The sequence below is a fragment of the Fimicolochytrium jonesii genome (genome assembly GCF_025526975.1).
Source record: "Fimicolochytrium jonesii strain JEL569 chromosome Unknown EV422scaffold_6, whole genome shotgun sequence".
Taxonomy (NCBI): Eukaryota; Fungi; Chytridiomycota; class Chytridiomycetes; order Spizellomycetales; family Powellomycetaceae; genus Fimicolochytrium; species Fimicolochytrium jonesii.
Genome location: NW_026515673.1, coordinates 1 through 1,000,379, shown reverse-complemented (window position 1 = coordinate 1,000,379; position 1,000,379 = coordinate 1). Strand labels below are relative to the sequence as shown.

The window sequence follows — 1,000,379 nt, the reverse complement described above, 5'->3', positions numbered from 1 at the left end:
CGCCAAGCCTGCCATCAATCGACAATGAGTCTACTCGTGCGCTGTGAAACTCGGACCCTGCGACGCCAACAGCATGAAACCAACCCGAGATATTAGCATATGGCAATGGCTTGACACCTGGGGAGGCTCTCCGCTTCTTATTGCGACAAGCTGTCAAACACGGCAGTCGATTCGGGGCAAATCAGCGCAATTTGATTGATGATAAGTTGGGGAGTCCGCAACCAATGGGAGAGCGAGTGGCGTTTCACCAATGGCGATTTTCTTCTCCCACTGCGCCACCCGCAAAAATCCCTCGCCTATAAAAGCGGTGAGGTACCCTCGAAATCCCCCGCCCCCACTGGTCAGCAAAATCCCGCAAAACACGCTTTTGTTTCTAACAGCGCGCAACCGGCTCTTTATCCGCCAATCGATCGTCCTCCAACCTGTCAAGTTCCCCCGTCACTGACCACCATGGGATTCCTTTCCACCACCGTCCGCAACAACCCACAACGCGTGGTCCTGTTTGCGGCACTCGGCCTATCAATTCTATCGATCCTCGCCGTCGCTCTACTCACTCAACTACAAGATTATACCTGCTGGTCCGAAACCTGCGCCGAGCGCGGTACTTACGCTTACCAGAACCTCGTCACGATATGGACGTTCTACGCATGGCTCGTCGTTACCGCGGTCGCTGTCTACTTTGCTCAGCAACGCAATTGGGGTGCCGAGATCGTTTTCCGTCTGCCTTTCACAAGTTACCAAGTTACAAGGATGAGGTTGATGGTCTTCACCGCGGTGTTTACCTTACAAGCCGGAATCTTCGCCTATTGGTGGCGTGCCGCCGATCAAGCCAGGCTTGTGGCGGCGATTGCTGCCCTAGCTAATCCTGAAACTGCTGCAAGCGCTCACCACCATCGTCGTCATGAGCATGATGAGCCTGCTGCCGCAGGTACGACTGGTGCGAACATCGTGATTCCGTTTACTTTTGACATCTTCTGCGGCAATATGTTCAGGTTTGTACTGCCGTGGGAATCATAGCTCTTGCATTAGCCACAGCGTACTCACTCTCCGTCCGCCTTCCACATTACAGAGCCTCAGCGCATCCCGTCGCCATCCAACTGGCCCTCGCCCTCATGCCCGTCTCCCGTCGCGGCATCCTCTCCTCCCTCCTCAAGATCGACTACGATACCTCCCTCGAACTCCACCGCTGGTCGGGTGTCTTCACCATCATCTTCGCTTTCGGGCACAGCATGGGCCACGAGCTCCCCAACTACATCAAGCGCGGGCTCGTCGGACAGCTCAAGAACCGCTTCAAGCCAGCCGCTGACTACAGGGGCGCCGTGACCCTCACGGGCTACGTCGCGGCCTTCACCTTCCTCTGGGTTGGCATCAACTCCATCCCCAAGATCCGTCGAGCCAACTACTCTTGGTTCTGGATCAACCACACCCTCGCATGGGGGGCCATCGCAATGGCGTTCATCCACGCCTCGCCGATGCTTCACCTCGCGATGCCCGCCGTCTTGTTCTACATGGTCGACGCGGCCGTGCGCGTGTACAATCGCACCACCCCCGCCCACATCACCTCCGTCACCCTCGAAGAATGCGGATACATCCGCGTAGACATCGCGGGATGGGACGTCCCCTACGCCCCCGGCCAATGGGTCTCGCTCAAGATCCCCGCCCTTTCCCGCGTCATGTGGCACCCATTCACCATCGCCTCCAGCTACGGCTCGCCCTCTAACGCCAGCACACCGTCAGTCCACTACATCCACGACGAGTACAACACAACCCCCAACACGCCTACCTCCCCCGGTGGCGTAGTCGAAAAGTCCAGCTTCATGAAATCCCGCGAGATCCTCGTCGCCCGGGACACCATCACCCTGATCATCAAACCCACCGACCGCAAGAACCGCTGGACATCCTCCCTGCTCGCTCTATGGGAGTCCCGCCGCGACGACGAGGGCCACGCGCCCATCGAAGTCTTCATCGATGGGCCGCACGGTAAATTACCCCCGCGGTTCCTCTCCTCGCAACATATCGTTACCATCGCGGGCGGTTCCGGGATTCCCGGCGCGCTGTCCATCGCCAACCACGTGCTGGAACAGAACTCGGTGCAGTCAATTGATGTCGTGTGGACAGCTCGCGAGGCTGGCGCGTCCAGGCTTTCTTCGTACCTTGAGCTGCAGAGGCATAAGGTGTTGCAGCAGGCTGGAAGGCATAGCTGTAGCTTGAATGTGAGTTCGCGGGACGGACGGCTGGATATGCTGGCGAATGTCAGGGATACGATTGCGAAGTTTGCGGACGAGGACAGTGTGGGCATATATGTGTGTGGACCTGGGGAGATGGTTGATGCGGTTGTTGATGCTGCGAATGAGTGCAGGAAGCGGCGGGGTGGGAGAATAGTCGTGCATACCGAGGGATATGAGCGATAAACGGGTCGCTTTGCGGATTTCGTTGACAGTGCTTTCTGGTTTGCCTTTTCGCCAGATTTTCAGTGCTACGTAGTTTCGTTTTGTTTCTGCCATGTATACTGAATACCCATGAAATACGTTTGACATCTTGGACTTTACGCTCTACCTTTCGGGGCAAACCTTGTTCAGTTGACTGCATCCACCTTTGCACATCAAATCATATGTTACTTGGTGGTCGTGGCTAGGGGTCGCTCAAGGGCACCACCCTGGGCAACTCGACAAGATAGCTTGATGCACCCTGATAGCCGGCACATCCATTCGGACCCGATGGAACAACCGAACTAGCCGATCTCCCCTTTCCGCATGGCCCCAGGTGTGGAACGCGACGTTCGACACGCATGAAGCTGTCCAAGTGCAGGACCTCCGACCACCCTTGAAAGGAGCTTTGAGCGCTCCGACTTGACCCCGATGCCTGCCCCGGGTTGTTCGTCCTTGGTCCTCACATTCCATACCCTGTCATGGAGCGAGACGAGAGCTGCCCAAAGTTGCCCAACGCGTGAAGTCACGTGCCCGCCGATCCGCCGATCCCCCCCCTTTTCCGAGTTGTTTTCTTCGGACACTCGGGAATTTACCTCCCTCGCTTGCTCCTGCATTCCACAACCACTCCAGATCTGACGTCCACCTCGTCCTTCTCCTCAACGCAACATAACAAACATGTTCGCCCGCAGCCTCCTCACCCTCCGTGCCCCGCTCACCCGCACCACCACTCTCGCATCCCCCACCGCCCTCTTCGTCCGTAACTTCGGCACCAAGCGGATCTTCGTCGGAAACCTCCCCTGGGCCGCCAACACTGAGGACCTCAGCGTTCTGTTTGGCAGGTATGGCGAGGTCAAGGACGCTAAGATCATGATCGACCGCAACACCGGACGGTCCCGTGGATTCGGTTTCATCGAGATGGAGGAGAACGGTGCTGAGAAGGCTATCGAGGCTCTTAACGGACGCGACTACAAGGGACGGGACCTGAGGGTGAGTTTATCATGAGCGGGAAACACATCTTCTCGTAAAAATATCCCACTTATGCGGTCTTGCTACGGAATTCTCAGATCAACGAGGCTACCCCTATGGGCCAGGGACGCTCCGACCGTAACTTTGGTGGAAACCGTGGTGGAGACTTTGGCGGAAACCGTGGTGGAGACAGGTGGTGAACACCCATCAACAAAACTTAGCGATTAGGGGAAGGGAGGGCCGGCGGGTGGTGGACCCAAGTGTTGGTCTAGGGCGTGGATGTGAGGGGTCGGGCTTCGACATCAAGACGAAGCGTAGGCTCGCAACTACGATTTATTCCCTACCTCGTTCCTGCTCAAGCTTCGGACCCCATTCAGGACTCGAAAGTGAAATTGCTGTCGCAACGCTATTTATTCAAGGAGGGATTCCGTCGATATGCCGCCAGTTTTCCTCGTTAGGTAGCAGGACCCTCGCCTCGTACCCCGGTTCCCTCTCCTGACGCCCGCATTTTGGCGGCGTAATCCCCCAAACTTGATCCCCTATCCCCCGTCGGAGAATATCTTGTACATATTACAGTTGTGAATGTCATATGCCTGATCGTTGACGAGAACCTGCTTGTGCCGGAGGGAGAAGGGCTCTTGGGATAGTCGCATATGTTCCCGTCACCTTCGCCGCTGATGGGATTTCACTACATCTCTCCATTTAGCTTCCCATCGAGAACGAAATCCGGTTCTCCCCCAACGCCCAGTCCTCTCTGACGCCCAGTTCCCTCCCCACTCTCACGATGCCTTTCGTTTGATTCGTACATTTTGAAGCCGGGCGCCGACCCTGTATAAAGGCAATCCGGATATCTTACAACTGGACGAGGCGCTCTCGCTGCCACGATACTTAGCTCGCTTCCAGACGAATGTGAGACATCATCCCGGCTCGCCAGCGCCGGATCGGCCGGCATCCCGAAATGTTATGGACTCCATTCTCCTTGGACATGTACTGTACATATTTGTACACAAAATGTACAGTAACTTTTCTTACCACTACGCAGTCAATTTGGGAATTCGCTGAAGGGGGGATTTGCTGGAGTGGAGAAGTAGGTGACCAAAAAAGTGCTCCGTTGGCGTGGAGGGGTGGCAAGCATCCGGCGTGAGGGGTTCTAGGATGGAATGGAAAAGACATACGGCAGGAGTTCTACTGTCCACTTACGCATCCCACGAACCCTCGCCGTTCAGATTCTTATCCATTCCTCGAAAGCGCACTCCAAGTTCAAGGTCCCACATCATTGAACATAGATTGTAGAAACCCGGCTGGTGGAACTATGTTCAGCATCGTTACGTACGTAGAATGATGAGCGGGAACGCCGAGAGGTACAGTACCTTCGTTGAAGAGAGCGTACACCCAAGTTCGTGTTACGCGATGAACGTCGCCGTCCAAGTGCAGACCTGCTAACTGCGAACACCGTGGTCAGGAAGAAGTTCCAAGACTCAAACTGGGTTGACTGACCGTATACCTCGAAAGGGTCGACAGTTGGACGTGAAGACTCATGCCGTAGCACACCACCGAACAATTCATTTTCAATGAAGTTGCCCGCTTCCGGAAAATCGATTGTTCGGTGGTGTGCTCCGGCTTTCGCCACCACGAGATGGCCGCGTTCATGCATGATTGTCACAAATACGAGAACTTGAGTTCGGAGGATGTATGGCTCGTCCTGCCCAGCCAGGCGCACGTACTGAAGTTATGAAGAGGTAGACATGGAAGTTAGAGAGAGAATGCTGCTCGTTTCACAGCCGAACAAGAAATCAAAACCGTACTTCAGCATTGACAGTGAGCGTGCTGGTTCCACGCTCATGCCAGCCAGCCGAAAATTAGCTCCTCACCTTCCTTCAACATTCCTACACCCATGTCTTGCTCCGGCAAGGTAGCTGGTTACGCGAGACCAACCGCTGACGGTGATCTTGGTTTCGGTCATTGTGTCGGACGAAAAGAAGGAATCAATCGTTCAACTCGGGGACCCCTGTCGCTACAAGGACTATAGAATATGTCGAATACTTTGCAATGTGGATCCGAATCTGGAGAAGGCCTCTGGAGGAAGGACTGTGGATTAAATCGGTGAAGGACTCAATAGGAGGAGGAAAGGAAATCTGGAGGCCACTTTGTACATAGTTGTTTCTTTTGTTTTGAATGCGCTCAAGGTGTTTTTAGTCCGTGATGTAGCACGTTTCGAAACCTCGCACGTTTTTCGGTGCGTTTAGGGTTAGGCAAAGAAACGTCTCTGGCCAACTGAAATCCTGTCTCGATTTGCAGCGACACACAGCAATGATGAGTCTCCCAACCCGATCGCTAGCAGCGGCGCTGCGGCCACTACGCCCAAAGACCGCCTCGATAACAGCATTTTACCTTCCGACATTATCTGCGAAACGACGACATGTAGCAACAGCAGCATCACCAGCAGCCGAGCCGACTCCTACGGTGGTGCCTTCGGCGTTCCGGCGGAAGACGATGCATGCCCCATTGGAGAACTGGAAACTGGCGGAAGAGTACGTGGCGTTGGCGGGGAATAAGAAGGCGTCGTTTGTTCCGGAGACGAGAGGTGCGTTTTGGATCTTTTGTCATGCGTGGGAATATGATCACCTGCGCCTTCACGAGCGCGAAGAAGCCGACGACCCTTCGACGTCTGAACTCTGGCCCTATCCTTCAGGTTCCATCACAGATCCGAAATCGTTCCTGACGGCCATCGGCCGCGGTTTGGACACGTATGCAGACAAGTTCAAGGACTGGGGCCATCTCTTCACGGCTACGGCGGATCAGATGGAGAACGAGTTGGGCATCAAGTGCGGACAGCGCAAATATTTGCAGGGGTGGAGGGAGTGGTACAAGTGAGTTTTCAGTGCCTGGCATATCTGATTTCGGAGAAAGCATAAAGGCAGACGTCAAAGGAGAGCAGGCATGGCGAACATGCCCCGCAGATGTCTGATTTTTCAATGTCACTGAGGAGAATCGAAACGCTGATTCCTGGCGATTCTCTATCGCCATCGTTACCTAACAGGCGCGGAATAGAACCATACGAAGTAGGCATCCCGAAGCGGCAAAAGAAGTACCTAAAGGAGCGGGAGAAGGTCAAGCTGGCCAGGCTGAAGAGGCAGGGGCTTGCGTGAGTTGCTCAGCGCCGGGATATAGGATGTTGGAAATCTCTAGATACGTGTAGAGCCCATATGGGAATCAGCGAACGAATGGCAACGGCACATCGCCGTCGGTATGAAGGGAATCGTGCCTCCTCAGACCGACCGAACGATCCTTCTATACGTCCCGGATGATGACCTTCAGGGTCTCCACGTGTAACATACAGTTATAGAATCATTATTTCCGAGTATGTCGGAAATGCCCAAGTTTCACAGTAGACAAGCAGGGGTGTATTGTATAAGTAGGAAAGGAACATCACAACTACAAAACAAGCGTTGAGGGGAGGAAGGATACTCCGGAATGCAAGGATTTCCAAGCACGGTGGGACGGAAAGTAGGTGTGACAGCCGAAAGACGGCTCTTTACAAGATTATTGTGTAGGCCAAGATGCAACGGGGAGCTCTCAATCACGGCTTGCGCGAGATAGAGTTTTCGTTGGACCCCGACACCGTGGACAGTGATGCCGAGGCGAGGGCTTGAAAACCCCTCGTATCAGTATTGCGGAATCGATGGCTTGATGCGTATTTACTTGGACATCTGGCAAGCGCAGAACCGGTCAAAATCAGCTCTCTGAGCGTCGGCGGTAGAAAACATCCAAAATGTCATACCATCATCTTGACGAATTCCTCGTAGTTGATTTGACCGTCACCGTCAACATCTGCTTCCCGGATCATCTCGTCGACCTCCTCGTCGGTCAACTTCTCTCCAAGATTGGTCATGACGTGGCGAAGCTCGGCAGCAGAGATGAAACCGTTACCGTCCTTGTCGAAGACCTTAAAGGCCTCCTTGATCTCTTCCTCGGAGTCGGTGTCCTTCATCTTGCGAGCCATCATGGTGAGGAATTCGGGAAAGTCGATGGTTCCGTTGCCGTCAGCGTCGACCTCGTTGATCATGTCCTGCAGTTCGGCCTCGGTAGGGTTCTGTCCAAGAGACCTCATGACGGTGCCGAGTTCCTTGGTGGTAATGGTGCCATCGCCATCTTTGTCGAACAAGGAGAATGCCTCCTTGAACTCGGCAATTTGCTCTTCTGTCAGTTGATCAGCCTGACGTGGGGGTGAGGAGAACGAAAGTCAGATAGCTATTCCTCTCGAAGAAATGTCATTCTGAAGTCGTGTCCTTCCGAGGCCTGATTGGGGTGATCCGGACACACTCCATCGCTCTAAGCCATGAAGAAGTTGTACCGCCCAGTAAGTTGACCCTCTGGCCCTCCCCAGCACTTCCACCCTTCTACTTCAGCATCCCGGTCCAAATCCGCGAGACAATGAAGTCTTGGCATTACAAGACACTGCTAACATGACAAGGTTCCTGCAGCGAAATTTCCCAAGGAATTCCACCGCAGGATTGAGTTCCAGCTGCCGTCAACCGTGACAGCAGTAGCCTACCCGCTTGTTTGCTGGACAGATCAACCTTCACCCTTCATCTCAAGCACCGCTTCCTAATCCGTGCACACACTCGGAAACATACAACCGCCGGGTAGATAGCTACACAAGGCGAAGGATACGTACCATTGTGCTACTTGTGAGAAACGATGTTGAGAGGCGGGTTTGTAGATTCCGAGGCGGGTGAAGCGGCCGAAGGGGGCTTTTTGTGGTTTTCTTTCGGTTGTCTTTTGGATGTGGCAAGCCTCCTAATCTGCGATGGATGTGTGATAGCCGCGATTAGCCGGATCCATCATAATGCAACGCGTGAAACAGCAGACCTAAAAGGACGCCAAACAGGGCATGGCCTCACGTGACCTTTTCCAAATTGAATCCCGCGAATTGCGGTAGCCAATCAGAAGCGCTCTGTGTTTTCCTGTGAAAATGTCATCTTCGCCTCTGCAGATCTGAGCGTTTCTGCAAAAGAAAACCTGCTGAATTCGGCCGACGACGAACAAGGAAGGCGACGAGCTTCTCTCATTTTTAAAAACAGGGTTGTAGCACGGGCTTGCTTTGGGAAGGCCATTTCGTGACGGCGTAGCCACTTGCACAACGGCGCACAACAGGAGTCTACCGAATTGGCTGTAAATTAGACCAAGTTTCCAAATTTCGCATTCAGGCGAAAGCCGTTCGAGAAATTAGCAAACAAAAGGAGGAAGAAATAAGGATATATCGCCAGCATGCAGTGCGACGAAGTCATTTGGAAGACGATAGCGCATAACTTTTGCTCGTACAAAGTCAAGTACGTCAAGGACCCTGGAGTTGAAGAACTTTCATGTTGCTAATCCCTACTTCACTGGATAGGACGACAACACAGAACTTCTGCAGGAATGAATATAATGTAACGGGTCTCTGCAACCGGCAGTCCTGCCCATTGGCCAACTCGCGATATGCCACAGTCAGGGAACATGAAGGGAAACTATACCTGTACATGAAAACGGTAGAGCGTGCACATACCCCGGCCAAGATGTGGGAGAGAATCCGTTTGTCGAAAAACTATGCCCAGGCTCTAGAACAGGTGGGTACATGTACCCTTCCGTCAACAGCTCGCGCTGAGTCTGTCAGCAGCGAGAGCACTCTGGGGTTTGCGTTCGTAGGAACCTTCACCGGACAACTGTACTAAAACCTACCCTGTTTACAGATCGACAAAGAACTGATATATTGGCCACAGTTCCAAATTCACAAATGTAAACAACGTGCCACCAAAATGACACAGTACCTAATCCGCATGCGGAAGCTCCAACTCAAGCCCCGCCCACAACTCATCGGTGTGAAGAAGAAGGTTGAGCGTCGTGAAGCGCGACGGGAAGCCAAAGCCGAAGCAGCGGCACGATTGGACCAAAACATCGAAAAGGAGCTGCTCGACAGGTTGAAGAAGGGGGTGTATGGGACGGATGCCATTGTGAACGACAAGCAGTCCGCATTCGTCGGTGCTTTGGATAAGCTGGCCGATGAGGGAGAAGTCGAGCTGGATGAGGAGGACTGGGAGGAAGATGAGGAGGAGTTGGAGGGCGAGATGGAACGGGAGGACGAAGACGATCTTGAGCGGGAATTCGTGTCAGATGTCAGTGACGAGGAGGAGGATCTCGAAGACGGATTTGGAACCATGGAGTTCGTGAGCGATGAGGATGAGGAGGACGACAGTGGGGATGATGCGGACCAGCTGAGTGGTAGTGACGATGGAACTGATGCGGCATCGACAACCTCCTCGCAACCACCAAAAGCGAAGCGGTCTAAACCTGCCACGGCGAAGGGAAGGAAAGACCAAAAACGTGAGTTGGCCTCCTTCTGTAAAGGTCTGAACCCGGTGCTCTCCTGGCCGCAAACTCATATGAGGTTTTCATCACCAACACAGGTGCTCGCATCGAGGTCGAATACGAAACCGAGCAACCTATTCGGGACGCTCAAGCACAATGGTGATAGAAGAGGGCATCAGCACACATGTCAGCCGTCAGCACTACCAAACCACCTTCTCGCACACCACCCTCTCATCATCAGCGCTATCGCATCGTCGCAAACAATGTCACCACCACCTTACAATTCAACCGCACTGTACTTATCATCGCACGGAACGCCTTACACACCTTATTCTTATGCCACACTATCTTTATCGCAATTGTGCTTACCATCTCCCATGTCTGTACTGCCTGTCGCGCGGTACATCTAGACCTTTCACTATGGGGCATCACTGTATACTTAAAACATGCCGTTTTTTCTCCCATCGCACATGTGCGACGTGGACTCTTGTGCATAACTTCGCAAAGGTACATCATTGTCGAAAGGATCTTCCTCTATCCTGCGTTTGAAAACTGGGTTTCTATTCAAATTGATGACAATGGGCATTGCCTACGCACTTCATAGTACAAACATTGGTACAATTATGAAGCTCGGACACTATTTCTCTCGATTCCGCATACGCCCTGATAGAATGTAGATGTGTGCCTCTATCCGAAAACGCCGTAAACTTCCCTCCACTTTCCAACTTCCCAACTTTCTTTTCCAATCTCGAGCCGATGAAGATATCAAATCGCCCCGAGTTCCAAATCCGATTTCCCCGTACAAGTAGCGCAACGTTTGATCAGATGACGAACGAATGCCGAGGACTTTCAGGGCACCATCGCCACCGCATCATCCCCCGCTCCCCCATCGGCCAGCACGGCCGGCCTCGGCGCCGACTCGATCTCTCCACGACGCAACCACGACGACCCTTGAAACAACAGCGAATTGCCACACGATGCCTCATTCCCACTGTGATGACATCTCCTCATAACCTCCGTCCGAGCGTTGCCGCGCACATGCTCAGGGATCATCACCGTGGTCAGCTTCGGGCAAGCGTGCAAGATGGCGTGCATGGCGGCGCGGGTGAATGATGAGCCGAGATTGGTTAGGTTAAGGGCTCGCAGGGTAGGGTACTGCTGCATGGTGAACTGCGTGCCGGCGGGGGATTCCCAGGAGTTGAAGTGCGACGCTGGGTGAGCGATTTCCAATGAAGACGAGCAAGGAGTGCGGGTGAGGGGAAGAGATTGCTCCGGAATTCCCTGGAGGAAGGATAAGAGCCCGGGGGCCGTTACATCACGACATCCGCCGAGATCCAGCACTTCGAGGCGGCGAATGAAGCGGCCGAATATTTGCAGCGCATAATCATATACATGGGTGTTATTGCGAAGCACGAGTCGGGTGAGAGTTCTTGCGTGGTGCGATTTTGCGAGTTTTTGGAGACTGTAATCGGTAACGCTGCCGTTGCAGTTGGCGACAGACAGTGCTGTGAACGACCCGCCATACGCGGCGATTAGATCGATGGCGCGGCTGGTAAGGGTATTGCAGCCGTCGACGATGAGAGTGTTTATTCGGCTACAGGAGGAAAGCACAAGCTCCAACTGATCGTCGTCGAAAATCGTGCCGCTCACATCCAGAGCCTCGAGACGCGGAAGGCAAGATACGGCCTTGACAAGCACTTTGTCCATACGGCCGGCAGCAAGGCTCAGCGATCGTATTTCCGTGCACGCTGCCAGGGCCCGGGCAAATCGCTCCATGCGGCGGCAAAGCGAAAGTGTCCCAGCCAGATTTAAATGTATCATCCGTGCTTTCGCGGAATCCAAGAGCCCCGGCAAGCAGTCCGCTCCGACACTGCTTTGAAGAACGTCCAGATGCGTCAGCTCCTCGCATTTGCGCCCAAGAAAAAACAAGCAGCCAGCCGGTAGCGTCGAACACACCAACTCGAAACCAACCAGACGCGGGAGGAGGCAAAGGACACGGCACAGAGTGGTCATGACGAAATCTCTATCCGGTTCATCCGGTTGAAAGTATGCAAGGGTGAGCCGTTTTACTGGGGCGGAGCGCCGCCGTTGAGCCTTTGTTGCTGCGACGAGGCTCAAGTGCTTGTCAAAGTCGGCACCATTCGCTTCTTTCTCCAACGAGCCTTCTCTAGTAACCAAAGAAGTATAGAACTGGAAAAGGCGGAGTGCTGATTTGCGACCTGACCACAGAAAACGAGGATGCCTCCACAGCATCCTATTCGCCGTACTGCTCCAGTTGCGGTTAACGAGCGCCATCGAGGCTAAGGTTTGTTGATCAACATTGGCGCAGATTATAGTCAGTAACTCGTCGCGTAGAGTTGCCGCTTCGGGTGGCTCTTTGTTTACTATAACTAACTCGGCACGATAGTCGTGTCGGAATCTGTCGAATGGCAGGTATTCGAGGACTGTATTGGCGGTATCGATGGCCTGCATGATAGAACATGTGCATACGCACCAGTCAAGTTGCAGCGTTGCTTTCCCACATACGTCAACAGAGCAAGTGGTGATAGTCTTTGTGGTGGGCACATCAAGAAGCTACATACCACCAAGACACCTTCTCTCTCCTCTCCCAAGTCCTTCCCTGTTACGCTACGCAGGGCTTCCCAACACAAAGTAAGTGCGTATCCCAAAACCTCAGGGCTGACAGCGCCGCACTGGGCGTTGGTGTTATCCATTCGGGGGGTATCCCCCTCCATTGTTGAAAAACGTTACCGTGGTGGAAGACAGGCTATGTGACGCTGCTTGCGTATGAAAGCTTTCTAGGGTTTATGGAAGTATCTTCGGAAAGTGGTTTCTGCTGGGCAGCGAAAGAGGTCCACGGGCTGTCGAACCGCTCCTCTCCACTTCCGTTGTCGGGGACCGATAATCCCGTGACTCATCGTCGACGAAGCGCGCTGTCGATTTTTGCAAACGGTGTCTCCGAACGAAATACTCCCAATCCCTCGCACGACGTCGGGGATCTAGATCCCGGCACCGATTGCCCATAGTGAATGTGCGGACACATCAACTCACATACCTCCGGCCCGCACCAGGCGGCAACTGCGGTGTCAGAGTGTCGACGGCGACATCCACTAGGGAACCGATCGGGAGATATCGTTGTATAGCAGGAAAATCGTGCAAAACGACTTGCATCATATCGGGGTTCCTTTGATATGCCACAATGCCTCAGAATCGGCAGCCATGCAGCATCTCCTGATATCTCTAAGGCTGTGGGGCTGACCGTCGAAGGGTATCGTAACTCCGAAACAGCATGCTCGCTCACTTCGAAGTGACTCAAATAGCCGCTTCCACATGCACGTCCCTCGAATTTCACAACGCTCTTCGTCAATGTGAAGGAGAAGTTACCACCCCTCCTCATGTTGACTGTACCGCCCGTCCGTCTTGGGGATTCAGGCGGGGCAATGCCAATGTCCCGGCCAAATCCCATCCTGCGCTAGGGTGACAAACGAATCCCATCGTTGTCTGAAATCTAACCCATCCAGTACCCCCTCAAATTGAATAGATCTGTGGATCTATATGAATTTCAGGTTGCCGGACTTGGCGCAGCCAGCTCGCCACAGCGGAGCGGTTGATGTATATCCAGGATGCGTATGAGCGCACATAAACTATCGCTTTCCCGAATGCAATTGCACAATATACGGGTAACACCGCACGCCCGCAAAAAAGCCCGATATGATGTTTGTGTTCCTTTGCTTCCAATGAAGCATCACCGAAGCACCGTCTGTTACCAAAAGTGTACGACGGCGACCGTCCGAGCAAATGGTGGATGTGCTTCTCGAAGCGAAAGTTTATGGGGCTGCCCAACATCGGTACGTTGGCATAGAGTGGCAGATACACGTTGATGGAGGAGGTAGGAGGGGCAGCAGAGCATTGTGAGCCCCCTTCGTTCAGTGCTGTGGCATTTTTCGGTTTTGTTGGACCTTGATCTTGGCTTATGACAAATACAAACTCAATATGGCGTTATTCACATCAATCCGGGTACAAATTTGAGCTGGGTGGCATCACGACGAGCGTCGAGGTTGCTCTCTCTCCGTAACAAGACAAGGCACTCAGCGAACGACTGGGATCGAGGCCTCCTCTGGCTCTCGCATACCATGAATGGTGCGGGCTTTTTCATGAACGGATGCATACCTGTCCTTTTGTATGTGTGTTCTGCGTCTCGTAGGACCTACTTCAAACCAGCGCGACGCATTATCATATTCTCATTTCATGTCTCATTCCCTATGCGTCTTTGCATATAGCATACATATCTGCAATAGCCATCAATGACGTGCACGGGGTTCATCTGTTTTCTGACCCAACATCTATCCCCAAGAAAATGCAATCTAAATCTGACCCTTAGCCAGCTATTTATAATCGCGATCCCATATGTGTAGGTCGTACGCCTGCTGCTGCTACGAAAAAGGATTTCAAAAATAAAAGAACGGACGGGTATGGAACAAAATGGTGTGATTCATCCTAGGTCCACGATGCAAAGTACTTGCGCATCAGCGATACCGTCACTATGAGGAGGTAAAATAAAGAACAAACGGTTCAGCGGTCGGTCCATAGGGTTCGTTTATCGGCGGGGTCTTTCAGTCTGCTTCACACTCCACCCACGCCCTAACCCGAACCCCACAAAACTCCCCTAAACCAAAACTCACCATACCGCCCGGCCATCTTCGCCAACATCGGCACCAAAATTGGCACAAGCATGACAATCGCCTGCGTGGAATCGAAATCGAAATCGAACGGACTACCCAGGCTGTCGTCGGAGTAGTAACCGTCTTCTGTGTCTTCGTCTGAATAGTCTGAGGAGGTTGGGGAGGATTCGCTTTCTGCGGGGCGTTGATGGGGTGGTGGTGGGGCGCGATTGTGTTCGAGATGGGAGGAGGAGAGGGAGGACAGGTGCAGGCGGGAGGAGAGGGAGTCGGCGGGATGGTGGGGGGTGGCGGCGGGGGTGGACATTGTGTAGGTTCCGGGTATTGTATGATTTGGGCTGCTTGGATTGTGAGAGAGCAACGCCGGAAGGTTTGGCGTCTCCTTCAGAACTCAACTTTCCAACGCATTTCTCACCGTGTTTCTCTGACATCACCACCCATCAACGGCGTACCTCCTCATCCCCCTACACATTCCACCCGCCTGCAATAATGTCCTCAGAGACCCCTCGCGAACTCTACAGCTACAAGACGTCATGGCCGGTCTACGGGCTCAACTGGTCGCAGCGGCCGGGCACGTTCAGGATGGGGTTGGGGAGCTTTGTGCCCGATCGGTCGAATAAGGTTGGTTTGGGGATAAGGGGTTTGAAGAGAGAGGGGTGAGGTGCTGGCAGGGTGGAAGAGTTGGGACGAAGTAGGGTGGAGGTGGACGTAGTTGGGCGATGGGCGGATGGGGAGGGGATGGTGATGGGCGGGACGGAGGTGGCTGGGTACAGGGATGGGGTTGAGGACGGATGGCGGGCATGCAGTTTCTGGCGCGTCAGCGACCTCTCAGCACGAATGGGAGTGGGGGAACCGGCCGCCCCTTCTCGCTGAGAGCGTTTCCAACCGGACTATGGTGCATCATGAGCTGGTGAGACCCTGTTGCAACACTCACTGACTCCCTTTCCACTGCTAGATCATGGTAATCGAACTAGAAGACCGCGACGGCGACTTCGTCCGCGTCGACGAGATAGAGCAGCAGTACCCGTGCACAAAACTGATGTGGAGTCCTGACAAAGTGCGTATATAGGTGAGGCGGGGTACGTTTCTCCTCTTTCCCCTTTATACGTTCGGGATATTATACCATGCGTTTCGCGCGACAGAAGATCAAACGGGCTAACATCCCGTGTTTCTATCAGTCATCAACATCCCCAGACCTCTTCGCAACAACCGGCGACTTCCTCCGCATCTGGCAAATGACCTCCTCATCCGATCCCGACCACGAGTCGCAGCGGCGGCGACGACCGCCTGGTGGACAGGTCATTGCGCCTGTTGCTGTGTTGAAGAATCAACGGAGGACTGATTCGGTAGGTGATGAGAGATTGGGAATGGGGTATGCGAAGGGGTTGTATTGGTTGACGTTGACCGGTGTATAGAGCGGACGAGAATTCCACGCCCCGATAACGTCCATGGACTGGAATGAGACGGATCCGAGTATGGTTATCACGAGCAGTATTGATACCACGTGTACTATTTGGGACATCTCGGTAACGTTCCGTGTTCCGCGTTCAACAGTGGGTTTGATTTCCGCTTGCTGACGACTATGCAACGAGTAGACACAACAAGCGAAAACGCAGCTGATCGCGCACGATAGGGAGGTGTACGATGTGGCGTTTTCGCGCGGGAGCGATGTGTTTGCGAGTGTTGGGGCGGATGGGTCGTTGAGGATGTTCGATTTACGGTATGTACAAGCGGGAGATAAGAGGTGCCCAGCCGCTGCATCTCATACACGAACCCATCACACAGAAATCTCGAACATTCCACAATCCTCTATGAAGCTGGCCCCGTTCCCTCCGAATGCCGGATCCCCATCTCTCCTCCGTCTTCCTCAAATTCCAACACAACAGAAATCCTCCCCCTCCTCCGCCTCGCCTGGAACAAACAAGACCCGAGCTACATCGCGACCTTCCAAACCGACTCCTCCGCGATACTGGTGATGGATATCCGCGTCCCGGCGATACCCGTTGCGGAACTGAGGGGCCATGCAAGCCTGGTGACGGCGGTGGGGTGGGCGCCGCATTCGGGGGGGCATTTGTGTAGTACTGGTATGTGGCGTTTTGAGATGTGCGATTGTTCAAATATGGTTTTCCTGATATATCGATTTCCATACAACAAGGTGACGACAAACAAGCTCTGATATGGGACATCTCCGCCCCAACCCCCACCTCATCGAAACTCGCGTCCTCTCCAACAACCACCCCGTCAACGTCCGGCAACAACAAACACATCATAACAGACCCGATCCTTGCCTACTCTGCCGACGAACCGATCAGCCAAATGAGCTGGTCCGCAGCGGCGCCGGATTGGGTGGCAGTATCCGCGGGCTGTGGTATTCAAGCACTGAGGGTTTGAGCCGTGGGGATGAGAGGATTGGAGGGAGATATGTAAAGGAACGGGCGAACTGGAGCTGTGAACTTATTTGGGCGATGTTGCCCATGGATATTAGCCCATGAAGGAAAAGGTGTACATCCGGGAGGGCAAAAGGATGTGGGAAATAACGAACTGGTGGGGCCAAGCCGTCGCGTAAATGAGAAGTATACCCTTTGTTGTGCAATCTGTGTACATAGTGCTTTGTTTCTATTGGTCCATCAAAACTTCGACGTCTGTCACCCAATGATGTTTCCAGTCCCCACATTAATCACGTTCGCAGGAAGAAGCGATAAAGGCGTGGTTCCCTTACTCTCACCGGGGTTGGCAGAAATTGTTGCACAGAGAAAAGGAGCCCATGAACATACAGTAGCTCAACGAAATGACATCGTTTACACCTAGTCCGTTGGCAGTCGCTAACGTTGAGAGGTGGAGAAGCCGTCGTCGGGACTGCAAGTGAAGGAATTTGACAGCGCCTGTCAAGTCGGAGTCAGTGACCTGAAGGATATTTGTCGGACACCTCGACATACAATATTATGTCAAGGCCATATATCGCAACACTCCGGAAAAGCTTCTGTTCGCCAGCCCCACAGCCATCGACGAAGGTGACAAACAGAAGGAAGAGCCACCACTGTTTGGTGATGCGGGGTGTTGAATTCCATCAGATGATCCACAGACCGTAAGGAATCCGTTGATTAGACAACGTAATACAGATAACTGCTTTAGGAAGCCGTCGCCATCCAATCAAGAGCAGGTGTCACTAGGGGCATTTCATAGATGTATGTCCTGCAGAGTATAATGGCTCCCTTCCTACGGAGTCATGTGCATCCCGCAAACAGCCAGATGGAGCTTCCCATTCGCAAATCAAAAGATTAGCTACCCATGCTACCCGAGGACATTGACGGCGAAGATTAAGTTCACATCGTTCTGAACGTCTGGTTATTATACCTTGCATTAGCGCTTTGTGCTGCTCTCATGCCGTGCCTTGCCTTTTGAGGAAAGCCTCTGGCACTGTTCTGACATCCAATCTCTGCGACTCGACGTATGTACTGTAGGTCTCTCAGGGGAATAAGCATTTTCATAGTGCACTCAGAGGCGCCTGCGCGTCTTTCCCTTTCCTGATGATGTGCTTTCGGTGTGCGAGAACAACAAACCTTCACAACGTTGGACACCAAACACAAGGCTGCGGCACTAGCGACACTCCGTAACCAGCAGCAAAGGGTCCGCATTGCCGCCCTACAGCTACGCTCTGTAGCAGTCCAGGGGACCCCGCTGTACTTCCACACCCAGTCAACACCCTCCCAGAACCATAATGTCCTTACGACGTGGGGAAAACACCCCGCTGAGCCCATTACCAAACCCTTCCCAACTCCCAGCCCAACCCGTCTCCTCCTCCGACCCCTACCTTGTCCTTCCCGCCCCGCCCGTCGTCGCACCCCGCCCATACCCGCCCGTTCGCAGAGACTCCATAACCGAGGTTCCCAAGCCTGTGGTGGACTACTCCGCCGTCATGTTGCAGAAATTGAAGCTGGAGGAGGGACTGAAGGGGAAAGCGCGGGAAGTACGTGCGGGCGGGGTGGGCGGGCTTGCGGTCGGCGGCGGTGGGGGTGGAAACGACATTCGACCTCTAGCACTTCGCGAGAATGGAGTGCCGGACTCTGCGGGCAGGGTCCATTTCACCTCAGCAGCAGCAGGAGGCAAGCAAAATGGCGTAGACCCCACAAGCAACGTATCACGGCTTCCGGCTGGTTCCCCGTTCACAGGCCCACCATCGATCCTCAAAACAGGGTATCAGACCCCCAATGTGGACTTGAAAGCGGCGTCCGCAGCAGGGTATATCAGCGACAGCGGAAGCGAGGGTATGTCGGATTATGACGACGAGTCGGAAAGCGGGTCTCCGACTGAAGATGATAGCGATGGGTCCTCGTCGGCGGAATCTTCGTCTGGGACAGAGTCGGAGGAAGATGATGACGACCATGCTGCGGAACGAGCGCCAAATCGAGAACTGGACAGAAAATTGAGCGTCAAACAGCAGAAGAGGCTATATTTGTGCGGGTTGACGACTGAGGAGGAAGAGGCTGATATGAGTTTCGGATTGGGGAGTGAAGAGGGCGTTACTAGCGGTCCCGTTGAAACGCAAGAGGATTATGACCCGCAGCCAGGGCTGGAGAATGCGACGATTGCGGATTATCAGGAGGAGGATATCGACGGGTTGCTGGTCACATTGGATAAATACATCACCAAGACTCGGAACTCTCGACATCCGAAGCCGGCTGTTCCAGCATCACCGAATCCTGCAGATCCGCTGGTTGGATTGAGGAATATCCAGACAAAGGCGCCCCCCTCTTGGGCGATCGAAGCTAGCACAGCCGCTTTATCGCCTCCTCCAGCGGCCGCGGTTCCTCAGGTGATAGGCAAAGGCACTGAGAGCACGTCCACATCGTCAAGTAACCCCTTTAGCAACATGATTCGCAAGATCATTGACAAAGCCGACATGAAGGATACTCCCATTCTGAATCCATCCGATATTGGCACAGACACAGCACGACCGGCAGACGCAGCAACGACAACTACGAGCGCAGAAGACAAAACCCGCCTCGCCCTCGCCAAACTCAGCGAAGCCAACGTCATGAAAATCACCACCCGCATCTACATCGAAGACGCACGCACATTCAAAACCCTCCTCCTCACCTCCCTCATGTCCGCCCAACAAGTCATTGACGAAGTTGTCTCCCGCTTCCACCAGGACGCGTCACCGGACTGGACGATCTTTGAGCTGTGCAATGATTCTGGGATAGAGCGGCCCTTGAGGGAGTGGGAAATCGTCACGGATGTAATCTCCGCGTGGGATAATACCAGCGGAAAGGGCGCGGGTAACGCGATCGTGATGAAGAAATACGGGTTCAAGAACACCGTCTCGGCGAAATCGATTGCGGGCAAGTATCCCCGCGTGCAGGGGTGGATGCACATGGAGAGTAAACCCGGCAAATGGCAAAAACGGTTCTTCGCCCTGCGCGAAGCCAACCTGTACTACTACAAGGACGCGGACCAGTCCTCGGCGTCCGAGACCCTGTTCTGCGGCCTCAGCAACTACGACGTGTACACTTTGTCTTCAACAAAGGCGCGGAAGAAGAAACCGACCCGGTTCTGTTTCGCGCTCCGGTCGACGGACTCGATCTCGCTTTTTGAGAATAAGCAGGACTATGCACGGTTTTTGTGTGTGGATAAGGAGGAACGGTTCTATGATTGGGTGCTTGCGATTAGGTTGGCGAAGAGTGAGAAGACGTTCGCGGATTTTCCGGAGCTGTTTGTGGATTTGGAGGGGGTTTCGGAGAAGGCGAGGAAGCGGAGGGAGAAGGGTGGGGTGACTGCCACGACGGCGGCGGCGGGATTGAAGACGAGTGGAGGCGTGTTGGTCGAATTGGATCAAAACGAAGGGCATAAACCGGACTCGACGCTAACCTCCACAACCCAACCCCTCATTCGCAAAAAAACCCTCATCCACCCCCCACAATCCCCATCAACAACCCTCCTAAACATCGACACCACCAAACCCCCCAAACCCGCCTCCTCAGCGCTCTACCGGCACCCCTCCGCCCGGGTCCCCCACCCCCGCCCGCGCCTCCTGCGCACCCAGACCGACCCGACCCACTCGGCCTCCGTCAGTGAATCAGAGCATGAGACGCATCACCGGCTGTATAGGACGGAGAACGAGTATGAGCGAGACGAGGAGGATGATGACGAGGAGCCGTTGCTTGTGCGGCAGATGCGGCACACTGGTAGGGCCGGGGTCGGGGTCAGTACGACAATTGGGAGTACGAGGAGTACGGCGAGGAGGGCGCATACAACGGATGGGAGGAGGAGACGCGGGGAGGAGGAGGGGACGTCGCAGTCGGAACGGGAGGGTGGTGGGAGTGCGAGACGACGTGGGGGAAGGGATGAGAATTCGGATAGGGATTCGGAGCCGTTGGGGAAGTTGTTCGAAGGGACTTCTAGAGGAGTGCGTAGGGATGGAGAAAGTGCGAGTACGGGTGAGCACCCGAGAGTACGCAGATCGGAACGCCCCGCAGCTGGGGAGGTATCCGAACGCGAACACAGAGACAGAGACAGAGATGTGGATGCGGATAGGGAAGAACGACGGCGGCGGGAACGTGAACGTGAACGTGAACGCGAACGTGAACATCGGTCCCACCACCAGACATCCCACCACACGCACCCCCCCGCCACCCATCCGGACCCACCATCCGACCGCCATCGCCGCCGCGACCGCCACACCTCCGCCGACCACCCCACCCCAACCTCCACCCGCCGCACCAAACAGCGCGACCCCACCCGCGCCGACTCCCTCCTGTCCCCGTCCTCGGATCACAGACCAACCCTCCTCGACCGGATCCCTAACGATACAACTACACCGTCATCGTCGGCTGGGTTACGGAGATCGAGGACGATAAATAAAGGAGGGGGAGGGGAAGCGGGCCCATTGATTGATGTGAGTGACGTAAATAATTGTCGGACGTGTGGGTGTAGTGAGTATAGAAGGGGGAAAGGGCGGGATGGGGGGGTTTGTTATCATTGGTAAGTCTCTTCTGGATTTGGGGACCGTGTTTTGTGGGTTTTACTAATACTGGGGGTTTTTTTCTGCAGTCATCATGTGCATAAGGACAACAATTGAAGGAGCGGAGGACATCAGCGCTTTCGGGATAGCACACCCTTTGCAACATGGGTGATTGATGATAGGCGTAGGTTACTGTCCGTAGGGCTCTTTGAAGCGGCGTATTGGGGATGTGTAGATAGATGGATGTTTTTCTGGTCTCGTTTTGACCGCTAATAGATGACGAATAGTGAGCAGACTGGTTTTTGGGCTTGCTACCGGGGTTTTTTGGGTTGAGTAGGTTAGGTGTTTAAACGAGTCCTTGCGTGTTTGGCGTGAGGACAGCGTGTCTGCCCAGTCGGACTCTGAAAACTTTCTGCACCACGTCGGCCCACTATCACCGGGCTCACTATAACGGGATACACCAAGGCTATGTCCCAGGAGGAGGAACCCGCCATCCTGGAGAACAAGAATATGCCCTTCGTCAGTCTACTAAAACGTCCGTAAAAGCAGGCAGTCCTCGACATTGAGGTGCAAGCCTCATGAACCACCTCTGAACTCCGGTTAATTTCGAAACCCCAATTCCCAACACATTGCAAAGCAACAATGTCAATCACACGCCCCCTGCCACCCCACTCTCCTGGCAGCATGCGTTCTCCATCCCCACCAGCCCAACCTTTCATGATATTCAAGATCATACAAACCCCGACGGACGCCGGATGTGCGTTCTTGGTCGGGACGTTGGCGTTGTGTTCCGAGCCGAAAGCCAGCATAGCTAGCAGCGGAGAGGGATACGGGGATGGAGAGGGAGGGCAGGGAGATGTGATGAGTGTGTTTAGGAGGGTTGTTTGTGGGGTTTTTCGGGCGGAATGGGCGAGGTTTGTCTTTTGCCCTGTTTTCATGCTTGAACTGATGTATGTGACATATGGAGGTTTCTAATACTTTTTTTGATAGGGTGAACGGCACCACAGCACCGACGCCAAAGATAACATTCCGCGACATGACAAAGACTCCGGCCCCCGAAGCGCAGTTTGGCGGGCTGCGGTGTACCGTCGATATTGATTTCAATATCCCGACGACGACCGTAGATGCTGGGGTGGAGGATGTGGTCTATGATTGGGAATGGGGCCAACATGCATTGGGGCGGTTGGGCGGGATGAGCGAGGCTGCGGGTGGATTGGAGATCCGGGAGGGGATAGGGGTGGGGAGTGGGGGGGGATATGCTCCACAGAGACGACGACACCTCCCAAACGGTACTCACGGCACACCAGCACCACTCCCGAAACGCACGCTGTCACGACACTCGGACGAGGAATGGAGCGAGTCGGTCGCGTCTACTTCTTCGAAACAGCGCGGCGGTGGGAGTCGTACGGCTTCACCTGTTGCTAGGAAATTGCTTGGGGTTGGGAAACCCGCTTCTGTGGGGAAGAAAGCGGAGTTATCGTCTACAACGGACTCGGAGAGGACACCGGCGAAACGGCGCACGGTCTCGCCTGCAGCCCGCAACCTGAAGGCGAGACTCATTTCCGCGCCGCAAGACATGACGGATGAAGAATGGACGATAGCAGAACGTCGCAGGATGTTGCAGGCTGCTGGGAAGTTGACAGTGCTGGGAAAAGCTACGAGCGGATTGGAGATACCGGCACCGGGGTCGACGGAGGAATCGACAACGTCACCCGCGAAGCGACGCACGGTCTCTCCTGCAGCTGGGAAACTGACAAGCTCCGCGCCGAAGAAATCGACAAGTTCACCGGCCGAACGGAGGAAAATGGGGCATGGGCCTTTGGAGGGCGCGGAAACGGACACGTCGTCGCGACAGAGTTCGCCCGCTACTTTCGTTACCGCGAATACGGATACCACGTTAATGCAGGGAGGAGATTTGCCGAGAGAGAGTCCAGCGGCCATACGACGAAACCGTCTGGCAGCGTTGATAGCGAGACGCGGGTCATCGGAAAGTCAGCTCGCTGGATCGGGCCCCGATTCGACGGACTTGTCGTTGTCGTCCCTGGAGTGTACGTCTGCACCCGCGTATTCGTTGCTCCCGTGGCGGAGACGAGCCAATAAGGGGGTTTGGATCCCGACTTCGGCGGAGGTCTTGGCGAAGGAGCGGAGTACCGCTGTCGACGCTGGAAGCGAGGCGACACCGCCGCCGATGAATAGCATGCCGGTCAAACCAAAAACACCCTCGAAACCCTCCACTCCGCGCGCTCGCCGCAAACCGCCATCCGCACCCACCACCCATACAATCACACTCACCCGCCCCCCAGATACCTACACCCTCTTCCTCGAAGACAACCTCCACTGGACCTGGCTCCTCTTCACAGACTCCCAAAACGAACACCTACTCTACCGCCTACACACCGACGCGATGGGGAGGGTATCCGGACTCACTCTTGTGGAGTTCACGGTCGAGGTTGATACCGATGGCACGTGGGGCTGGCGGCCGAGGGTCGGCGTGGAAGACGGCGGTGAAGAATTCACTGAACAGCTGCTTAACTATCATGATACCCAAGCCTACCGTGACGCGTCGGATAGCGATACCACCGACACCGAATACGCGATATACCCACCCGCACCGATAGCCCCTGAGACCACATACACACCCCTGCTGAAGAAAACCGGCCTCCCGCCATACCTCTGCACGACGATCAGCGCGCGATTACAGGCGCTTGCGGAGGAGGTTGTGGATTCGGTCGAGGGGATAGTGCCGACAGTGGCGGAGGAGGCTGGGCTGGAGGCGTATGGGGCTGTTTATTATGTGGTATGTTATTTGCAATTCTTCGAATTTGTGGGCATTTGGTTCTGATATTGGACTTCTTTGGGGGGATAGAATCAAACCTCAGCCAACAGCAGTCGACACCCGCACGGAACGGATCTGATGCGGTGGTTGGAGCGGTATAAGAGGAGAGTTGGGGCTGTGGAAGGGGATGGGAGTATCGGTGTTGAGGCTGCACAGAGTGAGGTTGAGGCGGTTGTGGAAGATCAGGGGGAGGCTGGTGATGAAATGGATGTTGGTGACGTCGGCGTGGTTGATGAGGTGGAGGGTGAGACACTGGCTACGGATCATGTCCAAGACAGCGCTGAGATGGAGGACGTCGAGACGCAACCGGATTCCGAGCCGCATGATGATGCCGTACCAGTGCCTTCACAAGATCACCCCGCAGATGCACACGTAGACGCGGCCGACGATATACCCGAGACGAACGACACGGTGCGCGAAAAAGTGATGCGAACTCCATCAAGGGCGAAAATGAAACCCGTGCGCGACGTAACGGAAGATGAAGTGGAAGAGGATGCGGTTACCCATGGTGAAGCGAATGTGCATGATGGTACGACGGGCGGAGAAGCTACATATATCTCAGCCGAATCACATATACCCAAACCGGGCAACATGACACCCGCGACGAAACGCAAACGTAAACCGCAAACCGCGTCCGAATCAATCGAGGACGCTGTCGGGGAAACCGTATTAGCACACGCGACCCCCTCAACGAAACGCAAACGCAAATCCCACCCCACATTCGCCGCAGATGAGGAGGCTGGCCAGGACGCTTTCGTGGCCGATGCGACGTCCGTGATGACCAGATCGAAAACGGGCTTCCTCATCTCGCCGAAACGCGACCAGGTGCCTGTGGTTGTGATCGAGACGACGCCAAGGTCTCGAAAGCGACCAGAAAAACATGTCGCAGTGTCCCCAGAGGCGGATGAAGCGGAAACCTCTGGGTTGCACAACGGAAGCCTATCAGAACCTGCCACGACCGATGAGAATCCGAAGCGGAAACGGGGAAATCGGACGTGTCGGGAATGTGGGAGTGGAACCTGCTGGGGCCATTGGCCGCGCGCCTCGTGCGAGATGAGAGACGTGGCCGCATCGCCAGAGGCGGGTGAAGCAGGGACCTCGGCCTTGCACGACCAAAGCCCCTCACAACCCGGTACGGTCGGTGCGAAGCCTAAGCGGAAACCAAGGACTTGTGTTGAATGTGGGAGTGCAACTTGCAGGGGTCGTTGGCAGGACAACGTATGTGAAGCATTACAAGTCTTATCACCAGAGGTAGAGATGTCTGTGCCCAGTATCAAGAAATCAGCAAGGCGACGTTTGGCGGGTATCTCCCCTGCGGCGCTTGACGACGCGGAGATCTCTGGCTTGCAAGATCAAAGCCCATCAGAGCTCGATACGACCGATGACAAGCCAAAGCGGAAACCAAGGACCTGTGCTATCTGTGGGAGTAATACTTGCAAAGGCCGTATGATACGCGCCTTGTGTACAGAATGGTGCGGAAAGCGGATGGCCGCGCTCCGAATGGTGAAGAAAGGAAAAACTTGCGATGTCTGTGGGAGTGGAACCTGCAAAGGCCGTGTGAAGCGCACGTTGTGTGAAGAACTACAAGATGGCAAGCTGACGGTTCCTGCGACGCGCAGGGTGAAAAAGAAGGGCGCGGGGGAGGGCGTGGGAGAGGTGGAGACGTCTCCATCCCCGATCAGGAAGTCCCCGAGGCGACGGTCGGAGGGCATCCCCTCTGCGACCGTCACTGCAGAGGGGAGGGGTGAAGCGAAGGCTGTTGCTGAGGTGGAAACGTCTCCATCCAAGAACAAGAAATCATTGAGGCGCCAATCGGATGCCATCTCCTCTGCGAAGTCTGATGCGGAGAAGAAGGGCGGTCCGGGGCTTGTGGTTGAGATTCCAGCAACACCGAAGAGGCGGTTGATGCGGGACGGGAAAGTTGGGCGGGCATCCAACGGATCAGTCGATGTGCAGCCACACAGACGAGCTCCTCGGCACCCCACAACCCCGACGCCAACAAACCTTCCCTGCCGCGCTACCCCACGTTCCAGTACGGCCAGCCCGTCCCCTCGCCGCTCCTCAACGGGCAATTGCATAACTTTCACCCCCACCTCTTCCGACTTCACCACTCACCTCCAAACAATCGCCACAACCGTCTGGTCCTCCCGCAACCTGCTCATCGGCATCGGGGCGGGCGTCTCGACCGCCGCCGGCATCTCCGATTTCCGATCATCCGAAGGGTACTACCACACTGCGACGGGCAAGGAAGTCAAGAAGGGTCTAGATGCGAATGGGTTCTTTGACCATCCGGAGGAGGCAGCCAGGGCGATCTATAAAGTTGGGGGGATGCATGCGAAGGCGGTTGGAGGCGAGAAAAGCACGACGGCGTTTCATGAGATGGTTAGGTATTTGGAGGGGGAGGGGCACTTGTTGAGGCTTTATTCGCAGAATATCGGTAGGTTGATTTGGGGCGGTTTGAGTGGATGTGTGTGCCGTGGAGCAAAGGAGTGTGTACTGAGATGTGCGCCTTTCGCAGACAATCTCGATCAACTCCTTGGACTGGGGGACAGGCTGGTGAAGATGCATGGCGATCTATGTACGTTTCTCGGTGTCGATATGTTCCTCTTGTCAGCAGGGTCAAGTTTTTTTCCTAACATTTCACATATGTTTTCCTCCTTCTCTGCTCCAGACCACCTCCGCTGCCCCAAATGCTCGCTCGAAACACCCCTCCCCTGTGCTTACGAAAAGTTCTGGGCGCAAGATTTCGACAAAGGCCCGCTACCCTTCTGCACGAGCTGTGCGAAGTTCGAGGAGGCACGGACGGAGGCGGGCAAGAGGAGCTGTGGACGTGTGCCGGTGCTGTTGCCGGCGATTGTGAGATATGGGGAGGAGCATTGGAATGGTATGTTTCGGTGAACAAGGGATCGTCGCAGGGGAGCACGGGTGTGGTTTGTTTTGTTTTACGTGGATCTCGCAAGTTTATTTGGCCGCCATTTCCCATTCATTATCTGGTCCTTACACAGGCGAAGAACTCTCATCCAAGATCGATGCCGACATAGGAAAAGTAGACATGTTGATGGTCGCAGGCACGAGTCTTCGCATTCCCGGGTTCAAAGCATTCGTCAAAACCGCCTCTGACGCCGTTCGGGGCCAGGGTCGTCGCGGGAGTAACGGCCATTCAAAAACAGCTACCATCTCCCAAACGGCTGTAGCAGATTCTCCAACAACAGGGCATACATCCGCAACAACAAATGTGGAGGCCGAAACAGAAACAACAACAAATAACACCACCGCCACACCATCCCTGACTATCTTCATCAACAATGAACCCACCCCAGAAGTCTCCAAACTCTTCGACTATCACTTCCTCGGCCCCACGGACGTCTTCGCGCGCGCTCTCTCGCAGAAATTGCGAGAAATGAGCCGCCGGTCGTGGATCCAGGCCCTGCAGACGCATGGCTTCGACGTCAATGATGAGCACGAGAAGGTGATGCATGGCAGTGTCATGGGGCAGAGGGAGGAGGAGTGGGGATGGGATTGGCTATATGTGGAGGAGAGCGAGGGGGAGGAGGGCAGGTGGTGTAAATGGTGGTATAGGAAGGAGGCGGAATGAGGGCGGTATTGGGAAAAAGGAAGAGGCATGGGAATGCCGACCTCGGCGTGGCGGTTGGCCTGTAGTGGAAAGGCATCCATTTGTACAGGTTCAGGATGGCGGTTCTCATTTTTTGGAAGGCGTAGTTTGCGCCGTTTTTTACAGTGTACAATTCATACGAGGCATTTTGTGGGAGATACATTTCTGACTCAGCATCAAGCATACATACTATGCGGGGTCTGACCCACTCGATCGCTTCATTCCAGTTTGGTCGCTCTCTTGAAATGCCCGCAGATGTGCGTCGTCAGTTCGGTTGCGTCACCGAGTGGTCGGGTTTTCCTGCGATCGTATGACCGACACCCCGCCCGCGCTTGCCGGTTCAGAAAAACCTGTCCCGCATTCACAAAGGCATCGAGGCCTGCAAGAAACAGAACCTCAGAGGCCGAGTAGTTCCCCACCCGCTTCCGAATAGTCTGTTACGGCCCCAGTTTTTGGAAGAGTTGTCGTGGTGTCCAAGGCTGTCCGCCAGAATGATACTCGGCGACGAGGTCATACTTTATGCAGACTTGTCCAGTATTACCCGAGCCGCAGCTCTCCTTCGTGTATCGCAATACACAGAACTTCCACCCGACGAAAAGCGCATGTCTCTTTCTAGTCCTTCTGGTCGTTCGGCACGTTCCATGTCTGGTACCGCTTGCAAATCGAGTGGTCCAAAAGACATATCGCCGACGTGTATGGCGCCCGCCAGTCTCCGCACCACCAGAACTACAGTCTTGTCCTGATATATGGGAGAGATCCCACTCCAGACATATACCTTTCGCCGCCTCGTCTTGACCTGAATTTCACCCACAACGTCGGTAACCGCAACCAACACCGACGAGGAGAAGCATCTCTCAGGGCTGGTAAAATCCTAAGTTCTGAGAGTCCCCTAGTAGTGCTTGTCGGGACTCCGTCGTTGAGCGTGCCGAGATGCTCACGACAGTCTATCACCGGAAATTGTGCGTCGGAGTTGACTCGGTCCACACATCGCCGGGGCTTGCGCGTCCAGTAACTCCCGTTGCGCTTCATGGGACGATTGGGCACCCGAGACTTGCTTCCCTCCGGCCATTCTTTCGACATCAACTGCCCACAGTCATCACCTACCACGACAATGGCCTCCCAGCGGATAAGCAGAGCTTTCAGCGCCGTGTTCAGACACTCGTGGCGCGTCAAACCGCCGGCGTCCCGATGCTCTGCGTGTGGTGATCGCATTTATGGCAAGCTCACCGCTCACCAACTAGCAGCCAATGCGAACACTTTCTCAACGACACCAATACGCCATAAAGCACCCTTTCCCCCAACCAATCAAATCGATGATACGTATGTATGCTTCCGGTTTTCATGGTACTCGTGGTCAAATGGAGACCTACTTCTCTGACGCTGGCAGGTTGTCCTCCACTTCTAAGACATCCGCTCACAGATCGCGAATACCACACGCTAGCTGACGGCGTCATGGAATATCTGGAGCACACGTTAGAGGAGATAGGGGAGGAAGCCAACATCAATGGGTTTGATGTTGTGGTAGCGGTAAGATGCTTGGTTGAGGAAGCATACCCTACTCAGAGGCAAGCACTCAATCCTTGTGCTTTTCCCCCCCAGGCTGGGGTTCTGAATCTGTCCCTGGGCGACATGGGGACATATGTTATTAACAAGCAACCACCAAATAAACAGATATGGCTTTCTTCGCCAATAAGGTACGTTCTCTCAAATGTTCTGATAATGCGTATCTTTATACCTTAACGGTTGGGATTCTTTCTGTACATGTAGTGGCCCGAAGCGGTTTGACTATGTCCCAGGAACGAAACATTGGACGTACTTACGGACGGGGGAACGACTTGCTGACTTACTATCAGCAGAGCTGTCCGCGCATCTCAAACAGGAGATTAGGCTATCGGAGGACATATAGAGCGTAGTATAATATGTAGGGTTGCAGCTAGTGTATGGAGGGCAGGGGGCGGGATCACGAGCGCTTCGGCAAATCGCTCGGGTAAGAGATATAATGCACAAGAAAGGGAGGTCTCCACCCATTGGCAGACTAATACTAGCGCTATAGCCGTTAGCTCCCTAGAGGGATAGCGGATTTAACGTGCATTCCCGACGTGACCAAATGTTTTCCCTTCTGATTGCGAGTTCCCAGAACAATTGGAAAGCCAAAATCGGGCGTGACGCCCACCCACCAAATCAGTTGAAGAAGCTGGTCAGAGGGACGCAGCCGGTTGATCCTGTAGACATCAATCAGCCCAGCCATTTGACCACGGTACCGTCTTCGTCTCGATCTTTGGTTACCACGGCCAAGGGCACCGAAGTCGCGTACGGCAGATCCATGAAGACCGCCTCGGGAAGCGGAGCGCGACGGCCAGCTTGACGTTCTCTGGTCATATCTTCTTGTATAGGTTCCCTGCGGAATCTTGCCAACGGGTGGTTCGAGTGAATGTCGTGCGACTCGCGTTTGCCTTGGTATTGGATCGGAAATCCGGCTTGAATGCCGCGGGCTAACTGGTCGATCTTGGGTTGGTTGGGAAAGTCCAGCGTTAAGGGACGTAGTGCGGTGACGGTGATAGTCAACGGAATACGGTAAACGTTGGCGATCAGGAGTTTGTCAGCCACCTCGAGTTCCGCGACGGTCATCGTGGGCTCGGGGAGTGGATTCAGTGGAAGCTTGTACAAGATCATGTCACGGGTGGGCGTCAAGGGAATCACGGCAAAGTTTCAGGCGCAATTCAGAAGGCTGGATCGCGACCCCTTGACGGGCGTTGTAATCTTGCACCGCTGCATAAACCACGTCGCCCGGGCGGTCCTCCCTGAAGTGGGGTAAGTCTTTATTCTTGAGTGCGACCGCCGCGACGGGGAAGCGTCTCGCTCCTTGTGGTCGGCGGTAGCCCGAGCCCTGCGGGCGCCTCTCGGGGTGGGCGTTGTAGCACGCGTGGTCCCGAGGTGTGGATTCGAGATCATTGCGACAAGTTCATACAAACGCCGGTTGAGTGTCCACGATGGTGCAGGAAACCACCTTCGAGCTCGAATGCGTTCTGAGCGGATATTCTTTCCCCATTGGCCCTTATCTTCCAAAACGTTCGGCGGCATAACAAGATGGCGAACCGAAAAGCAATGGAGCTAGCGATGGCGGCGGCACTTATATGACCAGTGTTGCTGCGACCCGCCTGAAGCTAGCAGGAAAGATAATCGGAACATCCGATATTTTTCAGGTTCTTCCACCATTGGAAGGAGAAGACGAACCCGGATGAAACTAGGGCTTCCGTTGTCCTGATATAATCGCATGGCATTCCATTTTGATTCCCTCTGCGCGCTTTCACTTGAGTCCCCAAAACCGCACAACACCCTGACGACCTTTTCCCAATCGCCCCAGCGACGGTCAACTTGAGGTCCAAGTCATTCATCCGCTGGCAGTTGGCAAGTACGGGGCCGATCCGTCGTTTCCTTTGACAGGTACTGAACGAGGCCCGCAGCTCGATGTATCGGATCCAGCGCACGGCCCCCAGATACGACGTCGCCAGTGTTTGAAATGAATGTACTCCGTCCAACAGTCCATCTGCAAAAGAAGCGTCCCATTCTTGCAAACTAGCATACCATCGTGGGGCACTTGCGTGTCGAAACCGGGATTCGGCCAGGTTGGTTGTGGGCCATCAACTTTGCACATACCGATGTTCGTTTGGGCATTGCGCTTGCCGCAGATTTGTGGAGAAGAACGAAAAGAGGAGGGGCAGGCGAACTCCACATAACGAGCCAGGTGACACGCCTGGTCGCACGGAACCCGATTCGCAGCCATGCCAAAGCATGCTTCGACGATGTGGTATGTCTCAGGAATCCAGCATACCACATCGTCGAACCACCCTTGACAATCATTCCGTTAATCATTTCAGATGGTCGTTTGAACCCCGTCCAATTTGAGTCGAGAATGCCGGGGGCTATGAAGGTCATTTCAAGATCGCCGTGATTTCAATCTATCCACCACTCGTCGCCATCTCAATCAGAAGACCACAGGGCTCGAGCTGGGACTGCGGGGGCGGTGCTGGCTGCTGATGATTGTTTCGGGGGTCGCGGAACGCCTACAGAAACGAGTTTCTCGTCCTCGGTCGATTATTCCCATTCTTCCTCCATCTACAATGGTCGTCATCGAAAGCGTTGCGGTCTGATCCGCATTCCACATCTTGGGACTCGCACGATTCAAAATGGAATGTTTTCGATTCAGTAATGAACACAAACTCATGGAAGGACAAATGTATGTCTCAGACGGTCGTCGTCCGGGTGGATCCGCGAATACAGGTCGAACCCGCTGCCGACGTGGGAAACATACGCCGAAACGACTTTCGCACGACCTGGGTCCGCGCTCCGGCGATATTCTCTCTCCTTCCGAAGGTGATAGCCGAAAGGCCCGCGGAATATCAAGAGATCTGAGGGGCTTCGCATCCACAACACACCATGCAACAAGAATCGTAGACAGTCTACCAGGTAGACTACGATACGAAGCCATGGAAGGATGCGCCCGCTGATTTCGACATCCACTTCCGCATATCTATTATGCTTCCAGCAGACTTATTCCCAATACAACTCGCTCGTGCGGAGTTGAATGACAAAGGTCTAGCCGTCCGTATGGGCACCCACGTGATGGTAGTCGATAATTATGATTTGCCAACAAACCGACACATACCGAGCGCTTCCAGGAGGAACTTCAAGGGCTTCAACTCAATGACACCGGCGGTCGAGGAGGTGTGAGGTTGCCATTCTTCACAATAAGGTCATTTTCGTGTACAGATGCCTTCCCGTGACAGTTAGAAACCGCGCCGTGTATTCCGTCCCTGCCGCCGGACTCGTGACATGTTGAAAGTCGCACTGGCCTCACGGCAGCGCACGGCATACCTTCCCAAATGCTGGATGGCGCAAACGCACACGTCAAGGGACATCCATCCCCGCATGTCGGCAATGTCTCGAGGTACAGCGAGGAGTCCTGACTTCATGGAATCCACTTTTGCAACCACCGAAAGCCGGCGTTCCAAAGACGCCCTTCGAATCCAAACGTATTCTTTCATAGTTCTCTCCGTCGGATATATCGGCGAAATATCGGCGAAATTCACTGTCTTCCGGATAAACTCATTGCTAGCTCAACTGGGGTAGGTTGGCGTCCACAGAATAAAAACCTTCGGAGCCAAAAGCTGTAACCTTCAGGCGATGCATCTGACGCCGCTTGGAGCAGTGCTTGCGACTCCCATTCTGGTCTATAATCAGGGATACGCCGGCCCAGTGGAGTAACGTATATGCCCACTACTTGAGGCCTTGCATAAGGTCATTGGAGATTTTTGCGGTTGTGAGTTGGAAGCGCTCGATCACGGCACCGTATCGCCAAAGTCGGCCGAGGTATGTGCGTGATGTTGGCAGGACTTGTGATATCCACGCCAGGTTACCGACGAGCTTCTTGTAATCCTTCGCAGGGCAGACGGGTTTATCGGCGATCGCGGCGAGTAGTTCAAGAATTTGTTGTTTCTTGTCCGCTGGGACCGAGATGGTTAACGACCGCAGATCAACGGGACGCTGTTGATCGATCGCATGCATTTCCATACGCCGCCGTCCTCCCTGCCTGCGAACATCCATCTATCCCAAGTCTCTGGTTTGCTGCTCAAAACCACGTTTGAGAGGTATTCGGCGGAACAGACACACCCTGTGACCGATAAGAAGTACGATCCGTCCCGTCGGCTTCCCGCCCGGACAGTGCCCACCTCATATCCTTTCCCAGCACGTTGCGTTCCGGACTATGTTGACAAGGGTTGACAGCTTGTCCGCACGCGTTTGACATGAGGAACTGACCGAAATAGCGTATGCAGTCGGGCAGCGATTTAGGTGTCGTTGGTCCACGTAAGCGGTAGCGCAAGTCGTTCCGATGAGGGTGGGAGGGGTCGGTCTTTGGTGTTGTGTTATCGCTGAAATCTGGTTGCGATGGAGCCCGAAAAATACGAGCTGGGCGCTTGAGAAGTGCGGGCAGTGTGAGGCGGTGAAAAGAAGAACTTACATTTAATCGCCCACGTGACTTTCCTCCCTTTAAAATGCGCTCGCCGATTACGTTCTTCAAAACGCGAAATACACACGTCGCATTGTACAGTATTCTGAATTATTGAGGCAAACGATGATGTTCCTCAAATACATACAATAGACAAAAAAATGCAAGACGCTTTCGCTGCTATGCAGGTTTTGTTGCCGCACTTGCCAATAAGCACAGGGCGCCCTCTCCAGACCTTCTCAACAACATGATACAAACGGCATTGTGCTGTAGCAAGCAAGCCATCATCTATCCGCCCAACGTATCCCCTCCCCATCACATCTCCTCCCCCTCCTCATCAATATTGCTCTCCCGCATGCTAATTGATTTGCCTACAATAAACTGCTGCGGTCTTGCCTCCTGGAACCAAGAATCAGATATGGGCCAAAAAAAAGGCACCCGAAACAACAACCCCCCGCAAACTAACCCGTCCCCTTGCATGCCGCATCACAATCGGCTGCGCGTACACATGTCCCCGCAACCGTTGCCCGCCCTGCTGCCCGCCGTACTGCCGCGGCTGGAAACTGATGTTGAGCCCGCGGGCTCGGACGTATCTACGAAGCGTAAGCGAGTCAGTATATCCATCCACCATTATTCTCATTTGTACGTCGTGTTGCGTGTGTGCATGTCTGAAAAACTCTACCTCGACGGCTGGAACAGCGTCCGCGAGCTGGACCCGCCCGCGCGCCCGGGTCGGAGGTCGAGGGGTAAGGGCAGGTTTTGGAGGTTGAACTGCGGGGCCCAAAAAACAAAAAAATCGATCAGCGGTCGTTATCAGATGGGAGATATCACATCCTCTGTTTTTTTTTGTACTCACATCATGCATATCGTGCTGCCGCCCCCACCCACCGCGCTGGGCCAGTTTTGAGCGTGTCATGCGGCCGAAGGTTGACCTGGAAGTTGTTCAAAGCGTCAGAGATGGACATGGGGCAGCGGGAGTGTTGTTGTGACGGAGATTGGAAATGGGTGCAGGGGAGATCTTACATATCATTAAACCGGATGCCAGACTGGCCAACAGTCCGATGCGCGATCATCGGCTGGAAAAAGGAAGATATGAGATTCCTGCGTACTGCAAACGCCACCCTCATCTGCGGGGTCCAAGCACGCACCCGATTATCCCTCGTCTCATCCGCCGTCGTGAAATTCGGATACCCCGCGTCCGGGCTAAGATCCAGCACGAGGTCACGCAGAAAGATCGGTTTGAGGTCCCTGTTCGCCTGGAAATCTAATCGAAAACGCAAGGGGGATCAGTTTCCCGTCATGTGAGAACCCCCCCCCCCCCGCCACACTGTCCAAAAACCACAAAAAAACCTCTCAAAAGCTTCATCTGCTCGCTCGGAATAAAATGCAACACCTTCCCCCTCGGCATCGCCCCCGCGGCCCCCATGCGTGCCGCCCGCATCTCCTCCTCGAGCAGATACGCCTCCTCGTCCTCGTCGTACTCGTTCTCGTACCGCATCCCGTCGGAGTAGATGTCGCGCGCGGGGCCGAGGTACGACGGCATGTTCTGGCCCGGGCGCGCGTAGCCGTGGCGCGGGTCGCTCGGTGGGTCTGGTTTCAGAGAGAGCCCGCCGGTTAGCATAATGTGCGGTGGGGGGCGAAGATAGGGAAGAGATGGAGATGGGGGGATACGTACACGCCCCCCTCCTCCTCGGCCTGAAATCCCTCAAGTTCAAATAAACACCCCCGTCCTCTGCCCCTCCCGTCCCGGCCCCGAGCCCCCTCCCACCACCACCCCCAAGCCCGCCCCTCGCCGTCAACGTCTTCTGATCCAGCTTCTTGAACCCCATCCCCGCCAACGCCTCATCGATCGGCTTCCCCTGCCGGATCATGTCGAATAGTGCGTCGGCGTGGGTGCTGGCGAGGGCGGTGAAGATGTCGCGCGGGTGGTAGGGGGTGCGGAGGAGGAGGCGGAGGAGGGTTTGCGGGGGGATTTCTTTCTATGAGGGCGTTGAAAGAAAAAGAGGGAGTGCGAGTGGGATGGGATAGAAGACGGGTAAGGGATTGGAGGTAGGAGGGGCAGAGGAATGGGGATATGGATGTGATCTACGCACCCGCTTCATATTACTTTCCAGCACAGCCGGATCAACGCTCGGGAACTGCTCCACGAGCGTCTTCAAGAAACTCGGCGCCACAAGTCCATGCTTGATCAACGAATGCAGTTCCGCTATCGTGACCCCTATCAACACCCCAAAAAAAGTTCAGCCATCCCTTAATCCACCGCATCCCCCCCGCACCTGTAAACTCACGCGTGGTCTCCACCCCCTCCTTCATCTCCTCCACAAGCCCCTCAACCAACTCCGCATCCTCCGCAGACATCACCCGCCCTTCAACCCCCGGTGGTTGCCCTTGAGCAGCGTGACCCTCAGCCCGCGCGCTCCGGATCGCCGCCCGCGTCTCGTCGTCAAGCGATTCTTCAATCAGGCGTTCCATCGACCGGCGTTGCCTGCGTGAGAGATGCGGGTATGAGTTTGCCGAGCCATGTTAACAAGCACACCTCCTCGCTTCCACCACGTTGGAAGTGAGGTGCTATGCAGAACAAACCCGTACCAATAATCAGGTAGATCCTCATCCTTCGCATTCGTTTTGATATCAAAGAACTAAGAAAAAAAAACAACCCGTTGAATCATCTCCCATCCCATCCCCGTCGGGGTAACAACAACCACGATGACCCTCCTCCACTTACCAGAACCCGATTCTGACACACACAACACATGTCCCCGCCCTCGCCCACGTGGATCGCCGTCACGGGTGCGGGCACGTTGATCTGGAACAGGAGGTCGCCGCGGCGGGTGGACCAGAGGCGGCAGGTTGCGTCTGTGCTGCCTGTGATCAACATGCTAGTGGGAAGGGGGGTTAGTGTGGTGGAGTGGTGGGGGTGGGGGGAAGGGGAGAGGTTACCTGGAAGTGTTGTTGAAGCATACGGAGAGGACTGGCCCGTCGTGGCGGTAGGTGAAGAGGAGGTCGCCGTGGTATCCGAGGGTGATGGGTGCCTGCGTCCAAGAAAAATCGGGCACAGGCAGGATCAACACACCGCTCTTGCCTCCGTCTTTAACCCCGCCGAAAGAGAATCTCCCCTCCCCTTCCCCCCCCTCCCCCCCCCCCCCCCGGAAGAGTCGGAAAAACATACATCACCGATCTTGTACCCGTGCATATCACCCGCGAGCATCTGCGCCTGGAACATCGGGTCGTCCTCATCAAGCCTGATCATGTCATCCATCTTCTGTTCTTGCTTCCTGCCTTCCTATCCACCCCCAAATCCCAATCGAAAGGCTGTAGTGTTGGTGAGGGGCCCCACATCGGGGAAGGGACGAGCATGTAACATCCAGCCCTCTTGTCTCGATGTAACCCACCTCGATCTCCGCACACACGCCCTCCCAGTCCCTGCCCCAGCTCGTCACATTCCACACCTTCGCCGTCCAATCCCCACTGCCCGTCGCCAACAACCTTCCATTCGCGCTCGCCTTGACCGCCAGGATCGCGCCCGTATGTCGCGCACGTTCATCGATGTCCTCCGGGGTGCGTGTCTCCTTCTCCGGCCAGTGGGGTTCCGGGGCGATGCTGTCGATGAGGACCTCGTGGGTGGTGTCCCAGGCGGAGGCGTGCCCGTCGGCGCGGCCGGTGATGAGGCGCGCGGGGGTGAGGTCCAGGCAGCGGATAGAGGTGGGGTGGCGGATGAAGGTGTGGACGAGGGTACCTGTTGCGGAGATAAGGGGGGTGTGTGTGTGTCAGTGGCCAGGTTGCGATTGGAAAATTGTGTTGATGAAAACCCATGTCCGCGGCACACACACTTACCCGTGCGCCAGTTCCACACCTGCACCCGTCCATCGTCCCCGCAGGAGTATACCAGTTTGCTGTCCTCGGAGAAGCGGACTTGGTAGATGATGCCCTTATGTGCTTCAATCACCCTGGAATCAACATGCAATCATTAAGGCTTTGAATATCCATATCACAGATGTGTGATATTCAAATCCATACTTTTCAGCCTTGCTGGTCTTGACGTTCCAGATGACGACGCGCATGTCGTCGGCGCCGGTTACGAGGAGGGCGCCTTTGGGGTCGAAGCGACAGTCGCGGATGTTTTCTGTTGGTTTGGGGTGGGTGGTCAGTACCAGTGTAGAGGCCAAAAACGGAGATTGTGAGGAGGAACTGTACCTCGGTGGACACTGCCTGTGTTTCTCCCGAACTTGATGCGGTAGGGGTGTGTGCGAATGAGACTGTGAGTGCGAGCGTGTCCCCATCCTCCACCAACGCTCATCTCTCACCCCCCTCCCGTCATACCTTCTGCTGAATAGTCAACGTATCAAGTCTCCAAATATACACAATCTTGCCGACACACGTCGCCAACAAATTCGCCGGCAAGCAGACATCAAACCCCGCAATGAGCGCATCCACCGCCAGCGCTCTCTGCAGCGTGGTAGTCACAATAATCCGGTTCGCGATGCGCACGTTGAGGCCGCCGAGGGATGCGTCCACCGCTAAGGCACGCGAGGAGATGATTTGATCATCAGTCAATAACCCTCAGACTTCAATGATGATAAGGAATGGTAACCGCACCTCTGATTCCAGCAGTTTTGGGGACATCGGTTGAAACCAATGAGTGAGGTGTAGCAGCAGTAGCAGTAGTAGCCTGACGAGATCCCGGATAGGAGAGTCCGCCTCGTGCAGAAGCTGGCGGGGGTTGGGGAGTGAAACCGGCGGGACGGGAGGATGTGGAGGGACCTGCTGATATTCTGCGGCGGGAGGGGCCTGCGGCGGCGAAGGAAGTGGGTCTTCGTTCTGCGTACATAGCTTGGATATATATGGTATGTCTGTGGGAGGAGGAGGGGGGGGGAGGAGGTAGCCTAGGGCAATGGGATGATACGCAGGCTCTTCTGAGGAATGACACTGAGCAATGTCCGATTCCAACAGCGCGTCGTTCCTTGGGCCTTGTCATAGTCTGACTCGCTCGCGGCCGCAACCCCCTCCCTCCCTCCCTCCCATCCACACAAGCAACAACACAAACAACACAACAACAACCCCAACATGGTCGTACGTACAGTACTATGAGGCTTCTATGCCTTCCTTTCGTATATTCTATGACACCTCGCTCACACTCCTCCCCTTCCCAGGACTTTGACTGGTACATCAGTCCAGCAGAACGGTATGTACACACTCCCTCCCTCCCCTGAACTCTTCAAAAGAGCAACCGCAACGTCGATATACTCATCCACTCCTTCTTCGTCCGATGTCCTTTCAGCTTCTCTGCAGGTGCGAATTTAGGAGGGCGGAAGTCTGGGTTCGGAGCCCTGGGATGGAGAATGGCTGACCGTCTGAATTGGGAAAATAGAGACGCAGTTTGCGAAATATAGCCAGGATGAGGATGAGGTTGCTTGTACGTATCCGCGGGGGATTAGCGGCTGTTTGGAGGGAGGGCTTGCGCTGGGCAGGCTGTGGGACTTCAGCGAATTCAAAAAGAGCTGCGGCTTCGTCGAAAAACACATAGTCGAAATACATATCAAACGCCTAACCGCCTACCTCTCCACCCCATGCACCGCAGTATCCCAGCTCGGCCCGCTCTTCCAACTCTGTGAAAGTTGTTTTTTCTTTTTCTGCCTGCGAACGCCGGCGCCGTGCGCGTGCTCCCAACCAGGTTTAGCCGATAGAGGATGGACGTATGTAGCCTGCCGTGTGAGTCCCCTTTTTTTCGTTCTGTTGTCATCTATTCAATACACCTTGCTGCACACATCTTTGGATCGCCTGCCTGCCCTTTGGCATCCACCGCCTGCCCACATGCGGATGGACGACATGTCCGGTCTCGCCCTGCCCGCCGCGACCGAGCATGTCTCGAGTTCGCTTTGCCTGCCTGCCTGCCATGCCCGTCTGCCCGCTTGCCCGCTGCCTGCCTGCCTGCTACCGCCATCGCCGCACCTCCGCACCTCGCATCGCCTGCCTGCCGCCACGCCGCCCGCTAGCCCGTCGCCGCCCCACGGCTGACACTCATTGACGACGTGCGCCGGGGATGGTGGTTCGCCCCACGACGCCAATGAGAATTATTTGACCACCACTCTCGTGCGACGAAACGGCGGCGGAGTCCCTTGTCAAGACTCTTATGGTCCCGTACGCGCGGGTTGCGGAAAGGAGAAGTATATAAAACCACGTGATCTCATGTGAAAGTCGAAATCCGTCTCAACTGGACTGCAACGTTTCCTCCGCAGGCTTCCGCCCCCACCGAGTGGCGACTATAAACCAAAAGCCTTGCGAAGCACAAATCCAGCATGCCCCGAAGAACTGTAGAAGTTGGAAACATATACTACTTCCCACCAGCAACACTTGCTCCTCGTTCGCAGCCCTCCCTATACAGCTTCTCCACGGCAGGCGGGGCGGACAGTAGTGACTGGCGGTCACGAGACAATAGCACGACTACCGCGTCAGACATGGACCCATTGGCAGCTCACATTGCCGAAGTTGAAGGACACGCAGTCCTGGTGGTCCGGTCGGAACCAAGACATAGAGAAGCCCAAGTGTGCGTCATAACGTCCGGTATCCCCAGCAAATATCCAGTAGGCGACACCTTGCGCGAAGAGTTTTTTCCGCTGGGGAACACCCCTTCCCTCGACGATAGGGCCAGCCTGTTGACCAATTATGATCACTTGTTCAGCAATGATACCTACGTCCGAGTATGCCATCCCTTCCCGGTTGATAAAGATTTGCTGCAGGCTTGGAAGAACCATGAGGATGTGCACATTTACGACTCTTCTTGGAGACAGTTCGTGGCGCGTTATGAGTCCATGAACAAAAGCAAACCTCGACTTACGAAACCCGATCCGACGGTCTCCGTTGACGACAATATTCCGCCCGCTTCGCATCCGCCTTCGGATTTGGGATCTTCCGAAGGCAGCAGTGTGTACAGTATGTGAACATAAACTTAGATACACGAGTGATTGAGTCAATGTCCGTGCGCGACTGCGGCGGCTGGGGCAGGGGGCCGGCCCACTCGGACGCGTGTATCCAGCTTTATGTTCACATACTGTACGTTCCGCCCGCGAAGAGAGAACGTGATGCTACAAATTCGCTGGAGCGCAGGTCGCTTTCCTGCCAGTTCGGCAAGGCGACAACAGGACGAGAATGAACACGCACCTGAGGACGTTGAGAGCCTACAGTAGGCTGCCAGATATCAGGTTACGACGGGTTGTTGAGCCTCCCTGTGCAACCCCAGAAGTCACCGGCCAGCTGTCAGTCCTGCCCTGGGCTAGCGGTCGTGCTGAAAGGGTTTGCATGGGGGTCGGCAACTTGAGCCGGTGGCTATGCTCGGAATGATGTGTCCTTGGGGCGTCGTAACCTGATATCTGGCAGCCTACTGTATGACCCATGCATCGACGGGGTTTTCTGGGCGACCTCACGTCAGTACAGAAACGCGGTACGGTGGAATCAGGAGAGGACGGAGGCAATCAGATCCTGGACCATGAGTGTTGCTCCGAGCGAGGTTGCTTACTGTATGCAGGCAACATTACCGTGGATATCAGGACGTCCGCAGTCAGTGGCCGATGACGCCCGCTTCTCTATTCAACAAGCGACCAAGCGATTAGACAGGCTAAATAATCAACGCTGGCATTTTTTTCGAAAGCTTCTGAATCAATACGACTTCAAGTCTCGGCGGCTAGCAGTGAACCGCGCTTTCTACAAGCTCTGGGAGCTGCTAGCTTCATTCCGTCGGCAACTATGTAGACCCGAGTGTGTCACTTTGCATATTGCAGAGGCACCAGGGTCCTTCGTGCAGGTCATCAAGACGATAAACCCAGTAGGCTTTGCTGTAGCGGTCTCCAAACCGCCATGCACTTACGCCGAGGTGGTACGGAAAGGCAGAGCTATCCCGATGTTCAGCCCACTCGTTACCACATTGTCAGGGACAAGTTTTCATTACCTTGACCTGGCAACTTCCTCCGCTATCTGTACCCTGAAGGAGATGGTCTCATCTATCGCACCACAGGGATTCGATTTGGTAACGCGGACGGCGGTTTCGACGAGGAGGAAAAGTATAATGAGAAGGAGGTGCTTCATTACAAGCTCATACTTGGTGAAGTCCTTTGTATCCTGCAAACACAGAGGATCGGTGGAACAAGCGTCCTCAAGGTGTTGATACGTTCACAGTGACGACGCTCAGTATTCTGTATCTTCTATGTCAACATTACGAGAGTTATGAGATAATGAAGCCTAGCACAAGCCGCCCCACGAACTCCGAGCGCTATGTGGTTTGCCATGGATTTAGAGGTCATGCGCTGTCTCCTCGCTGCTTTGAGAATCTCATGGATACCGACATTCAGGATGGAATGATGTTGAACACCAGCATTCCAGATGCGTTTCGAACCTACGTCGTGAACATGGCTACCCGATTAGCGTCAGAACAGGTGACCGCCATTGAAGATGTGCTTCTATTCATGCGAGAGAACGAGAACAGCGCGTTTATCGATAAACGTGTCTTCACCGAGGGAAAACGACGAAAATTCTCGGTATGGAAAGAGAGGTTTGGTTACGAATATGGATGAATCAGATAGCGAAGCAGCATTGGCCTGCAACGGTGTGTGTACATATATGAAGTGTAACGAACCTCCAGCAGTTAAGGTCAGGGAGTCTGTGATGGCAGCAGTTAGATCTAGAGAGGGGGCCAACCGCGCGCGGGGACCACCTCTCGCTTCGTGTTCCCAACCTGCGTTTTCAAACTCAGCTGTTCGCACATACACACAGTGTCTCGCTCGCTCGCTGGGGGTATTCCTACACAGACTCCCTCCCTCTTGGCTTGGCCCCCTCTCTCTCTATCGCCAGCCATCGTACACACGCTTTTAGGGGGGATGGTCAGCGCCACCCCCACAAACTGGAAATATGAACTCCTCGCAAAATACGCACGCAGTGGCTCCACACAGGGCTCCACACCTCCCCAACCACAGCTCAACGCCCCCACAGCGGCGGCTCCAACGCCACCGCAAGGCATTCCCCGCTTCTTCAGAAAAGTAAGGCCCAAAAGATGAGCACGGCCCTCGTCTTATCTCAAGAACAGTCAAAACACCAACACCCCAACCAATCCCCCCCTAGAGAAAAAAGCACACCTCGGCATTAGCGAAAGATTTGGCAAGAGCGGCATACTTGCGGTTTATTGAGAGGCAGCGGGAGAGACTACCGACGAATGAGGAGATTGATGAGTTGTGGGATAGGCTGGTGGAGAGGGCTGATGGGAAGGGAGATGACAATGAGGACGTTGGGGATTTTGAGAAGGTAACCGAGCTTGAGCGAGCGACGACCGAAGCGAGCGGTGGTGGTTGTCTGTGACGGGAGAAGAGAGTCCGGACGCTAGTGGAGCGAGCGAGAGTGGTGTCTGCGGCGGGCGAAGGGAGTTCGGACGCGAGCGATAGCGAGCGATGGTGGTTGTCTGCAACGAGCAAAGGACGAAAGGCTCCCCTCACTCATGTGTTTGTTGAAGAGTGGCTGGATGGTTGACGTTCAGTGGTTGATGCTTGATGGGTTGATGGGGTTTGATTCGTTAATGACTTGACTGGCTTACGGAACAAAATCTTTCGAACAGCGCATAAGTTACCGGGGCTTCGTCGCACTCAAGCAAGTCATGCCCGTCACTCTCCATCCGTATTTCCAACCCTCGATCTTCCTGGCATTGCTGCAAGGAGTCGGCGATGACACGATCGCGATCGTGCAGTTCTTCAATCTCGTCGTTCGCCAAGGTACCGTAGAGCTGTCCCATCAAAGACCACAGCATCCCTCACTGCATCACATCTAACCCGCACACTCCCCAGTCTCCCTCCTGCAAGCCCGCACAGATCTCTCAGTCTACGACACGGACCACGACGGCTACCTCACGGAACCGGACATCCAGGGCTACATCGCGGACCTGATGCCCTCGCTGCATCTCGACATCCCGCCCACTTTCTTCAAGATGTACTGCGTCACGGCGAGCAGGAAGTTCATGTTCTTTTTGGATCCGAAGCGGAGGGGTAAAACAATCACCGCCACGTCGTTCATGGAACGAAATGGAGCCATTGATGAAGTTATGTTTTGTAGGAAAAGTAAAAATCCAAACCCTCCTCCTCTCCCCAATCCTCACCGAACTCTTCGAGCTCCGCGACCCGGAACTCTCCGAGGAGTTCAAGCGCACCAACTGGTTCTCAGGTTTATCCGCTTTACGTGTCTACGGTGCGTTTTCAATCTCCCCTTCCCACTCTACATCACCCATTCATCCCCACTCAGCGGGTCCTCATATATGATGTCCAGGCCAATTCCTGAACCTCAACCCAACAAACGACCCCACCCGCCCCGAATTCAAGGATAAAGGACTGGATAGGGTGCAGATGAGCAAATACAAGGGCGGGAGTCTGACGCCGGTTTTCTTGGATCGGGTGTTTCAAGGTCCGTTTGTGGGTATCAACCACGACTCCATACATTTCGCTAAATCACCCACTCGTCCCACTATGTCTCTTGCAGAGACGCCATTATTGAAAGGACGCATGGTACAGCCACCCTCACTCGCCGTACCTCCAAATCAGCCCCTATTAACGCCCTCCCCTACGTTCACCCCTCACAGACATACCCCCACTTCCTCGACTTTGCCCTAGCCACCGAGAACGCGCACACCCCCGAAAGTATCGCGTACTGTTTCAAGTTCCTGGATCTGCGGGGCGAGGGGTGGATCGACGGGCCGGCGGTCATGTATTTCTTCAACGCGGTCGTGGAGCGGATGATGGCGGGCGGCCACGACCCGATCGGGATTCGGGATGTCAAGGTATGCGTGTCCGTGTATCTTGTCTTGCAGGAAAAAACGAACAGGGGATTGATGGGTGGGTGATTTGTCAGAACGAGATCTTTGATATGGTCAACCCATCTGACCCGAGGCGGATTACACTCGATGGTATGTATGCGCCAACATGAGATCACATCATATCGCTGCGGCGGACGGATCTCATCATCCCTCCCCGCTCAGATCTACTGGCGTGCGGCGTCGGCGGGACCGTCGTCAAGATGCTCAGGTGGGTGCTTCTCATATGTCACGTTTCTGGATGCCCGACTGACACACCAACCGGTTTTGGAAACAGTGATATCGAGGGATTCTTGGCATACGAGACGCGGGAGAACGTGGATCCGGGGATGCTTGCGCCCGCTTTGTGATGGGGTTACCATGCATGGACATTTGGGAGACTTCCGCGAGAGGTTGATATTAAGAGACCGGGCTGTTTTTTTGGAGTACGCGATTTTGGATGGGTTCGTGGGAAGAGGCGAGAGGGGGAAGGAAAGGGGGGGCGGGGGTTATCAGATCTCACACTGCAACGGACAACTTTTTTTTGTCATAATTTTTTTGGGGTTATTTCTGCAGCGAGACGTTTGACATCATACACCGACACTTTTACACACGCATTGTGTTTTTTGGATATCGGATTATGGATTATAATACGATTCTCAGAAGTGTATACAAAAGCCTTCCAAAAAAGACGTCTCTTCACCCTCCCTTTCCCAAAAAAAAAATAAAAATCAATCTTGCCGCTATTGCGCACCTCCCTTCCCGCCCTCCGCCGGCGGCAACCCGACCGCGCTCATGGTCGGCGCAGCGGCCTCCCGATGTCCGAAATGCTGCGAATCCCTAAACTCCCGATACAGCTCAAACAACACATGCAGCGCCTCCACATGCGCCCTCTTCCCCTTCCCTCGCATCTTCCCGGTCTCGCCCGCACCCCCCAGATACACCGGCACATCGACCAGCCCGCACACCAACCTCGCATACATCCTTACGTCCATCTCGACCGCGGGATCCGGCACCCCTTCCGCAGCCGCAAACGCGCCCTCCATCTCCGCCGGCCACGCCTGCATCAACGCGTCCAGATCCGGCTGCGGGTGCGTGTACGCCACGCTGACGGGTGGCGTGTGTGCATGCAGGGTGGTGATTGCGCCGATCCACTGGTTCAGCTGTTTCGTTGCCTGGGGTGCGTCCGAGGGGGAGACGGCGATGGCGCGGATCTTGGTCGGGGTGAGGGGCGTGGATGTGTTGGGGAGGAGGGATTTGTGGTGCGCGCGGAGATGCAGGTCGAGGACGGCGGGGTCGGATTGGTCGGGCGTCGGTTCGTCGAGGGTCGTGATGCCGAGGGAGGGGGGCTGGAATGTCGAGGGAGGGGGGTCCACCTTTTTGTGGATCATCAGCGTTAGCATGCGTGTAGTATATACGTGGGGCGGAGAGGACGCGATGTGTGTATGCGTGTGTGTGTACGACGCACCTTGATCATCGGATCGATATCGCCAATACACGGGACATACTCCGGCATGAAGCATTTGAGTTCCTGCACAATGTCGACGTCCTGGGGCTGGTATGCGTCGATGTAGGTGAACAACTCTTGCAACTCCGCGTCCAGTGTCGTCGACTCGCGGGTTTTGGCCGCGGGGAGCCGTTTGGGTGGTGAGGTGCTTTCGGTGAACATGAGGCGGCTAGAGATGGCGTGGCGTGAGAATCTGGGTCGCGAGGGGCTGGGCGTGGATAGGGGGGAGCTCTCACCTTCCATCACGCTCATCATCATCCTCATCGCCATCATCATCACGCCCCAACCCCTGCGACCCATCCAGCAGACTATCGAACCGCGGCGGCATGGCCGGGTGATCCGGTCTCTCTGCATAATCACCCCGGTCGTTGATCGCAAGTGCCGAGAAGGTGGCGGAGGGATCCGAGGGGATGGTTTGGCCAATGTAGTTGTCGAGATTGTCTTCGTCGTCGCTTTCGGAGTGTAATAACTGCCCCCGTTGAGAAAAAATCACAAGTTTTTATAGACTTTTCAAATGTGGGTGGGGGAGATGTGAGGGTAAAGCACACACCTTCTGATGCCTCGGCACCCCCCTCCGCGCACTCTCCGGTCGTGCACTCCGATGTCGTGGTACAGCCGCCGGCGGTTGCGCGGGAGCAGGATCAACACCCGACCCCTGTTCCTGCTCCGACCCCTTCTCCGACGTCGCGTCGCTTTCGCTGGCCGTCGTGTCCCATTTGGGTGTTGGGAACTCTAGGCGGTCTGGTTGAGGTGGGGTCGATGTGTAATTTGGTTGAGGGATATCTGCGCGTTGGGAAGTGTTTGGCTGTGAGGAGTTGGTGGTGGCTGGTGGGTGGGGATGGGATGCGTCGTCGTCGTCATGGTGATCATCGTCGGCGTTTAGGGACTCGTCGGAGGCGAGGTTGGTGGATTGGTTGGCGGAGATAGCCAGCGATCCTCTTAGCGCCGACGCCCGTCGCCCTGCCTACCCATCAAAGTCAAATCAGTATCCGGGGCTCCCACAGTTTTTGCACCGCAGCAACGGTCCCTCACCAGCGGCTTTGCCTCGCCCTCATTCAAATTATGCAGCCCACCACTCCTGCTAATCGACTCGCGCATCGGTGCATCTGTCGACGCCAAGGGTGATCCGATACCGGCATCGTCGATGGGGTCTGTGAAGCCGACTTTGTTGAGATGGGAGTCTGAACGGGAGTTTTGTTGGGACGGTCCGCCGCCGCCGGGGCGCCCGCTGAAGGGCCGGAGTTGCGGTTCGATGCCGCGGGCTAGGTCTTCTTGGATTCTTCATTGCATAGAATGAGGGTGACGGTTATTGGATGATAAAGAAACCGCGAGTCGAGGCGATGGAGGGTTGGACGATAGCCCGCCCTCTTCGATCGCGTGAGGCTCGCGGGCGCTCGCTAAGAACCGCGATAACGGGGATCTGAATATATCTAGCGCCTTTGGCGCAATGGGAACTCCCTCCGCTCGCTCGCTTCGCTCGCGTGAGAAACATCCCAACCGCCCATCCGACCTCAAACCACACGCCTCCTCCCACCCCCGACCCACCACAACTCACTTCCTAGCAATCTTCTCATCCTCCTCAATCGCAATAATCCTAGCCAACAACTCGTCATCCGACGTCTGCTCAAACCGGGCAAGCAGCTGGGCGGTGCTCACTCTCCCCTCCGCGTTGGTGGGTGTGGGGCCTTGTTGAGCGGCTGCTGCTCTGGCGCGACCGGTGCTTGATGCGGGGCGCGCTTTGGCGATGCGTTGGAAGACGGTGCTGTCGGCGGGGCGGGTGTTGAGTGCGCGGTCGCTCATTGTGGGGGGGATGGCTGTAGGAGTGGGGGGGGTTTGGAAGGCGAAATGGGTATCGGTGGGGGCGAAGTGCTCAATGTGATGGACTTCTCATCTACGTCGCCTGCTTCGTCTGAGGGGTTCTCAACAGAGGATTTACAAGTTCTGAGACCTGTGGCAGTCGGAGTAAGACGTCCTTCCTGTTGGCGGTTGTGGGCAGGCCGACGACCCTTGCATATATAGTACTGTATGTCCCACCGCCGCCGAAAGCCCACAGAACACTACTCAGTATTGTAAGGCGACACTCCGACGCGTTTCTCACGGACTCCCCTCGCCTGCTTCCCTGCTTCCCCAACGAGAAAGAACCCCCCCCCAAATCGCACCCAGGACGCACACTCGGCACGGGCAGCAGCACAGCACCCACCCACCCTCGTCCGTCTTCCTACCTACCGCCGTCACTCCTAGCTCTCGCAAAAGATGTCCCTTCTCTTCCCGAACCCGAAAACAAAACGCCGCCAAGCGCGTCCAGAACTCACCGAGGAGCAGAAACTGGAGATCAAAGAGGCATTCGAGCTCTTCGACACCGATAAAGACAACGCCCTGGACTACCATGAACTCAAGGTGTGTCTCCGAAAAAGACACTATCGTAATGAAAAAAGTCTTTCCATTATCGGTGTGGAGGTGTTCGGAATCACGATTGACCCCGCCGCGTTTCTGCACGATTGTTTTCGGACAGGTGGCGATGAGGGCGCTCGGCTTCGAAGTCAAGAAACCAGAAGTGCTCAAGATCCTGCGCGAGTACGAAAAGAACGGGCAAACAGGGTTGATCGATTTCGACGATTTCAACAAAGTCAGTAAGTACACCTCCCCATCTCCCAAGCCCACGTCCCGCACCATCACGCGTTTAACCCACCCCTCTCCCCTTCGTATTTCTTTTTTAGTGACAGAAAAGATCCTATCCCGAGACCCAATCGAAGAGATCCGCAAAGCGTTCCAGCTGTTCGACGACGACGGCACGGGCCGGATTACATTGAGGAACCTGCGGCGCGTCGCGAAGGAGATTGGCGAGAATCTGGATGACGATGAGTTGCAGGCGATGATTGATGAGTTTGATTTGGATCAGGATGGGGAGAGTACGTGGTTTTTTTTTGCCAGGAGTGCTTGCGAGGAGTGGCGAGAGGTTGAGTGGGTTGCTGGAGATTTTTTTTTTTTGCTTATTCGTCCGTTTTTCTCGATGTTAGTTAATGAACAGGAGTTTCTCGCGATTATGACGGATAACAACGACTGAACGAAGCGTCTGCTGATGGGGACAGGTTGAAAACGACATAGACAATGGGCCGACCGGCGGGACGAGACGGGATTGGACGGGCGTTGCACCTCATCAACGCTGAGCGCACAGTAACCATCTCCCACCCATCACTGGTCGATGTGCCCCAGGAATCTGGAAGCGAGGGGGGCATGTGAGATAAATCACAATCAATACAAAATGGTTCCCGTTCGTAGAAAAACCGGCTATGTTTAGCACCTACGGACTACGTTCTCATTATTGAAGACCCCTTACTAAAATACGATAGAAAACATTCAGGGCCCGTGGGGATGGAAGGGGGAAAATGTGAAGGAACACAAAAGAACCAGAAACAGAAACAACGAAAAAAAATCGCGGATTGAATCAAAAAGAGAGAGAGAGAGTTCAGCCACCATCGCAGGGATCGGAAGATAGGGTTTTGCTCTATCGGGACCCTGAAGTGGCATGTTTGATCAACCAATTCATCGTTATGTCGATGTTTGTCGAGTTTTTGGCCGAGATGCTGTAGCAGGCTACTTCGCGGTTGGTTATTGATCGGAGGTCCCTACAAACAAGAAAGCCAGCGTCAGTCATCATCCCCCTCACTACTCCTGTCTCCTGTGACTCGGAACACCTACAGCTTTTCAATAACCTCATCCACCCCCAACGCATTCGGCAGATCGTTCTTGTTCCCGAGCACCAACACCGGGATATCGGCCAGCAACGGTTTCTCGAGCAGTTGGTGCAGCTCGGCTTTTGCGGCGGGGATCTTGTCGTGGTCTGCTGCGTCCATCACGAATCTGACATGAATCCCAGAGGAATCAAATCAGCATTCCTCATATGCAAGAAAATCAATGGGAAAGGGGCGAACATACACAATAGCGTTAACACCCCGACAATACCGCTCCCACATACTCCGAAACCGCGCCTGCCCGCCCAGATCCCATAGCTTCATCACGACGGCGCCTTTCGTCACTTTGCGCATGTTGAACCCGACCGTGGGGATCATGTCTTCTGTGCATTGCCCGTTCTGTTTGTGGAGTCATCACATTGTGAGTTGGAGTGGGGCATTGTGGAGGGATGAAGAGGGTGACTTACCGCAAGAACGTTGACTAGCGTCGACTTCCCCGAGTTTTGTAGGCCGACGAGCGTCAGTTCCATTTCTGTCAAACCGCAACGTGTTAAACCAGACCCCCATCCCGACAAGTTGACGCACAGACCGAACCCGTCCATGCCCCACCAGGTCTTCCCGTTGAAAGCCCCTTCTCACCTTGCTTCCAGAACAGACTCCGCAGCCAGTTCAGCAGGCCGTTTATGAGGAATGCCATGGCGGGTGGAGCGTATATGCGGATTTCGCTAGTGGATTCAAGTTGTGTGGGTGGTGGGTTCTGGGGCTACTTCTGCCGCTCTATGTGGTTTGTGGACCTTGGAAGCTGAGCCGGAGCGGGACGAGGAGTTGAGCGGGTGGCTGACTGGCGGAGGCTATATGGACGGCTGCCGTAGGGGGGTCTGGATAGCGAGAGCGGGTGACGGCTGGGTGTGGGTGGGTGCTGGGGATTGCGGGTGCTGCGGGAAGGTTGAACTGGCTGTGGGGGTTTCCCTGGGGGTTTCCGTCCCTCACGCGAAGCTTGGTCAGGCGCATAAACAACCACCCCAACCAGCAGTTACCCCACAACCAGAACGGAAATATACGTATATACAGAGTGCAACGGAAATATACGTATATACAGAGTGCAACACCTTAGACAACGTCGACCATAACAGGCCTCTAGTAACCCTCTCTCGCAGCGAAGAAAAAAGGAGGCGAATAACAGGACCAGCTGCGCCGTCGACACCATGAGCGGGCGATCACCTCCAACGAAGCAAGGTAATGGACGGACGGCGGACGGAGGGTATGGTTGGGAGGCATGGGGGCTGTTCGGATAGCGCTTTGAGGACATAGAGGGACGGTGCAAAGACGATGGAGATGGAGCTGGGGTCGAATTGTTCAACATCTGCGGAGTCCACAGATTGCCGAAATTAACGTCAAAAGTGATACGACTAGGTTCAACCGACCACCAACACCTCGTCAACCTAATAACCAACCTCAAAACCCTCCCCGTCCAAAAAATCCCCACCACAAACGCCCGCACCTCCCCTCGCCGCGCCGCCGTGGCCATCATCATCCGCGTCCGCCCCAACAGCGTCGTCGGCCCACAACACCACAAGAATCCCACGCGAGACCCATTAGCCTTCCTCAACCTCGAATGGGTGCAAAACGGCGAGCCGGAGATCCTGTTTGTGCGCCGCGCGGTCAATCAGAGGGATCGGTGGAGCGGGCATATGGCGTTCCCTGGTGGAAAGGCGGACCCGGATGAGACGGAGCAGGAGGCCGCGGAGAGGGAGACGGTGGAGGAGATTGGACTGGATATTAGCACCGACGAGTTTTTGTGTCTGGGCGCGTTGGATGATCGGGATGTGAAGCCGGCTGCGAGCGCGAAGGCTGTGCTGCTGCTGTCGCCTTTCGGTAAGCACAACCCTCGTTATTTTTTGCAATGTCTGGCACAAAGTTGGACTGATTTCGTCCCCTGCGAATATCTAGTATACCTCCAACTATCACCCTCAACACCTCCACTCGTCCTCCTCCCCGAAGAAATCGCTTCGATCCACTGGATCCCCCTCTCCTTCTTCCTCGCCGCCGCCCGCGACCCCCGCCGATGGCGCGCAATCACCTTCCCCATGGCGCGAAACCTCCTCCCGGCACGCTGGTTCGCCGCCCTCACCTCCCACCACACCCAGCCATTGCCCCCATCAACACTTCCCGGGCCCGTCGGGACATCACAATCCGGCCCGCTGGTCCCAACCACACCCGCACAAACGCCAACCTGGCGCCGCACCCTAAACCTCGGCCTCGAAAAATCCCTCACGCTCCTCCTCGGCACGTACTCCTGGTCCGGCATCCTCCTCCCGACCCGCGTCGGCGAGATCGTCACCCCGCTCGCAACACCCCTCACACCCGCCTTCCCCACATCACGCCCCTCCTTCTCCCACACCGCCCCCGGGATCGAACATTCTGCTTCGTACGGCTACCACCCAACCCCACCTCACCCCGAACCCCACCGCCCCCCCCTCCCCGGCCAATCCACCCCGACCCGCCTCCTCCTGTGGGGCCTAACCCTCTGGATGACCAGTGACTTGGTCGACATGTGTCATCAGCCGGATGACGTGCCGGAAGTGGCGTTGGTGGAGATGGGGGCGCCGAGGTATAGTCTGTGGGATGTGGATTGGGTGTTTGGGGTGTTGGCGAGGGAGGGTGGTGGGGGGTTGGGTGCGGGCCGGGTGGTGGGTGGTGCGGGGAGGAAGGGGAGACGGCCGAGGAGGAAGCCGGCGGTTGCTGTCACTGTGCGGTGAGTACCCTACGACTTTGGGGCGTTTGGGGTACAAGGTTGGGTGAGCGCAAGCTGATGATTGAGGTGTGGTTTATGCTTGTTTTTGTAGCACGAAATTGGAATATTACCACGCAATCCGCATCTCCGCCGCGGCCGCGTTCGGGATCCGCGCGTTCGTCTGCTGGGTGGCTGTTGCCAACACGCGCCGGCTCGTGCGCTGGGTCAAGGCTAACCTGTGAGAAACCAATAACCCGGCGCGCGGGGGCTATCTTTACGGTTGCCGCGCATAGATGACTTTTTGCATGATGCCCCTGTTTGTGCCCATCAGAAATAGATACCGATACCCCCCGGTGTAAATGTTGTCAGTGGAGCCAATGCTCAGTTTTCGCAATCGGGATGCAACTCTATCATTTGCGGGAGCCCCCCCAACGAAAACCCGAGTCTGACTACGTACACCAATGAGGAAGCCCCTCGCGCGCGGTATCTTATTCTATCCCCACGACAACCGGGGTTTGGGGACTGCTCTAATGCGGGATCTATCGCTGGTATGCTCGCGGGGCCAGGTGAGGGAAGGGATGGTTCCCGCGGGGCCAGGGCCAGCCGGCGACGACCACTCCCACTCCACCAGGGCTAGGAGTCTAGCCGGCTATGACCGCGTGTCCCCAGGGCGGCACCTCTGATGTGCTCAGGGGGCGGGTATCCGCGTCTGCCGGCGAATCTCTACGGTTTCAAGGCCGCGGTATCCAAACCCCCATCCTCCTCCATCTCCATGATCTGGTCGACCTCACTCCGCACCTCACTCCTCATGACTCTGGACTTTCTCGGTTCCGAGTACTCCGCCTGCGTCCCATACTGCACCGGCTCACCGTCCCCTAACGCCCTGATCCTCGCCATGTCCGTGATCAACAGGTACGGTTTGAACACACTCAATCCCAGACTCATATCCCACTTGAAGAACGAGCGCATGGAGGTGTAATCCGCGACGATGTCCTCGGCGATCAGGAACGAGTATTCGCAGGTGAGGAAGAGGAGGATGCGGCAGATGGTCGAGATGGTGTAGATGTGGTGCATGCGCAGCAACGGTTTCTTCCCGTCGCTGGTCGTCGTCGCGGTGGTGACGCCCGACGCGTTGGCGACCATCATGCGGACGATGTATGTGCCGATGGCGATGTCGACCGCGGAGGAGTACAGCCAGGCGACGTAGCGGAGGGGTTGTCCGTACTGGAAGGCGGAGTCTGATTTGGTGACGATGAAGTAGACGACGACTTCGCCGGCGTTGATGAGGGTCAGCGGGGTGATCGCGAAGACGAAGATGAGGGAGATGCGGCGGACCCAGGGGGCGTGCAGGCGCTCGAGGGTGTCGGCGATGCGGAGGTAGTTGAGGTAGGTGACGGATTGTTGGAAGGTGGTCCAGGTGAGGGCGCGGCCGATGTAGTAGAGGGCGGTCCCTTCGAATGTCCAAAACCACAACACCTGATACCCAACCACCGTCCAAATCGCATATGCGATGTTCGACACCACCGACACGTAAAAGAAGATCTGGGTTTGCCTGTTCTTCAGCATCCAGAAGCGGTCTAACAGCAGCGCCAGGGCAAAGACGTGCAGGAAGGGGATAAACGCGTGAAACGCCGAGTATTGATTATCGCTGGACGCCGACTCGTCTGCGAGGTGCGCGGTCGCGATCGCTTCTGCTAGCGATTCGGGGGTGCAGGTGAAGTTCCCGGAGTCGTCGGTGGAAATGTCGTCAGCCATCTTTGCTGGGTTTCCGGCGGCGTGGTGGCGATCGGCCTCGCGCTGTTCTTACTGTCCTATCGACGCTACCGACGATATTTTATCCCAGAGAGGGAGAAGAAACGACGCACACGTACATACATACATACGTCGGATGAGGTGGGACGGAGTCCAAAGGAATGTTCCATCGTATAAGCCACGTTACAGGGGGACCGAGACAACAGCAGCATATCAAAGCGTCCGAAAGAGAAGTATGCGGGTGGGGTTGTCTTTGAAGTCCTTTGGAGCGTTGTGATAGTAGCTGGAGCTTCCGCCGCGTGTATTGTGTCGGCCATAGGCAATGAATAGCCCGAAATAGCGTGTCTACAGGAGAACACGCGCAAGCCCCACTTTGCCCCCCGCCCCCGAAAAGCGTGTTCCTCAGTGCATTCTCTCTCCCCTTTCGGTTGTCGGTCGCCCTTCCCCCGCTGCAATAGCCTCAGCAGACTGCCCTCTCAAAACCCCCCATACGGCCGGCCATACCTACTAGCCGAGCTTTGGTCGTCTTCGCCATATACATACAACATATACTGTACCTTGCCGCTTCTCGCCCTGCCCATTGCCACTGTGCGTACAGTATTTAGAAGGGGCAGCAGCTGATCGGCCTGTTTCTTGTGAGCATTGACAGCGCTTTTTCGGACGCTCGCCCTTTTCTGCGCGCTTCCCTCCCTCCCGGCCTCCGCTCGTGGCTCCAAGATGACAACTCAGAACGGTAACTTACGGCGTTTCCTCACCCGGCCTGCTTGCATCTTCCTTTTCCGCACTTTCCCACGTCGCCCCCAACACCCTTTCTAACTTCGCAAACAAACTCCCTGCAGACCTGCTCACCGAGCTGCGCAGCTACTGGGAATTTGCCTCCGTTTGTCAATTCCTGCACCTATTCAGTAAAGGCCTCCGGGTGGAGGGCTTCGAGACCGAGGTGGGAACGATTGCTCTTCGCCCAACAAAACTCGCTGGTCTTCCCCGCTAACGTTGTAGGGTGCAGGATCTGGAGAACCAGCTAATTAGCGACACCTTGACCCACAACCTCGCCGTCTTGCACATCAGCTTGCTGAAAGCCCTTTTTGGTCCCCCGAACTCAAGACTCATCACGTAAGGCAACATATAGCTATGCTTTGCGGTGTCTGCCCTCTGTATTCGAGCTCCTAAACCAGTCCGATTCCCACGCGATACAGATACGAGAGCTGGCAGCAATACCTTGTACGAGAATACACGAAACGGGAGCTTGAGTGCGAGCTCAGTGGTCCGGACGCAGAGTACGGTAACCTGCCTCTTCGCGAAAGGGTATGGAGATTATCGTTGGTTCCCGGTGGAAACTCTGCAGAGACTGACGAGTTCTCACTTTTGCAGGTCCTCATACTCTATCACCTCTGCGAATGGCAGTTGGATAACACGGATAGATTTCGCGCCGCCGTTGGGGATGAGGATGAAGGGGAATGGGTATGATGTCCGTTTCGTAAACCGTCGGATCTCCCTGGCTGTTATCTCACAATATATCTCGACGGCGTAGAGAGTAGAGCCTGTCGGGACAGATACGAAAGGGAATACATACTGGCTCTTTGACGGTGCGGCATCAAGTTTGCTTTCGCTCGATGGAGTAAGATCGTTTTGCTAACGTTGTTACAATAGACAATCGGCTTTATCGCGAAAGCCCAGCAGCGGCACCAGCCAAAGGAGGGAACAAGAAGAAAGGGCGGAGGCAATCCGGCAAACAGGAATCCGGTTGGGTTCTGGTGAGTTTGATCTAAACGATGTTGATGTCTGGTCTGACTGCAAGGCCTCTAAGACGCCCACCTAGGAATGTGCCACGATCGAAGATTGGGAAGCTTTCCCCGACAGATTCGCTAGATCTAGGAGCCTGCTGGAAAAGGATTTCTGCCAATTCCTGAGGGACGAGATCATTCCGAAAGTGATACCAGACCTGCAAGCAAAAGAGAAAGTTAAAAAAGTGGAAGAAGCAATGTCCAACCGTAAACGGTCGTCGCGGCTGCAAATGCGGGAGCTGGAGCAGGAGGAGCAGAAGCGGCAGCAGCAGCTGGCACAAGAGAGGAGGGAGCTTCAACGACAAGAGAGGGCGGAAGCGGATAAGCGGACGAAGGAGGAAATGGTGCGTTTTTGAACATTCACTCGAAGCGCAATCGCGCACTGTCCCCTCTTACATTGGTGGCCATTGCAGGAACGAATAAGGCGAATCGAAGCCCGCGAGCAACGGATAGCGGAAAGAGAATCACGGCTGCGCAAGATACCCAGAGTCTCCGATGGCCCCATGCCGACGCTGGATGAGGTTGCGGCCGCACAGTCTGCGGAGCTGAAATCGAGAGCCTCGTCGCGACAGAAGCGGAGGAAGAAGGAGGAGGAGGAGGAAGATGAAGATCGATGGTACTTCGATTGTATATGTGGGGTTCATGGGGAGAATCTTGACGGTAAGCCAACTCTCGATATGAGAACTATAACTCACAATCATGCTCATTGAATCATAACTTCTCAGATGGCGCACCAATGATCGCCTGCGGCAGATGCAACGTCTGGCAACACATCGCCTGCCTAGCCCGCGCCAACGGCGACACGGGCAACGTCGACATCAAGAAATGGGAAGAGCTCGATTTCGTCTGCAAGAACTGCGAGGAGCGCAAGGCATCCCTGAGCAACAGCAGCAGCGACGAAAGCACGCCGGTGACGGAAGATGTCATGACCACGACGTCTCATTTGTCGGCATTGGGTACACCGAACGGTTTTGCAGACCTCTTACCGCAAACCGCGTCACATTTACCGCAGTTCAACGGCACACCCATAACCCATCAACAACCCCACGCCGCTGGCCCCCACAGCCAAAATGGCACCTCAACACCCCAATCCTACATACCCCCCACCCATGTCGTGCCCCTCAACCACTCAACAGCAACGACCCTTCCCCTCATCCCCGACACAGCCTTTCACCCCGTATCCATAACCGCCGGCCTACCAGCAATAACGCAACAAGGCGCAGCCCTAGGTCTCCCTCACCCGGCTGCACCGGCGTATTATCAGAGTTATGCGGCGGGCGGGGTGTTGGGGATGAATGGAGGCGGGATAAGCCAGCCGTTGGATGAGAGGGGGCAGAAGGAGGTTGAGAGGATGGGGGAGAGGAAGGGGGTGGTGGGTGGAGGAATAGGACTTGGGGATGTGGGGGCGCTGGGGAGTCCGCCGAATCCGGCTGGTCCGCCCGGGATTGGGGCTCGCCCGCCTGCTTCCGTCGTGCCTGCGGCTCAGCCCGCACAGCAACAGCAGACGGTGGAGTCTCTCCAACCGACACCGAGGCAACCGATCCAATCGGCTCAACCTGGACCATCCGTACCCACCCAACCGCAACAACACCAACAGCAGCAAACCGAAATTCCACCCCCACCCAATCTAACAACGACATTCACGCCACCACAATGGTCAGGTATACCCCCGCCCGTCTCACAGCCTATTTCTGTCTTGCCTGGAGGTGGACCCGCACCTGTGTCACAACTCAAAGAACAGGCGCCGCAGATGTTTTCCGTTTTGCCTGGAGGTGTAGCGGCGGCGCACGAAGTGGTTGTGGGGAGTGCCGGTGCGCATCTGGTGCAGGCTGGTGAAGGGGCGGGTGTCGAGGGCAACTGAAGTTGGGACAGGGGCGTGTAATGGAAAGGGTTTATGGGTTGGGTAACAAGGAGTGTTGGGGGGGGGGGGGGTGGGGGGGTTCCTAAGAAAGTGGGAGGGAATGGGGGAGGCAAGAACAAACAATAGCCCGCCCCTTACTCTTAACGAACAGGCGCAACCCTCCTCGGTGAATAGTAACTTAGCTCTTTACTTTTGTTTATGTTATTATGTTATTTGGAGGGACTTGTATTTTGTGGTTTTTCTATGTATCTTTTGTTGTTTTGAGTGTGTAGGTGGTATGATGTGGGTTTGGTGCAAGGATGAGGACTCGAGACCCAGTATGCTACTACATGACGGATCTGGGTAAAAGACCCCCATGATTTGTATCTCGCCGCGGCCAAAAAAAAAAAAAGAAGGTATATCCGCACGTTTCCAAAAACTTTTCCCTCTGGCTCCCCGGCTGCGTACGCAACCCTAGAGAAGTGTCAGCCTCTACGGGGGCCTATCCTACAGACTCCCCATCTATCCTTTCAATCTATCTATATGATCTGTACAGCAGGCCGTCACCCCGTGATCTTCGGTCATGATCCCACGCGCGCGACTCCGAGACCGCCCTCGGTGGGGTCTAAGGCCCGAAATCGGCTGCAAAGGCGTTTGATATCGCGGCTGGTGATGGTGTCGGTTCTGCTTGTGGTGGTGATGCGCCGTCGGATTCGAGGGTGGGGTCGTCGCGCATCCCCTCGTCGGGTGAGCCCACCTCTCCATCGTCCACCTCTGCGTCTCCAGTTCGCTTTGCGTCGACTCCATCGGGATGTATGACGACGGTGTTGCTCTTCCTACACGGCAACACAGTCACACCCTCCGGCGGCCCCAACCAAACAACAAACGTCGGAAACTCCACAACCCTCTCACCCCACAAAACATCCCGCACCGTCTCCCCGTGCCCAACCTCCCTATAAACCCTCTCGTTCGCCGGCCTGCCCTCCACCTTCAGATACACGAATAACTGATCCGCCTGTTTCGCCGTGTACGGTGCGAGTTGGTGGAGGAGGAGTGCGTTACCCTCGTGTGGGGATAGGACGGTGGTGAGGAGGGTTTTCACGGGTGTCGTGTCTTTCACGCGGTGTTCCAATACCGCCACGGGTTTATCCCGATTTGAGTCCGGGATGGTTAGGGCGTCAGGGAAGATGATCTCGACGGTCCAAGAGAGGAATTTATGTTTTGTGATGTAGACGCTCTGGTTGATGTCGTGCCTGTGCATCCCGGGGGGCATGAATGTGAGTTGGGTGGAGGTGGCCCGGCAGGCGCGGAGGAGGTGTTGGTGGCGGATTGAATGCGGACGATGGGAGGTTGTGAGACGGGTGTTTTCGCGGGAGGCGTTGTCCGCCGTGCGGTGGATGTCTTCTAGGAAGACGTAGTCTGGGTGAGAGGTTTTGATGTGAGTTTGGGGAAGGGAAGAAAAAGAGTGCGCACCCGGGACGGGGTTATATTGGGCACTTTACCACTGGACATGTCGTTAGGCGTGTACTCCTTCAGCTTGATGTAGTGGGTTTTGCTGCGTTGGCCGGTGCAGCCGGACGAGGCTTTGTGGGCCTTGGAGCATTCTAGGGAGCAGGTTCGGCGAGCACAGCCGGGGCACTTGTACTGGGAAAAAGGGGAATTTTAGGGGGTGATTTCGTTGGGGGCTGGAGGCGAGGGAGCAGTTCCGGTGGATATATACCTTCCATGCTTTTGCCTTGCAGACGTCGCAGGAGGAGGAGGAGCTCATTGTCGCTTGTATTGGGTGCTGTGTGTGTTTTGGGAGTGTTGGGAAAAGCCCAGTGCTGGAACATGGAGTCGAGACGCGAGGGCCATAACGACGCCCTCGAAAAACAAACGAGGCCCCTCTCACGACTCGCACCGCCCAACTCAACCCAGCGGGCATTGGCCCTCCGCACTCAGCACAAGGCGCAGCCTCTTCCAACCAACAGCCACAGCAGCAGCCACCACAGCTTCGCTTCGTCGCCCTCTCGGACTGTGCATAGCCTACCCTCAGTACAGGCCGGCTGCTAGATTTTACCGTGGGGCGACCGTCTGTCAATTCCTTCTTCTAGCCGACGATTTCACTTCCAACCATGTCGTTTCTTGCCCGTACCCTTGGGCTGAACTCTTCGGCCGCCAGCACCGCTCGTTTGGCAGCAGGAGCATCAGGAGGAGGAGCTGGGATCATTTCGGCACCCCGCCTCTTCACAACGTCTGCTGCCAGCCGCTACCCAAGGCGACCACCGTCCAAGCTCACACCGCGACCACCAACCGATGCCCAACTCTCTGCCCCTCCGCCAACCTCGACTGCCACCCCTAGATCCTCCACTACCCACCCGCAGCCGCAACGGTACACCCCCGCCACCCCAATCCACATCCGCAAACAGCTCGGCACCCCCCGCCCCCAACGCCATCTCACCGACACCGAAACCGCCATCCCACTCCCCACCACCTTCCCCGCCGGCATCACCTCCGCCGCACAGCTCGCCCGACCCCGTATCGCTCCCACCACCATCCCAGAGTCGGAGCGCACGCCCGCCCACCCGTACCCGTACCGCTACTACGAGATCACGTTGCGTCGGGGACTCAATGGGTTGAGCAAGCATACGAAGAAACATGCGCAGGCGGTGGGGTTGTTGAGGAGGCATCAGGTTGTGTGGAGGGCGGTGGGACCGAGGGCGGCTGGACATGTGTTGAGGTTGAGGGAATTGGTGGATGTAAAGCTGGTTAACGAGATTCCGGAGAAGGTGCCGGGTGTTAAGGGGTTCGTCAAGGTTGGGAGTGCATTGCCGTCTGCGGCTACCTTGTAGGTGGATCTTTGAGACTGACGGAGGGTAGCTCACTTTGAGTTGGGTTGTTGCTAGCAGCACGATATAGAGAGAGGATCAAGCAGAAACCGGTTGGGGGGCCCCTTTCCCATTGTAGAATACATCAAATGGGAGAAGAATATATATACACATGGCACATATGCAAACGGCTCACTCCCACCATCGCGCACAAAGAGGGAACGGTCGTTCTGGCGTACATCAACGATGTTCGCCCGATATAGACCGTTACTCTTGAACACATTTTCTCTCTCTCGCTCGATTTGTGGGACATCAACTCCAGATCTGGCAGGATTCGCTTGCGTGGACTCTGTGGAAGGGTAGTGCTCCCTATTTTCGTCGACTTCGATCGTACTCAGATGGGAAGAACAGAAACGTGGGAGTTGGGAGTAGGGAACGGATGTCCGCAACCGAGCGTCACTCGCTAACCCTAACTAAACCCCCCTGCAAACTGGGCGCTTCCAGTTTGAGGCTTCTACAACGCTCTCAACGTGGTCTTCTTGGCCTGTACGGCTTGTCACAGCGCACTCATCTCGTGGAAACTTGACGAGCCGCATAAAACATCCTTCCCAAGTCGGTCTTTTTCGACCCCGCAGGGTGAAGAACTGAAACAGAACTCGGAAGCATTCGCGAAACCAAGTGTGCAATCCTGCAGGGATAGCAAGTGATCTTGACTGAACGGGCGGGGACGACGAAGAGAGACCATACCTGTTCTGTCAGCACCACAGCTCCCAACAATATGTCGAACGGCGGCCCTCCTCCTCCATCAACCGCCCTCGGTGACCTCCGTCTCCTCGACCCAACCCAACTCCTCTCCTTCCTCTCAACCTCCGTCGCGTCACCCCAATGCTCATTCCATCACTTCTTCAAGATCAACCCCGACTCCCGCACCGTCCTCCTCGCCGACCCCACCCAAGAAGAACTCAGCCGCTGGTTCGTTTGCAAAGACTGCTTCACTCACCTCGACATCCTCCCCTCTCCCGTTGCTTCCGACCCCGACGGGAAATGCATCATCCACGGCGCGCCGTTCCACCACTACCATGTCGTGAAAGTCACCCGGCGAGGCGGTGGCGGGATAAACGACACCACAACGACGTCCGAGGCGGAGTACACAGCGGAATGCTGTCAGTGTCATCGACCGATTGAATTCACCATCCGGCCGCCGGTGATACCCGTCGCGACGCTGCGGTACTATGCTACGAGGGAGACGCAGATGCAGCGGAATGCATTGAGGATGTGGTCGCGGTATTTGAGGGATATGGTTGTGAGTGGGACGCAGAGGAGGCCGGTGAATGCGCAGAATAAGAATTTTGCGGCGTGGATTGGGGTTGATGAGCATAGGTGAGCGGGAAAGAGGTCGAGATTTGGGGGACATCAGCGATGGGGATCTGAACTTTCATGCTTCTGTAGTCGAAGCGTGTTTGGACAAATGGGATACGCTTACGATAGGGAAGAGGGTCAGTTCATTCCTGTGAACGCTGCAGACAGGACGAAAACGCTCTTAGCATTACAAGAGATCCAATTCCAGCGATGGAAAAAGGAAGGAAACCCAGGCTTAGACGACGACTGGCCACAATATTTCAGCGCGGTGCCCTTGATCACAAAGTACCTCGGCGCAAAAGTCCAAGGCGAGATGGGCTCCGATATGGTCGCCTACCTCAAAAGCCTCTCCGCAGACGACCTCGCACAACACTACAACGTCCTCGGCACCACCCGTGACGCCACCGACAGCAACATCCGCTGGCTCTACGACCTCCTCACCGCGCACGATCCTTCGCGAATGACGATTTATCTCGACGCGGTCGCACAGCTCGCACAGGCGCGGAACAGCAACGACCTACAGGAACTGGTCGCCATCGAGCGATCCAAAGGCGCGCCACTACTCGGAGAAGTCGAAGCAGCCTACGCGACCATCGGGATGGGCGTATCCCCCGAAACGACCGACGATATGCTCATCAGCGCATTCGCTACCGCCATCAGCGACCGCCCCGACCGCGAGATCGAGTACAGGGAGGCGCTCCGGACCATCGCGTTTATACGTGACAGCGGCGTCCTGCAGCATTTCCTGGAAACGGGCGAGGTGTATGAGTCGATGGACGGCGTGACCCGCGCCGAGGAGGCGTTGCTGCCGGATGTGAAGGATACGACTAAACCCGCCGGGTTGGAAAATATTGGGAATACGTGTTACTTGAACTCCCTGCTGCAGCTGCTGTTCACGGTTCGCGAGCTGAGGGATGCGATATTCACTGTGGAGCCGCCGGTGCCCATGGAAATTGATTCCCCGCTACCTGCGGACGGAACGAACCTGGAGGCGTCGGTGAGCTCGCTGTCGTCGGATCCGGAGACGCGGAAGGAGGAGCATGGGAAGAAAGCGCGGGAATGTGAGCGGGCGGGTCACAATATCCTCACATGAAACGAGGCATATGTACTCAAACGTCTACCCCAGTTCTTAGACTTTTACAAAACCTGTTCAGTTCACTGATATGGAGCGACCGGCTGAGCATTGCGCCACCGAGGGAGTTGGCGCGGATTGCGCTGAATAGCCAGAATTTGGCGGGGGGGCAGCAGGATATCAGTGGTATGTGCGGCGTATTTAAGCATGGCTTTGGGTGCGCGAGGCTGATTTGAAGAGTTTAGAGTCGATGGACAACATCATGGGCTTGCTGGAGACGGTTTTGCTGGAAAATGATAAGGAGAATTGTATCAAGAGGTTAGCTATCTCACTTTCTGCTTCATTCATGTGGGGCCTAGACACTAACCGGACACCATATGTAGCCTCCTATTCGGCAAAACCCTCCAAACCCTCTCCTACAAGGACAAAGACGGCAAACCCTGCACAAGCAACAAGAACGAAGAATTCAGCCACCTGATCATCGAGGTGGCGGATAACCTCTACACGTCGCTCGATTCCTATTTCGACGTTGCTAAAGTGGATATCGAAAACACTGAAGCGGAGCGCGAGCTCTCGATTACGGACGCACCTCCCATCCTCATGTTTCAAATACGGGTACGAAAAACTCCCTTTTTTTTATCCGTCCCGTTTGGTTTCGACCCCCCGTAGCGCACCCCACACCCCTTAATGACTCAACACAGCCCATCCCCATAGCGCGCGAAATTCGACCGCGAAAAGAAGACGGCGTATAAACTGAACGACTACATGCGATATGATTCGACGATCTTTTTGGATGCGTATATGACTGCCAATGTCGAGAGTAGTCGGGAACGGAGGAGGAAGTTGGGGGAGGTTAGGGCGGCGTTGGGGAAGCTGGTGGAGCAGGTGGGTTGTGTGATGGGGTGTGGGAGGGAGGGAGGGGCACACGGATGGAGGATTGATGGACTTTTTTGTTGGTAGAGGAATGCGGCGACGGAACCGCAGAGCCTGTATCCATTGTCGGAACAGGCTTCTGAGACTGGTAAGAGTGGCCCGGCTGTTGCGTTGCTCTGTAACCCTGAAGTCCACAAGGATGTTTACGTTTCGTTCTTCAGAGCTCGTGCAAGAACTATCTCTCCTCGAAGCCGGCGCCGAGAGCAAGCAATTGGGGTATACGCTCCACGCCGTCTTTGTGCATCTGGGTACGTATCTTCCCCTGAACTGATGTACGCCCCCCCGCGATCCGCTGTACTGACCTGCTTTCGCAACAGGCGAAGCATCATACGGACACTACTACATCTACCTCCGCGACGAGCCGCAAAATCGATGGTTGAAATTCAACGACGCGGATGTGACGGAAGTCCCGGAGTCGCAGGTGTTTTCGGATACGACCGGATCGACGGCGAATGCGTATGCGTTGATTTACATTCGGGCGAAAGGTATGCCCGCGGACTAATATTGGTGTCGCATCGCGTTTTTCTGAAGATAGTTTTTTACACCACTAGACGCATCAAACCTCGTCAACACATACACCCGCACCCCTGCCATCCGCGAATACTACATGGAGCATTTCACCGCGCTGAGCTATGCTGCTCTTGAGCGCGAGAAGGAGAAGGATGATGCGTATGAAAGGCTGAAGGCGGGGAGGGAGGAGGCTGCGCGGGTTAAGGCGGAAGGCGCGGCGGTGATGGGGGAGGCGGGGTCGCCTGCGCGGAATAACCCTTGAGGTGAGATCACGCGGCTGATGCATGGACGCTGGGGATTCGGGAGTATGGACCGTCTTTGTAGTTTTATTCAATGGGAAGTGCACATATTCCTCTCTGTAACTCTGTAACAAAATTTCACACACACGAAGGTGTCTACCCCTTTGCACCAAGCCCGCAGGAGGGGATGTGAACCGATAGATAAAATGGTTTATTCTGCGTTCCTGCTCTGGGGAAGTGCACGGAGGAAAATACACTTGTACGGTCGCTCATTATTCTTGTCTACGCTGCCGGCAAGGGAACGCTTGGATGCACCACACCAAAGTATCACCCCGCGCTATCCCACAGACAAGCGCCCTCACTCAACCCCCGGCCCCCGCTCCGCAAACCCCGACATCCCGCCCACCCCCGGCCCCGCCCCCGGCGAAATATTGTTCCGCATCAACCCCCCACCACCCACCCCAAACCCCGCCTGGATCTTCGGGAACGAGATACTCTGTGGCGGCACCTTCTTCTTGTTTGTGTTCACGGGCGGTAAACCTCCGCCTCCCATGCCGCCCCCACCGGTATTCGGTCCCCCTCCCGGGGTGGTTGGGCCGTACCCGCTGGGATTTTGGATGGAGCCGTCGCCGCCGCGGGAGAGGATGTCGCGGTGGGCGGGTGGCCCGCTGATGGTGGAGGTGGTGGTAGGGGTTGGGGTGGCGGTTGTGTAGTAAGATTGTTTTGTGTAGGATTGAGCGCCGTGGATGGGGGGGATGCTATATTGTCTGGGTGATGAGAGGATTGATCGGATTGTTAGATATGGCATTCGTGTCTCGATGCGATGTTCCGGCATCCCTTCTTGATCGTCGAGTTGACTGCATTGCATCCGGCCCACTTTCGCAAATGGAGCGATGAAATGCAGCATCCGCTCTTACCTATCGTCCTCTCCCGCATGCCGCTTATTGCTTTCCAGGTCCTCCAGCGGCTGCCTCGCTTCTTTCCTACTTGCCACATTTCGCCCGTCCAGATGCGCCTGCTAAATTTTCGTGTTAAGACAGCTTAGTTGGCGTCCGTATCGAATCTCCGGGCTTGGCAGGCGCCCGCATCGCCGGAACCCCTCATTCCATGCTATATGTGCTTCTGCAAACGCACCTTCTTCGGTTTTCTCCTCCTCCCACGGTCGTTCTGCTCCCTCTCCTTATCCATTTCAATCAACTGCCGCAGCTCCATCTCGAACTCGTCCGCGAAACCGTCGGACCGGAAGTATGGGTGCGACATGAGTTGGCGGGTGGTTGCGCGTTGGTCTTGGTCGTAGACGAGGCATTGCTGAGGTCGGGAATAAGAAGGAGAATGGTGAGATGGGGAACAAGAATTGTAGACTCATCCGATGCTTCGGAGATCCAGCATATTGCAGAAGCCTTTGTCTTACCCGCAGCCATGACATGGCATCTTGCGCGACGTTGGGGAGCTTTGATTCGATCGGGGTGGTTTTGCTGACTTCCGGGATCCGCACCCCAACGAACAGTGGGTTCTTGAGGAAAACCTCCATGTGTCGTTTCGTTAGAGGTCCTGCAATCCGATAAATGATCACACGATCAGCAAGCGCTCAACTGCCGTGTGGAATACATGCCGCCAGGCGTACCCAAAATCTTCATTATCCTGTACAACTGATCGATATCTGTGTCCCCCGGAAACAGCGGTTGTCCCGTCAAGATTTCTGCGAAGATGCAGCCCGTCGCCCATACATCCACCGCCTTTCCGTATTCTGTATCCCCGACGAGGAGTTCTGGGGCGCGGTACCATCGGGTTGCGACGTAGTCGGTGTATTTGGCGCCTGGGCCGGCCAGTGTTCGTGCGAACCCGAAATCGCAAAGTTTCACGACGCCGTTGACTGATACCAGGATGTTCTGCGGTACGAGAAATCGGGGAAGTGTGAGTGAATATGGACGGGCGGAAGGATTCCTCCTCCTGGATTCTCCCTCTCCTGCGGAGGCATTGATGCAAAAGTCTGATCGGCATACCTCCGGTTTGATATCCCTGTGAATCACATTATGTGAATGCAGGTAGTCCATAGCTTTCAACAGCTGCCACATGCACTTTCGCACGGTGCCGTTTGACCGGTCGTCAGATAACCCATGCGGCCGCTTATCGAGATCTTCCAGTATCGTGTGGTCCAAATGTTCAAATACAAGGTAGAGTTTCCCTTTTCGTCGGAAAACTTCGAGGAGATTCACTATGTTGTCGTGTTTGAGTTGCTGTCGGAGAGAACGGAGTTAGAACAGACAGAGCGAAGCGTTTGAGAGGTGGAAGGCGTCTATCCTCGGATGATACCTTGAGCATCCGAACCTCCCTCAGCGCCGTCTTCCGTATTTGTAAATCGTCTTCGCTCTCCTTAAATTTCTTAATGGCCACCGTTTGGCCGGTCTCTTTGTGTCGGCATTTCATCACCACCCCGTATGTGCCTTCCCCAATTGGGCTCACTTTCTCGTAGTACTCCATCTTTGGGGCTTTGAGCTTTACAACACGTGTCGAAAGATGATATTCGTGGCGATGTTGAAGCAGTCTGCGCCCGTTCAAATGCCCAGCTCCAAATGCGATGTTGACGCTTGGTGGTTGTCTGTCAACTCTCCCCCAAAATCGGCGACCGACAAAGCAACGGTGAATTTGAAGGTTGTGATGAATCGCTTATGGTTCTCGGTGGTGGAAAGCGATGCGTCCACAGCTATGGATGAATGTTTGATATTCGCTCTTGGTGTAGATTGGGAATCGATATTGCAACAAAGGAACTGGGACAGGTTGCTCGTGTCCAATTCTAAGCACAGTCAGAAGAATCAGCATCGCAACTTTCCGAACCCGACCGAATGATGCATTGATTCTACCTTCGTCCCCAGCGTCAAACGAGAAATTTCCAAAACTATCAACAGTGGCCGATCGCCAACTACAGCCAATGGTAGAGCCCTAAAAGGCTGGTCAACAGAAAAAAATGTGCGCGAGCAGTAGCGCTCTGCAAAAAGTATGAATGTGCAGGATGCGCCTTGCTTTTTCGCCGCGTTGCGCCGTCGTATGCGTCCAGCGAACTGACGTGAGCTTAATTCTTCGCAATTGATAGAGAGCAGCCGACAAAAGAAACCGGAATAGGTGGATTCAAGGATGTGCAGAATGCGGCTTCAGTCCCTGCAGTCCCGGTGACAAAACATCCTAATTCCGGCATGTCCGCCTTCTTGGTGCCGCCATTTAAAGTTTGTTCTGTTCAAGGAGAATCATTCGCTGAGTGAACCCCGAAAAGAACGGTTTTAAGCTTATTGGCGATAAGAGGTGGGGGTGCTCCGACGATTCGAGGACGTCCGTCCGTGGCGCCTTTTCCAGAGTTCGGACACGGTTTTGGAGGAGACAATGCGATGGCTTTCGGGTACGTTCATGATATGATGAAGCTCTTTACCAATTCAGCGGAAGGCAGAGGAATGTGATCGTATGTATTCCCTCCTCAACAGAACAAAACCTCTCAATTCTGTTTTTTCGGAGGCCCCGTCAGATGCAGTTCATTGTGCTTATGTAATCAGACCTTCGCGGTGTCGATATTCTTTCCCTCGTCGGGCATCTCGAAACGCATCAGTGTCATCATGGAAAAACCAACTTTCCGGCAGACTGTATATATATTGACAGTAGAAAATCCCAAGCAAGCCTTGCAGCCCGCTGGTTCATTGGAGTTACTGTGAGTAAACAATGCATACACTCATATGTTTTCAATGTGACGGACAAGCCCTAACTTCAACCCGCAGATCGATTCACAATGACAGCAGTCTCTCAGACGGCGTATCTCCCTCAAATAGGCGGACGGCATTTGGACGCTGCAAACAAGACCCAGAATGAGAACCCAAGGGATATAGATCAAAATGCCTACCGATTACCTCTAGGCGTCACCGCCCAGAAGTCCGGGGAAACCCCTTTGGCGGCATTTAGCCCGACTCGCGATGCCCCCGCCAATGGGTACGGGGCGACGAGAGTTCCCGGAATGTTGGGCGAATTGCCCGGACGCATGCGGAGGAGCCGGCCGGGGTCGATATACAAAATGCAATTAGGCAGTCAGGATGTACAAACACTGGTCCAACGACTTATCGCAAGTGGGACCTCCACGAATCTAGGGAAACGGGACCTAGAGGCGTTGATTGCGCCTGCGGCGTTGGGGATATCGCAACATCAGCGATCGGCAAATGAGGAAGATGCGCAGCCGAGCGAGAGCATATGGAGCGACGATGCAAATGGCGCAAAGACGATTCCGTACCCACCACCGCCAGAGACGGGGGGGCCGTATAGGATGCCAACGATCTCGACCCCGATTTTGCAGCAGAACGTGAGACTGGACGCGATTATCGGGTTGCTGAACAAGGCTATGGGGCCGGAAGGTCGGGGATATGGAGGGAATGGACGCGGGAACCTCCGGGCACATGATAGAGCGTTGTATAGTTTCGATACTGATGATAGACATGGAGGGTTCGAGAGGAACCTGCTGGATATTCAGAAGCTTTTTGGTGAGTTATAAAACTCAGGCTTTGCGTTTTCCAGGACCGGGAACTCAGAAACGTTCATTATGAATGCATAGAGCGAGCAAAGAACTTCGACGACCGAACACAGAGCACCACCTCCCTTTTAGCCGGGGATCTGGACAAAGGCGGAAAGCGCCGCAAGGCCGAAAAATCGCCCACCACCGCCACCCATCACCAATCGCCCATGTTTGACATGCAGCTCGAGAACAAGACGCTGGCGGGCAGGAAGCCGATACGGGTGATAGCAGCGGAACTGGAGAAGCGGATAGAGACGCTGAAGACGAATCAGTCTGAGTGGGATTTGTTCCAGAATCGGATATGTGAGTTGAGGATTGCGGGCTTGTTCGACGAGGCCGTTATGATGACTAAAGAGGCAACTTTTGTTTTGATACAGCGGATTACCGAGCGATGGACTTGAATCGTGCGCGAACGGCTCCAGCGGATATGGTGCGAGCCAACAAGCTAACAGTGCAAGAGCAACTGCCTCAAGTTCGGCGGCAAAGGCTGGCAAGCGCTGTAAGTCAGCAACGCATTGGAATCCGCCCGCTGGCAAGTTCGTGACTGATTATGCACTCTCTTCCCAGAGAGAGCAAAGAAGTCACCACATGCAAGAGATCCGATCCCGGAAGCGAGCACAGGACCTGGAAAAATGGCGAGAGAAGATGGCAGCTCTGGCCAAAAAAGAGACGGCCGTAGTGAGTAGCAACTCTGCATAAACTGATTGAACAGCATTCTGACCGGTCCATGGTACACATCGACAATCGCAGGAAGCGTTACGTCTAAAAGAAAAAGAGCAACTAGGCCGAGGCGAAGCCATGCAAAAGAAGTGGTTCATGCTCACCGCCGTCGCTAGCCGGATGACGATGATTCAGATCGTTCTCGAGGTTCGTTTACCCATGTCCGGCGGTCACCATACGCAAGCTTACTCATTCTCGGCGGTGGTTTATAGACCGAACGCCAACGCCGCGCAATCAACTACCTCCATGGCCACTTGGCACGTCTCATCCAGCGGACGTGGCGGAGATACATCCGGAAGAAGCAGGAGGCGGATAAGATTACTGCGTTGGCGAAGATCGCCGTGTACGTCCGGGGGGATTTGGTGCTCATGTCATCGCATACCAGACATCTCACAACTTCCATTCGACAGTGTCTTCCGGAAATACGTCGCCCGCCGCCGCGAGCTCCAGCGGCACCTAGCCGCCGACACGATCCGCCAATTCCTGCGCGACGTCTACGACGTGTCCCGTCTCATGAAGGTCGTCAAGAAGTATCGATTCTCTGGTACGTACACCCCTTTCCCCCTCCCACACCACGATCCAAACCCGCAACATCTCATCGTCTCTGACACTCCTCACAGTCGTAAAAGCCCAAAACATCGTCCTAGCCTGGCACGCAATCCGCAACGCGCAAGTGGACGTCGTGTGCAAATACTGGGACAAGCTCGAACCCGCGTGGTGGAACCAACGGAAGGGCGCCGATGCGGATGATAAGAAGGATAAGGGGAAGAGCAAGAAGTCAGTAAGATGGAGATTCTTGGTTGGAAGCGTGCGTTTGTTGATGGGTTGTGGTGTGAACGCATAGGTCGAGGGGGAAGTCGAGGAAGGATGATCATGGGGATAAGATTCCGTTGAATGTTACGGGGTGAGTCCGTCGAGTTCGAAAGACCCTCATATGAGCCGAGGCACTGATATAACGTTTATGCGTGTTATCCAGCGACATCAAGCGCAACGTAGTCCTAACAGACCTGATTCAACGGCGGAAAGTGCATCGGGTGGCCCTCGCCAAGTGGGAGCAGGATCTGGGGACATACTCTGCCAGCCACAAGGTACCGTTCAAGCTCCGGCATTCTCGTCAACGCAAAAATGTTCACAAGTCGCTAAGCACTCATAACATCCTTTCTTTCAGAATGGGAAAATAGACCCAGGGGCGCCTAAACGTCCGGTCTTCAAGGTAAGCAGATCTGGCGAAGAGCACTCTTTTTGTGTCACCAGGCATCCAACATAAAGGTTCTCCTACGCAGCTCCTACCGCATCAGGCAGATATGCTCCAGCTCATCGAGAAAGGATTCCTTGAGGCTGCGTCTTCTAATTGGAAGTAATCGCATGGAAGCGCGTTACCCGGTTTGTACATATACAGTATATTAATCCAACGTCATGAAGCGGAGTGGATATCATTGAGGCTCAGAAATGGCCCTACGACTGTCCTATCGATCTGGAAGAAGGCAAGCAGCCACCTTTCGGCCCGATCTACAACCTCAGCGAACCAGAAATGAAAGCACTCTGCGAATACCTCGAAGAAAACCTTGCCAAAGGATTCATCAAACCCTCAAAGTCCCCTGTCGGTGCGCCAGTCTTATTCGTGAAGAAAAAGGACGGTTCTCTCCGCTGAATTGTTCTCGTCGGGGGTCTGGAGAGGCAGCAGAGATATTTGCGAAATTATATATATACAAAGACTTCTGGATGGCCGACGGCAACGACCAGGCTTTTATGGAAGTTATAGAGCAGCGGAGATTTGGGGCGGACTGCAGTACATGAAATGCAGATATGACCACGCTAGTCTATGCATGAATCCCGTCACCCCCTCCTCGGCCCAGGCATCCCCAACTTCGGCAACCTCCTAATCCGCTCCACATCCAACACTTTACTCAGCTGCTCACGTTGCACCGAGCGCAATCTTTGCACCGATGCGTTTGTACCCGCTGCCTCCTTCCCCAATTTTTCCGATTGCGCACCGCTACCGCCAGCCCCAGCGAGCCCATACCGCTTCATATACTCCATACTCGCAAGGGAGAGCTGGTCGGCGAAGGTTGTGCTGTCCATATTGGTCAGATTTATGGCGGACGGTGGGGCCGTGTACGAGTCGTAGTCCTCCTCGTCACTGCTGAGGGAGGTTGGGCGGTGGATTTCGTGAGGCGGGAACTGCCCGGCTGGTCCCGCTGACCGCTGCCCAACATGGTTTTGGTGTAACACTTGCTTTGAATGTTGATACAAGGACGGTTGCCGCCGGCCGGCCGCAGTGATAGCCGCGTATTTCGCCAAGATGGGGGCAAGTTCATGCTACAAACATCATAAAGAAAACCATCAGTTCCCCGCCCGAACCCCAAGTTCAAGACCCAACTCTTCTGATTTGCAACAATACCTCAGCAACACTATCCTCCCCCCCATTGCTCACAAACGACTCATACTCGATCCGCGGCACCCATATAGACGGATCCACGGGCCTTTCCCTCACTGTTCCTCTCACAGGTGGCGGCGGGGCACCAGCTAACCCTCCCACAACCGGTCTACCCCCCACATCCCGCCTCGTACCACCCAACTCACGCAGCGCATTCCATTCCCCGTACCGCGTGGGCTGTCTCGACCTAACCGTTGTTTTGGCATGCACGGCGGCCGCAACGTCCGACATGGCCATCGTGCCGTCCGCGAGGGAGAAGTCGATGTTGGTTTGGCCGGGGAGGGGGTCTGAGTGGGGGAAGTCGTCTTGTTGTTCATCTCCTTGGTCGTTATCCCGACGGGCGGAGTGGTCTCGATGGCCAGATACATCCAGGGCAATCGGCTGTTGATTCGACCTCCTTTGCGCAACTGCACCCTCTCGCATACCCACGATAGTAACTCCCTCACCCCCCTGCAAAATCTCGTGCACCTTCTGCAACAAACTCGTTTCCGGATCCACCACCACCTCTTCATCCGCACTCTCCTGGTCCTCGAGCATCAACACCTCCTGGACACGCATCATCAGCGAATCATACACCGAGTTCGATTCACAGGTGACTGTTCTATCCCCGTCATGATCCCTCCTCGACGAATCGCTCCGGGCAGCCCGCTCACTGGGTGTCGAGCCCAATGTGCTGTTGAAGCCTTCCCACGGTGTCGATTCCTCCCGGCGATGGTCACTTCCTGATGGTGAAGGTATCCCACTTTTACCAGCGGACGACCTCGCAGTCCTAAAACTCTGTTCACTTTTCTCCGGCGTGAACAGCGGGGTGTAAGCTCCCTCTGGCGGAGCGTTGGCGCCGCCGAGGAGGAGGAGGTCGTTGGGGAGGATGGTGGACGGCACGGACATGTCGGAGGGGTGCCAGACCAGCGAAGGGTCGATTTGGAGTGAGAGCAATGGGTGGGAGTTTGATAGAGAGTAGGATGCGCCGTGTGGGGTCTGTGACGCTGGGGTGATTGCAGAGACGGAGGGGTCGGGGAAGGGGTGTCGGCTTGTTCGGCCGTGGGCTCGGTCGGAGGAGCACGTTGCGAGATCTACCGGCAATTCTGACGGCGCTCGGGCAGTTCGTTGCCTTTCATCATCGCGCCGAACCCACATCTGGAACTCATACCCATACCCGTTTTCCGCACGAATCCCGTCCGGGTACTCTTGCCCCACCACATTCGCAAACTCTCTCCCACTCGCCAATCTAAACAGATCGCTAGGAATCTCCGGGAAGAACGCGTCGCATTCAATCGGGTTGGGTGGGTCGACGGCTGTCAGCAGGATCCGCTCGCATTGGTGATGGGTTATGCAGTTCGCGTAGAGTTGGGCTCCGCCGATGATGAAGATGGCGCTATGGGGTATGGATTGCAGGTAGGCGAGGGCGGATTCGAGGGTAGGGAAGCTGTACGCGGGGCTGTCGTGGATGCTGGAACTGCGGGGCGAGACTGGTGGGTTACATTAAGGTCGTGTCCAGGAAGAACGTCGTGTACCGCAGAGGCTCAGACCTATGTCTTCCTTCGAAATTTACCTCCGGATAGCATCCCTCAGCCGAGACTGTCTCGACAACACAATATTCAGTCTCCCCTTCAAAGGCCTGAACCGCGCCGGTATCGAGTCCCACGTCTTGCGTCCCATAATAACCACATTGAGAGGAGACGTCGCATCGCCATGTTCTGTGTTGTGTGTGAAAGGCTGCGACGAGCCCCGTCCTAGCCAGGTTGTGACTTTCTGGAAGAAGGTCATGTCGCCAGGAATTCGCCACGGCAGGCAGTTGTTGACGCCGATGCCGCCGCCGTTGCGTAGGGCGGCGGCGACTAGAGTGAAGCGGGTGGTGCTGTTTGACATGTGGGAGGGTCAGGGCGGCGAGTGAAGGAGTTGGCCTGCTTGCTTGCCGAAAGAAACAGGCGTCCGTTTCTGAAAAAGAACACCTCGGGAAAGAGGGCAAAAGGGGACGCCCACAGAAGTGTCCGACAGGCTGGACACGCCGATCTCGCACACGTCACCTCCATTCCTGCACGAGTTCTAGAAAGTCCGCTCGCAGCGTCTTTCTTTCCGTCTTTCTTTCTTTCACGCCAGTTACTTAGCCCTTGGTAAAAGACGACCGCTCTCTCTCCCAAGTCTTGTTGCATATCACAAAAACTCACGAACTTTTTCCCAGCATGCCCCCCCGCCTCCCCATCCAGCCCCTCAAGCGCCTCCCATCCCGCATTTCCACCCACAAACCCCACCCAATGAACCCCTCCCTCCCACCCAAACCAACCTTCCCGCCACCCGGTCAATCCTTCATAGACCTCCACACCCTCATCCTGCGCGACGAACGCTTCCCCGTCGTCGAAGAGAAAGAGGCGTATAGACGGTACCTGTCCGTGTGGAATAGGAAGGTGCGGTATCCTGATGGGCGGGTTATTGACTGGTAAGGTGTGCGGGGATGGGGGCTGTTGGGGTGGGGGAGGGAGGCGGGGAGGGGGTGTTGACGCGATTCTTTTTGTAGGGATGTAGTTGGACATGATACGCCCAACCCGGCCTTTTCGGTCGTCTTCCCGTTCGATACCCAATCAGTAAGTCCCCACCATTCCTCTCCCGTTTCCACCCCTGATACTGAGACCACCGATTTTGCAGAAAACAACGTGTCTGATAATCGAATACGCACAAGGCACCAACGACCTCAAATACACGTTTGCGGCGGGAGGTTTTGATCAAAAGAAACATCAGACGTGAGTCTTTCACACCCGCCATACAGCAGATGGGTTTGAAATATATGTGTCACTGATGTTCATTGGTGTAGGATTCTGGATACGTCAAAACAAGAACTCTCAGAAGAAATGCGATTAACAGGCGGAGAATGGATCTCCCTCTTACCACAGGATCATGACGGGATTGGCGAGGTTGGTGCATCCGCTTCCCCTTTCAGTATCGCTCTTCGCGGTCCGGCAAGGGTGTAGAACTGACAGCTATGGGGTACGACTAGGTGAAATGGTCACGAAACCGGTTTATTCCGTTTTTGGTGCTTGACCCGGTGTATGATGAACATCCGCGGGCGAGGGATGCTGAAGGTAACCCGTAGTCACATTCCATTCCAACATCACCCCGAGAGATTTCTCACTTAACGCGATATTTTATGTAGAACTCATCGAAATCCGGCGCAACGTCGACATCCGGGATTTGAAAGATATCATATTACGCGGGGAGATGATGCTGCCGAGTGTGCAGACGGCATGGATGGGCTTGGATTACTTGGAGAAGGGGGGGTTTTTGTAGGGGAATTTGGATGGTGACGATAGATGAAGGTTTGCATCGAACGAGGTGGTGGTTCCTGGACGAACGGAGAGGCATTTGGGTACGGGACTCAAGTAGGTAGCTGGGACAGTATTCTTCGTGTAAATTTTTGATTCGAACCATGATAAGGCAGCTATACTGATACATAAGCACAAAGAAACGTGAATACAACAGCAAAGAGATCGGGGAAACGGACAGTGCAGGGAAAGGAGAGGGATCGGGGTTGGGGTATCAAGCAGGGTTCCAAGAGTTCTACTTCTTCAGTGTGCCAATGATTGTCTCAGGCGCATACTTGGCAACGACCTCGGGCTAGGGGGGGAACCGTGTTAGTACTGGATTTAAGAGAGTGGAAGGAAGAAACCTGGAAGCATATTCACAAACCTTGTGCAACATGTTAAACTCCTCAGTTGCATCACGACCAGCGTAAAGCATGATCGCCTTCTTGCCTCCCGGGTGGTCAGGCAAAAAGTTGGTCGCATCCAGCACCTGGCCGTTAACAACAACCCAGCAGTCCTTTTCCGTGTTATGCTTCGCAACCTCCTCGAGCGTGTACTCCTTGCTCGCAGCTGGCTTGCCCTTGGGTTCTGGTCCAGTGTTGGCCTCAGTGGGGCGGGGCTCGGTTTGCGATGCGGCGCCCTCGTCGGTAGAGGCGGATGAGGAAGAGGAACCGTCGTCGGCGGCGAGGGTGATCTTGAGGCCGTTGACGGAGATGGAGACCGGGGAAGAGGCAAGGTGGCCAGCGATCCCACCGACACGACGAGCAGCGGTGTTGTTCTTGGACAGCTCTTCGAGGATGTAAGTGGCGGCGGTGGCACCAGCGACACGGCCGTAGACGACACATCCGAGGAGGGAGGATCCACCGAGACGGTTGGCGCCGTGCACACCGCCGGCGACCTCACCGCAGGCGAAGAGACCGTCAACGGGCTTGTTGTCGCCGTGACCCAGCACGCGGGATTGGTCGTCGATCTGAATTCCGCCCATGGTGAAGTGGAGGACGGGGGTGACGATGGCGACCCAAAACTCGTCGTCGGGGACGAAGGGGACGTTGTGGAAGAATTTCTTGCCGAAGGGGTCCTTCTTCGTGCGGGCGATCTCGTTGTATTTTGTGTAGGTCTCTTCCAGAACCTTCACGTTGATGCCCATCTCCTTGGCGAGGGCGTCGGCTCCCTTGAAGTGCTTCATGAGACCACGGCCCATGTAGTGCTTGCAATGCCATTCGATCTCCTTTCCTCCCTTGCCGTTCAGGATTAACCGGAAGGGACCCTTGTTCTCCCACATCTACATTGGGATCAAGAAATTAGTTCCAAATGTTCAGCCGTCAACTCCAGCATCCCCAATTTTGGCCGTTCTCACCTTGCCAGTCACGTAATCACGGTGTCCAAGCTCATCACAGAAACGGTGACCGTTGGCGTCGAGGAGAAGACCTCCGACACCACGAAGAGCTTCAGCGGCAAGGAACTTGACCTTGGCGTCGGGCTCCTTGAGGTCAACAAGACCAGTTGGGTGAACTTGTACCTTTTCCATGTGCAACGTGTTTCCACCGATGGCCTCAGTGAGCTTGATACCGTCACCAGTGCAATGGTCTCCGTTGGTAGTAGGCAAATCGAGCAGCTCAGGGCGGTACTTCTTAAGGAGAGAGGTAGCGGAAAAATCGGCAGCGTAACCACCAGTGGCGACAATCACCGGCCCAGATTCCTTGTACGTCTTGCCATCCCTCTCATACTCCACACCAACAACCTTTCCATTCTCCTTCACGATTTTGTTCACGTTGGCCTTCTTGATGACCTTGGCGCGGGTAGGGGTGTCGTTTGCGATATCTTCCAGACGTTCCATCAACGCGTAGGTGATTGTCATACCAGGGAACATTTCCTTTCCACGGTGCGTACGGGGTTGGGAGTGACCACCGAGACGCGACACCAGCGAAAGGTCGACCTTGAAGTTGTCCTGGATCCATTCGACGGCGGCGCCAGATTGGTACGTCAGGACCTTGGTGAGTGGGGGCACGATCAGATCACGGGCAGATTTCGCGGAATCCTCGTAGAAGATCTCGGAGGTGTCTGGAATCTTCAGCTTGCGCTGCGTAGCGGTGTTGGCTCCGTTGATACCAGACGTCGCTTTGGTAGAGTTTCCTCCCAGGAAACCGTTCTTGTCGAGAAGGATCACGTTCCCGCCGCGCTCCAAGATGGTGTGAGCAGCGGACAAACCGGCTAGACCACCGCCGACAACGATAATGTGAGGAGAAGCCATGGTTTTGGAATTAGGCGTTTGTTGAGTGTGTCGGCTGTGCGTAGTATGCTCGAGTGGATGGGATATTGGACGATGAGCTTAGAGATCGGCCGTTATGGGTTGTGGGGAAAAGGGCCGGTTGAGAGAGGAGGTGACTGTGCTGTGGAAAGGAGGTTTTATGCGGAGCAGCAACTTTTAATAATAGAACTCGCAATAGAACTCGCAACATCATGGGTTATAATAGCCCGCCGCCCCTGTTCAACATCCTTCCCCCCCCCCCCCCCCCCACCCATCGCCAAATTGGTTCCGTGGGAAAACGAGAGGTTGCTGTGCCCGCCCCAGCACATCTTGGGCATAATCATCATCGACCCTCTCCCACATGACCATGGCTTGTGCCCCCGGGGATCCTCATCTTGCATGTGCTTGCTGTGCACACATGTCCAACATTTGCATCGTCAAATCCTGGGACTCTCCTCGGAGCCCCCTGCCCCTGCCCCCAAGAGCTTCTCCCAAATTAATATGTATTAGAAGGCAGTCCCACATGCATTGTGGTCGACGCGTCTCAAAGCGAAGCATGACTTGCACAGAGGTTTGTCACCGGCGAGTGGGAGTAACACAGAGCGTGACCCTCCATTTAATTGAAAGCAATCACTACGCCACACTAAGCCGCATTTCGCCAGCGTGTTCTTCAGTTAGCAGCGTCCTCCTCCCAAAACGCGTCAGTTTCCCGTCTTCTCCCAAATCCCCCTTCGTCAAGATCTCCCAGAAACCGCAGGACATTCCGGCACACGGACACGGTTACAAGGTCTTCGAAAGGGGACAACTGCAGAGCTGTTACGACACGTAGAACCGTTTGAGTACTTAACTTCAGTGGCTGGGACACATTCAACAAGGAAAGACTGGACAGCCAGAGCATCTCAGGCGATGGTTACCAGACTACTACTGCAAGGAGGAGCAAAAGCACTCAACACCGCCAATGGAGCCGCGCAAGTTTCGATACTGTTGCTTATGGGTCATGTCCACGCACCCCCTTGGCGAGCCGAAGGCACTTCCTAGTGTTGAAGAAGGGAATCGGGTGAAACCTTAGGACGCACCCGTGGTCAAGTTTGAGCGAGCGTCCGAAACGGCTTCGCGACCCGAAAATGGTCTCTTGTCGCAGTGATATCCGACGGGACATGGATCTCCTCGGCTGGATATTTGGTTAAAGACCAGAAACAGGCAACCAGTTCCGTCGCAAAATGGAAATACAGCGCCCATGCATGGGGCTGTGTGAAGCTAAGTCATGGGCGAGTGAGACTTGCCTGAAGGAAACCTTTATCCTGAAGTCCCCACGAGCGCTATAAGAGATTGACGCGAGAGGCTGATTGCAGTGCATACAGGACTGCTCTCCTACAAAGGGAGCGAATGACCGCAGTTCACTGTGGGCTTTGGCCTTCCTCCCGATGTATCGCTGGTGGATATATATCGTAGCTTACGGCATGTCGGAGACGTTCAGACAATTAAGGTGAGAGGGGGCGTAGCAAAAGGAATCTGAACATTGGTCGATCCCTGTGGACATCCGCTGCATCCTCGCTCTGCGGGTTAGAGACGCGAAGGTTGTAGCAGTTGTGGGGCAGACAGAGCGCGGAAGCGCCGGGGCGAAGAGAATTGTACTTACGTCCACCAGCGACACCCAAAGGCGAGCCAATCGTGGACATCCATCCACTCCACAAAGTGACTCGGCTTACGGCCGCACTCTCAACTCACTCGGGGGCCCCTCGTCAACCGAAGAAAAGGCGTGACTCTCGACACGAAGTTGAGTTCATGGTGCGATATTTCGTTGTTGGACTTGCTGTCTCCGACTCGGACCTCCTGGTGTCGCCCGATGGCGATATCTTGGTTTCGGATGGCTCGAGACAGAGCGTCATGGCGGGATGGACGGAATAAGACTTTTCTTGCATCCGGCGGTGTGCGAAATTTGCAAAGGAGTTCGCAGAACGAGCAGAACGAGCGTGGGTCCGTCCTGCATCCATTGACAAGGATGCGTCTCGCGAGAACTCCTGTGCCGTGACGCACTCCGTCTGTTATCATTCATGGCCGAAATGGACGAAGCCACCACTCTCTTTACAGTGCATTGTTCCTTGATCGTCGCCTATGGAGATAACGTCGGAGGAGCTGCTTCGTCCTCAATAGCTCAGCGAGAGCTTGTTTTTGGACACGTATGAGAACTTGAGAATTAACGCCGGGCTTCTGGTATCCCTCTCTCATCACGCGTAATGCCCGGAAAGACGTTCGGGCCGGCTTACGGGTTTCATACGCAAAGAGCCGAGAACGGTTCGTGGGACCTGATGTTCACCAAGCGGCACCTTTGTTCGCATGGAAAGCCTCAATTCCGGTTAAGCTGTCGCATCGGCTCGCCGCAACCAGAGTCCTTCGAATTTTGAATTGGATGAGGTTGATACGACAGCAAACGCCAAAGCCACACGCTCTTCCCGCAATCGAGCACGCCGACAACGACAGGTTGGAGCGACAGCGCACTTATGACTAATATACATGGCATCGACGACCAATCATTTAGCGCGAATAGCGGTTGTACACTGAACAGTTTTTTAGCAGAGGGGCATGCTACACTTGGAAGTTGGAAACAGATGTCGACATAGAGAGCTGCCAGCACCCGGGCGCCGCGACTGGGAAAAATCTCCTTTCGAAAGTCGGGGCCCCGCAATGGAACGCGTTTGCGACGCGTTTTGCTGACATGAACACAATCACGCGTCGGGGGCCAATGTGCATAGGTCGGAGACGTACCCCAAAAACCAGCACCAGTCCTGAGCGGATTCGAATTTTATACTTGGACATCATCAATTGCCCTGCGAAGCTACTTTGCGCTGGCCCGCAACACTTCTCCGATCGCTGCTTGTCAATTAACGGTCGAGTGGGTGAATCCGTCGACACCCGAGGATGGGTGTTCGCATCATCGTGCCTGATGATTGAGCCGGATACTTGTTTTACCCACGCCTGCGCCGTGTCGGCGAAACAGAGCCATTTGAAAGCGAAACGCCGACGCTCCAGGTTTCTTTGCCCCATTGAAGAACGTAGCGTACGCAAAAAAATGACCAATACCATACATTGCTGCCACTCACACAGGCGCAAGCAAATGGGCGGCGCTACATGCCGATCTATATCGCTACCCTCACCCATGCGTCGGAGGAAGCTTTGCCTTTCACCGTGCCTTTCATACCACCTTGCCTTTCAAAGCTACCGCCGTTGGAAAGATTAGAAGATATGAGATCCGTCGTTTCCGTACGAAGCGCGAGGCACACCGAACCCCCATAAAATAGGATCTAGTCAAGCGAATCCTGCGTCTTCCGAGCAAGCAGTGGTGCGGTACTGGTTGAACCAGGTGATGCAAAGGATGCCGCCACTGCCGTCGCGCAGGCAGAGGAGACGAACTATGTTGATAAACAAATGTCAGCAGTTCTTTTGCAAGAGCTGCAAGCCGCGAGCAAATAATCCCGATCGATTGCTACCAATAGTGGGACCCGCACTAACCAATCAGTTCGCACGACATGAAGCACTTGTCCGCGCAGAGGTCGGATCTCGAAAATTCGTAACTTTCGGATTGGAATCGAGGGCAAACAAGGATTCCCAGGGGAAAGAAGTTCTTAAGGGAGGAAGACGTCGTGGGCTTGTCGCCGCGGCCGTGCACAACCGTCTGCGAGGAGCGATCCTCGCAATGCGGAAAATCACATCACATTCGCGACTTGCTCCTCTTTGCAATCACACTCTCCGAGCGCTATGAGGCCCATGAGGACATCGCACATGGTGCGTACATTCCAGGGTTCATTCTCCTATCCATTGTGTCCTCTGTGCAGAGGTCTCAACTTCGACCATCATTTCAAAGTCTTTGCATGAAGGAGCACATCGCGATGGCCTGCCTCTGGACAAATTCCACACCTGTGTGGCGGTGGGGTTATGCGTGAGTTGTGGGACATGAGTTCGGGCTACTTCGTCGATGTGCGGTCAGTTTCATGAGGAGCAAGGATATTCCTGAGGGGAGCCCATTGATGCTTAGGGTCAATCTACCCGTGAAATCCGGCCGTGGGCGTCAGTCCGCGCGACTGGCCCGCGACAGCAACACTCTTGCCTCCGGCCGATTTGAGATGCGATCATGGCGTCCGGCGCTGAGGGGGATGGCGCTTTTTGCAGGCGCTGAGGAGATGGAGATACATTCGGGATCCGGGTTAGACGAGTAGTAAGGGTTCGGTGTCGCTGGCAACGTAGGAGCCGCCCGCGGGCGGGCGACGAAAATGATTCACGACAGAGATGGGTTAATTACCCTATTTGCTTGTCCAGAATCCCAGTGCGCATCGCTGTTACTTAATATCTCATTATCAGTCTGGGTCTTGGGTCAGTTGTGTTAGATGGACCGGCAGCATTCCCTTACAGACGAAATCGATACTTCCCTCTCCGGTCTGAGGTAGATCTATAGACTAAAAGCCGGAGCTTCAAATGCGCTGGTGCTCCCCGGTTTTGCATAAAGCATAAATGGACAAACGGGCGAAATGTGCATGCATTTGAGAACATTCGTGGTTTGTAGTAAAAGAAATTAAATAGACATGCAAAGACGTTGGAAGCGGGTCGTTCGGATAAGCCGTTGGGTTCCAAGACGCTTTGCCGACGCTTATACAAGCATGTCACCATAAGGTTAAGAGAGGTTTACAAAAAGGGGCGGAACGAATGACGTAGGAAACGGCCTTCTGTTCCGCAAACAAGAAGGAGTCGCTGCCGCCGCTATAGTTCGAGACTACGTATGGATTCGAAATGATGCAAGGGCTTATTCTTCCGAAGGTTGTCGGTCGAAAAGGACACGTGTAGATGCAGAGAGAATCTACACCACCGCCGCCGGCGGATCCGTCGCATGTTCCGGTATTCTCCCCGCATCCCCCGCAGCTATTGTCGTCGCCGTCACATCCTCCATCTTATCCGCAGCATTACGCGGCGGAACCAGCCCAGCATCCGCGCCATCCTTCCTCCTTCCGGGCCCGTTGTCGGTGAAGAGCCCCGCGGCGGCCTCGGCTTCCTTTTGGGTGAAGGGGGCTTCTTTGAGCACCTTCATGCGGCGTTTGTGCAGTTTGGTGTTGTAGTGGTCTTGCAGAGAGGCGGATGTGGTGAAGTGGCGGGCGCACTGGGACGGTGAGGGAGAGATGGTGAGCGTGATTGCGTGGGGTAACAGGCACTCCGGGAGCCCACTCTCAAATATCCGTGTTGTGCGTCATGGCATTTCATGATGATCCAACCATCGGCCTCGCTCTCCCATCCCTGTTTCGTTCTCCTCGATCGTCAATCATGAAACCAAGATCCTTCTCGTTGGCGCTAATGAACAAAGTTCCCGCGCGCAAACAAAGGCTCACTTCTCTGGTCCCACTGAAAATCCTATCTCATCCGTAGTCCACACATTGATAGTTCCCACCACCCACAATCCACAAACATACACACCTGTATGCAATAGTTCTGTCCCATTCCCGGCAGATCAGCATCCTGTTCGGCGTTATTGTATTGTTCAGGATTGGCCAAGTCCTCGTGTATCTGGTCCAAATCCTTCACACGAGCACGGGTGCGCTTTGCTCGCTTTACGTCGCGAATTCTAAGTGGGACGAAGGTTTGGAAAGTACATGTGAGTTTCCAAGCTGATTATTGGTAAGAGAGCTGTCCACGAAGCTCCCCAAGTCGTCATCCATGCCCCTTCCCGTGAGCACGCATTTTCCCGCCACTTGAATAACAAATGCTCCACTGACGCCCGGTCGCTGTGTTGAACAACGTTTGACAGCCAAAGCCTCACGCTCCCCGTCTTTCCGCCTGCGAGACCACCGAGTACTCACCCCCTGTGTGTTTTTGTCCTCCTGTATCTAGTCATTGCGTGCGACTAATATATATATGTCTTGTTGAACGGCCCAAAATGTCACTTCCACTTGTCAACTTTCAACTGAGCACTGGGCAAAGCAAAAGCGAAACATGGCAGAAAGCAGAGAGCGAGAGAAACGCGGTGACTGCTCTTGTGCGACGCCGTGTCACCCCTCGCGCTCCACCGAACTCCGGGAGCTCGGCACTCGAGGAATTCAAACGTCAAGTTCAGGCTCCTTGCACATCCCGTTTCCATTTTTTCTGAACTTCCCACTGCGTCGACATTGGACCGGAACTTGTATAAGAGGTCGTCGAGCCAGCGCTCATATAGACTACTTTTGCCCTGTCGTAACGGCCCTCAAAAAGGTTCTGATTATTGAGCGACAACAGGAAAGAACAGCGTCATGCCCGAAGCGGTGCATAAGAAGGTGAAGAGGGGCAAGCGAGGTGGAAAGAAAGTCAAAGATCGAGAGGCAGGAGCTCCCGTAGAAGACATGAATCAGGAGGCTTCTGTCGTAACATCGCAACCCGATATCGACGCTCCATCAGTCACAGCTACGTATGAGCCTGCATTGCATTCCGACCGTGCGCCACCGGGCGCAACTTCCACTGGAGAACCACAAAAGAAGAAAACCAGGCGTGGAGGACAGAGAGGAAAAGCAAAAGCGGAGGTCGCGGAAGGAGCTACTGGAGTGAATGCGGTAGCCGTTGGTTCAGGCCGCACGGCAGCCGAAGAGGCAGCGTGGGAAACCTGGGACCATGATCGGTCGAAAGACGTCGAGTACACCAACCGCCCACCACAGCCCTTCTTCGGCGTGATGGCACCGGACGACCATCAGTATTTCCTCAGCATGGAAAAGGAGCTTGACACCAAAGAGTTCGAGTCGGAGGAGGAGAAAGCTCTGTTTATCGGCGCCATGTTCAGGGCCATGGACGGAAAAGAGTGTATTGTCGCAGCCGATCCCGATTGCTCGAGGGTCGTGGAGAAGATGTTGCGGTCGGCGGACGATTTCCGAGTACGGGTGTTCACGGACCGTTTGAATGGACAGTTCATCGAGCTGTTCAAGCACCAGTTCGCATCGCATGTATGTCAAACACTCATATACGCAGCTGCTGATGTTGTGGACCGCGAGATCAAGGGAACATTCGTCGTCGAGGCGCCTGAAGGCGACGAAGCTGCATTGGAAACTCTACCGACGATGACCACGCTCGTCGAACAGCTCTGCGAGCAAATGAAAGGAGAATGGAAGGACCTCATGATGGACGCGTACGCCTCCCACTTGGTCCGGGCCGTACTCTGCCTGTTGTCCGGCGATCCGCTAGCACAAGGCGAAGCCGAACGCAGAAGTAAGAAATCGAAAAAATACAACTCCGAGCACAACAATACTTGGAAACCCAATCCCGCCAACGCGCCGAAAACGGGTCGCGCCGGCGTGTCCGTCAAACGCACAGTGCCTCCGCAATTCAAAGAGGCCTTGAAGGAGATCACGCGTGAGGTCGCCGAACAGATGGAGATCATGGGCCTGCGGACCTACGCCACACATATTGTAGCCAACCCCGTGCTCCAGCTCCTCATCTCCCTCTCCGACACATCCGAATCCCTTATCAGCACCCTCCTCGCGGTCGAGGATTCTGCAACCTGCCAACTGAGCACGCAGACAGACGAGGAGCGGCAATTCATGGTTGATCTTATCCGTCACCCGGTCGGGTCTCACCTCGTAGAGAAGCTCCTCGCCGCCGCGAGCGCACACCTGTTCCACCAGCTTTACGTCACCTACTTCCGCGGACAGCTTGAAGAACTCTGCTTGCACCCCGTCGCCAACTTTGTCGTGCAACAGCTGATCTGCCATACGCGCAACGGCACCCAATTGGAGGTCTTGCTCGACGAGCTCATCCCGTTCTTCCCAACGCTGTTCACACATAGGCGACCTGGTGTCGTCGTCAAGGTGGCAGAAGCGTGCGTCAAGCACCAGACTGGGAAATGTCAGAAAGAAGTCGTGAAGGCTGTCGCTAACGCTTTGAAGGCTACTGCTCCGGAACAGAGGAAGCAGTTGGTGAACTTGATTCTGTGCTTGAAGCCGTATGGCGCGTTGGGTGAAGCTGCGAAAGCGGATACGAACGGATCGTTGATTCTGCAGAATCTTCTCCTGTTTGACGAGGATGCGAACAAGATGGTTATTGACAGGTAAATTTCGTTTGGTGCCCATATATGCGATTTATGGAATGTATTCACGGATCATTTTCCATTTCAACCACAGCTTTATGTCCCTCACACCCGAAGAAAGCCGCAACTGGGCTTTCTCCCCGACCTCATCCCGGGTCCTCGAACAATTCCTCCTCTCCTCCACCATCAACCTTAAAGCCAAACGCAAACTCATTCGCTCCTGGCTCGGCAAATTCGCCACCCTCGCCGCCGACAAATTTGGCTCGCACACCGTCGACAAGGCCTGGGCAGTTGCGGATATCGGTCTGAAGGAGAAGATTGCCGAGGATCTGTATAACCATACCAAGACTTTGCAGAACAGCCATTTTGGGAAGTTTGTCCTGAGGAATTGTAAGATTGAGACGTATGGGAAGCGGAGGGAGGAATGGGTGGAGAGGCAGATGGGGCATGAGCGGAAACGGGATATGTTTAAGGAGTTTTTGGATGATGATGATGCGGGGAAGCGGGCTGCGAGCAATGACGAAAGTGGGAAGAAAGCGAAGAAGGCAAAAGAGCAAGCTGACCCCTTATGGACGACGCACCAATTCGACGCGGGGATGGCAGCCCTTGGATTCACTGGTGGGCGTGTGGGTGACGCGGGCGTCGTGCTGCCCGGGAAGAAGGAGAAGATCGTCAAGGGGGATAAGAAGGATAAGAAGAGCAAGAAGAGTAAAGCGACGGGCGCTGCTAAGGAGTATGAGGAGATCGAAAAGGTAACCTCAACTACTTTTAGCATTCCTCCGTTGCCATATCATACTTACATCCCGCCTCCTGCATCCACAGCTCGCCCTCTCAGACAACGAAGACGCCCCAACATCCACCGACCCCACCGCCGATGCTGTCATAACCAGCGCAATAACCAAAGAATCCAAAGACGAGATCGAAAACCTGTTCCAAAAGAGCAAGAAACGCAAACGCGCCGACGGGCATCACACGTTCAACTCTGACGCTGAAGAAGAATCAAATGACGACAGCGATGGTGATGACGCCACCCTTGCTGCTGTTGATGTTGTGGCGACACCGCAGTCGAAGAAGCTGAAGAAGGATAGGGATATCGTATCGGTTTTGGAGGCGATTTCCGCGACGAAGAAGAGGAAGAAGGGGAAGAGTGGGGAGAAGGAGGAGAAGAAGGAGAAGAAGGAAAAGGAGGGGAGGAAGAGGAAGTTTGAGGGGTAAGGTGTGGGAGAAGGACGGAGGTTGTAGTTAGGTTAGGTAAATTATTGCATAGCGTACGTATCTTTTTCATAGTGCATGAATCCATAAATGTGAGACATCCGGTTGCGTGATTTGGGAGCCACATCACATCTTGAAAACAAACGATGGATGATACGTCAACGAGCTCATGGACGGTCAATTTGGCCAACCGAACTCCTCCGGGATTTGCGAAGAAGGGAAATGCATCTCGCTGCCTCACGAGTCTCAACTTCAAATCCACACTCAAACAACAAAACCAACGCACGCAAACTACACAAAAAGTAGAAATTTCAACGCCCGGTAAAACCGATGCTGCAAGCAACTGCCAAGATCGTTCGAACAAAGGGTATAGTTCATAGGGAATGCCCTGAATGATACCATGACACAACAAGTTACAGAAAATACAACAAAAATTGGGAACCACCCAAAGAGTCGAGATCGAGTGAGAAAAAAAACGGCGTCGACAAAAGGGGACATATCCTACGGTCATAGATACCCTCTGCGTGGGATGTTCTCGCCCACATCACCCCGCTTCCGGGCTCATCTCCGCCCTTCCCCCAGCTCCATCTCCCGTCTTTTTCTCACGTCGCCGTCCAAAACTTCGCTAATCACATCTCGGTTTGTGTGTCTCACACCACCGCGAAGTCTTTTTTTGTAGCAAATACAGATACTTGATGCCTACGCCGTTCCCAATGCCAATACAGCTCTCCAATAATTCGCTCATACGCTTTGCTATGCCAATAGACACGCCTCCATACACAATGAGTTGGGTTAACTTTGAAAGCTACGTAGGGTTGGGTTCATCCCCCCCGCCCCCCGTCCGTGCTCTCTTCCAATATCGACTTGATGCAAGAAAGTAAATCCATGTCAGGCGCACCGCAGGTTGCCTTCAACCAATCAGAAAAGTGCCGCTGCTGAATCGACATGAGGAGTCCAGCATTGGTCTCTAGGGCCTCGAAAAGCTCGGGAAGGACGTGCTTGACATACTCGGCAACGTAAGCCGGATGGGTTGCGCACAAGAAAAGATTCTGCCCGGCAGCCGGAACATTGGTACCAGCAATATGCTGTCCGATGAACACACCAGGCAAGGCAATCAGAATAACAGGGCCGCCGGAGAAGCCAGGCAGTGTTGTACAATCGTGTGTCGCGATTCGCAAGCCCTGTTGAACGACCGCTCCTGGAGAAACATTCAATACATCTTCACGAAACAAACGGCTCAGCTTGGTAACCATGCCCATGACGGCCTTGATATACTGATCGACATCTTGGCAGCGTAATTCGCCTACAATATCTGTGGCGGCCGCCACTGCGTCCTCTTCTTTTGGAGCGCCAGGAAATCCAGCAGTGACCACGTATGCATCGGCCAGCATGCTGGGACCAAAACTTGGCCAACCGTTCGGTTACTCTTTAAAAATGTAAAGTCGTTCTGATACTTTAACCCGGAGCTATCCACTGGATCCTTGTCTTCTACACCTTCGGCTTGAGGGAGCATGTGATGAAGATGAGGTGGCAAATCAACCAAGTCGTCCGCTGGGCGAATAGGAGTAGCCTTGAAGCCTGCCGAGATCGAATTGCTGTCCGACGTGTTATGGGTCGTGCGGAATTGCAGGCGAGCGGCCGTACATTCTCCATGGGCTGTATATTGTGTCTGGCGGTCTGCAACATGGTGGGTGCAACATAAAACGCCGTTCCATGGAAGGTTGGGGGGTTGGTGGTCCCATCGTCGGTGGGTCCCAATACGCGAAGCATGACTGTCGTCGCTTGGAGCTGTGGACCGAGATCCTTAGGGCCCCTGATCATCAAGGTGACGTACGGATTATCATAGTCGTTCAGTTCTGTCGCGGCATGGTGCCATTTCTTCAGGTGATTCTCGTTGTAGGTGATTTTTTTCTTCTCCGGGTTATACTGGTAGGCAAATTTCCAGTCCAAAGGAAGGGTACTTTCCGAGCCCTGGAAGCGCAAGGCTGTTTCATGTTCCCAAAATTGGGCCAGATGAAAACCTTCCCCTTCACGGTCGGGAGGAATGAGAATCGATGGGCGCTGTCTGGGCTCCGACATTGCTTTTTTCAAGGTCGATTGCAGTAAAGGTGAAGTTTCCGAGTAGATTTCTAGTCTGCGGCCTTAGACGACTTGGGCCATCGCGTCTTGCGCAAAACGACACTTTTTATACTGTAGGCTCGCCAAACGCTCCAGCCGAGGTTTCGGACATTTCGCGCCCTTCCATTTCGGACACACGTTTCGGACACGATCTCTTTCTCTTGGCTTGAACGCTTGTTTCCGTCAAGTCTCCATTCGGCTTGCGCACAGACGGACTTCAGCTCTTCAATCGCCTTCTCGTTCACCCGTCAAGTGGAGCCTCGTTGGAAGCCACTCGTTGTCGTATTGGCCACCTCAAATAAGCCTTCAGTACCCTCAATTCCCGACCCTCGCATCATGGCAGCAGCATTCGGTTGGGATGCCGGACGAGTGTTCAACACCCAAGTGTACCCCAACTCCTCAGGCGACGACTCCCGTGCCGCCATCGAGAAGAAGTTTGTGGAGTTCCTGAGGACGTTTTGTATCGATAATGTGTATATCTACAGGTTCGTGGCATTCGTACGCATACGATTCTTTCGAGAACCTTACTCATATTGCGTGAACGCCGATAGAGACCAGCTGCGCCAAAACTTGATTATCAAGCAGTACTTCCTGGAAGTCGATATGGCGCATCTGATGAGCTATGACGAGGATCTGACGAATCAGTTGAAGGAGAAGCCGGCTGAGTATCTCGCGTTGGTATGTTTAGCATTGAAGATGGCTGAGCTTCGGGTTGATTTGGCGTGTTTCTGACGAATTGACTTCTGGGTTTCAGTTTGAAGATGCCGTGAAGACTGTAGCGAAGCAGAACAATTATGCCACGGAGGCTGGAGAGTTCCCGGATTGTCAAGTCATGTTGCTCTCCAATGCCAACCCTCTGCCAATCCGATCGTTGGACGTAAGTGGGCTGGGGGACCACGAACGATGTGGCATCGTGTTCGCAAGCTGACTCCCACTCGTCATTCACACAGGCGCTCTCCATTTCTAAAGTCGTCCGCCTTTCTGGAATCATCATCTCAGCATCCACACTCGCCGCCAAGGCAACGTATGTCCACATCATGTGCCGGTCCTGCCGTCACAACAAGGTGTTGCCCGTGAATGGAGGATTCGCCGGTGTCCAGCTGCCGAGGAAATGCGATAGGTGAGGCTTCAAGGGGGGGCACATGCAGACGGGTCTCAGTTCACGGGCTGACCACTTTTGGTGAATTGCAGCGAGGGAGACGGGAATTCCAGTAACCAGTGTCCACTGGACCCGTACATTATCGTGCACGACAAGAGTAAATTCGTGGACCAGCAGACGTTGAAATTGCAGGAGACGCCTGGAATGGTGCCTGTTGGAGAGCTTCCACGGCATTTGCTTCTCAGCGCAGATCGGTGAGGGGGCTCGCCGTCGACTTAGCCTATGGTTTCCTATAGAGTGTCTGCTCACCATACGCTTTGCACAGACATCTGACAAATAAGGTTGTTCCTGGGACACGCGTTACCGTCACTGGGATATTCTCGATCTTCAATCAGAATCGCAATAACGTATGACCCGCCCATCGTATATAACCAAACGTCAGTCTCCGGATTATAGCTCACATTTGTCTTGTGAGTAGAAAAACACCGGAGCGGTAGCCGTCCGATCCCCATACCTCCGCGTAGTAGGCATGCAAGTCGACATGGACGGAAACGGCCGCGGAGTGCGCACCTTCACGGAAGAAGAGGAAGAGGAGTTCCTGCAAATGTCGCGCAAGGAGGGCTTGTATCAGGAGTTCTCTTCAAGCATTGCGCCATCGATTTACGGACATGCTGGTATGTACGCGGCAATAGGGTGATCTTGAGAGGCATTCAAGCTGACGAGCTTCGCGTGTAGATATCAAAAAGGCGATTACATGCCTCTTGTTCGGCGGGTCGAAGAAGGTGCTTCCCGACGGAATGAGGTTAAGAGGAGACATCAATGTGCTGTTGTTGGGAGACCCGGGAACTGCAAAATCGCAGTTGCTGAAGTTTGTGGAGAAGGTGAGAGCTGAGAATGGATGTAAGGTAGCTTTTTAAGACTGGGATGGCTGACGAGCTTGGAAAGGTCTCTCCTATTGGAGTGTACACATCTGGAAAAGGAAGCAGTGCTGCGGGTCTCACGGCCTCCGTTATCCGTGATCCGGGAAGCGTAAGTCATACGGAGTATGAGGATGTCAATGTACGGGCAGAAAACCAACTCAACTCCCAAATAGAGAGAATTTTACCTGGAGGGCGGCGCCATGGTCCTCGCAGACGGCGGTGTAGTCTGCATCGACGAGTTCGACAAGATGCGTGAAGAAGACCGTGTGGCCATTCACGAAGCCATGGAACAGCAAACCATCTCCATTGCTAAAGCCGGCATTACGACGATCCTCAACTCGCGGACCTCGGTGCTGGCAGCCGCCAACCCAGTGTTTGGGCGATACGATGATATGAAGAGTGCTGGAGAGAACATCGACTTCCAGTCGACTATCTTGTCGCGTTTTGATTTGATTTTCATTGTCAAGGATGAGCATAATGAGTCGAGGGATAGGGTGAGTTCATGTCGTTAAGGATGCGATTGTTTTCGGACGCAGGGCTAACAGTATTCTTGCGCAGACAATTGCGAGGCATGTTTTGCAAGTGCACATGAACACGCACGTGAAGGAGCGTGAGGCTGCTGGTGACATCAACATCCAGAAGATGAGGAGTTACATCAGCTATTGCAAAACGTAGGAGACGGGGTCGCGTGGACGCGGAATCAACATTGAGCCCGGGACTAATCTCTCCGACACCACAGAAAATGCGCCCCTCGCCTGACTGAGGAAGCCGCCAAAAAGCTCAGCTCCCACTTTGTCGAAATGCGTAGCAAAGCACGGTCAGTAGCGTCCGACAACGGCCCAGCCGCCAAGTCCGCTGTCCCGATCACAGTCCGTCAGCTCGAAGCCATCATCCGCATTTCCGAGTCCCTCGCCAAACTCACGCTCTCAACCGTAGCCACCGAGCAACACGTCGACGAAGCCATGCGATTGTTTAACCACTCTACGATGGACGCTGTGCAAAGCGGGCTCGTGGAGGGCTTTGACTCGCGCTCTAAGTTCTCGGAGGAGGTGATGAGGATTGAAGAGCAGATTAGGCGACGATTAATGCCGGGGAGCAAAGTCAGTCTGAGGGTCGTGAAGGATGAGTTCTTGGCTCAGGAGTTTAGCCCCGTTGCTGTGGATCGGGCGATTGATATCTTGGTGAGGAGGGATGTGTTGCAGTATGTGGACAGGAGGATGAAGCTGTTGAGGACTATGCGGTGAACGAGACGTCGGACGTTTGAGGTGTGGGATAACTATGGGAGGGAGAGAAAGGCGAGGGATTGCGGCGTTGGGCTTTTGCCCCTGGCGATGTCGGCGTACGGCACTGTGTATATAGGACGAGAGGTTGAAACCGTTCCATCGGATGACTGTGCACAGCTTTATTATTCGATTTTTGAGCGAACTGCTCCCCTCCGTGCTGTGACCGCTCTGGAAAGAGAAATGTTTGATGTGCTCTTACTCGCCCTGATGCTTCGTGAATCTGAGTCTCGGAAGATTGTCCAGGCCACCGGACAGACGCGGAATGTGACGCGTTTCCTTTTGAATTCTGTCTGGATCTGGAGTTCGAACCAGGGCAAGCGCCGGGAATACGCAGAAATTGTCTCAAGACTAGGCCCATCAGAGGCTAATTCGGAAAGTGAAAGGCGATATTGGTGTGCGTTATTCTAGGCCCTCCAAGCGTTACGGAGAAGCTGGTGAGACGGAAAAGGACGGGGGTTCGACAAGGGAAGACAAAATCGCCCTGGAACAGCGTCTTCTCAGGGCCGCTAATGGCACGGGGAACTTTGGCTTGCAGCAACACCTAGGATGTCGCAGGACTCTGCCTTTCAGTCCTTCGGGTCGCCCTCCTCCCGCGACCGGCCCATTCCGAACGTTGTCTTCGTGATAGATACCGGTTCTTCTACTCTCACCACATCGGAGGCCGGTGGCACAGCACAGTCCCCTCCCGACTTCGAGACTTTCATTCGCATAACAGTTTTACGGATACTGCTATACTTTCATATCCATGTGGATCCCCGCTTTCGATGGAGCTACCAGCTGTTCGACCTTGGCTCAGTTTCCACGTTCCATAAAGCCGTCACGAAGCACGCGCGAGAGTTCATTCCTGTGACGTTGGCAGAGTTTGCGGCGGATTTGAACGGGCAGCTCGAAAATCAGAGTGGTATCGAGAAGGAGGATGGGGAGGAGCGGTCGCCCTGGGAGTCATCACCGTCGTTTGTTGAGAAGGTTTCCACCACACTCCGGAAGACGTTGACGGATTTTCGGTGGGACTGGGGAGGGTCAGGCTCGTCGATGGTTCTACCATCTCCCGTGAGACCGAGGAAGCAGATGACGGATGGCGCGGCTCCTGTGAGGCTTCGGAACTATATGTACTTCATCTCGGCGTTACCGAGCACAGTTGCGGACTTGCGGACGTATGTCGGACTTGGCGGTGCAGAATGCGGAGTATCGCGGTGCTTGGAGGTGATGCAGCAGCATCTGCTTGGTGGGGGGCTGTGGAGCGCTTTCCTGGAGAAACGGGCTGCTTTATCATGGATCACCACTCCGAGCCTCCCGAGTGTGCAAATAGAGGACAACAAGGTATGTTCCCGCTACAAACACATCCCACCGAGAAAACCTTCTGAACGACCAAGTTGTAGAACTTTGAGATTCAATCCACTCTCTCGTGTGTTCTTGCAGCCCTGGGTGGCGTCCTAGCGCCCGGAGCTCTGATGACAGATGCCATCTACGGCGTTCCTTTACCGACGCTGATGAAGGTGCTCCGGCAGAAGGCATTGTACCCTGCATATGGAAAGGAGCTCGTGATGGGTAAACCCGCAGGGACGACTCGGCGATGTTTACCTCTCTCGCAAAAGAAGTCGGCCTTCAAGACACAGTGGGAGGGAATGCTCATCGATGGATATGCAGGTATTGTGGGAAGGTGCTGAAGCTACAATCTACGTACCACATTGTGCTAACATTCACACCCTGGTAGAAACTGAGCAACCTCATGTACCTATAGTCATCACACATGTTGCCGGGTATGTTAACATGTACACCGCCCTTGTTCCCGTTCACTCGTGCTCTTCTCACACGAATTTTATAGCGGCGACGAACCGTCTACAGGAGAACGCAAATTGCTCGGGAGAGGACCATCGCTCAGCTTGCCCAGCACTGCGAATATCAAAGCTCTACCGTTCGCCGGGGCCAAGATGGAAATAGTGCATCGATTTCATGCCCAGTTGCTCGACGCGGAATGGATGGAGAAGGAAACATACCAATGCGTCTCGCCGCTGCTGGACACCGCTGGGACTATCTCATTTTGGGACGTACAGTACACAAAAAAGGAAGTGTTGATGGTGCAGGTACATCTTGAACCCAACAGTATGGAAGACACCTCCGCTGCAGAATCGAAAGGGATGGCTTTGAATGACCGCACAACGCCAAGTTCTTCGCCATCCGAAAAAGTGGACCTGGAACCGATAGAGCGCTGTGCGGTTATCATCCCCATCATGCCGGGCTTCGCCGTCCTGCGATTGATCAAACCAGATTCGGAAGACGATTGTATCGGCCAATGCGACCTTCCAGAGGACTGTCTCAGCTATGGTAGGAGAGCGTGTGCATTCCGCAAGAAAGCGTCGTCAGCCATTGATTTCCCCCAATTCTCGAATCACACAGGCGCAACCGTGGATGATACTTTGCTCTCCCAGTGGTACAGCAATGAACTCGATCAACAAATCCACAGTATGATTTTCAATGGGGAATCAGCTCGGGACTCAGTTAAGCAACTCTGCACCGCTACATTTGACATCTGGTATCCCGAAATGGAGGACGAAAGACTGCGCACGCGCTTGGAGCTGGATGCACGGTATGGCCCGTTCCAACAATCGGATGATAACTGCGTTCGTCATTCTGATGCTCACACGCTTCTACCCAAAAGGCCTCCCCCAATACCACCTCCATCACCGAAATTCTCGTCGCCGTTACCAGCCCCCCGCTCGTGCCGCAAGTCCAAAACTGCCGGAAGGCCTTTGGGTGACTGTGTCTCGGTGGATGATATCGTTCTTGCACTGAAGAAAGGGTACATGGACGTGCTACTGGGACATAACTCCCTAGCACAATTCATGGACACGTCATTGTCCAACGTTCACGAGGCGATAGCGTCCATCGTTTTCACAACGGTCGGGCCGGCATCGCCAAGCCGTTCGAAATACAATAGGGCCAACCGCGCAGCGATGAATACATTTTTGGAATTTGTGTCGAGGTCCACGATTCGCGGCGTTACGGCTCTAGAGCAACGATTTCGATCCATATCCGAACTATTGTCACGAACAGCAAACGAAGCATCGGAGCCTGACGATCCAGCTCGTGTACAAATCCCGCACGTGGACCCCGATGAGGCCAGAATGCTCACCAAGTGGTGGGCAGGCGTATCCAACACGGCGTCGCTAGACCCAACGGTTGACCTGGCTAGGCTTTTGAGACGCAAACTTACCCTGATGAAGACAGAAGAGTATGGACCGCTTTGAGAAATTGGCTTATAATCCAGCATGCGACTCACAATTTCTGTCGCTTAGAGCAAAGCTGCAGCTCGTTCTCCTGTTCGACATGCTCCGCATTCACGTTCAAGACAAGGTCGAACTCCCCGACATTTCGCACTGGTTTGCATCTCCACAACCCCCACCCGCGGAACCTTCAACAACGACCGATCCATCACTTTCAAAACGCAAGCGCAAATCGATGACAAGCGCCTTAGACAGCTATATAGTCAGACTTCCTAAACGCCGGAAAAGCGATATGCCGAAACAGCGACCAACGGCTGTGCCAGAAGCAGAGTCCGAGACTGCTGACAATCACCCCAAGGAGAACGATAGCCCCGAGGAGACGAAAGCTGTGGAGGCAACGCCTATCGTGGACCGCAAAGCAATGTTTGTCAAGGCGATCGAAGAGCTGATGGATCGGATATGTATATGGAACGCGGTAACCAGTTTCGATTCTGGACCCGACGAGTCGACCCTGTTGAAGACATTTGTGGAGCCCGTGCTTATTAAATAGTAAGTGGTGCAGGTATCCTGTTCTATTAGGAATCTAAGCGTCTTACAATTCGGATCTTGTTTTCATAACAGCTACAATTCATTCTTCCCGGACATTGTTAAGTCACTCTTCATCAAAGCCGGTGGGGACCCCTCGACTCAGAATCCGGTCCCCCCGTCCCCTTTCTTCAAGAAGAAGCGCAAGGGCAGCAGTCGAATCGAGACGAAAGTTGGAAGCGGAATGAGTGGCGTCAAGCGAAGTGGCAATCGAAGTAGCAAAGCTAACGAGCGCCGACGAGGGGTGCTAGTCAGCAATGATGCGAACGCGAAACCCTCTACCACCAGCCGGGCGGCAGCAATGCCCGCTTTTCTGAGAGGGTTGGGAAAACGGCAGATTTCCCTTGCGGGCATGCCGAAATCGAATTCCAATGGCAGCAGTAGAGATGCGGGTAAAAAGGAGTCGGCAACGTTGGCGCAGGGCCAGTCGGCTTTCATGAAAGAGTTGAGACGGTCCTCAACGGCGTCCTCTACGGCGTCAAACTCGGGACCCACTGGCAGTTCGCAGCCTCTTGGCCGACGGAGCACGACTTACTCGCTGACGACGAAGAATGCCACAAATCCCGGCTTGTCTCGCACTGCCACCTCTATCTGCGCGGGGCCCATCAGCAAGTCCGGAAGAAGCGGTAAAGGCAGTGGCATGGACCCTCTGGGCCAGGCTCAACGCACGAAGTCGATGCCCGCTTTTAGTGAACATGCCGATAATCCTTTTTGGGACGCGCCGTCATCGCCAACATCGTCGATAGCTTCTGTGAAAATCGGTACAGGGAAGACGCGGGGATCAGTTCCTTCAGCGACATTCACGCAGCCACCTCGCAGGTCGTCTTCCGCGTGGTCTTCCGTGTCGTCAGGGAGCATGGAAGCACTGGGGAGCAAGACGGATGTGAACCCCGCAGCGGGCAGGACAGGCTCGCTTCCGCGGCCTTTTGCCGAATTCGCGAAACCGAAACTGAACAAGGCATTCAACGCCGCGCAAGAACCTGACGAGGAAGTGTTCGGCCGTAAAGCAAAGGAGAACACTCATATTGAGAATCCTTTCAATACCAGCATTGGCAGCCCGTCGCGAGCAAAGGCCACCGCTATTCCACATTCGCCACAGGGACCTTTCCGCTCACCTCTGGCAAAACGCTTATCGTCGTTTGCCACCTTGAAACGCGATTCATTCGGCAGCACGCAATACACGGCTTCACCGGCCGCTATAGATGCGGAGCTGAATCCGTTCCTCGTCGCAGGCAATGACAATGTCGGACCCAGACCCAAGCGCTCGCTGGGCGCTGCGTCTGGATCGCCCACACCACGAAAACGAACCGCGCCGCTTTCGGGAGGCAATGTAACGCCTGAACCTAAAAAGTCCGCAAGGAGGATGAGCCGTCTGCACGGTGAGCTGCCTCCGCGGCCGCCGGTGTTCAGCACTCCTACTGGTAGCAGAAAGAGGCCTGTGGATGCAGGTGATGGCGTGTTGCCTCCGCGACCGCCGGTGTTTGGTACACCGGCTGGGACGAAAAAGAGGTCTTTGGATGGAGATGACTTGTCGCCATCGGTTCCTACCACAGGGTTATTCAAAGATGCGCAGGGACGTCCTGCGTACCAGACCGTTACTCCAACCAAGGCGCGCTCGGGTTCGAGATTGACTGTAAGCCAGATGAAGTTGAGAAGAGAGTACCAGGCCGGCACACCCCCACCGAGACGGGCCAGCGGCGGAGGCACCAAGTCAGCCTGTACGCCGAATGCGCCGTCCGACCCGACAACGCCGACTGCGAAGCGTACTAGCGATGTCCATCGGTCGCCCAGCGTCAAGCGCGGATCGCAGGGGAATGCAGGATCGTTACACGTTCCCAGCACGACTCCTCAAGCCCACGCGATGCAACGTTCACCTAGCCGCTTGCACCCGTCGGTCACGCCCAGTACCATCCGTAATCACAACAATGCCATTCGAAACACGCCGCTGGCTACACCGGGATCGTGCCAGCGACTTCAGAGCATGTTGATGGAGTTTGCGGATGATGATGAGGACGGGTTTGGGTGGGATTGAACGTATGGGGATTTCAGGTCGAGGATCATTTATGTGATGAGGGTTAGAAGAAGGCATTGACGGGATTTCTGTGCCTGCGCACGATTTTGGAAAGGAGGAATTGCTTGGGAAGTGGGATGTAAGGGGCAGGAAGCAGAGAAACGACCACAATATGTACAGTCACGGCGTCTCGGTTCATACCCACATCGATGCATAATAAGAATGAAATATCACAATCCGTGAGAAACCAATCGGTTTGGGAAAATTCGCAGACAAAATGTAAGCCCCGTATCTGTACGCAGCGCCAAGTCCCTTGAATCATCGTGCGGTCATTTGAGGGCTATATCCAATATCATTCTGCCGGCTGTGCGCGGGCCACCTGGGTGCGGACGAAAACCCAGATGGTTCCCATGTCGTTACCATCCCGCGTCGCGGAGTTCGAGCTGTGGCGGTTTTGAGGCACCTCAGCGACTGCACACGAAGCGGGAACTGACGAGGGGAGTGGCATGCTACAGCCGGCTTCACATCGACACAGAGGGGTCCAGGCTGTGGGAAGAACATCTCAAGTCAGCTTTCTTTCTGCCTTTTTCTGATTGAGCGCCGACCAGAGCGCTGACGCTCCGGCTTCGTTCGATAGAGCGAGCTGCTTCAAGCTGCTCTGACGACTCAGGCGTCTTGGAAACAACCTTTGGGTTGCCTGACACTGCCTTGCCGAGTCCCCGATCGCTACGTATTGAGACGTGGCCGCCCTTGCGTCCGGGAAAGAGCCTAAACCGAATCGTAAAAATGTTACGGGCGCTGAGCAAAATAATCTAGCCTTGTGGTCACGTGCAACGTAAGGCATGTCCTGCTTCTCTGAGGTTTTTCTTTGACATATTCATCATTTTTGCAAACACTTGCACTGCGTTTGGCAAAGGGCAACTGTATTGGCAACCGATATCTGGAGTACAGTACACTGGACTCAGCGCACAGCGTGGCTTCTTTCCGTCGACAGGAGCACAATGAAACGAGAACTAGACGAGGACGCGACAGAGGTCGAGGCTGAGCCAGGTGCTGAGCCAACGCTCACCGAAGGAGTCCTTGCTCCCGACAACAAGAAGGTCAAAATCGAGGATGTAGCCGAAAGCGCTCCCGCATCCGTGCCAGAAAGCACCCCCGTGGAAGCTCCTGCTGTCGCACTCACCGACTCGAACGCAACGACGCGCTTCCGTTTGCGCGTGGACAACCTTCCTAAGTATGCCGACCGCAAGGCCGTTGAGAAAATCTGTAGAGCAAACGGAGTGGAGGGTTTGGATCAGTGCAAGAAGGCACCAACATGGAACTACTGCTTTCTGGCTTTCGAGACGGAGGAGGCGCGGAAGGATGCGATGGAGAAGCTGCAGGGGAAGCCTATGAAGGACAAGGAGTTGGAGGTGTCCTTTGTGAACCTCCAGGAGCGCGAAGGCATGCGAGACATGAAGGGAAAATCGCAACGTGATGTTGCAGCAGGCAGGGAGGATGCCAATGACACACGCACACCCGAGGAGCGAATCGCAGATCAAGTCAGTCCGCTATGGCGGCAATCTTACACCGAACAAGTAGAAAGCAAGCGCAAAATGATGCACAAGGCACTCAAAAAGTTCGGACAGGATATGGAACGTTACTTTCCACGAGATTACTTCAGGAACAGGCAGGAACCGCCTGAAGATCTTACCATAATGTCTGACATGACGTCGGAGGAGAAAGCTATTCGACAGCTGGCTTGGTTGAAACCTGCACAGAAGAAGAATGGCGGCGTCCCGTGCGAGTTGCTGGAGCCCGTGCATTCCCCGCAATTGGAAGGGTACAGGAACAAATGTGAATTCACATTTGGATGGAACTCGGAAGGAAAGAAGGTCGCAGGGTTTCTGTTGGGACTATTCAAAGACGGCCTCGTCACGGTCATCGAACCCACAACAACAAAGATAGTGTCCCCCGCAGCTGCTAATATCGCGGAACTGTTGTCTTCATTTGTGCAATCCTCCGACCTGGATCTTTACGACCGCATCAACAAGGTCGGCTTCTGGCGACTCGCGCTTGTCCGCACCTTCCGAACAGGCGAGAACATGGTTGTGGTGCAGTACAACCCAACGGGGGTCGACGAAGCGACGGTGCTTGCCGCCCAGAGCGCCCTCAAAGCCCACCTCGAACCGACAAAGGATACTCCGACTGGTGTTACGACTCTCCTCATCCAAGAGCACGATGGCACCTTCAACGGTTTCATAGACGGCGCCCCTCTGAAGGTGCTTTATGGGTCGGGCAGTGTTCACGAGACGCTACTAGGGTTGAGGTTTCGGGTCTCCCCAACAGCGTTCTTCCAGGTCAACACGGAAGGGACGGAGCTGCTATACTCGAAAGTCCGGGAATGGTGTGCGCTGCAGGAGGTGGAAGCCGAAAGGGTGGGCAGAGGGCTCGTTACCGCTGGGGAAGTGAAAGCGGCCCTACCTCCACCTATGGAGACACCTGATTCAAACCAGAGTACCGTTACCGCCAGCCCGCCCACAGAGGCGACTGCGTCAGAAACCAATAACGGGGCAGCATTATCTGCTTTCCCACCCCGCGCGAAAGATCTGTCACCACCAGGCACTATCCTTCTGGATCTTTGTTGCGGAACAGGCACCATCGGTCTGACCATGGCATCTCACGTGAAAAAGGTCATCGGCGTTGATATCATCGCATCCGCCATCGCCGACGCCGAGCATAATGCCCAACTGAATGGTGTCTCCACCACAGCGACCACCACCGTCGACGAGGCTAAAGTCGTCTACTTCGCCGATCAGGTTGAAAAGGTCATCAACCAGGTGATACATGAGTATGTGGGGAAATACGACGACGTAGTTGCAGTGCTGGATCCACCGAGAAGCGGAGTGCATGTAGATGTGATCAGGACGGTTCGGGCATGTGAGGGAATCAAGAGGGTGATATATGTCAGCTGCGACGCAGGACAAGCGTCTGGCAACTTTGTTGAGTGAGTACCTTTGTCTGCGTTCTCCGGGCGGAAATGTTCTGTGGTTACATCATGTATTCGCGTGCTTTGTGAAATAGGGGGGCAATCGCTCACGCTGCCTCTCCACTCCAGTTTATGCAGACCGACCTCCAACAAGTTCAAGGGAACACCATTCAAGCCTATCCGAGCCCAGCCCGTGGATCTGTTCCCGCACACCAAGCACTGTGAGCTTATAATTGAGTTCAGGAGATAGACAGTCTGTTCCGTAGACGAGAGGGGCATGATCGCATGGGTAAACTCCGGTAGTATGTAGCTGAGCACGGTGCAAAGCATAAAACTGTGGTTTTACGAAGCGCCTTGGGAACAATTTCAACACGACGAACTGAAATTCCCTCTCCTGACTTCGCCACTCATCACCTTTCCAGGACGTTGCAGAACCCAGGAATTAGAGAGGTTGTGCTATCGGTTTGTACGGATTCAGGCGACGGATTGGGTGTGGCTTTATGAAAACGTTTTCGTCGCTTCCAGCCGGCTGCTTGCTGTTGTGCTATTCGTTGACCTTCTTACATACCACCATCTCGAAGGGGATCACCCTCGCCATCTCCAGGTCATTTCACCGTCGCCATGGCCACACCTGCCCACGCCATGGAGGCCACTTCTGCACCTCCCGCTCCACCTGCTGACCCCACACCGCCTCCAAAGAGAAGGAAAGGACCTCACCTGCGTCCAGCCCACGACGTTGCCCTTTTGAAGGAGGTTGTTGCCCACCTCCCCGAGAGCAAGCCTCGCAATCAGAAAACACAGACATGGGAACTGATTGCGGCAAACACCAACAGCTGCTTTTCTGGCCCCGCCGTGTTTGACTTCCGACGAGCGAGGGACCGAACAAACATATTGCTAGAGAAGTTCAGAAATGATGATATGGACTCGCTGCGAGCCTCGGGGACCGATGAGGAGTATGATGAGCGCACACAACTGCTGCAGGAGCTGACAGATCTGAACGCAAACGCTTCGATGTTGAAAGAGGCGGACAAGGAAAAGAAGGACACCGACGAGAGGCGGGGGCGTCTTTTGCAGGAGGCGTCGCTTGAGTCTATGGGGGAGTGGGATGATGGCAGCTCCGTGAGCAGCTCGAGAGCTTCGTCAGTTGGAAGAAAGCGGCGTAGGTCATCATCAGCTCAAGAAGGGGAGGATGCCCTCATCCGTCATCTGCTTGAGGAACGTGCTGTAGCCGGGGCGTTAGCTCAAAAGCAGCTGGATCTTGAACAGCGACGTGTCAATCTGCTGGAGGCTGAAATGGCAGATCGCAGGGCGGAAATGGCAGACCGGAGGGCGGAACATGCTGCTATGATGCGGCTCATGATGACTTTAGCAGATTAATTCAAGTAGACTGTAAATACATTTGTACGGTTGGGGGCTCTACGTTAAAGGTAGAGGTGGTAACGCTCCCATGTATACATGTATGAATATTTGTAAACAAAGTGGCAAGAAGATAGAATCGTCCCACTGGCTGGAGCCAGATCTTCTGGTTTTTTGCAACGAAGGCCCACAGTTGAATGATTTTTCCGAATCCCCACTCCACACATGTTCGGACAGCACTCATCCGCGTGTTGAATTCCTGCTGTCGTGGAGTTAATTGGGCCCCTTTGAAACCCACTTGTAGCCAGGGCCTCAACGGATACGCAGGATCACCGTAGATAACAAACTGACGGCCGTTAAATTGTGCTGATTCCTCCATGATGTCCCCAATCCTGCTCTCAACAAGGATCCGAGCGTCGTGGCGGGGGCCTGGGAATGGACCGGCAAGATGGATAATGATCCCGTCTGGAGAAATCACCGACTGGAATTTTATGGCATGCTTGCGTTTGTGCCCATTAAAGGCTTGTCGCTGGTGATGACTGGGTCTGGCAATGCCCCGCACCGTCCCGTCGATAAATCCAATGCAGTCTTTCAGGACAAGCGTTCTGTTGTACACTGAGCTTGCAAAAGTTGAGAGGCGTTCTTTGTTCAAGCGCTCCGCATCCCACACAAACAGATGCTTATGTTTTTCGTAAATCAGCGAAGTGGTAACGTTGATGATAGCGGAAAGCTGATAAACAGATCGGTGAAAGATTTCCACCAGGTCTGCCAAGCGGCATGGGTATGCAAACCGACGGAAGACAATTGCGAGGGCTTCTTCGGAAGTGCAGGAGTAGCGTTGCGGGGTTATGATGACATCTGGCAAGCGTAGGTGTTGCAGCACATGCTGAAATTCTTCGTAGGTATGGAAACGAAACTCGGACTTGAAGTGTGCATCCGTCAAAGCCCTGAGGTTGATGCGAAGCTCAGGTTGTAAAGGCTGGCGACGGAGACGGAGATCCCGGTGACGAGCATGCTGCGCCCGTCGTCTCCGCAGCAAAAGGAGAAGCAGGAGGTTGTTGTCACCGTCAGGGAGGTCGTCCAGTGCTGCCCGCATGTCTGCAAAGCGAAAAAGCTGGCGCAATGCTTTTCAAGATGCTGGCGGGGAATCCGTTTTGAAAGCTACGGATTGGAGAGCCCCTCTTCGTTCCCAACGGACCGCTCGCAACGTATTCATGGCAATACCCCTCTCCGGGGACAGGTTACCGCCTTTCCGGACAGAATTCGTCGCGGGAATCTGTTCTGAACGGATAGCACAACCTCTCTATTTACTCATCACCCGTTCAGGATGTTTTGTGCAGAACCCAGGAATTTTTACTCATCACCCTTCCAGGACGTTTAGTGCAGAACCCAGGAATTTGGATGACGTCCAGATTAGATCAGAGACCGGCATTTGATGGACGCAAGCTACCTGGATGCAATTTTTCGATTAGAGACCCTCATGCTCCCTTCGGTTTTCATTCATGTGCACACTCTCGATCGGTTCTGCCCTGAATGTCCTGGAATTCGTGATGAGTAAATTCCTGGGTTCTGCACTGAACATCCTGAAAGGGTGATGAGTAACATTTCCTGTTATTCAACATGTGTCACCGTCGCGATCGGGACTTGCTGTCGGACAATGTTATTGTGGTAAACACGTTCAGGGGTCCTTGCAAAGGCCTGGAGCAGAGGCGCAGAACCCAGGAATTTACTCATCACCCTTTCACGACATTCAGTGCAGAGAGAGTGTGCACATGAATGAACACCGAAGGGAGCATGAGGGTTTTCTGGAAGGATTTCGGCAGATCGGACAATGTCATTGTGGAAAACGCATTCAGGGGTCTTTGCAAAAGGCCTAGTGCAAAGAGGGGCGCGAAACTTTAACCGACATTACCACTTTTGACAGCGCGGTCGACACCAAGTCCGATCGCGACGGTGACACATGTTGAATAACAGGAAATGTTTACCTTCTCCAGAGATATGCGCCCTCTATAAAAGAGAGGTCTCGCCCACTCCCCCCGGATATATGTTCTTGTGTGTTACTGTAGTCTTACCATCTTTACTATAGCCACCTTCATCTGTCACTTAAACGACCATCAGCGGTAAAGAGCCGAAGTGAGAATGGCGGACGTCGAGCAGAACGTTAGGTTAGATCGGCGCAATTGCTCGACGTTCTGCTCGACCCAATGAGCTAACCATTTCAAAGCGACCTGGCCAAAGAGTCGAAGCAAAAAGATGCCAAGAGCCTTCTTCCCCCCATCCCTCTGATTATTCTCGCGCCCGTCCTGGTTCTCGTGGCTCTCATTGCCGTGGCCGTTCCGGTAAGTCTCTGACGGTCTGGATGCAGTATTGCAGAGGGACTCAGGGAGGCTGCTCGGAGCACTGCCAAGGCCACTTACTTACATAGCTGTTGGCTCCTTTGTTTCGTACAGAGCTCCGTCGTCCTGAACAAAGCCAGTGAAGACACTACTGACCTTTTGGCTGGAGAGTATTTAAGGGCGCTGTTAGCCAATGTGAGGCGCGGCTGAATTCGAAACCGACGTCGGAAACATTACCTGAACCGATTTTCCCGCATACAGGTTAAAGTACAGGCGGAGGCGCCCGCCAGAAACCTAGTGCCCCTCGTCAACAGCCTGTTGAAGAATCCCGCCACGTCCGAAACATTCAATAGTAAGTGAAGGCTTGCCCGGCGCCGCAATATCCGATTGTACTAAAGCAACTTGCCTGTGTGCTCTGGTGGATCTAGGTAATTTCACGGCCAAGTCCTTAACCACTGGGTCGATCATCCCCACCATTCTCTCCTTGGGGGAGACATACGAGATGTCTACCCTCACCTGCTATTCGGCCCATTGGAAGTCCGGATATGAGTGAGTAATTCCTTGACTGCGCTATGGTCTTTGATATGATGGAGTTCACTTTTGATCTCTTCCCATTGTATCAGTGCAAATACCCCCCTCGTCAACGACTGCTATGACTGGATGTCCATGGTGGACTACGGTGTGGTAAGTAAACGTCCTCATGCTGTGCTGAGTGTGCGGACCCTCTGGTGCTGAAAGTAGGCGTTAATTGGGCTCGTAATAGCTGCAATACACCATCTACACCGGGATATCGTTCCTAGGTGTGACCGAGCCAGGAAAAGCCGAGGGAACGCGCCCAGCCTATCCGGGGTGCGCCGCAGGAACGTACATGAATCAGACCGGATACTTTTACTTGAACTCCAGTGAGTGTTCCAATTCCGTTTGAGTTGTGTATTATCTGCTTTGAATGTTTGACTTACTGACCCTCTTCAAAGCCTCTGGATATCCCTCGGCGCTACAGTACAAACCGCTTATCGGTGTTCCGAAAGCCGATCCCTTCACCTACAACATCGAGCCAAAGATGTTGTCAGATTGTATGATGATTTTGGGGAAGGAGCCTCCAACGCCTGCGATCCCCGAATTCTCCAGTGAGTGTTTCCTCTGACTGACGCGGGGTACATAACATTACAACCATAAGACTCAAATCACTTTCTTGTTTCTTCTTACCAGTTGCTCGGCTGCAAAACGGCTGGAAGCTTGGTGTTGTGGGCTCAAGGCACTACGCCGCTGGCGCGACTAGACCCGACTACTCATGTGTCGCGGGTTTCCGCATTGACGATGTGTGGAACGATTTACTTCGCGCATTGAAACCCCCTGTAGCCAACAGCGGTAGGAACTCGTTCTTGATGCTTTTGAGTGTGAGGCGATGCGTTTTCTACTCGGTGCTGATGGCTCGCACTGTTCGATTCCTCTAGTGGTGGCCTTGTTCTTCCAGGACGCCAACTTCACCATCGCAGCCAGCAGTAACATGATCGTTGATGAGTCGCAAATAGGCGGCGTCATCCTTTTTGCCGAGGCGAAACCCGACGCCTTCACGATTTCCATTCAGGGTTCGTTGAAAAGTCGATACGGTGACGGGGCGGCCGCTCTGGCCGCAATCGGAGATGGGACGTCGTACAATACCAAAATCGATGGCACAGAATGGGTGGGTATACGTCTTCGAAAGTACGTGGAGCCATGCTCAATCACCGACGCTGATGTGGGGCACTTTCACCGCTTAGATCATCAACACGGCTGTAGTTGAGATGAGCACGAGAGACCAAGATCGATTCTTGGTCGTCGCCGCTGTTCCTCACAGTGAGGTAAGTGAAGCAAATCCAAACGTCGCCAATGCCCCAGCTGAATCGGCCATGTTTCCTCTTCATTTCCAACGTCCAGATTTACGGAGTCATTGACAGCGCCCGCAAGCGCAGTTTGGGAATGAGCATTGGAATCGGTGTGGGCGTGGCGGCGCTCATTGCTACTGTTTTCGTCTTCGTCACGTTGCCTTTGTCGCGCCTAGCAGCTCAGATGGCGCAGCTCACCAAATTGGACTTTGGCACACTCGAGTCATCGGGCGCTCTGGAACGGAGGAGCATCATTTGGGAGGTATGAGAAAATGATCGTCTAGCGCTTGATTCTCATTGCTGTTTTCGTCTAGCGTCAGTGTTAATCCATCATCTACTACCACAGCTTCGCAAGGTTCAGACGACCTTCGCCACCATGGTCCGCGCGTTTGCGGGGGCCATCAAGAAGAACAAACAAATGGCTGGCGGAGGAGCCTTCAGCGGCACAACTTCGGTCACTCCCAAAACAAATACCAGCAGCAAGCTAGGATCTAGCAGTTTGGCCCTGGGACGGAAGTAGTTTGAGAATCTACAGCGAAGGGAGGCAGACGTATCATGATTTTCTTGAAGTGGTCCAACGCTAGCCATATCAACTCTGTGCAAAAGTTGCAAACATCATTGCCGTTTTCTGTGAATAGTGTGATGTATTCCAAGACGCCAATCGGCCGGAGGATGAGGCAAAGAACGGTTAACCCACTTTCAACTACTTGACCCGATGGTGAGGTCTCCTTTCCTAGGCTTCAACAGGCGAATTCGACAGCGTTGACGGGTGGCACCCTATGGAGTCGGTACCGTCACCTGATGGGAGACGGGTGTCTTTTCCGATCGGAGACAGGTGTCTTCTCCGACGACCGGCGGTTTTGGGTCGATTCCCAATTCCATAGCCCGGCCATTTCCGGCCACCCGTGGGAAATAGGGAGCCGTCTTATACTTGTGTCCTTTTCTGCTTGCGTGGGACGGCTTCTGTAGCGAAAAATTGCTCATCAGGAGGAGGCTTCGTAAGTTCATCAAACGCGTAACTGAAGTTACAGAACCTATGATTTTCGGCCGCTTTCGAGTCGTCATGGCCTTTTCACAGCGGTTCGCATTTGAAGCTGCGCAGGCAGCAAAGTTTTCCGTACACCTGGCTTTGACTACCAGTGCGACCCACACCACTAGTCCGCCGAGCGCCATGTTCGGAATCCTATAAAAGCAACGGGGATGTGCGCGCCCCCCTGTGTTCAGTACCACCTCGTACTATCCCAAGTTCTCAAGCGCACGAGACGACACTTGCCAACATGCTCGGCCTCAGGAACATCGCCGTCTTCGTGCTCGCCGCGGTCTCCGCCGTGTCGGCTGCCCCGGTCGCCACGCGCGAAAACACTGTGGAGGTTGAACTCGAAAAGAGGTTGTCTCTTCCCATCTTCCCTTGGGAGATCCCCGGCGCTCAGGCCGTTGGTGTGAAGAAGATGATTGTGTTTGGAGACTCCTTGTCTGGTACGTGTTTCCTGCCGTCTCTTCGTCGAATAAGAGAATGCTACGAGCTCCCCGCTGACCTTCTGTCATTCTCTCAATTCTATAGACAACGGAAACACCGCCAAGTTTATGGACGCGAATGGCGCAAACCCTCCCTTCCCGCGCGATGTCTACCCCGAAGGACGCTACACGAACGGTCTCGTCTGGTCCGATTACATTTCCCAGACACTCAAAGCGTCCGTTGACAACTACGCGTACGGGGGTTCCACCACGTCGGCCGCCAACGAGCCTGGTGCCGACACGAACGGTTATATTGACTACCGCCTCCCGGGCCTCATCGAGCAGGTCAACCAGTTCGCATCGGCCGGCCAGCCCTTCGACGCCTCCACGACTTTGTTCAGCGTTTGGTCCGGTGCCAACGACTACTGGAGCAAGAATGCCAACGTCTCCCTCTTCACCCCGAAGGTGGTGGTCGGCAACATTGTGGCCTCCGTCAACACCCTCATCAAATCCGGGGCGAAAAACATTGTGGTGTTCAACCTGCCCCCAGGCCAGAGTCAGATCCCATGGGTCCAGCACAACCTTATCCTCGCCGGCGAGCTGATCAAGCTCGCGGTTCTGAACCCCTCTGTCAAGCTCGTGGCCATTTCTATGGAGATCGAGTTCGCATACATCGTGCTCAACCGCAAAAAGTGGGGCTTCAAAATGCCTATCGGCGACGTGCTCAAGACATGTGTCTCGCGGGTGAACCCTACCGCTCCCCGCGTTGCTTGCCCCAACCCCGCGGATTTCCTCCTGTACGACTCCCACCCTACGACAAAGACGCACCAAGTCATTGCTGACCGTGTGCTCAAGCAGCTGGTCAACCATAACATTGTCCCCGCTGCCAACTAGAAAATTTACATAGAATCGTCATAGGGCCGGTCCCTGACTGAATCTTCCTACGATAGATGGAGACTCTGGCCACGAGTGCGAAGTAGACTCTCTCTAGATAGAGTGTTACCGAAGAGTCAATATACCTTTATCACTGCAATAGATGCTGCATAATCAGCCGTCGTTATGATCAGTAAAGCAGATTTTCGCTGACGGGCGTGACTAGGGTAACTCGTGCTAAATGTGGGTAGCTCACTTCAAGAATAAGACTTTTTTACAGCCAAATTGCACCATCTGATTAACAAACCTAAGAACCCCTTTGCCTTCGGTGAGTCGGCCTTACCTCCTACAATCAGGGTCTACCACGCTCCGCTCGGCAACTGTCTAACTAGTAGTCTGACCCTAACCCGAGTTGCTCACATTTAGCACGAGTTACCCGCTTCTAGCCATTCACTTCGCTGACCCCGTCATTACATAAGCGTCGGGTGCTGTCAATTCTGTCAGCCGCTTTTCCCTGTCAAACTTTGCTGATTTCTCGCATTTCAGGTAACGACGTTACTCTCTTCGTCGTCTTACCAGGAGTCAGATGCAATATTGCGCCTCCTTGCTAAACAAAGGGAGCGTAAGCAATGCCCAGCAGACAGGAAATCCTCCGAATTAAGCTAAATGCAATATGAAGTGTGGCTGAAAAGTAAATCGAGGATGGCGAGGAAACGGAGAACAGGGGGCGTGAGAGCTAGAGGAATGACGTGGGGATAGCGGGTAAGGAAGCCCCGTCAAAACCCGACATACGATTAAAAGAAGAGCGGTTCGCATACAGTTTGCACGAATAAACAGAAATCACTCTGCCTCCCACATCTCAACAGAATGTCCGCCCAAACCCCACCCCCGCCCGCCCCCGTCACCTCGGCACCACCACTCCTCCCCCCGGAACTGCTCATCAAAATTTTCGCCCACCTCCCCGGCGAGACGCTCTGCCTGCTCTGCGGGGTGTCTCGCTCATGGCGCAAATGCGCCGAGGAGCCCGCATTGTGGAGACGGCTTTGTGCGCTGGCGGAGATTCATCAGGATTCTTATGTTGTTGCTCATGTTGGGGAGGGGGATGGGGAGGTTTTTGGGATGGATGGGGTTGAGGAGAATGGGTAGGTGTGCTCTTTACTTGTTGGTTTTAGATGTTGAGGTGTGCATTTGAGCAGAATATCTGACCGCCCATCACCACACGCAGCCCCTCAATAACAATAAACTGGAAAGCCACCGTAACAACACACCTCTCGCACCTCCGCTCCCGCTCCAAACGGTTCTGGGCCACCTACCACGACTGCCACGCCCTGCAATCCCTCTTCCCGCCTCACTCGCGGTTCAACGCCGACGGGAGCGAAGACGGGGATGATGTTCTGGCGACGCGGTCGATATATGATGGGTTGCGGCCGGCGAGGAGGGCAGTGGTTGTGGGAGCCAGGGAGGTGGTGGTGTGTGAGCAGTGTGAGAAGGAGAGGGGGTGGATGGGGGGTGTGGGGTTTTGGGGTAGGTTTTGATTGAGGCCGGTGGTTGAAATGTCCTTTGTGTCGGCCGCATATTGGGCTGTTTCTTCAGAAAACTTCAATAGACTGATATCATCTTGGACGTCGTAGGAATGGATAACGGGATAGTAGCCACAGCCATGTCGCCCACATTTTCCGGTAAGATTGTAATACCACCCAGCAGCATAACATCGCTCATTAAGCATCCCATCTCTTCCCCGCACAGCGCTGTCAACATCCCAACCCCCCCAAACCCACACCCACCTCCCACCCCTCCTCCCCCACTCCCCCATCCTCCGCTCCCACACCCTGGGTACCTCATCCCCACCCTCCTTCTCCCCACCCCACTACGCGAACCCCCACCATCACACCCACAACCACCCCACAACGAGCCCCCCGCGCCGCCCCAGCACCCACCACCTGACAACCTCCCTCACCCGCGCCTCCATGATCCTCCATACTTTGACAGCGGGATGTGATCTGGCGGCAGGGATGGTGGATGTCCTTGCGCCGAGTCCGTTGAGCGCGAGCGGGTCTATGGCTTCGTTGAGTGCTTCGAATCCCATGTCCTCTTTCTTGGGGATGGGCGTCTCGTCGATGTCGGTTTTGATGGGCTCACCCGTGGGGTCGTTTGGTGGGGGGTCGATTAGGGAGGGGTACGCGGGTGTTGTTGAGGTTAGGGAGCACGATGGCGGGGATGGTGGGAGGGAAGCGGGTGGACGAAGACGGTCGATTGAGAGGGATGCGGCGGCGGCGGGAGTTGGCATACCTGTGGGGGATTTGACGAGGTCGTTTGGACGGCTTAGGATGTTTGATGGGGTTTATTTTGTGTGATCTTGGAGGGGGCGAGGGACAGAGGGACTCTGTGGATGAGTGCTGACGCCGTCGTTCGTCGGCTAGTTCCGGACGGTTCAGTAATGGTCGTAATGGCTTCTCTGCAACAATCTAGCAACTCGTTACCTATAGAACGATATACATATACAGTTACTTCATACTTAGAGGACTACGCTACACTGAATCATCAAATCACAGGGCAAGAGCAAAACAAGAACTAACAAAAATCGAATACGATAAACGACAAGGACACCGAAGCAAAAAGGGTAGGGACTATTGAATAAGGGATGTGCTACGGTGCGATGGAAGGGAAAAACTAGTAGCTAAACAACAGGGCGCAAAATACAAAAACCGAGGTCGGTGAAACGGGGATTTTATCAATTAGGGAAGGTACACTGGGGGGTTAGGCGGCTGGATAGCGCACCGGAAATCGTGTCGTCGTCGCAAGGGGGGATGAGTTGCGAGGGGTGCCAAGGGAAGTTGGATTGCAATCTTGCATTGTGAACGATCGCGGCACATTCCGGGCGTGGAAAGCTAGGAGGAGATCGATCGCGAGAGCCTACGGGGATCGATGTAGCGGAAGGCCTCGGAGGAGCTCTGGATTTAACATCCGCAGACTCCTTGTTGTTCTTCTTCCTCGCCGTGCAGCTGAACAGCTCCTGGGCGGGGACCTTGTTGCTTCTGCCACAATGCTGGCGTTTCCGCGATCTGTCACAAGAATGCCGAAGACAATATCGTCAGTATACCAATCGCCATGCGGCAACTCGACCAGACGTTGATTCTTCGGTCGACGACGAGACACCCACCTTACGAACGACCTCAACAAACGCATCCTTCACACCCGTCTTCGTCTTTGCGCTAGTTTCGATGAACAGCGTCCCCATCCTCCTCGCGAAAGCTTCTCCGTCCTTCCGAGACACTTCCCGCACGCCAGGCGTATCCTTGTCGCATTTGTTTCCCACGATAATCTTTATCACGTCCCGGCTGGACGAGTAGGTATCCAGCTCGTTGAACCACAGTTGGAGATGTTCGAATGTTTGACGGTTGGATACGTCGTATACTGGGTGAATGGAGTAGTGTGAGTGCTATGTTCGTGCATGCTTTTGTGACCATTTGAGGAGGGACAACGCCGGCTCACCTAGAATCACTCCCTGAGCTCCACGGTAATAGCTGGAAGTCAGTGTTCGGAATCGCTCTTGACCAGCGGTGTCCTTTGAATGTCAAAAGAGAAATTAGGTTCGCTGAAATACAAGAAACACCGACTGCGTTGACATGCACAAGACGGCTAACAGTCGCCAGCTTACCCATATTGTCAGCTTGTACCGCTTATTTTCAACATCCACTATCTTCACTTTGAAGTCAACACCTGGACAAATGGAAGACAGTGTGAGACGCTTTGTTCTCGTGTGTGCACGGCCTTGACACGGCACCGTCGTCACCGCCAACTCCCAGTCGCCCAAAGGACGCAAGTGGTCCCTAAAACACCCACCAATAGTTGCTGAGACTTCATCTGGCTGCAGCCACGTATCATCCGTAAAGCGCAGAAGTAGGGACGATTTCCCAGTTCCGGAATCACCAATTAGCAATAGCTTGAATGTTGCTGCTATGTCCACGTCGCCATTCGGAGGTGGGGTCGGCATGGTGTTTGGAAGCTTATGTTACTAGGAGTGGCTTCTCTGCCGACTGGGTTGTTCCAGACTTGCTAGGTCGATCTCAGTGGACCTTGCGTTTAGCGGGTCGGCTTCCGTTCCTTGGCGGAGCAGAAACAATACGGTGCTGCTGCAATCGGGACAGCGGAGTAACCTTGGCAGGCTTTACTATGGGTGTCTACTGATATAAGCGACTAGATAGTACGTCGGGTATATCTGTAATATGGGGCCAAGGGGGGTCTTCCGTTGGAAGTCTTGAGACGACGACGTTGAGCTGGAGTTGGAGTGGGAGTTTTCTCGCAGGCCAGCGTCATCATGTGCGCGGGTGACGTGTGGACTTCCCTTTTGCGGAGTATGGCCTTCCTGTCGGTGCTCATCCTGTACATACATTATATGGCCATCAGTCTTCGTACAGGCATCGTCTCTGACACCCTGCTTGTCCAAAGGCGAAACATTGATGAATCTTGACCATCCAAATCACACTTGGCGAACACAAACCTCGATCCCAACCCAGTATCGAGGTCTATGTTCACCGAGTCCCCGGCTATGATCTAGGCGTGAAAGTCCTGTAGTGCGCTCCCTCGCCCCGCTTTGTCAGATTTTTGCCGTGCGTTCAGCACATGTTGAGCGCTCCGACTGTCTTCGAGGCACTTGATCCAGCCTCATCAGATTGGAATAGTACCGTCTACTAATTCCTCCGTTTGAACTGGTCGAGAGGGGCTCGCACTCGACGTCGCACTCTTGTACTTGGGGTGGTTCAACCCGCCGCATGGCTCCAGACTGGAACCTTTTTCACTGCGGTGCGTCTCGACAACTTTAAACATCATCCGCCGCTCATTGTGGAGCTGGATCTTGTCAGCTTCATACGACTCTGCGTCTCACCTGTGGCATGTTTAGTAGCATCCCAATGCCTCCTCTCGATGGTGAGTGCCATCTAGCCTGGTCGAGTTGTAGAACTGTCGCGGGAGATGGCGGACGTACTTGATAGATCTGCAAAGAAATGCTCGCGAACAGATCCTTGCACCAAAGCGTTCAAATTGCGGGCGACAAATCGAAGCCACCGCCTCGGAAAACATTCTCGGAAAGCCCTTCCGTTGTCAAAGAGAGAGTATTTTTGGCCTTCCTTCCAGCAACTTCAGAGTGAGCTGCAGAGTGTGTATCGCCGCTCTTGTCGCGTATTCCCACAGCCCCGATTGATGACGCCTACTTCAGAGTGCTTCAGAGCCTCACAGTCTTGGCAGCGCACATTCGGCAGCCTTGGAGAGAAACTCATATATGTATAGGACGTTCCTTGAAAGCAACTTCCGACGGCGACGACGGTATTGACACAAGATAGCATCGGCAGTTCCTTTCGTCCAGCCTAACTATCCAGTCCACGCACGCGCTGTCCTCCCCCTTAGTCTCGCCCTCATGTCCAACTCCGCTTCCTCGCTCCATCCTTTTCCTCACGCCATCACTCCACCGCCAGACGAACACACCACAGGCAGCAGCAGCCCAAAAGCAAGCGTAAGCGATATTATCAACATGCTCGGCGGTACCTCCCTATCTTCCATATCTTCCACCGCAACACCCCGAAACCAATCTCCCTTACCTCCGAGTTCACCACTTCTTGGCCCAAGGGGTAGTACTAGTTCTGGTGGTGGAAACTCGATTTTTGCCCTTGTCAGGAAGTTTACGGAGGCTGATGACTTATTGGATATACTGGAGGCTTTTGAGGTGGGTTTCGTGAGAGTTGCGAGTTAGAGCGACGAGCGGGGCGAGGGGTTGGATGCGACAGCGAGAGAGCAGAGCGGGTACGGCCCTGAAGGCGCAACACACTCGCGAGCGAAGGCGGGCCGGAGCCGGTCGTCCTTTTGTATGAGCTGAAGAGCACCCTTGTCGCGAGCGGAGCGGGCATGATGTCGGTTTGAAATATCGTCATCCAACCCACAACCTAAGTGCTTGTTCCCCCCTGTAGGCATGGAAGCTGGCGTGTATAGATCGTGAAGGTGGCTCCGCGCCAACGACCCCGTACGAAACATACACATTACTTCACAAGCATTCAGCGACTGCGACACACCATCTGGGCGATTTCTGGAAATGCATGGAAGCGCGGTTCAGCGATCCACATTACGTTTCGCAGACTTCATCATCAACAAACTTATCGAATGCGGCGGGCAGGAGAGCACTGATTGTGGGCGCGGGGCCGGCAGGACTTCGGGCTGCTGTGGAGATGTGTTTGTTGAGATGTGACAAGATTGTCGTGCTTGAGAAGCGAAGTACGTATTATTCAGTTCTCCTCCACTGGCACGAAACATTTTCTCACGCTCATTCTTCCCTTCAGACACATTCAACAGGGTGAATGTGATGAGGATACACACAAAGGACATGGACGAGCTTGTGCATCAGCTGGGGGCGAGAGACTTTTACCGCAAGATTTGCGTTCAGGACCGAGATGTCGTCGCCATCAGACGCATGCAGATTGTTTTTATGAAGATGGCTTTGTGTTTAGGCGCTGAGAGTAAGCTCACTTCGAGGGCGCGGTCTAATGAATGGACCCGTACTCACTCTACACAACAAACTCGTTGCTCCCACAGTCATCCCCCAAGCCGAGCTAGCAGGCATCGAACCCGACAAAGACACCCCCTACTGGACAGCCCGCACTACCACCTCAACACCACACGACCTAAAATGCAACACCCTCGTCCTAGCCGGCGGCGAAAAATCCAAACTCTCCTCCGACTTCGGCTTCTCCCGTACCTCCTTCCGCGCCGGCGTCGCCACAGGTATCACCTGCAACTTCGTCCCCTCCCACTCGCCCGCCGCCGCCGACGCCATGCAGGGCGGAGTCGTCTCATATCTCTCCGCGCCTTTCTTCAACTCGCTGAAAGAGAAAGGACTGGATCTTGAGAACCTTGCCTCGTATATTACTGAGGAATCGCATTACCTCGTCATGACGCCCAAACGCAGCACCCTGCTCAACAAGGGAATTGTCAAGGAAGACCGCGCGGATCCCGTGGAGTTGGTGCAACGTGATAACGTCGACCGCGACAACTTACTCAAATTTGCAAGAGAAGTCGCAACAATGGCAGGTGTGCCACCGGACAGCGAATTCCTCCAAACCACGTCAAGTAAAGGCGGCCCGCCCCGCCCGGACGTCGCCATCTTCGACTTCACCGGCAAAACTTGCGCTACCGAACCCAGTAAAGCAATTACCTCCACCTTCACGCCCCCCGGGAGCAACACAAGACACCCAAAAACCCTCCTAGTAGCCCTCGTCGGCGACGCCCTCGTGGAACCCTTCTGGCCAATGGGCACCGGGTGGGCGCGCGCCGTGGGCAGTTGTAAAGCGCTAGGAGACTGTCTGAGGGAACTTGGTCCGGATCCGCTGAAATGGGGTGAGCGTGTGGAGGCGGTGTTGAAGGCGCATGCGGAGCAGTATATTGTGTTGAAGAGTGAGAGTTATGCGCCGATGACGAATGTTATGGGGTCCAGTTGAGAGATGGACGTCTTCGCCGTACGTGTTTTTTGATGTACCACTCCATCTATGCTTTGTGTTTTTTTCATACCTTACATAGTCGGATTACCCGCTGCATAGCCGCTGAAATTTTGTATGTACTGTATATAGACGCTTAGCTCATTGTTCTTTTTCTTTTCCTTTTCGCGTTGTGCGTTGGACCCTTTAAACATTTCGTTTTGATGTCGTGTATCTGTGTACAATGAACCCTAACAGTATGAGAAAAGAATAGTACCACCATCTATTATAGTAGTTCCGATGGCTCCTGGAGGTTCGTCCCTGCTGGCAAAGAGGGTTCATTTATCTTGACGTCCTGAAGACGGACGATACGGCAGATGCGAGAGCAATATTTGGGCCGTGCACGTATGCATCTTCGTTTCGCTGTCACCCGCCGCGAGACATTGTGAGTTCCATTTGTCCTGTGCAGGAGGATTTCTATCCTACCTATCTTTCCGACATATACAAGATGTGATGTGCATCTACGCTACTTGCACGCGGCGGTGAATGAAAAAGCGATAGCTATCGACGGACAATATCTCCTGAAGATGTTCACCGGTGCCGGCTATCAAGTGTTCGCTGTTGAGCTGCCGATCGGAGGCTACATATAGGCCCAAAGCTTGATACTTTTTCTATTTCACCCAGGGCGTATGCTCTTGATATACACGATCCTGCCCGCGTGTTTTTCGCGGATGCATATCAGTCGCTGGGCAGGCTAATATATATTCAGGGGACTACATCCGGCTTTTCATCGAAGCAGTGCAGCATGTGCCAGTAGTACCTTACCTCGCAGACTCCAGTGCAAGGAGTTTGCGAGCAGAATATACGGAGGGCAAGGAGAATACTGGGAGCAAGGACAGGGGATACCGATTTTGACGGGTGCATTGTTCATTGAATGCCGCCGCGGGCAGTCGCGGGTGCTGCGTTCTGCACATGCCAAAAGGAGTCACGCGAAGCGTTGCTGACTAATCATCCAACCCGTTGGGATTTCGCACGATTCCGCCCCTGGCGAAACTACAAATACGGCGACACTCTCATCATCATCTCCTCGAAAATTGCAACTTTCCCACGGCTGCAACACCTATCACAATGGCGTCCAAACACCTTGCAAAGAACGTCTACATCGGTAAGTCGCCTCGACACCATTCCGCCCATCTATGTTTCAGGAGTCTGTTCTCATCGTCTTCGCATCTCCCTTTGTTATCTGCGCACCACAGTCGCAGCCAAGCGCACGGTATGTCCAGCATCCTTTCTTTCGGCGGGAGGCAGGAGTCCCATTTCAGGAGGTTAACTCATTGTTGCTTTCTTCCCTTGCATAGCCCTTCGGTGCCTTTGGCGGAAAGCTTACCAACTTCTCGGCAACTGAGCTTGGAGGCCTCGCGTCCGTGGCTGCATTGAAGGAATTGCCAAGCGGGACGAAGGTAGACTCTGTTATCTACGGGAACGTGCTGCAAACCTCTGCAGGTAGGTTGGCGGGGTCATACTTTACTTCGGTGGTCAAACGTGGGGTTCTGGCTGACACGCATTCCTCTGCCAGATGCCGCATACCTCGCCCGCCACGTCGGTCACCGCGCCAACGTCCCCATCGAGTCGCCCGCGTTGACCATCAACCGCCTCTGCGGGTCCGGGTTCCAATCCGTCATCAACGGCGCTCAAGAGATCATTCTAGGTGAAGCCGAAATCGTACTCACCGGCGGGACAGAGAGCATGACCCAGGCGCCGTATGCCTTGCGGAATGCACGCTTCGGAACGAAATACGGTGTCGACCAGAAGCTTGAGGATACCCTCGCCCATGCTCTCACGGACACTTTCCCCGAGAAGACGCCGATGGGGATCACTGCTGAGAATCTTGCGAAACAATATGGCATCACGAGGAAAGAGGCTGATGAGTTTGCGTTGAGATCACAACAGAACTACGCGAAAGGTGGGTTGATGAAACGGTTGTCCATGGTCCTCTTATGATGCTTACTGACGCCCAAATCCCTTTTCCAGCACACGCTGCCGGTATCTTCAACGCAGAAATCGCTCCCGTGGAGATCAAGACGCGGAAAGGCACGGAATCGTTCACTGCCGACGAGCATCCACGAGGATCAACAACTCTCGAGACGCTCGCAAAGCTGCAATCCGTGTTCATCAAGCAGACAGGGACGGTCACCGCTGGGTAAGAAAGATGCACTCATTCAGACATCCATTTTAGTTAGGTCCGACAAGCTCACACGCTCCCATCACTCACAGAAACGCGTCCGGGATTTGCGACGGCGCCGCCTCCCTCGTCGTCGCCAGCGAATCCGCCGTCAAATCCCAAAACCTCAAACCCCTCGCTCGTCTCGTCAGCTGGCACTACTCCGGCGTCGACCCTAAGATCATGGGTATCGGGCCCGTCCCCGCCGTCAAAGGCGCGTTGAAGAAGGCCGGTTTGACACTGAACGACATGGATATCATTGAATTGAATGAGGCGTTTGCCACGCAGGCGATTGCCGTGTCCCGCGAGCTTGGATGGGATATGTCGAAGGTCAACTTGGCTGGTGGGGCCATTGCCATTGGACACCCGCTCGGAGCGAGTGGGGCGAGGATCACTGCGCATTTGGCGCATGAGCTGCAACGTACGAAGAAGCGATATGCTTTGGGGACGGCGTGTATTGGGGGTGGGCAGGGTATTGCGCTCATTTTGGAGCGTGCGTAAATCGGGTCGACAACGGACTTCTTGAGTTGGAGTATCTGTAGCTACGTAGAGAAGCAAAGAGCACTTTCTTTGGCTAGTCCTTGAAGCACATCTAAGTTTGAATCTTTAATTACATGTAGTCTATCTACAAAATGCAGAATCTGTCGTCATCAGCTATTATCAACTGAACGCGGCTGAAATACAACTCATTCGCTGGTGGATTCGGGGCGGACATTATAGTTAACTGGCAGGCTGCTGCTGCGCGTACGTCAACTCGATGAATATAAACTGAACATACAAGCGAGATAAAGTCAAATTGCCGTGACGTCGCTAAGCGACAGGCTTCTTCGCGGGCGGGGTGACGATGTTCCGTGGACCAATGTCGAGGAACTTGTCGATCGTCTCCTGCGTGAGGGTCTTCCGTCTCTGCAAAAAAAAATGACACCCATGAGCCCAACAATTAAGGTAGCCAAGGCGAAAACACGCTTTACATACCGCCTGCATCTCCCCCACCAACCCCGTAACAACCTCAATACAAAATTTCTTCAGCTCCCCCGTCATCATCTCGCCACTGGTATACTTCTGGCGAACCTCCTCAAGCTTATCGTCGTCGTCGAGGAAGAAGCGGAGGTACTGGAAGCACACGTCGACGTCGCAGTTACCGCCGTACTTGCGGTGCTCCTCGAGGGTGTCGCGGCCGCCGGAGAAGGCGTATTTGTTGATTTTGTTTTTGATTTGGGAGGGGGTGTCGGTAAGGTAGATGGCGGAGGAGGCGTTGGAGGCGGACATTTTGGAGGAGGGGCCCTGTGAGTTGGGGAGTGGCGTGGGTTAGAAGTGGGAATAAAGAAAGGAAGTCTTTCGACCGGGGATTCTTACCTGCAGGGCCGGGAAGAACATGGCGTGTAGCAGCGCTGGTTTGGGGTACTTCAGCTTGGCAGCGACATCGCGGGTAAGTCGGAAGTAAGGATCCTGGTCAATCGCGCACGGAATCAAGCATGGCACATCTGATTTCCCGCCAAAGATCTGCGGGAACGAGTTCGAGAAGGACGGCGCGGCTTGCACAGACACGAAGTGCAGTTTGCCAACATTGTCGCTGTCACCAAACCCGAACGTGGCCTTGGATGCATTGGTGGTGATGCATTTCGAGATCCGTACCACGTTCTGGTAGAACGCGGGGTTCATGTACCCGAGATTGGAGAAGATCAGGGTCTTCTCCGGGTCGAACCCGAACGCCATGATGTCCTTGGCGTTCTCTTTTGAGTACTTCAATGCGTCAGCCATAGTCAGTTCTTGCTTGAACAGGAACTTTTCGTCGTCGGTGAGTTGGATGACTAGCGGACATTGGAAGACGTCTTGCAACCATTTGCAGAAGATGAAAGGAACCATGTGGCCGACGTGCATGCTCCCGCTGCTAGGTCCACGGCCGGTGTAGAGGTAGAATGGCTTTCCTTTCTCGTATCGGTCCAGTAGTTGTGTCAGGTCTCTACAAGTCATCGTGTCAGAACTTGTCGCATCACCAGAGCACATTCCCCCCAGACACATCAGCCGTGCGTCCACCTGGCCGGGCCCCGTGGACCCCGGTCGATCCCGTACGCCCTCTAAAGGTCCCTCAGTGCTTCCCATTGCCTCAAACCTCCTCACCTGTGCGAAAAGAACAACCCTCTCCTCAAAAACGGATGCGGCCTCGTCCCCGTCAGCTTCTCCAACCTATCCAGCAGCGCCTGATCTATCCTTCTCGTCCCGAACTGCTCGACCAGCTTATTGTAGTCGATAGCGACGGCCTTGCCGTCTACCTGTGCTCCTTGTACATCCCAGGGAGTGACGACCTGCTCCTGGTTGCTGTCGGTCGGGCCGGAGGCGCTTTCTGCGGGGACTTCGACGGGAGCGGATGTTAGTGTTGCTGGTGACGAGGTGGCCTGCACGGGACCGTCTGCGGCTGGTTCGCCCATTGTTGCTGTGGATAACGGTTGTTCAATGCCGTCTGAGAATTGGCCGTGATCTCTATTGGCTTTTGTGACTTCCGAGATGCGGCTTGACGCTCCTTATATCTGAAGGACGCGGTGCGTGCATGTGCGGGTGCGTGGCTCCCAACTCATATGACACCGTGACTCATGTGGAAACAGCCGAATGACACACGCCCCGCGCACCCTACCCTACAATGTCGTGCATGAGCGAATTACTAGTAGCTTGCTCCAGCAGTAGCACGCAGAGTAGCACGTCCAGTAAACCTGTACACACATGGACAGCGCAAAGGACCACAGAGGCAAAGGTTGTAATAGCACTGAAACCAGGGGCGGAAAAGCATCGGCATGCACAACGTCTTTCATGCACAACCAATTGTAGAAAAGTTACCGTTGAAGATCACATGTGTCGACTCGTATGGTATAGTCAACCACCTGTCAAACAGACCAGTCTGGAACAGCTAAACTAACGCTCTAAGCTACAGAGAACCATATCGTGGTGGGGGCGGACAACGGGTCTCTTTTGCTGTACAACGTAGAGGAAGAGCCAAGTTTTACGATAAACTTGGTCGAAACACGCGTGGGGTCGACTTCGAAGCCTGTGGATGCCATCTGCATCTTGAATGGCACCGATTCCGTGGCCGTTCTTTCAGCGGGGGCCGTTCGAATCCACAGGATAAGCACTTTGGAGCTGATCGTAAGCCTGGATTCGATCAAAGGGGCGCTTTGTATAGGGTCACCGAAACCTGCGGAAAACGACGCGGAGACCACTACCTCCTCGCAGTTTGCTGTCACATCGAAGAACAGGCTGTGGATCTGGACCTTTGATGGTCGAGATGCCAAATCAGAGAAGGAGCTGGCCTTGCCAGACAGGACCAGATCGATCACCTGGAGCCATTCACCCGATGTTTTATTCCTCGGCTACACACGATCTGTGTCGCGCGTGGACATTTCAACAGGCACCATCACCGATGTGCATTCGTTCCGGACATCGATAGCAGGAGCAATAGGCAGTTTCGCGCCGATGAAGCAGGCGGCGGTTCTCGTCGATGTCCTATCCGAAGATAGGCTGCTGGTGACGAAAGATGGTAGGCCGCAACATGTGTTGATCCGAACGAAGGGGATCGGACGCTGACGACTTTCTGCTAGAGACGACCATTGTGGTGCAAGAAAACGGGACTGTGGTCCATGATGTGGAGATTGGATGGAGCGCTCCGCCATACGTCGTGGGTAATAGCTATGTAGCACATGTCGGGGGGGTTCAACATCTCACCATCGTTGGCTTTGCAGCGCCATGGCCACCGTTCGTCGTTGCGCTCCTCCCCCGTCACGTGGAAGTGCGGGCCTTGCAGCGTAACGTCGTAGTGCAGACTCTACCACTACCTGGTGTAAATACTGTGGTGTTTGGACATTCCATTTTGGCTGCTAGCCCCACGTCGATATGGAGACTACTACCGGTCGATTTTGAAGATCAAGTGAGAAACTCACTAGTTCTGACATTCATTGGGGCATATAACTGATGCACGGTGAAGATAGAACAGCTCCTCGGGAACGATGAGTACGCAGATGCACAATCCCTGGTGGAAGAGCTTGCGTTTCCGACGGAACAAGATAAGGTTAGACGGTGGAAACGGGATTTTGCGTCCTCAGAGGCTCTTTGCTCAACTCCACACACTTAGATCGCGAACGTCATCCGCATACGCGGGATGTACGCCCACCACTTGTTCAGAGCCGAACACAAGTATCAGGAAGGCCTGTCCATACTGCAGGAGCTAAACGCGTCCCCACTGGATGTCATCAATCTCTTTCCCGAATTCGCTCCCCCCGATCCAGATGCATCTAGCGAGCCAGTCCAGCCATCAGGTGCGCCACCCGTGGGCCAGGGACTCCCACAACCGCACGCTGGGACTTACCTTTTCGGCTCCTGTACTCAGATAGGAACGCCATCATGTTACTATTGACGTACCTGACTGAACAGCGCGGGGTTCTCTCGCGGCTTCGGCAGCAACAGGAAGCCTACGCGAAAAGTGTCATGGGCTCAGCAAGCCAAGCCGCGACAACCAATATCGCCGACACGGTCTACCTCTCCGAAGTGGTCGATACTACCCTCCTAAAAGTCTACCTCCAAGTAAACGAAGCCCTCGTCGGCCCCCTTCTGCGCGTCACCAACCACTGCAACGTCTCCGAAAGCGAGTCCCTCCTCCTCCACCGCGAGAAATTCGACGAGCTGATTTCGCTGTACCGCACAAAGGGCCTCCACAGGAAAGCGCTCGAGTTTCTCAAAACGAAAGCCACCTCGCCCGAAGCCACCGCTGCGGAAACAGAGAAGATGGTGCAGTACCTCCACGCCCTGAACATGGAATCCAACCTGGACCTCATCCTGGAGTACGCGGCGTGGATCCTCAGCAAAGACCGTAAAGAAGGGATGAAGATCTTCACCGAGCATTATGACGAGCTCAGCTTGGACACCAAGAAACGCATTGCAGCGTTTTTGCTGGATGTGGATGAGGACTTTGCAATGGGGTATTTGGAGTATTTGGTGCATGAGACGAAGGAAGTGGATGCGGGGATTCAGGAGTCGTTGCTGTTGATATATCTTTCCCGATTGAGGAGGGAGTTGGGGGCGAGGACGGGGCTGGCGGGGCCGATGGTGCCGAGTCGGGATGGAGCAGGTATAGGTCTTTGCCACACTCCGGTTGCCTCGGTTGGCTTATGTTTTCTAACGATGGCCTGTTCTGTGTGGGCAGAAGAAGGCTCCGGTAAATCCTTCTGGGACATCCGACGTAAACTCACAAAGATGTTGGAAACATCGACCACCTATCGGCCCGAGAAGATATTAGACGCCTTACCTGCTGATGGTAATGTTGCCCAAGCCAATCACACGCCTTCTTATGCAATTCGCTGACCTTACTCCTGCATCCCAATAGCACTGTACGAGGAAAAAGCCATAGTCCTCAGCCGTCTCAAACGTCACGAGGAAGCGTTACGCATCTACATCGAGAAAGTGCGGAATTACCGTATGGCTAATCTGTGAGTGCCTGGGAAATGTCGCTCGCACTGTTTGCCGTGCAGTCCTCACTGTTTCACGGGCGTTTTCTAGGTACTGCGAGAAACACTACGACCCCTCCGACCCCCAGTCCCGCGACGTGTTCCTCCTCCTTCTCCAATTGTACCTCTCCCTCCTCTCCAAGAACGAGTTCCCGTTGCCGGAGATATTGTCGTTTATGACCATCTACGGCGCTAGCATCGATGCGATTCGGGCAATGGCGATATTACCCCAAACCATCCCCCTAACTGACCTCCTCGGCTACTTCGAACGTAACATGCACGATACGCATCGGACGCGGAATACGAATGAGGTTGTCAAGAATTTACTGAAGGCTGAGTGTATACAGGTGAGGGAACAAATCCCATCTTCCCCACATTTGCCCCATATAACCAGCTCATTGCCGACTGACAATTTGAACCCGACAGTTCAAATCGCGATTATCGCACCACACGTCGGTGCGGATCCCCGTCACCGACGAACGGATGTGCTCGATATGTCTGAAACGTATCGCGAATAGTGTGTTTACGAGATTTCCGGATGGTGTTATTGTACATGCTTATTGTGCTTCGCGGCAATAAACAATGGCGGCTGTATCTACAGAAGAGCTTTCGTACTATACACATGCAGGGGTGACGGTGTGGGTCATGACTATCTTACTGTTTTTAAGATTGGGGGTAATCTAAACGCTGGAGAGTTTCTAACGGCGAGTGAAACGACGGACGATAGTCATCACCCCGCGCGGGGGCGGCCGATTCTCCCCCCACTTCCAATCCCAACCACGCTCACTACCATCAGTAATCCCGCAATACGAAACCTGCTCTCGCGTTCCTATCGAGCCCCAGGCGCATCAGGGGTGCTCGCCAGCCGTGAGTCCAGCGCTTTCAACGCCAACGCCCTATATCATAGAAGATGCAACGTCAATGAAATGCGCTCGGGGTCCCCGTTCGCCGCGTTCGGCAACTGACCTCCTCCGCTCAGCATCAGCGTCCGACGCCGCTGGCGGGTTGCTTGCAGCCTGTTGACTCCCCGCCGCCGCAACCGGTGTCGTCGTGGGAAGCGGCTGCCGCAATGGCGGACATAGTTTTGCTGCGACGGCGAACTTGTACACCGTATTTGAGAGGGGTTTGATGAAAGGACTGTGTGGAAAAACAGAATGGGGTCATGAGTTCACATGCCAGTTCATCTGGGATAGACGGCAAACTTCGACGGCACTCACTGTAAGAAGTCCGGAAAGAAGCTCGCGAATGAGAACGTTTCGCTCCGATCTCCCTTGATGCCGTCCTGCTTCTTGTAGAACCGTGTATACACCCACGATCCCAGGGTCCCGAAGAAGATTATGAAGAAATGAACGTGGATGATCCGCAAGGCGAAAAGGATGAAGTTGGCGAGGAGGTATAGCGATGGGATGTACTGTAGGATGTATTGCAAAGGTTGAGCCATGGCGTAAAAGGGCTATCCATCCTAACGCGGATAATCTCATACCTTGGCACGTATCGAGATGACGTTGAACACTTTGATGGAATGCTCGGGGACTGCCTTTACGGTTTTCGTTGATCAGTTACGGCACAAGCGGTGTTGGCTGGAAGACCGACATACCTGCTTGAAGGAGACGAGAAAGCCGGCCAGCAGGCCCGCTAACCCGCTGGCTTCCGAGCCAAATCTGGAGGGCAGTCGTAGTCAGATGACGAGTTCCACTTCCACATCCACTCGTATGCGCCTTCATTCTACTCACAGCCAGAAGTAGTCCATCGTGACCGCGTATTCAAAGACCGTGGCAAGCAGGACCCCGAAGTACGTCGACAGATTTACGATCGCGACATACTTTGCGAACTCTCTACAGGCGGCCATGGTCGGATTAGCCACAGTGATCATATCGACTATGCCTTCTTCATCCACACGTCATCGCCATCTAAACGTACTTCGTGCCCCAATGTGATTCAAAGTACTTCCCCGACAGCACCAGTCCCACGCTGTTTATCGCCAGCTGGCGAGTATCGAATGAAACGCGGGATTAGCCTCCAGCAGCTGCAAAGCTCCCCAAGGAGCTCCCGCCCTAGTCTTCACTCATGATGTACTACCCTCAAGGTGCCCTCATACCGAAAAAATATTGATCTCCCATAACCCCGCTAGCGCGAATGTCCAAATGTAGTAGAACGACGTTGCCGGTCGGAGTGCAAGGTATTCGTGCGGGACAACTAGACCGGCTAGGGATAGGACTATCGCTGCTCCGAGGAGGGAGCGGGTAGCTATTGGTATTGAGCGGGGGTTGAAGTTCTGTAGGAAGACTTGGTCAGTTGAGGTGGGCAATTTGAGAACGGTTCAGTAGCACACCTTTATCGAAGCCATCTTGGGCAATCTTGACGCTAAGGGAGCGGGTCTGTCGACAGAACAAGTTACGGCAGCCTGTCCTATTCGTTCTCTTCGTCCGCCTTCGAATCACTGTCGAGGTGGAAAGTGCCAGCGCTTGCCCGAATTCACTCGACTGCAATTCACACTGGATGAGTTCGAACGCCATGTTTCCACGAGCTCTGCGCAGCGCGTGCGTGACTGTGCCACCCAGTGGGACTTGTGAAGAGTCAAGACAGACGTGTCGCTGGGCGAAACGCAACTTGGTAGCGTTGGCGACCTGGTGGATACTGTCCTGTACTGTACTGTACTGTACTGTACATAGCGTGCATATAGAGTTTTCGTCTTCAGCATCCTCTGTTGAACAACTCGAACGGCTGACAAGCGAGAGGCCGCTTCCAGACGGACCTATACAGTGCCGCTGTTCACGCGCTCACCCGCCGAGATGGTAAGAGATCACGCCAACGGCAGCAAGGACTTCGAGTGCTGACGTCTCATCTCAGGGCTACATAATATGGGGCATCATCCTGGCGTTCTTCCAGAACTTCCGAAGAGGCCATATGATGGGTGTCGCCGCCGCCACCGCGGCCCTATGCGCCCAGTGCGGGCTCGACTATACCACAATATGTAAGGACGAAGCGGCGGTCTGAACGGCGGAAGTAACCCGAGACTCAATAGTTACGCTTCCGTCATCTAGCCGGACTCCGTCGCCAGTGTCTCTTCATCGCGCAATGTATCCTAATCCCATATCTCTTCGCCATGCTCTGGATCGATGCACGAAACACATCGATGGAGATGAAATGGCCCGCGTTCCCGTCCTTGGACGACGAGGAGCGGTTGGGCCGCGTTTCGAGACAGCATGTGTATCGGGCGGCGAAGGATGGGCGGTTGAGGGCTCCGACGATGCCGCCGGGGGTCAAGGTGATGCCTCCCGGTATTAAGGTATGGGAGACGCGCAATAGCGATCATAGATAGGATTGCACAATGGGATGCTGACTGACTTGGATCGCAGGTTATGAATCCTCTGGAACGCGTGAAAAAGCTTGTGCAGCTGTATTGGGATAAGGATGATTCCTGCCGGGTCGTCAAGGTGACGACGAGTGGCGATTCCGTGTATTGGCATGTTGGTAAGAGCGGAAAGTGGGCTGCATAATATGTTTGTTGCCAATCCCCGCCGATGGCCTTTCGTTGACCCCTCATTTCTCGCTGCATCAGAGAAAATGTCTACGTTCTGGGGTTTCATTGACGACATAGCAGTGCGACTTACCGAAGTTTCTAACAATGAGGAGCGCCATGTACTCCTAGAATGGCATTCTCGCTCGCGATGGCCCCATGATTGGAATAGAGGCGAGCTAAGGCTGAAGCGATTGATCAATTTCATTGGGGAAACGATTTAGGGATAGTGAATCTAAATGTATGTAATTCAAGGTAGGAGTCACCCGCTCCCTATATAGCTGCCTACTATAGATCGAAGATAGGTCCACGGAGATACCCAGATACGCCGTACCACTGGCCACCTGCCAGTTAAAAGCCTCTAATTTCCTTGATGGTTTCCCCCTGTCTATCGCTTGGCATCACTCCGTATCCCTTGAGGTTCATCGTAAAGTCACCCGTCCCGGCAGTCAGGCCCCTCAACGCGGTGGAGTAACCCACCAACTGCGACAGTGGCACCGATGCCTCCACGGTGCGATATGCATAATCCCCCGCGGAATCTTCTCCCTCCGATTCCGCGTCGTTGCCGAGCGATGTGATCTGTCCCCGCCGTGTACCCGAGATGTCTTTCGTGATGGCGCCGACATAGCGTTCCGGTACGCGGACGGACACATCCATGATGGGTTCCAGCAATCGACTGTTGTCTACAGCCTTCAGCGCTGCTTGCACGCATCGGTTGGCCGCTGCCCGGAGCGCGGATGGCGCAAACACTTCGGGTCCGAATAGATGAACCTCCGTACATGTTACACGGAGGTTCGTGAGGGGAAACCCTAACAGCGTCCCACGTCCTAGCGCGCCGTCGATCCCTGATCGAATGGCATCCTCCATCTCTCCAATGGGGCCGTACCCAGTCAACCCCGCCATAGCGCCCTTCTTTTCGTCGTCCGCACCCTCGATGTTGAACTGCAATTTGCCCAGCTTGCAATGCACTTCGTTCCCGCCGGCACCCTCCTTCGTGTTGATGAGCTCGTCCTCTGCGGAATTCAGCGGTATGATCGGCTCGATCTGCAGCGTGACGCCCGCTTTCGCTTTCTGTCCAAAGCTGGCTCTATCGTGGATGTACGTCTCGGTAACGCTTTCCCCCGCCGCGGGATCCAGCAGCATGGTTTCTCGGTAGCTGATCAGCACCTTGCCCATTTTGCAGTTGACCCGGTGCACTTCCTGCAATCGGTCGGCCGTGATCTCCAGATGCAGCTCGCCCATCCCGCTCAACAACGTCTGGCCGGTCTCCTCGTCGTAGGTAACATGCAAGGACGGGTCTTCACGGACCATCGCCTTCAACGCGGCATTGAGTGCCCGCTCGTCTGCAGACGTCTGTGGTTCGCATGACCGCACAAACACGGGGGGCGGTATTGTTATGGTATCAAGACTGAAGACGCGTTTGTTCCATCCGTTGAGGAGTGTGTCGCCTGTACTCGTTTCTTTAAGACCGGAAAGGGCGGCGATGTTGCCTGGTGTGACTTCGGGGATCTCTTCGTAGTCGTCGGCGTACATTTGCAGGACTTTTGAGACCCGCTCTTTGGTCTTGCTTTTGGATGTGATGACTGACATTCCTCGCTCCAATTTTCCTGGAGGGTTGAGACGGCAAGGATGAGCTCAGGCTACATTTGAATCGAATGCCTGAGGTGTAATCCTACCCGAATATACCCTCACGAAGACTAAAGGTCCGCGTTTCGCATCATGCATGATCTTGAATGCAAGCGCACAGGGCTCCTTGTCAGCCAGGTTCACCGTCACTTCCTTCCCATCAGCTGTGAGAGCTGTGGGCGCGGGCCTTTCCAACGGAGACGGCAGGAAGCGTACAACAGCATCCAGCACCGGCTGCACTCCGATGTTTTTGAACGACGCTCCACAGAACACAGGCACGCCCTTCCCGCTGACTGTCACCCGCCGTAAGGCTTCGTTGATGTCATCGGCAGAGATCTGCATATGGTCTCCATCACATTCGATGAACGCATCCACAATCTTCTCGTCCAGATCTGAGAGCGCTTCTACGAGGGCTGTGCGAGTATTCAAGGCTTCCTGATAGAGCCGCTGGCCATCTGGGCCATCTTGCAGCAGCTTCCGCCTTGTGATGACGCTCCCGCTCTTTTCGGCGTCCCAACTCAGTACTTCCATCGTCACGACATCCACGACGCCCCCGAAATCGGGCCCACCCGACCCAGGGCCGCTGACCCCACTAGCTTCGTCCGGCACAACGGGCCACTGACAAAGCAGCGGGCGCCCCCATCCCGTCAATCTTCTCTCCATCGACGCAAACGTTCTCCCCAAACTGGCACCGAGTCTATCCATCTTGTTCACGAACGCTATCCGCGGCACGCCGTACCGGTTGGCCTGCCGCCACACAGTCTCGGTCTGCGCTTCCACCCCTGCCACCGCGTCTAGCACGCATACGGCTCCATCTAGCACCCGCATGCTTCGCTCGACTTCGATGGTGAAATCCACGTGTCCGGGGGTGTCTATTAGATTGATGCGGTGTTGCTGCCATGAGAACGGGATGCAGGCGGAGGTGATTGTGATTCCTCGTTCGCGCTCCGGTTTGAGGAAGTCCGTTACAGTAGAACCCTGGTCCACCTCTACAAACATTCAGGTGGGTATAAGTGTATGTTTTCTCAAATAGGAAGTACCCTGCGTCGAAAGTCACCTCCTATCCGTTTGGTGAACCCCACATAATACAGCATTCGCTCCGTCGTCGTCGTTTTCCCAGCATCAATGTGCGCTATAATTCCGATATTCCGGATACGGTCGATACCCGCCGTTGCCGGCGGCGCCTGGTGTTTCGTTTGTATGGCATATTGTCGCAGCTGACTCGCAGCTTGTGGCGACACTCGGCAGTGGGCTCGACGAAACGCAGTGCGTATGAAGCATACACTTTGACGAGAGCACGTCGCCATGGCAATCGAGGCAGACGACAGCCTTCAAGCGGGTTGATTGCAATGACTTAGAGGGCAGCTTTGTCTGTCGAGCGATTACCAGAGCGGTTACCAGTCGACATCGTTCCAGTTCGCGAAACTCCGAAAACACTCTCGAACTCGAAAAGCAGCCTTAACCTCTGTAACGATCTTGGAGGCGACATTCCCATGGACTTCTGCACCAACGAGACCACAAACACAAACCGACACAGACAGACACAAAATGCACAACGCAACCTCCCTAATGCCCGTCATGCCTCCCCCAGGCACCCCTGTCCGACTCCCAGTCCAGCCGGGCACATCCGTCACCATCCCAGCCTTCACCGACCACCGCGCACACATCACCATCCCAACAACCCACGTCTACACAGTTCCCCACAAACGCATCATAGACGAGACCACCCTGAGGATATGGTTGCGCTCCGAAGCGTTTGTGCGGTTGTTGGAGTTTATTCAGGTGTTGAATAACGCGGCGTATCAGAAGAAGAATTCGGATGCGTGTGCCGAGAGTGAGGTGATGTGCTGTAGTCTTCTGTCGGGAGTGGGAGGAAGACATATATAGGTGGCCAAGGGGCCGGATGAGAATCCAAGCGTATTGACTCATCTCACTGTCATCTGGCAGACAGTAAGGAAGCTGGTGGACATGCTCGATACACTGGATAAATGGATCGACGAGATACCCGCGTTGGAGACCCCGCAGCGGTTCGGCAACAAGGCATTCAGGACATGGATAGATCGGTTGGAAAGTGTAAGCATTGCACATCTCAGGGGCATTGTCATAAAAGTGCAGTTTGGGTACCACGACAACTGATCATACATAATGCCACAGAACGCCGCATCAATCATAAGCAGCATCCTTCCCCCCGACCGACAACCCGCCGTCGAAGAGCTGACGCCGTATCTGACAGGCGGGTTTGGGCACGGGACGCGGCTGGACTATGGAAGCGGGCACGAACTGTCGTTTACGGCCTGGTTGTGCTGTTTGGAGCTGCTGGATGTGGTGACGCCGGAGGATCACACGGCGATCGTCACAAGGGTTTTCGTGAAGTACGCTTGGGCTTCCTGGGGAGCTCGGCCAGCGCAGGGGTGGTTTGATGACGGATAAGCTGATTTATGCGCCCGTACCGCTCTACACCCTGGCGGAAACAGATATCTGGATGTCGTCCGCCGCCTCCAGCGCGTGTACATGCTAGAACCGGCCGGCAGCCATGGTGTATGGGGTCTGGACGACCACCAGTTTTTGCCCTACTTCTGGGGAAGTGCGCAACTCATAGGTGGGAGCGGCTACGAACCTCGTCTACAGCGCTGGAGATTGCTTACGAAAAGTGTCCTTCCCCCAGATCACCCGCGCCTGAAGCCCAAATCAGTCATGCAAGCCGACATTGTCGAGCACTATTCAAAAGAGTACATGTACCTGGCCTGCATCCAGTACATCCATGAGGTACGACCCTCAGTCCCCATCCCTTCTGCCATCCTCCCACTTTCCGCACCGCCATAAATTTTTTCAATCAAAAGGTGAAAAAAGGCCCATTCCACGAACACTCGCCCATGCTCTACGACATCTCCGGCGTGCCGCACTGGCAGAAAGTCAACAAGGGCATGCTGAAGATGTATATTGCCGAGGTGTTACATAAACTTCCGGTTGTGCAGCATTTGCCGTTTGGGAGTTTGTTGCCTTTTGATGTGCCTGCTGAGAACGGGAATTCGAGTCAGTCGTAGGGTTGAAGGGCGTCAGATGTAGTGAACTGAAGCGAGATTACGTCGTATGTATTAATGTCTGCAGAGAGAGAGATCCCCCATTGCACAAAGAGGACGACACAAAAGAAGAACGGAGATTGAAGTTCTTTGGCAACAAGATGATAATTGATAAACTGTACGCCGAGATTCTCAGAAGGTATTTGACGGAATATGTAAAACGGAAAGTCCAAAACAGGGAGCATTTACAACGAGAAAAGTCCAAAATCTATGTCTATGCGAAATAACCGCAAGTCAAGGGCATCCTGCTAAGTCTTACAAGAGCAACATGGAACCAGCCATGACAGCAAAGACAGAGACGCCGGCAACCGACACCCATTGGGAAGTTGCCGCGGAGATGACCTCTGTGGACGCTGCGGGTGTAGGAGTGGGTTCGCCAAAGACGATGGGCAGGGCCGTGTCCGTGGGCATAGATGCAGGCGATTCGACGGCGGTGGTCTCGATCGCGCCGGCGGCAGTGGTGGTGCTGTCATCATCCAGGCAGTCTTCTGTCGGTTCGGCGGCCGCGGTTGTGGATTCGCGGCCGGCCTCAACGGTAGTGGACTCGCCGACCGGGGCGGGTGTAGACTCAGCGCCAGCAGCGGTTGTGGAATCGTGGACGATGGACTCGATGGTAAACTCGACACTGGTGGATTCGCCGGCAGCCGCGACGGTGGTGGTGGTGCCCTCGGAGCAGTCACCGTCCGCGGATTTGCCGTGGTGCTTCTTCCCGCCAGACTTGCGACCGCCGTTCTTCTTGGAGCCTCCTCCGTGCTTCTTGCCGTTGTCGTCGGAGTAACCACCCTCGGATTTGTGGCCCTCAGACTTGTCCCGAGACGAGTCGTAGCCGGAGAACGCGGCGGTGCTGTCGGAGGAGGAGGGCTTGTCGTCAAGCGAGACGACCGTCACGTCCTCATGGCGAGAGAACACGGGCCTGGAGGCGAGGACGTTGCCGGCCATGAGGGCCATAACCAGAACGGTAGACTTGATGGCAACCATTTTCTCTAAGTGTGTGTATAGGAGTATATGTGTGGCGAAAGGGGGGTAACTGTGGATTTCTCTGTTTTACGTTGGAAGGGGCTGCGCTGCCTGCCGGGCGGCTTATATATTATGCGCCGACAGTGCGAAGCGGTGAGTGCGAGAGCCTTTGCCGCCGGCCCGATACAGAGGATTGGGCGGTGGCTTCCTTTGGGATCCACCATCACGTCAGAAACATATGCGGTGGGAACGTGGTGACTGTGCTTGTTCTCGTTGAAAGAAAAGGAAGTCCCCGCGCCCGCCCCCCGCACTCCTTTTTCCTCCTTGCACGACAGCGTGCGTTTCAGAAAGAGTCGAGCGAACCTGTCAGTGTGCTTGCCCGATTTGCCACATGCCCTAGATCCAGAATCGCACATTCGACGGACGCTCAAACACAGCAAAAATGCTGCGTCCCATGGCAACTGATTTGCGGATCAAGTGTGGCGGCCATTTCGAAACGAAGGTCGCGCGCGGGGGTGAGCGGACTTGAAACCGGCAAATGTGATGACTTCACGCGCCACACCTTGCTGTTTTTGACTGGACGCGATTTTTCGAGTGTTCCATTTTGACAGCTCCGGTTTAAACTTTTCGAAGCCAATTTCAGTGTGGGGACTAAGATCGGCCCCTCTGTGTTATTTTTCTCGAAATTAATCTACTTATGCAACCCGTATACGGCTATGATAATCTATCCAACTCAATACTGCCTTCCCCCGAGCGCTACATATGAATGCTTCCCGAAATCTAATAGGAATGGTAGCTTCACCCAGAACCCGTCGAGGTAAATTCGTCCGAGTACCGTTCCAGCACACCCATCACATGTGTGTAGAACCTAGTGAGTGAAAGGGAACAAAGACGGGACAAGCTCACACACCACCCTGAGAACGAAAGAGGCATTTTGCAAACACACTACCGAGTGAAAGCCTGCTCAGCCGGCGAAGCCTTGCTCTGATCACAATCCGAATCTATATCCGAGTCCGAATCCTGCACGCCCTACAAAAAAAGAAATCGCATCAACAAGGCACCCAAAAACCCATCTATCGCCCCTTCTTATGCTTCCATACCTCATCATCATCAGGAAACTTCCGCCAGTCGCTTTTCTGTCGCCTTTCCTCGCCAAACATCTTCTCGATGTTGCTCCGGTCGTTTGGTAAGGGCTTGAAGCCCATGATCGATTGTCCGCGTGTGAGCGCCATGGTTTCCTCTACGAAGGCGATGCTGACGAGCCCGTCGTCTACGAGTGCTGTGTCGCGCAGGCAAAGCTGGGGAGGTGAAATGGGAGGGAAGTAACCTCGTTCTCGAAGTCACAAAGAACATTGTGAATACGAGTTCAAACCTTAGCATGCGCACAAGCGATCCTAATCAACGTCTCCATCGTCGCAAACATGCTCTCTGTGACCCCCGCCCCGAGCAACTTCCTCACAGCCGAGAAATACAATCGCAGGAAGGTCTGGCATTCGCTCGAGAGCTTCACTTCGATGTTGGCCGCGATGTGCAGGAAGCGGGCCATGTCTGGGTTCCATATGCCCGTACTTGCATTCTCGATGCGTTTCTCCTGCGTGCAGAGGGAGAGGATATGTTGCGCCAAGAGGTACTCATGGTTGTCCAGTGTCGCCGTCCCACGGAGATTAAGTATTATGTCGAACTTGCTGATCAACGGCGCAAAAGCGGGAGCCAACGACATGCTGAGCTCGTTCGCCTCATGCTGGGCCTTGTAGCTGCGTCGCCCGCTCTTCAGCATCGCGGACGCCCACACGGTCACTTCCGCACTCGTCGGCCCAGCCTCCTCGTTGCACAACCCCGCGTCCCGTTTCTCAAGGGCATTGATCAGTTCGTCCAGGTTCGGTTTCCTCAAATGATCCGTCTCGACCATCAGAACGCCGCTTTTGGCACCTGTCATCGGGCACGCCTTCACATCGCCGTCGCCCTGTCGGTCCGCGTGGCCCAGCGCCTGGTGCTTATACTCGCATCCATGCACCCACCGATGTGAATGGCGGATACGTGGCACTGAAGCCAGCATGCGATTGAGGGCCGGGATGGGGGAGCTGTAGAGGAAGAGCATGTGAAGAGCCCGACGAGGCGTGCACGGGCCTTTCTGCGGCTTTACCTGCTCGTCAACGTCGACGGGCGCCGATACCAAGCTCAACAGCATCGCCAGCTTGGTTTTCCTCCATATCGCACGGGGGACAATGTCGGCAAACATCTGATCGACAAGCTTTTGTGTGAATCCATACGGTGAGAGATTATCGCCCTGGAGCTGCAGAATCGACTGGGGGATGTTTGCCGTCCCGCGCCCGTAAAGATCTGACTGCCCCGTCAGCGCATGACTGCGGCCGCGCGCATTGCTTCCCGCTACCGATGCACCGCTGACTTTCCGCGCGCTGACGACACCCAGTCGGATCCCAAACCGGGGATGAAAGCGATTGTTCGACACCTGCCCGAGCGTGCGTTCAGGGACACCAATCACCTCCACCGTATCGCCCAGTGCAATCGACCGGGTCAGCTCGTCTTCCAACCAGATGGTGATCACCTGAACGAAGCATTTGTCGGCGGCCTGCAGCAAAAGGTGCCCCTCTCGTCCCAGCGTCACGACGCGATCGACAACAGATTCCGGCATGGGGTCTCCGCAGTGGGAACAAACTAGATCGATTTCATGCAGTTTGACGCTCGTGGATGTTAAGAGATTGGCTCCTATCGCATCACGCTTCGTGACGCGGTGGAGGGTGGCGGTGGACTGTGCGACATGTACGGTGTTCCGGTTTCTGCATTTGAAGTTGGTGCAGCGGTACAATCTGCTGTGTACGCGGTGACAGATCGGTTTAAGGCGTTGGACGGTGCCGAAGAAGACGGCGAGAGGTGCGCGATTCCGCTCTGTGTCGGTCGGAGGGCTGTTTTCTTCTTCCGGCGCTTTCAACGTGCTGAGGAGTTCCTGAACATCGCTGATCATAAGGCTGTTCAAAAGTAGATTGTTAGCTACCTGTGAAGATTGCCCAAAATGCGCGAAAATACCAACCCAGAGACCGAAGGCATATAAGCCAATCCCACAGCCACCCGCACCATCTCGGGAAACAGATCCGCCGGCCCGCCCAACGCACCACTCAACAACGTAAAGCACGCCGTAACAAACTGCGCTTTCGTAACCTCGCCCAACCCTCTCAGCAGCTCATTCCCCACAACCGCGTCATGATCCAGCATAAGCAGCGGATCAATCAAAAGCGTGACTCTGAACTGGTACGCAGTCGTGTTTGCCCTGTCGCGGACGCGTTGCCAGTCCAGGATGGCTTTGGAGATATCTTTGCGGTGGTTAAGGCGTAGGTACTGTTCGGTGCGGTTGATAGGGCGGCCTGCAGTGGTGGCCGGTGTGTCTCGCCTGGTTGTCTGGCTTGCCCTTCTCAAACTAGACGGGACCACCGGTGTTGATGAGACGGAGCTGGGTGTCGATGCGAAATCTCTAGCCTGAGCTGGGCTAGGATCCGGAATTGGCGTGCTATCCCTTGACGCGCTCATATATCTCCCCGTAGCCCATATCGGTGCCCGGACAGCGGCACGTCCTTCAGTGTTCCTCCATACAGGGGACTGCACGGCAGGAGAGTTACGCGGGGATGGCACGGGGGTGGGCGTGTGGGAATGGGCTGAGACTGAGGGCGGTGCTGCGCTTGAGAGGGAGATGGGTGGCGATGAAGGCTCAGTCAAGTGGTTCCACCCCAGGTTCGGCGTTGCAGGTGTGCCGGTAGTTGCTGGAGGTGCCGTCTGCAACAAAAGCTTTGTACATAAGTACTTGCGTAGTCAGCGTAGCCTGCAAATAACCCCACAAGTCACCTTCCGCTTGTCGAAGACAAACCGATCCCTCAATCGGTTGCGAATCCCACGTTCGTCAATCCTTGAGACCGGGGTAGCACGGAATATGGCAGGACTGTCAGCGCCCCTGTACTCTGATTGTTCTTCGTCGTCGGACATTCCGTATGTACGAAACGGGATTCTCGTGGGATTACCGAGGTTGACCCCGGGAACTTCGAAGTTCGAACGCGTCAGGCAAACTCGGCTGCAACGTGGGCCTACGTGGGCTGTATTCACAAACTAAGTATACGTACACAAGAAAAACCTCCTTACAGCTTAGCAGACCCCGCATTACGCCACATAGCCGGCGGCGCCCCCGTCCCCATCCCCGTCAACCAATGCCCCCCATCCACCACCAAAATATGCCCCGTAATAAACCGTGCCCCAGGGCCCAGCATGAACAAAGACGCATGCTCGATATCCCTGATCTTACCCACGGACTGGATGGGCATGAGACTGTCGGAGTAGTCGATGTTCTTGGGTGTCAGTTTCTGGAGGCCGACTGTTTCTGCGATTGGCTGGAGGAGAAAAATTCACAGACGAGAAGTGCGTGTCAGTCAAAGTGTTGCGCGGTGCATCAGCGGGAGCGGGAAAGACGTAACGTACCCCGGGCGCAATAGCATTAACCCGGATTCCATAATGGCCCCACTCGACCGCCAGCGTCTTCGTCATCGCATCCACCCCAGCTTTGGCCGCCGCGCAGTGCACCTGCAGCGGCGATCCCATGTAGTGGAAGGTCGCGGAGATGCTCAACAACGATCCCTGCGATTCCTTCAAGTAAGGCAGAGCGGCTTTCGCGGTGTTGAAAGTGCCCAGGAGATCGATTTCTACCACCGTCTGCGGAATGCATATTCTAGTCCACACAATTCATAGCTCAGATCAGACGACAGACGACGATAGAGCGCACCTTGAACCCATTAGCAGACAAATTCTCAGCCGGCGATAAAAAGTTCCCTGCCGCCCCGCAAATGACAATATCGATTTTTCCGTAATGGTCTCGCGCCTTCTTCATCGCGGCTTCGAGGTCGGTGTAGGATCGGACGTCGCCTGCGAAGCCGATGCATTCTTTCCCTTTGAAGAAACCGATAGTTAGTGGCGGCTCAGTTATGTTGTTAGCATGGTGATATCTCGTTGACCCACCAGTGGCAGACGACAGTGATTTCGCCGCATCCTGGATCTTATCCAAGCTTCGGCTGAAGATCGCGGCTTTCGCTCCATGCCTACGCCAAATGAACTCATGAGACTCACACCCCCTACAACCGGGCGTCTCTTGACCTTACACATACCTCATCAACGCCTCCGTAATCCCCTTACAGATCCCGCTCCCGCCACCTGTGACGAACGCTACTTTGCCATCGAAGATGTTGGGCTATAGAACACGTCCGCCTGTTCAGTCCTAAGATTCTGTTGACGTGGGTTCCATCCATCCGCGGCGGGTTGAAACATACCTGGAAAACGGAGAGAGTTGGTTCTACACTCATTTTTGAAACTGCGCCTATGGATAATGCTATCGTTGACTATCGACGAGGAAGGGATCTATGCTAGTCTCTTATAAGGGAGCAGTCTTCACGGGGCTTGTCGAGCGAAACGCGGGACGCCCAAACATGAGGCGACACACGCACGATGCCCGCTTGATTCCCGCTTCCGAGGAAGACTGTGGGGCTGTCACGCGTTTGCATTTGACTCCTCTTGTCAACCGTTAGGCCTCAACCCTTAGTTTTCTATAGGATAGACTACTAGTACTATAGATTACTAGTAGTCTACGATCTGACCATCGTCGGCTACTTCCGATCTCGCGCACAATAAGGTACACCGTTTGTGAATAATAGCCCCCATCACACCCTCATGATAGGTTTTACTCCAGCTCCCTCACCTCAGCCTCCCCACCCCTAACCAACCTCCCCCCGTCAACGCCATTCACAGTCGCCGCCACAAGCACCCCACTCCTCCCAAAAACCCCCACGGGGTCCACATTCCCCCTAATAACCTCCTCCACCATCGTCTGATCAAAACAATGCGTCGCCGCCAGCACCACATGCATCACCACATCCTGCATCACGATACTCCCGCTCCTACTCAACGCATCCAGCAAGTCAAACGCCGCGTTGCGTTCTGTTTGTTGCGTGGATGTGGGCAGGGATGTGGGGGTGGGGTTCGAGTGGAGGATGGAGGTGGGACGGCTCCGCGACCATGTGGGGCCGAGGGTTATTGTTGTGGGGCGGAGAGCGGTGGAGGGGAGGGTGGAGAGGGCAGAGTCGAGGAGGGTGGGGAAGCGGGTGAAGTCGAGGCGGGGGTCGGGGGTATCAGATGTGTTCATGTTGTCTGCTTCCATGTCGTCGGTTTTTCGCTTTGGGTTGGGGCGGTCGTGGAGGTCTGTGCTGGATGTGTAAGGGGATTGGGATTGGGATTGGGATTGGACGGGTTGTTGTTGTTGTTGGTGGCCCTCGTACCGGACGGTTGGGGGAGCGGCCACGGGTTCTGACATCCCGGCGGATTTTCGCGCGAATACTGGGCCGGCGGATTTGGCTTTTTTGAACTTCATCGATGCCGCGGAGAGTTCTTGGCTTCGGCCTACGAGGTCCGACACTGGGTGGCGGCGGGAGGTTGGGGCGTAGGGAAGGGAGGTTGGAGAGTAGGAAGGTGAGGATGGAGAGTAGGAAGGTGAGGATGGGGAGTAGCCGGGTGAGGTTGGGGAGTAAGTTGGTGAGCATGGCGAGTACACGATTGGCGAGGTAGGCAACTTACTTTGCTCGCCCCGTTGGTGGATAGAGGTTGCCGCGGAAAAGCCACCGAACGACGAGGATGCGGGGGCGGTGCCGAACAAAGAGCCGGCTGGCGGGGGCGGGGGGCCCCCGAACAACCCATATGCGGCGGCCGGTTCAACCTTGTTCGATTCGGCCAGATGGTTCAACTGATTATACTGCGCCTTGCCCAGCGCGTTCTCGATATCCTCCCGTCCGCGGCCTTTGATGATATCCTTGATCTTGCCCACGTATCCTCGTACAGCGTCCGTCTTTGCGCTGGCTGCAGCGTCCGCTTCGCCGTCGTACCGCAGGAGATCGCTGGGGATCTGGTACTCGACAAACAATGTCATGAGGTCCTGCGTGAGCTGGATCTCCTTCGCGAGTGCGTCGGGGGGCAAATTCAGCAATTTCTCAAGCTCGGGTTTGATTTCGACGACACAGATTCCGAAGAGCGTGCTCTCCAATTGCAGGGCGCGCATCGCTTTAGCGAATTTCTGCTGTTCCGGTGACAGGGACTCGATCGCGTCCTGGAATTCCTTTGGGGTCGGGATGGTCTCCAAAAGCAGAGGGATGGTGAGATCGTCCTTATTCTGCACGATCAGGCCGGCCTGCGGCTCAAAGCGGGTGGCGGAGGTTATCCGGCCGACGAGGAGGATGAAGGAGCTGAACTGGCGCGCGCGCGCTTTGAGGGCGATGTTCGTTTCGGGCGAGTCGGAGAAGCGGTGGAAGAGGCAGGCGTGGAGATGGCGTTTGCCTGCAAACTGCACTTTTGTGGCGGCGTTGAGGGGGATCTCCATGAGGGGAACGTCGATGTTGTCGAAGGCGCTGTGGAAGGAGTCCACCATGGCGCCGGCGTTGTCGAGGGTGGAGGAGGAGGAGGAGCGGTCTTCGTCGTATTCGATGCTGATGACGCCTTCGGGGGAGTGGCCGGGGCGTTGAACTGCGAAACAGAAGGGGGAGGGGACGTACTGGGGCAGGAACAGCTTGCGGTTGTTGGACCGGACGAGCTGGGTGAAATCTCGGGGCTGCAGTGTGCGGCCGATAGCGGCAATCAGCTGCGAGTGCAGCATCATTTCAATGGCCTCGATGGAGCCGTTGTATGTCCGCGACAGACTCATTGCATGGGCCAAGGTGGCCATCACCTTCCCCTCTTGCGCTGTTATAAGTTTACCAGCAGGGATGGCTTGGTCGATGGCTGCGAACTTTTCCTGCAGGCTACGTTTCTGCTCCTGCAGGAAAAGCCCCAGGTCTTCCGGCGAAAGCAGGACCGAATCTCGGCCTTCGCGCTTCTCGAACAGCGGGGCAACGGGGATGAACGTTCCGTCCGCAGAGAGAACGGAGAGGTCGACAGCGTTCCCGGGAACGGCGCGCGGTTCTCGGGCCAGTCCCTGGAAGTAGTAGTGCACCTGGTGCGCCCATCGTGAGAATGCACCGAAGTAGTCGAGCGCCTGTGTGATGTTCCTGTTCCTCCGCGGCGTGTGACATTCCTCATCGGCCCTGTCGATCCGGAACTGGAACGGCTCAGCTTCCTCCATGGTCAAATTCTGAACGACGTAGGTGATGTTCACATCGAGCGGGTCGTGGATGACGACCGGCAGCGCGGGCGGGTTGTCCCTGACGGTCGTGATCAGCTCGCACCCGCGTTCCACCTCGCCGAGAACCGTGCTGGCGCCGATATCCGTCCCAAAGTACATAGACAGGCGGTACCGGATTCTGTAGCCGTAGACGTACTCCTTGATGGTGGTCACAAACTTGCTTTTGATGGCATGAAGGACCGAGTTGGACGAACGGCTGGACGTGGTCTCGATGGTCGTTTCCGACGACGGCGCCTCGACGTGTCGTTCCTGCTCCCTCAGAAAACCACACCGCTCCTCAGCGATAAAGCGCAGGCTGACCGCCGGGCGGTTGGTCTGGAGCGTCGTCCAGTCCTTCAACAGTTTAACCCCTTGGTCGTCGAGCCCCAGCAGTTCCAGACAGGTCCATTGGGCATTGAGAGCGGCGTTGGTCAGGAACTCGGCTAGGAGGTACTTGTCCTTATATTGGTGGGGGACATCGCCGGCGTACGTCGGTTGACGGGTTGTTTCGAGGATTCTCTTGATTTGTTCGAGAGCCTCGTTTAGGAGGTGGTCGGGCCTCCAGTATCCTACTTGGGAGCCTCTCATTGTGGAAGAGGTCGAGGATGTGAAGTTTATATTGCTACGTGTGAAGATGACGGCGCCCTAACAATGTGTTCAGTGAGTGACGAAAATGCGCGAGCCAAGATGGAATTCGGAGCGAACGAAACGAGGGAGGGAGGAATGCAGGAGGGAAGCACTCTTATTTATGCACTTCTGTGGTAGATGCGGGGCGGGCACTGAGTGGCAGAGTCCAAGTTGCCAAGAAAAAGGACGGGAAGGCAGACAGACTGCCCCGCACTTTGTACAGGAGGCTGCCAGATATCTCGTTACGACGGGTGGTTGAGCCTCCCTGTGCAACCCAGAAGTCCCCCTGGGGCCTGGGCTAGCGCCGAGCGGTCGTGCTGAAAGGGTTTGCATGGGGTTCGACAACTTGGGCCGGTGGGTATGCTCGGAATGATGTGTCCTTGGGGCGTCGTAACCAGATATCTGGCAGCCTACTGTACGCACCGTGGGACATCTTCCTAACGGCCAAAAACGACGTTTGCATTTAGCACGCGCAGACGCCCTGGGACTCGTCGCTGTTCCAACATCCTCCCACCAACGTTGCAGCTACGGGTGCGCCTAGCCTGGCGATACATATGTTCGACTGAGGGATATAGCCTTCCCTAATGAATCAAGGTTACAGCCGCTGGTATAGAAGACTGTACCCACACACCCACCGAATACGCCGTCCACCCCACTCCATCCGCACCTTCCACCCCCTAAATTTCCTCCTCACCCAAATACATATCCGCCAAATCATTCAACTCCTGCCTAACCTCCACCCACTCCTCCCTCGCCAGTCCATTATCTCCCTTCTCATACAGCACCGCGACGGGTGTGGTCAATTTCGCGAGGATGGCTTGGGCTGCGAGGATGGGTTTGGCGAGGCGGGGGGATTGGGACAGGCGGCAGAGGGAGGCTATGTGGTGGGTTGGTGGGTGCGGGGCTGGGTTTGATGAGAGGGGTAATTTGAGTCGATTCAAAGAGCCGGGAGTGCATTTGATTTGAAGTTACCTGTGTTGTCTGGGTTGCGGTCTACGATGAACCCGTTGCCGTCGATGTTGGATGTAAACAATTGGGGAAACGATTCGCCGATGGGCATGGCTTTGTCGATGGCGAAGCTGAGGAAATAAAGTTGATATCAACCCCATAGATAGCCCAGTGCTCAATGTACGCGGTTCAAACGAGCTTACCAATGGCCAGACGGGCACCCTGCAGTCTTCAACGCCTGGCTCAACGCCTGTTCTACCTCTGATTTGCTGGGCGGCTTACTGGAAGAAGAGGATCCTAAGGTCTGGATCCGAGAAAGTAAAGGAGCTCACTCACGGACTCAGAGCCTTACCTTGTGCGAACGTCATCCCAACGACCTAGCTCTCCAACACCTCTCACGACGGTATACTGTCCATACTCCTGGCCCACCTACATAATGCAATGTCTATCAATGATTACCCTCTTCGGCCATTCTCCCAGCGATCATCCCCGCTCTTACCGTATCATACGCCAGCCGCTGCGTCAGATCCACCATCCATGGTATCCGTCCCTCCTTCATCTGTATTGAGCTCTCATACGACTCGCCTTTGCGGAACGCAAACGGGACCGCGGCTGAGAGTGTTGCGACCGTGCGGGAGGAGCCGCCGTTTACGATGTTTGCGATGTCGGCGACTTGGAGGGAGGTTTTTTTGATGCTGGTGGGCAGATAGGGGGGATTGGCGATTGTTGTACAAAAGGAGAGGGTGTGCATAGTTGTCACCCATACCGGACTGGGAGAAGAGCGGTTTCTATCGCGACGGATAAATAGGCGCTCCATTGATATGGGGTGCTCAACTGATGGACGAGGAAAGAACGCGTGAACTGGTGCCCCCGATCGGATCTTGCAGCAATCCAAAACTACTTACATCGTTCTTGACATAGCGACTCCAATCCCCAGCCGGCACATTAGCTCTACTCGGCGCATAGATCGGGACATATAAAGAGCTCGTCCTTGCTGCCGTATTGAGCAACAAAGCCGAATTCGCGGATGCTACGTATCTGCTTTTCTGCTCAGACAAAAGCGATCAGCACTTAAGAATGGTAAGGGCGTTTCCTGAAAAATGTTGTACCTCAGTGTCAAACACGCTGGGCGGCTTGTGTATCCCAAACGTTATAGACGCTTTCTTAGGGAATTCTTCCGAGAGATGGTTGAGGAACGATCCTGCGATGCCGGAGAACCCGTCTTCGGCGTCTGCGAGGATGTTGAAGCCCTAAACCCGCTCGGTGGTTAAGTTGCTGTGTCGGCCATTGCCGGAAACGGCTGGGACCGAGCGTCATCTTACTTGCAATGAATCACACTCTTCAACAAAAAACCGTAACCGCTCATCAAAGCATTCATCTCGCTGTCGACCAACTATAAATCAGCGTCCAAAGCTCGACAGATCGAAAATAGAGCTCCCCCGTTCTTACGAATTCAGCATCAGTCATAACATCCAACCCCTGCGTCCAGACCGAGAACGGATTCTGATCGTCGTCGTGGATATAGTGCGGCACCTCCAGCAACGATTTCGGGTGATAGTAGATCTTGTTGTAGTCCGACCACACTGTGACGGCTTTATCCAGATGGTCGGAAAACGTCGTGGCCTCGCCATCCGCTTGCGAGGGGTTCTCTAGGTGCTCTAGGAACTGGTTCTTTGGGTATGGGTCCTGTACGTAGCGATCAACCTTTCCACCCCTGCCGAAACCAACGTCAAATACTTCGCCAGTTTGAGCTTGGCGACAATCTTTCCAACTGACCATGCGGACATCTCCTCCGATGCATCTGTTTCGTATAGCGGGCTGACTTTCTTCAACGACCCAAAGCTTCCTATAATGTGATAAATGTCAGCATTCCCGACATCCATCGCCTGGAGCATCATCGCGGCGTCAACAAACCTTTCAAATCGGATATCAGAGCTCGTGGTGTATACGTCTCCTCGCCCTGCGTTTGCGTTTTTAGTCTCGGGGGTCTCCCACGTCGCTACTTGGCCAACCGACGAACTGACATTCAAATTACGTCCAGCACGGTATAGCACATCGTGGTCTAGCTCCGTTTCCTCTTCTCCATCGAAACGGAAATACGAGTCCTGTATTTGCTTTTTCGTTACTATTGGGTCCAACGTTTGGGAGAAGACAATCAGGGAGCGTCAACCTGCGTGTTCCAGAAATGCGTCCCGACAAAGTTTGCCGAGTGGCCCAGTTGTAAAGTTATGATTTCTTTTGGCATATTGGCTATCTATGGGCTTCTGAGGATACAGTTACAAGGCGCTTTCATATAGAGAGGGCTGGGAGTTCCGACGGGAAACGTCAAAGATCATCTTAGGACTATGGACAAGCGTACCTTGCGGCACTGAGCAGGAAAGCTTTCCCCCTGGAAGCAACCCAGGACGGCTAAAGACGCTGACAAAGGGAACAGAGGTTAACGGAACTAAGCCCAATGACAGGGGCCCTGTGAGAACGTCGTTTTGCCTCCAAACTCGTTTTCGTTCGTGGAGAGTCTCGAGTGCTGTGGGCCGGAGGAGAACGGGAGCAAGCAAGCGCGCAACCCTAACTGACTACCGCTCATGCAAGCGCCCTCCGAGAGTCTCCGTGGCGTCGTGACGGCCCAACAACAGCCATCGATGCCGACACGGAAAGGACAACAACGAAGGCTACGTATCATATCCCTGCAACAGCCCTCGCTGCCAACTTATATTCGCTCACCACAAGCACTTCATACTGCCTTCTACGGGTCTCACTTCACTTACGTCTTCACTTCGGTCGCTCGGAAATAAGTACAAGCATCATGACGTCTTCTCGCAAGTTCTTGGTACGGTCTCGTCGTTGGGGATGGTGCGGTGCAGTCGACGGGTTTCTCGCACCAGTTCGCCAGCTCACACTGACTTTGTTATGGCGTGCGTAGGTTGGAGGAAACTGGAAGATGAACGGCTCCAGGCAGCTCGTGGAAACCCTGGTCAAGGCCTTGAACGAGGGCTCCTGGTCCAACAACGTCGGTAGGTCTCATTGAACGCAGATCACAACCGTTACTCTCACAAAACCTAACACGATGTTCGCCTCGTCTGTCACACAGAGTGCGTGATCGCTCCCCCATCACCCTACCTGCACCAGGTCCGCAGCACTCTCCGCTCCGAGGTCGGCGTCTCTGCCCAAAACATCTGGACCGAAGCCAAAGGCGCCTACACCGGCGAAATCAGCCACGAGATGCTCACGGACCTATCCATCAAGTGGGTCATCCTCGGGCACTCTGAGCGACGCGCCATCTTCAAAGAGTCCGACGAGCTGGTCGGCAAGAAGGTCGCCAACGCCGTCAAGGCCGGTCTGAACGTCATCGCCTGTTGCGGAGAAACGGAGGCCGAGCGCGATGCGGGCAACACCACCGAGGTCGTGTTCAGGCAGATCAAGGCCATCGCGAGCCAGCTGTCCGCTGCGGACTGGAGCAAGGTCGTCATCGCCTACGAGCCTGTCTGGGCCATCGGAACAGGCAAGGTTGCCACCCCTCAGCAGGCGCAGGATGCGCACAAGGAGATCAGGGGATGGTTGGCGGCCAATGTGTCCAAGGAGGTTGCCGACTCTACTCGTATCTTGTACGGTGGATCCGTCAGTGCGAAGAGCTCGCCCGATCTGCAGAAGGAGCAGGACATTGACGGGTTCCTTGTTGGTGGAGCTTCTTTGAAGGATCAGGAGTTCTTGCAGATCTTGAACAGCAGGTTGTAAATTTAGCATCGAAAATACCATCGTATATAGACCTGTAGCGTAGGTGGAAACGTTCTTTGTGTGTGGCAAGACCAGCATCATGTCATTTCAATCTCATAACCCTATGCACGTTGCTTTATTCAATGCCGCTTCATCTATTTCGTATCTGAATTTAAAGAGCTTTCGTGCCCTGTGCGCTGAGACTTGGGGGGAATCTGAGAGTGTCCACGCGCACTTTGAGGACAACTCCAGCTTTTCCACCGATTCTCGCGACAGTCACATTGCTCAGCACGGCAATCCTGTGGCTTCACAGCACGCAAGACTATGCCCTCACAACAGCAAGAGGCACCTCTTCCCCCCGACTTTCTCTTCTGTTGGCCATCTTTCGTCGCCTCAATCGCTCGTTCCCGGCCCCGCGCGACATGACCCACCCCGTCTTCTCACTCCGTCACGACCAGCACAATGTCTTCCACATGTCAGCTCCTGATATGGACTTGGACCTCCGTCGCGCTGCTTAGCTCGCTCACTGGTTAGTTATCTTATCTTACGAAATCGTGACTGTTACTCGAGCTGACGATATGTGTTAAATTCGATATAGGAATGCCTATCGACCTGTTTTTTATGTGCGTCCTTACGCTCTCCATATATGTGCAGGCGTATGATATGGGCCCGACTGTGTTTTTCTTTACGGCGGTGACTGTTTGTTCGTCGGATCTTCTTGTGTATGTATGATGGACTCGAGGGGTAGCGAGTGAGAGCTGGAGCGTCGGGGAGCGCGAGCCTTCGGAAGGCTGCCCACTGTAACGTTGAGCGTCGCCGAAGACGAAGGGCATTGAGTATGGGAGGCGCAAAGCTTGCGAGCGAATGCTAGCAGTCGTCATTTGGTGATACTCGCCCGACATCATGTCGCAAGCAGAGAGAGCAGGGTGTCCTTCATCCCGCAGCCCTACCAGCTTGGATTCCATCATTGACGATGCACATTGCATTACGTGCCACATCACTCATCCAATCCACACTCTCTTTCTCACCTTCAGATATAATTGCGATTTTGGGAAACCAGTGGTCATTCTGGCGTACTTCTTCGCCCACTGTTTCCTTTGCTACGGTCTGCGAAACCTCAACTACTCGCCCACCGGCACGCGGACGGTATGGTGGCCACTCGTCGTTACCAGCATGATCTTCTACCTGTGGATCTACAAACCTTGGAGCCTGTATCCCACACCTGCATTCATGCGTTCGATGAGCGCCCACTGCACCGTCACTGGCATTTATTATCTTTTTTGGAAATTTTGGTACCTCACCTCCCGCCGGCTGCAGGCCGCCATGGCTTTCTTCGGAATCGTAATACCCGACGTACCCGTGTTGATTCTCACGGACGTCACCGACTCGAGCTGTAAAGTGTACTGGAACGCCAACACCAAACGCGGCTCGGGGGCGGTTACCCACATTATCGAGCTGAACGGATTCTTGATTGGAAGCTCCGCGGAGAAGGAGACGGCCGTGCATATCATCGGATTGAAGCCGGGGACGAACCATAGACTGCGGGTGTGGGCTAGCACCTCCTTCAGACTCAATGCGCCTTCCGAAGTCGTTCAATTTGTAACAGCGCAATCCTCGCCGGCCCCATCATCCAGAGCCCGAGAGCCTACAATGGAGGTCATCAGCGACGCTGCCACCGGTACCTCCGCCGCCATGCCAGCCAGCGTCGTCAGCGAGCTTCTGAACGCCGCAGAGTCGAGCGTCCACAGCGCGCTGGACACCGAGCTTGCCAACCTCGAAAATCAACTGGCAACCGTGACCTCAAAGCGAAAAGCACTCAATGCATCAAGCGTAGAGACCAGACAAACGATGGAGGCCGAGATCGCAGAGATACAAACCGAGATGAAGGGGTATACGGACAGAAAGGCTAGCGCAGAGGTCGTCAGGGCCGAGCATAAGGCGAAGATAAAGGCGCTGGAGGACAAAAGGGAGGAATTGCAGCAGGGCGTTGGGCACTACAAGCGGCTTTTGGCGAAGGAGACGAAACGGAACGACCAGGTAGAGGTGAAAGTAAGGGCTGCGAGGAAGAAATTGGAGGCGTTGACGAGGGAGGTGCAGAGCGCGCCTGCCGCGGAGATGGAGGATTCGAAGCGGCGGCCATTCGCTATCGAAGTGACAGCATCACCACCACCCACCTCAACCCCGGTCCCCGCCCACACCGACTTCCTAAAAACCCAACGCAAAGCCTGCAGCGCCCTCCGCACGCACCTCTCCACAAAAAAACGCGCCCTAACCACACTCAAAGACCACATCGCAACCCTCCAAACCGAAGACCACCACACCGCCGCGGCACTGGACCGCACCACCCTGTACGTCAGCCTCGTGAGCGAGCACGACCGCCTGGCGGAGGAGATCAAGGTTGAGGCCGGGCTGAAGGAACGGTTGTTGAGACGGTTTGCGGTTGTGGGTGGGGATCAGCAGCATCCACTGAGGAAAGCGAATCGCGTGACACCCACCCCGCATCCAGGGTCAGTCGCGAGCCCGAGGATGGGGCCGCTTGACCACCACCACCAACAACAGCAACCGTGGCCTGTCGGATCGTACCAGCAGCTCCATAACTCGGCATTGTATTCCTCGGCGCCCCCGCCGTACACGCCGACCAGCACCATTGCCACCCCGTCCCCGACGTTGATCCAGGCGTCCCCGCCACGGGCTCCGACGCCGGGGATGCATCACCACCACCACTTGCATCATTACCACCACCAGCATAACGCCTTCTCGTTGTTTCAGAACTCGCCGTTGATGATACCGCCGTTCTCTGCGGCGTCGGTGGGTAGAAATGCGGCTACCAACAATACGAATACCCATACCGCAAATTCAACCAACAATGCTAGTGCTAGTAGTGTAGAAGACCCGGACCCGTTTGGCTTTGGACGTGCGTTGCATCCGGCGGGTGTTGCGGGCGGTAGGGAGGGTGGGAGTCACGTTACCCATCAACATGGGCATACGAATGGGAATGGGGGATTGGCGCCGAGGAGGATTTTGTCGAGGAAGGAGCGATGAGATCGGGGTTTTTTTTTGGGATATTGAGGTGAGGACTGGGATCGATGGGCTCTTGACTTGAAATGTATATGTTACTGGTCGTTGGAGAGAATAATCGGGGTGATCGGCCATAATACCGACTGGCAAAATGGCTTTATGCAGTGGCCTCGTCTAAGCTCCAGAGCAACCACCGTCATACAGCTATTACCACTTCAAACTTGAGTTTTTCAATTCCAACGAGTCTGAAACAGCAGGTATGTGGGTGACATTCGGACAGCCCGTCTTGCTATTCCCGTCAGTGAGTGGCATCTGACCTTCTTTGACCATATACAGAGTGTATAGACCGGTCGTCAAAAATGTGGGTAGTTTGAGAGGTGGTATCGAGGTTCATGTTCGCCGAGTCCCCGGCTATGATCGAAGCGCGCTCTCGCGCTGGAGTGTCATTTTGGACCTGTTTTGGACCCCCCATTTCGCCCAACGAACCGATCACAACGAGCCGAGCCCAACTCGCATGCTCACCAAGATATCGGCCAGCAAACAACTGACCATGTCAGCTCCGACACAGGATACTCCCGGTGAACTGCCCCGGCTCCGGGCAAGGGTGGACACGCTGGATGCCGAACTCGTTCGCCTGCTGAACGAGCGGGCCTCCATTAGCGTCGGGATTGGTACGTTTACTTTTGTGTACTCCTCTTCACAGCCCGGAAGACTACTTACCAAAGGTTACATGTAGGGTTGGCGAAGCGGAAGGATGCCGAGAAGACCGGCGGGGTCGCGTACGTGGGGATGAAGTGCTTGGTGCGAAGAGAGCGGGGCTTGCTAATGACGCAGGGGTGTTCCATAGCGACGAGCATATCCACAGACCGAGCAGAGAAATGCAGATATACGAGCGGGTATGCAAAGCCGGTGGGAGGCCACAACCGGGATCACCGAAATCGAAATCCTGACCATCTTCCGAAAAGATAGCTCGAAACCCTCAACAGCGGCCCGCTCCCGACCTCGGCAATCCAGTCCATCTTCCGCGAAGTCATGTCGGCCAGCATCTCCCTCCAAAAAGAGACGACGATCGCCTTCCTCGGCCCCCGGGGCACCTACTCCCACCAAGCCGCCTTCGAGCGCTTCGGCGACAGCTGCCAGTACGTGGAGCAAGAGACGATCAAGGACGTGTTTGATGCCGTGGCGGGCGGGTCGGTGACGTACGGGGTGGTTCCGTTTGAGAACTCGCGGTTTGGGTCCGTGCAGCCGACGCTGGATGTGTTTTGTGCGTTGCCCGGTGGGAAGGTGCAGATTCGCGCGGAGCATTATTTGGCGGTGCATCATGTGCTGTTAAGGAATAAGGATACGACGAGGGGCCAGATTAGGAAGATTTATTCTCATGCGCAGGTGTGTTCGGCTTGTTGAACTCACTCGGACCAGGTGCTCATGTGAGCGAGCATGCAAATCGCAGGGATTCGGACAATGCCAGACCTTCCTCAACCAGCACATGCGCGGCGTAGAGCGAGTGAACGTGTCCTCCACCGCCAAAGCCGCCGAGCTCGCCTCCCGCGAGCACGGAGCAGCCGCAATCTGCAGCCTCGGATGCGCAAGCATCTACGGCTTGGATGTGGAGGAGAAGAATATCGAGGATGCTGCAGGTAAAATCAGTAGTCTCTCGTCGAACTCCGTCAGATATAGCGCTCACACACACATACATTTCCCTCCGCAGACAACACAACCCGCTTCTTCATCCTTGGCAACGCCTCCGACATGCCCTCCGGCAACGACCGCACCCTCGTGTTCTTCACAGTGGACCACCGGCAACCAGGTGCGCTCTGTGACGCACTCAACACGCTCAAAACGCGGAATATCAACCTGACCAAGATCGATTCGCGGCCTTCGGGTCAGCGGCCTTGGTATGTGCCCGTTTGCAAAGGAAACACTGCCTGATTGAGTTTGTTTGGGCCAGCTTTGACTCGTTTTAACAACCTCAGGCATTATTTCTTCTTCCTCGAGCTGACGGGTCACATGGCCGACGAGCAAGTCAAGGCTGCGTTGGCGGATATGAATGCGTTCTGTTTGGATATCACGATGTTGGGGTCTTATCCTGCTCAACAACCTTGAATGTGTGTGACATGACACGGCGTACCCGCAATTCATTCCGGGCGTACGGCGGTGTCTGAGGGACACGCCATGTTTTCATTTCATGTTGAATGAACAGTAGATTCATTTGTCTAGGTCCTATGTATTCAATGTGGTATATATACAGACCCTTTGCATCCAAAATACTCAATGCGCCAAGTCCCAAAAGGCCGGTCTGATCCACCCCGCGCTCAGCACGCCCTCCCCGCCTGCAGCAACAACCCCTCCTGCGGCCTCCACGTCCCTTCCTCCACCTCCCCCATCACCTCCCTGACCCCCCTCCCCACCGCCTCCCTCACGACCTCCCCCGCCCTCTCCCAAACCTCCACCGCATACGGCGCCCCCTCCCAGCCGCACCCCAACAGCGCCCGTATAGTCGCCCCCAACACCCGCGCCCCGGGCTCAATCCCCGCACCCACTATCCACCCCCACATCTCCATCACACGCCCCGGGTCGCGCGATCGTCCATGTGCCGCCATCAATCGCTCCAGGAGCGTGTCGCACAACGGCACGTTATGGGATGCGAGCTGGTGCAACACGTCGTGGAGAGTTTCGTCCGGGTCGGCGGCCGGGGAGGCGGAGAAGCAGGCGTCGAAGAGGACGGTGTAGGTGAACCCATCGGGCGCGACGTTGCGTGTGAGCATGTGGTTGAGGATCACAGGGATGCTGGTTGTGTCCTTGTGTTTACGGCAGACGTTCAACATGGTGTTGTACGCGACCAGATCCGGTGCAACGTGTGCGTGGTCCATTTCAGTGAGGATGTCGAGGACGCGGGATGTGCGGAGGCGGCTGGCGCAGATGATGAGTTGGGTGTAGAGCACCGTGTCGAGGTGGATGCCGGCGCTGTGGATATCTGCGATCAGGGCCCATGCGGCGCGAAAGTCGCGGTGGGTGATGAGGCCCTTTAGCATGATGCTGTAGGCGATGGGTGTGGGGGTGCAGTCGGAGGTGCAGAGGTCGCGCCAGACGTTGTGAGCAGAGACCATGTCGCCTGCTGTGATGTAAGCGTGCAGGCGGGCCGTGTGGGCGACGACATCCATGGCCCAGCCGTCATCGCGGAGCTCGTGGAGGGTTTTTTCGAGGTTGTCGAGGTCGTGGTTGCTGCCGTGGGCTTGCGCTAAGGCGGTCCATGCGCGTTTGTCGAATTCGACGCCGAGGGCGAGTTGTTCGTGGGCGAGGGCGATGGCGATTTCGGCGTTGGAAGTTTTGGTGAGGGCGCGGAGGAGGGGGACTAGGCCGGCTGAGTCGTGTTCGCGTTCGTGGGACATGCATTCTTTGATGAAGGCGATGGTCGGGTTGCGGTTGTTGGCGAGGATGATGCTCCAGGTCGCGCTGTCGGGTTGCAGTTTGTGTTCCAGCATCGTTTGAATGACGATGGGCGGCAGCTCTGCCCCGTTTTCGGTAAACGCCACCTGCAGCACCGGGTTCAACAGGCTCGTATGGGGCTTGTTCCCGGCCTCCACCAACGTCCGGAACTCCTGCAGGGCCACCGCGACGCCTGCAGCCGACGCGCACATGTGCAGATAAGTCCTGAAATGCGCCACAGGGATAGGCCGTGTCCACTTCTTACTCCAACTCTCCAGCAGCGCCCTCGCCGCGTCATAATCCCCCATCTTCCGGAACGCCACCATAGCGTACGTGAGCAATTTGTCCCCAACCGCCACATTCTGCTTCGCCAGCCGGTCGGTGATGGTCATGACCGCCTCCAGATCGCTGTGGTAGAGCAAGCCCGAGATGACCGATTCGTAGATCACTCTGTTCAGAGGCATCCGGTTCCTCCGCATGGTCTCCAGATGCCTCTGCGTTTCTTCCACCTTGCCCGCTCGCGAGCTGCTGGCGATCAGGGTGGCCATGTAGAACATGTCGGGCTTGAAGCCCGAAAGCTCCACGACTTTGCGCATCCGGGAGATCGCCCCCAGCTTCCCTACCCGGCTGTATCCGTTGATCATCAGGGTATATATCGGCAGAGTCGGTTCCAAATTGTGTCGTCGCATCTCGGCCAGATACTGTTCCGCCAACTGTATCCGCTCCGACTTGACGCACCCCAGAATCAAGGCCGCGAATGTATTCACGGTAGGCTTTAGCCCAACCTGCCCCATCTCCTTAAACAGCACCATTGCATGATGCATCTTATCCGACCTGCAAGCCGCGTCAATCATCGCATCATACACAACCGCATTCCGCTCGTAGTTCGCAGCAACCATGCTCTGATACGTCTGCGCGGCTCGCTCCACGTCCCCCTCCCGGCCATACATCCGCATCATGTTCTCGTACGCACCCCGACCTAACTGCACGTTGTTTTTCAGCGCGTTCTTGAAGAGTGTTTCGGCTAGCTCGACCTGCCGTGATCGCGAACAGAGCGCGATACCCGTCTCGTAGTCTTCCTGCAGCGGCTGCGTGTCGGACGCCATCATGTCCTCGAATACCGTCTTCCATGCGGCGCTTACTCGGCGTTTGTTGAGTTTAAACACCACGTGTAAGACGTCAAGGTAATCGTCCCGCGTGAAGAACATGCGGCGCTGTTTGGTGGTTAGCGACGCATAGGCGAGCCATATCCGCTGCGGGGACTCATGCTGGCGTAGTGCGTCATGGTATCGTTTCAGGTTGGCGCTATGTTCTCTCAAGCTCCGCCTGCCTGCTGGTTGCGTTTGTTGGGCTCTGGGCGGTTCGGACTCCGCTGGTCGTGTTGTGGACCGGAAGAAGGGCGAGGAGCTCAGCCATCGTTTGCTCGGGGCGAGGAAGTCGCTAATGTTCCAGGCGCTCAGGGGTATGCGGAACAGGAAGCTGTTGGCTTGGCTTCTCCGGGATGTGTTGCGGTTGGGACTCTGGTTATGCCCGGACGCCTTGTAAGCGTGCCGATCGGAGGCTCGGGTGCATTGCGGGGACGGACTAGTTTGTTGCCACCGTGCCCTGGCAGATTGCTCTGCGCGCAAGAGCACGGACTTCCTCATCTGCCTGTGGAGGCGGCTCGTCGGTCCTGCGGGATGCGTCGGACCTTTCCCAGCATCGAGGTCGCGGGATGTGGAACTTCAAATTCACAGCCGAAACCGACGCTCCTTAATTCTAGCTGGCACGTGACCGTAGGGCGGATTCAATTCGCTCGACCATGCGACCATGAGCTTGTGCATTGTGGTTTATTCTCGGCTATGCACAAAAAGCAGATCTTATTCTAAGCGCCAGCCTATGAATGCTCCATACGCCGGGACAGTGTCTTCTATCGCAGGGCTATAGCTAACTCGGCGACCTCCTAATCAGATCCCGGAGGTAACGCCCAGAGGCTCTCCCTCCCTTTACAAAACCGCCACGAGCTTCTCTGCCCTGACTCGTCCATTGGCCGAATCATCCAACCCCTTCAATACTCCCTCCAGTCCTTCCAGCTTGGTAACTTTGTTGACCTTCAACCTCCCCTGCACAAAGTACTCCAACATCTCCTCATCAAGGACCTTCGCCACAAACTCCCCAACGGCGGGAGCAAGCCCCATAATGAACTTGAAATTGATCCCCTCGGGCGAGTTGAAGTCCGGGCTGGTGATCGAGACGATCTTTGCGGGGATGTCTGCGTTCGCCCTCAGAACTCGAGACAACTTCCCGATGGCGTCGCCGTGGCCGACAAGGTCCAGACCAGCACGCGCGCGCCCGGCGGTGAGTTTCTTGATTTCCTCCACCACGTCGTCGCGCTTATAGTCCACGACGTGGGATGCACCCAGGCTGCGGACGAGCTCATGGTTTTCTTGGGGCTTGCGGTGGCAATGACGTTGTAGCTGGCCGCTGAGGCAAGTTGGACGGCGTACATGCCGACAGAGGTGGCTCCGCCCCAGATGACGACTTATTCAGGGGCGAACCACCTGGTGTGGGTGTTGGGGCGGGCAAGCTTGAGTCCGTCATCGGCAAAAAGGGTGTAAACGGCGTTTGACAGAGCAGTTGGGAAGGTGGCGCCGTCTTCGAAGGATAGGTTGGATGGGAGCTTGAAGGTGCGGATTGCCTCCGCGGCGCCGAACGCGTTTCCGGTGGTCAAGGCAAAGACCTTGTCGCCGGCCTTGAATCCTCGTTCGGCGGCTTTGGATCCTACTTTTGTGATCTCTCCGCTGACGTCGTAGCCGAGACGGGTTGGCCAGGACTCGATCAAGAATCCGAAGTTGGACATTTTCCAGTCGATGGGGCTGAAAAGGAAGTAGGGAGTTAGTATTGTGTTTTCGATTGGACAACGAGATGCGCGTAGTTTGGTTGTCTTTTCCCGGGGAATAAAAACGTTGGCAAGGGCCGGATTATGGGTTATTTACAAAGTAATGAGATAGGCCGTGCATGGCTATGGGAATCTACAGGGTGCTTACTGCTCGCTACTCCTCGCTGTCCTTGTTCTCATTCTCATTCTCATTTTCCTTGTCCTCATCCTCCTCATCCTCCTCCTCCTCCTCCACCTCCCCCTCCCCCCTAACCGGCAGCTCCCCCTGCCCCTCCACCCTCACCAACGCAAACTTCCACACCAAAAACCCCGCCAACCCCGTCTCACACCAACACCTCTCCACCCTATACACCCCATCATACCTATACCCCTCCCTGGGCGCATACCTCCCTCCCAGCCTCCACCCCCTCACGACCCTGACCGCCGCACCGGTCTCACAGCTCCTCTTCAACGCCGCATTGCCCTTGGTCAGCGTCTGGTCCCTACTCTGTGGGGCCGTGCGCAGGTTCTTGGGGTTGGCCTTGGTGCCGCGGAGGTCGCGCCCGCCCTCGCCGGTGTACGTGAACGCGGCGCCGAGGTCGATGTCGTCCTCGTACCCGCCCGAGAGCGCGAGCGAGTAGCAGCCGTGCGCTGGCGTGCCGTGGATGCCCGAGACCGGCGGGCGGTGGATGAGCGCCCGCGAGCACGCGAGCCGCGTCGGGAAGACGGTCCCCGGGGGGACGGTGGGGTGCGCGCCGATGAAGTTTTGGATGGGAGAGGGTTTGGCGCGGCCGTGTTTCGAGGGTGGGGTGCACTCCGCTTCCTCGGTGTCAGATTGAACGTCATTCAAGGCCTCGGCCGTCTTGTCCGCGGCAATCGCTTTCAATCTTCGAGACCGTCGCACTCTAACCCCATCCGCTACTTCCTCCACCTCCTCCTCCTCCTCCTCCTCCCCACCACCCATCTTCACCCTCTTTTCCGCCCCCTCCCTCTCTCCGTCTTCCACAGTCCTCTTCAGAGTCTTCACCACATTCTTCTTTTTGGGTCTAGTCACGGGTGGTGGTGGATTGGAGGAGACGGCCGCCTCGCGCACCCCGAGGGATTCGAGAAGGGCTTTGTTGGCGGCGATTTTGAGGGCGCGTTGCTGTTCGTAGGATGATGTGCCGAGCATTTTGGCGTTGTCTCTTGTGTTTTGGGGGGAGGGGAGGGGGTGGTTGGCGTGATGGCGAGAGTGTGAAAGCGGTTGTTGTCCGACTTGTGGGCGGATGTGGATGTCCGAACGTCTCCCAGCGCCAGCGTGTCCGAGGCCTCGAACGACTCGCAAAGAAGGCAAAGCCCAACTGTTCAAGAACCGTCCGTTTGCAAACAAAAAGAAAGTACACGAATCTACTCAAAAAAACGTCGCTCCTTCTCCCCTTCCTACATGCATCATCCTACTCCTCTCCGCCTCAAAAAAAAAAAAAAACCTCCATCAAAAGTCCTCTATCCTACCCCCGCTGTCCCTCACTCCCACCCCCACTCAACGCCTTAAACACCCTCTTGACCTTATCCACAATAACCGCATCAACCCCATAGTTCCTCTGCACCTCCACATTCCCCACCTCATTGTTCATCCCGCCATACGTAAACAGCAACAACCCGCTCTCCCTGATCGCGCGAATCAACGCCGGCGCTTCGAGGATGGGCCCGACGTGCGTGACGATGCCGAGGCACCCGGCGCGGGAGGCGAAACGCACCGCTTCGACGAGGGAGTTACAGCGGATGTCGGTGGTTGTCATCGTCCCGCCTTCGGTTAGGAAGAAGACTGGGTAGTGGTTCTTTGGATGGGAGGAGAGGAGGTGAGCGGTGTTTTTGGGTAGGTGGACTGGGGTGGGAAGAGCGACAAGGCGGTTTCTTTTTCTTTCTCTCTCTCTTTCTTACCTGCTTCATGCTAAGCATCCAACAAACTTCCGGATGGAACGACGAGAAATAAATGTTCCTACAATATCCCCGAAAAAAACGCGTCAACGTCAATCTCCTTTTTGCGACCCTTCCTTAAACACGAGGCATCGTGGGGACTCACCGATCCCCAGCAAACGAAAAAATAACATCCAAGATTCGGTCACAGAACACATTGATCTCCGCGTTCTGCAATTCGTCTTGTTCCGCTTCCTGGAGGTTTGGGTACTTGACTTCGACGTTGAACCCGATTTTCGTCGGAACCGTCTACAAACACCCGTCGAACGAGCACCGTCAGCCCGCGCTACCTTCCCAGCTTGCAGAAGACTACCGCACAAAACACAGACCTTAAGTGCATCCTCCAACGTAGCAAACGGCAACTGCACCGACCCCTCATCATTCCCCTTTGTCGGCCAACTCTCGCTCCCCCCGGTAGCCGCTTTCGCCGCCTCCACCGCCGCATTACTCATGCTCATCGTGCGACGCAGCATATTGGGTGTTGCCCGCCCGCTGTTGCCGTTGGTGGATGTGGCGGTGGTGGAGGTGGGTGTGCGCCGGATCCCGGGCCGCTCGTTGGGACGGAGGGACATGAATTGGGAGAGAGTGAGGGTGCTGAGGGGGAGGTCGTAGCCTGTTTCCCAGACTCGGACTGCGGGGCGGAAAGGTGATCAGTTACAGCAGAAACAAACAACGACACAAGACAGAAGGAGACGGAAATTACAATCGTGATAAAGAACAGGCACAAGATCCTTCGTCAGCTGCACATCAAACTCGACATACTCTGCGCCCAGCGCGCCGGCCGTTATGAACGACAGCAGGGTGTTTTCGCCGAGTTGGAGGTGTCCTTTGCCGTCGGCGACTTTGGCCGCTTTGTTCATGCCGAGACCGCGGTGGCCGACCACCTGTCAGAGAGGGTCGTACATCCGTCAGAAGCCCTGAAATCTGAGTGAAGCCGTTTCCCGCCCGCACCTTGGTCATATTCGACTTCCAAGTCCGACTCCCCTCCCCCTTAAAATTCCCATGCACAAACGGCTTGACAACCACAAACTCAAACAACACCGATCCAATAATCTCCATACTATGCCCGCTCAAGATCGGAACCTCTACCGACCCGCCCAGCGGCGTCCGTTCCTGCCACAGCGACGTCTTGACCGTAGACAGCATCGCGCTCGCCCGGCCCACCAGTCGTGATTTCTTGGTCGGGTCCCCGTATGCTGGGTGCACGTCGAACTGCAACACGACCTGGTCGAACCGGTCGGCGTGGAAGACGATCGGGTCCGCGATCGTTTCCGTCATGGGTAGGTCGAACTCCACCGGGTCGCCCGTGGCGTTTTGGGCGGAGACCGTGAGGCGAAAGGTTCCTGGTGCGGACTGGGCGGGTATGCGTTTCTCGTCGAGGTGGACGGGGGAGGTGGTGCGGCGGAGGTCGGTGGAGCCGAGATAGACGCGGATCATGGACTGGCCTTTGAGGTATTTGTGGCCGTAGGCGCGCTCGACGACGGAGGCTTGCGCGACGGTGCTGAGGGACGAGTGGAGGGGGTGGGAGGGGTAGGGGGGGATGTGTGGGCGGAGGAGGGCGGCGATGTCGGTGTGGGCTCTGAAGACTGGGGGAAGCCTCCTTGTGAGATGTGAGTTCCTTCTTTTGTGTCAAAGATATCCAGCAAGTACCTGCATGCTCGTGCGGGTTGAGTGACCCAGCATCGACAACATTCACGGACGCCCCAGCTTCCAATAACGCTTTGGCGCACTCAATGTGCCCTTCCATAGCTGCCCTGCCGGAAATGACACTCAGCCACTAGAAACCCAGGCATACCCCGTTCGACGTGTCCCAATCGCTTGTCATGAACAATACCGGCAGAGAACAATGCCGTCCGTCCAAAGCTCTTATCTTTCGCCTCCACATCCGCCACCTTCCACCCCACATTGTCGACAAGCCCGACCAACAACTTAACACAGTCGAGATGGCCTCCCCGTGCGCTGAGGTGCAACGGAGTCTACACTGAAATGTCAGTACGCGCATCTCACAAGGGTTTCAAGTGAGCACACATGTTCTTACCTCATCATCTTCATTCTTGCAATTCGCATCCGCCCCATGCACCAACAGCACCCGCGCCACCGCAGCATGCCCAAATGTACACGCCAGGGCGAGGGGTGTCCGCGTTATACGGGTGACCTGAGCGTGTCCGTCCATGAGCGCCGAGACTGATCGGGACGAGATCAGGGGGGGCAGAGAGGATGAGTCCGTGAAGGACTGATGGGCGGGTGTGAGGGATTGCGAGACGGCTTGGGCGTTGTTTACCGCTGTAGAAGGAATGTCAGCCTTTGAAAACAAGCGAGAAACACTCGCACATCAGGAAGGTTTACCATCTCCCATATCATCCACATCCGCCCAGCGATCGATCAAAACAATGACCACATCCACAAAACCCCGCACAACCGCGTAAAACATCGGCGAGTGCCCGTCATCATCCACCCAGCTCCCGGTCAATGACCCGGCAGGTAAGAAGCTCAACAACGCCTGCGCGGTCCGTTGCAGCCCATACAAAGCCGTATAATGCAAAGGCGTCCGTCCAAAAAAGTCCTGCACGCGTAACGCCTGTTCCGCCATGTCCTGCGGTATGCGGGACAGCACATACTTCAACAAGGTCGGATCGTCCCGTTCGATCAGGTTGGGGGTGCCTTCAACTTCTCCTTTGGGTTTGAGCGCGGCGCCGAGGATGGCGAGTTTGTGTAGGAGGGAGCGGTGGTTGATGTCGTTGTAGATAGGCACGCTTACGAGGTGTGGGGATTGGAGGAGAAGGGCGATGGAGCTTAGGGCGTTCTTTTGGCAGGCTTTCCAAAGGATTGCGGCGCGGGCGGATTCTTCCTGCAGGACCCGACACGTTAGGTCACAATGCCTACACAAACCTTTTTGTGATAATGCCGTGCAACGCACCTTTCCGCCTTCCGTACCCGCCTCCTTGACTTTCTCCAGCACAGTCCGCAGTGCAGAGACATTGTCCATATCCAGGGCCGCGTGCACTTCCTCCGGATAGGGATAGCCGCCTTCGGCAGCAGTCGGCACATGTGTTCCGTTCTCAGACGCCTTTTGCCGCAAGGTATTTGCCCTATCGTGGAGACTGTCCACAAGCTGCAGCATCGCCTCCATTGACGTGTCGGTGCAAAATGGGTATGTGCCAATCTGTTGGGAGCGAATGATTTCAGCTGGTATGTCGCAGTAGCATACCCTCGGCTGCTCCTGCGAACCTTATTGATCCAGAGGTCCTCGCTCAGGTCCATTGACAGCTGCTTGTCGGCTCTATGGCGCTGATGAGTATATTTCTTCATCCGCCTCTAACTCTCCTTCACTCACTTCTTTACAATCTTCCTGAACCCGGTCTTGTTCATCTCGGCATATCTCAGCACGAGATACAGATAGACCCGAATCTCATTGATAGTTTCAATCAGCTCATCATCCACGAATGTCTGATCGTCTGCTTTACTGAGCCTATCCTGTGCTGTTCAGAGTGCACGTCAATATGAGAGTATGTTGACAGGAGGTTATGTCATAGCTTAACTTACTGAATCGAATTCTTCGCTCAGTGATAGCCCTCTGGCTCAAGAAGAACGCATTGACTTTCTTGGCTTCGAGATTGACGGACGATATGAACGCTGCCAACATTGTATTTGAGGGCAAAGTTCAATGAGACACACCCTAAAGAAGCTGAGGGTTCACCGGCTGAAGATCACTCGATTGCACAAGTACCATCGACGAGAGCTTTTGTCTCCGCATTGTCGGCTCCTTTAGTGTCCCCCGACCGCTTCGCTTGCCCTATTTGCCGCTTGAGCGACTTGTATGACAGGTATTGACTTTGACAGGCAGGGCGTACAAAAAGGACGGGGACAAGGGTGGAATGCGTGGGAAAGTAAAACTTAGTCCCAACCCGCACAGCGATAAGGGAGGGCGCGGAATTGACTCGCCTCTTTCCTCTCGCCTCGCCCTGTCGCCTACCTAGACCATTCCGGAACCTGGTACTGGTTGAGCGTACGGCCAAACTTCATTTCTGAGGTAGCCTAGCCGCACGTTGGTAGCAAGCGAAACTGAGCTACTCAAGATGGACCCAAGATGGGGATGACTGACGACGAGACGCGAGGGCTGTATGTATAAGGAAGCCTCTCTCGAGAGCGGAGCGAGGGAGGCGAAAAAGGGATGCGAACTTTCCCACGTTGGGGGCTTGATGAATGCGAGCGTGGGAAAGTCGCTGTCCGTGTGCGTCTTGCTGAGCTTGAAAGACTGTGATAGTCAGAGTAGTGATAGTTGAGCAACGAAAGGCAAAAACACGCTCTTGGCGGACGGATGAGTCACTCTCTGATGAGAACCATCTGAGAACCATCTGAGAACCTGGTTCAAAAGCTCCCTTCCAACGCTGCTTCCAACCGCCCCATTGCCCCCCTCGCAAACTCGCCGTCTCGTTAGGCACAACCCAACTACATATACATACATATATTCTAGCACAACATACTGTATCTTGGTGAGCTCCTCGGCTCCTCTTGCATACCGTCGCAAACATGTTCTGGCCATTCGCCGCCTCAAACAAGCAGAAATCGCCCGCTTCCTCACGCGAAGTCCTCGAAGACTCCTTCTCCCAAACAGCCGCCCCCTACTCCCCACCCCCCACTGCTGACCCACAACAAGGCCTGCCCCCGCTACCACCCTCCCCAGCCCCGGACGCCTCGCAGTCTTCCGTTGTAGATAGTCCATATGACCCGCGTCGCCTGTCCGTCATCACAGGCGATCGCCGAAGCGCCCAGTTTACACGCGTGGGAGGATCATCCCTCTCCGCAGACGCTGGTGATGTGACGACGGATACGCCGCCGCGTTCAAGCGCACCTGGAGACCGCCCGCAATCCGCTGTCGAGCAATACCCGCCTTCTCTCTCGGGATTCTTTTTGGAGATGCTAGGCGTGTCCTCACCCGCTGTCGGCGATAGCACCGGCGGCCCGCAGACACCTGCTTCTGCACACTCTCAGCAGAACGATCTGTCGGATGCGTTCAATGAGTTTGAAGGGCTGGAGGAACCCGCGTTGAAGAAAGAAGATGTGGACCGAAATCCGGTGGAGGCGGCGTCAACTCCCGCGCGACCGATATCAGTCCCGTCACCAAAGAGCAGCAAACACAAACAACCCCCGATCCTGATACCCGCCTCAGTCACCAGAATCTCCAGCTACCCACCCCCAACGGAACCGATAACAATCTCCCAATCCGCCCCGCACGACTCGGCAAAAGACTCCATTTCAACAAACACATCACCGCCGCAGGACGATATCATCACAGATGTGCGGTTATCCCTCGACTCGCTGCTCACGCGCGGGAAATCCGCCCTCTCGGCTATCTCTGCAGCCGTGTCGGCCTCCAATGAGAGTGTCGGGGAACAGGAGACACCGAGTGTGCTGTCGCCGTTTGATGTGTCTGCGAGACGCCCGGTGGTGTTGAAGGGACGGAAAGAGGATACGGAGGTGGTCTTGGAGGAGAGTACCGCCGAGCAGGTAGGTATTGTCATGCAGTCATCTTCTCCCGCGCTCCTCACATTAATCGTCTCAACCTCTCAACACCAGATCCGCCCCCACCTCCCCCCACTTCTCCGCGAATCCTCCGCCTGGACACTCACCTACAGCATGGATCAGCACGGCATCTCCCTCAACACCCTCTACACCCAATGCGAAGGCAAAGGCCCCTCACTCCTATGCATCAAAGACAGCGCCGGCAACGTGTTTGGCGCGTTCGGGAGCGACGCGTTCGCGGTGCAGGCTGCCTATTATGGGACGGGGAGTTGGTGAGTTTTGCGTTTGGTAGCTGATATGGATTTTCGATTTTCGTGGCCGCATTTACTTTCGCTGATGGCGGGGTATGTGATTACGCTACCCAGCTTCCTGTGGAAGAAAACACACACTGGCACCGTCTCAGCCTTCCACGCAACCGGCAAAAACGAGTACCTCATCCTCTCCGAACCGCATTTCATCGCTCTCGGCGGCGGGTAAGCCATCCCCCCCGCGCCTCCCATCCCATCCTCCACACCCTCCCACCACAATATTCACACCTCTGATTGGTTTTCAGGGAAGGCCATTTCGGCCTCTGGATCGACGACCAGCTGTACAACGGGCACTCGGGCCCGTGTCAGACGTTTGCGAATGAGCGCTTGAGCGAGACGAGCGAGTTTGAGGTTGTTGGATTGGAGGTTTGGGGGTTTCAGATTTGATGAATGGGGAGGGGTAGGGGGTGAGGAGAGAAGGGTAGGTTTTTGGCTGTTTTTTTTTTTTTTGGAAAGGGGGAAGGAAGGAGGTCGCGCAGGCGCTTGAGAAGAAGTGGGAATAGGAGGGTTGATGTTGCAACATGTTTTGCACGGCCCCTGCCGCGAAAACATGGGAAGAGGGCGGCAGATGAGGCCCCCCAAATGGTTTTGTGTCTTAATTTTTGGGAGGGCCTTTGTAACAAACGCGGGTCGGTTTTGTTTTGAACACAGTCTTATAGTGTGCTGATGGTCATGATGCCAAATGTGAACAACATACACATAAACCGATGGGTGTTTTTGGTCCTCATCAGATACTGCAGGGCGTCAACATCCTCTCTGCAGCCGCTAGCGAATCTGCACCTCCCCAGCCAACGATGTTTTCAGATCCCACATTCGTGGACTGCAGATGCGCCGAGGCTGGCTTCCACCGCTTCCACCTTCTGCCGCCTTCTCCCGCTCCTCCGATTTCCGCGCCTACTGGGTTTTCTTTTTTCCCAAACTTCACTTTGGATGTCCAATCTCTTGATTTGTTCGAGTAACTGACTCCCGGGTCGTCCCTCGCTGAGCTCCGTTTGTCCCGATCGCCTTGTGGCGCTTTCGCCTCTTCCGCCCGTTTCTCCGCCTGCGCCCGTATCATACGTGGCTCCGTTTGCTGCGGGTTCCACCAGCACGTCGTAAAGCCCGGTTTGAGGTTCTTGCAAAAATCTCCTCCACCCTCTCGCCGTGGTTCTCGTCCGGAAGGCCAGTTCAAGGAGGCTGCCTTGTATGCTTTCTTCATCTCGTCCCTCGGTGGCTGTCGGGGATACTACGAGGATGATGGGGTAGTGGTGTTCCGGGAGTGTTTTTCCTCCTTTGCCATGGTGGGAAGATATCAAGTTCGGTGAGACCTTCAGGGTGCTCCGGAAAACTGACAGGAAGGGATCGCTTCGCTCGCTGTCGGAGCACGGCGTCCAGGGTTCAGATCCGGCTGTGGGGGGCCCAAAGAACTCATCGGTGCGGTCCGATACGCCTCGCTTTGCTCGCCCTCTCAGATGCCCATTGTCCCATTCTTTAACAGTTTTGAACTCAACTCTCGCCGGAGCGTTTGTGCGCGGAATGTCAACCGTTCATACTATGAACCCAAGATGTTCATTTCATCGAACCCCAAGGCAAACAATCCAAATCCACATTCCCCCCGGTAACTACAACCCCGACATTCCGCATCCCCTCCCGCGCCTTAAACCCCTCATCAAACAACGCCACCGCAACGCCTACCGCCGCCGACGGCTCCACCACCATCTTCATCCTCTCCCACACCACCCTCATCGCCTTCACGATACTCGCCTCATCAACCGTGCGCACCTCATCCACATGGTCCCGGATGATCGGCCACGTCAGCGTGCCCATACTGGACATCAACCCGTCGCAGATGGACTTGGGCGGGCCGGCGGGGATGAACTCGTTCGCACGCACCGACCGCGCACAGTCGTCTGCGAGTAGCGGTTCGGCGGCGACGATCCGCAGGTTGGGGAGAAGGCTTTTACCGGCGACCAGGCACCCGCTCAACAACCCGCCCCCGCCGACGGGGACGATCACCGTGTCCAGCGGACATCCCATCTCCGCGGCCTGGTGCAGCATCTCCAGCACGACTGTTCCCTGCCCGGCGATGACGTCCGGGTGGTTGGACGGGTGGATGAACGTGGCGCCCGTGCGGTCGACGATCTCCTGCGTCGTCTGTTCGCGGGAGGTTAGGGCGCGATCACACAGCACGATGGTCGCGCCGTAGCCCTCCACAGCAGCGAGCTTGACCCCGGGCGAGTCCCGCGGCATCACGACCGTGCAGGGTACACCCGCCCTCTTTGCAGCCAACGCGACCGCCTGGCCATGGTTGCCGCTCGAATGCACCACCACGCCTTTCTGTCTGGCTCCCACGGGATCGGATTCCAGCAGCTTGGTGATGGCGTTGGTCGCGCCGCGAAGTTTGAAGGAGCCGGTTCTTTGGAGGTTTTCGGCTTTGATGAGGAGGGTTCGGGGAGTGGTTGTTGAAGGGCAGGGGCCGAGCAGGGTTGAGAGGGTTGTGCTGGTTAGCAGGGGGGTTAGGTGCGTATGGGCTGTGAGACGGGTGGCGGCGGTTTTGATGGTGGTGAGGGTTATCAGTTCTTTCATTCTCTTTGCGTGCGCTGCCTCCTGGGCTGCAATCTCGGCGGCAATGTCTGCAGCATCTTCCGAAGGCATTTTGAAATGCTGACGAGCGGTCGCTCCCGCGGAAGTGAGTTGACAGAGGTGAAAAGCTACTGCTGTTTGCTTCGCCCTTGCTGTGGGCGACGGCGAGCCAGTCCTGACTCCAGAGAAGAAAAGTGACGCATCGTAGTCGTAGCACAGGGCTCCGAGCCTCCGACCGTTGTCCGACCTTTGACAAGGTTCGAATCGACAGCTTCGAGAGTCCTGCAGTGCACGCAAGCAATCCACGGCCTCTCAATACCCTTCTGTCGAAGGCAAACAACTCGTAGACCACCAGGGTATCACTCGATATGAGCCACCCGCTGACGGACCGGCCTAACCTAATGAGGATGAGACAGAACATATACGAGATGATTGGGGAAACGGCCCTCGAAACCCTATGCCGTACGCAAGACACGGCGGGCACCCACCTCGACAGCCTGTACTGGATGTACAGTACAATGCGCTGCTCTTTAAAGCTTGGTATTCTGGACATGCACCTTGCCATGGGGTAATATTCAGCTGTGAGCTTGACAAGGCTTGGGCGTCTATGAACGACTCGGTTTGGCTTGACTCGGACTACATCTCGGGAGAATGAGCGAATAAATTGGGTGACATTGTGTTCCGGGCCTTAGCCCACGAAAACGGCGCCGTCACGTTCGAGGCTGTCGCCACTGTCCCTAGGGGTACAGGCAAGACGCCAGCATCGGCGTGAGAGTGACAACCGGGTCCACGGTGGAAGCGTTGATACGGTGATCTACTTACTAGGAATAGCGGGAGCTTGGCGACGGCCGACCTGGCGGTGAATGCGCGCGAATCAATCTCAAGGCGAGGGTGGATTTGACGGGCCCGCCTCAGCGAAGGTAGACCAGACCCTCATCAGATAGACCTACAGTTACGACCGTGGTCATTCTTATGCAGTGATCCCCTGAGGGAGATCCGTTTCCTGGAATCAAGAAGACGCTCTGTCCACCGAAGGGCGGTGTCGGAAACACAAAGTGGGCAGGGTGCAGCTCGCTCAAAGTTTCCGCAGCTGTTACAAAAAACCCCGAAACAGCATAATCGAATACGGGTTTCATGTTCAGGATGCAGAAACTACGATAGAGGATGAATTGGGATATAATTCTGAAAATAGCACAAGGAAATACATATGACACAAATCCTCCATCCCGTATTCAAGAATAGTCGAAACATCTTTTACTAATCGCCCGGCAACCCATCTCGCCGCCTTCGCGTACATAACCACACAAACCATGATCGTTCAGAAACAACCCAACCAACACTCTACTCCACCCTATCCCCGCTTCGTAACTCCCACCGTAACCTGCCTATCAAACGCGCAAACAAAGAGATATCAACACCCATCTCCTATGCCCCAAGAAAATCCCCCAATCTTACCTCCCCTTCTTCCCGTTCGCCGCAGGCGTCCCAGGCGCAAAGTACCTATTCACAGGTGCAGGCGCCAATCTCCCTCTCCCAGTCACTCCTCCCGCCGGCGCAACACCCGCCACTCCCGCCGCCGCCTCCCCGACCTTGCCGCTACCCAGAAAGCCCGAGTCGGGAACGGAGTTGTTGAGCAGACGTTGGGCGCGGAGACGGGAGGCGTTGGTTGTTCGGACCGGGGGCGCGTTTGTTGTTGTTGTTGTGATTGGGGGGGCGACGCTGCCGCGTTTGGGTGTCAAGGCTGAGATTGCGGAGTGGAGGCGTTTGTATGGGTCGGGTTTTGAGAGGTTCATGGGTTCTGCTGCGGGGGCGATGGGGGCGATCGCGTTGGTGTCACTGGTGGTGGTCGAGGCGGTGTGCGTGCGGCGGTGTGTCGTTGTTGTCGGGGGAGCTGTTTTGGCGCGGCGCTGCGGGAGGTTCGTTTTGGTTTTGTTGGTGCTGCTGACGTTGAGCGATTTCAGCTCCTCTAGCAGAGACTGAATGCTGGTGACGGGGATCGTGAGGTTGACTTCCTCGGGTGCTGCGGTGTCTGCGGACAGTTCTGTTTGAAGGCGTGGAACGAAAAATGGTTTAGTAGCGTCCCACGGCAGGTTACCATATGCGCAAAACTTGAGCGTCCGGGGGAAACTGACCTTTAACAGCCAAGACAAATCGAATAGCAGCGCCAGCGGTCATCCCCAACGCGCGCAAAGTCTCAACACCCACAGCCCTCACAACAGCCCAATCCATCAACTCCTCCTTCTCAAACACCGTTTGGAACGCGTCCATATCCTGCTTCTTCAGGAAGTCCGCCACGCTGGGCACCGCGGCGTCCTGCGCAGACGGTGTCGCCCCCTCCGTCTGGGATCCCGCTTGCGAATCCTTCTCTTCCGAGGTCTCCGACCTAGAATTCCTCGGCGACATAGTTCTCGACGAGGCAGACCCGTCCTCCTGTGCATCACTCGCCATATAATCCCCCGGCCCGATCTCCTCCATCATCTTCTCGACTGACGCGTCCGCATGCGCCGACGTCGCCTCGACCTCGGCTGCAGCAGGTTCCTCATGCGCAGCTATGGATTTCTGTCCGTCCTTCGCAAAGTGGAGTTTGATATGGTTCGACGAGTCGGAAAGCAGGTTGCTGTGGTCATGCGACTCCGTATCTGTCCCCACCTTTTGCGCAACCGGCTCCTGCAGCTGCCCAGCAGCGTCTGTCTCGAAACCCTCCATCTGGGCAGTCACATCCACCGCCTCCGCCTCAGGCGCCGCAGCAATAACCCCATCAACCAGCCCATCCACTTCCTTCCCACCCGCCCCTTCACTACTTTCCATCCCCACGCCATCATTTACGACCGCACGCCCCCGCCGACTCCGTCGCTGTCCCACGGCCACGTCGAGCCCAGCAGGACGCTTTTCGGAAGGGCTGGGATATCCTGGGAAAGCGTCCCCGGGAGTGGCTTCCTCAGCTGTCTGTTGGTCGTTTGGCTGAAGTTCGGTATCAACCCCGGCTGGGTTATTGGTCTGTTTTTCTTCTCGTTCGCGCTGGTTGGCCTTTACCATGGCATGGGCCCTTAAAGTATCGCGGATCACCGCCGTCTACATTGTTTATCTTCAGTCCGCAACACCGTGCAAATTTCTACTTATTACTAAGTGACTCAAATGTACCTTCTTGTTCTTCCCAGACAAACCAAGGTCGGTCATCAGACTTATGAGCTGCGCTCGGGTGAGGTTGTCGAATTCGTCTCCGGGGCCCGCTGCAGGGGCACCGGATGGACCTGAGCTCATAGCGGATGATTTGGAAGCTGTTCAACGCTCTGCAGTGCTTGGTATATGGGCACGTGCGAAAAGACAAGGTGCTTGTTCCTGGCGGGCCTTCGTGTGGGGGGAGGTTCGAGGGAGATTCCACTGCTGAGCGACTAAAAACGACCTGGACACGGACCACACGGACATGGCCGCGTCTTCGATGTCCGAAAATGGCCGCGACCTTTATGGCGAATCTGGACGCTTCTGCAATACGAACATGCACGACAGATACGTCAAAGAAGGATGTGCATTGTGATGAATAATACTATGGTGTTCAGCTCTCTCGCCCAAAATGCCAAAAGTTATTTGAAAGCCTTCATCAGAGCGTCCATGGCCCAAAGATAATGCATGACCGACCGCCACGAAAGAGGTGTCGCTCAACTCCCGAACAGACAACATCCCGTCAACCCCCCAACCCCCCATCACAGCCGTCTATAAACCCCCAGCCCATACCCACACTGCGGACACCGATGCGCCACATCCCTCATGGAATTCATCGAAAACGGGATCAAACAACACCCCAACCAACACCCCGCCAGCAAAATCGCCCCGGACATGCAATACGTGATCAACCCCGTCACGGGGATCGTCATCGTCTGCACGACCCTATTACACCGCGGACATAGCGCCGTCGTGGGGTTTGGGCCGAGGTAGGCACGCTGGCTGGGTGAGGAGATTATAACGGTTGTTGCGGCTGTGCCGTATTGCGTTACGCCGGCGGCGCCGGGTACGAGCAGCTGGCCTTGAACTTGTACGTAGGGGCTGGCGCCGGCGTGCGGGGCGGGCATGGGGGTCGCGAAGTGGGGTTGGGTGTAGACGATGTTGTTGTTGGTGGGTGGGACGTGAGGTTGGGTGAACTGTTGTAGTTGTTGTTGTTGTTGTTGTGGGGGTGGGTGGCCTGGAGGACCGTATGGACCGTTGCCCTGTGGTGGCGGTCTGGCGGGTGGAGCATACCCTGCGTTCCCCTGTTGTGCATATGGGTCCGGGAAGGCGATGCGTGGCTGTCCCGGCGGCGGCTGCTGGGCTGCAGAAGACCCCTGCGCCGCATTCTGCACATGTATTGCCGATGGGAATGGTACAGGCCCGCCAGCAGGATGCACCTGGCCACTCCCACTTTTAGCAGGGTCCACGTAAGGTATATTAGGGTCTTTGCTGTTCGAAGGGCTGTCGGGTGCATATGGCGGTGGAAAATCGGATGGGTATGGATGGGAGCAAGATGGGCCGCCACTTTCCGAGTCCGTGTCGTAGCGGCTTTGCTGTTTGTCGTTTTTCGACATCTTATACTGCGAAGGTGGGGAGAGTGAGTATTCGAAGAATTTGCGAGGAAATGTGAGCGGCGTCAGGAAGCTGTTGCTTGCAGTTTTCACCTAGGGATTATGCCAATGTCAACCAGTGTGTTTATGGAGGTGTGAACAAAAAGGGCGACAAACAAAAATGGCACGTCCACGTCAGCTTCCGCTCGGAGCCACGACAGAAGCCACGCGTGGTGTCCGAGATGGTTCCATGTCCACTGCTTTTGCGCCGCATCCACACAGATGATCTTCGAGCGGGTATCTGGATTGGACTTGAAGGTAGACTGCATGTTCAGGACATCCTTTCCAAGTCTTGCATCCATACTGTCCGTTGGCGCCTTCTCCAGCCTTCCAAGGAAGGGGCATTTCCTTGTAATCAGGGTGTTGAATCTAGTATCATATACATTGCATAGTAGAGCTGGAAGCGTGCATAACTTTTGCAAAGGGAATTGGGGCATAGTGGAATTTACGGACTGGAACATAATCACGACAGCGGGTGCTTGCAAAAACTCATTTCACCACTTCAATGTCATTTCAATTATTTCAGATGAGATGGACAAAGACTTGAAGAGGCAGCATCTAAACAAGGCTAGGCTAAGAAATCTATATAGCAGCCTGGGGTATTGCACGAACGCCGTACTTGAGCAACAACGCCAGGTTAAGAAATCTACATGGCAACCAGACGGTGGTCGCGGTCACGACCGGCGCACAACAAATGACCAGCACTTGTGAGAGACTATCTACCCACAGAAGGGAACCTCGGAGCTTCCGAAGGTCTTTGGGTTGCAGGCAAAGTTCGAGCCGACCGAGGAGGCCTCGAAGTTCAGAATCTCCAGGGCCGCCGAGATGAGGCCGCCCAATCCTTCACCGGCGATGAACCCGGAAGCCAATGCGAAGCCCCAGATTTCCCACGATGCCGCATTGCGTTTCGACCAGAAGTACGCGATCGTCGAGCCCAAAAGCATGGCGTTTCCGTACTTGGTTTCTTGGACGACCCATGCGACGCCGATGGCCGACATGTTGGGGATGACCCAGGCGAATCTCGGGGGCAGCATCTTACGGGCGATGATGAGGCACACGGTGAGGGCTCCGATGATGAGAGCGGCGACAGCAGCCGTGTGGGGGATTCCCGGGTTCTTCTGCGTTAAAGCGATAGCTGTAGCTGCCCACGCAGAAGCAGCGGTCAACTCGAACTTGCATTCGCCTTCTTTGTTCGCGTACACGGTGTTGATACACGGGTATGCGTCGACGTAGAAGACGTACAGGCCGAGGGAGATGAAGGTGGCAAAGAAGGTGCCAATGGCTTGAGCGAGGAACTGAGTCTTGGGTGACGCGCGAAGCAAGTGGCCGGTTTTCAGGTCACCGACCATCTCGACGGCTTGACTGGCGGCGGCGGAAGCGACAGCCCCGGAAATCAAGTTTTGCATCTGCGCGTTTTGCACCAAAGGTGGCTCAGTCATCCCCTTGGCCCTAGTAATGCCTCCATATACGAACTGGGCAGTCTTGGCGATGGCGCCGGTGGGGTTGATGTCTATGTTCAAAAAGTTGAGTTTAGATCCAAGTTCGTCAACCAATCATAGAAGTTCATCGCCAGAATACCCACCGGTGGTTCCCGAGGCTTGGAAACCGATGAAGGCGAACACAAAAGCGAGGATGACAGAGAGGATGCCCTCACCCACACCAACGCCAAACATGGTCGATCCAACAATGACCGTCAGAACGATCGACGCAACGAGACCGCCATCCCACATCCAGGCTTTGGGTTGTTCTTCTGGGCCTGCTGGGTCTTCGTCCTCGTCGCCGACAATCCCCACGGAGGCCGAGTTCCGGCGGAAAAGCTGGATGTAAAGACCTTTGAAACCAGCGACCATGGTGCGCCAATTCCAGAACCTAAAGGGGACAGAGAAAAGGATATGAGATCTTTGCTCATAATATCTCAAGCTGAATGAGCATAACTTACAATTCGGTGAAAGAAGCGGCGATCATGACCATGATACCAGGCCAGAGCAACCAGTAACGCGCGGTTGCGCCGGTGGGGCTGGAAGCGTCGACCGACTTTCCGGGCATGCTGAGGTAGCCTTTCCCGGCGACCAACTTGTTTGCAACCAGCAGGGGGCCGACGATACCCCAGGCGGTGACGGAACCCAAGAAGAACGAGACGGACGAATGGAGCCCCGTGAGCATTCCAGCACCGATGAAAGCAGGAGTCCATTCGATGGCCCAACCCCACAGGTGGGCTTCCCAGCACGTGGAACCGCAGCCGGTTCTTGAGAGCCACGCGAAGATGCGCATCTTGTAGAGTCCCGGAATGAAGACCGACCCAATGACGTTCCAGAGGATGGTACCAATGATGGACAGGAACATGATGTAGGCCTTCTTCTTGCCGACCGCTGCACCAGTGACGGTGTGAAGAGAAGCGATGGTGGAAGCGGCGGCGAACGGTGACGGGAAGACGAGCTTCAATTGTAAAATGAAGTATTTACGAAGGGGAATGGCTAGACGTGAGGGGTCGGTAGAATTAGCTTTGCTTTATGCAACGGCGGCAAGACATCTCACGAGAAAGAAGAAAGAGGAAGCTCACCAAAGAAGAGACCGTAGTACGCGGTGATGAAGTTCAATGCCAGAAGCTTGCCAAAGTCCTCACGAGGTCCCGACCCGAGCAGGCCCAAACCGTACATGGCGGGTACAGCGGCCACGAAGATGGAGGGCAATCCACCGGCAGCGGTGGCGGTGGTTTGCACGGTGCAGTTCTCCTTTGACCCGAAGAACCCGCCGGTAAAGTGGGAAAGGGGCTTGAGGATACCCCAACCCAGAATCGCTCCGAACAGAGCAGCGCCGAAGGTGAAACCGGTTTTCAGCCCGAGGTAGATGGAGGATGCGCCCACGATAGATCCAAGCAGGGTTCCGACGACCAGCGCACGGATGGTAAGAGCGGAGCCTTCGTCGGGGAGCCCTTCAGGCAAGTCCACGTAGGACCCATAGAGACGCTTCTTGGGCACGATGTCCTTTTGGTCAAATGCGTCGAGTTCGCGGTCCTTTTCGTCGATGTTGGAGTGCAGTATCTTGTCGTTCTCTTCTTTCGTTGAGGCCACATGCTGGACCGCGACTGGGTTCTTTCGTCCATGGCTGCTAGACACGACGGGTTCGGCAAGGGGAAGCTTTGGCGAAGCAGGTCTTGCCAACATCAGGGTACTCCCTCTTATATAGCCCTCATGAACTGCCTGGATCCTATGGGATCAAGGACCACCATGAGCTCTCAGAGCTAGGCAAAAATTAGCGGCTGGAAAAAGTGCCTACCAGTGCTACCAACCACAACCCCGAGTCCAGACGCGGGCGCCGATGCGAAAAGTCACCAGCCTAACGGAAAAGTCACCAGCCTAACGGAAAAGTCACCAGCCTAACGAAAAGTCACCAGCCAGACTATTTCACTATCATAGATTCATATAATCTTAAAATCTTCAATACCTGTCGATCTGTACACAAACTCAACGCCAACCTAAAGAGTTTGTGACCTTCTCCACGGTGGGCTGTAGCTTTTACTCACTCCCACCGCGTCTCAACGCCAAGCCTGGGCCTTAAGCCGCAGGAGGACTCCGATGATCCGACGTCCGCAGCGCAAATGAAATAGCCTAGACAAGCTTATTAGGCCCAGTGTGACCTGCCGCGCTAATAGTCAGGCCTTCATGTGATCGCAACGGGCTTCAGTTGTACAGTCAGTGGACATAAAGCTGTGTGCATGCCAGATTAAGTCAGTGTCTGACGCGCGTTGCGCGACATCAACTCATCATCCTTAATCTTGGGGCATTGCGAAACCTGACCTAAATGAATGGATCTAGATCTGAATTTCGCTAATACCTAGTTGTCCCCCCATTGGCTGCGATTACGGCTGCCATTCTTGATGGCATTGACCGTGTCAATGCATCAAGATGCGGCTGCATTGTGGGCCATATAGTTTGCACAACGTTGTCCAACATTCCAGGGGTAGGGTTCGCTTTCGATACCTTCCGTGTGAGCATTGCCCACAGATTCTCAATCGGATTGAGATCTGGACTCTGCGCTGGCCAGGGAAGAAGCTCAATGCCGTGTTCATCAAAGAACTGTCGAGTTTCAGCCGATGTATGAATAGGGGCGTTGTCCTGCATGAAGAGAGGATTGGGAAGAAAAATCTCTAGATTCCGCCACATCGGCAACATGTTAGCAGTAAGATGTTGCACATAGGCAGTAGAGTTAATCCCTCCACGGTTTTGACCCTCCCGCTGAACACGCTGCATCTCTTTCATTGGACCTACTGCATTTCCAATGAATGCTCCCCAGTACATGAATGTTTTTCGTCCACTCTTCCTGGTGCCCTGGATGCAATCGGGATGAAAACGTTCAGTTCGTAAGCGCCAGCACCGCATTTTAGGTACCCAGCCAATTTCAAAGGACGTCTCATCAGTCCAGAAAACACGAGACCAGTCCGCTTCCGTCCAGTCTTGGTGCTGCAGTGCAAATGCAAGGCGTGCTGCTTTATGGTCCTCTGTCAATAGTGGCTTTCGGACCTTGAAACGCGAGGTGAGATAGAGCATGTCCCGTAGGTAGCGACGCACTGTTTTTGCAGACACCTGGAGTCCGGTGAGCTGTGTGAATTCAAAAGTGATCTGTTTTAGTGTTTTCTCCCAAGTGCTACTGTCAGCAACGACAATACTGCGGAAGGCAGCCAAATCATCGTCAGAAGGCTGGTACTTAGCTGGTCTTCCTGTTGGCTTCTTCGATTGATAGGTGGTTGGTGCAGTGGCACTCTCGTTCGCAAACCTCTTAATAGTGTTCCTCACAGTATTCCTGTGAACGTGCTCCTGCCTTGCAATTTCAGATGTCGTCTTGCCTGCTATATGGAGGGCAACTATGGCTGCCCTTTTTTGTGGTGTGAGAGGTTTCCCCATAGCTGAGGTGGTGAAGATGTTGGCGTGCATTTCGCCATCACGGCTTCGTCGCTGGCTTCAATACTCAAGCTTGCGGCTCCAAAACGCGCGGTGCGCTTTGTGAAACGGTCATTGAAATCCATATGGGGTGCACACAGCTTTTTGTCCGCTGACTGTACTGTACATCTACCACGTACCCAGACCCACGACATTTGCTATCGCTTTCCCATGGGTAGATCTTACATGGATATAGTATCATACAGTACAGTACGTCGATTCTCAGCTCATGTTATAAAAAAAATAACAGCCCTGCCGTTGGACAACGGGAATGAACCGATTAGGACATCCTCAGGCTGTGTGTGAGGGATGAGGAAGATGTACTGTACAGTAGGCTGCCAGATATCTCGTTACGACGGGTGGTTAACCCAGAAGTCACCGGCCAGCTGTCAATCCTGCCCTGGGCTGCATGGGGGTCGGTAACTTGAGCCTGTGGCTATGCTCGGACTGATGTGTCCTTGGGCGTCGTACCCAGATATCTGGCAGCCTATACTAATATGGTAATGGAAACAGAACGAAGTCCAAGAAAGTGTCAGCTGCCACAATGCAGGGAGTCAGTCACTTTGCCACAATGCAGGAAGGCAGCACCTGCATGCAGTGACTCTGGACACGGTTAAGTTAGCGGAACCGTCCGGCGGTTTCCCGCTTTCCATTCTTTCCAGACGCCAGAAAGAGCTACCAAGACTCGGGACCGCGCCCGACGACGACCTCTGGACATGAGAATCTCGCTCCGGAGTTCGTTGACCTCAAGCGCATTCTTTCCCCCCCGCTGATTATGCCAAGGGCCCGATTTCCATTAGCCTTTCTATGAAGCCACTGGTGGAGTGGACGACGGAACCTTCAACCACACAGCCTTCAAAAACAAGCTTATTCAACGCGTGCGTCATCATCTCACGACTCATCGACACGCGTTTGGACAAGAGAAGCGGGAATGACGTATTCCTCCTACATTCTCCCTGTCTCTTGGCGACCTTCAGATTCAACCCCGCCCCACTCTCAAGTTTTCAAGTCATAAAAGCGCTGTCAGAAGGTGAGTTGCACTGTTGCAGAAAGGCAGCACGGGCAAAGGGACTCCATCATAAGTTCGTACACCCGACGGGTTGTTTTCGTGCCACATATCGTCAGAAGCGACAAATGAGGCTGGCATTAGTTCCATAAGGAAGACCCAAGATTTTCCCTCCACCCAGAACATAAATACTCACCGTCCCCGCCATTTGCGCACCAGAAAAGACGGTCGACATCCACCTTCGCCAGGAAATACAGTCTAAACATACCCACATTCATACTCTTCCCGAAAATGACACTAGCATCCACGTCTTCGATCCGTTCGACGCTCCTCAAACCACGATTCCTCGCTACAACCCTGCTCGTCGCACTCATGGCGCCACAGGGGGTCCAAGCGATGTGCCGATGCTATTGCGGGAACAATTACTGGACAAACTATAATCAGTGCTCGTAAGTATGCAGAGAGTTCTGGGAGGGAGAGGCGGAGAGACTCATTCCCATCTCTATATTCAGAGCCGCAAGCTGCCAATCCGTCTACGGCACCTGCCCCTACGGCGGCGGCTGGAGCGCGCAAAATCAAAACCCTTCCATCATAGGCGGCTCCGTCGGCGGGTTTATTGCGCTGCTCTTCTTCCTCACACTTTGTCTCTTCTGCATGCGGAGACGACGACGCAGGAGGGGTTTGTTCCTCAGTGGCGGTCCGGGGCCAGTGTTTGGGATGGGATCTGGGGGCGTGTATACTGGCCCGCCGCCTGTTATGACGCAACAGCAACAGCCACCACACCAACCTAACGGTCACTACCCAACTCCAACACCCTACGACGCCCAACACCGTAATCAGAACCAGGGACAGAGCCAAGCACCGCTGCTGTTCCCGGAACCGGGCCACTCGGCTGCTGATTTGCATGATCGGAGGCATAGTAATGCTAGTACGAATGGCGGCCAGCCGCAGTACCCACAGTATCCGCCGCCGGCCGGACCGCCGCCGCCTACAACGACAGTTGGGGGACGGCCGAGTGGGGAGGATCTGAGTGCGCCGCCGCCGGCTTATCGCGCATGAGTGTGGATTTCGAGTGGGATGGGAGTAGGATGGACGGATCATTGGGGGTTTACTGTACGGGCTGTGGTGCGAAAAAAATTGTCTGATATGGCTGCGCCTATCGAGGCTGTCCTCTCGACCCTCATCTGTTTTTCTCTGTAATAAACAATCTGAATGAGAGTGATCTTGAACGTGATTTATTGCATCAAGCTGTTAGAGCAAAGAACAAAGACCTGAATGATGTGAGAGGAATGTGTTGTGGAACCATTCTTGCGCAAGAAAACATGGATGTAGCTTCCATATGTTCCAACGCGTTTGAGGAAAGCTACGAGGTGGATGGATGACGGATACGAAGGCACGTACTATACGTATAATATACTATACTCTCCCCCTATCACAACTAGGAGCTCGCATCTTTCGGCACAACACCCTTCTGCACCTCCTCCTACGCCGACATCTCTGCACCCTCCATCCCGGCATCTGCATCTTCCATCTCTAGCACTTCGTCACATCCGTATACTGATGAGCATCACCATCGTGAAGAAACATGGCCAACACGATGCTCAGCGCGATGTTATGGCGGGCATTGACGGCGGTCTGCGTATTGACCCATGATTCGGTAACCTCACCCACGGCACCACGGGCAATGGCCTCAGCCATCATGCACACAAATGTCCCGCAGTTATGGTCGTCGCGCTGTCGAGGCGTGAAGAGGGCGTCAACCGTCGGTGTCGGTGTCGGTGTGTGATTGAGCGGGGCTTCAGTGGCCGTAATGTACCAATCCCACAAGAGGGAGCCGATATTGGCCATCTTATCAACGTAGTCGTGGTCGTTCGGGCGAGGCTTTGAGTCAAATAAAACGAGGGATACGTTTTCGTGTCTGGTTAATGGCGAGCCAGGGGGGCCCAGGGGTTTTGCGGACTTGGGCGCCGGCACCGCGACGAGTATTGCAAACAGGACCCAGTGCAGATTGTCTGGGTTTGTTGGGAATAGCAGTATGTTGTACTCTGCAATGTTGATCGACCGCTTAACATAAAACAACAAAGGAAAGTTAGTTTAGTTAAGAACGGTACGGTTAAGTAACTTTTCTTACCGGAACAAGCCGAATAGGGACATTGGATCTCCGTGCCATTTTGACACTTTGGAGCCAGGTGGATGCAACGGCTAGCAGTGGCGGATAAATGGTTGGGTGCCGTGATGACCTGGCTTGTAACAACGCGCACCACCTATATATCCAGAGACAAGCATCAGTGAGTGACAACAATGACACACAACACACTCGCACGGAAAGCGGGAACGGACCTGTTGACAGCTTGATCGTTCAGCCAGCTATCGGTTTTGACAATCCACCGAATGGTAGCGGGTTCGATGATCGACGACCCTGCCAGTATCCTCAAATCTCCTGCTCCTTCCTTTCTGCCGCATCCGAGAGCCCACTGGCCCACCGGCAAATTTTTGCTCCTGATTACACGTTGAAGGAAGATGAGATGCTTTCCATCCACCTTTGGCCACGGCTCGCCTTTCCACATTGCCGGCGGCCGGTTACACCAACCGTCAACGTCTATATTCATTGCGGAGGGGTCGGGGTTTAGCTCTTCATTGTTGACGCGCGCATGCGTAGGAGATTCAGTAGTGGCGGCTGCGACGGGTTTGACTGGTTCGATGTTGGGCTCTGCCAAAGAGAGCTGAGCTGCCAAAGAGAGCTGAGCTGCCAAGTTGTCTGTCTGGGTTGGGAGTGTGTTCATGGTCTCTGCCATTTGCGCGACGAAATCTAGCAGCTGCTTTTCATCATAGGTAGTCTTCATCATCTGTCGCGCCTGGTCCTCTTCAACTCCCTCAACTCCACCGCCGCTGTAGTAGTGCGCTTCGAACTGCGCATGAAATCGATAATATTTCGACGCCAATTATACGCTTAGAATCTTCGACGAGCGAATGAAATCACCTTTATATGACAACGTCAAAATACCGTCATAACTTCCGACAATAAATCGACACACTCGCGTTCCCGACACTCCGACGATTACCAAATACAACTACCTTTACCAAAGCCTTGCTTCACAACAACGTTTTGTCCTCGGATACGACTGACATGCAAAAAATGTAGGCGTAGGAGAGGATCTCACACATGAAAGCACCCCCAACCCGACTCTCAACCAACCAGAAGCTCCCACGACGCCCGAAACGCTGAAGAAATCACCTGCGAAACGAGAAAACCAATTTCCGGTGACCGTATACGCCGAACGTTGCAGAAAACCCCGAGAAAAGATTAGCGATAAGACTGTATCAGCGCCAAAATTGCGAATGGAAAAAGGAAAAACTACGTAGACCGCCGCAGGAAAAGAGAAAAAGACCCCAACGTAGCTAAATCCTCTAGAGATGACTAGTAGAGAGTTTGGACTTCGACAAAATCCCGTAGCCTAGAAAAATCATAATAAAACCCCCCTGTTTTCCCCAGACCTTTGTACAATACGCAGAACCCAGATTCGTGCACGCAGAACACAGATCCTGATCAACAACAGAGCTTTCTACTTCTCTACTCCCGACGACTTCTTTCAGTTTCTGATAGACTTTCAAGGCGCGCTCATAGACCCGGAGAGCTTAGACAAGATGACCCCGAGTGTCGCGACTTGTACTTTGCTGACGTCGCCGAGTACTCGACAGTTCAGGAATCTTGTACGTAAGAAGAGCTGAGAGTGAGACTGAATAACCTCGTTGTTTTGTTTTGTAGTCAAACCTGCAGATATTCCGATTCCGTATTTCATACCCGTGCCCGTAATTCCTGACCCCGTATTAGAAGAAGGACTCCTTTCAAAGCACCTGGATAATGAAGTGGCAAGACGACGCTCTTGCTTGAGATCTCTTCTTGTGCTATTGAGAGACCGGCAGCTTATTTTTCCCGACACCCGACCGTAACCCCGTATTCGACAGACCCTCGCTTCTGCCGGCCACCACCACACTGCCGCTGCCATCGCCGCCGCCGCTCTCCGCCATGGTTTCAACTCCACCCCCGCCGCCGCTGTCTGCCATGATTCCAACTCCACCGCCGCCGCCGCTGTCTGCCATGATTTCAACTCCACCGCCACCGCCGCTGTCCGCCATGATTTCAACTCCACCGCCGCCGTCGTCAAATCCGCCGAAAGCAAAGCCAATGTCGGGGTTTGAGATGGCGCTGGGTGTGGTAGTGTGGGTTGGGCCAGGTGTTGGTGTGGGCTGGTGATCTCCTTCCCGGTTCTGTGCCCATGCAGCCTTGTCAACAAACTGGTGGATCCGCGCCCCGGGCCGCATAGCGAGAGGGTCATTTAGGAGAACCGGAGCAAAAATGTCGTCTATTATACATAGATGAGTGCGCTGTGTCAATGCATGCGGGAACACGGTCCGGTCGCCTTACCTAGAGACAGCTTCTGCCCCTTTTTGCGCCACTTGAATTCCAGGTAAGGAGCATACATTCCCCACATGTCTCGCTGACCTTGATCCATTTTTGCTTTGGCCAGCGCGGCAAAGTATGGATGATATAGCGGACACCCGCTCGCATATGGGTGTCCCTCATGGAAGGCCGATATCTCGCGAAAACGTATTCGGTGACGCTCCTTCACGAATGCCTGATTGTAGCGTTCTTTGACAAACGCAACGATATCCTCCCTGGAGGTAAAGTACATGCGGCGTTTGGGGGGGCATGAAGCGGTTTCTATAATATCTGTGATTAGTGGGGAGGACAGACACACGGAGCATGAGGATAATGGCATGTTACTTACGTGCAAGCGTGCAAAAATGGGTCTCGATTTGCTGATAACCATTATCGGCTTTAGATGCCAACCCGTCACTAAGCATCGCACACAGCATCGGAGATGTCCCTGTTGCTGTTGCACACTCTGTAGTGGGATCAAAGGTAAACAATCCGAATTCAATACTGGAATCGAGGTAAGTGAGGAGATGTTTCGCGGCGCTCAGTAATGCGTCGAGGGCATGGGCTGGTGTTGGAGTTGGAATTGGGGACAACGGAATGCCTTCGATCGCCTCCTTCTCTCCCGCTCCGAGCTGGTCATATAGATGTTTTCGTCGGGCGTTTATCCACTGGATATGGCTTGTGTCGGGGTGCGCAATTGTTGTGGCATATTCCTCCGCGGATTCGCCGTTGAGATTGAAGCGTGAGATGATTCCGACTGCATCTTACTTCAGAAGTGTATTAAAACAACTGAATGCGTGTACCGCCGTCGCCCGCTTTGTCCGTTTCCCCTCCCCTTTGAATTCGTTTCGTCGCTTAGTCTGTAAAACAAGAGACCAGCGTGAGGATGTGCGTGAGGATGTGCAAGTGGGAATGTTCTGCAAGTGGGGGAGTCCTGGCGTCCCGGCATGACCTGCCAGCTAACCTCCCCTCTCCTCCACCATCACTCTTCTCCCGTGTGCAACAGTCTCACTTTCATATCAGACAGAGGGACGCCTGCAGCAACGAGGTGGTAGTTCCGCATCCCATCCTTGCGTCTCCCGTTTCCGTCCAACCATCCCGTTACCGTGCAACCATCCTGTTTCCCTTCCATCCGGTTTGTCGCAAAGCCTCCTCAGTGATCACCCACCATATCTCATCTCCGGTTTGAACACGAATACTGCACATGTACTGTACGTCTATCGGTATCTGCATAAGCGGAAGAAGGAGAGTTGAGTGCCCTATGTTGCAGGACTCGAGCCATGATTCGTTTTTTGGATGATGAGTATTTGCGGGAAATTGAATTCTGGGGTAGTAGTGCCTACCCCCTACATACCAGCCGTACCAAATGGCAAACCACGGCGCTGAGAGCGTGAAGGCTGTAAGGCCGAGCGTGGGTAAGGCCGAGGGTGAAGGCTGTAAGGCCGAGCGTGAAGGCTGTACATGTAAGGCCGAGCGTATGGGCAGCCCTTCCGCGTTGGGCAAGGCCCAAACACATCTCCTAACAGTGTTTTCTAACCGTTCACAAGGATACACTTTGCACTGGCGGCGTGAACTTTTTCTTCAGGGTCCTTTCGAGCGGGTATAAAAGCAAGCGCCGACATTCCCCTACTACCGACCGCTTCAACTTCAAGGCAACAGTCCCTACACTACAGGTGAGAATTAGAAGCTGTACACATTACCAAAACCGATCGCCCGAGACAGCCCGGAATAGGGGCAGCCTCGCGATAAGCTACCTTCTCGACTTGCGATCGCCCGAGACAGCTCGGAATAGGGGCAGCCTCGCCATACGCTACCTTCTCGACTCGCGATCGCCCGAGACAGCCCTGAATAGGGGCAGCCTTGCGATACGCTATCCATTTGCGCCATCGCCCGAGACAGCCCGGAATAGGGGCAGCCTCGCGATACGCTTAGCGACCTTCTCGGCTCGCGATCGCCCGAGACAGCCCGGAAAAGGGGCAGCCTCGCAATTCGTTTGCCATTCTACGTCACAAACCCACCCCCATGCTCCCGCGACAACCTACGTACTCCGCCCCAACTAATTTACATATTCCATTCACCAGGCAAATCAGCATGACAGAATCAGCATCAACGTCAAAGCCGCGACGACGTTCCAAAGCCGGTCTGGCGAGGGGAAAGGCGGCAAACCGACAGCGCAAGCGAGAAAAGAATGAAAACATGCGGAGGATATTGAAGACGGCGGGTGATACTGAGGCTGGAGCTGAGCATAGAAGTGTTGATCAAGGTTCGTTTCATTACGTATGCTGTCAGACCCGTCTCAACCAACGCGACTGACCAACTGTTGTATGGCCTTGTGCCATAGGTTCCGACGACAGTGCGTACATATTCTGGGCAACAAGAAAGACTGAGCAGCAAACCAACCCGCATCCGTTTGGAAAGCACCTTACGCACGAAGACTTCCTCAAGCAAAATACCAGGGAAGTTGATCACGATCACCCGTACACCCGTCTCTACAAGGACATCGTTGTTGTGGCCGACAGGCAAACAGATGAGATTGTATTTGCGGCAAGGTTTTGTCCATTTGCGGATATGTCCACGGATGACAGGGCCCGTTTCGAGGAGATCGCGCTCCACCTCCACCACCAGCGACAGTTCGCTTACCCCGTGACGATAAACGGCGCGCAGATATCCGGTACCATGATCGGTGTTGGCTGGCGTGCGGGTACAGATAGTGGAAAACGCATGGGCATCTATCAACCACGAAAAAAGGACTCCGTTAGCAGGGAGAAGTGGGCCGCCTTGCAAGCTGAGTTACCAAACATTGAGGCGCATTACATCCACTTCCTCAATAAGCTTTCCCCTTACCTCTTGTCTCGCATCAAAAAGCGGGCAAAGGAACCACGCGTGCCAAGCATTTCACAAGCGGAATTCGGCAACCTCGTTGCAGACGACTCCTTTGCCAGCAATATCACCGCCACATGGGATGATTTTGCCAATAAATTCCACCGCGATAACGACGCATCGAAGCTCACATACGGAATCTGGTTCCCAGTCTCGAACACAACGGGCAAGCTGAAAAGCAAGGCGGATGGATTCGCCTGTCATGGTGGAGTCTTTGTGAATGCAGACTATCGCGTATACATGGACTTTGATGCGTGCGATGGCGATGTCGAGATCGTTTGGCAAGGGCCTGAGGATGCACACGCAACCACGTCGTCCGTCAGAGGCAACGACTCCAATCGCCTTGGGACCTCCGTTCAAATCAACGAGAAGCTGGCAAGACGAGTCGAACGGTTGTTGCGGGAGGAGGATGTCGTTGCTGCCGGGCGCGTCCTTGGGCTTGCTGAGTCTTTAGAGCGATTGCAGACTTTAGACGACAACAAACACATCGAGAATGTCGCGGAAGATGTCGTTCATCAGGTACTGGAAGAGGCCAGGAGCATTGCTGAGTCCAAAGGGCATGACATTGTATTTGAATAGGCCGTAGCGGCAGCGGAAGGCGGTCTTCCATTCATTGCCCGGGCGCATGCGTAAGAGGTTATAAGCGCCGCGAAGGTCGATCTTGGTGAGACGGCGGGCGCCGCGCAAACGATCCATGATACCGTTGATCAGGGGCAGGGGGTAGCGATTCTTCACCGTGATGCTGTTCAGGCCTCGATAATCGACGCAGAGGCGGAGAGAACCGTCCTTTTTCTTCACAAATAAGACTGGCGCACCGGCAGGGGACTTTGAGGGTTTGATGAATCCTTTGGCGAGGTTTTCTTCGAGGTATTCGCAGAGTGCCTTCATTTCTGGTTCGCTGAGGCTGTAGATCGGGCCGAAAGGTGGCTGCCTGCCTTCTTCCAGATCGATTGGACAGTCGTAGGGTCGGTGCTCGGGGAGTGTGTCAGCATTTCTCTTTTCGAAAACGTCGGCGAAGTCTTGATACTCGGGGGGCAGGAAGTCTTTGATGTCTTTCTCGGGTGTCGGGGGGTTACTGGGGCTAGGCGAGGTCGGGAGATCGGGTTTCGCAGGGTTGGTGTAGGCGACAAAGACCTGGTCATGCCTTGCTGCGACCCGGAAGGCTGGGGCGGAGATGAACGAGACTCGGAGCGGCGTGGGAGCCGGTTCTGGGGTGCTGGAGCGAGATACCTTGGGTACTGGAATCGACCATGTTTCGTTGACGGGAACTTCATCCTGGGGGATGCGGATCAAGGGCTCGGGGGTTCTGGCGGGTGCTGGGCTCGGGGGTGCTGGAGAGTTGTCCCAATTCGCGAATTCATGGTACTGACTGTCGCAACGGAAACCGACCGAAAGGTTCTTGAAGTCAAGGTTAATGTCGTGGAGGCGGAGCCAGGGGAGACCAAGGAGGATTGGAGCATGGGGTGATTTGGTGACATGGAAGACGAGTTCTTCGAAGTGGTCGTCGACCCACATGCCTACTGGTTGGGTGTGATGGGTGATTGGTCCAGCAGAGCTGAGTTGACCGTCAATGAGTTCAATCGTCAGTGGACGCTGCTGTGGGACTAGGGCGATGCGGTGTTTGCGGGCAAAGTCTCTGTCGATGAAGCAGGACAGGGCACCGTTGTCGATCATGGCTGAGATAGGTATCAGGGCGCGGCTGGATGATACCATGATGGTAACGGGGTAGTTGAAGGGTTCAACGGGACCCAACGCAAGCATGGCGCGGGGGTTAATTTCGGAGTTTTCGACATGGGCAGCGGCTAGGAGGGTTGTGTCGGCTATAACGGAGTCGGGAACCAGGGGGGTGGCCTCTCCCGTTGCAGGAGCTGCGAGGTTAGGAGGCCCGGGGCGGTGTGTGTTGTCCAGTCGCTGGGGCTTTACTGCGGCTGGACTTTGGGAAAACCCTGTTCGGTGGAGGGTTCTTTGATGTCGACGTTGGCGGCACGGGTGGTGGTCTTGTTCTTGACGGGGCAGACTTTTGCAATGTGCCCCGCGCCACCGCAGTAGAGGCAGAGGTTGTTGGAAATGCGGCGTTGGCGTTCCTGAGGGCTCAGAGGGCCGCGGGGACGAGCGGCGTCAATCTGCATAGGCTCGCTGTGGTCGACAGTGGTGGTAGTAGTAAACAAGGTATGGGGAACCGGGAAGGTCTGGCGGCTTCTGTTTCGCTCCAGGCGGCGCTCAAACAGCCGGTTATCGCACTGGATAGCCTGCTCCATCAACACATCAATGGCGGCCGCAGGGGGCATTGTGAGCATCAGGTCTTTGACGTCTTCTTTTAGGCCACGGCGGAAGGTAGCAATCAGGGCCTGGTCGTTCCAGGAGACATCGCATTGTAGCTGGCGGAACTCAGCAACGTACTCGGTTGCTGCACGGGTTTGGCGAAGGTTCTGGAGCTTGTTTTCAGAGGTGCAGACCCTGTCGCTGTCTCCGAAGACCGATTGCATCTGACTGATAAAACTATCAAAGTCCTGAAGGCTGTGATCTTGGCGTTCGACTAGGGGCGCCATCCAGGCTTGCGCAGTGCCGGTGAGGTAGGTGCCAATCGTTTGGATCTTGATGATGTCGCTGGGGTAGCGGTCGGGCTGGAGAGCAAACATCAACCGGATGTTGTTCAACCACCCACGGGATTTCCTGCGGGTACCATCAAACTTCTTGGGCGAGCTGATTCTTGGCTCCAGAGCAGGGTTGGCGACTTGGGGACGGGTGTACGTATCAGCTTGAACCTGGGCGGCGATGCTCTGGGCAGCTTGTGCGTCGGCTTGGGCCTGCGCTAGGTTGGCCTGCAAGTTGGCGTTTTGGCTTTCCAAGGCGGCGATGGCTTGGCACATATCGTTCCATTGCTTGGCGGTGAAAGGTACAGATCCGGGTTGGGACATGGCGAAAAAGGTTTGTCGGATGCAGGGCTGGACAGGATCTGAACTTCGCAGTGTTGGAGCAGATCAAACTGTTATGATCTCGACGACGGGGGCGGAAGCGAAGTAGAGAAGACAGGGCGAGTGTGATAGGCGACAAGAGGTTGTATTGGCGAAACAAGAAACAAGGACTAGAACAGGAGATGAGAAGAACTGGTGTTGATCTGCTGGGGAGGAAGGGAATGGACGAAGAGAGGCCGGCCACCTTATAGATAGGCAACCCAGCAGATCAGAGAACAACAACAACAAGAGGGGACTGGGGGGGCGCCAGCTATGCTCCTAGAGCGTGCGTGGCGAGCGTAGAGAGCATTGCTACAGCTGCTGGCTATGGGGAAGTAGTGGGGGGTGTGGAGAAGCCGAGGGGGGATTGGCGAAATGAGAGGAGAGGGGAGGAGTGGCGATATTGCGGGAGGATTGGCGAAATGAGAGGAGAGAGGGGGAGTGGCATTGACATTGACATTGACACTGAAATTGACACTGACATTGACATTGACATTGGCGTTTGACATTTGGCGGTTGACATTGGCGGCTGTCAGTAGGTAAGCTTATGGTATGGGCGCGTCGTCCATAACATCACCCCTCTCTTTAGCCGCGGCGGCGGCGGCGTCAAGTTTGGTGTGGCCGCAGAGGAGGTGCTACGGGGACAGAGGAAGGCTTGTTGGGGTACGCGTTGTGGAAGTCCTGGAGGAGTGCGTCGGTATGGGTGAGGTGTTCCACGGGCTCCCAGGTGTTCTCAGAGTCAGGCCAGCCCTGCCATTTGACCAAGTACTGAAGGCGACGACGATGGATGCGAGAGCCAAGGATGGCTTTGACAACCCACTCTTCTTGACCCTCAACGGTCTCTGGGGGCGCGGGTTCGGGTTCGTGTCGTTCGGGGATGGTGAAGCGGGGTTCGAGGAGGGAGACATGGAAGACATCGTGGATTTTGTATGTAGGCGGGAGCTTGAGCCGGTAGGCGACGGGATTGATTTTTTCAACGATGGGGAATGGCCCAATCTTGCGATGGTCGAGTTTCTGAGAGGGCCGGGTTGTCTGGAGGTTTTTGCGGAGGAGCCAGACGTGGTCGCCAGGCTTGAAGTCCGGTCCAGGAATTCGTTTGGCGTCGGCGTAACGCTTCATTTGATCTTGGGCTTCCTTGAGTTCGAGGGCGAGCTGTTCATGGACTTCCCTGATTTGTTTACCGCGGGCTTCAGCGGCGGGGTTGACGGATTCGGAGGTAGCAGAGGCCGCGAAACTGAAGCGGGGGTGGAGACCCTTGTTGGCGTAGAAGGGGGTGGTCTGGGAGGCGGACTGATGGGTGTTGTTGTAGGCAAACTCGGCGGACGACAGAAGCTGTTTCCAGTTGTCCTGTTGGTGGTTGCAAAAGCATCGGAGATACTGCTCCAGGATCTGGTTGGTGCATTCCGTCTGGCCATCGCTCTGGGGGTGGAAGGCCGTGGAGAGGTTGGCTTTTGCCCCAAGGAGTTCGAGAAGTTGACGCCAGAACCGGGAGTTAAACTGGGGTCCTCGGTCAGAGATGACGTCGTCGGGGAGGCCGTGGAGACGGATGATGTTGTGGAAGACTAGGTCGGCGGTGGATTCGGCGGATTCTGACTCGCTGCAGGCGATGAAGTGGGCCATCTTGGTGAGGCGACAGTTGACGTTCAGGATGGAGTCGTACCCGTCCACGGGAGGCAGACCGGTGATAAAGTCCAGGGACCAAGATCCCCAAGGGCGGGTAGGGAGACTGTTGGGCTGGAGTAGGCCATATGGTTTGTGTCGACTGGATTTCGCTTGGCTACAGGTATCGCAGGACTTGACGTAGGCCTTGACGAAGCGCCACTGGCTGGGCCACCAGTAGTTGCGGGAGGCGAGTTCGAGCGTCTTGGACATCCCAAAGTGCCCGGCTAGGGGTGTATCGTGCATGTCGTGGCAGACTTCAGCTCGGAGCTCGTTGGTGGGGACATAGACCAGGTTATCGTGCAGCAGGATCCCATCTTCATCTGAGAACCGCTTGATACGATCTTGGGTTTCCTCGGTTCGTTGGGCGAGGGGTATCTTGAGCTTTTCGCGAATGGTCTTAGCGAGGGGATCAGAGGCCTGGGCGGCCTTAATCTTGTCAAGCAGCGTGGTATCCATGGGTGTGAGGTAGGCCGCGGCGAGTCGAAGGCGTTCGGGAGTCAAAATTGTGATTGCCTGGGAGCGGAACGCTTCTTCCCCCTCTTTTAGCTCATGTTCGGAGCGTCGGGAGAGGGCATCGGTGTTATGGACGACGCGTCCATACCATGCGCTTACCTCATGACAGCATCCCAACAGTCAGTCAATGTCAATTCCCTGTGAAAACCTGACATCTGCCAAACCTCGCAGCTGCACGCAGCCGCGCTACCCCACACCTGCCACTGCCTTCATTTCTCCACGCAGCCGCACGTAGCCACACCTCCCAACACTCGGCGCTTACAAACCCTTCTTCATACTTCCCCACGTACCCGCCCACAGCCTCAGCGTAGCCACCCCATCCCCAGTCTTCTGTTTCTATGCTTCCCCCACCCTTGGCGCTTCTCTTGGCTTCCCTCTCATTCCGTACCCTTCTGCTTCCCCACGCTTCCCCAGCCTTCCCAGAAAAGCATAAATAGCCGCCTCCCCTGAGCTCCCCACTTCCTGATCCCCCAGCAGATCAACACCAGTTCTTCCTAGTCTTGTTCTAGTTCTTGTTTCGGTCTGAATACCATTACCTGTCAACAACCTGCACCACAAGTCGCCTCTATTTCCGTCGGCTCCGCCCATTCTTAACAGTTTGATCTGCTCAACAACCCCCAACCGCTGTGCCTCCACGCCAAATCACCATGTCCGACGCCCTTCCCCTCACGGCCGAAGCCTGGCAAGCCATGTGCAATGCGATTGACGAACTTCGAGCGCAGAATACCACCCTACAAGCCGAACTAGCGCAAACCCAGACCACTGCCCCTGCCACTCACGCCCCCGAACCCAAAATCAGTCTCCCAGACAAATTTGATGGCACCCGAAGCAAGTTCCGTGGGTTCCTCAACCAGATCCGGCTCATGTTTCGCCCTCCAACCCAGGCGCTACCCCAACGATCAGACCAAGATACGAACTATTGGCACCTACCTCACTGGCACCGCCCAGGCCTGGCTGGCGCCCCTTGTCGAACAAGACCATCATTCCCTTACGAACCTGGATGATTTCATCCAGCAAATGCAAGCAGTCTTTGGAGACAGCGACAGGATCCGCACGTCCGAAAACAAGCTCCAGAACCTTCGACAAACCCGTGCAGCAACAGAGTATGTAGCTGAATTCCGACAGCTGCAATGCGATGTGTCGTGGAATGACCAGGCATTGATTGCCACCTTCCGTCGCAGCCTCAAAGAAGACGTCAAGGACTTAATGCTCACGATGCCCCCTACCGCCTCAATCGACACCGTGATGGAACAGGCCATCCAATGTGACAACCGATTGTTTGAGCGCCGTCTAGAGCGAAGCAGGAACCGACAGCCATATGTGCCAGTTACCACTAGCCCCACCCTCATGAGCCCCGACAACCGCCCAGACGACCCTATGATCATTGACGCTGCTCGTCCGCGAGGACCCCTCACACCGCTAGAGCGCCAACACCGCATCACAAACAGACTTTGCCTCTACTGTGGTAAACCCGGCCACATAGCCAAACTCTGCCCGAACAAGATACGCACGGCGAATGTCGCGGTTAAGGAACCTGCACCCATCCAGGATTTTGCCCAAGTCCAGCTGCAGTAAAGGCCGAGCAGCTGGGCAACACCTGTCCTGGGCCTTCTCACCACGCAAGTACTGCCAAGGGAGAAGCCACAAAACCTTGCTCCGATCCTGGCATCTCCAGCAACACCCTTCTCCTGACCACCAACAATGTCAATCTCCTATCTGAGATACCCTCACCCATGCGGATTTTGGGCCCATCCTCACCATTCGAGTACCCTGTTACCCTGCAGATATCGGCCCAGCGAGCTCCAGTTCAGCTTTCAGCACTACTTGACACCGGTGCGATGTCGTGCTTCATCGACGAAAGCTATGCCCGCAAGCCCCGCATCCCACTTGTCAAGAAGGAGGACCCCATTGCGCTTGAACTGGTTGACGGACGTCCCAGCCATGCGGGCTCCATTACCCATCACACCCAACCTTTGGGCATGTGGGTCAACGACCATTTTGAGGAGGTGGTATTCCATGTGACATGTTCCCCGCATGCGCCAATCATCCTGGGGCTTCCCTGGTTTGAGCTCCATGATGTGGAGCTACACTGGAAGACTCGCACTCTTTGCTTCCGCTGCCATTGCGGTTTTGGACAATACGCCTCCTGGGATGCCCTGCCAACAGAACCTAGCCCAAAGCCCTCAAGAACCCCTGAACCTCTGATCCGTATCCATCAAGACGAGATTTCAGTCTCCCTAGCCCAGACACCCAACACACTGGACCCAGCACCCACACCGATCCACGTATCGTTTATCAGCGCCCCAGCTTTCCGTGTGGCGGCAAGGCATGACCAGGCATTCATTGCCTACGCCAATCCGACCAAGTCAGATTCCCAAGCCCTGGCGACCACTCCTCCAAAAGATCCGAAGGCCATCATTCCTGAAGAATACCAAGATTTTGCGGACGTCTTCGCCAGGAAGAACGCGGATACCCTCCCAGAGCACCGACCCTACGGCTGTCCCATCGACTTAGAAGAGGGCAAACAGCCACCGTTCGGCCCGATCTATAGTCTCAGCGAGCCTGAAATGCAGGCACTCTGTGACTACCTTGAAGAGAACCTAGCTAAGGGGTTCATCAAGCACTCCAAGTCTCCCGCCGGTGCCCCAGTCCTCTTTGTCAAGAAAAAGGACGGTTCCCTCCGTCTGTGCGTCAACTATCGTGGACTCAACAATATCACCATCAAGAATCGCTATCCCTTGCCCTTGATTAACAGCATCATGGATCGTCTTCGAGGGGCACGCAGGCTCACCAAGATTGACCTCCGGGGAGCCTACAACCTTCTTCGGATCCGGCCAGGGGATGAATGGAAGACAGCGTTCCGATGTCGCTACGGCCTATTCGAGTATAATGTCATGCCGTTTGGGCTCACCAATGCCCCTGGAGTATTCCAACACCTCATGAACGACATATTCCGTGACATTCTCGACTTTTTTGTTGTGGTCTACCTTGACGACATTCTGATCTTCTCAAAAAACCCAGAAGACCACCCCAACCACGTCCGAGAGGTGCTCTCACGGCTCCGCCAGCACGGGCTGTATGCGAAACCGGAAAAATGCGAATTCAACCGTGACTCTGTTGAGTTCCTGGGGTTTATCATCTCCCAGCAAGGCATTTCCATGGACCCAAAGAAGACGGCTGCCATTACCGAATGGGAACCCCCGACGAATGTCAAAGGCATCCAGCGCTTCCTTGGTTTTGCCAACTTCTACCGGCGATTCATCAAAGGGTACTCTGCGATCGTTGCACCCCTGACCACGCTCACTCGCAAAGACTTGCCATTCAAATGGACCCACGCTGCACACCTAGCTTTTGAAACCCTCAAGAAAGCCTTCACCTCCGCACCTATCCTGACTCACCCTGACCCTGACAAGCCCTTCATTGTCGAATCCGATGCCTCCGACTTTGCCCTTGGCGCCGTCCTCCTTCAACCCGACGACACAGATCAACTCCACCCCGTGGCCTTTCACTCCCGCAAATTTACTCCTGAGGAAATCAACTATGAGATTTACGACAAGGAACTCCTGGCTATCCAAGACTCATTTGCTCAATGGCGACACCACCTCATTGGTGCCCGCCACAAGGTCGTCGTTTACTGTGACCACAAGAACCTCCAGTACTTCATGACTACCCGTACCCTCAACCGCCGCCAATCCCGCTGGTCAATCTTCTTTGCTGATTTCGACTTTGTCAGCACATACCGCCCTGGTACCCAGCAACACCAAGCTGACGCCCTCTCTCGTCGCTCTGAATACGAGCTAAGGGAGGGGGAAGAAGCATTCCGCTCCCAGGAAACCACGATCCTCACCCCTGACCACCTCCGCCTGGCCGCCACTTATCTGACCCCACTGGACTCCTCGCTCCTTGACCAAATCAAAGCTGCCCTGGCATCTGACGTGTTTGCGCAAACCATCCGGCGACAGCTTAGGGCCCCCATTGCCCAGCAATCTCAAGAAGACCAAGAACGGATAAAGCGATTCTCCGAGGAAAATGGGGTTCTGCTGTACGACAACCTTGTCTACGTCCCCACCAACAAGCTCCGTGCTGAGATCTGCCGGGACATGCATGACACGCGTTTGGCAGGACACTACGGCATGTCAAAGACCCTGGAGCTCATCTCACGCAACTACTGGTGGCCTAGCCAGTGGCGTTTTGTCGAGTCCTACATCAGGTCCTGCGACGTATGTGCTCAAGCCAAGACCAGCAGACACAAGCCCTACGGACTCCTTCAACCCCTGCAGGTCCCTGACCGCCCCTGGGGGTCAATTTCCATGGACTTCATCACGCATCTACCCGCCAGTGATGGGGTTGATTCTGTGCTCGTTGTCATCTGCCGGTTCACCAAGATGGCGCACTTTGTACCGTGCAGGAAAACTGCCACCGCTGAGTCAACTGCAGATCTGATCTGGCACCATGTCATCCGGCTCCATGGACTCCCCGACGATATTGTATCTGACCGTGGCCCACAGTTCAACTCCCACTTCTGGAAACGTCTCTTCGCTCTCCTGGGAACCAAGGTCAACCTCTCATCGGCGTTCCATCCCCAGAGCGATGGACAAACCGAGCGGACCAATCAGATTCTTGAGCAATACCTTCGCTGCTTTTGCAACTATCAACAAGATAACTGGAAGGAACTCTTGTCTTCTGCTGAGTTCTCTTACAATAACACCATCCACTCCGCCACCCAGACAACCCCCTTCTACGCCAACTATGGGTTCCATCCTCGATTCAGTCTGGCTTCCGCCACCACAACCGAATCCCTTAATCCTGCAGCCGAAGCTCGTGCCAACCATCTCAAGGAAATCCATGAACAGCTTGCCACTGAGCTCAAGGAGGCCCAAGGACGCATGAAGCGCTTTGCCGATGCTAAGAGGGCACCTGGCCCAGACATGAAACCCGGGGACAGTGTCTGGCTCTTACAGCGGAATCTCAAGACTCTCCGACCTTCCCAGAAACTTGATCACCGTAAGATTGGCCCCTTCACAATCACGGAGAAGATCAACTCGGTCACATATCGCCTCAAGCTTCCCCCATCCTACAAAATTCACAACGTCTTCCATGTCTCCCTTCTTGAACCACGTTTCACCATTCCGGAGCGAACTGAGCCAGAACCCACCCCACCAGAAGAAGTCGAAGGACAGGAGGAATGGATTGTGGAAGACATTCTTGACTCCCGTATTCGACGCACGCACCTTCAGTACCTCATCAAGTGGCAGGGTTGGCCAAGCTCGGAGAACACATGGGAGCCAGTGGAACACCTTGCCCGCTGTCAAGAGCTTGTTGCCCAGTTCCACCAAAAGTACCCCGACAAACCCCGACCAAAGCCTGCCAACATCAAAACAACATCCGGACGCCGTGGCTAAAGGAGGGGGTGATGTTATGGACGACGCGTCCATACCATGCGCTTACCTCATGACAGCATCCCAACAGTCAGTCAATGTCAATTCCCTGTGAAAACCTGACATCTGCCAAACCTCGCAGCCGCACGCAGCCGCGCTACCCCACACCTGCCACTGCCTTCATTTCTCCACGCAGCCGCACGTAGCCACACCTCCCAACACTCGGCGCTTACAAACCCTTCTTCATACTTCCCCACGTACCCGCCCACAGCCTCAGCGTAGCCACCCCATCCCCAGTCTTCTGTTTCTATGCTTCCCCCACCCTTGGCGCTTCTCTTGGCTTCCCTCTCATTCCGTACCCTTCTGCTTCCCCACGCTTCCCCAGCCTTCCCAGAAAAGCATAAATAGCCGCCTCCCCTGAGCTCCCCACTTCCTGATCCCCCAGCAGATCAACACCAGTTCTTCCTAGTCTTGTTCTAGTTCTTGTTTCGGTCTGAATACCATTACCTGTCAACAACCTGCACCACAAGTCGCCTCTATTTCCGTCGGCTCCGCCCATTCTTAACAATCGGCTTGGTGCTGCTGGGAACCGGGGCGGTAGGTAATGACAAAGTCAAAATCCGAGAAGAATATTGACCAGCGGGCTTGGCGGCGGTTCAGGGTGCGGGTGGTCATGAAGTACTGAAGGTTTTTATGGTCAGAGTAAACGGTGATCTTGTGACAGGCGCCAATGAGATGGTGTCGCCACTGGGCAAAGGAGTCTTGGATGGCCAGAAGTTCCTTGTCGTAGATCTCGTAGTTGATCTCTTCGGCCGTGAATTTGCGAGAGTGGAAGGTCATGGGGTGGAGCTGATTGTCCTGGTCAGGTTGGAGGAGAACTGCGCCGAGAGCGAAGTCGGAGGCGTCAGTTTCGACGACAAAGGGCTTCTCTGGGTCAGGGTGAGCAAGGATGGGGGCGGTGGTGAATGCTTTCTTCAGGTTCTCGAAGGCGGTGTTTGCGGCGGGTGTCCAGGCGTACGGGATGTCTTTCCGGGTCAGGGCTGTGAGCGGGGTAGCGATCCTGGAATAACCTTGGATGAGTCGGCGATAGAAGTTGGCAAAGCCGAGGAATCGCTGGACGCCTTTGACAGTCTTGGGAGGTTCCCAATCCGTGATGGCAGCGATCTTCTTGGGGTCCATCTGGATGCCTTTCTCGGAGATGATGAAGCCTAGGAACTCAACGGATTCGCGGTTGAATTCGCACTTCTCTGGTTTGGCGTACAACCCATGCTGTCGGAGGCGGGACAAGACTTCGCGGGCATGTTTGGGGTGATCTTCGGGGTTCTTGGACAATATCAGGATATCGTCGAGGTAGACGACAACAAACACATCGAGAATGTCGCGGAAGATGTCGTTCATCAGGTACTGGAAGAGGCCAGGAGCATTGCTGAGTCCAAAGGGCATGACATTGTATTTGAATAGGCCGTAGCGGCAGCGGAAGGCGGTCTTCCATTCATTGCCCGGGCGCATGCGTAAGAGGTTATAAGCGCCGCGAAGGTCGATCTTGGTGAGACGGCGGGCGCCGCGCAAACGATCCATGATACCGTTGATCAGGGGCAGGGGGTAGCGATTCTTCACCGTGATGCTGTTCAGGCCTCGATAATCGACGCAGAGGCGGAGAGAACCGTCCTTTTTCTTCACAAATAAGACTGGCGCACCGGCAGGGGACTTTGAGGGTTTGATGAATCCTTTGGCGAGGTTTTCTTCGAGGTATTCGCAGAGTGCCTTCATTTCTGGTTCGCTGAGGCTGTAGATCGGGCCGAAAGGTGGCTGCCTGCCTTCTTCCAGATCGATTGGACAGTCGTAGGGTCGGTGCTCGGGGAGTGTGTCAGCATTTCTCTTTTCGAAAACGTCGGCGAAGTCTTGATACTCGGGGGGCAGGAAGTCTTTGATGTCTTTCTCGGGTGTCGGGGGGTTACTGGGGCTAGGCGAGGTCGGGAGATCGGGTTTCGCAGGGTTGGTGTAGGCGACAAAGACCTGGTCATGCCTTGCTGCGACCCGGAAGGCTGGGGCGGAGATGAACGAGACTCGGAGCGGCGTGGGAGCCGGTTCTGGGGTGCTGGAGCGAGATACCTTGGGTACTGGAATCGACCATGTTTCGTTGACGGGAACTTCATCCTGGGGGATGCGGATCAAGGGCTCGGGGGTTCTGGCGGGTGCTGGGCTCAGGGGTGCTGGAGAGTTGTCCCAATTCGCGAATTCATGGTACTGACTGTCGCAACGGAAACCGACCGAAAGGTTCTTGAAGTCAAGGTTAATGTCGTGGAGGCGGAGCCAGGGGAGACCAAGGAGGATTGGAGCATGGGGTGATTTGGTGACATGGAAGACGAGTTCTTCGAAGTGGTCGTCGACCCACATGCCTACTGGTTGGGTGTGATGGGTGATTGGTCCAGCAGAGCTGAGTTGACCGTCAATGAGTTCAATCGTCAGTGGACGCTGCTGTGGGACTAGGGCGATGCGGTGTTTGCGGGCAAAGTCTCTGTCGATGAAGCAGGACAGGGCACCGTTGTCGATCATGGCTGAGATAGGTATCGGGGCGCGGCTGGATGATACCATGATGGTAACGGGGTAGTTGAAGGGTTTGACGGGACCCAGCGCAAGCATGGCGCGGGGGTTAATTTCGGAGTTTTCGACATGGGCAGCGGCTAGGAGGGTTGTGTCGGCTATAACGGAGTCGGGAACCAGGGGGGTGGCCTCTCCCGTTGCAGGAGCTGCGAGGTTAGGAGGCCCGGGGCGGTGTGTGTTGTCCAGTCGCTGGGGCTTTACTGCGGCTGGACTTTGGGAAAACCCTGTTTGGTGGAGGGTTCTTTGATGTCGACGTTGGCGGCACGGGTGGTGGTCTTGTTCTTGACGGGGCAGACTTTTGCAATGTGCCCCGCGCCACCGCAGTAAAGGCAGAGTTTGTTGGAAATGCGGCGTTGGCGTTCCTGAGGGCTCAGAGGGCCGCGGGGACGAGCGGCGTCAATCTGCATAGGCTCGCTGTGGTCGACAGTGGTGGTAGTAGTAAACAAGGTATGGGGAACCGGGAAGGTCTGGCGGCTTCTGTTTCGCTCCAGGCGGCGCTCAAACAGCCGGTTATCGCACTGGATAGCCTGCTCCATCAACACATCAATGGTGGCCGCAGGGGGCATTGTGAGCATCAGGTCTTTGACGTCTTCTTTTAGGCCACGGCGGAAGGTAGCAATCAGGGCCTGGTCGTTCCAGGAGACATCGCATTGTAGCTGGCGGAACTCAGCAACGTACTCGGTTGCTGCACGGGTTTGGCGAAGGTTCTGGAGCTTGTTTTCAGAGGTGCAGACCCTGTCGCTGTCTCCGAAGACCGATTGCATCTGACTGATAAAACTATCAAAGTCCTGAAGGCTGTGATCTTGGCGTTCGACTAGGGGCGCCATCCAGGCTTGCGCAGTGCCGGTGAGGTAGGTGCCAATCGTTTGGATCTTGATGATGTCGCTGGGGTAGCGGTCGGGCTGGAGAGCAAACATCAACCGGATGTTGTTCAACCACCCACGGGATTTCCTGCGGGTACCATCAAACTTCTTGGGCGAGCTGATTCTTGGCTCCAGAGCAGGGTTGGCGACTTGGGGACGGGTGTACGTATCAGCTTGAACCTGGGCGGCGATGCTCTGGGCAGCTTGTGCGTCGGCTTGGGCCTGCGCTAGGTTGGCCTGCAAGTTGGCGTTTTGGCTTTCCAAGGCGGCGATGGCTTGGCACATATCGTTCCATTGCTTGGCGGTGAAAGGTACAGATCCGGGTTGGGACATGGCGAAAAAGGTTTGTCGGATGCAGGGCTGGACAGGATCTGAACTTCGCAGTGTTGGAGCAGATCAAACTGTTATGATCTCGACGACGGGGGCGGAAGCGAAGTAGAGAAGACAGGGCGAGTGTGATAGGCGACAAGAGGTTGTATTGGCGAAACAAGAAACAAGGACTAGAACAGGAGATGAGAAGAACTGGTGTTGATCTGCTGGGGAGGAAGGGAATGGACGAAGAGAGGCCGGCTATTTATAGATAGGCAACCCAGCAGATCAGAGAACAACAACAACAAGAGGGGACTGGGGGGGCGCCAGCTATGCTCCTAGAGCGTGCGTGGCGAGCGTAGAGAGCATTGCTACAGCTGCTGGCTATGGGGAAGTAGTGGGGGGTGTGGAGAAGCCGAGGGGGGATTGGCGAAATGAGAGGAGAGAGGAGGAGTGGTGATATTGCGGGAGGATTGGCGAAATGAGAGGAGAGAGGGGGAGTGGCATTGACATTGACATTGACACTGACATTGACACTGACATTGACATTGACATTGGCGTTTGACATTTGGCGGTTGACATTGGCGGCTGTCAGTAGGTAAGCTTATGGTATGGGCGCGTCGTCCATAACAGAGGAAAGATTTTATTGGAGCGCGGGGTTTATTGGGGGGAGCAGTACATGTAGGGGCTGTACGGGTAGGGGTTGTGCCGCGTACACGTATATTAACAACGATAAAAAAATACATATGATCCAGCACATCTTTGGACCCAACGACGCCGGATCACGCACGGCAAGATGCTTATGACAATATGAGAGATGATTTGCGTTCAAGAAATGAGCCCCGTGCGCGGTCCGACCCAAAGATGGCGGCGATATGAGAGGTGAGATGCCAAGGCAAGTTGCCGGATACGCAGATGTGAAGTAGAGCGAATATGAGATGTCATTGCCGGGGGACCAATTTTCGGGGGGACCAATTTTCGCCCCACGCTGTACTAGTCAGCCATCAATGGATTTTGGGGAGAAATTTGTCCCCCGCACGTCAAACCGGGAAGTGCCCGGGGACCGTGTTTGTGCCTATGCACCGTGGTTTGCGCTTGGCGCCGCAGAGAATAGGCCGGTTTGAGGTTGCTAGATGTTGGGTAGATATGAAGTAGATGTGAAGTAGGGCAAAGTGGCCGTGTATTGAGCAAATGGCAAATATACATGAATATGGGCGGAGATGAGCCACAGATAATAGGAGATCTAATATACAACCCCAGCTTTGGTAAAAGGAGCGGAATTCTGCCGCAGCGCTAGTTGAACGCCGAGGTGTGTGCGGATATACCGTTGGAATGCGTCGGAAGACCATCGACCCCAGCGTTGAATCCACAGTGTGTCGTAGCCGAGGATTGCGAGGTGAGTGGCCTTGCCGGCGCGGAAACTTGAGGCCCCGATGTCCTGCCCTCATCCAAATTGATCCTGCCCTCATCCAAATCGATCCTGCCCTCATCCAAATCGCTTCGTGCGCTTCTAACAGTTTTCGAACGCAGTGTGTGATTCAGGAAGGCTTTTCAGAAGACCATCGTGGGTAGCGACTTGTGTACATTGCAATCATTTCTACACTAACAGCCGACGACCAAAAAGGCCCAAGCGGATGATGAGTTAGAGAGCGGAGGGCTGCGATATATTAGACCGGCAACCTAAAAGGTCCGAACGGATGACTGCCGGGTTATTCATCTTCATTAGGGAGGCCGTATTTCCGGATGGCCGCGGCCGGCGCCAGGGACAGCTTCACAACAGCTGTGTGGCGACTGCCCCCGGACGTGTCAAGCACCTCCGTTCCGTGGAGCTTGTCAGGCATCCACGTCCACATGCAGTCGGGCTGCAGCACCAAGTAGAAGCCTTGCTCTGGCAGCGCAAATACCCACTCGCCGACGACGGTTGGCGGAGCGGCGGCGTAGCCTGCCGCCCATGCGCATAGCTTGCGGGCTTGAAGCTCCTCCGGAAGCTCCTCCTTTGGGGTCAGCTTCCATATGGCGCGTCCTGTGTGCGGGTTCAGCTCGCCGGCTACGCCGTCGTCCGACGGGTCGGACTGAACGACGACTTGATAGTTGGTGGTGGCAAACAGCAGGGGGAACTCATCGGAATTTGGCCCGTACACCTCTGGCATGGCCATCATCAGGGAGGCCGCCACGGTGGGGTTGCGTTTGGCGAGCTCCTGCAGCAGTGGCTTGGTGAAGGCCTTTTCCGTGGCGACGAGAAACTTCTTTGCGGACATGTCTGCCCCTCCTTTCATTGAATAGTGCGATGTCCCCCTGGCATATCCCGAGTTCTTGTTGCCACAACAAAGCCCCTCGGCGTGCATTGTGCCCCTTGAGGCCTTCCATCGAACCACAGCCGGCCGGGATCCACAGGACTCGACGACGAGCCCCAGCCGCAGGTTGTGTTTGCGACGACCTGCGCTATTGTACGAGATTGTGGCCACAAGGGCACCGTGCTCGTCGTGGATGTAGATGTCGGCCCCCGCCCAGGGTTCAATTCGCTCAAGCCCATCCAGGCCCCTCGCCTTCCCCGGCCTCTTCCCAAACCCCGCATAGACCATCTTGCCCTCCCAGCCATCGCACGAGGCGGGCGTTGGCAGCACAATGTGAGCAGCCGGGCGACTAGCGGAGGGCTGGGGGTCGACCAAGAAGTCGGCCGTGGTAAGGCTGCCATCGCTGATCGCGGCGATGATGCCGGACTGGAGCCCAATGTGGTGCTTGGCGCGCTTCTTCTGGTGACGGGACCGCGTTGGCCTATTGATCCACCCACCCTAAAGGGTGGGGTTGTCTTGCTTGATCTTTCTTGAAAGAAGGCTAATCGCCTTGGCCTTGTCTTCTAGGCTGGCGTCCCGGGCGGCAAGGCCGGCGTCTACCAGCAGCGGATACAAAAAGGCCACCATGTCGCCGAAGAGAGCTGTAGCGCGGCTCTTGCCCATGCCCATCAGAAGAGCCTCGATCGCGGTGGGTGCGACGGGGGGCGTGGCCTGCGGCGCGGTAGAGGGGAAGGGGGGAAGGGAAGGTGTTAGCAGCTCAGCCCGCAAGATCAGCGCTTGGCAAGCACGCCCAGACAGCGCAGCCCATGCAGGTCGACCTCCCGCAAGCGACGGTCGTGCTCAGCATGGGCCGAAAGATCGGCGTAAAGCAAACACGCCCAGACAGTGCAGCCCATGCAGGTCGACCTCCCGCAAGTGGCGGTCGTGCTCAGCATGGGCCGAAAGATCAGCGTAAAGCAAACACGCCCAGACAGTGCAGCCCATGCAGGTTGACCTCCCGCAAGCGGCGGTCATGCTCAGCATGGGCCACAAGATCAGCGTAAAGCAAGCACGCCCAGACAGCGCAGCCCATGCAGGTTGACCTCCCGCAAGCGGCGGTTGTTCTCAGCATGGGCCGCAAGCCCAGGCGGTCAACACCCAGCGGGGACGCCCACGCCTGCAAACCCGCCACTCACCTCGTCAGCGCTGAGCATGCTTAATGTGTGCTCTGTGTGGGTTGCCGGGCTTGAGCTGGAAGGAGGTGGGCATTGGCCAGGGGGGTGAGGGGGGTGAGGGGGCTGTCGTCCGCTGCGAGCGCCTGATGTTTCGTGTGAGAGGAGGAGAGTGTGGTCTTGGAGATGCGGCGATCAGCCACCCTAACCCTAACCCTAAGACAAGCCACGACTGCGCCCCAACTGTGCCTAACCCTAACCCCACCTAAGTTTTGAGGCTGGCTGGCCGGGTTGACCCGCTGGACGGCGCGTCTCTGGCCCGCTACATGGCACATCTGTTGTGACGCGGACGCTCAATTCCATTAAGAGGTGGGTATATATCAATCTGGCCATCCCCAATCTGGTCCCCAGGCTGGCTGGCCAGGCTGGCCCGCTGCACGGCGCGGACTGGTTTCACTGTCGGGCTTACAGCCTTCACCCTCGGCCTTGTGTACAGTACATACAGCCTTCAGCGCGCGGGGCAGGGTTAGGGTTAATGGCCTGGAACGGCTCCACAGGCGAGAAGACAAATTCCAGACCTGCTTTCACACCGAGACCGAGCTCCTTCTTACAATTGCGCACAATTGCGCACACTTCCACCCTCGCACATCAAGGCAAGCCCCCAACCAATCTCTAAAAGCCTTCAACACATCGCAGGTAAGCAGAAATCCTGGATCCTCCTTGAGAGCAGGCCCCTTGCTTGGTCCCCTTGATCTCACCACTTGCCTGCACAGCACAGCCATCATGCCAGCACACCAGGCGCTCCAGGGGCACCTGTGCTGTGGCATCTTTACCGGAGCTACCCCACCACGGCGGAAGAGGAGGAAGGTTACTCCCGCTACCCCACGTCTGCCAACCGCTGTGCAGACACCACTGCAGCCCCCGCGATTCGAGTTCCCACCTTCTGTCCAACGCCACTTGCCCCAAGCAATTGCAGACATGGTTGGCGAGAGCTCCGGCAATGAAGACGGGCAGCAGCAGCAGCCGCAGCGAGGGCTTTCACCCGCGGACAGGGGTCTGCAGCGCCCGTTGAACCTCCCCGCTCCCATCCCTTTCCTTTTTCCCAGTACACCGGGTGGACCCCTGGTGTATGAACCGCCGCCACCACCACCCCCGCCACCACCACCAGCTCAACGACCCCGCCCGCAGACACACGCCAGCACCAAGGTTTTGCTTCACCGAATCATCCATAATCAAGCTCAAAGGGAGCAAAGGGAGCGCCTGACGGCATCCATCGGCAATGTTCACATCCTTGCGCGCCACACCAGCTTTTTTCTCAAGTACTACCTTGGCGAGTTTTTGAGGTACACTGCGCTGTATATTTCCCATGAAACAGCGCCCTGACTTACTGCGTCTGCCCACCACAGCTGATCATCCTCTACACAATTTCCCGGACATCACCGACAAGCACATCAGTGTGGTGTTTGAGCTGCTCAAAAATCCAGGCTACAATGGCAATCCGGTCATCGCGCAAGAGTTGCATCCATGGGTTCAAGACTACTGTGATGTTCACGGATTTGCCCCCATCCGCATGCGGAAATGCCAACAGACCGCAGCGTACACGGCTACCAGCATCTTCACAAACCTCAAAGTCAATGTACAAGAGCATTTCATGCAAATGTTTCTGCGCTACGTCAATGAGAGGCTTGGTTTGAAGCAAGTCGAACGGCATCTCCGGAGAGCGCAGCGGCGACACTATTATCCTCGTGTCCGTCAATTTAGTACGAAGTACGCGACGTTTGAAGAGTACCCAACCGAAGAGGAGCTTGCGCGCCTCACACGACTTGAGCGGACCGTCCTCGACGAGTTATGGGCTCTGTTTCCTCCCCAGGATGAGCCGCTTGCGTACAGCCTTGCGGTGGACGCAATGCCATATTTAGGTGAGTTAGTATATTTCCGTCCCCCCCCTCCCCGCGGGTTCCTCTTTTGTCTAATCATGGTCCGCACCTGCCTTGCCTCATCACAGATGCCTATTGTGAGCTCTCATGCCTCTATGAGCGCCGTGGAATGCGGCTGTTTTCCGCTATCCCGCTGCGCTAACCTCGAATCCAGTCATCTGTTCGGATCGACACGAAGATCCTAACCACTCATATCCTGGCCTTGGGCTGCCATCGCATGGGGAAACTCACCGATCAACGTAAGCGGGAGCTGTGGGGGCAGTTTCTCAACGTGAATGTAAGTCTCTATCCCTCTGCGCTTATTTCACTCACCTCACCTCGCTGAATGACGGATTGCAGGACAAGGTCTTCAAGGATCGAAAGAAGCTTGGTCTCAAATTTGATGGGTCAATCAGCACAAACGGGTATTCCGCTACCATCCACTTCAAGAAGCCAGGGCTCAAGTACGGCCATCGCGCCCGGAAGCGCAGCAAAGCCCAAAAGCAGGAAGAAGTCAAACAGCTGTATTTTGAGCACCACATCGCCGAACTAAGGGAGGCTCCAAACATCGTCAGCATTGATCCGGGCAAGCCTGCCCTCTTGTTCTGTCGAGACATCAAGAAGGGGCGGCCATTTAGGTACGTTTCAGCTGATTGCAGAATGTCAAACGAAGGGGATCCTGGGAACGGGGACGGGGAGGGTTGAGGCGTCGCCGATGATGGGCAGCGGGGACAGCGGGGCCAGCGGGGACAGCGGGGACAGCGGGGATAGCGGCGGCGACAGCGGGGATAGCGGCGGCGACAGCGGGGATAGCGGCGGCAACAGCGGGGATAGCGGCGGCGACAGCGGGGATAGCGGCATGGTTATCTGACATCCACATCATTGCACCTCTGCCTGAGGGGTCGCCGATGATGGGCAGCGGGGATAGCGGCGACAGCAGGGACAGCGGGGGCAGCAGGGCAGTAGTAATCTCACAATGCACCACCCCATACCAGATACACATCCAATCAACGGGCAGTCGAGACCAAGTCTCGGTACTTTCAACGAGACATGACGGAGCAAAAGATCAATGCCAGCATCGCTGAGATGGAATCACATATGCCATCGCACAAGAGCATGAACATCGAGGCGTTCTCAGCGTTCATTGTGGATCACTTACATGCGGGTATGATGTTCTACTTCAACTTTGATTTTCAACTTTGGTAACACATGGGCTGACATCCATCCATATCCCAGATCCCGCCCTGGATGAGTTTTACCAGGATGAGATTCACGTAGCTTGCAGATTCAAGGCGTTCTCACTGCGGCAAAAGTCTGAGACCAAGCTCATCAAGAACATGCGACGCCTGTATGGAAAGCATTTTGCGGTCATCTTGGGTGATTGGAGCGATGCTGGAAAAACCATGCGCTTTCAGGAGTCATCAAAGACCAAGGGGTGAGTGACCATCATTGTTTTTTATGTATTTCAATATGCTAACTCATCATCATGGAAATCAGATTCCGCACACTCTTTGCAAGAAACAGCATCCCATGCTACTTGCTAGATGAGTATCGAACGTCTTCCGTGTGCCCAGACTGCCACGGGCGTGTGAAGAAAAACATCCGACGCCGGCTGTCACCTCGGCCGTGGCAAGCTCGAAAGGGAAGAATGGAATTCGTCCATGGATTGGTGGGTTGCCCCAACCCCGAATGTATCAACCAAGACTGGACGCCATTTGAGATTCCTGGAAGACGACCACTACGGATGAGAGTGCACAATCGGGACGTCCTAAGCACCAAGAATTTCCTCTCGATTGTGCGTTCGGTGGTGTTTGGCAATGGCCGCAGACCAGACGCATTCTCCCGTAACCGTAGGTAGTCTAGAATCCTCACCCCATCCCATTTTCCGTGGTGGTTATCTGCCATCCACATCATTGTACCTCTGCCTGAGGCGTCGCCGATGACGGCAACTTGTATCTCAGAAAAAACAAGGTTAACTCTCGCCATCTGCTTCCCGTCTCTCCGCATTCCCCCTATCGCCCTCTACGCCATAGGGCACTTGGCGCCAAAGAACGAGTCACTAGGTCACAAGGGCTACGTAGGAACGAATTTCTAAGACAGATAACGCGTTTGTTTGCAGTGCATCTTACTACGGCAATCTTGCGGGGTGGACCGGAGGCGAGGGCTGGTCCTTCTCGTTGAGTGTGAGGGAACTGGTGGGCTGGGGAAAAGGCAGGAATTTTATATAAAGAGGGGTTTAGGGTCGACGGCATCTTGAGAAACCAAGGCGAGATCACCACACTCACTCTGAACAACAAACAAACGATATCCCAAGCACCCACCACAAATGCCGATAATGCCCTCCCTCTTCTCCTCCCACCGCTCTTCCCCCTCCCGGCCCTCCAAATCCTCCTCCCCGCCCCGCACCTCCTACTTCTCCCACTCCCACTCGCACTCACCGGCCCCAAAACAACCCTCGGTCATGGAAAACCTCCTCATCAACACCGCCCGCGAACAAGCCCGCCCGTTACCCGAAGCCCCCGGCCTGAGTCTCGTGACGACCACGGGGCATTTCAGTAGATTGATTGTGAGACTGAGCCCTGTTGTGGCGGTGTGGGAGTGCTTTGATACGATGGTTAGGTGGAGGGATCCGATTAAGAGCCCGATTTTGGTGTTGGGTTGGGTTACTTTATGTGAGTGGTGTGATTGCTTATGGGTGGTGATGGTACCTGCCCTTCAAGTACTTATCTCCGCTCGATCTGCGCATATAGGCTACTATCCGACGATACTATGCATTGTGCCGAATCTGTACATCATGTATTTGATTCTGAGGAATTACGTCGTCAAGCAACGAGGATCGATACATTCTGAGACATCAGGGACAACGCCGAACTGGTACGCCAGCATCACGGTAGGATCTGAGCAATACGCCAAGAACATGCAGGTTGGTCTTCATGCAACTTTCCAGTTTCATTGAAAGGGATGGCGGCTTATCATTCTGACCGCCTTTTCCCATTGTGAACCCCAGTTCATGCAGAACGTAATGGCCCAATACTGCGATGCCTACGACGCCTTCCACGCCCTCCTCCAAAAGCTCGACTGGACCCACCCGGAACTCACCTCCCGCGTCCTCTCCTACACCGTCCTCTCGATCCCCATCACCTGGACATTCTACTTCCTCATCCCGCTCCATTACCTCCTCATGCTCAGCGGCATCCTCGTCCTCCTGCGCAACACGACGGGTTTGAAGTGGAAAAGCTTGAATGTCGCGCTGGTGGCGGATTTGCCAATGGGGGGGAAGGGTGGTATACCGATGACGTTGCCGGGAAGATTGGCGAGGCAGATGACGGGGGTTTTGGATGCTGTGAGTGGGTTGGCGACGTTTGCGGGGATTGGGGCGGATGCCAGGCGGGCGGGGAGGGAACGACAGATTGAAACGCAGCAGCAGCAGCAGCAGCAGGCACAGATGCGATCGTTGAGCGGGGAGCGTAAACGAGCCACACCGCCCATGCCGCAACCACAACCGCCTATGGTCGTCTCCTTGTTTGAGAATCAGCGATGGTGGGCTGGTACGTATATCCGTCTCCTCTCAAATCCGCCTACACATCGCAGTACACTGCTTACACCTCAAATTGGTTTTTCCCCCTCAGGCCCAGGCTGGATCTCCCACCTCCTCGCCGAAGAACGTGCCCCCTGGTCTGACCACTCCGGCGCCATGTCCTGCCCCTCACCAGACGACTACACCTTACCGCACGGCTGGACGTGGCACGACGACGACTGGCGGTGCGATACGAGTTGGGGGACTACGGACCCTGAGGGGTGGGTTTATAGGTACGTTCCATCGAATGAAAGCATGTTTGTATGTAGTGGAATGTGGTGCTAATGAGTGGTTTATTTCCCGAAAGTGATCATAAGTGGATGAACCCGACTCCGACGGCAGGGCTGGTCTCGCTCACTCGACGGCGGAGATGGGTGCGGACGATGGCACAGGCACGGCCGGGCTCCGCTATGTGACCATATTGCTACGTCTCAGACTTTCCCCCCTTTATATCAGCAACCTCTCTCTTCGCATTCCTTCATACCCCTCCTACCTCGCGTATATGACCATCCAAGACGGATTTCAGAACGTAATTTCCTCGTTTTTGCTTTTTGGGTCTTGGAGTCGTAACTCCTTCCTTTTCCCCTCTCTTCACTTCTTGCTGTACAATTGTCACGCATATCCGTCGACTTGGACATGAAATATAGGAGGGGACTTTTTTTTTTTGGGAATATGTAATGCGTGATATGCGAACACTGTAATGGGAGGGAGATTTGTCTGGGTCATTTGACAGCGCGGAAGTGTCAATTCTTATGTAATGTCACCGCCGCTTCCTGTCAATTCTACGAAAATACCCTGTTTTGAGTTTCGATTTCTTGGATTCATACGCAGTTTGGACGCATCAGAGGGCTCAAACAGTTGAAAATACTCAATTTTGCACTTGCGTTGTCGAGGTGCCCCAGTTGTTTGTCGGATGACTAAAAGTTTCGGCTTCACATTTTGGGACAACCAATCCACATTTCAGGCATTTCAGGAAATACCTCTCACTCGATTGCATTTGCTTCCGATCCGCCACAGACACCCAGCAACACATATACTCTCCATCGCTTTTATTAAACCCAACCGACATCGTCCCCGCTCACCCGACCACTCAATCCCCTCAAAAAATAATGCAAAAATCCCGCAGCACAGCGCCCTCCCACGCCTCCCTCGCCGGCGCCCGTTCCACCACCACCCTCTCCTCCCCTCGCAAATCATCCCGACCCCAATCCGCCGCACCCCTGCGATCCAGTCGCGCGTCTCTTGGGTCGACGAGTTTACTGAGCGGGAAGAGACCGGCGTCGGCGAGACCGGATCTCGGCGTTGAGAAGGAGTTGGGAGAGAAAGAGAGGGGGTTGTTGCAGGCAGTTGAGGAAGGGAGGTTGGATCGGGTGAGTTTTCTTTTGTCTTTATTGAGGAGCGGTTTGCGTTTTGGGAATCTCATCTACTGGCTGGGCTGTTGGTTTCATTCGCAGGTTTACGAAGCGCTATGGGAGAACCCAGGCCGGAGCAACTGCCGGAATCCCGTCCTGGGGTTAACGTACGTAAAACCTTTTCGTAGCCCAATGCCTGAATCCCGTTTTCTCTGATGCACTTCCCAATACCCCAGCCCGCTCTCGGTCGCCTGCCGCAACGGCAATCGCCGCATCGCACATATCCTGCTCTCCTTCGGCGCCGACGTCACTGCCACGGACGGGTATGGGGTCACGCCATTACACTGGTAGGTTTCCTCACCATCCCTCGTCACAAGATACTTCCTGCCCACATCTCTCACCCCAACATCCACCCCAACAGGGCAGCAAACTCCGGCAACATCCCCCTCGTCGCCCTCCTCCTCCGGCAAGCCCTACGGAAAGGCAACGCGAAACCCGTCCTGGCATCTCTCACATCGCTGCTCGCCTCTCTCCCCACCACGGATAAAAGCAAAGCCGCACCACCACCACCACCGGTGAAGAAGGGGGATAGGGAACCGCCGAACCTGTTGACGAGCAGGGATGGGTTTGGGAGCACTGCGTTGCATTTTGCGAGTGTCAATAACTTGAAGGATGTTGCTAATGTTTTGGTGAGTGATACGTGCGGGGTAAACAGGTTATACACCCACACATCTATTAAGCGCCGGGCGGTGACTAAAGTGCTCACCCATCTATTTGCATTTCCAGTTAACAGCCGGCAGCGACCCAACAGTAAAGAACAACGACGGCCGCATGGCCCACGAGCTCACAACCGACGAAACGCTCCGCACACTGCTCACCAATTCCGAAACACATCTCCGCTCGCATCTCGTCGCACTCCGCAAACTGCAGCGGAAGATAGCCAAACGCGCCGCGAAAGCTGCGGCAGAGGAAGCGGAGGCGAAGAAGAATCGCGGCAGTTCACGACCGACCAGTGCTGTTGCGGTGAAGAAGGGTGGGAAGACGGCGGCCGCTGCGGGGGATGCAAAGACGGGTGGGGGGAAGACTGGCGGGGCAGGGAAGAAGAAGCCGAAAGGGAGGAAAGCTGGTGCACGGCCCGCTTCTGCGCCGCCCATACGCGGGGAGGAGCCAGCAAGTTCACTACCACCGACAAGCACGGCACGCCCGCAAACAGCCGCGCCCGGACGGCGGGGGGATGTTGTGGGTGGATCACCGTCTGCTGCTGTTTCGGGGACGGAGATCTCAGCGTCCCGAGACGTCGACATGCAATCGCACATTCCGCGACCAACGCCCGCCGCTGCGGGACGCAACAGACCCGATCCGCCACTCTCGACATCCATCACCTCGCTCTCGCGCCCGAAATCCGCAGTGAATTCCACGTCATCCCTCACATCATCGGGATCAGCGTCCAAATTATCGAAAAAGAAACTCAAGTCATCATCCGCCAGTGCGGCGGGACTCAAACACCGGTCGGCGGCGGGGAGCAGGGAGTCGGTTACGGGGCGGTCGTCTACGACGATGGTGTTCAAGGAGGGTGGGCCGGGGTCGGGGAGTGTAATGACGCATACGGCGGGAATGCCTGCAGACGGAGGTGGACCGAAACCGCCGGCGAGGGGATTTGTGCCGTCTTCGGCGACGGTGGCAAGTTTAGGAGGTGCCGGTTGGGGACGATGAGGATTCTGGTTAGGAGAGAAACCGTAGTTTATGCTAGCGTTTTGGCATAGATTTCAGTCGTAAGGTAGCGGTGTTGGCATGGCAGCGTAGCGGGTAGTGCTTTTGGGGCGCGAATAATGGTGCGGATAGACTCTCCAACTCCTTCTGATATGAGGTACTGCTTCTGCCATGTCATAGAGCTGCACACATCCCGACGGGCAGCCTGCGATCCTCAAATTGGAATCATTTTGCATCTCATGTTACTATGACGGTATTATTTACATGATGAGAGCATTCCAATCCAAGGAACACGCAAGCTTGTTTCCGACCTTCATCAGAGGCGGGTTGAAAAACCCAAACAGCCATCCGAACCGTTCCAAAAAGGACTCGTTACACTTCTCCCACAACATAGATGCCCCAAAAATCCCAAGAAAACTCCCTCACATCCCCGCCACGGCACTCAACCTCTCATCCATCGGATCACTAACCACAAACTCCTCCTCCCCACATCTCTCAACCACCAACGCCGCATCCTTCTTTGCCGCAGTCCACTGATCAATCCACGTCAACCCAATCAACAACGCGTCGCTAATATCATCTTTCTTCCGCGTATTCAAAAACCTCTCCAGCAATCCGGGAGGACAGGTCACATACCCGCCTTTCACAAGGCTCTTGACCAATGAAACGGCGTTGTCCTTCTTCGCATAGTGTCCGCTGGTAACGACGGCCGCGCTGGTGCCGGTCTTCGCTTTCAGTTTGTTGTGCAGATCAAAGTGCTGCGAGACCGATCCGGGGGTCATATCCTGCACCTTCCCGCCAGCGCGGCGTTGGTCGGATAATAGCGCGATCAGCATTCCTTCGATCGTGCGCGAGGCCAGGATCGCGACGGGGATGGCCATGCGTCCGCCGACGGACCGCCACGATTGGCGTTCGATGATGTAGATGTCTGCGGGCGGGTTGGTGATCCGGTCTGCGATGCCCACGCATTCCGACGCCATTGCTGAGAGGGAGTTGAATGGTGCGCTCATGTTCAGCAGTCCCCAATCCGTGATGGTCGGTTTTTCGTCGGCGCCGTCGAACGGCGGGACGGTCAAGCGCACGTAACCGAGGTTGAGCGCACCGACGTCGATCGCGACGATCGTGCGAGGGCTTGGAAGGGGTTTTATCTCCTGCAGATGGTTCTCGAGTCGGCGTTTCAGAAAGGGTTTCGTGCCGGCCAGAGGAAGGCCGTACCGTCGGACGTGGGATTTGAGCTGCTCGACTGTCATGGTGGAGAAATCAAGCCGCGCTTCCGGGGTCCCTTGATTGGTGGTCAGTTTCTCAGCTTTTGATTTCTTCTTTTTGGATTTGGGCGCAGCACTTTCTTTCTTCTCCTCCAGTTGCTGCTCGACTGTCATAGTGGAGACATCGAGCTGCGCTTGTGGCGACCCTTGGTTCCTAGTGGGTTTCTTTGGTTTCGATTTCTTCTCGGGCGTACTTTCTTTCTTCTTGGGTTGCTGCTCGACTGTCATAGTGGAGAAATCAAACGGCGTTTCTGGGGACCCTCGGTTGGTGGTTGTTTTCTGGGGTTTTGAATTCTCCTTTGATTTAGGCGCACTTTCTTTCTTCTCGTTAGGTTGCTGTTCGACTGCCATAGCGGGTAAATCGGGCTGCGCTTCCTGCGACCCTTGGTTTGTGGTTGGTTTCTGAGGGTTTGATTTGGGCCGACCTTCTTTATGCTCCTCGGCTTGCTGTTCCCCTGTCATAGTGGCGAAATCGAGCGCTTTCGGAGACCTTTGATCGGTGGTTAGTTGCTTGGCTCTTGATGTCTTGCTCGATTTGGACATGGTGTCTCTCTTCTCCTCGGGTTCCTCACCCTCTGATTCGCCAGGCGCCTGCTGCTTCGCGCGACTCACTCCCAAAAATGCCCTGATTCGCTTTAGTATCTCCTGCCTCGTGCCAGCGGACGAGAGGCCAATGGACTCTGCGTAATGTGCACCTTCACGTCCTGTCAAAGAGCGGAGCGGCGACCGCTTCGCGCGATGCTCTCTCAAGAATGCATTGATTCTCTCGTGTAGCTCATCCATAGTGCCAGCGGACGAGAGCCCGACAGACTCTGCGTACTGAACAGCTTCATGTAATTTCATGTTGTAGGGCGGATGCTGCTTCGCGCGATTTTCTTTCAAAAACGCCTTGACTCGGATTCGTAGCTCATCCTTCGTACCGGTGGTCGCGAGCCCAACGGAGGCTGCGTACTGGATAAGTTCAGACAGTGTCAATTTGTGCACTTTCGGCTCGCCCTTGTGCTGAAAGGAAATTTTCCCCGCAACTGGCTGCTTCCATTTGGTTTGGATCTTGCTCCCTCGACCATCTTCATTGGAGGATTGTGGAGTTACGGCTTCCGCGGACGGAGACGGGTCGCGGGGAGCGAGCGGCATGGCTTTTGTCTCAACCTCAGGCAGTATGACGCGCGTTGATGTTGCTGACTGTTTCGCTTTTGCTCGGCCGATCCCTGCTTTCTGGGGGTGGGTGGCGTTGGTTTGGGCTTCGGTCTTGGCGCTAGCGGTTTTCGGGGTTTGCAGTTCCGACGGTGGAAGGGTTGAACCTGGCGCATTCTGTGCACATGTAGATTGGGCGCTTTGCATTTCGATCTCCGAGACAGATTCGCCTGACACCAGCCCCGTTCTTCCATCAACTTCCGTGTTCCGTACGAAGACGAAGCCTTCAGTAAATCTTTTCCGAAGACGTGTCATAAGGTACCGCCTGTCAGAGGACCTTGTCTCCACACCGCAAAGCTTTGCAACTATCACCATATCCTCCCTCGACAGAGACCTTCTGAAGCTGCGGGTGGACAATGTGGGATCGGGAAAAATTGTTCGTTGTTGATTCGCCGAGGAACTTCACTGCACACGAACTTACAAACGAAGTATGTGCCTACCGGTCTGCGAGCACGTGCATAGCTCGTTGATTAGCCTGCGCTTCCCAGACTAGTCTATGGATTATCAAAACCCGGTCGATGTGCTCGTCTTTGAACTCCTGCTCTTCGATTTGCAGGAAGCTGCACATGACCCTGAGCTGTTTGAGAGACATTTCCAGCAAGCTGAAAGAAATACGCAGAGGCTTAGCACTCGTTACCATCCCAATTACACTCCCAATGCCGCATTCACAAACATGAATAGAAGACACGAAAATACCTATGCAAAGCCGGCAAAGGGATTGAAGCCTTCTCCTTCAGCTGCAGCGGCTTCCCCGACGTCAACGTCTCCGCGATCTTTTCCGCGATCTCTTCATTTGGCGTTTTGCTGGTACAAGGCACTCCATAGTATATCGCGTGTTTTAGTAGCTCTTTCTTTGATAGATCAACCAGCCTGTCGACCGACATCAGACGCCTGCTATTGGCGGGTATTGTGAAAATATCGATTCTTCTTACCGTTCTACCAATTTCTTTTGGACAGCGGCGCTTTCCAGCTTTCGTGCGCTATTCGTGGCATAGGTTCGAATGATATGAGCTCCGAAAGACTGTTGTGGCGAATACGTTAGAGATGCCGTTGCGCAGGACGGGAAGCCGTGAAAGGGCGTCGGTGCGCGGAAGCGTGCGATCGTGCGCGCAGCAGCAGCCTCAGCCGGTCGTGTCGAGATAGCCCTCGGCCGCCGCACCAACGCACAGACAGTATAATGTAAGCGAGAACGTTGCAGAAACATTCTTGCCACAAAGTCCGGGTGCTGGAAATTGAGTGAGATCGTCTGAACGCGTGAGCGGAACCTCCGCTTTAAGTGACTTGTGGAGAGAGCAAGAGAGCGGAGAGTCGGCGGCTCGCCCTTTGCCAGCCCTTCACACCGTGATAGACTTTGCCCTGACTACGTAAAGAGTTGGAACTACGCCAAGGAACCAATGCTGGCTGGAACGAGGCTTGCGCAAGGAGGAGAAGGAAGCTCCCGGACATAAGCCAGAAGCGCAGCTGGGCTTCCACGAGCCACGCGTCGCAAGTCCGATCGCCGTTACTCCGCGATATGTGGCAACATGCATCGAGGGCAGTCAGCTCATCAGTGTTTGGACATGTTCAGATGTTTCATGGTTTTGCTGCCTTGCTCGCGCTAGGCTGAGCATGGTGTTACAGAGAGAATTAAGTTGCCGTAACAGTTTTCCCAACTGACGTTTGCTGGCTGCCCCTTGTGATGGGAACCCTCCATCACGCCTACCTAATCGATGTCGGGCATCTGGGCGGCTGGGCCACGGCGTTGGCTACCGAGGATGGGGATTTGTTCGTCGACCATCTGATAGCTCTGACACCTACGTCTCCATTTTCCCCATAAACTTTATAATCACATACCTATGGACTACATCCTGCCCCTCGCCGTCCTCCCTATGTCCTACCCTTCGAACGCGTCCACCTCGACCACTATACTCCCCACCACCGCCGCTAGCGCCTCCGCCGTCGCCACCATCGTCACCTCCTTAAACACCTCCGACACACTTTGCACTTCAAACCCCAGCTTTGTAAACAGTCCAATCGACGCATCATTCGACTGCGAGATCTTTGCGACGAATGATGTCGTTTCCAACTCGGTGGTCGCGTAAGACATCATTCCTAATAGGGCGCGTTTGCCGTGGCCTGTGCTTCGCGCTGATGATTCTGAAGTAGACGTGAGATTAGAAGGTCGTTAGTGGGAGAGGAGGAGGCGGCTACGTACCGGCGATCATAACCTCGATCTCGGCGGAATGTGGGTCGTCGTGGTCGTTCCAGTAGAGGTTGACATCGCCTATCATTCCTGTGATGTGCCCGGAGCGTGAGTCTCTTCGGCAGATGGCACCTATGCGGTTGGCAATGAGATTTCCTCCTTCGTTACCTCCGAATGTAGCCGATCGGCCTACTCGATTGCTCTCGAAGTCCGGGGAGACTATGATGAAAGTGCATTCTGTAGGGAGGTAGAGATCAGAAAGGGCGCTCAATGGCTTGTGCTTTTCGGACCTTGCGGGATTTTCGTCCTAGCTCGCCCCATGACACTTCCAGAAAGTTGCACTCACTTGCCTCGTCAACCGCCCAGCTTTTCTGCATCTCGTACTCTTCCTCAATACTCAGCGGCTCGGAAGCCGTCATTTCTGCTCTCAGAGTTAGATACAGCCATCATGAGGGAAGATGAGCAGTCAACAGGTATCCATACCTTGTAAGAAAGGGTCCTTCATCCACTCATGATATATTGGCACATGCTCCGATTTGTATGGTACGAGGACGGTGTTTTCCACTAGGCGTTTTTTTGAGGGTGTCCTTGAGTAACTGACTAGATGGCATTGTTGGAGAGAGTGCGGCGAGTGCTCTCACCCGTCAGGACGGTGTTGCTATTCGCTTTCATGCTTGGCCGGGTAGCTGAGGCTTGGCCTTTGGTTGTGAGGATATGGTGGTTTGTCCAGGTCGTTGTCCTGTTGCGCCTTCACCTCCTGCCAAGACGCGAGGCTGCTGGAACGTCTGACGTTTGCGTCGCCGCTCGCTGATTCACAGGTGATCTTCACGGGGACTGCAACACCCAACTTGCCAGCGCACACTACATATACTGTATACGTATTTTGGAAGGACAGGAGTTTCGGGGCTACCATTGCGTCGCCAGCTAGCTTTCTCGGCTCTCGAGAGATTGGTTTTGCCCTGACAGGCGGCCTCAGCGCAACGATGGAAGGAACAGGATATCGAGACTCGCGAAATGCCAGCAGCAGCGACGACCGCTTCTGGGACAATGACAGAACCTCAGAGCGGACACCGTTACGACCCGGCCGGGACGATCGACAAGCACTCCCGTCGCAAAAGCATCACCCACAACAATACCCGCCGCCGTACTCAGCGGTCCTAGCGGAAGATGCTCAGTTGACTAGTCTACCTTCACAACAAAGCCGGGCACCTCGAACCAACTTGATAGGATGGCTGGTATGGATTGCTGCTTTTGTAGGGGCAACTATCACTGCGATATGTATTCCCCGACCTGGCAGCCATGATGTTCTGCTTGTGGTATGTCTTTGTCATGGGAAGGCGGATTGTGTTGCACACTTTCGGATTGCTGGTATTCATCTTCAGTTTATTGATTATTAGGCTGGAAGCAGGAAGCTTGTGGAGCTGCCTACCAAATGGTTTCGGGAAGTCGAAATTGCTGGCTCCTCACATGTCGATACCTATCTCTTTGACGAGGAGCCTCCTCTCACTGATGTCATACAGTTGTCCAAAAAGATTGATATTGACATCAACCGAGGTAGGTCGATCCTGCTTCGTGCAAACCATTATGGATCTAGTTCTTGATCCAACCCTATGTCAATCTCACAGGATCGTACCACTTTGTGCGTTACGACCTGCACCCCGATTCCAATGTCGAGGTCAAATGGAGCTTTCAGAAGTTCGACCATATTCCGACGTTCGGAGTCATCAAAGGCGAATCTCGATTCGCAGAATGGGTGGCAGGGAATGACGTTCCATTATTCTACGACCGCACCGCCGCGTCTGGAACCTTCACCCTTCGAATTTTAAAGACGTCGGCGTACTACTTCATGTTCTTCGCTCAACAGTCGTGGGACAATGCTTCTGGATGGGCGACTCTCAATGTGAACGCAACTACGTATACTCTGGAAGGGTCGATTGATAGCTGTCCGATCGGGGAGCAGCTCTCGTGCTCCCTGGATCTCGCAGCCGGGAAACATGCATATCTCCTGCTTGTCCCGCCTATGGACGGCGACTCGTACAACCTGACGTACCGCACGCTCGGCAGATCCGAGGTGTACACAAACCTTTGGCTCTCGGTGGGGGCGGTCGCATTGTTTTGCGGGGTATTGACGGCCCTTTTGTCCTGGGTGCCATTGAAGGGTGTGTTGCGGAAGTGCCGGGGGTACGAGCCGATCGCGGCTGACGCAGAACCACCTGCAGACGGGAGTTTGGCATCGCCGCGTTCGGAAAACGTTCCTCTTGGTACGTCTCCTCTACCCGGTCCCTGATAATGTCGTTAGCCAGCTTGATGTTAAAGCGGGTTTTTTTCAATAGAAAATGTAAACACAACAGAGGGAACGTCTTCTTCTCGCGGGAGTACCCCAACTGGGCGAAACACCCAACCTTCAGCCTCACTGCGTTCCGTCTGGCACATGCTCATGCTGGAGCTGCACAGCACACTGGTCACGCTCGTCGGGTGGGTGCCGCGCGACAGCTGGATACATAAGAAACTGCTGACCTTTGCGCAGCACACAGCTGGAGGTGGGGCAGGAGGTGGCGACCACCGTAAGGTCAGGCGGAGACGGAGCGATATGTTGACCAGCACCACAGCGGGGGGAAGTCTAGGCAGATATTCATCGTTGAGATCATCCTCGAATGGAAGTTCCACCAGCGTGTACGCTGGAGGATCCCTCTCATCCGCAACGGGCAGGACCCCACTGCCTCGGCGGTCCCGGCGTCTGAAAGAAAAGCAGCTCGCCCAGAACGGGTTCGCTCCCGGAGAGGGTGGTGGCGCCACCAGCACCTCCGCCTCATCCTCCTCCGACGGCGACCTCACCGAATCCGCCACCAGCGAAACCGACGGCGGCAGCCCCCGCCCCCTCGGCCGCTTACGTTCCATTCCCTCCTTCACATCAGACGGCGAGTACTCCTCCTCCTCATCCCTGTCGCATATACCCCGCCACATTTCGTCGCCGCGAAGACATAGACAACCCGTTAAGAAGACCCTAATTCTGGATCTGGACGAGACGCTGATACATTCCACGTCGAGGGGAAGCAAGTACCATCATCATATGGTGGAGGTTTTGGTGGATCGGCATGTGTGTCTTTACTATGTGTATAAGCGGCCCCATTGTGATTTGTTTCTCAGAAAGGTGCGTTTGGGTATTCTTGAACTTTGCAATGCGAGGGGCGTAGAACTTACATGCATGTATTTGTTTTTCATTCCTGCCGCTCATGAAAGGTCAGTGAATGGTACAAAGTGGTAATATTCACGGCATCGATGGCCGAATACGCGGATCCGGTCGTCGACTGGCTCGATCCCCAGCGCAAGATATTTGCCGCCCGCTATTTCAGACAGGTACGACCTTTTTCTGAACGTGAGGAACAGCCTTTTTAGACCTTTTCTATCCTTCCTCAACTTCTGAACGTCCATCAGTCATGTCTATTACGGCACGGCTTCTACATCAAAAACCTCGCAGTCGTAGAACCCGACCTCTCCCGCGTCTGCCTCGTCGACAACTCGCCAATATCCTACCAACTAAACGAAGGTACGCGTCTACGCGTCGTCGCGAAAAAGCCTCTATCTTCATTCCGCCCTATGAATCTCGCATCTCACACCTCCTGGCTCTCCTTTAGACAACGGCATCCCAACAGACACCTGGGTCGGCGACACGCAGGACGAAGGCCTGCTGGACCTCCTCCCATTTTTGGACGCCCTGCGGTTCGTGGAGGATGTGAGGCATGTCATCTCGATGAAATAACTGGCGGGAAGAGCCACACATGGGCCAACATCGGCGCGCGTGCACATACACCCCCATCGCCTTACGATTGTAAGCGTTCGGATTTCGGGTCCCACTCGACGAAACGCGCTCTCCTGCGGCTCCACCGTACACGTCGAGTAAGGCGTGGAGCGTGATTGTATAGTTCGGCTGCTTCATTGTCTCGGGCGCGCGGAAACTACCCAATACTCCCCCGTATCCCAGCATCGCTTCCCCATGTTTTTGAGCAACGGCGGGCGGCCCGCATATGTCACGGCTGGAATGTAAATAAATACACGGAAGCAAAACACGGGCTTATTTCTGGGGCGTAACTTGCGAAACGTCTCTCACCCAATGATGTCCTATGTTCTATTCGACGCCGTTACCATTATGTACAGGGCACATTCAGGGCAACCCGAGCTAAGACCGTAACAGTGTGTATAGTGGCGAGTCCTTCCTATTTCCCTATAAACCCCGCACCACGGCAGCGTGAAAATCAATATCCTACCGACACGCCGGCTTTCCTCCAATCCGAGGCGGCTGGGTGTGTGGTGAGACAGGGGGGAGCAAGGAGGTGGGGGATTAGCGTTCGATTTTGAGGAGAGGCGGGGCGGAAAGTATCGTTACCTTCTATGAGCCCGTCGGGGCGGCGGCGGATGACTTCTACGCCGGAGAGGTATAGGCCCTTGTCGAGGACGACGAACTGTTGGTGAGGGATCGGAGAGGAAGAGAGTGTCAGATTTCCCCGGCCCCGATATCCCAGGACGTGAATCATGCCACGCATTTCACCTTATGACCTCTCCCCTCCAAATCCTTCTTCAGCGTCTCATCAAACTCCCACTCGACCATGATATTATTCGGCAACAACTGATGATGCATCCTCGGTCTGGTCACAGCCTGCAGCGGCGTCGATCCCCAGTCCAACATATCCAGCACAGCCTGCATCGTCGCGGTAATGATCCGACTGCCCCCGCTCGCGCCGGCCACGACCTCGACATGGTCGCCCGCGCGATTCTCGATAATGACGGGCACGCTGCTGCTTAGTGGTCGTTTGCGCGGATGGATGAAGTTGTAGGGGGAGGGTTCGAGGCCGAACGCGTTCGGATGGCCCGGGATGGAGAAGTCGTCCATTTCGTCGTTGAGGATGATTCCTGTGGCCGCGTTCATGATTTGACCGCCGAAGAGGAGGTTGACGGTGCAGGTCATGGAGACTGCGGAGCCGTCGGCGGCGAGGACCGAGACGTGCATTGTACCGTGGTCTGAGTCGATGTCGAAGGTCGGATTGTAGTATTTCGGGCCGTGGGTCTTTTCCTGTGATGAGCGATTTCAAGTGAACGGTAAGTTTAGTCTGCGCAACATGCTTTCGGCCCCCTTCCTGACCTTCCCCTCGTCCACTGCTAGTACCATCTACCACTCACATCCGTGATGTTATGCCTCACATCCCACGCATAATGCTTCCGCGAAAAGTCCTTAGCAATCACCGTAATATTTTTATAAACCGGGTCAACCGGGTCTCCATAATAACTTCTCTGCGCAAACCCATGCTTGTACGCCTCCACAAGCCGATGGAAATTCGTGTTGGTCGGGCCTTCGCCATGCAAGTCGTATCCTTCCATGACATTCAGCAAGGAAATGAGGACCGGTCCGCTGGTGGGCGGTGGGCCTGTGATGACTCGACGGCCGTTGTAGTAACCGACATACGTCGGGAGGATTTTGGCCTGGTACTGACGCATGTCGTCCATCGAGAGGATCCCGCCTTCCGCTTTGGTTGTTTTGACGATCTCTTCGGCGATCCAGCCCTCGTAGAAGACATTCGCACCCTTCTCCCCAATCTCCTTCAGCGCCAAACCGTACTTTTCGCGTTTGATGATGTCACCTTGCTTCAGCAACACGCCATTTGGCGCGAACACGTCGCGGAACGCCGGGTTATTCAGTAGTAGCGTAGGAGCGAGATTGATTCTGTGTTCCAGGATATGGTTCACTTCCCATCCATTGATAGCCAGATCAACAGACGGCTGGAAAAGCCGTTTCCATTCCAGCTTCCCATATCGCTTATGCGCCGCCTCGAACCCTCTGATCTCGCCCGGTACAGCTACGCCCAACCCCCCGATCTGCGCAAGTTTGGGATCATGGTTGTACATGTCGGTTTGTGCAAGTGCAGGCGCCTCCTCGCGGAAATCAATGTACCGACTCATCCCATCGTGATCGCGGACGACCATGAACCCTCCACCACCGATCCCGCTGCTGTACATATTTGTGACGCCGATGCAGATGCCGGTGGCGATCGCTGCGTCGACGGCTGAACCGCCGTCTTTCAACGCGTCCACGCCGATTTTGCTGCAGAGTTCGTTCTCGGACGATACAGCGCCGTTTCGACCTGTTGCGCTGCCTGGGTGGTCTATCTTTTCGGACTTGTCGCCTATGGGAGTGGAGAGATGGGCATGATTCGTTCGGGTCACCGGTCTGCAATCTAGTACATCGGATGACATCGCATCTTACCCTTCTTATAATCATTGTAAGCGCTCAGTGCCAGGATGGTCCAGATGACTATGGGAGTTTGATCAGCCTCGATTTATGGGGGATACATGAAACGGCAACCCAGCTCTTTGCGCTCGCGACGAGAGTCTGTAACATGGGCAAGCGCAAAGTTGCGCCGGCAGCCTAAGTAGTGGGCTTTGCGCAGACCTTCACTAAAGCTCGCCTGCCCTCCATTCGCATCCTTCCCAATCAAATCCCACCGCACCGCACCGCACCCCACCCCCCACAGCCCAACTCACCCAACAACCCCAATAAACACCCTCCCAAAATCCTTCTCTTCCTCCCCTCAACCATCTTCTTCACCCGCTCCCAAACTCCCTTCTCGCCCGGTGCTCTCGTCGTCGTCCGCAGTGGCGCCATATCCGACGCATCCTCCCCGATGGAGACGTAGGGCTGGTTATGCGATTGCGAGTGGGTCGGGAGGAGTTGGATAGGGGGTGGGGGTGGGTACATGCCGGTGAGGGATTTTGCGCGGAGCATTGAGTGAGTTGGGTGAGTGCGGTTGAGGACGCGCAAAGTAGGTGGGTGTGCTATACCTCAGAGGACATGGTGTGGGGGTGGCTGCGGTGTGCGTGCAGTTGCGGCGAGGTGCGGCGTGGATGGATGATGGGGGCTTCCGTCGGGGATGAGGGAAGCTGGGGAACGTGGGAGGGAACGTTCGAAGTCTCTGGGAAAAAAGGGTTGACAAATGCAACGCTCACTTGACAAGTCACGGACGCGTTTCCCTCGGATAGCGCAAATGTCGCTGCTGGCTTTTGAAAGAATGTACTGGATGTATGGACAACGTTGCCTACATCCCGCGCATCGCAACCAAACCACATCCTTCAGAAGATCTCATAATCATCATCCCCATTCCCACCCGCTCCACTCCCACTCGGCCCTCCCCCCGTCCCCGTGGTATCATTCCCGAACTCCATCCCGGACGCTAACCCCATCCCATCCCCATAATCCATCTCATCCAGATCCTCCTCCTCCCCCGTCGCCGCCGCCTGTCCCGGTGCAGCCGTAGTTGCCGTCGACGCCCCCGCATTGCTCCCCTCCGCGGGCTGCGTTACAGGCACCGCACTCATCCCTTTGAACTCCGGCCTGAGCTCATACAACCCCACATACGGCCCTCGTTTGTTGAGGATTGCCACCTCGCCCAACACCTCCTTGAGCCATGCCTGAGGCTGATGCGTGCGTTCGAGCAGGCCTTTGAAATTCCAGTGTGCGTATTTTTCGAAGGCGGTGAAGAGCAGGTTGATGAGGTCTGTCTTTTCGAGGCGAGACTTTTTGTCTGTCTGCGATGATTGTTTTTTCTGGCAGAAAGAAGCGGAAGCGTCAGAATGGCTCGAAAGAAGGAAAGAGCACGAAACGCTGCTCGCTATCGCTCGCAAAGTGAACCTACCGAAACCGCAAAACTGACACCCTCCTTCTTCCCATGCCCCGCCATCCCCGGCTTCAAGAATGTGAACGCAGGCCCGTCCTTCTCCAATCTCTGCACCGGCCGTTTCCTATCCATCATCCCCTTCGCCCTCGCCTGCATCAGCTGCTTATACCGGTCATTGACAATCGGCGCGATGGACGCCTCGCTGTTGACGCGGCCGATCAGCTCCTTCGGCCGGTCGGCGGGCTTGTTAACGGTGAAGATGTAGGATGTGGGCGGGGCGAGGTTGGTGTAGGAGAGTGTGTAGGAGTTTGGGATGTCGTCGCTCCAGGGCGTGGTAGGGAGGGTGACGGTGCCGCGGTTGACGGCGGGGTTTATGGAGTTCCTTCTGTGAGAAAGATAGGAAGGACGATTGATACTCGGTCCCATGCGGTCGCTATTTCTCCTTCCTCCATCGAGAATAACTCACATTAAGACAGATGGAACATCAATCGTCCCCAACACAACTTCCTCCTGCTTCCCCGTCTCCCCAGGACCGCCCTTCTCCGCAACCTCCGTCCACTTCTCCGCCAGGAACTTGGGCACCTTCACCAGCCACACCTCCGTCTCGGCGTCATCTAGGCGGAGATCCTCGTCTTCCTCCGCGAGCAAATCGTCAGCGTCTGGGTCGTCGAGTTCTTCCCGTTTGCGTTTGTTGGAGGCTGCTTCGTCGTCGGAGGAGGAGAGGAGGAGGTCGTCGAGGTCCGGGTCATCCTGGGCTGTTAGGTCGACTTCCATTTTGACGGTGAGTGAGTTTGTGAGTTGGAGCGGGTGTGCGGCGAGAGTGAGCGGTTGCCGAGTGAGATATCCTCGTTGAGAGACTCTGCTGGGGAGCTGGTGGTCTGTGGTGGGATGCCTGTCAGTAAATTGAGTCGGGTTAGCGGGGAAGGGGAAGAACGGGGAAGTCAATTGCAACTCGCAGAGCCCTTTTGCACGCGTGCCTGGGGAGAATTGGACATGGAAGGAGAGGATTGAGCATTCCCCGCAGTCCCAACGCCCAAAGACAGGTCCGCCAACAAGAACTTGGCGTCGGGGAGAAGCTCAACGTCCGGGGACTATTCCTTCCTTTTGCTCGCCATGACACAAGCCATCTTCGTATGCAGCAGATGCTGTCGAGCAGCTGGCCTTCCTCGAGCATCCCAAAGTGGAGCACTGCGAGTGCCATTCCGACGACAGCGACGAAGCATCACCCCCCTCGCCACCCCACTCTCACCCCCCCGCCGTCCGTTCAACACCAAGCCAACCGCCTCAAAAACCACTCTCCAACAAATCTTCGACCACCCAACGGAATGGAAACTCAACCGCTACTCCAACTCCCACACCACCTCCACCGGCCTCTTCGGCCTCCCCGCCTTCGACCGCCCCGAAGGCTTCGTCCACGCCGCGCAAGTCGCCATGGTGGAGATCGACCTCATTGTCGAGCGGGTATGCGCGGCGGTGGACCACCGCGATCGGAACGAAATGGTAAAAACGGTCAAGAGGCTGGATAGACTGTCGGAGATATTGTGTACGGTGGTGGACTCGGCGGAGCTGATACGCAATGTGCATCCGGACGGACGGTTTGTGGAGGCGGCGAATGAGGCGCATTCGGCGTTGAGTAGTGTGATTAATCAGTTGAACACGCATCCAAAGCTGTATAAGGTACGGAGGAAAAATGCTCTCTTCGCTTTTGATGTGATGCATGCTCACGTCACTCTGACATCTCATCACAGTCCCTTCGAACGGTGATGCACGACCCGACTATCACAAAACACTTCTCGGAGCAGGAGCTCCGCGTAGGCAACCTCCTGCTCGCCGATTTCGAGAAATCCGGCGTCCACATGCCCAAAGCCATGCGCGACCGCTACGTTGACCTGCAAAACCGGATCCTCGACCTCGGCCACGAAATGATCACAATGGCCGGGCCTGGCGTTCCCGAGGTCGTCATTGAGAACCCGTTGGAGAAGTTGCATGGGGTGCCTGGCCAAGTTCTATCACGCATCCTCAATGAGAGTGGCACGCGAGCGACTATACCAACCAACTCGGTACTGGCGTCCGCGGTGTTGAGGACTGCGCGGGATGAGGGGGTGAGGAAACAAGTGTATTTGGCGATGAACTCTGGGAGTAAGGAGCAGGTTGATGTGCTGGAGGCGATGTTGTGGACGAGGGGCGAGCTCGCGAGGCTGTTGAAGAAGGACAGCTATGCGGAGCTTTCGTTGACGGATAAGATGGCTGAGACGCCTGGTATGTTGTATTGGGTAAAGAGTTGGTATCGCCAATGGTGCGAGGGTCCTGGCTGACATCCTCCCCGTAATGACTACAGAAATAGTGATTGCATTCCTCGAATCGCTTTCAGATCTTCACAAGCCACGAGCAGACGCCGAAGTCGATCGTCTCCTATCCCTCAAGAAAATGCACAACCCAAAACCTACCACCCAAATCGAAGCCTGGGACCGTCACTACTACTCCCAATTCGTCCAGCCCACAGCCGCCCGGCAAGAGCCCTCCACAGACCCCTTCCACCCGCGCCCGATCTCCCAAGGCTCCGACCAGCTCGCCGCCTACTTTTCCGTCGGCACCGTCTTCGAAGGCCTCTCCAACCTCTTCCACGCTCTCTACTGCGTCACCCTGGTCCCACAGACCGTCGTCCCCGGCGAGATCTGGCACGACGAGGTCCGCAAATTGGACGTCATCCACGACACGGACGGCAAGATTGGGAGTATCTACTGTGACCTCTTTGCGCGGGATTCCGCCGAGGGCCGGAAATACGAGACTGCCGCGCATTTCACTGTGCGGTGCTCGCGCCGGATAGACGACGAAGAGCGGTTTGGAGAGGGGTATGCGAAAGGCGCGATGAGGATCAAGGGGGCTGAGAAGGAGGTTGTGGAGGGTGGGGTGAAGAAACGGTATCAGTTGCCGATTGTGGTGCTTGTGACGGCGTTCTCGAGTCCGAGGCCGGACGCGGGCGTGCCGGCTTTGTTGAGTCTTTGGGAGGTGGAGACGTTGTTTCATGAGATGGGCCATGCTATGCATTGTGAGTTTTCATATTGTATGAGTGTAGTGAGCACCGAACATCGGAGGCTGACTTCGTTCCCCCTTCCCGCATAGCAATGCTAGCCCGCACAGACTTCCAACACATCTCCGGCACCCGCGTCCCAATGGATTTCGTCGAAGTCCCCTCCATCTTCACCGAAACCTTTGCCAAAAACCCGCAAGTCCTCTCCCTCATTGGCCGCCACCACCAAACCAACACGCCGATCCCACCCTCTCTTCTCCCTTCCCCGAGATCATGCCAACCCGACGCCCTTGAAATCCAAAACCAGCTCCAACTCTCCCTCCTCGACCAAATGTACCACTCCCCGCTCGCCCTCGACGCCCACTTCTCATCCACCGCCGTCCTCACCCACGCACAACAGCTGTACGGCGCCTTCCCTCCTCCTCAACCGCCTGCAGCGTGGCAGGTGCAGTTCACGCATCTGGTCAGTTATGGCGCGACGTACTATAGTTATTTCTGGAGTCGCAGGTGGGCCGGGCGGATATTTAGGAGGTGGTTTGGAGGGGATGTGGAGGCGTGGGGCGAGGGTGGGGAGATGTTTAGGAAGGAGGTGTTGCATTGGGGAGGTGGGAGGGATCCGTGGGTAGGGTTGGAACGGATGGGGGTTGTGAGGGAGGGGGAGCGGGAGGGGAAATTTAGGGCGGAGATGGCGGATTTGGGGGTCGGGGAGGGTGGGGAGCGTTGAGGATTCTTGCACTCGCTACGTGCTCGTAGGGGCTGTGGAACATGATGTAGATTTCTCCCTTTGCGGCGTATATACTATAGAACCAGTGCTTATTCGAATTCTGCAGAGCAAGACTACAATCTGGATCACCTACATCTGAGTAAAACTTCCTTTGGGACCTTGGAGGGTTGAACCTCTTTCAAAATGACAGCACATGTGGTTCCGGCGGTATTCACACCGAATCGCCGGTACGTGCATCCAGGTAATTAAGCAATAAATAAATGGGCAGCCCCAGTACCACGGTGGCGGAGGGTACGCCCCTTACCAATAGCGATAAGTGCAGGAAGGCTGCAAGCGGCCATGCTCTCATCACTCAAAACGCACGGGGCTTTTGGAAAGTGACTCCCAGCCCTGACGACTGAGCGCACTTCCTTCCTTGCGCTTGCCTCTTGCGCAAAATCCCTACGCATTTCACCTACGGCTTTCAACCGAACAAACAAGGTACGGCTCTCCTGATGACCTCAGTTGATGGTGGCGGCAGAGTGGTCAACTAACATATCACACGTTCGCACTCTTTCTGGGGCTTTACAGGTCTTTTACCTCCCAAGATGCTCGGCGGAGATAGCGGCGTGATTCCGGCCTGGAGCCCAATCATGCTCCAGTCTGTCGAAACCAACTACGATTCCCTGCGCAAAGAACCCAGTATGTATCGCTCTCTCGCAGCGTCTCCCCTTTCTTCCTCTATACTTACCCCGGTCTCTTTTTTCTAGTCTACGTCCAAATCGCCTCAGTCCGCTCCACAGGCGCTCCGAAGCTTCAACGGCTGGTGTTCCTGGACTTTCTGAGTGCCGACCCGAAAGTCCTCATTTTCGCGGCGGCGACACGCAACTCGGAGCTTATGTCGGTTACGAAGGGGTCCCAGACGCATGAGATTTTTTGGCAGATGCCGAGGAGTGGTGAGACTTTTACGTGAGTATCATTCATGACCCAACTGCTTGCCAGGTTTGGAGTCTAACGACACCCCTTTTACAAACACAGGATAACAGGCCGAATGTACATAGTAGCAGCCCCCACAATGTCCCACCGCTTCGGCGCGCCCCCCCGTCGCATCGCCCTCGGCTCCACCTCCACCAACCCCGACGAATTCTGGGAATCCCAACGCCTGTCCCACTGGAAAAAGCTCTCCCCGCAGTACCGCGCAACCTTCACCTGGCCCGCGGCGGGTGAGCCCCACCAAACGCTCGCGAACGAGGGGTCCGTTTACCGCGAGGCCAACTCGGTGCGCATCGTGGCGGATACACATACGGGGTATAAATATACGCGGTTGGACGCGATGGATGAGGATGTTGCCACGGGGGGTGCTGCGGTGGGCAGTGGCTTTTTGGGTGCGATTGGGAATGCGATGAGAGGTGGAGGCAACGCTGCTGCGGGTGGTAGCGAGAAGGATCAGGAGTTGAGATGTGTGCACAACGCGGCGCTGGATAATTTTTGTTTGTTGGTGTTGAAGGCGCAGAGGGTGGATCATTACTCGCCGAACCCGGCTGGATCGGGGCCGCCGACGAGGACGGTGGATGAGTGTTTGAAGGATGGGAGTTGGGTTAGGCAGAATTTGAACCCGTGAGCGAGGGAACCATGTGGAGGCACCCCCATGCGCGGTCTTTTTTTGTCTATAGATCTCCCCCGCACCCTCTTTTTTTATCATTGCATTGCCACATTATTCGGCGTAGAACATAGCATTAGTCCCCTCACATCCGCACAATTTGTATACAGTGAGTTTCCCTCGTTTCCGTACATAGTCTTCCCCTTGATCCTTCTGGGTTTTGTAGATCTCTTTATTCTATCAATCATTCCATATAGAGAGCTTCATGATTGATCTCGCTACGTATGTGTGCTAATCAAGATCAAATATTTACAATAAGGTAGGAGTGTTCTGAAAAGCAGTCGTTCTCAGAGTGCGAGCGAAACACTATGTACATGTGCCGCGGCATGCCTATCTACCAGCACTCAATAGATTATCCCAACGGTCACGACTCCATCCGCCTCCCCAAACACCAACCCCTTCCTAAACGGCTCTGTCCACGCCACACACCTATTTTGAAAACTCAAAAAGCTAAAATAGCCCTTCAACACCACCGTGCTCCCCGCCGTCACAATCACCACCTTCACCAGCCCGGGCCACACTGCTAAATCCGTCGGCTGCCAGGAAGTCTTCGGCGCGGGGTGTTTGATGTACCATTCCCAAATGAGGATGGGCAGCGCGGACGAGAAACATGCCCAGAGCTGGTAACATGTGTAGGGGCGTCGGTAGAAGGGTGGGGTCTGTAACCTGAACCCGTTGCCGATAGGTATTTTGATTCTAGCCATGGCTTGCGCGTCGACGAGGAGCGTTTCGACCTCCCAATGCGCTAACGCGAGGGCCCGGCGGCGGAGGAGGAGGAAGAGCCACCAGTGCAGTACGGGCGACCAGAGGGTTGTCCAGGTTCCACAGCCGCCCATTTGGGGGGGACACCACCTCCAGCCTGCGTCGCGCACGGCGGCGCGGGAGAGGAACCACCAGGCTGTGCACACCGCGCCGTTCGTGACGTATACGCCGTAAGTCAGAATCCAGCGTTCGAGGGGCCGGTACATCACCTGCCCGGCGAGACAGAGGGTGTAGAAGAGGAGTTCGAGGATGCTGATCCAGTCGAGGAAGGTGAAGGGGTGGACTTTGCAGCTTGTTAATGTCTCCATCGGGTGTGTGATTAAGCCCCACGTACTCGGGCTGTTGGCGCACAGGATGACGCGGCGGAAGTAGCAATGGCAGAGGTAGGTGTGGAAGAGCCAGCCGACGATGCCGTAGGATATCTTGCTAATGCGATGTCAGGGATGCTTTATTGCGTGGGTGCGTAGATTGGGAACGGGTGGGTGTTTGGCTTATTTTGCCCATACCTCTTATACGTGAGCCCATCAACGAGATCACGGAATTCCCGCCGCTCTCCAGGTGTGCTCGGCGGGCCCGTCGCTGATCCATCCCTCGCTGTTGCAAACCCCATCTCCTTCCGCCTCTTGCTGATCTCCGCTGCGTACCCAGACATACAGAAGAAATCGTTAATCACCATCCCAATATACCTTCATTCCCCGGCGGGTTTATACCCCCTAACTTACAATAAATCCGATAAAAAGCGTCCTTATGCCTCCTCATCTCATCCTCAGCCTTCGCGTCCGTGCCGTCGCCGAAGAGGAGATGGTAGTCGGTGTGGTCATCTTCACGCGGCGGGTGGGTCTTCGGGGGGGAGGGGCTGCGTTTCCACCAGCGGTGATGGCTCATAAAGACGATGGAAGGGCGCTTGAGGTGGATGCTAATCGGTGGCGCTTGTGGGTATGACTGTGGGTATGACTGTGGGTAGGGTTGATGGGTCTATGGGGTGTATGGGTTTGTGGAAGAATGGGCAGGTTCCTGTTCCCACGCAGTTCCCACGCGGGCCAAGGAGACGGGGGGCCAAGGCTTGTGAATCCCCAGGCTTCCCCGCTTTCCCAATTAACAGCCCCGCACTAGGAGTCTCCTCCACTAGGACTTACAGTATCTTCTGACAGTTCACTCCTGCTACAGCGTTCGCCAAAATACAGGACAGTTCACCTCCAATACTCTCGCCCTGCCACGGAAATTGTCAGCAATGGCTCGCGACGGTAAGCACAGGCCGGCACCAACCCTTGTCCAAAGTCAATCATGCTCACCTCCTAACAGACACATCGTCCGCCCTCCCGCAGACGGCGACACCGGCGACGTTGAACTCTCCATAGAAGAAACCAACGCCCTGCGCGTCAAACTCGGCCTGAAACCTTTAGCCGAATCCAGAACCAGCGAAAGCCAGCAGGCGGCCGAACAGAATTATGCCAAACACCAGAAAGAGCTCGCCGAGAAGGCCGCGCGCAAGGGGCTGATTGAGACGATTGCGAAGGAGAAGGAGAAGGCTAAGCGGAATGTCAAGCTGGAGGGGGCGACGTTGGGGGCTGCGTCGGACGACGAGGATGCTGCGGGGGATTCACTAAAATGGGTGCTTCGACAGAGGGAGAAGGAGGAGAAGCGGAAGGCGAAGGCGAAGAAGAAGGCTGAGATGCTGGCTCAGAAGCGGGAGAGCGATTTAGCCGAGATGGATCGGTCTGCGGTGTCGGACTATAAGGCGTCGGATCTGAAGGGATTGCGCGTGGACCATGATCTGGAGGATGTCGCTGTCGGCGGTGAAACGATTCTGACTTTGAAGGATTCTACGATCCTGGAGAATGAAGAGGAGGGGGATATCCTTCATAACGTAAATATAGCCGACGACACCAAAGGTCGCAAAAACGTCGAAAACAAGAAAAAGGGAAAGAAAGCTTACAACGTCTATGACGACGAAGAGTTCCTCGACCCCGGGAAGAAGCGGAACCTCCTCTCTCAGTATGACGAAGAGATCGACGGCGAACCCGAGCGAGGGTTCGTGATCAGCGAAAACGGGATGGTGGATGTGGAGACACGGAAAAAAGAAGTGGGCGAAAAGCTGCGGGCGGGCGCTATCGCCCTGACGTACGAGAAGAATCTGGAGATCAAGGACTACTATACCCAGGAGGAAATGGTGGCATTCAAGAAGCCAAAGAAGAAGAAGAAGTCGTCTCGTCGTGAAAGGCGGGCGGTGGATGAGGAGGGTGATGCGGTTGAGGGAGGGAACGCGCCGCGGGCGAATGGGGATGATGCGATGGAGGTGGACTTACCAACGGCGGGTGACAACGGGGATGCAGGCAGCGCGTCACGGCCAATAGATTACAGCTTCAGCAACCGTAATACGGACATTGATGCGGTGAACTTTGTGGATGACGATGACCTTCAGTCGGCGTTAGCGCGATCCCGAAGACTGCAGATGAAGAAGCGGAGCAAGCACGATGTGGAGGCGATTGCTGATGGTAAGCACCCCTTTTTCATGGTCTTCCTCTACCATCGCGCGCGGACTCACTCACGTCATTCCTGACAGCCGCACGTCAGATAAAAGAAGAGGACGCACCAATCGAGGGTGGGATGGTCCTATCCGCCACATCGGAGTTTGTCCGCAATCTGGCTACCGCGCCAGCACCTGTCGTCAAAGCGCCTGAACCTATACGGCCGACGCCGGCGGTGAAGCAGGAAGCAAAGACGCACGAGAACGATGTGGACCAGATGGACGTTGACGAGGCTGACCAGGGCGATGAGAAGGGAGGTTGGGAAATGGACGATGGAAGCAAAACGGAAGTGACAATCAAGAAGGAGAAGGATGAAGAGTCCGACGATGGGGAGCTTATGGTACGTTGGGTTAAAAGAAACTGTCATCTTCGTTTCGCCATTTAGAGTGTCATTGACTTATTGTATCTATACGCAGCCTGCGCCCCTCGAAGAAGAACCCTTAGTCGGCGCCGGTCTAGCAGCCACCATTTCTCTCCTCACGCAAAAAGGCTTCGTCGAGAAAACCACCCCCGAAGAACTCGAGCGCCAACGCAAACAAGCCGAAAAGCTCCTCTTCCTCAACGAACAACGCAAAGCCGATCGGCTCCGCGAGCTTCAACGCGAAAAGGAAAAACAACGCAACCGCGAACGCAACAACCAAGAAAAAGGTAAAAATAACAACCACCGCGACGACGACGATTGGTACCGCGAAGAACAAGAAGCGATCGAAGCACGTAACGCCGAGCGGCGCCGCGCGCGCGAGATCGAGGAGCGGTACAAGCTGTACAACCCGGACGTTGACCTGAAGTACCACGACGAGTATGGCCGCGAGCTCAACCAGAAGGAGGCGTTCAGGCAGCTGAGTCATAAGTTCCATGGCAAGAAGAGCGGGAAGATGAAGACGGAGAAGCGGTTGAGGAAGATTGAGGAGGAGCTGAAGATGGAGAAGATGAGTAGTACGGATACGCCGTTGGGGACGGCGGCGGCGTTGAGTGAGCGGACGAGGGCGGCGGGGGCCGCGCATTTGGTGCTTAGTGTTGGGAATCGGAGGTAAATGCTCTCATCTCTTACGTCTCCCGTTCACTAGCAAGAGACTGACGCAAATGAATCCTCTCTCTCGTATAGCGCACTCCCAGCAGACATACCCCTCGCCTCCGCCAAACGCCCCAAACCCGCCAAACCAGCCACGAAACAACCGAAAGTCACAACCACGACCGTCATCGACACCGAACGGAACGTGAACACGTTCAATCGCGAGAAAGTCGCTTTCGGGCTCGGTGGGTCCGGGGCAGCACAGCAGGGTGGTTCGGCACCGTCGTCGGGGCCGTCGGCGGCGGGACAGGGACAGGGCGCGAAACGGAAGGGGAGTGAGGCGGATGGTGGGGACGCGGAGGGGCCGGTTGCGAAGAAGGCGAGGGAGGATCGTTGAGTTGCGATGGAAGTCGTTGTTGGGACGCTTATGGTGCGTTGGGATGCATCGTGCTCCTTCTGTTCCCATCATGCACTTGATTCCTGTCTTGCACCCGGTTCTTGCAAATGAGTTTGTTAGCGATCTCCCAGGAATAGAAACGAGAGCGTAGGCAATAGTGTACATACCCGCTTCCACAGCCTACTATGCTTTGCCACCGAGTGACTTGATGCATCCTCCGCTCCTTTGGGATGGCTTGATGAACCCAGACTAGTGAACATAGCAATGATATTTATAGAGGCCACAACCGTACATGGCCCAAATGGCAATCCAAATCCTATTTATAACCTCTCCTACGATAGCTGCTCATACGCCGGACGGAAAACTTGATAGTAGAGCGGTTCCACAGTGACCACGCCCCATGAATCAAAACAAGAACCATCGTCCAACTCCTCTCACTCCGTTTAAACCTCCCTCCTCCTGTTATCGCCATCATGTTAAAACGCCCTCTTCAGCGTCGCCACCTCCCACCACAGCTTGAAATCGCTCATCAATGACCACACGGGGTACTTGAACGTCGCTGGTTTGTTGTGCTCTGCAAACGCAATATATCAGATAATCCACAATCCACGTCACAATGGGAAGTGCGATCTGAAAGCAAACCTACCAAAGAAAAAATGTCCGACCCACGCAAACCCGTACCCTATCAGCGGGACATATATGAGCAGACGCGGTTGCAAGGTGGTGATGGCGGTGGCGAGGACGCCGATCACGAAGGTTGTTCCTAGAGAGACAACAACGGCGCGCCGTGAACGTCAGCCTATGCGTCCGACAGTATAACATATATGATATATATCCCTGGGCGTTTAGCCTACCAGTCAAGTGCAGCCTTCGGCACGTCTTGTTGGCATGCTCGCCGAGGTAGAATGGCCAGAAGGCCTGGAAGGTAGGGAATGAACCCGTGGCGGGGTGCGGGATGGGCTTGTAGGTGGGGTTTGCGATTGAAGGGGGTGACATGGTGGGAGACCGGATGGTGGTGATGGGACTGTCCTGTCCGTCAGTGTTTCTCGTTGACAGGGGACTCTAAGGGGAGCCTTTGAAGTTTGAATGCAGGACGACCGTCGACGCCCGCAGAGCGCGCGTGACGCTTGCGCACAACTGCACATGCATTGGCACAAAATGGACTTGGACGTTCAAAAGCCACACCTGCCCAAGTTGCCCCTGCGTATTCAGTAGGGACGCCCCAAGGACACATCATTCCGAGCATGAAAGCTGGTCGTTGACTTTTGGGTTCCACAAACAGGGCGCAGAACCCGTCGTAACCAGATGTCTGGCCAGTAATCATTACCACCCACCATTACCATTGCGTTCATTCTTCGTTTCCTGCGCGTGCAGTCATCAGTTCCTCAGTGGCAGATGCAAAGTCAAATGTAACGGCTGTACGGATGCGAACATGTATGTGCTTCCACAGCGAGAACGGCGAGATGTGCCGGGTGCCCCGGTTCACAAATGGCGCTGCTGGCATCCCCCGGTCTCGCACTCCAGCTCGTTGTCCGAGTCCGACTCCACAATAGTGGTAACCTTGATAGTAGCGTCGGTCACAGACACGAGGACGACGTCGTTCTGCGAGTCCGTGTGGTCCATACACTCCGTAGTCTGGCCATCGGAGTCGATGAGGTCAATGCAGTGCGTATTATGTATCGTATTGCTTCCCAGCGCCCACGGAGCTCAACGTATCGTTGCAAACGCGAGCGGGGTTGTGCATCGTCTGAGTGGTGCAGTAGGACGAGTCTGGATGTAACGAGCCGGCTGCTGCTATCAGTCCATGATCGTTCCTTCAAGAGATATGACTGCATTTCTGGTGCAAGGACGCTCACTCCTCATCCCTTTCCAATAGCTGTCATCTTTGTTCTACTCGCATCTATCGCGGTCATCGCCGCCGCCTTCGACCAGATTGTTTGTCGAGAGAACGATTAGAAGGTTCCGTGTTCCGTCCTTATCATCGTCCTCGTCGCCCTTAGAGTCTTCCAGCTTGTGCTTTCCTGACTTCAATGTGTTGTTTCTTGATTTTGAGACCGCAAAAAACGGATTGTGGCGAGAGAGACGAATTGGAATGACAGTATTATCGACTAGGACGCGCACAAGCCACACTTCAAGCCACCGAAGAAACTCCGCTCGCCAAGGAACCCACTCTGGTGTCGACGGGCAAAACGCTACAGTTCATGAGACATCTCTGATATGAACTTATGAGGCTTTGAAACAAACTACATAAAAGGGCAGAGATATCCCGAATACCTGCGCAGCGTTATAATCTACGAGATTAAGCGAATCACACAGATACGGACAAAGCTGTTCTCGACCATCCGGTGCCCCTCGAGCCGCACGGTTTTCATTCGTTCTTGGCAACGAGGGTTTCGACACTAGGGCTCGCCATACCCCTTACTGGGCAACTTTGACTTACCCGTTTGCCGCACCTATCTGTTCGGTCTCAAGCCATGGAAGCAAGCAGTCAAGCTCTGGAAGAGCCCGATAATGAGCAGTACGATGATGAGGAGGATGGCATTGGAGCAACCGACGAAGACGACGAGGGAGCGTATGTTCGCGACAACAATGGAGAAGAAGTAGAAGAGACCGAGGAGGAGTACGAGGAAGAAGTGATCGCGGCTGCGACCCCTGAGTCGATTCCGCACGTTTTAGAAGTACGAGATGGGATCAACCACAGAGTGCTACGAGCCGTTTCGCGGCCCACCGACGACGGAAACTCGTTACGGCCGGTTCACGTAAGAGCTGCTCGTCGCCGCGTTATTGAGGAAGAGGTGGTGGATAGCCAGATGGTGCCTGACGTCGGCGAGACCGACCCACAGGAAACCGTGGAAGTAGATGCAAGTGCGGGAGAGAAGGAAGGTGTACTGAAACGAGCATTGCATTACGTGACGGGGACGGGGAATGAGCATACGCCCACTGTGGAAGAGGCTCCTACGAAGCCAGAGGAAGGCATGGTAGCGAGAGCCCGGCACATCTTTACCTTCGACACCACGCCAGCTCCCGAGAAGCCAGTGGCGCAAGATGTAGACGTCGCGAATGGATCTGGTAATGCAGCTGAGCAGCCTGCTGAGCCGAAGGAGGGCATTGTAGCGAAAGCAGTGAGCATGTTCACGTTCGGCGCCGCGACTGAGACGGCGGAAGAACAGGCGCACGATCATCCGAAGAAGTTCCTGGGCATGTTCAGGCGCTCTAGCGACGACAAGGTTGATTCAGCGGATGGTGCAGCGGCAGTCAAGGCCCAACCCGCCCAGCCGTATGCATTGCCACTGCTACATGAGGATGCGGACGATACGCCGCGGCCACAGCACCTGCGGAAGCATGCGTTCCCCTTTGGCAGTTTCAAATATGGTGCCAACGCAAACGCCACCACAGCGGCTGCGACGTCCACTGAAGCGGCGAAGGATGTGGGGACTCCACCTGCTGCCCCGTCGCCCACGACCAAGCCTAAAAACCGACAAAGGGCGGAAAGGACAGCGGAGGTTCCGTCGCGCACCAGTTCACCTGCCCCCGAACAAGCCCCACAGCAAGCCCCTCAACAAGGCCTGCTGTCGAAGGCTGCACATGCACTTTTGCCGGAAGCCATAGTAGGCGCAGCTCCTGCTGTGAATGTAGAAGTAAATATAAACAACGACCATTCGCGCGAAAGCTCAGCTTCACCGCAACCGGAGCCAGGATTCCTATCAAAAGCCGCGCACACATTGCTTCCAGAGGCGCTACTAGCTGATGCGGTTGTAAAGGAAAAGGACCACCACAAACATAAGCACCACTCTCGCAGTGGCTCAGGAACACCAGAAGAAGGCTTCTTGTCGAAAGCCGCGCACACGCTGTTACCGGAGGCGTTGCTGGCTGAGACGTATGTGGCTGCGAGAGATCATCACCACGACCACAAACACTCGCATCATTCGCATCCTCATCATTCGCACCATTCTCGGTCACGGTCATCTTCCCCGCATGAAGGGATCATTTCTAAAGCCGCTCATGCTGTATTACCGGCGGCGCTGATAGCGGAGTCCTTGGTGGGTGGCCACGACTCGAAACATGACAAACACCATCATCACTTCCGTGCCGATTCACCGCACGAAGGACATTTGGCGAGAGCCGCCCGTAAAGTGCTCCCGGACGCGCTGTTGCCGGAATCCCTCGCAGACGAAAGGGATTCGAAGCATCCCAAGCACCATCGTAAGCACTCAGATTCCCACCACCACCATCACCACGAAGGGCTTATGGCGAAAGCGGCTCGTAAAGCGCTACCGGAGGTGCTGTTGGCCGAGTCGTTTATAGCCGAGAAGCAAAAGCATGCGGATCCTCCTGAAAATGAAGGGTTTGTGGCGAAGACTGCTCGTAAAATGCTTCCGGGAGCGTTGCTGGCCGAGTCGGTCCTGGTCGACAGGGACAACCACCACCATCATGAAGGGCTTATAAGCAAAGCTGCTCGGAAGGTGTTGCCGGAGGTCCTTCTGGCTGAGTCCCTTGTAGCTCAGAATGAGTCGAGGCACCCGGATACTTCGCATCCTGAAGGGCTTATGGCAAAAGCCGCTCGGAAAGTGCTGCCTGGGGCACTGCTGGCCGAGTCGATTGTTACGGAGAAAGGAAATCACTCAGATGCTCACCATGAAGGGATTATATCGAAGACTGCTAGGAAGGTGTTACCCCAAGCACTACTAGCCGAGTCGATCGTACATGCGGAAGGATCGAGGGACCATCATAATGGACAGAAAGACGATCGTTCTCGGTCGAACTCAAACTCACCTGCCCAGCAGGAAGGGTTCTTCAAGAAGGCCGCTCACACCGTGCTCCCAGCGGCGCTGCTGGCCGAATCTGTTGGAGACTCAAAAGATTCCGGGATGTTGCACAAGGCGGCACATATGATCCTGCCAGCAGCCTTGACTGCTGCAGCGGTTCAAGAAGGGGAAGACCACAAGGAGAAGCAGGACGAGAAGCAGGAAGACCCGGAGCAAGAGAAGCTGTTGGAACAACATTTCGCGGATCTGAATCAAGCTCAGGTTGAACAGGAGCAAGCTCAAGTAGGACAAGGGCAAGCTCAAGTGGGACAGGTGCAATCCCAACCTCTTCCCGACCCACAATCCCAAGGGGTGAGCAACCCACCATTCAACTACGATTACCAGTCGAAAACGCTTCCCAACCCCGCCCTCACTAGCTTAACATTGCAACGGCGTCCCAGCGCTGCATCCGGAGGTCCCCGGCGGAATACGCTCTCCCGCCTGCTCTCCTTGTCCCACCTTTCCTTGCACCGCCGAGGTAGCAAATCCAACCTCTCTTCCAATTCGGGATTGGTCAACAGCCAGGCGACGCTTAGTAATAGCGAGGGGGATTTGTCTGGGAATGCCCCCGATTCCAACGCCAAACAAGGTAGCACCGCCAGGTCCCTGACCAAAAAACTTGGGCTGCGGTGGAAATCCCGCGGCGGGACGTCCTCGAGTGATTTGCGCGATGACAATGGCGCGGGAGGGGTGCTTCTCGGTGGTTGGGATGGAAAGACGAACAAGCAGTTTGAGGAGCATCGGCAGCAAGGCAGCCTGCCGATGAGGAACGACGATATGGGAAGCCTGATGGCGGGGATGTACAGTGGAAAGGGCGGGTTTGGGCCGCGGCCAGCCACGTTTGGGCGGCCGCCATTGCCTGTGGAGCCGAAAGTACAGGAATTAGAAGCGCAACCTTCCGTGCAGGGCACCGTGGCTGAGACACAGCAGCAACAGCCATTGCAACCCACCCCGCGGCCGCAGCTACCGCAGCAGCCCGTCTTACTGCAACCGCAGGCTGGAGCGTATCCTGAGCACGTTCACGACACGCCGATGCCACCTTCAGGTCAATGGAAAGTCTCGCAGGAAACCATCCGTCCACGGCCGCCGTACAATATACAAACCAACCCAGCGTTCCTCACGAGCGGTGCGACGTCCACAAACGTGAGCCCGCAACGTAGTCAAGCGGATATAGTAGCGCCTGCGGGATGGGAAGCGTCCCTACAGGGAGGTATCCTCGGTGATGCCAAAGGTCAAGTTGGAGGAACGACGGCCCCGCCCACGGTTGCAGGGTTTCTGGACTCCGCCGACTCGACCACCGTGTATAATCTCCAGATGGACCTCGCAAGTGCGCACGCCCTCACTAATGCCCAAGCGTCTGCCCTCACCCGCATCCAGTCCGCCAACGAAGGGCTTGCGACGCAGATCGCGACTCTGAAGCAGCAGTTGCAGGTCTCACAGGACGCGCAAAGAACGCACGCAGAGCTGGTTTCCGCTCACGCCGCGTTACGCGGGCGATGCGTGGAGTTGGAAGGCGTAGTCGACGGTTTGCGTGCCCAATTGGAAGTCGCGGGTGAGATCAGAGCAACGGGAGATGCAACCACTGTCGCACTGGAGCTGGAGCAAACAGTGGTGGAGCAGAATCGCACAATCGAAGGGTTGCGCAACCGAGTCGGGGAGCTGGAGATTGCCATCAAGCAGCGCGATGCGATGGCGGTGGCTTCGCTGCAGAAGATTCAGGTCACCCAGAAACGGATGGTTGACATCTACGAGGCGGTGACTTACACCGGCATTGGCGGACCTGGTGTTGCAGCAGCGGCCGCCGCTGCTGCCATCGAGTACACGGGTCGCCCAGCGAGCCTACCTTGGAATCCAGCCATGATGGGCAAGCCGATGGTTGCCAGCGCGCCCCCAGCATATGGTGGCATGAGTACGGGCAGGCTGGGCTACCCGCAGGATGAGTATATGTACGGAGGCATGGGACAGGGACAAGATTTCGGGGCCGCCATGGCTGCCCTTTACTCTGGGAGGTCTTACTGATTGGCATTATGTTGTATATTCAAGACCCGGGTTCTGCTTTATGGCGTGCATCAGCATCATCATATTTATTGTGGCAATTGTTGTCGCTTCTCCTCGACCTTCTTCCATAACTTTGTACCTTTTTCATCTATACGCTTGTTTTTCAATCATATTTGCAGAAACAACTGTGTTCTGCACTTCAGCTGGAATTCTCCACATAGAATACATAGGAAGTCGGGACTGGAAAGCTCGCCTGTGCGAAAGCAACTTCACCACTTCCACTTTTCAACTTTCGAGTCCTAACTTCTGAGCACGCGTGCGTAACGCGTTCGGGGAATATCAGGGCGATGCTCACGGGAGCGAAGTCGTCAATTCTCTATTCCCGCCTTTCTCGTGGGAAAAGAGAGACAATCTGGCACACGTGCGGCAGGGCACAAGTTAAGATGAGAAGTTGAGAACGATAAAGAATGGAAAGGAACGGGAACTCCCCCTGCACCTGCACATTGATTTTTCATGAATTTTCTTTCTCAACATGGCTAGCTATTTGGTGTTTATACTCATGTGGCAGCCGCCCGCCTATGCAGACTTGTTCTGACGCTATCCTTCAATTCTTGAGAGTCGGAGGGTACCCTGTCGCCCACGCCGAGGAGCTTTATTTCCCCGTCATCTCTATGTCAACTTCGAGAATCTGCAGACCCTCCTTCCCCGGTATACGAAGTACAACTCCAGATCGTTTCAATCTAACTTCCGGAACGGAATGCGAATGACACTCCATTCAGTTTACGCAGCACCAACTCCCCATTGACGACGCCTTGGTACTCTGCATCTGCCGTAAAGGTTCTGGATCGATCTGTCCATGTCGCACGTTCGGGTTGTTGTTTGCCCAACTGGGGAGCGAGGTCGCCAGGTGGACTCTCGCACGAGGGATTTACGGACTCCCGCACTCTTTAGCGCTTGGTCGGGATTTCTTGGCGCTGCAAAAACAGCCGCTGGATCTTCTGCAGTCCTCCCTGACGGATGAGAAAGGGTGGGTCTGATGTGTACTATTCCACATCGTAAACTCTCATCAGCGGGCATGGGGTAGGCCGGAGGAAGGCGGTTCGGACCCGACGTATCGATACGATAGAGGATGAGGTCGGTCACAGAGGTCCGGAGATATTGCAATACGAGCAAAAAGGATATGTTTTAGCTGTCCCAAACCGCTATGCGTGCACAACGCGTTCCGAGAACTCACGATGCTCAACTCGGCGCTTCTTGCAGACCCCCTATTCGACTCCTGTCAAGCCGTCTCCGCTTGCCCCTTTCAACCATGAGCGGGGAGAGCCTGAGGAGACGCAATCCCTACTAGAACCCTCTCTGTCTCTCATGCATTGTCTAATGGATGTGCATTGCAACCCGTTATTGTCGGGGGGGAGCGGTCTTAGCACGTGGGGCCTCGTGGGGACGCGGGGGCGTGTCGGTAGGGCCTACTGGATGTTCTGGACCTGGGCCCCACAACGCCCTTGAAAACGTCTCGCTGCAGTTCGACCCTCTCGGCAGTTTCCCAATTCTTGCGCAAACCCACACACTCAAAGGCACTCGGTTCCAAGTTTCCCACTCAGGCCTACCTATCGCATAAAAGTAGCTATTCAGGTACATACTACAACCTGCAATCACCCGATATTTGTGTGGGTGTGTGGCCCAAGTTTTTCACACAAGAATTGCAGGTCCGACTTTCCAAAATGCCCCTTCGAGGAATTCTAAAGCACTCGGCGGAGGACGTCGGTGCGCCGCGAGGGTAAGCTTTTACTTCCAGTGTACAATTCAACCAGTTCCTGCGCTCAACCCCAAACCTTTCTTTAGGATCAAGTGGGACGAAGACAACCTTCAAATGACAGAAGCCGCCAAATCCGCCACGATGAAGATCACTGAGCCCAAAACCCCTTACATCCGCTACGACTCGGCATCGGATATGGTCCTCGGCAGCACCGCCGCAGTGCCGCCGATGGAATTGACCGATGCGCTGGTGGATGTTGAGAAGGAGAGGGAGAGGGAGAAGGACCGGAATGCTGAGCGGGCCCAGGAGAACGCGAATGGGGCTCATCCCGTCGTTGTGAAGAGACGGGTATCGGTGGATGAGTGGGATGATGATGAGCCGGAGGAGACGATGACTGCTGAAGGTATTTGTTCGTGAATACACTTGCAGTGTTGAATCCGGGTTGATGTCCCGTTACTGAATATATCCATGGGAAATTTCTGCAGAGCGGGAAAAACACGACAAATTCGAAGCAATGCGCGCATCTCACTACAACATGCGAAGCGCTTTAAAAGAAGGTCGAAAAATGGCCACCAAAATAACAGAACCCGCGCACGCACCACGTTCGAATCGATTTCAGGACAACGACGGAGACGACGACGACGATGATGAGGATGAGGAAGAGGGAGTGAACGGCGATACCAACGACGGAGACGAGGATGAAGATGACGACGATGAGGACGAGAGCAGCGACGCGAATGCGTCATCACAGCACACGTCGATACGAGACCCAGGTCACATCTCCGACTCGTCCGAGCCCTTCAGTCTCGAAATGGATGAAAACAGCGCATCGTCACGGGCTCCACACGACAATGCGGCTGTCGAGCAGCAGATTAGGAACCTGAAAATACAGCAGCAGCAGAATGGGATGGGGATTGCGGCGGGTCAGCATCGAAAACCTGTTAGGGTGGCGTCGTTTGGAGCGGATGTGGGCGGGTCGATGGAGTTGTCGTGATGTGGGATAGCATTGCGTTGGCGTTTGCTCCGTGATTTACACATGAAGGCTGCCGTCACTGGAAATCCTGTGAGTGGATACATGTAGCACCCTTCGCAAAATCTGTGTTCGCTGCTGTGCTCTCCCCGCTTCCCATTCCCAAAACGTTGCGTTCGCCCCCATAGTTTTTCAGTCTTTTAGTTGTTCATTCCGATGAGCGTAATATACCCCGTAACGAGTTCCTTGCATTTAGCCCTTTGCACTTCGCACAGCAAAGTTTTGTTTGCGCACGGACTTGAGAACCAATAGAAATAAATACGCCGCAAGTATGACTAGTCCATCATGTCAAGTAAAAAAACGGAAAACCATATGCCGCCTCTAACTTCGCCCGTTTAATCTAACTCTTCATCGCACTATCCGCAGGTCCCTCGTCCTGTCCACCGCATACCGGTCCTTGTGGTCATTGTACAACTTCAACAGTGCATCCACGTACTGTTGATGAATCTCCGCGATGTATTCCCGCGAGGGATTGTCTTGTTTTTTGATATGTATCGGCGCGCCAACTTCAGGAATGATAAGGGAAGATCAGCCAAGAGTTCGTCCATGGAATGCATCCCAGAGAGTATACTCACCAACCGACACGAGCCTCGTCTTCCTCGGAAACAGCCCAAAACTTCCCCACATCAACGGAATCGAAAACGTCAAGATCTTCGCCACGCGCTTCTGCACTTTGCGGATTTCGGGCGCATTCGTCTCCGTAACCTGCCAATATAGGTCGTTCTCTCCAAACGTGAATACCGGAACCAGCGCCGCGCCGGTCTGCACTGCAATCTTCACGAAACCCTTGCGTTGGTTCAGGATCAGGTCGCTGGTGCCGGGATATGCGAGCAGCGCCTCGTCGGCGCCGCCGATAACGACCATCGCCGACCAGCCGGGGCCCTTTCTGCTGAGGATGTGTTTGAGGGATTTGGCTCCGACTGAGACGACGCCGAGGGCCATTGAGATTTCGCGCCAGAGGGGAATGACGTAGTTGACGTCTAGTGTTGTCATGCGGATTTTGATGCCGGGGAACTGTCCCGAGAAATTTGAGTAGTTGCTTATGAAGTTGGGACTAGAAAGGGAGAATGATGTAAGCTCCGAAGCTCGTACCATAGAGATGAGAAGCCACCACTTACAGAAGCCCGTAGCAATAGATTCCGTGAGGGTGGTAACCGAACAGATAGTTCTTTGTTGGGTCCAGCTCGGCAGTTTTCACAAGTTCGGCATCAAAGTATTGCCTATATATCATGGAGCGTCAGTGCCGACTCCCATCGTCAATCAACACCTTGACCCAAATCCTCCGGGATTATAACGCACCCGAAGTAATTCCAAAAGCTCCAATCCCTAAAGAACCGCATGCGATCCGTTCCCCCTGTGAACGGCGTCCCCGAGTCAAACAGATATGCCCAGCCACAATATACCACGAAGAAAGGCCATGTCAGCCGCCAGTTGTACAGAAGGACCGCGAGGACGAAGGAGTTGATGTAGAGCAGAGACGAGTAGATTGCGACCGACTGTGTCCCACGCCATCATTAATCAGCAAAGAGTCTCTCTTGGGAAAGAAAAGGGTGGGATAGTATGGGTTCTGGGTAAACATACCGCAATTTGCAGCGCTTTGGTCTTTGCCTCCACAAGCGTTGACACCACGGAGTTGCTATGGTCGCTAGACATTGCGCTCAGTGACGTTGCAGCGGCAGCGGCAGCAACGCTGCCTGCGATGACAGTAGGTGCGTCAACGAAGCCGGCAGGAGCCGAGTCGTTCAGCATCGTGAGTGAGCGGGGATATGAGCGAAAGTTGAACTCGCCAATGCGTTGGGAATGCCTCCCGAACCTTTTCAACGAACGGGGGATTTGTAAGGTAGGCTGGCCCTTCCTGAAATATCTAGCCGGCAGTTCATGCCGTCCTGTCCTGATATATATGTGAAGAATTTCGAACGAAAGATGGCGGCGACTTCAAGTCAGCTTTCCACTTCCCGCGGAAAGACCCGGAGGACGACGACAATCGCATCACATCACTCAAAGCCTCTCAAAGCCTTCCCGCAGCTTCCCGTGCAGATCCTAATCCAAGGCGCGAAAGGCGCCAAATGGGAACAACCCAAGTCGGATTTTTTGGATTTCTCCATGTGAACTGACTGCATGATGCAAAGCCGACCTATGTCACAGCTTCCGCGGAACCCTCAAATTCAGATGTAAGAGACTCCCTCGCTGAGGCCCTCGCTGAGGGAAATTGAGGGGAGCGCTGTTATGCTGTAGAGATCAGTCCCGCGCTTGTATAGGTGCACGTCGACCTAGAAAACAAACTGGTCGGCCGAAGTCTGGCTTCCATACGAACGTCGATATTCCTCACACCTAGACACGACAACTGCAAAAAGGGGAATGAATGGGACAGGCTAGGCTTGGAGTCGGAAGAACATGTCAATTGATGTCAACAACGGCATATTGAATGTTTGTTCGATACCGCCGCCCACGAGCGAACGGCACAGGATGAACTTTTTTATGAAGAAGGTATCGTTCCCTATCAGATCCTCAGATGTTCATCAATGGCCGTCTAGGTTGATTATTGGGAAGACCTGCTCTTCCTGCTTCGGCATTGCACGATAACGGTGGGTGGTGCCATGGCTCGCCGTATAGCGTCGATTTCGGCGACACCACATATGTACAGTAGCGGCAGTACAGTTACTGGCTCTACAGTAAGTGACTCAAATCCCATGCACCCAATGAAGTGCGCGAGACCTCACAAACGGGGAACGGAGGAGATGCTTTTTCCCTTAGACCTCTTTTTTCAGCCCATGATGGAACTGGGCGACACTTTTTGGAGTCCACGGTGGAGATGCCCTAAGACGCGTATTCCTTTGCTGTCTGGATTTGCGTCCGAAAGCAGACGGACAAGCTTTGAAGTTTAGAAGCGAAGCTGGACAACCTGTGAGGCTGTGACAGCAATCGAACCTCGCCCACCAGTCTCGTTGGAAAGCTGTTGATGGTACTGAAAATACTCGTATTTTTATACAGAATTAGAACGAGACACCAAGAAAACCTCCCAAATTATGACGATCGAAAACAAAGAGGGGGAGGGAAGACTATTGGCATATACGCGTAGTGGGGAAGGGGTGGTAGGAAATTCAAGTAAAAGTACGGAAGTAAGGAGGAAACAATCGAACCAAATCAGAATAGAATAGAAACAGAGAAGCTTTGGACCAGTCCGAAGGCTTCCCGTGTGATTCTTCTCCCAAAAGCAGGCCCCCCGCAACTTGCTTCCTTTCTGAGGACTTCGAGTCCTAGATACATTTACTTGTGGGTAGTTACTTTGTCATCGAATTACGGTTTGCCGGACGCGCCACCAAGTCCGGTGCCTATCATGCTCTTGGCTCGCCCTCCGGAGCAGGTGGCTTCTCATCGTCTGTTTCTGGCAGCGATTTCCCCAGGTCAGTCAGGTCGAATGCTTGCGCTTTCTGGGTATCGCTGGTCGGAGGAGGTGAGATTCTCTGCTCGTCCGCTGGTGGATCGGGGATATCTTCGTCCTCTTCAACGATACTGCAGGGAATATCCCCCGAATCTACTTTACTGACCTCGGCGAAGTCGGCGCCGAAGGAGGAGCGCTTGTCAGGGAAGGGGTTATCCTGGGAGGGCATTGAGGATCAGCATTCTTGTGGGTAGATGATACCAAGATTGTCGCCGGCTACTTACGGAGTCGAATGCTTCACGAACGTCAAAGTCCTTGCTCTCAAACGTTCTGATCATGCCCGCCCAGAGTCAGGTTACTATGGGAGTCGAACCGTCTACCTTTGCCAAACTCTTACCCCAGCCATCCTGATCCGCCGTCTTCGCCGTCGTCTTCGTCATCCGAGTTGTCAACTCCAATGAACCGATCAGGTAGATCTGCAACGATCTGTAGGTGGCGAAATGAATGAGACTCACACAGCCTGCCCGTACACAGTCAGCATTTCAAAACCAACCTGATGGCAAAGAAACCTTGCAAACTAAAGTGGGGCGAGGGTTCAGGCGATAAGTAATCCTCTTGGTAGCGAATGCGTCCGGCCGGGGCTTCTCCGCCAGAAAGCGATCCTTACCTGATCGCTGGAAACATCTCCATCTCCCATGAACGCATCACCAGCGTTGGTCGGATCCATTTCATCTTCATCTTCATCAGGTTCTCGCTTGATCACAGTCCCTCCAATCTTCAGGCCATCCGCTTCATCGGGCCCTCCCGTGAAGCTTCCACCAACGCCTCCCATGATTGGGACCTGATGCTGCTGAGGACCGCCATTTGGCCGAACGCCTCCTAATGGTTGTCGGTCTCGTTCTCTCGTTTCTTTCAGGGCTCCGAGCACGTAGTTTTGCCAGTCTTCGGCGACAACAAGTTCTGTAAAGAAACAGGAAGATGAGAATACGAGCGCATTGACACTCGTGTCGCATGTGAACCCACCGCCTAGTTCCTTGCTCAGATCCTCGTTGCACTTGTCCAGAAGCTTGCAGACTTCGTCCGCGATGTAGGTCAAGTGCCCCATGTATCCGAGACGCACTCCTTTCGGCTTTGCCCTATCATAACAGGTCAGGCATGTCCATTTGAGAAATTCAATGCTCGACGACTGCTTACACTTGCGCATCGTTTTGCCTTTGAGCCCTCGTGATTTGTTTTGTCAACTCTCCATCCTTGAATATCTGATCATCTCCGTTAGCTTCTTGTTCCCATGTCAACAACGGTGAAAAACTGTATCGGGCTTCAAAACCTACCGACAAGACCAATCTCCGGACAATGATCTTCACCGCTCCCATCTGTGCCTCAACAGCACTCTGGGCAGGGCTTATCGCCTCTTGTGGGACGATACCTTCATCATCGCCAGGTAAGGCCGTAGGAGCCTTGGGGAGGTTGGTGGTGCTGGTGTAGGAGTACGTGTTGAACACTTTCGCGATCATATCGTATACAACCGAATGCAAGAAGTTGTTCCATGGAAAGCGAAAGAATAGATCCTAGCGATTCCGTCATCCATTAGCTTGCGGATGTAACGTGGTATTTCACAGATTGAACCCACCAGGCACACAGGTAATATTTTGGCGTCAATGAACTTGTTCGTTAGGGATACAAGCTCATTGGCCACGCTTCTCGCGGGAGGGGTCGACTCGGTAGCTGATGGTGCAGACTGTTCCGTAGGCGATTTTGGGGTCAATTCCGTCTTGCCCGAATCTTCGTCAGAGTCAGATTTGTCGGGGTGCCCGTGGTGCACGGTAATGAGTCTTTCGAAGAGCGGACTCGATGTGTACAGATATTGTAAGTGCAGGATCTCGGCGAAAAGCTCGCAGGTTTTCAGACGCTCAGATCCGAGCGTAGGAGCCTTCCCAACCGGGGCATCCTTTTCTTCCTGAAAAGCAAGGCGCTATTAGAGTAGACCCTCGAAAGACAGGTACCACTGACGCATACCAAGTAATGGGACCCGTGTAACAATTGAGAAAATTGCGTCAAACGTGAACCGATCACGTGGAGCAGGTCATTGAGGTCTGTTGCAAGTGCTCTTAGTTTTTCAGGGGCTGGTGGCGGCGGACCTGTTCGTTGAGTCACCGGCTGTTGTTGATACTGGTGTTGCTGGTATTCCGCTTGCTCGATTTCGCTGTGGGGAACGATGGGTTCAGCAATGAAACGAGCGTCGGTTTCGCACGGGCTGTCCCACCTGCAGTATCGTCGAATGAGCTCGATTATGATGTTAATGCCATTCACGAGAGTAGTGGCGGATTGGGGGCTCCGCTCATCTAGCATATATGATGCAAGTTTGTTCATCATCTCCTCACTACGAGAAATCTTCGTCAATGTTCCGAAGCCTGGTGCGCTTACGCGAAAAGTCGAGACGAGCGGTGCTCACCTTTTCAACTCATCAACCAACGTGTTTCCGCTAATCGAAGTCGTGAGTGCTGGCTGCTCCCCGAGGACGGATCCTCCCAAGCCCGTTGGGAGGATCTCTTGCGGGCCGATGGTCTGATAGCTGACGGCAATCACATCGAGCAGCGTTTGTGCAGCCGTGTTATGCACCTGAATGGGACGTAAGAATGTAGTCTTCCCACCTTCAGTTCAGATTTACGATGCATACCTCCGAATCCAACTTCGGGTCCATCCGATTTAGTAGCGATGGAATCAGGCCCTCCTTACTGAGCCACTGTTGACCGAAGATGTTTAGTGATCGACTAGCTCACCGCAATGACAGTCGGCACCAGCCCACCTCAACAGTCCCGCTTCCTTCTGGCAATTCCTCCATGCTTATTAACTTCAGCAGAAGATCTGATATCGCGGAACTGCCAACATGGGAGAGTAATCGCTGTACGACATTCGGTTGTTTGCGAATGAAGGTTATCATCTGAAAATGCAACATGGGATTAACGATGCGGTCGTAGGTGATGCGCATTGAGCAAGACGCCACGGATCCAACCTCCGGCATTTTCTTCGACAAAAGGACACCATTGACTTTGCTGAAGTAGCTCGCCGTCAAGGGATTCAATGGAGCAGGGCGGTCCAGGAGCGTCCAGAAATCATTCATAAGCTCTTCGTTGGATACAATCCCTTCACATATTGAAAAGATTTCGCAGCTGAGGATTTCACACGCCAGGTAAGGGTATCTATTGGGGGCACGGGGAGATCAGCTCACGCGCAAGCGAGACCATGAAGATGCATGACATACTTGAAGCGCTTAGCCTCCTCGAGGTCGTCGGAGTTCATTATGAAACCCAGAAGCTGCTTGAGCACCTCTGGCTTGCACAGGCTAGAAGGCAAGGCCAAAGTCGGTAAGTCTTCCCACCCAGCCTAGTAGTACACGGTGTTCTGAAGGATGAATATGCTTACAACTCAACCAGCTTTGTATTGTGAGCCTTGCATTCTTGTAACGTCTCCTCCTCCTCCAACAGCTCGTCTAACGTCAGCCCTTCCTTGTCCAACAATCCGTCTATAGCCGACGCATTGTGGAAGCCAAACCGCCAGAACATTGGGTTCTCTCCGCCGCCCTGAATGGTGATGGATGTCGTGGATGATGAAATGGGGACTGCTGATAAATTATGAAACTGCTCACTGTAAGCTGGTTATCCGACGTGTGCCTTCAAGCAGACGACTCAACAAAGCGGGATCGTATGTATGTCGGGTTCAGGCTTGCAGATCGTTGGGGCAGTGGTGTTCGAAGTTGGACGGCATTCAGAACGGCATTGATTTGTATCGATGATCCTCGGGCGCGCGTGGGAAAATCGGACTTTTGGACCCATTTTGGACCCCATGTCGCTCTTTTCTTTTGTTCTAACTTCGAGCCATATAAGCACAGCAGCCATGAGTAGGAAGGAGTTTCTGCTGGTATTGGACGTCAACGGAACGCTACTCGAGCGGATCACAAAGACCGAAAAGAAGATGGCAAGAGAGAATCCGTTCTGTCCGCCACAACCATGTTTTCACTTCCTAAGACAGAAGTAAGCTGCCATCGCCTTGGACCTCTTTCATTGTGAATAACTAAACCTAACTGCGTTATGATTCTTATCAAGGAAGATGCTACCTGTGAGTTGAGCTGTGCGGAAGACTGCGTGTCCCTTGCCTTTTGAAACTAGTGCCTGACCTCGTTTGAATTTTGTACTTGCAGACGACCGTACTTGGACACTTTTCTGAATAGAATATTCCAAGACTATGCGATCGCATCATGGACGTCAGCATGTCCCCGGAACGCGATGCTCATGTTTACGGAAGTCTTCCGCCACCATCAAGAAGCATTGGTGTTTGGCTGGGATCGACTAAAATGCCAGGTCGCCAGCAAGTCTCACGTGGGAAAGAAGGATTTGGAAAGGTTTTGGAATGACCCGGAGGCGAATCCTGGAGGACGATGGAATGAGGTATGGATGGGATCGTGTGCCCTTAGTCTGAGAAACCCCAATCCTAAATGCGCTGCTTCTCGCCCTACAGCGCAATACGATCTTGATCGATGACACAGCTGGGAAAGCCAGTTTCACCCCTCGGAACGGCCTTCATCTCCCCACCTTTACAGTAACGAATCGAAACGTCGACCCGGCTGCAGATACAGTTCTCCTATCGCTCTTAAAGTACTTAGAGGATCTGCACCGAGCATCGCCGTCAGACGTAAGAGCCTACATGGAAGCCCACCCAGCCTTCGATATGGATGTCCATGGAACAGCGACTGCCGTGAAACCCGCATATGTCGTTTCACCGGAGCTGGACGAAGATCTATTTTCTCAATATCCGAAAATGCGCGAACCTAAATTGTCAGAGCATGACCAAGCGCTCTGTGAAGCAGTCGCCGGAAGGGCGCCCGGAGAACTATCCAAAAATGCGATGAAGAAGAAGATGAAGAAGCAGTTGAAGAAGGAACTCTGCAAGAAGGAAAAGCAATTAGGTCAACGGCCGTACTCCACACAGGCTGGTCCCTCTGAACCAGTAGAGAAGAAGGCTAAAAAGGTCAAACGAGCGCTAGAACAGCCTCAAGATGAGAGTGGAAGGCCGCCGACGGAGGGCCCTGGTCACAAAAACAGGAATCGGCGAAAGCGTCAGAAAAAAGGCGTAACAACCGAGTACATAGTAACTTGCGAAGCTGTATCGCCAAAACCAACAGCGGACTAAAACGGGCATCATGTTGCACCTTTTTTCCAGTGTTTGAAAGCTTTTCGTATAACCGCCACGCCAGGGACGATGACGATGTAAAATCAACTGTGTATACATATATGCACTTCGACCGTTCCCCGCATGTGCACCCAACCACATGAGCCATGCATTCCAAAACTTTGGTCTGAGCTACCGTTACCACGTACGATAATAGAGCAGAAGCAGCCAGGAAACGCCTGAGGCGTGGGGAGCACTCATTCGTCACGTCACGTCCCCTTTCCAAAAATGGATGATCGTCTCCATCTCCTTCAGCCTCACGCCTCATCGTCCAATTCTGATGCATCCAATTGCTGGCATTCCGACGAATGCTTCTCCACCTTTTCCCTCAATGCCTGGTCCGAGAAGAGTTCTGAAATCGTGCAACAAACGAAACACGATAAGTCTGCTGCACATTCAATCAACACTCTGACTCCAGTCTCGGGCCGTCGTCCCATGCAGCGGCCCATCTGCTCCACGTCTACGCGTCTAAGCTCGCTTTACTAACCTAACGCATATCCCCCGATGTCCTCCGGCTGCTGAACGAGGACCTGCGTGACGAAATAGTCCAAAATGTGTCGTATTTCAGGGTGTTGGCGGAGATACAGCTCGTTTTTCATCCGAATATCAATCTGTGTTGCGAAGCAAGCAAGGCCTCATTAGGACCTCAGCCCAGCTATATGCAATATGTTTACTAGTATGCGACTCACGAACATGGTCCAGGTTCAGTCTTTGCTGCATAGCGGAGTTGATAACGCGAGCGGACGCTGGGCGAGACATGGCGGCGGCCGCGTCGTCGGCGGGAGCGTTACTGGCGGACGGCTGGCCTTCTTCGGCGGCGGCGGAGGATCCTGACGGAGAGCGGGTCGGGTCCGGAGAGAGCATTCTGACGATGGTTCATGCGGTGATGGCGTTTGAAAGTACAGTAGGACCACTTCAAACGGGTGCTTTTAGACGCGTCCGAGTCGAGATCCATATGGACGCGAGGCTGGCTAGTCTTGCAACTGTCTTTCTCTCACGACTCTCACGACGGTAACGTTCAAAAGGTTCTAACTTCTCGACTGTTCCCCATCCGACATCACCTACTCAAACCTAGAAACTACAGTGAAACGGACCTCACAGCTCAAGCACCCAGCCCTCACAGCTTTTGTCACCCGTCTCTAATATGCTTAACCTCGACTTCCTCCCCACGGGAACGTCATCGGCCCACCTCGAACTTGGCGAGGAAGATGAGTACAGCATCGCCAACCAAGTCAACCCGGACATGTTCCAGCACCCTACCTTCGAAGTTCCCAATATGACTGACGTACGTCGCAGCGAGTCGTTCTAGGTATCTGACGCTCTTAATGGTGCCGAATCGCTTACAATATGCGTGTGATCTTTAGCCCATCGCGTGGCTGCAGCATCAAATGAGCGACGAAGCTGAGAACCGCATCAAGATGGCAAAGGGAACGACGACACTGGCGTTCAAGTTCCAGGGAGGCATTATTGTCGCTGTTGATTCGCGTGCGACCGGTGGCACATATATTGGTATTTCAGTTCCTTCTGCTTGTTCCCATTCCACAGGACGAAAGACTGACGCGGAGACTTAAACCTATCATTTTAATAGCATCGCAGCATGTCAAGAAGGTTATTGAAATCAATCCATATTTGCTGGGAACTATGGCTGGTGGTGCCGCCGATTGTTCCTACTGGGAACGGGAGTTAGGTCGTCGCTGCAGGTGAGGAACGGATTTGAGGCGATCGGTTTAATCCCTTGGGAATACTTGGACAGAGATCTTACTGCCTTGAATGAATCCAGGGTATACGAGTTGAGGAATAAGGAGCGCATTTCCGTGGCCGCGGCATCGAAATTGCTCTCCAACATGGTCTATGCGTACAAGGGGATGGGACTGTCTATGGGAACCATGATCACGGGATGGGATAAGACTGTAAGCCACTACTCTCATCCGGTGTTTGTTTCTCTCTCGAAAACGACCTCTAAACACCGGCGGATTTGTAGGGCCCGCAACTGTTCTACGTTGATTCCGACGGCCAACGTCTGAAGGGAGATCTGTTCTCTGTCGGTTCCGGTTCCACATTCGCGTATGGTGTCCTGGATGCTGGTTTCCGCCACGACTTGTCTTTGCCGGAAGCTATCGAGCTCGGGAGGAGGGCTATCTACCACGCCACCTTCAGAGGTAATGAGCACTTCCTTGGGAATTGGTTCAATCGGGAATGTTGCTGATGCTCGCAAATGTGTTTCTACTGATATACAGATGCCGCATCCGGTGGAGTCGTAAATGGTAAGCAAATCATTCTTATGTCGTACGTTTTAGTCAGCGTTATTTTAACCCCGTGCACTTCTCTGTAAGTCTACCACATCAAGCCCGGAGGCTGGGAATTCATCGGCCAGACGGATGTGACGGAACTGCATTACAAGGTAGGGGAGCTTCATCTGGCGCATTGTCTCAAACGCGAACGCTGACAAAGCGTCCGTCTTTTTCTTTTCGGTTGGTTCCGCAGTACGCCGAGGAGCCCAGGCCAGCACTTGTATAGATTATTGGAAGAATTTGCTTGTAATATTGGAATGTAGATTTGACGTATCCGAGGGCATGCGTGTTTCGGAGTGCTTTACGATCACGGGCAGTGGAGAGATGTTAGATTTTGATGAGTGCCGAGCATCGCCAATCGATGGCCAAGTCTGTCCATGAATGCTATCCAATGCATGACGGAAAACATCTGCTTTTCCTCGGCTTAGAACAGTAAGGCAAGCTGATAGCCGATGTCAGTCCCACTTACTAACAGAACTCAGAAAGAATTACAGACAACCACGAGCAAGTCCTCAAAATCAACGGCTTAAATGAGAAAGAACAAAATTTCTATAGGGAGAAATGGGGTAGGAACACGGGACGCACAAAAACGAGACACAATCGGGGTTTTTGCCATTCCAGACTAATCGATGCCCCTCCCGCCTCCCAATCACACGGGAAAGCGGGTGAAGAATTACAACTGGGGAATGTAGCTCTTCGATAACTAAAATGTCGAGGCTTCCAGTTTTGTTGAATGGGGTGCGCCACATGCAATGAGTAGACACGAGTGCACTTCCCCATTTGTGTCGTCGTTTTACAGGTTTGAGCATTGTTTGCAAAGGGGTTTCACTGGGTCACATGAACCGAACCAGTTTACAGGAAGTAGTCTGGTGTGCGACGAGTGACGTGGGGTTCGCCGCGCCTTGGCGCCGGGTCGAATTGCAAGCTGCGAGGGAGAGTGTTTAGAGGAGCTGCTCGTCGTGACGGAGGAAACCTGAAGCAAGATGGGCAATTCCACTTACAAGGTGTACTTCAAATGCTCGTCTATCTCCATGATGGCTGCTTGGTTTCCGCATCTGTAGCAGTAATTTGGCGCACTGAAGATTGTCACGACGTTTTTGTCTTGACTCCAGTTATAACCCTGTAGGAAGATCGTCAGCCACGTGTTGCTCAAAATCGTTTTGGCGAAAGAAAGTGAAACTTACCTCCATGACAAGCTGGTGCGCCCGAGAAATTAAGTTAAGTCCGTTGTTGCGGTTGAATGCTTCGGAGATGTCTTGACCGAAGGTGTATCCGGCACCACGTGGGGAAATACCCCATCCGCATCGGTCATCCGGGTCGGACCACAGCAGATCTTCATGAAAAGCGATCCGATCAGCATAACACTCGACAATCGAGATGCCGTTGAACGCAGCCTTACATACCACACATGGGACCCTCGTGAGGAACTTCTTGAATACGGTCCAAAGCGCGGATGTGATCAAGAGTGTCGATGGATGGCGACAGACCGCCGTGAAGACAGAAGATCTGCAATTGACGCGGCGCCGTTATTCCCACGCTACTTGACGAGATTTCCGACGTGATCGAAACCCATACCTGGTCTGCAATGAGAGCCGTCAAAGGCAAGTAGTCGAACAGATCCGTGAAATACTTCCACACATTGGCATTGCCGTATTTCCGGAGACATTCATCGTAAAATCCGTACACTTGCGTAATCTGTCTTGACTCGTGGTTTCCACGCAAAATCGTAACACGGTCGCGGTGTCGTACTTTCAGAGCGACGAGTAGTGTGACAGTCTCGACGGAGTAGTAACCACGGTCCACGTAATCTCCCATGAAGAGGTAGTTGGTGTCCGGGGAGTTGCCACCGATACGGAACAATTCCATCAGGTCGTGGAATTGACCGTGAATGTCACCACAGACCGTTACGGGGCAACGAACGGGTTGCACGTTGGACTCTTCCATCAACACCTCGCGCGCCTAAGGAGATCGTTGTGAGAACTTGCCAGGTCTCCAAATTCACGCACACTGCTCCTCTCTGAATGCCCAGTGCTGGGAATATAATCCAAGATGATGCAACTCCAACGAACCTTCTCGCAAAGCTTCTTGACGTCAGCTTCGGACAATTGTTTACAGGACATAAGGACCTGTATCCAGTGGTCGACGTCTCCATAATCTGTCGGTGTGCTCATTTTAAGGCAGGCGGTTTATGGTACGGGTGCAGGATTCCAAAATTGCTATTGCTGGGGATTTTCCTGTTCGTGCGACGGCAAACAGTTCGGAAGAAAGCAAACAGAGCCTCAGCAACTATTCGGAGCGATGGAGAACTCCTCCCAATGCCCAGCAAAAGCTTCTGCTTCTTTTTACACGCGTCCGATACCTTTTCGGGAGTTGAGATTGCCCACCAACCGTTAAGGCTCCGCTGTCACTTGAATCGGCGCGCAGCGAAAAGCAGGACAAGGGTAGGGGTTGCTGATAGATTGCTTGACACGGAATGGTGACAACCGTAGATCGGGTGAGCGTTGGTATCGAGCGAAAGGGTAAGGGGTGCGTTGTCTCGCAGACGATGTGCGAAGAGTTGCTGCGTGTTTAGGGAGCTTGTCTGAGCTCGCTCGTGGGAGCTCTGGGAGCTGTTCGCCGCATGATCACGTGACCAGATCACAACTCACGCATATGGGCGACCTTGACAGACCTTGACACACATTTTGGTCGGGAGGCGACCTTGACACATTACGACCCAGATAGCCTCCAGAAAGCCTCCACGTGAGCAAAGTTTCCAATGTACCGCCAATATGTTCTATAAAGATTTCCCATACGCCATCTTCTAGCGGAGCTATGCTAATGGATCTCGCAACCAATACTGGTTCTTCGTCTTCTATCCATAATGGCCGTCACCGTCTGCATCTTCTTCCAGCCCGCCCCAACTTATGGCCCACTATGATCTTCTTCTCCGTCCTCGGCTTCGTTCCCTAATTCTTCCTCAACAAGGTCAACTACATGGAAAACAAGGGCGGACGGTTGTCTATGGTCCTGTGTGCGCTCGCTACCGGCTTGGCGTCCAACATTCATGCCCGGATCAACCACCCGAGCAAGCGCTGGGTCCAACGTCGAAAATTGGAATTTGACCGTGAGACCCAAGTCTCCGGGGGAAGCGGCCATTAAGCCGACATTCATAACCTCCGCATCCCATCCATACGTCTTCCGAACCAGCTCCCACTTCCCGGTTACACCATGTAGCAACTCCACCTGAATGGTCTCGCCTGTCTTCACGAATCTCATCACAATCCTCACGAGCGACGGGCTGTCGACGTCCAGACCAACAGTATATTTCGATACGAGTTCCGAGACGGACCAATCCGACCATCCTCCTTTCCGGTTGACCACGACGGAGGTGCGTGGTTTACCATCGTATCTCTCCACGCCGGCTTTAATCCACTCCTCAGGGCCGTTATACAGACACAGCCCCGCTTGCTGGTACTCCTCCTCATACGTGGCGGTGAAGCCCGCCTGGAACTTGAAGTCGCCCGTGGCTGGGATCAAGCCCCGAGGGGCATTATCGAAGATTTTCCCAGGGCGACGGTATAAATCGGTGTGCGGTTCTGCCGTCAGGATGATGTCTGTCTCGATTTCACCCGCGCTGACGGTTGAGTTTCCCTTGTAGTCTGGGTTCACGAAGGGCATCTTGCTGCTTGATTCTGTTTGGAGACAGGTGATGAGACTGGGTTTTTTGATTTCGGTATACGATTTCGGTGACGCGTCCTGCGGAGTTGCCAGTTGCAAACAAAACCACATTCATGTATTCTTTCCAAAAATCAACACTTATATGTACAATTTTTGTTTTGGCTTTCCATAATTCCGCTGGGAACAGGGGCCATATCAGCATTTTGCGCTGGCACGCTTTTTGGCTACAAACACGGTTGGGCCATGCCAACGAAGAACCGTACGCAGGGAACACTGAAGGATCAACCCCTCCAAGAAGACATAGACCCGGCCAAAGACGATGGTGAGCCGGACGGCGTGCTGTCTGCTGCAGTCGATGTGTGCCGTGGATTTCGAGGCAGGTTCGGGATCGGTGAGGCCGTGGCCGGGGGGGTGCATTGCAGCACAAACTTATGCGATGGGTTTTCACCCGTTTCATGAAGGCCGTTCGGCCCGGGTGCTTCAACAAATACATCCTCGCCGCTGACGGGAGTTGCTGTTCGATGGCTGGAGTTTGTGTGATGGCTATGGGTCGATGCGTGGAGTTGCGCGAACGGGGGTTCATGAGGTAGTTGGATGAGGTCGGCATCTTCGAAGGACAAAGAGTCTGGGAAAAGAGATGAGTGAGTAATGTGTTCAGGAGAAAACTCGACTTTTGAGCGCACCATGATAGGCATGGAGAGAATCCAACTTATAAGGCGTGAACTCGATATTGGAGCCAATAGCGGCAGTGATGTCGTCTTGAATACCGTCTCCACGATCGAGCACAGGGAAGTGGCCGCTTGGGCGAGAGCGTTCCTCTCTGCAGAGTGATGGATGTCAAACAAGACTGTGGGAGGAACGAGGTATCGAGATGCTTGGTAGACTTACCCATATGGTTTGGGGGCCTCCCGCCTAATCTTGAGTTCAACAGCAGAAGGGAGGTCGCTCAAATCCGGTTTGGGCCCATGTGGCGCTGTTGCAACACTGGCGCGGGCAGTTGTGTCATAGACTTGGAATACGAACTGTGGCCCCGTCCAAACAGGCGGTCGTAACGACGGATGGAAAGTGCGGATCTCGATTTTCGAAAGCCACTTCTTTTCCGATGCTTCAGCTTTTCCTCCTTTGCTTGAGGCGGGTTTTGTTCCTGAGGATGGCCGATTTGGATGCACGGTCCGGGGCTGATTTGGCAAGAAGGCACATGGGTGAGCGCTCAGAAAGTGCCAATCCGATTGACAAAGCAAGTCTTACCTGAATCGGATACTTGACTTCTGCCCAGTCGGTTTCCCGATTGACCGCCCATTCCAGCACATCCGATACCTTGACCCGCAAATGAGACTTCTTACTCGCCGCGGTGCCCAATGTCAATCCAGGAAATGCGCTCGAGAGGAAACCTGAAGGAGAGAATCGTTCCAAAGGGCTAGAACTGAGATTCCCGAGGAAGCTCTTCTGCCCACTTCCGTGACTACCAGGCGACGGAGACAACGTATTTGTAGTATGTTGCGGTCCAGTAAATGTTTCAAGTATCACATCCATGTGATGGATCATCAGAATACCTTGGCCTGCGGACTGGAATGTCAAAAGGCCTTGGCGACTAACTTGTGAGATTGTGCACGACTTCGGGAAGCCGCTTGCGTCGTAGGAGTTCCGTAGTGCGCCCCAGCTACCAGATCCAGATGAACCGTTACGGTCTGCACTTGGGAGACGGCTATTGCTACTTCTGCGAGAGCGACCAGCACGGTCCTCCGGTGTGCACCTATCTTCGGGCAAAAAGGCGGCGAGAAGTAGACCGTGTGGATGGCCATTCGCGTGAGGCAACGTCAAATGGCTGCCTGTGTCTGTCGGAGATCCGATTGATGAAGATGCATCACTCTGCCTGCGTCCGGTTTCTGCCGCAACCTGCCGTTTGATTCTCGCTACGGGATACAAGCTCGGCACGCCGCTGCCATGCTGCACCTCCGTCTCCGGGTGGGATGGCATGGCCCCTCCTGTTTCTAATACGCCATTGATGAGGTTCAACCTCTCATCAGCCGACGGCGGACCTCCCATAACACCGCCTGGCTTTCGCTTGCCGCGCTCCAGCGGCTCAATATGGTAGACGTGCGTAGTGCCTCGAGCTGTGGTGACACCGATCCACCGCGAGTCTAACGAGAAGGCGATGTCCTCAATAGTTGCCATAGTGTATCCTCTTTCCAACTTGTAAATGCACCGGGCACTTGTCTTGGGAATGCCCTTGGCGCTATTTGAAGGCACTTCCCACAGGTAAAATGCATTGGCTTGTGTGGAGGCAGTCAGCACGAGACTTTGATTGGGATTGAAGTGGATAACTGAGACAGGATTCGAGTGTGGTTTCCAATGAGCTATGGCTTGCATAGGCTCGAAGTTGGTTGGAGAGGAGTCTGACACCCCACTCGCGGAACTGGGAATCCGATGAACGATGACCTGCTCAAGGAATCCGGTCAGCGCATGCACAGCGGGAAGAGAATGACACAACGGCCTCACCACTCCTGTTGCCCCGGCAAGCCGGCTTTGCTCTCCACGGCCACTAGAGGCGCTAGAGGCGGCCATTTTGTCCCTTGGGCGTGGCTGCCTCTCTCCTTCCATTGAGCGTCTGGGATCACCATCCCCGTCAGCAGCCTTCGCACCGGGCTTTGGCGCTAAGTAGCTGTTGAGAGCTTGATATCCGTATTCTCCCAAAACTTTGGCTCCTATCACCAGCTCCTTGGCCACCTTTCCCGCCACCTTTCGTGCCACACCCATCTCCTTCAACTCATCGGACTCGTCGCTATCAAGTTGATCACCTCCTCGGAGAGTAGCTGTCGTTTTGGTCGGCGGTAGCGTTGACGTCGCGTAAATAATATAACGCAAGCCCAGATCGAAGACAGCGCCATCATGGAGTGGAGTCGAGGCTACGTCTCCGAAAGTGGCAAGCTTTTGCAAGGTCAGCGAACTGAAAACTTGGATGGTGTTGGAGTTGAGAACCTGTGAGATAAGGTTTAGCGCAAGTCATGGCATGAGATGACCACCGATCAGTCATACCACTGCCAATGCTCGCGCGGTGCATCTCGCCTCGAGAGGAACGCTAGATCCAAAGTCCAATGTCTTCACAGGTTGTAATCCGCTCATAGAAAAGAGCTGCAGCACTCTGGTTGATTGCACCGCAATAGGTGCAGCTTTCGATCGAGGGCTGTTTTGACTGTCCACGTCCGCACTGTAACCAACTGTTAGCATACTCAAATATGGCATGCTGGTCAGAACACGGCGTGGGAACTTACATCAAAGCAACAAGCGGTCGACTTGCTTTGAACTTATCCTGCGCAGATTCCCTTGTAAGAGGGTCGGGCACGGCCTGATGAGCAAATCATCAGATACTGGCTCCTGGAGATTCCGCGCAGCAAGGCCAAATGACCCACCTGAATCCATCCCACATCGCGATAGATCCCTCGGAACGAGGCCACCTCCTGCACGTTATCCGTGTCGGATACGTCCCATATCTGAAACCCGGCAGGGTATCCCAACAGCAAGCATAAACGTCTCTTCCTCCCCAATTTCTGGACAACTCCAGGGATCTCCCAATCAACCCAACAGAACGCCGCAGTGAGCACAGTCTCTTGTTCAAAATCGGATGGGTTTACGTCGTCAGCGCACGGCTCGCTTTGCGGGTTCCAATTCAACTTCTCAGGCAGGTTCTGAACGACGTAAGAGGAAAGACCGCCGATGTATGAAGTAAGGTTCGATAAGGTCGACGGTGGTCTACAAACCCAAAACTGTGGTCAGGTTTCGGTGTCTCAGTCGATCGCATTCGCATGCCGATCAAGTACTTGACATGAGAAGCGACTGACCTTAAAGTTTTGGGTTGCGCTCGTACTCCTTTAGGGTTGTTCGAGAACATTCCTTTTTTCAATCGTAGGCAGGTTTCAGAGACCGGACCTGTCTTCTAGCTATGAACGTCTTTATTTGGCACTCGACGTCGCTCACGGAACGATATAGCGGTCACGAAGAACGAGTCGGCGTCAGAGCAAACCGAGCTTTTCGCTCGCAAGTCTTACAGGTGCACCACTATGGTCGAGTGCGGTGGTTGCTGCAAGGAGGTTTGAGGGATGAGTGTGCGTAATGTGGAAGCAATGCGTGGGGTTTCAATTTGGAGGTCCGATTTGGCCTTCCATGAAACGCGGTGACGTTTATTTACTGTCAATGGCTGCCTCGTTCTTCCTGTCGGACGGATGCATCAATTATTTCGTAATCACCGGTGTACAAGACTAAAACCATGCCCCTCGGCACTGTATGGGGTTAACTACGGTATCCTATGGGTATACATGCAGGATGCTGTGCCCGGGGGGCGTGCCTCTTCTCATAACGTTATTCCTCCGTACCAATCGTCTTGGACTCCGTCAACCCCGGAGGAAGTGGAGCGTGAGAGGATTGAAGAGGAGTACGCCAAAAAGGGGGCGAGGCGATGCTGGGTGTCACGGCTGGGGATAGTTGCCAGGTCCGGGAGGAGAAGGTCAACCAAGGCTCGGAAATGTACGTACCATCTTTACTGTTGTGAAACCCGGCTATAGGTGACTTGAAGGAAAAAAGAAACACTTACCCGTCTTGTGAAAAACCTGTGCAGCTATTTTGAGAAAATTGGGTTGCCGGTTGACCAGGGAAGCATCAAGGTTGACTTTGATGAAAATGGTCGCCCCCCGAGTACGATTGCCGTCAATGGATTTGCTCCACCACCACCGGCAGGGGCCGACTGGAACTCAGTGTATCCCGGCTTCAACCCCGTTTCTCCAAAAGACTGGCTCGCGATTGCCGACAATTCCATATCGACTTTCCCCGTGTTCCAGCAAAATCAACTTCCGGACTGGTCGGCTCTGAAGATTCCCGATTTCAAATCTGCTCCACCGGCATATAAAATAGTCCAGACTTCCAGCACCCGGCGGATTGGCCGGAAAGGATTATGATGGTTTCTCGGATTTTGAACGGTCCGTTCCCGACTTCAAGGGATTCCCGAAAGACCAAATCCCTGATATGCCACAGGACTGGCCGCCGAAAGGCTTCGGCGAGTTCCCCAACCGTCCTGCCCAGCCATTCCCGAATTTTCCAAAGGACTTTCCAAGCAATCCCTCCAAGGACTGGCCGCCTAGCAATCCCCCGAAGGACTGGCCGCCGAGCAACCCCCCCCCCTCCCCCCCACCCCCAAGGACTTCCCAGACTTCCCAAGCGATCCGCCCAAGGACTTTCCCCCGAAGGACTTCCCAGGCTTCCCAAGCGATCCGCCCAAGGACTTTCCCCCGAAGGACTTCCCAGACTTCCCAAGCGATCCGCCCAAGAACTTTCCCCCGAAGGACTTCCCAGACTTCCCAAGCGATCCGCCCAAGGACTTCCCGGCCTTCCGTACTCCCCCTACTCCCCCCAAGGATGGAGGAGACTCACCGGCAAGTCCCGTCCACAAACGCTTCGTGAAGCGGCAACAGAACAATGCCCCTCTACCTGACGACATCCGAGCGCATCCTCAGTGCCCGACTACGCGTCAAAGCGTACAAGGCCGCGCTCGCGGAGGTCAAAACCACCTACAAGCCAAGCACCCCGGTGACTGTACCAGTGACGGACAAAGTCCAGACCGCCGCTGCCATGCCGGTTGCCACTTGCAATGCGCTTTGGGTGGCGGTTATGGCCTTGTCTGGCTCCGTCGCGGCCGCCCTTTAGGCGTCATTTATCGGAACCTACCCCTTTCATGTCAAAGCAGACAGTATATGTCTGGTTCAGTCCGTCACATACATTTACAATCTATACAGTTGCAGCCCAAACATGTACATTCCGGCCATGTATGTAGATGCAGCCCAATCTAGATATGGGCGGTGGATTGCGCGTCGCCGCATCTTTCATGCCGCAGCCATGTTGTAACAATGGGTTCACTTGCGACGAATGCAGTCACTTACTGTACTGAATGGTGAGGAGGCCCAATGTAAAGCGCGAAAGTGGCAAAGAAAGAACAGGGAACCATTCAAGAGAATCATAGGCAGGAACCGGATCGCCTTCCTCATCTCCGTGAGCTATGTGAAGAGGTCTGTTATGCGTCCATACCATGGCTTACCTCAGCGCTTACCTCAGCACAAGGCTTGACAGCCTGTCACTGTCAACAACTCGTCGAACTCAACCTCGCAGCCGCACGCAGCCGGATGCAGCCAGACGCAGCCGCACCTCTCCACACATTGCAAGGACTACTTACCGTGGTCCACTTCGAACGCCGCCAGGAACGAAACCGAAAACCGACAAACCTTACCCTCTGCGACAAGCACGATCCCCGTACCCCTTCAAACTCGCCCGGACGACCAATGATTATCGATGCGGTGCGACCTCGAGGGCCCCTGACAGCCCAAGAACGACAACACCGGATCACAAACAAGCTCTGCCTTTACTGTGGCAAGCCAGGTCACATCACAAGGACTAGCGGGACCTGTAGTTTTCATCCATGAAGCAGGGCATGGCACCAATGTCGAGGAGTGCTGCAAGCTGGTTGGGCTCGTCGGGAGGATATCTGCAGGGTGACTGGGTGTTCAAATAGTGAAGATGGACCCAGGACGCGCTTGGCAAGCGCCGATCGGGAACCGAGGTTGTTGATGGCTACGAGGAGTGTACTGCTGGTTGCTTGATAGGTGGAACGCAAAGGGTTAGAGACAGGGTTGGGGCATGTACGTCCTCCTAGCGCAAATTGATGCCACCTGTAAAGGGCCACTCCTGAAAGTGATACGAAGTCCCGGTCTTTGAAGGGTAGGCGCAGACGTCGGATGAGAGATGCCTGCGTCCTGCCCGCAATTGTCATAGGTGCACAATTGCACATCTTGTGCAAGAGAGTGGTGGCGAGCAACCACATCCACGAAATCTGCCGCTGCATCCGCATCTCTGACTTGAGCGCCAAAGTCTGGGGTTCCCGCAACCCTCTCAACGTCATCAAAGCCACCTTTGCCGCTCTACATATACAGCAGCAAAAGCGACCAGAAGACACCGCCCGCACCCGAGGGAAAACGGTGACCGATTCGAGTTGAGGTATTTTGGAATACGGATAAGAAGATGGGTGTGTGATTTCGCATGCAAATACCGAAGGGGAAGAAGCATCCCAGAGCATCCTCAATTTTCCCATATGGAGCGTGTACAAAACAGCCGGCCTGCCGCTATAGAGTTCGATCCGGCGGCGTTGCTGGGCTGCCTCTCAGTCGGAACGGGCGGTGCAGTGCCCCGGGGAGCCGTCGAGACGGAGCTTTCCGTGTCCCTGACTCCAATTGGGTGTCATGGCAGTGGACGGAACTGAGCCGATCGTTCCGCTCAAGTCAGCGACGACTCACCTGGTTTCCTTGCTTCGCAGCCCAACCCCTTGTTCAACTTTCAATTTGTGTTCCACCAGTGGGTTCCAGCTGCTCCTTCCAGAGAAACTTGACGACGCAGCGGGAACTGAAATTCCGCTAATCCTGCCCATTATCAGGCGCACGCGGTCCGCGGCATCGTCCAGCTCCTGCAACTTCTTCTTTCGCTCATTTTTTTTCAACGTGAGCCAGCTGGGCTGGATCTGCTAAGCTCGCTGGAGAAGGCGAAACTGAGCCGGTTGAGGGTGGAGTAGGCTGGGCGGAAACTCTTCAGTGAGAGAACGGAGTATTACAAGGCACCGCACCAGAAGGTCTTCCTTTATTTTCTACTCCTCTTTTCCCACAATTTTACACAGTACTCCGTCAATGAACTCTGCACCCTGGTCTTTTCCTCGTCCGTCATATCTACTGTCGAAGCACGCGGCGAGGTGACAGCAGCAGCCATAACAAACCAGCGCAACCATCGCAGAATCATAGGCAGCGTGGTCTCCCCAAAAACAATCTCCGGTCCTGAACTATATACAACACCATTATTGTCAATACAATAAAACACCCAAAATGTTGCATTGGTTAGGACGACGAACACAGGTCCCGTTTTGTTGTTCTTCTGTCGGTATCGCAAAAGGACGCCACCTAGAATCGCCATAACGGGTTAAACCTCTGTCTAAGGAACAGGCTATCTGGGGACTATTTGCGTACCTTCTGCAATAGCTTGCCGTACTGCGGAATCCGGCCATTCTTTCTTCGCTTCAACCGCAATCAAAAAGGAATCTTTCATCCCTTCCTCCACATCGTCCGCATCTGCGTGCCCAAAAAGATAATCAACGTTCCCGGTTACTCCTTTGCAAGCACCGCTCCATTTGATTTCGACTTCGGAAAAAACTCGCAGAGGCGCGGTAGAACCTGATTCCGGCGGCTCAACATCCACGCTATCGAGCATGGACTCGCTGGACCTCTCATCAACCAAGATGCCATGGTAAAAGGTGTCCACGGCCTCAGCAAGTAAGGCATCGACAAAGGTACGGCGTCCAGCCTCAGAGTTGCGACTCCAGGTACGCTCGAGCCGAGCGAGTTGCCCCTTGAGGTGTTCTGTTGGCTGAACGCTATCTAGAAATGGCGGCAACGACAAGGAAGTCACCGCTCTCCTAGTCGCCAGTTCTACGTTGCGAACATCGAGGTGTAGGCCTTCCGCGCTTTTCATCTCCGACCAAGTCATTTTCGTAAAAGGTGTAAGCTGTGTTATATGTCCATTACAGGTAAGCGAACAAGGTTGCCAGAACATTTCGAAAGCTGAACATGAAAAAATAAAAAAAATACCTTTGCCTCTTTTTGTGGGCTATTAGCTACGGCGTTGGCTACGGCGTTGGCTAACGCTAAGACCCTTTCATGGTGCTCTGTTGGAATGCCCTCCAACTCCGCGTGTACGATCGATGTCAGCTGTGCGTCCATGTTGGTAAAATGGACAATTGTAAAGTTGAGGAAGTCCCAAGTTTCCCGTCAACATGCGCTACACACGTGACTTGCCCACTCAGTACGGGAACTCATGAGACTCCACAGTGCCGCGCCAATTTCTGCTTTGCAGCCATAGAACATTAGAACACGCTGGTACAAGCAGAAGCCAACTTACTGTACAGTAGTCCTGTATCGGGCTCGATTCATGTGCAACACATCACATCTTTAAGGATGAATTCCTACTGGACAACGTTCACCCAATCGCTACACGGACCGTCACAGTCGCAAACAACGTAACCATTGAAGCTAAGAAGGAAGGAACCCTAAATGCTCATACAAGGTGACCCAGCACCTGGCCGACAACTATCAGTATGTGTACGGATCCATCTTCGAAGTTGCCAGCATGGTCCAAAGGCCTTTGCGGACAGCGGAAACTCGAAAGTTCAAAGGAAAGGGAAAGCTACACGCAACAACCCAGCGAAACCTATTGACCTGGCGTCATGGACCCCTGAAAGCCATGCTCCTTGGCAAGATGGAGCTTATCGACGGACTGGTCGTCGAACTGGAGGACGAGGCGTACACCACCAAGACGTGTGGCTTTTGTGGACTGCTCAATAGCGGAGGCTCCAAAAAAGTATTCAGATGCTACGAGGACGCGTCCAAGCCGTCCGCTCATTTTAACGCGTCAAGCATCCGGGCTCCAATGTGGTGAAAGACGTTGCTATTAGAGAGACTATATACAGGTATGCGCCAGACGCCGTGGTATAAGCAGGGACCATGTCCAATTGAATAGGAGATTATACATGCGGATGCGGTAGTGGTAGTGGTAGGAGGATTGGTGATAGCGGCTTTGCAGTATTCAGCCTCGCGCCAGGATCGCAATACAGTGGTGACGGGAGAGATCGCCTTGTGAGAAGGGGCTCACGCCATGAGCGTGCGGCGACTTGTACATTGTACGCCCGGAAGAAGGAGGGTCGCCGCTTTCCAGCTAGAGATTTGAGGCCCAACCCTGAAGCGACGCGCAATGCCGATCTAGTCGCATGCTGGCCCGACTGCTGGCACGACCACCCGTTCCTCCGACGCCAGAAGGATGATTTCCAAAAAAAGTGAGAGAGAATGTTGCGCGGGAGGTATGCGGGAGCGGAGGCAACACATCGCAGCGACGAGGACCGTGGAGAGTGAGTATACCCACAGACGCACAGAGGGTCGAGAATCAGGTTCTGTTGTATCACTTCTATGCAGGTTTCTTCGCCCTCCGCGTCTCCTTATTCTTCTTTATCTCCGATTCCAGCGCCATCAGGAAGTCTTTCCGATTCTTGGTGGCTTCCATTCCTTCGAACTGAACGACCATGGAAAACGATGCTTGCTCGACGGGTTGGGTATTAGAGTCTTTCGGATCTCGTCTGTTGGCGTCGTATGTGATTTTGATGGTGTGTTTGTATGCTGAGGGTCGAAAATAGAACATTCGCATGAGCTCTCCGCAACCCAATGCTCTGAAACATTCATTCCCTACCTTCTCCCTGTGACCCCAAGTACTCCGCATCGATTTCCAGCAGATCCAGCCACCGGATGAATTTGTAAGAATATTCGGCCTTATCTCTGGAAAATCCCAGGACCGTTTTCGCGATGGGATGTGTTACCATCAGCAGATCCGAACACAAGAAAAGATGGATAACCTTGCTCGTGCGATGTTGGTATACAACATCGACGTTGTGTACGAGTTTGCGCGTATGCCGAATTAGAGTTGGGGGGCAGTTCTTCGTTTGCTCGAACGCTTCGAATAGGCCGGTGGCTTCTTCTTCTTTTCTCTTTTTTTCGTTTACGGACGAGGCCAGCTCGTTCATGGCTTCCCATGCGGTTTGTAAGTCTTGGTAGTCGGGATGATCTTCATCTGTTCGCTTCCTTAGATCTACGACCGAAGAACGGTGAGAAACAATTTGCAACGATACCCTGATAGTCCCGGAGTGCGACCATACCTTTCAGGAGCAGGTGATACCGTGCAGTACGTTGGACCGGTAGAATCATGAAATCCTGCGTTTCACCATCGGAAGTTCAGGGCCATTTCAACAGAGATTGGGTATCGGTATCATTTACCTTCAACTGCTGCCGCCCAGTTTCCTTTAGCTTGACAGCTTCCTATATGAAGAACGAAAAGTCGAGTTAGTGATATTTTCCTTCCTCCTCCTCCTTCGAACCTGACCACACCTTCATGAAGTTCTGATATTCCAGATTGTCGCGCTCTTCCCGTTTCATGAGTTTTTGCGACATAGCGTAACTGTCTATGAACCTGGTGTAGAGCCGCTTTAGGTCATCTTTCTGTTGAGAAGAAAACCAGTCAAAGAAGAATCAAGGACTGAACCGCTCCGCTCGTTCCAGAAACGAACAAGTACTAACAAAGCGAATAAATAAAGTGCCGATTCGGGATTCTCTCGTATTCCACGACCCGACAGCGACAATCTTCTCCAGTTCCGCGCTAAATTGGTTGTGGAAGCTGACAAGATCGTCTGCCAAAAGTCGTTCCTTTAGCGCTCGCAATCCTACGACGGGCCGACAAGAGCAGTTCCCATACCTATCCCCGCAAAGATGAGACTGCTACTTGTTTCCGATAGAATACCTTGATCAACAAGGCGTCGCCGGAAATACTACGTCGTGTGGAATGTTAGCAGCAGCTTCGACCAAACGTGAGGCTGATGCGTGTCTCACCGATTGCAGTGTACGTAGTTGAGCAACGTAATTCCGCTCTGTCTCCACCATGTTCCAAACAACATAACCTGTCAAATGTTCCGCGTGAGTGTCTGCATATCGCGCTGAAGACTTCTAGATTCGACGCACCTCTCCCATCTTTTTGCAAGGATGATTCGACCGTTTCCGGCGCCTTCAATCGCATACCAATGTGTAAGCTGCCTGGCCCCTCCCCAAACCTGCGCCTACTCGGCCTAGCTTCCTCACCTTCTTCTCCTCCTCCTTCACCAAAACGATCGGCGCTGCCACTTCAGTCGAAGCCCAATCCCATGCATCCTATCAGCCACGTTAAAAGATCAGCCGTCATGATCTACAACCAGCGTAATACACTTCCGACTTACCGAAGGTAAGCTCCCCGCAATGGCATCTATCAGGTGGGGGTAGAGAAACATGTACAAGTCCGCAGAGTAAAGCGGACTGCGAAGGGTCGGAGGTGGCAATGAGGGTATGTCCTCCTCCTTTTCGTCAAACCGAAAGCCGCCATCCAAACTCGACGAGACTGACGATGTGTGCTGTAAAGGTGGTCGGTCCTGGTCGTTGACTGCTGAAGCTGAACGTTCCCGCTGTGGGGGGCCGAAGTTTGACCTCCGTGGCGTAGGGAGTGACGTTCGGTTCATAGCCGCGGTGAATTTTCGGAGTTGATGTTCGTCCACGTATCCTGGGCGGACGTCAAACTTAGGGGGCTATTTTGGTTTGTGGATGCCCCGCAAGGCGAGATGTCTGTGGATGTGCAGCTCACCGGTAAGCCAGCCCGAGCGAATACCGGCCACTACGGGAGCTACGGGATGAATGGAGAGCCGGGAGGAACGGTTACAAACAAAGTGCGTCAGTTTGGGGTCCACAACTTATGGCGGATCTGCCCGCATCGCCGGTGGATTCGCCCCGCCTCCCGCGGCCTTCCGCGCCCAGAATTCCAGTTTCGCACGACATCGCTGTCGTAATTACCGACGCCGCAAGCGGTGACTTGGCCGTCGCTGCTCTCCGCGTGCAGTCGTCAGGCTCTTCTGTTCAGGATAACAGGGCGGATGGGTCGTCTTAGACTATCAGTGGGGAAGGGGAAGGTTTGCATACTGTATGTCGTGTTTCACTCCATCGTCTTGCCAGCCGATTTGGGTGAAATCGTCGAGAATGCGGGCAACTCTGATTTGCCCTTGTCTACAGAACGCCCTTGAATCTACGCAGCTTTTCACTTATGCTTTATGATTAGATTATATACATGAAGTGCCCTACGCCCGGATAACCCGATATACGCCTGAGAAAGTCCGCTACGCCTTCAGTACGGGGCAGGTTGCGGACTTGGCACAACTATCTGCGTGAACGTTGTCTGCTTGATGGGGCGACCAATGCCACTATGAAGCTGCGCGTACCTGGGAGACGGGGCCCCCATCGTCCCGTACATCACGTCAATCACCAGTGGAGCCTTTCGCACTGGATATGTCGGTGCCCTTCGCATGTAGTGGCGCTGCTCCATGTCGTCTGCGGTATCCCACGTCGGAGAACGCCGCAATCCATCCAAATGATGCTGCCGCCTTTCGGTGGTGAGCTCTCTACCAAACGAGACGAATGTCGACGGAGGGTAAGCAGACCCGTCGTCTGTGGTGGTTTCAAACCCATCGTCGAACGCCTCGTATTCTGCGTGCCTGGAGCTTCCTTGATGACGCCCGATGCTCGTATGCGTCAATTCGTCGTACGCATCAGCTGCCGGTGAATCGACGGCCCCTAAAGTATAGGGTTGATGGAGCTCCTCGGGATTCCCCGTATAATGCTGTCGAGAAGGCGTTTGCGCGTACGGGACCTGGCGTGGTCCCGATGCTTGCCGCTGGACGGTGGCAGGTTGGTACTGAATGTGCTCGTAATCATTGTACGCAGAAACTTGATTATTGAAAGCAAAGTCATTGTGCCCTTGCTGACTCGGATATGGCCCTGCGGCTTGTCGGTCGAGTGTCGGCGGTGGGTAAAACACCTCCTCTGCATTATCGTAGAATGGGGTCTGATGGTCGAGAGGAACGGTGCGCTTGCGAGATGCTGTTCGCACAGGCGGGGCTTGGTGGTGTCCAGACGCTTGCCGCTCGAGGGTGACGGGTGGGTACGCCACCTGCTCCGGGTCGTTGTAGAAGGAAGCCCGATTGTGGAGAGAAGGCGCACGGCGATGCTGGCTTCCATCGGGGTTGCGGAGTAAAGTCGTGCGGCTGTTGACCGTTCCAGTGCGACTGTGTGCTGTCGAGGTGGTAGGGCGGCGCTCGTGCATGTCGATCGCCTTACTCGTGTCGATGCCACCTTTGGCCTTGGTCGTGAGCAACGAGCCGACGACCGTCTTCACCCAGACTTCTCGAGCGGTGGCTAGCGATACCCACGCAGCGGAGCCGACCGCTGCTAGGACATAATCCTCGTACGTAGGCGCATCACTGAAGATAAATCTGGGATCGTAGTTGCCCGATCTCCCCGCTTGGAATAAGCGGATGTTAAGGATGCCAGCAGCCGTAACGGCGATCAACATGAACGCCAGGAATCGGTGGCATAGGGGGGTGGAAAGGGATGTCCCGGTCTTGGCGTAGGTTGGACTGTAGTTTGCTTTCGATGCTTCTGGTGCCCTTGATAGCATGAGCCCTGCATGACCTGCAAGACCTAGAGTCATTGCAGCGAGGACGAGCGTGAGCGGCACGGAGGACATCGTCCATCCGTTTGTGGGGTACAAATATGTGCACGACACCGTTCCGGGTCCGAACCCAGGCACAAGATTGTCTGGAAACGAGAGACTTGTCGGATTCGCCTTGATTTTCAACAAAACCGCAGCCGTCGCCGCCGCAAGGACGGCTAAGACGGCGCCCGGGAGGATACCCTTCCAGCTGAAAGTCCCCTTTCGTTCCGGTTTGCGAGCGGAGAGCCACACGTCTATCGCGAGGCACAGGACCAAAGCATGACCAGCGACCTCGAGAGCCGTGGTAGCTAGAGCTTGAATCTGGCAGAAACTTGATGCATAGGCTCGGCGTATATCCAAATCATATACACACTGGCCAATGACTATCGTTACGATCCAAAGGGCCGAAACGACCGCCCAGCAGGCGACCGAGTAGAAGCGGCGAAAGCGAGTGAAAGCGATTGCCAGATCCAGCAGACAGAGCAGCGATATACCATCTAGAAGTATCCGATTAGCAGGATGCAGGTACAGTACATGTGACCTTGACTGTTGAACTCACAGAGAGCTAGCAGCACGACAAAGCTCGTGGCGATTCCAACTGGAGCGCCATTGATAGTTCCAGGCGCCGTTGCGTTCCGAATAGCGGTAGCCTGAGTTGGTAGTACACTCAGCTTCCCGGAAGCTGCATCTCCTCCCAAGCACTGCGTGATTGGAAAGCTGGACTGTACCGAGCCGAGGGTGACTCCGCGGGAGCAGTCTGGAAGATATCCGTCCAGTCGCATCGAGACGAGGGTATCGCGGCACGAAGTCATCGCGAAACTACAGGTCGTTGCGCAAGGAACCGCAGAGATGCCATTAACACAGGCTGGATAGGCACTTCCGCAGTGCAACTTTGTCAGATATCCCCAGCAGGTCGGTGCAATTGTCCGTAAGATATCGATGTGTCTCATCATCGTCTGCAGTCCTTGCTCGGTGTCGTCGGTCACATTGCTGGATATCGCTGGATAAGCTGAGTCAACAATTCCTTTGCATACCGCTGAAGCGAGTGGCGCTGCTGTGCACGGTTGCTGGGCCAGAATTGTCTTCGTCGCAGACAGAAGAATAATAAGGGTAGAGAAGCACCCCCTGGTGGTCGGAAAAGACCGGGGCATCTTTTAGGATAGTTACGTGTCGTCGCTTTGTTTTGAACTTCTGAGATTGTGTTTGCACACCTCGCCAGCTTACGGCCGCAGGCCTATGAAATTAAGGGCTTTTTCCTCCACCGTCGTGAAGGCCAAAACCGTCCGTCCAAAATCTGGAGCCTGGAGCATAGATGGAAACGAGTCGGCAGTTGCCTATCACTCCAGAGTGAAGGAAAAGTTAAAAGCCAAGAGAGTATGCTTGCCGTACGAGATATTGGCAAGTGAGACACCGGCACTCGTTGGGATCCTGTCGACGGCCAAGATCGTTCGCGGGATCCGTCTGGGATCCTCCGGGTCCTGCGCAGATGTGAAGATTTTTCTTGGTCGGAGTCTTGGGCGCGGCGTTACACAGATGGCGCCACATCTCATTTCCGTAGATCTCGATCGAACTAACCTTAAAACCTACCGTTTGGTCGTTTCAAGTTTGGCACACCCAGTGTCACCCACTGTGACCCACAGCTCTTCCGAAGTTCCGATTCTTCACTCATCACTGGCAGGCGGTGTTCAAGCGGAAGACAGCAGACGGCTACGATATATAACGGGAAGCTCCTTTCACGGAGCGATCGCTGATACGACGGTCTCTCACCCTTTTGAGTGAGTGAAACGTATATGCCAATCACCAACTTCAAAGTGAGTGCAAAGCAAAAAAGCAATCACCAAGATAGCCAGAGAAATCAATGGGCATCCTCTCGCAAGTTTGGTCGTCCGATGCCCTTCCCGATTCCCGAAGGCCTTTAAAGTCTCAAGCAACATTTTGATTTCATACCGAGTCGTACCCACAAAGCCTAAGCAAACAAGAATGTGTTCGAGACACTTAGTTGAGGGTAGTTGGCAGAGTCCATCGGAACGAGGATGGATGCTCAACAAGCATGTGGTTCCGAGCCTTGCAAGGGCAGTGTCAACCCGCTTTTGGGCGCGGAGCCTCGAACGTGTTTTTCGGAGCGCTCCCCGCCAGACCTGGCTACGAGATGCAGAGGTAGAGCCATTTTGGTTTTTTGGACAGTGGCAGGGTTTTCGAATGTTCGACAGTCGAACAGTCGAACCACATTTCCACAATCGTTGACACAGAACGATGCTTTCTTCAGCTGGAAGGCATCAACATGTCTCCCTTTCACGATTCAACGCGCCCATCCTTTCGGGGTAAAATAGCGTAGATCGTAAGCGAACGACTGGTGTAAGACAATCATCTTCGTTCAAAGTCTACATCGTACCACAGGCAACGGTGGGGTGGAAGGGAGGGGGGGCAGGAGAAGGATAAGTGGTATCTCTTAAATCAGGCACACCCAGCGGTGGGATCGGCTTTAGTGTTCAAAATAAGGGCGACTGTCGAAAAACTTGATGTTAGACCGGTAATATAAAAGAGCGCATTTCTTTGCCAAGGGTTCCATAGTTCAGAACGTACCGATGAGTCCGTAAAGACCCAACACTTCGGCAAAAATGAGAATCAGAATCATTCCAACGAAGAGACGGGGTTGCTGTGCGGTTCCTCGCACACCGGCATCACCGACGACACCGATGGTAAATCCGGCAGCCAAACCACTCAGTCCGACACTGAGTCCGGCGGCGAATTGAATGAAACCCGCGAATAAGGACATTTTCTGTTGTACTACGTGAATAATGAGAAAGATTAGCACATCTGCATGCGGCGGCGGATCAGCAAAATTGGGCATGGTATCTATGTACTTACGTCCACCGCTAACCAAAACGGACACCACGAGTCCGTAAATAGCAATGATACCAGCCTATGTAATGAAGGTATGCATGAGGATTTCTCCTCTTCCAGATGCTGTTTTCCACGGATTGAGCGTACCATGACGACGGGAACGATGTTCTTCATGATGAGCTCAGGCCTCATGACACCCATAATCGAGATTCCCACTCCAGATTTAGCTGTTCCATATGCAGCACCGAAGCCTAGGTTCATAATCGAGGTGGGTTAGCTTTTATTCACTTTCTAAACCCGCGCAGACGACCTAACATGCAACGCTTACAGGTGAAGACAATGGCTGCTGTACATCCCATCGCTCCGAAGAACGGGCTAGCACCGTCATGGAAAGGTTATCAGTGAATCGCACGCGTTGCAAAGAAGAGCTATGAGCGAACATCACCGATTCTCTGTCTGGCAATCTACCCACCTGTACACGGGACATGCTTCTGTAAATGTGACCGACATAACGACGAGAAGTTTGAATGAAGGTAGGTGGATTGGCTTGGCGGTGCTGGGCCTCTGTCAAGCGTCAGGGAGTCAGTTTACAGAAAGGTTGGGTGAAAATGACGCGGAGAAAGTGCGCGGAGCTGACGGAAGGAAACCCAAAGGCCAGGCCGGCCAGGGATTCCGTGGCGCAGCTCAACCAGTGAGCCCTTGTTCTACAGCTTACCTGTTATATGTAGGTCCTTCGTAACGGTGGTGAGGAAGGAAGGGTGGCAAGATGTTAATTCAGCTGAGCAAAGGGGGGATGGGCAAAGTCAGAACGAGGCCAAGGGGCGCGAAAGTGGAAGGACTTTCGACAACTTGAACCCCAACAAAAGGAGCGACTGGGAAAATACACAAATTACAGTACATATGGACCGTACCAATTCGAAGGCAGAGCCCCATTTCGTTGATCGGAATGTAAAATTCGCCGAACTTTCGAACCTCTATGTATATGTTCAATCATTCAGCACTTCTATATATCTGCTACCCCTTCTCGAAACTAACACTTCAAATCGCAGAATCGTTCGCTCGCAGAGAAACTCAGAATGAGATCGAGTGTGGGACCTTTCCATTCAACCCTGATCGGGTAACTAATATCCCACAACACATCTGTCTCGTTGCGACATATCCTTCCATATCCTCACATGATGGAATCCAGCGTCTTCTACGATTTTCTTTGCAGCTGGCCCTTGTGCGGCTCCAATCTCCATTACCAATCGCGGGACAGCAGGTTTAGCATTGGAGGCCATCTCGGTAGGCGTCGTCAGCAGCCCCGCCTGCGCGACCTGCGCGATGCGTTCGAGTAGGGCTGTTCCCTCTTTGTCAGCGACGAGTGCCCGTTTGTCTTCCCACAATCTAACATCATCGTCTACTTCCGCATATTCCGCATCACTCACGTACGGAGGGTTACAAACGACAATGTCAAATCTCGTATCCCCCGTCGCTCCTGCTCGGAGCATATCTGCTAGCTGTGCGTCGTCCGTGATATCCGCTTTCTGTACTTCCACATCATTGGACGCCAGCAACCGGCGTGCATTGACGCCTGCCAATGCCACGGCCGAGTCGGCTATATCCACTGCCGTGATCTTGACGCTTTGTGGTGGCGCCAAGTGAGCGAGGGATATTGCGATGCATCCTGTGCCTGTGCACAGATCAAGTATGCGAAAATGTGGGAGGTTGTGCTTTTTGCGATCTGAGAGTTGGGGGGCTAGAATGGAGGAGAGACGGGTCACCCACTCTTCGGTTTCCCATCTGATGGAGTGCAGACCAGATGTCGCATCAATCGACGGACGCACACTTTCCAAACTTCCAGGTATGAACGGCATACCTTGGGATTAGCGTCGGCGCCCGCAGCTTGATATCCATCCCGCAAAAGGCCTGTGTCCCCAATATATACTGCAAAGGCCTGCTCTCTTTTCCTCTCTGCCATGCCCAGCGGAAAATCCTTTGCCTTTCATGGTCTGTGCAACTTTTTTCAAAGGCGTGCTGGACACCTTCATCGGAGAGAGAATGTACTTGCGGAAAGGGGCGAGATGGCCGAGGGAAAAAGTATGCGGAGCGAAATCGCCGAAGGGCTACTGTTTCGAGCATCCAACGTAATTCCCGGAAAGCTATGGATGTATCGTTCGAGCAGGCTGGAAGCAAGGTATGGAGGCATTGCCGAAATGATGACATCCATAGCAGTTATTGGCTTGCACTTGTTGACGAGTGTTATCCCAGGATATATAGTGGTGTTGAAGCCGCTGGCTCTGATAGCGATCTCCGGCTCTGCTGATTATGTACAGTACAGTCAGGGAACATACAGCTGTGCCCGCTGTAGATCGGATGCGAAGCAATAATAAGGGGATGGCTGGAAGTGGGCAACTGGTGCTATGTAGAGGTGAGTGACTCGACTCACCTAAGGCAAAGGGGTTCTCAATAATCGCGGCTTATGTAACCTATGCGACAGCGCGAATATCCCAATCTCCGCCGGGTTCTGGTATCGCCCAAACAGCGCACCGCAGAATTCCTGAAACGCACACACAGAGCATGAATGGCTCCGTTACTCTGATAGCCCTCGTGACCGACAGTTTTATCTTGCCCCAGCGGGAAAGATACCGGCCGCAGCGCATAATTTCTGCGATGGAGTACGAATGCAATTCGAGGAAGCTACGTGCTTGTCCCGAATCTGACCACCCTTACATACAGAGACATCACTCTGAAGAGTTTAGTTTAGCACTTAAGCATATTGAACAATAACGACGATGTCGGCAGCAGCGTACGCCCGGATAGCGGCCGAAATGGCAAGGCCGGTGTCCCCATTGCTCGAAGACATAATAACGGACCGTAAGTACGATGAATTGACCGCCGAAGCTCCATTCATTAGCTAACGTCGTTTCTCTGTCGTGCAGTCATGAACTCCTCTCCCATTGTCAGCAAGTCCTACTCACCCCTATCGAAAAACACCGCCAAAAATGCGAGTGCGGACGTATCGAAGACGCTAGCGCCTCTCAAGCGGATCGGCCATTCGCTCTTTACGAAAGGATTCATTGGGGGTTCTTTTAGCGACTTCACGCTCGAGATTTTAGGAATGACCTACAACTTGCATCGGATTGTGCTACTCCACAACGAGTACTTTGCAGCCATGTTGGAAGGGCCTTGGCAGGAGCAGGGCAAACAGGCCGTCAAAATACAGGTGGAAGACCCAAACATGACGGTTGAGGGCGTCACCATCACATTGGGAAGGATTTACGGAAGAACCGAGGTGAAGCTGAATGGAGGCAATGCGCGCAGTGTTCTGGCTGCAGGACTGTTTTTCTGCGACCGAGAATTGTGCGATGTTGCGGTGGATTTTATCCTCTCGGACATATCCCCTGCAACGGTTCTGGAATACCTCTTGTTTGCCGATCGATTTTGCTACGGCGAACACTCGGAGGCCATAACTGAGGAATGCCTGCTCTACCTCTGCCGAGAGGGTTTCAGCCGGCGCTCGCTGCGACCGGTCTTCGAGGAAATGCCCATAGACTGGCTCGAACGAATTTTGTCGAGCGATTGCTTCTGGATCCCCTCGGAGCAAGATCGATGGAGCTTCATTGTTGACATAATCAATAGGCGTCAACGCCAGCGCCATATGCCGCCCAAAAACTCGCATTTGCCTCTTGGCGATACGCCAGCACTCGGTATGAGCGAGAGTCCTGAAATATGCGTGAAGCAAGTTGCCATGGCCTCGGCCGCAGAGATGACAAACGTGGAACAGTCCTACGACTCGCAGAAGAACGAGGAAGAGTTCCCAGACGGCGGAACCTACGGTGAACTTTTATGTAACAGCGTTGCCTATGAGCATATACCATTTTCTATCTTGCTGCAAATCCGAAGCCTGTTTGAGCAGCACGACACACAATGCATTGATCGGCATCTGATCGGAGACACGCTGGAGCGCGCGGCGTGGACGCAAATGAAGCTGCAAAATCTGGTCGTTAGTGCCAGTCCGGAAACGACACAACTGGGCATCAAAGAACCGATAGTTCCTGAATCGGATACGCGGCACATTGATGGTTGGCGCTTGGCGACGCTCCTGAATGAGCCACATGTCATTGAGCATGACGGATCTACGTTCCCGCCTATGCGCTTCTCGGTGGAGTTCCACGATTTGGTTCAGATTGCAAGCGGGGAGAAAGTCTACAGTGAGCGTTTTTTCTACGCTGGGTAAGTTTCGGCACTCAGCTCTTTTTATTGCAAATAGCACATGCTGATCTCATTTCATTCAGCTCTATGTGGCAAGTCTACCTACAGAATGTGCCCAGGGACGAGCCAGCGAAGTTGGGTGTATACCTGTAAGTTCCGCGCAAGCTTGCGAACTGCCCATGTTCTTGACATACACTTACGCACCATTCCTATCAGTCAAAGAATGGCTGTAAATCCGGAGCAGCTGCAAAACGGTGGAATGTCAGCGCCGTATGTCGACAGGCGGCAAACAACCGTCACCTGGTTTCAGTTGTACTGCTACTTCGGCAGCGAGTTTTATGTCCTCGAAAGCAAGCCGGATCTTTTCCAAGACACTCAATCTTGGGGTTGGAAGATCAACAAACTCCACAAGTCGGCTTTCAACGGCGGACGCACCTTGCGATGTTGCGTAGTTCTAGGACATGTATGAGCGGCGCGGCGTACGGGGACGGGTTGGAGTAGGCGCTGGTCGTTTACTTTTTAGGGAATCCGTGAGGGGCAGAAGAGACCTATTATGCATGGAGCTGTACTGTACAGTCGATTTGAGGGTTTTATATCATGAAGAACACGTTCAAGCGGCTCCAAATTACGCAACAAAACCTGCTACTAGCCCAACGCCGTAAATCTACATTTCTTCATATCACAGTCACTTGCCAAAACGCCTCCCCCTTCACGAGGCTCATAATCTCCTCCGAGGGCATTCAATCGCTCGGCAACGTTCAGAAAGTTTCAGTACTACGAGCTTATCCGGATGGGGGCATGAGGACACGATGCGATGCCCGGAATGTCGACGGGCGAGCGGGAGATGTTGCGCGAGTGAAAGCGTGGCGAGAAGCAAGCCGGTGTGTAGGTGATGTATTATGATGATTCCGTACCCTTCCGCATTCATGGTTCGCAGGCGGTGATTGACAGTTTTTTGAGGACCTGGCGTGCTCTTTCCTCCTCTGGCACTTCAATTGCACCGCTCTCCTCTTCGCAGATGCGTTCCATAAGCTCCTGCTGCTCTAGCAGCGTTGAATATGCTGCAGCCACCAATTCGCATACTTGGAGCACCTTGCTCCGTTCGCGCCACCTCATCGGAATCTCAGCACTGCGTAGTTGCACTACTTTCCATCGCCGGTCCTCCAGTGTGGTCATTGAAAAAGAAGTGCGTACTCGGACTCCACTTTATTGTCCTATCCACCATAAAGTGGAGTTCGAGGTACGCACTTCTTTTTTTTTCCTTGTGCTTCAGTAGTTCAAGCTTTAGGGCATTCGTACACAGCTGGATAATTTTGGCGGAGTCGTCAATTGAATGCGTGACATTTTCCTTCGTTCTCGGGTTTGAGCTAGCCTGAGAAGAATGTTGCCTTAGTATTGAGAAACTGAAAACTGCCACGCAACCAGCACTTACTCCCATAATCATCAATTCAGAATTGGAGCCCGGGTCCAGACCCTTGCCATCGCACATTTTTGGCCGTTTAGCTTGATAGTCCCTTTCACTTAACAATGCGGCCTGACACAGACGATGCGAAGAAGAACGATTGAACTATCTCAAAAGATTGGGGCGACCCTTCCTATCCTCCGCGTGCAGGCGGTCTGAAGGAATTGGGAGTGCGACCAATAATGATCCAAGCGTTGGTTTTGACTCCCGGGATGAATCTTCCAACTCTTCTTTTGGAAGGCAACGAGAACGGAAGGAACTTGGCGCGGCATCAATCCGAATGTTTACTGGGAGAGCGATCGGAAAGTCTGTGGGCCACGAAAAAATGGAGGTTTCAACAACCCCGTTCAGGCCGGTTGCACTGACCGCTAAAAGGATCAAAGCTGAACATACTGCATTGCATAAAAGTGTTGTACCACGCTGACGTGATATGGTGTCGGTTACCGTTCGGGGCTTGCAAGTATAGGCCATCAATGTGACAACGGCCGACGAACGGATCGAAGGATTCTGTTCCCAATTGTCCTCCGAAAAGAGCAATTTCCATGCAGTGCCCGGCTTCTGCGTATGCCCTCCCGGGACCCTCAAACAATGGTAAGTCCACTCCTGCTTTTCCAACTATATAGTGAGCGAGCTCGTGTAGCATCGTGACAAACAGGAAAATCGTCAAGCGGCGCTGGTATGCTATATCCTGTTTGATATGAATGTACTGGAAGCAAGGTGCACATCAGTTGAATGGATGAAGTTGTGGGTACGTCGCAAGAATAACGACAAGAACACCTCGTACCTCTTCGTTGACATTAACAACATTTGTTCCCCTAACATGCCAGCCGTGGATGGTCTCGTCGTCCTCCTTCAGCATACCTGCACTCGTCTCCCTCTCCCAATCCATGGGCTGTACAAAGTTGATCACGATATTGTCAGAGAAATGCTCTCTCACGGTGCTTTCACCGTTGTCAGCGTCTGGCAAGAGGGTTGCAGCATAGAGAGCGATCAATGAGGAGGGAGGGGCCGCCAATAGGCGTGCGAACAGCGTCTTCGCTTCGACGACGGGGGCGAACCGAAGGACGTTATTGGCACCGGTGAAGGACACAGTCATGGTGAATGAAGGTATCCGCAAAGTATTTCCCTACTAGGTTGGGTTCGGTGGGCTAGGAAAGACTGTGGTATTTTCTTCGAAATGTCGTGCAGCATTTACATACATACATTCAAAATCGAAACCCAATCCGGGAACCTGGTATGGACGCAATTTAGGTCCGCAGCCAATCAGTGCGTGCCATACATTCACATAGTCGAACTTCGTGGAAAGGCCCCTCCAACAAACTGCCCTCTCAAGCCGCAAAACAAAATGATTAGCGCACGGTGTTTCTTTAATCCTACACGATTCGCCGACCGCCAACGCCTTTCCAAACGCACATAAAAGAGCGTCCAGCCGGGCACCTCTCGCTTCGCTCGCAGCCAGACTTCTGCACCCCTCCAGTCGTCACTCAGACCCCAGTCTCACAACCACCTCACTACCATGCAGTTGCGATACATTCTCCCCGCCTACTTGGCGCTGATCTCTGCCGCCGTTGCTGACGATGTCGTCGCCGGCAACAAGGACGACAAGACCGTCGCGTTCCACGTAAGTTTTTTCTCGAGAGGATCACGGCAGATCATCACTTGCTGCCAGCGTGTTTGGCTGCGAAGTCTCATACTTACCACCCTTCTTTTGCTTCATGCATACAGCCCACGACGGTGACCGCCCCATTTGTTGAGCAATTCACTACCGGGTGGGACAAGCGCTGGATTCCTTCCCACACCAAGAAGGTTGTCGACGGTGTCGAGGATGAGGACTTGCTGCACTACAAGGGACGTTGGGCCGTTGAACAGCCCGATGTTATCGCCATCGCTGGAGATGAGGGTTTGGTCGTTAAGGATGCGGCATCCCACCATGTATGTCTCCACAACAACCCTTCCCAGTACGACTCGCAGAAAAGCATGCTCATATCTTCTTCTCGCGTAGGCTATCACGGCAAAGTTCCCCACCCCAATTGACCCCACCGGCAAATCCTTTGTCGCGCAATATGAAGTCAAGCTCCAAAACGGTTTGGAGTGCGGAGGTGCCTACATGAAGCTTTTGACAGCAGACAGCTCCTTCGACCAGGAGAAGTTTGCCGACAAGACCCCATACACCATCAGTAAGTGTCCTTGAACGGTGACAAGTACATTTGCGAACAATGTCTTACCCAGGTCGCGCCCTTCAGTGTTCGGACCTGACAAGTGTGGTCTGACCAACAAGGTCCACTTCATCTTCCGTCACACGGTAAGACATGCGTTCACATATTTGAAGAAAGCCATGCGGACATGTCATCTCATCGCTTCTATCCATTAGAACCCCAAAACCGGCGAAATCGAGGAGAAACACTTGAACGCCCCACCAGCTGCCAAGACCGACAAGAACACGCACTTGTACACCTTGATCGTCAATCCCGACCAAACCTTCAGGATTCTCATCGACAACGAGGAGGTGAAGAAGGGTTCTCTGTTGGAGGACTTCACGCCCGCCGTCAACCCTCCCAAGGAAATTGACGACCCATCGGACACCAAGCCCGCGGACTGGGTTGATGAGGAGAAGATCGTTGACCCTGAGGCCACAAAGCCCGAGGATTGGGATGAGGAAGCTCCTCTCGAGGTCGTTGACGAGGATGCCAAGAAGCCCGCGGACTGGCTTGACAACGAATCTACCGTCATTCCTGACCCTGAAACCGAGAAGCCCGAAGACTGGGATGACGAGGAGGACGGCGAGTGGGTGGCACCTAGCATTCCCAACCCCAAGTGTGAGAAGGCATCCGGTTGCGGTGAATGGAAGAGGCCAATGAAGAGGAATCCCGCCTACAAGGGCAAGTGGACGGCACCTTTGATCGACAACCCTCTCTACAAGGGAGTGTGGGCCCCAAAGAAGATTGCCAACCCCAACTACTTCGAGGATAAGACGCCATCGAACTTCAACAAGATTGTGAGTTCACATGCGTTCCTGAAGATTCACATGGGAGTTTACAGGATTCTGACAGAAACCCTCATATCCCTAGGGAGCCATTGGTTTCGAAATCTGGACTATGCAAAATGGTATTCTGTTCGACAACATCTACGTCGGTCACAGTGAGAAGGACGCCAACAAGTTGGCCCAGGAATCGTTCGCCGTGAAGCACAAGATCGAGCAAGCCAAGGAAGACGAGGTTAAGAAGGCCGCGGAAAAGCTCGCAAAGGAGAAGCCAGTGGACAAGGTATGTGACATTATACTGGGTTCGAAACGCGTCGGCTTCCCGCTCTAACATTTCACGATATTCGTAGGTCATCGACTCCACCCTCCCCTTGATTGAGAAGGCCCGCGCTTACGTTGACAAGTACGCCGACCTTGAATACCTCCACCGATTCTTCGACCGCGCCCGCGTTTCCCCTCTGGACGCCGTCAAGGAACTCCCATGGGTCGCCGCCGCCATTGTTGGATCCCTCGTTGTCCCTCTCTTCATCATGAGCCTCGTGTTCGGTGCTCCGGCCCCGGCCAAGAAGGCACCTGTGAAGGGCGCAGCCAAGGCCGCCCCCGTCAAGAAGGCCGTCATCGTCGAGAAGGAAGTCGTCGTTGAGCAAGTCGTGGAGAAGAAGGGCAACGCAACCAAGAGGAACGCTGCCAAAAAGGCCGAAAGCGATTCCGAGTGAGAAACTCGAAAGCAGCTGATGGATCTATCCATCTGCGGCGGAACAACCTGAACCCTCTTCCTTTTTTTGGCACCTTATTCCATTTCCGATCAATCGTCGAGACGTAGCCACGAACATTTGGGGCGCCGACAGTAGCGTTGGGGGTTACATACATCCCTCTTAGGCCTGCCTCCCGATGCGACGGACGGCGGTCTCGCCGTTGTCTCTTACACATATGATGGCTCGTGTACATCTGAAGAGGGGCTCGTAGCATCGTTCTGTATTTGAATAATAGACCCGGGAAGCATTCGGAAATGTTCGAAGTTGGCGTTGAACACATAACAATGAGAAAAACGGGTACAGTCTGTTTCCATCAAGCAGGTCGCACCTGGCCGTGGGCAGTCGGCCCAGCGGTTGTTGGCTAGGACAGTGACAGATCTAGTTTAGATGAGGGGTCCTAATACAGTACCTTGAATAAGGATGATGGGTGCAATGATCAGCCGCGAGGAAACTGACTTAATTTCTGGGGCGACCTATACGTGGCTTCGTGCAGGACGCGCTGGTCACGGACGGCAATGGCTTGACTTGGTTTGACTTGGCTTGACTACACCGTAGCCAGACCACCCGGTGGTCAAGGGGATGGTGATCAAACCAAGTCGTGGCCAGCCACGGCTAACCATTGGTTAACCATGGTTAAGCTTACATACAAATTTGACAGTATATTTTGACAGATTTCTAATAAAGGACTAGACAAGAATGTCCTAATCCCCTAACCCTAACCCTACCCCTGCCAAATCATCACAGTCGTCACAGGAATTTTGGTTGACCGATTAACCGGTGATCACGCCATGACTAGCCCATTTCCGGCCAAGTCAACGGATGGCTTGCTACGGGCGTGACTAGAAATGGGTAACTCGTGCTAAATGTGGGTAGCTCACCTCCAGAATAAGACTTTTTTACAGCCAAAGTGAACCACTTGATTAACAAACCTAACCCCTTTGCCTTCGGTGAGTCGGCCTTACCCGGCCTCCTACAATCAGGGTCTACTCGCTCCGCTCGGCAGCTGTCTAACTAGTCTAACCCTAACCCGAGTTACTCACATTTAGCACGAGTTACCCACTTCTAGTCAATCCCGCTTGCTACATTGCTAGCCAAGCCTTAGCCTAGTCAGACCGCGCCATGGCTTGACCACGGTTAACCTGACCATCTGCCGCCCCTATCACGGAGTCACTTGGTGGATGTGTCATGATCCATGATGCGTAATTGCGAGTTGGGACGAGCGCGCGGCGTCCTTTCCACTTCAACGTGTTACGTCATAACATGCTTATTGCCACGAGCGCAACCCTGCCCGGCGCCCGCACCCTTGAGCTGCACCGCCACCATTCGTTGTCCCTTCCTGCAGCTATAATGAAAGAAGGGGTCCTCCGTCCAGAACCTTTCAAAAGGTTCAAAAGGAAAATATATTTGTGCACCCTCGAACGACACACCAAAGCGGGGTTGGCTCAGTTGGCAGTAGCGCAAGTCTCATACTCTATGAGTTATCTTGAGGTCGAGGGTTCGATCCCCTCATCCCGCATTTTTCTATTTTGCTTGTACGTCTGGGATCCCTGCGTCCATGTGTACTTTTTTTTTTTTGGTACCAAGCGCATTGCACAAATGGGTATCACACTCAAATACCCCGGTATGGTTGGTAATAGCTACCGCAGCCACGGCACGGATTACTCGCTTAAATGAGCACGGACAGCGGACTAATCTCCAGCCGACCAGTGCTTGCTGTCAACAAGACTCAGGATATCTGCTTTGCCCGTGAAGCCCATCTGGCATTATTTTGAGAGCAATGCATGGTATTGAGCCCAAAGCGAGGCAGGGCTCAAAATAAGCAAGAAAGACTATATGAATGAATTCATCAAAATGCGTCGCGTCGAGGTATGTCGGATTTGATCCATCTCATTGATGAATGCCGACGCAGCGCGTCGGACATCACAGCTCCCCATGAATGCGTCGAGGTCGGATGAGACCGGGAAAAACAAAGCAATCAATGCCCATCATAGCGTAGTCGCCGAGATTAAGCAGGCCTCCGGATATCTAATCCCATATGCCGCGCCTCGGTCCCTCCAGCCCGAGTCCCACGGAGTTCAAGGCTTCCCTGATGGAAGGCAAGGGCGCATGCGCTGGGGGCGCCGGGGCTGTTGCATGATCGTTGTATTGCAGCAGACCGGCACCTCCGTAAGGGCCCGGATTGCGAGGTGCGCGCGGCCATGCGGCGGGTGATGATGCGTAGATGGAGCGGTTTAGGTGTTGCGGGTATGGAAAAGATGGTTGTCGTGGGATGCGGGGTCCGACGCGGTGCGCTGCATGCTGATGATGTGGAGCCTGTAGCCGGTTTGATGGATGCGACGTGTATGTGTATTCCGGTGACGAGCTCACCCGCGGCATCATCGTCGCAGCGGGGTGCTCCTGAGGCTTCATTCGTCGTTCAAGCTCGTAGGGAGGCATGCGATGCTGGAAGTCGGATGGTGGTCGCCGATAATGATCGTCCGACGGCGAGTAACTTATACGATCATTCTCCAGCGTACGATGCGGTATACCAAGCTCCTGCATATGAGAGGTTGCCATCAGATTCAGGTCTAGGGCCTGCTTATGCAATGCATTCTTTTAGTCTCGAGCAGAAGCAAAGCCACACGAACTTACCATGTACGTGCTTGATCCCGCTCTTACGGGACTCGCGTTTTGTGCTGGACTCTCCCATCTGGTGAGCGGTGAGTCACTATCTTCATTAATCCCGTTAGGTGATCCGGAGCTGAAAGACGACGCGAGGCCTGATCCTCGACGTTGAGAAACGGAATACGCGTTGGAGTCGGCAGAGTTACGACGTGATGCAGGCTCGGCACCCCAAGGTGCCTTGTCAAACCGCATTGGCCTCGACCGGTTTCCAATACGATACATGTGGTCATCATCGGAAGACAACGACCCGTGGGATGACGGTTCATATGGGATTATCGGAGAGTCGGGGGAACTGTGATCTTGGTCGAGAACGGCCGTGCAGACATTGGCGAGTACGTTTAGCTTATCCCATTCAGACTGCCTCCGGTGGTGTTCTATCCCGTCGTAATGTGGTCCCGGCCCGTAAGCTGTAAACGGCCCCAACCCCTGTGGCATACCGCGGTTCTGATACGACAGCGAGGGCGGCAATTCAGCAGCCATGGCCATCAGTGAGTACGGAGATGAAGTTCCGCTACTATTGATCCCGTCGTTGCTTCCTCGGCGAAATCCTTTCTTGCGTTGTTTGCGGGCAGAATCGTAGCAGCGACTGGACATGTTGTATTTGACACATCGTGGACACGGACGAATATCGTCACATTTCTTGCAGGCCTTTTGGCAGTTGACTGTGAAAGCGTCTAGATATCAGATTGTTTCGCAATAGACAGAGTTCGTGGGAGTACGTGGCTGCCGGATTGACAGCCCGACAGCTTCAGGCGAGGTGTCAATACTTACCGCATGCGTTCTTCACTTGTTCCCGCTTCTTCGGAAACTTGCTGCCTCCGGATCCTTGAGAGACGAGGCCGCCGCCATGCGGGCGCTGCACCGTGTTGGCGTGCTGATATACCGCGAACTCCGCACCATAGAACGCGGCTGCTGGGTCACCGGCGCATACTTCGGCGTGTAGGATATCCATCGGAGACGACGGTTTTTGCATGTTTGCGGGGATGACTGCAGCAAAAAGACCTAGATGGATGCGACCGATAGGCTCGACCAGGGCGATTTTGCAAGGGGTAGGATGTGTAGAGCTATATGGATGTCCCAGAAGTGAATCTATGCAATAGGCAATTGCCGCCGATGGAAGGTCTGGAGCGACCTTGGCAGCGGTGGGTCGTACTTATGTGTAACGCGCATTGCTGACGGCGGAGAAGGGACGAGGCTTCATCAGGGTCCAGAGAAATGAAAAATGGAAATCATATTCGGAATACGCCGAAAAAATCGTACAGGCATTGGTCTATTATTAACCTACTGCTGGTATAGGATCCGATTCCGAAGAATAATAAATCCGACAATTTTTCAGTGACATACCTCTTTCTGGCACCCGGTGCACAAAGTCGGTCGCGAACACGTAAGGTTCGCGTGCGCAGCAGACCCTGACCAGGTTCCTCTTGGTATACGGATCCCGTACGGCTCCAGTGGGGAACTATCGGTCCTTGAGGGTATTTGGAGCGCCTTTGAAGGGCATCTGTCTATGCGGAGGGAAACATGACCAAGGCGGCCGAGTTCGGCCGCCCGACTTCATCAACGATCCCTGATGTCGCCCAAGATTCATCGCTGATCGACAATGTCAGGTACAACTGGGGGGATCGGCGAAGGCGATCTTCAAGAACTCCGCCACATGCACATTTCTAAGCTCGCGCAGGTTCAGTTATCGCTAGCACTCTCAACGACTGTCGAAAACAAAATGGCTGACGCAACCAATTTCGACACCGCGCCGCCGGGGTACAATACATACGCAGAAATGAACCACTCCTTAATGACGCAAAATAAACAATCGAACGCCGTGGTATGCGTAACACTGAGATGGCTCTATGTACATGGCTCCAAGAATGATGGTCTAATAGCTACAAGAACGGACGATAGAGTCTAGAAGCTCATACGTCTGCTAGAAGTCGTCGGTAGACTTCCTTGTTGTACGGGAAGCTATGTCCGTCGCCAATACTGCATGGTGATATGAGGGAAGTCTGCCTCAGCACTCCATAAGCAGGGTGCACGTAATGGGACCCAACATACCTAGTGTAAACGGGTACAAGCCAAAGCTCCCACCGCGGTCCGAACACCTCGATGAAATTCTTCTTATACCCCATATCGAATAGGTGTTTCTCTTTCGCTAACCGCGTGGTGCCATCCTCCAGTCTGACTCTCCTCGCTCCTTCGAGGCTTTCTATAGTCGACCTATTGTCGACTAGGAGGCCCGTATGTACGCCAACGAAGGCTAGCAAGCAGAGTGCGAATACGCCAGAGACAATGAGAAGGAAGGTATTCTGAAATCCTATCCCTACTAGACCCTGCGTGCAAAGGTTGACCATTTGAGAACATTATGATCATGGAGGACATGGCGCTTACCTGGATGAGATCTTCTCTATTCACCAGAGATACTGCCATTGTTGTGAATATGAAGATACAGTACAAAAAGGTGTACAGGATGAACAAGTCTAGAATGGCAGTAAGGGTCAGCCCCATCGTAGGATATGACAGAATACCCCCACTTGCCAGAGATCAAATTCCGAGGGACTTACAGAAGTACTTGTAGTTTGCAAAGCCCTGCGAGAGGGTATCGTTCAGTATAAGCAGTGCCATATATCACGTTACGTGACATCAGACGCACTTACCACGCAGTTATTTATCCACGGACAATGATGATCAAGTTTGAGCACACATCTGAGGGCACATTGAGGTGAGGTCTTCATGATGGACAAGCGACCAGAGCATGTGGCAATTATACGAACCTTTCACATATCGAGCAATGGTGGCTTCTATCGGGTTTCCAATTGTTGCACTTCGTGCAAAATCGCGGTGCGCCGTCCTGCTTAGTTTCCAGCATTTGCGTCGGCGGATACAGGCGAGGGGCATGGGCGTCCCACGTAACCGAGTCCACAAACAATGGCTCGTGCATCCTTTCCTCCCCGACAGCACTATTTGTTTTTTGATGACTACGGACGTACGGGTCCTCCGTCTCTTTGAGAGTTGTATCGTCGTCGGATGAAGTCAATGGTAATGTCTCTGGAGTATCGTATCGAGACATCGGACCTCTTGCTGCAGCTGGTCCCTGACAGCAGTAGGCGTCTCGGTCTAAGCTCTCCAACTGCCTTGGGTGTCCTGGGGATGTTCTGACGACCGCATAGTATGACCAACCAAACATCCCGAGCAGCGCATGATATATGACGAGATAGGAAACTGGAAAGCGAAAGGTGAGCCATGTATTGATATTCCTTCCCTGCGATATCCATGAGTCACCTGCTTGAAGGACACCCGAGGGATATATCACTTGAGCTGGGAAGACAATGGCCAGTTAACCACCACAGACATGCAGGCAATGACTTCAATTCTTTTACTCACTGGTGAAAATTCCCACATATGCATAGTAGCTCCATCCTACGACCAGCGCCATGAAGTGCATAGCAATGATAATCAGCGCTCGAGGCGTACATGATTTGAGCCTAGTTCGTTGCTGACATTACCTATCAGAAGGATGACGAAAATTACAGGCAAACCACCAAGACAATTGAAGCACTTCTTTCGTGTGCAGCCCAACATTGTGACAGCAAACGAGTGCCACACTGAGTGCCACGTAGGTTACAGTGAACTAGGTTGAGAGGGCCGTCGAGACTCTCTGGCGGTGCGCACTCGAGTCTGCGAACTGCCGTGTTCATTACCATTTGCCATTCATTGGCTTCTTCAGTTCTTCGATTCGAAACACGCTTTCCCCAACAGACGCCTACCTGACACCTACCTGACAAGGGGCGGTCTTTACGCGCTTAGTAGCGCAATAAGACTTTCCTTTAGTTCTTAGTTTTTTCCACTCCATGAAAGGTTGTATAGAACGGGTCAAATAAAAACTTCAGCAGCCCCGAGTTGGCCATTGCAATCAATTCCTCGAATCAATCCATCATCAATACATCAACCTATCATAGGAACAATAATCAACATGTTCGCACAAATCACAAAGCGCACATTGGCCCGACTATCTCCCGCCAACCAACCGATCTTCCCATCCTCGCCCGCAGCTATGCGACGGCGGGGTACGGCAACAACGTCGGCAAAGACCAAGTCGACCCATGCAAAAGCGCACCCGCCAAGATCCCCACACAGAAAAAACTCGCAACTTCAAAGGCATCCAAATCGGAGGATGAAGATGTAAAGAGGTACCAGACGCACACGCACCGCTTCAAGAACTCACATTCTCAGAGCGATGGGAGGGCGGATACGAATGCGGAGAGGGATCAAAAGAGTGGAAGCTCAAAGGGATATGGAAGCACCAATGATGGGGATGGAGCTGGCGTGGCCCCGATCAGGGATGATTCGCACAGGGGACCCATGCCGAGAGAGAGCGAGAGGGGCGAGGGTAAAGGGAGAGGCGGATTGTAGAGGGTCCTGTCGTTGCGTCGAGAAGGGCTATATATTATAGCCGCCAGCCCGCTCTCGGATTAGTCGGCGCGACCATGCCATTTTTGACAATACAGTATATCACGTGACGTGCCAGAAAACTTTGGACTTGCATTTCGCTCTGGTGGTGAACATTGCGCTTTCCGCTTTGAGGACACTGCTATTCTCGACGACATCCGGCAAAAGTTTCTTTCGAAGTCGTTCAGTATCCTCTAGGTGCTGTACTTGACTTCAGCTTGCCGCCGTTCGGAGACTGGTGCACCGCACGCCGTTCGTCTTGATCACCCACCCATTTCCTTTTACGAAACATAAACTCGCCATGGTAAGCTTCGGCGAGTTCGAGTCTTAGCGGACAAGTTCTGTCCTTTTCGCCCGGAGCGTAAAGGAGCCTCAACTAACTTTATTTCACTCGAAAAGTCTTTCTTTCTCCTTTTCGAGTCGGCCTCCGGGTACGCTCTCTTTGAGCGCATCGAGTCCGAGGAAGTTGGTCAGGACTTGGAGGAAGTACAGCAAAGCGTCTTGGACCTGTCTCGGTTCAGCAAAATGGTCAAGCTGAAGTCGTTCACGCCGTTTAAAAGTGCCGCCCATGCTTTGGAAAACATTATGGACGTTTCCGAAGGTACGGCTGTTACCCTGGCATTCAACTAAAAGCGGGAACGGGAACTAATGCGACTTTCCGCTTGCTAGGTGTTGTTAACCCATCGCTGAAGGCGTTCCTGGAAATGAACTTGCCAAAGGCTGGCAAAAAGCAGAAGGTTCAGCTGGGAGTGTCGGAGTCGAACTTGGGAGGAGGAATCAAGGCGGAATTGGGTTACGACTGTCTCCACAACGATACCGTCCGTGAACTGCTTCGTGGGATCCGTGTTCACGCATCGAAGTTGTTGAGTCAGTTGAAGGAAGGCGATTTCGACCGCGCGCAGCTCGGTCTCGGTCACGCATACTCCCGTGCCAAAGTAAAGTTCAACGTGAACAGGGCAGACAACATGATCATTCAGTCTATCAATTTGCTGGACCAGTTGGATAAGGACGTCAACACCTTTTCTATGCGGGTGCGCGAGTGGTACGGCTGGCACTTCCCCGAACTCATTAAGATCAGCAGCGACAACGCCATGTACGCTAAGCTCGCCAAGTTCATTAAGAACAAGGGTGACCTTGGTGAAGACAAGCTGGAAGGTCTTGAGGAGATCACCGGTGACCCAATTAAGGCGAAGCAAATTATCGATGCTGGCCGTGCCTCCATGGGTACCGACATTTCCGAAATCGACATGGCCAACATTCAGAACTTTGCTGACCGTGTCATCGCTTTGACCGACTACCGAAAATCTCTCCACGGGTATCTCGTTAGCAAGATGCACCAAGTCGCCCCCAATTTGTCTGCCCTTATTGGCGAGATGGTCGGAGCGCGTCTCGTTGCGCACGCTGGAAGCTTGACCAACTTGGCGAAACTGCCAGCATCAACCGTGCAGATTCTCGGTGCTGAAAAGGCGCTTTTCCGCGCTTTGAAGACCAAGGGAAACACTCCCAAGTACGGTCTCATTTACCATTCGACATTCATTGGCCGTGCCGCACAGAAGAACAAGGGACGTATCTCTCGTGTTCTTGCGAACAAATGCTCCATCGCTTGCCGTATCGATTGCTTCTTGGACAAGCCTACCAGCAAGTTCGGTGAGCTCCTCCGCGAACAGGTTGATGAGCGTGTTCGTTTCTACGAGGAGGGTGTCACTCCTCGTAAGAACGCAGAGGTTATGCAGAAGGCATTGGCGGAGGTCGGCATGTCGGATCTGATGGACGTTGTCGCAGATGAGGATGATGAAGAAGGTATGGATTTTGAAATCGTCTCGAAACCTTGGAAAGGACGAGTCTGAATGATTTGGTTGCGACTTTAGCATCGGATTCGGCGGAGAAGACACCAAAGAAGCGTAAGGCAGACGAGGAGGATGACAGCAAAGACAAGAAGAAGGCGAAGAAGGACAAGAAGAAGAAGGACGAGCCTGAGACGCCCGTAACAGACAAAAAGAAGAAGTCGAAGAAGGAAGCACCCGTGGAGGAAAAGGCGGAGACGACGAAATCCGACAAGAAGAAGAAGAGCAAGAAGGAGAAGAAATAGAACCCTTCCCTCAATGCCTCTCATCCATTTTGTTTACTGCTTGAGACATTCCCGCCGTTTCGAAGCGATTGTTTCACCCCTCCATCAGAGTGCACGCTACACTCTACCCGTTCCGTCTGCATTCGTGATTTATTCAGCATTCGCATTATTCTTCTTGTCCCTTTGTAAATATTTAATAGATTCTACAACACCCTAGTCATGATTTTCTCATTTTGATGTGCCCCAGTTGACGGAGTGCTTACACATAAGTCGGCAATTCCTACCGCATCCCAAAATCGAAAGCACCATGAGTACGACGGAGACATCCAAGCGCCGGCGGTCGGACCGATATACCTCTCCAGGCTATGATTCCGGCTCAGACCGGGAGCACGACTCAAAATCCCGCAAGAAGTCGAACAGGGACCATAAGTCGTCCTCCCGCGACGATGAGAAGTCGCGAAGATCAAAGAGTGAGAAAAAGTCAAAGCGACGGGAAGAGCGATCGAACGACGAAGATGAATCGGAGGACGATGATCAGGCGAAGCGACATGGACAGAGAAAGTTAAGCGAGGACGATTATTTTGCGAAGTCGACCGAATTCCAAACGTGGCTGCGGCTTGAGAAGAAGCAGTATTTTGAGGAGTTGAGTGGAAAGGAGGCGAGGAGCTTGTTTGAAAAGGTGTGCATGGGGACCAGTCGGGAGGTTAGAGGGGTGGCAGGATCTCCTAGCACGAAGAGGAGTCTTGTTACTGAACTTTTCATATGGTCTACTTCTTTCCCGGACCGACAGTTTGTGAAGCGCTGGAATAGGGGAAAACTCGATAGTACGTAAGAGGTCCTTGGGAACAGAGACGAGTTTGTGCATTGGGTCAATGATGTGTGCAAAACGGCTTCAAGAGAACCGTTTTTCTCACGATCTGTGCACATGTTCGTCAAAAGAAAAGTACTACGAAGGAATCGCCTCGTCCGAAGTTCCGGCGGCGGATCGTACGAAGCACCAATGGAAGTTCAAAAATCTGGTAAGGCTTGAGAAGAACTCTCTTATCGCAGGGCGAGGAAACTCAACCATCGTCACGATCCTGTAGGCTCAGGAAGAGCTAGTGAGCGCCCGCGATTCCGTCGACTCGCTGACACAATCATCGCAGCTGTTCAATCGGCCAATGACCAGGGAGGAGGCTAAGAGCAATGCCATTGGTAAGGGCCGCCGACGGAGGCGACGTCCTCGTATTTGCGGGTTATTTGACTAATCGGATTGTGCGACACTGAAGCGGCACGGGCCAGAACAGCTTTAGAACGCGACAATGGTATACATCCTACCGTCATGACATATTGGCGCTTGGACGATCGCTGATTGATCTGGCTGCGCTGCTTGTAGATTTGGACCGCCAAGAAGACGATCGCAATCGACAACGTCGTGAAAATCGGGACATGCGCAAGAACAATGAGGTTGTGATGGACGAGCTCTTGCCCAAAGCAACTGGAAGGTGGGAGCCATACATCGTTGTATGTTACGGCGGTCGTTCGGACACTAACGTCTTGCCTTCTTCACAGAGAAGCGCAAATCGAGAAACGTCGAGCACAGAATGCTTACCACAAGCAAGAGCGCGATGTTGATGTTGAATTGAACGACGCTGATCTACTGGGTGGAGGTAGTCGTGGCGCGGGAGACACGAGTTTAGAGTCCGTGCGGAGACAGCAGGCGCGGCGAGAGGAGCGGCGAAACGCGTTCAGGGATGAGAAGGCGAGTGCCATGGCGGGCAAGGTGCAAGCGTACGCCGCCAAAGAGGATGCCACAATGGCGATGTTCAAGCAGATGGCGCAGAATCGGTTTGGGGGTGGTGGTGGCCCTTCGTAGCCGACGAACACCTACGTATCGACTCACCTAAATTGGCCAAGACAGACTATGTATATAGTCACGGGGTAAGGGAATATCCAAGTAACAGGCCTGCAAACTTGCGTGCAGAAGCGGAAAGGAGTACTAGCAATACCAGCAGTCTTCCGTGGTTAGACGCAGCGCTGTTTCGTGCCATTCACAAAGTGTTCTATGACACTAAATGCCGGAACCGACAAACGCTATAAATTCTAGATTCTAGAACGACGGCTATGGTACCAGGATTTCTATCGCCAAAAAATGCGCAAATGCGTATCTACGCAAACTGCTCCACGTTGACTTCCGCTACTCTTCTCTTGCGCTACTCTTACGCTGCCAATTCCGCGACACCAGCCGTTGCGCTTCCCTCAGCCCTCCGCAGTGCACGTGGCTTGTGCTTGTGCTTCCTCTTCTTCCTCGGCACACTCTCAAAGGAGTTTTCAGCCTGAGCATCCCTGGGTTTCGCTGACGCCGCTTCGCTCTCCTCTGCGTCTCGCGACCTTTTGGTTCCTACGACTGGCGTGGCATCCGTCGTGCTGTCTTTCTCAGTTACCGCCTTCGCCCCGGGATCTGTGCCGTCTATACCATCAACCTCTCCTCCTGCCTCACCCCCTTTCGCCTTTTCCTCGCTCCCAGCGACCCTTTTCGACCCCGCTTTCCCATCGCCGACCTTCGATTTCGCCTTCGCGGCAGATTTGGCCGCATCAGCCTGTTTTTCTTCCTTCGTCTTTTTCTTTACAGAGAGGGGGTTGGGGCCCTTGGCCTTCTTCTTCCGCTTCGGTGGTTCGGGTTCCGGTTCCGCCGGTTTATTGATGACAGATACTTCGAATGCTTGGGGAAGTGTCTTCTTCTTTTCCATCTGCAAGGTAGTTTATATGAGTTTTGCAACGTTCCAATGCTGGAATGAGAGGCGCTACATCTCAGTAATGGAAGAGGACGTACGTACCTCCTTGACCCACTCGGTTGTCGCTAAACTGGGCGGCTCCAGGATCACCACACTCTTGTTGATATAGATCAGTGGGGTTCCCGGAATTTTTCTTAGCTTGCTCCTCAACGGCAAATCCTGCGTCGCAACGCAATAATTATGTTTGTTCGTTTCTCCAATAATTTCGGCAATGCACTGCGCTGCTGCCACAGGCGCATGTGGTGGGTGTGTGCAGCGACGGCGCTCGAGGGAGCGCGCAGACTCAAGCGCGGCGTAAAAGTCCCGCCCTAGAGTGCGAAGTTCGGCTTGGACGCATGCTGTCGTCACTGGAGACTCGCTTGATCAATTCGAAAGTCTATGAAAGAGATGTGAAAGGGAGCTTCTTACTTGCTCTTGCTGGTCCTGTCAGCACTCGGCCCAAGGCTTCGTTTAGGTCGGTTTTCATATGCAGAGCTACAGCTACAAAGTTGCCGTCCACTACGTAGTCAAGGAATAACAAGAGTGAGCCTTTGCGAGACATGCCATAGGAATACTTTTGAGGAGGTCTCTGCTTTCGACTTCTCGTCACAGTCATGTTTCCCAAAGATAATCCACTATCTGATAAAATGACACCACGTACCTAGCACTTGGAATGGCTCTCTGAACCCATATGAGTGGGTGTAGACGTTCATATGCCGCCTATTGGTTTTTTGCCTCTTTACTTTCATGGTGGCGGTGGCGAATTCGTTGTTGGACCACTTTGCGGGTTGGGCCGAATATCAAGTAACATATCACGTCGAAATGGTCAAACGAGAAACGACCAGAAAACTCAGAAAATGGGATTTAATAAAATCATCCTCCGATTTAAGACAAGTAAGTGGACATAACCGGCGCTGACATTCCGCTGTGTACTTCCCGGCTTGACTTGGCTTCTTCTCAACCTGAAGTTCTTAGTCTGAAAGCTCCAACCGTCGAAGACCTTCAACCTCTCGAAACTCCTCTCAGCAATGCCTACTCAAGTCGTCGTCAACCTCTTTGCCGGCCTGCAGCCGCTTTGTCTACAGCTTTCTGATGACTCCGGTGCCGGGTCCGTCAATCAGAGGAAGCAGCTTACTGTGGAAGATCTGAAGAACCAGATCTCATCTGTGCTTCCGTTACATCCCACCGACCAGCTCTTAACAACCGAAGGTGGTCGCCCCGTCTCTGATGAGTTGCCTCTATTCCCTCACAACGACCTCGAGGATGGAAATGACTGCGCCGAGGCGGGACGGTTTCCACTAGTTTTCAACCTGCTGGTCAGGGTTCCCGGCGGGAAAGGAGGATTCGGGAGCATGTTGAGAGCACAGGGTGGAAAAATGGCGTCGCAAAAGACGACGAATTTTGAAGCGTGTAGGGATCTGTCGGGAAGGCGGCTCAAGACCATGAATGATGCCAAAAAGTAAGTCTGTCGTCGCATAGTTTGTACGGAAGATGTACTGTGTCTAATCGTCATCTTCGAACAGACTTGCAGACTATCTTGAAAAAGAACCTGAACGCAAACGAAAACGGCAAGAGGAGTTGATCCAAAAGCTGGAGAAGGACCTGCAGGAGCCTGAGAAGCGAAAGATTCGGTTCCACGATCCAGATTTTGTTAAAAACCATGAGGAAGTGATGGATGATATCCAGGACGCCGTCGTGAAAGCGCTGAAAAATGCTCCGGTGGGCGCGGCCCTGAAGGTCAAGAATGTGGAGAAGGTGACGGTCAAGCCGGCGGCGGACCTATCACAGTGGTAGGTGCTCAAAGACATATAACCTTGTCGAATTCCGGACACATGCTCATACGACTCGGCTCTTTAGGGATGACCTATCCGGACCTGAAGATTCGGACGATAGTAGTGAGGAGGAGGAGGAGGATGATGAGGAGGTCATCAAACCTGCAGCGGAAACAAATACGAAGGGAGCCAAGTGGGTCGAGGTGGAATCAGACAGCTCCTGCGAAGAGAACAAAATCAGCGCTGAACAGGTCATCGAAAAGGCGAAGGCAACGGTGTAACCGGAGGGCTAGATGGAGCGCATCACATTTTTGGAATTTGAAGAAGTTTTTCATGTAAATGTATTGTTTTGAGATCAAGCCACATCGGGCGATTTGGGATCAGTTCAAGTCGATACGGAAGCTAGCCTGAGGCTTTTCAGCCTAGCTCATCATCATATCAATAAGTTCCTCTGTTTTTTCGGCGTATGCGCAGGCGGCAAACCACCGGTTTCCGTGAAGAGGGCGATTCTGGCCGATTTAATCAGCCTCATCATTGTGGTGCAAGCGCGAGGTTGTCCTTTTGGCCGAATAACGAGTAACGGGCATCTTGATACTGAAGCCCCTTGCCGGCACACCACCTAGGTGAGACATCAGGGCTGGTTTTACGTTCCGATGGGTATAAGCAGCACGACAAAGCTACCGGGAAATCCAGATACATCTGCGTCGGAAACATCCCAGCATTAGCCGCCCATCCAAAGTCCTGCATCACGGAGCTAAGAAAGAATATTGTTCAGTTTTGGATGATACGTCGGACCACCCTGTCGAACGTTTTCCGAATTTCAATCCTCTTCTTGGGAAGGAGATTTCTGTCGGAGATTTCTGTCCGCTGCTTACAAGCTGCAACATGTTACATTTCTAAATTGAGGTTACGATTCACCCTGTCTCAACGTACAAGAGCTATGCGTATAGAGGCGGCGGAGCAGGAGCTGGGGAGGGTGCATTTGGTGAGAATCTCAAAAATCCCAGGAACGTGGTTTCCGAGACAAACGCCAACCCGACAAATTGGTACTCGAAGGTCCCGCGGCGCGATTTTTTGACGGGGTCGCTAAAAAACCGTGGCCAATGCTGTAAAGGCACGGGCCCTGCGGCTGGGCAAAGGACATGGGATACAGAAGGCTACCCGACACGGCTTCGCGTGCGGTAGGCGTCGTGAACTCACAGAATAATCCCCTTTTGGTCAATGCCGGGGACCCGAAACCAACGCTTACAGGCCTGACAGGAAATGGGCGCACCGAACCGGAGACATCCTTTGCCCAATGCCAGCCGATGGAGGGGCGGTCGGCCGCAGGAGTAGTGGTAGCTTATGGAGAGCTAACAGGGTTGGAAGGTTTTATCGTTGCGGCGCACTGCGTATGTTGTCGGCTATGTCTCCGACGCGGATTGGATTTGTTCGCCTTCCAGTCTCTGCAGAAAAAGAATCGTCTCACCTGCGCACAATTTCTATATCAGAGCAAAGTCTCCGCCCGCATTTGACAGAGCGTCCGTGCGTTTGCACGCTGGATCGAAGGGTTTGGCAAGGCATTGACGCCTTCAGAGGAATATAGCAACTGCTTCCATCTTTTACCCTTATACCCTCATCGACACAAAGAGCAGAATATCACGGTGAATCTGCTTGTTCGTATTGCAATTCGCCCAATCCTGCGGAAGCAGTAACATCACCCAACGCTGGTGTACGTCCTCGACAGACCTATCGCATGGCCTACCAGTCACCGTAACTGAGGAGATGAGCCTCATCCCGGAGAATCAACATGGTGTCGCTACCGACACCAACTACGAGATGTTCGAATCCTACGACGTACAGGTCGGAATGGAACCAGACCTGCGCATGCCCTTAACCGCTCGGTTATCGACGGTCTCGGCTGTTGTCCCATCGCAGATATCGAGGCCTTCAACGGTTGAGAGCTCCAGAAACTTTAAACAGCAGGACAACGGTCCCTACTGGGGCTGGCACCACTTTCCGGTCGGGCCTGGCAGGGGCACGATGCATGCCTTTGAGCAGGCCGGCAGACTAGGATCTCTCCGTACGGGGTACGATGTAAGCGCTGGCGCCTACTTTGACAATACTTACGCCATTGATTCGGGCACGCCCATGCCAGACGAGTTTCAATTTCTACCCGCTAACGCAAACGCAAACGCATTCACAAACTCGGAAACGCTGCCCGACCCCAACATGCGGTTTTCCCCACTCTCCCCTGTCAGCAACTTCGCCAGCTACCCCCACTTCCAGCATCATCATGACGCCTACTTTGTGCTTCCGGGCATGGAGGGCGTGCATCATCGACATTCCCATCCGATGTTCTCGCCGCCAATAATGGGGTTCTCGAGTTCGATGAATACGGGGACGATGAACGCGACGGGACTGACGGATCTGAGAGTCGGTCAGCAGCCGAGTGCACCGGCTGTCGTTCATGCGCGACCAAGGCGGGCTCGGTATGTGGTTTCGTGGTTAGGAGGGAGCTATGGGTTTACGGGATGCATTTCTGAAAACGTTGAAGCTAACTCGGTTCATCCCGCTTATTAGAACACTCTCAGCCTCCGCCCCACCGTCAAACGCACCCTTCCTCCACCCATCAGGCCTCCAGCTTCACCCATTCCCACCACCACGATCCAGCCAAACCCCGGCACGCTCCACCCATCGCCGCACAACATCCTCCACAGTCTCCAGCGCCGTTGTACCGTCCACGGAGGAAGTTCAAAGGCAGATACATGTGCTTCGTCAGCAGCGCAAGCGGTCGACCATGCGCGGGCTGTTGGATGAGTTGAGGGCCGAACTGCCGGTTTCTCTACGGAATCAAGAAACGGATGCAGGGCAAAGACCGAAGTTGACGGATGTGGAGGTCTTGAGAGGCGGTACGTTCCCGTTTCTTGATTTATCCCTTTCGCATTCTTTATTATTTGTTGTCCGATGTCATCAACTCCTCACCCGCTTCATATCGCAGTCCTTCAACTGGTCAGGGAGATGAAAGCAGTCTCAGATGGAAAAACTGAATCTGCTCCGCCAGCAACCGAAACATGAATGGTATCACCGTCGTTAACTTCGAAGAAAAGCGGAAAAGGAAGCACATTGTAAATATGTACATATAGGAAGCGTCTCGTTCGCATGCATATATATTGCAGATATTGATGTAGATAGAGAGGAACAGAGTTGTTTTTGGTTGGGTTATGGGACCCCTCAAAAAATGTGCCGGGCTTCGATCGACGCGTATGGTGGTTCTTCCCACCATAGAAAGTCACTTCGACATTGCATTGCAGAGCAGCGAAGCAGCAGCTTCACTTACAGTCATGAACGAAGTCAAGCAGTTCTCCGCAGGCCACGACGACCTCATCCACGACGTGGCATACGACTTTTATGGCAAGCGGCTGGCGGTAAGATGCCGCTCGAACTCGACCTTTTCCCAACCCGTTGCCGAGTGCTCAACTGAGACTTCCCCTCTCCTCTCGTAGACCTGTTCATCAGACCAAAAAATCAAAGTCTGGGATTACGACGACGAAACAGGGGAATGGCTGCCTAATGATAGCTGGAAGGTAGAGACTGCTCATGCACAAGCCCTTACACCGGCGTTTGCTGACATGGGACGAACAGGGCCACGATTCAAGCGTCCTCCGAATAACGTGGGCACACCCCGAATACGGGCAGGTATTTGCAACGTGCTCGATTGATCGGACTATCCGCGTATGGGAGGAGCAAGATCAGGGTGGGTTGGACAACACTTGGGGCTCGAGGCGGTACATGCTGGTCCTCACCTGGCGCGTTTTGGGGAACGTAGAAGCCAAGAATGGCGGACGGCGATGGGCGGAGAAGGCGCGGTTGGCGGATAGTAAAGGGACGGTGCAAGATATCAAGTTTGCGCCGACGCATTTGGGGCTTAAATTCGTATGTTTAGGGCTGAAACGACCATAGCTGCAGAGTTGTCGGAATCTGAGCCATTACCTTACAGGCGTCATGTGGTGCGGATGGGATCGTACGCATGTACGAGGCGATGGATGTCATGCAGTTGGGACACTGGACGCTTATGGTATGGTCTTTCTGCTCATCAGTTGCGTTCATATGACTCGGCGGCGGTTGTTGACGTTTAGTGTGCTGCAGGATGACATAGAAGTCGTACCAGGCGCGAAAGACCCGGAAGGGCAGATGTGCCTTTCTTGGTGTCCCTCTCGTTTCCAGCCGCAGATGCTGGCCGTGGGGCACGGATTGTACGTCAAGGTATAGTACGCTCCCAGTGACTCAATACCCCTCCCCACCACCAGCATGCTCACTCACGCCTCTCCCACCACGACACAGATCTATCGCCTAGACCCACACAACAAATGGCTCCCGCACGAAGTCCTCACCGGCCACACCGACGTCGTAACCGACGTCGCCTGGGCACCCAATGTCGGACGCAGCTACCAACTGATCGCAACGGCATGCAAAGACAAATGCGTACGCATCTTTAAATTGGTCGAGGAGGGCGGACGCGGGACGACAGGGGCCGCTGGGTTTGCGACGGGGTTTGCGACCAAGGCGGCGAGAAAGTTTCGGGTTTTGACTGTGGCGACTTTTAGTGATCATGCGGCTGAGGTAGATACATATTTCGTTTCGCATGTGCAAGGATGTGGGATACTGAAAGCAGTTGCTGTAGGTGTGGCGTGTGGAATGGAATGTCACAGGGACAGTCCTCTCGTCCAGCGGGGACGATGGGAAGGTTCGATTATGGAAAGGTAGCGTTCCTTTCACCCACCGCGTTTCATCCCATATGCGTCATTAACATGCTCCTCGCTCCCCGACGATCATTCAGCATCCTTCCTTGACGAATGGCGATGCATGAGCATAATCAGCGCCGAACAGAACACCAACGATTTTGGGGAGAATGCTATGCGGTGAGGGAGCGCTGCGCGCGGCGCCGATTGGATACGGCGAGCGTAAAACAGCGAGTTCCTCGCCATATCTGTAAGCCAGTCATACCCACCCGACCACTCCTCGATTGAACGAGCCACCATGCTCCCGCGTTGTAGAGCGTGCCCGGAACATCCCGACATCGTTTTCTATGACCTTACACGGTGTACAGCTGCATCTCTTGACGCCTTAGCGTAGCCCAAAGCATAACGGCGTGAAATTCTTGCACCGTATATGGCAAATAGGGTTGAGCACCGAGCGCAAGGTGTCACTGGATTTGGATGATAGGGAGGGGCTTCACCGTTCCCAGTTGGGGTTGTATATGTACTGCGCAGCGCACGAGAGTAACGGGGCATTTCTGTGAATAGAAAATTCTATTTTGTGGAAAGCTAAAGGATCAAGTTTCAAGAAAAGCCAATGTTAAAGATGCCTTGATTTGCATAACATCTATTCTATGAGGGTATGTTCATAAACACACCATTCGTTTCCAGGTTATTGTATAGGTTGCCCCACGCCGGTCTTCCACTACGAACCATGTGATAGCATGTATCGGTCAGCCGCGTCTCACTCCCCAAAATGGTCCGGGATACGCCGATGAGTGCCGGGCTGTCGGGTTGACGCAAGTTGCGGTTGCGCGGGGGTTGCGCATCGGGTTCTGATTGCGGACAGTCGGACCTTGTAGCGGTCTTCCCTTGCATGTCAATTGAAGTATCATGGGACCCCTCGTTGCCGGAATCTTTTCCCAGTCGGTCGATGGTGGGGGGGTGATGTATGACGATAAACGTCGTTCAGAAAAAATGCTACGCTGTTGCCGGCCGTGTTCATCTGTGACCCTCCTGCAATAGAATTCCCGCGATGCGAATCGAACTCCCCCTTGCGCGAACGTAGGGAACACATCAAATCATAGGAAGGTCTTATTCCCATGACTAAACTTCGTATCTAGCTTCCTCGCCTCATCGACCATACTCGCACGCGTCTTTGAGTCCATCTTCCGCGCGCCGCCGACCTTCATATCTACCTCGCGATCGAATTTACGCTTGCTGACGTCTTCTTCTTCGAATTTGCTGGCTTTGAGGTAGGCGGTCGAGTGGCTGTTCATGAGGGAGGCGCCGCGGTGCTTTTCCTGTGGGTGATGCGATAGAGGGAAAGTGAGTTTGAATGATCCCTCGTGAAAGGACGATGGGATAGGGAGCTCCTTACATTATGCTTTTTGATGAATTCCTGAGTCTCCAGCTCTTCCTGGGTCGGTAACCGCGGTTCATCATCTGGCCTGCGCTTTCGTTTCTCTGCAGATCCCTTTGCTCTGTCTTGTGGCGTCTCTGTCCATCCTGATTGATCTACATCCGCAGCGACTGCCTTCTTACTGAACTGTCTCGATTTCATCATCTTATCACCGGCTGTGTCAGGAGGGTTTTGCTTAGCGGATGCTCAGCAACAGCTCTTTGCCAAACGGGACATACCGAACGGTAAAAGCCTGTACGCTTCTGGCGGCACCAACATCCAATCCCCTCGCTTCGGCTTCTCGGTCTTTTTAGCCTCCTCCTCTTCCCTCGCCCGCTGCACTCTCGCCTCGATCTCTGCAATGCGTTCCGCTACTTCGTCAGCTGTGCCGCTCTCCAGTGGGGCCGGAGGAACTGGACCGAACACGTCGTCGTCGCTTTCGCTGTCTACTGGAGGCCGTCCAAAAGTGGCCCCTGGTGGCGGCATTGCAGGGCCTGCGACCTCATTGCGACGACGAGGTCCGGCGGACGGACGTGGTTGTGATGTCGACGGCGGTGGCGAGGAAGAAGTTTTCTGTTTTTTTCGGGCGAGCAGGTGTGGGGGCAGTGCGGGACCGAATGAGTCTGAGTCTGAGTCTGAGCCGTCTGCCATTCTGACTGCCTGTGGAAGGGTTGTTGGAGGTGGGATTACTTTGGCCTTGCTTTTTGTCCTCGTTTGTCCTCGTGCCTCGTGCAATGGAGAACTAACTGCCCACGTCACCCACGGTCCGTTTGCACGCGCGTTGGCATGCAGGTGACTTTCGCCAAGAACCTCCAAGCTCTTCCCGCAAGGCCTCTCTCTCGCCCCGCAAAATTCAGTCAACTCAGCATCGACCTTTCAGAGTAAGACTCGGAGAAAGCAGTGCCCAAGTGCCCAGCATGATCAACGAAAAGAACTCCATGAAGTCGACCTGGCGATACACCGACCGCTCAACATGGAACTTCCATCAAAAAACCCTCGTCTTCCTCGATATCTTACCTGCATCCCGCAACGACAAACCTGTTCCGAAACACCAAAAGACCGACAAGATACCCTACCTGCCTGACTGGTACATGTATCGCTGGATCCTGTCCCGTGCGCTACTTCCCCTCGCCCTGCAGTACGCCGTTGTGTCCTACACCGGCAAGCCGTGGCACGTCTTTGCGGTGTTCATATACTATTCGCTGTGGTTCAAAGCCATCGGCATCAATCAGATACACGTCCTCCGTCGGATCGGTAACATATACGGCTTTCTCGACGGTGACCAACACGATCGCGACGATGTGCCCGATGTTGGTGTCAAAAAGGTTATGCGCTCGCTCTCCAGCACAGGCACCTTCCGACCTATGCTCATCGCCTTGCTGACCTACGACATCCGCTCCAACGCCGTGCCCAACCCGCACTGGGCGTGGCTGCCACTGACCGTCGGCTGCTACGGCATCGCCCTCGATTTCTGGTTCTACTGGTACCACCGCCTGATGCACACCACCGACTCCCTATGGAAGTACCACCGCACCCACCACCTGACCAAACACCCGAACCCACTCATGTCGCTCTACGCGGACACCGAGCAGGAGATCTTTGACATCGTTGTCATCCCGCTTATGGCGTATCTCACTCTTACGGTCGTCGGCATTCCATTCAACTTCTACGATTGGTGGATATGCGGCCAGTTTGTCACCTTCAGCGAACTTACCGGCCACACCGGCTTGAGATTGCACGCGACCACCCCCACGCCATTTGGGCCGCTGCTCCGACAGCTTGATGCGGATCTGGTCATTGAGGACCATGACTTGCATCATCGCCGCGGATGGAAAAAGTCGTTCAATTATGGGAAGCATTGCCGGTTGTGGGATCGGTTGTTTGGAACTTCTGGAGAGCGCATTGAGAGTAAAGAGCAGAATGTGGATTATGAGCATCCGGCGTCGCTCCCTCTGTGGTGAATTTGAAAAGGAAGTGAAAGGGCATGCGTTGTCATACTAATTTTTTGGTTCAACACCCCCACCTTCTTCAACAGTTAACTTGGTAGTTTTTGTGTAAAACAGCGTGTGAATATAAGTCTGTACCATAGTTCTACTACTCAAAAACGGACGGCTGACCATGGCTCATCAGAAATGCAGTCCAATGAACCAACCTTCTCCGGTAAACACCTGTCAATACCGTGTTCTGACAGCATCTGTGTAAAAGTTTGCCGTCAAAAAGTTGCCGTCCAGATCCAAGGCGGCTGACTGAGTTATACTTGAATTGGCCGATGTGGTTTTTTTATCTTGCGGAAGTCCGGGTGGCAAGTGATTTCTTATACTGTACTATAAAGACTTGATCGCCGGTACCACTTCCTCTGTGTGGCTTTGTGCACAACTCTCGTCCTTCCTGCCTCAAGCGATCAGTGCCCAAACCGCAAAACGAGCTTGAGAAATGGCCAACGAAGCTGACGTTGCAGACGGTAGAGAGTATGATTACGGTCGTTAGAGGAACTTATGCGGAGATCGTCCGAGCAAAGCGTAGGGAACATTGCAGTGGTCTGGTGTTGGCAACGGAGAAGAACCACAGAGCTGACTTCCCAAAATCAGTTCTTGATCTGGGCGCTACCCACTATCGGACAGCACAGATCGCGACGGCCACTCCAGCCTATCTGCGGATGTTAAATAGCCTCCAGGATGGGGTAGCGTATGATCTCAGCCAGGATCTTGCATTATCAAAGGAGCTCGCATTCCAATGTGAAGCGTTCCCTAAAATAACCCACCCCCTGACCACAGTGCATTAAACGACGGCTATCTCAAACGCCGAGCCTTCATCTCCGAAATCGGAGACATGCAGCAGGTGCGGTCCGGAGCCCATCCAGCCCCCATGAATCCTCCTTCTGCTACTAAACCCCGCATGCATTGTTTTAAATGAAAAGGTGTTCAGCGCAATGTTGGATAAATTCTGTAAGTGTCTAGGTCGGATTTGCGCTTGTTTCCGCATACTCCCATTCTCTAAAAACAGCGAAATCTTTGTGCAGCGCATGCCATCAAAGCCAACAAAGCACTAAATGTGCGCCAGAGTAGCAGTATAGCTACGCGCCCCGCTGCCCGCCAATCGATGTCTGCAGGTGTTGGCCCTGCGGCGACGGGGAGTACCCTGGGCTGAGGCCACGTGTTGAAAATCCAGATGCGTACGATGAAAAGAATGGACCTGTATTGATTTGGCTTAGTTTGGACGTGCATATCTTCTCATGTTTTTCCGCCGCCGTACTTTGCTCCCGTATGGGACGGCTTTGGATGGGCAGTATGGCACCGAAAAAAATGTCGGTTGACAGCTGTCAAACCTGTGGATTTGGAAAGTCCGATTGCTTCCCGCGACGCCCATAGATTAGTCTTTCAGATCCTCGCTCCATATTCCTTTCCCTCTACATCTACGACGTCAGATGGAGACCTGCGGTTGAGTGGCCTACATTGAGAGTTGTTCTCCACCAGATTACATGCATTGTAAGTTTGCAGTACGCCGCTTCTACATCCGGAAGAGCGGGAACTGTCGGGACGGCGTGGAGTCCTAAATCTACAGCCGTTGATGTGCGCAAACTTCCGATGAAAGACGTTTTGCTTTTCTCGAGGTCGGGTGACATCCGACTACCCGTCGTACGCCTCTTCCATCGGAACGTCCATATTGCTTGCGGCTTCTTCGTAGTTCTCCGAGTTGCTTCGGGCAGATGGTGAGCGGGTTTTTTTGTTCTTGTGTTCACAGTCAAACTCCTTTACGCCTTCGGTCATTGCGCGCCATGATGTCAGAACAGATGTTGGTGACGCATCTCGGGCGGTGATGAACATTGCTTTCTGAGCGACCTGGTTTGCTGTGCCAGGCTCCTCCTCAGAGAGGATTATCCGATTCCTGACGGAAGCGAGAGATGCATCGATGGATTGTGTGCGACGCCGCTTTTCCTTACTAGGGTGGTAACACAGGCCAAGGCCGCACAGGACTGCACGTGGCCCATTCCCGATACCACGTAGCATGTCGGAGAGGAATGCACGGATATGCAGTACCTACAAGTGCAGAACATGTGAGCAATGGCAAAGATAAGAGGAATACGAAAAAGCAAGTGCAGCTGACCTTTGGGTTCCGAATATATGCCAATAGCATATTGCAAACACAGTGTGCAACTTATCCTTTATTTTGCCTTCCACGACTGCGCCCAACAACGTGTTTGTCTGTGACATGAGAGCATCGCAGTTGGTATCGAGGCTCTCGGAGAACTCATCAACATCAACAAAAGGGCGAGATTCGGGCGGTGCGGCAATGAACTTATCCAGCGAGGCGAGCCAGCGGTCACGCTGAAAGACATCGTTGATAACATCCGTCTGTATGCCTTTGTTGATAACATCCATCTGTATGCCTTTGTTGACCTCCGGGCTCTCATGTCGAAACACCCCGATGCGCCTCCAAGCCTTCCAACACGCAGCACAGACAATCCCCTCCGTCGCTCCTTCCCCAAAGAAGAAATGCCTCCCCAATCCCTCTGCCCGAGCCAGAACAGGCCACGGCGAGCGATGGAACTTAGAGGAGCTCTTCACCCGGCAATCAATACAACCCGCGCTGTATCGTTCCTGGTTCCCTCGCTTCAAAACCCTCACCGCCCCCGGCCTCGGCTCCCTACTTTTTCCACCGTTGTCCCCCTCCTTTGCCGGCTCCCCAAGGTCCTGCTGCGAGCCGTTTTGTCCTGGGCAATTATGAAGGTTGAAAGCATACGTGAATTCCTGGAGTGGTACGACACCCCAGTCCACCGCAATGCTGGCAATGCTTTACTGCTTACCTCCGTCACTTTGACCCATATTTCTCAGCAGCCTGTGATTCAAATTGAGTGTTGTTTATTGAGAACCTCAAGCCTAGGAGGTCCTGAACGCGAATATTGCCGGCGGAGGTTCTGTATGTGTATGTGTATGTCTGCCGAAGCGATGGCAATGATGTTGGCAATGGTGGGTAAAGAAGAGAGGCCAAAGACGGCGTCGGCGCCGTTGAGCAGGAATCGAATTGTGCTCCTGATTGTGCTCCTGATTGTGCTCCGACCTGCTGAACTCGCTCCATCACGCACTTGCATGCCCTGGACGGGCACGGAGCACAACCCCGCAACCAGCCCCGCAACACCCCAACGACGCCCCAGCAATGTCACACCTTCGCCCCTCCCTGTCCCGTTTAGACAGCGAGCGGGACCTCTCAGAAGCCGCTGTCGGCGCCCTCGAACGCATCCACACCGCCAGAACTCACTTCAATCACGCCAGCAACGCCGCCGGGAGTTCGAGGACGAGCAGAAGTCGCCCAGCGTCACGGCGGTTTGAAATACAAAGTATGCAGAGATGAGAATGCCGACTGCTCAGAAGTGTGCTGTTCTTTCTGGGTGCGTTGTGTTGTGTGCACTGGCTGGTGGCGAGATTGGGGTCGGGCCAAGATGGGCGATCGCGGCCGAGGGGGGAAGCGAACACTTTCGAGTGTGCATCTAGCTGGTTAGTTTACTCTCTCTTACCATGCGTATTCATTCCCTTTAGCTGGTTTTGGGGAGGGAATTGCAGTTGGAGGCGCGAATGGGAATGGCAGCACGAACCATCACGGCGATGACGATGACGACGATGATGAAACACTGGACGCATTACTACCAATGCCCATCCCACCAGTCCCCACCACAACCCCAGTAACACCAGCCCCACCCTTCCCCGACCGCCCCGATGCCAACCCAGACGACGCTGCCGGCCCTGCAACCCCGCCACCCACGGACGCCGCACCTGCGGCCATCCCCTTCTTCCTCGAACTCCAACGCCGCGCCGGCCTCCTCCACGCACCCGCAGAACGCATCGAAACCGACTTTGATAACACCTTCGAACCCCCACACCTCCACCCAGCCGGCAGTCCAGTCGACATCGCCACGCGAACCGAAACCCACGCCGAACTGGAGGATTTCGTCCTCAAACCCGTGCCCATGGGCCAAAAGCTCCTCTGCTCGATCCTACGACGACGAGGTGGGGACGACCCGGCGGATAAAGGGAGTTCGCTCACGTCTCCGCGGTATGAGATGTACATAGAGGACGGGGATAACACGCCGGTGTTTGTGCTGGCGGCGCGCAAACGGAAGAAGGCCGGGGCGTCGGTGTATACCATCTCGACCACGCGCTTTGGCGCGTCGAGCGGGAGTCTCAACTCCCAAAATGTTGAGGGAGTCGTTGGGAAGGTCAAGTCGAATTTCGTGGGGACGACATTCACCATCTACGATAAGCACAAACGGGGAAGCAAAACCAACGCGTCTGCGAAATCAGACTCAAGCGACGACCCAGCAGCAGAGTCTACAGCAGCGATAAGAGAAGAACTCGGCGTCGTAACCTACGAACCCAACCTCCTCGGCTTCAAAGGCCCGCGCAAAATGACCGTCGTCGTGCCCGCCATGACCCGCGATGCCCGCCGGCTGTCCATCCGTCCCACACACGATTCACAGACCATCCTCCGTCGCTTGCGCGCCTCCCAGTCCAGTGGCGGTAGTAGTACCCCCGACACTCTCCCGCGATCATCATCGAGTTCGTCGGTGAACAAGGGGGAGGAAAGTACGACGGCGAGGGAAACGTTGTTGAAGTTCCACAACAAAGCCCCGCAATGGAACGACGAGACGCAGAGCTATGTGTTGAACTTCAGCGGGAGGGTGACGTTGGCGAGTGTGAAGAATTTCCAGATTGTGCCGGAGGAGGATAATGAGGTAAATGATGCTGCGCCGTGAGATGCGTTTTTGTCCGAAGGGTTTATGGAACTCCGTTAAGCTGATCGTCCCCTGCATTTTTTTAGTATATTATACTCCAATTCGGCCGCGTTGGGGATGAGCACTTCACCGTCGACTTCCAGTACCCGATGAGTTGCGTGCAGGCGTTTGCGATCGCGCTGACGAGCTTTGACGCGAAGCTCTTATGCGAGTGATGCGACAGCCTCGCGGAATCAGTGTATAACCCCACCCAATTGTACATACGGCCTTTCCTGTCCCCATCCCCCCCCCCACATTCGATATATTGCGTAGTTTTCTCGGGATTTTTTTTGCGTCTTGCCCCAATTTTTGTGGCGAGGTTTTGTACAGAGGGAATGCGAAATGTGCTGGTGATACCCCTCAATCATCCGAGTATGCCCCTGTTTCCCTCCTCCCCGCAAGTTGGATCAAGGGAGACGTGCGCAAAATCTCCCATTCCCGCCTGGCGTCTCTATCGTTACTGCACATATCTTTCATATTCGCCGTATGTGATGTCACATGATATTAAAAGATGGAGTACACAAAGGGTGGGAAGGAGGTGGTGTGGTTGGAAACGGAATAGGCTTGAGTAGGTCGGGTGTATTGAAAGGAGGAAGCGGGCACACGGGGGAAGGCGGGGCGGGGGTGGGATCTGTTTCGCGGGTGTAACGAGCCGGGGTGTGTGGTGTGCGCTGTGGTGATGGTGGTGTGGCAGGAAAGGTTATTGTTCGGACCATGTAAAGTCGAGGAGCATGAAGGTGATGTTGTCTGAGCCGGGTGTCTAGGTGGGGCATTTCAAACGTGAGTGAGGGTCCAGACGCACCGTCCCTATCACCATCTCTCACAACGTCGGGAGGAATACAACGACACACCTGCTCCAGCTTGGAAACAAACGAATCGCAAATCTGCTGCGGGGTGCTGCCCTGCTTGCGCATGTCGGCGACCATGGGTATCAACTGCGACTCGTGGAAGTGGTTCCAGAGTCCGTCGGAGGCGATGATGGCGAAATCGACCGCTGGGGTTAGGGGCATCTCTGTTAGGTGTGGGACCTGTTGAATCGCAAGGAAATGAGCATTCAGGGTGGTGATGACACGGAAAGCACGACTGAGTATAACTCACGGGGGAGATCCAATCCTCCTTTGCGCCATTCTCCGGCAACTTGAAGTCAAAGTCGCCCAACGCTCTCGTCATATTGATCGCATGTCCAGGGCCCACGACGCGATCAGCCCTCACAGTCGCATCCGCTTTCTGCAAGCGATCCGACTCGGCCTTATCATCCACCTTATGCTCTTTGCTCAACCTCACGGCGACATACTCCCCATTCGTCGCCGGCGCCACCTCCGTGCCCACCCCATTGTCGCCGGCCGCGATCGCCGCGTTGGCTCCGCCCTGGCCGCGCTCTACCCGCTTAGCGAGCGCGGCGGTGGAGTCGCCTACATTGGCTACGTAGAGCTTCTCGTGGGCGATCAACGCGACGGTGGCGGTACTGCCTCCACGACCGGTTCCGTTCCCGGCGCCCAGTCCGCCAGCGCCGACGGGGGCAGCAGGCGCCTGGCCGGCCGCAGCAGCAGCCACCTTGAATTCCTGAGCGAGCTGGCGGTCTTCCTCCAGGAACGCCTCCTTCAGCGCGCGCTTGTAGTCCCCCTGCTTGAAGGCGTCGGAGTTGACGACGAGTTTGGGGAGGTGTTTTGAGGCGTGCTTGGAGGCTTCGCCGCCGCCGTGGCCGTCGAAGACGGAGTACAGGGCGAAACCGGATTGTGAGAATGCTTCGTCGGCGAGCGCGTATTGGTCTTCTTGGTAAGGGCGCGCGCCTTGCCCGCGAGCTACGCCTTTTGTTATTTTGATGAGAGGCATGGTTTCAAAATGTTGGTGGGTGTTGAGGTGAGTGAGTGATGGTGAGCGATGGTGTGGAGATGCTCTAGATGGACAAGAAATTGCACGTTGATTAAAGGGGTCCTTTTTTCAAAGCAGGAGCGGCTCCGTTGCTCCGCGCGGCAGTTTATATACGGAAAGCAGCACCGATATAAGACCTTTCCACTGCTTCTCTGAACGCCGACGTACAGTACATACCGTGGGAATATGGGGTTTTCTCAAGGGGGGGGGGGGGGGGGGGGGTCTTGGAGCGGAAGGGGCAGGTGATAGATATTCAGAGTTCGCGAAGGAGGGCAAGGCAGAATGGGGGTCACAATCCGCAGCCATCCGTCAAATGAATGGCCATCATCGACGGCAGATGCAGACAGGGCAGGACTCAGGAGGGCAAGGCAGGGCGATCTGAGCCTCCCTCGTCTCGACAGCGAGCGAGACGCCGATCTCTAATAACTTTCGATGATGCGCCCAGCCAGCCAGCCGCCGATGATGTCATTCGTGCCTCGCGTCGTCATTCCCTTCCACCCGCGTCATCAGAAGAGAACGCATTGTCCGAAAACTGTCGATAAATTACGGTGTGCGTATTATTTACATGTCACGTCGCCAGCCTCCCACATATATATACAAGTCTATAGAAACTCTCCCCCACCGTCCAGAAAATAACGTCGATTCACCGCATTCTCCCGCGAAACTCCAGTCCATCCATCAATCGATCGACCGCATCCTCGCATCAACATCCTCTTCCGCGTGCGAGCTATCGTTCTCGCCATGATGAGGTTGCTGCTCCTGATATCCTCCTCTATCCTCCAAAGACGGTCGCGAGCCGTCTGGGGTCAGCACCGCAGCTTCCTCCGTGAACTCGGCCTCGAAGAAACTGACATCGTAGTCTCCAGTCTGCGAAATCGGAATTGGGACCACGACGTGAGTTTTGGTGGGAACATGGTTGTTTGAAAGCGAGGGGATCAGATGACATACCAGCTCAGGCTTAAACGGCACCTCAACCTCCAAATCAAACAACTTCCTCCAATCCACCCCCGCAAAGAATGGGTGTTTCCTTATAGCCTCCCCCTTCAATCTCAGCCGCGGGTTGCGTTTCAACAGACCCGCAATGAAATCTTTCGCTTCAGGTGATACCCATTCAGGGAACTCCACCGGCGATTCAAGGATGTTGGCTTGGATCTCTTCCCGGTCTTCCGAATGGAATGGGTGGTACCCGCACAGCATCTCGAACGTCACGACTCCGAGCGCCCAGAGATCCGCCGCGGCGGTGTGCGGGTAGCCTTCGAGAACTTCCGGTGACTATTGGTGGGGGAGGAGGTGACGGAGGAAGAGGGACGAGGTGAGGAGGTGAGAGGAGACGGAGGAGAAGGTGGAGGACGTGAGGGGGGGTAAGGGAAGAACGCCTTACCAGGTACTCCAACGTCCCAACCACAAATACCATATCCGCCTCACTATCCGACTCCTCATCCTCCGTCTCCTGCTTACTCAGCCCAAAATCCGTAATCTTCACATGTCCCTCCCGACTCAATAAAATATTCTCCAGCTTCAAGTCCCTATCCGCGGCAAGAAAAAAGAAACCCCGTCAGCAACGGATTCCCAAGGCGCAAATTCCAGCGAGAGTTTGAGCCACATACCTATATACAATCCCCTTATCATGCAAACACTGCAATGCCAACACCAACTCGGCACAATAAAACCTCACCCGCTCCTCACCAAACCGTCCAAACCTGCTCACATGGAAATACAGCTCACCGCCATTGATATACTCCATCACAAGATAAAGCCGATCCGCGCTCTGGAACGCATAATGCAACCCCACAATGAACGGGTGATGGATCGATCGGAGGATCCGCCCTTCCTCGTTTGCGTCGCCTTCACCGCCGTCGCCGAGGGAGGAGGAGATGGAGCGACGTTTGTTGAGGACTTTGATGGCGTACACGTTGTTGGTGGACTTGCGGCTGCAGAGGAGAACTTTGGCGTATTTGCCGCGGCCGATGACGCGGTGGAGCTCAAAGTCGGCCATTGTGAGGGTGGTTTCGTCTTCGGAGGCGTGGGAGGAGGAAGTGGGGAGGAGGAGGGATGGGTCTTCGAGGTCGGTGGGGATGAGGGAGGTCGTATTGTTGTTGGCGGCGACGGAAGGTCGGGTGGAGGTGTGGGTGGAGGTCCGGGGCGGGACGGGGACGGAGGTTTTGCGGGATGGGTGCTGTGAGTGGTCGTGCATGCTGTCTCGGGATGCGGAGAAGGAGGTGGTGGGTGGCCGGCGCCGGGCGGAGGTGCGGATACAGTCGATCCAGTCGATCATTTCCGTTGCCGATTTCGTCGCCAATACCAGCGATTTCGGTTTATCGTTGCTTGTTGTGGTTGCCCCGGCAGCGGCGGTGGGTGGCGGCGGGCTCGCTTTACTCCCTGCAGCAGCACCCACAACCTCAGCCACCCCCACACTCTGAGCCGCCTCCACAACCGTAAACACAAACTGCCTCTTAGACACCACCCCCTCGCCCGTGACAACAGTACACCCCTGCAACCTCACCCTCGTCGCCGCACGATCGGGCAACGACCCCGCCGTCGGCGTCCCCGCGACCGCCTCATCCCTCTCATTCGGGAACACCGTCAACACGTCCCCGTCCAGTTTCGCCCACACGCACGTCCACGGCTTCTTGGCGTTCACAGCGGTCGGGTTGATCAACACCTCCATCCACCCCTCCTTGTACAGCGTCGTCGACAGCGCCGCGATCGAGGACGTGAATTCCTTGCGTAACACGCCCAGTCGCTCCGGACCTGGTGGTTGCCCGCCCTGTGGGGCCTGTGGGGCCGCAAGCGATTTACGGCGGCGGAGGTTAGCTTGTAAAGAGGAGGAGGTGGTGACGTTAGAGAGCTGGTTGAAGATGGTTTGCAGGTCTTCGTATTCGGAGGGTTGGTGGATGAGGTTCTTGCCCAAGGATTCGGGGATGGGGGTAGTGGCCGTGGGGCTGGGCGCGAGGCCGAAGAAGCCGGCGAGTTTGGCGACGCGGCGGGCTTGCGGGGCTGGTTCGTTGAGTTGGAATTGGCTGGCGTCTACGCTTTGTGTGCTTAGCTGTGGGTAAAGCCACGGGGGATTACAAAGTCAGCATTAAAGCATACGACCACATGAAAGCAATTACCACAAAGTGACGAGATACATACCCGCTTGTGCCGCAACTGATTATTCACTGGCCTATTCTTGAACAAAAAGTACTCCGTAGTCGCCCACGACAGCATCACATTATACAACCGCTCATCCGCCGTCAACTCCCTCTCTACAACCAGGAACCCAAGCCCATCAATTCACCCACGCCTTCCAAACCTTTACTTAACTCACACGAAACCTACCTTTCCCATCCGGCGAATGCACAAAAAGGCCAAACATCTCCCCCGAATTATTGATCGACAACTTCGCCAATAGTAGTCCTTTCGCGTGCGTCGCGGTGGCCTCGACAGGCATGCGGATGGCGCTGTAGGTGAGGTTGCCGAAGTAGACGCGGACGATAAAGTGGGTTTGGTGGCTTTCCGATCCGTCGGAGGGTTGGCGTATTAACTGGAGGGTATTAGAGATGGTGTGAGTGGATGTAGGGTTTGAGGATGAGGATCAGGTAAGGGGAGGGGAGGGTGATTGTTTACCTTGTCGGGTTTGCTGATGTTGGCGTGGCGTTCGATGTGCGCAACGTCTTTCGCTTTGGCGACGCCGAAGAAGTCTGTTAGCTTTTCTTTCCGTTTCACGGTCTGACGGGAACAAATGTGAAGAACGATAAGAAAATGGAGAGAAACGACGTACGGTTAGTCAAATCAGCAATTAACATCGGCGAATAATGTGCAGTCACGCCTCGAAAAGAGCTACTTCACGAAACCCACCTCCGTCGGCTCATCCGCATCCTCACTCGCCCCCGAATCCGACGACAACGCATCCCCCGGCGCCGACCCGCGCATCTTATCAAACAGGTAGAGCCGTTTACCTGTCACCGAGGGCTGCCGCGACCGGCTGTGCTGTTTGATGGAGGGACGCCGCACTTTGGATGATATGACGGCTTCCGAGAGATCGGACTTGGAGCGCGGGCGCATGACTTGCGCGGGTTTGCTCTGTAGATGCTCGTAGCGCTTCCAGGGCGCGACTGGGTGGACTTTGTCTTCTTCGTCGTCGTCGAGCTGATTGTGGATAGATGTGAGAAGTTGTCCGCAATGGTTCAAGGGACTAATCTTCAAGACACAGCGGGGACGTATCGGCCCCGCCACAGCAATCCACCTACCAGCTTCGGCGTAGAAGGCTCCACAGAAGACTTCCTCCTCCTCGGCGTTGTCTCATCCGGATCAAACACCAAATTCAGCGTAGACGGTCTCTTCCTCCGCTTACTATTCGCCGCGCGCGTCGGTGGCGGGGTGGTATCCGCGATCCCCAGCAGATTCGTCAATTTCACGGATTTGCGCGCGTCGTTGCGCCGTTTGAGGTCTTGTGCCTGCAGGGCTTCTCGGTCGGCGAGTGCACCCATGTCAGTGCTGGCGGGGAGACCGAGGACGGCGGCGAGCTTTTGGCTGCGTTGGCGGACGTGCTGAGTGGGATGTGTCAGTATCGGTGGAGGACCGGGGGGCAAAAAAGGAAAAGGGGCATGATCTTACCGATTGACGGAAATAATAGCGCTCATCGCGCACCCATGGTCTGAAAGGCGTTTCATCAGGCCGTAACGCCCCAGTATTCGAGGGTCCTAAATTTCACATCCGTACGTCAGAGCCAATGGTCAGACCCACCACGTCTTCCAAACATAGTTCCCACCCACCCGACGCGAAAAGCGACCAGGACTCGGTATCATCCTTCCTCTCAATCGTATACAGCAGCTTCACGATATCCTCCACCTTCGTGCTCTCTTCCACCAGCACCCATCGTTGACGCTGGACGCGTTCGTCGACGATGATGGGCACGGACCAGCGGACGGCGGATTTCCGGCGCAGGCGGACTTTGATTGTTTCGGGGGCGGGCAGGCTGAGGTGGTCGACGGGGATGTTGGGGTCTACGCGGCTCTCTTGGGGTTCACCTGAACGCAGAGTAGGGATGCAGGTGAGAAGGAGCATGAATTTTCAGATATCATATCCTTCAATAGTTTCTAATGTAATGATGTGCAAAGAGTGACGCCCTTCAGCTCACCATTGACGCCTTTCACCATGAAAAACACCGAGAAGCTCTCAATAGCGTCGGAAACGCCGAGCTGCGACAACGCGCTCATCCTAACCTCATTGATTGTCGTATTCGGTGTCACGGTGAACATATTGCACGTATCATCCTCCAAATACACAAACACAGGTAATGTCCCTTCCACCCGCGGCGGAGTCTGCGGGATCACCGGTATCGAGTATGGGTGCGTAGACGCGGGGAGGCTCGCGCCACGTTCGAGGAAGTCGTAGGAATGGGCGGCCGAGGGTGGTGTACCGTTTTTTACGCCCCTTTTCTTGGCAACTTCGGAACCCCGTGAAAGAAGATCTTCGCTCCTAGCGTGGGTTGCTTGGATTTTGTATTGCGGTTCCGATATCGCCACCGTAACGGGCACCGGGGCCACGCCCTGTACAGATTTTGAGCCATTTCGTGTGGGATTCTTCAGAATGGAGAGCAGAGGTTCCGCCGGCACAAGTGACCCATGCCGTTGCGAGTTTGCGTGGCTAAAGACACCTGGTGGCGCCATCCCGCCCATGCTCCCAAACGCCGAATGATCGCCTAACCGATCCTTCAACCGCCGCAGCCGGTCCTGCAGTGTCGTCAAGTCGTCCAACCCCGCCCCCGACTCTGCGAGTTTTTCCTGCAGTTGCGTGATGGAGGAGCGATGCGCGGAAGGGTCCGGCACGCCATTCGCCGATAAAGAGGATGCATCATGAGGGATTGTCGTTGCACGTTGGGATCCTATCGAGTCCGCGGATTCGTCCCCTCTGCTAGACCGAGAGAGCCGAGATGGCGGCTTTGACGTCGCTGCAGTCACAGCCAAGGCACCAGAAGAGGAACCCCGGGCGAAATTCTCCTCCAGATCTTTGATGATGGTATGTTCTGTTGATGTCTTTCGAAACAATCTCCGCCTCTCTATTATCTTTGCATCTTCATCCTCGCCGGCATCAACCGTCCGACTGCTGTGTTCCGAAGCGTCTTCGACACCTTCCGCGGACTCTTCAAACGACGCCAGCGCCGCATAGACATAGACCGGTAGTTCTCCAGTGAAAGGCGACCCTTCGCTAGCCCTCCTGTATGGATTTTCGGCCCTTTGCTTCTCTGTTCCTGCCGTGCGTTCTAGACTGCGGTGGTGCTGCAAGTTCAGCTGGAATGGTTTATCTGGGACTTTCGTGGAAGACTCTCCGCTAGCTGAGCTTTGCTTTGCGCCCAAGGACTGCTCTCCAGCAACGTGCGATTGCACTGGCGTTTTTGCGTCCCCTGTAGCATGCGACGGGGCCGAGGTCTTTCCAAACAAAGACGACCGACTGGGGAACATCGTCAGCGAGAAGGGAAAGCGACAGAATTCACAGTAAGGCAGGAGATACAGTCACCGACGGTACTTCTCACACTTTGGCCATTACTGAGATGCCCGCAAAACTGGCACCTTCCACATTCCGAACGGAGCTCTGAAAGACCGGTGGCCAAAATTAGGCTCCCGAGCCCAAGTGGCGAACCAAGGTTAAGCTTATTCTCGGCCATGGACTTCCTCAATGAATGTCCCGATAGGGTTTAAAGTCCCTGGAAAGTGCAAGACGAGAGCAATATCATATATGTACTGCAGCAGAGGCTTTGTTAACTCTGTACTACGTGCGTGGTAATAGCAGCCTCTGCAAACTGCTGAGAATGAGCCGGACTCGAAGGTGGTGCAAGTGCTCAGTGCTGGTGGGAATCTGGTGGGGAATCCCGCCACGCGTGGAATGCACGACGAGGAATTGCAACGAGAATTCAGAAGTTGGCAACCCTCGCACATGGATTCTCTCGTCCGCGTCGTTAGCCTCCATTCCAACTCCGTCCACGATGGTCCGGCGACTTGAGAATTGTCGGCAACATCGCCATGCCCGTCTGCCCGTCGGGACACCTGCTACGCAGCATGTACAAGCACGCAAGCAGAAGCCGATTTAAATGCGACCACCCACGTGACTCCATGCATTTTTGATTTGAGTTGTGCTTTATCTGCGGCCATCTGCGGGCGGCACGCGGAGTTATGACGATCGTCAACGGTTTCAGGGCCAGTCGCAACTTGAAATTGACGCCGAACAAGGGGGGCAGACGGGCAAAATCTGGGCAAAATGTTCTCGCCGTTTGGGATGGATCCACAATGTGCGTGCGTGCATGCTGGATCTGGATCTGGAGGCGCTGGGGCAAGACGGCGAGAGAGAACCAGCCTGCGAAAAGCCTCCTCCTCGGCATGCGAGCTTCTGTCAACCCGCACAACACAGCATATACACAGTACATACTGTACGTAGTATCCCACAACCTTTGTCGGCAGGCTGCATTACCGTGCTCTAGCCTCTTCAAAGACTCCCTCGAAAACGGCCTCGGGTCTTCCGCCAAGGCACCTCGGTGGGCGACTCTACTGGTCTTTTCCCGCGCACCCTTCAATTTCAAAATCTCCCACGCTCGTAAGACGACCAGTTTTCGCACCGCGTCAGGATGCATGGGGACGGGCCACTAACACGGAGCCGGTCGAGGACGACATTGAACAGGAGTGGTACACTCGGTCGCAGAGGTAAGCCATGAAGCGCATTCACAGTGTTCGACTCGTTGGTTGACGCCCATGTGCCCCACCCATTTTCGCAGGTACACTTGTTAGGCCAGATAGGTATCAAGGACCCACACCACTACTGCGTTCAAACACTACCAAGACAGGACGATCGAAACGCCGGCAGTCAACCTCCAACCAACCTTTGGACCTTGGGGAGGATGGTGGCATTCACGTGTGGGCCTACGTCGCAAAGGCTCTGACTTGCTGTTTCCCACCTGCTCTCCTTGCGTGCTGTAAAATCAATGGTTCTGGGCCACAGCAGGCGTGGAGGGAGAAGGTCGCCCTATGCTGGATTGTCTTTCTTCTCAGCGCCTTTGTGATGTTTTTTGTCATTGGGCTCAATCCGTTACTGTGCCCAGAGTCTGCCCGACTTCAGAAAGCTCCGCGAAACCAACCAGATTCGTTGGTTATCAACGGCATCATGTACGATCTCTTGTTGAGTCCCGAAAACGTGCGCTTAGCATTTCGGGATGCGAAGGGCGCTGATGCCACCGACTTCTTCGCACCCGCGGATCCTGATCCCAACAATCCTGATCCCTGCAAGGATCTCAAGACCGGCAAATACCCTTTTGCAGCGACCACCATTGGACCAGCATGCCTCAATTCCGACACCTGTTTCCCACGAACTGGTCTGGTGCGGTTCAAAACGTTGCGAGATCGCAAAACAAGAGTCGATGAGCACGCAGCGTACGAGTGGGAAGAGATTGTGAACCGGAACTTCAGTATGTATATGGATACGATTCTCGACCTCACACCTTACTACCGGGCTGCGCCTCCCGACCCCAACAATGCGATCCATAAGCTACTCTATTCGTTACGCGATAAGCCGAATAACGATGCAACGCGTGCTCTCGTGACGAGTCAAGCGATGAGTGAGGATCCTAGAGCGCTGAAGTGTCTAGTGAACAAGTTCGCGGCTGGAGTTATTGCTCAACAGTCGGTCAGTTGCAACGCGTCCACGGTCTTGTCGGCCCTTATGTCCGTCGTCGTCCTTGGTGTGCTCCTTGCGAGATTCGCCATGGCGGTCTTCTTTGACTGGTTCGTCTCGCACCGTCTCGCGCAAACCCCGGAGCCGGAGAAGTTGTCTCGCCCAATGTATCCATCGAGCACCTCGATCCACAATCCGGCTGACAGGAATCCGCATCGCCATGATATCGAATTGGTGCCTAGCCCGAAGCATGATGGAGCTTTGGTGAAGAAGGCTGCGGTTCAAAGTTTCGACTCTGCCAACATTGGTCTCCACTTGTACACCATCCTTCTGGTTACCTGTTACTCCGAAGGACGGGAATCCTTGCGGAATACCCTGGAATCGTTGGCTGCAACGGATTACAAAGATAGTCGGAAGCTGCTTTTCGTCATCGCCGATGGTATCATTACCGGAAAAGGCAACGGCAAGAGCACCCCAGATCTCCTTCTGGACATGATTGAGATTGATGGCACTTTTGGAAACGACCCGAAGCCCTGTAGTTACATCGCCGTCGCGAGTGGTGCCAAAGCACACAACATGGCGAAAGTTTACGTGGGACACTTCCGTAAGTCCTAATTCATGCAATCATCTTTCCGTTCCTGCAAGTGACGCCTTATTCTTCACATACAGGTCACGCCGGGCATCGCGTCCCGATGGTTATAGTCGTCAAATGCGGCGCTCCCGAAGAAGCATCAGAAGCAAAGCCCGGAAACCGTGGAAAGCGTGACTCCCAGCTCATTCTCATGCACTTCTTCACCCGTGTTATGCTCAACGACCGCATGACACCCCTCGACTACGAACTCTTCAGGAAGATTCAGCATGTCATGGGTGTCACCCCCGACTTTTTCGAGATCGTGCTGATGGTTGACGCCGACACGAAAGTTGCGCCGGACTCCCTCGGCTTGATGATCAACGCCATGCACAACGACGCCTCCATCATGGGTCTTTGCGGTGAAACTCGAATTGAGAACAAGACCCAGTCATGGGTGACGGCCATTCAGGTGTTCGAGTATTACATCTCCCACCATCTCGGCAAAGCTTTCGAATCCATCTTTGGAGGTGTGACCTGTCTTCCCGGGTGTTTCTGCATGTACCGCATCAAAGCCCGCAAGGAGTTTGGTGACTGGGTCCCGATTTTGGCCAACCCGGACGTTGTGGAGACGTACTCGACGAATGAGGTCGACACATTGCATCAGAAGAACTTGCTGTTACTGGGAGAAGATCGGTTTTTAACGACTATGATGCTGCGGACCTTCCCGAACAGGAAGATGGTGTTCATTCCCCGTGCGGTGTGCAAAACGGTGGTGCCCGACGACTTTGCGACTTTGCTCAGTCAGCGTCGTCGGTGGATCAACTCCACGGTGCATAACCTTGCTGAGCTGGTTCTGGTGAACAATCTGTGTGGAACGTTCTGCTTTTCTATGCAGGTATGTGTCGGTTTGCAGTGTCGCGGGGGCTACTGCTTTTCCGCCCGGCGCAATATGCTAACACGTCCCACACTTCCGTGTGCAGTTCGTCGTTCTCCTCGACCTGATCTCCACATTCGTTCTGCCAGCGACCGTCGCCTCAATGTTCTACATCATCGTCTTCACCGGAATCCAATACGCGCACTCCAGCATCGCCACTGGCCAAATTATTACAATTATCACTCTCTTCGTCGTGACGCTCTTCCCGGCCTTCGTCGTCTTATGCTCCCTCCGGAGATTCCATTACCTGTTCTGGATGTTGCTGTACATCATGGCCATCCCCATCTGGAACTTGATCCTGCCTCTTTACGCCTTCTGGCATTTCGACGATTTCTCATGGGGTGCGACTCGTCAAGTCGATGGAGTGAAAGAAGACACCCACGGACACGGCGGAGACAGCGGAGCTGGATTCGACGGAAGCAAAGTACCGCTGAAAAGGTGGGAGGAGTACGAACGGCAATGGAGACGCGAGAAGGTCGAGGCGTACATGCGAGCCAACCCCGGCGCGCAGTCCCCACAAGGCCAGTACTCGCACAACCCCTGGGATTCTGGCCGGAACGGACCGTTGGGAGGCAGGGGCCACCGGCGCTCGGACTCGGACTCCACGGGCAGCTCCGACATATCCACCATGTACGAGCGGCCCGGCGAGCCCTTTGCTAAGAACAAGCTCGCTGTGCACTCCAGCGAAGCCCTGCTGGCCTCCCCGCAACGCAACCCGATGTCGCGGCCGCCGGGGTACAAGGGCGGCCCGCAGCAACAACGACACGGCACCGAACCGCTGTTGCCATACCAGCAACAACGAATGATGTCGAATCCCTCGTACGCCGGCACGCCGCCGGGATCGCCCTCGCACGGCGGCGGTTCGCCTTCCGCGTCCCCGCGCCCGCAATTCCCTTTCCCGTCGCAGCACTACGAACAGCCGCGCGCTGGATCGGTGGCGTCCTTCCATTCCACTAATTCGGCGACGACATTACCAATCCCGCCGGGACTGTTCAGGGCGAGAGAAAGCATGCCCGGGCCGCAGTCGCAGGGCGCATCAACACCGCCGATACAGACGTCCGGGTCGGACCTACCAGTGTACATCTCGCCACACGCCCCTCAGCGTCCCAACACTCCCGCGAAGAGCAAGAGTCATTACGAGATTTGAGCGGGTCGTCCTGGACTTGTGTATCACACGGCGTACCGTCTTTTATTTGTACAGATAGAGGACCCAGTTTCCCCCACCCATTTATCACTTACCCACCCACACATATATATAATAGATTTCCCCTCCGGGTGGACGAGCGCGCTTCCGGCTAGAATGGACTCAGTTAGCGTAGATATCAGACATTCCTTGTGGCGTATCTGAACACGCCACGTAGAAACACTGGCATTTTTGTAGTCCCATTTGGCTTCTTGTATTTTTTTGTTTGTTTGCTGGGCTTTTGTTACTATCTGTTGTTAATTCTTTGCCAAATAGTATGGAAGATCAAACTACTATCTTTGCTTCGTGATACGCTTCTTCGCTGGTATACGCCTTCTCCGACTCGCAACATCCGCCTTTCTGCACTATCAAATTCGGCCTACTTGCTTTTCATTCCAATAGCCAAACACGCCGCTGCTCAATTCCCCAGCATATTCATCGTGGTTGCTGCTGCGGGGTGGCCACCCGTCCGGCCGTGCTACGGCGTGGGGTCATGCGGCCCGTCCAGTCAAGGTGCTGCATATATGCCAGAAAAGAGATGAGATGATTGATTAGCCCGGGCGTCCATAACCGAAAACACCCAGCAACCGCCAAACAAAAGGACAGCAAAAGCCGTACTTTATTAGGCACAAACGCAAACCCATGCTTCATCAACAACTGATCGGTGTCCATCTCCTCCCCTGTGCCCGTCGCGGCCCCAGCCTTGCCCTCCACCTTCAACGGGGCCATCTCACCCACATTCACGGCGCCATACCGCGGCATCGCCGTGGCGGGTTTCTTGGCCGATTTGGTGGGTGTCATGGCTTCCGCGTCGGATCCGGACATTTCGAGGTTATTAATTGAGTCGTCGGGGTGGGCGGAGGGTGTGCGGGACGCGGAGGCGAAGGAGGCGTAGGAGGGAGTGGGCTTGGGTTTGCGGGTGGAGCGGCGCACGGGGGTTAGGACTGTTGAGACATTTTCGCCTAGGACTGGGGTGGGGTGGGTGGTTGAGGAAAGTCGTCAAAACGTGTGGGAGCACGAACATAACATCCCAAAAGACAATACTCACCCAACTTATCCTTCTTACTCGCCTTCAAAGGCGTCAGAACCGCCACCGAGCCAACAGGTTCATTCACCACGCCTCGTTCATTTTCCTTCTCCTCGCGCTCCGCGCTACCTTCTCCAACACCCTTGAACCCAAACTTCCCATCCGCCAACGACAACATCTGCATCATCCCCGCGACGCGATCAAACGACGCCTGGGAGCCGGGCATCGGCGACGCTGCAACAATTCCGACCCCAGAACCGTCCACTCTCCTAGAGAGCAACCCGTGGCGCCTCATCACCGACATGGACCCGCTAGCGGCCGTCCCGGTCCCCGTCCCACCGCCCAAACCAACGTTGGTGCCGACGCCAAAGGATCGGAGAGGTGTCGCGTCGCTTCCTCCCGTTTTGTCGTTGCGGGTCAGGAATCCCGATTTGGGCGGGGACGGTGTGGCTTTGTCAACGGGCTCTGGGGGCGATCGGTAGCCTGTGAACGACCAGTTCGGGAGGGGCGGCGCCCCGGGTGAGTCGGGTGTCTGGGCGGTGAGGGCCGGGGGTGGTGAGACCTGGGGACTTGCTTCATGATCATCGGTGGGTTTGGAAGTCGCGGGTGTGGTGCTCGGCGGCGCAACTGAAGGAGTGTTGGAGGTAACCGTAGCCGGACTATCGACCAAAGCCGCGCGGCTGGAGATGTATGGCGTGAACTGTCCACCCACACGTCGTGATTTCATAGCCGATGCTTTTGGCGTTGCTTCGTTGTCGTCATTGGCAGCGGGTGTAAAGACGCTCGTATCAGCTTCGGAAGCGGATAGGCCCGGGGTGGACATTCGAACCGATTTGAGTGCTTTAGGTCTGGGCGTGCCTTTGGGAAGTGACTTTGCCGTCATGAACGGGTTTGCAGACTGTAACCAAAAGTGTTAGGGATATGAGTGTCCTTCATCTGAGAAAACATAGTTTACCCACCTCTGTCTTGTTCTCCTCAGCATCATCAGTAACATCTCGTTCCTCATCATCGCTCGTGAACCTGACGCCCCTCCTAGTCTTCTTGATAGCCACTGACGTCTCATCCACGATCATCTGTTCAGCCTCGTCTTCCACAAGGCCATCAGTGAAAGTGACTTGAACACGGTGGACGTCCTCCGACACCAGGACTTCGCCAGCATCCCCTCCTGGCAAATCAATGGCGTGACGAACGCCATCCATCTCCATCACACTATCCGCGGGCTCAGCGGCCAAGGCTATGTCGCTCATTGTCCCAGCAGCAATCCTGGCCTGATATTCCTGCAAAGCAATCAGCAGCAACTCGTCGCATGTCTGCACCTCTACGTCCCGTGTCTCAACCGTCACCGCAGTGCTGGGAATACTTGAAGTCCTGTTCCTTGCATCAGTGCTCATGAGGCTACGGGTCGTTGCGCCGCCGTTCCGTGCCGTGGTCGTCTGGTATAAATGCGATGTAGGGTCGTACTTCCTGATCGGTTTCGATGAAGCATCGCCGGTTTGGTTGAGAGCGGATGTGGAAGCCACGCGAGATTTCGGAGCTGCTCGTGCTTGGGCGGTGGATGCGGCGGCGGTCTGAGCGGAAAGGGGCTGGTACACTGCGGGCTTCTTCGTGCTGATTGTCGTTGCGGATCTCTTCGTCGGAGCAGACGAGAACGTGGACGGGCGCGGACCTGGAGGAGGGATGACCGACTTCCTCGGGGCAATCGTGTTTGCTTTCGCTGGAGCTGCATGAAAATCGGAAAACCTTTTAGAAAAACGGTGACAATGGCAGTCACACAAACAAAACGCTAGCAACCAAGCACCCACTCCTTACTCACCAGCACGAACAGCACTAACGCCCGACGCACGCGTCGCGATACCTACCCTGACGGGGTCTTTTCGCTGAATTCCGCTGCTTGCTTCAGTCGATGCTGCCCTGGCCACAGACGCTCTGGTCGTCGCAGTGGGGCCAGCTGGCTTAACCGGTCCTAACACTCCGCGCACTGCCGTCGTCGTGGTTGCCGTCGCAGTGGTTCTAATCATCGACAAGCAAATTTTTAGCGAAAGTACGACGTTCCATATCCCTCAATCCGCTTCCGATCCCCTAGAGAGTCGTGTACCCCTCGCAAGCATCGTGCTCACCCTTTCTTCGCAGGTCCCCTCTCCATCTCTTTCCGACGTTTGTATTCCTCAAGTTTCTTCTTCAAGGCGAGCTGTTCCGGCGTGGGCTCACCGGATGGAGCAGCAGCTGCCGGTAGCATGCTTGTGTTCTTCCACTCTCGCCAATACGCAAAGCAAGATCTTTGGTGTCTGGATGAGTGAGGCTGGGGAAAGGGAAGTGTGAGAAAGGCCTTCCTACGCGTCCCCGTCGGACATCTCGAGTCATCTGAGGCGATCGGACAACTCCCCCAAATCCATCCCACACTGCTCCCAACTTCGCTGCTTCCTTCACGCCGACCCGGAGTTCATTCATGCAAACGTAGTACAGGCACAGAAGGGGCATTCCAGGGTATATAATGGATCATCTTTCGACGAGACCAGGAGGCAACAGAAAAACATACCGAAACATAGGGGATAACATTTGATTTGACCGAAATACTAGAACAAAAAAGTACATGGTATCATAAGATAAAATATATCCCATAGGGAACAAAAAGCTAAGGAGGTAGCTAACTAATGTAGGTAGGTAGGTAGATAGGTAAGGTAGGTAGGGGTGTCCAAAAGTAAGGGGGCCAAAGTATCATACAGATAAGGGTAGGCGTAGCCGTGAGCGATTTCAATAAGAAGATAAATAGATAGCCGGGACGGGTACGAAACACTTGCTTAAGGATTCCGCGTGTACCGCGGCAATAAGTTCGTATCCTTGTCGTCCAAAGGATCGGGATCTGATGACGGTTGTTCGTAGGACGTCGCGCGTTTGACCTGTCCGGCCCGTTCGGGAAGGCCTGCGCGTGCAAAAAAAGAATGGAAGAATGTAAGTCACAGTTCCCATCGTGGTGTCACCGCTCAGAAGGGGACAATTGGTCCCTCGATAACGAAACGTACCATACAGATGCGTCGCATATAGCACGACGGACGATCCTAGAGTGAACATCAGCGTGATCTCGAAATCAAACAAGAACATGGAGGCGACGGAAGAGAGAATTATGGACAGGGAGGTTGCAAAGCCCTTCAAAATGTTATCGGCATATCTACGAAGAATCATAAGTGAGTTGAAATCAGGGGCTGGAAATCGCTGGTCCATAATGTAAACTTACTTGACGACGAGAGCTACGATAAGCCCTCCAATCGCTTGGCACATGATCGCGCCCCAGGTCCATGCGTTGTAGCCTTGAAAGAACCCGCCTTCCCGTATCACTTCCCCATCCATGATCAAAACTGGTAGGTATTGAAGAGTTAAGACACGGCATGCGAGAGGCTCGAGATAAGAAAGCGAAAGACACGTACCACCAAAAATGAAACCGGGGATCAAACTGAATATACAGAGCTGCATATTCCGCAGGAACAATGACGCTTGTGTGCCCTTCAACACCTTTTCAAACCTAATTTCGTGGAAGAGCAGGTCAGCTCAAACGAATCGGCGAGAGGAAAAGTAAGGTAACAATCACGAGCAACGCTCACCAAACGCCTGCCAACCCAGACAAGACACAAGCCACGGTTACAGCGCTAAGCCCAAGCGCTTGCTGTACTCCTCCTGCTCTCGAGTCGGATGTCTTTCCGTCCATTTGCACGAGCGCGATGCCGAGGGTGAGGAGGATCAGGGATATCCACTTTTGCCTTGCAAGTGTTCGTCCGAGGAGGAGCACGGAGAATAGGGCGGTTGTTAAGATTTTCATTTGGTATGTGACCTAATAGTGAAGAAGAGGGATCTGTGTAAGCAACATTGCAGTGCTTCGCGCCCGAACGCAATGCTGAATATATGCGACTCTTCGCCTTTATCCCGACTTCCACACATTCAAGTCAGTCCCACCCTCAGCGGCGTCACCCTGCGGTCGGTTGGGCCATGTCCAGTCTGACCTCAACTTCCATGAAACCCCGATGAGATGCTTCAACTCACCTGGAAAGTTGCTGGATCCAGATATTGCACCGCAACATACTGCAGATTGTTCTGCACAAAATACAGCACCGCCGGCACCGTCATTTTCTTCCAATGACTGTCGCTCCCAAACATATCCCTTAGCACTTTGCGCATCGAGACGCCTCCCGCCAGTCGCGATTCCTGTCTCCAATAGACTATTGCGCAGACGATCAGCTTGATGAGCTCGGACATGACGACGGCGGTGGACACGACGTAAGGTGGCTGGTCTGGGTCGCGCGTTTTCCGAGAATAGGACATTACGAGCGCAAGCGCCGAGTTTTGCACCACAAGGGTGATTAGCGAAACCCATTTTAGAGGCAGGCCGAATAACGTGCTGTCTGCTACGAGGCGAGCCCGGGTGGAGAAGGCTTAGAATACAGTGGAAGTTCCACGAGTGAGCAACGAAACTGCGGGAAACTGCCATGCAGGCATTGGCTTTCGCTATACTTACCAGTCATAATGAAGATAGCGTACCGCCCTCCTCAGGAAACGTTTCAAAATGTTGGTTGGAGTGGCAAGCCAAGTACTAGGCAGGCTGTTCTTGATCTCTACGTATTCCAGTTTGCCCCAAAAAAGAACAAAAGCCCTTCCCGCTCAACGGATAAGTGCCCTAAATTGGCGAAAGGAATGACGCGGAGTTTCCGAATGCGACGACGGTCCCTGGGCGTCCGGCAAACCAGAGACAGATAAAGCGGGAGAGGGTGCCTGTGTGGGTATCGTCAAAGCACAGTAAGCACGTTTACGGGCCCCCCGTGGGGTTTGAGCGGTTATGAGAACGGCGAAGGAAGGCTGGCTGACGCGAGAACCCGTGGAAAGGAGGGGGAAGGCGCGAGGGGCCGCTTATTCGTAGTTTATGTGGCTTATTACAGCACGTCTGCGCGGTCAAACTCCCAACTCCTCCGCAACCACGTCGCCTTTCCTTCCTTATCACACGAATGAGCTAGTATCTGCACATCTGCACATCTGCACCCTGCAGGTCTTCCTGATATCAGGCTGTCATCTTGGACTGATCTCATCACAACGGCGGACAACCAAAAGGGCTCCTTTGACGGGCCGCAACAAAACCTTCAATTTTAAAGAAATAACTGACGAGAACTCCTTACGCCGCCGACTGGACGTGACGCGTTGTTCTAAATGACGGCGCAGCATATTCGCGTCTGTTCCAAACCGTCGTCACCAATCCAAAGGTTATTGAGACCTGCTATGCCTGTCGCTACCAACAACTCTAAATGCTAAATGATGCCAATGATGAGAGAAATACATAAGTATTGGAAGGGCTGAATATATAGGAAAGGATGCTAGTTTACATAAATTACACAAAAATGGGAGGGGTCTTGCCCGTTGGGCCCGCATCGATTGATGAGCCCATCGAGAGATCACTCTTCATCTACGCCGAGAAATACTGCTGGATATCTTCGCCGATGTACTGTTGGATCTGTGCGCACACATCCTGGCAGGCCTTCTCGACTTCCTCGTCCGTATCTAATGATTCAGGAGAAGGATTGGGTTGAGTATGGTTCATCGTAACGAAAACATTTCCAACCCATCAATACATCAAACTCAATACGAACCTTCCATCAACTCAGCCAAGAAAGGAATCGTCTCCGGGAACAAGATCAACATCTCCTCTCCCAACCTCGTATACAGCTCCTGCAGCACCTTCAGTGCAACCAGCCGCACATTGGCATGTTCGCTCCTCGTCTTCATCAGCACTTGATGGTTAAGCGGCTTCCACAAAGTGTCCTTGCCAACCGTCACCGCCAACTGGCCAATACAAGGCACGAGGTACCGCGTGACGCGCGGGATGTAGTCCTTGGCGTTAACGTCCAACGCGTCGATCTGGTCGACGAGCGGGTGGAGGAGGGTTTCGAATTTGTCGGCGTCGATGAACCCGTCGCTGTCGTACAGGAAGCATTTGTGGAGAGAGCTGACGATGTTGATCCACAATGCGTCGGTCTTTTTGCTCTCCTTGTACGCCTCCAGTTTGGTAATCGAGTTGGTGAGGACGTAGGCGTAGTACGGGGCAAAGATGGACTTGAGCCTGCCCAGCAAGCTGTCCACGAGGCGGTACAAGAACAGCTGGCGAGCGTTGACGTCCTTCTCGCTCAGACCATGCTTCACAAGCAGCTCCGAAGTGGCCCAGTCGACCATTTTCAAGAACAACGGCTTGAACAGCGTCTCGTTCAGCTTCATAACCAGCTGTAAGAACGCAGAGATGATGCTATTCTCCACTGTCTCAATGTCGTCTTCAGTCACCGTGTCAGCGTAGATACGTCGGTAGTCAAACGCAACCAAGAAGAACCGGAACAGCTCCATCCTATACTGCGTGAGGTCGGTGCGTGACATGTGCGAGATGGTCTTGCCCACAAGGTCGAACAGCGCCAGCATCGAATGGCGGCCGGCTGGAAGTGCGGTCTTGAGGTAGGTGAAGATGGCGGGCAACATGATCCTAGGCGCGACCTTCTCCGCAACATTAGTCAACAGCTCGTTGCTCTTCTCCGAGACGCGGTCCTGGACGCCGCCATTCTTGGCATTTACCAACGCAACCCTGAATCCCAGCTCCAGGATCGTGTACACATACGGGCTAACAAACTGCGGAACCGTGTCCACGAGCGCGTCGAGCGAGCCGAGGGATCCCAGGACCATCAGCTGCTTTGCCTCTGCATCCTGCGAGTCTAGAACATTCTGCAGGTTCTTCAGAATGGCCGGCATGAACTTGGGCAGGAACGACAACACCTTTGATCCGACTTGAACGCAAATGGCGGTGAGGCAGACCATAGCCGACGCGGCGATCTGCGAGTTCTTGGAGGAGAGAATATGTTCGCTGATGATCGATTGCAGGATCTTCACGTAAGTCTCCACATCGTCGCTAGCCATGATACGCGCCATCGTGGTCAAGCACAACAGCGCAGTCTGCTTATCCTCCAACGCGTCCCCGCTCTCGTCGGCATCCACGACGATGACGCGCAGGTCTTCCGCGATGCGTGTAAACTCAGGCAAAAGACTCTCGTCAATATCGTCCGCGATGGCCGTAACCTTGCTGTCGAGCAAGTTGATGGCCTTGCGTCGGATGGAGTGGCTGTCGTGCTTCATCAATTTCGACACGACGCTCAGGAACGCGGGCACAGAGAGTAACCCGTTGGCTTTGCCGAGAACGTCATACAGGACGTTGTTCAATGTCACAGCAAACTTTCCACTGGCCGAGCTGGCGTTCTTCCCATTAAAAGCCTGGTGTGCGTTGATCGTCGTGATGAACAAAAGGTTGGCTTCGATGAGGTCCAAGAGATACGCCTCGATCTCCGCGTCCGGCACAGTAAGCGCTTTGGTGATGAACTGCTTGTTGCCGAGGAGGCGGTTGGCGAAGTCGACGGTGGAAAGTTTGAGCTGTCGCAACTCTTTGGCCGAATGCGCGCTGGGGTCGATGATGCCGACGTGATCGACCGCCATCCGCGAGTCGCTGCCATCCACTTCGCTCTGATCGAACGGCAGACCGGAGACAGTCTGGATCATCGAGGTCAGGGCGGTAAGCTGGGTCGTGACCGAGAACTGCACAATGAGCGACAAAATGAACTCCACAAGGCCCTCAGTGCCGTGGGCAGGAAGTTTGTTCTTGCTAGAATGCTTGGCAAGCAGCAGTAGGATGACCATATCCAAGAACGCGTCCGGGCCCAAGGTCGAGATGAGCACCGTGAACAGTCTTAAGCGGCGGTGTTTGGGGATATGCACAAGCGCATCGACAAAGACGCCGACAATAGGCTTGACCTCGTGCAACATCTGCTGCTTGTTGTCCTTGTTGTCCACATGGTACTTGGCAACCAAAGCCGGGATAATGGTAGTCAAAGCCTGCTGAATAACGTGGAAACTATAGTTATCGTCCTGTCGAAGGACATTGGCGCCCATGAAGGTGAACACGGGCATGATGCTGAGCAGCACGCTCTCAGGGTAGACGGTCGCGATGGCCGCCATGAGGAGCAGGCAGGCGTTGTGGGTTTGCGGGTTATCGGTGACACGAATACACTGGACAATCAAGTCGACGCGGAGGGATGTTTCGTCCACGTAGAGTCCGTGCTCCTTAACAGCTTGGAATAGCGAGAGAGCAACAGAGAAAATAAGCTGCTTGACGTATTCGACGGAACCGGGGATGTTGGAGATCTCGGCGTTGAGGATGCAGCTTAAGAGCTCGAAAAGCGGTCCGACGAGCTTGTGCTTCTCTGCCACGTTCTGCTTGTATTCCAGGGTCTCCAGCAGCGCGCTCAAGCGGTAGAACGTGTCCGTCGTCTCGGCGACTCCGGTCTTGCCCTTCTTCGCCGGGCGGCCTTCAGTGGCCTTGAGGGCTTTCTGGCACGTCGCAAACTGAGCAGCGACAAGTTCCCAGGTGATATCGACTCTCCTGAGCACCTCCTTTGCTTGCTGGACGGTATCGCTGTCACCGTCGTAAGCCAACTTCACAACAGCAGAGAAAATCTCGTTCTGGCGATCGACGGGGATAAAGCCAAACGCAGCCTGGTGGACCTGCTCAAGAGCCAGCAACGACACAGATGGGTAGTCAGCCACTGCGACGGCACCGACTTCGCGAGAATCGAGCAGCTGGCAGAACGCGCGGGTCCATTTGTCGCTTTTCTGCTTGAACAGGTTCGCCATGGTCCCCGGGGTGAAGCATTTCACCAGTATAGCCATCAACCGCGCAGCTTCCTCCATATCCGTCCTGGTGGTGGTCGAGTCACGGAGCGTCTTGACTGTGGTTTCCAACGCGGGTAGGAGGGTTTTGATCTTGAGAGGGGAGTCGACGCTCTCTAAAATCTTCAACAACGCGATTTTCGCTGAAGTGATGGGCATGGCGAGCACGTTCGTAAGAAGGAAGGACAAGAGATCCTCCTTGTAGTGCGCACCGCTCTTGCTGGACCCTTTTGCAGTCAACGGCGCAAGGATGTACCGGTCCAAGAAACTGGCATCCGTCGAGAGCTCTTCCGCGCCTTCCAACAAGGTCGCAACAAAGCTAGCCGCAGCATCCGTGGTCAAGTACTGCACTGACTCGGTCGACTTGCCGTAAAACTGGTCGTAGGAAAAGATCTGCACATTCGGCTTCTTGTGCCCCTTGCCCTTGCTCTTACTTTCTCCGAGACATTTCGTGTAGTTCAGCTTGATGGATTGCAAACAGTTCAAGGCAGCCTGTCGGACAGAGGCGTTCTCGTCCACGAGAGCAGCGAGGAGACATGGGACGACGAGCTGATAGTCGTACTTCATCAGCACAGAGTCGTCTGCGGTGATTTTCAGGTAGGCTGCAGCTACAGTCCAGGCAGCAGCTCTCGATGGGGCAGAGAAGTCTTGACGGCTTGCGAAGGCGGCACAGAAATCAACGACGTTCATGCGGAGATGATGTTCGATAACGCTCAACAGGAGAGTTTCGCGGGCTTGCGTTGAGTTGAGGGCCATGATTCGCTCGAAGAGCATGACGACAAAGCTTTCGTATGACGCGGTGTCCGCGGTTGAAGCGCCGAACCAGGAAACGCTGGCGTCGGTCGGTTTCACAGAAAGCGCGATGGTGTTCTGCACAGCGTCCATGAGGATGACCGCATCGAACGCGCCAGAGGCAGATTCGGCTTGCGATAGGGAGATAATAGAGGTCCAAGCCGCATCCGACGGGACTCCAGTTCGAGATGCACAGGTCACATCCGCCGGTGACTCATCATTCAGCTCAAAGGTAGTAAGTTTGTCGAACAGAGCAGGAATGATTTGCGCCGCAAGCACAAGACGCTCCGACGGCGTCCTCAACCCAAGCGAGCGGACGAGGACCAAGGCGCTAAGGGTGCGTCCGATCTGGCTGTCAGAAGCCAAACCCTTAACGTACAACTCGGTTGCCGGCACACCGGCCTTGACCGCATTGCGGGCCAAGATTTCCAACGCACTAGCAGCAACTTCCTTGACAGACCCCGTCTTCTTCCCCTTCGCAGCTTTGCCCTCACTGACTTCGATTTTGTCCGCGAGTGTCTCCAATCCAGCCACAAGGCTGCCCAGAGCCGTTTTCTGGCCAGCCGCGAAAGCATGTTTCACAACTTTCCTGTTCCCATTCGTCAGGGAAAAGAAGGGAAGGAGATCGACCTTAGTGTCCGCCGACGCGTTCGGGGACGCTTCCAGGAGCTGAGCGCATAGATCAAAAGCGCGGATCTTATTCTTTGCGCCCACCGATTCGGATCGGAGGACCATTTGCATTGCTCGGGTCAGGTTAGTGGGTTTCACGAGAGAAGTGAGGTTCGGGAGTGCGAAAACGGCCTTGACGATGACGTCGTCATTATCTTGCAGGCGGGTCAGGATGATGTGCTCCAGGTCGCCGAAGCTCTTCGCATCGCCAGCTGCGATCAGCTGGCCGAGCTTCTCCAAAGCGAGTACTCTAATACCGACATCCACGTGTTGCAAGCTGAGATATAATGTTGTGCTGGAGTCCTTCAGAACCTCACCAGCAGTACCTTTGAAAGAGGTAGAAACAAAGTCGTAGAGAATCTCCCGTTGAGCTTTGTTGCCAGCAATCCCGGCATCCTGGAGTTTGTGCTCCAGGGCGTTATCAACGAGTCCCGGATGCGAGTTCTGGAGCATATTGAGTACGTTTCTCAAGCGCGCTCCTCCACCCACAATCCTTTGCTTCGCCTTCCCTTCCAGATATACGTCGAAGGTCGTAGCTACGAAACTCTTCAAGAGACCGAATGTAGGGTTCCCTTTTTTAATGAGTACGCTGACAAAGTGTTCCACCTTCGCCCCATTTTGCTCCGTTATTGCGAGGTGCTGTACGGCAGTGGTCAGGATCGCACGAAGCAATGCATCCGCTTCATACGTCGCATTCAACTGGGCTACGACATTTGCTGCCTGAGGCTGTGCCAAGAGCTTCTCCAGAGACGCGGTGGGGAACGTCTCGAGGTTCTGTGATCGGTATATCGTCAACAAGAAAATCAGAGCATTATGCAGATTCCCGGGGTTCAAGCCAGAGACGGTGTTCTGAACAATCGCAATTACAATCTCGGGATTGAGAGGAGTTCGACTGGCGATTTGCGTGAAGACCATTTGAGATGTCACAAGCAAGTCCGCGAACTGCGGATTTGCTACCGTCAACAACGTGAGGAGTGGCGCAAACAAGACGCGGATGCTCTCATCGCTGACCACAGTCAGGGATTGCACGTATTGGATGAGGGTGCAAGCGAAGAAGGTCCAGAGTGTCCTATTGACGATGTTGTTCGTTTGTGAGGTTGCAGCCATATCGCAAATGAATTGCAAGATTGATTTGTCGTTCTTCAGGCGTTGAACGAGGGTAACTCGATCCAGAGGGACCTTCGACTTTTGGATGCCCTTGAGGAAAGCCCATCGGGATGTATCTTCGAGCCCCAAGATCGCAACGACCTGCACGAACTGTTTCGTTTCGTGGTACGGCAGTATACATTCCATCATGTGGTCGACGTTGAGTTCGTTGACCCGGAAGCGCCGGATAAGCCATTCGAGTGCTTTGAATGAGCTTTGGAGTAAGAAGTGAGGCGACAGCAGACGCAAGAACTTTGCGATGGTGTTGTCGATGAGAACGTTCTCCTCTTTTGTCTACGTGAAAGGAGGCCCATGCCTTTAGTGACTCCCTCCGCAATCTGACTTCTAAATTGACCTGGTCTTCGCCAGAAACCATACCTGCAAACTCCTATCCAAATTCTTGAACGCCTCGGAAAATAGAGACTTTTCAAACTCTCCAAAGGCCAAGTTGTGTGTGCACAAGTCAGTCAACGCAGCCCGACCGATGTCGAACAAGCTGTCGGAGTCAATATCGGCGGCCTGTTTCGCCGAGAACAGCAATGAGGCCCTTCCCTTTGAGGAGCCGGGGACATGAGCCCCCGCGAGCTGCTTGAGCTGAGCGGTGAGGGAGGACGAGGCAGCCATGCTGAGTTCTTCCCTGTGGCTAGCTACTGGAGGGTGAACCCGATAGCGTCTAAAATCCACCCAAAAAGCCCAAGCGTTCCAGCGAGCATTTATCAAGAGGAAGAGGAGAAGCGCATCACGTAAGCAGCACGCACAAGCCACTGCCGCTGTCATTCCGCGCCCAACGCGTCGGCCTTCATCGCGACAGACGGATGCGGCATCCTACGAATATGCGCTCCTCACGCTTTTCTCCTCAGTCTTGTATAACGTAGTATATTAACATGGCCATTTACTCTCTGAACAAAGTGATTTACTAAGCGGGTTCAGGTATATGCAAGAATGTGTTCCATGTCTTCTATAAAAGAGTGCAAGTTGACGAACGTCGGGAACCCAACAAAGGATGATTGGCAATGTCTGATGTACTTCGGCACCTTGCCGAGCACTGTGCTAATACAAACATCCCGATTCCATTTCTCATGTGCTTTTGGATATCAGGTGCACTGCTCTTCTACGAAGCGCACGACTCGCCAACTTCACAACTCGTCATCTACCGTCCGCTTGAACCTGAACTTCCTTTCATCGGCGTCGGTGGGCCCTCCAAGCTCCGGCTGGGTAACGGCGCTATCTTCGACGGCTCTGGTACCAACTACTTGGTGGTTGCGAACGCTCGCGCCGGTGGCTAGCCGCGGGTTGGTGATGAAATCTGGGATTTCCTCTCTAGCATTGCGACGGCCAAGATTGCTTCCTTGCATCGACGGAGGGGCCATTATGCCTTCAGCCGTGCCCTAATGATGTTGCCAGCAATTCGAATCAAGCCAGGTATTGTCAGAAATTCACGTAGCACATACTAAGCAGAAATAAAGTGACAAACCTGAGCAAGGGCTGATGATGCCTCCAGGAAACATATGAATGCTGTAGCAGCCGTCAACCCCCACGTCCATAGAGCTTTGGTAGCGAACATGATCCTAGATATCGATATAGAAAGATGGCAAAGGATGAAAAGGGCGGCTCTGGTTCTTGCTTGACAAACGCGTCGGATGCAACGCGCTTGCTCTCGTCTCAAAAGACAGTCCGAGAAAAGACTGCCATGCACCACGAAGCCCTACGTACATATCTATATGAAATTTACGTTTGCGCCGAGAGAGCCATCTCAGAAAAGAGGAACAGGGTAGGCACAAGCTGGGCATGCAGCGACGCGAAAGAGACATGTCAATAGGCATGTTTCATGAGACGGACAACCCACCCGGAGGAAGTTATCATCATCAACGACGCAGCGGGACTTTCGAGATGCATCCTGATGCCAGAAAGTAAGACCGAGAAGGTGCCATAGTGCATAACGAACTCTCCCCTTGCCAATGCCATCATTGTTTGCACGCTTAAATGAGAGTCCAAAAGAAAAAGGGACTGCGGGAAAGCACGGCGGCCAACAGATAAATCACAGCGCGAGAATACGCAGCCGATAAAGCACCGCGCGAGCGGCTCTCGAGTCTCCTTCCAAGCGCTTCTTCGCTCAACCGTTTCCATTTGCCTTCTCAAAGCATCTGGCTGCTGCACCTTCAAGCAGTTACATATGCACTAGTACTCACTAGCAGAACAGGACTGGCAGCATACGCCGTACGCAACTGGTGCCCTCTAAATTGCCTTGACTAACTCACCGCTTGTCTCGGCGTCACCGCAATCACCCGCACCGCCCACACTCGTCCAACCCGCCAACCATTTTGTGTTCGGTCCACTTGCACCTAGAGCCATCGCATATTTAGGCAGCCAACCCCAGAGGAAACGCTTTACTCAGTCAGCATCAACGCTCCGGGTCGCATGAAAGGAAACCTTTACCGTTCGATATAACGCGGAACGTCCCAAGACTCGCCGCTACCGCTCACTCAGAATCGCGACAAATTAGGGACAGACAGTCAATATGGTTTTAGGTATGTGGTTGAAGGCCACTGCGCTGTTGATGCAGGGAGATGCAAATAGCACAGCCCTTCCGCACTATATCTGGCCAAATCCTGATGCTCCTCTTCTTGTCTGCGAATCATCTTCACAGCCGACCTAGGAAAGAAGATCAACAATGCTCTTCGGTCACTGACGTCCGAGTCAGTCATCGACGAGAAAGTATTAGATCAGATCCTTCGAGAAGTGTGCGCGGCACTACTAGAATCCGACGTCAACGTCCGTCTCGTGCAAAACCTGCGCAAAAACATCAAACAGATCGTCAACCTAGAAGAGCTGGGCTCGGGAGTCAACAAACGGCGGATAATACAGAAAGCCATCTTTGACGAACTATGTCGCTTGGTGGATCCGGGCGTCGAGCCTTACAAACCGAAGAAGGGGAAGGCGAACATCATCATGTTTGTAGGGTTGCAGGGAGCCGGAAAAACGACGACATGTACGAAACTGGCGTTCCATTACCAGCGGAAAGGTTGGAAGACGGCGCTGATTGCGGCAGACACGTACCGTGCCGGTGCTTTCGACCAGCTGAAACAGAATGCCACCAAGGCAAAGATCCCGTACTACGGAAGTTACACGGAGACGGATCCCGCGGTGGTTGCAGCCGACGGTATCGAGAAATTTAAAAAGGAAGGTTTCGAGATCATTATCGTCGACACGTCGGGGAGGCATAAGCAGGAAGCCGCCCTTTTCGAGGAGATGATGCAGATCGCCGAGGCGGCGAATCCTGATCATTACATCTTTGTCATGGACGGAACGATTGGGCAGGCCGCGGAGCTGCAGGCGAAAGCGTTCAAGGACGCTGTCCCGATTGGATCAATTATCGTGACGAAGTTGGATGGACATGCTAAGGGAGGAGGTGCCATTTCGGCTGTGGCTGCGACGGGGAGTCCGATCATCTTTATCGGAACAGGAGAGCATATCCATGATTTGGACTCGTTCCGCGCGCGTCCGTTTGTCAGCAAGATGTTAGGTGCGTGCTACATCTCCCTATGTTTGAATATGAGGTGGTGGTTCTCATCGTTCTATCTATTACTTTCAGGAATGGGAGACCTAAGCGGCCTCATGGAAACCGTCCAAGACCTCAACCTAAACAAAAACACCTCCATGCTCAAAAACATCGAACAAGGCATCTTCACCCTCCGCGACATGCGCGACCAATTCAACACCATCGCTTCCATGGGCCCGCTCTCAAAAGTCATGAGCATGATGCCCGGCGTCCCGGAGGAGATGCTCAAGCTTGGCGACAAGGAAGGCAGCGTACGGCTGAAACGGTTCACGTGCATGATGGATAGTATGACGGAGCAGGAGCTGGATTCGGATGCGAAGCTGTTTTTAAACCAGCCTACGAGGATTTATAGGGTTGCGAAAGGGTCGGGGACGACCGTGAGGGAGGTCGAGGAGTTGTTGATGCAGCATAGTAAGGTGCGTTGGAAGGAGTGGGGATTGGAAAGCCATCGAATTTCGCGTTGGAGGCTTCGGCGTGCCTCCCCCATGACACTTCCCTAGCTAACGCACCTCCCCTTCGTAGTTCGGCGACGTTGTAAAAGCCATGGGCGGCAACAAAGGCCTTCTCCAATCGATGGCCAAAGGCGGCGCGCAACCCGGCGGCCGAGGCGGTCAACCACAAGTCGCCCAGAACAAAATGGCCGCGATGCAAAACGCCATGAGCAAGATGATGCCGCCCGAGATGATGCAGCAGATGGGCGGCATGGGCGGGATCCAGAACATGATTCAGCAGATGGGTGGCATGGGCGGGTTGCAGAATATGATGCAGGGGATGATGGGTGGTGGCGGTGCGGGTGGTGCAGGCGGAGGAATGGGGGGAATGGGCGATATGTTGCAGCAGATGATGGGGGGGATGGGTGGGATGGGCGCGGATGCTGCTGGGCCGTCTGCGAGGGGTGCGAGAGGCGCGGCGGGGAGGAGGAAGAGGGGGTGAAGCGCCATAGTCATGGTCAGACATTCACGCGGCACCTCAATTGCGCTCCTTGGGCCGCCGGACACAGCCGCGGCTTCTGCCACCCACCAGGACGAATGGGCCACGCCCGCATCCGCCATCGCGTCAGCTCGTATCTATCCCGCCGCACGCATGTGGACCGGCCGCGCTGCAGCCCGGAGACCTCTCGCATTCTCTTCGTGTGGGAGAACCGATCCCATGTGCAATATAGCCATAGCCGCCGTCGTTTCCCGAAACAGAGGCAAAGGATACAGCAGCTTCCATTTTGCATACCATATACACATACCATATCCTTGGTTTGACTCCCATCTTCAGAATACAGTTCCGATGCAGATTAAGTATGCTCTCTTTGTGTGTACTATTGTGTATGACTGGTATACAAGTAAACACATAATCATTGTGCCATAGTAATGTACATATGCCACATGTTCCGCGTCGCCACCACATGCGACAACCACACGCAATGTGCGCGCGGAGGAGAGTGCCCATTCTATGCTATCAAGGCGCTGTTTCTCTGCCAGTGGATGGGGCGGCTCCCCAGTATGTGCAAGCCTGTTCGGAAGTAGTCATCCCCGCCTTCCAGCCGGTCGTTGCGTGGCATGGTTGTGAACTGACCCATGCTCTCAGAGTCATTCGTCACGGCCCATCGTCCGGCTGATGCCGCCACCTCCACGGTGGAAGGCACGTCTCTCAACTCCAAGCGCCCAAGCACCCTTTCGCAACGAGCCCTCCCGTATCCCTTCCCCCTACTCCAACTTCAAACCCCCAGCAGCAATCCCCTTCGCCAACGCATCCACCAACGCCTGCGGTACAAACGTGCCCTCGACATCAAAAAAGTCGCCATATGACTTTTTGACCACGATTTCGCTTTTCGGCTTCTTCGCACGCGGTATCGTTGATGCCGCTGCTGATTTCTTTTTGGTGGATGTCTTTACTGATGCTGCTGGAGACGATATGGCTGGGGTGGAGGCGTTGGCGAATTGGAGGGTGATGTTGTATTCGGCTGTGGATGCGCGCGTTTCCGTTTTCACGGTCAGTTTCTCGTCTGGATTCTGTACAAAGAATAAGTCGTCAGCGGCAGATCTAAGTTGCAACGAATCGCCTACTAACGGAAATCTGTACTTACCACTCCCATCAGCGTATCCTTCCTAACTCCCACAAACAGCGTATCCCTCTCCACAAACTGGATATAAGCAACCATCGCCCCATTCAGTGCAAAGTACGCCGCGACGCACACGGTGAGGACGGTTTTGCATTCCGGGAAGGGGACGTAGTATGAGTAGGCTGTTGCGTAGGCGGCGAAGATGACGGAGAGATAGCCGAGGAGGAGGCGGCGGTCGGTGTGGGTGTGGGATTCGGTGAATTTGTGGTCGAGGACTAAGATCTGGGGATGGGGATGAGTGAGTGGGAATTCTGTGAGTGGGTCTGGGTGATTCGCATAACTTACCCGCTTTATCGCATCGTCCAAGGTGTGCTTCAGCTCGGTGGCATTCTTGATGTTAACCTTTATTGGGTTTTCCTCTGGATGACAGGACGCAAACGGCGTTGAGTTTCCCAGTCTCCGGAATCTTTTCCCTGCCACCTTCTTGCCCCAACCATGGAACCACTCCACTAGTTCCTCCCCATAGGCCTGCATAGGTATACAACGAAGAGTTTCTGAGCGTACCTGTTTCGATGCAGAACGGCGATCGCAGCGCGGTGGTCGCGGGGTTTGCAGTCACAGAAGCGGCCCTCTGGTCGCTCATGGGGACAAGTTTGCAAGGAAGCGGTTGAAAAGTGACCAGGAAGCGGCTGGTTCGTCTCGATCGTTTACAAAGACACTGGCTATGCGAAGTGCCGGGCGGAACAGCGAGCGCTGGAGTGTGAAGCTGAAGACCCCGCAAAGGATGACGGCCACTTCGAGCTTCAAATTCAACGTGGCTTCAACGTGTCTCGCGGCTCTTACTGTATGATCACCGAGCCGAAAGTCGAGCTTCTAGACTGTCTTCTAAACTAATCGCGCGCTAATTGTGCCGCCGCCTAATCTCGGTTGATGAGGAAAATGGACCGTCGCCGGGAACCATGCTAAACACTGGCTCCAATACACAACTGATCGTTGAGGTTTTTGGACCCCGGCCATACAGTATACTGTATGTACGTTCTTCCTTGCATACCACGTGCAGCTTCGCCCCCTCGCTTCCGACTCTTCCTGTTGACTGTTGGTACAAGGCACAGTCTTTCCATGGAAAGTCTTGATAATGGCAAAGGTTTTCTATTTGAACTCGAAACGTTCCCATATGGCTAGTTGCATATATCGATGATGCGGCAGGGCATGTAGGCCAATGCCTGTCGGTCTGACCAGCGTGAGAAGAGGAAACTCAGGAAGAGGTTGGTAAATGGCCCACCCCGCTTGGTCGGAGTGGACTGCAAAAGAAGCCTGAAAGCCAATCCAGTGGCACATGGAGACCACAGTCTTGGGAAGTCTTCCTCAGGCTGTGTCACTCAATTCGATGCACGCTATCCCGCAGGCTCATATCCTCCACACCACTGTACATCGACGGCATGGGTGGGCTTGGGTGGGCTAAGGGTCCTTAACAAGTTACGAAGGTTGAAAGGCACTGTATGTACAGTCAGTGGACATAAAGCTGTGTGCATGCCAGATTAAGTCAGTGTCTGAGGCGCGTTGCGCGACATCAACTCATCATCCTTAATCTTGGGGCATTGCGAAACCTGACCTAAATGAATGGATCTAGATCTGAATTTCGCTAATACCTAGTTGTCCCCCCATTGGCTGCGATTACGGCTGCCATTCTTGATGGCATTGACCGTGTCAATGCATCAAGATGCGGCTGCATTGTGGGCCATATAGTTTGCACAACGTTGTCCAACATTCCAGGGGTAGGGTTCGCTTTCGATACCTTCCGTTTGAGCATTGCCCACAGATTCTCAATCGGATTAAGATCTGGACTCTGCGCTGGCCAGGGAAGAAGCTCAATGCCGTGTTCATCAAAGAACTGTCAAGTTTCAGCCGATGTATGAATAGGGGCGTTGTCCTGCATGAAGAGAGGATTGGGAAGAAAAATCTCTAGATTCCGCCACATCGGCAACATGTTAGCAGTAAGATGTTGCACATAGGCAGTAGAGTTAATCCCTCCACGGTTTTGACCCTCTCGCTGAACACGCTGCATCTCTTTCATTGGACCTACTGCATTTCCAATGAATGCTCCCCAGTACATGAATGTTTTTCGTCCACTCTTCCTGGTGCCCTGGATGCAATCGGGATGAAAACGTTCAGTTCGTAAGCGCCAGCACCGCATTTTAGGTACCCAGCCAATTTCAAAGGACGTCTCATCAGTCCAGAAAACACGAGACCAGTCCGCTTCCGTCCAGTCTTGGTGCTGCAGTGCAAATGCAAGGCGTGCTGCTTTATGGTCCTCTGTCAATAGTGGCTTTCGGACCTTGAAACGCGAGGTGAGATAGAGCAGGTCCCGTAGGTAGCGACGCACTGTTTTTGCAGACACCTGGAGTCCGGTGAGCTGCGTGAATTCAAAAGTGATCTGTTTTAGTGTTTTCTCCCGAGTGCTACTGTCAGCAACGACAATACTGCGGAAGGCAGCCAAATCATTGTCAGAAGGCTGGTACTTAGCTGGTCTTCCTGTTGGCTTCTTCGATTGATAGGCGGTTGGTGCAGTGGCACTCTCGTTCGCAAACCTCTTAATAGTGTTCCTCACAGTATTCCTGTGAACGTGCTCCTGCCTTGCAATTTCAGATGTCGTCTTGCCTGCTATATGGAGGGCAACTATGGCTGCCCTTTTTTGTGGTGTGAGAGGTTTCCCCATAGCTGAGGTGGTGAAGATGTTGGCGTGCATTTCGCCATCACGGCTTCGTCGCTGGCTTCAATACTCAAGCTTGCGGCTCCAAAACGCGCGGTGCGCTTTGTGAAACGGTCATTGAAATCCATATGGGGTGCACACAGCTTTTTGTCCACTGACTGTACGACTCGGAAGACTCGGATGCCAGGTGGCCAAATGCGAATGCGGCGCGGTGGACAAGCCTGTCATTTTGTTGTCAGTCATATACGCGTCTCTCGTCACCCCTCCCGCCTCCAAGGTTCCGAAGTGGAATCCGGACCCATCTCTGTCTTCCGCCCCATCCCTGTATAAAAACCAGGAGCCTCGTCGCATCCCGTCCTCGCATCACATAAAAGCCAATCCACTCAACAAGAGCCGTCGAATTAACCCCACCTTACACAACTCGCAAAATGTCTGCCCCACCAACCTCCAACTCACAACCCCACGCCGGCACCTCCTCCTCCTCAACTATACCACACCCCTACAACCCCTCAACCCAAATAACCACCACCTTCAAGCCATTAACGCACCCACTCAACCCCGCCGCCACATTCCTCACCGCCGACCTCTCCACACGCACAGGCCTCCAACACACCGCCATCAAAATGAACCGCATCCCCCCCGGCGCCGACTCCACCGAATGCCACGCGCATAAGGATACCGAGGAATGGTTTTATATCCTCTCTGGAGAGGGGGAGATGGTGTTAAGGGCTGTTGTTGATGGGTATGGTGATAAGGGACTACAAGAGGAGTTTGGGAAGACGGGGGTGGAGGAGGAATTGATACCCATCGCACCGGGGGATTTCATCGGCTTTCCGCGCGCGGCGGCTCGGGCACACATGTTTCGGAACACGGGGACCGAGGAGCTGGTGTATATCCTTGGTGGGGAAAGAAGTGCGAATGATGTGGTTGATTATCCGGTTGCGAGGAAGAGGTTGCTTGTTAAGGAGGGGCAGAGGGAGTATGTAGATCTTTAATGCGCTATTGCACCAACGTGAGTGGGCGTGGAACACACGAGCATCAGTTCGTACGTGTAGTTGAGGTCATGATTCAATAATGATAAAACGAGGTGTGATGCCAATTCTATGCTATGCTATCTATGTACATGCAAACCCTGTTGCATATGACAGCCCGCTCTACTCATCCCCGTCTTCGTCGTCGTCATCTTCGTCCGTACTATCTACCACAATCTCCGGCAACTCGATATCCTCATCATCGTCATCTCCGCCGTCTGCATCTACGTGGGTGGCGATGTGGGATGCGGTGGTGGGTATGGGGAGGTCGATTTGCATTTCATCGTCCGCGTCCTGCGATTGATGTTGTTGCTGTTGCTGTTGAAAGGTCCGGCTAATGGGCGGTATAGTGCTGGAGGTGGTGTGGTTCGACGGCGTGGCGGTTGCCGACACTTCCGGAGCGGTCGCTTTTGGGCCGGGGAAGGTGATAGCGGGCGATGCAGCAGCGGTCTTCACCTCCAAATCAGGTTTCGACGTCGCAATCTGTGGAAGCGCCTCCCTCACCACAATGACCTCCTCTTCAGCAATCCTCCGTTTCTTACTCCCATGCAACTCCCCATCCTCCACAGGCCTCGCATCACGCTTATGCGATCCATTCACATTCCCATTCCCTACCAGGGCGTCCATCGCCGACACCTCAACCTCCACAATCTCCTCCTTCCTGGCATACTCAAACCTCGGCAGCCTCGGGTGGACAACCACATCAACTCTCCTCAACCCCGTCTTACAAGTCTCCCTGACACGCATATCAGGGTGCCACAGCAAAGCCGCAAACACGCGGGCAGCGATAGGCAGCACATCCCCACTTTTTCCCGTTCTACATTCGACCGCAGCAATGAGGACGGTCAAGAGGGCGTGTTGGTAGGCGTGCACGGGAGAGTCAAAGTGGTTGAATTTGTGGGGCTGAATCGCGGTTGCGGCGATGGGTGGGGTGGAGGAGGAGAGGAGGAGGGATTGCAGGGCGGCGTGGAGGAGTGGGGTCAGATCCAGCTCCGTATGCTCGGTGTGAGAGGATGTGATGAGCGTTTCGAGGGTTGATAGGGCTGCGAGTTTGATCTCCCATACTGCGTGAGAGTCGTCGCGCGTGGGTGTGTCTGACGTTACGTGGAGCTTGCGCTTCTTTGATCCCTGTCCCGACTGTTGCTGTTGTTGTTGCTGCTGTTGGGTTTCGCCAGGTCGCGTCACGGCCGAGACGAGTTTCATGTCGTTCGCAACGGTCTTAGCAAGCACCGCTCCCCCCACTCTTACGAAATCAGAGGAGTAGACATCAACGCATTTACGCACGAGTGCGTAGGCAGATAATCGCAGGGCAGTGTGGCGATGGGACAGATCAATCGCTTTCGAGCAGATCGTCCACGCAAGCTTGTAGTCCGCACACGCGTTCCGGATGATAGCGGCGTACATGAAATCGTTCGCTTTGATGCATATACTGGGAATGGACAGTTGCAGGAGGGAAACGTTAGGGTTCGTTGTGAGCGACGTGGAATCCAAGAGATTCAGCCGGCTCGCAACAGCATAGATCCTGCGGACAAGCGCGGTGATTGTGGTAGCCGCAAATGCGGTAGACGTGCGGGTCAAGACAGTAAACAACGCGGTGGCGAAGGTATCGTAACGGGAGAGCAGCGCAGGGACGATGGCGCCGTACTCTCCCTGGAGTGCCGGTACAACGAATCCCGGGATGTCTGCTTCCGTCCTGTCGGCTTCAGGCATGCACGAGAAAATGAGATCGAGGACCTCGTGGATCGAGGCAATGATCTTATTCACCGGCACAGCCTCGCTTACGCTCGCGGACCCCTTTTCCTTTCCGACTTTCGCAATCGTCAATAAGCACCCAGTCGCGGCTTCCACGACTTCCTTCGGCTCGTCCATGTTCACCAGCGTGCTCACGCAAGCCAGCTCGATCCTTTCAAACGAGGCCTTGAGCGCGTTCGGGAAATTCACCAGAAGCGTCGTCAGCTCTATGAACAGCCGCAACTTGGTCTCGGCGCTCGCTCTCCCATCCGTGTTACTCCCAGCGAGCTTCTCACACACAACCCCAACAGTTTTAGCGAGATACAGCTGGTTCAAGTCCCTCTGCAGCGCCGGAAACGCCTTCGATTTGACCAGCAGCAGGCTGAACGCACCCACATAGTCGCCCACAAAGCCGCTAGCCACGGAACTCCCACCCGGAGCGTCCTTGACCGCAACCAGCAAGCCATTGCACCAGCCTCTGATATCCTTCTGAAACGCGCCGTACGCCTGGTCCGCAGATACCAGCGCCATACATGCCGCGGTCCATTTCGCCGCCGGCTGCTTCGATGCTAGCAGGGATGTGATTCGCAAGCCCCATTTATGCAGTGCTGCAGCGGCGCGGGCGGTCAGGCTCGTTTTGCCCTGCGGAATGGCGCCGGCGCCCGTTTTGAGGTCCTCTTCTTGGACGAGGAGGTACAGCTGGTGGAGGAGGTGGCGGGAGGTGACGGTTTGCAGGACATGGGAGAGGCCCCGGTGCGGAGCGTGGGTGGGATTGTCGAGGAGGAGGTAGTTGGAGAGCAGGAGCTCGAGGAGGTGGGGGCCGTCGACGTCCATTTAGAGTGTCCTAGAGCCGAAACGAAGACCTGCCAGAGCTTCCGTCCTTGATTGTTGAGGCGAGGGATATAGGCAGCCGTCGGTCACCGATTCCTGCAACGAGAGAGACGAGAGCAACTGAGAAAGAGAGCAAACGGTTTTTGACGGCCTCCCTGTCAATCCGACGGTCACGTGGCGTGAATTTAATCACCCATTTCGAGGGAACACTAAGAACACTACGATGCATTCGAAGCATACCAAAAGGACCGCCTTCGAAGGTCCTGGCTGATGCATGCTGCTCAAGTCCAGAATTGAACTAAGAACACATCTCATTACTAGATACAACAAATCCTTATAGCTATACGTACTGTACATTACGAACTATAAGCCCAAAAAGGCCATTAAACCCGCCATCCCTTCCAGTAAGTACATCGAAACCTAGCAACCACTACACTTCATAAACACACACACTCGTAACTCGACTTTGAGTCCTATCCCGGCGCCAATCCCTCAGAGTATGTACCGCTGCGCTGTTCGCGTCCGAAAAACGCCCCAACGCGTCCCCAGGCATTTTCAAAACCCCCACTTGCCCACCACCTCGCCAAACTCCATCCTCCCCTCGACAACATCCCTATAAAACCCCTCAAACCCTCCTTTCATCTCCATTACCGTCTTTTCCACTTTCTGTTCCTCCATCTCCCTCACATGAACTTCGATTTGCGATGGTGTGGGCGTTGGATCCGAGTCAACTACAGATGATACGTTCGATCGCGGTCCTACTGTTGTCAACGAAGATGGCGCTGCTTGTAAAGACCGTCTCCGTCCCTGCGGGGTCTCCTCAATCTGCTCCTGTATCGGCGGCAACGGCAACCGCGCGTACGTCATATCCCGGTTTCCATACCCCATATTCTGGTGTTGCATATGTTGCTGTTGGAACATATCCCGCTGCGAGATATCATGACCCCGATACCTCCCCGCGCCAATCGGCCCATTCACCGTGTAATGGTACGGCTGGGTCCCATACGGCGCGGCTCCAAACGTCGGCATGGACATCGCGTACGCTTTTTGTGAGTAAATAGGATGATGCACCTGCTGCTGGAGGGGGTGATGCGGGTGGTTGAAGCTGCGGCGGGCGTAGGGTTGGGAGAGGTGGTGCAGGTCGTCGGAGAAGGAGGAGGTGTTGCCTTCGTCGGAGATGAGATCGTCGTCGTCTTCCTCTTTGGTTTTATCTTTGTTTAGCGCGATATCTCTTGCAGTTTCTCTTGCATTCTTCCTCGCATTCTCCCGCGCGTTTTCCGTTGCACTATCGTCAATCTCGTCCTCGTCGTCCGTGAATGCGTTAGCAAGGTCACTGTAGCTGAAATCGTCGTCGGAGCCCGACATGAGGGAGCTGAGGTCGAGGGAGAGGTCCAGCGCTTCGATCTGCGAGCGTGTTTGATCGAGGGTTGTGTCTGCAATTGATGTGATCGTTGGTGAGGCTGGGGCGACGATCACGATCGGTGGTGGTGGGAGGTGGGTCGATTGATGCTGCTGCTGGTGGACAGGTCTTTGTTGCTGCTGGGGCGGCGGCGGTGTATGGTACATCGGCACCTGAGGCTGACTCTGCGCTCTTTTCCGAAGTTGTGCAAGCTGGGCGAGATGGTAATGCTCGGCCGCGGACGCCGCGACGCTCGGGTGCGAGATGACCGAATCCATCGAATGTCTATTCAGTAAAACGACATGGTGTGGGTGCTGTGGGTAGACCGGCTGCCCAAAACCGCCCCCCGTAAGCGTCGCGTAATGCTGCTGCTGCTTCAGCGGCCGTGCATTGTAAGTCCTGCCTTCGTGTTGCGTCTGCGCCGCGAGAGCATAAGGGCTCTGCGCATGCTGCACCGTTCGACGCCACGACACATCATGCTGAGACTGCGCATACTGATGTCGGTACGGTAACGAGGGCACCCGGCGCAGATGCGTATACGCCTCATCCGCCTCCGCTCTCGCTCGTGACGGATAATGTGTCGTCTCCTCCCCGTCGATAATCACCAACCCGCCATCCCCATCATCTCCATCATCCACCGCATAACTCTCTTGCACTTGCTCGCCGTCCTCGTAATAGAAACTGCCCGTCATATCCACCGATTTACCGCGTGTCGAGTACAGCATGTCTCTATCCTTCGCATGAACCAGTGACCGGTCCTCACCGCCATCCCACGAGAAGCAGCTGCGAGGCGCGACGATTGCTTCTTTATGTCCCGCCGACGTGCCGTGCAGCCCACTGCCTTTCTTCCCATTCCCGTTCCCACCACTCCGCTTTGCCAACGTAGCAAGCACCCCTGACACTCGTTTGGACCACGACGGTTTCTTGCTCATCGTGTTTGGGTGGTGAGCTAAACTCGCGGTGTTTGGCGGTCGGTCCCCGGCGTCCCAGCTGCGGGATATGCGGACGCTGTGCCTCGTAGGTGGTTTCAAGGTTGTTGTTGTCGCTGTCTGATTGCGGCCGATGTCCCCTTCGCGAACCCGTCTCAGATCCACACTGCTCTTTCGCCTATAATCCACCTTCAGGGCCGCATCTCCAATTCCCCCATTCTGTGTCCGTCCGACATTCTCATCTCGCGACGCGTCTACTTTGATAAACGATCCCGAAGACGTGCTATCCAGCCGCCGCTCCCTCCCCGGCGAAACCAGCGCCGGGCTCGACTGCGAAGCGGGGGTGGACTTGTATATGGAGTGGGATGTTTTTTCCTTTTTGCGCAGCTTTGTTAGCCAGGTGTGGAGAATGGGGGGCATTGGAAATGAGCGAGCCCTCTGTGAGTTCGAAGATTGAGTTGCTGGCCGGGCAATCGAGAAGTAGCACCTTTTCCCAGAAAGGACGTTCAAAAGCTAAAAAAAGCACCCAGTAGGTGTGAATCACGGAATTTCTCAGCGACACATCTGGCCTCTGCCCGCAGTGGAACGAGCAGGTCAACAGACGCCGGACGACACCTGTCCGAAGAACGAGCACCCGACCGGAATTGGATCATAGTTTGCATCATCCCAACGCCGGCCACAAGCGGTGACTGTCACCGCCATATCGGTTGGACAGGATCGATGTGTTTGCGGTCACTCTTCATTGTGAGCAACATTGAGAAGATCGTCTCGAGGTCAGGGACAATGACCGTTGTTTGTGACGGTCCACCTCGCGTCTGTGCCCGCACATCTCGCACATACCCAACAGACCCCAACGGCAATCGCCAAGTTGTTGAGCCTTGAACTTCGCCGACATCGAACAGCCAGCAGCCACATTCCTGGCGGCCCATGGCTGCCACTATACAGGTCCAAATGAACCCAGCTCTTCCCCTTCTTGCCCCATAACAACCCACCCCTCCGAAACTTCCCCAATGCGCGCCGCTGAGATCAAGAAGGAACTGCGACAGCAAGGAACTGCGACAGCAAAGAGAGTAGACGTTCGTACGCACGGGTCTTACGGGAAGAGGACGTCCTTCTGGTTCAAGGTCAGCTTCATCGTCGTCTGGGCAATGAAAGCCTACGAGATGCCCGGCCTCGCAGCTGGGAATGTGAACCCGCATATGTGTCTCCATCCGTCGAAGAGGAACCCGAGTGCAGCCGGCCGCCGAACTTCATCGCGCGTGTAACGAGATAACGAGATCTTGCAGTGGGGGGATGACGTTCATGGTGAGGAGGAACCCTCCAGCCGCACCCGAAACTTCTCATCTATGAAAATCCGGCTAGAAACCCTGAATTGGGCACGATACAATAAGCAGTGGCGACTAGACCGGGAACGCTACGAGGGCATGCCAACTAGGGTGGTGGCATAGAAACGATACGATAAAGCTACCGACGACGGGGAACGTGGTGAAAGTTACATTTCTGCCGTACCAGGATCCCTTCCTCCAGCACTTCGAAGACGTCGTAAAACTCATAGACGTTGTTCACGAGGAAGGAAAGGGACATACCCAGGGAACTGGCATTGCTAGATCAGGTGAAGGAGACGGTGACGAAGTTGGACAGCATGCGCTTGTAGCTGGCGCTGGTTCATGTGAATGCGGATAGTGCCAACCCAACGCCGATCACATCAAAATGGGGCAACCGCATATCCCCGTCAACGAAGCTGAACAAGATATAGACCCGATCATTCTGATCTAACCTATTACGACTCTGCCGTCTGCGTCGGTGTGGTCTTGGGGTCCAATGGTTTCGTTCCTTCGGATCAGCAGCCATTTTATAATTGGTGAGTTGAGCGAAAAAAGGCTTCTGGATATGGACGTGAATGATTTGGACGTTAGGGTTGAACGCTTAATGGTGTTACCACGAATCGGCTTGCTACGTACTGTACGAGGATGTCCAGCAAGAACGGCAACACAGATGTGCAAATCGGATCTCTGTAGGTTCACTCCAATGACTATGTTTACATAACCGGATATTTGGTCAGAGTCAGTGCTTGTGGTATGTTGGGTTCGCAGCTGCATCTGACGACGGACATGAGTTGAGCAATGAAAGAAAGATTCCAACTCCTCCATAGTTCGAGTTATCCGCCATCCGTCGCCAGCCATCTACCGCTGCCCTTGCACACCCCACCCTTGCCCCCTCCAAAACGCGAGCAACCATAAACGATCTGCGTGAAGGAACAAAAGCCGAGAGCGATTTCGAATGGAAATGCACACTGATATATATTTCAATAAACAAGGTACAATCCCAATGCCAGAGGCTGGTAAAGAGAAAAGCGCGATAGGTGATTTCAAAGCGCTTAAACCTTGAAACCCCTGGACTTTCTCCTTCCACGGGCTTTCTCGAACTTGCGGCCCTTGGAGCGGACGAAAGGCCTGAAAAAAGAGATGTATGGTCAGTTCGAGTCAGGTGCGAAGGTTGAAGCATAAGAATGAAACATACTTGGCAGAGGAGTGGGGCTTGCCAGGAGTACCGAAGTGCTTGACGGACTCGCGAGTGCTGCGCTGACCACGGAGGAGGACAGTGCCCTTTCCGAGGGGAGAACGGAGAGCAAGCTGGTCGAAGGTGAGGATCTCACCGCCGGCCTTGATGATACGGGCACGGGCAGAGCGGGTAACACGGAGAGCGGCAATGGTGAGCTTGGGGACAGTCAACAAGCGGATGTCGTCAGTGACAGTTCCAACAATGACGGCAATTTTGTCCTCCTTGTTCTTCATGAACCGGGCGAGGCGGGACACGGAGATGGGGGGACGGTTGACGCGAGACATAAAGAGACGCTTCAAGACGACCTTGTTGAACCTGGAGTCGGTACGGCGAGCAAGGAAGCGGTAAAGCTAGAAATCGAGCGGGCAGAATTTTAGTTTTCAGTCCGGCAATTCCCGAAATGGGCATCCCCAAGCCCCGCAACGCCCGTGCATGTGTTCCGCCTGCGAAAACGTCTCCTCCTTCTCCTCCTCATCCCCTGGTAAACAACCCCTACACACCTTCACAAGCATACGCAAGTACACATCCTATAGAATCGAGTAAAAGGAAGAGCTTTAGTACACTGGTCACCACCAATCCACGCCATGTTCAAGTTCCCTACCTCAGACTTAGGGGCCTGACGGGCACCCTTCTTTTGGTGGTGACGAACTCCGGAGTCGATACCCTTTTTGAATGAAACAGAAAGAGACGGGAACGGGAATCAGCAACCAGGTCTTCGAATCGCTCCAAAACGCTCCACAAGGGTCACAATTGCATCGCCAAAAGAGATGCACACAACGGAGAACAGCACACACGGACGGTATGCACCCTTGCGACATAGAACATGTCATAAGGCCGACACATGTGTGCGCAAATTCCCACGCAATGCGTATCCTCCCGACCGGACACATTCTGAGCCCCTGCTTCACTTGCGACGAACAAAACCATCCATCCGACGCCCAGCACACGGAGGCAGCTTGCACTGCGGTGGTGGCCGGCGCCTTATGTTGGATGGATGGATGGATGGATGCACTGATTTCCTACCATCTTGGAACGTTGATGCCTCTCGCTTCGACGGTGAAGGAATTGAGACGATTATCGTACAGGCAGAATAGGACGTGCTCCAACTCGCCTATGATAACCGCGCGACAGGAGAAAAAGAAGAGAGCGCCTTTAAACCCATCACGTGTTTTTACACACGCGCTTTAATTCCACGCGCCAGTCGTGATTACTCATGGAGCATGGAAGTCAAAAAGCTCAAAACACCTCCAACGACGAAATTGTGCCTGCCCACTTGGAATTGGGAACCGTACTGCGGGGCATTACCGTAAGCAAAAGTATCTCTAGTAAAGAAACTGCAGCCGCCGACGGGTTATCTCTTGGTTCCGAGTAGTTCTTTCTGTGAACCTTCTTTACGTCTATCAAATGCCGGCTCAAACTGGGGTTGACTCGGCCGCGGACGGTGCTCTTGAGTGGGCACTCATATGCGGGGAGGTGACGCAAGCGAACGAGTCTGTTCCTGCTATTGAACTGCTGGACCACTTGAAGACCGGAAGCTACGTGGAAGTTTTGAAGTCTGCCACAGCCGTGTCGCTTTTTGGAACAGACTCGAAAGCGGAACAAGACATTTCGGACTCACCAGGTGCGGTAGGAAGGTGTGGAGACCACCAAAACTTATTTGACACTAAAGAGTTTTACTATACCTTAGATTTTGGACTGCATTTGCGGCAACGGACAGAGGCATTCTTGGCCCCCGATAACGCCCCAGAAAAGCAACTCCAGGTGCTGGCCGTAGGAGTCGCCTGCCTCTATGCGTTCTTGCAGCACGGCTGGACTGGTCCAACCCTCGCCATCGACGCCGCCGAACTGCTGCCTGAAAGCTTCCGAACCCACCGCGATGTCATCTCGAAGAGGGCCCTCAGTCTGTTGGCGGAGGACGGCGAAGAGGCGTACTCGTTGACTACAAGTCCCCTCTTTCTCGTCCTCGCCAAAGCGCTTTTGGTCACAAACATAGATCTCCTTTCGGCATTGCACAGTGTGGATTGGTGGGCGGCACGTGTGCTTTTTGTCCAGCAGAAGCTCTTGGATGAACCGGCGGACACGTTGAGGACGGGGATCTATGAAGCCTTGGAGAGGCAGGGAGAGACATTGAAAAAGTCTCAACATTCACGGTCCGTGGCACGTCGATTTGTTTGGCTCCGTTCCGCATGTCACTTACTTATGGTCTGCCCATTATGTAGGGATCTGATGGCCCGACACAGTCTGGAGTTTGGATTAGCACATCACTATTATGGAGAGGACTCGAAAGCTGTCCCCTTCTTCAACTCCGCACAAGAGGCCAGTGGCTTCAAATGGACACTTACAGGGGCGTTAGGGAGGCGCACGAAGTTCCAAACGTTTGACACATCGCAGCTAGTGATCATGGCGGAAAGTGCAGGAGAGACAGCAGCGGCGGGAGCAGATGACGAAGGTGCTGCTTCCAAACCGAGGCAGTTGGACTTGAACGATGACACACTGTTGGAGACAATCGCTTTCACGGACATCAAGGAGGGTGGGGACGAGCAGCGGCAAGCGAAAGGATCCCTAAAGCCCATCGATCAATGTATCCTACTCGCGTTCTGCTTGAACGTGAAGAACCTCAATCCTGCGGATGGTCTTACCACGGAAGAGATGCTGCCCTACGTTCGCCGTGTCCTGGAGAATCCGAACAACTGGATGGTCCATACTATGGGCCTGCTGCTCAGGTCGCGGTTGGAAAGCAACAAATCGCGAACGGTCGAACGAGCCGCGCTGCAGCTGCAAGCTCTCGTAGACCAGATCAAGCTCGAAGAACCTTCTGCGGCGGAAAGGATGCTGCACATCTTCTCGATCGAGCTCCCACCCAAATGGGAGCTCGAGCGAGAACTGGGCGAACGGTTCGTGTCGATCGGCGTGACGCGCTCTGCTCTGGAAATCTTCGAGCGACTGGAGATGTGGGAGGATGTGATCTCCTGTTACCAGTTGCTCGAACAGCCACAGAAAGCCGAGGCGGTGATTCACGAACAGCTCAAAGTCCATCCCCGGTCGCCCAAACTCCACTGCATCCTCGGCGACATCACGCAAGATCCCGCCCACTTCGAACTGGCATGGCAGCTCTCCGACGGGCGGTTCGCCCGTGCCATGCGTTCCCTCGGCGCCTACCACTACAAACGCGGTGAGTTCGAAAAATCCATCGAATGCTACCACCGGGCCCTCGCCATCAACTCCCTCTTCGAAAACTCCTGGTTCGTCATGGGCTGCGCCGCCATGCGCATCGAAGATTTCGACCAAGCCGTGCGCGCCTTCAGCCGCGTGACGACCCTAAACCACGAGAACGGCGAAGCATGGACCAACCTCGCCTCCGCCTACATCCGCCAGAAAAAGAAACGCGAGGCCTGGCGCGCCCTCAAAGAGGCCCTGAAACAGCAATACGACAATGCGAAAATCTGGGAAAACTACATGTTCACCTCCGTCGACCTCGGCGAGTTCCAGGAAGCCATGCACGCCATGGAACGCGTGCTCGAACACACCTGGGATAAGAAACAGGCCGATAACCAGCCGTCACCGGTGGACGTGCAGGTGCTCGAGATCCTCGTCGAGGCCGTCACATCCCCAACCCTCCTTGACGCGCAGGGCCAGCCGGCATCGAAACACGCCCCAAAAGTTGCGACGCTGCTCACCCGCCTCACCTCAAAGATAGCCGCTAATCCGCGCCTGTTTGCATGCGCTGCCATCTTCTTCGCCGCAACCGGCTCGTACCGCAAGGCCCTTGATTTCAGACTCAAGGCGTACCGCGCCCTCCTGCACCATCCGCGACTCGTTGACGACGAGAAGATTTTCCAGAGCACCGCGAAACGAGCCGTGGAGCTTGTGGATGCGTATGTTGCGCTGGGGCCGTTGGTTGAAAAACGGCGGATGGCGGGGGTGACGCTGGTTGAAGGGGAGAGCGAGGAGGAGGCGGAGGTTGTGGAGGAGGAGGGAGAGGTTGTGTGTAAGGACTGGGCGTATCAGGCGAAGATGGTGTTGAAGACTTTGGTGGGGAGGACTAAGGTATGTTTCCGAGAAGCGCGAAATATTTTCGGGGTTGAACACGTTCACTCAAAGGAGTTTTCCCCCGGTATTCCCTTGAATAGGCAAACTTTGAAGACACGCCCGCTCACGACTCTCTGAAGGAGAAATTGCAGGAAGTCACCGAGCTCGGACGTGCATGATTCGCCGAAGGCTATCTATCACGCGCGAAATAGTAGTTTTGGCTTCTTTCCGAGCATGGCGGAACGGCAGGCCCTTTTGGCGTTGGCGTCTAGAGAACGCCAGACGTTTTGTTCATTGGCAGTCTGCACGCCGTAGAAGTATCTCATGTAGTCCTAGGCGTAGATATTTAACGTTCATCATGTAAATACACCACAAGCATATCGAATCATTCGAACTTGCTGGTCGCCCTTGACCCACAGTGGCGGGACGCCCCACTGGTCAACACGTCTCAAACACAAATAGGCTCTCATACAGCGTCGAAGACTTCGTGTAATCCGGCTAAGATACGCCGCCACGAAGAGAGACCCATCTATTCCGCACAACATCCATCACCCAGTCTGGTAAATATTGATACTCCTATCTTCCGATACAGTGACCAGCCGCGACCCGTCGTCGTTATACGCCAGGCCCCATACCTGCGATAAGAGAAAGAACAGGCGATGTTAGGTCATGCTAGAGTTGGGGTGAGATTTTGGAGGGAGTTGGGTTCCGTACCTGCCCCTCATGGTCATCAAACGTCTGCACGCATTGTCGGGCTTTCAGGTCCCAGATTTTGGCTCGTTTATCGCTGCCTCTGCAACCGTCGAAAATAAGGTGTCAGGTCATCTCACGGGAATGTGGGAAATGCGACGAAGTGCTTTGATGTTTACCCAGAGGCAAAGTGGGCGGTGTCGGCGCTGAATGCGAGGGAGAGCACCCAGGATTGGTGCCCGGCGAGGCTTGAGAGGCAGTTTGCGTGATTTCTGTTGACGGGGAAGAGATCGGGGACAGAGAGCGTGAATGATTGTTATCGCTATGAGATATGCGGTATTCATGAACCGGGTACTTACACATCGTAGATATTTATCCGCTTGTCGTCGGAGCCAGTGATCAGCAACATCGAGTCCGGCGAGAACGTCATTGTCCTGACGCACATGGCGTGCCCTTCAAATACAACGCCATCAATGTACATTTCCCAACTTCCTGTGCTCACAAAACTCAAGCATCCCAACCAGTCAATGTATGCAACATCCTCCCCGTCGGCACATCAAACACATAAATAGCGCCATTCTCCGCTCCACAGGCCAGAAACAGTCCGTTGGGGCTGTACGCGACACACATGGTGAATTTGCCTCGGGTTTCCAGCTTGCGTTCCAGTTTGGATTCCTCCGCGGACCAGATATTTATGTTGCCGTCGTGTGAGCCCGTCGCGATGTGCCGGCCGTCGGGGGAGTAGACGCCTGTCCAGGCTTCGACTAGGGATGGGGAGGTGTGATTTGAGTTTGCCGCGACAGACAGTGGTCTCGTGGGAAGGCAAGGTGCATACCTGGCCCTGCATCGATGGTCTTGGCCTCTATCCTCGTCCCATGCAACAAATCCCAAAACCGGATTTGACTGTCGAGGGATGTGGACACCACATCTAATGTACAGGCGAGAACGCCATCAGTCATCCCCTCCCCCACGCTGGCGGCAGCTTTCATTCGCCTTACTCGTTCCGTCGGGTGAGATGTCCGCCGAAATGACCCCCAGCTCATGCCCTTCCAGCGTGTGTATGGGATCTAGGCTGTCTCCGGCCCTGGGAAATGCAACAAGACTTAGCATCCATAGAAGAAGCCCTCTCTCCATGCTGATGACTTGAGTTACCCACCAGACTTTGAGGGTATCGTCGACAGAGCCGGTAACGATTTTGTTACCACGTTTGCTCCACGCCACGGACCAAATTCCATCTTCGTGTGCTGCGAACGACCGAAGACTTGAATGAGCTCCGGGGTTCCAAAGGATCTCGCTCCCTCTACACACAGACCGTTTTTCAGCTGGCTAACTAGCGAATACTGTGACGAGAAACGATTGGTTAACCCTTGTTCCCCTGAAAATTAAGTCGCGAAGCTTTCTGCTCACCATTGCTGGCGCTATCTACAAGCAAGCTGAACTAAGAGTGGTTTGCTTTGGTGTTGCAGGTACGACACCGGTGCTCAGGGATGGAACTGGGAAATTGCACAGTTAGTAGCCTCATGCACAGGGTCCTCCGAGATGGCTGCTGTGGCTTCCAAGCACCAATTGGGACTCCAGCACTCTAAGGCAGACTCTAAGGGACGCGTTACCGCCGAAAGCGGAAATGCGGAAATTGTGCACAACCAACGACTCCGACGACACCACAGCATTGAAGAGCCTTCACAATGAGAGCGGTCATACAACGGGTAACCAGCGCCAGCGTTACAGGTATAGTCTCAATGACGCCTTGGGATCTTCGCCAGCATGAGCTCCTTCCGTGCGGTCATTTCCAATGTCAACCCTGACTATTGTTCCATATCGCAGTTGGCACAGAAGTCGTAGGCAAAATAGCAAAAGGGCTCTGCGTGTTGGTCGGGATAACCAACGATGACGATGAGAAGGATGTTGATTGGATGTGAGGAATGAAAGTTGTCTTGGTGTATGGGGAAGCAGCTCTTGGAACCGACGGTTTTTCGTTGTAGGGTCAAGAAGATAACGACGTTACGACTGTTTGATGATGAAGCGGGCAAATCGTGGGCCAAGAGTGTGAAGGATCTGGACCTGGAGGTTTTGAGTGGTAGGATATGAATACGAGGAGAGTGGTAGGAACATGGGGAAAAGAAACACTATGTCTGATTATCATACCACGCCAGTGTCGCAGTTCACCCTTTACGCTCTGGCGAACAAAGGGTCAAAGCCTGACTTCCACCTCGGTAAGGGTCACGCTCCCCGCCCTGGGCGATGCATTGGGGCTGTCCTGTATTCCTGCCAAAAGCTGACCTTTCCCTCTCGGACAGCTGCGAAAGCCGATATAAGCAAAGACATGTACCACGGCTTCTTAGAAAAGCTGGGAAAAGCGCATAAACCGGATAAAATACAAGGTAGGAGAGGTTACGGAGGGGAATGTAAGCTTACCTTGCTTACTGTAGATTGTTTGTCCTTCCATCCCATAGATGGACGATTTGGAGCAATGATGGATGTGCATATCAACAATGATGGGCCGGTGACCATCATACTGGATTCCAAACAGAAACAATAAGGGTCGGACCATTGAAGTGCCGCGACTTTAGCTTTTAGACATTAGTAGGAGCGAACGTATGAAGGTCGGATATCAGACTAGAAGTTTGGGCTTGAATGCTCGTTTTCGCGGAGTGGGGTGGCAGGCTACATAGGAAGGAAGTGACATTCCAAAGAACGCATGGTATACAACTTGGTTTTACAGTCGACTTTTTGATAGACCGCTATGAACAATGGTGGCCCATCCTTTGCCTATCAGCCAAAGAGAAGGGAACGACTGTTGTTTCTTTCAATGCAAGGCACAGAGCCTCTGTGGCTTTATTGGAGCCTCGGCCATCACAGTATTCGAGTGGCAAGTGCAATACATAGAACTGAGTACTACGTTCACATCCGAGATACAGTACTAAAGCCATTGAACTCTCGCCAGAGAGAGAAGGCCATATCCGAAAATTCGTACTGAAGTTTGCCCCCCTACAGTATTTCGGCCAAACATATTGAGAAGTTCATCAATGACGTATCTTGCCGCACTGATATACTGTAGATTTTCGGCCTGAGGCCATCAATTTGAGGAAAAACTACGAGAATTTGAGAGAAGGGGGGCAGGCTGCAGGCACAGCTTCTGCTGATGGTCCTCCTCGGAGCGCCACGTAGTTGGCAGGGGCATCGCTCAAGAAGTTTAGCGTGTGAGTTTTGTTGCGCGTTCTTGAAAGTGACACGCGTGTCTTTGAAATGACAGTGCGGCCTCTTGACTCAGTTGACTGCATTCCGCGGGAGCACGTGACTTCCCCCCTGATGACTGATGACACGGATCACACGCGCATGCCCATTGCCCATGATGGTCGCTATCTCGCTCGCTGTTGATCTCGAGTCCGAATTTCGACCCCACAACCGCTGAAAGCCCCCCCCCCCCCCCCCCAAGATCACCTCCTCGCAAGCCTACTAACACAACTCGCAAGGAGAACGACATCATCGCAGGACAAAGACGGCGGCTTAATAACGTCCTCACTAGGCGCCCCCAGCGAGCCATCCAAGATGGCAACAACAACCCCGCTCCTTCCCGTCAAAAAGCGTCTCAACTGCTACATAAACGGGAAGAGGTTTTCGGAAATACCACCTGACCCGCAAGAGTCGCTGCTCGTTTTCCTCAGAAGGCATGGCCTGACCGGCACAAAGCTGGGGTGTGGTGAAGGAGGTTGTGGAAGTTGTACTGTCATGGTTTCCAGTCATGTCAGGAAGGAGGAGGGTGGTGATGGTGAGTAGCGCGAGCGTTAGCGAGCATTTGGTTCGCTCCGGGAGTCCGAGAGAGCCAGCGAGAACAAAACGGAGCGACCACGGATTGCGGCGAGCGGAGCGAGCCACATTGCGCCAATGGCGCAATACTTCCCTAACACTGCTATTTCGAGCCTCAGCGAGCGAAGCGAGCACCAGATGGCGCCACAGCGCAATACTCCCGTCACTTTGGTTGATCGTTGGCGTTCGATGGTTGATGGTCGATATTTGATGGTAGATGGTCGAGGTTGATGGTCAAGGGTGAACGGTGGATGGTTGACGTTCGATGGTTGATGGGTTGATGGTTGACCAAAGTTGCAAATATTCCCCTCGCACACGTAGCCGAACGTCGTCGAATCACTTCATCGACTGCCCATGATTCTCATCGCGTTCTCTTCTCTTTACTTCCCAAAAGGAGAATATGAAGTCCAACACCGGAGTGTCAACGCATGTCTCGCTCTCGCATGCTCCATCGAGGGCAAGCACGTCATCACGATCGAGGGCATCGGCTCCAGCGCCAACCCGCACCCGACCCAGGAAGCGATTGCGTACAGCCATGGAAGTCAATGTGGATTCTGTACTCCCGGTATCGTCATGTCGCTGTATACCTTGACGCGCAACAATGCGAAACCGACGGGTCACGATGTGGAGGAGGCATTTGATGGAAATCTGTGCCGGTGTACTGGATACAGGCCCATCTTGGAGGGCGCGCAGGAGTTTGCCGTGCCCGACGTGAATGGGTGTGCGAATGGGAAAAGCAATGGATGTGGTGGCCATGAGGCGAATGGATGCGCAAATGGACACACGCACGCCAACGGGCACAACCATTCCGGCTCTGACTCGGAATGCCCCGTAGGGTGCAGCACAGTCGAATGTACGGCCAAAAAGGCCAACGGAACCTGCAGCGTGCAAAACGGCTCCGTGGACATTGAAGACCTGCAAAAGGCGAAGCACCGCGTGATTGACCAAACCAAAGACCTGCCATTCCCCGAACCGCTCAAACAGCAAACGGATTCTTTTATGTTTGCCCATGAGGACGGCGCGTGGTACCACCCTACTACGCTCGCCGAGCTAAGGCAGATCAAACATACCTACCCCAACGCTAAAATCGTCACGGGCAACACCGAGATTGGCATCGAAGTCCGTATGAAAGGGTTCGATTTCCCCGTCATGGTGCACGTCAGCGATATCGCCGAAATGGCGGGATACGAGGAGGTAAAAGGCGAAGGCGTGTGGATGGGCGTCGGCACCAGCCTCACGACGTTCCAAGACCGCCTGAAGCACTTCATTGCAACGTATGAGCCGCATCAGACCGAGAATTTTCAGGCCCTGCTGGACAACTTGAAGTATTTTGCTGGCCCGCAGATCAGGAATGTAGCGAGTATCGGCGGCAATATCGTCACGGCTAGTGCTATCTCGGACCTGAACCCGGTGTTTGTCGCCATCGATGCGCAGTTGCGGGTGTCCAGCCTCAAAGGCGGGGAACGAACCATCGCTATGAAGGATTTCTTCATTGGGTACAGGCGCACGTTACTGCAACCCGCCGAGATCGCAGAGTCTATCTTCCTCCCGTTCACCAAAAAGGGCGAGTACACACTCGCATTCAAGCAATCCAAACGCAAGCATGACGATATCGCTATCGTCAACGCGTGTTTCCGGATCATGGTAGACTCTCAGAACGTAGTCACCCATGCCACGTTGGCGTTTGGTGGCCTCAGCCCTTTCACCCGGATCGCGCAGGACGCGTCCGCGGCGGTTGTTGGTCGCAAGTGGGGACCCGACGTGCTGGACGGCGTCGGCGAGAAGGTCATCACGAAAGATTTCGTCATGGGCTCAGCAACACCAGGCGGGATGGTCGCCTACCGCCGGCAGCTCGCCCTCTCCTTCCTCAAGAAATTCACCCTCTACATCTCGCACAAACTCGACACAAACAGCATTCAATCCACCGAACTCTCTGCCCTCTCCGAAATCGAGCGCGGTCTCGCCCACGGATCCCAGACGTACGACCGCGAACCAGAAAAACCCACTACCGGCACCTCGCCCACAGCACTCGAAGGCGCCGTCGGCTCCTCCATCCCGCACCTCGCCGCCCTCAAACAAGTCACGGGCGAAGCCGCCTACCTGGATGATATCCCCCGCCTCGCCAACGAATGCTACGCGGGGCTCGTCCTCTCCACCGAAGCCAACGCCGCGATCGAGAGCGTCGATACCACCGAAGCGCTCGCGATGGACGGCGTTTTGGGGTACATTACCGCGACTGATATACCGGGCTACGACCCCGCGGACCCGCACAATCGGAATATCGTCGGACCCATCCTCCACGACGAAGAACTGTACGCCACAAAACGTGTGCATTTCCACGGGCAGATGATCGGCCTTGTTGTTGCGACCTCGGAGCTTGTGGCAAGAAAGGCGGCGGCGAAGGTGAAGGTTACGTATACGGACCGCCAGCCGCTTGTGATTACGATTGAGGATGCGATTGAGAAGGGGACGTTCTTTGATATTTCGAGGGAGATTCGGACGGGGCACTTTGATGCGAGGAGGAGAGAGGCGGAGGTGCCGTTGGATGAGGCTGTGCATCATGTTGAGGGGGTGGCTAGGATGGTGAGTGTTGAGTATCGTTGTTTGAGTTGTGTATTGGGTATGTTTATCTGACTGAGAATTGTGTGATTTGCTACCCAGTCCGCCCAAGAACACTTCTACCTCGAAACGCACGCTTCCCTCGTCAACCCCAAAAAAGAAGACAACGAAATCGAGATCTTCGCCTCAACACAAAACCCCACCGAAACCCAAGTTTACGTCTCCAAAGTCCTCGGCATCCCCGCCAACCGCATCAACTGCCGCGTCAAGCGGCTCGGCGGCGGGTTCGGCGGGAAGGAAACCCGTAGCGTCAATCTCACCTGCGCGTTGGCCGTCGCCGCGCATAAACTGAAGGTGCCTGTCCGCTGCATGTACACCCGCGAGGAAGATATGGCCATCTCCGGGCAACGGCATCCGTTCCGCGGGGACTACAAGGTTGGGTTCACCGCTGAGGGCAAGCTGGTCTCCCTCGAAGTGATGATTACATCCAACGGCGGGTTCTCGGCGGATCTCTCCTCCTCTGTACTCGAACGCGCCATGACGCATGTGGATAACTGCTACCGCATCCCGAACGCCATCATCCGCGGCCGCATTGCGAAAACAAACATTGCGTCGAACACCGCGTTTAGAGGGTTTGGCGGGCCGCAGGGGATGATGCTGTGCGAGCAGTTCATGTGCCATGTCGCGGAGTACCTGGGCAAACCGGTGGAAGAGATCCGGCAGATCAATCTGTACAAAACGGGCGAAATCACTCCGTTCAGACAGCCCCTGACGGACGTCTATATCGAGCGCGTGTGGGATGAGTTGCACCAGTCGGCGCAGTTCGAGAAACGGAGACGGGAGGTGGATGAGTTCAATAAACTGCACACGCATCGCAAACGTGGGTTGGCACTCATGCCTACCAAATTTGGGCTGGCATTCACAGCGCGGTTCCTCAACCAAGCCGGCGCCCTCGTGCACATCTATACCGACGGGTCGGTGCTCATCACCCACGGCGGCACGGAGATGGGGCAGGGGCTGCACACCAAAATGGTGCAGATCGCCGCGCACGCCCTCGGCGTCCCCGTGTCCAAGATCCACTTATCCGAAACACAGACTTCCACCGTCCCCAACACCTCCGCCACGGCGGCCTCCGTTTCCTCCGATTTGAACGGCATGGCCGTGCTTAACGCGTGCAACACCATCCTCGCGCGTCTCGCCCCTTACCAATCCCACACGCCACCCCTCACATGGGAACAAATGATCAACAAAGCCTATTTCGATCGCGTTTCATTATCGGCGACGGGATTCTATGCGACGCCGGATTTGAGCTATGATTGGGCGACGAATGAGGGGCGCATGTATAACTATTTCACGTATGGCGCCGCGTGTGCGGAGGTCGAGGTCGATACGCTGACGGGCGAGTGGGGGTGCAGGTGGGCGGATGTTTGTATGGATATTGGGAAGAGTTTGAATCCGGCGGTTGATATTGGGCAGGCGAGTCTTTTGTCTCTGCGCTTTTGGGGTCGCGAAGAAGGGTGCCTCCACGCTTTAGGCTTTCTAACATCCCTTCCTCCCACAGATCGAAGGCGCCTTCATTCAAGGCCTGGGCTGGTGCACCCTCGAAGAACCCCTCCTCAACCCTAACACGGGCATGCTGCTAACCCGCGGTCCCGGCGCATACAAAATCCCCTCCTTCCGCGACATCCCCGTCTCCCTCAACGTCCGATTTCTCTCCAACGTCTCCAACAGCCGCGCGGTGCATTCCTCCAAAGCCGTCGGGGAACCCCCGCTGTTCCTAGGCAGTGTGGTGTTTTTCGCGATTAGAGATGCCATCAAGGCCAAGAGGAGGGAGGTGGGTGAGGATGACGGGTGGTTTAGGATGGATTCGCCGGCTACAGGTGAACGCATTTTGGCCGCTTGTGGGGGGACGGATGCGGTACTGGCGAAGGATGTTAGGGAGGAGGGACGGGCTTGGGGGGTTGCTGCGTAGAGCTTTGTTTTGTAGGATGTAGTCTTCCGTTTTTCGGTTCCCTTCTCTGGGCAGACACTTCTCTGTGCGCCACTCTTGGTTTGCATCATCATTTTTCGTTTACTCCCCCATTTGTTCCACGTCATTCATTCTTGCGGGTTACTCCAAATGACACACAGTTCTCTCTTTCCCTTTTACACTTCCCTTTTGATATCGATATGCTCGGAAGCTTCCGGCAGATTTCCCCACATGTAGTCTGGTCGTCGTAGATCTCGTACCACCCTTTCCGGTTTAGACTTTTTGTTAGACGTTCAGGTTGACGCACTCTACTTACGTTTTCTCATCGTTCTTCCAAATGACAATAATGCCTACGAGAGCAAAAGACCGTTATGGTTGGTGCGTGTTTGTGGTCTTTCTGGGTTGGATCGAGTCTCGCCGGTGGTATAAACGGAGGTGGACGGATTTGCTCCTTCCAGCGGAGCAAAACCGGACGACATTGATGGAAAGGTAGCCCCGCAACTCTGCGTTTGGTCCTCGAGCTCGGTGATCACGGTGGTGGGTCGGAGTTGGACGCGCTGACCAAGCACTCAAACGCGTGAGAGAAACCTTAACATCTCGGCCTTGAAATGTGGAAAGCATCACATGGGGTCCTTTCGTGCCGGGCATATTGTTCCCCTTGGCGTTCATGTCAGGCTGGACGGCTATAAGTATATTAAGTCAAGTTGTGCCCCGCGCTGACGTTCATTGGATGTTGTTTAATGCATGAACGGTGATTCGAGATTAGAAGGCCAACTTTGCCAAGGAGGAAGTTATGCTACTATCTGTGTAGGCAGCGCAATACAATTGGGATAAGCCCGTAATCTCACTCTCCAGCCATTGACGTTCTCCTTTGTGGTCTCTTTGAGATGAGGTCCGTTTTTTGTGTTTAGCGCAAGTCCAGACATGTCCGAACAAGGCGGAGTTTGAAATTAACGCGTGCAATACGCGTCAACGAACTGAACCCAACGAGACTACGAGCCCAGGGCCTTCTGCTACGGATTCTCAAGGCGACATGTTTGTTGCCCATTGCAAAGAGTGAGCGATTTTGCGCAAGAAGAAGTTGGCCCGGAAGTTCCTTGTTTTTGGCGATTGCCCTTTTTTGGCGAACCGGTTTCATAGAACCACGGTGTGCGTTTTTCGGTCGTTGCCTCAAGCTCTAGTCTCCCTTCGTGCCTGCCCCTCATTGGAAATCATTGGAGTTGACCATTTGTGAGATAAAATCACGCACGGACATGGGAATCGTTCTATTTGTGGGCCCAGCCCGCAAGTCGGGCCTATGCCGCCGCGCCTTATGGTTGCGCGAGCATGCGGCAAAGAGAACGTTGATGACGCGCGAGGATATTGGCGCGCTCAGATCCAGGCGCGAGTCGGGCTTCTGTCACCCACTCTTACGGTTATGTTCAAACAGAATATTGGCTAAGTATATTCTCTCAGACACAGGGCCAGGTCGGGCCTATTTGACCCATCCCGATGGTCACGTTCAGTAGATCGTCGGTAATGCGCGAAGAATTAGTTAGTATACCTGCCTTCCAAGGAGATTCCACATCCAAGTAGGGCCCCATGTTTCTAACCCCGCCAAGGAATGACCTGGTAGCAGCGGGAAGCAACAGGGAAAGTGCGTCCATGGATGATTGGGTTAACTCCTTTGTGCACGCGTAATCGCAAGCGCCTGACATAACGCGTGCACTCGCAAGATTTGCAAAACAAGTGATGCGGCAGAGAGCTGAGTTCACATAGGCAAACCTACGCAGACGGCCGATCAATGCAACCCAGAGTGTAATGCTCGCCCGAGTCGGGCCCAGGACTGGCTGGAGGTTAGTAGCAGCCAGTATTCCTACACTATAAGGCGCGCTGGATGGGAATATTCTCAGATGTGGGTTCACGAGACACAGCTTTTTCGCGTCGTCAGGCACACCGTTGCGAAGATTCACGGTAGAAGACCTCAGCAAGATATGATGACAGCCCTGGGCTGGCTGGGCCTATGACGCACTTAGGGCGATCTTAAAGAAACAGAGAAGGATCTTAGCCTTCCTTTGGGATGCAGGCACGGCAGAGCTCATGTCTCCCAGACGATTTTCGCCGGAAGTTGATTATGAACGCCTGAATGACGCGTCGATTGAAAATGTTGCGACGTACTGTACGCTTATCACTTCGCTATCGAAGGGTAACACACTGTTCTGCGACAGCCCGACAATAGGTACGAGAATTTACGTGGAATGCGAGACGCGGGATGGGACGTATGTCTCAACGCGCGTGCTGTCATAACAGCGTAGTGCTCCCCTAAAAACCGGCTCATAGGCGTGAGCTCCGAGACGTGTGCCTTCAGAAAGCATAATCTGACCTAACTGGACATGTGACTGTAAGCATTTGCGCTTCAAGTCATGGATAAAAGCCTTCCCCTCAAATCAGCTGAACAATTCTTGACGAGGTCGAAGCATTGGCTTATGCCTTGTGCTGTCATTTGGAAGGTCAGGAATGGCCTCCACGAAAAGCTGGCTGTTGTGCGCCTGGTCTTCGCGCACTCTACCGGCCTTGGCAATATCCTGGGACTCACACGATCCGCGCACCCTTGCATACGCCATAGCCGACGTTAGTCAGTGCGATATCTGCGTTTCGAAGGTTTCGCATATTCCGGTCTACTCGAGCCAGACTGGAGAGCTGCATGGGAAACCGTTCGCGTGCTGACATAACGCGCGTCGGGCATGAAGAAAGACAGGAGAGCGACAGGAGAGCGACAGGGGCATCAATCATCCCAGAATCAAAGGTCCGCAAGCAATCCGGCTGTAAAAGCAGAGCGAACGGGTCGGGAGCTTCCCAAACATACAGATTTGGTGAGCGGTGGGACATCCTTCCAGCATGGCAAACCTTGGCAAACGACAATGGAATTGGTGGATCCTTTGGCAAGAAAAAAGAACACGGGGACGAAAAACAAAAAAAAACAATGCTCCGCACAGGGGTCGAACCTGTGACCTTGGCGTTATTAGCACCACGCTCTGACCAACTGAGCTAGCGGAGCTTCGATGATTAGTCCTTCAATACGTTAAATCTCATGCTTTTCAAGCTTTGGTGCATCCAACATCAACAGCAAGGAGAACATCCTCTCCAAGCGTATTCAGCTCCTTGCCACAAGAAACCCAGCAGGAGTTGCTTGGCCTGCTTTCACAGGCCCCTTTGGACCCAAGACCCGTGGCAAGAAGCACAACAAGTCGTCAACGAGCACTTGCCGCGACCCATCTCGTTTTGAAAATGTGGACCGCGACTTCGGCATTGAAAGTGGAAGTGGGAAGGATAACCATGCGCCACGCACTGCAGTACGTGTCGTGCTGCCGGGCTGCCTCTTGAGGGGCACATGAAGTCAACCCGCGGGTGCCCTTCCCGCATCTCAGCGTCCTCTCTGTGAAACCCGCCAAGGCTATATCCTTATGGAGAGTAGGATGCTGCAGTGTGAACATAATTGTATGTGAATGTAACTTGTCCGCAATTGCAAAAGAGGTCTCGCTCCGGCTCTGAGGTATCTCTCTACAGTGGGTGGCCAAAAGAACAGTTAGCCGCCGGCTAGAGCGGAAGGCTGTCGTTTGAAGCTCAGAAGGGGTGGTTCTAAAGCCGATGTCGCTTTAGCATTTCCTAAGAACACCACGAGAAGAGGTGAAATCGAAAAAAAGATAGTGCTCCGCACAGGGGTCGAACCTGTGACCTTGGCGTTATTAGCACCACGCTCTGACCAACTGAGCTAGCGGAGCTTCGATATATGGCCTTGCTTGGCAATATTTATAATCAATATATTTTGGTGTTCGATCAATCAGTCATCGGTTTATTGATCTTTCTCGCAGATCTCCAAAAGTCCAGTCCAGGAAGCATGTAGGAGACCTCTCGTACTTTCATCCGTTCCTATTCCTACAAATTCCTACAATGAATATTATCATTCAACTTTTACAGTTGCCGATTTTCCTCGTGGGAGCCAGATGCAAGCATAGAGGTTCGGCGCATTTGAGGGGCCATCCAGCACAACTCCGAGACAACAACGGAGGGGGTTGAAGAAAGGATCTTCTGTCCTACCGCTCACAAGGACCTATCCCACTTCTCAAACGTGTGGTGAAGGCTCCAAGGTTCTTAGCGTCAATCTCTACCATCTTAACCGCCAGATCCTCCGACTTCGACTTACGGTACCAACGTGGAGAACGACAAACACGAACGTCCTTGCTCTTCCGTGGTCCCCCCCCCCCCCTCCCCCCCCCCCCCCCCCCCGTCCCCGCGTCTAGTTCGCTCAACGGTCCAAACGTTAAGCTCAAGTTTGAACTTCGCTAGTGTCGCTATTTCACGTAAGAGATACGCGTCAGCGGAGTTCGTTCGCTCTTTCAGCGCGAAACGCGTAAGAAGAAAGAAGCGCGGGAAGCGTCAGGACCCCGTCAAAATCTGAATGAAACCCCTTGCGACGTTGATCGACGAACTTCTAGCTATCCGAGTTTCGCGCCTGGCCGTCGTATGCCAATGAACCTTAGATGCCATCTGCTTGCATTGTTGCGTTGCGGCAGACGGATCGCGAGCGCCCTTGATAGCACATACATGGGTCCGAGTTTTGATTCGTCGTCACGACTCACGACAGGTCCGGGGCACCCGTTTCGGCGGGCCGCTTTTAAGGTCAGAAACCTTCCAACTAGCGGCGTATGGGCAACGCCCCGGAAGAACAAACGTCAAATGGGGATGGGCGGGTAACATTAATGCAGGCTCTTGAAGCCGCCAGAAAGCAGGCAACCACCGAAAGTCTCGTAGCTTTTCGCCACCGGCGTGAAAAAAGGTGCATACTTCAAATCTGAAGGACCCACATTATAGTGACTCATGGGTCATGGAAGGAAGGGCTTTCTCGTACGGTGCTGGGCAAGAATTTTGCAGAGCGCCACTCGCTGCGGTCTGGAGAGGAGCATGCGCTACATCTTACGTTGCAGTTGAAGCCCTACAAAAAGCTGAGAGGGTAGGCACGCACCACTGCAAAATGTATCATCAGCCACTTGCGCGGTCTTCAATACGTGCTGATCACTCTGCATCCCCCGCAACTACCGCTCCCAATGATCTCCATCAACGATCTTGTGTCAGACAAAGGTATGTCACCTTCGCTCGAATCGCGCCCTTAAGTATCTGATGCATCTGTTATTCCTAATGGAATGCATAGACGCCACTTCAACCGGACGGCGCCCAGCATTCACGAAGCCTTTGTCCATTACAACGCATCCAGAATGTCTTGCATCCCATAGCGGCAAAGGGGTGGACGGCTTCTCTCTGCTGCTGGCGGCCGCCGCATACCAAAATGCTTCGCCATTTCAAGATTTGTCGCCGCCAATCACACCACCACGTCGGCCTCTTCAGGAGGCTGTCACCAAGTACATTGCCGTAGACGGCGATTATGAGAGGATTGTCAGGTGCGTGAGCCTATCTTTGTTGTCACGCCTTGTCAGTCAACGAGATCAATGTCTTATGTCGCTCCCAATCATTTCAGTATCGGCTATGGTCCGTCATACAATATCGACCTTGGCACTCGCTCACCATCATGTCCGACTCAGTATCTTTCCATTCGCTGGTCCAAAACCTACGAAGCCTTTGAACTTCGAATCATCGGCCCAGGCTGTTTGAGGCTTGGATCCAATACCTTCACTCAGAACACGTCAACGATCATCCTCGATACGGCGACCGTATTCTGGTATCAGGGGAAGAACTTTCTGTTCCGGAGACCAGCAACTGCAGCAAAATCCGAAAACGCCGTGTGGCACTCGCCCAGACAAGTGTCTTCCCCAGCTTACAGCTTATGGACTTCAACGGCGGAACCGGTCGCCGTCACGGAGTTGAGTTTGGCGCCCTCGCCAGCCCTTTGGCCGAGCGCACAGGCCTCCCAGGAGCGATCGTCCCAAGATGGTGAGCCACCGCATGGGCCTTTGCGATCAAAACGGTCTCCCAAGAATCGACAATCCACTCCATATACCACGCCGGCGACATCGTCGATCGAAAGACAACCCTCAACGCCAGATGCCAATGCCAATGCGGTACGGCCACACATCTCTTGGGCAAATCTCATCATCAATGCTTTCAAGTCTTCAGGAAAGCGCTTCCTTCTGTGAGTTCAATGCATCACGATTACCCCGTCCACATGTGCATGGCAACTCATCCACGTTTGTCGTCCTGATAGTGTCTCGGAAATATACGTCATGATCATTTCGACCTATCCATACTTCGCCGCGCGCAAAAACTTGAAAAAGTGGAAGAATGCCGTACGCCACGCCCTTTCGGTCAACACCTGCTTCTTCCGTCTCAACGAGAATGAGTACAAGTGCGGCTTATGGGGCTTTCATGAAAAGACCGGCCCGACGACTTGTAGGAAAGGGAAACGGCCCACAGCTGCAATGGATGGACTTTCGAGTCCCGTTTCCAGCCCCGAGGCTGAAAATTGTGGATCTCAGCCCACTTCCGCAAAGCATATTGCCAATTCTGCTCTGCTAAGCCGACCAGCGGCTTCAAGCCCGACGCTATCGCTTCCTGTGCCAGAGCCGAGGATCGAACGAGCCAAAGGCCTTTGTCAAATCAATGCTCGGGATCTGGACCTTGACATGAAAAGGAAACTAGACGTCGGTTCGACATTCTGACCTCTCAAAGTATGCGGCCAATCTTGGCCTCAGGGAAAACCTGACCATATCACGCTCACATTCGCGCCTCATGGATCGCACCGATCCCCGTACTTCTCGTTTTACCTGCGCCTCATCGACTGCATTCGGCGTTATTCAATCTTTTCCACGTATTTATGTCGTATACGCTTTTTCGAGACCCATCCCATATTTCATGTTCTTCTATGTAGCTATCTATGCATGTCCGGTCACTTCGCGCCGGGCGATGGATTGATTCTTCGATGTATATGGATTTTTTTCTGCTCAATGGCTGAAGTTGATTGTAAGGGAGGGGTGAACTGCAAATGTAGAAATGTATTTAATGTTCAGGTATGTGGAACATATTCTTTGAAATGCAATGTCATTGGAAATGAATATGAGAGGATGATAACCTCACTATATACAAGGTTAGTCTCGTGCAGCCTTCATGCCACTACGGATATACGGCGCCAACGTGAGGTCTTGCACGAAGGCAGCGGGGAATAGTGACTGCCCATCCTGACCAGCGCCTGGAGAAGGCGGGACTGACAAGATGTTACACGCTGTCCTCTGGACTCATCTACGACGAGATTGCCGTTAGACAGGCTGTCTTGTAGTACGCATCAATGACATTGACCTTCTTAGGGATGATGCACCCACCTGGGAAGAGCCCATGATGTCCCTGTCCATCTTTTCTTGCAAGGCTTTCTGAGCGGCTTCCTTTTCCGCAGCTTCCTTCATCTCTTTCTCCTTGCGGACCTTGGCCATCCGCTCCTCGTAAACCAAGCGAATCTTGACCGCCATGTCCTCGAAGTCCGCCAGAATGGCTTCCAGATCCTTTCGGCTCAGTTGGTACGCAACGGTATCTGCCGTCGCGCGAATCGTTGCCGTCCGAGGACATTCTGCAAGGATTGCAACTTCCCCGAAGAAGGCGCCATCGGACAGTTGCCCGACCCGGATACCATTTCCTACGAGGATCTCAACAGTGCCGGAAAGAATGAAAAACATCTCATTTCCCACCTGTGGCGATTCGGTCAGTATTTTCGCTACCGCAAGAGCAATACGTGACTTGAAAGCTCATACCCAGCCTTGCTCAAAAATGGTGTCTCCTTGAATGAAGAAAACAGCTTTCAGGGCGCCAGCAATGCGCCCTAAAAACGTCATATCTCGTCCGTCCCCGACATTTCGAGAAAGAAAGCTCACTTTTGCAATAAGATCGCGGCAGTTGTGAATTGTGATTTCCTGTAGGCCGCGGCAGTCAGACGATGAGCAAAGTTATCAATATCCCTACTGTCTCCTATAGGTCACCTGTCGTAAGCTATCGTTGAGCTCTGCCATAATCGCCGCTTCATCAAAGTATTTCCCTCTATACTTCAGCTGGAAGTACTGCTGGACTTTATTCTTCATGGCGGGTCCAAGGTGCTTGTAGCTCATATACTCGTTCACTTCGTCCATCTTTTGCTTATAGAGTCGCCCTGATGAATCCAGTCCGAAACTGAAGGAGGAGATAGAACCAACAAGCGATGCGTACAGAAGGGCTCCAATGAGACACGTAACAATTGTTGACCACTGCTCATAGGGAGTTATGGGCCTGTTCGAATGAAATTTTCAGCACATTGCTGCGGCATGTATTCATACTTGCGTTTCCTACCGAAAGCCCGTGATGGGGAAAGTGTTCCCGATGGCGACGAAGACAGCCCAGGTGTATTGAGCTCCAAATTCCTTCTTCAAGATACTCTGCGTTTCCGGCCCGTCCCAACTCTGAAAGTCGGTGAGCTTTCCAGCAAGAAAGACTCCGCATCCGTACAGGTGTAGGTACACTATCAGCAAGCCGCCAAAAAGCCACACGCTCATGAAGCTGCCGCCCACACCAAAGGTACTCTGCATTCGCAGACTGATGCTGCCATACACCGGATTCGTCATCAAGATCGGGCCCATTCGTCGAAGACGCAGTAGACGAAGGATGAACACAAGATCCGTAGCTGAAGCGCCAGACTTCTGCTCCACGAACCTATCGAAGGGCAGTATCGTAATCAAGTCAAATAATCCGTTGCGAGACAGATAGCGCTTCATGGAAAGTCGCGCTGGCACAGGGAGGCCTTCCTTCGTTGTCAGCTGGCACAGGCTGAAGACGGCGTCAAGGAAGAAAATCGCTGTAAGCGAAATCGCGAAGCTTTCAATACGCATTTGCGCCGAATCGAAGGATATCCCGACAGGGATCAAGTACGCTATGCTGAATAAAATCACTGCAAAGGATGAGAATGATGGTTAGCTGTCTTGCAGTTTTTCCCGAATCCATAAATTTGCCCCCTTACAAGATAGTAGTATATCCCATGCCACAACGAATGTCGACCGCGGGTGGAGCAGTAGCGACGGATTCTCGATATTGACCTTTTTCAGCCCGGCGTCAAACTCCGCGGCCGGCAGGTAGACTCGAAACTCATTGAACCGAGGTACAGCTCCAAATCGAATATATGCGCTGACAGCCCGGTTATGGCCAGCTAGTTCTGGAGGAGAGCCGTTCGGGACAAGATCCGGAGCAGGTGCTTTGACCACTGGAGGAGAAACTACCAGAGCTGGCGGTGCCACAGGTTCCGTTATAGCGGCAGCGTCTGGTGGTCGATTACGCAAAGCAAAGACGGCCGACTTGCTTTTGCGGTCCATCCGCGTGTGACTCGCGGAGCGACCTGGGCGCCACGAGATGTTGTTCTCAACTGAAAGAGAGGCTTACATTTTAGTTTCCCCTCAAGCATATGCAGTGGAGGGACATCACTCTCAGCACTGACCATCTGGCTGCATTGGCGAAGTCGAGTTATCTGTACGGATTGAATTGCAAATCAGCAAGTGTTTCCAAATTCTTACAATTCCGGACAACTTACTTATTTCTGGTCTCCCATTCGCCCCTGGCAATGACTTTGAGCTCAAGGAGTACGTTGAAAGTTGTCCGCTCTGACTCTCCTTCAGAGGTTTCTCCAACCGGTCGAGCATTTTTCCAGCATTCAGCAGCAAATGGGCTCTGTCTGTACTAGGCCGCCGCTGCGCGAAGTCCGGGCTATTCCTACCAGATAGCGGTCCACGGTCTGTTCTCGAAGTACGGAGCACATTGCCAAACGCCCGGGCGCTGGCCACAGATAGAGCTTTCAGAAGCCCACCGGGCTCCTGACCTGCGAAGCTCTGCGAAACGGCCATGCTATGTAAGCTTATTGCCCGCTCGACTGCCTCATCCATTGGTGCATCAGAAAAGTCATCGGACATCTGCCGACCCGACCATGTCGTTGGATGCCTGATTTGGCCGCTGTCGTGCAGCCCAGGGGCGCCGTCCGAGTCGATTTGACCTCGTACATGAACCATGATGACGTTCTAAACAAAAAGGCGTCATGAGCATGCGGCAGCCGTGATCCACACTTCACCATGAAGGTTAGTACATCTGTGTTTACGTTACCATCTCGCGCTGGAGGTCCTGCAGAGCAGACTGCTGAAAACGCAGCCGATCATTGAACGATACGAGGTGCCGAAGGCACTCTTCAATGGACGCCGCAGAGGCCGCCATGTTCGATCGTCTCGTCGCTGTTTCTGTTGTGAAGAAGTTTGAATTCACGAGATTGAATTGGGAAGTGGTGAAGCCCCAGACGTTAAACAATCATCAGATGGCCATGGTGTCATATATTTGTCTTCCATGACATACAGTAAACCTCTGCCAACACCAGAACCATATCCGCAATTTACCATCGAGGCATCGAGGGCTTGAGCCCTTACCGGAGCGTCTCCGAGACTTTAGATGTCGGAGTTACGTTTGGAGAGTTACGTAAGCATTCAATTGTGGCTCCGACCCACATATTCGCCAACAACTCTGGATTCTATCCCAGCTCCGTGGCGAGAAGGGTGCTCCCATTGTTCCCCGGGGTTGGGACGCAGCCCAAATGAACGACCCACAACCCCAAGTGCGGTTTGAATGTGCTAATCAATAACACAAGGAATAACAGCGCAAGTTCTTGACCTCATCGGTTACTACGTATTTCATCCTCGCACTTTCATGGTGCACGCGTTATCGGCCAAACCCAGGAAACCACTTCCGTCGCCGGGAGGAAATGTTCAAGAAGGAAGGAGGTCCCGAGCCACAAACTGTGGGCTGGGGCTCGCGAATTCTGAACAGTGCTGCTTTCGGGGCCGATCCTAGGTGAGCTTGCTTTCGGGCCCGCCAGAAATCGATATACTGTAGTAACGCGACTCGAAACTCATGAACTTGGAAACTCGCAGCGGTGGTCGGATCGGCCGGATGAAGGATTCGCGAACAAGATCTCACTACCTCCATGGGTCTCAGGGCACGATATATCCGGAATACAGCGATTCACAAGGAAGGAGAGAATCCCGTTATTCATATCTTCAGGATTGGCGGCGAATATTCTCCCTACGCTTCGCCGATCTTGAGCGAGAGCGAAAATACGAAAGATGGATCTGGGCAAAACATCGCGATCGTTGGGCCATAACGATATGGGCCATGTTTTTTTGGACCCTCGTGCTTTTTGCCCTTTTCTTCACCAAAGGCCTCACTGGAGAACTTGGGCCATGTGCCAACATAGATGAATGGGGTTACTGCCAGGACGAGCAGAGATTGGCCGCCAAGTAGGTAATGCTGCCCTCCCTAATCTCCATCAACGTTCCTCATCCCAATTTTCTACTGGTTGGCAGCAAGGCGGATTACCCATGGGTGATCGAAATCATACTCCTCTTCGCGGGGTGTGTTGTACCATATTTGGGCGTCTTCTTCCTGTTACGCTTCATGGATCCCGACAAGCTGAGCCACTACATACATTACATTTGGACATTCACCACCATCTGGGCCACGGGAGCGTCTCTCGGTAAGCGGTTTAGCTTCAGAGGAGCCACGTTGAGATGATGTGAAGCCATGTTGAGATGCTAAACGCATAGCTTTGCAGGAATACGTTCCTTTATCGTGGATCCGGATGGCGACGCGATGTTCTATTCGCTACTCGACCTCACAGCAGTTGTAGTGATTCCCATGGTGACTTCTTTGCCGTTTCACTGCACACTGCTTCTGGTGGTGATCAACCTGATTGCAGTCGTCGCCATTTTATGGACGCGATTTGCATCAAAGCTGCTGGGCTCGTCAGTTTGCGCTTTCCTGTACATCTTCGTGGGTACCTTCACCATTCTGATACATGTTCGAGACAACGAGAAGGAAGAGCGAAGACGATATATTGCTGAGACAGAACTGAGGTACATGAACGCCGGATTGAAGGATCGCTTAGCGGGGCTCCAAAGACAATTGAGCGAGCAGATGGCCGATCTGGAAACACCGCTGGAGAAGGCGCTCATCACAATAAAGTCTGTGATGGCAAATCCCAGACTGGACAAGAGCTCCTTTGATCATCTAGCGAAAGCTTTGGGATGGTTAGGGAACTCAAATAAGCTATTCACTCCCAATCTGGAGCAACAACTACATGGGGGTTTAGTTGGAGTGAACAAAGATCAGGAGGTGAGGAGATGGGATCTTTCTTGCACGTCGTTTCAGAAGTTCTCAAGCCTCATTTCTCATGTCTGCGTGTGCTGCTCCTCAATTCGTAGCAATGGCTCCTGCAAATGCTCTCGGATCAGCTTGGACATCGTCGAAAACAGCCAGGGCACCGCACGCAGCCCCCGATGACTTCGAGACTTGGCGGGGGAGGGGCAATGTATGCACGGAACTGGAGCATGGGTGCTAGCTATGTCTTCCTAAACTCTCACGACAATTTGAGTTCTCCGACGGATCGTCAGGGCACACCGGACGGTCCCTCAGCCTCAATGACACATTCGGGTTCATTTGCTCTTCCACCATCTTCCCACCGTATAGCCCTCAATCAAGCATCGGACGATAGAGGAAGACCACAGGTTGATTCGATATCATGGGTTGGCGCAGCACCCCTGCCATCCATCGATGTCGTCGTGGATATGCGTGATCCGTCTAATCCATCCTCTCCACGGCGAGGTCGACCGACCGCCCCTCATAAGCCTGGCCTCCCAAGGATCAGCATGGCTCGGCGAAATTCTTTATGCGAAGGAATGGATGATTGGAACTGGGCGATCTTTGAGTTGGAAAAAGTCATGCCCAGCAGAGTATTGTCCACAATGGCAATGCACTTGTGTCGGGCTGACGGGCTTGCCGATCGACTTCAAATACCAGCAGTGAAACTACACCGATTCCTAGAGGAAGTTGAAAACTTGTACCATCCAGATGTGCCATGTGAGTATGCGACAACCATGTTCAGGCCTCATAGGCGACGCTTTTCAGCGGCTAATCGCTGTCACCTTCTCAGATCATAATTCCATACACGCCGGCGATGTACTGCACGGCTTGCACTGTATACTTCTTTGTAGCAATACCAATCTCTCCGATCTGGAGCTGTTCGCCTCATATATCGCAGCGGCAATCCATGGCAAGAGTGCTCTGGCTTTCCGCCAATGCGTAAGGGACCTAATGACTGACGAGTGACGTTGTTTTACAGATGTGAACCATCCCGGCCTGAATAACAAGTTTCTCATCGAAACTCATGACCCACTTGCAGTACTGTACAACGATCGATCTGTCCTCGAAAATCACCATTTGGCCACAGCATTTTCCATTATGTATCAAGAGGATACGAATATCGTGGAGAACTTCTCGCTTGATGACGCTCACAAGTTTAGAGAGCTTGTGATTTCGATGGTTCTTGCGACGGACGTGACAAACCATTTCACAAAGCTTGCCATGTTCAAAAACAAGGTTGGTGCAGTCCCAATACTGTGGTCTAACGGTGTGAGGCTTATGAAGCTAATGCACCGATTCTTAGCTTTCAGCACCGGGCGCCTTCGACCCGGCCAACAATACGGAGGACAGGAATCTTTTCCTGGAAATGGCCATCAAATGCGCCGATGTGTCTAATCTGTCTCGAGAGTGGCCCGTCTACTTCGAATGGCTCAATCGATTGATCTTGGAATTCCTGAATCAAGGTGACGAAGAAAGGCGGCGTGGGATGCCAGTTAGTCCGTTCATGGACCGAGAGAAGATCAACATCCCGCAAAGTCAGATTGGATTCATTGATTATATGTGTCTACCGAGTGAGTTCCGTGACAGTGAGCCCATCAGTGGATTGCGTCCAAAGGGCTTCATGCCCACGAACATGGCACTAAACACAATTGTCCTTTCAGTGTTCGAAGTTCTCGCCAAAGCAACCCCTTTACCACCGATGCTGGAGCTTCTGGCTGAGAATAGGGAGAAACTGAGTCTCATGAAAGATGAAGACGCTAAACAAAACATGGCTGGGTTCTCCAAGGTCGTCAGAACTTCGGAGATAGATGATTAGCTGTTGAGGCCCAGCTCGCACTTGAGATGGGGGCGAAGCTCCTTTGGGACAAGACGTGGGAGGAGTTTGTAATTAGGGGCCTCTGATGAACTTTTCAAAATGAACGGGACAAAGTTCCGTCATGTACATAAGACATCTTTTTCATCATTTTGGACATAATTTCATCACATACTGTACCACAAGGAGCCAATCTCGACCGAGGCTCCCTACATACTCTGTATATGTACACACTCTCCGTATGGTCGACTACTCGGCAAAACGACGAGACATGTGAGGAAAAAGGACAAAAGGAAACTGCTCCGCACAGGGGTCGAACCTGTGACCTTGGCGTTATTAGCACCACGCTCTGACCAACTGAGCTAGCGGAGCTGGTTGAATTCCGGTCCTTTTAGCACGTATATATCGACTATGAAAGCAAACGTCGCTTGGGAAGCTCATCGGGACTACCGTACGTAATGTGAATGTTGTCGGCACCCTGTCGATGACGCCGGTCGGCTGGCCGTTGCCGTTGGTTACTTTCATCCAGAAAGTGCGGCTGCTTCAACTTCTTCATGATCTCTCAATGTCCTGATGAAGCAGATTCTTAAGCACGACCAGACTAGTATCCCCGGAAGCAAAAGATCCCGATGTGCGTCCCTGCACCGGCCGTCGATGACATTTTCGAATTGAAGCTGGGCTCCGACGGGGTAAAAACAATCGCCGCCAGCTCCGATGTCCCCCAAGCCATGCAAGTTGTTGTTACTGTACAACATCCACAACCGTAGGCATGCAAATCTGGCTTTTGCGCGCATTCAGAATTTTCGAATAAATCGTGCGCCGTCCTGTCTAAACGTCATTGACAGGCTGCCTTCAAATGGTCGAATTTGCGCGGTCGCCCCCTTGTATGTACATAACTCATGATATTACTGTAAGTTGCAACCGGTGCGCGGCATAACGAAAGTCCGCCAAGGATAATCTGGTGTCCAGCGTATCCGGCCTGCGGATTGGCGCAACCGGAAGGAGCCCAACATATGCAGCAAATGTGCAGAGATGCGAGGCATGAAATGTGATGGCGCCAGGCGTATATATAAAGAGTAGCTGGCCGAGCCCAGTCCCCCCGACCTTCAACTTCATACCCCACTTCCCCTTCTGTTCCGAAACCACAAACAGCCATGTTCTACCAGATAGCCTTCGCTCTCGTGCTGGCAGCCACTACTACCGCGCAGGCCGCGACCGTCCCGCAATGGCAGAAGCCCGGGCCAACCGACGTTCGCAGCCCTTGTCCCCTGCTGAACGCCATGGCCAACCACGGCCTCCTGCCCCGAGATGGAAAGAACATCAAGGCCACCCAGTACATCTCCGCGTTGACCAGTATCAGCATCGGCCTTGACCTCGCCAGCGCTCTAGTCGTCGGCTCGCCTGCCGTCGGGGTGCCAACACATTTGAGCGGTCTCACATTCACGTTCGGTCTCGACGACCTGCGCACCCACGGCGCAATTGAGCACGATGCATCTCTGACTAGGAACGACGCCTACTTTGGCGACAACTACAGCTTCAATCACACCCTTTACGATCAGTTTATCAGCACGCAGAATGCAGCTGGTCGTCTCGACGTGAACTCTATGGCCAAGATCCGCGCCCTTCGGTTGAAGCAGAGCAAAGCTACCAACCCCGACAACAAGTTCGGATTCAAGGAGTCCACCCTTGCGCACGGAGAAGCTTCCCTAATCCTCAACTACTTTGGCTATGCAAACGGCCTCGAAATCCCCACAAATTACCTGGACGCGGTCTTCGTTGACGAACGTTTGCCTTACAACGAAGGTTGGGTTCCTCCCACAAGCTCGGTCAACCTGTTGAAGGTCAGTGCCGTCTCGAAGCAGATATCGGATGCTGAAGCCAAGCTTCCCCAGTGAAGAAGCGGCTCTTTTGGAAGTAACATAGGTGGACTCCTTCATATGATATGAGCCCACCCTCGTTGATAGCGCAGTATCGCCTTTCGTTAGGGTTTGTCTTGAATACACATATAGCATATGCGGCCCTCAAACCTTGACTTCGAGTTGCCCGGGCAGCAACTACAAAAGCCTAAAGCTTGCACATAGTGTATGTCTTCAATGGCCGATTTCGGTCAGAGTTGCCTTCTAAAAAATCGAATAATTCCTTCGTCACGTGACAACAAATCTTTCCATGGCTATCAGATTGTTCCACGTTCGAAATTCCGTGTATCCAGGACCACAATAGCCGGCAGACAACAAGCTTGGTTTTAAAAGCAGAGCTGCGTCGGCTTATCCGACCCGCACCCTTTGCGACCCGCTGACCGCCCGTCGTTAAGCCTGTCTTTACATGTATGTACAGTACTGAATGGGAAATTTGCGTGGGAAAATCGGTCAGGACTGGATCATCGACGCGCGGCTTTCGTTCCGGCCAGGTAGCTACTGTATGTACATATATTCTAGCATGCGCATACTCGCGATTTTCCGTCTCTTGGCAGCTATCTTCTTGAATGATGTCCTCTTATCCTTTGCAATTTATGAGATGGTACAAATCGGGACGGAGGGCGCCTGACAACGTCACCGAGGTCCGCGGCAGGAACATTCGCCGAACTTGTCTTCTTCATGGGAGGTATCGTTAAGGGTTGGTTTATCTTGCTCATATCATGCATCCACGCGTTATCGGCCTTGGCCAGCTTCGAACCACTGCCGTGCGGTCCTGGAGTTTCTACCGAGTTACCTCCGGGACTTGATACTCCCGACAATCACAGTTCGAGGAAAAGTGTTTGACGAAGCAGAGCAGCATGGACGAAGGGCGACGTTATCGTGCGGCGACTACAAACAACATCCCGAAATGGACCTTGGAGATTAACGGCCACACTTTATTCGAACACGAACGGGCCGGCAATCGGCTGTCTGGCCAAGGGAGGAGGGAGATTGTCGGTCCTTGGATGATACTTGGCCTGTTCTTGGTGCCAGGTGGTGCTTTGAGCCCACCGATACCTTGGTGTTTCTCAGCCTCCGGATCACAACAGTACGTCGTCAGCCTCACCGTGGATAGCTGTGCATCGATTCACAGGATTGGCAGTTCATCGTCGATGTCAGCCAAATCGACCTCGACGGTCCATCGCGCTGGGTTCGGGCCCTGGATAGGCTGCGCCCCAAAGACATCATGGTACTACGTAGGTGAAATTACAGTGCAGTACAGTACAGTACATCGGTTGAGTGACATTTGGTGTGCGTTCGCTTTGGAAAATGAAAACAAAGTTGGGTCAAACCGTCAAAGCGCCGCATTTGTGAAATTGCGAATGGAAGGTCCGCCGCCAAGGTTTTATCATTTTAGGCACCTTGATCGGGTCCGAGCTTTTGTTCTGAATCACGAGGATGGAACAACACGCACTACCATTATCCGGGTCCGCGGCTGTGGTATTTATTAAATAAGGAAGCGAGATGAGCCGAGGCAGCGAGGTTTCGATTTCCGATCCAAAATGTTCTGCCCGCAAGCAATCAGGAAACCATGATTGTGGTGTGGAGCGGTTCTGGAACTATTCTCTTTGTGCAGCGGCCTTTTGCATTGCGCCTTGGCAGGGTGATACGTAAACCAGCACGCAAATTTTAGGACAGGTGATCAGTACAACCATGACGTGCTCAAATTGGGATCCTTCGGCGTTCGCTAAGGGCTGGGACGCAGAACAATCCACGCCAATGAACCTTGTGAGTTTGTTATCGTGGTACACCGGACTCCGAAGGAGCTGAAACGGTGGAAGAAGTGTACGCATAATAAGCCGCTGGCAATACCCCTACGTGATTGGCTGGCAGAATGAGAGATAGAACTTTCAAGGGGAATAGGGGCTTAACTTACTAACTTAAGGACTCAACTTTGGCTTTTACACGCGGAATAGGGTTCAAGCATGATGCGACTTTCCTCAGTCATCACAGGCGTGGAAAGAAAATTCGTTGAGAAGCACTCCGGAGCGATAAGGTTGAGCGAGCCTCAATTAACGCCCGTCTCGAACCTTCCGTCCCCGTCCCTTCAGCTTCCCTGCGCCCGCAAACCCAAACTCCTAGATATAAAAGGAACGGAAGCAGACCCCCTCGCCTGCGCGCACGAAGGCTTACGCTAAAAAGCTTATATTCCTGACACTCTAAAACTAACCCGACACCCACCGCATTCGGTAGCCCCCAACAGCAGAATGGTGCAAAAGACAACCTTCATACAGAAGCTTCACCGGATCCTGGAGGAAAAGGAGTACCAGCACCTTATTCGCTGGTCGCCGTCCGGCACCTCTTTCCTCGTCCTCGACGCCTCTGGCTTCTCGGCAACAGTGCTTCCTCGTGTCTTCAAGCACAATAACTACACCAGTTTCGTTCGGCAGCTGAACTTGTACGGCTTCCACAAGAAAAATCGGAGCTACCATCGTCATACTCTCCCCGAGGAGTCCCACCACAACGGCTCATTCGTCGCCCCTCAACAGCACGAGCCGCGGGAGTTTTCCCATCCAAACTTTATCCGATTCCGTCCCGACCTCGTCAGCGAGATCAAGCGCAAGCCCACTACACTGCAGCAGCACCAGATTCAACAGTTGCAGCTGGAGCAACATCGGCAAGGAGAGTCGTCGCATTCTGTGCCGCCTATGCACCCTCGCCATGAGGGCGATCGCTTCACACCATCCATGGAACATCCTTCCACCGTTGTCGACCAAAGAGTGCGCGGATACCAGCCCTCATCATCACCGGCGACGGCAGGCGACCGACTTCCCGTGCGATCGTCCCCCGTTCCTCCGCTGTCAGCATCGTCGTCAAAGAGGTCTTTCGATGATCTCCTGCTTCCCTCCGCCAACCGCATGTATTCGTCAGCAACTTCCTCCGGCTCATCCGCGACACGGTCACCCCACCTACCCGTCCACAACTCGCAGTTCGCTCATCCGCAACAGAGCCATCGTCCGGCTCCGGCCGCACAAGACGCAAATGCTGATATCCTCAGGCAGATGGCGATGTTGCAAGACACTGTGAACCAGCTGGTCGGCGAGCTACGCGGCGTAACCTACACCAACGAACGCCTACAACGTGACGTCGACTACCTGCTGCGGCAGCAACACGAGCACCAGCAATCGAAACAACCCCCAAGGCAGGAACCCGAAGAGCGTCCATCGCGGCCCTTCGACCTACCAAGGCAGTTCAGTTCCTCGGAACGTCGGCGCTCTGCTAGCCCGCGTCGTCGGGATAGCAACGGCAGCACGGCGGCCCCGATCCTAACGTCTCCATTACCGAGATCGTTGTCCGGGTCCAGCCCCGTGAATCTACCCCCACCATCCGTCCTGGCTTCGTTTGCTCCCACCAACGCCCCTTATGCATCCCCGCCCTTCGAGTCGGATCCGTTCCGTCACACTGGTCGCGAGGAAACGAGGAAGGACGCATTAACGCTTCCTGCATTGAGGCCGCCTGCACCTGGGCATGAGTGGCGAAAGACCACGTCGGCGGGATCGGGACCAGATAGGATCTGGTAGTTGGCGTCGAGCGGTCGGATCTTTTCTTTTCTTTGTACATATCTTAGCGAAAGTTTTTATTTGTCGGAAGCATTCACAATATATATGGCACAGTGTTTGGCGGGATTGTCTCCACATCTCTTTCCTGCCCCACTTGGATCCGGGAAACCCGCCCGGTAATCATGAAGTTTTCAGTACGGAAGACTTCGAGGGAATCCCCCCAAAAGAACGACGACGCCAAAGGACAACGGGATAGACCAGACCAGACCGAAAGGTCAAAAAGACAAATGAAACTGCTCCGCACAGGGGTCGAACCTGTGACCTTGGCGTTATTAGCACCACGCTCTGACCAACTGAGCTAGCGGAGCTTCGATATTTGGGCGCTATTTTATGATTTCAGAAGCAGCGCAGAGCGCCTGGCCCTTGTAACCTTTGAATCACTCCACGCTCGCTGTCAGCGCTTCGTGGTTTCCTTCTCATCCGTCCTCAACTGACTTGCACTTCGCGCTCGGTATAGTGTCATCTGCCCTCTCCCAATTGCGAGCCGGTCTCCCACGGTCCATCTGCTTACGGCGACGACCAGTAAATTCGCATCAACGGGCGCACCTCCAGTCGAGGTTCGAGACACACAAGTGTCTGGCAAAGGCGCCTCGTTTGAGGGTCTCACATTTGCGTCTCCCTTTCACGAACGCGACCTCATGGAGCCCAAAGTCGAAGCTATACCCAACTTGAAGCTCGGGAGGTCCAAGGAGTTGCAGGCGTAGCGAGCCGCTACGGAGCTGTATGAAATATGGATGCCTACCTTGTCTGTAGACTGGATATAGGTTTCTGGTACGGTACAAGCTACATGCAAGTAATCGGTCGAATCTCGGAATGTATATACGTGCATATTCCTTCTGATGGATTAGGGCGTTGTGCGCGTGGAGTTGTGGAGTGGGTTCGGCCTGGGTTCGGCGCGGTGAAGTGCGTACACCCTTTGAGGATGCCGCACGGAGCAAAAAGGGAAGTGCTGGATTGAAATTGTGGGGTGGAAGGCTGCCCACCCAAGTACCTCACTCCTCTACCATCTAATCATAAGCATCCGGACATGGCGGGTCGAAAGGGACCACGCGTTGTCCATTCAGATCCGGTCTTTCACGGTCTCGTGTGATAGTCGTCACCGTGGGACGTGTGTGCATCGTCGAGAGGTGGAATCAATAGCAAAGGCGATACCGGAGCGATTCTTCGATATCCGTTTGGAACTTGACAACTATGTAGCTAGGGAAAGAGCTTCGTTTCGGGAACAGCGCCCACCGTAGAACGTGAAACGAGCAAACGAGCGACGGTGCCCTCGCGTTTCCCTGTGATGGGATTCTTGCGATGGGTATCTGCCAGCATGGCATCCACCGAGACAAAACCGGCTTGCGGTCGTTGCAGTCACCCCTGAGGGGTATTGGATTGCGGGAGAACGCAGGTGTGTGGAATGTTCCCACCTCACGCCAGTAGACAATCTCCAGGCATCCGCATGATAGTGACCGGATGGCATCAATTAACTAACATTCCAATTCGAAAAGAGAAGGGCTTCACCCGGTTAATGTGGCACGGGCGCGGCGGCATCGGTTATGATGCCGTGGCCTCGGTATTTACTGTAAGTGCAGCACACTCCTGCTTCTGAAACATAACATCAATTGAATCGGAGGATATCGGAGAACATACGAGCCTGTCATTCGAGTGGTAAAAAGCACATACCACACAGTAAAGGTACCAAAACATCGAAGCTCCGCTAGCTCAGTTGGTCAGAGCGTGGTGCTAATAACGCCAAGGTCACAGGTTCGACCCCTGTGCGGAGCATTTTCTTTTGACTTTTTTTCGCGAATTTGTCGATACTTTCCCTTCCTTCCCCTGCCAATTCACATCTCGCTTGCCAATCTTACTTGAGGGTTTGCTTTGTCGTCTAAGTTCTAGGATCTACACCGACAGTCGAGCCGCGGCCCACCCGGAGTGCAGAGAAAGAAGGGAGCTCTCGGTGACGTTGACCACACTCTACTTTACCATATTCGGCAGAGCTAAACCAAGCCAAAAGAGGCCTCCAACACTGCTAAAATGTATATGCGCATCGACCTACCAGGCCACGGGCAACTCACAGCGGTCCCGCCCGGAACGGCTATGGAGCAGATATCCCGAATATGGGCAACCGATCTGCCACCGCCCGCTCCCCAACGGGTGGGCCAGATGGTCCCTGCAGCAGGGGCAGCCTTCCCAATGGGAATTGTAGAGTCAGACGTTGGGGATGGGCCGGTCTTGCAGACTCAAATACCGTCAGCCCCAGCGGTGGGGCCAGGAGCAGGAGTCGTGGGAGTTGGGCAGGCTTCGCAGACTCAAACACCGACTTTGCAGACTGAAACACGGAATTCCCCACCAATGGTGGGAGTTGTAGCATCAGACAGTGGAGTTGATCATGCCTCGCAGACGTCACTCGGCAAGGCGCCGGAAGGAGGGATCAAGAGGACATTATCGGAGTTCCTTGCAGACCGACGCAATGTCACAAATGTGAGCACGACGGCGCCATCGAGCGACCCCGTGAACGCAGTCCCGAAACGAAAGCCCTTGCCTACGAAGACGTCGCAGAGACAACAGGGTGTAGCAGCACTTCCACAACCGGGCATTCGCAATAATAAGAACGTGACGGGCCCTGGGCGGCCGCTTCAGGCCACGGAGCCGAGTGAGCCTACTTTCAAGCGGGCTCGCCCGGCAAGTCTTACGTCGATAGATGTCAGGAACGATAATATGTTATCTGTTCCGCCCACCGCTGTGAGCGGGGCAACTGCAAATAAGGCATCCTCTAGCAACTCGCAAGCGGCCGACAACTATGCAAAGGTACATACAAAGCTTTTTTCCGGTCTTGCAGCGAGAGGTCTTGATTTGAGTATTACCCCTTCAATGAAACAAAAACAGCAGCAGAAAGCCGCGAAACTAGCAAAAATGGCTACCATCGAACCACCGTACCTTCATAACCAAGAATACGCCTATGTGTCAAAACGGCTAGGGCAACAGGAGCAGAAAGGACGGGCCAAACACAAGAAACTGAAGAAGAAAGCAGTGGATGAGGATCTCTGGGTCGTTGAACGTATCCTCGCCGTGCGGCAGGCATCAGATGATGTGAATGACGAGCCGCTGCACCCTGGAGACCTCGCCGGTTCGAAGGTTGAGAAGGAGTATCTGATCAAGTGGGATGGGTACGGGCATGACCGGAACACATGGGAGCCAGAGGAGCATATTGGACCTTACGTTGTTAAAACGTTTTGGGCGCGGAGGGAACGGGCAAAGAGGCGGGTTAGGATGGCTTTTGCTGTCATCTTGTTGGTAGTGAAATTGAGAAGGCGGGTTGAGAGGCCGATAAAGATGGAAACAACATAGGAACCCATCTGCAGCACGAGATCGGAAGTTGGGCTGCCTGTCATCGTACGCCGGTCGTATCTGCCCTGTACGATGAAACCTCAGAAATCCCCAACTGTAAATCTGTTTTGAATCTGCAACTCCGCACACCACGATCATTTCCATATTACTAGCGAAGCCGGTGGAGCGCCGAAGAGTACATTATGGGTCTCAATTCCCATATGTAACTGTACTTACACCTACGAAATCTACCAGCCGGCTTGGTTTGATGAAATGAGTAAGGGGGTAGAGCTTTGTGGCGCCGTTGATGCGCCGTTGATATTCACGTCACATTTAACTTGTGATCCTGGGATCCACCCGCTTCTTTTTCGACGCTCGGTCTCCCGGAGCAAACCAAAACCCGCGCGAGTTAGGCCTAGGGGTATTGCGCCTCCGGCGCAAGTCGCTTCGCTGTGCTCACTGCTCAGCCTTGTCGCTTCGCGAAAGAGTCTTTGGACTCGCAGGTTGCGCTTCGATCGCCTGCGCGGAGGCGGACGCGTTTTCGGACATGGCCGCGTGGCTTTCAGACGGGAAACAGTCACACTTCCGCACGTCGTCTTCCACATCTCCACATTCTCCACATTCTTCTCGAATATCAACAACCTCTTATCGTAACTGTCGGCTCAAGGGGTATCAGCTGCGGGTGACACCATTATCCTCGCCTCCCTTTAGGCGCGCAGTGCTCGCTCAACCTTGCGCTAGTCTGTGCCTCGCGTCAAGATCTTGCTCCGGCGTTACCTTTCTTTCGTTAATTCGCGTCAAGTGCAGAGAGTTGGAGCTCGGCACCACCTACTCAGTCCAACGGAAGCACAACACTCACCATGCCACTCCCTCAATGGTCAGGCGCACGCCCAGACGCCCTATCTCCCACGTCCAACCAAACGCTCTTCGCCCCATCCTCTCCACCCTCACCTCCACTCCCGCACGCGCCGCTCCCCACCTCGCTCCTCCCATCTCTCCAGCTCCCGCGTCCTCGCGCCTCGCCCGCCGCCGAACCTGCCTTTATACCCGGGTTGCGCTCGCAGGGCAATGGCGACGCATCACCGGCGGCTGAACCCTCTTTTGTATCGGGACTCAACTCGGAGGGGAATGGCGAGGAAGGGAGGGTACGTGGGGTTCATGAAATCGCGGAGGAAACTAAAGGGTTGCTGGATGGAGCGTTGAAGTCGAGGGTGTTGACGCCTTCGAAGGTGGAGAATGGTATGTGGACATCATAGATTGGCGGCTGGTATATCATCCGCTTCTATTCACGCGTGAAAATCTCCTCCTCAAACAAGTCTTCTCCAAAATCACACCAACCCGTCTCCGCCAACCGCCCCTCCGCGCCCCGATTTCTATCGAGAACTTTCAGCCCGCCGAAGAAAGCCGCTTGAACAGGAAAGATGTCAATAGCCTGTTGGAGGACCGACCGGCGTGGGATGCCGATTTTCATGTGAATAGGAAGGATTTTAGTAAGCCGAAGCCTGGGGTGACGCTGTCTCCGGGTGTGGGTGGGTCGCCGACGATGAGTAGGTTGCCGCAGCCGGCTGGAGGGGGTGCGAGGTGAGTACTGCTGGAGCTGACGGTTCATAGTGTGATGACGCGATTCTCATCGGGACCTTCATCCTCAGACAATTTGGCAGTGTGTCAGAAATGAGGGCACACATTCAAAGCCCGCAGTCCGCGCACCACAAAAGCGAGGTCCACTCTCCGTCTCCGTTGGGAAGCAGTGCAAAGCGAGAAGATAAAGCCGCGGAACTGAGTAAGACGTGCGAGGTTCTTGCCCAGAAGGCGGTGGATTTGCAGAAGGAGGTTTCGGAGCGCGATCAGAAGATTAGGGATCTAGGTGAGACAGTCCTGACAGTATTTTTTGGACGTGGTCTCAAGTATGCCAGCGTCTGACAACGTATATGGGATTGCAGTAAACCAGCTGCGTCTCGAAAAGGAAAAAGTGAAGCAGATGGAAGAGGACCATGCCACGCATCAGGAAAAGGTATTGAACGCTTGGAGTGAGGAATTCGAGAAAGGGTACGTCCCAATCCCTTGCGCTACGGCAGTCCAAGCTGTTGAATCAGACCTGCTCATTGCAATGAATGCTCGTATCCCTTTACAGAAAGGCACTCGGCAAGGAACTAGAAGAGGTCACAGCACGCTATGCAGAGTTAGCCACCACCGTCGTCGAAATTGAGTCGGTCCTGCATTCCATCAAAGCAGATGTGGATATCGTTGAAGGGGTGAGCATTAAACAAATTACGTGTCTCTACATTGTGGCACATACCAAGGGTCCTCAAATGTTCACCTCTTTGTGTTGTGCAGGTGTTGACTGAGAGCCAGAAGCGCGCCCTCCGCCGTCTCTTGGATGGTGGCAGGGACGATGGCGAGGGTGGGGATGAAGTGGACGCCTACAGCCGCGGCGACCCGCTCGGCGATCGGAGCTCCTCCATAAAAGTCGAAGATGCAGCCGATACCAACAGCGATGACTGTCCCTATCGCTGGATGAGGGAGCATCCGAGTCCCACAGAGGCCGACAACCGAGAACTCGCCCGTCGCCTTCGTCTCGGACGTGACGAGGGGAAAAAGATCAACGATCACCATGCACCTGCAGAAGCATTGGCCGATGAAATGGAAAGCAGCGGCTCTCTCACCGGCAAAATAACTCCTTTTGGAAGCACGGAGGGTCATTCGATCGGGGAAGGTTTTGTTACTCAGCTGCGGGACCGGATCGCCGCGCTGGAAGTTGTGGTGCGGGAGAAGGCGGCTATGCTTGGGGGGAAATGAGTCGTCTGGGAGTCTTTGGGCGGTAATGGCAGGGGGAGGAGATATTGCGCCGGAGGGTCGGGGTATATGGTTTTGAAAGAAAGTTTCTGAGTGGGATTTGGCAGCTTTTGAGCGGCCTTTGAGGTGATGCTGGGAGTATGGGAAGGTGGTACGAAGCGAACGAACATTTGGGTGGTGTGCTTACAGTGATATAAAGGGTCGGGCCAGTGGCGGGCCTCGTCTTTGGTTCAGGGCGATGTGTTTGCGAACGTGGGCCGAGATCGTACACATGGGGAGGCAAAAGCACTAATTGTGCGATCCGTCTGTACGAAAAAGAAGAGGGGCGGGCCATATCTACTATACATCTGGAAGAAGCGAGGAAGGAAGCGAATGTGCAAAAAGCGCGTGAGTCAGCGCCATCCGGACACACTTGTGGCTTCTGCTTTTCGTCGGAGTCTTTGAAGTCGGGGAAGGCATCTTGATAGATAGCAGACACCACATTCCCAGGACGTTGCAAGCCTTCTGGTTATGATGGCCACTCTACGCCTTTCCTTCAAACGCTCTACGAGCCTGTGAGTTCCCAAACGAAAAGGTCCTTCCCAAGATGGACCCCAACAACGGACCACCCCCAAAACTGAGCGCAGCACCCATCCGTATCGCACCCATTCGCAACACAAACACCAGCGCAAAGCCGAAACCGATATTGATGGATGAAGTCAGACCCATTCCAAAGGACCTCAGACAACTCGAAGGCGAAACCGCATTTCAAGTGGCCTCGCTGGCTAGGCGGGGCACGCCCATCTTTGTGCATGATCTTGCAAAGCGGCTGGCCTCTGGACCGCCAGCACGACAGAACCAACCGGTGGGGTCGAACGGGTCGCTGCGGGGGCAGCAGGAGCACCGGATTCAGGCTTTGCGTGGGCGGGTGCTGCGGCCGGGGAGAAAAGCGAGTTCTGACGGGGGACCGCCACCACAGCAGCAGCAGCGGCAGGGTCCGCCGAGCCAAGAGGGCTCTGTGCCGGAGCGGCTGCAGAGATGTAGCGCCTATCCGGCCATTTGGCCCCAAGGACAGCAACAGAATCGACCGGCGGTTCGCACGGATGTTGTTACTGGCCAACAACAACGGTCGTCGACACCGAATTATAGTTCGGTCGGAGAACCGCAACAGCAGCGACATCAGGGGCCGCAAGGACAGCCGCGAGCGGCAAATGTAGCGCATGTCCAAGAGCACCGGATGCCGGTCTCAACCCATTGGGTAGGTGGGCAACAGCAACAGCAACAGCAACGAGGGCAGCCGTCGGTGAATGTCATGCAGCGGCAAGTCCAACGAGCGTCGACACCATCTCAATTTGTAGGTGGACAACAGCAGCATGCGTCGCCGCGACCGGTGAATCCAGTGCTTGAGCATGAAGAGCAGCGAGCTCCGCCACGGGCGAATGTAACGCCGGGGAACCCACAGGAACGAGCGCCGCAGGCCAATGTAGGGCAGGGGCATCAACAGCAAAGACCGCCGACTTCAAGTGACTTCTCGAATTTGCACCAACAACAACAGCACCAGCAACAGCAGTGCCAGCGGGAGCAGCAGCATCATCACCACCAGCAGCTACAAACAACGATGAGTCTACTGCATGGCCAGCAGCCGCATCGGCGTCCGCCAACCCTGATGGAGTCACTATCTGGGATGCAGCAACAGCCACGCACACCGAGAACAAGCGACGCGTTGTCTTTCCAACAGCAAGGGCAAGACCAACCGCAGCAGCAAAGGCACAATCAACAGCAACATCATCAACAGCAGCGATCGTCGCCGACGCCGACGAACTCATTCCAAGGCCAGCAACAACAGCAGCACACTCCGGCGACGGAAACAAATCTTGCTCATCGCGAACAGAAGCGGCAGCGTACGATAACGCCAACTAACACGTTGTTGGGGGATGAGCAGCAACCACAGTTTGCAATGCCATCAGAGATCTCACCCTTTGATCAACAACGACCGCCGGTGTTGTATCCCTTCTCGGGTGGTCAACAGCAGCAGCAGCCTGCACCCCCGGCAAAATCCTCATTTGGTGAGCAGCCGCAATTTGCGATGCCTCCAACTCCGTCTCTTCAACGGTTGCGGTTACCGACACCCACAAAATCTTATTTTGCGCTACAGCAACAGCGAGCCGCAACGCCAACGAATCTTGTAGGTGAAAACAAGCCGGCGCAAGTTGAGACGCCACCCAATACCTCATTTATGCAGCAGCAAGGCACGCCGACGGCTCCTTCGCACGGTCAACATCAACAGCAGCAACTTTCAACGCCGGCGGATTCCCAGGGCCCGCAACAGCCGCAATTCCTGATACCTGGAGTGCAATCACAGCATGGTCCGCTCACCCCAATAAAATCTGAAATTGGCCAATACCCGCGGTTCGTGATACCCACAAATTACTCGCATAGTCAGTCTTCAACAACATCCACCTCTCAGAGTGTGTTACATTCACGGTTCGTGATACACGCAAATCCGTCGCCCGATCAACAGCAACCACCGACGCCTACGAACTCCCAGCACCCGAAGTTCGCGATCCCGGCACAATCTCCATCTGCACAGCACCCATCAACAACACCGACGAACTCTGCACGGCCGCAGTTCATCATACCGTCGAATCCGCCGATCGAACAGCATGCCCAGCCACCATCACCAGCGGTCTCTACGCGTGGGCAACATCCTGTGTTCCGCATACCATCGAATTCAGCCCCTGACCAGCAAAATCAGCAGCTTCCAACAGCGCTCACGACCACCCCACCGCGCCCTCGCCGGCGACCCATCGTACCAAAGCACCCCGTACACGCACAAGCGAAACGGAAACCGATCCCACTCAGCGAACTAGTTGGCAAACGCCCCATTCCCGTCCTGGCGAAACTCTCGCGGCTGCAGCGCGCGTTTGTCTTTGGACCGGGCGGGTGTGGGCATGTGCCACCTGTGCCTGGAGACATGGGCGTAAAAAGGATGATGGCGGTGCAGTTGCCGATTGTGAGGAGGGGGGAATTGGTAGATCTTTGGGGGCCGAGTGGATGTGGGAAGACGGAGATGATTATGCAAATGATCACAATGACCATCCTACCCGAATCCTTCACCCTCCTCCCGTCAACCTCCGGCGGCGACAGCACCCCCCTCCACCTTCACGGCAGCGCCACCCCCGTCCTCCTCCTTGACTGCGACCTCAAATTCTCCCTAACAAAACTCCGCAACACCATGCTGGCCCACATCACCCACTGCCTCACCACCCTCACACCCGCACTCACATCCCTCCCAGCCTCCACCACCGACATCATCATCACCTCCGCCCTGCACCGCCTCCACATCATGCGACCAACCACCAACCTCCAGTTCCTCGCCGCCCTCATCGCCGCCCGCCGCTCCTTCGTCCGCGCCTGCGGGACACCCGGGCCGTTGATCATAATCGACGGACTTACGTCTTACTACTGGATCAACCGGCTGGACGATATGGGCGAATTGAAAGCGGAGGTTACGGGTATACCCATGGAAGATGAAGCCGAGGGCCACCTCCGACCCGCGAAATCGTTCATGAAGAGTTCCATTCATTGGGCGGTGATCAGGGCTGTTAGGCGGTTGAGGGATTTGGAGCATTGTGGGGTCGTTGTTAGTAGGGGGGTGTTGTGGCCCGCGGGGAGGAAGGCTGGGGGAAGGTGGGGGAGTAATGGTAGCAACAATCAGAAGTGGAATGGGAATGCGCCGAGGAAGGGTGGGAATGCGTGGACGCCGAAATATGCGGATGGGCCGTGGAAGGCGGTTGTGAATCGGTTTATTGTGTTGAGGAGGAAGAGGGCGTCGGGGGAGGTGGTTTGGTATGAGCGCGAGTGATAGGCGCGGAGATCTACCTACCTTGGCACACACCGAGTGCTTTTCAGCACCATTAGTCTATATATACATACCATCAGCCGTATCCCAGCCATAGCCCAACACCATCACTCATCAGCTTCCCAAGTCATATCATCCGAACACATAGAATGGGCGTGCATAGAGCGTACGATCGTGTTAATTTAGGGGATCGATCTGTAACTGTATGCGGTCGACTACAGACTACGAAAAAAGCGGGATGTGCGTGGTATAGATGCTATATGCTATGCTGTTAACTGATGGACTATGTGCGAGTTGATGGGTGTGGGAATACTTGGAGTGATGAATGATTCGCAGGTCTTCATGCACTGGGTGTTTCGGGCTTCTTTACGGTTCTCTCTTTCCTTCGTTTGGAGCCTTCCACAATGTCTCTGTTGAGGGGAACAAAGGCGTTAGTAAAGGAGTTGCGCAACACGATGGCAGGCAACCAAAATTACGTACTTCTTCCGCCTAGCATGCCTCTCATCAAACTTGCTCACAGTCTTAATCACCTCCCTCCTAACCGCCTTCTGCCTCAACGCCTTCTTCTCATTCTTACTCGGCGGTTTCAAATCCACCATCCAACTCGGCACCTCACACCCGCTCTCCCGCATCACATTCACCACCAACTTCAAATACGGCGCGTCCTCTTTCGTGAAATACGTCACCGCCTCACCGGGCCGCCCTGCTCGCCCTGTTCGTCCGATTCGGTGGATGTAGGACGCGACTGACTGCGGGAAATCGTAGTTGATGACGAGGTTGACGCCCTTGAAATCCACACCGCGGGCCATGAGTTCCGTGGCGATGAGGACCCATGTCTTGCCCATGCGGAAGTTATTGACAACGGTGTCACGTTGGAGTTTTGTGCGGTCGGAGTGGATGATGTCGACGTTGATGCCGTCGTAGACGAGTTCGTGGAAGAGTTCTTTTGCGCGATCGATGGATTGGACGAAGATGAGGACGGGCGGTTTGAGGCCCGTGGAGATGAGTTGGCGGATGGCGATGAGTTTGCCGGCCTCTTGGCCGACGTAGAGGAGTTTTTGGTTGATTGTTTCTGTTGCGGCGTTTCTGGGAAGGGAGAAGGGCAATCCCTCTGTCAGTAACCTGGCGCATCATGAAAAAAAACCAGCGCCAGCAAGTACTCACTTTTGTCCGATGACGATACGGATAGGATCCTTCATAAACGTCCTCGCCAGCTCCTCAACGCCACTCGGAATCGTCGCACTAAACAGGCTCTTCCTTACTTGATCCCCTCCCACAATGGCCAACACGTCATCTACCTGCTCCAAGAACCCCAGCTCCAACAGCTTATCCGCCTCATCCAGTATTAAATGTCGTACTTTATCAAGTTTCAAGCCTTGCTGCTGCACTGCGTGGACGAGTCGTAGCGGTGTGGAGATGAGGATGTCGGCATTGGAGAAGGAAGTGGAAAGGTTGGGGTTGTCTGCGTTCGTTGTCGACGCGATCTTGGTCAGCACGACCGTTTTGAAAGGTTTGGACTTTGTCAATATCTGCAGCTCTCTGTGAATCTGGGTTGCCAATTCTCGAGTGGGACATATAACCACGGCACGAATGCCTTCCTTCGCCGGGTTTTTTAGATCGTGCAGGATAGGGAGGAGGTACGCCAATGTCTTTCCGGATCCTGTTGGCGCGCATGACATGAGGTCTCGCCCATGTAGCATGATAGGGATAGACTGCATCTGGATCGACGTAGGGGTCTCGTACCCCGCTGCGACGAGATTGCGCGTGAGATACGAGCGGAGGGTGAAACGAGGTCCAAGTTCCGCAAATGAGCGGATCGGGTGTGGTACGTCTGTCCCGTAGATGCGGATGCGATGCTCTTTCCGGAAGACGCTGGCTTCTTCCTCGTTTTTGAACGGGACGTACGTCGCTGGAGCCGAGGCTGCTGCTGCGTCCTTCTCTCCTTCTTCCCCTGCGCCGTCATGTGCCAGCTTCCTCTTCTTTGACACCCTCTTCGGCTCCTTTATTTTCTCAGCCTCCTGCGGTTCTTCGGCAGCAAAGAAGTCGAGTTCGGGTGCTATACCGTTTGCCGCCACTTCAGTTGCCGTTGGTGCCGCGACTTCATTTCGAGGTGCATGAAATACTTCCACATCCTGCCTAAACCGCTTCTTGTCGAACTTGGCGCCCGCCCCGAGTACTCTAAACAAGTCCATATTTCCACTTCCACTTTGCTCCTGCTTTCCTTGTCGTTTCGGGGCTTCTTGCTGTGGTTCGAAGTGCGCCTTCCTCTCGATGCCCGGCCTCGATTTTCTTTGCACTCTGCTTTCGGAACAGTCGGTCCACTTGAACTTCGTCGCACGACGGTATGCTGCTACGCTGTGTATTCGTTATTCCGGTTGCCCCTTTGTCCAGCGTTGCCAACCCTAGTCCCAATGTCAAACGCCAGAGTGGGGGAGAAAGCCATCGCGACAAGCAATGAACGAGGTGTGGCTTGTCCGCCCCGATTTCGTAAGCGAATGCGTCAGCAGGAGTGACATCGCTTGATGGTTACGTACGTACTGTATATTCTCGCTCGTTCTCTGGAGAACTGCGGCGTCAAACTTGGAATTGAAGCTCGTACTGTATGTGGGAAGCATCTACCACTTATGCCACCCCAGGACGGAGTGAGAAACTGTGAAGAGTCTCCGACCCGCTCATCGCTCGTGCAAAGGTCTTTCATGCCGGCACTACCTGGTCCTTGCATATACAGTATGTATGTACAAGTAGAATAGGCGCCTTTTTGGTATGAGTCTAGCTCTCGCCCTCCCATGGAATTACTCCCGGCTCTCCGCACCTCCAACGCGGGAAAAGAAAGAACAACGGCTGGCTACGGGAACACGTCATTAGAAAAGCCTCATCGTTCCTGGCCTTGGCGTCACTACCTTGAATGTGCGGCGGCGTCGAGTTCTCCACGCATTGTGAATATAAAGCTGCATGAATCTCACTGCAACACTGCAAACTCCCCGTTTTCAAGAAGAGTCAACAATGGTACATAGGTACATGGACTACAATGTACTTGATCTAGTCTGTAGATATTGATCTACAGTAGTAACAGTGTACTAGTACGTAGCATGCAGGGTGACGGAGACCCATCCGGAGAGCTCCTTCGACCTTCTCTCCGGGTACGAGACCATCAATCCATTTTTCACGGGCTCCTCCCGATGGCCGGGATCAAGGCTCTATATATCCACCCACGGCACATCCTTCCCAGGGGCACCAGGTCCCTTGGCTCTCTGCCCGTTTCCTGTGTGGAGGGATCATTAGGGCGGCATGATTGGATTTGCACACCATCCTGCTTGCTGATGGGCCACGGGTCAGTGCTTGTTCAATGGCCAACGGGTCAGGTTCACAACTGGCAGGCCGGGAAGAGCCTTTAACAGGCAACAGTCCCACTGTCAGGCGGACAGCTTGCGAGGCACCAAGACAATCGTCAACACAAGCCCCTCACTTGCAGCAGTCCCTCTCGCTTCATCGCTGAAACACCGGCAACATCCTCGGTTTTGTTTCTTGTAGGTTCACTCCCAGTTCACTCCAATCCAGCAGTTCTCAGCGAAGCAACATTTGCAAGCAACATTGCTTGTATATACAGCCAAAGTCAACTTAATCCTGACCGACTCCAAATAGCATCCAAGGGCGGTCTGCCGCATTGTTCAACACCCGTCTACCTACCCACTACCCCAGCTCACATACCACCGATGGAAAGCTACGATATGCTCATCGCAATAGATCCAAATCGCCCGATCCTCCCCCTGGATGTCATGCTCCAAATTTTCTACCACATGTGTCCACAGGCCGTGCTGAGGTCTGAGAGGGTCTGCCGGTCCTGGCGGCAGATCGTGGCGGACAACGACGAGCACCTTTGGAAAGCGAAGGTGAGGAGGGATGTGGATTTTCATCCCCTTGTTGTCCAGCAGCTCGGGCAAAGACACCCGTACCATATGTTGGATAGTGTGCATGCTTTCCACGCGCGCGCACGCCTTCATCTTGTTAGCCATATCTAACGTTTTGACTTGCGTACACGCTTCCTGCAGCTGAAGAGCATATCGGCCGACGGATTGTTGCCGACGCGGCTACCCGGCGAGAAATGGAAAGAGCTCTACAAATTGTCTCACACGTGGGGACGGCCGTTGGTCTTCTCGAAGGTCTGCCGCAAAGAGGTGCCGGTGATACGCAATGGGAGGGGCATCCATCTTCCTTCTTGGAGCGATGAGAGCGGCCAATCCAGCGCAGACCCAAAAAATGGGGTCACCCACAATAACGGATCTGCGGAAGCCCAGTTGGACGAGAGTGGCAACTCCGAATATGAGCTCATTACGGGCTTTGTAACAACCCGGGATGAGGAGCATCAGTTTACTCTCGCTCAGCGCCGAACCGTTGTACGAGACAACTGGATCGTCTATGTTCGGAATGGACAGCTTCGATCGATGCGGGTCGGTCGTTCTGGCACCCTTTCCCCCGAAAAGCTTCACCGTTGCGCAGGACTTGGCGTTCCGCTGCGCGTTGATCCAGCTTTGCGCTCCAACTATTTTGCTGTCGCCGGATCGCAGAAGACTATTTTCCGGAATATTACGGATGGCCGCCTGTATGCCGTGTTCGACTGCACCTACACCGAGGAGGGTGTGCTGTGTGGAGACGTATATGCGGCGCAGTCCTATGGCCCGGACATCATGCGATCCTCGTTGGAAGTCATACGGTTGTCCAACTTTGAACATCAGAGGACAAGGGTGATGACACAGACGGGGCCAGACGAGCGTTTGGAGGAGACTGATGATATGGCCGAGGATGATGAGAATGATGAGGACGATAGCGGTGAAGATGATGGATACGATATCAGCGGCGATGGCGGTCCTAGATGGGACGGCATGCCGAAAGAAGAAGGGTACCCCGGCAAAGCGGCGGGAAGCGGATCCAGCGCTGGTCGTTCCAATAGCTCATCACACTCGGCATCGAACGGATCCCACTCGCATGAACTCGAAACCCAGTCCACGACTACGAGGAACAGCAAACCCGCGCCACCCTCAAACCTCACAACCTTCCTCGAAGGCGACGTCCAGCACGGCCGCCGCGTCCACCCCTACGCACGCATCGAAGACATTGATGACTCCCTCAACGCCATCATGATGAACGACCACTTCATGGCCTACCGCACCTACTCCTCCGACCGGATCCACCCCATCGTCATCCTCCGCACCTCCGACCTCTCTACCTACGCTACCATCCTCCTGGACGACATGGAGAAGAATCTCGTGCTCCACGTGCTCCTTTCCCGCATGCACTGCATCGTCCTCTGCGGAACCGGCCACGTCGTCTACGTCTACGAGCTCTCCACCATGAAGCGCGTGCAGTCCTTCAATCTGTTTGATATCGTCGGCGATTGTGGGAACATCGACTGGGTGCAGGTGACCCCCGACGAGATGGGTGTGCTGTTTGGAGTCGATGACGGGTCGCTCGTGTGGCTGGATATTCGGCATGCGACTGCCGTGCTGTATTGTCGCGAAAGTCATGAGGAGAACTGGGGGGAGCGTGGGCTCTGGTTGGTTTATAGTCAGCGGAAGAAAAATGCCGATGCAGGGTCGGCGGTGCAGAAGGGTGGGGATGTGGAAGAGGAAGCGATGGCGAATATGGTCGCGTGTAGGGTGTTTGATGAGTGAGAGCAACGCAGACTAGGTTATGAGATGTCGCCGAAGAGCTAGGATGGCGGATGCGGATGCGGTCACGCCCCTCGGCAAGTTGGGTTGGAGGAACGGGTCGAGCACGCAGCGACGAGGGAAAACGTTTCCCCCACACCTTGATACGCCGCATTGGGTCCGCATTGGGTTGACACACTTTCAGATCCGGTGCGTGGTGTGTGCGGGTACGTATTACGCCTAACATCCGTCCGCGCCCCGTCAAAAGCCCATCTGTCTCAGCGACACGACATTTCTATCAGAAGTCCATCCATCGACAGCCGCCTCACTCTTCACCGCCATTGCGTTCCACGATCAAACCGCATGGTTGGCGCGTCGTTTCACGCCATATCGATCACGCATGAATCCCTTGTCCCATTATCGCGCACCCCATGCATTCCCCTCTTCCACCCCCACTACTTCGTCCCTGTCAGCACATCGCTGGTCTCATCTCATCCCCCGCGCAACTTCCCTCACGTCTCTTCTCACCCTCGTGCTCAGGGTACTCGGATTATCAGCTATTCGAGGAGATAAGGCCCCACGTCCAACACATTATTGTATCATACATTCTTTTTTGCATCCTTTATATTCTGCGCGACGAGTACCTGTCTAATGCCATGTAATATGCACCTGTACTAACGCCAAAGGAAATACTACTGCCACATACTTCTCGTCGCGGCGATCTATCCAAGTCGGGCAAGATTGGGTTCTATTGTTATATGCGTCAAGTCGCTCCCTATATACACGGGGGTTCACATACCGCCTCAATGTAAAAAAGTGTACCGCCGGCCGTCTACGTATACCCTCTCTCTCGCATTTCCATAAGACTACATAAAATACACATACAGCGCAACCAGCCACTGTGCCCCCACCAAACGGCATATACCGTACTCAACCTTCCCACTCACTCTCGTCACTATCAACAACTTTCCGGCGTCTAGCCGGCTTCCCGGTTCCATTCTTCGCAACTGCAGCAGTGGCGGATGCTTTCCGTTTAGCGCTGCCGGCGGCAGGCGCCCATACATCTTCATCTTCGCTTTTATTCTTGGCTGCGGAGTGATTGCTAGCGCCGTCGTCATCGTCGTCATCGATGACTAGGGTGCGACGGGCGGTCGGTTGTTTTGCTGGTGGTTTGGCCACGGGCTTGGCTGTCTTCTTGACACTCGCAGGTTCCGGCTGCGTAAACAAATCATGTTCAGCGCTATCGATGCTATCCGCATCGCTTTCCGAGTCTTCGACAGGCGCTGGTGGTTTCTTCGGCGTAGCAGCAGCGGGACGTTTAGGTCGTGACGCGACAAGGGTCGAAATGGTTGGCTCGTCAGCGATTTGAACGTCGGATACGTCTTCAAAGTTCGCATCCTCGTCCTCCTCCTCGGAGCTTACTTTCTTGGGTTTGGTCAAACGTGATGTAGGTTTCGATGCCTTGCCGTTCACGCTTTCACGCGCGGTCGGGGTCGTCTTCTTCCGTAACGGAACGAACGGCGGGTCGTCCTCGTCGTCGCTCACCAGATCCACAAGTGCGGTCGGTTTAGCAACCTTGCCCAGCCGATCCTCCCCACGTTTCCGCTTCTTAGGCGACACAGAATCCGCCAATTTCTTGGACTCGACAAACTCCTCAACCGCGTTATGCGGGTGGTGCGACCCCTTTTCGTCCTCCTCCGCCCGAAACAGCGCAGTAGTCTTGGGCATCCCCCATTCCGTAATCCGGCGCTGCTTGCCCGGCACAGCCGGCGATCGCAACAACTTCGGCGCCGCAGTGGTCGTTGGTGGTCGCGTCTCAGCAAACGCAAACGGGTCGTGCGGTTTACTGTCCTCGATCGCGGTAGGGGTGGTCGAGAACTTCCGGATCGTGCCGTTAACGGCCGTTTTGACCTTGCTGGCAGCCACCACCTTCTTCACACTCTTCTTAGGGGACGACGCAGCCGAGATATTCTCCGAGCTCCCTTCACCCCCTCGCGCGGGCCTGGAACGCGGTGTCACATCGTCCGCAGTCTTCCGCACCTTCTTCTCCACATACTCATCCTCCGAGTCCACGTCTTCCACCTCCTCACTTTCACTGTCAACAGCTCTCTTCTTAACTACCGGTTTCTTCCGCTTCTTCGTGAGATCGCTCAGTTTCTGCTGCCCACCCGGTAATTTGCCCTTCGTGGAGGTGACCTTGTTGGTGTTCTCGGTGGCAGTCTCGACATTGTCCCATTCGACCATGAACGCGTCCAGGTCGCGGCGCCATAGGTCTTGAATTTTGGTGTCGAGGAGGGTGTTGAGCTCGGCTTGCTTTTCATCGCGGTCTGACGTCATTCTTTGGACCTGTTTTCGTTAGGCAAAGATTAAGCCAGCCGATACGGCACTAGCCACCGGTCACGAGCCAAGGGTACGAACCTTCTCCATCGTCAAATTCCAAATCGGCATGCTCAGCAAATAATCATACCCATGCCCACCCGCCGCAGCCGCCCCGCCCTCCTCCGCCTCCCCGCCACTCTCAGTACTCTCATCCCCAACCTTCATCTCCTCCCCATCCTTCCCCAACGGCGAGTACTTCCTTGCCCGGAGCTGCTGCACGACATTCGCCTTTTTGCGGTTGTGCACAATCAGGTCGCCTTGGATGACTTCCAGGACGAAACGGACTTGGTTAGAGAGCTTGTTTAGCTCGCTTTTTAGTTTCGCTGTCAGGTACGCCTAGAGGGGAAATAGAAAGTGATGGTCAGAAAATGCGCCAGGGATTGCACTCTCCATAAGAGTTCGCCACGCTTACCTTCCGCTTCTCATAATACTCCAACCGTAGCTCGTAAAACTCCTCCAAGATCTCCTGCACACTCTCATACTTCCTCAACCTCCCATCCTTATCAAACAAAACCATGTTCATGACCGATTTGGTCGTGGCCATCTTGAACTTCTTCTCGAGGCCCTCCTGCTCCGCTTTTGCCATCTGCTCCGGTGTCATCTGCACCACGAAATGCACGGACGTGTCGGTGTGGTACTCCTTGTAGTCCTTGATGGAAGCGGGAACCTTGTCCGTGCCCGCCACAAGCCCCTCCAGAAACTCTTTGTAGGTCTGTGTCCACGACCCAAGCGGCAGCTCGGTAATCTCCACGGTCGTATCGTCAAGTTTATTCAAAACCCCCGAGATCTTGTACTTGTCGCCAATAAACTCGACTCCGCCTTTGAACCCGCGGTACCACGTATGCATGGGCACAAATTCCTTCCCATCCAGCCGTCTCAGCAGGTTCTCCACAATGTCCCGCGGATTGTGGTTGGGGATGTTGGTGCTCCACCCCGTACCGATCCCGTCTGCGCCGTTGACGAGGACGAGGGGAAGGATGGGGATGTACCACTCCGGCTCGATACTAATGTTCTCCTCGTTGAGGTAGGTGAGCAGCTTGTCGTCGGCAGGGTGGTAGAGGAGGCGGGTCACATCGGAGAGTTTGGTGAAAATGTAACGGGCGTGCGCGTGGTCTTTCCCACCCTGTAGCCGCGTTCCGAACTGACCGCGAGGCTCGAGGAGGTTGAGGTTGTTGCTTCCCACGAAGTCTTGGGCGAGACCGATGATGGTCGACTGAAGCGAGGCTTCGCCGTGATGGTACGCCGAATGCTCGGCGACGTAGCCGGACAATTGGGCGACCTTGATCTCTCCCTTGGTCAGGTTCCGCTTGAAGCAGGCAAACATAATCTTCCGCTGCCCAGGCTTGAACCCGTCAATAAGCGACGGTATCGACCGCACATTATCCGCCATAGAAAAAAGAATCAACTCCTTGTTGACGAAATCGCTGATAGGGATCTGCCGCACGCTATGGTCCATGAACGTGCCGGGGGTCAAGTTACTCAACCACTCCTTCCGATCATCCGCCTTCTTCTTTGAAAACGCCAACTCGAGCAACTGCCGGTCTTCGTCTTTGGCGGTTGCAAACGGCTTCATGTGGTCGTTCATGCGTCCAAAGTACTTCTTCGCGTCCGCCGCGGTGCTCGTTCCCAGACCCTTGTAGTACTTGATATGCCAACCGCGGCCGTCGTGGTTGGCCTGTTTCCAGCTTTCGTATTCAGGGATGTTGAAGAAGCTGATTTCTTTTGAGCCTTTTGTCACCTTAACGATTGGGGTGATGAATTGACGCATGAAGCCGGGGTTCTTCAAGAGACTGGGCCAGAACTGGTCGAACAGATTGAGGACCAATCCTTTGATGTGAGATCCATCGTGGTCCTATTTAACGTGATATTTAGTCCAATGACGCGCATCGCTCAAGTCAAAGCGCTTTATGACCTTCATACCTGATCAGCCATGATCATAACATGCCCATAACGCAAACTCTCCGTCGACGTATAGGTCTTATCAGACTTCAGCCCCAAAATCTGCTTGATGTTATTGATCTCAGCATTCTGCATAAGTTGACTATGCGATGCTTCGCGAACATTCAACAGTTTGCCCCGTAGCGGGAAAACACCATAGTTGTCTCGCCCGACTACGCCCAGCCCGCTGATAGCAAGCGCCTTGGCAGAATCTCCCTCCGTCAGAATCAATGTGCATTTCTGCCCGTTCTTCGTTCCCGCGTTGTTGGCGTCGTCCAACTTGGCAATACCCGATAACCGAGCCCGCTTCGTTCCGTCCGTCTGCTTCAGCTGACTCGCTTGTTTCAGCTTGGCATATGCCAAGACGTTATCCACGATCCCCGACTTGAGGACTTTCTTCATGAACTCTTCGCTGAGTTCGCACTTTGATCCGAACTTGGAGGCTTTCAGGGTGAGATTCTCTTTTGTTTGGGAATCGAAGCTGGGATTTTCGACGAGGCAGTTGACGAAGACCCAGATATGGCTCTTGATCTGTTGTGGTTTGAAACCCTCGCCTTTGTTCTTCTTCTTCAGATGTTCGTTCAGCTTTTGCACCAGTTGATCCGCAATCATGGACACATGCGTTCCGCCCTTCGACGTGCAGATGCTGTTGACGAAGCTGACCTGATTCAGAGTATAATCAGTCGATGTGATCCTCATGTACACAAGCCGAACGCGAACACGTGTGACTTAGCAAACTGACCTGCTGAAACTGCCCATCACTCACGGCAAAGGCAACTTCCCACCGAGGGTCGGCTTTCTCATAAACGATGGTAGGCTTCGCAGGGGCATCTCCGAAGACGCTGTCCAGATAGAGTTTAACATACTCCTTGAAATTCTTGATCTTTATGCGTTCCTTGTTCAGAGTAACTTTCACGCCAGGAAGAACCCCCGCGATATCGTAGACCCGTTTCGTTAACACGGCTATGATGTCGTCATCCAGTTCCTTTAGACCGAACTTCTTCAGGTCGGGTTTGAAAGTGATCTTGGTGTAGTCATGCTTTGCGGCAGCCGTAATCTTTGGCTTGGATTTGTTGCTCATATTGTCTTTGAAAATCTGCCCGGAGAAAGACGCGTCATATCCCATTCAGAAGCTAGGTTTGCAACCATTCCAGCGCTGGGTGCACAATATCATACCTGATGAAACTTCTTCCCGGACTCACTATCTGAGGTCTCGACTATGAACTGGGTGCTGAAGATGTTACAAAGTTTTGCGCCGTATCCATTTCGACCTCCCGTAACCTTCTTCTCATCGTCATCGTAGTTTGATGATGTCAGCAGGTTGCCAAATATGAGCTCAGGAACATATAATTGCTCCTTGGCGTGCATAGTGACCGGTACGCCTCGCCCGTTGTTCATGATGCTGATCTCGTTGTTTTCCCTGTCGATGGTAACGTTGATCTGGTCCATACTTGGATCTCTGACCTTGTTGTCGGCTGTCCAAACAAGCACTGTTGATATAGTGCTCGATACGGGGAGAATGTGTCTCATGTTACTTACCTGCATTGACGAGGATCTCGTCGAAGATCTTGTATAAGCCCGGCACGAAATGGACCGTTCGATATACCATGGCTTCGTTCTCAAAAACCCACATTGACACTTCGGCAGACTCGGCAGATCCGATATAGGTATCGGGTCTGAGGAGGATATGTTCGAGCTGCGTCTTCCGTTGATATATTTCCTGGAGGTCACAGAGTGTGTGTCAGATAGGCAACACTTCAAGAACAGAAAAAGCTCTTCACGGGTTTCATCGCTGACCTCCACAGCCTTGCCCGTGCCCGCCTTGGAAGATGAGGCCTTGGTGGGCTTGGTAGCGGGAGACTTGGTCGTCTTGGTGCTCATGTTCCTGACGGGCTCGAGGCCGAAAGACAAACTCGTTTGTTTCGTTTTACTGCCCATGGAAGTACCGATCTTCGAAGAAGAGTTTGTAGAACTTTTGATGGTTCCGGTTAACAAAGGTTTGGCTTTTATTTTCTATTATGTGACCATGGGAAGTCAACCGGACACAGCGCCATGGCCCGACGGTGAAACCGGAATGAGACCTACTTTTGCTGAAGGGGCAGCGAGGCCTTGCTCGTTGTATTCGTCGTCATCATCGTCCGCATGCGATGAAGGGGTATCGGGGTCACTTTGATAGGAGTCTGGTTCGTCGTCTGGAGCGGCCATCCTGTAGGAAAGAAGCGAGGCAAGCCGTGGGAAAACGCAGAATGTAGAGACCTAAACCCCAACCCTACTATAGTAGACAACACCGGGGATGGGGAGACCCTGCGCATAATTGGACTGTTCAGACAAATCATGTCCGAAAAGGGAGGGCGGCGGAAGGTTGGACAGATGGTGACTCAGCGCAGCACCCGTGGCTTGGAGTGGCGCAGAGGTGGCGTGCAATGCTTACGTGAGAGCCTTTGACGCTTTCGTAGCTCCCTGGGTTTGCATTTGGACGAGGGTCAATTGGCAATTTGGACTGGTCAAAAAGACCTTTGAAATTGAAGCGAGTACAAAAGCATATCTTCGTAAACTGCTTCCGAGTCGGAGGCGGAATAAAAGGCTATTGCAAGTCTTCAATACGTATGTCTTTGTTTCGCTCGCTTGTGTCTCTTATAACCGGCGTATTACCAATTTCGCAGTAGCGTTCTTTTTGTAATTTACTTCGAGCCATTACTGCCTCGGGACGCTAGTCAATCTAGCTGAGGCGCAGTCATGTCCGACTACCGGAAAGTGCAGATAAAGAGGTTCTCGAAGCCTGCGGGGAGGCGGACGACGGAGGCAACATATTGGAAGAAATTCAAGGTACGAGGAGCGGAGCAGCAACGAGAAGGAGGGTGGAAACTAACCAGCTACCTCCACTCAGTCTCCCATACTTTTGAAAGAATATGCGGCAGTCACCTCGATTCACTTCTCGGCGACGAGGCCACACGACTTTGCCGTGACCAGCTCCACCCGCGTTCAAGTATACAGCCCCAGCACACACGCCGTAAAGAAGACGATATCGCGATTTAAGGACACAGCATACAGCGGAAACATTCGCTCAGATGGAAAACTGTTGGTGGCTGGTGATGCTTCGGGGCTGGTGCAGCTGTTTGATCTGGGAAGTCGTGCGATTCTAAGGACGTTGAGGGGCCACGATGGGTGAGTGGCCGGGTTCCAAAAGGACGGAGCGGTTGGGACTCTGATGCTGATTATACGCATCTCTTAAAGTCCGGTGCACGTAGCTCGATTTTCCCCAGATCAGATGCAGATTCTATCAGGGTCAGACGATAAAACAGTGCGAGTGTGGGACGTGCCAACGGAAAAGGAGCTTGCCATTTTCACGGGACATGAGGTACAAATGCCTTAGACGCTATTTCGAAAATTGGGACCCATGGGCTAACTAGGCTGTTTCAAGGACTACGTTCGAGCGGCTATTGTCAGTCAGGAAAACCCACACCTCGTCGTTTCGAGTTCCTACGATCACACGGTGAAATTATGGGACGTGCGCTCCCAGGAATGCACGATGACGATGCGACATGACGCGCCGGTTGAGGCGTTGTTGATGTTCCCAGGAAGTGGGATGCTGGCCTCTGCAGGTACTAGTCGAATTGGGGAAAGTGCCAATAGCGAACCAGTGTACTCAATATTTCGCGTGAGCGTATGTCAGGTGGCAACCAAGTAAAGCTGTGGGATATATTCGGCGGTGGACGACACCTTCAGACATTAGCGAACCACCAAAAAACGATCACATCAATGACCTTCGACGGATCAGGCACGCGGTTACTCACAGGATCCCATGATCACCACGTGAAGATCTACAGCCTTCGGGACTACAAAGTCGTGCATAGCATCAAATACCCTGCTCCGGTTCAGAGCATCGGCGTGTCGGTAAGTTGCACTGCATTTTGTCCGACACCGGACCTATCATCCTTTAGGTTACTGAATGCCCATTCAATCTATCAGCCGGACGACACACACCTGGTGGTTGGTATGAACAACGGCTTGCTCTCGATACGACAGCGAATGGTGAAGACGGCGGATCTGGTGAACCCATCAAAGGAGGTTGCACGCCGTGGGACGAAGAAGTTTTGGAACAGAGGGGCAGATTACGTGCCAGAAGTGGTGAGGATCCTGACCCTGCGAACGGGTTTTCGTTCAGGTTCAGTGTATTACTTGCAAGCCCACAAGCTTAAATTTAAAATCTTAGCACGACATCCGCATTGAATCGCGGAGACGTAAGAAGCTGAAAGTATACGATAAGATGATGCGGGCTTTCCGATTTGGAGACGCGTTGGATGCTGTCCTGGCGGGGGTGTGTACAACCTTCGCTTGTCATGACTAAACTATTTACTTGACCTAATGCTGACTTTGATTTTTCTCAAGACACCGCAAGCAGTCATAGTAGTCAGTTTGATGGAAGAGCTATACAACCGTGAAGACGCCCTCCGCGCCGCTCTGAGCGGTCGAGACGACAAAGGACTAGAACCCATCCTCCGGTTCCTGATCAAGCAAATCAACAATCCCAAGTTTTCGGCGTTTCTGATTGACGTCGCTGAGCTGATAATTGGTACGTGGGGTGCAGGGTCTCTTGGGGGCAAGCTGAGGAACCGGCGAGCTTACCCATCTCTTCCGGTGAACAGACATGTACGCATCAGTCGCAGGCCATTCCCCACTCATCGACGACCTTCTCCGTCGGCTGAGAACAAAAGTCAACGACGAGATCCAAATACAAACGCGGTTATCGGAGGTCATGGGCTTCATGGCGACTCTCTTGTCTATCACAAAGTGATCGGCCGATCAACAACGCAGACACATCAACCGCAATAATCATATTCCCCATCATCCACATCCATCACTCACACTGTATTCATCGCCCACACACTGCCGCACCCCCTTCATCGTAGCTTCATTCCATTTTTGCATGTATTTATTGCATGTATTTATCCTTTGTCCAGCATACATAGACCCGCTCTTGACATAGGTAGCTTTTAGCTAGATAGCTAGCGGAGTACAAAAGAGGTAGCCCGTTCAGGGTGAACTATCGAGTTTACATTCCCTCAAACGATGTCAAAACGCGCTGTCGAATTGGAGCCTTCATAGCTCCGTCGATAATGTTCAGTTTCCGACATTCATCCACTCGCAGAGAATGGCGTCTTTCTTTCAAGAAATTATAACACACACCACTTTTTTTTTGCCAGTGCATAGCCATATTCATCCATTTTCGACTATAGCATGTTTGGAGGGCAGAATAAACGCTGGACGTTTCTGCCTAACAAAGAGAGGGGAAAGGAAGGGTGAGTTGAGACTCCAAACCATTTGCTAGCTTTTCTGACAATCCACCCATTGGGGGTGTACGTTTCTGGCTCTCTGTATAAAAGGTGCTAACGCCCGTATAGATGGGCACCACAGCTCCCCAAAACAGAGTCGCTGGCTCCCTCAACATGGAACGATGCAAGCACCGGCACGCTGTTTGGGAGGAAACGCGAAGGGCTAGCGATTGATACGCGGACAGTGGTCAATGCGCCCATCCATGCACAGGAGTCGACGTCGCCGGGAGATCTGGGGACCAAGTCATTACTGGAGTTATGTCAGGTGAGTGTGGGGACATTGCCTCAAATGCAAAGCGATTGAGACGAGGGGGCATTTAGCCGACAACCAGCAAACTGAGAGTAGATGCTCTCCCTGTCTCGCGCAGGACGGCGACGAAGCCCTGATAGCATCCCACTGCCACCGGAGCGCAGGCCCGATCCTGCAGTCCATCAACATCCCGATGGATAACGCCGGCAACACCGTCCTCCACCTCGCCGTCTCCATGAACGACGTCGCCTTCGCGTCGCTGTTACTGCTCAAGGGCGCGGACCCTAACACGGTCAACCGCGGCGGGATCACACCAACAATCATCGCCCGGCGGATGAAGTTCAAACGCCTCATCAAGGTATTGAAGAAACATGGCGGTAAAGTCCCGCCAGAGGAGGAGAAGATCGCCATGTCGTTGGGTGCGCCTGTACCGAGACGAAAAAGCACGAAGAAGGGGTTGGCCGCGAATGGGGGCGATATGTACAGTCAGCCAAAGAGCATGTTGTTGACTGGCTCGTCCAAGGATCTGTTGCTGGATGGTGGGATGACGCCTGAGACGACTCTAGCGGACGTACATGTGCCCGGGGACGTTCCGCAGACGCCGACGAGTCCGTTGCCGTCCCCAGGCGGTGTCACGGAAGCGAATTGGAGCGAGCTGGAGCGGCCTGCGGATTTGCTGTATGGTTTTCAGGCATTCCCGACGAGTTCGCTGCCTATATACAATGCAGCGTACCTTGGGCTGGGTCTGGAAGCGATCGAGACGTTACCGCTGGACATTCTGAACGCGCATGATGAGGTTGGATCCACTGCTCTGATGAAGGCTAGTCTGAGGGGACACCTCCCCGTCGTGAAAGCATTACTGCTGCGAGGAGCTAATGTGGATTTGATCGATTACATGGGGAACACCGCCCTGGTCTGGGCAGCATTGGGCGGAAACCTCGACGTGGTCAAAACACTAGCTAATCACCCTGGAATATCATTGGATGGGAAAACTCAACCCATGCATGATGATTGGGGCTACGCCTACCCCGTTACGCCGCTCGCCGCAGCCGGCACGGTAGGACACACGGCGGTAATGGAGCATCTCATCGACGCCGGGGCAAACATTAACCACACCTTTGGGCCAAACGGTTCCCGAACAGCGCTAATGTGCGCCGCATGGATGAGGCGGGAGGAAGCGGTGCGGCTGCTCATGAAGCGTGGTGCACACGTACCTGCGGAAGCAGAGAACTGGCTACGGAAAGGCTTCATCTACCTGAAGAGAGCAGCGCTGGATACCAACGCCTGGAGTGGGAGTCCCGGTGCGTTCGCCCGAATCATGGCCGCAGGCGGCTCCGGAGGCATCTCGGCCGAATCTACGGCGCCGCTCACCATCAACACATCGACGGCGACCCTGCCGCGGACCCGACGGATGAGTTTGAAAGACAAAATGTCATACTTCTCGTCCGAGGAGTACGCGTCTCTCACGGCCCTGGAGGCCATCATGACCGACTCGTCATCACCTCCTGCGTTCAGCATGGCCAGTATCAACAAAAGCAATAATAGTCTGCAGGCCGTCAGCGAGAATGAGAGCAGTGCTAGTGGGAGCAATGGGGATCTGTTGAGCGCCGGGTCGGGCACGCCGAGGGCTCGGCAGGCAAGGAACGGGAACAGGAATCGGTTTCGACATGGTATGAATCTAGATGTACGTTTTTTTTTCGTATTTGTTGGTCTTTCTCCGCACACTGCATCCCCCCTCCTCGTTTCTGCCTGATGTGTGATGTGTGTGTCCTCGGGCTAATGCCGCCTTCGCACGCGCCATTACAGAAACTCATCGGCCAAAATCCCGAGATCATCGCCCAACTCACCGAACGAGTCCCCGACCGCGGCACCGAACTCGATGCCCTCTGGGTCCAAGTCTTCCAACACGTCATCCAGCTCCTCATCGCCGCCAACCAGAACCGCAAAACGCAGTTCATCGTCATCTCCGCAAACGCCATCCACCACGCCGGGGAGATTGTTCGCGCCATCGAGTCGTTGGAGAAATCGCTCGGCGCACCGTCGACGGCCACCAACTCGTCCATACGCCCCTTCTCGCCCATCGGTACGTCCGGATTTCCCGTGCTGGCCGCGACGCCCGACAGCAGCTCGAGCATGTTCGCCAGCACCGCCGTGCGAGCAAGGATCAAGGATCTGACGAAGATGGTGAATAATGACCTGCCGAAGCAGCTGATGCTCACGACCCGGATCGCGATTGGGGTGTGGCCGCCGCAGCATGCGATGAGCGATATGATCAAGGCGGCGAATGAGCTCGGGAGGACGTGTCGGGAACTTACGGATATTGCCAATATGACGGGGTTGTTTCCTGTTCTGGACAAGGTTTTGGAGTTGCAGGTGGGTTTTGTGGGATCATTCGCGATGAGGGGACAATAACTTTTTGGAGTTGAGGGTAACGTGGATATTGTGCAGTTCTCAACCCTGGCCGCGGAAGAAGACTCCGGCTCCGGGACAACGGCAGCACCAAAGGACGCACCAGCCGAGGGTACGGCCGTTATGGCTAGTCTTTCCTACGAGGAGTACAAGCGGCAAAACGACCTGAAAGTCCTCGAAGAGATCTCCAAACAATCCGCCAGCGTCCCAGACGCCGGTCCCTCCGAGCACCGCAACGAGCTCAGCGACACCGAGCAGGTAGAAGAGCAGCGGCGGCGGGAGCAGCTCCTCGACGAGCAGTTCTTTGGCCAGATGGACCAGCTCCTCCTCTCCTTCGTGGAGGTCATGAAGGAGATCAAGCAGGCGTACCAGAATCATCTCAAGCACCAGTACGTGAGTCTCACGTCCACCGCCGCACACAGGGCCGAGGTCCTCATCGACGAGATTCGGGGTTACGAGTTGTTCGCAAACTTGACGGACGACTTGATGTTCGACAACGACGACGCGGCCGTGCTGGCAGCCAAAGGCATCGCGACGAACGGGTTTTCGTTCCCGGTGTCTGTTGCGGACATCTGGTTCAGCGTGTTGCAGGAAGTTCGCAACGCCGCGCGGAATGTGACCATGAAAGGGAAGCTCGCCAGCGGAGTGATGCCGCCGCCAAACGCCGCGGACGAAATGGTCCGCTCGACCATCCCATGCCTCGTCGCCGTCAAGAAACTGGTCGTGATTGGCAAAGAAGCCGCCCGGAAGATCCGGCGGCAGTCGTTCGACAAAGTCACGAAGCGGGATCGATGGGCACGCGATGTTGCGCAGAATGAGCATGTTAAGCAGCTGTTTCAGTTGTGGGAGGCGCAAGTGTTGCGGCCGCAGCGGACGTATGACGATGAGGGGCCCGCGCCTGTTGCGGGTGGCGCTGCTGCCGCGAGCGTTGCGACGTCTGCGGAGCCCGGAGCGGAGGAGCTTGGGATGTTGAAGGATGATTGGGAAGGGTTGGTTTTTGAGCCGACTGGCGATAAGGTGGCGGTGAAAGGAGGCCGGTTGACGAAACTTGTGGAGTGGATGACCTCCGCGCAAAATACTGGTAAGACATGAGTCCATTGTCGCCGTTCTAAGGTGCCGTCATCAACCACTAATAATCTCCCTTACCCCCACATCACAGACCCTGAATTCGTCGTCAACTTCCTCCTCACTCACCACTCTTTCACAACCACCTCTGAGCTCCTGGACCTCCTCTTCCGCCGGTACAGCTTCACCGCCCCGCCGGCGCTCACCCGCGCCCAATACGACGTGTTCCTACAACGCAAAGTGTTCCCCGTCAAGCGGTCCGTGTGCGCCGTGCTGCAGACATGGGTGTCGATACTGTTCGAGGAGGATTTCACATATGGATCGCATGTGGGGGTGTTCAAGTTGCGGGATTTTTGTGAGGGGACTGTGGCAAAGGATTCGGAGGTGTGGAAGAAGGAGTTGATGGGGTTGGTGGAGCGGAAGGTGAGCTCGATATCCGAGATTGTTGTATCTTGAGATCTCGCCACAACGCAGAATCCAACCGTTCAATCTCCCACACAAACCAGCTCAACGAGGTAACAAACCCACCTGCCCTCCTCAGCACGCCCACACCCACGGGCCCAACCCCCAAACTTCCCAAACTCCCCCCCGAAACCGACATCAATACGCTCCTCACCGCCAATCTCCTCTACCAAGACCTGGACCCGATCGAGCTCGCCCGTCAACTCGCCATTCAGGATCTCGAGCACTTTGCTAAGATCAAGCCCCATGAATGCCTCGATCAGATTTGGGGGGATAAGCGGCGGAAGGAGATGGGGACTAAGGATGTCCCGGTCGGGCCGACGGGGTTGGGGGACATGATTAAGCATACTAATATTGTACGTCAGGTGTTCGATTTCGGGATGGGAGGGGACATTAGGTGTGATTGACTGACTACCTTTCGTGGATTGATGTAGGTGACCATGTGGATCGCAAACTGCATCATCCGCAATGAAGACCTCAAAGCACGGCGGGAGGCGCTGCGATACTTTGCCCAGATGGCAGTGGTACGTCCCCTCACATCGCTCCCTACCCCTGCCATCCCCCAAAATCCACATACGCAGATCACATAACCCCATTACAGCACTGCCAAGAACTGAACAACTTCAACGGCATCACCGCCCTCAACGCCGCCATGTCCAACGCCGCCGTCAACCGCCTGCACAAGACCTGGGAAGCCTTCCGCGAAAAGTATCCGAAGCTGCACGAAGCCTACCTAGAGGCCAGCTCGACGGTCAGTCCCAAGGGGCAGTATGCGAATTACAGGAAGGTCTTGAAGGAGCTTGTGCCGCCCGCTGTGCCGTTTTTGGGTCGGTATCTTCTTACCATATGTCACCCGCACATATTTCACTCGATATTCACATCTTTTCATGTTGCAGGTGTGTCCCTTACAGACCTAACATTCATGGAACTCGGCAACCCCGACTTCCTCCCCGACACCTCCCTCATAAACTTCGACAAACGCCGCAAAGTCTACCAGATCCTCACCGGCTCCATTCAGAAATTCCAGCAGCAGCCTTACAACCTCATCGTCGTACCCGGGATCCGCGATTTCTTGAGCGGGTTGAGCAATTTGCAACTGTTGAATGATGATGAATTGTACGAGATGAGTTTGAAGGTGGAGAAGAAGGAGGAGGAGTTGAGTGATGAGGGGGAGGAGGATGGAGACGGGTAGATTAAGTGTCTGAGAGTCTTTGAAAAGAGTAAGCTTGCTGTGAAAGGGGGTTCATTTTGAGATCAATGCGTATTTTTTGGGTCGATGTTGGTGGGGGACGGATCGTCGTCTGAATGGGGAGATGTATCGGGTTGGGATTTTGCCCTTTTTTTTATTTAGTTGCTGTGACGAAGCAAATACATGTGTTTGGAAGTTTTGAGTATATGGGTCCAGTCGCCTTCTTGCGTTTTGGGTACGCTCCGGGAAGTCAATCAATGCTTTGGGATATATCGTACGCTTCGGGACGTAGGGAGGGTCCCCACAAACTATGGCCCAGAGTACTCGTACTCGGCACGAAGGCTTTGAGGTGCAGAGATGGTCGTGGTATGTATTGCGTATAGATTGATAAATAAATAGTACGCTCAAGCTAGACTAGCGTATTGCAGCTACCTGAACCCTCCGCTATGCTAGAAAGATCTGCTCACGGTCCTACTCAATCAAGTCCAGAGAAGACCGGCTTCACACCCTTCTTCCCACCCCCAATGCCGCGTTTCGCTTTCTTTGCTTTCTTCTGCCGCTTCCGCTTCTCTTTTTCGTCGTCGCTATCGGAGTCGCTGTCGTCGGATGAAGATTGGGCAGGTTTGGGTCGTTTGGTTGCTGGTGGGGGTCCTTGCGGTGTTGATGATGGTGGTGGTCGGACGGGCGTGGCGGAGTCGTCATCGCTGACTTCGTCGTCACCTGACGCTTCGGCTTCATCATCGCCAGCTGATGCCGAAGGCTTTGACGGTGCAGCGGGTGTGCTCTCTTCGTCCGAATCATCGGCTTCGCCCTCCGCTTCATCTGCAACCTCCTCCTCAGCCTCATCCTCATCCCCATCATCTCCATCCTCCTTCATAGCATCCTGCGCATTCCAAAACCGCACCGTCGCATCATGCGCGCAACTCCCGACCCACACCCCATCCCGTGTCATCCGTATCCTCTCCACCGGCATCTCGTTATGCTCATCAATCGCGCCGATCAGGCGATTCGGCAAAATCCCGATCGCGCGTAATATCCCATCGCCCGATGCCGTCATCACCGTGTTATCATCCATCTTGACCATCGAGTCGATACTGGCCGGGTGGCCGGGGAACCGATCCGTGCAGTCTCCCCAATCGCCCCACGAGAACAGAAGCAGCGTACCATCCTGGGTTCCGACCACCGCTTTGGTGGTGTTTCGCACGACTTGGACGCACAGCAGCTCGTCGTCCTGGTTGGCGGAGACGGCGACGGGTTTTTGTTTGCGGATGTCGAAGACGGAGAGGCAGCCATCCCCGCTGGTTACGAGGAGAGTTTTTTTGTGGTAGACGTGCGTCATGTCGGAAATAAAGTCGACGTTCTCGTGGTATTTCATGGCGACTTTCCGTTGGCGCGTGTCCCAGATTTTGACGCAGCCGCCGTCGTCGCCGGTTGCGATTAAGCTTTCTGACAGCGTTTGCAGCGCATTGATGGGTTCACTTTGGAGGGAGGGAGGGTGAGTACTGAAACGAACATTGTTTGGAACGTGCGGCAGAGGAACGCCTACCTGTGGGCCTTTGGTTTCTTCAGTAAGACTTTGCCTGTTTCGGTCTCGATAACCTGCAAAGTTTGGTCCTTTGATGCCGAATACAGCACTAACCAGAACAACAACCGATGTGAGTACAGATTTGAGGTACCGAGCGATGCATTCGATCTGCCCTCCAGCATCCCTCAAATCGCTGGTCGCCCTCCAGCATCCCTGCACCTCCCTTTGCTCGCCGCAGTCCGCACTTGCTACCACTCCGACCTCCTTCCGCGAATCAGCTCCTATCAGCGAACACCGGGCCATACCATTTCCGTCGACACTGAAGTCCAAGGCGCGACAGGACTCCTTATGTATCTTTGCGGACCAAGCCTGTGTTGCTTCCTGACCTGGAGTATATCTGTGACTTGCACACAGCGCCAGTGTGAGTGGGGTGTTACGTGAGGTACCTTTTTCCCTCCTGGGGAGTGACTAGACTCACCACGCGACGTTTCCTTCTATCAGACCTGCAGCCACAATGTCCTCCTTTGGGTGGAAGGCCATGGAGAACACCTGCGAGTTGTAGGTGATGGGTTGTGGAGCGTCCTGGCAGTAGAGAAAAGGTTACCATAGCTCCCAGATACTAGAGCGGAAGAGAGTGGGCCCCGTCTCCCTTCGCCTCTCCTACGGAAGCCAGCACGTACCATGTTGCGTAAGTGGGTTCTGCGCTTATGGCTGTTCACACCGAACGAGGAAGGGAAAGGCCAGAGGAAGGGGCGAGCCGGGAGCGGGTGGCGCAGTCGTGAACGCGATGACATCCAAAGTTCCCCCTCGAGTCTCGACACTCCTTGGGGACTTTCCCACCAGTGCTGATACAGGACTACCAGTGCTGCATAAGGAACAGGGAAGGAGCGTTTCCAGAATGGCGCCCACTAGCGAGCCGTCGCCTTTTACGCCCCAGCTGGTCCGCGGCCTGAGCGACAAGCTGTATGAGAAGAGGAAGGCTGCTGCCTTGGAGGTGGAGCGGTATGGACTTCTATTCTGCAGATCACCTTGAGCCACAAAACTAACTCCATCCCCAACGAATTAGACTCATACGGGATGCCCTGAGTGCGGCAGACCAAGCTCGAGTGGCTGGGATACTTAACGCCTTGATTGACGACTTTGCGTACTCTTCCCTGCCGAATGCGCGAAACGGTGGACTTATTGCGCTGGCAGCCGCCGCCATAGCTCTGGGAACGAACGAACTTGGGCGGCATCTGGACGCAATCGTCCCGCCAATCCTGTCCTGTTTCACAGATCAGGATTCGAGAATTCGTTACTATGCTTGTGAAAGCATGTACAACGTCGCAAAAGTCGCGCGAGGTGACATTCTGAAGTACTTCAATGAGGTGTTTGACGCGCTCAGCAAGGTACATATGACGGCCTCATATGTATATAACCACTCTTTCATTGCACGTATTTACGGGATAAACTTTGATTCAGCTCTCCTCCGATGCTGACCCATCCGCGAAAAACGCAGCAGAGCTTTTGGATCGTCTGATGAAAGACATCGTGTCAGAACGAGCTGTCTTCTGGGCACCAGACCAAAAAAATGCTGGCCCAGACACGGCCAAAACGGCCGCAGAGCAGCTAATCACCGAATCCGCGGGAACATCACCCATTGCATCCGCGATCCCGCCTGTCCCTGGAACCGTGCCATACTTGCCAGGCATGAAACCCACCCAGTTTAACCTGGCCCGTTTCATACCGCTTCTTTCCGAGCGCATCCACACATTAGCGCCTTTCACTCGAATGTTCCTCGTGCAGTGGATATCGGTTCTGGACTCGGTGCCTGACCTGGAGCTGATTGCGTTCCTCCCGGACTTTCTCGATGGGCTGTTTAATTACCTGAGTGACCCGAATATCGATGTCCGAGTGGCGACCCTCAACGTGCTCAGCGAGTTTTTGAAAGAGATCCGCGATGTCTTATTGACACAGCGCGAACGAGGGGTCTTGCGGATAAAGGGAAAAGACATTGGCACAACGAGCGCAGCAGCAAGCACCTACGACGTTTCCGAGTCGAGTTTCTCATTACATGGCGGGGACGTAGAGAGCGCAAATGAGCGAAATGTGACGCAGAGCCATCCGTCTCTCTTATCCCCGAATCCGACGGGATCGGTTGACAGTTTACATGCGGAGGATGGGTCGATGATGGGAGCAAGAACGCGATCTGCCATTGCGTCCTCTTTCAAGGAATTGAACGACCCAACGAAGAATGAAAGCTTGCCTTATGTTCCTGGATTGGGAGTGACACTGGATATTGGGCGGATGACTGGCATTCTGATCCCGCATCTGATGAGCACAGGTGGGTTGCTTGCCATGTCGCAGAAAGTGGGATGCTCGAATCTAACCCTGCGAATGTACATTTGCAGATGAAGAAACACAGGCAACATCTCTCCGATGGATCAACGAATTCATTCTACTAGCCCGCGAAGTTATGGTTCCCTTCTGTCCCATGCTGCTCAACGCAATTCTCCCTAGTCTAGCCCACTCGGTCGCCGCCATCAAAAGCGTCGCCAACGAAGCCAACGCGACACTTTACAGACTCATCCTAGACCTCCCCATCGCGCCGCTGGACGACAGCTTCATCTCCACTGACCAAAACGCCATCACCATCACCGCCCCTGCAGAGGACACGCGTTCGCGCCAAGCAAGTTTCCATCCCACCCCCGGTGGTGTCTTCTCCACCCATTTCGACTTCATCGATGTGCAATCCACCGTCGAAACACTCACCCTCCAATTCCAAGACGAGAGAGAAGAAACCCGCGTAGCCGCCCTCGACTGGCTGCTCATGCTGCACAAAAAGTCCCCGAAACAGGTCCTCTCCTCCGACGACGCGACATTCCAAGCCCTCCTCCGCACTCTCTCCGACTCCTCGGAGGAGGTCGTGAAACGCGACCTCCAGTTGCTCGCGCAGGTCTCGCAGCATTCGGATGATGAGTATTTTACGCGTTTTATGGTCAGTCTGCTGTCGCTGTTTTCCACGGACAGGCGGCTGTTGGAGACAAGGGGAAGCTTGATTGTCCGACAGTTGTGTTTGAGCTTGCATCCGGAGAGGATGTATAGGACTTTTGCGGAGATTTTGGAGCGGGAGGAGGTTGGTATTGGGGGGGGGCGTGCCTAATGTGAGTAGTTGTCAAGTGTGCGTTGTTGCTGATGTGGGGAGTTTGTGTGGCAGGATTTGGAGTTCGCGAGCACTATGGTGCAGAATCTCAACTTTATCCTCATCACGGCCCCGGAACTGATCGATTTACGGCGGAGGCTTCGGAATCTCGAGAGCCGGGTAAGTATACCCCAAAAACAAAATCACTGGACCGTTCGAACGCTCAACAACGTCATCTCGTATCCAGGACGGAATCCTCCTCTTCACAGTCCTCTACCGCTCCTGGTGCCACAACGCCGTCGCCGTCTTCTCCCTCTGCCTCCTCGCCCAAGCCTACGAGCACGCCTCACACCTCCTCACACTGTTCGCCGACCTCGAAATCACCGTTAACCTGCTCATACAAATCGACAAACTTGTCCAACTCCTCGAATCCCCAGTTTTCACGTACCTGAGACTGCAGCTCCTGGAACCGGATCGGTATCCGTACCTGTTCAAGTGTCTCTATGGGATCTTGATGCTGCTGCCGCAGAGCTCGGCGTTTGCGACGTTGAGGAATCGGTTGAATTCGGTTAGCAGTATGGTGTTTATGAGCAGTGGGGCTATGGGTGGAGGGATGGGGGCGGGGGCGGGGAGTGTTACACCGCCTGCGGTGCCGACACCTGGGGAGAGCGCGGGAAGGAATGGGTTTTCGCCGCTGGGGTTGAGGTATGTTGTGAGAATTGTAACCCCATGCGGATATTGTGAACAGCAAGACTCAAATTCTTTCCCTACACTATTCCACGCAGACGCAGCAAGCCCTCGACGCCGATACAGGCAGAAGCACCATTGCCGCCGCCGTCACAACCGATGAGGTGGGCCGAGCTGTTGCAACATTTTAGGTCCGTGCAGTCGCGGCATGAACGGAGTCGGCGGAGTGGAGGTAATTCAATACTGCGTTCATCTGCCTAAGTGGGGACTTCATGCCCCATGATCTATGTTCGGGTTTCACCTACTTACTCCTCCCCTCTCGCCCCTCCAGGCACGCGCACCGCCCACTCCCTCGACCGCCACTTCTCCACCAAACGCCGCCCACGCGCCCGCACCGACGTAGACTCCCCAACACCTCCAACCCACCCCGACTCCTCCGACACCCCAACAACCCTCCCGGCGACCTCACCCCTCCCCAACTCCCCAAATACTCCCACCCTCCCCGATCGCTATCACTCCCACAGCAACTCCCTCACCCGTCCCAACACCTCCTCGGGGGGCGTCGCGGCCTCTCCGACGAGTAACTCGGGGAGGTATGTGAGGGCCGGTGGAAGTCCTGGACGGCATTCGTCGACGAGTATCGGCGGGGTGGGGGGTGCGCAGGCGGGCGATGGGAGGGTGAGGAAGGCGGGGAGTGATCGGAGTTTGTTTTTTTAGAGGGGGACGTGAGAAGTCCTACCCCGACGCGAGAAATACGGCATTTCGTTGGGGTGGGTTGTTGTAGCGTTGTGTAGTGTAGTGTAGGGGACGATGGGCAACATGTGTGCAGGGATGTGATAGCGGCGTAGAGCAGTGTGTATGTATACATAGGTTGTTGCTCTTTGAATTGGAAGTTCCTGAGGGCACTTCCACCGTGGCTACTTTAGGGCTCCAAACCGGCTAAAAATGCCGATCAGGGAGTGACTCACCTTTTTTTTTACCCTTGGGCATTTCCACCGTACGGGCAAAACTCGAAGCGCAGCAGTTGTAGCCGGTGATCGGTGGGCAAAAACGAGAGAGCCGGCTAGAAGTAGCCGGATTTCCCCTGGGGTTGCCCCCAGAGGGTAAACTTCCCGCCCTCTTGTGTCACAGGGGGTTGATCCCCCTTTTGTGCTTATAAATAGCCGCAACCAAGCCAGTCCGGCACTTCCGCCGTTTCGGCAGCTATTTTGGACCCCAGGGTTGCATACGTAGGGGAGTTTGAATCTCAATGAACCCTTTCAACTCGCCGTACGCTGGCTATGGCCATTCACCTGGGTTCCCATCGGGTCTGTATAGCGTCCCCAGTACTCCGCATAGACTGTCCTCCTTGGGCCACCTATTGCGCACCACTCCACTCGCTCTTGCACCCCTCCGGAACACAGAGACCCCACCTGTCAGGCAGGATACGCCGGACTCTATAGCCAACCGCATCGCCTTGGTGCTTGAGGATACACTGGAGTTGGAGGATACACTGGAGTTGGGAGATCCCCCTTCTCGCAACATCTTTTCGAATCAGGAAGCGCTTTCCACCCAGGAAGCGCTTCTGGAGATTGGGGTCACCCAGAAGGCAACGGTTCAGAACCCCGGGGTGGCCACGCAGAAGAGTGCAAAACCGGGACCGAAAAAACGCAAAACCAACTTCTCCTTGGCCCAAGACGTTGCCCTGACACGGGCTTGGATTCACACCTCTGAAAACCCTGTCCTGGGTACGGGACAAAGGAAGTCCTACTTCTGGGCCCAGGTCGCCAAGAAAATCAATCAGAGTTGCATGGAAAACGGGTGGGAGCCACGCACAACTGACTCGGTCGAAACCCGCTGGCACAAGCAGATACAGAAGGACTGTCAGGCCTGGGCAGGGCTTTACGCCCAGGGGAAGTCACAAAAGAAGAGCGGTTGGGCTGAGGCCAATTACCTTGAATACGCCAACAGTCGTTGGAAAAATCTTCACAATGGAAGCTCCTTTCGATTCCCAGACTGTATGAAGATACTTGAGCTCTCTCCCCATTGGAGCCGCGGGGGAGAGGATGGTACCCAAGGGTCCGCCTCCCAGGGGTCCACCATAGGCCCCCAACCCCAGAATTTAAGGGGAATAAGCGGATGTCAGATGGAGACCCCAGGCCATTGGGCCAGAAACGCGCAAAGGAATTGGCCCGCGCCGAGGCCCGTGAAACCGAAGAAGCAAAGCTCTTCAAGAGACATCTGGAAATGAAGGAACTTGGTATGAAGGTCGACCATATGAGTGAGAAGCGCAAGGAGGCTCTACAAGCGGGCAAGCTCAAGCGCGCGGCTCAGATCGATGCCTGGCTGGAGAAATCTTTATGCTACTCGGATTGGGTCGGTGAAGAGCTTCGCGAACTGGCGGGATCCGATTACGAGAGTGAAGAAGATGAAGTGAAGAGGCGCGTGTATTCAACCCGCGGGGACGCAGGAACACGGCCAAAGCCCAGCCGATACCTGTTGACGACATCGACGTCATGCCCCATGGGAGCCCGCTCCCGGGTGATTCGCCTCCCAAGAGTGTGTCGGAATTGATGGAGCTTGCGCGCAAACAACTCCTCGTTGAACATGGAAAGCTTGATGCGCCCAGAGACGAGCAGATCGAACTTTGGCGACGGAATGGGCTTTGGTATCTTCAAACCCCCCTCTTCTCAGACATTGTCTATGACTCAATCAAAGATCTCGCTGGCCCCCTCCCCTTGTGAGTTTTGTTCATGGGCTGAGGATAGGACGATGTAGTCTGCACACCCAAGGGGTTTGCACCCTGGGGGAATTCCTTCTCGTAGATGTTTGGGGAACTTGATTTCATTAAAAAAATACATTGGATTTACAACTCGGATACAACATGGATAAGCAGGGGGAGGTTTGCTACTGGCGTCGGCGGGGCTTCTTCCCCCTTCCCCTTGGGTATTCCTCCTCCTCCTCGATGTCTTCCTCCTCTTCTTCTTGCTCCAACTGCTGCTGGAAGAAATCAGCAGCATTCCGCGCCGTCGCCGCAGCCCCAATGGTCGCCAGCGCCCCCTGGTCTTGGCGATAGCGCGCCGCCAACCCCGACGCCTCGCGCTCTGCCGCCGTCAATCCACGCTTCTTGCTGCAAGTAAAACGGGGTTAATCTCCTGTGTCCCAGTCACGCTGGGTTGGGGTGGGCCTTACCGGACATCAGATTGTTTCCATGGTGACTTTTGCGCCACGGTGAACAGCTTCGCCTCCAACGCATCCACCTCTGGTGTCATTCTGGCCAACTGTGTGAGGTCAGTATCCGCGGTTCCTGGGGGTGATACCCTGGGGTTGAACTTACATCGCAATTGTAGGACCTTCCAATCTCAATGACAACTTCGTCCCTCAACATCTGCCACCGCCCCATGAGGTGCGCCTGTTCGATGATGTCCTTTTCGTGGCGCTCCGCCGCTGCGATCGCAGAGGTCTCTTTGTATTCCGCCCGTGAGGGCGTTGTCGGGACGGCAGAGGTGCTGGGAGGGGTCCTGACCGCGCTGAGAGCGCTGAGAACGGCAGATGTCGGAGTGGTTGGGCCAGCAGAGGCGGGAACAAGGGCCCCGGCCTGGGTAATGGCCCTGCGGGTGGACCTCTCCGGGGTCGCCAGAAACGACACATGGCGAGGGGGGCGGGACTCGATAGTGGGGGTTTGCTCCCGGACAAGAATTGGCTCGGTGGGTGCTGTGGGTGCGGTGCCTGCGGTGGGTGCGGTGGGTGCGGTGGGGATCCCGGCGCGGATCGCAGCGGCGCTGCGCTCCGGACTGGCGGCCGCCGACTGCACTGCGGTCGGAGGCGGTGAGGCCAACGTCCTGTGGGGAGAGTGAGTTATTTGCTTCCCTGGAAATGTTATGATCTCGACGACGGGGGGCGGAAGCGAAGTAGAGAAGACAGGGCAAGTGTGATAGGCGACAAGAGATTGTATTGGCGAAACAAGAAACAAGGACTAGAACAGGAGATGAGAAGAACTGGTGTTGATCTGCTGGGGAGGAAGGGAATGGACGAAGAGGGGGCGGCTATTTATAGATAAACAACCCAGCAGACCAAAGACAACAACAAGAGGGGACTGAGTGAGCGCCAGCTCTGCTCCCTAGCCTAGAGCGAGCGTAGCAGGCGTAGAGAGCAAGCTACAGCTGCTGGCTGTGGAGAAGTACTGGGGGGGTTGACAAATGGCCGGAGATTGGCTCACAGATGAGCGGGGTAGAGGAGGAGCGGCAAATGGGGGATTGGCGAAATGAGAGGGGAGAGGAGGAGTGGCGATATTGCGGGAGGATTGGCGAAATGAGAGGAGAGAGGAGGAGTGGCGATATTGCGGGAGGATTGGCGAAATGAGAGGAGAGAGGGGGAGTGGCATTGACATTGGCATTGACATTGGCATTGACATTGACATTGACATTGACATTGACATTGACATTGGCGTTTGACATTGGCAATCGACATTGGCGTTTGACATTAGCGGCTGTCAGTAGGTAAGATTATGGTATGGGCGCGTCGTCCATAACAGGAAATCTACCCCGGCGGGTCGCTTCCCAGGACATTTACCTCTGCAGCTCTTCCATCTGCCGACGCTCCTGGTCGAGGCGCTCCTTTAGAGCGCGGTTGGCTGCCGCCCTAGCCCGGCGTCTCTCCTCCGCCTCCGCCTGCTCGCGGGCGGCCTGCTCCCGCAGTTCGGCCATGCGTTGGTTAACCTGCTCTAATTCTGCTTGCAGGGCGGCAGCCTTGGCGTCGGAGTCGTTGGTGTGCATGACGTTGTTGCTCATGTTGATTCAAGTACGATGATGTATTTATGTATTTACAGGATCGGATGAGGAGAAGAGGAACTGAGAGAGCCACCCCGCCTTTTATAGACTTTCCCCCGGGGGCCCCTCCCCCAGCGTCAAGCCGTCCTCGCTACTGTCCTCGTCTGTCTTCACATACCCGAAGTCACGCCGCCCCATTGCTTGACGTGCTGGATCCTCCACGTACTTACACCCATTGGCTCTCCACAGATGCTGGTGTTATGGACGACGCGTCCATACCATGCGCTTACCTCATGACAGCATCCCAACAGTCAGTCAATGTCAACTCCCTGTCAAAACCTGACATCTGCCAAACCTTGCAGCCGCACGCAGCCGCGCTACCCCACACCTGCCACTGCCTTCATTTCTCCACGCAGCCGCACGTAGCCACACCTCCCAACACTCGGCGCTTACAAACCCTTCTCCATACTTCCCCACGTACCCGCCCACAGCCTCAGCGTAGCCACCCCATCCCCAGTCTTCTGTTTCTATGCTTCCCCACCCTTGGCGCTTCTCTTGGCTTCCCTCTCATTCCGTACCCTTCTGCTTCCCCACGCTTCCCCAGCCTTCCCAGAAAAACATAAATAGCCGCCTCCCCTGAGCTCCCCACTTCCTGATCCCCCAGCAGATCAACACCAGTTCTTCCTAGTCTTGTTCTAGTTCTTGTTTCGGTCTGAATACCATTACCTGTCAACAACCTGCACCACAAGTCGCCTCTATTTCCATCGGCTCCGCCCATTCATAACAGTTTGATCTGCTCAACAACCCCCAGCCGCTGTACCTCCACGCCAAATCACCATGTCCGACGCCCTTCTCCTCACGGCCGAAGCCTGGCAAGCCATGTGCAATGCGATTGACGAACTTCGAGCACAGAATACCACCCTACAAGCCGAACTAGCGCAAACCCAGACCACTGCCCCTGCCACCCATGCCCCCGAACCCAAAATCAGTCTCCCAGACAAATTTGATGGCACCCAAAGCAAGTTCCGTGGGTTCCTCAACCAGATCCGGCTCATGTTCGCCCTCCAACCCAGGCGCTACCCCAACAATCAGACCAAGATACGAACTATTGGCACCTACCTCACTGGCACCGCCCAGGCCTGGCTGGCGCCCCTTGTCGAACAAGACCATCATTCCCTTACGAACCTGGATGATTTCATCCAGCAAATGCAAGCAGTCTTTGGAGACAGCGACAGGATCCGCACATCCGAAAACAAGCTCCAGAACCTTCGACAAACCCGTGCAGCAACAGAGTATGTAGCTGAATTCCGACAGCTGCAATGCGATGTGTCGTGGAATGACCAGGCATTGATTGCCACCTTCCGTCGCGGCCTCAAAGAAGACGTCAAGGACTTAATGCTCACGATGCCCCCTACCGCCTCAATCGACACCGTGATGGAACAGGCCATCCAATGTGACAACCGATTGTTTGAGCGCCGTCTAGAGCGAAGCAGGAACCAACAGCCATATGTGCCAGTTACCACTAGCCCCACCCTCATGAGCCCCGACAACCGCCCAGACGACCCTATGATCATTGACGCTGCCCGTCCGCGAGGACCCCTCACACCGCTAGAGCGCCAACACCGCATCACAAACAAACTTTGCCTCTACTGTGGTAAACCCGGCCACATAGCCAAACTCTGCCCGAACAAGATACGCACGGCGAATGTCGCGGTTAAGGAACCTGCACCCATCCAGGATTTTGCCCAAGTCCAGCTGCAGTAAAGGCCGAGCAGCTGGGCAACACCTGTCCTGGGCCTTCTCACCACGCAAGTACTGCCAAGGGAGAAGCCACAAAACCTTGCTCCGATCCTGGCATCTCCAGCAACACCCTTCTCCTGACCACCAACAATGTCAATCTCCTATCTGAGATACCCTCACCCATGCGGACTTTGGGCCCATCCTCACCATTCGAGTACCCTGTTACCCTGCAGATATTGGCCCAGCGAGCTCCAGTTCAGCTTTCAGCACTACTCGACACCGGTGCGATGTCGTGCTTCATCGACGAAAGTTATGCCCGCAAGCACCGCATCCCACTTGTCAAGAAGGAGGACCCCATTGCGCTTGAACTGGTTGACGGACGTCCCAGCCATGCGGGCTCCATTACCCATCACACCCAACCTTTGGGCATGTGGGTCAACGACCATTTTGAGGAGGTGGTATTCCATGTGACATGTTCCCCGCATGCGCCAATCATCCTGGGGCTTCCCTGGTTTGAGCTCCATGATGTGGAGCTACACTGGAAGACTCGCACTCTTTGCGTCCGCTGCCATTGCGGTTTTGGACAATACGCCTCCTGGGATGCCCTGCCAACAGAACCTAGCCCGAAGCCCTCAAAAACCCCTGAACCTCTGATCCGTATCCATCAAGACGAGATTTCAGTCTCCCTAGCCCAGACACCCAACACACTGGACCCAGCACCCACACCGATCCACGTATCGTTTATCAGCGCCCCAGCTTTCCGTGTGGCGGCAAGGCATGACCAGGCATTCATTGCCTACGCCAATCCGACCAAGTCAGATTCCCAAGCCCTGGCGACCACTCCTCCAAAAGATCCGAAGGCCATCATTCCTGAAGAATACCAAGATTTTGCGGACGTCTTCGCCAAGAAGAACGCGGATACCCTCCCAGAGCACCGACCCTACGACTGTCCCATCGACTTAGAAGAGGGCAAACAGCCACCGTTCGGCCCGATCTATAGTCTCAGCGAGCCTGAAATGCAGCACTCTGTGACTACCTTGAAGAGAACCTAGCTAAGGGGTTCATCAAGCACTCCAAGTCTCCCGCCGGTGCCCCAGTCCTCTTTGTCAAGAAAAAGGACGGTTCCCTCCGTCTGTGCGTCGACTATCGTGGACTCAACAATATCACCATCAAGAATCGCTATCCCTTGCCCTTGATTAACAGCATCATGGATCGTCTTCGAGGGGCACGCCGGCTCACCAAGATTGACCTCCGGGGAGCCTACAACCTTCTTCGGATCCGGCCAGGGGATGAATGGAAGACAGCGTTCCGATGTCGCTACGGCCTATTCGAGTATAATGTCATGCTGTTTGGGCTCACCAATGCCCCTGGAGTATTCCAACACCTCATGAACGACATCGTTCGTGACATTCTCGACGTTTTTGTTGTGGTCTACCTTGACGACATTCTGATCTTCTCAAAAAACCCAGAAGACCACCCCAACCACGTCTGAGAGGTGCTCTCACGACTCCGCCAGCACGGGCTGTATGCGAAACCGCGGAAATGCGAATTCAACCGTGACTCTGTTGAGTTCCTGGGGTTTATCATCTCCCAGCAAGGCATTTCCATGGACCCAAAGAAGACGGCTGCCATTACCGAATGGGAACCCCCGACGAATGTCAAAGGCATCCAGCGCTTCCTTGGTTTTGCCAACTTCTACCGGCGATTCATCAAAGGGTACTCTGCGATCGTTGCACCCCTGACCACGCTCACTCGCAAAGACTTGCCATTCAAATGGACCCACGCTGCACACCTAGCTTTTGAAACCCTCAAGAAAGCCTTCACCTCTGCACCTATCCTGACTCACCCCGACCCTGACAAGTGTTATGGACAACGCGTCCATACCATGCGCTTACCTCATGACAGCATCCCAACAGTCAGTCAATGTCAATTCCCTGTCAAAACCTGACATCTGCCAAACCTCGCAGCCGCACGCAGCCGCGCTACCCCACACCTGCCACTGCCTTCATTTCTCCACTCAGCCGCACGTAGCCACACCTCCCAACACTCGGCGCTTACAAACCCTTCTCCATACTTCCCCACGTACCCGCCCACAGCCTCAGCGTAGCCACCCCATCCCCAGTCTTCTGTTTCTATGCTTCCCCACCCTTGGCGCTTCTCTTGGCTTCCCTCTCATTCCGTACCCTTCTGCTTCCCCACGCTTCCCCAGCCTTCCCAGAAAAACATAAATAGCCGCCTCCCCTGAGCTCCCCACTTCCTGATCCCCCAGCAGATCAACACCAGTTCTTCCTAGTCTTGTTCTAGTTCTTGTTTCGGTCTGAATACCATTACCTGTCAACAACCTGCACCACAAGTCGCCTCTATTTCCATCGGCTCCGCCCATTCATAACAGTTTGATCTGCTCAACAACCCCCAGCCGCTGTACCTCCACGCCAAATCACCATGTCCGACGCCCTTCCCCTCACGGCCGAAGCCTGGCAAGCCATGTGCAATGCGATTGACGAACTTCGAGCACAGAATACCACCCTACAAGCCGAACTAGCGCAAACCCAGACCACTGCCCCTGCCACCCACGCCCCCGAACCCAAAATCAGTCTCCCAGACAAATTTGATGGCACCCGAAGCAAGTTCCGTGGGTTCCTCAACCAGATCCGGCTCATGTTCGCCCTCCAACCCAGGCGCTACCCCAACGATCAGACCAAGATACGAACTATTGGCACCTACCTCACTGGCACCGCCCAGGCCTGGCTGGCGCCCCTTGTCGAACAAGACCATCATTCCCTTACGAACCTGGATGATTTCATCCAGCAAATGCAAGCAGTCTTTGGAGACAGCGACAGGATCCGCACATCCGAAAACAAGCTCCAGAACCTTCGACAAACCCGTGCAGCAACAGAGTATGTAGCTGAATTCCGACAGCTGCAATGCGATGTGTCGTGGAATGACCAGGCATTGATTGCCACCTTCCGTCGCGGCCTCAAAGAAGACGTCAAGGACTTAATGCTCACGATGCCCCCTACCGCCTCAATCGACACCGTGATGGAACAGGCCATCCAATGTGACAACCGATTGTTTGAGCGCCGTCTAGAGCGAAGCAGGAACCGACAGCCATATGTGCCAGTTACCACTAGCCCCACCCTCATGAGCCCCGACAACCGCCCAGACGACCCTATGATCATTGACGCTGCTCGTCCGCGAGGACCCCTCACACCGCTAGAGCGCCAACACCGCATCACAAACAAACTTTGCCTCTACTGTGGTAAACCCGGCCACATAGCCAAACTCTGCCCGAACAAGATACGCACGGCGAATGTCGCGGTTAAGGAACCTGCACCCATCCAGGATTTTGCCCAAGTCCAGCTGCAGTAAAGGCCGAGCAGCTGGGCAACACCTGTCCTGGGCCTTCTCACCACGCAAGTACTGCCAAGGGAGAAGCCACAAAACCTTGCTCCGATCCTGGCATCTCCAGCAACACCCTTCTCCTGACCACCAACAATGTCAATCTCCTATCTGAGATACCCTCACCCATGCGGACTTTGGGCCCATCCTCACCATTCGAGTACCCTGTTACCCTGCAGATATCGGCCCAGCGAGCTCCAGTTCAGCTTTCAGCACTACTCGACACCGGTGCGATGTCGTGCTTCATCGACGAAAGTTATGCCCGCAAGCACCGCATCCCACTTGTCAAGAAGGAGGACCCCATTGCGCTTGAACTGGTTGACGGACGTCCCAGCCATGCGGGCTCCATTACCCATCACACCCAACCTTTGGGCATGTGGGTCAACGACCATTTTGAGGAGGTGGTATTCCATGTGACATGTTCCCCGCATGCGCCAATCATCCTGGGGCTTCCCTGGTTTGAGCTCCATGATGTGGAGCTACACTGGAAGACTCGCACTCTTTGCGTCCGCTGCCATTGCGGTTTTGGACAATACGCCTCCTGGGATGCCCTGCCAACAGAACCTAGCCCGAAGCCCTCAAAAACCCCTGAACCTCTGATCCGTATCCATCAAGACGAGATTTCAGTCTCCCTAGCCCAGACACCCAACACACTGGACCCAGCACCCACACCGATCCACGTATCGTTTATCAGCGCCCCAGCTTTCCGTGTGGCGGCAAGGCATGACCAGGCATTCATTGCCTACGCCAATCCGACCAAGTCAGATTCCCAAGCCCTGGCGACCACTCCTCCAAAAGATCCGAAGGCCATCATTCCTGAAGAATACCAAGATTTTGCGGACGTCTTCGCCAAGAAGAACGCGGATACCCTCCCAGAGCACCGACCCTACGACTGTCCCATCGACTTAGAAGAGGGCAAACAGCCACCGTTCGGCCCGATCTATAGTCTCAGCGAGCCTGAAATGCAGGCACTCTGTGACTACCTTGAAGAGAACCTAGCTAAGGGGTTCATCAAGCACTCCAAGTCTCCCGCCGGTGCCCCAGTCCTCTTTGTCAAGAAAAAGGACGGTTCCCTCCGTCTGTGCGTCGACTATCGTGGACTCAACAATATCACCATCAAGAATCGCTATCCCTTGCCCTTGATTAACAGCATCATGGATCGTCTTCGAGGGGCACGCCGGCTCACCAAGATTGACCTCCGGGGAGCCTACAACCTTCTTCGGATCCGGCCAGGGGATGAATGGAAGACAGCGTTCCGATGTCGCTACGGCCTATTCGAGTATAATGTCATGCCGTTTGGGCTCACCAATGCCCCTGGAGTATTCCAACACCTCATGAACGACATATTCCGTGACATTCTCGACGTTTTTGTTGTGGTCTACCTTGACGACATTCTGATCTTCTCAAAAAACCCAGCAGACCACCCCAACCACGTCCGAGAGGTGCTCTCACGACTCCGCCAGCACGGGCTGTATGCGAAACCGGAAAAATGCGAATTCAACCGTGACTCTGTTGAGTTCCTGGGGTTTATCATCTCCCAGCAAGGCATTTCCATGGACCCAAAGAAGACGGCTGCCATTACCGAATGGGAACCCCCGACGAATGTCAAAGGCATCCAGCGCTTCCTTGGTTTTGCCAACTTCTACCGGCGATTCATCAAAGGGTACTCTGCGATCGTTGCACCCCTGACCACGCTCACTCGCAAAGACTTGCCATTCAAATGGACCCACGCTGCACACCTAGCTTTTGAAACCCTCAAGAAAGCCTTCACCTCCGCACCTATCCTGACTCACCCCGACCCTGACAAGTGTTATGGACGACGCGTCCATACCATGCGCTTACCTCATGACAGCATCCCAACAGTCAGTCAATGTCAATTCCCTGTCAAAACCTGACATCTGCCAAACCTCGCAGCCGCACGCAGCCGCGCTACCCCACACCTGCCACTGCCTTCATTTCTCCACGCAGCCGCACGTAGTCCACACCTCCCAACACTCGGCGCTTACAAACCCTTCTCCATACTTCCCCACGTACCCGCCCACAGCCTCAGCGTAGCCACCCTCATCCCCAGTCTTCTGTTTCTATGCTTCCCCACCCTTGGCGCTTCTCTTGGCTTCCCTCTCATTCCGTACCCTTCTGCTTCCCCACGCTTCCCCAGCCTTCCCAGAAAAACATAAATAGCCGCCGCCCCTGAGCTCCCCACGTCCTGATCCCCCAGCAGATCAACACCAGTTCTTCCTAGTCTTGTTCTAGTTCTTGTTTCGGTCTGAATACCATTACCTGTCAACAACCTGCACCACAAGTCGCCTCTATTTCCATCGGCTCCGCCCATTCATAACAGTTTGATCTGCTCAACAACCCCCAGCCGCTGTACCTCCACGCCAAATCACCATGTCCGACGCCCTTCCCCTCACGGCCGAAGCCTGGCAAGCCATGTGCAATGCGATTGACGAACTTCGAGCACAGAATACCACCCTACAAGCCGAACTAGCGCAAACCCAGACCACTGCCCCTGCCACCCACGCCCCCGAACCCAAAATCAGTCTCCCAGACAAATTTGATGGCACCCGAAGCAAGTTCCGTGGGTTCCTCAACCAGATCCGGCTCATGTTTGCCCTCCAACCCAGGCGCTACCCCCAACGATCAGACCAAGATACGAACTATTGGCACCTACCTCACTGGCACCGCCCAGGCCTGGCTGGCGCCCCTTGTCGAACAAGACCATCATTCCCTTACGAACCTGGATGATTTCATCCAGCAAATGCAAGCAGTCTTTGGAGACAGCGACAGGATCCGCACATCCGAAAACAAGCTCCAGAACCTTCGACAAACCCGTGCAGCAACAGAGTATGTAGCTGAATTCCGACAGCTGCAATGCGATGTGTCGTGGAATGACCAGGCATTGATTGCCACCTTCCGTCGCGGCCTCAAAGAAGACGTCAAGGACTTAATGCTCACGATGCCCCCTACCGCCTCAATCGACACCGTGATGGAACAGGCCATCCAATGTGACAACCGATTGTTTGAGCGCCGTCTAGAGCGAAGCAGGAACCAACAGCCATATGTGCCAGTTACCACTAGCCCCACCCTCATGAGCCCCGACAACCGCCCAGACGACCCTATGATCATTGACGCTGCTCGTCCGCGAGGACCCCTCACACCGCTAGAGCGCCAACACCGCATCACAAACAAACTTTGCCTCTACTGTGGTAAACCCGGCCACATAGCCAAACTCTGCCCGAACAAGATACGCACGGCGAATGTCGCGGTTAAGGAACCTGCACCCATCCAGGATTTTGCCCAAGTCCAGCTGCAGTAAAGGCCGAGCAGCTGGGCAACACCTGTCCTGGGCCTTCTCACCACGCAAGTACTGCCAAGGGAGAAGCCACAAAACCTTGCTCCGATCCTGGCATCTCCAGCAACACCCTTCTCCTGACCACCAACAATGTCTATCTCCTATCTGAGATACCCTCACCCATGCGGACTTTGGGCCCATCCTCACCATTCGAGTACCCTGTTACCCTGCAGATATCGGCCCAGCGAGCTCCAGTTCAGCTTTCAGCACTACTCGACACCGGTGCGATGTCGTGCTTCATCGACAAAAGTTATGCCCGCAAGCACCGCATCCCACTTGTCAAGAAGGAGGACCCCATTGCGCTTGAACTGGTTGACGGACGTCCCAGCCATGCGGGCTCCATTACCCATCACACCCAACCTTTGGGCATGTGCGTCAACGACCATTTTGAGGAGGTGGTATTCCATGTGACATGTTCCCCGCATGCGCCAATCATCCTGGGGCTTCCCTGGTTTGAGCTCCATGATGTGGAGCTACACTGGAAGACTCGCACTCTTTGCGTCCGCTGCCATTGCGGTTTTGGACAAACGCCTCCTGGGGTGCCCTGCCAACAGAACCTAGCCCGAAGCCCTCAAGAACCCCTGAACCTCTGATCCGTATCCATCAAGACGAGATTTCAGTCTCCCTAGCCCAGACACCCAACACACTGGACCCAGCACCCACACCGATCCACGTATCGTTTATCAGCGCCCCAGCTTTCCATGTGGCGGCAAGGCATGACCAGGCATTCATTGCCTACGCCAATCCGACCAAGTCAGATTCCCAAGCCCTGGCGACCACTCCTCCAAAAGATCCGAAGGCCATCATTCCTGAAGAATACCAAGATTTTGCGGACGTCTTCGCCAAGAAGAACGCAGATACCCTCCCAGAGCACCGACCCTACGACTGTCCCATCGACTTAGAAGAGGGCAAACAGCCACCGTTCGGCCCGATCTATAGTCTCAGCGAGCCTGAAATGCAGGCACTCTGTGACTACCTTGAAGAGAACCTAGCTAAGGGGTTCATCAAGCACTCCAAGTCTCCCGCCGGTGCCCCAGTCCTCTTTGTCAAGAAAAAGGACGGTTCCCTCCGTCTGTGCGTCGACTATCGTGGACTCAACAATATCACCATCAAGAATCGCTATCCCTTGCCCTTGATTAACAGCATCATGGATCGTCTTCGAGGGGCACGCCGGCTCACCAAGATTGACCTCCGGGGAGCCTACAACCTTCTTTGGATCCGGCCAGGGGATGAATGGAAGACAGCGTTCCGATGTCGCTACGGCCTATTCGAGTATAATGTCATGCCGTTTGGGCTCACCAATGCCCCTGGAGTATTCCAACACCTCATGAACGACATATTCCGTGACATTCTCGACGTTTTTGTTGTGGTCTACCTTGACGACATTCTGATCTTCTCAAAAAACCCAGCAGACCACCCCAACCACGTCCGAGAGGTGCTCTCACGACTCCGCCAGCACGGGCTGTATGCGAAACCGGAAAATGCGAATTCAACCGTGACTCTGTTGAGTTCCTGGGGTTTATCATCTCCCAGCAAGGCATTTCCATGGACCCAAAGAAGACGGCTGCCATTACCGAATGGGAACCCCCGACGAATGTCAAAGGCATCCAGCGCTTCCTTGGTTTTGCCAACTTCTACCGGCGATTCATCAAAGGGTACTCTGCGATCGTTGCACCCCTGACCACGCTCACTCGCAAAGACTTGCCATTCAAATGGACCCACGCTGCACACCTAGCTTTTGAAACCCTCAAGAAAGCCTTCACCTCCGCACCTATCCTGACTCACCCCGACCCTGACAAGTGTTATGGACGACGCGTCCATACCATGCGCTTACCTCATGACAGCATCCCAACAGTCAGTCAATGTCAATTCCCTGTCAAAACCTGACATCTGCCAAACCTCGCAGCCGCACGCAGCCGCGCTACCCCACACCTGCCACTGCCTTCATTTCTCCACGCAGCCGCACGTAGCCACACCTCCCAACACTCGGCGCTTACAAACCCTTCTCCATACTTCCCCACGTACCCGCCCACAGCCTCAGCGTAGCCACCTCATCCCCAGTCTTCTGTTTCTATGCTTCCCCACCCTTGGCGCTTCTCTTGGCTTCCCTCTCATTCCGTACCCTTCTGCTTCCCCACGCTTCCCCAGCCTTCCCAGAAAAACATAAATAGCCGCCTCCCCTGAGCTCCCCACGTCCTGATCCCCCAGCAGATCAACACCAGTTCTTCCTAGTCTTGTTCTAGTTCTTGTTTCGGTCTGAATACCATTACCTGTCAACAACCTGCACCACAAGTCGCCTCTATTTCCATCGGCTCCGCCCATTCATAACAGTTTGATCTGCTCAACAACCCCCAGCCGCTGTACCTCCACGCCAAATCACCATGTCCGACGCCCTTCACCTCACGGCCGAAGCCTGGCAAGCCATGTGCAATGCGATTGACGAACTTCGAGCACAGAATACCACCCTACAAGCCGAACTAGCGCAAACCCAGACCACTGCCCCTGCCACCCACGCCCCCGAACCCAAAATCAGTCTCCCAGACAAATTTGATGGCACCCGAATCAAGTTCCGTGGGTTCCTCAACCAGATCCGGCTCATGTTCGCCCTCCAACCCAGGCGCTACCCCAATGATCAGACCAAGATACGAACTATTGGCACCTACCTCACTGGCACCGCCCAGGCCTGGCTGGCGCCCCTTGTCGAACAAGACCATCATTCCCTTACAAACCTGGATGATTTCATCCAGCAAATGCAAGCAGTCTTTGGAGACAGCGACAGGATCCGCACATCCGAAAACAAGCTCCAGAACCTTCGACAAACCCGTGCAGCAACAGAGTATGTAGCTGAATTCCGACAGCTGCAATGCGATGTGTCGTGGAATGACCAGGCATTGATTGCCACCTTCCATCGCGGCCTCAAAGAAGACGTCAAGGACTTAATGCTCACGATGCCCCCTACCGCCTCAATCGACACCGTGATGGAACAGGCCATCCAATGTGACAACCGATTGTTTGAGCGCCGTCTAGAGCGAAGCAGGAACCGACAGCCATATGTGCCAGTTACCACTAGCCCCACCCTCATGAGCCCCGACAACCGCCCAGACGACCCTATGATCATTGACGCTGCTCGTCCGCGAGGACCCCTCACACCGCTAGAGCGCCAACACCACATCACAAACAAACTTTGCCTCTACTGTGGTAAACCCGGCCACATAGCCGAACTCTGCCCGAACAAGATACGCACGGCGAATGTCGCGGTTAAGGAACCTGCACCCATCCAGGATTTTGCCCAAGTCCAGCTGCAGTAAAGGCCGAGCAGCTGGGCAACACCTGTCCTGGGCCTTCTCACCACGCAAGTACTGCCAAGGGAGAAGCCACAAAACCTTGCTCCGATCCTGGCATCTCCAGCAACACCCTTCTCCTGACCACCAACAATGTCAATCTCCTATCTGAGATACCCTCACCCATGCGGACTTTGGGCCCATCCTCACCATTCGAGTACCCTGTTACCCTGCAGATATCGGCCCAGCGAGCTCCAGTTCAGCTTTCAGCACTACTCGACACCGGTGCGATGTCGTGCTTCATCGACGAAAGTTATGCCCGCAAGCACCGCATCCCACTTGTCGAGAAGGAGGACCCCATTGCGCTTGAACTGGTTGACGGACGTCCCAGCCATGCGGGCTCCATTACCCATCACACCCAACCTTTGGGCATGTGGGTCAACGACCATTTTGAGGAGGTGGTATTCCATGTGACATGTTCCCCGCATGCGCCAATCATCCTGGGGCTTCCCTGGTTTGAGCTCCATGATGTGGAGCTACACTGGAAGACTCGCACTCTTTGCGTCCGCTGCCATTGCGGTTTTGGACAATACGCCTCCTGGGATGCCCTGCCAACAGAACCTAGCCCGAAGCCCTCAAAAACCCCTGAACCTCTGATCCGTATCCATCAAGACGAGATTTCAGTCTCCCTAGCCCAGACACCCAACACACTGGACCCAGCACCCACACCGATCCACGTATCGTTTATCAGCGCCCCAGCTTTCCGTGTGGCGGCAAGGCATGACCAGGCATTCATTGCCTACGCCAATCCGACCAAGTCAGATTCCCAAGCCCTGGCGACCACTCCTCCAAAAGATCCGAAGGCCATCATTCCTGAAGAATACCAAGATTTTGCGGACGTCTTCGCCAAGAAGAACGCACATACCCTCCCAGAGCACTGACCCTACGACTGTCCCATCGACTTAGAAGAGGGCAAACAGCCACCGTTCGGCCCGATCTATAGTCTCAGCGAGCCTGAAATGCAGGCACTCTGTGACTACCTTGAAGAGAACCTAGCTAAGGGGTTCATCAAGCACTCCAAGTCTCCCGCCGGTGCCCCAGTCCTCTTTGTCAAGAAAAAGGACGGTTCCCTCCGTCTGTGCGTCGACTATCGTGGACTCAACAATATCACCATCAAGAATCGCTATCCCTTGCCCTTGATTAACAGCATCATGGATCGTCTTCGAGGGGCACGCCGGCTCACCAAGATTGACCTCCGGGGAGCCTACAACCTTCTTTGGATCCGGCCAGGGGATGAATGGAAGACAGCGTTCCGATGTCGCTACGGCCTATTCGAGTATAATGTCATGCCGTTTGGGCTCACCAATGCCCCTGGAGTATTCCAACACCTCATGAACGACATATTCCGTGACATTCTCGACGTTTTTGTTGTGGTCTACCTTGACGACATTCTGATCTTCTCAAAAAACCCAGCAGACCACCCCAACCACGTCCGAGAGGTGCTCTCACGACTCCGCCAGCACGGGCTGTATGCGAAACCGGAAAAATGCGAATTCAACCGTGACTCTGTTGAGTTCCTGGGGTTTATCATCTCCCAGCAAGGCATTTCCATGGACCCAAAGAAGACGGCTGCCATTACCGAATGGGAACCCCCGACGAATGTCAAAGGCATCCAGCGCTTCCTTGGTTTTGCCAACTTCTACCTGCGATTCATCAAAGGGTACTCTGCGATCGTTGCACCCCTGACCACGCTCACTCGCAAAGACTTGCCATTCAAATGGACCCACGCTGCACACCTAGCTTTTGAAACCCTCAAGAAAGCCTTCACCTCCGCACCTATCCTGACTCACCCCGACCCTGACAAGTGTTATGGACGACGCGTCCATACCATGCGCTTACCTCATGACAGCATCCCAACAGTCAGTCAATGTCAATTCCCTGTCAAAACCTGACATCTGCCAAACCTCGCAGCCGCACGCAGCCGCGCTACCCCACACCTGCCACTGCCTTCATTTCTCCACGCAGCCGCACGTAGCCACACCTCCCAACACTCGGCGCTTACAAACCCTTCTCCATACTTCCCCACGTACCCGCCCACAGCCTCAGCGTAGCCACCCCATCCCCAGTCTTCTGTTTTTATGCTTCCCCACCCTTGGCGCTTCTCTTGGCTTCCCTCTCATTCCGTACCCTTCTGCTTCCCCACGCTTCCCCAGCCTTCCCAGAAAAACATAAATAGCCGCCTCCCCTGAGCTCCCCACGTCCTGATCCCCCAGCAGATCAACACCAGTTCTTCCTAGTCTTGTTCTAGTTCTTGTTTCGGTCTGAATACCATTACCTGTCAACAACCTGCACCACAAGTCGCCTCTATTTCCATCGGCTCCGCCCATTCATAACAACAAGCCCTTCATTGTCGAATCCGATGCCTCCGACTTTGCCCTTGGCGCCGTCCTCCTTCAACCCGATGACACAGATCAACTCCACCCCGTGGCCTTTCACTCCCGCAAATTTACTCCTGAGGAAATCAACTATGAGATCTACGACAAGGAACTCCTGGCTATCCAAGACTCATTTGCTCAATGGCGACACCACCTCATTGGTGCCCGCCACAAGGTCATCGTTTACTGTGACCACAAGAACCTCCAGTACTTCATGACTACCCGTACCCTCAACCGCCGCCAATCCCGCTGGTCAATCTTCTTTGCTGATTTCGACTTTGTCATCACATACCGCCCTGGTACCCAGCAACACCAAGCTGACGCCCTCTCTCGTCGCTCTGAATACGAGCTAAGGGAGGGGGAAGAAGCATTCCGCTCCCAGGAAACCACGATCCTCACCCCTGACCATCTCCGCCTGGCCGCCACTTATCTGACCCCACTGGACTCCTCGCTCCTTGACCAAATCAAAGCTGCCCTGGCATCCGATGTGTTTGCGCAAACCATCCGGCGACAGCTTAGGGCCCCCATTGCCCAGCAATCTCAAGAAGACCAAGAACGGATAAAGCGATTCTCCGAGGAAAATGGGGTTCTGCTGTACGACAACCTTGTCTACGTCCCCACCAACAAGCTCCGTGCTGAGATCTGCCGGGACATGCATGACACGCGTTTGGCAGGACACTACGGCATGTCAAAGACCCTGGAGCTCATCTCACGCAACTACTGGTGGCCTAGCCAATGGCGTTTTGTCAAGTCCTACATCAGGTCCTGCGACGTATGTGCTCAAGCCAAGACCAGCAGACACAAGCCCTACGGTCTCCTCCAACCCCTGCAGGTCCCTGACCGCCCCTGGGGGTCAATTTCCATGGACTTCATCACGGATCTACCCGCCAGTGATGGGGTTGATTCTGTGCTCGTTGTCATCTGCCGGTTCACCAAGATGGCGCACTTTGTACCGTGCAGGAAAACTGCCACCGCTGAGTCAACTGCGGATCTCATCTGGCACCATGTCATCCGGCTCCATGGACTCCCCGACGATATTGTATCTGACCGTGGCCCACAGTTCAACTCCCACTTCTGGAAACGTCTCTTCGCTCTCCTGGGAACCAAGGTCAACCTCTCATCGGCGTTCCATCCCCAGAGCGATGGACAAACCGAGCGGACCAATCAGATTCTTGAGCAATACCTTCGCTGCTTTTGCCACTATCAACAAGATAACTGGAAGGAACTCTTGTCTTCTGCTGAGTTCTCTTACAATAACACCATCGCCACCCAGACAACCCCCTTCTACGCCAACTATGGGTTCCATCCTCAATTCAGTCTGGCTTCCGCCACCACAACCGAATCCCTTGATCCTGCAGCCGAAGCTCGTGCCAACCATCTCAAGGAAATCCATGAACAGCTTGCCACTGAGCTCAAGGAGGCCCAAGGACGCATGAAGCGCTTTGCCGATGCTAAGAGGGCACCTGGCCCAGACATGAAACCCGGGGACAGTGTCTGGCTCTTACAACGGAATCTCAAGACTCTCCGACCTTCCCAGAAACTTGATCACCTTAAGATTGGCCCCTTCACAATCACGGAGAAGATCAACTCGGTCACATATCGCCTCAAGCTTCCCCCATCCTACAAAATTCACAACGTCTTCCATGTGTCCCTTCTTGAACCACGTTTCACCATTCCGGAGCGAACTGAGCCAGAACCCACCCCACCAGAAGAAGTCGAAGGACAGGAGGAATGGATTGTGGAAGACATTCTTGACTCCCGTATTTGACGCACGCACCTTCAGTACCTCATCAAGTGGCAGGGTTGGCCAAGCTCGGAGAACACATGGGAGCCAGTGGAACACCTTGCCCGATGTCAAGAGCTTGTTGCCCAATTCCACCAAAAGTACCCCGACAAACCCCGACCAAAGCCTGCCAACATCAAAACAACATCCGGACGCCGTGGCTAAAGGAGGGGGTGATGTTATGGACGACGCGTCCATACCATGCGCTTACCTCATGACAGCATCCCAACAGTCAGTCAATGTCAATTCCCTGTCAAAACCTGACATCTGCCAAACCTCGCAGCCGCACGCAGCCGCGCTACCCCACACCTGCCACTGCCTTCATTTCTCCACGCAGCCGCACGTAGCCACACCTCCCAACACTCGGCGCTTACAAACCCTTCTCCATACTTCCCCACGTACCCGCCCACAGCCTCAGCGTAGCCACCCCATCCCCAGTCTTCTGTTTCTATGCTTCCCCACCCTTGGCGCTTCTCTTGGCTTCCCTCTCATTCCGTACCCTTCTGCTTCCCCACGCTTCCCCAGCCTTCCCAGAAAAACATAAATAGCCGCCTCCCCTGAGCTCCCCACGTCCTGATCCCCCAGCAGATCAACACCAGTTCTTCCTAGTCTTGTTCTAGTTCTTGTTTCGGTCTGAATACCATTACCTGTCAACAACCTGCACCACAAGTCGCCTCTATTTCCATCGGCTCCACCCATTCATAACAGCTGGGCTATATCGCTCCTCAAACGCAGGTGCATGAGAGGATCCTTCAATTTGCGGCCACGCTCCGCATTGATTTCCCCCCCCTGGGTAGCGTCCCCAGACCCCCCACAAGTATCACCCTGCCCATCTGTGACAGTTGCCGACCCTTCGTCGGGCATATGCCAGCCATCCCTCCATCTCCGCTTGATGATATGCCAGTTGTGGAGAATGATGCATGTCAATACACCCCGCTTGATGAGTGATTCTTTGTGCAGCTTGACGGGCTGGCGGAGGAACTCCCAACGCTGTCGCAAAACGCCAAAGGCCCTCTCCACGTCTTTCCGCTGGGACTCCTGCCTCTGGGTGAAAAGCTTCTCCACATCCGACAATGGTTGGGTCAATGACTTGACAAAGCACGTCTCATCAGGGTATATGCCATCGGCAAGGTAATACCCTTCATGATAAGTTTGTCCATTGACTTCGAATGACACTTGGGGCGCGGCACCCCGCAAAATGCGATGCCGCAGGGGAGAATGTTCCCACACGGTCTTGTCGTTGTTCGTCCCAGTCATTCCAAAGAACGCATGCGTGATATAAAGGTCGTGCTGGGCCACCGCTGAGAAAAAAAGGAGTAAGCAAGTGAGGAGAGGAAGGGACCCAGGGGAAAGTACCCCTGGGGAGGACGCCCACCCACCCTCGAGGATGATGGAGAAATTCCCGTCCTTGTCAAGTTACTGCCCCTGGTGAGCGGAAGGACAGTTTTTCCACACGACGTGCATGCAATCAATGCTTTCCAGCATGCCTGGCCACCCCGCATCCTCATTGAGTTTCAGTATGTCCTGGGTTTGGGAGACTGACGGCGGGGTGAGGTACACTGGGGTGTAAAGCTCGACCATAGCGTGGAGAAAGCGTACGACTGTGAGGCGGGCGGTTTCCCCTGAAACTCAAAGATACTGCGAGTTGGACTTGTATGCTCTCGCAGTGCGGAGGTACTCAAGTCCAATACAGATCTTCAATTGTGTGGAGATGCCCAGTTTCCCAAAGGCATCCCGCGTCTGACGGAAGTATGCATCATAGGCCGCAATAACATTGCACAGGGTGTCAAACATCTCAAAAGTGATGCCATACGTCCGAGTGAATTCAGCTTCTCCGCCAAGTGACAGCTCGTCCGGCCCAAAGTAGTCAGCGATGAACTGCAGGTGGCCGCGGAGCCACCCCCGGGTGCGGTTCCCCCTCTTCCCCGGCAATGAACCTTGCCGGCCATCACCAATAACCTTTGCAGCGTTCCTCGTCAAGTATGACTTAAAAAAAAGCTCGGCCACAGCGTCGTCCTCTTGTTCCCGTGTGTTGGCAGAGGGGAAACCCACCTCCATTGCGAACTGATCGAAAGACTTGTGGAGAAATGAGACTTGTGGAGAAATGTGGAGAAAGCCCTGGGGGGAAATCCCCCCGGGTACCTTTTTTATGGATGTGGAGGTGCCTTTTATGTCTACACTATGACCACGTTTTTGTACGCGGCGATGGGGTTGAGCGCGTTGCCAGTTGGACACGGTGGACATGCTTGGCCCTGAGGCTAAATTCTTGGGCTAAACACGAGGGCAAACAATTTTGCCCGGATTTCCGCCCGTCGCAACGGTGGAAGTGCCCTGATGCCTGCGGAGTTGAGTTTAGCGGTGTATGACATGGCTCGCTTGAGGGAACGGTAACTCGGCAGGCGCCATAGGCACGCGTGTTGGACGCGTTGCCCGACCTCCCAATGTTGGAACCAACGGTACGGTCATTGGGGAGAGCTAAAGGATGGCCGGAAAACGAGAACGATAGGATACCCGTGCTGTCTTCCGTAAAGCCATCTGTGATCCACGACCTTCCTCCCCGGCCCCTCTCGCTTCGCCGAGTAAAAGGGTATAGCTGCCAAAACAAGACGGGTTACACCTGAGGAACGGGCCGGATCTCGGGTCGGCATCCCCGGCAAGCGGCATTTCATCGTGAGCGGCTGGAAATACAACCGTTCTCACGAGCAACGCAGCGGTCCACCACTCTTCGATCAGGTGAAGTGCTATTTTGACAAGGTCTTCACTAAGCGCGGTTGTCGAACTTTCAAGGTGTGGCCGTCTCTGCCCGTGATCATAGACACATTGAGACTTTTTTTTCCTTATTTTGTAGATGCTCATATGAGCTCGGCGTCATCCAGAAGTGGCGCAATGCTGGGGACACCTGTGCCAGGGCCATGAGCAAGCCCACGGTAATCCAGCGAGTTTGAAAAAGAAGTATGGTTGCCAATAGTACTCGACCGAGTAGGTCCAATTTGTCAAACTAAACAGAACAGATCCCTGATGATTGACAACGTTGCAAAAGTTTGGAGGAGAGAACTGGAGTGCCGGTACGGAAAGTAACTGAAAGTGGCAGGAAATCCAGAGGAAATCCGTCACGATCATTCACTGATTTTGTGGATGAGGCGCGACTCAGCCTCAAAATTGACGGATTTTTGACAGAATAGGTTGGGATCTTCGCCAAAAGGCCTGAGAGGATTGGTTTTCAGCAGGGTTTACGGGATGGGAGGGCGGGCTTCCTTTTATAGGCGGCGGCCTAGATGGTGGAAGGGAAGTTGGTGGAAACAAACTCGGAGTGAGGATGATTCAGCTCGAGGCAACAAAAGGTTAGGGTATTTGTATGTGCGGTGTGTGTGTCACGGGTGCGGTGTTCAACTACTAGCAATAGTTTCGGATGGAACCCCGCCTCGCCTTCGGTAAGCACCGTCAAGTCCAGGAGCGCAGATATTGCCTTCGACGATGGACCTGTACGTTCCAGACTACAATTGACTACAGGTTTCTATGCAATAACTTAAAGTGTAATATGTGCAGATATAAACTATGTAGAAATGAGAGGGACATTACAACGAGGGCCCGTTCTTCAGTTAAAGAAGTACTTGCTATCCTTAACCTTCTCCAACTCGAAGTTCCCTCTCGCGGGCAACGGCGCAAACTCGAGGTCCACCCACGTATCTATCTTCTTGACCTTCCCATTCTTGATCATCTTCTTCCCTACTCCCGATTTGTACCCTTTGCTATCGCACCAAGCCTTCCATTCCTCTGCCTGCTCGCCGGAAAGGGTGACTTCCACCGGCAGCTTGTGGCCGCGGTATCTGTCCATGAATTCGGTCCGTAGCTGTTTCATCAAGTCGCCTGAATGCAGACGGACGAAGGATTCACGAAGGATCTCGTTCATCACGGGAACGTCGCAAGCATGTGTCCAATACGAATCGTGGACGGCGGCGAATGTAACGTTGACGCCATGACATGCAACGGCCGAGATCATCATGTGCGAGGCATCGAGGGAATGGATGTAGTTTGGAGGGAAGGCGGACGATTGCTTCATGGGGTTGACGGTGGCGGGCGAGTCCCAGTCGCGGATGTTAATGGTTTGCAGTAAGGTCTGGATGACTCGCATTTCGTAATTGCGGTATGGCTGTACGCATGGTAGACCAAGCGGGGTAGTCCAGATGACTGCACTCGTTTTCCCCACCTTGTGACTGACGTCTTTGACGTTGAGCGACGCGGGCTTTGCGGCCTCTACCGTGTCCGACGCGTTTCCGGTAGCCACTGACGGGGCCGTATCCATGCCCACCACAATCTCATCGGAGGCATCCTCGTTAAGATCTTCCATGAGAGCGCTGAGAAGGCCACCACTACTGATCTTCTCTTGCTCGTCCATCACATTTGTGGTAACCTCGTTGGCAACTGTGAATGCACTAGGTAGCACTCCCATCTTCGCAAGCTGCTCGGCCATTTCGAGCTGCATCGGAGGGATGTCCTTGGCGTTGGTAGACCGGGCTATCAGATTTGCCGAGGAGCTCAACCAGATTTGAATCGCTCGAGCACCTTCGAAGAGCGTTCCCATTGCTTCGAAGATTTTCTTGGCAATGTAGAGGGAGCACTTCAAGATCTGGTCGTCGGTCAGTTCATCCTCCTGGCTCGCCACGGCGGCATTCGATGCATTTGCCAAAGACGTCTCTCGTGATTTGTCGGCATGTCGAGCGGCCGCGCGGGCTTCCTTGAGGCGATTGCTGACCTGAGTCTTAGCGCCCATGAATGTCACACCGTACGTGTTTGTCATCACTGTTTGCTTAACCAGTTTGCGATTGATGCGATTTTTCATCAGGATGGCCTCCTCTACGCCTGTTTTGGAATCCTCGTCAACGTATGCCTGCACCCGATCGGCCACCCCCGTGTATATGTCGGAAGGTTTTTCACTTGGCGCCAAATTGACTTGTCTCGCGCCGAGTTCGTCTCCTCCAAGAGCGGCATAATGCTGCAGTCCATTGCATGTGCCATCTTGATGGATGGGCTGTCGTGAGAGATATTTCGTCGGATGGTCTGATCGTAGTGCGTTTGTCAAGTCCTGACAAGCAGCCAGTAATTGCCACGGGCTATCGAATTGCAGCCACCACCGAGTGCCTTCCAATGGCCGATCAGCCGACTCGTACACCTGTGCCAGATGCTTCATTGTAAATGCTTCACGGTCCTCGAACGAGGCCTTGTCCTGGCCCGCCAGAGAAGCGACCTGGATCTTCAGCCATCTTAATCCCTCTTCTCCTAGTGGTTTGCCTTCAGCAAACTGGAGAAGGCCACGACATAAATCGTTCCCGATATGTGTCAAATGCGCTGGGATCGGGTAGGCGCGACCTCGGAAGTCGACATTGTGTGGGAAGTAGAAATTTTCGTTTAGGAACTGCGATATAAGAAAATCGTCAGTACGAAAGGTTGTTGGCCTCATTTGAAGTCACGTCAACTTACTGCTCTTGCGATCTCCAGTTTGTAGTTGGCATCCGCTCGCATACTAAAGTTCGTAGCTAGCCGGTCATGTCGCTCCTTCACCTTCTTATAATACTCGTTCCTCAGTTTAGCGTCGTCGTCTATACCGGGTGGCTGCTCGACGGGAGGCTCCTCGATTGGCGATGGGAGGGACGTGACGTGCTGCTTCGAGTTCCACATTTTCACGGCAACGTCCAGCACAGCGTCGTTGATGCTCCATGGCACGGCACCGAGGATGTCCAGGGCTTTTTGAACTGGTGTCAGTTCACTGGCGTCGTCCGCAATTTGCAAATACGCTTTGGCCTCCCTGTCTCCTTGATACCGGACCATCTCAACACGATGTTGCAGGTATCCTCCCGTCTGCCAGGTCAACCATGGTTGCGGGGTCACCAGCATCGGTAGCAGGTAAGGTTCAACGTGGGTTGGGCTGCGGGCCAGGACTTGATACAGCTCAGGATGGTAGGAAATCATCCCTATCTTTTGTGTATTCGTGGTGTTCTGAATACTATGCGTGAAGGCAGGCACGTGTTCCTCTATTATTCGGTCGGGGTCTTCGGGGTCGGTTCGTTGCATGCGGAACATGGCCACTCGAAGAAAGCGCTCTACAAGAAAGCCTCCAATCTTGGCTTTAATGCCTTGCGGGAACGTCGGATTCCACACCGATTGTTCCAGGTTCCGTCGCTCCAGTAGCGCCATGACATTCCGAACGGTGTTAGACTGGAACTTTCCCTGGCCAGCAAGATTGTTCACAGCTTTCGTGAAGTTCAGCTTGTGCTTGGAACCCGTGACTTTCATTTTTTGAGCGTTGTATTCGTTCTCAACGGTGCTTCCGATGTGTATGGACAACCTCGCCATAGGCATGTGCCCTGCCATTATCCCTTTATCCATCTCCTGAGATGTGGGACTGCGAAGGAAAGCTGAGATGGTGATTTGCGAGAGCTTTTCCGCTGGAAGGAGCGACAAAAAGCGCCCCAGACCGTGCTCCTCTGCATCTTCGCGAAGCTGATTCATTGTCTCGATTTCCCGCTTCAATACAGGAACGAAGACGGAGTGCCATGATGCGACCATTTGCGAGGGAATAGCGGTCAGTCGCCGCACATCTTCCGGCATGATCTTCAGCCTTTCTTCGAAGTCCTGCACCGCGGCCGCTGCCGACCGCTCCTCCAACCATTGTTGCTGCTCGAACTTGTCCGCCCGACTTGCCACCTGCATCTCGTCCAGAGCTTTCCTCATTATGTTGACACCGAGAGCGTCTACCGACTTCAACGCTGGGAGAGGCTTGGTTGCGGCCTTCGTCGGAGCTTTGTCGGATACCAGGTCAAGAAGTATAGATGATCCTGTGGGTGATATCCGTTCATCCGACGGACCGTCGTCGTTCTCGAGGGCCGATAACAACAGCTGATCTGCCTTATGCGCAGCCGATGTTCCCAATCCTTCATTTCGAAGGAACGCTTCGAGCGACACTTTGTCTTCCTTTTCCTCGAATAAGTCTCCCAGCAGTAGCGTTTCCGCTGGTATTCCCGCACTCGACATGTCAGCCAGTAACGCTCGTACTCGCTCCGTGTTGCCGGCTTTAAGGAAGTGACGTATTAACAATCCGAAGGTGCGTTCGTTCGGTTTCAAGTTCAGCTCGTAGTTCAGTCGACGGTACCAGTCCATCGCTCGGTCAACTTTAGGTGGCGACGGGGTCGCCAGATATGCTTGGATGAATGCATTAAAAACCCGCACATCCACCATTTCGCGCATTTCCGTCAGATGGCGTTTTAACATGCGTTGGAAAATCGTTTCTGCCCCACCCAGGTCGCCAGACTCTAGAGCCGCGTACATTAGGATGAGACGCTCCTCGAGCACCGACCTTACCGGCGATCGCTGACCTGGATGCGAGTCCAGAGACTTTGATTGATCTGGCTTCCTATTGAATAAGACCCCGCTGAAATCATCCACTCCTGCGAACGCGTCGGATGGTGCACGCACGGGCGTCAACGGTCGATATGGCGCTTCCATAGTCTCTTCGCTGTGGTACTCATAAGTAGAAGCTGTTGCCGGCAACTTCCCACGGGAGTAAGACACTCGGGCGTTCGTTTTCACCGGGACCGGTCTCTGCATTTGTTGAAGTTCCGCAGAATATGCTCGCCGTTGTGTAGCGCGGGAGATCTGCATACGGCGGCGCACCCTGGTGGACACCCTCCGTACAGAGCCGAGGGCCATGTCTCGAAGTGATTTCTCCGGAAGGTGTGACATTGCAACGAATCACCTACAGAAGCTTCCAAGTTAGCTTCTTCTGAAGGTAAGTCCTCATAGACTATGACTCCTTTCTTACCGACGACAAGCAGAGAGCTGTGTGCTCATACAAAGAATTCGGGCTTTCGGCGCTCAAAGAATTCCATTGAGCCCAAGCGACGGAATAACCGGCTTTCAGGCCCGCCTGTAAATCGCCAGGTCCGGGAGTCTCAAAGGGTTCGACGTTGCCGTAGGACTTGAGAGCACGACTCGAGGGAACGCCGATGGGTGTCAACCGGGTGGAGGGGTTCTTGATACGTGGCCGGGATACTGATATTTGCAGCTTTTTTCGTCGTTTGCCCGGAAGTTGCGTGTGGGTGATTTGTCGTCGCGTCTCTTCTCGATGTCTCAGGCAAAACGCTGTTCACGTGACCCTAATAGAGACTTATAAATGCACAACGACAACTGCCCGGCTAAACGTAGAGAGTGGAAAACTTTCCCAACATATGAATACTTCAATCATCTTATCTTATTATGGTATGAATATCAAAAACCTGCAAAGAGATTGGGGAAAATATGTATGCAAGGACCGCTCACAAACGGTCGCTACAAGCTGCAACTGTGCCTAAGACGCCAGATTCTCAAAAATGACTAGCTTGCGCATCTAAGCTATTCTTCAAAGTCCTCAACGTGTGTCCGTTCTCAACGGAAATCATCAACCCCATCCCCATCGACTACATCAATCTCAATGTCAGTCTCCTCGCCCTCTTCCTCAGCCAATCGAACAATGACCGGTGTGGATGTCGGTATCGAAGTAGAAGGAGTCGAGGTTGGCACGCGCGCCCCTCTCTTCTTCCGCGCGATGGCTTTCGCTACGGCGATTGTTCCGGTACCGTGGGATTGCTTCTGCTTCTTCGCTGCTGGTTTGCGAGCCACTGCCGCCGTAGTCGCCTTCCTGCTCGCTTTGCCGTCCACCGCGCCTGCAACGCCGCGTGCTTTGGACCCGCGCTTGGGCTGCGAAACTGCTTGGGCAGGGACCGGTATCGGTTTCTGAGGCTTGATCTTGCCGCCTCCAACAGCCGGTGGATGCGATGAAGGAAATCGTTGGCCGCCAGCCATAGCGTTGAGATGGTCAAAATCGTCTTCTTGATCGAGATCGTCCGTGTCGTCGTAGGATGTCGCATAGGATGTCGCACCATGATCAGCCCCTTCAGCTTCATCCTCCGCAGTCTCATCTTGACTTCCATCATCCGTGAAGTCTTCCACGGTTGCCATATTGGACATGGCGAGCCCTTCAGTGGTGCTTGGCTTGCCGATCCCAACGGTATTCTGTTTCGCAAACTCTTGCACATGACTTTGTCCCACATGCAAGGGGAATCCGGCCGCCGCAGCCACCGCAGCCAGTGCTGCCGAGCTTGCAATGGGAAGCTTGCCGTCCCCTCCATCGATGTCATCCAGAGCAATGAGTGGGACGGATGGCTGGGTGAGCATGGGCAGAACACTCCCTAACCCTGGCGATGTAGACGTCGCCAACGTGGGTAACGCGGTCGTTGGAAGAGAGGCGTTGTTCATGGCTGGGCAGACCGATGTCGCTGTGCTGGTGGGCAATGGCGTATGAACGGTAGCGCTTCCCAGTAGAGAAGATGAGACTGGTAGGAAAGGATATGTGGACGCCAATGAAGCTGTTGAAACGCCAGACGATGCCAACAGAGGTAGGCCGGCCAGCGCGTTTATTTGCATGGAAACGGGATTTGGCGCCGCAAAGCCCGTGGAGCGGTTCGCGATAGCAGAGGCGGTCACCGCGGTTTGCTTCATCGCAGTCTCTGACGTGGGCATAGCAGCCGGCGCAGCCATCTTCGCGTTGGACGAAATCGACGTCAACATTAGGTTGTTCGATACCGCGCCATGTGAGTGGCCTGCGACCGAGGTACTTCCGGTGGTGGGTACAGGTTTAGCGGAGCTGACGACCGGCATAGGAGTGACCGTTGACCCTCTCAATGGCGATGCGAATGCAGTGGATGGTTTGAGAGAAGACTGAGCAAGGCCAGTGGTGGTGGTGGCAGACAGGCTGCTTGATGGCAATTTGTACGGTGATGACGCAAGTCGTGACGTGAGAGAAGCGGCGAAGGACGTGGGTAATGGAGAGCCCAGTGGCCCACTGAACGTTGTGCCGACAGATGGACGTAAGGCCGACGTTACCGGATTCGATGCGGCCGAGGGCTTGGTACCAATAGACGAAGACGGGGTACCAGCGGACGTCGGCGTCCATCCAGACGCAAAGCCACTCTTGAAAACGTTGGTGAATGCTTCCAAAATGCTGGCGGGGCTTGGGATAGAGGCTGGTGCAACGGTTGCTAAAGCGGATGCGGCTGACGTTCCTGTGGGCGCCTGATTCAGTGGCGAGTTAACCGTCCCATTAGTATGCGCTGGAGCTCCAAGCGACGGAGCGGCACCTGTCCCAACAGTGTTTGTCAAAGGTCTCGCTGCGTATTTGTTGTTATGTGCGTTGAGTTGATTGAGAGCGGCAAGAGCGTTTGCTAAGGTAGCGGCCGTTAACGGCCCGCTGCCTCCCAACTTGGTCAGTGCAGCAATCGCAGCTTGCGTGGCGGCAATGGTAGCGGGTGATGGAGTGAGGGTCGTCGTGCTCGGCGCGCTAGTGGTAGAGACTCCATGAGTATGAAGCGGACTGGCGGTCGTGGCCGCCGTGAATGGCGGGCGCAGTAAGCTCGACGTTGCGGAACTTGGCACAGCCGCTTTGGCTCCTGATGAGCTCACAGCATTGGGGCCTGAAGTTACGGGCAACGCCGTGCTGACAGCAGCAGGATGTGACCGAGCAGACGGTCGACTAGCGGTGGGAGCAGACGATTGCTTTGAGCGTGCATTGGCAGTCGCCTTCCCCACCGTCGATGTCGCACTTGCCACCGCTCCCCGTCCCTGTGTATCCTTCCAAGCCAGCGGGTTCACCATCGTCGTAGGACCCGCCGTCAAGACCTCCATCTTATCTACTGCAACGCCGTCGTCCATCCTCATGCCTACTCCCCCAACCGTGATATCCTCAAACACCACCTCGGGCTCCACAACGCCAAAAGAGGATTTCGTCACAGAGTTGCTCAAAAACCCACCAAGCTTCTGCTGCAAGCAAAAGGTCCTTGCCAAATGCCGGGCACGCGCCAATGGAATCCACGTCCCGTAGAGCCCACTTCCTTTTTTCCGACACCGTGCGCGTCCCCGTTCAAGCGAGAGAACAATGCTGCGCTCTCTATCCGTCACCATTCCACCGGCATGCAGGAGAAGTGTGGCGTTGACCATGTTGTTGTCAACGCGACGGAGGACGGGAACGGGCACATTTTCGGTTTTGTTGGGATCGGAAGTTGAGGCCTGAGGTGTCGCCGTCGATTCGTTTGAAGAGGGCGGGATAGTCGAAGATTGTTCGTGTCTCATTGCTTCAGCAGGTGTGGCCGTATACTGTCCATCGGCGCCTTTCAACAGCCACAGGACATAGCAAAGGATCCCGTCTACATCGGTCATGTAGATGGGAACACTTCCGGCAACCGGCTCCACGGGGCTCACAAGGTTCAGCTTTGCTGGGTCGAGCGTAACGGGGGGTGCATGGCTGACCGCATGGGCAACTCCTTGCTGAGTCGCCGGCTTCCCTACCGCCTGGGAGTCGCCAGCCGGGTCGTCTCCACTATGATTTCCGTCGCCGTCCCCATCATGACTCCAATCCCCAGTGAGTCCGGGTTGCTCAAACACGAGAAAATCCTCATCTTCGTGCGCAATCTCTTCTTCAATGGTGATGGCGGCAGCGGGAACAGTCTCGCTTACACTGCTGATACTGCGGGCTGCCGGAGCCATCTTCACTTCGACAGCTAGGTGGGGTGTTTGTGCCGGGGAAGGCAAGCACAGGGAGGAACGATTGGGTGTGGCTGGTACGGATAATGTTGCGCCGGGTGGGGGTCCGGAGTTCAGATGCTCTCGAGACAGCGGCCCGCTCGCTGACGCCCCGCTCGCTGACGCCTCCGGATGCATTGTGAGAAAGTCGTCCAAGCGATCCATGATCCCGAGATGATTTGCGAGTTTCCTTGCTTCCTGTGTTGGAATCCTACAAAGAACTGAATATGAGCAGTTGCCACGCCCATCCTAACCATATTGTGAAAAACCTACCACACACCGCCACACTGGACAGGCACCCCACTATCGCCTTCGGCATCGCTAACTTTCAGTACGACAAATGTATGGCCGACAGAGTCGTTATTCCGCAAATGTATCCTCACAGCGACGCTCTCATCAACTGTGCGAGGCGCTGCGGTCCTGCTTCGTACTTCTTCCAAAAACGCGTTCCACACAAACGCTTCTGATTGCTCCCGATCCGCTTTCGCTCCATTCTCCGCTTTCACAACAAGGAGGTCCGTGGTGTCAAGGGCTTCCACAGGAGCCGACCAGACCTTCAGCCCCGCGTCCAATAAGCCCTGAGCCCGGACAAAGCCTTCAAGCCGGAATGATACTTTTTGCCCATTCGCTCCCTCAGCAGAGTTCGTCGTGCTGGACGCGCGCCCTGAAGGGTCCACGGGCAGTGTCCGAATGTTCAACTCGAATGAGGGCGCGCTCGTGATTTTGCTGACATGTATTGGAACAGGGTGATGCTCCACTTTCTCATGCACCTCAAGTGTGTCGCCATTGCATCGATAGGAGGCGACGGCTAGAGATCCTGGGCCAGCATATGGTGCAATCGACACCCGGCGGTCGCGTTTGGTCGGGGGGGATGCGGGCGGGGATGGTGCATAGGGCGGGATGATCTGTTGTTCAAACGGAATGGACATGGATGCAAGTTCTTCAGGGTTCGTTGCAGATTGCTTCGTACAAGGTAACGCGGTTCCCGTTCTCTGCCCTGTTTCGGCTGTTGACGTGTTGGAGTCGGCCTGCTGTCTTAGCGGCTGCGACGGCGGTCTCGCAGCCGACCGATCTCGAGCGTCGCGCGCGTCATCTGAATCGTCATCAGTCCATGTCTTGGATTCCGGGACCCCATCCCGACATCCTGTTTCTACTCTTCTCCGTTTCGCCGACTTTCCCGTAGCCATCTGCGAGTCAACCACCCGTTTTCGTGACGTATCCATGAACCCACTACCCCATCCCCCGTTCAGATTGGCACCCTCTCCGAGAAGGAAATCCAACTCGCTGACGCTGACGTTCTCGGGATGATGAAATCCATGGTATAGACTGAATTCATTGTTCTCGAATAATGACTTGGCAGTGACATTGCCGCGATAGACTTCCGTAGGCGCATTATCCTTGTGCGGGCTTGTGTATTCTACGTCAAGCTCGCCTAAGACGCCCAACGCGCTACCAAACAAAGGCGGTGGAAGCAGATTTGGTGATTCGAACCCGAGAACTGCGGGCAGGGACATGTACACTTTGGACGGCGGCGTATTCGTACTCAGGGAGGAAACATGTGGTGCCGTGATAGGATGTAAGACAAAATCGTCACTGGTCGTACGTTGCCGGGTCCCCGTGAACTCCGTGTGTACATCCGCGTCTCGTGGATTCTCAGCCGAGAATACAGCGGTGACTTCCAACATGTCTTCGGAGAAATCCTGTGGTCCCTCCTCAACGTCCATTCCCTGCGGCTCAATGTCATCGTTCGAAGCCGCTTCGTGAATCGTTGGCGAGCTGGAGGAAGCAAACATTGGACTTGATGGAGTCGATGGTAACTCGCCCTGGTCTTGCCCCGGCGTGATATTCTCCGGCGAGACGGAACGTGCCAAGGCTGAGTGTGACCGTGCAGATTGGCGATCGAGAGTAGCTGAATCGTCCTCATCTTCCGAAACAGCGGGACTTGTCGGAAGGCTGTGACCACTGATGCTTGCACTCCGAGACCTCTTCATGAAAGCCTGTGGTTCATTGGGTGGTGAGTATGGACTTCGTCGGCGTTTCACTCGCGTTGACACTCGTAATGGCGCAACGGGCGTTCGATGTGAATGACGTTCGGACTCGAAAAGGTGGTTCTCCTCTGCTCCAGATGCCGAGTTCCGGGATGGTAATAGCGAGTTGGTTGGGGATAATAATGGGGAGGAACCGCCGGAGAAGGCATTCCGCGTTGATCCTGCCGTGTTGCCGTCCATGCCGTCTTCCGAGTCTGACGAGCCCCGATCTTCCCCCGGGTTCACTGGCACCCCAGCTTGATCGACAAAGTAGACAAGCCTTCTCGAGTTTTTCTCGTTGAGCGAGCGCCTCCCGAGTAAGGGAGACCTATTTAGCTCTGTCGCTCGTTTGTAGTGCTGGGATATCCTCGACGAGACTGTAGCGTACGGTGTCGCTCCCCTAGAAACCGGGAGAAGAACGTGAGCAAGCTTTAAAAAGGTGCTAACAAAGGGAGAAAAGACGTTTCGCGACGTCTTCCTCTCACATACCCCAGAGTAGTAAGCTTATGCTTCAAAATGAGGTTGCTCAATTCCTTCGGTGTACAAGGCCGGTTGCTCTGTCGCAGCAACGCCTTCACGATAGCAAGAAAGACTTTATCCCTGGCATCGTCAGGGTGGAGCTCGACACGAAAGTGCTGATAAGTTAATGTGGTTGTCCGGCCATTCGCCACTGGCTTGAGGAGAAAACCAGTCCGGGTGCCGTTGGTCTCGGTGGAGGGCATGGTGGTGCTTATCGGACTCGGCTTTTCGAGCTTGTGAAAGTCTACCATACCCGCATCTATAAACCGAAGGAGAGACGATACCATGCAAGAGACGGCCTGAGTTTCGTAGGTCTCGCATTTACCCAGGAATGGTCCGAAAGCACGAACGTGAACTTTCCCACAGTTGTTCTGTACCCACCTCACCCCTCCTTTTTCTCACTTGCTACCTCAACTCTTCTTGAGCCCCCTACTGCTGTTCCGAGCGGGCGAAAGTAGCTAAAGACCTTGGAGCAAGCACCCTTGGGAGCAAGCGAGCAATGCGAGAAGATAGGGGGAAAGCGTTCTTCCGGGGGTGGGAAAGGCTGCATATGTAGGAAGGCTGAGCGCAAATGGGGGATTGTTCCCCCCTGTTGTGCGCGCGTTGACGGGCGATCAAAGCAATAAGAGCCACAACCATCACATACCCACCAGTTACCCACAAAGTGAGGATCGTGGTCGTGAAACCATCTAATAAATAGTCAGCCATATATCCTTGCATCCTTTAAGGCATTTGAGTTGGTCGTCTGCGAGAGGAAAGGTCTCATTTTTTTTCTTTTATTTATTCGTTTTACATTGCGTGGGAGTGGTGAGGTGATATATGGTGATATATGGTGATGTTCTCTGAAGGGAGTGCGTTTCTATCTATAACTATAACTTGAGTATGCATGAGGTAAGGTATAGGGGAATAACTGTCTTCCTGAGGAAAAAAAGGGATCAATAATATATACGCCGGACCGCTCCGCTCATACGCTGCCGACTTTGGCACCATGAATCCGCGCCAACTTTGTCTGCCGGTACCCCTTCGGTTCAGCGATGTTAACGACAAGCGTCTTTCGGCCAAACTCCGCGCCATGCATCTCCTGCAACGCGCGAGCAGCCTGCTCGGCAGTGTCAAACGAGACAAATCCAAAACCTCTGCTTGTCCCATCCGGCTCGTCTCTCATCACACGGGCGGAGATGACGCGGCCGAATTTGCGGAACATGTTGAAGAGCTCGACATTGTCGACGGAGTCCTCGAGGTTCTTGACGTACAGGTTCCTGGCGTCCAGGGTACGGGAAATAGGTGGGACAGGAGCGTTCTTGGCTTCCCACGCCTTTTTCCAGTCCACAGTTGTGTTGGCTTCGACGGTCCCGCTTGCGGATGCAGGGAACGGGTAGCCCGGGCTAGATTCAGGGCTGGCCGACGGAGTCCATGGTGCGGCGTTGGGGTTGGGAGTTTTCTTCTCAACTAGGGTGGTCACAGATGGTGACCCTGGTGGGGTAAGCGGTCCCCATTGGTTTGCTTGTGCGACGGTCTTGATGGATGAGGTCGATACGTGACTGCTGGACGCCTGAGGTGCGTCGGTGGTGTCTGCAGAACTTTGTTGGCCGAAGAGAGTGGAGGACGGGCGCACGGATGGGTACTGGTAGGGGCTCTTCTTTTCGTATTTCCATGCGAGGGCCCTGCAGCGTTCATTCCGTTCATTATGAGCTTGCTGAGACAGCAGAGGACGTCCGAATCACCATGTCACACTTACAAAGTCTTTCCGCGAACAGACGTCCCGTTCATCTGCGCCAAACACCTCTCCGCATCATCCTGTTTCTCAAATTGCAGCAGCGCAAACGCCTCAGTTCCGCACCGATCAAGCATGACTTTGCATGACATGATCGGACCAAAACCAACGACTTGGTCGTAGAAGGCCAGGGAATTGATTCCGAGTGGGATATGTTTCGCGACTATCGGTTTGGCCCCGGAGGTGGTCGAAAAATTCATGTTCCCGTCTTTGAACGTTAAATGAGCTTTGCTGCCCAGAAACATGCTTCCGTTGACCGTTGCGTAGAAGCGAAGGGCTATTGAAAAGTATAGTGAGTCTCCACTGCGCTGCCCACTGAGTCAAGAGCCAAGACGACAGTACCGTCGGGAAGGTGGCGAAAGATAATAGTCCCCAACGGAGCGCCCGTCTGAGCGTCCCGTTCGATCCGAACTTTAGCTTCCATCCCGATATTATTCAAGACGTTCGCAATGTCCAGTTCGTTGATGGTCGGCAACAGACCGCTCACATACAGGGCAGGGTACGAACTCAGCAAGTCTAAGGAGGTATGGGTTTGGTCGGAGGTCAACATGACGACGAGGTACCTCCCTGGGGCAGCAGCGGGAGAGGGAAAATGAGGTCCTTTAAGGAAAGAGCGGAAGGTGGTTGTTGCTTGCTGTACCCTGTGGGAGGACCTCGTCGAGACGTTTGGAATGACCGAAGCGTCGAAGGGGGTTTCCCAACCGATCCGGTCTATATGAGTGGGCCTTGCCGTGGCTTTGGGTGTGACCACTGGCCGTGCTTTGAACGCGTCGCCGCCGCGCATCCAATCAAGCCACGTTCGGCTCACCTTTCTCATCAGATTTCTAGGCAGGACACATCAGACGTCCATATTTATCACGGAGCCCATACCAGGTTATGCGAAAAGGTGCGCTCATATTTAAGTTCAACAGGGCCATAAAAGGTGAGATACTTCACTTTCACGGGGCGATAACCCTCCCTACTACTCCATACCCAGCTCCCTCAAAATAAACCCACACTCCACCGCCGCTCTCTCCAACCTGCCCCCCATCGTACCCACAACATGCCCCTGATCATCCACCACCCTCAACAGCAGCCTCGGCCCTCCCTTCCCCTCCACCCCCGGTCCATAAACCCCCGGCCACCCCCTCCTCAACCTACTCACCCACTTCAACCCCTGCCAAGCCGGCACCCTCATATCCTCACTCGACACCGTCACCAACATACTCGTCCTGCACCCCGCGGAGACACTTGAGAGGTTGTCGTAGGGCGCGTAGGAGGAGATGTAGTCGAATGCGGCGGGGGAAGTGAGGGGGTCGCCCCATTCGCTGCGTTCGGCGGGTGCGAGCGGAGAGGTGGCGGAGAGCATGGAGGAGAGGGGGTCGAGGAAGGGGACGTGCAGGATGAGGCAGCGGAAAAGGTCCGGTCTTTGATGCCAGGCGCTTGCTGGGGTTGCGGATCAGTGTGTGAGATGCGATGGATGTCTTGTGGGTGGGGCTTCAAACTGCGACATACCGACGAGCATACCCCCAGCACTCGTCCCATGCCCAACCACCAACCCCGGCTCAGTCCACCTCTCCCTCACGAGATATTCGACAACATCGACAAGATCGTTCATCGAATTCCGCTTGTTCATCAGTCGGCCCATGTCATACCACGCAGCTCCCATCTCGCTGCCGCCCCTACAGGTGGAATCAATATTGTGATCAACTCCGGTCCCTGGGATGCATTTTAGGGCTCGCGGGCATTTACCTGACATGCGCCAAGGCAATGATGAATCCGCGTCGGATTAGGGGCATGGCTTCGAGGCGGAAATGGGGCTCGAGGCTGACTCCTGTTATATCCCGGCGTCAATGGAGAGTGTTGTGCAGTACTCGGGAGAGATGAGAATGTCGTACCGTAAGCACCGTACGCGCGGATGACTACTGGGTTCCTGTGTATCAAGATTGTCAGGAGGAGGAGGGTAGGGGATACTCTGCCAGCGAACCAGATATGACCCTTACCTGCCATCCCGTATCCTCGACTTTGGCCGTAAGAGTGTGACGGGAACCTGCACACCGTCCCTAGCACTCACGAACACACGTTCGACTACAAAATCGTCCGGGTTGATGCCTGGACACGGGATATCAGCACTTCTGCCCCAGTGCTGATGCGTCGACACATGACTTTTTGCATTACCTTCAGGTCTCTGACATGACAGTGTCCTGAGCGTCCTCAGCTCCATGTCATATTCATACACTTTATCCATCACTAACGGCGAGGAGGATTTAAAGCGGACCTTGGCGGTGTCATACGTCTACACAAAAACAAAAATCCCATCAGCGAAACTTTCCCCCCGCACACACATCCATCGCACCACCGCGCCATACCAAGTTCGTCCCAGGAGCAGCACTCGCGATCTTCTCCTCCGTCTCGACAACCACCGTCTCACGAGTTCTAAAGTCAAAACACGTCAACTCAGCCACGCCGCGTTCCTTGCCGTACAAGAACGCAAAGTCGCGGAAGAGCTCGATGCCTTCGATTGTGCTGTCGGAGTCGGTTGTGATGATGGGTTGGACGGCGGACCATGTGGCTTTTGAGAGGGTGGAGGGGAGGGCGCCGAGGGACATTGTTGGGGATTGATGGTTGTGGAGGAGGTAGAAAGAGTCCTAGTTCGGAATGCGGTATATGTAAGGGGCAGCGAAAGAGAGCGGGTGGCGAGTTTTGCTCACCCCATGGTGATCCACGAAGTAGTTGGTGCCTGTTGATCTAGGGATGACCACAACGGGTGTTGCAGATATCTCAGACCCACTCGGATCGGACCGGATAGCCAATGCTTCAGAAGTCTCGGTGGAATTACAATTGATGAATACATATCTCTACGTACAAGGGATGATCAATAGGTATGCTAATCCCGAGATGCTAACGAGTCTTCAAAGCTAGAAGCTACCTTATCCCTACTGCTAGATACATCCAAAAAAAACGCTTCGTCCGCCTCCTCGTACATCAACGCATCCTCTGTTCCATGATCGAGTACAGAATGTTTGTACACCTGACGGAATGCTCGTCAGCCCACCCCCATGGATCGCACGAGTCCAGCCTGGCCCTCGCGGGATTATGCACCTTTAAGGCCCGCAGTGTTGGATCCAGTCGGGTATAGTATATGGATCTATGACCATCTGCCCACACAAAGTTGAAAACGCCGGTCACGCGGTGGGCCTATTCCGGAAATGGTCATGTCCGACATCGACGATATATTCCAGGGTGCAATAAGGTGTTGCATACCATCACCCGCGGTGTTCCGTCGGCCTCGGATCGGCCACCAAGGGGCAGAATATGTAAAGTTCCTTGCTCATCGGTTGCTTTGGCCGTAAGATATGCCAAGACTTTGTGATCATCCGATATCGAGCATTTTGTGACATTGTTGGGCACATATCTGGTGTCCAAAAGGATTTCCTAGCGAGATTGTCGTTTCATTTTTCGTTACTCCAAGGATTTCCGACTGGGATTACTGCTAAACATACATCGACGCCGACATCCACATGCTTTCGCATATGTATCACTCCTCCGTCCACCCATTTCGTCCAGTATAGCCACGGTCCGATTTGATCGGGCAGGTCGCGAGGACTGGCGGATGGGATTGTCCGATGGAGCTCCTGTGGATGTCAAACTTCAACGCCAATGAACCGATCGATGGTATTCTAAGGAGGAGGTCCTGTAATTCAACCTTAGCGAGACGCCGGGTCAAGCTCCCTGCCTTTCGTAGTTGATGCTCTGCGTATCTGTATTCCATGATTTCCACGGAAACTTCAATAACCGGGCGCACTTCCAACCAAACGAGGTTCAATCGGACCTGCTTTCGGCAAAGTATGCGGCCTTTGTTCTCTGTCGACCGGGAAACAGCTCCAGCCCGCGTTATTATTTAACCACGCGGCGACGAGTGTGCGAACCTCATCCCGCGCGTCTTCCATGTATTTGAACGGATCGGTCCTACTCCGCCCATGATGCATCGAGGTATGGTTCTCCACCTGAGGCCAAGGGACGTCGGCTGGAGGTTCTCTGCTGGCGACGCGACGAAAGGTCATTAGAATCGCAATCGTCGTTTGTTGAGATTGCCTCGCGTTTCCGAACTTCATACCTCAGGCGCCGGCCAAAACGACCGAAAAAAGAGCTTGCCAGACGAATGCCTCTATGGTTGGGCAGCACCCGGGCATAGCGCAGGGTATGCCTCATAACAGAGTCGTATATACTGTACTGAATAGAAAAAAAAAAGGGGGGTGTGCGAAAAGGAAAGGAAAGCGCGAGGGTTGAGCGAAACGCAAAACCCAGAGCCATCAAATTGGCGGGCAGCCAATGGGGGCGCGTCTTCCGAGTGTTGCTGCCACAATCCACATGGTAGCGGGAGGAGCCCAGCATTTCATTTGTGACTCTGGATGGTGCGCGGGTCGATCTCTTGGTGCGAATCACAGAGACTTAGAGTCACTAAACGAACGCAAGTGAGGCTGCACTTTTGACATCATCGATCGCGAGATGCGACTCATGCGAGTCCCTCCCATAATAATGGGGGTCGATTGTCAGGAAGGCGAATCGGGGGCTTCACTTTCCATCGGGCCCTCCGCTTTTTTCTCACGGCCTTCCCCCCCCGTCTCTTGTGTGTGGACTGTATGGACTGCGGGCCTCCACTGTCCTCCCTCCACTCATACAGTATCCCCTCCCTCAAAGGCAAACGCCGCTTGGAGACGCAGACCCTGTCACTCGCTGCGGTCATACGAAAGGCGTCATTTGGGCCCGAGAATTCCGCAACCCTTGCGAAGTGCGGTAGTCGGGGGGACAACACAAGCTTGGGGTTACACTGGCACTCGTCGAACCGGCGGACTTAACTGTTAGAGGGGGTGTAAGGCTGGCTCTCCTCTCAGACGACAGCACGTTCTCCATTCCCAGGCATAAGACATAAGCTATGGCCTCCAATCACAACAACAACAACAACAACGAGGACCCGACTGACGCCATCGAGCCCCACTCGGCTAGTTCCTCAACTTCCTCCATACCCATACCCGTCAGAAAAGCTACCCCGGAAACGGAGGACGACCACCTAACGGGCGAACTCTCACCAACCAGTACTACTCCGGTGTTGCCGTCAGGCTCGACAAGACTCACTAGAGCGAACTCTTTTGGCAAAGGAAGGCTCAGTGTTCCTCTCTCCAGAAGCTACTATTCTAGCTCCAATCCGAGGTCTGACGAGTGTGAGTAACGGGAGTCGCGAGCGACGTGAGCGATGGTTGTTGTCTGCAACGAGCGAAGCGAGGCGCAGGGATGGTTCGGTGTGGGAGAACGATAGGTCGACGCGAACGCCTTCTGGTGTGCGATGGGAGCCGGAGCGGAGCGAGTTCCTTGCGCCAAAGGCGCAATACTCCCCTCATCGACCCAGCCCAAACTTCTCGTCGCGAGCGGAGCGAGCAGGGTGTCATTCAACCATCCAACCGTCGGACCATCACACGCGAATCCTAACCAGTTGTCTCAATTTCTTGTTGACAGCATTCAATGAAGATTCGTTAACGCGCTCAGCAGCTGAAAACCGTCAGCAAACCCTTTCATGGACATACCGCGAACTACAACTGGCATCAAGCAAGCCGTCGCTTGAACCCCAGTCCTACAAGGCGGATACGCGATCGTATCGTGTAGGCACGGCTTCCCCGCTGGGGAAAGGCTCGATGAGTAGCGAGGAACGGGCAGACGATATGAAGCGTCCATCAAAAGGGAAGAGGACGGCGTCATTTGATGCCGCTCTGAGTCCGAGCAAACAGGACGCTTTTGCACGTCAGCGACAGGTTTCGCAGCTCAGCGCTCTTCGCCAACTTGCACTCTCGGTAGAGGAGCAAACAATTGCTGATGAACATGAAGGCGAGGGTGAGGACCCATCCTCCGAATCGACACCGCTTTTGCAGGAAAACGCAGAAAGGGGCGCACAAAACCAGAAATGGCTTGCTGGTAGGCAACAACGCAAAGCGTCGCCAAGTCGCCACGCCCCACGAGAGTACGACCACGATGTCGAGGCATTACCGAGGCACATCGCTGCGGATCGCGGCTCCCGGCGCCACACCTTGACAGGACGATTCGGCGATTATAGCTCGAAGTACCACGCTCATCTGAAAGCTTTCCGGCCGAGAGACATTGTGAACTACATTGGCTTTGTGTTTGCTACTATGCCCGCGGTCGTTTTGGCTTTAATTCTCAATCTGCTGGATGCGGTATGTTCATCACTCGAGAGGACCCTGGATATACCTGGATCGTTTCTCATCTCTACGCTTCAACAGATGTCCTATGGTATCATCATTTTCCCTAGCGCGGATGGTTATATACCCGACACTGCTATTCAAAGTGGCATTTCCATGTTTTTGGCGAGGTGAGGAAGCGCCTGTTATCGAATCTTCCCGGGAGGCACCTAGTGACGCGATCCATTCACTCTTTTAGTACGGTCATCTCCCAACTTGTATATACCCTTGGTGGATCTGCTTTCAAAGGAGCCGTTGGAAGCATGGTAAGTTTGATTTAGGCGCGGTCACATTCAGCCACGAAAGGCCACACATCTCACGGTTTTCAATTCTGAAGATGATTGAAGTCATGCCCTTCTTGCATATAATATGCCGGACAATCCATTCCGAAATGCGTGGTTCAAGCAATCATGCCATCCTGGCGACCATCATGGTCGCGTACGCCATGAGTACGCTGCTAACAGGAACCGTATTCCTCCTCCTCGGAATCTTCAAACTCGGAAACCTTGTCCAGTTCTTCCCACGTCACATTCTCGTGGGTTGCATCGGAGGCATCGGTTTCTTCCTGCTGTTAACAGGTGTCGAAGTCACCACGGGCATCACCACCGCATACACCATGCAGTACCTGCACGACATCTTCCAACTCTCCTCGTTCAAGCTTTGGGGCGCATCCCTGGCACTGGCCATCTCCCTCAAGTTGATGCAACGGCGTATCCACCACGCCCTCTTCGTCCCCATCTTCTACGTGTGCATCCCGATCTTATTCTACATCATCGTCTTCATCGGCCGTTTCTCCATCGAGGATGTCCGGTCCGCGGGATGGCTTATCAGTCTCCCTGAGGGCCCACCGGCTAAGTTCTACGAGTTCTGGACCTACTTTGATTTTGGGGTCGTGGATTGGGGCGCTATCCCGGCCACTATACCGACGCAACTCGCGCTGGCTTTTTTTGGGATCCTGCATGTTCCGATCAACGTGCCAGCGCTGGCCGTGTCGACCCACCAAGACGTTGACCTGAACCGCGAACTCATCGGCCATGGAGTCAGTAACCTCGTCTCCGGTCTCTTCGGAACGACTCAGAACTACCTCGTTTACTCCAACTCGATCCTATACATCCGATCCGGCGGCAATTCCGTAACCGGCGGCCTCCTCCTCGCCCTAGGCACAGGCGCGGTCTGGATGGCAGGCGGGAAAGTGATCGGCTTTGTCCCCACCATCGTCGTCGGCTCCCTCATCTTCCACCTCGGCATCGACCTCCTCAAAGAGAGCGTCTGGGACACGTGGAACACCGGCATCCACATGCTCGAATACATGACCATCCTCTCGATCGTGTCCATCATGGGCATCGTCGGGTTCACTGAGGGTATCCTCGCGGGAGTCATCATGGCGTGTATCTTCTTTGTCGTGATGTACGCGCGCCGGTCGGTGATTCGGTCTACGTACAGTGGCGCGCAGCTTCGGTCGACTGTGCATCGTCTTTATAGGCAGCAAGCGTTCTTGGACCAGGTCGGCGACCAGATCCAGATCATTAAATTGCAAGGGTTCATCTTCTTTGGAACCATCAACCAGCTCGACGTTCATATCGCGTCGTCCATCGCGTCGCACTCCCAACTTCGCTTCATCGTCCTCGACTTTTCCCTCATCTACGGAATCGACTATTCGGCCCTGGAATCCTTCCACCGTATCAAGCGCGTGCTGCGTGAGAAGAACATCCATCTTGTGTTTGCCGGGCTGTCGACGGTGGGGAGGACGTTGGCGCAGAGTGGGTTGTTTGAGGAGGAGGAGGTTGAGGACGATCTTATTAGCGATTTTCTGATACATGCGTTTGAGGATGTCAATGAGGCGCTGGAGTGGTGCGAGAATCAGTTGCTTGTTACGTATTATCATACGATGACGAGGAAGGATCTTGTACCCGCTGGTGTTGGCATGGGTATGTTCAGTGACGTCTTTTCAATACAAGATAACCCATTTGCAGCGGAATACTGATATCCTCCTGCCTTCGTATTCATAGAAATCCCAACAAGACACGACATCGCAGACCGCGTCAACCAACGCAAAGACACAGGCCTCGGCGTAACCCCCCGCCAAGTCGCCGTCCTCAACGCCGCCTCCCTAGTCTTCAAAGAAACCCCCATAACCCCACCCCCCGCCGCCGAGCACCTCGGCATCGTCGCCGCGCTCCTCCAAGCCTCGTCCGAACCGCAAGACTTTGACGCAGAACTGCTCCGGTTCGTCGAATCACGGTTCGAGCGCGTCGAGGCGGTGAAACATACGGTGTTTTGGATACCCGGTGAGGAGTCGAGGGATATCTACCTTGTGCAGCAGGGGGAGCTTGTGCTTTCGATACCTGACAATGAGAGTAGGACGGATAAGTTGAAGGTTGTGGAGACGTTGTTGCCTGGTGCGATGGTAAGTGGGGCATTGTACCGCGTGATTCTCATTCAACACCGATGCGATATTTCGTATGCGCATACTCACACCCGCCTTTTTTTTTTCTTGCAGGTCGGCGAGCTCGAACTCTTCTCCAACCGCCCACACACCTGCCGCCTCGTCGCCGCAACCGACGTGGTCGTGTGGCGGCTAACGAAGCAGGCGTGCGATGAAATGACGGCTGAGAATCCCAAACTCATGATCAAATTCATCACCCAGCACGCGCTCGGCTTCGATGCGACGCGGATGAGCAACTTCCTGGCCCATTGGGCGCAGTTGAAGTGATGGGTTCTTGCATGTAGAATAGGCTCAGTAATCATTAGTAATATAGCATTTTGCGTGTGGAAGGGTTTGGAATGCGGCGTACTGCATGGGAGAGTTCCCGCCCGTAACTCTCGGAGTGTATCAAATGTTTCATATGACATAAACGCAAAAAATCAGATACATTGGATCGGGGTGAGGTATGATTCGCTAATGTTGATCCCCCCCGATGCTCTAAGTAGATAGGTACAAACTCATAAACAATGATCGACTTGCTTTTCCACACCGAGCTATTAGTATTGGCAGCATGGCTGGTGGTAGCGAGGTTGGTGACGTCGGCTGTTGTTGGTAGACAGCGGGCAAGTGTTCAAATAATCCGCATGCACTTGGGGAAGGCCCGTCAAACGTTTGTGGGAAAGTCGACAACTAGTCCTCACAGGTACAAGCTTCCGGCGAAGACGATATCGCGCTTGATCTTGTTGATGCCTGCAATATGCAACAGTCAGTCTCAGAAACACCAAGAACACACGGGGAAGGGAAAAGGAAACAGCTGGTCCATACCTTCCGCAAACTTGTTCTCCAGATCCGTGTTTCCAATGCTCTTAGCAGCAGCAACCATCTGCCTCAACAGCTCCTCCAGCCTCCTCATAGAGCGAATGATACTGCCCTCAAAGACATCGGTCATTTTGCAAATCTGGCTGAACTTGGCTCCTTGGCACCACGCGTAAGTCACGTCCATCAGCTCCGGGCGGAACGACTGGATGTACTCTTCTTCGTCGATGGTCAGTTTCGATTCCTGCGACACGCGCGCGATTCGGCGGGCGGATTCTTGCATCTGGCGGAGCGGCACGGCTAGGTCTTCGCGGACTTTTGCGGGAGTGTCGCTCACCTGAGGAATACCAGTGATCAGATAAATTGCGCAAGACGACTTTAGCTTGAGTGATGAAGGCTTACCTTCTCACCGAAAGTGAAGCAGCTCAACAAACTGACGACCTGGTCGACCGTCAGATCGTTGAAAGCACCGTTGAAGATCATTTCCGTAAGCAGCAGCTCGTCTCCCGCCGAGATCTCACAAGCGACCCGTCCTTTCATCTCAATGACGTCCGCGTCGGTGGTGTACCCGAGTCGTCGTAATACTCGTCGTCTACACTTCAATTCTTCCAACTGGACGACGCTTTCTGTTGCCGAAATCTGTTTCTTCATCTCCTTCATCTTGGAGTTGAGCTCAACTTTGGTTTCGAACAGGTCGTAGAGGTCGTTGAGTTCGGTGGAGCCATGAAGTGGGTTTGAGAAGAGCTTCTGCTCTAAGAGGGCGACTCGCTATTTAAAGGGTAAGGCAATCAGTACCATTGCAACCTTTCTCCACGCTAGTCGAAGGTACCTTCAAGAGCTTCTTGAAACCATCGTCCACGATTCTCATATCCTCAACGGGGTCCAAGTGCGGTACTCCATCAGGGAAGCGCTTTCCGACTTCCCTCAAGGTCTTCCACATCTGATTCCTGTAGTCGGCGCTCTTCACGTCCTTGGTCTGAACGTGCACTCGGACACTGCTCCATCCGGCGATCGAGCTCAAAGTACATGGTATCACGAGCATGTCGCCCTTCTCAACGTCTGGTGGACAGGGCTTCGGCGTTTTGCTTCCGTTCTCCGTTCCCGGTGCACAGCGCATCAAGACATCGACGACGATCTTTGGTGCTTCCGGGGCTGCCGTCATGTCGTTGCCCTTGATCTTTGGTACAATCTTGGTGAAGTTGATGACTATACCCCAGCCAAAATCGTACTCCTTGTCCTCTGACTCCGATGGCGCCTTTATCCGAATATGAACGAGACGGCCGGCTTGCGCAAACGCTAAGCAATGCTGAGGGTGGTTCACAACGTCGCGGATATCACGATTGTACTGATCAAGTTGTTGTCGGATCTGGTAGTATTCCTGAATCTGCTGCTCTTGCGGGATGACCAACTGATCGATACGCCGTTCGTAAATAGACAGTTCTGCACGCAGAAACGGGTTGTTAACTTAAATCACATGGAAAATCTCATGCAAGGGGAATGTACGAACCTTTCTTGAGTTCTGGTATTTTCGAGTGCGCTTGGAACTGAATGAAACTCCTTTCCAGAATGAATTCCGGGCTGATTCCTTCGATGCGAAGCAGGTTCAGAATCATCGAGTACGTCAGATGGAACGCGGAGTTGAGTGGGTCAGCGACTCCTTTCAACATCGTCTTGGCAACATCGGGTTCCATTTTCTCATCAATCATAAGAATGACGATTCCACGATCATCCAGACCACGACGTCCGGCACGTCCACTCATTTGAATGTACTCTCCTCCGCCGAGGTAACGTTGTTCCTTCCCATCCCACTTTCGTACTGCAGTGAACACGACGGTTTTGGCAGGCATGTTCAGACCGATGGAGAACGTCTCTGTCGCGAACAAGACCTTCAGCAAACCCTCTTGGAAGAGAATCTCGATCACTTCCTTCAAGATGGGCAGCAGTCCAGAGTGATGGATTCCGATTCCACGTCTAAGCAGCGGCAATAGATGCTCAATCTGCGGCAGGCCGCGATCGTCTTCGCTCAGCGATGCGATGGCATTATTGAAAATGGCGTCCACCATTGCTTTCTCCTCGGTGCTCGTGAGGTCCAGTTTGGACAGAATCAATGCGTTCCCCTCACATTCACGCTTTGAGAAGGAGAAAACGATGACCGGGTGATAGTTTTTCGTCATGATCATCTTGATGATCTTGTACAAGTCGGTTGTTCCTGTATGGACTGTGTTAGGTCTCCGAATCTGCAAAGGCTGTGGGTTGGCTTACGTACCTGCTGTACTTTGATCGACTTTCCCGCCTCTACCCCCACCTCTGCCGCCCCTTCCTCCTCTGCCACCTCTCCCTCCTCGTCCTCCACCTCTCCCACCATCACTTTTCTCTCCGCCTAATTGGGCAATCGCACGCTGGAAGTTATCCTCTCGGAAGACGCTCTTTTCATCGACCGCCAAATGGATACCATCGCCGCCAGCAGGGAACAAATAGTGCTGCAATGGCGTTGGTCGGAAATCAGTGTAGACAACGTGGCATGGCTGCTTGTGCATTTTGCAGATCCATTCGGCGAATTGCATGGCGTTCGGAATTGTCGCGGACAGGAAGACGAAGTGAACTTTATCGGGTATCAGAATGATTGTTTCCTCCCACACGACACCACGAACTGGTTTGGGTAAGTTGGAGCATTAGACAAATGAATTTGTAGGGAAGGACGGCAATGCAAACCCACCTTTGTCTCTCATGTAATGCACTTCGTCGAAAATGATCCACGCAACTTCTCTGATGATCTCACTTCCCCGATACAGCATGGATCGCAGAATCTCAGTCGTCATGACGAGACATCCGGCCTGCGGATTGATGGTGACATCACCGGTCATCAACCCAACATCCCCAAACTCCTGCAGCAACTCTCTGTACTTTTGATTTGATAAAGCCTATACACAATGTTCGTGTGAGTTACATATCGCGAGAGCCTCGATGTGCAGATTGAGTGCATACCTTGATGGGACTCGTGTAGATAACACGCTGCTTCCTCTTCAGACTATGTGCGATGGCATACTCGGCCACGACTGTTTTACCAGCACTGGTATGGGCAGCAACCAGTACGGATTCTTCTCTCTGAATACTGTGGATAGCAGTTCGTTGGAAAGGATCGAGGACAAACGGATACACTCTGGCGGGCTCTTCGGGCGGTACATGTTGCGATATTGGCACGTATGGAAAGTTTGGTGGAAGTGCAACCTGATGCCTGACTTGATGCTTGATGACGAGGGGCTTTCCTTTTTCGTCGACCGGCTTCCCGTCACCATTCACTGCACTTGCATCGCTAGCGGCGGCCTGTCCGTCAGCCGAGGATTTCGCATCCAGATCACCTGCTAATGCGTCGGGCCCAAGCTCGAATTGGTGGTCAACGCTCTCTTCCACGTCATCCGCTACGACCGGCATCTCCGCATCCATCTGCATTGACCGGAAATCCGCCGTTTTCACTTTCTTCTCTGCGGACCCTTCAACCTTCTGTCCATGGGTCGGTTCTTTGCGTTTCAACGATATGCTGGGCACAATGACGGGTGCATCTTCTCCTTCTTCGTCGAACAGGTCGAACACACTGTCGGCATCACCGTTGAACATTCTGAAGATACTATGATGCGGCTAAGGGACCTTTATTGGTGATCAACAGTAAGGAGCCAGGCGAGGACTGGGCTTTTGGTACAAGTCGATAGCAGGGTTTCCTCTAACTGACGGCGATTCTTCCACGGCTGTACGGCGGTGAAAGCGACTTCAACCAAAAATGCCTCCACTATCAAGAACTTCGGCGGAATCACTCAAGCGAGAGGGCACATATCCGCTGCATAGACTGTTTGCCGACTGGTCGCAGGTCTTGCACCAAAACCCGACCTCAGGCTCCACGCCAGGAACCAAGGGCTCCCAAGGGTGCAACCTTGCAGATTTGAATTTATCACAGTCACGTGAACTCGCTCGCTGCCCAGCCTCCCCGCTCCACTTGCTAAAGGCTTGCCTTTGCACAGCGATGTCGACGTCTGTTGTGCAGGAATCACTGCGCTAAGCACCTCTCATCCGCTAGACGCTCACTGCACCACCGAACTCGAACATGCGCTTTGCTGTATCTGATATCAAAAGCGGACGATTTGAATAGGGTTGCGACTCTTGCTAGTGTCTCCGGACCCTTGCATCGGCTGCGTCGCCTCTCCGACTGACTTGTGGTAATTTTGGCAGCTGGAAAGCGATTATCCTGAAGGCCTTCCTGCAGGCTTTCCTCTAGCTGATCCGGATAAGTAAACCTGCTCTTACTGAACGACACTTCTTTGGCGTCATGTCAAGCAACCCGTTGTTGGCGACGTTGAGCGCGCCAGCCCCAGCACTGTCTTCCAGCTGTGAGTTGCCATGATAGGCTAGGCTATGTATCCTTTTGAAGGGTTTTCTTTGGCTATCATGTCTCACGGATATTCTTTCTATCCTGATGTCATGAATAGTCTCTGCAAAGAGGCCTGCATCGGCTTTTGGGAAGGGTCTTCTCGACCCACCCAATAAGAGGCGCAAAGAGGCGCCGCCTACGATTTCTCCCTCCACCTCGAATCTCGAGAACCAGAATGGCAAGGCGAATACTCCAGCTGCGAATGGGGCGAATGGGAAGCCAAGTATCAGGCTGAAGCTGCCAGCTGCGCCGCAGCCAGTCCAGCAACCAAAGATGGAGGAGATGGATGTTGACCCAGAAGCACATATCAAAGAGCACTACACCGATCCGTCCCGTTTCGCCCGGTTCACAGTGGAGGCGGTGGATACAGACCAAGCAGACAAATCGGTCATTAAGGATGTGGTGTCCAACCGTTTCTCTTCAGATTATACATTCTTGGAACAAAAGCCCGATCACAAGCACAGGCCCCTCTGGGTTTGCGATGACGGGCGTATTATCCTTGAAGCGTTCTCGCCTTTAGCTGTGCAGGCGCAAGACTTTTTGATTACCATTGCCGAACCTGTCAGTCGACCGTCGCGAATCCATGAATTCAAACTCACAGCGTACTCATTATACGCGGCGGTATCCGTGGGGATGGAAACAGATACCATTCTGGCCGTTCTGGAGCGATTCTCGAAAGTCACACTCCCCGAAAGAGTTCGTAAATTCATCAAAGAATGCACCATGGCCTACGGGAAAGCGAAGCTGGTTCTGAAAGACAACAGGTATGCAGTGTGGCTGCCGAAATGGTATCATATGCTGTCTTAGCTAAACAGTAGACCGTAGATACTTCATTGAGTCAACCTATCCCGATGTCTTGAAACGACTTCTCACGAATCCTGACATTGCCAAAGCTCGTGTCATCCGTCCAGACGATGACAGCATCCCATCGTTTCTCGCTAAACCAAATGGCTCGGCCATAAATGCGAAAGGAACGGACGTGTCCAAAGCAGACGAAGGAGAATTGGGAGCCGTCATCACCCTCGATTCTATGGACGATGGGGAGGATGATTTGGAGGACGAGTCGGAGTTTGTTCACTCTTTCGAAATCTCGAAGCCGCTCGTTGAGGAAGTGAAAAAGCACTGCATTGGAATGGATTACCCTTTGATGGAGGAATACGATTTCAGACATGACGCTCTTACCCCCAATCTCGATATGGATCTGAGCCCAAGAACATCTATCCGTGATTACCAGGAGAAGAGTCTGAGCAAGATGTTCGGAGGAGGTGGCGGTCGTGCCAGATCTGGGATCATTGTTCTACCAACGGGTGCGGGAAAGACTCTGGTTGGGATCACTGCTGCATGTACGGTCAAGAAGAGCACATTGGTTCTTTGCACCAACGCGCTGTCGGTTGACCAATGGACGAAGGAGTTCCGGAATTGGACCAGTCTAAAGGAAGGGCAAATAGCAAAGTTCACCTCCGACGAAAAGCACAAATTCGTCGGCGATGCCGGAATCGTAGTGTCGACATACACCATGATCTCGCACTCCGGAGAGCGATCCGCTGCTACCGCGCGAATGATTGAGTGGATCAACTCAGTCGAATGGGGCCTGATGATTCTTGACGAGGTGCACGTCGTACCTGCGAACGTTTTCCGACGAGTTTTGACTACGGTGTCCGCTCATACAAAGCTGGGACTGACGGCGACGCTGGTGAGAGAGGATGATAAGATCGAGGATCTGAATTTCCTCATTGGGCCTAAGCTATTCGAGGCGAATTGGATGGATCTTGCTAACCGGGGACACATTGCTAAAGTCGAGGTGCATATGGAATTGTTGGGACTTCCAAGAATGATTCGTAGACTCACGAGGTGTGTTCCCTAGGCGACCGAAGTCTGGTGCGGAATGACGTCCGAATTCTACCAGGAGTACATGGATAGCAAACATGCAGGGTGAGTATATAATGCAGCTTCCCAACCTGACAACGGATGACTGATTCGGCGATATGTAGGAAACGACGACTCTTGACCGTCATGAATCCTAGCAAATATCAAGCTTGCGAGTACCTCATCAAGGCTCGCGAAGCTGCTGGTGATAAGATCATCGTGTTTTCCGATAACGTGTTCGCTCTGGCTGTAAATATGAACTTCGACCCTCGGTTTCACACGCCCAAACTCACTAACCTTCTTTTTGTGCAGTACTACGCTCGAAGAATGCGAAAGCCATTCATCTACGGCAAAACCTCCAACGCCGAGCGTTCCATCGTTCTCAAAAAGTTCCGCGCGTCCGGACCAGGTTCCTTCCAGACGGTCTTCTTATCAAAAGTCGGAGACACCTCCTTGGATCTGCCCGAAGCGACCTGCTTGATCCAGATCTCGTCCATGTTTGGAAGTCGTAGGCAGGAAGCACAGCGTATGGGTCGTATCTTGCGAGCGAAGCGGAGGAATGAGGAGGGGTTCAAAAGCCGATTTTATACCCTGGTCACGAAGGATACGGAGGAGGTGCAGTTTAGCGCGAAGAGGAAGACGTTTTTGATTGATCAGGGTTATGAGTACAAGGTACGCTTGGACTGCTCCTACCGTGCACTAGGGAATAGGATACTCACTGCCCAATCTTTATCTCTATAGATCATCCCAAGTCTCGAGCAACTCATCCCCGCCTCAGAGCGGCCAAAACTCTACCTGTACGCACGAAGCGAACAAGAAGAACTATTGCAAATCCTCAAACAAACAGACGTCAACCCGGACGGCGAGTCACTCAATCCTGACGCGGACAACAGCGACGATGATTATACGAACAACCCGGCGAACATTGCCAAGCCGCGGTTCGGAGCAAGCAAGGCCCTCCAGAAGAAGAAAGAGGAGGAAGCGAGGAAGGCTGCCAGGTTGAAGAGGGAGCAGGCCAAGGCGAAGGAGAGTCGGACACATAGCTTGTTCAAAGCCTGGAACTCTGGGAAGTGAGGTTGTCAAGACGAATTCCCCTTGGTATCTCGAGATCCACGATTACGATTAGATAGTCATTTATTTTTGGAAGTTCCTAGCAGCTTTACGCTGACACTGATCTGTCACTCCATACGAGTTTCAACTCCCACTGGCATGTTATGAATCATCATGTACATAACTCCTAAAAGCATTGTGCTATCAATGACATAGAATTCAAAAAACACCACCCAATCTGTCACATCGGTAAAGACAGCAGACACTCCGAGAAGACCCCAGTTCCGCCGGGACTCTTTTCCATATTATGTCCTTACGCCCTTCCTTCTATCTACGCTGGTACTTCGAGTCCCGGCGGTCTCGGGACGGGGACCTGGAAGGGCTTCTGTACCGTTTTCCATTCCTCTCACTGCTCCTCTCCCGCCTCGACGATCTCTCATAACCCCGATCATCCGACCCGCGTCTACGGTCATCCCGGCTACGCTCATCATACCGCCTCGCATCCCTATCTCTGTCGCCGCGTACGTCGTCCTTATCCTTGTCCCCGCGTCTGTCGTCCCGATCACGGCTGCGGCTACGTTTGCGGGTAGGGCTGCGTCGGCGATCGCCGCCATAGCGGTCATCTCTGCTGTCCCGCCGAACTTCGGGGCGACGCCGGTCGATATCATCATCACTTCTGCGGCCGCCGTTCCTGGCCACCGGGGAACGGCTCCTGCGGCTGGAGGCACGTTTCCTCCGATCGACTTCTCGGTCAGACTCCGAGTCGGACGATGAAGTGCTACCGTCCGAATCTGAATCACTGTCCGAATCTGAATCAGATGACGAGTCCGAGTCCGAGTCGGAACTAGTGCTGCTATCGCTGTCCGATTCCACTTCCTGTTGCTGAGCCATGATGAGCTTTGGCGCGTTCTTCAAGAACTCACGAAGATCTTCGGTGAGGCCTCCCAACCCGATACTAGTGAAGTAATTGATGGCGAAACGCGTGTTGCGCGGGTTGTCTTTCGGGAACAGCCCTTCGAAGACGCCACGTGTAACATATCCCCCAGGGGTATTGACTTGAACGATCATGCTGGGGTCCCGGAGGCGATTATCCAGGTTCTTCAAACCGAACGCTTCAACGAGATCTTGGAAGAGGATTTTGATGAAGATACGCGACGAAGAGGTGGTATCGGCCTCGGTGAGACGGACCAGGGCGAACACTTCCCAGGTCAATGCGTCCGACGAGAGCAGGTGAGCGAAGAACTTCGCAATGTTACGCAGACGGTTAGTTTCGTAACGGTGAATGGTCTTATATGTTTCCTCGAAGGATGCGCAGAAAGCGTCCGACCATCCTTTGTTGATACGGCAGAACCGTTCGCCCAGCAGACCGTAGAAATTGACGTACGTCCGTTCCTGCCCGCAACATTCAGTGATCATGTTCACCAGTTCCGACTCCTGTCCTGGCTGAATCTTCAGCCTCATCAGCTTGTGAGCACACTCCTCGAAGTTCAAACTCGACATGATCGTGAGGTAGATCGCTCGGCGCAAGTTGATGAGATTGGTGTTCGTCTCGTCCTGAATCTGCAATCGTTCCTGTGCTTTTTGAATGGCTTCCGACTCTTCTTCCGACTCCTCTCCGGACTCCTCCTCACTCCCATCGTCATCGCTTTCATCGTCTGATCCTTCGCCTAAAATCTCTTTCTTCATTTGTTGATAGATTTCTTCACTCCCGAGGTAATTGGTGTCGAACTTGAAAACGTTCAGCCCCTCCTCGACGTTCAGATCTTCGTCGCTCAACCCAACCATATGTGTCATTTGGTCATCCTCATCAACAAGATCCAGCTCCTCTGGAACAGCGAGATTGTCCTTGAACTTGTCCTTACGAACTTGGAAGAGCACTTCAACCATGTACTGTGTTCGCTTATCGATAGTGCTCTCGTGCAGGATCGCTCGGAACCGGTCGAAGACACCATTGCAAGCCTTCGGCGACACATCCGTGAGGTATGCTCCACAGTCTCGCATGAAGCCGACGGCCACTTCGACGGAATCATCGGTTGGTCGTTCCAACAAGAGTGTCAGTAGCTGCAATGCCACGATCTCGTGTGCAACTTTTTGGTTGACCAGGTGGGCCAGAAACTTTGCGTTCGCCAAACAGACAGCTTTGTCGCTACGTTTGTATGCACGTCGGAATTGCTGTACCAGTCTGGTGAGGAGAAGCTCGCCGATCTGAGGGAACTTGGTGTTGATGACAGCAATCAATGCTGCATACACCGGCGTGAATGGCAGGGAAGCCGCCTGCGCCTTCATGATGCTTCGACATAATAACCCACGACCCCGTACGAGATTCTCTCCAAACAATTCTACCACGATATTCTTGATGTTTGCTGTGTTGACTTTGTTGATAAGACCGTTGAGAGACTTCTTCAGAGCTTCCCATGTCATGCGCTGATATTCTGGGCTGCTTTTGTCCGTTATAGCCGCCTGCATCGCACGCAGCCGTGCTGGAGGAATGTATGCCCCTCCTGCTCTTCCTATTATGTTGTCTGGCTTTGTAATTCGACTTTCCTTTACTTGTCCGGCGGACCCATTGGTATTCGTGACTGCGGCGAGCGGGACCCTCGCACCATCTTGATCTTCATGGGTCGCCTGGGAATTTGACTCTGACTCTGGCGAGGGTGACCGAGACGAAGGCCGAGGACCGGGCGAGGCGGAGGGACTGCGTGAAGGAGACTTGGAGCCCCTTTCGCTCTTAGCTGAGCCCTCTGGCGATCGCCCGCGGCGTGGTGGGCTTGCCGACGGCGATACTGAACTTGCCATCGCGAAAATCGAAAGCGAGAAGTTGGAAACAACGACACTATAGCGTTTGAGCGAGCGACTTCAGGTCCGGGAGCGACGAGGTGTAAATAGTTCAGGTAGTCTACGTGTTGTGCTGTGCCCGACTGGGTACTTTGCTGATCTGCGTTGCCTTGAATGCGAGAGGGAAAGTAGAGCGCCAGTGCCCCCTCGACAATTGAACCGAGCGAGTCGTCACGTGACTGTCGCTTATGCACACGCTCGCTCTCAGGCTCTCTTTGCTTTCGCCTGTTTTTGTAGGCTGCATGCGAGACCCAGAACATACTTTACACTTAGCGGCATCGACAAAGCACTTACTGCGTCCCTCCTGCGAAAGGAAGCTGAGCTTATATCGTTTTTCTGTCTCACGGAGCAGGCCCCCGACCGGATTCGAAACTAGTGGTTGACGTTTGCTTTCCCTGGCCGTCGGAAGCCATTATTTGTCACAGACCCACCCGTGGAGGTGAACTCTTAGCAAGCCGCCTATCACAACCTCTAACAGCCGCCTGAAATCCCTTCGCCAAAAAAACGCAAACAAAATGGCGCGGAAAAAGGGTGGAAGGAACAAGCTCAACCGGCCGAACACCGCGTCCAGAGACGAAATGGAGGACTACAAAGTCGGAGCGTCGGCTGACTTGGAAAACGTCGGTCTCGACTCGGAGGATGAGTTTCATCAACAGCGGGAGTCTATCTCCATAGATGATGCCAAGTTGTACCAAAGGCGCAGGCGCGGACAAGACGAGGACGAGGAGGCCGACGAAGACGTTTTCGGGTTGGGGCTGGAAGACTCTGACGATGAGGACGACGAGGATGACGAGGATGAGGCTCTGCTAAAAAAGCTGCAGATGGGGCTGAAAGGCGGTGCAGGTCTTGACAGCGACGATGACGTCTATGGTCAGGAGGAAGATGAAGCTGAAGCAGCCGGGAAGACATCGAAGAAGAAGGGTGCAAATGCCGATGAAATGGATGAAAGGGCATGGGGAAAGTCGAGGAAGATGTACTATGACGCGAACGATGCCACGGATGAGGAGGACGCGAAAGCTGAAGAGGAGGAAGCGCTTCGATTGCAACGTCTCCGAGTGAGCCAGATCCGGGAAGAGGATTTTTTGGATGACTTTGGCGACAGCTTTGCGAAGCGAGTCGCAGGCGAGACTACAACCGAAGCGACACCCGTTACAATGGACGAGGACGATTTAGATCATCTTGGACTATCCTCATCTTTCCCGCTCAACCTACTTCCTTCCGCATTGACGGAAGTGGAGGTCGTTTCGAAGGACACTAGCTCCTTGCCTCAGGAGGAGCTTGTAAAGATTGCGGAAGCTAGCATTCCTGACATTGTCGGCTTGCTTGCTGAATTCCGGGAACGATGGGAGGAGTGTCGGGAGGTCGTCGGGCCAACCCTGAAATGGAGCTGCAAGCCAGAAGACGGCTCCATCAAATCGGGTATTGCTCGGGCAAGAGAGTACTTGGAACTTAAATACCGTGAGTACCTCGGAGTATGTTGGTCGTCCGCGTCTCGCATCGCATGCACTTATCATGTATATATCTGTAGGTCTGTTGGTGACATATTCCACAAATGTGGCCTTCTACCTGTCATTGCGCGCAAACCCGCCAGCTGGTGTCAACGTCCAATCTCACCCAGTTGTCCAATCACTTGTTCAGTTACGTGAGTTACTGGCGAATCTCGAAGCCCGGGTCGAAGGAAAGGTGGATTCCGACGATGATGAATCGAGTGAAGCTGACAGCGATGAAGACGCCGCAGCGCAAAGGAAGAGGAGAAAGAGGAGGAGAAAGGAGAAGAGGCGCTTGCGTCGGGGCATGCCAGATTTGCAGGCCGACATCGAGGCTCTGATAAGCGGTGAGGTTGAGGTCGAGGAGCTCGAAGTGGAAGAGCAGGAAGATGCGGACGAAGGGCTCGAAGAGGAGTCCGAGGAATTCGAAGCACCAAAAACGAAGCTAGCGAAGAAGACGAAGGCTGCACGGGAGGTGAATGGAAAGAAGTCGGCGAAGCAGTACGAGATACCGGAGGAATCCTACGTGCCAATCGGAAAGGACAAGAAGAAGAAGTCTGTCCAGGCTAAAGCCGCTCGTCAGATCGCCAACGACTTTGGGGAATCGAATGAGATTGATGAACTGGACATCGATGACAAGATCGCGCGGAAGAGGAGTCTCAAGTTCCATGTGACAAAAGTTGACCAGGTAAGCCGGTTCTTCAATCAATGCGAGTGGAGAAGTACATGTGCTGAGCAGTGTCTTTCAAATAGGCTATCACGGCACGGCAAAAGCGGCTTGCCCGCAACGCCGGAGGTGACGATGACATCCCCTACCGCGACAAATTCGGCAAGCTCATCATCCCCGGAGCGGAACAGCCCGAAACGAAAGCCGTCCAACCGTCACGCCTGTTTGGAAAGCCAGACGACCTAGAGAACAACTCGGACAACGAGGGTGCCGACATGGGCGGCCTCGATAACGGCTTCGGTGAGATGCCTGACTTTGACAAGGAAGCGCCGGCAAAGGGACGCAAGCGCACTCGCGGCGATGACGCCGAGGAAGATGATGCGCCAGAAGTGGATGAAGACGCTCTTGCATATTACGAGAACATCGCATCTGCGAAGAAACAGAAGAAGAGTGAGAAGGACGACAGGATACGGGTCGAGAAGGAAGTCGCAGCCGAAATGTCGAGGTGTGTTCCTTTTGACTCACCCAGTAGTATTTGGCCAATGTCTCATATCTTACTTCCAAAATCAATCAACAGATTCGACGATCCCGATGCCATGGAAGAAACCCGCAAACGACCTGCGACCTACAAGATCCTCTCCAACAAGGGTCTCACCCCCTACCGTCCGAAAGAAGCGCGCAACCCACGTGTCAAGAAGCGCATGCGTTTCGAGCAAGCACAAAAGAAACTCAAGAGTTTCAAGAGAGTGGTGCAGAAGGAGAGCAAGGCTGGCTATGCGGGAGAAACGACCGGTATCAAGAAGGATTTGGCCAGGAGTGTGCGGTTCGCCAAATGAGTGGGGATGGGAGTATGGTAACCTGCTAGGTTCTTATTCATTGTTCATATACATAGACGCATCATCTGTAGCTATCATTCGAGATATTTATATATTTACAACACAATCAGAACCCCAGCATCCACTACGAACCTTCTCTGATGAAATACCATCCCTTCATCAGAAGTCACGTTCCCCCAATCTGCACGTCCCCACTCCCCGCCGCCTCCGCAGGAAACCACCCATAAAGCGTCAAATCCACACAAAACAAGCCCATCTCATCCGCCTCAACTACCACGCCCTCTTGCCTCAACAACTGGGCCTGCCGCGCGCAGTTATCGAGTGGGACGCGTGGCGAGATCTTGCCTTGAAATGAGACTACCCTCTGCCACGGCAGGTTAGGGGGCGACTCTCGCATTGCTGTACCGACGTGCCGTGCGTGACGGGGGTGGTTTATGAGCTTTGCTATGTGGCCTGTGAGGGAGGACACGGTCATGGAGGTTGGAAGGGAAGGAGACAGGCCCTGTGTAGCTGGAAGCGGAAAGTAGTAATGCGCTGCCAATCGGGGTTTGCTTACCATAAGAAGTGACCCGTCCTTTGGGTATCCTCTGGACAACGGAGTACACTTGCTCTTTGAACTCGTCTCTGTCGCTCATCGCAAACGGTTGTGTCGTCTCAACGGCGTTGGTCAGTTTCGGTGGAAAAAGCTATTGTGGACAAGCGTGGCTTCCTACCCAGCTTCCTACCGTACTGTAATGTAAAGTTCAGGAGGCGAGGACGTGTTGGACCGTCCACGCATACCGGAGTAACTGGTACTGTATGCCGTTACTCCGATCGTAACTGGTACCCGGTATTACTACTCTTTTAATCAACCGCCAGAACCACCTTCCATGTATAAAGCAACAGCAAAGCGTCGAATGCGCAAACTTCATATGCTACAAATGTGTCCTATTCCAATCTACATGTAGCTCGCTGCTGTTTCTACAGTAGTCAGCATCAATTACGAAGCAAACCCGACAATCCCGCGTTTGAGGGGCCCCAAGGCATCCACGACATTGAACCCAGCAGACCTCACTTTCGCGATCAGCGCATTTTCCGTTTTGAATAACTTGCCGATCGAGTCGATGGATTTCATCATGACGAGGTTGGGAAGGTATCGGCCGCGCGAGTAGTTTTGGAGGACGTGGGGATGACCTTCCGATGGGATGAGGATGTGAGATATGGGAAAGAGGAGCTCGGGGAAGATGTTTCCTCTTCACCCACCAATATCTGATCCTACGTCGAGTGCGTCAGCCAGGACATCTGCTAAAAGCTCCGCATCTGCCAAACCCAGATTTAGACCTTGCCCTGCCAGAGGGTGGACCGTATGGGCAGCATCACTGTGGAGTGGGAAACGATGGCGTTAATCAAGCACAACATTCAAACTGGTCAAACGCATCCTTACATACCCAATCAAAGCAACCCTGTCTCCAATGTAATTCTCTGAATTCCTCAACCTCAACGGAAAGGCCGCTCTAGTCTTCTCCACCACGCTCAATACTCCCGGAGGCTTAAACGTTGCCTTCCTCCTAACTCTAGCCGCTTGATTGGTGGCAAGCCTTTCGTGACTCCACGAGACTTCAGCGTCAAAATCTACAAGCGGCACACCCTCCTTGGAGATCTGGGAGCAGAGAAATTCAACGTCTTTCCATGGCAGAGTGAGAGCGGCGTTGAGCAAGGCGGTGAAGTCCTTGGACGGAAGCGAGCAAAGAAGGGGTGCAAGCTTTGCTGAAACGGTCCACACAAGGGAGCTGTGGGTATCGCTGAGCTGCATTTGATGATTGAGTCAGGAGAGAACACTTATGGATCAGAACTGCAATGCCTTACCGGGAGAAGAGCCACAGGGCCGGTCGGCAGAAACCGTTGCCAAGCACTGGGGTTCCCACTAGCGTGGCTATCGACCGCCAAAGTTGCTACAATCCCCATCTGGCCGTAATCCCAACCAATCGAATCAATTCCCGCGTAACTCCGTACACTCGAGTTCGCTCCATCGGCACCAACCTGTGAGACGGGAAAGGTGTCAGATCCTTACATACACAAGGTGTCTAGCCATAGAGACATACTGACCAGCAATCTCGTCTGGATCGTCCGCCCATCGGCCAATTGGACTATAGGCCATTGAATGGCCTTGCTGGCCTTGCTTTCCCCACCTCCACCTGCTTGTGCCTCAACGCTGATGCGCTCCACCTTCGCGTTGTTGTATACGTGAACCTGCGTCTTTTCCTTCAATCCGTTGACCAGCGCGGCTTGAAGGTGGGTATTCTCCACAATTTGTGCTATGGGATCAACTGGTATGCCGGCGGGTAACCCTTCTGATGCGTCGAAAGTTATTTGCCCACTACCTATTGCGTCCCAGACCTGCAACAGGAAGAGGAAGGTCCCATGTATGAGCATAGGGACAAAGGCCCTGAAATCGTTTTTGTCCGCACCTTCATAGTATAGTACGGTCTCCGCCTGTCGGAGCTGATGGTGTCCCAGACACCCAAATCTGAGAAACCAATTTTGAGCTTAACCAACTGGTCTGATGACTGAGAATTTCGGTGCAAAACGAGACTCACCTTCCAAAAACTGAAACGTCGTATTCGTTATGGAACTGACTCGATTCGAGTATACACCCGGCTCGGTCGCTGGCTTGCGATACAAGTCTCCTGCCTCAATGAGCGCCACTTTCAGAGCGGAGGATGTCCTTCCTGGCCTTGCTATTCGGAAAAAGTCAATATACGTTCTAGTGCCACCACCCTCGTCTCCACGAGCTGATCTCCTACCAATAGCGGACGCTAGCGCGGTCCCTACGATGCCGCCTCCCACTACGCACACATCACAGACAAAGGGCGACGCTGGTGTTGATAGCTTTGTTGTTGCGGAATACTGCCTTATGACAAGTCTCCCCCTTCGTGGCTGGTTGCTCACCAAAATGCGGGTGAATCTCGGGGCAAGCAACGACTGAAGGCATGTCGCCAGCTGTCCCCTGCTTTGGATCATTGAAAGAGCTACTCTAAGTCTGGGGAGTTGTTCAAGGTATGGAGTCCCGTATGATGCTCAAATCTCCACAGTCTCTCTACATATACTGTACAAGCCAGCAAGGTGCCAGGAAGGTAAGGGTGGCATTCAGGTGGCATTCGTGGCTCCGACAATCTTGCAGAGGCAGTGCAGAGGGCAATGCGCGTCGTTTGACTCTTTTGAGAGTCTTTCGACCCACGGGAGTCTGACAGAAGCTGACGAAGTAAAGCAGCCGGACAGACTATTTTCCAAAACGGTAGAAAAGATAGCACTACAGGCAGAAGTATCTGTCATTAGTTAGTACACCAAAGTTACCGTAAGCATCTTGAATGAAGCGAGGCCGGGGCAAACCCGGCGGTCGTTTCGTGCAGACCACGCTTTCCTTCGTCCGTCCGTCCCGACCCTCACCACCGGTACGATCGAGTCAGGAAGATCAAAGCGAGACGTCCAAGTATTTTCACGTTGATAAAACAGGGCAAAACGGTGTTTGGAAGCAGAGGAATCAAGGACAGAGCAGCGGTAGTGGACGCGGTGACCGGAGTGGAAGCAGCTTTTCCTATGCAGCAGCGGCGGGCGGTTCCTCGGGGAAGGCCTCCGACGTGACACCGGCGACGCCAAAGTTGAAACCAACTTGGAGTGAGCTGTATGGCGACGAGACGGAAATCGAAGATAACGGCAGTGGGAGTGGGACGGATGTCGACGACGACCCGGCGCCACCTGCTTCCGGGAATAACACGCCGGTACACAAAGTGGGAGACAATGCACGTAAACGGCAGTGGTCGGGAGATGGCAGAGGTGGATCAAATGTCGGCCCATCGGTGAGAAATGACGGTCGTGAAGGACTTGAAGGAACGACGCCTGGGAGAGCGATCGAAATGCGACGAGATAGAGACAAAGTCTTGATGCCTAGTGATCCCGAAAACGTGTTGAGGGATGGCCACGGCAACAGAATTCCGACATGGATGGTCATCTGTCAGTCGCTTTCCACGCCTATTACATCAGCGGACGAGCTAAAGGTATGCTCCGATACTACTTGTTGCCAGATGTGCTGGTAGCCGGCGTACCCAGGCTCTTCTCCCCATGCCCCTAACAGGAAGCTATCTTGGCGTATAATCCACGACATCGTGGACGGTGGACCTTCGCCAACCTCGAGCGATACATCAACGGACCCAACAAGAACTTCATTTTCTCAACCCTTTTGCCAGGGATGTGCGCTTTGGCGCTGAGACTCCTTGACTACTTCCCGAACTCGGAATCCATACCACTGCTGAAGCAGTCCTTCGACACCCACATAACCCTCAGCCAGATCGAGATTGCTGTGCTGTTGGCCAACGCGTTCTTTTGCACGTTCCCGAGCCGGAACGATTTTGGAAAGGATGCGGAGTTTGCCGGGTATCCCACGATCAACTTCGATAGCCTTTTCTCACGGGCGAAGATTGCGGAGCGGAACGCGGCAAAGATGGCGAAGTTGGACATGGTGTTTCATTACTTTGCCCGGGTCATCAAGAACGGTAAGTCCGTGGTCGTTTGGTTTTCCGTGGTCGTCATCCGCATTGGTTGACACTTTATTGTGTGGGTTGTCGACAGCGCCGACAGGCTTCGTCACATTCCATCGATGTGTCTTGCCAGAACAGGGATTTCCCGCCTGGGAGTCTTTAAACATGCCCCTCTGCGATCTCGAAGTGCGCAACACTGGAACAATCGAAGATGACGCATCTGGACTCCTGCAGGCCGACTTCGCCAACAAATTCATCGGGGGTGGCGTTCTCAATTCTGGCTGTGTGCAGGAGGAGATCCGGTTCCTTATCAACCCGGAACTCCTCATAACCCGCCTCTTCATTGAACGCTTGCACGACCATGAAGCCGTGGTGATTGTCGGGGTGGAACGCTTCTCTCAGTACTCGGGTTACGCAGACACCTTCCGATGGGCGGGCAACTACGTCGACACGGACGATAACCGCCGCAGGACGCAGATCGTGGCCATGGACGCGCTGTTCTTTGCCAACAAGCCAAAAACGGAGCAGTATAAGCTGTGGGCGATCGAGCGTGAGCTCAAAAAGGCCTATATCGCGTTCAAACCCCTATCTGCATCCGGATCGGGTCCGCCATCGGCGATCGCAACAGGGAATTGGGGGTGTGGAGCGTTTGCAGGCGACCTGGAGCTGAAAGCCATCATCCAGCTTATTGCGGCGTCGGCGCATTCCCGGGGCGTGAGATATTTCACGTTCGGGCAGACCGAGTTTGGGGACGATTTGGCAGTCATCCGAGCAAGGCTGGCGGATCGAGGCGTCACAGCGGGAACGCTGTTCAAGATGGTGCGACTGTTTCATGAGGAACTGCGGGGTAATATGGCGGCGGGGATGAAGTTGGCGGATTGCTCGCTGTTTAAGTACCTGCATGAGTTGTTGGATTTGGATGCGGATTGATAATTGGATGCTTTTTTTTTGGAATCATATCTGCCACCAAGTCTCACCCGTAGATGTCATCTACGTGCACCAATGCGACGTGGTATAGATCAAGAACGGCTCTCAAGTTGCTTTTTGACAGTCCTTCGAATAAATATACATGGATGTAGCTAGTCTCTACCTACTCTCCGTATCCACTACTGTGTCCAGGATTATGAAATAACGCTTTGTGCCCCACATCAGACGGCGGCAATCTTGGAACTCCCACCCAGGACCTCCATATCCGTCACGAGCCTGCTCTTCTTCCATTTGGACAGCCTCAACGAGCCGATGACAGCGGAGACGACGAATGTGCCGACGATGTAGGCCGTAAGAACGAGGTATGAGCGCGTGAAGGTGTGCGCTTGGCTATTGAAGAGGAGCACCTTCATAATTTTGAGGCCATGGTAAAAAGGAAGGCCGTAACCGATTTTGAAAAATTCTGGCATGGCGACCTGTATGTTTGGAAAGAGCGATAATCGTGAGCATACAGTCGAAAACACGAGAGAGTTAGTACACCACGCGGAAAGACCGATGCTGCTTACATGATCGACAAGTCCTCCAGAGCTAACCAACTGCAAAATCAGCAGCAAACTCGCAATAAGCGGGAACGCATCCGGTCCCACCAGCGTCGCAAACACATTCACCAGTCCAATACACGCGAAAGAGAAGAACCAGATGAACCCATACGTCAGGCCAGGCGGCCATGAAAACAGGAGGTCGGTACCGTCGTCCGTGATGTGAGGCAGGGTGTAGACGATGATAAAAACGATGGAGGCTTGCACGAAGGAGAAGAGGAAGCCCGCTAGGTGTGTGGCGAGGATAATTTGCAAAGAGTTGAAACGAACGGGGTGGTGCGAGGGGTGGGTTTTGACTCCGGTAAGGTGGGGGATCTGGGGGAGCATGACTTTGTGGATGACTGATGGAGGGTAATGATGTTAAGGGTGTGTTTCTTTCCCATTTCGATATGGAAAGAGTCCTTGCCGCTCACCAGTGACGGATAGCATCGCCCCCAACCACATCAGCAACAAAACGATATAGGTTACTAGATTCGCCCCGAAAGTAAGAACCGCATGCCTTTTCCCTGACGCCAAAGAAAACGGCGACATGTAAAACACCGGTTTCACGATATTCGGGTTGGATTCTGTCGCATTCAACAGTTTCATCCCAAACTGCTGTGACAAGGCCGACATGGAGGCCGTAACGACGCCGCTGACGTAGTTGGACACGGTCAAACTCCGGCCTTGATCAAAAATGTACTCCGCCGATAGGGGAACCGCCGCTCTTGGTGCCCCGGTTCCCGAAACGTTCAGGCGAAGGTTGGTGAGGAAGTTGTCCGAAAAGTTGGCGGGAATGTACACGACTCCCCAGTAGTCTCCGTGATCCACCAACGAAATGATATCTTCATGCGTCAACTTTTGCCCGCTGAGGTCATTCCACGCCAACCGGTTCCGCAGCGCAGGCGTATTCAAAAGCCCGCTGGTGATAGACTGGCCAACCGGTGTGCCGCCGTTTGTGAGCGCTTTGGCGACCGCCTGCGATGGCGGGTCGTAGTCGCCCAGAGCTTGGTACCCAACATCGTCATTGCATATGGCAACGGGAACGTTCGGGAGATGCGACATAGGATCCCATGTCGCGTGCAAGTAGCAAAGAGCGTAGATGGCGATAATGAGCCCTGTTACGATGTAGAGGACAAAGAGCGGTTTGGAGATGATATGAGGGAAGATGTAGTGCGTATGCCACCAGGAACCGTGGGCAAGGTGTGTCGACTCTTCGGCCTTCGGAGTCGCCGTGCCATCGTTGGAATTGGCGGTGGGGGCGGAGGATGCGACCTTGGCATCGCTCACGTTGGTCACCGCGTTGAACGACCGTTCGGAGCTTTCCTCGGACGAGTGAGGCGGAAGTGGGCTGATACGGCCGTCGTGAGCAGACATGGTGCGGGAAATGAACTATTGAAGTTGTCAGGGGAGACCCAACCTGCAGCTTGGTGTAACGCCGTTCACCGAATACAATGAGGTGGTGCGAGCTATGTATGCGTCCTTCTTTCCAACACCAATGCGTCGCAATGGCGAGCTTCCTACCGGTGCGAAGTGCAGCCGCTTTTGAACGCAGTGTCGATACTCCGAAAACAAAACAACATGAACGGCGTTGTTGCGGGCGTTGCAGAGTTCCCAGGTGGGCGGGGGGTCTTGTCGCGGCCACGAGGCTCGTGCGTGCTTTTCGCAGGGGGCGCACGCGTCAAAGGGAGATTAAGCGCGCACCGGAGGGCAAAAGCCTCCGGGAACCAGTCACAGGAAACACTCAAAACAGGACTCTTGCGACTCTTGCGTCGGACTTGCTCGCCGGCGGATCATTGCTCATAATATTTTTCCATTCAAGTGATGAAGTTCTTTCTTCCTACCCAAAACCGTCGTCCAGAACATGCATGAGTTTCAGATCAAGCCTGACAATGAATCCCAACCCCCATAACATCTCCCAACGCTCCCACCCCATCGCCACTTCCACTCCTCACAAAGTAATCTCATCAAACGGCTTCATAGCCACCTCCTCGCACAGCGTAACCAGCAACCCCCTTTCTTCCTCAAATGTCGCGGCCTGCTTCTCCACAATATCCATCAACCGCCTATTCTCCAATTTCAAAAACACATGCTCGTCCTCATCGATGCACGAGAACGACGTGCCGGTAGTGTTAAGTCCGTCGTGGTGTGAGTTGGTGCAGTTGGAGGAACGCAGGTACGCGACCTCAGACTCTAGTTGCGCGATGTAGGATTGGTATTCTCGTTTGGTTGATTCGGTGGTTGTCTCGTGGTGTTCGAGGACGGCGTCGGTTTCGGCCATGAGACCTCGGAGTTCGGAGATCTCGGCTTCGAGTTGGTGGACGCGTTGGGCGAGGTGGGAGTCGCTGGTGTGTGTGTCGCCGTTGACGGGAGGAGGTGCGTAGTTGGAGGTGCCGTTCGGCATACCGCCGTGCTGTGATGGCGGCGCAGGATGTCCTCCCGCGCTACCGTCATGCGCGCCATTCGCGTAACTGTCCAACATCGACCGCATCCTTCCAAGCTCTCCATTCAGATGAACAATGTGTCCATTCGCCGTATCCAGATCTGCAGCCTGCTCCGCCAACGAGGCATCCCAATCCTGCTTCTCGGCTCTCAGGGCGTCCGTCTCGCCACAGTACGCTTCAGCCGCAGCCGCCCGCTCGGCTTCCTCCGCCAGCGAGGTCTCAAGGGAGGCCTTGACTTCGTACAATCGGTCGAGTTCGCCGCTCATGTGGTATATGCGGTCCTTATCGGCGGTTCGTTCGTTCTCGGCCTGGAAAAGGGCATCGTTGAGTTGAGATATGTATTCGTTGGCAGATTGCAGTTCGGCAAGCCTGTCGGCTAGGTGGGCGTCGATATTGGCTTTCTCCGCGCGCAAGGTCTCGAGCTCAGCAGAGAGCGATTCAGCAATGTTGTCCCTATCCGTTCCCTGCGCCAAAGATGCCTCGAGGGACGCTTTCTCGGCATGCAAATGGTCCAAATCTTGCTGCGATTTCTCGGCCCGAGCGTTCGCATCATCCCGCTCATTCTGAGCGGCCTGTAAAACCGATTCCAGTTCCGAAATCCGGCCGTTGGCAGCCTCCCGCTCAGCCGCCAATTCAGCTCGGAGAGAATTGGCTTCGGTTAGATAAGCCTGCATGGAGTCGGCGCGTTCAGTTTCCGCCGCGAGCTCCTGTTCCAATGTCGTTTTGACTGCATGCAATTCGTCAGCGCGAGCGTTTGCAGCGTTGCGCTCCGTATGAGAATCCTTCAAAGCAGAGGTCAGTTGAGCAATCTGCTCGTTTGCTGCGTCAAGACTGGCAATGTACGACGCCAGTGACGCGTCGAATGTCGCTCGTTCCGTGCGCATCGCTTCAAGCTCCGCTTCTGTGTTTTGGGCGCTCGTGGCGGCCCGTTCCTTCTCGGTAGCGAGCGAAGCCTCGAGTGCCGCTTTGATCTCATTCAAAGTGTCGAGTTGCGATTGAAGCTCGTCTGCACGAACTCTCTCGGCGTCGCGTTCATTGTGGGCAGTCACAACCGCCTCCGACGCCTCGTCCATGTGAATTTTGAGATGGGAGATGATGTTGCTGAGTGTCTCATGTTTGTCGTTAGCGTGATCTTCATCCTTGCGATCGATTTCAGATTGAATTTCGGAGATCTTTGTGGTCTGTTCCTCAACACGTTGTGTAAGAGTGCCCAGTTGGTCGTTGAGCTCTGTAATGGTCGATTTCGCGGTATCCAATTCAGCCCTGAGCTCTGTAATGGTGGATTTGGCGGTATCCAACTCAGAAGTCAACGCAACAACGTTGTTCTGCGCTTCATCGCGTTCAGCTTCGAATTCTTGAATAGACGCGTCGGCCTGCTCTTTTAGATGCTCGATGATGCGTTCCACGGTAACCTGCTTCTCGGCCGCGAAATCCTCGTCTTTCTTCACAAGTGCAAACTCAAGTTCTTTGATTTTGGATTCGTACTGTGTCTTCTGTTCTTCAAAGGACTTGACGAGACTTTCGTCTGGTGGTTTGGTTCTCCAGGCTTCTATTTCTGCGTTTAGGCGCGTGACCGTGTCGTTCGCTGCGTGCAATTCGGCACTGAGTGCGGTGGAGTTGTTTTTCACTTCTATGAGCTCTGCTTCGGCGGTGTCGCGAGCCGAAAATGCCTCGTCCATTTGCTCCTTGAAATGTTCAATCAGTCGCGTGACGACCGCTTCCTTCTGTGAGTTGAACTCTTCGTCCTTCCTGTCAAGCTCGCTCTGCAGCTCACGGTTCTTGTTTTCCAATTCCTGCTTCTGATCCTCGGCAGCCATCAGTTCTTTAATTTTTCTATTGAGCTCCTCGACCTTAGCTTCGTATTCCTCTTTATGTTTCTGCTGGGCAAGAATCGCCTCTTTGCTCTCGTTCGTGGTGTTGTCTTGCTGCCTCATCATTGCTTGAACGTGAAGATGGGCCTCAGAAAGCTGGTTTTGCAAATCCGCAGTGCCATTGTCAGTTGGTGATAGGTTTTTCCTAGGGCTTAGCGGTGTTGTCCGGCCATTATTGATGGACTGGCGGCGAGGAGGACCGTTATCTACTGACTGCCGACGAGGAGGACCATTATCGACAGATGAGCGGCGAGGAGAAGCCGGTGCAGCCGGCTGTTCATTTGCAGGTAAGGGCACGGAAAACAAGCCCACACTTCCAGGACGCCTGAGGGGAGGTGGGTGCCCGTTGTGCGGCGCGATGGGAGGTCGATTTGGCGTGTTGAGCGCCTCAAAACTGCCTTCCGGACTCGTCCCTTTCGACCCTATTGGCGATGGATTGGCGCTAGATGTTCGGGTATCTGGGATTTTGCCAGCTCGTTGGGCTGCTTCGAATTTGTTCCGGATGGTTTTGAGTTGACCTTTTGAGCTGTTGAGGCGTGCTAAAGTCGCATGTGGGTCGTGATGGTAGCCCGTTTGAGGTGGTGGTGCCGTTCCCTGGGGACTCGCAGCGGTTGCAGCGGCTGGAGGCGGCGGCGGTAGCATTGCAGCGGTAGTGTGCAGAGGCTGATGGTGACAGACGACGACGAGCGAGCCGGTCAAGATGAAGGTCAGCCTGCGATACATCGACCAAGGAAGCGGACGGTCAACAGCAGCGCCACGAGGCTGTTCGCGAACGACGGGATTCGCGACACTTTCAACGGGATGGCTTCAGAATGGTGAGAAGGGTTCAAGATAGACTTTGTGCTGGAACGGAATCTGCCCTTGCAGAAAGACGAGCCCTTGTACACTGCGGATAATACCCCGAAGACGGAGAAGAAGCGTCGTAAGCAACTTTCGAAGATTTGCGCCCGACAAAGGAGGTCAGCAGATAGACGCCATTTAAGCTTAAAGTTTCCCGACGCTCGAAATTTTACTACTGTCGCCACTTGAGCTAAGTGTCCCAAACGCTGGAGGCCTCACAGGTCGTCACATAGTATTCGAGCTATCGGAGTGGCATAACTTCCCAGGGCAGACATCGGTACCATCTGCACCCCGCCGCGAATGTTAGTGTCGAGGACGGCCAAGGAAATTGTTCAACAGGCATCCAAGCACCAGCTGTCCCGGGATCTTCGCGTTCTGCTTACACCGTGCCTATGGTCAGGTGGCTCGGCTCAGTTCCATGGGCGTCCAACCAGCGGCACCGCTTTTCCGGGTGAAGGCAAGCGTGTAAAGCATTTCGAAGTTCGAGCTGCCCCACTCAGAATAGAGCTCGCAAATCCTGAAGGGGATTACGTGCAAGCATTCACCGATGCCGTGTCCCATGGAGATCGAAGGCTGGCGTTGCGGGCATTCTGGAGAACTCGCGGATCTAATCGTGTGCAAGATCTGGATGTAAAGTTGCTGAAGGATTTTGTCAGACAATTGTTGGGGAAGAAGACGTGGACTACGCGGACAAAGGACGCTGTTGCGGAGGTTCTTGATCTGATTAGACGGCGAGACGAGGGGTACATCAAGGAAAGCAATTACTCGCTCGCGTATCTTCGACTCAATCAGGGCAGAGTCACCACGAAGGAGGCTAAGGAGTTGGTGGACGTGGTTGAATTGCATCAGCCTGCGTCAGTCAACGTACTCCTGCGATCGTTGAAGGATCCTCAAGTCGCCGTGAATGCCCTGAATCGATTGAGGGAGAGTGTGAGTCTTGACGGTCTGGAATCGGCGTTTGAGGGACTGCTGAGAGGATTGGTGGATTCGGGATCACACTCGGAGGCAGAAACTCTGGTGAAGTCGATGGTGGGTGATATGAGCAAGGAGGGCATGCCTTTCTGGCTGAACCGGCTTCGCATAGACGTTGCGGGGAAGATCGGACGGCCTGAGCTGCTCTATCAAGAGTATTCAGACATCCTTGCCAAGGAGCCTGAACACGGGAAAGCACTCATGTCACATTTTATCATGAGTCTGGCTTGCTGTGGGCGTGTTCAAGAAGCGGAAAAGATCTGCGCAGAGTACCCGGCCTTTTGGAGCGAACCAGGGATTCAGGGAACGCTGATCCAACAATATCTGGCCAACGGCTCGGTGGGTGACGCGAAACGCATATACAGGAAGGCCGCAGAACTGGACATTGTTTTCAGTACGGAAACTTACGCAGCGCTGGCCAGAGCTTTTTCTTCGGCGTCCCATTTACCAGATTTCTACGCCCTGCGCCGCGATATAAACAGCCGAGGTGTTTCATACGATCAGAAACTGTACACTGAACTCGTGCGCGGGTACATGAAGCACCAAAACGTCAATGAGGCCCGCGCAATCTACAACACTGCGCTGGCCGACCACGTCGTGTCGAAATCACAGAGCTCGGCGCTACGCGCCACCTTCATCCACGGACTCCTGCAAAACAATCGGGTAGACGAAGCCGAAGAATTGCTAGCGAGCTCGTTGCGCAAAACCAAAAACCCGGGGCCCGTACCCTGGCCCCGAGCGAACGATCCGGTGATGATTGTGCTTCAGATGAAGGTGATGATGGCGAAGAAGCAGTTTGAGGCGGCGAGACGGCTGGGGCAGCATGCGCTGGATAACGCGGCGGAGGGAGCGGCGGATCCAGTTGTGCTTGCGATGCTGATCAATAGTTTAACGCATCTGGGCGATGTGAATTCGGCGCTGAAGGTTCTGCGAAAGCTGAAATCGGATCCGAAATCGAGAATCCATCCCAAAGATTGGAAACGAGCGGAGAATGACTGCAACGCAGCACCGACCACACTTTCATCCCGAGAATCGCCCCTCCTCGTAGCATACTCCGCAATGATCAAACAGCTCACCCGCCTCTCAATGCAAAAAGAAGTTTTAGACCTGCTAGACGAAGCCATCACCTCCGGGTTGAAACCCAACCTCCTCACGGTATACCCGATCCTCGTCATGCTCGCTCGCGCCAACGAAGCCGAATCCCTTCTGGAGTTCTTCAAACGCACCGTTACCCAATTCGGTATCACCCCGGACCATGACTGTCTTGTCACACTGTACGCGTTTTACGCACGCATGTATCGTCCAAACTATCACGGCAACCTCAACCGGAACCAGTACCTGCAGCCGCTGCGGTACCTCATGCATGACGTGGAAGCCGTACTGCAGGTCGAACCCTCAATGAAAGCAGGGATATACGACGCGGCGATCAGCTACCATATCAAGTTCAAGGAGCCGTGGGCAGCGGAACATTTTTTCTTGAATATGCATGAGATTGGCGTTGTACCGACTGCGAGGACGCTGGATCGGTTGTTGGCGATGTATGAGACGACGAAGGAAGTGGAGAAGGCTGCGGCGGTACGGATGGAGATGGAGGCGTTGGAAGGTGTTACGAAGACGCCATTGCATACACCTGGGGAGGGAGAGGGTAAAGGAGTGGGTGAAGTGGGTACGGCAACGCTTGTGTCGGCGGGGCAATGGTCGCCAAGTGAGGTGTCGCGAGTTCCAGCGTGGTTTCCTCAGCCTAGGCCCCTTCTGGCCGTCCGGAAAAAGCCGAAACTCCGGCAGTGGAAGATACAAAAGAGGGAAGCTATTCGCGAGGACAGTGATATTCAGCGTCTTGGGCCAGCAAAACCCAAGGAATAGAATTATGAACACGGCGATAGTTCTCTTTCTGTAGATAGCATCTCTACATACATAGGTTAGTCAGACATACCCCCGCGCACATAACCACCTATCTACACCCCCATGCTGCTATAACTCTACACATCTCAACGCCGTACATTCTTCCGCTTTTCAAAATCTGGAAACGTGACTGCGTCTATCGGGTTTTCCTCTTTGATGTCCACGCGCTCGACTGTGGACTGCGGTGAGCCTTTCTGCTCGGGTGAGGGGTTTATATGCGTATCCGGCTGTACCAGAATGAAAAGCAGGTCACCGTACCTTTAGATCCTGCTTGCTGCCCAATATCCGTCCCGGAAAAGCTCAGAACATAAGTTCGCCAAGCAGGAACCTGAAAGTTTGACCACTTACAACGTCTCCAAAGCATCTAAGAAAGATTTCAATAACAACATAAGTCCCTGCCTGCCTATTCTACACCAAGACGGCGAACTGACCGACCGGACCTTTAGTCCCCTGCCCGACCCCCTCGACAGTGCCTCTGTCCGTGTTGCGCACCCATCCAACGATCCCGAGTCGGGTGGCTTTTTCTACTGTGTATTTTCGGAAGAAGACTCCTGCGCGGGTAGGTGGGACGGGTAGGTTGGCTTGGATGGTTAAGGTCAAGATGGGAGGATCTGTGACCCACCTTGAACTTTGCCGAAGACCTCGAAAGAGAGGTTGAGGAGAGTTGGTGATGAGGTTGCCATTGTGATCAGCGTTTTTCTGGTGCTGAATGTCAGCAGCAGATCACGCAGGGCCGCGAGTTTGGCGAGTTTGTGGGTTAGGTGTCTGGCTGGAGGTGTCTGGGCTACGTGCGGCGCGCTCACATCCCGTTGCAATTTCCTTGCTTTTACACCACCCTGGGACGCGTTGTCCCGAGTCCTTCAAGGATTATCGCCGATTCGCCGTACGACCCCTGAAGCTCCGCTCGGAGACCTCCGACGCACACGGTTAGCAACCGATGGGCATTTATGAGAATCATATGGGAACGGTAACTTTGGGGCTCTTGTTTGTCATGCTACTCGCTAGAGCTTCGCCCGACATGGCATTAAAACCTGCTGCGTCCGACCAACTGCGTAGTTAACCCCATACAGTGCCGAGGGGCATGGGTTTAGTCTTGTACATACATACTGTACAGTACACCGGTGATTACGTAATAATCGTATGGTGGAATGTTCACAAGCTTCATCACAAGCTTCATCACAAGCTTCAGGATTCAGGGTCTAACCTTTACAATCTTCCAGAGCGAAAAGATCGACGAAATCACGGCCCTGACAATTCAAGTTGCTGTCAATAATTTTCCATCAAACGGAGCACCGGAAACGACGTTCTAGAACGCAAAGATATCGCCGAGCCAAACAAAGAAGTAAGGGTTCTGTGGCTCGGGTCATTCTGGACGCAGGAGACGTTTTCCGCGCTGTCGGATTATGCCAGTTGGCTTACATAAGCGTTTCTTCGCCCTTGGCTCTGAATGCCGACTTCTAGATCGACAGTTTTCTGCTCCGCCTTCTGCCTACACTATGTACATACGCTTTTTCGAGGGGCGCATGTTTGTTGTGTTGTCGCTGCTAGGATGTGATGCAGAGCATAAAAAGGGGCGGGCGGTAGTGAACAGGTCCCACTCCGCCGTGTGCCCCCAGTTCCATTCCCGCTCAGACACCTAGACTTTCATACCTACTCAGACATCTGTCTTGAACACCAGCATCTTGCTAAACACTTAGCACAGAAGCACATCTCTACGATGAGAGGACTCGTAGGAGCTTTGATCTTTGTCTGGGCTGCTATCATTGAACTGGGTAACTCCGTTTCGGCATGACTGCAATGCGTCCTGGGGTACATACACTGACACCTCGCTCTGTTTTAGTCTCGTGCAGCAATGCTCCTCAGGTTCAGGCTGCTGTTTACCAGCGGGTGTTTGTAGACCGCCCAAAGATGAACATCTCCATGGCCTACTTTGGTGAGTTGAACTTGGTCGCTCACTATTCACATCTTCCACAACCTCATACATCTACCTCTTGTATGGACGCAGCCGATGCCAGCGACTCTCTCTTCGTCATCATTCAGAATTCGGCCCATATCGTTGCAAAGTAGGTTCAATGACAAGCAAAGCTCGACTTGGCCCTCGGCACGTCCACTGATGGTCACCACCCATCAATCAGGTTGCTCAACGTGACGTTACTCGGCGCTCTGCCCACCTCATCCCCGGATGGACAAGGAACACTACCCCAGCAGATCCGCGATGCGATCGCCGCTCACAGCATGGGATTGATCTCCACGCTTCACACTCAGGCTATCACTCTTCCTCTCTTGACGGCCGCCGCTCAAGGTGGCGCTGCCATTGGTTCTTACAACAATGGATATGACGAGATAAAACCCATTGGCACCATTGCTGCCGTCGCTGAAGACCTTTACAAAGGGTGAGTTGCATTCTCTGCACTCCATGTGAGGACTTGCTCTCACATCTGCATATTCATCCAGAGGAGTCGCTCTCGGCAAGGCCCTGGGCAGCAACCCCTACAACGTGCACAACCCGATGTGCATCACGCTCAACCTTGATGCGACCTACGCCGTCCAGCGCTGCACGGGTGCATTGGACGGATACAATGCGGTTACGGGGAAGAACCTGAAATTCAACGCCGACATCACCGTGAGTGATACAGTGATCTTGGTTGAGGTCGATAACAGTCCTGTGACTTCCACGGCGAATGTTGCTCGTAAGTATTTGTGTGATCTCTAGCAATCAATCTGTCCTTGGCACTCTAGCCATAGCTTCACGAACATGCGAACATCATACAGAATCTCGAAACCTGGCAACTTACCTGGACGCACACCCAACGGTCGACGCTTTGTTTCTCACCCAGGCGGCTCTGATCCCAAACGTCAAGGCCGGGATCGCCATGATGGCCAACCCACGTAACATTTACGTGGGATGCGACGACTATAACACCAATGTCCGTGCTGAACTGGATGCGCCGATTACCAGCACCGGCATGAACTTGGTCATTGCCGAGGGCCAGCAGCCCTTCATCCAAGGTGCTTGTCCGTCCCTAAGGCTCCAGCGACCCATGTGGATCTCACTGACCTGGCCATTTTTGTATCGCAGGCTTCATGTCGATCCTCTACATGTTCACCCACCTGGCGCTTAACGAAACAGTAAGCGACTATCTCATCGCCAGTGGGCCCTTCGTAGTAGACAGCACTGTATCCTCGAAGGAGCGAGCCGACCGCGTCTCTGCTGTCGAGGCCATCAGCTCCTTCACCCTCGGCACCCGCCGCAAAGTGTACGCGCTGTTCCACGAAGGCAGCAAGGACCCAACCTTCATCGCCCACCAGGTCAACGTCATCGCTGGTCTGACCGACGCGGCGGGACAGTGGAACTACGACCTGACTGTGACCCCCACCGGCACTTCGTTTAACAACGCGACCACGTACGCCGCTCTGGAAACGATCTTCACGTCGTGTGCCGCAACGCCCAGTACGTGCCCGGCCGCCCTCATTACAAGCTACTTGGACCAGCAATTCGTTGATCGAGCTGCCACGCTAGCCGCTGGCGCGGTGAACCCCATCCCGTACTTTGTGATCGGCAGCTCGGGGGCCACTGACGCTAACGCTAACGCCCATGTCGCGCAATACATTGGAGTTGACGATGGGCAAGTCGGTATGCAAGCTGCGCAGATGATGATCGAAGCTGGAGCCACCAAACCGCTTTGCGTCGGTCCTAGCGCAGCTGGTCCTTCGTACGCGCGCAGGTGTGCCGGTTTCGTCTCAACTTACAGCTCGGTGAAGGGTGTTACCGCGGCCGAGTTGTACACCCCCACCTCGCTCGAGAACGCGCAGGCTCTCCTAAAGTCAAAGATGCAAGGCACGGTATACGACGGAATCCTCTGTACGATGCCCGAGCTGTGTACCTCCCTTTTTGCTATGCTTGACACGACACCCACCATCGCTCGTCCAAAGTATGTCTACAGCATCGGCATGAGCGTGAGCGTCATGGAGGCCATCACGCAAGGCAAGATGCTGGGCGCGGTTGACACCACTCCCTACACGAACGGGTACATCGCCATGTACCATGTCGGTTCCCTTCTCGAGGGATCTACCATCCCGTCGACGCAGGTCGTGCACATCGGCCAGAAGAACCGAACGTGGGCGTGCCCGCCAGGCTATGCGTTCAACGCCGATGGTAACATGTACACCCGCATGCCATCCGGGATGATGAGCGCTGGGAGCGTTTGCCAGCCTTGCCCTGCAAACTCCCATGCTCCCGCTGCCAGCACGGCAATCTGCTCTGCGTGTCCTCTCGGCACGTATGCCGACAGGACCGGTGCAATTCGATGCGCTAGTTGCGACGATGGGATTGGGATCACCGTCGGCTACTGCGCGAATTACTTCAAAGGGACCGAGGTGACTCCGTCGTCACGTTCGGCGGTCAGAGCACTTGGTGGTATTGGGCTCGCTGTTGTCGGCTTACTCGGCGCCGGTCTGGTTGTGGCCCAAGGCGAGCCTATCATCCGCAAGGCTAGTCCGGCTCTGTCCAGCGGAGTCCTGGTTGGCAGCATGTTCGTCGTTGCATCTACGCTCCTTCAGCAGTTTGATCTCAGCACTGGCAAGTGCACGTCTTCCATGTGGTTGCTTGCCACGGGGTTTGGGCTCTCCGTCGGGTAGGACCTTATCAGCGCGAGACCATTCCCCTTTTCTTCACGCTTTCGCTAACTCATCATGCTCCCTTAGATGTGTGTTTGTCAAGAATCTCCGTGTCTACCGTATCTTCAACAACCCTCGCCTCCGTAGCCAAGGCCTCAACTTTACGTACATGGCCCAGCAACTCGCCTTCATTTTGCTGGGTGAATGGATCCTGCTCGCCATCTGGACGGGTGTGAGCGCGCCCACCAAACTCCTGACGACCTCCGGCAGCGGCAAGACTTACGCAGCGTGCAGCTCGCCCAAGCTCGCAGTGCAAGGCGCATTTTCCGGGCTTTTGATCCTCTACAACGCAGCGCTTTTGATCGCCAATGTGTGCATCGGGTTCCTGAACCGCAACCTCCAGGAAGACTTCTCCGAGACGCAGTACATCTCATGGGCCAGTTACAACATCCTAGTCTGCTCCGCGCTAGCCATCGCGATTGGGTACCTCGATATCGATATCGACTTCAAATGGGGCGTCCTCTTCGCCATGATTATCCTCGCGGCGGTCGGCTTGCCAATCATCTTGTTTGCGACTCGTTTGGTCCGAGCGTACACAGATCGCAAGAACGCGAGCGGCGATACTGGCAGCGAGATTACCTCGCAGCCCAAGTCCGCCACCGGTCAGAAAATGATGAGCTTCCGCAAGGGCTCGTTGAACAAGGGCTCTGGGAACATCAGGCCTAACACGCTCAACGCGATGCTGACGCAGAACATACCGGTCGCCGTTCATAGGGGGAAGATGATGAGCGTTTGGGAAAGCTACAAAGCGACGTTGATCATCATACCCCGCGGGGCAGGAGTAATCATTATCTTGACGGGGAGTGATACAAAGGTAGCTGCTTGCACTTCCTTGTTTCCTCTGACTGTCTGTTGATGTTCGCACTCTTCTCTCTCTCCTCGCAGGAATCCTCGGAGGCCTTAACGGTCGGCCCTGGTGCTTTCACCCCGCTGATGAACCCGGAGGCCGCCGCGGACTTTATGCTCTTCGTGGTCGCTGCCAATGGCCGTCGGACGGTTTCCATCCAGCTGGAAGACGCCGAGACATATGCGACGTGGGAAGCCCACTTCAAAGCCGTCGCGAGAAAGAAGGCGCAGGACACAAATACCATGCCCATGTCAAATGGTAGCGGTGGCGCGACCTCTGGTGGCCGAGAAGATGATTTTGTTTGAATCCAGAAAGCTGCAGGATAAGTAGGGGACGACATCGGCCGTTCGCAGGATGCGTGTAGCTAGACAAATGATGTCCAGAGTAGATATCAAGTCAGGCTTCACTGTATACACCTTGCCCCGATGCGCTGTGCGTCGGGGTTTCTAAGTTCTGAGAATGTCAAACACAATGTCAAACAAAAACACAAATGTGCACGCTGCGATGGGACATGGGACTTGGGGAGCGGAGTTCCCTACGCGTTGTCGAAATCGGGACACCCCCCCATAATTGAAATCGAAGTCGTCGCGGCGGTCGCTGATTTATTTCAGAGGGGGCGCAGCAGTCCAATCTCGCGAATGGCCTCCCAAAGGCATCAACAGAAGGGACCTCCCAAAGCGAAGCGAAGTGGAGGCCAAGGCTGGTTGTGTTGGAGCAGACGTACGGTAACTTCGTTCCCCACAAAACCCCTGAGGGGAGCCCCTGATGCCTCTTATGCCTCTTGTGTTGACAAATCAAGCGCGTCGGGAAAGTCGGAAAGGTCGGAAAGTCCAAAAAGAAGTGCTGGACGGCAAGCTCCCATTGCACGCAACCCCTCTCCCGCTCTCCACGACATTGAGACATATAACAACGGAACTGCTTGTCTTCCTCTCCATAGCTCTTCCAACCCTGGGGAACGCACTATGTCAGCAGCGCACGCTTCAGCCTCCGCCGCCACAGGCTCCTCGCCGGCCCCACCAGGTCCTCCCAAAGCCAAAAGTTGCGGAGTATGCACCGACTTCAAAACCATCCGCCGCACAAAAGTCAAAAAGGACAAGAGCGGGCACTTGTCCACCTCCGCACTCCCAACTGCTGCCACCGCAGCAACCGCCGCCGCCTCGGGACCCACACCCGCTTTATCAACTCCCTCCACAAGCACCCCCCCACAACCACACCCTTCAACCCCTTACACCCCGTTCCCCTGCCCCCCCGACTCAACCGACCTCGGGAACTCCTCCTGGACATTCCTGCACACCCTCGCAGCCTACTACCCGCCCCATCCAACCCCCGCAGAACAACTCTCTATGCGCAATTTTGTCTCGGCGCTCTCCCGTTTCTACCCGTGCGGCGAATGCGCTTCTCATCTGACGCGTGAGGTGATTCGACACCCGCCTGCGGTTGAGAGCAGGGAGGCGCTGAGTAAATGGATGTGTGAGGTCCATAATGAGGTTAATGAGCGGTTGGGGAAGCCGAGGTTTGATTGTGCGAAGGTCGATGAGAGGTGGAGGGATGGAAGCGCTGGCAGTGACTGCTTTCCGGATTTGCAGTGAGTTGGAGCGGTGGCGAGCAGCGAGCGAAGCGAGCGATCGTGGCTGTCTGCGGCGAGCAAAGCCAGAGCGAACGCTTCGCAAATGACAGAGAAGCGATCCACATTGCGGAGGCGCAATCCTCCCTTCAGCTGCAGTTCTTCGCGAGCACTAGTGACCGAAGCGAGCAGCTCGCGCCCACCGACCAATCGGTACCACCAATCGACCATTCGCTTCCGCCCACCGACCACTCGCTTGACAACCGATCGCCAACGCTTACGAACCCCCTGCATGAGAGGTGGAGCGTGGTGCATTGCGCGTTAATGTGATGTGATGCAATCTCTATGCTAGAACAATGTAGATGATCCATGTGGAATGTGGCAGATAATATTGTAGATAGACACTGATGATGGAAATAAATACAAAATCGTACGGCCTTGGGCGTAACCTTCTACCATCTCTACGTCCTCTTCTTCCTCGCCTCACCACCAGCAAGCGGCCGTGCACGCACAAACCCCAACGTAATCAACCCAATCGCTAGCATCCCACATGCCACCGCCGAATACGTCACAGCGCTTCCCAGCACCCAATAACACGTACACGCAAACATCGGCCCCAACGACCTGCCCAACTGCCCCACACTCCTAAACTTCCCCAACACCGACCCGCTATGCTTCCCCGCGCCGTCCCGGTCATCCTCCTCACTTCCAAACTCAGCCCCATCCGCACTCCGCCCCGTCTCATAACTCGCAAGCGCAGTGAGCGCCGTAACAACCGTCCCACTCGTAAACGCCAGAAACGCCGCGCCAACATACAACCACCCGACACTCCACGCCAGCAGGCCCTGGATCGCCAGCCCGACCGCGGCAGCGAACATGCCCTGTGCGGCGATCCCGCGCTCCGAGACGAGTTTATGCGCCACGCGTCGCGTGTACCCACCCTGCACGAAGGCGGATGTGATGCCCATGAAGCCTAACAGGCGGCCTTGCCGGGCGTGGGAGAACCCGAAGCGGTCGTGGGTGAGGAAGGTGAGGGTGAACTCGAGGCCGGAGAAGCAGAAGAGGAAGAGGAAGTGGATTAGGCTGAGGGTGTTGAGGCGGGATAGTTTGGGTGGGGTGCGTGGTGATAATAGCGATGGGGCGGATTTGGTTACGCTTGAAGGAGCTGAAGCGATGGAGAGGTTCTCCGTCGACTCGCTGAGGGCTCTCTTCTCCGCCAAACGCGTTGATCGTCGCGTGGCTGGACTCGAGTCGATGTCCGTGTCCGACGGGGTCGAACCTGATTTGAACCCTTTCGTTTCGGGTAACGCGATGGCCAGATAGACCGTCTCGATGACGATGAGTATGAATGCAAACAGCGCCGGGCCAGAGTACTGGTTTATCGGGAGGCCTTCCAGGAAGGGAAACACTTTCGCAATGTCCATGGATGTGAAGTATGCGCCGAGGGGTGGGCCGACCGTGAAGCCTAATGAGAATGCAATTCCAACAAGGGCCTAGATTCGCAGAAACGTCCATCGGACCCAGAGGTCAGCTTATTACCGACACAATGTGAGACATCTGAAGCGCACATACCAGCCCCCTCGACCTCGTCTCAGCAGTCGTGATATCCGAGATAACCGCAATCGACATCTGCACATTCCCCTCCGTCAACCCGCCAATAATCCTCGACCACACAAACACGCCAAACGATTTCGAAAAGATCCATAGCAACATCGAGACGCCGTTGCCGATCATGCTGGTCAGTAACACCGTCCGGCGGCCGTACCGGTCGCTGAGTTTGCCGATGACAGGGCTGCTGACGAATTGGAGAAAGGAGAAGAGCGAGCCGAGGGCGCCGCCGAAGAGGATGATGTCGAAGCCTTGGCCTGAGACGCCGATGCTTTGGCGGAAGCGTTGGACGAGGCCGTGCATTTGATAATAGAGCGAGGTCTAACGATCGTTTGAGAATGTGTCAGGTTCGCACAAAGAGAATAGCACATTGAGCGTAGCCAAGAGAGGTATACCTTGTCCCCGCCATCTACTTTGTCATAGTGCTCTAATATTCTCGGATACAGCGGCAAGATGATCGTGAAGGCGAGAATGTCGATCAGGAGCGCGACAAACACCGTCGTTAAAGTCTTCTTGACGAATTTGTTATCCGTCGCCTGTAAACTATTACGTTTCCCAGCCTTCAAGTCCACGGCGTTAGCTATCTGAGGTCCATCGGCGGCGGCTTTCCGCCGTTGAGACGCAAGTGTTATCGTATCACTCATAACGGTTCCGCTGAATAAACGAGGGCCGAACGAGACGGGAATGACCTCAAACCAAGGCGACCGAGGTGTTGCTGTGCAGCAGGGCAATGTACAGTATATAGAAGTAGTCAGAGGACCTGGTGTTACTGGCAAAACTGGCAACGAGTCCGATGCGGTAAGTCTTCAAGGCCGCTGAAAAGGATGCCTTTTGAATGTTCAAGTGTTCAAGACCCAGCAAGCCTTTGACCAATTTGTGGCTGGCGGTAATGAGAGTTGTGTCCCCAGGCCTTTGATTAGCCGCGTTTGAGGCCGGAATGAGCGCGATTCTAATCATTGTTGATTGGCGGCGTGCCATTCCACGGGTGAACTGTAATCAAGCTGGCTGCACACCGCAGTCCATTCAACAAAAGCCCGGCGGCACTTGAATACCACGGCAAACTGCCCTAATCCTGCGGAGACGACACCCATCGCAGCCGCTCGAGCGCACGACAGGGAGATCAGTTTCACTAGACCGTGGGAGGGACTTCAAGCACCTTTCAAAGCACTCCGCCTTACGCGCGCAAATTTCACTCCCACACACAAAGTCTCACGCAGACAACACGTCAGCATCATGAGCGACAACCAAGTTCCCAAGGAGGAGATCGAGGAGGTGTTCAAGAAGCTGAAGGCAAAGCGTGAGAACAAGGTGGGCTATTCGGTCTCGTCTGAGAGGAATCTCTGCACTTGAACTTCACTGCTGACCCCACCTCCATGCGTCCACCAGGTCTGCTTTGACTGCAGTGCAAAGAACCCGACATGGGCGACCGTCACGTTTGGCGTGTACCTCTGCTTCGATTGCTCCGCAGTGCATCGGAATATGGGTGTCCACGTTACCTTTGTGCGCTCCACGACCCTCGACTCGTGGACGTTTGACCAACTCCGCACGATGAAAGTTGGCGGAAACGCCAATGCTGCTGAATTCTTTCGCCAGAACGGGGCTGGAAACGTGAAGGAAGCGAAGGCGCGTTATATCACTAGGGCGGCGGGCCTGTATAAGGAACGGCTGAAAAAGCTCGTTGACGAGGATGCTAGAAGGTGCGGCTTTGGTTTTCCCACGAAAGCATCTCGCTCCATGTACTCACGTTGCTTCCGATAGATATCCCAATCGAGTGGTCGTAGATCCCGCAGAAGGCGAAGAAGGCGCCGCGCCGACTGCGCGACGCAACAGCGACTTTTTCTCTGGATGGGACGATCTTCCCGCCACTGGGTCTTCGCAGAACTCGACTCCGACCTTGACCGCAGCATCGATCGCACCACCGAAAGCAGAGACTTCGTTTACCCCGCTCGCTGTTCACACGCCAACGCCTGTCGCCGCGCCAGTGAAAGTCGCTCAGGCGACCATCAGTGCAGAAACTGCCGCCGCAGCATCGCTCTCATCGGCATCAGATCCATCCAGGCCTGTTGGCGCCATGCAGCCCACCCGAACCAGTTCCGGCGCCAACATCCTCCGACCTACTAAGAAAGGTCTGGGCGCCAAAAAGGCGACTAAGATTGTCAATTTTGAGGAGGCGGAGCGGTTAGCCAAGGAGGAGCAGGAAAGGCTCATGCGTGAGGAGGATGAAACCAAGAGGCGACGCGAGGAGGAAGAAAAGCAACGGCTGGCAGCTCCTATTGTTCCGGCGGCCACACAATCCTACGGGAACACCAGCGCACCAGCCGCAAGAGCCCCCCCAAAAGTGTCAGCAGAGGAGGCAGCCATGATGGAGCGATTAGGGATGGGCATGGGCAAGTTGGGCGGGTTTGGCTCGGTGGGTGGGTTTGGTGCTACGGGCGGTGTTGGTGCTGGTTCAGCCAAGCCGTCCGCTTCGTCTTCCCAGTATGAGGATAATGGCGACGCTGCCAAGCGATTCGGGACAGCAAAGGCAATTTCCAGTGATCAGTATTTCCAACGCGGCAGCTATGACGAGGCACAGAGGTAAGGAGCCCATGCCACTGAATATATTGCAATAACCTTGATGCATTAAGCCCATTATTCATGACCTCTGTCCGCTTTTTATAGCCGCGAAGCCCGCACCCGCCTTCAGAACTTCAGCGGCCGCAGCGGCTTCGGCTCCGCAGAATACTACGGCCGCGACGAATCCCATGGCGCCCCCGGTGCGCGCGGCTCCGGCTCCGGCGACCCCATGGCCGTCCTCGGCGAGTCGGCCCGCGAATTTGCGACAAAGTTCGTGGGGCAGGCCGCGGATGATTTGGGTACGTTGAAGAAGATTGTTGCGACTGGAGGGAATAAGTTGGGAGAAGTCTTGCAGGACATGTCGGTACGTATCTCGCTGTTTTTTGGTTTTCATGTTTTTTTCTGCTACGGTGTCGGCGAAACCGCGGATGATTTTAGTACCTCATGAAGCCTACCCACTGATCCCACCACAACACCCTCCTTTAGTCTCGCTACTAATGAACGCGTAAAGCTAAACGGCGTGTCCGACAGACATACACACCCACGAAATGCTGATCGCTGGCAAATGGAGCTGGACTTTTGGGAGAATAGGTGGTTCTCAGTCTGTCAACTCCTGTTAAACTCTAGTCCAACCATGCCGATGTGTATCTCGGTACTTTTGTGCCTTTCCTGTGCTTGGTTGTGGTTTACCCCTCTTATTTATCCTTCAACCTTTGTTCTGTAACCTTTTTTATGAATGCGGATTTTACATGTGGTTTGAACCTTGGTCATTCTGGGCGCGCATGATGCGCATATTTCACGAAGGAATGAAACTGCACCGGCGGGTCTATGATAATGTTTTGGTCGACACAATAAGTTACATCAAATACCTCAGGCCCCGCCTACCAACTCTATACAAAATCTACGTTATCCTTCCGTCTAATACAAGGGCCTCACCTACTTCTCCTCAACAAACATAAAAGCATCCTTCGCTCCCTCAATCATATGCCCAACCCTCCTACTCCCCACAACGCGTTCCAGCTTCAACCGATCGTACTTCGTATACAGCACGGTGCAGGTGACGTCCTTGGAGGCGTCCGACTCGAGCATGTTGACCATCTCGGGGTAGAAGGTGTCGCTGTAGTCGGGAAGGGCGTAGAAGACGAGGTGGCGGATGCCTTTTATGCGGTATCTGTGTGAAGGGAGGGATGGTTAATGGGAGGAAAGAAGGGAATTGGGGATGGCGAGGTTGGTGTGTTACCTCCGGAAAAAGTGGAACCGTTCGGTGTAAAGCATGTAGCTGGCTTCACCACGGAAGAACTCGCCACGGGCACCAGAGATTTCACGGCGGGGTGTGTACCTGTGAAGGAAGCAAGTCAGAACCATTTCCCCAACTTCCGCTCCAAACTCACCCCACACATTGCCCATACTCACTCGCAAAGCTGCACCGAGTTATAATTATGCTCCTCCAAATATTTCTTCACTCTCACAAAATCAAAATACGACGGCACGAAAATCATCGAATGTTTCTGCTGCACGACGCTCTGTCTCAACGTCGGGAGGATCTTTTCCACAAAGTACGTGAATCGCGCGTCGTCGGCGTCGATGGGGGACGCGCATGGGACTCGGTGGAAGATCTGCGGAACGGTGATGACGACGTCGGCGATGGAGCCTTGCGTGTAGCGAGGCTTGATTTTGAGCTTGCCGGCGACGTTTTTGCAGTGGGTGGTGAGGAGGGCGTTCATTTCGGGGGTGAGTAGGCGGGAGAAGATGAGGGTTTGGCGGACGTATTTTGCTCTGGAAAGGGGAATCAACTGTGTGAGCTCGTCGCCGAACTTCAGAACGAAGAAAGACCAGTGCTTGCATACCGCCCATCCAAATAGTACGCCCTAACGCGGGAGAAATCACACCCATGCGGATCCTTTGGTATCAGGTTCAGATGCTCAAAGATGTGCTGGACATGGTCCCAGTTCTGCATCAGGAAGACATCCGCACTATCCATGATCACCACCTCAATGGCAGACAGGTAATCAAAGTCCCTCTTCTTCTCTCCCTCTGCTCCAATGACCATTCTTAACCCCAGCGGCGACGCAATGATGATATCCGACGAGTAGAAATCGGCAAACAGCTTAAGCTGCTTGCGCGAGAATTTAATGCCCATTCGGAAACAGTCGTCGATGTTGCCCGCGAAAGTCTTCTTGAAGTCTTCGGACTTTTTGGGGTCGACTGTATCGTCTTCTGGTGGGAGCCCGAACTCCTCAAAGAAACGCTTCTTGTTGTCCTGCTGTTTTGTTCCCGATAAGGCGATTAGCATCTTCACAATCTCCAGGGCCGTGTGCTTGAACGGCACGATGATCAGGACTTTCGGCCGCGTGAAGCCCTGATCCCTGAGGTCCAAATCGTCTGCCGCTTCCGATTTCAGTTTTGTGGTGTTCTTCAACACCCGATCTCTCGTTTTGAAGACGTGATTCATCGCGTGCAAGGCGTACATCTGCCGTAACTGTGCCGAGTTTGCGTGGGTCTGCTTTGCGAACATGACGTCCTGGTATTCATTGACGTGCGGGAACAGAGATGCCTGCAGAGGTGTCATCTGCGCCGTCGCATTCGTGCTGTCCCCCTTCACGGCCGCCCATGATGCTCCGTTCAGTTTCTGCCATGGCTCGTGCAACCGCTGCTTGACTGTGAAGTCTTCAAGGGTTGCATCTCCAGCCTTATGTGTTGATGGATGCGAGGCTGTCTTCAAGCGCAGCTGAACCCCTACTTCCAATTCTGGGTCTTGAACCGGTTCAGAGATCCATTGCAAGTCTGCAGAGTCTACGGCCGAGGCCTGGAATACAAGCCCTTCTGAGACGTGGTCTCCAAAGTGCCGTTCCCAGTGGTCGGTTGACTGTATGCCTGCTACATCGTCGTCCTCTTCCTCGTCTTCGTTCGCCTCCTCAGCGTCTTCGTCGTCTTCCACTTCCTCACCCTCGGACCCGACCTCAGAAGCATCCTCTTCTAGTGCTTCCCCTTCCTTCTGTTCCGACACGCCTTCTTCTATGTCTTCCGTCTCCACCTGCTTCCTGGCCCGCTTTTTAACTATAGAACAAGTCAGCATTCGTTTGCCATAACAAACGGTCCATCAACCATTACTAACCTTTCTCGTCGACCTGTACGTCCTCTGCAGTCTGCGGTTTGGGTAGTTTAAGGCTTTTCTGGCGGTTTTTTGACGACTTTTTCAAGCTTTTGACAAGCTTGTTGAACGAGGAAGGGGCTTCCCAGCCCTCTGCCTCCCGAGTTTTCCGTTTGACCATTGGCTAAGAGTGCGTTTAGGGGAACGAGTGCAAGTCCGACGACAGGTTCAATGTCCAGAGTTTTTGAAGTGCAAACGCGCTGGGGGCAAGCTGCACGTCTGCTCTGTCTGCTTGCAATTCTTGCTCGGTGCCGAGTCTGCCGACGCAACATTCTGCCAGAGCAAAGCAGGAGCAAAGGCTAACGACTACCCCTCCTTTGACCGGAAAACCCAGCCCTCGGCCTCCGCCTCGTCTTGCAAGCCGCGAACGACTTGAGTCCAAGTGCTCCTGGCTGAGTCCGCCGAAAAAAAAAGCACTCAACTCCTGCATTCACCAACTCCACCCCGACCATAATGGCAACCAAATACATCGCCCCCACCAGCGTCCCCATCGACCTAACCCTCACCTCCACCCAACCGCTAAACGAATCACAACTCCTCTCACATCTCACCACATTCCTCGAAACACGGCAACACTTATCCGCCGACGTGCTGTACCAGCTCACGGAGCTGCACCGCAGCGTGCAGTGGCAGGTGGAGAACGGGGTTGCGGGGCTCAAGGTGTTAGGTCCTGTGCCAGCTGGGGCTGGATTTGAGGCTGCGGGTGCGGAGAGTAGGGAGGGTGGTGCGACGGAAGAGGCTGGGAAGAAGAAGAAGAAGGGGAAGAAGGGAGGGAGTAAATGGGCTTGAGGAGGAGCATAGGCAGGGCGCCGATGCGATCACTCGGGATTCGATGCGGTCGGAAATGCAATGGGAGGAGTTGCTTAGGTGTTGCTTTGACAGCAGTCATCTCACGACTCGCGCAACGAACTTCCGCCCAAGTAGGAGTTTGTCGGTCGGTTTTGGCGGGATTTCGACGCAACAAAAAGGAGAACACCACCCCACGCTGCTGCGATAACCCACGAGCGCGACAACCTGGATGGTCGCGATAGAAATGGAACATAGAGGGTGTTCAGTGCTACGTTCGGCATGTGAGAAAGAACAGCCCGGTTTCCCTATTGCGACGAAGCGCAATCACGGGAATGCGTGTACATATAGATCTTCATATTCAATGATCATAGCGACATGAAATATAGCGTATGGGTTTTCCGAGCGAGTATATGGTTGTCTTTGAGCTTTAGTTCTCTTTGCACATGTACATTAATGTGGGAAATGAGAAGGGAGAATGACGAAAGACATAACGTATCCTAGCCTACATGCTACGACCTTGAAAAACTATTCTTTACCGCCAGTAGGTGGATGTATTTCGTCCGTCAAGAGAGCGCATGCCATCTTACGATCTTCTTCTCCTTACACCCGTTTGGTATAATCCAACTTCTCGACCCTGACATCCCCATCAATCAACTGATAAACATACAAAATCACTGTCGGGCCCTGCACATCCATCAACACAAAACTCGGCACCGTCTCCACTTCTCTCCCCTTCACGCCCGGCGGCGCCGCCCCTTCCGCACCATTCCCACCACTCCCACCACCCCCACCAAACGCCCCCGTCGCACTCCCCGGCAAACAGAAAAACCGCCCCTCCATCTCAAACGCCTCAAACCGATGCGTGTTCCCCACAACCAAAACATCCACGTCCATCTCCCGCGCCACGATCCCCAGCGCGCGTTGGTCGCCCCAGGGTACTACTTGATGGCCGTGGATCAGTCCAATTCTTAACGGGCCGTGCGTCACAACCCTTGACGCAGGGACCGCAGATGATGAGGCCCCACCCCCCGATATCGAGGAAGCAAGACCGGTCTCGTCCATGTCGCCCTTGACGAGCAGGATATCGGAGCATACGGAGCGGAGGTAGTCGAGGGTCTCGCGGGAGGTGAGATTGCCTGTGCAGAGGATTTGTTGGATTTTGCCGGGGACGAGGAGACGTTTGAATTTGGCTGGGAGGTCGACTGCCCGGTGGGGGATGTGGAAGTCGCCGACTGCTAGGACTAGCATGTTTGGGGTGAGTTATTGGATGGTGGTGGTGTCTGAGGTTGGGTTGGGGGCGAGGCGGTGGGCCGTGGGCTGGGCCGTGGGTGGTGTGATGGGCGATCGGCCGTGGATCACGGAAGTGACAGCTTTCGGTGGAGAAAGTCCTTGCGAGTTCGTAGTGGATGTTCAACAGGGGAGCCGGACAATGCAGGCAAGATGTTTGGCTTTCTTGTGCGGTGAGAGGTTTCGCAAAGGACTCGGAGTGACACTTTCTGCTGAGGTGCTGCCGTTCCTTGCGTTTTGCTTCCAGCAGCTAACGCGGTTGCATTTTAAATATTCGTTCAAATCAAAACCCACAGTTTTACAGTCAGTCAATGCCATGTGTGTATTTTCAATATCGCTACGCAGATGTAATCAGGGAGACTGGGTTGTCATACGGGACGGTGTAAGGAGAAACAACATCGCATCCTTCCGATCTAGAAGATGCCATAAATGAAAGCATTGCTCCACCCCGGCAAATTGGTATCCTTCTTCCACTGATACACCGGCTGCCTAAACGGGTTAACCTCCGGTTTGACAGTGAGCGGGCACCCAATCAAGTCCAACTGCTTGGCAATCATGTCCACAGTATGCTCCATTTGCTCCGTCAAGATGGTCTTTTGCCTGTTCTCAATCAGCAGACGCACGGTGGGCAGCCAGGACGGGCTGGAGATCAAGCTCGAGTTCATGATGATGACCACGTCCGGTTTGCCCGTGCCGAAGGGCAGGCCTTCGGCTTTGTAGGCGTCGCCTGTGATGTGCGGTTCGCCGTAGAGGGATTCACGGAGAGTGATGAGGATTGTGGAGTCCATTTGCTCGTTGCGGATGCCGATGGTGGCGTGTTGGGGCGGTACGCGGGAGGAGACGGAGGGGGAGATCATGTGCAGGGCAATGTCGGTTTTGGGAATGAGGGAGAGGAGGAGTTCGAAGAGCGTGCAGAGGTCGGCTTCCTTTTCGACGCCGGCCATGTGGATTGTTAGTGCGCGGCGGCCTGTAATGATTCAGGTATAAGGGTAGAGCCGTGAGTAAGTGGTAAGCGGATATCGGAAAACCACAGTGAGCACAAAGTATTCATTCAGAACCCACCATCAGGTTTCGTTTCAAGCTTGTCCAAGACGAACTTGTTAAGAATATGCCACACAGTAAGCGGCACCTCCAGAACCAGCGCGGCGGGGTCATCCATGCTCAACTTCTTCAACTCATAGTACTTCTTCCACGAGTCGATTTCCCTTACGTTGTAGCCCTCAGGGTACGGCGCCGATAACGGGAACAGCTCATTGGACAGTCCGAGCAGCTTGAACCTCTCCAGCGGGTCGGCCAGCTGGCCGGACTGCATCTGTTGGATATGAACGGCGGCGAGTTCGCCGTATTGAAGGTGGGAATAGCAACCGCAGAGACGGCGGAAGACGCCGACGTTGTGCACGTCTTTTTGGGCGAGGAAGGCGACTTGGTTGTAGCTGGCGAGTTGCTTTTCGGAGTTGTAGAAGTCGAAGGGGAGATCGTGGAGCTTTTCTTTGTCGACGCGTTGCATGTTCGCTTTGAAGCCTGGGCAGATGGGTTTATGTTGTGGCCAGTCTTTTTTCTACAGGAGAAGAAGCTATCGGATCAGGTTTCACGCCGTTTTTGCACGCAGCATTATCACAATAGGGAACTCACCGAGCACTCAGCAGAACAGTAGATCATCGCTTTACAAGCACTGCATTGGCTCGCCTTGCCATCAATCTCCTTCTTACACGTGAAGCAGCCTCTGTTCGGTTGCGGGCCAAACTGTGGCTTTTCGCCAGCGGGAGCAGGCCCTACTGGTGATGTCGGTAGTACCAGCGGGATTTGGGGGCCCTTTGCCATATCTGCCTTCCTCTTTTCGTAGTAAGGAGCAAGCTCCGCTTCCAGTGCTTCGGCGGTATCCACTCTGATGCCATACAGTTCCAGCTTCTTTCCAACGTCTTTGATGTCCCTCGGTGAGCATTGACGACTGTGCAAGAAACTGACAATCTTTGGCCGCTGAACCTTAAGCTCCTGGCTGGGTGCCGAAATAGCTTTGACAATTGCAGCGGCGATGAATGCAGCCGTGACCTTTTTCCCGCCCTCAGCCGCCTCGAATGTCCTCAGGTTTCCGTCTTCCGCGACTGCCACGGCCGTGTTGGTGACGCCAATCTCCCAAGGCGTTTCCGTGACGGGCGCGTTCGCAGCGTCCTTTGCCCATCCCTCCGCCTCCTCTACTAAGCTCTTTGCGACCCAGTTGTCCAGCGCATTGACCGTCCTTTTCCCGCCCGCGAGCACATTGTGGAGTAAGGCGAGCAACAGGGAGGGAAAGATGATTAATCCGACCAAAGCGCCAGCCAGGTGAGGCTCTGCTTCTATCGCGCGTTGTGGGTCCGCTACGAGTTTCGGCAGGAAGGCGAATATCTCGTCGAAGAATGTTGTTGGAGAGAACCCACGTTCCGTCGTAGCGTTGAACGCCGTGCCATTAGTGTCGGCCATCTGGAAAGGGAAGGGCGAATTGAGTGGACGTGTTCAAAAGTTGTCCAGAGTAGATAAGGAGTGATTTATCGATACTCTCGTAGGAGTAACGCCCAAAGGATCAAGGTATCGTTTCCTTTAAAGCCAAGAGATATAGTGCGAGAGATACATACGGTGATCGTCGGCTCTCGCGAAGGGGGGAAGAACACACGACGAGTAAGGACGAAAGGCGCATTGCCGCTTCTTGAGGAATCGAAGTCACGAGACGTCACGTGCAGATCACAAATTCCATCTCTAAAAAGTCGGCTTCTTTTTTTTCCGACCGTCAACGCCCAGCCGATCGCCCTGGCCAAAAAACTACCAAATTTTCCATCTTACGTCGGAACTCGCCCAACCAACCGCAGGCGTGGACGACAAACCTGCATGTCCAGGATGCGCAACGAACGCGTAAAACCTGGACAGATCGCAAATTCCGCCCAGTGCACAAAGGGACATGAGCGTTGAACATTCGATTTCGATGTGCCCCATCGATGTGTCCATTTCGATGGGGCATAACGTGCGTGTGCATCGACCGTGGGCAGCTGAGGCATACACTTTTTGTCCAGCGCCCAGCTGTCTCGGCGTGTCTTGCATGTGCATCGGCGTACATACACGGCGTTCGCCAGCGGCCAGTGGCATACGCTCGAATCTTGCGAGGCTTGCCCTGCCACCGCTGTTGTGTTTCAGATGCTACAGGGCATTTATAATCTGACAGGGTGGGATGCCTCCCCGCACATCTTTCTGCCCTTGGCCCGTTGGATTTGTGGGCTCCGTTCGCTATCTCCGACTCTCCGACTCTCTCCACGTGTATGCTTATGGGCATCTGCTAAGAAACTGACAAGCTGTTGCATCCGGGCGGACCGATCTCTAAGCGTCACGCAAGCAAACACGAACGAGAGCCGAACGCGGAGGCGGGGTTAAGACTTCGCGGACTTCCTTGGCTTGGTGACTTCATAGATATTGTAACGCGCCCGACACAAGCACGCGGGAAGCGCCGAAATGAACACCATGCAAGGTCGCTCCCCTCTCTCAAACCCATCACTCTCAAACTCCCGCAACCAAACTGACAATCCTCATCGCTTTTAGCATATGTCCTCAGCAACGCATACTACTTAGACAGCTTTCTCTGCTTGGAAGCACACCCACCTCTCCCTTTTCCAAGTCCCGCCTCCTCTGTGCAGGACGAACTTACGTCTCAAGAAGACCCCCACACAACAACAACAATGGAGGCCTCACCCGACATCCAGCCCTACAATGGAGGGCCACCAGCCGAACGCAGCCCGGAAGCCTCCGAAACCGGTTCCCACGATCACGACAACGACCATGACCACGACAGCGAGCTCGACCACCACTCAGGCGACGACCACTCAGGCGACCATTCCGGCGAGGACCACCACAATTCCCACGAGAATACTGGCGGCGGAAGTGGGGATACACGGCTGCCGAAACGGAAAAGAGCGTCCAAGGCGTGTGATACGTGCAGGAAGAAGAGGACGAAGTGTTCGGGAGACTTCCCGTGTTCCGGGTGTCATGCGTTTGGGTTCGAGTGTCATTATACCGAGAGTACCAAGAAAAGAGGGCCGGTAAAGAAGAATAAGATGAAGACGTTGGAGGAGAGGTGAGAATTTGGCCTGTGATTGGGTTTGCGAGAGGCGTACCCTGCGATGGACGAGCGATAGAGGGCATTAGTGGCTTTTGTTTTGGCGCGTGGTGGTGGCAATGGCATGGGAGGTGTGGGAGCTAGAGCGACCTCAAGGCACGGGCAAGGTGTTTAGTCGGTGTCGCATACTCACTCATCCCTTATTACCCAACGCAGATTGAAGAAAATGGAGACGCTGATCGCTTCAGCGTCGCCCGAGGGAGATGCCACAATCCATGAAGCACCCGCGCAACCAAAGAAGAAAAGATCAGAATCGAGTCTGGGCGGCGGCTCGGGCTCCAATTCAAAGCATCACGGGCCTTTGACGGATGGGTCGATAGAACCGGTGGCGAGGAGATCGAAGCTTGTGAATGATCCGGGATGTCTGGTGGAGGATTTGGGAGGCAACTTTGTGCTGTACTTTGGAAACATTTGCCATGGTAAGCATAGAGTCCATTACAATGCTAGCGGCCAAGTATTTGTTGCGCATCTCGGCCCTTTGGAACACTTTCCTCATGGTCTCCTGTTTTTCGCCATTGCCAGCCGCCTCACTGGCACAACATTCCACCCGAAACTCCGATGGCCTCCTCACTCTCCCTCTCAAATTCCCCGCCCGCGTCGCCGACCCATCCTCCCCACACCACCTCATCGCCCTTCGCGAAGTTCTTCCCCTCACCCACGACCAAATCATCCGCCTATGCTCCCTCTACTTCGATGCAGTCCATCCGTACGTTCCGCTCGTCGACAAAGACAGCTTCTTTTCAACACTCTCTGACGGCCCGGATTCACATGCGTTCCGAGCGCTATTGTACTCGGTGCTTATAGTTGCGGCGTATCATGCTACCGCGTTGCCGAACTTCACGATCGACCCAGTTGCATTGGATGATTTGACGAGAAAAGTGAGGGATATACTGATTGACTACGAGGTACGTGATCCATTGTTGATACATGGAACGGGATCCCTTTCTCTTTCGTGGCCTCTGACGAACATACTTCACAATGTTTTCCAGGCACCACATATCTGGATAACCCAAGCCACCCTTCTCCTCACACTCCTTTGGTACGGCAAAGGTCGGCGAGTAGTAAACAAATGGCGTGCAGTAGGGTGGGCCATTCGCAGTGCACAAGAACTGGGCCTGCATCGCAATCTGTCCAATATCCGCAAAACGGCTCGCGTGCAGGATCCGGCAGGCAATGAGGAGATGCGGCGAAGGACATGGTATTGGGCGTATATCCTGGACCGGTACTCGAGTATTGGGTCGGGGAGGCCGACGTTGATTCAGGATGAGGAATGGTTAGTTTCCGATTAATTCAACGGGTGGCGTTGGGCCTTTCGTCTTGCTTGGCAAGCAAATCACAGTTTTGTACTGACGCCATCAACCCCGCAGGGACGTTCCATACCCCCAAGGCTACAACGACAGCGAGCGCCAAAATGGTGACGTGGAGTATATGCGTCAACACGCGGACCTGTGTCGAATCGTGGGCAAGCTGCTGCGGTTCACCAACGCCGTGCGCGCGCCGGGTTCAAAGAAGACCGCGAGCGCTAAGGATACCGCGGACGACTTGCATAGGGATTTGGAGAAGTGGGGTGAGGCTTTGCCCGCAAATTTATCGTGGAAGGCGGAGCACAGTGAGAAGGTCTGGAGCCGGAGGAGGTAAGACGAAGCGATATCGGCGATAATAGGATTGCGGAAGTCGATGGGGACTAACCATCACCATTTCTGATTGTCAACAGTATCCTGCACGCGACAAGCCATGTCTGCCGGCTCTACATCAAGCGCAACGTTCTTGGCCTGCACGATTCCCGCTCCAAAGCCATCAGCCTCGAGCTCATCGGCATCCTCGAAACACTCCTAACTACCGCCGCTTTCCGTCCATCTACCAACCTCGACACAATCACCAAACCCGAATCCACCACCACCTCACTCCCCCAATCCCCCTCCAGCGGCGCCAACACATACGTCTTCCCGGGTCTCATCATCTCGTTCTTTGCGGCCTGGGACTGCCACGTTTCCCTCTACATGGCGGGCGATACGGACAGCATGGTGCACGTCGAGCGGCTACACTCCATCATGGAGACGCTGGAAGCCACGTTCGACATCTTCACACCGGTCATGATGATGATGGCACACACGCTGGAGAGTAAGGGCATCCATACGCGTTTGAGACGCTGGGCGCATCGACGAGCAAAAGGCGACGCGGCGTTCCCAGCCGACGCAAAGAACGCTCAAAGTGCGCCAATACCCGTCCCCATGTCCTCGGGCATTCCGAACGGGATGTTCCCCTCACCCGTCCAACAAGCATACGCCGCATCGCGCGTCTCGCCAAACACAAGCGCCGTCGCATGGACCTCAAACCCAAACATCACCGCCCCTTACCCGCGTCCGCAGCACAACATCTCTTCGCAAAGTTACCAGCAAATCGACCCGCTCGCCACCCAACAACAAGCGTACCCGGGCCTGTCCAACCCTGCCGCAATGTCGTACTATGCAACAGAACCCAACGCAGGCGCACCCGTTTACGCGATGCTCAACCCGGTCCCTGGTGCGAACGCGAACGGGAATGTGAATGTGAGTCAGGGCGTGGCTGCTGCTTCTGCGAATAACCCGATTGGGGGGAATATGGTCCGCAGCACGTTCTTGGATGAGGACTTTTTGGCGGCGATGTTTGGGGAGGTGGCGGATCCGAGTATGTTTGATTTTGTGGGGTATGTTTAGTTTAGGGAATCGCTTTCTCTATGGGAATTGGAAGGAGTGGGATTTTTTCGTCCCCGTCCACCCCCTCTTGTTTTGGAACGAGATAAGGGTGTGTGAAGGGAAGGGTGTGTATATGTACTTATGCACCGATACGAAAACGGGTGGGAAGCGACAACATGGCGCGACTCGCTCCTTAATGAACCGAAATCGTGAAAAAGTTTCATTCTGTGTACGAATATGTATGCTTGTAATGCTGCATCTCGCAAGTTTGCTTTCCTCCTATCACAAAGGAGGCAAAGGACAGAAGGACGTACTTCGCTGGTATGGACGGACGACGGTTCGGCGTGTGAGCTCGGTCCGTGTCCTCCGCTAGCGCAATACGAAATAATTCCCTCTCTACAAGTCTCATCATGCTCTCTTCCTTCTGACGCTGGCCAAGGGACTCTTCTTCCTCTGTTTCACTGACTGCTGTCAGCATACTCATAGTCCGAACACGCGCTGTCATCAATCAGACCTGCGCGCCTCCGCTTTGGTTCGTTGCCACCGCTTTGGTTCGTTGCCAGGTATTACGACCATAAGGCAGAGTGGTCTCCAATAAGGCAGAGTGGTCTCCAGGGTTAAGCTCGGTTTCCCAGCTGAAGTGCCAGAAAAACGCACCCCGCGAACGCCTGAAGATGTACCCTCAGACCCACCAGCGGCCCCCCCTCTCCCACCCCTTCCCCCAACATCCCCGTCGTAAATGCCCTGTACCATGGTGTACGTCTTCCCCTCCCAGAAGTCACGGTACAGGCACAACAAGCGGTGCCAACTAGCGTCCTCCAATTTGCAGAGCGGCGGGATGTTATGCACCACGGGATCCATAGCAGCGGACGCGGGGAGGCGTGATTGTGGGATAAAGAGTTTCGCGCGCAAAATCCACGCGAAGTTTAGGTAGGATTCGGCGAATTGACCAGCCGGATTCGTCTCAAGCTGAACAGGGGGCTGGTTTGGGCGTGGGAGCATCGGTGCAACCGCCACCCAGCGATGAAAGTCACGCTCTTCGCTTGCAAAGAGGAACTTAAGAAAATGGTAGCGATTCCGGTGGTAATATCGAACGAATGGACCAGGGATGGGCGGGGCTTCGAAGAGCTCACCTCCGCATTGGTTTGTAGTCCCGGTTCTCCTACCACCACAGCGGGGGCCGGGAGTTGCCCCAGCGGAGCAGGTCGCGGTCCACTCTTCCGCGATAGTAGTGCCCTGGGAGAATGATAATAGGTATTTGTGGTTCAGATATGCTGGAAGTCGACAGGTAAGGAGATTTTTGCGCACGGTGCTGGATTGCAGACATGTACTGTACAGTACTGTACTGTATATGTACATGTACTGTACAATAAAGGTGAGGGACGCGTTTTCCTTACGTTTTCTTGATGGACGCGTTTTCCACCGCTCTTTTCGAAAACAAGCGGATGCCATCATCTCTATGTCTGTACAAAGCGAATTCGGGGATGTCTCCCGGCTTTCAGGAGAGCGCAAGGAGAGCGCACGGAGAGCGCAAGGATAGTGGGTAGGGAGAGTGGTACCGCCGACCTTCCATTCGCTTCAAGGAGGATGCTACGGCTCGTAAGGAGAACGGGAGGATTGGTTGTAAGGAAACTGCAAGGGATTCCAAGGAGGGTGGTACGTAGGAGAATACGCCCCCATTCGGTCTCCCCCGTGCCTTCTTCAAAACGAATCTCAAGCTGACGCCCGGATAATAATTATGTGCGATCCGTCATAAGTCACTTAGCGTGATATACATACTGTACAGTACAGTAATATTCCCAGTGACTCTCGTGACAAACACTTCCGCGTTACCATCTCCTGAATCGGTTGGTCGACGGCGGGAACAAAACCTAGCTCTTGCATTGGCCATCGTTTGTATTGTCACCAAGAAGCGACTAGCTTTCCTGGTAGAGAGTGCAAGAAAGAGCAATCTTCGACAATCTCGTACGATTGCTGATCTACGAGCCTTCATCTTCGCGCCATCCCGCCACACAACAACAATGGGCCAAACATTCTACGCTCTCACACCTGGGCATCTGAAGTTCATAGCCGCCCAGCACATGTTCTTCGTCGCCACCGCCCCCCTCAGCGCCACGGCCTCCGTCAATGTCTCACCAAAAGGCTACGACAGCTTCCACGTCCTGTCGCCTACACGGGTTGCCTACGTAGATCTGACCGGGTCAGGCGTAGAGACCATCTCTCACGCCCGCGAAAACGGACGCATCACCATCATGTTCATCGCGGTTGATGGCCCGCCAAATATCCTGCGCTTGTACGGCCGTTGCACTGTGCATCTGCGCGGGACACCAGGTTTCGAGGAGTCTTTGCCACAGCACTTGCAGGATATGGTGGCTGCGCGAGCCGCTATCGTGGTCGACGTGAGCCGCGTGACGAGTGTATGTGGCTACGCCGTGCCGTTCTACCAGTTTGTAAAGCAGCGGGAGACGCTTATCGACCATTGGGTTAGGAAAGGAGAATCCGCACTGGAGCCCTATCATCGGCTGAAGAACAGCAAAAGCATTGATGGGTTGCCGGGGTTGTGGTACCCATGGCATGCGCGGTGGTGGCATGCGTATTTGCGTTGGCGGTCTCGCTCGAGCTGGGACAGTGCTGTGTTTTTTTGCCTCGGGATGGCAGCTGGCTCTTTCATCATCACACGACCCTTCGCCGAACGCCGACTTGGACTTGGGTTTGGAACCATATCATTTTTGTAAAGTCAAGCTCAACAGAGTCTTCTTTCCCCGCTGATTATGCCAAGCACGTTCCCTTGGCTGCGGGTTCGCTAGATCCCACCCGCCGGAAGCTCGTTCATCTCCAAAGAGAAGCGAGGAAGATATCGTTCCTTTACTCCAATTCGCAGCGGCAAGAACAAGCGAGCGAGTGTCCCTCCGATTCAAGACCCATTATACAGGAGGCGCTCGAAATAAATGGTACATACCGCGCATCGAGCGTCAGATTATCTTTCTTTCGTGTTCCTGCGTCATTAAAGAGCGACATCAAGTCGGAGAGGCCAGTTCGACGGTCGAAAAACACGCCAAATTCGATCCTGCTTCTGTTAAACCATCTCCTTCCCAGTAGCGCGCATTTCTGCAAGATATGTAGTATACTTGGCGCTTCTGTCTGATAGTTGACAGTCCGAATTTGCCCCCCCAGGAAACATTTAGGTGCGGAGTTTAGGATAAATGGTCATTTGGAAAACATCTATAGCCGCATTTAGCCCCTCGATCTCTTGATCCCTGGACTCGCTCAAATATCGTCACCGGCGCTCACTGGTCTCGGTGACATTTGGCCTGAATGGACCGGATATTTTGGCCCGAAAATCGACAATATATCTTTCCTACCACAAAGATTCCATCGCCAACCGGGGATCTGGATAGTGGATTTGGAGATTTCTAGCCTTTTGGTGAGACATGGGGGCACAGGGGTGATCCACCTCCCGATACAATCGACTGGAAAACGATCCCGCGACGGGGTCGGACCGTGGGTTGATGGGTGTGGGAAGTACGCCTTTTGTGTGCTGAGTCGTTGTTGACGTGATCACCATCGACAGCCCGAATGACAGTAATTGACGGTCTCGTCCATGGATAAATTGAAGGATCGTGGAGGCGCAACCACAAAAGTTATCCAACCTGCATTGGATAGTAGGAGTCGGATAGGACGCCCCAGTAGCTTTTCCCCCATGTGCCAGCGGCGTTTGGTAGTACCGATAGATACCGTGTGACTTTTCTCGTGCTACAGAAGCAAGATACAGAGTTCCACAAAACCGCCACGAGGTGTTCGCATTTCAAAATTCAGGGTCACATGAATGCTTTCGTCACCGCTGTGCCCACTGTGGGCCTCGAATGGGAAATCTCCAAATCCACTATCCAGATCCCCCGTTGGCGATGGAATCTCTGTGGTATATATATAGGTAGTAGTACCATAGTACCAGCTGCCACGAACCCTAAATTTTGGTAAGATTCAGGCCAAATATCACCGAGACCAGTGAGCGCCGGTGACGATATTTCATTTTGGTTGGGTGTCACCGTGTTACTCGGAAGCTAGCGCCGTCAAAGGACAAGGCGACGACCAATGATGGATCGCAGATGGGCACTGCCATGCTTGGGGAGCTCTCCTCCCGACAAGGCATCGTCTCATCTGTAATTATCTCGTCTCGCCTTGTTTGTATTGTACTACACAGCAAGCGAGCCGAGGCCCGTTTAGCACAACCATAGATGATTCAACATTGCGGGAACATCGCAGCATGCCCTGTGTGCGCTTTGCTTCCCGAGTGATGCGGAGCTCTACTACTCAAGTCGATGCAACGGCAACGGAGATCTTACTCTGGTCCCTCAGCGAATATAAAAGCAGATGGGTTGAGAGTGCCCTCAGTTAGTCGTTAACAATTGTGAAACTTCCGTCCACAATGCGCCAGTCCAGCCTCGTCTCCCCTCTCCTCTTGGCCGCCGCCGTCCTGGCGGCGCCCCAGTCTACCGGTAAGCAGTCTACGATTGGCATCCTCACCTTAGCTTTGATGCAATTCTAATATATTCCTTCCCTAGCTTCCCCTAACGACTGGGACAAGTATCTCGCAAAAGCGAAGCAACTCGTGGACAAGCTGAACCTGGACGAGAAGATTGTCCTTACGACGGGTGTAGGATGGGGTGCAGATGTGGGGAACCCATGCGTCGGCAACATCGGCCCCGTCGAGAAGATCGGCTTCCCTGGCTATTGTCTGCAAGATGGTCCAGCTGGGATCCGTTTTCCAAAGGGCGTCTCCGTATTTCCTGCCGGGATCAACTACGGGGCAGCGTTTGACAAAACCCTTCACCGCGCCCGGGGTGAGAAAATGGGCGCAGAGTTCAGGGGTAAAGGAATTAATATCGGACTCACCGCTTGTGTGGTACGTTCATCTTGGTGGATCCCTACATCACCGTTCTAAGCGTTTGCGGTCTCTAAACGCTCTTCTATCACAGGATATCGCTCGCGTTCCCGAGGGCGGAAGGCAGTGGGAAGGTTATGGGGCAGATCCCTACGTCGCGTCCGTCGGAGTTTCGAACTTCATCGAAGGCATGTCCTCGCAAGGCGTCATCACAACCGTGAAGCACTTCGCGCTGAACAACCAAGAACATGGACGCGAGCTGAGCTCTAGCAATGTCGATGACCGCACTTTCCGCGAGATCTACCTCCCTGCCTACGAGGCTGCGATCAGCGCTGGCGTCGGGGCCGTCATGTGCAGTTACAACCTCGTGAACGGCACCTACGCTTGCGAAAACGATCGTCTTCTCAATGGCGTCCTTAAAAAGGACCTCGGCTTTAAGGGCTTTGTGATGTCCGACTGGTGGGCTGCCAAGACGGACAAAGCGCCTGCTCTTGCTGGCACGGACATGATGATGCCGGGAACGAAGGTTTGGGGATCACACGAGAGTTGGTGGGGCGCGAACCTCGCTCAACTCGTGAAGGCGGGACAAGTTCCCGAGGCTCGCTTGGACGACATGGCCGTCCGAATTCTCGCCCCATGGCTCAAGTCCGGTCAGAACAAGGGCTTCCCCGCGACGAACTTTAACTCTTTCAACGGCATCTCAGGGCCGGATGTTCAGAAGGATCACAAGAAGCACATCCGAGAGGTGGGCGCTGCTTCCAGCATTCTCCTCAAGAACAAAGATGAAACCTTGCCCTTGACCAAGAAGCTGAAGTCCATTGCCGTCATCGGAGAGGATGCCGCTACTCCCGCGGATCCCAACCAGTTCGCAGATCGCGCTGGCGTCAACGGCACCGTCGCTCTTGGTTGGGGTTCTGGAACTGCAGAGTTTCCGTACTTAGTTGGTCCTTTCGACGGGATCAAAACTCAAGCTTCCGCCCTCAAGATCCCCGTCGCGGCTTCCCTGAGCAACACCGACCTGGCTAAGGCCGTCGCGGTCGCCAAGAAAGCAGATGTGGCTGTTGTTTTCGCGTTCGCTGATTCGGGAGAAGGCTACCTTAACGTCGAGGGCAATCAGGGCGATCGCAACGACCTCCACCTCTGGCATGGCAGCGAGGCCCTTATCAAGGCTGTCGCGGATGTCAACAAGAATACGGTGGTCGTAATCCACGCACCGGGGCCTATCTTGCTCGATTCCTTCATCGACCACCCCAACGTCAAGTCCGTCATCCACGCTCTGCTGCCTGGCCAAGAGTCTGGCAATGCTATCGCCGACGTTCTGTTCGGAAAGGTCAATCCTTCGGGCCGCCTGCCGTTCACAATCAACAGGAAGGCTGAGGACTGGGGCGTGCATGTCACCTACTTTGGCGATATTCCGGCCGACAGCGCCAACAAATGTATCACCTGTCCGAACATCACTTACTCCGAAGGGCTTCTTGTGGATTACCGCTACAACCAAGCCAAAAAAGTCAAGCCCTTGTTCCCGTTCGGTTACGGGCTTTCTTACACCAAGTTCATCTACTCCCAGCTCTCCGCCAAGGTTACCCGTAACTCCGGTCGCCCCACCGCGGTGGTGAAGGTGGATGTGAAGAACAGCGGGCATGTCGCTGGCCACGAGGTTGTGCAGCTCTACGTGCAGGCGCCGAAATCGGCGGGCAAGGCTTTCCGCGAGCTCAAGGGTTTTGAACGGGTGTTCCTGAAGCCCGGTCAAGTGAAGACCGTATCGTTGACCCTGACAACTCGTGACTTCAGCTACTGGTCGACCCAGAAGCAGAAGTGGGTCGTTCCCAAGGGTGACTTTGGGATTTATGCAGGTCCCAACAGTGGCGATCTCCCAAAGGTCGCGAAGATCACCCTCTAAACATACCCTACACCCCAGTTCGCAGTCTTTTCTCATCCTTAGATAGCTAGATAGGCTGCACGAACAACTGTAACATACTAAGCAATCAGCATCACCATTACCGCAATATCAGATTTCTCAGTCTTACTGTCTTCCAGTGCGATATGTGTGGTTGCCCGGTCCCAGAACGGAGTAAAGAGACAATAGTGAGAAAACACCCCTTTTCACATGCGCGGGAAACTTGGTACCCATTTACGCGCAATGTTATTTGGTACAAAAGTTGCGGGATATACAGTACAAGGCTACAAGCGGCTTGTCTCCCTCCCGCCACTGCAGCCTTTTCTAGTCGGCCTACAGTACAGTTGTAGAAAACCCGCTCAAAAGCCTCAACCCGTACTACGGTCATTATTCGCGCTGTCGTATTTTGCAAAATCGCCAACACCAGATCGCCCGTTCTCCGCCTTCTATGGAAATGCCGGCCTTCTGGCCCCTCACCACCACGCTGCCGGCGTGGACTAGGGACCCGACACAAATGAAGTTCGATCGCCTTCCGCCCAATATTTTGGGGCAACGAGATCTTGTTTCGACAAATCAGCCAACGGCGGAGGAGATTGCCGCCGATGCAGCAATGAGGAAAAGCATCATCACCTCAGTGCGAAAAGTCTACTCTGGCGTGACAGCTCTATACTTGACTTTCATCGTGATGACGGCGTTGTGGTTTGTTTGGAGGACAAGGAAGGATTCTGCATTGGCCAAGGTATCCGGACTCTGAGAAAGTTCACGTTGAAAATGAGTTCATTAAGCTGACGGACATCCCGCTTGTCGTTTTTCGATTTCGAATGACTAACAGCGTTCGGTCTGGCTAACAATGGTTGGCTTTCTCGGAAACTTTCTGATATCGTTCCCATTCCTCATGCTGCAATCCATGAGCTTCCCTTGCCCCATGATCATGATTTGTGTCTATCTCGGCGTCTCCCTCACCGTCTTTTCTCTGTCCGCTCGTGCCTGGCGTCTACGATACCTTTTCCGATCGCACCAGGAAAAGCTAGCCAGGATGCGCAATTTGGAGGGCAGATATACCGGAGCGACGCCAGCGAAGACCGTTGATATTGATGAGGACGATGAAAATGCCCATGAGGAGGATAGAGAAGGGGAAGAGCAGGACTCGCTGGAGCCCCTCGGAACAAGAAAGAAGGCGGCTGCGGAATCGAGGGCCGACACCTTGGCGGGCTCCACAAATCTAGTGAGTGGATCAACAATACTTGGTGAGGGGAATATACCGACACCAATGCCTGTCCGCGGACAGAACTCTCGAATGTCAACCGGCAAACCGATTGCAGCCGGCTTCTCCGGCGCAAACGCAAGCGCGGCAACAATAGCTGGTCGGAACGGAAGTCAATTCCTACCGCCCAGTGGGACACATCCAGGGATCAATCGCGCTCGGGGTGGAAGTGGGGACGAGGGAGTTCCAACTGCGGCTTCACGCCCGCGATTGGGAGCATTCATCGCTCAGAGCAAAAGTCGAGCACAATCATTCTTTGGCTTTTTGTTCAACCAAATGGACAGCGATGCCTTCGCAGCTGCGGAGGAGGGTCAAATCACGTCACCAACTTCCCATCGTGCTCATTTCGGTGGGCGGTCTCAACGCTTGGGCAGCAGCGCCTTGCAGAAGTCACAGACAGGGGGCCTACCAGGTCTGCGAAATGGCTCGACGGCAGGCGCAGGTGCCAGCACATTCTCATTTTTCAACAAACGCCGCCTTGGCTCAACCACTGGCCCTTCTCCAGGCCCTAACTTCCACCATCGAGCCTCGTCGGCCCTTACGAACACTCAAAGTACCGCTACATCCCAAGATGAACCTACTCGCAAACTACTGTACATCCTTGCATTCGTCATTGCCTTTGTCGTACTGTATATCAGCGTCGTTCTGATATTCACAAAGCAATTCAGCGTGAATCCCGTCAGTTACAAATGCCGCATGGGAACTTGGGAGATGACACCTGTACTCGTGCTGATGGGTGGCTTCTTCATGTTTGGATGCCCCGCGTTGTGCTGGTGGTTGTGGAGGGACCATGACACATATGGCATACGAAGAGATCTGATTGTGTTTGCCATTGGAGGAACCACCATCGCTATCATGTGAGGACCACTCGAGAATGTTTACTGGTGGACAACTACTCAATGATTCCATTTTCAGGTACGGAATACAGCAGATGCTCCTTCCTGATGGAATTAACTATGGCGAATCAACCCTCCGACTCTACTTTGGCGCCTCTAACTGGATCGTCATCGGCGTTGCGATCGGTCATCTTACGTCGATATTCTTTCCCCTCCTGGGCTCTTATGATATCCACCCAGGCCGATCTTTGGAGATTTTCTTCGGCAGATTGTACCGTGCCCCGTCGCGGGACACAAACTCCGAGGACGGAGGCAGCATAGAAAAGCTAGATCAGCTGAGAGGTGCCAAGCAAACAGTCCCCGGGAGTACAGACTCCGTAGCTGCAACCGGAAGCGGCGACATTGCGGAACTACAACCATCGGATAAGAAGAACTGCCTCCATATCGGAACCCATGAGGCGGCCGTTGGTTACAATCCAGCCGTAAAACGGAATGCACACACTTCTTCTACGTCGAGAAGAACGAATCAACGCAGTGGAGGACCAAGCGGACGTAAACCGAACGGAGGGCATCCTCCAAAGAAATGGAAACCAGGCGCATCGACAGTTACCTGGACGCTATTCCAAGGAGTGCTGGATGACGAAACATGTTTTGAATCGTTCAAAACGTTCGCAGCGCGAGACTTTGGTGCGGAGAACCCTTTGTTTTACCAGGAGTACAGGAAACTCATGGGTGAAGTCCGAGCGGCACAGGAAGCCGAAAAGGGAGGGCCGGTAGGAGGACAACCTACGGCAGGTTCTCGACGGCCGTCAACTGATCCGCCGCCTCAGTCTATTGATGATACCCCATCGAGGAGTCCCAGACCTGATCAGCCCCAAGGGGTGTCGGAAAAACCGCGGTCACATGTTGCGGAAGCTCCACTTCCGGACGAACATCGACTGGGAGCCACTCAATCCGGCGCGATAAGTAGAGACTCGGTAGCCGCCAAGAACTACCCAGTTTTTGACTTCACGGATAGCGATAGCATCGCGCCAACACTCCGTAGCAAAGTGGCCAACATGCTTCTCGCAGGAAAAGCCAGCCGCACAAGCTCGAAAAACCGTAACAGCAAGCAAAGCGTCTCAACGCAACGCAGTCAAATATCCCTATTTGGGTTTGGCTCGTCGTCACAGCCCACACTGCACGCTCCACCCGTCGCTGGATCAGAAGGGGGGCTCCTAATCCCTCCGTCCATGCGCGGTGACTATGAGACGTTTTACAACACATTTGTGGCTCCCGGATCGCCCCTTCAAGTATCGCTTCCCGCGCGAATCGTCGAAGACATTGCCAAGCAAGTAGCGGATGAATCACGGCGCGTGCTACCCCTCGTTAGCGTCTTTGACGAAGCACGAAATGAAGTCTTGTCCGCCATGTATGCCATGTTCCCAAGATTTGTGGACGTCGAAAAGGAAGGGGTCGTCAAGAAGTTGCTGAAGCATGCTGCGAAAAAGAACAGGGCTAGGGCTGTAAGGCGAACCGCACAGCCAATAGAAGCAGCCGATGCACCAGCACCGAGCGAGACAGGTTTTGAATTTCACGAAAGCTTCGGGGAAAGTCCCGTCTGAGATCGATTGTTTTTCTTTAGATATACCCACTGCTCCATTTGTATCTTCGTATGAAAAGTTCATTGTTCAATAGATGTCCGAAGTGTTTACGCCTGCCGGAACCAAATGGCGGCGGAAACTGACAGATATACCGAGTGGCGCAGCAAGGAACTCCGAACCGCGATCCCGTCAATTTCGAATTTCGCCAATCGTAATCTGCCGAAGCATCTCGCAGGTCGGCGAAACAGCCAGTCCCATCTCATCGCATCTTCTGAAAGCGCATCCACAGGGGCAGTGCTCTCCATAGTGTTCACTTCCGCGGGCTCCTCAAAATTTCCTCGTTTCTTCGTCGTTTTCAAACGCTTGTTGTGCAGTCGGTAAGTTCGTGCATGGGACTATTATCATATCTCCGCCGATGTATTTCTTTTGTGGACGCATCTGACTGTGACTTCCTGGTCATCAAGTGGTCCAGCTCAGCAGCACTTCGTCCAGAAAGATTATCCGTCTCGCACGATGCCCAAGTCTCTCGGCGAGCGTCTGACGTCGCTCAAGACGATTTCCTTGACGAAGATGCGAAGTCTAGGCCCTCCACCGACCGCCGGATCGTTCGACAAAAACTTTCAGATCGAAAAGCAAGCCCGTTTTGCCTACCGTTTCTTTGAGATTATTGTGTCATTTGCCAGCTGGTTCTTCATTGGCAAACTACACAATGAAGAGCTCATCAAGGAGAAGGAGCTCTGGCCGGCTGTGCAGTATCTTTGGTTTCTGGCAGTCGTTAGCCCCATGCTAGCTGGCGTGCTCATTGGACAGTAAGTTTGCGCCGACTTTTCACTTGCTGCAGAGCGTGTTGCTAACACCTTTCTTCCTTGCAATTTAGATACTTCGTCTCTGCCATCGTCAAATCCTGGTCCTCCTTGAAAGTTCTCGCCATCGAGCTCCTTATCGACTTCACAGTCTTTTTCCTCTGGTTGATCTGTGTTGGCTACCTCGGCTCGCAGATGGGAATGTCATGCAAGCCGGGAGACCAAGAATTATCGCAGTGCACGAACTTCAACTGGACACTAGCTTGGAGTTCATTTAACGTCATCTTTTGGTTCCTGTCAATGGTGTGGGATATCAAGGGATTCTTGAAGGGTGTCTGGGGATGGGGTGGTGAGCAGCTTAGCGACAGGGAGGTGGACGCTGAGATCAGACGGATGAGCAGGAACCAAAGCCGAGGAAGCAGGTGGCGATAGAGGACTGGGACGAGTTGATTCCTTGTGTCCGGTAACATTTGTCAAATCATTATGGATTTTATGTATTTGCTTCCGAGACTTGCCCGGCGGTGTGGCGCACCTCATTAGAGAGATTATACGGTGAAAAAACGACCCCGAAATGAAACGTTGAGATTGCCGACAGTTCGTCTTCTTTGCATCCCTGTCTGTATTTGCTCAACTCGTTCATGTATTCGGACCCACAGGCCATCCCTATCTTGATGAGATGTCACCTCAGTTCTTCCGAAGTTGAAGTGTTCTCAATAAGAGTGTCCACGTTTTTTTTTTGCAATGCATCACGTTACGAGTTCCCGAGTTGGGGAGGCAGTTTTCGTTCAATGTTTTCCGGATGTATTTTCATCTTGCTGCCAAATGTACTCTACATCCCACGCCATCAGGTCAAAACCTTCCCCGCACCTCGACTAATGGGGCAGTCGTGGCCAATATATACATATGCCCAATCTATACGGTCGTCCCCAGACACGCGCCCTGGTGATCTGTGTACATTCTCGCTTTCTGTTTCGGTATCGTGATTGCCCATTCGCTCAAGCTCGCGGAAGGCGCCTGCTGGTGAGATACAGGACGACCCGAGGAATTATTCTGCCCGTGCACGTTTGCTAGCTTCGTCGTCGTCGTCAGCTGATCTTTTCAGTGCTAATAATTGGTATAAACTCGATTAGCAAGGCTGGACCTTGGATGGACCGTGGATCGTCGCATAAGAGCGAGGCTCATTGCTTACCATTCGCATCCCCATTCGGTGTCCCATTGATTGCCATTTGCGGTGGAGGCGCCCATCCCATAGGCGGTGGTGGCATCCCACCCGGACCCGGCGGAGGCATTGCTCCAAATGGTGGCGCACCCGGGAAGGGCGGCCGGAAACCCGCTGGTGGAGGTGGGAATCCTCCTGGAGGGAACGGTCCTGGGGGTCGAAAGCCTTCAGGTGGCGGTCCTGGAGGAAATGGCATAGGTGGACGTCCGAAAGGTGGGGGCCCATGCATCCCTGGTGGTGGGCCTGGGAACGGTGGACGGACGCCGTTTGGACCCGGCGGACCCATTGGGGGTCTTCCCATCATATGCGGTGGTGGCACTGAGCGATACGACCATAAGTCAGCCGTGAACACTAATAAAGCGCGAAAGATTGTAACTTACTCCCAAATGGAGGTCCGCCCATTGGCCCTCCCATTGGCCCTCCCATCGGGCCTCCCACCAGGCCTCCCATCTGTCCATTCATGCCATTATTGTTGAAATCTGAGCATGGAAAGAAACGGCAGTCAGAGGTCAGAGGTCAAAGATCTCATGAGCCTTCCCTTTATACATCGGGGTACTGAACCCCCATTCACGGCAAAATGAGACCCGGCAGGTATGCTGGCGCGCAAACTGACCTGGTCCACCCGGGACTCCCTGATATGCTTCGTTGATTCGGTCTACGATCGCCTGCACCTGGTCCGGATCTAACGCTGTTGAAATTCCCCAAGAAGCACTTCCGTCAGCGAAACGCGAGCCGGGCGGCTGGACAGCGAGCGTTTGTTTCCAACCTGAGTAATAGTTCTGCACATGCATTTTGTGCTTCCATCCGGCATTGTGAGCCTTCCGCACCGACGGCGAGTCGTGCGTTAGGAAAATATCGCAATAGTCTTCGGATTCGAAGGAATGAAGCGATCAGTACACAAGATTCAGTTTGTCATATGGCTGGGTGATCAGATAAACAGAAGATAGACACTTACCACAGTAGTATCTGGGCATGTTGACGATGAGAGTGAGTGGATATGGACTCGGATGGCGACAATGTCTCTCTTCGTATTCCACCCTGCATGCATGCAGTTGGATTCGCAGTGCACAGCTGCGGGTTTCAATTCAGATTTCAGGTTCACGTGATTTCAAAGAGTTTAATATGATGGTCTTCGCACAACCTGGAGTCCTGGACAACGGCAACGGGGCACTTCTTTATGAGACAGGTCACATAAGGTTTTGTATTTTGCGCCAAGACTACTGTATACTGCACCGGGCACTATGCTATTATGGGGTTTCCGGTCAACTACCAATTCGCCAAAACGGCGGTAGACGAAGGTACGGGCATCGTACTACCGAATTCGAAGTGCTCTAATAGTACCTCCTCCTACCCCACCCAAGTCCGCCGGTCAGCCCAAGAACGAGGCCAATGATCATGTAGATGATCAAAGAGAAGAGGATATTTTTCGCCCACACTCTCTCGTACGGATTCCTGCTGTTCAAGCAACACAGGCCGATGATCCAGAAGAAGGGGAACACTATCCCCGCTAGCCATAACCAGAAAGCGAACGGCATCCCGCAGAAGCCGCGAGGGGCCGTGTAGTTCTCATCGTAGTAGTTGTGGTGCACATTGTAGCCGAGGGTGGATTGATGATATGGACCGGCTGGGGGATACCTCTGGAACGTGGTATGCGTGGGCTGGTCGTAGCGAGGACCTTTATAGTTCCAGCTAGACATGTTTCAGCGTTGATGTGAGGATTTGTATATGTACGTAGTCGTTTTCTGCGAGAGCTCAGGCGCAATTCGTTCGTTCGAGACGGCGTGCGAGCGGCCGGCGATGGATGCTCCCGATGGCTGCCCTGACTTCCCCTCTTTTATACGTTCCTCTCAAGACGTCCGCCGTCCTCCGACATCTTAGATTCTGCTATCGGGTTCTAATTCACATCAAGCTCGGAGCTCGATCCTCCTAGTTGACGTCAGACCTTGTGAAAGAATTCCGTTCCATGACTGTACTGTACAGTAAAACGCGAAAGGCACGCGTGAGTAATTGTTAGATCCACGCACGCATCACGATGCGGTAGCTCCGACGATTTTTCACGCGGGCGTGCTCTTGAAGTGACTTTTCGTCGTGTGCCGGTGTCGATGGCTAACTCATAAAACAGTCGTACGATGAAATGCACCTGTAGCCCAAATGGCCTGCCTCAATAGCGTCGTACTTCGGTTCTGCTCATCATCGGTAAGCTGTGACCTGGACAGCTTGACGGTCAGCTGCCCACCTCCCACATAGTCGTACAACTCCTGCTCAAATTCAGAGGGGAACAAATTCTGGTCGTCGATCAAAACATTCTCCAGTGTAATCTGACGGTCGTTGTGAAAGTCCATATTCTCCGGAAACGTGATACGATCAAATGTCAAAGGAATGCTCCACATACTGTAAGGTTCATCACGCTGTCTGGAAAAGTACGGAGTAGATCCCAATCGTAATCGTTATCGAGTACTGACGTTACATGAGTGAGGCCGGTCATCCGACTCACAGGAGCACAAGCGACTTCGAGATATATCGAGATGAGTAATATTTGGGAAACATCGCCAAAAGGCGTTGGAGAGGGCTTTATGCTCCGGAGTTAAAATCATTTCATGTGGACCGTCGGGTCCTCGTGGCGTAAGTGATGCTGTGCAGAGTGCGTCGTTTGTGATATCATCGAGTCCGTGACTGTATGAAGTGGAAACTGAGCTTCCGATACCCTGTGCAATTTGAAGAAGATCCCAATCTTCGTATGGGCGGGTATTGACAAACACGAACGGGTATTGAGGTCACTTGAACTGTTGTCAAAGGGTAGTGCAGCTTCATCTAGATCATTGAGATAGACCCTGGCTAGGTTCTTAGCAAGCAGAACTACAGCAACTGCATAAGACCGAGCATCCGGCGTCCATACTCCAGTCAGTCCAGTTGGCAACGCTTTGCGTATACAATATGAGAAAGGCGTTTGGGTAGGAATCATTACACGGACTGATAGTGACGGCCACAGCATGATCAAAACCATATACGCCTTGACTCCGAATTCGAGGACTGGCGAACGAGCCATTTGGCTAATATTTTTGGGGGGAGCCGTGCCGTTCGTGGCCCTCATCAACTCTATTTTGTGGTTGTCTCACCGGGCGAGGAATCACCAATTATATTCATACGGTCATCACCATTTTAGTCATGGCCTATACATGCGCCGCAGTGTCTTGGCGAGCCGGGCTCCTCTGGGCTTCCTCGGCACAGGCATCTTTTGAATATGAACGTCCACCTCCAACATCCTTGCCAGCTTCATGCGGTTGAGCATGTAAAACAGCGCCCAGCCAAACTCTTCCGGCGTAAGGCTGAGTGGGTTTTCGATGACGTTGGCAAAATCGTGACCGGGATGGTATAGAGCCGCGTCGTGATCAGCGCCGTCGCCTATGAAGCGTCCCAGGGAATCAGCCCATGTGGGGCAGTCCAACTCGCGGACGGTATCGCAGAACCAAGACATGAGCTGGGAGTCCTGCTCGTCCTCGTCTGGCCCGTTGGTAACAAATTCGTTCGGGGGGTAGATCGCCGCGTAGTCGAGTGGCTGTGTTCGAGCGCCGTCCCAATCATGAATGGCCCGGACATTCCCGGTCGCATCAACAACGATGTTGCCACCGTGTAAATCTGGGTGCACCAGCCGGAAGGTGTCTCGAGCCGTGTATCCGTTGGCAGCCGCAACAGACGCAACTAATGGTCGTAGGAGAGCGAGATTGTGTACAATGGCGCTGTGATGGCGGAAAACGATGCTGAGAGCTTCAAGTCGTGCGGTGGCGTAGGAGACCCAGGTGCGGTAGGGCCCGAAATCCACATGCCCATGATCGCGGGCGGCTTCCAGAACGTGGGAGTACAGCGGGCCGATGGAAATCTTCCGGTCATCTTTGACTTGCGGAGTACCGATGCAGTCGAACTCCCGGTTCATGAGCGGGATGTAGGCGCATGCCAGAGATCTCAAACAGGTCTGCTTGAAGCACAGGCTGGCCCCCGGCCACAGGTCGGACAGCCGCTGACCGTCGATGAATGTGCTCCGGGTGAAGACGTAGCCGCGGCCCGGCTTGATGCATGATGTGATGTTTCCAAGACCCACAGTGCGGTATGTGCCAAAAATCTGCGGCGTAGGAACTTTTTCCTCCGAACACAGCGCGGCAGCGGCTGCGCCAGCCTGCAGGTAAGCTAGCGGTGCCGAATCGCTTAGCGAAAAGCGCACGACGAAGCGGTCGACCCCTCGGTGCTCTGCCAGCACGACGATGTTGTATCTCCGCTGCCAACAACGTTCAGAGGCTTTACGCTGTCGGCAGGCAGGCTTAACTGAGCAGCGACCCCGCGCCAGAGATTGTGGTAACCACACGGGGTCCAGAGCCGCAAGGCGCGTCGAATCGCCAACTCGGTCTTCAAGCTGTCGAGGGCGCTGGGACGGTCTTGACGTTGGCGGCGTTTTCCTTTACACAGACGGGGCACGGCTCGGTCTTCAGGTGAGCCATAGTGTGCACTATGCAGCAGACTTGTTTTTTGCAGTATCGCCGACCGCCGGTCTCCGTCTTTGGGGTCTTGCCACACTTCGGACATTTGTGGACTGTCCCTCCCGTTACTGGATGGATCATGGGGGAGGTACAAGCGAGGGGGGGGGGGCCTATTAATACTGTATAGTGTCTTTCTTGCGTGCAAAGGAGGAGGCGGGGGTGGGGAGGCCCGGGGGGGGGGGGGGGGGCGGGGGCGCGGGTCGGGGTGACCTCCTGGAGAATATTCACCCTCGGGTGCATGTGTGGATAAAACCCAGGCTGAGCGTGCACGTGACTCGTTCTCGGATTTATAGTCCTTCAGGATACCTTCCTTCTCCTTTTCCCCTTCCTTACCTTTATTCGTGCGCTCAGCCATAATCTTAGCGATTCGAGAAAGAGAAATCGCTTGAGGTGCAGCCTGGATCTGGGCACTCGCGATAGCCAAGATACACCCACGTCTACCGTCGTCACCCGGCCTTGCCAAGTTACGTCCGAACGCTCGGCGAGACGATAGCCTGAGAAAATTGCGCCGAGGTGCCGTCATATATAGCGTGGGAATGTCAGCCGCCGACGATGGCCTACCAGCCCCAGAGAACGAAGCCGGGAACACCGAGCCCCAGACCCGTGTACGCCGCCGCGACGATGAAGAAGGAGCTGGCCCCGATGGGGAGGACCCGCAGCCGGGCTCTCAGGACCTTGCCGGCAACCAGGATATCGAAGCTGCACTCGCAGCTACCCGCGCCAAGCTCGCTAGGTTGGAGGCCCACAAGCGTCGCAAAGGGGATAACGGCAACCCTACCCCCAGACCTCCCAGCGCGAAGACCACTAGTGGGAGACTGCCTTCCGCGCAAGATACAATTGCTCAGTTGAACCCCTCGAGATCGAGGTACAGCTGGATGGTGGCGGGGTGACGGGGTCAAATGGGGGCTCGAAAGTTTCCGCGCGTTCTTGCGCTGAGCTCCGGAAAGAATTTCCTCTCCGCGTATGAAGAAATCGTACGAGTTGCTGCAACCGGGCTTGTTTGGGTCAGGCATGGTGATAGAAGGGTCGCACGGCCATGTCGAGCATGGTTTACTGGGCGTGACTAGAAATGGGTAACTCGTGCTAAATAGCTCACCTCAAGAATAAGACTCTTTTACAGCCAAAGTGAACCATTTGATTAACAAATCTAACCCCTTTGCCTTCGGTGAGTCGGCCTTACCCGGCCTCCTACAATCAGGGTCTACTCGCTCCGCTCGGCAGCTGCCTAACTAGTCTAACCCTAACCCGAGTTACTCACATTTAGCACGAGTTACCCACTTCTAGTCAATCCCTGGTTTACTCGGGTGGTGAGTCATCCACACAGCTGAGTCACGAACATGAAAACACAGTGAGGCCGATTCACTGCATGCACGTTGTTGCAAGATATCCTGAAGGCATATTCAGTTCCAACGCTCAGAAAAAACCTTCATATTGCAGCTGAAAGGGTTCATACCTCTAGCATTTACACTTCCTAGGGTGGCCTATTGAGATCATCCGCTTACATCCCAGCCTCATCCGCACTATGTCATTCAAGTTCAAACGGCTACTGTCGAAGCTCACACCTTCGCATCCTTTTTCACACGCGTGCAGCTTGTAGGCACGATAAATGGACCGGATAATGGAGTAGATTCACTTCCTTAGGACGATCTGATTTGCGCCGTATGAACTTGGATGGGAGCCCGTATGAACTTGATTAGGTAGTTGCGTATGAAGTTATAAATCAGCTTGTGAATAAGAAAAAGATGTGCGTGTCAAAATATACTGCTTCTATGTGACCTGAAAATGCGTTCAGGATATTCCGCCAGTCAAGATGATGGCATGCCATGCGGGGCAGAGCAATTTTGACAGGAGGAGACTTTTGGAACGTTGGCAAATGATTTGCATGCATGGTTGGCGGGAGGCGAGGGCGAAGGAAGCTTCGACCGGAAACTGGGGGTGTGCTTGTGCGCGTCCGAAGCCGTCCGAATGGGCATCATAATATCATCTCTGGGCGGAACGCGTGCGCGCGTATGATCAGCGATGATGATTCCGCTCGCCTCCTGCGCCCGATATGCCCGAGCTGAGTGTGTGCGTGCTGTGTTCCCAGAGGCAGAATCCCCCCCTTATCCTGGGTGAATACATGATCCGATACATACACTTACATACAGTACAATAATACGCCGAATAATGAATGATAAGATGCTTTCGCTTCCTTCCAAATTCGGTTGCCCTTCCTACGGCTTTTCCGTTTTCTCACGCTTTCAGACGCCCCCTGGGAAGGTGCCTTCCTTCAAAAGGTGCCCATACGCTTCATCGTCCCTACTCCTGCTCCGTAAAGACCTCCTCTGGCCAACGCTGAAAATGACGATCGCCAACAGGGCTTCGGCCTCATACTCCTCCGCCTATATCGCGCACAGCGCTTTCCGCGTCGGCTATGTCGACATCTTACGTGTATTGGCAGCAGTGATTGTGCTCAACAACACGTTCGCCAAGGCCACTTTCGATGAGCGCACCAACAGTATGCCTCTGGACACTCCCCAAGGCATTTTCCGGTAAGGCCGTCAAGTTCGCGTGCGTGTCACAGGCAATCTCTCACGAGGCTGATTTTCCTTCGCAATTGACAGAGATGCGAGCTGGGCCATCACGTTACTATTCATGATCTCCGGTCGCGTTGTGACGGCCGTGGCATTACCGCCGTCGTCCTCCGCAGAAAACTTCAAGCCAAACTATCCGGCTCTCGTATCGTCCATGTTCCGTCGCGCTTTCCGGTTCGCTCTGCCAGTCATAATCGTCGCGTTCACGCAGTGGCAGCTCTGCAAAAAGGGCCACACCGCCAAGGCCTCAGCATCTGCCCAGGAAATATTCCTAGGTTCTACAACGATGGCACCTGCGCCCGCCGGATGGTGCAGCATTGGTGGCTTTAGTGGACTGATAACTTTTATCGTCGATCTGGTGCGTGGGAATTTTCCGAACGGACCTGTTCATCGAAAGGGAACTATGCTGAAGAGCTTTTCCTTTTACAGTTCACATTCAATGGCCCCGCAGCTGCCGAAAAAATGGGTTCTATGCTGTGGACCGTGACCTGGTTCATGGAAGGATCTTATGCCGTCTACTTGACAGCTTTCCTCACGGCCCAGCTTGCGTCCAACCGATACGTCGTGTTTGCCACCCTCATGGCCTTCTCCTGGGTCACTTACAGCTGGAACTGGGTGTTCCTGCTCGGTTACGTCATATGCGACATGAAGGCTCATGGTCACTTCCACCGGCCGAGAAACTCCTTCGTTGCTATAGCATTGCAAATCCTGAGCTTGGTTCTCGCATTTGGCATCAAATGGGTCCTCCCTCTTAGGGACTTTCTCAACAACACATTTGCCCACCTCCAGATTGACATAGCTTCAAACAACTTGGTGCGTTGATGGTTTTTTTTTTGGGATTTGAAGGTTCGCCAAGAAATTTAACTGGTCGCATCTCATTCGCTTTTCCAGGTCCACTTCGCCGACACGCTCTCTGTCTTTTTCCTCCTCACCTTCTTCGAGTTGGCTCCCACAGTCCAAAGCATCCTTTCCTTCCGGATCTTCAAGCATATCGGACACCTTGCCGCTGGAATCTACCTTCTGCATCCTCTGTACCTTTACACGGTCATCCCTCAAATTGCCGGCCACTTGCGCTCCAGCAACTTCTCTCGCATCGTCGGCATCTGCTGGCTCGCCCTCGTCGTCCTCAGTACCGTCACTGCATTCTTCTTCTATCAATTGATTGAGAAGCAAAGTGTAGCGGCCGGGATCTACGCGTGGAGGTGGTTGGCCCACCCGGCCGGTATCATCGACGGATACATTCCCGGCGATAAGGTGAAGCCAGACAAGTACAAAGTGATCACGGAGACGGACAATGGTCGTGGGAAGCGGCCGGAGATGGATGTTATGACTGTTGGACCTGCTACGACGGCTTAGAGAACAGGACTATCTCATTTTTCCCGTCTTTGTCCCGTGAGATTCAGATTGTCGTTTCGCGCTTAATGCTTAGACTCCCAACACGGAGGGCGCTATCTTCTCCCCTCTCCATCTGTAGATTCTCAGTGTGTTCTTTCGAGATCTTTTCTTACAGGCAGTAATTTCGTCCCATGTGTACATAGAAAGAAGGGATATTGTCTCCTTAGCCTCCGGACTTGGCCCCCGTTTGTTTCTCTTTCACAGCGAAAAGTACATTGTCAATGTGATGAGGTGATTCAGATATGGTATACTATGCGTTCCAAAAAATATGTCCAAGTCCCTTGTCCATGATGTCCAAAATTGAAACGAATACAGCAAGAAAGGTTATCCCAGCGAAATTGCACCGGTTCAAGCCCACGGACGCTCCACACCCCTCTCGATGTCCTCACGATGATCCGTCCCAGTCAGATGCGTCGTGTCCACCAGAATCACACTCTCCACATCCGGCAACAACGCAGGCAAACCGTCCAGTTCATCTGGCTCCGGGGCCACGACATTAAGCGACTGATGAGATCTAAGATGCGCCGACCCTCGGAGGGACGGGTAAATGGAAGCTGGAGATTGCGAGTGATCGTTGTTTGGGGCGATGGTGGGCGGTGTTGTCGCGCGGATGCTGATGAGGTCGACGGCGGTTGTCTCAGAGGTTGAGGACGGCGGCAGGCGGATGTGGAGGAAGGAATCGACGTCTGTGAGAGACGAGCCACCAGCAAATGGACGAAAAGCTTTGTTAGTACGTAGACATATGCAAACCTAATGGCGTCGTGTGACAATCCCAATTCTACAAACGGTCAACATCCAAGACGAACCTGCACGACAGATGGGACATGTCGGCTTTCCTACACCCGGGCCGCCCCGGCCCTGCATCATCACCGCCTCGGCGCACTCTCGACACAGGCAGAGGTGGCGACATGGGAGAACAATCACGCAGCGTTGTTCCGAGAGGCAGATGGGGCAGTCTAGTGAGGCGAGGTTTTGGGAAGCGCTTGTTGATGGGCGGAGAGCGGGTGAGGGAGGTGGGCGTTGTATTGCGGGATTTGGGGCTGGTGGTGTTGCTGGTGCCGGTGCGGGTGAAGATGAGCCGGAGGGAGAGGAAGATAGGATGCGGCTGGACGGAGCGCCTGATGACGAGCCTGTTGGTGGGGCGGACGGTTGGGGATGAGGTGGCGCTGGCTGTGGAAATGGCCTTGAGACTGACGGACGAGTTGATGGTGGTGCGGCGAATGCGCCGTAGATTTCTTGTAAGCAAAAGACAACGTCGTGGATCTATAGGAAGGATATGAGCACCATGGCTTGATGGGACAAGAAAGCCCTCCTTGGGGTACGCACCTTCACTGATTGCCGAACCCGCCGCACAGCAATCCTGGTCACATCTCCCACAATATCCCACTTGAGCGTGCCCTCCGTGATGAAAACCTGGGACTCCCTCTCACCCTCCGGCGCCAGCAACTCGCGAACCACCAACGTAAACCTAATGCTATCCGCCGCGATCGCGATCGCCTTATCCATTGTTATATGCAGCCTGACGCGCATATTCATCCCCGCGCCTACATTTACGGCCGCGGCCTCTTGCATTGCGTGCGGGGCTTGGGCCGTGAGGTTCACGGGTGTTGGGAGGATGGGGGTTGTGCCGGGCATCGTGGGCGAACGCGGTGGCGGCCACGCAGAATCGGCTGTGGGCAAGAGAGGGTCGGTGATGGTAGTGAGCATGATGGTAGCCACTGTAGGACGTTCTGCATCCATCGCGAAGGCGGCCATGATGGTTATTGCATCAGCTGATGTCCACGGATGGGCGATGTCCAGCCGTTCGAAGCGTATACTAGAGCGGTGCACCAAGATGCGAGATATGAGTACTGACGGGCGATGGGGCCGTGCCTGGTAAGGACGAAAAGATCGTATCAACATCTGAGTGGAGCCGGCTGAAGCATAGTTTTCACGGACGATTCGCGGCTCCATGACATTCCCGTACGTACATAGTCATAAACATTCTGGAGAGCTTGCATATCCTCATCATTTAGCGCCTGATGAACTGCTTCACAGCGCGCCTCCTCTTCCCGCTGAACTCTCACAGTATCCCCCATATCGTCCGGGCCGGCATTGGGAGACCCACCATCGTTCGCTGCTCCCGCCTCCGCTGATCGCGCCGCATCAGGATCTTCTACATTTCCCGGCGGCTTATCCGCATCCGTCCGAATCGGCAGAACAGTCACTGGACCGAACCCTATCTTCGTCGGGTTGTTGGCGACTGTTCCGTCGGCGCCGTCTCCACTGGGGCGAGACGCGAAGGCGCCCATGCTGCCGGTTGTTAAGCGCCCGCCAAGCCAAGCCAAGATCGTGATGGTGACAGGACTTTCTCGCTTGATTTGAAGCCTCTAAACAACCGTTTCGCACTGACTCGCGCAACGCCTGGCTAGTTCCTCGTGTTTTATGTGCTCTGGAAAATTGCCTTGTACTATGTCTTTCCCGTCCTGTGCGAATTGCTAGTTCGAAATGCTAGTTCGTCGTCTTTAGATCCGTCTGTTCCTGAAACGCAAACCCGAAGCTTTGGATCGGGATGCGCTCTCAAAATTGCTATTTCCACGGCGGTGTTTGCTGATACCTGCAGAACGGGAGAGCATAAGGGTTCCCCACTGGTTGATGCCTTGCATGGACCGTCAGTGGAAACTTGGAAAGTGAGTGGAAAGCCAAAGCGCGTAAAGTAAGCGACTGCGCTTTTTCCCGCATTCCCAGTTTCCCACGCACATCGACGCCGGTATACAGTATGTAACGGAAATTGTGAATGTTCGAATATTTACATCCTTCAAACTATGTACATATGCCGAGGTGATGAGATACAAAAGTTGACATGGTAAGAAAAGGGACGAAACAGTGCGGAACAGTGAAAAACGAAACCACTTCTCGATACGCCTCAAGTGTGAGCACCAGCGTAATAGGGTCTATATACAGGACGCGTTTTGGTGCTGAGGTAGGAATCGAGAGACGACCCTTGGAATAGAATCGAGGAAAATTGTCCATGTTTGAAATGTTCATGGCGAAATGAGAGTAGAGGATTCGCATATGGCCGCCGTATGCCTGAATGTTCACGGCGAAGTGTGAGATTTTGTGATTGTTCATCATGGCGGAGTAGAGAAAGATGTGCAGGTTGTCGCCAGTGTCGTATAGAGTTCATAACGAAGAGTTGTAGTCGCCCAAGTCACATTGTTCTTTGGCAGTGAGAGTAGTGGGTCCGCATCACAGTTGAGCACATCTGCCGGTCCGAAAAACGACACCGTCGTCCCGCGCAATCAAGATAGGTTGCGTGTCAGTCCGTCCCGTCCTTTTCTTGAGCTTTGACGGGAACCAGCAGACAAGAAGAGCGTCACTTTCGATTTTCAAATGTTTCGCCGGCTCACGTCCAAGGAAGACCCAGATGTTCTGATCGAAGTTTTCACCGAAGAGAAAGAGCTTTGTCGTATCCGGAGACATGCAGGTGTCGTAGATGGTGGGGACAGGCGAGATTGCTGAAAGTAGAGGATGCTGGTGGCCGGGGTCACTGAGTGGGAGAGAGAGTAGCTTGCGATCTTCTCGGGTCAGCTTTGGCAGGACGAAAGTCGTCTCTGTATGCTCTGGAAAACGTGAATCCCCAGGGGAGGGGCGATATGGATGGAGGAAGGGTAACAGGTAGCTAACGCTCGTCTTTTTTCCATTGCGATGAATCATATGGGAGACTTACCAGTTGCAACTAAAGTCCATACGCATGCATCCCCAACATCATCAATCATCTTTCCGCCTTTCATTTTGGGGACACTCGGCTTTCCTCGATTGGTAACTTTCGTTGCTCGCCCGGCGCATCTACGTCGTTTGCGTTGCTCAACGGTGGCACCACGCTCATCATCGTCGTCTTCCTCGGTGTCATCGTTGTGTCTTTGTTTGCGGCGCGTGCCAGTCTTCGCCGAAGAGGGACCGTCGGTTGCACGAGACAGCGAAGTACATTGAATTTGAACGGAGGCTTCGTCGTCCTCATCTCGCTGTACTGACAGATACTGTCCGGTGTGCTCGTAGATTTGAAACGCAACTTTGTGCAGTGGAGCTACAGGCTCAGCGCATGATGCCTTGTTACCACCTTCAGAATAACAACGTCATTGCCTTGATAACGTTTCGTTGTGCACAAAGCGATGGAAAATTACCAAGATATTCCGAGGTCTCAATAATGGCCCTGGTCCGATTCTCGAGTTTGCGGATACACATCGGTCGCAGCATCGCGCCGGTGGCGCAATGCTGCAGCACGATCTTGTCACCATAATGTACTATTAGTGGCGACAAGCCAGTTGTGTTGAGATCTTGGCCGTTATGGTTCGAATCAGCGTTGTAGCGAAAGTTTCGAGAGACCTGAAGAAGACTCCGCAGCTTACCAGCTCTGGGTGTTTGAGCGGAGGGGCTGAGATTATCACGGGCTCTCTTCGGATTCCACAGAAGCTCTCCGGATTCTTCCGTGCCAAGCCTGCCATAACGGTGTACGTCTACAGGCGGCGAATATCTCCCAAGCATTCTTGGGTCATCAGCCCTGAAGATGACCCAATTGTCCCAAACGAAAAACTGTGAGGTCGCTGGGCACGGCCTGGGTAGGCAGGTGTCGATATCGACGCCTAGGAACCTCGAAATGCCGGTTTGACTCTTCTCGCGATTGAATAGGGTCAATGTCGAGCCCGACGTGATGAGAACTGCGCGGAAGATAGTTCGTCTTCAGACTGCCGCGACAACAATTGCAATGTCGATGTCACATAGTACATACGCTGAGATCCATGAGTCAGCTTCTTCTTGGACGGTTTGGAGATCTTTGTGATGGGCCTGGCATGGTACAGAAACTGTCCAGTTGGAGTCTTGACCTGCGCGCGACACCAAAGTGAGTTCGAACGCCAGAATACTCGCGTATATTACCCACAGTACCTGGTAATACAGCGGAACAGCTTTTCGACTCTCAGAATCGGCGATGTGCACTTTATTAAAGACCCCAACGACGACATATTTGCCTCGGCCGTTCGTAGAAGTGGGGGTCCGACTGAGACGATCGAGCTTCTGAACGGAGCGCTCCAGCACTCCCTTCAGGCCTGCAGAAGAAGCTAGGCGCCCCATGTCGTCATCGTCACCTTGACCAGTACGCTTTGTTTTGGCAGAGTGATCTTTGTCTTGGAAGCCACCTAGATGGCCAGTTTTGCGGCAGAAAGTTGGGTGTACAGTGGAGATGCGAATCTCAACGTCCTCATGGGTAAGACCGTCTAGATGCCATCCCGTACCAGTCAATCGACAGATAGGTGACACGAAGAATCTGATTCAAGCAGGACGGGATGATTAGTCGATGTTCCCTTCCCTAGAAACTTTTCCAATGTCAATTTACCGCTTCTCATCTCCGTAAGATTTCTGAACGGCCGACGGTTGCGTGACAAGGATGGTGCATTCATTCGCCGAGGTTTCGAGAGACTGGACTACATTCGTGCTGAAAAGAAAAGATCGGTTAGGCAATGCTCGTCTTCAAAGTGACATGCGTTAATTTAGGTACCAAATCCTATCAAAGGGAAGGCGACCACAGTACGTGGACATATCCGAGTCGCAATCGTCAGTTGTACCGCAATCTTCCTCCGAGACATCCGAACCAGCCGAAACATCCTCCTGGTTGGCGATAGGTATGACGAGGTCCGATTCAGAAAGCCTAGCTTGGTGGGCGGGATGATCTTGGCCGCATTCAATGGGTTCTTTCATTCTCGACGTGAAGGCGTCATCAGAGTGAAGGGGAAGAGGAACCTTCATGTCGCGAGCGTAGTCGGATTGGAGATCACCTGGCTGATCGTCCTGGATCTCGGCTTCCTCCCGCTGCGGAGTCCTGCTCTCAGAGAATGGGCTCTGCGGTGGTGGTGACGAGAGCAATATGGCCAAACGCCTGTCGAATTCATCATCACTGGAGCAGACGCTTCCCTCATCCAACATGAAGTGAGACTCCTCAGATCCATCATGCTCCGCTGGCCCGACAGTTCCCTCATCCTTGCAGTACTGCTTGCCTAATGGCGAGCTGCTCATCGAGCGTGGGGACGAAGGTAACATTGGCTGAGGCTTGAACGTGGGCACGAGAAGGACCGTAGGGTCGATACCAGAAGCATGAGGAGATGAGCAGTATCCAGCTCGTTGCCAGTGGCCAGACATATGCTTCCATGGTTGCGATTCTCGAGCTCGAGGTGGCATGGGAGGAAAATGGTAGCTTTGGACAATCGCGGGCAGCGGAGGGCTTCGCAGTAGCATTTCCCGTCGTTGTGGAGCAGTCGGCGACGACATGACTACGTTGCGCGCAGTAGGTATATAGCTGGGAACCATGAATGGGCTGTGGTGCGTGTCGTCGGCTTCCCCGTGCTGGGATTGGAGTGAAGACCTTCTTGTAGACTCGCCCCGCTTTGAATGAAAGACGTGGAGGTCATTGAACGCCAGCAGATCGGCATTCGAGAAGACCGACGAGCGCCGGCGAGAGTCGTGGTATATGGGGAGCATGGCATGCGAGTGGACCCCTCCGTTGCGAGCAAAGCTTGGCGTCTATAGCAGGATTTCAGGAGATAGTTTCGTGAGACCCATGTGTGGACAGCGATTCCTTCGGGAGCAAAGGCACTCACATTCACGTCGAAATCATGGGAAAGAGTGCCTTCCGGTGCAGAATGCACTTCAAAAGGGCCAGCACTAGTATGCAAGAGGAAAGTTTGCCTTTGCAGGCCACCAATGCTCAGGCTGAACCCTTTCCCCATACCTTTGGCGCCGAAACCCTCCACAGCTTGACAAATCCACACCCGTCATCGCGATGTTTCTCGAAACAAAAACTAGCGCACGCGCCCAAAAGCGAACGAGATGAGGCCCTACGTCTGTGAGTTAGCGACGGCTGTGGCTTCAATGCCATTCCTCCACTATACAGAAGCCATATAGTACGTACTCGACTTATGAAAAACTCAGCTTGCAGGTTATGAGGTTTTCCAAAAGCAGGTCGAGTTTAGAGAGGAACTGAGCGGTGAACAAGACTCGGAAAAGGGGAATTGGGAATAGTGAGAAGATTGCCGTTCCATCTCCAATGTTCCCACGGGCTCAGACGGGCTCAGAGGTCGCTTAATTGAATTTTAAGTCTGATTCTTTATGTATTCTTTATTTGTATTTTTATTATTGCTGACCGTCCACGAAGGAACATGTGTCAGTCTGTGCTGGAGTCGGCATTGAGTCGACATGAAGGACATCATAACGCTGCGGTTGCTAAGCGGAGCGGTGCTTGCCAATGGAGCCGCTCCGCAATCCTCTAGTTGTAAAGTGCGGGTTACATAACGTCGCCCGGTCCCACTTCGCAACCTCCAAGCTGTCCAAGTAGCCCGTCTCCGGGCCGCGTGGGAGAATAAATCACTGTACGCTATGGGGACTACATGCATATACTGCTATTTGAAGCAGGACATGTACATGTAAGCCTACGGCGTTCTGTGTCCTGTGTCTACTCATGTCGGTGCCCTCAAACTGAACGGAGACTCTCTCAATCCCAAGATCTGGTGTTCGAAGACGGGCTCTCCTTTCCAAGCGAGCGATAGGACTGTCCTCTGGAAGTCTGGAAGGCATCTCCTTAAGTGATCGAGTGAGATAGCAGCACATTATGGGGATCGTGGTTCAGCCTTGGAAACGGCTGCTCTGCCGAGGGAAGATGCAACTTCGCACTGACCGCTCTTCCATTCGCCATCTGGTTCAAAAGATTACTGTACAATATACGTAGACTGGACATGAGCGTAGACTGGGCATGAGTCGGAGGTCTGCCCGTCAATCCGCCGTCAATATTTGATACCGGCGGTACGTGTCGACACGTGAGGCTGTTTGCCTATAATGTTTTGGGTTATCACGCATGCGGGAATTTGAAGGGCGAAAATTTGGGCTCATTGGGCTGGAAACATTGCGGACCGCCGTTTTCGCCATTGGCACTTTGGGCAGCGAGCGATCTCACACTTCGCTTTGAAAAACAACCCAGTAACGGTCTGTGTGGCCAAGCAGCTATACAACGACCTCTTGACTAAACCGTGGCAGCACCAAGAAAGAACTAGTTAGCAGAGGCACCTCATCCAAATGTACGCATTGCAGTTCCTCGTCGCAGCCGCGACCATTCAAGGCGCTGTCGCCTCCGTCAAGCGAATTTCCTGGTTCGACGACGACACATGCCGTGGTAAGTGAATATAGAGCGCACACCGCTTCCGACAAACGGCACAGACTCTCCTTCTGCCAATACTAATTGCAACTTGTAGGCCAACCGGTAACCGTTCAATGGGCTGTCGACCAAAACCGGGACCCGTGGACTCAGGGCACCTGCGAGAACCTCCATCTCGTACCCTGTGACTCTGGAATCAATTACCAGGCCGATAAAGGTGCCAACTCGTCAATGTCGGAGTGTGTCAGCTCCACGAAGAATGAAGTGGAAAACAACGCCGCTTTTCCGTTTTTCCCAAACACAACAAACTTTGGACAGCCGTATTTGATTGGTAAGTCCCGTCTCTATATCGGGAGATCCTTCGCCTCTCAGGGTTCTAATGCTGTATCTCATCAGCAACCGAATACGACAACTCCATCGGAGTCCCCACGTGCAAAAACGTCAATCAGGTGCAAAACACATGGTTCCGTACCGCCTACCTTGCCGACGGACACTGCCGCATGGGTGAGCGATCTCGCACAAGCTACCCGGGTGCGCCACTCAACCGGTACATGAAAGTATCCTGCCAAATCGACGGCAGCGCTTACGTGGAGGACTGGTGCGACTCGGCATGCAATAACTGCCAGTTCACGAGCTTGATTGGATATAAGGACGACAAGTGTGGGTTCATGGGCGCCGAGACTGGTGGTCAGAACATTGTCGGCGGGTACTGTATGGAGTCGAAGAAGGACATCAAGTTCAGCGATGCGGGGGCAAAGCCACCAAGTGGATGGAACCCGCCTAAAAACACAGGGACGCAGGTCGTGAAGGCGGGTGCCATGGCCAGCAGCGGCAAGGAGTCGACGATGGTGGCTGCACTGGCTGCTCTGATTCTCGGTGCATCCGCACTTTACCTCTAAGGCTGCGCATCGAAAACAATTCACCAAGCTTTGTAGATTTTAGTAGAATCCTGTCGTCGTTACAATCGTAGACGTCACGACCGCACTATTTAGATATTGGGTATACAGAGACCCTCCCCATCACATTTTACTGCGCGGCGTACATCACGGCTTCCTCGACTCCCGTCCTCCTCATCTGTCTATGCTATATTAGTACCCATCCTACATAGTTTCGCCGGTCGGAATCATGTTCGTGCGTCAACCTCTGTAATGTCATGTAATACACTATCGAGAAAAGAAAACAACGAGAGGACAACGTCCTAGATGTTCGAGTGATTTCTAGCAAGATTTAGGAGCATTCCTATAGCTAAGGGCTATGACGACTTGAGATCACAGATGTGACTTTTGCTTGTCTGATCGGATTAGCGGGACGACGACCTTGCCCATGTTTTTACCAGACTGTAAAATGCAAAGATGTGAGGATGCGGTGAAAACCAATGTGAGAACGGTAATTGACTTACGTGAAGATAGTGGATGGCATCAGGAATTGATGTTATCTGGCACGCACAGGAAATGCATGAATCACAAGGATGAGACAAAGGTCGACAATGGCTCTGGATCACGCAAAAAGAACCACAAGAATCTCCACTCACCCCCTCAAAGTCAACCATATCGACGACAGGCGTCAAAGTTTTCTCATCCACGAACTTGAACAGATCCCTCAAAGCCGCAGGGTACTCCTTCGCATAATGCGGGAAGAAAAATCCCGCCACGGTGGCGCTCTTGTTCAACAAGGCAACAGTAGAGACAGCGTCCTCGCCGAACCCAGTCGCAAAAACCTTCTTCTTTCCATCTCCCTTCGTGTCCTCTGGATTCGATTCCGATGAGGCGTAGTTCGAGATGGATCCAATGACGATGAGCCTTCCTTTCTGCCCTAAACAAGACACACAGTCCTGCAGCATCTGACCACCGACGGATTCATACACGATGTCCACGCCCCTCGGGTAGTGTTTCCTGATGACCTGCTTCACGTTCTCCGTTTTGTAGTTGATGACCCGATCGCACCCGAGCTTCTTCAGCATCTCCGCTTTCGCGTCAGAAGAACATGTTCCAATGACATGGTTGCCCGCCCTCTTCGCCAGCTGGACGGCAATCTGGCCAGCTCCGCCAGCTGCGGCTGTCACAAGCACGGTTTCCCCCGTCGTCATCTGACCTTGGTGCTTCAGTGCAAGGTAAGATGTGAGTCCCGAAACCAAGAGTGGCAAGAAGTCGGGGCGGAGGGATGGAACGGGGATAACCATGCGGTAATCTATCACTTGGATTTCTGTGAAGGCACCGTAGGAGGCGACGGCGACCGGTTGGCCAACTTTGTAACCCTTGACGGCGCTACCGACGGCAACGATCTCGCCAACGGCCTCAAATCCAGTGTCAAAGGGCCTGTACACGGGCAATCAGAAACTTAATGAGAGTCATGTCAAAAGAAAGGTATCCGAAGTCCACATCTGCCCGCTATCGCTGGCCTCTGTTGATAGAAAAACAAAGGTTGAATTGCAACGTACGGCTTCTTAGTGGGATCATATCTCCCAGCCGTATAGTTGATATCGCTGGCGTTGATCGCCCAGTAATGATGCTTGATGACCACGTGAGTGGGTGGAATCGAGGCCAAAACGTCCGCCGTCTGATGGGATACTCAACAAGGTCAATACAACAGTCGGACTTGGGAACTTTCCCAAACAGGAGACAAGTCCCAAGGCTTCAAAATTCACCTTCAACGTTTCCAGCCTTGTTGCCTTGTTGAAGTCGGTGGAAAGCGTATGAACGACGTACTTTCGGAAGGTGGGTGGGAGTGAAGATGCCATTATTGCTGGATGATCTCGACGAAGAAAGCTGTTCAAATACTAAAACCCTAAACGCCATGCAATGCTGACCTTTTATACGGTCAATAAACGAGTAAACTACGTAAACAAGTTCACGCCTTGTCACGCGTAGAAAGTACGAGCTACATACATAAACACAAATAACTTGTAGCACGTGAACTCTTGTCATGAACCGCTGAGCATGGGGTAAGTAAGGGTAAGGGGGAACGCGTGAGAATGTGCAACTCCGCCCCCATTACCGCATTTTCTGCGTTCTGCGATACGGCGCAAAACGTTAATTGCGTTACGTGGAACCTTCCCTCACAAGTGTTCCATGGTCGATTGGATTTCGCAGCAAAGCGTAGAGCAAGAAACTCTAGTGCGAGTTCGATTTCAGGCGTCTCCAGAGCCCATACATATACCCTTCTCGATCTTTTTCGGCAGAAGCGGAATTAAGATATCGTCCCTTCCATATTGTCCCCTTCGCATCTCCCTCCGGTCGCAGCCCGGCGTCAGCTTTTCATTTCGGGTCGCAGACCAATACACCAAAACGTAGTCCGCTTTCGGGAGGCTGCTATTAACGCAACGCTCAATCGACCATCGCGTAAGCAGGGCAGGAAGTGGTCCAAACTTCAAACCGACCGGTTCCGAAAAACAGACGTAACCCTTTTCCAGTTTGGGAAGAATACCAAGGGTGAGGGGTGCTAATCAAAGGAGCCAATACTGCATGATACGCCTCTCGTAGCTCTCCTCACGAATTCATTACGAGGGATTCCTCTTCTCTATCCAAAACTCGTTAATTTTCACCCTACATGAACACCGCGGAGGGTCAACTGCCAACATGGACAGCATAAAGCTCCCTGGATTTACAAATGCGACGGTGCTCCATTACAATTCACGCACTTCGCTTATTATCCAACGGGCGCGGCGAAATGACAATCCAAATGAAACCGTGATATGCAAAGGGAATGCTTTCTACGACGAGGAAGAGAATATCAAACTCAAGCACGAGTACGAATTACTGAAACATATCCATGCCAACCTCGCGGAACTCGAAGCATCGAGGACGAAAGGGTCTGGAGTTAGCAAATCAAGCGGGGGTCATTCGACGCAATCTCCGCGATACCATTACTATAAGGCGTCTGGGCAGGGGTCCGGTTCTCCATCATTCTCATCAAATACCCAGCAATCACGCTGTCAGCAACTAGAAGCCGTCACCGAGGAGCAACACATGTACAGTTCGGGTCCTACACCTCCGCCACCATCTGAACGCAAAGGTTTTACGACCGGGCGGAGGCCGCGGAGCACCAGCTTGACCCACGAATCCATAGAAGGGGCACTGTCGGATAGAGTCATCAAGCCAATTTCGGTAGAAGATCTCAACGGGCAGTTGATACTAGTGTTGGAAGATTATGGGGGCGTATCTCTGAGAGAATTCGCCCTATCAAAGCCTACTGAGAGCAGCAGGCCAGGAAACTCATCAGTTCCTGGGTCAGCGGCGGACAGCGACGCTGGAAATGGGGGACCCAAATTCAAAGATGGCAGTCGTGAGAAGTTTAGTCGCAAAAACCGGCAGATTGGACTGGAGGAGTTTTTGAGCATAGCGACGCAGCTAGCGGAGGCTCTTGAGATTGTGCATGCCGCACAAGTCATGCATAAGGATATCAACCCCGACAATATCGTGGTGAAAAGGACAGGCCCACATTTGGGCGTCCAGCTGATTGACTTCAATCTGTCTGAAGTCACAGACATGGGGAATCAGATGACGAGGGGTTACCTCGAAGGCACTCTTGCCTACATGTCCCCAGAGCAAACAGGGCGAATGCAACGAATTGTCGATTATAGGACAGGTGAGGAATTGCCGTCGACTGGGGACGCAGGGTGTCGCAAGAATTCTGACAATTCCCTGGGGCTGCAGATTTCTATAGTCTGGGACTCACGCTGTGGGAGGTTCTGGTCGGACAACCTCCATTTCAGTTCGAAGATGCCACGGTAAGCAAGCGTCTGATTGCAAGGCTTTGTGGGATATATACAAAGTCGCTCATTATCTGTGGCTTTGTAGGAGTACGTGCATGCTCATTTGGCGAAGGAGGTCGAGTCGCCTCGACTTTATAACGACGCAATCCCGCAAATATTCGTGGACATTGTCATGCGGGTATGTTGAGTGGGAGGAGTGGCATGTACTGCTGCATCTTTTTTTCCTGTTGACCTTTTTGTTTTTTTTAACAGCTTGCCAGCAAAGCACCTGAAACTCGCTATCAGTCGAGCGCCGGGCTCCGCTGGGATCTCATGCAATGTTTCCACCAACTCCAGAAGGAGAAAGCGTCAAGAAAAGTCTCTGCCCTATCCAGATTATCAGATGCGGACGTGATCGCGATACTCGATGGGTTCAATTTCCAAGTTGGTCAAAAGGATCACTCGCACAACCTCAACGTTCCGGATAAGCTGTATGGACGCGAGAGGGAGATGAAAGAGCTGATGACGGCGTATCACAATATTGCCACCGGGCGGAGCCGTAGCGAGCTTTGCCTCATCATTGGGTCTAGTGGAGAAGGAAAGAGCTCCTTGATCAGCCATCTTAGGAAGCATGTGATTGCACAAAACGGGTTCTTCGGTATGTGCCCTTGACAGTGAACTCGGCTGACCGCTCGGAAGCTCATTTCTACTGTTCAGTTCATGGTCAATACTCCCAATACAAAGGCGATCGCCCATATGGTGGACTTGTCGAAGCGCTTGACATGCTGATTCGGCAGCTTCTATCCGAGCCGGCGAGGATCTTGGAAAGATGGCAATCTCAATTGACGACATCGCTAGGTTCCAATTACCTTTCCATAGTGACCGACGTCTTGCCCGATTTGGAGATGATAGTGGGAACACAAAAAGACGCGACGGAGCAGTTTGATGCTCAATCGGCGGAGCAGAACTCCTTCATCAGAGCCATGCAGGCTTTGATCGGAGTTTTTGCTCAGGTGGAGAACCCGTTAGTGGTATTTTTGGACGATTTGCAGGTAAAATTGTTCGAATTTGTTACCCTATGAAGCGCTGTCAGCCTTGCTAATGGTGCAATCCCATGCAGTATGCAGAAGCAGCTTCGCAAAAACTCCTTCAAGCTATTCTGTTCGATAAAAAGATCTCACACCTGCTGATAGTGGCGACGCAGCCTCACAGTGGCGGCCCGCTGAGCAATGCATATGGTCCAACCGTTCAGCGAATACAGTTTGAGGCGCCACAGCGATTGCGGAAGATTGAGCTCGGGCCCTTGCCAATGTCGGGAATTCGTGATATCTTGGTCGATACGCTGAAGCCAGCCGTCGAGGATGTTGACCAGCTTGCTGCGTTACTCTATCGAAAAACAATGGGAAATCCTTTCCATATCCGCGAGTTCTTACGCTACGGGGAACAGCATGGTCTCCTTTATTTTGATGACGTCGCTGGAGGGTGGTCTTGGGACATACAGGAGATGGATCGGCAGTCTGTCTTGAGCGATAATGTGGCGGAGCTGCTCCTGACGAGATTGAGGCAGTTCAGCCCAGAGACGCAGAAGCTACTTCAGCAGGGAGGTAAGCTTTCTTTGAAGCGCTTGTTGAGCTGCATTCTTGCCCATATTCACTTATTTTTCATAACCCTTTATCAGCATGCATCGGGGATGGCTTCGATCTTCGTTTACTTTCTCTCATATCGGAAAGTAGCATTGTGCAATTGGCCACCGACCTGTGGCCGGCTGTCAAAGAAGGATTCATTCTAGCTCAGCCTCATAATGAAGTGCTCATTCGCGGAAATTCAACGATGTCGCGGAGTTCGTCGGGTTCTGTAACATCTCAGCGTCTTGGCCATCGGTCGTCTATGTCTCTGGGGATCATGAACTCACGGCAGTCTGTGGGTGAAATGGTGCTGGCATACAGGGTAAGGCCCATCGCTAATGACCATATTCATTTGCGATACATTTCCTGATATGCTTTCCCCATCATCACAGTTCTGTCACAGCCGCCTGCATCAGGCATGCTACAACCTCATGGATGCGGAAGAGCGAGATGCTACTCATCTCAACATAGCGCGGGTTCTTCGGCGGACCATGACGGAGGAAGAAGTCCTGGAAAACGTATTCCCTGTAGTATCTCACTACAACCGCATCTGGGAGAAGCTGACAGATCCAGAGGAGCGCTATTATGCGGCCCGGCTGCATTACGAGGCTGGCGTCCGCGTCAAACGTTCTGGATCAGTGCTTGCGGCGCGAAGAATGCTGAACACTGCCGCAGGACTTCTGGGAGATGATAGCAATGCGTGGGATGCTCAATATGAGCTGAAGTTTAATACCTGCCTAGCCATTGCCCAATTATCCATCTTGGAAGGACTGTACGACGAAGCGGAAATGCACTTGCGCGGGATGGCCAAGCGAGCCAAGTCGACGAAGGATCAGTTAATCGCTAACAGTACGCTTGTTATCGCATACTACGTGCAAGGGCGCTTTACCGATATCATCGGCATGGGCGTAAAAGATCTTCAGTCGTTTCAAATAGTTACTCCTGAAAACGAACAGCAGGCTGAGGACTTGGCTGCTATCGAGTTCTCGAAGTTGGAAACGCTGCTTGAAGGGCGTACTGTTGCGGAAGTTGCGTCTGCCCCTCGCTGCTCCGATGCGACGGCAGGAAGGCTCGAAATCATTCTCATCCATGTTGGAGGCGCTGCAAACTCCCTCGGGCTGAGCAGCCAAGCCCAGTATTACTATCTCAAGGTATGCGAGCGCTATCACTATTTGTTATCCGGTTTGAAATTGTTAACGAATCTTCACAGGGATGTGTTCGAGCATTGGAGAATGGTTTAGGCCCGGACAGTTCTGTCTTGTTTGCGTACAGCGTTCGAAGCTTCACCTCCGCTAGGGGTGGTCCACGGTTCAACAGAATGCGGTGGCTATCTGAGCTCGTTTTTGCGCTTCTGGGCAGGGCAAGTACGGAGGTTCAAGCGAGGGCACGGCTTGCTCTTGCTCTGCATGGCTACGTGTATGTCGCCTCCTTTAAAGACTTCGAAGCAAATATCGACGGATGCATCACGTCGGGCTTGGAATCAGCACATTACTCCGTGCTCATTTATGCAATGGTGGCGTGGCCCGGCATTCTGTTGTCATACGGTCGCCCGGCATCCTCATGGAGAGACTGGGAAGAACGACACCGGCCTTTCATGGAGAAGATGAAAGGCTATTTTCTCAACGTCTGGGCGGGAACAATGGCGGAGCTAGAGGCGCTGGCTACTGGCAATGAATGTGTTTACCAGCGTCGCGATGTCATGGCCACGGGGATGAGTCGCACGATGGTATACTACTACCGTCTGGTAAACGCCTACCTTTACGATCGGGAAGATCAAAGATCACTCCTGGAGCAATACAAACAGGAGAATAGTCCCAATCACTATATCGGACTTCCAAGGTACTTCATTTCTTGCATTTTTGTCGAACGGCCCACAGCTCGATCATAAACTCATCTCGCCTCACGATATTCCTTAGATACATCGACTTCTATGTATTCCAAGCCTTGATTGCAGCACGGGAGTGGGATCGCCCAGACCGTGATAGAGCCCTTCTTCAAGCTGAGATCGATGAGGCGTACGCCATCGTGAAACGGTATGCGGAAGAGCCTCCGAGTGAGATAATGTGTAAATTCCTGATGGTAGCGGCAGAGAAGGTGGGTGTTTCTTTCTTTGCGCCTTCCTTTCTTCGTGGCTCGTCAGTCCGCAGTCTAAAGCCTCTCTCTAGGAGCGTATCGCTGGCAACGTTACCGCCGCTCGCCGATATTACGATGAGGCATTGGATTCAGCGCATGCCCATGGTTTCCGGTTGCAGGAAGCTCTGACGACAGAGCTGTACGGTGGATTTTGGCTGCAACAAGGATCAAAACGCCTGGCTCGGGCATGTCTTCATGATGCTTACGTTCTATGGTATTCGTGGGGCAGCGAAGGAAAATGCCGGCATCTACAGACGAAATATCCGGATGTGGTGGATCTATATCTGTTGACCAAGGCGATGCCGAGTAGCCGGTTCAACAGCCAGATGCCGGGTCTGACCACGCGCTCTCAAGGAACGGAACAAGCGGGCTCAAATACCGTCGATCTCGACTTGACGACAGTACTGAAAGTGACTCAATCTATAACCAACGAGACAAGCTTGGAAACCCTGCTAACGAAAATTATCAAGTTCGTTATGGAAAATGCTGGTGCAGAGAAAGGATTGCTGGTCCTCCGTCAAGATGGCAAACTGATGATTGAGGCCATCGGCATTGTTAATGAAGGCGAAGAAGTTCAACGGGTATTGCAGCATGTACCCGTCGAGCAAGCCTCTAGCGATGAAGGAGTTCCGCTGTCGGTTGTATATTACGTCTATCGAACGAGGGAGCCGATCGTGTTAGCGGACGCCAGTCACGATGAAACGTACGGGAAGGATCCATACATTGCCGAGCGCGGAACGAAGTCCATTCTATGCTGTCCCATCATGCATCAGAATGCCGTGACCGGGGTAGTGTACCTGGAGAATGATCTGCAGCCCGGCGCATTCACCGGCGACCGGCTTGAACTCATACAGTCATTGATGAGTGCTGCTTCAATGTCGATCGAGAACGCTAAACTGGCGAAAACGAACAACGAGCTCACCGCAGCGCTAAAAGATTCCAGCTCAAAAGCAGCGCCACGGTATAATCTCGATGGACCCATCAAGAAGACGATCGATATGTTGCAGAGCTTCAAGTTCCGACTGCCACCGGGCGACCCAGGCATAAAGCAGATCGATTTTATCATGAAAGCTCTGACTTCAACCGACTTCTTCTCTTCGAATATCGACGAGATCAACGACGAGACGGGAAAAGGCCTCGATTCCGATACAAAAAACTGGATCGAAAACTCTCTCTTGCAGAAAGAGCAGCGACGGAGTCGAGGTAACGACGCCAAAGAGGACATGTTCGCTGCGAAGAATGAGTTTGAATTGGTGAAGCACGCCATAAAAGCCGACGGCGCGCCAACTCCACGACCAGCGGCCGAGATAGTCTCCATGAATATGGACCGGGTCAATGAGCTGTTGAAAAAATCGACAACGGCTGATTTCAACATCCACGATCTTGCGGAAGCGACCAATGGGCGCCCTTTATACTTCCTAGGGGTGCATCTCTTGCACCACTGGGGGTTGGTGCAGCACTTCTCGCTGGACGAGATGAAGCTCCGCGCGTTCTTTCAGGAGATTGAGGCTTCGTACCATCCATTACCGTATCACAATAGCTCCCATGGAGCAGACGTTCTCCAAACTTCCAACATGCTACTGTTAAGCGACCCAAAAATGGCCGCGAACTTCACCAAACTGGAGGTGTTTGCGGCGTGTATAGCCAGTGCCGTTCATGATGTAGATCACCCGGTGAGCAAAACACGATATGTGGACTGAATGTGTGGGCTAATCCTCCTGGAGTCCGCGTGCTAATCTGCTAGTCGGTTTGGCAGGGGTTGAACAACAACTTCCTTGTACAGTCATCGCACCCATTAGCGATATTTTATAACGACATGTCTGTTCTCGAATTCCATCACTCAGCGAAAGCCTTTGAGATTGCTCGGCGGCCAGAAACCAATGTGTTTGTTGGGCTGTCAAACGAGCAATATAGAGAAGCTCGAAAGCTGATCATCAGTATGGTGGCAGCGACAGGTAATTTGGTTTTGTGCAACACTTGAGCATTGCACGATCTCACCCTGTTCGCACAATTAGATATGTCTCAGCACTTCCACTACATTAACAAGTTGAAGGGAAAGATCGCGGCATCTGCGCTAAACTGGGAGGAGCCGTCGGATCGATCTCTCATCTTGGAGTGTGCCATCAAGTGCGCGGACCTGAATAACTCCGCCAAGCCACTGGAGCAATCCCGCAAGTGGGCCTTTTCAGTCATGCAGGAGTTTTTCCTCCAGGTAAGCGGAGCCGACGCAATTTCAGGAAAATGTAGCAGCGAAGGTCTGGCCTCGTGCTGATCCCGTCAATCCACAGGGCGACAGGGAAAGGAAGCTTGGCATGCCAGTGTCGAAGTTCATGGATCGGTACGACACGCACATTCCCAAATGTCAAATAGGGTTCATCGACGTCCTGGTAGTCCCGCTCTTCGACTCCTGGGTACAATGCATTCCAACGAGTTTCTCGCGTCAATGCATGGACATGATTGTGCAGAATCGATCCCATTGGGAGTCGATATTAGACAAACCGGACGCCGTTCCCGTTTTCCATCCACCGCCAGATGAGGAACGCGAGGATTTTCAGATCGCTGCGCCATCGACGCCGCCCTTTGGCGCGCAACCGCCTTCAACACACTCAATATCGGAAGAAGACAGTCCGGAACCATTTCCACGGGTGACGGTGGACTCGCCGCGGCGGCCGGGAGATGTGGGCCGCCGTATGAGCAGCCCGCATGTGCTTTTGAGCGCTAGAGCGGGGTCTGCAGGCCGAGGGTCACCCGATCGGGGAAACCCAGTGGTGGGGAAGAAAATCCCGAAATCATCCTCGGGCGGCAGTATTAAGAGTTGGATCGAGCCTTTACCGCCACCAAACTTTGACAAGTCATATGCGACTGACAGCCCTCGGCTGTCGATACACCGTCGCTCTTTTGGGCAGATATCTCTACCCACCGAACCAGTAGCGGCCGCGCAGAAGCTACGAGTCGCTCTGCCGTCGATAACACCGATACCACGGAGTTCGTCCGGCCTCGAAGACATCCAGCAATCACCGGCAACCGAGCGGTCGAACTCACCCGCGTTATTACTGAAACGGCTAGGAAGCGGCACGGACGGTAATTCTCGACCAAATTCATCCGTGAGAACGTCTGGACTAGCTTCATGATCGACACCACCGCAACTAGCCGCACCACATACGCACTCATTCACATCCGATTTGAGGGAATCCAGTTCCTTCAACCCCTCAATTTTGTTTATATAGTGATACCTTCCTATCAATTCCGTTTCTTTCTACATTTGCTGTCACGCCCAATCCAATCACACTTTTACAAGTTGCCATCATCGGCGATGCCTCCGGCAGAGGTACAATGATGTGGATGGCAGATAACCACCACGGAAAATTCTAGACTACTGGTTACGGGAGAATGTGTCTGGTCTGCCATTGCCAAGCACCACCGAACGCACAATCGAGAGGAAATTCTTGGTACTTAGGACGTCCCGATTGTGCACTTTCATCCGTAGTCGTAGTGGTCGTCTTCCAGGAATCTCAAATGGCCTCCAGTCTTGGTTGATACATTCGGGGTTGGGGCAACCCACCAATCCATGGACGAATTCCATTCTTCCCTTTCTAGCTTGCCACGGCCGAGATGACAGCCGGCGTCGGATGTTTTTCTTCACACGGCCGTGGCAGTTGGGGCACACGGACGACGTTCGATACTCATCCAGCAAGTAGCATGGAATGCCGTTTCTCGCAAAGAGTGTGTGGAATCTAATTTCCATGATGAGTTAGAATAATAGAATACATAGTAGATACCACCAATCATGGTCACTCACCCCTTGGTCTTTGATGACTCCTGAAAGCGCGTTGTTTTCCCAGCATCGCTCCAATCACCCAAGACGACCGAAAAATGCTTTCCATACCGGCGTCGCATGTTCTTAATGAGCTTGCTCTCAGACTTTTGCCGCAGTGAGAAAGCCTTGAATCTGCAAGCGACGTGAATATCATCCCGGTAAAACTCATCTAGGGCGGGATCTGGATATGGATGGATGTCAGCCCATGTATTATGGAATTTGAAGACAATGCATAATACATCATACCTGCATGTATGTGATCCACAATGAACGCTGAGAACGCCTCGATCTTCATGCTCTTGTGCGACGGAATATGTGATTCCATCTCGGCGATGCCGGCATTGATCTTTCGCTCTCTCATGTCTCTTTGAAAGTACCGCGACTTTGTCTCGACCGCCCGTTGATTGGATGTGTATCTGGTATGGTATGGGATGGTGCATTGTGAGGATGATGCAACAGAATGTCAAAAGCAGTAATGAAATAAAACGTACCGAAATGGGCGCTCCTTCTCGATGTCTCGACGGAACAGGAGGTCACGCTTGCCCGGATCAATGCAGACGATGTTTGGAGCCTCCCTTAATTCGTCAATGTGGTGCTCAAAATACAGCTGCTGGACTTCTTCCTGCATTTGGGCCTTGCTGCGCTTCCGGGCCCGATACCCGAGCTTGAGCCCTGGCTTCTTGAAGTGGATGGTAACGGAATACCCGTTGGTGCTAATTGACCCATCGAACTTGAGACCAAGCTTCTTTCGATGTTTGAAGACCTTGTCCTATAACCCGTCGTTCAGCAGGGCAATTGAAATAAGCGCAGAAGGGTACAGACTTAACTTACATTCACATTGAGAAACTGCCCCCACAGCTCCCGCTTGCGTTCATCAGTGAACTTCCCCATGCAACTTTGGCTCAAGCCCAAGATATGACGGCCTAGGATCAATGTGTCGATCCGAACAGATGACTGGATTCAAGATTTGCGCAGCGGGATAGCGGAAAACAGCCGCATTCCACGGCGCTCATAGAGGCGTGAGAGCTCACAATAGGCACCTGTGGTGAGGCAGGTGTGGACCATGACCAGACAAAAGAGGAAGCCAAGGGGGGGGAGCGAAGGGGGGGGGGTATGTTCGACGAGCAGGGAACACATCGTAGGCGATGGTTACGTTGATGCCGTGGCGGTGGGCAAGAGCATCGGCCACGCCCCGGGCCCGCTGTGCGCGCAGTGGGGGCGTCGTCAAAGCGGGGGAGGAGGGGCGGGGGGGGGGGGGGCGGGGCGCGCAGGAGCCAAGCGTGCAGGCGCCCATCGGCAAGAGCGCATCGCGCACCACGTCGACCGGGGTCCCGGCAGGCAACCACTCGGCCAGGTCGGCGTACCAAGCGAGGCGCTGGGGGGGGGGGGGGGGGGGGGGGGAAGGGGGGAGTGTGAATATACAGGATGCAACTCACCTAAATATGGCATTGCGTCCACCGCAAGGCTGTATGCAAGTGGTTCATCCTGGGGAGGAAACAGAGCCCATAACTTGTCGAGGAGAGTCCGCTCAAGTCGTGTGAGGCCGGCAAACTCCTCTTCGGTTGGGTACTCTTCAAATGTCGCATACTTTGTGAATTGGCGGACACGACGATAATAATGTCGCCGCTGCGCTCTCCGGAGATGCAGTACAATTTGCTTCAAACCAAGCCGTTCATTGATGTAGCGCAGAAGCATTTGCAGAAAATGCTCCTGTACGTTGACTTTGAGGTTGGTGAAGATGCTCTGAGCTGTGTATGCCGCCGTCTGTTGGCAATCTTGCATGTGGATTGGGGCGAATCCGTGAACATTACAGTACTCTTGAACCCATGGACGCAACTCTTGCGCGATGGTCAGACTGCCATTGTAGCCGGGGTTGTTTAGCAGCTCAAATATCACACTAATGTGCTTGTTGGTGATGTCCAGGAAATCGCGTAGAGGATGATCAGCTGCGGTGGGCAGACGTAGTAGTCAGGACATTGTTTCATGGGAAATATACAGTGTACCTCACAAACTCACCAAGGTAGTACTTGAGAAAGAACGTGGTGTGGCGCGCAAGGACGTGAACATTGCCGAGGAAGGTTGTCAGGCGCTCCCTTTGCACTTGATTGTGATTATGGATTCTGTGAAGGGAAACCTTCGTGCTGGCATGCGTCTGCGGGCGGGGTCGTTGCGCAGGGGGTGGAGGCGAGGGTGGAGGCGGGGGTGGAGGCGGGGGTTCAAGCACCAGGGATCTACCCGGTGTGCTGGGAAAAGGGAAAGGGATAGGAGCGGGGAGGTTCAACGGACGCTGCAGACCCCTTTCCACAGGTGAAAGCCCTCGCTGTTGGTGCTGCCCGTCGTCATCGCCGGAACTCTCGCTGACCATGTCTGCAATGGCTTCGGGCAAGTGGCGCTGGACAGATGGTGGGAACTCGAATCGAGGGCGCGGGGGCTGCAATGGCGTCTGCACGGCGGGTGGCAGACGTATGGGCAACCGTGGGGTAACTGGAGCAACCTTCCTCCTCTTCCGCCGTGGTGTGGTTGCTCCAGTAAAGATGCCACACCACAGGTACCCCTGGAGCGCCTGGTGTGATGACATGCTGTGCCTTTTGCGTGTCTGCTAGAGATGAGGTGTATGCAGGTGATTGCCGTGATGGCTGTGTTATGGGGTTGAAGGAGTAGAGTGGGGATCCCCGCGTTTTTTACACGCGTGTAAAGGATGTGGGGTATCGCATCCGCGTGTCTGCTGGCCACAGCGCCGGATGACCCAGATCCTAGGAGCGTCAAAGAAGCGATGAAACGCCCGGACTGGCCAAGATGGAAACAAGCTATTGATGAAGAGCTGAATTCTTTGCAAAAGAGAGAGGTATTTGACAAAGTTGAAGAATGTCCTTCTGATGTTGTTCCCGTCGGTCACAGATTTGTTCTAGTGCGAAAAAGAAATGCAGACGGCTCAGTATCCCGCTATAAAGCCCGCCTGGTAGCGCAAGGGTTCACGCAGACGTACGGTATCGACTACGAGGATACATACTCACCGGTGATGGACGCAATCGCTTTCCGATTCCTCATCAGCTACGAAGTACAACAGAAGTACAACATGCAACAAAGACATATATCGACCAAAAGAAGACGATGAGGCTGTCCTAGATGTGGATACACTGTACGCCGCAGCCATAGGAGCGTTGATGTACCTGGCCAACTGCACGCGCGCAGATATATCCTTTGCTGTACACTGTCTCGCCCGCTCGACGAAAGAACCGACGCAACGACGCTGGATATACAACGAACGTTGCGGATATATTTACCAAATCCCTAGATGAAAACAAACACTGGAAGTTTGTTCACGCTCTAGGATTGCGCCGAACAGCCGATGTTGCTTAGGGTTGCCGACGACGAGTACGCCGAACTGCCAATATTGCCTGATATGAATGCGCTCTTTTCCTAGTCCCAGGATCTATTTTTTCCTCACGGAGGTTTTTACGACTGGGAGAGGTTTCTACCGAGGCATCCACGACTATGACGGCGAGGCGATGGCGGAAGTCAAGAGAACGAATGCGAGTGCCCATATCCAGGCTACACCTCAAGCGATCGGGAAGTCGAAAGAACGAATGCGAGTGCCCATATCCAGGCTACACCTCAAGCAATCGTGAAGGTGACTTGAAAAGCGAATCACGAGTCCGGCGACTATTCCTCGCTGGACTCAAGCGATCGCGGAAGTTGAGAGCGGAGCGTTCAATGAGATCAGGATGCGGAGCAATGGCGACTGCGACTTCGACGGCAACTGAATTCGATCTGCAGTCTGAGAGGGAGTGTTGTAAACAACCTGTTTTAGCCACAGCTTCCCTTTATAGTACCGTACCCCCTTTTTCCTTCTCGGGATAGAATAGCTGGTGTGGTTGTGTGCAGACCGTCCGATCGAATGTCTATAAAGCGAGTGGTGTGTGTGTGAAGGGGAATAAAAGTAACGAGTTCCACAACACGCTGGCGACAATCCAATGATGTGGAGAATCACTTTTCGGCCTTTTGCATTCTCTGCATTGCCCCCCTTCGCTGCCTTCGCTGCAGCAATCGCTCCCTCTAATTCCTTCCAAATCCTTCTTCGGTGATATCGGGTGGGGCGACAGTCCTCACACCACCAGCAAGGGTTCTCGATAACAGCGCTCATACAGCAGAGTCGGTGGAACCATCCCCCATGTTCGCATACGCCACCCTTCCCCTCGCACCAGAGCCACCCCCCCAACAGAACCCTCTTTGCTACCATCTCCCTTGTTTCGTTCGGTTTTTTGCCGTCCCCCCCGGTCCCAATGCAGGCAACATTGTCGCTGTTACTGTCGCTGTCGGTGGCCCCATTGGCCATTGCAATTACATCCGTCGCAATTGCAATCTCGGTGGCAGGAAGTCTTATCTGTGAGAAGAGGTGAGTGTGTGTGTGTGTGTGTGTGTGTGTGTGTGCGCGGGGGGGACGCAGCCTTACCAGCTTGCACTGTTTGTGCCCACATGTCCTTCCAAGTTCAGGCATGTCGTGCATTTGCAGCCAGATTTGCAGCCTCGAAGGTCAACGGTCAAAAAGCCAAGGCTGTCTGTCAGAAAGCCATGGCTTTTTTGTGATACACGGTCACATACGATTTCGATTTGCTTGCTTTTACACCACCCTGGGTAGGAAGGTACGAAGGAATCAGAGGGAATATGCGGTCACGTGGGGGACACGGACGTCGCGGACAGTAAAGAATGAGGATAATGCACATTCAAATCCACTCACCCATGAGACGCGCTGTCGAATTTTGCGAACACAGAGACAAAGGTCGGATTGACGCATTTTTGACGTCCATGCTGCGATTCAAGGGCTCGCTCACAAGAAAAAGCCTCGGAAGAGCGAGCATATGTATTCTAGATGAACCTGCACTTCCCCATGAAAGCGTTTTCCACACGTAGGCACGATCAACACCACGAAAAGATGCCGTTCGTTGCAGCATCGGCTCAGAGCTCCATCAATGCCGAAAGCAGCGCGTCAAGCAGCGTCTCAAGCACTTTCCGGCAAGACTCTGCCGCGAGCGCCTCATATCACGCAAACCCAATGGCCGTAAATGCAGATATCGATCAGCGCACCCGGCCGCAAAGTGCAGGAAAGGGACGGAATCCACTCTCGAAAAAGTGGACGGAACCGACCGATGAGGGGGTTGGGGTGAAACGCCCGACTTCAGCGCCCGTTGGAGGACGCACGGCAAGTTGGACGTCCATCGACTCCACCGCAAGTGGCAGATCTAGATGTAGTAGGCTCGATGCGCCACCGGAGGCCAAAAGCACGACCAGCTTCTTCAGGCTCCCGGCGGACTACAGCAACTTACCAGATGGCCCTCTACTGCCACTCTTTCCCTGCACATCAGCTGCGAGTATCTCCAGCGCAGGGATTCTCCTTCGACATCAAGGGAGAGAAAGCCATCTGGAGTTACGAAAGGATGAGCAGACGTCAGATGAGAGCCTGCCCAACGGCTTGCTGCCAAAAACAAAGTGGGCCGGGGTGAGTACTCTGATCTCCTTTTACGCGTACGGCATTGATGCCTTCCGTGGGTTCTATTTGTATAGCTCTTCCCATTCTGACATCGTGCCCATCGTCGTGATTTGTAGCTCAAGCGGAAAGTAAGATACCCAGTTTCGGCCAATGTGAAAGCTGGACAAGCCTTCGCAGGCTACGTCACGATATGCTCTCGAGATTGGGAGTTCCGAGGACGAGGGAGAGTAGGGAAACCCAAGCGCCGCTGGCTCTGCATCAAGGTGAGTGAAGTCTCCGGTCGAAGTAGATATAGAGGATGGCCATCTCAGTATTGTATTTGCCTTTTCATCTGCAGGACGACCAGCTCTATGTCCTCAAGCGACCAAATGCGAAGTATGCTACCGTCATCCTCGATCTCGCGGAGTGCACTATCGAGCCGAGGCCATTCCGGGTGATGTCCCAAAATAGCATTGTGTTTCAACTCTACCTGCCAATCGAGTTGAGCGAGCGGAAACCCCGAAGCTCCATCACGACCACCAGGGGATCGGAAAGCGTTCCAATGTCGGCAGGATTGTCTTTCATGTTCATTGTGGAGAACGAGAAGCTCAAGATGGAGTGGATGCAGGCTTTGCTCCAAGCCAGCGCCTGGAGGGGACAAGCACTGGGTGAGACCAGTTCGAGATGTGTCGCGGTGTACTAGGCATCTCAACTTCCATCGCTGCATCCTAGCAAAGCAGGGGGCCCTTCCGTACATCCGAGTCGAAGACTACGACAAGTCGAACGGTTCGGAACTCATCTTTCCGGAACCTCCCAAAATCCAGGATGTTGCAGGACGCCAGTGGTCCACCCACGTTTTTGACACAGGGGAGATTGGGAGAAGGAGCACACGAAGTATGGAGTTACTGACAAAACCCGGCCTGGAGATCAGAACGAAGATACACATGGGGGCGGACGAAAGAAGACCTGCGTTGTGCGATGAAAGTACGGAGATCACAAAAGCTGGAGAAACCAGCAAAGATGGTGGTGGATTTATGGTCCCCAGGATCAAAGCATCGGCAGAACGCCGGCATGAATGCCGGCACGTCGACTGACAATGTCTTCCTCACACATTGCTCGGCCGCCGAGAAGGACGCATTCAAGAAAGCAAAGGCGAAACACGCTCCCATCGTCCATCACCATGTACGGGCTTTCAAAGAGCAAGCCGCCGTACTCTCCATCCTTGGACAGTCGGCCGCCCCCGAAATGACGCAGGAACAACTTATCTCCATCGTTCAACAAACCATGTCCGTTTGTGAAGCAACCACTCTCGCTGCCCGCGAAACCATGAATAAGGCCATTAGGCCGCGCACGAAGCGGCCGGCTTCTCCGCTACGACCGTCGATTCCATTCACGCGGAATGCACATTCGGCGCCCGAAAAACGCAGGAGCTCTTCGGCGAGTTCTCCGAGCTCAAGGAAATCGTCGCCTCCCTCCAGACGATGAAATCCCTTTGACCACGCCGGAAGGTTTTTGGCACCCCGGTACGCGCAGCGGTCAGGACAACATGTACGCCGAGGCGTCCCCCTCCAAAGACGAGCGCAATCCCCACGAGAAGGATTCTAACCCACGAGAAGGATTCCGTGGCAATGCATCCAGCGGATATCACGGTCGATCATGAGGTCAAGGCTATCGAGGCCGCGGCCGCGGCGGTTCGACAATCATCATCGAAACAACTCGAACGAGTCGAAACCCGACCGACAACAGTAGAGGAATCCTCAATGGCGACGCCGGTGCCAACGCCAATCCTGCGCGCACAACTCCCTTCACCGAACACGGCTTCATCGACAAATAAGCAACCTCCGAACGGAGTCCATTGTGCTCTGGACGAGGAACGTAGTCCTCTAGAGTCTATGGACGAAGAGGAGGTTGCTTAGTATCCCACCTCACTACCCCACCGCACTAAGCACCTCTCCTTGACATTCGCCGCATTCGCCGCTCGAGTTGCACCGGCTTATTTATCAACATCTCGCCTTCCACGGCTCGATCAATGACTATTTAAAGGTTTTACGGGTTTCCCTGGACATTAGGTCCTAAATGCGCTCTGCCCCGATAACTAGTTCATCTTCATCGAACCCATCCCTCCCTCCTACCGTAGCTTGACATAGCACTCGATGGCTAAAAAAAGATACGGGGAAAAGGGAAGCTATACGCAATCTGTTATTTATACAGTCGAGAAGAAAAATAGAGAAGCTTACTAAGCAACCTCCTCCTCGTCCATAGACTCTACAGGACTACGTTCCTCGTCCAGAGCACAATAACAGCCTTCCGCGCGAGTAACAGCCAATAACAGCCTTCCGCGCGAAATAACTTACCGTTAGGGTGACATGCGCGAGTAACAGCCAAAAAGAAGTCCACGGATCTAGAGTCTTTTCTGAACCTCCACACAGCGTTATGGTAATAATTAGGAGTGTGTGTAGTCCACGGCTTCAGGGATATTTGGCATCCCATTTTGGCATCAAGCTGCGGCTTGGTTCAGTCATCTTAAGCCGAAGGAATTTCCAAGTGACTTTCATATCCCGGCCATTACATAGACAGCACGCGATTTCAGCGATGTAGGTATGGAAAAGATGAACATGTACAGGTTTGGGATATGGCGCAGACTGCACCTTCGAATAACGGCCGACGGTGGCTGTTCCCGACATCGAGTGTTCGTTCGATTATGGGGGTGTAAGCGGGGAGATGGGGTATGTTCTGTTTAGGAGGACACGTGAGAAGTGGTTTGAGATGCTCATGGCTTGGGAATCCTGATGGTCCTGCTGATTTGCAGGGTTCCGCTGATGGCGTATACGAGGACAAACGGCTGATGTACCAAGAGTGGAGAGGTGTTTATTAGCTAGCTTTCGGATAGAATGAAGCAGAGGTCAGAGAGGGAACGTACGTGCAAGGTCCACCCTCCCAAGACGAGCTTGCCTCCAGGAAGCTGCGTATAATACAGAAACGTCAGGACATCATCAAGGAAAAAGAATATGTTCCAATACGTACGCTGTCCTCTCCGTATTGTTGTGTGTTGACGAGGTAAAGGATACCCAGCGCGATAGACACCTGTACAGAATGATGCTCAGGACCGGATTCGGCATATTGCGCCTATCCCAACTGCCAAAGCTTACCGTCGTGGGAATGGGCGTGCCTTCGAAGAATCGGACTTTTCCTCCCTCAGCATTCGACTCAGCAGTCACATTGTAGCGTGCCAACCTAGAGACACCGCAGTTCACAAAGTAGAGGAGAACGATCACGTCGAAGAGACCTTGTAAGCCAATGGCAAACCTACGCGGGGGAGACGCCAGTCAGATCTCTGATATGAAGCAATGGTGTACATTTGCAGAAAAAGAAAGGACGCTTACCCGAGAACGGCGGGCGCAACACCAAAGCTGATGATATCCGATAGGGAATCGAGTTCCCGTCCCATGGGTGAGGAGGTCTTCGACCACCGCGCGACACGTCTGCCAAAGGGGCAATAAAGCATAAGCCATTTGCCAGGATTTTGGAGAAGTATGGAAATGACTGAATAGCTCCATGTATGCAGAAACGTACCCGTCGAAAATGTCAAACAGAAGCGCGGCCGGGAGCAAGAGGATGGCAGCGTAAAGGTACCACATGTTGCCGGTTGTCACATACTTCAAAGAGGCGAAAATGGAGGTCGATCCGGATCTAGATCCCAAAGAATTAGCCTCGTCTATCGTTCCTTCTCTCTATCTGTCTTCCCAGCCCCAAGGAACGTCCTTTGTCCGTCCCTTGCCCGCCGTCGCTCCCCAAAACGGAAACTTACGCAGAGTTGCAGAGAGTGACAGCGTCGGCAAGGTAGAACCCACGAATCATGCTAAAGTGTTTCTTTGGGCCGTTTCCGTTGATAGCCGCAGCGCCGGCGGCACCGACAGCGGTCGCGGCGTTGCGCGCAGAGTTTGCTGCAGCTTTGGCGTTTTTCCTGGCAGACATTTTCGGCGAAGATCGTGTGGTTTGTGTCTGGTGATACTTTGACAAGAAGAGATGTCGGCGATGATGTCCAGTCTGGACAAGATTGTCGGATAGCGGGGCTGTATACGTTGGTCCCACCCTTTTATGCTGTCTGTCGAGAAGATTGTTCACGATCTCCAAGGGAATTCCAACGTCCTCACACAAGGCCCTGCCCTGTCTCGTGGCTGAGGATTCATATGAGGCACCGGCGCTCTCCGGTCAAACGTCACCAACACGACGTCACCGAGTGGTGACGTCCGTGGCCAGCCTTTTACAGACACGGCAGCCAACATTGATCATCACAGGTTTCCTGGCGCTTCTTCGCCGTCATCAACCTCCCAAGGAGCCCTCGACCGACCAGTACTGTACAGTACTCCCTTTCCGCCTCCTATCCCCGTAGACAGAACACAAAAAGGGAATCTCACTTCCCGCAGCCTTGAGGAAAAATTCACCAACTCTCCCCGGATCCAGTTCACAATGGTCAAGCCTTGCCCTCAAACCCGAGCCGTCCAGCGGCGACGGTTGGTTTCTCGACGCAGCACTCGCAGCGGCACTCGGAGGCGCAACAACGCAGCTTCCAACGGGTCCTCGAACGGGAACGGCGGCGGCAGTGGCAATGGTGGGGGGAATGACGACGGCAGCGAGAGTGGCGCGGAGAACGGCGAGAGTGGCGGCGAGAGTGGTAACGGCAACGGCGGCGAGAGTGGCGGGGAAATGGCGGAATGGGTAGCGATGAACGTACGGAGATCACAAAAGCTGGAGAAAGCAGCAAAGATAGTGGTCCCCAAGATCAAAGCATCGGCAGAATCGGGCGATGAAGGTCACGACGGAAAGGCCTCTTGGGGTTTAGGGGTAGGGTTACAAGACGCATGATGCGGAACATACATACGGACTGATGCCGATCGCTATTCGTCGAAGATGATAGAGCAGAGCTTACGAAAACGACAGATTCTACCTAGCAAGGCGCACGCGTTGGGCAGGCGATCTAGCCGAATGCAAAATGTGTTCGGCCCAGAGAACCGCTAAGAGATACGATTAAAGCTACGACATGCTCTAATAGTCGTCGAAAACACGCTAAGTACGGGGTCAGTATGAGGATGACCGGGATACTAGTCTTCGTGGGTACGCGCGACTTTCCATTATTGTCGCTACGCCTATTAACGCCGTTCTGCCATTCTCGCGCCGATGTTCGTGTTGTCGCGCTTTTTATATCAGCAAATGCGAGGCTGTGCCCCACCTCGATTAGCCGCATACACTTCGACGTTCGAGTGCCAAGCGGTCCGATTGGCACTGCATGCCACCTAATCACGTCGTGCAAGACATTGTCGGGACATTGCGCCGTATTGGTGATCGAGTCGTTAACTTTCCGACTGCAGTGCAGCAACGAGCACCAGCTCCGTTGTCTGTTCCTGCCGTGTCGCGTAATGAGCGAAACTGGAATACTCTATGTCGAGTAGATCTTCCGCAACTGCTCTATATTCGTTGGCATCAGCGTAACTGGACATTCCTGCTTCTCTTCGATCCATCGGAAAATGCAGGGATAGCAATACACATAGCCAGAAGGCACCATCGTTGGATTTGTCCGCGGTTGAGAGCAGATGGGGCATATAGTCGGATCGTCGGGAAGGGGCAGGCCTTTCGGATTCGGCTGCGTTCGAATACGTTTAGCTTATCGTGCCCACACGCAATAACGAAGTTATCGCTCACTCACCTCGACCTTTTCTGGAGGTGGGGGGATGGGCTTCTTCCCAACCTGCTTGTGATACTCCGAGGAGTACCACCATTCCAGAAACTTGAAGAAGAAGATAGACATGGGCAAAGCGTACTTGAGTAGGTCCAAGCCGCGTGTGAGAAACATGGCCAGCATGTGACGCATCATGGAGACTTTAGAGCTTCGTGACAGCATGGCGTTGGTTTGCTCCCGGGCAAGCCGGTCTCGTTCTTCTTGATCACGCTGGTGATGGATGTTTCAGTAGAGCTCGCATAGAAGAAAGGTCATCGCCATAGTACTCACGTAATCCTTCATGCTCAATCTGCGCACTTGCAGCCCGCACAGATGCAGCCATGGCGAATAGTAATCCGTCTTCCCGTACATATACCCAATCTGGTACACGAATATCAGCATTTGATATCCTGCATTCGCAAACGGGTATCCGGTGCGAAACGCTCGCTTGATCCGTTTTTCCCATCTTGCTTTCCACGGCTCATCCTGCGATGATTTCCAAACCATAAGCGATTGAGAAGAATGCTGTGTTATTAGCGAGCGATTGTCCCATACCCTCGCAACAGCCTCAAAGCCATCCTCAGCAAATACATCTCCGAATATCCTGCTCCCGGCCCCTCCCGACACCTTTTCGTACGCCTCATCAAGCCTTGTTTTGATGTAAGGCAACCCTACAAGCATGAACAGCGACCGCCAGCACTGAGCAGCATCGAGGCGGGGCACATTCTTATTGGCGCGCTGTTTAAAGTTGGCGGATATGCGGCGCAAGCCGTAAAAGTGCTCTGCAAAAGAGGCGTCTTTGGACAAAGGGCGCGGTTCAATACCACCGCAAGCGAACCAGTATCTAAAATCGCACTGACATACCTCGCTCGCGTAAGTACCACCTCTCAACGACGGCCATCAGGAGCGCGAATAGCTCGTCCGTCCTATTCGCCATCCTCAACAGATATCGCGGATATCGCTGTGCATAAACTGCGAGGATGTACTGCAACGCCGGTTTGAGCAGGTCGCGCATCTTATCCTGGGCCACGAGCTCAAAGAGCGACGGACGATAGACGTCGTTGGCGCCGGCGTTGCTGATATTGCTAAGATACTCCATTGTAGTGGGTTTGAGGTTCGAGCGTGCGGGGTATGATCGACTGTCGACGCTCTTCTGCCGGGTGCAGGAAGGCCTCGAGTTCCCACCCAGGTTCCCACCCTTGCAGGAATGCAAGAGTGCAAGCCCTCTCGAGCAACGCGTGAATGGCTTCACGTTCGCATTTGGTTCGCATTCCCGAAGCTCAGACTTTCCGTGGGCCTCAAATCGTCACTCGGTCGGGAGCGTACCAACTTGCCACCATGGCATCAGGGTTCATCGTCAACAAAGGTCTTACGTTCGTGTTGGTGCTAGGCGGAATGTACGCAGGTAGGTACGGCCCCTCATGGAAACTCTCAACCACGGGACGGCCCTGTTGGCCATGCATATTTCCGCAGAGACTTGGCTTCGAATTCACCCTCGTTTTCACCAGGTAGCAACGCCATTCAACGACTCATGAAGCCTGATATGGTGAGTTTGCTCCCCCTCTGTGGACGCGAAATTTTCTGGACTTGGCTCAACCTGGACTTGGCTCACCCGGCTCCTGCACTTCAGTCGATACCTGACCTCCTGGCAGACCCGGCTCTGGACCCAAAGGCAAAGAAGCAGGAGGCGGAGGCGCACGCGCGGACAAAGCCTGCTTCGCAATTGAGATGAGGGAACATTTAAGGTCGCTGGGGCACCACGTCTGTTGAAGACATGATAGCTTACAAGACACCGTCGTCAGAGGACGGAGTCAAATGTAGGCCGGGGCAGACGGGAAGGGCACATCGCACGGCTTTTTGCCCTCTGCACATGTGCATACAGAGAGGCTATGTTAGTATATATAGCACATCTAGTCAGTTCCTACGGACTTACGAGGGTTCTGTCCTCCAACATGCCTGGATGTGTCCAAGAAACAAGAGCACAAGGTTAAGGCAGGTTAAGGCACCACTATCTTGTACGCCAGTATACGTTACCCACTACATACATCAAATGTGGCTTACATGACCCTGCATCGCTTTACGTCGCAAATTCAGAAACTCTGGTATTCTACCCTATAGGGGGAATGATCCCTAGCGCATCCGTCTCACCTTCAATCGCCTCATCGCCGTCCCACACAAACCCACCAAGCCCCAATCCCATCCCAATCCCCTTCCCGCCCCCACCAATCAGAACTCTCCCAGGCTTCACGCTTCTACTCTGCAGTCTCCCAAACCTATCCGTTGGCCACAGCACCGCAACCACTTTACTCTCCACCAACCCCAGGGGCACGGGCCCAAAAACATTAGAGTCAACGCCTCGAAACGGTTCATCTGACTCTACCCACACATGCCCCCTCGGAATCCGAACATACAGCGTAGACGAGTTATGCGAGTCGTCATGCCCAACAAGATGGTGATGCCGTGCCCACCAGTCCTCGCCGCCCCCCATCACACCCTCCTCGCTACCCCTCCGCGGCCGAACCACATCCCCAGCAACCGCCACCACCCGCTTAACCAGCTTCATCTTCTCATCGTAAGGGTTGGCGAGAAACACCACATCCCCTCTCTTTATTCCAACTGTTGGTGAGTTTGACGACTGCGTGACGGGTGAGGCAGGGCGTTTGTCGAGGAGAACGATGTCGCGACGCGTGTGGGAGGTGTCGGGGTTGAGAGTGGGTTGCATGCTCCGGCCGGAGATGATGCCGACGGAGAAGCCGTGCGTGAGGAAGAGGAGGGTGGGGGGCAGGAGGTAGAGGGTTGGGCGGAGGCGGCGGAGAAGGGTTATCATTGTTGCGGCAGTGAAGTTGGAGATCGGTCTGCAGCGGAACTCTGGCTTGAAGGGGAAGATTAGGAGAGGAGAACGCCGCCGGTGATAATAACTCCGCAACACGTCCGAGGCGTCCGTGATTAGCACATATACGGTACTGTACACGTATACTGTATACAGTATATCGGTTGTTCAACGTTGCATTGAGGGCCGAGGCTTGAGTGAAGCTGGTCGACGGCATTCCGGTTCCCACACACGCGACGAACTGTGACCTCCTCGAACAGCGTCGAACTGAGTGAGGAGAGAAGGGTGATGGTCACGTCGACGTTGATGTCGCAGAGATACATAGGACGCACGGACAAACAAGCTGTGACGACGAAGCCGCCCTCAGCCTGAGCTGTCTCCTCTGGTTTACATTTGCTAGCTTTCGGTAAGAAGGTCCGCAGGAGGTCAGAGATCACGGACGACCGCACTTGCAGCATGGCCTCCGGGTACCACTCCGGCCACTTCTCCCGGCCCCTATCGGACGATGACTATCGCAACCTGGAGAAAATGGCCGAATATGTCGCACGAAACGGGCCAGAGTTCCTGGAATTGACGAAGGAACGACTGCGGGATAACCCATCCTACGCTTTCCTATGGCCAAATAGCCAGTATCACGCACTGTTCCTTCAGAAACTGCAGCAACACCGACATCAACATGTTGCTCCGCGACCACTACAACAACCGCCGCCGCCGCCACCGCCGATGTCGGCCCCACCGCCGCTGAATGCCGGGGACTTAAATGGCCAGAACGCGATTCTAGCGCAGATCGTAGCGGCCCTTACCAGTCCCGGCATCCCTTCAGAGGTGGTCATAGCCGGAAACGCACTCGCACTTTCCGTCGGCGGTACCGACCGCCTATCCGAGTTTGCCAAAACTCTTCAAGCGGTGATGCACGATTGCTCGCAGACGAACATCCACGCAAACACATCCTGGGTGTCAAAGAACTGCAGCACGGCCGAGCAGTACGATCTCTTTGTGCGGTTCCTGGTCGCCACGGCCGCCGCAAACCCTGGATGGAAGAGTCAATTGGCTGTGCTCTACCTGGTCAACGACATAGTATTCAACAACGAGAGTCGGAACCGCGCGTGGGCGACGCAGGCGATGTTGGTGCATCTGGGGCCGTTGCTCGGATTGGTTCGCGCGGCTGCGGGTGGGGATGTGAAGCATTTGGAGAAGATTGAGAAGGTGCTGGGGTTGTGGGAGAGTAAGGGGGTGATGCATCCGAATGTTGTGCAGCAGTTGAGGCTGTCTGCGCAAGGGATAGCGGTGCCTCAGATGCAGACCATGCCGGTGGGCCCGGCCGGATGGCCACCGCTGAATGCGGCGAACCCGTATCCGCCATCGAATATCCCACCACAGTTGGACGATACTCAAATCGGAGCCTCTGGACCGATATTCCCTACATCCGTGGCTTTGCCGCAAAGCTACTCGCATCCTCCTCCGCCGCCACCAGCTGCCCCACCAGCATCATGGTCTACGATCAGCCACCCTCCTCCTCAAACGAACTCCGGATGGAGTACCTTGCCACCCGCTCCTCAATCCGCGATGACTATTCCTTCACCCAAGAAGCCCATCCCACATACCGCCGCGCCGTTCACCAACCACACAAAAGTCGGACCGCCCCCGCCACCGCCAGCACAGCATCAACCCCCGCCATCACCACTCCCCATCCCCAAAAAGCACTACGAGCTCCCCGCCGCCCTCATGCTCACAACCTACCCCCACCCTCCGCCCTCCGCCTACACCCCCATCCCCATCTCCAAAATCCACCCCCGCCGCTTCGACGCAACCATCTCCCCCGCACTCTCCGCCGCCATCGACGATTTCTACAAAGGCCTGGACGTCATCCACACCATGGTCCAGAAGGAGATGGAGAAAGGCGGCGAGTTTGAAGAGAAGGATAATGAGGAGAAGGAGGCCGTTGTGGTGGATGGGAGTCTGAGGATTGGGAAGGATGGGTGGGAGGTTGGGTATCTGGCGGATTGGTATGCGAAAGTGGATGTTTTGACGAAGGCGAGGGAAGTAAGGGAGAAGAAGGAAGGTGGCGGGGTGGGGTATGGAGGGTCGGATAAGAGGAAGCGGAGTAGGTCTAGAGAAGTGGATAGGAACCGTAGTAGGGAGCGAGAAGGCGGGCGAGACAGGGATCGGGATAGCGGCAGAATGAACAAACACAATGACAGTCGAAATGCATCCCCGGAACGAGGCCGCAAACGCAGCAGACGGGGACGAGACGACCAGGACAACAGCGAATCGGACCGGAGTCGGAGTCGATCGTCTCGCTCGGATTCACGGTCATCGGGTGATTCTGCCAGCAGTCCGGATAGTCGCGAGAAGAAGAGATCATCGCGCAGAACGTCACACTCGCACTCCCACCACCGGGACCGGAACCCTTCCTCATCACCTCGTGGGCGACGGTCACGACCACGCAGCCGTAGCGGCTTACGAGACAGAGACGGTCGCAGCCGAAACCGGAACCGCAGCTACACTCCCAGCCGCAGCCGCAGTCGAAGCCGCAGCCGAGATCGACACCCCCCTCGCCGCACAGGCTCCCACACCCGCAGCCCCTCCCCCACCCACAAACAAACACCGTCCAAACCCGCCAACGTCGGCTACAACCTCCTCAAAAAGCTCGGCTGGTCAGAAGGCACAGGCCTCGGCTCCCAATCCCAAGGCATCGCGACGCCCATCCTCGCCCACGAAGCCTCCGGGGACCGACATGCCGGTCTAGGCGCCTCCGGCGCTGGGGGGGATGAGGCGGGCATGTTTGAGCATTGGAGGAAGGCGAAGAGCTATAATTATGGAAGGGAGAGGAGTGGTGCGGCCGAAGAGGGAAGAGGGGTGAAGAGGAAGGAGGGGAGTGGGTGTTTTAAGTGTGGCCGGGCGGGGCATATTGCGAGGGAGTGTGATGGAGGGGGGAGGAGGGGGTGAGGTGGCGTGGATGAGAGGTTCTTGGGGGTGTCGTCTTTTCGCTAGATGAAAGCGTACACGGCACGAGCTTGACGATTGTTGCACACACTTTTGACAATACATATTCCATCGCCATTTTCTCCTTTTTCTGCGTTAAAGTTTGACGACATACAGGAAGGCGACTTGCTGTACCAAAATACTAAACAATCTCACATTTGTTAATTCGTGCGAAGAGAACGAGTAAAATGAGAGCTTTTGTATTTGTGAAAACCATGTCCGCTCTAGCCTTTCTTCGCTTTCAAACATCGCGCGAAAAGAAAAATATATATATACACTAGTTCCAATGTTAGATCGGAAGGAAAGGTTGATACGGGGACAGGATGGGGGGGGGAAGATATAGAAAACAGAAAAGGGGGAGTTTTTTACTACGCCGGGCCTCCCACAACGTCAGATCAATTATTTGTACAACGATCTGCTCGTTGATGGGTTGCTGGCAGGGGAAATATGGATAGACAAGGGGGAAAGAAATGTACGCAGTATCTACGAGAAGAAGCAGGGAACCGAAGGTGAGGTACTATGAAGGTACTGTTGAACACAGGAAATGTTATGAGATATCCCCGGGAGAGGAATACGCAAATGTACATCGTTCGAGTGGTTTTCCTCTCCCCGGTTTTCGGTTCCCGCCGGATGGCCGCCCTCCATCGTTCTCAAAAATGGTGTTCGTAGGCGGAGGTAGTTGTATATACGTGATGAGACCCGCCGCGACTGCCGAAGTTTCCGATAAAAGATGGATATAAAACGGCGGTCGGACATTGCGGTGGTTCATCGTCTATGGTAGCTTGTAGTAAGAAATACGTCGAGAAGAAAGAGACTTTGGAAAATTGTTGCTGTACAGTCTAGGATCAGGGGTAAGGCGGCCCGTGAAGGTCCCCTTTCCTGAAGTCTTGTTTCGTTGAAACGGGTTTGCTAGCTTTCGCTTGTATGCACTTGTCGTCCGACACTTGAGACCCGAACATCTTGAGACGGGAGCTCCAGCGCGGAAACGGGTGCTTTTCAGGCGGGTATCGAAAAGCGGCGTCTAGTAATATACAATGTTGTCCATGCCGTAGTCGCTGCGACCGTGGCTTGGATAACCGGGTGTGGCGGAACGGTAGGCCTGAATCTTGTCGTTGAAGTACAAAGCTTGGTCGTTTTGGTGTTGGTAAGGTGTATACATGGGGGTACCGCCAGCCGCAGCTATGGCCATACCACCGCCCCAACCGAGAGTGGGGTGAGCAGCGTATTGCGCCGCTGCAGCGATCGTGCAGCGTTGGTAGGCTTGCAATGCAGCAATTTCTTGTTGACGTTGGAAACGGCGTTCAGCGTCGATGGCCTGCTTGCGAATACGAACAAGCTCCCTGGTGTAGTTTTGCATCTCGGCCCGGAACAGGAGTAGTTCGATGAGATCCCGCTTGGTGAGCGGTTCCACGTCCGTGCTTGTGCGGTCGTACTCGTCGCCGCTCCATGTCGGGGCCACAGTCACAAACTAGAAGGAATGAGGGGTGTTAGAGATTGATTGGGGCAAGCTCAATCCGACTTGCAGACCATGTGCACGGGAAACACACCTCACGAAACGTGACATTCTTTCGAGGCTGTCCGTACGGCCTGTTTGCAACTTTCGACCTCACGGAGGGACGAATGACTGTATGGTCAGCGGATACGACGGTTGGTGCAGGAATGTCCACCGCTTGGGCGTGCTGTTCTGGCGACGGTGGGGAATCGGGAACGACGGCCTTGACGAGGGCAGGAGGGTTTGGTGCTGGGCAGACGAATGGTGACAGAGAGTGGAGTTGGAACCCAGGTGGAGCGCCGACGCCGAGTGGTGAAAAGGGAGCGGGTGCTGCTGGCGAAAGGAACTCCATTGCGGGCGTGTCGTGTGTTGTTGGTCTATGTACTGTAGGAGTGAATTAAGGGAATAACCAAAAGAAACCAAGAAAGACGACGTATATGCTATCTACTGTACAAGGGAGGGATAGTATATGGTACAAAGGAGGGGAGGTCTACACTACATGGACGTTTGCGAGCGCAGGGGTTGTCGAGAAATGGCGAAGGGCTTTGAAGTGAGGGATTTTGTGGAGGTGGTCGTTCGCGGCAGCAGCAGCAGCAGCAAGGCTCTTCCCCCCCGTCGCCGCCACAGCCAGTTTTTGCGTTTTTGACGGGCGCTTGACTCTTGCTTGCCTCTTGCGCTCGCTCTCGGGGGGCTTGCTGGATGGGTGGAAACAGACGCGCTCTCATCTATTGCAAATATGGCCCCTGCTGATTGTGATGTAGGGATGCGATTCTTCTGGGAAACCAATCAGCGACGTGCAAGCGGTCGACTGAGTCGACTCATCATCACCGCTGGCCAATTCATCCGTCCGGTTGTCACGTGCCTTCCTCGTGTCACGCTGGTCCCTTACTGTCCCTCCGCAACCTGTCAATTTTCGGGGGTTCCAGAAAAGCCTTGAGCAAAGTCACGTCAATTCATCAGGAAATGGTACCCAAATCCAAAAAAAAAAGAAAGATACATTTGTTCCTGCGACTTATTACACTACATCCTAAAGCAGAAAAAAAGCAGAACAGGGGGATGGATTACATACAGTATTAAAAGGAAGGGATATCGGCTGCCACTTACTAAATTACAACTGAGAGAAAAGCCAACACTCCTCCAACTGGTTTTTCCTCTCGCAGGTAATGTACGTCGCCCCATCAGGGAATCTCACCTACATATAGAGTAAAGTGTCCCGGGGGGTTGCTATCGCTTCTGCAGAAGCTCAATCAACTCCCACAACTCCTCCTCCGAGCACTCAACCGTCCCATTAGCCGCCGCCGACGATGCCGTGCTTGTTCTCCCCCTGGCCGGCGACGGTGACCGCCTCCCACCCGGTGGAACACTCAGGTAACCCTCACGCACGACGCGGAACAGCGCATCATCGTCCTCGGCGCCCGCGTCGACTGCGAGGTCGACGCCGAGCTTTTCGCGCGCAGCTTCACCGATGCGCTCGCCAAAGACTTTGAAGAGGATCTCGGCGCGTTCGAGGGTGCTTTCGAGGTGTATGTGGCCGGATAGGTCGTTGATGTACTGAGAAATTTGCGGGGATGGATTGTGAGAAGGGCCGCACACGTGGAGCAGGGAACCTTCCATTCCATCCACTCTCGGACCTACCTTCAGCGTCTCATCAAAAGCAGTTTTGGCCATCAACTCCTGCCGATGCTGATTCAAGATCGCAAATGCGACAAACAGGTGGAACTCCTTCGTCAGCGGGCAGGCCCACATGACTTCCCACAGCCGCATGATGTCGGCAAACTCAAACTCGCGCTTGAAGTAGATCAGGAGCCACCGGAAACAGCAGAAGAGATTGATGCTGTCTGTAATCTCTGCAAAAAGACGGAACGGACCGTTAGAGCGAGCATTGAGAGTCATTGCAGCAACCCTGATGAGCGACTCACCCATGTGAGCGTAAAGGTATGGGTCCATCAACTTGATGAGTAGCTCCAAGCGCCGGAGCTGCTTCCGCATACCGCTTTGGTCCCGGAAGAAGTTCGACTGCTGTAGAGGGGTGGTGAACGTGAGCGGGTTGCGATTTCGGAAAGTTTTCGTGAAACTCTCCGAATCCACACTCACAACGACTTCCATGAACTGGACAAGACACCAAAACGCCTCATTCTCATTCTGCATCACTACTAGTATCGGTGCGAGGAGGTCATTCATGCCTTGCACATATCCTAAAAGGGATCAAAATTTCCGTCAGTCGCCAGGCGTCGCCGACTTCACCCCCAAAGCAATCCATCCCAAACCTACCCAATTCAAAATTGTACATAGTATACGTAACCAAAATATTCCTCAACATCTCTAAATTCCTATTCGCCGAAATCACCTCCTGCATATCCGACGGCGACACCGGACTGATCTCCTCCTCACCCGCCAAGTTTGCAAAAAAGGGTATCGTCCGGTCCGTCCGCACCACATCCTTCTCGACGCGGTACTTGCGCTCCTTGATCTTGGTCACCACGTCCGCGTCCTCCTTCTCGTCGCCGGCTTGCGACTCGCGCTGTTCGAGGGTGAGGCCGGCCTTGAGGGCTGCTGCTTCGGATTGCGCGACATCGAGGAGGATGGATTGCCATTGGGCTTTCATGTCTTCGTATTCGGTGCTGCGAGGATATTGTTAGTCCCGTGCCGGCGTGGACCTCCAGTTTACGTTACAACGTACTTCCGCTTTTCCATTATCAAGGTCCGCTCGGCGTCGGTGGAGTCGTAGGGGTATACTTTCAGCAGGTACTTCCAGACATCCACCCGCACATCGTTCTCGACACCCTGTGATTAAGGCAGGAGATGCGTTAGCATCCTTTCGGAATGTCCGCAGCCTTGCTGACGAGAATTTAGACTAACCCCGGAAAAGACAATGGCTCTGATCTCCCGCTCTGACAATGTCAACTTCCCCGTGTGGTCATACTACGATTGTGAAACGCGTGAGTCTGATGTTCACGCCCAATGAAGAATCAAGGTATATATATAGCGTACCCAAGAGATCCACTGCTCTGCGGATAATGCTTCCCCAGTCCGATGGTGGCGACGGCCGACCTGAATGTCTTCAAGTAAGCCATGTCCAACTTCACACCCCTGACGTCCGCACCACACAACATACAGAAAGCACTTCAAAATCCCGCGTTTTGTCCTTCTTCAGTTGAGGCGGTGGGGTAGGGTGACTCCCCAGCCGGCTCTGCAGGTCTGCGGCAAATCGAGCAACGTATTGGCCTGCAGGCTCGTATTCGGCGAGTAGCGCTTCGGCTTCGGCTGATGAGAGGAAGAGAGACCGGACGTTTTGCGGAATGTAGGGGAGGATGGGGCGTGCGAGTGGGTGTTCGAGGACTTGTACTGGATGGGAACATGACAACGTTGAGCATGCGGAATTAATGTCGATGATGATGTTTCCTACATATACACACCGGTGGTGTTCTTGGCGATGTTGGTAACCTTGGAAAAGCGCTCAAGCATGTTCCAGCCAACGTCCTCAATTTTCTGTAGAAAGGGCTGAGTGTACTCCACAAACGCGTAAAACGCTTCAGATAGAGCTTACGTTTGCCATAGGCTGCCCCACAATCTGCGTGACGACATTGAATCCATACGACCCAAACCGATGCACCGCCGACTCTTCCGGAACAGCTGGCCACCCTTCTGGCCATTTACGAGTTTGCGGTTTCCCGAGCAGGGTTGCATCTGCTGGCAGCTCGAACTTGTCGGATAGACGGTACTGGAACATATGCGAGGCGTCGGCGTTCGGTCTGCCGTCTGTTGGTGCCCTGGATAAGTGGTCAGCCGCGTTCATTACAGAGTGGTGTTACGACATCAGTCCTCACTTTGCAAGATTCTTCCCAATCGCCTCAAACCACCCCCGCAGATCCTCTTCCACGTCCTCTAAAGACGGCGGCCTTCCAAAATCGTCGTTCTCGAACCACAGATCGGGTAACTGGGCGCCTCCAAACGTCAAATTCACGGTCAACCTGACCAAGCACACCTCCTCGCCTTTATTCAGCGTCAAGTCCCGGCCGATCCCGAGCCGGTCGATGTCGTCCAGCGGTGCCGATATAGATTCTGTGAGGCCTGAGAGGGTATACTTCTGTCCGTCTCTTATGATGTCTGCTAACGGTTGACCCCAGTTCTTCCGTGCTGATGGTTGAGCGTGAGAACGCGGCGCTTTGGGGACAGTTTCGCATTCCCGTGACGATACCTTTTCGTGTCCTGGACACGACCTCGGCATATGCGTCCAGCTCTACCCTCGGAATGGTCTTACGAGGAACCCATGCCAGCAAATTTCCGGCGTCACTCTGCATTGGCTCGAGCGGTTATTGACGCTTTGCGACGGTGCATGCTTTTCCAAGATGTCCAAAAGCATACCTGACTTATGAGACATAGATATCCAATGGTTGGGTTCGCCTCCTCGGTCCGTATGGACACATGAGGCATAGCAAACAGGAGTTCCAGCTCCGCGCTCGACATTGCCAAGACCTCGTTCGCAAGTCAAAATTGATGGGGGCGGACAAGTATGGAGTGGCAAAACGTAAAGTCGATTTCGGTGATGGGAAGGTCTGACGTTGCGGCTGGCAAAGAGGTAGCGGCTCGTACGGGTGACTATATAGATTTATGAGTTGCAGTAGCCTGGATCTGGATTGGCAGTTCGCAGAGGGGGAGCGCCGAGAAATGAGCAAGCCCACGAACTTTTTGAGCAGTTGACCGTGGTGGTGACGTGTGCAATTGAATGACTCGGGGCAAGTGGAACTTGGCATTCGGCATTCTCGTTCCCAGACTTCAACTTCAGGTCCTCTCAGAGCATCCCTCCTCACCAACACTCCGCCAAAAATACAATGCGTCCCACCAGAACCGCATTGGAAACCGTCACCCGAACTTGGCACTCGCTCGCCAACTTCGGCGGCCTCGACACCCGCGTCCTCGGCGGCATGCGCGTCATCACCGCATCTCAAGAAACAGGTTCGGTGAAATGCGAAATGGAGGTCGAGAAGCATCACTTGAACCGGCTTCAGGGGTTGCATGGCGGTGCTATATGCACTCTGGTGGATATTGTGGGGTCGTTGGCGATTGCGGCGAAGACGAACAACTCGCATACTGGGGTGAGATGTGGGGCCAATGCGTGGTAGCCGGTGGGGGTCATAGTCATCCTGGGCGGGACGGCGTATTGACGACGTTTTACCCCGCCTGCAGGTGAGCAGTGACATCTCAGTGTCTTTCATGAATGGTACAGTTCCCCTTTCGTAGTTGATGGACCAAACGCGAAACGAGGTCCTGACCCTGAGGATCGTGGGCAGGTGGGAAACTGGGCAACAAGCTTGAGATTTCATCGACGTGTCATAAAGCTGGACGGTAACGAGAAGAGGATGTTGTTACCATCGATGAGAACTCTCGCCGTACCTATGTTCATGTCTTTGTTCTTGCGCTTCAGGAACCTGGCTTACGCGACTGTCCAGATCCACTCCGGGAACAAGCTGCTGGCAACCGGAAGGTGCGTTCTTTTCATCCGTAGGTGCGTGGTGGGGCTTGGAGGATAACGGACCCGTTTCTATCAGCCACACGAAGTTCATTGGAAACCCGCCGACAAAGGATTTCCTCGACGAAAGCAAGTGAATCCGGGTGGAACCCATCTTTAGGAGGCGACAGCCGTGCAAAACGCGCACATTCACTGGACTTACTGGGGATCCAAACATCATCTACGACTTGGATCAATGCATTAGATTGTAGACTATCAGCACTAGATAGAAAGTTGACCAGGAAATTTCTCAATCTGGCGGTTATTTCGGTACCTCTCACCCCAGTACATCTTTGTGCAGAAGCAAGCATTTCGAAATCTGATTGCAAAATATTTAAGAGCCTGATCTATGCCGAGTACATTCCTACGCTGCATCTAACTAGGGAAGAGCGAGCCCGGAACTGCACTTTAAAATAATGTAAGACAAAAAGAGGAGTCCCCCAGTGGTATACCGCGGTGGATAAGCCCTTCATGAAGCAGACACGCGTTGAAGCCCAAGGACATCGAATCTATCCAGATCACCAGAGGCGGTGAAGCACCTCCATCATGGCGGCTCTACCCAGGAAACCTGCTGCATTTGCCTGTTTGAGGTGAATTCAGTTAGCATACAATCGTTTTTGGAAAACGCTTTGCGAGCAGTCTGGATCGCGGGTACTTACCGGGAAAGCACGCAAAAGAGCGGGTCCCAATCCCTTGAAAAGTGCAGATGGCCCTTCTTTCGCCACAATTTGCATCCCGCAGTCAACGAATCCTTTGTATGTTCCTGCTGGGGCGGACTGGATGCGAGACTTGATCACATCTGGAGGCTATATAATGTTGTTAGTGAGTGGGGTGTTCGAGAATCTTGGCAGTCTGAGACACTTACAATGGCGATTGACCACATAGCGACACCAGCCATTCCTTTTGTTTGAAAAAGGTGTGCGTCAGTCACATGGACAGTCCTGCTTTCACGAACAATGAAGATATACCTCCGGCAAACAGAACAGACGTGACAGGTAATCCTTGCTCTCCCTTTGGCTTCAGCGCCCGATAGACAGCCTCGTAAGCCCAGAAATACGCAGCCGACCCAGGCGTGTCACGAGCCAAGGTGGCGATGGTTCCACGGTACAAGGACCGGATCCCGCCTTCCCTCCACATAGCAGCCGCAGCATCGCCCATCCCCTTGTACTTCTTCCCTCCAACAGACTGATCTTGCGTTTGCAAAACAACCTTCACGCGTTCCATGGGTGTCGTGACGATCGTCGTTGGGATGGCTGAGAAACCTCCGGCGATGGCGTATTCGGTCAATGTGAGTTCGGAGGATTTGCGGTTGGGGGTCATGTCGCGGACCAGTTGACAACCGAGGTCGTAGGACTGTGGAGGCAAGGAGAGGTGGTTAGTCTTCTCCAATCTTCTCACGCATCACAGCGTGGCACAGCATGCGTCCAACTCACCCAAAAACTCAGCGCGAACATGGGCGTTACACCGACGAGTGGGGACGCCATACCCCTGTACAGTCCCAAAATACCATCCTTTGCGATCGTTTGCTTGAAGCAGTCAGCCAAGCCCTTGTACTGCGTTCCAGTTTGTAAACGGACTTTCAGCGTATCGAACGGGTGCTATAATAATTATGGTGATTAGGGAGGACTCCTTTTCGAAGCGGCAGCGGATTCTCGTCCACTTACACCAGCCAGGACTGTCGCCACACCGGCAGCACCTCCACCCAGCAGGGACTTGATCTGGTCCATCTGGGGAGCAGGCTTCACGGGCTGTTCTTGTTCGGCCATCTTCGATGTCGTTTTTGTGGCGTTCAACGTTCGTTTTCAGTGTGATGACGGAGATGTTCCTAGACAACGATAGCAGCGGGCAGCCAGCTTCGTAATGGAGTCTGGAGTCGGTTTGGAGCGAAGGGACGGCCGGCAAAAGTTCTGCGAACAACGGTTGAGAACCGGGACCTCTTTGGGAGTTGCGGTGAGAAGCCGACTGAGCCAGGGCGACATGAAAGCGAACGCGCCGAGGGACGCTCACATGTCGCAAATTACCATGTGAAAAGCAAGAAGGCCCGGAGGCATTTGCCACCCGGTCCTGACAACTGGAGAACACACCATTGCGGACTTCCCACTGGAAACACTCGCGGTAAGCGTGACAGATTTAATTGACATGCGACGTTACGTGTGCACTAGGTAAAGAGCTCAAGCCGCAATTGCACCCCGCAATCCTGCACTCTCATCTTGCTTTCCCACCCCTCGCGTAGAGAGGCCACGGACCTTCTTCTGTGTACGCTCCTCCTCAGCCGTACAGTGCTGGAACAAGGCGGCCTCATTCACATACACATTGCCTAGCATTCTCACAAAACCGAACCCACCATGTTGAACCGAAAAACAAACCAGCCCGCGGCCCCAGCGGCCCCACCCAAAACCATCGCCTCCCTCCCCCCCGATCTCGTCATCCGCACCTTCACCTTCCTCCCCGTCGCCGACCTCTCCTCCGTCGCCCGCGTCTCCCGCCGTTTCAAAATCCTCGCGTACAACGATGAGGTCTACGAGCCGAAGCTCCGCGCACTCCAGGTCGGCACGACCGAGGAGTCTGCCGGCGCGGGGCAGGATGATGCGGCGGGGAAGGAGAACGATGCTTCGGGGTTGGTGGAGCTTTTGTCCACTAGGCTGCGACAGATGCCGGGTGGTCATATGTTGCCGGGGAGCACAAAGTATCTGGAGACTGGGACGTTGTGGGGGTCTCTGACGGATAAGGACGATTCTATCCAGGAAGAGGGTTCGGACAAACCTGTTGCTGCAGAAGCAGTGACACCAGGACATGATCTACCGACGCCAGTGACGCCGTCTTTGGAGAAGGCGGCTGCTATAGCTATTCCCGAGGATGAGGCTGACATATCGGTGGAGGCCCCACTTGAAGATCTTCCTGAGGACGACGAGGCCTCGGCACGACCTTCAACGAATGCGGAAGTTCCCGCAGCACCGCTGCCAATAAGCCCCGTGTCCCCACAGCAGCTATCAATCACATCGGCACTGCCGACGTCTCGATCGTCAAACATCACAATTGGGCAGGGAGGCCTGAAGGGTTTAGAGCGGCAGAGTAGCAGAGTCAGCGTCGGCTCCGTCAAACGCGCCCCGCGATTGAGCACTCAAAACGCACGCGAAATCTTCAAGCAGATGTACATCAACCTTAGCCCATACTACTACGATTTCCGCAAGCGACAAAAGGACTCCAAAGTCTTCAAAGACTTCAAGGATCTCAGTGAAGTCGCGATGATTCTCCGAAAGCTGAAACTGTTCTCCGAGGCGCATTTCGTGCCGAGTTCGGATGACATCCAGTTTGCGCTGGACACCACAATCGAATGGTTCGAATCGATGCTTTTGGGACAGTTCGAGCGCGCGTACGATGGAAAGAACTTGAAGGAGATGAAGCGTAACGCCTACGCCGCGTACTTCCTAAACGGCGGCGGGGCCGTCATCCAGCTGTTCATCTCAAAGAACCCAGTCTTCTTCGACCCGACATATAACCCCGCCCTCATCATCAATAAAGTACCGATGGCCGGGACCGCCCCGGCCGCCGGTTACACGCTCGCGGACGATTTTGCCAAATTCAGCGACTACACCTTGAACAATTGTCGCGAGCAGGCTCGTGTGATTGCGCAGGTGTTCCCCGCCCAAGCCGACGCGCTGACGTTGTTTGTTAACAAGGTGTTTGAGGACTCTGTTGCGGAATACCTGAGCGGGGTATTGGCTGCTTCGAAGGAGAGGGAAGGGCTTGGGGTGTATCTCCATACGCTTGCCACGGGCATATATTGCTGTATGCAGTTTGCGGAGTTTATCGCGCATAACGATGCGGGCGTGCCCGTGCAGACGGATAAGTTGAAAGATGTGGTGATGGAGATTTGCAAACCGTATACGAGCACGTATATGAAGCTGGAGCTGGAGCATATGAATGGGAAGTTTCATAAGGAGCTGAGTAAATGGGGGAATAGGGTATGTTACGGGAGGGGCCGCCGTTCAGAGGGACGGCCAGCAACTATCACCTCCTGTACGCAAGACTCAAATCTTACCCATTTTGCAGAAAGGCGACCCCAAAAAGAAAAAAGCGGCAGGCTTCATAGCAGACCAAGACAAAGCCGCCGCCCACAAACGCCAAGTAATGAACACCATGAAATCCATCATGTTCGCCCCCGTCGCGTTCGGCAAGATGGTCACGGGGGTCGGCAACCGCGGCGGCGGCGGCAGCAAAGACAAACCGCACCGCGAGTCGCTGCTCGAGAACGCGGAACCCGTCACGCATCTTCCTGTTGAGCAGGAGGATAACGTGACGTATCATTTGGATGATAATTCGATCAATAGTCTGGTTTCGTTGGAGCTGTGTTTGCATCTGATGCATACCAATAAGGAGGCGTTAGGGAGGGTGCTGGTCATTACCTCGGCTACGGATGCGACGAAGATGTGAGGGCCCGTGAATTGCGCCTTATCTTTCCACATTCGCTAATGATCGTTTCCATCGTACGAACAGCCGCCGAAATGTGGAAAGAGTCTTCTGCGCCCTCCTAGACGTAGTCGGCCCCAACCACATCAAACCGGCCTTCGACGCCGCCCTCGCGCGCCTTTCCGATGCCAAACTCGCTGACGCCTCCGAAGAAAAAGCCGTAAACCCCGAATCCCTCCAATTCTTCGAACTCGTCCACATCGCCGACCTCATTCAGCAAATGATTGAGGTGTACTACCAAGAAGACGTCAAATCGTGGATAGACGAGTCCGATTTCCTCTCCGATATCGTCACCGAGAAAAAGGCGTTTGAGCGTCTATTGGATGATTGCGTCGCGAGCGGGATGGATAAGTCTATCCAGGTGCTGGTTAACCAGGTCGAGTATATTTTGCTCGTGGAGCAGAAACCGACGGACTATAATCCGGCGGAGAAGGATGTCGTGATGGATTTGAAGCCGACTAGGGCGTGTTTGAGGGTGATTGATACGTTGAATTCGCATGCCAAGATTTTGTATGGGGTGGCGGAGAAGCATACCATGGAAGTGTTCTTTGGAGAGGTTGGCGTGCGGATATTCAAGTGAGTTTTGGATCAAAAAGGGGTTCACTGGGCACTTCATCGAGAGCGGGATTATAAGAGCTCACTCATTATGTTATGTTCCCGCCCCACAGCGTAATCTGCAAAAACATCAAACGCCTCCAAGTCTCCCAAACCGGCGCGATGCAACTCATCATCGACCTCAACACCTTCTACGAATGGTCCTGCACGCTCAAAGTCAGCTCCGTGAAAAAGATGTTCGAGGTGCTCAAGGAAGTCGGCAACCTCTTCCTCGCGGACGGTGGCGACGAGCTGCGGAAGCTCGTGCATGATCTGCCGAGGTACCAGGGTCAGCTGCGGATTGAGGAGATTTATGAGCTGTTGGCCAGCAGGACGGATTATAAGAAGATTCAAAAGTATATGGAGACGAAGGATTGTGTTATTCAGTGAGGAGAGTGGTGAGGGATAGGCGCGATGCTGGGGGAATTGGAAGAGGATGCGAGAGAGAGAGAGAGAAGGGCGGGAGAGAGGCATGACAAGTCTGAGAGTTGATCTGAGTGCGGTGCCTGCCGTGCTCCGCCCCTCAGCGCCCCTCAGCGCCTACCAGTTTGCGCATCCCGTCGGATCTTTCGAATGGACGAATAGCGAGACGGTTCCTGCGCCCCAAACTCAACATCTGGATCCTCATTTATCTGTCTCACTCGCATCCGTCTTATATAGTTGAGGGGCGGGACAGTGGGACCCTAACTCTACTGGCTTGCATCACAACTTTTTTTTGGCACTTTTCGCATCAATGCACTTAGTTTCATTTGCCGTCATGGAAAAAACCTTTGGCCGAGTGGAAAGCACTGATTGACTTCTTACAAATATGGACTGACGCGCACCAGGGTGTGATATATGTCAGATATGCGAACACATACAGGGCAGGGCAGGCTTGTCGGCAGGGTGGGTTCACGAGTCATAACCTTAGACGTCCCGAAGAGCGCTCTCCTACACGCCATAGTTACAGTACCATTGCCAAACATCTCGTTGGCTCCCAAGTGCGCGATAGTTGGGTGCCAAGGCAGTGAAACAGCTGCCTCCGCCTGCGTGCGGAGTGGGCGTGGGAAAGCGGGGGGGCATCTTTACTTTGGAGGGGCCTGTGGTTGGTCTTCCGTTGTGAGAGGGGAGTTGGAGAGCGCGGGGGTGGGGGGGGGGGCGGTTGTATGTAAATTTTGAGCAGGCACGCATGGCCTTTGCAAGCGGCGAGGGAGAGGGGGAGGGTTTTGCGAGTCAGCGCTGCGGGGATCGCGCCCAGTCATGCTTGTGCGACGCCCGTATGTGCGTGGCTTATTCCATCAATAAGTGCGTCTGCAGGAGCGGGGGGGGGGGGGGATAGATCATGACCAGCTCGGCATCCATCCCCCTCTTGTCCCTCTTGTCCCTCTTGTCTCGCTGGTCGCGCTGGTATTCTCGTTCCTGGGGAACGACTGGGTAACAACCACCACCAACGACTGCTGCAAAACAACTACACACTTGGCTGCACAACTATCCTCAAACCCGCCCAATTGCTTGCGTGCAACCCGGAAAAAAGAGAGCCTGCACACCGTACTACTACCTTCCATACAGCCCAACCCCACCCACCCCTCCCCCTGTGGAACACCTTCGCGCGACGGTCAGCAGACGGCTCAAAACGGAACGACCGAAACTCGACTTTTCCTGCTCGCATTTGTTACAGTTGACCCCGAACTTCAACGCAACGACGTTCCCCAGTCTCAGCCCTAGCCCAGTACGGAGCGCAGTTGTCTAAAGCATAAGCAGCTAACTTCTGCTAGTAGTCACCCCTTACCCCGGAACTTCTACTTATGCTGCCAGCGGCGGAGCGCGAAGAGCATTAGTGGCTCGATATCCTCACCCATTTTTGGCACACATTCGGGTGAATAACCTCGACGACGAACCTTCGAACGCCGAGTAGTTTTCGTCGGAACCCGGCGTATATCTGGAAAGCTTCTGGCGACTCCTCGGCTTGGTGGTGGGGTGGAGACTTGAGTGACAGGGTTTCCGTGTGAATGGCCACGGCGCGGGTTTGAAGAAGACGGGAGGGCTTGAGGAATACCAATGCGCACGACGCATTCTATTCTCAGAATGCCAACACTCGATCCCGCAGCTTTGTCAAGCTCCTCGCGGCGTGGGAGCGCCTTAGGGCATATTGGCACGGGAGACTCCTATCAGTTTCCACAAAACCTTAGTCGGCGGTCGTCTCTAACGGTATCGCGAACAAGTCAGTCCTCGTCGCGGCGAGGTTCTCATCAGAGCACCGGCGATCTTCCAATAGATCCGAAGGAACTAGCGGCTAGGAGATATTCTATGAATTCGGACAGAGATCCAGCGTTGGATTTCGGCCCACGCACTTCGTTTGATCAATTACAACCTGGGCGTGGGGCTGGTAGGCCGTCAGATAGAGCTGCGGCTGGTACCACGAGTTCCCTCAAAATCTGGGACGTTGTTCTCCGCCGGCTTCGGAGTTGGCAAATGAGTAACGATCATCTTGCAGAGCAAGGTAGAAACGATTACTTTCAATCAAATACACGATCCTCCTCAATAGGGTCGCCCCCGTTTTCCCCAGTCGGCACACCCCTCGCGACGCCAGGAGGGACTGGTTCCTATGGCACGTCGCACTACCACTCCGACCCCTTTTCTTTCGATGATACAACGTTAGTTACCGTCATGGACGCCCATCTGAAAGCAATCGCAAACTCCTTTTCACCGATAACACTGACATTTCACGATCCGGATGTCGAAAGCACCTACGAACGATACTTTTTGGATCGGACTTTGTGCATGTGGAGGAAATCTGTCATCATCAGCATGCTGGCTACGGCTGTTTTGGAGACAATTTTGGTCGCGCTATATACGCAACCCAACGGAATGACCACACCATTAAAGGATTTCATCCTCGTTGGTGCCTTTGGGGTGTTACCCATGGCCATAATTATCGCCCTCGGGGCTTGGTTGCCACTCAGCATTCTCGCCAAACACATACATACTCTTTCGCTTCTGGTCGTTTGGATCATCGGGCCGGTCATCACCTGTGGACGCTACTTCATCACAGACGAGCCACGCTACTCGGCAGCTTTCACGGCGCCGATATATATCTTTGAGCTGGTCGCATGCGTATTTTTCTTCCGGCTACGGTTTATGCACACGCTTTTTGGAGTGTTTGTCGTCGCGGTACCGCTGTGGCTGGTGGTTGCCGCTATCAGCCTCGTCAACGACCGTGTAGCAGGTGGAGGAACGGGACGACCGGAGCGGGAATTCGCATTCGCATCGGTAGCAGTCTGTCTAGCATCGTTGGTCATCTGCTTCATCGCGTACGACACCGAGCGCAACATCCGGTTACAATACTTATCCGACCAGCGATTCCTCTCAATAAACGTGAAGCTCCGCAGGCAGCTGAAGGGTTTACAGAAGGGATTCGAGAGCCGGATAGCGGACTTGGATTCACCGTTGGAAAAGGCGATCTATGGATTGCGAGCGCTGATGGGCAATCCTAGTCTTGATGCAGAGCATTTGAAATCTCTCACCATGATCATGTCGTGTTTGAGTGTTCCAAATCTTTTTGCACCCGATTTGGACCAACAGGTGAAGCGCGGGCAGGTGGAGGTGGATGATGAACAGGAGGTTCGTAATTTTGTCGATTTGTTTTATCCGTTTCTACGTCCGTCTTGCTGACACCCTTCTTTCGAATTGTAGAAATGGTTGTTCACCCAGCTCGCACGGAGGAAAAACCTGAACGGAGAATCATCCTCAGCCGACACATCACCACGAGAACAGACCGCCGCGATCCTTATACCAACCACAACCTCGCAGCCGCTCGAAAACGCCTCACCCTCCACCTCGGGCTTTGTCCCCGAACCCATCAACATCCAGGAATACTACAGCGAAGATACCCAGGAGCTGTTAGTGAAACTAAACGAATACAACTTCCCGATATTTGCGTTCGAGGAAGCCTGCAGGAGTCGACCGCTACTTGTGATGAGCCATCATTTGGTCGTTCGGAGTGGGCTTTTGGGGCGGCTGCAGTTGCCGGTTGACAAGTTTATCAATTTCATGTCGGAGATTGAGAAGGGTTACAACCCGCACTTGACGTGTATGTACTGACACTACCGCCACGCTCTTGTGATGAGAACACTAAAATATATGTTTTACAGTTCACAACTCCATACACGCCACCGACGTCCTTCACTGCATCCACTACCTCATATCCCTCCCGCGGTTACGAACATGCTTCACGGACGTCGAAGTCCTCGCCTTCTACATCGCCGCCGCCATCCACGACTACGACCACCCGGGGGTAAACAACCACTTCCTTATCGCCACCTCCGACCCGCGCGCCTTACTCTACAACGACAAATCCGTCCTCGAGAACCACCACTGCGCATCGGCGTTCCAGGTGATGAGGAAACCCGAGTGCGATTTTGCGGCGGGAATGGTGCGGAAGGAGTACCGAGGGCTTCGGGAGGGGATTGTGGAGATGGTTTTGGCGACGGACTTGGCGCAGCATTTTTCGTTGCTGGCTATGTTTAAGAAGAAGGTTTTGACGAGTGGTGGGTTTGACCCGGTGTCGACCAGAGAAGACCGGACATTGCTGATGCAAATGTGAGTTTTACGGATATTAATTTTAAAAGCACGCTTTATGGAAAATGTTCTTAAAATTTCGTTTTCTTGTCTACAGGTTGATGAAATGCTCCGATGTTTCGAACCCAACAAAAGCATGGCCGATCTACCACACCTGGATCCAACGCATCACAGAGGAGTTCTTCTGCCAAGGCGACCGAGAAAAAGCGCTCGGCTTACCAATAAGCCCCTTCTGCAACCGCGACGGCGCAAAAGGCGCAGATCCACGGAGTTCCCAAAAGAGTTTCATAGAATTTATCGTCGCGCCACTCATAGAAGCCGTCGGAGAATGGGTAGAACTGGGCATCATCCGCGACGGGTTGGAGGATAGCCGGATACGTTTCGGCGGGGTGGGGAACCTCGCGAGTGGCGCAAACACGCCCACGAAAGGGAATAACAACACGATGCCGCCGTTGTCGCCGTTGAACGACCGGGCGGGGATAGGCGGCGTTGCGCTGCGGAGGAATAAGAGCGTACCTGAAGCGCTGGCCCACCTTACACCCGAGGCATTAGCGGCACTCAACGGCGGGCCGATATCCACCATGAACCACTCGGACCGCCGGCCGTCGCCATTACACCACCATCGCGGGCAGACCCCGCTACGGGCGCTGTTCTCCGACGTCACGCATAGACGGCGGGAGAGTTGGGCGGGCAGTCTGGTCGGCGTGGGCGAGGCTGTCGTGGCCCGGTTCGCGAGACGCGGGAGCGCGGACGCTATGGTGGGCCCACCCGCCGGGAACAGGTCCGGATCACAGTCACTGCAAACGCTCAACGAACCGGAAGCCGGCAGCGCGGAAACGAGCCCATGCACGACGACCTCGAACACCGATTCGGATGAGGATTCGAATACCTCTGAGCCGCTGGTCATCGCCCCACCGCAACCTTCTGATCGGGTGTAGAAATCTCGCCCCCTACACACCCACCCGCAAGTGTATTCCCTAGCCCCTCCCATCACCCCTGTACCATATAGATACTTCGATTTTGAGCCCTCACGACTTGTATTTAAACGTTGGCTCGCATACACCATCCAACCCCCCACCACCATTAGTGATTTTGTGCAGAATATATCGGATCGCAAAGGGACATCCCTTTTTTTGATTCTTTCTAGTTTAACTTAGTTTCGCTTTTAAGCGCTGTAATGAATGCATGCTCCTGACTTTTTTTTTTGTGAATTCCGTATATGTAGCGTTTTTTGTAAGGTTTGGAAAAGATGACACCGTCTCGACTTGTTCGGGATCTTGCCCAGGTGTGCTTCAATTAGATGAAAGCCGTCCTTCGACTGCAGACAAACCCGTCTCGGTCCAGATTGTGTCTCCAGCATGCAACACCACACGCCTTTCGATTGCAAACAATTCTCATTAAACTGAACTTAAAACGATTACCAAAAACTAGCGGAGGGAATACTACATAAGAAAACTACGTCCTTCTCGCAGGAGATGCAAATCAATACGCCGGTCATTTTATACCAAATGTCTCGTCAAACCCCAACTGTTTGCGCCTGCGTCCACCAACTGGACTCTATATGCAGTCCATTTCTACTGTACTCTCTCGACGATGCTAGCTCTCTAGCTCTAGGTCGCTCTTCTCTTGGCATGTGCGCAGGCGCTGTCCACTATTCGTCCGTCTTTCACTGTCCTATAGACTTAGATCCCCAGACCTTGGGTGTATGCGAAGTACTCGAGGACTGCTGAGATGGCCTATGGAAGAGATGAAAGTTTTTGTCAGTTACGAGTGAGATTCCACAGAATCTAACACCAAGGACTTACCCAAAGAGCACCCGACAAGAACCCCAGGAAAACCCCAAACTTCAACCCCGCAAGCCCCGCATTCGCATTCGTCCCCACAAAAAACATCTCAATCAGTCCCGCACAATCCTTCTCCTGATATTTATTATTGACCTCCAAATTCCTGCAGGTCATGCTGATCGCCTTGGCCAGGTACCCGCCCGCAAAGCACATCATGAACGCCATCACGGCCGAGAACCCGATTTCGGCGAGGATGGCGTAGCGGTTGCGCGGGATGAAGAGTTTGAGGGAGCGAACGTTGTACACGCAGATTGCGACGGCGAGGAGGAGGGAGAGGATGGATTCAGTGATGGGCGCTGTGCAGGGGGCGGTTTCGTTCATTTTTTGGTAGTTGCGGTTGTATTGGAGGAAGCATTGGGAGCCGTACCGGCCGTTTACGCCGACGGTAATGGCAAGGGCTAGAGATGTGACCTGAAGTAGTTGCGTATTGAATTTAGTGAGTTCCCAGTATTACCAGAGACACCGAAAGACAGCGAGTGGCAGCTGCAGCCGCAATACTTACGACTTGCGCGGAGTAAAGACCGACGGACTGATACATCCTTGTCTTTGTGCCTGTGACGACTTGCCACCGCCGGCCCCAAGCCGCTTGCTGGCGTGGGTTTCCGCTAGCAGCATGGCCGTCCAAGGGATGATGCCCTTCTTCTACGCTGACGGTCATCTTTCTCGAGGGTGTCGACTACAGTACGGTGAGTAAAGTATACGGCCTGTTTTTTGGCAACACGATTCGCCGTCGTCGTCGTCGGTCGTGTGCGAAAATTGCGGCTTGCTTCAAGCTGAAAGCCGAGTTGCAAAGTGCAGGGGTAAGATGTTATAGCGGCCCTTGTCATCGCCGATGTTGGAGTCATAAAACCTTTGGCCCGCGCATCTCAAGTCATGTGATGGGCGGTAATTGAATTCGACAGCGCGTAGCCATCCCGTTAAAGTTACGCGAAAGTGGAAGGGAAGTTTGGTCATGCTGCTTCTTTGTTCGCAAGTGCAAGACTTCTTATGTTTTGCCGTGCAGTGCGCTATTCGCCGCCACACAAACAAACCATCGAAACAATAACGACAGCATTTGTTACGAACTTCACGTTAGGAGTATCTGCAGTTTCCGAGCGTTTCCAGAAACAACCGTTATTCCTACCTCTGTAGTTTGAGGGTGTCTGAGAAGCATCCTTACCGTGAGAACACGGCTCGTGAGGATATCACTTCCGTGTAAGTCATCAATCGTTTGGAAATGGCAGCGCACGACGACGACGCACAATCTTTGTTCACCAGGCCATCAGAGAGGGTAAGTGAAATGGAACTGCAAAACTGCACAAGTTATTTCTCTAACGCTGGCCTTTGCGTCTAGAACGAGCTATTCCGGAAGTTTATCGACTTCCATGCCGCGCTTACACTGACCGAACGACGAGTCAGGGGCAAGTCGGTGCTCAACGCATTCACCGAGCCAGACGGCTTGACTATCCTGCACGGCCAACTTTCAGCCGCCGATGTCGCCGCGCAGACATTCCAGGTCTTCAGCAACGCCCAGCTCGTGCAGGCGATTGGTCCCGAAGATGGGACCGGACGCAATGTCGTGGCGATCACGAGAAAGGGGGAATGTGTCGCGGCTGGCGAGTTTGAGGGCTACTTGACGCAGATTGCGTGGCAGCCACAGCAACAAGCAATCGGTCTCCCTGAGATCAAGCATGTCGCGAAGACTTTCGTCCGGTTTATAGGTGCGGTGCCTAATGATGAAGCAACAGAAAAAGAGAAGAATAATCGGGTGCGGTCTTCGAACGCTAGCGCGCTGGGTCCTGTCTCTCCTACGACATCCTCGCACACGTATTCGGCTGGAGACGGGGACGATGATGAGTATGTCGCGCCCAATACGGAGAACAATGCGCCTGGTCGGGACCCGCTTGCCGGGGTATCCAACTTTGTCGTTCCGCCCGGCGTGCCTCTCAAGGAACGCACCTTGCAGAACAAGACGTACACCCATACATTCACGGGAAGCGACGCCGTTGCTCATCTTTTGACGCATACCACATGCGTGACGGTTGCAGAGGCGCTGCAGGTTGCGAACCTCTTTGTGAGCAAAGGCTGGCTTCAATTCTTGGAGGACACCGCAACCTCCAACCCGAACAGCAGCGGCTCGGTCTTCAAGGACTCCAGCAAAGTCATCTATCGAGTGACGCCCGTTGGAGCCCGGTTCGCCGGGTGGCCGGACAGCAGGGCCCCAACGATCCGGGACAATAAAGAGCACACATCTTTCCTGAAAGGAGGCCTCAAAGGACGGTTGCGCAAGATGGCTGGCCTCACGGCGTCGGCGGGAAGTTCAGCCACGAGCTCGGGTGGCGAGGAGGGCAGTCTGATCTCGAAAGAGAATCTGAACAAATTCGATGATTTCGTGAGGAAGTCGTCTGAGATGTTGAACGCCGATCGTCCAGAGGGTTCTGGCGGCAGTCGACAGGGATCTGCCCAATTCGATCAGCAAGGTGGTGCACAGCAGTTCGCCGGTTCGAAGGAAAGCACCAGACGGTCCACCTTGACTGCGGCGGGACAAGGTTTCGGCCAGGACGTTCTTGGTGCGCTGGGCGTAGGCAGTGCCGCCGCTCAAGCCAACAGCGCTGGCACAGGACGTCGCAAGCGTTCAGCTACCATCGGCACCGAAACGCCCGGCAGCCGATCCCGTCAATCCTCCGCGCAGCCGCCCTCGTTCACCGCGTCCCCATTGCAACAACAAGGATCCCAGCAAGACGCGCAACGTCCCGGCAGTGGAATCACCCGAACGGCCCCTTCGTCGTCGGCTATAAGCCAGATGGCGTCCGGCACCACCACCACCACCGGGGCCCCCTGGGAAACAGGCAAGGAGAACAACGCCCAGCGTCTCACTACCATCCTGCACATCCCTGCGCTCCGGTCCGCGTTCTACGCCTACCTGGGCACGCTGTTCTGCCAGGAAAACTACGACTTCTTGGTAGACGTGGAACGATTCCGTCTCTGCTATGATACCGCATCCACGTCGTTGAAGACGTTGGACCCACATGATCTGTTGAACCCAGACACGAAGGGGATCGCGGACAACGTGCAGAAGAGCTGTCAAGGAAATGCACAGAAATTGAACGAGACGATGTTCGCCCATGCCCTCGTGCTCTACCTTAAATACGTCGCCAAGACATCCCCGTTCGAGCTCAACATCCCGTCAAAGGTGCAGAAAGTCTTGACGGCGACTCTGAGCCCGTCGCAAACGTACTTCAACACGATCACCACCGCCTTGGATCTGAGCGTCCCGCAGCCCATCGACCCGACCGGTAGCGCCTTCAAGGCGATGGTACAGAACCTACCCGCCTCGTTTGGGACACAGGTGGCCGAGACGACCGCGGCGGCGCCCGAGAACGTCGGGTCGTGGATGTACTCGGCGGCCGAATCGCACATCTTCCAGATGGTGGCAGGCGACTCGGTGCCTAAATTCACAAAGACCGAGTCGTACAAATCGCTCATGGGCAAAGCGTACGAGGACGGGACGTTGTCGAGGATTCAGTTATCCCTTGCCGGGCAGCCTGGGATCTCGGCGGGCGCTGGGATGGCCTCCGTGCGGAGGAGCAGTGCCACTGTAGCTGCAGAGCCGCCGAAACGGGCTTCGATTGCGACGGGGGCGACGTACATCTATTCGGCGGGTGGGCAAGGAGGAGACAAGTTCGTGCCTCGGGAGGGAAGCGAGGCCGCTCAGCAGCAAAGCGAAGGGGGTGCTGGTAAGCCTGCAGGTATTCAGCCTACGCCCGCCACATTAGAAGGACAATAGAAGGAAGAGGGCGACGCCACCCTCAACCCACCCCTGAGAAGTTCCATCCTTGAGCCAAATAACAGTCGTTTTGCGATTATGAACGTTCGAAAATACAGTCGCTACTACAGCTATGATGTGGCCAGATGCATCCCTCGAAATCTTTTGTTTCCTTCGATAAAGTCCAACAAATGAGCGACGAGCCAGCCTAAGAGTCACAGAAGGTTTTCTTAAGCCAGGAAATGAAGCGAATATATGGTTGATATGATGTACAAGTGATAAATAGGCGTGTAGGGGTTTCCCAGGAAAGACCGTGGGCTTCAGCAAAGCGAATGATTGCATATACGCCTCATAGCAGGCTTGGCATGAATGAGGGACTAGGGGATGGTGATAAGGAGTTTCGTCACAACCAGCCAAGAACGTCCGTTCCCATTTCAGCGCTGTGATTCGACTCTTCAGATGGGCTCGCGATGCGTTTAGACCGTCCATTCCTTCTTAAGCACAACCGTTCGACTCTTCGCGTCGCTTTGCACATTAAATTCGACCTCCAAAAATGCCTTCAAATCGCGCAGGCATGTCACAGTTTCCTTCTCCAAAGCGCCGATGCGCAGAGCGCCCGCGGTGGGTTGCTGTTCGTTCGTGTTCGGTGACGACAAGGCCAGTAGCATCAAGACAAAGTTCTGCACAGACTTGTCGACGCAGCCACCTTGCCGAATCTCCTGCAGAAGCAAGCGGGACGCACGAATGCCGACGTTGTCGGGTGACGGGTGAGAGAAGATGCGTGTGATGTGATGGTCAGACATAACGGCGTCAGATCCGTCTTCATTGATTGTGTCGACGACGACAGTGTCGGAACTCGAGTAGAAGCGGGGCTGGAACGTGCAGGAGGTCGAGAACATCTTCGTGGAGCCGCCGAATGCGTTGAGGGTGATGCCATATCCGGCCGCCGGTATATCCGCCTTACCAGCCATTGAAGAGGTCGTCGACTCTGATGGCTGGTCTTCTGCCACGACTACAATGTCCATCTGCTGGAAGTAGCGGCCCAGTAGGCTAGTGGCTGCATCCGCTGCCTGAGTTGGAAACGACATTGGCAGGCCGTAGGAGTACGCCACGCCTGTAACGCAACTTATCGGCACATCATCGACGATATCGCACGCTAGCAGCGTTGATGGGAAGGTCTGCATCTCCACTACGCCCCCGCGCGCCATCAACGCCCCGCGGCTCTTGACTGTCACATTTGCGTTGCCGCCCATCATCCGTATCATCGGAAGGCAGACGGAGGTGATAGTGTCCACGGACAGAGACTGAGGCCCGTGGCTAGTGACACCAGTGAAGGATACGGTCAATGGCTCGCGCGCAAACATTCCCAGTACGAGTAACGGCTCGATGAACCACCCAGCAGACCTATCGAGCGGACAAACATGCTCAAATCGGCCGCCGACCACTCCATCAGGACCGGGGCGCAGGAAGACGCCAGTCCCGCCTTGCAGTACATCGAATGATGTCCCCGGGCAGACCAGCTGGACGAGCTTCAGAAATGACACTTCAGCATCGGATATGCCAAAATTGTCCCCGTTGTAGTCGTTACTTCGAATAGCGGTGATGGCAACTGACGTCTTGGAAAGCACTGCCAATGTAACCCTTTGCCTGAAGTTTTGATGACCCGTGGAGCGGAGGACGGAGACGGACGCGGCGACCATCGAGGCGGTTTCTACTGTTGGTATGGCTATGCTGATGAGCCGTTCGTTCTCCACGGTGACAAGCTCGTAACTATGATGCTCGGCAACCGACGCCTATGGCATATCCCACCCCACGTCAAACACAACGACAGCAGCTTGGAGAGATGATTGCTATGAGATTTCCATGGACGCTATGATGCAGGGCGATGTTCGATATCCTGGTATTGGCCTGATCGCACGTGGGGATGGGGCCGTCTCAGAACTGGAAATGTGAGACGCAAGCGACGACGAGAAAGTGAAAGGGGACGGAAATTGAGGAGGTGCTGCGATATCGAGGGCGAGAAGGTAGACGACGGCGGGGTCAGCGACGAAGACGGGGAGTTGTATTGAGATATGAGAGGTGTAGTTAGTGGAGGATGTCGTATGAATTGGAGGACGAAGGGAAAAAAAGAGGAGTTTGAGCCTTTATGGGGAGGGGGCGAATCCATAGTAACATGGTTGGCCAAGGGAAAGCCATGACTGCGCCACGCCCGTCTGACTCATGCGACTCGCGTTACACACATGACGTGAGCACTTGGGGAAATCCCATCAATCCACGCGTTGGACCACCCTGACGCGTCGCCGCCTCCATGGCGGACAAGGGTGTCGCCGCCACTACTCCACAGCGCCAAACATTCACTCTTGTAAGAATAGCGAATGGAAACATGAGAGGATGTGATTCGAATGACTCGGATATTTCCACGGGGTCAGTCACAGCTAACGTCCGAAGCTGAACGAGCGATGATCAACCGATTTGGCAGGATGCAAGAATTGGGCCGCACTAACGCCAGACGCTGATCTCCCATAGCCTTTTTTGCTTGCCGCCTACACTTATCAGAACGTTAAACGCTTCTGATGTCGCGTTCGCTTGTGACCCGGCAAGCGCAATGTCCCGGAAACCTGGCGCATGGGATTATCGGGCCCTATGAGACCGTCTGCAGCCACTTGGAAGCATTGGTGCACTCTTTGGCTGGCACTCTTCTTCGTAAATGCCGTTGATACCCATCTATAAGAAATCTATCCTGAAGTTACATACATAGAAAGGCACCCAAACACAGAGGAATTTCAAACTACATTCCAATCCACCGCCAGTGAAAAAAAAAGGATCAGAAGAGTCTCGAAAGAAAGAGAACCAGAAAAGATGTTGATGAAGTATGGTAAAGGCGATGAAGTGAGGTAATAAACGGGGTAAGAATCGGTAGGGTAATGAATATGCAGTGGGACGAGTACTATATGTGAATGTCTCCTATATGCGTGGTGAAAGTCTAGTGAAGTATGATACTGAAATGTCCAAATGGAGCAAATGAAAACGGCAACATAGGTATCCACAACCTTCAATACGCCGTCACAAGGACACCTAAACACTCGCCAACGCCGTAATCATATGCCGACACAACCCTTCCAACTCCCGTTCCCTCGCCGCAACCTCCTGCGCCGCAACCTCACCCTCCCTCCGCCACGCGCGGCTAACCGTCTCCCAATCCCCACTCCCAAGCCCTACCAGATCCCTCACCGTCTCCCTTGTGCCCTCTTCTCTCACCGGCAGTGCGTCCGCGACGCGGTCGAGCAAGGTAGGAATAGCGACGCGGGATATGTGAGATGTGATGTGCTCGCTTGGAGTGAAGATGGCTTCGGCGGGGTCTTGCCCCGCGGGCGTGGGGAGGGAGTCGCGGTCGGGGTCGATGAAGTCGCCGCGGAGGTGGGCGAGGAGGCGGGTGATTGTCGTGAGGTCTTTTGTGAGGGATTGCGCCAGCGCGGAGAAGGAGTCGGGGCTGAGGGGGGGTTTGGGGGTTTGGTGGTGGGGTTGGTGGTTGGCCGGAATGGCGGGGATGGGTTGCGAGGGTGTTGGGAGAGCTTTGGGAGGTGGCGGTGAAATGGCGGATGTGGGTGAGGTGGGTGGAAGCGGGGCGTTGGGGTTGTTGCGGTAAGTTGGAATGTTGGTGGTGGGCACTCGCATGAGAGCCGAGATCTCCCGTTCGAGTTCTGACGAGGCATTGTCGTAGCTTTGCATTGCAGACGGGGCTGTGCTGGTAACCGGCTTCGAATCGGTGCAGTCCCACGAAGGTGGTGACCGACTCCCGGGCTGGGATAGAGGAATGTTCTGGTTTGCAGATGGCTGTTGCTGCTGCTGGTGACTGGCAGGATATGTGTTCGCTCCCTGATCATACGCCGTAACCTCATCATCCTCATCATACTGATCCTCGTCATCCTTCTCCTCAGCTTCGGCCTCGGCGGCAACCGCCGCACTCATCCTATTGAACATCTCCGCCTCAGGCGTGCCATGCGGGTGAATCTGCATCGGCGGCACACCGGGTGGTGGCATCTCAAACTGGTCGAATCCAATCATCGATCTCGCACGCAGCGACTGGTTATCCATCTCGATGCGCCTCGACAAGGTCGCGAGGGACGACTTGCGTTGCGGGGCCACCATCGACGACCGTCTGTCGTACCTACTGCCCCGGTCCTCATCTTCGTCATCGACAAGGTCGACTTCCATCATCATGTGCCCGGCGCGCACGTCCCATTTCAGCAAGTCGTTGACGCAGCGTTCCCAACGTTCCGGGACGGCGAAATGGGAGTCGTATTCGAGTTCCTCGGACTCGACGTAGGCTTGGCTGAGGAGGAAGGTCCAGCGGCGGAAGTCGTCGGCGGAGGGGGCGCAGACGACGTAGTCGCGTTCGGAGGTGCAAATGAGGAAGGAGCGGGCGAGCTTGTTTTCGGGGTTGGCGGCGGGTTGGCGGACGATCGCTTTAACGTAGTTGATGGTCCAGATAGGAATGATCCACTGCGCAAAGGACAAAAAAAAAGGTTTCAATATGCATTCAATTCATCAAAGCTCGATTCACACATGGACACAAACCTTCGGAATGTAAAACTTGCCCGGCTTATGCGTCGTCAGCAAAGCATACGCCAAACTCCCTATTCCTTTCCCACCGGGATAGAACCTCCTGATAGCCTCCACAAACTCATCAAAGACGATCGGAAAATGTCTCTGAATATCCGCAAAGCTGGACCCAGCCGGCAACGTCACAAACTTCGCAGACATGCAAATGAGCAACGTTCCGTCACACCGGAATAGCCGTTTCTGGAAACCGGTGTGGCGATTTTGCTTTGCCATGATACCCGAAACAATCGTCCTAGAGGCCAGGCCACCGTGTGCGCCATGACGGAGGTTCGCCTTGCCGTGACTGGCATGATTCGTGAACTCGTGTGCGGTACTCGAATGCGTCGAAAAGTGACGAGGAGCTTGGTACATGTTGTTGTTGCCGAGCACTTCGGCGGAACGAGGGCCAATTTCTGCACTGCGGAACGATTGCGCATTGTCCGTCATGCCCTCGCCGGTCTGCGAGGATGCGTAGCTGCTTTCGTAAATCTTGGACGCCACTCGGCCAGCGCTTCTGTTGGCCGGTGGTATGATGGAGTTGCGGTCGACGGGTGGGCCTCTGTTGAGTGTGTCGTACAATTGATCCCGCAGAGCATCGAAATACGCTTGGGAATAGTCTTCAGTCGCGGATTCAAGCTGCGCGGTTGGGGCTGCAGCTGGCTTCATCTCTCGGCTCGCCTCCATGGTCCGTGGCGCGTTTGGCACCTCAATGTACTGTGGGCGTTGCGTCTGAGATGGAGCCAGCTCCTTCTTTGCGGCGCCTAGCCCACTGTCCTGCACAGTGTCAGCATCAGTGTCTGCTTCCCACTCGCCATCGTCGTCGTCCACTCTCCCCTCGCGTTTCTTTAATGGAACCGGCCTCTCGTCGTCGCTCCCGCCCGCCGGATCGATTTCACGAAGGGGCACATCCACATCGCTGTAAATGTCGGACGCGGCGCTAGAACGTCTCATCGCGAGATCGCTGCCATGCAGCCCCTTCACCAGCGCGAGATGACTCTCCAGCGGCGGGGTCGACATGGGCGGCAAATTCATCTCATCATCATTGTATTCGTCGTACTTCAAAGTACTCACGGCGCCTCCAACAGGAACAGACATTGGAGACGGTGGTCCCAATGCACTCAATCGGGCGGCAGCTGATCGCAACGTGGTGCGTTTTCTAGGCCCATCGACGAGAGAACTGCTATCCGTGGACGTGGACGATACAAAAGAGTCCCTGTTCGGGAATTCAAAGTCTTTCGAACTATTCCATCGTTGACCGCCAAATTCGAGTGGTGGCTGGGACTGGTTAATCGGTGCTGAGTTCGACGCCGGAGGGAGTGGTGAAGTCCGCGCTGGGTTGGAGTATGCTTGTGGGGGAACGCTCGGTACGGGTGGCGCGGACTGGGGCCCTAAGCCGTCATATTGAGCGAACGGCCGGCCTCGGCTGAGAGACGACGTGCGAGGAAGGCTATCAGCATTGAATGCAACTGAAGGCACTGGGAAGACTCGATCTGTTGACTTGAGGTCCTACATACTAAACGTTAGCCAACCGGAGTGTCACGCCCCCACTGTTCCAAGATAGAAATTGACACAAACCGTTGGAGAAATGGTGGGAGAACTCAGTCCGCCAGAGTGATCCTGTCTCGGCGTGTAGCCTCTCGCCGGCGACTCCGCAGGCGTTGGTGGCAGCTGTGCGTGGTCGTAGTAGTGTTCCTGGTATCGGTGCTGCTCGTAGGTGGCACTACCGAGCTGTGGTTGCTGTGAATGGACAGCCGCGGCGGTTCTCCGACCACTCTTTGCTGGCGCAACCGGTTGCGGCTGGGACGGCCGAGTGCGGTGGTACATATCGTTCTGTTGGCGCACGACAGTACTATGTAGGTTACGATTCCTCTTCGCCGCGAGAACTTTGGGGGTTCCCTGCTTGAAGTTGCGGCGGGGGGCACCCAAATGCCTTTCGGTGTGTGCTTGGTTACCTACTCGCACCGGAGAGCGTCCGTTTCCAAAAAAGCCGCGCCGCTCTCGCTCAGCATGCTTAAAGCGAGGTTATGTTGCTCATCTTTAATTATTTGCTCAACCGCCGTCGGATTGCCTCAACGGGTTTCATTTATGGTAGTCACATGATCCTGAGAATATTGGCTTGGGCGAGAACCGGCGGTACGCTACCTGCACAGGTGACCGAATCGCTGGCAACACTGTCAATCTATTTTGCGCGAGGCCGCCGAGGTGTGCAACAGGCTGTTGTGCCAAGTGCTTTTTCAGCAACTATACTCCCTCCACGTACTGTACTGTGCATCCATAGACGCCGCATGACGGCTTGAGGCAGTGGGCCTCATCGGAATCGATACGTATATATAGTAGGTCTAGGGTCCAGAGACTCCAGTCCTTTTGTGTAGTCCACGAAACACGACTGTTCCTCCTCAGGTTCCTCCTCGGCCAAGATGGCAGACCACGGCGTAAACACCGGCAGCAGAAGCAGCGAGGGCAATCCCAATATTCCTACCCCTACCGCCCCTGGCATGCGCTTGTATTTGTGTGGCCTCCCCCTACCCCTCGTCTGGAAGGAAGACTGGGGCGACGACTCCTCGAACGTTGGTTCCTCCAACAAGACATGTTCCACAAAAATCGACGAGGCCCTCGCAACAACCGGCACGGTCTTCGCAAAGACCGCTAAGGGTCTCACCGCTGCCCGGAAACATGTTCTTGGTGCTTTAGGTATGTACGTACAATCCCGGAGAAACGCCGAGCCGTAACGTTCCATCCGCATGAAGGAGGCAAGCCTCAGGGCCCAGCGTTTGTTGCTGCTCAGAACTTATCGTCGTGTGTATTTGTGTGTATTCTTCTACGCTAGTCTCCATCGTCGGCTTGATCCTGGTGGCTCTCGTAATCCAACCTGAATCTCGTTATGCCTTTGGCTATGAGGGTTTCGGTTATGGGTCTTACCTTGGAGGGTACGTACTCCCTGCAACCCGCATACGGACATTCTTGAAACTTCTTGACTGATACCATCTGTTCTTGTGAAATCTAGTGTTCATACGGTGACTCGTGTCGAGAGCTTCTGGAGGCAGGCTCTGCAAATCAATGGAGACCCTGGGACACGACTCACGGTCCTCGAAGACTATCCCGAAATATCGGGCAATCAGGACCTTCCCACCACTCCGCTGGCGGTCCGCATGTGGTATTCGGATGACCAGACATTGAAAAACTTCATTATTGGCCCTGGTGGGAAGGTATGAAAAGCGACAGATATGATCATCATCACTGTTGCAAGCGTCTCATTTCCTATTTTCTGTCTTTTCCTTTCCCAGGTGAACGTAACCTGGCAGGACGACGCGAGATACAAGGCTGGCCAAATTCAACTCCGAGTGAACCCAGTGTACGGAGAAGGTGACCACGGTGTCCCCGACCCTGCAGACTTTATTGACCCTATTGCCGCTGCCCGCGAAGGAATAAGTTCATACGAGTACACCATGCCCGTACAAAACAAAACGGAACAGACACACCAGCGCGTGCAAGTCAGCTTGCGCAAACCCTACGGATATGGGGGAGCCCGGCCCAGTGGCGGATCGTACTACGTCAATGTCGACGCTACCGTCGTGCAGTATGAGCGATCCAAGATAATCGACGACACCGTGATCAAAAACACATGGGCCCCCGCGACTGTTAATTTGCTGTACATGAAGAAGCAGTATGTCCTCGTCGACACCAACGCGGCCGGGTCGGACCGTTACGCCGATGGCAGATTCATCACGCGCCGATCCGTCCAAATCGCCCGGATCGTGCTGCTCGTGGTTCTGTATACCCTCTTCTCGGTCTGCCTGGCTTGGGCGGTGTTCAGCCCTTCGGCCAGACGCAGGTTTATGATTGGCTGGAAAGAAGCTGGGAGTGAGGAGAATCAGCCGTTGTTGGGTTAGCTTTCGAGAAGGCGTTTTTTGCTTCATTATACTGCGGCTTAGCTTGCTCTTATCTGTTTCTTGAGTTGGGAAGATTTCTCCTCTGCTTGTCATTTTATCTCGTTATATTGGCGTCACTTCGACCTCTTAGCTTCCCCTCCACCTCTTCATGGTCTTCCTTCAACATTCTTTCAATATCAAGTTGAGGAAATTTCCCCCCCAAATGTGTACAGGTTTCCCCGCATCATTGGTGGTCTCGACAATCCGGAAAAGAAGTAAGAGGGGGTTGCGCAACAGCCGAACTCGGCGTGGGGGTTCTGCAACAAAATCCGAAGTCACCGGCCGTTGCAACACCCAAACGGCCAACTTCGACCCTGAACACTCGCCGGCCTCAGTCTGCGCAGTCTGTTGGCGTTCAGTTAATTGGGTTTTTGTTGCGCAACCCCATATCCCACGTTAACGCGAACGCTGTTAAAGAATCTCAACAAGCCACGAAACGTGTGGTGAGCGGAGTTTCAAACGTGGCTTGCGAGATCACCATACATACATGAAAACAATTCCGAGCTAACCGAGGATAACCTTGTTTACCTTGCGCTCGTTTGAAGGGCTAACCTTAACACATCCGAGATGCGAAATCGTCATTCTGGGCGCCTTGATACGGGCTTGCCACACGTCTACGCCCAGTCAGGATTTCTGATAGGTTTTGACCAGCGCTTCTCAGGGAAAGCTCAACCTAATCTTGTGTGCGAACACTCTCAGTGATAATCAAGGGCAGTATATCTTTTTCTTGAACTACTGTACTTCTTCCGCGGCGACACCTTTTTCCGTATCATTTTTTGCATCATGACCACCAGTGTAAAGGTGTGTGAAAGGAAGAGGATCGTATATTTCCCTGAGCCAGACGTTTTCTGACCGACAACTGTCTGTGCATAAATTAGGATAAGACGTTACACGTCAAGCTGATGGAGGCGAAGAACTTGTTTCAAGAAAAATCACGTATGGAAGGGCGGATCAAAAGCATATAACATCTGCAAAAGCAACGTGCTGACCTCCATCAAACACTCTTCATTCGAATACAATCGCAAAATACAGGCCACAAAGACAGCTACTGCACGGTAACAGTCGAAGGCGGCGAAAAGCGATGGACACCTACCGTCTACCACGACTCCAACCCCTTCTTCGGCGAAGAAATCGTCTTCAGCGACCAGCTGCCCGTAGATGTATGGCGGGTCACGGTGGAGATGTGGCAGGACCAGAAGCAGCAGAGTCACGGGGGCAGCCATAATGCGCTTGGGCCGGAGGCGTCGGATAGGTTGCTGGGGAGGGTGCTGTTTCCGAGGGAGTTGTTGGAAGATGGACGGTTTGAGGAGGAGCAGGTGCGTTGTGCGGAACGTGCATTGGGGAAGTCGATCGCACAAGAAATTGGTGGATCTGTGGGAGCTGAACGTACGAAATTGCGTCCTTCCAGTGGTTCGCCCTCTCGACCGTCGACCAGGACGTAGCGACGCTAGGAGAAATCAAATTCGGGATGCGCTTCACCCCCACAGGTGCAAAGGCCGGCAAGCTCACCGTTCAGGTCCACGAAGTGCGGAACATTAGCGCTGGGAGTGGTGCGTTTTATCAGTTGGAAGTGCAACTATCTCGGGCCCCGTGCTTTGTATGTTCATTTCACCCTCGCCCGTTTTAGGGACGCGAGATATGCTGGCGGTGCTGCACGTCATCCCGGACGAAGGCGCTACAAGCACCCGAGCGACGACATGCGTGCGGGACTCGTTGAACCCGGTGTTTGATCAAGAGGTGGCGATGTACGTGTAACTTCTTTCTCGTCCTCTCGGGATCCATGCTCCGGAGTGATTTTCGCTTCGGAAAAGGGTCTGTACGACATCCATCTCACCCCACACTCCTCTCAATACTCCCGTTTGGTCATCCGCGCCAGCCAGATCCAAGACATCTCCCGCGACCTACATCTGCATGTCTCGCTCTGGGACGCGCGATCGGCGGCATCTGAGGGGTTCATGGGGCACGTCTCGATGTCATTGGAGTCGGTCATTGGGGCGGACGGGGGCAGTCTGACTGCGAGATGGATGGGGCTACTGCCGGCGCCAGGTATGGGCCGGCTTCTGGGAAACGGGAATGATTGGGGTGAAGCTGACAACGGATGTGAATCTTGGACAGACTTTTTCCACAAAATCAATCTGCAGAAAGAAAAAGGTATGTTCACTTTCGCTACGGACGATCTGTACACCCAGTATATGGCATATACTCACATCGATCAGCATATTGGGCGCTACAGCAATGCGGCCTCATGACCGGGCGACAGGATGTCGACATGGTTACAGTCAAAGCCAAAGCGCTCGTCAAGTCTCTTCAGTCTCCTGTCAAAGGTATGGTCGTTTACTGTCGTCTGCGGTCGCTCCATCTATTCCTCATAACCAGCGTGGGTCCCTCTTTGAAGGAAATATGCGCAAGAAGAAGATGCACAGACTCATTGATACCAAGTTCACCAACACGACTGCATTTTGCGCGCATTGCTACTTGGCGCTGACCCTGGGGCGTACACATATGCAGTGTTCGCAATGGTGAGAATAAGCTCAATGTGATGTCTCGCTGACGATGGCAGATCACTATTGCTGACGCGGAGTGGATGCTGTTGGGTGTCGTGCGTAGCAGAGTCAGCTGCCATGTTTCGTGTTCCAAGTTTATGGCGAACAACTGCGGGGATGTCGGTATGTTTCGCTGCAGGGGTGCTTGTTCATCCATCAACGTGCGTCGTAGCTAAGATGTACTCACAGGTGCCATCAGATTGAAGATCAAGTATTCGGTAAGATTCCACACTCATGGACAGTACAGGTCGATGTTCCGCACCACCAGACTGACATGCCCCATCACGCAGGTCTCCACAATCCTATCCTACGACAAATACGAGCCCTTTGTAGAGCTTCTGGCAATCGACAACTTCCGCATCGCCCACCTGTTTGGAAAAGTTAGCAAGGAGCGGGAAGAGGCGGCATGGCCCATGCTGGTGCTGACGGAGGCGAGGGAATGCAGACAGGAGTTCTTGATAGCCATCTCGTCGGCGGAGATTCAGGACACCAGTGAGTTGGGGGATGCGAGAGTTGACGGCGGTTGGTGTCTTCTACGGGCGACTGAAAGGGTATCCTTTATCAAGCTGATCCGAACACTCTGTTCCGGGGGAATAGTATGGCTTCAAAGGTATGGTGCAGCGTCTGACTCCCATGTACTGCTCCATGAATCTGATCTGATCATTTGGTTGGGTACACACGTACAGGCGATTGACGTCTATATGCGATACCTGGGCAAAGCGTATTTAAAGAACACACTTGGGGAGATAATCAAAATGATTGTCAGCAAGAAGATACAGCTGGAGGTCGGCACATGTTTTCGGATTCCAGAGATGTTGCATATGCTGATACCGGCCAAACCAAAACGACAGGTCGATCCTCTGAAGCTTGACAAGCCGGAAGAAATCGAGAAGAACAAGAAGATCTTACTAGACCTTAACCAACGTATTCTCAACGCTATCTACGACACGCGGTTTGCTATCCCAGCGTAAGTGGATGGCCAATGTGGGCTCGTCAGATGCATATGCTTTGTGGGCTGATGACAAACAATCTTCGTTACTTAGCCAATGGCGAGCGATTTTCTCCCATATTAAGACGCAAGTTACCCAGAAGTTCCCGGACAACCCGACAGTGCAGTATACCGCCGTCACTGGGTTCATATTCTTGCGTTTCTTTGCTCCGTCCATCTTGGGTCCGCGGTTGTTCGATCTGGTCGACGGTAAGAACCCCCATTCTCATTCTGTATGAATCTCAGTCGTACTTAAAGTGTGTGTTCACTTCCCCAGAGTACATTGAACCAAAAACAAGCCGAACACTTACGCTACTCGCCAAAAACCTGCAAGCTCTAGCCAACCTGATCTCATTCGGCGATAAGGAACCGTATATGAAGGATATGAATCAGTTTCTGGAGACAAACAAGGAGAAGATGAAGCTTTACGTGGATGGCATTGCGGTAAGGGAGTCACGAGAGCTTCCTCGGATATGAAAAGCGGATGGACGTGACTCACGGCTCTCTGATGCAGGCAAAGGAGCTGGTTACTCCGAAGGCACCGTCGATGCATCATGTGCGCTATGAGACCGCGCGGGAAGCAGGTATGTGGCTGTTGACTGTGATGGGTTGCCTCTGTCAGCATCCCTTGCTTTTAGGTCTCTGATGTCGGGCATCTTCTCACCAGCACGGCTGGTCCAGCTATTTGTACGGGCAGCTCCAAGCATGATGCAGAACATGAATGTATGCGATGCGTTTATGAGCGGTCTCCCGCGGTCTGTAGTGATGAGTGGACGGCTGACCATATGTTTGTGCTCGTCGTTTGGTGGCTGATAGGCAAAAGACGCACCCCTCATGCGCAAACTTACCACCACTCTCACGCGAGTGCTCATTGAAACATCCGCCATTGAGGGCAAAACTTTTAATCCAACTTCCGCTCGCGGGTATGTGTGCTCTCCTTTCAATTCCTGTCATTCTCGTCTCTTTCGTCGGTTAACGAAGCTCTCGTAATGACTTCCTTTTGCCTCAGATTACGGAAATCGTACGCCAGTCTCCTCAGCATCCAACCTCCGCTCGTCCACAGGGAGAGCAAGATCGAGTCGTTCGAGCTCGATCTGGAGAAAGTGTACGCTACCTCCACCGAGGCTTTGGAGACCCTCTCCCGAAGCCTTACACAATCGGGCTCTCATCTTCAGCTTTCCTCCCCGGCTGCCCTCAACACCGCTTCCAACGATGCACTCAATGACGCTGCCACGGATGCACTTAGTGACACCGTGTCCGTGGACACTCTGGTTGTGGCGATCCCAGAATCTGCTGTGTCTGCTAAGAGCCCAGAGTCGCCACAGCCCGACTCGCCAGCGACTGGTGCTCCTGCTGCCAGCGGTTCGGGAGCAGGCCAGCCTCCACTTAGGTTACAAGCACTGAAAGTATTGAGATTGGAAGGGCTTACACCGGGGAAGATGGTGAAAACCACGCCCATATCGGAAGTCAAACTCACGTCGCCGGTTCCGGGGATGTCCCCGACAACGCCAAATCTGCACACGCGTGCTTCGACGGCGGAAACGGCGGCCTCTTTGTCGACTTTAGCCTCTGCGGTAGACTCTGGAACTTCCCCGCAGTCTAGAGATGCCGCGACGGCCACGACATCCATAAACCCTCCTCAGGACCGCGCAACAACCATCACACAGATATACCCGCCCCACGATGTCGCCACATCTACGACTTCGATAAATCCACCTCAAGATGCCGCGACATCTACGACATCCATAAACCCTTTAGAAAAAAGCATGACTCCCGCGGCCACAAGTGCCTTAGCAACGCTGACTTTTGCACATGACCGCGCACATTCAGAATCGGCCAGTCCGCCGCCTATCTCACCGCTGTCTCCCGCGAGCTTCGCAAGTCGGACACAATCAGTTGGAAGGAAGCCGCCTAGGGTCTCGTCGCCCGGCGGACTGCCTGGAGGCAAAATGGACGCGGCGGCTGTGATGGCTATGCTTGCCAATGCCCGCGCTAGCGTTGTTGCCCAGGTTGAGCAGACGTTGACGACGCACGGACCTTGCGTAGCCTGTCAGAAGAACGTAATCGGGGAGCAAGTGATCAGAGTGGGCGGTCAAGTGTGGCATCCTGACCATTTTGTATGCAAGGATTGCTCACGGACGCTCAAGGCGGATGAGGCTAAGATTACTGATGGACAGGTGTTCTGCGCGCAGCATGAGGTTGGTGCAAACGCAGACCATCTATTCATCGAGCCGTATGAGTTCCTGACCCTTTACTCCCATGCGGTCGTTTCATAGCCACTTCCGTGCTCGAACTGCGGTGAGTACGTCACAGAACCGGCAACCCGTCTCAGCATAGGTGACCGGACATACCATCGCAATTGTTTCCTCTGTCACGCCTGTGGATGCACTCTTGAGAAGGGGTTCTGCACATACATGGATGCGATTGTATGCATTGATGATTTCCTACGATTCACGGGGGCCATGTGTGGAGTGTGTGGTGGTAGTATCCCGGGAGGTAAGTCATTGACTGGCTTGCAAAGTTCAAGTCACTGCTGGTGCTTGGTCTTGAAGGTCAACTGTACAATCTTCTCCAGATTACATCGACATCGCGGGCCGGAAATACCATGTGGATTGCAAGCGTTGCGATGTGGGTGCCGCGTCTTGTTTCCTGTCTCAAAAGCATCTTCCTTAACTCACTCCGTCTCCTTTACGAATGCAGAAATGTGGGGAGCAACTGGCCAACAAATCCTACTTCACCCTTGAAGACAACGCCTACTGCTCTTCGCACATGCAAGAGATGGTGACATGCCGTGGCTGCAAGCAAATCATTACTTCGCTCGGGTCGGGTGGACAGATTCTCCGGTTGGATGGAGGGAAATGCTTCCATCCGCAATGTTTCCGGTGCGCGGACTGTCGGAAGGATCTGTCGGATGGATTCTTTGAGCGGGATGGGATACCCAAGTGTGATGCATGCTTCATACAGTCATTTTGATATATGCGGGCGGGGCTTTATGGATACTGTATGCGTATGGCGAAATCTGGGTCTTTCAGCTGAAGAGGGAAATAACGAGCCGGGTCGTGGTGCTCTTCTGTCGAGGGTCGAAAGCGCGAAAGTGACGCGTGCTGCGCATTTCGTCCGAGCAAACGACAAGATCAATTCGTTGCCCTGATCCTTTGAGGGCAATTATCCTTCGTTTGCTGATTGTGGGAAACGGTGGTACGGCTTTCTCGAGGGGCAAAAGGGATGGACCGTAGTCCGCCGCCGGTGTCCGATTTCGTCCGCCTGCCGAGGTATGAAAGTTTCTCCCAAAACAAAGTCTAAAATTCAAAATCCGCACCCTTCAAAAAGCCGTCAGCGCAGCATCGCTATACTGAGGAACCCACCTCGCAATTTACCCTACGCATACCCAAATCTTGAGAGACGGGGCTGGAGCAGCGCTCCTGAAAACTAAGCGTATTTCCGAGCCGGAAGTTCGTCGCCGACTTCCTCCCAAGATGGTGGCATCATCTTCCTTTGGCCGCCTTCTCGCGTCGCTAGAAGATCGTTTCAAATTCGCGCCATTGCCAACATCCCCACCAAGCCATGCGGTAGTACATCCCTCCCCGTCCTCAACCTCACCGCCACGGACTCCGCGCCTCAGCATGTCCAGCGCCCCGTCCCTCAGTGACTCCATGTTGTCCACCGCTCCGCCCACTTTACTCGCGACGGGTATCTACCTCGGCCTCTACTTCAGCTTCAACCTCTCGCTCACGCTGTACAATAAGATAATTTTTTCGTCGTTCGCGTTTCCGTTTCCGTGGACGCTCACGGCGATACATACGCTATGTGGGACGATTGGGTGCTATATGTGTGCTGCGACGGGGATTTTCACCCCCGCGGTGCTGAGTACGAAGGAGAAGGGGGTCATGGTCGCGTTTTCCACGCTGTATACGGTGAATATTGCGATTAGCAATGTGTCGTTGAATTTGGTGACCGTCCCGGTGAGTTTCAGTTGTCCACATTTGTTAGTATACTAGTATACAAGGTATTGCATTTGCTCATCATGTATGATGACTGCTTCCGTGTCATAAGTTCCACCAAGTCGTCCGGTCCACCGTCCCACTCTTCACAATCGTACTCTCGGCGCTCTTCCTCCGCAAGCATTACTCGCGCGCCATCTACCTCTCCCTCCTGCCAACCGTATGTGGCGTCGTCCTCGCCACCTCCGCCGACTATACGTTCACAACCCTCGGTTTCATCCTCACCCTCCTCGGCACCGTCCTCGCAGCGATCAAAACCATCGCCACAAATCACGTCCAAGTAGGCCCGCTCAAGCTACATCCACTGGATCTGCTGCTGCGCATGTCCCCTTTGGCGTTTATCCAGACGGTTGCGTGGAGTTATATCACGGGTGAGGCGCCAAAGGTTGGCGCGTGGGTGGCAGAGGGCAATCTGAGGTTTGCGGTGGTCGCCGCCTTGGTGGTGAATGGAGCGCTGGCGTTTGGGTTGAATGTGGCGAGCTTTGTGGCGAATAGGAATACGGGCGCTTTGACGATGTGTGTTGCCGGTGAATATCCATTGCTGCTTTTCGGTCGCAGGCTCGCCAGTTGCGGGTGTTCGAAAATGCAGCCGTTTGACGCCATTCTCCTCTTGTGCTCTCAGGCAACGTCAAGCAAGTGCTTTCCATCGTTCTCTCGGTGGCGATCTTCAATTTGTCCATCACCACTCAGAATGCCGCAGGAATTATGATCACATTGATGGGAGGTTAGATGAAGATATGCTGTTGAGGCATCCCGAGACCTTCCTATTTCATTTTCATCGACCTCGGTACTGATCCTCACCCGCAGGCATGTTCTATACGTACACCGACTACCGCGAGAAACAGAGCAAAGCCACGTTCAGCAACAACGACAGCACTGCATCTTTCCTCCCTCTCCACACCAGCACCAAATCACCCTCCATGGCGTCGTTATCCGGCCCCTTCCCGTCGCTTTCGGCAAAGCGGGCTGAACCATCGGATTCTTCGCATACGCTTCTGGAAGGAGATGATGATATCGAGGAGGCTGTGAGGGATGTTGATGTTGTTGTTACTGAGACCTCGCCACTTTCGAAAGACTTATGATACACGGAGGGTTTCGTAAATGGGTTATGATGGAACGAACGTGTTTCAAGTTTTGTGACTACGCCATCTTGGGCGGACAGTGACGGTTCTTTTTTGGAGGTCAGGCGTTTTTTGGTGTTGTGGAATGCTCGCCAACACTCCATGTTTAGCTCGCCATGAACTGCTGTTTTATCGTTGGGCTTTATGTAGATTGCTTCTGGACGATTGGGTTTACGTAGCGGGTTGTATATGTGTATACGTTTTTGCTTATGATTATCATTTTGTGCCTCAGATCTTTTTACTTCGCTTTGTCTCTTTGTCTTTTTGCATATATCCCAGCGTGCCAGCTAATATGATAACCGTACCAGCCGCCACAGCGAGGCATATTTGAGCTACCCCCATCCGTCCGTCTTGTATATTCGGGCACCTGACCCCTTCATAGTCCAGACAGTACGTTACATAGTTGACGCATACCTCAAGGCCACCCATGGTGACCACAGGCCATGCCACAGGGGCAAACCATCTGCGGTGCGGCGGCCTGGTGTTGTTTGCTACCAGCAGCAAGATGATGCATCCGAATCCCATATTGTACACCGCCAGCAGGGTAAAACTGACTCCCTGCCCCAGCGTCCAGAACACCGCGTGCAGGAGAAACGGCACCAGGGTGATGGCGCTGAGCGAGCCGAAATCACTCAATGCACCCAAGAAGATTGCGATGGCTACTATATGGTGCACGGCCATGTTTGGGAATTCGGTGACGACATCTGAGAAGACGAGTTCCAAGATGTAGAAAGCAATGTAGATGTGGAAGTGGTAGCGGAGTTGGAGGCTGTATCGGGAAGTGAGGCGCGAGGCTGTCGGGAGGAAGCGGCGTTCCCTGAGACATTGAAGAAGTGCGAGCGAGAGTTGCAGCAGACCCAGAGTATTGTGAGCTATCTGTGCCGTTCGGGGAAACATTTCGTCCTACGGCGTTTGCCATGAAAAGGAAGACCTTGGGAGAAGGAGAACGACGCGTGAGGCGTCAAAGAGGCCGCTGTGACTCGGTGACAATTCGACCTTCCAACGAGCTCGAATTCTGGAGCAGATAATAGCAGTACGACACCCCCGTTGACCACGGACAGCCAGTCCTCAGAATGGCAGTCAAGTTCCTGCTCCTCGTCTCGCGGCAGGGTAAGTTACTCGTATATCTAGTCTGTCTTCTGCCACTCATCACGGTCATGAACTCTTCCCAGGCAAAATCCGGTTGACGAAATGGTTTACAAGCGACTGGTCGGTCAAGGAGAAAGGCAAGACCGTTAAGGATGTCAGTCAGACGGTCTTGGCGCGGAAGGCAAAGATGTGCAATGTGTTGGAATACAAAGGTAGGTTGGAGGACAGAATGGCAAAAATTATGTACATCTTTCGTCTTACAAACTCCTCTTTCCCAGATTTCAAAGTCGTCTACAGGAGGTATGGAAACCGGCATTAGCTGCTTCACCAGCGCTTCGGGTTAGCGTTGAGACTTTGCTTTTGTCAACCCAGATATGCGAGTTTGTTCTTTATTGCCGGGACAGACCTCGATGACAACGAACTGCTTACGTTGGAAATCATTCACCGCTACGTGGAGGTTCTTGACAAATGGTTTCTGAACGTGTGCGAGCTAGATATCATCTTCAACTACCAGCAAGCATATATGATAATAGGTATGTGTCAAATAGACTCCTCATTCGTGCTTCGGGAATGGCCGACTCATGAGCGAACCTTTGAATGCAAATAGACGAACTCCTGATAGGAGGGGAACTACAGGAGTCCAGCAAGCGGTCGGTCATAAATACGCTGAAACGGATGGAGGAGGTACGGTTCCGTGAAGTGAGAAATAGTAAGCGTTCCGCTCCTAACATGGTATCCGTGCGGTTCCAGACGGAGAAGCAAGAGCAAGTGGCGCTGTGAACCCCAACATGAGAACATCACGCGCTCATCGTCAACCGAAATCCTCACCTCGCTTTCTCGATACCATAGAGCCCGTGGTTAGTTATGGAGGTTACTCATCTGAGACGTGAGGGAAGTGGGGATAATGTTGCAAGACCGGGAAGGGAAGGAACCCAAACCTGGGTTAGCGTCGAATTTTGGGAGCGAGCCTGTGGATGTCCTGCTGAGTTTTGCAGGCAAAGCCAATTAGTGCTGCCAAACAGCAATGCTTACGACTCAATCAAGATCATCTACACCATCAAAGCTCTTTGCACGTGCCTGAGGATTGGCGTGGCTACTTCAGGACTTTGAAAAATGGAATGATGTTGAGGGTTAGGGACCAAAGGAATCGGAAAAAAGCGAACACTATCCTCAACAAAGGAGACCGTCCGCACACGCACATCCCAGACTCCAGATGGATACGGCCGCAGACCAGACTGCCGAAATGCCCATCGAAATCCATCGCAATTGAATATTGGATCTATCGGCCATGTACAAAACTATGACGATGAACGCGGCCAACATCTAATCAGCGGAGAGGACCCTACAGCCAGGTCTACGAAACCTGCAACTCTATCCCGAGCGAACGCCGTGGATTCCGTGCAACTCCGTCATCAGGCCTATACTAAGCAACGCTCGTCTATACTGTCCTTCCAGTTCAGTGCCAGGCCCTGATGCCCTTACCACAAAGTTGGTCTCCTGTTTCATCAACCAATCTTCATCTCAGCCATCGCTCACCTCAACCAAGCTGACCCTATCCTTCCTCAAATATTCCAATCCGAGCGCAAAATCAGCCTCATAGCTGTACACATCGATATCGTAGCGTGCTGACATGGTATATCGATATATCCCTCGCACCTAGATCCAGGGCAACATCTGATGTATCTGCTCGCAGTTCTTTCCCACCCTCTCCTCGGACGGCTCCCTCATCCCTCTCATCGTCCCCCCACAACCCTCCCAGCTCGGCCGCCACCGGCATTTCGCCCGGAATTGAAGGCATCTCATACCGTGGGGTTATTAAATGTACGCAGTGTGGCGTTTTTGTTTTCCCCAGAGTGATGCTGAGCCCGCGTGGGACGGGTTGAATGTGGGAGAGATAGTCAGTCATGTTGGTATGGTTGTCGGTGAGATTGAGCGAGATTCTTTAACCAGTCGGTTCAGTCCCTCGTGGCCGCTTGCGTTGCGGCCGCTGCCACTGTCCTTTGCCTTTTTCAGTGTTCCCTGGCTATGTAGGGGATCATCGGACTCGTGATGGCAGTTGAGGTTGAGGTCAGGGTTGAGGTCGGGTCTCGTCGCGTTCGGCCAGCTTGGAGGAATTGATCGCTCTTCTCCTGCACTCGCACACACCGGGGCACGCAGACTCAGACAAAGGGACTCAAAATGCAGCGCGCAGAAGGTCCTACATGGTAAGTTAAGGTGGGGATACGCTTCCGGTTGTTGCAACGGTTCCCCAGGATTGAGCGGCTAGACGAAATTGAGTTCTGACTTTTGCTCGATGGTCCAGGTTTGACAAGGTAAAGGACAGAAAGCAGATCACAGAGCCGCTGAACCAGGCACCCACCATTACTGACAATATCTCACCTCTCGGTTATGCACTTGGGTGTCTCCACTCCTCAGTGGAAGATGGGTACGTTTGCATCACTCTATCGCTGTTTAAATACCTTTCCGGACCGGCCCTCAACTTGACGCTCGACAGGGTTCATTATGGGTGGCTCCGCGGGGATGTGTGTCGGTTTTCTCTACGGAACGATGACGGTTCTAAGGTGCGGAAAGTGATATTGCCATGCACGCAGAGTGAAGGGAGTGTCGGGTTGAAGAAGCGTATTGCTGACCCTTTACTATGTGATATGTTTCTGGAATGGTTGTCTTAGAGTCGGACCTGATCCGGGCAGGTAATGTGGAGACGCCATGTTCCGCATCAGGAGTAAAGTGTATAACCTTTCGGATGTTTGTACAGGGGATACATGTCGACAGTAGGCAAATACATGCTCCAGCACGGCGCCATGCTCGGATTCTTCCTCTCCATCGGGGCGTTTCTGGTACGATGACCTCCTGAGAACCCAGCTCTCAGTTCTCCATCTCACACTGTTATCACCTCCGAAAATCAAACAGAGAAATGAGGAACGGAAAGCCCTGGAGTACCCCTACCCCACCTCCTACACACCCTGGGGCATCCGCCAGTCCCGATTGCCGATTGTTATTGAGAGGCAGCCGGTGTTGACATTCAGACGGGAGGCAGGCCTCGCCTGAGAGGGTGTGGTGGTGACTGTTAGGTGATGGGCGTAGAGGAGTGCGTAGATGAGAGGAATAGGCGTAACGAGGGGCGTCAGATGTTGAGTGCTGCATTGTGTGCGGGGTTGTCAGGATCCGGCCTTAGACTGCTAGTTTTCCTGTTTCACGAATAGATGTGGGGTTATGTTTTCATTAGTCGACAAGGTAGCATTGCGACTGTCGACGAGGCATTGCTTGCCGAAAAATGCCGGTCATGAACGCGAGTCCTACCAGAGCCGAGTGTCCTCACACACGACATCAACCCAACCCTCCAGTGCGCATGTGGATGATGGATAATTTTCACTTCTCTTTTCTCTTATTACGAAAGTTTATAGCGGTGTACATGCGGTTTTATATGTGCGCAAGCTATCCCGTTTCCTTTGTTCAAACCATGCCAATCTCTCTCATCCTGTATAAATCTCAACAGTTTCTGGCATCATCTCTCGATTGTCGATATTTAACGCTTCTTGATGAAGTAGAAGGCGGCAGCTCCGAGGAGGGCTGCTCCGGCAATACTTCCGATGACCGCCCCGGCGATCGCACCCTTCGAAATCTTGTCCGAGCCACCTTCGCCACCGCCCGGGGGACCGTTATCGGTAGTAGTAGGCGTAGGGGAACCCGTGCCTATACGCGTAGCGGTGCCAGTGTTCGTTGGCGGAACGGTGGAAGTGGAGGTGCCGGTGATGACGACCTGTCTGGCGACTACGGTGTAAGTACCCAGACCGAGGCACTGGCAAGAGATGGTGCTGCCGAAAGTCGCGGTGGCGGGGGTGATGCAGCCCTTTTCGTCCCAAGCCTGGATTGCGGTGTTCCACATCACGCACACGGGGACGGACGAGGTGGTGGACTGGCGAGCTTCCAATCCCCGACGGCGGCGACGAGCTGGCGCCAGCGTGGTTGGGACATCGGCGGTGATGTACTTGGTGATGGCGCCGGTGAAGGGGCTCCCGGTATCGCTCCCCGCCGGGGTAACGTACACGTTCAAGGTCAAAGCGGCAGAGCTCATGCTGGAAGAAAGAGAGATACAAACTTTAGCATGAGTCCTCAATCGGGCAACACCAAATGGCAGTCGTGAACTTACATTTGGCTGCCCTGATAAGTGACCGAAGAGTTGACGGGGTATGGGTAAGAATCGACGCAGCTGCTGCTAGTAACCACCTTCTGTCCATTGCCGGCTACAGACGCAAGATCGGTTGCCAGATCGAAGTCGCTGATTTGGCATCCGGCAACGTCACGGCGCCCCCGGTTCGCGGATTGGGTGAGGCTTCTCGGCAAGGTACCAAGAGTGTCCGCTCTGGCAATGACCACCAATGCTGCGGTGGAGACAGTGTTGGACTTCCCGGGAGTGAGAGCCACAGCCATCGCTCTTCCAACGTTCAGCAAGGTGTCCAGAACACGCTTGCCACTTGCCGCGTCACTGCTCTTGGTTGTGACCACGGCGGAGGCAGTAGCTCTGAGGACATCATCCGGAGCTCCGTTGTCCACGAACTTGGCGGACAGAAGAGCAACAGAGATGGAAGCCGATTCTTTAGCTGCATTGGTCAATGGAGCGGCGGCGACAACCGAAGCGATGGCAGCCGCTTTTGCAGAAGCCGTATCAACCGTTTCCCCGCTGACATCAGTGACTTGGAGAGCAGTGATGATCGCTGCAGTCGCTGCGCTCTTTGCTTCCTGAGTCAGATTCAAGCTTTCAAGTCTGGAAGTGAAAGAAGAAACCGCGGCGGCCGTTTGACCAGGAGCTCCTTTGCAGAGGTCGGCGTATACGCTACCAACGTCCTGGCCTGCCTGGATCACCAGTTCGGAAACAGTCAGACTGAAAGACTGCCCCGTGCTGACGTAGTTGGTGCCGGGAATGTACGACCTTGCGTAGAGGATTACCGGGTTACCGGCGGGAAGCACGAACGGCTGCTGGCTGTCACCGGGGTAGGCCAGAGTAGTATTGGGGCTAGAGTTGACATTGTACGAGTACCAGTAACGTGCGCCGTACTGCAGGGTCGATGGGCAGTTGATGTAAAACGGTTTGTCCTTGTTAAGTGCAGTACCGGTGTTTGAGCTCAGCGTACAGCCCGCAACAGATGGGAGGGTTCTGAAAACGGTAAAGAAGACACTGTCTTCGGCCACATTCTTATAGCCGATGTCACGGACTCGTATGACCGCCTGGTACTGTCCGTCAGATGGGAAAAAGGAAGTGTCGATCCTGAATGGAAGACGAAGAGACGTGAGTGACCGGACTTGTGACTGAGTGCATACGGTCTGCTACAAACTTACATCTTGCCGAAAGTACCCACGACTTGAGACTTGCCCATGCCAAGGTCCCGAGTTATGTTGCGCCCATCGGGGCCAAGAACATACCAGCTGCGCTCCAACTGATTGCTTAATGTGGGCGCATTGGTGCTCACACTTCCAGAGGTATACACCGGATCGCCTATCTGGTAGTACTGCCCACCGAAGATGGAGGCTTTCACGGACAACCAGGTGCCGCTTGTTCTTATCGTTATGTCGATATAATTTTGAACCGCGTTGTCGACAGGCACCGCAGCCAAGGCGGAGGGGCTGAATCCCGGGCGTTGAATGTAGACCGACCATCGATAGGTTCCGTCCGTCCCGGTAAGGGTGTTGGACAAGAACGTAAGTGACGGGATGTCAGTCGTGAAGTTCTGGTACGTTGCATCCGAGGTCACGACCACCGCTGTGGAGGTGTCGTTGCTCACAACGGTGCCCGCTTGCAGCTGAGCGAGAGTCGCCGTTGAGTTGACACCGAAAGTGCAAGGAGAAGGGGTCGTGGTCACGTTGGAGCAACTGAAGTAGACGAGTGTTCGCTTGAATGTTAGAGACTGTGAAGCCTGGGCGTTGTTGCCGATACACTTATTCCAAGCAGCTCCATTGAGGATGCCATTTGTGAACCTCGCAAAATAGCAAGGGTCGGTTGGATCGATAGAGTTGGCCGCGCTAAGTATCAGAGGAAGAGCGGTGGTGACCTCCGTGGTCCGGTTCGCCCAGACGGCCGTGAATGTTGGCTGCAAGAGAGTGATGCTGATGGAGGTACGGACATTGCCCACGACATTGCCCGACTCATCGAAGTATACGGCCCGAACGGCGACGACGTGAGGACCAGGCAGCAACGTGCTGAGGGGCAACTTATACTGCGTTGGCCCGGCAACTTCGGTGCCATTATCGACGGACCAGTAGGTTGCCGACGACGAGTACCCGCAGTTGGATGCGTCGACTGCCAAATTGGCCGTGGCTGATCCATACGTCACTGACAAAGTCGTTTGGTTCCATGCGGATCCGCTAATGGTCAAGTTTCCGCTGGTCGGGGGAACTGGGCAAGCCTCTGATTGACGGCAAAAACATAAGTTAGAAATGAGGCGTTCGAAAAAGACAATGAAGATGAGACGTACGAATGGGCCTCCACTGGAGAACGGGCGCGGATCCAGGGGTGAGCCACCATGCACCCTGCTGCACAGTTTTGTTGACGCTAGGTGGAGCAGGGAGGAGATACCAGGGCTGCGAGCTCTCTGCCAGCGTTTTAGCCGGAGCGCGAGGATTCGGGACGAATGACCAGTACATCAAAGCCGGGAAAGCCCTACCGTCCCTGGGCAACTTGATGCTGGGCAAGTAAGGGACGGGGACATTGGGTAGGTAGGGGAATGTGCTCCATGGAACCCTCAGACCGGTGCTCGGATCCACGACGGGTGCGGCCGGGAATGGGAAGGCGTACAGTGTGGTGTTTTGGTTGGCGGATGGAACGTCAGGCCAGTAAGGTCCGGACCAGGACCTGTTCTGCCAAATTCCGCTGTAAATCTGGAGGTTCGGCGCTCCGGCGCCGATATAATTCTGAGGGTAGACCCTTTTCCAGGCTTCGGGGTATGTAAGATCTTTTGGAGCGTCCCAAATGCTATTGGCGAAGGCGTAAAAGTCGGGGTGCTCCGTCTGGTTGAAAGCATCCAGCACGTTGGCCACCCACAACCTTCGCTCCTCGTTGCAGGGCTCGCGTGCGTACGACCTCGTTTGTCCGGCCCAGTAGTATATGCATCCTTCGGAGTCTGGGTTGGGCTTTGGGACTTTAAAGCATGTCTTGATGGTACCGAAACTGGAATCTACCGCCGTCCAGTAGTCTCGGGAGATGGTAGTACCGCCGACATAAGCACCGTTGACGAAGCTGCCATTAACGTGAACGATGGCACCACGGTTTTTCAGCTGGTCACCGCGGTGCTCCGACTGGAGTTGGTAGTTCCAGAACTTGTCGATGTTAGGACCGGCGTACGGGTAGAGGGACTCGTAGCCATTGCTGAAGGATCCGTTGTTGCTTGAGCTCTGGCGGTACTCGCGATACCAGTTAGGGTTGAACAGATTGAAAGTTACGTTGGACGTGCAGGTGCGCGTGGGGGTATCGGGGCAGGGCGTGGTGGTGATGAACGTAATGTGGGTGGAGTTGGTTTCGGTCGTGTTGTAGCTGGTGGTGGGAATCGTGGTCTTTCGTTGGTAGACAATTCGAGCCCTATAAGTTGTGCAGGTAGACGGGGTCGCGGTTGCCGTAGCAGTCGAGGCACCCGATGAAGTTGTCGCAGTCAAGCTACCCGAGGTGGTCGTCGTGGTAGGGGTACCCGTCGATGTGGTAGTTGCATCGACATCGATACGCTTCCTCAGACGCATGGGTCGGACTGGAGGTTCAGTTGTCGTCGTCTCAGTGGACGTTTCGGTGGAGCTCTCAGATGGGGTATCGGTGGCCGAAGTGATGTCGCTCGATGAGGTATCGGTGGCCGAAGTGATGTCGCTCGATGAGGTATCGGCGGCCGAAGTGATGTCGCTCGATGAGGTACCGGTGGCCGAAGTGATGTCACTCGATGAGGTATCGGTGGAAGAAGTGATGTCGCTCGATGAGGTAGTCACATCTGCCGTAGACGTTGATGAAGCTGCATCTGTCACCGAAGACGACGTGCTGCCCGCTGCCGTAGAAGTTGATGAAGAAGCTGTATCTATCACAGAAGACGACGTGCTGTCCGCTGCCGTAGACGTTGACGAAGAAGCTGCATCTGTCACAGAAGACGACGTGCTGCCCGCCGCCGTAGACGTTGATGAAGAAGCTGCATCTGTCACAGAAGACGAAGTGCTGCCCGCTGCGGTAGATGTTGTTGAAGAAGCTGTATCTGTCACAGAAGACGAAATGGTACCCGCTGCCGTAGACGCTGATGAAGAAGCTGCAGCTGTCACAGAAGACGACGTGCTGCCCGCCGCCGTAGACGTTGATGAAGAAGCTGCATCTGTCACAGAAGACGACGTGCTGCCCGCCGCCGTAGACGTTGATGAAGAAGCTGCATCTGTCACAGAAGACGAAGTGCTGCCCGCTGCGGTAGATGTTGTTGAAGAAGCTGTAACTTTCACAGAAGACGAAATGGTACCCGCTGCCGTAGACGCTGATGAAGAAGCTGCATCTGTCACAGAAGACGACGTGCTGCCCGCTGCCGACGTTGATGAAGAAGCTGCATCTGTCACAGAAGACGAAATGGTACCCGCTGCCGTAGAGGTGGACGAAGCGCTGGCCGATGCGGTAGACGCAGAGGAGGAGCTACGAGCTGAAGTGGAGGAGATGCTAGCTGTGTCGCTGGACGCGGACGAGGAGGTACCCGCTGTAGTAGATGAGATGCTAGCCGTGTTGCTGGACGCACTGGTGCCAGCCGACGCTGAGCCACTCACAGACGACGTACCGCTGGTGGACGCCGAGTAAACGGTGCCGGACGAGGTGAGGAGAGTAGTGCCGGATGCGCTGCTCGTGGGTGTGACGGTAGCAGAGATGCCGCTGCTTGTAGTCCCGCCGATGAACCCGCGCGAAGGTTCTCCAGGTTGGGAACCACACTGTGCGACATACTGATCGATAACCGTCACCCAAACGTAATCACTTGAGGGCATATTGTTTTTGTCGCATGGCACTTGCGTGTTTGGATTGGCTTTGTTATCACCGAGGCACGAGGGCGTTAGCTCAACGATTTCCAAAGGAGGGGCTTCGGGGAACGGCGTTTGGGACAACGAGCGGTAGGATTTGGTGCAGGTTGCGTTGGTTCCGTTAGTTCCGCACGCGTACGTGAAATTGTGCTGATAACCGAATGTGTCCGTGGGCAACACGTAGTCAGTTCCGAAGTACTGGTTTGGAAGGCCGGTGATGTTGTAGTTTGTAGCGCTGGCTGGGTAGGTTACGTTGTTAGCCGTCAAGTTGAAATACAACGGGTTTGATGGCGGGTAGAGGTTCGGGTTCACCATATCGAATGGCTTCGGAGACTGGGAGGTGTAGGTGCCGTTGCACATGGTCGAAGAGTTTGAGGTGCACGGGTACTGGTACTTGTGCTCGTAGAGGTTCACGGTGCCATTGTTGTAGCTGCACTCGTCTTCTGGATGGGTTCCATTATCCGTGAACGATGTTGTGTAGTTGTACACCATCGGACGGTCGACTTGACATTGGCCCTTGGTTGGTAAACCATTGAAGTTGACGAAGCACGGGTAGGGTTCGCGGATGACGTCCTGGTTGTAGTTGGCAGGCTGCCACCCTTCGTCCGGCTTGTCGACGTTGGTAAAGTAAGGGAACGGGTACGGAGCGGCCGGGTAGATCCAACCTGCGTCTTTACCGTAACTGGGGATCCACGTAACGTTGGCAAAACTGCGTTTGCCGTCCCACTCTGTCTCTTCAATCTTGTAGATGGGATAGACAATGCGTGGGACGATGATCGGTGCTGTGGGTGTGCTTGACGCTACTGAGCTGATGGTAGACGAAGCCGTGGCAGTCTGGCTGCTGCTAGCAGTAACGGTGCCGGTTGCGCGGCCCGCGGCGGTAGTAGACGAGGTCGTGGTAACTACGTTGCTGCCAGTGGCGGTAGAAGATGCAGAGCTAGTGACGGTGGTAGACGCGGAACCGGCGCTGATGCTAGTCGATGCGGTGGTGGCTGCTGCGTTGGTATTGGATGACGTAGATGTAGAGGCGGTTGTGGCAGCAGCACTGACGCTGGTAGAAGTGGTCGGAGTAGCTGTGTTGGTATTGGTAGATGTGGCAGCCGTGGCAGCAGACGTTGAATCAGACGTTGCAGCAGACGTGGAAGCAGACGTGGAAGCAGACGTGGACGCAGATGTGGAAGCAGACTTTGATGACTGAGCCGCCGTATCGGTGGAGGAGGTGGTATCAGTCGTAGTGGTTGTGGTTTGAGCGACGACGATGGCCGCCCAGAGGGCCAGAGAGGCTACCAGCCAGAAGATGTTAATCTTCATCTTGGCAACCGTTCAGGCGCAGTTGGGAATGAAATCGGTGTGCTGTTCTTCGCAACGATTCCGATGAGGATTTCGCAGGAGATGTTCTTGAAAAATCGCAGATGTCGCACAGATGAAGACTCGAGACTGGCTGCGGGAGATTGTCCGCACTCTCTACAGCGTTTCCAACTATTCGTTGCTGAAAGCTTTCTCTGCCACAGGAGCTTCGCAAGCGAGATCGAAAGTGGGAAACGGAAGAAAACGAAGGGAAATGTCCTTCGCGGCCAGGACCCTGTATTTATACTAGACTCGAAGCGGGCCTCCGTAGCCGTCCACCCCATCCACTGCGAGGCGCACGCTCTAATGCCCTGCCTGGGCCTCAGACTCCGCCCGTATTCTTAGTACATTGCATATGAACGGATGCTTTCTTGGTCCATCGATGGTATGCGAACCCGTGTCATTCCGTCGGTCGGAGTTCAAACGCGTAAGCAGTCGTTGACAGTATTTTTGGAGGCCCTGTCGTAATACGGGATGGTTCTGAACCCATATGGAAACTTTGTTGAGCCTTGTAGTATGGCCCGGATGGTAAATCGCAAACCAAACTTTCAGCGATTCTGGATGGCGACACAAAGTCGATACAGCTTTCTGCACTTGATCTAGAACAATGCTAGCGTCGAATCCAGGGTTTAGGGTTTTGTTCTTCCGGCGTCTAGCTCATCTGGAATGTTCTCCTCAAGCAGATTGCTGTCGAGGAGGGACTGACACGACTTTGATACTTTCCAGAGCCAAGCCCGAGGATGTCGTGTCCGTGGAAGCGAACCCTCGACACCCAGTATACACCAAGCCACGACATGTAGCAGCGGGATGAGACACATATTAAATCATGATCCTATGTACATGGACAGTACTCTTATAATGAATCCATGAACGATATCTGAAAACGCACACATGGCACTGTCAGTGTCCGGTGCAACCAACTGTCGAGGCTCCAGAAACATCCAGAGCGCGGGAAACCGTGGACAAGCGATTGGAAATTGCCAACAAAGATACGCTTCCTCAGATTTGCCTGGACATTTTCGACATTTTTCCACAAATCAGTTTTTTTTTCGCCCTTCTTTGAAATGCTGGATAGGCATAGCTTATTACCGCGGAAAAGTGGCGGCGCAATGTGGTCAATGGTGGCGAAAGGTCCAGTTCGACGCTCCTGTGCACTGGAGTCATGGTTGTCACTTAGAAGTGTGCAATGTATCCATGCCCCGTGGGCTGAGGCTTGAAGGACCTACTCTCCTCAGCACACGACCCCTGCCATCTTTGAGTTTTTCAAATTGCAAAGAGTTCTTCCCTTAGAGATGCCGTGGCAACGATACAGACACATGTCCCGAATCTGGGGTGGGTGTCTGCTTTTAACGCGAACGGGGCCCGGCGCAAACCCTGGAGGAAAAACTTTCATTACTCAACCCTTGCGCTGACGTCTCCTGAGCATGGATAGAGGCGCCAAAACCGTACGTCCATTGCGCAACTGAACTAAGGGCATTTCGGAGTTCGCAAAATTGACAGTGCCGTCAATGTGGAAAGGTCTATTTCTTCAGATTTGTGGTATGCATATGAGTGTCCAGCGTATCCCAAGTCAAATTTCCCCAAGCTTCGTGCGGATGTCAAAGACTTCATCTTCTGCGAGATATTGGTGGTGATCGGGCGAAGCGTGAGTGGCATTACCATCGAGATGTTCGATTCGTCATCAACCCCTGTGCTGTGGGGGGTGCTAAACGATTGCTGCTCGAACTGTGGCGATCGCAAAGCACACAAGATATCCAGAGACCATGGCTTCCCTTCTCGAGTGTAATGTATCCTGGGAGATCTGACTCCCGCACCGAGGCACGTCGAGTCCGGACAAGGACAAGAGGGTGTTGGGCCAAGGTTCGTCGAGTACCGTAAAATCGAAGACGGCCCGCACAAGTAGTCGATTGCTGTTATGATAACTGCGCAATACGTCCTATCATTAAAACGTTGGCTATTTGTTCTACTTTTCTTGCGAAAGAATGATGATTGAAAAGATATTAGGAATGGCAGAGACGTCAACCCATCACTTATGTTTGCGGCTTTCTGGGCTTCGACTGCGCCTTCTTCCCGCATCGCGACTCCTACTTCGGCTCCTGCTTCGCCGGTCACCCCTGATCGACTTGATCGACCGACTGTATTTGTCGTCAAGGGCACCAGCAGTGGGTGGGGACGGTGAGCGAGAGCGACGCCGGCCGCGATCAAGTGGCGCGGGAAGTCGCCACGTTCCTCTTCCCCCTGGCGCGCGTGAGGATCTTGAAGGGGAATCGGGCGGAGCTCGCCAAGGTGGACTGTACGACTCCGGTGAGTCTTTGTTGGTTACTTTTCTTCTCCGTTGGCGAGGTGGAGATGGCGAGCGAAGCACCCAAGTTCCCCTCGGTTTCGTGACTTTCGCTTTCTCCTTTTTGTCCTTCTTCTCCTTCTTTTTCAGTTCCTTTTCCTTCTTCTTATCCTCCTTTTCTTTTTCCCTTTCTCTTTTCTTCTCCTTCTTTTCTTTTTCTTTATGCGCTTTCTTGGCCGATTTGTCCGTGCCATATTCTGTCGATTCGCTATGCGCTCCCGACAATTTCTTAGGTATCGATTCACTGGTGCCGGTCGCTTTCGTGGCCTCGGCAGGGCCAGGGCGGGCCGAAGAGAAGTACGCAGCCGCCGAATCATCGTCCTCATTTGCGCCGTTGAAGCCGACTCCTGCTGCTGCCATCTTTGACTTTGTGCTGTAATGAATAGTGATTTTTCGATTGGTAAACCAGAACGAGTCTCAAGCCACATGCTCAATCTTCGCGGCATACCTATTAAAGCCCAATCCCAACACCTCCTCCTCAGGCGGCCGCGGTACCTCCCTCTCAACGTCATCGTCCTCGATATCCATCTTCACGAGTCGCTTGATTTCGGATCGACTAACAGCGTTCGGATCCCGCCGCTTGGCGCCTGAAGAATAACCTAGCGCTTCGGCAAGAGCCTCCGTCTCATTTCGCTTGATTTCAGCAAGTTCGGCAGCCAAGGCTTCGTCCGAATTGGCTGGGTTGACGTCCCCTTCTTCTTTGGCGTACCAAGTAAGATCTGCGAAGGAGACAACGACGAATACCCCGAAATTAGTACTATGCAAGGAATATAAACAATCAGGAAACATGACTCAAGTCTTACCTTTATTCTTCTGCCAGCGGCCGACTGGAGCGTTCAGAGAATGCCCAAGGTAATTCTCCCGATACTGTGTGGAGGAAGAGCGGCCCATTAGTACGTTGCGCTGGCAAAGTGTCCGCCACCTCCAAACTCGCCCCAAAGGGTCCACAGCCAGCATGGGTGCCCTGTGCATATGGATGGAGCTGATGCCTTCAGCGCCTTGCTTCTCACCTTATCGTCCTTGACGTCCTCCCATTTAAAGAGACCCTGCCCACCGCGGTTTCCCGCACGGGTTGGAGCGTAGAACATCTCAAACCCAACGATGCTGAGAATATACGACTGTTTAACGACAGTCCACTGATTGCGGGTGATGACCGTGTCACGGTGGGACTCGGTGTTTTCGGACTGGGACTCGCAGCCACGCCTTCGAAAATTCTGAAGTCCCACTGAAGTCCCACCAGCATCAAAACATTTGAGCTCATTGGGGACATTTCGAGACTTCCCATAGAAGACCACCTTCAAGCGCGAGCCCCTGGCGAGCCCTGTTCGACGATCCAGATTCCGGCTCGTGGAGTGTCTTCGGCTTGTACTTTTGGCGATATCGTTGGATTCCTCAAAAGAAATACATGCACGACTTTCCCACGACAACCTTGTCGATAGCATGCCCCTTCTGACACCCTGGCTTCTGCCCTATCTTCTCGGCGAGCTAGAACAGGCCACCGCCCGTGTACAGCACGCCGCGTTGGAGTGCAGTCAGGAAGGAGCATCTCGAGATCCACGCGTCCGGCGTGAGCGAATGCAGCAAGCCTTGAAGTGCGAGGGACGGGGTTTGAGCAAGCGGGTGCAGATTAGTAAGGTGCAGTGGGATATCCTTGCCTCTTGCTCGTCTCGGCTGCGGAGAGGATTGGATACGGCTTGTAGCGCTCTTGATATTGCTCTGACGATTTTCTTGTTTCCACGTTTGACATAACTCTCCCTTGTATGTACATGAACTTTACTCTTCCTGAAATACGAAGATCACATCTTATGATGAAAACGGCGAAGTTCCTATTACGATGGAGGTTTCTGACGCTCATCACCGAATCGACTGTTTCTTCACGAAGCACTGCGTCAACAAATACAACGAGTAATGCTTGAACGAAGTCCAGGCAAATCTCCGCTCCGCAGGATTACTTATTCCTTGCTTTCACATACAGGAGCCGTCAAACCCCAATGTCATCCATTCCGCCCATAACTACTCTTCGCGGCGCATACATTATCCTTCGGGCGGCACGACTCGCCATCAATCGCACCCAGCGAACGCCCCGGCTGGCCGTGTGCATAGCGGTCGATGAACTGGTTTTTATGGGCACGAATGGATGTGAGCCGACGAATGAGGTACGGTTCGTGGAAGAGGAGAGGAAGGTTTTTGAGGCCCTGGTGAGATGTGCTGGGTGGTGAGTACTACGCTTTCGAATCTGTAAACTCGCTGCCTGGGTACTATTGGCTGTTGTGCTCATTATCGAACAGGTTGGAGCCTCTCGGCAGCGGTACTCTTCATCCTCCAACAAAACCAAGGAATGATTGCCATGAACCGGCTCCTGCGACTTTTCGCCGCCACGTCTCCGCCCCAATCACGACAACATCTCATTTCCACCCGTACAGTCGCACCCACAATCCCACACTCGCTGATTTCGAAGAAGCGCAATCCCTTCCTCCACTGCCAGCATCAGCGCTACCGTCAGCAGAGGAGCCGTCAGAATCATCACAGGAGCTGACTGTGAGCACGAGACCGGAAACAGCCGGACTGGGAACGCAGGCTGATACCCAGGTTGACGGTCGCATGTATGTAGGGGAGTGGGACCTACTGTTTCTGTCGGACGATGAGAATGACGGGGAGGATGGAGAAGATGATGGAAAGGCACGGGATGATGCTACGCAGAAGCGGCGATGTGCCAAGTGTTGACGGCTGGGGTGGTCAACGACGCCTGGGTGGTGTGCGAGGCAAGCCAATGTGGACTTATCGGTAAACAAGCGGAATGGTTGTCGCTGATGCGTCTCGGCAATATGAAGATGCGGATCTCGCCCACCGCAGTCCAAGGTGAAAATCGCCGAGGTGCTCGAACCTCAAGGAACCGGCGATACGCTGCCGGACGAGATCGCCCGCAGGACTTCAAAACGTCATTGAGGCCTTGGAGAAGATGAACCTAACGGTATCAGCGCGCCTGGTCGAACACGTACACGGGACGTCGCTATCATGGGAGCTTGGTGGAGACTGTCACCGTGCGTGAAATGAATGTGTCACGGCGGGTTCGAGCGGTAAGAAGCCCCGCTTGCCTGCCAAAGCTGAAAGCCCGATCGAACCCAATGACCGCCGTCCCCACAGGAAGAGGCTGCACTTTCGGATGTCGGCGCGGGGAACCTCTTACATGCTGTAAAGTCTCCACGCTCGCTTCTCGGTCCTTGGGGCTGGTGCGGGACCACGATGCCGCAGAAATATGCGGAACAGGAGAATCCAAACGAGGCAGCAGCCAAATGAGGGAGCGGGGGTCCGACGAATTACATCTCGCACGCATAGTGAACAACCCGACGCCGAATGGAAAATGTCTGACGGAATGATATGCAAATGTTCAAGCAGCATATATTGAACTTGTAGGAGGTTGTGTGGGATGGAGATGGGGGTCCTGCATGGGAGGACATCTTTTCTCCATCGCACTGGGCAGAAATCACATTGCGTCAACACCACTTTCTGGCCATCGCAATGGGGCAATGGGGCATACGGCGTAAATGGGGTTTTCGAGGTACATGTTCGCTCATTCACTGGGACTTCAAGGCCCATAGCATGTAGCCATTCATAGAACTTCTTGTTTCTCTCCTTGCATTAGAACGCGTTGTAGACCAGATTCCGCCATGACCAGTAAAGTGTCTCAGGCCGATCTTTCAATAAACGCAACTGCCACGCGCTACGCCGCACCAAACATAACCCCCTCCTTCCCTTTCAACTGATACCCATTCACAAAAGCATCAATCTTCACCGCCTGTTTGTCCTGCATCTTCACAGTCCTAACCGGAAGGTACGACGTGCCCGAAGATGTTGGCGACCCGCACGCCACGAAGAGAACGCTATGTGAAGGATTGAAGTGCAGTGTTCCTGGCGCGCTATTTGCGGTGTTGTGGGTCGCTGGTGGGTTGGATGATGGGTCGATGATTTCCAGGAGTTGGATTCGACGTCCTAAGAACGTTGTGTGAAGGGGAATCTGGGGTGGAGATCACAAGGGTTAGCCCAAACATATTTGATACGAAATCAAGCGTGCAAACCTTCTTCCCGATTGCCCGATGTAAACGATAGATCTCGTCAGCGGGTCGGGTCCAATCAATAATGGCCATCTCTTTGGTAATTTTCGGGGCGTGAGATGCTTTTGAATCGTCTTGAATCTGTGCGTTTGCCTGCAATCGGACATGTCTTCTTAGGAACAACCATTGATGAGCTTACGGGTTGTTTGGATTACCTTGTATGTTTCCAGATCTTCCACCACAGTCAGCAGGTCTTCCGCCCCCAGGTTCCCAAGACGATCGTGCAAGTCCATCAGAAACGTGTTGGGTGGAACATCCTATGCGCGAGCAAATGATACGGCATCAACACCGCGGGGCACCGTCTTCCTCGTTTATAATTACCAGACCCTGATAGTGGAACTACTCACGATCCTGCTTTGCTTCACGATCCGGCCCACATCGAATTTTTTCTCATCGAGCTCGATGATGGACACACCGGACTCCCGATCATCATTAAGGATGGTATACTGCAATGGCGCGGCTCCACGATATTTTGGTAAAAGCGATGGATGGACATTGAGAGCTCCGCCACTGAATTGGCGGATGATGCGGCGGGGTATAAAGTATCCGAAAGAAACCACAACTGCGAGAGAAAATGGGAGTGGGCCGCTTGGTGTGGGGAGCTGCTCCGTGTCAGTGGGAACTAGATGCCGAAGAGTCTCAAAGAGATGCGGCCGAGTCTCACATTCCAATCTTTCAAGGATTTTGGTGGCGCCGAATGAATAGGGATTCCGAGAGATTTTGCAAACTTTCTAATTGGGACTGAAGAGTTCGAACGAGGTGAGGTTCACCGACGTATATAGGTTAGGCGAGAGGCTTTCCGCTCCTTAACATTACCTTTGAATCCCTTCTTGTTCGTGCTCTCTGGAGGTGTCACCACCTCTATATGTGCTATTGACCCTCTACCCTCTGCCGCTGCTACGTCGATAGACGACAGTCCGACCTTGAGTCAGACTAACCCAACAAGTATGGCCCTATTCTACAGGACTGACCTGAAGCCTCCCACAGCTTCTTCAAACATATGATAGAAAACTCATCGGCCCCAAAGAACAGGATGCTGTGCTGCGTTTTTGCGACGGTCGCAGTGGTCGGTGTGTTGTATTGCTGGCTTGCCAGTTGAGATACGAAACGTGGCTGAATGCTTGGTCTTGCCGGTATCCACGAAAAAGGTGGAACGACGAGCGGGCGGATTGAAACCGTAGAGCGAAGGAGAAAACGAGGGCGCACGGCTAAGCAGGACATGGCACGACCTGAAGCGCCGCTGAAACAGAACAATATCGAAGCGGATGTCAAAGCCAGCGGACACCGGGAAGCTGGCCGGGAAGTGGGAGGACCTGCGACGACAGGCGACGCTGAGGCGACGACCTCACGTCTCTCACGCGTTTGAGCCTTTTGAGCGTTGCACGATGAGATATGCCTGGGAAAATTGACCCAAGATAGCTGAGCTTCGAAACTCGAGATTGAGGAGCACTACTGGGCATCCACTTCGTCCTCCGTTTACGACGGGTCGTCAGCGGTATACGGAGACCGCGCGGGAGGTTACTCGGGTGCCTTAGGGACAGATTTACGGGGGTCGTCAGGAGTGGTGCATTGTTGCACTTGCAACGCGCAGGAAGCTAGATCACGCACAGTGTGCCCAGTAACTTAGCTATGACCACGGAAAACAGGAGCAAGTCTGTGTCACCTTTTCTTCTTCTGTGTGTCTTTACGTCGGTCTTGTCTCCATTTCAGTTCGGCTATCATGCAGGCATGTCAAAGTTCTGTCTCGGGTTCCCTCCAGCTTTTGGATAGCTAACCACCATGTTGGTGTTGTCTACTTATAGGGGTCATTAACCAGCCGAGGGAGGCTATGGTATGTTGACAACGCTGTGGAGAAAAGCTTTGGCTTCGATAGTCGGGATGAGCATCAGTGGGAGAAGAGCGATAGGAGGAACAGAAAGCAACGGGTCCACGTTCATAAGGCTCATAAACATCATGCTCAATAGCACACAGCCATACCCATGGACGACTGGCAGTGGGGCTTCTTCGTCTCGGCATTTCTTCTTGGTGAGTACTGCAGATACTGTGCATATGCTGATGGTGCAGCATCGCCCGAAGTGTTCCTCATGATTATACACCAGGCGGGACGATCGGAGGTCTGACTGGCGGACACCTTTCGTCGGCGTTCGGCCGCCGCCGCTCCATGGTATACGGCAACATCCTGTTTGCGCTGGGAACTCTCAGCATCTCCTTTGCCCAAACCGTTCTGGCGCTGTATGCTGGTCGGGTACTTGCCGGTGTTGCCTCCGGGTGGGCGACGGCCATTGTACCCATTTACATCAACGAAATCAGCCCGAAGGCCCAAAAGGGAATCCTTGGGAGCATGAACCAACTTGGCATCGTTTTGGGGATTTTGGTCAGCGTCCTCGTCGGATTGGGATTAGCGACCATTGACGGCTGGCGGTACATGTTTGGCCTAGCACTTCGTAAGTAGAGCTCCTTGACAATTCAGTCCGCCAAAAGAGGTTTACTCATCCGTGTTGCAGTTCCTTGCGTTTTGCAGTGGGTATTGCTACCCATGTGTGTCGAATCTCCAGCCTGGCTTGCATCTCGACGACTGAGCCGCGATAGCCGTGAAGCACTCGAGCGTCTCTACGGAGTCTCTCGCACCTCTACCGACGACGATTCAACAACCAGTCTGAACCAACGTCGACAGTCCGACGAGAGCATTGAAGTTGGGGGAGACCAAGATTTCTATGATGACGAGGACGCTAACGCGCAGTCACCCGATTCTTTGCTTGCACCGCCGCTCACCAGTACCACCTCCTCGAGTCAGCTTCATTCTCCGCCGAGCATGTCCTTTATCCAAATGGTGACGGCGCCGGAATTGAGGAGGCCACTCCTCTGTGCAGTTGGGATTCACGTCACGCAGCAGTTCAGTGGGATCAATGCCGCGATGTTCTATTCGGTAAGTCGGAACCCGAGATCAATACAGGCCCCGCCCATCTGTAGATCCGCCCATCTGAACCCGCATGCTCAACATCACTCGCCCAGACAACGATTTTCATTCAAAACTACAAGCGCGAAACCGCGATCTATCTTACTGTCCTCATTTCCGTCGTCAACACCATAATGACCCTCCTCTCGACGGCCCTCATTGACAAACTCGGTAGAAGGCCATTGTTACTTGTATCAGAATTGGGGATGGGCTTGTGCTCTGTCGGCATCTTCGCCGCAGCGAGTGTCGAAGGTGTCAACCCCGCCGCTATTGTCGCGCTGTTGATGGCGTTCGTTGGCATGTTTGCGGTCGGATTGGGCGGGATCCCTTGGTGAGTGATTTTGGAGGAGTATGAAAGTTCTGGTTTTAGGCAAGCTCACCAATCTTCCTCACTTCTCCAGGATTATCCTTCCGGAACTTATTCCATCTCACGCTCTCAGCCTGGCGGCCTCGTTGGGAACTGGAGTAAACTGGGGATGTGCCTTCTTGTTGGCTTTCATCTTCCCCGCTGCCGTGGATGCATGTAAGTGTGGTTATTGCTATGCTAAGGCCGGGTTGCACGCAATGACCTCACTCGGTCTTTATCTTGTCCCTATTCCAAAACCAGTGGGCTACTCTGTTTTCCTCGTCTTTGCGACCTTCCTCGCTCTGGCATTTACGTTGACGTACACATTCATTCCGGAAACTTCTCGAGGCCGCGCAACCCACTCAGTACGCCTTTGAGATGGGTGTTTAAATATGTGGGTCCAGTTGCTCCTTCTCTCTAAGGATCGCATTGCGTCGTGAGCTTTCTTTTTGGCAGTTCGTGACGGTCAAATGCTTTTGGTTTGCTGCGATAGTTTTTGAATTTATCTTGTATGTACAGTACTTGTGTAGCTTGACATGAGCTGGTATCTTTCTCAGAAACATGTGCAGGACTCGGCTGTGCTCGCAGGCGGCTACGTCGCGCTGTCGAAATCCGTTAAAACGTAACTCCGATGCAGCCGGAACAAGAAAATTCGCACGCACACTGCCGGACAAGATTCAGATCGGCTCATGTAGGTCCTGCATACACGGCTATGCCATTATGTTCTCCGGGAAGAAATCTCGTAGGAATACTCTTTACCCGACCCTGGTATATCGGATGCCTCTCTGTACATCTATGCCCAGAAAGAATCGCAGACGAAGGTTGAACACATCGGAATAAGACACAGCTTCATCAAGCTTCGACTTGCCAGCATGACAACAAGTGGTCACTACTGCTCCTTCCTATAGCAATCGTTGATTTGCGAGTACTGCCTGTTAACACTTTCCAAGTTAAGCTTAAATCGTTGGAGGGTTTCTTGAGCAATAGCACCTTACCCCTCGGCTCGACGTCCTCCACCAATTCTGCAAAGTGGCCATATCCGCTCTTAAGGCGGCGTTCACTTTCATCTCTCATGACCAACCCAGAGCGACTAGCTTCAAGTGGTTACTGGCAACAATGCAACATCGCATCGAAAGAAAGACACAGCCGATATTCTCCTTGCAAAAAAATCACTTCGGGATGATGACCCCTAGATCCTTTCAGTCAAGGCGCTACTCTTGTCAAGTTTCCTGGAAGCATCTCTTGTCGGTAGTAACCGACGAGTAATCCGACACGTTTCCCAACAAAGTAGCTCCAACAAGTGCTCCAAGCACGTATCTCCCACGAGAAATCGAGAGCGGCCCTTAGTGGAGCTGAACCATATGCGAGACATACTGGAAGACCATCAAAACGTCGACAGAATTAACCGCCATCGCCACAACTACCTCCGACCACAAAATAAAACCAGCAGGACCCTCGAGACGAGTTCCTGCGACAAGGACCTCTATTTGATCCCTCCAACAAGTACCTACAGCAGATTTGCGCGAAACAGATGGACCGATCAACTTGCCATTAGGCGTCTTTCTTCAAAAACTTCACCAGTCCACATACGGCTGCCTCGTTCGCTGACGCCAGATGCTTGCTGCACGTACGAAAACCCCTTCGATATTCCTTAACAACGACAATACACAACCGACCCTTCGATAGAACGTTTTTGACGTCCTGGCAAGCGACCTACCTCATCACAAAAACCGCGATCCCATCAGCTTTTACTAGACGCCCAATCCGACCGCAATGACACTTGCACCTGGGTCAGCCAAGTAACCGGAAGCAACACCACTTGCACCGACGGAATAGACCGCTACAACACAAATCCAAATTTAGACATGTGCGATGACTTGTACTACGAACTCAAGTGTAATTCGGGGTTACCTGCGCCCGAGGGCCATTGCAGAGAAAGATGAAAGCGGATTCTTATAGGGAAATGCTACAACGACACCGGGTGTCGCCAGTTTAAAACGACACCCCTTCTGAGGCCTAATTGTTAAGTGCCCCGGTTAGGTTAGGGTTAGGATTAGGGTTAGTAACACCCAGCCCTAACCGGCCGAAGGCCGTCCCGAAGCGGAGCGTGTTGTTATGGTAGGTTAGTTATCCAGAAAGTCGTGCATATGGGTGTCGTTTTAGTCAAAAAAAAAAGGGTGTCGTCTTAGCAATTCCCTTCTTATACTCCACTTTATAACTTTGCCAGGGCCCGACATGATTGTCGCGCTGTCGAAATATAAAATATCAGGCACGTGACCTGTCAATCGTCTTCCGCTTCCGTACCAGCCCACATATCTGGAATTGAATCCTTCTCCATATGGTTCTCGCTCTCATATCTTGCGGTCTATATACCCTCGAAACTGGTTTAAGTGCCGGATTATGTCATCTACCAGGCCTGCAAGAGATTCCATAAAATGCAAATCAATCGGTTTCGTTCAACGGCCGTTATGTTCCTGGTGCACGTGTAGCACCAAACACCGCCGTGCGTATCAATAACCGTGCAATGACCTTACCATCTATATATGAGCGGCCGACATGTCGTGCATGTCAGGCGGAAGTTGAGCTTGAATCACCCCAGAAAAGTGTCAAAGTGCTCCTCTTTCATTGTGACGCCTGAGGAAGACAGCCCAAAGAGGTGTGCGAGCAAAGCGAGCGCATCGAGGGCTTCCATATTAGCTTCATCAAGGTGGTACTGAGCAGGAGAGAGATGTCATAGCGAGTGAAGAGAGCGCTCCCGGCCAGTTGTTATATATACCCCCAAGAGTACGGTTTGTGGCCTCCGCATCCGTGTGATGTAAGCATTCGAGAGAATGTTATGAATCTTAACTTTGCTCAGCCACTAAAATACGGGCTTTGTTCATATGAGTTACATCAGCGCATCCTCCTGACCGACTCCGCTCAACGAGGACCATCTCGTCCCCTCCCTTCCAATCCCTCTTTTCCGTTCCCTTCTGTATCCCGATGACCCAGAGCCGGCAAATCTGGAGACAGTTAGAGCTGAAAGACATCCTTTTTGTCGCAGGTGAGTGTTAGGCTGGGAAGGAAAGGAGGAGGGGCGGGCAGAGCATTCCGAGAATGACGGCGACCCTAACGCCTATGCTCTTTTGTCTCTTTCGTGCCCACTCCTTCCCGCCCACTTGGTCTCCGATCCGCCGCTGCTTGCCGACTCTCAACCTCATCAATCCGTTAGAAACCCCGGAGGTAAGTTTTCTGGGTAATGTTTTAACAACCCGATTCAGATGTATCAACGACAATAGTTTCCGATTGTGCAGATTTGGGAGGAGTTGCTAGTATCGGAAGCCCGTTCGACAGTGCATTCTTTTGCGTGTTCTCTCTCTTTGGGGTAAGTGATAGAAAGTGATTAGGGGCGCCAAACTCACACACGGTGGTGACCTTACTGTCTCTTACTTCTGTACCTTGTATAGACAAGACAGGAAAGAAACAACAACTGGTAATAACTGTACCCACTGTCAACTCCACCTGAGTCCGCACCACTCTCCCTACCCTCCTCAACTGTTGTTTACGGGGTGTCGTTGCTACGGACCAAAGCGCCCGAGTGCCAGTGTGTGCCAGTAGGGCTGTGCGTCACGGACTTCGGTACGACTTCGAATTCCCTGAGTGCTATCATTATACCAGGATGGCTACCGGAATCATCGCTGGTACGTTCGGTTCCCATTTCCTTCCGGTCATCATCCCCTGGAGTGTCATGGGTCGAGTCTTTGACTCGGTGCGGATGTTCTGCAATGCAAACTGGCATGTAATCATCGTCTGGAGCGAGTGTCGACGGTGGCGCACATGCTGCAGGCCTTCATTGGGCTGCCCTTCATCGTCTCTGTCAGAGGTACATGACTGCATTGGCTGCTGGTAGTTGCAAAGCCTTAGGCTTCTCTTCTGAAGGCTTCAGTGTTCACCTTCCCTATATCGGCGGCGCACAAAGACTTGAACCGACGTCGTGGCCTATGTATACTCACGCTGAGACGTTCGCCGATCACCCAAGTGTCATCGACCACTTTGTCGTCGCAGCTGCTTTTGCAGCACTTTTACTGAAGGGCAACCGCACAGTATCATTGGGCGGCTGCTCCACTCCAGCTTACGTATCGATGGCTATATTTTGCAACATAGCGAAGTTGTTCATCCAAAAATGCTCTTTCCTTCTGTCCTTACTACAGCTCGCGTGGAGGACAGCGACTCGGAACTAGACCACATCTTCGATTCGGATGATGAAGATGTCGGCGTTCAACCTGCGCCGCAATCCGTCCGGGTCCCCAGCGAGCATTCCGACTCCGAAATCGATTTAAGCGACAGCAGCGCTGATGACGTAGCAGGCGACAAAGACTTTGCCTTGGAGGCTGATGAGCTGGTGGAAGAAGACCGGCTCAGCGAAGATAGTTTTGGAACTGAACAAAGTTTCCGGGCTCCTGCAAGGAAAGGACTGGCGGCTCGCAAAGGCCAGGCCGTCGCCAAACCCAAGAGAGGTTCCTCCAGAAGTGAGTTTGCCTTAGCTGAAGAGAATCCAGATCTCTACCTTCTGAGGAGATCAGGTCGGGCTCGAGCAGCGCCTGAGCGCTTGAACACCTTTGGATCGAACGATTCATCTGCGGATGACGATGGAAACGATGATAGTTATGGTCGCAGGCGGAAGAAGCGGATTGGAAAGGGCCGGGCGACGGCTAAGGCACCTATGCGTCAGCGGAAAGGTTAGTACCTCGTTGGCATCTTCGATTTGTTTGCAGCAACTGATCGCTCAAGGTCACTCGTAGTTGCGCATCGTGATGACTTCGTGGACGATTCTCCCGTCAATAGCGAAGATTCTTCGGAATCTGACTTCGAATCTCCGAGTGCCGCTAAACGTCGCCGGCAGAAGAATGCGATGATGTGGGAAGACGAACCAAGATACTCAACCAGACGACGGAACCCAGGACTCGATTATAATGAGAACGATGCTGGCTTGGGCTCCGGTGATGAGGATCCCTTCGAGGACGATGTCGTTCTGGCACACGCAGAAGGTTGGTCATATGAAGACTTTCTTCCTATATAGATGGGTCCTAATCCCCTTTGTAGTCACAGGACCAGTAATTGATGGCTTCTTTGATGCGCGCACCGTTGCTGTGACTACCGAAGGTACCATCTCTCACACTCTTCGTCTCCGGCGAGTCATTGCGAAGAGCCACTTCTGACTCCTTCATCCCCAGATGGGCGTACTGAGGAACAAACACAGTACCTTGTGAAGTGGCTAGGGAAATCCTTCCGCGAGCTTGATTGGTGTGATGCGGCTTTTCTGGAGCCGCTCAAAGGATTTAGGAAGATTGAAAAATTCCAGAAAGAGCGAGAAGAAACAGAGTTTCTTTTGTCGGACCCTGACACTACTGACGAGGATCGGGAGCGGCTCCTGATGGAGCTTAACGATAAGAAGGACATACTAGAAGACCACAAAAAAGTGGACCGAGTGATTTGCCATCGAGCTGCTTCGGAGCCAACCGACGGTGACTTCGCCGGAACAATGTATCTGACGAAGTGGCGCGGTCTCGGTTACGAGGAGTGTACCTGGGAGACGGCGGCATCACTTGCCGAGGATCAGTTGGAGATCGACCGGTACCTCGCAAGGGCGACAAGCAGCCGGATCCCGTCGAAAAGCGCGACCTACCGGGCCGGCGCAAGGCCCGAGTACAAGGCCTTCAAATCAGCGAACTTCTTAACGGGCGGTGAGCTCCGAGACTTCCAAGTCATTGGAGTCAACTGGATGGCTGATTTATGGCATCACGACAAAAACGGCATCCTTGCTGATGAGATGGGCCTTGGCAAGACGATTCAAACAGTCTCCTTCGTCGGCTACTTGTTCCACAAGATGAAACTCTTTGGTCCGCATTTGATTGTCGTGCCCTTGGGAACAATCACTGCTTGGCAGCGAGAATTTGCTAAATGGGTTCCAGACGTGAACGTTGTGCTCTATCAGGGTACCGGGAAAGGGCGAGCGATCATCCGCGAGAACGAATTCTATCATGACCCGGAGAAGAGGAACATACGCTTCAACGTGTTGCTCACTACCTACGAAATGATCATCACAGACAAAGCCCACCTCGGCCGGATCAAGTGGGCTTTCCTTGCGGTTGATGAGGCTCATCGGCTCAAGAATGAAACTTCGAAGTTACACCAAACCCTCTCCAAGGAATATAAGATTGCGAACCGGCTCCTGATCACTGGCACGCCCCTGCAAAACAACGTACAGGAACTGATGGCTCTCATACAGTTCCTGATGCCTGGAGCTCATATTGATATGAACTTGGAAATCGATCTCGATGCTAGCGATGATCAGGAGCAGAAAGCAAAAATCGAGTATCTTCACGGCCTTCTGAAACCCATAATGCTTCGGCGTTTGAAGAAAGATGTAGAGACATCTTTACCGGGCAAAACGGAGCGCATCCTGCGAGTGCCGATGAGCGACATGCAAAGTACGTACTACAAGGCTATCTTTACGAAGAACTTCGCTGGGATGAAGAATGACGTGAAGATCAGTCTTCAAAACGTCGTCATGGAGCTCAAAAAGGCGAGCAACACGCCGTTCCTCTTTAAGAACACTCGGAACATGGATCTTGATCGCAATGAAGCGTGCCGTGAGCTCGTCAGAAGTTCCGGAAAATTCATGGTCTTCGATCAGCTTTTGACCCGATGCAAAGCTCAGGGACGTCGCGTTCTTGTCTTTTCCCAAATGGTGATGATGCTTGATCTCTTGGCCGATTACATGACCTATCGCGGTCATCAATTTCAACGGTTGGACGGTACGGTGAATTCGGAATCGCGGAAGAGAGCGATGGATCATTTCAACGCTCCTGGCAGTACGGACTTTGCTTTCCTTCTGAGTACCCGAGCTGGGGGGCTCGGTCTCAATTTGGAAACGGCAGATACCGTTATCTTGTTTGACCTGGACTGGAATCCTCAGAATGGTAAGTGAAAGCTTGCCAACAGTTTACGGCGGTGTCGTTTTGACAAACCTTTGTTCGTGTAGATCTCCAAGCTATTGCCAGAGCGCATCGAATTGGTCAGAAAAATCATGTGCAAGTTTACCGACTTATATCCGCGAACTCCATCGAGGAACAAATTGTAGAACGCGCCAAACGAAAGATGGTTCTAGAGTACGCCATCATTCAACAGATGGAGAATGGAGGACCTGTTGATGACCGGAAGCTTACTGAAGAGCTTGCAAAGCCCTCGGGCGATGAACTGTCAACCATCCTGAAATTCGGAGCCAAGAAGCTTTTTGAGCAAGCCGAAACCGCAGAAGCTAGGGCGGATGAGAATGGGGGAGCCACTGCAGGCAGGCTAGACTTGGACGAGATTCTAGCTACAGCTGAGGAAACTGAGTTGGGACATGCACAAAGCGCCTCTGGAGGCAGTGAGGAATTTATGAAAAGATGGGAGTCGATGACGGTAGAAGTGAACCAGCTCGCTTGGGACAGCTTGGTCCCTACCGGAGAAGACGAGCGTAATCAAGCCGATAAGCTGTTCCCTGACGCCATCCCGCCACCGGTCAAACCTACACCTGCCAAAAAGGGGAAAAGTAAGGCCGCAGATGCAGAGAAGCCGGTACCAGCCAAGAACGGGAAATCTCGCAAGAAGAATGCAGCCGCGCAGGCCACCACTCTGGACCGAAAGGCAGTGGAAAATTTAGTCAGTGCTCTGATGATGTGGGGGAATGTGGACTTGAAGTTCCCTGATCTCGTTGCCGCTGCTGGCTTAGAGGACAAGGACCCTCAGGTCGTGAAGGAGCACGCGCAGGGGATATTGGCAGCCTGCGAAGATGCAATTCGATCTCATGAGAAGTCATTGGAGGGGCGCGGCCCTACGAAAGCCGAGAAAGAGAAGGCGATACATGTGGAGTACAAAGGCGCGAAGGAAATAAACGCCCGAAAGATGTTGGAACGGGCGCCTTTGATGGAGTCGCTTATCGAGGAGATGAGTGGTCATCCCCGACTGTCAGCGTTCCGTCTGGACAACACCGACCTTGGCGCAACTACCAAGTGGAATTCCACACCGTCGTGGGATATCAAAGACGACTCGATGATGCTCGTGGGCATGTACAAGCATGGATTTGGGAACTGGCGAGCAATGCAGGAGGACGAGGAGCTGGGACTCAGTGGGAAGTTCCATCTTGGTGGCGAACGCAGCACGGATCAAAAGGACAAGCTTCTTCCGAAGAAGTTGCATCTTGATCGGCGCGCTCTCTACTTGCTCAAGGAGCTGAAAGCGCGCAAGGACCAAATGCGAGCAGTGAAGAAGGAACGAAAGGCGGGGAAACAACCCAGCGGCAAGATACCCAGCAAGATCAACTTAAAAATTGGCAGACGACAGGAAGGGGGAGACGTCACGAACACACCACGAACAGCTGGCAACGGGCGTGCCAAGAGGGAGCGAGAGCCTAGCAATTCAACACCGCAGACGCTCCCAGAACCACAAAAGCGAACGAACGGAGAAGAAAAGGATCTCTCTGCTGGCTTCGAAAAATATGCGGAAAAGTTCAAGTCGATGTTGCGTAGCATGGGAAAACAACTGAGGGCATTAAAGCAGCAACCTCCTCAAGACGACGTGCGGAAAGCAGAATGGATCCAAGCCAGATTCCTTGGAGAGTTCATCCCGGTCGCTGACCATATCAGTGATGAATTAAAAACATGGGATCTGACCCCACGCGCACAGAAAGGGCGCGAAGCACAAATACTGCGGTATATTGCGGAGAACCATCTGTTCCTGAGCGACGCAGGCAAAGTAATGGATTGGAGAATTCTCCGTCAGTTTTACGAATCGAGACTTGTCGACCGAGAGGCCAAGCCAAAAGCAGCACAGGAAGCGCAGCCACCTTCGCCTGTCGAAGGCGAGAAAGGCAGGCGTAAACGCCCCGCATCTTCCTCACCCAATCGAAACGACATAAAGGCTCGACCTCACAAGTTACGCCGTGACGGAGGGGAAACCCCTCCGCACACCCCTACTGAGGAGCCCGATTCTCCCCCAGCATCACAACGGCGCCGGTCGTCGGACGGAGATGAGGGAAAATCACATGATGAAGACGGTGGGGATCGTATGGTGGGAGTTGCTAAGCGCAAATTGGAAGAGATTCCTGACAACCTATCTCGACCCACGAAGCGACATAGCGGCATATTAGCGGGGTTGGGCGAAGGTTACCGCATCCCTAAGAAGGTCGAGGTGAAGGTGAAGGAAAGGAGCCCTGTGCGCGGGCCGCCTCCAAGATCCAGCAGCCCGCCGCCGCGAAAATCTCGTAGCCCATCGCCGCCACGAGGACGACGGGGTAGTGATGCTCACCGCGACGTCCGTGAAAGTGCGCGAGGGCGCTCGCGGTCGCGGGACCGATCCCGGTCAAGAGATCGCGGACGGGATCGAACCGTGCGGGAGAGAGACGGAAGCCGCGAACGAAGTCGTAGCCGTAGTCGGAACCGCGATCATCGATACGACGACGACCGGTACGACCGCCGCGACCGGCACCGCGACTTGGATCGTGAGCGGGAGCAGGACCGGGAACGGGACCGGCGGCGGGACCGAGAGCGCGAGCGCGAGCGTGGTGGGCGCGATCGGGAGAGAGACCGGGACCGCGACTGGGACAGGGACCGTGACCGTGATCGTGATATCGATCGCCGGCGGGGGTCTCGAGGGGGCGGCGGCGGGAGCGGCGGTGGAGGGCGCGACCGGGATAGAAGTCGGGACCGCCGAGGTGGGCGGCATTACAGCCCGCACTCGCGGCGGTAGTCGAGTGCGGAGATGTTGGTGTGGGGTGATATCCTGATCCTGATGGGACTCTTACAAGCTGGTGGGGCTGACTAAGCCGCGTAACTTTTCAGGAGCATATTATACTGTTTCACGAAATACATGAGCCTTTGTCATTAGCGATCTCTGTGGTGGTGTGAAGGCTGGATATGTTTGGTCTCCGGAGAAGGAAGTTGTCGTTGGCAAATGCGCAAGTAGGAAGGCAGTCCCTTGGTGACGGTGCTGTCAATCCTCAGAAACGTCACCCTCCCGTCAATGTGGCCCCTACCCCACAGCCGCTTCCTTGGCTTTCTTTCCCCTCGAAGAGTCGCAACCACCGAAAGACACCGGCATCGGCGAAACCCGAACAGGCAACTGATACCACATATACACAATTCTCTACTGTAGACACTTCCCACCGGAATACACCCTGAAAGGACCAGGTCCATAGAGCTGGAACGCCGACAACGCAAACGTGACACGATTTGGCCTGTGGATACCTAAACCGATACTGGACCATGGCGGCGGAGACGGAGAGTGCTGCAACCGCTCTGGCGTTCGTAGCTTCCACAGATGGGGCGACCGGCCATAGAACCTACGCGCCTCACCTCTCCAGGCCCAAAGTCATGCTCCTGTTTGTGCACGGGTTTCTCGGCAGCGAACACTCGTTTGAAAACTTCCCGCTGGACTTGACCCAGAGCGTGAGGACGAAGCACCATGTTTGGGACATGGAGGCGAGGATTTTTCCTCGATTTGACACCGTGAGTTGTGGTAGCATGGCTGGAGGGTGGAAGCACATAGTATGACACATCGCCTAACGGAACTCTTGTTTTCGGGCGGATCGCAGAAAGGGGATCCAACGCGTGCAGTTAATCAACTATGCAACTGGCTTCTGCTGAATGCCACGCAGCCAGAGTATGTGATCCACATTCATCAAAGTCTTCGCCTGGGGCAGTTCCATTGTCTGATTCGTTTTGCCCCTGCAGGTACTCTGGCGTTGTGATCCTAGCACACTCTATGGGTGGCCTAATGGTAGTGGATGCTTTTCGAAAGATGTATGGCTTAGGAGACCCGGAACCTCCCTCAGATAAGACGCTGAAAACAGGTGAAAGAAAGGATAAAGGGGTCCCTAGCAAAGCCGCTCCGAGCTCGTGGTTTCGGGCAGCGGGTTCTTGGTGGGCAAAGAAGCACCCAAAGGATACCAACAAGGTGGATCTCAAGACGGCAACGGAGCAGGTGGAGATTGAACAAACGTCGCCTACGCGGCCAGCGACGGCAGCCGGTCCTGTTCCGAACGAGGGGATCGTCGGAGACGCGCTGGCCGAGGCACCATCACTGCCAGCGCAAACTCCAGGCATATCGAAGCGACCACCGGTGAACATTATTGGCCTCATCGCGTTTGATGCGCCGTTCTTCGGACTCCAGTCGCGCGTCTACACCACAGCTGCAGGCACAAGGGCTGCGAAAGTGATTTCCGATTATGTCCCGCCATTACCACCGATGCCTGCCATTCCAACCCCTGGTTTGCCATTCAGCAACGCCTTGCAATCTATTCCGCAGGTCGTCGGAGCTGGCGTGCAAGCAAGCACAAACGTCGTTGGAGCACTACCGCACGCCGCGTCGGAGGCTCTGCGGTATAGCACCCGTGCTGTCGGTTCCATACCCGAAGCGGCGCAAGGCGTCGTTGGCGCGCTTCCAGGAGCTGCATCGCAGGGATTTCATATGGGATTCAATGCCGTCACCGCGCTTCCTGGGGCGACTGCATCTCTAGGAAGTATGGGATATACTGCAGTCACGTCGCTTCCAGGGGCTACTGTTTCTTTAGGGAGTACTGCGTTACAGTCAGTCGCGCTGCTTCCTTCAATGTTGACTTCACGAATGAGGGGAGCATCGCCGAAGCCGGACGAAGCTGCTTCTACAAACACGACGGACGCGGCAGCGCCGACATCGGCGGATCCAATGAATGTGGTGGCGGACGTAGACAGCTTACCCGTCGTCGTACCAGAGGCAGTTCAGATGGAGGAAGTTTCTGCCGTGCCCGATAATGCGCAATCTCCGGCAACACTTGCGCCCGAAATGATGCAAGATGAAGCGGTGATATTCGCAGCCGCTGTAGCGGCCGCAAATGCTGAAGTCAACCATAGCCAGGAAACGATCGCGAGGGACTCCTCGAACGAAGCTACCGATGCTGTAGATCCGTCCACGGTAGGAAGCGAACTAGCACCGTTAATCCCATTCCCGAATGACCCAACCGATACCCCATCCGACGCAGCTGCCAGCGCAATGGGCCTGCATCCCATCCCCAAAGAGTCGAATTGGGCGCCTTGGGTCCGCTTAGGCTTGGCGGGCGCGGCAATGGCTGCCGGCGCCTACTATTCCGGCGGCCTGATCTACGCAGGACCCGTCGTCCGCCGCGTTGCCGTCGCGTATGCGCTGTCGCATGCGGAGGAAGCTCGACAGCATTTGCAGTTCTTGTACCCGTTGTGGGGAACGGGGACCAAGCAGCTGAATGATCGGTTGGGTGATGTGATGGCGGAGATGGAAGCGGGGAGGCTGCGGTTTAAGTGTTTTTATGTTATGGTATGTTTCGAGTCGAAATCCTCTGAGTTTGTTGGGAGGTGGCGCGGATGCTTACATTCTACTTCTATGCGTTACATAGCTACCGCCTGCTCCGCTCAAAATCACGGCGCCGCCAGACACGACCGCTGAGAAGGCCGACGGAAGTAAGGGCGATGATGTGCAAAATTTTGGCAAGCGTGAGCCTGAGACTACCACGGAAGGCACGGCGGGTTCGCAAACAGCAAGCCAGTTGCCGGATTCGGTGTTCACCGACGCGAAGGCACATGTGTCGAGCGCAAGTAAGGACCGCCTCAAAGCCCGTCTCGCGACAGTGGTTGGCGCATCCCCCATCCCAACCCCATCCCCGACTACGGAAAGCGAGAAACAGGCAGAAACGGCGCCGGCCACACCTTCAAATTGGGATGCACTTTCCAGTCTTACGACACCCTCAATCCTCAAACCTGCCGAACCACCCACCATCGTACATCCACAACCGCTCAGATCACCCGTCGCAGCCGCTTTTGCAGCAAAACTGGCCGCCTCGCGCCAGTCCCCTGCGGGATCTGCGGCATCATCACTCGCCGCTTCTCCATCCATATCTCCTTCCGGCACCCCGCCCGCCCCACCGCCCAGACCTCCCGCCGCCGTCGAGGACAGCCTCAACGACGACGACGTGTTTGAATCCTCCTCCACCGACCGCATCCGCCGAGCAAAGTCCGCCCCACTCCTAACCCGCCACCCAACCGACCCCACCCCCGAACCCGGCACATCCTCCTCCACCACGAACCCCTCCCAAGACCCACCCACCACCCAAACCCCGACCGGCAAAAAGTTCGCAGAATACCTCAAATCCGCCCGCCCATCCCCCGGTTCCCACCCGGCCCCGCCACCACGCACATTCATCGCCCTGCCCCCGCAGGATTTCGCACACATGTTCCTGTCGGTGCATAGCGATTGTGGGGATGAGATTGCGGCGCATATGAATATGTTTGCGAGGGAGGAGAACGCGAGCTCGTACTGGGGGTTGGTGGATGCGGTGGCGAAGGAGGTTGTGGAGGCTGTGCGGACGGTGGAGAGTTTGCCCAGGCGGGAGTAGGGGCCGTTGTTGACGTGATGTAGCTTTGTACGGCGTGGGAACCTTGCATAGTCGTACATAGTTTTTTTTTGGGCAAGGTTGTTCTAGTGCACATTCTTTCAAAGTAATACATATCTCAACTGCTTCACAAAACGATTGGCTCGCCTCGGCGATACCCGGGGCCTTATATTCAGTAGTCCGTCGCTCAAAAGCGCAGCCTGTACATCTACACACTTCCACAGCCTTATTCATATGCAAAACCACCTCCTGCTCCACGCCACGGGAGGCGACGCACTACACTTTTCACACCTTATTCATAAACAAAACCACCTTCTGCTCCACGAACCCCACCGGCGGCTGCAGGACATAACCCCCCGTCTGCGCCCCCTGACCCGCCAACGCGCCCACCACATAAAACTCAAACACATTAACCCCCTCCTCCACCGACACCAAACAATCCCACACCGTCGCTCCCGCCGTCTTGAACACTAAATCCTTCCTCCGTGGATTTGCGGGCGGTAACTGCCTAGGCCCAGCGGGGAGGAGTTGGGAGTCCTGGCGGTAGAGATGGGTCCCGGAGATGGTGTAGTTGAGTGTGGGGGAAGGGAGGAGGAGGAGACGGAGGTTGAGGGATTTGACTTTGCGGGGGCACGTGAGGGCGTGGTGGGTTTTTGAGGTGGGGATGGGGAGGATGGTGCGGATGTGGTCATCGTTGGAGACGAGGCCGAGGGAGGTTACTAGAGAGGGTTCTGTTGGAGGAACAGATAGGGTTTAGTTGATACGACTCTTTTTGGATGGGGAGGAACTGGAAGGACTTACGTGGCGGTGGCACATCAACCGGCGCCCGGAAAAGCGGCGAGCCACCCCCGATACCCGACGCGGCTACGTTCCGATCTACTAAACCTCTCGTCGGCGGCAGCGTGCCGGTATACGGTACTCCATGCGTATGTACCGCCGGCGCGGATCCAAACTGGCCGGGTACGGCAGGTTGTGACGGTGGCATGTGAGGTTGTTGCGGCGGTACCGACTTCTGGTCCTGTTGTACCTCCGCTGCTGGGTTGTCGTCGTCGTCTTCGGAGACATCTTCGATGTCTATGAACATGTCGGATGGACCCGCGGTGGGTTTTGAGACCGCTGGAACAGTATGTGGGGCGTTTGTTTCGGACTTCAGGGCCTCCACTATGGCCATCGCAGGCACAGTTGGGCCGGAGACAGCATCCTTCGAATTGTTGGTAGGCGAAGACGACCTTCCCGGACTTGGCGCTCCACTCACTTTAGGGAGTGGGATCTTTATCTTGACCGTAGACGGTCCGTGCCTATCGGGCGATACGGGCGCTGACGAAGACGCGGAATGCGGCGAGCGATCGTCTGAGACGGTATGGGGGTTCTTGAAGACTATTTTGAGGGCCGGGTTACTCTGCCCGGCTGAGGCAGGGCCGGTTGATGCTAATGGCGTTGCATCACCGTGACGGGTGCGCTTTCTGGCACCTCCTGTGCCTGCCTCATCTAGTTCATCTTCATTGGCGCTCTTGCGTTTGTGACTGACGATTTTGATTGTCGGTTTCGCGTTCTCGGCCTGGGAACAGAGCGTAGCTTGAGAGGCTGGTTCCGTCCCCGTGGTATCATTCAAGTGTCAGCTTACCTTGTGGAACAGCTCCTTCCAACCTGGTTCTCCCGAATCAGCTGCCATATCGAACGCTGTCTGCCCTCCGATGTTTGCAAAAGTCACGTCCGCATGGTACTTTTCGATCAAGAGAGTGCATATGGCCAGATTTCCAGCGTATGCAGCCCAACCCAATGGCCTCTGTGACGCGGGACGGGATTTCATTCAGCATGCCGGTCCCCTATTGCGTTTCCCAATTGGGAGAGCGGTCAACATACCGAATGATACCACGTATCCGACAACTCCACATTTGCCCCGCGCTCAATCAGCAGCTCCACCATCTCTGGGTTTCCATAATACGCTGCTGCATGTAGCGGTGCCCAAGTGAACGCCTTCCCGAAGAGATTCGTTTCGCCCAATGCATTTATGTCGTGGAGCTTCGGTAAGAAGGCGAGGAGCAGGTCCATATCATTCGCTTCAATGGCACCCAACACGCGGTCCAAGGCTTTCGTGGATTGCTGGGATGGTTGAGCGGGCTGCTCTTTCTTTACAGACTTTGCCGGGGCTGGCGCGGTCTTGTTCCCTGTTGTACTTTTGCCCTCGATCGCATCCGCCCCTTGTCGAAACCGTTGCTGATGTCGTGGAAAGCATCAGCAAGAGGGGCCAGATCGATAAAATGGCATAATGTGGGCCTACCAACAGAAACAGCGCATCCCTATATATCCTCGATTGTGGAGCGTTGTATTTTCTGGCGTTTTCGAATACGAGCTCGACATCTGCTTTTAATGCGCTTAGATTTCGATATTTGTTCCGATCTAGGCGCGCCTGTATACTGTTCAGTGCCATCGGTTTCGCTATGATGTCGTCGTAGTCCGGGTAAGCGCTCCGAGGGGGGAGCGTGAGAAAATGCTCGGCGAGTAGACGACCCCTGAAATTGGGTGTGGGAAAGCGATGGGGAAAGTCAGTTCCAGAGGTTGCCAAACAGAGGTCTCAGCCTAGGATTGCGCAAAGGCTTCGCAAGTCCCCCAGCAGAGCCGGGAGAAACCCCGATGGCGACCCGTCTGACTCTCCCCGACTATATCGAAGGCCGGCCTCTAACACGCACCCGTCGTCCTTGTAGTGGCGGATGTCGGCAAACAACCTTTTGAGAGCAGCATAGTCGCCTTCAGCCATATCTCGTGCTCGTGGGAGTATTGCAGTACATATACAGTATGTAGTGCGCCGTGGCCTGCAGGCTTCTCGGTGTTGCTGGGCGCGAGAGAGAGACAGCGAGCGCGTGTTAAGTAACGCCGTGCGGACACAGTGAGTAACGCGTTGCATTCGCCGGCTTCTCTCCCCTCGAAAGTCGCCCCTCTTCTCCTCGTTTTTGTCGGGTTCAAACTTCGCACGACCAACAGCATGATATCTGCCGCAGACTTGGACCTGCTGTACGGCATTCTGGCTCGCACAGACTCCTCTCTGGAAGCCGCTCATCAGGCTCTGCGTGCTGCCGCCCCTTCCTCGCTCCGCCGCTTCGACTATGCCTGCGCAATAGCTATTGTCCTCGGAGACCCTATTTTCTTACCCGACCCTGCACTACGCATAACCGCCATATTCGTCCTGCACGCTCTTTACGCCGCCAAAGGGCTTCCGCCACAGTCTCACCCGTTTCTATCGACGCTGCTGAGCTATGCAAAGGGCGAGGTGGATGCCCGTCAGGACTCCCACTTTCCCTCGCCACTCGCCATTTCCGTGTGTGAGAGGCACCTTTCTTTGCGGCTGCTTATGGGTGGGAAGCTGGACGTCGGGCACTTGTCGGCGAGGTCGATAATAGCCGTCACAAGCAATTCACTAAATGAGAATAGGCGGATGGCGGCCGAGCTGAACTCGCCCAACGCACGGAACCTGCTGGCGAAGTTGACGCACGTGGCCGACGCTCCACCCGCGTCCAGGCCTGCTCTCACATCAACGTCGAGCCCTACATTTTTTGCATTCGCCAAAATGGCGCGGGATGGGCAGGCTCCTACGATTCACCAGGCGCTCGGAGCTGCGAAGGAGTTCTTTCAAGGGACACGAAATGAAAACGAGCAGATGGATTTACTCGGCATCTTCAAGTCGCCTGCCATGATCCCGCCTGCATCTCCTAGCTATCAACGCCATTTCGACAACAGTGCGTCCCCGCCAAACTCGAATACAGATGACATGCCGTGGTCGGGGCAACTTCCGTCAGATTGGAGTAGCGGCATGGGGGATTTTGGCGAACAGGGCGCTTTCGGTGGGAGCGGTAGCAGAAAAGACGGCAATGGGCCACCGGGGGATCTTCTACGTTTCCTTGGAGCCGCGTTTGCATCCGGAGAGAGTGAATCTTCTTTTGGGTCAAGGCATGAGTGGAGTCCGGCGGCGTTGGGCGAACCACAGCGACTTTCGCCGCAATCGTTTCCGACTAGCATTCCGTCAGTCACGTCTATGCCGCATCATCCGACCTTTCAGACGTCGCCTCCCTTCTCGCCCATGGTGCCAGCGACGTATCCAGCTTCAATAGGGCGTGACCCTTTCCTAAGCGTGCCTTCCGGTACGCATGCAAAGGTACCTGGATCATCCGCTGACAGCAAAGCGGTCATCGCTTCCAGCACCGTATCTCCTGCCAGCAAGAGCCCAGCGACGACAGTACAAAAGGACACCCGCTCAGAGCTCAAAATACCCGTAAACCTCGTTGCGCAGGTCGCATCCGCACTATCTGCCCCACTCCCCCTCAGCCAAGAGCCCAGTCTCATGGCCGGGATCGACGCGATCATCCCGATCGTGCCCGGTACATCCTCGCCATTGCTCGAAGAGAGGATCCTCGACGCGCTGACAAAGGCAGGACTGACTCCCGCCGCCTTGCCCGATCTCGTGGAGAACAACCCAAAGATGGCCACACACCTCCTGAGTCGGCTTCTGGCTCGCGCGGCTGCTACCGGCGGTGCTGATCTCTCCTCTGAAACCACGGGCAAACTATCGACTTCCCCATCACCATCACCACCCCCACCACCATCAACCACCCCTAAACAACCCCCATCACCACCCACCTCCACCACCCCACCCCTCTCCAACCCCGCCCCCTCAATCTCCATCGCAACCCCGCACCTTCAAGTCCTCGCAACAATGCCCATGTCGCTCCATTCCCTGGAAGTCGTCAACCGCCTCGCCAACACGACCCATCTCCCGACCGATTTTCTGCGATTGTATATCGTGCATTGTATCGAGACGTGTAACCGCACGACGGACCGGTTTATTCAGAATCGCCAGGTCCGGTTGGTGAGTAGTTGCGGCGTGCATGTTCATTACCTCTCTCCTTTCGTTCAACAAGAATGGAAACGGAAAAAACAAACTGACATTGGATTTGATTGATTGATTGTTTTGATGGTATTTTTTTTTCGCAGGTCTGCGTCTTCCTCCAATCCCTCGACCGCAACAAAACGATCGCCATCCGCGATTTCTTTGTCGAGATTCAGGCGTTCTGTATCCAGTTTTCGAGGATACGTGAGGCCGCGGCGTTGTTTAGGTTGCTCAAGAAGGAGTTTCGGTAGTTGAGGGGGGGGAGGGGGGGTGGGGGGGGGCAGGCGGGTATGGGTTGATACGGGCCGACACTGCATGCGGTGGGAGTGTAAGGGTAGGGGCGTCTGATCACAGCGGGACGGGACGACTGTGACACCGCATGGGGGAGGCAACAAGATTGGGGCAGCGTCGTGTGTGCCTGGCCGTTCATGCGATCTACCTATGCCTCCACCTCAGGAGACGGATGCCCACCGAAGGAACGCATCCTCTGCCTTGCAACCCCCCGGTCAGTCCATCATGCCCCTAGTCAAGTTTTTGGGAGGTCCTTTCGGCGTATTCTTTTTTTTTTTTTTGTTTGCCTGGGGATGGATGGGACGCGCGGATGGAGGGCGGCATCATCGTATGTATGTATAGGCCTGTCACGGATGAAATCACACACCACAGTCGACTTCGGCAGCCTTCGTGGTCTTTTAGCGCTTTGGAGAAAGAACGGAAATCTTATTTTTCGGTCAAGAGATTCCAACCCAACCTTCTTGACCGTAGCATTCCGCTCTCTCCAATCTTGGCTTTGCACGGCGCGGAGCGAGGCGGGTGAAGCGCGAAGCAGCGCCGAGCAGGACGGAACAGAGGGGGGCAGGTCTGATGGAGCAGAGCAGATGAGTTGGGCAGAGCAGAGCAGAGCAGAGCGGGGCAGAGCAGATTCGGCGGCCAACCAGAATATATTGACGTAAAGAACAGACAATTTGAAAGCAAGAGAAAGAAAAAATAAGAAAGGAACAAAGGGGGAAATACCAACGTCTCATGTCGGCCGGTAACGCAGCATGATTTCCACCAGGAATGCCGGATGTGAACGAATATATTGTTCGAACGCATCAGAGCTCCATCGTCCAAAGCGCTGAATCACTTGAAACGGATACCCCTCGAAGGCATACTCGGTTGCGCCGCCCGACCTGAGCAAAGACGTTCCAATCTGCACTGCCGCGGCGGTGACCCAGATCCCGATGAACCAAACGGAGGTGGCATATGACCCGTCTGAAAGTGTCCACAGAGGTTGGTTTGCGGGATGATGATGAGCTGCGTGCCACGCGAGGAGACGAGACATGGCGGCTGCGGGGCAGAGTGGGTCGGAGCGTGGGTAGAAAACGAGATGCTGCATATGGGCGGTCCTAACTTTCGGGCGTCTGATCCGTATTGCATAGCCAGTAGATTCGCCGGACCGGGTGGGCACAGCTGAGACGTCTGATAATGATATAATGTCGGGTATCGTTTGGGCGGTGCCATCAGTTACGAGTTCGCGCCTCCTTGCCAATCCCCAGAAGCCAGTGAGAGACATTGTCCAGTGGACCGCGTGGTTGTGATTATTGTGAATATCCAGAGCGAGTGCCAACGTCTCCAGATGTCCTACAGTAAGCGGTTCCGATTGGCGGGTAGTGGGCGGGATGGATGCTTGGGAGGCGGCAACCGATAAGCGATGGCGTATTATTTCGTTTTTGTAGAAATGTTCGAACGGAAAACCCATGGAATTGTGAAGGTCCTTGAGTGCAGAAAGAATTTATGAGACAGAAGAAACAAGGATTGGCCGCCCGGTTTGTCCCTTGATGCGTAGGATCTGAAGACGGATGTACGCTTCAAAGTGAACTGCTGAAATGGGGAAGACCCCGCCGTCCGGATTGAGCCAGTGGTTAGCTCTGGTGATCTTCTCGTATGCGCGAACGGCAGCAGCATACGAGGCGTTACGAGATATCATTGCGGTCGGCGCTCGCCACTAGCGTGGAGAGCGCGGATCTGAATGCCGGTCGGCGGCTCTTGTAGGTAGGGAGGCACCAAGTAGGGGGGGTGGGGAACCTTGGCGGGGAACCGTCGTTGAAATTCCTCGATGCGCCGACGGGTTAGGATATCGCACCCGTCGAGATATTGCTGGGGCGTGTGCACCAGCCTGATGTCGAACTGGGTTCTGACGGCGCATTATCGGTTTTGGCGCAGAGGACTCAGCGCTCACATACGTTCGCGCAGTCGCGTCGCGAGGCAGGAAACAACTACGCCGGCGCTTTCTCCACAGCTCCTTTTTCTTGCCCGTTCACTCCCATTAAAACAACCAACCCCAACCCACAATCCTGAGAATATTAGACATCACTAAACAGGGTATGAGGAATCGCTTGAGCTACTTTATTTGACTTGATAATCAGTAAAGTGTGGACTTTTATTAATTAAAAGTGCTGGAAGCGAAATCCTTCAAACACACGTCCAATCAGTAGAAGTTTTGCCCATCCGTGTTCTGGAAGGTCTATCCACTGTGGCTCACTCCAATAGGTATGCTTGGTCCGTTGTGAAAGTTTCAGGTGGGGGAGCCTCAAACTGATTGGTGGAGCGTTGATTTTATTGTATGCAGCGCTTAGGGCTTCAAACTGGACCAATGCGCTTTCCCTGCACACTCTAACTAAATTCGAAATGACCAGATCGATGCAGCGAGCTTAGGGGAACCATTCCATATTCACGGATTTCAAATCGCGCAAAAACTGAGGGACTTTTCCTAGTTAGACGTTGCCGAAACGCGTTTTTTTAACGTTGGTAGGTCTATGCTTTGGCGGGTTCTGGCGCATTCAATAGAGACACGATCTAAAATTTGAATCGACAGATCTACGCGGTGGGGGCTTCCGCACCATTCTATATCCACGGATTTCAAATTGCTTGAAAACTGAGGGACTTTTTCATGTCGCCCGTCTTTGCAAAAAATCGTTTTTCATCGCCCAGGTAGACATGACCTTCTGTGGGGCCTGGTGCATTTAATACACCCGCGATCTTACATCTGACCCGACAGATCGACGCAGTGGGCTCCGAAGAACGATTCCATATTCACGGATTTCACATTGCTCGAAAACTGAGGGACTTTTCCTTGTTTGCCCGTCTTTGCAAAAAACGCTTTTTTCGTTGCGGTGGTATGTCCCTGAGACCATTTGCTATTGGACGCAAGCCGCTAATGTCTGAACCTCCTTGTAGTGTTATTTTGGTCCTCACCAACATCGAGGTTGACAGGGGGAGAGGTCGCAGCGGTCATTGCTTTACAGGTTACGGTCAGCTCGACAACCGACGACAGCGCAAGATGTAACGTCAGAGGAAACGTAGATAATATTGGGCCCTTCTGAGAGGGCTGGGAGCAGTGTATTGTAGTGAAGAAAAAAGTAAGAAGCTCTTCGCAGCGGCCGCTCGACTGACAGCTTTATATATTGGCTGCCAGTGGGGCTTGCGTGGCTTTAGTGAGGCTTGGCGCCTTATGTAATGTATCACCAAGAGCTCGGGTGGCCAGCCCGGGTCTCGGATCAAATAGAAGTAAAGAGATATAATAAGAAATACAAGTGAAGATGAGATATCCCCGACACAAGAGGCATCCAACACCGTGAGGTGTCCCGACGTGGCTTCGTACACCACGCTTGGGAGTCCTGGCGCGCAACAAGTACGCTTCCATGCTGAGGGAATTCTTCACGGTCTCACGCAGTCCCCAATTTGCATCGCAAGGAGGGGGTCAGCCCTGCGTGAAAACCAGAATGTATCGATTCACTGCGGGCGATGATGGGCTGCTTCTTGGGGAGGCTGTTATTCCTCTAGCGCAGCGGGGACGCACCGCACCGGGCCAGCTCAAAGTCAAGCTTGGACCTCACATCGACATTACAAAGTATGCCTTCCCGTGTGGCCCTCGACTGTGCATTGCTCTTCCATGTGGATGCTGCATGCACCGCGGCGGGATGGCCGCACTTGGAGCAAAGGGCCTATGCCGCAACTGCCCCAAAATCACCGAGGAGGTCATGAAGGTCATCATTAACCATTGTAACACCTCCGTACAGGAATGGAGCCGTACTGGGACCCCTGGGGAGGAGAGTGATGAGGAGTTTGCGGGATTCAACAAAAACGATGCTCAGGTTTCCTTAGATTAGTGTTTTCTTTTGTTTTTGTTGTAACAATAAACAAAGTAATGAGACAGTTTTGGAGAGCAGCCTCTTGTGCACATTATGTACTACAATACTTTGGGTGGCCGTTGCCTGTATGCAGAGGCCGTGGGGTTCAAAGAGGGGGGATGGTAGTTGAGCAGCTGCCTGGCGACGGTAGCGATGGTCGGCGACGCGACTGCGCAAACGTATGTGAGCGCTGAGGCAGAGGATCTTCTGCCGCGTGAACGAGGGCCCGGATGTGTCACCGCAGGTTTCAACGCCGCGTTTTTCTTGTTCCGCCCATATATATACCGTGCGACCAGACCTCTCCCCGCTCATTCACCCACCACTTCCGCTCTCGCTTGCAGACCATGACCGACACAGCCCCTGTACCCGGCCGACTCTACGCTATGAGGCTGTCTTCTGACGCCGTAGAAACCGTAGTCACTCCAGCACAGTCTCCATCCACCAGCGTTCCCGGCAGCCCCACGCTGTCGATCCATCCGGTCCCGAGCATTCCGCGGCCTGCGGCATGGACCGTGATGTTCCACACGGGCGGCCCCAACGCAACCGTCTTGCTGATCACATCCTTTCATAACCGTCCATACGACCATCCCGACGTTCTGAAACGCACGCATCTTTCGCAGGCCCAACTAGCAGACCTGCTCATACCCGTCAACAGAGAGAGCCACCATTCGACCCGACGCTCCATCAAAATACAAGGACTGGAGGAGCGCGGTGGTGGCTACTTGGTCATCGAACCCGTCCGCGTTGCGGTTCAAGATGTTTACCGTCAGTGGACGCAAACCCCAATCGACGTAGACAGGAAGGACATGGAATATATCTTGGACGTCCGAGCCGCTCGGGAGCGGGCCTTGTTCTTGGGGCCCCCACCGAGGCCCGAGAGTTCCCAGGCTGACGTGGCGCTCAAGCGGGAGCGACCCGAAAGCAAAGATTCCGCTTCGAGCCAGCGCGGCCCGCCAACAAAAAGAGTGGCCCCTGACTCTGCGGCCGAGCGGCAGAGGGACGGGGGATCAGAAGGAAACGGGACGGGGACGGGGACAGAGCCGGGGACAGGGACAGGGACGCAGCACTGTGGGGGAAACGACGTCCCTTGGGACGAGGACAGTGGGTGGCCGAGTGACGACGAGGAGGAAGTCGTTCCCTTGGCGGCTCTCGAGGTGGACCTTTTTGAGCAACTCCCCGAGGAAGAAGGGGAATTTGCCGACAACTGGCCGGTCGACATGATGGGAGGATTGGGAAAGATGATGGTGGCCCTGTAAACAGCCAACGCGTTGTCACACAAGCCAACCAATCCGCTCTTCTCCGCCCGCGTAGTTGCCTTCTTCTTCACCAGGCTGAAATTCCACGTCTCGTGTCAACGTCGAGCCTGTGGTTTCGTCGGCTTGGGCTTCGAGACCTGTGACGCGGATGGTGGCCGGGCCGATGGTCGCTTCTCCTCGACGCTGTTCTTCAGGCTTGTCCAACGTCTTCCTTCTCGTTCGAGTGTCGATAGGTACAGTCACCTCGCAAAACGCTGTGCCCCCCCCCCCCTCTAATTGAAATCAATATTGGTCACTGACGTGAATTTGGCGTCGCGGTAGTCGCTGATATATTTCAGGGAGGGGGCGGCGGGGGGCGGGAGCGCGGGGGGCACAGCGTTTTGCGAGGTGACTGTACATCTCTGGCGTTTCGTACAGTAGCCTTGGGCGAGCGGATGGCTCGGCGCTTGTTTCCAGTTCCCTTTACTCTGGCGTTGAATACTCTATGGATCGGAGGGGGGGAGTCGGAGACGATGTTTGGGTCGTGGGGTGCCTTGGAACGGACGGGGGAGGGAGGGGACGGGCGAGTCCGAGCGCTGGTTCTTTCCTCTGGCTGTAGTACCCTTTGTCGGGGGTTTTGTCTTTGGCTGTTGCGAGCTGGCCTGTCAATGGCTTACATAACCACCACGTCGCGTAATTCTCAGCGGACTTTTGCGTCTGCAGCTCCCATCTTCTTTGAGGTGGCAGCTGAGCGGCCTCGCTATAAGTTCAGTTCCGATCGTACGGGGGGCCGGGAGTGAAGGATTGGAGGGCCCGGGCTGTTGGGGAAGATGGGTGAAGGAGGTGAGGAGGGGTGAGAAGTACAGTATGTGGTGGGTATCCGCCCTTTGTCGGCCGGGGATCCGGCGCAAGCTGTGTGTTATTCAACCGCAAGTTTACGCTGGACTCCGTTGGATATCTGGACTGGCCGTCGACAATAGGAAGTGGATCACCAGCCGTTTGGGCTGTGATGCGCGGAAAAACAGGCGTTGTAGGGAGAGAACCGAGGGTTCAGGATGGCATGCGAGGCCGCGCTCGTATATTCGAAGACGGGTATCCTTTTTTCGAGGGAAGAATCATGACCCAAAAAAACATTGAGCGGAACCCTCCTTCACACGATTGGCTTTCGCCAAGTTTTCGATGCAAGTTCAGAGGGGGAGGGGGAGAAGAAAACCTCAGCCCTTCTTCAGCGCCTTCTTGAACACCTGCAAACAGCGGTCACGCGCAAACTTATGGTCAACTATAGGTGCCGGGTACCTGCGAGTGATGGGGCAAGACGGGACGTCAGCTTTTCCCAAACACCCAACCCCTTCGCTAAACAATCCCCCAACACCTTACCCCAACTTCATAAAAGCGTCCCTCGGCATCTCCCCATACGGATCATGCACGGCCTTCCCCCTCAACCTCCCCAACTCGGGCACCCACGTCCTGATATAGCTCCCGTCGGGGTCGCATTTCACGCTCTGCAGCCGCGGGTTGAAGATGCGGAAATACGGCTGCGGGTCGACCCCCGTGGACGCCGACCACTGCCACCCGCCGTTGTTGTTGGCGAGGTCGCCGTCGATGAGGTGCTGCATGAAGAAGCGCTCGCCGTGTTGCCAGTTGATGAGCAGGTCTTTTGTGAGGAACATCGCGGTGATCATCCGCGTGCGATTGTGCATCCAGCCGACGGTGCTTAGCTGCCGCATGCCTGTGCGGAGCGAGGGTCACGGGGGTGTGAGCTGCACATTGTAACCCGCGCTACTTCCCCGAACTCACCAGCATCCACGATCGGATACCCCGTCCTTCCCTCACACCACCGCCGAAACACCTCCTCATCATACAGCCACGGTATCGCCTCCGTCTCCAGCTTGAACGGGCGACTCATCGACACTCTTGGAAACTCCACCAGGATATGTCTGTAGAACTCCCGCCACACCAGCTCGTCCACCCACTTCGTCAGCCCCTTGTCTCCCGAATCCAACCGGCCTTTGTTGGCGTTCACGGCGGCGGCCACGCATTGCCGGATGGTGAGGACGCCGTTGGAGAGGTAGGGGGAGAGCGAGGACGTGCCGTCGGCGGTGAGGTTGTCGCGGGTGGTGTGGTATACTTTCGATTTGTGGTCGATGAAGTGTTGCAAGCGCGACTGGGCGTGGTGCTCGCCCGCGGGGAAGTTGGAGGCGGCGCGGGCGCGTTTTTCGGGGTCGTAAGGGAGGTTGGCGAGGTCTTTGGGTGGGGTGCTGTGCTGGTCTGCGTAGGTCAGGATGGATTGTTGGAGGGCGCCCTTTTGGTTCGGGGTGGGGTCGGGGAAACTTTGGAGGAGGTGCGGGTTGTCGTGCACGATGGAGTACCATTTTCGCTTGAAGGGCGAGAAGACGGTGTACACTCTGCCTTCGTTTGTCCGCACTGTGCCGGGGTCGACGATGCACTGGTCCTGGAAGGGGTGCACCTCGATGTTCATCCCTTCCAGTATTTTCCGTGTCTTTGCATCTCGTCTTTTCTCGTTCACCTCAAACTCGATGTTGAAAAACACCTTTTTGGCCCCGATGGTTTGCGCGACGGTGACTACCATGTCGCAAGCGTCGTCGGCTTTGCCTGCGACGTTTTGAATGATGAGCGGGATGTTCAGCGCGGCTAGATCGCCTTTCAGCACGTCGAGGTTGCGCATGATAAACTCTGCGCGGATGGGGGCCATGTCATGCCCGACCCATTCGGGGACGTTGACGAGGAACATGGCGACTACGGGAAGGCCGCATTGTGTTGCGGCGGATAGTGCTGGGTTGTCCTGATCACCGTACATTGAGAAGGGTGAGCTTTTTTCCGTCATGTCTTCGAACGCAGAAGAAGAGCCCATACCTTTGTCCTTAAGTCCATTTTGAACCAGACCAGAGAGACCCCTTCACCACCGGCTTCCATTTTCGCATGGTTGACGAACGCCGGCACTGTTGCGGTAGTCGCTACTTGTGTATCGGCGGCCGCTTCTTCCTTGACCTTTTTCTTCACAGGGGACACCTTCTCTTGCTTTACTAGATCATTTGCTGCCGCGCCGACCACAGCATCGACCTCGGCATCCAGCTTGCGTTTCATGGCCGGTGGGACCATAGCGAAAGACGGTATGGAGCAGGGACGTCGGGGCAATACTTATGAGCTGTTGTTTCTGTTTTTCGCAGCAGTTATCGCCGGCAGTGAAAGTGGTAGATACTGTACGACGAAAGCTTGGACATTTCATCGATTGTGCAGGCGGTGCTACGTCTGAGAGGGTTCTTATTGCTGCAGTAGCGGAAAATCCACCGGTCGAACGAAGAAAGGGTTTGTCCACCGCCGGCCGGATTGCCCATGACCTCACGCGTGGGCGTGGCTTCTCGTGGCTTGCGGGGGGGCAATAAGATCGGACGCCATCGGGAGCGCAGGAGTCAAGGACAGACGGATCGGCGCGCGTCCGAAAGACTCCGACTGCGCTGTGAGTGTCCGACACGCGAGATGAACTGCGCACTCCATCCATGGCATGCCATTCCCACTGTTCGCCCCCCGCTTTCCCACCGCCCTTTTTTTCAGTTCGCCCCAAACGACCTCCTCGCGTGGACATCCACCTCCTTTGGCAGAGACACCGTACAGTGCTGTATCTTATCCCCGCCGCCGCAGCTCACCCGGCACTGCTCGCAAGAATGCTCGCCGCAGACCCACCTCCTCATGTCCTCCACGGTATCCTGCGAACTGCTGAGCCTTCTCCTTCGCATACCCTCTCTAACCTCCCTTCCGCCCTCGTTACACCCCCAGTCGAAGCATGTCTCCTCCCAACAGCAACTGCTCGCTACGACCATACTCGCAAGCACATTGAAAGCTTCCTCAGGGACACTCACCCTTCGGTCGTCTTACACACCAAACTTGCACAGGAGGATTTTGCTGATGTGCCGTTTTTGAGGGAGAATGTCGAGTTTATTAGGGTTTGTGAGGTTAGAGGTAGGGGATGCCGAGCGGAGGGATTGCGAGGAGAGTGCTTGAGGGGCGCGTGCGCAAGCGAGCGGTTGCTTGAGGCTTCCGAGCGGAGCAAGGAGAACGCGTGCAACGGCGAAGCCGAGCGAAGCGAGGCCGAGCCTACTGGGCCTCCGGCCCAGGATTGCGGATCACACACCATCCCAACATCCTCGTCGCGAGCGGAGCGAGCAGGGTATCGGTCATCCATCGGGTATCATTCAACCATCGGGTGTCGTGGGTCCACCCATCAACCATGACATGTTCGTCAATCATTTGTAGGAGCAAACGACGCTGCGGAGGTGTATACGCTCTCAGACACAGTACTATGCATCCACGTGTTCCAGTTGAATGAAGAGGAAGGAGTCGACCAGACGAGCGGCGATTCGGAGGACGATAATGTGATTGCTGCCAACCACTGGGTGTTGCCGGCGCGCGGACTGTTGGGCGTTTGGGATAGGTAAGGGTGATGACAGCATCCATATCTGCATGAACTCTCATCGCCAATCCCTCGTGCAAACCGTCATTTACGATCGGACAGTCTGATATACGACAACAACCTCCAACTGAAACTCCTCGACTACGTCTACACGAGCATGCTGTTCGGCGACCGATTAGTAGATCCGAACATCATCAGTGTCAACCGGGTGGCGCTGCTGCACGGGCCGCCTGGAACTGGGAAGACATCTTTGTGTAGAGCTTTGGCACAGGTGAGAATGTTTCAATGAGGAGGGCGGCAGAGACGAGATTCACTTCACTCATGCAGCGTTTCTACTTGACTTGATAGAAACTGGCCATCAGGTTGGCTGATCGCTACTCATATGGGAAACTCGTCGAGATCAACTCCCACAGGTATGTCGTCCGACCCCATCCCCAACGACACCCGCGCCCATCGCCTGCGAGAAAACTAACACCCCCCCCCCCCCCCCCCACCCCACCCCCAGCCTATTCTCCAAATTCTTCTCAGAATCCGGCAAACTCGTCATGCGCATGTTTCAACAAATCCACCAAATCCTCAACGACCAGGACGTGTTCGTCGTCGTGCTCATCGACGAGGTCGAGTCGTTATCCGCGGCGCGTAAAGCGGCGTTGTCGGGGATGGAGCCCAGCGATGCGATTAGGGTTGTTAATGCCCTGTTGACGCAGTTGGATCAGTTGAGGAGGAGGAGTAATGTAAGGCGGGGGTTTGAGGGGGAGCATGAGGCGCGGACTTTTGATTTGACCTTTTTCTTGTGGGATAGGTGTTGATTATGACTACGTCGAATATCACGGAAGCGATAGGTAGGTACCCGTCCATCTCCTCGAGCACCGACGCACTCACTCAAGCCCAGAAGCAAACTGACATCACTACGTAAATGTGGGATTTCTACCACAACAGACGTGGCATTCATAGACCGCGCCGACATCAAACAATACATCGGCCCACCCTCCCAACGCGCACGCTACGCTATCCTCGCAACATGCCTCAACGAGCTGGTCAAAAAGGGGTTGATTGCGGATCCCGTACGTCTAACCCCCCGTCTTGCCCAACGAACGGTGTTACATGATCCTAATACTATCTACAGGACACGCCGCTGGTTGATTTTAGGGAGATCCAGATATGGGCGTCGAGTCAAGTAACCGTGATGGATAAGCCGGAGGAGAGGGAGGTGTCGTTGATGCTCTGGGACTTGGCTGGTCAATGCGAGGTAATAGACAAAATCGCTTGTGCTCGAAGTACCAGATATGGAGCTGAAATGAACGGGACAAATTGTGCAATCACAGGGCTTCAGCGGTCGAACCCTCCGCAAGCTCCCTTTCCTCGCGCACGCCTTCCACCTCTCCGCGACACCCACGCACCGGTCCGTGTCGCTGAAGGAGTATGTGGTTGCGTTGAGGGAGACGGTAAGGACGGAGAAGGTGGCGAGGTTGAGTGTGGCGGGGGTGAAACCGGCGGTTGCGACTTTGGGGAGTGGGATGGAGGCTTTGGGGGTGTGATAGACGTGAGGCACAGAGGTGATGATTTGTGATGAATTGAACGTAAATCTGTAGGTGTTTATATAGAAGGGGATTGTGAGTTGTCTGATGGTTCACTCGGTATGCGATATGTAGAATACCTACGTACAATATATATGAAAATGATGCTGATGATGATAACCTCCCAGTGTGAGCTCAATTCCGTCTCCTCCCCTTCCTCGTATTCTGCACCAACTCAAACCCATCCTCATCCACCACCGGCTCCGGTCTCCTCGCAGCGGGTTCCTCATCAACCTCCATCGGTGCCGCACCTCCATCATCTCTATTTATCGATCCCGTGGCCCCCGCCTCGGCCACAACCTCCGCGTCCCCATCACTCTCCTCGTCACTACTACTACTGTCCTCGTTACTGGGATGCCTCTGACTCTGACTCTGCCTCCCCGCATTCCTCGTCCTCGCCTGCTCCGCCTTCCGCCTCATCTCCTCCACGCCCGTCGCGTCACCCTCCTCCACCACCTCCCTCCAACACCTCACCAGCGTCCGACCAATCTGCTCGGGACTCCCATCATCCAACTCCGCGTTGAAGATCTCGTTGAAGAACGCCTTCAGGTTCTCGGCGATCTCGTGCGCCTCCACGTCGGACTTGTACTGCGTGAAGAAATCGAGCGTGTGTTCGAGGAGCTCGGTGGCTCGTTGCGGCGTGGATGTGCCGGCCATTTGGTGGTCGAGGGCGAGTTGCAGGGCGGTCCAGCGGTCGAAGACGAGGCGGACGGCGGTCGTGAAGAGGGTGAGGCGGGCGGGGAGCGGGAGCGGGGTTGGTGGTGGGGTTGTCATTTTGTGAAAAAGGTGACGGGAGTGCAAACGGTAGAAAATGGGGATACAAGGGGCTGGGCTAAGTGTGATGATGACCACTATGACTTGGAGGATACCAGAGCTCAGCAAGTATAGGTAGGAGACAGCGTTTGCCGTTTTTCCAAAGAGATTGCACTGATTCGGGTTGAGCCGTGAGAAATCGAGAAAAAAAGCCGTCGAAATGTGGACGAGAAGGCGAAGAAGGCAGGAGGAAGAAAGGCGACGCTCTTGTTGTTTTTGTGGCTTGCACGCCTGTTACTAACGCTTGTTCCTAACGCGCTGTTAAGTCCCCGTTGCTTTCCACCCCTCTCTCTCTCTCTCTCACTCTCTCTCTAGGAAAAAAGGCGCAAGCTCCCGGCCCACTGCAGCTCGGTAAGTGCTTCTATCGACCATAGAGCAAACCCTCATAGGCGAGGGGAAGATAGTCCACCGACGGAGGCCTAGCACCCGGTCGCTTTACCTGTGTTGCTCGTCTGACTATCCCGTCTTCCCCAGCAGACCACTCCAAACTTTCCCGATCCCACCCTCATCCCATCCCAAACATGTCCCTGCGCAACCGCAAAACCACCACCGACCCTCTCTCCCCGCACGAATCCACCCTCCTGCAACACATCAACTCCCAACCCGACACCCTTGTCCTCTTCGCGCAATACTTTGCCAACTCGCGCCTCGCCGCACGCGCAACCGTCACCGAGGTCGATTCTGCAGGCTTGACGCTGCAGTATGTCGACAAGAATATGGAGGGGCAGTTGGCCCAGAAGGAGATTAGGATCCAGTTTGATGGGCCTGTGAGGGATGTGGAGAGTGCGAAGAGGAAGATCGACGCGTTGGGGAAGGAGGCTAAGGATGCAATGGGGATGGTATGTGAGCGAGCCATGCGAGACGCGAGCGCTTGATTCTCGCAAGGGAGCCTGCGACCTGGACCGAATACGAATTGCGCCGAGCGAAGCGAGGAGCAGGGATGCTTGAGGCAGGCGAGCTCTAGGCGAGCCACATTGCAGAATGCTTCCCCTAACCTCGGTTCTTAGCGAGCCTCAGCGAGCCCCAGATCTTCTAGCGAGCGAAGCGAGCTACGCTCCTGCATCGCCCCCCAATATCCTCGTCGCGAGCGGAGCGAGCAGGGCATCGTTAATCCATCGCTCTTCGGGTTCCCCCTCGTTTCGCTTCGCTTGATGGATGACGGTTGCTTTTTGATGGTTGCTCACCGCATCCCTCTCTTCGTCCCCCCACCAGAAAGCAGACAAGACCTACAAACCCCCCCGCGCCAACACCGACCCCCGCCTCACCTCACCCGGCGTCGCGCCCTACGCGGTCGCCATCATGGTCGTTGGCTGGACGCTCCTCTTCATCGGCGCCTTCGTGGACGAGATCCCCGCCTCGCTCGAGAACATCCGGCAGGAACTCGGCGGGGCCGTGCTGTTTGAAAGAGCGGCGATGGGGATTGTGATTTTGCATGGGTTGGAAACGCTTGTTGCGGTCGGCTTTGCGGTGTATGGACGGTTCCCGGCGGTGGATTATCTGGTCGCGATTGTTTACGTGATGGTGTTTGGGATAAAGTCGTTGGGGGCGACGATTAATGTGGCGACGAGGAGGAGGGCTTTGCTGGCATAGCGTCGGTCTCGTGGCCGCCGAGAATAGATATGCATCATCCTTGCACTCATCAATCTCACAAACAACATTCCATAACAACATGTGCTTTGCCTACTCGCGGATCTCAGAATGGGAGATGGAATTCCTATTCTACAAATGATGACCTATACCAATGGATGAAAATCAGATGAGGTACACAAAAAATGATCTATATATATGTGGGGGAAGGGAAGGATGGGGGGATAAAATAGATAAAAGAAGTTCGGAACCCCGACGCCGAACACTGCATACTTTCGCCCTCAGTATACATGTACATAGACAGCCCCACGCATCCCCCTCTATTGCTTCTGCAACTCCGCGGCAGCCTTCTCCGCCTCCTTCGTCCTAAAATCCGCAGCCCGGGTCACGATATCCTGCACCAGTCCCTGCGCCCCCGCCACGCCCTGCTGCAACAACGCGGCCGTATCCGCCCGATTCGCCAACCGCTGCATCGTGCCCTCAAACGCCACATACGCGTCAATCTTATCCAGCGGGGTCTCTAGGAATATATCCTCGTCCAGATCATCCAAATCCCATTCATCCTCATCCTCGTCGTCGTCGTCCGCACCGTCGCCGACGTAAGGTTGCCCTGCGAGATGCGTGTCGGTCGCGCTGGGGGTGTAGTCTGGGTTCTTTTCGGCGTTCTTTTGGTCGAGGAGGTCGAGGTACTCGTCGTCCTCGTCGAAGGCGTCGGCGTCGTCGGCGGTGTGGCGGAAGAGAGGGTCTTCGTCCTCGTCGTCGCTGGCGAGCTCGTCGTCTTCGTCTTCTGAGTCGAGGCCGTCTTCGTATAGGGCCTTTTCGTCTTCGCGAGCTACATGCGGGAGCAACATGGTTAGATGATGAGACACCTTGCGTGGAAGGGGGCCGGGTAATCGACCAAGACTCGCATCCCATACCTTTCAACGCAACAGGCAAAGTCTCAAAAACCTTGAAAACACCATTCAACATCTCCGTCCACGCCTGCCCCTGCAACGACGCCGGCAACTGCTGCACAGGCAGCTCCAACACCGCCGAAAGCGCCAATACGCACAGCTTCTTATCATGCACACGGCGGAACTCAGGGAGGTCCGTGAACCACTTCATGAAAAAGGCGGTGGTGGCGTTGCGCTGCTCGAGCAGCTCGAGTGTCGCGCCGGGGTTGTAGTAGAGCGCGTTGATGATGACTTCGAGGCAGCGGACTCGGTAAGGCGCTTTTTTGGCTTTGTTGGGGGCGAGGTAGGGAAGGATGAGGTCGATGAATTGAGGTACCATCTGGTTTAAGGAGAGCGGAGGAGTAAGCATCGCCTTCTGCGTCGCCTGATTGGAGCATGACACCTACCGCATCAACGTGACCAGGCAAATGCAACAACAGCAGCTCAATCAAATCACAAGCCCTCGCCCTAGTCGTATTCGAGTAATTCAAATCATTCGCACCCAAAGTGTTGTGGATAATCTCAAATATCTGCGCCTGGAGCTCCTGGCTGGTTGCAAACACCTCGGACCCGAACGCAATGTAGTTCTCGAGGGTGTTGGCCATCTCCTCGAGGTAGTCGGACGCGTCGGCTTTGTAGGCACCATAGAGGACAGTCCAGATTTGCCACATTGTTGGGGAAATCTTTTTGGCGCAATAGGTGAGGGTTTCGATTACTTCGAATACTTCTTGATATAAGTCTGCGAAAGCCATAAAGTTAGATTGAATCCCAAGTTCGACAGCCAGCATTTCCGGACATACCAGCAAGGTGATTACTCAGCACAAACGACAACGACGGCGCAATGATAACCTCCAACTCGCTCAAAATCTGCTGCGACGCCTCCATTGCAAGCACCAAAGTGCACAGCGTGCGCATCACACCCTGCGCAGCAGCCGTCTTCTCATCAAACGCCTCAGCCATATCATAGGAATCGCCCTCGTCGGCAACTTCCCGGGCCTCCGCCAACATCCTGAGGAACGTCTCGCTCAACTGCGATGCGAGCTGGACGGCGAAGGGCGTCAATTCGGAGGAAAAGTCGCCGACCAGGCTCTCGAGGACTTCGGTCAGGCTCTCCATGTCCACCTCGTTGTTGAGGGACATCATTGCTTGGATGATGTCCTGCACGTGGGGCTTCATGGCTTCGTGGATGGTGGGGACGCGGAGGTAAGGTCGGAGCGCCAATGCACCGCTGACACGGACGGGAAGCTCCGAGTCTCGGAGACAGTCGAGGACGCCGCGGAAGGCCAGTTGCTGGTGTTCCACGTTTTCAAAGTCCACGTCTTCGTACGTCAGCAGTGTGTTGCATGCTCGCGCACGGAGGAACCCGTACGGGCTCTTCAGCTCCGGAATCACATTGTGCACCAAGAAGGTCTCGATGTGATCTTTGATGGGCGATTTTGGGCTCAGAGCCAACGGGGCGAGGCAAGCCATCATGTGCAATGCGCCGTCTTTGTGGCGGGGGTTTCTCGTCTCAACGGGGCTCTCATTGTACCGCTGGATAATCCCGTTGATCAAGGTAACGGTGGGAACGAACGTTTGCTGGTTCCTGAGTTTTGTGACTTCGAAGAGGAGGGCTTCCGCGGCAGAGACAGGGCTGCGGAAATCGTCCATGGGGTTGTCCACCTTCTTCTGCAAGTACTCGACCGGATCATCCTCCCACAGCTCCTGATCTTCGTCGCTGAATGATAACAAGGGGAAAATGAAGTGCATGATGATGGTTTCGAGGTGGGGCTTGAGGATAGCCCACGTGCTCCTGGGCTTTATGCTGTAGGTAAAATGTCACGTTTTAGAGACGTTACTGACCAGGGCATGGAGCTCAACACACTCAACCAACCTGCTCTGCAGAAAGTTTGCGATCAACTGCTTCACTCTGGGCGAAAGCCAGACACCTCCAATAAGGAGCTCGATTTGGTGGAGGTACGCCGTCAAGATGTTTGGGGCGAAATGCTCCATAAACACGGCTGAGAACTGCTGGTATTTCTTTTCGGGTTTCCTAGCGTATCTGTTGGAATGCATTCGGGGTCAACAATCGACAGAAACCCCGAAACTAAACAATTCGAAATCTAACCTCTCGAACAGTAGGTTGAGGATGTGGTATGCCCACTTCTTGGCTTTCCACCAAGGGTGACGCTCCCGCTCGCTCTCGTCCTCAGGCATTCCTGGAAAGTCCGCGGTGATGGGCTTCTGAACCAATTGAACGAACAGGGTGCCCCAGGGAACAAGGGAGGCGGAGCTTTGCTGTGTTGGCGACAAGTTGAGGCGGATGGTCGACATGTAGATTCTCAGGATCGTCTTCAGGTTGAATCCAGCTGCCTCGGTGTTCAGAGTGATAAGGTGCGTCGCAACCGTGTACAGGATGGGGAGCCCCTCCTGGATAATAGGCTGAATGGGCGCGCGCTTCTCTTCGTCGCCCCATTGATAGGACTTTACAAACTCAAAGACAGCAGCGACACCGGCGGACACTGCTCCCTCGTCCGACGATTTGACCAGCGTCATGGCCTGTGTCAGGTATTCCGGCCACCTGTTCGCCTTGTTGTCATGTTGAAGCATGGAGCCCAGACAAGCGACCAATTGCACTCGGAGCCTGTGCGGCAAGTGGACGATCGCAGGGAGAATGTTTTGGCGAATCGACACCTTGTCTTCCTCTCCCAACGCCAGCTTTCCACTTGGATCCCATCCTCGTTGACACCTGTTCTTGAAAAAGACGGCCGCTGGGAGAGAGTGCGGAATGTCAGTAACGTACCGCCCACCTGTAGTTGCTCGTCAGGCTTACCAGCTTGTCGAACGGATTCGTTGGCCTCGGACGACCCAAGGATTTGCAGTACGGCCGGCAAGAACCCAGGAGCTATTTCGACCTAGCAAGTTTAGGAGTATTGAGGACGGGTGTTTTGAGGGTAAGATCAAATTACCGCAGCCTTCGAAGCCTTACCTTCTTCAGCTGCTCTTCGGCTGGCTTGCGGACAGCGTCGTCAGCCACGACGGTCGCGGAGAACAGTTGATACAGAGTTCCGGCGTCCATATTGGGCGAACGTCGGTGGTTCTGTTTGCGCTGGTGAGAAGAGGGTGTTTTGCGAGCCCCAAGCCTCGATTGAGTCTGAAGGACCGACAGCGGAGGGTTCTCAAAAAAAAGAGAACAAGCGACGCCCTTCACAGCGGGCACTGTCATTTTTTGCGCAACTGCTTTTTATCCGCTTTTCACCGAGTGTGTGATAACCGTGCAGGTTGCGATAGTTACCAAGTGCGGACGCAAAGGGAGAGGGCGTTCGATACCGGAGGAGAGGCTCGGGAGGAGGCGCGCCGCTCTCTCTCTCGATCACAAACCACTCGCCATCGGCCCCGCGGAGCGGCCTCGTTGATCGCCCCCGTTTTGATTAGGCCGTGTTTAGCTGCGCCCAGAATCAGACACTTTCGCTGCTAAACATACGTACTTGGAATAGCCTCAGGATTGCGTTCTTCATCAACACCACCGGCAGTTGCTCATAGCGAGCCAAGTGTGGTCCGCCCGCAAGGCACTTCGGGACGTTGTCGGAACACCTCGCAGGCCAATCAACGACGACGACGACTTGGAGTACTTTCGCTCGCAACGGCAGCCGCTACTACGTTGTCAAGTGCATCATCGGTTCTTCTGCTTCATTTGTGTATCACTTGTGTCAAAACCTCTGTCAACAGCAAAAGCTCTGTCAACAACAAAAGGTTCTCCTCCTATTACCGCTTGTAAAGCGGCGGTTGGCATTCCGACTTCCTCGCCGGGCTACTTTTCAGGTTCTTTCAACTAATGTCGTCGCAAACTCCTCCGAGCCCGAGGGCATATCGGTCCCTGCCTCGGCCGCCACGGTCGTCCCCGTCGATCAGCCTAAGATCAGAAGGCGCAGACGACACCTTTCGGCTTCCACGCCGACCTGTGGAAACAAAGTTCCGCAGGAGGTGGGTCTTCTTGTGTTCCAAGCAGCTGCCGGAAGCAGTATGACTGACAATCAAAAAATGAAATGGATCACTCACAGCGACGAAACACCAAACCGAGATACTCAGTCTGAGTCAAACGTTGCAAGATCCGGGACCAATATCGAAGGTTCACCGTCCCCATCAGGGGATTGGTGGGGAGGCATTTCGAAATGGACGTTGGGAAGGTTGAAAGGGAGACGAGACGGGAAGACGAACGGGGGCGCGGTTTCGTCGGAGGATGTTAGTGAACATAGCGCAGACGACAGGTATAAATGATGTCTTACTTTGCGTTTGGCGGTGTTTGCCGAGATGCTCACTCGATAATGACACCTCGAACAGCACCGGCAGCACCCCCGAAAACAGGCCCACGCACCTTGCACCTCCATCACAAAACTCCTACGGGCCGAGATCCGCATCGTTAGAACTCATCCGAGTGTTTGGAGTGCCACTGCCTTTGGTGTTGGAGCGGGAATCGGAACGGACTGCGCGGGCGCATCTCCAATCCGAGTTCGTGATACCAAGACGAGAACGGGATCCGTACGCTCACGCTGTTCCGTTGGTTGTGAGGGCGTGCGCGGCATGGCTGGAAAACACATGTACGTTCGGTTTGTGTCATCCTTTAATTCCTTTCAACTGTGCTAACCTTCTCTCCCACACAACAGCAATAACAAAAGAAGGCCTGTACCGTGTCCCAGGCTCCCTCCGGCGCGTCGCAGCATACCAAGAACAAATCGACACTGGAACCTTCGATTACATCTTCCCAGCGCACGAGTCGCCACATACCGTCGCCTCTCTCCTCAAAAAGTTCATCTCGTCTATACCCGGTGGGATATGGGGCGGTGGCGACGTGCAGATACGTCTGAAGGACGCTGTCAAACGTATGTTGCAGAGACGCCCTGCCCTGTCTGGACATTTGACTGGCTAACGGAAACTCACATTTATGTCTCTCCCAAACAGGCCTAACACCATCAGAATACCTAATCTGCCTCACCCACACCCTCCCCACCCCCTTCCACTTCTCCCTCCTCCGCTACATCACCCGTCACTTCAACCGCATCCAACGCCACGCCGACGAAAACAAAATGACGGCCGAAAACCTCGCCATCTCTATCTTCCCCGGCATGGACTCGGTCGCTGAGTTTTTGATTACGAATTGGGATAGCATCTTTTCCGATCAGCCGCTTCCGCAGCAGCAGAGGACGAGGAGCGATACGGGGATGGAAGCGGCGGGGTCGGTGGCAGCACGTGGAAGTGATGGGGAAGAACGGCCGACTAGCATCAAAAAGGCAGAAAGCGTCGCCGCATTGGCTGCTGAATGAAGATACCGGATTTAAGATTGTGGAAAAGTGCAGATACGCGGCGCAGTTAGATGGGACAGCACACTCCCCCACGCCTGGCGTGCTCTGTTTTTCTTGGGTCTCCCTGCCTACCTACTTCCTATCACTGCTCCTCGCAACCGTTTTTTGGACGTCTTTCTGTATTCTGTTCTGCCGCAACCGACCCCGGGGTTATCACACCCCCGCTCCCCCCCACTTTGCACGTAGCCATTACATACTCGCCCGTTTACGCCATACCCGCCACCGCACACGGGGGGATTGAAGTAAAAAGGTGGGGTCGCAAACCCCCCTTGGGAGCGCTTGGCCACCTCATTCTTGTCATAGTTTTGTTCTGTGTTTTCCCGGAATGTACATAGTTTTGTGTTCCATCGTATAAGCGTATAGTCGGGGGCGCGGGCGGGGCGGCGCATGCGCACATACAGAAAATGTACATATCGGGGGTTGGCACCGGCGTCAGTTGATTTAGTCAGTTATCGCGTGTCACCGTTCTATTATCATCTCCGCGTTTTCACAATCGGTAAACTGAAGTGGTGCTCTTTATCCCGTTCAAAATGACGGTGTTGTCCAGCGGCACGTATTGATGCGTGAGCAGCTTGATGATCTCCTGCGCGACGATGCCGCCGTGGAGGGAGGCTATGGAGTGGAGAGAGGAGGTTCCTGCGCGTGTGCTGTAGGGGATTGGATTGGAATATTAGCCACGGTATAGGAAGGAGTTGGAGAGGTGTACGTACAATTCTTCGATGAACTCGTTGCCTACAACCGTCGTCTCGAGCCCGCTTTGGTTTAGAAAGGCGTTTAGAGACTCTCGTAGGCCCGCGATATCCGCTTCGACGTCGCTATTTGACTCTCCTGCAACAGAAGACTGGTGAGAATACTGCATCTTTGACTTTTTGCTGAAGTGGGCGTCGAAAGTTCACCTGGATATCGTCCGTTCACTGCTCGAAACCGTTCCGCGGCCCTGAAGAGGACATACCAGACGATGTTGTCGTCTGGATCTGACAGCCAGTTGCCTAATACCCATCACCATCATCAGTAACTCAGCACTGCCCCATCACCTACTTCTCCTAGCTATACCCAGCTGTTTGAGCCCAGGACTCGTATGCGCATACTCCTCATGTATAGACGAATACCGGATAAGTCTGAGATGCGCGGCGTTCTTGCAGAAGCGGTCGATATCGGGGGTGGAGATCGGGTTGGAGCGCTTGGAGAGCTCGACTAGGGATTTGACGCGGGTGGCGACTGCGGCGGCGTCTTCGCGGGCTTTTGCTTTGTATCTGTGAGAGTGAGAGATTGTTAGATCGACTGTTACATCGCCCTCTCCGATGCGACGGTGTGCTTACATCGTTTGCAGTTTGACATAGGAGTCGGTGTCGGCATGCATGTCAGGGACGGTGCCTGCGAGAGGGAGGTGGCCTTTACCCTCGTGAGCAACGAAATCCCGCACGGCCCTCGCTATGATCCAAAAGTCTGGCGTCTGGAACATATGATATGTGAGTGGTCCTGAGGTCGAATGACATATAGGACCGAAAGACTTACGTTCGGCGTGATGACATCGGCGGCAGAGTCGTTCAGGATGGCGCTGATAGAGGATGGTATCTAGATGCTTGGCGTATCAGACAGACGTCAGGACGCCAATAGATCACGGCATGGCTTTTACCGTGGTAGGCGCCCATGCACGATATGCAGCAGCCAGGGCCTCCTCAAAGTTCTGCTCTTCCGCGAGACCCGCGCGTTGTTTACTCCGGATCAGATCTTTGAATGCCGCTCTTTCGGTGCTGTTCAGCGGGAGATGCCCTTCATGCTGGTATGTGTGAGCCCACGTGGTCGTCTTGTAGTATCGACGTGAAGTGAATTACCCACCGATGCTTTCCATTCTTCCAGGCATCTCAGAAGGATGATGACATATGGGATGTGCCCGTACGCCATGGAATCCAGTTGTTCAAAGTCGATGGACGATGCGAACGCTTGCAGGCTCTCGAATGGGCAGTCCAGCCGCAGATCGACGATTTGCTCCGGATGTGATTCGACCACTGCCAACAGGATCTCAGCGTCCATGTCTCAAAACGCCCCTACCTTACACGACTAACCTGTATGTTCACGGCACTGAATCCTCGCATACGCAATGAACCCATGCACCTTCACCGTAACGAACGGCACATTGAACTCCCAACAAAGGTCGGCAAGTTTGAGCGTGTACTCCTCGGTCAACTCACTAGCGACTACCAGCGTGAATTGTTCAAAGAAGTGGCGAGACTGGTCTATTAGGTTTTGCGGGTTCTGCGATCGGTTAGTGACTACACTGGAAAGAGCGTCCTTCAATCCAGCCTCACCTCTTCGATGGCTTCCCCCTGCACTTCCTCGTTGAGCTCTTTTAGGAGGTCGGTCACCACTCGCGCTCGTGATTGCCCGACACTTTCCGGAAGAAGGAAGAAGTTGTTCCCGAGGTCGGTTTGGGTCACCAGCTTGTCATCGACGACTGTAAACGATCCGATAGCTGGCGGCGGAGGGTCACTGAACTGAAGAGTCCTTGGGCTTTATCACGGCGTATTGGTACTTACCAGGCAAGATGAGGTTCTTGAGAATTTCGCTCCCGACCGCTGTCGCATTCAAAAGACATATTTTGGAACTCTCCAGGGCAGCTTGGCCGTGCGCTTGCCAAAGTCTATGAAGCCAACAGTGATACCGGCTTTAGTGATTTGCAGGCAGCCTGGCTGGGAACAACCGTTTCACACAGAGGAAACCCTGGGACAGTGGGGTTATTTTGTCCTTACGACTGAGCTTCACTCACCGCAATTGCCTGTCATATTTTTGCGTTCTGCTGTCCAACATGTTGCACAACCAGACTTTCTTGTGGGATACTTTCCTTGGAGTTGAACGAAGTGATACGGAGCTTGTCAACCTCGGCTGTGAACCTCGCAGACGGCGTCAGTTGATCTTCGCTTTGGGAGTGGACATGGAACAAGCCAGGCCGTTTTGCTTTGCCAGTTGGTGATGACGGTGCGAGAAACGCGTCGGACTCTCGTCCACCGAGTCCACTCGCTTCCTCCTTTTTCCTCGGTTTCACAACACTTCGCCATAGACGGCAGGTCCTATTCGAGTACCCGCTTTCCGTGCTACGCAAGAGTCCAGCTTTCTAGATAAACATGAGTACAGGTGCATTACCCTCCCAGTCGGCACATACGAGTCAGTCCCGCTTGCACGACGATAGCCGTCGGGAGGTGTCTGGTAAGCTGCCTTGCGCAAAAATCATGTATTGCGTCAGTACCTAACTCCCGTCAGCATCCCTCAGAACCATCTGCACCATCCTCGTCGATGCCATCCCTTCATGGAGCATCTGCAAGTCAACTTGACACACAATCACAAGGAAGCCCACATCAACTAGGTGAACATCCCGCGTCCACACAATCATCGCGCGTCCAACTGCATATATCCGATGAACAGCAAGGCCCCGGTGCTGCAGCAGGAAATTTGGCGAAAACAAAGGAGGAAGAAGATGATATGGAGCAGCGGTCAGAGTTCCTTTTGCGGAAGGTATGCACACCATTATAGGAAGGGTAGCGTTGAGCGTTCTATGTATCCCTGACACCTTCTTCCATATTTTTGCACTTGCTCGTCGCTTGTGGATATCAGCAAGAAGTAAAGGAGGCGCAGAAAGCGTACATGCTGCGTCACCCGGAACTGGGCGACATCATGGCGGACTACCTGCAGTTGATTCTACATAGGTATGTCACATCATTACACGAAGAGCAACGGTAAGCGTCCTATGTGTCGCTAACGCCTACTTCCCATATTTTTGCACTTGCTCGTCTTCTGGAAATAAGGAAGCCGGAGGACGTGTATGCATTCACCGCTGAATACTTTTCGCTGTGAGGCGGAGTTGGCAGGGCATTGGCAGGGTCCCCATAATGAATGGTGTTCACTCGTGTCGAAGAGGAATTGTAGGGCGTAAAATCCGCAAGGGACGCTGGGCAGTTGCGGTACATAAGCCCAGACCGCCCAATCATGGCAGGCACGTCTGACTGTTACCATTCGGACAACCTGCGCATGAACCTCGTCAAACTAGGAGGCGGGAGCGTAGCGCTATGCCTGGCCACGAAGCAGTCGGTACGTTTCCGGCTTCCGGTCCGTGTTTTGAACAAGTATGATCCTTCGGAAAGCAGAGAGAGTCGGAGCATACAGGATGCATTCAATTTTCAAGATTTTATACATAATAGAATGTCAATTGCTGTCACCAAATGGTGTGTAGTCCACTTAACTTGCGAGTCGGACACCAATGGCGATAGCGCATCACCTCACATATGAACATACATCCACACATTCATTCTTCAAACCTTCACTTCTTCTTCCCCTTCGCACCACCCGCACCTCCACCTAAACTTGCTGTCGCCGCGTTCGTCAGACTCTTTTCCTTAACCGGCCTCCTCGATGCACCCGTCCCGCCCGCTCCCGAGGTGTTCGGAGCCTCATACAGGCTCGTCGTGCTCGATAATGCCGAGCCAGCGTTTTTGCTACCCTTCGACCCACCCGTCCCACCCGCACCACCCGCACCCGCTGCACCAGCCCCGCCGCCACCTCTCCGATTGGAAGCTCCACCGCCGCCAGCGCCATCTTTGGAATTGGAAGTTGAAAGCCCGGAACTGCCTGCTACTGACGCGTTGGATGCGGGTGTGTCGTCGTCGTTGTTGCCTCCGCGGCGCGAAGTGCCATCTGCGCGGCCACCTTTGCCTTTGTTCTTCGCGCGGACTACTGTTCGATTGAAGAGTGTGAGAAAAATTGAAGATGACACGGTGACGGACATGACATCGTACCTGAGAACTTGAGCTTCTCGGTGCCGACCTGGTCAAGCAGACTGGAATATGTTGCGGTCGAATCATCACCGTCATCTACAACATTTGTGATTAACTATTTCTCTCCAATGCCAACCCACACATCAACCCAACTCACCCCCCAAAACCTTAACCAAAATATAAGACCCCCTAGCATCCACATATCGCTTCGCATAATCCTTCTGCTTATTGATCAGATCAATGACCTCGCCCGTCTCGGATGCCAGGTCGACGTTCTCGGGCATGTCGCCGAACCCGCATGCTGTTTTTAGGTGGTTTAGGAGGACGGAGGAGAGGACGTTGGGGTTTGCGAGTCGTTCTTCGTTGGCTGGTTTGGAGAGAGGAACCGGTCCGATGTTGAGATAATGGAAGGAGGGATGAGGGTGAGGGCATTGGACAGATGCTTTTACCTCCATATTTGACGGTTATGAAACTCATTGGGCTGTATGATGGCGAAGAGAGGTTTGTGTTTGTATAGGAGGACAACGTGGGATGTGAGTTTCGAGCAAAGCGCCAGAGCGGAAGTTGTTGAGGGAAACGCGTGAGAGGCCTGACGAAGTTTGGAAGTCCTCGCAAGCCACGAAAGCGCTTCCTGCTCGTTGGAAGAGGACGCAATTTGAAGGCCCCAACCGACTTTCCAATGCTCTCTTGGAGCAGGACCTTTGTAGGCATACACTGCAAGAAGGTTGGGCGACCGCCACATGTCGCCCGGACCTCGGCCGCGTCCAAATCGCGATGGTCCTCGACCCGATCAGCAAGCGAATTACCTGGGAAGGTGCCCGTTCAAGGTGCGGAGGCAGCAGACTATTACATACATTGTATGCCGACCCTACAAAGAGTCACTGAGACAGAAGCGCATATGTTTCACGGCAGGCCTGGACCTTCAGGAGAACTTCTCTAAGTCTTTACACGCGGCACAAAGTACCGCGAAAGGGTATGCCGCGTCGTTAAGGAACTGAAAGCGGTCCTTCAGCAAGGCCAGCATATAACTCCCGCTTATGTATTCAGACCAAAGACCCTAAACTGGTCTCGCCAGCCTCGAAATATTCTGATAGTGAGAAAGCCGAAAGACGATCGGACGAGAAGTGCTTTCCTGGAAGTTACAAGGTAAGCTACGGTGCAGTACAGCGAAGGGCAGGACTATATCGCCTTATCAACCTCAAGTTGGCTCCGCAAACAGTACCCAGACGTGAACATCGTTGTGGAGCAAAGTGTGGCTGATGAAGTGCCGCATATGATGGATCTGTGTGTGATGCGGCCGAAGGAGGATCTTTCAGGTGTCATCGACTTCGTCATAACGCTGGTAGGACCTTCCAGGCTTCCACACAGTCGACTGGAACGACCCTAACACGCTCATGCAGGGCGGTGACGGAACAGTTCTACATACGTCGCAGCTGTTTCCAAAGCGTGCACCGCCAATAATCCCATTCTCGTTGGGAACATTGGGGTTCCTATTACCTTTCGGTTAGAGCCAAACTCACGAATGTGGGCGCATTCAGGAGTGATCTGATAGTTTGTCATCATAGGGTTCGTCAACTTTGCGGAGGCATTGAAACAGGTCATTGAGGGGTCCGTGCCGCTTCTGCAGAGAATGCGATTGGACTGCGTGATCCGGCGGGATGATGGAACAATTGCGCAGATCGAAGGGAGGGAGTTGGGTCAGTTCCGCAACGCATTGGAAACCAGAGTTTAATCCTGCTGATGATTGATCTGCCCGCTCAAAAACATTAGAGTTTCAAGCTCTGAACGACATCGTACTTCATCGGGGTCGATATCCGCACATGATCACGACCGAATGTTCAGTCGACGGCGAGTTCCTGACGGGCGCCATCGCCGATGGGTAAGTACGCGTGTCGCTTGCCAGCGTACGGGCAGAACTTCCTTTGACGTGCCTCCCCTTCAGCCTGATTGTGTCAACCCCAACGGGTTCCACGGCGTATAGTCTATCTGCTGGAGGTTCACTCGTGCACCCCTCAGTGCAAAGCATTCTATTGACACCCATTTGTCCGCGATCGCTGTCCTTCCGACCAGCGCTGTTACCTCCCGATGTTAGGGTAAATCTACGAGTATGTGAGGCGTTCTGTTTCGCCTTCAGTCGCAATCTGAGTACTCATTCCATTCGTAGCTTTCTAAGAATAGCCGGGCTACTGCGGAGGTGAGCGTTGATGGGAGGGATGTCTATCTTCTTGGAATTGCAGAGCACGTGGAGGTAAGCATTCGCATTCGAGAGCTCTCAAAATCATGGCCCAGATTGCCATTATCCTGATCGTAGACATCAGATCAAAATGTCGGACTACCCCTTGTATACGATCGCCCGAACTGTCAATGGTCGTGACTGGGTGCGGGATATCAATCATACCCTGAAATGGAACCAGGGATTTGTTAACACGCACCGTTAGAAATAGTTATATACTGGCATAGTATTAGCTTTACAAGTCGAAAATCCGTCCGAGAATTGCTCGTCGTATGGAAAGCTGTCAAAATCAGGAGGAACGCGTGGTTACGCGCTGTCGTAACTGCGCTTTATTTCGCGTCCGACAATATCAGGTAAACCGGTGTCGGGATTTTTTTCCCCGGAAAGCCTCGACTTTCGTGTCCCGAGGAGCCCATCAAGTGACGATACTGCTCAGAGCGCGAGAAAATCCAATATAACCATACGAAAGTCCTACAGATACAATGATATCATCCGGGGGTCCAGACGTTGAGGTTGGCCCGCCTCAAAAGTCGATCGTCGATTTTGCGAACCTGAAGGATGGCCACTCGCCGCTACCTAGCATGCCTGCCGTCCCACCGCTGCCAAGGCAGCAAGGGAAAGCGAAAGACACGGATATAATTACAACACCGAATCGTCAAGACCGGCGGCTGCAGTTTGGAATAGATTGCGCTGAAATGGTGCATTTTACCCATTGGTGGGTTATGCTGGCCCTCTGTGAAACTGAGCATGGACGAAGACGACGCTGACCGTGACTTCCCTTCAAACAGGGAGCCTGGAGGCGAGCATATCAAGCAGCTGGTCGTGAAGAACGTAGTAATGAAGACGCAGAAGATAAAGTACAAGCTCCCGCAAACGCGCTATTTCTCGATGGAGTTCCCGGAGACTATGACCTTGAGTGCGGGGATGAGCTGGACGATTCCAATTACATTCCGTCCTGTGGCCAAGGTATGTAGGCTGAAGTCGCATAGCCTCCATCCCTGCCCCCATACCAACGCTCCTGTATAGGAGAACTACCACGATGTCCTGGAATTCGCGACCTCGTTCGGCAAGTTCTATGTTCCCGTAAAAGCGACATTACCGGAACATGTTCTTGACTTCCCAAGTACCACGGACTTCTCCCTCTGTCCAATCCGCGAGACTGCAAAGAAGACGTTCTTACTGACGAACACGGGAGAACTTGGAAGTGATTTCGAGTGGAGCATCCCAAGACCATTTGCGATATCGCCCCGAAGCGGGACGATGGCGCCCAATGCGGAGATTTCGGTGACAATAGATTTCAAGCCGGAAGATGCATCTGTGTTCAATGCTACAGCTGTCTGTACGTTTGGAGATAGGCGGCACTGGGAGTCGTCCAAAACAGCAAAGGCGATGGGGATACATGGGATCGGGAAATACTCGTTTCTGGCGATCGAGGGCGGACAACACACGTTTGATTTCGGCGAGGTGTTTGTTGGGAAGACTGTGGAAAGGAGGTTTGTGATATGGAACTACTCTGCGGTAGGGCATTCTGGGGTAGCGAGGTGGAATCGTCGATCCGATTCTAAACCGGGGCTTGTCGACTAGGTGGCAGCGAACTTCCGAATAAAGCAGCCTGAGGACGATGCGGATCCATATTTCGACTTTTCGACTCTGAGCGGCACGATTCCGCCTCATAAGAGCTTCCCCGTAACGGTATGCCACTCTCGACTATTGTACCCTGGCGAGGATTTCTAACAAACTCTTCAGATAAGTTTCACGCCAGCAGCTGCCTCGATGCGATCTACCGATTACTTCGATATCAAGACACTTTCGGGCAATACGATTAGAATCACATGTACGGGACGAGGGATCGGGCCGAAAGTGACTTTGAGTACCGAGGTGGTCAATTTCAATGATGTGCCGGCCGGGACGACAGTGACTCGCGCGCTGCATTTGGCAAACGATTCGGGAACATCCGCATTCTACCAGGTACGATGCTACCGCTCAGGCAGCTCTCGTTTATGGTGTTCTCACATTTGGTATGCAGTTTCTCGTCGAGCCGAACAGCATCTTTCGCATAGACAAGCCATATGGAACGATCAATCCCCATTCCTCTGTAGCGCTTACGATCAAGTTCTCGGCATCAGAACCGATCAACTATTATCGACGGGTGTATTGTCTAGTGGAGCATCATGATGGACTGGTGCTGGACATCCTGGCCACATGCTATAATGACAAGCGTCGACCAGCGACGTTCTTGTACAAGCACGTCGAGAACTATGAGAGCAGGAGGAAGAACGGGCTATGGAATTATGGACCAGAGCAGTTGGAAGAGATGATGAAGAACGGTATCATCACTTGCAATGGTGGTCCTTTGCAATGGAGTGACCCGGCACAAGCGGAAGCAAACCGCTCGAATCACATCAGCGATTCCACTTATCCGGATTGTACTGTGGCCAGCGACTACTTTTACGAGGGTACTACTGACTGCGAGCCGGTGACACTCGTTGATACGCACGTCGAGTTTGGATCTTGCTCTCGATACAAGGTCATCGACAGTCGGACCATTCGGATCTCGAATAACACGTCAGGCAAAATGTCGTGCGTATGGATCATGCCGGGAGAAACTAGCGGCCAGGACTCGGTGTTCAGCGTCACGCCAACGATTACGGATATCTTACCTCGAAGCACGGCAGAGTTCCGAATCAACTTCCGGCCGAAAATCGACAATTCGATCTTTGGAGCTCATTTGGAATGCTTTGTGTACTTCAAAAGCATGCGCAACTTCAGGCTTGTAAATGAGGATACGTTTACGCCGCCTTGGTGTGTAACGCCTCTGGTTACTGGGTAAGTCAAGTGCGCAACATTTACTACTGCCAAATCACATTGCTCATCAGTAAACACATCTAGCAACACTTTCATGCCTGGAACGGATTCATTCATACCGAAGATAAATTTTGGTGCCATGCCACTGGATTTTCCGCCATGCCACGTTGACAAATCCATGTACCGCACCATTCGCGTCACAAACGACGGCGACACCCCTGCTCACTATGCAGTAATCGACGGTAGTTTGAGAGGGATAGGAGGAGGCACGCCTTTGGCCAGCATGGGAGGAGCCGCGTTCACCGTGAAGCCGCGTGCTGGCATCCTGCATAAAGGCGAGTCCCGCCTGCTGGTGTTCAGGTTCTCGCCAAGCGAACAGCGCATTTTTGAGCAGGCCCTCAAATGCGCGTTCAACTCGTCAGCGGCAAATACATATGTAGGTACGCTGGCCAGCGTGATCGATTGATGGTGTGATATCCGTGAACTGACTTCTTTCGTGCGGCTACAAGGACATACACGTCAAGGGAGTCGGGTACTTCCCACATCTGACGTTTGGATCAGATAACGCAGTTTGCTTCAAGCCGACGTGCGTAGGCGCGATAGCGAGAAGAGGGTTCGTGGCACGGAATACTTCCAAAATCTCCGTCAAGTTCGAGGTAGGGGCACGTTCTGAGATTTCGCAATCGACGACCATCAGAGTCTAAGCTTTCGTATTCTAGTGGCACATACCACACCAATATGGAAACCTTGTAGCGGTTCAGCCTGTTAGCGGTACCCTTCTGCCCAATGAGTCCATGGAGTTCGAATGCAGCTTCGCGCCGAATGCTGTGAGGAACTGGGTGATGAAGCTGCCGTGCTATTTCTGCCATGAACCTGATGGTAAGCACTCGCGGCCTCGAACAAGCCTTTATATGAGCTCACTCTCGTTTGGTTATGCGCTTGCAGAATCATCCGACGGCAGACCGCAGGATATGACTAAGCGACGATCGACGTTGACTGTCATCGGCCAAGGGATCAACGGAAGCATGGAAGCGAGCCCAGACGTGTTGGATCTCGGCGCCGTGCTAGTGAACTCCATCATCGAGCGAGATGTCCTCTTATCCAACCCCACTGCATGCGATGCACTATACGAATTGGAGATTACACGCAAAACACGGAAACCCCAGCAGCGATCCGAAAACCGCTCCAAGGACAATCTCAGCAGACGCTCCAAAGACGATCTTAGCAGACGCGGCGATGCTGCGGAAAGCTTAGAGCACACTGTGTCCGGCCCCTTCGAGGAATGCGGCATCGAGATCAAGCAGCTGTACCCGATCCTTCCTGCGCGATCACATCAGGCATTGCGGGTGAAGCTTTGCTTGCGCGAGCAGCAAAAACATGAGTTTACTGTTTACTACAGACTCAAGCTGCAGAGCCTTGATTCACGGCAAGGATTGGTCCCATCACAGCACAACGATGGGTTATCGGAACGACAACATCTATTCGACATCACCGCATTGGGGGTCCACCCACTTGTCCAGGTAACCGACATCCGATGCGAAGGCTACTCAAAATCGTACCTCTGGGAACTCTTCTCCCTCGAAAAGTTCAACAACGTAATGGCAAGCGTCGACCCCTCGCCAACCGTCACTCCCATCAACGAGTCATCCTTCCCAACCGACCAGCAGCCAGCGTACAGGTACAGCTCCAGCGCCAACATCCAAGGCCCCTCGGTCGACTTCGATTTCGGCGCGGCACCCCTGCGAAGCAAAGAGACGGTTTACCACGTCAATCTGCACAACTCGGGCGTGGTCCCCGTCGAATGGGTGTATTATTTCCCTAACGACCTACAGATTGAGGTGGAGCAGTGGGCTGATCCGGGAGACTACAGCGAGGAGCAGCTGCATTATAACTTCATCATGGACAATGAGCTGTTTTCGATTCAGCCGAAGAACGGGTGGCTGGACCCGCAGGAGAGCGTGCATGTGACCGTAACGTACAGCCATGAACATCCGGGGCACCATAAGATCCCCGTCGTATTCAAGCTGCGGAACGGGACAACGCAGTCTAGTAAGGAGGTTGTTATCAACTTCCTGGGGTATACAGCGAACCCAGACGCCAAATGCCTCCATTTCCATGAAACCGTCCACGAGTTCCATCCGGTCGAGGTGGGCGTGCTAGATCCACCGGTGCAGAAATACCATATCGTCAACCGCGGCCTCGTGTCGGTCGAATACACTTTGGACCTGACGCCGCTGGAGCAGATCAAACGGGAAAACCACAACGTAGACATCTTCGAATGCCGCAGAACATCGGGATACATCGCGCCTGGCGAGTCCGAGTCGTTCGATTGGGTGTTCCGCCCGATCGAAGCAAAGGAGTACGAGGTCGATATTCCCATCACTGTGACGGACGGTCAGACGCAGATCATCACGTTTCGCGGGCGCGGGGTCGATTTCCCGACCGTTGAAGATCCAGAGGACCGAACGGATCCGCAGGAGTACGGGGATATCATCCCGCCCATTCAGCTGCTTGAGATGCCAGAACAGCTGGCGAAACTCTCGAAGGAGCGCATCAATTTCGGACATATGCCAACTGGAGCGACGGTTCGGAATATCGTCGTCGTGACCAATCTGCATGAATCGTCCGAAGTGTCGTTCAAGTGGATCGTACCTGAGACGGTGACCGGGGGTAAACCTCTAAGTTCAAATCATGGAGGTCTCTCAACCCGCGCATTGCTAATGGCTGGCTTCTCTTTCCTCTCAGTTCTGTCCTTCACACCCCAATCCGGCATCCTCCACCCCTCCGAAACCCAAGTCTGCAAAGTCTCCCTAACCCCCTCCTTCTTCCCCGAAATGTTCCTCGTTGACGTCGTCTGCGAGATCATGGACGAGACCGCCCTCCACGAATACAACACCGCACGGGATACCATTGAGACCGCCCGACGGGAAGGGCGGCCGTTGAGTGTTGTGGAGCCGTTGTTGAGGAGGGACTCGGTTGCGGTGGGGAGTGGAGGGAGTTTGCATGATTTGACGAAGATGAAGTATAGGACTTTGCCGCCGATTTCGCCGCCGCCTGTGGCGTCGGGGACGAAGGTGGAGGCGGCGACGGCGGCTGGGCAGGGTGGAAGGAGACCGTCTTCAGCTCTCTCAGGTAGATGTCGCTACGCATGACCCCACTATGTAAACTCCATCCTAAATCGTGACCTCTAATCTTATCCTTCCTCGCAGTCGGCAGCGACATCGGCCTGCTAGGCCTCCCACCACCCCCCGAACCCTCGCTCCTCTTCCTAGCCATTGTCGGCCGCTCACATCCCGTCGAAGAGTGTCGCGCGCTGTACAGCGGGTACGAGGGATTCTTCTACAACCGACGGAGCGAGAGGCTCATCGCTGATGTGCAGAGTCCGGTATGTATCTCAGCCTGCGGTTCAGACCTTCTGGCGTCATAAGCACTCCGACTCATCCCTGCCATGAATGCCCCAGGTATTCACATCCCCAACCGCCCGCGCCACAATCCACGCCGCCCTCTCCTCCATCCTCGACGACGTCTTCCAAGACCCCACCATCCAAAACCTGCCCGGCGAACTCCGCCAGGACCCGCCGCCGTACTATGCGCAGATGGTCACGGGAAGGAAGATCAACGGGATCGAGCTGCAGAGGCCCGTGGACAGTGGGAGTAGTGAGGAGGAGTCGCTGGAGAGGACGTCGAGGGTCGCGGAGAGGATAGACGGGGTTCTGAGGTGGGTTATATCGTTGGTTCTTTTCTCGCTTTACTTTTATTATGGGACGACGTACTGACGTTTGGACCTTTGAAGGGAGTCTGAGTTCCAGAATCTGGTTGCTAGCGTCCTGGAAGGGACTCTGTACAATTTGATGCAGGAAGCCAATCTTGAAGAGTTTGATCTCACGAAGGAACAGATGGCTGTGGTGTTGCCGTAGATGTTGTTTTTTTGTACCATGTACCATAAACACGAGTCTTTCGGCGTGGCATCTCTTCCGTCGCTGCTTTCTCTCCCTTGTCAGAAACCTTCCGACTAAATGCTGTTATTCCGAAGGCCTGCAAGACCACTACCAGCAGCTGCAAGACAACTACTACTCAGACCCCTTCCCACCATCTCAATACCTTCCCGCAAAATGGCGCACCTACCCGGAAACCCAATCGAAGGCCCCCTAGTCTGGATCGACCTTGAGGTGCGCAAAACCCCCCCGCCCATCACAAGATGACGCTCCCTCACCCACCCCCCAGATGACAGGCCTCAACACGACAAAAGACCACATCATCGAAATCGCCACAATCATAACCGACGCCCACCTCCACATCATCGCCGAAATGCCCTCCCTCATAATCCACCAACCGCGCGCCGTCATGTCCGCCATGGACGACTGGTGCACGACCCATCACCGGGATTCCGGTCTCACATCCGCCGTTCTCGCCTCCACACTCAGCATCACCGACGCGGAGCGCCAGACACTCGCCTTCATCAAGAAATGGATACCAACGAAGGGTGAGGGGGTGCTCGCAGGCAACTCGGTCCACGTGGACAGGATGTTTCTGTGCAAGGAGTGTCCACAGTTGGTGGAGTGGTTGCATTATCGGATTGTGGACGTGAGTACTGTGAAGGAGCTTGTGAGGAGGTGGATGCCGGGGGTGGCGGATGGGGTGCCGCCAAAGGGGTTGAAGCATCGGTGAGTTGTGAGATTGCGGGTGGGGTGTTTTTGGAGTTGGGACTGATCTGTGAAAACAGAGCGTTGGATGATATTAGGGAGAGTATTGAGGAGCTTTGGTATTATCGGAAGGCGGCGTTTAGAAGTCCTTAGGGCTTTGGATGGGCGCTTGACGGGTTGCCAATTGGAGCATAGTAACCGGGAGGCAAACGGCGTAAGAAGCAAAATGCAAGGCGACATGTCTCAGACAATCATCAGGGGAAACTATACGTGGAGATGCAGGAACCTCCTCTAGTCTGTCTCATGCGTCCAGTCTTCCGCTTGGATATCTACGGCTGTTGAGTCCTCGTAGAGCAGATTGAGCAGGTGCCATCAGGTGCCATCAGGGCGGGGGGAGGGGGGCTCCGGTCGACGACACAAGTCACAACTCCCAAAACGCAAAATCTCTATCAATCTCCCCATATCAAAACCGGAGCGTAAACCTACTTACACTATGTACGGTGTGATTCGAATGCTAGGTACAGGTGGGGAGCTAATATGTCCACAGTATATGCTGGTGGAAGGACACTCGCCGGCGGTGGTATGCTCTCCCCTCTTTCCCAAACGCTTTGCAATAGAGAAAGTCCTTCATCCCTGTAACTCCGTCCTTTAGCCGGCTTTGGCAGGATCAATCAAGTCCGCCAAGGAGCTCCCCTCCGGAATCTAAAATAGGGGAAACCCTGCTCAGTAACTTCATACGTCGGCAAAGGAGTTCCCACTAATGACGTCGCGGTGATGCTCAATGTCGTAATGCTTGTGATTGATAAAAAAAAACCATTCTCATAATTTACAAATGTGCTCTAAACCCTACTCTCAAAACAGACCCCGCATGCGCCTTAATGCTGCTTCTTCTGCTTCGTGATATGCTGCCTCAGCACCTTCTGCTTCTCCCTCAGCGACCGCTTCGCCTTCCCCACTACACTCCGCTTATGCACCACCATCATGAACGCTTTGGTGGTCTTGGCCTTTTCGCGGTTGGTCTTGCTGCTCCGCTCTTCTTTGCCTTTACGAGAACCGTAGGTTTTGTCTTCGCGCCCGGACTTGATGGACGCGAGACGCGCTTCGTAGTCGTCTTTCCGGCGGATGCCGCGCATGATGCGGGAGACGTCGACCACGTCACTGAGGGGAGGGATTGGGGTTAGCTGTCATGTAGAGATATGCAGTTATCAAAAGCACTAATATGTCAAGCTTACCCATTGGTGTCCGAGTCCTCGTCGCCTTCCTCATCATCCGAGCTCACATCGATGTCTTCGGGGGTGAAGCTCAGACCGGCCATCTTGTTGGCAGCCTTGAGTTGCTGAATCTTGCGGAGTTTTCGGTGGTCCGCGTCGGTGAGAATCTGGCAAAGCGTTAGGACGTTAGCATCTCATTGCCCCCAGTTGCTGCCAATCGCAGACGTGGAATGCAGAAAAAAAAATACCTTTTCAGCTGCCAAGCCGAGCTTTTGCTTCTTGGGTGGGGAGGGTTCCGCATCCTTAGCAGCCCCCTCCGTGGTTTCTACAACTGTGATCTCTTCTGTCTCTTCAACTACAACCTCTTCCGCCTCCTCTTCCTCTTCCTCCGCATCGGAGTCAGCCTCGGCATCAGAGTCCTTTTCGTCCCCACCATCCAGACTGGCTTCTTCCCAACCTTCCCAACCATCTTCTCCCGTAGGCTTTTCGCCTTCGCTCGAGACGTCCTCCCAGCCTTCCTTGTCCTCATCGTCTTCGCCGTCAACAACTTCCTCGTCACTAGCCTCTTCCCAGCCTTCCCATCCGTCCTCCTGCTTGTCAGCGGTGGCCTCCTTAGCCGCAGCCTTCGCTCTCCGAGGATCCAGCATATCAGCGACCTCCAGAACGTCGTCGTTCAGGACTTCTCCGTATCGTGCGGGCTTGAAGTCCTTCAGGTTAACGGCGGCGGACCTTCCACGGTCCTTCTTCTTCAGCATCTCCGGGTTCACTTCCCGGTAGAGTCCGAGGAGAGATCGGGCCGCGTTCATGGGGCCTTTCTCCCTGGTGTTCTTGTAGTCCTCGATCAAGCTTTGCAGGAGACTCTCCGACATGGCGAGAGGACAACGTGCGCAGATCTCACGTAAGCCGTTCAGACCAGCCGTAACGACTTCAGAAGAGACGTTGTTCCATACAAAGTTGTCGGCGATCGCTTGGACCACAGGCGCGAGCGCGTCTGGAGGCACGAGATCGTGCGAACTTTGCGCTACGTACGCCAATATGGCGGTCACCTCGCGCTGGTGTGGCTTCAGGAACGAGACTACGTACTCGTAGAATCCGAACAATATCAACTTGTGCACACCAATCAGCCGGGACACCAAGTTCATCATCTGCAACCGAAGCTCGAAGCGGAACGCATTGGTTGATGTCGTGTGCTTCAAGCGAGAGAAGAGCTTTTCGGCAAATCCCTGAGGATCGTTCACCAGATGCAGAGCGGAGAAGTTGAAGATCTCCGCTCTCGCCCTGGCACGATCTTTCCGCTTGACGGTCGCCATGGCCTTGTCGAGCGCGGTCTTTTTCGACTTTTTCTTTTTATTGACGTGCATCATGTGCTTAATCGACTCGATGTTCGGGGCTTCCGTGTCCGAATCCTCATCCTCATCCTTCTTTTCGTTCGTTCCCAAGAAAAAGTGCAGGGCCGGTGCACAGAGTTTGGGCGACGGTGAGAAACAGGCTTCAACGATGACGTTGACGGTCTTGGCATCGTTCCACACGTTCTTTCCATACAAATCGATCATGACCTCCAGAGACTTTTTCGCAGCAACTTCGTTTGAGTCCTTCAACATGTTGTACATGAAGTTTTGGAGCGTTTTGTTGAGCTTATTGTTCTTCGACTTTGCATTAGCGTTCTTAATGTCGTTTACGATATGGTTGTGCAGCAGCGCACGAAGCTGCTTATCCTTCGCGCGGAACAGCGTAAAGAAGAGCGACAGTAAGCTTGTGGCGGAGATCAAATCCTTGTTCCTTAACAGAACTAAGGCTTGCACCATAGTCTTCCTCAAGTCCGGCTCGAGAATTTGGTAGTGGGTGGACAGCAGGTCCATTATTTGTTGGGGAAACTCTGCACATTGCTGGGTATAACACTGCGAGACGTGAGATATGAAGGTGATGAGGTCGGCGAACTCCTTGGCCTCCGAGTCGGGTTTGAGACGGAAGATGGCGAGCTCGCTCTCGTAGTGCCTCCATTGCTGGGAGAATTCTTCTTCGTAGGAGCGAGGGTCCCTCTTCATGAGGTTCTGCAGCTGCGGCAGGTTTGAGGCCAGGAACTCGGCCCTGCTTCGCTTGACCATGGGGGCGGTCTGGAGCGTTCTAAGCGGGTGGGGCGGTTGTGTTGGTTGTTGCAAACAGGGCGTTCAGCAATTGCAAGCCTGGGAGCGGATTGAACGAAAGGAAGAAAACCGAGAAATCCGTTGGAGGTCTTTGGGATCGACGGGCTTTTGCAGATCACGATTCACAGCAACTGGAGAACACGCGACCCTGCGCCACTTCTGCAGAAATCGACACCGCGAAACCCCGCCTATTTACTGTGCTATCTGCACGAACGACATGTGGGACTGGAGGACGTCGATGTAAGGGGCTTGCATTCGAAGAGGAAGAGGGAATAGGGACTAGCTGGCAGGAGTGCGCTACGATTGAAAGGCGTGAAGCAATGTCTGTGAATTTTGATACGTGATGAACCGGAAATATGCCCCAACGCACATGCAAAAACTAAAAAGGTTTGTTTAAACGACTTCTCCACTTGCTACAACAGAAACGACTAGGAAAAGCTACAGCAACCTGAACTGATCTAGAGCTCAAAGCCAGTCGTTAGTTTCTCTCAGTCTCTATGGACCGTACGAAGGTAGAATCCCACTCTGCGTCCTATCAATGTTCTTCGGTCCCGCATTCCAGCCCGCATTTCGCGGAATAAACCTCTTATCCACGCCGACCGCCTCCTGTGAGGTCGTGCGATATGCACGGAGTCCGCCGGGGAAATGGACCTGGTCTGGTTGCTGCGAAAGTCCGCCGCGGCTGTCGGATGGCTCGCCTGCTCCAGACTCCTCGTCGTACGCGGCGTATGTTGATCCTGATGCCTCCTCTGTTTCGCTTTTGGGTTGGGCTGGATGTGCGTTTAGGAACGCACTTGCCGCTTGGACCTGGATTCATGAGAAGAAAAGAAGTTCAAAGACATGTTTCCGCTTCATCAAACAATCTCCACCAAAACAAACCGTAAGATTCCCCAAACTAGTCCAGCTCTTCTTCAACTCCTCACTAAACGTCTGAAACATAGACCCTCGACGGCGCAAATGGTCTCCGGGACCCCCCTCGACACCAGCCTCTGGATCGCCAATATGGGCCGAGCTGCGGCCGAACGGGCTAGTGGGGCCGCTGAAGGACCCGTATCGCGAGAACTGGGGACCGCCAGTCGCGAGGTTGCTTAACGAGCCGCGTTGGTCCTTTGGCCGGTCGTGGTGTGACGGTAGCATATTTGGATATGAGCTTTGCAGGCTATGGGGCAGTGTCTCGGTGAGCTTTTCGGCTAACTTGTTTCGTACAGGACAGTGGAGTGAAAATGTGGTAGCGATTGACTTGCTGTGTTGGTATTGCGACAGAGGGACGATATGTCGAGAAGAGACTGACGCAGAAAACGTTGAAGCTGACGCTTTCCGCTGCTCGGCGGGCCTTTTATATGGCTCGTATTCGCCTGCCCCACCGCAAATAAGCTTAAACTTGGAGGTGCGTCATGTGTAAACACAATTTGCCGTTCTCGCTGGCTCTTACTGTACCGAAGACCCGTGAAGCCCTGGTCATTCTAGCATATGCAGTAAACACTCTTGGATTCCCAATAATGTGTGAACAGCACGTCCAATGACATGCGGTGGTGAATGTACGCCTGGTTCGACACTTGAAGCCGCTGTTTCGGACTGAGACATCTCAAATCTATATACTGCTTGGGTACCTCTCCATTTTCCCCTCCGTACTTCGGACCCTTATTCACCTCGCCGTATCTTGGGTCAGAAGTATACAAACTACGCCGTCCCTCTTTTATTCTAGATCTAGGGTCTACTGTATGTTTCAACTACGCTTCATTGAGCTTCCACCGGGAGGTCAACTCGACCAGCGGCAGCGGCAGCAGCAGCCTCCTCGATCTTCTTCAAAGCCGCCTTTGCCTTATTCACATTCCTCCCCTTCAACCAACTCTTCCCACCACCGCTCTCCAACGCCGGGATGCTAACCTCCAACCCCGCCTTCCACGCCACATCCATCGCCTCAGCCGCCGTACACGCCACATCCGGCGCAACCCCAACACCCTCCCAATCCTTCCCCTTCAACGGACCCCGCAACTCTCCCCACGTGACAGAGCTCGGGATGAAGATATCCATGCGCGGGTGGATCCACTCATAATTACCCGACCGCCCCCCGCCTGCGGTGTTCTCGCCGACGATTGTCGCGCGGCCGGATGCTTTGGCACAGAAGGTGAAATGCTCGGCGGCGCTGAAGGTGCGCGCGCTAGTGAGGACCCACACAGGCCTGTCAGCACCGTAGCGTTTGCCGGGGACGACGGAGTAAAGATGGCCTGTGGTGGTAGTGTTGGTGGTGCGATCGCGCATGGAGACGGTGGGGAGCCGGGAGGGTGGCATCAGGTAGGAGAGGAGGAGGTCGGGGGAGTTTTCGTCGCCGCCGCCGTTGAAACGCATGTCGATGATGAGGCCGAGGGTGTTGCTGAGGAGTTGGAAGGCTGCAGCGTAGGTATCGCCGAGCAGATGGCTGCCGGGGAAGAGGTCTATGCGCAGATACCCTTGAGAGGAGAAGGGGGCCGGAAACCAAAATGCGTAAGATCGAGCCCAAAATGCGTCTAGAGCAAATATTACTCGTGCAATTGAACATACCAATGTTCCCATCCAACACCCGCACCTCCGTCACTCCGTTATTGAAATTGAGATAATCCTCCGCCCAATCTTCCCCACTTCCCTCATTCACCACGGCATGCGTGATCTGTTCCCTCTTCTCCTCAGTAGGCTCCGGCTTCGGGTTCAGTATCTCCTCATCGCGTACAACGACCTGCAGGTGCTTATCATTTGACAGCCTTGCGAGCTCCTCGTTGAGTAGATCGGCAAGGAGTGGAAGGGATTGGTTGTGAGAGTAGGGGAATTCGCCGTTATCTTTGGCACGGAGGCCGGCGGCGATGGCGTTGCCTTCCGAAGGGACGCAGTATTTGGTTTCGAGGTGCGTGATGATGTTTTGGATGATCGACTGCACGGCGGCCGGGGAGCCAACGAAGGCTGGCTTCTCGGCGGTGGCCGGGACGGCGGTCTCTGAGACGGTCATGGCTTGAGGCTGATACTTACTGTATATTACCCACGACGAGATGCCATTGAAGGGCGAGCGGGGGCCAGCGCCTCTTCTTATAGCCCGGCCGTTGGTGCTTGTCCACAAGGAGGTGCTCCATTGCGCGTCCGCCAAGAAGGCCAAGAGGCCAGATGGGTCCACGGAAACAAAGTCGACACCTCTTTCCACGACGGCCTCTTCTTTCCACGACGGCCGCCGCAATCGAAGACGGACACGTTCTGTAGAGCTACATACATACATTAGTTAGGCTACGTACTGTAGTCTCCAAGGGAGGCATCTGCTCCCGCTTCTCAACAGGAACTCGCAAACTGTGCTGTCTGCAGAATCGGGTAGCAGGTCCCCTGGACCCAGACCTCATCCCAATTTCAGTTAAGGTTGTGTTTACAGATGGCAAGCTTGGCGCCGAGCGTGGCCAACAGGTCTGAAGATGGTGACGGAATGCGACGTCCCATATGAGTGCAGCCCAGAATTCTATAGGGGATAACTGAGAGAATTCTGAGTATATCAAATTACTACTCCCGCATTCTGTCTGTAAAACCGTGAAAAGAAGGGAAAGATGGAAGCGCCAAGGTTGCCTCCCCGCCGAACGCAGAATAACGGAAAACGAGGGGAAGCCTCGAACGCAGGTTCAACCAGAAGCCTCGTTGCAACATCAGCGACCGACCTTCAGCCATCCCAGCAGCACGAACAGGGACCGCCAGTACGACGCCGGCCAAAAGAGGTGGAAGAGATACTCTCTCGTGCCCCAAGCGTACCGTCGACTTGGCCGCCGGAGGAAGAGATGGAGACACATACCAGTCATGATGGGGGCCAGGAGGAAGTCGACGGGATAGCGCTGAGACTCGCGGCTGTGGGTGTGGACGATGCGCCTCAGCTGCCGCCTAGGAACGATAAGTATCGCGAGGCGTTTGGTGATACCGTACCCATCGACCAGCCCCCGCCGCCGTATAATGCGGAATTCACGCCAAAAGTTGCGCATTCTGGCGTTGCAGCTAGTGAGAAACGGCGAACCGTTAGCGAGACGCCAAGTCTGCCAAATGTCACAGCTGGAGAACCGCAGGCTCCCGCGATACAGGTCACACCCATCGAAGGTGCCGATACCGACGCTCCTACAGAATCGCCGCAACCTGCATTACACCGCCGATGCTATTCCGACATTTCCACTGGATCGCGCGAGAGTGAGCCGTCCGCGCCGCCAGAAGGTGCAGTGAAAGGCCCAGCAAAACCACCTCGGCATACACATCTCAACAGTCCAGACTGGCGGCTGAGATTTGCGGAAACGCGGGGGCACGCTTCGGATGTGGAGGTCCGTTCGTATCCAGACGCGGAAGATGAACAGGCAGAAAAGCTCGAAGCGATTGTTCCGCTTGAGCCGGAGGTGGGAACGAAAGTAGCAGAAAGCAGCGGCAATGGTAATAACAATGGGCCACCAAGTCCAGGTCCCGGTCCTGGCCCTGGCCCAAGCGGCAATGGATCTCCCTACTTCCCCCGATCAAGCACCAATCTCTCCACCGCACCCATCGAGTATCCCACCCTCAGCCACGCACCCGCCCGCAACCCACTCCACCCCGAACCGACCTGGGTGGAACTCCGCGAAGAATGGGAACCCGGCATGGACCCCTCCTTTGGCTCGCGTGCAAAGATTTCGAGTTTGTTCACGGGAAAGGGGTGGAAGGAGACGCCGTGGAAGAAGGTGTGGATAGAATTGGTACCGGAGGATGGGTGGAAACTTGTGCTGTATGATGTCGTGAAGGTTCGTGCGGCGAATGGGGAGACTGCGTACCAGGTGAGTTCTCTTAGCGCACATCCAGAACATGCTTCCATTTCTCAATTTCTCACTTATGTATGAACATCTTTGCAGCGGAAGAGCAATACACCTCCAGTACAGGTCCTGAGTCTACGGTATTCCAGCGTTACGCCGCCTCGGACCGGGTACGGCTCGAGCAGACCGGACATTTTGTGCATACGACTCGTGAGTGGGAGATATATTGTCCTCTCCTTCCCGTCGTCTACGTCGCGGTCAGCTTGGTCGAAAGGTGTGAAGTCTGCCGTGGAGATGGCGACACGAGCGCCACTTCAACGGGGAGGTGGTTAGAAAGAAGAACCCGTCCCACAAGCATATGCAACACAGACAAATCATAGCGCAAACGTAAACCAGTGGCTCCTTTCTCCTAACTGAGATGGCAAATGGCACAAATTATCTTTTAATAGAATTGAAACCAAAAGGATCTGCCGAATATATGCATGCGTCCGTTCGCGAATACGCCAAGTTGATCAAATGTGTATCTATGTTGTACGTTGATCTATGCATAAGTGGAGTTCTGAGCCAGGTACATCGCATACCAAAGAGCCTTGAACCGCATTCAAAGGTCCGGCATCCGCGGCGCGTCCCGCCGAAGCTGGTCTGCCCAGCACAAACCCACCATCGGTCCCGGCATATATACTTGTACCCAGAGTAGCCGCAGCATTTGGAATTGCGGCAGGTGAGGTGACAGCCGTCGACTCCGCTCTGTCCGCATTCGTGCACCGAAACTGGAGGTCCGTATCCTGCACGCCCGTCCCGGCAGTGAAGGGTTTTACCTTCCCACCCACGTAATGTAGAAACCGAACAACCATCCCAGATTCCAAGTCCTTGACCGTATCCAACGCCAACGTCCCCTTCGTAGGGTCTCCACCAGTCACCCGGCACACCGTCGACCCCTTCCCATCCTCCACTCGTACATACAGCTGCTTCTCAGCGGAAACATGCTTGTTCATCTCGCGATCCTTCATGAACCCGAGCAGCTCCTTTGCGGCGTTTGTCCCATCAAGAGCCAGAATGATGTTTCCGCGTGCGTTGGTTATCACAGTAGGCTCGCCGATATCCTCCAAATCAGTGTACCCTGTGCTTGCTATGGGTTGCAGCGATTTCGAAAGCAACGCGGCGCCAATGACCCCTCCCGAGTACACTTTGTCATTATAATACAGCGTGTGAGGTCGGCCGGTAGCGAAAGGGGTCATTGCGCCAATGAGACCCACTTTAACAGCCTTGGGGAAGGTCCTGTCCAAAGTCTGCAGGAACTGGTGCGGTTCCCGATCGGAAAACGTCAAGAAGACTGGCGGTTCAGAGTGCCGCACGGCCTCCAGCTCATCTGGCAATGGCACGTTCCCACCCCCCATCGAAACGGTGGTAAACCGCTTCCAGTCGAACCCTTCCGCGCCGTTCTCCCCGTCATCCACAGCGGACCCGCGGCTGCGCATGAGATCCGGCCACCGTCCGACCGATTTCTGCTTGACGTGCCGAACGGAATCCTCGTCTGTTCGGTACGTGACTACTTGAGCTGCTTCGTCGTCTTCCATCACGGTTATATTCAGTCCTGGGCCGTTTAATTCGCCTTTTCGCCCGACGAGGTCGACAACTGCACCGATCAGGGCACGAGGCCCGAGGACTCGAGAAACCACCTCGCCGAGACTTTCAAGGTGGTGCTTTGGATAGTGAGTTGTGGCGAGCACGATGCATAGTGCCGGCGGCTTCGTTTGGGCGGGCGGTCCTGTTTCCGAAATGTTGGTGGATAAACTTGCGGGTTTGGCGGTGTGGCGGTTTTCGAGAGCTGTTATGCAACTCCTGACGGCATCTTCCAGGGAGGAAGAGCTCGACGTGGCGGTTGTCCAAAGAGTCCTTCCAGGTGTGATATTCCTGCAACGTACGCAGCGAGCTTCCACCTTCCATCTGGGGAAGATTCTTGGCCAAACCTTCGGAACACGCTGAAGCATTTTGCCGGTAATGAACGGACCTCGTTGAACAGGTTGGGTACTGACTACAGAAGGACTGCGATCTACTGTACCTATGGTGACTTCGAAAGGTGATTGCGAGGATGGTGTAGATCTAGCGAGGAAATGGAAAGCGCTGGCCCTAATGTCCGCCTTGGGAACACCTTTTGCTCCTTTTGATGCCGACGCGTTTTTTCCCACCGCTTCTCCGCCCAAGCACAGTTTGCCAGCCTCTGATTGGCATTTCGCTGCATTTCCACAGGAATCGCCGCCTCCACCTTCCAGTATGTTATCCCTGCGAGCGTTGAAGGCCATACGGGCAGCGGCTCTCCCTCCGCGGCCTAACTATTGCCGCATTCCACACCGTTCCTACAACAAACCCCGCCGTCCACCCCGCCAACAACAACCACCTCAAACAAGCCAGCAACAAGCCTACCAACCACCCCCAAATCAGTCCCACCCCCATCCCCAACCCCAAAACGATCTCCCCCCAAAAACCCTCCTCTACATCCTTGGCGGCTACTTTGCCGTCGTCAACGCCGGCTCCGTGGGTCTCTTCTGGTACGACAAGCAGCAGGCGCAACGGAGAGGGTGGCGGGTGCCGGAGAAGCAGTTGCAGTTCAGTGCGCTTCTGGGAGGGTGGGTCGGTGGGATGTGGGCGATGAAGACGTTTCGGCATAAGACTGTTAAGCAGTCGTTTAAGGAGCCCTACATGGTTAGTAGAATGTTTTGGAAATAGCGGTTGGCAGAGAGGGTTAGGGCTGACCATTTATCTTACTATCACGATAGATGTGCGTGGCAGGAAACGTGTTGGCTTGCATGGGTGCCGCCGCGGCGTGGAAGTTCCGGATATTGAACTTTTCTCAGTTGCTTGGGCGGAACCTGCGTATACCACGGCGATAGGATCGAGATTTAGTGCGAGTAGATTTAGAAACTCAGTGGACATGGGCCGAAACGAAATCTCTCCAATCCGCCGCCAATAGAATGTGATGAACACTTCAGAAGGATCGTGGGCGTCGAGTCAGCAACCGGGAAGGGCTGCCGCAAACGTCATAGTTCGCGACCGCTTCTCTCATTGCTCCCGAACGGCAGCTGTACATGTAGCAACCACAGACTAGGTCGCTTCAGATGCCAAATCTCTTCAAATTGCTAGTCTCTATATACACACGTGTTTTTGCGAGAATCATCAAGCGGATCCTCGAGGTCCCAGTTTGGCCAACGACCGGACACCCTGCTCGTCCCATTCCGCCTTTGTCACCCAGAAGGATTCCCTGTTCTTCATGATGTCTCCCAAGACGGAACCTCCCAAGAAGACGGCGTGTTTACGTCTTGGGGGGTCTTCGACTTGGATTTTGAATTTCTGTTGTGGTGGGGATATGTGAAAGTTAGGCAGGTCCCACAACGAACGGGAAAGCGGGAATAAGTACTTACGCTCAACCGGGAGGTGTCACCCTTCAATACGCGTTCGAGGTAAAGCTGCTTCATCTCCTTCTCGAGACGACTTGGCAGGCCAGGGTACATGGAGGTTCCGCCGGATAGGACGATGTGTTTGTAGAGTTCGGGGCGGACGTCCATATCCGCTGCGTTGATGGTGTTGAAGAGTAATTCTGCAGAAAACAAGTTAAAGCGGTATTTTGTAGAGAGGCGATGGGAAATGATGTAACTCACCAGCTACACCGGGCGATTCGACATCGACGAGATGTGGGGAGAAGAGTGCCTCGGGTGCCTGGAACCTTTCAGATCCGACCTTGATTACGCGTCCGTCAGGCAGCTTCGAGAAACATGGGTCAGAATGCAGTCCAATACACGTATTTCATATTCAAGATTCCCACTTACGGTGTACTCCTCCATGAGCACCGTCGTCTCGTTGGCTAGCTTTTGCTCCAGATCCAGGTCGTATCTACATAGCCCGATATTCCCATTAATCACCGCAAAGCATGGATATCTCATCCTCAAATCACGGACTCACCCAATGTAGCACACTTTCTCCTTCAGCTCGCGCACCGTCTCGAAATCTGCTGTCCTGTTGAAGGCGTAACCGCGCAGGAGTAACAGTTTGATGAGGTACCGGGTGATATCCCGTCCCGCGACGTCGAGACGGCGAGTGAGGTGAGGAAGCGCGTAACCGTCATATACGGGAACGATGTGCGTGACACCATCCCCAGAGTCGACGACGGCACCGGTTTGCAGTCCTGTTCAGGAAGCACGAACGATTAGCAGTGTATCGTCACTGCCCTTTTTCGTACGGCAAACCACAAACCTTGAGCATATAGCGTCAAAACCGCCTGAATCGCGACGTACACCCCATTGAACCCATACTGCTCAAACATAGCCTCACACATCAGCTCCCTATTCCTTTTCGGGTTCATGGCCGGCTCGGTCAACAAGATCTTGTGATCCGCAAAGTTCTCAATCTTCAGCTTCTCGCGAAACGTGTAGTCCCACAGGTGGTGCATGTCGTCCCAGTTGCGCACGATCCCGTTCTCCATCGGGTACGTCATCTGCAGCATGCTGCGGAGCGCAGCCGCTTCGTCGCCGACCATGATGTCTTTGAGTACGACATCGCCGATGCGTTCTTCAGAACGGAGGATGGGCCGCCCGACGACCGCGGGGAACGTCGCTTCGGGGAAGTGTTCGCCGGCGTAGCCGCATTTGACGAACTGATGGTGGGGAAAGTTAGAGGCGGTCAGTTTTTCTATGTCACATGAACACTCGGGATATCCCCGACGATGGAGCGGCCATCCTACGCACCCCAGTTCCGTTATCGCAAACGATGACTTCTTTCGTTGGCATTTTTGGACGCTCGTGACGTGAGTGAGGGTGGGTAGAAACGGAAGGATAGCGAAGCCGGACGCCGAGCTCCGAAAGGGTTTATATGTGGTTCGTCGGGCGTTGTAATCGGTGCTGCCAAGACACTGCCAAGACCGCCGATTGCGTCGTTGTGTTGCAGTTGGGCGTAAGGTGGTGTTCGTTGTGCCGTGTCATGATGGGCAAGTGGCGGTCGGGTGTGAGCAGCGGTTTTTTAACGAGGAGCGCAGTTTGCGTGTTCTCAAGTGGCGTCGGTCGGTGAAACCCGTCAATCCAGTTTCCCTCACTCAGGCATTACACTCTCGAAGAGCCATGGTCGTCAATTATAATGTAGTCAAGATAAATACGCAGTGTCCAGTAACATTCATTAGGTAGGAAAGTAGCAGATACAAAAGGTGAACAAAAAAATCTATCGCAGGCGGTGACTTTAAAAAGTATGGATGGCTTGTAAGCCTCCGTTGATATGATTACAAAACGGTCTGCCGCAGAGCCCGCTAAGCAAGTGTCCAAGAGCTACACCGGGAATCAGCACGGCAAGGATATAATTTTCCCAATGCCTAATTCTTCCCAATGTCCAATCTCATACCCCCCTACTCCGTCAGCACACCCGCCTCCCTGTCCCGCCGCAACATCTCCTTCTCCTCCGCCACTTTCCGCAAGTGCGCCCGCGCATCCTCACCCATATCCTCCACCATCCGTGCAAACCACGCATCTTCCACCGACGCATCCTTGGCCAGCAACTCAAACGGCGTGCCCGATTCAACGAGACATCCGTCGTCCAGCACCATTATATGGTCGTAATCGATGACGGTGTTCAGACGATGCGCGATGGTGAGCACCGTCGCGTCGGCAAACATCCCGTCACGGATTGCGGATTGGAGCAGTGCGTCGGTGCGCAGATCGACGGCGGAGGTCGCTTCGTCCATGACGATCAGCTTCGTGTTCCGTAGGATGGCTCGCGCGAGACAGATGAGTTGCCGTTCGCCTACACTCCAATTGCCCCCGTTCTCCGCAACCTCCGCGTCCAGTTTGCCCGGCCCGTTGGCCACGCGATCTTTGAGCTCGACAACTCCTAGTACCTTCCAGATCACGTCATCGGGCACGGTGCCGAACGGGTCGACGTTGAAGCGGAGGTTGCCTTTGAAGCAGAACGGCTCCTGAGGGATGATACTGATCCGGCTACGGAGGTCTTGCAGACAGACGTCGGAGGTTTTGATGCCGTCGATGACGACGCAGCCTTCGGGGGTCGGGTTGACGATGCGGAAGAGGGCTTGGAGGAATGACGATTTCCCTGCACCCGTTCGCCCCACGATTCCTACTTTTGTTCCTGCTGGAATGGTTTTGGTGATGCCGCGGAGGACCGGTTTGGCTGTTCCCGGGTAGGTCAGCGACATGCCTGAGAGCTTGACTTCACCGCCCGACGGCCATGATTCTGGCGGCTGGCCGTTGGTGGCGGCGTGCACAGCCCGGGACCGCTTGATGTCCTCCTCCGTTTCTTCTGGTGGCAGGTCGGTGTACTCCAGCACACGCTCAACAGAAACCATGTAGTTCTCCACCTCCGCGGATTGCCGCACGCACCATTGCAGCAGACCGGTAAGCTGCAGCACATAGCTGAGAAGCAGTCCAATGAGACCCGGTCGCAGACCCATCGAGTCGCGTAACCCGACGGCCGCGAACGCAATAACGGCCAAAAACAGCGCGCTCCCAACGTCAAGACGGAACCCAAGCCACCTCGCGCAACTCAAGAACATAAAGTACTTGCTCGTGTTGTCGTTCTGCAGGTTAACGAACCGGTCCTCGAACTGTCGTTCGGCGCTGAACGCACGCACGGTGCTCAGACCTTCGATGGTGGATGGGAAGCTGGAGTAGACGGGGGAGCGGGTGACGGCCTCGATACGTTTGATTTGGCGGGAGGTTTCGATGTATGCCGTGCGGAGGAAGTAGAACGCTAGGGCGATGAAGGGTACGAGGACCAAGAGGTAGGGGATGACGACGACGCTGATGACGAGGGTGCCGACGACCATGAAGGCACACTGGATAAAGTCGAAGAAGGTCTGTGGCAGCATTTCGTCGAGTAGGTTGATATCCTTCGAGAAACGGTTCATGAGCCGGCCGTGGGGGTTGTTTTGGAAGAAGCTCATCTGGACTTTGAAGACGCTGGCGACCATCTTCTGGAACAGTACTTTGCCGGCCCGCCAGCTCACAAAGAAGAAGAGTAGGGCACGGAACATGCTGACTACCACGGTTACGAATACGAAGATGGTGAATACCCACGCGTTGGTAGCGTTTCTCTTTCCCTCTTCGTTGGATTGCGACCACCGTGAGAGCCACCAGTTTCCGACGTCCATGATGGCTTCACCGGCAATGAGCATGATGATCAATGTGACAGTAGTGAGGACCGACGATCCTGACGAGAAGTACTTGTAGTATGCGTCGCCAGAGATGGATCCGACTGTAAGAGTCTCCTTGGACATCTCCGTATGTGCGTCCGTAGCGTCTGGCGTCTTGGCCTTCTTCCCGTCCTCCGCCTTCGGCCGGGCGCTCGGGACAACAGAGGTGGTATTGGTGTCAACCGACACCGACGGCGACTCCGGCGCAAGTATATCCTCCTCATCTTCAAGCGACTTGTCCATATCCGCAGGTTTCTCCGCGAAATCCTTCAACGCCGACGCAAACACGCTGTCCTTCGTGTTCATCACCTCAGCAAACGATCCCTCGCCAGCGATCCGCCCGCCTTCCATGACCACGACGTGGTCACAGCCTTGGATATATTGCAGTTGGTGAGTTACCAGCACCCGCGCCTTGTCCTTGAGGATCCCGTTGATGCACTTTTCGAACAAGTGCCGGCCGACGTTGGCGTCAACGGCGCTCAGTGGGTCGTCCAGGAAGTAGATGTCGGCGTTGTAGTACACCGCTCGGGCAAGCGCCAGACGTGCCCTCTGGCCTCCACTAAGAGTCACTCCTCGCTCGCCGATGACGGTATCGATCCCGTTGGCGAACCGGCTGACGTCCCGCTCCATGGCACAAGCGCGGATAACCTCCCAGAACCACGTCTCCTCAAACGGCCTTCCAAAGAGGATGTTCTCCTTGATCGTCCCCGTCAGAATCCACGGGTTCTGGCTACAATAGGCCAGGCGACGTGACCGCAGGCCCAGCTTCGTTTCGGGGGATGAGTACATCTCCCCCAGGAGAGCGTTGAGCAGCGAGCTTTTCCCTGCCCCGACAGGACCACATACGCCGATGACCTGTCCCTTCCGCACCGTCAGGTCGATGTTATTCAGGATCGGCCTGACCTGCTCCGCAGCCTCCTCCAACGTCTGATGAACAACCTCCTTATTCTCCAACGACTGCACCCCTCCAGCCCAGGCAAAGGTTCCATTGCGCACGGCAACCATGATGGTAGGGTCGTTGAGGGTGTCGATGAACTCTACTTGCTTGTGATGCGCTTCTTCGGTTTCCATGTCGGGGAGGGCGAGGAACGCTTCGATACGTTGGAGGGAGATGCGGGATTCGGAGGTGAACTGGAGGGCTTTGGGGAAGAAGTTGGTTACGGTTAGACGGACGTTTGATAGGTAGACGAGACAGGTGAACACCTGGAGGAGAAGAGATGAGATGCATGGGTGAGTATGCGGTGGAGTATGGAGGGTAGACTGGAAAGTGCAATATAACTCACTTTAGCGGGTGTCAACAGTCCTCCCATCAGAAAGTAAGTGACGAAAGCGAACAGAGAAGTGAGGCTAGACGACGCAAAATACAAAGCTTCGTTGATTGCCCGCAACACGGAAGCCTTCTTGATGTATCGCAGTTCCGTGTTCCTCAACTCGTCAATCTTCTTGATAAACGGAATCTCCCAAGCGTACAGCTTCACAACCATGATCCCGCCAAGCATATCGGAGATGGTCTTGATCCGGTCGTCACGGAAGACAACGAGCTTCTTCCTCAGCTTTGCAAACTGGGCCGCGAACGCCGTCTGCATGGGGATGACCAGCAACAGGGACCCGATGGCCGGGAACGCCGCCCATGAGATTTGGATGTACATGAGGTAAAGCGCCATAGCTAGCTCGACAGGTGCGATCCAAGCGTAATGCGCAAACGGCCCGGCGTCCTCGAAGCGCTGCACGTCGTTGGACACCAGGTTGACGATCAACCCCGTCGACGACGCATTCGACACGGATAGGTTGAGGCACTTCCGGTAAATCGCGGCAATGAACGCAACCCTAATCTGCGTCCCCGTCCTCATCCCCTGCAGAAACACAACATGGTGCAAGATCGCATGCATTGCGACACAAATCGACACCCCCAACGCCCATAAAAACCCCTCCCTCTTCGTCGCATTCGGATCCTGGAACCACTGTAGCAGGTATCCCAGAGTCAACCCCTCTCCCATCTTGAAGCACGATTCCAGCAGGTACCAGAACCCCGCTATAGTGTACTGGCGGCCGAACACCTTGCCGACCACCCGCCACAGTTTCGCCCCGCTGTGGCCATGCAGCTTGACCTCCTTGTCCCACTCCTCCAGGATACGCCCGGAGAGGTACCGCGACTCGTCGACGGCTTCGATGGTGGGGAACTCTTCTGGCCGTAACTCGCGACGGGCGCCTCGGCCGACCATTTCGTCCATGTAGGTGTAAGTCCATTTTGCGAGGAATGAGGAGTTCTCGCGCCGGGGGCATTCGCTGTAGTCGTTGAGGTTCTTCTTCCATAGCATGCGGCGGAAGAAGGTTTTCTTTTCTGGTTCACCGGTGGAGGTAATGCCGGCGGCGACGGGGACTTGCTTCTCGGTGGGCGTGGCGACGAGTTCGTCTTTGCCTATCTGCGCGGGAATGAACTCCTCGTGCGTGCCCGGCACATCGACAGCGGTGCTGCCGGTCTCGACCAGCTCGAAGGTGTTCTTCTTGTCGGACATGACGACGAAAGCAGCCGGTGTTTTCCCTTTTACAACCCTAGCCTATATCACTCTTTTTACAGAGGCAGGAGGTTCTTGCGAAACTGCTTTATAGAAGAATATGTTGCGAAGAGTCCCTCCTCAGTGACTGCCCACATAATACGACCAGCCAGCACCTCATCATATAGGTCGTAGCAAGGAACAATCCATGGCCGGGCACTCCCACCAGCGTCAGACAGGAATAATCTCGGGGGGGTTTAGCCGCGAGTACTTTCTCAGTCTGTCTGTGTGTGGCCTTTTTTTTTGTTTGATGAAACGATCGCGGAACCGTTCGCAGGGGGGGTGCAGATCACTTGCGCTCATCATCGCGAGAACTCCTCACTGTCAGTTTATGACGCTTCCCTGATGGCTTCGAGCGCATACCAAAGACCAAGCCCTGCCCCAGCTCCGTGCTACCGGCGGAACTCTCCCATTCCCCGATTCTGCACAGGGCGTGGACATCGGGACGCGCGCAGGCGACGATTCCCCACGGTTCCGGCGCGCGTCCGCCATTTCAAATCCGACCCAACTTCCCCACGATGAACTCGGTCGGTGCTATCATCAGGGTCTGTGGAGTCTGGCCGTTCCGTCGTGGGGAGGGGTGGGCGCGTCACTTGCCCATATCCACAGCGGGAGTTCGACGACATTTTCGTTGATTGTATATAGGAAAGTGATGGGAGAGGAACGGATAGGAGCGGGAGGGCTGTCCAATAGATGTGACACCGCTTCCGTATGATTTTTTTTTTGGATTCGGTTGAGGGACCGTGACTCCCCCCCGTTCCATATGGCGGAGGTTTGCGACATGGGCACGCCGACGATACATATGTACTGTACTGTACCTCTTCATCGAATTGAACGTGGGGCAGCGGCTCGTACGGAACGTGTCAGCAGCAGCCGTACCGCACCGCACAGAGAGGTTTGCAGCGGGATGTCTTTCCTCTGAACGCGTTGAGTCGGTGTGACATCCTGTACGCGTAGCATGGGACTCGGGCATTTGTCATGTCATATACGGCGGACTTGACCAATCCTGTATGGGTTGGAAGGAGGGTCCGTCGGCAAAGCGTGCCCCAAACCCGCCTCCAAAATCTACAAGATGGAAGGTGGGGGCAGCACGCACGGATCGTTTCGAGCAGGACGGCCGGGTGGACGTGCATTGAATGCCCCTTTTCGTCCATGGACGGGAAATATTGGATATGAAGCGCATCGGATGTGATGCCGCTAGCTTACATTCAATCAACTACACTACCACCACTATGCTATGCAGTAAACTATATGAAACCCCACATCGGGTCATTGATGCCAGCCTCCGAACCTCCCGAACGCCTGCGCTCAAATCGTAGGCGCCCTCCTCAACACCCCATCTCCACTCCCCGCCGCCTTCCTCGCCCCCACAGCAGGCTTCAGCATACTCAACAAGAAATTAGCCGGGATCCCATTCACCTGCAACTTCGTCGGTTTGCGAAGCAGCCGATCCACATCCTTTTCCCCTGCCTTCGACTCCTTCGTAGGCGATGTCGATGATGACGAGGGCGTGGAGGACGACGTCTTCCCCTCTGCAGCAGCAGCCGCCGTCGGGTTGCCCTGCTTCCCCTTCTCGGCAGCCATCTTCTTGACCTCCGCATCGCTATCCAACCCCCGGGCCAAAAACTCGGGGGTGAGCTTAACCGCCGAATCGTTGATGATGATCCCACTGTCCCGCTCCAACTTCCGCTTCACCGCGCTGATCCGCGCGGGGATGCTATTCACAATCCGGCGTAACTCCATCACCGACACGTCGGCAAACAGCGCCTGGACCGCTTCCGACATGCCGCGGATGTCCGCGATCGTGTCCAGGAGTTGTTGGTACGTCGCCGTCAGTGAGGCGTCCGTAGCGGCGAGTTTGGTGGTGATGAGCGTGTATTGCGGGAAATCTTGCTGTTGGTGCTGGTTCTTGAGGTGTAGGTAGCGTTCCCAGGCTTGCCGGGCGGCGAGGGTGTTCTCGCGCGGGGGTTCTTTTTCGGAGAAGGTGGTTTGGGACGTGGGGAAGCGCGGGCCCATTGTGAGGGCGATTTCGTCGAGGGTGTGTTTCTGGGTGGATTCATCGAAGCGGTATAGGTGGCCTACATCAAAATCGATGAGAACAATGAGCCAGATGTACAAGAGCCAGGAAACGTGATACCCCACGGTCAAAAAATACATACCTCGCAACATAACCTGCGACTCCCCCCCTTCCACCCCTGCAAAATCCGTCTCCTTCGCATTTGGCAAATCAATCGCATTCGTCCACTCCTTCCCCGGCCACAGCTGGCACGCTTTCGCCGGAATCTTTTCTAGGTTGTCCGTGAGGCGATAACCCTCTAGCCAGCCTCGACGCACGAGGGTGAATAGGAACCCTCGAGCTGTGTTGGTCGCCGATCGACACTTTTCTAGGAGATCTTCGATGTTGCCGCCGGGGGCTTGCATGTAGCCCAGCATCTAATATAAATACACAGGAATCAGAACCGGCTTCACAATCGTACATCATTGTCGCAACAAAAATCTTACCTCCATATACAAGTCATTCTTCTCCGCCTCAACATCCACTTTCGGGGCCACCTTCGCCGGTTCAGCAGCCGCTGCCTTTGGTGCCGACGGCGCGACCTTTCGAAGTTTCCTCCTCCTGTTTGGATCACGCAATTCGGCCAAGAATGCAGATTGTGCATCTACGGGCTCTGCTTCCACCGCTGGTTGAGCGGACGCACCCGGTGGTGGTGGCGGCGGCGGCGGTGGGCCACTGCCCATCATCGGTGGTGGAGGTGGCGCCGGTGGACCGCCCATCATTGGTGGTGGGGGTGGTGGAGGGGGTGCACCTCCCATCATTGGTGGCGGCGGCGGGGGCGGAGGAGGGCCTCCCATCATCGGTGGTGGTGGTGGAGGAGGAGGAGGACCGCCCATCATCGGCGGCGGGGGTGGTGGAGGCGGTGGCCCACCCATCATGGGCGGCGGAGGTGGTGGCGGAGGAGGGCCTCCCATCACCGGCGGTGGGGGTGGTGGTGGAGGTGGACCTCCAAGTACTGGCGGTGGGGGTGGTGGAGGTGGCGGAGCGCTGAGGGTTGGTGGCGGAGGAGAAGCGCTGACCATTGGTGGCGGCGGCGGTGGTGGTGGAGAGGGAGCACTAAACACAGGCGGCGGCGTTGGAGCTGGCGGTAAAGCGATAGCTACTTGGGGCGGTGAAGGTAACGGTGGACGAGGCGGCGACCTCAATGGTATGTTAGCGTGTAATGTAAATTGGCGGTGCGCGGCCGGTGGGGATACAGGTGCCTGTTCCTCGGCGTCGAGGTCTGCTATAAGCGATGGAGATAGATCTTCCCTCCTCTCGGATGTCTTTCGTCTCACAGCCGTCCTGCGTCCCAGCTTTCCCGGCACGGAGATTGTTGGGCCTCTTACGACGTTCAACTCATCGTTCTCCGTCTGCGCCTCTGCTGCTGGTGCATTTGAAAGCGCCGCTGTTTCCGCTGCAGTCGGTACGCTCAGCGACCCCTGTCTCGCCGGTGATGGGAATTTTGCGAATGCCTTTTGGAATTGCTCGGGTACTTTTTCGACCTCCTCGGCAAACAACGCTACGATGACATGATCCTTCCCGTGGATGCTGGCAACGGACTCGTCGTTTCCACATTGCCTTCCTTCCAACGTTCGCGCCGTGACCAACTCGCTACCACTACCGAGCTTGCTCGACGCCGCCTTCAACAGGTCGATTAGTTCCACATTGTCGGGAACGATACATGGTACCTTTCCCTTTGACGTTATGACTGTAAACTCGAGACTCCGATTTGGGGAGTTTAACGGCGTGAAATGTCCAGTTGACGTCGTTCGGACGGGTGAACTTGATGGAGACCGAAGTGCTGAGGTCGCTGCAGGTGAGGTTGGAGCTGTTCCGATTGATGCTGCGAGGAGGTTTGGTTGGCCGTCTGGGTTGAGCAGCAGGTCCCTCACTCTACTTCTACGAGCCGCCATTTCTCACACCAGTGCTTGGAGCTTGCAGTGATCGAGTCCGAAGTGTTTAAGCTTCCGGTTTCTATTTAGGTGCGGTTCTTTCCGCCAGCGAGCTGACTATTCCGTGCGTGTGCGCGAGCAACCGGCGCTCTTGCTTGCTCTTGAACGAAGTGGGGGTGCTCCTCTCGTTTGTGAGGGATCTTGGAGCGAGGCCTGAGAGTTGAGTCTTGTCTTGTTGGAGGAAGGATGGAGCGAGGCTTTGAATCCGACAAGTTGATGGGCAATGGGAGCGAGAGAGCATGATGATCGTCCATATGGATTCATTGCTTACGTACGCGTATGACTTCGGGGGGGCTTTGTGACTGCGCCCTCCGTCTCGCACTCTTCCTCATCATGCTCAAACCCCAGGCTTACTGTTTTTTACATGCAGCTTGACCTTCTCCGATGCGCACATGCCCAATTGCAGTTAGTACGTAAGCCCATGCCCGCTCCTTAGGTGCTGTGCTTGAAGGTGGGATTGAATGCCTCGGGAGGATCTGGACGGAGCTTCCGTAAAGGACAGATGTCCATAAGTAAGGTTTAGTTTCGAATGCTCACAGACCACTTGATGAATATGCTCCATAGACTTTAATGAGACGGACAGACTGGACCTCCTGTCATCTCATTCCATCCTATTGTTGATGACGGACGGCCGGGGTCAAAGGAACGCGGACCCACAGGCAGCGTGTAGTGGGAGTGTGGGGTCGAATGCATCACTGACAACATGGCCCCACCTTTTGGCGAGGCGCGTTTGAACTTTTGCAAGCAGCCCGTCCGCTCCGTCCGTGGATGTCTTCCGCTACCTTCCGACTCGCCGCCAAAGCGACTGCGCTGCATGCAGCCAAACAACACCCACACAACACTCCGCTGCCCAGCCATATTTATAGAACCTGCTGCCAGCCCCGGCTTCCGGCCACCGTCACCCCGTTTCTGATCCTCTCCGTCCTCTCTGTTCCTCTCCGCCTCGCATCCTCCTTGCCTTCTGTGCCGGCCGGTCACCGTGGAAAACTGAGTGAACCTTCAGCCCGCACAAACAACAGACACCAGAAGAGAGGCCACGCCGCGGAGCGAAGGGAGAAGACGGTGGAAGAGCACACCTCCGCAACGGGACTGAAACCAGCGTTTGGTCGTTCCATATCCTCAATTCGTCTTTAAAGTTTCAACCCAAGCCGTCGTAATCGCGTCACAGTCCTTTCCAAACTAAGCTGTCCAATTGCCGCCAAGCATGCCGCTTCTCGCCTCGGACCTCCTCAGAAAGGCGGCCTTGGCGGCCGCCCGCCCGCTCACACCGGAAACCGATGATACGGACGAAGGATACGACGACGACGATTTCCCAGAACAATTCCCTTTCTGGTACAATGCGCCCAGCGGAGTGCAAAAGATGAGCGACGAGAAAGGAGGAATAGATGCGAAGCGTCAGAAGCGACGAAAGGGCGGTTCCATAGACGATCTACGACCACCCACACCACCATCGCCGAAACTAAACAGACGAGCCTCATACTTGGACCACGATTCCGTTCTGCAGTACTTTGTCGCCAGCGGTGACGAAGAGACGAAACTCGATCGATACCTGACAGGCATCATCGATGCATTTCTCACCGAGCCTTCGCCTGTATACGCGACGCAGCCTGATACCCCGGAATCACTGAAAGCCAAATTCAACAATGCCCAGGTCCCACTCCGTCGCAAATCCGTCGGAAAGAGCGGCACATCCGCCGAAGATTACCTCAAAGCCGTCAAAGCAAACGTCGTCGACCGAGCCACTCGAGTCTCCTCCCCGAAAATGATCGGCCACATGACCACCGCCCTGCCCTATTTCCACCGCCCACTGGCCCGCTTACTAGCGGCCCTGAACCAGAACGTCGTCAAGCTCGAAACGGCGTCGACAATGACGTACCTCGAACGAGAAACGGTCGCGATGCTGCATCGCGAGTTTTACAAGGAGTGTCCTGCGTTCTATCAGAAATATATTCATAGCCCGGAACATTCCCTGGGCGTCTTTTGCTCGGGAGGCACTATTGCGAATATCACCGCCATGTGGGCCGCGCGGAATCGGGCATTACCTGCTGATAATGAGACGGATGCTGGATTCAGGGGCGTTGATAAGGAAGGGCTATACAAAGCGCTGTCGTATTACGGATACAAAGGCGCGGTCATTGTAGGGAGTCGGCTCATGCACTACTCGTTCAAGAAAGCAGCGGATCTGCTTGGGTTGGGAGACGATGGGTTGATCACAATCGATGCAGATGACCAGTTCCGGATGCGGGTAGATGAGCTCGAGACACGGCTGGCTGAGCTAAAAGCAGCAAACATATTGGTCGTGGCGGTTGTGGGGATCGCAGGGACGACTGAAACGGGGTCCATCGACCCTCTGGAGCGTATCGCCTCGGTGTGCGCCTCCAACAAGATCCATTTCCACGTTGATGCCGCCTGGGGCGGCCCTCTCATCTTCTCCACCGAGCACTGCCGCAAACTCTCCGGCATCCAATACGCCGACACCATCACCATCGACGGCCACAAGCAGCTCTACACCCCCATGGGCCTCGGTCTCGTCCTCTACAAAGCCCCCACAACAGCACAAGCGATCCGCAAAACCGCCAACTACATCATCCGGCACGACTCCCTCGACCTCGGCAAATTCACCCTCGAGGGATCCCGCCCAGCGACCTCCCTCCACCTCCACGCCTCCCTCAACCTCCTCGGCCGCGACGGCCTGGAATGCCTCGTTACGCGCAGCGCCACCCTCGCCCGCCAGATGAGCGTTAGGGTCGGGACACACCCCACGGGAGCGTTCCAGGCCCTGCATACACCGGAAACAAACATCTTCCTCTGCCGGTATATCCCCACATCCCTCCGCGAGAAAGTCCATGAAGGAGATGAACCACTGACGGACACAGAGGACGAGTTTGTGGCTGAATGCACCCGTCGCGTCCAAACCACCCTCGCAGCCGTCGGAACACCCTCCGCCGCCGGCCTCGAAGCCGCAGCCCGTTCATCCGATGACACATCCCCCACCGACCCCCACCTCGAACCCCACACAACGTCCCTCCCTTTACCCGCCCAGGAATTCACCGGCTTCGTCTCACGCACCCGCGTCCGCTTCCAAAACCGCGACGTGGACGCGTTCCGGATCGTGATTGCGAACCCGTTGACGAGTTGGGATGATGTGGAGGATGTGGTTAGGCATATGGTTATTATTGGGGAGCGGGTTGAGAAGGATGTCTGGCGGGAGCGGTTTATGGGGGTTTTGGGTGCCGCTGATGAGGTGACGGCGGCGGTGGATGGTGCAGGCGGAGTGCCCGCGCCGGTGCAGGTGGTGAGGAAGCGGTCTTCGATGACGATTTTGCCGGATCGGCCGAAAGTCGAGAGGAACAGTGGGGAGGATGAGCGGTGGAAAACTCTGAAAGTGCCTGACGTCGGCGAGAAGCCATGGGTTGGGTGGCCCTACGACATATGAACCCCCGGGATGGGGTTCGCACTTCCCCGTTCTGGGGACTTTGGGACCCGCCATTTTCCATACCCCCGTTCTCATCAGAGACGATGCTCATCGGCTGTAGCATTCCCTTCCCTTGATTATTTGATGTACATAGTCAGACGTAGATTTTTTGTTGAGCTGATTCAGAACAGATGCTTTCATATGGATTCACACAAATATGAGATACGCCGCCGTCGCTTTCCAAACTTCATCGCCTACATGAACAAAACTCCCGTACATACTCCAGACTCATCCCCCACCTCCCACCCCCTCCCCCAAACACCTCCCCCCATACCAAACCCTCACCCCCGCCTCCCCCCTCACCATCCTGACCCCGGGCAAAAGGTACTGCGTGGCCCTATTCATCGTAAACCCCACACACCGCCTCCCGACCCTCTCGACCACCGCCAAAATCATCGGCCGCACACTCCCCAAGCACACCTCCACCGCCGCCCTCGTGTACCCCTCATAGCAGGCCATGACCGCGATCGTGCCGGCGGACTCGCGCGCGAGCGTGCCCTCGAGCTCGCGCAGGTATTTGGGCCCGAGCGGCGTGCGCGACGCTTTGCATTGGACTATGATGGGCACGGTGTGCGGTGCGGACGACCCCGCCGAGCCGGAGAGCACCCATTTGCCGCGGAGGTCGACGCCTTTGTCGTTGGCGCCGCCGACGCGGCGGAGGTCCATGTGGAACGAGCGGAGGCTGGCGATGGTGTCGCTTTCGAAGGCGGTGCCGATCTCGACCATCGATGCGGGGGTTGTCGGAGTGTTGGTTGGATGATTACGTGCGGTGGGTGGTTGGGCTGCCGGGGAGGATTGGAAGGGGCGGGTTGGGAGGTGCGGGGCTGGTGACTTGCGAAGTGGGCTTTGAGGACGGCGGGACGTGGATGGAAACGGTCCATGGTGGATGTTGGCTGAAAGGTGAAATGGATTCCTTGGTGGCCGTATTATCCGTGCAATCCGAATGGTGAATGGACAGCAGGCCCTGAGCGGTGACACTGTTGTGGGCATCTCGACGTGGGTGCGGCGGATGGCTTCCTTTCGAACTTGGTTGGAAATCGAGATGGATGCCGGTCAAAGAAGCTGCATGTCTTCATGCCCGAACTTTTGACGTGCAGGACTTCCAGGACGCGTTGAACCGGCGCGTTGGTTTGACCTGCAGATCCATCCCCATTCGCAACTTCCAAGTGACGGCGGAGAGTGTAAATAGATTACTGCATAGACAGGTGCCCGCCTGCAACATCGTAACGAAAGTGCTGAGCTATCCGACTCGGTTCTCTATTTACCACTACGATACGCCGATGAACGCAATTACGCATCCAAATCAATTAGCTCCCTAATCTTCCCCGTCAACTTCTCCTCATCCTCCTTCGGCAACAGCATCCGCTTCCAATCCGCAGCGTGCGGAACACCCATCAGCTCCGCCAGCACTTTTCGTCCAAACTGTAGATTCATGATCCGCGGCGGGTGCCGCCTTCCCGCTTGCTCTGCTTCGGCCACCTGTTGCTGATACTCCTCCATGCGGTCCGGGGAGGGACGGAAGACGAGAATTTTCGTTTCAGAGGGGGTGGAGGAGGATGTCGGGAGTTCCACGCGACAGTACATGTCGGATTCTAAGTCGGGTAGGTTGGCGTTGGGGATGAGCTCTAGACCTTCTTCTTCGGCTTCTTTCATGAACGCGGTTTCGAGCTCCGGAAGTGATTTGTCGGACATTGGCACCACCTATGCGGTTCGTTGTTGGTGAAGAGTTCAACGCCGAAGTGATGTGCTTGCAGACACCGTCCACGTACCTGTAAATGCATGTGCTGCAGAGTATCTGCCAGTGCACCCTCGGCCCCACCGCCAAACATCTCGAAACACACCATCACATCCCCTCTCGCCTTGTAAAGCTCCCTGATCTTCTCCTTGATTCCCTCCATCTCTTTCAAGGCATTTTGTGCCGACTCGCCCTCTTCCCCTTCCAACGTCTGCATTTGACGCGTGCTTGTGTTATGCGCGATGGGAACAAGCAAGAAGTGCCCGCCCCAGTCTACTAGACCGCCTTTTGCTAAGGTGAGATAGACCTCGTTTCCAATGGAGACGATCAGGTGTTTTTCAACTTGCGGGTTCGACAGGCAGAACCAACATTGGCCAGCTGACAAAAAAGCAGTGTTAAAATTTTGAGCGCCTATTGATAACGGCTATCGCGACATACCTTCTCGTTTCTTCAACAATTCCGCGGGTCGTTGTTGCTTTTCGGGACAATCCTGTATCCAATGTCCGGGAGCATTGCATATCCGACACACGTACTCCGCCGGCGGTGCCCCTCTGCCGCCTTGTGGACAATCCTGAACCCAATGTCCAGGCTCATTGCATTTGTGGCAAATGTAAGTCGATGGTGGCGGTTCTGCAGGGGCCGAGGATAAGTGATAATCCCCATCTCAAATGGAAACCAGAAGAATCTGCGTACTTCGTTCGCCTTGATGACGCTTATTCCGGCCCCCATCCGAGCTCGTTGAATTGAAGAAAAAGCTGTCCGACATCTGACAGCTGGAAATCAGCCACGGGCTCATCTCATAGACCCCACCAGCTCAAAGCGCTGTTCTTATTACCTCATCCGCTGGTCGTTTCCTTCCGCCGTCCGCAGCGGCAGAAGAGAACGGCAAAGGCGTAGTATTTGGTGGAACGGCGGCGAGTTGTACCAGATCGATTTTGGACATGGGCACAATGTTCATCGCATAGAACCACTGGAAAATAGGGTAGCCTCAGAATCTACCAGTCGACCCACTTGAATCGGAATCAGCTCACCCTTTGCTTCTTGTTTGCTGGCTCGAAGTCCCCCACGGCAATGAAGCGTGTAACATGCCTCGCCCCTCCTCGATTTCTATACGGTTCACGCTCAAAGAATCCGCCAGCAGCAAAATGGTAGCGCGGTTGCAGAGCCACTGCTACTTCCGTAATGGCGTTCGTTCCCTTTGCTTGTCCTTCGCTCACTTTCGCCCCTGCCGGCGACCCATTGAGTATGCCCTCCGCCCACTCCGTTGTAATGAGAATGTCGACTCCCAAGGCAACACCTGGTGCTTTTCCGCATAATGCTTGCACGGTCCCTTCTGAAAATCGCTCGCTCCGCGCAGACTCCGCAGGGCCTGAACTTCCACTCAAGTATGCAATCTTCAGCCCCTCGGCGGTGCTATATATCCCGCTTGCGCCTAGATACACCAGCTGCTCGGCGATTTCGCCGAAGTTGCTCGAGGCATTGTTAAGAGCTTCTGCGGGAAGTTTCTCCCTTCCAGTGATAATATACGTGGGTAGAGGAACTTTCAAACTTCCACTGAGGACACCCTGCACATCCGCACTGGTCGTCTCCGATGAACCAAAGAAGTCACCAACGCACAGCACCAAGTCGAAGGGTCCGTGCTTCGCGTTGATAGAATTGATCTTGCCGAACGCTGTTTGCAATTTGCCATTCAGCGCTCCGACGACCAACCTGGCACGTGAAGGAGTGAGCATTCCAATGCACGATTCGTTGTATTTCACGGGGACTTGCGGGCAACATACGCTTTGACCGGCCTCGACATACTGAAACGGAGGTGCTGCTCAGCGACGCCTGTTGATATCAGCTAATAGCGATGGTCTGGAAGTCGATGGCTTGAGGCACCTTTTGTGTGTTGTCGGGTCGGTCTCGAATGCCAAAAGCTGTCGCGTTTCTGACATAAGCATCGGAGTTCTCACTCTCCAAGACCGTTTCCCTGCAGCAGCAGCAAACTTGAACTTAAGCTTAACCTGAGCGGTTTGAAGCGGACGCTGTTGTGCTGGATCTCCTCTGAGGCACTTTGCTAGAACTACACGTAAATACGCAATATGGGCCAACTTCGGTGGTGATTGAAATCAATGCATATTTTTGCGGCCGCTCAGGTCTCGTACACGGAACTACTGTTGACTCAAGCTCCATGGCAACCACTCGGCAGTCAAGCACGCCAACCCCTCTCACCAGCATGATGGTTCATCCGGACCTTCTCATTGATGGCCAGGGCACCGAGACGCCATGGTCTCAGTCGGATGAGCATGCGCTCAGCAGACAAGCGACTGTGACAGCGCTGAACTCGTCGAGTCGGAGTCTCATACCACGCTTTGTCGGACCGTCGAGCGGTACGCCCGAGCGTACGAGAACACCTGAATCCCGGCCCTCCCCAAATGTTGCAATCAGCGCCCAGGATCTAGCACTGCATCCGATGTTGACCATCGTTCTCACACCGCATCAACCAGTTGCCGCTGGATCATCGGTCGCTCAGGCTCCAACTCGAAGGGTGTTGACGGATGGAATCACACTCAAACTTGGGAGACGGGTCCGGAATCGCGATCAGCAGACCGCGAACGCGCAGAGCACCATTAGCGCTGGAACATCCTCTGCCGCAAATGTGGCATCAGGGGTCAGCTTTCCGTTCACAAGCAAGCCAGCGATGACAGCCGCTGGGGTTCCGTTGAACAACCCGGCGAGCAGAAAGGGGTCGGATTGCGTATTCTTCAACTCCAAAGTCGTCTCTCGTTGCCATGCGGAACTGTGGACACGGGATGGAGAGGTCTACCTGAAAGACACGGCCAGCAGCAGTGGAACATTCCTAAATCGGTTACGGCTGAGCCCCAGCGGGAAAGAAAGTCGTCCATATCTTGTGAGAAGTGGAGATCTTATCCAATTGGGGATAGACTATGTGGGGACTCCGCAGAAGGAGGATGTTGTGAGAGGTAGCTTCCCAAGCTGTTCTGACTTGCACTCGCCAAGCTACTTTGTGACTCAAAGTACTTTGACTACCTTCAGAGACATATAAAGCACCGATGCTCCAAATCAAAATCGTTCAGGACACATCACGCCCACCAACCAAGAGCAAACCCCTCCTGAGGCATCTGTTCCAAGAAGCCTTGGGGGCATTACTCACACTCGCCAATCCGTACTCATCGAATCGAAATGCAAAGTGCGCTTGTGTGCGGTCAAATCCACAACATCCAGCCCCTGACCCACCTCAGTGCGTGATCTGCCTTTCGGGGATGGGCCCATATCAAGCGCTGTTCTTGGCCCCATGCTCGCACGCATATCATTTCAAGTGCGTCAAATCGATACTATACCAAGGCCACATGTTTTCCTGTCCGCTTTGTCGGCAGGCGGCGAATCTGGACGCCAGCGTGAGCATGGATAGCTTGTGCGATCTCGCCAACGGGATAGACAGCGAGGATAATGAGGGGGAAAAGCCTTCCCTTGGTGAGTTCGATGCTTTTCATCGTGGACGTAGATGCCGCAGCTCAATGTGGGCCGCGCCACTTCCCTGTGCTTTCAGACATTGCTCTCGCTCACGACGACATCATGGATTATTCCTCCTCGCCAACCGTTCAAGACATTCACGACACCTCAGGCGCCCGAGAGGCCCTCGAGGGATTAAGCCTTGAATCCTCCGCGAAGCCACAGATCCATACTCTTTCGAGATCTCAGAGTACGAGTTGAGAATAAGATCATTGTTGGCTAGACATACTGTAATGCAACTGGGCTATATAATGCTGCCATAATGTGCGTGCGTAGGAGCAGAGAGAGAGATGCACAGTATTCCTCGAGTGATCTCAGAATGAGACAGTAATGGAATGCCCCTTATTTTAAGTTTTGCTAGGGGGGTCTGTCAAGTACTGTGGGATGTAGGAACGACGGCGGGGTGTTCTGGCCGCTAATTCGCCATGACACACTTATGACCGACTTGCACTTGCGCTATTGATTGGACGTAGGGGCGGCGAGCTTTTCGTGGCTTGGAGCAACCTGAAGGATAAAGGTTCCATAGGATTTGAAACAAAGAGGTTCGGTGCAAAGCACATGACAAGGCCGAAACGACAGAAGGCTGTTGAAGAATGAACGCGTCTCTCGTACGTAATCACAAAGTCCGCCCATCATCACAACCGGTGAAGAACCATAAATAGTATCCCTTTGTCGGGTTTAACTTCGCACAGCTCCTGACGCCCCGGTACCACCAATATTTGGATCTTGGAGCGTCTCCGATGCTTGTGAGATGACCAAAAGCCCCTTGATAGCTTCGAGAACGCACCTGTCGCCGCCCCTACGAAATATTACATTCGACTGCGTAGTTTCTGGTCTGACCGCCCTCGTCGAGCGTCCACAGAATCTCTGCGTTCAGCCTAGCCGTCTCCCTCTCTGAGCAGTAGTAGAATAAATTGGGAAAGAACATATCCGTAGCTTTATCGTTGTGCGCTTGCTATCCGACGCACCTCGGGCTCTTTTTCGCGTGCCAGCCATGCAAAACCTGAATCGCAACAAGTATAAGATCACACTGACTGCTGTACTGCAAGAGGAACATGAGTCGCCATTTGCCTTGGAGGACTTCGAGAAATTCGTAGCCAAAGAGCACTCGGAGGTATGAACGAGGCCGGCTTCTCAAGCGGCAATCATCGCCAGCAGAGGCTAAGCCTTACACCTCAATAGGAAAATCTAGATTTTTGGAATGCCGTGAATGCATATCGGGTGAAAGCATCGCGAGTCTTCCCCAACTGCCCGCCAACCCTTCGCGTTCGCCGACAAGGGTCCCACTCTTCCATGCGAAGCATCTCAGCCGCCTTCCAATCCACAGCATCACTGGGAAGCAAACACCTTTTGCACAGCACGTCAGAAGAAGCCCTACCAGAAAAAGATGCCCAAGTCGACCCAGCAGATCAGGAGAAATTAAAAGACGATATTGATGCGATCGTAAAGACGTACCTACTGCCTGGCAGCGAGAAGGAGGTCAATTTGCCTGCGCTCATGAGGAAAAAGGTGCTGGCCGAAATAACGGAGAAGAAGAATTGGCATCCAGATGTTTTCAAGACTCCCCTAGAGCACGTATATACCATCGTAAGTGGTCTTTCCGACTGACATTGACGGTTGATGAACTGTTATTAATGGGGCGCTCGACAGATGAAAACATCAACATACCCAAATTTCTACAAGCAAGCATGTGCGTACTTGACGGAAAGAAATCTGCCATTTCCAGACCGTCGAATCTCCGAAACCGGGGAAACGGAGTATGAACGGGAGAGACAGAATGGAGTGAGGGATGAAGGCACTGTACAATGAGGACGGAACCTGTGCACAACCGGAAGTTGCGGTGGAATCCTTCCATCGGGGTTGTTACTTTTCATAACTTCATAGACGCGAGGACTCCCTTCACTCGCTTACGGACTATGATCCCTTCAAAATGGAAACTGCTTTTTCCCTCATTCGCCTGTTTGTGGTGTAGATCTTTCTCAATACTTCGCAATTTTGTCAGTCTTAATACAGATCATCTGTAGAAGAAGGACGCCCCCAAGAAGATATCCGCGCAACAAAACATAGCACTCCAAAAATCATATACAAGAAAGACGAGCATCAGAAAGAAATAGACGTTTTACGGCTGGGTCGTTACTGAGGAAGAAGTAGCAGCCGTCCCAGTAGTCTCAGACCCGGCAGCAACCGTGACGTACACCGTCACCGTAGCAGCAGGAGGGCATAGCGGACACGACGGGCAGAATACTTGCGGACATGATGTTGGCGCTTTTCCATCGAGACCATGTTCTGGTTTACTACTCCGCCCTGCACTCTCCGCATTCCGGTCCGCGGTCGACGTCGTGGGAAAGCCGACTTGACCAATCAAGGATCCAAGAACCAAGAAAGCCAATCCACACAAAACCAACAGGGAAAGCGGATATGTCCCTTGCCCGTTGGCCCGTGCCCTGAAACGGAACCACGATGTCACGTTTGACGAGGTTGGATCTTGTTCTCGTTCGGCTGCTGAAATTGGACGTCGCTTTGGCACTACATCACCCTCAGCGTCATTGAATGGCGGCGGTGTTTCCATTTGTCGGTCTGCTGCTAGCATATCCAGCATGGCTTGACTTGCGTTTGTGACGGCTGATGAGGGCGTGCCGTTTGAGAATGACATCGCTTTCTTTTCTTGACTCGGAGACGAATAACCGCCGCCGCTTGGGTGATTGCGCTTTGTCGCCGATGTGGATGGTAAGGGCATACTTGCGATACGTAACGGGTTCTGTAGAGGAGTGTAGACAGTTCAGCATCACTCTCATGACGCAACATATACATGTGCCATTCTACCTTCGCTTCCAAACCTGGGGAGTTGGTCGGTCTTCTGCGGTTCAGGAATGATCCGAAGCCCAGTCCTCCCTGAGGCTCGGACCCGGATGGACCGCCTGCCAACTGCGCCAGATCTGTGCTTGAGTTTTCGTGCCATTTTGAAACCTCGCTCGATCGTGCGGACCCAAAGGAATTCCGACTAATAACATGATTACGAGCATTCAGTACCACTCAGAATGAGATGAGTGAACTCCATGATGCACAAACCTGGTCTTGCGAGATATCTTTCCCCGCTGCTTTCCACTGGGCTTCGTGATCGCCACTCGCGTATCGTTCACCGTGACTGGACACGAGTAATCGCCACCCACCGGCGCAGACCAAACCCCAGCGACTCCGATCCGCTTCTGAGTTGCAGGACTGATCCTCAAGTTGCAACTTACAGTTGCAGCTGCCGATGTTAACGACGTCCTTTTTTGCTGACGGGGCACGTTCTCCACCAGCCAAACCTTTACACGATGCTTGGATCCATACGCAGTTGGAGCGATCAGAGACGGTATTGGGCGACTGGAGCTGTCCTTATTCTTGTCGGGCTCAGGAACCAGAGACTCGAGCGGTGACGTCTCTTCCCCTGACTCGGTGCTGGCGCTGTTGATCGTGGGCGAAACCTTCGCAGTGCTTTTGGGAAAATGCGTGGCACTGTGCGTTGGGGGCGGTGGCACCTCTTCAATCTCGACTTCCAATACTTCGGAATCCGCGGTCATTTTCGAGTCATAGTCAACCTTGTAGCCGCTCCGATACCGAGTGAGGTCAATGACGATGTCCGTCACAAGAACACGGCGACCCTCCAGGTCGCTCAATGAATCAACTTCAGCATCGAGGGTCGTTGCCGCTTCAGACGCCTTCCTTGGCGTTTTTGCGAGAGACCCTTCATATGTGAACACGAACGCGACGGCATATTGACTGGTGGCGTGCGTAAAGTCCTCGCTAGTGACGTTGAAGCTGGTGAGCTGTAACTTGCCATTCGCCCCATCTTGGTTACTGCCCCCGATGGTCGTGTTCACTATATATGGTGGCACTCCATGTTCCTTCAAATATGCCTCCACGCGCGCTGGATGCTTCGGCGCGTTTCCGACAATCATGCTGTACAGGCCGCGCCAATGTGATATCGAGCCTCCAAGATCGATTTGAAAGTAAAATGTCGCTTTCGTGGACGGTATTGGGTATTGTTGACTAGCGTACGGATCAACCGGTTCTAGGATCCAGCCGCAGATAGGCAGAGTTCCTCGCACAGCGCCCTTAATCATGCAGCTAAGCATATCTGGGCGGATGAGGTCCTCGTTTATGCTGGATGTCGCTATTGCTATGGTGGGAGAACCAGTGTTCCCTTGAACCGACACCGTATGCTCGTGTGATATCACGTACATGTCCCTTCGGCTCATGGGATACATGGTCGCGTAGGTGAGATATGACAATGCAATACCATTATTGCAGTGCTCAAGGTACTTGGCTCCATCAAGCAGGTCGTCCCATACTTGTCTACACCCGTACGACTTGATGACTGCTGCAATATCCATGGGCGCAAAGTTCTCGATGACCTTTTCGCTTTTCATGATAGGTACGAAGCCGACCACATCCTTCCTGTGAAGATTCAGGCCGGACGAGCCCCCCGTGACAGCAGTCCATCCCTCAACGCTGTTATGCGTCTTCAAGAGTTTGGCGGTGGTCGATATGGCGGTTTTCTTCACGCCACTCAAACGGGCAATCTCCGACTCATTCGCGGGTGGTTCTGGCCGACACTGTGTGCCACTTGCGGGAATCGCTGGGCGCACGCTATCCACAGATGGAGCACTGACCCCTTTCGAACCGGGATCATCCATTGGCGAACCTGATGATTTCGCTGTCGATATTTCCAGCTCTGCGGCTCTGGTCCTAGGGAGAGTTTGCGCCGCTGGCTGATCAACTGGTTGCGGTGCTGAAGGCAGGGCCTTTGTCTCTTCATGAGCGATCTCCCCTTCAAACTCAGGCAAAACTTGCTTGACGCCATTGAGGAGGATTCCGGACCCTGCTTGGCCTTTGGCTATCTGTACATTGATATTCTCATCGGCCAAAGGCTCCCAACTTACAATCACGGAAGCAGCGCCGTATTTGCGAACTCGCCGCAGCCTGACAGTTGCTGAAGAAGTTATCGCCACGTTGCCTTGCGACCACGTTGAGAGATCAACGCGAACGTCAAGTGTCTTCGCTGTTCCATCTGCGACTGCGGACCGTGACTTTGCCGATAGAGTAAACTTCAGATATGGGTGAGAGTATTCGGTTTTATCAATGTGGCATCCTAGAGGGCACTTCACTGTGTACGGCGGGGCGCCATGCTTCCGCACGTGGGACATAACCGCATCAACCGCGAGCGGGATCTGCGTTGAGACCGCGTTCAGGAGACTAGACGGGATCCACCCTTTTGGATCAAACTACGTGGACGTAGAGTCAGCAAGAGTGGGCTAAGGAAGGTCAAACGAAATAAGCTACGCACCTTGATGATATGAGTGATCTTCACATTATCGTCAGGTAGAAGTTCCAGATCCCAGCCAGCAACTTCTACAATTGCGCGGACCCAGCCACTCTTCAAAGCTGGTATTGCTGGGTCATCCGAGACAGAAGTGACAAAGGCTTGCACCCGATCCTGCCCGTCGATCATCGTGCTGACAACAATAGCATCACGCGCGCTGTAACAAAATGCGTATAAGCTCCTCCGAACGGTAAAAAGATGCTTCGGCATGGCTGACCCACACCTGACCTTGTAGGCCAAACCGCCTTGTTGAGTGCATGTTGAATAGTGCTAACTGGACACAGATGTTCCACCAAAACGCTATCTTCGACGTTCGAGTCCCCTGCGCGATCCCGTTAGTTCCAGCTGTGAAAGTTCTCTTCCTCCATACTCAACTCACAAAGTTTTCTCGCGCCAGCAGTTTGCAGCACCGCCAACGCATCCCACAGAGCTTGCCGCCCTCCAGCAAACACCCCCGCACCCTTTAGGATGCCTATCGGATGATCTAATACTTCTCGCTTGTAAATGGCGATGTCCCGTTGTGTCGTGACAAGCCTTAAAGTGCTATCCCATAGCAAAGTGTTGAAAAAGTCGAAAGCCTCGATGACCTTGTTGAGGAATCGATGCTGATACAGGGGAAGACTAATGTTCTGCGTCATCGACGTTCGACAAGGTATTGCTGGTTCTACCGCCTCTTTCTTCGCAGTCATAAGGGCGGCGGCCTCATCGTTTGTGGACGAATGGCCTATATGAATTAGAGATGCTTGACGGGACCTGATGTCCGGAGGAACGGTCATTTCCAGCAGCGTTCCGTTTACCTCTACTCCAGGTGCGTCCTGTACGCTGAGCTGGATGCTAAAAGCGGATGGCCTCCGCTGCTCCTCAAAGAGACATGCGACGAGGTAGCCTCCTTCCTCATCCGCCGTCACCTCCACCAATTTGTTGAGATCCGTCTCGACTTCACCATTTGAGGTCTCCATCGCGAGCGATATCCGCAAACCCCTGCTCCGGCCCAGCCACCGCCGATAATCCAGTCTTACTTCCACCATGGGAGCCTGAGCTACGTGCGAAAGAAGGGAAGCTGTAGACTCCCCTAACGCTTCCACGGGATGCGCGACGGAAGCCAGCTCCCAGTCTAATGCGTACGTCTTGCTGGAATGTAAGTATTTCTCCCGTTTGATCTTGACATCCGGAGAGTAGTCTATCAGAAGCGGGATAAACCCATCTTTCTTCAAACTTTGAGCGGCATCCAACAAGGAGTTCGAAAGTTCCTGGCAAATGGTGGCCTCGAGCTCCGCCCTCGTTCCGAATGTGAACGCTTCAGGGGCAGAAGTAGCAATGTCCACCAACACTGTCGCTCGAAGTCCGTCGAAATCCGCCGCTCTCTCGATCACCAGGGAGAACAAGTTCAAGTGTCCGCGCTGGCTTCCGCTACCGCTGAGAGAATTCAGAGGGAGAAGCTCCTTTTCCGCGGATGCAGGAATGGAAGTTGACAGAGAAACAAACGTCCCAGTAGTTGCGACGGTCTGATTGATGCAAAGGAACTCTCCGGGCGCTCCCGCCTCCGAGCCTTTTCGCCATCGCTGTAACGAAGTGGCTCCGTCAAACCTCTTCACTATCGACATGTCATCAAAAAGAACCCGTCTCTGCGTCCCAGCTGATCCCTCGCTCAAAACAGCTCCATAGTTGCGCGGTCGCAACGCTATGCCGCTATCCGAGACTGTCGCAATTGCTTTGAACTGTGAAGACTGGGTGCCTCGCCGTGCGAATGCTCGGAAGGTAAAACCACCCGGCACATCATGTTGTCCCGATTTCAGCTCTTCCCAGTCGGTGGCGGAGATAAACTTCTTATACAAAGTGTGAGCCGTGATCAGCAGATCAGGGAAGCCGTCGGGGTTCTGCATTTCCTTCGGGTGAACTTTCCGCGAGGTTAGAAATGCATCCCCTGCGCTTGGTTGGGTGAGTTTAACGCAGCAGCAGGTGACTCAAAGCCCTGTCGTCTCTCCTCGAAGAAGTATAAGCAGTTCTGCTGTATGTACCGATGGAGTTCCTCCGGGAAACGGGCATTCGCTGACGGCGCTGGCCTCAGCCTTTGAGCGAACTTCGCCGTGTTAAAACGTGCGTCGGCAATCAGCACTGTTCGTAGTAGGTACAGTATGTACGTCACCAGCGCGTTTAGGTGCCTGGGTTGGACATGGACCAGGTCGAGTCGGACCGACGCTCATATACAGTATCTGCAGGAGATGCTGGAAACTCTAGAGCTGCCCACCTATCCGCTCAGCAAGTGACTTGTCATCTACCCATTTGCAAGGAGCTATTGTGCATGTATAGACTTTGGTCGCAGTTAGTGGTGGATGAAAGTATCAACGAATGGAGCACGCAAAACTCATGCATCCACACTTGAAATGATCCTGGAAACCACATCGAGCCGTTGTCCGGTTGGCGGGGCACATGGACAAGAGGGCATGGACAAGATCTTGACAACCACCATCCTTTCCGCCCGTACTCTGGGCAACCCTGGAATCCAAACCCAAGCCGTTGCTCCTGAGCCCACATCATCCCACGGCCCGCAGTCCCATTCGATCCAGTTTCGAAAGAGAGAATGCCCCCTATCCGTCGGTAGGCTGCTTTCCCACCATCCTTCGAGTCCCTGAAGTCGATGTATTCTCCATCTTCCGTGTCCTCTTTCCACTGTCCAACATTCCGAGCAATAGCTCCATCCAGATAAAGTGCAGATGAGAAGTGAAATCCCGGGTAGACGTGAACGAACTCTTTATTTATACAATGACCAAAAGTACACCCATTCATGCCTTAACAGCGAACCTAAAGGAGGGGAAAGCAGACCATGCGTAAGCGTCGATGCTCAATAGCATCAAATTGAAGGAAAGGTTGAACTTACTTGCGGAGGGGGAAGTGGGTCTCCCTCTTGGTTTGCCTGACGGTCTTGCGGGTGGCCTCGTGAGCAGTCAAACGGCGGCGGATGGCACGGGTCTTCTTCACACGGAGGTCGAGAGGAATGTACTTCTTTCCCTTGTAGAAGATACGGAGCTGGTCCCTCTGGGTCTGGCTGATGACGGTGTTCACACGGGCGATGGACTTGCGAACATCGTGGCTAACAATCGTGAAGGAAAAGGGCGAGACGTCAGTCTTTCGTTTCGCCTCCACCGTCATGTACAACCCATCAGCCTACTCCGCCACTTTCCCAAGTCGCCAGTTCGACATTCCACAACGCTTCGCCCAATATCTTCACACGATTCTTTCCCGCCATATTGCCTCATCTTCCTATTCCTATCGCTGCACGTCGACCTTCCACCATCCCCGCCTGACCCTTCGTTTGCCCCTCCTCCCTACTGCGGACTCCACAAAACGTTCGAGAATGTCGACGCTTACATCTTAGCCAACTTCGAGGCGTTTCCACCGGCGACCTTCTGGACACGAAGAGTGGAGAGCTCTTGCTTGAGCTCGTCCAGCTGCTTCGTCAAGTCAGCCTTGGTTTTGTTGCGAAGCTCGAAAGTCTTGACCTTGGCCTAATGAAGTGAATGCAAATCGTTAGGAACGGACTGCCGAATGCCATTCGAAGGTTCGTTCCGTCCGTCAGGGCCGTCCATAGCCTCTAGGATCTTTCCACCGTCGCTACGCCTCCCATATCGTTCCTCGTCTGATCATTCGGGCATAAATTCGGTTCGCATGCCCATTGCCGCCACCTCGGTCGGGTCCATCCATCCGTCACGCATCCATCCATCCATCCATCAATTTCGACCGTCCTGCCTGGCGGTTTGCTGCGTCCGCCATTCGTTCGTTCTCTCTCTCGCGTGTTGCCGCTGCCCGCTGTCGTTCGTACGCACCATTTTGTCTCTACTCGGTGCTGGTGTCGAGTAATTTGAGATTGGTTCGTCTACGGTACTATGCCACGATTTCCGCTATTCTCCAAGTGCAAACCAGCGACGCGGTGACTTATATTTCCTCACGTGATCATATATATTCGCGTTTTCCACAAATTAGAAGGCAATTGGATTGGCTTGGAAGTTCGCAGGAGGCCTTTTTCTGCGTGCTCCAGCGAATGAACTAGAGGGGACCGTCCCGCTCTATGGATGCATATCATGCATGAAGGGTGAGAGCAGAGCGACAGCGCAGGCTGTTTGCCAGTGAGGGGCCTTCCGCCAGTGACCACGAGAACGGCACTCCTCCCCCCAGCGGCGGCGGCACTCCTTCCCCCAGCAGCGATGTTGCCAACCACCAAGGACTGCCCCCTCCCACTGTGCGTACTCAGTCTCACATTGATATTCCCCTCCCCAAGCGCCTCAAGCGGCCCCTTCAGTCTAAGTTTCATAGGCTTGGCCCCGCTGACGCCCAAAGCTCGCCGCAGCCAGTCCCGTACAACATCCGGTGTCCTCAAAGGTTCATCGGCAAAGCCTTGGGACAGACTGGACATGTTGTTCTTCCTCGGACTCATGGATCAGGTTGAAGATGTGGGGGATGACAGGATTTACGAATCGACGATGCCGGGGCCTGAGGGGAGGACCTACGCAGCAAAGCTGCAGCTGCTCAGCGAGAACCCATTTGAGGATGAGTACGCCCAGCTGGAACAGTTTATTGAGCATGTGAACCCCACGTGCGATGGGCTGTTTGACATGAAGATGACCATGGTCGTTGGGGATGTGCCCTGAACCGCAGCTCGAAGTGGAGTGAAAAACACCGCGATAGGATCCGCCGCAGACTGTTCATCTCTATCCTCCTAGATCTGAGCACCCGGCATCTTCGTGCGAACTACTTTTAGCGCTGGATGTCCGCCCAGTTTTGAAACAGTTTTGAAGGGCGGCCTCTGGCGCACATATCCTACTACAATACTTGGGGTGGCCGTTGCCTGTGTGCAGAGGCCGTGGGGTTGCAAGAAGAGATGTCTGTGTGAAAAAGGGCATGGGAAAACGGGGAAGAGAGGCGAAGAGAGGCGACGCGCCCGCAAAACGTATGTCGTCGCTGAGCTGAACGTGGACGGAGGAAAGAAAGTACGCCGTTCATCAACGCTTCCCTCGAGTAGAGTGGACTCTGTTCCGGTAAAGGGGCCTATCAAGCGCTTGCAAGTCGGGCATATTTCATGTCTTCAACGGCGTCGAGCTGGTTGGCGGAGAACGGAAGACATCGAGTTGGACGCTTCCTACCACTTTGAAATATGGGCGGCCTCTAATCCTCCCCAATGCCGACACTGACAATAATGACGATGACAAGATACTATTATAAACAGGTCCGAAATACGCGAGGGTCAATGTACATGAATGAATGCTGAGGCGGAAGAGAAGGAGGAAATGTCCACGGAAAAAGTCCAGTCCAAGGTAAAGGGGAAGTTTCTCCCCGTCCCTACTGTCCCGCTACACTCGCAATGGGCCTCGCCGACCACAAGCTGCCAACGCCGGTGTTCTTTGCGAGGTTCTTGAGCCCGTCGAGCACATCTTTCACATCATCGGGCTTGACATTCAGCGCCTTGATGACCTGGTTGGCTGCCTTGCAGAGCGTCCTAACCATCCATTTACGCAGTTCAGCTTCCTCCTCCGTGCGCGGCCTGTATCCACTGGCGGTCTCCTGGTATGACAACGCGTTGTGCGAGACGAATCCATCGGCGGCGTTGACGTAATTTGTGAATTCGCGGTAGAAAGCTTCGTGCTCTCGCACACGTTTGATCTTGGCATCGCTGTACTTCATATTGACGCGCAAATACGATTCTGGTATGGGCGCGACGTGGCGAATATTGTATTTGTCGTCACGATCGTATGGCCCAGGGGTAACCGGGTTGTAAGGCGACCCGTGTCGGCTTGGGGGACTGCCAGCGCCGATCTGCCTGCGAGCGAATGCAGCACGTCTCTCCTTGCGGCTGTTGGATCCACCGCGAGCCGATCCTTGGCCGGCAAAGCTGACGGAGTCGAACGCAACGGACTTGGAATACGCATAGCACTGCACGTCCCCAGATGTCAGCGAGAACACCTGTCGAACGCGAGCGTTAGGATACAGGCCTCCAAACAGCATTTCGTCGTCGGGCCTGGCGTCGTGGGCGTTTTCGTTGTCCCGGTCCCTAGGGCCATTGTAGGTATTGGCCAGGCGCGGGTTCTCTTCCTGCCATATGCTCCAAAGGCGATCGAGCTGGAGAAAATATGAGTATACATTGAAGTAGCGCTAGGATGAAACGAAGGAGCACCTACGTTAGTGTGATGTGCCCAAAACAGGGGATCATTGACCGATATTGTCGTATTTGCCATGTCGCCTCCAAGGGAGGAATGAACCTGGTCATGAGGCCCGTGCTCAAGCGCCTCCCGGAAGGTGTTATAGGAATCCGTCGCGGTTTCCAGAATCTCCATGACGTATGGGTACGATGCCAAAGAGGGCAACCGGCTCCCGGTTTCTTCGTCTCTCCACTGTCGGCGGATGCAATCTTCCCTTTGACCATCTGTGAAGCGAGGCTTGGCTTGGCGATATTGACCGGAACTCAAGCAGTTTTCGTTGCTTCTGTCCCCGTTGGCGCCGAACCACTTCGGTGTAAGCAGCTCGGAGCGCTCAGGCGCTTGTGAATCCAGGCTCCAATCCCAGTACCTTAGGAGGGAGGAAACCGGGGTGAGAGGCCTGTATAGAGATGTGTGCAGTAGCTACAAACATGAAGGACTTACGGGACTGCTCCACTGTAGCCGCATTGTTCGCGGAGTAGCTTTTCGTATATACCGATGAAGTACCTGTGCCAAGGAAGGAACTGGGCCTGATGGGAGATTGGATGCTAAGAGAACGCTATCGACACGGGCGTAAGAGAAAGTGCACGTACCGTATTATGGGTCAGGGCCGCAAACTGCATATGGACATAGACCAGATCATCGTATATGGTTTGACTAGGCGAGTCCGGTAGCAGGCTGGGCGATCGCCGACGGTCCCGTAGGCAAAGACTTGCGTCTATGTAGGCTTGTTTCTCAGTGTCTGAGAGTTCACGGAATTCTCGACGAACGAGAGGTTGTGTGCAAGATCCAAGGCGGTTGGAGGACGAGCCGCTGCTCGAGTCGGTGGAGCCCCTCTGCGCAAAGGCCGCTGGGAACAAGCAAAGTCCGTAGACAAGTGCCTTAATGAGTACCTTCGGGGCCGGCATCTCGATGTAACATACTATACGCGGGGACGGATTTCGACCAGAGCTGAGGAAGATAGCCGAAAAGAAGGGCCAGCCCGTTCTCCTTCGCTTGCTTATAACCGTCTCTGATTCTGTGATCCCGCACAGCACCGTTGCACATGCACCCTCTGGAGAAGCCTCTTCAAATTCGGACGGTCGGAAGCCTCTTCAAATGTGGCGCCGTGGTTGCGGTCACTTTAACGGCGCGTCCAACGCCTTCTTAAGCGTAAGTTTGACCACGGAGGCCGCAGTCCCGCTCCGGATTTTATCTTCCCCATCGGTGGCTGGCATTGGCTGCGACATCTCTATGGTACATACAGTACGTAAGACTCGCAAGGATAGATCGCATTCGTCTTCTTTGCAGCAATCATATGTTTTGCACATCGAGCAAATCTGAGCATCCATCCCCTCGTTCGAATTCAAAGTTCCACCTTCTATAGTCCAAGTCGATTATCCGTCAGCCACGACGAAGCCTCGAAACAAACAAACAATCTGGTTCACCGCGCAAAACGCAAGCACAAGCTGCGATTCTGCGAACCCCATGAACGAGGGGCGGAAATGAACAAAGGAGGAGTCTCCCAATGTCCATCATATGATTTCCCCTGACGCTCAGAAGAGGTGCGCAGAGTCACAATACAACCTGTCGAACTGTCATTGCCACCAGTCATGGCTGTGCGCGCGTTTCGGCCGCTATCACTCCCAGATTCGAAGGTTGGACGCACGCTTCCCATGAATCCCATCGCAAGCGCAAGGTCCTCCTCATCCCATCGGCAACCTCACGTCTCGACTGATATCAACTTCCGCAGTTGCTGCAAGCAAAGTCATGGCTGGTCAACGTCAACGTCTGTAACAACCTCGAAGGCTCTTCCGCCGCAAACCACCTGGGCTTTTCATATTCGGCCTGGTGGACAACCAGCTCTAAGCGATTCCTCGGCATATGCGAACAGCCTCAAGCCACTACCATTTCAGCCCCCACCAACCACCTTCCACAACGGCAAAAAATGAGTGCCCCCGCGTCGTCCACTCCCAGTCCCATCCCTTCGCCAACAGGGGCGGGATCCACAAGTGGCGGCTCACGCATTGCGCTCTTCCTGGGCCTCTCGGCCGTTGGAGGCCTTTTACTGTTGTGCTCTATATTCTTTCTTTGGCGAAGGCATGTTCAGAATCGACCCGGTTATCAAGATCGGCGAATCCAGCGTGAAGACGGATTTTCGCTCGTTCCATACCGCTTGCGAAAGTTTTTGGGAACGAACAATTTTGGGAGGGAGGGGAAAGTGGGTGACATTGAAGAACAGCGACCACATCGGAATTCCATCGAGCAGGCATCGGGGATACAGAATGTGCGCATTTCCGCCACCGATGCACCAGCATTGAATGAACATGCCGCTATCGAAAGACAAGGAGGAGGAGTAAGGCTGCCGCTGAATCCTCTGCGGACGTCCGGCGATACTTCCCCCGTGCAACGCCCGACCGAAGATGCCATTCAAAGGCCCTCCTTGCCCGCTTTCCGCCCTTCGCACGAAATCCTTCCGCCGAGGTTATGTAAAACGTATTTATGGCAAAGTGATGAGGACACGAGGAAGGGGCACGCAAACAATTCCCCGCTTTCGCTCGAATATCCCGACAGTCCCGTTCATGAGAAGCGAAACGGATGGGACGCGACGCTTGAGCGGAATTTCGCTCGTTCCATACCGCTTGCGAAAGTTTCTGGGAACGAACAATTTTTGGAGGGAGGGGAAAGCGGGTGACATTGAAGAACAGCTAGTGGGGTCTGGTATCCCTGAGGCTTCTTGCTTTTCTTGTAAATGGTTTCCTTCCCTTTCTTGCGGAAGCGGCGGGCGTCGTGAATAGGATAGGAGTATCGGTACAACATTATTGTAATTTAATGATTGAGGCTCCGCTTTCCCCGCTACTATGCTTTGCATGTGATACGAACGTTTGACGAACTCGATCGAGCGTCCCGCCCACCGGGTATGCACATTGCAGAGGGGAATGGCAACTGCCAAAAACGCCGTGGTTTATGTAGACCTACTGTACAAGTACTTGAGGCAGTACAGTACTAGAGGGCCGCCGCCAGCGAGCATACGGCAGGGCCGCCGCCAGCAAGCATACGGCAATCTTCCCTCACCAAGAAAAAGGGAGTTACGGCGGCTTCTCTTCTTTCTGGTTGACAATTGAAGGGCAAATAGGAGACGGACGGTTGGTGACGGGACCTTAAGAAGAACAGCATTTTCTCGGAACTCTCTCAACTGCCAACGGCGAAGGGCGGAGTAGTACATTGATGTGGAAGACTGGACCAAGTGCTAAGGGGGGATAGGCATACAGAATACGCATAAGCCGATATCTCCGGCAGGCTTTTGAGGCACCAACGAAACTTCAATCCACCATCGGCGCGACACTCAATTCGGGCTAAACAGCAACGGCACCGAACTTAGTTTTGAGTTGCTATATTCGGCACTATGTACGCTCATTACGCAGACAAAGTGCAAGAGATCATTGCGAAAGAGAAGGAGAAAAAGTCTTTGGGGAAAACCGGGCCGCCTCGATCGCATAGGGCGGTGCGTTTGGAACCTCTGCGGGCGCCAAGTGGTGGCAGCACCAATGGGGTCACAATTCTGGTAAGTCTACCGTATAAAATACTGGTTCGCATCATGGAACAGCCGCTTACAGATGTTCGTCCGAAGGCAATCAATCGAAGCGCGTATGTGGACATCAAGTGGCAGAAACTGAAGACCAAGATCCAAGATTACTTTACATCTCGTGCGGGCGCCTTTCAACTGATCGCCTTCAAAGGGGATCCCGGGTCCGTTATCGATCCGGGGTCCGTTTTCCCCATTACTTCGAACAAGCAGCAGCTTCTGGACAATCTCAGTCAAATCAATGTTGTCCACTCAAGTATGCGTCAGGATTGGAATTCCTTCCTCGCCAGTGTCTGCACGCACCTCGACTTGGATCGTATCGGCAAGGTGAGCATCATGGATTGCAGAGACGACCTTTGAACTCGACGGTTCCTGATCTCGCTCTCCAATATAGGTCGTAGTGTTTAGTCTTCACCCTCCTTTCGTGCCTCCGGCCGCACAGTCTCTGAGCAATAGGGTATGGGAGCTTAGGCAAGCAATGATTACAGAGAAACGATACTGATTGTCGGACATTGTGCAGGGCGTTGGGTTCGAAACGATTTATAGTGATGGACCCGATATCAAAACTTCGGAAACAACACAAGAACCGGTGCACTTAAGTCTTTACATGCTTTTCGATGAGTCGAAAGCACCGACATATAAGTTGAAATCGGACGTAGATATCTTGCTCAAGATTCGCACAAGTTCGACACTGTCGAGCCGAACTTACGATGTTCAGATAAAAGAGAGTCCTTACTTCAAGGCGACCGTCGTCACGTTTCGGGAGATGAAAGGGAACCAAAGCGAGCAAAAAGTCGTTCGCTTGTCATGCAAGGTCAAGGGGATATCGACAAGTGCAGCGCTCGACTTGGTTCCGTATTTTTTGAACGTCAGTGTTGCTAAACATTCTTCTTTCGGAAAGCCGAAGCCAGTGACGATGCATGTGCTAGGATTTCATCTGCAACTGCGTCACTTCCTTGGCGACATGATACCCTTCGATAATCTAACGAAGATAAATGTGTTGCTGATGGGAGAAACGGGGGTTGGAAAATCGACCTTCATCAACAGCAGCTGTTTCCTACTGAGCGATGATTATCGATCGCTGGCCTTGGCTGGCGCGAATACGCTCGCGTTCGATGAATTCTACTGGCAACCGGACATAAACGGCCCGCACGGAACAACTCTGCCTTTTACATTCCTTGACACCCGCGGAATATCACCAACGAACTATGCGGGACAGGAGCTTGAGCTTATGCTGAACGGCGAGATGCCGGCGGGAATTGACTGGGCCCAGTTGAGCCCCGAAACAGAAGGACAGTGCATCCGAAATATTGACATTAGCCGCCATGGAGGGAAATGTCAGGTCGCCCAGAAGCCTGATGTCGTGCTGTGGCTGGTGTCCCCTTCTTCGCTCGACGATGAGGTCATGATGAAGAAGATCCGAATGTTGCATAGGACAGTGGCGAAAAATGGTACGTACCATCTTGCGTATTATGATATCAGTGTGGCCTTAGTTCCGGGGAGTCCGTGCCATGGTTTGAACCCTAGTCTCATCTCTCGTTGATTTTTTTTCTTCTTAGGGCGTCAAGTGGTAGCTGGAATAACACGGATGGATGCTTTCCCGGATTTAAGGGGTCGGCTGCACGCTATCGAGAAATGTAAACGTGCTACCGGCTGCGAGGTCGTTTTACCCCTCGTGAACTATACTGTCGCTCAACACCGGCGGGATTTCGACGTTGATCGTATGCTGGGGCATGTCTGGTTCGCCCTGTGGGAACACGGTAAAGACTTTCAGGCTCGGATGGCGCTTGACGAAGATCGGGCCGAGCTACAGAAGGACGGGGGGTCGCCTAAGGACCTTTTTCATCCGAGACGTCGCCAGACTACTTTCGACTTCAGCCTCCACAATCAGTCGTTCAGTGACCCGAACACAAAGCACTCGTCTACCACTTGGGCACAACCAATGCAGCAAACACCTCCTCAGTTCCTGGCGCACTCACTCGATGATGTGCCCAGTTCACCTCGTGGACATTCTTTACCGAGCCCACATCAACCGCAGGGAAGGACTGCGGTGCATCACCCACTTCAGCGATCACGAACGGAGCCCGCTCTCCGCCATCAGACAGAAGAGACGTTAGGGCAGGTCCGGCGCGCGCAGACGGGGTATCCACAGCCACCGCCGCCTACTTCAGCCGAGTTCCCCGCATACTTCAGCCGAGAGGTAACGAAGCCGCAACCGGCCCCTTTCGTGAGAGACGACCCCGACACGCTGCTACCTCGATACTTTCAGAGACTTGTAACGGTGGAAGAGAACCCAGAACATTCGTCGAACTACGTCGAAAACGTGTCCTCTCGGCTGCCCACCACCCAGGAGCCGATCATTCCACACTCCGCCTCTATTTCACCACCACAGACCACCTCCGGGAAATACCGATTGTTTCACGAAGTAGTAGACCAGCGTTCACCACCGCCGATCCCCGAACCGTCGAGGCAAGCATCAATGCGAAGTGTGGGCTATGGATATGCCATCAACATGGAGGACATTGCGGATGACGGTTTCGCAGATGATGATACGGATGGAACGCCGGGGCCGCCGCCTTATACCCCGTTTTCGTCGGTTCTCTACAGGGAACCGGAGGTCGGGCTCCGCCCGGAGGGCGATACCACTGCGACCGAGTCCGTGACCTCTGGATCGACTGAGGACGTAAACGCAGCTCCCCACCCGTTGCGAACTCCATCACTTACAGAAGCACCACGGCGGACGCACGCACCAACACCTCCGACTACACCACTAGCGATTCGCCTTCCGGTTGTTGCTTCCATAAATGATGCTCCTCCATCCCCGGTCATTACCGATCCTGCAGAAAATTTCAGCATTGGTGAAGACGACTTCTACGATCGTGCGATTGAGATCGCCGCAGCCGCCAAAGATTTGGCAGTTCAACAGCACATCGACTGGAAGCTGGTTCACGACTACGGCGACAAAGGCATCGCGTATCAGGACTCCTTCCTCAAAGCGCACAAAGAGTATGCGGACGCGTCTGGCGTGTCTCAAGGCGCCGTGGAAACTTCGTTTTTTCTGGCTCGATTGCGCAGACATTTGAAGCAACCTAATTAGGTACAATTGACAGCGGCGTACTGTTTTTTTCATTCTCACGTTTTCATTTCTTGCACCCTCGTTCCAATGCTAGCGAAGAGCGCTGGCGCTTGTCATATTGTACATTTTTATAGAGTAATGTTGACCTCATCCTTTTCGTATTAGCTTTCCCGTATGACCCACATAGACTGAGTTTCGTCATTGCGTGTCCTAATCCTCAAGTTTCTGTAAGAAATAGATTTCATGAAGGCATTCGACCAGCTGTCAAAACGCGCTGTCATTTCCAACTCCGCCCTCCGGCCATAATTTGAGCACATGTGCTGTTGAAAGATGGCCCACTTCGGACCAAGTCTATGTATGAGACACGACGACGCTACGCCTTGCCAGAAACTTCGTGTTGCGAGCATCGAGGGATCTACGCTGTTCGCTCCCAGTATAGCAGACTACATTTGTTGAACATCTTCCTACATCGGGTCAAATCCTTGGCAGGATGGCCGCTGCGACATCCGCCCAGTGGCACTCCAACCCACTGAATCCAACATCCGCCGCGCCACCTCCACAGTACGTTGTGCCGAGTTCCGCCGGTGTCAACGAACAACCACTGCCCCAAGCCACCTCGACCTCACCCTCACCGTTCCAACCGCCAACTGCGATGAGAAGCCACGCTGGCGGGGTGACCGTTGACCTACAGCTTGAAAGGACACTGTTCGTAGCCAGAGGAGTTCTTGCTGGCCGCGTGCTTGTGAATGTAGATCGGGCGAAGGGTGTCAAAGTAGGGAGGATCTCGGTTGAAGTGTTTGGATATGAGGGTATGTTGCGTTATGGGAATCGGGATCCGCTCGATGATCATGTGAGAACGCAACATAACGAATATTCTCTACAGAAACAACGCCATCCAAATCCGCCCATCGCCGCCTGCTTCTACACCACATAATGCCCCTGCAAGAAGCCCTCAATGCCTCAGCGATGCCGACAGATGTTGTCGTACCAGGTCCGCCAGACGAACATTCTATGTGGCCCGCACGCAAAGGAAAGCACGCCTTGCCCTTTGCGATTCCACTTGAGAACGCAAGGAACGGCACGGATGGCGTGAGGGTAGAGGTGGAGGGGCCGCGACCCCTGCCGAGCTCCTTCTGGAGTAGGGGCGTCGGCGGTGTCCGATATATTGTAACTTGGTAAGGCTCGGCTCATTGTAGATAATTGAATTGCCAATGCTGAATTGGGCATTCTAGCACGATCGACATCAAAACAGGAAACAGCCGACCTTTAGCTCCTTTAACAACTTATACGCCCTTCTTGCTCCTCGAATCCCTTCCTCTGAAGCTCTCTGGTGGGCCCCAACATTTCGAATCTACTCTGGAAGCTGGATCTCTCCTTGCGAGTGAGATGACTACTGTGGTCAATGGTCGCTACTTGTTCGGTTTGGGCAAAAAAGGCGAGATCAAGTTAAGGGCATCCGCGAAGATCCCGACGTCGGTGCCTGCAGCTGAGACTGGTTATCAGCCTGCGGAAAATGTCTGGCTGGCAGGGAGCACTGGGCTTGTGGGTGTGGAGATTGAGAACGGATGCCAAAGAAGGGTAAGGCCATCCTAGAAACGATTGCCCCATCTGATGGATTGTTCCCTTTCTAAGACTTCCCTTCGGCCCTAGATCACTGCCCTCAAAATTCGGCTGATTCGGCGACTAAAAACCTTCTCGCAACATGCTAACACCCCAGTCAACCCGCCGAATAACCTGAACACTACAACGACCACCCTATTTGCCGAAGCGGCAAGTTCAACCTTACTTCCCCTGTCCTTCTCGCGCGAAGTGATTGCCAAGCGGTGTTGGCGGTACAAAAAGACCGAACAGCTTTTCGAAGAAGATGCAAATAAGACGCAGGAAGTTTTGGCCTGGAAGGGCGTCGGAAGGGGAGAAACGAGAGCCATGGTGGTAGATCTAGCCATCCCCGTAAGTCGATCATACATGCATAACTCCGATAAGGGGCTCTCGTCGCTCACAAACATGTTTTCTGACAGATCGTAGCGAGAAGCATTCGATATGCTGCTTTATTGGACGTTTCTTATGTGATCCAGGTGTCCATCAAGCCTAATGGAAGGTAAGCTAGATCGCTCCAGGATCTCAGGATCTCACGAACCTGCACAGGACATAACATCGATCTCGCTTCCAGTGGTCCACTCTTCGTCGAGATACCTATTACCATCCTGCATCCTGCATCACTCTATCAAAACCTTCCTTTACCTCAGAGTCGCACGACAGCCAAGCCAAGCGCCACTGCACCTCCAATCACAATCGACAATAGACAAGCGCTGTACACAGACCCACATGTCGATCAGAGAGGCGAGACCCCCTTTGCACCTTCGCCTGCAAGGCAAAGCGCGAGTCTCGAATTGAACGCGGACAATGTTGCTTTAGCCGCCGAACGAGATGAAGGATCGGAATCGATCAGCGAGGCCTCGCTTTCCAAACTGACCGCAAGTCCCAAGCGTCAAGTAGCAAATGCCGGTGGTACGGTCTCCTCGATCCGGGCCGTCGAGGCTCTCCGATCAGTGTCTGTCAGCGGGCCGCGAGGGTCTGTCAGCCGCATCGGGTCCGTCGCTGGCACTTTGAAGGGCGTGGACAAACTGGGGTCCATCAGTCTTCAGGGAAAAGGATTGGCTTCGATCCCCAATGTTGAAATGCATTGTGCGGGTGGCAGTAACGTTGCTGCCGCCAGGAACGCCGAATATGACTACCATTTCAGCCACAATGAGGATGGAGCCGGGAACATCACGGATGGGTCAGATTCGATCGTACCTCCGGAGAACCCGCCTTCACCGGCGGCGAGGCGGGCACTGCTTTCGAGTCCTGTAGGAACAGTGCGAACGGCTCCTTCTGCGCCTTCTGATGAAGGAAGTGTCAACCCGGAAGAGATTTCGGCAACGATTGATCGGATGTTTGAGGGGTTGATCCCAAGCCATTGAAAGGACTATTGATTATATGGACGCTCGAGAAGGATCACGACCGTTAGCTGGTGTCAGATGTGTACATGTAATGTGATCGATGTAACTGTACAAATGAAACCGTTCCAACATTGGTGTACCGCTTGCGACCCCACACTTCTTGCTCACTTCTTGGAGAAGAAGGTTGACAGCTTTGTTTGAGTGCGGGGCTGGTCGCCCTTGACAGCTGCGCGCTTCGTAGCTGGGCTGTGTGTGGGGGATCGGTCTGCGGGTCGTTTCCCTATTGTGCGTGGTTGAAACCCGTCACTGGGAGACGTAACCGCAGACTCCCCGACTTCCTTCAGCACATCCCTGGAGAGACATATGTCCAAATGCCCATTGATCGCCACCGCGTCCACCCGTACATCGCAAACGGGACATACAGCTATGATAGCTTCCGAAGGACTCGGTACGCCGTCGGTCGCCGAAGTCAACGGTTTCACATCGGTAACCTCGAAAGGCACATCCGGTGGCCCCGGACTTCCCGTTTTTATCGCCCGTTGCTTATCTGCCGCCATACAGAGAGTAAATTCACCGCGCCACCGCTTTACGAGAAGTTGAAGGTCCACTCGCCTGCGAATAAGTCGTTGAATCCGAGCTGAAAACTTTTTCGCGAGTCCACAAGATCCCTAAAGTACCCGGCTAGCTTCCCCGCATTGCCGCTCTTTCCGACAACAGTCGGAACCACGCGCGCGGGTTTTAGGAACTCCACGAACTCCCGCAATTCTTCGAAGTTGCTATGTTCTATGATGGAAGTGTTGAATAAACGAGACGGAACCCAGAGTGTGCCGACATCAAGGCCTGATACCTGAATAGGGAACCTCATATATACACAGGTGTTCTTGGCCTGGCTTCATGGTGCAATGAAAGAGAGAGCCCGTCCCATGCTGCTTTTGAAACTCCCATGTCCATCCGGTGGGGACGATCCCCGCAAGATGGGTAAACTTTGGAACGTCGTCTGAGAGCAGCGAGTTGGCCCAATCCAAATATTCTTGTGCGAATCCCCAATTCGGTAAAAATCTCCAACCCCCAGGAACCATTTCCCCCAGCTTCCCCCAAGTAATCATATGAACGGAAGATTCGCGAGGCTCTCTCACAAAGATGTTCGCATAAGGCAAGTCCAAAAGATTCAGAATTTCCTTTTTGTCCGGGGAGGTGTAAATGCACAGGTCGCCGCAAGCCGTGCTAATCTCGTGCAGCACTTTCTCCTTGCCGATTGTGTAGGTGGCCACGACGAACAATGTTCTTCGCTGTGCTTGTGCTAGTGGCGGTGTATCATCCTCATGACCTTCGACCTCAGATGTACTTTCTCTGAGGGATGTCGCTCCATTCAGATCTGCAGCAAATCTGCTGGCAACCAGTTCACCAACAGCCGCTGTGACAACGTCCTGTTTCGGGAACTTGTAGCGAGGATTACAATATGTCGTGTCGAGAAAGACTGTTTCGACGTCGACCAAAGCGCCGTCGCGAAACCAGGAAGGCCAACACTTCATCCGCGCTTCATAACGCATATCTCCGCAGTGAACGTATCGCTTTACGCTTTCGTCGGTTTTCACATCAAAAATCAGCACGTGCGCGCCAGGACAGTGGTTCGCATCCATCAGAGTGACCCTGCACTCCGCATTCAGGTCCACAGGCTCATTCTGAGGCAACGACTTTATATACTGTTCGGGAACATCGAGAACGTGCCGGAGTAGCCGTGCGGTAATTTGAGAGCAGTATATGGGCCCATCGCTCCAATTTTTCGTAATTCCGCCATAATGGTCTTGATGGAAGTGACTCAGGAAGTACAGGAAGTCCGGGTTACGATATTTGAAGGCGTCGACGACGATGGCGGTGCCCGGTATGTTCTTTCCCGGAGGGAGTTGGTTCAACGAGATGTTTTGTTTTGTCTTTGCCGCCGACATTGTCGCGGGGGAAGTTGGAACTTGGCCCAGTCAACTAAATCTGGTGATGACGGCGGTGGAGACAAGCGCGTCCAATTGCGCATCGACCAACTTCATTCAAACTTCATTGCCATCACACATCACACATTTTCCCAGGGAAGTCACCTCAGCTGCTTCCACCTTCCCACCCGCTCTCAGTCGCCCACTAGTCTTGTGGGAAAGTCCTGGTTCTGTATAGCCAAGGAAAGCTTGACGTCGCCGCGAATTGCAAAGCGTCCGAGGCACAACCCCGCCACTGGGAGCGCAGATAAACCTTCGTGCCGCTTCGAAAAGAGGAACGGATTTTCGTCCATCGGGAGTATATCAGTAGGATTTTACTTTTCCGCCAAGAAAAAACGGTTCAAAGTTGACGTAGCGAGTGTGGAGGGATGGCGGAAGACCCATATTTCGCTCTCAAAGAGTGAGTGACACGCATAAGCTCCCCACTTCCAGCAACTCTGCCAAGAAAACAGTTATCTAACATGGTATCATCCGCCTATTCTTCAATAGCGAGGTAGAGCTGAACGTGAGCAATACTTCTCGCCTATATCAGCAATGGAATGACAGCCTTAAAGGGCCAGACACGTCAGCGGCGAGCGAGTCGTTTCGCCGGGAGTCGGAGGCTTTGAAAGAGGCGTTGCTGGACATCGATGAGGATCTGAAAGCATTACAGGAGACGATAGGGATTGTCGAGGCGAATCCAGCAAAGTTCAGACTGGATGTGCGAGAAATTGATCAGAGAAAGAACTTTATTGCGAGGACACGGGCGACTCTCCAGGTGGGGCACGGAAACAGGAGACATCTTGCATGAGCTTTTTTTCAAAATGCGGACGTTACGGGGTCAGGTGTCTGATGTGTTGTTTGTCTCGCTGTTCTGCTTTGCAGGAGATGAGAGCAGCTGTACAAAGTCCGCAGAAACGCGTGGAAAAGGAAAATAGAGATGTAAGTTCTTGTAGGCAAAGAACTCTCCCGTCTCAGGGAAGAGTGGTAGCTGACTCTGTTCTGTAATCCCCTCAGGCGCTACTAGGGACGAAAACGTCTAGAAAAACGGACCCATACGGCCGTACTCAAGAGGACTATCAGAGTTCAAATCAACGGTTCATTGAACGCGAAGCCCAGCAACAACAATTATTATTCCGGGAGCAGGATGAGCAGCTCGATGGTGTGTTGAATACCGTAGGGAACTTGAAAGAGATTGCAAATGTTATGGGACAGGAGCTGGACGATCAGACGGGGTGAGAAGAGCACGCGTATTTGATCACCCGCACGCTTGTTCTGTCGCGGAGCTCATCGGAGTTGTATTCTAGGTTACTCGTTGACTTGGAAGCTAATGTTGACACGACGGCGGGGAAACTGCAGCTCGGGATGAAGCGTATGAACAAGTTCATCAAGGACAACTCAGGTATGATGCCGTCGCGACGAAGTGAAACTCGCTTACCATTATGCCTCCTCGCTCTGACTGCATATACTTCATCAAACAGATACAAAACAACAATGGACCATCATCTGCCTGATTGTTGTTCTCATCATCCTCATCCTGATGATCATTTGGCTGTAGTTTGAAGTCCACGCGGGGTTACTTGACGTCGGTCAAGAAAATAGATACAATCCTGGGAGGGGATTTTTTTGGAGTCTAACATCGTTCTTTGGCTATATGAATGGTATTTTGCATATCTGTACATGCGAAGAGCAAGAACGCAGAAAACAACCTGCCGTTTCATCAATACTCATGATCACCCTCGGCAGGTAAAAGTCAACCTTTCACATGTAAACTTCCACTTTTTCATTTGTTTCAGAAAACTTGTAAAAAGACCCATCAAACAAGGGCGGCTCATACATTGATGGAATAACGGCACAAGCTTTGGAAAGCGGAGAAACTACAAAACTACATTCATTTACAGAAACAGATGACCACCGCCAGCCGCACCATTCCTGCCGTTCAGCGCCGTAGTCAATGCAAGGGCGGGCGCATTCTCACTTGATCAATCGAAACCAAATCCACTGGTTGCCGAGTAAAACAACGACCTGTCGCCCGCAAAGTTACCACCATGCATCTGACTGCGACTCGCCGAAGATAACGACGATCGATCGTCAGGGTTTGTGTAGGCCGATGTTTGAAGGGCGGCGCTGCCTCCTCCTCCTACTCCGCCACCGCCGCCCCCGGATGGCGTGGCGCTAGCGGCCACGGGCCCGCCGGCGCCGCTGGTGCCGGAAACGGAGGAATTGATGATGTGCCGTGTGCTGTGAGTGATCCCAGCGCCGCCCATACTGTTTTGGCTGGTATTACTGCCTCTCCTCATGCCGACAAGGCCCCGCAAGCCGTCATCTGCCGGCGACGTCCCATATGGCGCTTGGAATGGCGATGTGTGGGATGTGTCGGACGGTGGCGTTGTTCCGTACAGGTTTTGCATGGAAGGCGATGGTTGCATTGACGGGGATGGGGATGGGGACGGGCACGGTTTCGGCACGTCGGAGGAGGGACCGCCAGGTGTGGGGACGCTGGCTGCCTCTTTCTTGCGTTTGGCCGACTCTTTGAGTTTGGCCCACCGCTCCTTGTACTTGCCCATGGCGGCGTTGAGCCTCTCTCCTTCGTCGCGGACGCGGACGAGCTCTTCCTCCAGCGTCCGAATGCGGGCTTCCAGTTCCCTTTCGCGCTCCCTGCCGTCCTCTCGGCCTGTGGTCATCGACCGGCCCATGTTTCGTCTGCCCCTCGTCGACGCTTGCCGTCGAACATCTTGTCGAAACTGCATGATCGAAGACTTGAGCAAGTTGTTTTCCTCGGCCGCACGTTCCAGGAATGACACTTTGTGGGTTAGCGCGTTCAATGTCTTTTTGAGCTGAAAGTTCTCGAGAACCAACTCTTCGTGCGTCTTGTTAGTGCCCGCGATCGCCTGATTCGCCATGGAATCCTGGCCACGCATGCCGCCGTACTCTCGCCCCATGCCTTGCGTCGAGCTGGTGCCTATCAGTGACCCAGATCTCCGCCTCGCACTTTTGCTCATGGAGTTATCTGACCCCATTGGTCCGCCATTTCCGCTCTGTCCAAAGTAGTTTGACTCCACACTGCCACCAAAGCCCTGCATCTCATTATCTACCACTTGCCCAGCAGCATTGTAGAACACCGGCGGGTTGAATGTGGGATTGGTTGAATTCGACAGCACAGTGGAGCGTGATGCCATCAACGGATGTCCATCACCCGGCGGCACGACCAGATACGAATTCAACATCTGTGTGCTGCGTAGTGAAGCGCCCAACGAGCCTTGATTTGCATCTTTGTGAAACTCGTATCTCTCACTGACTTGCATATGCGGCGAGTTCCCTATCGGAGCGGTGGCAAAGGCCACCGGACTTGGAATCGAAATTTTCTCTACTAGATTCTCGACTGCCTCCCAAAATTTGTTGAAGGGATCTTCTGGGTCATCGTCCCCTTCCTTTGCAACCACGGAGTACGATGCTGCAAAGGAATCCTGCGGATTCAGTTGTACCACCCCCTGCGACTCGTCCAGAGACATAACAGCCATCGTAGCTGGTCCCGGCGGAACGTGAGTCACCACTGCATTCAAAAAGAAACAGGAAAAAGGGCTGTCAGCAACACATCAAAAACAAGACCTCCTGCGCAGGTCACTCACCATTTCCGCCACCACCATATGCAGGGTCAATTGCATTTGTACGGTAGGATTGACTGGCCATTGCGCTATCTGACTGGTTCTGGCCTACAAAGTAATGCCTCGATCCGAAGTCGGAAAAGTCACCCCCAGTCATAGCAGTCCGCGGATTGTGGACATTGGATTGACGTGGATCTGGTGGCCTCAGGGTGTTGCTGGGATTCCCACCGTATGACTGCGGGCGGTCTCTCGATCCCCGATCAGATCGGTGCGCTTGTTGCTGCTGCTGCTGCTGTTGCTGTGAGGTGTTGTAAGGAAGGTATGGAGGTTGCATCGGAGGTCGAGTAGCCGTTGCAGATGTCGGCCTGTTGGAGGGCATCCGAGGGGATGAAGAAGGAGACCGAGTCTGTATCCGCCGTTGCAGCTCCTTCCCTTGTCGCGTGTGGTTGGCATACAGAAGCTTTAGCGTTTTGGTGGCTTCCGGGTCAGACGTGTAACTGACAGCTGAGAGAAATTGCTCTAATGAAACAAGAGAAGAACATGGGTTGAGCGCTGGTTCTAGTACCCACACAGCCTCTACCGAATAGCCACGAAAGACGCGGTGTCTACGCACCTGCAGCTCTGAAGTGAGCCTCCATTGCATTCGCATACTGGCCCGTTTCCGCGTACTCTTCAGCAGCGTGCGCAAAGTGATTGGCTCGATTGACTGGACTTTCGTCCATTGCTGGATATAGACGCTTTGTAAAGGGTCGACCGACTAAAGTACAATTTGAGGTGCGACACCTTCCGGCGGACTTTCAATACAATGAGGACACAGACGTCGCGAGAGTGCGTCGAACGACGGCGCTGTGGCGGAGAGCTTGGCCAGCGTCGATGAAGCTTTTGCTCCTGTAGTTTGGGTATCTGTGTTGGCAGGAATACGTTGCGTTGTGGGAACTTCCGGGTGGGGTGTGTGCGGGAGAATGAACGGTCTTGAGGTCCAGAGTGGAGAGAGGGGGGAAGTCCTGCGTGCAATGGCCGTGACGTGTACAGTGCACGTTACTAACGGCTGCCGTCACATGAGTCACCGTATCGCAGTCATATCCCCCCAATGGACCACACTCAATCGTGCATTGTTTACGGGCTCCGAAGCGGAAGGGAGAACTGCCTCCCAGGACCATCCATATCCATGGCAATGCAGTGGGAATGAAAGGCTGACTGGGAACTTCGAAGTATGGCTTACAGGGAAAAATGATCTAAATATAAATAGAGAGGCATAGCAAGATACTTGGTCAAGAGTCCTTGGCCTCCATAGGTTCAGCGCCAATGCATGAAAATGTAAGGGTATGTCTACAGATCAAGCTCGATCGAGCCGCCGAATAACAAACGTCCAGAACTCCCGCCAAGGTATCCCGTTGTTCCGTCCCTACAAAGAACGCGTTGATTAGCAGGAAGTAGGTAAAGCAAATACCAAGATGAGAGCACTCACTTTCCGTCGTGCGGGAGGTCGAAAAACAGACGCCTGGCCAGCCGTTCATGGCGCTGGAACGACCAGTCGCCCTGCGGCAGCACCAGCGGTTGCCCGTTGACCGCACCTGGCGCTGCTGATACGGGCACGCTCCCACCGTGCGAACTCCCCGATTCCGACCCTGCGCCCGTATCCACGCTCAGTTGCGAGGCCGCACGCACAAGCCCAATCCGACTCAAAAGCGGATGCACTTCGTTCCCGGGCGCAGTGTTGCTCGTCCGGCGAGGCGTGTTTGGCGTCGAGGGCTGTAGAGATTGTGTTTTTTGCTGGGGCGAGCCTTGTCCATCCGCGTTCACGTCGGGATCTGACGAGCCGGCAATGTCCGAGGCGTGTGACGCTACCCAATCATCCCAGTGCCGTTCGACCGCATCGCGAATAATGGCCAGAAGATCGACCCGGCGATGCTGCAGGCTGATGGACGGATTGCGCTCCCCGAGGCGATTGATCACCATCAGGCATTCGGCGGCAATCTCGCGCTCCGCGGGGTCGCGAATCACATCGAGAAGAGATTCGACTTGCAGACCTGATGAATGGGGAGTCGGGGAAAAATTGTGAGTGGAACCGGCATGGTACTCCACTATTAAACATGACTTCCAAGACTGATCATTTACTCACCGAAGTTGAGCTCTTCAGCCGTCTTCTCGTATACCGTCGGGTTACTCGGCAGAAACTGCTTCCCAACCAGAATGCCTTCCGACATGCACAACAGCTTCCACACTCTGGGGTAAAAGTCTGGCGGAACTCTGTTCACTGCTCCGTCATTCTTCCTTCGCCTCAACCACCTTCCTTGCGATGGCAGCAGTAATGTCAAGGACAATCCCGAGGACGTGTTCGCAGCAGCTTGACTGAGAATGTTGCGCCTCGTTTTACCGAGGTCCGTGCGTTGCTCGAGCACAGGTGTCGGTCCGCGCTCACTCTGCATGTAATGCTCGGGAACTGATCCCTTTTCTGCGCCTCTCTCGCCAATGATGCACCAAGAATCTCGGTACTGCAATGATCGAATGGAAGCCGATCCAAGACTCTCTAACGCAGCAACGGCCAACTCAGACAAGTTCTCTGCGGCGTCATCCATAACAGCAACAACAACGATCGTTCCTGGGTCCAGGAACTCCACCAGCTTGGCGAACTCCTCGGACTCATTCTGCGAAACGTGCGTATCGAAAGTGACACGTTCCAAAATGGTCCCGTCGAGGGGATCGAGGAGCGCCACGTTCAGGCCACGACCGAATCCCCAATCGCGGATCTGCTGCTTTTGTCCATCCCGCCACACGTCGATTCTCGCGAAATTGCCTGCGTTGAAGCCGGCGGATTGAACCTGAATGAGCAAGTCCGTCGGAAGGTTTGCTCCAATGTTTGACAGTCGCATGGCGGACGACTCTGTTCCCTCCACCTGTACGTTCGCAAGATGCCGCACCCGCGGGATTGACGCGGTGAGACCCAGGGTAGCGCTGTGGTGGAGATCCTGCAGGTTACAGGTATCGTGAGCCGCCAGGATTTGCCCAAGTAGGCCGCACATCTCATAAGGGCTGAGTTGCATCAGCTGCTCGATGGCCACTTCCTCATTGCACCCCTTCAACCTCGAAATCTCCTCTCGGATCGCGATGATGAAGAAGTGGGTCCGTACACGCATGATACCTTCGAACATGTCAGGTGTGCCACGGATGAAGGAGCCCAGATACGTTAGGATTTCTTGTACAAGAGGGGCCTCCCGTACATCGCTTGCACAGTGTTTGTAAATGCTCTCCTTTAAAGCCGCCGGCGACATTGGCGATGTGATGAACATCTCCTCGCTTCCGTATCCAATTGTTACCGGGCGTTGACGGATGAGTAGGTCAGAAAGATTGATCGTCAGAGAGTTGACCATCTTCTTTAGAAGTCCGGCAGCTTGTCGCACGATACTCCATTGTCGCAGATGCATCGCTTTGAGATAGACTTCCTCAAGGAGTGTGGAGACGGTCCCTAGTCCTGAGATGTCATACCCCAATCCATGGCAGGAATAGATGTAATGAAGCAGGTCAATCTGATCGAACAAGTTGGATGATTTGCGTAACAGATCAACGGCGGCAGGAACCTTGCCCGCGTCGCGCAGGGTCAGCGTCAGCACTGCTTGAGATGCGACAGAATCTTTCGGAGGGCTGCTGTTCGGATCAATCGGATCGCAAGTTGCGTACATTGGCCCATGACGAGGAGTTTCCACACGGACGGAGTGCGATGCATGCACCGTCTCATCAGTTTCCTCGATATGATCGTGCAAGCGGAATCCATCTCGCGTCCACACTTCGTCCATGACCCAGGGACTTGCCAGAGGACTCTTGGGTGCCAGCAAGTCCATGCTAGACCGCCTACGAGTTCTCCTATATTCCCCACTAGCCGATCGCATGCGTTCCTTCCCAGCCTCCTCCGTGTCGATGGGCGAGTAGGACAGCTTCGACAAATCGTGATCGGCACCCTGCCCGCTCAACACCGAGTCCCAATCCTCGTAATCGCTGTTTTCGACGCTGACCAGGAAGTCAAGACTTTCGACACACGCGGTGGGGATCATATCACTCAGTCGGCCAGAGCGGACCCTCACCCCGCCAACCCGCCCTGACCGCAGAGACATCATAAAGTTGAGGAGGTTGCGTCCGCTACTATGGACAGAGTCGTGTCGCCACCTTTGAGATTGTTGATCGATGTCACGGATGCCGGCCATCATTTCACGGGTCAGCATTACAGTCATGGTAGGTCGACCAGTGGCGTCCCAGTGGTTTCGCACAAATGAGAGTTCCTGTTCGAACAAGCTCACAAGATAATCATTATCGCTGACGAGATAGAACTCCTCTTTATCCATGAAGTGCGGCGTGAAGGCATAGAGTTTGCCCTGGCAGCGGTATAGTTTACATGTGCTGAGCGTTCCCATTGGCCGCTTGGGCCGCCCAGTCAGTCCCTATAACGAATGCGAGAGTTTGAACGCTATCGCCACATTTCAATAGACTCAATGACTTACAAGCTTCTGGTTCTCTCCCAATGCAGTATAAGCGTCACGCAGGGCCGACGGAGGGGAAATCTTCACTGGTGCACATGTTTCGGCAACCTGAGTATCCAAGCCAAACTTCCTCAAACGGTCCTGTAACTCCTCATCCTCCGAAAGGATCACGACCTGCACCACAACCTCTGAATTGCTCTTTCGACGCATCGAGAGTCTACGGCCCAAGGGGTCCAGCTCCGCAGGCGATAGCAGTTCATCGTGAATCAGGTTTCCAAGAATATACAGACTTTGGGCCCATACAAGTGGGACATTCTCGTTCGGTACGCGCTCTTGAGATTTTGGACTCTTGCGCTCAGCTTCCACAGCTTGGCGGGGAACGATGAAGAGTTCCGGCACTAAGCGCATGTGCGCTGGAGGTAAGATACGCTTCGAAACCGAGGGCGTACGCGCATGTGGTGAGTTTACTGGCTCGTGGGCCAGTTGATGCCGGTTGAAGGTCGGGATGCCCTCCGAATCGACCAGTAGTGGATCGAGCTTGGCCCGATACTCGTGCACTTGTGCTGGGTCATCACGGAAGAGGCTAGACTCCTGTCAGCTATTTGTAATTCAAGGTTCTTAAGCCTCGCCATCCTCACCCGTCCAAAATCATGTAAGTGTAGAATAATGGCCACTCAGATTCAATCCCTTCAAAGATCTTCAATTCCGCGGGGTCGTAGTGCAACCTGAGAGGTTTAATGTCTGTTGTCAGCACCCGGGCACGACTTGTAATGTCCGGCGTGCAAAGGAAAGCCGACTGAAACCCACCTCCTATGATCTTCGAGCATTGTTTGATGCCCGTCACGCAAAAAGCGTTTGAAACCATAATTGCCCCCCAACTTCTTCACAATCTCGTTCCGCGTCCGCGTGACCAACTGCTCGTCGTGCACCGCAAATGCTGGAAATGAGATCACCGACAGCAGGGCAGCATCGATTTCCTTGGAGCCGGATTCACGGGGAAGTGCCGAGTGCAATGTGGTGTAGTTCCGCGTGATCTCGTCTGGAAGCACATGAATGACAGACGCTGGTCCTCCGCGCGCCCCAAAGAGGTTCAACCCCTTGATCGCCTGCAGCGCCGCGACCACCATGCCTATACTGGAAGAATTCAACTCCGGCTCTCCATGATTGACTTTGTTTCCACGTTCCCAAACTCCGAAGTCCGGAGTCCTATTTCACGCGTACCGTCAGTCGTCGGTAGCCCTGGAGGTCAAATGCCCTGATCTTCACTCACCTGTATGCGCGTTCGATGTAGAACACTAGATTCTGGATGAAATGTACCTCATCCATGGTATACACGACACGCATTCCACTGGCTGTCATCTGCGAGAGCATGAGAAGAAAAATGCTGGTCGCATCGATCTGAAGATGGCCCCATTCATTGTCGCCGACGACGGTGCCACCTGTTTGTGTGTTGTACCTGACCCGGAGTCGGACGAGGTCAATATGGGAATATAGTGAGCCCGCCATATGTGAACCGAGCCTCACTTTGCATGCAACGCGTTGGTAACCGCCTGAGTATTCTTGAACTTTTCGACCTTATCGGCCTGGCGCATCATTGCAAACAGTAAACCTCGCATCGTCTTGATGGTCGCGTGTTCCAGCTCATCTGCATCAACGGAGCAATTACTCGTTCAATGGGGCCGGGGCGAAGCGGGAATGCTCCCATATCAACTCACATCCTCTCCCATCATCATCGTCAATACGCCGGTAGGCGAGTGCCAAACCCCAGACCGAGAAGATTGTATACACGTTATCCCTGTGCAAAGCGTACTTTAGTCGCGAGGAGTATCATGCTATTTGACGAACATATGATCTAGACATACCGAACCCAGGCGTCCCGGTAGTCTCCGTGGGTTGTTATCGCGACTGAAGCTGGGATCTTGAGTTCAAAAACCGCGTAAGCACGGAGTCCATCGTAAACAGCGACCTCTCAACGGCCCACATGGGAAAAGCAAATTCTGGCGGAATACACACCAGCCCAGTGACAGCATTCTGACGCGTGAGGATGATGCTGGCCACCTCATGATAATATCTATCAAGCGCCGCACGGACAGGGGGCGACATTGTATAGAACTATAGACAGCGAGCTGGCGCTCAAGGGAGGGACTAAGATGGTGTGGTAAAGCAACAAGCGTCTTCCGCACAGAAGTGTCAGGCTACTTCAAGAGGGGCTGTATGCGGGAGAGATGTGCGAAAGAGACAGGTTGGGAGGCTTGGCAATGGACTGGGAATGGGCTGGGAAAAAACGCCCGCCGCCTCCCTGGCAGCAAACAAGTCCAAAATCGGGCGGCATCGAGATAAGGCGGCGTGCATGTGCATTGTGCACGACGGCAAATGAAAGAAAGACATGACACACGGTTAGGGTTGATGAAGACGCGTTGTTCGGCTTCCACGCGTTGTTTGCTTTCTAGAGCCTCTCATGCTGCTCACCGTGTTTCTCTGACAAACCCGATAGATCAACTATACGTGGGTAGCAGTATCATATTCCACAGCCATGATCTCAAACGCTGGAGGAGACGAAGGGTAAGAGCATAATGCATCGTAGTCATTGAACGGCTTCTAAACGGACACTCTTCGCTTCTCTGAAGACCGCTTCTCGGCGCCTTGGAATCCGAACACTTGGTTGCGTCGTTGAAGAAACACTCACTGCAAGACGTTGGAAGTCCAGAATGGATGAAGCACCACGACATCGTGGAAAAGCTCAACATACAAGCGCATTGGAACACCTTGAGAATGTGCGAGGAATTTGTTGGTGTGCAGATCGTCGATGAGCAAAAGGTGCGGCATAGCGTAATACATTTGATGCCAAGAAAGGTTTGCTTCTGCCGCACGAGGAACAAATCTGAACATTCACTTTAGATGGAAGCAGTAGTCTATGATCTAATTTTGATAGATACTTGGAAACGTCTTGTGTGGAACAAGATCAAGAAAAAAAAGATCCATCCGGAGAACACCCTGCGCGTTTATTTTATTGTGCGTCTTCTCCCCTACCTCCGTCTCCTTGCCGCAGAGCTGTGATGCTGAACGACTTTCTCGAATGTCCGCAGCTGTATCACGAGTCAACTGTAGTTAACCTCCTGGAGATCCTGCTTTACAACCAGACAGCGTGCGAGAGCCTCGGTGATGCTATCGTAGATCTGATCGACTACTGCGCTAGGAAGATCAGCGAATTGAGCGTTTCGGACCACGACGCAGAGCTGAGCGATGAAAGCAACAAGGAGAGAGGAGAACGGCAATCCGCTTCAAATCTTCTCGACAATCCGTCCCAACAACTTCGTACCCATTTGTCCAGCTTATCCGTTCTACGCCATATTACGACGCATCTCTCCGCTTTGCCGTATAGCGTCATGACGAGGATATTGGGGAAGCATGATCTGATTGTGGCGTTGGCGTGGGTCATGGAAAAGAAACCATGGGAGAGGCGAAGGCGGGTGGGGAAGAAGTGGGTTGTGGAACGATTCGGGGAGAACGGGGACTGGGCGGCGATCTCCGAAGAGGAGAAAATGGGAGTTGCCCCCTGGGAGGCGCAGGTAAGGAGTAACTGCGTGCTGCTACTGATTCATATGGGAACATCTGGAAAATCTGAGCATTCTTGTACCGCTTCCAGGTGTTGCTGACGCTATACACGCTGCTACTGGACGGTGAATGCCGGAGCAAGTATGAGTTCAACCCCACAAATCACGCCATCATACTCAAGGTCGGTTGTCTGTTTGTCTGGACCCCTTGCGAACTGAATCTGTTCTGATAGAATTGACCTTGCTTTGCACTCCAGCTTCGGCAGCATATCACTCCCACCATCCTAGATCAGCTCCCTCCTCTCGCATCCCTTCTCCGCTACCTCGAGGAGCTCTCCTTATTTACCCCACCGAATGGCGGTGTCGCAAAACCGCTGATGGGCTTTGTGGAAGAAGTGCCCAAACTTGAAGGGGAGATCCTGGACAACGTTGATTTGAACACTGTCAGAGCAAAAGCCGCGGACATGCTGAAAACCGCTGGAAATGAGAGGGATATTGCCCAATCGTAGGTTTCGACCTTCATTTTGACCGTGAAACCACAATCTCATTGTGTCCGCTGATACTTATGCTGAATCGATATGACAGCCTTGCGGAGACGTACACCCACCCGACACTCTCCACTCTCCTTCCCGACACCCCTAAATGCGCCAACCCAGGCTGCCCGAACCGTTCCACTCATCCGACGGCTACGCAACGCTGCTCTAGATGCAAGAGCGAGTGGTATTGCTCCCGTCCATGCCAAGTGGAGAACTGGAAGGTGCACAAGACGGTCTGTGATATGCTGAAAGCTGAGCAGTAAGGCACTTAGATGCGGGACATTCAATATGCGGGGATATGTCTCCACTTTCCTTTGTATTTACAAAGATTTTGTCAGTTGGGGTACATGAGGTATGTGAGGGGAGGAGCGGGGAGGTGTATGTTTGGGTGTAGGGTATCGTACATTACGAGATGCGAATCATGCGAAACAAAGCAGCCTGGAGAGTGTCAAAACCTCGGCCATAGTCTTTGAAAACAGTACGAAATCATCGTCAGTCGAAGTCGTTTCGTCTTGTATGACACTCCGAAGAAGGTGATATGGTGTTGCGTGGACCTGTTTGCATATGAAGATAGTGTGTCAATCGCAATACACTTGTATTTGGAGCATTCCAAGGTGGACTGGCTTGGTACATACCTGCTTGGCCGACTCCGGGCCTTCAGCGGCGAATGTTGTGTTCTCTGTAACTTCTTTACCAGGAGGTACGACATAACCCGCCTGCTTGAAGTTTTCCCCAACTTGCCATTGGCCGTCAAATACCAATGTGTGCCATTCCGTCTAAAACGCAATGATTTGTTACGAAGGATTCTATTCCAGAGTCATTGCGACGAGAACATACTTCTTCTGGCAGCGGCCAACTGTCGTCAGGTTTGGACTTGCGGAACTGGAAGACGCACTTTGAGCTCGATACCAGGTGGTTCGCTTGACTCCGCCTAAACATGATGTCGCCGGAACAGGCGCTGATTGCTGTTATGCACAACTGCTCAACGGTCGGGTTCTGTGTTTGATGGTAAGGATTCAGTTTCTGTAGTGTCCCTCCGAGGGTTACGATGTAACGTCACACCATACCTTGAGTATCAGATCATCCAGCTCGACGATCTTGTTGGGAGGTGGACCCTGGAAGTTGGCTCCTATCCTCGACAGTCTCTATCAAGCGCATAAGCGATTGAATCTCATCAATCTCCGTAGCATGGGTTGTTCTATCAGGCGCATATCAATTATTCAAACACATACCCGGAACAAGATAGCGGGAAACAACCATGCTTCTCCTTCAGCGAGCTGCGACAAATCCAACGCCGGCCGCAACGCCCGACATTTTCCCGGCCCCACTTCAATCTCCAGATCGTTTAGTAGCCCTCGGATGTGAAGGATGGCGGAGTTCGGTGCGATCGGGCGGATGGACCAGTCTTCATATGGGAACTCCGCATACGTGTACTGCAATAAGTAATGTACATTATTACAGGGGAGCCACGTTGGGAAGCTGATGAGTAATTCGGGAGAAAATTTACCTGCACGACGGCCGTCGGTGCGAAATGGATAGTTTTGAACCTGACCAGGCCGCTGGCTAATGGATTCTCAGTACATCATTGTCCTCAATCGCGATGGGAACCTGCCTCCAAGGCAACACCCACCGGGATCAATCTCAACGTCTGCGATTCCGTCCTCGTCCCACCATTCCATTTTTGAGTTCCACCACCGCACCGTGGCCACTCCATTGTGCAACAGACATCCTGGCTCTAACTGAAACGTTACCGTCGTCGGCCATAGCGAGGAATCGGAGACAGCGGGGCCTGGCCCATCCGCCCCGCTTTGGCTGTCATCACCGGCGGGTGCGGTATCGGGCTTTTCAGCAAGATCCTCATCTTCCTCCGTTGCTTCTTTCTTGAAAGGATAAGTGATACGTTTGATCTTACCATCCTTTGACACCACTACGAATCGACGCGCCATCCGTCAGTCGCTTCCACCACCTTACAGCTTAAAACTCGCGACATGGGATTCGAACACTCACTTGGGCGAATGGTCCACGCGTCGACAACCTTTGGCATGTCTGGCATCTCGATCAGATCAAGCTGCAGCACGGGGCCGATCACCGACATCGGCGTAGGGCCCTCTTGCTTCTCATATGTTGCTGTTGCGGTTATGCCACTTTCGAGAAGCAGTCGGATAGCGATGTTGGCCAATACAAGTGGTTTCGGGAGGGAGGCGGAAATGTGAACGGATGGAAACTCTATAACCTTATGGCTTCAGATCGAACGCCGTGGGTCAGCCGCGAGTCAGGAGGGGGTCAGGGCGCTGACAGGCGAAGGGAAGTGTTCGACCTACCGAGGGTTCTTGGTAAGGTTGCCCCAGATTCCGTAGACGTAGTCCTTCGTAGTGGACAGAAACTGGAAGTTTTCGTTCGCCTCTCTTGGGAACTGATCTATATGCTATATTCGTTGCTCGTTAGCTCTGGTGACGAATCGACGCCAGATTCTCCTCTCTACCGCACCTGCAGCGTCCGCATTGTGGCCATGTTCCATTTTCCATTAATTAGCTCCCGTATTCGGATTAGATCCCTGCCAAGAGCTTCGGATCTGGCATTTCGCCCGTCTGCTGGTGCATGCAGATGTTGCTCTATCTCTCCACAAAGCTAGTTTTGCAAGAGCAAACGTGATGAGCATTTCTGTGCGCCGCATCGTGAGCAGGTTCGCATGGGGGGGCTACTTGCAATATCAATCCCAGGCAGTTCCGTATACAACTTTTCCAATGAGAAACTGTTTTCGTCTCGCTCAGAGTCTACAGCCCATTCGTCAAGGTATGTCACCAGATTTCGCTCGTTGAGAGGATTTGGCAGTGGTCGGCATTGTAAGTACGCTTGCCACTAGGGCCCCGGTCATCAGCGCTGTCGGTCAACGTGAACTCCGCCTTGGTCCGAGGACTTACCTCGGCCTCTTCGCGGCGGCTTTTCAGAATGGCTTCCAGTCGGGAAGCGCGCGTCGCTGTCAATGTGGCGAGTTCGGCGGCTTCGGAATCGAAGCGAGCAGCATCCTGCAAAGGGAATAATCAGTTAAGCTTTCCAGGTCCGACGGGATTGGTCTCCGGCGTCCGTGGCTTGATATCGTACTTGCACGAAGATCGCTTCCAATGCCTCCCTCTGCTGGCGCTCCAGGAGTTCCTGCTCCTTCCTAGCCTGCTCGGCCTGCCGTGCTTCTGGTGTTTCGCCGAAAAGAATTGGATTCAGCTTTTGGTGTTCAACTCTTCAGCACAACTGGTTGGACACTTCCGGATGCCGAGTACCTTCTTCAGCCCTCAGCCGTTCTTCTTCAAGTAGCTTCTCTTTTTCGATATCCTTCTTGGACTTTTTCTTCTCTTTCTTTTTAGGTGGCATGGCGTGGACAGTTTCCGCGCTTGATGTGTGTGAGGGTTGCTGAAATGCGAGGACGTCTGACAACGTTTCGACAACATTTCGACGCGTTCATCCGAGTCCGACGGCGTGACACCACAAAACAGCAAAAACTGGAAAAAAGCTGTCAAGGCTCTGTTCACGCCCCCGCCAGAATTTCGCTTTGCCCCCCTTGCTTACCTCCCTACCTTCCTACCTTCCATAATGGCAACCCAATGGGCGCGGATATACCGCTCGCCCGCGCGGTGGAGCCCGTGGGAAAAGAGTGTGGCTGCCGCTGTTGCCCTATACTTCATTTGGCCATTGCTGACAACCCGGTCAATTGCCAACATTGTGGACTCTGTGGAGTCCTCGTCCCGCAGCACGCTCTCCTCGCTGGATCTGGAAACACGCTTTGATCGAAGTATCATATTGTCGGAGAAGGAGCAAAAAGCGGATGAAGTTCTGGCCAGAATCCGTTCAACGGAGTCCCTCGCGTTCCAGGTCTCAGGCACGTTTCCCCCTCACCTGCGGTTCCCCGTCGCCAAGCCATTGATGGAGGAATCCGAACTCTACACGCTGCTAAGGCAAATGCCAAAAGGCGGGATCTTACATGGGCATTTGGAGGCGATGGTTGACATGAAGTGGTTGATAAACACCACGGTGGAAGGAGAGCACGGAAGCACCTGCTTCGTGAGGTAACATATCGAAAGCGCATCGATTTGGGCGCTTCTGCTGTCTGCTATTCATTGCTCATTCGGTATATCCATAGATATGAGGAGAAAACGGTCCCAACATTTGATCAAGCGGTGGCAAGGAAAGAGAAGTTCGCTTTCTTCAAGTTCGCCAGTTCATCCTCAGGGTTGCCCCCAGATGAGGGATGGGCAACATGCAAAGAAGTTCGTGATGCTTTTCCCGGTGGCGCCAACGCCTATGACAGTCATTTGGAGCTTCAAAATAGTGTTATTCGGGAGTAAGTTTACGAGTTTCGAGAATAGCGCTGATATGGAAGGTAATCTTTCGTCCCTAGCATATTCAAGAACGACGATGCTGCGTGGGCCCAATTCCTCATGTCGTTTGAGATGCTAGGGTCCATTCTCCGCTATGACCCCATGTTCGAAGCATACATAGGGCGACTGATTCAGCAGTTCTATGAAGACGGCATACTTTATGTACGTAACTCCGCACCGCTCGACTCCTGCCCACTCTAACCCATCTCAATGCCCAGGTCGAGATCCGCATGTTCAAATGGGAAACGTACCTTGCAAACGGTGACACCAAGCCATTCTCGGCTGTGCTGCGCAGCGTACGCCGAATCGTCGCAAAGTTCAAGCAGACCCACCCCGACTTTCAGGATTTAAGGTTTGTGTGGCAAGAGGTCCGATCGCTGGACAATAGCGTGATTGCTGCATCCATAGGCGAAGCGATTCAATATCGCAAATCCCACCCTGATCAAATCGTCGCGCTCGATTTGGTTGGACATGAAGTGGTAAGTCTAGAAACGTATTGTTATGTGAAGCGGCGAATCAACGGGGTCGGTCGCCGCGACCTGTCGCTTGTGGGGTGAAATCAACCTCTTCTCTCTACCAGACTCGTTCGCTGGACGAAGTGCTTCAAACCCTCGTACAAGGCCAGCGCACCGCCAAACGGGCGGGCGTCTCACTTCCCCTTGTCCTGCATGCCGGCGAGACTCAACGCTGTGGGCCCGCGCCAGATGCGAATCTTGTTGATGCGTTGCTTCTCGGAACAAAACGCATCGGGCACGGTATTGCTTTGTCCCGACACCCCGGTCTCATCAAGCGCGTCATCGACCAGAATATAGCAGTCGAAGTCGCCCCGATTAGGTAACGACACACCTTTTTTATTCTCAACTCAAGGCCACGGTCCGAAGATCGGAAGATCGGCGAGCAGGCTTACTGACCAGTTTTCCTTAGCAACCAAATGTTGGGCTACGTCAAGGATTTGCGAGAGCATCCAGTCATTGACCTGCTACTAAGCGGTGTACAAGTGACGTTGGCTCCGGACGATCCTATGCTCTATGGTAAGTACATGAGCGCCGCGGCCTTGCCTACAAAGTGCTTCATAAGCACATGAAAGATGTAATGGAAATCGTCACTTTATCAACCTAGGCTATGAAGGTGTGACGCCGGACTACTACCAGGTGTACATGGCATTCGAGTCGCTTGATCTTCGCTCATTGAAGCAACTTTCCCTCAACGGAATCACCTTCTCGGGCCTGACTCGTGCGGAGCAGCGAACGGCGAAAATTGTGTGGGACCGGAGGTGGAAAGATTGGGTTGACTTCGTGATTGCTTCTGGCAAATGACCTGTATATGTAGTCTCCCTAATCTCTTGCGCGCTCGTAGGCTTGCGTTATCGAGTTATAGATATAGATGCACACATCCCATAATAGCTGGGATCTGCGGTGACGCCCTGAACTTAGATTATAGAGCATTGTAGATGATTGTGCAGAGTCCATGCATCCATGCATTTGCACGTACCTTCTTGAAGGATTTGTCTATCGCTGACTTGCAGAACCTGGGAACGCATGAGCTCAGTATTATTCCCTTCCGAAGTCTATGTTGCCTTGCTCTCCATAGTGCTTTCCTAAGCGAATCGGACGAGGGGCTCACCCCGTTTGCAAGTCACATCTCAGAGGCTTCTCCCATATTGAATTTCTCAACATACATGGACTGTGACATGCAGGTTGAATGTCAATGTGCTTGGTACATGCATGTGAAACCGAGTTTGATGTAAGGCAATATGCAGTGTCTGATGAGCTTTTTGAGGAATGCTCTAGCCCAGGAGCATCTCCGGTTGCGTGATTTCCAGCTGCCTGGGCATCCCTAGATGAAGAGGTGACCAGCGGTCAATCTCCTGGAGGTTGGGTAGCCTGCCCATCCTACAAGCTCAGGAGGTCCTTGAATGCATCTGATGCCTTGAGATAAGCTACAATGCAGGGTTGGCAAAATACCAGGTCATTGCTTGAATGGCTTGGCCAATGTCTGGCCCTGGACCAATCATTGCATAGGTGACGCTGCCTACTGTAAGGCATTTGATCATTTCTAGACCATAACCAACTTACATGCAACTGGTTCATGAATATGAATGAAGTGGTACCTGATGTCAATGTGCTTGGTTTGTGCATGATGAACTGAGTTCATAGCAAGTGTGGTAGCACTTCGGTTGTTTTCCCAGATGACTGTGGGGTTCTGGATGAGATCCTTTTTGTATTCGGTGCATGCTCAGTGTAATGTCAGAGGAGACTGTTGGAGGTATCATCCTCCCGAGTCCCCGGTTAGCGTTCCCATTGTTTATTTCCTCACGTGACTTCACTCCCGCTTACGCCATGCTTCTGGGTACATGACTTCTCCCTTTTCTTACTACCCTGGACCTCGCGTCCTCCTTTCTGTCTTCAGACAAGACTGTATAACTTCATACAATATAGGGCTTCGTCCCCCATACACAGGTTCCGTTCTCTATCCATATTCCTTTGCCAACTACCGCTAACAGGTTATGAGCCCTGGCTTCGCCTGCTATTTGCGTACGAATCTAGAATGGAGAGCTCGGTGTCCCCTCGCCGGTTCTTTCAGAAAGCACCATGCAGCCAAAGGATTCAACAAACCAAACTCAGAAAGCATGCTCTGCTGCCTTAGCAGCCGGCAAGCCGTCTACCCCAAATATGCGCTCCCAAGGGAGAGCACTCCTGGACTCACTACCGCCAGCAACCAGAGGAGGAGGAAAAAAAGTTCAACCAGCTCTTAGGAGCTCTGAATCTTCTAATTGGCTCTCTGGCACTGACTCACGTACTCCGCCTATTCAAGGCGTACCCCGTCAAGTGCAACAACGAAGTGAACCATCACCTACTGTAATGTGGAGTGTCTGGTCTTATTGGAGAACGACAGGTCAGCGAGACATGTCTCGCCAGGTGTGCGAGACATGTCCCAGACAGTGTTCTCCAATGGACTCCGACCTCATGGGTCCTTTAACAGTGCTCGTCGCGCATTCCTATGCACAACAAGTAGTTCTTTTACTACATATCGCATAGCAGAGCCGACGAACACCCAGTCGGTCTACAATACCTTACAGCAAAGTAGTTATTGTATACGAACATCAGTTAAACAACCCGCGTGGAAGGTAGTCCACATCACATGGTAGCACCACTCGTTTCGAGCAAAACGAGCTTCCTAGTAGATAAACACGTCGGCAACTTCAGCATCTCAAAATTGCGGACGTAGCAATCGTCACAGAATGTCAATACAACACTTCTAGACGATTCAAATGGCCTTCAGGACCTCCAGGACAACGTCCGTCGCAACTCCTGAAGCCCCTAGTGCGCTATAGTCGAAAAGCGCCGACCTCTAGGTTATTTACCTAGTGGAACAACCGATACGTCGCAACCACCTTGCTTTTTGTACCTGGGTGGTTAAACAAACCACCGTAATTCACAGTTTGCCATCCACACCTTACTCTTCCGGTATATCAACCCCTTGAAGGTATACGTTCAACGGTCGACACGTAGTCAACATAAACGCGTGTTTACTAGTAGCCAATTAGTAACCCGTTTGCGGATCGGAAATCTACCCCAGTAATTTGATCCCCTTCAAACTCGGAAACCTTGTAGAGCACACTGGGCTTGAAGACTTGTGAAAGTTTCGAAGAGATTCGACCTACGGATACGGAGATATCGAAAAACGCGCTAAATTGTCGCCATCATAACCTCTGTATAGCAAAACTATCCCAGTTTTGACCGAAACGACCCTCGATCAGGTTTTTCCCGACCCCGAGAATTACCTTGAATTTAGCTGAACGTTTTGGGATTTTTGAATCACTGGAAAACGAGTAATCCGTCATCGCCTTTGTTGGTAATTTGATACTTAAGCGAAAACGGGCGGATAGGAGAAGTATTTCAGTTTTGGGACAGAGCTGAGCCGTTAGGGTTCTTCTTGATCCTCTCAAAGGTTTCTTTAAACTGATCGCTTCTGATCCATTTCAGGATCAACGCAGCCAAAACCTGCCGACATTGGACACGGGGGATTTTGGGGATTTTTCGCTCAAAAGAGGGAAAATCTATGCCCGAATTTTGGTTATTGCATAAGGCATATACCTGATTCGAAAACGTAGTTGTTTGTGTGTATTTGCTTGAGGTACTGAGCTATACAACATCAACGGAGTACTTCTGTCCGCATTCTGGACGTAGTCGTCGTTGTTTGAGGTTATTCAACCTGAAAACGAGATTACACTGGCCAGAAGGTCGTCATGAGTACGTCAACGGGTAGTACAGTTACCAGGAGTGAGGACACTACTCCTGGGGGTACAGCTGTTATTGCTGAGATCGTTGAGGAGCTCAAAATGTCGGTTGACGGACCTCGTGTTGAAGTTTGCCTTCCTCTTTCTCCTTGAACGACGGGACCTGTTCCGATGGAGGGTATCCAGGTCGGTGGACCTCCTCCACCTCCTGCTGGTAACTCGCCCGCTACGGCTATGTTGACGATCTCCGTCAGGGAGCTCAATGCCCGAATGAAGGCTGCTGCCGCTGCCGCTCGAGCCGAAGTTCGCGATCAACATGCCGAGGAACATCAGGCTCAACAGGATCGTTTGCAAGCTACGTTGGAGCGTGACTCCGCAATGCGCCGTGATGTGCTGCAGGATGGGTCGGTGGATCCGTTCTATATCGAGCAGCGTAGACACCATGGTACATGGATCTCGCAGCATCTATTTAATGGCAAACGGCGTGAGGCCGCTTTTGTTGACACGGTTTTGCAGAAGCATACGGACTTCATGGTTACTTTTGGTCTTCTGATTGATGACTTTAAGTACATGCAGAAGGTCTCGAGCTCGCTTGAAGGCGACGCACGTACCTGGTTCAACACCGCATGCAGGCTTGACGTGCGGAAAGAGGATTTTGAGACGGCTTTCAAGTTAGCCTTTTATCCTACGAACGCAAAAACAAACGCGCTCAACGCTCTGCACCGAATGACTTTTCATAAGTCGATGGACTCATATGTGACGGAGTTCAAACGTATCGTTGCCGAGGCACAGCGCAACCTGGAGGTTATCACTCCTGACAATTTGAATAACCTGTTCCTTTGTGGTCTTACTCGGGATAAGACCAATACCGTCGGCTATGAGATCGCCCAGTCGTTGTTGCATACGATGGTCGATTCTAGGGAGCAACACCCTCTGCTCGCCGTTCCATTGATTTGTTTGATGGATCGTGAGCTTAGTTCGTTTGCTGTACGTCGTCTCGCCGATAAGGGAACCGACGCTGTGGTGGTGGCCGGCAGAAACAAGGGTCTGTCAAATACGGGTTTACGGTCGGGTGTCGGGAAAAATAAGCTGCCGGTCTCTCAATAGCACAAGAAGAAATCTTAAGCGAGAGCATTGTCTTGCCACCTTAATATCCAGGTGCTTTGAAAGGAGTCCTTCTTCTAATAAAGGGTCTTGAATTACGGGTACGGGTACGAAATACGAAACCGGGAATATCTGCGGGTTTGACTACAAAACAAAACAACGGGGTTATCCAATCTCACTCTCAGCTCTTCTTACGAGATTCCGGAACTATCAAGTCCTCGGCAACGTCAGCAAAGTACAAGTTGCGACACTCGGGGTCGTCTTGTCTAAGCTCTGTGGGTCTATGAGCGCGCCTTGAAAGTCTATCTGAAACTGAAAGAAGTTGTCGGGAGTAGAGAAGTAGAAAGCTCTGTTGTTGATCGGGATCTGTGTTCTGCATGCACTGATCTGGGTTTTGTGTATCGTACAAAGGTCTGGGGAAAACAGTCGGGTTTTTATGTGGATTTTTCTAGGCTACGGGATTTTGTCGAAGTCCAAACTCTCTACTAGTCGTCTCTAGAGGATTTAGCTACGTCGGGGTCTTTTTCTCTTTTCCTGCGGCGGTCTACGTAGTGTTTCCTTTTTCCATTCGCAATTTTGGTGCTGATACAGTCTTATCGCTAATCTTTTCTCGGGGTTTTCTGCAACGTTCGGCGTATACGGCCACCGGAAATTGGTTTTCTCGTTTCGCAGGTGATTTCTTCAGCGTTTTGGGCGTTGTGGGAGCTTCTGGTTGGTTGAGAGTTGGGTCGGGGCTGCTTTCATGTGTGAGATCCTCTCCTACGCTTACATTTAGCATGTCAGTCGTAACCGAGGACAAAACGTCGTCGTGAAGCAAGGTTTCGGTAAAGGTAGTTGTATTTGGTAATCGTCGGAGTGTCGGGAACGCAAGTGTGTCAATTTATTGTCGGAAGTTTTGACGGTATTTTGAGGTTGTCGTATAAAGGTGATTTCATTCGCTCGTCGAAGATTCTAGGCGCATAATCGACGTCGAAATATTATCGAAATATTATCGCAGTTCAAAGCGCAATACTACATCTTTCCTTTTGTCGAATATTGATGTCCTCATCAATTCTCGTCCGTAATATTATCTTCTTCGTCTGTTCCTTCTTCATCTTCGGTATGGTTGTCGACTATCGGTTGTGTCTGAGTTCGAGTTCGAAATATCTTCAATCGGTCTCCGGCTACAGGGTTGCGTATCGGTGTCTGGTCTAATTCTGCGATATAATACGAACCGTTGTCGTTGGATTTGGTAATTCTGTACGGTCCAAACCAGTTGTTGTCAGTCTTGCTGGTTTGTTGAGTCAATAGTTTCGTGTTGTGCAGGAGAACTATGTCGCCGGGTTCGAAAGGTCGGTTTCTAATTCGGTGTCGTTTCTCCCAATACTTCTTGTTTGCTCTTCGGCTTGCGATTAGTTGCTCAGTCGCTAGCTTCAGGTCGTTGTCTCTGTATCGGAATTGTTCGATGCGGTGTTATAAGAGTGTCTCGGTTGTCATGGGTTGTTGAAGATTCGGTACTGTCATCCATGTTTCGTACGTGAGTTTGATAGGTAGTACGGCGTCTCTTCCATAAATCAGGTAGAAGGGTGTAAACTGTGTCGTTCTTTTCGCGGTAACTCGATCTGCCCATAATGCAGCAGGGAATACGGTTGGCCATTCTCTCGGAGTCGGTGCGGTTCGAATAAGTCTTTCGATAATCGGGGCGTGTCCTCTTTCTACTAGTCCATTCGCTTGCGGGTGATATGCAGTCGTGATTCGGTGTTTGACATTGTATCGCTCGGTAAGATGTCGTATGATTTCGTTGACGTTTTCGGGTCCACCATCGGATACTAGGTTTTCAATTGGTCCGTGTTGGCACAATACTTCTTCATATAAGAACGCAGCAATCTTGTGTGCAGTCGGCTTGCCTCTGATCATTCGTCCCTCAGGGTAACTGGTTGCGTCGTCTCGTAAAATCATTCCTCCTTCATTTGCGTTTGTTCCTTTCGTGATAAATACGTAGTCTAGTCCACATTTCTGGAAGGGTCTTGTCGTTCGAATTTTGATGTAAAGCGGTTCAAATTCACGTCGCGGGTCTCTGAATTGGCAGTTATGGCAGGATTGTACGTAGGCCTTTACTTCTTTGTACAGTCTTGGCCAGTAGTAGCGTTGTGGTAATTTTCAGAATGTCGCAAGGATGCCTCGATGTCCTCCTCCTTCCTTGCTTTCGTGCATGAATCGGATAATTTCTTCTTGATCTTGTTCATTTTCGATGATTTGCAGGGGTGGTTTCAATCTTCCGTTTCGTAAGAATAGGTGGTCGTCTTGTAGGGCGTATTGGGTACATCGGTTTCGGAATTTTCTTCGTTGGCTGGGGTACTTGTATCGCGTAGGTACGGTCATATCGGTCAGGTATTGGCAAATTTCATTCAAATCACTTTTCCATTTGGTCGTGGCTGAGTTGACTCGTAATACATGCATTTCCGAATCGTCGGAGTCTTCGTTTTCAGTGTCGGTGTCATCATCTGCTCAAGGTTTTCGCAAAAGTCTGTCCGCAGGGTTCTTTTCTCCTTTGATATGTTCGATTTCAAAGTCGAATAGCCTTAACTGTGCTACCCATCGCGTGATGGTGCTGTCGGGGAATTCGGGTTTACATAGTAGTTGAATCAAGGGTTTGGCGTCAATTCGGAGCTTGAAACGTCTGCCCCAAACGTAAGTTCGTAATTTGCGAACTCCTTTGTAGGCTCCAAGTAATTCGAGTTTGACTATTGGGTAGGTATTTCGTTGCTGTTCGGTAAACAATCCACTTTCAAATCGTATCGGTGTTTCTCTTCCTTCGGGATCAACTTGGGAGAGTATCGCTCCCCACGGAATGGGTGTAGCGTCGGTCGTAATAATGAACGGGGGGTGCATCTTCTTCGTAGTTGGGCGCAGCTAATATCTTGGCAGCGACAAATTCTTGTTTTAACGTATCCATACAGGTCTGTTGCTTGGTCGTCCATTCGAATCGAGCGTTTTTCCTGTACAACTTGTACAGGGCGTCGGCTTTCTTAGCGAAGTTTTTGATCCAGGCACGGTAGAATAAAATAAGTTGAAGGAATGCTCGTACTTCGGTCAGGTTCTGGCAAGGGGGCCAGCTGGTTACTTTTCGGATCTTTGATTGTTCGGGTGCTCTTCCATCGTAACTGCAGACTATGCCTGCGAAACTTGCTTTCGACATTCCCCAGCTTGATTTCTCGCCGGAAAACGTGAGTCCTGAATCAATCATAAGAATAAATACTTTCTCGCAGTCGTCCATGTGGTCTTGTACAAATTTACAAATATTGGGTTTCACGTGTGTCTTGGCTCGGTATTTCGATCCTTCAATGCCGGTATCATCGACATATACGCTGACGATGTCGGGTTTGAGGGATTCAAAGACTTTTTCGACTACTCGTTGAAATTGAGCTACTGAATTGGTTCCTCCTTGAGGGAGTCGGGTAAGTCGGTATAATCCAAATGGCGTAAGCATGGCTGTAAGGTCTCTTGATTTGGGGTGTAGGGGTACTTGATCATATCCGGAATACATGTCTGCCATTGACAAAATCGAACCTCCAGCGAATGCTTCAGCGAAAACTTCTGCGATCAGCGCACATCCGGCATCTTGTATTGTCACGCTGTGGAGCATTTGTACGTCTTGTACAAATCGATAAGTTCCGTTCTTTTTGGGAACTAAGAACCAGGGGTTGCGGTAGGGTCCAAATAAAGGTTCCAACAGTCCTGCATCTCGTTTCGTTCGGAGTAGGTCTGTGGCAATCTTCGTCATCTGCGGGGGTAATCGGTGTGGTTTAACCATCCAGGGCGTATGCGGAATCGTATGAATCTTGACAGGTTCTTCAATGTGTGGCTTCAATGTTCCTCTTTCGCTGTCGTCGAAAGCAAAAGCCATGTTGTATTTGCGCAATAGTCATAAGAACGCAGCTCGTTCTTTGGTAGTCAAATCGTCTCCAAACGTAAGCAAGTGTTCTCGTCCATCGAATCGATTTTTGCGTTCAGTGTTTCTGGCAGGTGTCTCGGTAATCGTAGGTCTGGAAAAAGCTTCAGGTCAAGTGCCTCCGGGCAAGGGTTGTGCTACGGGCTTGATCTTCTTTGCAACAGGCTTGAATTTCGTTCGTACTTGCACGGAGTATAGTTCTTCTTCAGAATAGGAATCGGAGTTGTATTTGGAATAGGTTCGTCGTCGACTGGGCTGAAACAGTTCCTCATAATCGACGCTGTAATCACTGTCGGAATCTGAAACAGGACTTTCTTCTGTGTCGGATTCTTCGGATAGCATTGGCATATCGTCCGTCTATGATTGACTGCTGTCGGTAGGTAAACGCTTGTACATGGTACTCAATTGATTGTTCGTAAGCTTCTTCAACGTCGTGTTCTGAATCTTGTTCGTTGTCTGTTGTTACTGCATCGGTCGGTTCTTCGGTGACGTTTCCTTTTGTCGAATCATATTCTTCGCTGTCCGTTTCTGTCTCAGAGTATTGGATCATGTATGGTCGCATTTGTAGGGGTCGTCGGAGTTTGTGTCCGTAAAGCATGTCGATATCTTCGAGGTATTGGGGATGAACCCATCGTTTTGAAGTCTTCAAGTACGTGTCCAGAGGTTGAATCCCATACTTGGCTGGTGCGGCGAGGAATTGGGCGCTTTTGGCAGAGTCTGGGTCGAATATTCAACACCATACACTTCCATCATCGCAATTCTTCTCTTCTAATCGGGTAATGCGGCGGTAAGGCCTTCCCAAAATCAAATCATGACTGAGGGACTCGGAACTGACAAAACAGGCGGTCAAGCAACTGATGGATCCAATAGAAATCTTGATGTCGTAGACGACACCATTAATTCGACTGGGTCTCCCATCCATATTCTTCAATGTCGTGTTCGCAGGAATGGTCGTTTTGATCGGAATGTACAGTGCTTCGAATAAACGTAGTGACATCAGATTCACTTCAGCTCCGGAATCTAGGAATGCAACGATCGAATTCGAGTACTGGTTGATTTTAACGTTTGCGTGTGGACTGATTCCACTCAGAGTCGGGGTCTTATAATGTTCCGTCGCGTTTGTCGAAACATCATCACTTCTCCTTCATCCATCCCTTCAGACTGAATGTTGTACACGTTTTTGAGGTACTGCTGAGGGCATATCGCATGTTGAATGGCGTTCACGTTGAACGACATTTCGGCAACTCGTTTGTCACGGGCTTTCTTCTGTTTTTCTCGATCACTTCGTTTCTTGATACTTTCTTGATACTGGTCGATTGGTACACAGTGTTGTCGTAAGTCGGATGCAACAGATTTTCGAAATTCGGTACTGAGAGTCATCAGTTCCGGGAAAGTAATGCCAATATTGACGTTCTTGTAGAGTCTATGTTTGATTGCGTCAATGGGATGATTGCCTTGATCTGCAATGTCGGGATAAAACTTGAACTTCGGCTGTCTTCGCTTGGGTTGTTCTTCATCCGTATTGGTCTCAGTATCAGTCTCCATCGGCGTAACAGGTCGATCGTCAATTGGCCGGTCTCCAATCGGACGGCGTTTCTTTTTCTCTCCTGGTTTCAGGATATCTCTTCCAGCGAATCTTTCTCGGTCGGCTCAGGTAGGTAATTTTCTCTTTCGGACGGTGTCATCTGTATCTTCCGTATCAGTTCCAGCTCTGGCGGGTGCTTGTCCACTTCGGGGTCGGTTTCTGTCAGCTGGATCAGCAACAGCATGTCGTTTCGGATTGCAGGCTTGAGCAAAAGTCGTATCGAAATGAATGGGATCGTCCCAGTTTGTGATGTTCCGAATCGTATAGGTCAAATCTTCGGCATGTTCTTCAAGATAATCTCGGATTTCGGATGAGCGTTCGGAGGTTTCACGGGTCTTTTTCTTATCGTCGTTTCGCAGCATAAACGAATTGATCGAATGACTGTAGGATCTCTGATTGGCGGAAGTGTTACGGTTGCGGAGTGGCAGCTTTGGCATCTTCGAAAACTTTCTTGATTCCTCCTCGTCCGATGTTCAAAGGGATTTCTGGTCCAGGTACTCCAATGGTCGTATTGTCAGGGTACGCAATTCGTCCTTGTCCGTTAAGAACTAGTTCCCCTCGGTTCTGAACCTCGGAAAAGTCTCTGCAAAATCTGCTTTGGTGTCGTTCTTGATCGCAATAAACGCATCGCAAGGGTCGAACATTTGCATTGCCAGTATTCGTTGAGCTACTGCCTTGCGAATCGTTCGCAGCGGAAGTCGGGTCGCAGGAGTCAAGCTCTGCAGGATTCGGTTCTGGCTAGTCTGCAACTGTGCCATTTGTTCGGTCATTTCGCGTACTGCTTGGTCAAGTTTGCTCTCGGTCTGCAATACTTGTCCTTGTACGAAGTTCAGCTGGTCGCTAACAGTCGGGTTGGTAATGCCGGGGATTGTGAGAATCGGTTTCTGAACGGTCATAGATCGCACGTCGGAATCGGGTTGCTTGATAACTGTCGTAAGTTGAGAAAGCGCAGCATCTTCATTGGTTGCTTCGGTGATGGCTTCCATAACTCGGCTAACGCAGGGTAACTGAGTCGGTCGCAAGTGGGTTCCACATTCAGCAGTGAGTCTTCTGGCTTGTTGGAGAACTCGTTTGTCGAAGTCAGGTTCGTCTTCCCACGGGGTCAGCAGCAGATTGATCTTTTCTTTGTCGGCGACCCCATCGATTCTTGCATATCGATAGGCCATTTTGTTGATAAATTCAGCAACTTTGGCAGTGTTCAGTTTGACATGGTCTCATTGACTGAGAGCCCATTGTTCGAGGTTGTTGGAAGTATGGCGAGTTTGAAACGCATCAAAGTGCAATATCACTTCTTCAGTAAACGTCGCCCAGGTTGGTTCTTCTCTCCATCGAGTATATTCGGTTATGTCAAGCGATTGGAAACTAGGCATACTACGAAGCAGTGGTCGAATGCTTGGTTTCAAATACTGGATGAATGTCTGCATACATCGTTTGTGTTTAAATTCCACGATTTGTTGTTCCTCCTGACTATCAATAGCAGGATCTCGCGGGTTGTACCAACTGCAAAGTGTGGTGTGTGGAGAGTTTAGGATGATGCTCGGGTACTCGGCGTCAGGTTCGTATCCAGCGTCGTTGAGTTGAGCATAGAATAGGTCGATTTTCTCTTGTACATCTCGTCCATCGAACTCTATAGCTCCAGGTTGTCCTATGATAGGTAAACCTTTTGAACTAGCAACTCGAAGTAGCATAGCGAACTGGTCGGCAGTCACAGTAAACATCGGGTTGTTCGCCCCATAGTCGGGAGGCAGGTTAGGCGGATTGTTCGGGTCCGGGTTGCAATAGGGATTCGGGTCTGGATTTGGGTTATTTGGCGGTGCATTAGCGTCTGCCATTTTGTTGAGAAAGTTGCTATTACTCGAAAAATGCGAAGGTGTCTAAAATAGACGGTTGAAGGTCGTCTCTAAAAACGAGTCGGTTGTCGGAGTACGAAAGTGCTGATGTCAAAGAATGGCGCAGCAGAATGCACGTGTGAAAACGCGCTTTTGCGTGTCGAAACAAGGGGTAGGCTGTCGAAAAGTCGGGCGGAGACGCGCTGTCGAGCTGTCAAAAAGCGGCTGTTTTTGGTAGATAGCGAGTCGAATAACTAGCGTATCGATTTTCGTCGGTTTTTGTTGTACGGTAGGTACTGTTGGAGGTATCATCCTCCCGAGTCCCCGGTTAGGTTTCCCGTAGTTTATTTCCTCACGTGACTCCCCTCCCGCTTACGCCACGCTTCCGCGTACGGGACTTCACTCTTTTCTTCCCCTTCGGACCTCGCGTCCTCTTTACACTTTAGACTTTTCTACACAGGACAATACATTCTTCACAGTACTACATCTCACACAACATAGAGTTTGCTCAGTCATCTGCTTCCTCTGCCGACTACTGCTAAGTGGTTATGAGCCCTGGCTCCGCCCGCAACTAGCGGACGTTCCAGGATAAAGAACTCACGGTCTCCAGTCACCGCTCTCTTAGAAAGCACCATGCCACCTAAGGATTCAACAACCCAACCTCAGAAGGGCTACGCAGCTGCAGTGACAGCCGGCAAGCCCTCCGCTCACCACACGCGGTCCCAAGGAGGAGCTCTCCTGGGTCCACTACCTGCGGCTACTAGAGGAGGAGGAAAGAACGTTCAACAACCCCCTGTTAAGAGTTCTGAATCTATTAATCAGCGCTCTGGCATTGACTCACGTACTCCGCTTAATCAAGGCGTAGCCCGTCATGCCGACTTACGCAGTGAACCAACACCTACCCCGCCTTACAAAATGCCTGGTGAATTTGTGGATCAAGAAGAGGAAAGAGGATCTCTCTGCTACTATTGCAGAATGGAAAGACGCAACCACACCATATGTGGATGCGCCTGAATCACGCGGACATACCGGAACCGACCCCTTCCTGATGGATTCCATTCAGCGAGAACCTACACCTGTCAAGCAGGAAGAGGAGATGCGTCAAATGAAGGATCAAACAGCCACTCTGACTGGATTGGTTACCTCGTTCTTGAATTTGGGCCGAGCGCCTCAACAGGGCGGACCTACTGTCCCCTCCGTGAACCCGCTCACTCAGTCGCCTGTGAACAGCACTCGTTCTCATTATTCGACTAGCCCTATCCAGGCAAACATGCCATACATGACCTCTGTGTCGCCGGCACCCCATGCGCCCCGTCAGCGCGCTATGGCCTACTCCGTCCCATACGCTTACAAAGCCCCGGAACGACATCCTTACTTTCAACCTCGTTCTCAAAGCCCTCCTTTCGCTAAAATTCCACACGAAAGTGCATCTGTGAGATCTGTTACTCCCGTAACACCCCCTACGGCCGGCAAATCAGCTTCCAAGGTCTTCATCAACACTATCCTTAGTAAACTCGGCACCTACAAAGGCGACCCCAATGTTATCAAGCTTCAAGGGTTCCTAGATCACATTGACGTGATTATGAAGTACGAGATGATTTCGCCTTCCGAATGCGTAGACTTCGTTATCAACGCGCTCACTGGACCAGCTCTCCAGTGGTGGAAAAGCCTTCCTGAAAACGAGCGCTCCTCCATAATTTCCTGGCATGATATTCAAGACGTCTATGGACTGCCCCCGCGACTCGGATTACGCTCCGCGATGTTGAGGCGCTTCATTCCCGGGACTAATCTGCCGCAAGTTCTTCACAGACTGCGCGCTCTGAAGCCCAAGTCAATTAACCATCAAGGTTTAACCGAATTTGTCGCCCACTTCAACCTTTTGGCTGGACAACTCCCCGGGTTCCCGGAATACGTGCTCTGTGCCGATTTTCTTCAAGCCCTTCCTAAGAATCTTAGTACCCTGATCACTGCTCAGGCTCAGTACGACGATAGACTTAGTCCTTCTCAAGAAGCCGCGATTTGTATAGCCGCCCAGCTCAACGAGAAGACCCCGAGTACACCTCAGTCGGGCGCATCCGCTCCCCACGTTACTTCTACTCTACCTCAGAAGAGGAAGAACAAATCCAAGACTGGCGGCTCTAGAGGCACTCCCTCTACCCAAGCTCGTCTTCTGACGCAACCAAGAAGCCTCCCCAGTGCAAATACTGCCAGAGGGACGGCCACAAGTCGGAAAACTGCATTACTTACAAAGCTGTCAAGGATATCATGGACAAGAACATGAAAACCAAGCAGGACGCACCCGCTGCAGCCTCCATGGCTTATGCCATGCACGTTCAAGTCCAACCAGCCAACCACGACGTCCGCCTCTTCAAGGCGAACGTGGATTCCGGTTGTACGGATCATATGACCCCCTATATTGAGGATCTAGATCCATCTTCTCTTCAAGACTACCAACGCCTTATTGGACTCGTGGATTCGACTACCATTACCTCTCAAAAGAAGGGTACCGTACTTATCCAACCTACGTCCGGCGGCAACGTTCTCGCTCTTTGCGATGTTGTATTGGTTCCCAGTGCTGCCCAGCCGCTTATATCTGTTGCTGAATGCACTGATAACGGCGTTACCGTCTCCTTTCACCCCACCGACGTCGTCACGTTCAATACCGACCGACACCTACTCATGATGGTGATCCGCAAAGGCGACGCGTACTGTTTAGAAGGACGGGTTACTACCTACAAGCCCAATGCACATGCACTGGTCGCTTCCATAACCCCCCAACTTCTGCATCAACGTCTTGGACACCCTGGAAACCACATTCTCCCGGTTATGCCTAAGATAGTAGAGGATTGGCCTTCAGTGGGGGCTACGCCGGACTCCGGCGCACGCTGCGATCCATGCGCTCTCGGCAAAGCTACCCGCCTCACCTTCCCTAAATCGACATCCCCGCCACACAAACCCGGCGAGCTGATTCACAGCGATTTACAAGGTCCATTTCGGATCTACGGCATCAACGGAGAGCGCTACAGTCTCGCGTTTCTGGACAACGGCTCCGATTTCGCCCGTACCTACTCCATCAAGGACAAGGAGGCATCCACTATTACCGCAAGGTTTATGATCTTTCATAAGTGGCTCAAGAATCAAACTGGCGTCTCCCTCAAGATCCTACATACGGATAGCGGAGGAGAATACACTGGCGCGCTCACGTTGTACCTACACAACAATGGGATGACCCATGAGTCTACTGTTGCGTATTCTAGTCAACAAAACGGAAAAGCAGAGCGCCTCAATCGGACGTTGCTGGACCGCGTACGCACCATCTTCCCAGACACTCACCTTCCCCGCAAGCTCTGGCTGTACATCCTGGAGGCTGTCTCTTACCTGCACAACCTCTACCCGCATTCAGTTGCATCCTCGGATGCCAAATCGCGCTCCGAATTCCTTACCGGTCGCCGCCCGAGCATCGCGCATCTGCGCAAGCTCGGATGTCTCACGCACACTGTTGTTCCACCCAAGGGCCGGGAAAAGATGGCAAATCGTGCTACCAAGATGTACCTAGTGGGCTATGGTCACCAACAAGGCACCAAAGGTTACTATGTCTGGGATCCAGTTCGCGACACTGTCGCCGTCTCACGTGATGTTCGCTTCGACAAATCTACTGGACTCCCTGAGCACCTTCGTCAAGATCCTGCTCTCCTAGATCTTCTGAAAGATGCTCCCACCTCGCAAGAGGAGTTCCCTATCGAACACATCCTTTCTGAACGTCAACGCCGCAGCAAGAACGTCCAAAAGGAATACCTCGTCAAGTGGGTTGGTTTTACTACCCCTACCTGGCAACCACGCTCTGATCTCATTGAGACTGAAGCATTGGATATCTGGGAGTCTCGTCCAGACGCTTTCAACGCCCGAACTATTGATGCCCTCTCAAACGCCTTCAACACGCGTACCAAAGACACTCCTCAATCCGTCACTATGACCTGGCGACAAGCAATGGCCTCCCCTCAAACAGCTGACTTCAAGCTCGCAGCTGATAAAGAGTTCCAAGCTCTAGTTGATAACGGAACTTGGGAGCTCGTACCCCGTCCGCAAAATCAGCGCGTACTCGGTAGTACTTGGGTACTTCGTCAAATCTTCAATCCGGACGGTACTTTCAAGAAATTCAAGGGCCACCGTGTAGTTCAAGGTTTTCGTCAATCCAAGAGTATTGATTATAACAACACCTACGCACCAACCCTACCCATGTCAGTTCTTCGCCTATTCCTCTCCATTGCCGTCTCTCTTGGTATGGAAATCCATCAACTTGACGTCCCCAACGCGTTCTTACGCAGCGATATCGACGGACCCGTCTATGTTGAGCAATTTCAAGGCTACAAAGATCCGCAGAAACCGCGCGCAGACTGGGTATACCTCCTACGCAAAGCTCTATACGGTCTGAAGCAATCTCCGCTTCTCTGGTACCGTACTCTTTGTGAAACCCTCAGTTCTCTTGGCTTTACCCCGTTAAAGAACTGCCCTTGCGTCTTCTATCGCTACGCGACAACGACGCGCACTCTGGACGCTCTCCAGATGCTCCTTATCTATGTGGACCATTTCATCGCCTGCTGCTTTCCCGTACACGTCAAGCAAGTGAAAGGTGAACTATGTTCTCATTTCAACTGTACGGATCTCAGTCCCATCAAGAACTGCCTAGGTCTGTTCTTCGATTACCAGCTCTCGCCGTCAGGGAACCAACTCAAAATCAGCAATGTTACCTATATTGACGGTTTACTCGAACGATTTGGACAACAAAACGCTACCGCGGTCTCTACGCCGTGCGCCGTCTCTGCGCGTACCCGACCAGCCTCCGCAAGCCCCCCTTTTCATAGCGAGCTTGTCTACCAGGAAGCAGTGGGGGCCCTCACGTGGGCATCCATTACCTGGCGCTGGGATATTTCAACTGCCGTCGGCTTCGTCGCACGTCAAGTCTCAGCTCCTACCCAAGCCAACTGGAATGATGTACTTCGCATCATGCGCTACCTGAAAGGTACCCGCACCTTCGAGCTTACCTACAAGTCCGGTCATTCAGATCAAGCTGGACTTCGCGTCTATACCGACGCATCCTACGCAGACGATGTCAACGACCGCAAATCTACCACGGGCATCGCCAGCTTCTTCAACGGCCAGCTTATCTACTGGAAAAGCACCAAGCAGAAGTGCGTAGCTCTCAGCTCCACGGAAGCTGAGTATATTGCCACACCGCTCGGTTACAACGAGGTCATCCGGCTCCGCTCGATCACCGCAGAGGTCTTCGCCGACGAATACGGCAACATCAAGGACCCTACGCCACTCCACATCGACAATCAGAGCGCCCGCGAGATTGCCAACTCGGCTATTCCGCAACGCTCCAAACACATCGACGTACGCTACCACAAGCTACGCGATGGCGTGGCGAAGAAAGACGTCGTACTCCCCAACACCGCGAGGCAGGAACAACTGGCTGATTACTTTACGAAGCCCTTTCCTCCCGAGACACATTCAAGCAATTCAAGAAGGACGTGTCGCTAGCAATAGACAGCGGGCGACGACTACGTCCGAATGAGACATATGGAACACCCATACCGGGACGGCTTCTGGGCACTACATACGACTTCGGCACCTTAACCCGCCACCTTGATAGCTGCCGCTGCCCTGGCACCGGGGCCTCCACCGGCTCCGGCTTCGCCTCCACCAGGCGGACCCCCTGGACCACCTCCCCCGCCATTTCCGTCCCCGTCTCCATCCTCACTTGAAGACGAATCATCCATGTGCTTTCGCAAGTACTGGAGTCGCTTCATCATCTTGTCTCGCTCCCGTCTCTTGACCGCATCACTGCGGCGCTTTGCATCTTTCATCTTTTCTTTTGATATGCCGCCTTTTGCCTTATATCGCGACTCCGAGACTGCCTTACATCCAAGGTAGTCTGCCTCCTCCGTCAATGCTTCGAACGACCCCTTCTTTCGCTTCGATCGATCCAGTTTCGCCTTCATAAACGCCAGGTGCTTCGCGAGGTTCTCATGGTTATCCTTGCGGTACCTCAACTTCGATACCTCCGTCGCCAATCGAAGAGCTTCTCTAACTCGGGCTTTCGACATCGAAGAGTCGCTTGCGGACGCTGCGGACGATGCACGCGTAGAGCGCGTTGTCGGTCGTGAGGGTCCCGGAGGAGGTGCAGCTGGAGGGGCTGCTGGTCTCACCGTCTTACGGGCCATTTGCTTCTTCTTGCCACTCCCGCCGTTCTTGCCTCCGTTGGCCATTGTTTTGCGTATCGTGTGGTAGTCTGGGATACGGTAGTTGAGTATGGGGAACGTTGGTCTTACCTCTCTAGGGCAACTGACAGCTGTCTCTTGTTTTATACTCGCGGCGTTTCCCCCCTTCTTTCATTTTACTCTTTCATTTCTTTCATTTTTAGTCATAGCTATTCACCCAACGTCCGCCCGTTTTTCGCGTACGGCCGCACCATTGTACTCATTGTTTCGATCTATCTTTCACTTAGATAGACTCGTGAGTTTGAGTGGGGGTGTTGGGGGTATCATCCTCCCAAGTCCCCGGTTAGAGTTCCCATAGTTTATTTCCTCACGTGACTCCCCTCCCGCTTTTGCCACGCTTCTGCGTACGGGACTTCACTCGTTTCTTCCCCTTCAGACCTCGCGTCCTCTTTACACTTTAGACTTTTCTACACAAGACAATACATACTTCACAGTACAGCATTGCACACTACATAGAGTTCGCTCAGTCATCTGCTTCCTCCGCCGACTACTGCTAAGTAAGCGTGTCTACTTGTGTGGTGAGAATAGGGATCTAGTTGGTCTCTACCTTTTACCTTGCACTCTCCACGAGTAGATCATCTCCACCCGCGAACAACCCAATTTAGGACCTATCTCAGGGAATAATCGACCCCTTTCACACGTATGGAAGACCGGGTATAAAGCGCCCATGAAAGCTGGCAGCTCTAACTTGTACGTTTCCGGGTGTGGTCCTTCCTTCTTCACGATGAAGGGTCCTAGCCAGCTCTGTCTAAACTTGAGCGGCTTCTTATTGAAAGAAGGGATCGTTATCCCGTCGCTCTTCAACAGGACTTTATCTCCTGGACAAAAGCTCTGTACACGACGTCCACGATCGTGATACTTTGCTTGTTTGTCCTGGGCTTCCCGAAGTTTCTGCTGCACTATGAGTTCAATGGATCGGTATGCCTCAGCACGCTTCTCCATCTGTTTGATGAGCTCACGTCGTGACTTATGCAAGAATGGGATCGACGTATCGTCCATACGTTGCAACACCTTTGCGTCAACTTGCCAATGCATCGGCGCCTGTGGAATTCTACCCAAATCAACCTCGAAAGGGCAGTATCCAGTGCTGTTCTGCGTACAGTTGTAGGCAAACTCCAACATCGGCAGTTTGTCAACCCAATCGTCTCCCGTTACATTAAGGTACGGTTTAATCATCTTCTTCAAGATAGAGATACACTGTTCGACCTTTCCGTCCGTCTGTTGGTGTCGTGCCGTGCTCAAGCTCTGCTTAGAGCCCAACAACGATTGAAACACCTTCCAGAAATCTGCCAGGTAGCGGGGATCTTGATCTCCGACGATCACAGCTACAGTACCTGTATGGCGCCATACCTCTCGGAAGTAAAGATGCGCCAACTCTTCGGCAGTTATTGTGGATGCCGCATGTTATGGACGACGCGCCCATACCATAAGCTTACCTACTGACAGCCGCCAATGTCAACCGCCAAATGTCAAACGCCAATGTCAATGTCAATGTCAGTGTCAATGTCAGTGTCAATGTCAATGTCAATGCCACTCCCCCTCTCTCCTCTCATTTCGCCAATCCCCCCTCGGCTTCTCCACACCCCCCACTACTTCCCCATAGCCAGCAGCTGTAGCAATGCTCTCTACGCTCGCCACGCACGCTCTAGGAGCATAGCTGGCGCCCCCCAGTCACCTCTTGTTGTTGTTGTTCTCTGATCTGCTGGGTTGCCTATCTATAAATAGCCGGCCTCTCTTCGTCCATTCCCTTCCTCCCCAGCAGATCAACACCAGTTCTTCTCATCTCCTGTTCTAGTCCTTGTTTCTTGTTTCGCCAATACAATCTCTTGTCGCCTATCACACTCGCCCTGTCTTCTCTACTTTGCTTCCGCCCCCGTCGTCGAGATCATAACACTGCAGGTACAAAGTATGCGCACCCTGACAGATAGTCGATGAAGACAATAATACTGTCGTAAAACGCATCACTATGCACCTTCCCCCCCCATGACCGGGTTATTGGCATCAAGACAGGGTCCATACCCATCGTGTGCCAACGTCGGTCGGGAACTGGGAGCGAACGAAGTAAGCCAACACGCTTATTGTTCGGCGACTTGAACCTTTGGCAAGACCCACAAGTCTTGATGTACCCTCTCACATCTGCGTCCATATTGGGCCAGTAAAACTCACGTAGGAGTTTGCCCAATGTACCTTGTACCCCCGTATGCGAGCCAGAGAGCAACGAGTCGTGGTACGCCTGCAATACAGTTCCTCGTAAAGCAGCTGGCACATAGAACTTATCGTGGTACAGTAAACGACCATAGTCATCGATCGAAAAATGGCGATAGAATGTAGACTGTAGTTCCTTCGGCTGTGACAATGCCTCTTTCCGCAAAGCAGAGTACTCATCAGCGTCCAAGGTTTGTAACCAATCTTCAACCAAAACATTCCCCAAAGGAATATACTCAACGGACATCCCCATGGCCGCAGCGATTTCCATTCGCTTGTTACACTCGGCGCAGCGAGGAGCGGAATAAGGATTACAACTCAACACATCCGCGACGGTGTTCCAACGACCAGGTTGATATTCAATATCAAATTTGAATTGTTGCAGGAATTCAACCCATCGTGCTTGGCGATGGCTCAGGAACAGCTGAGTCTGAAGCCATACCAAACTGGTGTGATCGGTGAACGCGCGAAACGGGCGGTCATTAGTCCGATCTTGCAAGTAATGCCTATTCGCCTTGCAAATGCCAACCAGAGCTAATAGCTCTTGTTCGTGCACGGGATAACGTGTCTCAGCGGGCTGCATCTTCCGTCCAAAGAAAGCTATCGGCTTTAACGGTGGCAGATTTTTAAATCCCTTCACTGAGGTAGGCAACGGTGACGGGTAAGGCTCCGATGGATCCGCCGGCTGGGCGAGCCATCCGCCTATTGCAAAACCCGATGCATCCGTGAACACATATAAATCTCGCTCCGGGTCGTAAGATGCGAGCGTAGGAGCTGTGATAATAGCTTCCTTCAGCTTAACAGAAGCTACCTCTTTGACATTGCCCCAGTGCCAAGGACGTTTGCCCGACTGTAGCTCTGTCAACGGATACGGGATGTATGCATAACGATCGACGTATTGACTCAAATATTTTGTTAACCCTAAGAAAGACTGAACCTCTTTCTCCTTCATAGGGCGTGCAAAGTTCCGCACGGCGTCCAGTTTCGAGGGTGCAATGGCCATCGTATCCTCGCCTAATAGATGACCGCAGAATTCAAGCTCTTTCTGCATCCATTTGCACTTGGACGGCTTAACATAGAGTTTGTGCTCGGCGAGAACAGCCAAAACGCTATCCACATGAGCGATATGCTCCTTGGCCGTTTCCGAGAAGATTAAAGATATCATCCAGGTAAGATATGACATACGCATCGTACATCTTACCCAATATCTTATTGATTAACCGCAGGAACGTTGCTGGCGCATTCGTCAATCCAAATGGCATAATCAAGTACTCAAAATGACCAAACCGCGTCCGAAACGCTGTTTTGTCTCTATTAGCCTTGCAAACCAAGAGGCGGTGATACGTATCTTTGATATCCAACAAAGACTTGAACTTCTTTCCACGTAACTGATCCCGCATCTCTGCAAGATTTGGTAACGGCGTACGATCCTTTATCGTTGCTTTATTCAGCCCACAATAGTCGATGCACATGCGGAGACTGCCATCCTTTTTCTTGGCGAATAACACTGCCGCGCCCCACGGGCTCTGCGAGTGTTGAATCCAACCGCGCTCGAGCATGAGAGGTAACCTTCTCATTCAGCTCTTTGAGTTCGGCTTTGCTCATATGCCGTAAAGGATTAAAGACTGGTTTCGTACCAGGCTCCAGTTCGATATGGAAGTTATCTTCACTTCGATCGGGCGGCAACTCTGCGTGCTCAACAAACAAACTATCCATGTACTTCTCTAACATTGGATAAAGAAGGTGATCCAATGGCACGCCCAAATCAACCTTCTGTCCCGTAGCTTCGCTAATTTGAACCTCTGGCTCTGGTTCGGCGCGATTGCGCTCATCTGCGGGGACATAAGCTGGTGACGCATTCACTGCAGCTTCTATGTCCATAGCGAACGCTATGTAACACTTCCCATACACCTTTTTTCGAGATAAGCGAGTCAACTTCTGATAAGTTACAACTCCTACACTCGAGTCTTCTCGTTCAGGCATCACCGCCTTGAATCGTTTAGACTTTTTTCTGATGTCAAAAAACCGCAGATCGGCCGCATTACAGGACGACTGGGATTCCCACTTCCTAGTTACTGGTCTGGCAACCAGGGTATGTTCAACTTCATCCGCACGAAATCGTAGAACAGGAATTTCATCTTCTATGTGCTCGAAACAAACATCGTCAAGCATATAGATCCATGGCAATCCGAGAATAACATCTACCCGCAGAGGAGCGACCACAAATGGAAGCTGTTCTCTGGAATAGTGTCGTCCATCTCCCCACAACTGTAGATCGCCACAAAATGACTTGTTGGGGTTGAATGTATGGCTGTCGTCGCCCCAGGCAACATCAATGGGCATTTTAGGGTTATAGGTTTGGAAACCATGTTTTGACACCCCATCCCTGACGTACCATCAGTGTTGTGCATCCCGTATCGATCAGAATACGACAAAACCTGCCATTCTACTTGCCATGAACTACAAATGCACATCGTGCGATCAACGCATCAGGTTGCAGTTGCAGTGCTTCAGGCCTAGTCTTCAAAACGGTTTCAGTCTCGTCTGGCCGGCACAGGCGCGCCCCCGCAGCAGACGTATTGCTACAATCAACCAGTCTACCATCAGCGGACTCAGGGCGTATAGCCTCAAGTTCCTCTTCAATGGACACCATTGCACAATGAGACAAATAAACGGTGTCTTTATTAAACGTCTCTACTGAAAACCCTTTTTCTGACCAGCATCTCAACGCGGCTTATCCTTAGCCTCGTCGGATTTCTTATCCTTCTTCTTAGGACAATCTCGCGCACGATGACCCATCTCGCCACAATCGAAGCACTTCATGTGCGAGAGGTCTGGGCGTGCGTAAGGTTTAGCAGCTTCCGCCTTCTTAGCTTTCCCCCCCTTCTTGCCCGCGGTACCCGTGGCAGAAGAGACATTAGCACGTTTAGGCGCTACTACCAGAAGCAACTGCTTTATCGTTTGCGTCGGTGCCCTTATCGGCGAGGCGACGTACAGCAAACGAACTAAGCGCACGATCCATCAAACAAATCAATGGAAATGCGAGCAGAGGGTGTTGCTCCCTATAATCGACCATCGTATGCAACAACGACTGGGCAATCTCATAGCCGACGGTATTGGTCTTATTGTGAGTAAGACCACGAAGGAACAGGTTATTCAAATTGTCAGGAGTGATAACCTCCAGGTTGCGCTGTGCCTCGGCAATGATACGTTTGAACTCCGTCACATATGAGTCCATCGACTTATGAAAAGTCATACGGTGCAGAGCATTGAGCGCGTTTGTTTTCGCGTTTGTAGGATAGAAGGCTAGTTTGAAAGCCGTCTCAAAATCCTCTTTCCGCATGTCAAGCCTGCATGCGGTGTCAAACCAGGTACGTGCGTCGCCTTCAAGCGAGCTCAAGACCTTCTGCATGTACGTAAAGTCGTCAATCGGAAGACCAAAAGTAACCATGAAGGCCGTATGCTTCTGCAAAAACGTGTCAACGAAAGCGGCCTCACGCCGTTTGCCATTGAACGGATGCTGTGAGATCCATGTACCATGATGTCTACCCTGCTCGATATAGAACAGATGCACCGACCCATCCTGCAGCACATCATGGCGCACCGCGGAGTCACGCTCCAACGTAGATCGCAAACGATCCTGTCAAGCCTGATGTTCCTCGGCATGTTGATCGCGAACTTCTGCTCGAGCAGCATTAATTCGGGCGTTGAACTCCTCGACAGAGATCGTCAACATAGCCGTAGCGTGCGGGTTACCAGCAGGAGATGGAGGAGGTCCACCGACCTGGATACCCTCCATTGGAACAGGTCCCGTCGTTTGAGGAGGACGAGGAAGGCAAACTTCAACACAAGGTTCGTCAACCGACATTTCCGGCTTCGCAACGATCTCAGTAATAACAGCTGTACCTCCAGGAGTAGTTTCCTCACTCCTGTTAACTGTACTACCCGTTGACCTACTCATGACGACCTTCTGGCCAGTGTAATCTCGTTTTCAGGTCGAATAACCTCAAACAAAGACGAATACGTCCAGAATGCGGACAGAAGTACTCCGTTGATGTTGTATAGCTCAGTACCTCGAGCAAATACACACAAACAACTAGGTTCTTGAATCAGGTATATGCCGTGTGCAGTAACCAAAATTTGGGCATAGATTTCCCCTCTTTTGAGCAAAAAATCCCCAAAATCTGTCCGATGTCGGCGGGGTTTGGCTACATTGATCCTAGACAGGATCTGAAGCTATCAGTTTAGAGAGCTCTTTGAGAGGATCAAGAAGAACCCTAACAGCTTAGGAGTTGCGACGGACGTTGTCCTGGACGTCCTGAAGGCTATTTGAATCGTCTAGAAGTGTTGTATCGACGTTCTGTGACGATTGCTACGTCCGCAATTTCGAGATGCTGAAGTTGCCGACGTGTTTACTACTAGGAAGCTTGTTTTGTTCAAACGAGTGGTGCTACCATGTGATGTGGACTACCTTCCACACGGGTTGTATAACTGATGTTCGTATTACTTTGCTGTAAGGTATTGTAGACGGACTGGGTGTTCGCCAGCGCTGCAAATCGGTATGTAGTAAGAGAACTACTTGTTATGAATAGGAACTCGCGACAAGCACTGTTATAGTACCCATGTGGTCGGGGTCCACTGGAGAACACTGTCTGAGCGTGAAGGGCGTAAGGCTGAGTGCTTAGGAGAGGCCTTTCACTGACAGGTCGAAAGGCCTTTCACTGACAGGTCGAAAGGCCTTTCACTGACAGGTCGGAAGGCCTTCCACCAAGACAGCGATAGGTCTTTCACTGACATGTCGTTCTCCAATAAGACCGGACAACCCAACACACATTACACGTCCAGTTGGCGAACCATGGCTTTCAGCGAAAAAGCCATGGCTTTCTGCCAAAAAGCCATAGCTTTTTTGCATGGTTATTTGGACCGACGACGACAAGGACCATTAAGGATTGCGCTGGGTGCGATCCCGGACACCTTCATATTCTACTCTGCTTGAGCTTGCTGGGCAGGTTCGCGTTGTAGAATCTGGGGGGGGTGTAATGTGGAGTGTCTGGTCTTATTGGAGAACGACATGTCAGCAAGACATGTCTTGCCAGGTGTGCGAGACATGTCCCAAACAGTGTTCTCCAGTGGACTCCAACCTCACGGGTACTTTAACAGTGCTCGTCGCGCGGTCCTATGCACAACAAGTAGTTCTTTTACTACATATCGCATAGCAGAGCCGACGAACACCCAGTCCGTCTACAATACCTTACAGCAAAGTAGTTATTGTATACGAACATCAGTTAAACAACCCGTGTGGAAGGTAGTCCACATCACACCTACCCGTCTTCGTGAAATGCCTGGTGGATTTGTGGATGAAAAGGAAGAGGAAGGAGGAGTCTTCTCCGACTATTGCAGAGTTGAAGGATGCCATCACCCTGTATGTGGATGTGCCCAAACCGCCGGACCCCCCAAAACCGAAATCAACCCATTCCTATGGATTCCAATCAAGCAGGAAGAGAGGTTTCTTCATCTAGAAGACCTAATTGCCAATTTGCCAGGCTTGGTTACCTCCCTCTTGAATCAGGATCGAGCTCCTCAACAAGGCGGACCTACGTTCCACTCAGTAAACCCGCTCACCCAATCGTCAGTATACAGCACTCACTCTAATTACTCAGCTAGCCCTATACCGGCTAGTGCGCCATATGTGACTTCTCTGCCGCTGGCCCCCATGCACCTCCTCAGCACGCTACAACTTACACCATCCCGTATGTTTATCCAACACCGGAGCTGAGATCAGTTACTCCCATAACGTCCCCTCTGGTCAGCAAAACACCATCCGAGGTCTTCGTAAACAACACACTAGACTTTAATCCTTTACGGCATATGAGCAAAGCTGAACTCAAAGAGCTTAATGAGAAGGTTACTCTCATGCTTGAGCGCAGATGGGTTCAGCACTGGCAGAGCCCATGGGTTGCCGCAGTGTTACTTGCTAAGACAAACGATGGCAGTCTCCATATGTGCGTTGACTATCGTGGGCTGAACAAAGCAATGATAAAGGATTGTACGCCGTTACCGAATCATGCAGAGCTGCAGGATCGGGTATGTGGAAGGAAGTTCAAGTCTTTGTTGGACATCAAAGATGCGTATCACCACCTCTTGGTTTGCAAGGGCGATATAGACAAAACAGCGTTTTGGACGCGGTTTGATCATTTTGAGTACTTGGTTATGCCGATAGGATTAACGAATGCACTGGCAACGTTTCAACGGTTACCCAATAAGATATTGGGGAAGATGTATGATGTATGTCATATCTTACCTGGATGATATCTTAATCTTGTCGGAGATTGCCGAGGAGCATATCGCTCATGTGGACAGTGTTTTGGCTGTTCTCACCGAGCACAAACTCTATGTTAAGCCGTCCAAGCGTAAATGGATGCTCAATTCTGTGGCTATATCCTGGAAGAGGAACAATGGCTATTGCACCCTCAAAATTGGAGGCCGTGCAAAACTTTGCACGTCCTACCATACAGAAAGACGATCGTTATGCATACATCGCGTATCCATTGACAGAGCTACAGTCGGGCAATCAGCTTCGGCACTGGGGCAATGTCAAAGACCTGGGACAACGTCAAATACTGTCAAAACCTTCAAAAATAAATTGACATACTCCCATTTCTGACACTCTGACAATAACCTAACACACCTGCCTTTACCGAGACCTGCCCTCACAACGATGTTTTGTCCTCGGATACGACTGACATGAGAAAAATGTAGGCGTAGGTAAAGATCTCACACATGAAAGCGCCCCAGACGTGACTCTCAACCAACCGGAAGCTCTCACAATGCCCGAAACGCTGAAAAAATCAACTGCGAAACAAGAAAACCAATTCCAGTGGCCGTATATGCCAAACGTTGAAGAAAAACCACAGAAAAGATTAGCGATAAGACTGTATCAGCGTAGAAATTGCGAATGGAAAAGGCGAAAACGACGTAGACTGCTGCAGGAAAAGAGAATCCCTTGATGTAGCTGATTCTTCTAGAGACATATAGTAGAGAGTTTGGACTTTGACAAAATTCTGTAGCCTACAAAAATGTGTATAGAAGCCTGACTGTTTCGCCTTGAATTTTGTACGATACGCAGAACACACCAACCCACAACAGAGCTACTTCTCTACTCCTGACGACTTTTTCAAGTTCCTTTCGGACTTTTCAAGGCAAGCTCACAGACACTGAGAGCTTAGACAAGACGGCCCCAAGTCTTGTGGCTTGTACTTTGCTGACGTCGCAGAGGACTTGCTTGATCAGGAATCTAGTAAGAACAGCTGAGAGTAGTATTGAATAACTCCGTTGTATTGTTTTGTAGTCAACCTTTGTTGGATATTACCGACCCGATCTTTCGCACCCAAACTCATACTCCCAACCCCCTTCAAGAACAAGGACTCCATTCAAAGCACCTGGATATTATGGTGGCAAGACGATGCTCTAATCGATCGGGCGGCAACTCTGCGTGCTCAACAAACAAACTATCCATGTACTTCTCTAACATTGGATAAAGAAGGTGATCCAATGGCACGCCCAAATCAACCTTCTGTCCCGTAGCTTCGCTAATTTGAACCTCTGGCTCTGGTTCGGCGCGATTGCGCTCATCTGCGGGGACATAAGCTGGTGACGCATTCACTGCAGCTTCTATGTCCATAGCGAACGCTATGTAACACTTCCCATACACCTTTTTTCGAGATAAGCGAGTCAACTTCTGATAAGTTACAACTCCTACACTCGAGTCTTCTCGTTCAGGCATCACCGCCTTGAATCGTTTAGACTTTTTTCTGATGTCAAAAAACCGCAGATCGGCCGCATTACAGGACGACTGGGATTCCCACTTCCTAGTTACTGGTCTGGCAACCAGGGTATGTTCAACTTCATCCGCACGAAATCGTAGAACAGGAATTTCATCTTCTATGTGCTCGAAACAAACATCGTCAAGCATATAGATCCATGGCAATCCGAGAATAACATCTACCCGCAGAGGAGCGACCACAAATGGAAGCTGTTCTCTGGAATAGTGTCGTCCATCTCCCCACAACTGTAGATCGCCACAAAATGACTTGTTGGGGTTGAATGTATGGCTGTCGTCGCCCCAGGCAACATCAATGGGCATTTTAGGGTTATAGGTTTGGAAACCATGTTTTGACACCCCATCCCTGACGTACCATCAGTGTTGTGCATCCCGTATCGATCAGAATACGACAAAACCTGCCATTCTACTTGCCATGAACTACAAATGCACATCGTGCGATCAACGCATCAGGTTGCAGTTGCAGTGCTTCAGGCCTAGTCTTCAAAACGGTTTCAGTCTCGTCTGGCCGGCACAGGCGCGCCCCCGCAGCAGACGTATTGCTACAATCAACCAGTCTACCATCAGCGGACTCAGGGCGTATAGCCTCAAGTTCCTCTTCAATGGACACCATTGCACAATGAGACAAATAAACGGTGTCTTTATTAAACGTCTCTACTGAAAACCCTTTTTCTGACCAGCATCTCAATGCGGCTTATCCTTAGCCTCGTCGGATTTCTTATCCTTCTTCTTAGGACAATCTCGCGCACGATGACCCATCTCGCCACAATCGAAGCACTTCATGTGCGAGAGGTCTGGGCGTGCGTAAGGTTTAGCAGCTTCCGCCTTCTTAGCTTTCCCCCCCTTCTTGCCCGCGGTACCCGTGGCAGAAGAGACATTAGCACGTTTAGGCGCTACTACCAGAAGCAACTGCTTTATCGTTTGCGTCGGTGCCCTTATCGGCGAGGCGACGTACAGCAAACGAACTAAGCGCACGATCCATCAAACAAATCAATGGAAATGCGAGCAGAGGGTGTTGCTCCCTATAATCGACCATCGTATGCAACAACGACTGGGCAATCTCATAGCCGACGGTATTGGTCTTATTGTGAGTAAGACCACGAAGGAACAGGTTATTCAAATTGTCAGGAGTGATAACCTCCAGGTTGCGCTGTGCCTCGGCAATGATACGTTTGAACTCCGTCACATATGAGTCCATCGACTTATGAAAAGTCATACGGTGCAGAGCATTGAGCGCGTTTGTTTTCGCGTTTGTAGGATAGAAGGCTAGTTTGAAAGCCGTCTCAAAATCCTCTTTCCGCATGTCAAGCCTGCATGCGGTGTCAAACCAGGTACGTGCGTCGCCTTCAAGCGAGCTCAAGACCTTCTGCATGTACGTAAAGTCGTCAATCGGAAGACCAAAAGTAACCATGAAGGCCGTATGCTTCTGCAAAAACGTGTCAACGAAAGCGGCCTCACGCCGTTTGCCATTGAACGGATGCTGTGAGATCCATGTACCATGATGTCTACCCTGCTCGATATAGAACAGATGCACCGACCCATCCTGCAGCACATCATGGCGCACCGCGGAGTCACGCTCCAACGTAGATCGCAAACGATCCTGTCAAGCCTGATGTTCCTCGGCATGTTGATCGCGAACTTCTGCTCGAGCAGCATTAATTCGGGCGTTGAACTCCTCGACAGAGATCGTCAACATAGCCGTAGCGTGCGGGTTACCAGCAGGAGATGGAGGAGGTCCACCGACCTGGATACCCTCCATTGGAACAGGTCCCGTCGTTTGAGGAGGACGAGGAAGGCAAACTTCAACACAAGGTTCGTCAACCGACATTTCCGGCTTCGCAACGATCTCAGTAATAACAGCTGTACCTCCAGGAGTAGTTTCCTCACTCCTGTTAACTGTACTACCCGTTGACCTACTCATGACGACCTTCTGGCCAGTGTAATCTCGTTTTCAGGTCGAATAACCTCAAACAAAGACGAATACGTCCAGAATGCGGACAGAAGTACTCCGTTGATGTTGTATAGCTCAGTACCTCGAGCAAATACACACAAACAACTAGGTTCTTGAATCAGGTATATGCCGTGTGCAGTAACCAAAATTTGGGCATAGATTTCCCCTCTTTTGAGCAAAAAATCCCCAAAATCTGTCCGATGTCGGCGGGGTTTGGCTACATTGATCCTAGACAGGATCTGAAGCTATCAGTTTAGAGAGCTCTTTGAGAGGATCAAGAAGAACCCTAACAGCTTAGGAGTTGCGACGGACGTTGTCCTGGACGTCCTGAAGGCTATTTGAATCGTCTAGAAGTGTTGTATCGACGTTCTGTGACGATTGCTACGTCCGCAATTTCGAGATGCTGAAGTTGCCGACGTGTTTACTACTAGGAAGCTTGTTTTGTTCAAACGAGTGGTGCTACCATGTGATGTGGACTACCTTCCACACGGGTTGTATAACTGATGTTCGTATTACTTTGCTGTAAGGTATTGTAGACGGACTGGGTGTTCGCCAGCGCTGCAAATCGGTATGTAGTAAGAGAACTACTTGTTATGAATAGGAACTCGCGACAAGCACTGTTATAGTACCCATGTGGTCGGGGTCCACTGGAGAACACTGTCTGAGCGTGAAGGGCGTAAGGCTGAGTGCTTAGGAGAGGCCTTTCACTGACAGGTCGAAAGGCCTTTCACTGACAGGTCGAAAGGCCTTTCACTGACAGGTCGGAAGGCCTTCCACCAAGACAGCGATAGGTCTTTCACTGACATGTCGTTCTCCAATAAGACCGGACAACCCAACACACATTACACGTCCAGTTGGCGAACCATGGCTTTCAGCGAAAAAGCCATGGCTTTCTGCCAAAAAGCCATAGCTTTTTTGCATGGTTATTTGGACCGACGACGACAAGGACCATTAAGGATTGCGCTGGGTGCGATCCCGGACACCTTCATATTCTACTCTGCTTGAGCTTGCTGGGCAGGTTCGCGTTGTAGAATCTGGGGGGGGTGTAATGTGGAGTGTCTGGTCTTATTGGAGAACGACATGTCAGCAAGACATGTCTTGCCAGGTGTGCGAGACATGTCCCAAACAGTGTTCTCCAGTGGACTCCAACCTCACGGGTACTTTAACAGTGCTCGTCGCGCGGTCCTATGCACAACAAGTAGTTCTTTTACTACATATCGCATAGCAGAGCCGACGAACACCCAGTCCGTCTACAATACCTTACAGCAAAGTAGTTATTGTATACGAACATCAGTTAAACAACCCGTGTGGAAGGTAGTCCACATCACACCTACCCGTCTTCGTGAAATGCCTGGTGGATTTGTGGATGAAAAGGAAGAGGAAGGAGGAGTCTTCTCCGACTATTGCAGAGTTGAAGGATGCCATCACCCTGTATGTGGATGTGCCCAAACCGCCGGACCCCCCAAAACCGAAATCAACCCATTCCTATGGATTCCAATCAAGCAGGAAGAGAGGTTTCTTCATCTAGAAGACCTAATTGCCAATTTGCCAGGCTTGGTTACCTCCCTCTTGAATCAGGATCGAGCTCCTCAACAAGGCGGACCTACGTTCCACTCAGTAAACCCGCTCACCCAATCGTCAGTATACAGCACTCACTCTAATTACTCAGCTAGCCCTATACCGGCTAGTGCGCCATATGTGACTTCTCTGCCGCTGGCCCCCATGCACCTCCTCAGCACGCTACAACTTACACCATCCCGTATGTTTATCCAACACCGGAGCTGAGATCAGTTACTCCCATAACGTCCCCTCTGGTCAGCAAAACACCATCCGAGGTCTTCGTAAACAACACACTAGACTTTAATCCTTTACGGCATATGAGCAAAGCTGAACTCAAAGAGCTTAATGAGAAGGTTACTCTCATGCTTGAGCGCAGATGGGTTCAGCACTGGCAGAGCCCATGGGTTGCCGCAGTGTTACTTGCTAAGACAAACGATGGCAGTCTCCATATGTGCGTTGACTATCGTGGGCTGAACAAAGCAATGATAAAGGATTGTACGCCGTTACCGAATCATGCAGAGCTGCAGGATCGGGTATGTGGAAGGAAGTTCAAGTCTTTGTTGGACATCAAAGATGCGTATCACCACCTCTTGGTTTGCAAGGGCGATATAGACAAAACAGCGTTTTGGACGCGGTTTGATCATTTTGAGTACTTGGTTATGCCGATAGGATTAACGAATGCACTGGCAACGTTTCAACGGTTACCCAATAAGATATTGGGGAAGATGTATGATGTATGTCATATCTTACCTGGATGATATCTTAATCTTGTCGGAGATTGCCGAGGAGCATATCGCTCATGTGGACAGTGTTTTGGCTGTTCTCACCGAGCACAAACTCTATGTTAAGCCGTCCAAGCGTAAATGGATGCTCAATTCTGTGGCTATATCCTGGAAGAGGAACAATGGCTATTGCACCCTCAAAATTGGAGGCCGTGCAAAACTTTGCACGTCCTACCATACAGAAAGACGATCGTTATGCATACATCGCGTATCCATTGACAGAGCTACAGTCGGGCAATCAGCTTCGGCACTGGGGCAATGTCAAAGACCTGGGACAACGTCAAATACTGTCAAAACCTTCAAAAATAAATTGACATACTCCCATTTCTGACACTCTGACAATAACCTAACACACCTGCCTTTACCGAGACCTGCCCTCACAACGATGTTTTGTCCTCGGATACGACTGACATGAGAAAAATGTAGGCGTAGGTAAAGATCTCACACATGAAAGCGCCCCAGACGTGACTCTCAACCAACCGGAAGCTCTCACAATGCCCGAAACGCTGAAAAAATCAACTGCGAAACAAGAAAACCAATTCCAGTGGCCGTATATGCCAAACGTTGAAGAAAAACCACAGAAAAGATTAGCGATAAGACTGTATCAGCGTAGAAATTGCGAATGGAAAAGGCGAAAACGACGTAGACTGCTGCAGGAAAAGAGAATCCCTTGATGTAGCTGATTCTTCTAGAGACATATAGTAGAGAGTTTGGACTTTGACAAAATTCTGTAGCCTACAAAAATGTGTATAGAAGCCTGACTGTTTCGCCTTGAATTTTGTACGATACGCAGAACACACCAACCCACAACAGAGCTACTTCTCTACTCCTGACGACTTTTTCAAGTTCCTTTCGGACTTTTCAAGGCAAGCTCACAGACACTGAGAGCTTAGACAAGACGGCCCCAAGTCTTGTGGCTTGTACTTTGCTGACGTCGCAGAGGACTTGCTTGATCAGGAATCTAGTAAGAACAGCTGAGAGTAGTATTGAATAACTCCGTTGTATTGTTTTGTAGTCAACCTTTGTTGGATATTACCGACCCGATCTTTCGCACCCAAACTCATACTCCCAACCCCCTTCAAGAACAAGGACTCCATTCAAAGCACCTGGATATTATGGTGGCAAGACGATGCTCTAACAAGAGCAATCTTCTTGTACTATTGAGACCGGCAGCCTATTTTCCCCGAGAACCGACCATAGCCCCTCATTCGATAGACCCTCGCTTCTGCCAGCCACCCCCACAGCATCTTATATAGGCCACCGTCATAAGTGCCTTGTATTCCTCCCAGGCATCAAAGGTATCGCTTTTCTTGCATAGGAGCTTGACCCAGCATAGGAGCTTGACCCAGATGATTCTGGCCTTATCACCAATGAATGATGCGAAATGAGTGCAGCCCCCAAAGGTCGGACGTCCTCATGGGCCCACAGAGGACAGCGTGGACGAGTGCCAGTACTTCTATGGCTTGGGTGGCTTGTTTCTTTGCAAAGGGAGCTCTGGAGTGCTTGGAGAGCGTGCAGGCTTCGCAGATGTGACCATCAGGGTGTCCGGTGACTCGGATGTTGCGTTGATAGCCGTTGGTGAGCTTCTGACCGTCTTGAGCAGTCAGATGACCGAGTCTCTGATGCCAGATGTGAAAGGGAGTGCTGCGAAGTACTCCTGCTGAGTAGGCATGGTCAGGGATCGCTTGAGCCTTCATGGTGTAGAGACAGTTCCCTTTGAGAGTTCGGAAGGTGAGAGCGCCATCTCGTGTCTTGATTGTGCACTCTGCACTTGAGAACTCAACTTGTTCACCATTCTCAGTCAGCTGGGCTATTGCGATAAGGTTCTTTTCGAATTTGGGAACAAACCAAACGTTTCAAATGGTGCCAGCATGCTTCCCGTGTGTTCTGATGATAATGAAGCCCGTTCCGATGTCTAGAACTGACCGGTTGTCAGCTAGCTAGACCTGGATCTCAGCTTCCAGCGTCTTGTGTCGTGCAGCCATTCCTTGAAGTGTGTCATGTGCGAGGAGGCTCCTAACTTGATAATCCAGCATTCTGGGCTGATATTCATGAAGGGGAACCCGGTTCCTTGGCTGGCCTGCTGTGACTCGACTTGATTCGCAATGTTGGCTTGGGCTAGCTCTTGTTGTAGGGTTGGTATGGTTACTAAACCCCTATCCATGCCAGACCTCACACGTCTGCAAGCTGGGATGCACTCGGAGCGGAGCCTTCAAGTGGGAGGGAGCATTGAGATAACATCAAGATGCGGCACTTGGAAGGCTCTGCAAGACTTTTTTGACTTTCAAAGATTGAATACTTGATAGGGGTAGTGATGTCCAAATAACCTTGAACAAAGTAGAGAAAGTAGATCGTGAGACCAAGGAAGCTTTGAACTCCTTTTGTTGATCTTGGAGTAGCCCAGCTTGATAGCTTGAATCTTTGAGGCGCCATGCGAACACCAAGTCTTCCGAAAATATGTCCACACCATTTGATTTCTTCTTTGGCCCATACACACTTTGAAGGTTTGATGAAAAGGGCGTGTTCTTTAAGGTTCTTCAGGGTGCGATCAACGTGTTCGTGGTGTTCAGCAAGGGAGAGAATAAGGATGTCGTCCAGATAGGTAGCAAGGAATTTGTAATCTTTGTGAAAGATCTTATTCATAAGGTGTTGAAATGCAGCAGGTGCATTGATGAGCCCAAACGGCATAACCAAATATTTGAGGTGTCCGAAGTGAGTTCGTATTGCTGTTTTTTCTCAATCTTGTTTTCGTATAAGGAGACAATGGTATGCTTCTCAAATGTCAATAAGCGTAAACCATTTGCAGCCTGGAAATCGATCCCTCCTCCCTTGAATGTTGCTTAAAGGAGTACAATCTTTCTTGGTAACAGAGTTGAGACCTCGGTAGTCCCAAAAGATGCGTAGTCCGCCATCTTTCTTCTTGGCAAAGATGACATTAGCTCCCCAGGGACTTGAGGAGTGTTGTATCCATTCTTTTTCAAGCACAATGGTGATTTGCTTCTTGAGCTCAGCGAGTTCTTCCTTGTTCATGTGACGAAGACGTTGCCAAACAGCTTCAGCACCTTCAGTGAGTTCGATCTTGAAATTGTCTTCTCCACAATAAGGAGGTAGACCTTCCGGTTCCTTGAAAAGCATATTGACATATTTGTCTAGGATATCCTTTAGATGTCCAGGACTTCCTTTGAGCTGTTGAGGAGCATCTGGTATTTTGTTAAGTGCGAGGCTACAGACCATGTCTTTCTCAAACTTGTTGCGTTGCCAAGCCTCATTGAATTGCTTAGAGATCATCTCTATGCCTTGAGAGCGAAGTGGGATGATGAAGGAGGTTTATGAACTTTTTCTTGTAAGATATCCGTAGGAGGAGTATTCACGGGTCTCAGAATGTGAATGGACCAAATATTGAGATAGCATCAAGACGCGGCACTTGGGCTTGCTTGAGCTTGTGGCAGTCTGTAGCACCTTCCGCGGATTTGGCAGACCCCCATGGGACATCAGCAGGTACCTGTGAGGCTACACAGACTTGGCAAAACCTTACAAACCTTACCAACCTTAACTGCGGCACTCAGCGACGCCTTGGGCGTTCTGAGGGGATCTCAGAGGGTGCTTTGGACACCCCAGCACCTAGCTAAATCCCCAAGAAAGAAGCCCCAGATTCCTATAAAAGGCAGACCTGTTGCCCATCCCGTCGCTTCACTTCAACCTCTTCAATACACAGCTTTCTATCGCACCACTCTAGCCACAGTACTGTCTTCTACATCACAACACTGCCCTTCGGGCAGCTACATCCCTCAGTTATCGGCGAACCAGTCTTAGTGACCTCTCAGATACACCTATATCAGCTAAGGTTTCAATAGGTTATGAGCCCTCAGCTTTATCATCACTAAAACCATCTTCGCAAATCCTATTCAAGACGTTCCCAACCCCCTACAGTTGCTACGTATGCCCTATCCTCCATATATCCTTCCAAAATCACCAATTTTCGACCAAAAACGCGCTCAAGTGCTCAACTCAACGAGATATGCACTACTTGACACCCAAAACCTGTCCAACAATACACTATTATCCGAAACGTGTCCACACACTCGAAACAGACAAACTTAGCTCGAACACACGATGGCTGGAGACGCAGAGACTTCGAAACTTATGGTGGACAAGTTCACAGGGGATAACTACCATCTATGGAAGTTTAGGATGATGGTGATGTTGAAGGCGAAGGAGACATGGCTACAGCAAACCCATCGAAGGGAAAGGGGGCTGAGAGGGCTTTGGCATACATCTGCGTCAGTCTGAACGACACCCAGCTTATGCACGTGCATACAGCTCACACGGCTTGGGAAGCCTGGTCTAAGCTAGCTGAGGTGCACGAACGAAAAGGGCTCACCAGCAAGCTCTTCCTATGTCAAAAGCTTTTTACCATTACTATGAACGAGTCAGACTCGATCACAAACCACATCAACAAAGTCAGACAGCTCGCACAACAGCTGAAGGCTATCGGCGCACCAGTACCCGAAGACGATATCATGACTACCTTGATATACAGCTTGCCAAACAGCTACAAACAAGTCATCATGAGCCTCGAAAGCACGGCGGACCACTTAGACATGGAGTTCTTGATGGCCAGACTTCTGAATGAAGAAGCTAGGCGCAAGGAGAACTCGAAACCAGTCAGATCGCCTGGAAACGCCTTCATCAGGGATGGGGGACACCAGCAGGAGGCTGGGGGTTTAGCCAGGTTGGCCAGGAAGAAGGGAAAGTGCCATCACTGTGGCATTGAAGAGCATTGGAAGAACGAGTGCAAGAAGCTCAAACGAGAGCTAGCTCAAGCCAACAATGCGAATCAAGTCGAGTCACAGCAGGCCACCCAAGGAACTGGGTTCCTCTTCATGGCCGCTGCTAAACGCACAGATATCAGCCCAGAATGCTGGATTAACAATTTAGGAGCCTCCTTGCACATGACACATGTCAAGGAATGGCTGCATGACACAAGATGCTGGAAGCTGAGATCCAGGTCCAGCTAGCTGACAACCAGTCAGTCCTAGCCATCGGAACAGGCTCCATCTCAATCAGAACACACAAGGAGCACACTGGCACCCTTTGAAACATTTGGTCAGTTCCCAAACTGGAAAAGAACCTCATCTCAGTAGCCCAGCTGACTGAGACCAGAGCACAAGTTGAGTTCTCGAGTGCAGAGTGCACAATCAAGACCAGGGACGGTGCTCTCGCCTTCAGAGCTCTCAAGGAGAACGGTCTGTATACCATGAAGGCCCAGGCTATCCCTGAACACGCCTACTCAGCAGGAGCACCTTGTAGCACACCCTTTCATATCTCGCATCAGAGACTCGGTCATCTGAATGCTCAAGACATTCAGGAGCTCACCAACGGCTATCAATGCAACATCCGAGTCACCGGACACCCTGATGGTCACATCTGTAAGTCTGCATGCTCTCCCAGCAGTCCAGAGCTCCCTTTCCAAAGAAACAAGCTGTACCTATTTTGGGTCATGCATTGATGACAAGTCCAGAATTGTCTGGGTCAAGCTCCTCAACAAGAAAAGCGACGCCTTTGACCCACGGGGAGAGCACAAGGCTCTTATGGACAGGCAGACGGGGAACACAATTAAAGACCTCAGGTCTGAGAAAGGAATCGACCCAATTGGCCCTTGCGCTCAGGAGAGCTGGAATCCAAGACCAGCGCGCTGCTACCAACACCCCACAGCAGAACGGAGGAGCGGAAAGTGTGAATCGAACTCTATTCGACATGGCACAATGCCTACTCACCCAGGCTGGCCTTGGACATGAATACTGGGGAGAAGCGCTGCTTGCAGCCGTGCACATTGGAAATCAATGCCCTATGGCTGCCTTTGACAACTTCAAGACACCGTACAAAGTATTCTTCGGTCGCAAGCCCACCGACCTTCATCTCAGACGGCGTGGATGCATACCTTATGCTATGGTCCTCAAGAGAAACTGAGGAAAGCTGGACAACAAAGCCAAGAAGTGCATCTTTCTCAGATGCACCCCCTTCAGCAGAGCGTGGAGGCTTCACTCACTTGAACCTGATGATCAAGGCACCATCATCAAATCCTGAGATGTTCAGTTCAATGGGAACAAGGTCTACAACAGCCTGGAAGATGATGATATGCATGAAGACATGTCAGCTCGCTCCTATGACAGATTAGCGAGCTATAAATTCGATCCAGATCCTGACAACATATTGAAACCTTAGCTGATATAGGTGTATCTGAGAGGTCATGAAGATTGGTTCGCCGATGACTGAGGGACGTAGCTGCCCAAAGGGCAGTGTTGTGATGTAGAAGACAGTACTGTGACTAGAGTAGTGCGATAGAAAGCTGTGTATTGAAGAGGATAAAGTAAAAGGACGGGATGGGCAACAGGTCTGCCTTTTATAGGAATCTGGGGCTTCTTTCTTGGGGATTTGGCTAGGTGCTGGGGTGTCCAAAGCACCCTCTGAGATCCCCTCAAAACGCCCAAGGCGTCGCTGAGTGCCGCAGTTAAGGTTGGTAAGGTTTATAAGGTTTTGCCAAGTCTGTGTAGCCTGCTGATGCCCCCATGGACGTCTGCCAAGTCCGCGGAGCCCGCGTCAGATGCTACAGGCTTCCACAAGCTCAATAAAACCCAATCTAGCTACTACACCAAGGTCACGCATCTCGTACGCCTTCTGAAGTTCCTGGGCCTTGAAGTTTTCAAGATCGAGTCTCTTGTTGCTCATAAGTTTAAGATCGTCCACATAGAGGATCAGGATGAGCAGCCCACCCTCAAAGAATCTGATATAGACGCAATGGTCTGAATCAAGACGTGTAAAGCCTTTCTCAACGAGAGTGCCGTGGATTTCGATATTCCATTCCCTGGGGCTTGTTTAAGACAATAGAGTGTCTTCTTGAGTTTGAGCACGAGATGCTCTTCTCCCGGTGGCTGCTTCATATAGATCTCCTCACTGAGTGTTGGGCTCAGGAATGCGGTGGATATGTCCATTTGGTTCATTTCAAGGTCTTGAGCTGCTTGCCATGAGAGCAGTAGCCGAATGGTGTCGAACTTGGCCACTGGTGCGAATGTTTCGTTGTAGTCAACTCCCTCTTCTTGCAAGAAGCCTTGGGCGACCAGTGTCTGGCACTGTAACGTTCGATACTGCCATCAGCATTCATCTTGATCTTGCAGACCCACTTGCAGGCAACAAGGTTGCAATCTTTGGGTGTTGGGCAGAGGTCCCAGGTGCCTTTCTTGAGCAGATATTCGTATTCAGCGTCCAATGCTTCCTTCCACTTTGCTGCATCGCTTGAGTTTAGCGCCTGCTTGGACTTTTTGGGCTCTGTGTGTAGTACTTTGGTTGCAACAGCATAGGCAAGGTTGCTTTGATGAATTTGCGTGCTCTGAGAACGTGTGATGCGTCCGTACTGCACCAATTCGTCGTCTTCAGGCTCTTCCTGGTTGCCTAGATCCTCCGAGGCTTCTGCCCACTGATCAGTGTCAGGTTGTGGGTTGGCGGACGCATAAGAAAGCTCAAAAGATCCCTCTGCAGCGTGCGAGCATGATTCCGTTTTGTCTGTGGGCTTGAATGCACGTGTACCAGTGTTGTATTGAGATAGCATCAAGATGCGGCACTTAGAAGGCTCTGCAAGACTTAGGACGCGTGTTGGGAGGCTCTGAAGATGTCTGGACCGTTTCCCAGACATCCAGGCATCAGCACTGCGCTTTCATGATGTTCTTAGAGCTCATAGCGGTCTGTAGTGCCCGTATGGAGCTGTGGTCGGGTTGTAGTAGCTAGATTGGGCTCAATTGCGCTTGTGGTAGCCTGTAGCACCTTCCGCGGACTTGGCGGACGCCCATGGGGCATCAGCAGGTACCTATGAGGCTACACAGACTTGGCAAAACCTTACAAACCTTACCAACCTTAACTGCGGCACTCAGCGACGCCTTGGGCGTTCTGAGGGGATCTCAGAGGGTGCTTTGGACACCCCAGCACCTAGCTAAATCCCCAAGAAAGAAGCCCCAGATTCCTATAAAAGGCAGACCTGTTGCCCATCCCGTCTCTTCACTTCAACCTCTTCAATACACAGCTTTCTATCGCACCACTCTAGCCACAGTACTGTCTTCTACATCACAACACTGCCCTTCGGGCAGCTACATCCCTCAGTTATCGGCGAACCAGTCTTAGTGACCTCTCAGATACACCTATATCAGCTAAGGTTTCAATAGGTTATGAGCCCTCAGCTTTATCATCACTAAAACCATCTTCGCAAATCCTATTCAAGACGTTCCCAACCCCCTACAGTTGCTACGTATGCCCTATCCTCCATATATCCTTCCAAAATCACCAATTTTCGACCAAAAACGCGCTCAAGTGCTCAACTCAACGAGATATGCACTACTTGACACCCAAAACCTGTCCAACAATACACTATTATCCGAAACGTGTCCACACACTCGAAACAGACAAACTTAGCTCGAACACACGATGGCTGGAGACGCAGAGACTTCGAAACTTATGGTGGACAAGTTCACAGGGGATAACTACCATCTATGGAAGTTTAGGATGATGGTGATGTTGAAGGCGAAGGAGACATGGCTACAGCAAACCCATCGAAGGGAAAGGGGGCTGAGAGGGCTTTGGCATACATCTGCGTCAGTCTGAACGACACCCAGCTTATGCACGTGCATACAGCTCACACGGCTTGGGAAGCCTGGTCTAAGCTAGCTGAGGTGCACGAACGAAAAGGGCTCACCAGCAAGCTCTTCCTATGTCAAAAGCTTTTTACCATTACTATGAACGAGTCAGACTCGATCACAAACCACATCAACAAAGTCAGACAGCTCGCACAACAGCTGAAGGCTATCGGCGCACCAGTACCCGAAGACGATATCATGACTACCTTGATATACAGCTTGCCAAACAGCTACAAACAAGTCATCATGAGCCTCGAAAGCAGGGCGGACCACTTAGACATGGAGTTCTTGATGGCCAGACTTCTGAATGAAGAAGCTAGGCGCAAGGAGAACTCGAAACCAGTCAGATCGCCTGGAAACGCCTTCATCAGGGATGGGGGACACCAGCAGGAGGCTGGGGGTTTAGCCAGGTTGGCCAGGAAGAAGGGAAAGTGCCATCACTGTGGCATTGAAGAGCATTGGAAGAACGAGTGCAAGAAGCTCAAACGAGAGCTAGCTCAAGCCAACAATGCGAATCAAGTCGAGTCACAGCAGGCCACCCAAGGAACTGGGTTCCTCTTCATGGCCGCTGCTAAACGCACAGATATCAGCCCAGAATGCTGGATTAACAATTTAGGAGCCTCCTTGCACATGACACATGTCAAGGAATGGCTGCATGACACAAGATGCTGGAAGCTGAGATCCAGGTCCAGCTAGCTGACAACCAGTCAGTCCTAGCCATCGGAACAGGCTCCATCTCAATCAGAACACACAAGGAGCACACTGGCACCCTTTGAAACATTTGGTCAGTTCCCAAACTGGAAAAGAACCTCATCTCAGTAGCCCAGCTGACTGAGACCAGAGCACAAGTTGAGTTCTCGAGTGCAGAGTGCACAATCAAGACCAGGGACGGTGCTCTCGCCTTCAGAGCTCTCAAGGAGAACGGTCTGTATACCATGAAGGCCCAGGCTATCCCTGAACACGCCTACTCAGCAGGAGCACCTTGTAGCACACCCTTTCATATCTCGCATCAGAGACTCGGTCATCTGAATGCTCAAGACATTCAGGAGCTCACCAACGGCTATCAATGCAACATCCGAGTCACCGGACACCCTGATGGTCACATCTGTAAGTCTGCATGCTCTCCCAGCAGTCCAGAGCTCCCTTTCCAAAGAAACAAGCTGTACCTATTTTGGGTCATGCATTGATGACAAGTCCAGAATTGTCTGGGTCAAGCTCCTCAACAAGAAAAGCGACGCCTTTGACCCACGGGGAGAGCACAAGGCTCTTATGGACAGGCAGACGGGGAACACAATTAAAGACCTCAGGTCTGAGAAAGGAATCGACCCAATTGGCCCTTGCGCTCAGGAGAGCTGGAATCCAAGACCAGCGCGCTGCTACCAACACCCCACAGCAGAACGGAGGAGCGGAAAGTGTGAATCGAACTCTATTCGACATGGCACAATGCCTACTCACCCAGGCTGGCCTTGGACATGAATACTGGGGAGAAGCGCTGCTTGCAGCCGTGCACATTGGAAATCAATGCCCTATGGCTGCCTTTGACAACTTCAAGACACCGTACAAAGTATTCTTCGGTCGCAAGCCCACCGACCTTCATCTCAGACGGCGTGGATGCATACCTTATGCTATGGTCCTCAAGAGAAACTGAGGAAAGCTGGACAACAAAGCCAAGAAGTGCATCTTTCTCAGATGCACCCCCTTCAGCAGAGCGTGGAGGCTTCACTCACTTGAACCTGATGATCAAGGCACCATCATCAAATCCTGAGATGTTCAGTTCAATGGGAACAAGGTCTACAACAGCCTGGAAGATGATGATATGCATGAAGACATGTCAGCTCGCTCCTATGACAGATTAGCGAGCTATAAATTCGATCCAGATCCTGACAACATATTGAAACCTTAGCTGATATAGGTGTATCTGAGAGGTCATGAAGATTGGTTCGCCGATGACTGAGGGACGTAGCTGCCCAAAGGGCAGTGTTGTGATGTAGAAGACAGTACTGTGACTAGAGTAGTGCGATAGAAAGCTGTGTATTGAAGAGGATAAAGTAAAAGGACGGGATGGGCAACAGGTCTGCCTTTTATAGGAATCTGGGGCTTCTTTCTTGGGGATTTGGCTAGGTGCTGGGGTGTCCAAAGCACCCTCTGAGATCCCCTCAAAACGCCCAAGGCGTCGCTGAGTGCCGCAGTTAAGGTTGGTAAGGTTTATAAGGTTTTGCCAAGTCTGTGTAGCCTGCTGATGCCCCCATGGACGTCTGCCAAGTCCGCGGAGCCCGCGTCAGATGCTACAGGCTTCCACAAGCTCAATAAAACCCAATCTAGCTACTACACCAAGGTCACGCATCTCGTACGCCTTCTGAAGTTCCTGGGCCTTGAAGTTTTCAAGATCGAGTCTCTTGTTGCTCATAAGTTTAAGATCGTCCACATAGAGGATCAGGATGAGCAGCCCACCCTCAAAGAATCTGATATAGACGCAATGGTCTGAATCAAGACGTGTAAAGCCTTTCTCAACGAGAGTGCCGTGGATTTCGATATTCCATTCCCTGGGGCTTGTTTAAGACAATAGAGTGTCTTCTTGAGTTTGAGCACGAGATGCTCTTCTCCCGGTGGCTGCTTCATATAGATCTCCTCACTGAGTGTTGGGCTCAGGAATGCGGTGGATATGTCCATTTGGTTCATTTCAAGGTCTTGAGCTGCTTGCCATGAGAGCAGTAGCCGAATGGTGTCGAACTTGGCCACTGGTGCGAATGTTTCGTTGTAGTCAACTCCCTCTTCTTGCAAGAAGCCTTGGGCGACCAGTGTCTGGCACTGTAACGTTCGATACTGCCATCAGCATTCATCTTGATCTTGCAGACCCACTTGCAGGCAACAAGGTTGCAATCTTTGGGTGTTGGGCAGAGGTCCCAGGTGCCTTTCTTGAGCAGATATTCGTATTCAGCGTCCAATGCTTCCTTCCACTTTGCTGCATCGCTTGAGTTTAGCGCCTGCTTGGACTTTTTGGGCTCTGTGTGTAGTACTTTGGTTGCAACAGCATAGGCAAGGTTGCTTTGATGAATTTGCGTGCTCTGAGAACGTGTGATGCGTCCGTACTGCACCAATTCGTCGTCTTCAGGCTCTTCCTGGTTGCCTAGATCCTCCGAGGCTTCTGCCCACTGATCAGTGTCAGGTTGTGGGTTGGCGGACGCATAAGAAAGCTCAAAAGATCCCTCTGCAGCGTGCGAGCATGATTCCGTTTTGTCTGTGGGCTTGAATGCACGTGTACCAGTGTTGTATTGAGATAGCATCAAGATGCGGCACTTAGAAGGCTCTGCAAGACTTAGGACGCGTGTTGGGAGGCTCTGAAGATGTCTGGACCGTTTCCCAGACATCCAGGCATCAGCACTGCGCTTTCATGATGTTCTTAGAGCTCATAGCGGTCTGTAGTGCCCGTATGGAGCTGTGGTCGGGTTGTAGTAGCTAGATTGGGCTCAATTGCGCTTGTGGTAGCCTGTAGCACCTTCCGCGGACTTGGCGGACGCCCATGGGGCATCAGCAGGTACCTATGAGGCTACACAGACTTGGCAAAACCTTACAAACCTTACCAACCTTAACTGCGGCACTCAGCGACGCCTTGGGCGTTCTGAGGGGATCTCAGAGGGTGCTTTGGACACCCCAGCACCTAGCTAAATCCCCAAGAAAGAAGCCCCAGATTCCTATAAAAGGCAGACCTGTTGCCCATCCCGTCTCTTCACTTCAACCTCTTCAATACACAGCTTTCTATCGCACCACTCTAGCCACAGTACTGTCTTCTACATCACAACACTGCCCTTCGGGCAGCTACATCCCTCAGTTATCGGCGAACCAGTCTTAGTGACCTCTCAGATACACCTATATCAGCTAAGGTTTCAATAGGTTATGAGCCCTCAGCTTTATCATCACTAAAACCATCTTCGCAAATCCTATTCAAGACGTTCCCAACCCCCTACAGTTGCTACGTATGCCCTATCCTCCATATATCCTTCCAAAATCACCAATTTTCGACCAAAAACGCGCTCAAGTGCTCAACTCAACGAGATATGCACTACTTGACACCCAAAACCTGTCCAACAATACACTATTATCCGAAACGTGTCCACACACTCGAAACAGACAAACTTAGCTCGAACACACGATGGCTGGAGACGCAGAGACTTCGAAACTTATGGTGGACAAGTTCACAGGGGATAACTACCATCTATGGAAGTTTAGGATGATGGTGATGTTGAAGGCGAAGGAGACATGGCTACAGCAAACCCATCGAAGGGAAAGGGGGCTGAGAGGGCTTTGGCATACATCTGCGTCAGTCTGAACGACACCCAGCTTATGCACGTGCATACAGCTCACACGGCTTGGGAAGCCTGGTCTAAGCTAGCTGAGGTGCACGAACGAAAAGGGCTCACCAGCAAGCTCTTCCTATGTCAAAAGCTTTTTACCATTACTATGAACGAGTCAGACTCGATCACAAACCACATCAACAAAGTCAGACAGCTCGCACAACAGCTGAAGGCTATCGGCGCACCAGTACCCGAAGACGATATCATGACTACCTTGATATACAGCTTGCCAAACAGCTACAAACAAGTCATCATGAGCCTCGAAAGCAGGGCGGACCACTTAGACATGGAGTTCTTGATGGCCAGACTTCTGAATGAAGAAGCTAGGCGCAAGGAGAACTCGAAACCAGTCAGATCGCCTGGAAACGCCTTCATCAGGGATGGGGGACACCAGCAGGAGGCTGGGGGTTTAGCCAGGTTGGCCAGGAAGAAGGGAAAGTGCCATCACTGTGGCATTGAAGAGCATTGGAAGAACGAGTGCAAGAAGCTCAAACGAGAGCTAGCTCAAGCCAACAATGCGAATCAAGTCGAGTCACAGCAGGCCACCCAAGGAACTGGGTTCCTCTTCATGGCCGCTGCTAAACGCACAGATATCAGCCCAGAATGCTGGATTAACAATTTAGGAGCCTCCTTGCACATGACACATGTCAAGGAATGGCTGCATGACACAAGATGCTGGAAGCTGAGATCCAGGTCCAGCTAGCTGACAACCAGTCAGTCCTAGCCATCGGAACAGGCTCCATCTCAATCAGAACACACAAGGAGCACACTGGCACCCTTTGAAACATTTGGTCAGTTCCCAAACTGGAAAAGAACCTCATCTCAGTAGCCCAGCTGACTGAGACCAGAGCACAAGTTGAGTTCTCGAGTGCAGAGTGCACAATCAAGACCAGGGACGGTGCTCTCGCCTTCAGAGCTCTCAAGGAGAACGGTCTGTATACCATGAAGGCCCAGGCTATCCCTGAACACGCCTACTCAGCAGGAGCACCTTGTAGCACACCCTTTCATATCTCGCATCAGAGACTCGGTCATCTGAATGCTCAAGACATTCAGGAGCTCACCAACGGCTATCAATGCAACATCCGAGTCACCGGACACCCTGATGGTCACATCTGTAAGTCTGCATGCTCTCCCAGCAGTCCAGAGCTCCCTTTCCAAAGAAACAAGCTGTACCTATTTTGGGTCATGCATTGATGACAAGTCCAGAATTGTCTGGGTCAAGCTCCTCAACAAGAAAAGCGACGCCTTTGACCCACGGGGAGAGCACAAGGCTCTTATGGACAGGCAGACGGGGAACACAATTAAAGACCTCAGGTCTGAGAAAGGAATCGACCCAATTGGCCCTTGCGCTCAGGAGAGCTGGAATCCAAGACCAGCGCGCTGCTACCAACACCCCACAGCAGAACGGAGGAGCGGAAAGTGTGAATCGAACTCTATTCGACATGGCACAATGCCTACTCACCCAGGCTGGCCTTGGACATGAATACTGGGGAGAAGCGCTGCTTGCAGCCGTGCACATTGGAAATCAATGCCCTATGGCTGCCTTTGACAACTTCAAGACACCGTACAAAGTATTCTTCGGTCGCAAGCCCACCGACCTTCATCTCAGACGGCGTGGATGCATACCTTATGCTATGGTCCTCAAGAGAAACTGAGGAAAGCTGGACAACAAAGCCAAGAAGTGCATCTTTCTCAGATGCACCCCCTTCAGCAGAGCGTGGAGGCTTCACTCACTTGAACCTGATGATCAAGGCACCATCATCAAATCCTGAGATGTTCAGTTCAATGGGAACAAGGTCTACAACAGCCTGGAAGATGATGATATGCATGAAGACATGTCAGCTCGCTCCTATGACAGATTAGCGAGCTATAAATTCGATCCAGATCCTGACAACATATTGAAACCTTAGCTGATATAGGTGTATCTGAGAGGTCATGAAGATTGGTTCGCCGATGACTGAGGGACGTAGCTGCCCAAAGGGCAGTGTTGTGATGTAGAAGACAGTACTGTGACTAGAGTAGTGCGATAGAAAGCTGTGTATTGAAGAGGATAAAGTAAAAGGACGGGATGGGCAACAGGTCTGCCTTTTATAGGAATCTGGGGCTTCTTTCTTGGGGATTTGGCTAGGTGCTGGGGTGTCCAAAGCACCCTCTGAGATCCCCTCAAAACGCCCAAGGCGTCGCTGAGTGCCGCAGTTAAGGTTGGTAAGGTTTATAAGGTTTTGCCAAGTCTGTGTAGCCTGCTGATGCCCCCATGGACGTCTGCCAAGTCCGCGGAGCCCGCGTCAGATGCTACAGGCTTCCACAAGCTCAATAAAACCCAATCTAGCTACTACACCAAGGTCACGCATCTCGTACGCCTTCTGAAGTTCCTGGGCCTTGAAGTTTTCAAGATCGAGTCTCTTGTTGCTCATAAGTTTAAGATCGTCCACATAGAGGATCAGGATGAGCAGCCCACCCTCAAAGAATCTGATATAGACGCAATGGTCTGAATCAAGACGTGTAAAGCCTTTCTCAACGAGAGTGCCGTGGATTTCGATATTCCATTCCCTGGGGCTTGTTTAAGACAATAGAGTGTCTTCTTGAGTTTGAGCACGAGATGCTCTTCTCCCGGTGGCTGCTTCATATAGATCTCCTCACTGAGTGTTGGGCTCAGGAATGCGGTGGATATGTCCATTTGGTTCATTTCAAGGTCTTGAGCTGCTTGCCATGAGAGCAGTAGCCGAATGGTGTCGAACTTGGCCACTGGTGCGAATGTTTCGTTGTAGTCAACTCCCTCTTCTTGCAAGAAGCCTTGGGCGACCAGTGTCTGGCACTGTAACGTTCGATACTGCCATCAGCATTCATCTTGATCTTGCAGACCCACTTGCAGGCAACAAGGTTGCAATCTTTGGGTGTTGGGCAGAGGTCCCAGGTGCCTTTCTTGAGCAGATATTCGTATTCAGCGTCCAATGCTTCCTTCCACTTTGCTGCATCGCTTGAGTTTAGCGCCTGCTTGGACTTTTTGGGCTCTGTGTGTAGTACTTTGGTTGCAACAGCATAGGCAAGGTTGCTTTGATGAATTTGCGTGCTCTGAGAACGTGTGATGCGTCCGTACTGCACCAATTCGTCGTCTTCAGGCTCTTCCTGGTTGCCTAGATCCTCCGAGGCTTCTGCCCACTGATCAGTGTCAGGTTGTGGGTTGGCGGACGCATAAGAAAGCTCAAAAGATCCCTCTGCAGCGTGCGAGCATGATTCCGTTTTGTCTGTGGGCTTGAATGCACGTGTACCAGTGTTGTATTGAGATAGCATCAAGATGCGGCACTTAGAAGGCTCTGCAAGACTTAGGACGCGTGTTGGGAGGCTCTGAAGATGTCTGGACCGTTTCCCAGACATCCAGGCATCAGCACTGCGCTTTCATGATGTTCTTAGAGCTCATAGCGGTCTGTAGTGCCCGTATGGAGCTGTGGTCGGGTTGTAGTAGCTAGATTGGGCTCAATTGCGCTTGTGGTAGCCTGTAGCACCTTCCGCGGACTTGGCGGACGCCCATGGGGCATCAGCAGGTACCTATGAGGCTACACAGACTTGGCAAAACCTTACAAACCTTACCAACCTTAATTGCGGCACTCAGAGACGCCTTGGGCGTTCTGAGGGGGTCTCAGAGAGTGCTTTGGACGCCCCAGCACATAGCTAAATCCTCAAGAAAGAAGCCCCAGATTCCTATAAAAGACAGACCTGTTGCCCATCTCCTCTCTTCACTTCAACCTCTTCAATACGCAGCTTTCTATCGCACTACTCTAGCCACAGTACTGTCTTCTACATCACAACACTGCCCTTTGCGCAGCTACATCCCTCAGTTATCGGCAAACCAGTCTTAGTGACCTCTCAGATACACCTATATCAGCTAAGGTTTCAATAGGTTATGAGCCCTGATGGTGGCGGTTCGAATCTCAGCTTGGGTAACTGTTTTTCGAAACCACTTCTGCCTAATATTGCCTAGCCAAACAATAAAAAATCCGGTCAAAAATGTACTACACTGCCTAGCTGCAGAGGGGGTGTTGGGGTGCACCTACCCGTACAGTACATGACCGGGTAAGCGTTTTGTTTGGCAAGCTGGCATAATAACAGGTTATGAGCCCTGCAGCTATCCCTACTCAGCAGGAGCACTTTGTTGCACACCCTTTCATATCTGGCATCAGCGACTCGGTCATCTGAATGCCCAAGACGTCCAGAAGCTCACCAATGGCTACCAACGTGACATCAGAGTCACCGAACATCCTGATGGCCACATCTGCGAAGTCTGCATGCTCTCCAAGCAGTCCAGAGCTCCCTTCCCAAAGAAACAAGCTACCCAAGCCACAGAAGTCCTGGCACTCGTCCACACTGACCTCTGTGGCCCCATGAGGACATCTACTTTTGGGGGATGTACCTACTTCGCATCATGGATTGATGACAAGTCCAGAATCGTCTGGGTCAAGCTCCTACGCAAGAAAAGCGATACCTTTGATGCCTGTACAAGGCTCTTATGGAAAAACAGACTGGGAAATCAATCAAAGTCCTCAGATCGGACAAAGGAGGCAAATACGAATCCATCCAATTTACCCTCGCACTCAGAAAGGCTGGAATCCAACACCAGCGCGCTGCTACCGACACCCCAGAGCAGAACGGGTAGCGGAACGTATGAATCAAACTCTAGTCAAAATGGCACGCTGCCTACTCACCCAGGCTGGTCTCGGACACGAATACTGGGGAGAAGTTCTGCTTGCAGCTGTCCACATTTGAAATCGTTGCCCTACGGCTGCACTAGACAACTTCAAGACGCCGTACAAAGCCTTCTTCGGTTGCAAGCCCATCCTCCTTCATCTCAGAGTGTTTGGATGTATAGCCTATGCTATGGTTCTCAAGAAAAACCGAGGAAAGCTGGACAACAAAGCCAAGAAGTGCCTCTTTCTCGGTTATATCTCTTCCAGCAAAGTCTGGAGGCTCCAGTCACTCGAACCCGATGATCAGGGCGCCATTATCGAATCAAGAGATGTCCAGTTCAATGAAAACAAGTTCTGCAACAGCCTGGACAACGAGGATACGCATGAAGACACATCAGATCGCTCCTATGACAGCTTAGCAAGCTTTGAATTCGATCCTGAGCCTGACAGTATCGTTTCGCACGCACCCAAGCCCACAGACAACACTGAATTACGCCCGCGCACTGCAGAGGGGAATTCTGAGCTCCCTGATGCATCTCCCAACCCACAACCTGACACTGATCAATGGGCAGAGGCCCCAGAGAACCTAGACAACCATGAAGACCAGGAAGAAGACGATTTGGTGCATTACGGACGCATCACACGCTCCCAGAGCTCTCGAGTACGCCAAAGCAACCTTGCCTATGCCCTGGCTATCGAAGTACTGCACACAGAGCCCAAAACCCTCAAGCAAGCTCTAAACCCGAACGACTCAGCCAAGTGGAAGGAAGCTATGGATGCTGAATACGCATCCCTCGTCAAGAACTGCACCTGGGAGCTCTGTGCAGCACCCAAAGATCGCAACCTTGTCGGCTGCAAGTGGATTTACAAGATCAAGACGAATGCTGATGACAGTATCGAACGCTACAAGGCCAGACTAGTCGCCCAAGGCTTCTTGCAAGAAGAGGGAGTTGACTACAACGAAACATTCGCACCAGTGGCCAAGTTCGACACCATTCGGCTACTGCTCTCATGGCAAGCAGCTCAAGACCTTGAAATGAACCAAATGGACATATCCACCGCATTCCTGAGCCCAACACTAAGTGAGGAGATCTATATGAAGCAGCCACCAGGCTACATCAAGCCAGGAGAAGAGCATCTCGTGCTTAAACTTAAGAAGACCCCCTATGGTCTTAAACAAGGCCCCAGGGAATGGAACATCGAAATCCACAGCACTCTCATCGAGACAGGCTTCACACGACCTGATTCCGACCATTTGTCCGTCCATTTCCAACCATGCCTTCTGAAGTTCCTTGGCTTTGAAGTGGTCAAGATCGAGTCTCTTGTTGCTCATAAGTATCAGATCGTCGACGTAGAGGATCAGGAACGCCAAACACTCGACATGGTCAGGGTTATCTATCGTCCTGCTCCGAAAACACCCTTCAGAAGTGTCGTCCCAACGGCATACGTCAGGACGACACTTCCCCAGGAGGTTTTCCTTGAACAGGGTTGGGTTATGTCGCTGAAGCTCCAGCACGCTGCCAAGCCGGATTATTACAAAGTACACAGAGCTATCTCTATCGGTTCCGTCACAAATCTACATACGTCGTAGACTCATCACCACGTCAGTTCACATGAACATCGCTTCTCTCAGTTACGTGATTCCAAAGCAGCTCTAGGTTCGCCATTCTCGCTTCACTCGTAAGCTTCACACCGCTCGACTGCGGATTCTCCGAAGCCGTTTTCCAGTCGAGTAGAACGCGGTGGTAGGCCTCTTCGGCGCTCTCGGAGAGGTGGGTGTGGTTGAGGGTTCGGAGGGATGTGGAGAGGGTGAGCAGAAACTGGGAAAATGAGAATGGGGGTGAGGGTGGGAAGACCGGTACTGTGGGTTGAGGGGGACGTACCTCGATCTCGGGAAGGTTGAGCGAACTATTCTCTGCAGCAATGAGGCGAAGGCGGTCTTCAAGGCGCAGCATGCGGACGCGATCATCTGCAATACACAAGAAAGCAGGAATGTCAGACACGTACTTTCCGATGGCCCCACGGGAAACGCATCACCTACCAATTAACACCGCCAATACTAACGTGTCGAAAACGAACGCAATCTCTTTGTTTGCTCTATCCAACGGCGTTATCAGACTGTTTTCAGCGTGTGCCTCCGACGGTGTGATTGTCCGTAATGTGTTGGCGGAGGCTTCAAGGGCATCACAGGCTGACCACGGGCGGCCGAGTGCGATGAAGATCTGCGGGATGAGAGGGAATGGGGATTTCGTGAGGATGGGATGTGCCATTGGCTACCGTGCAAATGCGAGCAAGGTTATATGATTTCACGTACATTTGCTAGTTGGGTTGTCAGGTCTATGTCCTGCTCCCAACTGGGTTCGAACCAGAAGCAATCCTCGTCAGAGTTACAAAGGTTTCCTGCGTCTCTAAGGCCGCGCAACAACCACAAACCTTTTCTCATGCCCAGCAACAACAACTGCAAGCGCCGCTAAGTAGCAAGCTTCCTCAAACTCCTCGATATTGACAGCGAATGCCATGGCCTCCACAACGAATGATTGCATTTTGCGCACGGCGACTGCTTCTTTCATCGCGTCTTGCGGCTTGGCTGGCGCGGCCGTTTCTTTCTTCCGTTTGGATAAAGTGGGGAGAATGTTCGCTTGAAGACTTCTGTCCATCGCAGCGAGAAGTGCATCGAATGGGACTCCCTGGCGTTCACCGGTCATGTTAAGGGTTTTAGTTGACCTCAAATTGAGCGGGTACCATAGCGCAATCCGATAGGAGAACAACCAACCTGTCTGACTTTCCCGAGAGCTGCACCAACCCCGATTCGATACCTAGCGTCCAAAGCAGCGACATACCAGTCCAGCGCCTGGTCGCAGTCGTAGGTCGTCAGCAACCTCGCGAGAGCGATACTCGCCCGGAACAGGGTTTCAGTGATCTGCGCTGGCTTCAAACCGACTCCCGGTAGCGTCCACCTCACCCCAAGCACGTTTCCTGTCTCATTCTCCAGTGATACAAGCACGGAGAAGAGTTTCAACAGCGTCTCGGCTGTTGAGCGCGTGCTTCCTAACGTCCATAACGCTGCAACGTAATTCGGATTCGCCCATAGTGAGTGAGCGCGTCGAGGGTTATGAGAAGCACAATCGTAATGCATACCATTTGCGGTAGCCCAATAGACGGTAGCAGCTATGGACGGGTCTGTGGATACAAGCTCATCCGCTGCGGCGACCTTTCGGAGCGTCTCTGAATCAATCTGAGACTGTGAGCGGGTGAAAGAAGCACTCATATGCCCAATACGATAGCGTACACACCAGCGACTTCGCTCGAATTCGCGTTCCCCGGCCCAACGCCCTTTCCTTTCTTTCCGTTCCCGCTCCCGCTCCCACCCTCCTTCTTTCTAAGGCCCTCTTTCACATTTGTTAGATGCCGTGCTGTCCGAAGATGCGACGCGTAGGTTGCGTCGGACGTGAAGCTCTTTTTGCACGCATCGCATACTGTTCGGTATGAAGAGCTAGGCTCGCCAGTGTGGGAAGACTGATTAAGTAAGGGTTCGAAAGAGACACATGACGCTGCGGATGGGGATGGTGGTGTGAAGCCTGTGCTGGCAAAGACTGTACGGAGAGGTGCCAAAGCGTAAGATCACAGCTTTTTACTCGTATGGTTGAAAGGTAACTTGCACGACTTTGGCTGGCACATACTGTCAGAGGAGACGGACGCCGAGTGGGAAGGTAAAAACTGGAAGTACTCCAGCTGCTCGCTCAAGTCCATAGTTTCCCAATCTGTATATCGAGCAGAGCAGTGACTTGCAGTGGAGGTGCTTGATACTGCCTGGCGTCGGGAGTGCAACAGACGGTGCATATCAGTGTTCTGGATATCCCTATATCTGTATCGCTGATTCTTCAAAGGGGTTCTCGCGGAGGCAGCTTTCATGTTCAGTTTGCAAAGCCGACAGAAAAGCGACGTCGCGTCTCGCGTCAACCTGCGCCTTCAACCCCGTCTCGCTCGACAGCCTTTTCGACTCCCCGTCGCTTATTCCACCACTCTATACGTAGAAGCACTGACAAAGCAACGGACTTTACAACGGAGGCAGCGAGGTTCAAGTCCGCAAACAATGGAGGATCGATCGAGGGGCTTTCGCATTTAGCCCGTGTACGACATTGCTCAGTTGATGCAAACACGCGCGAAACGGCAAACAGACAGCGTACGTGCACTGAAGAAGGCGTTGCACGCAACTGAGAAATGGCAATCTTATAACAAGGCGTGCAGTTCAAAGCGTACAGGCGGGGTATAAAGGAAAAGCCCGCGAAAGGATTGACGTGCAAACTATGCAGTAAATCGATGCGTGGGAAACGTAGTGGAGACAATTATTGGTCGTGGTTCGACCATCGATTTGACCGCCTCAGGACGGTTCGACAACGCTCTGTGAGTATGGCGTTTGCCCCGAGCATGTCAACAGCGCGGGACGCCACTTGGGCGAATTGCACCTACATGGGCTCCTGCACTTACCTATGACGCACATCTCGAGGAGAACTTTGATGCTTGCCTCTCGCGCATCGAGTCTGACACCCGCCGCGAAATCTGGGTGGAGTTGCTGAGCGAGAGGAGAGATGATGTAGCTGTCGTGGCGATAGGGTTTCATTTCTCACCTCGTGGGGGCCTGTCGGCTTGCGATCTATTGGGAATGGGCTGGGCGGAGTGTGGCCAGGAGTCAGTCTCATCGAAAATGGGCGGAGTGAACTCGATTGCTAGCACACCTCTCAGTTCAACAAACCGTTCGGTGACCTTTCTTACAAAGGGCTGAGTAGTCACAGTATATCACATCGTTCCGGGAACAACCCGCCGAATGAGACGCAGCAGAAATTCCCATTCTCCTTGAACCGATTGGCGGTCACCTTTCAGGGAACACTCTGCGAATGCGTCTGGAACCGCAGCCGACTTTCAATCCTTTCCGTATAGAAAGAAGCAGGGTGCCGACGACTGGAGTTTCCCGTCAACCCTGTGTGCATGCACTATATGAATACAGCCCGAAGTGCTTTGGCGACAGCCGGTAGAATACGGGCCGCCGAACAATGTTGCGAGAGAACATGCACTCATACAGTGGGTGGCCAAAAGATATGCGGATGTGCCATAGAAAGGCATGGCCGCCAATACCGCATGGAAGCTCTCTGCCCTTGCACCTGCAATCCGACCTCGGTCTCACCATAATCCTTCCGTGGTACATGTTGCCCCTCCGTCCTTTCACATGCTTCCCAAAGCCCTTTTCATCCAAGCATATGTATATATATATATATGTATATTTGCGCACCTCACACAAGCCCATGCTCCGTGCGGAGTTCGCGCTTCAGCCACGGATGACGAAGGGATGAGCCTCCCTCATCTTCAAAGCCCGAGAACCGATATTCGCACTCACTTCTATAATTCTATTCGCACTCAGCCACTTAACATTATAATAAGCGACATAAACTTGGTGGGTTACTAACCTACCATAACAACACGCAAGAGTATGAGTGCAAATAGAACTATAGAAGTGAGTGCGAAATCGGATCTCCTTCAATGCCCGTGCGGGTGGCTGCGCATGGCATCTTTCCCCGTCTGGGCCCTCTGGGGCAAGCAGGCTGCGTGTGGAGAAACTCCGACGCCTTTCGTCAGAGACTCCATCAGAATTGGGCGATTGTTTGATGTCACACTGCGATTGACATGAGCTTGGTTCCATGGCACGCATGTCATGCTGCTTGATTTCTGGATGGGTTTGACGAACTTGTGAAGAACGGTGCATGGGTGATGTCATGAGATATGGCTTCGATTTAAGTACAGCTTACAATCAAGACTTACGAGATATTATTGACAGATCAGCCGGGGATCGCCTTTGGGAATTTTGGCTTTTTACGTTTAGAAATTATTAATCTTTCAGTTCCGAGCCATGGGAAAGCACACAACGCAAAAGGCTGTTCGGCCTGCAGCAGAAGGGCTCGAGTGTTGATACGTAGCTATGTGAAACTAGCAACCCATGCGCAGAATCTGAAGACGGCGGTCGTTTCGGCAAGGCGATTGTGATGAGTGGGCAGCGACTGCGTTGATTTCAAAGTCTTCAGTGATGAGGACATTGTAAACGTGTTTTTCCCCAAGTCCACGCCAGCCGCGCTTTCTGTGAACGTTGCCCCCGAACTGACCGCATCCCGGTTAACCAGTCCACCGGTAACATGCAACTTAAAATCAAATACCAGACGCGGGGGTCGCGTTGCGGGTGAAACAGCCTGCTCATGAATGTTGTGGCGTTTAGGCTCTTTAGCGCGTTTTTAGCTCCTTCACCGCGACCAATGACCTCCGCTTGAGCTAATACCAAACACATTATTGATGAAGTTCCCCAGCGGCAGCAAGCAGCTCCCCCAACCTTACCGCCACTTGGCAGACGAGACGGGAACGTCGTCATCCCCAAGCCATCCGCGTTTCGTCTCTTGGCAGGAAGGAAGGAAGGCCTAAACGCATACTGTACTAACTGCTGTTATGGTATGGATCCGCCGCAATATTGGTTACAGCGACAACCCCCGCCAGATCCCACGCAGACTGAAAAACGTACATATAGGCAGGCACTCATACCGCCCCCGCTTCCTTCTTTCTCTCCAATATTCCCACGCAAACTCTCAGCTACCTGCTCTCCTCCTCTCGACGACGACGACGACGACGACGACCACGACGACGACGTACTTTCCCACAACACCGTTCACCACAACAACACTCTCTCTAATACTATCAACCATGCCCGCCTTCAAGAGCACCCTTCTTTGCGCCGCCGCCCTGGTCGCCTCTGTCTCCGCACAGTCGTCCTTCACTTTCGTCGCTCCAGGCGCAACCGCAACCGCACCCGCCTCGGGAGCAGCAGCACCACAGTCAACAGGCACACCAACAGGCTGTGTTGACGAGGTGCTTGCTGCCTCCACCGCTAACGGCTCGGCCGCTATCGCAGAAGGCTGGGACAACGCAAAAACCACCTTCACCGCTCCCGCCACCTGGACCGTATCCCTGCCCACCACAGGCGGGTACGTTGCCATTCACTTCAACGAGCAAAAGTGCCGTGACCTCTCCAAGTATCAAGGGTTGACCTTCGACCTGGTCGCACCAGCATCCGGTGCCTTCAACATCGCCTGGACCCCCCGTAACCCGGACTGCTCGCAGATCCAAAACGCCAACAAGAACTACCTGCCTGCCGCAAAGTACATCACCGGAACCCAGGTTGCCCTCCCGTTCTTTGACTTCTCCGGCGTCGGTTTCTCCTCCATCGAGGACTTGACTCTGATCAACTTTACCCCCGCGACAACCGGCTGGAAGATCTCCAACATCACCCTGAGGTGCTCTCTGAACAAGGCCGCCGCGTCCGCCGTGCCCACCGCTGGTGCCTCCAAGCCCGCCGCGGGACCGGGATCGGCTTCCAACTCTACAACGCCCGGCAGCAACAGCAGCGCCGGCAAGGTCTCCTCCGCTGGAGCCGTAGCGGCCGCTGCCATCGGCGCCGCCGTCTTGTTGATCTGAACAGACAACACACAACATTTTTGTAAAACGGACGATTAGAAGAAGCATATCATCATCAAGCTCCCATTTTGCATTTGATTCCCTTCACGGTGCACATCCCTTCTTCTCATACTAGACGAGCAGAAAAGCGATGTGCCCCGCCTCGAGCATGTATAATAGTTTTTGTTCGTCACGTAGGCAGTAGCTCGGTCACCCTCACTCTCCTTGACACTCTCTTTATTTACGTGGGACACCGTTCTATGGCGTAGACTGTTTGTATTTGCGTGTTGTGTTATTTTTTGTGCTGAATTGCATAGCGAAATAGATGGTCAGACATCAAAACCCGAACTTTTCGTCCTTGAATCGTGTACTCGTCGGCGGCATTCAGGCCAGATATAGCCAATCAACTTGAATCGCTGCACAATCAACGCATCTCAGAAAAACAAAAACATCACATTCAAAACAACCACCATTCAAGTGTATAAAGGAAATCAAAGACCCGTACTGATTCAGTACACACAAACACCAGACGGCCGCGAAGGGCGAAGGGCAGAAACCGGCTTACTGCGTGTGAGAGAAAGATGCTGCTCCAATCGGCCCCAGTGCTCACCCCTCCCTAGACATATTTGGTTTGGCCGACACGCATCCCGAGCCACATCCCCTCCCTTCCCAAAACGTAAGCCGAGGTTGAATCGCGGTCACGTGATGCTCCGTGATGCAAGCGGCAGAATGCTCTGGGTCCTTCCTTCGTTCCGGGCGGTCCCTTCAATCCAAATAGCCACCTGTCGACGGGGCGGGGCGCAGCGAGTTCTCCAGTTGTGACGTGGCCGCCCGACTGCGAGAGACGTGTGCTTCAAATACAAAGGCTCTCTGCGCGGAATCCTCCAAACCCTCCGCAACCACACCACAATCACCCCCCCCCCCCCCCCAACAACAACACAGCACAATGCCAGAAATAAATATCAAAATAAAGCAGGCAAACGAGACCGCCTTCTCAGTCTCAATCAACACCACCGCCTCTGTAGCTGACCTCAAGCAGAAAATAGCCGACCACGCCGATGTTCCCACAACTCAGCAGCGACTGATCTTTGCGGGAAAAGTGATGAAGGATGAGGAGAAGATCGAGACTTATAAGATGCAGGATGGTAATACGTGAGTATTACTTGGAGAAGAGAGGGGTGGGGGTTTCTCAGCGGAGGACGGTTTTGGTGGATGGGAAGGGATTGCGGGAGCGAGAGCGGGATAAACGGCGGTGAATGAAGCGACGAGCGCCGGGTAACAGCGAAGCCCCTCGCGCCAAAGGCGCAATCTTCTCTTCACGGTTCTGAGCGAGCACCGGTGAGCGCTAGATTTTCTGCGAGCGAGGCGACTTGTGCCGCCCACCGCATCTCAACCTCCTTGTCGCGAGCGGAGCGAGCACGGTCTACGTTTCGTGCACCGCATAACACTGTTCTCGCGTGATGGTGATACTTTGGGAGCGAATGTATGTTGACCATATTTCCTGACCTTTACAGCGTGCACATGGTGAAAGGATCGGCGCCTGCATCTCGATCGGCGCCAACACCCGGTGGAGCTACGGCCGCCGCTTCTACCACTCCCGCCGCGTCCACCGCCACATCTCCCTCCACCGCGAATCCCGCTGCCGCTAACCCGTTCAACATGTTCGGTGGACCAGGAGCAGCCGGCGGCCTTGGCGGAGCGGGCGGCAACCCCTTTGCAGCATTCGGCGGCGGCGGAATGGGCGGCATGGGCGGCGGCGGCGACCCCTCAGCAATGATCAACGCTATGCTCTCCAACCCGGCCGTCAGCGCCTCAGTTGCGCAAATGATGTCCAACCCACAAGTCCTCGATCAGCTCGCCGCGGCCAACCCAGCAATGGCGGGCATGATCACCCCGCAGATGCGCGAGATGATGAACAGCCCCCAGTTTAGAAGCATGATGTCCAACCCGGCAGTGCTGCAGCAAGCGATGCAGATGTTGCCCTTGATGGGTGCCATGAACGGTGGTGGTGCTGGTGGTGCGGGAGCCGCTGGCAATCCACTAGCCGGCATATTTGGAGGAGCCAACCCGGACGCCGCCCGATCAGCCGCATCGCCTGGTGCAGGCGCGGGCGCATCACCCTTGATGAACCCTGCTCTAATGCAAATGCTCATGGGCGGAGCTGGCGGTTTCGGCGCACCCGCAGCACCAGCCGACACCCGCCCCCCGGAAGAACGGTTTCAGGAACAGCTGCGGCAGTTGCAGGAGATGGGATTCTTCAGTGCGGCGGAGAATATTGCGGCACTTACGGCTACGGGGGGGAATGTGGAGGCCGCTGTAGAGTATTTGTTTTCGAGGCCGAGGGGGTATTAGAGGGAGTGTCCCTCGTCTGCGACGTACACCGTCAACTTGAGCTCGGTCAACCGTGCTCTCCGCCCTCAATACCGATGATCATCACGCCTTTCCCCTAATGTACGGCAACTCAAAAGCAATGTTACTCGCGTATCGTCTTGTAGTCGTATCTCCCCTCACAGTGCTGTATGTACATCGTACCTCTTTACCCTCCCATTCTGTACGATATCTGTTAAGTCAGAGGGGGCCTCCCCATGTGATGTGCTCTTCGATATTACATAATAGACGTGGCCTGGTTTCTTCCAAAAGCTTTGCCTCTTCGTGAAGCTTTCATTTGGGGCCAGAAAAATGCCTTGTAGACTTCGGAGCAATTTTGATCGCGTCGGCCCCTTAATACCTTCCGCTCATACAGTACCACGACAAAAGTTTTCGGAATTTTCGCGTGGTTTTATATGCGGCAAGGGTATAGTTTTATACAATACATGAAAACATACTTATACAACCTATTCTGCACTATTATCGGGGATGGTTCAGTAGTCAATGCTGCCGCCTTTTGCATTAATAACCTGCTGCATACGCCGCTGCATGCTGTCAGTAAGTGAAAAATCATCGCAGGGTCCAAACGTGCCCATTCCTCCGTCGCCATCCGTTCAAGCTCATCGAGAGTGCTTGGGCGCTGTTTTTCGACTCGATTCTTCAGAATAGCCCAGAGATTCTCGATGGGATTCAAATCGGGACTATATGCAGGCCATTCCATGTAAGGAATGAAGTTTTCGTCAAAAAACTCCTTTGATCTTCGCGCAGTGTGAACGGGGGAGTTATCCTGCTGAAAGATCCAGTTTGCAAGCTCGGGCTCATCCTCGGTGACCCTCTCGATGAAGGGAAGGAAGTGGGTTTGCAAGATTTGCGTGTAGGCCTCTGCATTAAGGCGTCCACGGTAGCTAACAAAAGGGCCGACGCGGTCGCCGATGATACAGCCCCAAAACATGATCGAACGTCCACGTGGAGGGTTTGCCTGAACACAGTCTTCATGAAGACGTTCTCCAGGGTGACGCCAGACTCGAATTTGGCTCTCGTGTCCAAGCTCCCATGACGTTTCGTCCGTCCACACAACCTTTGCTCAATCCATGACGTGCCAGTCGCGATATGCTCTAGCCAATGCGAGCCAATTCCGCTTATGATGGGGCAGGAGACGAGGCTTTGTGACCGCAAAAGACCGCTGAAGTCCTAAGTCACTCAACCGGCGTTGAATTGTACGGGAACTGACTGGATCATCACGCCCTGCGTTGAACTGCTGAGTGATCTGACCTAATGGGGTCCGTCGTGCGTCCGCGTTGAGTGTTGTGAGCCGGCGCAGATAGCGAGAGTAGTTTCCAGAGGTCTTCCGAGGGCGTCCGCTGCGTTGCTGGTCAGCAGCAGTGCCACGGGTGTTGAAACGGCGGATGATATCGGAGATGGTAGAAATTGGGAGGTTCTCAAGCTCGGCATTGTCCCGGAGGGGCATGCCACTCTTGTGGTGTGTCAAAACAGCGTGGCGTTGCAGTTCAGTGGTGTGCGGAGCCATGACGGGCGTGCAGACCAAAGGGGGCCCCGGGGGGGGTGGGGTTTTATAGTTTTTGGGGGGGGGGTATGTAGACCCAACGCGCGTTCCGAAAACTTTTGTCATGGTAGTGTACATTGGAGGTACTGTGAACATGATCAACAAATCACCTTCCTGGGATTTGGATATATAGCTACACTGCTCGGGATCACACGAACCTGTAGATACATGAGCATTCCGTACATTCAGCGGTCCGCAGCCAATACTCCATGGTGGAGTAAGTCCATCTCAAGAATGAATTTGAGGATATGGAAAAGGAACACTCACCTTCCCTTCTGAGCCAAACTCACCTACCGTTATTCTCAACCCCACTCTCGGAACCCCCTTCCCACCAGACAACTATTTGCAGGGTGGAGTAGTCCTTACAACTAGCGCAAATGTGTATGGGATATATCATTGAACCCTTGGATACCCCACCCGAGGTCAAACGCGGAGCTCGGAAAGTCTGCCGTGCGTCAGCCGGCGTCGAGAGTGTGGAGTCGGTCAAGGTGGTGAGGTCTCTATATATCTGCGCCACTACCGCCCTCTCGCGCGAGAACCACCAAGATGTTGTCTCCCCGTCGATGCCGTTACATCGCTCAACTGGAAGCGCCTGCAGGAAGTTTGAGGGAGCGGTGCACTTTTTGCACTCTCCTGCACAGCCAAATACCTTCCCTCTTTAGGTCTCCTGCAGGAAGCGGGAAGGGGGTCCAGATGCGAGGGGTGACGCGGACCGGCGGAATGGCTTGCTTATGAGACGTGTTCTTCTTGCGCGTGCTCCATTATTCACCCGTCTGCACATGCACTTTCCGGATTACAGAGCCCTCATATGCTTGCGCTCACGGGAGTTTTGAGCTGGGATGGGTTACAGAGGGAGTGCTGCGGAATGACTTTATGCCGGCCAAATTGAGCGCATGGCGGTTTGTCCATTCTGGTGCTTTCATCAACAAAAAACTTTCATCAACATGCCTCTTTCCCCGAAGTTCGGAGAAGGACATAGATGAGCTGTACAGCCAACGGACATAAACCTGTGCACCTTTTCTAATTGAATTCAATGACCGTTTCACAAGCGGATGCGCGTTCCATCCAGCCTGCCTCCAGACAAGCCAACCTCCAGCCGGACAAGCCAGGATCTTACCGACATGCCCGCAATTGCGACCTCCATCTTCATCCCCTGCTATGGGCAAACCACTCTCCCCTCCGAAGAGGGCTGCCATAGTGGCGCTGCACAGGTCAGGCAAGAACAAGCGACAAATAGCTTCACAGGAGGGGGTTGCACTCAGGCCTGTTCAGTATACTATCAAGAAGTTTGCTGCTGAATCTGCGGACAGCCCAATGTCCTATCAGTCAAAAAAGCCACCGGGAAGACCAGGTAAGTATCAACCAGAGGACGGTGACTTGGAGGAGTTCCGCAGACTTGTTCTCTCAGATAGTCAGACACGAGAAAAGACACTAAAACAAATTCGGTTGGAATTCATCGCTCTTACAGGTATCACGGCATGCAAAAAGACAGTGCGTCCTTACCTTCACAAACTCCTCCATTTGACCTCCTCCTTCAAAATCCACAAGCCGTTTTTGTCTGACGAGCACAAAGCAGCACACCTTGCGTTTGCGTTGGAACATCAGCACTGGACAATTGCGGATTGGTCACCGATTGTGTGGACGGATGAGACGTCTTTTGATATTGGCTGGGTTCCCAAAATGCGATGTTGGCGTCTGCAAACTGAACGTTTTCACCCTGACTGTATCAGAGGCACTCGACGTAGTGGACGCAAGACATTTATGTATTGGGGATTATTTATTGGAAATCCTGTTGGTCCGTTGACGCAGGTCCAGCCGGTTCAGCGAGAGGGCCAAGTTCGCGGTAGGGGTATCAATTCCACTGCTTACGTTCAGCATTTAACCGCTCATCTTTTGCCAATGTGGCAAAACCTTGAGATTTTTGTTCCCAACCTCCTTTTCATGCAGGACAACGCCCCTATCCACACTTCTGCCGAAACGCGCCAATTCTTTGCGGAGCATGGCATCAACATCATGCCATGGCCAGCGCCCCGATCTCAACCCAATTGAAAACCTCTGGGCGATTGTCAAGCGGGAGGTTTCGCAGGCTAATGCAAATGCGGCGGGACTGGATGGTGTTGTGCAGCAGGTGTGGCCAACAGTGGAAAGGCATTTGGATAACCTAGTTGGATCGATGCCGACAAGGATGCAGGCAGTCATTGTTGCAAACGGAGGAACGCCACGGTATTAATAAGGGTATTAGGCAGGAACCGAATCTAGATTTCATCTAGATTAGGTTCCTTATTGATCCCCGAGACTAAGGATGATGAGTCCGCGTCTAAATCAGTTGCGGCAACGCGACCGGTTACTGACTTAGTCTCAAGGGGTGCACAGCTTTATGTCCGTTGGCTGTACCCCGCTTACCTCCATCAACTTGGTTGCCAACCTGCATTGATGATCGCAAGCGGGTACAAAACATAGCATAGTCATCTCGATCAAAGACGCCTGTCCGGCACCTTGCGAATCATCAACACAATCGGTGGCGGCAGCGTTGCGCCGTATATCAGGTAGGCTTAGTTAAGGGCCGGGCCCATTACCTGCCTTTAGTTGCCACACTGGGTGGCCAAAATCCATGACTGTTCGCTAAGTTTCCCACCCGTGCTATTTGAGAGCTAGCGCAACCTTCTTCGTAAAAGAAGCTTAACCGTCGTTGATGTCACATACCCACCCGCAACTTCCACCAGCAACATTCTTGCGATATGTCGTAGAAGGTCCTCGTGAGGGTAGTAAAAGAGAGAGAGCGAGGGATAGTATGTCAGACACTATCGCAAGGACTTCCCATCCAGAGTTCCAACGTTTGCCAAATATATAACCACCCCGACGCTGAAAGGAATCTCTTTTCGCCCAAGCCGGGGGGCATCCCACTTTATCAGTGGCACCCCCATGGGCGAGGGCCCCATGACCTTACGGAAAATGGAAGCGAGAGGGCCGGTCGGTCCGCTGCAGGAGAGTGCATGGGGGAAGAGGTCACCTTTTACTTCCCTGAGGGAGGTGGAAAGGGGCTGGTGACTTGGCTTGGATTCAAGAAGACAACAGGCACGCGGCAGGTTGCGCGTATCCCTACGCTTTGGCTCACGACGCGTTTTCCCCCTTCCCGAACCGTCTCGCATCTTCCATGGGCCCGTTTGCAGTCGCCGACCGAATACCGCTTATCCAGTAAGCAGCACAATGAGCACACCACCGGCGCGCGGCTTACCTATTGCACTGTAGATTCGTATAGTACGTAGATCCTGAAATGGCCTCCTTCTTGCGTGCCGTGCGTTTTGAGAAGATGGTTTCTCTGGGCCAGAATGACGAAATTGAGAAGAGTTAAATTGTGATCTTCGAGGGTCGCAAGATCGGCAGCTGCTTGGCTTCCTGCTTAAGAATCGACATTGCGATATCGACATCGCTTCGCTGTTAATCAAATGTCACCGGCGGCCCGCCGCTATTCGTTTGCGAGACAGTTCCATTTCTCGGAGCGATTTGAAGGGAGTCTTTTGTTGGCGACGGTGACCTCCGTCCGTCCCGAAGGACTTGGAGCATGCGTCCTTCCATATAATTCCGCCGGGTGGACGCACTCGTCTCATGTCCAAGCCGCGTTCCGATTGCACAAGGAACTTGATGAGATGTCCACCATCTCGACGCCCGCCACGTTCTCAGAGAAAAAAGAAGTCCGACTTCCATCAACTTCCGCACTGGTGATGTCACACGTCACACGCTTTGAGAACTTTCCCGTGGGAGACACTTCGGATAAACTGCATTCCCCTCGGAGACGCGCGCACATGGTTAGTTTAGCCGGCTACCTGTGGCTCGGACTGCGGTGCAGTGCTCCCCCATGTCTTTCGGACTTCGGACATGGATTGTGGGCAAAAAACAGGAGTGACAGGACGCACTGTTCCCGCCGGATCTGCGGCCTCGATGCGAAAAAATATGACGCCGATCAGTCCCCGTGAACTAACCAACTCCCCATAACATCCCTCACATCGATGGATGCGAGAGGAATCGAGGAAAGTGTGATATGTATGAGTCTACATATGGCGTATTTGTCAGGACTCGGGAAGGGCAGCGGCGCCTTTGTTTTGTGCTGCATGTAAGAGAGTTGTGCCCATGACGCGAGAAGGAACAGCGTCGGGAAAGCGTAAGACGAGAGAGAGAAACGGAAACAGCTTGTACTGTATATCGGAACCAGCGTCGTGGGCCAGTGGACCAGCAAGTGAGAAAACAATAAAAATAGGGCCAACCGTTCTTCATTCGGAGTTGGCGGACAGTCCGAGTGGCAGCTTTTCTTTTGGTGGCCGTGTTCCGTGTCTTTCGCCAGTGTCATAAACAGGGAGGCGATACAAAAGCTGCTGGACTTGCTCCAGTTTCCCCCGACGTCCTTTTCAGCCAAACAAAAGACATATTCAACAAACGGACTCTACGACGTTCATCTATATCCTACCATCGACATCAAACATGGACTCCAAGAACGGAAGCGACGCTTCCAGCGACACACTCGCCGAGACACCGACCTCGACGCTGCAACGTGAGGCCCCGGCCAAGCCTGAACGGATCGACAGCAAAGATGCATCCTTCAAAGCGCCAAACACCACCATCGGGGACGCAGCGCCCATCGTCCCCTCCGTAAAGGACGGCGACGCATTAGAACAGGACCCTGAAATCGCAAATGTAAAGATCGAGGACGTGCCAGCGCTGCAGTCCGCAGATCACGTCAATGTCCCGCTATCGAGGGCAAAGTTCGTTGCCGTGTTCATCGCACTGATCATGGCCCTTTTCCTAAGCGCCCTCGACCAAACCATCGTCGCCACCGCTATCGTCCGCATCTCCACCGACTTTGACGCTTTCGGCCAAGCCCCCTGGATCTCCACCGCCTACATGCTGACCACCACCGCCTTCGCCCCCGCATACGGCAAAATGGCTGACATTTTCGGCCGCAAACCTATGTTCCTGTTCGCCGTCGCCGTCTTCGAGATTGGAAGTCTGTGGTGCGGTGTCGCTCAAGGCATGGCTTTCCTCATCATCGGGCGCGCCATCGCGGGCGTCGGTGCCGCGGGAGTCGTCTCCATGATCCTCATCATCGTCGCCGACATTGTCAGCTTCCGCGACCGGGGGAAGTACCAGGGCATCTTTGGCGCCGTCTTCGGAATCGCGTCCGTGATCGGCCCTCTCCTTGGCGGAGTCTTCGCGGACGGCTCCGGCGTCCTCTCCTGGCGCTGGTGCTTCTTCATCAACCTCCCCATCGGTGTCGTCACCCTCGTCGTCATCTTCTTCGTCCTGCACATCCCCAGCCCCACCGGCGCCTTCCTCGCCAAATGCAAACGTGTCGACTGGTTCGGCATCACCTCCCTCGTGACCGGTATCATCCTCCTCCTCCTCCCCGTGCAGATGGGTGGCGAGGAATGGGAATGGAGCTCCGCTCCCGTCATCATCACCTTCATCCTCGCCTTCCTCGTCCTCGGCGCGTTCGTATACTCACAGTTCAAATTCGCAAAGGAACCCATCATCCCCCCCGCGGTGTTCGAGAACCGCAGCGTCCCCGCCATCGTCCTACTCGCATTCTGCCTCGGCTCCGCAATGTTCTCGCTCATCTTCTACCTGTCCATCTACTTCCAGGTCGTTGACGGCGACACGGCAACCCAAGCGGGACTCAAAACCATCCCGCTTATCCTTTCCCTCTCCCTCATGTCCCTCGTCGGCGGCCAACTGATGTCGCGGTTGGGAGTCTACGTACCCTTCTTCTACATCGGCGGCGTCATCCTCACCGTCGGATGCGCGATGATATCCACCCTTAACGCAAACTCCAATAACGGGCAACGCATCGGGTACCTTATCATCGCGGGCACGGGTGTCGGCGCTATGATCCAGGGTCGGATCATCGGGATCCAGGCCTCGGTTCAACCTCAACGGATCGCCATCGCCACCGCACTGGTCAACTTTGCGCAAACCCTCGGCGGCGCCCTTGGACTCGGTATCGTCGCGGCAGTGTACAACAACGTCGTGCAGAGCAAACTGGCCACCTATGCGCCGGGAGTACCGTACAAGGAAGTGCAGAAAAACGTGCAGCGGATCGGGGAGGTGTACCCCGCGGATGTGGCGGCGAATATCAAGCAGGCGTTGACGGAGAGCTTGAGTGTGGCGTTTGCGGTTAGCGCCGGGTTTGCGGGCTTGATTGTGGTATTTGCGGTGTTTATCAAGCAGTATCGGAGGCCGCCGGGGGCTAAGGCTGCCCCGGCTGCTTTTGCTGAGTGAGGCGGGCGAAGCGGGGATAGCATCGGGGATCAACAACTTCGACGCTGCACAATTGCCGCACTTACTTGCCGGCAACCTGTACATACCGCGACGGGAGACATGTCACCACCCACAAGGTGCCTCGACTCGCCCCTCCATAACTGCGCCCGATGTGCAAGCCACTCGGTCCACCTAATTACCCAGCACGCACTCTCGGCGAGGCCTACGGAACGTAGATGGGAAGGACTCGCTCAGTCCCGCAGAAGGCGGAACGGCTCCGCTTCAGAGCGGGCTTTTGAACATCCCACGCACCGCGACCATACCCCACCCGTCATCGCCTTGCTGTGACGATCCCATCATTGCAACAGCGTTTCCGTTCAGGCGCTGAGAGCACTGTCCGAGCATGGTTTTGTTGTCCTATGAGTACCACAACCCCCCTTTTATATATACGTAATGGATAGTTTGTGTAATACAATGGGTGCTTTTTTTTCTGTGAGATCTTTGAGCATTTTTGAGACCAGTTCTCTGGGAATCATGTGAGCATTGGGAAGTTTGGGTTGAAACTTGAAAGTGGGAGGTCCGACTTGCAGAACGGTCGTTGCGTGCCTGTTGGTGGACCAAAAGCGGGCGGCCGCGCGTGTCCAGACATCCGGACACAATCCAGAGGGCCTCTCGCCAAACTTCCCTTCCCGGCGACAAAAGGCACCGACATAGCTCGGCAACTCACCAACGACCCGAAGAGCCATACATTCTACGTATACATACGCAAACCGACAGCCGGACTGAGCCTGCCCGCCTGCTGTTCGCTCCGCCGCCACGGACAATGCCGATGCACCCGCCACCACTCATAGAACAAGCAGCAGCAGCAGGGGCACGCGCGGGCGGGTTCAACACACCGATAGAAAAACAGACATCCCCGCTCAACACTACGTAGACATACACGACATTAGCTCATCTGACAATGACGGCCGCCAAGACGCCTTCCGAATGGTGGGAGTCGCTTCGGATAGATAGAGACCGGGGAGCCACGGCGCGGACGCTGATGCAGAAACATAAGGAGGCGACGACAAGGTTCGTTTCCGGAGGTGTGAGGCGGAAAAGTCCACTTGCAAGTGTTGGTGAGTGAAAAATGGGCGCGCATTCGGATTGAAATTTCCATCCCCGCAGCCTGTCGACGGATCGGTATCGTCACGACCCCTTTTTGCTGGAGATATGGCTGGACTATATCCATCTGCAAAGGTAAGGCCCCCCCGGTGGTTTAGTTTCGAGGGGACAAGATATGGATGGGCATTCCCCCCAACGCGCTCACGGATGGATCGATGTAGGACGACAGCGGAAGACCATAGCGTAATACGAGACCAGTTCAAACTGCTCAAATCAGGGCGGGTCGGCGCCGGGAGTGCCAAGTTCTACACCTCGTGGGCCGAGTTTGAGCGTGCTGCAGGTACGAAAGGGACACACCCCTTTGCCAGAAATCGCATATGCGGGTACTGGGGGTGGATTCTCACGAAAACCCACCAGGATATATCGACCGCGCGAAACACGTGCTGCTGACTGGGATCAGCCAGAAAGCGCATCCGATGGAAGAGATGAGGACACTGATGGCTGAAATGTCAGGCGCAAACACGATGGAAAAGGTTTCGGCGCGGGTGGCGTCAGGAGGGGGACGGGCCGGTGCAGGAGCATCAGCAGCGGCAGCATTGGCGCCAATCTCGAAATCCGTCACAGCAGAGCGACGACGGGAGGACGCGCGCGGGCAAGCAGCACAGGAGTCGAAGAACGACTCGGTTCCCGACGCCCAAGCATCGATAACAGAATCGAGCATCGACAAATACTCGTTTGATGAAGGCAGCCCGAACAGCCAGGGCACTTCGGCGTCGGGATCTAGCAGCGTGTCTCCTTCGGAGCAGATGGCGAAGCAGAGTGCGAGGCGGCCCATCACGCGGTTAAGATTGTTGGGGAAGATGGGCCCGCCGGGACGCGTCTCGGTTGCGAGATCGGATGATAACACGTCAAGTACCCTTATGGATGTGTCGTATTTGGCTGAAGGTAGCTTAGCTGGTTTATTTGGGGCTGCATGATTTCATCGAAAAGAGCAGCCTTTACTGATGAAATCTCCTTGGCAGAACTACCCATTTCCTCTCCCACAGAGATTCCTGATGTCGCACCAGTCATCAACGCACCGCCGCTCTCAGAACGCAAACCACCATATTCCGTTGACATCGAACCTCCTAGCTCCGCTTACAAAGACAAAGAAAACATCCCGGTCAATGGGCCACCGCTACCCACCGTCCAAGAACAGCCCGCCACAATCATACCGGTCGCGCCCATCCACACCCAGTACGGTGCTGCTACGCCTCTCGCTTCAGCATCCCTTCGAGCACCAGCAGGATCGACCAAACCACCACATATAGAAACCAGTATTTCGAAACAGGCGTGGAGTCAGGCTACGCCGTCTCTCACTGCGCGGCCGTTTCTCCGTCGCGCGCTGTCGACCGCGAGTGATCAACAACAGCCTCATATGAGTGTACCGAGGTCTGCGATGCAGCGGCCGGACGGGAGCTATTTGACCGGCGGTGAGCGTAACCCGGTTGCTGCCACACCACTACCGAACCAAAACACGTATCCACAGCAAGACACTTACGGTTCTACGCCCACAATCATGCCCCGAACCGCGCACCAACGGCAACAGTGGCATCACCCTGTCGATTTCCAAGCGACAGGACAAAAGGACAAATCAAACGTCGCCGTCAACGGGGTCGTATACAAGAAGCTCGAACTCATCGGCCGCGGCGGCAGCAGCAAAGTCTACAAGATCATGGCGGAGGACAAAAAACTCTACGCCCTTAAAAAAGTAAAACTCCGCGGGCAAGAAGACAGCGCGATCGAAGGCTACCTCAACGAGATCGCCCTCCTGAAGCGGCTCAGCAGCAACGAACGCATCATCCGCCTCATCGACTCGGAACTGAACGAACCGGAGGGGCATATGCTCATGGTGCTGGAGTACGGCGAGATCGACCTCGCGCACATGCTGCAGAAGGAGCAGAATGGAGCATCCGAGGGGCCCCGACTGAGCCTGAATTTCGTGCGAATGTACTGGGAACAGATGCTCCGCGCCGTGCACGCCATCCACGAGGAGAACATCATCCACTCGGACCTCAAACCCGCTAACTTTCTTCTGGTTGAAGGATCCCTTAAGTTGATCGATTTCGGGATCGCGAAATCGATACCCAACGACACGACGAATATCCAGCGGGACCACCAGACGGGCACGATCAATTACATGGCGCCGGAGGCGATCGCGTTTGCGGACCAGACGACGACCAGTTTCCCCGTCCACGGGGGCAGCAGCAACAACACCACTAAACGGCAGTATCTGAAACTCGGCCGCTCCTCGGACGTCTGGTCGCTCGGCTGCATCCTGTACCAACTCGTCTACGGCCGGCCACCCTTTGCGCATCTACCCGTGATGAAGAAGCTGCAGTGTATCGTCGACCCGGGGTATGAGATTGGGTACGAGGAGTGCGGCGACGCCACGGTTGTGGAGGATCTGAAATCTTGTTTGAGGAGGGATCCGAGGATGAGGGGGACGATTCCGGGACTGCTTGCGGGGAGGTTTTTGAACCCCGGTAGAGGCGAGGACGGTGGGGGAGGAGGGATACAGGTGTCTAACTTCCCGTCGTTGACTCCGGATTTGCTGACGCAGATTGTGCGGCAGGTGCTTGATATCGGGGGTACGTGGGATACGGCACAGGGAGGTGTGGGGGATGTGGAGCAGATTGCGAGGGAGATTTATCGACAGGTTGGGCTGGGTGGTGGGGGTGGTGGTGCGGGGGCCGTGCAGTTGGATTTGAGACGATTTCAGCGGCGGGGGAGGCGGTCGTGAGTAAGCTGGGGATGTGCGGACTTTTGTGTCTTTTTCGGTGCGCTGAGAAGGAGTATCTCGGTGGCCGAATGCTGAAGCTGGACGCGCTCCCGGCCGGGTGACATGGAGGTGCGACACGGAAGTCACCCGGGCTCATTTTCGTTGCGGTTTGGGATGATGCCCGCGTTCAGCTTGTTCCCCGATTACCTCATCCTTCATCGCATTCCGGATTGTTCCACGAGATCGCATTGCGCTGCGACAAGAGACCGTAGTCCCGCAATATGGAACGGTGAAACGACACACGACACCCTACCTCCTTCGCTACCCCGATACACGCAAATGCAACATGTGAGAACGGCAAAGACGTGGAGATGAAGTAAGGAGGGAAGCGGCATCAGACGTCCAGGAATCTTGGTCTCCCTCCTCTCACCACCCCAAGACGCGGTCCTCGGATGGTCTCTCTCTGATGTGACGCGCGCATTCGGCAAACCCCCGAACGTGGCAGACTCATCTGTCGCCGGGTCCGGCCAGTTCGCGATCCTCGTAGAACCGAAACCATGGCAGATCAGTCGATGACGGACGGCGAGGACGCACGAGGACGCAAGGATGGGGGCGTAGACGGAGCGTTGCGAGGATACTGGACTCTCTACCCTGTCTGGCCCGCGAGTCGTGAAAATCATGAGAGGTTTCGGCTAGGCTGATCGAGACGGAGAACCGGGGGCACGCTTGCAAGTTGCGGGGTTGGGTCTGGGCGGTTGCGGTTCTGACTATGGAGACGAGGTTGGGATGGGGACGTAGGGGGCGCCCGTAAGGTATCCAAGCGGTGATTTTCGGACGCCCTACCGATTCAGCGGTGTTGGGCGAGCCGGCCACCTAGCCCTGAGCGATGCTCCCCTGATGCGTGGCTTGCATACAGTAGATTAGCTTGCGAGAATGAGGATGCACGTGCATGGTAGAATGGCATATTCTTGCACATGCGGGCATCTAGATTGGGAAGTGTGCCCAACGAATGAATGGGCGCGCATTGTGCGGTTTTTTCTTGAATATACAATAGGGGAACGAATCAAATTCTACGGGTATACGCCGCGGCAAGCAATCCAAAGCTGCCCAAACAGAAACAAAGAGTATCAGGCCTCCGGCATGGACAGGAATGCCATGAGGGTCCAGTACGCCTCGTTTCCTGGTTGAATTGAAGGTTGCTGGTTTGCGAAACGATCACCCGCATGATGCATGATATGGAGAATGTCGTAGTTACTGTACCTGCGTTGTGAAGATACTTTGTTTCAAAGCCCAGCTTTTCGCACCCAGCTGTGCGGCCGAGGTCGTAGAGAGCAACTGTGAAGTGACGGCGGGTATCCACAGGTTGCCGCGGTCCGCTTCGGGCACGTCGTCTTTGAATAACCCGTTGAATCGGCACTTCTCCATGGCTAAAAAGGCCTCGCACGACAGATCCAGAGCGTCGCTTTCGCTGATTTCATCGTATTCGCTCTCGCTGAGAAGGCGGATGTTCTCCCAAGCGAACATATTCAGAGAGGTGTCCACGAGGTCGAGTCACTCCAGTCAGCCAGCTGGCAACATCGGTGGTACAAGCTTCATCGGCCTCGTACCCCGGCAAGAGATCTTCCTCCACTCCGTCATCACTGTCCTCATGGTCGCTTTCGGACCCCTCGTACTCCTCATCGTTGTCCTGCTCAGCATCATCGCTGTCGCCATCATTTGCACCTCCGTGCATCATTGCCATCGCTCGCGCCGCCTTCCTCGTCATGCCAACTTGGGCTCGAGCGGCGCCCTTCGTCGTCAAGTCGCGGGTGTCGCGGGCCGCCTTCGCAACCTGGGCGAAGCACTTCTGCGTGAAATTTGTTATATCGTCGTAGGCTCTACCTTTCTTCTTGTCAAGGCTGCTCGACATGGCTTTCACTCTGTCCTGATTGCTCTTGGCAGCCACCCCGGAATACAGGACCTTCAAGTCCCTCTTGAAATGCCTGAACAGCGTCGTCTTTGTGCCGTTCGGGAACTTCAACAGCCACGATTGGCAATAGTCGTAGGTCGACCATTCGGTTGGCTTTGTGTTCGTCCAATACTCTTCGAGCCTCTGAATCCACTCGACAGAGGCCGAAGGCAGCCGCCGAGCGGGCACGCCTCTGCAGCGTCCTGATGTGCCTCATTTGGTCGAGTGACCGCGTTGCAAAGGAAAGGAGAGAGATGGTGTGATGTGTGATGTGTTGAAGATGGCATAAAAGTGCTGTTGAAAGCATAGGGAAAACGTGAGGGGGAGCGAGTGCAGGCTGTCTTCTATATGACATCCTCTCATTGGGGGAGTGTGTGGAAGCTAATCATGAGGCTAATCTGTTGCCATGAAAAATGAAAAATCGATTCCCCTAATCAGTTGTTAAATATGTTGTAATCAAAATCGAATTCTCTGTTACATTGCGCGCATTGACGCGTCCATTCATATGGGATCATATGTGGTGTACTATGGGTTGAAGCGTGTACTGTGAAGGCCCCCGACAACTGTGAAGCCGCTCATCGTTTTCAGCACAGCCAGCAAAGATGGCAAACCAAACAGTCCGCCTCGAACTGCACCATCCCTCCTACGCCAACACCGGCGCGGCAGGCTCCAACCCGGCCGACCACGCCCACAGTCACGGCCACGATCATCACGGCGGCGGCAACGACCATGGCCACACCCATGAACACATGGAACACCCCGGGCGATACTTGGATAGAGATACGCCGATTTCGACTAGGGATTGGTCTGAGAGGGCTTTTACGGTATGGCTGAAGGGGATGGAGGAGGGGATGCGAGGCCCCATCTTGCGGGAGGAAGTTGGGAACTGGTCTTTGTGGTTTGGTGTTCTTCTGTTTTGGGTTCTACCACTGACGGGTCGTGTGCTAGGTTGGAATCGGCGGACCGGTGGGCTCAGGTATGCTAGCCGTTTATGGATCGTGAGATCTACAAACGCCACTCCTGATTTATTGTTCTTCGTTTGGATCCGTTCCAGGCAAAACAGCGTTGATGGTGAGGATAATCCGATCCCTTGACGTTTCCTGCACCAAAGTACCCACACTCAATCCCCTTATCCCCCAGCTCGCACTCTGCAAAGCCCTCCAAAACACCGTCTCAATCGCCGCCGTTACCAACGACATCTTCACACGCGAAGGTTACACTACAACAACCCCCCTGCCCCATATCTGATCATCACAAGCTAACCCCCTCACTCTCTTCCCTTCCAGACGCCGAATTCTTAATCCGCAACCAAGCCCTCCCCGACCCGCGCCGGATCCGCGCCATCGAAACCGGCGGCTGCCCGCACGCCGCGATCCGCGAAGACATTTCAGCAAATCTCGAGGCGTTGGAACAGCTGCAGGCCGAGTTCGGAACCCAGGTGTTGTTGGTGGAGAGCGGGGGGGATAATCTGGCCGCGAATTATTCGAGGGAGTTGGCGGATTATATCATTTATGTGGGTGTGCGGTGGGCGATGGGTGGGAGCGGCGTTCGAAACGGCCCGCACGCCAGACTGATTAACTCTCCCACGAACGACAAACAAAAACAGGTTATTGACGTCAGCGGCGGCGACAAAATCCCGCGCAAGGGCGGGTACGTCCCCCTTTCCTCCCTGTCTCAAACGAAGACTCACACGCCTCACTCATGCCCCGATCTCCTCCCCTACACAGCCCAGGCATAACGCAATCCGACCTCCTCCTGGTGAACAAAACCGACCTCGCGCCGTACATCGGCGCCGACCTCGCTGTGATGCGGCGCGACGCGGATAGGATGCGTGATGGGGGGCCGACGCTGTTTACGCAGGTCAAGAATGGGATGGGTGTCGAGGATGTTGTGGAGAGGATTTTGGAGGCGGGGAGGCGGGTGGGGGCTTTTTAGGGGCGTGGTGGGATGTACCGAGTTGGAGGGGATTGGAAGTGCCCCGGGGTAGCATGCAGGATAGCATGAGCGCGTGAGATATGTGCGGCGTACTCCGACACAGTTTAGCAATAATACGATGGGAAACATTACTGTGGAACGGACGGAAACCAGATACATGAACTCTTTCGACTCTTTGAAAACAAACAACGAAAGTGTCCGGCACATTTGTTTTGATTATGTACAAAATGAGATGAAAAACACAGAATGTTGTCCTACGGATCCCGCTGCATACGTCCTCTCACGACACGACATCTGCTAAAATGACCGTGCTACGCTAGAAAGGCTACTGCCGACCTCTCATAACAAGAAGAACCACAATCAGCCGGCCTACCAAATGTTAACCAGCTTCTCCCCGACCCTCCGCATCCCATCCCCCTCCTTCACCCCAAACGCCTCCCAAAACTCCGCCAAATTCGACAACGGCCCATTCGCCCTATAGTTCCCGGGCGAATGCGGGTCCGTCGTGATCCGCATCAACGCATTCTCCTTCCTGATAGTGTTCCGCCATACCTGCGCCCAGCTTACAAACACCTGCTGTTCAGGTGTGAGGCGGAGGATCTCGGTACCCTGGGCGTCGCGCACGATGTAGTCAGGTACACGGCCGTGTTTGGCTTGGTACTTTTGGAAGGCGAGGTATGCGATCTTCAGCCCACCCAGGTCCGCGATGTTTTCGCCCTGTGTGAGGTCGCCTTTCACGTTCTGGCCGAAAGTAACGTACTCGTTATACTGCTCGATGATAACCTTTGCGCGTTCGTTGAACCGTTTGGCGTCGCCTTCGGTCCACCAGTTGACGAGGTTCCCGTGTGCGTCGAATTGTTTGCCTTGGTCGTCGAACCCGTGCGTGATCTCGTGGCCGATGACGGCGCCGATGGCTCCGAAACTGAAGGCGGGGGCGCCGCCGTCTTCGCCGTGGAAGAAGAAAGGAGGGGCGAGGATTGCCGCGGGGAAGACGATCTCGACGAGGGAAGGGTGAAAGTATGCGTTCACCTACAGGAAGGGTATAAGTTAAACTTGTAATCGATTGGATTCCCATGTCCGTGAGACTTACCATGTAAGCCGGCATCTCCCAGCGGTTCCGGTCGACGGGTTTGTTGACGCGCTTATACATACGTTGCGAGTCGGCGGCGTTGACAAGCCGCACGTTCTCGAACCAGGGCTTGGTGTGCAAGACGGCGGATTCGAGGGCGGCGCCATAGTCTTCCCATTTGTCCGGGAAACCGATCTTGGGACGCATGGCTTTGAGTTTTTCGAGGGCTTTGGCGCGCGTGGCGTCTTCCATCCAGTCGAGGACTTTGAGCTTCTCTTCGAGGGCGGCGATGACGAGTTGGACGAGTTCGTCGGCTTGGGCTTTGGCTTCCTGTGGGAATGCGCGTGCGATGTAGGCGACGCTGAGGCTGTCGGGGATAGCGGAGGAGATGGTATCCAGTACGCGCTTCCACCTGGGCTTGATCTCGGCTTGGCCTGTGAGGACGGTGCCGTAGAAAGCGAAGCGGAGGTCGACAAATTCCTTGCTCAGATATGGGGCGCTCCCACGCAGAGCGTTGAAGCGGAGGTAGTTCTGCCAGTCCTTGATGCTGACGCTCTTCAGGAGTTCGCTGATCTTGGTGAAGAATTTGGGGTTGTCGAGGATGACGAAGCCGCCGAACGCGTCCACGTTCTCGTAGCCGATAGACTTAAAGTAGGCCTCCCATTCGACCTCAGGCGCGAGCACAGCGAGTTCTTTGACGGTCTTCTTGTTGTACGTCGCCTCTGGATCACGGCGCTCGCTCATGGTCAACGAGGATTTCGCCAACTCGAGTTCCACATCGTAGATAGCCTTGGCGATCGAGTCAGCATCGCTCTTGGACAGCGACTTGTCCGCCAACTGGAACAGGTCGGCGATGAAAGTGTGATATTTTTCGCGGATCTCCTTCTTATCCTCGTCAAAGTAGTAGTCACGGTCGGGAAGACCAAGGCCGCTTTGATACAGCTCCAGGATCTCCCAGACGGAGTTCTTGGCGTCAGGGTTGACGTGTGCCGACCAAAAGGGTCCACCGATCTGCTGCACGTGCAGATCCTTTCCGGCTAACTCAACAGCGTCCTTGGCGGTTTTGACGCCGGAGATCTTGTCGAGGATGTCCTGCACGGGTGTCAGGCCGGCTTTGTTGGAGAGAGCCTCGTCCACACCGGAGCGGTAGAATTCACCAAGCATAGAGGGCTTGTTGGAGGGGTCGATAACTTCCTCTAGGATGCTCTTCAGGAGATCATCGTTCGAGTCGATGAGTTGCTATAGGACGAAGATAAGGTCAGTCAGGGAGTCTACACATGGTATAGTAAGAGTAAAGAGACCTATGCGCACCTCGAAGACTCCATAACGCGATTTGTCTGCCGGGATGTCATGGGTTTTCAGCCACCCTCCGTTGACGTAGGAATAGAAGTCGTCTGCGGGGTTGACGGAGAGGTCGAAGTTTGCGGCCTCGACAGGCTCCATTGCTTTAGCGGGCATTGTAGTGGTTGTCTGGAGGGTGCTGCTGTGTTGTTGTGCTGTTTGTGTGGGCTCTGGGAAGGGAAGGGGATTCGTTTTTATGTCAGTGGTCCGGCGGGTGGTTTGTCACGAGCTGAGCGGAATCCTTCGCCAGCGAGTCGTGGCCACAGGGACAGGCCGCATACCTCCCGTCGTGGCCTTCCCACGAAGCGGCTGCACACTGCACGCAGGAAATCGCCTCTGCAACATCCGCTCGCTCTCGCTCCGGTCATATTCCTGCCACAGTCACCATGCATCGGGTGTGGTTCTCGCTTGTGTCCCCAGAGGGTAGCCCGCTCTCCGGAACTAGGGTCGACAAGGTCTCGCTTCCCGATGCTGACAGCGACGTCACGGACCTCTGCGATGCCGTAAAGGCGAAGTCACCCGAAACCATTGGAAAGGTTGACACGGCTCGGCTCCACGTCTACGCCAGCAAGGACGACCTCACCAACAACCAACCACTCAAATTGAGCTGCAAGGTGGAGACGCTACAAACAACCGATGATGACCCGCTCCTTGTGGTGGTGCCAGCGAAAAGTGAGACTTGCTCGTCCGTTTACTGTATCTGTTTTGGGTAAACGCTGATAACCTAGTCTGCTCCCCCGCTAAGCCGACACGCGATGTCGATTCTCGCTCCATAGAAGACGCAGACGGTCCTACACACATGTGATTCAAAGCTCGATGTTGATTCGCGAGCGTCCTTCATCGTCATCGCCTTGTCCCGACTTGCTCCATCTCAAAGGAAAACGGTTTGTAGCGGGCTCAGAACCAGAGAAGAACGTCCCGATGAACGGTGGATTTATCAAATTCTTATCGGGCAATGATCCCATTTCGGGTCGACGTTTTGATGGCTGATAAATCCCGTATGTCCGCTGGACATACGCTCGGGTATGTCTGCCCGTAACGGGAGTCCCGGCCACTTCCTCGGGACTATAATCCGCAACCATAGGCGACATGGAGGTCGCCCAACCGTGATGTGGGCGTAACAATCCGTGACAAGGCGATATCGGTATCGCAATCCCAGGACTGTCTCCCACGATCCCACGGCCATTTTGGAAGCCAACTCGCATGTTATGAACGATATCGGACAGGTTGCAATACTCCCTTCAAGCTGCCAAAGGAATCAGACTTGTTGTCGGATGCCACTCACGGAACTGACCCTGGAACTGGCGGCGATTTGACGGGCGCGCTTCTCGTCACAATCAACTCCGCCGACAGGTGATTGACACCACACCAACATCTCAAGGTGGAGACCCGCTTGACATTGGGACCCGGACTCACCTCCGACACTGCGTTAACCGCATTCTCGCTCTTCTTGAAATTATATTCAAGCCCTCATAAGTCCATCCATGGGTTGAGGGTCCTCGATGGTAAAGAAACCAATGAATTTAATAAGGCCATGCCCTCAGTGCGCTTCTCCCATACACCCTCAAAGGCCTGAAGTGCGCCGCTTCTTCGAACGTGTTGCCAGGCAATACGACGCCTGGTCATGTCTGCCCTTGACACATAAGTTGGGCTAAGCTACATGCTCTTGAACATGCCGTTTCCACGTTTCAATGTAATGTAGCAGATCTATGAACCTGGGTGGAAGTGATGGTTGCGGATAGCGAGCGCACAGTTAGTCTAACCGAGATGACTATCCGGGCAGTGGTTGTTATCCGTCTCCGCTGCACGGTTTCGCCGGGCCTTTGGCCACCAAGGACTGTGGTCAGTTGCCGACAATAACACACGGCCGTTACGGAACTCCGGCGTGTAGGAGCTATTGCTGCCCAGATTGATCTTTGCAAGAAAACCTGCCTGTGTTTTCTGGGCGCCCGCTCCCAAGTCCCAATTCGACGTTAGTCCGGGCCTTGAGAGATGAATGAGCTCGGAAAAACGGTGCAAAAGCGGCTATTATTGGGAATGTCACGCATCGCCTGCTGGTGATTGTGCCCTCTTCATTCAGGATGACGAGGCGAACATTAGCATATCGGGAAAATGGGGTCTGCATTTACGAACATCGAACATTCTTCGGCCCCAGAACCTTGCTTGCGGGGTCCGGACGCGTCATGGACGCGTTTTGGGTTCATGGCAAAACGTTGCGGACCCTTCCTTTCCCGTTCATCTAGCTAGATCTGGTTATATCTCTTGATCCTTTAAAAGTCTGACCCAGTCCTGGACCCGTGCGGGCGCAATGTATGGCATTGAAACAGAGGGCCACTAATGGATCGGTGTTTGCAACGCAGAATTCGCGCTTTCTCCTTTGTTCAGCGATGCTCCATGAACAGGGGCACGTCTGCTCGGATTTGCAGTCACACTCGAACCTTTTAGTTTCGGACAAAGAAACGCCTGAACGCGTTACGGACGCGTTGTGACTTTGGCGGTCGGGACCTGTGGGACAAGCGGAGTCGAGCACATCAGCACAAACCGAGCAACAACGACTAGAAACCAAAGAGTCAAGTAGAAGACTAGCTCCGCCTGCGCTTCGCGTCGCTCACGCGAAATGGGGGGAGCTCGCCGCTAGTACGTCGGGAACCGGAGCGCAACAGTTTCCGAGGGCGCGTACATTCCCTGTCTGTATATGTAAGCTGATACCTCACCAGATCGGCTCCGTCCTTCCTACTGTCTACCATCGGAGTCACCTCGTGCGTTCAGTGATGCTCATCGGGGCAGCTGCACCAGAACAGAGTAATGAAACAGAGAACGACGGCAGAAAACAATCAGTGCCAGATGGCATGAATCTCGCATCCCCGCCCTTCAACGTACTTTAAGCGATCCTAACCCTCCTTTCAACGCCTGCACCCCCCTGCTTTTCTCAGATCTCGGACGTTGAGTTCCAGACGCCGCGGTTGCATCTGCAAGTCGGTCTTCTCTGGGCTCCCGTTTAAAATCCAACGTACTCTATGCAACCGGATTATCGGACAACAAGCCCCTCCACTGAAATGAGGTTTCCTAACCCCTCGTTGTGCTCGTGCCACACACTCGGGACGACATGCAGAAGTCGGGTATTGTACAGCAACCCTGACAGCAACCACCGTCGTCCGTTTGACTTTGACTCGGTTGATTCCGATCACGTGACCTCCCAGTCTGACGGAATTCAAATCGGCCACGTTGACGCGTTGACCCAGCACAGCCACCTTCCCGTTCTTGGCGCGTGGTTACCTCATCAGATCAAATCATAAACTGCCGTCGCATCGCGAATATAAAAGCATCCTCCCAACACGCCCCAGAGACTCGACAACAACTATTGCACCAACACACACAGAACGGAGCATAAACCAACCCCCCACCCCCCCCCCCCCCCCCCCCCGCACAAAAATGCCAGGCCTGCACAAACCCACACACACATCCCAACCCACGCCGTCCACCGAGCACCACCACCAACAAGAACAACACCAGACCCCGGAATCCATTCACCAGCACCAACAACAGCAGCAGCACGCCCAGCCCCACCAAACACCGGAGGAGATGTACGATGAGGCGATGGAGTTGGAGTATGCGAAGCGGGAGGGCGGGGCGTGAGATCGACGCGTGGAGAGTTGGGCTGGGATCTGAAGCGGGTGGGGCGCATCATAGTTCATACCCTCGGTATTGCAGGAGAGGGCGACCGACGGTGTTTGGGGGGGGGGGGGGGGGACCGACTGGCCCATCTGCGCCACCGCGCATACCGTCCGATTCGACTGCCCTGGGTGTCTGATGAATGGCTTGGATCGCTAGCGGGCCGCACGCGGCGGATTGGGTGTATAGCAGATTTCGCTCGTAGGATAGACGTCGCCGAGCGGTGGAATTCACACCGCTTCGTTTTGTCGGGCGGGGAATCGACGCTTGTATTGTGTTTGGCTTGTGTGTATTGTAGCCATTTCCAAGAAGATTTCCGTTGGCTTTATCGCGGGAAAACCCGACGAGGATCGTGGATCTTGGTTGCGAAGGCGAGGGCCAATGAAAATGAGGTTTCGGGGGTCTCGTTGACCAGGGCGATTTGCACTCGAGTCCACCCGTTTTTCGTACGTATATTCAATCTAAATCCACAATGAGGTCGAAAAATAGAACGCACTACCGCACGGCGCCAGGTGAATAAATATGTATTTGTACGTAAGGGATGTATACCATGCCGCATCAACACAGACACCCTCGCATAGCAGACGAAGGGGGTTGTTTATCGTTCCGCTAGCGGTGACGAGTCTCAACGCGAGGATCCTAATTAACTGCTCAAACGACTCCGAGACCTTGACCAACGCTCGTCTTCCAGCGCCTCCCGGCGCTCTCAATCCGCCTACTCACAATCCACCCTCCTCTCCCACCCCACCTCCCCGGTCTTCTCAACCTCCCTCGCAGTCCTCCCATTCCTCTCGACAACCATCCTTCGGCCCTTCTTATGGTCCTCGTAGTTCCTGCCCACACGCGACTGCGGGCCGATCTGCCGGTCAAAGATGAATCGCACGAGGACCATCACCCAGGAGGAGTGGTAGGCGAGGGTATCGTAGAATTCGGGGGCGAGGGATTTTATTGTTGGGAGGCGGCGCCATGGGACCTTTATAAAAAAAAGGAATAGGGTGTGAGTGGGCGGGTGATGGGGAGAATGTGAAGAGGGGGGTAAGGCGTACCTTGGTGAAATCGTGATGCTCGTTATGGTACCCAATATTCATAAACGGCCAGTTCAAGATCCCATAGTACGAGTACGTTTCCTGCCCATCATCGAACGTGAAATGTTCCTGGATGAAATGCGCGGCGGCGGGGTGGATGCCGTATCCGAACCACAGCGAGAGGAACAGGTACAGGAAGCCCCTCCATCCACAGAATTTGACGACGAGGGCGTCGGTGCAGATCGTAAAGATGACGTTGTAGATCTCCCATTTGGAGGGGGTCTTTTGCATCGCGGCGCCGCGGACGACGTACATGAGCGGGTAAAAGAACAAAAAGACGAATTTGGCCAGTGGGTTCGATTTGATCAGCTTGACTTCGAAATCGAGGGGGAGGTCGGGGTCACGCCCGACGACGCCCTGGAAGGCGTGGTGTTCGAGATGGTACCTGCGGAACGAGCTGAAGATCGGGAACGGGATGCCGATGTTGGCGATGAACCCAACGGCTCTGTTCAGCGCCTGGCTCTTCCCGCAGAGCCCGTGGCAGGCGTCGTGGATGATTACTCCATACACCTGCGTCATGGATCCGCCGACGACATAGACGACAAACAGGAATTTCCACACGGACTCGGTGTCGATTTTACCGAAATAGTAGGCGAGGGCAACCTGGAATGCGGCGGCGAAGACGGTGATGTACTTTGTGGACCATTCGTAGCCGTAGAGGTGTTGGATTTCGGGGTGGGCTTCGAGGATGGCGTGTTTGCGTTTGATGTGGGGTTCGTCGAGGTCGTCTTTTGCGATTTCGGTGTGGACGTGCGGGATGGAGCGTTGCCAGTCGCCGAGGTAGAGTGGGTGACGGCGGTCGGGTTCTGCGGCTGATGCGGTGGTGGCGACGGAGGCTGATTTGGTGGACACCTCAGGGGCCGAGACGGCATTTGCTGCTGGACGCTTGTACAGGCCGGTGGTGGAGACGGGCTCAACTGCCGGGGAGGAGGGGGCGCCGGCCGAGTCTGGTGTTGCGGTCAGCATTTTGGGGTGTTGAGGAAACGCCTCAATGCTCGGAACTCGCTAAGTGCCGATCAGCAGAACGGCTGTGGAGAAGAGCGTTGGTGCTTCTCGTAGGATACTCCAGCCGCTACTACGTACACTAGCGCAGTGAGTCCAGCGTTGAGAGTGGGTGGGAAGGAAGGATTGTGCCAAAATGCGCAAGACGCTTTGTGTTGTTGGGCCGCTTTTTGGCCGCTTTTTGCCTGTTCTGTCCGATGGGCAGTTGTGGCGGCTCATCTCAATCTTCCCCTCTTGATTTGAATGCGAATGCGAACGCGCTCACAGCCTCGTCTCCCCTCCTATCATCATTCCACTGTCAAACATACGGCCCGCTCGCGTGTTATGTAATCCCCTCATGTCGCTCGCAACGCGTTCCGTCCTGCAGGAGATGTCCGATGAACAACAGAAAGGCCAACTTATCCTTGAAGTGGGTTGATTTGTTCGATCGATGGAGCCATCGTGTTCCGCCGGTTTGTTCATTCCGGAACCCGCGGCGGACGGTCTCTTCTCGACGCACGCTTGCCCTCTCCTGCAGGGTTGACCGCAGAGTTGACCTGTAGCCCTCCTGCAGGAAGAAGGGGTCACAATCCAATTTCATGGCGCTTGCATTCATGCATCCTCCACGAAACAATACCCATCCAGAGCCCCCCTCTCCTGCAGGAGTGTGGAGTTGCGAGCGTTCGGCCACGATTGGCTCAAGATACCTTCAGTTTTCTGCGAGAGAACCCGGGGGATTTCTTTCTGGCAGACAGTACCTTCGATGCAGGACAGTACTCCCAAGTGTAAGGTAAGAACCGCAACATTGTGCTACCGGGCGGTATTGACCGGATATAACCTCACCATCGTACGCAAGCAGGCTTTATCCATAGCGAGAAAGTCTGCACTCTCCAGAACCCCTCAGGTGCATACAATCGATTTTAGGCTCTTCCCAATTGCAGCGAAATTGGGCGAGATTCCGAATCTCAGGATTTATAAGGTTGGATTTGCTCTTCAGAGGTAGGAGCATCAGAGCTCTGCCCATTTCCGCATGCTGCATGCACTTTTTTTTGCGGCATCGCGGACATACTTCTGGTATGGAGAGTAGTAACTTGTATGTGAATTTGACCTTCCTGAACGCGTTCTTCTTCGGATGCACTGGAGTCGACGAGCGCTCATGTCTTCCGGTAATGAACGGCTGCATGGGTGGCTACCCTTATGTTTCATGAGTCTTTCCTGACCTTCGCAACGGGCGACACGGAGGTTGCTGAAGCCAGGGAGGCGAGAGGGGCGAAAGGGCAAAAACGCGTCGGAAGTGCAAGCCCTGTTTGCCTGCCTTTGGATGAAACTGAGGCCTTCGTCAAGGTCCAAGCTTCAACGTCCGAATCGCCCGCCAGCTCTGACCCTGTCTTCCACTCCCTGCCTTACCCAAGCTGTCAGCTCCGCCGTCTTAGTACCCATAACGGCAAAGCTACGGCCGCCCTCAATGTCGGAGCAATGACTGTGCAGCTTTCCCTGAGAAAGGTGCTCGCAAAGTTCCTCTCGGACAACAAGAAGGATGCTCAGTCGGGCTTACAAGAACTCAGAACCATCCTTTCCGATGACCGCAACTTGTCCCAGATCGACGGCAAGGACTGGAGGAGCATATTGGAGGCTTTCGAAAGGTGCGGGAGGCAGTTCGGACCTTGAAAGCTTATTGGGAGATCACGAACCTCATGACGGATTCTCTCGCACAGGGCAGTGGAGAACCTAAAAGCAGCAGCCGCAAACGGACGCACAACAAACGCTAAAGCCTCAGCAACCTCCACCGTCGCCCGCCTTGAAAAGCAGCTCGGCGAATGCGCCTCCGAGTTCCGATGGACAATCGAGCGCGCAGGGTCCAACCTCGGCCCGGCCCTCAACAAACCCGTTCTGGAACATATCCTCACCATCCTGCCGTACAGAGACGGCCTCTACCAGCCCATCGCGGTGCACTATACCCGCGCCCTGCGCACGCTGCTCGCCCAGCGCGCGTACAGGGAGCATATACCTATCAGCCGCTGGCACGGTCTACTCAAATTATGCATGCGGTGCTTAACCGCCGAGGTGCAGAGCGAGGACAGGAGAGGTGGGCGCAGGTCAATGACGTTGGAACTGGTAGAGCTCTCCAAAGTGTTCTATTATCTCGTCATTGGGTGTCCTGACGACTTGGCGGCGTATTCGGAGGATCTGCTGGAGTTTTTGGCGCGGTTTATAGAGCATCACCCGGGCGAGACGACGTGTCATGGCCCCTTGATAACGGCCGCGAATCATATCTTGTTCGAAACAGCGCATCAGAATTTACATGCCGCTCAAAACTTTCTTGAAAGTACCGTCCCGTTCCTGATACCACTGTGGGAGAACCGCTCAGGCCCGCTGCGGAACCAGCTTATACTCACCCTTCGGTTCTACCTGCACATCTACGACCCAACCGGCAAGTTCGCCTTCGACGTGAAAAGGTGGGAAGCCAACTGTCTACGCTTATACGACGGCATCCAGCAGGAATTCGGAAGCAAATTCGGAGTCAGCCCCGTGGACGATCTGCACCATTTCGTCACTGTGCTGAGACTGAAACAAAAGACCGGTGTGCTGATACCAGACACCCTCAACGGCCACCTCGACCCGGCTTCGGTGACCAAATGGTACCCCACCTACAGCTTCCTAGACCTCGGCGCAGACGTATACGGCGCTTTACTGTACATGGAAGCCAACCCGCCCACGCATCCCTCCTCCGACACCCCACGGGCCCGTAAACGCGTCAAACGAAGCGACGTAGTCGCAGACTTGACGAACCTCAAGAAAAAGCTGGGCAACAGCCGCCAGAAACTCGGGGTTTTGCAGATCCTCGCGTTTCTCGCCCTCCAAACCCCACACATGCTCTCCCCCGCCCAACTCCAACACCTGATGACAGATTTCTTCGCCGACCTCATGGCATCCGAAAGCGACGTGCAGAACTGGGCGTTGGTCTGCAGCACCCCGTTGTGGTCCCACCCTGCCGCCATCACACCCACGTTCGCGAAAATGGCCTGGGATAACACCACCAGAGTCGTCTCATCCCCCTCCCTGCTGGTCGATATGGGATACCACGTCCTTGAAGCGGTGCTGCGGGCCGGGTTTGTCCCAAGGGGGGATGTGGCGGCTGTGGTTGCGGAGGTGGGGAGGGGTATGCGGTGGGGTGTGAGTGTGCCCTCAGCCGCGGCGTTGGAGTTCCTTCTGATGAGCAAACGCGCGAGGGGTTCCGAGGCGATGTGTCAGACGCTGAGTGTCATAGATGATTTCGCGGACTCGATATGCGAGTGGGTCGTGCGTGGCCGCGCCGCGGTACCTATCGATATGATCATCGACGTCCTCCTCGGAACACCACACGGCAATACCCAACGAACAGACGCAGACGATTTCCCGCCCCTCGATCTCCCCCCGCGGGACGAATTCATCGGGGAGTGGAGATTGGGCAATTCGAGACGGGTTTGTAGGGCGATTGTGGAGGAGGATGTTGAGGGTGTTTGTGGGGTTGATGGGCATGGGGGTGGTGGGTGGGGAGGAGTGGAGGGGTATTTGGTGAATGCGAGTGCGGGGTGGGTGGAGGAGGAGATGCGAGGGTTGGTGGAGAAATGGGGGGAGGAGAACGCGGATGTGGGTATGGGGCTGGTGAAGGACACTGTTTCGTTGATTCTTGTTTGTGTCAACATGTGGGATCGCGCGGCGAAGCATACGAAAGGAAATGCGAGTGATGCAGTTGTGGCGATGGTCAAGGTTCTTCTGCAACGTGTGGAGAAAGCGATACCCGCCTGTTCTTTGGCTGCGGCTACGACCGTCGTCCACACGATCCTTCTTGGTCTCAACGAACTCTCACCCACCACCCAGCTCGGATGTCCCCGCTCAGCCGAAATCTACCAATATCTAACGCGTACCCTCACCCCGCTGCTCTCACGCGATGTTGACTCCGACATGCCACCAAAAAGCAGTTCCCATGGGGACCTCAGCACCACGACATTCGACGAGTTTGACGCGGTGGAGATAAGTTCGCATAGCTCGACGTGGACGCCTAGTCTTGTTGAGTTTTATGTCGATGTCGAGGCTGGGGAGGGGGAGGGTGCAAGATTGAAAGCCGTTGTGGTGCGCGCGTTAGGTGTTCTTTGTAGTCTATCCCGCGGCACAAATACCGACGCAGTACAAACAGCCATAGACGCTGTTCTGGCTCTACCGTTGGCCGCCACCTCCCCGCACCTCAACCTCTCCCTCCCCCACTTCATCACCCACATCTCCGCCCACCTAACCCGCATCCAACTTACCGACATCGTACACACCATCTCTGACCTCCTCCGCTCCTACCCGGGCGAAAAGAACCCGTGGGGCATGCTCGCGATACTGCGGACGTTGACGGCGATCGAGGGGGGGTGGATACAGAACATGGAGGTCGATGAGGAGGATGAGCTGTGCGCGGCGTTTGGGATGCTATTGCATTTTTTCACACGCTTGGTTTGCGATGGGAGGGCGCCGTGGAGGGTCGTGAGGGGGTTTGGGGAGATGGTGGTTGTTTACGTGGGGGTTGATCCGAATGAGGTAAGTGCACATTTATCGCAAAACATTCAGATTGTGTGTGGGCCCAGAGACTGACGCGTTGCAATTTTCAGAACTTCTACCGCAAATACGTAGGCGCCGAAACCCCGATCCCCGCCCTCTCCATCCTCTGGTCCCTCTTCAAACACGCCGAGTTCAACGTCCGACAGTGGATCCGCCGCACCGTCCCGCAGATCTTCGCCATCTTCTCCGCCCAAGACCACCACGTCATCTTCGAAGACGTGCGCGCGTCCCTCCCCCCCCTCTTCGAACAGAGTTTCGTCCACACCGTCCCGGTGATAGCCACGTTTGGCGAAATCATCGTCTGTAGCCCTGACCACCGCGTTGATGCCGCGTTGGCTATCACGCGGATTGCTAACGTGCCGAAGGCGATGGGGTGGGTCGCTAGTGCGCTTGGTATGTACGCCAAGCGATTGGGACTCGACAAGGGCAGCGAGCTTGTCAGTGATATGCTGCCGGAGCTGGTGTGGCGGTGGGATGAGGATGTGGAGCTGTTTCCGGTGGGGTTGGTGGGCTGTGAGCGGTTTGAGGGGTTTTTTGGGGTGTGGGCCGGGGAGGTTTTGGGGAAGTTGTTGTATGATGGGGATGTGGATGCTGCGAGGGGGTTGTTGCGGGAGAGGGGGGATGCGGGGGTTGTGTGTCGGGGGGCGATGGTTGGTGTTATGGTAAGCGGAAAACAAATGGGGCTGGTGGAGAAGGAACACGTGATTGAGTGACACTCTCTTTCTCAGGCCCGACTGCTCCCGGATATGATCGACAGCACCCCGGAGCGGTTCACCGTCGTCAACGAGTCCATCGGGTTCCTAGAAACGACCATCGGAGTCGGCGTAATGACGGCAGACATGCAGGCGCGGCGGGCAGAGATCATCTCCGAGGTGCTAATCCACATGTTTGAACCGACCGGCCCCGCGCAGATGGCCGGTGTCCCGGAGATGATTGCAGGGAACATTGAGCGGATGAAATCGCTCAGTGGGCCCGTTACTGGTGAGGGATCTGCGACGTCGTGTTGGTCGCAGTTGGTGAGCACGCGGACTGTGCTTAAGGTCATTGCGCGGCTGTACCCGACGACGCCCGATGACGGGACCGCGTGTCCGTTCGACACGTCCGCGCTTCAGATCATCCTGCAGCGCGCACATTGCTACATTGACCGGAGGAGATTCACCAGCGACAAGCACGCCTTCATAACGAACGGGTACCGATTGCTAATTGCACTGGCCGCCCCCGAAATGATGCACCCGTTCTTGTTCAAGAGCGTGTTGCAGATGCTGTTGAAGGCGATGAAGGCAAAAGAGATGTGTGCGGATGCGGGCGGAATGTTCTGCTACATGCACCTTGTGGCCCAGCGGCATGCCACGCGGCTCGTTGCTTCCACTATCACCTCGACGGCGCCGGCGTTGGCACAGCTCGTCCTTGACTACATTACGGCAGGCCACGCGCAATGCGCCGAGGCCATGGAACGCGTGCTGGAACGAGTATGCGTGATCGCCCGCTCAATCGACCAGCGCACCGTGCAGCTCGCCATCCTCCAACTCGACGCCGACATGCCCATCGCGCGCCGCTTGGCCCACCGTTTCGCGGTCGATTTCAGGACAGCGGACCCAAGCGTCGTGATGCAGTTGATGGATCTGCGCGATTCTACCCCGTTTGCGCAGTTGGCCCGCGTCAAGTACCTGCGCACCGCGCTTGATCAGAACGGGTTGGCGGCGCAGCTGGGTGCTGCGAGCGGCGGGGCGGATGTTAATCACCTTGTTGGGCGGTTGCTGGCTATGCTGGACACGTCGGCGGGGAACAGGCCGCTGATTGTAGAGATTGGACACTGTTTGGGCAAGCTGGCGTGTTTTTTGACGGGGCGGATTGCAAGAGTGGATTCGAAATCGGAGCTGGCGTTGGTCGCCGCGGCGACGGCGGGCGATGATGCGGTTAAGCCGGATGTGGGGCATTGTGTGGCGCTGTCGTGTCTACAGCGGTACTTGTTTCATGAGGAGTTCGAGAAGGTGGATCAGGTCATTCGGTGTTTGAAGCGGATTCTGGCGACGCCTGCGGGAGGCGTTGCGTTTGCGAGTTTGCGACCGGAAGTCGCGCAGTATCTCGACATCTGCCATGATTCAGTGTCTGAGGTCGTTGACGAATCTTCTCGGGCCTCGTACCCCAAGATCACCGACAACGCTCTCTGGGAAGCTCTTCAACATCGCAGCGATGCCGACCCGACCACCCGCACCGTGAGCGCAGAACAAGCACTTGTGAATCTAGCAAACGCGATCCTCTCCTCCTGCCCAACAGACGACATATTTCCCCATCTGCGATCCGTATTCGAGATGATTCCGGAACTCGGTAGCACGATGATGCCGTACATCCTGCATGCTGCATTGCATCATGAGATGACCGTGACCCGCAAGACGATTAGGAAGCGTGGCGTGGTCTCCTTTCGCGCTATGTTGTCGAAGAGGATTCGCGAGATTGTGGAGGCGCCTGAGGGTGTTGAGGAGGATGTTCTTGTTGCGATTTTGCGGGTTCTTGAGGTGAGGTTTGCGTGTTTCCGTGCTCCGGATTCGTGTTCCGGATTCGCGAGCAGCTGACGCAGTTTTTCTTATAGTTTTTGCGAACACAACCTCACCCTCTGAGCGTCACGCCCTTTGACAACAACGCCTGGCTCGATCTTGATTTCGTCAATGTAGCAAAAGCCGCAGTTCACTGCAAATCCTACGCATCGGCGGTCCTCTTCCTCGAGATCGCGCAAGAGGTGTCCAAGCGACCATGGGCGAAAGAGCTCAACATGACACAAACATCATCCGGAGGCGAGCTCACCGCCTGCGACCTCCTCTTTTCCATCACGCGCTCCATAGGCGACGCCGACGGATTCGATGGCGTCATGTCATACGGCGGGTCGCGCAGTCTAGGCGACGGATCTACATCGCTTATCCAGAAATACGAGCACGACCGCGCGTGGGACAAGATCCTCAACCTTCGTGAGATCCAGCTGAAGGTTGGTGCGTTCGACACACCAGCTGTCCGAGCGGGCACTCAGGTGGGGCTGATGAAGGCGATGAGTAACTTGGGACTGCATCATGTTTTGGCGACGTATATTGGCGGTGTGCAGCGGGCGGCGGGGGATAAGGGTCCGCTGGACCATGATATTCGCGAGCTGCATTATGAGAGTATGTGGCGGAATGCACAGTGGGGCGATGTGGCTGGTCATGCCCAGGGCGGTAGGTTGAGCAGCCTTGTGATTGCTACGTGGCGGGTAGCAACTGACACAGACGATATGCAGATGTCGGGATTCAACAAAGACTGTATGGGATAATGAAAGCGGTGCACGATCATGACGCACCAGCGGTGGAGTTCTCCGTCTCGTCCGCTTTCTACGACCACCTCAAGATAAACACCGGCAACACGATACGAAGCGATTTCAACCCCTTTCATCCATTGCGCTTGCTTGTCAGCTTTGTAGAAGCTGAAGAGGTCTGGAGAATGGCCTCCGCTGGGTCTGCATCTGCGCCTCTGGAGTTGTTCGAGATCTGGGAAACGCGGCTGGAGAACCTGCGTAAGACGCAGAACTTGGCGGATCTGGACCCCATACTAGCTTGTCGAACGACGGCATTGAATGGGATCGTTGGATCCGGCTCCGCCCGCTCGACGAATGCAAAGGCCGGCGGAATCATGGGGGTTCGCCCAGGTCTTGTCCGAGCGCATTGCTCGCATCTCCTCAGTGTCAGCAAGATTGCTCGAAAGGCCAGGAACGCACAAATGGCTCAGACAGCGATGGCGCAATTGGAGATCATCCTGAACGAGGACAAGATGAAGCCGGACGCATCTGACTTGGTGGACATCTTTGCCCTCGCCAAATTAGAGAGTTTGAAGATTCTCTGGGAGCAAGGGAACAGCGCGTTGACTACCAGGTCGCTGAAGCATTACATCGAGGTGCAGATGGCGACTGAAACGCAGCAGCTCAGCAAGAAGGTCGAGTCGCAGTTGGTATGCCAGCTCGGTCGCTGGACGGCAGCAACGCGATACGAGCCTCCCGTGAGCGTCATGCACCATCTCGCAACCGCAATTGACCTTGCTGCGGCTGCAAACGACATGAAACTCCTCGCAAAGGCTCACTACCATCTAGCCAAATTCGCGGATGACCAATACCAGGAGCAGCTCCTGAACGATACCTCCGATCAGCTGGAAGAGCATATCCGGTACAAGGAGCGAGAGGCGAAAGCGTGCGAAGACCTTACGAAACGGAGTGTGGGGAAGGACGCCAGCAATGCGAAACGCTACACCCATATCCGCGATAAGATATTGCTGCAAATTGAGATGGACCGCGCGGAAGTCAATCGGTTTCGTCAGGATAGGGACACGTTTTTGGAGAAAGCGGTCGCGAATTACGCGCAAGCTCTAGAGCACGGCAAGGAAAACCTCGATATGAGTGTCTTCCGACTTATCTCCCTGTGGTTCGCCAACATTCAGAATAAGGAAATCAACCACATTATCAAGGCCGCATCGAGGGCCGTCCCTTCGAGTGTCTTCCTGGTACTGCTGTACCAGTTATCCGCTCGCTTGACCACGTCGCCGTCCGACGACGAAGTCGCATTCCAGCATAACCTGCAGCGCATTCTGCTCAAAATAACTCGCGATCACCCTTACCACAGCTTGTACCACATCATCGCCTTGAAGAACGGAGGTCAGCTAGGCGCCCCATCTTCATCCCGGCGTCAAGAGGAATCAACTCCCACCATCAAAGCGGCCGAAGCGGTTTTGCAGCGACTTCGGCGTCCAGATCATCTGGGGGACCTGGTGGTGCAAGTCGACCGGCTCTGTAACGCGTACATCGAACTCGCCTGGAGGAAACCTACAGCGGCACAGCTCAAGGAGTCGAAAGTGCAGCAACTGGATGCGCGTCTGAATATCTACGCTATAGCCAAATCTGGGATCAATGTCCCCATCGTGACTTCGGACAACCCTGTAAGGCACGACTGTCGCTACGACGACTTACCGACCATCCAGGGGTTCAAGGGAACGTTCTGGATTCCTGGCGGCGTGAATATGCCGAAGGTTTTGGATTGTATGGGTACCGATGGGAAGAAGTATGTGCAGTTGGTGAAAGGAAACGGTAAGGAGTTGGACACCTGAGTCTCCGATCTTTGTAATCCCGCACTAATGGCATGATATACAGATGATCTTCGTCAAGACGGTGAGCGGACATCCTCCATGCAGTAAGTCGCGCCCATACTAATGGATTGCCTCGCTTGTAGCTGTTCTTTCCAATATCTTCAACATCATGAACGTCCTCTTCAAGAAAGACCTGGAGACGCGGCAGCGGAATCTCGGTATCCGCACGTACAAAGTGGTGCCTTTGGCTCCGAGAGTCGGCTTGGTGGAATGGGTCAGCAACACTGCACCGATCGGGGAATTCCTTGTGCGCGCTCATTCCGGGTAAGCCATTGGCAGGGCTCATATGATGTTCCCACCAGTATTGTTCTTACGCATATGTCCCGACGTTAGATACCATCCTGGCGACTGGAAACCTAATGAATGCCGGAGTCGCATGATGGACGAACATAAAAAGGGATCCACGTCGTCGAAGCTGAACTTGTATCGTCAGATCGAGGCCAATTTCAAACCGGTGTTCAGGCACTTTTTGTTTGAAAATTTCTCGGATCCTCTGGATTGGTACGAGCTCCTTGGTTCCAATTGGGATACTCGAAAAGCGCTTGTGGGCAGACCCATCTAAATTTGCGCTTTGTAAACCAGGTTCGAACGACGTCTAGCGTACACAAGAAGTGTAGCCGCAAGCTCCATAGCGGGATATGTCGTGGGTCTCGGTGATCGGCACGCGCAAAACATCCTCATAGACAAGGGCACCGCCGAAGTGATCCACATCGATCTTGGGATCGCGTTCGACCAGGGAAAGGTCCTCACTGTTCCTGAGCTCGTCCCTTTCCGACTCACACGCGACATTGGTATGTGCCGCATGCCTTTGTGTTCGTTAATCTTTCGTAATCTTTCGTCATGCTCATCAAACAAATCGTTTCCCCGTCTCTGTGGCTATCAGTGGACGGCATGGGCCTTCTCGGCGTCGAAGGCGCCTTCCGGCGCGGATGCGAAGAGACAATGAAGGTCCTTCGCAAAGACTCCCAGGCGCTCCTCACCATCCTAGACGTCTTTCGGTACGACCCATTAGTTACATGGACGCTCACCCCACTAGAGCAGCGACGGCGACAGGGCCTTGCCGGCAGCGAGGAGGACGATCGATTAGATGTTCTTGAATCGGAAGGCCCAAATGGGACAACCGCTCCGAATACAAGAGACCGCGGCCAGAATAAGGAGGCGGAACGGGCGCTGTTTGTGTTGCGCAAGAAGTTATCGGCGTCAGTTAGTGTCGAGTGCCAGATCAATGAGCTGATTCAGACTGCGATGGATCCAAAGAATTTGTGCCGCATGTTTCCGGGATGGTATGGGATCTGCGATGCTGTTTATTGATATTACTGAGTGCGAAAGTTCTAATCTTGTTGTTTCCCATCCTTTCTGTCAAAAAGGCAACCCTGGTATGCATCGCTTTGGTGGAAAGAATGTTCATCTGCAAATCGCTAATTTAATCTTGTTTTCCGATCTAGGATGTGAGCACACACTCCTTCCGAGCCACGACGACCCGTTGTCGTTGCGCCTAGCTCTAGTTGTACATATAGAACTTTCTGATACCGTCCCTGTACATAAACTAGTCTTTGCACATAGAAGAGCGCTGCAATCTCCACACATTGAAAATATAATCATAGCCATACTGCAATTGCAGCCAGTCTGAATTCGCGCACGGGAAACCGTCGCTCTTCGAATGATCTGACTCGTAGGGCCAACCAAGCAGAAAGCATTCTGTCTGAGACTGAAACGAAAGGACTCATCCAGCACCCTTCCGATACATTCCACCCCGTGTACTTGAATCTGGTTCACATCCCTTGCTAGCTAGCAACTCCAAGTCTGCGAAGGAGCCTTTCGTGCACAATGGGTGAGAGGACGTCTGAAAGAGATGGAACGCGCCTGTCATGCGCCACACGTCCCGTCAAAACACCTAACACTCGCACCAACACAACCGAGCAGGTCCTGTCAATCAGGTCTTTGCTAGCTTCTGCTTCCTACCGTTGTGCGAAACCGCTGCAAACCTGGAATGGAAGTAGCTTATACTAATCGTGCGGACAGTGACGACGATGATGACCCTCGGCGGCTCCGAAATCCCCGCCCCTCTTCCTCATGAAGGGGCGGAGATCATGTCCAAAACTCCGGCGAAATTGATACTGTCGCCCTCCGCGACACCTCTCTTCGCATCAAAATTCTTGCCAAAAAGATGGAGGACCAAGACGTGGCGAGAACAAATTTCATTGGAATAGTGCCTGGAAAGCTGGATATTCTGAGAGATCCGGGAAATGCGGCGTTTGGGATTGCGGGATGGGAGGGTCAGGCTGGTATGTGGGCGGGAGAGCTTGCGGGGGAGGTTACGAGAGGTGCCAAGGCATTCAAACATCGCGACTGATGCCTGACCTCCAGATCAAAAAGATGCCACCGCCGAAGACGGCGACTACATCGTCCGCAACCCGCTAGTCCTAAACCAAGCCTACGCGGGCCTCCCCGCCAAACTCACCCGCACCTTCGTCACCCACATCATCTTCATCACCGTCATCATCATCTTCTCCCTCTTCCTCCTGCGCGACGCCGTGCACACCAACGGCGAGCGCGCCAAGCAGAAAATGCGTTCCGCCTGCGCCGGGCTCGAAATCGGCGCGACCGCTATGGCGTCCATACCGCATTATGCGGCCGACGGCTTGAATCGCGCGACGGTGAACAGCATCAATGCGATTGTGTCGCATACAACTGCGATGCTGGTGGGAGCCGTGCAATTGTTGAATTCGTTGATCATCATGACGTTGCAGAAGTATACCAGTCTGTTGTTCTGTTTGTTGGATATCGTGGTGAAGTTGACGGTCGGAACGGTGTCGCAGTACGCGGGCGAGATTACGGATTTTCTCAACGTGCAGCTCGCCGGGATCAAAACGGCGCTGGAGAACAGTTTAGGGATGCTGAACGAACAGATCCAGAACTTTGAGTCCGCGCTGGGGGATGCCGTGCAGACCATCGCGGGGATCTTTGGAGGCACGGTCGACGCCAACGTGTTTGCCCCCGTCAGTTTCCCGGGAGTCATCAGCAAATTGGATTTCACGATTCCGACCAGTTTCGTGGACGAGCTGAAAGGGCTCTACGACAAGGTCCCAAAATTCACGGACCTAGAAAAACAGCTGGAGGCGTTGATCTCCACGCCGTTCGTGATGCTCGAGAACTTGATCGAGCAGGAACTGGGCGGGTTGACGGGGTTCTCGTCGGGAAAGGTGTTGATAGCCGCGCCGGATGCGTATGCGAGGGTGGAGTTTTGCGATGGAGCGATCCACTATGACTGGGTCGACACCATCGTGGCCGCGATCGATAAGGCGCTGCTCTACGGGCTATACCTGGTGATAGCCTTTGCCTCCGCGTCTATCCTCGGAAATATTGTCGTGACGACCTACGAGCACTGGAAATTCAACGAGGAAGTGAAGCGGTTCGCGAAAGTGTTGCAGAACCACCAATATCTGAACGAGCAGCTGGCGATGAAAGCGGGGACGAAAGTCAACAAACACCAGTTCCGCGCTGTTTCGCGCGACCTCATACATGCCGCGACCAGGCCGACCATGTACCGCTTCACGAGGATGTTGACGAGGCTGGTCCGCTCGGAGAAGGCGAGTATCCGGCTCCGCTGGTTCTTGGACTATGTCTCCCACGCGCCCAGCTTGCAGATGTTCATGGCGGGGGTGCTGGGGTGCGCGGTGATTTATTTGCAGTTGCGCATGATTGAGACGATTAAGGACGAGACGGCGGCGATGGTGGCGAGCGGGGCGGCGAGCACGATCGACGCGATGGTGATGGCTGTTGACGTCGCGATGCTGAACGTCGCAGCGCCGTATATCGCCCACACGAACGGTGCGATCAAGGCCGTCGAGGATTTGGCCAACGATAAGCTGTTCGGATGGGTGAACACGACGGTTGACGCGATAGACAACGCACTGGGCGTGTTTGTCAACGGACTGGATTCGGCGCTAGGGGATGTGTTTGGCGAGGTGCCGGTGCTGAGTGCGGCGATGAACCAGTTTGTGATGTGTGTGCTGGGATCAAATATGGCGACGCTGGATGCAATGGCGGCTGGGTTCAAAGCGAGCGCGCATATTAGTTTTCCGAGGGTGAATACCACCGATTTGGTTGGTGTTTCGCAAGCTGCTATTCGCATACAACTAATAAATGCAGCAGAGTTGATGGAGAGTTCGGCGGCTGCAAACACCAGTACCGCAGCCGCGAATGCGACGGTTGCCAATGGTACTGCAACGTCCACCTCAGCGACGGCCACGGGGACTGCCATGACGGCGACATTAAAACGGCGGTCGGACGACACGACATTGAGCAACTCGACGAAAGACCCACTGGCGGCGTATTTTGAACGAGAAATCGATGATTTTCTGGATGCGTATCGGGCCAGTCTCAAAGTTCAAATCCTCCCCTATCTAGCGCTGCTCGGATTCGGATCCATTGTTATCATCATGGGACTTCTCAGGCTCTTTGTCTGGGTCATCGCCGACTGCATACGAGATTGCCGGAAAGCTTATCGATCAAGATCACATATGCTCCCCAAGACGTCACGGTTCAGAGTTAACTTCGGCAGGCATTTGTTTGGCAGGTTTGGAAATCGGTCTGGAGAGAGGAAGATGAAGCAGCGGCCATCCGGAGACTCGCTGGCGACGCCGCCTAGTGTGGTACATCGAGCGGACTCTGAGCTTGGTTCTGATGCCGGTTCAAGAAAGGACAGGGGAGCGGCGGTCACGGAGGTGCTGCGGAGGAGTCTTCTGTTTCCGCACCTCGCCATGCCGGATGCAAATAGTTCGGGATCGCATCTAATCCCGAACGCCGTATCCTCGCCGCCGCCGCGTGCACGGACAGCGTTAGCAGGGCCACGCCCGATGAACGAATTCACAGGCATGAAAACCGTGAGCGATTTCCCTGCATTACAACCACGCCCCAACGGCGGGCCACAGGGTCCGCGAGCCATGAACATGAACCTGGACCCCGTCGCCTCCTCCTCCCCTCGGATAGGATCGCCGAACACAAGCACAGGGGCATTAAGCTCCTTTCAAAGGTCCCAACGGCAGCAAAATCGACCTCTGTCTGCGCTCTTCACAGACTCAGGACGGCAAACCCCAACGGGATCTGAATCACCCGTGCCAACACCAGCCATCCTCGAACCAGCAATTACGCATCAGTTCCAGTTCAAGCTGCTACCCCACCAAAGTCTAGTCGCATCCGCACCGCTGAGCGCGTCCCCCTCCGCGCCGTCTGCTCCACCGCCACCCATACCCACCAACCAGCAATACGCCAGATCTCCACATCCGGGGCTACCCCCGATGTATTCGCCGGCCGTGACGTCCGCGACGGCATTGGTTCGGCCGTCGCTACGGAACTCGAATCGGCAGAGTTGGCATCCGTACAACAATGGTAGGGGGCGCGCGGACTCTGATGATGAGGACGAATGGGACGACATTTCAAGAGAGGCTGCAGCTGCTGTGGCGATGCTTGCTGCAAAGGCGAGGCGAGGTGTATAGTTTTGGGGAATTGACTTTTGTATCATAGTGGGCTTAACGAGTACCATTTTGGACTCCTGACTGCATGCATATGCAAATGGCAGGCGGCGGGCGAATGAATGTGCGACAGTTCGAAGACGCTCCGTTCCACTTCACCATGAGCACATTGCATCAAGGGCCGGGACATGCATGTCCATGTCCTTGCGTGTGTTGAGGACATCCCAACGGAACGTCGGAGTTGCTGGGATGCCGCGTGAGCCAAACCTTCTTCGCGTCTTGCTTTCCTCCCGCGTCCCCAAAATAGGAGACTCGCTCGGTCCATATTGAAGTGCTCCAAACGGCTGCTTCCATTACCCCTCATGCAAGGAACACAGTCTCCGCATTGGGGTTTCTCTTTCGTCTCCTCCTTCTCCTTCCTCCCTCCCTCTCTGTTCGGGCACCGCGTACTTGACCTCCATCCTCTCGCGGTGAACTCCACCTGTCCAAAAACACCTAATATTCAAAGTCATGCTGGTCGGTAAACCAAACACCGTCAAGGACGCCTGCGACAGCGTCCCTCTATTCAACCCTCCGCTATGGATTCAACGTCGTGCCCTTGTCTCCCAGATTCTCCTTAAGCATCATGTCCAGTCCGTAAGTTGTTGAATTCGTATTCGTTAAGGTGTTCTATGATATTCGCGCATATATGTGTAGAACACTCAGTATGTCAATCCACGCACAGGTACTGGATATGGGTTGTGGAGAAGGCTCGTTACTAGAGATACTATTGAATGAACCTGCGTTCACGAGACTCGCAGGCGTGGATGTCGACGAGAACGTTTTGGAGGTGGCTACGTACAACTGCGCGCCAACGGATTATGATAGGACGTATCTAAGGGAACTGCCCGTGGAGTTTGATTTGTACAGAGGTATGAGGATAAGGGAGGGAGCGGCGAGCGTTAGCGAGTTTGGGTTGCTCGAGCCACAGCGAAGGTTATGCGGCGAACGAAGCGGGGAGGATCTGCGGCGATCAAAGCGAGGAGCGAGCGGAGCGAGTCAGTTGCGCCAAAAGGCGCGATACTCCCCTCACGATGGGTCTTAGCAAGGACCGGCGAGCGTTGGATCTTTCGCGAGCGACCGCGAGCTCGCTCCGCCCACCGCATCTCAACATCCTTGTCGCGACCGGAGCGAGCAAGATGTAGTTCAACCATTGCTTCGCTTCATTCATCACATCGCTCCATCCAACGACGATGCACTCATCGCCTCATCTCCTCCCGACTTATTTTACAGGTTCAGCTGGAGAGTTCGACAAACGGTTATCGAATTTTGATGCCATCGCAAGTGTTGAAGTGTGAGTGTGGTCGTCTTCGCCACCATCCCTCACGCGGAATTGGAACTTAGCGAAGATTCTCCTTGATTTCAGTGTAGAACACCTAGACGCAGACATCCTCGCCACCTTCCCCTCCACAACCCTCGGCGCCTACCGTCCGCGCATAATGGTCGTAACAACCCCCAACGCCGAATTCAACATCCACTTCCCCAACCTCTGCTACGGCACCCCCGAGTCCAAATTCCGCCACTGGGACCACCGATTCGAGTGGACGCGGGCAGAGTTTCAGGAATGGGCTACAAAGGCCGCTGCGAAGTATGGGTATAGCGTTACGTTTAATGGGGTGGGGTTGATTGCGGCGAAGAGCGAAGCTGGGGTGGGGAGCGTTGGGCATTGTACGCAGGTGGCGGTTTTCCTCCGGAATGAGGGGGTTGGAGATGCGGCGCTCCACGTTCCAACCCACCTCTTGCAGCCAGGGAAACAGGAACCGGGGATTGATTCTGGCGCCACCACGGAGGATGTACCGCCATCGAATAATGACCAGCACCCATACACGCACTTCGCCAAAATCGACTTCCCCCATTTCCAAGAAACCGGCTTCACAGACGCCGACATAATCGACGAGCTCAAGCGCCGCGCATCGACACTGGTCTGGAACGAGCGATACTCTCGGCTTGTCGCTGCCCAAGATTCACCAACCCCCGATGAAACATCGCACGACCAATTCCCTCTCGAACAATTCTGGAACGCCCTCCGCATCCGCCAACTCTGCAAAACCCGCGCCCGCCTCATCCACCTCCTCTCCTCGGACCCCGCCGCGCCGTTCTTCTCACTCTCCACAACAACAATAGTGCCCGATCATAACCCCATCGTTAAGATCCTCTACACCGTTCCCGCGGAACCCACCCCGCCACCTTCTACATCCCCGTCTTCCTGCTCCTCCTCGGACCACTACGAAGAAGAAGATGCCGAGAACGTCCCCGGAAGTCCCGCGGCGTCCCTCGGATCCCTCTCCCCCCGCTCCCACCGAGCCGGCAGCGTCGATTTGCGCGCGTGGGGGGATTGGGTTGTTGAGGGTGGGGCGTCACCGCGGGGTGGGGATGGCGGGTGGGCTATGCCTGTGGGGCCTGGGGACCGGGAGGCGGGGGGTTGGGAGAGGAGGCAGTCGTGGACGGGTGTTGGGGACGATGGTGGGGGCGTTTAGTTGGGGATTGGGACGTGTGATGTGAATAAGTCTATTGCGACACCGACGGCCTTTTTGTTGTTTTTTTTTGGGAAGATGCCTATGTAGGTTCTGGTTTTTGGGACGCTTCGGTGTTTTGGAATCGCACATTCCCCTCACACAACGGCGTATTGTCAATTGTTGTTATCGCATGTAGGAGTCCGAATGCACGTAAGACCCTTGCATACGGATCGGAACTCTAAGTGGCCTGGTGCTGGCTGCGAGGGTTGGCGAACATCGCTTTTGGAAGATCGTGCACGCGTCGTCCGAACCAACGTGTCCGTTCCCCTTTCCTGCCTACGGGCTTTCGTGCTTACGAGAGACGATTATAGACCCGATGGGCCGCGTGGATCGAGCGATTCTCGGACGTACTTTCGGTCCGGCGGAGTCAAGCGGAAGAGTTAGGACTACCCCAAAGAGCTCAGGTTTGATTTCAGAGCGAGCGAAGTGAGCGCTCAGGATTGGTACCTTATATGAGGGCCTATGGCCGCTCTAAAATCGGGACGCCGTCGGAAATGCTGTCAGATCATGCACGTATTTTGCTTCTCCCTGCCGAGTCCAACCTCCTTCCGCAAATTTATGTCTGCTTGTTCTCAGAACCTAAGCGGCGCCGAAGAGAAGACAAACCGACTTGCGAATCCGCCTCTCTCACTAAGCATGCCAGTTGGATGGTACATATAAGCAGCTGTTATCGAGAAGTCGCAGCGTGTTTCCATTGACGGGATTCCGACAGCGCGTCGAAAGCAGCGGAGCCTTCCCATCTCCCCACAGTGAAGTGGCACCTTGTGGGGGAGAAACAACACCTGGCGGACGTGAACGTGTTCAAATCGGTCTATTTCAGGTGGCAGTAAGCTTCGGTTTGTGGAGTTACCGTCCCATTGCAACTCCCCTTTCAAAGCATTGGAATCGGACGCGATCGATCGACGCCGGGCACCTTTCTGCCGTGAAACCCGAAAGAGCGAAGCGCAATTTGCATGGCACTTGCCTCCAGTGTACAACTATGCAGGTGTATCGCACGACTGATCTTTTGCTGACTGACTTTGGGAAAGAAACGGTGACTGGAACGAACCCAACATCATGCGGGAATACAACGCACAACAAGGCGGTGTCCAGATTCTTTTGATGCCATAGCACGCCCCTGTGACGTTGAGAACCCGCTTACGGCGATGTCTGCCATCACGAGCGCTACGTAGGTTTGCATTGGCAAATGGGGCTCTGTTGAGGTTACCGTGACCGAGTCGCCCGAAAGGTTCTGAAAGACGGGATTTCTTTCTACAAAAGAGGCGCTCGTCATGGAGAAGAGGGTTTGTGAATCGGCAGATGATGCTATCGCATTTTGTTGACAAACAAAACAAGACAGGAAGAGATACAAATGAACTACAAATCTGAGAATGAGCCCCTTCGCTTGAAGGGAGAAGGGAAGCTAGATAAACACCGAATTTCACATCATCACTGCATGGATGGATTCATCTGCATACATGCTCTAGGAATATGACTTACACCATCCTGCCCCCCTCTTAAACCCTCAAACAAGCCTTCGGTTTATCGCCCTCATCGCCCTTATAAGCTTCACAAATACTCTTGACAAACGCCGACACCCCGGCTCCCCCAGGACAACTCGTCGGATCCTTCTCATCACCCCACGCCCCGCCATCCCTTACACACCTCAGCTTCTCGTTAATCTGCACCGTACAACTCGTCCCCACACCCCTCGCCCTCCCGACCTCCACATCCCTCCTCAACAACTCTCTGCCAACATCGCCGTCGGCACAGGGCGCGATGTCGGTGTCGTAGTTGAGGCCGACGAGTTTGGCGCATTCGCGGGCGCGTGGGAGGGAGGGGATGGAGCGGAAGTCGCGGTTGGTGCAGAGGATGTAGTTAAAGAAGGTGGAGGGGGGGCGAGGGGTGGGGTAATGATGCAGGCAGAGTTGTTGAATGTTGCCGAGGCACTGTGGTGGGAGAATAAAGGGGCCGGTAGGAGATCAGGTGCCTAAAGAGGGTCACACGAAAGTTGGGGGTGTTGAAAACTTACCTCATCGTCACCGTGCTTGCAAGTTACGCCGTATTTTGCTTGCGGATCCCGTGCGCCAATGTAGTGAACGTCGAAGTCTGTGATATCCTTCACTTTTTGCACTGGAGAAGGGAAAATAATCAACTCGAGTCTCGGGATCCCGGGAAGAGTGATGGCCAAATGACCCCATCCCGCCCTCCCTCAATACTCACGGACGTTGGCGAAAACGCCTTCACAGTATACAGCATCCGGACACTTTGACATGACAAACAGCTCCAGCTTGACCTTGTCCCCAAGCGTAGCGTTCCTCCCCGCACCACCCAATTGCCCATTTTTCGCAACAGCCCCACGTCCCGCACCTCCCATCCCACCAATCCCCCGCACATCCCCATCGAACGTCCACAGTCGGAACGGCACAGCCCAGTCCGCGATCGTGACTCTCCACAAGAACAAAAGCGTGCAAATGACCGCGATGCTCAACACCGAGGCGTGGTTCACGATTACTTGTGGGATGTATCGCGAGGCTTTGTTGCGCGAGGGGTATGCCTGCACTACGGTATGGGTGGCTGGGCTGTGTTTGGCAGGGGCTGAGAAAGGCAGGAGCGGGTCGCGGGTTGATGCTATGCGGGGTATGGGATGCGGCAAGATGGGGTGTGCGGGCATGGCAGCACTCTGGGGTACGTTTAGAACGGAGCCATAGTTGCGAGGTTGGGGAGTTGAGTAACGCTGAGGGATAGCGGGAGAGCCACTATGAGGAGGCTCCGGTTGGTGCGTTGCGTCGGCGCCAGGCTTCATCTTGGCGGAAGCGTCAGAGGTTTTCCGGAACGACTTTTCGGGGGAGTGATGCTGGTTGGGAAAGTGACAGAATAGAAGGCGACGGGACCAAGCGCTGCTCCTGGCCTTCTAGAGAGCGTTGTGTGTATGGGTAACGAGGAAGCTGGAGGTCCTCCGGATGCCGGTGCTGGGGGGGCCGATGTTGTTTGCAATGGACGGAATGCGAGCGCAACCTGGGCGTCGCTGGGAGGGACATCCGCCGTGGCTTGTCGTAAATGCGCGGCGTTTGGAAGTCGCTCCGACAACCGCAACCGCAACAGCCAGCGTACAGACATATACGCAGCAGGCACTATGAACGACGGCCTGCGTCTTCTAGGCCCCCCATCGCTGGTGCTGGCCCTGATCGTCTCAGGCGTCCACAACCCGCTCGTCGTCTCCGCCTGTCTGTCCGTGCTCGCCGGCTTCTTCACCTACCTCGCAATCCCTTGGGTCGGCGACGTGTTTGTCAAACATGGACGCTTTGGGCAGGATAGGCTGAAGGCGGATCGTCCTGTGCTGTAAGTTGACGCTGCTACATTCTGGTTTTCTCCTTACCCTGGTCGTTTGGTTGTGTCGGGGAGGCATTCTTGCCGGTATTGAGCGGCGGCCGGCCTGCGGCGGCGAACAATGATGCAGGCCAGGCACGGCCAAAGGCGGCCTGCGACTTGCGACTACCACCACACATAAATGAGAGGCGCACCCCGCAACCTTTTTGTGTGTTCCCTCTATTCATACGTCCCGACTACCGATTCTTCATAGCCCGGAGAGCATGGGTGCGATGGCGGGCCTGATCTATATCATTGCCCTGTTCTTGTTTATTCCAGTGCCGTTCATCAGCTGGTTCAGGGAGTCGGGGCTTGGTTTGGGTGAAGGGAGCAGTTTTCCTTACAATAAGGTACAGAAGAGCCGCGTTAAACGGATTTTTGAGTGATGAACCAACCACACCGCACATATGGGTCTCACGCTTTCTGTGCAAACTCCTGCAGCTAGCGCAATTTTTAGGAGGCCTGTTAGCCCTCATGAGCATGCTCTTCCTCGGCTTCGCAGACGACGTCCTCGACATCCGATGGCGGGTCAAAATCTGGATGCCTCTCATCTCATCCATGCCGCTGCTAATGGTCTACGCGGTAACATACGGCGGCACGGACGTCGTGGTACCCGTCCCATTGCGTGCCCTCATCGGAAGCAAACTGCTGCCTTTGGGCGGTTTCTACTACGCTTTCATGGCCGCCCTCGCTATTTTTTCTACAAACGCTATCAATATCCTCGCGGGCGTCAATGGCGTTGAGGCGGGCCAGTCGCTCGTGATTGCGGTCTCCATCGCGTTGAATGATTGCTTGCAGTTGCAGAGGAATCCGGCGAGGTCTGAGGCGCATTTGTCGTCGTTGTACTTTGTGCTCCCCTTCATTGGAGTCACCATAGGGTTCCTCAAGCACAATTGGTGAGTTGAATCTCTACCCATCACCCACCCTCAATGCTAAACATTCCGCTTCACTTGGAAAGGTACCCTGCCCGCGCCTTCCCCGGCGACAGCTACTGCTACTTCGCGGGCATGATCTTCGCCGTCGTCGGCATCCTCGGCAACTTCAGCAAAACAGTCCTCCTCTTCATGCTCCCGCAGATCTTCAACTTCATCTACTCATGCCCGCAACTGTTTGGGTTCGTCGATTGTCCGCGGCATAGGATGCCCAGGTTCGCATAAGATCATACTACTTCATCATCATCACAACCTCATGAATTCGGATCTGACGTTATACATATCTCCCCAAACAGCTGCGACCACAAAACCAACCTCCTCCAATACACAACCTTCCTCCTCACCGCCAAGCGCGGCAAACTCGCCACCCTCGGCAAGCCAATGATCTCCCTCCTCCACTTCCTCGGGCTCGTCAAACTCACCACCGTCACCGTCCCCGCCACAAACATCGCGGATTCGTTGGATGCTGTCACTGCGTCGCCGGTGGAGGTGGGGGGGCGACGCGCGAGCGGGGGGAAGATGAATGGGAAGGGGAAAGGGAAGGCGAAGCCGGGGAAATTGTCGTACCCGCCGCGGCCTATGCTTTCACCCGCCGGATCGTCCTCCGCCCTCCATGCCACAACCGCCTCCTCCTCCTCCTCCTCCCCAACAACAACAGAAACACACGTAAACAACCTGACGATCATGAACCTCATGCTCGTCAAACTCGGGCCAATGACCGAACAGCAATTGGCGATCTGTGTGGTCGTGTTTCAGGCCGCGTGTTCGGTGCTTGCGTTTGGCGTGCGGTATCTGGCGGTGCAGTGGGTTTATAATGTCGTTGAGGATGATCGGATGTAGCGCGGGCAGGGAAGAGGGAAGAGGGGAAGTGGGGGTTTTGTGTTGTTGTAAATCGTTTAGAGCTGGGGCGGAAATAGACTGGGCGGAACTGAGGGAGCTCATTTTTTTGAGCATTTGCCATATTTGATTTGCCAACCAGCACATCGCTCATTGGGGATGCACTCGTCCCACCGTGCACTTTGTCCTTTTTTGTGACTCCCATTACCGGGTTTATTCAAAGGTCTCAAAACGAAACACGATTGTACAAGAAGCAAACAAAAGCCCTCACTTCTCAACAGAGGGCGGGAGTCACAAAGTAAGAAAAGTACGTACAGGGCGAAAGAGGTAAACTAAAATCTGTACATTCGGGAAACAAGGGTACAGCGTACGCGTTCCTATCTATGAAAGATATCTCACATACACCGACAGTTATCCGCGCGTACGCCCTAATGAGGTTGTCCGAAGAAAGACGGTCAGGAAAAAAGAGGGCGGGCAAACTGGCAAACTTTGAAAGAAAAGAGGACCGGTGGAGGTCCAGAGGTCCAGGAGGTCCGGGTATAAGAAGCGGGGCGAAGAACTTGAAAGTTGAAGAATGTCCGCCGTCGCGTAGAGACTTCGGTACGTCTCAAATGGAGAGAGGCGAAGCAACTTGATTAAAATGTACGAAGGGAGGTGTCCAGGTGTGGAGCGCCGAGAAGGAGAATGTATGGAATTGTCGAAAGGATCGAGGACGCGCAAAGCTTTGCAAGAGTCCAAGATGCGGCGACGACATCGGTGATCGAGATGGCGTCGTCATGAGGTAGTGTTCCGAGCGGTGGCGAGGGCAAGAACGGTTTCCAAGGCATAGGATTTGTGAGCGATCGAGAGGGCCGAGGGTGGTCAAGGCTCGGTTCCTCAAAGTCGATTGTCATACGCCATTCTCAATGGCTCCCCAAACGCCGCGATCGACCTGTTCCTTCCACCAGGTCCCCATTCTCTTGACCCAGCTCTTCATGCTCGGGGACCTAGTAGGCGGGCTCGGTCGTCTCATAGACGCGTTGCGGAGGACAACGGTCGCAATGGTCGGAATCGGCACGAGCATCTCTTCATAAAACTTGTTGGCTTCGTCTAGGAACGCTATGGCGTCGTGTGGCGGGCGTGTAATTCTGTAAGCACCGCCGCGTGCACCGCCCTCGAGTTGGGTGGTCCGCATTCGATGTTTCCATTCGTCGTTGTCGACCACTTCGTCGCGAAGGGCTTGTACCCATTCTTTTCGTTCGGAATCGGCGAGGAGACCTGCGTCGCGTGAGTCGGTAACTTGTTCTCGAAGGGCCTGGAGGAGGTGGAGTGCGTTGGCCGTCATGTCCCGGTGCAGGAGACGACACGCTAGGATCTTGACGTGACGGGGGAAGAATTGTACTCCACTTTCAAGGAACTCATCGTGAAGGAGGTGCAAATCGCGATCAGCCGCCGCGCGAGAAATGGCGTCGTCGAAGCAGGCCTGCGTGAAGTGGTGGTGTGGGCCGTATCTCTGCAGCACCCAGCGCCATACTGGGCATGGGTTGGCCTTCATGTAGCATCGAGTGGCTGGGAATTCCGGCCGAGATCCGTTCGGAAGCCGCGCCGAGTCTGGATGGGTGAAGATGGCGCGAGCGATAGCCTCTTCAGAAACGCCGAACGTATTGATGATGTAGTCCATGCGCTCAGGCGCCCAGCTCCAACCTCTTCCGACAATCGGGCCCATCATGTCTACCACCGTCTCACTTGCGCAGCTGGCCAGCAACGCCGAGTCAATGTGCTTCTTCAACACTTCCACAGTAGCAGGACGTGCCATCTGCAAACCTTTCCTGATCGCCGAGGGGCTAAGTTTGAACCCATGCTTGAGATAAGGCTGCAGGATCTCGTCAGTGATGTCGGCCCGCCACAACACTCGTTCCAGTACTTGATCATTGACCGAATCGAGGTTGAGTCCATTCGCAACGAGCTTCGGAATCAACGAGATATCAAGCTGTGATATGAGGAAAACGCTTTCGTCCATCGGAGACCCAAGACCTTTCACAGGCACGAATGCATATTCGTCGAGTAATACATTCATAGCCTCCAGCCCTTCAGTAAGAGGTGTATTTGTAGCAGCCGCGGTTTGCCCGGCATAAGCAAGTCGTTCAAAACGTGAAACATCCTACGTGAGGGAGATCGGTACGTTGAGCACTTACTCAAGGAAACATAAGACTGGGTACCACCCACACCAAACTCACGTCTTCTTTGAAATCTGCGTCCTTCCCATACGCTTTGAAACCTTCCTGTACAAAGAACACGTAAAGCGGAACGCTCACAGCTTTTTGTCCCCTGTCGGTTCGATGATACTGCAAGGAACATTTTCATGAGTCTTCCATGTCCTATACGACCATTGCCATGACTCGTTCACCACACCCACCTCTTTATCAACGTATTGCACCAGAAATCTAGGCAGGGCAGCCCCTCTCTTTCTCAGCAGGGCTGCCACCTCAACCGACAGAGAAAGTCTGTGACTTTTGAACGCGTGATATAGTGCCAAAGGCCTCCCATAGCCCCGTATGAAGAAAGAAGCCTTGGCATGCGGGTCATTGGCAATATCGTTCCAACGCCTGCACACCTGGGAAAACTTGAACGGCGCCCCGGCAGATGAGGCGGAAGGACCCAGAAACGAGAAAACTCTGGACCATATTTCGATGGGTACGTCTGCGGCTGTAAGTGGGCGTTTGGTGGATTTGACTGTGAGACTGCTGCTGCTGGAGACGGTGGGTGGTTGATGGGTGTTGATGTGAAGCACAGTCGACGACGACGACGAGGTGGACAGCAATGGGGAAGCGCGAGAAGACCGCATAGGATTGATAGATCTGGGGTTGGTTGGGAGGCGAAAGCCGAGCCGTTTGAGGTGCCGAGCAACGGGAAAGAAGGTAAAACGTCGGTCCTCGTTTATGAGAACGGGCGCAGACTTCAATCCGTCACGAAGGGCTGGAAAGGGTTCAGGCGGTAGGCCTTGAAGGCGGACCGAGTCCGGTACGAGGTTGCTGCTGGGTTGTCCGCAGATGGTGGCTTGTTTCTGCTATGAAACTTGCTGTATACTTAGGAGGCCCGTCCCAACCTGACTATTTTGTGATGAGTAAGTCAGCGCCTTTTGTTGGTGTCAGAGGTTTTGGCGGGACGAGAGAGCGGTGTTGATATGGCTATTCGATTGGTGGAGAGCAGAGAGAGTTCAGTTGGAATGCGCCAAAGTACAGTTTAAGGAGCGTGGGAAAATGACCACGATGGCGGGTCTGAATGGTTCTGAGAGCCGAAGCACAGTCGTGGGACTGGAAACGATGCGGGAAAGCGGGAAAGTAGACAACACAGACGGCAAGCTTACCGGCGAATACTTAAAGCCGTCTTGGAGAAGGGGGTTTGTGAGTATTCTGCTGTGTCTGTTCTCACGATGTCGGTTGTTTGATAGGGGAAAGTTGACGGGTAAAAAAGAGGGGACGGGAAAAGGGGTCCCAGAGGCACTCCCATGAAGGGAAAACACGGTGTCAATCCAGACTCGATCGACTCATTTGCCATTTCGGCAAGGGGTTCATCACCCACCGTTCAGCGCACAGCAGGGTGGACTACACAAAACGGCCATCCTGTATATGTAGGAAAATCCCCCATCGGGTCTCCTTATCCCCCTGACACGCAGTCCCATGCGCCTTTCGCATGCGGCAGGCCTCTTGTCGCTGCTGCTTGGTAAACAGGAAGCTTTGTCCATTACGAAGCATCGCCTATCCCTTCCTCCCTCACGAGGCGAATCCCCCCCTGCCCAGAAATCCCTTGAGAATTGGCGTTCCATCCTAAATTGCAATCTCCCTTCCGTACGATACATATTCCACACCTATGTTCCAAGTTCCTCAGACTCTACAGTATACCCCGCAATCGCTATAGAGACGGAGCGGCGCATATTGGCCATGCATGCGGCCATTACGATCAACGTCATCCGGTATGTCGTTTCTACCACGTTCAGGCGATGCATCCGGACGCAATGGTCCAGCTTCATCTGAACACTTTCCTGAGCTTACATGTCCGACGGCCGATACTGCAAAGCGGCATATGCAGATTCCGACGTCCTCTTTCTCCAATGAACCAGGCCGCTCCAGGCCGTTTTCAACAGCAGCGATGTTCCTCTCGCAGCTGTGCTCTGTGGAGCTTGTCTGCCATCTGCCATTTGGGCAGCGCACAAAACCGCAAGGGGGACGCGTTCAGACCCACGTCACAACTGGCCTTGTCACAGACGGACGCGTGCAAACTCTGACGTGATGACAATCAATCGTTCCTGCTGTCATTGGCGGCTCCGACTTTCGCTGTTCTTTCCGGTGGCGGCCGTGACATACGGATATCGAGATTCTATAAATTGGACCGTACATGATAGTCGTACGGCAAGAAAGGGGTGCCGAAACTATCAACCTCCGTCCGTCCTTGGGTGGAAGCTCATATGCGCCGCCTTTTGCAAGCTTGATGCGTCCTGACAGCTATAACAGCCCCAATCAGAATTTCGCCTCTTCAATGAAGCTTAACCTAATCCTGCAATCCAAATTGCAAATATAGAAGCTGGCGCGGAGAATGCTTCGCATGCGCCCCCGCCAAGCAAGCTTCTTTTCCATCACAAACTTGTTACACCGCCGACTTGAGTAAACAGACGACAGCACGATTTGATAGATTGTGAAGCGGGAAGCACGACCGACGACACCACTTAGCGACATCAATCCTTTGGTGAAGGAAATCAGCAGTTCCAGAGCAAACGCCGCTAGACCTCCATCCTCAGCGCAAAAGCCATTTACCAAACCGGCCGACGAGGCCTACTACAACTCAGTCGACAAAAACCTCCACAATGCCATTCATGTCCAACATCTCGACGTTCTCCTTCAACAAGGAGAGCTTCTGGGCCGCGGGCGGGTTTATGTTCATTAAGAATCTCTTGCTGTTTATCAATTTCCTGTCGTTGGTATGTTTCAACTGCACTTTTTTTGCTGTTCACTGGTCGGGGAAAAAGAGCACAAAAAAGAAAACGCACATACATTCAACTGCATCCGCTAATCTCAACCCATCTCCCCGTAGCTGGCCGGGCTAATCCTGATCGGCGCCGGCTCGTACCTCCTCACCTCCTCGGGTCCCGTCGCGGGCGACCTCCTCAACCTCGGCCGCACGGTGGCCTCCGCCGGCATCGCCATCGGGGTAATCGTCACGATCGTCTCCTTCCTCGGCTGCTTCGGCGCCGCCAACGAAAAGGGCATGCTGCTCAAAACCTACTTCGCCCTCCTGATCCTCCTCGTCATCCTCGAAATCTCCGTCGGGATCGCGGCGTACACGAAACGCAACGAGATCGATTCCGGGATCGAGGGCGCGTGGACCACCGCCTACGCGACCAATTCCACCGGCGCGCATTCGGCGCTGGTCAGTGTCGAGATGACGTTCTCGTGCTGTGGGTTGCGCGATGTCACCGATATGGCTGTCCCCGGGAACTGCGAGGAGCTGTTTGCGTACACCCGGTCGTGCAGTGAGGCTGTTAAAGGGTCGTTGGAGGGGTCGTTGGGGGCGATTGGCGGTGCGGGCGTGGTGATTGGGGTGATTGAGCTGGTGGGGTTGGCTTTTTCGGCGATCTTGTTTAGGAAGATTGCGCAGAGGGAGCAGGCTGCTGGAAGTCTTCTGAATGAGGCTTGGAGGATCAATAGGAATAAGATCCAGTATGGGTACCAGAACTATCAGTATGTTTAGATGGTACTGGGTGGGGATGGGGATGAGTTTCGGACTATTTTGGGGGAGCGCTGGGGAGATTCTTTGTCATCGAACATCACAAGTGCATGTGTAATGCGGACTACTTATACCAATCACATCATTCAACTCTCATGCATGTTCGCGTAGTGCGGATTTCTTTTCCATTGCTGTCGGATCCTCCCTCCGATAGCACCATCTCAAACTCATTTGGCAACATTGCGTGGAGACGGTGGTATTTTATGTAAAACGATGAAGCAGACCGTCCCAGGAGTCAGCAGCTCAAAACCACCTCCATAGTATGCACAAGTCCCCGGACCCGCCTCTCCTCGAACTCGCCAATCTTCCGCCTCACCTCCCGCGATATTGCCGCCAAGAAGAAAGAAAAGATCATTCCGCCGAGAAAAAAAATCGCGTCAAAAACGCGGCTCCATCCCTTTTACGACTGCTGAAACAAAAACAAGTTATTCGTAGCCGCCAACGCCACCGTATTCTCCATCGGATGCCACGACGCATGCAATATCTTCTTTGAGAAATCCGCCGGGTCCGCGAAATTGATGCTCTCATTTCGTGGCGTGCTTTTGTTGGCTCCGGTGCCCGTGGTGGGTGACTTGTTCTTGGAGGAGCCGACGCGTTTGGCTTTGAAGGCGGATTTGTCGGCTTGAAGGACCGTGTCAGATTCGGATTGGAGGTCGTACACGTGAAAGTAGTTGTTGTAGGAGCCTGTTAGGACGGATCTGGGTGAGGGGAGGGAAAAGGGGTTAACACCTCGCGCTAAGTGGCCCTACGCGATTCTGCAGTTCAAACACAGTCGTGTACTCACTTTCCGTCACCACTGAACGTGCACTCAAACTTGTCAAAGATGCAATCGTTCTCATAGAGATCGCACAGTTTGCTCTTCAACTGGTCATGGATGTTGATCGTCTTCACGGGTTTGTTCTCCATATTCAGATCCCAGATCTTCAGCGTCAGGTAATCCCTCGACAGGATATATCGCCCGTCTCTGCTGAATTTGAGGTCTGATGTCGAGGATATGATTTCTGAGAAGAAGGATTTGTTTGCCGGATCTTCCTCCTCCTCAAACACTGTCCGATCAACGGCCAAACCGGTTAGCCCGAGCGGTCGCTAGTTTGCGATAGCTGTCACACACAAACTCACACTTGGAATGTTTATCGCAAAGGGCGGCCTGCCTCATGTCGTTGAGTTTGATCGTCCCCTTGCTACTGCTGTAAACGAACAGATTGCATTGCGACGGGTGGAACTCTGCGGCCGTTATGACTTCCGTCAACTCCTCCATATTCACAGGCTTGATGTCCACCACATCTATAATTCGTAGAAGATAAGCATGCCGGCGACGCGCCTCGAGAGCTAAGCTGCACTCCAACGCGTACTAAAGCTCTGATCCGACACATTCAGATTCCACAGATTGATCCTCAAATCGTCAGCCGACAGGAAGGTCTCCCCATCCGAATTGACCGAAATCGAGTTGATGTGGTATGCGTGCGCGTTTTGGTATATCTTTCTCGGGACGGCAGCGATCATGGTATCGTGATGAATCAGGCGGGGCATTTTGAGAGATGACCTCGTCAGGTTTCCTCCGAGCGCGGGGGTCGCGTCTACCAGGAGGTTTGTCTCGGAAACGACCTTTAGTGGTTTCTCGAAGATTTTCCATAGCTTGATCGTCTTGTCTATTCGGAGCAATTAGGACTCGATCACACAAAAGCTTGAGGCATCTGCGAATTGGTGATTCATACCGTTGGTTGAGAGGAGGAAATGCCCAGCGTTCTGGCGTCTGCACCACCGAATCTTGTTGATCTTTTCCTCGATCTCCAGACTTTTCAGGTAGTCGAACTCGGGCTCGTGAGACTGAAACTCTGTATAGAATTTGTATTCGCATCCCTTCTTCTGTGAGGGTAATTCGCGATGGGTGGACGTCAGCCAATGATTTCGATGAGACCGCAGAGATAAAACATCGCTCACGACTAAATGCGACCGTTCGCGGCCGCTCGCAGTTGAAGAGGAACGGCAGCTCCGCCGCGTTTACACCACGACCGTTCCCTGCCGCTCACATCTATTGCTTGCTTCGCTCGCTAGTCCGCTCGCGAACCAATGCCTCGCCTACGGCTCGCCAGCCTCAAGCGTCCCTGCACCTTGATCCGCTTGCTACAGACAGTCGCATTCGCTTGCTTCCCTCGCGGCCACCCCACGCATTGCTCATGCTTCCTCATAGCAAATAAGGCTCGCCCCCTCTAAGCAGAATCTAGGGTCGCCGCTTCCCAAATTGAACGAAACGCACCCCCTCACTCCGCTCGAACAAGACTATCCTTCCGCCCTTATCACCGGTCGCAAGAAAGTCGCCAGTGGAATCAAACTCGACCGCGGATATGATATCGGCTAGATGGGGGAAGGAAGGAAGTTGAGTAATAAGTATATTGAAACACGCGGGCCGCTTTCCGTGATGATCAGCGGGGTGATTTACCTTCTGTGACGTCTTCGACATCGCCTTTATCGCCGAAGCACTGGGCGAACCGCCAGCCGTTATCTTGGTCAGCGGCAGCCATGGCCGTTATTGAGGAGTATGGGGTGGATGGGAAAGTGGGAATCGTGGGACGGGGGTGAGAAAAAAACGAAAGTCCACCTGGGGAAAAGAGCAGGGGGCGGGAACAGCAGTGAGTCACCCAGGCGTGTTTTAACATTGTTCACACCACTCTTGTTGGGCATGAAGGCTCCGCGACGCTCGTTCAGTCAGATTTCTTCAATGATTTCTGAACGGTCCTGCACTGTTGGGGATGGAACAGGACAGGTGGTCGAAGGATTCCGCAAACCTATCGTTATGGAGAAGGCCCCTTGGATGCCGCGTATGTATATAGCTGTAGGCAGTCTAGCGTAGCTCCCACCAGTTGGGCCCTTGGCAATGTATCCAATCTACACGTCCTTGAGCAGCGGCAGCGGAAGACTGCACGACCTTGTGTTCCGTCGTCGTTACAAGTTGCCATCATCGGCGACGCCTCAGGCAGAGGTACATCGGTGGTCCGTCGTCGTTATACCCAAGTACCTGTGGCCATCCTGCCCATTGAACACGGGGTACAATGTAAACGCTCCTAGGCCCATGAAGGGATTTGGATTGTTCCCCCAGATACTCTTTTCGAATCATGGGATCTATCTTCTCCGTCGTGCCTGTGATGGTCGCCGGACTTTGTAGGTGTTGGTGGCTTTAACATATTCTAGGTGCTCCTATTGTAAGGTCTACCCAAGCTCTTCAGTTGACCAGCAACGGAGTAGACAGTGACGTCTTGGACATTTTCAACTAGCTTCCATATACGTCGGGGCCTTTCCATCCTTTTCCCTTGACCTGCAGCTGTGATTGTACTCTGGAGTATTCTCTACTCGAGGTATCTTCTTCGATGTTTTCGGGTGCGACGCCGAAGATAGGAGGAGGAGATCAATGTAGCCGATCGGGATAGGACTCGGCTTGATGAGGTCGTGATACACTGACGTCGAAGGATTGCCGAGTGTCCGTATGAACGCCGATGTTGTGGCAAAATATCCAGCGATGGTGAAACTTACATCGAGAGATGACTCCACATAAGGCTGCTTTTGGAGGGTCCAGAAGCCTTGAGAACAGCGATGAGGGCTAAAGTACGTTTCAAACGGAAGCGCTCCAGGCTCCAGGAATACAAGTTGCCATCATCGGCGACGCCTCAGGCAGAGGTACAATGATGTGGATGGCAGATAACCACCACGGAAAATGGAATGCGGTGAAAATTCTAGACTACCGGTTACGGGAGATTGCGTCTGGTCATTGCGTCTGGCCTGCGGCCATTGCCAAACACCACCGAACGCACAATCGAGAGGAAATTCTTGGTGCTTAGGATGTCCCGATTGTGCACTTTCATCCGTAGTGGTCGTCTTCCAGGAATCTCAAATGGCGTCCAGTCTTGGTTGATACATTCGGGGTTGGGGCAACCCACCAATCCATGGACGTATTCCATTCTTCCCTTTCTAGCTTGCCACGGCCGAGATGACGGCCGCCGTCAGATGTGTTTCTTCACACGCCCGTGGCAGTCCGGGCACACGGAGGACGTTCGATACTCATCTAGCAAGTAACATGGAATGTTGTTTCTTGCGAAGAGTGTGCGGAGTCTGATTTCCATGATGAGTTAGCATATTATAATACATAGTACCAATGATAGTCACTCCCCCTTTGGTCTTTGACGACTCCTGGAAGCGCATGGTCTTTCCAGCGTCGCTCCAACCACCCAAGATGACCACAAAATGCTTTCCATACAGGCGTCGCATGTTCTTGATGAGCTTGCTCTCAGACTTTTGCCGCAGTGAGAACGCCTTGAATCTGCGAGCCACGTGAATCTCATCCTGGTAAAACTCATCCAGGGCGGGATCTGGGATATGGATGTCAGCCCATGTATTACCAAAGTTGAAAGTTGAAGTTGAAGTAGAACATCATACCTGCATGTTCGTAATCCACAATGAACGCTGAGAACGCCTCGATGTTCATGCTCTTGTGCGACGGAATATGTGATTCCATCTCAGCGATGCCCGCATTGATCTTTTGCTCTGTCATGTCTCTTTGAAAGTACCGAGACTTTGTCTCGACCGCCCGTTGATTGGATGTGTATCTGATATGGGGTGGTGCATTGTGAGGACGGTGCAACGGAATGTCAAAAGTAGTAATCCACTGAAACGTACTGAAATGGTCGCTCCTTCTTGATGTCTCAACAGAACAAGAGGTCACGCTTGCCCGGATCAATGCTGATGATGTTTGAAGCGTCCCTTAGTTCGGCAATGTGGTGCTCAAAATACAGCTGGTTGACTTCTTCCCGCATTTGGGCCTGGCTGCGCTTCCGCGCCTGATGGCCATACTTGAGCCCTGGCTTCTTGAAGTGGATGGTAACGGAATACCCGTTTGTGCTGATTGACCCATCGAACTTGAGACCAAGCTTCTTTCGATGCTTGAAGATCTTGTCCTGCAATCGGTCATTCAGTGAGGTGATTGAAATAAGCGCAGAAGGATAGAGACTTACATTCACATTGAGAAACTGCCCCCACAGCTCCCGCTTGCGTTCATCGGTGAATTTCCTCATGCGACGGTGGGTCAAGCCCAGGATATGAGTGGCTAGGATCTTTATGTCGATCCGAACAGATGACTGGATTCGAGATTTGCGCGGCGGGATGGCCGAAAACAGCCGCATTCCACGGCACTCATAGAGGCGTGAGAGCTCACAATAGGCACCTGTGACGAGGGCAGGTGCTGACCATGATTAGACAAAAGAGGAAGCCGCAGGGGGGAGGGGGGGGGGGGAGGGGGAGGTAAATGTACGGGACATAGCTCACCTAAATATGGCATTGCGTCCACCGCAAGGCTGTACGCAAGCGGCTCATCCTGGGGAGGAAACAGAGCCCATAACTCATTGAGGACGGTCCACTCAAGTCGTGTGAGGCGCGCAAACTCCTCTTTGGTTGTAAACTCTTCAAACGTCGCATACTTTGTAAATTGACGCACACGCCGATAATAGTGTCGCCGCTGCGCTCTCCGGAGATGCAGTATGACTTGCTCCAAACCAATCCTTTCTTTGACATAGCGCAGAAACATTTGCATGAAATGCTCTTGTACGTTGACTTTGAGGTTTGTGAGGATGCACGTAGCCGTGTACGCTGCGGTCTGTTGGCAATTCCGCATGCGGATGGGGGCGAATCCGTGAACATCACAGTAGTCTTGAACCCGTGGACGTAACTCTTGCGCGATGACTGGATTGCCATTGTAGCCTGGGTTATTTAGCAGCTCAAATATCACACTGATGTGCTTGTCGGTGATGTCCGGGAAATCGTGTAGAGGATGATCAGCTGTGGTGGGCAGACGTAGTAGTCAGGACATTGTAGTAGTCAGGACATTGTTTTATGGGAAATATACACTGCAGTGTACCTCAAAAACTCACCAAGGTAGTACTTGAGAAAGAAGGTGGTGTGGCGCGCAAGGACGTGAACATTGCCGATGAATGTTGTCAGGCGCTCCCTCTGAACTTGATTTTGATTTTGATTATGAATTCGGTGAAGCGAAACCTTGGTGCTGGCATGTGTCTGCGGGCGGGGTCGTTGAACTGGTGGTGGTGGCGGTGGTGGTGGTGGTTCATACACCAGGGATCCGCCCGGTGTGCTGGGAAAAAGGAAAGGATTGGGAGCGGGGAGGCTCAACGGACGCTGCAGACCCCTGTCCACGGGTGAAAGCCCTCGCTGCTGGTGCTGCTGCCCGTCTTCATCGCCGGAACTCTCGCCGGAACTCTCCCTAATCATGTCTGCAATTGCTTGGGGCAAGTGGCGATGGACAGAAGGTGGGAACTCGAATCGCGGGGGTTGCAATGGTGTCTGCACAGCGGTTGGCAGACGTATGGGCAACCGCGGGGTAACCGGAGTAACCTTCCTCCTCTTCCGCCGTGGTGTGGTAACTCCGGTAAAGAAGCCACACCACAGGTGCCCCTGGAGCGCCTGGTGTGATGACATGATGCCTGCTAGAGATGATGTCGGTTGAGAACCACTCTAGCAGAACAACCTGATTCAACCACAGTGGATGCGTTGAGGTCAGATTGCCCGCAGCCGAGATAACTGGTGTGTGTACATGTGTTGCAGGTGATTGCCGTGAAAGCTGTGGGTAGCTGTTTGTCAAAGAACTTGCATCAGTGCTGTGGTAATGAAGCTGAGAACGGTGAGGAATTGCGGTTGTTACCTGGTGGTGGTCGGCGAGTACAGATCTGCTCGCAATTGCGTTGGGAAAGAATGGGGTTGGGAAGGAAGGAACCTTAGGCCGCGCGTCTACTGTACAGTACAGGTCACAGTCTTCCTGTAAGGCCGAGCGTGAAGGCTGTACATGTATGCAGTGTAAGGCCGGGCGTGAAGCTGTAAGGCCGGGCGTGATGGGTGTAAGGCCGGACTTGGAGCCTTCACTTAGAGCCTTTGTTCTGGACCTGCCTTCCGTCGCTTATATTAGAGGCGGCAACGCCGCCGAGGCCAGCCTTGTAATAACTTAGAGAGGGGCCACGCACTCTCGCGCGCGCCTTTGGAGCCCTGGGCTGCCGCAGGCGAACTTTGTGCTCTGGACGAGGAACGTAGTCCTCTAGAGTCTATGGACGAGTCTATGGTCTTACTAAGCTTCTCTATTTTCCTTCTCGAGTGACAGCATAAATAACAGATTGCGGTGCGTATAGCTCCCTTTCCCTTATCTCTTTTGAGCTATCGAGTGCTATGACTGAACGCTACGGTGGGAGGGAGGGATGGTCGATGAAGATGAGCTGTCTATTCGGGAACGCTACTCCGCAGCGCGCAGAGCAGCGCATTTAGGACTTAATGTCCAGGGAAACCCGTAAAACCTTTGCGTAGTCGTTGATTGCGCCGTGGAAGGCGATGCTGATAAATAAACCGATGCGGTTTGAGCGGCGAATGCGGCGAATGCGGCGTGAGGAGGAGGTGCTTAGTGCGGTGGGTAGTTGAGGTGGGATAGTAAGCAACCTCCTCCTCGTCCATAGACTCTAGAGGACTACGTTCCTCGTCCAAAGCACAATGGACTTCATTCGGAGGTTGCTTATTTGTCGATGATTGAGCCGCGTTCGTCGTCGTATCGTGTAGATCGGAGGCCTCGGCGTGAATGTCGCCAATGCCAATGGGGAAAAAACCGCAAAATGGGTACATTGCGTCCGGCGCGCGCCACTGAAGGATGCGCGGCTCGTTCGGGAAAAAAAAGGGGTTGTGCGAGCGGGATTGACGTTGGCACCGGCATCACCGTTGGCGCCAGCATCACAGTTGGCGCCGTTGAGGATTCTTCTACTTTTCTCGGTCGGATTTCGAGTCGTTCGAATTGCTGCGGCGGTGATGACTGTTGCTTGATAACGACGAGTACGCTGAAAAGCCGATGTTGCCTGATACGACGATGCGCTCTTTTCCTACTCCCAGGATCTATTTTTTTTTCCTCACGGAGGTTTTTACACCTGGGAGAGGTTTTTACCGAGGCATCCACGACTACGACGGCGAAGCGATGACGGAAGTTGATAGCGTACCGCGAGTGCCCAAAATCCAGGCTGCACCTCAAGCGATTGGGAAGTCGAGAGAGCGTACCGCGAGTGCCCAAAATCCAGGCTGCACCTCAAGCGATCGTGACGTGAAGAGTGAATCGCGAGCCTGCCCCTATTCCAAGCTGGTCTCGAAGCGATCGTGACGTGAAGAGTGAATCGCGAGCCTGCCCCTATTCCAAGCTGTCTCGAACGATGCATGGCGACGGCGACTGCGACTGTGACTGCGACTGAATTCGATCTGCAGTCTGAGAGGGAGTGTTGTAAAAAACCTGTATCAACCTGTTTCAGCCACAGCTTCCTTTTATAGTTACCGTACCCCCCCCTTTTCCTCTCTGCAGAGAGAAAGCTGGTGTGTGTGTGTGCAGACCGTCCGATCGAATGTCTATAAAACGAGTGGTGTGTGTGAACGAGAATTAAAGCAACGAGTTCCACAACAGTTTTGTGGGAAGCCTGATGGCGAAGTTGTCATCCTCGGAGTTTTTTGCGCATGGGGATCGGGACATCCTGACCCGCTTGGAGAATGACCTTGGTGCGCTTCCGGGCTCCAATGCGTACGTAAGCAATGTCAGCCCCAAGGCCGACGCCTTCCGACGCCATGCAAGACACCTATTGGAACCACCCCAGTTTTCCCTTCGTATTTCGAGCCAACCCTTCAAAATTCATACACTAAAGTTGCAACCTTGCACCCTCGGCTTCTCAGTTCACAATCCGCAGAACACGCATCGAAATGAACGACACCATCGACGCACGCACCGAGAACACCGAGACGACGCTGCTAGTAGCGCCGTCCCCGGCGCACCCAACACGCATCGATACTCCCGCCGACTACACCTCCCTCTTCACCTTCCCCATGGGAACCAAAAACGATCGCTTCGCCTGGAAAACGCATTTAAAAGGTGGTCTATACTTCGGACTCGGCTTCGGACTCATGCTGACGGTCTTCAACCTCAACGAAATCTCCCTCATGTATAAGGCCTGGACCCAGCCCTTTCCCCCGCTTATCGAAACGTTCCCATGGTACTTCCCCAACCCGCCACTACCGGATGCAAAACCGGTTCCCATAACCGACGTGGACCGTATCCCGCGTCTGGTTGTTCCCGACGCCTCTGCAACGTTGGGCTGGCACGTGGAGAATGTGTGGACATGGAACGATAACCCATTCGTCTCCGAAGTCCTGACTGGCGCGTGCGTCTCCGTTATATGGTACACAGCCGTGGCGGTTCTATTCAAACTGCTTCTCTTGCGCTGGCAAAGAAAGCTGAGACTCGGCAAGGACGGGTTTGCGATCTCGCATTTAACAAGGACCAAAAAGTATAAATGGTGCGATGTCCGCCACATCCGCGTGCTGCCTGTCAAAACGTGGGCGCACGCACACATGTCGCCGACCTTGCAGAAACAAGTGTTTGGCGAGTATGCGGTTTTCGAAGAGATCAAGACGATCGTATTGTATGCGCACAATGCTATCCTCGCCATCCTGCAAATCCCAGTGAACGAGGAACGACTCCTGATCCGGTTCCCTGACGTACCTGATGGGGTGAATCCATTGATGCTCCATATTTGGGGCTTGGAAACGAGTGTGCTGCACACTGTGTTCCAGAATGCTATGGCGGGGCAGCCGACGGATGTGGAGAGCGAGATCCTGAAAAAATTTCCGGAGGAAATGTCGAAGCCTTGCCAGATTGCAGATCATGAGGGAATGCTTTTGCGCGACCCTAAATGAGGCGGGTGAGGAGCGACAGGGTGCCTTCATTACGCGCGATCATAGACGTACCTGTCACGACTATCTCATCTGGGCGGGTGAAAAGGGACGGAGGTGGATAGAACTTCAAGAAGCAGACTAGAAATCCACAGTGTAGCCTCGACCCGTCGATAATCGATATCAACTTGTTAAGCTGTAATGGAATTGTAACATGTAGCTTCCGTTTCTGATTGCCGTTGGGGATCGACAAGTGATTGGGCGGAATGTTTGTTCATTACAATCTCTCCAAAAACGAAATACGAGACCTGGAAATCATATGATCCGCAGGTTGAGGCGGGAAGCATACATGAGCTTGAATCTAGGCACTCCTTCAGGTTCCACCTCGGAGCATATCACTCTCTCGTAAGCCCGAAAGCCCCTACGCGGGAAAGAGAACGGCTATCGAACATTCAGATTCGGACACTTTCGTCCGGACTCTGGGGTTTTACGCGTTATGGACGCGTTCAGATCCGAACCGCCGGCCGCCCCGCCCCGTTCCCACTACCAGGCATATTGAAACTGCAAAGCACATGCATACGGACCAACGGCCGTGAAAGTCAGGAAGTGAGCGCGAATTCAGCTAGAATCATTGCCGTCGTGGTTAATGGACATACGGCCAGCGCAGCATACTACCAATACTCCGCACCCCATTTTGCGGGCCATCCACTGCAACGCACGACTGGATATGCAGGCTGCGATTCACTGCTCGCGCATGCAAGTGAATGCAGCATCCTCAGAGGCATGTGGCCTGCTTATATACCCAGTTCACCTTCCCGACGAGCATACCCGTCCACCATCCCTTACTCCCTGACTTTCACGTCAGGGTGTTCGGAAGAAGGGTACTGTCCTGGTATACCCAGCAACCAGAAGCCTTGCTGCTCAACGAGCACACCTCGATCGTCATCATTGCGATGGCTGAGTTTCTGCAAGTCAAGCATATGGAAAGCCTAATCCAAATGGCGGCGAACACCTTGCTTAAGGCGTATTGGTTCCATTTTCCGACCGCTCCTGAGTTCAGTCAGGAGCATATGCTCGAGTCTGTTCGCGCCGGTGCTCCGCGACCGTATGGAAGGTGGTGGATAGATACTCCAAGTCCATGTATGCAAAGGTTGCAAGCAGCGTGTTGCGGCTCTCAGTTGTTTCATACAGTGCAATTCTATATATGTCTTCACTCATAAGAGATCCTGCGTCGTCCGTTTGGATCTGAGCCCTTCAACGGGCGTTTCTTCTTTAACTTCATAACGTGAAATCCAAAGCGATGATGAATGCCGTAATGCCACTACGAACACACTCACACAATCGAACTGACCCTCTTCTATCTGCTACCTGACTACCCAAGAGGGAGGGAGGGAGGGATCAGAGCGGGGAAACGAGTTCACACGGTGGTCTAGAGGGCCACAACCGGATCCATAATCCCAGCAATCGAGCGCAGAAAAGCAGGAAGCCAGCCATGTCCCCAATCCAAATTCCAAACGTAACCGAAACCCCCACCTCATGCAGCCCCAATCTCCATCAAATACGACTTATAGACCGCCATAAACCTTGCCACAAACGCCTCTAAATGGAAAATCGACTTATTCCCAAGTCGTAACCGATGTTCCTACAAAAAAAAAAGACAAATGGAATCAATCCCCACTCCCTAAATCCACCCCCCTTCCCCCCAAGAACACCCTCGAGACAGATGGGAAGATACGTACAAACTGAGCAGCAGTCAAAACAACAACCTTCTTCAGCTCCCCATCCACATTCCGCATCAGCTCAAACGCGAGCTGCTTGATGATCAGGTCCGCGGGGATGCAGTGCGAGAGGAGCTCGTAGAACATTTGTCGGACTTTCAGGAGTCTAAATCATCGGCATGTAACGGTTGAGGGCGGGAAGGTGTGTGGGAGACTGATGCGGAACACATACTTTGCAGGACTCTGCTCATTCAATATCTCCATCGCAACCTCCTTAATCACACGTTCCCAGTCCGTCGAGAAAATCTGCTGGTTCTCTTCAAAGGGGTACCTTCCCATCACCACATACATCGTAAATCAGTACATACTACCACCATGATGCGAGCACGCGCTACTCTCCCAAACTCACTGTTGTATCCGCGCGGCCTCAAGCATCAAGATCGCTTTCCGCAAGTTCCCGTTCGCGGATTCGGCTAGGCGTGTTGCGAAGGTTGGGGGTATTGAGAGGCCTTCTTTTTTGCAGACTTTGGTTATTACTCTCGTTATCTGCGCGGGAGTTTCAAGGAGGTCAGAAATCCCGTTCCACCATTTCAACCGCCACCCTCTAAGCCAAATGCTGAAAAGTACGCACATCATCAACCTCCGGCGCAGCCACCCGAACCAACAAACACCGACTCCGAATAGGCGAGATGATCTTCGACGTCGACTCGCAGACCAAGATAATGCGGAGATTCGTCATATATTTCTCCATCGTTCTGCGCAGCGCGCTCTGGGCGTCGCGGCTTAGACCATCGGCTTCGTTGAGGATTACCACTGTTTTTGGGGGCCGGATTGAGTAAGAGGTTGAGAGGAGAGGACGCAGGTGATGGAAACGGTACCTTTAAATGGCCGTTTGGCGTTACTGTCAATCTGCTGCGTTTGGGCGATCTCTTTGATCAAGTCCGTGACGATGATCCGGTCGTAGTTCCCCACGTCCCTACAACACACCCACGAATAGGCAACGGTCTCAGTCCCCCGATGCGCACGGAATATCCCATTGTCAACCGCTGTTTTCCCACGCAGACGTACCCGGGCGTCATCTCCATATGATAGTTGCTATTCACGACATTGATCTCCAGTTTCTTGCCGCCTGAGGTTTGGAATTGCCGGAGGTCGATTTTCAACTGTCCACATTCCAAAAATTATCCTGTGAGCTTTTCCTCCGGCTATGCAGTCGCTTCCATCTCCCCCAGCGTCGGACCTCCAAAAACTCCTCGCGTTATACCTTCTCAACCCCAGCCCCATAAATCTCCCTCAAAAGCGCCACAATCCGCGTCTTCTTCCCTGCGCCCGAGGGGCCATAGACTAGCAAATGCGGGAAATCGCCCGACGAGGCCTACAAATGAGGCATTAGTGTTAACCTTTGAAGAAGCAAGCTTCAGCGGGAGTGGTAGAAATTCGTACGAGATGGGTTAATTGAGCCCGAAGCCCCTCGTGGTAGTCGAGCTTGTCGAGGGTTGTGGGGCGGTGTTTGTCTACCCAGAGGACCATTGCGGCGAAGACGGTGTATATTCGGCCCGAGGGTCGTGATATGCGATCGTTGTTGGTGGGGAACTGAGCTGAGCTTCCTTTCCGAACTGTGCGTCAAAAGGTGAGCGTCAGACAGATTCGGACGGGGATTTCGGACAGATGACAGATCGGGAGATAAACTGCACACGTGACACGGGAGTCGATTTCTATCAGTTGCTCATTTTCTGGGATATGAATTCAGGGATACGGTATATGATTGTGTATGCGAAGTCCAGCTTGTTACAGAAGAGAGGGTCTACGAAGTAGACTCTACGTAGCGGGGAAAGTTTCTCTAGATTACGCTACGTGTAAAACTAGTGGAATCTGTCATATGAGAAGAAAATCTATCGAGGCATACGCCGGTGTGAAAATGTCCATCTATCCTTCGAAAACGAAATCGAATGCTCAAAGCACTCAAAACGCGAGCAGCAAGGCACCCACACAAACTCCAACAACAGCAGATCCAGCCCACTTCAGCTTATCGGCACCGCTAACATTCGTCGCCGACTCGCTGTACCAAAGCGGGACGGTTCCATCAACGGGGAGTGGGTCGGAACTGTCGCCAGCCTGGCCCGGGAAGGCACCGCCAGCGGCTTGCGCGAGCGCGGTAGGGATCACGAAGGGGAGGGCATTGGGGTTCTGGACCACGGGTGTGGGGATCACGATGAGGGGGGTGGTGATGGCGGTGGGGGTGGAGGGTGTTGTTGTGATGTCTGTTGTGCTGTCTTTGGGGGGCTGTTCTGTGGGCTGGCTGGGGGAGGGTTGAGGATCGGTCGGCTTGGGGGCGGGTGGTGGGGTTGTTTCAGGAATGGGAGTGGGTATGTTGGAAGGGGCAGGTGCCGCAGTCTCAGAGGGGACAGGCGTTGGAGGCGGTGGAGGGCCGACCGTGGGTGCAGCCACCGTGCTCGCGGGTTCCGAAGAAACGGGTTCGGGGGATGGGGGTGGCCCGACCGTGGGTGCGGCAACCGTGCTCGCGGGCTCCGATGAAACTGGTTCCGGGACGTTGCTGGTCTCCGGTTCGGCGGTCGACGTTGCAGGAGGCACAGGTGCATCTGTGGCGGAAGGAACCGGTGGAACAGTGTCAGTGGCTTGTGGCGCTTCGGTCGAGCTAGACGCCGGTTCGGGAGAAGCTGTTGCAGATGGCGCGATGGTTTGCTCGATCGTCTTCGGAGGCTCATCCGACGTCGCGGTGGTGGTCTGCTCAACCTCGGAAGTAACTCTTGCTTCAGTCGACGTAGCAGCAGTGGTAGTAGTCTCCCTCTCAGTCGTCGTCACATCCGCCGTTGACGTCGACAAAGTCTCAGACTCCGCCGTCGTCGATGTCTCCCTCCCCGTGGTAGTGGTCACCTCCGTGGTGGGCTCTGCCGTGCTAGTCTCAGAAGCCCCCGTCGTCGTTGTTTCCCTCGACGTGGTGGTTACATCCGTGGTGGGCTCTGCAGTGCTAGTAACAGACTCCGCCGTGGTAGTGACAGACTCGACGCTGGTAGTAGTAGAAGCCCGCGTGCGAGTCCGGGTACGAGTCCTGCTCTCGGTTCCGGTGCGACTACGGGTGCCAGTGCGAGTCCCCGTACGAGTCCCCGTGCGAGTCCCTGTACGAGTTCTAGTCCTGGTTTTGCTGGGAACATCGGGAGTAGCTGTCGAGACCCCAGAGCTCTCGTCAGGCTCAACGGTGCGAGTCACACGAACAGTATTGGTGACGGTGATAATAACGTCCAAGTCGGCGTCGAGGGCACCCGTCGGAGTTGGTCGAATATCAACATTCTCCGCGGGGCTGCTATTCGGCGGGGGAGAAGCGGGTTCAGACGGAGTGGCCGAAATAGGGCTTGGGCTCCCCAGCTCGGCAGAGAAGGTGTTGGTGTTGTCGTTCTGAGCTAGACCGCCGGCGGCCGAAAGCTGGAGCGCGAGAGCGGCTGTCCACCAGCGTGCGCGCATGTCGGCGAAGAATGCCGGACGCCCGTTGAGCGTTTAATTCTGGAATGGGGTGGGAGTCGACGGTAATCTGCTCTTGTTGCGTATGGAAACTGGCCAGCGGGCTTGCCGCTCTCGGTTGCTTTTGTTGGCCCCTGCCTTGACGCCGCACCAGCACTAACTTCCACCTTAGGTCGGGGGCCTCCTTTCCCAGCAGGCATATCTGAGCAAGCGGGGTGGTGGCTTTTTTCCCAGCGTGGTAAAGCGCCTTCCTGATGAATGGGGGCTGCGGAGCGAGCGAGGGGCCACTGGGTGAAAACTTGCAAGCCATGTTCATTTACCACATTCGAGGGACGCGGACCACTCGCACTAAAGGCGCCTAATCAAAAAACCCGTCTGTGCGAACCGCATCTTCCCAAGTTGGCTCCGATTCTCACACGGTCGGCCATTGGACAATGGGCATCCCCGGTTTTCGCACAAAGCTCCTGTTCAACTCCTGTCTCATCCACCAATGCTCGCCATTGTTGTATCGTCTTTCAATGCACCTCCTTCCCCCGGTATTTCTGATGAAAATGAACAGTAACCGGCGGCCCGGACAATGGTCCGCGGAAAACTTGAGTTTCAGATCAACACCGGCTTTATCTCAGAATTAACGAACCAGATTTACGGCCCACCACGTGAGAACTCTAATTTTGTCGCCCGCCCCGCGGAAGGTTCTTCTTGTGTGATTGCCAAGATCTTTTTCAAATGTCTTGTGGTCGCTCCAACCAGCCAGATCTCCAGGAAGGAAAGCTGCCCAAAGCGTTTGACTGGTGCGTCGCTGTGCAATGATATGCATGCGCAGGGAAGGGAAGCGTGTGGCGATTTTAGATTGTCGCTCGGGCCGTGGGTCTCCGAGGCGGTTGGGAAGGATTGGTGCAGTTGCTGTTGGCGGCGGTGGCACGGAACACCTCGCCGCTCTCGAGGCTGGACGACACAGTGGGATTTTAGATGCCGGTCGGCCTTATGTTAAACTATCTTCATCCAACTTGGTGGCGCTGGCATTGTTGCCATTCGCGACGGATGACTGCGGTGTTATGACCTCCCGAACGCCCCCACACATCAATATCATGGTCACGACTACCGCATGCTGTTGTGCGCAAAGGTGGAGGCTTGACGATGGGCGGCGGCCATGCTCGAATGTGTACAGTAGAACGTACCAATCCATGCTTAGATGTGTACAGTAAACTGTACCAATCCGACATCAACAAGCTTAAAATACCATCGTACTAGTAACACCGATCAGATCATTGTTGCTGTAAATCGGTTGCACCCGCAGTGCAGCTATTATCGCATACCGTGGAAATAAGGATGCCAGCGATGCATGAGAACTGTTCTTCGGAGTTGAGCTGAAATAACCGATAGACCTCAGCAGCGTCCAATGCGCATGCAACCTTGCACTACTACCTACGCTATGCCGAGGCCCTATCTGTACACGCCTTTCGGGTATCCCCCGACCTCGGCTTTATAGGTTCATAGGTTTGCCCGTTTCTAGAATCTTTCTCCGCCCATGGCGAACCGTATTTAGCCAGAAGTTGTAACGACGGCCCAAGGGGTCCAAACCTATCCCGACGCTCAGGCCCAACAAGCCGCAGGTCGTATCCTGCTTTCAAGTGCCATTCCACTGAAGAAAGTAGTCGATCAAGGCCGTGGGTCAATGGAATGTAAGCTTCCCATGAATGTTTGCGGACCGTTTGAGGACCGCTAGACGGCACCCTCTTGCTGCATCAGAGAGAACACCTAAGACATGTGGATCAAGGAGCATGGGAAAGTGCCATTGCAGCCGATACAGGAATGGGAGAATCGCCATTTCGACAGGCGTCTCTCGTCAGACTGAAGACTGCGAGACATTGGGTGTCTCGGCATCCGTTCCAGACCTTTCCTAAAGCGATCAAGGCACAAAGCCATCATGATTCACTGGCGGCTGCGACGCATGACGATAGTACTTCGCCATCGACAAGAAGTCAATATACAGATACCACAGCTCGGGGTCAAACGCCGAAGTGCTCTCCAGAAAATGGCGTATGAGATTAGCTTGGTGTCTCACGACGACAGCATTTTGGAATTGCGTCCACGAATGAAGGACACCGTCCGCTGCTTCAGGTCTGCCTGCGGTTCCACCGGTGGCTGCAACTATGCGGCGGCAAAGGGTATCATCGAGCAGACACATGTCAGCAAGATTTGGAAGTCCTACCTTCAAGAAAGTGAAAATCGAAGACTTGGTGTCAAACTGTGGGTTGCACGGTTCAGAGAAGCTTTGGCACCATGACATATTGAACAGACCTGCATTGAGCTTCCGAGGGGCTTGCGAGGTTGGTGACGAAGCCAATCTGGACTTTTTGTGCTGCAGCAGATTCTGCAAGACAGCTTCGTTCTTCGCTATTGGAGGCGGGAGGTCGAACCGTAGGTTGTGTGGAGGAGCGTGCTCAGGAAGAGATCGCCATGATATCCGGCGGAATCGTACCCTGGATTTGTCGGGCGGACGGTCGCAAAGGTTTGACGACTCCATTCTCGCAAAGGCCACCGCGGTCATAAAGTGGGTGGTTTGGCGGGGAGGTCACGGCGCCTGGTGTTGAAGTGTTGGACAACGAGATCTGCGACATCGGGCGGAAGAGTATTGGTCTGGCTGAATCCTAATCGACTTGCGCAAACGTGACAGCTGCGACTCGACCGTTGCCTGAAGATGAATTTGAAGGAAGTTTCCAACGGTATAGGAAAAGAAAGGTGTCGGAGTTTGATGAGCGGCGGGTGACCCGTTGCCTTTTCTGCTGCGCAAGTTCGGTTTGCAGCGTCATCATGTCGCTCGCACCTTTCGGAGTCCGTTTGTGAGTGGGCAGCGACGCGTGGGCCCATCATCCCCCCATGTCAACTCAAAGAAAGCCCTGTTTCTTGTTTGGCTTTGGCGCGTAGTACGAATTAACACGCCCAGGCTCAGCAGCAAAACACAACGCACGTGAAGCACTCTTTCCTATACCCATTTTGCGTGGGAAAACCTGCGTCCTCCGTGAACGTGGCCCCTATGTAAAAGCAGCAGTAGACTTTACATACTAGCATAGCGTAGCGTACGCTTTTCCCCTCAGTACGTAGCGTCCATTGACCATCCTCGCTGTACTTGAGCATCTATTCTTACCACATAGTCTCCCTAAGTCACATAGCGGGAACGCGATTTCCAAAATGCTATCCTCCATCCCCGTCATCGGGCGCCTGCGCATCGCAGACTATCTCCGTCTGTGCATCGCCGTCTGCGTGCTGGTATTCGAGCCCATCCTCCGTTTCATCTTTGGCATCTTCTGGCCCTTGCGCTACATCGTCGACGGGATTCGCAAGGTCTTCCCATCGACACTGCTCACAGGCAAACCGCACGATGAGGGCGTGAACGGTGTGGATGGCGTCAATGGCGACGGACCCGAGGGGATACAGCAGGCGGAGAAGATTTTGGAGGGGTTTTCTTCGTCTGAGGAGTTTGTTAGATTCTGGTTTGTCTCTTTGCGGTTTTGACGCTTTATTCCCAGACGCCTTTCTCACCCTTTGCCTTCCCACTAGGGGCTTCCCATTCCAACACCACTACGTAACCACAAAAGATGGCTACATCCTCGCCCTCCACCGCATCCCCTACTCCCGCGCTGAGCACGAAACCAAGAAGAAGCAAAAAGCCGCTAACCGCCGCCTCGGCCTCCGCAGCACCGGGTCCCACCCGGAAGGCAACCGCCCCGTCGTTCTTCTCTGGCACGGCTTCCTTATGTGCTCCGAGGTGTGGATATGCACGCCGGATCCGAAGCTGTCGTTGGCGTTCACGTTGGCGGAGGCCGGGTATGATGTGTGGATGGGCAATACGAGGGGGAATAAGTATAGCTGCAAGCATCGGTATTTGAAACCGACTGAGGAGGCGTTTTGGGATTTTTCGATGGATCATTTGGCGTTGTATGACTTGCCGGATGCCGTTGATGTATGTTTGGGCGCTTTTTTCGGGTTGGACGTGAAGCGCATGCTCAGGAATCTCATTCACGTTATGATTCCAGTATATTTTGAAAGTCACTGGCGTTCCGTCTCTTTCATACGTCGGTTTCTCGCAGGGTATGTCGAGACACTGTTTGCCGGCGTAGCTCTGATTGAAACCGCATATTGAACTTGCTCACATGCTTTTGTAGGCAGCGGACAAGGCTTCTCGTCCTTGTCGATCAATCCAAGACTGAACAAACGCGTCAACCTTTTTGTGGCTCTGGCACCCGCTGCCAAACCAATGGGTGAGCACCTTCCTCCGTCTACTGTCCCTCTCGCGCCGTAAGTCTTACCGTCTTCATTATCCAGGGCTCGAAAACAAAACCCTCGGAACAATGTTGAAAATCTCGCCAGAAGTCGTGTTCCTCCTCTTCGGCCGCAAGTCGTTGCTCTCAGTGACGCCGTTCTGGCAGAGTATCTTATCCCCATTGAGCTTCGCCTGGACGATCGACATTGCGTGTAACTTCTTGTTCAGATGGAAGGCGGAGATGATTGACCATAAGAATGTGGTTTATCAGCATCTTTACTCTTACACTTCGGTGAAATGTGTGGTACGTGATGGACTCGCAAGTTTGCTTTGCGCGCGCTCTACAAGGGAACGCTTGCACTAAAGCGAAGCGCACCCTACAGGTCCACTGGTTCCAAATCATCCGCAATGGGCGCTTCCAAATGTACGACGAAAGCCCCACCATGCTGCCCAACTCGCAATCCGGCCACGTCGTGCCCAAATTCCCCACCGAACACATCCAGACCCCCATCGCGCTCTTTTACGGCGGGAAAGATACCCTAGCCGACATGACCTGGCTGTTGCAGGAGACGGCTACCCCCGTCTACTGCCTCAAAGTAGACGAATACGAGCACATCTGTTTCTTATGGGCTCGAGGTCTGGACAAGACAGTGTACCCCGCGATCCTCGGCCTCCTCCACGAATACGCCGAAACCTGGGGCGACCCCTCCTCAACCACCGTCAGCGTCGAACCCACAAAAGTCGCAACAGTGCCCTGGATCTCCGAAAACCAGATCCGATCCCTGTTGGAAATCGGACAGGGCCACATGGACGAAACGGGCCAGAAAATCGTCCTGGACGGCCGGATCTCCGCCCAACGCATGCTCGTCGCTGCGTCACGACCTGTGACGCGGATGGGCACGCTCCAGGACGGCCTCGGGCTGGACGCGACACCCTCCAACGTCGTCGAACAGGAAGAGGAGGCGCGAGCCATCCAAACAGCCCTGTTAATGGCCCTCAAAAACGATAAATCACAAACTAACCTCGCGCCTTTAGTCACCGACAGCGGCAAGGGAGGCGGCCGACACCCCGTCACCCGCCGCCGGACCTCGGCAGCCATAACCGTAAACACGGCATCAACGTCCATCCCGACCGCCCCGCCACCCAAACGTGCCATCTCGGGCCCGGCGGCCGTCCCCGTGGAGACGCCGTTGACGAGACCGTGGAGTGATGCATCGCCGGTTTTGAGCGAGTCGGAGGATGAGGATGGGGAGGAGGGGGAGGAGTATGATGGGCGGAGTGACGGGACTGTTACGCCCACTATTGGGAATGGGGGGAGTATGGATAGTTTTCGGAGGAGGAAGAGGTAGGGGGACGGGAGAGGAGGGGACTGCGGTGGAATGGGGGGAGATGGAGGCATGTCTTGGGCGGAGAGAGCATGTATTTTAGATTTCTGAATTCTGAATTCGGCCTCCTGAAGCGCATGTTCATGTGGGGAGGAACGCAGGTCGATCGTTATGGCCACTGCTTACATACTTAAAGCGCGTGAAGTTGACAGAAGGGTACACCGCATTCCCTGATGTACCCAGTATATTTTGCTCAGGAAACCAGGCTGGACAATAAAATACGATAACTACGCCGCTGGTACCCCTAGGACGCAGCCAAGCTGCGAATGATGCAACGCCCCCAATCCCTGCCGTACTCCTATCTGACCGTGGGAGCCCTCTATCGACCTACCAACTTAGCGAACTATGGCCCGACCGCACTCCCTGCGACGCCGTGTCGCTCATTGCAATCAGGGAGCCCGTCCACATTAGGCATTGGGTAGACTCAGATTGATGTATCCCCCTTCAAAGCTTCAACTCCCCACAATCGGAAATAATAATATCCAAATGCGGCTTATCCATCCTCCCCGTCTCCACGGCCTCGATTCTCTTCACGACATCCATCCCATCCACCACCTTGCCGAACACCACATGGCGGCCATCCAACCACTCCGTCCTAGCCGTCGTAATAAAAAACTGGCTCCCATTCGTATTCCGCCCCGAATTCGCCATACTCAGATACCCCGGGCCCTCATGCTTCAACAAGAAATTCTCGTCATCGAATTTCGGGCCGTAGATGCTGCGTCCGCCCCTCCCGTCGCCGCGGGTGAAATCGCCGCCCTGGATCATAAAGTCCTTGATGACCCGGTGGAATTTGGACGCTTTGTACCCGAACCCTCTTTCGCCCGTCGAGAGCGCGCGGAAGTTCTCGACGGTGATCGGGACCGCGTTGCCGTACAGGCCGATGGTGATCCGCCCGAGGGATTGGCCGCCTTGGGTGACCTCGAACCAGACGCGATGGGTGAAGGCGTGGATGTCGACGGGTTGGTCGGGGGTGGAGTCGGAGCGTTTCTGGGGGGAGTAGCCGGGCAGGTCTTGTTTGGCTTTGTGGACTATGGAGTCGCGGAGTTTGGAGGCTTTGGAGGTGGCGGTGTCGGAGGAGTCCGAGGAGGAGGAGGAGGAGGGGCCGAAGTTGTAGAAGACGAGGAGGGTGAGGAAGACTGCGCCGAGGATGAGGACTCGGTGAAGTTGCCGTGCCATTGTTACTGATCGATGTTGGCCTATAAAGGCTTTGCTCTTCGTTGTCCTGTCCTGTGATGGGGATGCTCTGGCAAATGTCAAAAGCCGGACGGACGTTGGAAGGTTGGAAAGTCGAGCCGCACCCGTTGCCGCAGCGTCAGCGGGATCGAAATAATATCACAGTGCACGTGTCCTGACGCTCGTTTTTATTTCTGTTGAGTCTCCAACACGTCATCGGCCTCGGTGTTTGTTGCCGACTTTGACAGCGTGTCATTCCACGGCAAAAACGCATTGTGCCATGAACACTAACCGCGGCTCGCTTCAAGGCGAAATCCCTGCCAACCTCCGTATTGTTTGTCTGGCGTTTGTTAACTTTACCAGAGCCTAAACCCAATGTTCCGGAAAAAGCTCCGGCATAGATGCTGTAGCTGCATCGGTCCATCCATGGGCAAAACTTGACCATAAAGAACCTTTATAAAAGCCTACTAGGCTACAGCGGTAACGCCGCAAATCATCACAATTTCGAACACTCTATATCCCTTAACCATGGCATCTTCAGACACACCTTCACCTTCCCTCGCTTTACAACAAGCATGCGGGACCGGGTTCATGGCAACCGGGCAGGCGGCCGACCCGGCAGCAGCGGGCGCACTGGTACAGCTGGGGTTTACAGAGTTCGGGGCCGCTGTTTCCAACTACACTCAAGTGCAGTTACTCTTCCAAGCGACGCCGATCATAGCCAGCGCGGCGATATCGGAAGCCTCGGGACCCATCCTCATCATCGGCGTCACTATCCCGTTTGTCATCCTCGGTCTGCTCTTGGCTGGCCTTCGCTTGCGGCGGATCGTGAATGTGCGAAGTGCCACGGTGTTCGTGGCTGAGGTCTGCCATGCGATATGGGTGGCTTCGCAGATCGCTGCCATTAGGATGGGGGGATTTGGGGATAAGACCGCTGACTATGTCGCTGTCGGATCGTTCATGGGAATGCTTGTAGGTTTTACGGTTTTTGGAGAACTCCCTGCCTATCTCAACTGTGAGTCGGATACTGATGAAATGCATCCACCACCCTAGATCCTGACGGCATACTCAGGCCTCCTCCGCGGCTCCCAAGTCATCATCAACGAAGAAAAGCGCAAGCGAGTCCGCCAAATAGGCGCCGCCGTCCTCTTCCTCTTCGGCATCGGATTCTTCTACGAAGGCTATTCCGAAGTTCACAACTCCACCAGCTCGCCCACGCGCTTCTCCAACCTCTTCTGCGGCCTGCCGTTCATCCCCATCGGCCTGTACATCGTGTGCGGGACGCTGGCGTTTTCGTGGAATTTGCCTAAGGAATCCCTGAACAATGTTAGTGGCGGCTTCTCGAGGCTGAAGACGATGAGGGTGATGAATGATGCGATGGGGGCGGCGGTTATTTTTTTTGCGACAACGGAGCTGGTTATCATGTTTCCGCTGCAACGTGAGTCTACCATGCATCCCTGGAAAACGTGCTTTTGTTGACCCCTTACTCTCCATCAATAGATTCAAACTACTTCAACCCAATGGCAACCCTAAACATGACAGGAATGCTCTTCGTCGAAAACCTCTTCGAAACCGTCTCCACCGTCCTGCAATCAGATCTCTTTAAAGGAGCACGCGCGTTCGCCTTCACATCCAGCGGGGCAAAGAACAACGTTAGTGTCCAGCGGATGGATACGGTTAGGTCGTCTGCTGTGGGGGGCCAGAGTAAAACCAATTTGGTGAAGGGGACGCCGAAGCAGACGCATGGGGCGGAGGATGGTGTGTGACGTTTTTTTTAGATGATTTTATGTATTCCTGAATTTTCCGTTTTGCACTCTTCTGTTGCAATATTATCACTGGCAAATTGTCATATTGGTAGAGCTATAGATGCCAGTAAACATGAGCAACGGAATGGACGAATAAGCGCGGTGGAGACGGAGTTGTGTCCGCAAGGTTCTGGTGAGGTGCCGTCACTGCACAATGCGCACAACCACTGGCCGCCAACAGCGGGAAACCAACGGGCCACGCTACAGGAGCCGAAGTACAAAGGTATCCTGCTAAGAGAGATGCCAACGTCGTCGGCGGTTCCATACCCATGGCTCCATAGGCCGATCCCCTCACTAACGAGGGGAAATGAAGAACGAGCTGAAGGACTTGCCATCCCATCGTCAGGTAGGTAGGGGAGGATATGGTAAGGGAGAAAACTCGGTCGGGGTGTGACCTGGGGTATGGCCATTGGACAGTGTGGGAGTCTGCTTACGTGAGACGCGCGTGCTTACGTTCGTGTTTTCCGACGCGAACTTGGCCATTTCATCGGCTACCATGGTTGGTGACGTGGCCGAGATGAGAATCAAAAAGACGGCGTAGCCACATGGATGTGTTGCACTTATGTGTTGGAATGGGACATGTGCGTAGGTCGGTGAAGCACGCTCAACAACTTCATGGAATTTGCATGCGGAGTTTGGTTGCAGAAGACTCGTGAACGCGTGCATGACGCGTCGAACAAGCGAGAGATGGGATCCGAACCTCTCATCAACTTTGTCCCATCATCAGATATAGAGGAGGTACTTGGGCACGTGTCGGCGTGCGAACTTGCCTGTGACAATCGATTATGGTCGGGTATGAATGTATGTATCTTTTATGTTGTTTCCTTGGACTCCGGAGCTAAAACAGAAATCCTGAAGAGGAGAGAAGGCGAGAGAATTGGCAAGAACGGTGCTCTTGAAGCTGACGGCGGCGGATAACGCTAGATGGGCTCGTGGAGTGTGCTCAATGCGGGGTGGGAAATTGGCAGTGCTTTTGTGAGACGCGCTTGCTTGAGTCGATGGCGACCTTTTTCGGGCCGGACCACGAGTTCCTTCTCCGGTTTCCTGACCGCTCCAGTGATCATCGTTGTCGTTACCGCGGGAGGCATGAACGGCATCTAGCGCCACCATCTCTAAAGATTTACCAACTACGCAACAGATTATGAAGAAAGATACGTAATACAGCGCTTCCTACTACCGAACCCACGCCAAGCTCTTTACTGACAAGAGTAAATGCCCATCGCGTCTAAGTCGAATTCCCCCTTCATCTCCTCACTGAAGTTTTTTCTAGCGAGCTCCTCCTCCGAGGAGTTGCGTGTCTTTCGCATAGTCCATGGCGCGCGTGGTGTAGTTCAGCTCTAGCCCGCTCTCGAGCCACCACTGCAAGACTCCGGGATTGGGGCTTAGTCCATTGCGCGGTTCATGTACGAACATTTGAGATGCAGTTCATCAAGCCAGATGTCCAAGAGGTCGACCCAGCCCTTCTCCGAAGCGCGGTCCATAGAGGCTGGCCAGCCTAGCAAGGGGAGCGTGCGATTGCGAACATGGAGGACTCGGAGAGAGACGGCGATTTGAAACGTTCGTTGGGAGGAAGGTATTCGAGGATCTGTTCGAGGACCTCGAGCATCCGACTCGGGGACTTCTGTAGTACGGCTGCCATGGCGGCCTGGGGCCTAGATGGAGTGCGAGATGTCAAACCTCTGGCTCTTACTTGCGGGCCGTTCTGTCGAAAACCTCACCTAATCGTAACCTTCAGGCCAAATAGGCGCGTGAGTCATCCCAGTGTGCTTACGTTGCGCGTGTTGTCGCCAAACGCGTGGCAAAGAGTGAGAGTGCGTGTAGTTGACGATGCCGTTGTTCCTCTTTTGTGCGGTAGTAGGAACAATGAGATCATATATATATTACAGCTAAGGGGAACAGAGAACGAAATCACGTTCGCCGCAAGAGCATTGTACATTGAATCGCTATCTACACCTCAGCTTAGCAAGCGCAGCCGCGAGTACAGAGCGTCAGTCCAGCATCACATCTCGCGCATCTTTTTCGCTTTCTTTGCCTTCGCAGCCAGCCTCTTCAGCCGCTGCTCCTCTCGCACCGCCGCCCTTGCACTCGCCTCGCCAACCGCATTCCCCATCTCATCATACCCCTCTAACCCCGCCCTCAACATCCTAATCCCCTCTCTCAACTTCTCATCCTCCTCCGTCTCAATGGCATCGCCCACCCACAACTCCACAAACTTCAGATACTGCTCGGTGGTGAGACCGAGCGGAATACGTGGGAGTCTGAACTCGAGGGTCGGGAGGATCGCGACGGGCTCGGAAAAGTCATTCCAGGTTGGGTTGTTGTAGGAGAGACGGGAGGAAGGGATCGCGGAGTAGAGAAGGGCGTAGTCGAGGGTTGAGGTGGGTTTTGGGGCGTTCTTGGACCGGCGTGGGGTGGTGAAATCAGCGGGTATGACGTCGAGGGCGCCGGAGCGGGAGAGTGGGATTGAGAGAGAGGTGATGAGGGTCATGACGTCCGGGAATTCGCTTGGTGCCGGTGCTGGCGCTGATGATGGAGGCGCGGAGGGTACTTCTAGCGTGCTTGTGTCATCAGTCTTCCTCATGGTTGATAGAGGGATACTCTCCCTTTCGCTCAGGAGACGGGCCAGAACACATGCCGTTTCCTACAAAAGGCGATTCAGCAGGAGACTCAGTATCATATTACTGTCACCCTCATTCTCATCGTTCGCGCCGCAACATGTCTATCTCACCTCAAAATGAGTGGAGTCCCCAATCCGTCTCCATTTTCCATCCGCACCCATGTGCGCAGACGATAGCGCAGAGTCGACGGCATGTATACCGCTCAGAGCGATCATGAGAGCGGAGGACACTGTTTCGTCGATAAACCTGTTGAATGCCAAACAATGTGGGGTCAGGAGGCGAGCTCATCACGAATGTTTTGTACGTGACTTACATCGCTTCAGCAAAAGACGTTGGATCGCCTGGCCGCGCGACGCGTGAGAATAGGCTTCCATGCCGGGTCTAATGAGTCGAGACTCGTGGTGAGGATCAAAACACGGCTTCCCATACAGGCCGAGTATAACGTACCCGGAAATCGTAGTCGAGGCTCGCAACAGCGGCCACTCCAGCCCATGATCGTTCTGGGAGCATCGAATGTCGTATTTGGGGGATGTACACGCACGTCCTCGTGTGAGATGTTTGTTCTTTTGTGCTTTGCTTGATGATTTTCTGATGATAGTAATGACAGCTGGTTCAGCATCATACTTCACTGCAACTTTCGCAACGCTCAGTTATCAGGTTTACCTTATCCGCCCAAGCAATCTGCTCAGCATACGTCAAACCCGGATTCTCAAACTTCACGGCGATGTACTCGAAGTTGTTGCTAGCCGCATTGTATTTACAGCGTGTGCAGAGTGTGAAGAACTGAATGCCGGCGTGCTGAGGTGTGTAGCCTGTCTTGATAGCTGTCGCGTAAAGCGTTTCCTGATGTCAAATAAGCCGAGTAAGTGATGAATTTCAATGGTATGTCCATGTATTCGTTAACATACCGAGCCTTGAAACATGGTCCCGAATTCGATGAGGTAGTACCCGAAAAGCTGGAGTTTCGTGTATGCGCATTTGGCTATTACGGCCGCTTGCCGGAGTAACGTTGAGGCTTGCGGGATCTGCGTGGGGAATACTGTCGCCTTTGCTGGGGGGCGGTAAAGCCCTGATGGCGAGGCTATGGTACTCTGAGCACCGTTGCGGGGTCTTGAGCTGGTATACTTCAGATAAATCAACGTCTGAGTCAACCCTCTGCCTCCCAGTCCAAAAAAATGGTCCCAGCAGCTTACATGGTCGCAGCTGCCCAGGACAGACACATCTCCATCAGGTTCAACTAGTACACACACTGAATGTCGTTGTTGAGCGCGCAGTCCCCAGCCGACGTCTATGTCGGCTCCAGCGGCCTGGATCGCGCCCGAGTCGCCTGTAGGGCTAGTAAGCACATCTTGCAGAACTGATTGGATGTTGTCTTTTGACTCTGTTCCCGTATGATCGAGATTGAAGTGAACAATGTGGGGAAGGAAAGGCGAAGTGACAGCCGCACGAACCTATATACATAACGGTGGGCATAGGCACCGGCGTGCGCTCCGGGTGATCCGGCCGCGCCGGAACAAGCTTGTGTCGGGGTATATCAACGTCGAGCCGCCATAATCGGATCTCCGGATGCTCTTTTACCAGATCTTGCAACGTAGACACCCATCTGTCACGCGAGGCATCTTGTAGAGCTGCCATCAAACGCTTACGTGAGCAGAGGAGCAGGCGGAGCAAGACTGGATGTGTCGCATACCGATTCCAGGAAGAGTGGGAGCACCGGCCACCTCCAAGAATTTCCTCAATTTGGAAGCTGTGCATGTTGCTGATGCGCTCGATGGAAGTGTCATCAATGGTATTTTAAGTTCCTAGATCGTCGTACAAAGCTTGGTCTCATAAGACTTCCCGAGAAGGATATCCGATTCTTCCCCTCGCATCAGACGGAGAGACTCACCGCACTGAGCTGTATCTCTGCGCTGCCGACCGCATCAGGTATCAGCACACATTCCCGATTGCTCGTCAGCTCCCTTAGAATCCGCATCACCGACGGCGACGCGAGAACCCAGGATGCAGGTGAACTAGGCCCTTTGAATATCGGGAGCGCTTCGGGGTATAGGTTGTGGAGGCGGACGGAGTTTGTTGCGCTGAAGGACATTTCTGAAACCGGGAGGACAACCATTTGGGGCAAACAGTTAGTGCTTTGGGTTGAGTTGATCTGAACATCATCACCAGCGCTCGCTTACGCATGTAGTGCTGTACTTGGTCCTTGACACTAGCATACGGAACCGGTGTGATCAGAACAAGTGTCGTCTCAGAGTCCTTCAAGTCCATGAGTCTGAAGAGTGGCACGCATCAGGATCACACGCATGTCCGATGCCTACAAAGCTCTCAGTCCTTGTGCAGACCTTCCTAGATCCGGAAACCGATATTCCGCCTCGCTCGCAATTCTCGGCGGTAAATGAATCATGATCCTGGTAGACATCGGACCTTGTCAGCCGTGAATGGGAGGCTAGATACAAGAGAGTAGTAGCCATCCGCATACCTTTTACTGTTCTTATAGTTTCGGTTCCACTCGCGCTTGAGCTTCAGCGTCAACTTCGTGCATACCTCGAGATGGGTGATGCGTTTTTCCTATTGGCCATGAGCCACATCAATGCGACTCGAGGATGAGAATGCAAGTCTGCGGTGTGAGACCCGATGCGACCTTACGTTGATTCGCCGTCGCATCTCCCACCCTGCTCTTCTAAGCCGCCAGTACCCCCACAAGACTTTGGCAGCTCGCACGCGGCGGATACGATAGGTATACGCATGTCTTCCTGGGTCGCAAGACTCATCAGTTCACAGCTGGATATCGCTTAAGCATTCCGATCGTACCTGAGTTTCATCATACGCCACCAGGATTGGATCAAAGTAGGTGCGGCGTCTGGATCGTGGAAGCGATGCTCCGGGAGTCGCAGAGCTTTGCGGATCTATCAGACGGTCGATGAGCACGACAGTAGTCTAAGCCAGGATAATGTACGGGCGCACCTTCTGGCCGTTCGCCAGACAGCCTAACAAATCGTCCCGAGTGATCGGCAACACGAGCGGCCGTTCTAACAGGCGGAAGACGGCTCGGCAGCTGACTTCCGCTGAACCGACTAAGCAGGAAAGTGGAGAGTAGCGCATCAGTCCCTGAACTGCCGCCGGATATAACGAGAAAAGCTACAGACTTCCATATTTCCTACAGAACGTCTCCATGCGATCTAGAATCAATCCCTTTGCTAGCATAGGCGCCTCTGTGCTATCCGCAAACCACTGGTAGGTCGGCGAGGTCTCGACGGTGACACCGTCGTAGATGAGAAATTCGGTTTTGTCAACGTTCTCCGGGGCCTCCGTTGTGACCGCCGTTTCTTTCAAGTTGCCTGCATGAGGGGGGTTGATATTTGAGCAAGAGTTCGATATATGTGACTGGATGAGCAAAATTCACCTAAGCTTTGCACCTTCGAATTCGTTGGCGTAGATGGACACGGGGTTGGAGAGGCTAGAGCAGCTACTGGCACATCGATAGTGATGAGAGGCGGCTATGCGTAAGGCCAGACGGATTAGAAATTTCTCTTCGACTTGACAGATAAATGATGACCAAGCGTTACCTTTCTAGCTTCCAGCTCAACATGCGTACTCTTCGGTACGTCGCTCTCCTTTGCCGACGGTTGAGACGCCCTCAAGCTGGTTACCAGTCCATCCAGCAAGCACCGACTGACGTCTGCCGTGTGCGGTATCCTCCCGCGATCCATCAGTGGAAACAGCCCTTCTTGATTAATCACATCCACGTTTACATCGAGTTTGGGTTGTATGCTCCTTCGCAGAGAGGGGATGTGGGTAGTGTGAAATGGCGCTACAGACACAGGCTTCGGCGTTATCGGGGTACCGGAGGTCGTAAGCCTTCTCGGAGCTGCATCTGATTGCTGGTTGGTGACAGGATGCTGTCTTAACTGCTTCGCTACCTAGGAGACGTTCAGAAAGCTATCAAACCGGGAGCGGTTGAGGGGATCTACTTACGGCTTTCGCTGATTTTGGTCGTGCACGGTTCTCCTCTGAGGGACTCAACCTCCATGTACCAGGTCGCTTGCTTTCGAATTTCACCTCATTCTCCGATGTTGCTTGTTGCTCTGCTGCTCTTGGGAGCATGCGAGGCATGAGGACATCCTGAACCTGAGCGTCCTTCTCCTGCAGAGAGTGCTTTCGATATCAAAACCATGGAATCGAACATCGGGTATGGACCAATTCGGAACCCAACCTGAGCGAGAGCCGAATCCCTCTCTTGAAGTCTACTCCAAGCAATCTGCTCATCCTCCTCCAGCTCCAGATGTGAGAAATCCTCCAACGCAGCGCTATCCCATTTCTGCCGAGCACTAGCAGCCCGAGACGTCCACGGACTGAACACACTGTCCCTCCTCGTCCGATCTGTCCGAGCGGAGTCTGAGCGGCTGAACACAACATTCACAGAGCGGGCTGTGCGAGGTCGCACTGCCTCTGGCCTTGATCCCGGTGCGGAAAGAATCCGATGTGGTCGTGGTGTTCGGCTAGATAGCGGCCTTGTTGGAGCCGCGGATTTCGCTCTGTCACCGCCGTACTGCCGAATCGGCGACGGCGGAGTATAGAAAGGGGATGGCAGCATGATTATGTGATAGGCTCTTTACAAGCAGGTGCGGCCTCGCTGAAGATCAAATATTAGTATTGTATGTCCGACGCACAATCTCGGACGTACTGCATGTACATTTGCGGGCTGTGAATATCGACGTCCGAGACTCCGATCCTGCTGTCACGCGTTCACGGTGATGATATGGAACACTTGCATGCAACTCAGAAGTGAGCCGCCCATTCGGCCACCCTTCTCAAAAAGAAGCTGCCAGCAGCAGCTCCATCTCGCTGCAGTGCACTTGGTTTGCTGTCTTCCTCGAGCAGATTGGCTGAAAGATGCAGCCAACAACGAGCGCCTCGGGGTCAGGCCCTGCATCGGGCTCTTTCGCCATTGCTTACAGCTTCTCATTGGTATGGCGCCTGGCATGGGCACTCTTGTGCACAGGGTACATCCACCCCGATGAGCACTTTCAGAGCACCGAGATAATGGCTGGTACGTGTGAATGTCTCGACTCTCTTTTGGTGCCTGCCACTGCACTACTCTGTCTTGTTCATCCCGCGATGTCCCTTGAGCTCAGTTGCCCTTCCCCCGGTGGCTCATAGGCTCGGTGTTCAAATTTGTCACTGACCCACCGTGGGAGTGGCGACTTACTCCTCCCGGGCCGGCCCGGAGTGTGCTGGGGCCGTAAGTTTTCATTCAGGGCTGACTATGCGATAGGGCTGCAACTTGCGTTACGATAGGTCGGTAAGCTTAACTAGTGCTATGGCTCTGTGCAGATTTCTGTCCGTCGGCATCCCGTTCAACGTCTTGAAATACGTGTCACGGCTTATCGGCATGGGACGGAGGGATATCGGCTTATGGGCATTTTATGCACCTCGCCTTACGAGCTTCTTGGTGTCGTTGCTTCTTGGTGCGTTCTACTTGTATGCTCCTACCGAAGCTCTTGGAGAAACATTCGACGCAGAGCAAACTCATTCTGTTGAATTGCGGCGCATTGGGTTTCAGATTACGCAGTGTTTAAAGTTTGCCGTGTTCAAAACGTCCCACACCGCACGGCCCTGATGCTACTATCAATCTCACATGTCACGTTTGTTTACATGATGCGACCCTTTTCAAATTCGTGGCTCGGCATCATTGTCGCCGTCATCTACATGCTAGTCTTTGCCAATGTGAGTCTGGCGGATTCGTCGCTCGCAAGGGTACAAACAGTATAGAAGGGCCATGGAGGGGAGAATGCTGAGTACGTGTCTCTGGCTTATCACAGAAGAACCCAGGATCACTTCCACGCTCAGCGTTCATCGGCGCTCTCGTTGCGTTGGGGCTATCCACTAGGGTCGAGGCACCAGCTGTTCTTGGCCCCTTCTGTCTGGCGCATCTAGCGCGCTTGATTCACCATCAGAAACCCTGGATGACCGTTGTCAACAACATTCTGGCGATCGCGGCCGGGTTCGCGGCCGTAGGCAATATCGTCATTTTGGCTGATTCGCTATACTACGGGACGATGTCGCTGATCCTGCGGGAAATCCCGTTGTCGTTACGAGATTTGTTTTCCATGCAGCTCTCTGAGGTGTTGGATTTGCGTATAAGGGTAGGTGCAGGAAACCAATGTTTCACGCGCACGGAAATGTTGGCCAAGAGCCGCAAAAGCTCACAGTCTCGATCGCGTTACATAACGTAGGGCCAGCCCACATTCACCATTGTCAATCTACTCCTTTACAATTTGGACAAGGAGAATCTAACTGTGCACGGAATACATCCACGATGGTTGCATGCGGCGGTGAACATGCCTATGTTATACGGGCCCCTAGTCGCCTGCATACCTATGGCTTTGCGGAAAACGGAGAGGTCAAAGCTTTGGATGTTAGGTAAGCCCGTTTGCTCAAGCCCGATGTCAGGGCTGGGGAGCTTTCATGACTCACGCTTGTCAGCTTCCTTTGGCAGCGTGGCGTCCGGGCTGGCTTTCCTGTCTGCCGCGCCTCATCAAGAGCCGCGATTTGTCGTACCCTTCCTCGTGCCTGTCGTCCTATTGGCAGCACCGCATGTGGCCAACTTGCGAGCGGGACTTGCTAAGTGGTTTTGGGTGAGGCCTGAAGTTTTACATACGTCTAGGCGTCCTCATAAACTCGAACTCAACGCAATATCCATATTGTTCCAGGCCGTATGGATCATCATCAACCTCGTCGAAGGCGCGTTCTTTGGTGGAATGCACCAAAGCGGCGTCGTTCCATCCTTGATACACCTGAGTCAGCATGAGATTGAGGTGGCGGGTCACTGCGTGGACTCGTCAACGACGCGAGGCATTGCCTGTGCCCCAAACAATGCTACCACAGCAACGTTGGAGAACTATGAGACCACAATCGCGTTTTATAAACTGTTCTCGCCACCGTGGCACTTGTTAGCGCTCCAAGCAGATTGTGAGTGCTTCTAACGTTTCCTTTACTTCAAAGAATTCACCTGACTGACGATTTCTTGACATAGCCATAAGCGCCAGAAACACGCGTGTGATTCAACTTGCGGGAGGACCTGTGAGTAAAGTCATTGCTCAAACTGATAACTTTGCCCTCCCAGTGGGCTGTCCGAAAGCCACGGCAGGTGGCGATCTCCGCACAAGGGATGGCGCACTCTTTGCCAAATCGCCCAATGGCGTTAATGAACGGTGTGTATCTGCATGAAAGGAACAGAGAGTTTTCGTCCTTCAATACTTTACTGACGCCTTTTTCATTTGTCTTCAACTGAAGATTGCTGCTGGTTGCGCCAACGTACATACATCCAGCAGTTGCGGATGCCTTGAAACCAAGCAACAGAACACTTTGTCCACTATGGTACACACAGGGCCTACCACATATACATTTCGATGATTTAGATAAACAGTTGGGCAACTGGAAGGGCGATGTGTGGCGCGTTGGTATTTGGCAGGTTGTGCTGTTAGAATAAATTGTCTTCAATGGATATGGTAGTTGAAACTTTGAAGTGCTGTTCGAAGTCTCGTGCGACGTGCTCTCTTGACGCGTTTGTCGCGTTTGTGTGCGTACGTAATTGATTACCCAGGCTAACAACACTGGGCCACATCAACGCCACATCTTTTCTTTGCTGCGCCACTTCCCTCATTTCTCGCGCACTACAAAAAGGCGCTTCCAACTTTTGATTTCCCTAGACATTCCCACACCACTCTCCGCAATCTCACAGCTAGCTGTTTCGGCTCAACACTCAGAATGGTAGGTCATTGTTGTTGTTTGTTTGCCGCCACCGGCTAGCCTGCCAGCTTGCGAGCGACGTCTTGATGATCCATGACAAGATCAATACAAACTAGAGTCTCCAAACCCAATAAGGGTAATGACGATAGTCGCGTCTCTGAACTTCCTGGCATCCTGGCAGAGCTCTCTCGGCTCTCATGTACCTTTGCCTGTGCTCCAATCTAACCCACTGTCTCCGTGCGCAGGCATCGTTTGGATCCATCAAGAGTGCTGTCCTCGAACGGTTTGGGCGAGGGATGTGAGAATAAGGTGCGTTTTGATATCAATGTCTGCCTTCCGTGGGTCAGCGAAGATGAGTTATCCTGGCAAACAACTACGCAAAATGGAATTACCGTCTGATGCATCCTGCTGTGAAAAAGGATTACTGAGCTCCCACGGAATGGTTTTGATTGCGTCTGACCATCTAGAATCATCTTATTTATCGATCTTCTTTTGCTCGATAGGCTTGCCTTATTACCCCCATCCCGCTTTCGACGTTCGTGTTCGTCGTTCTCTCAGTAGTGGTGAGTAAGAGCCTCCATCTCACACAACGCAACCGGAAGGAGCCGCGTGATGGCGTCGCCTAACTGACATTATGGCGACGCCTTTAGCACTGGGCACTGAAACATTATGTAGATTAGTGCATAGCTGATGGTTACCAATCCAGTTGTTATGTTCGACGATATGCCGGTTTGCGCATACTCATCATGTCTTCCCATCATCGGCAGATTCTCTATCGCTACACCCGTCGTTGGTTCCGTTATCAAGGCCTACTGAATGGTGAGTACCGGGCTCCTATGCCGGCGGACTCTTGGGTGAATTGATGAACTCTAGATGACGAGTCAGATTCGAGTTTCTCGATGCTGAAAAAAACTACTACTATACATTCATGCCAAAACTGATCACCGTCAATGTATTTGACTTCGTGGTAAACGTTTTCGAAAGCAAACACTTACCATTACTCCCTTATTTCGTTCTGCATCTCAGGTTCGATATTCCTCTGCATAAGGCAATCAAAGGGTAAAGCGCCGGTGTCCGTCTCTTCGTCGCATCTGCGTCAACATGCGCGAAAAGGGCCTTTCTTCCCGTCGGGCTTTGTTCACGTATATGACACGAAAGGCGCTACCTTGCCAAAGTGACAACGTTATGCGATGATGACAATACTTCACAAAACTATGAGACAAGCATATGTCCGACCAATTCTTGGGGATAGGTTTTGTTCTGATGCATATCGTTGTCGCTGGCTGGTCTTCAAGACTTGGGGGGTCTTATGAATTATGATGACGATGGCAATGAGACTCAGTCTGCACACACCATGAGAAAATGCCGGAAAAAAGAAAAGGAACGAGATGTCTCCATAAATGGGAAGTACAGTCGGTGGACAAAAAGCTGTGTGCACCCCATATGGATTTCAATGACCGTTTCACAAAGCGCACCGCGCGTTTTGGAGCCGCAAGCTTGAGTATTGAAGCCAGCGACGAAGCCGTGATGGCGAAATGCACGCCAACATCTTCACCACCTCAGCTATGGGGAAACCTCTCACACCACAAAAAAGGGCAGCCATAGTTGCCCTCCATATAGCAGGCAAGACGACATCTGAAATTGCAAGGCAGGAGCACGTTCACAGGAATACTGTGAGGAACACTATTAAGAGGTTTGCGAACGAGAGTGCCACTGCACCAACCGCCTATCAATCGAAGAAGCCAACAGGAAGACCAGCTAAGTACCAGCCTTCTGACGATGATTTGGCTGCCTTCCGCAGTATTGTCGTTGCTGACAGTAGCACTCGGGAGAAAACACTAAAACAGATCACTTTTGAATTCACACAGCTCACCGGACTCCAGGTGTCTGCAAAAACAGTGCGTCGCTACCTACGGGACCTGCTCTATCTCACCTCGCGTTTCAAGGTCCGAAAGCCACTATTGACAGAGGACCATAAAGCAGCACGCCTTGCATTTGCACTGCAGCACCAAGACTGGATGGAAGCGGACTGGTCTCGTGTTTTCTGGACTGATGAGACGTCCTTTGAAATTGGCTGGGTACCTAAAATGCGGTGCTGGCGCTTACGAACTGAACGTTTTCATCCCGATTGCATCCAGGGCACCAGGAAGAGTGGACAAAAAACATTCATGTACTGGGGAGCATTCATTGGAAATGCAGTAGGTCCAATGAAAGAGATGCAGCGTGTTCAGCGAGAGGGTCAAAACCGTGGAGGGATTAACTCTACTGCCTATGTGCAACATCTTACTGCTAACATGTTGCCGATGTGGCGGAATCTAGAGATTTTTCTTCCCAATCCTCTCTTCATGCAGGACAACGCCCCTATTCATACATCGGCTGAAACTCGACAGTTCTTTGATGAACACGGCATTGAGCTTCTTCCCTGGCCAGCGCAGAGTCCAGATCTCAATCCGATTGAGAATCTGTGGGCAATGCTCAAACGGAAGGTATCGAAAGCGAACCCTACCCCTGGAATGTTGGACAACGTTGTGCAAACTATATGGCCCACAATGCAGCCGCATCTTGATGCATTGACACGGTCAATGCCATCAAGCATGGCAGCCGTAATCGCAGCCAATGGGGGGACAACTAGGTATTAGCAAAATTCAGATCTAGATCCATTCATTTAGGTCAGGTTTCGCAATGCCCCAAGATTAAGGATGATGAGTTGATGTCGCGCAACGCGCGTCAGACACTGACTTAATCTGGCATGCACACAGCTTTATGTCCACTGACTGTACGTCTGTCAAACCGGCCATTATTGTCCGAAGTGTGAAAGAGAGGCTGAGCCGGCGTTCACACCTAGCTTCACATTCATCGATGTTGAGTGGAGGACGTCGAGCTCTATCGATAATATATAGGATGAAACCGACCAGAAGCTGATTCTGGAAGAAGGGGCTTCCTGTATGTCTGCCGGTAAACTGTCCATAAAGGAGCAACGTGAATGTGATCTAGCGGTATACAGTTTCGACATTAGGTAAACCACGGCCAATAATGATGACACTATATAAACAACCCATGGTTCAAAGCAGTCAAAAGATGAATTACATAGACATGAGAAGGTAGAACATTATCGAAGCAGAGCAAAAGTGCAAAGCCGGGGTATCATATGAAAACAGGTTGAGGGTGAAGAACAATATGCTGAATGATCCAAAAATGACAAAAAGGTACAGGAAGGGTGTGAACGTATCTCGTCTCTATGAGCGGGAGGTTGGACGGAAGTTGAAGTGGCGGTGATTAATGGATGTACGCGCGGAGAGAACGTGAAAACATGTGGCTATCGAAATGTTGTTAGGCGAAGCTGCCTCAAGGACAGGCCATGTGAGCGCCATTGGGGGAGAATGTCGTAGTCGACGCATGGATGGCGGCATCAAAAAGTTGGGAACTCCCTAAGAGGTGGTGCTCCACTCGATGTCGGGCACGAGCCGGACTTATACGAGGTCCGGTTGCGTTCGCACTGGCTCAAACTCCCAACTATGCAGCGATAGGGAGAAAGGCAGGGCATCGTCGCAACATCTACCCTCATCCGTCGGTCTTCGACCGCTGCGGTAGAGGGGGAAGCGCACTGGCAGATGGGCGCCGCGAATGGTTCTGCGAGCGAGCTCTTGCAGGCTCCTCTCTGATGGGTTTCATGTCCGGTGACGAGTTAGCAGCGTCGTCCGGGTCAAGACACCGCAGCATTGCGTCGAGCAGCGCATCCAACTTGATGGGCTTGCTGCAGTACTCATCGCTACCAGCGGCCAGAGACGCCTCGCGATCGCCCATCATCGCATTGGCGGTCAATGAGATGATGCGAGGTTGTTGATCAGGCGGCAAACTCGACCGAATGAGCCGAGTGCTTGTGAGGCCGTCCATGACGGGCATCATGTGATCCATGAGAACCAAATCATAATGTGATTTCATAACGGCCTCAAGGGCTAGCTTTCCGTTTTCCACAATGTCCATCGTGATGCCCACGCGCTTTAGCATGTGAACGGCGACCTTCTGGTTAATAGGGTTGTCTTCGGCTAGAAGGATTTTCGCCCGCTGCAGCAATTCTAAGTCTTCGGTGGAAGACCCACGCTTTCCGCTTTGTAACCGGCGTTTGGTGATCTTCGGGCTAGCCTTAGGTGTCTCTTCGATGGTGCTGGGCCCAAATATCAAGAACGATCCCTGTTTCCGTTGATGATCCAGTGTATCTGGATGTCGGGGCTTCACGTCGGGTGTGGGTGACGAATTGCCATTGACCCCGATTGTTTCTTCATCGACGAGCTCTTGAACGCTCGGAGACTTCAAAGGGGTCAACGGAGTGGATGGGTGAGTTTTTACTGGCGACAGTGACATCCGTTCCAATCGCAGGAACATTTCGACCAGTTGCTGTTTTAGGCGAAGCTTTTTGATGGGCTTGATCATCATCGCGGAGAATTGCGCTATTTGCTTTTCCTCTTCTCCGAAACGGCAGCCCATAGAGGTCAAGAGCACCAAGGGCATGGTCTTCGGCTTCTGACTCAGGTGACGTATGCGAGTGGCGAGGGTGTATCCGTCCATATTGGGCATGATCATATCCAGTAAAGCCAAATCGAATCCGGAGTCCGTCTCCAACGCCTTGAGAGCTTCCTCTCCGCTACCCACGCATTTGACACGCATACCCCAGCTGGAACAGAATTGCTCCAAAATCCGGCGATTGGTTCGGTTATCGTCCACGACGAGCACGCCTTTGCCCTGCAATATCTGCATATGGTCAACGGCGTCGGCGTCCACATCTGGCGCTGCTCGCACGCGGATGGTGAAAAAGAATGTGGATCCCACACCACTCTCAGATTCTACCCACATCGTTCCACCCATCATTTCGGCAAGTCGTTTGCTGATCACCAAGCCCAATCCTGTACCTCCATGAGTACGAGTTGTGCTTGAATCGACCTGCGAAAAACTCTGGAACAGGCGATGCATGCGATCGGCCGGGATGCCTATCCCAGTATCCTTTACTTTCAAGGTGATTTCGTAGAAGCCTTCTTCCATCGGCGTGTCCCCCGCCTGATCCAGCCGTCTGTTCTCCACCGATACCACCACTTCGCCATTGGTTGTAAACTAAAAAGCGTAGGTTCAACAGCGTCAGGAAAATCGCCACAGCGCGACCGTAAACAAAAACGAAAACGAAGACTCACCTTGACGGCGTTGGACAGCAGATTGACGAGGATCTGCCTCAAACGAGTGGGATCTCCAACAAAGGTACCAGGTTCGTCGTTATTGACATAGAGGAGCTCCAAATTCCTCTCCGCTGCTTTGGGCACAAGTAGGTCTAAGGCACCTTCTATACAGGTGCGAAGAGAAAATGGAACTTCTTCCAAATCCAGCTTCCCGCTCTCGATTTTGCTGAAGTCCAGGATATCGTTGATAATGCTCAGCAGTTCATCTCCGGATGTGTGAATGATGTTCGCGTAATCCTCCTGCAGCGTGTTGAGGCCGCTTTCCAACAAGCAATTCGCCATACCGATGATAGCATTCATTGGCGTTCTTATCTCATGACTCATATTTGCCAGGAAGCTACTCTTCGCCAAAGTTGCAGCCTTTGCCATCTCCAGCGCCTCGTGCGTGTCCTGTTGCGCTTTGATCCTTTCCTGAACTTCAACCTCCAGGATTGCATTCTTTTCCTGCAACTGCTTCGTGCGCTGTTCAACCATATTCGACAGGTTAAAGCTATAATCTTGGAGGCGCTTGTACAGCGATGCATTCTCGAGCGCTGCAGCCGCCGTGGAGACAAGAATCTGCAAGATCTTGAGACGCGATTCCGTAAAGGCTCCAGCGATCAAGTCGTTCTCCAGATAGAGGATAGCCGTCATTTTGCCCTGCAAGAGAACGGGCGTGCAAAGTAAAGACTGCGGTTTTCGCATTCTCAAACAGGGCTCAACGAGGCATGCTCGCCGTAACGAGTCCGGCAGACATGTGCTCATTGCAACCTGTTGGGTCCGGTAAACATAGTTGATAAGGCACGCTGGTACTTCGGCTGAGGCGTCGGTGATGGAGATGGCGGACTCGGTGACTTTGATGTCAAGCTTCGACCCATTGGCACCGGAGAAGTAGCTACTTGACGACGTTTGTGATGCAGGTTGTCCATCAACGGCTGCCACGGAAGGACGTGGAGTGCCGTTCGCGGCCTGATCGCCCGCTTTGGGTGCATCGGACATCTCGTCAAGAGCATTCGGGTTCGTAGTGGCCTCATTGGGGTTGCGCACTGCGAGAGATCCAGACGACACCAGGACCAGATCATGGTCGCGCACTTGCATCAAGAACGCCCGCGAGGCGCCGGTGTTGCGGATGATATTGGCGATGACTTGCTTGACAAGGCGCGGGAAAACAATCTCCGTCGATATAGCCCTGGTTGCATTCTAGTGCGACAGCCAGACCCCTTGTAAGCACTTGATTCAACACACGCAGATCGATCGCCATTCCGCACTTACCAACAAAGCTTCTATGTCAATCTCGTCATGCTTTTCCTCGATCTTCGAAGTTCTCCCCGCACTAAGCCAGCTCCACATGCCACCCATACTCTGCAACTGCGCGGTTTTCGCTTTGCTGCCCCAGAGCACATACGCGTAAAACGCGTCCGCGGCGTACGCCCCGGCGACGTTCATTTTCCCTGCTGCCGCGTAATACTCAGCCGCGAGCTCGCTAGCCAGTGCTTCTTCGTGCGTGAACCGGTTCGTGCGCGCCATGGCGATAGCTTCATCGTACAACTCCATAGCGACATACTTATTGCCCGCAACCCGCTCGTACTCCGCTTGTACAAGCTTGTACTTGTGCAGGAAGTTTCCAGGCGCACTGTCCGCATACACCTGCATCTGCTTCTGATTCCGGATCACTGTCTCCTCCGCGGCCGGCCAGGATGGACTGTCGATGTCAGCGACAGCCAGCAGGGCTAGTGACTGATAAAAGCTGAGTTCCGCGACGAGAAGGAGACCAACACCGCCAGCCACGACGCTTTCAGCGAGGGCTGCTTGCTCCACCGCTTGATCGTACTCGCGAAAGACGTAGGCCAGGATAAGCTTGTAGCAGTGATACGCAAAAATACACAGCTGCATCTTTTGAACCTCTGGGGTGAGCATCGTGCGTTCATCAAAGACCTCCCCGACCAACATCGTTGTGTCCTTTGGCTCAGCCTCGGGATTCCCAATCAAAGTCTTGACAAGCTGGTGGGTGATGCGGATGTAGGCCGATCCAATGGCCTGCTTTTGTTCATAGACCTTATTGGCCTGCTGCGTGCTCTTTTCGTCGATTTCGCTCAGATTCTCTCCAGACAGGACAGAGTACATCATATCCTCGGTCGCGGCGTATCCCATGTATTCGAAGTTGCACGTGGCCAAACCATGGTTCCATGCGATTTTGTAACTCTGCATGCATTCCCGTACCGGCTCGGTCCAAGGTTGAATGTGCGAGGCGAACACTTTGTAAACCTGGCACTTGATGGGATCGTTCTCCCAGTGGTCAGATACAAGGTTCTTTCCGACACATCCCCAAACATAGCCTTTGGTCATCTCCTGGTAGACACCACACAGGAGTAGACCGTAGAGAATGTAGCCATAACAGCTGCTCGCCGTATTTCCGTTGTCCACACTGATGCGAACCATAGTGAGGATAAGAGGAACAAGTAGCTCAGGCGCTCCAAAGTAAATCGGGGGTATCAATGCAGACATCATCTCCAGAGCCTTCGCCGTGTTTTCATTCTCGTCCATCATCCGGGCATGCTCCAAATGCTGAATCTCCGCATCGGTCAGGTCCAGTCCCGCCCGGAGTGCATCCACTTCCGGACTACCCGCTGGCGGGATGGGGCACCCCAAAACAGTCAGAACATCCAGGCCCGTCGCGATGGCTTCTTGCGTCAACCCTTGACTTGTCCAGTACTTCACCTCGATGAGCCCAAGTTGAGCCTTCTCGGTTACGTTGCGGAGGTTCAGTTTCGCGTTATCTATGAGATCTTTGGCCCTCGTGTATCGGCAGCAATTGTACTCCGCCTCAATGAGATCCAAGTGCAGCTGTTTAGCGAGATCGTAGTTCCGCCCCCAGCTAGCTTCCTCGCCGCCCAACATCTCCAGCCCGACCTTGAAGTACTCCGAAGCGGTATCTGCAAACGCGGCGTCTTTCGCTTTCGTTCCGGCCATGCAGTTATACTTTGCGCATTCCTCACGGGCTCGCTCGGACGTGATCAGGGATTGCCCCTTGTTGAGCTGATTTACGATCTCAAAAATGCGGTCCTGCACCTCGTTTGGTGGCGTGTACATGATGAGGAGCTGGCCGACCTTCAGATGAGTTTGCACTCGTTCTTCTTCACTGAGAAGCAACATGGCCGCTTGCTGCACACGATCTATGGAGTGGGAAATGCATCAGCGTTTTCCTGATGATGGCTTCACTTACGTAGTAGCGGTATGTACATACCATGCTGAAACTTGTAATTGACGCGAATGTGGGCGGTACCACCCTGTAAATGCTCAGAGCCAGCGTAACCGGACAATGCCAACGGGACTTTGTAGGATTGATCCAGAGGAACGATATAGCCCCCTTCAACGCCTTCCCACAGCTCCGTCACTGTCGCATCCACCGGCTTCTCGTGCAGCTTGCTGATCATAAACAGGTTGAATGTGTCTCCTATACAGGCCGCGAGACTGAGCACGCGTTGTCCATTAAGCGTCAACTTGCGCATTTGCGTGACCATGAAGTCAACCACGTTTTCCGCCAGTCCTGCCTCCGAAACTGAGGCCGGGTCCCAGATCCATTTCCGTTTCGTCCAGTTGAAGGTCAGGCTGTCAGTCTGATGGAAGCTTTTCAACAGCTGTAATGAAAAGGGGTCAGTATTGTACGGAACCGTAAATCGAGAAGTCCTGCCGAATGTGCAGACAACAGAAGAACGCACATACCTGCAACAAAAAAAACGGATTCCCCGCCGTCTGAGCATGCACTAGCTTCGTCAAGCTCATGGCTTTCGCAGGCGGTGCCTCCTCCTTTCCTGGAAGCGAAGAGAACGAGCCATGCGCCGACGCCGACGGGGTCCCTGGCAGACTCCCGTAGCTACTCCCAGCGGCTGAGGAAGTCTCATGATCCGACGTGTCCGAGTCGCTCGACTCGGACGCACTCCGGGCCAAAGCTGAAGAGCTGTGAGTGATCGACGGGACGCGCCTCGCCTTTTCCCATCCGAGAGTGTCGGCTATGAGTTCAGCTACTGCTGTTGGATCCAACGGCTTTAATTCGATTTCAATCAAGTACCGTTGGACATCCGGGGCTTTGCGTAAGGAGGTAAGGATTTCGGACAGTGGGTGCAGTTTGTCGACTTCGTTGTTCCGGTATGCTAATATGAGAAGTACGCCGCCAAGACTCTTCTCCGGATCCGACATGATCGAGCTAATCATGTTGAGAGTCCCTGTATCCGCCCACTGCATATCATCCAAGACTAGGACCAACATTCGCCGATCATCGCCGATGTTCGAAGGAAGGGACGTGAACACCTGAATGAATTTCAGCATGACGGTGATGAACCGCTGCTTTCTTTGCGCCTGTTCCAGATTGGCCGCAACGGGCTGCAAACCGACCACCTGTTCCAGCTGCGGGCAGATCTGGACGATGATTCCCCCCAGCCCATCCGCTCCAATCAACTCATCGAACTTCGCTCGAAATGCATCCAACAGCTCGACGGGCGACGCCAAGATGTTTGCCACCAATTCCCGAAACGCCTGAATAAAGCTGTGGAAAGGTAGCCGCGCCGAGAACTGATCCACTTTCGACGCCGCAAACCACGACCCGCCCGTTACGACCGGTGTGTGGATTTCGGAAATCAAAGCAGATTTTCCCACACCGGAATATCCTCCCACCGAACACAGAACCGGACGTCCCTTACGAGTGATTTCCAGCGAATCCAGCAACTTCTGTATCTCCTCCTCGCGCCCGTACAATTTGTTTGGGAACACCAGCCGCGATCTAGCATCGTATATGCCGGGAGTAAAGCGAGCGAGACCTCGATGATTGTGTGCGACCGTGCCATTCCGGTGGTGCGTTCGACGAAGCAGCGTACTGAGTCGGTTGCAATCGGCAGAAATACCCATCGCGTGCTGATATCTGTCCTCAGCGTTCTTCGAAAGCATTTTGAAGACCATTTCTGCGCATTTCGGATGAATGCTATCCGGTAATGGCGGTGGAGAGCGTGCAAGATGAGCGAATACCAATTCGGCAGGACCCAAATCCGATGATTTGAATGGCGTCTGCATCGTCAGGAGTTCGTAGAAGACACATCCGAGGGAGTAGAAATCGGCGCGGTAGTCCAGCGATCTACTGGTCCGCCCTGTTGCCTCCGGTGCCATATACGCCAAGTCGCCTTCCAGTCCAACAGGTGACATCCCCGGATTGAGGTTCACGCTATATTTTTCCGTTTCTAATCGCGAAGCGTGTCCAAAATCTACAATGCGCACATCGAAATCTTCGCATTCCGGGTCGGACGGTGCTTTCGGTGCTGCAACGATGGACGAAGACGAGAGGTTCTGGAAAATGGAAGAAAATCAATATTCATCCCGTGATCCGGAAACGTTGTAGGCTGAGTGTTTTACTCACTTTGTGGGTAATGCCGCCGTCGTGGATGAATACGAGAGCCATTCCGATCTGCTGAATCAATTTCAGCGCAGCCAGCACAGGAAATGGTTTTCCGCGTCGTTCCAAAATGCCGTGGAGGGTGAACTCCGAGTAATCGGGGAAGGGCAGCAACAGCCCTTGTGCTGATGACGAGAAAGGGAAAGGAGGGATGATAGCCGTTTGCACGTTTGGGACCAGTCCATTTGAACTTCGTTGCCGTGGCATTGCAAAGTAGCCCTCAGCGGACGAGGCAGTGCCTGGCGACTCCAGTGGAAAGATAGCATCTGGTAAGGCGATCATGCCTTCGTGAGCACTTTTATATAGGGAAGACGAAGACGTCGACATCCCTGGTGTGAGTGAGGCCGCAGCTCCGAATCCATCAGCCGGAGATTGCCTGATGCGTGTAGCTGGCGGCGATAACATCTGGGCCGATCGATCGACAAGCAAATGTTTGATGATATTGTACTCGTGGCGCAATTGAGCGACCGCTTCTACGCCTCTTGGCCCATCCTGAGACGCGGCTTTGACAAGCACGGGTATATGTCCAAGACGACCCCTGTAAGTAGCAGTCGTGTGGCACGAGTCTTGTGCGATCAAAGTCAAGTCGGTCAGAGGGTCGACCAAACTGACGTTCAGTGCGCTAGCAAATAATGAGACGGTATCTAGCATGGGTCGCGCGGGGCTGGGTGTTGGGATTTTCGTGGGCAGAGAGTTTTCGTTCGTAAACGATGCAGCTTGTGACGATGATCCTTGCGACGTGAAGGCGGGAAGGTTCGTCAAGCGAGGAATACTGCGACGTCGCCGGCTTGCCAATAAAGTCGACTCTGGAGCGTGGTCTAATAATAGCCCTGTTACGGGCCGTCGTGACTGAGATTCCGTAGCCTCGGGTCCAGCTCGAAAAGGATTTGCCACACAAGAGCCTCGACCACTATGCCCATCCATACCGACCGTCTGCGTCATTCCTGGTCGCCGTCCGTCTGTAGCCTCTGTTGCCGCCGCTGAAGCGGAGAGTCCGCCTTTCCGGCGCTTGGAAGAAGGCGGCTGCAATTGACCAGTGACAAGCTGGTCGTACGCCGCAGCGAGACTGGCCGAGTGTTGCTGACTGTAGCTGCGAAAGTCCCGTCCTGGAAGAGAAGGATTCTCCCGGTCACAGTGAGGAATGCCCTCAAGCGAGTAGGAATCCCCCCGAGAGAACCACCCTTTGCTGGGCGATCGTTGTCGTTTCTTTCCTCCGGACATATCGAATAGAAAGAGAGATAATGAGGGCGAAAAGGGAGAAGAAAGTTAGACCCTTTGTGGATAGGCGATGGTGAAGAATCCCGATAGACCCCTTCCAGTGCATGACGGGGTCGACCGGTGAGGAGGCTGCGCTGCCGATGAGGATTCAGCTGTTGGAGGTCTGCCGTCCAACGACAGCCAGTTGAGAGCAGGTGCTGGTGCTCGCTCATTGGGCCCTTCCAATAGTCTGCCGAGTAGACCCCTCCAGTTGCAAATTGCGATGGTCAATGCTCAAAGGAGCAAAAAGTTGGCCCCTCCTTGTGGCTTTTCTCACATTGATCTTGACAAGCCTACGGCACGCATTCACATTCAACCCTCCTTCATCCATTCATTCAGTCACCGGCAACAGCGAGCCCTCCCTCCCATCCATCCCACACATCACATAGATATGCGAGGCCACCGTTGCCCTCGTCGTCCAACTTTGCAGCCCTCCGTCTGCGCCGATCCTTCCTTCGCGCCATCAAATAAAAAACCATGCCTCAGTTGTGGTCGTTCACCGCAGGGCCATGGCTCCATAATGACGGGCACTGACAGTTTCCGCACACCGTCTTACCTGATCCGCAATATGCTCTTCTGCCTCTGGGTGGCCGATGGTCGTCCTCGTTGCGAATGCCCGCTCAGTGTTAGGGCTCCTTTCCGGCGACGGAAGCTGTGCGGCAAAAATAAAAGAGTTCCATGAAGTCAACGTCTCGGCTTTTAAGTTCAATGTGGAATTGTTGGCGCAAACGTTACCATCGTGTTACTCACTGTGGGGGCGTAAATGTGTGCCTGGGTGTCTCTCGGAGAAGCGTTCTACGTACTATCCACCGTATCTCAATCGCAGGTTGAAGGTCTCCCGACGAAAGGCGCCATAAAGGAGGGTTGGGCAACAATTATGTACAGATGGGAGAAATCGTATCCCGAAAATGCACAATTGGTATCCTGCGGGTCTCACAGCCCTATACGTGGCGGGTGCACGCCATCATATACTTACAGCGTCATTCCTAGCTGCTGGTAATAATCGGGAGGGTATCTGGCCCTCCGGTATGTGCGCTTCATGGCTTTTTTACGACTGCCAAACGCGGATTGTGTGCATGATGTCGCCCCGTACCCTCGTCATTCTACCAATTGAGCCACGGGGCCCCACTTAAAGGGGGCGCTTCATTCTAAGCTTCACTGTAAAGTTTTCAAAGCGATCGACATACTTTCTATCATCCCGATCTCCTTTATATTTATACAATCGATCGGCACAAAGTCCAAGATTCGTATGCTGCGGTGTGCAGCCAGGATCAACGGGGGTTATCATTGCACAATCCATTGCGCATCATCACCCGTCCGTGGGTCCGAGAGCTTCTAGAAGTGACCACAATGGGTTCAGCTGTCAATACCTTGCTTAGTCATCATGAAGTCGCGTCGTCTCAAGTTGTCGGCCTGCCCCCTCCACTCCTCCGCGCAGGGGCGCCATGACCTGGCCTTACGTCCATTTTGTTTACTTCACTATATCGCTCCATTCTTTCCGTTCTCTGGGAAGCCTTGAGTCATCGTCGCTACATAACCAACACCGCTGGAGCTTTTCGCTCCGTCCCTCCGCGCAGGGGTCGATAACGCCTCCAGGGTGCCCCCACTCGTCAACCCCTTGCGGGGTCTCGGCCGAAGGATGCAGACAGGTGATGGCTGGTAGGTAAGATGGGACGGGCTCTTCATTTCGCCGGTAGTTATAGCTTATAGGTACCTTGTTCCTGCGGAGGTTAAATGTGGCGAGCCACCCCAACACTCCGAGGCCAGGCAAGGTCATACAAGTAAGGAAGAACTGCAAAAGATGAATGCAGGCATCGTCCTTTATCTTCAACATCTGCGACGGTATGTGATAACGGGCTGCATACATCTACTACATTGATACCCGGGAGCGTCAGGAGAGTGACTGTGAAAGGCTGCTATTGTCTACTTCGACGAGCTGATGTAGTAAGAATTTCCTATCTGACCAAGGCGAGCGACGCGTGAGAGCGATTGTCTGATCCGTTGCAGGGTCTCTGCCTATGGAGAGGAAGAAGTCTTTGAAGCTGCAGCTCATTTCGTGTTACAGGAGTTGGTAAGTTCCGTCAACATTTTACCCGACTGTCCAGCAAATTCAAACGATCAGCACATGCATCCTTCCCGCACAGCACGTCATCACGCGCAACACCTACCAAAAACTCCTCAATATTATCCAAAGTAGTCTCCGCAATCTTCTCCAACGCATCCGTCGTCAAGAACGCCTGATGCCCCGTAATCACCACATTCGGGAAACTCATCAGCCTGGCCAACACATCGTCCACAATCCCTTCCTGCCGCTTATCCTCAAAAAAGTACCCCTTCTCGCCCTCATACACATCCAGCCCCGCATACCCAACCTTTCCCGTCTTCAAATGCTTCAGCAGGGCTTTGGTGTCGATCAGTGGGCCGCGGCTGGTGTTGATGATCATGACGCCGTTTTTGCATTTGGAGAGCTTTTCGTCGTTGAGGAAGTATTGGGTGTCTGGGAGGAGGGGGAGGTGGAGGGAGATGATGTCGCTTTGGGAGAGGAGGGTGTCGATGGTGGTGTAGGTTACGCCTTTGCGGGATTTGAGCGAGTCGGCTTGGTATTTGTCGTAGCAGAGGACGCGGCAGCCGAACCCGAGGAGGATGTCGACGAGGCATTGGCCAATTTTGCCTGTTCCGCAGACGCCGACCTGGTGGATCGTTCAAAACATCAATTGGGGGTACAACGAACCCGTCAGACACGCCCATCGCACACTCACAGTCTTGCCGTGCATATCAAACCCAACAAGCCCATCCAGCCCGAAATCGCCATGCACAGTCTTCGAATGCGCGCGATGCAGCTTCCGGTTCAGGCAGAGCATCAACGCCGTCGCATGCTCTGCGACACTGTACGGGCTGTAGTTTGGTACCCGTGCAACAGAGATTTTGAGCTTGGTGCATGCTTCGAGATCGACGTTGTCGGAGCCGTTGCAGCGGAGCGCGATCATCTTGGTGCCGTGTAGTTGCAGGGTGGAGGCCATCGAGGCGCTGACTTGGTCGTTGACAAAGATGCAGACGATCTACGTGTAACCGCATTCAGCATGCATTGCGACGCGTTGAGACAGACTCCCGCGATAGAATACCTTCGAGTCCGAAGCCAATCGAACAGAGCTCTCATCCAACTTCAGCTTCACAAAGTCAAAATCAAACTTGTTCCCTCGTTTCTCATTCTCGGCCCTGAACACCTTGGTCATGTACGGTTTGGCATCCTTCACAACGGACATCACATCATCAGCGCCCCGGTCCCGAAGAGATATGCGTTGATCTCAGGACTCAGTACTTACAAAGAACGTAATCACGGGTTTACGTGCAGCATTCTTCGCTTCGTCGAGACTGTCCACCCAGTGCTGGGAGAGCTCTGAGGAGAGGTAGCGGATGAGGGAAGACGCCGCGACGGGGTCTTTGGCAATGAGAGGTTCCGCGGATGCGGCGGAGAGTTTGATGACGGTTGTTGGTTTGACTGCGATCACATCTGAGGGTGCCGCGTAATCCGAGAACTATCGACACCATTATGTCAGGAAAACCGCTTGAGCGATGCGCACTTTCCATTGAACTGCACATCCACTCACCAAAGCACAAACGCCCATATACCCCCCCTCCCCAACGGGCCGCAGCTCCGACCTCTGCTCCGGCTGTTCATCCGACACCTTCGTCTTGGTCGTCCATGCCAATTCACCGCTCTGCACAACATAAAGAGCTCCAAGAAACTGTTCAGACTTCAAGAGCAGCTCGTCTTTCTGCAGGTGCAGGGTTTCGGCAGCGTCTGCGAAGGGCGCGATTTGAGCGTCGCTGAGATGTTGGAAGGCGGGGACGAGGCGGAGAGAGGAGGTGGGGGTGGGCGATGGGGTTTTTGTGACCGTCATTGCGATGGCGGTTTCTATGTCAGAGATGTGTGTGTTTGGGTATCAGATTGATGGAGAGATCTCGGCCGGTCATCTCAGGACGAAAGAGACGAAGGCGGCAATCGATGGAAACGAGTCAAACGACCCTCGGGAACGGGGCTTGGACGTTGACTGCGCCCATTATGGCCCAAAGAAAGCTACCGTGATCCGGTGCGTCGGGTGAGCCTCCGATGGGAGCCAGACACCGCGCCACAATGCTGACACGGCTGAAGCAATATCAATACGACCTGCACAAGCAAGCTGGCAGCACTCGCAACTTCAAACCGTGTCGGCGCATGTCGCGGACGCATAACCACATCGACCCACTTATACAAGAGCTTATTGGGGGACTAGACCCACAGAAGCGCGCGGCATCGCAGGCAGCGTTGAAGGAGGCGTCGGCGAAGGAGGCTAAAGGCCGTGAACAATTGAGGTACTAGATAAGGGTTAATGCCGAATAAAGTGATAGCGATGAGTCTACTATTGATAAACTCCGGGCGTAGACAATGGCTGAACGCTCTCCGATGTATTTTCATGATTCTCGGCATATGTACATAGTGTATTTGCACATCGTTCTGGCTAATCGATTTTGTGATATTAGAGTGGAAGCAGGGAAGCGCGGTGGAGTTTCTTATGAGTTCATCCCGGGGGAAGCATGGTCGCGTCGATCTTGCCATGCTGCTCTTCTTCCTCTTCTTCTACTGTGATGTCGTCTTCGTACACTCCATCCACGGGACTACGGGGCATGGCCATCGCACCTAAAGAGTAAAGATCAGTAGAGAGACCTGATGAAGGTATCAAAGAATTGTGCCTTCATACCAGATCGTGCAGCCTCTATGATTCCAAAGGGCTTGAGAAGCTTCATAAACGCGTCGATTCTATCGGGCTTGGCCGTCAATTCGATTATAATGCCATCGATACTGACATCCGTGACGCGAGCTTTAAACAGACGGGCCAATTCTGTGATCGCTTGACGTTGCATCGCAGCTCCTAACAAAGGTGAGAGCGTCGACTGTGTCTATTGAAGAGAACGATAAGTGTGATGCGCCGGGACGTTCATTCGCGAATTAGCGTCGCGCATCTCAAACTCACAGCTTGCTCGTCCGCCTCGTGAGATTCATAATCGAAGTGCACAGCATGCTCTTTTGGCACTGTGGAAACCTTCACCAAGAGCATCTCCCTCTCTACGATCCTCCCGTGCGTGAAATCTAAGACAGCCCATACAGGCACCATATCTTCCAACTGCCTCCTCGCCTGCTCAATGACCGCCTTCTGGCCGCTCAGCACGATGGTCATCCGACTCAAGTCCGCGACCTCCGTCTTTGCAACGACTAGAGACTCGATATTGAAGCCACGCCCTGCCAAAGTCCCAGAGACGTGCGACAGCACCCCTGGCTCATTGGAAACAAGGCAGTTGAGGACGTGGCGGGTGATGGGAGCTTGAGTTGCGGTTGGGGTGTTATAGAGGATGTTGTTGACGGCCTGCTCAGCGGAAGAAAAGAAGGGCTCTGGGTCCAAGAAAGCGGGCTTCTTTCGGCGGCGACGGAAGTGGGGAACGGGCGCCGCTGTTGGGGCTTGTGTACGTAGGGTCGCACATGATGCAAACGATCTACGCCCTGCGCCGACGCAAGATGCAGTCCGAGTACCGACATAAAGAGCCTAGAGAAGATTGAACGTGAGACGGGGGCATGCACACGACGCTTTACCACGGTGACCTGAGCCTATACTAGAGCTCTCCAACGTACCGTTGCCGCACGCATTGTGGCCTGGCCGCCGTGGGTCGAACGCATCGACAACATGACCGAAAGGAAGCGCTCTGAGACGATCTGACTCGTTGTACAGTACGTATGTGGAATCGGTGAAAAGAGCCGCTTTGGAACAGCCGCAACGAACACAGGCTATAGGTGCGAATATGAACTAACTCTCTGAGGACGTAGAGGGTGTCTCTTTGTGGGAAGTTGTTCGTTCGCCTCGTTCACAGTTTCCCACGGACGACTTGAGAGTTGGGAGATTGGAAGCGAGTGAAGCATGTGAATCATCATCACGCATGACTCACCCCTAACAATCCAACATCCAACATAACGCGTCCGCGGACATACTGTAATTCTCGACGACGGGACCCTGCCACCGCTCCCGGTCAGAACTTACACGTCTCGTAAGCAAAAAAGGGGCATCGATTCAGCCCAGGGTCCCCCGAAACTCTCCTGTGGCCCCGCTTTGCTCCCAGCCTCCCCCTCATCCCGTCGGCTATGAAAGAGCCGCCTCCCTCCCCCGTCCCGATTTCTGTTTCTCTGCAGGAGGTCAGCTCCGCTCCAGGCCCTCTCCTGTCTGGTCGCCTGCCCCCTTTCAGTCCCACATCCATCTGTAAATTTCAGATGTCGCCGAATGTGGTCGGGCTTGACTCGGGAGGCCGGGAATGCGCCAGCAAATTGCGCCACTCCATTCTGTCCTGGACGAACTGTCCGCGGGCGCGAGTGCAGGAGGTAGGGACGGCCGCTTAGCGCCGTCACCCGCTCGCCATTCTGCATCTTCATGATTCGTCAGCCCGACGCGTGGCATCTCTGCCAACGACGCGTCGTCACACCGCCATTTCACCGACATCTTGATAGCGGCGGTGCAATGGTGGTTTCGAAGCTTGAACCAGGTCGCCTTCAGTGGCCTCGCTCTACTGCGGCGCAGGTAATGGAGTTTCAACAAGGGGCGTCTCTTGGAACGAGTATGTGTCAAAGTAAGAATATAAAGACATCGCGAGCAGGGAGCTCAGTAAGAATTGTCGTGGAGTATGTCGCGAGAAGGTAGGAAATGTACAGTACGTAACTACTTCTCCATACGAGCTCTTCTCTATTACATTCGTTCAGGGTACGGAGGTTCGAGATCCGGGGGCGAAGCGGTTTTAGGGAACAAAGAAGGAGGGTATCAGGGAGAAAATCTATCTATCTATAGTAGTCAGAGGATACGCCTATGGGTCAGGGCACGAAGCAAGAGAGTGGGGGATATTCTAACAAAAGAAGTCTAATCGAACGAGCTAAGAAGAAACTCCGCGTGACGCCCACGCCGACGGGGCCCCGTTTCCCGAACGTTTCACACGGGGAACATGCTCCACTGCGAGAGGGTGAACGTGCGTGCGATGAAGATAAAATCGCCGAGCGTAGCCACACGCGGATCTTGGCCCCCTGTCTCCGTGGACACTATTTCCCCGTTGATCTGGCCTGTGACTGCGTCGATTTGGGCAAAGCGCCGTCCGGCGCCCCTGGTGTTCCTCAAAAAGAAAAGGCGACGGTTATCGGAGGTAACCCACATATTCGTGTCAAAGTAGCGAAAGTATTCGTCCGAAATGTTCGGACATTTCGGGTCGATATCTCTTGGAAATGAAGCCAGGAGCCGGGGATAGCCATATCGTTTGTTTCCCGTAACAACGACGGTCTCGTTGATTCGTGTGTACAACCAGTTTGAATCCGCGGAGAAGATGTTGGCCAGGTACGCTTGCATTGTGACGTCGACCACCGCGGGATCAGTCAGCGGATTGTCGGGATCAAAGTTGGAGCGATTTTGGAAGGTAGGAACATCGATCGCAATGTTGGCGGCAATACGTTGCGACACCCCGCCGGGCGAAGATATTGCGACAAGGGTATTGCCGTCGGGTGACAGCAAGGGATCAGCCCAGTCGTCAAATAGAAGATAGGGCGAGTCCCGTTGGCGAATACGAACCCTAACTCGATCCTACCCGGACTTTCATCCACTGCCACCGTCGTGCGTCCGCAAACCTGCGCGGCGCATGTCCCATTCGGGATGACAGAGCGGGTGTGCTCCGCGTGCCTGTCCATGCGATAGAGCGTACAGGGAAATGCGTCACTGCTTGCGTAAAGATATCTTGATTCAGGATCATCGCATGTATCGAAGGACAGCCACCTCAATTCGGGGACTGTCACCGTCACGTCCGGAGGCGGAGCTGAGGCGGTACTCCTCAGCAATGTGGTCCGATTCCAGCCAAATATGGTACCATTATTCAGGCCCACATACAGAAAATCCTCCTTAGGCGAAGCCTTCACGTCTGCGATCCAGGTACGATTCTCCCCGAGGACTATCCTTCTGACCATAGTACCAGGTGCGATCGGTTTGCTCGTGGGTTGCGGTGTTGCAACAGACGAGGCTGTACTGGTGCCCCCCGGCTGTGACGGTAAGGACGAACGCATGGCAGCACCAGAAGCCTTAGACTTGAGGACCACGGCGGTCGTTGAAGCTATTATCGCAACGACGACAAGGAGCAGGAGCAAGGCACAACTGATGACACGTTGGCGTGACCTCATGAACGGACACTTGAGCTTTTGGAAGGCAGTTTCGGCCTTCGCGCCATCGCGAAGGCCTGTCGTCTCGGCGATTGAAGCCGCGGGTGTCAGCGTGGTGTACTCCCTCGACAGCGATGCGGAGCCAAACAAGGAGTACGCTGGCGGGGCTTGCTCGGCCATTTCATTGCTCGCAGGTCGGATGTCGAAGGATTGCTCCGAAGCTCCTTTGATGGGAACAGTGGACGCCATAGATGACGCGGCAAAAAGTCTCCTTTGCGACATTTCCGGGGATGGGTCGGAGAAAGGTTCCTCCATAGGTCTTTCACCGGCAGCATACGGCGTAAGACCACTCTGCGACATCATCAACGTCTCTTCCTTAGAAGTGTCAACAATTTCCACCAAGAAATCGAGGGGCTGCCCTCCTATTGCGTTTACGCCCTTGGAGTGGCTGCGCGGCGGAGGGACTAAGGGAAACCAATCACGAAGGTCCAAAGATCTAGACTTTGACCGCCCGTCGTAAAAGTCGCCTTCATCAGAATCTTCAGGCACCTCTGTGGCCACAAACTGGGAGCTTAACGGCAAAGCTATCAGATCGCCGTGCAAAACTAGATGTTGGTGGGCCGCAAGTAGCCTTGGATCTTCGGAATTGCATCTTGGCGACTCGTCCACGCGCCATATCCGGAAAAGCTTCGTTGGACGTTGTCCCTGTTCCGCAAACAGTTTCCGAGAGGACGACCCATTTCGAGGACTGCCACTGCCGAGAGACCGGAGACGAGGAACCTGTTGGGTAAGAAGCTCGGCAAACCGACCGACGCCGTGGTTGAGGACTTCCTTGTTGAGAGGCACGACGAAAGCGGCTGTCGAAGGATCGTCCCCATTCACAATCCCGGTGAGCGAACGAGGATTGGCCGCCATTTTGGAATCGGTGAACACTCTCGTTCCAGTCTTCCCCGATACTGGTGAGTTTTGAACAGCGAGAACCACCACCGCACGGAGCGCTGTTCTACGGGCGTACGAGAATCTCGGTGAACCAAGGCGGATGTGAGATGGCTAGATGGCTAAGCTTCTCAGGCAAGAGAAAGCAAACGAAGGCGGACCAGCCCTACCGTCGTCCACCGTAAGCCGCGGGAGGGCCTATTACAGTATCAGAGTCGCGAACTCATAGGGTTATTGCGGTCGGCCAGGGTTATTGCGGTCGCCGAGTTGCACGTCGTACAGGTGTCTTACATATGTATGTACTGTACAAGATATGCTGGTTCGCGTCTCGCACTGTGTCGTACATATATATATACGAAGTTAGCCCCGTCAGCTCTTGCATGTTACAGTACAGTAACTGCATGTTAACTTGCCTATGCGAAGGACGATACTGGGAACAACGTAAGGGTGGCGCACGAATGTCGTCGCCAGAATGTACTGTACTGTAAGATGCGAGGCAATCCCAGCTGAAATCCAAACCCCGTGCCCTCTCGTGCGTCCATCCGCCTTCGCGCGACGCTCAGCAAGCAGAAGAAGAACGGCAGACCGATAGTGGGCTCCAATCCTACTGTGGTTCTGTGGAAAGACGAGAGTCTAGCATGGTGCGCTCTGCGTTCCGTGATACCGACTGCAATGGCACCTGAAATTGTGGTCTAGTATGTATGTCGATGGGAAAAAAGCCAAGTTACGCTAACTTACGCGTTTCAAATCCGCTCTCGCGGTGTTGACAACTCCCGGTGGAATATACAGTAGTTCACAAGAGTGCGAGGCGGCCATTGGGTGTCCAATTATGTGATTACAACCATGGTACAAGTTGACAAAGACGGAAGAATAAAGCATACAAGATAAGATGTCCAAGATACAAAAAAAACGGAATGAAACAGAGTTCAACAGGCGTAAAGACGCATTATTGGTAGGTTTACCAATGGAGTAGGTTGGGCACGAAACAGGGGCCCAGGTGCGAAAGTCCAGCCAAAAGCAGGGCTGGAAGGATTTTTCAACAGTGGTGGCAGGCATCAGATATGATCACTTGACCATATTCTTCAACATCTCGGCGTTTGTGGCGCCGGTCTCTTCGATCATGGATTTGAACACCGCATTTGGGTCCGAATCCGGTTTGGAGAGGAGATTGCGGGGCGTGTCGTATTCGGCGATGCGGCCGTCTTTGAGGACTAGGACGCGGTCGTAGTCGATGATTGTGTTCTGTTGAAGGTAGGACATGTGGGTGAGTTGGGCATGTTTTGATGGAAAATGCCGGCGACATAGACGCATGCATATTGTGACCACTTACCAAGCGATGCGCAACGCAAAGCACAGTACACTCCGCAAACTCCTCCCGAAGCACCTTCTGCACAACGGCATCGGTCTCGAGATCGACGTTCGCGGTGGCTTCGTCCATGATGAGGATCTTGGGCTTGCGCACCATCGCTCTCGCCAGGCAGACCTACAAACAGAAACATAGCCCATGGTCATTTCGATGTTGATCAGTAAAATGGGAAAGCGGTGATCACACTTACAAGTTGTCGTTGTCCGACGGAGAGGTTCTCGCCACCTTCCGCGACTGGGCCTTCCAGGCCGCCTTTCGCCACCACGTCGTCGCCGAGACGGGCGCGGCGGAGGGCGACGAGGAGGTCTTCATCCGTGTATTCCGAGAACGGGTCGAGGTTGCTGCGGAATGTGCCGCTGAATAGTGTTGGATCTGTTCATCCAGGCAAGAGTCAGTAAGACGTGACCGAGGATATAGCAAGTGGCCGCTTACTCGCAAAGCTTACCTTGGGGAATGATGGCAATAGCTCTCCTCAGATCATATAACGGCAGCGTCTGCGTATCCAGTCCATCGATCGAAATGACGGACCCCAAGCACGGCTCAACCGTCCGGTACAGCGACTGAATAAGCGTACTCTTCCCGCTCCCCGTGCGTCCACAGACTCCAATCTTCTCCATATGGTTGACAGACAATGTGAGATCATGCAGAACCGCGGGGAGATCCGGCGCGTATTGCAGCGTGAGATTGCGGATGGAGATGGCGCCTGTCGTCGGCCAGCCGTGCGGTGGCGGTTTGGTGGGCTCCCGTGGCACGTCGACAAAGACCGTGACCTCGGATGCGACGGGCTGTGCGGACCCGTCCGCTTTGCTGGCGGACAACGAGGACGGAGGTGGTGGGTTGGCGGGCAATGGCTCCCTCTCGATTTGGTAGGCGTAGTGGTTGACACGCTCGACGGCGTTCATGGCGATTTCGGTCTCTGTGAACTGCCTGACACACCAGTTGAGGGTTTGCGTCACTTGCAGGGCGTAGGAGAGGGACAGGCCCAACAACGCCGCGGACAAGGACGTCCGTGCGAGAAGCCCGAAGAGTCCAGCGAAGAACACCAGGAGTGCTCCCAGACTCTCCAACCTGATCGCCAACCACCTCTGCGCAGTGATCAGCAAAAAGTACGGCGCATTGTTGCCATTGATGCGCGCGTCGTTGACGTCAATGAAGCGATTCTGTTCTCCGTAGGCGCGGATGGTCGCCGCTCCGACCAAGGTCTCGCCGAAACTGGCGTAAAGCGGTGATCGCGTGGTAGAATCGAGACGCTTGAGTTCGCGGGATGCACCACGGTAGAGTTTCTGGAAAAACCAGTAGAATACCAGAACGACAAGCAGAGGCGCGAGGAAGATAGGCGTAGCGTAGATAATGAGGATGAATGTTGAAATGGTACTGGCAAAGGTGTTGATGAACATTCGGAACGAGTCAGCGAGAGTGTTGTCGATCGTATCCTGGTCTTTTGAAAATCGGTTGATGATTCGACCGAGTGGTGTAGAATCGAAGAACCGGACGGGCGACTCAAGCACCCGGCTGAGAGCGTGATCGTGTAGCACTCTGGCAGCGCGCGTGCCCGCATACGCAAAGAACAATCCAAAGCAGTAGATCATGATCGTCTGGAAGACGCCCCATCCCCAATAAACGGCCACGTATTGATTGTTGGAGAACGAAGTAATTTGGTTGTTCGTCCAGTACACCAACCACAGATCCGTGCCGACTCGCGAAATCTGGACGAACACCATGAGGAGGAGCAGGTAAAGGACGAAAATCTGGCCGCCGGCAGCTCGTGCGTAGGCGAGCCATACGGTCCAGTCGACACTTCCGCTGGCTTTTTCTTCGGTGGTCATCAGCTGGCGAGCGGCCTTGTTCTGCACAATCGATTTCCCGAGTCGTTGCATTGCTGCTTCGTCATTTTCATCCAACAATGCTTGTGCACCCACAGAAATGGTCTCCACACCATCACCAGCTCCAATGCCCTCCTCGATACCGCCGTATCGCTTCATCAAAGATGCAAACTCGCCGCTTTCTACCGCCATGAGCTCCTGATATGTGCCCATCTCGGCGATCTCGCCGTTCTTCATGCAAATGACGTAGTCGACATCAGGGACAACGTGAAGCTGGTGAGTGACCAGGATGCGCGTCTTGTTCTTCAGTGTGCCCGCTATGCACCGTTCGAACAGGTACTTGCCAACATGCGCGTCGACGGCGCTGAGCGGATCGTCTAGCAGGACGATATCGCTGTCGTAATAGACCATACGAGCGAGATTGACTACATGAACATGGGCAGCATCAGTATCATTAGCGTCCAACTGATTGTAACAACTCCGCGGTACGAAAGGAAAATTACCTCTCTGCTTCTGGCCTCCTGACAAATTGATTCCCCTCTGCGAAATCGGATTGAAAACAGCATGAGCATCAGCATCACAATCCCCTGATACCTTTTTATTTCTTCATAGCCTTCTTACCTCCCCAATTTGCGTCATATCTCCATCGGAGAGAAGCGCAAGATCCTGCTCCAACGCGCAATCTCTCAGCGCCCTGAGATACCTCTGCGCATCGAAAGGCTGTCCAAACGTGATATTCTCCCTCAACGACGCGTTCTGGATCCACGCCTGTTGCGGGCAGTAGCCGAGGGAGCCCGAAAAGGACACAGTTCCAGACTTGCGTTTCATCTCACCGATGAGAGCGTTGAGTAGGGACGATTTCCCACTACCAACGGGACCAACGATGGCCACGAGTGCACCTTTGGGAACGGTGAAGGAAATGTTGCGGAGAGTGGATATGCCCTGGTCCACTGATGATGTCGCACTTGGAACGTCCGCATCGCTGGGTTCGGACAACATTGGGTTTGCCGATTCCGATTTGCCTTTCGCGGGCGCTTTGTCGGCGCCAGTCTTCTCACTACCGCCTCCTTCCTTTTGCTTGCCCTTAGCGTCAACAGGAGCACCAAGAGGCTGCTCCCATTCAAACTCTCCCTGGTCAACCTTCAGAGCATAGTCGACGCCGTCCACCCGTTCTGGCTGAGCGTCCAACTCAGGCGCCATCAGCAACTCCGTGATGCGGTTCAACGCAACCCTGAAATCCGCCAATCCGACGATTAATTGCGGCAAGAACATGAGCGGGAATCGAAGTTGAATGAACCAAGTCAGGGCGGGGAAGATCTTTGTGGCGTCCAGTGGATTGGTGACCGCGTATAAAACGATGGCAAGGGCTGCCGACATGATGGGGATACCGAATGCGACGGCGAGGACGAACGCTTGAAGTTTACCTCGTCGCAGCACCTGGTGGATTTCCTTGTCTCGGATACCCTCCACCTTCTTCAGAAATGGCTTCTCCCAAGCGAAGAACTTGATGACACGGATCCCGCTCAGAATCTCCTGGGTCAATTTCACTCGTGAATCGGTGATGGGTGCAACGCTTTTCCGGATGTCTCGCAATACCGCCATGACCCGGCTCTGCAGCGGCCCGCACAATACCAGAAGCCCCATCCCGGCCAACGCGCACCATCCGAGCTGGACGATGAGGAAGATAGCGATTGCAGTGATCTGGACGGGTGCGGCCCAGATGATGTGGATGAACTGTATGAACAGCTCGACACGCTGGGTGTCCGTAGCTACCATGTTCATGACTTTTCCCGCGTTGAAGTTTTGGCGGGCGGACGCGGAGAGACGGATGGTTTTGCGGTAGATGGCGGCGGTCAGGGAGGATCGGATCGCCATGCCTTGCGTGGTACACGTTTGGAAAAAGAGACTGTTCAAGACTGATTGCAGGACTTGCAGGATGAACAGAGCAATAACGTATCCAAATCTTGAGATTTCGGTGAACCGTTATTAGTAAATGCGGGCATAAAATCGTCGTATAAAAAATACAGGACACCCACCCTTCAGCTAATGGTGGCAACGAGTTATTCGACCCAGTCACATCGTTCCCGTTGTTGACGAACTGACTCCGCGCGACGAATTGCAGGATGTACTTGACGAGCAGGGGCGAGAACACGTTCGACATATCCGCCGTGAATTTGACAATACCAACAGGTGCGATCTGCCAAAACCACGCGCGATAGATAGCGCGGAACAGCCCCGGTTGTGGTGGCTTGCCTGTCGCCTTATCGACCGCGGGGTATTTGTAGGACGTGAAAGGAACCTTGAAGCCCTTCCCTTTCCCCGCCGGTGGGGCCTTGCCCGCCGCACGTAGCTTTTCCTCCTCCCACGACGCATCGAACCGCGCGTGCATATGCTGCACCTGCCAATGTGGGCTCAATTTCCAAATGTCTTCCGTATCCAGGGGTCGATTCCAGCCGACCCAGAACACATCGTTCATCCACCAATACGTGAGTTTAGAAAAGATACCGGCTCTCGCTTCCGGCGAAACGTGTTTGTCGCCCCACCCGCGTGGCAGTTTGCGGTTTTTGCGCAATGGGGCCGGCTCGACTTCTTGGACGAGGTACTGCTCATCCTTGGACGTTCCGGTGACGACCGGCGCGGGGTTGGCTTTCTCCTCCTCGAGGCCTTTCGTTGGTAATGGGTTGGTGAGCGGTGGTGGCTCTGTGGAGGGGAGGGTGTTCACCATGAGCGACTCCTGATCTACGGCCTTTTCAACTGCCGTCCCGTCGGACGAACTAGTGTTCGGAGCCATTGCTTGGGAGGGGGATGAGGGAGGTCGTTGGTCTCAGACCTTCAGACGAACTTTTGCTTTGTCCAAAAGCGTTGGTTGGAGGTGGGGCTTCCTACGGACAAGAATAACCGCAACGGACAAACGCTTCCTATTCAACCGCCAGCTTGCGTCTTGTATACAGTATGTTTTTCCGGGTGGAGAGTTCAAGGACTGTGGACATAGCTTGCGGTCCCCACACACAAGATATCCACCATGGCGCAAGATATCGCTCAAGACGGATCTGCGTCTCCTTCTCAGCAGCAGAAACCAACGACGGAGTTCCAACCCGATTGGCGTCGTAAAAGAAGGACGCCCATGATCAAAAAATGTTTATGGGAAGTAACATCAATCAGAGCGCGCCTGTCGGTACTCTTCAATCCTTCTGGCATAGCTGGAGACTCGATCCACGGGGGGAGGGCTACGGCACATGACCCCTGATGGACGCTGTCGGATCGTTCTTCTCAGCGCATATCTCATCAAACGCCGTCGGGATTGGAACGTCCGAAGAAATGGGCCACGTTTACACACGAGCCCACGTCCATATGTATCGAGTTGAGACCGACTCGCCACAGTGGCCGTCTCTTCGTGGGCTTTCCATCAATGCCCATGATGAAAATGCAACTCGGACACCGAAATGGGAGAGCGCGCATCGCGATACGTTCAAGTTCCTTCCCCACAAATGTTTTCCCACGGCTTGGAATATTCCAAACCGATGGCTACTGGCCAGGGTACCAGGGGCCCGTTCCTCCTTGAGAGTTATGTGCAATGCGTAATAAGTATCAACCGCCGGGTGCTTCCCCTCGGAGGAAGAAATTAATTACTCGATTTCAAATCTCAATAATGAAATTTTCCCCACCGCCGGTTTTCATTGCGTCATCGTGGATCAAGGATGAGTCATGCCATCTAACCAACCCCACAGTGATGTGAATGTACACTCCCGTAATTATAAGGCAGTTTTTCTTGGACGGTATCCTACTACCATGTAATGGTTATGCAGCAGAAGGAAAGAAATATGTGGTTGTTATGAAAGCCAAAAATACATAAGGAAAAGCGAGGCAGCTCAAAGGAAAAGCGAGCCTGTATAAAAGGAAAAGCGCCAACGACCAGCAACGACAGCCGCCACACCCTCATCACATTCGCCGCGACAGCAGCACTCTGCGTCGTACCCAGCTTAGCCCCATCACACCCAGTAAACACACCCAACCTCGCCAAACGGCAAATCACGTTCACGCGTTTTTTTCCCGGCTTACCTCACGCGTGGCGCTTACTCAACGGTTGATGGGGGCCATGGTGCATGTGCTTCTGCTGTGAGAGACTTTTATGATTCTGGCGGCTGCTAAGTGCTTCCCGAATCTGCGAGGACGACCGGAACATATTTCTGCTTCCTCTTTCCGTAAGGCGGATTGAAGCGAAGGCATCACCGTCTTCACTTGGCAAAGGCCTGTTGAATTTGGTTCGAGATTGAGGTGACGACGATCACAGTGCCGATTATGCCACCCAATATGTCCTTCCCATTGCTCTCTGCGTTCTGTTTCCTGCGTGTACTTTCCCGCTGGGACGCGTTTGGGGGGTTATAGGGTTCGACTCTGTGACACAATGAGCGCGTTGTGTTCCACTTATTATGGGCGTTTCCATCAGGAGTGATGAACGCAGACACGCGTTTCAAGGCCGCTCAAACAAACAAGGGGCGTTCCGACCGGATTGTGGTCGTCGAAGCGTGCGAAAGTCCGACCACAAATGTGTTGGCTGCCAAAACGCCTACTATATAGAAAGCACAATGCCCTAACATCGGCAGGCCACCCACCACGCAGCTCCGCAAAGCATCGTACAGCATAGGCTTGTTCTATAGTGACACATCTGGGAGTTCAGGCTGTACCGAGAACGGAATAGGGGCACAGTATCGAGCGGGAAGAGTAGCCGCCTGGCTTTTTGGCAGCGGTTCAATTGAGCCCAATTCGAACGCCGAGCTCTCACGGGAAGCCCTTCTCTTTTCCAACGGTTGTCTCGCCTCAAGGAATCTGCCACCTCCGCCACCGGCAAAATGTCGTCTTCAGCTCATAACCCCTGGGCCGGTGAGCAGGCATCGTCGAGGTCAACCCATAGTAACGTGCAACCGTCAGCGGCCGGTTTTGGAAGTGACGATAATAGGGCACAACACCGCCGGGCGCCGTCGCAGACTCGCAGTGACAGCGTATATGGTAGAGCACAACACCAACGGGCGCCATCACAGACCGGGGCGTATGGTCAACAGTCGCAACCTCAGCCGGAAGCAGGAGTTAGACCGCCCCCTAGAGTCAGGGTGCCATTCCCGCCGAGCCCCTCCAACTCGGACTACTCTGCTCATGCAAATACGAGCCCAGCAGTGCCACCGCGTGGCACATCGGTCACCGCGCCATATCAACCCCCACAAGCCGTGCACTTCCCGGCTGCTCAATTTCCCCAAACTCCGTTCGATCAATCCATAGCTTCGGCTGCCGACGGCTCTTCCTTTGGGGAGAACTCCGCAAAGAGATATGGCACATCCTCGATGCAACCCTCACCGCGTCTCTTTGTGACCCCATCCAACAACGACGAAGGAGACATCAATGAGGTCATCCGATCACCGAAGAAAGCCGCACGCGGCGTCACATTCGCCGGAGAAGCGGTCAGGGCTGCAAACCGCTTGAAGAACGGGCCATTAGCGCCACTATCGCCCCCATTGGAGATGACGTCGATGGACTCAAACAACACGCTCGTTGTGCCGGGTGAGGAGGAATACTCATTCCCAGCGTCGAGTGGGGGCCTATCCCGAGGCGTAGGGACCGTGAGGAAACGCAAGACCGTGAAGTTGCCTTCTAGCGGAAATTTCACGATTACGGAACACCACGCAGAGTCTCTACTGGCCAGAGTCGCATACAACAAGGGATCTGAATTCGAAACGATCAAATATACCGCCGCTACCTGTGACCCAGACGACTTTGTGAACAACGGCTACACTCTGCGCACCGCGCAAGAATACCACCGCGATACGGAGATCGCCATCGTCATCACCAGCTACAATGAGACGATTGCCGAGATCAACAGAACCCTTTTCGGTGTGTTTCAGAACATCCAGCATTTCTGTCAGAAGCGGAAGTACGGATGGGATGTCGATGGGTGGAAGAAGATTGTCGTTGTCATTGTTTCCGACGGACGTAAGAAATGCGACCCGAGTTTCTTGTTGGCGCTTCAGACGATGGGGATCTACGTGCCTGGTCTGGAGCAGCAGTCCGTGAACAAAAAGCCTACGACCGCGCACATCTACGAATCGACATCGCAAATCGTCTTGGACCCCGATTTACACTTCTGGAGCACGCAAAATGGAATACCCCCTGTCCAGACGATTTTCGTGCTAAAAGAACAGAATCTGAAAAAGATCAACTCCCATCGCTACTTCTTCAACGCGATCTGCCCGCTCCTGAAGCCAAAGATCTGTCTGCTTCTTGATGTCGGAACCCGCCCTCTACCCAACAGTATCTACAAGCTATGGAAGGCATTCGAGCGAGATCCGAACTGCGCGGGAGCATGCGGCGAAATCCGTTGCCAAATGTCAGCTACCAGCTACTTCAACCCACTAGTCGCAGCCCAAAACTTCGAGTACAAAGTGTCGAACAACCTCGACAAGTCCCTTGAATCTGTATTCGGATACATCGGCGTGCTCCCCGGTGCCTTCTCCGCATACCGATATACAGCGCTGTTGGATAATATGCCCAATCGCGGTCCGTTAGCGTCGTACTTCAAAGGAGAAGTGAGACCGGAGACGACGTCGGGGACGGAGATTTTCGCGGCCAATTTATACCTTGCCGAGGACCGAATTTTGGCGTTGGAGTTGTGTGTCAAGCCGCAATGTCAGTATACCTTGAAGTATGTAGCGTCGAGTGCTGCCGAAACGGACGTGCCGGACTCTGTGCCGGAGTTTATCAGTCAGCGGAGGCGATGGTTGAATGGCAGTTTCTTTGCTCAGGTGGGTTTAACCTACTTACCACTATGGGGGCTTGCTATCCTGAACGATTTACTCGTATTCATTTCGGCGCAGGTGTACGCACTATCAAATGTCGGGAGGATGATGAAAACAAGGCACTCGCCCATGAGGAAGCTGGTTTTCATTATCCAAGCTGTCTATTCCCTAGTCAGTTTACTGTTCAGCTGGTTCGGGCCCGCTCAATTCGCCATCGTAAGTTCCACTAAACGAGCCTCCCATTTCCGTTGCCGCTCTCCTAACCACCCATTCCTCAACACAGATCTTCTACTTCCTCTTCACCTCCGAAGCTCTGAAAGGCATCGGCATCCCCCAGGGCGTGGGCACGGGCCTCTTCCTCACCTACCCCAGTCTCTGCACACTCCTCTTCATCGCCTCCCTCGGCAACCGCCCCCAGGCATCAAAGACCCTCTACAAAGCCTCCATGGTCTTCTTCGCCTTCATCGGTCTCGCAATGCTGGGCCTGCTCGGCGCCAAGATTGCGAGTCTGGGGAAGGATAACAAAGGGTGGGGCCGCATTGATGAGATTGGGAGCCCGACGTCGTATGTGGTGGGGATTGGCGCGACGTGGGGGACGTATTTGATCGGGAGTCTGATGCATGGGGATGCGCTGCATCTGCTTACGTGCTCGGTGCAGTATATCATGATGCTGCCTAGTTTCATTAACGTGTTGCAGATTTATGCGTTTTGTAATCGTAAGTGGCGTTTTACAGCGGTGGCTCTGTTTCCGTTGGCAACCCCTCGTCCTAGCTGGAGTATTTATCTTTTTTTACTCCAAACAGTACACGACGTCTCATGGGGAACAAAAGGCGACAACGTCAAAGTCGACCTGCCCGCCGTCAAAGTCGTGCAATCAGCCGAAGGCGGCGTCACGGCCGATATCCACGTCATGGAGCGCCAGGACCTGGAATGTCTCTGGCAAAAAGGGATTGAAGACATTCAGCGCATCCACAACACCAAGGCTGAGAAGGCGAAAGTCGACCCGAGACTGGCGCAGGAGGACGCGTATAAGAGTTTTAGGACGAATCGTAAGTTTTCTGGCTCTTCACCCAACCGCTACAACCTGCTTGTTTCTATTTTTCCTCACACATTCCATCCAATTCTCCGCCCCAGTCCTCCTCTGCTGGCTCATCTCAAACGTCGGCGCCTTCGCAGCCATAACCCAAACAAAAGGCGACCTATCAGACAAATACATCGTCGGCCTCCTCTTCTTCACGGCGGGCCTCTCGGGTATCCGCATCATCGGCGTCGTGCTCTACCAGCTCTTCCGTCTCATCGCGCACATCAACCCGTTCTCCACATCGACGCTCAAAAAGACAAAGGGGGCCAAAGTCGGGCTTGATGCAAATGCGACTGCGAGTGGGGGACAGCAAGGTGGCGGGGTGGGACCGGATGGACGGAGATTACCCCCCGGACATACGCTGGTGGGGAACAAGTGGAATGGGTATGTGGTGGTCGATGAGAACGGACAGGTGGCGGATTATGCCAAGGTGTTTATTGATGCTTGATTCGCGGCGCGTTCTGGGAGACGTTGGGGGGACTCTCATTCTGCTACTCTCGGACGGTTTTTGTCAATTTGGCGTACGTTGCCTCAGGACATCTCTTGCATCGCGGCGTATCTCACAATATGTTTTTTGCACATACATTCCTACATACATGCACGTGCACAGTACATAGCCATGTAGATATCTAGAGATAGAGCATCTGAATCATGTTTCATCTTCACAACATATGCCAATAGGAATATCTGGAGCCGTACGCAAACCCCCTGCTTAACCCCCTACACTTATGAACCTGCACACGAAACATGGACGAGATGGATAAGATATCCGTAGGGGTTCCGCATGCATGTCCGATAACTGTAATTGTCGACGAAAAATCAATGATGAACAAGAAACCGCGTGAAAGACGACCGACGCGTCACGAACGCGTTTTCGTGTTTCTTTCTTTTGGAAAAAAAATCACGAGGCGGCTCAGACAGTAGTAAACGCGTGAGGCATGTACATACAGCCAGTGTCCATAAAGCTCCGACCCCCCTATAATTGATTTCAACTGATTTCAATGACCGTTTCACAAAGCGAGTCGCGCGTTTCCCAGCGAAAGGCAGAGCTAACAGCCAACCAGACAGCCAGCGACACCGGCAAATGACGGCAACAAGGACGGCGGCAGCCCATCATCCTTAGTACGGGGATTAGAGCCCTACTCTAGACCCCTGCCATCATCGAGTGCTGGGGTGTTTGTTGGAGGCTCCGCAATCTTGGCAACGGCTTAGGGCTGTTTGCTCTGGGGGCCCGTCACGTGAGACGTGCCGACTCTGACTTAATCTTGGGGGGGGTCGGAGCTTTATGGACACTGACTGTACATACACAGATTTGAAGACTTCGGTCGGGTCTCATTTAACGGGGAACATCCCCCGATCATCACAATGCAACTGAGCGGAAGGTACGGTAGGTGGACGGGGTGAGGCTCCGCGTCCTGGACCCCTACAATTTCAACTGCACCCACGCCGCCACCGACCCCGGGCCATTCCCGGGAAACCGTTCGTGAGCGCGTGAGCGCCGATTCCAGACAGGTGAATGGTAGCCGAATTGACGTGGACGTTTTTGGACATTTTTTGGATGTCCGAAGGCATGGAACGTTGCTGACTCGAAACGCGTCACGGACGCGTTTTTGGGTCTCGGCCAATTTGGCGGAGCGGACAGTTGAAGCATGCAGGGCACGCGGGAGCGCTTGTTAAGATGGGTCGGGAGACGTGACGTGCCCAACCATGATCCGTCTGGCACTCTGCAGTGCACTTGTCCGACTCTATACCTTGGTAGCCGTCCTAGGCGGGGCGATTGCTATGGCTACCAATATCCTTACTAGTGCACGTTGCCTGGAAGCCAGTGGAAAGTCTCTGCCTTAGAGGAATGTCAGGAGGGGGCTAGGGATTGCAACTCATCAGCCGCAGGCAGAAGGCACTCACAGCATTACCTGTTGAAGCGTGAGATGGTCGCATGTATCCCCAGCTGGTCAAAGAAAAAAATTCTCACCGATGGGGAAGATGTCTGTGAAATGGTCTTTGAAGTGGTGGAGGCAGTAAGAAGGGAACGAAGGGAACGGCAAGTGAAGAAGACAGATACGGCACGCGTTGCGGCCGCTGGTCATACGAGCCCTGCCATTTTCCCTCGTACGGGACGCCATGCGACGAGCGTAGAGCTCTGTCTGCTTTGCAGCCATAGAACCCTGTTTTGCGAAGGCGAGCAAATATTCTCGTCAAGGGGGAAGATATCACCATGGAGGTGGACAGGAGCAGGAGGGGGTATATGTGCAGTCCGAGAGAGTTTCGGACTCGTTGGACGTCCGAACTCGCTTACGTAAGTGGAGGGGCGTCACGAACGCGTTTTGGGGTGGCCAAAGCAGCCTGAGGCATGCCACTCCCCTTTTCGGAGGCAGGAGCAAGGAGAAGGATGACCATCGAGGAGCGGGGGTATATGTGCGAGAACATTTTCGGAACTTGTGGGCGGGATGACGGGAGCAGTCACGGACGCGTTTTTGGCTCCGGGGTGATTGGGGTTCTTCACACCGTTCGGAACGTTGGGGCATGCGGGCGAGCGGGTCAAGGAGCTTGCTTGTATGCGGGCTCCTCCAAGTCCAAATCGGCACCTTCCCTCTCTTGACACCGGGAATGGTAGGACCAGGGTCCCATGTGCGCGAGGTGGTCGGACCCTCGCTTTCGTGTCCGACACTGTCTAAACGCGTGGAGCGCGCTGGCACGTTCCTGCCAGCTGGTCTCTGTCGTAACTTTCATGTTTCGGTCGATCCCCTTCCCGGCAGACGACGTGCCAATGCATCAAATCATCATGACTGTCCTGGCAAGTTCTGCAAAGCAAATCGGGACTGTCCCGAATATATAGAGAAGGATTTGATTCGGCGATTCTGCACATATTTGAAGAAGTTTCGTGCCGTGGGCCCTACGTGCGCATAAAACAGTCTGCTTCGAAGCAAACTTTTTGCGTCCATGACCGGCCTCTGAAACTAATCGAAACCACATCTTCGATCTCTTCCTCTTCCTCTTGAATTAGAATCAAAGTACCCGTGGGACGTCGGGAACTGTTCGATGGAACACGGGCGTGAATCCTACATATGGGATGCCACCCCCGGCGATTTTCCCCAAGCTACTGACAAGTTCGTGTTCACCGACTGACGCGCAGTCCTCTCTTTGTGAACTTGGAGACACCGGCTTTGATTACTTGGGGCACATATATACATATGTAGTTTACGCATCTATGGCCCATGCTTCAACGCTGATGTCGTGATTCCTGCGGATCCATGGTGGTCGCACCAGCATATAGCGCTCGCTGTGACAATCCCGCTCAACCGGCTATCTGATGAGCCGACTGGTCAGTACGCAGAGAAGGCGCTGACGACCCAAGCGGCGGCAAGTCCCGTCTCAATCATCTCAGATTTGATTCGCGCATCGATGGATCACCTCTATCACTCTTTCTTTGCATCCCCCTTCTTCTTTCCCTTCCCCTGCTGCTGCTGCTGCTGCTGCGCATACCACCCACCCTGACCCGTCGTTCCCCTGCCCACGGTCCTCCCCGTCGCTCCCCCACCACCCCCAGCCACCACCGGCGCCCAAACCCCGGCCAAAAACCCCACCGCCATCAACGCCATACAGACGGTCCTCATCTCCGCCCCCGTAACACTATACGGCAGCCCCACCACGCCCCCGTACTCCCTCACCCACGGCCCCACCCACCCCCCAGCCGCCTTCCCGACCCCCAACGTGGAGCTATCCCAATACGCAACATAGACCCCCGTAACAAAGCAAACGACGCCGAAATCCCACCCGGGCCACGTATACCTCCCCACGGGCGACGCGCTCCATTTATAGATGATCCCGCCCGCAGTGACCGAAACCACACCCAACGCAAACTGCCCCACGATCGCGTCCCGTGACAGATGCGCGTACTGCACATGCGCCCGGAACGCGTCCAGGCCGTGTGTAAGCGCCCACGTGCGTGACGCGGCGTCGATGATGGCCGCTAGGGGTTCCCAGAGGGGCGAGAGGGCGGTGAGGAGCGGGAAGAGGAAGGGGGTGTAGTGGATGAGGAGGTGGCCGGTGAGGTAGAGCGGGAGGAGGGTGTTGGAGGTGAAGAGGGGGACGGGGCGGGCGGTGAGGAGGGCGGAGAGCGTGCCGCCGCCGAGGGCTACTAGGAGGTGGGCGACTGCGGACCGATGTTGAGGATCAGAAAATCGATTTTCGCGAGGGTGTGGAAATGAGGGTTTGGGCTTGCCAACTTACGGATCTTTTGGATAAACGTATGCTCAGGTTTCGTGAACCGTTTTCGCATATTGTACTGTCACCATCATCCACCAAAAAGGGCACGTCAGTTCTGACCATCGCCGAAAGAGAAATCACATCCAAGGCAAGACACTTACCGCGACGACGATGCTGTGCAAGACGGGCAGCTGCCACGAGGGGGCGAAATCGTGCAGGCCATCGTGGAGGATGGAGAAGGGAGTTCCGGGTGCTGGTTTGAGCATTTTGTCGTGCACTGGAAGGATCTTAGATGGGCCGGGGAGGGTTGTGGTGCGGATTGTCGTGTCTCTCATCAGGACTCTCATCACAGGGCCTCACGTGCTACTTCTTTTGAATTCTTTTAAATTCACCCTGCGGTGTCCCTTTCGCGGACGGACGCGCGCGCAGAAGTGGCTCGCACACTTTGCGAAGACTGTCTACGTAGTATTTACACCAACCACAGTAAAAGGAACAAGATGGAGGAAACGGGACGACCGAGCATGCTGAGAGATTGTACAAGCTACACTAGGACCGGATGAGCACACTAACTACGTTTCCAGAATTGTCTGTAGAGTCCCCAATTCCGTTTCCTTCCCTTACCTCGGCATTCTGGGTATATCCGGAGGGGAGCTTTCGCGGCGACTACTGCAGTAGCGACGGCGGCTGTCATTCTTCCGAGAGCCGTTTGCTGGTCAGGTGAGGTAGATGACGGCGGTCCCAAACGGAAAGCGCAACTTTGGAAGTGGCGAAGGCGTGCTGCGAGAGGAGTTCGTCAGGGGCTCATCGGAGGTTGCAGTTGCGGTCCGCGGAAGTTGACGGGACTGCGAAGAATGTGGAACCTTCGATTTTGGGGGGGGCGAGTTGTTCGATGGGGGATGAGGTAATGCATGACTCACTCCCGTCGCACAAGAGTGAATCACGCGTCCCGCTGAGCCCGAGAGCATGACATCATGCCGCCTCCTCACCGCCTCCTTCTTTTGTCCCTCCTCTCTCCGCTCTCGCGCTCCTCTTTTTCGCGTGCGTGCGTGTGCCCATCCATCCATGTTGTCTCCCGGACCTCTCCCTCCGTCATTCCTTGATGAAGTCATCGCCCCACACACACGTAACATGTTGGACTGGGGAGGAATGGGATTACGCATGTCGCGGTCATGCTTCTTTCTTTCTTTCTCGCTTGGCCCCCCGGGTCCTTCCTTGACTTGAGTGAGGCTTGCCTGCCTTGCTTGGCTTGCTTGGCGCCCCAACGTGCTGCCCCAGAAGAGACGGCTCGCAAATATAAAAGGATCGCAACCTTCCCTTCCACACCCACCCACCCACCCACCAAACGCAAACTCGCTCTCTTTCGCACTTCTCGCAGCACACTTCGCTTTCTCGCAACCCCGTCCCAACAACACTCCACAACACAACCTAGCAAAAATGGCTCTCACCTGCTCCGACATCTTCAAGTTCATTGCCGCCGTCATCCTGCCCCCATTGGTGCGTTCCCACTAGCCCGCTGCTTCACCTCTTTTTCGAACTCCATTCTCACCTACTTCTCATCTCTATAGGGTGTCTTCCTCGAGCGCGGATGCAGCATCGACGTCCTCATCAACCTCGCACTGACGATCCTCGGTTTCATCCCCGGAATCATCCACGCTTTCTGGATCATCCTCAAGTACTAAATAATTCGGCGACTCGCAGCCCCACTTACTGTGTATATTATACCCAGTGCCCCGTCGGCGCGTCCTTTGCGACTTTTCGAGATCGAACTCAGTCACCATCAGGATCGCAATTGCGACCCTACCAACCTGCGCAAAACAAAGCCGACGCCCCCCTACGCAGACGATTGGAAACTTCCTCAGGACGGGACGCCTGAGATCGACGTCCGTCCGAAGGAAGCCTTTATTGCCCCTACTTGGCAGTGGGAAAAAAGTACGCGGTCAATAGCACGCTCAATCACCATCTTCTGCATCGTGTTTATACAGCACGAGCAATCCCCCTAGCTAGGTAGCCATCCATCCCCCCCCTCCCTCCCCCTTCCATTATCATATGTCAGATATGTACATGAATCACAAGTATCGCCATTAATCTAATATTGCGACCATGACCTGGATGTCAACCTTAATGCATGCATCATCCATTAATCGTCAAATTAAAGTAGCGGCACCGAGGACGAGAACGATGGGGACGACGACGAGGACGAGAACGACGACGAGAACGACGACGAGAACGACGACGAGAACGACGACGAGAACGACGACGAGAAGGAGCCTACGCGCCGATAGCGGACGTTCCCCTGGGAAAATATCGTATCGCCATGGCCATTGGAAGTAAAACATACAGGGGTTGCGGGGGAAAAAAAAGCGCGGCGCCCCTCCAAGACAGCCACCTACCTAGGCACACACCTTTGGCGGCGGGCGGTATATATTGCAAACGAGGGGAACGTCCGCGCCGATCGCTGTTCTGCATATTTGCCAAATCAAATCAGCGTGGGAAAATCAGACTACGAAGCACAGCAAAAGCACAGTCACCACCCTTCACGGCAAAAAAACATGCTCGGCGCACATGAGTTGGCGGCGATCGAAGACGATGATGAAGATGAGCTCTTAGACGCGGCCGCCGACGTCTTGGAGAACGTTGAAGAAGCTGTGGTGGAAGAAGCAGATGTGCGTATCCAGGCCGTGACACCCAAGTGCAGTCATTTAAAATCTAACCCCATCCCCCATCATGTCAAGGATTGTCGCCCTTCGGCCGCCACCAGCACCCCGTTGACGGTCGCCGAACGCCTCGCCGCCTACAAGGCCAAACGAACGAACGCACGCGGTCAGTACGTCTGTCGGAAGTCCCATTTATCAGCTGAAGAACGTGATGCCCTCCAGCCTGCGCGATCTGCACAAGAACGTGAGGAGCTCAAGGCTCGACGTGAAAAGGTCCACATGCTGTTGAAACGCAACAAGTGGGCTGTCACGTACCAACTGCAACTAGACCGCGTCCTTGAGACGTGGAAATCGTTTGCACGCGTGGGGCTTGGTCGTGCCCCAGGCCATGAGTGCGCATGGGACGACGTCAAGGACAGCGAGGACGACCTCTTTGAGTTTGCGCGGACGTTGTACGAGGAGAAGAAGCCGAGCGCCGGGGGAGGACAAGTGCGCCGGTACGGTTACAAGACCCTAAGGAATACCATCCGGGTGCGTTCATCGATCGGGCCCCTGCTAAAGCTTGTTTCAGAGGGTTGTCGAACCGTCCATCTCATCGCCCTCTCTCTCCTAATAGAGGTGCTGTCTTACGCGATCAAGGACGTGCACGACGTTACCATCGTGACCGGCAAGGCCATCGACCACCTTATGCTGCTCAAGTCGCAAGACAAGGGCTTTGGAAAACCTGTAACTCGGTGCAAGCCGTTGGGAGCTCAAGAACACCGTCTCTTGATGAAGACAGCGCAATGCATCGTCAAGGACAAAGATGTGAACAGAGAGGACCGCGTGCGGACGTTGATGACTGCCGTGATGCAGTCAATGTCGCACTGCTACGGACTGCGGCCAAGTTCCGTCTCCTTACGTGACGGTTACAGACCTGCCAATGACGCCGAGCAAGAACGACTCGCTTTTCAGTTACGTGACTTTTTAGTCGACGGTCCCCTCATGGTATGGATCAGCAAACCAGAGTATTGATTGGGCCCCCTTGCACACCATGATTAATGTCTCCACCTTACCAAGGACCATGGTGACTATTACCCAACGTGCGATTGGCGGACTACGTGCTCGCAATGTGGAGTTTGCCTTGAAACGTCTGCCCAACGGTTCGCCTTACGTTGGTGGTTGCATCGTAATCGAGTTCATCAAAGGCCACACGATTCGCGACGCCAATGTCCAGCTCAAGTTCAGCATCGACTTTGACCAAGAGCATTGGACGTCATTGGGTACCCTCCTGACGATCTCATTCATCCTTCGAGGCATGTTTTTGCGCCCGTGGCGGGACGTCCTCAACTCGGGAGACTTTACGTTGCGGCCAGAGTGCGAAGAGTGGCAGGTGGGTTTGCATGCAAACTGCGTGCACCGACGGTCTTTGACCTCCTCCATCCAACCCCCCACAGGTCGTCGTCGATGTGAGCCCTTGGGTGCGCGCGGGTGCTGCAAACTCACCTCTATCGACATACGTCGCGAGTCGTTTGCTCAAGGAACTTGCCACGTCCGCCTGCCTGCAGCCTTGCTACGTTTCCATGAAGTCAAACAGACGAGGATGGATCGAGGCCGCCAAGAAGAGCGGCATGAAGGCCGACGATCTTCAAGCCTACGTCGCTCACGTTATTGGCTCTACCGTCACACGCGACTACCTGCCCGATCACTCTCGGATGAACTCAACGGCGATCTGGTCAGCGACGGCAACGTGTACCAGGAAAGCCCCTCGTCTTTGTGGAACACACGTGGCAGCGCGCCGTGCCCGCCCATATCCACCGAAGAGCTGGAGAAGATCTACGCCGCCGACGAGGAATGGATGGACGCTCATAACATGCTGGCCGACCGTGAAATCGTCGGTGACGACCGGAAGCAGCTTATGGCTGATCGTGAACGTAGGCGCATGTTTCTCAAACGTCAGGCCGAAGAACGTCATGAGGATCTTTACTGGGCAGGCCAAAGGCTCATTCCTCCGGCCGAGCGCGTCACTATGCCTCCGGTCGACACGTCCTCGCTGTTCGACGTCGTATTTGAGGTGCTCGCAGCGTTCGACGTCACCGAAAATGGCATTTGGTGGAACGTACCGGCTGGGACGTCAGCTGGTCCTACTACACTCAAGGTCACCGCACGGACAATCGGGGGCTACGTTGCTGCCGATTGTGAGTTCAGCGTACTGCTCCCTATCGCCCCCAATGTCGAATCCGGGATCGAATTGGGGATCTACGGCCAAGACGTGAGGTGCAAGAACCCGTGGGGTTTGGCCTGCCCATTCCCTGCACGTGACACATCAGCTGGCAACGTACACTGTTGGCACAGCCCACCGGCACCAAAGTTCGTTCGTGATGGTGAGTAGTGCATGCCAGTTGCCCGCGCCCGTCCCTTTAGTCTAATCCCTTTTTCCAAAAAATCGCAGATAACCTTGCTCTTACGTCCGCGAGAAGGGAGAAATGTTTGACTTCACTCATGACCCACATGTTGACCCACCTGCCGATGCACGAGCGCCAATGCAAGTTTCATTGCGACAAGACGGTCAACGGTATCAAGTGCGTGTTCAGGAATGAGACTCGTTCAGGAATGGCGGAACACGACGTCGCGTATCACACCCCTGGCAAGGAACGTGTGTACCACACCGGTAAGGTTGGCAAACCCAACGTTGGCGTGACGCACGGGATGTCGAAACGTGTGCGGGCTGACTCGGAGGACGTAAATGAGGGGCCCAGTTCGAGTAAACGTACAGCCCGCCCACAAGCACGCAAATGCGGGTCGTGCGGGAAGAAGGGCACAGGCCACAACGCTGTGTCTTGCCCCGATAAGAACACGTAGGTTCTAAAGGGGACGTAGAGGGGACGTTGAGGAGACGAACTTTGTATGAGACGTGAGAAGCTGCTGTTACAGTCGCGCATGGAGGACGTTGATTAGATATGGGGTGTAAAGTACATCGTTGTACTTTGAGTGAATATATTTGAGATACCAACTTACTTTTGTCGTTGCTGGTGTATCGCTACCGGCGGGTCAGAGAGATCTATTTTGTTATTAACATGTGATTTAACATTAATCAACGATTTTTAACGTCTTTTCCCTATTGCAGTCATCCTCAAGTACTAAGCACCAAAAGCGCATCCATCACGCAACTCCCGCCCGCATATCCCAAATTCAACATCGGCGCCGCATCCAACCAATACCCCTCGCCATCATGACCTCAATCCCGCCTCCGTCTGACGCAAAACCATAACACCTTCGTCACCGCGAAAATCGAACAATTGATTCTAAGCACCCGCTGTCGTTTCTCTGCGAAACCAACCCCAGCCATCACATCACTCACACATATCACCCGCCAGCAGCGCTCGTGCTCTTCCGTGCGCTTATACAATTTTGTAAATTCTACTCTTTTAGCCTTTGTATTATTTTGTCGAATATAATTTTGACCGCCGGCCGATTGTGCCAAGAAACGAACGAAACGATCTGAATTGGTGTGCATTTTTGGATTCTGGCAAGGGATTGTGGGATGGGAACTATGTATACAATATGCAAATCAAGGGTCCGGAGTAAGGGAGCGGGGTGGTCGTGATGCGGATTCAGACAGACGAGCCGGTGGTCTCTCCACTACCCCCGAACCTCCAAACGCGGTCATTAAACTTCAGCATAGAGCCGTCGTCGGTGACGGGCTCGAGCACAGGCGGCGGTGTGGCCGGCTTCGGTGGCTTCTCGGCACGGTGATCTCCTGCCCGGTCAACGTCCATGCCCGTGCCCGGTCGTTGAAGCTGAAAGAACGGCTGGTTCGGCTGTCGCGAGGGCAGCTGGCCGGGCGCTGCAGTGGTGGTCAGGGTCATTTCTGGGAGGGATTACGGTCCCTTGCGGGAATGGAGGGGAGTGTTATGTAGACGAGACGGTCTTGGACGTCACTATGCCTGACTGAATCTTGGACAGAACTGGAGGAGCCGTGGACGTCGACCGTCCCGTCTTTTATAGACCCTGAGACGGACATGGGCGCATCATAGGGGACATGGTGAACTGAATGTCTCTATGATAGCGAACTTTTTGAAATTCGTGGGCTCTGTCTTCGCACGAAAGCCAACAACCAAGAACTTCCAAATATGATATTGTTCACAGAAGGCCGCAGGCGGCGTCGTGGGAGTTGAGGCTGGAGTTGAGGGCACAACCGGCCGGCAGCGCGGCTTCGCCCTTAATGGGCATCCCCCACGACCAGCCCCACGACCGCAACAAGAACTTGAGGTACGTAATAGAGGGGGCTGGGCTACAAATTCTCAACTAGTATAAGGCCGCCGTCTCGCTACAGAGTGCGCAAACTGAGGCTAGCCGAGGGAGTGCGGGTTTGGGGTGTTGCAACAGCCGGTGACCTCTGATTTTGTTGCAGAACCCCCTCTCGTCAAACCTGGCTCCCCACTAGCACCTCAGCCCAGACGTCACGGCCTCCGCGAACCTGCGGGCACCAAAGCACAAGCACCACTTGGCGCGCAACGGCCTTTCCAGCGGTCGAGAGGTTGAAAAGCATAGGAAGGACCCAGAAAACAATGAGCGGTTTTCGTACTCGTGTCGTCATATTGTTCTGCATCGGCTGGCGAGCACTCAAAGTTTTTTCGAGTACCGGGCCAACGATATATCCGTGATGAGTGTGAGCCTGACATTTGGCCACTGACCCACAGCGGAATCCTCCCCCGACCCCGCCTATCCACGCAAACCCACAGAAGGCTCCCAAACGGGACATCCGCGGCCCCCCTCTCTCCGCCGCATCTTCTCCCTCCTCCACCCCTTCACAAACACCTTACACGCGGCCTTAAACCCTTCTCCTCCTCAAACCCCCTTCGGAATCCCAAACACACCCCCTCACAACGGGTGCGAGATCATGCGCCGTGCAGATCTGAAAGTCCCCGCGACCGCCAAAGCCGCTGTCTGCGACATGCTTCTGCTGTAGCGATGCCTCTCCACGCCGGAATCCCGACCCTGCAGCCGCGTGCTACCTCTCGCGCGGCCTCCGAAGTGCGACGTGTTGCCCACATTCCCCACGGGGCGCCGGTCTCTTCCACGAACCGCTGGAGAGGCATCGCTACAGCAGAAGGATGTCGCAGGCACCGGCTTTGGCGCGGATAATTTTCAGGGCGCCGGATTGGGAGAGCTGTGAGGGCTTGGAGTTTCGTTGTTAGCTGGAGGGACTCTAGAAACTCTTCGCGGCGGGATCACTTGGGAGGCCTCCTTGCGCGGTGGTGCTGGATTAGTCGAAGAGGACCATGGCGGAGACGCGATCGGGGGCACTGACGATGAGTTCGAGTACGACTACGCGATCGGGATCGGGTTCAATTTCAAGTGCATATGTTCCGTTGCTACGCAAGTTGCATGCCATCGGTTGTCCAGCGCAAGCAAAGCCATTTCCACTCGCGCTCGTGGTAGGAATCTATGGACCTGGGCAACTTGCAATGCCCAGTGCCCGACTGCCGAAAGGAGGTAGGAACCCTTCGCCACCACAACCTCTTTCGGCACGTGCGAGCATGCGAAAGGAATTATGGGCGGCTCCCACCACCACTGCAAGTTGTCCACATTGTCTGCCGAAAGTGCGAGTACGCCGACGATTTCCACTCCTATGAAGAGTTCACAAAGGCACACTACCGGGATCACTTGCCCAGGGTCCGTGGGAGAGTGGAGACCGACGAGACGGAGGGCCAGCGCAACCACGACCTGCACATGCATGAAGACCGTCACGAGGACGAGAACGATGGGGACGACGACGATGACGAACAGACGATCGATTGCGCTGACGGTGTCGAACAGGAGGAGGAAGGGGGTATCGACTGTGCATGCAGGAGTCTCGGTTTCAATGGAGACTCGGAGCCCTCAAGAAACCCGCGAGGGGCCTCAAGCTGCTGACCAGATCTAGAGCGCGGGGAAGAAACCACGCCCGACTCACGTATGAAGACAAACGCGCCTGTGAAGATGCCGTGAGGTTGTTCAATGGTACGCTGACATCCGCGCTGGTTACATCGTTCAGTGTCGTGCCCACATATATATACACACTCATCCTCATCCTGGGATATCCTCATTTAGGCAGCATTTTTGAAGGTTCCAAATCATCGTGACACAACACACGCTTTGGGGATGCAGCTTATGCGGCAGAGAGTACTGGTGGCCCCGACCACGGAATGCTCACCTGCTCAGCCATTTATGCGATGCGGACCGCCCTCATCATTGTGACTGCGGCCGTGGGTTCAAAACTGCCCGTGAAATGGAAATCCACAGCTGTACGCAAGCTCCCCAGACATGCGGATGCAGGTACTAGCGACCAGGGACGACCGAAAGGTATGGAGTATTTTGCACCTTTGTTGTTCGAGTCCTTGACGCCATCTATCGGAATGTCTAACACAGACGTACGAACTGTCTTTCTAGCTCACAACGCAGATGGCAGACGTTATCAGCTATCTATGGCGTATAGGGGATGGGAGGTGCTGTTATTGCCATCGGACGCTGCAAATCACGAGGCAGTGGATGGATACGACCCCATCCATTACACTCGAGCGATTGGAAGCAGGCCGCCCATACAGCGATTTGATCAATCTGCGCATTGCTTGCACTGCGTGTAACATTATCAAAAGCTATCATGAGGTCGGGTTGTTCTTTGAGCTGCTAGAACGAGTTGCAACGACAACCGTCCATCCCGTTCTATAACCATCAACCATTCAAACACCAATACATCTCCTTTGCCAATTCACTCTCTTTCACCAATTCACCACTTCCCAACACCAATTCCATCAACAATTCAAACATCAACAATCCGTAGCGGGAAACCTAGTCGTCTTGAGGAAACTTTACACTCGGTTGAGACCGTACTCGACCAACTCGGCGCAACATTGACAATGGCCGAGGTCAAGTACATCCTGAAACTACGTTCCCACCGCATGGATGTCAACCGCACGCCCCACCTCCCATCCGCTTCCTCGGGGCATATATACATACAGTACATATACGCACGCCCAGCTCGACGACAGAGAGCACAGCAAGCACCATGGCCGCCGATAAAGGTAGCGTGTCCGTCAACGTCAGTCGCTGGTTGTGTTCCAACCTCACACTTCACCTCCGCGTTTACAGGAGCCTACGCGCCGATAGCGGATCGTTCCCCTCGTTTGCAACATATACCGCCCGCCGCCAAAGGTGTGTGCCTAGGTGGCTGTCTTGGAGGGGCGCCGTCAAAGCGCCGTCAAAGTGCCGCGCTTTTTTTCCCCCGCAACCCCTGTATGTTTTACTTCCAATGGCCATGGCGATACGATATTTTCCCAGGAAGCCGTCGATACGATATTTTCCCACGATCTTCGTCGAGCTTCCCAACTCGCTGCTTGCATCACCACTGACTGAAGAGATCTGCAAAGTCGGCGGGAGGTTCACATTCAAAGGTGAAAGGTTGAACATTTCCTTTCAGGGTCCTGTCCTACAAGGGCTTCGGTGTGGTGTGGTGTTAGACATCTGAAGGTAAGAGCAAATGGATTAAGACGCCCGCCTTCATCGGTTGGGGGAAGGGGCGAGTGTATCGCACTACATCACGCTTGCCGTAAACAGTCGATACCGTTGTGCAATCACGAACGTGCTGGGAGCGTGGAGGGGGGGGATTGCCATGGTCGCTCAATTTCGACCGCATCGGCGATTGCCACATTATTGCTGACAACCGTCTTATTTCCTACGGCCACACGGAGGGGTAATTTGCGGGTGGCGTTGGTTGGGGTCAACTCTTTTCTCGGCATGCAGAAGCAACGGGGTGACGTGGCGGCCGCACTCTCCCATGTTGATATACAAGAATGGGCTGCAGCGTTGAGGGGGAGGTCGTACGAAAGAAGCTATCACCGAATGCATCCGAGCGCATGCCCTACCCGATCATTTGCTCCCAACACCCGGTACACCCGTCATCGGCTCCGCCAAACTGCACCCCTCCCCCCACCATGGCTGCAACATCTCCTATGAAAGCCCGGACCTTCTCAAACACCATCTCGAGCATGGACACCCCCGTTGGCGGCAGTGGAGACGCAAATGACACGAGTAAGGATGTTGAACCGTTCATTTGCCGCGTACTGGTCGATGATGACGCGGAACACGAAACTGTGCAACGGGTACGCGGACAAAGGTGCAATGCGAGAAACCGCATGCGAACTTGGGGAGACTTGAAGTACCATTTGATCCGTGCGCATGGGCTGGACGACGAGAAGTGCGAGAGATGGCTGGCTGTCGCAAAGGGTCTCGACGAGGCTAAGAAAGTTTGGAGAGCCCCTCCAACCAAGGCCCCTCGCCCTACCAAGAAAGCCAAAGTCAAAGTCAAAGAGAAAAGCCAGAAACAAAAGCACGATGAGGCCCTGGAGACGCTATTCATGGAAACACAGCTGCCAACCCGTGAACAGCCTGAGCCGATATCGCGGGAGACAGGGATGCAGGACTACAAGGTGTTGAAGTGGTTTGCGAAGAAGCGCGAGGCACTCGAGGAACTCGAAAGTGGGGGGGCAAGAAACGATGGCCACGAACCGAAAGAAGATTCTTGCCGAGGGAGACGAGGAGAATGTCCCACCACATGAAGGGGTATAGCCTCTGAACAGGTGGGTCCTACATGCTGGATCAACGGATTCATTTATTGATGATTGTTTTGGAAGCCTTAACAGTATTACAGTAGGATGCCAAAACGGACGTTACGACGGCATGGACGCGGTCAATAAATCTTTGTGACCAGCAGAAGTCACCGGCTGCCGTCTAGCCATTGCGTGGTTGACCGGGGGCCGGCCAGCCGCGACTACTAACCTAGGTAGTAGCCCAAATGCCGTCAATTTCGACGCGCCCGTCGTAACGTCCGTTTTGGCATCCTACTGTAGTAACGAGAACGGGAGCCGAATGACGAACGAACGAGGGACTTATCACGAGCGCGGACAGCTTTGCAAGGAGCAGGAGGGGACAAGCATCGGGACATGCATCGGGGTCGTAGGTGTGAATTTCTGAGCTTCTTTACCTATTGCATAGTGTAGAATCCCGTTGCGCGAGGAAGGGTAGACTAGTCTCCTCTCTAGACATATAGGAATAGACTTGTTTATTGCTTGCGCGATCTTTTGTTTGGGATGGTGCTACATGGATCCGTCGCAGCGGAGAGAGCAGCAGAGAGACAGAATTGTATTATTCGTTGTTGATCAAAAACAGCTCCGTAATAGTATTTCCCATAAGCAGAGAGCCCAGATGATTGGATCCTGAGTTTTGGAAAAAGAACCCCGAGAGATGGGCGCCCCCTCTATTGAAATCAATGTCGATAACTCACGTGAATTTGGCTTTGCCGCAGTCGCTGATTTATTTCCGAGGAGTGACTGTAGCGTACGTTAAAGTACAGTACTGTACGGGAGGCGTGGCGCGCAAGCCACTCTCCGCCACATCTGATGTTGCACAGACTTTTGCGAAATCCTTTATAAAAGGGAGCGGTCGCTGGCATCCGACGGTTAACCGGCAAGTTATTCTGTATTCATATACATTGAATCACTATAACCCACATACTATAAATACTATTAATCAATATTACCAAAGGCGTAGCTTTCATGCGGGGACCCTCCATCCTACAGGGGTCAGCTGCTTCCATGCCGCCTGCGAGCAAATAGGCAGTCTTTTCTGAAGGAGGTATCGATTGGTCGAGAGATCAGATGCGTGCTTTCTATTAGAGACTCCGATATTTTCCTTCTTTCCTGTCTGAGAGAATCGAGAGCGTGGGGTTTCGGCGCTCGATCTAGATTAATTACGGCGACAGCTTCGAGAGAGTTAGTTGTCTGACCCGCCGCAAGGACTGAAAATGACTTTTGAGCAAATGTCCAGAGAAACGGGAATGTCTCTGGTGATAATCGCCTTTGCTGTCAGTCTGTCTGAGAGCATGCCGTCGCTCTGGTCGAGGTGTCAAAAAATCGTGAATGTCAGGGAGTGAATGCTGGGGAGTGTGAAATGGTGGTACAGAAGGGCTACAAAAAGGTGTGCCCGCCTGTCTGAGCAGGGTGCAAGTGCGAAAGGTCCAAGGTCCAGCTGCTTCTGCAGAACGAATGGCCCTCGCTGTTGTGTATTGACGCAAATCTGTAGGCCGTTGTCGCTTGTCCTCTGTCGGTCGGACCGGTTTAGGCCCCTGGTTGAAGTTTAGTCCCCTTTTCCGATCGATCTCCGCACACCTTCGATATGCTGGGTGCCGGTGCCGATGGCGACGCGTTCATCGTAAGTCCTCATCCCCATGCAGGAGAAATAGAAGGAACCCAGCTCAATAGCCCTATTGGGTGGCTGCCCCCAACTAGAACGGTAAAGAAGGCCCCGCAGGCGCCGACCTTCTCCTCCCGCATCACAAAGCCCGTATCGATATCCTACTGAAACGAGCCAACCTGTATTCCACCTTCCTCGCCCGTGACTTGGAGAAGCGGCAGGAGGAGTTGAGGAACGGCTTTTGTATTTTGGGTGAGGGTGGCGATGGAGGTGGCGATGTCGAGGTGGGTGGTGGAGCAGACGACGTTGGGGCCAAGGCTTTGGTGGAGGAGGATATGGATGGAGACATCGAGCCGCCTGCGAGGGTGATGGTGCGGAAAGACAGGGGCGGACGACGGGGGAAGCGGAAGGCTGCTGCTGAGACCGTGAGTGTAGGACTTTTCATTTTGCCGAGGAAAGCTCAATGGTTGAGGTCAGCTCAAACTTCCGTCCACAGCGGACGACATCATCCAAACGCCAAAAACCACTCAACCCGCCTCCCACCCCCGCCCCCGAACCGCTCCCACCTCCCCGCACAACACGGCAACCCACCCTCGTCACCGGCGGTGAAATGCGCGAGTACCAGCTCGTCGGCATGGAGTGGCTGATCAGCCTGTACGAGAACGGCCTGAACGGGATTTTGGCGGACGAGATGGGATTGGGCAAGACGCTGCAGGTGATTGCGTTCCTGGCGCATCTGTGGGAGGTTGGCACCCGCGGCCCGTTTTTGATCGTGGTGCCGTTGTCGACGCTGGTTAACTGGGTGAGCGAGTTTGAAAGGTATGCCCCGTTCAAACCCTTCAAGAAGAAAAGAAATACGAGCCCCCAAGTCCAAATGATGATGGTTGCTATCCAGATTCGCTCCAACGATCCCCGTCCTCCTCTACCACGGCCCCAAAGAAGAGCGCGACTACCTCCGGCGCAACCGCCTCTCCCCCAGCTCCACCACACCCTTTCCCATCATCGTAACAACCTACGAGATCTGCATGCGGGACAAGAACCACCTCCAGCTGCTCAAATGGGTGTATGTGATTGTGGACGAAGGACATCGGCTGAAGAACCTGGATTGTAAGCTGATTAGGGAGTTGAAGAGTTATCGGAGCGCGAATCGGTTGTTGTTGACGGGGACGCCTATACAGGTGTGTAATACGGGGTGGGATCGGGAGTCTGTAAAGCGAGGGTCTGAAAGGGACTGATTATGACACTTTTTGCAGAACAACCTAAGCGAACTCTGGTCATTGCTCAATTTCGTACAGCCGGATATCTTTTCTGATCGGTCTGCTTTCGAGCAATGGTAAAGGCCTTCCCACTTTAACTCGTTGTCTCAGAACATAGAGAAATCTGGCATTTACACGCCGACTTTTTCATCCCCCCAGCTTCGACTTTGGCGACGACATGACGCAACTCACAACCTCCGTAACGCAAAAGGAGATCCTGCAGCGGCAGCTCGAGACGGAGTTTGTCACGCAGCTGCACGAGATTCTGAAACCGTTCCTTTTGCGTAGGATCAAAACTGAAGGTAAACGAAAAAAAACAATCAACGTGCGTGTCTGTGTGTGTCAAACCCTCCCTCACCGCCCCTCATCTCCGCCAGTCGAACTCTCCCTCCCCCCCAAACGCGAATACATCCTCCACGCCCCCCTAACCCCCCTCCAGAAACGACTCTATGCCGCAACACTCAAAGGCGAGCTGCGCGAAACCATCAAAGCCATTCTCCTCGGGTCAGGAAAAGATATCACCGCGGCGCCTGTGGGAATTGGGAAGAGGAAACGGGTGGTGAGGGGGAGTTATAGGGAGTTGATTGAAGATGGGTTGGAGGGGGAGGTGGAGAGTGATAGTGAGGGGGAAGGGGAAGGGGAGGAAGATGAGGATGGGGAAGAGGAGAGAGAGGAAAAAGAGCGGGGTGTGGTGGTGGGTGTGCCGAATGGCAGGGATGGGGATAAGGATCGGGTTGTTGGTACGTTTCGTGTGTGTGTGTCTGTCTGTCTGTGTGTTGTGAGCTGGGTGTGAGAGCTGGGAAATCCCGGACGGTATTGAATGGGGCCGCAACTTCTTTTTCTGGATTTCGGCACAGACATCGCTCTCCGAGCCCAAAACCTGCAATCCCCCGTCGTCCAGCTTCGCAAAATCTGCAACCACCCGTACCTCTTCAACCTCGACGTCGCGCTCGATCCCCAACCGCCGTATGCCACGCCTAGTCCACATTCCACCACCGGTGACAAAACCGCAATCCCGCCTAGATCCCTCCCCACAACCCCCCCGGGCATCGTCTCCACCTCCGGCAAGATGCTGATCCTGCACAAGCTGCTCCCGAACCTCTTTGAGCGCGGCCACCGTGTGCTGCTGTTCAGCCAGATGACCCGCGTGCTGGATCTCGTCGGACGGTGGTGTGAGGAGGTCATGGGGTGGGAGTATTGTCGGCTGGATGGGGCCACGGATGTGCTTTTGCGGAGGGATGAGGTAATTGTGTGATTGGATATGTTATCTGCCCGTTAAATGCAAAGCCCCCCCCTCCCTCCCCCCCCACCGCAGACATTGTCATCTCGATGTTAACAAGCCTCCCCCTGCACACGCAGATCACCCGTTTCGAATCCCACCCATCGATCCCCCTCTTCCTCCTCACAACCCGCGCCGGCGGCCTCGGGATCAACGTGACCTCAGCCGACACGGTCATCATCTTCGACTCGGACTGGAACCCGCAGATGGACCTGCAGGCGCAGGACCGCGTGCATCGGATCGGGCAGACGAAGAGTGTGGTTGTGTATCGGTTGGTCGCGCAGGGGACGATTGAGGAACGCGTGCGCGGGCTGGCGGAGGGGAAGAGGCGGTTGGGCGAGGTGGTTGTGCATCGGGGTGAGTGACAGTTTGCAGCCGGGGACGGGGGAACAGGCGCTGGAGGCGTGCTGTCCCAGGCCGTTTTCTCCCCGCCCCCGACACATCATCACACCCTGGGACTTGTTTTACTGACCACGGCCCCCCCCCCCCCCACCCCCCGCCTTCAAACTCACGTAGGACTCTTTAAAGGCCGCCACGCAGATTACAAGTCTCGCCAGAAAATCCAAAACGAGGAATTGGCAGCTTTGCTCGCTGCCGAATGTTCTGCGATCCACGCGTCCTCCTCATCCTCATCATCATCCTCGGGACTCTCGTTGGATGCGACGGCTACCCTCCCCACGACGGGTGGTGAAGCGGCGACGCAGGATGGTAGTGGGAAAATGGGGTGTGGGATGGGGATATTGGAGGATGATGAGGAGTTGGAGAGGATTTTGAGAAGGGACTGATGGGGGGGGTTGTGGTCGGTGAGGTGGTCAAGTGGACACAGACATGTGGGGCGTAACTACGTCTATTTATTTCGGACGGCATATTTTCAATCGGCGATTCCCATCTATACTTATTTATATTTCTTAACCTTCCACAATCGTCGGCGTGGATTGATCTTCTTCGAATAATCCTATCGAAGCCCTTCCTCCATGGACATCAGCGTGTCTTCTTCCGCCGACTTGCCTCACAAAAGATGAGCTGGCCTCCATATGCGGAATCTCATCTACAATAACCCCTTCTTGCTAGCAACCGCAGCCTTGACGCGCTCCTTAATCCCATCAATCTTATCGAGTTGCCCCTGCACAAACCGCACAGCCTCCCTCCTCCGCGAACGGGCCCTGTCAAACCCAGGTTCCAGCTCAACAGCATCGATCTTCAGCAATCGCTGCAAGAGCAATTCCGCGGCTTTAGCGTGCAAATCCGCCAATTTCTTAGGCGCATTAGGTGTGGTGCCGGATTCGGCGGACGCGGGCCGCGAGGCCGTATCCGTGGTGGTGATATCGCCCGTCTCGAGGTATTCGGTAGCTTTCGCGACATACTCCTCGACGATGGGCATCACGGTGGTTGTGATGTAGTCCATGTGGAAGTCGATGAGGTTCACGACGCTGTCTTCGTTTTTCATGTCGACTGCTGGGGGTTTGTTCTGATCTTGTTGCGGTGTTCCGGAGCGTGAAGACGGGGCCGGGGAGCTGGTGCTGGGTGGCTGGGGAGTCGGCGGTTGGCGGGATTGGGGTTGAGGTTGGCGAGTACCTCCTCCGCCGTGGGCAGGTTGCTGAGCGTGCGAGTGTTGATGATTTTGGGGAGCATGGCCGCCGTGCCCGCCGCGGGTTCCGGAAGTAGGACGGTGGTGGGCTTCAGGCGGGGGACGTAAGGGCGCCTATAAGGATGAAATCATTGATCGTTGGCCCATGCACGGAGTGAGACTAAGATTGTAAGATATGCGGTTTGCCGAACTTACGGAGTTATCCCCGATCATCATGATCTTGGAGCCGGTACGGATCCCATACTGGGCCAGGGACATGTTGGGGTCTTTCATGACAGCTATGGGGAGGGGAAAGGAAGAAAGATATCAATCAGACTTGTTAAAGACAGAAAACCGAGATCGCCCTCCGGATGCGAAACCAGTATGTCCGCCACAAAACCTCTGCCCAAAACCGGCTCAGCGCTTCCAGCAAAGGTTATACCTAAGCTGTAACTTACATCCAGAGTGCAGGAGCTTGATGCTCGAGATGGGCACCTTGCTCCCCTGCGAGCATTTTGCGAGCAAGTCACCGAGCGTGACCTTCTTTGCCCAAGCGTCGCGATTGGAGATGTTTCCCTCGCGGGCAGCGGCGGAGACAGCTTCGGGGAAGGGCACGTCGAAGCGGTTGCCGTTCCAGTTGACGACGACGGACATTGCGGGTGAGGATGAGATGGAGAGGGAGGAGGACCTTCCGAGGCGGTGTGTGTCTAAATATGTATCCAGGATATAGATCACGTCGGGCGGAGAATGGCGAAGCGTGAGGAGTGGAGCCCGTTGAAGCTGAACAAGAGGCCTCGGGTCCTCGCAAGAACCAACAACACAGCTGCCCACGACAGTCCAACACGCCAAAACACCACCCACATAGCATACCCCACACAGGAGGCCTCCCAGAGCGATGCCCTCCGTAGCTTCGTCCTCAAGCCTGGGCGGTGGCAGAAGAAACAGTAACGGCCGCAGCAGCAACAACCCGCGAGACTCCTCCCCAGACGCCGCATTCCGTCGTTTCCTCACCGACCTCGAATCATACGACCGCATCTTTGGGAGTCACTCTCGCAACGGGGCCAACAACAATACCACCGCCGCTAGCAGGACTGGCAATAACTCTCGTCCTACTTCCACCACTGCAGATCCAGGAACGGCAGCAGGCGGGTCGGCTAGGCCGTCAGCTGGGGCGTTCCCACACTCTTCCTCGTCTGCGTCTTCTGTGGCGTGGGGCCCACCTGCGTACTCATCACTCCTCGAATACGTCTCGGCCCCAAACGACTTCTTATCGTATAACCGGAGGTGGTGGGGGACCACCAGCCCCAACAGGAACCCTGCGGCGTCGTCATCAAGATCGCCCTTGGACGCGCAGCAGCAACAGCAACGACAAGAGCCGCTGACGCCACGGCGCGCAAACTGGAGGTCTTGGCTGGTCGACGGGTCCTTTGATGCCGCTGCTAATTCCCACGATGGTGCTGGTTTGAACGATGAGGAGGGTAGCATGCGCGATGAGGCTAGCATCGTTGTGAGGAGAGTGTCGCTTCCGTCGGACGAGAATCTACGCGAATGGGCTAGGGCCAGCGATCATCATTCGGAAGAGGATGAGGACAGTAGTCATGACCCAGAGAGGCTGAGGCAAAGGCGCGAGGCCGGTCTTGACGATGTAGATGACGCGGAGGAGGAGGAAGAAATGGAAGGATTTGAAGATAGCGAGAGCGACAGCGAAAGTGACGAAGACGATGGTCAGATTGAGGATGATATCGAGAGTATCGACGATCCAGCCGAAAACGACGACGGAGGGGCAGCCGACGACGCGCTGGAAAATGTCCTCAACGCAGGCGACTCGGATGAGGAGGATCCCATGGACATCGACCTAGCCGGCGTGCTCACCTCCGAGTTCTCAATGCCAGGCCCGTCCTCCGTCCTCGCTCAGGGCGTGCAACCGATCTCCTCCACCCGCGCCGCCATCTCTTCCTACCTGCACGGCTTCACATCCTCACCCTCAGCATCACACGCATTCTATACCCCAACCCCGCACTCAAACCGCGCGCGTCGTAACATCCGCCGATACCTCCCCCACCGCCGTCGCGGCCTGTTCAGTCGAAGCACCCGGCGCCGCTCCCACGCGCACGCCCACCGCAGCAGGAGCAACAGATGGACGCTCGACGAATCCCTCATCGACGTCCTCGCCCAAACAACCTTCCCATCCTTCCCATCGTTCATGAACTACGCAAGACACTTCAGACCCTTCCCATCCGACCTCGCCGGGCGAAACCAGTACGATTTACGGCGCCGTCGCCAACGAGGCCGTGCCGACGCGTTCAGACGGTTGTCGCTGGCGGAACGGGCGGGAGTGATGTCCTTACCGAGGAATAGGCTGCTGACGTACTCTTCACCACCGGCTGCATCTGCACACGCGGACGACGAAGACGGAGACAGCAACTTGGCGCCCACGAGTTCCCTGTCTCGCACCTTCTCGATCCACCGTCGCCCGCCGCCTCCGCCGCCCATGCGCGCGTCCCCGCATATATACGCTCCTCTGCTTCCACGACCCAACCGCCATAGACATTTGAGAGCGGATGCTACTGGGTCTGGACAGGCGGGCATGGGGGGAGCTGAAGACGATGAAGATAACCCGAGCACCATGGTCCAGCGCATGATGGATGAGCTGGATAAGATGTTGAGCGAGCGTCTGGACGCTAACGGGGAGCTCAAACTTTCCTCCTCCTCCTCTGACTCTGCTCCCTCGAATACCACCGGACTCGAATCGTCGCAACCCACAATGATCCCGGCACTATCGCCCTCAACCACCCCAGGCCTACGCGTAGCATCCGTAGGCGACCCCATCAACGGTTACCCCCCACCGCCAGGTGCATCATCATCCTCCTCAACAACAGCCCCGGCAGCACCACCAACAGGCCGCCGCCGCCTCTCCCCCTGGCGCCACTGCTGGGACATCCTCGGCCACCTCGACGCGGTCGCCGTGTCGCGGGACGGGGACCCGGCTGCAGTCACCGACACCGACTCGGAATCCTCTGGTTCTTCTAGCAGTGATGATGATGATAAGGGCGATGATGGGGGGGACAGGAGCGGGGAGGAGGAGGAAGTGTGTAGCTGTGTGGATGAGGAGGAGGAAGAAGCGGGTGGTGGTGGAACGGGTAGGGAAAGCGGGAGGGGGCCGGGGGATGCAGGGTGGGAAGCGACACGTGCCACTGAGACCGGGGCTAGTAGTAGCAGTATGCACGCACATGTGCATGGAGGTAGACGACGCAAGACGCGTAGGAGACGGATATGGAGGGCTGGGGAGGCGTGTCGGTGAGGGGGTTTAGAGCGGTAGTTGTGGAATACACTTTTCCAAAGCATCACCTTTACGCAGACGTTGTGTGTAGATTCATTCCATTGGAATAAGACGATCGCGAGGTGGAGATGGATGGGTCAGCGCGTACGTCATCCCGTTAATTAAGCGCCAGGAGTGACGGGTGTTTGACACTGCTCACTCCCGTCGCGCCCCTGCCACTTCAACTGACAGTCCTTTATGAGAACATCAAACGTTCCATAGACCCAAAACGGCATTACCCTCCAAGGAGTCGTCCCTGAACGCTGTACGTATTAATTTACTGCAGCCACTTCTCGGACGCTATTCCTCCCACACAGCTCTTCTACTTCCCATCGCCACCGCCCCAACTGTTACAGAAGACCCAAAGAAAGAACTTGGTTGCCATGCACTTCTCTAACCCCAACAGTGGCACCTCCGCCCGGTACATTCATTTATCCACGGCTTCGTATACGCTCTTACACCACTCACCCCCCGTGCGGTATTACTCCGAAGTCACCCGTTACGGAGTTGCAAGGCCGTGACGTGCGTGAGTGGGCAATGGGGGGTTGTGTTGCGACGGAGACGCCCAGTGAGTAAGGGGGGGTCCATTGTGTGCCACTTGTGTGGGATGCAGAGGAGACAAGGCCGGAGCCACTTTATGCATGGGTGCGTATGGGGGGGGGGGGGGGGGGGGGGGGGACGTGATGTGCTGTTGGCGCATGGCTGTCTCTCTTTTTTCCTCTTCCGAGTTACAGGGGGTTGAGCAGGGATTTTTGGTCTATTTAAGCTGGGGGTGGAATTGAGCAGGTCCGTCTCGTTTTTTTCATTCCAGACACACAACAAGCAAGCAAACAACAAGCAAGCAAGCAGCTTCTGCGCTCTTCCACTCCCTCTTCAACCTTCGACACCAAACCAACAGCAAAAATGAAGTTCGCATCAGCAGCCCTCTCTCTCACCGCCTTCTGCGCGCTCACCATCACCCACGTCGCAGCCCACGGCGCCATCATCGGCGCGAAAGGCGTCGCTGGCCCCGCCGGCCGCGCCCTCGGCATAGATCCCGCCACCCCCCGCGACGGCAAAGGCCGCAACCCCTTCCAACAAGACACCTCCATCATCCGCGACCGCGACATTGCCTCCGGTAGAGCATCCGCCTGCGGCCGCACGCTCGCCGGCGGGACCAACGACATCGCCGCCGGCGTCGCGGCGCTCACGCAGGAACTCGGGGGGCTCCCCGAAGTCGCCGCGGGGCAACCGCTCGAACTGACCGTGCACCAGATCAACGGCGACGGAGCCGGCCCATACACATGCGAGGTCGACCAGAGCGGCACGGGCGACAACTTCCAGGCCGCGCAGATCACCACCAACCTCCCCGGCCGGCGCGGCAACAACCGCGCCACGCAGCTGACCGACCAGCCGCTGGTCGTGCAGATGCCCGCCGCGTTGAAGTGTGCCGGTGGCGCCGCCGGCAATATGTGTCTCGTGAGGTGCAGGAACCCCGCGAGGGCGGGTCCGTTTGGTGGGTGTGTGCCCGTTACCCAGGGGGCGGCTACGGCTACCGCTGCGGGCGCTGAGACAGCTGCTGCTACGGCTGCCCCTGCGGCTGGTGGTGAAGTCGCAGCACCCGCCGCTGGTGAAGTCGCCGCACCCGCCGCCGGTGAAGCCGCAACCAACGCCGAAACCGCCGCCGCGCTCGAAACCCGCCAAGAGGCCGAGGCCGACGACGCCGACGACGAGGACGAGGATGACGAGTAGATTCCTCCTCCTTACCTCACCCCCACCCCCTCAAATGTAACATAGTTGTAAAGCCTCCCCCCCATCTCCTTCCTTTCACATCTGTCCAGCGCTTTTTACCCCCGTCCGACTCTTCAAGAGACCGCGGCCATATCTGTACATTCTACGCATTCCCACTGGACGGGTCTTGTAAATACACCCCACCCACACCCTCTGTACATAGCTCTGCATATATATCACTGGTCAAAAAAAGGACATACTTTGGGAATCTCCCACCCCATTTGATGCGAGCCCCGCTGGCTTTGTCGTTGAATCCATCACAGACTCGAGCAACCGACCGCCATCGAGGGAAAGGACACACCCATCGAGCATAGCAGAGGGGGGGACGAGCGCACGGGCCGTCTCCCATCCTGCGCCCTTTCGCAAGTCATCGAGACGTTCTTGAACGTCTCGGCAATAATGGTTTCTGCTGAATGGGTGCGCAGAAAGCAGGCGTGTCGGGGTCGCGTCGGCGCGTTGTCCGTCACCCCAAAAAAAAAGAAAAGTTGGACGCGTTCGCTCGTAATCAGCAATCAATCACCTCCGACCATAAAGGTGTTGCGGAGCCATCGATAAATAGGCCAGGCTGCGCTTCGAGACCTGCCGCGTTTCCGGAGCCGCAAAGCCTCGATCTCCATATCGACCAGCGGAGATGATTATCAGCAGAGATGGGCGGTTGGGGGCGCCTACCGCCGACCGTGCGCCCCGCCCGGACGACTTTCGAGCGTGCGTAGGCGTTCGACGGCTTGGAGATTAGTAGTAGCCCGCCCGCGCCGCAAGCCTCACCCCCGATCCCCACCCTCATCGGGGCGGCCCCCTCGGAAAAAATGGGGGCATTCATGCCACCCCCGCCCGATTCAGTTCGGCATAATCAACATTCATCACGAAATGGCGACATGGCGCCAACCTCCCAGTCGTCAAATTACGCTCATTAAAAGAACGGAGTTGTGCGGATATCACGGGGCGGTCTTCGGGGGTGGATGGTGATGTGGAATGACCATTGCGGCGTGCTAGGCGGTTATGAGAATAGGGAGATCCTGGGAGATCCGGGGACGGTGTGCAAGATTGTCCGGAATCGTCGGTGAGTACACTGTTCCATTTTTTTTTGTTTTCGTCCTGCGCTTAGGAGCGAGAACAGGTACAGTAGTTCGTCGGTGCACACCCCCACCAGCTGCGTACGACGATGAACGTGTTCCCCTCGCTCGTCGTTCGTGTCTGGGACGCCCCCGTTGAGTAGTGGCGGCGTGGCCTTCAGAGCGGGGGTTCCCTACACCAGAGTGGACAACATTTTTTTGTGCCCGAACGAGCGCCAATTTATACACCAAAATACATTTGCAAACAAAGAATGGTTTCCACTCTGGTGTAGGATGCCCGAACATGCTACGCCATTCTCATCGATAACGCCCGCGTAGATGATGGGGCGGCGTGAATGACGGCGGCTACGGGCGGACTGGATATCTGGGGCTTGAACTTCGCAGCTGAAGCGGCGGTCATAACTGAATGGCGTTGCGGTGCTACAAGGAGATCGATGAGGTGTGCGGAAGGAAAAGAAAAGGATGATATGCATACGATATGGAGAGAACGGCGGGGTTGGGAGAAGGAGTATGCAGATGATGGGGTGAGATACTCGTAGAGCACGTTGAGTGCTGCCGGTCCATCGATGCGTTCCGGTGAGTGCAGTGCCGCCGCTGGAAGTGTACGTGGGAAGGCGAAAGACATTTCCGGGCTATAAAAGGAGGGAGAGGGTGTGCCTCTCCCCTTTTCCAACATCTCGCCCACCCCCAAACACCACCCTACGCCACCCAACAACCCCTCCACGATGTTCATCTCCACCAAGGTCTTCGCGTGTGCCGCGGCCCTCCTCGCCTCGGCCGTGTCCGCCGCGCCCGCCGCCGCCTTCGACTACCCGTACAACGTGCGCCCCGACGCCGACGTGTCCATCGTCAAATCCACCGTCGACGACACCACCGTCTCCTGCTTCCGCTACACCTGCGTGCACGCCTACAAGATCTCCGTCGACGTCGCGGTCCGCAACAAGGCGTACAAGAAGACCGTCGGCGTCCGCTGGACCAAGGACAACTGGGCCTCCAACAACGAGACCGCGGCCGCCTACGTCCGCGCGCTCGACAACGGCTTCGAGCTGTGGAACCTCAACATCGACGCCGGCGACAACGCGTACGCGTTCGGCGACGGGAACCGCTTCTACGACTTTTCCCTCTCGGCCTACGCCTCCTTCGACGCGGCGCCCCGCGTGTGGGATCCCGTCAATAACTACGGCAGTCTTGCACAGGGCACGCCCGCCAAGCCCATCGCGGCGATCGGCGGCAAGGTCGAGAGCGAGAACGGGAAGGTCGTCCTCCACGGCGCGGTCCGTGCGTGGGTGTTTGACGGCCAGGACGTCCGCCCGGAGAGCCTCACTGTGCGGTGGTCCGCGGACGGCTGGAAGACGTGGAAAGACACCCCGGCACAGAAGTGGGATATCAAGGAACATCTGTTCACCTTTGCGATCCCGACCCGTGACGTTGCGGCCAATGGTCAGCACGACCCCCATGTGTCGTACACGGCAAAGTACTCGACCCCCAACGGAGACTTCTGGCTGCCCGCTAACGTGGACGTCAACGTTTGGTACTGAGCTAGTCGAGGGGAAGGCTGTTAGAGGGTTTTCCAGGGCCCGTAGACTTACATAGACGTCATCATCATCACCCTTCATTTGCTGGAACATAGTCTGGATATGTTCCACGTATAGATATCAGTTTACATCATTAGCATCACGGCATCACATACATATCCTATGTACCGCAATGGATTCCATGCAAATACACATTCGTTTCATCCACTCCGTTCCTCTAGGTTCAGCGCCTCCAACAGAAACTGTTCGGAAATGAGTGGCGAACGAGCCGACCCTCGCCGCCCGGTTTGCCAAGATCGAAAAGGTTTGTGCTCAGAATTCGACGGATTCACGGAGACGGTTAACGTTGAGTGGGTTCACGACGGGGCAAGATTGCTCTCCAGAGGGGGCTCTCCTATGGGCTGTTTACGGAAGTTTATTCGCGGATCACGTGCGCGTCTGTTTTATCTGCACCGCCTGACATGTGAAAGGCACACGCCGTTACAAACAGCCGAGCGGGATTATTAAACGGCGCTGTTACACCAGTCACAAGGGCACAGCACTCGTTCTCTCTCTCTCTCCGGGAGCAGCTTCCGGATTCTCGCGAGGGACTCATTCAAGTTAAGACCCCCCGAAAGAGCCCCCCGCTCGCTTTTGCCAAAAAGTACTCGCAACAAAAGGTAAGTTGACGAGAGGAGAGATCGCTCGGCCATGTGTAGGTGCAGACGACAGAAGTAGGCGGGGGCTGGACGAGGGAGGCTCTAGTATTCGGTTCGCCATACGGGGGGAAGGAGCGTAAACATCTCGCGTGGGAAGCTAAAAACAGAAAGGCGGAAAACAGCAGTAAAAGGCAGTACCTGCTATATACGGCATAACGGCACAATAACAACCGGCGATACGGTGGTTGGAGGACCGCGAAATTTAAGCCGTATTGCACGGTCAAAAGCGGAGAAGGCAGTCTCCATTCTCCACGTATTTTCCGACCAACTCAATTCCAACCTCCTCTTCTTCCCCCTACCTATCGCGTTAGCTAGAACTATCACAACCATGAGCCCCAAAGGAGACTACGCCGCCGTAAAGAAGGACATTGCGTCCATCCTCGACAAGCCCGACTACGATGACGGTTCCCTCGGCCCCATCTTTGTCCGCCTCGCATGGCACGCCTCGGGCACCTACGACAAAAAGACACGCACGGGCGGTTCCAACGGCGCCACGATGCGTTTCGACCCGGAGGTAGCAGACGGCGCCAACGCCGGCTTGGAGCACGCCCGCGCCTTCCTGGAGCCCATCAAGCAGAAACACCCGTGGATCTCGTACGCTGACCTGTGGACGCTTGCGGGTGCCACGGCGATTGAGGAGATGGGTGGGCCTACCATCAACTGGAAGCCCGGAAGGTCCGACAAGGACCCTAAGAAATTGACTGCGCACGATGTCCCGCCAAATGGAAGGTTGCCTGATGCTGCCCTGGGGCAGGACCATGTCAGGCAGATCTTTTACCGGATGGGGTTCGACGACAGGGAGATTGTTGCGCTTGTCGGAGCCCATGCTTTGGGGAGGTGCCATGCCGACCGTTCTGGTTACGAAGGACGTGAGTAAACTGCACTTTTTGGATGGTTGTGTGCTTACCCTTGTGTGCGCGAACCGGTGCTCATAGTCGCCCCCTTCCTATTCACAGCATGGACACACACACCCACCCGCTTCTCCAACCAATACTTCAAGCTCCTCACCGGCCTCACCTGGCGCAAAAAAGAATGGGACGGCCCGGTTCAATACACCGACGAAGACGACGAGCTGATGATGCTTCCCGCAGACATGGCCGTGATCCGCGACCCTGAATTCGCCAAGATTGCTAAAGAGTACGCGCAGGACAAGGATGTGTTCTTCAAAGACTTTGCGGCAGCGTTTGAGAAGCTGATTGATTTGGGGGTGCCGAGGGGGGATGACAAGGGGAATGCGCCGGTTGCGCCGAATCAGAAGAAGGCTGGGGCGAAGTTGTAGGGTGCTGTGTGTGATGGATGCTTGGGACACACACGGTCTGTTTAGGTCCACCCTTGTGTGTCTTTGCCCATTTAAAGTCGGGTGCTTTGCTTCTTCTTTTTTATAGTATCTGTGTCTACGGTAGTACCAGACAGGGGTTTCTTTTATTTTAAATCATTATAGAATCTTGCACTCGGGATATGCTGACTGCTGGATAGCGGAGACGTGTACTCTTTTGTCGGACCTGCGCTCTCTCCCCTTTGTGAGTGGGTGTGGACAACGCGTGACTGACGCGGTCTAAGGCGGGGAGTCCCACTGGGGCGCGACGTCAGATGGGGGCCACACACGCTCCACCTGTACGTAGGTAGCCTGACCCCGTCGCTGCTAGAACGGGGAATCCTATTATCCTACGCAACCGTGTCCCTCGCCTGTCCCTCGCATAAACCGCCCTCGCTCTCCGTCAGCACAACAGCTGGCCCCCTCCGTAGAAAAGAAGGTTCAAAAGGTATGTAGGCTCTCTCTCCTTCTCTCGTCGCAGCTTGCCGTCCACTTCCACCCACCCGCACCCATTGACCCTCCACACCCTCCCTCCCTCGCAACCCAACCAACCCAATGCTCAGCGCCCAACCACAATCACAACCACAACCACCAGCAGACCCCAAAATGTCCGCCCCGTTAACCCAACCAGCCATGCTCTGGAAACCCGCACACCCGGAAAACACAAACATGGAGCGGTTTCGCACCTTTGTCGAGAAGAAGCATCACGTCTCACTCGGTAACTGTCTCCGGGACTCACCCAATTACCAAAAATGAAAGGGCACACTAACTAAGGTTTTCTTTTTGGTTGGTTGATTAGGCAACTACGAGGGCCTCTGGAAATGGTCCGTGACCGAGCATGAGCAGTTCTGGGCGGACGTGTGGGAGTTTTGCGGGATCAAGAGTTCGGTCGGGTACGAGCAGGTAAAGAAAGACGCGCAGAGGAGAGGAGGAGGATTATGCTTTTATGCTGTTACCGCGGATTTTGGGGAATGATGACTGATTGAAACGCTGGTTTGGTGAATGCGTAGATCTTGGAGAAGGGTGTTCCGATGAATAAGATACCGAAGTGGTTTATGGTAGGTGGACTGGGGAGAGTGAAGCGGGGTGCTGGGACTGAGCGGAGCGAGGAGAATGCTTGAGGTTCGCGAGCATTGCATCGCTCACTCAACGTTTTGGTTTTACAGGGCGCGCGGTTGAACTTTGCGGAAAACATGCTCGTTAGATCAGACGACCATGTTGCGCTTATTGGAGCAGGTACGCATGCCCAATGCCGACTGACTTGCCGAAATTGGGCTCAACTGTTGCTGATGCGCGTCACGGAAAACTGAATAGGGGAAGGCGAAGCGTTGACAAGGATCACCTACGCACAACTGCACGAGCATGTCCGTGCCTGTGCGGCAGCGATGCGCAAACTGGGCGTCACCGCCGGCGACCGGATCGCGGGATACCTGCCCAACTGTCCGGAAACGGTATGACCCGCATCCCTCCCTCCCTCTCACTCTCCGACGGGCGTCGTTTCTGACATATCAACCTCCCCAGGTCATCATATTCCTTGCGGCTGTCAGCATAGGAGCCATCTGGTCGTCCACGTCGCCCGATTTCGGAACGACCGGTGTGCTGGAACGGTTCACGCAGATCAAGCCCAAGATTTTGTTTTCTGTGAATGCTGTCATGTACAATGGCAAGGCGCATGATCATTTGGAGAAGCTTACCGAGGTCGTCAATGGTAGAGTAGACTTGGAACATTTGTTTGAGCGATTCTTGTACCATGAAGCTCACCCTTTTGTTCCCATCCGTCAGGCTTAGAAGGTCTGGAAAAGGTGGTCATTGTGCCGTTTGTGGACCGCCCGTTCGATGCCGCTTCCATTCGCCATGGGTACGCATCATATCTCTTTTATGGAAGGTCCACATAGAGCTAACAGGTTCCAAATGCAGTGAAACCTTTGCCGAATTCCTGAAAAACGACGACGGCCGCAAACTGGAATTTGAGCAATTACCCTTTGACCACCCTCTCGCCATCCTTTTCAGTTCTGGAACTACCGGGAAACCCAAATGCATCGTGCACTCCGCCGGTGGTGTCTTGATTCAACACCTGAAAGAGCATGTGATCCATGGAGATCTGAGCGAAAAGGACGTTTACTTTTACTACACAACCACCGGCTGGATGATGTGGAACTGGCTCATCAGCGGTCTTGCCGCCGGCGCCACTATCGTGCTCTACGACGGCAGCCCCTTCAAACCAACCCCAGCCCGCCTCTGGAATCTAGTCGACGAGCTCAACATCACAGTGTTTGGAACCTCCGCAAAGTACATCCAATCCCTCCAAGAATCCCGCCTAACCCCCATAATAACCCACAAGCTCACGCACCTCCGCACCATCTACTCCACCGGCTCCCCCCTCAAGCCCGAATCCTTCGACTACGTGTACACCCACATCAAAAAAGATCTCCTCCTCGGCTCCATCACCGGCGGAACCGACATCGTCTCCCTCTTCGCAGGCCACAACGCCGCCCTCCCCGTGTACCGCGGCGAGATCCAGTGCCGATGTCTCGGGATGGCGATCGAATCCTGGGACGACTCTGGCAAAAACATCACAAACGACGCGGGCGACCTGGTCTGCACGAAACCCTTCCCCGTCATGCCCGTCTACTTCTGGAACGACCCCAACAACGAGAAATACCACTCGGCCTATTTCGCCCGCTTCCCCGGCGTATGGTACCACGGCGACTTTGTCTACGTTAACGCAAAGACGGGCGGAGTCACCATGCTCGGCCGGTCCGACGGGACCCTGAACCCGGCGGGCGTGCGGTTCGGCTCCGCGGAGCTGTACAACATCCTGGATGAGTTCCCGCAGCTGGCGGATACCCTTGTGGTGGGCCAGAAGCGGGGCGAGGACGAACGCGTGATTCTGTTCTGTAAGATGAAGGAGGGGGAGGTGTTTGATGACAAGATTGTGGAGAGGATCAAGACCGCTATTAGGACCCGGTTGTCGGCTAGGTACGCGGGCTTTTCCCCCCGGGGTTTCATTGCGGGATTGATTGGATTGCACTGGATTGGTGGCACTTACTTTGCATTGGTTGTAGACACGTCCCCGCAGTCATCATGCCCATCGCTGATATCCCGGTACGTAACCTACACCCCAAACAGCCATCTATACATTCGTGAGCCCCCCACTCACTCGCCCCCCCCTCCCTGGTTACGCAGCACACGGTCAACGGCAAGAAAGTAGAAGTGGCAGTCAAACGCATCATCTCGGGCGAAACCGTCATCCCGAGGTAACGTCACCCCCAGCAATCTCACACTTCTCTTTGACCCACACACACACACACACACCGCAACTCATCCTAAACGTCATATTCCGACAGTGGAACACTCGTCAACCCAGACTCACTCAAGCTGTACTACAACCTGCCCGAGCTGCAGGATCCCGGCGTACACCTGTAGACTGAGGAGATCGTACCCCACATCACCCGGCGGTTCGGGTTTCCCATGCGGCGTTCCCGTACTTTCCCCCCCACCCCTTTTGAGCCCGTCACCCATAACACACAACACACAGACGTCCCCCGGAAACACCCCCGGGGGGCACAACGCGCAGGACAAGTGGACCCGGACTCCTCACCGTAGATTCCCATAGCCTAGGGACGCTCGCGACCGGCGCACGGGCTTTTTTCTAGCATAATGCCTTTGTTTACATTTTCGTTGTGTGCTTCTCTGATACGCTGATGCAACCGTTTTATTGTTCCCATTTTTTGTTTTTTTTTTTTCGCAAACTTGCGTTCAGCCCGCCCCCGCGGTGTATTCGAAGGCGGTTGAGACATGGAGAGCGGTTCGTTCACTAGATACCGTGATAAGGAAAAGAAAAAAAAAGACGTTTTTCGCCGACATGTCGATAAAAGCTGTGACGACGCTGCGAGGTTGATTTCGTTCATAGTTGAAACAGGCGAGCAAAAACCCAAAAATACGAATTTTAGAGGGGGCACAAGAGACATAATTCCAAAACATAATCCAGGGATGGTGGAGGCGACGAATAATCATACAGCACGTCGGGTGCGCGCAGAAGCGATGGGATGCGGGATTGGGGCTGGTGCGAGAGGGCATGGAGATGCGTTTCCAGGGGAGAGGGATATGAATTCAGCGGGCGGGCGGGAGATAGACCCGCAGCCCGACAGGTTGGCGAGATCCGGTAGAGCAGAAAGTTGACGACGGTGCGTTCCGCATCAATCTCGTGCCCCCCCCCTCAAGCAGTAGAAGCCCTAGCCCGTTCCCTCCGTCCCCCCCTCTTCCCCCGCTCCGCGTTCCTGAAATCCGCCTCATCCACATCCACCAACCCCTGACACGTCAACAACCGCCACCCCTTCCCCGTCCTTCTCACACTCTCCTCCGTCACATTCTTACACTGGCTCACATTCAGCATCCGCAGACACCGCGCGTACCTAGCGAGATACATGATCCCGCGCTCGGTTACTTGGATGCAGCCGCGGATGGAGAGACGCTCGAGTGCGCGTAGGCCCTGGGCGAGTTTGAGGAGGTTGGCGTCGGTGACTGCTGTTCCGCAGAAGGACATATCCAGTGCGCGCAGGTCCGGGCACCCTTTGACTAATTTATCGGCAAAGTCCTCCGTGACCGCGCAACAGAAGGAGAGAGAGAGGTATTGGAGTCGATGGCAGGATGCCGCGACGGAGGTGACGGTTGTGTCGGTGAGGAAGGAGCAGTCTGAGAGGACGAGTTCTTGGAGTGCGAACCCCGTTATTGGGACAGGGGAGGCGGTGAGCGGGGAAGGGGTTCCCCAACGGGACTCTTCGTCGTTTATCATGCGGTCGGGGTCGAGTTGCATGGAGAAGCAGCGTTGGGAGGCGAGTTGGGTTTGGGATGTTGTTGTGTCGTCTTCGTTGTCGCTGCCGTCGGTTGTTGTGGGGTTCCCGTCTTGTTTGGTTGTTTCGTCGGGGGAGGGTTGGGAGGCGATCGCGACCCAGTTGGCGAACCCGTCGTCGCGGATCCCCGTACATCGCTGGAGGTTGAGACGTTTTAGAGCCTTCCATTTGACGTGTTTCAGCACTTTATCTGAGAGGAACTTGCAGTAGGATAGCGTCAGACACTCGATTTTGGGACACGCGTCCAGAACGCTGAGCACGCCGGAGTCGCTCAGTTTCCTGCAGTTGCTCAGATCCAGTGTTTGCAGCTGCACGCACATCCGCGCCATGCTCGCCAAGCCTGCGTCGGTTATATCCCATACGCTGTTCAGCGACAGCGTTTCCAGGCCGGACCCGGCATAGTGAGCGATCGCAGCGAGCCCTTTATCAGACACGCTCCAACAGTTCCTCAGACTCAAGCTACGGACAGTCTGCCCGCAAAAGCATACGACGTTGCCAATCACCTTATCGTCGATGCGTTTATGCCACGGTGATAAATCGACGTCGGTGGTGAGTTGCGCGCGCGGGTCGAGGAGCAGGCGGAGCAGCTGCATGCTCACGAGACGGATCCGCATCCGCGCCCGGAAGTTGAGGTACCCGAGAATGCGGGTCATGATTTCCCGGCCGAGGATGCCGTACTCCTGAGATGTGTTCGGTGATGGTGACGAGGAAAGTGCGGGGGAGATGTCCATGCCTATTGCGGTTGTGCTGCCCTGCGTTAAGATCGAGGACACTTTCGCGACGTGTTTCTCACACACCTCGTGCCGGTCATTCGCGGATTGAGCGAACTGCATCAACCGGTCGTCGGACCACACCGCGACAGACGCTCTCCGGCGTCCACCATACCGGTTCGCGAAATTCGCCGCCATGTTGGACGGTAAAGTGCCCAGCCCCTCCGACGCAGATTCCGTCGGCTCGCTCGGGGGTTGGACCCCGCTGTGTGCAGGCTGCAAATCGGGCAGATCTTCCGATATCATGATGGGGGAGATGGAGAAGTCGTCGCAGGATCCAAGGCCTTGCTTTTGCTGTAGCGGCCTGGCGGTGTCTACTCCGACAATGCCGATGCAATCGCCGGACTGGCGCCGCGATGCTGCTCGTGATGCCGATAGCTCCCGCAACGATCCGCTTCGTTCAAACTGGATGGATGTTCTGCGTCATTACTAATGCCTTAACTTTGATGGACGGCCCCCGTCTCCTTACCTTCAAGGATTCTGCCGAATTTTCCGAACTCCTCGCTTCCGGCCGTATCCCCGCTTTTTCCTGCTTTGCCCGTGTCTCTTCCAGTCTCTGATTCGCTTGCCCTCGTATTATTTCTGCTATCTGCGGGTACTTTTGCAGTTTGCACTGCAGATTCTCGGAGGTGACGATGGCCAACGCGCATTTGGTTTTGGCGGCTACTGTTGCCGTTCGTTTCATGTTCAATAGTACCCCGATTTCCCCGACTATGAACAGATTCCTGACATGAGATGATGCATGCTCAAAAAGAGTTTCAGAATCCGAAGGATAGACACTTACAATAACTACCAGGTCTCAGCTCCGCAAAATTTATTTCACCATCCTCACTGATAACTTTCACGATCCCTATGGTGAGTGAAGAACGCGTGAGCGACAAACCCATCAAACCATCATCCAACAAACAACCCATCAACTCATCAACCATCAACCATCAACCATCCATCAACCCATCATCAAGGACGACGGGGGTCTAAAATAGCAACCGTTCTCTGTCGCTCACACTAAGAATGGTGTTAGGGGAATCTTGCGCCTTTGGCGCAATGTCGTGCTCGCTCCGCTCGCAAAAGCTCTGACGCTCGCTGAGGCTCCTTAAGAGTTGCGGTGAGGGGAATCCCGCGCCTTTGGCGCAATGTGGCTCGGTCCGCTCGCACTCCCTCGGCCTCACACGCTCGGGCGACTCACCCTTAATGAGAAAAAACATTGCTCTCGCCTTCTCCCCCTCCTGAGTAATCACATCCCCAGCACAAAAACTCCTAACATGCACCACATTCGAGAGTTCGGTCAGAAACTCGTCAAGTATGCCCGAACTGACAACCTCAGCGTTTATGGCGTCGCGTGGGAAAAACGGCAAATTCCGCAGAATCTGTTGGAGGTTGTGAGGCAGACCGGATAGCGAGTCTATTTCGGGCAGGACACAGAAGGAGCTTTCTGACACGGTTGGGGTGAGTATGGCGGGAGTGCCGGGTGTTGAGGTTTGCGAGGGCATCTGGGCTGGCGTGGGGATTAGGATAACACGCCATCGGTGGAGGGAGAATTGAGACAGGACTTACCGACGAGCGAGGGCCTTGCGAGGACGGCCTTCCCTGTGTTTTGCGAGTTTTGAGCCATAAGAGCGCTGTGGACAGCGGTGAGGGAGGGGGGGAGTGGGTTTGCGGTCATCGTGTGCTGTTGCTGTTGTTGAGTATTTGCGAGTCTTCGTCTGCGTTCAAAAGCTCACAGCCGTGACGTTGCTTTCATCACCCGCCTCACGCGTGTTTGCCCTTACTGTAGGAAGGACTCCCTCTCCCTTGCAGCGGAGCTTTCTTCGGAGGACGGAACCCAGCAGGAAGAGGAGGAGGCAGGCTGATGCTTACTGTTGATAATGTAGTACATATGTAGTCCGCAGTGGCATCCTTATATCTATACATATGTAACATTGTGAAAGGAGCACGCCTGCAAAGAACAACATAACAGCGACGCACGGCTCGATGCATTCCGTGTATATCTAGACCCAAGCTCAGATGATTATGCTGCAGGCAGACTTTGCGAAGCCATGCCCTTCCTTGCATGCATATGGAATGCCCAGAGGTAGCCGGAAGGCGCAAGTGTCAAGTCATCTTGCCCAACGCGTTGACCGACTTCACTTAGCTTCCCGGTCATCACCACCCAACCTCCTCATCCATCTTCACACCCCACACCCCGCAACAACCAAAAAAAAATGTCATCACCCTGCGCATTCCGCGCCCGCCCGCTACTAACCCGCCGCGGCCGCGACCTCGTCGGGCACCCCCATCCCCGAAGAAGCCGTCCAATGAGTTCCGGTACGAGCACAAGCCCCCAATATTCACCGACCCCGACTTTATCTGGGTTTACAGCATCCGCGCGCCTTTGCGGACGCCATGACCCCGGCCGGTCGGACGCTTTGGGGAGAACGGCGGCGGCGAACCTTGTCCTATGCGGTGTCAGTTTGATTTGGAGCGTGGAGGGGTTGAGGGTGGGTTGCGAGCGGTGGCTGAGAATGCGTGAGGTTCCACGAGCCGCGGCGCAATGCGGGCCATGCGATGCCGGGAGCGTGGGTGTTGAACTGCAACCAGCGAGGCGAGGTGGCACCGTGCCAACGCCCGTGCGCCACGCGATGGACAAGGACAGATCCAGTCGGTACCAATCGCTGGGTTGGCGACAGTTCTACCCTGGACGGCGCCCGAAACGACAGCATGCAAAACCCGCGCATGCATCCGCCGGTGCGTACGCCGGAACGGGGTGAGGTTTGTGGAAGGACAGTAAAAGGATGTGGATCTGCCGGTTTTTCGAAGAGTTTGGAGGCGCTTCGCAGATATTTTACCCCCACGCCCATGATAGGACGGGGGAAAGCTCAGATCTAAGCACGCATATTAGTGAGATGGGAAAACCTCAGACTTTGATTCAAAAACAAGACCTCAGCTCAGATCGGCGTATTGGGACCCAGAATAGCTTCGGAAATCTCACTTTTCACATCGTATTGAAATGACAGACTGGGTGGTAGATATTGATTGTAGGAAGCGCACCAGCACGTGATGTTTACGGAGCCAGAACCACCAGGACCGTTCTGTAATACCATCACGGGAAGCAAATGCTCCCTAAGTGACGCCCCCCTCATTCTCACTCCGCCCCCCGCCGTATGACGGTCACCCTCTCCGCCGACTCGCGACGCTCTCAATCCGTTGCGCTCGCGATTCGCGGGTGATGTCCACCCCGGCCGGGGTGTCTGGTTTCGGCTGCTCGTCGGAGGGTTGCGTACCGGGTGTCGTTCCGCTCATCGATTCCCGAGCCGACGGTGTTGTAGATGCAGATGATGTGGAAGAGGAGGATGAGGACGGTTGGGAGGCGCTCGTTGGAGGACCCATCCAGCCCGGCAATCGCACGATGGTGACCGTTTTGTTATCTGTGGACCCGAGCGAGTCGGAGAGTTTGATGACGGCGTCGCAGGCTTGGGCTGGTGTAGGTGCGTTTTTGACCTGTGCAGAAACAAACACCACCTTTCAGTCAAACATCCAATGTATCCCGCTACATGGCACCCAAACACACGAAGCAAATCTGCAGTGACTCCCTGAAAACCCACCACATCACAAATCTCCTGATCAAACGCGACGCCACTGACGCCATCCGTAACAAGACACAGGAACGCCGCGTTGTGCCGGTGATCCAATGTGCGTTTGACAATCTGCGGTTCAGCGATGACTCCGCCGAATTTCTTGAATTTGAGGTCGCCGAAGCAGCGGGAGACCGCGAGGGCGCCTAGGACGAGTTCGGGGGGCGATGACGAGGAGGATGGGTCAGGTTGGTCTGCAGCAGAATCGGACGAGGAACACGACGTTGTTGTAGACGATGGAAACTCCTTGACGGCCTCCCCACGCCTTGCTCGATGATGCGCAGAATCCGTATCCCCCGGTCCATCCCCCTCACTCGTCGGCACCGGCACAGCAGTTGTAAACCCGCCCAACTGGGTAATCCTGGCCTTCTCCGATTCCACGCTTGGGACATGCGCGGTCGTCAGCGGGTGCGCGATGCCTTTATCCCCGGCGCAGAGGAGGATGCGGGAGTCGCCGAGATGCGCTATGAGGAGGTCCAGATGGATGGTTTGGGTGTCGAGGGTGCGGGCTGTTGCTCCTGTTGACGATGATGGGGGGGAGGTGGTCTCGTCCCGATGGATGGGGCGGATGACGACCACCGAGGCCGTTGAGCCGACGCTATCCGCGTTCCCGTCATGGGTTTTGAAGAACTCCAACTCGGCTTTCAGGAACGCGACGTACAGGCGCTGTTGCAGGGTGAGTGGGTCTGTCCATTTGGAATGTTCGGTGGTGTGGGGCGGTGGGGGGTGGGTTACGGATAATGGACGGTTGTAAAAGGTGGAGAGCTCGGTTAGCGTGGACTGAAGATCGATGGAGGTGACGGTGGAGAAATGGGTGTGGAGGTGGGATTTAAGGTATTCGGAGCATTCGCTACCGCCGTGGCTTGAGGAGCGGGTTTGAGATGGGATGCACTTAGAACCTGGCACCCCGCGAGAGCACCACATTCCTCTCTTACATACCCATCAAATACGGCAAACCAATACACATCAAGCGTCGTATCGGGATCCTCAGGGCACGGCACTTGGAGGAGCGCGTAAGAGGATCTATCCTAGGACCAAAACCGCCAAATTCCAATCGTCAGAACCCGCACATATAGAGTGCAGCGCTTCAACTGGCAGGTACCTCGTTCTGCTCCCGATCGCCTCTGTCGGTCTTTGTAGCCAAAAGTCCAGGGGACTCTTCAAGGTGAAGCCTGAATGGTGGGCGTTTGGTAGCGGCTGGTTTTGACTCGTCTTTGGACACGGAGGAATACGACCGTGGTTGTGGAACAGCTATTATCAACTGGGTGCTAGTGAGACGTTGCAATGGCGGTCTTGATGATGGGCGTCGTGCATACAACCGCCCTGTTGCAACACGTTGAGTCGGGAGACGCGACCGTGACGAGACATGTTTGAGCATCGACTTCCGGGGCGAGGGTCTGGTGGAGGGACAGCGACGGTCTTGTTCTAGAGGCCCGAGGGTCGTAGCCGGCGAGTACTGTAGCTTTATGAGTCTAGTTCACGGTTGTCATGCAAACAGGCGCAAGCGCAGGGAGACGGGCACTCATCTCACTCATGGCCGGATGATGCCTTTACAGTAGATGGCCAGATATCTGGGTACGACGCGACGAGGACACATCACGCTCAGCGTGTTCTCCAGTAGCGATGACGCACCAGTGGCGTTTGCAGAGAGAGCTCCATCCTCGTTTTATACAAGAGATGCGAAGCGGGCGGGCCTATAGAGACGCATGCGAAGATTAGGCGTGAAAACAATTTCGCCGTCTGGCACGGAGGATTAAGGGTGCGCGGGATTTGCCCATCCTTCCGTCTTTGCTGTGACTAACGTCTCTTTCTCTGCTCAGTGCACGGTGCGGTTGCTGCATCCTACCCTAAGGCAGGCACGGCTTAGGATGCAAGGCAGTACGTGCGGGGTGAGAATAATGATATCCACGTGCATATTTTCACCATGGGCGGCACGGTCAGACCTACCGCAGCTCAAAAAGCGCGGACAGGCAATGGAGCTGATCATTTCAATGGGCTACGACGGAAGCAACCATCTCCAACCGTACTTGCTCAAGATTGCCGTACATCACAAGCGGCGTCGGATCCCAGTAGAGAAAATTCATCTCGGCACTCCGTGGATGTTGTCATCCGTGCCAAAATCCTCTGTGCTTTTTGCGTCCTCCTTCGTGGCACTCACAGGTCATGCGGAGAGAGTATGGATCCCTTACTACCAGTTGTTGTCGGCAAAAGAAAGGGAGCGTGCGAACGGATGCAGATGCTGAGAAGTCTTCGTTCGAAGTCAATCTTAAGACGGGAACCCCTTAAAAGGGTTAAACATAGTAAACTTAGGGAATTGCTAACGACGCTACCCGTGTTTGCTATCCACCCTACCCTCCACTTCACACTAGAGTATGTGTGCTTAAAGGGTAGCGTGGATAGCAAACACGGGTAGCGTCGTTAGCAACTACCTAAACTTATGAATGACTTAAAACGAGAATCAGTTCGATAATAGACAAATCACTGTCGAGGACGGCGAGGGCGTACTAATGACAATTCCGGATCAAAGTCCTCCACAGGTACATCTCCGGCAATCCACTCCACCAAATCTTCCCCCACCTGCCACCCTCTCTAGCCCAGATATCCTCTTCCGTGTCCGGATCGGAGGCTTCTGGGTCTTCCGTAACGGCCGCCATGTCAATGCCAATTCGCTAGTCGTCAATATATCCCCAGGGCGCGTTCGTGTCCGGCGGGCGGTAAGCTCCTTGCGTTCTGGTGATGCTTCCCCAATCACCCCCTCGGCTTCCACGTTCGCTTTGGCTTTCCCCACCGTGTTGCCCACCGCGCACTGCCCGGGAAGCGCCTGCGCTGCCTGATGACCCTGTGGCGCCACTTGCACCTCCACGCCCCCTGTCTTCCTCTCCCTTTAGTTCGCCAGTTGCACTTACAACCACACCACCCCTGCGAGCGCAATGGTATTGTCTGTGCCTTGCCCAGAAAAGCGCCATTTCATCGTTCGTGATTCATGGGATAAAGCTCTGCTCTCCAGCAACTTCAGGAAGGCGAGCCCCAACACCGGGAGGTGGAGAAGGCGTGAGGGCCATGTACTTGATGTTGTTTAGGCTTTCAGTGCCGACGTGATGAAGGCGAACTCGGACCGGATGGGTGAAGTTGAGATAGGTGCGTTTCAGAAATGGGAACGGTGGTTCCGTCGCAAGTGTTCCTTCAGCATCCACGTCGGGATAGGGCAAAGGTAGGAACCGACGGTGCTTAATGGCTTCTTTGCTGGTGGTGGCGAGGAAAATGGTCCCAATATTGGTGCTTGCGACGTACTCGACGATCCACCGGTCGCTACTTTCATACGTACGGAGGGGATCTTTCCAGATCCTGGAGGACAGCGGTGACTCCAGCTGCACATCAGGATGAAACATGGCGCTTACCTTGTAGATCTACCCGACGACAAAGAGAGGCGAAGCGGGAAGCGGCGCGGCCATCACGAGAGTCGATAGGTGGGTGTGTGAAGAGCGAGGGGTTTGTGTGTCGATTCGTTGGCTGCCACTGCAAGTCGCGAACGTGGCAGGCGTGATTTTTAACTGGATATCTGTGTTGAAGGCTGCGCCCTCTGGTGCGAGGAAGACCAGTCCCGACAACTGGAGAAGACCGAAGCTGCCAAGCAGATTGGCCTGGGGAAGGCAAGACTGACAAGAATGAGCTGCAGACCGATGAGAGAAATAGCCGACAAACAAACGATATCCAAAGTGAGCTCAGAAACGAGCTTCGGAAAGCGGAAGAAGCTCGAGGAAAGGCGGAACCCAAATCGAAGGAGCTCGAAAAGGCAGTGAATGACTATAGTAACTGAAGTACGGTTCCGAGTGGCACTATGCCCTTCGTCCAGGCTATAATGCGCCGTTTGGGTTGTGACGGACCGGTGAGGGGATAACCTAACGTCCCATCCTTGTTACTGACGCGATAATAGGTTGAGCTCATCTTCACATGAGCATGCATCTCATCCCTATGCCGCGCTAGTTTACCTTGGATCATGGTCCGAATCTTCAAAGAAGCCCGGTAGGGAGAAGAGTAACCACATGTGGAGCAAGCGTTTAACAACAAATCTTCTCCCCTCCCCAGGCCGAATCTTCTGAGAGCAACAAGTGGGCTATGCAGGCGTAGCTGCAGAATCCCGGATTGACGACTGCCGCTTCCGAGTCATTATTTAGTTGCCAACCCGATCTGCTTTTGTCCTCCCGCGTGACCCTCTTTTCCACGGCCGCCTGACGGTTTTCTGTGTTGATTTGGTCCAAAAGTTGTACCATTCAACCCTTGTTGCCATTGTTCATTGTGTTAGGCTGAGTGTCCGCCGGAGCACTTTTGGCTCCGTAAACGCGGGCGCAAGAACGTTGCCAGCGGTATTCACAATCATACTCCGCCCAACGGACACACGTATTGCCAACTTCCGTATATGCCGGGCAACGAGAATCAGAGAGATCGCCTCTGCGCAGACCGGCTTCAATTGTTGCCAGTCGTGGTGGTATTCTTTCGGGCGGCCAGAAGGAGAAACGATCGATATGGGCATGTCGTGTAAGTTGGTGAGTGTGGTGCCCGCTGCCCGGTGTAGTTCTGTAATCCTATAAAAGGAACGAAGAGGGAAAAAGGACGCCGGCGTCCGTAAGGCTTGCTACGGTCAAACTCCGCCAAAAAGGAATAGATATAATGGTCCCTTTCCGCCTACTGGCCGCTTCGGCCTTTGGCGCCCTCGTCGCCTCCGCTCAGGCCTTGCCGGACTTCAAGACAATCACACTCGTTGGTGATCTTCAAGTTGCCGGCGGATGTCCCCAAGTGTGGGACCCCACTTGCGTACAGACACAGTTGACCCCTCCTACCCAAGATGGAGTATGGAGAATAACCGTTTCCCTACCCGCTGGGACGTACAATTACAAGGTCGCCGCCAATGGAGGCTGGACGGTGAACTATGGACAAAGTGCGTATTGGATCCATGTGGCGAGTGTTCTTGTCGCTTTCCCTTGTTTTCTCATACCCTTCCGTTCTGTTTTCCCAGAGGGCGAGCTTGGAGGTGCCAACATTGCGCTCAAGTTGGACCAACCGAAAGAGATCGGTTTCTTCTTTGACCAAAACTCCCATTACGTCTCTGACACCTTCAACACCGCCGTTGTCTCCGTCGCCGGGACTTTCCAAAAGACTCTAGGATGCACCACCAACGATGACGTCTCGTGCTTGGCCGCATACGCCGTCGACAAATCTGGCACCGGCACCTACGCCTTCAACTCGAAAGCCATCCCTGCCGGCACGTACACCGCCTATGCCGTTCTCTCCGCTAAAGACACAGTGCCCAGCACCAAGACCGACTTTACCGTCACCAAGACCGGTGCCGAAGTTGCGTTCGTTTACGACGCAGCTAGCTCCCTCCTTCTCGTCACGGTCGATGGCAAGATCTCGAGCAAGTGCTCGACCATCGCCGGTGCCCACGACAACTGTGTCGTCGCCGATGCTTTACTCCACAATACACGCGACGATGCACTCAGGGCCCCGCAAGGCGCTGTTACCGTCGGACAAAAGGTCAACGTCCGTCTGCAAACTCGCGCCGGTGATGCGACTGGAGTCCAGGTGCAGTTCGAATCACTCGACCCTGCCGGGAAGGCCGGCACCGTTGCAGCCAAGGTGGTCGCCGCTGGCGTCGACTGCTTTGGTGACGACAACCTTTCGGCATTCAAATGCGACGTGTGGGAGGCCCAGCTGCAATCCCGCGTCCCCACGGTACTCTTCTACCACTTCAAGGTGACCGATGGAACAGCATCCTACGTGTACGGTGACGATGTCGCATTCGACAACGGCGTGGGCCAGTGGGCGGTCGCTAACCCCGTCAACAAGTTCGCCGTAACCTTTTACCCCAAATCCTTTGACAAGGAGGCGCCAAAGTGGATGCAGAACGCCGTCGTCTACGAGATCTTCCCGGATCGATTCCGCAACGGCGACGTCAAGAACGACCCCGTCCCGTATGTGAAGAACCGCTACACATGGAAGGGCGGTAACGCCACTTGCACCACCTGCGGCGAACTCAGCGAAGCCGAAACGCTGCACTCCTTCCCCCAAGGCTGGACGGATCTGCCGGAAGCCGGCTGCAACAACTGGCTCGAAGGATGCACCGCGGAGACGAAGGGCTCGTACAACCGCGACTGGTTCGGCGGCGACCTCAACGGCGCCAAGGAGAAGTTGGCGTACATCAAGAGCTTGGGCGTCACCGTCGTGTGGCTCAACCCCATCTTTGACGCCGCGTCCAACCACGGCTACGACACCCGCGACTTCACTACCGTTTCCGAGTACTTTGGCGGAAACGAGGCCCTTCAAACATTCGTCGACACGGCCGAAAAAACTGGCATCCGCGTCGTCCTCGATGGTGTGTTCAACCACGTGGCCAGCGACTCTAAGTATTTTGACAAATACGGAAACTACCCCGACTCTATTGGCGCTTGCGAGTCCGTCGATAGCCCGTACCGCGATATGTTCATGTGGACCAATGACCCCAACGGGCCTTGCGTCGGCGAAGACGGCAAGCGCAAGAACTACTACAGCTTCCTTGGCTACGATACCCTGGCCACGCTGAACAAGTCCAGCCCGGCCGTCAAGGATCTCACCTACACCCCAGCGGCCGATTGGTTGAAAAAGGGCGTCGCAGGGTGGCGCCTTGACGCAGCTTGGAGCGGGACCTACACCGACGATTACTGGCCTGGATTCCGCAAGGCTACCTACAGCGCCCGTCCGGACACGTTCCTTGTCGGCGAGGTGATGGCTCGTGAGCAGTGTCTTCCTTTGCTGTACGGTACCAAGATGGACGCTGGCATGAACTACCGTTTCCGCGACGCTGTCATGGCGTATCTGATCCCTGAGGAGAACGGCGGTAACGAGGACCCGGAGGAGTTTGCCAACGGGCTGGAAGCCATCCGCGAGGATTACGCAGACCGCACGTATTTGGGCAACTGGAATTTGATCGGGAGCCACGATTTCCCTCGCTTCCTCTGGATCGCGACTCCCGGCAAGGCTTCTCGCGCTGAGCGCGAGCTCGACGCCGCCAACGTCGCCGTCGGCAAGAAACTTCTCAAGATCGCAACCACTCTCTCCTTCACCGTCCCCGGCACACCGATGATCATGTACGGTGACGAGATTGGCCAGAACGGCGCCCAAGACCCCGATACCCGCCGCACCTTCAACTGGACTGATATCGCAGGGACCGCCGCCCCAATCAACACCGGCGCCATCGGCACCGGTGTGCTTGGCCTTCCCAAAAATGTATTAGACCTGATCCGCCCGTCCATGGAACGCAAAGTCGAGACCGCCGACCCCGCCACCTTCGGCCCCGCCGGCGACCACGCTATCCTGCACCACACCGCCGCCGTCTCGCGGATCCGTCAACTCTTCCCCGTCTTCCGCACATCCGCCGCCCCCGTCTTCCTGCTCGCGGACAAGAAGCAAAAAACCCTCGCATACCTCCTCCGCGACGCCCGCGCGGGTTCCGCAGCCGTCGTCGTCGTCAACCGCGCCGCCGATGCCCAGTCCATCACAGTAGCCGTCCCTGCCGGTCTCCTTCCCAATCAAACCACATGGGTCGACGTCCTCGCCAACCGCGGAAAGGTCGTCCACAGCACCAGCACCACCGACAACGCCGCCGTGACAATCAAACTGGACGGCCTCTCCGCCACCACCTTGATTCTGTCCGGGAAATTCGACAGCCCCTCAAAACCACACGTCGCGGAACGGTGCAACCGCGCAGCCGCTGGCCGCACCATCGCCTTCAAGAGCGACCGCGGCGCAAAGTCCTACAACGTGTACCGCTCGGTTGTCTCCGGCGGTGGATACCTTCGCGTTGCGACCGTCGTTGATGGCGTGTATGCTGCTACCCCGCCCAAGGCTGGCACGTATTACTACATCGCGAGGGCTGTTTCGGCAGAGGGCGTGGAGAGCGAGTCGTCGCGGGAGGTTGCTGTCAAGGCGTAGAACGGGAGAGGACGCAAAACTGTTCAGTTCCGGACTTTAGACTTCTGTTTGCTTTTGCCCTCATTACAATAGCGCGAGCCGTTACCGCGGCGTAGGTACGTAGTATATCCCCGCACCACCACAATAGACATCAACGCCCCTTTTTGTAAATTCGCGTACGTAGAACCGGTACATCTCGTCACCGCGGTGTACTTCATGGCAGTTCATCTTGAAAAACAACAAACATACTGCTCTTAGACTTCAACCGCAGAGTGATCGGGAGCTCTGATTGTGACAAAGGGTTGGGGAAAAACGCGGGAACTGACAACGAGATCTGCCATGACGAGGAGACGGATGTCGAACGGCCTTCTTATTGGTAAACGCCGAATGAGGGTTTGAAGGCGACTGGAAACGTACGGAGCACCTCGTCGCGGGCAACTCCACCGAAGGCTTACTCCACTCGTCCACTCGCAAAAGCTCTGACGGGAACCACCCACTTCGTCGCCGTGCTGACTGGAAGGAAATCCTGACGGAGAACAGATAGCGACTAGAATGTGCATCGTGCAGGCGGGCAAGCGCCAACCGGTCCACGTCTCAGACACAAATATCTTCGTATGCGAGAAACCCCGAAAGGACCCCGCCGCCCTGCCCGAGCAGCTCACCATCTATGCCAACACCGTCGGCTTCGAGCGCGAGCCCGTCGCCATGATATTGCCTATGCCCGCCACCTCCGAGCACGGCTGCGAAATGGTGAACGTCAAGAACATTGACGTCTTTACGCCACTGAGAACACACTTTGAGCCGAAACGGCCAAAAGCGAGGTCTGTCGTCAAAGGTGCGAGGTCCGCTCCTGAAAGTCAAACCAAGAAGCTAGAAATCCGCCGTTGCGGCGCCTACCGCTACAGCGTCGTTCCCACTCTGGAGGATTTTCATCGGCTCGAAGACCACGTTTTTAAGATCCAGGACCAAATCTTCACTCTTCTTCAGCGGCACTACAACATAGATTTCAGCTTTCTCGTCTGCATCATCGATAACGCTGGAGCGAACCAGCCGGTGGCGTATGTGCATCCCTTGCGAGACGGCAAACTGTTTATCCCTACCCGCCACGAGCATGGAGATCAATCGCACGGCCCCACCAAGTCACATAGAGGGAGGAACGGTTTACCAAAGCCTCCTGTGTGGAAACCATTCCGCGAGGAGTATCGCATAGGGAAAGACGGTCAAAAAAGGACTGTGGAGCCCATGGAGGAGAGCAGTGAAAGGGACGATAGCAATGATCAACAAGTGGATGAGACCGCACAACTTAACGGAGACGAGAAAGAGTTGGTTACCAGCGAAGAAAGCGAGAGCGACGCAGACGACAGCCATAACGCTGCTCAACCCGCTCCCAAGAAGTCGAAATCGGACAAAGCCGACTGGGACCACGCCATCTACATCCTAAACACCACCCCACCCCCAAAACAGGGAGTCCTGCACCGCGCAAACATCATGCCTGCTCCACAGGACTTTATAAGTCTTCCATTCGACTGGGGCCCATTGCTTAAATACGTGCCTGCGCCAGTGAACAAGCAGCTGTTCCATAAGATCGTTATGAGGGGCGATCATCCGAATGATGATATATGGGTGGAGGTCGCGACACGGAAACTGGCCGACGAGCCAGTCGTCGGACCGGGCGGCCTGCTGAAGAAGTTGGCTTGTTGGGGTTAGAGATACCGGATTGCATTCAACCGGGAGAGTCGTCGTGGGATGGCTTGGATAGATGTCGGATGGAGAGGATGTTACATTCCGATGACTTCTTGGCACGCCCACACTGTTGCGGCGTAGTCACCGTTCCTGTGGATTCCTTCAAATCGAAGTTAGACGCGGAACCGCAAGTGCCGGCTGAGTTCGTCGTTTATGGCACACAATGCATGCATAAGATGAGCTTCCAATCGTGATGGTAGTACTTCATCGAAAGGCTATGCCCACGGATATGGACCTCGGTACAGAAACGCAATGCTGGCAAACTTGGACTGCGAGCGAGGGCGCAGGATTGCTGGAAGGCGAAGCCGAGGCCCCATGATGCTCTATGGAGCGCGCGACAGTGATGAGATTCATTGCCGCGAGAGCATTTGTCTGACAACCCAATTTCGTAACCCAAACCGATATACGACTTTACGCCGGTCGCATCATACGGTCACATCATACTCAATACGATACTTTACAGCAGCGGGCGTTGAATGTTATTTCCTGTTTCTTTCACTTTTCGGTGCCGCATTATCATGTCACAAGCTCAATACATCGTTGATTGGTCAGTTGGGTCTCACAGTTGCGCAACGCGGCCCCGGGCGAGCTACCATATTGATATCGACGCACGAGCGCTGTCATTTTCTTCTTCTTTGAACTCCATGTGGCAAGCTCAATACGATTGCGTAGTGCGGAGCTAGGATGGATGTGTCCGGGTTGTGCAGCTTTGTGGCGACCGTAAGTTTTGCTTGCGTGTGCGCCGTCGTAACCTTGGAGGGACCCCATGCGAATTGCCTACGAGTTGTAACCAGGGCGGTACGCGCTTTTGTCGACACGCCTCTCCGCCCATCTGAGATTTTCAAATTTATGTCGTTTTTGGCTCAGATCAGCACGGAATCGAGCAAGAACCGTTCTATGAGGGTGATCTTTCTCTGTTGCAGCTTCCATCATGATGCCATTGTGTGATGGATGTATGTTTGCGGTTCTAAACCCTGTCAATGCGTCTAGAGGACGTTCGAAATGTCTTCCGGCGAACCAGGGTTGTCAAGTCTCTTCTCGTAGTCGAGGATGGGTGAACATAAGGCCGCAAAATGCTTCATTAGTATGTATTCGGGTCGTTTAGGGATACATTTAGAAGAAGAGAGGAATACATGGAGCAATGACGTTTTCAAATACAGGAAGCAATGAGCACTGAATTGATGATATGATTGTGCGGATGCATAACGAGGAGCGGCTTGAACCCTTTCAGGTGACATTCCGAAGACCCAACATCAATGGGCTTTTGGACCGGGGGGTGGAAAGGAGAAGAAGAGTATGTAAGTCAAATTTGTTTTTCGTCCAGATGGAGTAAAGTGTGAATTTGGCCGCAGAGAAAGCTTACCGAGTATAATAAAGTTCTGAGGGAATGAGCGCTGCGAGCCACCAAGAGAGCCCCCGGACGTATCGCCCTGTGAAGTCGCTCCAGCACCTTACGCTTGGTATTCACGTCAAGACCGACTAGAGCCGCAAGGTAGACGACGTCAAACGCTTTCAAATTGAGATCTTGCGAGGTCTGCAAGTTCAAATGACATGACCGAGGACACACCAGCGAAGTCGGGGTCGTTGCGGAGTTTGGGGTCGGCGACGAGTTGGGTGCTGCAGATCAAGGCGTCCATACTACAATCGATGTTGTGTACACAATGGGGCTGGTTATAGGATTGAATGGGCGTCCTTCCACAGTAGCTTTTCGCGCCGGTGGGTGCTCGGGCCAGCAACTCGCGGGCGAGGCAGATAGAGGTCATGGGAAGAGGCCCCGAGCCGAGGAGCACGAATTTGTTCGGAGCCGGTTGGGCACGAGGCAACACCGACGAAATTGCGTTCAATTCCATTCTGGTCAGATCAACGTAATTCGAAAAGTAAGGAAAGTCACGGAGTTGGGGGCGGGATTCTAGTGTTCACAACGAGTGTCAGCGTACGTACGATCGGATACTTTACTCAACAAGACTTACCGAAAGCTTCCCCTTGACGGAGGATTCTTCGAGACCAGGACATCTCTAGCTGATACTCGCCCTCGGCGCACATATTCCTCAGATGAGGAATGATGCAGCAGATTCCCGGATGAGCCAAAATTCCATGAACGATAGTATCAGGCAGATGTTTTCCACACAAGCCGACGAGCTCGCTAAACAATGCATTGACTTCCGCAGTAGGGGTGAGCGAACGCTGTTCTGAAAATTGCTGGTATACATGTAGGACGGCGTAGACAAGAGTGTTGCGAGCTTGCACGGTGGCGGTTGCGTTTGCCGATGTCTCGGCGACCAGCTCCTCGAGATCGTCGTCAGATAGCATTGCGGCGTATATGAGTGAATGAGACTGGACTTTGTATGCTTACGAGGTGGGTGATTTCCAATGCGACGAACTGGCGAGTCGCCCAGAGAGGATGTTGTATATCCGGCTGGCGAGCACGGCAGTCACTCGTTTTCATCCATTCATCGACCAAGCATCAGTGTGCATACTACGTTGCGGTGCTTTAGAGGTGGACATTGCTGTTGTGGGCCATGATTGGCGAGAAATGACGATGCCCGACGCCCACGGACGAAAAACAGCAAGAGGGCCGCAAAGGTTGCTGCGCGTCGCGTCGATTCCGGTAAATTCAACGATGGACGAAGCAAAGGAGGCCCTCCCGGGTTACGACACCCCCATTCCGGAAACTACATACAACATGCCCCGGATCCACCCACTGCATGCAGAGCCGATTGCATGTGCACATGGGTGCAATCTGCGGAGCTGTGTCTGCACAGAAAAATGACAAAAGGCCTAATGAGCGTTGACTTGGTTGGAGCCTGGCCCGGTGGCCCCTCTCTGCGGTCACACGTGAAGAATGCCGGAAAGAATTCATGAAACGTAGCGTCGGGTTTCCGGACGAGGAATGTCACCCTGCCATCCTGTCCAACTCCTACATTCGCGCTCTACGCTCTCCATTTCAGAAGCAGCTTTAAATCCCGACGTGCTCCTATAAGAACACACATGTTGGCTTGATCTCGATAAGCCGTGCGTGGAATCGCTTCCATCGGCAAAAGACCAACAAGCAGGAAATGCATGTCATTGAGATGGCAAGGGTTGTAGAAATAGGAGCTGGAGTTGATTGGAAGGTAGAGCAAGGTCGAAGGTCAGAGGACGTAACCGCGAAAGGTATGGGTGCGTCTCCGAAGCCCTCCAAATTGCATGGTACAATCCGAAATGCAGCTGTTTAACCGACAAAGCCTGTTTTCGCTCTGCAGAGGAAGACGTCCGCCCGGTTCACCTAGCGATGGAAGCTGTCCCTCCTGATGAGCTGGGAACCTTCATCAAGTCGAGGACGCGGCGTTTCAGTTCTTAATGGAGCTATTAAAGGCCCTTCTTGCGTTCGGCACATCGTCTCATCGAAGCGAAAGTGTGGTCGAAGCGCTCGGGACCGTTCTTCATCATCTTTTGAAAGTGAACTATCTCCCAACATGCACTCTCTTGGACTTCCAGCCAGCCCGCTTTGAGGCGGGTTCGGTGCGGAAGGGAAAGTGGCACCAAATCATCAAAACTCGCCGCGGAACCGATTTCCGTAAACTGCACAGAGAGATGGACGTACGACAGTACGGGCTGGAGTTGCGATGGATACAGAATACGAAAGCTGCGTGGAATGAATTCTGGATTGCCTCGGATTACCCGCTGTCGGCTTCTACGAGTGCAATCATGTTCTTTCATGGTGATGCGTGCGACGTTGTCTCGGGCTTATTCGCGATTACACCAGCGGCTATGCGCTTCGTAGCCAACAGACATCCTACTCTCTCGGTGAGTGGCTTTCGACGTCTAAGTTTGCCATCACGTTCGTATGCTTGTACTGAACTTCCCGTCCTTCTGCTTCTCATCCATCCTACTCTCATCCGTCGTAACGATGCTCCCCGGATACGCCGTCACGGCATCCGTAGTTGAGATTCTCACAAAGAACGTCGTAGCAGGCGCAGCGAGATTATGCAATACCACCGTGTATGAAGCAGCCATGGCGTATGGCCTTACCGCGGGACATCTACTCTATCACGCGATGATTGGTGCCGGGTTCGAAAGACGGCCGAGCCAGGCTTCGCAAGAACGAATCTGTGGGAGTCAGCAGAGTATCACCGTCAGCAATTTTTGGCTGCTTCTATGCGTGCCGGTGTACACATCGTTTTGCGCAATGTATACTTGAAGGTGGAATATTAGCGTCAACGTGGTCTCCAAGACAATGAATCGTCCTGACATCTACGATGCTCACATGTGCCAACTATTCTCTCCAGGCTCCATTTCGCCAATGGTTCGTCATGATCCCCAACACGGCACTTGGGTCCCCTGCTGGTAATCTATGCAAGCGTGTCTGGCAATCTCCTCCGAAATCAACGCCTTTGCGGCGGCTCTAACGATCGGGTTGCTATCGAGTCGATATTCACGCTGGACGGATAATATGCTGTTCAATGCCATCAAGGCGGGAGTGTTCGTACAGTTCCCCGGAAGCTGGGGCCTGCGTGGCATGTTGTCGCTGGCATATAATGTTCGTTTCCCCGACGTCGCTCTCCCATTGCTATCCTGTTCCTGACGTGATGAATCTTTTTCGCTTCGCCCAGGAATATGACAGAGCTCTTTACTGGAACTATGCTATCTCTGTAGGCATCGGAAGTGCTTTATAAGTGCTCCCTGAGTATCGCTGCCATACGGTGGGGAACTCATCTAACGCACAGGCAGGCTCTGCCCTCCCACCTCTTTTCTCACGCTTGTCGTCGCCGATCCCTCAGACTCATCAGCAACTACTGTGGTCTGCGGACCAAGACTTATGAATCGAGGAGTCACTTCGACTGACTTTTAAACGTGGGTTGACATGAATTTATCGCTCGATGTACTGGAGCGAGGCGGTTCAGCATGCCCTTCCCTCGTGGCGGGTTGCGGGACCACCCAACCTATAAATGCTCCAGAATTGGTAGCTTCACCTGTTTTCTGCCGAATATCGGGCATCCGTGCGAGATGACGATCCCTTCAACAAGTATTAAAGGAGGGCGATTGCATGTACTCCTGTACTTTGACATGTAGAGCTTTATGTTTTCGATATAAGAAAGTCCTACTTTACCCCCCGTACAAGAAGTAATTTAGCGAACTTGCTGTCGAGTCCCGTTGTAGGTGACCTCAACAACCAGCAGGGCCATCAGACAGGTTCAATGGCATCGGTGGGGGCAGGCAAAGTGAAATGCGTCCAGGTGAAGAAGCTTAAAATCTGCAATTGGTGAGTATGACCCTATGGCCACTATCGAAAGCGAGAAGCGATGTACTGTACTCAAATTACCCCACGACCGAAAACCCCTCATAATGTTAAACGTCAATCCCGGCCGGAGCTCGAAATTATTGCGATCGGCGCAACCTTAAGGTCATCGCCGTGCCTTTCTGGCGTTTGGCATGGGGCGGCGTACTGTACAGTACTGTAGAAGCCTGAGAGATCTTAAAACATCCACTGACCATCACGGGGTGCAGGGAGGTGTGTGCAGCGCAGCTGGTCTCCCGTCAGAGTCGTCACGCGCCTTCTCCGCCTCTGGACGCGTGCAACTTCGGCGGCCGCCGTATTGCCAGGGAGGAGGGAGATTGAATACTGTACTACCCCCGGTCCATTCGACGAGGCAGCACAGATTGAATAAGGTTGCTTGGCGCATGATGATAAAAGTGACAATCTGTATTAGCGAAGGCATATACCGTCCGTATATTGCACATGATGCTGTAAATTTTCCCTTCAAAGCGATGCCGCCACATGGGCTTCAATATATCAGGGGATGAGTGGTTTTGCGTATATCTGGCGCAAGCGGACGTGCGGAGCTTGCTGGTCAAGGCGGACGTGCGGGGCTTGCGGGTCGAAGCGATATGGTGGTGGGGAGAGCTGGCCAGGAGCAGCCTGGTGATAGGAAAATGAGGCATAAAAGACATCGATGGAGACCTGTTGCCACAGTTGCTACACATCAGTTCACATCTAAAGATTCCCCAATACTATACATCAAACGACATGGTCACCCAAGAGCCTACAGCGGTCGGCGTTCAAGACGCGAAAAAGACCGACCTCCTTCAGGTACACTCGCAGGCGACTGTAGTTGACCATGCGGAGCTTCTTACCGATTCGGAGGTAAGCCTCAGCGTCAAAGAGTGTCATGTTGATCCAGATTCCACCGTAAATCTCCCTATGGTCATAGGCAGAACGTCGGCTCCTTCGCAAGTTGGATCTGAGGATAATGCCGATCCTCTTTGCAAGTTATTTCCTCTCCGTGGTAGACCGTAGTAGCGTTTCGTTCGCGAAGATCTCCAACGTGGAGAAGAAGCGCAACCTGCAAGCCACGGCGAACATCAGCGAAGAGCAGTTCTCAATTGCGCTCGCTGCGTTCTTCGTTGGTACGCGAGATATGCTTTCCGCGTCGGGGTTCTACCTTTGAATCTAATGGATGCCCTCATTCTCCCATGTCAGGTTACATCCTATTCGAGATCCCGTCCAACCTCGCCCTCAAGAAAGTAGTTGCCCCTACGTGGATTGCCCGCATCATGGTCAGTTGGGGCATCGTCACCACTTGCCAAGTCCTCATCACAAAGCCCTGGCACTTCATTCTGCTTCGGTTCCTCCTTGGCGCATGCGAGGCCGGCTTCTTCCCCGGTGTTGTCTATTACCTCACCTTTTGGTACCGCAAGACTGAATGCGCTAAGCGCATCGCCGGCTTTTATATCGCCACGTCGGTTTCCGGCGTCGTAGGATCAGCCTGGGCGTATGGAATGGCTCAAATCGATGGGCAAGCCGGGTATTACGGATGGCAACTTCTCTTTCTCACAAATGGCGTGCCCACAATCGCTCTGGGATTGTTGGTGTACTTCATCTTGCCGGCGAAACCCTCTGATGAGAGCAAGTGGCTCACTCCTGACGAGAGAGCTCTAGCCTGCAACCGTCTTCGAGTTACCGGAGTCAGTGACAGCCAGTCGAAGATCGACAAGAGGGAATTTTGGAAGGTCTTCAAGGACTACAAGAATTATTTGTTCATCGTTATGTATTTCAGCGTAGTGATGGCCGCCAATGCACTAGGTGGGTGTGAATCTTTCGCATTTCTGAGGCGCTGCGATATCCAATGCTGACGGCTCCTGCATTTTCCTCAGGCCTGTTCCTCCCGACCATCCTTTTCATCCTCGGCTATACGTCATTAGATGCCACTCGTATGTCCGTCGGCCCTTACGCCGCCGGCGTTATCCTCACTATGGGCATGGCCTACTTGTCCGACCGCACACGCCAACGCTCAATCTTCATCATGATTAGCGCTCTCATTGGCGTTATCGGTTTCGCTATCCTCGCCGGAACGCCGTTCGCGGACAAGACCGGCAAGTACGTTGGATGCATCCTGGCCGTTGGCGGGGTGTTCAGCGCCATTCCCCTGGTTTTTGCCTGGCTGTCGGCGAACATCCATGATTCCACTTTCCAAGTGACCGCCATTGCGTTTGTTTCGTCTGTCGGAAACCTCGGATCGGTCGTTGCGTCATACGCACAGTATAAGGACGACAAGCCAAAGTACGTGCGCTCGCACATGATAAATTGCATCGGTCTCGCTTTGACTGTAGTTGTCGCCGCGGCGTTACGAATCATCTATGCGCGTAAGAACAAAAAGCAGCACGCTGCTCGGCAAGATAGGGAGAGCGCAGATGGTGAGATGAATCGTCCGGCGTATGTTCTGTAGGGGACCATTTCCGTTCTTCCCCGTTGCTTAGTTCTCAGAGATCATCACCGCGAATCCCCCGATGTCATTGTGAGCCAATTACGTCCACTTGTATGCGCTTTTACTCGTGAGTGCTGTGTAAATAGTCCCTACCGTTCTGTTTTTGTAAATTTTTTTTCTTCGAAATGTCGAATCGTTTTGCTCCTCACCACTCTCTCCTTATCTGCTCCACTAGCGAGCCCTTTCGCTCGGTGTTCAGGTCAACATCAACCTGTACTCCTGTCCAGCCGCTATCCTGTCTACAGCCGCTCTCCGGCGGGCCATAGCAAGCGCTCGTCGCTCCGCATCGACCCGATCTCCACCCGAGATAAACTTGATAAATCCGCTGTTGGCTTTCTTTCCCGATGGAGGTTCGGACGTGCAGCTCCCACGTAGCCGCATCTCCTCCCTTCTTCTATCCCCTATACTTCCCCACTCTTGGCGTATCCTCTACCTTCTCTCTTGTTCCGTGCTCTCTGCTTGCCCACACCTTCCCATGCCTTCCCAGAAAAGCACAAATAGCCGGCTCCCCTCCGCTCCCCATCCTGATTCCCCAGCAGATCAACACCAGTTCTCCCTAGTCTTGTTCTTGTTTCGGTCTAAATACTGGCTTTCCAAGAGTTATGGAGAACCCGTACAGCACCCTGTCGGAAGTTCAAACTGACCGCGTTCTGATTGACAGTTTTGAACAGTCTGCCTGACATTCCTCCCATCCATAGTAACCCCCGTCGATCATCGACCAAGAACAAGCGCAAGAAACGCTCCATCAGCAATAGTTCATGAGACATCTCGAGGTAAAAGTTAAAAGCTCTAAATCGAAGGCGAAGGGTCTCGCATCGATTCCCGGGCATCTCCATCCGGAGCCCTATTCTCATCCCGAGTGCGATGCCCTGATTTTGAGCAGGTCACGGAGGTAAGATATGTGGTGGCCGACTTGCTGCTGTGATGGACCCGCCCCCGTCCCAACACAAAAATGGCCCACGCGGGACTTTATGTGAAGCACGCACCGGTAAAAGGTGCCAAAAATAGACCTAGCATGCAAGATTGAAAGATGGGACATGGCCGGTAAATGGGGTGGGGTAGTAGGATTTCTGTAGCAAATATTCGGAAGTGTTCCTCAAAAGAAAAATAGACTGCAGAGGACGTGAGGAGACGTTTGACGGGAGGCCCCGAACTGATTGCGGCGCGCCGACGCGTTTTTGTTGCCGGGGCCCGTGTGCGGGCTTACGTCAGCAGGGCGCGCGGTGCCTGGGGCGTACGCGTCAAGGAGGGGAAAGGTATGGTGCAGGGAGCTCGACTAAAGCTGCTGGACGTGGGCACACCACTCGGCTCGGACCCCCTTCCGCACTCTATCCTCCTCCTTCTTCCCCGGCGGCGTATCTCTTCTGAGAGCGGGTTTCGGTCTTCTGCTCTATGAGGTAAGTGGATGGGCCAAAAGACAGAAGACCCTGATCTCATCCACCGGAATGGATTCTCCACCGTCTATAAAGGGCCGAGGGTCGCAACCCTCAACTCCCTCTCCGCCTCACCAAAGCATCCAGCATCCAGCAAGCATCGCACGCACAAATCTACTATTCATCTCTACACTCCACGCAACAAAAAGAACCTCACCCCAATCCTCCAACAAAACCGACAAAACCAAAAATGAAATTCCTCGCCACCCTCCTCACCGCCACCACCCTGATCACCTCCACCACAGCCGTCTGGACGACCCTCGAAGGCTCTAACTGCTCCACCTGCTCCGCCAACTCCTGCATCTACCGCATGACTGACAAACGCTCGGACGACCGCATCGACTCTGACCAAGAAGTCGCGTGCTACCGTGGCCACGTCGTTCTGCAGCGCTCGTTGACCAAAGGGACAACGGGAGTCCCGCACTGCCGCATCTCGTTCCAGGGCCCGGGTGAGGACTGCAAGTTGAATGGGAAGGGTGGGGGCTGGAACCCGGCGGTCGCGGCGAGGAAGACTTTAGGGTTTGATAAGCCGCAGCAGGTCGGGGCCGTGTACTTTTCGAGGGGATGTCGGGCTGGAGCGACGATTAGGAGCGAGATTAATAACTTTTGTATGCCTGGGCGGAGGGATGGGAATGCGACGGTGGTGGAGGGTGATGTGAATGTGGAGGCTTTTGATGGACCTGAGGAGGATATCGTTGGGGATTTTGTGGGAGTGGATGGGGAGGAGGAGACCGTCGTTGAGGAGGAGAGCACATCCGAATAGGACATTGGTATTGGTTTTCCCTTCAGTCGGCGGGTGCTCCAACGTATTCGTGTGCCCCCCTCCCTTCCCCCGTTTTTCTCTGTAAATCATAGACACCTTCGTAGATTTCTCCATTCTATATTTGATTTTTATATAGCTGTTTCCCACTCCTCATGTATAGCCTTTTTGTGAATAGCAATTTCCATTTTTCTCTCAAAATCTCCCTCTCCCATCCTCTTGTCGCATGTGTGCTGGGAAGGAAACACTCGTGTACGGTAACTTTATGTTTCGGATATGCTTCTCAATCTTGAACTTGGAGTCGAAACGTGGGTTCCCGTTCTTCACTCAGCGCCGCAAACGGAACCCTACACAAAGTGGTTGACGTTCCCTCGTTGTGCTGTTGTGCTGTTGTGCGGCAACCGCTAGTCGGAAGCGCTGCTCGACCTTTCACATGGTGAGATGGACGTCGATGTGGGCCTGACGAATTTTTCTTTCATTTTGTGAAGACCTCACCTCGGTTTCCACACCACCTGCACCAGGGCTCGGGCTCTGGACGCTAAAGACAGCGTAGAGATTCCAGCCTTTTGACTTAGGAAAGGGAGGGTTATGGATACTCGACGCGAGATTCTATGCAGGCAATGCATGACGCGCATGTCCCAATGGTCGAGCTACCCGTGCCAAAGGTCTCGTATCATACTCGACCCGGTACTTCCCGCGGTGCGTGAAGCCGGGCACTCTCTTGCAGAGAGTGGCGGACAGTCCAACGCAAAGGACAGTCCAACGCACTTTTCTTTGGGTGTTTGTGGAACCCAAAAGTCAACGACAATTTCCGTACTTCTTCAGGTGTGCAGGCAGGCCGGTGACTTCTGCTGGTGGCTATGCTCGGGATGATGTGTCCTTGACGCGTCGTACCCAGACTTTGGGGCACTAAAGACATCGGACCATCCGCAGCAAAAATCAGCTAACCCTTCTTAAGAAAAGCTAGAAAAGTGCGTTGGACTGTCCTTTGCGTTGAACTGTCCGGCACTCTCTGGAAGAGAGTGCCGCCGGAGCGCCCTCGGCGCGACTGCGGGCGAGTATGATACGAGACCTTGGCACGGGTATTGGCGTTCGTTCCGCGAATGTTCATTATGAAGCCATCGGCCCATGCATCTCGAACGGCAGTACTGAACAGCACTCGTTCTAATTA

General features: G+C 54.0%; 323 protein-coding genes and 6 non-coding genes across 329 annotated transcripts; 167 read left to right on the top strand and 162 right to left on the bottom strand.

The window, feature by feature from the left end:
• The first annotated feature begins 264 nt into the window (after positions 1-264).
• Positions 265-2,561, top strand: EV422DRAFT_394171 (uncharacterized protein). The gene is made up of 2 exons (XM_053066879.1): positions 265-992; positions 1,070-2,561. Exons 1-2 carry the CDS (start codon positions 451-453, stop codon positions 2,409-2,411), a joined length of 1,884 nt encoding a protein of 627 aa, XP_052927346.1. The 5' UTR covers positions 265-450; the 3' UTR covers positions 2,412-2,561.
• A 384-nt stretch (positions 2,562-2,945) lies between these two features.
• On the top strand, positions 2,946-3,971 carry EV422DRAFT_394139 (uncharacterized protein). The gene is made up of 3 exons (XM_053066878.1): positions 2,946-3,416; positions 3,494-3,709; positions 3,773-3,971. Exons 1-2 carry the CDS (start codon positions 3,105-3,107, stop codon positions 3,593-3,595), a joined length of 414 nt encoding a protein of 137 aa, XP_052927345.1. The 5' UTR covers positions 2,946-3,104; the 3' UTR covers positions 3,596-3,709; positions 3,773-3,971.
• Positions 3,972-5,632: 1,661 nt separating this feature from the next.
• On the top strand, positions 5,633-6,758 carry EV422DRAFT_523581 (uncharacterized protein). The gene is made up of 3 exons (XM_053069928.1): positions 5,633-5,979; positions 6,088-6,265; positions 6,436-6,758. Exons 1-3 carry the CDS (start codon positions 5,706-5,708, stop codon positions 6,542-6,544), a joined length of 561 nt encoding a protein of 186 aa, XP_052927344.1. The 5' UTR covers positions 5,633-5,705; the 3' UTR covers positions 6,545-6,758.
• On the bottom strand, positions 6,759-8,265 carry EV422DRAFT_523578 (calmodulin). The gene is made up of 3 exons (XM_053069927.1): positions 8,074-8,265; positions 7,177-7,611; positions 6,759-7,105 (listed from the first exon to the last, which is right to left on the bottom strand). Exons 1-3 carry the CDS (start codon positions 8,074-8,076, stop codon positions 7,094-7,096), a joined length of 450 nt encoding a protein of 149 aa, XP_052927343.1. The 5' UTR covers positions 8,077-8,265; the 3' UTR covers positions 6,759-7,093.
• Positions 8,266-8,570: 305 nt separating this feature from the next.
• EV422DRAFT_394092 (ribosomal L28e protein family-domain-containing protein) lies at positions 8,571-9,946 on the top strand. Its single transcript, XM_053066877.1, has 4 exons — positions 8,571-8,728; positions 8,791-9,004; positions 9,128-9,758; positions 9,842-9,946. The coding sequence occupies exons 1-4, from the start codon at positions 8,667-8,669 to the stop codon at positions 9,904-9,906; spliced, it is 972 nt and encodes a 323-aa protein (XP_052927342.1). The 5' UTR covers positions 8,571-8,666; the 3' UTR covers positions 9,907-9,946.
• Positions 9,947-10,264: 318 nt separating this feature from the next.
• Positions 10,265-11,934, bottom strand: EV422DRAFT_394087 (uncharacterized protein). The gene is made up of 2 exons (XM_053066876.1): positions 11,715-11,934; positions 10,265-11,613 (listed from the first exon to the last, which is right to left on the bottom strand). Exon 2 carries the CDS (start codon positions 11,562-11,564, stop codon positions 10,593-10,595), a length of 972 nt encoding a protein of 323 aa, XP_052927341.1. The 5' UTR covers positions 11,565-11,613; positions 11,715-11,934; the 3' UTR covers positions 10,265-10,592.
• Positions 11,935-14,240: 2,306 nt separating this feature from the next.
• EV422DRAFT_505178 (uncharacterized protein) lies at positions 14,241-14,729 on the bottom strand (the record flags this gene model as incomplete). The annotated part of the gene is made up of 2 exons (XM_053068471.1): positions 14,241-14,284; positions 14,426-14,729. 2 exons carry the CDS (start codon positions 14,727-14,729, stop codon positions 14,241-14,243), a joined length of 348 nt encoding a protein of 115 aa, XP_052927340.1.
• A 76-nt stretch (positions 14,730-14,805) lies between these two features.
• Positions 14,806-17,139, top strand: EV422DRAFT_523571 (WD40-repeat-containing domain protein). The gene is made up of 7 exons (XM_053069926.1): positions 14,806-15,043; positions 15,378-15,479; positions 15,601-15,768; positions 15,838-15,948; positions 16,018-16,142; positions 16,208-16,506; positions 16,578-17,139. The coding sequence occupies exons 1-7, from the start codon at positions 14,912-14,914 to the stop codon at positions 16,811-16,813; spliced, it is 1,173 nt and encodes a 390-aa protein (XP_052927339.1). The 5' UTR covers positions 14,806-14,911; the 3' UTR covers positions 16,814-17,139.
• A 541-nt stretch (positions 17,140-17,680) lies between these two features.
• On the bottom strand, positions 17,681-18,386 carry EV422DRAFT_523568 (uncharacterized protein). The gene has a single exon (XM_053069925.1). The coding sequence runs from the start codon at positions 18,271-18,273 to the stop codon at positions 17,746-17,748; it is 528 nt and encodes a 175-aa protein (XP_052927338.1). The 5' UTR covers positions 18,274-18,386; the 3' UTR covers positions 17,681-17,745.
• A 1,071-nt stretch (positions 18,387-19,457) lies between these two features.
• Positions 19,458-20,105, top strand: EV422DRAFT_494485 (uncharacterized protein; the record flags this gene model as incomplete). The annotated part of the gene is made up of 1 exon (XM_053067747.1): positions 19,458-20,105. A coding segment is annotated over one exon (648 nt), but the record flags the coding sequence as incomplete, so codon positions are not given.
• Positions 20,106-20,730: 625 nt separating this feature from the next.
• On the top strand, positions 20,731-21,381 carry EV422DRAFT_523566 (uncharacterized protein). Its single transcript, XM_053069924.1, has one exon. It carries the CDS (start codon positions 20,767-20,769, stop codon positions 21,277-21,279), a length of 513 nt encoding a protein of 170 aa, XP_052927336.1. The 5' UTR covers positions 20,731-20,766; the 3' UTR covers positions 21,280-21,381.
• Positions 21,382-25,217: 3,836 nt separating this feature from the next.
• EV422DRAFT_393966 (DHS-like NAD/FAD-binding domain-containing protein) lies at positions 25,218-27,339 on the top strand. Its single transcript, XM_053066874.1, has 4 exons — positions 25,218-25,351; positions 25,419-26,656; positions 26,738-26,797; positions 26,891-27,339. Exons 2-4 carry the CDS (start codon positions 25,477-25,479, stop codon positions 27,115-27,117), a joined length of 1,467 nt encoding a protein of 488 aa, XP_052927335.1. The 5' UTR covers positions 25,218-25,351; positions 25,419-25,476; the 3' UTR covers positions 27,118-27,339.
• A 1,834-nt stretch (positions 27,340-29,173) lies between these two features.
• On the top strand, positions 29,174-29,738 carry EV422DRAFT_494419 (Frataxin; the record flags this gene model as incomplete). The annotated part of the gene is made up of 3 exons (XM_053067743.1): positions 29,174-29,359; positions 29,432-29,526; positions 29,600-29,738. The coding sequence occupies 3 exons, from the start codon at positions 29,174-29,176 to the stop codon at positions 29,736-29,738; spliced, it is 420 nt and encodes a 139-aa protein (XP_052927334.1).
• A 329-nt stretch (positions 29,739-30,067) lies between these two features.
• Positions 30,068-30,460, bottom strand: EV422DRAFT_505174 (uncharacterized protein; the record flags this gene model as incomplete). The annotated part of the gene is made up of 1 exon (XM_053068470.1): positions 30,068-30,460. One exon carries the CDS (start codon positions 30,458-30,460, stop codon positions 30,068-30,070), a length of 393 nt encoding a protein of 130 aa, XP_052927333.1.
• A 1,257-nt stretch (positions 30,461-31,717) lies between these two features.
• On the bottom strand, positions 31,718-32,674 carry EV422DRAFT_393983 (uncharacterized protein). The gene has a single exon (XM_053066875.1). It carries the CDS (start codon positions 32,319-32,321, stop codon positions 31,818-31,820), a length of 504 nt encoding a protein of 167 aa, XP_052927332.1. The 5' UTR covers positions 32,322-32,674; the 3' UTR covers positions 31,718-31,817.
• A 1,480-nt stretch (positions 32,675-34,154) lies between these two features.
• On the bottom strand, positions 34,155-38,667 carry EV422DRAFT_566012 (WD40-repeat-containing domain protein; the record flags this gene model as incomplete). The annotated part of the gene is made up of 20 exons (XM_053072381.1): positions 34,155-34,238; positions 34,306-34,432; positions 34,522-34,610; positions 34,696-34,771; positions 34,863-34,915; positions 34,988-35,103; positions 35,190-35,429; positions 35,515-35,818; positions 35,933-36,057; positions 36,128-36,324; positions 36,429-36,478; positions 36,565-36,718; positions 36,780-36,871; positions 37,009-37,122; positions 37,232-37,575; positions 37,674-37,786; positions 37,857-37,962; positions 38,034-38,064; positions 38,160-38,356; positions 38,436-38,667. The coding sequence occupies 20 exons, from the start codon at positions 38,665-38,667 to the stop codon at positions 34,155-34,157; spliced, it is 2,844 nt and encodes a 947-aa protein (XP_052927331.1).
• Positions 38,668-38,864: 197 nt separating this feature from the next.
• On the top strand, positions 38,865-39,941 carry EV422DRAFT_523552 (uncharacterized protein). Its single transcript, XM_053069923.1, has 4 exons — positions 38,865-38,909; positions 38,990-39,021; positions 39,118-39,128; positions 39,208-39,941. Exons 1-4 carry the CDS (start codon positions 38,904-38,906, stop codon positions 39,852-39,854), a joined length of 696 nt encoding a protein of 231 aa, XP_052927330.1. The 5' UTR covers positions 38,865-38,903; the 3' UTR covers positions 39,855-39,941.
• A 2,542-nt stretch (positions 39,942-42,483) lies between these two features.
• EV422DRAFT_523540 (uncharacterized protein) lies at positions 42,484-45,217 on the top strand. The gene is made up of 11 exons (XM_053069922.1): positions 42,484-42,865; positions 42,948-43,127; positions 43,435-43,588; positions 43,661-43,858; positions 43,926-44,057; positions 44,136-44,270; positions 44,346-44,371; positions 44,446-44,643; positions 44,715-44,769; positions 44,842-44,887; positions 44,954-45,217. Exons 1-11 carry the CDS (start codon positions 42,707-42,709, stop codon positions 45,024-45,026), a joined length of 1,356 nt encoding a protein of 451 aa, XP_052927329.1. The 5' UTR covers positions 42,484-42,706; the 3' UTR covers positions 45,027-45,217.
• A 103-nt stretch (positions 45,218-45,320) lies between these two features.
• EV422DRAFT_393718 (intraflagellar transport complex B protein 46 C terminal-domain-containing protein) lies at positions 45,321-46,754 on the bottom strand. Its single transcript, XM_053066873.1, has 4 exons — positions 46,713-46,754; positions 46,399-46,614; positions 46,124-46,331; positions 45,321-46,031 (listed from the first exon to the last, which is right to left on the bottom strand). Exons 2-4 carry the CDS (start codon positions 46,488-46,490, stop codon positions 45,399-45,401), a joined length of 933 nt encoding a protein of 310 aa, XP_052927328.1. The 5' UTR covers positions 46,491-46,614; positions 46,713-46,754; the 3' UTR covers positions 45,321-45,398.
• EV422DRAFT_393702 (uncharacterized protein) lies at positions 46,446-48,177 on the bottom strand. The gene is made up of 5 exons (XM_053066872.1): positions 48,111-48,177; positions 47,718-47,976; positions 47,195-47,441; positions 46,709-47,126; positions 46,446-46,631 (listed from the first exon to the last, which is right to left on the bottom strand). The coding sequence occupies exons 2-5, from the start codon at positions 47,960-47,962 to the stop codon at positions 46,519-46,521; spliced, it is 1,023 nt and encodes a 340-aa protein (XP_052927327.1). The 5' UTR covers positions 47,963-47,976; positions 48,111-48,177; the 3' UTR covers positions 46,446-46,518.
• Positions 48,178-48,189: 12 nt separating this feature from the next.
• Positions 48,190-49,447, top strand: EV422DRAFT_393616 (uncharacterized protein). Its single transcript, XM_053066871.1, has 4 exons — positions 48,190-48,559; positions 48,675-48,792; positions 48,880-49,071; positions 49,180-49,447. The coding sequence occupies exons 1-4, from the start codon at positions 48,416-48,418 to the stop codon at positions 49,224-49,226; spliced, it is 501 nt and encodes a 166-aa protein (XP_052927326.1). The 5' UTR covers positions 48,190-48,415; the 3' UTR covers positions 49,227-49,447.
• A 220-nt stretch (positions 49,448-49,667) lies between these two features.
• Positions 49,668-50,551, bottom strand: EV422DRAFT_494234 (P-loop containing nucleoside triphosphate hydrolase protein; the record flags this gene model as incomplete). Its single annotated transcript, XM_053067729.1, has 5 exons — positions 49,668-49,788; positions 49,862-50,023; positions 50,099-50,253; positions 50,322-50,386; positions 50,494-50,551. The coding sequence occupies 5 exons, from the start codon at positions 50,549-50,551 to the stop codon at positions 49,668-49,670; spliced, it is 561 nt and encodes a 186-aa protein (XP_052927325.1).
• Positions 50,552-51,356: 805 nt separating this feature from the next.
• EV422DRAFT_487526 (uncharacterized protein) lies at positions 51,357-51,869 on the top strand (the record flags this gene model as incomplete). Its single annotated transcript, XM_053067398.1, has 2 exons — positions 51,357-51,729; positions 51,805-51,869. Coding segments are annotated over 2 exons (438 nt in total), but the record flags the coding sequence as incomplete, so codon positions are not given.
• Positions 51,870-53,311: 1,442 nt separating this feature from the next.
• EV422DRAFT_505167 (uncharacterized protein) lies at positions 53,312-54,343 on the bottom strand (the record flags this gene model as incomplete). Its single annotated transcript, XM_053068469.1, has 1 exon — positions 53,312-54,343. One exon carries the CDS (start codon positions 54,341-54,343, stop codon positions 53,312-53,314), a length of 1,032 nt encoding a protein of 343 aa, XP_052927323.1.
• A 611-nt stretch (positions 54,344-54,954) lies between these two features.
• EV422DRAFT_393394 (uncharacterized protein) lies at positions 54,955-57,614 on the top strand. Its single transcript, XM_053066868.1, has 11 exons — positions 54,955-55,073; positions 55,180-55,280; positions 55,347-55,453; positions 55,537-55,645; positions 55,712-55,801; positions 55,872-55,926; positions 55,991-56,094; positions 56,160-56,468; positions 56,538-56,784; positions 56,850-57,313; positions 57,436-57,614. Exons 1-11 carry the CDS (start codon positions 55,058-55,060, stop codon positions 57,448-57,450), a joined length of 1,617 nt encoding a protein of 538 aa, XP_052927322.1. The 5' UTR covers positions 54,955-55,057; the 3' UTR covers positions 57,451-57,614.
• On the top strand, positions 57,487-58,043 carry EV422DRAFT_523521 (uncharacterized protein). The gene has a single exon (XM_053069921.1). It carries the CDS (start codon positions 57,522-57,524, stop codon positions 57,753-57,755), a length of 234 nt encoding a protein of 77 aa, XP_052927321.1. The 5' UTR covers positions 57,487-57,521; the 3' UTR covers positions 57,756-58,043.
• A 417-nt stretch (positions 58,044-58,460) lies between these two features.
• Positions 58,461-59,799, bottom strand: EV422DRAFT_393443 (uncharacterized protein). Its single transcript, XM_053066870.1, has 3 exons — positions 59,685-59,799; positions 59,467-59,608; positions 58,461-59,383 (listed from the first exon to the last, which is right to left on the bottom strand). Exons 1-3 carry the CDS (start codon positions 59,730-59,732, stop codon positions 58,590-58,592), a joined length of 984 nt encoding a protein of 327 aa, XP_052927320.1. The 5' UTR covers positions 59,733-59,799; the 3' UTR covers positions 58,461-58,589.
• Positions 59,800-60,543: 744 nt separating this feature from the next.
• On the top strand, positions 60,544-60,711 carry EV422DRAFT_483369 (uncharacterized protein; the record flags this gene model as incomplete). The annotated part of the gene is made up of 1 exon (XM_053067340.1): positions 60,544-60,711. A coding segment is annotated over one exon (168 nt), but the record flags the coding sequence as incomplete, so codon positions are not given.
• Positions 60,712-61,305: 594 nt separating this feature from the next.
• On the top strand, positions 61,306-65,284 carry EV422DRAFT_523516 (uncharacterized protein). Its single transcript, XM_053069920.1, has 10 exons — positions 61,306-62,151; positions 62,221-63,191; positions 63,257-63,388; positions 63,448-63,520; positions 63,586-63,817; positions 63,917-64,087; positions 64,163-64,223; positions 64,297-64,383; positions 64,453-64,620; positions 64,687-65,284. Exons 1-10 carry the CDS (start codon positions 61,550-61,552, stop codon positions 64,905-64,907), a joined length of 2,718 nt encoding a protein of 905 aa, XP_052927318.1. The 5' UTR covers positions 61,306-61,549; the 3' UTR covers positions 64,908-65,284.
• A 1,177-nt stretch (positions 65,285-66,461) lies between these two features.
• EV422DRAFT_494295 (kinase-like domain-containing protein) lies at positions 66,462-67,365 on the bottom strand (the record flags this gene model as incomplete). Its single annotated transcript, XM_053067735.1, has 3 exons — positions 66,462-66,773; positions 66,888-67,121; positions 67,198-67,365. 3 exons carry the CDS (start codon positions 67,363-67,365, stop codon positions 66,462-66,464), a joined length of 714 nt encoding a protein of 237 aa, XP_052927317.1.
• A 946-nt stretch (positions 67,366-68,311) lies between these two features.
• On the top strand, positions 68,312-71,801 carry EV422DRAFT_393206 (uncharacterized protein). The gene is made up of 13 exons (XM_053066866.1): positions 68,312-68,578; positions 68,646-69,395; positions 69,467-69,730; positions 69,805-69,926; positions 69,995-70,105; positions 70,178-70,294; positions 70,360-70,490; positions 70,558-70,691; positions 70,768-70,924; positions 70,992-71,051; positions 71,124-71,235; positions 71,316-71,360; positions 71,431-71,801. Exons 2-13 carry the CDS (start codon positions 68,657-68,659, stop codon positions 71,506-71,508), a joined length of 2,070 nt encoding a protein of 689 aa, XP_052927316.1. The 5' UTR covers positions 68,312-68,578; positions 68,646-68,656; the 3' UTR covers positions 71,509-71,801.
• Positions 71,802-71,963: 162 nt separating this feature from the next.
• EV422DRAFT_393232 (uncharacterized protein) lies at positions 71,964-74,518 on the bottom strand. Its single transcript, XM_053066867.1, has 3 exons — positions 74,137-74,518; positions 72,549-74,040; positions 71,964-72,466 (listed from the first exon to the last, which is right to left on the bottom strand). Exons 1-3 carry the CDS (start codon positions 74,451-74,453, stop codon positions 71,984-71,986), a joined length of 2,292 nt encoding a protein of 763 aa, XP_052927315.1. The 5' UTR covers positions 74,454-74,518; the 3' UTR covers positions 71,964-71,983.
• A 321-nt stretch (positions 74,519-74,839) lies between these two features.
• Positions 74,840-75,866, top strand: EV422DRAFT_494325 (uncharacterized protein; the record flags this gene model as incomplete). The annotated part of the gene is made up of 6 exons (XM_053067736.1): positions 74,840-75,021; positions 75,100-75,166; positions 75,228-75,322; positions 75,394-75,493; positions 75,577-75,661; positions 75,733-75,866. The coding sequence occupies 6 exons, from the start codon at positions 74,840-74,842 to the stop codon at positions 75,864-75,866; spliced, it is 663 nt and encodes a 220-aa protein (XP_052927314.1).
• A 110-nt stretch (positions 75,867-75,976) lies between these two features.
• On the bottom strand, positions 75,977-78,351 carry EV422DRAFT_523502 (FAD binding domain-containing protein). Its single transcript, XM_053069919.1, has 3 exons — positions 77,238-78,351; positions 76,266-77,162; positions 75,977-76,193 (listed from the first exon to the last, which is right to left on the bottom strand). The coding sequence occupies exons 1-3, from the start codon at positions 78,129-78,131 to the stop codon at positions 76,137-76,139; spliced, it is 1,848 nt and encodes a 615-aa protein (XP_052927313.1). The 5' UTR covers positions 78,132-78,351; the 3' UTR covers positions 75,977-76,136.
• A 4,293-nt stretch (positions 78,352-82,644) lies between these two features.
• On the bottom strand, positions 82,645-84,073 carry EV422DRAFT_523498 (uncharacterized protein). Its single transcript, XM_053069918.1, has 3 exons — positions 83,969-84,073; positions 83,586-83,733; positions 82,645-83,274 (listed from the first exon to the last, which is right to left on the bottom strand). The coding sequence occupies exons 1-3, from the start codon at positions 84,001-84,003 to the stop codon at positions 82,978-82,980; spliced, it is 480 nt and encodes a 159-aa protein (XP_052927312.1). The 5' UTR covers positions 84,004-84,073; the 3' UTR covers positions 82,645-82,977.
• A 768-nt stretch (positions 84,074-84,841) lies between these two features.
• EV422DRAFT_494425 (armadillo-type protein) lies at positions 84,842-86,594 on the top strand (the record flags this gene model as incomplete). The annotated part of the gene is made up of 2 exons (XM_053067744.1): positions 84,842-86,175; positions 86,249-86,594. Coding segments are annotated over 2 exons (1,680 nt in total), but the record flags the coding sequence as incomplete, so codon positions are not given.
• A 1,574-nt stretch (positions 86,595-88,168) lies between these two features.
• On the bottom strand, positions 88,169-89,448 carry EV422DRAFT_523492 (uncharacterized protein; the record flags this gene model as incomplete). The annotated part of the gene is made up of 4 exons (XM_053069917.1): positions 88,169-88,758; positions 88,821-88,936; positions 89,011-89,179; positions 89,201-89,448. 4 exons carry the CDS (start codon positions 89,443-89,445, stop codon positions 88,188-88,190), a joined length of 1,101 nt encoding a protein of 366 aa, XP_052927310.1. The 3' UTR covers positions 88,169-88,187.
• Positions 89,449-89,644: 196 nt separating this feature from the next.
• On the top strand, positions 89,645-92,991 carry EV422DRAFT_523487 (MCM2/3/5 family-domain-containing protein). The gene is made up of 12 exons (XM_053069916.1): positions 89,645-89,969; positions 90,036-90,162; positions 90,239-90,361; positions 90,435-90,604; positions 90,676-90,837; positions 90,909-90,990; positions 91,062-91,257; positions 91,319-91,464; positions 91,529-91,612; positions 91,677-91,997; positions 92,062-92,174; positions 92,243-92,991. Exons 1-12 carry the CDS (start codon positions 89,821-89,823, stop codon positions 92,745-92,747), a joined length of 2,178 nt encoding a protein of 725 aa, XP_052927309.1. The 5' UTR covers positions 89,645-89,820; the 3' UTR covers positions 92,748-92,991.
• Positions 92,992-93,105: 114 nt separating this feature from the next.
• Positions 93,106-98,878, top strand: EV422DRAFT_523486 (uncharacterized protein). Its single transcript, XM_053069915.1, has 8 exons — positions 93,106-94,106; positions 94,166-94,433; positions 94,501-94,546; positions 94,612-95,111; positions 95,184-95,373; positions 95,446-96,018; positions 96,083-96,559; positions 96,632-98,878. Exons 1-8 carry the CDS (start codon positions 93,333-93,335, stop codon positions 98,625-98,627), a joined length of 4,824 nt encoding a protein of 1,607 aa, XP_052927308.1. The 5' UTR covers positions 93,106-93,332; the 3' UTR covers positions 98,628-98,878.
• A 617-nt stretch (positions 98,879-99,495) lies between these two features.
• On the top strand, positions 99,496-101,726 carry EV422DRAFT_523484 (S-adenosyl-L-methionine-dependent methyltransferase; the record flags this gene model as incomplete). The annotated part of the gene is made up of 2 exons (XM_053069914.1): positions 99,496-101,470; positions 101,601-101,726. Coding segments are annotated over exons 1-2 (1,927 nt in total), but the record flags the coding sequence as incomplete, so codon positions are not given.
• A 3,183-nt stretch (positions 101,727-104,909) lies between these two features.
• Positions 104,910-107,806, top strand: EV422DRAFT_523478 (uncharacterized protein). Its single transcript, XM_053069913.1, has 13 exons — positions 104,910-105,095; positions 105,155-105,269; positions 105,381-105,461; positions 105,528-105,618; positions 105,695-105,815; positions 105,890-105,950; positions 106,030-106,168; positions 106,241-106,393; positions 106,476-106,634; positions 106,721-106,950; positions 107,027-107,107; positions 107,184-107,393; positions 107,478-107,806. Exons 1-13 carry the CDS (start codon positions 105,070-105,072, stop codon positions 107,649-107,651), a joined length of 1,641 nt encoding a protein of 546 aa, XP_052927306.1. The 5' UTR covers positions 104,910-105,069; the 3' UTR covers positions 107,652-107,806.
• A 344-nt stretch (positions 107,807-108,150) lies between these two features.
• On the top strand, positions 108,151-109,777 carry EV422DRAFT_523476 (uncharacterized protein). Its single transcript, XM_053069912.1, has 2 exons — positions 108,151-108,607; positions 108,693-109,777. The coding sequence occupies exons 1-2, from the start codon at positions 108,409-108,411 to the stop codon at positions 109,478-109,480; spliced, it is 987 nt and encodes a 328-aa protein (XP_052927305.1). The 5' UTR covers positions 108,151-108,408; the 3' UTR covers positions 109,481-109,777.
• Positions 109,778-111,090: 1,313 nt separating this feature from the next.
• On the top strand, positions 111,091-111,931 carry EV422DRAFT_523473 (uncharacterized protein; the record flags this gene model as incomplete). Its single annotated transcript, XM_053069911.1, has 2 exons — positions 111,091-111,138; positions 111,206-111,931. Coding segments are annotated over 2 exons (656 nt in total), but the record flags the coding sequence as incomplete, so codon positions are not given.
• A 150-nt stretch (positions 111,932-112,081) lies between these two features.
• Positions 112,082-113,554, bottom strand: EV422DRAFT_392848 (P-loop containing nucleoside triphosphate hydrolase protein). Its single transcript, XM_053066865.1, has 4 exons — positions 113,118-113,554; positions 112,952-113,024; positions 112,620-112,873; positions 112,082-112,521 (listed from the first exon to the last, which is right to left on the bottom strand). The coding sequence occupies exons 1-4, from the start codon at positions 113,451-113,453 to the stop codon at positions 112,417-112,419; spliced, it is 768 nt and encodes a 255-aa protein (XP_052927303.1). The 5' UTR covers positions 113,454-113,554; the 3' UTR covers positions 112,082-112,416.
• A 1,746-nt stretch (positions 113,555-115,300) lies between these two features.
• EV422DRAFT_523465 (uncharacterized protein) lies at positions 115,301-117,209 on the top strand. The gene is made up of 3 exons (XM_053069910.1): positions 115,301-115,720; positions 115,786-115,962; positions 116,039-117,209. The coding sequence occupies exons 1-3, from the start codon at positions 115,546-115,548 to the stop codon at positions 116,938-116,940; spliced, it is 1,254 nt and encodes a 417-aa protein (XP_052927302.1). The 5' UTR covers positions 115,301-115,545; the 3' UTR covers positions 116,941-117,209.
• A 763-nt stretch (positions 117,210-117,972) lies between these two features.
• EV422DRAFT_523462 (Thiolase, N-terminal domain-containing protein) lies at positions 117,973-119,734 on the top strand. The gene is made up of 6 exons (XM_053069909.1): positions 117,973-118,081; positions 118,173-118,189; positions 118,275-118,419; positions 118,493-118,879; positions 118,948-119,116; positions 119,191-119,734. Exons 1-6 carry the CDS (start codon positions 118,045-118,047, stop codon positions 119,636-119,638), a joined length of 1,203 nt encoding a protein of 400 aa, XP_052927301.1. The 5' UTR covers positions 117,973-118,044; the 3' UTR covers positions 119,639-119,734.
• Positions 119,735-121,626, bottom strand: EV422DRAFT_523461 (tryptophanyl-tRNA synthetase). The gene is made up of 4 exons (XM_053069908.1): positions 121,259-121,626; positions 120,494-121,100; positions 120,113-120,421; positions 119,735-120,043 (listed from the first exon to the last, which is right to left on the bottom strand). Exons 1-4 carry the CDS (start codon positions 121,564-121,566, stop codon positions 119,948-119,950), a joined length of 1,320 nt encoding a protein of 439 aa, XP_052927300.1. The 5' UTR covers positions 121,567-121,626; the 3' UTR covers positions 119,735-119,947.
• A 166-nt stretch (positions 121,627-121,792) lies between these two features.
• On the top strand, positions 121,793-125,533 carry EV422DRAFT_392784 (vacuolar sorting protein 39 domain 2-domain-containing protein). Its single transcript, XM_053066864.1, has 10 exons — positions 121,793-121,999; positions 122,064-122,666; positions 122,728-123,053; positions 123,111-123,194; positions 123,258-123,441; positions 123,513-124,250; positions 124,329-124,436; positions 124,506-124,608; positions 124,679-124,973; positions 125,053-125,533. The coding sequence occupies exons 1-10, from the start codon at positions 121,927-121,929 to the stop codon at positions 125,203-125,205; spliced, it is 2,667 nt and encodes an 888-aa protein (XP_052927299.1). The 5' UTR covers positions 121,793-121,926; the 3' UTR covers positions 125,206-125,533.
• On the bottom strand, positions 125,300-127,189 carry EV422DRAFT_392691 (eukaryotic integral membrane protein-domain-containing protein). Its single transcript, XM_053066863.1, has 9 exons — positions 126,959-127,189; positions 126,725-126,901; positions 126,547-126,611; positions 126,360-126,461; positions 126,224-126,287; positions 126,110-126,163; positions 125,844-126,037; positions 125,593-125,763; positions 125,300-125,522 (listed from the first exon to the last, which is right to left on the bottom strand). Exons 1-9 carry the CDS (start codon positions 126,971-126,973, stop codon positions 125,456-125,458), a joined length of 909 nt encoding a protein of 302 aa, XP_052927298.1. The 5' UTR covers positions 126,974-127,189; the 3' UTR covers positions 125,300-125,455.
• Positions 127,190-128,497: 1,308 nt separating this feature from the next.
• On the bottom strand, positions 128,498-131,079 carry EV422DRAFT_494196 (P-loop containing nucleoside triphosphate hydrolase protein; the record flags this gene model as incomplete). The annotated part of the gene is made up of 3 exons (XM_053067724.1): positions 128,498-129,742; positions 129,791-130,761; positions 130,830-131,079. The coding sequence occupies 3 exons, from the start codon at positions 131,077-131,079 to the stop codon at positions 128,498-128,500; spliced, it is 2,466 nt and encodes an 821-aa protein (XP_052927297.1).
• Positions 131,080-131,200: 121 nt separating this feature from the next.
• On the top strand, positions 131,201-132,958 carry EV422DRAFT_392601 (uncharacterized protein). Its single transcript, XM_053066862.1, has 6 exons — positions 131,201-131,611; positions 131,720-131,845; positions 131,927-132,144; positions 132,247-132,371; positions 132,438-132,538; positions 132,613-132,958. The coding sequence occupies exons 1-6, from the start codon at positions 131,321-131,323 to the stop codon at positions 132,814-132,816; spliced, it is 1,065 nt and encodes a 354-aa protein (XP_052927296.1). The 5' UTR covers positions 131,201-131,320; the 3' UTR covers positions 132,817-132,958.
• A 149-nt stretch (positions 132,959-133,107) lies between these two features.
• EV422DRAFT_565978 (uncharacterized protein) lies at positions 133,108-133,830 on the bottom strand (the record flags this gene model as incomplete). The annotated part of the gene is made up of 1 exon (XM_053072380.1): positions 133,108-133,830. The coding sequence occupies one exon, from the start codon at positions 133,828-133,830 to the stop codon at positions 133,108-133,110; it is 723 nt and encodes a 240-aa protein (XP_052927295.1).
• Positions 133,831-134,446: 616 nt separating this feature from the next.
• On the bottom strand, positions 134,447-137,860 carry EV422DRAFT_618800 (uncharacterized protein). The gene is made up of 5 exons (XM_053074049.1): positions 137,665-137,860; positions 136,859-137,595; positions 135,182-136,796; positions 134,910-135,107; positions 134,447-134,838 (listed from the first exon to the last, which is right to left on the bottom strand). Exons 1-5 carry the CDS (start codon positions 137,800-137,802, stop codon positions 134,755-134,757), a joined length of 2,772 nt encoding a protein of 923 aa, XP_052927294.1. The 5' UTR covers positions 137,803-137,860; the 3' UTR covers positions 134,447-134,754.
• Positions 137,861-137,951: 91 nt separating this feature from the next.
• EV422DRAFT_565976 (2,4-dienoyl-CoA reductase) lies at positions 137,952-139,163 on the bottom strand (the record flags this gene model as incomplete). Its single annotated transcript, XM_053072379.1, has 6 exons — positions 137,952-138,200; positions 138,289-138,519; positions 138,590-138,753; positions 138,823-138,902; positions 138,969-139,051; positions 139,131-139,163. The coding sequence occupies 6 exons, from the start codon at positions 139,161-139,163 to the stop codon at positions 137,952-137,954; spliced, it is 840 nt and encodes a 279-aa protein (XP_052927293.1).
• A 280-nt stretch (positions 139,164-139,443) lies between these two features.
• On the bottom strand, positions 139,444-142,965 carry EV422DRAFT_523423 (uncharacterized protein). Its single transcript, XM_053069907.1, has 2 exons — positions 140,428-142,965; positions 139,444-140,268 (listed from the first exon to the last, which is right to left on the bottom strand). The coding sequence occupies exons 1-2, from the start codon at positions 142,586-142,588 to the stop codon at positions 139,538-139,540; spliced, it is 2,892 nt and encodes a 963-aa protein (XP_052927292.1). The 5' UTR covers positions 142,589-142,965; the 3' UTR covers positions 139,444-139,537.
• Positions 142,933-146,201, bottom strand: EV422DRAFT_523417 (Misato segment II tubulin-like domain-containing protein). The gene is made up of 16 exons (XM_053069906.1): positions 145,935-146,201; positions 145,746-145,836; positions 145,600-145,680; positions 145,490-145,535; positions 145,352-145,421; positions 145,025-145,289; positions 144,898-144,957; positions 144,685-144,825; positions 144,481-144,621; positions 144,342-144,409; positions 144,075-144,270; positions 143,928-144,004; positions 143,779-143,856; positions 143,600-143,706; positions 143,095-143,531; positions 142,933-142,981 (listed from the first exon to the last, which is right to left on the bottom strand). The coding sequence occupies exons 2-15, from the start codon at positions 145,818-145,820 to the stop codon at positions 143,305-143,307; spliced, it is 1,632 nt and encodes a 543-aa protein (XP_052927291.1). The 5' UTR covers positions 145,821-145,836; positions 145,935-146,201; the 3' UTR covers positions 142,933-142,981; positions 143,095-143,304.
• Positions 146,202-147,495, top strand: EV422DRAFT_577415 (Triosephosphate isomerase). Its single transcript, XM_053073256.1, has 3 exons — positions 146,202-146,402; positions 146,496-146,586; positions 146,664-147,495. The coding sequence occupies exons 1-3, from the start codon at positions 146,379-146,381 to the stop codon at positions 147,305-147,307; spliced, it is 759 nt and encodes a 252-aa protein (XP_052927290.1). The 5' UTR covers positions 146,202-146,378; the 3' UTR covers positions 147,308-147,495.
• Positions 147,496-147,533: 38 nt separating this feature from the next.
• Positions 147,534-150,689, top strand: EV422DRAFT_392123 (uncharacterized protein). Its single transcript, XM_053066860.1, has 5 exons — positions 147,534-147,815; positions 147,885-148,008; positions 148,321-150,356; positions 150,509-150,561; positions 150,641-150,689. The coding sequence occupies exons 1-3, from the start codon at positions 147,749-147,751 to the stop codon at positions 150,326-150,328; spliced, it is 2,199 nt and encodes a 732-aa protein (XP_052927289.1). The 5' UTR covers positions 147,534-147,748; the 3' UTR covers positions 150,329-150,356; positions 150,509-150,561; positions 150,641-150,689.
• EV422DRAFT_392064 (Prephenate dehydratase-domain-containing protein) lies at positions 150,535-152,491 on the top strand. The gene is made up of 8 exons (XM_053066859.1): positions 150,535-150,561; positions 150,641-150,975; positions 151,041-151,083; positions 151,152-151,200; positions 151,274-151,690; positions 151,755-151,941; positions 152,013-152,199; positions 152,278-152,491. The coding sequence occupies exons 2-8, from the start codon at positions 150,819-150,821 to the stop codon at positions 152,405-152,407; spliced, it is 1,170 nt and encodes a 389-aa protein (XP_052927288.1). The 5' UTR covers positions 150,535-150,561; positions 150,641-150,818; the 3' UTR covers positions 152,408-152,491.
• Positions 152,492-152,616: 125 nt separating this feature from the next.
• On the bottom strand, positions 152,617-155,744 carry EV422DRAFT_613168 (uncharacterized protein; the record flags this gene model as incomplete). The annotated part of the gene is made up of 1 exon (XM_053073906.1): positions 152,617-155,744. Exon 1 carries the CDS (start codon positions 155,374-155,376, stop codon positions 152,617-152,619), a length of 2,760 nt encoding a protein of 919 aa, XP_052927287.1. The 5' UTR covers positions 155,377-155,744.
• Positions 155,745-156,762: 1,018 nt separating this feature from the next.
• EV422DRAFT_494361 (PUA-like domain-containing protein) lies at positions 156,763-157,758 on the bottom strand (the record flags this gene model as incomplete). Its single annotated transcript, XM_053067739.1, has 1 exon — positions 156,763-157,758. The coding sequence occupies one exon, from the start codon at positions 157,756-157,758 to the stop codon at positions 156,763-156,765; it is 996 nt and encodes a 331-aa protein (XP_052927286.1).
• Positions 157,759-157,938: 180 nt separating this feature from the next.
• EV422DRAFT_523402 (Glycerophosphoryl diester phosphodiesterase family-domain-containing protein) lies at positions 157,939-162,801 on the bottom strand. The gene is made up of 16 exons (XM_053069905.1): positions 162,517-162,801; positions 162,271-162,374; positions 162,087-162,176; positions 161,878-162,022; positions 161,772-161,823; positions 161,461-161,706; positions 160,890-161,391; positions 160,582-160,826; positions 160,378-160,519; positions 160,194-160,292; positions 159,495-160,129; positions 159,247-159,427; positions 158,873-159,174; positions 158,650-158,792; positions 158,508-158,565; positions 157,939-158,404 (listed from the first exon to the last, which is right to left on the bottom strand). Exons 1-16 carry the CDS (start codon positions 162,564-162,566, stop codon positions 158,075-158,077), a joined length of 3,324 nt encoding a protein of 1,107 aa, XP_052927285.1. The 5' UTR covers positions 162,567-162,801; the 3' UTR covers positions 157,939-158,074.
• A 128-nt stretch (positions 162,802-162,929) lies between these two features.
• On the top strand, positions 162,930-164,931 carry EV422DRAFT_391826 (TLD-domain-containing protein). Its single transcript, XM_053066858.1, has 4 exons — positions 162,930-164,051; positions 164,121-164,338; positions 164,432-164,539; positions 164,620-164,931. The coding sequence occupies exons 1-4, from the start codon at positions 163,074-163,076 to the stop codon at positions 164,759-164,761; spliced, it is 1,446 nt and encodes a 481-aa protein (XP_052927284.1). The 5' UTR covers positions 162,930-163,073; the 3' UTR covers positions 164,762-164,931.
• A 991-nt stretch (positions 164,932-165,922) lies between these two features.
• On the bottom strand, positions 165,923-166,939 carry EV422DRAFT_494122 (pyridoxal-5'-phosphate-dependent enzyme, beta subunit; the record flags this gene model as incomplete). The annotated part of the gene is made up of 1 exon (XM_053067716.1): positions 165,923-166,939. The coding sequence occupies one exon, from the start codon at positions 166,937-166,939 to the stop codon at positions 165,923-165,925; it is 1,017 nt and encodes a 338-aa protein (XP_052927283.1).
• A 1,132-nt stretch (positions 166,940-168,071) lies between these two features.
• EV422DRAFT_523391 (uncharacterized protein) lies at positions 168,072-170,408 on the bottom strand. The gene is made up of 4 exons (XM_053069904.1): positions 170,078-170,408; positions 169,069-170,008; positions 168,392-168,977; positions 168,072-168,321 (listed from the first exon to the last, which is right to left on the bottom strand). The coding sequence occupies exons 1-4, from the start codon at positions 170,195-170,197 to the stop codon at positions 168,288-168,290; spliced, it is 1,680 nt and encodes a 559-aa protein (XP_052927282.1). The 5' UTR covers positions 170,198-170,408; the 3' UTR covers positions 168,072-168,287.
• Positions 170,409-170,625: 217 nt separating this feature from the next.
• Positions 170,626-171,665, bottom strand: EV422DRAFT_523387 (LITAF-like zinc ribbon domain-containing protein). The gene is made up of 2 exons (XM_053069903.1): positions 171,583-171,665; positions 170,626-171,498 (listed from the first exon to the last, which is right to left on the bottom strand). Exon 2 carries the CDS (start codon positions 171,490-171,492, stop codon positions 170,638-170,640), a length of 855 nt encoding a protein of 284 aa, XP_052927281.1. The 5' UTR covers positions 171,493-171,498; positions 171,583-171,665; the 3' UTR covers positions 170,626-170,637.
• A 582-nt stretch (positions 171,666-172,247) lies between these two features.
• Positions 172,248-174,692, bottom strand: EV422DRAFT_494115 (OPT oligopeptide transporter protein-domain-containing protein; the record flags this gene model as incomplete). Its single annotated transcript, XM_053067715.1, has 4 exons — positions 172,248-173,038; positions 173,111-173,397; positions 173,468-174,002; positions 174,089-174,692. The coding sequence occupies 4 exons, from the start codon at positions 174,690-174,692 to the stop codon at positions 172,248-172,250; spliced, it is 2,217 nt and encodes a 738-aa protein (XP_052927280.1).
• A 2,735-nt stretch (positions 174,693-177,427) lies between these two features.
• Positions 177,428-178,839, bottom strand: EV422DRAFT_523380 (uncharacterized protein). The gene is made up of 2 exons (XM_053069902.1): positions 177,691-178,839; positions 177,428-177,495 (listed from the first exon to the last, which is right to left on the bottom strand). Exon 1 carries the CDS (start codon positions 178,570-178,572, stop codon positions 177,769-177,771), a length of 804 nt encoding a protein of 267 aa, XP_052927279.1. The 5' UTR covers positions 178,573-178,839; the 3' UTR covers positions 177,428-177,495; positions 177,691-177,768.
• Positions 178,840-182,521: 3,682 nt separating this feature from the next.
• Positions 182,522-183,228, top strand: EV422DRAFT_523373 (uncharacterized protein; the record flags this gene model as incomplete). The annotated part of the gene is made up of 2 exons (XM_053069901.1): positions 182,522-182,772; positions 183,081-183,228. Coding segments are annotated over 2 exons (318 nt in total), but the record flags the coding sequence as incomplete, so codon positions are not given.
• Positions 183,229-200,784: 17,556 nt separating this feature from the next.
• Positions 200,785-201,657, bottom strand: EV422DRAFT_505130 (uncharacterized protein; the record flags this gene model as incomplete). Its single annotated transcript, XM_053068468.1, has 1 exon — positions 200,785-201,657. One exon carries the CDS (start codon positions 201,655-201,657, stop codon positions 200,785-200,787), a length of 873 nt encoding a protein of 290 aa, XP_052927277.1.
• Positions 201,658-202,940: 1,283 nt separating this feature from the next.
• Positions 202,941-206,179, top strand: EV422DRAFT_577406 (uncharacterized protein; the record flags this gene model as incomplete). The annotated part of the gene is made up of 9 exons (XM_053073255.1): positions 202,941-203,216; positions 203,289-203,574; positions 203,927-204,267; positions 204,526-204,534; positions 204,612-204,734; positions 204,797-205,074; positions 205,432-205,601; positions 205,673-205,871; positions 205,934-206,179. Coding segments are annotated over exons 2-9 (1,635 nt in total), but the record flags the coding sequence as incomplete, so codon positions are not given.
• A 118-nt stretch (positions 206,180-206,297) lies between these two features.
• On the top strand, positions 206,298-208,824 carry EV422DRAFT_523331 (Peroxin/Dysferlin domain-containing protein). The gene is made up of 5 exons (XM_053069900.1): positions 206,298-207,108; positions 207,187-207,359; positions 207,444-207,984; positions 208,066-208,246; positions 208,321-208,824. Exons 1-5 carry the CDS (start codon positions 206,763-206,765, stop codon positions 208,427-208,429), a joined length of 1,350 nt encoding a protein of 449 aa, XP_052927275.1. The 5' UTR covers positions 206,298-206,762; the 3' UTR covers positions 208,430-208,824.
• Positions 208,825-209,028: 204 nt separating this feature from the next.
• On the top strand, positions 209,029-211,288 carry EV422DRAFT_391526 (ankyrin repeat-containing domain protein). Its single transcript, XM_053066856.1, has 5 exons — positions 209,029-209,383; positions 209,468-209,532; positions 209,602-209,712; positions 209,787-210,054; positions 210,152-211,288. Exons 1-5 carry the CDS (start codon positions 209,123-209,125, stop codon positions 211,076-211,078), a joined length of 1,632 nt encoding a protein of 543 aa, XP_052927274.1. The 5' UTR covers positions 209,029-209,122; the 3' UTR covers positions 211,079-211,288.
• EV422DRAFT_523327 (uncharacterized protein) lies at positions 211,289-214,948 on the bottom strand. The gene is made up of 4 exons (XM_053069899.1): positions 214,467-214,948; positions 214,231-214,404; positions 213,975-214,136; positions 211,289-213,877 (listed from the first exon to the last, which is right to left on the bottom strand). The coding sequence occupies exons 1-4, from the start codon at positions 214,736-214,738 to the stop codon at positions 211,498-211,500; spliced, it is 2,988 nt and encodes a 995-aa protein (XP_052927273.1). The 5' UTR covers positions 214,739-214,948; the 3' UTR covers positions 211,289-211,497.
• On the bottom strand, positions 214,949-216,465 carry EV422DRAFT_523324 (GNAT domain-containing protein). The gene is made up of 6 exons (XM_053069898.1): positions 216,358-216,465; positions 216,200-216,280; positions 216,063-216,137; positions 215,885-215,953; positions 215,729-215,806; positions 214,949-215,670 (listed from the first exon to the last, which is right to left on the bottom strand). The coding sequence occupies exons 1-6, from the start codon at positions 216,386-216,388 to the stop codon at positions 215,408-215,410; spliced, it is 597 nt and encodes a 198-aa protein (XP_052927272.1). The 5' UTR covers positions 216,389-216,465; the 3' UTR covers positions 214,949-215,407.
• On the top strand, positions 216,466-218,071 carry EV422DRAFT_523314 (uncharacterized protein). Its single transcript, XM_053069897.1, has 3 exons — positions 216,466-217,032; positions 217,114-217,270; positions 217,342-218,071. Exons 1-3 carry the CDS (start codon positions 216,700-216,702, stop codon positions 218,001-218,003), a joined length of 1,152 nt encoding a protein of 383 aa, XP_052927271.1. The 5' UTR covers positions 216,466-216,699; the 3' UTR covers positions 218,004-218,071.
• A 235-nt stretch (positions 218,072-218,306) lies between these two features.
• On the top strand, positions 218,307-219,476 carry EV422DRAFT_494446 (NLI interacting factor-like phosphatase-domain-containing protein; the record flags this gene model as incomplete). The annotated part of the gene is made up of 4 exons (XM_053067746.1): positions 218,307-218,867; positions 218,957-219,073; positions 219,152-219,263; positions 219,352-219,476. 4 exons carry the CDS (start codon positions 218,307-218,309, stop codon positions 219,474-219,476), a joined length of 915 nt encoding a protein of 304 aa, XP_052927270.1.
• Positions 219,477-219,969: 493 nt separating this feature from the next.
• Positions 219,970-221,962, bottom strand: EV422DRAFT_494214 (gamma-glutamyltranspeptidase; the record flags this gene model as incomplete). The annotated part of the gene is made up of 4 exons (XM_053067727.1): positions 219,970-220,013; positions 220,101-220,176; positions 220,263-220,784; positions 220,892-221,962. 4 exons carry the CDS (start codon positions 221,960-221,962, stop codon positions 219,970-219,972), a joined length of 1,713 nt encoding a protein of 570 aa, XP_052927269.1.
• A 790-nt stretch (positions 221,963-222,752) lies between these two features.
• On the bottom strand, positions 222,753-224,356 carry EV422DRAFT_391368 (transcription initiation factor IIF, beta subunit-domain-containing protein). The gene is made up of 3 exons (XM_053066855.1): positions 223,847-224,356; positions 223,399-223,765; positions 222,753-223,309 (listed from the first exon to the last, which is right to left on the bottom strand). Exons 1-3 carry the CDS (start codon positions 224,152-224,154, stop codon positions 222,836-222,838), a joined length of 1,149 nt encoding a protein of 382 aa, XP_052927268.1. The 5' UTR covers positions 224,155-224,356; the 3' UTR covers positions 222,753-222,835.
• EV422DRAFT_585628 (uncharacterized protein) lies at positions 224,287-227,135 on the top strand (the record flags this gene model as incomplete). The annotated part of the gene is made up of 4 exons (XM_053073452.1): positions 224,287-225,057; positions 225,129-225,639; positions 225,719-226,429; positions 226,504-227,135. Exons 1-4 carry the CDS (start codon positions 224,494-224,496, stop codon positions 227,133-227,135), a joined length of 2,418 nt encoding a protein of 805 aa, XP_052927267.1. The 5' UTR covers positions 224,287-224,493.
• Positions 227,136-227,529: 394 nt separating this feature from the next.
• EV422DRAFT_391315 (uncharacterized protein) lies at positions 227,530-228,927 on the top strand. Its single transcript, XM_053066854.1, has 4 exons — positions 227,530-227,615; positions 227,706-227,816; positions 227,885-228,083; positions 228,153-228,927. Exons 2-4 carry the CDS (start codon positions 227,723-227,725, stop codon positions 228,733-228,735), a joined length of 876 nt encoding a protein of 291 aa, XP_052927266.1. The 5' UTR covers positions 227,530-227,615; positions 227,706-227,722; the 3' UTR covers positions 228,736-228,927.
• Positions 228,928-228,967: 40 nt separating this feature from the next.
• On the bottom strand, positions 228,968-230,578 carry EV422DRAFT_391307 (uncharacterized protein). The gene is made up of 3 exons (XM_053066853.1): positions 230,259-230,578; positions 230,043-230,172; positions 228,968-229,962 (listed from the first exon to the last, which is right to left on the bottom strand). Exons 1-3 carry the CDS (start codon positions 230,419-230,421, stop codon positions 229,119-229,121), a joined length of 1,137 nt encoding a protein of 378 aa, XP_052927265.1. The 5' UTR covers positions 230,422-230,578; the 3' UTR covers positions 228,968-229,118.
• A 40-nt stretch (positions 230,579-230,618) lies between these two features.
• On the top strand, positions 230,619-233,767 carry EV422DRAFT_523283 (SART-1 protein). The gene is made up of 5 exons (XM_053069896.1): positions 230,619-230,780; positions 230,862-232,031; positions 232,100-232,404; positions 232,481-233,094; positions 233,170-233,767. The coding sequence occupies exons 1-5, from the start codon at positions 230,768-230,770 to the stop codon at positions 233,471-233,473; spliced, it is 2,406 nt and encodes an 801-aa protein (XP_052927264.1). The 5' UTR covers positions 230,619-230,767; the 3' UTR covers positions 233,474-233,767.
• On the bottom strand, positions 233,768-234,576 carry EV422DRAFT_523279 (uncharacterized protein). Its single transcript, XM_053069895.1, has 3 exons — positions 234,328-234,576; positions 234,120-234,236; positions 233,768-234,047 (listed from the first exon to the last, which is right to left on the bottom strand). Exons 1-3 carry the CDS (start codon positions 234,467-234,469, stop codon positions 233,950-233,952), a joined length of 357 nt encoding a protein of 118 aa, XP_052927263.1. The 5' UTR covers positions 234,470-234,576; the 3' UTR covers positions 233,768-233,949.
• Positions 234,577-235,644: 1,068 nt separating this feature from the next.
• EV422DRAFT_523277 (uncharacterized protein) lies at positions 235,645-240,454 on the top strand. Its single transcript, XM_053069894.1, has one exon. It carries the CDS (start codon positions 235,948-235,950, stop codon positions 240,295-240,297), a length of 4,350 nt encoding a protein of 1,449 aa, XP_052927262.1. The 5' UTR covers positions 235,645-235,947; the 3' UTR covers positions 240,298-240,454.
• A 1,106-nt stretch (positions 240,455-241,560) lies between these two features.
• EV422DRAFT_391237 (uncharacterized protein) lies at positions 241,561-243,308 on the top strand. The gene is made up of 3 exons (XM_053066852.1): positions 241,561-242,053; positions 242,119-242,435; positions 242,518-243,308. Exons 1-3 carry the CDS (start codon positions 241,998-242,000, stop codon positions 243,024-243,026), a joined length of 882 nt encoding a protein of 293 aa, XP_052927261.1. The 5' UTR covers positions 241,561-241,997; the 3' UTR covers positions 243,027-243,308.
• Positions 243,219-245,033, bottom strand: EV422DRAFT_391197 (putative diacylglycerol acyltransferase type 2b). Its single transcript, XM_053066851.1, has 5 exons — positions 244,644-245,033; positions 244,362-244,558; positions 244,181-244,282; positions 243,638-244,116; positions 243,219-243,568 (listed from the first exon to the last, which is right to left on the bottom strand). The coding sequence occupies exons 1-5, from the start codon at positions 244,809-244,811 to the stop codon at positions 243,411-243,413; spliced, it is 1,104 nt and encodes a 367-aa protein (XP_052927260.1). The 5' UTR covers positions 244,812-245,033; the 3' UTR covers positions 243,219-243,410.
• A 1,723-nt stretch (positions 245,034-246,756) lies between these two features.
• On the bottom strand, positions 246,757-250,188 carry EV422DRAFT_391125 (SIT4 phosphatase-associated protein-domain-containing protein). Its single transcript, XM_053066850.1, has 16 exons — positions 250,136-250,188; positions 249,868-250,066; positions 249,707-249,787; positions 249,458-249,644; positions 249,251-249,385; positions 249,122-249,187; positions 248,897-249,063; positions 248,708-248,824; positions 248,461-248,647; positions 248,075-248,401; positions 247,776-248,012; positions 247,639-247,703; positions 247,468-247,580; positions 247,112-247,404; positions 246,998-247,021; positions 246,757-246,930 (listed from the first exon to the last, which is right to left on the bottom strand). The coding sequence occupies exons 2-16, from the start codon at positions 250,005-250,007 to the stop codon at positions 246,838-246,840; spliced, it is 2,232 nt and encodes a 743-aa protein (XP_052927259.1). The 5' UTR covers positions 250,008-250,066; positions 250,136-250,188; the 3' UTR covers positions 246,757-246,837.
• Positions 250,189-250,217: 29 nt separating this feature from the next.
• On the top strand, positions 250,218-251,639 carry EV422DRAFT_523254 (NLI interacting factor-like phosphatase-domain-containing protein). The gene is made up of 4 exons (XM_053069893.1): positions 250,218-250,475; positions 250,552-250,560; positions 250,643-250,889; positions 250,960-251,639. Exons 1-4 carry the CDS (start codon positions 250,234-250,236, stop codon positions 251,629-251,631), a joined length of 1,170 nt encoding a protein of 389 aa, XP_052927258.1. The 5' UTR covers positions 250,218-250,233; the 3' UTR covers positions 251,632-251,639.
• Positions 251,640-251,927: 288 nt separating this feature from the next.
• On the bottom strand, positions 251,928-252,719 carry EV422DRAFT_613091 (uncharacterized protein; the record flags this gene model as incomplete). The annotated part of the gene is made up of 3 exons (XM_053073905.1): positions 252,364-252,719; positions 252,158-252,281; positions 251,928-252,022 (listed from the first exon to the last, which is right to left on the bottom strand). The coding sequence occupies exons 1-3, from the start codon at positions 252,532-252,534 to the stop codon at positions 251,928-251,930; spliced, it is 390 nt and encodes a 129-aa protein (XP_052927257.1). The 5' UTR covers positions 252,535-252,719.
• A 95-nt stretch (positions 252,720-252,814) lies between these two features.
• Positions 252,815-254,116, top strand: EV422DRAFT_505113 (proteasome subunit beta type 5; the record flags this gene model as incomplete). Its single annotated transcript, XM_053068467.1, has 7 exons — positions 252,815-252,955; positions 253,035-253,179; positions 253,259-253,370; positions 253,451-253,580; positions 253,652-253,829; positions 253,908-253,934; positions 254,004-254,116. 7 exons carry the CDS (start codon positions 252,815-252,817, stop codon positions 254,114-254,116), a joined length of 846 nt encoding a protein of 281 aa, XP_052927256.1.
• Positions 254,117-254,813: 697 nt separating this feature from the next.
• On the bottom strand, positions 254,814-256,132 carry EV422DRAFT_494367 (serine/threonine-protein phosphatase PP2A catalytic subunit; the record flags this gene model as incomplete). Its single annotated transcript, XM_053067740.1, has 6 exons — positions 254,814-254,886; positions 254,963-255,081; positions 255,146-255,294; positions 255,365-255,467; positions 255,537-255,920; positions 256,031-256,132. 6 exons carry the CDS (start codon positions 256,130-256,132, stop codon positions 254,814-254,816), a joined length of 930 nt encoding a protein of 309 aa, XP_052927255.1.
• Positions 256,133-256,697: 565 nt separating this feature from the next.
• On the bottom strand, positions 256,698-257,708 carry EV422DRAFT_523245 (uncharacterized protein). The gene has a single exon (XM_053069891.1). The coding sequence runs from the start codon at positions 257,619-257,621 to the stop codon at positions 256,866-256,868; it is 756 nt and encodes a 251-aa protein (XP_052927254.1). The 5' UTR covers positions 257,622-257,708; the 3' UTR covers positions 256,698-256,865.
• Positions 257,709-262,009, bottom strand: EV422DRAFT_523244 (uncharacterized protein). Its single transcript, XM_053069890.1, has 10 exons — positions 261,992-262,009; positions 261,461-261,830; positions 261,032-261,371; positions 260,894-260,967; positions 260,658-260,829; positions 260,121-260,600; positions 258,870-260,060; positions 258,510-258,799; positions 258,305-258,441; positions 257,709-258,246 (listed from the first exon to the last, which is right to left on the bottom strand). Exons 2-10 carry the CDS (start codon positions 261,508-261,510, stop codon positions 257,903-257,905), a joined length of 3,078 nt encoding a protein of 1,025 aa, XP_052927253.1. The 5' UTR covers positions 261,511-261,830; positions 261,992-262,009; the 3' UTR covers positions 257,709-257,902.
• Positions 262,010-265,189: 3,180 nt separating this feature from the next.
• EV422DRAFT_523234 (uncharacterized protein) lies at positions 265,190-266,493 on the bottom strand. The gene is made up of 3 exons (XM_053069889.1): positions 266,288-266,493; positions 265,670-266,204; positions 265,190-265,603 (listed from the first exon to the last, which is right to left on the bottom strand). The coding sequence occupies exons 1-3, from the start codon at positions 266,417-266,419 to the stop codon at positions 265,290-265,292; spliced, it is 981 nt and encodes a 326-aa protein (XP_052927252.1). The 5' UTR covers positions 266,420-266,493; the 3' UTR covers positions 265,190-265,289.
• Positions 266,494-267,395: 902 nt separating this feature from the next.
• On the bottom strand, positions 267,396-270,109 carry EV422DRAFT_390730 (rho guanine nucleotide exchange factor). The gene is made up of 11 exons (XM_053066849.1): positions 269,506-270,109; positions 269,372-269,440; positions 269,255-269,297; positions 269,126-269,193; positions 268,992-269,064; positions 268,817-268,926; positions 268,628-268,723; positions 268,517-268,558; positions 268,399-268,453; positions 267,936-268,331; positions 267,396-267,865 (listed from the first exon to the last, which is right to left on the bottom strand). Exons 1-11 carry the CDS (start codon positions 269,779-269,781, stop codon positions 267,657-267,659), a joined length of 1,437 nt encoding a protein of 478 aa, XP_052927251.1. The 5' UTR covers positions 269,782-270,109; the 3' UTR covers positions 267,396-267,656.
• Positions 270,110-274,194: 4,085 nt separating this feature from the next.
• Positions 274,195-275,516, bottom strand: EV422DRAFT_390612 (V-ATPase proteolipid subunit C-like domain-containing protein). The gene is made up of 7 exons (XM_053066847.1): positions 275,362-275,516; positions 275,119-275,210; positions 274,975-275,021; positions 274,794-274,897; positions 274,671-274,725; positions 274,386-274,589; positions 274,195-274,306 (listed from the first exon to the last, which is right to left on the bottom strand). The coding sequence occupies exons 2-7, from the start codon at positions 275,154-275,156 to the stop codon at positions 274,257-274,259; spliced, it is 498 nt and encodes a 165-aa protein (XP_052927250.1). The 5' UTR covers positions 275,157-275,210; positions 275,362-275,516; the 3' UTR covers positions 274,195-274,256.
• A 157-nt stretch (positions 275,517-275,673) lies between these two features.
• On the bottom strand, positions 275,674-277,185 carry EV422DRAFT_390661 (S-adenosyl-L-methionine-dependent methyltransferase). Its single transcript, XM_053066848.1, has 3 exons — positions 277,075-277,185; positions 276,505-276,990; positions 275,674-276,428 (listed from the first exon to the last, which is right to left on the bottom strand). Exons 2-3 carry the CDS (start codon positions 276,849-276,851, stop codon positions 275,768-275,770), a joined length of 1,008 nt encoding a protein of 335 aa, XP_052927249.1. The 5' UTR covers positions 276,852-276,990; positions 277,075-277,185; the 3' UTR covers positions 275,674-275,767.
• A 384-nt stretch (positions 277,186-277,569) lies between these two features.
• EV422DRAFT_494491 (uncharacterized protein) lies at positions 277,570-279,309 on the top strand (the record flags this gene model as incomplete). The annotated part of the gene is made up of 3 exons (XM_053067748.1): positions 277,570-278,861; positions 278,924-278,989; positions 279,057-279,309. The coding sequence occupies 3 exons, from the start codon at positions 277,570-277,572 to the stop codon at positions 279,307-279,309; spliced, it is 1,611 nt and encodes a 536-aa protein (XP_052927248.1).
• A 455-nt stretch (positions 279,310-279,764) lies between these two features.
• On the bottom strand, positions 279,765-281,398 carry EV422DRAFT_505105 (uncharacterized protein; the record flags this gene model as incomplete). The annotated part of the gene is made up of 5 exons (XM_053068466.1): positions 279,765-279,982; positions 280,089-280,212; positions 280,273-280,374; positions 280,696-280,917; positions 281,087-281,398. The coding sequence occupies 5 exons, from the start codon at positions 281,396-281,398 to the stop codon at positions 279,765-279,767; spliced, it is 978 nt and encodes a 325-aa protein (XP_052927247.1).
• A 420-nt stretch (positions 281,399-281,818) lies between these two features.
• EV422DRAFT_613065 (calreticulin) lies at positions 281,819-284,476 on the top strand (the record flags this gene model as incomplete). The annotated part of the gene is made up of 7 exons (XM_053073904.1): positions 281,819-281,923; positions 282,028-282,234; positions 282,305-282,479; positions 282,546-282,604; positions 282,674-283,297; positions 283,371-283,565; positions 283,633-284,476. 7 exons carry the CDS (start codon positions 281,819-281,821, stop codon positions 283,996-283,998), a joined length of 1,731 nt encoding a protein of 576 aa, XP_052927246.1. The 3' UTR covers positions 283,999-284,476.
• Positions 284,477-285,468: 992 nt separating this feature from the next.
• On the top strand, positions 285,469-285,553 carry EV422DRAFT_t54. The gene has a single exon. It is a non-coding gene; the product is annotated as a tRNA-Met (tRNA).
• An 870-nt stretch (positions 285,554-286,423) lies between these two features.
• Positions 286,424-288,197, bottom strand: EV422DRAFT_390526 (uncharacterized protein). The gene is made up of 5 exons (XM_053066846.1): positions 288,046-288,197; positions 287,855-287,971; positions 287,473-287,765; positions 286,669-287,363; positions 286,424-286,604 (listed from the first exon to the last, which is right to left on the bottom strand). The coding sequence occupies exons 2-5, from the start codon at positions 287,869-287,871 to the stop codon at positions 286,599-286,601; spliced, it is 1,011 nt and encodes a 336-aa protein (XP_052927245.1). The 5' UTR covers positions 287,872-287,971; positions 288,046-288,197; the 3' UTR covers positions 286,424-286,598.
• A 194-nt stretch (positions 288,198-288,391) lies between these two features.
• Positions 288,392-290,609, bottom strand: EV422DRAFT_390368 (DHHC palmitoyltransferase-domain-containing protein). The gene is made up of 10 exons (XM_053066844.1): positions 290,471-290,609; positions 290,199-290,377; positions 290,077-290,112; positions 289,975-290,010; positions 289,467-289,914; positions 289,350-289,398; positions 289,257-289,281; positions 289,084-289,172; positions 288,751-289,025; positions 288,392-288,678 (listed from the first exon to the last, which is right to left on the bottom strand). The coding sequence occupies exons 2-10, from the start codon at positions 290,272-290,274 to the stop codon at positions 288,612-288,614; spliced, it is 1,101 nt and encodes a 366-aa protein (XP_052927244.1). The 5' UTR covers positions 290,275-290,377; positions 290,471-290,609; the 3' UTR covers positions 288,392-288,611.
• A 551-nt stretch (positions 290,610-291,160) lies between these two features.
• EV422DRAFT_389925 (uncharacterized protein) lies at positions 291,161-293,600 on the top strand. Its single transcript, XM_053066842.1, has 4 exons — positions 291,161-291,445; positions 291,541-291,742; positions 291,811-292,941; positions 293,010-293,600. The coding sequence occupies exons 1-4, from the start codon at positions 291,443-291,445 to the stop codon at positions 293,228-293,230; spliced, it is 1,557 nt and encodes a 518-aa protein (XP_052927243.1). The 5' UTR covers positions 291,161-291,442; the 3' UTR covers positions 293,231-293,600.
• On the top strand, positions 293,517-295,064 carry EV422DRAFT_565922 (uncharacterized protein; the record flags this gene model as incomplete). The annotated part of the gene is made up of 7 exons (XM_053072378.1): positions 293,517-293,912; positions 294,000-294,033; positions 294,149-294,228; positions 294,295-294,403; positions 294,478-294,513; positions 294,585-294,693; positions 294,761-295,064. 7 exons carry the CDS (start codon positions 293,517-293,519, stop codon positions 295,062-295,064), a joined length of 1,068 nt encoding a protein of 355 aa, XP_052927242.1.
• EV422DRAFT_390471 (Fcf1-domain-containing protein) lies at positions 295,056-296,848 on the bottom strand. Its single transcript, XM_053066845.1, has 4 exons — positions 296,624-296,848; positions 296,392-296,481; positions 296,026-296,330; positions 295,056-295,938 (listed from the first exon to the last, which is right to left on the bottom strand). The coding sequence occupies exons 1-4, from the start codon at positions 296,709-296,711 to the stop codon at positions 295,408-295,410; spliced, it is 1,014 nt and encodes a 337-aa protein (XP_052927241.1). The 5' UTR covers positions 296,712-296,848; the 3' UTR covers positions 295,056-295,407.
• Positions 296,811-298,072, top strand: EV422DRAFT_523210 (telomere stability and silencing-domain-containing protein). Its single transcript, XM_053069888.1, has 3 exons — positions 296,811-297,421; positions 297,486-297,752; positions 297,820-298,072. Exons 1-3 carry the CDS (start codon positions 296,991-296,993, stop codon positions 298,013-298,015), a joined length of 894 nt encoding a protein of 297 aa, XP_052927240.1. The 5' UTR covers positions 296,811-296,990; the 3' UTR covers positions 298,016-298,072.
• Positions 298,073-299,373: 1,301 nt separating this feature from the next.
• Positions 299,374-300,873, top strand: EV422DRAFT_390029 (uncharacterized protein). Its single transcript, XM_053066843.1, has 3 exons — positions 299,374-300,205; positions 300,297-300,625; positions 300,715-300,873. The coding sequence occupies exons 1-3, from the start codon at positions 299,499-299,501 to the stop codon at positions 300,789-300,791; spliced, it is 1,113 nt and encodes a 370-aa protein (XP_052927239.1). The 5' UTR covers positions 299,374-299,498; the 3' UTR covers positions 300,792-300,873.
• Positions 300,874-301,057: 184 nt separating this feature from the next.
• On the top strand, positions 301,058-302,639 carry EV422DRAFT_494496 (WD40-repeat-containing domain protein; the record flags this gene model as incomplete). The annotated part of the gene is made up of 9 exons (XM_053067749.1): positions 301,058-301,141; positions 301,220-301,300; positions 301,359-301,470; positions 301,543-301,649; positions 301,714-301,791; positions 301,863-301,969; positions 302,024-302,336; positions 302,398-302,476; positions 302,554-302,639. The coding sequence occupies 9 exons, from the start codon at positions 301,058-301,060 to the stop codon at positions 302,637-302,639; spliced, it is 1,047 nt and encodes a 348-aa protein (XP_052927238.1).
• A 913-nt stretch (positions 302,640-303,552) lies between these two features.
• Positions 303,553-304,523, bottom strand: EV422DRAFT_494273 (uncharacterized protein; the record flags this gene model as incomplete). Its single annotated transcript, XM_053067733.1, has 3 exons — positions 303,553-303,774; positions 303,852-304,048; positions 304,112-304,523. The coding sequence occupies 3 exons, from the start codon at positions 304,521-304,523 to the stop codon at positions 303,553-303,555; spliced, it is 831 nt and encodes a 276-aa protein (XP_052927237.1).
• Positions 304,524-304,625: 102 nt separating this feature from the next.
• On the top strand, positions 304,626-306,084 carry EV422DRAFT_523195 (fatty acid hydroxylase superfamily protein). The gene has a single exon (XM_053069887.1). It carries the CDS (start codon positions 304,790-304,792, stop codon positions 305,831-305,833), a length of 1,044 nt encoding a protein of 347 aa, XP_052927236.1. The 5' UTR covers positions 304,626-304,789; the 3' UTR covers positions 305,834-306,084.
• A 1,106-nt stretch (positions 306,085-307,190) lies between these two features.
• Positions 307,191-308,695, bottom strand: EV422DRAFT_613057 (uncharacterized protein; the record flags this gene model as incomplete). Its single annotated transcript, XM_053073903.1, has 3 exons — positions 307,191-307,909; positions 308,018-308,583; positions 308,677-308,695. 3 exons carry the CDS (start codon positions 308,693-308,695, stop codon positions 307,499-307,501), a joined length of 996 nt encoding a protein of 331 aa, XP_052927235.1. The 3' UTR covers positions 307,191-307,498.
• Positions 308,696-309,516: 821 nt separating this feature from the next.
• EV422DRAFT_494532 (tubby C-terminal-like domain-containing protein) lies at positions 309,517-310,814 on the top strand (the record flags this gene model as incomplete). Its single annotated transcript, XM_053067752.1, has 3 exons — positions 309,517-310,373; positions 310,464-310,599; positions 310,686-310,814. 3 exons carry the CDS (start codon positions 309,517-309,519, stop codon positions 310,812-310,814), a joined length of 1,122 nt encoding a protein of 373 aa, XP_052927234.1.
• A 524-nt stretch (positions 310,815-311,338) lies between these two features.
• On the bottom strand, positions 311,339-312,471 carry EV422DRAFT_565914 (phosphatase 2C-like domain-containing protein; the record flags this gene model as incomplete). Its single annotated transcript, XM_053072377.1, has 3 exons — positions 311,339-311,398; positions 311,490-311,666; positions 311,737-312,471. 3 exons carry the CDS (start codon positions 312,469-312,471, stop codon positions 311,339-311,341), a joined length of 972 nt encoding a protein of 323 aa, XP_052927233.1.
• A 649-nt stretch (positions 312,472-313,120) lies between these two features.
• Positions 313,121-316,188, bottom strand: EV422DRAFT_389432 (kinase-like domain-containing protein). Its single transcript, XM_053066840.1, has 7 exons — positions 316,120-316,188; positions 315,832-316,036; positions 315,646-315,758; positions 314,118-315,556; positions 313,892-314,036; positions 313,459-313,782; positions 313,121-313,377 (listed from the first exon to the last, which is right to left on the bottom strand). Exons 2-7 carry the CDS (start codon positions 315,941-315,943, stop codon positions 313,189-313,191), a joined length of 2,322 nt encoding a protein of 773 aa, XP_052927232.1. The 5' UTR covers positions 315,944-316,036; positions 316,120-316,188; the 3' UTR covers positions 313,121-313,188.
• A 920-nt stretch (positions 316,189-317,108) lies between these two features.
• EV422DRAFT_389715 (uncharacterized protein) lies at positions 317,109-319,203 on the bottom strand. The gene has a single exon (XM_053066841.1). It carries the CDS (start codon positions 318,954-318,956, stop codon positions 317,592-317,594), a length of 1,365 nt encoding a protein of 454 aa, XP_052927231.1. The 5' UTR covers positions 318,957-319,203; the 3' UTR covers positions 317,109-317,591.
• A 461-nt stretch (positions 319,204-319,664) lies between these two features.
• Positions 319,665-323,805, top strand: EV422DRAFT_505091 (chitin synthase-domain-containing protein; the record flags this gene model as incomplete). The annotated part of the gene is made up of 6 exons (XM_053068465.1): positions 319,665-319,780; positions 319,814-319,918; positions 319,950-320,189; positions 320,283-321,757; positions 321,823-322,619; positions 322,705-323,805. The coding sequence occupies 6 exons, from the start codon at positions 319,665-319,667 to the stop codon at positions 323,803-323,805; spliced, it is 3,834 nt and encodes a 1,277-aa protein (XP_052927230.1).
• Positions 323,806-324,276: 471 nt separating this feature from the next.
• On the bottom strand, positions 324,277-329,379 carry EV422DRAFT_505090 (nucleotide-sugar transporter-domain-containing protein; the record flags this gene model as incomplete). Its single annotated transcript, XM_053068464.1, has 15 exons — positions 324,277-324,357; positions 324,460-324,809; positions 324,890-325,766; positions 325,828-326,588; positions 326,682-326,878; positions 326,986-327,056; positions 327,077-327,289; positions 327,405-327,441; positions 327,686-327,788; positions 327,889-328,034; positions 328,101-328,221; positions 328,291-328,385; positions 328,465-328,691; positions 328,901-329,289; positions 329,373-329,379. The coding sequence occupies 15 exons, from the start codon at positions 329,377-329,379 to the stop codon at positions 324,277-324,279; spliced, it is 3,675 nt and encodes a 1,224-aa protein (XP_052927229.1).
• Positions 329,380-329,860: 481 nt separating this feature from the next.
• On the bottom strand, positions 329,861-336,877 carry EV422DRAFT_585585 (uncharacterized protein). The gene is made up of 3 exons (XM_053073451.1): positions 336,584-336,877; positions 330,493-336,499; positions 329,861-330,403 (listed from the first exon to the last, which is right to left on the bottom strand). Exons 1-3 carry the CDS (start codon positions 336,827-336,829, stop codon positions 330,309-330,311), a joined length of 6,348 nt encoding a protein of 2,115 aa, XP_052927228.1. The 5' UTR covers positions 336,830-336,877; the 3' UTR covers positions 329,861-330,308.
• Positions 336,878-337,062: 185 nt separating this feature from the next.
• EV422DRAFT_523153 (uncharacterized protein) lies at positions 337,063-338,296 on the bottom strand. The gene is made up of 3 exons (XM_053069886.1): positions 337,919-338,296; positions 337,680-337,773; positions 337,063-337,593 (listed from the first exon to the last, which is right to left on the bottom strand). Exons 1-3 carry the CDS (start codon positions 338,026-338,028, stop codon positions 337,342-337,344), a joined length of 456 nt encoding a protein of 151 aa, XP_052927227.1. The 5' UTR covers positions 338,029-338,296; the 3' UTR covers positions 337,063-337,341.
• Positions 338,297-338,313: 17 nt separating this feature from the next.
• On the top strand, positions 338,314-341,055 carry EV422DRAFT_555475 (uncharacterized protein). Its single transcript, XM_053071900.1, has 4 exons — positions 338,314-338,733; positions 338,853-339,728; positions 339,798-340,180; positions 340,287-341,055. Exons 1-4 carry the CDS (start codon positions 338,724-338,726, stop codon positions 340,695-340,697), a joined length of 1,680 nt encoding a protein of 559 aa, XP_052927226.1. The 5' UTR covers positions 338,314-338,723; the 3' UTR covers positions 340,698-341,055.
• Positions 341,056-342,688, bottom strand: EV422DRAFT_523148 (signal peptidase complex subunit 2). The gene is made up of 4 exons (XM_053069885.1): positions 342,382-342,688; positions 342,163-342,236; positions 341,842-342,099; positions 341,056-341,767 (listed from the first exon to the last, which is right to left on the bottom strand). Exons 1-4 carry the CDS (start codon positions 342,458-342,460, stop codon positions 341,462-341,464), a joined length of 717 nt encoding a protein of 238 aa, XP_052927225.1. The 5' UTR covers positions 342,461-342,688; the 3' UTR covers positions 341,056-341,461.
• A 2,085-nt stretch (positions 342,689-344,773) lies between these two features.
• EV422DRAFT_523146 (RmlC-like cupin domain-containing protein) lies at positions 344,774-345,620 on the top strand. The gene has a single exon (XM_053069884.1). The coding sequence runs from the start codon at positions 344,956-344,958 to the stop codon at positions 345,520-345,522; it is 567 nt and encodes a 188-aa protein (XP_052927224.1). The 5' UTR covers positions 344,774-344,955; the 3' UTR covers positions 345,523-345,620.
• EV422DRAFT_523145 (uncharacterized protein) lies at positions 345,621-348,228 on the bottom strand. The gene has a single exon (XM_053069883.1). It carries the CDS (start codon positions 348,121-348,123, stop codon positions 345,682-345,684), a length of 2,442 nt encoding a protein of 813 aa, XP_052927223.1. The 5' UTR covers positions 348,124-348,228; the 3' UTR covers positions 345,621-345,681.
• Positions 348,229-348,413: 185 nt separating this feature from the next.
• Positions 348,414-351,115, bottom strand: EV422DRAFT_523144 (uncharacterized protein). The gene has a single exon (XM_053069882.1). The coding sequence runs from the start codon at positions 350,866-350,868 to the stop codon at positions 348,676-348,678; it is 2,193 nt and encodes a 730-aa protein (XP_052927222.1). The 5' UTR covers positions 350,869-351,115; the 3' UTR covers positions 348,414-348,675.
• A 1,596-nt stretch (positions 351,116-352,711) lies between these two features.
• On the bottom strand, positions 352,712-354,083 carry EV422DRAFT_523140 (ribosomal protein L18e/L15P). Its single transcript, XM_053069881.1, has 5 exons — positions 354,034-354,083; positions 353,612-353,674; positions 353,511-353,537; positions 352,969-353,360; positions 352,712-352,901 (listed from the first exon to the last, which is right to left on the bottom strand). Exons 1-5 carry the CDS (start codon positions 354,034-354,036, stop codon positions 352,826-352,828), a joined length of 561 nt encoding a protein of 186 aa, XP_052927221.1. The 5' UTR covers positions 354,037-354,083; the 3' UTR covers positions 352,712-352,825.
• Positions 354,084-354,143: 60 nt separating this feature from the next.
• Positions 354,144-357,432, top strand: EV422DRAFT_523138 (uncharacterized protein). The gene is made up of 4 exons (XM_053069880.1): positions 354,144-354,631; positions 354,698-355,160; positions 355,230-357,057; positions 357,141-357,432. Exons 1-4 carry the CDS (start codon positions 354,415-354,417, stop codon positions 357,216-357,218), a joined length of 2,586 nt encoding a protein of 861 aa, XP_052927220.1. The 5' UTR covers positions 354,144-354,414; the 3' UTR covers positions 357,219-357,432.
• Positions 357,383-359,489, bottom strand: EV422DRAFT_389138 (WD40-repeat-containing domain protein). The gene is made up of 10 exons (XM_053066838.1): positions 359,137-359,489; positions 359,042-359,069; positions 358,886-358,973; positions 358,728-358,813; positions 358,565-358,657; positions 358,251-358,493; positions 358,089-358,182; positions 357,909-358,001; positions 357,754-357,832; positions 357,383-357,674 (listed from the first exon to the last, which is right to left on the bottom strand). The coding sequence occupies exons 1-10, from the start codon at positions 359,137-359,139 to the stop codon at positions 357,588-357,590; spliced, it is 894 nt and encodes a 297-aa protein (XP_052927219.1). The 5' UTR covers positions 359,140-359,489; the 3' UTR covers positions 357,383-357,587.
• EV422DRAFT_389236 (CRE-PQN-68 protein) lies at positions 359,200-360,370 on the top strand. Its single transcript, XM_053066839.1, has 7 exons — positions 359,200-359,237; positions 359,329-359,457; positions 359,554-359,644; positions 359,712-359,806; positions 359,883-359,942; positions 360,027-360,110; positions 360,183-360,370. Exons 2-7 carry the CDS (start codon positions 359,415-359,417, stop codon positions 360,266-360,268), a joined length of 459 nt encoding a protein of 152 aa, XP_052927218.1. The 5' UTR covers positions 359,200-359,237; positions 359,329-359,414; the 3' UTR covers positions 360,269-360,370.
• Positions 360,371-361,890: 1,520 nt separating this feature from the next.
• On the top strand, positions 361,891-366,067 carry EV422DRAFT_565898 (xanthine dehydrogenase/oxidase; the record flags this gene model as incomplete). The annotated part of the gene is made up of 3 exons (XM_053072376.1): positions 361,891-364,119; positions 364,198-365,556; positions 365,657-366,067. 3 exons carry the CDS (start codon positions 361,891-361,893, stop codon positions 366,065-366,067), a joined length of 3,999 nt encoding a protein of 1,332 aa, XP_052927217.1.
• Positions 366,068-369,027: 2,960 nt separating this feature from the next.
• Positions 369,028-369,101, bottom strand: EV422DRAFT_t53. Its single transcript has one exon. It is a non-coding gene; the product is annotated as a tRNA-Ile (tRNA).
• A 650-nt stretch (positions 369,102-369,751) lies between these two features.
• EV422DRAFT_t52 lies at positions 369,752-369,825 on the bottom strand. The gene has a single exon. It is a non-coding gene; the product is annotated as a tRNA-Ile (tRNA).
• A 729-nt stretch (positions 369,826-370,554) lies between these two features.
• EV422DRAFT_523120 (uncharacterized protein) lies at positions 370,555-373,074 on the top strand. Its single transcript, XM_053069879.1, has 4 exons — positions 370,555-371,054; positions 371,177-371,499; positions 371,577-372,188; positions 372,261-373,074. Exons 1-4 carry the CDS (start codon positions 370,929-370,931, stop codon positions 372,712-372,714), a joined length of 1,515 nt encoding a protein of 504 aa, XP_052927216.1. The 5' UTR covers positions 370,555-370,928; the 3' UTR covers positions 372,715-373,074.
• On the bottom strand, positions 373,075-376,445 carry EV422DRAFT_523117 (uncharacterized protein). Its single transcript, XM_053069878.1, has 9 exons — positions 376,154-376,445; positions 375,591-376,071; positions 375,498-375,527; positions 375,027-375,425; positions 374,363-374,957; positions 374,020-374,302; positions 373,795-373,953; positions 373,372-373,731; positions 373,075-373,291 (listed from the first exon to the last, which is right to left on the bottom strand). Exons 1-9 carry the CDS (start codon positions 376,259-376,261, stop codon positions 373,268-373,270), a joined length of 2,439 nt encoding a protein of 812 aa, XP_052927215.1. The 5' UTR covers positions 376,262-376,445; the 3' UTR covers positions 373,075-373,267.
• Positions 376,446-377,209: 764 nt separating this feature from the next.
• EV422DRAFT_565895 (uncharacterized protein) lies at positions 377,210-380,051 on the top strand (the record flags this gene model as incomplete). Its single annotated transcript, XM_053072375.1, has 8 exons — positions 377,210-377,334; positions 377,401-377,570; positions 377,649-378,208; positions 378,298-378,404; positions 379,087-379,151; positions 379,215-379,471; positions 379,539-379,821; positions 379,897-380,051. 8 exons carry the CDS (start codon positions 377,210-377,212, stop codon positions 380,049-380,051), a joined length of 1,722 nt encoding a protein of 573 aa, XP_052927214.1.
• Positions 380,052-380,346: 295 nt separating this feature from the next.
• Positions 380,347-380,420, bottom strand: EV422DRAFT_t51. The gene has a single exon. It is a non-coding gene; the product is annotated as a tRNA-Ile (tRNA).
• Positions 380,421-380,969: 549 nt separating this feature from the next.
• On the top strand, positions 380,970-382,199 carry EV422DRAFT_523113 (Chloroperoxidase). Its single transcript, XM_053069877.1, has one exon. It carries the CDS (start codon positions 381,203-381,205, stop codon positions 381,941-381,943), a length of 741 nt encoding a protein of 246 aa, XP_052927213.1. The 5' UTR covers positions 380,970-381,202; the 3' UTR covers positions 381,944-382,199.
• Positions 382,200-384,065: 1,866 nt separating this feature from the next.
• EV422DRAFT_523111 (HSF-type DNA-binding-domain-containing protein) lies at positions 384,066-385,704 on the top strand. Its single transcript, XM_053069876.1, has one exon. The coding sequence runs from the start codon at positions 384,211-384,213 to the stop codon at positions 385,522-385,524; it is 1,314 nt and encodes a 437-aa protein (XP_052927212.1). The 5' UTR covers positions 384,066-384,210; the 3' UTR covers positions 385,525-385,704.
• A 93-nt stretch (positions 385,705-385,797) lies between these two features.
• Positions 385,798-385,871, bottom strand: EV422DRAFT_t50. Its single transcript has one exon. It is a non-coding gene; the product is annotated as a tRNA-Ile (tRNA).
• A 1,339-nt stretch (positions 385,872-387,210) lies between these two features.
• Positions 387,211-389,025, top strand: EV422DRAFT_388912 (uncharacterized protein). The gene is made up of 2 exons (XM_053066837.1): positions 387,211-387,243; positions 387,306-389,025. The coding sequence occupies exon 2, from the start codon at positions 387,586-387,588 to the stop codon at positions 388,897-388,899; it is 1,314 nt and encodes a 437-aa protein (XP_052927211.1). The 5' UTR covers positions 387,211-387,243; positions 387,306-387,585; the 3' UTR covers positions 388,900-389,025.
• Positions 387,260-387,333, top strand: EV422DRAFT_t55. Its single transcript has one exon. It is a non-coding gene; the product is annotated as a tRNA-Ile (tRNA).
• A 610-nt stretch (positions 389,026-389,635) lies between the features above and the next one.
• Positions 389,636-391,945, top strand: EV422DRAFT_388859 (uncharacterized protein). The gene is made up of 6 exons (XM_053066835.1): positions 389,636-390,117; positions 390,195-390,459; positions 390,528-390,742; positions 390,819-390,924; positions 391,010-391,130; positions 391,213-391,945. Exons 1-6 carry the CDS (start codon positions 389,739-389,741, stop codon positions 391,672-391,674), a joined length of 1,548 nt encoding a protein of 515 aa, XP_052927210.1. The 5' UTR covers positions 389,636-389,738; the 3' UTR covers positions 391,675-391,945.
• Positions 391,946-393,228: 1,283 nt separating this feature from the next.
• Positions 393,229-395,729, top strand: EV422DRAFT_388861 (uncharacterized protein). The gene is made up of 2 exons (XM_053066836.1): positions 393,229-393,716; positions 393,806-395,729. The coding sequence occupies exons 1-2, from the start codon at positions 393,585-393,587 to the stop codon at positions 395,513-395,515; spliced, it is 1,842 nt and encodes a 613-aa protein (XP_052927209.1). The 5' UTR covers positions 393,229-393,584; the 3' UTR covers positions 395,516-395,729.
• On the bottom strand, positions 395,730-397,704 carry EV422DRAFT_613013 (P-loop containing nucleoside triphosphate hydrolase protein; the record flags this gene model as incomplete). The annotated part of the gene is made up of 2 exons (XM_053073902.1): positions 395,730-396,598; positions 396,677-397,704. 2 exons carry the CDS (start codon positions 397,702-397,704, stop codon positions 395,944-395,946), a joined length of 1,683 nt encoding a protein of 560 aa, XP_052927208.1. The 3' UTR covers positions 395,730-395,943.
• A 1,362-nt stretch (positions 397,705-399,066) lies between these two features.
• Positions 399,067-401,312, top strand: EV422DRAFT_388803 (uncharacterized protein). Its single transcript, XM_053066834.1, has 2 exons — positions 399,067-399,402; positions 399,562-401,312. The coding sequence occupies exons 1-2, from the start codon at positions 399,226-399,228 to the stop codon at positions 401,179-401,181; spliced, it is 1,797 nt and encodes a 598-aa protein (XP_052927207.1). The 5' UTR covers positions 399,067-399,225; the 3' UTR covers positions 401,182-401,312.
• A 2,074-nt stretch (positions 401,313-403,386) lies between these two features.
• Positions 403,387-407,794, bottom strand: EV422DRAFT_555448 (DNA topoisomerase; the record flags this gene model as incomplete). The annotated part of the gene is made up of 9 exons (XM_053071899.1): positions 407,560-407,794; positions 407,272-407,446; positions 407,014-407,194; positions 406,651-406,949; positions 406,217-406,570; positions 405,457-406,137; positions 403,949-405,388; positions 403,576-403,872; positions 403,387-403,503 (listed from the first exon to the last, which is right to left on the bottom strand). Coding segments are annotated over exons 1-9 (3,771 nt in total), but the record flags the coding sequence as incomplete, so codon positions are not given.
• Positions 407,795-407,962: 168 nt separating this feature from the next.
• Positions 407,963-410,589, top strand: EV422DRAFT_388689 (WD40-repeat-containing domain protein). The gene is made up of 9 exons (XM_053066832.1): positions 407,963-408,300; positions 408,362-408,639; positions 408,709-408,832; positions 408,896-409,076; positions 409,148-409,368; positions 409,444-409,602; positions 409,688-409,792; positions 409,864-410,047; positions 410,121-410,589. The coding sequence occupies exons 1-9, from the start codon at positions 408,211-408,213 to the stop codon at positions 410,267-410,269; spliced, it is 1,491 nt and encodes a 496-aa protein (XP_052927205.1). The 5' UTR covers positions 407,963-408,210; the 3' UTR covers positions 410,270-410,589.
• A 386-nt stretch (positions 410,590-410,975) lies between these two features.
• On the top strand, positions 410,976-416,393 carry EV422DRAFT_388765 (ras guanine nucleotide exchange factor domain-containing protein). The gene is made up of 8 exons (XM_053066833.1): positions 410,976-411,072; positions 411,176-412,741; positions 412,864-413,430; positions 413,506-414,547; positions 414,626-414,954; positions 415,038-415,349; positions 415,428-415,517; positions 415,595-416,393. The coding sequence occupies exons 2-8, from the start codon at positions 411,251-411,253 to the stop codon at positions 416,183-416,185; spliced, it is 4,422 nt and encodes a 1,473-aa protein (XP_052927204.1). The 5' UTR covers positions 410,976-411,072; positions 411,176-411,250; the 3' UTR covers positions 416,186-416,393.
• Positions 416,394-416,533: 140 nt separating this feature from the next.
• EV422DRAFT_523084 (WD40-repeat-containing domain protein) lies at positions 416,534-418,489 on the bottom strand. The gene is made up of 4 exons (XM_053069875.1): positions 418,186-418,489; positions 418,013-418,110; positions 417,729-417,816; positions 416,534-417,660 (listed from the first exon to the last, which is right to left on the bottom strand). Exons 1-4 carry the CDS (start codon positions 418,245-418,247, stop codon positions 416,658-416,660), a joined length of 1,251 nt encoding a protein of 416 aa, XP_052927203.1. The 5' UTR covers positions 418,248-418,489; the 3' UTR covers positions 416,534-416,657.
• Positions 418,490-418,544: 55 nt separating this feature from the next.
• EV422DRAFT_523081 (vacuolar protein 14 C-terminal Fig4p binding-domain-containing protein) lies at positions 418,545-422,570 on the top strand. Its single transcript, XM_053069874.1, has 8 exons — positions 418,545-418,709; positions 418,774-419,095; positions 419,169-420,030; positions 420,098-420,822; positions 420,904-421,008; positions 421,076-421,533; positions 421,614-421,747; positions 421,847-422,570. The coding sequence occupies exons 1-8, from the start codon at positions 418,606-418,608 to the stop codon at positions 422,230-422,232; spliced, it is 3,096 nt and encodes a 1,031-aa protein (XP_052927202.1). The 5' UTR covers positions 418,545-418,605; the 3' UTR covers positions 422,233-422,570.
• A 194-nt stretch (positions 422,571-422,764) lies between these two features.
• On the top strand, positions 422,765-424,068 carry EV422DRAFT_612996 (uncharacterized protein; the record flags this gene model as incomplete). The annotated part of the gene is made up of 2 exons (XM_053073901.1): positions 422,765-423,242; positions 423,614-424,068. The coding sequence occupies 2 exons, from the start codon at positions 422,765-422,767 to the stop codon at positions 424,066-424,068; spliced, it is 933 nt and encodes a 310-aa protein (XP_052927201.1).
• Positions 424,069-424,401: 333 nt separating this feature from the next.
• Positions 424,402-426,284, bottom strand: EV422DRAFT_565882 (uncharacterized protein; the record flags this gene model as incomplete). The annotated part of the gene is made up of 4 exons (XM_053072374.1): positions 424,402-424,624; positions 424,687-424,775; positions 424,832-425,336; positions 426,067-426,284. The coding sequence occupies 4 exons, from the start codon at positions 426,282-426,284 to the stop codon at positions 424,402-424,404; spliced, it is 1,035 nt and encodes a 344-aa protein (XP_052927200.1).
• Positions 426,285-443,885: 17,601 nt separating this feature from the next.
• On the bottom strand, positions 443,886-444,194 carry EV422DRAFT_480845 (uncharacterized protein; the record flags this gene model as incomplete). Its single annotated transcript, XM_053067304.1, has 1 exon — positions 443,886-444,194. A coding segment is annotated over one exon (309 nt), but the record flags the coding sequence as incomplete, so codon positions are not given.
• A 1,243-nt stretch (positions 444,195-445,437) lies between these two features.
• Positions 445,438-450,350, bottom strand: EV422DRAFT_523046 (uncharacterized protein). The gene is made up of 6 exons (XM_053069873.1): positions 450,073-450,350; positions 449,627-450,006; positions 447,735-449,563; positions 445,801-447,669; positions 445,660-445,736; positions 445,438-445,597 (listed from the first exon to the last, which is right to left on the bottom strand). The coding sequence occupies exons 2-4, from the start codon at positions 449,991-449,993 to the stop codon at positions 445,852-445,854; spliced, it is 4,014 nt and encodes a 1,337-aa protein (XP_052927198.1). The 5' UTR covers positions 449,994-450,006; positions 450,073-450,350; the 3' UTR covers positions 445,438-445,597; positions 445,660-445,736; positions 445,801-445,851.
• A 2,727-nt stretch (positions 450,351-453,077) lies between these two features.
• Positions 453,078-453,413, bottom strand: EV422DRAFT_494199 (uncharacterized protein; the record flags this gene model as incomplete). The annotated part of the gene is made up of 1 exon (XM_053067725.1): positions 453,078-453,413. A coding segment is annotated over one exon (336 nt), but the record flags the coding sequence as incomplete, so codon positions are not given.
• Positions 453,414-457,077: 3,664 nt separating this feature from the next.
• EV422DRAFT_618719 (prolyl oligopeptidase family-domain-containing protein) lies at positions 457,078-462,451 on the bottom strand. Its single transcript, XM_053074048.1, has 19 exons — positions 462,280-462,451; positions 462,092-462,200; positions 461,995-462,026; positions 461,869-461,923; positions 461,666-461,797; positions 461,427-461,597; positions 461,265-461,360; positions 461,092-461,193; positions 460,874-461,020; positions 460,532-460,810; positions 460,341-460,458; positions 460,166-460,274; positions 460,061-460,095; positions 459,915-459,996; positions 459,678-459,844; positions 459,156-459,608; positions 458,526-458,750; positions 458,148-458,460; positions 457,078-458,073 (listed from the first exon to the last, which is right to left on the bottom strand). Exons 1-19 carry the CDS (start codon positions 462,372-462,374, stop codon positions 457,374-457,376), a joined length of 3,420 nt encoding a protein of 1,139 aa, XP_052927196.1. The 5' UTR covers positions 462,375-462,451; the 3' UTR covers positions 457,078-457,373.
• Positions 462,452-462,696: 245 nt separating this feature from the next.
• Positions 462,697-467,126, top strand: EV422DRAFT_618718 (sulfate transporter family-domain-containing protein; the record flags this gene model as incomplete). The annotated part of the gene is made up of 7 exons (XM_053074047.1): positions 462,697-463,384; positions 463,677-464,389; positions 464,456-464,544; positions 464,613-464,679; positions 464,751-466,341; positions 466,423-466,820; positions 466,914-467,126. Exons 1-7 carry the CDS (start codon positions 463,099-463,101, stop codon positions 467,124-467,126), a joined length of 3,357 nt encoding a protein of 1,118 aa, XP_052927195.1. The 5' UTR covers positions 462,697-463,098.
• Positions 467,127-467,400: 274 nt separating this feature from the next.
• Positions 467,401-471,366, bottom strand: EV422DRAFT_388292 (rRNA-processing arch domain-containing protein). Its single transcript, XM_053066831.1, has 8 exons — positions 470,640-471,366; positions 470,371-470,575; positions 469,921-470,304; positions 469,162-469,863; positions 468,484-469,094; positions 468,057-468,422; positions 467,664-467,991; positions 467,401-467,588 (listed from the first exon to the last, which is right to left on the bottom strand). Exons 1-8 carry the CDS (start codon positions 471,267-471,269, stop codon positions 467,536-467,538), a joined length of 3,279 nt encoding a protein of 1,092 aa, XP_052927194.1. The 5' UTR covers positions 471,270-471,366; the 3' UTR covers positions 467,401-467,535.
• Positions 471,367-471,972: 606 nt separating this feature from the next.
• Positions 471,973-475,014, top strand: EV422DRAFT_505057 (P-loop containing nucleoside triphosphate hydrolase protein; the record flags this gene model as incomplete). Its single annotated transcript, XM_053068463.1, has 6 exons — positions 471,973-472,033; positions 472,133-472,838; positions 472,900-473,875; positions 473,939-474,006; positions 474,066-474,612; positions 474,682-475,014. 6 exons carry the CDS (start codon positions 471,973-471,975, stop codon positions 475,012-475,014), a joined length of 2,691 nt encoding a protein of 896 aa, XP_052927193.1.
• Positions 475,015-475,317: 303 nt separating this feature from the next.
• On the bottom strand, positions 475,318-477,786 carry EV422DRAFT_494278 (armadillo-type protein; the record flags this gene model as incomplete). The annotated part of the gene is made up of 2 exons (XM_053067734.1): positions 475,318-475,402; positions 475,814-477,786. The coding sequence occupies 2 exons, from the start codon at positions 477,784-477,786 to the stop codon at positions 475,318-475,320; spliced, it is 2,058 nt and encodes a 685-aa protein (XP_052927192.1).
• Positions 477,787-478,069: 283 nt separating this feature from the next.
• EV422DRAFT_387990 (Sas10 C-terminal domain-containing protein) lies at positions 478,070-480,898 on the top strand. The gene is made up of 4 exons (XM_053066830.1): positions 478,070-479,283; positions 479,354-480,000; positions 480,066-480,484; positions 480,557-480,898. Exons 1-4 carry the CDS (start codon positions 478,341-478,343, stop codon positions 480,813-480,815), a joined length of 2,268 nt encoding a protein of 755 aa, XP_052927191.1. The 5' UTR covers positions 478,070-478,340; the 3' UTR covers positions 480,816-480,898.
• Positions 480,899-480,981: 83 nt separating this feature from the next.
• EV422DRAFT_494146 (MGMT family protein) lies at positions 480,982-481,450 on the bottom strand (the record flags this gene model as incomplete). The annotated part of the gene is made up of 2 exons (XM_053067719.1): positions 480,982-481,268; positions 481,372-481,450. The coding sequence occupies 2 exons, from the start codon at positions 481,448-481,450 to the stop codon at positions 480,982-480,984; spliced, it is 366 nt and encodes a 121-aa protein (XP_052927190.1).
• Positions 481,447-483,979, bottom strand: EV422DRAFT_523003 (uncharacterized protein). The gene is made up of 9 exons (XM_053069872.1): positions 483,599-483,979; positions 483,392-483,532; positions 483,263-483,321; positions 482,901-483,191; positions 482,661-482,834; positions 482,243-482,601; positions 482,058-482,173; positions 481,529-481,988; positions 481,447-481,468 (listed from the first exon to the last, which is right to left on the bottom strand). The coding sequence occupies exons 1-8, from the start codon at positions 483,813-483,815 to the stop codon at positions 481,795-481,797; spliced, it is 1,551 nt and encodes a 516-aa protein (XP_052927189.1). The 5' UTR covers positions 483,816-483,979; the 3' UTR covers positions 481,447-481,468; positions 481,529-481,794.
• A 1,001-nt stretch (positions 483,980-484,980) lies between these two features.
• On the top strand, positions 484,981-486,259 carry EV422DRAFT_494336 (cytosolic poly glycohydrolase; the record flags this gene model as incomplete). Its single annotated transcript, XM_053067737.1, has 2 exons — positions 484,981-485,344; positions 485,421-486,259. Coding segments are annotated over 2 exons (1,203 nt in total), but the record flags the coding sequence as incomplete, so codon positions are not given.
• A 915-nt stretch (positions 486,260-487,174) lies between these two features.
• Positions 487,175-488,469, bottom strand: EV422DRAFT_522996 (uncharacterized protein). The gene has a single exon (XM_053069871.1). The coding sequence runs from the start codon at positions 488,209-488,211 to the stop codon at positions 487,216-487,218; it is 996 nt and encodes a 331-aa protein (XP_052927187.1). The 5' UTR covers positions 488,212-488,469; the 3' UTR covers positions 487,175-487,215.
• A 3,612-nt stretch (positions 488,470-492,081) lies between these two features.
• EV422DRAFT_387678 (uncharacterized protein) lies at positions 492,082-495,142 on the top strand. The gene has a single exon (XM_053066828.1). The coding sequence runs from the start codon at positions 492,290-492,292 to the stop codon at positions 494,822-494,824; it is 2,535 nt and encodes an 844-aa protein (XP_052927186.1). The 5' UTR covers positions 492,082-492,289; the 3' UTR covers positions 494,825-495,142.
• Positions 494,887-495,694, bottom strand: EV422DRAFT_387735 (acylphosphatase-1-like protein). The gene is made up of 5 exons (XM_053066829.1): positions 495,486-495,694; positions 495,295-495,414; positions 495,212-495,227; positions 495,122-495,137; positions 494,887-495,057 (listed from the first exon to the last, which is right to left on the bottom strand). Exons 1-5 carry the CDS (start codon positions 495,544-495,546, stop codon positions 494,950-494,952), a joined length of 321 nt encoding a protein of 106 aa, XP_052927185.1. The 5' UTR covers positions 495,547-495,694; the 3' UTR covers positions 494,887-494,949.
• Positions 495,695-497,051: 1,357 nt separating this feature from the next.
• EV422DRAFT_387657 (uncharacterized protein) lies at positions 497,052-497,875 on the bottom strand. The gene is made up of 3 exons (XM_053066827.1): positions 497,659-497,875; positions 497,300-497,532; positions 497,052-497,245 (listed from the first exon to the last, which is right to left on the bottom strand). The coding sequence occupies exons 1-2, from the start codon at positions 497,757-497,759 to the stop codon at positions 497,310-497,312; spliced, it is 324 nt and encodes a 107-aa protein (XP_052927184.1). The 5' UTR covers positions 497,760-497,875; the 3' UTR covers positions 497,052-497,245; positions 497,300-497,309.
• EV422DRAFT_522982 (7 transmembrane sweet-taste receptor of 3 GCPR-domain-containing protein) lies at positions 497,851-500,896 on the top strand. The gene is made up of 3 exons (XM_053069870.1): positions 497,851-499,497; positions 499,568-500,354; positions 500,426-500,896. Exons 1-3 carry the CDS (start codon positions 497,948-497,950, stop codon positions 500,690-500,692), a joined length of 2,604 nt encoding a protein of 867 aa, XP_052927183.1. The 5' UTR covers positions 497,851-497,947; the 3' UTR covers positions 500,693-500,896.
• A 157-nt stretch (positions 500,897-501,053) lies between these two features.
• EV422DRAFT_522981 (ERV/ALR sulfhydryl oxidase domain-containing protein) lies at positions 501,054-502,399 on the top strand. The gene has a single exon (XM_053069869.1). It carries the CDS (start codon positions 501,350-501,352, stop codon positions 501,974-501,976), a length of 627 nt encoding a protein of 208 aa, XP_052927182.1. The 5' UTR covers positions 501,054-501,349; the 3' UTR covers positions 501,977-502,399.
• On the bottom strand, positions 502,400-504,401 carry EV422DRAFT_522980 (major facilitator superfamily domain-containing protein). The gene is made up of 3 exons (XM_053069868.1): positions 503,955-504,401; positions 503,524-503,880; positions 502,400-503,444 (listed from the first exon to the last, which is right to left on the bottom strand). Exons 1-3 carry the CDS (start codon positions 504,201-504,203, stop codon positions 502,413-502,415), a joined length of 1,638 nt encoding a protein of 545 aa, XP_052927181.1. The 5' UTR covers positions 504,204-504,401; the 3' UTR covers positions 502,400-502,412.
• A 61-nt stretch (positions 504,402-504,462) lies between these two features.
• Positions 504,463-506,932, top strand: EV422DRAFT_522977 (uncharacterized protein). The gene is made up of 5 exons (XM_053069867.1): positions 504,463-504,867; positions 504,946-505,256; positions 505,318-506,136; positions 506,221-506,479; positions 506,602-506,932. Exons 1-5 carry the CDS (start codon positions 504,793-504,795, stop codon positions 506,611-506,613), a joined length of 1,476 nt encoding a protein of 491 aa, XP_052927180.1. The 5' UTR covers positions 504,463-504,792; the 3' UTR covers positions 506,614-506,932.
• A 119-nt stretch (positions 506,933-507,051) lies between these two features.
• EV422DRAFT_494218 (digestive organ expansion factor) lies at positions 507,052-508,684 on the bottom strand (the record flags this gene model as incomplete). The annotated part of the gene is made up of 4 exons (XM_053067728.1): positions 507,052-507,286; positions 507,356-507,454; positions 507,529-507,891; positions 507,963-508,684. The coding sequence occupies 4 exons, from the start codon at positions 508,682-508,684 to the stop codon at positions 507,052-507,054; spliced, it is 1,419 nt and encodes a 472-aa protein (XP_052927179.1).
• A 1,971-nt stretch (positions 508,685-510,655) lies between these two features.
• On the bottom strand, positions 510,656-511,303 carry EV422DRAFT_550266 (Metallo-dependent phosphatase-like protein; the record flags this gene model as incomplete). Its single annotated transcript, XM_053071759.1, has 2 exons — positions 510,656-510,780; positions 510,847-511,303. 2 exons carry the CDS (start codon positions 511,301-511,303, stop codon positions 510,656-510,658), a joined length of 582 nt encoding a protein of 193 aa, XP_052927178.1.
• A 333-nt stretch (positions 511,304-511,636) lies between these two features.
• On the bottom strand, positions 511,637-513,976 carry EV422DRAFT_387526 (uncharacterized protein). Its single transcript, XM_053066826.1, has 3 exons — positions 512,975-513,976; positions 512,405-512,900; positions 511,637-512,309 (listed from the first exon to the last, which is right to left on the bottom strand). Exons 1-3 carry the CDS (start codon positions 513,797-513,799, stop codon positions 511,756-511,758), a joined length of 1,875 nt encoding a protein of 624 aa, XP_052927177.1. The 5' UTR covers positions 513,800-513,976; the 3' UTR covers positions 511,637-511,755.
• An 818-nt stretch (positions 513,977-514,794) lies between these two features.
• Positions 514,795-518,273, top strand: EV422DRAFT_387488 (fungal-specific transcription factor domain-containing protein). The gene is made up of 7 exons (XM_053066825.1): positions 514,795-515,435; positions 515,634-515,896; positions 516,000-516,382; positions 516,467-516,617; positions 516,648-516,750; positions 516,845-517,111; positions 517,192-518,273. Exons 1-7 carry the CDS (start codon positions 515,041-515,043, stop codon positions 518,171-518,173), a joined length of 2,544 nt encoding a protein of 847 aa, XP_052927176.1. The 5' UTR covers positions 514,795-515,040; the 3' UTR covers positions 518,174-518,273.
• Positions 518,274-520,173: 1,900 nt separating this feature from the next.
• Positions 520,174-520,887, top strand: EV422DRAFT_494512 (uncharacterized protein; the record flags this gene model as incomplete). Its single annotated transcript, XM_053067751.1, has 1 exon — positions 520,174-520,887. One exon carries the CDS (start codon positions 520,174-520,176, stop codon positions 520,885-520,887), a length of 714 nt encoding a protein of 237 aa, XP_052927175.1.
• Positions 520,888-522,578: 1,691 nt separating this feature from the next.
• Positions 522,579-524,934, top strand: EV422DRAFT_505041 (glycoside hydrolase superfamily; the record flags this gene model as incomplete). Its single annotated transcript, XM_053068462.1, has 3 exons — positions 522,579-522,648; positions 522,715-523,055; positions 523,129-524,934. The coding sequence occupies 3 exons, from the start codon at positions 522,579-522,581 to the stop codon at positions 524,932-524,934; spliced, it is 2,217 nt and encodes a 738-aa protein (XP_052927174.1).
• Positions 524,935-525,296: 362 nt separating this feature from the next.
• On the top strand, positions 525,297-528,806 carry EV422DRAFT_522966 (uncharacterized protein). Its single transcript, XM_053069866.1, has 3 exons — positions 525,297-525,670; positions 525,764-527,052; positions 527,111-528,806. The coding sequence occupies exons 1-3, from the start codon at positions 525,380-525,382 to the stop codon at positions 528,633-528,635; spliced, it is 3,105 nt and encodes a 1,034-aa protein (XP_052927173.1). The 5' UTR covers positions 525,297-525,379; the 3' UTR covers positions 528,636-528,806.
• Positions 528,807-530,010, top strand: EV422DRAFT_618702 (uncharacterized protein). Its single transcript, XM_053074046.1, has 3 exons — positions 528,807-528,991; positions 529,079-529,423; positions 529,492-530,010. Exons 2-3 carry the CDS (start codon positions 529,128-529,130, stop codon positions 529,847-529,849), a joined length of 654 nt encoding a protein of 217 aa, XP_052927172.1. The 5' UTR covers positions 528,807-528,991; positions 529,079-529,127; the 3' UTR covers positions 529,850-530,010.
• EV422DRAFT_522961 (u1 small nuclear ribonucleoprotein-like protein C) lies at positions 530,008-531,739 on the bottom strand. Its single transcript, XM_053069865.1, has 6 exons — positions 531,592-531,739; positions 531,403-531,501; positions 531,250-531,324; positions 531,017-531,115; positions 530,607-530,954; positions 530,008-530,521 (listed from the first exon to the last, which is right to left on the bottom strand). The coding sequence occupies exons 1-6, from the start codon at positions 531,608-531,610 to the stop codon at positions 530,463-530,465; spliced, it is 699 nt and encodes a 232-aa protein (XP_052927171.1). The 5' UTR covers positions 531,611-531,739; the 3' UTR covers positions 530,008-530,462.
• Positions 531,740-531,817: 78 nt separating this feature from the next.
• Positions 531,818-532,615, bottom strand: EV422DRAFT_522960 (uncharacterized protein). Its single transcript, XM_053069864.1, has one exon. The coding sequence runs from the start codon at positions 532,331-532,333 to the stop codon at positions 531,968-531,970; it is 366 nt and encodes a 121-aa protein (XP_052927170.1). The 5' UTR covers positions 532,334-532,615; the 3' UTR covers positions 531,818-531,967.
• Positions 532,616-533,799: 1,184 nt separating this feature from the next.
• On the bottom strand, positions 533,800-535,270 carry EV422DRAFT_618700 (uncharacterized protein; the record flags this gene model as incomplete). The annotated part of the gene is made up of 2 exons (XM_053074045.1): positions 534,966-535,270; positions 533,800-534,906 (listed from the first exon to the last, which is right to left on the bottom strand). Exons 1-2 carry the CDS (start codon positions 535,209-535,211, stop codon positions 533,800-533,802), a joined length of 1,353 nt encoding a protein of 450 aa, XP_052927169.1. The 5' UTR covers positions 535,212-535,270.
• An 88-nt stretch (positions 535,271-535,358) lies between these two features.
• EV422DRAFT_387326 (uncharacterized protein) lies at positions 535,359-536,305 on the bottom strand. Its single transcript, XM_053066824.1, has one exon. The coding sequence runs from the start codon at positions 536,176-536,178 to the stop codon at positions 535,723-535,725; it is 456 nt and encodes a 151-aa protein (XP_052927168.1). The 5' UTR covers positions 536,179-536,305; the 3' UTR covers positions 535,359-535,722.
• A 1,200-nt stretch (positions 536,306-537,505) lies between these two features.
• On the top strand, positions 537,506-539,094 carry EV422DRAFT_494507 (uncharacterized protein; the record flags this gene model as incomplete). The annotated part of the gene is made up of 4 exons (XM_053067750.1): positions 537,506-537,696; positions 537,769-538,096; positions 538,168-538,551; positions 538,630-539,094. 4 exons carry the CDS (start codon positions 537,506-537,508, stop codon positions 539,092-539,094), a joined length of 1,368 nt encoding a protein of 455 aa, XP_052927167.1.
• A 98-nt stretch (positions 539,095-539,192) lies between these two features.
• EV422DRAFT_387300 (uncharacterized protein) lies at positions 539,193-541,523 on the bottom strand. Its single transcript, XM_053066823.1, has 4 exons — positions 541,104-541,523; positions 540,460-541,005; positions 539,940-540,396; positions 539,193-539,819 (listed from the first exon to the last, which is right to left on the bottom strand). The coding sequence occupies exons 1-4, from the start codon at positions 541,422-541,424 to the stop codon at positions 539,482-539,484; spliced, it is 1,662 nt and encodes a 553-aa protein (XP_052927166.1). The 5' UTR covers positions 541,425-541,523; the 3' UTR covers positions 539,193-539,481.
• A 342-nt stretch (positions 541,524-541,865) lies between these two features.
• EV422DRAFT_522952 (uncharacterized protein) lies at positions 541,866-546,263 on the bottom strand. Its single transcript, XM_053069863.1, has 11 exons — positions 546,074-546,263; positions 545,894-545,999; positions 545,763-545,826; positions 544,667-545,685; positions 544,505-544,603; positions 544,057-544,435; positions 543,902-543,995; positions 543,522-543,830; positions 543,297-543,449; positions 542,843-543,232; positions 541,866-542,735 (listed from the first exon to the last, which is right to left on the bottom strand). The coding sequence occupies exons 2-11, from the start codon at positions 545,938-545,940 to the stop codon at positions 542,362-542,364; spliced, it is 2,928 nt and encodes a 975-aa protein (XP_052927165.1). The 5' UTR covers positions 545,941-545,999; positions 546,074-546,263; the 3' UTR covers positions 541,866-542,361.
• A 967-nt stretch (positions 546,264-547,230) lies between these two features.
• EV422DRAFT_565843 (uncharacterized protein) lies at positions 547,231-548,208 on the top strand (the record flags this gene model as incomplete). Its single annotated transcript, XM_053072373.1, has 3 exons — positions 547,231-547,327; positions 547,407-547,640; positions 547,706-548,208. 3 exons carry the CDS (start codon positions 547,231-547,233, stop codon positions 548,206-548,208), a joined length of 834 nt encoding a protein of 277 aa, XP_052927164.1.
• A 184-nt stretch (positions 548,209-548,392) lies between these two features.
• EV422DRAFT_386867 (uncharacterized protein) lies at positions 548,393-550,251 on the bottom strand. Its single transcript, XM_053066820.1, has 6 exons — positions 550,195-550,251; positions 549,954-550,115; positions 549,747-549,865; positions 548,841-549,624; positions 548,709-548,744; positions 548,393-548,646 (listed from the first exon to the last, which is right to left on the bottom strand). The coding sequence occupies exons 2-6, from the start codon at positions 550,044-550,046 to the stop codon at positions 548,578-548,580; spliced, it is 1,101 nt and encodes a 366-aa protein (XP_052927163.1). The 5' UTR covers positions 550,047-550,115; positions 550,195-550,251; the 3' UTR covers positions 548,393-548,577.
• A 491-nt stretch (positions 550,252-550,742) lies between these two features.
• On the top strand, positions 550,743-559,129 carry EV422DRAFT_386969 (uncharacterized protein). Its single transcript, XM_053066821.1, has 14 exons — positions 550,743-551,893; positions 551,962-552,035; positions 552,106-552,198; positions 552,273-552,657; positions 552,717-553,051; positions 553,120-553,603; positions 553,678-553,946; positions 554,017-554,775; positions 554,835-555,463; positions 555,541-555,718; positions 555,790-557,430; positions 557,514-557,712; positions 557,773-557,969; positions 558,046-559,129. The coding sequence occupies exons 1-14, from the start codon at positions 550,885-550,887 to the stop codon at positions 558,886-558,888; spliced, it is 7,095 nt and encodes a 2,364-aa protein (XP_052927162.1). The 5' UTR covers positions 550,743-550,884; the 3' UTR covers positions 558,889-559,129.
• On the bottom strand, positions 559,050-560,268 carry EV422DRAFT_585492 (uncharacterized protein). Its single transcript, XM_053073450.1, has 4 exons — positions 560,066-560,268; positions 559,821-559,990; positions 559,557-559,755; positions 559,050-559,491 (listed from the first exon to the last, which is right to left on the bottom strand). Exons 1-4 carry the CDS (start codon positions 560,200-560,202, stop codon positions 559,131-559,133), a joined length of 867 nt encoding a protein of 288 aa, XP_052927161.1. The 5' UTR covers positions 560,203-560,268; the 3' UTR covers positions 559,050-559,130.
• Positions 560,269-563,093: 2,825 nt separating this feature from the next.
• EV422DRAFT_387167 (uncharacterized protein) lies at positions 563,094-564,262 on the bottom strand. Its single transcript, XM_053066822.1, has 3 exons — positions 564,028-564,262; positions 563,413-563,958; positions 563,094-563,352 (listed from the first exon to the last, which is right to left on the bottom strand). The coding sequence occupies exons 1-3, from the start codon at positions 564,079-564,081 to the stop codon at positions 563,254-563,256; spliced, it is 699 nt and encodes a 232-aa protein (XP_052927160.1). The 5' UTR covers positions 564,082-564,262; the 3' UTR covers positions 563,094-563,253.
• A 245-nt stretch (positions 564,263-564,507) lies between these two features.
• Positions 564,508-566,957, top strand: EV422DRAFT_505029 (uncharacterized protein; the record flags this gene model as incomplete). The annotated part of the gene is given in 7 exon segments (XM_053068461.1): positions 564,508-565,071; positions 565,179-565,325; positions 565,400-565,709; positions 565,774-566,067; positions 566,087-566,331; positions 566,385-566,504; positions 566,550-566,957. The coding sequence occupies 7 exon segments, from the start codon at positions 564,508-564,510 to the stop codon at positions 566,955-566,957; spliced, it is 2,088 nt and encodes a 695-aa protein (XP_052927159.1).
• An 854-nt stretch (positions 566,958-567,811) lies between these two features.
• On the bottom strand, positions 567,812-569,016 carry EV422DRAFT_565838 (CDP-diacylglycerol-serine o-phosphatidyltransferase; the record flags this gene model as incomplete). The annotated part of the gene is made up of 7 exons (XM_053072372.1): positions 567,812-567,883; positions 567,962-568,003; positions 568,066-568,125; positions 568,191-568,347; positions 568,425-568,523; positions 568,615-568,731; positions 568,850-569,016. The coding sequence occupies 7 exons, from the start codon at positions 569,014-569,016 to the stop codon at positions 567,812-567,814; spliced, it is 714 nt and encodes a 237-aa protein (XP_052927158.1).
• A 495-nt stretch (positions 569,017-569,511) lies between these two features.
• EV422DRAFT_565837 (uncharacterized protein) lies at positions 569,512-570,060 on the top strand (the record flags this gene model as incomplete). The annotated part of the gene is made up of 2 exons (XM_053072371.1): positions 569,512-569,886; positions 569,953-570,060. 2 exons carry the CDS (start codon positions 569,512-569,514, stop codon positions 570,058-570,060), a joined length of 483 nt encoding a protein of 160 aa, XP_052927157.1.
• A 132-nt stretch (positions 570,061-570,192) lies between these two features.
• EV422DRAFT_386690 (Pex12 amino terminal region-domain-containing protein) lies at positions 570,193-572,193 on the bottom strand. The gene is made up of 5 exons (XM_053066818.1): positions 571,622-572,193; positions 571,313-571,554; positions 571,049-571,243; positions 570,746-570,988; positions 570,193-570,682 (listed from the first exon to the last, which is right to left on the bottom strand). The coding sequence occupies exons 1-5, from the start codon at positions 571,854-571,856 to the stop codon at positions 570,479-570,481; spliced, it is 1,119 nt and encodes a 372-aa protein (XP_052927156.1). The 5' UTR covers positions 571,857-572,193; the 3' UTR covers positions 570,193-570,478.
• EV422DRAFT_522869 (uncharacterized protein) lies at positions 572,020-572,821 on the top strand (the record flags this gene model as incomplete). Its single annotated transcript, XM_053069862.1, has 2 exons — positions 572,020-572,162; positions 572,266-572,821. Coding segments are annotated over exons 1-2 (286 nt in total), but the record flags the coding sequence as incomplete, so codon positions are not given.
• A 43-nt stretch (positions 572,822-572,864) lies between these two features.
• EV422DRAFT_494211 (peptidase S24/S26A/S26B/S26C) lies at positions 572,865-573,584 on the bottom strand (the record flags this gene model as incomplete). Its single annotated transcript, XM_053067726.1, has 1 exon — positions 572,865-573,584. The coding sequence occupies one exon, from the start codon at positions 573,582-573,584 to the stop codon at positions 572,865-572,867; it is 720 nt and encodes a 239-aa protein (XP_052927154.1).
• Positions 573,585-574,043: 459 nt separating this feature from the next.
• On the top strand, positions 574,044-576,536 carry EV422DRAFT_565833 (uncharacterized protein; the record flags this gene model as incomplete). Its single annotated transcript, XM_053072370.1, has 2 exons — positions 574,044-575,691; positions 576,154-576,536. 2 exons carry the CDS (start codon positions 574,044-574,046, stop codon positions 576,534-576,536), a joined length of 2,031 nt encoding a protein of 676 aa, XP_052927153.1.
• A 924-nt stretch (positions 576,537-577,460) lies between these two features.
• EV422DRAFT_386641 (uncharacterized protein) lies at positions 577,461-578,600 on the bottom strand. The gene is made up of 2 exons (XM_053066817.1): positions 578,120-578,600; positions 577,461-578,040 (listed from the first exon to the last, which is right to left on the bottom strand). Exons 1-2 carry the CDS (start codon positions 578,414-578,416, stop codon positions 577,594-577,596), a joined length of 744 nt encoding a protein of 247 aa, XP_052927152.1. The 5' UTR covers positions 578,417-578,600; the 3' UTR covers positions 577,461-577,593.
• Positions 578,601-578,979: 379 nt separating this feature from the next.
• On the bottom strand, positions 578,980-582,735 carry EV422DRAFT_522865 (rab-GTPase-TBC domain-containing protein). The gene is made up of 14 exons (XM_053069861.1): positions 582,430-582,735; positions 582,263-582,359; positions 581,892-582,201; positions 581,612-581,834; positions 581,481-581,553; positions 581,180-581,409; positions 581,056-581,115; positions 580,924-580,986; positions 580,745-580,848; positions 580,336-580,685; positions 580,159-580,259; positions 579,984-580,083; positions 579,700-579,911; positions 578,980-579,615 (listed from the first exon to the last, which is right to left on the bottom strand). The coding sequence occupies exons 1-14, from the start codon at positions 582,529-582,531 to the stop codon at positions 579,289-579,291; spliced, it is 2,352 nt and encodes a 783-aa protein (XP_052927151.1). The 5' UTR covers positions 582,532-582,735; the 3' UTR covers positions 578,980-579,288.
• A 92-nt stretch (positions 582,736-582,827) lies between these two features.
• Positions 582,828-583,891, top strand: EV422DRAFT_522853 (HotDog domain-containing protein). The gene is made up of 5 exons (XM_053069860.1): positions 582,828-583,160; positions 583,252-583,285; positions 583,356-583,410; positions 583,490-583,549; positions 583,614-583,891. The coding sequence occupies exons 1-5, from the start codon at positions 582,897-582,899 to the stop codon at positions 583,669-583,671; spliced, it is 471 nt and encodes a 156-aa protein (XP_052927150.1). The 5' UTR covers positions 582,828-582,896; the 3' UTR covers positions 583,672-583,891.
• Positions 583,892-585,572, bottom strand: EV422DRAFT_585479 (mitochondrial carrier domain-containing protein). The gene is made up of 6 exons (XM_053073449.1): positions 585,238-585,572; positions 585,007-585,171; positions 584,542-584,926; positions 584,439-584,473; positions 584,233-584,379; positions 583,892-584,154 (listed from the first exon to the last, which is right to left on the bottom strand). The coding sequence occupies exons 1-6, from the start codon at positions 585,337-585,339 to the stop codon at positions 584,092-584,094; spliced, it is 897 nt and encodes a 298-aa protein (XP_052927149.1). The 5' UTR covers positions 585,340-585,572; the 3' UTR covers positions 583,892-584,091.
• Positions 585,573-585,918: 346 nt separating this feature from the next.
• Positions 585,919-589,027, top strand: EV422DRAFT_550260 (exocyst complex component Sec10-domain-containing protein; the record flags this gene model as incomplete). The annotated part of the gene is made up of 4 exons (XM_053071758.1): positions 585,919-587,538; positions 587,627-588,003; positions 588,071-588,619; positions 588,712-589,027. The coding sequence occupies 4 exons, from the start codon at positions 585,919-585,921 to the stop codon at positions 589,025-589,027; spliced, it is 2,862 nt and encodes a 953-aa protein (XP_052927148.1).
• A 1,481-nt stretch (positions 589,028-590,508) lies between these two features.
• EV422DRAFT_386421 (uncharacterized protein) lies at positions 590,509-594,256 on the top strand. The gene is made up of 4 exons (XM_053066816.1): positions 590,509-592,237; positions 592,310-592,706; positions 592,768-593,215; positions 593,292-594,256. The coding sequence occupies exons 1-4, from the start codon at positions 590,675-590,677 to the stop codon at positions 594,130-594,132; spliced, it is 3,249 nt and encodes a 1,082-aa protein (XP_052927147.1). The 5' UTR covers positions 590,509-590,674; the 3' UTR covers positions 594,133-594,256.
• Positions 594,257-594,569: 313 nt separating this feature from the next.
• Positions 594,570-595,814, bottom strand: EV422DRAFT_522844 (uncharacterized protein). Its single transcript, XM_053069859.1, has 3 exons — positions 595,541-595,814; positions 595,000-595,449; positions 594,570-594,930 (listed from the first exon to the last, which is right to left on the bottom strand). The coding sequence occupies exons 1-3, from the start codon at positions 595,694-595,696 to the stop codon at positions 594,877-594,879; spliced, it is 660 nt and encodes a 219-aa protein (XP_052927146.1). The 5' UTR covers positions 595,697-595,814; the 3' UTR covers positions 594,570-594,876.
• A 309-nt stretch (positions 595,815-596,123) lies between these two features.
• Positions 596,124-599,032, top strand: EV422DRAFT_386399 (uncharacterized protein). Its single transcript, XM_053066815.1, has 2 exons — positions 596,124-596,308; positions 596,372-599,032. The coding sequence occupies exons 1-2, from the start codon at positions 596,255-596,257 to the stop codon at positions 598,802-598,804; spliced, it is 2,487 nt and encodes an 828-aa protein (XP_052927145.1). The 5' UTR covers positions 596,124-596,254; the 3' UTR covers positions 598,805-599,032.
• A 227-nt stretch (positions 599,033-599,259) lies between these two features.
• On the bottom strand, positions 599,260-600,483 carry EV422DRAFT_494249 (RNA 3'-terminal phosphate cyclase domain-containing protein; the record flags this gene model as incomplete). The annotated part of the gene is made up of 2 exons (XM_053067731.1): positions 599,260-599,603; positions 599,748-600,483. 2 exons carry the CDS (start codon positions 600,481-600,483, stop codon positions 599,260-599,262), a joined length of 1,080 nt encoding a protein of 359 aa, XP_052927144.1.
• Positions 600,484-601,644: 1,161 nt separating this feature from the next.
• Positions 601,645-605,339, bottom strand: EV422DRAFT_386370 (uncharacterized protein). The gene is made up of 3 exons (XM_053066814.1): positions 604,961-605,339; positions 603,362-604,891; positions 601,645-603,286 (listed from the first exon to the last, which is right to left on the bottom strand). The coding sequence occupies exons 1-3, from the start codon at positions 605,207-605,209 to the stop codon at positions 601,859-601,861; spliced, it is 3,207 nt and encodes a 1,068-aa protein (XP_052927143.1). The 5' UTR covers positions 605,210-605,339; the 3' UTR covers positions 601,645-601,858.
• Positions 605,340-605,585: 246 nt separating this feature from the next.
• Positions 605,586-613,996, top strand: EV422DRAFT_577310 (uncharacterized protein; the record flags this gene model as incomplete). Its single annotated transcript, XM_053073254.1, has 29 exons — positions 605,586-606,076; positions 606,213-606,312; positions 606,390-606,591; positions 606,670-607,270; positions 607,406-607,455; positions 607,488-607,757; positions 608,193-608,250; positions 608,347-608,630; positions 608,723-608,864; positions 608,942-609,059; positions 609,191-609,465; positions 609,531-609,638; positions 609,710-609,833; positions 609,922-609,980; positions 610,047-610,075; positions 610,148-610,349; positions 610,424-610,467; positions 610,544-610,642; positions 610,709-610,824; positions 610,901-611,055; positions 611,123-611,289; positions 611,360-611,429; positions 611,513-611,568; positions 611,662-611,768; positions 611,855-613,043; positions 613,122-613,341; positions 613,421-613,473; positions 613,546-613,727; positions 613,810-613,996. Exons 1-29 carry the CDS (start codon positions 605,803-605,805, stop codon positions 613,994-613,996), a joined length of 5,541 nt encoding a protein of 1,846 aa, XP_052927142.1. The 5' UTR covers positions 605,586-605,802.
• A 502-nt stretch (positions 613,997-614,498) lies between these two features.
• EV422DRAFT_494134 (uncharacterized protein) lies at positions 614,499-615,555 on the top strand (the record flags this gene model as incomplete). Its single annotated transcript, XM_053067717.1, has 2 exons — positions 614,499-614,807; positions 614,899-615,555. The coding sequence occupies 2 exons, from the start codon at positions 614,499-614,501 to the stop codon at positions 615,553-615,555; spliced, it is 966 nt and encodes a 321-aa protein (XP_052927141.1).
• A 638-nt stretch (positions 615,556-616,193) lies between these two features.
• Positions 616,194-616,885, bottom strand: EV422DRAFT_522828 (uncharacterized protein; the record flags this gene model as incomplete). Its single annotated transcript, XM_053069858.1, has 1 exon — positions 616,194-616,885. Exon 1 carries the CDS (start codon positions 616,862-616,864, stop codon positions 616,196-616,198), a length of 669 nt encoding a protein of 222 aa, XP_052927140.1. The 5' UTR covers positions 616,865-616,885.
• EV422DRAFT_522824 (AP complex, mu/sigma subunit) lies at positions 616,886-618,192 on the top strand. The gene is made up of 6 exons (XM_053069857.1): positions 616,886-617,077; positions 617,140-617,268; positions 617,335-617,356; positions 617,429-617,589; positions 617,664-617,740; positions 617,807-618,192. The coding sequence occupies exons 1-6, from the start codon at positions 617,041-617,043 to the stop codon at positions 617,834-617,836; spliced, it is 456 nt and encodes a 151-aa protein (XP_052927139.1). The 5' UTR covers positions 616,886-617,040; the 3' UTR covers positions 617,837-618,192.
• A 235-nt stretch (positions 618,193-618,427) lies between these two features.
• Positions 618,428-618,962, bottom strand: EV422DRAFT_505013 (uncharacterized protein; the record flags this gene model as incomplete). The annotated part of the gene is made up of 3 exons (XM_053068460.1): positions 618,428-618,553; positions 618,593-618,681; positions 618,713-618,962. The coding sequence occupies 3 exons, from the start codon at positions 618,960-618,962 to the stop codon at positions 618,428-618,430; spliced, it is 465 nt and encodes a 154-aa protein (XP_052927138.1).
• A 210-nt stretch (positions 618,963-619,172) lies between these two features.
• On the top strand, positions 619,173-620,411 carry EV422DRAFT_522818 (reactive mitochondrial oxygen species modulator 1-domain-containing protein). The gene is made up of 7 exons (XM_053069856.1): positions 619,173-619,260; positions 619,359-619,368; positions 619,472-619,481; positions 619,551-619,617; positions 619,726-619,746; positions 619,812-619,893; positions 619,967-620,411. Exons 1-7 carry the CDS (start codon positions 619,235-619,237, stop codon positions 620,102-620,104), a joined length of 354 nt encoding a protein of 117 aa, XP_052927137.1. The 5' UTR covers positions 619,173-619,234; the 3' UTR covers positions 620,105-620,411.
• A 171-nt stretch (positions 620,412-620,582) lies between these two features.
• On the bottom strand, positions 620,583-624,781 carry EV422DRAFT_565817 (uncharacterized protein; the record flags this gene model as incomplete). Its single annotated transcript, XM_053072369.1, has 4 exons — positions 620,583-621,132; positions 621,207-622,322; positions 622,394-623,459; positions 623,527-624,781. The coding sequence occupies 4 exons, from the start codon at positions 624,779-624,781 to the stop codon at positions 620,583-620,585; spliced, it is 3,987 nt and encodes a 1,328-aa protein (XP_052927136.1).
• An 82-nt stretch (positions 624,782-624,863) lies between these two features.
• Positions 624,864-625,853, top strand: EV422DRAFT_618672 (uncharacterized protein; the record flags this gene model as incomplete). The annotated part of the gene is made up of 1 exon (XM_053074044.1): positions 624,864-625,853. One exon carries the CDS (start codon positions 624,864-624,866, stop codon positions 625,851-625,853), a length of 990 nt encoding a protein of 329 aa, XP_052927135.1.
• A 168-nt stretch (positions 625,854-626,021) lies between these two features.
• EV422DRAFT_565815 (uncharacterized protein) lies at positions 626,022-627,379 on the bottom strand (the record flags this gene model as incomplete). The annotated part of the gene is made up of 2 exons (XM_053072368.1): positions 626,022-626,073; positions 626,208-627,379. 2 exons carry the CDS (start codon positions 627,377-627,379, stop codon positions 626,022-626,024), a joined length of 1,224 nt encoding a protein of 407 aa, XP_052927134.1.
• A 2,237-nt stretch (positions 627,380-629,616) lies between these two features.
• EV422DRAFT_565814 (kinase phosphorylation protein-domain-containing protein) lies at positions 629,617-630,844 on the bottom strand (the record flags this gene model as incomplete). The annotated part of the gene is made up of 5 exons (XM_053072367.1): positions 629,617-629,706; positions 629,781-630,129; positions 630,205-630,475; positions 630,560-630,623; positions 630,767-630,844. The coding sequence occupies 5 exons, from the start codon at positions 630,842-630,844 to the stop codon at positions 629,617-629,619; spliced, it is 852 nt and encodes a 283-aa protein (XP_052927133.1).
• Positions 630,845-631,747: 903 nt separating this feature from the next.
• EV422DRAFT_505009 (uncharacterized protein) lies at positions 631,748-633,362 on the top strand (the record flags this gene model as incomplete). The annotated part of the gene is made up of 6 exons (XM_053068459.1): positions 631,748-631,971; positions 632,045-632,473; positions 632,588-632,694; positions 632,735-632,797; positions 632,901-633,091; positions 633,171-633,362. The coding sequence occupies 6 exons, from the start codon at positions 631,748-631,750 to the stop codon at positions 633,360-633,362; spliced, it is 1,206 nt and encodes a 401-aa protein (XP_052927132.1).
• EV422DRAFT_385620 (formyl transferase) lies at positions 633,306-635,188 on the bottom strand. The gene is made up of 7 exons (XM_053066813.1): positions 634,840-635,188; positions 634,685-634,756; positions 634,533-634,609; positions 634,216-634,470; positions 634,024-634,125; positions 633,833-633,961; positions 633,306-633,771 (listed from the first exon to the last, which is right to left on the bottom strand). The coding sequence occupies exons 1-7, from the start codon at positions 635,087-635,089 to the stop codon at positions 633,478-633,480; spliced, it is 1,179 nt and encodes a 392-aa protein (XP_052927131.1). The 5' UTR covers positions 635,090-635,188; the 3' UTR covers positions 633,306-633,477.
• A 42-nt stretch (positions 635,189-635,230) lies between these two features.
• EV422DRAFT_522784 (major facilitator superfamily domain-containing protein) lies at positions 635,231-638,018 on the top strand. The gene is made up of 8 exons (XM_053069855.1): positions 635,231-635,594; positions 635,671-635,699; positions 635,833-635,893; positions 635,968-636,312; positions 636,373-636,794; positions 636,881-637,155; positions 637,226-637,347; positions 637,432-638,018. The coding sequence occupies exons 1-8, from the start codon at positions 635,498-635,500 to the stop codon at positions 637,545-637,547; spliced, it is 1,467 nt and encodes a 488-aa protein (XP_052927130.1). The 5' UTR covers positions 635,231-635,497; the 3' UTR covers positions 637,548-638,018.
• Positions 638,019-640,848: 2,830 nt separating this feature from the next.
• EV422DRAFT_385490 (SNF2 family N-terminal domain-containing protein) lies at positions 640,849-647,088 on the top strand. The gene is made up of 7 exons (XM_053066811.1): positions 640,849-640,850; positions 641,254-641,888; positions 641,952-642,197; positions 642,253-642,312; positions 642,384-644,132; positions 644,195-646,518; positions 646,753-647,088. Exons 2-7 carry the CDS (start codon positions 641,333-641,335, stop codon positions 646,939-646,941), a joined length of 5,124 nt encoding a protein of 1,707 aa, XP_052927129.1. The 5' UTR covers positions 640,849-640,850; positions 641,254-641,332; the 3' UTR covers positions 646,942-647,088.
• A 166-nt stretch (positions 647,089-647,254) lies between these two features.
• EV422DRAFT_618666 (uncharacterized protein) lies at positions 647,255-650,723 on the top strand. The gene is made up of 4 exons (XM_053074043.1): positions 647,255-647,699; positions 647,786-647,853; positions 647,925-649,518; positions 649,598-650,723. Exons 1-4 carry the CDS (start codon positions 647,457-647,459, stop codon positions 650,591-650,593), a joined length of 2,901 nt encoding a protein of 966 aa, XP_052927128.1. The 5' UTR covers positions 647,255-647,456; the 3' UTR covers positions 650,594-650,723.
• On the bottom strand, positions 650,724-653,399 carry EV422DRAFT_522775 (uncharacterized protein). The gene is made up of 6 exons (XM_053069854.1): positions 653,281-653,399; positions 652,872-653,103; positions 652,454-652,807; positions 652,215-652,376; positions 651,392-652,148; positions 650,724-651,321 (listed from the first exon to the last, which is right to left on the bottom strand). The coding sequence occupies exons 1-6, from the start codon at positions 653,346-653,348 to the stop codon at positions 650,876-650,878; spliced, it is 2,019 nt and encodes a 672-aa protein (XP_052927127.1). The 5' UTR covers positions 653,349-653,399; the 3' UTR covers positions 650,724-650,875.
• A 156-nt stretch (positions 653,400-653,555) lies between these two features.
• Positions 653,556-655,733, top strand: EV422DRAFT_522773 (uncharacterized protein). Its single transcript, XM_053069853.1, has 2 exons — positions 653,556-655,451; positions 655,577-655,733. The coding sequence occupies exons 1-2, from the start codon at positions 653,574-653,576 to the stop codon at positions 655,721-655,723; spliced, it is 2,025 nt and encodes a 674-aa protein (XP_052927126.1). The 5' UTR covers positions 653,556-653,573; the 3' UTR covers positions 655,724-655,733.
• Positions 655,734-656,395: 662 nt separating this feature from the next.
• On the bottom strand, positions 656,396-657,389 carry EV422DRAFT_385308 (uncharacterized protein). Its single transcript, XM_053066809.1, has one exon. The coding sequence runs from the start codon at positions 657,208-657,210 to the stop codon at positions 656,491-656,493; it is 720 nt and encodes a 239-aa protein (XP_052927125.1). The 5' UTR covers positions 657,211-657,389; the 3' UTR covers positions 656,396-656,490.
• A 1,681-nt stretch (positions 657,390-659,070) lies between these two features.
• EV422DRAFT_385310 (uncharacterized protein) lies at positions 659,071-659,794 on the top strand. The gene has a single exon (XM_053066810.1). The coding sequence runs from the start codon at positions 659,153-659,155 to the stop codon at positions 659,618-659,620; it is 468 nt and encodes a 155-aa protein (XP_052927124.1). The 5' UTR covers positions 659,071-659,152; the 3' UTR covers positions 659,621-659,794.
• A 139-nt stretch (positions 659,795-659,933) lies between these two features.
• On the top strand, positions 659,934-661,228 carry EV422DRAFT_522758 (uncharacterized protein). Its single transcript, XM_053069852.1, has one exon. It carries the CDS (start codon positions 659,986-659,988, stop codon positions 660,895-660,897), a length of 912 nt encoding a protein of 303 aa, XP_052927123.1. The 5' UTR covers positions 659,934-659,985; the 3' UTR covers positions 660,898-661,228.
• Positions 661,229-661,289: 61 nt separating this feature from the next.
• On the top strand, positions 661,290-661,883 carry EV422DRAFT_385016 (uncharacterized protein). The gene has a single exon (XM_053066808.1). The coding sequence runs from the start codon at positions 661,332-661,334 to the stop codon at positions 661,674-661,676; it is 345 nt and encodes a 114-aa protein (XP_052927122.1). The 5' UTR covers positions 661,290-661,331; the 3' UTR covers positions 661,677-661,883.
• A 207-nt stretch (positions 661,884-662,090) lies between these two features.
• Positions 662,091-663,810, bottom strand: EV422DRAFT_494192 (deoxyribodipyrimidine photolyase; the record flags this gene model as incomplete). The annotated part of the gene is made up of 4 exons (XM_053067723.1): positions 662,091-662,172; positions 662,254-662,605; positions 662,674-663,679; positions 663,751-663,810. 4 exons carry the CDS (start codon positions 663,808-663,810, stop codon positions 662,091-662,093), a joined length of 1,500 nt encoding a protein of 499 aa, XP_052927121.1.
• Positions 663,811-664,340: 530 nt separating this feature from the next.
• On the top strand, positions 664,341-665,128 carry EV422DRAFT_522752 (uncharacterized protein; the record flags this gene model as incomplete). Its single annotated transcript, XM_053069851.1, has 1 exon — positions 664,341-665,128. Exon 1 carries the CDS (start codon positions 664,395-664,397, stop codon positions 665,124-665,126), a length of 732 nt encoding a protein of 243 aa, XP_052927120.1. The 5' UTR covers positions 664,341-664,394.
• A 19-nt stretch (positions 665,129-665,147) lies between these two features.
• Positions 665,148-666,843, top strand: EV422DRAFT_494174 (P-loop containing nucleoside triphosphate hydrolase protein; the record flags this gene model as incomplete). Its single annotated transcript, XM_053067722.1, has 8 exons — positions 665,148-665,326; positions 665,408-665,576; positions 665,654-665,718; positions 665,811-666,039; positions 666,108-666,147; positions 666,245-666,402; positions 666,501-666,554; positions 666,631-666,843. Coding segments are annotated over 8 exons (1,107 nt in total), but the record flags the coding sequence as incomplete, so codon positions are not given.
• Positions 666,797-667,980, bottom strand: EV422DRAFT_384990 (Pre-rRNA-processing protein TSR2-domain-containing protein). Its single transcript, XM_053066807.1, has one exon. The coding sequence runs from the start codon at positions 667,654-667,656 to the stop codon at positions 667,018-667,020; it is 639 nt and encodes a 212-aa protein (XP_052927118.1). The 5' UTR covers positions 667,657-667,980; the 3' UTR covers positions 666,797-667,017.
• EV422DRAFT_522745 (uncharacterized protein) lies at positions 667,978-668,717 on the top strand. The gene has a single exon (XM_053069850.1). It carries the CDS (start codon positions 668,217-668,219, stop codon positions 668,568-668,570), a length of 354 nt encoding a protein of 117 aa, XP_052927117.1. The 5' UTR covers positions 667,978-668,216; the 3' UTR covers positions 668,571-668,717.
• Positions 668,708-669,363, top strand: EV422DRAFT_522741 (uncharacterized protein). The gene has a single exon (XM_053069849.1). It carries the CDS (start codon positions 668,995-668,997, stop codon positions 669,283-669,285), a length of 291 nt encoding a protein of 96 aa, XP_052927116.1. The 5' UTR covers positions 668,708-668,994; the 3' UTR covers positions 669,286-669,363.
• A 239-nt stretch (positions 669,364-669,602) lies between these two features.
• Positions 669,603-673,272, bottom strand: EV422DRAFT_494357 (armadillo-type protein; the record flags this gene model as incomplete). The annotated part of the gene is made up of 8 exons (XM_053067738.1): positions 669,603-670,114; positions 670,200-670,554; positions 670,622-670,953; positions 671,015-672,018; positions 672,088-672,255; positions 672,322-672,964; positions 673,027-673,108; positions 673,183-673,272. The coding sequence occupies 8 exons, from the start codon at positions 673,270-673,272 to the stop codon at positions 669,603-669,605; spliced, it is 3,186 nt and encodes a 1,061-aa protein (XP_052927115.1).
• A 578-nt stretch (positions 673,273-673,850) lies between these two features.
• EV422DRAFT_384818 (Rho GTPase activation protein) lies at positions 673,851-675,568 on the top strand. The gene is made up of 5 exons (XM_053066806.1): positions 673,851-674,177; positions 674,255-674,461; positions 674,535-674,791; positions 674,858-675,073; positions 675,153-675,568. Exons 1-5 carry the CDS (start codon positions 674,029-674,031, stop codon positions 675,512-675,514), a joined length of 1,191 nt encoding a protein of 396 aa, XP_052927114.1. The 5' UTR covers positions 673,851-674,028; the 3' UTR covers positions 675,515-675,568.
• A 472-nt stretch (positions 675,569-676,040) lies between these two features.
• Positions 676,041-678,361, bottom strand: EV422DRAFT_494247 (ThiF family protein; the record flags this gene model as incomplete). Its single annotated transcript, XM_053067730.1, has 12 exons — positions 676,041-676,200; positions 676,264-676,357; positions 676,420-676,542; positions 676,607-676,806; positions 676,873-677,006; positions 677,069-677,128; positions 677,190-677,333; positions 677,393-677,562; positions 677,620-677,809; positions 677,863-678,026; positions 678,091-678,194; positions 678,321-678,361. The coding sequence occupies 12 exons, from the start codon at positions 678,359-678,361 to the stop codon at positions 676,041-676,043; spliced, it is 1,584 nt and encodes a 527-aa protein (XP_052927113.1).
• A 373-nt stretch (positions 678,362-678,734) lies between these two features.
• On the top strand, positions 678,735-679,748 carry EV422DRAFT_522727 (uncharacterized protein). Its single transcript, XM_053069848.1, has 5 exons — positions 678,735-678,757; positions 678,822-678,914; positions 678,993-679,063; positions 679,163-679,254; positions 679,354-679,748. The coding sequence occupies exons 2-5, from the start codon at positions 678,845-678,847 to the stop codon at positions 679,400-679,402; spliced, it is 282 nt and encodes a 93-aa protein (XP_052927112.1). The 5' UTR covers positions 678,735-678,757; positions 678,822-678,844; the 3' UTR covers positions 679,403-679,748.
• Positions 679,749-680,073: 325 nt separating this feature from the next.
• Positions 680,074-680,934, bottom strand: EV422DRAFT_522722 (uncharacterized protein). Its single transcript, XM_053069847.1, has 3 exons — positions 680,769-680,934; positions 680,341-680,686; positions 680,074-680,278 (listed from the first exon to the last, which is right to left on the bottom strand). The coding sequence occupies exons 1-2, from the start codon at positions 680,794-680,796 to the stop codon at positions 680,463-680,465; spliced, it is 252 nt and encodes an 83-aa protein (XP_052927111.1). The 5' UTR covers positions 680,797-680,934; the 3' UTR covers positions 680,074-680,278; positions 680,341-680,462.
• On the top strand, positions 680,935-682,899 carry EV422DRAFT_522720 (ATP-NAD kinase). The gene is made up of 10 exons (XM_053069846.1): positions 680,935-681,146; positions 681,232-681,292; positions 681,367-681,465; positions 681,523-681,661; positions 681,720-681,822; positions 681,885-682,016; positions 682,090-682,198; positions 682,262-682,424; positions 682,484-682,567; positions 682,638-682,899. Exons 1-10 carry the CDS (start codon positions 680,999-681,001, stop codon positions 682,755-682,757), a joined length of 1,158 nt encoding a protein of 385 aa, XP_052927110.1. The 5' UTR covers positions 680,935-680,998; the 3' UTR covers positions 682,758-682,899.
• A 1-nt stretch (position 682,900) lies between these two features.
• On the top strand, positions 682,901-689,274 carry EV422DRAFT_585444 (uncharacterized protein; the record flags this gene model as incomplete). The annotated part of the gene is made up of 13 exons (XM_053073448.1): positions 682,901-683,267; positions 683,341-683,518; positions 683,579-684,070; positions 684,137-684,244; positions 684,299-684,520; positions 684,579-685,378; positions 685,442-685,811; positions 685,867-686,013; positions 686,077-686,236; positions 686,303-688,489; positions 688,567-688,742; positions 688,819-689,091; positions 689,155-689,274. The coding sequence occupies exons 1-13, from the start codon at positions 683,035-683,037 to the stop codon at positions 689,272-689,274; spliced, it is 5,466 nt and encodes a 1,821-aa protein (XP_052927109.1). The 5' UTR covers positions 682,901-683,034.
• Positions 689,275-689,469: 195 nt separating this feature from the next.
• On the top strand, positions 689,470-690,153 carry EV422DRAFT_565795 (mitochondrial oligoribonuclease; the record flags this gene model as incomplete). The annotated part of the gene is made up of 3 exons (XM_053072366.1): positions 689,470-689,526; positions 689,582-690,021; positions 690,081-690,153. The coding sequence occupies 3 exons, from the start codon at positions 689,470-689,472 to the stop codon at positions 690,151-690,153; spliced, it is 570 nt and encodes a 189-aa protein (XP_052927108.1).
• Positions 690,154-690,775: 622 nt separating this feature from the next.
• Positions 690,776-693,484, bottom strand: EV422DRAFT_522678 (SDA1-domain-containing protein). The gene is made up of 3 exons (XM_053069845.1): positions 691,460-693,484; positions 691,233-691,378; positions 690,776-691,158 (listed from the first exon to the last, which is right to left on the bottom strand). The coding sequence occupies exons 1-3, from the start codon at positions 693,314-693,316 to the stop codon at positions 690,876-690,878; spliced, it is 2,286 nt and encodes a 761-aa protein (XP_052927107.1). The 5' UTR covers positions 693,317-693,484; the 3' UTR covers positions 690,776-690,875.
• Positions 693,485-695,092: 1,608 nt separating this feature from the next.
• On the bottom strand, positions 695,093-696,335 carry EV422DRAFT_565792 (ClpP/crotonase-like domain-containing protein; the record flags this gene model as incomplete). Its single annotated transcript, XM_053072365.1, has 2 exons — positions 695,093-695,805; positions 695,897-696,335. The coding sequence occupies 2 exons, from the start codon at positions 696,333-696,335 to the stop codon at positions 695,093-695,095; spliced, it is 1,152 nt and encodes a 383-aa protein (XP_052927106.1).
• A 419-nt stretch (positions 696,336-696,754) lies between these two features.
• EV422DRAFT_384297 (uncharacterized protein) lies at positions 696,755-698,547 on the top strand. Its single transcript, XM_053066804.1, has 2 exons — positions 696,755-698,142; positions 698,218-698,547. The coding sequence occupies exons 1-2, from the start codon at positions 696,913-696,915 to the stop codon at positions 698,449-698,451; spliced, it is 1,464 nt and encodes a 487-aa protein (XP_052927105.1). The 5' UTR covers positions 696,755-696,912; the 3' UTR covers positions 698,452-698,547.
• A 40-nt stretch (positions 698,548-698,587) lies between these two features.
• On the bottom strand, positions 698,588-700,274 carry EV422DRAFT_522670 (uncharacterized protein). Its single transcript, XM_053069844.1, has one exon. It carries the CDS (start codon positions 700,107-700,109, stop codon positions 698,643-698,645), a length of 1,467 nt encoding a protein of 488 aa, XP_052927104.1. The 5' UTR covers positions 700,110-700,274; the 3' UTR covers positions 698,588-698,642.
• A 322-nt stretch (positions 700,275-700,596) lies between these two features.
• On the top strand, positions 700,597-700,946 carry EV422DRAFT_488074 (uncharacterized protein; the record flags this gene model as incomplete). The annotated part of the gene is made up of 2 exons (XM_053067411.1): positions 700,597-700,821; positions 700,896-700,946. Coding segments are annotated over 2 exons (276 nt in total), but the record flags the coding sequence as incomplete, so codon positions are not given.
• A 226-nt stretch (positions 700,947-701,172) lies between these two features.
• Positions 701,173-703,077, bottom strand: EV422DRAFT_384165 (actin family). The gene is made up of 7 exons (XM_053066802.1): positions 702,858-703,077; positions 702,367-702,766; positions 702,076-702,298; positions 701,943-702,006; positions 701,775-701,877; positions 701,538-701,713; positions 701,173-701,466 (listed from the first exon to the last, which is right to left on the bottom strand). The coding sequence occupies exons 1-7, from the start codon at positions 702,897-702,899 to the stop codon at positions 701,293-701,295; spliced, it is 1,182 nt and encodes a 393-aa protein (XP_052927102.1). The 5' UTR covers positions 702,900-703,077; the 3' UTR covers positions 701,173-701,292.
• Positions 703,078-703,504: 427 nt separating this feature from the next.
• Positions 703,505-707,526, bottom strand: EV422DRAFT_494444 (P-loop containing nucleoside triphosphate hydrolase protein; the record flags this gene model as incomplete). Its single annotated transcript, XM_053067745.1, has 2 exons — positions 703,505-706,507; positions 706,588-707,526. The coding sequence occupies 2 exons, from the start codon at positions 707,524-707,526 to the stop codon at positions 703,505-703,507; spliced, it is 3,942 nt and encodes a 1,313-aa protein (XP_052927101.1).
• A 1,641-nt stretch (positions 707,527-709,167) lies between these two features.
• On the bottom strand, positions 709,168-711,810 carry EV422DRAFT_565786 (uncharacterized protein; the record flags this gene model as incomplete). The annotated part of the gene is made up of 3 exons (XM_053072364.1): positions 709,168-709,937; positions 710,019-710,292; positions 710,362-711,810. The coding sequence occupies 3 exons, from the start codon at positions 711,808-711,810 to the stop codon at positions 709,168-709,170; spliced, it is 2,493 nt and encodes an 830-aa protein (XP_052927100.1).
• A 1,070-nt stretch (positions 711,811-712,880) lies between these two features.
• EV422DRAFT_384104 (pyridoxal phosphate-dependent transferase) lies at positions 712,881-715,552 on the top strand. Its single transcript, XM_053066800.1, has one exon. It carries the CDS (start codon positions 713,054-713,056, stop codon positions 715,283-715,285), a length of 2,232 nt encoding a protein of 743 aa, XP_052927099.1. The 5' UTR covers positions 712,881-713,053; the 3' UTR covers positions 715,286-715,552.
• On the bottom strand, positions 715,553-716,050 carry EV422DRAFT_494143 (uncharacterized protein; the record flags this gene model as incomplete). Its single annotated transcript, XM_053067718.1, has 1 exon — positions 715,553-716,050. The coding sequence occupies one exon, from the start codon at positions 716,048-716,050 to the stop codon at positions 715,553-715,555; it is 498 nt and encodes a 165-aa protein (XP_052927098.1).
• A 564-nt stretch (positions 716,051-716,614) lies between these two features.
• EV422DRAFT_504980 (CwfJ C-terminus 1-domain-containing protein-like protein) lies at positions 716,615-718,860 on the bottom strand (the record flags this gene model as incomplete). The annotated part of the gene is made up of 8 exons (XM_053068458.1): positions 716,615-717,025; positions 717,094-717,437; positions 717,498-717,549; positions 717,589-717,689; positions 717,753-717,825; positions 717,895-718,029; positions 718,091-718,769; positions 718,841-718,860. 8 exons carry the CDS (start codon positions 718,858-718,860, stop codon positions 716,615-716,617), a joined length of 1,815 nt encoding a protein of 604 aa, XP_052927097.1.
• Positions 718,861-719,078: 218 nt separating this feature from the next.
• EV422DRAFT_522658 (uncharacterized protein) lies at positions 719,079-721,085 on the top strand. Its single transcript, XM_053069843.1, has 3 exons — positions 719,079-720,025; positions 720,099-720,536; positions 720,613-721,085. Exons 1-3 carry the CDS (start codon positions 719,233-719,235, stop codon positions 720,774-720,776), a joined length of 1,395 nt encoding a protein of 464 aa, XP_052927096.1. The 5' UTR covers positions 719,079-719,232; the 3' UTR covers positions 720,777-721,085.
• A 202-nt stretch (positions 721,086-721,287) lies between these two features.
• EV422DRAFT_522654 (RGS domain-containing protein) lies at positions 721,288-722,542 on the top strand. Its single transcript, XM_053069842.1, has 3 exons — positions 721,288-721,689; positions 721,758-722,162; positions 722,226-722,542. The coding sequence occupies exons 1-3, from the start codon at positions 721,570-721,572 to the stop codon at positions 722,382-722,384; spliced, it is 684 nt and encodes a 227-aa protein (XP_052927095.1). The 5' UTR covers positions 721,288-721,569; the 3' UTR covers positions 722,385-722,542.
• Positions 722,543-723,070: 528 nt separating this feature from the next.
• On the bottom strand, positions 723,071-728,117 carry EV422DRAFT_383752 (uncharacterized protein). The gene is made up of 6 exons (XM_053066797.1): positions 726,320-728,117; positions 726,169-726,262; positions 725,905-726,097; positions 723,645-725,842; positions 723,413-723,576; positions 723,071-723,333 (listed from the first exon to the last, which is right to left on the bottom strand). The coding sequence occupies exons 1-6, from the start codon at positions 727,821-727,823 to the stop codon at positions 723,119-723,121; spliced, it is 4,368 nt and encodes a 1,455-aa protein (XP_052927094.1). The 5' UTR covers positions 727,824-728,117; the 3' UTR covers positions 723,071-723,118.
• A 461-nt stretch (positions 728,118-728,578) lies between these two features.
• Positions 728,579-729,906, bottom strand: EV422DRAFT_522648 (60S ribosomal protein L35). Its single transcript, XM_053069841.1, has 4 exons — positions 729,765-729,906; positions 729,310-729,446; positions 728,819-729,031; positions 728,579-728,742 (listed from the first exon to the last, which is right to left on the bottom strand). The coding sequence occupies exons 1-4, from the start codon at positions 729,765-729,767 to the stop codon at positions 728,724-728,726; spliced, it is 372 nt and encodes a 123-aa protein (XP_052927093.1). The 5' UTR covers positions 729,768-729,906; the 3' UTR covers positions 728,579-728,723.
• Positions 729,904-730,729, top strand: EV422DRAFT_522647 (uncharacterized protein). The gene has a single exon (XM_053069840.1). It carries the CDS (start codon positions 730,143-730,145, stop codon positions 730,584-730,586), a length of 444 nt encoding a protein of 147 aa, XP_052927092.1. The 5' UTR covers positions 729,904-730,142; the 3' UTR covers positions 730,587-730,729.
• Positions 730,730-731,121: 392 nt separating this feature from the next.
• Positions 731,122-733,279, bottom strand: EV422DRAFT_522645 (uncharacterized protein). Its single transcript, XM_053069839.1, has 4 exons — positions 732,722-733,279; positions 732,573-732,658; positions 732,111-732,498; positions 731,122-732,051 (listed from the first exon to the last, which is right to left on the bottom strand). Exons 1-4 carry the CDS (start codon positions 733,034-733,036, stop codon positions 731,275-731,277), a joined length of 1,566 nt encoding a protein of 521 aa, XP_052927091.1. The 5' UTR covers positions 733,037-733,279; the 3' UTR covers positions 731,122-731,274.
• A 441-nt stretch (positions 733,280-733,720) lies between these two features.
• On the top strand, positions 733,721-735,042 carry EV422DRAFT_577273 (uncharacterized protein; the record flags this gene model as incomplete). The annotated part of the gene is made up of 2 exons (XM_053073253.1): positions 733,721-733,765; positions 733,861-735,042. 2 exons carry the CDS (start codon positions 733,721-733,723, stop codon positions 734,800-734,802), a joined length of 987 nt encoding a protein of 328 aa, XP_052927090.1. The 3' UTR covers positions 734,803-735,042.
• Positions 735,043-735,423: 381 nt separating this feature from the next.
• EV422DRAFT_383767 (uncharacterized protein) lies at positions 735,424-739,056 on the top strand. Its single transcript, XM_053066798.1, has 5 exons — positions 735,424-735,672; positions 735,739-736,020; positions 736,088-736,150; positions 736,214-737,144; positions 737,253-739,056. The coding sequence occupies exons 1-5, from the start codon at positions 735,514-735,516 to the stop codon at positions 738,788-738,790; spliced, it is 2,973 nt and encodes a 990-aa protein (XP_052927089.1). The 5' UTR covers positions 735,424-735,513; the 3' UTR covers positions 738,791-739,056.
• A 1-nt stretch (position 739,057) lies between these two features.
• Positions 739,058-741,121, top strand: EV422DRAFT_383848 (uncharacterized protein). The gene is made up of 4 exons (XM_053066799.1): positions 739,058-739,578; positions 739,653-739,944; positions 740,002-740,347; positions 740,420-741,121. Exons 1-4 carry the CDS (start codon positions 739,260-739,262, stop codon positions 740,792-740,794), a joined length of 1,332 nt encoding a protein of 443 aa, XP_052927088.1. The 5' UTR covers positions 739,058-739,259; the 3' UTR covers positions 740,795-741,121.
• Positions 741,122-742,297: 1,176 nt separating this feature from the next.
• On the bottom strand, positions 742,298-743,657 carry EV422DRAFT_494149 (beta-lactamase-like protein; the record flags this gene model as incomplete). The annotated part of the gene is made up of 3 exons (XM_053067720.1): positions 742,298-742,494; positions 742,559-743,030; positions 743,121-743,657. The coding sequence occupies 3 exons, from the start codon at positions 743,655-743,657 to the stop codon at positions 742,298-742,300; spliced, it is 1,206 nt and encodes a 401-aa protein (XP_052927087.1).
• An 89-nt stretch (positions 743,658-743,746) lies between these two features.
• EV422DRAFT_522636 (syntaxin 6, N-terminal-domain-containing protein) lies at positions 743,747-745,449 on the top strand. The gene is made up of 6 exons (XM_053069838.1): positions 743,747-744,096; positions 744,186-744,453; positions 744,561-744,617; positions 744,693-744,910; positions 744,983-745,077; positions 745,157-745,449. The coding sequence occupies exons 1-6, from the start codon at positions 744,065-744,067 to the stop codon at positions 745,231-745,233; spliced, it is 747 nt and encodes a 248-aa protein (XP_052927086.1). The 5' UTR covers positions 743,747-744,064; the 3' UTR covers positions 745,234-745,449.
• On the bottom strand, positions 745,450-747,581 carry EV422DRAFT_522635 (uncharacterized protein). The gene is made up of 2 exons (XM_053069837.1): positions 747,305-747,581; positions 745,450-747,228 (listed from the first exon to the last, which is right to left on the bottom strand). The coding sequence occupies exons 1-2, from the start codon at positions 747,435-747,437 to the stop codon at positions 745,658-745,660; spliced, it is 1,704 nt and encodes a 567-aa protein (XP_052927085.1). The 5' UTR covers positions 747,438-747,581; the 3' UTR covers positions 745,450-745,657.
• An 806-nt stretch (positions 747,582-748,387) lies between these two features.
• On the bottom strand, positions 748,388-754,155 carry EV422DRAFT_522631 (glycosyl hydrolases family 15-domain-containing protein). Its single transcript, XM_053069836.1, has 11 exons — positions 753,766-754,155; positions 753,615-753,670; positions 753,468-753,547; positions 753,277-753,397; positions 753,023-753,208; positions 752,560-752,958; positions 752,391-752,477; positions 751,774-752,335; positions 749,403-751,713; positions 748,749-749,310; positions 748,388-748,685 (listed from the first exon to the last, which is right to left on the bottom strand). Exons 1-11 carry the CDS (start codon positions 753,853-753,855, stop codon positions 748,610-748,612), a joined length of 4,530 nt encoding a protein of 1,509 aa, XP_052927084.1. The 5' UTR covers positions 753,856-754,155; the 3' UTR covers positions 748,388-748,609.
• A 45-nt stretch (positions 754,156-754,200) lies between these two features.
• EV422DRAFT_618631 (uncharacterized protein) lies at positions 754,201-756,105 on the top strand (the record flags this gene model as incomplete). The annotated part of the gene is made up of 7 exons (XM_053074042.1): positions 754,201-754,314; positions 754,380-754,569; positions 754,651-754,764; positions 754,839-755,321; positions 755,399-755,488; positions 755,564-755,811; positions 755,892-756,105. The coding sequence occupies exons 1-7, from the start codon at positions 754,286-754,288 to the stop codon at positions 756,103-756,105; spliced, it is 1,368 nt and encodes a 455-aa protein (XP_052927083.1). The 5' UTR covers positions 754,201-754,285.
• A 911-nt stretch (positions 756,106-757,016) lies between these two features.
• EV422DRAFT_383551 (uncharacterized protein) lies at positions 757,017-759,452 on the bottom strand. Its single transcript, XM_053066796.1, has 11 exons — positions 759,404-759,452; positions 759,118-759,336; positions 758,945-759,030; positions 758,764-758,868; positions 758,549-758,701; positions 758,330-758,470; positions 758,164-758,267; positions 757,850-758,082; positions 757,473-757,769; positions 757,350-757,405; positions 757,017-757,275 (listed from the first exon to the last, which is right to left on the bottom strand). The coding sequence occupies exons 2-11, from the start codon at positions 759,206-759,208 to the stop codon at positions 757,063-757,065; spliced, it is 1,479 nt and encodes a 492-aa protein (XP_052927082.1). The 5' UTR covers positions 759,209-759,336; positions 759,404-759,452; the 3' UTR covers positions 757,017-757,062.
• EV422DRAFT_522623 (uncharacterized protein) lies at positions 759,356-761,745 on the top strand. Its single transcript, XM_053069835.1, has 7 exons — positions 759,356-759,900; positions 759,975-760,175; positions 760,233-760,374; positions 760,431-760,691; positions 760,793-761,046; positions 761,137-761,243; positions 761,332-761,745. Exons 1-7 carry the CDS (start codon positions 759,428-759,430, stop codon positions 761,526-761,528), a joined length of 1,635 nt encoding a protein of 544 aa, XP_052927081.1. The 5' UTR covers positions 759,356-759,427; the 3' UTR covers positions 761,529-761,745.
• A 50,818-nt stretch (positions 761,746-812,563) lies between these two features.
• EV422DRAFT_522591 (uncharacterized protein) lies at positions 812,564-815,157 on the bottom strand. The gene is made up of 9 exons (XM_053069834.1): positions 814,916-815,157; positions 814,529-814,828; positions 814,374-814,460; positions 814,009-814,298; positions 813,669-813,922; positions 813,550-813,589; positions 813,277-813,457; positions 813,119-813,204; positions 812,564-813,055 (listed from the first exon to the last, which is right to left on the bottom strand). The coding sequence occupies exons 1-9, from the start codon at positions 815,145-815,147 to the stop codon at positions 812,840-812,842; spliced, it is 1,686 nt and encodes a 561-aa protein (XP_052927080.1). The 5' UTR covers positions 815,148-815,157; the 3' UTR covers positions 812,564-812,839.
• Positions 815,158-817,580: 2,423 nt separating this feature from the next.
• Positions 817,581-819,072, top strand: EV422DRAFT_522581 (uncharacterized protein; the record flags this gene model as incomplete). The annotated part of the gene is made up of 2 exons (XM_053069833.1): positions 817,581-817,724; positions 817,863-819,072. Coding segments are annotated over exons 1-2 (880 nt in total), but the record flags the coding sequence as incomplete, so codon positions are not given.
• Positions 819,073-819,636: 564 nt separating this feature from the next.
• On the top strand, positions 819,637-821,487 carry EV422DRAFT_522576 (ubiquitin-like polyubiquitin-binding protein). The gene is made up of 2 exons (XM_053069832.1): positions 819,637-819,875; positions 820,238-821,487. The coding sequence occupies exons 1-2, from the start codon at positions 819,670-819,672 to the stop codon at positions 821,073-821,075; spliced, it is 1,044 nt and encodes a 347-aa protein (XP_052927078.1). The 5' UTR covers positions 819,637-819,669; the 3' UTR covers positions 821,076-821,487.
• Positions 821,488-827,028: 5,541 nt separating this feature from the next.
• Positions 827,029-829,079, top strand: EV422DRAFT_383208 (major facilitator superfamily domain-containing protein). Its single transcript, XM_053066794.1, has one exon. It carries the CDS (start codon positions 827,131-827,133, stop codon positions 828,922-828,924), a length of 1,794 nt encoding a protein of 597 aa, XP_052927077.1. The 5' UTR covers positions 827,029-827,130; the 3' UTR covers positions 828,925-829,079.
• Positions 829,080-829,596: 517 nt separating this feature from the next.
• EV422DRAFT_383163 (kinase-like domain-containing protein) lies at positions 829,597-832,886 on the top strand. Its single transcript, XM_053066793.1, has 5 exons — positions 829,597-829,974; positions 830,071-830,142; positions 830,229-830,347; positions 830,425-830,952; positions 831,030-832,886. The coding sequence occupies exons 1-5, from the start codon at positions 829,865-829,867 to the stop codon at positions 832,787-832,789; spliced, it is 2,589 nt and encodes an 862-aa protein (XP_052927076.1). The 5' UTR covers positions 829,597-829,864; the 3' UTR covers positions 832,790-832,886.
• On the bottom strand, positions 832,712-833,820 carry EV422DRAFT_522568 (uncharacterized protein). The gene has a single exon (XM_053069831.1). The coding sequence runs from the start codon at positions 833,446-833,448 to the stop codon at positions 832,984-832,986; it is 465 nt and encodes a 154-aa protein (XP_052927075.1). The 5' UTR covers positions 833,449-833,820; the 3' UTR covers positions 832,712-832,983.
• EV422DRAFT_522567 (uncharacterized protein) lies at positions 833,821-835,147 on the top strand. Its single transcript, XM_053069830.1, has one exon. The coding sequence runs from the start codon at positions 834,192-834,194 to the stop codon at positions 834,921-834,923; it is 732 nt and encodes a 243-aa protein (XP_052927074.1). The 5' UTR covers positions 833,821-834,191; the 3' UTR covers positions 834,924-835,147.
• Positions 835,148-835,270: 123 nt separating this feature from the next.
• On the top strand, positions 835,271-836,839 carry EV422DRAFT_522565 (urease accessory protein UreG). The gene is made up of 7 exons (XM_053069829.1): positions 835,271-835,540; positions 835,665-835,692; positions 835,771-835,787; positions 835,857-835,929; positions 836,003-836,229; positions 836,323-836,366; positions 836,444-836,839. The coding sequence occupies exons 1-7, from the start codon at positions 835,319-835,321 to the stop codon at positions 836,649-836,651; spliced, it is 819 nt and encodes a 272-aa protein (XP_052927073.1). The 5' UTR covers positions 835,271-835,318; the 3' UTR covers positions 836,652-836,839.
• EV422DRAFT_522558 (endothelin-converting enzyme 1) lies at positions 836,840-839,323 on the bottom strand. The gene is made up of 3 exons (XM_053069828.1): positions 839,032-839,323; positions 837,742-838,959; positions 836,840-837,680 (listed from the first exon to the last, which is right to left on the bottom strand). The coding sequence occupies exons 1-3, from the start codon at positions 839,176-839,178 to the stop codon at positions 837,021-837,023; spliced, it is 2,025 nt and encodes a 674-aa protein (XP_052927072.1). The 5' UTR covers positions 839,179-839,323; the 3' UTR covers positions 836,840-837,020.
• Positions 839,324-843,232: 3,909 nt separating this feature from the next.
• Positions 843,233-845,094, bottom strand: EV422DRAFT_585395 (fatty acid desaturase-domain-containing protein). The gene is made up of 2 exons (XM_053073447.1): positions 843,780-845,094; positions 843,233-843,706 (listed from the first exon to the last, which is right to left on the bottom strand). The coding sequence occupies exons 1-2, from the start codon at positions 844,782-844,784 to the stop codon at positions 843,449-843,451; spliced, it is 1,263 nt and encodes a 420-aa protein (XP_052927071.1). The 5' UTR covers positions 844,785-845,094; the 3' UTR covers positions 843,233-843,448.
• A 716-nt stretch (positions 845,095-845,810) lies between these two features.
• On the top strand, positions 845,811-848,805 carry EV422DRAFT_383000 (telomere-length maintenance and DNA damage repair-domain-containing protein). The gene is made up of 4 exons (XM_053066792.1): positions 845,811-845,892; positions 846,219-846,442; positions 846,515-848,288; positions 848,341-848,805. Exons 2-4 carry the CDS (start codon positions 846,276-846,278, stop codon positions 848,356-848,358), a joined length of 1,959 nt encoding a protein of 652 aa, XP_052927070.1. The 5' UTR covers positions 845,811-845,892; positions 846,219-846,275; the 3' UTR covers positions 848,359-848,805.
• A 1,177-nt stretch (positions 848,806-849,982) lies between these two features.
• On the top strand, positions 849,983-856,334 carry EV422DRAFT_522547 (uncharacterized protein). Its single transcript, XM_053069827.1, has 11 exons — positions 849,983-850,042; positions 850,109-851,896; positions 851,971-852,583; positions 852,646-854,475; positions 854,539-854,556; positions 854,618-854,798; positions 854,868-855,035; positions 855,117-855,325; positions 855,418-855,817; positions 855,902-855,910; positions 855,980-856,334. The coding sequence occupies exons 1-11, from the start codon at positions 850,028-850,030 to the stop codon at positions 855,984-855,986; spliced, it is 5,238 nt and encodes a 1,745-aa protein (XP_052927069.1). The 5' UTR covers positions 849,983-850,027; the 3' UTR covers positions 855,987-856,334.
• A 163-nt stretch (positions 856,335-856,497) lies between these two features.
• On the top strand, positions 856,498-860,173 carry EV422DRAFT_382912 (uncharacterized protein). The gene is made up of 2 exons (XM_053066791.1): positions 856,498-856,819; positions 856,902-860,173. The coding sequence occupies exons 1-2, from the start codon at positions 856,702-856,704 to the stop codon at positions 860,030-860,032; spliced, it is 3,249 nt and encodes a 1,082-aa protein (XP_052927068.1). The 5' UTR covers positions 856,498-856,701; the 3' UTR covers positions 860,033-860,173.
• Positions 860,174-860,319: 146 nt separating this feature from the next.
• Positions 860,320-862,414, top strand: EV422DRAFT_585389 (uncharacterized protein; the record flags this gene model as incomplete). The annotated part of the gene is made up of 4 exons (XM_053073446.1): positions 860,320-860,644; positions 860,733-860,919; positions 861,281-861,341; positions 861,414-862,414. Coding segments are annotated over exons 1-4 (1,374 nt in total), but the record flags the coding sequence as incomplete, so codon positions are not given.
• Positions 862,415-863,947: 1,533 nt separating this feature from the next.
• Positions 863,948-865,569, bottom strand: EV422DRAFT_382146 (uncharacterized protein). Its single transcript, XM_053066788.1, has 3 exons — positions 864,766-865,569; positions 864,575-864,675; positions 863,948-864,491 (listed from the first exon to the last, which is right to left on the bottom strand). Exons 1-3 carry the CDS (start codon positions 865,346-865,348, stop codon positions 864,060-864,062), a joined length of 1,116 nt encoding a protein of 371 aa, XP_052927066.1. The 5' UTR covers positions 865,349-865,569; the 3' UTR covers positions 863,948-864,059.
• Positions 865,556-867,839, top strand: EV422DRAFT_522538 (UDP-N-acetylglucosamine--dolichyl-phosphate N-acetylglucosaminephosphotransferase-like protein). Its single transcript, XM_053069826.1, has 5 exons — positions 865,556-865,884; positions 866,126-866,261; positions 866,353-866,807; positions 866,870-867,058; positions 867,140-867,839. The coding sequence occupies exons 1-5, from the start codon at positions 865,679-865,681 to the stop codon at positions 867,681-867,683; spliced, it is 1,530 nt and encodes a 509-aa protein (XP_052927065.1). The 5' UTR covers positions 865,556-865,678; the 3' UTR covers positions 867,684-867,839.
• Positions 867,840-868,569: 730 nt separating this feature from the next.
• On the bottom strand, positions 868,570-870,504 carry EV422DRAFT_565739 (uncharacterized protein; the record flags this gene model as incomplete). Its single annotated transcript, XM_053072362.1, has 3 exons — positions 868,570-869,820; positions 869,897-870,004; positions 870,076-870,504. 3 exons carry the CDS (start codon positions 870,502-870,504, stop codon positions 868,570-868,572), a joined length of 1,788 nt encoding a protein of 595 aa, XP_052927064.1.
• A 751-nt stretch (positions 870,505-871,255) lies between these two features.
• On the top strand, positions 871,256-871,821 carry EV422DRAFT_382346 (uncharacterized protein). The gene has a single exon (XM_053066789.1). It carries the CDS (start codon positions 871,340-871,342, stop codon positions 871,691-871,693), a length of 354 nt encoding a protein of 117 aa, XP_052927063.1. The 5' UTR covers positions 871,256-871,339; the 3' UTR covers positions 871,694-871,821.
• A 431-nt stretch (positions 871,822-872,252) lies between these two features.
• Positions 872,253-873,553, top strand: EV422DRAFT_382348 (Tetraspanin family-domain-containing protein). Its single transcript, XM_053066790.1, has 2 exons — positions 872,253-872,634; positions 872,748-873,553. Exons 1-2 carry the CDS (start codon positions 872,521-872,523, stop codon positions 873,402-873,404), a joined length of 771 nt encoding a protein of 256 aa, XP_052927062.1. The 5' UTR covers positions 872,253-872,520; the 3' UTR covers positions 873,405-873,553.
• Positions 873,554-873,840: 287 nt separating this feature from the next.
• On the bottom strand, positions 873,841-875,962 carry EV422DRAFT_494391 (protein phosphatase 2A regulatory subunit PR55; the record flags this gene model as incomplete). The annotated part of the gene is made up of 7 exons (XM_053067742.1): positions 873,841-874,138; positions 874,225-874,486; positions 874,560-874,724; positions 874,793-875,089; positions 875,156-875,306; positions 875,698-875,795; positions 875,881-875,962. The coding sequence occupies 7 exons, from the start codon at positions 875,960-875,962 to the stop codon at positions 873,841-873,843; spliced, it is 1,353 nt and encodes a 450-aa protein (XP_052927061.1).
• A 1,535-nt stretch (positions 875,963-877,497) lies between these two features.
• On the bottom strand, positions 877,498-879,917 carry EV422DRAFT_565736 (uncharacterized protein; the record flags this gene model as incomplete). The annotated part of the gene is made up of 7 exons (XM_053072361.1): positions 877,498-877,544; positions 877,586-877,801; positions 877,869-878,038; positions 878,145-878,386; positions 878,444-878,652; positions 878,754-879,263; positions 879,356-879,917. 7 exons carry the CDS (start codon positions 879,915-879,917, stop codon positions 877,498-877,500), a joined length of 1,956 nt encoding a protein of 651 aa, XP_052927060.1.
• Positions 879,918-881,998: 2,081 nt separating this feature from the next.
• On the top strand, positions 881,999-883,436 carry EV422DRAFT_522485 (uncharacterized protein; the record flags this gene model as incomplete). Its single annotated transcript, XM_053069825.1, has 1 exon — positions 881,999-883,436. A coding segment is annotated over exon 1 (989 nt), but the record flags the coding sequence as incomplete, so codon positions are not given.
• Positions 883,437-884,552: 1,116 nt separating this feature from the next.
• Positions 884,553-886,598, bottom strand: EV422DRAFT_381915 (P-loop containing nucleoside triphosphate hydrolase protein). Its single transcript, XM_053066786.1, has 9 exons — positions 886,337-886,598; positions 886,158-886,268; positions 885,962-886,056; positions 885,772-885,869; positions 885,525-885,706; positions 885,303-885,439; positions 885,126-885,224; positions 884,915-885,059; positions 884,553-884,817 (listed from the first exon to the last, which is right to left on the bottom strand). Exons 1-9 carry the CDS (start codon positions 886,421-886,423, stop codon positions 884,710-884,712), a joined length of 1,062 nt encoding a protein of 353 aa, XP_052927058.1. The 5' UTR covers positions 886,424-886,598; the 3' UTR covers positions 884,553-884,709.
• Positions 886,599-886,855: 257 nt separating this feature from the next.
• EV422DRAFT_565733 (uncharacterized protein) lies at positions 886,856-888,373 on the bottom strand (the record flags this gene model as incomplete). The annotated part of the gene is made up of 1 exon (XM_053072360.1): positions 886,856-888,373. One exon carries the CDS (start codon positions 888,371-888,373, stop codon positions 886,856-886,858), a length of 1,518 nt encoding a protein of 505 aa, XP_052927057.1.
• A 2,912-nt stretch (positions 888,374-891,285) lies between these two features.
• On the top strand, positions 891,286-894,217 carry EV422DRAFT_381980 (Alpha/Beta hydrolase protein). Its single transcript, XM_053066787.1, has 6 exons — positions 891,286-891,864; positions 891,932-892,334; positions 892,408-892,462; positions 892,537-892,632; positions 892,697-892,938; positions 893,018-894,217. The coding sequence occupies exons 1-6, from the start codon at positions 891,563-891,565 to the stop codon at positions 893,981-893,983; spliced, it is 2,064 nt and encodes a 687-aa protein (XP_052927056.1). The 5' UTR covers positions 891,286-891,562; the 3' UTR covers positions 893,984-894,217.
• Positions 894,013-895,285, bottom strand: EV422DRAFT_522474 (cyclophilin-like domain-containing protein). The gene has a single exon (XM_053069824.1). The coding sequence runs from the start codon at positions 895,196-895,198 to the stop codon at positions 894,464-894,466; it is 735 nt and encodes a 244-aa protein (XP_052927055.1). The 5' UTR covers positions 895,199-895,285; the 3' UTR covers positions 894,013-894,463.
• Positions 895,286-897,066, top strand: EV422DRAFT_522471 (uncharacterized protein). The gene is made up of 3 exons (XM_053069823.1): positions 895,286-896,167; positions 896,249-896,633; positions 896,696-897,066. Exons 1-3 carry the CDS (start codon positions 895,724-895,726, stop codon positions 896,959-896,961), a joined length of 1,095 nt encoding a protein of 364 aa, XP_052927054.1. The 5' UTR covers positions 895,286-895,723; the 3' UTR covers positions 896,962-897,066.
• A 3,646-nt stretch (positions 897,067-900,712) lies between these two features.
• On the bottom strand, positions 900,713-904,305 carry EV422DRAFT_381858 (uncharacterized protein). The gene is made up of 15 exons (XM_053066785.1): positions 903,829-904,305; positions 903,591-903,758; positions 903,182-903,535; positions 903,019-903,112; positions 902,762-902,953; positions 902,580-902,689; positions 902,427-902,521; positions 902,262-902,364; positions 902,095-902,183; positions 901,958-902,023; positions 901,796-901,887; positions 901,507-901,709; positions 901,309-901,420; positions 900,812-901,246; positions 900,713-900,742 (listed from the first exon to the last, which is right to left on the bottom strand). Exons 1-14 carry the CDS (start codon positions 904,207-904,209, stop codon positions 900,954-900,956), a joined length of 2,352 nt encoding a protein of 783 aa, XP_052927053.1. The 5' UTR covers positions 904,210-904,305; the 3' UTR covers positions 900,713-900,742; positions 900,812-900,953.
• A 58-nt stretch (positions 904,306-904,363) lies between these two features.
• On the top strand, positions 904,364-907,128 carry EV422DRAFT_577247 (Alg9-like mannosyltransferase family-domain-containing protein). The gene is made up of 10 exons (XM_053073252.1): positions 904,364-904,665; positions 904,776-904,857; positions 904,950-905,083; positions 905,179-905,342; positions 905,438-905,761; positions 905,852-906,038; positions 906,102-906,253; positions 906,329-906,587; positions 906,652-906,829; positions 906,912-907,128. The coding sequence occupies exons 1-10, from the start codon at positions 904,509-904,511 to the stop codon at positions 907,105-907,107; spliced, it is 1,833 nt and encodes a 610-aa protein (XP_052927052.1). The 5' UTR covers positions 904,364-904,508; the 3' UTR covers positions 907,108-907,128.
• Positions 907,129-910,928: 3,800 nt separating this feature from the next.
• On the bottom strand, positions 910,929-918,662 carry EV422DRAFT_565727 (uncharacterized protein; the record flags this gene model as incomplete). The annotated part of the gene is made up of 6 exons (XM_053072359.1): positions 910,929-912,473; positions 912,551-913,771; positions 913,844-915,744; positions 915,816-916,209; positions 916,295-917,905; positions 917,976-918,662. 6 exons carry the CDS (start codon positions 918,660-918,662, stop codon positions 910,929-910,931), a joined length of 7,359 nt encoding a protein of 2,452 aa, XP_052927051.1.
• A 2,564-nt stretch (positions 918,663-921,226) lies between these two features.
• EV422DRAFT_381633 (D-isomer specific 2-hydroxyacid dehydrogenase) lies at positions 921,227-923,274 on the bottom strand. The gene is made up of 6 exons (XM_053066784.1): positions 922,877-923,274; positions 922,592-922,804; positions 922,391-922,516; positions 922,028-922,327; positions 921,437-921,958; positions 921,227-921,365 (listed from the first exon to the last, which is right to left on the bottom strand). Exons 1-6 carry the CDS (start codon positions 923,168-923,170, stop codon positions 921,318-921,320), a joined length of 1,503 nt encoding a protein of 500 aa, XP_052927050.1. The 5' UTR covers positions 923,171-923,274; the 3' UTR covers positions 921,227-921,317.
• A 421-nt stretch (positions 923,275-923,695) lies between these two features.
• EV422DRAFT_522443 (small subunit of acetolactate synthase-domain-containing protein) lies at positions 923,696-925,244 on the bottom strand. Its single transcript, XM_053069822.1, has 4 exons — positions 924,934-925,244; positions 924,281-924,847; positions 924,008-924,206; positions 923,696-923,946 (listed from the first exon to the last, which is right to left on the bottom strand). Exons 1-4 carry the CDS (start codon positions 924,985-924,987, stop codon positions 923,828-923,830), a joined length of 939 nt encoding a protein of 312 aa, XP_052927049.1. The 5' UTR covers positions 924,988-925,244; the 3' UTR covers positions 923,696-923,827.
• A 1,025-nt stretch (positions 925,245-926,269) lies between these two features.
• Positions 926,270-928,389, bottom strand: EV422DRAFT_565724 (uncharacterized protein; the record flags this gene model as incomplete). Its single annotated transcript, XM_053072358.1, has 2 exons — positions 926,270-926,908; positions 926,953-928,389. 2 exons carry the CDS (start codon positions 928,387-928,389, stop codon positions 926,270-926,272), a joined length of 2,076 nt encoding a protein of 691 aa, XP_052927048.1.
• An 802-nt stretch (positions 928,390-929,191) lies between these two features.
• EV422DRAFT_612663 (uncharacterized protein) lies at positions 929,192-934,390 on the bottom strand (the record flags this gene model as incomplete). The annotated part of the gene is made up of 7 exons (XM_053073900.1): positions 929,192-929,652; positions 929,741-929,893; positions 929,967-930,148; positions 930,222-932,024; positions 932,103-932,139; positions 932,221-933,562; positions 933,636-934,390. The coding sequence occupies 7 exons, from the start codon at positions 934,388-934,390 to the stop codon at positions 929,476-929,478; spliced, it is 4,449 nt and encodes a 1,482-aa protein (XP_052927047.1). The 3' UTR covers positions 929,192-929,475.
• A 1,750-nt stretch (positions 934,391-936,140) lies between these two features.
• Positions 936,141-940,218, top strand: EV422DRAFT_522438 (chitin synthetase). The gene is made up of 5 exons (XM_053069821.1): positions 936,141-938,390; positions 938,463-938,600; positions 938,668-939,100; positions 939,188-939,433; positions 939,519-940,218. Exons 1-5 carry the CDS (start codon positions 936,450-936,452, stop codon positions 939,911-939,913), a joined length of 3,153 nt encoding a protein of 1,050 aa, XP_052927046.1. The 5' UTR covers positions 936,141-936,449; the 3' UTR covers positions 939,914-940,218.
• A 2,574-nt stretch (positions 940,219-942,792) lies between these two features.
• Positions 942,793-944,201, bottom strand: EV422DRAFT_381522 (uncharacterized protein). The gene is made up of 3 exons (XM_053066783.1): positions 943,833-944,201; positions 943,696-943,750; positions 942,793-943,618 (listed from the first exon to the last, which is right to left on the bottom strand). Exons 1-3 carry the CDS (start codon positions 944,016-944,018, stop codon positions 942,882-942,884), a joined length of 978 nt encoding a protein of 325 aa, XP_052927045.1. The 5' UTR covers positions 944,019-944,201; the 3' UTR covers positions 942,793-942,881.
• Positions 944,202-944,880: 679 nt separating this feature from the next.
• On the top strand, positions 944,881-945,800 carry EV422DRAFT_522431 (putative cation transport-related protein). Its single transcript, XM_053069820.1, has 2 exons — positions 944,881-945,165; positions 945,237-945,800. The coding sequence occupies exons 1-2, from the start codon at positions 945,106-945,108 to the stop codon at positions 945,348-945,350; spliced, it is 174 nt and encodes a 57-aa protein (XP_052927044.1). The 5' UTR covers positions 944,881-945,105; the 3' UTR covers positions 945,351-945,800.
• Positions 945,801-946,074: 274 nt separating this feature from the next.
• On the top strand, positions 946,075-947,452 carry EV422DRAFT_381463 (uncharacterized protein). Its single transcript, XM_053066780.1, has 4 exons — positions 946,075-946,334; positions 946,404-946,856; positions 946,942-947,312; positions 947,385-947,452. The coding sequence occupies exons 1-3, from the start codon at positions 946,221-946,223 to the stop codon at positions 946,987-946,989; spliced, it is 615 nt and encodes a 204-aa protein (XP_052927043.1). The 5' UTR covers positions 946,075-946,220; the 3' UTR covers positions 946,990-947,312; positions 947,385-947,452.
• Positions 947,154-948,693, top strand: EV422DRAFT_381488 (uncharacterized protein). Its single transcript, XM_053066781.1, has 3 exons — positions 947,154-947,312; positions 947,385-947,697; positions 947,762-948,693. Exons 2-3 carry the CDS (start codon positions 947,389-947,391, stop codon positions 948,578-948,580), a joined length of 1,128 nt encoding a protein of 375 aa, XP_052927042.1. The 5' UTR covers positions 947,154-947,312; positions 947,385-947,388; the 3' UTR covers positions 948,581-948,693.
• A 3,711-nt stretch (positions 948,694-952,404) lies between these two features.
• Positions 952,405-953,083, top strand: EV422DRAFT_381494 (uncharacterized protein). Its single transcript, XM_053066782.1, has one exon. The coding sequence runs from the start codon at positions 952,496-952,498 to the stop codon at positions 952,931-952,933; it is 438 nt and encodes a 145-aa protein (XP_052927041.1). The 5' UTR covers positions 952,405-952,495; the 3' UTR covers positions 952,934-953,083.
• Positions 953,084-953,948: 865 nt separating this feature from the next.
• EV422DRAFT_381458 (uncharacterized protein) lies at positions 953,949-955,017 on the top strand. Its single transcript, XM_053066779.1, has one exon. The coding sequence runs from the start codon at positions 954,140-954,142 to the stop codon at positions 954,902-954,904; it is 765 nt and encodes a 254-aa protein (XP_052927040.1). The 5' UTR covers positions 953,949-954,139; the 3' UTR covers positions 954,905-955,017.
• A 1,502-nt stretch (positions 955,018-956,519) lies between these two features.
• On the top strand, positions 956,520-959,857 carry EV422DRAFT_565716 (SNF2 family N-terminal domain-containing protein; the record flags this gene model as incomplete). The annotated part of the gene is made up of 10 exons (XM_053072357.1): positions 956,520-956,555; positions 956,633-956,962; positions 957,034-957,356; positions 957,433-957,715; positions 957,791-957,870; positions 957,953-958,095; positions 958,171-958,533; positions 958,651-959,036; positions 959,153-959,429; positions 959,601-959,857. 10 exons carry the CDS (start codon positions 956,520-956,522, stop codon positions 959,855-959,857), a joined length of 2,478 nt encoding a protein of 825 aa, XP_052927039.1.
• Positions 959,858-960,120: 263 nt separating this feature from the next.
• EV422DRAFT_585359 (uncharacterized protein) lies at positions 960,121-961,154 on the bottom strand (the record flags this gene model as incomplete). The annotated part of the gene is made up of 2 exons (XM_053073445.1): positions 960,856-961,154; positions 960,121-960,600 (listed from the first exon to the last, which is right to left on the bottom strand). Exons 1-2 carry the CDS (start codon positions 960,931-960,933, stop codon positions 960,121-960,123), a joined length of 558 nt encoding a protein of 185 aa, XP_052927038.1. The 5' UTR covers positions 960,934-961,154.
• A 380-nt stretch (positions 961,155-961,534) lies between these two features.
• EV422DRAFT_504931 (uncharacterized protein) lies at positions 961,535-963,940 on the top strand (the record flags this gene model as incomplete). Its single annotated transcript, XM_053068457.1, has 1 exon — positions 961,535-963,940. The coding sequence occupies one exon, from the start codon at positions 961,535-961,537 to the stop codon at positions 963,938-963,940; it is 2,406 nt and encodes an 801-aa protein (XP_052927037.1).
• A 695-nt stretch (positions 963,941-964,635) lies between these two features.
• Positions 964,636-965,952, top strand: EV422DRAFT_522409 (uncharacterized protein). The gene has a single exon (XM_053069819.1). It carries the CDS (start codon positions 964,862-964,864, stop codon positions 965,687-965,689), a length of 828 nt encoding a protein of 275 aa, XP_052927036.1. The 5' UTR covers positions 964,636-964,861; the 3' UTR covers positions 965,690-965,952.
• Positions 965,953-967,259: 1,307 nt separating this feature from the next.
• Positions 967,260-968,689, bottom strand: EV422DRAFT_381197 (uncharacterized protein). The gene is made up of 2 exons (XM_053066778.1): positions 968,505-968,689; positions 967,260-968,432 (listed from the first exon to the last, which is right to left on the bottom strand). Exons 1-2 carry the CDS (start codon positions 968,538-968,540, stop codon positions 967,434-967,436), a joined length of 1,035 nt encoding a protein of 344 aa, XP_052927035.1. The 5' UTR covers positions 968,541-968,689; the 3' UTR covers positions 967,260-967,433.
• Positions 968,690-968,888: 199 nt separating this feature from the next.
• EV422DRAFT_522402 (heme peroxidase) lies at positions 968,889-970,491 on the top strand. Its single transcript, XM_053069818.1, has 2 exons — positions 968,889-969,903; positions 969,991-970,491. Exons 1-2 carry the CDS (start codon positions 969,363-969,365, stop codon positions 970,311-970,313), a joined length of 864 nt encoding a protein of 287 aa, XP_052927034.1. The 5' UTR covers positions 968,889-969,362; the 3' UTR covers positions 970,314-970,491.
• Positions 970,492-970,982: 491 nt separating this feature from the next.
• Positions 970,983-973,775, top strand: EV422DRAFT_494168 (uncharacterized protein; the record flags this gene model as incomplete). The annotated part of the gene is made up of 11 exons (XM_053067721.1): positions 970,983-971,067; positions 971,149-971,252; positions 971,360-971,407; positions 971,516-971,585; positions 971,664-971,800; positions 971,871-972,057; positions 972,132-972,207; positions 972,267-973,328; positions 973,415-973,454; positions 973,536-973,606; positions 973,697-973,775. The coding sequence occupies 11 exons, from the start codon at positions 970,983-970,985 to the stop codon at positions 973,773-973,775; spliced, it is 1,959 nt and encodes a 652-aa protein (XP_052927033.1).
• A 31-nt stretch (positions 973,776-973,806) lies between these two features.
• Positions 973,807-974,549, bottom strand: EV422DRAFT_381103 (uncharacterized protein). The gene is made up of 2 exons (XM_053066777.1): positions 973,984-974,549; positions 973,807-973,889 (listed from the first exon to the last, which is right to left on the bottom strand). The coding sequence occupies exons 1-2, from the start codon at positions 974,318-974,320 to the stop codon at positions 973,864-973,866; spliced, it is 363 nt and encodes a 120-aa protein (XP_052927032.1). The 5' UTR covers positions 974,321-974,549; the 3' UTR covers positions 973,807-973,863.
• EV422DRAFT_381018 (uncharacterized protein) lies at positions 974,550-977,728 on the bottom strand. The gene is made up of 5 exons (XM_053066774.1): positions 977,527-977,728; positions 977,159-977,467; positions 976,757-976,822; positions 976,442-976,683; positions 974,550-976,377 (listed from the first exon to the last, which is right to left on the bottom strand). Exons 1-5 carry the CDS (start codon positions 977,633-977,635, stop codon positions 974,569-974,571), a joined length of 2,535 nt encoding a protein of 844 aa, XP_052927031.1. The 5' UTR covers positions 977,636-977,728; the 3' UTR covers positions 974,550-974,568.
• Positions 977,729-978,013: 285 nt separating this feature from the next.
• On the top strand, positions 978,014-978,948 carry EV422DRAFT_381047 (uncharacterized protein). The gene has a single exon (XM_053066775.1). The coding sequence runs from the start codon at positions 978,174-978,176 to the stop codon at positions 978,717-978,719; it is 546 nt and encodes a 181-aa protein (XP_052927030.1). The 5' UTR covers positions 978,014-978,173; the 3' UTR covers positions 978,720-978,948.
• Positions 978,897-980,951, bottom strand: EV422DRAFT_504925 (phosphatase 2C-like domain-containing protein; the record flags this gene model as incomplete). The annotated part of the gene is made up of 7 exons (XM_053068456.1): positions 978,897-978,935; positions 979,000-979,040; positions 979,233-979,449; positions 979,554-980,445; positions 980,523-980,611; positions 980,686-980,834; positions 980,900-980,951. The coding sequence occupies 7 exons, from the start codon at positions 980,949-980,951 to the stop codon at positions 978,897-978,899; spliced, it is 1,479 nt and encodes a 492-aa protein (XP_052927029.1).
• A 6,961-nt stretch (positions 980,952-987,912) lies between these two features.
• Positions 987,913-989,378, top strand: EV422DRAFT_380965 (uncharacterized protein). The gene has a single exon (XM_053066773.1). It carries the CDS (start codon positions 988,080-988,082, stop codon positions 989,232-989,234), a length of 1,155 nt encoding a protein of 384 aa, XP_052927028.1. The 5' UTR covers positions 987,913-988,079; the 3' UTR covers positions 989,235-989,378.
• Positions 989,379-990,097: 719 nt separating this feature from the next.
• EV422DRAFT_585349 (Nicotianamine synthase) lies at positions 990,098-991,855 on the bottom strand. The gene is made up of 5 exons (XM_053073444.1): positions 991,241-991,855; positions 991,008-991,179; positions 990,838-990,962; positions 990,634-990,779; positions 990,098-990,531 (listed from the first exon to the last, which is right to left on the bottom strand). The coding sequence occupies exons 1-5, from the start codon at positions 991,578-991,580 to the stop codon at positions 990,421-990,423; spliced, it is 894 nt and encodes a 297-aa protein (XP_052927027.1). The 5' UTR covers positions 991,581-991,855; the 3' UTR covers positions 990,098-990,420.
• Positions 991,856-992,898: 1,043 nt separating this feature from the next.
• EV422DRAFT_380939 (uncharacterized protein) lies at positions 992,899-993,505 on the top strand. The gene has a single exon (XM_053066772.1). It carries the CDS (start codon positions 993,097-993,099, stop codon positions 993,448-993,450), a length of 354 nt encoding a protein of 117 aa, XP_052927026.1. The 5' UTR covers positions 992,899-993,096; the 3' UTR covers positions 993,451-993,505.
• Positions 993,506-995,123: 1,618 nt separating this feature from the next.
• Positions 995,124-997,168, top strand: EV422DRAFT_380883 (major facilitator superfamily domain-containing protein). The gene is made up of 4 exons (XM_053066771.1): positions 995,124-995,394; positions 995,462-995,657; positions 995,731-996,333; positions 996,405-997,168. Exons 1-4 carry the CDS (start codon positions 995,278-995,280, stop codon positions 996,974-996,976), a joined length of 1,488 nt encoding a protein of 495 aa, XP_052927025.1. The 5' UTR covers positions 995,124-995,277; the 3' UTR covers positions 996,977-997,168.
• Positions 997,169-998,339: 1,171 nt separating this feature from the next.
• Positions 998,340-999,461, top strand: EV422DRAFT_380878 (uncharacterized protein). Its single transcript, XM_053066770.1, has 2 exons — positions 998,340-998,412; positions 998,485-999,461. Exons 1-2 carry the CDS (start codon positions 998,408-998,410, stop codon positions 999,209-999,211), a joined length of 732 nt encoding a protein of 243 aa, XP_052927024.1. The 5' UTR covers positions 998,340-998,407; the 3' UTR covers positions 999,212-999,461.
• Positions 999,462-1,000,379: the final 918 nt, after the last annotated feature.

What these genes read in the sequence shown, in the direction of transcription:
- EV422DRAFT_394171 (XM_053066879.1), top strand. Translation starts at nt 451, where the DNA reads ATGGGATTCCTTTCCACCACCGTCCGCAACAACCCACAACGCGTGGTC. An exon ending in TTCTGCGGCAATATGTTCAG is followed by an intron (nt 993 to 1,069) that starts GTTTGTACTGCC and finishes TCCACATTACAG; the next exon opens with AGCCTCAGCGCATCCCGTCG.
- EV422DRAFT_394139 (XM_053066878.1), top strand. Translation starts at nt 3,105, where the DNA reads ATGTTCGCCCGCAGCCTCCTCACCCTCCGTGCCCCGCTCACCCGCACC. An exon ending in ACAAGGGACGGGACCTGAGG is followed by an intron (nt 3,417 to 3,493) that starts GTGAGTTTATCA and finishes CGGAATTCTCAG; the next exon opens with ATCAACGAGGCTACCCCTAT.
- EV422DRAFT_523581 (XM_053069928.1), top strand. Translation starts at nt 5,706, where the DNA reads ATGATGAGTCTCCCAACCCGATCGCTAGCAGCGGCGCTGCGGCCACTA. An exon ending in GTTTGTTCCGGAGACGAGAG is followed by an intron (nt 5,980 to 6,087) that starts GTGCGTTTTGGA and finishes CCTATCCTTCAG; the next exon opens with GTTCCATCACAGATCCGAAA. An exon ending in GGGTGGAGGGAGTGGTACAA is followed by an intron (nt 6,266 to 6,435) that starts GTGAGTTTTCAG and finishes GTTACCTAACAG; the next exon opens with GCGCGGAATAGAACCATACG.
- EV422DRAFT_394092 (XM_053066877.1), top strand. Translation starts at nt 8,667, where the DNA reads ATGCAGTGCGACGAAGTCATTTGGAAGACGATAGCGCATAACTTTTGC. An exon ending in TTTTGCTCGTACAAAGTCAA is followed by an intron (nt 8,729 to 8,790) that starts GTACGTCAAGGA and finishes TTCACTGGATAG; the next exon opens with GACGACAACACAGAACTTCT. An exon ending in ATGCCCAGGCTCTAGAACAG is followed by an intron (nt 9,005 to 9,127) that starts GTGGGTACATGT and finishes CCCTGTTTACAG; the next exon opens with ATCGACAAAGAACTGATATA.
- EV422DRAFT_394087 (XM_053066876.1), bottom strand. Translation starts at nt 11,564, where the DNA reads ATGATACATTTAAATCTGGCTGGGACACTTTCGCTTTGCCGCCGCATG.
- EV422DRAFT_523571 (XM_053069926.1), top strand. Translation starts at nt 14,912, where the DNA reads ATGTCCTCAGAGACCCCTCGCGAACTCTACAGCTACAAGACGTCATGG. An exon ending in GTACTATTTGGGACATCTCG is followed by an intron (nt 15,949 to 16,017) that starts GTAACGTTCCGT and finishes TGCAACGAGTAG; the next exon opens with ACACAACAAGCGAAAACGCA. An exon ending in TTGAGGATGTTCGATTTACG is followed by an intron (nt 16,143 to 16,207) that starts GTATGTACAAGC and finishes CCCATCACACAG; the next exon opens with AAATCTCGAACATTCCACAA.
- EV422DRAFT_523568 (XM_053069925.1), bottom strand. Translation starts at nt 18,273, where the DNA reads ATGGGCGGGGTGCGACGACGGGCGGGGCGGGAAGGACAAGGTAGGGGT.
- EV422DRAFT_523566 (XM_053069924.1), top strand. Translation starts at nt 20,767, where the DNA reads ATGAGAATTCGGATAGGGATTCGGAGCCGTTGGGGAAGTTGTTCGAAG.
- EV422DRAFT_393966 (XM_053066874.1), top strand. Translation starts at nt 25,477, where the DNA reads ATGTCTGTGCCCAGTATCAAGAAATCAGCAAGGCGACGTTTGGCGGGT. An exon ending in GCTTTATTCGCAGAATATCG is followed by an intron (nt 26,657 to 26,737) that starts GTAGGTTGATTT and finishes CGCCTTTCGCAG; the next exon opens with ACAATCTCGATCAACTCCTT. An exon ending in GAAGATGCATGGCGATCTAT is followed by an intron (nt 26,798 to 26,890) that starts GTACGTTTCTCG and finishes TCTCTGCTCCAG; the next exon opens with ACCACCTCCGCTGCCCCAAA.
- EV422DRAFT_393983 (XM_053066875.1), bottom strand. Translation starts at nt 32,321, where the DNA reads ATGGCTTCGTATCGTAGTCTACCTGGTAGACTGTCTACGATTCTTGTT.
- EV422DRAFT_523540 (XM_053069922.1), top strand. Translation starts at nt 42,707, where the DNA reads ATGGTCAGCGCCACCCCCACAAACTGGAAATATGAACTCCTCGCAAAA. An exon ending in CAATCTCGTCGTTCGCCAAG is followed by an intron (nt 43,589 to 43,660) that starts GTACCGTAGAGC and finishes CACACTCCCCAG; the next exon opens with TCTCCCTCCTGCAAGCCCGC. An exon ending in CATTATTGAAAGGACGCATG is followed by an intron (nt 44,372 to 44,445) that starts GTACAGCCACCC and finishes CACCCCTCACAG; the next exon opens with ACATACCCCCACTTCCTCGA.
- EV422DRAFT_393718 (XM_053066873.1), bottom strand. Translation starts at nt 46,490, where the DNA reads ATGCCGCCGCGGTTCGATAGTCTGCTGGATGGGTCGCAGGGGTTGGGG. An exon ending in GATGATGAGCGTGATGGAAG is followed by an intron (nt 46,332 to 46,398) that starts GTGAGAGCTCCC and finishes CGCCATCTCTAG; the next exon opens with CCGCCTCATGTTCACCGAAA. An exon ending in ATATCGATCCGATGATCAAG is followed by an intron (nt 46,032 to 46,123) that starts GTGCGTCGTACA and finishes ATCCACAAAAAG; the next exon opens with GTGGACCCCCCTCCCTCGAC.
- EV422DRAFT_393702 (XM_053066872.1), bottom strand. Translation starts at nt 47,962, where the DNA reads ATGAGCGACCGCGCACTCAACACCCGCCCCGCCGACAGCACCGTCTTC. An exon ending in GATGAGAAGATTGCTAGGAA is followed by an intron (nt 47,442 to 47,717) that starts GTGAGTTGTGGT and finishes TATGCAATGAAG; the next exon opens with AATCCAAGAAGACCTAGCCC. An exon ending in AGGGCGAGGCAAAGCCGCTG is followed by an intron (nt 47,127 to 47,194) that starts GTGAGGGACCGT and finishes TTTGATGGGTAG; the next exon opens with GCAGGGCGACGGGCGTCGGC.
- EV422DRAFT_393616 (XM_053066871.1), top strand. Translation starts at nt 48,416, where the DNA reads ATGTCCCTTCTCTTCCCGAACCCGAAAACAAAACGCCGCCAAGCGCGT. An exon ending in CGACGATTTCAACAAAGTCA is followed by an intron (nt 48,793 to 48,879) that starts GTAAGTACACCT and finishes TTTCTTTTTTAG; the next exon opens with TGACAGAAAAGATCCTATCC. An exon ending in TTTGGATCAGGATGGGGAGA is followed by an intron (nt 49,072 to 49,179) that starts GTACGTGGTTTT and finishes TCTCGATGTTAG; the next exon opens with TTAATGAACAGGAGTTTCTC.
- EV422DRAFT_393394 (XM_053066868.1), top strand. An exon ending in TGGAGGGCTTCGAGACCGAG is followed by an intron (nt 55,281 to 55,346) that starts GTGGGAACGATT and finishes TGTAGGGTGCAG; the next exon opens with GATCTGGAGAACCAGCTAAT. An exon ending in TCATGGGGAGAATCTTGACG is followed by an intron (nt 56,785 to 56,849) that starts GTAAGCCAACTC and finishes ATAACTTCTCAG; the next exon opens with ATGGCGCACCAATGATCGCC.
- EV422DRAFT_523521 (XM_053069921.1), top strand. Translation starts at nt 57,522, where the DNA reads ATGTGGGGGCGCTGGGGAGTCCGCCGAATCCGGCTGGTCCGCCCGGGA.
- EV422DRAFT_393443 (XM_053066870.1), bottom strand. Translation starts at nt 59,732, where the DNA reads ATGAGCTCCTCCTCCTCCTGCGACGTCTGCAAGGCAAAAGCATGGAAG. An exon ending in GCAAGGCAAAAGCATGGAAG is followed by an intron (nt 59,609 to 59,684) that starts GTATATATCCAC and finishes CCTTTTTCCCAG; the next exon opens with TACAAGTGCCCCGGCTGTGC. An exon ending in GCCTAACGACATGTCCAGTG is followed by an intron (nt 59,384 to 59,466) that starts GTAAAGTGCCCA and finishes CCTCTCACCCAG; the next exon opens with ACTACGTCTTCCTAGAAGAC.
- EV422DRAFT_523516 (XM_053069920.1), top strand. Translation starts at nt 61,550, where the DNA reads ATGTCGAACGGCGGCCCTCCTCCTCCATCAACCGCCCTCGGTGACCTC. An exon ending in GGGGCAGCAGGATATCAGTG is followed by an intron (nt 63,389 to 63,447) that starts GTATGTGCGGCG and finishes TGAAGAGTTTAG; the next exon opens with AGTCGATGGACAACATCATG. An exon ending in TGGGGAAGCTGGTGGAGCAG is followed by an intron (nt 64,088 to 64,162) that starts GTGGGTTGTGTG and finishes TTTTGTTGGTAG; the next exon opens with AGGAATGCGGCGACGGAACC.
- EV422DRAFT_393206 (XM_053066866.1), top strand. Translation starts at nt 68,657, where the DNA reads ATGACAGCAGTCTCTCAGACGGCGTATCTCCCTCAAATAGGCGGACGG. An exon ending in GGATATTCAGAAGCTTTTTG is followed by an intron (nt 69,396 to 69,466) that starts GTGAGTTATAAA and finishes ATGAATGCATAG; the next exon opens with AGCGAGCAAAGAACTTCGAC. An exon ending in GGCAAAGGCTGGCAAGCGCT is followed by an intron (nt 69,927 to 69,994) that starts GTAAGTCAGCAA and finishes CTCTCTTCCCAG; the next exon opens with AGAGAGCAAAGAAGTCACCA.
- EV422DRAFT_393232 (XM_053066867.1), bottom strand. Translation starts at nt 74,453, where the DNA reads ATGTCAAACAGCACCACCCGCTTCACTCTAGTCGCCGCCGCCCTACGC. An exon ending in CTGAGGGATGCTATCCGGAG is followed by an intron (nt 74,041 to 74,136) that starts GTAAATTTCGAA and finishes CTCGCCCCGCAG; the next exon opens with TTCCAGCATCCACGACAGCC. An exon ending in GGGAGGATAGTGTTGCTGAG is followed by an intron (nt 72,467 to 72,548) that starts GTATTGTTGCAA and finishes TGATGTTTGTAG; the next exon opens with CATGAACTTGCCCCCATCTT.
- EV422DRAFT_523502 (XM_053069919.1), bottom strand. Translation starts at nt 78,131, where the DNA reads ATGGCTTCTCCTCACATTATCGTTGTCGGCGGTGGTCTAGCCGGTTTG. An exon ending in GTGATTACGTGACTGGCAAG is followed by an intron (nt 77,163 to 77,237) that starts GTGAGAACGGCC and finishes ATCCCAATGTAG; the next exon opens with ATGTGGGAGAACAAGGGTCC. An exon ending in AGTTTAACATGTTGCACAAG is followed by an intron (nt 76,194 to 76,265) that starts GTTTGTGAATAT and finishes TTCCCCCCCTAG; the next exon opens with CCCGAGGTCGTTGCCAAGTA.
- EV422DRAFT_523498 (XM_053069918.1), bottom strand. Translation starts at nt 84,003, where the DNA reads ATGACTAGATACAGGAGGACAAAAACACACAGGGG. An exon ending in AGGACAAAAACACACAGGGG is followed by an intron (nt 83,734 to 83,968) that starts GTGAGTACTCGG and finishes CGTCCCACTTAG; the next exon opens with AATTCGCGACGTAAAGCGAG. An exon ending in GACAGAACTATTGCATACAG is followed by an intron (nt 83,275 to 83,585) that starts GTGTGTATGTTT and finishes TCACCGTCCCAG; the next exon opens with TGCGCCCGCCACTTCACCAC.
- EV422DRAFT_523487 (XM_053069916.1), top strand. Translation starts at nt 89,821, where the DNA reads ATGGCAGCAGCATTCGGTTGGGATGCCGGACGAGTGTTCAACACCCAA. An exon ending in TCAATCAGAATCGCAATAAC is followed by an intron (nt 90,991 to 91,061) that starts GTATGACCCGCC and finishes TCTTGTGAGTAG; the next exon opens with AAAAACACCGGAGCGGTAGC. An exon ending in ATCGATTTACGGACATGCTG is followed by an intron (nt 91,258 to 91,318) that starts GTATGTACGCGG and finishes CTTCGCGTGTAG; the next exon opens with ATATCAAAAAGGCGATTACA.
- EV422DRAFT_523486 (XM_053069915.1), top strand. Translation starts at nt 93,333, where the DNA reads ATGTCGCAGGACTCTGCCTTTCAGTCCTTCGGGTCGCCCTCCTCCCGC. An exon ending in CGCTTGGAGCTGGATGCACG is followed by an intron (nt 95,374 to 95,445) that starts GTATGGCCCGTT and finishes TCTACCCAAAAG; the next exon opens with GCCTCCCCCAATACCACCTC. An exon ending in ACCCTGATGAAGACAGAAGA is followed by an intron (nt 96,019 to 96,082) that starts GTATGGACCGCT and finishes TCTGTCGCTTAG; the next exon opens with AGCAAAGCTGCAGCTCGTTC.
- EV422DRAFT_523478 (XM_053069913.1), top strand. Translation starts at nt 105,070, where the DNA reads ATGGCGGACGTCGAGCAGAACGTTAG. An exon ending in GACGTCGAGCAGAACGTTAG is followed by an intron (nt 105,096 to 105,154) that starts GTTAGATCGGCG and finishes ACCATTTCAAAG; the next exon opens with CGACCTGGCCAAAGAGTCGA. An exon ending in CACGTCCGAAACATTCAATA is followed by an intron (nt 105,619 to 105,694) that starts GTAAGTGAAGGC and finishes TGGTGGATCTAG; the next exon opens with GTAATTTCACGGCCAAGTCC.
- EV422DRAFT_523476 (XM_053069912.1), top strand. Translation starts at nt 108,409, where the DNA reads ATGCTCGGCCTCAGGAACATCGCCGTCTTCGTGCTCGCCGCGGTCTCC. An exon ending in GTTTGGAGACTCCTTGTCTG is followed by an intron (nt 108,608 to 108,692) that starts GTACGTGTTTCC and finishes TCAATTCTATAG; the next exon opens with ACAACGGAAACACCGCCAAG.
- EV422DRAFT_392848 (XM_053066865.1), bottom strand. Translation starts at nt 113,453, where the DNA reads ATGCCGACCCCACCTCCGAATGGCGACGTGGACATAGCAGCAACATTC. An exon ending in GGTACAAGCTGACAATATGG is followed by an intron (nt 113,025 to 113,117) that starts GTAAGCTGGCGA and finishes TGACATTCAAAG; the next exon opens with GACACCGCTGGTCAAGAGCG. An exon ending in AGCTCAGGGAGTGATTCTAG is followed by an intron (nt 112,874 to 112,951) that starts GTGAGCCGGCGT and finishes CCATTCACCCAG; the next exon opens with TATACGACGTATCCAACCGT.
- EV422DRAFT_523465 (XM_053069910.1), top strand. Translation starts at nt 115,546, where the DNA reads ATGGAAGCGCGGTTCAGCGATCCACATTACGTTTCGCAGACTTCATCA. An exon ending in TGTCGTGCTTGAGAAGCGAA is followed by an intron (nt 115,721 to 115,785) that starts GTACGTATTATT and finishes TCTTCCCTTCAG; the next exon opens with ACACATTCAACAGGGTGAAT. An exon ending in TTTGTGTTTAGGCGCTGAGA is followed by an intron (nt 115,963 to 116,038) that starts GTAAGCTCACTT and finishes TTGCTCCCACAG; the next exon opens with TCATCCCCCAAGCCGAGCTA.
- EV422DRAFT_523462 (XM_053069909.1), top strand. Translation starts at nt 118,045, where the DNA reads ATGGCGTCCAAACACCTTGCAAAGAACGTCTACATCG. An exon ending in CGTGCTGCAAACCTCTGCAG is followed by an intron (nt 118,420 to 118,492) that starts GTAGGTTGGCGG and finishes TTCCTCTGCCAG; the next exon opens with ATGCCGCATACCTCGCCCGC. An exon ending in ACAGGGACGGTCACCGCTGG is followed by an intron (nt 119,117 to 119,190) that starts GTAAGAAAGATG and finishes CATCACTCACAG; the next exon opens with AAACGCGTCCGGGATTTGCG.
- EV422DRAFT_523461 (XM_053069908.1), bottom strand. Translation starts at nt 121,566, where the DNA reads ATGGGCGAACCAGCCGCAGACGGTCCCGTGCAGGCCACCTCGTCACCA. An exon ending in GGGTTGTTCTTTTCGCACAG is followed by an intron (nt 121,101 to 121,258) that starts GTGAGGAGGTTT and finishes GATGACTTGTAG; the next exon opens with AGACCTGACACAACTACTGG. An exon ending in TGGTGGGGGAGATGCAGGCG is followed by an intron (nt 120,044 to 120,112) that starts GTATGTAAAGCG and finishes TTTTTTTTGCAG; the next exon opens with AGACGGAAGACCCTCACGCA.
- EV422DRAFT_392784 (XM_053066864.1), top strand. Translation starts at nt 121,927, where the DNA reads ATGCACAACGTCTTTCATGCACAACCAATTGTAGAAAAGTTACCGTTG. An exon ending in CGGTCGATTTTGAAGATCAA is followed by an intron (nt 123,054 to 123,110) that starts GTGAGAAACTCA and finishes TGCACGGTGAAG; the next exon opens with ATAGAACAGCTCCTCGGGAA. An exon ending in TGAAGGCTGAGTGTATACAG is followed by an intron (nt 124,974 to 125,052) that starts GTGAGGGAACAA and finishes TGAACCCGACAG; the next exon opens with TTCAAATCGCGATTATCGCA.
- EV422DRAFT_392691 (XM_053066863.1), bottom strand. An exon ending in TTCTCGTCTCCTTCAAGCAG is followed by an intron (nt 126,164 to 126,223) that starts GTATGTCGGTCT and finishes AAAACCGTAAAG; the next exon opens with GCAGTCCCCGAGCATTCCAT. An exon ending in GCTGATGCTGAGCGGAGGAG is followed by an intron (nt 125,523 to 125,592) that starts GTCAGTTGCCGA and finishes TCTATGATATAG; the next exon opens with GGCGTTGGCGTTGAAAGCGC.
- EV422DRAFT_392601 (XM_053066862.1), top strand. Translation starts at nt 131,321, where the DNA reads ATGCACAACGCAACCTCCCTAATGCCCGTCATGCCTCCCCCAGGCACC. An exon ending in GTCACAAGGGTTTTCGTGAA is followed by an intron (nt 132,145 to 132,246) that starts GTACGCTTGGGC and finishes TGGCGGAAACAG; the next exon opens with ATATCTGGATGTCGTCCGCC. An exon ending in GGGAAGTGCGCAACTCATAG is followed by an intron (nt 132,372 to 132,437) that starts GTGGGAGCGGCT and finishes TCCTTCCCCCAG; the next exon opens with ATCACCCGCGCCTGAAGCCC.
- EV422DRAFT_618800 (XM_053074049.1), bottom strand. Translation starts at nt 137,802, where the DNA reads ATGTCCGACGACGAAGAACAATCAGAGTACAGGGGCGCTGACAGTCCT. An exon ending in TTGTCTTCGACAAGCGGAAG is followed by an intron (nt 137,596 to 137,664) that starts GTGACTTGTGGG and finishes CTTTTGTTGCAG; the next exon opens with ACGGCACCTCCAGCAACTAC. An exon ending in TCGCTTGTGCGCATGCTAAG is followed by an intron (nt 135,108 to 135,181) that starts GTTTGAACTCGT and finishes TCACCTCCCCAG; the next exon opens with CTTTGCCTGCGCGACACAGC.
- EV422DRAFT_523423 (XM_053069907.1), bottom strand. Translation starts at nt 142,588, where the DNA reads ATGAGAGGCTCCCAAGTAGGATACTGGAGGCCCGACCACCTCCTAAAC. An exon ending in CCACCAACGGGGCGAGCAAA is followed by an intron (nt 140,269 to 140,427) that starts GTAAGTTGCCTA and finishes GCCGCCACCCAG; the next exon opens with TGTCGGACCTCGTAGGCCGA.
- EV422DRAFT_523417 (XM_053069906.1), bottom strand. Translation starts at nt 145,820, where the DNA reads ATGCCAAAAGAAATCATAACTTTACAACTGGGCCACTCGGCAAACTTT. An exon ending in AAGAGTGTGATTCATTGCAA is followed by an intron (nt 144,826 to 144,897) that starts GTAAGATGACGC and finishes GAGCGGGTTTAG; the next exon opens with GGCTTCAACATCCTCGCAGA. An exon ending in CCAGCGTGTTTGACACTGAG is followed by an intron (nt 144,622 to 144,684) that starts GTACAACATTTT and finishes TTGTCTGAGCAG; the next exon opens with AAAAGCAGATACGTAGCATC.
- EV422DRAFT_577415 (XM_053073256.1), top strand. Translation starts at nt 146,379, where the DNA reads ATGACGTCTTCTCGCAAGTTCTTG. An exon ending in CGTCTTCTCGCAAGTTCTTG is followed by an intron (nt 146,403 to 146,495) that starts GTACGGTCTCGT and finishes TGGCGTGCGTAG; the next exon opens with GTTGGAGGAAACTGGAAGAT. An exon ending in CTCCTGGTCCAACAACGTCG is followed by an intron (nt 146,587 to 146,663) that starts GTAGGTCTCATT and finishes TCTGTCACACAG; the next exon opens with AGTGCGTGATCGCTCCCCCA.
- EV422DRAFT_392123 (XM_053066860.1), top strand. Translation starts at nt 147,749, where the DNA reads ATGTCTTCCACATGTCAGCTCCTGATATGGACTTGGACCTCCGTCGCG. An exon ending in GCTGCTTAGCTCGCTCACTG is followed by an intron (nt 147,816 to 147,884) that starts GTTAGTTATCTT and finishes AATTCGATATAG; the next exon opens with GAATGCCTATCGACCTGTTT. An exon ending in TGTTCGTCGGATCTTCTTGT is followed by an intron (nt 148,009 to 148,320) that starts GTATGTATGATG and finishes TCTCACCTTCAG; the next exon opens with ATATAATTGCGATTTTGGGA.
- EV422DRAFT_392064 (XM_053066859.1), top strand. Translation starts at nt 150,819, where the DNA reads ATGCTCACCAAGATATCGGCCAGCAAACAACTGACCATGTCAGCTCCG. An exon ending in AAATGCAGATATACGAGCGG is followed by an intron (nt 151,201 to 151,273) that starts GTATGCAAAGCC and finishes CCGAAAAGATAG; the next exon opens with CTCGAAACCCTCAACAGCGG. An exon ending in AGATTTATTCTCATGCGCAG is followed by an intron (nt 151,691 to 151,754) that starts GTGTGTTCGGCT and finishes TGCAAATCGCAG; the next exon opens with GGATTCGGACAATGCCAGAC.
- EV422DRAFT_523402 (XM_053069905.1), bottom strand. Translation starts at nt 162,566, where the DNA reads ATGAAGTTTGGCCGTACGCTCAACCAGTACCAGGTTCCGGAATGGTCT. An exon ending in GACGGCATTGTTCTCTGCCG is followed by an intron (nt 160,293 to 160,377) that starts GTATTGTTCATG and finishes CCGGCAGGGCAG; the next exon opens with CTATGGAAGGGCACATTGAG. An exon ending in GGAAGTCGAATATGACCAAG is followed by an intron (nt 159,428 to 159,494) that starts GTGCGGGCGGGA and finishes CCTCTCTGACAG; the next exon opens with GTGGTCGGCCACCGCGGTCT.
- EV422DRAFT_391826 (XM_053066858.1), top strand. Translation starts at nt 163,074, where the DNA reads ATGTTCTGGCCATTCGCCGCCTCAAACAAGCAGAAATCGCCCGCTTCC. An exon ending in AGGAGAGTACCGCCGAGCAG is followed by an intron (nt 164,052 to 164,120) that starts GTAGGTATTGTC and finishes TCTCAACACCAG; the next exon opens with ATCCGCCCCCACCTCCCCCC. An exon ending in TATTATGGGACGGGGAGTTG is followed by an intron (nt 164,339 to 164,431) that starts GTGAGTTTTGCG and finishes TACGCTACCCAG; the next exon opens with CTTCCTGTGGAAGAAAACAC.
- EV422DRAFT_523391 (XM_053069904.1), bottom strand. Translation starts at nt 170,197, where the DNA reads ATGAGCTCAGGTCCATCCGGTGCCCCTGCAGCGGGCCCCGGAGACGAA. An exon ending in TGTCTGGGAAGAACAAGAAG is followed by an intron (nt 170,009 to 170,077) that starts GTACATTTGAGT and finishes TAAACAATGTAG; the next exon opens with ACGGCGGTGATCCGCGATAC. An exon ending in GCGAACGGGAAGAAGGGGAG is followed by an intron (nt 168,322 to 168,391) that starts GTAAGATTGGGG and finishes CGCGTTTGATAG; the next exon opens with GCAGGTTACGGTGGGAGTTA.
- EV422DRAFT_523387 (XM_053069903.1), bottom strand. Translation starts at nt 171,492, where the DNA reads ATGTCGAAAAACGACAAACAGCAAAGCCGCTACGACACGGACTCGGAA.
- EV422DRAFT_523380 (XM_053069902.1), bottom strand. Translation starts at nt 178,572, where the DNA reads ATGATCCGTCCATCCTACTCCCATCCCACTCGAAATCCACACTCATGC.
- EV422DRAFT_523331 (XM_053069900.1), top strand. Translation starts at nt 206,763, where the DNA reads ATGCCGATAATGCCCTCCCTCTTCTCCTCCCACCGCTCTTCCCCCTCC. An exon ending in GTTGGGTTGGGTTACTTTAT is followed by an intron (nt 207,109 to 207,186) that starts GTGAGTGGTGTG and finishes CTGCGCATATAG; the next exon opens with GCTACTATCCGACGATACTA. An exon ending in CCTGAGGGGTGGGTTTATAG is followed by an intron (nt 208,247 to 208,320) that starts GTACGTTCCATC and finishes ATTTCCCGAAAG; the next exon opens with TGATCATAAGTGGATGAACC.
- EV422DRAFT_391526 (XM_053066856.1), top strand. Translation starts at nt 209,123, where the DNA reads ATGCAAAAATCCCGCAGCACAGCGCCCTCCCACGCCTCCCTCGCCGGC. An exon ending in GGGGTCACGCCATTACACTG is followed by an intron (nt 209,713 to 209,786) that starts GTAGGTTTCCTC and finishes CCACCCCAACAG; the next exon opens with GGCAGCAAACTCCGGCAACA. An exon ending in AGGATGTTGCTAATGTTTTG is followed by an intron (nt 210,055 to 210,151) that starts GTGAGTGATACG and finishes TTGCATTTCCAG; the next exon opens with TTAACAGCCGGCAGCGACCC.
- EV422DRAFT_523327 (XM_053069899.1), bottom strand. Translation starts at nt 214,738, where the DNA reads ATGTTTCTGCAACGTTCTCGCTTACATTATACTGTCTGTGCGTTGGTG. An exon ending in CCTTTGCCGGCTTTGCATAG is followed by an intron (nt 214,137 to 214,230) that starts GTATTTTCGTGT and finishes TATTTCTTTCAG; the next exon opens with CTTGCTGGAAATGTCTCTCA. An exon ending in ATGCACGTGCTCGCAGACCG is followed by an intron (nt 213,878 to 213,974) that starts GTAGGCACATAC and finishes GTCCACCCGCAG; the next exon opens with CTTCAGAAGGTCTCTGTCGA.
- EV422DRAFT_523324 (XM_053069898.1), bottom strand. Translation starts at nt 216,388, where the DNA reads ATGAAAGCGAATAGCAACACCGTCCTGACGG. An exon ending in CCGATCGGCTACATTCGGAG is followed by an intron (nt 215,807 to 215,884) that starts GTAACGAAGGAG and finishes GGCACATCACAG; the next exon opens with GAATGATAGGCGATGTCAAC. An exon ending in GATCGAGGTTATGATCGCCG is followed by an intron (nt 215,671 to 215,728) that starts GTACGTAGCCGC and finishes CGTCTACTTCAG; the next exon opens with AATCATCAGCGCGAAGCACA.
- EV422DRAFT_523314 (XM_053069897.1), top strand. Translation starts at nt 216,700, where the DNA reads ATGGAAGGAACAGGATATCGAGACTCGCGAAATGCCAGCAGCAGCGAC. An exon ending in GCCATGATGTTCTGCTTGTG is followed by an intron (nt 217,033 to 217,113) that starts GTATGTCTTTGT and finishes ATTGATTATTAG; the next exon opens with GCTGGAAGCAGGAAGCTTGT. An exon ending in TGATATTGACATCAACCGAG is followed by an intron (nt 217,271 to 217,341) that starts GTAGGTCGATCC and finishes TCAATCTCACAG; the next exon opens with GATCGTACCACTTTGTGCGT.
- EV422DRAFT_391368 (XM_053066855.1), bottom strand. Translation starts at nt 224,154, where the DNA reads ATGGAAGTCGACCTAACAGCCCAGGATGACCCGGACCTCGACGACCTC. An exon ending in GATGTTCCATCTGTCTTAAT is followed by an intron (nt 223,766 to 223,846) that starts GTGAGTTATTCT and finishes TCTTTCTCACAG; the next exon opens with AAGGAACTCCATAAACCCCG. An exon ending in GTGTCAGTTTTGCGGTTTCG is followed by an intron (nt 223,310 to 223,398) that starts GTAGGTTCACTT and finishes TCTTTCTGCCAG; the next exon opens with AAAAAACAATCATCGCAGAC.
- EV422DRAFT_391315 (XM_053066854.1), top strand. Translation starts at nt 227,723, where the DNA reads ATGCTCGGCGGAGATAGCGGCGTGATTCCGGCCTGGAGCCCAATCATG. An exon ending in TTCCCTGCGCAAAGAACCCA is followed by an intron (nt 227,817 to 227,884) that starts GTATGTATCGCT and finishes TCTTTTTTCTAG; the next exon opens with TCTACGTCCAAATCGCCTCA. An exon ending in AGGAGTGGTGAGACTTTTAC is followed by an intron (nt 228,084 to 228,152) that starts GTGAGTATCATT and finishes TTACAAACACAG; the next exon opens with GATAACAGGCCGAATGTACA.
- EV422DRAFT_391307 (XM_053066853.1), bottom strand. Translation starts at nt 230,421, where the DNA reads ATGAGCCATCACCGCTGGTGGAAACGCAGCCCCTCCCCCCCGAAGACC. An exon ending in CGCTTTTTATCGGATTTATT is followed by an intron (nt 230,173 to 230,258) that starts GTAAGTTAGGGG and finishes CTGGGTACGCAG; the next exon opens with CGGAGATCAGCAAGAGGCGG. An exon ending in GATGGGCTCACGTATAAGAG is followed by an intron (nt 229,963 to 230,042) that starts GTATGGGCAAAA and finishes ACATCGCATTAG; the next exon opens with CAAGATATCCTACGGCATCG.
- EV422DRAFT_523283 (XM_053069896.1), top strand. An exon ending in CCGACGATGGGGAGCTTATG is followed by an intron (nt 232,405 to 232,480) that starts GTACGTTGGGTT and finishes ATCTATACGCAG; the next exon opens with CCTGCGCCCCTCGAAGAAGA. An exon ending in CTTAGTGTTGGGAATCGGAG is followed by an intron (nt 233,095 to 233,169) that starts GTAAATGCTCTC and finishes TCTCTCGTATAG; the next exon opens with CGCACTCCCAGCAGACATAC.
- EV422DRAFT_523279 (XM_053069895.1), bottom strand. Translation starts at nt 234,469, where the DNA reads ATGTCACCCCCTTCAATCGCAAACCCCACCTACAAGCCCATCCCGCAC. An exon ending in CCGAAGGCTGCACTTGACTG is followed by an intron (nt 234,237 to 234,327) that starts GTAGGCTAAACG and finishes TTGTCTCTCTAG; the next exon opens with GAACAACCTTCGTGATCGGC. An exon ending in GGTCGGACATTTTTTCTTTG is followed by an intron (nt 234,048 to 234,119) that starts GTAGGTTTGCTT and finishes TTGCGTTTGCAG; the next exon opens with AGCACAACAAACCAGCGACG.
- EV422DRAFT_523277 (XM_053069894.1), top strand. Translation starts at nt 235,948, where the DNA reads ATGGAAGCAAGCAGTCAAGCTCTGGAAGAGCCCGATAATGAGCAGTAC.
- EV422DRAFT_391237 (XM_053066852.1), top strand. Translation starts at nt 241,998, where the DNA reads ATGCCCCTTCGAGGAATTCTAAAGCACTCGGCGGAGGACGTCGGTGCG. An exon ending in GACGTCGGTGCGCCGCGAGG is followed by an intron (nt 242,054 to 242,118) that starts GTAAGCTTTTAC and finishes ACCTTTCTTTAG; the next exon opens with GATCAAGTGGGACGAAGACA. An exon ending in GGAGACGATGACTGCTGAAG is followed by an intron (nt 242,436 to 242,517) that starts GTATTTGTTCGT and finishes AAATTTCTGCAG; the next exon opens with AGCGGGAAAAACACGACAAA.
- EV422DRAFT_391197 (XM_053066851.1), bottom strand. Translation starts at nt 244,811, where the DNA reads ATGCTGAACGACTCGGCTCCTGCCGGCTTCGTTGACGCACCTACTGTC. An exon ending in AGCTTTTGGAATTACTTCGG is followed by an intron (nt 244,283 to 244,361) that starts GTGCGTTATAAT and finishes CATGATATATAG; the next exon opens with GCAATACTTTGATGCCGAAC. An exon ending in ATCTATTGCTACGGGCTTCT is followed by an intron (nt 244,117 to 244,180) that starts GTAAGTGGTGGC and finishes CTCCCTTTCTAG; the next exon opens with TCCCAACTTCATAAGCAACT.
- EV422DRAFT_391125 (XM_053066850.1), bottom strand. Translation starts at nt 250,007, where the DNA reads ATGTTCTGGCGGTTTGGCTTCCACAATGCGTCGGCTATAGACGGATTG. An exon ending in TTGGTTGATGAGTTGAAAAG is followed by an intron (nt 248,825 to 248,896) that starts GTGAGCACCGCT and finishes GATTTCTCGTAG; the next exon opens with TGAGGAGATGATGAACAAAC. An exon ending in TACACGGGTCCCATTACTTG is followed by an intron (nt 248,402 to 248,460) that starts GTATGCGTCAGT and finishes CTTGCTTTTCAG; the next exon opens with GAAGAAAAGGATGCCCCGGT.
- EV422DRAFT_523254 (XM_053069893.1), top strand. Translation starts at nt 250,234, where the DNA reads ATGATCCTCGGGCGCGCGTGGGAAAATCGGACTTTTGGACCCATTTTG. An exon ending in CTGGAGGACGATGGAATGAG is followed by an intron (nt 250,890 to 250,959) that starts GTATGGATGGGA and finishes CTCGCCCTACAG; the next exon opens with CGCAATACGATCTTGATCGA.
- EV422DRAFT_523245 (XM_053069891.1), bottom strand. Translation starts at nt 257,621, where the DNA reads ATGCCCTTCGTGAACCCAGACTACAAGGGAAACTCAACCGTCAGCGCG.
- EV422DRAFT_523244 (XM_053069890.1), bottom strand. Translation starts at nt 261,510, where the DNA reads ATGTTCTCGAACAACCCTAAAGGAGTACGAGCGCAACCCAAAACTTTA. An exon ending in GCGATGTGGGATGGATTCAG is followed by an intron (nt 260,968 to 261,031) that starts GTGGGTCATTTG and finishes TTTGCTCATCAG; the next exon opens with GCCGTGCCCGACCCTCTTAC. An exon ending in CGACCGCTTGTTGCTTTGAT is followed by an intron (nt 260,830 to 260,893) that starts GTAAGTTCCCAC and finishes AGTTGGTTACAG; the next exon opens with TGCGGACGTGGACAGTCAAA.
- EV422DRAFT_523234 (XM_053069889.1), bottom strand. Translation starts at nt 266,419, where the DNA reads ATGGACGCACAGCTGACATCGATCGTACACGCGGAGTTGGAGGGCATT. An exon ending in GCCCACAAAAAGAGGCAAAG is followed by an intron (nt 266,205 to 266,287) that starts GTATTTTTTTTA and finishes CATATAACACAG; the next exon opens with CTTACACCTTTTACGAAAAT. An exon ending in ACGGCAAGCTATTGCAGAAG is followed by an intron (nt 265,604 to 265,669) that starts GTACGCAAATAG and finishes TGGCGATTCTAG; the next exon opens with GTGGCGTCCTTTTGCGATAC.
- EV422DRAFT_390730 (XM_053066849.1), bottom strand. Translation starts at nt 269,781, where the DNA reads ATGAACCGAACGTCACTCCCTACGCCACGGAGGTCAAACTTCGGCCCC. An exon ending in TTGCGGGGAGCTTACCTTCG is followed by an intron (nt 269,441 to 269,505) that starts GTAAGTCGGAAG and finishes CGTGGCTGATAG; the next exon opens with GATGCATGGGATTGGGCTTC. An exon ending in TCTCATCTTTGCGGGGATAG is followed by an intron (nt 268,927 to 268,991) that starts GTATGGGAACTG and finishes GACTTTTGGCAG; the next exon opens with ACGATCTTGTCAGCTTCCAC.
- EV422DRAFT_390612 (XM_053066847.1), bottom strand. Translation starts at nt 275,156, where the DNA reads ATGTCGGTCACATTTACAGAAGCATGTCCCGTGTACAG. An exon ending in AGCAGCCATTGTCTTCACCT is followed by an intron (nt 274,898 to 274,974) that starts GTAAGCGTTGCA and finishes TTATGAACCTAG; the next exon opens with GCTTCGGTGCTGCATATGGA. An exon ending in GGGTCTTTACGGACTCATCG is followed by an intron (nt 274,307 to 274,385) that starts GTACGTTCTGAA and finishes GTTTTTCGACAG; the next exon opens with TCGCCCTTATTTTGAACACT.
- EV422DRAFT_390661 (XM_053066848.1), bottom strand. Translation starts at nt 276,851, where the DNA reads ATGTCATCATTTCGGCAATGCCTCCATACCTTGCTTCCAGCCTGCTCG. An exon ending in GCGCCGACGCTAATCCCAAG is followed by an intron (nt 276,429 to 276,504) that starts GTATGCCGTTCA and finishes GCACTCCATCAG; the next exon opens with ATGGGAAACCGAAGAGTGGG.
- EV422DRAFT_390526 (XM_053066846.1), bottom strand. An exon ending in ACAAGTGAAGAACGCATGCG is followed by an intron (nt 287,364 to 287,472) that starts GTAAGTATTGAC and finishes ACGCTTTCACAG; the next exon opens with TCAACTGCCAAAAGGCCTGC.
- EV422DRAFT_390368 (XM_053066844.1), bottom strand. Translation starts at nt 290,274, where the DNA reads ATGTTGGGCTGCACACGAAAGAAGTGCTTCAATTGTCTTGGTGGTTTG. An exon ending in ATATGTGGGAATTTTCACCA is followed by an intron (nt 290,011 to 290,076) that starts GTGAGTAAAAGA and finishes TTGTCTTCCCAG; the next exon opens with CTCAAGTGATATATCCCTCG. An exon ending in CTTGTACCCGTTTACACTAG is followed by an intron (nt 288,679 to 288,750) that starts GTATGTTGGGTC and finishes ATCACCATGCAG; the next exon opens with TATTGGCGACGGACATAGCT.
- EV422DRAFT_389925 (XM_053066842.1), top strand. An exon ending in CATTATGGACGTTTCCGAAG is followed by an intron (nt 291,743 to 291,810) that starts GTACGGCTGTTA and finishes TCCGCTTGCTAG; the next exon opens with GTGTTGTTAACCCATCGCTG. An exon ending in AGATGAGGATGATGAAGAAG is followed by an intron (nt 292,942 to 293,009) that starts GTATGGATTTTG and finishes TTGCGACTTTAG; the next exon opens with CATCGGATTCGGCGGAGAAG.
- EV422DRAFT_390471 (XM_053066845.1), bottom strand. Translation starts at nt 296,711, where the DNA reads ATGAAAGTAAAGAGGCAAAAAACCAATAGGCGGCATATGAACGTCTAC. An exon ending in AGAGCCATTCCAAGTGCTAG is followed by an intron (nt 296,482 to 296,623) that starts GTACGTGGTGTC and finishes TTGACTACGTAG; the next exon opens with TGGACGGCAACTTTGTAGCT. An exon ending in CAACCGAGTGGGTCAAGGAG is followed by an intron (nt 295,939 to 296,025) that starts GTACGTACGTCC and finishes ACTACCTTGCAG; the next exon opens with ATGGAAAAGAAGAAGACACT.
- EV422DRAFT_523210 (XM_053069888.1), top strand. Translation starts at nt 296,991, where the DNA reads ATGCCTACTCAAGTCGTCGTCAACCTCTTTGCCGGCCTGCAGCCGCTT. An exon ending in ACCATGAATGATGCCAAAAA is followed by an intron (nt 297,422 to 297,485) that starts GTAAGTCTGTCG and finishes ATCTTCGAACAG; the next exon opens with ACTTGCAGACTATCTTGAAA. An exon ending in GCGGCGGACCTATCACAGTG is followed by an intron (nt 297,753 to 297,819) that starts GTAGGTGCTCAA and finishes TCGGCTCTTTAG; the next exon opens with GGATGACCTATCCGGACCTG.
- EV422DRAFT_390029 (XM_053066843.1), top strand. Translation starts at nt 299,499, where the DNA reads ATGAGCCTCATCCCGGAGAATCAACATGGTGTCGCTACCGACACCAAC. An exon ending in GCGCGACCAAGGCGGGCTCG is followed by an intron (nt 300,206 to 300,296) that starts GTATGTGGTTTC and finishes CCCGCTTATTAG; the next exon opens with AACACTCTCAGCCTCCGCCC. An exon ending in TGTGGAGGTCTTGAGAGGCG is followed by an intron (nt 300,626 to 300,714) that starts GTACGTTCCCGT and finishes TTCATATCGCAG; the next exon opens with TCCTTCAACTGGTCAGGGAG.
- EV422DRAFT_523195 (XM_053069887.1), top strand. Translation starts at nt 304,790, where the DNA reads ATGATCAACGAAAAGAACTCCATGAAGTCGACCTGGCGATACACCGAC.
- EV422DRAFT_389432 (XM_053066840.1), bottom strand. Translation starts at nt 315,943, where the DNA reads ATGCCTGTCGAGGCCACCGCGACGCACGCGAAAGGACTACTATTGGCG. An exon ending in GATAAGGGGATTGTATATAG is followed by an intron (nt 314,037 to 314,117) that starts GTATGTGGCTCA and finishes TGCCGCGGATAG; the next exon opens with GGACTTGAAGCTGGAGAATA. An exon ending in TGCCGTTTAAGCCTGAGCTG is followed by an intron (nt 313,378 to 313,458) that starts GTATGTCATCTG and finishes CCGATTTCGCAG; the next exon opens with ACTGGAGACTACGATGTCAG.
- EV422DRAFT_389715 (XM_053066841.1), bottom strand. Translation starts at nt 318,956, where the DNA reads ATGTTCCCCAGTCGGTCGTCTTTGTTTGGAAAGACCTCGGCCCCGTCG.
- EV422DRAFT_585585 (XM_053073451.1), bottom strand. Translation starts at nt 336,829, where the DNA reads ATGGCTGCCTCGTCCTCCCTCACCGCTCAGCTCAAGCAGCTCGCGGGG. An exon ending in ATTTGGATAGGAGTTTGCAG is followed by an intron (nt 336,500 to 336,583) that starts GTATGGTTTCTG and finishes CCTTTCACGTAG; the next exon opens with ACAAAAGAGGAGAACGTTCT. An exon ending in CTTGGCTGAGTTGATGGAAG is followed by an intron (nt 330,404 to 330,492) that starts GTTCGTATTGAG and finishes CTGAATCATTAG; the next exon opens with ATACGGACGAGGAAGTCGAG.
- EV422DRAFT_523153 (XM_053069886.1), bottom strand. Translation starts at nt 338,028, where the DNA reads ATGCCTATTGACATGTCTCTTTCGCGTCGCTGCATGCCCAGCTTGTGC. An exon ending in CGTAAATTTCATATAGATAT is followed by an intron (nt 337,774 to 337,918) that starts GTACGTAGGGCT and finishes ATCGATATCTAG; the next exon opens with GATCATGTTCGCTACCAAAG. An exon ending in CATCATCAGCCCTTGCTCAG is followed by an intron (nt 337,594 to 337,679) that starts GTTTGTCACTTT and finishes CAACATCATTAG; the next exon opens with GGCACGGCTGAAGGCATAAT.
- EV422DRAFT_555475 (XM_053071900.1), top strand. An exon ending in GTTTGTCAGCAAGATGTTAG is followed by an intron (nt 339,729 to 339,797) that starts GTGCGTGCTACA and finishes TATTACTTTCAG; the next exon opens with GAATGGGAGACCTAAGCGGC. An exon ending in TGTTGATGCAGCATAGTAAG is followed by an intron (nt 340,181 to 340,286) that starts GTGCGTTGGAAG and finishes TCCCCTTCGTAG; the next exon opens with TTCGGCGACGTTGTAAAAGC.
- EV422DRAFT_523148 (XM_053069885.1), bottom strand. Translation starts at nt 342,460, where the DNA reads ATGAGCGACCAGAGGGCCGCTTCTGTGACTGCAAACCCCGCGACCACC. An exon ending in GCCGTTCTGCATCGAAACAG is followed by an intron (nt 342,237 to 342,381) that starts GTACGCTCAGAA and finishes CCTGTCATCCAG; the next exon opens with AGGAAAACCCAATAAAGGTT. An exon ending in AGGATACGCTGATGGGAGTG is followed by an intron (nt 341,768 to 341,841) that starts GTAAGTACAGAT and finishes TTCTTTGTACAG; the next exon opens with AATCCAGACGAGAAACTGAC.
- EV422DRAFT_523146 (XM_053069884.1), top strand. Translation starts at nt 344,956, where the DNA reads ATGTCTGCCCCACCAACCTCCAACTCACAACCCCACGCCGGCACCTCC.
- EV422DRAFT_523145 (XM_053069883.1), bottom strand. Translation starts at nt 348,123, where the DNA reads ATGGACGTCGACGGCCCCCACCTCCTCGAGCTCCTGCTCTCCAACTAC.
- EV422DRAFT_523144 (XM_053069882.1), bottom strand. Translation starts at nt 350,868, where the DNA reads ATGCCCCCCATTCTCCACACCTGGCTAACAAAGCTGCGCAAAAAGGAA.
- EV422DRAFT_523140 (XM_053069881.1), bottom strand. An exon ending in ACTTGCGTATGCTTGTGAAG is followed by an intron (nt 353,361 to 353,510) that starts GTGTGTAGGGGT and finishes CTCGATTTCTAG; the next exon opens with CTTTACCGCTTCCTTGCTCG. An exon ending in AAGCCCCACTCCTCTGCCAA is followed by an intron (nt 352,902 to 352,968) that starts GTATGTTTCATT and finishes CTCTTTTTTCAG; the next exon opens with GCCTTTCGTCCGCTCCAAGG.
- EV422DRAFT_523138 (XM_053069880.1), top strand. Translation starts at nt 354,415, where the DNA reads ATGCCGGCTCAAACTGGGGTTGACTCGGCCGCGGACGGTGCTCTTGAG. An exon ending in AAAAAGTCTCAACATTCACG is followed by an intron (nt 355,161 to 355,229) that starts GTCCGTGGCACG and finishes CCCATTATGTAG; the next exon opens with GGATCTGATGGCCCGACACA. An exon ending in CTTTGGTGGGGAGGACTAAG is followed by an intron (nt 357,058 to 357,140) that starts GTATGTTTCCGA and finishes TCCCTTGAATAG; the next exon opens with GCAAACTTTGAAGACACGCC.
- EV422DRAFT_389138 (XM_053066838.1), bottom strand. An exon ending in GACGATACCCTCAAAGTCTG is followed by an intron (nt 358,814 to 358,885) that starts GTGGGTAACTCA and finishes TGCATTTCCCAG; the next exon opens with GGCCGGAGACAGCCTAGATC. An exon ending in CGGATAAATATCTACGATGT is followed by an intron (nt 358,002 to 358,088) that starts GTAAGTACCCGG and finishes CCCCGTCAACAG; the next exon opens with AAATCACGCAAACTGCCTCT.
- EV422DRAFT_389236 (XM_053066839.1), top strand. Translation starts at nt 359,415, where the DNA reads ATGAGAGCGGTCATACAACGGGTAACCAGCGCCAGCGTTACAG. An exon ending in AACCAGCGCCAGCGTTACAG is followed by an intron (nt 359,458 to 359,553) that starts GTATAGTCTCAA and finishes TCCATATCGCAG; the next exon opens with TTGGCACAGAAGTCGTAGGC. An exon ending in GAGAAGGATGTTGATTGGAT is followed by an intron (nt 359,645 to 359,711) that starts GTGAGGAATGAA and finishes TTTTCGTTGTAG; the next exon opens with GGTCAAGAAGATAACGACGT.
- EV422DRAFT_523120 (XM_053069879.1), top strand. Translation starts at nt 370,929, where the DNA reads ATGGAAGGAAGGGCTTTCTCGTACGGTGCTGGGCAAGAATTTTGCAGA. An exon ending in GATTATGAGAGGATTGTCAG is followed by an intron (nt 371,500 to 371,576) that starts GTGCGTGAGCCT and finishes CAATCATTTCAG; the next exon opens with TATCGGCTATGGTCCGTCAT. An exon ending in TCAGGAAAGCGCTTCCTTCT is followed by an intron (nt 372,189 to 372,260) that starts GTGAGTTCAATG and finishes TCGTCCTGATAG; the next exon opens with TGTCTCGGAAATATACGTCA.
- EV422DRAFT_523117 (XM_053069878.1), bottom strand. Translation starts at nt 376,261, where the DNA reads ATGGCGGCCTCTGCGGCGTCCATTGAAGAGTGCCTTCGGCACCTCGTA. An exon ending in GAATGGGAGACCAGAAATAA is followed by an intron (nt 375,528 to 375,590) that starts GTAAGTTGTCCG and finishes CAATCCGTACAG; the next exon opens with ATAACTCGACTTCGCCAATG. An exon ending in TTCCCCATCACGGGCTTTCG is followed by an intron (nt 374,303 to 374,362) that starts GTAGGAAACGCA and finishes TCATTCGAACAG; the next exon opens with GCCCATAACTCCCTATGAGC.
- EV422DRAFT_523113 (XM_053069877.1), top strand. Translation starts at nt 381,203, where the DNA reads ATGTTCTACCAGATAGCCTTCGCTCTCGTGCTGGCAGCCACTACTACC.
- EV422DRAFT_523111 (XM_053069876.1), top strand. Translation starts at nt 384,211, where the DNA reads ATGGTGCAAAAGACAACCTTCATACAGAAGCTTCACCGGATCCTGGAG.
- EV422DRAFT_388912 (XM_053066837.1), top strand. Translation starts at nt 387,586, where the DNA reads ATGTATATGCGCATCGACCTACCAGGCCACGGGCAACTCACAGCGGTC.
- EV422DRAFT_388859 (XM_053066835.1), top strand. Translation starts at nt 389,739, where the DNA reads ATGCCACTCCCTCAATGGTCAGGCGCACGCCCAGACGCCCTATCTCCC. An exon ending in GCCTTCGAAGGTGGAGAATG is followed by an intron (nt 390,118 to 390,194) that starts GTATGTGGACAT and finishes TCCTCAAACAAG; the next exon opens with TCTTCTCCAAAATCACACCA. An exon ending in TCAGAAGATTAGGGATCTAG is followed by an intron (nt 390,743 to 390,818) that starts GTGAGACAGTCC and finishes ATGGGATTGCAG; the next exon opens with TAAACCAGCTGCGTCTCGAA.
- EV422DRAFT_388861 (XM_053066836.1), top strand. Translation starts at nt 393,585, where the DNA reads ATGAGCAGCAACCACAGTTTGCAATGCCATCAGAGATCTCACCCTTTG. An exon ending in CCCGGCAAAATCCTCATTTG is followed by an intron (nt 393,717 to 393,805) that starts GTGAGCAGCCGC and finishes TTTGCGCTACAG; the next exon opens with CAACAGCGAGCCGCAACGCC.
- EV422DRAFT_388803 (XM_053066834.1), top strand. Translation starts at nt 399,226, where the DNA reads ATGGAAAGCTACGATATGCTCATCGCAATAGATCCAAATCGCCCGATC. An exon ending in AGCACCTTTGGAAAGCGAAG is followed by an intron (nt 399,403 to 399,561) that starts GTGAGGAGGGAT and finishes CGCTTCCTGCAG; the next exon opens with CTGAAGAGCATATCGGCCGA.
- EV422DRAFT_388689 (XM_053066832.1), top strand. Translation starts at nt 408,211, where the DNA reads ATGTCCGACTACCGGAAAGTGCAGATAAAGAGGTTCTCGAAGCCTGCG. An exon ending in TGGATGCTGTCCTGGCGGGG is followed by an intron (nt 409,793 to 409,863) that starts GTGTGTACAACC and finishes ATTTTTCTCAAG; the next exon opens with ACACCGCAAGCAGTCATAGT. An exon ending in CGTCGCTGAGCTGATAATTG is followed by an intron (nt 410,048 to 410,120) that starts GTACGTGGGGTG and finishes TCCGGTGAACAG; the next exon opens with ACATGTACGCATCAGTCGCA.
- EV422DRAFT_388765 (XM_053066833.1), top strand. Translation starts at nt 411,251, where the DNA reads ATGGATAACGCCGGCAACACCGTCCTCCACCTCGCCGTCTCCATGAAC. An exon ending in GACATGGTATGAATCTAGAT is followed by an intron (nt 412,742 to 412,863) that starts GTACGTTTTTTT and finishes GCGCCATTACAG; the next exon opens with AAACTCATCGGCCAAAATCC. An exon ending in GACCTCCGCGCAAAATACTG is followed by an intron (nt 414,548 to 414,625) that starts GTAAGACATGAG and finishes CCCACATCACAG; the next exon opens with ACCCTGAATTCGTCGTCAAC.
- EV422DRAFT_523084 (XM_053069875.1), bottom strand. Translation starts at nt 418,247, where the DNA reads ATGGCCTTCCACCCAAAGGAGGACATTGTGGCTGCAGGTCTGATAGAA. An exon ending in ATAGAAGGAAACGTCGCGTG is followed by an intron (nt 418,111 to 418,185) that starts GTGAGTCTAGTC and finishes GCTGTGTGCAAG; the next exon opens with TCACAGATATACTCCAGGTC. An exon ending in CTTCAGTGTCGACGGAAATG is followed by an intron (nt 417,817 to 418,012) that starts GTATGGCCCGGT and finishes TGTTCTGGTTAG; the next exon opens with TGCTGTATTCGGCATCAAAG.
- EV422DRAFT_523081 (XM_053069874.1), top strand. Translation starts at nt 418,606, where the DNA reads ATGGCGCCCACTAGCGAGCCGTCGCCTTTTACGCCCCAGCTGGTCCGC. An exon ending in GCTGCCTTGGAGGTGGAGCG is followed by an intron (nt 418,710 to 418,773) that starts GTATGGACTTCT and finishes CCAACGAATTAG; the next exon opens with ACTCATACGGGATGCCCTGA. An exon ending in TGTTTGACGCGCTCAGCAAG is followed by an intron (nt 419,096 to 419,168) that starts GTACATATGACG and finishes ACTTTGATTCAG; the next exon opens with CTCTCCTCCGATGCTGACCC.
- EV422DRAFT_523046 (XM_053069873.1), bottom strand. Translation starts at nt 449,993, where the DNA reads ATGTCACACCTTCCGGAGAAATCACTTCGAGACATGGCCCTCGGCTCT. An exon ending in GTCTCTGGACTCGCATCCAG is followed by an intron (nt 449,564 to 449,626) that starts GTCAGCGATCGC and finishes ACGCGGCTCTAG; the next exon opens with AGTCTGGCGACCTGGGTGGG. An exon ending in AACTGGAGATCGCAAGAGCA is followed by an intron (nt 447,670 to 447,734) that starts GTAAGTTGACGT and finishes CTTATATCGCAG; the next exon opens with TTCCTAAACGAAAATTTCTA.
- EV422DRAFT_618719 (XM_053074048.1), bottom strand. Translation starts at nt 462,374, where the DNA reads ATGAGGCATACCCTGCGCTATGCCCGGGTGCTGCCCAACCATAGAGGC. An exon ending in ATGTGGATGTCGGCGTCGAT is followed by an intron (nt 461,598 to 461,665) that starts GTATGTTTAGCA and finishes CAATCTCGCTAG; the next exon opens with GAAATCCTTTTGGACACCAG. An exon ending in ACGGAACACCGCGGGTGATG is followed by an intron (nt 461,361 to 461,426) that starts GTATGCAACACC and finishes TTTCCGGAATAG; the next exon opens with GCCCACCGCGTGACCGGCGT.
- EV422DRAFT_388292 (XM_053066831.1), bottom strand. Translation starts at nt 471,269, where the DNA reads ATGTTCAACGGTGATGCCGACAGTGTGTTCGACCTGTTCGACGAAGAA. An exon ending in GTTTCAAGAAGCTCTTGAAG is followed by an intron (nt 468,423 to 468,483) that starts GTACCTTCGACT and finishes CCCTTTAAATAG; the next exon opens with CGAGTCGCCCTCTTAGAGCA. An exon ending in GCTTCACTTTCGGTGAGAAG is followed by an intron (nt 467,992 to 468,056) that starts GTAAGCCTTCAT and finishes GGTATTCCTCAG; the next exon opens with GTGAGCGACACTCCCGCAAA.
- EV422DRAFT_387990 (XM_053066830.1), top strand. Translation starts at nt 478,341, where the DNA reads ATGGCGCGGAAAAAGGGTGGAAGGAACAAGCTCAACCGGCCGAACACC. An exon ending in ATGTGACAAAAGTTGACCAG is followed by an intron (nt 480,001 to 480,065) that starts GTAAGCCGGTTC and finishes TCTTTCAAATAG; the next exon opens with GCTATCACGGCACGGCAAAA. An exon ending in GTCGCAGCCGAAATGTCGAG is followed by an intron (nt 480,485 to 480,556) that starts GTGTGTTCCTTT and finishes ATCAATCAACAG; the next exon opens with ATTCGACGATCCCGATGCCA.
- EV422DRAFT_523003 (XM_053069872.1), bottom strand. Translation starts at nt 483,815, where the DNA reads ATGATCCAAAGCAGGGGACAGCTGGCGACATGCCTTCAGTCGTTGCTT. An exon ending in GACCGTACTATACTATGAAG is followed by an intron (nt 483,192 to 483,262) that starts GTGCGGACAAAA and finishes TTCCTGTTGCAG; the next exon opens with GTCTGGGACGCAATAGGTAG. An exon ending in CGACGTAGGATCAGATATTG is followed by an intron (nt 481,989 to 482,057) that starts GTGGGTGAAGAG and finishes TCCCATCGGAAG; the next exon opens with GTCATCCCCACGTCCTCCAA.
- EV422DRAFT_522996 (XM_053069871.1), bottom strand. Translation starts at nt 488,211, where the DNA reads ATGTCTGCTCACGACGGCCGTATCAGCCCACTTCCGCCTCACTCGTCC.
- EV422DRAFT_387678 (XM_053066828.1), top strand. Translation starts at nt 492,290, where the DNA reads ATGTTAGTGTCGAGGACGGCCAAGGAAATTGTTCAACAGGCATCCAAG.
- EV422DRAFT_387735 (XM_053066829.1), bottom strand. Translation starts at nt 495,546, where the DNA reads ATGGCAACCTCATCACCAACTCTCCTCAACCTCTCTTTCGAGGTCTTC. An exon ending in GGTCTTCGGCAAAGTTCAAG is followed by an intron (nt 495,415 to 495,485) that starts GTGGGTCACAGA and finishes CTACCCGCGCAG; the next exon opens with GAGTCTTCTTCCGAAAATAC.
- EV422DRAFT_387657 (XM_053066827.1), bottom strand. Translation starts at nt 497,759, where the DNA reads ATGTTACGTGGGTTGGCCATCATGGCGATCCCGGCCTTGACGTTTGGG. An exon ending in ACCGTTGGGTGTGCGTCCAG is followed by an intron (nt 497,533 to 497,658) that starts GTAAGTTGCCAG and finishes TCGCCGTGGAAG; the next exon opens with TCACAGGACTGTTATCGACC.
- EV422DRAFT_522982 (XM_053069870.1), top strand. Translation starts at nt 497,948, where the DNA reads ATGTCGATCCTCTACATGTTCACCCACCTGGCGCTTAACGAAACAGTA. An exon ending in GGGTTTGGGCTCTCCGTCGG is followed by an intron (nt 499,498 to 499,567) that starts GTAGGACCTTAT and finishes ATGCTCCCTTAG; the next exon opens with ATGTGTGTTTGTCAAGAATC. An exon ending in TGACGGGGAGTGATACAAAG is followed by an intron (nt 500,355 to 500,425) that starts GTAGCTGCTTGC and finishes CTCTCCTCGCAG; the next exon opens with GAATCCTCGGAGGCCTTAAC.
- EV422DRAFT_522981 (XM_053069869.1), top strand. Translation starts at nt 501,350, where the DNA reads ATGTCAGCAGCGCACGCTTCAGCCTCCGCCGCCACAGGCTCCTCGCCG.
- EV422DRAFT_522980 (XM_053069868.1), bottom strand. Translation starts at nt 504,203, where the DNA reads ATGAGTGATACGATAACACTTGCGTCTCAACGGCGGAAAGCCGCCGCC. An exon ending in AAGTAGATGGCGGGGACAAG is followed by an intron (nt 503,881 to 503,954) that starts GTATACCTCTCT and finishes AACGATCGTTAG; the next exon opens with ACCTCGCTCTATTATCAAAT. An exon ending in AGACGAGGTCGAGGGGGCTG is followed by an intron (nt 503,445 to 503,523) that starts GTATGTGCGCTT and finishes CTGCGAATCTAG; the next exon opens with GCCCTTGTTGGAATTGCATT.
- EV422DRAFT_522977 (XM_053069867.1), top strand. Translation starts at nt 504,793, where the DNA reads ATGAGCGACAACCAAGTTCCCAAGGAGGAGATCGAGGAGGTGTTCAAG. An exon ending in AGGCAAAGCGTGAGAACAAG is followed by an intron (nt 504,868 to 504,945) that starts GTGGGCTATTCG and finishes TGCGTCCACCAG; the next exon opens with GTCTGCTTTGACTGCAGTGC. An exon ending in AGCTATGACGAGGCACAGAG is followed by an intron (nt 506,137 to 506,220) that starts GTAAGGAGCCCA and finishes CGCTTTTTATAG; the next exon opens with CCGCGAAGCCCGCACCCGCC.
- EV422DRAFT_387526 (XM_053066826.1), bottom strand. Translation starts at nt 513,799, where the DNA reads ATGGCCGACACTAATGGCACGGCGTTCAACGCTACGACGGAACGTGGG. An exon ending in ACTGTTCTGCTGAGTGCTCG is followed by an intron (nt 512,901 to 512,974) that starts GTGAGTTCCCTA and finishes CTTCTCCTGTAG; the next exon opens with AAAAAAGACTGGCCACAACA. An exon ending in GCTTGAAACGAAACCTGATG is followed by an intron (nt 512,310 to 512,404) that starts GTGGGTTCTGAA and finishes GAATCATTACAG; the next exon opens with GCCGCCGCGCACTAACAATC.
- EV422DRAFT_387488 (XM_053066825.1), top strand. Translation starts at nt 515,041, where the DNA reads ATGGAGGCCTCACCCGACATCCAGCCCTACAATGGAGGGCCACCAGCC. An exon ending in ATGAAGACGTTGGAGGAGAG is followed by an intron (nt 515,436 to 515,633) that starts GTGAGAATTTGG and finishes TACCCAACGCAG; the next exon opens with ATTGAAGAAAATGGAGACGC. An exon ending in CTTTGGAAACATTTGCCATG is followed by an intron (nt 515,897 to 515,999) that starts GTAAGCATAGAG and finishes CGCCATTGCCAG; the next exon opens with CCGCCTCACTGGCACAACAT.
- EV422DRAFT_522966 (XM_053069866.1), top strand. Translation starts at nt 525,380, where the DNA reads ATGGAAATGCCGGCCTTCTGGCCCCTCACCACCACGCTGCCGGCGTGG. An exon ending in AGGATTCTGCATTGGCCAAG is followed by an intron (nt 525,671 to 525,763) that starts GTATCCGGACTC and finishes AATGACTAACAG; the next exon opens with CGTTCGGTCTGGCTAACAAT. An exon ending in GGAACCACCATCGCTATCAT is followed by an intron (nt 527,053 to 527,110) that starts GTGAGGACCACT and finishes TTCCATTTTCAG; the next exon opens with GTACGGAATACAGCAGATGC.
- EV422DRAFT_618702 (XM_053074046.1), top strand. Translation starts at nt 529,128, where the DNA reads ATGCCCAAGTCTCTCGGCGAGCGTCTGACGTCGCTCAAGACGATTTCC. An exon ending in GCTGGCGTGCTCATTGGACA is followed by an intron (nt 529,424 to 529,491) that starts GTAAGTTTGCGC and finishes CTTGCAATTTAG; the next exon opens with ATACTTCGTCTCTGCCATCG.
- EV422DRAFT_522961 (XM_053069865.1), bottom strand. An exon ending in GGGAGTCCCGGGTGGACCAG is followed by an intron (nt 531,116 to 531,249) that starts GTCAGTTTGCGC and finishes TTCCATGCTCAG; the next exon opens with ATTTCAACAATAATGGCATG. An exon ending in ACCGAATGGGGATGCGAATG is followed by an intron (nt 530,522 to 530,606) that starts GTAAGCAATGAG and finishes ACCAATTATTAG; the next exon opens with CACTGAAAAGATCAGCTGAC.
- EV422DRAFT_522960 (XM_053069864.1), bottom strand. Translation starts at nt 532,333, where the DNA reads ATGTCTAGCTGGAACTATAAAGGTCCTCGCTACGACCAGCCCACGCAT.
- EV422DRAFT_387326 (XM_053066824.1), bottom strand. Translation starts at nt 536,178, where the DNA reads ATGCCTGACCCAAACAAGCCCGGTTGCAGCAACTCGTACGATTTCTTC.
- EV422DRAFT_387300 (XM_053066823.1), bottom strand. Translation starts at nt 541,424, where the DNA reads ATGGGCGCCTTCGCGTCTCGCCCCAGTGGAGACGGCGCCGACGGAACA. An exon ending in GGGTTCGGCAATCAGTGAAG is followed by an intron (nt 540,397 to 540,459) that starts GTGCGTACCCCA and finishes TCCTTCCTATAG; the next exon opens with ATCCACGACGTTGTCTTTTG. An exon ending in ATGTCCCATCTGTCGTGCAG is followed by an intron (nt 539,820 to 539,939) that starts GTTCGTCTTGGA and finishes CGTCTCTCACAG; the next exon opens with ACGTCGATTCCTTCCTCCAC.
- EV422DRAFT_522952 (XM_053069863.1), bottom strand. Translation starts at nt 545,940, where the DNA reads ATGACGGGTGTGGATTTGTCAAGCTGTGGAGGGTTTCGGCGCCAAAG. An exon ending in CCCATGATTTCGACGTGAAT is followed by an intron (nt 545,686 to 545,762) that starts GTGAGTGCCTTT and finishes ATCCTGCTATAG; the next exon opens with ACGCCAAGCTTTGCTCGCAA. An exon ending in CTGTTCCGCTGTATTACCAG is followed by an intron (nt 543,996 to 544,056) that starts GTACTGTGGGTA and finishes TGTCGCGCGCAG; the next exon opens with GTCAAGACTCCAACTGGACA.
- EV422DRAFT_386867 (XM_053066820.1), bottom strand. Translation starts at nt 550,046, where the DNA reads ATGGCATCTTCACTCCCACCCACCTTCCGAAAGTACGTCGTTCATACG. An exon ending in TATGATCCCACTAAGAAGCC is followed by an intron (nt 549,625 to 549,746) that starts GTACGTTGCAAT and finishes GCCCGTGTACAG; the next exon opens with GCCCTTTGACACTGGATTTG. An exon ending in ATATGGTTGACTTTGAGGGG is followed by an intron (nt 548,745 to 548,840) that starts GTGAGTGGAGAT and finishes TGTGCGTGCCAG; the next exon opens with ATAACATCAATTCCTGATGC.
- EV422DRAFT_386969 (XM_053066821.1), top strand. Translation starts at nt 550,885, where the DNA reads ATGGACAGCATAAAGCTCCCTGGATTTACAAATGCGACGGTGCTCCAT. An exon ending in TCGTGGACATTGTCATGCGG is followed by an intron (nt 552,199 to 552,272) that starts GTATGTTGAGTG and finishes TTTTTTTAACAG; the next exon opens with CTTGCCAGCAAAGCACCTGA. An exon ending in CACTATATCGGACTTCCAAG is followed by an intron (nt 555,464 to 555,540) that starts GTACTTCATTTC and finishes GATATTCCTTAG; the next exon opens with ATACATCGACTTCTATGTAT.
- EV422DRAFT_585492 (XM_053073450.1), bottom strand. Translation starts at nt 560,202, where the DNA reads ATGCAGGAAGAAGTCCAGCAGCTGTATTTTGAGCACCACATTGACGAA. An exon ending in GAGAAGGAGCGCCCATTTCG is followed by an intron (nt 559,991 to 560,065) that starts GTACGTTTTATT and finishes ATACCATACCAG; the next exon opens with ATACACATCCAATCAACGGG. An exon ending in TGTGGATCACATACATGCAG is followed by an intron (nt 559,756 to 559,820) that starts GTATGATGTATT and finishes ATCCATATCCAG; the next exon opens with ATCCCGCCCTAGATGAGTTT.
- EV422DRAFT_387167 (XM_053066822.1), bottom strand. Translation starts at nt 564,081, where the DNA reads ATGCACGACATGCCTGAACTTGGAAGGACATGTGGGCACAAACAGTGC. An exon ending in GGCACAAACAGTGCAAGCTG is followed by an intron (nt 563,959 to 564,027) that starts GTAAGGCTGCGT and finishes CTCTTCTCACAG; the next exon opens with ATAAGACTTCCTGCCACCGA. An exon ending in TCCCGAGAAGGAAAAAGGGG is followed by an intron (nt 563,353 to 563,412) that starts GTACGGTACTAT and finishes ACTCCCTCTCAG; the next exon opens with ACTGCAGATCGAATTCAGTT.
- EV422DRAFT_386690 (XM_053066818.1), bottom strand. Translation starts at nt 571,856, where the DNA reads ATGGAGTATCTTAGCAATATCAGCAACGCCGGCGCCAACGACGTCTAT. An exon ending in GTGGTACTTACGCGAGCGAG is followed by an intron (nt 571,555 to 571,621) that starts GTATGTCAGTGC and finishes CTTTGTCCAAAG; the next exon opens with ACGCCTCTTTTGCAGAGCAC. An exon ending in GATTGAGCATGAAGGATTAC is followed by an intron (nt 570,989 to 571,048) that starts GTGAGTACTATG and finishes ATCCATCACCAG; the next exon opens with CGTGATCAAGAAGAACGAGA.
- EV422DRAFT_386641 (XM_053066817.1), bottom strand. Translation starts at nt 578,416, where the DNA reads ATGGAGTTCCTTTCGCCAGCAGCACCCGCTCCCTTTTCACCACTCGGC. An exon ending in AGAATGTCACGTTTCGTGAG is followed by an intron (nt 578,041 to 578,119) that starts GTGTGTTTCCCG and finishes CATTCCTTCTAG; the next exon opens with TTTGTGACTGTGGCCCCGAC.
- EV422DRAFT_522865 (XM_053069861.1), bottom strand. Translation starts at nt 582,531, where the DNA reads ATGTCGAGCGCGGAGCTGGAACTCCTGTTTGCTATGCCTCATGTGTCC. An exon ending in CGTGTCCAGGACACGAAAAG is followed by an intron (nt 582,202 to 582,262) that starts GTATCGTCACGG and finishes CTCAACCATCAG; the next exon opens with CACGGAAGAACTGGGGTCAA. An exon ending in TTGATAATGGAAAAGCGGAA is followed by an intron (nt 580,686 to 580,744) that starts GTACGTTGTAAC and finishes ATATCCTCGCAG; the next exon opens with CACCGAATACGAAGACATGA.
- EV422DRAFT_522853 (XM_053069860.1), top strand. Translation starts at nt 582,897, where the DNA reads ATGCGTCCCACCAGAACCGCATTGGAAACCGTCACCCGAACTTGGCAC. An exon ending in CGAACAACTCGCATACTGGG is followed by an intron (nt 583,161 to 583,251) that starts GTGAGATGTGGG and finishes CCCCGCCTGCAG; the next exon opens with GTGAGCAGTGACATCTCAGT. An exon ending in AAGCTGCTGGCAACCGGAAG is followed by an intron (nt 583,550 to 583,613) that starts GTGCGTTCTTTT and finishes CGTTTCTATCAG; the next exon opens with CCACACGAAGTTCATTGGAA.
- EV422DRAFT_585479 (XM_053073449.1), bottom strand. Translation starts at nt 585,339, where the DNA reads ATGGCCGAACAAGAACAGCCCGTGAAGCCTGCTCCCCAGATGGACCAG. An exon ending in TGTTCGCGCTGAGTTTTTGG is followed by an intron (nt 584,927 to 585,006) that starts GTGAGTTGGACG and finishes TTGCCTCCACAG; the next exon opens with TCCTACGACCTCGGTTGTCA. An exon ending in CTATGTGGTCAATCGCCATT is followed by an intron (nt 584,380 to 584,438) that starts GTAAGTGTCTCA and finishes AACATTATATAG; the next exon opens with CCTCCAGATGTGATCAAGTC.
- EV422DRAFT_386421 (XM_053066816.1), top strand. Translation starts at nt 590,675, where the DNA reads ATGCGCACGACGCATTCTATTCTCAGAATGCCAACACTCGATCCCGCA. An exon ending in AGGTGGATGATGAACAGGAG is followed by an intron (nt 592,238 to 592,309) that starts GTTCGTAATTTT and finishes TTCGAATTGTAG; the next exon opens with AAATGGTTGTTCACCCAGCT. An exon ending in CGGACATTGCTGATGCAAAT is followed by an intron (nt 593,216 to 593,291) that starts GTGAGTTTTACG and finishes TCTTGTCTACAG; the next exon opens with GTTGATGAAATGCTCCGATG.
- EV422DRAFT_522844 (XM_053069859.1), bottom strand. Translation starts at nt 595,696, where the DNA reads ATGACCGTCAGCGTAGAAGAAGGGCATCATCCCTTGGACGGCCATGCT. An exon ending in GTCTTTACTCCGCGCAAGTC is followed by an intron (nt 595,450 to 595,540) that starts GTAAGTATTGCG and finishes CAACTACTTCAG; the next exon opens with GTCACATCTCTAGCCCTTGC. An exon ending in TCTTGTCGGGTGCTCTTTGG is followed by an intron (nt 594,931 to 594,999) that starts GTAAGTCCTTGG and finishes TCTCTTCCATAG; the next exon opens with GCCATCTCAGCAGTCCTCGA.
- EV422DRAFT_386399 (XM_053066815.1), top strand. Translation starts at nt 596,255, where the DNA reads ATGGCAGCGCACGACGACGACGCACAATCTTTGTTCACCAGGCCATCA. An exon ending in TCACCAGGCCATCAGAGAGG is followed by an intron (nt 596,309 to 596,371) that starts GTAAGTGAAATG and finishes CTTTGCGTCTAG; the next exon opens with AACGAGCTATTCCGGAAGTT.
- EV422DRAFT_386370 (XM_053066814.1), bottom strand. Translation starts at nt 605,209, where the DNA reads ATGTACCACCGCACTCGGCCGTCCCAGCCGCAACCGGTTGCGCCAGCA. An exon ending in CTCCCACCATTTCTCCAACG is followed by an intron (nt 604,892 to 604,960) that starts GTTTGTGTCAAT and finishes TTTAGTATGTAG; the next exon opens with GACCTCAAGTCAACAGATCG. An exon ending in GCAAGTTTTACATTCCGAAG is followed by an intron (nt 603,287 to 603,361) that starts GTTTGTGTCCAT and finishes TCCTTTGCGCAG; the next exon opens with TGGATCATTCCTATCTGGAC.
- EV422DRAFT_522824 (XM_053069857.1), top strand. Translation starts at nt 617,041, where the DNA reads ATGGCAGTCAAGTTCCTGCTCCTCGTCTCGCGGCAGG. An exon ending in GCTCCTCGTCTCGCGGCAGG is followed by an intron (nt 617,078 to 617,139) that starts GTAAGTTACTCG and finishes AACTCTTCCCAG; the next exon opens with GCAAAATCCGGTTGACGAAA. An exon ending in GCAAGCATATATGATAATAG is followed by an intron (nt 617,590 to 617,663) that starts GTATGTGTCAAA and finishes GAATGCAAATAG; the next exon opens with ACGAACTCCTGATAGGAGGG.
- EV422DRAFT_522818 (XM_053069856.1), top strand. Translation starts at nt 619,235, where the DNA reads ATGCAGCGCGCAGAAGGTCCTACATG. An exon ending in GGAACGATGACGGTTCTAAG is followed by an intron (nt 619,618 to 619,725) that starts GTGCGGAAAGTG and finishes TGGTTGTCTTAG; the next exon opens with AGTCGGACCTGATCCGGGCA. An exon ending in TCTCCATCGGGGCGTTTCTG is followed by an intron (nt 619,894 to 619,966) that starts GTACGATGACCT and finishes AAAATCAAACAG; the next exon opens with AGAAATGAGGAACGGAAAGC.
- EV422DRAFT_385620 (XM_053066813.1), bottom strand. Translation starts at nt 635,089, where the DNA reads ATGTCCTGCTTAGCCGTGCGCCCTCGTTTTCTCCTTCGCTCTACGGTT. An exon ending in GAAGCTGTGGGAGGCTTCAG is followed by an intron (nt 634,757 to 634,839) that starts GTCAGTCCTGTA and finishes TAGCAGCGGCAG; the next exon opens with AGGGTAGAGGGTCAATAGCA. An exon ending in TCGTGAAGCAAAGCAGGATC is followed by an intron (nt 634,126 to 634,215) that starts GTGAGTAGTTCC and finishes GCTCGCGCATAG; the next exon opens with GATGTTCCACCCAACACGTT.
- EV422DRAFT_522784 (XM_053069855.1), top strand. Translation starts at nt 635,498, where the DNA reads ATGACCACGGAAAACAGGAGCAAGTCTGTGTCACCTTTTCTTCTTCTG. An exon ending in ATGCCGCGATGTTCTATTCG is followed by an intron (nt 636,795 to 636,880) that starts GTAAGTCGGAAC and finishes TCACTCGCCCAG; the next exon opens with ACAACGATTTTCATTCAAAA. An exon ending in GGATTGGGCGGGATCCCTTG is followed by an intron (nt 637,156 to 637,225) that starts GTGAGTGATTTT and finishes TCACTTCTCCAG; the next exon opens with GATTATCCTTCCGGAACTTA.
- EV422DRAFT_385490 (XM_053066811.1), top strand. Translation starts at nt 641,333, where the DNA reads ATGCTCTTTCCTTCTGTCCTTACTACAGCTCGCGTGGAGGACAGCGAC. An exon ending in CGTTCTGGCACACGCAGAAG is followed by an intron (nt 642,198 to 642,252) that starts GTTGGTCATATG and finishes TCCCCTTTGTAG; the next exon opens with TCACAGGACCAGTAATTGAT. An exon ending in CGTTGCTGTGACTACCGAAG is followed by an intron (nt 642,313 to 642,383) that starts GTACCATCTCTC and finishes CTTCATCCCCAG; the next exon opens with ATGGGCGTACTGAGGAACAA.
- EV422DRAFT_618666 (XM_053074043.1), top strand. Translation starts at nt 647,457, where the DNA reads ATGGCGGCGGAGACGGAGAGTGCTGCAACCGCTCTGGCGTTCGTAGCT. An exon ending in CTGAATGCCACGCAGCCAGA is followed by an intron (nt 647,854 to 647,924) that starts GTATGTGATCCA and finishes TTGCCCCTGCAG; the next exon opens with GTACTCTGGCGTTGTGATCC. An exon ending in TTAAGTGTTTTTATGTTATG is followed by an intron (nt 649,519 to 649,597) that starts GTATGTTTCGAG and finishes TGCGTTACATAG; the next exon opens with CTACCGCCTGCTCCGCTCAA.
- EV422DRAFT_522775 (XM_053069854.1), bottom strand. Translation starts at nt 653,348, where the DNA reads ATGGCTGAAGGCGACTATGCTGCTCTCAAAAGGTTGTTTGCCGACATC. An exon ending in CGCCACTACAAGGACGACGG is followed by an intron (nt 653,104 to 653,280) that starts GTGCGTGTTAGA and finishes ACCCAATTTCAG; the next exon opens with GGGTCGTCTACTCGCCGAGC. An exon ending in GGAAGGAGCTGTTCCACAAG is followed by an intron (nt 652,149 to 652,214) that starts GTAAGCTGACAC and finishes CTCTGTTCCCAG; the next exon opens with GCCGAGAACGCGAAACCGAC.
- EV422DRAFT_522773 (XM_053069853.1), top strand. Translation starts at nt 653,574, where the DNA reads ATGATATCTGCCGCAGACTTGGACCTGCTGTACGGCATTCTGGCTCGC. An exon ending in AGAATCGCCAGGTCCGGTTG is followed by an intron (nt 655,452 to 655,576) that starts GTGAGTAGTTGC and finishes TTTTTTTCGCAG; the next exon opens with GTCTGCGTCTTCCTCCAATC.
- EV422DRAFT_385308 (XM_053066809.1), bottom strand. Translation starts at nt 657,210, where the DNA reads ATGGGTTTTCCGTTCGAACATTTCTACAAAAACGAAATAATACGCCAT.
- EV422DRAFT_385310 (XM_053066810.1), top strand. Translation starts at nt 659,153, where the DNA reads ATGCTGAGGGAATTCTTCACGGTCTCACGCAGTCCCCAATTTGCATCG.
- EV422DRAFT_522758 (XM_053069852.1), top strand. Translation starts at nt 659,986, where the DNA reads ATGACCGACACAGCCCCTGTACCCGGCCGACTCTACGCTATGAGGCTG.
- EV422DRAFT_385016 (XM_053066808.1), top strand. Translation starts at nt 661,332, where the DNA reads ATGGCTCGGCGCTTGTTTCCAGTTCCCTTTACTCTGGCGTTGAATACT.
- EV422DRAFT_384990 (XM_053066807.1), bottom strand. Translation starts at nt 667,656, where the DNA reads ATGACAACCCCACCACCAACCCCGCTCCCGCTCCCCGCCCGCCTCACC.
- EV422DRAFT_522745 (XM_053069850.1), top strand. Translation starts at nt 668,217, where the DNA reads ATGTCCCTGCGCAACCGCAAAACCACCACCGACCCTCTCTCCCCGCAC.
- EV422DRAFT_522741 (XM_053069849.1), top strand. Translation starts at nt 668,995, where the DNA reads ATGGTCGTTGGCTGGACGCTCCTCTTCATCGGCGCCTTCGTGGACGAG.
- EV422DRAFT_384818 (XM_053066806.1), top strand. Translation starts at nt 674,029, where the DNA reads ATGTCGTCGCAAACTCCTCCGAGCCCGAGGGCATATCGGTCCCTGCCT. An exon ending in GAACATAGCGCAGACGACAG is followed by an intron (nt 674,462 to 674,534) that starts GTATAAATGATG and finishes CACCTCGAACAG; the next exon opens with CACCGGCAGCACCCCCGAAA. An exon ending in TCTGAAGGACGCTGTCAAAC is followed by an intron (nt 675,074 to 675,152) that starts GTATGTTGCAGA and finishes TCTCCCAAACAG; the next exon opens with GCCTAACACCATCAGAATAC.
- EV422DRAFT_522727 (XM_053069848.1), top strand. Translation starts at nt 678,845, where the DNA reads ATGCCATCCCTTCATGGAGCATCTGCAAGTCAACTTGACACACAATCA. An exon ending in CAGAGTTCCTTTTGCGGAAG is followed by an intron (nt 679,064 to 679,162) that starts GTATGCACACCA and finishes TGTGGATATCAG; the next exon opens with CAAGAAGTAAAGGAGGCGCA. An exon ending in CTGCAGTTGATTCTACATAG is followed by an intron (nt 679,255 to 679,353) that starts GTATGTCACATC and finishes TCTGGAAATAAG; the next exon opens with GAAGCCGGAGGACGTGTATG.
- EV422DRAFT_522722 (XM_053069847.1), bottom strand. Translation starts at nt 680,796, where the DNA reads ATGAGTTTCATAACCGTCAAATATGGAG. An exon ending in CATAACCGTCAAATATGGAG is followed by an intron (nt 680,687 to 680,768) that starts GTAAAAGCATCT and finishes TCTCCAAACCAG; the next exon opens with CCAACGAAGAACGACTCGCA.
- EV422DRAFT_522720 (XM_053069846.1), top strand. Translation starts at nt 680,999, where the DNA reads ATGCTCTCTTGGAGCAGGACCTTTGTAGGCATACACTGCAAGAAGGTT. An exon ending in GGGGTTCCTATTACCTTTCG is followed by an intron (nt 681,823 to 681,884) that starts GTTAGAGCCAAA and finishes TTGTCATCATAG; the next exon opens with GGTTCGTCAACTTTGCGGAG. An exon ending in ACGGGCGCCATCGCCGATGG is followed by an intron (nt 682,199 to 682,261) that starts GTAAGTACGCGT and finishes CCTCCCCTTCAG; the next exon opens with CCTGATTGTGTCAACCCCAA.
- EV422DRAFT_522678 (XM_053069845.1), bottom strand. Translation starts at nt 693,316, where the DNA reads ATGGTCAAGCGAAGCAGGGCCGAGTTCCTGGCCTCAAACCTGCCGCAG. An exon ending in TCGGCTTGGCAGCTGAAAAG is followed by an intron (nt 691,379 to 691,459) that starts GTATTTTTTTTT and finishes ACGCTTTGCCAG; the next exon opens with ATTCTCACCGACGCGGACCA. An exon ending in GAGGACTCGGACACCAATGG is followed by an intron (nt 691,159 to 691,232) that starts GTAAGCTTGACA and finishes CCCTCCCCTCAG; the next exon opens with TGACGTGGTCGACGTCTCCC.
- EV422DRAFT_384297 (XM_053066804.1), top strand. Translation starts at nt 696,913, where the DNA reads ATGGAAGCGCCAAGGTTGCCTCCCCGCCGAACGCAGAATAACGGAAAA. An exon ending in ATGGGGAGACTGCGTACCAG is followed by an intron (nt 698,143 to 698,217) that starts GTGAGTTCTCTT and finishes ACATCTTTGCAG; the next exon opens with CGGAAGAGCAATACACCTCC.
- EV422DRAFT_522670 (XM_053069844.1), bottom strand. Translation starts at nt 700,109, where the DNA reads ATGCTTCAGCGTGTTCCGAAGGTTTGGCCAAGAATCTTCCCCAGATGG.
- EV422DRAFT_384165 (XM_053066802.1), bottom strand. Translation starts at nt 702,899, where the DNA reads ATGCCAACGAAAGAAGTCATCGTTTGCGATAACGGAACTGGG. An exon ending in TTTGCGATAACGGAACTGGG is followed by an intron (nt 702,767 to 702,857) that starts GTGCGTAGGATG and finishes CCCCACCATCAG; the next exon opens with TTCGTCAAATGCGGCTACGC. An exon ending in GTGACACCTCCCGGTTGAGC is followed by an intron (nt 701,467 to 701,537) that starts GTAAGTACTTAT and finishes CCACCACAACAG; the next exon opens with AAATTCAAAATCCAAGTCGA.
- EV422DRAFT_384104 (XM_053066800.1), top strand. Translation starts at nt 713,054, where the DNA reads ATGCCGCTTCTCGCCTCGGACCTCCTCAGAAAGGCGGCCTTGGCGGCC.
- EV422DRAFT_522658 (XM_053069843.1), top strand. Translation starts at nt 719,233, where the DNA reads ATGGCAACCACTCGGCAGTCAAGCACGCCAACCCCTCTCACCAGCATG. An exon ending in GAAGGAGGATGTTGTGAGAG is followed by an intron (nt 720,026 to 720,098) that starts GTAGCTTCCCAA and finishes GACTACCTTCAG; the next exon opens with AGACATATAAAGCACCGATG. An exon ending in GGGGGAAAAGCCTTCCCTTG is followed by an intron (nt 720,537 to 720,612) that starts GTGAGTTCGATG and finishes CTGTGCTTTCAG; the next exon opens with ACATTGCTCTCGCTCACGAC.
- EV422DRAFT_522654 (XM_053069842.1), top strand. Translation starts at nt 721,570, where the DNA reads ATGCAAAACCTGAATCGCAACAAGTATAAGATCACACTGACTGCTGTA. An exon ending in TAGCCAAAGAGCACTCGGAG is followed by an intron (nt 721,690 to 721,757) that starts GTATGAACGAGG and finishes ACACCTCAATAG; the next exon opens with GAAAATCTAGATTTTTGGAA. An exon ending in TAGAGCACGTATATACCATC is followed by an intron (nt 722,163 to 722,225) that starts GTAAGTGGTCTT and finishes GGCGCTCGACAG; the next exon opens with ATGAAAACATCAACATACCC.
- EV422DRAFT_383752 (XM_053066797.1), bottom strand. Translation starts at nt 727,823, where the DNA reads ATGCAGAACCCCGACGGCTTCCCTGATCTGCTGATCACGGCTCACACT. An exon ending in TGCTGGCGCGAGAAAACTTT is followed by an intron (nt 726,263 to 726,319) that starts GTGAGTTGAGTA and finishes GGGATCGCGCAG; the next exon opens with GGGACTCGAACGTCGAAGAT. An exon ending in AGATCACTCATATCATCAAG is followed by an intron (nt 725,843 to 725,904) that starts GTGCGTAGCTTA and finishes ACGTCCACGTAG; the next exon opens with TTTGATCCAAAAGGGTGGAT.
- EV422DRAFT_522648 (XM_053069841.1), bottom strand. An exon ending in GCCTCGAAGTTGGCTAAGAT is followed by an intron (nt 729,032 to 729,309) that starts GTAAGCGTCGAC and finishes CACGATTGTTAG; the next exon opens with CCACGATGTTCGCAAGTCCA.
- EV422DRAFT_522647 (XM_053069840.1), top strand. Translation starts at nt 730,143, where the DNA reads ATGTTGCCAACCACCAAGGACTGCCCCCTCCCACTGTGCGTACTCAGT.
- EV422DRAFT_522645 (XM_053069839.1), bottom strand. Translation starts at nt 733,036, where the DNA reads ATGCCGGCCCCGAAGGTACTCATTAAGGCACTTGTCTACGGACTTTGC. An exon ending in GGCTACAGTGGAGCAGTCCC is followed by an intron (nt 732,499 to 732,572) that starts GTAAGTCCTTCA and finishes CTCCCTCCTAAG; the next exon opens with GTACTGGGATTGGAGCCTGG. An exon ending in TTTGGGCACATCACACTAAC is followed by an intron (nt 732,052 to 732,110) that starts GTAGGTGCTCCT and finishes TATTTTCTCCAG; the next exon opens with CTCGATCGCCTTTGGAGCAT.
- EV422DRAFT_383767 (XM_053066798.1), top strand. Translation starts at nt 735,514, where the DNA reads ATGTACGCTCATTACGCAGACAAAGTGCAAGAGATCATTGCGAAAGAG. An exon ending in ACTTGGATCGTATCGGCAAG is followed by an intron (nt 736,021 to 736,087) that starts GTGAGCATCATG and finishes TCTCCAATATAG; the next exon opens with GTCGTAGTGTTTAGTCTTCA. An exon ending in TAGGACAGTGGCGAAAAATG is followed by an intron (nt 737,145 to 737,252) that starts GTACGTACCATC and finishes TTTTCTTCTTAG; the next exon opens with GGCGTCAAGTGGTAGCTGGA.
- EV422DRAFT_383848 (XM_053066799.1), top strand. Translation starts at nt 739,260, where the DNA reads ATGGCCGCTGCGACATCCGCCCAGTGGCACTCCAACCCACTGAATCCA. An exon ending in TGAAGTGTTTGGATATGAGG is followed by an intron (nt 739,579 to 739,652) that starts GTATGTTGCGTT and finishes TATTCTCTACAG; the next exon opens with AAACAACGCCATCCAAATCC. An exon ending in AGAACGGATGCCAAAGAAGG is followed by an intron (nt 740,348 to 740,419) that starts GTAAGGCCATCC and finishes CTTCGGCCCTAG; the next exon opens with ATCACTGCCCTCAAAATTCG.
- EV422DRAFT_522636 (XM_053069838.1), top strand. Translation starts at nt 744,065, where the DNA reads ATGGCGGAAGACCCATATTTCGCTCTCAAAGA. An exon ending in GGACACGGGCGACTCTCCAG is followed by an intron (nt 744,454 to 744,560) that starts GTGGGGCACGGA and finishes TCTGCTTTGCAG; the next exon opens with GAGATGAGAGCAGCTGTACA. An exon ending in TGGAAAAGGAAAATAGAGAT is followed by an intron (nt 744,618 to 744,692) that starts GTAAGTTCTTGT and finishes TAATCCCCTCAG; the next exon opens with GCGCTACTAGGGACGAAAAC.
- EV422DRAFT_522635 (XM_053069837.1), bottom strand. Translation starts at nt 747,437, where the DNA reads ATGACTGGGGGTGACTTTTCCGACTTCGGATCGAGGCATTACTTTGTA. An exon ending in ATATGGTGGTGGCGGAAATG is followed by an intron (nt 747,229 to 747,304) that starts GTGAGTGACCTG and finishes TTTTGAATGCAG; the next exon opens with TGGTGACTCACGTTCCGCCG.
- EV422DRAFT_522631 (XM_053069836.1), bottom strand. Translation starts at nt 753,855, where the DNA reads ATGTCGCCCCCTGTCCGTGCGGCGCTTGATAGATATTATCATGAGGTG. An exon ending in ATGCTCGAAGATCATAGGAG is followed by an intron (nt 752,478 to 752,559) that starts GTGGGTTTCAGT and finishes TAAACCTCTCAG; the next exon opens with GTTGCACTACGACCCCGCGG. An exon ending in ACTTACATGATTTTGGACGG is followed by an intron (nt 752,336 to 752,390) that starts GTGAGGATGGCG and finishes ACAGGAGTCTAG; the next exon opens with CCTCTTCCGTGATGACCCAG.
- EV422DRAFT_383551 (XM_053066796.1), bottom strand. Translation starts at nt 759,208, where the DNA reads ATGCCACCTAAAAAGAAAGAGAAGAAAAAGTCCAAGAAGGATATCGAA. An exon ending in TGGAAGCGATCTTCGTGCAA is followed by an intron (nt 758,869 to 758,944) that starts GTACGATATCAA and finishes TTCCCTTTGCAG; the next exon opens with GATGCTGCTCGCTTCGATTC. An exon ending in AACCTTACCAAGAACCCTCG is followed by an intron (nt 758,083 to 758,163) that starts GTAGGTCGAACA and finishes TTCGATCTGAAG; the next exon opens with CCATAAGGTTATAGAGTTTC.
- EV422DRAFT_522623 (XM_053069835.1), top strand. Translation starts at nt 759,428, where the DNA reads ATGGCAACCCAATGGGCGCGGATATACCGCTCGCCCGCGCGGTGGAGC. An exon ending in CAAAATAGTGTTATTCGGGA is followed by an intron (nt 760,176 to 760,232) that starts GTAAGTTTACGA and finishes TTTCGTCCCTAG; the next exon opens with CATATTCAAGAACGACGATG. An exon ending in ATGAAGACGGCATACTTTAT is followed by an intron (nt 760,375 to 760,430) that starts GTACGTAACTCC and finishes CTCAATGCCCAG; the next exon opens with GTCGAGATCCGCATGTTCAA.
- EV422DRAFT_522591 (XM_053069834.1), bottom strand. Translation starts at nt 815,147, where the DNA reads ATGAAAGCTGCCTCCGCGAGAACCCCTTTGAAGAATCAGCGATACAGA. An exon ending in GGCGTCCGTCTCCTCTGACA is followed by an intron (nt 814,829 to 814,915) that starts GTATGTGCCAGC and finishes CTCTCCGTACAG; the next exon opens with TCTTTGCCAGCACAGGCTTC. An exon ending in CTATTGGGCTACCGCAAATG is followed by an intron (nt 814,299 to 814,373) that starts GTATGCATTACG and finishes ATTACGTTGCAG; the next exon opens with CGTTATGGACGTTAGGAAGC.
- EV422DRAFT_522576 (XM_053069832.1), top strand. Translation starts at nt 819,670, where the DNA reads ATGCCAGAAATAAATATCAAAATAAAGCAGGCAAACGAGACCGCCTTC. An exon ending in AAGATGCAGGATGGTAATAC is followed by an intron (nt 819,876 to 820,237) that starts GTGAGTATTACT and finishes TGACCTTTACAG; the next exon opens with CGTGCACATGGTGAAAGGAT.
- EV422DRAFT_383208 (XM_053066794.1), top strand. Translation starts at nt 827,131, where the DNA reads ATGGACTCCAAGAACGGAAGCGACGCTTCCAGCGACACACTCGCCGAG.
- EV422DRAFT_383163 (XM_053066793.1), top strand. Translation starts at nt 829,865, where the DNA reads ATGACGGCCGCCAAGACGCCTTCCGAATGGTGGGAGTCGCTTCGGATA. An exon ending in CATAAGGAGGCGACGACAAG is followed by an intron (nt 829,975 to 830,070) that starts GTTCGTTTCCGG and finishes CCATCCCCGCAG; the next exon opens with CCTGTCGACGGATCGGTATC. An exon ending in TGTGTCGTATTTGGCTGAAG is followed by an intron (nt 830,953 to 831,029) that starts GTAGCTTAGCTG and finishes TCTCCTTGGCAG; the next exon opens with AACTACCCATTTCCTCTCCC.
- EV422DRAFT_522568 (XM_053069831.1), bottom strand. Translation starts at nt 833,448, where the DNA reads ATGATTTTCACGACTCGCGGGCCAGACAGGGTAGAGAGTCCAGTATCC.
- EV422DRAFT_522567 (XM_053069830.1), top strand. Translation starts at nt 834,192, where the DNA reads ATGGCTAAAAAGGCCTCGCACGACAGATCCAGAGCGTCGCTTTCGCTG.
- EV422DRAFT_522565 (XM_053069829.1), top strand. Translation starts at nt 835,319, where the DNA reads ATGGCAAACCAAACAGTCCGCCTCGAACTGCACCATCCCTCCTACGCC. An exon ending in CGACATCTTCACACGCGAAG is followed by an intron (nt 835,930 to 836,002) that starts GTTACACTACAA and finishes CTTCCCTTCCAG; the next exon opens with ACGCCGAATTCTTAATCCGC. An exon ending in TGGCGGATTATATCATTTAT is followed by an intron (nt 836,230 to 836,322) that starts GTGGGTGTGCGG and finishes AAACAAAAACAG; the next exon opens with GTTATTGACGTCAGCGGCGG.
- EV422DRAFT_522558 (XM_053069828.1), bottom strand. Translation starts at nt 839,178, where the DNA reads ATGCCCGCTAAAGCAATGGAGCCTGTCGAGGCCGCAAACTTCGACCTC. An exon ending in CGCGTTATGGAGTCTTCGAG is followed by an intron (nt 838,960 to 839,031) that starts GTGCGCATAGGT and finishes TTCGTCCTATAG; the next exon opens with CAACTCATCGACTCGAACGA. An exon ending in GGGAGATGCCGGCTTACATG is followed by an intron (nt 837,681 to 837,741) that starts GTAAGTCTCACG and finishes CCCTTCCTGTAG; the next exon opens with GTGAACGCATACTTTCACCC.
- EV422DRAFT_585395 (XM_053073447.1), bottom strand. Translation starts at nt 844,784, where the DNA reads ATGCTGACCGCAACACCAGACTCGGCCGGCGCCCCCTCCTCCCCGGCA. An exon ending in AGCATCACGATTTCACCAAG is followed by an intron (nt 843,707 to 843,779) that starts GTACGCCTTACC and finishes TTTTTTATAAAG; the next exon opens with GTCCCATGGCGCCGCCTCCC.
- EV422DRAFT_383000 (XM_053066792.1), top strand. Translation starts at nt 846,276, where the DNA reads ATGACTGTGCAGCTTTCCCTGAGAAAGGTGCTCGCAAAGTTCCTCTCG. An exon ending in ATATTGGAGGCTTTCGAAAG is followed by an intron (nt 846,443 to 846,514) that starts GTGCGGGAGGCA and finishes TCTCTCGCACAG; the next exon opens with GGCAGTGGAGAACCTAAAAG.
- EV422DRAFT_522547 (XM_053069827.1), top strand. An exon ending in CGATTTTGCGGGTTCTTGAG is followed by an intron (nt 851,897 to 851,970) that starts GTGAGGTTTGCG and finishes TTTTTCTTATAG; the next exon opens with TTTTTGCGAACACAACCTCA. An exon ending in CTTGTGCGCGCTCATTCCGG is followed by an intron (nt 854,799 to 854,867) that starts GTAAGCCATTGG and finishes TCCCGACGTTAG; the next exon opens with ATACCATCCTGGCGACTGGA.
- EV422DRAFT_382912 (XM_053066791.1), top strand. Translation starts at nt 856,702, where the DNA reads ATGGAGGACCAAGACGTGGCGAGAACAAATTTCATTGGAATAGTGCCT. An exon ending in GGGATGGGAGGGTCAGGCTG is followed by an intron (nt 856,820 to 856,901) that starts GTATGTGGGCGG and finishes CCTGACCTCCAG; the next exon opens with ATCAAAAAGATGCCACCGCC.
- EV422DRAFT_382146 (XM_053066788.1), bottom strand. Translation starts at nt 865,348, where the DNA reads ATGAAGCCTGGCGCCGACGCAACGCACCAACCGGAGCCTCCTCATAGT. An exon ending in AGGCGTTTTCGCCAACGTCC is followed by an intron (nt 864,676 to 864,765) that starts GTGAGTATTGAG and finishes TCCCTTCTCCAG; the next exon opens with TGCAAAAAGTGAAGGATATC. An exon ending in GCAAGCACGGTGACGATGAG is followed by an intron (nt 864,492 to 864,574) that starts GTAAGTTTTCAA and finishes CTCCCACCACAG; the next exon opens with TGCCTCGGCAACATTCAACA.
- EV422DRAFT_522538 (XM_053069826.1), top strand. Translation starts at nt 865,679, where the DNA reads ATGAACGACGGCCTGCGTCTTCTAGGCCCCCCATCGCTGGTGCTGGCC. An exon ending in AAGGCGGATCGTCCTGTGCT is followed by an intron (nt 865,885 to 866,125) that starts GTAAGTTGACGC and finishes GATTCTTCATAG; the next exon opens with CCCGGAGAGCATGGGTGCGA. An exon ending in GGGTTCCTCAAGCACAATTG is followed by an intron (nt 866,808 to 866,869) that starts GTGAGTTGAATC and finishes TCACTTGGAAAG; the next exon opens with GTACCCTGCCCGCGCCTTCC.
- EV422DRAFT_382346 (XM_053066789.1), top strand. Translation starts at nt 871,340, where the DNA reads ATGCGCCTTTCGCATGCGGCAGGCCTCTTGTCGCTGCTGCTTGGTAAA.
- EV422DRAFT_382348 (XM_053066790.1), top strand. Translation starts at nt 872,521, where the DNA reads ATGCCATTCATGTCCAACATCTCGACGTTCTCCTTCAACAAGGAGAGC. An exon ending in TTATCAATTTCCTGTCGTTG is followed by an intron (nt 872,635 to 872,747) that starts GTATGTTTCAAC and finishes ATCTCCCCGTAG; the next exon opens with CTGGCCGGGCTAATCCTGAT.
- EV422DRAFT_381915 (XM_053066786.1), bottom strand. Translation starts at nt 886,423, where the DNA reads ATGGTCCTCTGGGTAGACAAACACCGCCCCACAACCCTCGACAAGCTC. An exon ending in CGCCAAACGGCCATTTAAAG is followed by an intron (nt 885,707 to 885,771) that starts GTACCGTTTCCA and finishes CCCCAAAAACAG; the next exon opens with TGGTAATCCTCAACGAAGCC. An exon ending in CTGCGCCGGAGGTTGATGAT is followed by an intron (nt 885,440 to 885,524) that starts GTGCGTACTTTT and finishes ACTCCCGCGCAG; the next exon opens with ATAACGAGAGTAATAACCAA.
- EV422DRAFT_381980 (XM_053066787.1), top strand. Translation starts at nt 891,563, where the DNA reads ATGCTATCCTCCATCCCCGTCATCGGGCGCCTGCGCATCGCAGACTAT. An exon ending in ACCCGCTGCCAAACCAATGG is followed by an intron (nt 892,633 to 892,696) that starts GTGAGCACCTTC and finishes TTCATTATCCAG; the next exon opens with GGCTCGAAAACAAAACCCTC. An exon ending in ACACTTCGGTGAAATGTGTG is followed by an intron (nt 892,939 to 893,017) that starts GTACGTGATGGA and finishes CGCACCCTACAG; the next exon opens with GTCCACTGGTTCCAAATCAT.
- EV422DRAFT_522474 (XM_053069824.1), bottom strand. Translation starts at nt 895,198, where the DNA reads ATGGCACGGCAACTTCACCGAGTCCTCATCCTCGGCGCAGTCTTCCTC.
- EV422DRAFT_522471 (XM_053069823.1), top strand. Translation starts at nt 895,724, where the DNA reads ATGGCATCTTCAGACACACCTTCACCTTCCCTCGCTTTACAACAAGCA. An exon ending in GATCGTTCATGGGAATGCTT is followed by an intron (nt 896,168 to 896,248) that starts GTAGGTTTTACG and finishes CCACCACCCTAG; the next exon opens with ATCCTGACGGCATACTCAGG. An exon ending in TATCATGTTTCCGCTGCAAC is followed by an intron (nt 896,634 to 896,695) that starts GTGAGTCTACCA and finishes CTCCATCAATAG; the next exon opens with ATTCAAACTACTTCAACCCA.
- EV422DRAFT_381858 (XM_053066785.1), bottom strand. Translation starts at nt 904,209, where the DNA reads ATGCTGCCATCCCCTTTCTATACTCCGCCGTCGCCGATTCGGCAGTAC. An exon ending in GTTCTGTAGGAAATATGGAA is followed by an intron (nt 902,690 to 902,761) that starts GTCTGTAGCTTT and finishes TTTCCTGCTTAG; the next exon opens with TCGGTTCAGCGGAAGTCAGC. An exon ending in AACTATAAGAACAGTAAAAG is followed by an intron (nt 902,024 to 902,094) that starts GTATGCGGATGG and finishes GATGTCTACCAG; the next exon opens with GATCATGATTCATTTACCGC.
- EV422DRAFT_577247 (XM_053073252.1), top strand. Translation starts at nt 904,509, where the DNA reads ATGCAGCCAACAACGAGCGCCTCGGGGTCAGGCCCTGCATCGGGCTCT. An exon ending in TGTTGGATTTGCGTATAAGG is followed by an intron (nt 905,762 to 905,851) that starts GTAGGTGCAGGA and finishes TACATAACGTAG; the next exon opens with GGCCAGCCCACATTCACCAT. An exon ending in CCCAATGGCGTTAATGAACG is followed by an intron (nt 906,830 to 906,911) that starts GTGTGTATCTGC and finishes CTTCAACTGAAG; the next exon opens with ATTGCTGCTGGTTGCGCCAA.
- EV422DRAFT_381633 (XM_053066784.1), bottom strand. Translation starts at nt 923,170, where the DNA reads ATGACGGTCACAAAAACCCCATCGCCCACCCCCACCTCCTCTCTCCGC. An exon ending in GATTGGCTTCGGACTCGAAG is followed by an intron (nt 922,328 to 922,390) that starts GTATTCTATCGC and finishes GGTTACACGTAG; the next exon opens with ATCGTCTGCATCTTTGTCAA. An exon ending in ATAATATTGAGGAGTTTTTG is followed by an intron (nt 921,366 to 921,436) that starts GTAGGTGTTGCG and finishes TTTGCTGGACAG; the next exon opens with TCGGGTAAAATGTTGACGGA.
- EV422DRAFT_522443 (XM_053069822.1), bottom strand. Translation starts at nt 924,987, where the DNA reads ATGTTGTCGATGCGTTCGACCCACGGCGGCCAGGCCACAATGCGTGCG. An exon ending in CCACAATGCGTGCGGCAACG is followed by an intron (nt 924,848 to 924,933) that starts GTACGTTGGAGA and finishes AATCTTCTCTAG; the next exon opens with GCTCTTTATGTCGGTACTCG. An exon ending in ACGAGGCGGACGAGCAAGCT is followed by an intron (nt 924,207 to 924,280) that starts GTGAGTTTGAGA and finishes TCTCTTCAATAG; the next exon opens with ACACAGTCGACGCTCTCACC.
- EV422DRAFT_522438 (XM_053069821.1), top strand. Translation starts at nt 936,450, where the DNA reads ATGTCGTCTTCAGCTCATAACCCCTGGGCCGGTGAGCAGGCATCGTCG. An exon ending in GGCCCGCTCAATTCGCCATC is followed by an intron (nt 938,601 to 938,667) that starts GTAAGTTCCACT and finishes TCCTCAACACAG; the next exon opens with ATCTTCTACTTCCTCTTCAC. An exon ending in TAAGAGTTTTAGGACGAATC is followed by an intron (nt 939,434 to 939,518) that starts GTAAGTTTTCTG and finishes TCTCCGCCCCAG; the next exon opens with TCCTCCTCTGCTGGCTCATC.
- EV422DRAFT_381522 (XM_053066783.1), bottom strand. Translation starts at nt 944,018, where the DNA reads ATGAGAGTCCTGATGAGAGACACGACAATCCGCACCACAACCCTCCCC. An exon ending in TGCACAGCATCGTCGTCGCG is followed by an intron (nt 943,751 to 943,832) that starts GTAAGTGTCTTG and finishes TGATGGTGACAG; the next exon opens with TACAATATGCGAAAACGGTT. An exon ending in TACGTTTATCCAAAAGATCC is followed by an intron (nt 943,619 to 943,695) that starts GTAAGTTGGCAA and finishes ATCGGTCCGCAG; the next exon opens with TCGCCCACCTCCTAGTAGCC.
- EV422DRAFT_522431 (XM_053069820.1), top strand. Translation starts at nt 945,106, where the DNA reads ATGGCTCTCACCTGCTCCGACATCTTCAAGTTCATTGCCGCCGTCATC. An exon ending in CCGTCATCCTGCCCCCATTG is followed by an intron (nt 945,166 to 945,236) that starts GTGCGTTCCCAC and finishes TCATCTCTATAG; the next exon opens with GGTGTCTTCCTCGAGCGCGG.
- EV422DRAFT_381463 (XM_053066780.1), top strand. Translation starts at nt 946,221, where the DNA reads ATGCTCGGCGCACATGAGTTGGCGGCGATCGAAGACGATGATGAAGAT. An exon ending in CTGTGGTGGAAGAAGCAGAT is followed by an intron (nt 946,335 to 946,403) that starts GTGCGTATCCAG and finishes CATCATGTCAAG; the next exon opens with GATTGTCGCCCTTCGGCCGC. An exon ending in CCCTAAGGAATACCATCCGG is followed by an intron (nt 946,857 to 946,941) that starts GTGCGTTCATCG and finishes CTCTCCTAATAG; the next exon opens with AGGTGCTGTCTTACGCGATC.
- EV422DRAFT_381488 (XM_053066781.1), top strand. Translation starts at nt 947,389, where the DNA reads ATGGTGACTATTACCCAACGTGCGATTGGCGGACTACGTGCTCGCAAT. An exon ending in CAGAGTGCGAAGAGTGGCAG is followed by an intron (nt 947,698 to 947,761) that starts GTGGGTTTGCAT and finishes AACCCCCCACAG; the next exon opens with GTCGTCGTCGATGTGAGCCC.
- EV422DRAFT_381494 (XM_053066782.1), top strand. Translation starts at nt 952,496, where the DNA reads ATGCTCACCTGCTCAGCCATTTATGCGATGCGGACCGCCCTCATCATT.
- EV422DRAFT_381458 (XM_053066779.1), top strand. Translation starts at nt 954,140, where the DNA reads ATGGGCTGCAGCGTTGAGGGGGAGGTCGTACGAAAGAAGCTATCACCG.
- EV422DRAFT_522409 (XM_053069819.1), top strand. Translation starts at nt 964,862, where the DNA reads ATGAAGTTCGCATCAGCAGCCCTCTCTCTCACCGCCTTCTGCGCGCTC.
- EV422DRAFT_381197 (XM_053066778.1), bottom strand. Translation starts at nt 968,540, where the DNA reads ATGAAACGAATGTGTATTTGCATGGAATCCATTGCG. An exon ending in TTTGCATGGAATCCATTGCG is followed by an intron (nt 968,433 to 968,504) that starts GTACATAGGATA and finishes GAACATATCCAG; the next exon opens with ACTATGTTCCAGCAAATGAA.
- EV422DRAFT_522402 (XM_053069818.1), top strand. Translation starts at nt 969,363, where the DNA reads ATGAGCCCCAAAGGAGACTACGCCGCCGTAAAGAAGGACATTGCGTCC. An exon ending in CCGTTCTGGTTACGAAGGAC is followed by an intron (nt 969,904 to 969,990) that starts GTGAGTAAACTG and finishes TCCTATTCACAG; the next exon opens with CATGGACACACACACCCACC.
- EV422DRAFT_381103 (XM_053066777.1), bottom strand. Translation starts at nt 974,320, where the DNA reads ATGTCTCTTGTGCCCCCTCTAAAATTCGTATTTTTGGGTTTTTGCTCG. An exon ending in AGAAAAAAGCCCGTGCGCCG is followed by an intron (nt 973,890 to 973,983) that starts GTCGCGAGCGTC and finishes TTTCCGGGGGAC; the next exon opens with GTCTGTGTGTTGTGTGTTAT.
- EV422DRAFT_381018 (XM_053066774.1), bottom strand. Translation starts at nt 977,635, where the DNA reads ATGACCGCAAACCCACTCCCCCCCTCCCTCACCGCTGTCCACAGCGCT. An exon ending in CGCAAGGCCCTCGCTCGTCG is followed by an intron (nt 977,468 to 977,526) that starts GTAAGTCCTGTC and finishes TCCCCACGCCAG; the next exon opens with CCCAGATGCCCTCGCAAACC. An exon ending in GCTGAGACCTGGTAGTTATT is followed by an intron (nt 976,684 to 976,756) that starts GTAAGTGTCTAT and finishes ATCTGTTCATAG; the next exon opens with TCGGGGAAATCGGGGTACTA.
- EV422DRAFT_381047 (XM_053066775.1), top strand. Translation starts at nt 978,174, where the DNA reads ATGTCATCACCCTGCGCATTCCGCGCCCGCCCGCTACTAACCCGCCGC.
- EV422DRAFT_380965 (XM_053066773.1), top strand. Translation starts at nt 988,080, where the DNA reads ATGTGCATCGTGCAGGCGGGCAAGCGCCAACCGGTCCACGTCTCAGAC.
- EV422DRAFT_585349 (XM_053073444.1), bottom strand. Translation starts at nt 991,580, where the DNA reads ATGCTATCTGACGACGATCTCGAGGAGCTGGTCGCCGAGACATCGGCA. An exon ending in CCGTCAAGGGGAAGCTTTCG is followed by an intron (nt 991,180 to 991,240) that starts GTAAGTCTTGTT and finishes TGTGAACACTAG; the next exon opens with AATCCCGCCCCCAACTCCGT. An exon ending in TCAGAACTTTATTATACTCG is followed by an intron (nt 990,532 to 990,633) that starts GTAAGCTTTCTC and finishes CCGGTCCAAAAG; the next exon opens with CCCATTGATGTTGGGTCTTC.
- EV422DRAFT_380939 (XM_053066772.1), top strand. Translation starts at nt 993,097, where the DNA reads ATGCTTGTACTGAACTTCCCGTCCTTCTGCTTCTCATCCATCCTACTC.
- EV422DRAFT_380883 (XM_053066771.1), top strand. Translation starts at nt 995,278, where the DNA reads ATGGTCACCCAAGAGCCTACAGCGGTCGGCGTTCAAGACGCGAAAAAG. An exon ending in GCTCGCTGCGTTCTTCGTTG is followed by an intron (nt 995,658 to 995,730) that starts GTACGCGAGATA and finishes CTCCCATGTCAG; the next exon opens with GTTACATCCTATTCGAGATC. An exon ending in GATGGCCGCCAATGCACTAG is followed by an intron (nt 996,334 to 996,404) that starts GTGGGTGTGAAT and finishes CATTTTCCTCAG; the next exon opens with GCCTGTTCCTCCCGACCATC.